Source organism: Macaca thibetana, chromosome 10 (assembly GCF_024542745.1).
Source record: "Macaca thibetana thibetana isolate TM-01 chromosome 10, ASM2454274v1, whole genome shotgun sequence".
Lineage (NCBI taxonomy): Eukaryota > Metazoa > Chordata > Mammalia > Primates > Cercopithecidae > Macaca > Macaca thibetana.
The window spans coordinates 22,102,866-23,256,298 of record NC_065587.1 but is presented as its reverse complement, the minus strand read 5'-3'; the positions used below and the strand labels follow the sequence as shown (position 1 = coordinate 23,256,298).

Here is a 1,153,433-nt window from a genome sequence, read left to right as displayed (position 1 = left end):
AGAGGCTGGACTTGCAGAGCCTCGGCAGAACTCCAGCCTCAGCCCCACAGCAGCCAGTGGCCTTTTAGGACGTGAATCCAGTCACGTCTCCCCCTTGCTTAAAACCCTCTGCTCACCTTTTACCATGGCCTTCAGGACCCTGTGCGTCCTGGCCCTGCCCAACGATCTGACCCCGTCTCCTCTCACTCTTCCCCTTGCTCACACCAAGCAAGCCTCCAGGACTTCACCCTGGCCATTTCCTCTGGCCTTCCCACCGCTCCACATCCCTCAGGCCCCAGCGCAGAGGTCACCTCTCAGAGAAACATCTCTCCCCACCCGCTTTGGAGCCCATTTTGCTCTTTTTTCTTTCCTTTTAGAGATGGGGTCTTGCTCTGCTGTACAAGCTGGAGTGCAGTGGCGCAATTATAGCTCACTGCAGCCTCGACCTCCCGGGCTCAAGCAATCCTCCCTCCTCAACTTCCTGAGTAGCTGAGGCTACAGGCCTATGCCACCACGCCTGGCTATTTTTTATTTATTTATTTTGTTTGTAGAGGTCAGGTCTCACCATGTTGCCCAGGCTGGTCTCAAACCCCTAGCCTCAAGCGATCCTCCCACCTCAGACTTCCAAAGTGCTGGGATTCCCACTCTGCTCTTCTCTGCCTCAATTCTGTCTTCATCTACAGATAGCACCCACCCATGAGTGTCCAATAAATGCACAAGGCAGGCAGCCTAGGTCCCGGCCCCAGGTCTGCCTCTGGTTCACTGGGAGACCCCGAACAGATCACACCTCCTCTCCACATGACAGTCCAGACCTTTGTGAAGCGGAGGAATCTCCTGTTTGATTCAAATTATAGGTGGCCCCTAACACCTAAAGCAGCGAGAGCTGCCGGATGTCAACCGTGGTGGTTCTGCTGCTGGAAAAGTGAAAGGTGGGGCACGGGCAGGGTTCTGCTCCATCATATTTTTATCATTCTTCCCGTTTTCCCCGGTGACTAATTCTTTGTTCATCAGAGTGAAAAGATTATTTGAAAAAAAAAAATGCTAAGTTTCAACTGAGAATATAAGGTGAGATCATTTCTCAGGGTTCCTCCAGGTCTGGAAAATGCAACGGGGAGCTTCAGCAGAAGGGGGCAGGAGGGGCTCTTGTTTTTTTTTGCAAACCAAGAAGGAAACACGAGTGGGAGAGTTTGAGAGTGCAGTGGGCAGGTGGGGAGACACCAGCAGCTGTTCCCATACTGTAGTTCATTTATTTATTTATTTTTAATTTAATTTTTTTTTTTTAAGATGGAGTCTCATTCTGTCACCAGGCTGGAGTGCAGTGGCACCATCTTGGCTCACTGCAACCTCTGCCTCCTGGGTTCAAGCAATTCTCCTGCCTCAGCCTCCTGAGTAGCTGGGATTACAGGCATGCGCCACCACACCCAGCTAATCTTTGTGTTTTTAGTATAGATGGCGTTTCACCATGTTGGCCAGGGTAGTCTCGAGCTCCTGACCTCAAGTGATCCACCCACCTCAGCCTCCCAAAGTGCTGGGATTACAGGCGTGAGTCACCGCACCCAGCCTCATCTTGGCCACTGGCTTCTGATTTCACTCATTCATTAATTCACTTAACTCATGTTCCTTGAGCTTTGCAAGGTTCTGGGAATCCAGCCAAGCACACAGCAGACAGGTCCTGGCCCTTGTGGAGCTGAGGGTCTGTGGTCACTAGCCCCAGGGGTCAAGGTTTCTCTGAGTGTGATGTGCTACTGGCCCCATATGGACCATGACAGTCACTCTCCTCGGTTCCCACTCTGCACCACTATTCACACAGCCTCCTATGATAGTCATCGCCCCATAAAGAGTCAGGCCCATTAAAATCCTCAAATCTATCTGGGAGCTCCTGTCTGCCCAGTGCCCCATCTTGGATGACACCATTACATCTTGAGGGTGGTTACTGATCTTGTCTTTCTTTTGTTAAAAATTAACTCGAGGTTTTTTTTCTGATTGTATCAAAATAGTTAATTCATATTTTAGACAGTCTGGCAATGTAGGTATTTGCCTACATTACTAGCTGTGGAACATCAGGCAAGGTACTTCTCAAACCCTTAATATCGTCATCTGTGAAATGGGGACAGTCCTAGTACTCACATCACAGATTCATTGTAAGGAGTAAAAGAGACTCCAAATGTATGCATCTGGCACAAAAGAAGCTTAAAATAAATGCACTAAGATGAAGACCAAAAAGAGACCTGTAGCCCGACATCAGGGACAAATCCAGACAACATCTTATAATAGGTTACTCTCTTCCTGAGATTTTTTTTCTCTGCACAGATTTAAAGAGAGAAAGAGATAGATGCAAAACAACAATTTTTCATGTAAATGGAGATCACATTGTAATTCTATTTTGTAATCCAGTTTTATTCTCATTTAACAGCCTGAACATTTGACCCACAAAATGATAATATTACCTTGAACCTATAAAGACCTTTCCATCTTTCCGTTACTTCAATGGAAACGCAAAGTTTTAGCAAACTGCCCTTCTGCTAGTTATACGTAAGAAAGTGTATTTCCCTATGTCTGTAAGTCCTCTTCTAAGACCTGATTTTACGGCTGAACTGAATTTCAGCCTGTAGCTAGACCTTAATTGATTCAAGCAATGTAAGTAAAAATAAGTGGTAATAAGCAAAAACAAACAGCAAAATAAATAACAATGGTTATTACTAGAGTGCTGTAACAGCGTTGGTTAGGTTGTTTGTTTCTAGTTATTTGCTATAAGCAATGCTGTCATGGACATCCTTGTTGATAAAATCTTTGTCCATAAGAAACAAATTATTTAGGATTTCTAAAGGAATTCATCCCCAAAACAGAGACTACGAATAAGCTTTCCCAAATGTTGTTGCCCTTTGTGATATGCCCATAGAGAAAAGACCAAGACATGTTGGGCATTTTTTGAGTGTTAAGTGTTATGCTAGGCATTTGGCCAAGGCATTGAATCTCCAGGCAGTGGCTCACACTTGGAATCCCAGCACTTAGGAGGCCAAGGCAGGAGGATTGCTTGAGGGCAGCAGTTTGAGATTAGCCTGGGTCACATAGTGAGATGAAGCCCCATCTCTACAAAAAAAGATTAAAGAAAAATTAGCCAGGCTTGGTGACACACATCTGTAATACCAGCTACTCAGGAAGCTGAGGTGGGAGGATCACTTGAGCCCGAGAGTTTGGGGCTACAGCAAGCTATGATTGCACCACTGCACTCCAGCCTGAGTGACAGAACGAGACCCTGTCTCTTAAAAAAGAAAAAAAAGAAAAAGAAAAAAAAAATCTCTATAATAATCCCTTCATTTTTTTTTTTTGTTACTTCAATGGATATGCAAAATTTTAGCAAACCATTCTGCTACTTATGTGTGAGAAAGCCTATCTCCCCACACCATCACCAACACTGGGCATTATGATTTGTATCAGTCAGCTATTGCCATGTAATAAACCACCACAAAACTCAATGACTTAAAACAGTAAGCATTTATTATTGCTCATGCATCTACAGGTCAGGTAGCTTGTTTTTCTGATCTGTCAGTCTTACTTGTGCATCTCTGGCTAATTTTGCTGATTATTATAGGGCTCTCTCAAATGTCCAGAGCTTGGCTCTACTCCACATGGTCTCTCATCCTCCAGCAAGCCAGCCCAGGCTTGTTCCATGGCAGCAGCAGAATTTCAAGATAGCAAATGGAAACTGCAAGTCCGTTATGGCCGAGGTTCAGAACAGGTACAGAATCACATCATCACATCCACCACATTCTATTGGCCAAAATATGTCACATGACTAAGGCTTGAGTCAAGGAGTGGGAAACAGACTCTATCTCTTGATAGGAGGAACTGCAAAGCCACATTGCAAAGCATACAGATATAGAGAAGGGAAGCACATTAAGAACATTTTTGCAACCAATCTATCACGTAATTTTTTAATTTTTATTTTTTAATTCGATTTTTAAAGTTTTTGCCAATTTTCTGACTTCAGAAAATGTTTTAATGTGTATTCTTGGATTATACCCTGCTTCCCTTACCTCTGTTTATTGGCCACTCATGAATTGACTCCTTGCACCCAAACACTAATCTTTATATTCACCCTGGCCCACACTCCGCCTGGAAGTCCAGCCCGTGCTCCTTCTGGAAGCCAGCCGTCACCCCCACCCGTCAGCTCCTCCTTCCCATAATGAATAGCCCAGGAGCCTGCAGGAGAGAGAGCCATGGCCGACCACCACCAGCACTTCCCCCGGGGAAGCCCATGATAACACCATCCATCACTGCCACCCTCGGTGGCTGGGCGCCCCCGGCCCGGCCAAGGAGGAGAGGAAACACTGCCCACAGCTCAGTGGAGCCCTTAATGATTACGTCAAGTGGCAAGCCATTTATTAGTCTCCTTAGCGGCCAAAAAAAATAAGGCCTGAGAAGCCAGCAAGCACATCAGGGGACTGTGGTTTTATTTTTTATAACCGCTTCAAGCCTCAGACACCAAGGGGAATGTGGGTCAGGAAGGGAGGCAAGGCTTGGGGGCTGGGGAAGCAGGAGTTCTGAGCCAGTCTCTGCAAAGGGACTGTGGGCACAGAGGGTTTGCGTGGCCCATCCAAGGTCACACAGCTCCCAGGCCAGCGTCCTCCCTCAGGGTCATGATGTGCCTTCCACTGCACCTGTATTAACAGCTCCTGCATTTTACCATCAATTGCTTTGAACCCTTTTTTGGAGATTGGTGAATAAAAATTAGATATGAGCAGGCATTGGAAGGGGGTGTGGAATATAGGGCGCTCTGGAATTGGAGTGAGAATACCGGGATATTTCACTTCTCTGAGCTTCAGTTTTCTCCTATGCAGAATAGGCATGATCGGGGCCAGCTTTATGGCTGTGAGATCTCTGCAGTTGCACAGACCCCAGCTCTCAGAAAAGCTCCAAGCTGGGTTTACGTTTCGCTGTTGCTGTCTTGAAATTCTTTTTTTTTTTTTCTTGTGACAAAGAATTGCTCTGTTGCCCAGGTGCAGTCTCAGCTCACTGCAACTTCTGCCTTGCAGCTTCAAGTGATTCTCCTGCCTCAGCCTCCCAAGTAACTGGGATTACAGGCATATGCCACCACACCCAGCTAATTTTTGTATTTTTAGTAGAGACAAGGTTTCACCATGTTGGCCAGGCTGGTCTCAAACTCCTGACCTCATGTGATCTGCCCACCTCAGCCTCCCAAAGTGCTGGGATTACAGATGTGAGCCACTGTGCCTGGCCACCATCTTGAAATTCTTAATTTTCGCACCTATGTGTGTTTTAAGTGAAGCCCAGTGGGGCAGTGGAGCACACAGGTGAACAGAAGAGACGCACGGAAGAAGAGCAAACATTTCCTATTTTAGTACTTTTACCGCACATTTTTTCTGCTTTTTATACAGGGAGGACTGCAGTTTTGTTTTACACGGCACCCTGCAAATTGTGTTGCCACCCTAAGCATGATGATATCTCCTGGACCAGGTTGGGCACCTCGGAGACTCTCAGAGAGTGGCTCGCCCCACCAGTCAGGGGCTCCATCTCTTCCTTTGTAGGTTCCTCTCCTCCATCGGAACCCAGGACTGTTCTCCTGGATGACACCCCTGCTCTTCCTGCCACATCCAGACAGGCTCCACGCCCCTCCTTTTCACCTCCTTCTTGTCCCTGCCTCCATTTCCGCTTTAGTTTCATCACCCTAGGATTGCTCACCTAGAATGCCTGCCTTCTGCTGGAACTTTCCAGCCTCTACCCTGCCCTGCCCCCACCCACTCTCTTTACAGGGCCAGGCCCTGGTTCCCCAAGCTTCCACATGGGGCCACAACACCCCACTCTGGGCTCTAGACGTTACCTACCAACCACTGGCTAGTGGTTCCCATGTTCCACATGTCCTTCATTCCCCATGCCTTCCTAACAACTCCTGTTTATTGAGCACCTACTGTGTGCCAGGACTCATGATAAGCATCTTGCATGAATGAACTCATTTCATCCTCATAAGACCCTTATGGCATAAACACTGAATATCTTCAACTTACAGGTAAGGAAACAGAGGCACAGAGTAGTTGATTCGCTTGCTCTAAGTCACACAGCAAGTGCCAGAGAGGGCTTGGGTCCCAGCAGACTGGTACCCATACTCTTAACCGCCACAGAACTTCTCCTCCATACTTTTGTCCAAGTCAGGGCTTTCTCTAGGAATGTTCTTCCCTGATGGACATAGTCCACTCTTCAGACTCCAGAAATATTTGCCAAGTCAGTGAGTGACCAGATGATTTTGTCCCTCACTTGCTGTGCGACTTTGAGTGAGTCACTTCCCCTCTCTGGGCTTCCATTTCCTCTTGCATCCAAAGAGAGTGAGCTGAGACCCACTCAGTGAGCAAAGTGAGGCTTCAGACCCGCTGGGATTGGCTGCAGCTGCTGTGAGACAGCAAGAAAGAGGGAGGCGCCCCATGGGGCCCAAGTTATATCTGGGCTATGACTAAGCGTGCCCAGCCCTAGACCATCTGTCTGTCCACATCCGTCACTGTGAGGAGGGGCCAGGGGCCCATGTCCCTTAGCTCCAGACCCACATGACACCTCCTCTCAAAAGGGCAGAGCCCGTCCTGGAACTGGGTGGCACACGATGCCTACTCCTCCTGCACTCGACCGCCTCACCCCTGCACTGCAGGACTCACACCCTTCCTTCCTGGGCAGAAACAGCCCGGAGGAGCCTAGGCTGATCCCAGCGTACCCTCGGCCATGACCTTGGGAAAATCCTCTGTGCAGCCAGCAAGCAGATAGCCACTGTCCCACTGATCCGAATAACCGATGTCAGGCTCTGTGCAGATCGTCTCCTTGAACTTGCCCAACAACACTGTGAGGGGGTGGTCCTATTAGATCCATTTTACAGAGGGGCAAACTGAGACATGGAGAGGCTCAGGAGCAGCCCAAGATCACACAGCCCCAGGTAGTAGCTGCCTGGCCCCAGAGGCTGTGGGTTTGAATCACTGGGCATTACTGCCTGCTTGTGCCAGGCACCCAGGGGCATGGGGACAGCAGTGACCAAGGGTGAACTCAACGCCCACCCTGGTGAGGCTTCCATGAGCAAATGCGTGCGTTCAACGGACCACCTGTCATTCTTGCTTGCCACATCAAAGGGCTCATCCTGTGATCCCAGCCTCGTTCTGCTCCACCCCCTCAATGCTTGGCAAACACCCGACTGCATCACTCCTTCCAAGGTCAAGCTGTGTGGACCCTGGGCAAGTCACTTGACCTCTCTGGGCTGCCTTTTTCTTAGTCATCAATAAGCGTTGCAAGTACAATCGGCCACATGACTTACGCGACTGGAACCTCCAAACTATCCATAGAGGTTGACAGACGATCCCCATCATTCAAATGAGGAAACTGAGGCTCAGAGAGGAGGGAACTGCTTGCCCAATGTCAGGAAGTGCCTTAAGGGGATGGCAGAGGATGTGGGTGTCCATGGGGGCATAGGTGCTTCCTGCCCAGAGCCAGGGGGCTGGGATCAGCCAGGAGGGAGGGATGGTAACCCCTCCCCTTCCCCAGCCTGCTTCTCCCTGCCCCCTTCCCCACCTTCCCCCTTCCCCCTTCCCTCTCCTGAGGTCTCCAAACAAAGCTGCCTTTATCTGAACTGTAGCTGCATTCCTCAGTGACACATGAGGACAAAGGCAGGGGCCACCGGCAGCGCAGGGACAGGAAAGCCCTACCGCCCCAAGCCAGTTTACAGCCTTCCCACGCCCCGCCCCCACCCGCAGGGCCTCCCCGGGGCCTCCAAGCCTGGCCCAGGGGAGCTCTGGGAGGAAGTTTCCCCAGGACCCTGCCTCTCTTCCCCCACCTGCAGGGCCTCCCCAGGGCCTCCAGGCCTGGCCCAGGGGAGATCTGGGAGGAAGTTTTCCCCAGGACCCTGCCTCTCTTGCCCCACTGGAGCCTGGCTGTTTGTCCTGGGGAGGACGTTGAGCTTCCACAGCCTGGATCCAACCCCAGCTCCGCCCTGGGCCCCATACACACTGCAGGGTCTAGGTGAGTCTCGGAATCTCCAGGCCTCTGTTTCCTGGTCTGTAAAACGGGAGTAGACTTCCGGAGGGGCTTAGTGAGATCATGCAGGAGGCAACTGGGCACTTCAAGAAGGCCACCATGATTGTTGATGGTGGTACTCTTATCAGTTTTCCATTTCTAGCCATTTCTGAGCTTCTTTCAGTTCCTCAGAGTGCTGCTGTCACCCCAGAGGATTGCACATGCTGATCCCTCTACTGGGAACACTTACCATCCCTTGGTTCCTTCCCTGCAGGTGTCTCCTAAATATCCCCTCCTCCAGGCAGCCTGCCCAGATAGCTCCTGCCTCAGGCTGATTTAGGAACCTTCTATGGGCTCCTCTATGGCTTGTGCATCCCCATCACACAACGTCTTGAGTGAACACTGCCTGGGGATCACTGACAGTGACCAGGAGAGATGGGGAGAAGGAGAAAGAAAGGAAGTGAGGCTGAGCACCTACTGTGTGCCAGACCTGTGCTAAGCATTTCTCTCTCATCCAGGGTGTTGGGAACCCTCCCAACCACCCTCCAAAGCCAGCTTCATCATTCCATTTAAAACATAAGGAAGCTGAGGCATGCGCCTGAGACTCAAGCCCAGGTCTGTGAAATTCCAGAGCCTGGAGTGAACACTGCCTGTTGATGGCGGTCATCCCACCAGGCTCAGAACCCCTTAAGGACAAAACCAGGGTGATTTTGTTCTCTGCTGTGTCCTCATTGCCTGGAACTGGGCCTGGCCTCACTCACCCATTGCTGGTGGGATGGGTTGGTGGGTGAAGTAGCAATTGGGTGCACAGGGCCCTTTTTTTTTTGTCTTGCTAGACCAGGGAGGGAAGGAGGAAGGGAGGGAGGGAGGGAGGGAGGAAGGGAGGGAGGGAGGGAGGGAGGGGAGGGGAGAGAAAGAGAGGGAGAGAGGAAGGGAGGGAGGGGAGAGGAAGGGAGAGAGGGAGGGAGGGAGGGAAGAAGAAAGAAAGGGAGGGTGGAGGGAGGGAATGAGTAAGAAAGGAAGGAAGGAGGGAGGGAGGGAATGAGTAAGAAAGGAAGGAAGGATGGAGGGAGGGAAGGAAGGGAGGAAGAAAGAAAGACAGGAAGAAGGGAGAAAGGAAGGGAGGGAGGGGGAGAGAGAGGGAAGGAAGGGAGGGAGGGAGGGAAGGGGAGGGGAGGGGAAGGAAGGGGAAGAGTGGGGAGGGAAGATGAAGTCCCTGGGAGTGGGTTAGGGGAGAGAATAAGAAGGGGCTGGGCACAGTGGCTCATGCCTGTAATCCCAGCACTTTGGGAGGCCGAGGCGGGCAGATCATGAGGTCAGGAGATCTAGACCATCCTGGCTAACACGGTGAAACCCCATCTCTACTAAAAATACAAAAAATTAGCCGGGCGTGGTGGCGGGCGCCTGTAGTCCCAGCTACTTGGGAGGCTGAGGCAGGAGAATGACGTGAACCCAGGAGGCGGAGCTTGCAGTGAACCGAGATCGCGCCACTGCACCCCGGACTGGGCGACAGAGCAAGACTCCGTCTCAAAAAAAAAAGAAAAGAAAAGAAAAGAAAAAAAGAAAAAAAAGAAGAAGAAATAGGGGTTTCTGAAGCCAGACTGGCCTCCTAATCCCAGGTCATCCCTCACTAGGGGTGGAGGCTAGGGCTGCAAGAACAGGATAAGGCCTCAGAGGTTCAAAAAAGTAAGAAATGCAGTAGCCTCTCCCCTCCCCTCCCCTCTCCACCCTGGCCCAGTTCTCCCAGAAGAATGAGCCCTGTTCTGACAGCCAGGGCCTCCAACCAGATCCACACAGTTTGGTGTTCAGATATCACTAATGACCCACTCACCTCATTTCCATGTTTGTCCCTGGAGCACCTACTGTGAACCAGGCAGGATAGAAAGCACACAGAAAGGGGAAACTGAGTCCAGTTCCCCCAAGAGCTCACAACCTGGATCCACAGCACGAGAAAGTGTTCTTGAGATGATCTGGCCAGACCAGAGAAAGCCAGATATTTGCCCAACATTGCACAGCAAAGTCCAGAAAAGTGAGAATTGGGACCCAGGGTTCTAGACTCCTGGCCCAGTGCTCCTCTTTCTATAGCATATGTTCAGGGGATAGTAGAAGGTCAGGTGACTGTGACCAGGAGAGATGAGGAGAAGGAGAAAGAAAGGAAGTGGGGCTGAGCACCTACTGTGTGCCAGACCTGTGCTAAGCATTTCTCTCTCATCCAGGGTGTTGGGAACCCTCCCAACCACCCTCCAAAGCCAGCTTATCATTCCATTTAAAACATAAGGAAGCTGAGGCATGCGCCTGAGACTCAAGCCCAGGTCTGTGAAATTCCAGAGCCGGGTCTTCCGACAAGCAGAGGTTGTCCTATGAATTTGTTCACATAGGCCCAGACCCAAGACTGCTAGGCTCTAGTTCATGGGAGGTGCAAAATTAATGTCAAAGGAAACAGTTTCTGGCCAGACACAGTGGCTCGCGCCTATAATCTCAGTGCTTTCGGAGGCCGAGGGGGGAGAATCGCTTGAGCCCAGGAGTTTGAGACCAGCCTGGGCCACATGGCGAAACCTCATCTCTACAAAAACTTTTTAAAAATTAAACAGGCATGGTGGCACATGCCTATAGCCTCAGCTATTCGGGAGGCTGAGGCAGAAGGATCGTCTGAGCCCAGGAACTGGAGACTGCATGAGCTAGGATGGCACCACTGCACACTCCAATCTCGCTCTGTCACTCCGGCTAGGTGGGAGAGCGAGACCCCATCTAAAAAAAAAAAAAAAAAAAATTAAAGGAAGAGAAGGGAAGAGGGAAAGATTCCTTTCCTGAAGCTGTTCTCAATGTCAAGGTGGGTGAAAATACCTTCGCACGGGACAAACACCCAAACAATTCTAGTGTCACCTAGATGCAGGAAGCCTGAGTTTCCTCCTGGGATTCAGTGTCCGTTCTTGAGTGTCACCACACCCAGCCTAGGCACCCAGGTCCCTCTGTCCCTTCAGCATCCCCAGCCCAGGGACGGTACCCAGCCTGGCTCCAGCTTAGAGGGGTGGCTCTGGGGAGGCTGGTGTCCTTTCAGCTGGACATAAAGGCTGTGTCTAAAAACAAACAAACGACTTCTAGGGCAGAGGGCAGGGAAGTGGTTCCAGCAGGGTGTTTGAGCGGCACGCCGGCCATTCAATCAGACCCGCGGGGCTGTGAGGGGAGCGGCAGAGAATCAATCATGGGCCGTGTGTGTTTGCAAAAGGACGTGTGTGGCCGTGACAGCAGCGGGAGCCCCAGAGGAAGCCCCCTGGGGACACGTGTCCACCACCTGGGTTCCCGTGCCTGCTGAACTCTGGGAGGCAGTGGCTGCTAAAATGCAGATTCCTAGGCCCCAGACCATCATCCCGAAGCCAAACTGCGAGAGTCGGGCCCAGGACTCCAGAGTTTCTTTGAGGGTCTCCCAGACACTTCTGGTGAGCAGCCAGGCTTGGGAACTCCTGGGCAGCCCACCCAGCCCCAGGTAAGGTCCTGAGGGTAGAATGTGAGGAGTGGGAAGTGGGGGGCCAAGGCAGGATCCATCGTGGGAGGAGCTGGAGCTTTGCAGTCAGACCTGGCTCTGTCTGTTTCCATAACATTCTATACTGCCCAGCTGCAAACTCCAGCCACCGGGTTCTAGGCTCATTCTATCTCCACCCCTTCCTCCCTCTCTCTCCTGCCCTCCCTCCCTCTCCCCACTCCTTCTTTCTCTCTCTATTGCTTTCTCTCTTTTTCTTTCTCCGTCTCTCTCTCTCTCCCTTTTCCCCTCTTTTCCTCTTCCTCCTTTTCCCTCTATCTCTTTCTCTCTCCCTCTGTCTCTCTCACTCCCTTTCCCTCTTCCTCACTCTCCCCTTCTGTTGCTTTCTCTCTCCCTTTCTCTCTCTCCCCCCATTTCTCTCCCTCTCCCTTTTCCCTCTCTCCCTTTCTCTCTTTCTCTTTCCCTTTCTCTCTCTTCCCCCTTCCTCTCTTCCTCTCTCTGTCTGTCTCCCTTTCTCTCTTCCTTTCTCCTTCCTTCTTTCTCTTTCTCTCTCTCTCCCATACGCTTCTCTCTTCCTCTCTCTCTTTCTCTGACTCCTTTTCTTTCTCTCTCTTCCTTTCTCCTATCCCATTCTCTCTACTTCTGTCTCTCTTTGCCCCAAACACAGCATCTGGCACCTAGTAGGCACTCAACAAATATTTGCCAAGTGGAGAGCCCTCTGCTCTCTCTCCTGCCCCTGGGTGTCTGCCTGTCCTTCAGGTCCCCTCGCCTTTCATTCTTGCTCTCTTTGTGTCTCTAGTGCCTCTGAATCCATCTGCAGTGGCTGGAACCCCATTCTCCAAATGTTCACCCCAGCATTCTGAGGCCAGGACTGGGCTGCTTTACACTTCAGAAAGGCATGTCGGGGCTGGGAGAAAGCAGACCTGCCACCTGGAAAAGCTGCCCCAGGCCTGTCCCCACCTGAAGCCACGGTGCACTGCATGCACCTCAGCCTTGCATCTTGCAGCGTGTCTGCAATCTTCATTCCCAACAACATTCCTTCCTGAGCCTGGTAATCCCCGCCCTCTTCTGTAGCACCAGGTACCCTAGCAGAGCCCCTGTGTCCGTGTCTGTCCAGTGCCTGCAAAAAGAGAACCATGGGACAAAACCCCCATTGCACAGATGAGGAGGCCAGCCAGAGAAGGGAGCATTGACCTGGGTCACCCGAGAGTCGATGGCAGGCCTTACCACCTGCATTGTGTGGTGTTTTGATCTCCCGGAGGGCAGCTTACAATCCCAGACTCTCCAAGCGACAGAGAGGGCCCGTTCTGTCCAAGTCCACATGTCCCCCAATTTACAGATGAGGATGCTGAGGTCTGGAAAGATGAGGTGACTTTCCAGATGGCTCAAAGAGGAGCAATGGAGTGACTGGGGAGGAATGACCGGTTAATCAAGAGGTAAGACTTTTCCACGCTGGTCTCACATCATACATGAATTTAATTTAACTGAGTTAAAGTCTACTTAACTAAACACATTTGCCCCTCACACCCCAAAGGGGAAATGAAGGTGTCTGTTCCAAGCCAAGCCCTCCCGTCGGGTCCCACATGTCTCTGAGTAGGAGCACCTGGTTCCTCCCTCTGCCTGTGAGTGTCCCACCCCCCTGTGTGACCCCTAAACACAAACCTTTACTGTATCTGGAGCTTGACAGGAGAAACAGCGATCTGTCCTAATGCAGGAGGAAAAGCTGGCTGTGCTGAATTTATTGAGAAATGGTGGTTGGCTCCAACATGACGGCTTCCCAAGGAATTTTCAAGGGCATTTTGATTCTCAGTGATTTTCCCCTTACGCACCTGTCCTCTGCATAAGGTGCAATCCCACTGGCTCTCCAGCAACTAGAAAAGAAACAAGAGACCTGATATTTTTAAATCTTTTTACCAAAGTATAAACCACATGCACAAAAATGCACATATTTTAAGGGTACAGCCCAACAAATGGTCACCAAGTGAACACACCCCAATAACCAACCCCCAGAGGTCCCCCTTGTTCCTCCTCCTATTTAATACCCCCTCAAAGGTAACCACTACCCTAACTTATCTCTCCATAGGTTACTCTCACCTATTCTTGTACTTTCGGTATAAATGGCATGTTGTAGGATGCACTCTGCCTGTTGAACTTCCTTCACACAGCATAGTATCTGTGAGGTTCATCCATGTTGTCTTGTGTAGCAGTAGTTTATTTATTCGCCTTCATGTTTGTCATTCCGTGTGTGGCTATACCACAACTCATTTATCCATTTTACTGTCGATGATGTATCCATTAGTTATTGTTGGGGAACAAAGCCTCCCATAGCTTGGTGGCTTAAAACAGCAACCGTTTATTTAGCACATGCTTCCAGAAGTAGATTTGGACAGGGATCAGCCTGGTGGTTCTTCTGTTCTGGGCTGGGCTTGGCTGATCTTGGCTGGGTTTGCTATGTGTCTGCCTTCCACAGCTAGGGCTGGCTAGTCTCAGATGAAGCCAACTCTGAAAATTCATCTGTGCTCCACCCATCACTCATCCTCCAGCAGGTTAGCCTGGACTTTTCACACAGCAACTGCAAGTTCCAAGAGAGCAAAAGGCCTCTTAAAACCTAGGCTTGGTACTGGTGCATGTTGCTTCCACCACACTCTATTGGCCACAGCAAATCACATGACCAACATAGATTCAAGGGAGAAGAAATAGACTCTGCCTTCTAATGGGATGGGCTGCAGAGAACTGTGACTATTATTGCAATCTGCCAAGATAAGCATTTCCAGTTTTCAGCCAAGAGAAATAATTCTACTGAGAACATTCTAGTATATGTCTTCCAATGACCAGAAGGGCATACTTCTAATGGGGATGTTCCTAGGAGTAGAGCTGCTGGGTTAGAGGAAATGCCTTCGTTCTCATATGGGCCCCATAGAGGCCTATTTGTTGGAAAGAACAGAAGCTGCTGTGAGATTTGCTATCTTAAGGAATTACTCCCAAAGGGGCATGCACAGATTTTGAAGCCCCTCTCACCCCCAGACAAGCCCCTCCTTCAAGCAAAAACTTCCCTTTCCCCTTCTGTGCCAGGTGGAATATTATCCTCCCAAAATTTATCAACCTGGATCCTCAGAATGTGACTCTATTTGGAAATAGGGTCTCTGCAGCTGTAATCAAGATGAGGTCATACTGGTTAGAGTGGGTCCTTATCTAGTGATTTGTGACTTTATAGGAGATAAGGGAGAGAGATTTGGATACAGAGACACAGACCTTCAAGGAAAAGGCCATGTGACCACGGAGGCAGAGACTGGAGTGATGCATCTAGAAGCCAAGGACCACCAAGGATTGCAGAAACCATGAGAAGCTGAAAGAGACAGGCAAGGATTCTCTCCTAGAGCCTTCAGAAAGAGCATAGCCCTGCAGACATCTTGATTTCAGACTTCAAGCCTCCAGAACCAGGATCCAATAAATTTCTGTTGTCTCACACCCCTTCCATGTGTGGTACTTTATTATAGCAACCCTGGGACACCAATACACCCTCCTACCATCCTGTTGTTCTGTCCTCTGGTCCAGAGCGGGAGCAAAGGGCAAGTTTCCCTGTGCCCCTTGTAATTGACCTTTTCATGCCGTTTCGTCCCAAGGGTCACACGCGTACACACGTTACTGAGAAGATTTATCCCAAAGCACGTACAGAGCGCTGGCCCGCGCAAACACTTGCCTGCTGGTTTACAGTGATTTACTCGCAGATTACCCTCTGATGGAGGGGGCCCCAGCCTACGCGCCTCTCTCGTATATCAAAAAGGAAATCCTGAAGACATCCCTATAAACGCAGCAGGGAGGAGAACCTGCCGACGCCGTAAACTTACACGATGTGGTGAAGTCAGATGGGCCATCTGCTTCGCTCCCCAATCCAGATGTGCACAGAGGCTCACTTGCGCGACTCCTCACACACTCTGGACACGCCCCTTCTCCCATCTCTTCTCTGCTGCATGGGCAGCAGGGCGGCCCATGAGAGGAGCACATTGGACCAGGGGGCATCAGCTCCTCCTCCTCCGAAGGCATGCAGTGGATCAAAATGATACAGCAGAGCCATGTTCAAACTTTGGCTATTCCTGGGCTACTTCAATGCCTTCTCTGAGTTTCAGCCACCTCGTCTGCTGTGGGGGACTCCAGTGAGAAAGTATCCCGCCTGACACAATCAATGACTTCCCACTTTCACTCTCTTCTGCTAGGTGGTATTATCTGGACTCCTGGTTGCAGGTGACAGAAACCCAGCTCATAGTGGCTTAAGAAACAAGCAAGAATAATAAATCTGTTTTCTTGAATGCCCAAAAACTCTTGAAGCTACAGCTTCAGGTGTGGCTGCATCCAGGCTCTCCACAATACCAACAGGAAGCTGCGTGTCTCTTTCGACTTAATTTTTCTCTCGTTCTACTTTGTTGTCAGGCAGGCTCTCCCATCAGGGTGGCAAGATGCGCCCTCAAGCTTACACTCGGTGGTGTAGCAAACCCAGCGGAAGAGAGGGTCTCTCCAGTAGGCCCTGGACTGAATGAAGAAATGCTGATCGATTAGCAGCAAGATGGCAGGAGGTGGGAATGAATGCCCAGCTTCATCAACTAGGATATTTGTGAGCTGTTAGCCACTGCTTTCACCCTAGCTAATCTTTGTATCCTCTCAAAAGAAAATTTGCTTCTTTGTGAGTCTACCCCTCCTACATACGAGGTGAGGTTCCCCCTGCCCTCTGTGGGGACTGTCTCATCTCTAGACCCTTCCTCTGTCCCCCACCCTGGAGCTGCCCTCTCTGCTGAGATGCCAACACCCATCTTTGACTCATCACAGTCTTCCACGTTGTCTGTTATTTTCTAAGTGTTGTACCCTGGATCCTTCAAAACTCATACTTTTAAGGCTCAAAAGCCAGATTCTAGTGACTTAAAATAAGCTTTTGAAATCCAAAAACCACATACTTGACTCTCTTATCCTCTTGTTATAACATCCATCCCTGAGGCAGAAAATACAGAAACCCTGTGGTTCCTGAACAGAGGAAGGATGGGGGCGGGGAGACATTGGTCAATGTATCAAAGCATCTCTCTGCCTGAAAGACCTCTCCTGAAAGACATGAGCTATTAGGAGCTCTGGCAAGGGCTTTGTCTTATCCTCCTTGCTATCCCTGATGACTGGGCAAAGCAGTAGCTGCCCTGATTCCATAAGACAGAAAGGGGTGACTTACTTAATCCCAGAGCCACAGAGCAGAGGCCCCCAGGAAGCAATCTAAGGAAGGACTTTGAGCCAACAGAACCATGCAGAGATGCAATGGGCTGCTTCACTAGGTGGTGAGCCCCCTGTCACTGGAGGCAGCCAAGCAAAGACAGCTTGGCAGAGACACTTGAGAGAGGATTCAAGTATCAGATAGGTAGTCAGTCACCTGGAATCTGAGCTCTAAGAGAATTGGGCAGTGTCTATTTTTGCTACTCATTTGATCTTCTCCAATGCTTAGCACAATGCACAGGTCATAAAACACTTAAAATACTCTTGGCTAACATTCAGACCCCTTTGTATAATCTCCATTGTCCTGCAAGTCTGATTCCCACCTCCCACTCCAAACCCATTTCCACTCACTCCTCCATTCTCTCCAGCTACCTTGTTCCCTCCTCAGGGCCTTGCTAATGCTCTTCCCCATGCCTGGAATGCTCTTCCTGCAGATCTAGGTACAGCCAGCTTCTTTTCAGTCGTCAAATCTCACGGCAGAGATTATCTTCCCTTCTCAAGGAAAGCTTCCCTGATGACTTGATTTAAAAACTCCTCTCCCACCCTATCCCTCTCTCTGTCATGACCCTGCTTTCTTTTTCTTGGCTGCGCTTACCACCATATGAAATGATCCTGTGTTTATTCGGTCTCTCCAACTACAATGGAAGCTCCCCAAAGGATAGGAACTTTTTCCACCCGTTCACTACTATCTCAGAGCTTAGCCCACTGCCTGGCACATAGTAGATGCTCAATAAGTACTTGCTCAATGAGCTGTACTCGCTGGGATAACACTCAATGCTCTAATAGGTGAGCCCCAAGTTCTCAGCGGCTTAACACCATCATTTTGTTCTCTGCCTCTGAAGGCCACGAAGTGTTTCTCATGAGTGGGCAGCCATCCCAGGGCCCAAGCTACTTCCATTTCATGGCTCTTCCATTCTCTAGGATGCCAGAGTCTCCTCCTTTCAACTGCAGGTGGAGAAAGAGAGAAAGTGGTGGGGGGAGTTGTGGGAGTCGGGGGTGGTTTATGGGCCTGGCCTAAATGTGGCTTATGTCACGTCTGCCTCCATGGACCAGATCTCAATCACACGACCACAGCTAAGAGCAAAGGAGACTGGGAAATGCGGCCTCCTTGTGTGCCAAGAGGAAAGTGGTTGTAGTGAGGAATCCGTCTCTGCCCCCGAGGGAATGGACGAATGAACACGTGGAATGATCTGTCACATACCTTCCAACTCAAGATCTCGTAAAATTCCAAGTCCTGCTGGTCCGGGAAATCTGACGCCCATTGCTGCCTGCCCTGTTTCATCTCCACTGTTGGAATAACTGAAGGCAAAGGCTCAGGGCTGGAAATGTGCAGCCCAAGGGACAGACAGAAAGAGCTGCCAGGGTCTGCTGGCCCCAGATCAAAGCAGCCCGAGAGATCTGGGCTTTCCTGAGAGACACCTGCGTGGAACAGCTCTCACTCCTGCAGAGCAAGGGAGAATTGAATCCATTTGCTCAGGATGACTTCACACTGGGTTCTACCTGGGATACAGCAGATTTGGGAAAATTGGGGGCAGCCCTGGGGTCCCTGAAGGGCCTCCAGTGGAATTTAGCTCCATAGGCATCCGGAAGCATGTATTAAGTCCCTTCCTTGTACTACTTCTTTCTCCAGTGGTGGTTAGCACGTGGAAGTGCTAAGAGCAGTGCCTGGCACACAGTAAGCACTCAATACTCAATAAGCATTTGCTAACATGAGCCTTTTCACCTTCATAGTGACCCCATGCATTCATTCATCCACCTAACATTTATTGCCCATCGTTGCCCTTCACTAGGTCCTGGGAACGCAGCAATGAAGAAGAAAGATAGAGTGGGGAGTGATGAAAGACATCAACCTTGCCCTCACAGAGCTCCCGCTCTGGAGGGAGACCAACATTACCTAGGAATGGCTCCAACAGGAGAAAAACTGCACATGGTGTGTGCTGCTTTAGAAGAAGGTGCTGGAGCTCTAGGGAGAGCACCAGGGGGCTTGACCTGGCCTGCGTAGGGGAAGAGTCAGAAAGATGCTCTTTGTCTTACCCTTTCTGATCCTTCACACCCATACCTTGGATCTAATCTGGGGTGCTCCTCCAGCAGATACGTTCTCCTAGACACACCTTTCTCCCTGGTATGTGCCCAGAACCAGCCTGAAGCTAGGGGTCTCAGCCCATGCCAGTACCCACGGCCTGGTCCTTTCCTGCTGTGTGGTTGTAGCCAGGCTGGAATGCAGGAGGACTCAACCCTGGGAGATGCAGGGGCTACAGGTTGTGGGGTAGAAAGTGAGGGTGGGGCTCCATGCTTCCTGAATCTTGATCAAGATGAAGATACCCAGTCCAGGGCCCGGGTGAGGAAGTGTCCAGCGGTCTCTGATGTGTGTCTCCCTGAACACACGTCCTGTGCACGTCCCATGGGGTTGGCTCAGCTGCTGGGAACCCCGGCTTCTCCCAAGGGGCCCACATCCCTAAACCAGGCTCCCTTGAGCCTCTCTCTACATTTGCTGATGCTCTGCAGAACGTCCTGTGCAATTGTTTGAATATTATATTGCCCTTGGTTTCATAAAAGTGTTATCGAAATGAGTGAAGACCCGACACCCGGAAGCGTTTCTCCCCAGAGGAAGAAGGGCTGGTCTCATAAACCCGGTATGTTGGAGACCAAGAAGAAAACTGCACGGCACAGGCCAGAAGTGGCAAATCTTTCACCTTAGTCAGCGACTTATTGGATGAAAAGTCACCCAGATAAATGTTCAACTGGGAAGGAAAAGAGCTAACGAAATGGACACGTACAAAATTCTGGAAGTAGACTATCAATGACCGTGCCTAAACAGTTTACTCAGAGACTTGCTCATCTAGTTTAACCCTCCAGGGATTAAATGCTCACCTCTTTATAACACGGCGGACCAATGCTCGATTTCCACACATTTGAATTTCATAGCATGCATGCAAATCTGTAATGCATGAAACTGGGTGAGGCGGGGGAGTTGCAGTGTCCTCGGCGGAGCGCCTCCTTGGGGCTTGCACTGGAGCTGCCTGGAGCCTGGGGAGCCCACAGGTTAATGAGCAGGACCAGGACCAGTACCGGGCCACCAGCCCCTGGAAAATCTCCCCCAGGGAGAAGGCCACCAGATCGCAAGACCCCAAGTCCACCCCCAGGAATGCAGGTCAGCCTGCCGCTCCCTCCAGTCTGCATCCAGCCCCGGGAGCAGGTGACGGGGGCATCTGACCCTCCACAGGCCCCCTAGAAACGGGGGGAGGGGACATTAGATGGAGTGCAGCACAGCTCTGTGCGTCCTCCTCAGGAGGCCAAGGGCACCCAGGACGTGGAAATTAAAAAGGAGGAGGGGAGGCCCAGCATATTAACCTCCTTAATCTTTCATTTCTGACACAGATTGTGGTCCCTCATTTCAAAGAATTTCAAGCTAATGTCTGGAGGGCAGAAAAATCTATTTCCCAATACGCGCTGCAACTTTTTCGCCAATCGACTGCCCTTCCTGGTACAATCAGCCGGGCATTGATTTTTTTTTCTTTCTCTCTCTTTTTTTAATGCTAAAGCATCATCCAAAAATCTATCAATACGAACAACATCTTTGAAGAAAATACCAGAAGGCCCAGGCTGCTTCTTCATTAACCCCAAAGCTGCCAGCCTGAAATCGGGCTTAGGACGGGGCTGCTACTGGAAGACGCAACCTGAGGAACACACTTGTGACACTTCCTGGAATGCTGGGCTCTCTCAAGATGTGTGGATGTCGGCATCTTTTGTCCTTAGGTTAGGACCCTTTACAACTGGGGCCAGTGAAGTTATTTCATTATAAATTAATTAACATTCGATAAGATTTAAAATTCAGTTCTTTGGCCAGGTGCAGTGGCTCATGCCGGTAATCACAGCACTTTGGGAGGCCGAGCTGGGAGTAGGGCTTGAGCTCAGGAGTTCGAGACTAGCCTGGGCAACACATTGAGACACTGTCTCCACAAAAAAATTTTTTTTTTTTTTTTTTTTTGAGATGGAGTTTCACTCTTGTTGCTCAGGTTGGAGTGCAATGTCACAATCTCGACTCACTGCAACCTCTGCCTCCCGGGTTCAAGCGATTCTCCTGCCTCAGCCTCCTGAGTAGCTGGGATTACAGGATGTGCCACCACGCCCGGCTAATTTTGTATTTTTAGTGGAGATGAGGTTTCTCCATGTTGGTCAGGCTGGTCTCGAACTCCTGACCTCAGATGATCTACCCGCTTCGGCCTCCCAAAGTGCTGGGATTACAGCCGTGAGCCACCATGTCCAGCCAAATTTTTTTTTTAATTAAAAATATTTTTTTTTAATTAGCCAGGCATGCTGATTTGTGCCTGTAGTCTCAGCTCCTCAGGAGGCTGAGGTGGGAGGATCGCCTGAGCCCAGGAAATTGAGGCTGCAGTGAGCCATGATTGTACCACTGCACTCTAGCCTGGGTGACAGAGCAAGACCCTATCTCAAAAACAAAAAGAATAAAAATAGTAAAATAGGCCGGGCACAGTGGCTCACGCCTATAATCCCAGCACTTTGGGAGGCTGGGGCGGGTGGATCACCTGAGGTCAGGAGTTCGAGACCAGCTTAGCCAACATCGTGAAACACTACCTCTACTAAAAATACAAAATTAGCCGGGCGTGATAGTGCATGCCTGTAATCCCAGCTACTCCAAAGGCTGAAGCAGGAGAATCACTTAGAACCTGGAAGACAGAGGTTGCAGTGAGCTTAGATTGTGCCACTGCACTCCAGCCTGGGCAACAGAGTGAGACTCTGTCTCAAAAAATAATAATAGTAAATAAATAAATAGAATTCCTCAGTCAAATGAGCCAAGTTTCAAATTCTCCATGGCCATGTGTGGCTCATGGCTCCCTCGTTGGACACCACAGGCCTAGAACATCTCCATTATCATAGAAAGTTCTAGAAAATAGGGCTGCCTCAGAACAGGGCTCAGCACACTTTTTCTGTAGAGCCAGCATTCTGAAAATGCTTCATATCTTGATTCCAGTGATGGTTTCATGGGTGTAACATGTAATATTTGTGCTGTATATAAATTGTGTGTGTGTATATATATATATTATTGTGTATCTATATATTTTTTTTACTGTATATGAATTATGCCTCCATGAAAAGAAAAATATATTTAGAACTCTTAGATTGTCTTAGGGAGATACAATGCCTGGAAAGTTTGAATCCTGCGGGATCCCCGAGCACATCCTTACCCCATGAGACCTTAATGGGGTTTCAGAGGCCTCCAAAGAGGGAGGATGCTGGGCAGGGGGCTTTCACTCATAACCCCCTTCCCCAGATCAGTCTCCTTTATAAGGGTTATAGGGACTGAGAAAGAGTTTAACAACAACAGCAATGGAAAGGTCAACTCTGTTTCCAGCCTTTAGGAATGTGAGAACTCTTGAAAAAAGTAGGAGGCAGAACCCGTAGGGAGAGGGTACACGATGGGGGTGGAGTGTATGGGAATGAGTGAGCCTGGTGGTCTCGCAACCCTAATGCCCACTTCAGCCAGGTAGGCTCCCATGGTCTGTATTTTGCACATAGGGTTTCTGAGCAATAAGAATTCACTCATGGAAAGCTTCGGCTCCGTTTCAAAAGTTTGCACACCTTTGTCTTGGCTTTTAGCCCAAAACAAGCAGTAAAGTGGACAGTTAAAGGCACACGCCATGGAGCCAGAAGGCCAAGTTCAATCCCAGCCGCAGCTGTGTGACCTTGGGAAAATCTCTTCATTTCTCTGTGCCTCAGTTTTCTCCTCTGTAAAATGGGGATAATAAGACCCAACTCACGGGTTCTTATGAGAATGAGAAGCATTAACGCTTGGAAAGCACGCTGAACCAGACTGAGCATCTCCTGTTTGTTTGGGGTCTGTCTAGGATGATGCCCTCATTCATTCCTTCAACAAGCTTGCGTGATGGAGATGCCAGGCCCTGGGAAAGAAGGCAGCCAGACCAAGTCACGACAAACATTCCTCTTTCCCTACCCCAGGGCGCACCTGTCTCTCACCTTCCGGAGACCCCACCTTCAGGTCCTTCCGGCTCCACCAGGCAGGTCCCTGGAGCTCAGCCCAGCAAAGACTGATGGCTTATCAGGACACCCAGGCCACAATCCAGAACTGGCTCTGATCCAGGAGCCACCAGTGTCTAATGTCCCCATGTCAAAAAGAGAAGCCACACTGTCCCAGACCTGAACTGGCTGTCCTCAGTGCCCTGTTGCACAGAGCCCAGACTCCCTCTCCAAGAGGCGGGATGCTACTCCCTGACCCTCTACATCTGGCAGAGATCCCATTCTGGGGCACACAGGCAACCTGAGGCTCTGTCCCCAGAGATGTTCACCTGTTCATCCAACCTGGTGGCTTCTTGTCCCGGGAAGCCCTCACCTTCAGTTAGTCACTCACTTGACAACTTTTTATAGGATGAGTACTTTGTGCTAAGCTGAGTCCCCGAGGCTGGAGACATAGGGAACGAGAGACACAGTCTGCCCTCATGTAGTTCACATCTAGTTGAAGAAACAAGCAATTAACAAGTAGAGATCATTTCACCTGGAAATCAGTTCAAAGAAGAAAATAACTCAACAGACTGGAAGCAGGTGTGGTCAGGGAAGGCTTCCTGGAGGAGGTGACAATTACACAGAAACTTGATAGATAAAGGAGCTGGACACAGGCAGATATGGGTGAAGGGCATTTCAGGCAAAGGCATGTGCAAAGGCCAGGAGGTGGGAACAAATAAGAGAGGGGAAAAAGGAGCAGAGTAAGCTAGGAAGCCAGTGGTCAGAGGTGAGAATGGCCAGTGCCCACCAAGCCTCAGCATACCTCTGTCCTGCTGGCTCAGTTGAAACTTTCCCTTGATCTAGAAATATACAACTACCATTGATCACTGACAGAGCCTGGTGGCTACCAGAGCTGCAGGGGTCTAAGTTCAAATCCAGCCTCAACCTCCTCCCAGGGAGTAACCTTAGGCCAGGGCATGACCCTCCTGGGCCTCAGTTTTCTCCTTGGAAAATGGGGGCCTAGTGGGGTTGCTGCAAGGGTCAGGGAAGGCATGTAATGGGCTTAACTCAGTGCCTGGCACGCAGTGAACGATAGGCCGATGTTGGCCAAGCCAGAAAATCCGTCTGCCCTGACGTCAGGCAGGGCCTAATTATAGACGCCCAGAGGTCACTTTCAGCCTCTTGTGACTCAGAGGCAGTGCCAGGCAGCAGACAGTGCAAGAAACAAAGAATCAGGCCAGCTCGACCAATGCAGAGCCACAGGGGAGTGCCTCAGTTTCCCTGTCTATTAATCAGAGATATCAATGGGACCTGCCTCCCATGGCCATGAGAAGACTCCAAAATGGGCCCAGTACCTCATAGGAGCTCTGTCAACCTCCACAGTCCGCAACTGCACGCACAAATGGAAAAATCATTGTAATTTAGATGAATTTTCCCTTGAGGCTTTCTTTCTTTTATTCAACAAATATATGCTGAGCCCTTTGGTGCATCTGGCTCTGTGTTAAATACAATGTGTACAAAAAATGCCTGCGACAGCCACTGAGGGTTTACAGAGCCAATGAAGAGAGTCAGCAAGGTTACAGGGGCATATTTAATGTGCTCAAAGAACAAACTAGAGGTTCCAGAAAGAACCATTCTTCTTCTTTGTTCTTCCACTGGTTTGCTTATTCAGCCTCATAGCAGCCAGGCCTTGTCTCACAGGCCTTGGTGTCTGAAAACTTGCTGGGGCAGGCGGAGAATCCCCTACCCCGTCCCTGCATGTGGAACCCTCTGGTGTGACCCTGGCCTCCAAGAGGACCGTGTTCGCCTTGAGATCTGAGTTCAAGGCCTGGGTCTGCTCCTGCCTTGCTGTGAGAACTTGGGCAAGGCATGGAGCCACGCTGTGCCTCAGTTTCCTCACCTGTGCATGACATGAGTGATGGTAATAATGAAAATGCCCTGTTGGGGCTGTTTGGGGGGTTAGATGTGATCACAGGGGCGGAGTGCTCTGTGTCCAGTGCTCCAACGGGGATCACTGCTGTCATTACCCTCTGTCTAGGGCAGGGGCATCCAATTTTTTGGCTCCCTGGGCCACATTAAAAGAAAAAAATTGTCTTGAACCACACATAAAATACACTAACACTAATGACGGCTGATGAGCTAAAAAAAAAAAATTGTAAAATATAAAAATAAAAAACTCACAATATTTTAAGAAAGTTTACAATTTTGTGTTGGGCCTCATTCAAAGCCATCCTGGGCTGCATGTGGTATGCAGGCACCAGGTTGGACAAACTTGGTCTAGGGAATGATGCAGCCTCCAGCACCAACATCGCCCCTGGCTCAAGGAAGGGAGACATACCCTGTACACACCCCCAGCTCTAACCCACTCTTGAGTCACTACCCAACTCTTGAGTCATTTCCAGGTCACCCCCTGGAAATGAGTTTTTCTTGGGCCACAGTTTTTCTTGGGCTGCAGTTAATCATGCATAGACTACATTTCCCAGGTTCCTTTGCATCTAGGTAGGGCCATGTGACTAACTCTGACCAATAGACTGTGAGAGAAAGTGATGTGCATAACTTCAGGGCTGAAGTGATTAACAAGCAGGTGTGTCTCCTCAGTCTCTCTTTCCCCACCCACCTGCTGAATGGAACAGAGTTCAAAGTAAGTGTTGAAAATGGTAGAGCCGCAAGATAGAAGGAGCCTGAGTGCCTGAGTCACCGCATGGAGGCAGAATGCCCAACCAGAAATGCCAGCAGTGGGTTGTAACATTAGTGAGAAATAAACTTATAATGTGTTAAACCACTGAAGTGACAATTGCATCTGTTACAGCAGGTGGCATTGCCTTCCTTAACTATTACATATACATTATACCTTTTTTTCAGTTGTATATGCATTATCTCATTTAACACTCAACAAATTTCTAACACTAATAATGTGAGGTACTGATTTTTGAGGATTTAATCTGGGCCAAGCACTGGGCTAAGTCCTTTGCATACATTTTCTTGTCTTAACCACAATTCTATAAGGTGGGCTTATAGGATTATTATTATAGCCACACTACGGATGAGGAAACTAACACTCAAAAACATTCAGAATCCTACCCAGGGTCATCAGCTAATGAGTAGAAGTGGCTGGACCAGAACCCAGAGTTTACTTTTTTTTTTTTTGAGACAGTCTCTCTCTGTCATCCAGGCTGGAGTACAGTGGTGTGATCTTGGCTCACTGCAACCTCCACCTCCCGAGTTCAAGTGATTCTCCTGCCTCAGCCTCCCAAGTAGCTGGGACTACAGGTGTATGCCACCATGCCTGGCTAATTTTTGTATTTTTAGTAGAGATGGAGTTTCACCATGTTGGCCAGGCTGGTCTCGAACTTCTGGCCTCAAGTGATCCACCTGCCTCGGCCTCCCAAACAGTTCACATTCTTAATGACTGCACCCATGGCCTCTCAGAACCCAATAAGTTAGATATTTACCTTGATCTATAAGAGATGACACTGAAGTTCAGAGAAGGTCCACAACTTGGCCATGCTCCTGGAACTAGTAAGTGGCAATGACTGGCTTAGAACCCAGATTTGTCTGGGTCCCAACTAGTGCTCTTGACCTACCCACATTGCTGCCTTGGTTGCCTTTTCCAATGGGCACTAAAGCTTTGACCCTGTTCCCATTCCCCAACATTACGGTGCCATGGCTGTAGGCAAATTTGGCATCCATAGAGCCTGTTATAATGCTAAATAAATTTTTATCTTGGCAGCCTTGACACTTATTAAGCACCTGGGAGGCTATTAGTGCCTTGTGCTGTCCAAAACACTTTAATTACTGTCTAATCAAGGTATCTTTCAACTCTAGGAGAAAAAAAAAAAAAAACAGGGGAAGATGTTCATGCACACAACTTTTGAATCCTTTGCTGTGCATTTCCCTCCAGCCATCACATCCCCTGGGTGTCATTCAGGAAAGGGAATAAAGAAATAAAGATGGAGGGAAATGGTCTCTAAACAAGGCTTCATTTTCACACAGCAGTCTCACTCTGTGCACTTGATCTGGAGGCAAAATGGACTGAGTGAATGATGATGGACGTACCAGGATGCTGATCACAGTGGTGTTGGTCTCAGGGAAAAATTGCACACGTCTGAAAGGCCTGCCAACAGGTCCCAGGTTAAATGAACTGTGGTGCATCCATGCAAAGGAGTACTATGCAGCCATTAAAAAGAAGAACATGGAACCATTTGGGCTGATGCAGACCAATCTACAGAAAAAGGGTTGTGCAGAACAGTGAGCCTCCTGTGAACCCATTTGTGTAAAAACATAAGGACATAGTTGTATTACAATTGTCAACATTTATTGAGGGATTAATATACACTATTTTAGGTAGTCAAATTCATTGCCTTATTTAGCCCTTGTAAGACTCCTATAAGGTAGAAAATATTGTCATTCCCAATTTATAGATGAGGAAACTGAGGCTTAGAAAAATTCAGTAATGAGTGCCCAGGGTCACCTCTTTAGTGAGTGGTAAGGCTGAGATTCAAACTCAGGAAGTCTGAAAGCCACTATTACCCATTAAATGACACTGCTTCCCCAACACACAAAGAGAATGATTGACAGGAGAGTTCCATTTCTTTGAAATGGGGGAGATTTGAAGGTGCAAGGTATATGAGAGACTACTAGGAATTGAGGGGATAGAGTTTTAACAGCCATATGGGGACAGGAGGCAAAGCCTGGAGCCCTCCAAAGGTGGAGTGTTGGAACTGAGACTGCTACCTAAAATCAGTGTCCCCAAAAGGTAATATTCTCAAATAAATAATAAAGTAGGGGAAAATTTGTGTGCAGGCAAAGAACAGCAACAAGGAATTTTGTCTGTCTTGGCTTGGGCTCAGGAAAAAAAAAGCTCCCCTAAGACTGTATGACTATGGACCTGTGATCATACCAATTTGGTGTTTAAATTTGAACTACACGTATAGATGGGAACACCCAAACTGAGAAAAACATAAACCCCAGACCAGGGGTGATGATATTACGGAAAACAAGGCAGAAACAAATGCTGAACCAGACACCCTCAACCATGACATTCAAGATTCCCACAGATAACGCCATGCCTAAGATGAGCTTGCAATTCCAAATTATAAAACCCATGAGAAAGCAAACCACCATGAAAATGCCTGTAAGGTCACATGAGGAACTGCTAGCAGTGGTTGTCTTTGGAAAGTGGTAATGCAGGAATGAAGTAGAGCAAGACTGACTTTTTACTTAATACACAGCTAAGGCAGTTTGAACTTTCTTAGTGTAATAATGCTTTCTTCTTTCAGTTTTAAAATAAGAGAATCACTTATCGGCCTTTTCAAGTGGCTAAGATCAAGTGTAAAATAAAAACTATTTGAACTGAAAAGAAAGAATGGAAGGAAGGAGGGAGAGAGGAAAGGAGAAAAATTGGCTACAAGCCTCAGCCCCTACCTCCAAGATCACCCTCCTACCTCACCCTACACCAACTATGGGCTGTGGCCACTGAGTTTGGTGATGCTTCACAGGAAAGAGTTGGGATTCTTCCCATTTGCCAAGCATGCTTTCATATATGTTAATCAGCCACTTTGTCTAAAATCCATGATTGGGGTTGGTGCCACTAAATTTCCTCCAACAGAAGGAAGTTCCAATTTTAATTCCTCTTTGGGCACCAATCTATCAACAACCTCATTGTTTCGACCTCTTCAGTATTCTTCAAGTCTCATTACATTTATCCATCCCCTGCCCCCTCCTCTGTCCCGAACACATCTCATGCCAGGCTCAGGACATAGTCCTCCTGCCTCTCGTGCTCACCCCACTAACCCATCCGCCAGGCAGCAGCCAGAGTGAGAGTCCCAAAATGCAAATCGGATTACTGCCCTGCTTAGAATGCTGTGACAAGCTCCCTTTCACTCAGAATAAACTCGGAGACTGGCCAGGCATGGTGGCTCACGCCTGTCATCTCAGCACTTTGGGAGGCCAAGGTAGGTGGATCACTTGAGGTCAGGAGTTCAAGGCAAGCCTGGCCAACATGGTGAAACCTCGTCTCTACTAAAAATACAACAATTAGCTGGGCATGGTCCCCTTGAACCCAGGAGGCAGAGGTTGCAGTGAGCCAAGATCACACCACTGCACTCTGGCCTGGGTGACAGAGCGAGACTCCATCTCAAAAAAATTAAAACTCTGAGATCCTTCCACAGCCGACAAGTGTTGGGGGATGCAGTCTCACTGATGGGTCTCAGGTCATCACCCTCTGCATCTCTGCCCTTTTTGCCCACCCCCTTACTCTGTTCCATTTACACTGGCCTCTCATCAGGCCGCCTCAAATGTACCAGCTCAGGCCACCAAGTCAGCACAGAGAAGACACATCCTCTGTCTGGTCACTTTTCTTGCACAGAGAAACTCTTTTTCATCTTTCACATTCAATCATGATGTCCTTGCCCTTGGACAGCCTCTCTGCACCCACCTAAAGCAGATGCTGAAGATCTCTGTGGTAGACAGAATAATGGCCTCCCAGAGACGTCCATATCCTAATCCCCAGAACCTGTGAATATGTTACCTTACCTGGCAATAGAATTTTACAAATGTGATTAAATTAATGACCTTGAGATTGGGGGTCGGGGGGCAGTGGTTATCTTGGATTATCTTGGTCCTTATAAGAGGAAAGCAGGAGGATTAGAGTAAGAGAAGGTGATATAATGACAGAAACAGAGAGATTGGAAGATGCTACAATGCTAATTTTTAAGATGGAAGAAAGTGTCACAAGCTAAGAATGTGAGTGGCCTGTAAAAGCTAGAAAAGGGAAGGAAATGGATTTTCCTCCCCCTAGAGCCTCTGGATGGAACACAGCCCTGCTAACACCTTGATTTTAGTACTTCTGACCTCCAGCATTGTACAATGGTAAATGTGTGTTGTTTAAAGACACTAAATGGGTGAAAATTTCTTGCAACAGCCACAGGAAACTAATACAGTACCCTACTTGTGTTCGTCATGCCTGACCATCTCTGTATTATCCAGGAAGTCCAAATGCCAGCTCCAGGATTGCATTTCTGTTTTTGTGTTTTGTTTTGTTTTTTGTTTTTTGAGACGGCATCTTGCTCTGTCGCCCAGGCTAGAGTACAATGGTATGATCTCAGCTCACTGCAACCTCCACCTCGCCTCCTGGGTTCAAGTGATTCTCCTGCCTCAGCCTCCTAAGTAACTGGGATTACAGGCATGTACTACCACACCCAGTTAATTTTTGTATTTTTAGCAGAGACGAGGTTTCATCATCTTGGCCAGGCTGATCTCAAACTCCTGACCTCAGGCAAACCTCCTGCCTCAGCCTCCCAAAGTGCTGAGATTACAGGTTTGAGCCACTGCGCCTGGCCAGGATTGAGTTTCTGGAACTGCAGAAGGCACACTGGAAGTGCTAGAAACTAATGACTCTGGGAAGATAGTGTATCAATACCTCAGCTCCCTCTCCTCACAGGGTACACACCTCTAAGTATATTCTACATGGTCTCCCTGAGGTCCTACAGTCTTGAACTCCAGTTGCCTATCATGGTAACTGACTCAACCCACACTCCCTGTATTAGCTGCCTCCCTCTCCCTGTCTCACTGCCCCACCCCCCTTCAAGTGCTTCCTGGATTCATTTCTCAAACAAACTACTTGCCTTTGAGTCCTCGCTTCTGAGCAAGTCAAACCAAGACCCTTCAGAAAGGGTTTTATTCTACACTGCACCCAGCACAGCTGTACCTCTGCATCTCCCCAGTGGGAATGGCAGCCCCTCGAGGGCAGGATGGTGTCGGCATGCTGAACACACTGGATAAATATTTGTTGAGTTGCTAACTGAATAATTCAGCTCTTTAAAGAAAACAGAACATCTTCTGGAAGATGCACAGGCACTCATACTACCAACAGGGCTTCCAAATTAGTGGTGGGGGTGGGTGTTGCTTTAATGGAGCCCAAATTTCTACCGCGATTAGTGACCTCTATTTACATGCAGAGAAAGCAGGCACCAGAATACTGGCAGAGTTTGTTTTCGTAACTGGATTAAATGCACCCCCGCCGGGCAACCAGCACCCGCAGGTAGAGATCAGGCTTCTTGATCTCTGCAGATAGTGTTCCTGAAGAGCTCCTAGAAAGAGCCTGACTGGCTGGGTGCAGTGGTTCACACCCCTAATCCCAGCACTTTGGGAGGCCGAGGTGGGTGGATCACCTGAGGTCAGGAGTTCGAGACCAGTCTAGCCAACATGGTGAAACCCTGTCTCTACTAAAAATATAAAAATTAGCAAGGTGTGGTGGTGCCCACCTGTAATCCCAGCTACTCAGGAGGCTGAGGCAGAATTGCTTGAACCCAGGAGGCGGAGGTTGCAGTGAGCTGAGATCATGCCATTGCATTGCAGCCTGGGTGACAAGAGCAAGACTCCGCCTCGAAAAAATAAAGTTAAATTAAAAAAGAAAGAGCCTGACCCTGCCACTGGTTCCTCTGACACTCTCAGGGAAGTCTCTTAGAGGAATCAGGTAGTTTTCCACCTACATGCCTTTGTCTAGGCCATGCCTTCTACCTGGAATTCCTTTTATCTATCTGTAAAACAATGGTTTATCTTTCAAGATTTGCCCCAAGCAGGACCTCTCTGGGGTCTTTCTTTTCCCTTTCTAGGACTGCCCAACCTGAGTCCCCCTTTTCATCTCTGTTGACACTTCAGATATCTTTGATGTCTCTGACACTTCAAGGTGTTGCATCTGGAGCAGGAATCCTGTCTGTTTCTCTCCATGCCCCAATGTCTGGTATACAGTAGGTGTCCAATGCTTGCCGACATATACAGCTTCCTCCTCCTTGGCTCTAAGCCTGAGAAGCTTGGAGGCTCACCCCATGCCCTCACCATAGCTGGTCACAACTGGGCTCTCCGAGGCCCAAAGTGAGGTGCCAAGAGGATTCCTAGACTTCTGTAGAAGGAGAAAAGAAGAGATGGGGAGGGAAAGCAAAGAGGCTGGGATGGCTGGACAAGGGACAACGCCCCACCACCAACAACCCACTCCTAGATCCTAGGGTCCCACGTCAGCACTGGGTACCCTCGTCCTATCACCCATCAATACTGCAAAAATCCTGGAAAGAACTCTGTCCATCCTGGCCACAAGATCCTACTGGGAGGCAAATTTCTGAATAAAGAGATGGAGACACGGACCCCAGGTTCTGGATTTGGGGCAGAAGGTCTAAGACTTAGTCCACTGTGTAGCCTCAGACAAGTCCCATGAGCCAAGGTGGAAGAGACCAACAGACAGCTTCCAAATGCCCCTCTCGGCTGTCCCTCCTTGGTAGGTCCTGGCCTGTCTCAACCTTCCCACAGGGCAGCTGTTGCGATTCAATGAGATGTGTTCAACGAGATGTGTTCACCTGCAAAACATCACTCATCCTATCTCCACCCATCTAATGAGCACCTACTGTGTGCCAGGCACTGTGCTAGGCCCCCAGGGTTGGGCAAAAAACAAAACAGACAGGGACCCTTCATTTGTGAGGAAGAGGAAGATGGGGCACAGCAGAGTGGACAGGAGGGGAACAGGAAGAAGAGAAAGAGGTGGGCAGGGCAGTCAGATTGCTGAGTCTGGCAGATTGCTGAGAAGATTGGGTTTGATTCTAAAGACAACAGGCTTTTGGAGGCTGAGACAGGTGGATCACTTGAACCCAGGAGAAGTTCGAGACCAGCCTGGGCAACATGGTGAAACTCCGTCTCTACAAAAAATACAAAAATTAGCCAGGTGTGATGGTGTATGCCTGTAGTCCCAGCTACTCAAGAGGCTAAGGTGGGATAATTACCTGAGCCCAGGGAGGCCGAGGCTGCGGTGTGCTCTGATTGTGCCACTGAACTCCAGCCTGGATGACAGAGTGAGACCCTGTCAAGAAATAAAGGGAAGGGAAGGGAGAGGGAGAGGGAAGGGGAGAGAGAGGAAAGGGAAGGGGAGAGAGAGAGAAGAGAGAAGGGAAGGGAGGGAGGGAAGAAAAAGAAAGAAAGAAAGAAAGAAAGAAAGAAAGAAAGAAAGAAAGAAAGAAAGAAAGAAAGAAAGAAAGAAAGAAAGAAAGAAAGAAGGGAGGGAGGGAGGGAGGGAAGGAAGGAAGGAAAGGGGAGGGAGGGAAAGAAGGAAGGAAAGAAAGAAAGAGAGAGAAAGAAACAAAGAAAGACAGAGAAAGAAAGAAAGAAAGAAAAAAGAAAAGAAAGAGAAAGATAGAAAGAAAGAAAGAAAGAAAGAAAGAAAGAAAGAAAGAAAGAAAGAAAGAAAGAAAGAAAGAAAGAAAAAAGAAAAAGAAAGAAAGAAAGAAAGAAAGAAAGAAAGAAAGAAAGAAAGAAAGGAAAGGGAAAGGGAAAGAAAGAGGAATGGGGGAAAGAAAGAGAGAGAGACAGAAAACAAGATGCCCAGAGAAAATTTCTAGCACAATAGCAGCCTCCCACAACTTGTGCCCCTCCAAGGTGTCCAAAACAGGTACATCCTTGTTTGGCATCCATGGGTATCTGGCCTTTTCCCCCTAATAACCATGCCTCCCCTTTCTACAGGCAGCTGCTTGCAACCTTTGAATGTTCCTGGCTCAGTCTCAAAAACTAGAATCCTTGGCCGCCCTCTCAAAGGGATTAAATCACTCAAAAACAAAGTTAAACAACTTAGAGATAGTAGCAAGAACCACAACAAGGTGTAACAAAGGATCCGCGGCCATCACACTGAGCCCTTGGTCACTGTCTGGGTAGAAGGCACCCTGTTCTGCCCTGCCCTGGTTCTCTTATATACTCCCAAGGAGAGTTCATGCATTCCAGTAAATGCATCATCTTTCTTTGGGTCAGTTTGGCATTGCACTTCCCTTCTTTCCAGATTATTTCAAGAGGTGATCCTTGCTATTAACCAAACCTGCTCAGTACATGCCATACTGGTATGAAGCCCAGTTGGCCGCAAGGAGTGGGTGATCAAAATTTAGAGGCTGAGGCAGGAGGATCGCTTAAAGCTAGGAATTCAAAACCAACCTGGGCAACATAGCAAGACCCTCTCTCTACAAAAATAAAAAATAGCCAAGTGTGGTGGTGTGTATCTAGTATTCCTAGCTACTCAGGAGGCTGACATGGGAGAATCTCTTGAGCTCAGGAGTTCGAGGCTGCAGTGAGCTGTGATTGTGCCACTGTACTCCAGCCTGGGTGACAGCTCAAGACTCTGTTTAAAAAAAAAAAAAATTAGCAGCCTCCCAGGGAAGGGTTTCTAGCCATCTGTTGATGACCACTGACTTGGGAATCGTGGGGATTCCTGTTCTTCCTCCATCTGCACCGCCAGACTCAGGCATATGAGTTGCTACCAGGCCACCTTCTCACCAAAAGTTAGAAGATCTGCCCACAGAGCTGGGGAAGAGGTGGAGCTGTCATGAATAGTGAAGATCTGTGCACTCATTCTGGAAGCATCTTATTGACAAACGAGTCAGTGGTGTAGCTACAGCAGGCAGCCTTGTCCATCACATCTCTCCTCTCAGCCAAACTCCTTGGCCTGCCCTCCAGGGCTTTTCATGGACTCGTACCTACTGACTTTGTCTGACTCACATCCTTCCATATCCCAACTTCCCCTCTTTATTCCAGCCCCATCAAACCAGGCAGCAGTCCGTTTTCAGCCTCCGCACCTGTGCACATGCTCGTTCCTTTTTCTGTACTGGGTAAATTCATGTGCAATACCCAGCTAAAATGTCCCTTCCTCCAGGAAGCTCCTCTGGTCCTGAAGTCTGTCTCTCACCTTAATCTGACGTTCTGGGTCCATCTCCCCCATTGGGCTAGAAGGTTCTTGAGGGTGTGAACTTTGTGTTTTACACCTTCACAGTTGGCCAGCACCCGGTACCAGACAGTCCTATGGAGTTACGTCACTTAAGCTTCGGAGCCTCAGCTTCCTCTACTGGATAATGGGATTTCCATGCCAACCTCCTAGCATCATGGGGAGGAGGGAATGAGCAAGGCCTGTGAAGCTCCACCAGAAGCGGCCCCTCATAGCAGTCCCAGGGCTGGGCAGAACAGTGCCAGCCCCGACCTGGGGGCAGTGAGGATGACGACCAGTATGCATGAGTCCACCGCCGCAGAGGTGCAGACTACGGGTCATTCACTCCTTGTGGCTCAAAGCCACCTTCGTCTCCTGTCCTCCCCCTGACCCTGCAGAGGGAACAGTCCCTGCCAGGTTAACACTCACTGACCTCATACCACACCCGTCAAGAGACCAAAAGGAGAACTCGTTTCCCAGCCAGGGGCCAGCTGTCCTCACAGAAGTCACGAGGCTCAGCACAGGTGAAAGCTGAGCCTGAGTCACGGAGGCGCCTGCCTCCTGCCCCCAGCCCTAGCAGGACTCAGACAGAACAGGGTGAGGCTCTCCCAGGTCCCAAAGACCTCCTGGTGCCAGGAGCTTCCCAGATGTCATCTCACATCCCCGCACCAGCCTGGTGAGGGGTGCACCCTTAGCATCCCACTGTACAGATGGGAAAAATGAGGCTGAGTGTTGAATGACGTGCCCAAGGTCTCACAGCTGCTAAGTGGGGGAGCCAGGATTTGAACCCATGTTCCTAGGACATTCCAGTCCTCTCCACTTCCTGACCTTGGTCAGTTTCTGCTGTGGGTGTTTTCAGCCTGGGAACTCCCTCCCCTCCGCAATATCCACACTCTTTATTCAGGTGTGCAGCTGAGGGGGCCTTTGAGAAACAGCAGGTAACGATACAGGTTCTCACCCAAAGCGCTGGGATGTTGTTGCCTCCGAGGGTCAGAGGGTTGGGAGCCTAGCTCAGCCAGCCCATAACTCACAGCCTGGACACAGGGGGCTTGTGCCAGAAGATCGAGCCCCAGCTGACCCCCCTGCTGTGTGGAGAGGGTCAGGAAGGGGCCCAGATCCACCCTCCCACCTGGCGACTGCATTTATTTGAGTGCCTGCTCTAGTCACCACCCAACGAGTGGCTTGCTTTCACTTCCTTGCGTGTGTCCCGCATGACCCCACCTCCCAGTCTTTATGCCCGCAGGCCCTCCCTCATCTACTCAGCAGACATGCATTGAGCCCCTACTGTGTTAGGCACTGAGAAGAGAGCAGGGGACAAGGTGAACACAGTCTCTGCTCTGTTATCACGTGGAGGAAACACAATACACAGCAAAGTGAACCAGTCGCTAAATAAGTCAAGATTGCATGGAGCTGCAGAGGAAATGAACTGAGCACTGTGCATCACGTGGGGGCAGTCAGGAGGGCTCCCTGGAGGAAGAGGCACCTGAGCTGAATGCTTAGAGATGAGAAGGCAAGGGTCTGGAGAAGGAGCATGGATTCGCATTAATGAAACAAGAGAAGCATTTGCACAGTTCCTGCCATACAGTGGGGCTCCCTCAATGTCATTCATGGTGTCTGCCTAATATAACACCATATAACCACACCATCCTTCAGCCACCGAGCGCTTTATAATTTATGTAGTGCAGAGCACTTCACAGTTTCTATCGCGTATTCCCACTCAAGACCTTCCTAGCTCCTCACATCTGCCCTGAGGTGCAGAGATGAGGACACTGAGGTTGAGAGGAAAATGTCACCCAAGGTCACGCAGGCAGATGTCTCCCTCCTCGCCCAGGCCTCCTGCCTCTCTCTACCTGCCTCCCCACCTGCCTTTCCCTAGAAGGCAGCGGCTGGAGGACTCCTGCCTTCACCCCCTCACAAGCCCACCAGCCTCCCGGGAGGGAGGGCGGCTCTGCACCAGCCCATATATAACCCACTCCACGCACCTTCTCCACATTAATAAATGGGGAACAGTGGGGTCATAAATCCTGGGGCTGCCAATGTCCCCGGGACCAGCTCTTTCTCTGGCCACGCACTAGTACTTTTTACAACCCATTAATTAGTCCCTCTAATAAAGTTTGACAAAATGATAACTTGCCCATGAAAAGTGTTGTAATAAATACATTTTCCCTAACTTTTGACCATTCGAGCATGGCCGCCTCATAAACCCTCTGCCACGGTTCACTGCCTTATTGTCTCTCTATATTTCTCCATCACCAAGGAAGTTCAGGGCCTGGGGCCTCATGGACTCAGGACAGGCCTGGGCCTGATTCTGGGAACACAGCATCATCAGGGAGACAGCCACGGGTGATCCCTCCTCTGCTCAAGACCTGCAGTGGTTCCCACCCCCACAGAATGGCAGTTGCCAGGCTCTAGTCTCTCCTTCCTGAGTCCTGTTCTATCCATGTGGCCCCTGAACAAACATTTTCTGGACATTATGTTTTCTTCAAACTGATTCTCTTAAATAACCTTATTTTGCAAGGAAGCTTTAGATCATCATTATGGAAAACTGGAAACACCATGTAATAATCACTGAAAAGGGGCCAGGCGCGGTGGCTCACACCTGTAATCCCAGCACTTTGGGAGGCCGAGACGGGCGGATCACGAGATCAGGAGATCGAGACCATCCTGGCTAACACGGTGAAACCCCGTCTCTACTAAAAAATACAAAAAACTAGCCGGGCGTGGTGGCGGGCGTCTGTAGTCCCAGCTACTCCGGAGGCCGAGGCAGGAGAATGGCGTGAACCCGGGAGGCGGAGCTTGCAGTGAGCCGAGATCGCGCCACTGCACTCCAGTCTGGGCGACAGAGCGAGACTCCGTCTCAAAAAAAAATAAAAATAAAAAAAATACAAAAAATACAAAAATACAAAAATACAAAAAAAAACTAGCCGGGCGAGGTAGCGGGCGCCTGTAGTCCCAGCTACTTGGGAGGCTGAGGCAGGAGAATGGCATAAACCCGGGAGGCAGAGCTTGCAGTGAACTGAGATCGGGCCACTGCCTTCCAGCCTGGGCAACAGAGCGAGACTCCGTCTCAAAATAATAATAATAATCATCATCATCATCATCATCACTGAAAAGGAAATTAAAATAAACACAATGCAAACAAAAGATGTCACTAGGTCAGGCACGGTGGCTCACGCCTATAATCTCAGCACTTCGGGAGGCCGAGGAGAGCGGATCGCTTGAGCTCAGGAGTTCAAGACCAGCCTGGGCAACATGGCAAAACCCTGTCTCTACAAAAAATACAAAAATTAGCCAGGCCTGGTGTCGTGTGCCTGTAGTCCCAGCTACTTGAATGGCTGAAACAGGAGGATCGCTTGAGCCTGACAGGTCGAGGCTGCAGTGAGCTGTGTTCGCGTCACTGCACTCCAGCCCTGGGTGACAAAGGGAGACCCTGTCTCAAAAATAAAAAATAAAAAAGTCACTAAATCTCAGACAACCATTACTGTTTTTTTCCTGGCACTTCGAGCCCAAGGTCTGTCTTCCCTCTTTTTGTTGTAAAGGAAGTTCAGTGAGGCTAGACAGGCATTAAAGACACATCAGCACCAAGCTGAGACTTTCTCCCCGGTGTAGACAGAAGGTCTGAAAAAGAATTTCAAGAGGAATGACGTCCCTTGGAGAGTCTCTGGGATTGACTCAGCATTAACAATTACATAACGAATGCCCAGGTGTCGTGGATCATGCCTGAAATCCCAGCACTCTGGGAGGTTGAGGCAGTTGGATTGCTTGAGCTCAGGAGTTCAAGACCACCCTGGGCAACATAGCGAGACCCCAGCTCTATAAAAAGTTTAAAAATTAGTCAGGTATGGTGGTGTGTGCCTGTAGTGCCAGCTACTTGGGAGGCTGAGGCAGGAAGATGGCTTGAACCCAGGAGTTTGTGGCTGCAGTGAGCCATGATCATACCACTGCACTCCAGCCTGAGTGACAGAGCAAGACTCTATCTCAAAAAAAAAAAAAAAAATTGTAAATGAAATCATTGTTTCCTTTCTGATCACTTTCCTGATTACTAACAAGAAGAAAACCTCAGTTTGGTGCTGATGGGTCTTTAACGCCTCCCTTTTTGCTAGCTCCCTTTTAAACAAAAACCAAGCAGACCTCAGGCTGAGAGCCCTCAGTGGACGGTAGCGCCTGGCTGGACTTTCACAGATTGCTCTGCTTTGTTTTTGTTGCACTTTTGTTTAAGGTCACCGTCTTTTCAGGGCAAGTGGAACGTGCTTTTCATTTACTCTGGCAGTATAAAGTGTCCTTTTTAAATACGCTCATTTAAGCTGAAAGAATGAGTTGGTTTCATGAAAAGTATCGAATCAATATGAGCATCGGTAGAAGAGAAATTAGGAAAAACGGCAAAGTGGAAAGTGGATGATGGGCTGGAGGGTTCTTTCGGGGCAGTTGGGGGCTCCCAGGTTCACAGACCAATCAACATAAAGAGCAGTCCCTCATTTCACAGTTTGCAAAAGGCTTTTCCAAGCACAGTCTCAGTCAATGCATCCTATGCCCGGTGACCCTGTTTTCCAGGGCCTCACCCACAGCCAAGGCCACGTCTTGTAAGCATCCCAGCTGCCAATCACAGACTATTGCGGGCACTTTATAGACATCGCTGAACCATGCCCTACACCTGGCTTGAGTGGAAGACACAACTCGGACCCCACATGCCAGAAGAGGAAACTGAGGCTCCAAGAGTCACATGGCAGTTTCTTTCCTGCAGCAGTTGTGACAAATTCGCACAAATTCATTGGCTGACAACAACAGAAATGCATTCCCTGACAGTCTGGAAACGGAAGCCTGAAATCAAGGCGTCAGCAGGGCCATCCTCCCTCCAAAGCCTCTCAGGGGGATCCTTCCTTGTCTCTTCCAGCTTCCGGTGGCCCCCGGCATTCCTTGGCTGGTGGCTGCATCCTTCCAGTCTCTGCCTCCATTCCCACACGGCCTTCTCTTCTGCGGCCTCCTCCCTCCTTCTCCTTCTCCAAGGACACCAGTCACTGGACTCCGGGCCCTCCCTAATCCCAGTTGATACTGTCTCAAGATCCTTTATTTATTTATATCTGCAAAGATATTTTTTCCAAACAGTGACATTCACAGTTTCTGGGGGACATCTTCTGGGAAGTGGGTGGGGTCACCATTTAACCCACAACAAGCAGTATCAGGATTGATGCTTAGAACGGAGCCTGGTTTCCTTCACTGGACACACAGGCGCACAGCGGAGCCCCCCTCCCCTGCCCGTACCACCATGGGTTGCCCACCCCGCCTCCTCAGACCCACAAACTCAAGGCACCTGGTGAAACAGCAGGCACCTGGTGTGGCAGGAACCAGGCCTCGCACCGTCTCACACTCCCGTTTAATTAGGACAGAAGACTGAACTCTGCTCAATGATACCAGCATCAGCCCACTCACCTGCTTAGGGACCCATCTCTTTGAGGAAATTTATAGCCGTAATTTAGTAGGTGAATTATGGCTGCTGGCACCTGAGCCATGAGAATTGCCCGGGAACATTAAACCCACCTGCTAACACCCCTTGATGCTGGAACCACCCTCACGGCGCCTGTAAAACAGGGAATGGCAGAGAATGGGGACCCTCCTGGGATCCGCAGGGCCCCCAGGACCGCAGCAGCCTCCTGAGCTGGGGGCAGAGAACTGGGTTTTCCTCCAAGTGCTGCCTCACTGGGTGACCTGTAGTGGGTCCTCGGCCCTTTCTGAGTGCCAGTGGCCTGGCGATGCCAAGTGTGGTGTGCTGGCCAGCAGCATCTAGGAGATGGTTAGAACTGCAGACACTCAGCAACCCTCACTGAATCCAGACCTGCACGTTACCAGGTCCCCACTCCAGGGGTGTGTGGCCAGAGTGACGCTTGGGAAGCGCTGGCAGAAGCACAGGATGGAGTATGCCTTGGTCTCTGGGAGGTGCTGTAACAAAACACCACAGAGTGAGTGGCTTATGAGCCACAGGAATTCACTACTCACAGTTCTGGAGGCTGGAAATCCAAAATCAAGGCACATGGGCAGGTTCAGAGTCAGGTGAAGGCCCACTTCCTGGTTCCTAGACTGACTTCTCGTCTCACCTGGTGGAACAGGCAAGGAAGCCCTCTGGGGCCACTTTTATAAGGGCACTAGTCACATTCACAAGGGATGGACTCTCGTTACCTAATCACCTCCCAAAGGACCCACCTCCTAACACCATCACCTTGGGTGTTAGATTTCAAAGTACAAATTCTAGGGTGACACAAACATTCCAACCATAGCAGGGCACAAACCATGCAAGCCTGGTACACCACGAATCCAGTCCCCGACATGGACCATGCACATGCTCACAGTCCCTGCCACCCCTCAGAGACACCACACACGGTGCACACACACCTCACTTCACACATTCATGGAAACGCACGCTCCAATACACAACACACACTCATATATGCACCTGTGCGCAATCTGTGCCCATTCCCAAATGTGTCAGTGATGGTAGGATTGCAGGCAGCTGAGAAAGACTGCTTGAGGTTCTCATACACATTTGTCCATTCAGCATATTTACTAGCCAATGACTGGGAGCCAGGCATGCAACAGGTGTCAGTGTATGAAGTTAAAGAAGGAGGAGTCCCTGGCCCTCAGCTCAAGGTCACGATGTGGTCTGATTGATGCAATAACAGGTGGATACACACAGTAATGGGAGAGGGAAGGGGAGGAGATCAACCAGCCCTTGGGGAGAAGGTGGACCAGAGAGGCTTCCCAGACAAAAAGACCTGGGCTGGATCCTAGCAAATAAGTATGAGTGTTCTTGGCAGGCAAAGTAAATGTATTCTTCTGTTTTCACACTGCTGTAAAGAACTTCCTGAGATTGGGTAACTTATAAAGGAAAGCGGTTTAATCGACTCACAGTCTATCTTGCCTGGGGAGGCCTCAGAAAACTTATGATCATGGCAAAAGGTCAAGGGGAAGCAGGGCACCTTCTTCACAAAGCATCAGGAAGGAGAAGTGTTGAGCGAAGGGGGTAGAGCGTTATTATACCATCAGATCTCGTGAGAACTCACTATCACAAGAACAGCATGGCGGAAACCATCCCCATGATTCAATTACCCCCACCTGGTCTTTCCCTTGACATGTAGGAATTATGGGGATTACAATTCGAGATGAGATTTGGGTAGGGACACAGAGCCTAACCATATCAGTAAGAAAGGACATTTTCAGTAGAGAGAACAGAAGCAGCAAAGTCTTAGAGGCATAAATAGGTGGCTCAGGGCAGGCGAAGGTGCAGAATGTATGCCATGCCCTGATACCAAGGTTCCTAAATTGGACTCAAGTCCTCTTATCCTCTCCACTCCCCTCCCCCACACCCCAGTCAGGCCACCCTCACCTCTTCCTTGCACCAAAACAACAGCATTCTTGCAGGGCTCCTTGCTGGACTTAAGTCTTACTCCTTCCAGACCCACTCACCTCCCTTTACAGCCTCAGGGACCTTCCTACCATGCAAATCTGATCATATCACCCCTTGATAAGCCCTGCCTTGGCTCCCTAGTGCCCTAAGACTAAAGACTAAAGTTTCCAGGTCTCTCAGGTTCTGTCCAACTCTCATATCAAGTTGCATCTGCAATGCTGTTGTAATCTCACCCAGCTCCCTCACACTGCCTTACCTTTACATGCACCATTTCTTCTGCCTGAACGTCCCTTTCCCAACCCCCTTCTCCACCTGTCAAACTCCTATTCATCCTGCAAAACCCATGATGCCAAAGGTCTTTTCATCCAAAATGCCTTCCATGAGAGATGCTTGGAAAGGGAAAAAAAATATTAAGCATTGGGGTCAGGTCTTCAGTGGTTTCTCAGAAATTCAGGCTCTGGGATGAGACAGGCGCAGGAATGTGCAGGGGTTTTGAGGTTCAAACACATCCACAAGGCAACCCCAAAACATTTTGCCGAGTTTTTTCTCTTTCTTTTTTAAATTAGATTTTCATATTTCAGAGATTAAGAAGCTCAAAACATTTTCCGTGATAATCTTTCCTAGTGCCTCAAGACAGCCAAACTGGTTTTATTTTTATTCACTCAGATCTGAGCTTTTTGAGCACTTAGGACAAATGAAGCCCTATTTCACAAAGAAGGAAAACACACAGAACCCACCCCCTAGAGGCCTGCACTAGACTGAGGACATGGGTAAATAACAACAACAATAATGATAACGATGGCTGTCAGGGCTCCGGGAAGGGGTACTACAGACAAGGTCTCTGACCACAAAAGAGGCTGCACAAATCCACATAAAACAACCTCAAACCAGCGAGGCAGGAGGTCATGCGCTGAACTGGGGTGTGAGGAGATTTCAGAGGCTGTAGAAGGGCCGTGTGGCAATCCAGGAGGGCTTTATGGAGGAGGGAAGTTTCTCCTCCCACAGCCTCAGTGACCTAAATTCCCCCTAACGAAGACAGGCCACTGGGGCCTGGCCTGGGTGTGCTGGTCCCTTGCAGCTATTTCAGGCACCCTGTGCTCCATCGAGGCAAAAGTATACTCCTAAGTGACTTCTCAAATGAGATTGTTCAGAATTCCCAGCCAGTGCAATTAATGGATCCCAAACACTGTTAATCATGTTTTCTGTAGCCAGTGTATACAGAGGCTGATCGATCCTCCCTGAACAGCCAGTTACGGAGGCACCGGAGAGGTAAAGAGGCCACGCCTGGTGCCAGCGGGGGGTTTTAGAGACTTTTCACCAAGCAAGGCTCCATGCGAACCCACCTGCCTGCCTTCGGGGTGTGGCACCAGCAGACTCAAGCCAGATGGAGTTGCATACTCACACCCAGAGAGCAGAAGACCCTGAGACCTTTTCACTTGGGAGGGAGCAAACGAGCCTGATTTCTGAGTGTGCTACCGTGTGTGCATGTGAGGTGTCTTTGTGCCAGGTGTGTGTGTGTATATGTGCAGACGAGGTGGCTGCGGGTGCTAGTGAGTGAGTGTGTGGGGGGGCATGACTGGAAGGATGTATGGTTGAAGAGATGAGTGTGCACGTTTGTGTCTGAAAGCTACATGTTATTGCAACTGTGGGCATGTTTGGGTCCAATCAATCTGCTATAACAAAATACTGTAGACTGGATGGCTTGCAAACAATAGAAACTTACTTCTCATGGTTCTAGAGGCTGGGGAGTCCAAGACCAAAGCTCTGGTAGATTCCATGTTTGGTGAGGGCTGGCTTCCTGGTTGAGAGATGGCCCCTCCTTCTCAAAGTGTCTTCACAAGATGGCAGGGGTGAAGAAGCTCTCCAGGGCCTTTTTTATTTTTGGGGACAAAGTCTTGCTCTGTTGCCCAGGCTAGAGTGCAGTGGTGTGATCTCAGCTCACTGCAACCTCCACCACGCGGGTTGAAGCAACTCTCATGTCTCAGCCTCCCAGGGAGCTGGGATTACAGGCATGTGCCACCACACTGGCTAATTTTTTGTACTTTTACTAGAAATGGGGTTTCTCCATGTTGGCCAGGTTGGTCTCAAACCCCTGGCCTCAAGTGATCCGCCTGCCTCAGCCTCCCAAAGTGCTGGGATTACAGGCACGAGCTACTGCACCTGGGCTAGAGCCTCTTCTTTTATGAATATGTTTTTGAGACAGGGTCTTGCTCTGTCACGCAGGCTGGAGTGTAGTGGTACAATCACAGCTCACCGCAGCCTCCAACTCCTAGGCTCAAGCAATCCTCCCATGGAATCCCATGTATCTGGGACTGTAAGCACGTGCTACCACATTCAGCTAACTTTTTTTTTTTTTTAAGTAGAGACACAGCCTCACTATGTTGCCCAGGCTGGTCTCAAGCTCTTGAGCTCGAGAAATCCTCCCACATTGGCCTCCCAAAGTGTTTGGATTACAGGTATGAGCCACCACACCTGGCCTGGGACCTCTTTTATAACAGCACTACTATGGTTTGAATGTCTCCTCCAAAGTTCACATTGAAACTTAATTGCCATTGTAAGGGTATTGAGAGATGGGGCCTTAAGAGGTGCTTAGGTTATGAGGGCTCTGCCCTCATGAATGGATTAATGCCATTATCACAGGAGTAGGTCAATTATGGTGAGAATGATAAAAGGATGAGTTTTGCCCAACTCTCTCTTGGTCTCATGCACTCACTTGCTATGTGATGCCTTCTGCCATGTTCTGATGCAGCACAAAGGTCCTCAGCAGATGCCAGCACCATGCTCTTGGACTTCCCAGCCTCCAGAACCATGAGAAATAAATTTTTTATTATAAATTACCCAGTCACCAATATTCTGTGATAACATGAGAAACAGGACTAAGACAAACACTGATGCCGTATATGACATGAGGGCTCCATACCCATGACCGAATCACTGCCCAATGTCCCCACCTCCTAATACCAATACCTTGGGGGTTAGGTTTCAACATATGAATTTCGGGGCAACACAAACATTCAGTCTCTAGTGGGGTAGATGTAGGTGTTAACCAGGTTAAGTGTGGGAATGTGGGCAAAATTAAAGTGTGCCTGTGAGTGTGTGGAGCAGTGACAAAGAGGGTGTGTTGATCAGAGCCACTCTGAAAAAGTGTGTTCATGAGTGAGGGATGGGTGTGAGTTAAGTGCAAGTACACACGTGTCGCCAAGGGTAGGCATAGTGAACAAACAGTATGTGGCTGAAAATGTGTGTGTGACTGGCAGAGGTAGGGACAGCGAGTGTGTTAGTGAAGGGGTTCCCATGGGAAGAAACGTGGGTGCATTGGTGGTCTGTAGTATTCAAAGGCATAGATAGTCTTTGCCCCTCCATGCAGAAGGATCACTCTGTCTTGACAGTCCACATGGCCACAGGACTTGCTCTGGCCAATAAAATGTGAAAATGCCATGTGTCACTTTCAGGTGGAGTTTCAAGAGCCTCTCCCTGGTTCACTGTCTCCTTTGCTCTTCCATGACCACGAGAAGAGAGAGGCTGCATATCAGTGTGCTGGGAGGAAAGATAAAGTGAAAGAGAGCCCTCACCCTGCCATGATGGATAGAGCGTGAGCAGGAAATAAGCCCCTACGGATCCAGCCCAGGCTGACTGGTACAGGGACTGGGTGTGAATGAGGGGAAGTGGGAGTGGGTGGGGCAGAGAGAGTAAGATAGCATAGGTGTGAGTGAAACCTCTATGGCTGAACAATGCTGTGTTGAGGGTTGTTTGTTACTGTGGCATAATCCATCCTGTGCTGACTGATTCAGGGACTATGCATCCTGGTCAGTAAGGGAACGTGGGAAGATGAATTTGTGAGTGAGACTGCATGTGACTATGTCCAGTTGCTGTGAGTGAGTGAGGTTGTGAGTAGGGGTGTGAGGGAGGTCTGAAGGAGGTATTGAGGGTGTAAGGGGCACCTTCCCCCACCTGGCACCTTCTCTGTATCTGGGGCCCCAGGCAGAAGTTGTACAGAGTATCCTCCCACTGCCCACACCGGATACCAGTGGCACCTGCACTCCTTCCTCTTTGCCACTGAAATTTCTCTCAAATCATTCAGCTTCTCCTCCCCATCATGCTACCTACTAACCTAACCTATTCTCCCTACTGCTGGCCCCTATCATGTCCATCTGGAGGGCACAGCTGCCCCCTCCAACTGCACCCGCACTTTCAGGCCTTTCTTGGCACAGCAACCAGAAGCCTCTTTCTAAACCCAAGTCTGACTCTGCCTTTCCCTTCTTTAAAAGCCTCCGTGGCTCCCGTGGCCCCATCACTGTCCTCCCCATAGCCGAGTCTTGACTCACCCTGTCTCTCTCAGGCTCCTGCCACACTGACCTCCATTCAACCTGTCAGAGCTCATGCTTCCTCTCCCCGAAGACCCTTCACACATGCTGTTCCCTCCCAGCCTAGAATGCTTGTCCCTTCTGCTCTTTACCTAGTTCATATCTCAGCTGCCACTTCCTCCAGGAAGCCCTTCCTGATATACACTCTCATCACTCTATATGTCTGTCTCTCGAAGCACTGTGTGCTTACTCTGTGAGCTCCCTGTTGGGGAGTGGGGAGTGGGGACTGGGTAGGGCCAGGACCTGCTCTTGTTCACCACTGTGTCCCTAATACTGGCACTGTGCCTGGCACACAGTAGGCACACAATAAATGCTTGTGAATGAGCAAATGAGTGAGTATGCATGTGTGCATGTGTGTATGTGGGTGTGATGTGTATGTGGGTGTGCCCCTGCAGTGACAGCTTCTAGAACCCAGCCTGGCCCATGCTCTTTCTTCTGTGCCTCTCCCTCCCCCAACAAGAACCTCAGGGGATGGGGCAGCCTCCCCATCTTTTCTGCACATCTCAGGGGCAAGCAGGGGCGACCTAAGGGGAGAGAGGGGCTGCAGGACTCAGGCAAGGAAAGGAAGGTCTGGCTGCAACCAGCAAGGCAGGCTTGGAGGGGATGGCACTACCCTAATCACACGTAGAGAGTCAGGGAAGATTGGAACACAGGTCACTGGGGACTGAGACTGGTGGGGTGGAGAGGGCTGTCCATGTGGAGGGTAGAGCAGTGAGAAAGGGAAGCAAGAAACCGACTTCTTTAAATTTAAGCTTCATCAATGCAGGGACCACATCTGTTGTATTCACCACTGTAATCTCCAAAGTATAGTACCTGGCACATAATTAGTGCTCAATAAATACGGGGGAGAGAAAAGAAGGACAGTTTATTGTTCCCTAGGGCTTTGGGGGTTTTTTTAGAGATGGGGTCTCACTATGTTGCCCAGGCTGGTCTCGAACTCTTGGCTTCAAGCGACCCTCCCACTTCAGCCCTCCAAAGTGCTGGTATGACAGGCAGGAGCCACCGTGCCCGCCCTCTCCAGGATTTTTATAAATCAGTCCGGGAGTCCTGGGCTCCAATCAAGATTCTGCCGCGTATCAGCCGTGTGAGTCTGGGCGGTCCATTTGCCTTTTTGTAACTCTGTGTCCTCATTAGTAACATAGAAGTGAGATTCGCAGGCCCCTGTGATAGACAATTGTTTCTGCCTGTCCAGCACCCTGATTCTCCCTCAGGGATCATCCATCATTCTCCCACCTCCCTTGGACTGTGATGTTAGTTGTTTTTCGATTTTTTTTTGTTTGTTTGTGTTTGTTTGTTTGTTGAGACGGAGTCTTGTTCTGTTGCCCAGGTTGGAGTACAGTGGCGCGATCTCAGCTCACTGCAACCTCTGCCTCCAGAGTTCAAGTGATTCTCCTGCCTCAGCCTCCCAAGGACCTGGGATTACAAGCATGTGCCACCATGCCCAGTTAATTTTTGTGTTTTTTCAGAAGAGACGAGATTTCACCATTTGGCCAGGCTGGTCTAGAACTCGTGACCTCAAGTGATCCTCCTGCCTTGGCCTCCCTCTGTGATGTTTAAGAGAGACTTATCCCAGTCCCCAGCTCTTAGAAGGGCACATGACCTGGGCTTGGCCAATCAAAGAGCTCCATTCCTAGTCCTGTGATTGGCTCAGGAACATGCACGTGACCCAAGTACAATCAGTGAGAATGAGTCCTGGAACTTGTGCCTGGAACTTGTGCTGAAACTATTAATAAAAAGCTTTTTATGTTTTTCTTGTCATAGTTCTGACAAGAGAATATAGTTCTGGGATTACTCAGGATTCTGTAAAAAGAGCTTGCCTGTGAGAGGAAAATAGGACCAGGTCCTGTCCTGTGGACATTGTTGGAACACCTGGATCCAGCCATGCCTGAAGCCAGTCCTGAGCGCTGTGTGTGTGTGTGTGTGTGTGTGTGTGTGTGGCTGGCACATAAGTAAAGCTATACAAATGGTAGCTGTAATTAGCAGAATAGCATATGGCACACAGTAGGTACTTGGTGATGTTAGTGCCTGCCTTCTTTCATTCCCCTGCCCCTGGAAACATTGTAGCCTTACTGCCATCTCTTTTTCTGTCCATTATAGATGCTTCCAGAAGGATTGTGGGGCCACGTTCAGGGCATGAGAAAAATGTGTTAATGGTACAACGTCTGTCAGGGCATTTTCCCATCAAGCTGTTCTTCTTCCCCACTGAAGATGCTTAAGGGATAAGACAGATGCCAAAAGTAATGAGGCCGAGAGAGCTGCCGTGGTCCTTGCCTGGCAAATTCACAGCTGCAAACTATTCAGGCCCTGGGGCAGCCACAGAGAGGGGAGGAGCAGAGAGCCCTCGGGGATCTTCGGGGACTGGGCACCTCTGCATTAGGCCAACAGTGGGGCCTGGGGTTTGAGAGCTCTGGGCAAGTTCCCATCAGCAAGATTGTGAGTGCATTTAGTGAACGCCTACTGGATGCAAGGCCTGTGCAGTAGTGAATAATAAGAAATGAGGAAACTAGATCAGAGAGAGAAGACCTACACTGAGTAGGTGGTTTTTAACTCCTTATTGGTTGAAAGAGTGGACCTTCAGAGATCCGATCCATGGATAGCCTTCACGCCCCAAATGGCCAGGTCAGTATGGGCAGGGGCGGCACTAACCTGGCTGAACGTGGGGAGGGAGCAGAGAGGGCTTCCTTGGGGTTGCTTGTGGACTGAGTTGAGCCTTAAAAGAATGAGGTCTTAGCAACGAGAAATCCTGTTTGATGGGGTAGAGAGAAATTCCTGGGAGGGGCAAAGGAGCAACATGCCCCCAGACTATACAGGGAAGCCGGCCGGCTCCAAGCGCAACAGGTACCTTACAGATCATGCTAAGGAGCTCAGGCTTTGGGCTGGAGCACAGGGGAGCTATGGGAGGGCTCTGAGCAAAGGAGTTAGGTTTGGGCTTTAGATTTAGAGTTAGATTTGATTTAGATTTGGGCTTAAGAAAAACCTCTCTAGCTACTATCGGATAGCTTCGAAGGAGAAATCCCGGAGGACGTTAGCATCAATCAGGTGAGTGATACTGGGGGCTGAGACTGCTGCCAGAGATTTCAGAAGCAAAATTGAAAAGCTTGGCAGGTTTTTGAGTCAGATGGAAGGCAGCGTGGAGGAGGCCCAGGGAAAGAAATAGGACACTCAAGTTCAAGGCCTGGCCTTCTGGGGCTGGGATGCAGTTTCCTCTTCTGAAAAATGGGACTTCATCAAATCTGCCCTGCTAAACTCAGAGAGTTGGCATGAAAAGCAAGTGATAGGATGACTGGGAAAATGCCTTGAATTGTATACACCTGGGTCAGCAAAGGTTATCTGTAAAGAGCCAGATAGTAACTACTTTAGGCTTTGTGAGCCGTAAGTTCTCTGTCCCTCCTACCACTCAACTCTGCACCACAGACCATACATAAACAGGTGGGTGTGGCCGTATGCCAATCAAACTTTATTAGCCCGGGGTTGTGGTTTGCCAGCCTGATTTAAGGCAATATGCAAATGCCAACACTTTCTTCTTAGCACTCCTGATATCTCTTCTCTCTTGGCCCTGATTTCTTCCTATTTTCTCTGTCTCCAGAGATCACAGCCCAGACAAAAAGAAAGTACACTTGGCCCTCCATATATGTGGATTCCACATCCATGGACTCAACAAACCGCAGAGTGAAAATATTTGGAAAAAATAAAATGGATGGTTGTGTCTGTACTGAACATGACTTTTTTCCTTGTCATTATTCCCATTCCCTGAACAAGACGGTGTAACAACTTTTCACATAGCATTTACATTGTATTGGTATTATAACTAGTTTAGAAATGACTTAAAGTATGTGGGAGGATATGTGTAGGTTATATGCAGATAGTACTCCCTTTGTATAAAAAGGACTTGAGCATCTGTGGATTTTCATACCCATGGGGTATCCTGGCACAAATTCCCCGTAGATACTGAGGGATGGCTCTACTTCTCCATAGGTACTCATTATATAAATAAGGAAACTAGATCAGAGTGAAAAGATCTACACTCAGTAGGTGGTTTTTAACTACTTATTGGATGAATGAATGGACCTTCGGAGATCCAATCCATGGATAGCATTCATGCCCTAAATGGCCAATCCTATACTCGTGGCAGACATCACAAATCAATCCCAGCATGCTTCTCCATGGAGCATTGATTCGGCTTCTAATTTCTCAAGTCAACGTTCCAAGCAGCCACCTTCAATTGAGAGTGGCACGTAAGAAGAAATGGAAACTAGTTCAACCCTTCTATTTTGTAGATGAGGAAATGAAGGCAAAATAAGGTCTCCTGGGGGGTCTGTGTGGACCAGCTGGTGCCCTCTGGCTGCCTGTTTCATCCAGCCTGTCCAGAAGCTCCAGAGAAGCCCTCGTCCAGCTGGGCAGGCAGGGGGTGCCAGAGAGAAGCACAGCTGGGCAGCTGGCATGGGCTCATCCCAGCGCCTCCCTGCCCAGCCACGCTGCGCTCGGCTCTGGCGGGGTCCCTTATGTCCCCTGCCCGCCTGCTCCCCACAGCTGCTCTTTTGAAAGCCCTGCATGGGAAGCTGTTGATGTGTCTCTCTGTCCCCTTTTCAGACCATTGTCCCCTTGCTGGCGCCAGCCGTGTTCTTCTCTTGGCTGCTTAATTAACAGTATTATTAAAGCCTAGAGGAAAGAGTCACCCAGATCCTCCCTCAAAGCCACTTACGCTTGGGAAGAGGAGCTGCAAGCAGACAGGAAGCAGGGGCTGGTGCCAGGAGATGCCCCCTCCCTGCCTCCAGGGCTCTTCACTTGCCAATGCCCAGTGGAACCACTTTTCCCCACCTTCCTGGGGCAGCCATTGAGGGCCCCGGAGGGAAGAGGCAGGGAGGAAGTGACTTGCAGCAAGCTTGTCTGGAAGCACCCAGGCCTGGTTGATAAACCCTGCTCTCAGCAATGGGTGCAAGTCTTTGGGGAGAGGAGCTAGGCCCCCAGCCCCAGGATCAGCTCAGAACTCAACAGTCACATCCTCACTACTTCTATGCAGAGAAGCAGCACAAGCAGTAACTGGAAAACATGTCCAGTAGCTGTGTGACCTTGGGCCAAACCATCAGTGTCTCTGTGCTCAATTTCTCCTTTGTAAAAAGTGCTTCTAATGCACCTGGTCTAGTGATAAGCACTTCATGTGCATTATCTTACCTATTCCTTGTTCCAATAATCTACTGCTGTATTACAGATCACCCCAAAACATGGTGCCTTAAAGCAACAACAATCACAATCTGTAATTTACACAGGGTGCAGCGGGAGAGCTCATCTCAGCTGCACACAGCATCAGCTGAGACAACTTAACTGTGGGGTAGAGAACCCACCTCCAAAATAGCTCACTCACATGACTGGCACGTTGGTTCTGGCTGTTAGCTGGGATCTCAGCTGGAGCTATCCACTGGGGGCATGAGGGTGGGGTCTCCATTCCTCTCCATGGGCTTCTTGGGCTTCCTCACAACATGGCAGCCAGGTTCTGGGAAATAGGAACTTAGTGCATGGCATTGTCATGACCTGGCCTCAGAAGTTATAGCATCACCTCCACGCTACTCTGCTGATTGAGGCAATTCAAATGCCCACCTAAGTTCAAGGAGAGGGGACTTCCATTCAACTTCTTGATGAGGAAATGGCGAGATTCTGCAAAGGCATAAGGAATGAGAGATGTGGTTATGACCATCTTTGAAAAACACAATCTGCCACATTCTTCAAAACAACTGGGAGGTCGGTGCGATTATTATTTCCATTTTACAGATTAGGAAACTGAGAATTTAAGCCATTCAGAGAAGTTAAGTAATTTACCCAAAGCCACACAGTTTTGTGGCTGAGCAGGGTCATGAACATATGCAGTCTGACTTCAAAACATAGTTTTTCAAACTTTTTTTTAGCTGCAAAACATATCCTCCTAATAAAATATTCTGGGAGAGATTTGTGAAAGGAGGTCAAAACAGAGAGAGTGGGGACTTGAACCCTGCCATTGCCTCCGGGATCTTCTCAGGAACTCGAGTTTCCAAAAAAGCTTGAAAATCCCAAGGTAAGCTGCTCTCCAAGTTAACAGGCGACAAGGAAAACTCCCCTCCATCATCTGGCTGGTCTACCTGGTCTAGACTCTGCTCCTGTCATCTTATTTTATGGGCTTCCTGGATTGCTACCTATATTAGCCCATTCTCACACTGCTATAAAGAACTATCAGAGACTGCATAATCTATGAAGAAAACAGATTTAATTGACTCACAGTTCCACAGGCTGTACAGGAAGCATGGCTTGAAAGCCTCAGGAAACTTACGCTCATGGCAGAAGATGAAGAGGAAGTAAGCACGTCTTTACCATGGAGAGAAGGAGAGTGAGGGAGCAAAGGGGAAAGTGCTACACACTTTTTAACACCAGATCTCACAACAACTCCCTCACTATCACGAGAACAGCAAGGGGAAAATCTGTCCCCATGTTCCAATCACCGCCCACCAGGTCCCTCCCCTAACACTGGGGATTATAACTCAACATGAGATTTGGGTGAGGACTCAGAGCCAAACCGTATCACTGTCCCCCCTCTGAGTTTATCCCAGCAACCCAGGTGGTTTCTCCATACCTGCCACCCTCATCCCAACTCCCAGTTCTTGTTGGAAGTGATGTTTAAAACAAACAGCACTGGCTGGGCGTGGTGGCTCACGCCTGTAATCCCAGCACTTTGGGAGGACAAGGCAAGGAGATCACAAGGTCAGGAGATCAAGACCTTCGTGGCCAATGTGGTGAAACCCCATCTCTACTAAAATACAAAAAATTAGCCTGGCATGGTGGTGCACATCTGTAGTCCCAGCTACTTGGAAGGCTGAGGGAGTGGAATCACTTGAACCTGGGAGGCAGAGGTTGCAGTGAGCTGAGATCACGCCACTGCACTCCAGCCTGGCAACAGAGCAAGACTTCATCTCAAAAAAGCAAACAAACAACAACAACAACAAAAATAGCACTCTGCCAGGTAAAGGAAGTTGGAGGAAGGGTGGTCTAAACAGAGGGACCACCACATGCCAAACGCTGGAGTACGGGGCAGCCAGGGCAGAGAGTGACATGAGCAGGGACTGGCATGAGATGAGGCTGGCAGGAAGGCAGGATTCGAGAGCACAGAGTGGAGAACTTTGTTTTGAAGGCAATGGGAGTAGAACCATGGAAGGGTTTTGAGCAGGGGAGAGCGTGCTTGGATTTGGTCTTTTGAAGGAGCACTCTGGCCAAGGTGTGGACAATAGATTGTGGGAAGGAGGCTGGACTGCCAGGGTTCCACCATCCTAAGGCTGGTGGCAGGGGGTGGAGAGCACCATTAGGTCTTGGTGCTCCGTGGAGGTGGAGAGAGGGCACCCGGGACTCAGGTTGGGAGACGGAGTGAATGGTCAGTTCTGGCTGGACTTACTGTCTCTGTTCCTAGGAAACTCCCAACTAGACAGCTCCCAGCGACAGGGGAGCAGAGAGGAAGAGTGGAGTGACTCATCGGAGCCCCACCCAGGCTGCACGCCTGGCTGCTCCAACATCTGCCCCAGGCTTCTACCGAGCTCTGTCTGCCTGAACGTCACTTCCCAGGATGCCTGACGTATTTTTGCACGGTGACTTTGACATGAACACTGCAAAAAGAGGGGTTTAAAAATAACCACCTTGTCACGAAGAATAGAGAGGAGAGACACCCCCTCCCCATGCAAAGGAATGAGGTGGAGAGTCACCCAAGACTTCTTGGAGTTGTGCCCATCAATGCCACTCCCTCCTCCACACCTTGCACCTGATCAGGACAACTTTATGGAGATTTACTGATGCCCCATGCTCAGGAGTCTTTCTGCTGCTTTAAACAAATCATCTCTGTGCATCAGTGTTGTCTGCCTGCTTCATTCTCTCTCTTCCCAGGACTCAGCAAAGCAGAGGAAAATAGCTCACAGGGCTACCTGGTGACCCAGGAGACCCTGCGTGGGCATTGCTTCTAGTCTGGCTCTGTACACATGTGGACCCGGCTTCAAATTTTCTCCCTCTCCCTTCCTTGCCGGGTGATGTTGAGCAAGTGATTTGACCTCTCTGGGCCTCAACTCTCACATCTGTAAAATGGAGCCCAAAACACAGGAAGAATGGAGAGGCGTGGGAGGCATGGGGCTGGTATCTGAAAAGCTGGAGCTGGAATCTCCCACGTCCACTAGGCAGGTCCAGCGAGTACTTACTTTCCATCCAGACAGTCGGCAGAGCACACAGCCCTTGGGGACAGCCTGAGTGCCTTCAAGCAGTTTGATTAATGTTCCATTTAGTGCAATAAACAATACAATTACTCAACTCCTGCAAACTCTACTCTGAATGGGGTGGGCAGGTGGGGCACGCAGGCTAGGATGCAGCTTTGGATTCATCCTTGCTATTAATTACAGGTACTTAAGCACAGCCGTAGAAAACCAATGTCACACCTTCTCCATGGCTGAAAGGGTGGATGCAGGGAGCAGACAAGAAGGGGTCTCAGGGTCCTCCATTGTGACATCCAGCAAAGGAGACACAGAGATGGCTTAGGGAAGACATTTTCTCCCCCACTTTCTCTCCCACTATCCTTATCTGTTCTCTTTGTCACAATAAATCTGCATGACAAAATAATGACATGTCCTCAGTGGTGCCCGTGTTAAGCATTTATTTGTTGCTTGCACATCTAGGATGCTTGGCCAGGTGGCTCTGCAAGTCATGGCTGCATTTTCTCTCATGTCCAGGGTTCGGCTGGCTGTCGGCTGGTCTAGGCTGGCCTCAGCTGGAACGACTTGGGTAACTCGGTTCTGTCCCCCACATGCCTCTTACCCTCCCCTCCCGCACGCTAGCCCAGGCATGTCCTTCTCTTGGCAAGGGCAGGAGGCAAGAGCGAACGAGCCCAGTCACAACAGGATTTCTGAGTCCTATTGCTTACATCCCATTGGCCAAAGCAAGTCACATGGCTGAGCCCAAAGTCAGAAGAGGAGGACACCACAGGGTCACATGGCAAAGGGTATGAACACAGGGAGGGGTGGGAAATGGGACCGTTATTGTAATCAACCTACCGCTGCCTAACCTCTTCCTGGTCCAAAAGCACAGAGCTGAGAAAGGGAGAATAGGCACCAGAGAAAAGCCTTTGTGTAGGGGGATAGAATGTGTTGTGTGTGGTTTTTGTTTTGTTTGCTTTTTGAGACAGGGTCAATTCTACCACCCAGGCTGCCACCCAGTACTATGGTATAATCACAGCTCACTGCAGCCTCAACCTCCCAGGCTCAAGCCATCTCAGCATCCCAAGTAGCTGGGACCACAGATGTGCACCGCCATACTCAGCTAATCTTTTTTTCTATATTTTTAGTAGAGGCAGAGGTCTCCCTATGTTTCCCAGGTTGGTCTCGAACTCCTAGCCTCAAGCCATCCTCTTACCTCAGCCTCCTGAGTAGCTGGAACCACAGCTGGCATGGAACCCACCATGCCTGGCTAATTTAAAAAAAAAAATTTTTTTTAGTCCGGGCATGGTGACTCACGCCTGTAATTCCAGCCCTTTGGGAGGCTGAGGTGGGTGGATCATGAGGTCAGGAGTTCACAACCAGCCTGGTCAAGATGGTGAAACCTCGTCTCTACTAAAAAAAAATACAAAAATTAGCCAGGCATGGTGGTGGGCGCCTGTAATCCCAGCTACTCAGGAGGCTGAGGCAGAGAATTGCTTGAACCCAGGAGATGGAGGTTGCAGTCAGCCGAGATTGTGCCACTGCACTCCAGACTGGGCAACAGAGCGAGACTCTATCTCAAAAAAAAAAAAATTTTTTTTTTTTTAGTAGAGGCGGGTCTCATTATGTTGCCCAGGCTAGTCTTGAACTTCTGGCTTGAAGTTATCCTCATGCCTTGGCCTCCCAAAATCCTGAGATTACAGGTGTTAGCCACCATGCCCAACCTAGAATATTAACTGACAGGCGTATATTAGAACTATGCAAAGGACATGAAATCCAGCATCTAAAGGGCAGAACTGAGGTTGGTTTTGTTTGTTCTGCAGCAGCATGAGGAGCACACATTTTTTTCATCAAGTCTGAAAAGCAAAAATCTAGGAATGTTTGGTTTGCTTTTATTCAACCAATGCTGAGATTTCAATCGTGGAATCTCCGGCAATCTAAAACAAATGGTCCATTAGGAAGTTGTTGCCTGGGGAATCCTTACTGAGCCTCTGGCTTGCCTTGGCGAGGATCTCATGCAGAACGCTGCCATGGACCCAACCCATGGAGGAACCTGCACCTCTCCTGGAATGTGAGTCATCCTGAGAGCTGGCATGGGTGACCCCCATTCCAGGGAGGTTAATTACAAGATCTTGGACCCAGAGCTAGAACTCCAACTACCCCCACCCCCACAATAAGAAAGCCAACACTGACAAAGAGAATCTCCTTGAATTCTCCCCACTTTGGGAAGTAGGTACTATTTTTGTCTGCATTTTATTGGTGATGCTAAGGCTGAGAAAGGAAAATTAGCAGCTGATAATAAAGTGGGAGGCAGGATGCAAGCTCAGGAGGTCTGATACCAAAGCCTTTGCTGCACAGGAGATGCCAGACCTAAGCTGGCTGTTGTAAGCATCCAGCCCAGTCGACAGTGGGTCACAGGAGACCCACAGAGGAGCCCACCTGCAGATCTAGTGTCCATGGACTGAGGGCCCAATCAACCTGCTTATCTGCTTAGAGCTCATCAACACAGACTCCTACTGTCTCGATTTCTATTTTCCTAAATGCCTTTTCCCAGCTTGATACATTGAAAATATATATTCCAGCTTTCCAACCCAAGCCTCTACCCCTCCTCACTTCCCCTTGGCTTGACTCCATGCCCCCAAATTTCTTCGAAATAATCCCAATTGGGCTGGGCGTTGTGGCTCACACCTGTAATCCCAGCACTTTGGGAGGCCGAGGCAAGTGGATCATGAGGTCAAGAGATCCAGACCATCCTGGTTAACATGGTGAAACCCCATCTCTACTAAAAATACAAAAATCAGCCAGGTGTGGTGGCGGGCGCCTGTAGTCCCAGCTCAGGAGGCTGGGGCAGGAGAATTGCTTGAACCCAGAAGGCGGAGTTTGCAGTGAGCTGAGATCGTGCCACTGCACTCCAGCCTGGTGACAGAGTGAGACTCCATCTAAAAAAAAAAAAGAAAGAAAGAAACAACCCCAATTGGATTCACTCACAAAAATGTCTCTGTATCAATTAGGTTTTGCTGTGCAACAAACTATGTTAAAACTTGCTGGCTTAAAACAAGAAACATATTTAGCTCACAATTCTACTGATCTGCAGTTGGGCTGAGCTCAGTATGGCTGTTCTTCTGGTCATGACTGGGCTCACTCATGTATCTGCAGTCAGCTACCAGGTGGGTCAAGGCTGGCCTCAACTAGGACAGCTTGGCTCTCATCCTCCATCATGTTACCCCAGGCTTATTTTCATGGCAGATGAAGGTTTTTTGAGAAAGCATAGAAACTGAAAATTTCCTTTAGGCCCTCCTTGGTAGTAGCACAATGCCATTTCTGCCACACTCTACTGGCTAACACAAGTCCAGTGCTATGGACTAAATTGCTTCGCTCCAACATTCATATATTGATGCCCTAACCCCCAATGTGACTATATCTGGAGGCAAGGTCTTTAAGAGGTGATTGAGGATAAATGGAGCCATAAGGGTGGGGCCCTAATCCAATCAGACTGTGGCCTTGTAAGAAAATTAACAGGGAGATCTCTCCCTCTCTCTACCATGTGAGGACACAGTAAGAAGGTGGCTGTCTGCAAGCCAGGAAGAGAGCCCTCACCAGCATCCAACTGTGTTTGGCACCCTGATCTCAGACTTCCAGGCTCCAAAACTATGAGAAAATAAATTTCTGTTGTTTAAGCCACCCAGTCTATGGCACTTTGTTATGGCAGCCCGGGCTAACTAAGACATCCAGAGTCAAGATATGGGGAATAGATTCCATCTTTTGATGGAAGGAGTTGCAAAGCCACATCATAAAGGGGCGTGATAAGGGAAGGAGTGGGTAAAGATAAACTGAGGACTTTTCCAGTCAGTTTAACACCACAGAGCTCACAATGTAGAATTTCTGTGCACCAGCTTTGAAATAACACAGGCATTGTGGCTCTGCCATTTTCTAGCCACTTGGTATTTGGTAAGTCACCCAAACTCCCTAAGCCTCTATGTATTCATCTGCCAAATGGGAATAAAAATAGTGTCTACCTCATAAGGCCATCATGAGAACTAAAAAAGACAACATGTTTGAAGTGATTGCCACCCTGTAGGTGCTCAATAAATCTTTGCTCTTCATCATCAATACCACCTGCACAGACCAGTAACATGGGGGTTGAAAACTGGACCTGAGTTTAAATTCTAGCTCTGTCATTTGTCAGCTGTGTGGCCTGGAGTAAGCCCCTTGACCCTCTGCACCTCTATTCCCATATGTGCAAAATGGAGAAAATAATAAACACTACCTCCAGGGACACTGCAGGATTCAGCATAATAATTTCTACGAGAAGCTCAGCTCAGTAGCTGGCACAGCATTGAGTTCTTGGAAAATTGACATGATTATGATTACTGACATCTGTAAATAGAAATAGGGATACCCATTTGAAGAGTGGCTCCGAGGAACAACAAGGGTAATGAACCACACAGGTGCCTTGGAAGTCAGGAAAGGCTTGCATTTATCAATATGGTTTTAGTTGTATAAGACAGAAACACAAATTCAGTTAGTTTAAGCAAAACAGGCATTGTTCTTAGCTCTTGTTACCAAAAATTCTGTGAGAAGGACAGGTGTGAGACAGGCTTCCAGGATGCCAACCTCATCTAGACATTGCCTTTGACTTCATCTGCCTCTCTTTTTACGGGTCACTTTTTTTTTTCCTTATCTTCACAGAGTGGGGAACACAGCCACAGACAGCTCAGGACTCGCCTTCGTGGAGGAAAAGGGTCTGCCTTCATCCAGCCCAAGGGCAAATATCCCAGAGAAGAGCTCTGATTGGCCCAGTAAGAGTCACATGACCATATTTAGCCCAGTCATAGCAGTCAGAGAGTAGGATAGTATGATTGGCAGCCCCCATCAGAAGCACATATTGAGAAGAGGAAGAACAGATGCCTGGAAGGAAAGGACGGTTGTGGAATTGGTGGGGGTATATTCTGTGTAGATGAAACCAAAAGGCCTGCTTTTGATGCAGGACAGGTGAGCCCCAAAATTGGGGCTTAGCCTGGGAGGGTTCTTGGCTTTGCCTAGGAAAGAATTCAAGCACAAGCCAGTGGTGTTAAACAACAACTTTTATTGAAGTGTCAGTGTACAGCAGCAGAGGTACTGCTCCTTGCAAATCAGGGCTACCCCATAGGCAGTGTGCCCAGAGTAGCAGCTCAGAGACAGTCCTGCAGTCATATTTATACCCACTTCTCATTACATGCAAAATAAGGAGCAGTTTATGCAGAAATTTCTAGGAAAAGGATGGTAACTTCTGAGGTTGTCATGGAAAGGGGCATAACTTCTAGGTGTTGCCATGGCAATGGCAAACTGACATGGCACACTGGTGGGTGAGTCTTGTGGAAAGCTGCTTCCATCCTGGCCCTGTTTTAGCTAGTCTTCAATTTCGTCCAGTGTCTGAGCCCCACCTCTGGAGTTGAGTTCTGCCTCCTACTTCACTTTGGCTCTGCTCAATTCCCTCTAAATCTGCTTTCCCCATTTGACAGTAGAAACCCTTAAGGCTCAGCAAGGTCAAGAGACTCAGGTCACAAAGTAGGAAAATGTAAAAATAACTTTTAAACTTCATTCTTGACACTATGTGATGCTGTGCCATCTGGAAGGGTCCCTTTGGCCTGCACAGCCCTGCTCTGTACGTCACCCAGCCTGGCCCAATTTCCCTGTATCTTGGTCTCTGTCCATGTGTCCTTGGCACACATACGGAACGAGTTAAGGCATTCAGTTGCTCCCTCCTGGACCAGTTGCCACAGTCCAGCACTGCAGGCCCATTCAGCTGAGTCTTGGAGTTGTCAAACATCTCAGAAGCAGTCACCTACATATTTCAGGTCCAGCCAATGCAGCCTGCCTTTATCCAGCACCATTCGCTGCATATTTCAAGAGAAATTGGATCCATATGACCAAATTCCTCCACACTCATCTCACTCAGGCAGGGTTTGGCATGAAAGGGCTGTGGGCTATGGAAAGGTTTCCCTCCCTCCTGCTTGGGACCAGAGCACAGCTACTGATGCCAAGGGGATGACAAGCCCCCAGCCGAAAGTGCAACCAGAGCCTTCAGAGGCTTAGCCCACAGGGTCAGAGCAGGACAAAGGCCTAGGAAGAGAGAAACCTGACATCTCAGCACCCTGGGCACAGGGGAAGGCTAGGGCACAGCCCTTCCCAGCTGCTGGCTGAAAACAGGATGCATGGAGTCCAGAGCTCAGTGCTCAGAAGTCAGGCCAATCTGGCACCCCATCCCTACTCTGCCACTCTGTAGCCAGATGGCCACAGGCAAGCCTCAGTTTCCTCATGTGAAAAATGGGGATTAAAGTGATGTCAATCCCATGGGAAAGTGGCCTCATAATGACATTGAGATGAAGAATACGAAAGTAAATGTCAGTTGGTACTATTATTATATTGTTACCACCATCATCATCACCTTCATCAGCATCACCACCATCATCATTAAAATCATCACCATCATCACCATCACCATCATTATCATCTCATCATCATTGCCACCATCACTATCACCATCGTCATCAGCACCATCACTATCATCATCATCACCATCACCGCCATTATCACCATCACAACCACCATCAATATCATCACCACCATCACTATTATCACAATCATCACCACCATCATCAACACCATCATTATCATTATCATCACTATCACCACCACCACCATTATCATCATCACCATCACTATTATCATCAACACCAGTATCACCATCATTATCACCATCACTACCACCATCAACATAATCACCACCATCACTATCATCACAATCATCATCACCATCAACACCATCATTATCATTATCATCACCATCACCACCACCACCATTATCATCACCACCATCACTATAACGATCATCACCATCACCATCACTATCATCAACATCAGTATCACCACCATTATCACCATCACAACCACCATCAACATAATCACCACCATCACTATCATTACAATCATCATCACCATCAACACTATCATTATCATTATCATCACCATCATCACCACCACCATTATCATCACCACTATCACTATCACCATCGTCATCACCACCATCACTATCAGTGTATCACCATCAGTATCACCACCATTATCACCATCAAAACCACCATCAATATCATCACCACCATCACTATCATCACAATCATCATCACCATCATCAACATCATCATTATCATTAATATCATCATCACCACCACCACCATTATCATCACCATCACCATTATCATCATCATCACTATCGCCACCAACATTATCACCATCACAACCACCATCAACAAAATCATCACCATCACTATCATCACAATCATCATCACCACCATCACCATCACCATCATTATCATTATCATTATGATCACATCACCACCACCATCATCATTATCATTATCATCACCATCACCACCACCATTATCACCACCATCATCATCACTATTATCTTCACCATATCTTTACCATCATCATCACTATTACCATTATATGAAACTTAGTGGTTAGGCCAGCTCTGATGTCTTCATCCCCAAAGCCACTGTCCTCCTGCAGGTCACCATCATCTTTAGCCTGGAGCACTGATAAAATCCTGTAACTGCCTAGCTGCCTCTAGTGTCACTCCCTCCAAAACCTTGCTTCTGCTCAAAGCCATTCCATCATCACATGGCATCAGGGGCCTTTCCCCTTGTGCCCCTTTCTGCCTTATCACTCACACCTACAATCACATCAAGTGGCTCCCCTTTCTACAAAATATGCCATGCTTCCCTATATTTCCTGTACGATATACATGCTGTTCCTGCCACACAGAATATTCTTCCCAGTTTCCTCTCAAGCTCCCAGTGACCTTTCAGGATTCAGTTCAAATGGCTCCTCAACAAAACTCCACTCTATCCTAGCTGGACAGCATTGCCCGTAGAAGGCTCTGGACTTCTTTGTCAAAAAGGGAGACAAGCGTGAGTTGGAGGCAGGTGTAAAAGAGGTATTAGCACCAACAGAAGTCTTTCCCTGATGCCATGAGAGGAATTGGGAGGAAATAGCTCTCTCAATGGGGAATTCAAAATTATTTATCTCATGTCCCACTAAGGGGAATGCACCCAGCCCTTCGGCGAGGACACACTGGCATGCATGATGTACCAGGGAGGGCTTCACACAGAAGTCTACCTCCCCCACAATCCTCTCTGCGCAGAGCCAGCCCCACATTTGTAGGAGACATGCCTGTTTTATGGCTGAAGTTATATAACTCATCCTTCTCTGGAGCAGACATTCTTAGTTCAAACCCTGACCCCACCCCTTCCCGTCTATTTGAAGGACTTAGTTTTCCTCAGCTATACAGTGGTTGGTTGTGTTGAAGGACCTCTGGGAACCCTTCCTGTCCTAAGCAGAGAGACAATAGCCTGTGAATCTGGCAGACCTGTATTCCATCTGACAGATCTGGCCACCTTAACGTGAGAATGGGAGTTACCCTGCAAGTTTGCCGGAAGTTCCAGCCCTCTGCTTGCTGTCAGCAGGCTCTGAGCCTCAGTGTCCCTAGCAGGGCAGATAATGGGCTCTCCTCTTGCACAGGACTCTTGTGAAGTCTGAATGGTTCTTTCTGAACACGAAGCCAGGCATAGGGGACGCCCCTGCAGCCCTAGTTGTGCATGACTCATGACTCTTATCCGCTCCACAACAAGAGCCCAGCCCCTGTGGCCTCTGGCTGGGAGGGGGTTGGAGAGCGAGTTCAGGGAAGCCAGACGCCAGGAAGGGCCACACCCAGTGCCTACTGCTCTCCCCCAACCCCCCACACTCTTTTAAATCTGCAGCCTGCGTGACAGTGCATTTGGCTGGATCCTTAAAAAAAAAATAATTTCAGAGAAAATGCAAATGACACAGGAAAAAGAGTTGCAGATGGTGCCTGACGCCCACAAGAGCACCGCCCTGGCCCCTCCCAGGTCCTGCAGCAGCACCCCTCTTGCCCACCCCCACCAAGCTGACTTATGGCCACCTTAGGGTGGCCCAAGGGAGCCAGACAAATGGGAAGGGCCCGGCCTCTTTCTTGAAGGAAAGAAAGGAGGGAGGGGGCGGAGCTGTCTATCACCTACTGGCTGACCCTGCTTCACGCCATCTCAGCTGCACACCTCCTAGGTGTCAGGCCCTGCCCTGGCGACACCACTAGGATTTGATCTGACCCCTCTGCCCCAGGAAGGAGACAGATACCTTAAAACTTCAATGCCTTAGGGAACTATGCTAAGGGAGGCTTACCTGCTTCATTGATTCACTTCCTACCAGTCTTTCCTTTCTCTTCCTGCTCCAGTCACACTGGCCAACTTGCTGTTTCTTCACACTCATCAAACTCTCCCTACCTCTGGGCCTTTGCCCTTGCCTTCCTCTGCCTGGAAGTTCTCAAATCCTTCCTTTTCCAAAGACCTTCTCTGATCACCCAGTACACAGTAGTTCCACTTCATCACTCTTTATTAGAGCACACAGTTCATGTCCTTCATAACTGTCTTTACAGCTAATAACAATGTATTGGTTTGTGTTCCCTTGTTAATTGGTGGCAACAAGTCAGTGTATTGTTCAGTGTTTCCCCAGGGCCTACCACAATGCCTAGAATATGAAGGTGCTCAATTATTTGTAGGAGGGAGAAATGAAATGTTCCTTGCTTGGGTGCTTCAAAAAACAAAGAGGTATTTGAGCAGGGTTCTGAAGGATGGTTAGGAGGTCATGGGCAGGGGAGAAGGTAATGGGGACAGATGAATAAAATAAAGGAAATGGAGGCAGAAGAATGAAAGAGCAGGGAAACTTGAGCATGCAGGCCTAAATATGAGGTTCAGGGCCCACAGGTGAGCTTCAAATGGCGTGGCCTTAAGCCCAGCTCCCCCATTCACAATGATCCTGGGGTTGTAACTTCAGGTTCCTGAGCTCTGTTTCCTCTCTCTAAAACAATGGGGTTGGGTGAGGATTTGTAGAAAAGATACATGGGCTTGGCACAGTACTGGACACATAGTCAGCTGGATAAACAAGGCAGCTGCTATTTTCATGCGGAGATTCAGCTGAGGGACTTCTGGTCCCCAGGCTAGGAGAGAGAGAAGGGAGGGAGAGAGGGTAGGAGAAAGAAGAAGACAGAGAGAAGAAGGGAGGGAGGGAGAGAAAGAGAGAGAGGGAGAGAAAGAAAGAAGGAAGAAGGAACAAAAAGAAAGGAAAGAAGAAAGAAAGAAAGAGAGCGAGAAAGACGAAGAAGAAAGAGAGAAATAAAGAAAGAAGAAAGAAAGAGAGAGAAAGGAAGGAAGGAAGGAAGGAAGAAAGAGAAAGAAAGAAAGAAAGAAAGAAAGAAAGAAAGAAAGAAAGAAAGAAAGAAAGAAAGAAAGAGAGAGAGAGAAAGAAAAAAGAAAGAGAGGAAGGAAGGAAGGAGAAAGAGAAAGAAGAAAGAAAGAAAGAAAAAAAAGAGAAAAAAGAGAAGGAAAGAAGGAAGGAAGGAAGGAAGGAAGGAAGAAAGAAAGAAAGAGAGAGAGAGAGAGAGAAAGAAAGAAAGAAAGAAAGAAAGAAAGAAAGAAAGAAAGAAAGAAAGAAAGAAAGAAAGAAAAGAAAGAAAGAAAGAGAGAGAGAGAAGAAACCTGAGACATCTAGGCCATCAGCAGGGCTGTCAGGAATTCCTTCAGCTTCATGCAGAGAGCCAAGTTCCAAGTTGAAATCTTGGCTGGGGGCCTGGGCCAAAGAAATGCGGGCCTAGAATTTGGAGTCACATGACCCTTGAGCAACGCTTTGAGAGACTCTGGCTTAAACCTCCGTCTTTGCCTTCACCTAATCCTCAAGGTTCCCGGCTTTGGTAGTTTCCGTTGAAACTCTTTCAGCTGCCCTTTGCCCACCAGGCTGCACCCTCTTCCAGGAATGGCCTTTCTCCAGCTGTTGAAACTCCCAGGAAATTTTCCGCCATCTCCAGTGGCACTTCAGTCAGGCACTAGCACTAATGCCCAACCCTCTGGCCACTTACAGGACAATGATAGTCCTGACCTTGGTCTCAGGGTCTGAAAGTTTCCAATCAGTGCACTTAGGCTAGGAATAGAGAATCCCACTCACCAAACCAGAAGTTCCTCAAGGAGTGGGATCAGGTTCACCTTGCCCAGCACGCAGGAGGTGGTGCTCAGCTAATGTTTGTTGAATGAATAAATAAGCAAATGCTTGAACTATAAGAGGCAGAGGAATGAGCTTAACCCCACTTCTGCCCTCACCAACACCCCATCCCCATGACACAAGTCTCATTTCCAATCCAATCAGGAGGAAACTGAGGTTCGGGGAGGTCCTAGTTTGGCCATCTCTGATCTCATCTGAGTCTCTGTCCCCCTCAGAGCCTCAGTTTCCCCATCTGTATGGCAAGTAGCACCCCTGAAGCAGGGCCAGCTTCATGAGTGTGTGACGGGGGCAGTCATAAGCAGGCTGTGTCTAAGACTAGGTGGGAGTGGTGACGTCCCCAGGAGGCCCCACTCTCCACACACTTTTCTTTACCTTGAGGGCAGAAAGAGGCAATGATGTTCTAAGACACACAGAGGACCAATGTTTAATTAAAGGACTCATGTTTACTTCTGCAGGAAAAGAATGAAGGAAAGAGGAAGACAGAGAACCCATAGCTCCTTTTTCTTTCAGCCTTTCCTCACTCTTCAGTAAGCCAAAAGTAGAGAGTGTTCGAACAGTATGCCTGTGGCAAGAAGTGAAATAAAAACAATCGATTTGGTCAGGCGCAGTGGCTCACACCCATAATCCCAGCACTTTGGGAAGTCAAGGCAGGAGGATCACTTGAGGTCAGGAGTTTGAGACTGGTCTGGGCAACATAACAAGACCCCCATCTCAACAAAAATTTAAAAATTTAGCCCAGGTATGGTAGCGTGTGCCTGTAGTCCTAGCTACGCAGGAGGCTGAGGCAGGAGGATCTCTTGAGCCCAGGAGTTCAAGGCAGCAGTGAGTTAGGATAGCACTACTATACTCCAGCTGGAGTGACAGAACGAGGCAATGTCTCAGAATAACAACAACAATAATAATAATAACTGTTGAGTTAGTTTTGAGCAGCATTTCTGTCATTCTGGTAATAATGAAATACCTGTATGTGTGCAGGCTATAAATATGAATTGTGTCATTTCAGTGATTCTGCTCACAAGTTAAATGCTCTAATATTTGCACTTAAAGCAGGCATTGTATAATATAAATATGAGTGATAAAATTCATGCTAATAACTTATAAAAGTTTAATTTTTCTTTACTTAGAAGGATATTAAATCGCAAATAAAAAATGCCATGACAAGGCAAGAGAGAGAGACTACAGAAGAAGGAAAAAGTCTTTATATTTCAGTACCTTTCTTAATGCCATTTTTTTCTGCTTTTTGAACGAAGAGCTTGGAATTTTTTATCTGTTTTTCTGAGAGACAAGGTCTCACTTTGTCGCCCAGGTTGGAGTGATGTGGCACAATCGTAGCTCACTGCAGCCTCCACTCCTGGCCTCAAGCCATCCTCTTGTCTCAACCTCCCAAGAGGCTGGGACTACAGGTGCATGCCGCCATGTCCAGCTAATTTTTCTATTCTATTCTTTGTAGGGACGGAGTCTTGCCGTGTTGCCCAGGCTGGTCCTGAACCCCTGCCCTCAAGTGATCCTCCTGCCTCGGCCTCTGAAAGTGACCCGTGATACCTGTAATCCAAAAGCCTGTGTTTTTATTTTGCACCAGGCCCTGTAAATGATGTGGCCAACCTGCCTTGAAGGCAAGAAGCCCAGCCCAACCAAATCTGAGCTCACAGCTCACAGCCCTTGATCCCCCACCCGCATGTGACACTGGCCTGGCCGCCTCTCCACCTGCCCAGCACAGGAGGACAGCAGGCTCCAGGATGGGACAGTTGGGCAGCCAGGGTAATCTCTCAACCTGGGATATGTTGCCTGCCCAGAAGACCGAATTCCAGAGCCTACATCCAGTGGGGCAAGTCAGAGGGTCTGGACAAGAGCCTGGGCCTCTGGGGTCTTTTAAGTGGCCCCGTGTCCCCAGCCCCAAGTGATACAGCTGCTTTCTGAAGGGGGAAATCTCTGCTCCAAGCTCCAGGGAGAAAAGCCACTTCATTTTGGAGCCTGAGCAGCTCTAGGTCCCTTCCACACCCATCAGCAAATTCAGTCCTTCCAGAAGGCCTTCAGCCACGGAGCCCATTGTACAGCTGACGAAACTGAGGCCTCCAAAGCCACCTGGCTTGCCTAAGGCCACACAGTGAGCAGGAAGTCTGGTGGAATTCCAACCCGGGATCATCCAATACTCCAGAGTCGCACACAGCATTCTTCTAGCCCAGGGAGAGCCAGGCTCTGGGAATCACAGACGACTCAGGCTGTGGGCACCCGTGGCAGGTCCCTTCACACCCTGGCCTATTCCCTTATCTTCAAGTCGGCCACGTCAGGAGTCCTTCACCATCCCATCGCCATGCCCACCTTTAACTCAATACGGGGAAAAGATCCTAAGAAAACACAAGTGTTCTGGATGGACAGCACTGGTTCAGATTCTGGCTACTGACCCCGGGCAGATGCTCTCCCTCCACACTGGCTTCCTCATGTGTGAGCAAGGCTTGATGCCTCTACAAACCCCCAGGTCCGTGTAGACGCAGGTGTAGACATTGCCCCACACACCCCATCGTGAGCCCCATGGGACAGGGGCTTCGCTCCGTCTCCCGGTGAATCAATCCCCCAAGCCTGAAACAGAATCTGGCACATAGATGCTCAATAAATATTTGCTGAATGAATGAATGAATGATGGCAGTAAAGCTTCACACTCTATTATGTGCAATCCTAAAATCGAAAACGGCTCTCAAAACAGAGAGATCTTCTCAAACTCACATGCCTGAAGGTCTTTATGTATCCCAACCTAATGTGAATATTCCAACGAGTTCTAATATTTGATGTCAGCCTGCCGGGGATGTCACAGAGCACATGCTCTACAGCCCTGGCTTGCTCACCTTTCTGGGTTCTCCAAAATTCTGAATTTTAAGATACAGCTGGCCCCAGGGGGTTCCAGTACACCATGATGGTCTCTGTATCTATATCAACAGTATTCAGCTCCACACTTCATGACTGGAACAGTGAGAGGTAATAACCAGCCACTGAAAACAGTGCACGTTATCTCACTGTAACCCAATCATCTCCATCTCACAGATGGGTAAATCGAGGCTCCCAGAGTCAAGATCCTAGGGTTCATGCCAGGTTTGCATGGTAGAAGCAGGATTTGAACGCAGTCCCTGTGGGCTCCTGCCTTATCAGCTCCTGTCTGTTGCTCGCCCACCTCTTTCCTCCCCACCTCTGCCTGGCCTTGGTGCCTCAATGAGCCCTTTGTTCTCCAAAGGGCCCAGGAGCTCCTGCAGGTCCCTTCTTGGGACAAAGCCATAGAGGGGTGGGGGCTGCTTGGGGTGCCTGATGGGGGCTCCAGAAGCATGGCTGGGAAGAATGAGCCCCTGCAGGTGAGATTTCTGTGGGGTCAGACTCCTCCAACCTTTCAGGAGGAGATGAAATGGTGGGGGCAAAGGCTGCGGCCACAGCACGCACTGAAACTGATTTGAGCGGTCTCCAAGGCTCACCAGCCCGCATCCCACCAGCCTGACCTGGAGAGGCCAGAGAAGCAGGAGTTCCCACCTCCCCATAGGAGGGAGGCTGCCAGGAGCTCCTTTCTGGGCCCAGGATCTCAGCCTTGTGCCACCCAGGAGCAGAGAGCCATGAAAACCAGGTGCCTCTTTCTGTCTCAGCCTCTCCTCCCTGCCTCCCTAGTAAACAGCAGCCAGAATAACAGGAAAAGAGTTGACCTGGACCTGCAGGAATAGGGGGCTTGGGGTGGGGGTGGGACAGCACATTTATCCAGCACTTACTGCATGTGAGGCACAGAACAGGGCAGAGAGAGCCAAAAAGACCTGGCTGCTTGGACCCTGAAAGACCCAAGTTAGGTCGTGTTCTGCCCTTGACTGGCTGTGTGGCCTCAGGCAAGTGGCTGTGCCTCACTGAGCCTCATTTGTGTCCCCCGGTGGAGACTTTGGAGCTAGCCCGACCTGGCCCTGTGAGGTGCGTGCTCTAGCTGCAGTCTGATTGAATCCTCATTACCCGAAGAGGGGAGCTGCCACTGTCTGCCTGGGTGACCTCTGTCAACGGTCTTCGCCTCTATGTCTCAGTTTCCTCCTCTGGAAAGTAGAGTTCATAGTACAGTCTGGCTCCTAGGGCTGTGAATATAACTCATCAGTGAATGTACAATGCTTGGATCAGGTCTCTGCACGTAGCAGGCATCATACATGCGTTTCCCATTATTGTTAATTACTAGTACCCCTATTTTGCAAAGAAGAAAACTGAGGTACGGAATGGTTAATCCTACCAGCAACAGCTGCTGACAAGTACCAAATGTTCCCTCAGAGCAGGCCTTGTGCAAGGCCTTTTTACTGCATTTCAGTTAGTTTGTACATTATATGCAGAAATCAGCCCCATTTTGCAGGCGAGGAAACTGAGGCTTGGAGAATGGCCACTCAGCTCGTGAGCAGCATATAGAGCTGATGAACTGTCTGCTACCCAGACCCCACCTTGGTATAACAAGGTTAATGCCCACTGCCAGACCCAGGCTCTAGTCCCTCCTGGGTCCTCCCTCCCTGTCAAAAAACAAGGTGACCACAGGGCCTTGCTGGGTGGGCGCAGGGTGATCCCTGTTTGCTCAAATCCTTACAAAGGTGCCAACAGGAGAGGCCCCCTTGCCAGTCCACAAGCTTGGAGCTCAGAGTTTCCCAAATGTATATCTGGTCAGCCATTCACCTCCTGGACAAACTTGGCCAAAAGACTGCACATCGCCAAGCTTCAGTTTCCCATCTGCAAACGAGGAAGGATTCTGAGGCCTTTGCTTGTGCGGCTGCCTGAGCATTGATTGTACAGTGAGCGGCTCACCAGCACTTGGTACACGGTAGGTAATCAACAACCCCTGGCTGTACAGATTCTGATACCAACCAAGGGCATCAGCAGTGTCCTCCCACCCCTAGCTGCAGTTTACCATTTTCAACGTCCCCCTTTTCATCTTTATCTTAGGTAAGTCTTGCCTTGAGAGGTACCCGGGACAGATGCCAGTTTAAGCTCATCTGTGAGATGAGAAAACCGAAGCCTAGGATAACCCACAGCACGGGCTTCCTTGCATCATCTGTCCAAACCCCACCATGTACCCTGCCCTGCCGGGCCAGGGCCTTCGGGTGGCTGCAGAGCAACAAGCAGAGGTTTGGCTGGGGAGGTGGATGGACCTGGGTTTGAGTCAGTTTTGTGTGTGACCCCAAGGCAAATCACTCCCTATCTCCAAGCCTCTGTTTCCTTCCCCGGAAAATGGGGTTGATGCATGAGAAGTCCCTGGACATGTGCTCCATGAGTGGCAGCTGGTGTCAGGGGCAGCACTTACAATCCCTTCCCCATCCCAGCAAGCCAGGAATGGTAGTGGAAACCCCGGACGCTTTATAACGTGGAGCTCCCAGCTCAAGTGAGAGAAGCAGCACGGCCATTCCTTTGTGGATCTGAAGGTCTCCTTTCCTGCATCCCTGACCCCAGCACTGTCCCCTCGGACCCATCCACTTCTGCACACACAGATCCTTGTGTCACCTTCCTTGGAAAAACAAAGTGAGATGAGTGGCTGACACCTAATGAGCTTTGTTGAGTGAAGACAGAGAACCTGGGAAATAGATGAGGCCCAGGTAATGAGGTAGCAGGTGAGGTCAGGACCAAGACAGACAACTTCAAGGGGACAGCCTGGGGTCCCAGGAGACAGTGATGAGGCAATGATGGAGCTGGCAGGGCCCTTCAGCTTGGGTTTTCTTTTTTTTCTTTTTTTTTTTTGAGACGGAGTCTTGCTCTGTCACCAGGCTGGAGTGCAATGGTGCGATCTAGGCTCACTGCAACCTCTGCCTCCTGGGTTCAAGCAATTCTCCTACCTCAGCCTCCCGAGTAGCTGGGATTACAGGCATGTACCACCACACCAAGCTAATTTTTTGTATTTTTAGAAGAGTCATGGTTTCTCCATGGTGGTCATGCTGGTCTCTTTTGGGTTTTTTGTTTTTTGTTTTTGAGTCTTGCTCTGTCGGCCAGGCTGGAGTGCAGTGGCACAACCTTGGCTCACTGAAACCTCCGTCTTCTGGGCTCAAGCAACTCTCCTGCCTCTTCCTCGTGAGTAGCTTGGGTTACAGGCATGTGCCACCAAGCCTGGCTAATTTTTGTATTTTTAGTAGAGATGGGGTTTCACCATGTTGGCCAGGCTGGTCTTGAACTCCTGACTTAGGTAATTCGCCCACCTCAGCCTCCCAAATTGCTGAGATTACATGAGCCACCACACCCAGTTTATCAGGCTGGTCTCAAACTCCTGACGTCAGGTGATCCACCCCCCTCAGCCTCCCAAAGTGCTGGGATTATAGGCATGAGTCACCGCACCTGGCACAGCTTGGGTTTTCAAATGCACCAGAGTAAGACGTTCAAGGGATGGAGACTGGATTCTGGAAGCCCCTTCCTATCCTGCCCCTTTGCAAACTCTGGGCCTAGTGGAATCGTTATCATCAAGGCCACGTTGGTGGTCCTCCAATTTGCCAGAGATGCTCCCACCACAGGGGCTTTGTCCTGCCGTTCTGATATCTGCTTGGCTCACTCCCCAACTTCCTCAGTCTCTTCCCCTGGCCGTCTTCAGGGAAGTATCTCTGAGAAATCCCCCATCACCCCCTATTGCCTTCCCCGCTGTATTCATCTTCATAGCAGAATTCACGCAGGACCTGTTGTGCGGTTTTGTGAGCACAACCATGAGCGGCCCCAGGAGTAGGCGTAAGCCAGAGTCAGCCTAAGCCATCAGCTCTCGTCCCCAGCCCCAAGCCTCAGGTCTCCACTCGTTAACCTCAACAACCACCAAAGGTGGGGAGGGCAGAGGGCATGGAGAAAGCAAGGGGAAACCACCAGTGGCCCCTTTCATTCCATCCGTATCTAGTGAGGACCTACTGGGTGCCAGGACCTGTGCCACCTGCTGTGGACCATGACGTGAACAAAACAAGGTTCATGCCACGTGGAGCTGCTCTCCTCTCCAGCTACCCTGGAGCCAGGCCACAGGATAGGAGACATTGCAAGGGAGGAGGCAAAGAGGTGGGATGTTTCATTCTGGCCCTTGCTTTGTTGCTGACCTTGAGCAAGACACGTGATTCTCTGAGCCTCTATTTCTTCACGTGTAAAATAAAGAAATTGAACGAGGTTTCTCGGAAGTCTGGAGCAGGGTGGCATGCGAGGTGCCCAGATGCAGTCTTAAGCAATTCCCAGCCTCCCAGTGATGAAGTCACTCCTTTTCCAAGTCTTTCCAAGACTTCCTCTTGCTATGTGGAGAAGGTCTCAGCTCAGTGCTGCTAGGTCTTCATCACTCTCATGAACACGTTGATCATGTAGAGAGAGTAGGTCTCAGGCCAGAGACCTTCAGCAGGCAATGGTGACGTTGCCGAGTTTTCGAAGTGGTCATTTTAGGATTGTAGTAGGACACATTGGTGTCTTTTTTCTAGATTCCCTCTCTGATCCATTCTCCAGAGGGAACATACTAAAATTCCAATGTAACCCCAGCTTAAAATCTGTCCTCACAGCAAAAGGATGGGACAAACAGATGAGTAGAACAGAGAGTCCAAAAACAGACCCCCACATACATGGTCAAATGATTTTCAACAAGGACACCAAAGCAATCCAACTGGGGAATGAAAAATCTCTTCAATGCATGGTGCCGGGACAACTAGATATCATGGAAATATTTTCAAAATCACCTTTGCCTCACACCATATGAAAATGTAAGTCAAAATGTGTCATAGAGTTAAATACAAGAGCTAAACTTAAAAGCATAAAGCTACTAAAAAAGACCCTAGAGAGGGCACAAAAGAAACTTGATAAAACAAACACTGTGACATTTTAAAACTTTTGCTTTTCGAAAGACACCGTGAAGAAAAGCCACAGACTGGGAGAAAATATTTGTAACACAGAGAAGGTGCTTGTATCTAGAATAGATAAAGAAACTTTTACAACTCAATAATAAAAAGGCAAACAATGTAATTAAAAAAAATGGGCAAAAGATTTGAACAGAAAGTTTCACCAAAGAAGATATACAGATAGCAAATAAGCACATGAAAAGATACTCAATATCATTAGAGAAATACAAATTATAACCTCAGTGAGATAGCACCTCACACACACCAGAATGGCTAAAGTTTAAAAAGCAGACAAAACCAAGTGTTAGCAAAGATGTGAGAAGGAACTAGAACGCTCACACATTGGTGTTGGGAATGCAAATGGTACAACCACTTTGAAAAGCAACTTGGCATTATCTGAAGAAGTGAAATGTATACCTCTTATATAACTCAGCCATTTCAGAAAGATGTTTAACTCTATGACAAATTTTGATTTTGATTTTCATATGGTGTAAGTCCATAAAGTTTTTGTCCACACAAAGACTTGTACACAAATGTTCATAGTAGTTTTATTCCTAGTAACCAAAAACTGAAAACAGCTCAAATGTGTATCAACAGATGAATGGATAAATAGACTGTGGTATGTCCATACAGTGAAATACTACTCAGCAATAAAAAGGAACAAACTACAACTAATATGCGCAAGCTCAAAAGTATTATACAGTGTGAAAGAAGCCAGACCCAAAAGAGTGCACACCCATTTATATGACATTCGAGACCCAAGAACAGGCAAAACTGATCAATAGTGATAGAAATCGGAGCACTGGTTGCTTTGGGGATTGAGGGGCTGAGTGGGAAGGAGCAATGGAGAACTTTCTAGGGAGCTTGTCATGTTATATCATCTCAATAGTGGTTTAGGTTACACAGGTGTATACATTTGTGAAAATACATCAAATTATACACAAGTACTGTGCATTTTATTGTTTATAAATTAAACCGTTGTTAGAATGTGAAAAGTGGGGGCAGTTCTGGGTTAAATCCACAAAGGAAAAAATCCTTGCAACATGTAAAATGGTTCAGCGCTGTAGAAAAGAGTGTGGCAGGCCAGGCGCGATGGCTCACACCTGTAATCCCAGCACTTTGGGAGGCCAAGACAGGCGGATCACAAGGTTAGGAGATTGAGACCATCCTGGCTAACATGGTGAAAACCCGTCTCTACTAAAAGACACAAAAAATTAGCCGGGCATGGTGGCTGGTGCCTATAGTCCCAGCTACTCAGGAGGCTGAGGTGGGAGAATGGCGTGAACCCAGGAGGCAGAGCTTGCAGTGAGTTGAGATCGCACCACTGCACTCCAGCCTGGGTAACAGAGCAAGACTCCGTCTCAAAAAAAAAAAAAAAAAAAAAAAAAAAAAGAGTGTGACAGTTCCTCAAAAACTTAAACATAGAATTATGATGCAACCCAGTAATTCTACTCCAAGAGAATTGAAAACACATGTTCACACAAAAACTTGTATACCTTCATAAAAACATTATTTGTAATAGCCAAAAGGTAAAAACAATCCAAATGTCCATCCACTAATGAATGAATAAACACAGGTGGCCTATATATATAATGGAGTAGTATTCAGCCATAAAAAGGGATGAAGTACTGTTACATGCTACAATTTAAATGAACCTTGAAAACATTATGCTAAGTGAAAGAAGTCAGACATGAAAGACCGCATATATATGATTCCATTTATATGAAATGTCCAGAATAAGCAAAATCATAGAGACAGGAAGTAGAAGCCTGGGCTCGGTGGCTCATGCCTGTAATCCCAGCACTTTGGGAGGCCAAGCTGGGTGGATCACCTGAGGTCGGGAATTTGAGACTAGCCTGACCAACACGGAGAAACCCCATCTCTACTAAAAATACAAAAATTAGCCTGGCGTAGTGGCACATGCCTGTAATTCCAGCTACTCGGGAGGCTGAGGCAGGAGAATTGCTCGAACTCAGGAGGCTGAGGTTGCAGTAAGCTGAGATCGTGCCATTGCACTTCAGCCTGGGCAACAGAGCAAGACTCTGTCTCAAAAAAAAAAAAAAGTAGATTCCTGGTTGCCATGGGGCTGGGAGAAGGACAGGATAATGGGGAGTGACTACTAATTGATACAAGGTTTCTTTTTGGGGTGATGAGAATGTTCTGGAATTGGATAGTAATGATGGTTGCACAACATTGTGAATATACTAAAAAGCCACCAACTTACATACTTGAAATTATTAAAATGGAGAATTTTATGTCATATACATTTTATGTAAATGTTACATACATTTTTTCTTCCATACATTTTTGGAAGAAAAAAAAGATTCTTCCGGGGTTCCTGGAGCACCTCATCAGGCTATGTTTTTGTTGCAGAGTTAGGGTCTTATCCTATTACACTGTGCTATAATGGAAGAATTTAATACTTACCCCAGTCACCTCCAAGTTGGATGAGGTCGGACTGGAGGTAAAGGCTTGATATCTCCCACACCCTCTGTCTCCTCTACAGCTCGATCATAGTGGCCCCAGGGCGGAGTCCTCCCAGCTGAAACTCTTGACAGCTAGGAAAATCTGTGCTTCACTCTGGTCTTGGGATCTTTTTCTAATCTTCGTAAAAATGCACTGGGATGAGCATCCTTCCTTGAACCTCCTCCAACTCACTAAGGACAGAGTGTCCACGTGACTCGTCTCCCATCCCCTCCCATGAGGCACTGGGGTATGCTGGGGCTGTCACCTGGTTAGGTGACCTCTTTACATTTTCCTGCTCCTTTTTGTGGGTGAGCATTCTCTCTTTTGCAGCCTGTGGCCACGGCCCCGCTAGACTCCCTACCCACCTTCACCCTTCCCAAAGCACCTAGAATGCATCCAATGGCATTAGGAGATCACGTGGTTTGACTTCTCCATTTCACAGATGGGGAAACTGAAGCCCTGAGATGTGAAGTCCTTCAGCCTCATACCAACAAGCAGCAGAGCCAAGTTTCAGACTGGGGATTTACTGAGCACCTACTAAGTGCTAGGCATTAGGCTAAGAAAGACTTTACAAACGTTACCTCTTTGGATCTTTCAAGGGGTAAGTGCCACAACCCCTTATAGCTCATCTTATAACTGAGGGAGCTGAGGTTCAGAGAGGTGCAGTAACTTGCCCAGGGACGCCCAGTAGTTATCCAAAGCCCACTCTATTTTTTTAATTTGTTATAGAGATGAGGCCTTGCTCTATAGACCAGAGTGAAGTGCAGTGACACAATCATAGTTCACTGCAGCCTCCAATACCTGGTCTTAAGTGATCCTTCTGCCTCAGCCTCCCAAGTAGCTGAAACCACAGGTGCATACCACCATACTTAGCTGATTTTTTTTTTTTTTGTATATATTTTGGAGACATTATCTCACTATGTTGCCCAGGCTGGTCTTGAATTCCTGGCCCCAAGCAATCCTTCTGCCTCAGCTTCCCCAGTTGCTGGGATTACAGATGTGAGCCTGGCAGTCCACTCTCATATCCACTCTGCTCTTCCTCCCCATTCAAAGGCTGAGTAATCCTCAAGGCACAATTTAATAGAGCCTCTAGACTAGCACTGTCCAATAGAAATAAAATAAAAGCCACATGCATAATACCCTAATTTGAATTTTTGAGTAGTCACATGTGTAGGTGTACACACCCTAAGATGACCCCCCATGAGTCATGTCCTAGTATAATCCTCTCACCTTAAGTGTGGGTGGAATCAATGATTTATTTCTCACTGACAGAATATGGCAAAGGTGATGGGATGTCACTCCTCTGATTCAGTTGCCTTATATGTCAAAAGGTGATGGGATGTCACTCCCATGATAACATCATGTTATATAAGACTCTGTCTCAGCAGGCTAGAGTGAGAGAATCTCCTGCTTGCCTTGAAGAAGCAAGCAGCCATGCTGTGAACAGCCAATGGCCCATATAATAGGGAACTTTCAGGATGTCTGGGAGCTGAAAGCAGCCCCAGTCATCAGCCAGTAAGAAACCAAGGCCCCCAGTTATACAGCCCCCAAGTAATTCTGCCAACAATTTGGATGAGCCTGGAAACGGACTATTCCCCAGTTGTGTCTCCAGATGAGAACACAGCCCACCAACATCCTGATTGCCATCTTGTGAGTCCCAGAGCAGGGAACCCGAATATGTCAGACCTGGATTCCCGATGCACAGAAACTAGGAGATAATAAATGGATGTTGCTCCAAGCCATTATGTTTGTAGGAATTTGTGATGTAGTAATAGAAAACTATGCTGAGCACAGTGGCTCACACCTGTAATTTCAGCACTTTGGGAGTCCAAGGTGGGCAGATCTCTTGAGGTCAGGGGTTCAAGACCAGCCTGGCCAACATGGCGAAACCCTGTCTGTACTAAAAATACAAAAATTAACCGGGCTTGATGGCACACACCTGTGGTTCCAGCTACTCAGGAAACTGAGGCAGGAGAATCACTTGAACCCGAGAAACAGAGGTTACAGTGAGCCCAGATCGTACCACTGTACTCCAGCCTAGGCAACAGAGTTAGACTCTGTCTCAAAAACAAAAACAAAACAAAACAAAAAAACACCTAATACAGCACATTTTTAAAGTAAGAAAAAGAAGTGAGATTATTTTATCAACATTTTAAAAGTATATCCAAAGTATTATTTCAACATGTAATCAATACACAAAATTTTAACTTTAATGAGATACTTTAAATTCTTTTGTGTTTTTCATACAAATCTTTGAAAGCTGGCATGTATTTTATACTTACAAAACATCTCAGTTTGGGTCAACCATATTTCAAGCACTCAGGAGCCACATGTGGCTAGTGGTGACCGTGTTGGGCAGCATATGTGTAGACATTTAATGGGCTGTTACCATATACCTGCATCACCTCCGCTTCAGTGCCCAGCATATGGTAGGTGCTCAAAGGAATCCACGATTCCTGAAGTTACAAAGGGTTGATAGTCACTGAGCACTTACGGTGAGCAAGACCTGTGCAAAACCCTCACTTGAGCCTCACTATCTCCCTATGAAGTGGTCATTACTATGAACATTCTCTCCACTTTACAGATGAGTAAACTGAGGTGCAAAGAGTCAAGGCTCTGCAGTCCAGACCCTGGGCTATGACCTGCTCATCCATCCACCCTAGGAATCTGAGGCCCACCCAGCATCCCACCACATCCAAAAGCCCCCTCTTCTCTTCACACACAACCCAAGTGACCCCAACCCAGAGTGACTTTAAGAAGCACTACACAAACGCCCATGAAAATGTCTCCTAGGCCTCAAGAAGGGGTGATGTCATTACTTCCCTGCCCCCTCTTTTCTCCTTTCCCTCCTAAGGACTGACCCATCTCTAACCAGGGTCCTCTCTTTTTCTAAATCCCTTAAAAACAAATTGAACTCAGAATGAAGCTTCTGATAACTTGCAGTTGAGGGCATAGGGCCGCAGATGTCCAAATTCAATGGGGCCTTGGGCCACCAGATCCCTGTCACCTCAGGGACCATCATGGTGCAACCCTGCTGTAGAGAAAGAAAAATGGAAGCCCAAAGCAGTGTCTCTCCAGGATACACTTTGAATTTCCTGTGGTATTTAGTCCAGAATCTTTCTTCAGATAACGTGGCCCCTTCTGAGGCTGCAAAAATGGAATTCGCTCAACATCCATCTGCCACAGATGGACAGTGTACCTTCCTCATACTCTGCACTATGCATGGGTCCTGTCCAGGTAGGGCCACCACCCTCCTAATCCAAGCTGGGCCAGGGTCCTCGGCTGCCTTCTACCCCCTCGTTCCCGTAGACTGTCAACTCAGAATGAAGAAGGCATTGTTTCTGAGGTGTGAGATGGGTGTTTCTCTGTTAGTATGGAAAGACCCCACCAGCAATGTGGGCCAGCCTAGACCCCATCCTTGTCCTCCCCAGGGCCAACATGTATCCCAATGTCATGTGCAACCCCCACAATGTGCCAGTCTGTGCCATAGTCCTTTGGTTCTTAGGCCCTCTTAGAGTTCATTCATTCACTCATATGTTCATTTCACACCAACCTGAAGTCTCCCAGATGCCCATACCCAATACTCATCATTCTTTCACATTCCTTTCTCCTTCCTTGGGTTCTGATCATGATCATATACCACTGTCACTCTGAGCAGGAGACCTTTAAAGGTTAAAGAGATTTTTTAAGCTTCTTCCAAATTTAGGTGACTATAGAGGCTTCATCTGTAAAACTTTATATTCTGATAAATATGCCATTACCTATATAAAGAAAACTTGAAAAGTTGAAAAAAAAATACAATAAAACTTCTGCAAAATTAGGCTCAGTTTACGTGCTGGGATGAATAGGATGAGAACTCCTATTCATCCTCCAAAACCCTCTCTGGACATGCCCTGCTGGAGAAAGCCTTTTCCAAGCCTCCCACATGGGGTTCATGAATCTCTGAGTGACATCTATACTTTGTAGCGCCATGGGTTACTGGGCATATTCCCTTCACTTTTAACTGTCAACGTACTTGTCCATCCACTCCTATTCCCTCTTTCTAGACTGTATTTTAAGAGCAGGATGATTCATGATCTCCATGACAACTGGAGTCAGAGACACTTTTTGACGGCACATCCTTGTACACTTCATCTCCCCGAGCCTATTGCCTCATCTGGGATATGGGATGAATCTGCCCTGGCATGAGGTTGCCATGAGGATTAAATGAGAAAATATTAGTCTGTAAAGTGCCTAGTACTGAGTGTGGCTCTCGATTCATGGCAGTTTTATTACCTAGATCCTCCGCTTCTGCCACATAATAGGAGCTGAATACATCTGTTGAGCTAGAATGAAACGGTTTGAATTGCCTGCACCTATATGGTGTCCTTTGGTTACCAGTGAGGGGTGAACCCAGGTCTCTGAGTCAGTCCCAGGGAAGCAAATTTCCTCCATGGTCATTCTATCCTGTAGACGGGTCACAGGAAGTGGAAACACCATGTCTAACTCTGAAGGGTCTGGAAGATGTGTCCTACCACATGCCAGTGGAAAGGTGTCACCAGGTGTCAGAAGGGGGCTGGCACTGCCTGTTCCCGCTCTGTGCCTAGCACTGTGCTCAGGAGTCTTCCCATAGACAGCTCTGTGGGGTCATAACACTCTTTCTGTCCACTCTACAGCCAAGAAAACTGAGGCTCAGAGAGAGTACACTGCCTACCACCTGGAGACCCAGTGCCCGCAGAGGTTTTTCCACTCAGGATTCCAGCCCCAGTGACAAAGCAACTATGGCGGGTAATCTTCCTAAATGTGTTCTTTGCTCCTGAGATAGGGAATTTCCTGGATGTCATTAAACATTTTACCAGCTTAATGCCAGTCTGGGGAGCTTCTGTGAACACACTGCATTAGTGTGATGTTTTCCGGGGTAGAGTCATTGGAGATATGTGTAAGCTATTTGCCTCCACACTGAATGGCCGCACTGCAGCTCTCAATCTGCCGCCATCATTTCTGACTCATCTTCCTGCTCCAACCTGGCATCGGGCCCACCTACATTAGCCCTCTGGTCTGCTGCGGGCTGTGAAAGAAGGTAACTGCACCTGTTATAATTATGTGTAAAATAAGAGTTCAGACGTTCTGATTCAGCAGTCTAGCACAAGGCCAGAAATCTGGAGTTAACAAGAGCCCTTAAGTGTTTCTGCGGCCAGGGTTCTGTGGACCATGCTTTGAGAAACACTGAGAGGTAAAGGTCCAAAAGGGAAGAACAGGGAGGGTCTGCAGTGGCCTCAGGTCTGAGGCTGCAGATGCTGGAGTGAAGCCACTGCCCAAAGCGTGGCCCATAGGCAAACCGATCCTTTTACAGGGCTGGTGCTCACAGTGAGCTTCCAGCTAGATGTTACTTGCTCCACTCTAGAAACAAAAAACTAGGGGCTTAAGCCAGTTAAGCCGTTTGCCCAAGGTTCATGGCTGTAAGCAGAGGAAGCAGCATGCGCCCCAGGACAGCGCGACTCCAGACCGCCATCAGCTGCCCTGTGGTCAGGTCATGGTGCTGATGCTGATGCTTTATGCTTATGAAGCACTTCCTACGTGTTGTGTCCAATACATTGTCTCCAATAACCACCCCATGAGCTAGACCCCTTTCAAAGATGAGGAAACGCTGGAGCTGAGAAGCTGCATAACTTGCAGGAGGTTCCCAGGCTTACTAGGATCTGAAACTCAACACTAGAACTCAGAAACGTAAGCATCACCCTACACAGCCACTTGGGGGGCACTTCCCTTGCCCCTCCCTCCTACATGAGTCAGATACAGGGTTCTTGGCTCCCAAAGGATCTTTCCCCCAAGGAGACGTTGGGCAATGTTCAGAGAGTTTTTTTTTTTTGGTTGCCACAAGGGTGGGAGGTGCTACTGGCATGTAGTAGGTGGAGGTCAGGAATGCCGTTCAACCTCCCAAAATGCCTAGTTGCCCCCTTTACACTCCAGCAAAGAATGAACAGGCCCAAAATGTCAATAGTGCCAAGGCTGAGAAATACTGAAATGACCCAACTTAGGACAACATCAGTACACACACACAGACACACACACACTACAGCATCCAAACCTACACCCGTACATCCCATAGAATCTGAAGAGATTGATGTAAAAAGGGGATAGAGTTGGGGGGAAACAAAGCAAGCAAGCCCCACCCACAAATATACCACAGTCACCATTAACGTCATATTTATTGTTATTTAACTGCTCAGGAAAACATATACAGGTATATACAATATGCAGGAATACAGAAGACTGCACTTTACATATTTTTTTAAAAAAGAAAGAAAAAAATAACACTCAATTTCATGAGCTATTGTCACAGTCTTCCAACCAAGCATTTCAGAAATGAATTTCTTTTAAGAGTCAAAAAAGATTACAGGATTGCCTAACACACAGCAGAGTTAAGTTTTCATATTTTACATGTGCAATAACATTTTCGTTTTCTTTTCTAAAGAGTTTGCTATGCAGTACTGATTACCAGTGTTCGGAGTCTAGTGTGTTGGGTGTGTTTTTCATTTACTTTTATTCTTTCCATTAAACCAAATTTAATGAAATAACATCCTTTTGCTTAAGGCTATTTTTAAAGCTGTTTCATTCTGGGGGTCGTGGGGAGCGAGAAAGTTTTTAAAACTTCAGGGGTTTCCGAGGTTGCCAGGACCATCAGCTAATTGGCAAAGTGTTGATGACTCAACGCTGGGAAAGTCAAAGACAGAAGTTAAGACACTTTGCTCCCCGGCCTTAAGCAATTAAGGAGAAATCATTCCTGTTTCAAAAGTAAAATGATGAAGCTCTCAAACAGCTGTACACTGCAGAATCAGAGCGGTCACGGAGTTTTGTCCACAATACGGTCAACTCTCCCACAGCCCACGGTGGGGGAAAATTCTCTTCCCTTTCCATTCCTTTTGTAGCAGAACGCAGGAACTGCCTTGGCTCATACCTTTCTCGCTGATCAATTCATGCCACCTGCTTTGTCTGCCCTCTGAAGCCGGGGTTTGCCCCAGGTCAAGACTGCCCAGGCAAGAACCACAGACTCAGACCCCAGCCAAAAGGGCCGGCAGAAGGAAAGAGGGGAGAAGGGAGGGGAAAGAGTGAGGTTTTTCTGAAAGCTCCTCTCCCTTTGCTGAAGAGTTCTTTGAAATAAACAATGTGGGTGTTGTATGGTGAGCCCAGAGCCTTCAGGTCACTTGCTAAAAAAAGCCCGGATCTGCAAACTCTGAGGACCTAGAGGGGGTGGAGGAGCTCAAAGTGGAGCGTTTTAGTAAGACAGGCTCGATAACAACAACTGAAATTAAATATAACCATCACCGATTTGGGTGAAGTGGTATCAGTCACTTCTTGTCTAACCCACCCGGGAATCTATATGCCCCCCACCACAAGCCATAAATGGCTTTTGCAGGCATCAACAGCACCCAAAAGTGCCTGTCCATGACAACCACCACTCATCTCTGCTCAAAGCAGTTATTCCTTTGTGAGATGCTTGGGACATGGCTCTAGTTTTGCAACAGGGTAAGATTCCATCAAAAGTTAGGGAGGGGGCAGAGGAATTCCAGGGTTCAAAACTAAAAGGCGTAGGAATCAGTCATTTTATTATATTCTCTTTCTTCGTCCTCTAGCCCTCGGGAGTCTGCAGATCCCTGCAAAGAAAGACACCCGGGCTCAGAGAAGGCTGAGCAGGCTGAGCAAGAGGGTGCCTCATCCCTCCCGGGGGTGGGGTTGCCCAGGTTGGACTGGGGATGGAATGGGAGAGGTGGAGGAGATACACACAGTCCCCTCCTTCTTCCCTGGGATGCCCGGCCAGGAACAGCTTTCAGAAAAGGGAAAGGGCTGAGAACTCAGCCTCCTCCAACTCCAGCGCCCGAGGCACAGCTGGCCTGACTGCAGCAAGGACAGCAACCTGGCTCCAAAGACTGCAGGCTGGGAGCACACCATCCCCCATGCAGACCAAAGGCTGCTTAGCACAGCGTGAAAATGCAGGGCCTGGGCATTTGCGAGGAGGCCCAGAAAAGGAGAGAAAACACTACTGTCGAACATTCCAACTCCTTCCCACAGAGCAGAGCTGGACACGTCCTCACGTCCATCGCAGAGAGGGGCGGCTTCCAGCAGGAGAAGAGAGAACCCAAGTGGAAGGGAACTGAAGGCTGAGCACTGTGTTTGCAGGAATGAAAATATATTTTCTTAGGGAACAGACAAAACAAAATCCCAGGCGGAATACCTAAGGGGGGCATTCACTGTTTGGCTCCTGCCTAACTGATGACACTTGGGTGTCAATATATAATATTGTGAAGACAATTTGACTTTCACCCGGCAATATTCCAGAACTACTATTCTCCAGGATTTCCATTTTAATAAGCAGTGAACAAAGCAAAAAGAAAATAAAAGGGGAGGGGGGAAGAAAAGGAAAAAGAATAAAAAAGAAAGCAACTCTTGTCTTATTATGAAATAACAATACTTGGACATACAGCAGCATGAAAATAAAACAAGGAAAGAGGTCATCTAAAAAATGTATGCCAAGATTACCAAAACATGGGGAGTATCTAGAGGAAAAAGGCTTAAGCAAAAGTTTGCTAACTGCAGAAGGGTTAACACTGGTAACATACTGTGGCAGACAAGTTTCTTTTTTAAAAAAACTTTTGAGATTCCCCCCCCCATTTTAAATTAACCCTTTCCGGTCCATATGCCACTAAGCAGGTACCAACCTAGAGAAAAAAAAAAAAAATCATACACTCAGCAATAGTGGCCCTTTCAAATTAACAGAGGGGTAGGGTCAGGTTGAGGGGGAAGGAGACAGAGAAGGGGAGGGGAAGGGCCTGGTAGAGGAGGGGGTCTTTCTTGTCATTCAAGTTAGGGCGGCCACAAATGTCCCGAATCTGTTGGAGATGTCAGAATGCAGGGACCGCCAGGTGGGCACGGAGGCCCGAGCCTTGGCGTCACCCACGTCGTCTGTGCAGTGGACAGACAGGCACTGCAAGTGGCTGCCAGGCTGGGTTGCTGAGGCCTTGTTTGCCGGGAGGTCGTGGGCTGTGGAGAGAGAAGGAAGAGAGGATATTAGTGGCACGCTCATCTCTGAGGGACACCATAATGGGGGCCAAAGTGGCAGAGGCATACAAGGGAGGCACCGTCCACGCCCTCTTTCCATGGCTAAAGCTGGTCCCAGAGGATCTAGAGATGTTGTTTCGAATCCTCTTGCTGTTACCTCTGATTCATCTGTGAGATCTCAGCCAAGGGAAGACCCCCCTGTTGGGCCTCAGTTTCCCCACTGGGAAATAGGAAAGTGAGGCAGGATAAACTCAAGAGTTTGCCCATCTCTGATGCACCAGAGTTCCCAAAAGATTAACTGGACATGATCTAAGTCAGGAATGCTTCCTGGAGGAGGGGCATCTAAACTGGGCATCAAAGGATGTGTAGGAGTTCGCCACATGCCGTGAAAGGGTGGAGGGGAGGATTGTCTGGGTCCAGAACACAGCCTGTTTGTGTGTCATCCTCTGGACAGACATTTGCTCAGGGTCTACCATGAGCTGGGAACTTTCTTAAAATGTGCCAGACTGCATACCAACTCCAGGAGTAAGGATGATCACCTCTGCTTTATAGCTAAGAAAACTGAGACTCAGAGAGGGAAAATGACTTGCCCCAAGTCACATAGGAGAAAGTGTGGAGTCACAGCACCCTTCCCAGAGGAGCAGGAAGGATGGAGAAGGTGCCTGTGGACACCCAGCTTGGCACAGCTGAGTCACAAAGACTAGAAACCCACAGCTCCCCAAGCCCCAAGTGCTCCCCAATCCTCAAGCACTCCCCAAGCCCCAAGCACTCCCCAGGACTTTCCAATTGCTCCCTTTTCAGCCCCCTCCCACCTCTGAAGGTTCTGCCCCTCACTGGTGTGCAGGGGCTGAGGCTCCATGGAAGTGACTTTGAGAGTGAGGACATGGGAGAGGAGGAGCCCTTCAGGACACCTGCCTATGTCTTTCATTCCCTCCTATGCTCTGGCCATAGCTTTCTCAGACTCCATTTTACAGATGAGAAGTCTGAGCCCCAGAAAGGCACAGAAACTTTCCTGGGGTCACACAGCTCCAACGTAACAGCTGAGAGAATCCAGTTCTAGCTCCACAAAGGGACCCGAGGCCAGTCCCCTCCTCTGAAAATGGGGGTGTCTGCCCGGCTCATGCACCTCCTTATCATGGCTAGTCAACTAGGCTGTTAATATGTACAAGGTGTTTGTATAAACTATAAAGTGCTATCTTCACAAGGACAGAGGGTGAAGTGTTCAGAGCAGGAAAGACAGAGAATCTGAGCTCCCCGGTCAGACCAGCACAAAAGCACCATTCTCAGCTGCTACATGAAAGGACTCTGGGTGCCTGGGGTGGGGGAGTCTATTCCTCTCCCATACCCTTAATGAAAATCCCCCGATCCCCCTTCTCATTGAGTCACACAATGCCAGAAAGCACCACAGATCACAGGGATGTCTGTGTTAGACGTGCTTGAGGAGAAAGGAGTCTGACAACCATTCACATCTTAGTATAAATTAGACCAGAGCAGGCAATTTGCAGGACTTCTCATTTACGGCTACCATGTGACCACTGGCTCTGTCCTGAGACCTGCCATATGTCAATGAAGAGTCTCATTATTCTCATTTCCTAGAGTCTGACTTTAGAGTATGCCCACGGTCACACAGCCTGGAAGGGACAGAAAGCTGGGTTTGAATATGGGCTGATGTTGAATTTCTGCCTCAGTAGAAGTGAAAAAAAGCTGAGATTGGGGGCAGGGGGCTCTGCTCCAGGTGAGGGAGCACACCCAGATACTGAACTCCACGACCGGCCTGCCCTCAATCCTCTGTGCAAGCCCAGCCAAGGGCCCTGTGCCAGGCAGGAGTCACCCGCCCGCCCTGCCCTCTGGGATTAAGCAGGAGGCCTCCCCCAGGAGCTGAGCCACTGCGTGCAGAGAAAATCCTCCCAGAGGGATGGGCCCAGGCAGTTGAGGACAGGCCACGACTAACTGGGCTTGGGGCCCCCACCCTGGAGCCCCAGAGACACCTTGCTTTGAGATCTGCATGCTGGGAGGAGCTGGAGCTGGGGAGGAAGGCGCCTTCCTTGGCCACTTCATTCATTCATGCAATTAACATGCCTTTATTGAGGACCTTCTATATGCCGGGCATGGTACAAGCCTGCGGATCTAACATGGAACAGGATAGACACTGTCCCCACCCTTCTCCTGGAGCTGATGGTGAGGCCCGGAAACAGTATCTCTTTGTGACCAAAGCACAGTCACTTTGGAGTCACAGCCCCACTACTATGTGGCCAAGGCTCTTCTGGACCTCAGTTTCCCCACTGGTAAAATGGGGATGACGTTATCTCCCCTGGGGCCTTGTAATGGCCTGGCACACAGAGAGACCCCCAAACAGTGCTGCTGGGGCTGTCTTTCGTATCTGGGAGGGTCAGAGGTGAGGGGGGCTTTGCAGCCACTTAGAAGCCCCTAAAGCCCCATTACTTCCTGGGGCCCAGCCAGGTGGGCATGTTCCTGGCCATGAAACAGGAGTCTTTGCCCCATTTCACAGAAGGAGAAACTGAGGTTCTGAATCCAAGGTTTCAAAGCTAGTTCGTAGTGGTGAAATCTGGATGCTGTTAAGATCCAGGTATCGCCTGGATACCTTCTTCCTGGGGAGAAGGTACCCCAGGAAGCTTAAGGCATCAGAGGCAGGGTTTCCAGGAACATGGCAGGCCCTGGATTCTGGCAATACTGAGGCACAGTGCCCGAACCTTTGCTCTTGAACCCATGCTTGCCTTGTTCCCAGTGACCCCTCCACCCTCCCCTGCTTAATATCTCCAAAGGAACTTTATTCCAGCACTGCAAGATCTGGATTGGTGGGGGTGGGGTGAGGGAAGTAGTATCTGCCACAAAGAGAAAGAAAGAAAATCTGAAAGGGGGTTATTTCCCCAACTTTGCACACATTATCTCAAGGAATGAACACAGCAATGCTTGTGCCCACTTTACAGATGAGGAAACAGACTCCGAGGGATAAAGCTCCTTGCCAAAGGAGAGAGAAACTCTTTGCTCTGGGGCTGCAAGCACCCAGAAGGTGAAAGAAAATTCCTGAGCAACACACCGGGCAGAGGAAGCTGCGTCTGCCAAGCGATGGGTAAGACAGACCCAAATGGCCAGATTTTCTAAAGATGCTTTCAGACATCAGCGTGCGGTGTGCTAATGCCAGAAACCATTGCCGTTCTTATTAGGGGTGGACTTAATGAGGGCGTCCCAGGCACACAACTGAACACTTCTGTGTATTATCTAACTCCATCCCCCAGCAAGCCCATCAGTGGGGGGGCCCCTTCTCCCCACCCTGGCAGGGCCACCCTGGGCTCAGAGAGGGCGAGAGGCTTGCCAGATGTCACAAAGCATGGGTGCAGGATTCCCCAGCCTCTGCCTAGAATGAGCAAGAGAGCCTACCAGTCTGGTATCCACAGGGAACATTTTTAAGAGAGAATATTATTCTTCAGTTCTTGACAACCCAAGCATGACCGAACTCATCCTCCCGCCGGATTCATTCCAGCTAGGGGGACCTAACACGCCCTCAGACCGCGGCTCCCCAGGGCTGCCGAGTCGCTGCCGATAAATCAGTCTCACGGAAGCCGCCTCAAGTCACGGCCTGCCCCAGCTCCAGAGAGGCCCTCAGTCTCCACTCCTTGAGGCGGCAAGCATGCCAGCCCCCACACCAGGACCCAGAGATAAAACCACCCCCTTCCCAAGCTCCCAGGGTTGAGGGAGACCCTGGAGTCACTCAGCGCCCGGCACTGGCAGACACCACAGAACCCAGTGGGTGCTGTTCTGTTTTCCACTTGATTATCAGCCTCCCCCATCAGACTGTGGCCATGTGGAGAGGGGCAGGTTTGGCCTGTTCACCTCTGGATCCTGCATGCGCTGGGCCCTCAGTTGGGTCCAGTGCACTGACTGTGAAGTGCCCTTCATCCCCATTTGACAGATGAGAAGACTGAGGCTTGAAGGGGCAGGAGCTACCCACGGGTCACCCAGGGTCAGGTCACCAGCTCTAGGGGTGTGGCTCTCTCCTCTCAGCCCAGGATTCCCAGCTGGTCAGGCCAGGGTGGAATCCCAAATGCCCTGTACCTAGGCAGCTCCTGTCTGCAGAGCCACAGTTTCCTCATCTGCAATTTGGGGATGGTGATTCCTGCTGAGTCCGGCTAACAGCAGCGTGGGGCGACCTCACAAGAGACTGGCAATACCATGTACATGTTGGGGGGTCAGTCCCAGAGGCTGGGGCGACGTTGTCTCAAAACAGATAACCTTTCGTGTGCCTCACTTGATTCAGGCAGCACTGGGCGGGGACGGGGGGGCGTGAGGGGAGGGGCCTCTGGTTCTTGGGGACTGATGGGCACGCCTGCCCAGCAAGGAAAGACTGAAGGATGGTTTTTAAGGACAGATACGATCAGAAAGAACCACCTCACGCCCCATGCCCAGGGTCAAGGCCCAGAGCTGAGACAGACACCCCTGCTGTTTCTCCTCCCAAAAGCACTTCTCAGCTTTTCTTCATGGCACAAATCCTTGCTGATCTTCCAGCCTCTTCCTACTACCCCGTCACCCCTGCCCTGAACACCACAGCATTTCTTCTGGTCATCATGCTGCAGAGGTTCAGGCTGCCCCCTGCTCACCCCGCTGCAATCACAAGACCCACGTCGGACTCTGTCTTCCAAACTTCTCCATCCACAATGGAGACAGTAAGTTCCATTAAGGGAAGGAGAGAACCAGGAGCAGGCGCCAAAAAAAGCAATTGCGTGAATAACTCCAAGTCACTCCGTTTCTCTTACAGGGTTCAACAATGATAGCGGCCACCATTCGTGGAGCAAGGAACTTTTGGGCACATCACTTCATCTCTCAGAACCTTGGCTCTACGAAACGGGGAAAATAATAGGACCGGCCGTCATGGAGGCAGTTAGGAGAATTTAGTGAAATGATCCATGCAAAATGCTTAGCACGTGGGGCACTCCTGCCAACACTGGCTCTGAGTACAGCCTGTCGATGCTGTTGGCCAGCCTGCAGGTGACAGTGGGGACCTGCAGGGCTGGGTCCAGGGAGGGCTGAGTGACCCTTCTGCAGGCTGTGCCTGGGGTGAAGGGAGAATGGAAAAGGGACGTTTACCTGGGGATGTTGCATTTTAAATTTTGCTTCCAGAGATGCCACCCACCCGTAGAGGGGGCCGAGTTTTCTTTTTTTCTTTAAAGTCAGCAAAATAGGCCTCATCATCACCCTGCTCTGCACTAAAATCCCCGGACCAGGTTTCCATGTGGGTGAGCCATGTGCTCAGGCGTCGTGAGCCGGGCGGAGGTGGCTGCCACCTCCCACGCCAGGCAAAGGGCTGCCTTGGTGGTTCTCCCAGCCACAGTTCCACCATTGAACCCCAGGGAAGGAGACTCCTGACCCAGCCACCTCCTGCCCTGCTGCCTACCTGAGGGAAAGCCAGGGGCATTTGGGGGGAAGGACAGAGCCCAACAATTGCCCATATCAAGGGCTCCCTGGGTACTCCCCCAGAGCATGGCCCAGGCCAGGTGCTAACCTCTTCTGTCATATGGGAAGAATAAGAGAACCTACCTCACGGGCTGCTAGAAGGATTAAGTGAGATGATAGCTGGAAAGCCTTCAACATACGGTGAGCCCTTTGTCAAAAAAGGGTAGCTGCTCTGACACTTACCATTCTTCTGTTGTTGCTGTTGCTGTTTTTCTTTTAGAGACAGAGTCTCACTCTGTCACCCAGGCTGGAGGGCAGTGGCATAAAAAAAAGAACTCACTGTAACCTCAACCTCCTGGCGTCAAGCAATCTTCCCACTTCATCCTCCCAAGTAGCTGGGACTATAGGTGCCCACTACCACACCTAGCTAATTTTTTAAAATTTATTTTGTAGAGATGAGGATCTCACTATGTTGCCAAGTCTAGTCTTGTATTCCTGGGTTCAAGCAATCCTCCCATCTCAGCCTCCCGAAGTGCTGGGATTACAGGGGTGAGCCACCATGCCTGGCCACGTTTTTCCTTCTAATCCCCTAACCTGGTACTACTGTTGCTCTTTACAGATGAACTGAAAGACGGTCCAGAGAGTCAGAGCCTGATCAAGGTCACACGGAGTCAGAGGCAGAGCCAGGCCTGCAATCCAGCCTCTGGTTTTCGTTTTGTTTTTTGTACAGATGGGGTCTTGCTATATTGCCCAGGCTGGTCTCAAACTCCTGGGCTCAAGTGATCTGCCCACCTCAGCCTCCCAAAGTGCTGGGATTACAGGCGTGAGCCACCACGCCCAGCCCACTGTTACTGTTCTTGGCACTGGAGGCAGCCAGAGCTAGAAGTGCCATGTGCTAGCTTCGTGCCATGGGGCAGTTTCTTCGTCCCTGCGGGTGCTGGAAGCTGCTGAGGCTGGGGTCAGAGTGCAATCCCAGGCCGAGCCAGAGAATGAGAATTCCGGGCGTATTTTTAACTCGGAGCTTATGTAAGAAGCAGTGTGGGCCCCAGCACACAATAGCGGATGACTCTCGCCCAACTCACCCTCGCTGGATTCCGACAAAGGGAAGTGTATTTTGGTTTTTCCTTTATTTGGACCTGGTGCGGGGAGACATTGGGTTCTGTGACAGCTGCCACTCAACTGGGGGGCTGGGCGATGGGCCTGGAAGCTGAGGCAGGTCTGGTGGCCACAGGGCTGAGCCACCACCTCTTGGAGCCTTCGTGCTACAGCCTGGGAGTCCCTTAGCCCCCCCTCCCCACACTTATCTGTGACCCCCAGACCTTGGCAGCTTTTCTGTTCCTCACCTCCTTAGAAGGGCAGGGCCACTGCATCCAAGCCAGCCCCAGGCATTCCAGGTCACTCTTCACTCTTCCCCATCCCCCACAGTCAGCCCAGGCACCAAGGAGCGAAGAGGTTGCCTCCAAAGTCTGCCCACTTTTCTCCTGCCCCACTGCCCTACCCTGGCCCACACACCCACCATCTCCTGCCTGCAGCTGCCACCTTGCCTCACTGCTTACACACTGCCCTCCAAACCTGTGAGCTGGAGGAGTTTCCTGAAGCACCAACCACAGCAGGCCTCTCTCCTGCTTGAAACTTCCATGGCTCCCCAGTACCTCCTAGCTTTGCATGCCCTAGCCCGACTCCCTCTCAGGCCTCCAACCTCATCTCAGCGCTTTCTCCTGCACTGCAAGCCCCAGCTATACATTCCCTCAACAGAGTCCTGATCCTTCCACCTCCACACCTTTGCTGCTACGGTTTTTTCTGCCTAGAGCACCTGCCCCTCCCCACCCCAGGTGACTCCAGCCACCCTACCTGGCTGTCAGCCCCATGGCGATGTTTCCCCAATGCCCCTACTCTGAGATATGTACACTTCTCTCCCTGCTGGCAGACGGCACCCTGGCCCCGGCTACCATGATGGTAATGATACTGCTAGCTGCAGCCTGGCTGGCTTCAGGGACATGCTCACATATCTCGCTCTGGCAGAGGGGTGTTCTGAGGTCAGGGCCGCTCACCAACAGGCCACGAAACACAGAAAACATCACGGGGGACTTTGGAGTCAGATGGCCAAGGTCTGTATCCTGGTCCCTGGCATTTTTCCCAGCAGCTCAAGCTTGGGCAAGTCACTTTCCCTCTCTGAGCCTCACCTTCCTTCTCTGTGAAATGGGAAGGGGATAAGGTTCCATTGTGCCTGGCATAAGGCAGGTGCCCAGGAAAATGCTACCAGCTATCAGGGCAGACAGAAGTCACAGGAGTAGACAGTCTTGCCCAGTAGAAAGTACAGTCACAGGCTTTTTTTTTTTTTTTTTTTTTTTTTTGGACAAGGTCTAGCTCTATTACCCAGGTTGGAGTGCAGTGGTATGATCACAGCTCACTACAACCTCTGCCTCCCAGGCTCAAGCAATACTCCCACCTCAGCCTCCCAAGTAGCTGGGACTACAGGCGTGCGCCACCACGCCCGGCTAATTCTTGTATTTTTTTATAGAGATAGGATTTCACCATGTTGCCCAAGCTGGTCTCGAACTCATAAGCTCAAGCAATCCACCTGCCTTGGCCTCCTGAAGCATTGGGATTATAGGCATGAGCCACCGTGCTTGGTGGTCACAGGCTTTTGACTGCAGCGCTAAGACCTGTCTCCAGGAACGCACCACTGAGAATGTGGAGGACTTGACCCCTGTGGAGTTGGCCCCCCCCGGCCCAACTAGAACCCATTTGCAGGGCCCCACAACCCCAAGAACGACCCTGCCTTGGCTGCCTGTGCACACTTGATCCCTGGGCCACGTCCCCTTCCATAGAAAGATAGATGGGGCCTGGGAAACTCAAAGACTCTGGGCTCAGGGGCAGAAACAGCAAATCTCAGCCAGAAGTCAGAGATCAGAAAGAGGGTCTACATGGCCACCAACCAAGTGGGAAAACAGCAAATCTTAAACTTCACGGTTGGCCCCCACCCTAACCCTCCCATACACGCATCAGCTTAGAGGTTGTCTCAGCTCTGAGCTTGGAGATCTGAGTTCAAAGCCCACCACAGTCTGAATCTCAACTCTGCCCCTCACTAGCTCTGTGATCTTGGGAGGGTCTACTTGCTGAGCCTCAGTTTCCCTATCTGTCGAAGGGGATAACAATCCCTCTAGTGACAATGGCCTGGAAACCCTGAGGGCCAACATGCCCACGTGGCTCCCACCTACTTCCTGGCACACAGTAGGCACCTGGTAAGTATTTGTTAAATGTTTTAATGAATGGCTCACATTTTCATCTCAGCTCTGTCCCCTTGCTTGCTGTGTGATCCCTCTCTCTGGGCCTATTTGGCAAGTCACTAAAATGACTAGTGGTTTGGGTAAATGTATAACTCTCCCCACAAATCCCTTCTATCCCTCTGGGGCAATCAGATTTCACATTTCAGCTGGGTGAGGTGGCTTACATATGTAATCCCAGCAATTTGGGAGGAACAGGTGGGAGGATAGCTTAAGGCCAGGAGTTCGAGACCAGCCTGACCCTGTCTCTGTAAAAAAGCTTTTTTAAATTAACCAGACATTGGCTGGGCGTGGTGGCTCACACCTGCAATCCCAGCACTTTGTGAGACCGAGGTGGGCGGATCACTTGAGGTCAGGAGTTCGTGACCAGCCTGGCCAACATGGTCCCATCTCTACTAAAAATACAAAAATTAGTCGGAAGTGGTGGCGCATTCCTGTACTCTCAACTACTTGGGAGGCTGAGGCAGGAGAATCACTTGAACCTGGAAGGCAGAGCTTGCAGTGAGCCAAGGTAACGACACTGCACTCCAGCCTGGGCCACAGAGTGAGACTCCATCTCAAAGAAAAAAATATATATATTAACCAGACATGGTGGTGCATGCTGGTAGTCCCAGCTGCTTGGGAGGCTGGGGCAGGAGGATCTATTGAGCCCAGGAGATTGAGGCTGCAGTAAGCTGGGATCATGCCACTGCACTCCAGTCTGAGTAACAGAGCAAGACCCTGTCTCTAAAAAAAATAAAGAAATATTTTACATTTGATATAGGCAAGAGGCTGGTCCAGGAGTTCTCCCTAAGTAAAGGCCACTGAGACACCTTGACCTGAGCTCAAGGAACCACCACCCACAACCCCAAGGATGGGGACTGAGGGACAGTGGCCAACAGCCTGAGTGACACTTCAAGCACCCCACCAGGGCCATGCAGAGCCCGAAGCAGGCCCAAGGGACTAGCCACTCCTTGGCCCAGCCCTGTGCCTGTGTCTCCTGCCCTTTCTCTCCCCCTCATCAATGACAACTTCTAGCAATAATATCACCGTGGCAATCGAGAAAAGGAAAAAGGAAAACAGACCACGTCTCTATGCCAGTCAGTTCCAGGGCGTGACCATGAACATGGCCTGCAGGCTCAGTCAGTCTCAGTGAATGACCCCAATACCCAGTGGGAGAGAGGGCCCGACACACTAGCCCATTTTACAGCAGAGGACACTGAGCCTCAAGGAGGTGATGCCACAGGCCCAGGGTCACACAGCCAGCCAGTCGCAGAGCCAAGGTCACACCCAGAGATGTCTGATGTCACAGTGTGTGGTTTTTATCAAAGTCATATGAAAAAGGGAAACATCATTGGCCAAAGTGACTGGCTCAATCTCTCCCACCCCACCACCACCCCCAATTTCTCTCTTGCAAGCGTTCTCCTCCTCTCAATCTGTCTCGATCTTGCTCTCTCTCTCTCTCCCTCATGTCTTGCTCTTATTCACCCTCCCTCTGTCCATCATCCATCCTCTCTCTCTCCCTCTCTCTTCTTCTTCTTCTTTCTGCCCCTCCATCCATCTCTCTCTCCCTCCCTCTCTCCTTCTCCCCCTCCCTCTTACTTCCTAATTCTTCTTATTTCTCTCTCTCTCTCTCTCTCTCTCTCTCTCACTTTTTGGGGAAAAAGAAAACAAACCCGAGGCTCGCAGATGGGATGAGAACTTCCCAGGGTGACACAGAAGCTGAGGACAAAACCCGACAGCCCCCCGCCCCTTCAACTCTTCTTCCCTCACCACTGATGTCACCGCAGTTTCATCTGCAACCTTCCCCCATCTGACAGGAGACAGCACACAGCGGGGACAGGGGCTCCTGGGGGCAGGGAGGGCCTGCATTCCCTTTCTGCCCTGGGCACAGAGCCAGGTGCAAAGACAGCCCCCCAACTCATGATGGGCGGGAGGGCCCTACAAGGCCCCCCCTTTCCAGGCCCCACGAGGGTGAAGCAGAGGCCTCGCGCCGGCCGCTGCAGCAGTGCAGTCTGGTGAGAGACTGGGCCAGGCCCCTGGAAGCCTTCGGAAATTAATTTGAGTTGACTTGGCTGAGGGCAGCTGTCATTTAGATTGAGAACTGGCCGAGGGCTCCACGGAGGAGAGGCTGCAAGGACATCATCATAACCAGGCTGCCAGGAGCTGGGGGCAGGACCGGGAAACGCGGGAGGAGGCTGGGTCCTGGGGACCGTCCCTGGCCCTGAAGGAGGGGATGAGGTGGTGCGCGACAGCCACGGATGGCAGGATGGACAGAGCGGGCTCCTCGCACCAGGCCTGGGTGTCTCTGATTGGGCTCCTTGTCCTGGCACCTCCGGCCACGCAGCCAGTGACCTGTGACAGATGCAGCCCTGCACACCCCCGGGCCACTCCTGACCTGTATGCTGCTAAGATGTGACAGGCCCCGGGGGGCTGAGGGCTGGTCGCTCAGCCTGCACCTTCCTCCTGATAGCGGCGTTGCCAGGGGTGCTTATGCAACAGCACAGCTCGTCAGTTCTGGGGAAATTCACTCCTCTGAGCCTCAATTTCCTCATCTATGAAATGGGGATGGAGACAGTATCGTTCTCATAGGAGGGAGGGCCCGGGGGCAGTGCAAGCACAGTGCTTAGCACAGTGCCAGGGACTGACTTCACCCCATAAATAGTAGCTGCCACTCCGGAGAGACTCTCAAATATAATAATAGTATTTGCTGGTAATACCGGTAATGCTGGTAATAGTGTCACCAGTAAGTACTATTATTATATTTGAGAGTCCCTCAGTCCTGTCTCCAGCACAGTCCTCCTGCTCTCTGTTTTCTTGCCTTCTTGCCCAAGATTCACCCACATAGTGTTAGACCCCATACTGAGTGGCCCTGAGCAGGATGCTGTACCTCTCTGAGCCCCAGCATGCTCACATAGAAACTGGAGCAACTAAGCACCAGTGCTGACACCTCACTGAGCTCCTAGCATTCTGCCTGGCAAGTGGTAAGTCATTCAACAAATAATGATTTCTATTTATTAAAAACAAAAACAAACAAACAAAAAAAACAAGCAAACAAATAGAGGCCGAGTGCAGTGGCTCACCACTGTAATTCCAACACTTTGGGAAGCTGAGGCAGGAGGATTGCTTGAGCCCAGGAGTTCAAGACCATCCTAGGCAACATAGCAGGACCCTGTCTCAAAATAAAAATAAAAAATAAAACATTAGCCAAGTGTGGTGGTGTGTGCCTATGGTCTTAGCTACTTGGGAGGCTAAGGTGAGAGGATCAGTTGAGCCTAGGAGCTCGAGGCTGCAGTGAGCTGTGATGGTGCTGTTGCACTCCAGCCTGGGTGACAGAGCAAGAGCTTATCTCGAAAGAAAGAAAGAAGAAGAAAGAAGGAAGGAAGGGAGGGAGGGAGGGAGGGAGGGAGGGAGGGGAGAGAGAGACAGAAAGAAGAAAGAAAGAAAGAAAGAAAGAAAGAAAGAAAGAAAGAAAGAAAGAAAGAAAGAAAGAAAGAAAGAAAGAAAGAAAGAAAGAAAGAAAGAAAGAAAGAAAAGAGAGAGAGAAAGAGGAAAAACAACATTCACATTTATTTGGAATTAGAACCTCATTGCTTCCAGCCCATTGGAGGAAAAATGAGGTTCAGTGCAAGTCTGGATTTTCAAAACACACATTTTCAAAGTGCTGATACTTTGGGTGCAGGTCCTGTGGAGCACCTGCCTCATCCCCCCATCCATGGGTCTGCCAGGAGTTCTGCGGTGTTTTCCTGTGTCGGGTCAGCACAGCTGGCAAGGGGCCGGCTTACCCGCGTAAGTTCCCACGCACTGCTTCATCCCCGGGGAAGGACTTTGCATAGGGGTCAGCTGTGCACAGTCACGCACTTTGGAGACAGAGGCCTGGGTCTGAAATCCATCCCTGCCACTGTGGGGTTGTGGGATCCTGGATCAACCACTTCGACGCCTCCATTGCCTCCTCTGAAAAATGGGTTTGGTCATTCCTTCCTTGCAAAGAGGGGGATGAATTGGTACCCAACCGACACTCAAAGTCCTGCTACCGTTGTCAATTCCCCAAGCCTGGGCCTAGGGCAGCCTGGAGGAAGGGAGTCCTCGTGAGGCCACTAACAATGAGCTGATCACAGCCACAGGTGTGCCTCCAGCCATGTGCTGGGCACTGAGCTCAGAGAAGGGAACCCAACACAGCTCCCACCCCCAAGAGCTCCCACCCTATGGGAGAGGCATTCCGGTAAACATGAACCTGCAAAACAGAGCAGGAACTCCACCAGAGCAAAAGGCAGGCCTGTGTTGTGAGATCTGAGTGGAGAACTGGGGATCCCGGAAGACTTCACAGAGGAGGGGGTGTGCAAGTTGGGGGTTAAGAATGAGTAGCAAGCTCTGCGGGAAGAGAAGGCAAGAGGAGCACTCCAAATCCAGGCGTGACTCCTTCCAAAGCAAGAGACTGGCCCAGGGACCCTGATTTAGGGATGGGTGTGAAACGAGGGAAGAGGAGGCTGCAAAATTCAAGTGAGGTCAGTCACGGAGACCACTGGAAGAAGTTAGACCATGTTCCTGCTACCAATGGGGAGCCAAGGAAGGCTTCTGAGCAGAGAAGGAGCATCGAGAATCCATCAAAATTAATAAAGAGGCTTGCACCTCATGCATCTAGCCTTGCCATAGAACACCTGACTTAGAAACATACTCCCATATTGAGAACCAAGTCCCTTGTATTCTCCAACTCTGAGCAAGGTGGGGGGAAAGAGTCCCACTTCCATGGGAACAGTACCTTGAGAAAGCTTGGGTCTCACTGGACTGGCCCGGTGCCCAGGGCAGCTTCTGAGTCAGATGCCTCTAACTTGGGGCCCCAAGAAATTCAGCTTAGTTCCTCATTCCAGCCCTGCCACATCTCAGGCGGTGACCTCTACAAAGGACTCCACCTCCCTGTGCCCCCGCTTCCCCTCTGCACGATGGATGTGACCATCATGCTCTGTGCATTACATCACCAAGTCCTCTCTGAGGCTACAGGTAGGGAATCGGAAGCCTGAGAGGAATAGGGACCTGTGCCAGGTCATCCAACAGTGAGCAGAAGGGTTGAGGGCAAGTCACTTAATCTGTCTGTGTCTTGGTTTTCCCATCTGTGAAATGAGATCTTAGACCTACCGGGCAGGGCTGCCAGGAGAATGACATATGATAATATTAACAATAACATAATTACAGCTAGTACCTATCACATGTTCATTCTTTCAAATTCAATAATTCCTCATGTAACCTTGGAGGAAGCATCTATTCTCTTAGTCCCATTTCTCAGATAAAGACCCTGCTAGGGTCAACCCACTACACCCCACAAATCAAAACTGGCCCACTCCCTGTTTTTGTAAATAAAGTTTTATCAGAACACAGCCCTGCTCATTTGTTTACATTTTGTTTATGGCTGTTTTCCTAGAGGTGCATCAGATTGTAAGCACTGGGGCAGAGCTCTTCAGAGAAATGGTTAACCAAATATCTGGGCACCTCATGACCCAGTCAAGGTAACACATAAAATTAACCATCACAGTGTATAACCCACAAACCTAAAATATTTGCTATAAATAGGGCCCTTTGCAGAGAAGGTATGCTGACCCTTGAACCTGAGGCTCAGAGACGTGATGTCACTTGTCCAACTTCGCATAAGAGGAGGTTGCAAGCCAGGTACCCAGTAGGTGCTCAGTCCATGCACCTGATCTATGAAGATTCATGCTGTCACTTTTAGGGAGTCAGAAATGTCCTCGTCATTTGCTATGGCCCTCAGCTTCCTTCTTGGGCTACAGCAGAAACCTCTCTTTCTACTTAAAAATCAATAGAATATTATTAGGAGCAGAGGGTTGCTGTTAAAAAAATAATAATCATAATTCCAGAACACATCCATAAAAAAGGAGAAAGGTGGGTTTTCCGAGGCCGAGTGAGTCGGCCACGTCAGGCAGGAGGGAGACTCACGCGGGGGCTCCCAGCACTTACCCCTGCAAGGCCTCTGAGGACCCCCATGTGGGATGTATTGCCTGCCCAGCAAAGAACAGTTCAGCTTCAACTCCAAAAGGACAGAGTGATGGGCAAAGTGGACAGTGACCGGCCAGGCAAGCGAGAACTGGGTGGACGGTAGTGGGTGGAGCACTGATCCGGGGCTGGCCCGGATTCTCTGCACAGCTCTGTGAGAACCAAGGCCACGCAGCAAAAATGGCTGAGCCTGGACTCGAACCCCGGTCTATGTGAGTCCAGAGGCTGTGTCTTCTTACCCACTCCCTGGTGTGTGCCTGGTGCAGGGGGTGGAGAGAGACAGGGGGAGCAGCAGGAGGTGGTCTGGGCTTAGAAGGAGCTGGTTAATTATTTCCATTAAAACAACGGGGAACAAAGCCCCCGGGGTGCCTGTACCCGGCACACCCATCTTCAGTGGCAACCACCCTAGCGTTCCGGCAGATCCAGCTTTTGGCTTTCCAGGAAGAAGTGCGCCTGCCGCAAACAACCCCCAGCTTGCTTTCCCTCTGGACTGGGCTCTCCTCCCCAACTCAGGAAGCCAAAGCTGGGCTCTGCCGGAAGCTGGCTGTGTGATTTCAGGCGCATCACTTGCCTTCTCTGAACTGATCTCCCCTTTGAAAGTCACAGGAGTGTCAGCTGCCAGGACCAGAACTCCGTGACCTAAAGATGCCACCCAAGTGGGTGTTCCCCATCCCAAATTATCCTGTGGACTGCTGGAAAATATTCGCTGGTCTTTACCTTGGGGGCGGGAGAGAGGATTGAGCGATGCTGACTGGCTTGGCTCTCCATGCTCTTGCTGGGCCTGCAACACCCACTGTCGTCTCTGGCGCTGACCTGGGAAGGTGGCGTGTGGTCTCTAGGGGAAGGTGGGGGCCGCCACACTCCTTCCAGCAGAAAGTGTGGGAAGAGGCGGGTGCAGGGGAGCAGGGTAAGTGACTAAGTCAACCCTGGCCTCACCTTCTGTCAAATTTTCTACAGACAAGACAAATTTTGCAACACCTATACCCTACCTCTCAGGATTTTCCGGATTTGGCCTATGTCTCTGGTATAGAGAAGCAGGATTAAGCCCCAGCGCCTCTTCCTCCAAGGGCGGAAGTCACAGCCCCTTGTCCCTGTGGTCTTCTGAGGATGGCAGAACCAGACCTAGGAAGACTGGGCTGGCAGATGCTATTTACTAGGGAAACCAAGGCCATAGAGGGGTAAGTCAAGGGCAGAAGTGTGACTAGATCAGAGGATTTTGGCCCTACTGCCAAAGCCAGCACTAGATTCCCTCCTCGTCCCGAAGGCTTAACCATGGAGCTTGTGGTACGCTATCACTGAGGGGTGATGACACTATTCCTGTCATCTCTGCCGTCTTCCTGGACCACCACTTTCCTTTCTCTCTTCACCTGGCTAACTCTTCTCCATCTTCCTTCATCAAGGAGGCCTCTTCCAGTCCCTCAGTGGGCTCCAGTGCCCCTCAGACTGTGACACTTCATGCCAACCCTAATTGTGCTGAACTTTTCCTGTTTGTCCTGCTCTTTGCCATGGCCCCAACAGTATGAGTTCCATGAAGCTGGGGGCCTTGTATCACTTGTATCACCTATTTACTTCCCACTCTGACTGTAGCACCTGGCATATAGTAGGCCCTCAGTGTGCTGACTACATCAATTCCCGGGAACAGGAACAAGCCCTAAAGAGTCCCTAAAATGAGAAAGACTCAAACCGCATCACCCGAGCCTCCAGACAGACCTGAAAAGGAGCTTTTCAAGGCTTCCTGGGTGCCAATAATACAAGACTTCATTGGAAGGCTTGCCACATTTACTGAGAGGGGCGACAACTCTCTCACAAACCACCTAGAGATTGAGGAATTATATCCACTCACTTCCCACAACCCCAACCCAGCCAACAGACTTCCTTCAAAGTTTGAAGGTTAGACTTCTTGTTTATTTTATTTCATTCATTTATTTATTTTTTTGAGATGGAGTCTCGCTCTGTCGCCCAGGCTGGAGTGCAGTGGCCGGATCTCAGCTCACTGCAAGCTCCGCCTCCCGGGTTTACGCCATTCTCCTGCCTCAGCCTCCCGAGTAGCTGGGACTACAGGCGCCCGCCACCAGGCCTGGCTAGTTTTTTGTATTTTTTTAGTAGAGACGGGGTTTCACCGTGTTAGCCAGGATGGTCTCGATCTCCTGACCTTGTGATCCGCCCGTCTCGGCCTCCCAAAGTGCTGGGATTACAGGCTTGAGCCACCGCGCCCGGTCAACTTCTTGTTTATTTTAGACCCTGCTGGTGTGTGCAAAAACCCCAAAATGGAGGTGCCTGTAATAAAGACAAAAACGCAGGAGTCCCCTGGCATGAGCTGACAAGGGCCAGCAATTTCTCCCTGCCCAGGGTGATCACCCAGAAAGGCCACTCTCCCAACCAACATGCCACCCAGCCCTGAGACTGGACCTACAGGGATAATCTCTGAGATGAGTTTCAAGTCAATTCCAAGCATGGAAATTGGTGAAATTACCCTCCACCGCTCCAACGTCATCTCTGGGCAGGAAGGGTGGGGCGGGTAGAGGTGTTGGTTGAGGGTTTTGGGGGTTTTGGCAGAAAGAAAAAAAAGAGAGAGAGAGAGAGACAGTATCAGCACATTGGAGGCTAATTTTTTCCCAGGGAAGAGAACCACATGCCAGGCACTATTCTAAGCATTTCATGTATATTACTTCATTGGGTCCTCCCTTCAAAGGCAGGGGCTGTTATTCCTTTTTAAAGGATGCAGAAACAGGTTCAGAGACGTGGGGTGACTTGCCCAACACCACACAGCGAGGGAGCTGCCAACTCAGGATGAAGCCACATCAGTTTCCAAAGCATCTTCTACTTTTTCCCCACACCAGAAAGAGAGAGAGACAATGGGAGGAGGAGGCAAGAAGGGAGAGAAACAGGGAAGGGAAAAATAAAACACGTCTCCCACTCTCCCAAACACCCATCATCCTGCCTTCCCCTTTGGCCCGCCGACTCTGCATCTGGAAATGCCTTCCTGTTTCCTGGATTGCCACAGGGAGTAAGAGATGGGCATACTCATCCAGGGGTTAGGGAGTGGGTCTGATTCAGGCCAGGTCTCACCCACTCACAGGGTCTGAGCCATGGAGAACCAGGCCCCCAAGGAGGCATGCAATGCAAAAGAGAAAAGCGTTTACCCTCGTATGCAGAGCTCACCCACCTGAGCAAAACTCCTGCAGAGGTGGTTTCCAGCTGCCTGTGGGTGGAGCTACAGAGAGTGCTGCTTGGTGTCGGTTGCCAAGCAACAGGCTTTCACCCAAAGACCCACCCAGACTTTATGCACACTGGGGTATAAAAAGTAGATGCCTTGGGAGCTCCTACAAGCTCAGGAGCTCTATGAGTCTAGAGTTGGGTTGTCCAACACGGTAGCCACTAGCCATGCACGGCTTTCACATTTTTTAAATAAAATCTGAAAACTGGCCAGGCATGGTGGTGCACAGCCTGTAATCCCAGCACTTTGGGAGGCCAAGGCAGGAGGATCACTTGAGCCCAGGAGTTTGAGGCTGCAGTAGGCTATGATCATGCCACTGCACTCCAGCCTGGGTCACACGGTGCGACTCTGTCTCTAAAATAATTAATTAATTAATTAAAAATAAATTCCTCATTCATGACTAGCAATATTTCAAATGTTTGACAGCTGTGTGTGGTCAGTGGATACTGTACAGGACAGGGCTGATGGAGGACATTCCCATCACTCCAGAAAGTTCTGTGGGACAATACTGATCTAGAAAAATAATCTACAAACTCTCTCCCAGTCTGCATCAGTGGCTGCCATGACAACTAATTTTCTTACAAAAGGCAAAGGCCCCATCAGTTTCAAGTAGGCAGGTTCCATAGACTGATGTAAATTCAGGGCTGAAAGGAGCTGGTCATCTTTTCTAGGATTATCAACCACCCGAGGCTCCCACCAAAGTGTATTTCACCTTAAGTCCATGGCAGACATTGCTAATCAACTGCAGCACTTCCTCCTAGGGAACCCGGACACGGCTTCAGAGTCTTTCTTGACACAATGCTGCAGGTCGCCAAAACTAATCCAGATTAGCACTTGATATTGAATCTGTAATCTGACCTATTACAATCACAAAGAGGGAGAAACTGAAGCCCAGTGAAATACAGTGAATTGCCTGAGGTCAGATGATGAGTCAAGGCCAGAACAGGATTAAAATTCACACCCCCAGCCTCCTGTTCTCCCCCAGCATGCCTCCCCAATTAAGGCTCTAGATGGTGGAAATTCGCAATCCTCAGAAATGAGGCTTGGAAATGCAGTGGCTGAGAATGAAGTAGAATGATGATAATAACAAAGCAATAATATCAAGGATGCCTTTTTTTTTTTTTTTTTTTTTTTTTTTTTTTGAGATGGAGTCTCACTCTGTAACCCAGACTGGAGTGCAGTGGCGCAATCTCGGCTCACTGCAAGCTCCTCCTCCTGGGTTCATGCCTTTCTCCTTGCCTCAGCCTCCCGAGTAGCTGGGACTACACGTACCCACCACCACACCTGGCTAATTTTTTTTTTTTGTATTTTTAGTAGAGACAGGGTGTCACTGCGTTCGCCAGGATGGTCTCGATCTCCTGACCTCGTGATCAGCCAGCATCAGCCTCCCAAAGTGCTGGGATTACAGGTGTGAGCCACCGTGCCCGGCAAGGATGCCAATTTTTTTTTAATCATCTGCTATGTGGCCAGCCCCAAGTCTCAGTTTTCACTGGTACCTTCCTTTATTCTCATGTCAATCTATAATGTATTGCATTACTATCCCCCAGATCATGATGAAAAGGAGAGTCGATGGCTCAGAGAGATTTGTCCAAGGCCACATAGTCACTAATTGGCAATCATAATCCAATATTGACAATGAGCATCCAGGGTGTTCAGCACTGACCATGCACAATTTCACAGTCCTCATCCTAACCTAGAGAACACAGTCCAAGCTTCATCTTACAACCTTCCCTCCCAAATCCCTTCTGGCCAGCAGAGCAGATAGCTCCCACAAGCCTTAGCCACGAGGCAGTGCAAATGCTGGTCAGGTGTAACCTGGATTTTAGAACCACTGAGAGATTCTTGTCACCCCAGAGTCACGGTCCATAGACAGTTGAGGGTTTGAAAGGCAGTCATTTCCAGGTTGAAACACTGAGGCTCAGGGAAGACAGGACTGACGTGGCTCCCAGTCCAGTGCATTTTCCAACACGTAAATTTCTGGAGAAGACTCTGGGGCCCGCCCAGGCAGAGAATCATGTGGATTCAGGATCCACCTCTGCCTTGTCCCAGCTGTGTGACTTTGGACAAGGCACTTTCCCTCTCTGGGCCTCAGTCTCCCTGCAATGGAAGTAATAGTCCTGCCTTGATCAAAGAACATACGAAAAGTTTAAACATACAAGCATAACGTGAAAAAGAAATGATTACCACCGAACTTCACAGTACAAACCTGGTTATTTTATTTTGTTTTATTTTATTTTATTTTATTTCATTTTATTTTATTTTATTTTATTTTTGAGACAGGGTCTTACCTTGTCACCCTGGCTGGAGAGTACTGGCGGAATCACAGCTTACTCTAGTCTCAACCTCACAGACCCAAGCAATCCCCCACCTCAACCTTCCCAGTAGCTGAGACTATAGGCATGAGCCACCATGCCCGGTTACTTCTTTTTTTTTTTTTTTTTTAAAGTAGAGATGGGGTCTGGCTATGTTGCCTAGGCTGGTCTTGAACTTCTGGCCTCAAGCAATTCTTCCCACCTCAGCCTCCCAAAGTGCTGGGAATATAGTATGAGCCACCACATCCAGTCCCTGTTTTTAACTTACTCTTAAATATGCCCATAAAAGGTGTTTTGAGTCCAGAAAATAATAGTCGTCGTGTCCATTTATTTGGCAGTTTGCCTGTGCTGAGCACTGCATTAAGTACATTTCATCTGTCAACTTGGGGGTGGCAAACCCAAATTTGGCCCAGTGGCCAAATCTGGCCCCCCATCTGACTTCTGGGTCTTGGAGGGTTAAAAAAAAAAAACAACTCTACAACCCCATGAGCTAAGAATGTTTCGGTAGGGTTTTTCCCCTAACCTTTTTTTTTTTTTTTTTTTTTTTCTTTTTAGAGACAGGGTCTCACTCTGTCATCCAGGTTGGAAGGCAGTGGCATGATCATAGCTCACTGCAACCTCTGTCTCCTGGACTCAAGCAATCCTCCCACCTCAGTCTTCCAAGTAGCTGGGACGACAGGCACATGCCACCATGCTTGGCTAATTTTTTACAGAGGTTGGTAGGGGTTCTCACTATGTTGCCCAGCTTGGTCACAAACTCCTGTCCTCAGGCCATCCTCAGCCTCCCCAAATGCTAGGATTATAAGCATGAGCCGCCACACCTGGCCTTTTTTCATTTTTTAATGGTTGAAAAAAAGTCAAAAGAAGACACTTCATAACAAATGAAAATTATATGAAATCCAAATTTCAGTGTCCATAAATAAAGTTTTATCAGAACACAGCCACACCCATCCACTGGCACACTGTCTGTGACTGCTTTTGCATGACAAGGAAAGGGCTAGGTAGTTAAGTAGAGACTTTATGGCATGCAGAGTCCAAAATATTTACTGTCTGACCCTTTACAGAAAAAGTTTGCCAACTCCTGTGTTAACTCATTCCATGGTCAAAGTTACACCCATTTTAAAGATTGGAAAAACTGAGGCTCAGAGAAAGGAGATAATTTGCCCAAGGTCCCACAGCTGGCGGAAAGTGTTGTTGCTGGGCCTTGAACTCCTGGGGAAGAAATCCCACACCTTGAGTTCCACCGCTGGATATCAGTTATTGGTATCTTCCAGAGAGGTTGTTGGACCCGACACATGTCAGGCCACTCACCTGCTGGAAAAATCAATCCCAGTACTACTTGCTGAGGCTTCTCAGATATAAAATAAGGATGGAGGAAAGGCGCTGTTGTGTGTGTCCTCCTGCCCGGCCCTCCCTAGTGCTCTCCGTCTTGGGGAGAAATCGCTACTGTGGGCTTAAGTCCTGGCGACAGGGCATTCTCTGGCAGAGCACACACAGCCATCAACAGACTCAGCACCCAGCCCAGCAGGGGCTGGGCCAACTCAGTCCTTTTTCACCCCACTGCCTCTCTGTGCCTCAGCAGAGAAATTGCCCAAGACTAATTGCAAGTAATATTTAATTTTATCAGGGATAATTACATGAAATTAATCCGGCTTCTACCTGGAAGCACTTTGTTACCATTTGCCTTTCGAGGGAGTTGGGGTGGAAATAGAGCAGTTAGGGTGTGGGGAGAAGGGAGACGGTCATGAAATTTGGACTTCACAGGTAACAGGTGTGACAAAGTACAGTCATCAAGTCATGATAGAGGCTAGCATTTAATTAGTGCCAACTGTATGCCTGTGGGCAGTGCCCCACGGCTTGGCATCACTTAACCAACCCTAAGACAACCTGCAGGGGCAGACGTCTGTGAGACACCAGGACAGTGGTGTGCTGGCGAGAGTCCGGGTGAAGCTCTGCTAGGCTACTTCCTAGCTCCATGATCTCTCACGCAGCTGCTCCCCTTTGGGCCTCAGTTTCCTCACCTGCCAAATGGGAATAAGAATAGTAAACTGTTCCCAGTGGTTTCCAGCAGCCAATAAGCTAGCAAGACAACACACTCATCAGGGTTTGGTACTTAGCAATTGCTTCATGGATGCTGCTGTCACTATCACCATCGCCATCGCCATCGTCATCATCATTATCATCATCATCATCAAGCAGTGTGGCTGGCAGCTGGGGGCTGGCAGTCTAGTGCCTGCACTAGGCCTAGTTTGAAGCTGGGGTGGGGGAGAATCAGGAGAAGAATTTGGGGAAGGCCTAGCTTTGTCAGCCTCCCCAAGGAGGCCCCACACACAGAACCTCTGAGCCAAGACACACAAACAAGGCCCCAAACAGGCCGGGAAGCCCAGGCCGCCCCTCCCCAGACTCCAGTCCCCTACCCAGCCCCCGAGGAGCCCCATTTGCAGGTCAGAGGCTCCCCTGAGACACCAAGAAGAAAAGGGGGCCCCTCTCCCACAGCTGCTGCCGTTGCCAGCCTCCCCGAGGCCCAAGGGGGGTCTGGAGCCACTCTGAAAGGCCACCGGGCGCCAGGGGGTTCATTCAGCTGTTTTCGGGTGGCTCCAATGAGTTCATTTTACCACGGCAGAATATTAAACAGCTCCTGGGGAAGCAGATGCTGGGCTTTGGTTTCAGAGCGAGGGAGAGAGGGAGGCCGCAGGCCAGCAAAGGGAGAATTCAAGCTCTGCTTCAGGCGACTCCAAACCTTTCAAGGCTCAGCTAGGCCCAAGTCGTGGGGGTGCACCGTGCAGAGCCCAGGCTGGGGCCTCACATGCTCGCTGCACTTAGTCCTCACCACCTCACTACGCCCATTTCATAGCCGAGGAAACTAAGACAATAGTGTAGCACTGTGACTCACTCAAAGCCATACAACAGGAGAGGACACCAGGACCCAAACCCTGGTCCCTAAACATCAAATTGTTTTATTTATTTATTTATGTATTTATTTATTTATTATAGAGTCTCACTCTGTTGCCCAGGCTGGGGTGCAGTGGCATGATCTCGGCTCACTGCAACCTCTGCCTCCAAGATTCAAGCAGTTCTCCTGCTTCAGCCTCCCAACTACTGAGGCACAGACACACACCAACATGTCCAGCTAATTTTTGTATTTTTAGTAGAGACTGAGTTTCACCATGTTGACCAGGCTGGTCTCGAAATCCTGACCTCAGGTGATCCACCTGCTTTGCCTCCCAAAGTGTTGGGATTACAGGCATGAGCCACTGCGCCCGTCCTTGATCCTTTGACGTACATGAGTATCTTTCACCACCCCCACGGTGCCCTCTCAGTGGTAGGGGCTCAGGGGCAGACACAGAGCAAACAGACCCCTGCACAAATCTGCAGCTGCCAAATGCTTCACCTCCCGTGTGCCCAGATTCCCCCCAACTCTGCAGAGAAATGATCCCACTTTCTACTATTCTAATGATAGTCCCTGAAGTCTAAAGAGCTCGCTGGGAGGCTGCAAAACACATCTGGGCGTATCACTTCCTCTACACTTCACCATCGTGAATGGGGATATTCCAGACGGGGCAACAGAGGCCTGGCCAGCAAGATAGATTCTAAGGCCACTGACCAATTAAAGGCAGAGCCGTGAAGCAAATCTCCCTCCCCTCGCCCTGAAGACTTGAGGTCCAGGCTCATCCCACCACCAACCAAAGAAGCTGGCATTTCCTCCCCACCAGCAGGAACACAGAGAGTTGAAGCAACTTCCCCAGGGCCACACAGCCCCAGGTGGGAGGTCCACCCCACGGGTCAGACTAGGGCAAGACCTCCTGCTTTCAGATCCCACTGGGAACCCCCACGCTCCTAGCTATCCACGGAAGTGTTGATTATCACATGGGGCTTCTTCCCTCAGAGACTTGGTTGGTACCTACATTTTTTCCTCCAAAATTAGTAATAAATGATAATAATGCCAATTAATGTGCACTGAAGCTTACCAGGTACAGGTCGTTGCTGGTGAGCCTTTCTGTGCATGAACGGGTTTCGTGCCCACAGAACCCCAGGGGGTTGCCACTGCCATCGTCCTCATTTCACAAATGAGGAAACTGAGGCTCAGACATAACAGTCGTGACAATTCCATAAGAGCCCTGTGTGCCAGGGGCAGCTCTGCCAGGTACCAACCTAAGCCGCTGGCAGACTAGACCCCCTGTCACCCTGACAATACCCAGGCCAGCTGCACCCCCTCCTGAGCCCCGTATCACAGACCATCCAGCTTGCATAGCCCCTTGGACAACTCCACAGGTGATGGGGACCCCGTGGCTGGGAGGCACCAGTTCTGTGTTCTTGTTCCTGCTTCCAGGGACTGCTGATGTCGCATGCTGAGGAGCAGCCAGGCCCGGTGGGCAGAAACAATGGGGGATAAATCAGGCTTTGCCACATGTCGTCTGTGCTCTCAGGCAGGTCCCTTCTTTCTCTGTACCTCACCCTCCTCATCTGTAAAATGGGTCCACAGCGGTAGCTGCTTCACAGCGGCTGGAGGGTGCTGTGGGTGACATGGCACATGCTCTACCCTCCAAATTGGCCCCCCGCCCCTTCAATGGCTACAGAATGATGGAAGGAATCCAAACACCATACATGAGTCAGACTTCTCCTCTGATCGGACTCCAGAGACTGGGAGTGGCAGGGGGTTCTTGGTATGCAGGAATCGAGGGTTCAGAACTGGGAGAGATGGCCTTGCATCCACTGCAACCTCTGAGCAGCTGGGGAACTGAGCACATCACTACCCCTTCTAGGCCTCGCTTTCCCCGTCTGTAAATGGGGCTATCTCCTGGGATGCTGACAAGGTTACAGCAGTGCATACGGCCATGGCCCAGCCTGCCCTGTGCGACCACATCTATATGGGTGGCATCTTGCTCCTGGTCTGGAACACACCACAGGTGCTCAGGACGTGCTGATGGAACCAAAACCCCCACTTCGCACTCTCCTAGATGATGCCGCTATGACTGCCCTGTCCCACCCCAGATGTGATTTGTAGCTTAAAATCCTGAAAAAGGAGTCCAGGTGCCAGAGTCCCCTCTGACTCTAGTGAAGAGAGGGGAAAGAAGTGCCCAGTATCCCTGAACCCACAGGCAGGGCCTGGGCCCCAAAGGGTTAAGCTCAGCTCTGCTCTCTCCCCAAATGGCACCAACAGCAGCTGAGGCTGCCCCTCTGCTCCCTGCCGCCTGAAGCCTGACCCCTGACATTTCTACTCCCAGCCGCACTTGCATTTAAAAAAGGGAAGGAAAAAAAAAATCTAACCATCCACACAAACAAGTTGGGCAGAAGGGAGGGGGAGCCACGAGGAAGGAGTAGGGGCTGCAGATTTCCTTTAGCAGAGTTCAGTTCACCCAAAAAAAAAAAAAATTGTTTAAGACTTAGAAGGGAGGCAGAAGGGGAGACGGGAGAATTCAAAGGTGGCAGACAAGTTCTCCGCAATCACCAGGCACCACTACATTTTCTGATTAATTAACCCTGAAAGGGGCCTCTCTCCCGGCTCTTCCTAGGGGAGGCTCCGGCTGGAAGAGTTTGCAGTGGGGCAGTCTCTCTGGGGGGATTCACTGAGGGGTCCCAGGGGGAGTTCAATCCTGTCTCGAGGACGCGCTGTAGTTAAAGCCAAGGCTGATAAGGAATTTATCAAATGAGATTTACACAGGGAAACCCTAATTAAGAGGTTAGTCTCCAGTTTAATTGCCTTCAAACCTAGGCAGGCAGGCCCAGGCAGATGGATTTTCAGTCTGACCTCATTAAAAAATAGTAATAATCAAATAGAATACAGAGTACAATCCAAAGTCTACCACAGGGCTAAGAAGGGTGGAGGTTGGGGGTGGGCTCTGAACGGGCAGGCCTGGCCTGACCTAGAATCTGCCGGTCACCTCGGCTTGGCTGTCTCTCCCCCAGCCTCTCCCTCTTTCTCCTCTCTTGAAATGCAGTGGTTCTGGCCTCCTCACTTTTTGAGGTTTCTTTTCCTCCCCCAGCCCCATCTCGCCTTGAAGCTGGCATGCTGGAATATAAATTGGAAGCATACATGCCCCCGCCCCAACTCGGGCGGACGCCACATACCAGACAAAACGGCTGCAGGCCTGGTCATCTGGGGTTAAGAATGGTTTTTGTTTTTGGCAAAGAATGTGGAAGAGTCCAAAGGAACTGGTCAGGACGATTGTTCCAGGAATGAAAGGGAGAGAAGAAAAAGGAGAGGAGGGGGAGTGGTGGGGGAGAGGGAGACAGAGCAAACACCTGGGGAACCGCAGCCTGAGAGATTTTTCTGTCCCCCAGGAACTGGCATGCAAAAAGTTTTTGCCTTGGTCTTTAAAACGCAAGGGAAGGCATGAGTATCCCCCCTCACACACTCTCTACAAATAGGATTTCGGTCCCTGCAATCCCTTTACCACCCCACCTTTGTTTGATTAAACCGTAAATGAACGCTTGAGGCAGACAATCACAAGAGATTTCTTCCAAAAGCAAAATCGAGATGAAACCTCTAGTCAAATGGGCTTGTTCACCATAGCATGGATTTGGAGAGAAACACAAGCAAGAAGAAAAGTTCTGGCTGGGCACAGCGGCTCACGCCTGTAATCCCAGCACTTTGGGAGGCCGAGGAGGGAGGATCATTTGAGACCAGGAGTTCAAGAGCAACCTGGGCAACATAGCAAGACCCCATCTCTATGAAAACATAAAACATTAGCCAGGTGTGGTGTTGCACACCTGAAGTCCTAGATACTCTGGAGGCTGAGGTGGGAGGATCTCTTGAACCCAGGAGTTGGAGACTGCAGTGAGCTATGATGGTGCCACTGCACTCCAGCCTAAGTGACAGAGCTAGACCTCAAAAAAAAAAAAAAAAAAAAAAAAAAAAAAAAAACAGAGAGAAAGAGACAGAAAATAAAAGTCCATCCCGGCACTGTGGTTCATGTCTGTAATCCCAGCACTTTGGGAGGCCAAGGCGGGCAGATCACTTGAGGTCAGGAGTTTGAGACCAGCCTGGCCAACATGGTGAACCTCCGTCTCTACTAAAAATACACACCCACAAAAAAAATTAGCCCGGCGTGGTGGTGCATGCCTGTAATCCTAGCTACCAGGGAGGCTGAGGCAAGAGAACTGCTTGAACCCAGAAGGCGGAGGATGCAATGAGCCAAGATCGCGCCACTGCACTCCAGCCTGGGCGACACGAGTGAGACTGCATCTCAAAAAAAAAAAGAAAGAAAAGAAAAATCCTACAGGGTACATCTTTTTATCCTGAGTCAGTGACCCAGGCTGATGACAAAGCAGTGGGAACAGCTACCAGGGATTCCTACCCACCAGGCAACTTTTAAGGGCTACACATGGTTTGTCTGGTAACTGCCCGTGGAGAACTCGTCACCATATATATACAGAGTAGAAGGTGTGATTAATGTGCTCTTAAATATTATTAGCATTGTTGCCGTGATTTTGAGGAAAGTTTCCCAACACTAACGAGGGACTGATTTTTCAAGCCCTACACAAACAGGGAATCTAAGAAGTGGGTATATGGGGCCAGGGTATTTAAAACTCTAAGGAGTTCCAGAAAATGCACAATTTTTGTCTCAGATTCATTTTCTCACTGGTTGGCGTTGTAACACATCTAGCCGTTGAGGGAATTTCTGCCAGCTGCCGCGGCCACTTTCTCTTTCCTAAACGGCACCCGAGACCACCCTCCTAAATTCTGCAGGCAAATCTCTCACTGCCCACTGGAGAATGAGCCGTCCTACGGGGGGACGCCCACTCCTCTCCACTTCATGCAACGTGTCATCCCCTCCCCTCACAGGTTCCCGATGCCTCCTGTGCAGGAGGAGAAGCATCTGTATTTATGCCAAGGCTTAGTGACGTCTGCGATGTGCCAGACGCTGGGCGGAGTGCTTTTCATTATCTGTCTTAATCCTCACCACGACCCCGCTTAACCCAAAAGGCAGATGAGGAAACTGAGGCCTGGGGCAGGGAGGAGATCAGTCCAGTGGAAGGCCACAGGCCTGGCTTCCTGCACTGTCTTCCTCCCCCAGGTCTGGGACATAAAATCTGACTCCAATGCCTAGCCATCAGGTGACTAATGGAGGAAATGTGAGCAGCCTCGTGTACCCCACCACAGTCAGGTGGGCCCTGACGTCTGTAACAAGCCTCACTTGGGTGGGACAGTGGCTGAGGCCCAGACCACAGTGGCCCAGGCAAATGCAACCTACGAAAGGAGAAGCAAAGCTGACTAAGACCAGTGTCCTTGAGGGTGGGGAAGGAAGAAAGGAGGTGGCTGGGGCTGGCTCCCTTCCTTCCCTGCCCACCCCTTCAGAGACAGGGGTGAAGATGCCTGACCCTGAACCAGCCCCATCCCAGGCCCTCTGCAGGAAATCCCCATCAGCCCTCCTACACCTCAGGGGCCAAAGGCAGCAGGTGCTGGGGTGACCATGATGAATGCTGTCTCTGGATGGGGCCCTCACCCCCTAGGCCTGGGACCAGCATAGGATGCACTCCTGCAACAAAGCTCGTGTGCTCCCTGGCACTCAGCAGGTACCAGCTACACCGGCAGGTGCTTCCTCCTCACTGGGGTCCTAGGAGATGCCAGAATTGGGCCACTGGATAGACAGCAGACTGAGGATCAGCGAGGCAGCACAGCCTTGCCCCCATCACATCACATCACCTTGCAGCACCCAGGCTAGGGGTTCTAACCACTGTCCCGTCACCTGTGGGGAACAAATGGGGAAGACCTAAACAGCCAATGGCATGACCTGGTGACAGCCGTAAGGAGGCAAGACCCAGAGTTGGTTTTTATCTTTAGCATCTGTTGGTAGGAAATACAGCTCCTCATCTCTGTGCCCATAAGTGGTTCTGAGCACAAGCTCAGAAAGGCCTGGATATGAATCCACACTGCACCCCTGGGCAGGTCACCTGGCCTCTCTGGACTCAGTTTTCTCATCTGTAAAATGGGGCTTGGCATGATGGGAGTTTAATAACTGTAGCCTGTTAGGATTCCTTTGCCACTCAGGGAGTTGGGGAGGAATGCGAAAGAAAAGCTTCCAGAAAGTGAACACCAGGCCTGGGTCACCCAGGGGCCCAGGCCTCCACACCTCCTCGGGCTGGCCCCAGCTGGGCCTGTGCCTTCCTGTCGGAGTGACCTATGAAGGCCTGGAGAACAATGCCTGGGGGAAGGAGGAAACAGAGTCTCCCTGGACCAGGACATAAATCGTGGCCTGCCCAGCTCAGGGAGCCACTGACATGCCCCATGCCCCATGCCCTCCCACCTGTGGCAAGCTGAACCTTTACCTTAGGACCCCAGCACCCTGTCCTAGGGGACAGCCTAACTTGCCCTAACCTATGGCCCGGGGCTTCCAAAGCAGAAGAAAAGTTTCTGCTGTCTCAGAAAGGGCCAGAACATAGGGAAGGGAAACAGACATTATCTCAGATACCTTAGGCTCAGATGAAGCACCGTTAGTTGCACATCTACTACATGCTGTCAGATCCCAGCCTGTCTGTGCTCCACACCCTCCCCTGGCTCCTGGCCACGCTTTAGAGTGGAATCTAAACTGCTGATCTGACCGTGCCTACAAGCCCTGAGCAGTTGGGCCCCTGCCTGCCTGAACTGTCTCTCCCCTCTCACCAGCAATGCATTGTTCCTAAAATAGTCCCGCTCTGTCCTGCCTCAGGACCTGCCCTCACTGTCCCCTTGCCCAACCCACTTCCTGCAGAGCTTGACACAGCTGGCTCCAGGGTGCCGCAGCCCATTGTTAAATATTCAGGAATTCTGCAATCCAGCTGACGGCTGACATCACTTTGGTGGCTTGAAATTGGGAGTATTTACACCATGGAAATCAGCAGATGCTGCACATCAGAGCATTTATTTTTCTCTCCCCTACCCCAGAGAGCCAGATGTTTAAAAGTAGAGTCACCAGAACGCTAGTGGCTGGTTCCTCATCATCACTCAGGGGGTTCTGCTTCACCATCACTGCCTCACCGAGACCTTCCTGGTGGCCCAGACTAGGAACTCTCACACACATCCCCTCTTCTGATTCTCTGCGTTCTTCTCTGTTGTCTGTCATTCTGGCCCCTCTCCTAGAATGTAAATTCCATGAGGGCAGGGCGTTGTCTGTCTTGCTCCCCACTGCATCCCACCACCTAGAACAGCATCTCCATGTGGTTAAGTGCTTGGGAGTGTTTGTTGAATGAATAAATATGCCAACACTCTCGAAAATAGACTATACTGTCTAGCAAGTTTGAGTATTATTTTTTTTCTTTGAGACAAGGTCTCACTTTGTCGCCCAGGCAGGAGTGCAGTGGCATGATCACGACTCACGGCAGCCTCAACCTCCCAGGCTCAGATGATCCTCCCACCTCAGCCTCCCAGGTAGCTGGGACTACATGTGTGTACCACCATGCCCAGCTAATTTTTTGTATTTTTTGTAGAGATGGGGTCTCACTCTGTGGCCCAGGCTGGTCTCGAACTCCTGGGCTCAAGTGATCCATGAGCCTTGGCCTCCCAAAATGCTGGGATTACAAGCATGAGCTACCATGCCCAGCCCTGAGTATTATTTTGAACGTAACCTCAATCACTCACTGTGGTTCAGAGTTTCTCAGTCTTGGCGCTATTGACATTTGGGGCTAGAAAGGAGAGTAGTGAGGCCTGTCCTGTGCATTGTAGGATACTGAGCAGCATCCGTGGCCTCCACCCATCAGGGACCCATAGCATTCTTCCTCCCTGCAACCATGACAACCAAAGACGTCTCTAGACGTTGCCAAGTATGCCCTGGGGGGCAACGCTGCCCTTGGGTGAAGAGCATTCCCACTACCCTGCGGGAAGGGTGTTACTCTTCCCAGTTTGTAGCCAGGGACACTGAGGCCCAGAGAGGAACCGGATATGGCCAAGACGTGGGAACAGAGAATAGCTACCTTCCGGCTGACTCCAGAGCCTATGCTCTCACCAACCTGTCCAGATGCTCAGGCCCCACAGCAACCCTCTGAGAGGGTCCCAAGAATTATACCTATGTAACAGGTGAGGAAACTGAGGCTCAGAGAGGTGAATCACCTCCCCAGAGTCACACAGCACACAAGTGGCAGATCCAGGATTTGAACCCAGGCGCTTGTCTGCCTCCTAAACCCTCCCACTGTCTCCGGGGGCAGGGACGCTCATTCACTCTCAAGCTCTCTTTCTCTCTCTCTCTCAATCTCTCTCTCTCTCTCTTGCTATCTCTGTTCAGCCCGAGCCTGACAAGTTTCGGAGGCCCCACCTGAGGTGCCAGACGCAGGGGTTTAATTTTTCTATTGCTGGCTCCCAGACTGTTTATGATTGACTCGGGCTCCTGGCAAAAATAATCAGGAGCCGGGGACCAGCTCACCTCACAGATTCCCTCCACAGGAAGGTCTACCATCACTCATGCAGATCAGGGAACTGTTCCTTAGGGGCGCAGGGAGAGCTGTTGGGTGGTAAAAAAATACCTTGGCGCTACCATCCCGCTGCTAGGAACCTGTGCCTGATGGTGGCAGGCTGTGACCAGACCACAGGGTCTGACTGCCCCGAACAAGGAGAAGGTCTGCACATATAATCCTCCCCTCCCTTCCCTGGCCCCACACTGGCCCAATAGTGAAGCCTGAAATTGCTGATGCAGGGGCAGTGGGTTCCAGCCTAGCCCCGCCCTATGACATGGTGACATTTATTGAGCAAGTCCCCAGTGCCAGGCCCGGGGCTAAGTGCCTGAAGTACAGCCTGGCACTGTTTCCCCTCCAGCCTGCACCACTTGCTAGCCATCTGTGCCTTTCGCTTCCTCATCCCTAAGATGGGACAAACAATAGCAACAATGCCACCATGCACTTCCTAGGTTCACTGATGTCCTACATATGAACCACCTGGTATATAGTCAGTGCTCAGTAAAACCTGGTGCTGGCATAGTACTTTCTCTGTGTTAAGCAGGCTTCTGAGTATCAACTCATATATTTATTAACTCGCTGAATCCTTCTAGTTCCATGAGGCAGGAACTATTATTATTCTCTTTCACCGATGAGGAAATGAAGGAACAGAAAGATTAAGTAATCTGCCCAAGGACATATAGCTAGGAACTGGAATTGCTGGGGTTTGAACCCAGGTAGTCTGGCTTCAAAGCCTGTGCTCTTGGTCACATAATTATAATGCTAGCTAAAACAACTTATTTGGTCCTCACAATATTTATGTGAGGTACACACTATTTTTTTTCCTTTTTTCAATTTTATCTATGAGGAAAGAAAGCTGGGAGCAGTGAAGTGGCTTGTCCGAGGTCGCCCAGCTCAGAAGAATCAAAACGCCAGGACTGAAGCCCACAGCAACCATCTGACAGGCTATGATGCTACTGCAGCTTCCCCAAGGTCAAGAATTCTCTCCCGCACGATGTCCACCTCCACAAGAGGAAGGGAACAAGGGCTGTTGTCACCAACCACAGGATGGACATCGTGGTGCCTTTTTTTTTTTTTTTTTTCTTGAGACTGAGTCTTGCTCTGTCACCCAGGCTGGACTGCAATGGTGCAATCTTGGCTCACTGCAACCTCCACCTCCCCTGTTTAAGCAATTCTCCTGCCTCAGCCTCCTGAGCAGCTGGGATTACAGACACCTACCACACCCCACTCATTTTTGTATTTTTAGTAGAGACGGGGTTCCACCATGTTGGCCAAGCTGGTCTTGAACTCCTGACCTCAGGTGATCCACTCGCCTCAGCTTCCCAAAGTGCTGGGATTACAGGCGTGAGACACTGTGCCCGGCCCTGTCGTGGTGCTTTTTAAACAGGCTTAGAAACCTCCAGTTTAAAAAGACCCAGCTCTGGTCTGCACAAGGCTTACCCAGATAAAATCAAATCCTAGCTCTCAGGTGAGGGCGTTGAGGGGCAGGAAGGGAAGGCCAAGGCCAAGGGTCAACTATAGTCCTTTCCTGGATCTGCGCCTGTGCTGTGTGACCTTGGCCAAGTTGCCTGCCCTCTCTGGGCGTTCATTATCTCAACTGGAAAATGTTGTAGGGAAGCGGTACAAAAAACAGGAGAAGGTGTTTCCCATTCTAGAATTGTACCTAAAGTTTCACGTTAGTGCCATATTGATAATGAAAAACCACAAGCATGTGTTTTAGATGTTCAGTTACTACACTGTCACAGGGTCTACCACTGTCAAGTCTGGACACCTAAGCGAATATCTCCACGTACACACACTCAGGCAAGGAAAACTGGGTCAGCAGACACTGGCCCGTGGCGGCCAGTGCAACAAGCTCTCAAAGACTTTCCACGATGATGCCGCCGCAGGCTCCTGCTGGTCTGCCTGAAGTCAGCCTTCTAAGAAGTTCTGAATTTCCATTCCTCCCAAAATGGCCACAGAGGCCTTGGCAGAAAGCCGGCCCCTGAGAACTGCCCCTCAGAGGGTACTCGGGAGCTGGAAGCAGCCCCTTTCCCAGAAGTCACATAAAGGGGAGCAGGACTGGGGCCCCTGGATCTACCCAGCAGTCATACAGAAGCCAGGAGCAGGGGATGCACCTAGGGGATCACAGGCATTCCCCGGGAGCAGGGAATTGAGCCCCCTCCCAGGCCAGGCCAGGGCTGAGCGCACACAGCTCAGATTTCAGGACCAGTTTCTCTGTTTGTTGAAAACACCAAACACCCCCAAATCCACCCAAAATGTGGGCAAGCCCAGCCTTTCTCTCTATTTCGGCCTTAATGTGAATGGACTGTCAAAAAACACAACCGCCATTACCGTCCGCTGCATAATCTAATGTCAAAAAGCTCGGACGCAGAGGAGGGAAGGTAGGGGCCTGCTGAGAACTAGGACACCAGTTTTTGCAGGCTTAAAAACAGATCAATTTTACTCTAAAGTTTAAAATGAAACATGCTCTTGTTTGGGAAAAGAATTTCATTAGGGGAAAATATAATATAAAAATACCCATTTAGAAAGAATGTGCTATTAATTCTTAGCACTCTATGCAGAGGGGAAAATTGCATTTTTATCTAAATGGTTTTTCTGCATAAGCCATTTACAATATTCTTTGCCTCTCTGTAATAGGCCCTGCTACCATTAGTACTGGGACAACCAGGCTGAGGGCTGAAATCGCCCTCAAACACATTTAATACATAACCTCTGAAAATCTATTCCAACAGGGACCTTAGCAAACAAGCCGGCATTCCTTTTTTTAAGGAAGAAATAAATATTTCTGGGTTGTGGGTAGGGGGGAGTTGGGGAGTAGTGTGCTGATGCGGGAGGAAAGGACAAGATGGTTTAAGTTAAAAACAAATGGTCTGAGTCCCTTTAGCCAGATGTACAATTGCAATCGTTTTTTGGTTGGACGATTGCAACTATTTGACTGCCTGCATCTATATAGATGTGTGTGCTGGCATCCGTCACACACATACACACACACACACACACATGCACACGGGTTTCCATCAAACAAGCAAACAAGGAAAGGATGAAATTTGGGATATGAAAACAAACTATTTTTAAACACTAAAGCAAACACACCAAGATAGTAATACTGCTATTTTCCCATTAAACCAAGTTTCTCTCAATTTGAAAAGCGAGAATAATCTAAACAATACTTCCAAACAAACTGCTCGGAGTCTGGGTGCTGTGGCCTCCGCCGTTCCTGACAACGGAAAAACCCCCTCTGTCGAGAAGCAAAAACACAGGCAGGGATGGGGCTGGCCGCTTCGCCACGTCCGGCCACGTCGCACCAAAGGAGTCCTCCCCCACATCTTACGCCTGGACGCCAAGACGTCTCAAACTTCAAAATGCAATACTTTTTCTTTTTCCCAAAAAGTTTTTTTTAAAGTCTTCCAGCTCTTTCTCTCTTAGGTTCCCAAAATAACTACTTACTTAATACCAAATGTTGGGGAACTAAATTAGTTCATTAAGGAAATGCAGGGGCCGTGATGGGCACCGAGCGTGGGGGTTCTTGCAATTTCGCTGCCATGAGCCAGAACGCCTCTGGCTGCTCTCTTCCGGCGTTACCTAGCCCATAAATTATTCCTTTAAAACCAGGAGTCTAGAAATGTCATAATTATAGCTGGTACAGGTAACAGGTGTGCCCCCCATGGCCCCTCCCAGGCCCACCACGGCCATCCAGACAAGCCTCTGGAAGATTTAGTGGTCTTGCCTGGGGTGTCGTAATTTACCGGAAACGACTCTGGTTTTAAGGGTTAGATAAAGACCCTCTCCAAATTTAAGGCCAGACACCAATGTCCATTAGACTTTAACGGGCCCACATAAAAAAAGAAATTGTATCCTCATCTCTCCAAATGCCTGTTTCCTCAGCGCCTTCAGTTCATTGCAGACTGGCTCAGCGCCGAAAAGACTCCGTCTGGCCCTCACTCTGCAAAGGCAAGGCCTTGGTGGGAACCGTCGAGATGAGTTTGGAATTAAGCAAATGGTGGGGGATGCCGAGGACACCATTTCTCAAAAACTGTTCTGGCCGAACCCTGGCATTTTGATGGTTGTTTTTTGAGTGGAATTTTAGCCCATCATCTGAAGGCAGAGAGACAGGAAGGCTGTGGGGAGCCCAGAGAGGAAGAGGGGGCCCCCCAAAGAAGCGGGGATGAAGTGCTCGCACCATCAAAATGACACATGCTCCCCTTTAGAGACTCGGTGTTAGGAAAGGCCAAAGCTGAGGGCTGTTTTGCTTTGTTTTTCCTTTTCTCAGCTTTCGAGATTTATGCATACTTTTTCTTCCTTCTTTGGAAGTCAAACGATGCATTTCTTAAAAGTTAAACACACACACACATCCTCCTACCACCACCACTACCATGTGTGAAGGAAGCGGCATAAAAGGTGCTGCAAAGAGGTTGAATATTCCCAACTGTCCACTCATGTGCAGAGACCTGGCCCACACGAGTGTTCAACTCCCAGGCAATTAAGAATTAATGCTCGGAAACTCTGAAGGTCCGAGAACCAAGGCACCAGAAGGAAGCCTGTGTTCTTTGGCTGTCTCCAAGGCTCTGGGAGGCTGTATTTGCTCAACGACTGGGCTTTTTCTCCCTCCTCCTGGACGAGTGATGGTAAAAGGTGCCACTCGTCTCCTCTTCCTGTCCTGGGGAGGTGATGGGAACCTAGCCTACTGGTGACCATTATTCTACGCCAGGCAATGGGGCCCTATTAATGCATGTGCGCATGCGTGCACACACACACACACACACACACACACACACACCCCTAATCCCAGCAAAATGCTTCACAGGCGCTGAGCACAAAATAAATGCTTATTAACTAAACTGACCCAAAATAGTGAAATGTACAAGTAAATTAATCATGCCTTTCCCGGAGGCCTAACAGGATTACAAATTCGGCAAAAATTGACCGCACGGAGATCAATACGCGTCTACTTCAAACTGAACGAGGCCAAAACTTTGTATGAGCTTCTTCTTGGGGGAAAAATTATTTTTTCATTTCTTATTAAGACTTCTCAGTCCTATGTGGTATGTGTGCGCGTGCACGTGCGTGTGTGCACGCAAGCAAAGCCTGGCAAAAGGCATTCAAAGCTTTCTGCCCAGACAATTTAGAGAAATAGTCATGGCATAAGGATCGTGAAATTGCTCCTGTTCTAAAAAGCCAAATTTTGATCCGCAGCCTCCCTTCCTTCAAATACTAAACAACGGCCAAAAGTTACATTGCAGGGGATGAAAATGGCCAATTTGTTTTTAGCCAATTAGTTCTTGCTGCAAAAGCATTAAGGGCTTCTGAAGGCTGGACCTGGGGTCTCCTGGAAGGGAGGAAAGAGGAGACTCTTAATTTCTCCAGCTCCTTTTCACACTTGGCTTATCTCAAGTCAGGGAAATCTTCCTCTTGCTGGATTTGTCACTTACTTTGGTCCCCTTTTTGCCTACCATTCAGAAAAATGACAAATATATACATTGTGTGGGAGGGCATCACGGGGCACACTTGCATTTCAAGGCATTGGGACCTGCCTACAAGGTCTGTGAAAGCCAAGATCATCCCTGAAGGGTCTTGCTAGGAAGGAAGTCTTAGTGGCCACCTTACAGGATCACCAGGGGAAAGGTCACTCCCTTTTCCCACCCCCATCATCCCTCTTTTATGGAAAGATCTGGGCCTCAAGGGACCAGCTCCTCTGCAGGCATTGGCCACAGGCACGTCTGGGTCTTGACCTATCCAGGGCCCATCTGGGTCTTCATCCCCTTTGAGCCTGCCTCGGCCACTAACTCAACAGAAACGGGTCCTGACTGCTGCTAACAGACCCACAATGCGGTCATCCAGTCTCAGGCTGGGTCCTCTGGATCTATTTCCCCCATACATGTGCAGCGATGTGGGAGTCCCGGGCCCCAGAGGGAAAACTTGGGCAAGAACCTTCTGTCCTTTGTGATGGCCGACACCAGCTGCCAAGTAATTCATACACCCTCAGCCTAGCCCAGGTGATGTTGTTATAAATGACTTCCACATTTATAAATTATTTTCCACTCGCGAACCCCACGAGTCAGTAAACGACACTTCAACTCATGTTGTTGCATTTCTCACTGCCCCATCCGTCCCTCTGCCATGCCCCTATCCTGAGAAAATACACTACACCCCAATTTCCATCTACCCTTCCTCATTGGAGGTGCTTCTCTCTCTGCCTTCTGATTTATTCGGAAATGAGGACCTAGAGTGTCCACATTAGGATCGGGGCCCTAAAATTTAAAAGGACGCTTTCAAATAGCACACAAGGACCAGGAAGAACCCACTAACTTCTCAGCAAATTCTCAACCAACCCCTGCTTTCTCTGGAAGACTGAGCTTTGGGAATTTCAAAGCAGGCTAGGTTTTCTGCCGACTTCCCCACCTCTTCTCTGATCATGATGGTCCCTCAGAAGTATTTTACTCCTGGTGGTCGCTGCCAATCACTCAACAATGCTTGTGTTCCAAGATCCAAGGGCGTCTGAAAACACTGCTTCACAGTAACTGAAAAGGGTCATATCTTTTTTTTCTTTTTGACACCTCACCCTGCCCTGAATGACTGGATGAGCAAGAAGCTGTGTGTGTGTGTGCGCGCAAGCGCGCGCACGCACACGCACGTGTGTACACACGTGCGCATGTGTGCAGGGGTTCACTTATTAACTGTCATCTCACGTTCCTGGAGTTCCCAAATACAACCAAGAAAACCAGACCAGGCACACTGGGGCCCTCAACTTTGACGCAGAGAGATTTCTCCCAGTCATACCATGCAAAACGAGTGGCATCAGAAAGACCGCCCCCCCCAGACGATGTCACTCCAGGGAAATTTTTGTCCCAAGTGTTGAGATCAAACAAAACCATCATGCCCAAAACTCTTTAAATTCTTCTCAGCACTGAGAAGAAAAAAAGTACTTTTCAATCCTCACAGTTGAATGCATCAACGGGCCACTTAGTTCTCATGAGTCAGGCTGCTCGAAGAGCGAGCAGGAAAAACAAAGCTGCAAGAGTCTCTTGCCTCAGCACCAAAGTTAGTCCACATTTCCTCCAAAGACATGACCATGGCCATATACTTCTGAGTAACTATGGAGATTGTTTTTGAGACACGCAGGATAAAAACAAGACCTGGTTCTCTTGTGGGTATCTTTGAAGTCCGCAACTTTCCAAAGATCTTCCATAGCAATGGGTCCCAAATATGCCCTCGCCAAAGGGTCTCCCTGTTTCCCTAAACTATTTCCCAACACACCTTGCATCTCCCAAACCAAATACCGGCACAGGTAAGTCAGACTGCAGCCCAAGAAACCAGAGATAGACGGAAGGAGCAGAATCCTAGGAGCAAACATTTTGGGGGAGTCCAAGATTTTCCACAGAGAGATCAAAAATGGGAATAAGATGGAAGCTTCTGGTCACATAGTTGATCCTATAAACGCCAGGGAAGTAGGGCAAGGTGAGTTCGCTGGACTCGGAGCTTTCAAGATGAGAACACGGAAACACGATTTCCCTCAACGATGTGAGTTTATATGGGAATGTTTATTGGGGAATTTTTTCTCCCTTTTTGGATAAGTCCATTCCATGGAAGATATTCCTTCTGGGACATTCACAGAGAGTCAGCATGTTATTACGAATGCTCTAAGACCTCCAAACTGCTAGATTCAATTGCCTTATGTTTAAAGGGCATTTGGATCCCTACGATGATGCGTACATTGTGAAAAGATACGCATGCAATCACTATAAAGTTCTCTCTGCTCCGGCTTCACAAGGAAGCGGTGATTATGAAATCACACCAGCTTTCTCAGCCGAGACAGAATGACAATTTGGGATGCTGTGGCTATGACAAGTCCTGACTCAGGAGGTACCCAGGGTGCCAGTCTAATATGGTCTTGTCAGGTCCAAACTGGAAGCTATCGGGAATCCAGCTTCCACCCCTTGGATTTCAAGAAACCCGTGGCTGTTTCTCCCCTCCGTGCCAGGGGCAAACACCGTGTTGGGAGGAGACACTTCACTGGCTGCTCAAAATCTCGGAGGCTGCTGATTAAAATGCAGGCCGGCACACAAAGCAGGTCTCAGCATCCTATAATAATTACATCCTGAGAACATGATGCCTTTCAAAAGTCCCTCCCCGCGCAAGTAAATGAAATTTAACTCTGCTTCTCCATCCTGGTCACAAAATAAGTTTGGGGGTTTTGCCCCCTGAAGCGCACACTTGCAGGGTATCATCTCACCCACGCTCTGCAAAGCAGCTGATCACCCAGGTGAGTCTGTGTGCTGTCCTGTCATCGGAAGGTGGCAGGAAATGACCAGGGCCACCTTCGTGTGGGGTGGCCCATTGGGCACAATGTGCCAGGATCCCAGAACTATCTCTCCCTTTGGGTCCTGTTCACAGTTTCTCGGGGCCCTGGGTGGCTCTGAGCTGGGGACTGTGGCTGAGCTGTTCTGCATCAGGACACAGAGGGTCCCTGCAGGCAGGACCATGACTAATTTGAAAGCCCAGCGACGTCTCCGCCACGTCGTTGGTACAAAAAGATTACAATAAAGGCTAGGAATTTCCATAAATGAGAAGCAGCGTTCGCTTCCCACAACTGGTGGGGGTAGATGCGGGGGGGAGTAAAGAAGGGGAGGGGGCACTGATTCAAAGATTCCTCTCCTGGCAGGAAACTGGTGTTAGCTGAACTCAGCCAGAGAGACACCTCCACGCACGCTCACGCACAAAACCCAGCGAGGGGCGACGTGCGTCTGCTACTGAAATACTCCAGATCAAAGTCACCCACAGCCCAGGAGGCCCGGGAGGCTGAGATTTCGTAATTAGGATCCTCAAAATCCTCCCTCTATTTTTAGGACTCACGCTCATTCAGTCCTTTGCAGAATCAGAACCTGTCAGCTAAGGCCATTGAGACTGAAGGGTGAGCTCCTTTCCCTGCTCGCCTTCAGAAAGCAGATTAAGGGTAAACTGGAGGAGTGACTCCAGATTGGATGGAAATACACTCGTCCATGCATATGTATATATGCGGATGCTGGGATGGGACGAGGGGGAGAGAGGGGGGCTTCTTCCCATGCTGAACTGCATGGGGCCCTGCTTTGCTCCCCTGAGATACAGACCCAGAGCTTCCACCCACCTCAGCTGTGCTCTTTCGAGCTGGTCCCCAGACCACTTCATTTGGCTCCAGTGTGTGTGAGAAGGCGAGGAGGCTTGAAAAATTTCCTCCAAATGTCCCTCTTCTCAATCACGCACTCATGTATACATCAACATCTCCACCAAGAGCGATCAAATCCCACACTCAAATCTGTCCACCCAAGACGCGCCTAAATATAGACACCATCCTAAAACAAACACATCGTCGGCAAGTCAAAATCCTGACTTGAGTCAAAATGATGAGGTTGGGCGATCCCAGCCCCTCCAGACCAAAGAACTGGGTGGAACAAGCAGTGGGCAGTGAGAAAAGGACAGAAGGTGAACCCACTGGTTGCAGCCCCCCACCCCCTCCGACAAACAGAGGACCCCTCTGGCATGAGAGGATTTGGTGTTTTTATGTTGCGGTGCGCTTGGGAGGCCTGCTTGCTCCCACACACTCCCCAGACATTTGATCCTATTATATAAAACTACAGCCTTTTAATCTCTAAAAATAACCAAACAGAGGTAAATACGGTATTCCTTACCAAGAGTATTTATCTCTCCTAAATGCTTTCGGCAAAGCTGATCACTCCCTGGGCCAAGAACACAATCCGACGTCATTGTCATTCAAGTGGAGAGAAACGGGTCACAAGTGATTGTGCTACATTTTCCAGCAAAGAGTGAGTTTAGGAGATCCCGTGAAATCCCAGTGACCCACTCGAGTTGGCCCTTCCACAGTAGGAAGAATTTTCCTCCTCTGATTTCACCTGGTCCTGCCGGACTATTTATTAAAAATGTATATTTTATATCGGCACAAGGTATCAAGTAACTTCTTGGCAAGAGTAGCCGCATTTCCAAAACCTATTAAGATTCTTTGTGGAAATTTAAATACCTCTGTCAGGCAAACAAAATCATATCAGGAATCATAGAATTTCATTGCTAGAAAGAGAAATTAGATTAACTAACTCTCACTCCTTTCCTAGAAACCTCAATAAACTAGAAGAACATTTCAACAGTTCCTTATTTCCGGTCTGAAGGGGCCTCACAAGAAATCTAGGTGAATATATATTAAAGAAAGCTACACTACTTGAGGAAAGCCCTTCAATCTGCAAAAATTGCATATATATATATGAATATATAAATATATTTTGCATATTAGAAAGCAATGGCTATTTAAAATCAAAACAGCCAGAAAAACCCAGTGGTAGAAAACCATGACAAGTTCAACACTGCCAGCCTTCAGCCCCTTAAAACATCCTTGTCCTTTATTAATATTTAGTAGAAATGTATGATTGCAGATGTGTGTTAGGTTGGGGTTTTATGTCGGGAGGCGGGCAAAGTAGACAGGTTTATTACAGCCATGAAATATTAAACAAGCACCAAAGAACAGTAGTTTGATGTCCTGGGATATCCAGGGAGCAGGCAGGCCCAAACGTCAGCTGCACAAAGGGGGCCCTATCTGTTTACATTATCCCTTATTAACACCTGCGAAGTTTTGGGTTACATCTTCCGGAGGCGCAAAAGTCACATGAAGGCATGCAACTCGTGCTGGGTAATTTCACAGGGAAACAGGATTGCAAAGCTCTTTGCCTTCCCCAGACAAGTTCGAATGAGCCTTAAAAATTCTCTCAGGAAAACAGTGCTTTGCTCTGAGGCTAGGAACTCCCTGCCCCCCCGGCCCACCCCAAGTCTGCCCCACGTCTAAAGAAATTCCATGTTCAAATCATGTCTGCCTAGGATTGCTCAGTGCTGTTACTGTGTTCTGACTGCAACACTGAGAGAAGCATGAAATTCCAAAAATTTCTCTGGCATCACTGTAAAAATATCATACTTCCAAAAAGAGCAGGATTGCTTGCAGAGTGTGTATCGAGACTGCTCCCATTTCAATGTATGTGAAAGAGTACTTCAAGACTGCCGTGAGTTTCAAGATAGAGCTACCAGGGGAGAGGAGGTTTGGCAAGGATAAATGTATTACAGAATACAGTTAATTCAACTTTTGAAAATTGTAAGGGGCAGGAGGGGAGAACACGTACTTTTTCCAACTTCATATACGTTATCTATAATCTATCATTATCTTTCCTTCTCTGTGTTGAAATTCTTCCATAGCCACACACCTATTACAAAGATAGGCGGATGATTTTGCAAACTCTTTTTAAATTCATGTAATTCTTACCAATTTAATTGATGTTTGAAAAGGCCCAAACTCAGGCTGGGTTTGTTGGTTTGTTGTTTTTTTTTTTTTTCCTTTTCACAATCTCACCCTTCCCCCACCACAACTTTGTACAAATAGAGCCTCATGATCAGAGGTGAAGTTGCATTATATAAAAGTTGTTGGGTGGGTTGATTAAGAAGTCAAGAGAAGCATGATTTGGAGAGACTAGCTAGATTTCCTGGTTTAAAAAATCATCATCCCATGTGATGTTGGCCTAGACTTTGAGAGAACGACAACTTGCCAGTCAAGTTCCCTCCCCTCCAAAGGACATCTCAAGCCCATAAGACAATCTGGGCACGTCCCAGTGGCTGCACGCCTTGTGCAGTTCTGAAGACTGATTCGTTCCCTCCAATCCGAGCACGGATCATTTTGTTAAATACCGACTAGTATTTTGTCATTGGAGCGAAGAATTTCAGAAACGGTGTTAATATTTAATCACATTAGTACTGGCATGTTTTACGGCGTGACAAAATAAAATATCATTACAAAAATGGGCTTTGCCTGCAAGGGGGTTAGAAAAAAAAAAATGCTGGGGCTGGTACCTAGAGAAGGTCTATTCAAAACCACTGGACACCACTGCTGAAGGCTAATGGGACCATGAGCATGTTTTTAAAGGAAAAGCAGAACATTTTGCTATGGCTTTTTTTTCCTGTCTCTATTTTGAAGTGGCACACTTCACTCTGATTTTCCGCCAGGGGACTCAGGGGCCTGTAGAAAGCTCTGTGTACCTATTTATACAACATGTGCAGATGGAACTACAGGGTGCTATCATAATGAAAAGTTTAATCATCCTTATTTACTACCAGTGAGGGAGCGGGATTCACATGCAGATACCTTAGAAAGCCTTAACTAGCAACCCCAAGGCTACAGAAGCTTCCAGTGACCTCAATTCGCTGCTTTATCGAGGAAACTGTCCTTCCCATACCACAGAGTAGAAAACAAAGGAGGTCAAGTGGGTGTCCCTGCTGGTGCTTATAAGGCAGCCAGCCCTGCTGGTCCCTGATGGAAGTCCCTGTCGTCCCGCGTGCAGGGGAGGGCTTCCTTTAGCTTACAGGGGAAATCAACCCTTAAGTGACTAGCATCTGTTTCTAAAAAATATTTTCATTCATCTGACTGTGATGATGACACAAACAAAACATTTCTTTGGTTGACATTTCTTCATTCACAGCCTGCATCTTCATCTCTAAAGGAAAGACTGGAAAGGGGATGGGGGGAGACATTTTCTAAAAATCTCATTAAAATGACCCTATACCTGTCCACCTAGTCTATGAAGGCCCTTTAAAAGACTTGAAGATGAAGTGCTACTGTTTTTCTTTAAATTAATTCTTTAAATCAGGGTTTTGTTCCTTGTTTTAACTTTTCTCACCTCATTTTGGCTAATATGTTCTTAATTACTAGGGGTGGGTGAAGGATGAGAAGGGGAAGGCGGAGGGGCGGCCAGGCCAGGCCAGGTAGAAGTGACAGGGGCTGAGATTTGTGCTAACCAGCTATCGATCGATCGGGCCAGATCGAGATGTTGTGTACAAGAAAATAAAGGGGTGGGGGGAGCAAGCAGGATGCTGTGTCCAACTCGATTTTAAAAAGGGGGAAAAAAAGGGAGAAGAAGCTGAGGGTCCCAAACTAACCAATTTATGGCCTTGCCTGGGAGAAGCCTGGAGAATGCTGATGCTGGCCGCAGCGTCTGCTGTGCATGCTAAACACCCGGCTTCAAATGAGAGAGTGAGTCCCGGGCGTCCTGGGCTGGGCAGTAACCGCGGAACAAAGAGAAAAAGCAGAGAGGCCGCATTCATGAATTAGAAAACCTAAGCGGGAAAGCTACCCAGGATGGGCGCCTTGAAAGCCCCAAGTTTTGAACCACCCAACTCCCAGCCCACTCCCGCCTCCTCTCCTCTTACCTCCCCCAGCCCCCGTGCCATTCTCCTAAAACCTACCCTCACCTTAAATCCAGGGTCAAGATATGGCAGGATATGGGGAGGATGAGGGAAACGAAGGCAGAGGAGGAAAGAACTGTAAAAGAGGGCAAGAATCGCATTGAGAGGGGGCACATTTTTAAAAACAAGGTTAAAATGTCAGCCACTGGTTCCATGGCGATAGTCTGTCTAGGGAAACCAAGGGAATTCAACTATAGTTTAAAAGAAAGAGGTAGAAAGAAAAAAATGATGTTATCTGATTTTAAGAAGCCATTCGATATATATAGATACATATATAAACACACATACCTATATAGACACCTATATATACACACACCTTATATATATATACATTTTAAAGCTCCATTCAGATAAAATAAATATCTACGGCAACCCAGTCATCCTTAGGTTAAAGAGAACTGTTATTACTTTAACTGGAAAGGCAGCCCATTTACTAACCCCACCCCTCCCACCTTAAAGGCCTCCAGGCCTGGTGGGAAGGGGGTGTTTAGAATGCAAACGAAAGCTGGGACAGGACATCTGTCACCAAAGCCAAGCGAGATATTGACAAACACGGATCCTTTGTGTCTTAAGAATATATATCCATATCTCCATACACAAATGATGTCCTGACTGAGTGGTCTGGTCTCTGCCAGGCCGACCCCACCCCAGCATTCCCCCTCCCCAAACCCACCAAATGTCAAGGCGGTGCACCCTGAAAAGGTTCCCTGCCTCCTCAACCCCCACAGGTCTCCAGTTTTTCAATGAAACTCTGATAGTTAAGAAGAGACAAAATAGCTATTCATTAGGAACAAATGTCAAATTAGGCGTTGCCTCTGAGTGATGCTGCTGACACCAGGGCTGGTAACTTTTTTTCTAAAGATGCTGGCACCTAAAAGAACTAGAGCTAGAGGCTGACTAACTAGGAAAAGGTGGGAGGCGTTAACACAACTTCCCAGGTGTCCTGCCAGGGAAGGCAGCACACAGCTGCTAAAAAGTGGAACCTGCCTAAATGTTGAGGGTGAGGAAGGGTCTTAGTGTGAAAGGGAAGGGGCAACTCAGCTAAAACTGGGGGTGTGGGGGAGGCTGTGCGGTGTACTCTACAAGATTCCCAAAGGGCTGCCATCTAAGTTTTTACCACCCTGTGGCACTAGAATCTACCTGGCAGCATGTGGGGGGCTTGGGGGCAGTGGGGGGGTGGTCTGTCCTCACAGCCCTTGGTGTAAGCAAAGGTGGGATAACCAGCTCCTAGTTGGGGATTAGGAGGGTCTGTGCCCTCCAAACCTCAAAGGACCCCAAGGCGCAAAGGCTAAGGCCTGCCCTGGGGATGGGGCGGGTCACCCGGGAAGTGAGAGGAAAATGGGTGCGCATATACCTTCTTTGCTGTTGGGGTTCTGGGGTTTGGCCTTCTCCCAGGGCGCCAACGTCTTGTCGTCGTCCGCGCTGTCCACCAGGGCCTTGTCAGCGGGCATGTACCAGGCAGCGCTGTGCTCTGCCATCAGCGAGTCCAGGTCGATGGTGCTCATGGCGCTCTTGACTGCCTCGGAGCAGCAGCTGCCCAGCTCGCTGTCGCCATTCTGCGCCCCTGAGGCCCCGACGGCGCACTCACCCTTCTTGCCACCCTTCAGCCCCAGAGGCTGGTCCTCGGAGATGCTGAACTGCTGCCTCTGTAGCTGAATCTGCGCCTGAAGGATCTCCAGGGGGTGGATCTCGTCGGGTGGTGGGGCGCCACTGCTGCTCGTCGGGGTGCGGACCTGCTCCAGGCCCGGCGTGCCCGGATGGCCCGGGCCCCCACCGCCGCCGTAGCTGTCAGGGGTCGAGGTAGAGTTAGACATGATGCCCAGGCCGAGGGCGGGCGGGGGCGCCTTCGGTCCGTGTTCCCCGGCGCCTACACGGGGAGGGAGTTTGGGCGAGCCGGTCACCAGGGGACTCCTGCTCGCTTTAACTAGTGCCTGGGGGTTGTCAGAACTGGACGACACCTCGTCCTCATTGGCGTAGCTCGTGCTCACCTCGTCCGAGGCGAACTCACCCACGTGTGGCGAACTACTGTCCGATTTGGCCCCACCGTCCAGGGACCCAATGAGGTCTGGCTGATCCCCCAGAAGCAACTCAGCCCCCTTCCCCCAGGATGGCGACGTGAGCGCCTTTTCGTGGGGCGTCGGTGCCCCGCGCGTCTCGCCTGCGGAGCTTCCCCCGACGGCTGCACCTGACGCTTGCTGCTGCCCTGGGCTCACCCCAGGTGCGCCCCCGCTGTCCGGAGCCGCCGAGTACTTGTCAAAGAAGGTGCCAGGGCTCACGTGACCACTGTCCCTTTTTCTGCGACCCCGTCCCCGGCCGCCGCCCCCGGGGACCGGCTTGCCGTCATTCCCCGACGTGGATTCCAGGGTGTAGTTGGGGGAGAGGCTGGTGCCGTCCCCCTGGGCTGGAGGGTTGGGTGGCCCCGAGGCTTTGGAGCCGCTGCTACTGGTCCCGGATGGGCCTCCGGTTCCTGGGGCCCCAGGAGCAGTCCCTCCTGGGAAGTAATCCGAGCCCGGGTTGCCGGCCACTGCCGCGCCTTCGGTCTCGTTCTGGCTCAGTTTCCTCTTGCCCTCGGGCGGGTTCTTCTTGTTGAAGGTCACGTTGAGGTTGGGGGCCCCGAGGCTGGCGATCATGTTCTGGCAAGCGGTGGAGAGCGCAGCCAGGCAGCTCTGGCCGAACAGGTTGTCCTTGGAGCTGGGCTTGTTGAAGGAGCCCAGCGAGAGCGCGCCCAGTTTACTGGCCGAGGTGCGCTGGCTGGGCTGGAAATCAGGCTGCGGCGGGTAGGCACCCCCGCCACCGCCGCCACCGGAGCTGCCACCGCCCCCTCCCGCGCTGGGGGGTGAGTTCACGCCTGGACCGCTGTGCGGCGTGGCCTGCCGGCTTGCTGCACCAAACGGAAAGCCCGGCTGGCCCCCGAGCGCAGACGTAGCGAAGTCCGGCGGAGGGGGCCGGCGCTCGGAAGCAGCGCCGGGGAGCCCCACGCCCGCCCCGGGCGACTGCAGCTGACCCAGGCCGCCCAGACTGCCCCCGAACTGCAGGCCCGGTGAGGGCAGCGCGGGCACGTGGCCCTCTCCGGGCATCCTCATCGGGTCCTGCAGAGGGCCCCGGAACAGCACCCCCGAGCCACCGGGCGGAGGAGGGGGCGCCAGGCTGGGGTCGTGCGGGCCACAGTCAGCGGGCAGGCCCGAGCCGCCCATCCTACGGGGCAGCAGGTCTCCGGGCGGCGGGTGCGGACCTGAGAACCACGCGCTCTCTTGAGCCAAGTGCGGCGCCTGCTGCTCGAAGGTGCCCAGACGCCCGGCGCCCGTGCTGCCACCTTCGCGCTCAAAGTTCGGCTGAGCCAAGCCGCCCACCGGGCCGCCATGCACCAGGCCGCCCTGGCTCACGTCCCCGGGGTGGCCTAGCTGAGCCAGGTTGGGCTGGCGCAGCCGCTGCTGCTGATTCCGCGACGCCATCTGCTTAATCATGAGGGCCGCGTTTTGGCGCTGCTGCTGCTGCTGCTGCTGTTGCTGTTGCTGTTGCTGCTGCTGCTGCTGTTGCTGCTGTTGCTGCTGCTGCTGCTGCAGGGACTGGTGGTCCGGGGCCGGATGCTGCAGGGGCGGCCCCGAAGGGAAGCTGTCGGGCACAGGCGGTGTGAACTCGCCGGGTAGGCCTGGGTAGGCGGAGGGGGAGAGGTGGTTATCCAGAGCGCCGTTGTGCATGCTGCCGTTCCACGAAGCGCAGCGGTCCACTCCCGCGCTGCCCGGGAAGTCGAAGCGCGGCCTCTTGGCCACGTTCATGTAGGGGGGCGCGTCGAAATGCTGCAGCCGCTGGTTGGGCGCCTGCTGCGGAGGAGGATGCTGCATGCTGAAAACAGGCTCGGAATAAGGGTGCATGCTCCGGTTCTCCAGCCGGTGGATGGGATACTCGAATTGCGCGTGCTGGCTGGGCAGCATGGGGCCTCCGTCCTGCAGGCCGCCGCTGGGCGTGCCCGCCTCGCCCTGCTGGGGCCGAGGGAGCGCAGGCGGGCACGAATTTTGTCGGACTAGAAGCCCGGGTGGCGGCGGCGGCTGCTGCTGTGGCGGTTGCTGCGGGGGCTGCTGCTGAGGTGGTGGCGGGGCCTGCTGGGGAGGCTGCATTAACGGGTGCCTGGAGCCCACTGAGGGCTCCAGACCCACAGGCATCTTTCTGGCCCCACCGAACCTCTCAAAGAACACACCATGCTGCTGCTGCTGCTGCTGCTGCTGGGGTTGCTGCTGCTGCTGCTGCTGCTGCGGCTGCTGCTGCGGTGGCTGGGCGTGCATTTTGGACAAGCCCACCATGCCCGCAGCCCTGGGCATGGCCGAGGCGCCCGGGAAAGCGCCCCCGGGAACCTGGCGACCAGCTGCATAATGAGGCAGCTGCCCTTCGGAGTCAGAGGGCGAAAACATGTCAAAATGTCCCGAGGGCCCCTCGCCCGGGTAATTGTATTCCAGCGAGTCGACGGCTCCTTGGTTCGTCACCCTCCGGGGCTCCAGACTGTGGGAATCGGAGCTGCTGGAGGAGGGCAGGCCGTGGAAGGAGGCGGCTCGGTTAGGGCTCTGGTCCAGCGGCAGGCATGGGGCCGGCACGGCGTGGCCGGAGGCACCCGAACTGTGGAAGTCCGGGAGGTTCCCCGGTCGCTGCGGGCCGAAGCTCTCAGGCCCCTGGCTCTCCGCCATGTGCTCATAACCCTCGGCGAAGGGCGGCTGGCTGCCCAGGCCTCCGGCTGCGCCGCCGTAGCCGAGCAGGCGACCCCCGTGCAGGCACGAGGCCCCCGGGTCCGGGCCACCGAAGTTGCCCCCAAAGTGGGGGTGATGCTGGTGGGGATGGTGACTTCCCGGGTGGCCGTGGTGAGGCTGCTGGCCGCCAAAGAAGCCGTGCACAGGCTGCGCCTGCAGCCCCCCTGCGTGCAACTCCGAGTGGCCGCGCGTGTGGAAGCCGTAGGGCTCCATGTTCATACCCAAGATCGGGGGCTCGCCCAGCGCGCTCATGGCAGGATCCACAGGGCCAGGGGGCCCCCCAGTGTGGAAAGTCGGGGCCTTAAAGTGGGTGTTCATGCTCAGTCCGGTCTCGTTAAAGTTCCTCTCGCCCTGGCCAGCGTTCCTGCTGTTGATCTGGGGCTCGAATTGGTCCAGCCCAAACATACTTGGCGGGGGGCAGAGGGAGATCAATAGGGCATGACAGCCTGCTCTCCGCGGCGCGCCTCCGGCCAGCTACTCGTTCCAGCCCAGGATTGGGCGCTCCGGGACGCTCAGCACCGCGGGGCTCAGCGCGCACCTCCACCCCGCCTGATGTGAGGGACGGGGGGCGGGTATCAGCTCCTCTCCCGAAGCTCGGATTCTGCCCGGGGAGGGCCTCTCACATCTTGCGAGGCCGCGGGGCCTCTAGGAGCCGTGTTGGGGGGCCCATGCCCCGGGCGGTTGTCACAGCCGCGGGTGGGTCTGCGGGGAGGGGACGAAGCCGCGGATGAACGGAGACAAAAAGTTAAGTGGGGGGAATAGGGAGGGAAGGGGGTTGGGAGAGCAGAGCGATCACCTTCTCAAGTCCGATTGGGTCTGTTGGGGAGCCCCCAGGACGCCGCCCGCAGCCTCCCGGAGTCCGTGGCAGAGCTGCTAAGGGCAGGGGAGGGAGACCCTTCAAAGCCGCGGCTAGCGCCGGGCACCGACAGAGCGGTCCCTCCCCCCGCCCCCTGGAGTCCCCGCGCCCCGCAGCCCGAGCCTCCACCGAGCACGATCCGCTCGCACAATCCCTGTAGGCTCCGGGCGAGCCGCTGCTGCTTCTTCAGCGGGTCAGAGGACTGGAGGCTCCGCTCGGCATCGCGGGTGCCGGCCCCCGAGCCGAGGACGCAGAGGGGCTGGGAGGCGGCAGGCGCCGGGGGTTGGAGCGGAGGGTCGGGGGAAAGGCGCGGCTCCTCTGCTCGGCAGCGGGTGCGCTGCGCCCAGCGCGCAGCTTCGCGGCCACGTCCGCCGCCTGCCGCTTCTGTCCTCCGCCGTTGGGTGTCTGAGTTCGCTGGAGTCTCAGCGCACCGTTGCAGGCGCGGGAGGGCAGCGAGACGAGGGGTTGGGTCGCTCCAAGGCTCCGGTTCCCTGCCTCCGCGCTGAGGTGCTTCGCGAGTCCCTCTCGGACCTGAGGGAGGGGGGCGTACGCGGGTCGGGGGGCCACGCCGGGCGAGCAAGCTGAGGCGTTCCCGCTGCGCTCTCAGAGCCTGGAATGGGGGGAGGGGGGCGCGGGGGCAGCTCTGGGGGGTCTGCGCACCCCTCTCCCGACTAGCGGGGGGGCTCTGCGTGGGGCGTTCCGAGGGTCTCGGCTCCCCTCTCTGTGTCTGCCTCTCGCCCAGCGCCGGGAGAAGCAGCAACAAGTTTTGCATTTCAGCAATCAATTTCAGCCATTACATTTGCACCAATCAGCGCCGCCCAAGCTCCGGGCCCGGGGCGGGGCTCGCTCTTAAGGTGGTCCGGGGTCCTGGCTGCCGAGGCCCCCGCCACGAACCCGCATTACCCCAGCTCTGGGGTCCCCCGCGCCCGCCTCGCTTCGGGGTCCGGCGTCAGTGCGCTGGGGGCGCGCCCTGGCCTCCGGGCGCATCGGGCTGGAGAGGGTGCAGGAGGAGGAGAATGGCGGGAGCTTGGCTTTGTTCACCCCCTTCCCATTCACACAGTTCCCAACTCCCCACCCCCAACTGGAGCGAGACCCACCGGGGGGGCAGGGGGCGGGGAGGTGGGCGGTGAGCGGTACGGGGCGCTCAGACAATGAGGTCGCCAGGCAAAGACCCTAGACTCGCCACGGAAAGTCGCCAAGTGTCTACTGCGCTTCGGCTCCGGGGTGAACACTCCGTTCTCCGCTAGCGGCGCCCAAGTTAGCCGGCCCTGGGATTTTCTTGGAGGGTAAAGCAGACGGGGAACCTCGAAGTTAGGGTTATCCTCGAGAGACCTAGGCGCTTGCTCACTCCTCCGTCACTAGGACGCTCACAATTGTTCCCCTTCCCCACTGCCTGGGGTTCCCGGTTCTCACCCGCCGGCGTGGGCTCCAAGGAGTCACAGTCACTCAGCCACTTTATGGGGGAGCACATCGGTTGAGCCCAGTAACCAGAGCGACTTGCGAGGCGGCTGGGAACCCCGAGAAGACACGCACGAAGAGGGCGCACCCGCCGGCCCGCACACCTTGCCCTGGGCCACCCGGTCCAAGGCCCAGGCCCATTGCGGGTGCGAGGTTGGCCTCCTTAAGAGATCAATTAAACTGAAGAGGCCGAGGAATGGAATTGGACTGTGATACTAAAATCAATAGGAGTAATTTAATATCTGCCCTGCTCTTTATGAAATATTTATCCTAATAATCTTAGTTAAAATGTTTAGATCTTCCCGATCCCCACCGAGGCTGAAATCTATCTTGCAATTAGAAGTTGGAAGTTAGAGGTGATGGAGGATAGAGGAGGTGTTTATTCTGTGCGCCTGTGTGCGTGTGCGCGCGCGTGCGTGCGTGCGTGTGTGTGTGCATGCGTGTGTGTGTTCCTCCCTAAAATGTGTGTGGGGAAGGAGGGGGGAGAAGGCCTTTAATTTTCCTTGCCATAAAATAGCACGAGGCGATTTTGCTAGCAGATTCGCACTCTTAGGAGAAGGGCGAAAAAAGAACTTTCTTTGAAGTGCCCCTGATATCGCTATTAAATCTAAATAAAATTAAACATGGTGTATAAAAATGCCTTTTCCCCCCACAAAAGAAAGTGTTTATCGCCCGAGTCTGTCTAGCGTTTGCTAAATTGCGCATGAAATCTGAAATGAAATAAACGTTATAATAAAACCAACCCCTGAGCCCTTTTTATTTAAAAACCTTAGATTAAGCACTCCACCGTCGCGGGCAGGAGTTAAAAAGTTACCATGTCGTACGCGCAGATTCATTGCTCCCCGGAGTTGCGGCTAGGAAGGCAGTGCGACGTATGCCAGAACCGCCCCAGAACCGACGTGCCGGGGGTGGGGGGGATATGGGTTCAACTTTGCGCTAGTGGCGGAATTCCTAAGAAATTGCCCCCCGCCCAAAAAAATTTTAATTAAAAATAAACAAACAAGAAAAACCAACAACTTTAAAACTCAGCCAGAGCGAGCTCAGATCCAAGACCTTTCTCGGGGCCGTCCTGTTGCGGAAGTTTACAGACGTATATATATTTTTTCTTTTTTGAAATTAAAAATGAAAATTACCCCCATCAAAAATGGGGTCCATAAATAAGCAGGGGAAGAAGTATTTGTACAGGGCGGTGGAGTTTTTAAAGGATTTTTCTGCAGGATCAGGTTGTTGGTCTGTGATTAAATATTGATTTTGTGTAATTAGTTTTCATGTGAACTATCCTCTTGCTGATAGCTTAGAGGTTTCAGAACTAGAAAAGAAATGGAATTGGACATGGAAATTATTACTTAGCAAAGTGACAGGGAAGTGAGAGGCAGAGAAAAGACTGAGGCTTTGCTGATTTAGGCACAAAGAAATAAAGGCTTGGGTAGGCCTCCAGTGACACCCTCCCCCCGGGGCTTAGGACCCTGGGGCTCTGGGGTTCCCCAGACAGAGCAGCAGGGATCTTGAACCTCCTGGACAAAAAGGGGGAGGCAATAGGAAAATCTGGTTGTGAGGAAGAGGCCCCACATGGGCAAACGCCTGGGCATAGTCCAAGACACTGGGTCACATACTCAGTCTGCTCTCGACTATAGGTGTCTCCTGAGGCACCTATGAGCCGCCTGTGATTTTGTGTCTGGAGGAAACAGGGAAAAGTGGGGACCTGTCTGGATCCTGGGGGTGGGCCAGGAGGGTGGGAAGAATGGCTCACAGGCCCGTCGTCTGGGGAGACCTGGATAGGGGCGTGTGCAGAGCTGAGGCATGACTTCACACAGGCCTGGGCGGGGGTCTCCAGCACACCTGGGCAGGTTTCCTGTGGAATAATTCCGTGTGCTCCAGAGAGCGGGGGGTGTGGGAGTATTTTTCTGGGGCTGTTTCCAAGAGTTAGCTCTACAAGGTGTGTGAGTGGCTGAAAGAAGGGAGTGTTTGGGCCTGGTGGAGTTTCTGTTCAGGATGTGTGTCTGGGCCACCTTTCTTTAACACAGCAAATGTTGTGCGGGTGTGTGGCGCACATCTGCATGTTGTGCCTTGGCTTGTGTGCAGGTGGCAGGGCATCTGTGTGTGTTTCTGTCCATGCCTGTGTGGGCGTGCGTGCATGGATCTGTGGGTGTCTTGGTGCATGTGCACTGTCTGTCCTCCAACCCCCCTTTTCTGTGTGTGTGAGCCACTGCGTTTGTACCTGTGTGTGTGCAGCTGCCTCACCCCTTGTATGCCTGTATCTCTGCTCTAGTGTAACTGTTTTTTCTGTGAGTGTGAGGGCGTGTGCCTCACAGCCTGTGCCCATCTGTGCCCATGTATGCGCCGGCGTGTGCGCCTCCACAGTGTGGGCTCCTCTGCGTGTGCCTGTGTGTGCTTTCGCCCGCAAGGTCCCGCAGTGTTTCTTTGGAACAGACACATTGCCCCCTAGCGCTCAGACGAATTCAAAGTCCCCGCAGGCGCAGAGCGGGGAGCAGCAGGAGCCTCAGGGCCCTCCACCCACCAGGTTTTCTCCATCCTCCTCCCTCTCCAGATCCCCCTCTGGGGTCGCTGAGTGTGCTGGCAACGACCAGAGGAGGCTCCCTGGGCAAGGGAAGGAGGAGACACAGCTGGATGGGGCCCCGGAGCTGGACAGGGATGTTTTAAGCTGGCGACAAGTGGGAAACTGTCTGGGATGGCCCCCAGGGAGCTGCCCAGAATACTGGCCACTGATGTGGAGAGCCTGGCACAGCTCAGCTAGTCCAGGACCCCCAGCCTGCAGCCCCACCAGCGAACTCTCACTCTATAGAAACACAAAGCAACCCACACCAAATACCCTTCACCCAGGAGACACACAGCCTTGTGCCTGCCCCATAGGCCCCCAACACCAGCACACACACATGTACACACTTACCTGCATAGTGTGTGGCTATGTCAACAAATACGCACACTTGCACACACACACAAAGCAATATCGGCATACATGTACTCACACACACACACCCCCCTCCATAGTGTGTGGATGTCAGCACACACACACATATACACCACCATCGCATGTGGCTATGTCAGCACACACACACTCACACACACACTCCTCCATAGTGTGTGGATGTCAGCATCCATGTACTCTCACACACACACACCCCTCCATAGTGTGTAGATGTCAACACATTCACACACACATACACCTCCATAGTGTGTGGATGTCAGCACAAACACACACACACATATACACCTCCATAGTGTGTGGATGTCAGCATCCATGCACTCACACACACACACCCCTCCATAGCGTGTGGATGTCAGCACACACACACTCACACACACACACATGCATACACCTCCATAGTGTGGGGATGTCAGCACACACACACACACACACACACCCCTCCCCATAGTGGACGAGGCTGCCCACTGGCTTCAGGACATGGAAGTCTCCTTCCGTGTCAGGCTTGGTGCTTTGTGCGTTATACCCATGGTCATCCTCACAGCAACCCCATGAGGTGGGGACTCAGAACCCATTCTACAGATGAGGAGATAGAGGCTCACACCAGTCAAGGGACTTTCCCAAAGTTGAGCAGTGGCAGAGCTGAGATTCGAATCTCCCTGACGCTGAAGCCTGGCTCTTAACCACTGCCTGCCCTACCTGAATGTGATAGTTCAGATAAAACACTTAGCACAGTGCAGGGGACATGGTAAGTGCCAAGAAGTGTTAGCAACCTTTATTACCACTGTGATTATTAACAAATATGATCACAATTATGATTCATGTTATTCTCAGTGTCTCCCCCACCCACACAAACATGAGAAACTAGTACAAACACACACACACACAGAGCAATAGCCTTAGCCTTCTTCCTCTAATCCCCATATCCTTTGAGCTTGGAAACTCACGGGGATCACAGAAGCTCAAGTCCTTCTTGCAGGCAGTGTTCCTAGAAGGACTGGAGGGGAAGCTACTTCGCCGGACACCTGGGGTTGACAGAATAGGCCCCTCCAGTGGGCCAGTGGCAGAAAGGGCAAGGACTTGGGCATTACAGACCCAGATTCAAATCTTGTCTTCACCACTTATGAGCTGTGTGACCTTAAGCAAAATACTTTTTTCTCTGAACCTCAGTTTCCCCTGTTGGAAAGAGACATCACAGCCAGTTGATATAGAGCATAGGGACTGGAGACAATGCTTTCAGAGTGGAATGGAGTACAGCACAGGACAGACCTTCATTAAATGGCGGGCCCTCTTATGACCATTATTATTTCTTCTGTGTTTGGATGCAGGGAGATGCAGAACAGAACCACAATCCCAGGAAGCCCCAACTATGGCCAGGACAGAGGAGAGGGCAGATGACTAGAGTCAGAAGACATGAGACCCTCATGAAGCTACAGTCTGCTGTTTGCTAAGCAGCAGCACCTCATCTGTCTCACTACATACAATGTCTGTCTTTTGGGGTCTCTCCTCGATCTGTTCATTACTTATATACCGAATGCTTCTAATATGCCAGGGCCTGGTCTAGGAACTCAAGAAAAAGTGTAGAAGACACAGTCCCAGTCTTCAAGCCAAATCAAAGGAAACCTAGTATTCGATGTGAAAGGACTACATTACACACTTTTAAGGGATAAAATAACTGCCGGGAAGGAGGGAAAATAGAGAAGGATTCCCAATGTTGGGTTTTGAAGGTAGAATAGGAGTTTGACAATCAAATAGGGTCATAGGACTTTCCAAGAGGAGTAATCATGTTAGGTGGGGTGCAGGAAGGTTCAAGCAGAAGTGAGTTTAGAGCAGGATAAGGAAGGGGCAGGATCAGGAGAACCTCAAGGCCAGGTAGGAAAGTTTGGACATTGTTCTGGGGAGCTATGGAAAGGTTTAAAGCAAGATCAAGAGACATTGTCCAAGGTGAGTTTTAAAAGATTCCTGGAGACCTGAGGGTCTCCCTTTTCTCTGCCTTCAATGTGGCCCCAGGAGCCATCTTTACCTGGTTTCCTTTGAAACAGGGCTTGGGAGAGGGGAGGTCTCAGGTTTGTACCCAAGCAGCTGGCACAGAGCAGGACCTTGCCTGCTGGCTCTCCCATCTCAGGCCTGTGCACAGAAAAGAGTCCCCTCTTGGTTCAGTGATTATAGATGCTGCTCTCTGTGGAGCAGGACCTCCTGCCCATTTCTCAGTTGGGGTAGGTTTAGGGGCATTTCTGAATGACAGCCAGATCTCCTAGGTTCAAGCCCAGTATGGCCACCCACTGACCTGTCTCTAAGCGTGTGGGGGAGGCAAAAGTGTGAGAAAGCACCCAGTCCCCACTACATAACTTATATAAATTATATAAGTACAATATATTTTATAGTGTTAGTATATTACATAGCTACCCTGTGAGGTAGGTTCTATTCTTTTCCCCATTTTATAAAGGTGAAAACTGAGGCACAGAGAGGTGAAGGAACTTGCCCTAGGTCACATGGCAAGTAAGAGTCAGAGCCAGGACTCAAACCAGGCCTGGCACAACTTCACCATTAGCCCACATATCAGTCACAACGATTCTCCCTCTCTCAAACCCAGGGCTACCACCTGGAAAGAGGACGCCTTGCCCACAGTTCTGCTGCTTGGCCCTGGGTCTAAGCCCCTGGAGAGTCCCAGCCCTAAAGAGGGGTCCCTGCTTTCTCTATTGCTTTACTTTGTTGCTCCCCTGAGGTCTTTGGGGTCTGATCACAGGGTTTCAGTATGGGGAGCCACTGAATTTCCCCTTAAAAGATACCTGGAATAAGAAGTATTGCCAGCGCACTTGGCCTGGCAGAGCTACCTGCACAGGAGAAGAGCTGTGGCCACCACAGGGCATTTCAATCTCCCAGGTACCAGACACGTGGGGCTGAGGCTCCATAGCTTGCCGCTGGCCTCCAGATCTCCTGGACAACCCAACCTTCCCAGGAAACGCTCTATTTTCATGAGTCTAGCTCAGAGCCAGAGACAGAATCTCAACCACACAGCAACACGCTTAGCTTGTGACGTGGAGGATCAGAAATGAGACCCTTGCTTGAAAGCGTGAATTGCAACAGTGCTATGAACCTCCCCTTTTCTGAACACAGAAACTCTCTTAGACCTCACTGAATCCAGAAAGCAATCCTAGGAAGTAAGCATCTCCATTATCCTCTGGAATGGAGGCTCTGATTGGTACAAGAATGACCTGTTCAAAGCCACACCGCGGCTGCATGGCAGGGCCTGGTTTCAAACTCGGATCCGTAGGGTCCTAGAGCCATCCTGCCAATGTCTCCATCTACGTGGGTTTCTCTTCCCCAGACAGCATCCAGCTATGAGCTTGTATTTTCCATTCTCTAAGCAAAGTATGCTGAACCCAGGCCCTGCTCCCAAAATAACTCAAACCAGCCCCACAGGCTGGAACTGAGGCCCCAGTGACTCCAGGGCCCAGTTAGCCTCCCCTTGAAAAAGTCCCTATTCAGCAAAAAAAGCAGGGAAAAAAAAAAAAAAAACAAAACAGCCATCACGCATAAAGCATCACATACCACACAATTAGTCAGAAAATGCAAAAGTTCAGCAAGGTTTATAATTATTCAACAAACCTATTTAGCATGCTCACAAGCCCCTCCCTCCCCACCTCTTCGTTTTCCCTCCCTGCAGCCATCAGCAATGTGGGCTCATTACCACTGAGAACCTCGCTGGAAAGCCAGCCTCATAAACAGAACCAAACAAGCATCTATGATGGGAAAACTTTGGATGGACCAGTCATTAGCCGATGCCTTTCAAATCACACTGTCAATTGTCACCCGCGTCCCCTGTCCCCCACCCTCTCGGACACCCATGGCTGCATACCCTGTCTCCATTGAGGTGAGGAGCAAGTGCTGGAAGGAACCAGCCCCAATGCCAAGACCCAGGCTGAGCTTATCTTCCAGGAAGGAGCCCTGGGTGCAGCTGGAGTCTGAAGCCAACTCCTCCATGTGTCATCAGCGACAGCAGCTGGCATGTGGCAGGTGCTTCCCTGTTTGCTCTATGGTGCCCCATTTCTCTTCACTTTCCTTACAGAGGGATGTGCTGGGGTGGCTTAGAGCATCATACAGATCTGAGATTTGTGGCCTTGAGTGGGTCATTACCTTCTGTGCCTCAGTTTCCTCATCTGTAAAATCAGTTTCCTGCAGTACCTACAGCAAAGGACATATGTGAGGACAGAATGAAATGGTGTAGGTTAAGCACGGCAGTCACACGCCATCCCTGGGAGGTGAGTAGAGGTGCCCCCTCTCTAGGGCTCCCTGGAAGTGTGCCCCAGTGTAAGAAATGGGGGGGGTGCCTTGCTGACATCTTCCAGAGATCCAGGATAGGAGGAAAGCAGCCTCCCATGTCTGAGCACTTACCATAAGGTGGGCTCCTTTCCATAGATGTTCTAATTATCGCACCAGTTGTATTGCAGGGATAGATGTGTGCCCATTTCATGGATGGGAACCTAGAGGTGGCACACCACTTTGAGAAGGGGCTTGGGGAGAGTTCCTCCAAAGAAGAGCCTGCACTTATTGCCCAAAGGGTTCAGGAAGGAAACAAACGGAGCCCCCAGGGAACCCTCGGACACCCCACCGCCCACCCCCACCATCAGTCACGCTATCTAAGGGATTGGAAAGTGGACGACAATGGGGCTGATGGGCTTTGAATGGCCCTTCCCACCCAACGAGGAAACAGAGCCCAGAGGGAGTGAGTAATGTGCTTATTTGATCAGATTCTTGGAAACGTTCACAAATCATCACTGTTCGCCCTGTGACAGTGTTACCAGCTCTTCCTTTAATTGTTGTTGTGTGCATAGCAGGAAGGCAGTGTGGTCTGGAGGTGAACAGGGTCAGCCTCAGGCTTGACTGCATGTAGTACCTTGACCTCCTTGAGCCTCAGTTTCCCCATTTGTCAAATGAGGAGGATAATCTTCTCTGGAGTTGTCGGGGGTGAACAAGCACAGAACACTTAGCACGTAGTTAACACTCAATAAACGGCAGCTACTACATGGAGCCAGGCCCCTGCAGGGCGGGTGGCTCCCTGCGGGGCAGCCCTGAATTGATGAGGTGACTGCTCTCTTTGGTCTCCCCTCAGACCCTGGCTGCGTGGTCCCGAGACTCCTGGCTCCGGTCCGGTCCGGAGGCCTTGTCATGCCAAGGCACTGCCAGCAAGGATGGGGAGCGCTGAGTAGAGAGAGGACTCACCCCTGGGTTCTCTGGGCCAGGCCCCAGCTGTGCAGGCCCCACCTTCTCTTGGCCACCTCCACCCCATCTGAGGCTTAGCCGCCAGCCTCCGACATTTGCCACCCGGCCACCCGGTGAGCTCCAGGCAGGCTGCAGGCGCCAGCTGCCCCCACCTCTGGCTCCGATGAGCTCATCTGGGTTTCCAAACTTCCAAAGCAGCCAGGAACGTTTGCTCAAATGTTCCGAGCCCAGAGAGCGTTAAGAGCAAACCGGTGCCCTCCGCCCCCCTTCCCTGCGCAGAAAGCAATCTGCTATAACTCAGACAGGCCAGCCTCACCAAGCCCAGGAGATGGATGCGGCGTTTTGGAATCTATATCACCCAAAAGGAAAATGCCTCTTAAATCACAGGGAGCTGGGAGAGAGCAGGAGCAGGAGACACAGGGACCCAGTGATGCTCCAGAGGTCAGACCTGGAGGAGGGGAGTTCCACCAGGCATGGTCATCAGCGTGTCCGCTGCACCTTCTTGGCTCAGGTGGAGAGAGGGAGGCCTGGAGATGCTCCCCCCACTTGAATGCTTGCTGGGTGTGCACACACATGTACATGCACACACACACACACGTGTCCACATGCACACACACACACACGTGTCCCCACACACACACACACACGTGTCCACATGCACACACACACATGCACAAAGTGCCCACGCTGATTCAGCCCACTCCCAGGTCCTGTTGAAATCTCTCCCCATTTTATCCCTGCCTTTCTGGCCCTGGCCACCACTCTCCCGACCTGGGCAGCAGCTGGGCTCTAAACCTGATAAAGTCAGGTCACAGACAGCCCCTTCACTCATATCCTTAGAACATTCAGTGATCTGTCCTTTGAGAACAACAATCAAATTCCTCACTGCAGTGTGCAAGGCCCTGCATGCCCAGCCCAGGTGACCTTGCCATGCCTGCCCCAGTCCCTCCACCAGAGCTGCATTAGCCCCTACTGTGCCCTTCTCACCTTCTCCCATCACAGGGCCTGGCAGGGGTTGTGCCCATGGCTGGAGGGCTTTTTGCTCAGTGAAGGCACAGCCATACCTCAGCTCAGCCACCACATCCTCAGTGAAATGCCCCCAGCCACCCCCAGACACTCCTACCAGATAATCCCGGCACTGGAATGCTCTCCTACTCCCAAGGTCTGGGTAGCACAACATCCAGCAGTGTTATCTCCTGGTATCCTTAATGAATCTCAGTCCACCCCACTCCATCAGCAGCACCCAGGCAGCAGGGTTTCTTCCTGGTTTTGGCCACTTCTGTTTGCATTTCATTCATTTTCCGAATGAAGGAGTGAAGGGCCCCTTGCAGTCCAGTCTTATGAACTCCTATTCATCCTGCAAGGCCCTACTTGGTGCTTTTCAAACTGCAGATAGTGACCAATTTATAGATTAAAAAGCCATTTAGGGAGTGTGGTATATACAAACAGTGGAATACTCATTAGCCATAAAAAGAAATGAAATTCTGGACAGGCACAGTTGGCTCATGCCTGTAATCCCAGCATTTTGGGAGGCTGAGACAGGAGGATCATTTAAGCCCAGAGGTTTGAGACCAGCCTGGGCAACATAGGAAGACCCTGTCTCTAAAAAAGAATTAAAAAATATAGCCAGACATGGTAGCACATGCCTGTGGTCCCAGCTACTCAGGAGGCTGAGGTGGGAGGATGTCTCAAGCCCAGGGAGTTGAGGCTGCAGTAGCTATGATCATACCACTGAACTCCAGCCTGGGTAACAGAGAAAGACCCTGTCTCAAAAAAAAAAAAAAAAAGAAAAGAAAAGAAAAAAAGAAAGAAATGAAATTCTGACACATGCTACAACATGGATGAACATTGAAGACATTATGCCAAATGAAATAATCCAGGCTGGTCACAGTGGCTCACGCCTGTAATCCCAGCACTTTGGGAGGCTGAGGTGGGTGGATCTCCTAAGGTTGGGTGTTCAAGACCAGCCTGACCAACATGGAGAAACCCCATCTCTACTAAAAATACAAAATTAGCTGGGCGTGGTGGTGCGCACCTGTAATCCCAGCTACTTAGGAGGCTGAGGCAGGAGAATCACTTGAACCCAGGAGGCGGAGGTTGTGGTGAGCCGAGATCTCACCATTGCACTCCAGCCTGGGCAACAAGAGTGAAACTCTGTCTCAAAAAGAAAAAAAAAAAAAGAAAGAAAGAAAGAAACCAGACACAAAAAGACAAATAACATGTGATTCCACTAACATGAGGTAACTAGAAGAAGATTCACAGAAACAGAAAGTAGAATTAAAGTTTACCAGGGGACAGGGTAACAGGGAATAGGGAGTTCGTGTTTCATGGGTGGAGTTTCTGTTTGGGACGATGATAAAGTTCTGTGGATGAATAACAGTAATGGCTACACAACAATGTGGATGTACTTAATGCTACTGTACCCAGCACTTAAAAATGGGTAAAGTGATACATTTTATGTTATGTATATTTTACCACAATAAAAACAACTCTTAAGCTATACAAGTAAGTACACCTTATATTACAAGTAAGAATTATCTAGTGAAGCTTTTGTTTCATTGTGTATGAATTACTGCATTTGTGAAAAATGTATTTCCAACTCTGAATCAAGGCCCACTAATATTTTTTTTTTTTTTTGAGATGGAGTCTCGCTCTGTTGTCCAGGCTGGAGGGCACTGGTGCAATCTTGGCTCACTGCACCCTCTGCCACCCAGGCTCAAGTGATTTTCCTGCCTTAGCCTCCCGAGTAGCTGGGATTACAGGCGCCTGCCACCACACTCAGCTAATTTTTGTATTTTTAGTAGAGACGGGATTTCGCCATGTTGGCCACACTGGTCTTGAACTGTTGACCTCAGGTGATCTGCCGGCCTTGGCCTCCCAAAGTGCTGGGATTATAAGCGTGAGCCACCGCACACGGCCCAAGACCCACTAATTCTTTTTTTTTTTTTTTTTTTTGAGATGGAGCCTCACCCTGTCGCCCAGGCTGGAGTACAATGGCACTATCTTGGCTCACTGCAATCTCCGCCTGCCTCCTGGGTTCACGCGATTCTCCTGCCTCAGCCTCCTGAGTAGCTGGGATTACAGGCGCGCGTCACCAAGCCTGGCTAAGTTTTTGTATTCTTAGTAGAGACAGGGTTTCACCATGTTGGCCGCGCTGGTCTCAAACTCCTGACTTCGTGATCCACCCGCCTCGGCCTCCCAAAGTGCTGGGATTACAGGTGTGAGCCACCGCCCCCAGCCTAAGGCCTACTAATTCTAAAAAACACTGCTCAGGAGTCACAGAGCCTCCAAAGCCTGATGACCTCAGGCGGGGTGACATCCTCTCCTCTCTGCACCCAGGCCCCTTCGTGCTGCTGACTCACAACGCGCCGCAAGCCTCTCCTTGTAGTCTAAACTCATGCTTATCTGTTTATCGCCAGAATTGGACTACAAGCTCACCAGGGGCAGGGGCTGTGTCTCATTTTTCTTTGTGCTCCCAAGGTGCCAGGCTTAGCGCCTGACACATAGTAAGTACTCAGTATTTCCCAGAAATGATTAAGATGCAGGTGGAGTCCAGTGGTCCCAGATTTGGATTCACCCTGATTTCAAGCCCCAGCTATGTGAGTTTGGGCAGGTCACTTCTCCTCTCAGGGCCTCCATTTTCATTAATAATAACAGTAATATTTGGCACAGTGCGGTGGCTCACACCTATAATCCCAGTACTTTGGGAGGCTAAGGCGGGCAGATTACTTGAGGTCAGGAATTTGAGACCAGGCTGGCCAACATGGTGAAACCTTCTCTCTGCTAAAAATACAAAAATTAGCCAGGCATGGTGGCGGGTGCATGTAATCCCAGCTACTCAGGTGGCTGAGGCACAAGAATCGCTTAAACCCAGGAGGCAGAGGTTATAGGGAGCTGAGATTGTACCACTGCACTCCAGCCTGGGCAACAGAGCAAGGCTGTATCTCAGAAAAAAATAAAATAAAATAAACACACACACACACACACACACACACACACACACACACACACAAAAATAATATTAACCATAGTCATTTATTAAGCACTGGCTATATGCCAGGCTAAGTGCTTTATAGATATTGACTAATTCATGCACTTACCATATGCTGAGCAGTAATTTTCGTAAAATTGTTGCCTCGATTATAAACACTATTTACTGAGCACCTACTATGTGCCAGGCACAGTGAAACCTGTGGAAATTCAAAGGTGAGCAGGACAGTGGGTCCTGTGTCTTGATCTTTACGGATCTTTCTGTTCTTGAATCCTCACAGCACCCATTTTATAGACAAGAAGACTGAGGCCAGAAAGTCCTGTCTGACTCTGAGCCTGGCCTCTTTGCTGCCTCCCGTTGCCCTGTGAAGCTGTGTGGTCACAGCACCTTGGACTTGAGAGGAGTGAAGTTCTTCCTCACCCCACAAAGGCTTCATGAGCCCTACTGTGCACCAGGCCAGCCCTGCTCTGTCTGGGACGATAAACACAGGGGCAGGTGCTGAAAGCCTGTGTGAGGGAAGTTCTAGGCCTGCAGGAGCTGAGAGGAGACCCTGGAGAGGAAAGGAATCAGGGCGGGCTTCCTCGAGGAGGTGACACTCCAGTAGAGTGTTGCAGGAGAAGCAGGGAAGGGCATTCCAGGCAGTGGAACAGCATGCCAACAGGGAAGAGCCCCAGATGGCTCCTGGTTTCCTGTTTGGCAGGCTGGGATGGGAGAACTGGTCCTCACTCGAGTTTGCATGGAAGAAAAAGGTCATACATGTCCTGGATACACTCACTGGCCAAGAGGCAGGAAGAAGCGGAGAAAAGGCAGGTGGGAGGATGGGTGCAGGTTGGAGGAGGGCAGCAAACCCAGTGGAGCTGGAGGGGAGGCAGGAGGACACAGCCCTGCCTGGCCCCAGGCAATCCAGCACCTGCATTCACAACACCCCTTGAAGGAAAGAACCGGAAGGATCCCTTCCAGCCCCTCCTCCCCTTGGGAGGGGAAGGTCTCACACAGCCCTAACTACACATCCAGACCACCCCTGAGCTAAGCATGAATTGACTTCCCAGGAACCATGCAAACTGGGTTCTAGTAAGCCCTTGTCATTGGGGAAACTGAGGCTCCCAGAGGGGAAGAGCTAAGGTTAGGACTGCTGCAAATGACAATTTATTTCAACAGACTTTAACTGAGCACCTACTATATGCCAGGCACAAGGAATATGATAATGGGTTAAAGCAGGCGTGGTCTCAGTCTCCTATGGACTCACAGTCCAGAGGGAGACAGGTATGAACGTGACATGCTCACCACCAGTATAAAATGACAAAGAGATCAAGCCCCTAAGGTCCTTAAAGGGAAAAAGACAGTAAGTGCCTTCAGTGAAAGAGTCTGACTAAAGCCAGGGCACCCGGGTGAACAAATAGAAATTAAGAAAAAACAGAGAAAAACAGAGAAGTAGTGTTAAAGGCAGAGAATGGCATGCAAAGGTCCTGAAGAAGAAAGGAGTGTGGAAAGTTCAGGAGCTGAGGGCAATCAGAGAAGGTCGGGGTGGTGGCAAGGCCAGGTTTGCAGGACTTGTTGACCAAAGGAAGCCTCTGAAGATTAAGGAGCAGTAACCTCCGTTCATTTATCCATCCATTCAGTAAATACGCGGGTAGCACCTACTGTGGGCCCTGCTTTGCATAGCTCAGTTCTAGGCTCTGGAGAGACATCAGTGAATGGAACTGACAAGGCCCCACCCCTCCCGAAGCTGACCCTCTCAAGAGCGGATTGCGGTACTTCATACATCCTGCTTCTCATTTCTCCCTCCTTTCTTTCTCTTTCTCTCTTTCTTTCTTCCTTCTTTCCCTCTTTCTTTCTTCCTTCTTTCCCTCCTTCCTTCCTTCCTCCTTCCTTTCTTTTTCTTTCTCCTCTTTTCCTTCCCTTCCCTCCCTTCCTTCCTTACTTCTTTCCCTCCCTCCTCCCTCTTTCCATCCTTTTCTTTCCTTTCGTCCTTCCTTCCTCTTTCTTTCTCTCCTTTCCTCCCTTCCTCCCTCCTTTTTCCCCTTCTTCCTTTCTTCCTTTTCTTTCTCCCTCTTTTCCTTCCCTTCCCTCCCTCCCTTCCTTCCCTCTCTTTCTTCCTCCTTTCTTCCTTCTCTTCCTCCCTTCCTCCCTCCCTCCTTTCTTCCTTCTTTTCCCTAAGCCATTCTCTTTCCATAGTCTCAACACTATGTCACATAGAAAAAAAATCATCTTTGAGCAGCTGAAACAGGATGGGTAGTGACCCCTCCTAAGGCTGTCCCAGGAATTAACAAACTATCACCTGCTTGGTGGCTTAACACAACAAAACTTTATTTTCTCACAGTCCTGGAGACCAGACTTCTGCAATCAAGGTGGGAGCAGAACCTTGTTCTCTCCCGGGCTCTAGGGGAGAGCTTTTCCGCACCTCTTCCAGCGTCTGGTGGCTCCCAGCAACCTTTGACTTTCCTGGACTTGCAGAGGCATCCTTCCAATCCCTGCCTTTGTATTCATGTGGTGTCCTCCTGTGTGTCCCTGTATCCAAATCTTCCTCTTCTTCTAAGGGCACCGGTCATATTGTATTTATGTCCCACCCTAATCCAATATGACCACATTTTAGTGTGATTGCATCTATAAAGGCTCTATTATCAAAAAAGGGTCGCAGTCACAGGGTCCAAGTGGACATGAGTTTTCAGGGTAAACTAGTCAACTCAGCACGCCTTGATTCTTTTTCTTTTCTTTTTTTTTTTTTTTTTTTTTCCTGAAATGGAGTCTTTCTCTGTCGCCCAGGCTGGAGTGCAGTGGCACGATCTTGGCTCACTGCAACCTCTGCCTCCTGGGCTCAAGCAATTATCTTGCCTCAGCCTCCCCAGTTATTGGGATTATAGGAATGCACCACCATGCCTGGCTAATTTTTGTATTTTTAGTAGAGGCTAAGTTTCACCATGTTGGCCTGGCTGGTCTCGAACTCTCGACCTTGTGATCCGCCCACCTCAGCATCCCAAAGTGCTGGGATTATAGGCATGAGCCACCATGCCCAGCCCACACCCTGTTTCTTTTAAGTTAACTAGAATGTCTTCCATTTTTCCAAGATACACTGGATAAAACCCACAGTTACAAATGTAATGCAATTTTGTCCAGATTTCAGCAAGTGTTCTTCAATTAGGTATTAAAATGTATTTTTCTCTAGTAATATTATAAAACATTTCATTCCAGTTACAGTCAATCTGCATTTCATCTCACACAACAATTAATAGACTCTACCACCAATTACAAAAATAAGGGCTGGGCACAGTGGCTCATGCCTGTAATCCCAGCACTCTGGGAAGCAGGAGAATCACTTGAGCCCAGGAGTTCGAGACCAGCCTGGGCAACATAGCAAGATCCCTTCTCTACTGAAAAGAAAAATTAGCCTGGCGCAGTGGTGCACCTGTAACAATCCCCGCTACTCAGGAGGCTGAGGTGGGAGGATCATTTGAGCTTAGGAGTTTGAGGTTGCAGAGAGTTAGGATTGTGCCACTGCACTTCAGCCTGGGAAAAGAGCAAGAGCCTGTCTCTAAAATAAAATAATAAAATAAAATATAAAATGTAACTGCAGATGGTTAGATCTGAGTAGCTTATACCTTCATCTTTCACTCAAGACACAGAAAACCTTTGATCATGATTCAGCTTATGACAGGATACATTTCCCAAAATAGTGAATAATCATTTTATAAAATAATTCAAAGCATTTTATAATTATAATGTTATAATATTCATAATAAATAGTTTATAATTATTGTATACACATATATGATCTATTTCTGTTGTTTTGGTCAATTGTTTTCCATGATAACTATGACAACTCAAGCCAGGAAAAATAGAGTAGCCCTGACAGCGTTATAGTCACAGAAAATTACACAAATATTCAAACTTTTAAAAAATCTGGGCCGGGAATGGTGGCTCATGTCTGCGATCCCAAAGCTTTGGGAGGCTGAGGCAGGAGGATCGCTTGAGCCCAGGAGTTTGAGACCAGCCTAAGCAACATGGTGAGACCTCATGTCTACAAAATAATTTTTTTAATAAAAAAATATGCATATAGTGGCCAGGGCCAGCACTTTGGGAGGCTGAGGGAGGCGGATCACTTGAGGTCAGGAGTTCATGACCAGCCTGGCCAACATGGTGAAACCCTGTCTCTACTGAAAATACAAAAAAAAAACAATTAGCCAGGCATGGTGGCAGGCACCTGTAATCCCAGCTACTCAGGAGGCTGAGGCAGGAGAATTGTTGCAGTGAGCCAAGATCACGCCACTGCACTCCAGCCTAGGCTACAGAACGAGACTCCGTCTCAAAAAAAAAAATAATATATATATATCTCTCTCTCCAGGCGTGGTGGTATGCACCTGTGCTCCCACCTACTCAGCTACTCGGGAGGCTTAGATGGGAGGATCACTTGAGCCCGGGAGGCGGAGGCTACAGTGAGCTCTGATTATGCCACAGCACTCCAGCAGAGACCCTGTCTAAAAAACAAAAAAAATCACATGCAATTACAGTTTGGCCTGAAAAGGATGAGGTCCTGCTCTGGGTGGTTACAATCATATTTCTATAGCATATGGCACGGGTTGAAAGAACAAGCTGAGACCACGTTCTCCTTCCTGGATCCCTATAACACTCTGGTCAGAACAAAGCACCATAAGGAAGATGAAGTTCAGAGTCGAGAAGCCTTCCCAGGATCACAAAGCAAGCTAGAAACAATTCCCCACCCAGGCTGGAACCCATCTCCTGACCTCCAGTTGTGAGATCCTTTAGTCCCAGAAAATCAAAACCATGTTCTCCCAACCCCCAGAAGGAGAAATATCAGGCACGACTCCTCCATCCAAAGACAACTACCCAAGAAGTACTCCAAGTTCAGCAGAATCTAATTTTGCCCTGGAGGTGACCAGAGCATGGGGTTACCTCTACACTCGCTTAGAGAAGGCCTGGGTTTGAACAGCGAGAAGGGGCCGTGCCCTCTCTGAACGTCTTAGCTACAGCCGTGTCTCCACCGGGCCTGGGATGTCCAGAGAAACAGGCATCCTCCAGTACAGGCATTTGAGAGTCTCCTGGTAGTTACAGGCGTATATGAAGGCAGCCGAAGAGACTGGCTCACCTGCCTGATGGAAATACGTCTCAGGAACACTGGGCCCTTCAAGTTGATTTGACAAGCTCCCTTCTGGAATCTCTGGGGTCCTCACTGCTAAGAGAAATTCCTGACAGAACCCCATACTCACCTTGACCTTGGGCCCCTGGGGGAAGCCCGCAGAGGGTTTGACAGGCGCACACAGTGCAACGTCAAGGCTGGTGCAGAGGGCTGCAGAAGACAGGCCGAGACTGCCAGAGGATCACTGTCCATCCCGGCACTCAGCAAGGCCAGCACCCTCTTGGAGCCTCTACTTCCTCACCTGTAAGAGGGAGTAGCTGAAATCCTATCCCTAGAGTCGCTGTGAAAAGACACATTTAGGGGTTTTTTAATTTGTTTTTTTTAGAGACAGAGTCTTGCCCTGTTACCCAGGCTAGAGCACAATGGTGCAATCACAGCTCACTGCAGCCTCAACCTGCCAGGCTCAAGCGATCCTCCCATCTCGGCCTCTCAAGTAGCCAGACTACAGCCACACGCCACCAAGCCCAGCTAATTAAAAAAAAAAATTTTTGCAGAGATGAGGTCTCATTATATTGCCCAGGCTGGTCTGAAATTCCTGGGCTCAAGCAGTCCTCCCACTTCGGACTTCAAGTCATGATTTTTTGTTTGTTCGTTTGTCTGTTTTATGGAAGCAAAACTCACAGGATGTAAAATTGACCATTTAAAGTGAACAATTCAACCGGGCATGGTGGCTTTTGCCTGTAATCCCAGCACTTTGGGAGGCAGAGGTGGGCAGATCATTTGAGGTCATGAATTTGAGACCAGCCTGGCCAACATGGTGAAACCCCATCTCTACTAAATACAAAAAAATTAGCCAGGTGTGGTGGCACACGCCTATATTCTCAGCTACTCAGGAGCTTGAGGGAGGAGAATCGCTTGGACCCAGAAGGCAGAGGTTGCAGTGAGCTGAGATCGCACCACTGCACTCCAGCCTGGGCGACAGAGGCTCTGTCTCAAAAAATAAATAAATAAAAATAAACTAAATAAATCTAAATAAAATTAAATGCTAAATAAAAGTGAATAATTCAGCAGCAATTAGTGCATTCACAATGTTGTACAACCACCACTTCTATCTAGTTCCAAACATTTTAATCACCTCAAAAGGAAATGCTACACCCATTAAGCAGTCACTCCCCATTCACCCTTCCCCCAGCCACTGGCAACCAGCAATCCACTTTCTGTCTCTATGGAGTTGCCTATTCTAGACACTTCATATAAATGGAACCATATAACTATGTGGCCTTTTGTGGCTGGCTGCTTTCACTTAGCAGAATGTTTCCAAGTTCCATCCATGTTGCAGCATGTCTCAGTATTTCATTCCTTTTTAGGGCTGAATAACACTCCATTGTATGGATATACCACATTCTGTTTATCCACATCAATGGACATTTGGGTAATTTCTACCTTTTTTTTTTTTTTTTTTTGAGACAGAGTCTCACTCTGTTGTCCAGGCTGGAGTGCAGTGGCACAATCTTGGCTCACTGCAAGCTCCGCCTCCTGGGTTCACATCACTGTCCTGCCTCAGCCTCCTGAGTAGCTGGGACTACAGGTGCCCACCACCTCGCCTGGCTAATTTTTTGTATTTTTTGTAGAGATGGGGTTTCACCGTGTTAGCCAGGATGGTCTTGAACCACCTTTTGCCTATTGTGAGTAATACTGCTGTGGACCTGCGTGTAAATATCTTTTTTTTTTTTCTTTGGAGTACCTACTATGTGCCTGGCATGGCCCTGGGCACTGAGAAAACAACAGAAAAAAAGCTAGAAAACTAGAAAAAAAGCTCATCCTTCTAAGCCCTGGGTCTGTGTGACACAGCATGCGTGAGGCTGGTGGATTACACAGTGTGCTACCTGCTGGACAGCTTTTCTATCAGTTCTGCTACTCACCTCAACTAATACTGGCTGAATTAATGAGTGAATGAATGAATGAATGAACCAATGTCTCCACTTTATTCATTACTGGATCCCCAGTTCCTGCAGAGGTGTGACACGTGATAGATACTCAACATACGTTTGCAGAATAATTGGACCTAAAATCCAGTGCCTGGTCCCACAAAGGAGCACAGGGCTTACATTCAGATCCAAATTCAAATCCTAGCAGTGCCACTCACGTGCTGGGTGACCTTGACTCAGTCCATCCCCTGCTGCCTGCTCCACATCTGGAAATTGAGGATAGTGCTAGTGCCCCCTCCCCAGGCTACTGTGATGAGATCACCAAGGCTGGGAAATATCAGGGAAGGGGGGTTGCCAGCCTTGGAGCCTGCATAGTTAAGCCTTCCTCCCCTACCCCCACCACCCCATGTCACGTGGCTGGTGGTCATTCCCTCCAGGACAAAAGGCCCGATTTAATCCAGCCCACTATCACCACTGTCGCCACTGGGACACAATGCAGCAGGTTTGTGGCCAACGTCTGCTGATCAGGTTTCGTGTAACATCCCTGCCAGGCTGCCCGGGCCGGCAGACAAAGGCCTCTTTGTTGCAAATATGTTTTTTAAATCCCTGAAGATATTAGCAGTGCGGGGAAACTCACACTGTGAAACAGTTCAGAAATTGTTTAAGGAACATGTTTCAAACTGGGGGGTGATCATTTAAATGGAATCTGCCCTCGTGCTTTCTTATCGAGAGCAAGATTCCTCAGAGCCAGATTGGGCCCCGGACCTGGGCAGGGAAGTTTCCAAGGCCAAATAACCTTAACACTCATCATAACAACAATGCCAGCAGCCATTTACGGAGTCCACAAGGCCAGTCGCCAGCCCGCCTATGCCTTTGTGCACGTGACCGCCAAACCTCGGCACTTAGAGAGATTCAGATGGGCAGTCCCATTCGACAGATGGAAAATCTGAGGTTTAGGGAAGTGTTGGCCCAAGTCACAGCTGGCCTTGAACCAGGTTTTTTGGATCCTCCACACAGCCCCTGTGCCCTCTTCATTCTGTTGATGGCCACAGGCATGGAACACGTCCCAACTTGTGAACTCTGTCCCATCAGGCATCCAGGAGGGCATCTGACGGGCACCCAGTCCCCTCACACCCTGTTCCTTCAAGTTCACACAAGAGTGCCTCCTCCAACACATCTCTCCACCTACTTCTCTGTCACCTGGGCTGAGTGCAGTGGTCACGATCATGGCTCACTGCAGCCTCAATGTCCCAGGCTTAACCGATCCTTCCACCTCAGCCTCTCGAGTAGCTGGAACTATAGGCACACACCAACACACCCAGCTAATTTTTGTACTTTTTAAATTTATTATTTAATTAATTAATTAATTTATTTAGAGATGGAGTCTGTCTCTGTCACCCAGGCTGGAGTGCAGTGGCGCAATCTTGGCTCATTGCAACCTCCGCCTCCCAGGTTCAAGTGATTCTCCTGGCTCAGCCTCCTGAATAGCTGGGATTACAGGCGCCCACCACCACACCTGGCTCATTTTTTTTTTTTTTTTTGTATTTTTTTTAAATTTTTTTTTTTTTTTTTTTAGATGGAGTCTCACTCTGTCACCCAGGCTGGACTGCAATGGGGTGGCCTCGGCTCACTGCAACCTCTGCCTCCCGGGTTTAAGTGATTCTCCTGCCTCAGCCTCCCATGCACCTGGGACTACAGGCGCGTGCTGCCACACCCGGCTCATTTTTGTATTTTCAGTAGAGACAGGGTTTCACTATGTTGGCCAGGCTGGTCTCAATCTCCTGACTTCGCGATCCGCCCACCTCGGCCTCCCAAAATGCTGGGATTAGAGGCATGAGCCACTGCACCTGGCCTTTTTTTGTAATTTTTAGTAGGGTTGGGGTTTCACCATGTTGGCCAGGCTGGTCACGAACTCCTGACCTCAGGTGATCCACCCGCCTCCACCTCCCAGAGTGCTGAGATTACAGGCGTGAGTCACTGAGCCCAGCCCTAATTTTTGTATTTTTGTAGAGACAGTTTCACTATGTTGCAGAGGCTGGTCTACCTACTATTCTCACCCTCTCTGAGCGACTCCATTAGTCCCAGACTGTGCCATAAACTTCAGTTTTTAATAAGTAACAGTGACGACTCTTCAGAGCTGTGTGGGGGCCTAACCTGGGCAGGTACTTCCGTACCCCTCAGAACTAGGAAAGCACTGTGGCAATGAACTCAGGCTCAAGTCAGAAACGTCAGCTCTGTCTTAATTTTCACAAAGTGTGAGCAAGGGCAAGTTAAAAGTTAATTCAGGTTTATCAATAAGTTAAACTTAGAATTACCCACAGGTCTCAGCAATTCCACTCCTAGGTATAAACCCAAGAGAATTGAAAACAGGTCTTCAAACAAAACTTGAGCACAACTGTTTATAGCCACATTATTTGTAATAGCCAAAAGGTGGACACCATCTAAATTGTCCATCGGCTGATGAATGAATGAAAAAAATGTGGTAAATGTATCTATGCAACAGAATATTATTCAGCCATGAAAAGGAATGAAGTCTTGATGCATGCTACGTCATGGATGAACCTTGACAACATTATGCTAAGTGAAAGGAGCCAGACACAAAAAGTCACTGGTTATATGATGCTATTTATAAGAAATGTCCAGATTAGGCACATCCAGAAACACGGAAAGTAAATGAGTGGTTGTCAGTGCCTGGGGTGGGTTGGGCAGGGGAATAGGTACTGACCGCTTAATGGATATGGAGGGTTTTTCTGGTGTGAAGATGTCCTGGAACTATTTAGAAGTCATGTTTACATAACACTGTGAATGTACTTAATGCCACTGAATTGTACCATTTAAAATTGTTAAAATGACAGGGCACAGTGGCTCATGCCTGTAATCCTAGAACTTTGGGAGGCTGAGGAGGGCAGATCACTTGAGGTCAGAAGTTTGAGACCAGCCTGGCCAACACGATAAAACCCCATCTTTGCTTAAAAATACAAAAATTAGCCAGGCGTGGTGGTGCACATGCCTGTAGTCTCAGCTACTCTGGAGGCTAAGGCAGGAGGATTGCTTGAACCTGGGAGGCGGAGGTTGCAGTGAGCCGAGATTGTGCCACTGCACTCCAGCCTGGGTGGCAAAGCAAGGCTCTGTCTAAAAAAATACATAAAATAAAATAGTTAAAATGATAATTTTATGTTATGTACAATTTTTAAAAACTGCATGTCACTCACCTCTCAAGAGGTGGTGTGGGAGCAAGAAAGAAGCCATCAGAAGACACAGGTCCCCCAGCTGATCTCTGCACACCATGCTGGGCACCCTGGGGCAGGTCAGCGCAACTCTCTGAACACTATTGTCCTCTGTGTCCTGGGACTATTGCCTTTGGCCCCGCAGACCTCACAGGCTCAGGGCAGGCTCATGTGGGAGACTACAGGGCACGCCATAAAGTGCTACAACGAGGTTAGAATCATATAAAGGAATAGTACCACCATAAGAGAGCATACAGGAATAGAGCATGATGTAGTTTCGGATATTTGTCCCCACTCGAATCTGATGTCGAATTGTAATCCTCAGTGTTGGAGGTGGGGCCTGGTGGGAGGTGTTTGGGTCATAGTGGAGGATCCCTCATGGCTTGGTGCTGTGCTCGCGATAGTGAGTGAGTTCTCTTGAAATCTGGATGCTGTAAAGCGTGGCACCTCCCCATCCCCTCTTTCTTGCTCCTGTTCTCATCGTGTGATGGAGGTACAAGCTCCTGCTTGGACTTTTGCCATGATTGGAAGCTTCCAGAGACCTCCCCAGAAGCAGATGCTGGAGCTATCTATGCTTCCTATATAGCCTATATAACTGTGAGACAATTAAACCTATTTTCTTGTAAATTACCTAGTCTTAGGGATTTCTTTTTTTCTTTTTTTTCTTTTTCAGATGAGGCTTCACTCTTTCACCCAGGCTGAAATGCGGTGGCGTCATCTCAGCCCACTGCAACCTCCATCTCCCAGGCTCAGGTGATCCTCCCACCTCAGCCTCCTGAGTAGCCGGGACTACAGGTGTGCACCACCACACCAGCTAATTTTCTGTATTTCTTTGTAGAGACAGGGGTTTGCCATGTTTCCCAGGCTGGTCTCAAACTCCTGGCCTCAAGTGATCTGCCAACCTTGGCCTCCCAAAGTGCTGGGATTACAGGTGTGAGCCTCTCCACCCAGCCAGGTATTTCTTTACAACAATGCAAGAACGGCCTAACTCAGAACCCTTGGGCTCCATTCTGATAGCTAAACATCTCTTCCACTGGTCAAGCTTTCCTCCCTTTTCCAAAGGGCCCTACCCCGCGTTGTCTCATAAAATCCCTGGAAAGAAGGCAGGCCAGAGATGAGCAGGGGTTCTTCTCCCAGTGTGACCTGCCAATGTGTCTTCCCTGGCTGGCTTTCTAGAGGATGCCCCCTGGGTGTGCACATGGAGGGGCACAGGGAGCCTTCAGATATCTACTGATGTTGGTGAACCTGGACCTATCTCATTGCCAGTGTGTCTTGGTGAAAGAGCAGGAAGCAGCAGCAGGCACACCAGCCTTGGCGCCCCCTGCTGGCACTCTGCTGCACAGGCCATGTTCTTACCTCTGGGCCTTTGCACATGCTGTTCCCTCTGCCTGGAACTGTCTTCCACTATATTAGTTTCCTATTGCTGCTGTAACAAATTACCACAAACTTTTAAGGCTTAAACACCAATTTATGACTTGACAGTTCCGGAGGTCAGAAGGCAGCCATGGGTCAGACTAGGTTAAAATCGAGGTGCTGAGGCTGCACTCCTTTTCAGAGACTCTAGAGGAGCTTCTGTCGTCTTGCCTCTTCCAGATCCTGGAGGTTACTGCATTCCTTGGCTCCTGGCTTTCTCCTTCCATCTTCAAAGCCAAGCAGCGTTGCCTCTCTCCAGTCATTCTTCCATAGTCACACCTCCCTCTCAGCACGGTCAGGAAAAGCCCTCTGCTTTTAAGGACCTAGATGGTTAGATTGGGCCCACCCAATCTAGGATAATCTCCCCATCTCCAGACTCCTTAACCCTAATTTCATCTGCAGAGTCTCTTTTGCCTTGTAAGGTAACATAGTCACAGGTCCTGGGGACGAGGAGTTGGATGTCTGTGGGGGCTATTTTTTTGTCTACCACAACCACTTCCTCTTACGTTGCCTACTTGTTCAGTGATTCAATGCATGCATTTTTGGTGCCTACAATGTTTCAATGCTGGGCAACCATGGTGACCAGTTTAAATGCAGCCTCTGCCATCATGAACCTTCTAGGCTGGTAGTTCTTGGTATAATCATCACCTCCAAGAGGCCTTCCCTCACTGCTCCCTTGGATCCCCAAGCTGCTCCATTCCAGCACTGTCACTTTGCAAGGTCTCTGGCCTATCTCCCCAGCCAGACGCCTTAAGGACCAGGAGTGCATCTCATTCACCTCCACATTGTCAGAGGCCTCACCTAGCAGCATAAGCATTTGGGACACATTGATTGAATCAGGTGAATGTGGGTTCCACCTCCGCTCCACCGTCTCCAAGCTGTGTGACCCTGGGCAATCCCATTCCCTCTCAGAGCCCAGGTTCGCTGGCTCTACAGTGGGGATACATGGCAGCACCTGGCATCAGAGGTTTTTGTAAGGATTAAATCATACAAGGTCCCTTATGCATATAGTAGGTGTTCAGCCAAATGGCAGCTCCTTTCTCTCTTTGAACTGCTTCATGGACACAGGCTCTGAGTTAGTATTTGCAATTCTTGATCTGGGGCCAACACTGAAATTATCCCAGGCCTCAGATTTCTCCATCAGAGAACCAGGTTATAGCAGCATTCATCACAGGCCCATTGGTAAACACAGTGTGGCTGCAGGTGCCAGCCTCTCGAACCCTCCCCACCCCAAAAGCACCAAATACTGGCTGGGTGCAGTGGCTCACACCTGTAATCCCAGCACTTTGGGAGGCCGAGGCAGGTGGATCATGAGGTCAGGAGATCGAGACCAGCCTGGCCAACATGGTGAAACCCCATCTCTACTAAAAATACAAAAATTAGCCAGGAGTGGTGGCGGGTATGGCGGGTGCCTGTAGTCCCAGCTACTCGGGAGGCTGAGGCAGAAGAATTTCTTGAACCCGGGAGGCGGAGGTTGCAGTGAGCCAAGATCGTGCCACTACACTCCAGCCTGGGCGACAGAGCGAGACTCCTTAAAAAAACAAACAAACAAACAAACAAAAAAACCCACACACACACAAAATGCCACCTTTTGGAGGACTGGCTAGAAGTATGGAAACGGGCCAGGTGCTGTGGTTCATGCCTGTAATCCTACTTTGGAAGGTGGGTGGATGGCTTGAGCCCAGGATTTCAAGACCAGCATGGACAACATGATGAAACTCCATCTCTACCAAAAAAAAAAAAAAAAAGCTAGGCATGGTGGCACGTGCCTGTAGTCCCAATTACTGAGGAAGCCGAAGTGGGAGGATTGCTTGAACTCAGGAGGTCGAGACTGCAGTGAACCATGATTTCACCACTGCATTCCAGCCTGGGTGACTGAGGGAGACTGAATCTCAAGAAATAAAAAATGTAAAAGAAGTATGGAAGCTGAGTCTTGGCTAGATATTCGGCAAGAAAGCCCCATGAAAGCTGAACATGCATCTATCTGCACACAGTAGGTACTTCGTCTGACATCAGGCAGTGGTGAAAGTCTATATTTTGGAATCAGGCTGACCTGGATTCAAATCGCTATTCTGCAGTAATCAGTACACTGACCTTGAGCAAGGGTCTTCCATTTCTCTGAACTTGATTTTTCTCCTCTGCAAAATGGGGACAAGAAGAGGACCCGTTTGTGAGGAATAAGTAAGATAAAGGAGACAAGTGTCTCACCTGGCACCTGGCACGTAGTAAGGACAAGATCACGGTGAGCTGTAATGATCACAGGAAAAAGCCCACCGCCGTTGAGGAAGCAGCCAGGAGACCGGGCCCCTGGAAGTTACACCAGGTCAGCCTCCAATTTCCCGTAATTCGGCGACTCCTACTCGCCTGGTAACTTTGGAAAATATTATCTTAGTGTTTGCAATTCTTGATCTGGGCCCAACACTGAAATTATTGCAGACTTTCTTCTCCTTTTTCTTCTTCTTCTTCTTCTCTTTTTTGACAGCTTGAGCAAAAGGAGTTGTTTTTGAACTTCAGGAGGGGAAAAACACACGCGCTCACGCACACGCCCCAAACAGCATCATTTTGCAGGACAGAATGTCCCCTGTGCTCTGGAGCGGGCAGCCCCAGCCCCACTTCAGCAAGCCTCACAAACACTTAGTGTCACTGCGGGTTATGTAAGCGTGGTTTGGGCCTGTGAGGTTGGACGTGGCCTTGGGTTTTGAAAGGAGGCAGAGGAGTTTGGGTGAGGAGCCGTTTGGCTCAAAATAAATCCAGGAACTCAGTGCAGAAAAAAAATAAATAAATAAAATCTCCTAGACTCTACTGAAAGGAATATTTAGATGTATAGTCTGGAGTGTCCAGAACTCAGAAAACACAAGCCAGACTGTGGCCAACATGGCCTTCTTGGCCCCATCACGCACATAGGTGGGGCTGAGAGGTGGTGGAGTGTCACAACGTGACCCCGGCCGTGGGACAAGGGCAACATACAGACCATATCACTGCTGGAAGGAAAACGCCAATCCTTAGTATTTTCAAAACTGGTTTGTCCTTTTGTTCCTGGAGCTCCCTGCCTTTCTGTTGTGTTGCCGGATTTAGTGATTCTTAACGGACAGTGGCGTCAGGGCAGGCAAGCAAGATCTTTGTTCCAGGGAAAAGAAAGAAGGAGATGCAGCGTAACCACCTCATCCTGATTTGCCCGAGACCTTTCCCAGTTTCAAAACTGAAAGTCTCACTTTCAAGGAAACCCCTCTGTCCTGGGCAAATGGGGACAATGAGTTGCCCTGCAAGACAGCATAACCCTAATGACCATCATAATCATGCTGGAGCCCTGAGTGTCCCTCCACAGGCTTATATGCATTGTCGCACTTCATTCCCCCAGCTGCCTTTCCAGGTAGGTTTCTCATACCCATTTTACAGACAAATGAGGCTCAGAGGAGGAAAACATATGGGGCAGTGGGGGAGAGAGGAAGATGCTCAGGGCTCTTATTAAAATCAGAGATTTGGCCAGGCATGGTGGCTCATACCTGTAATCCCAGCACTTTGGGAGGCCGAGGCGAGTGGATAACCTGAGGTCAGGAGTTCAAGACCAGCCTGGCCAACATGGTGAAACCCTGTCTCTGGTAAAACTACAAAAATTAGCCAGGTGTGGTGTGAGCACCTATAATCACAGCTACTTGAGAGGCTGAGATGGGAGAATTGCTTGAACCCAGGAGGCGGAAGTTGCAGTGAGCCAAGATCATGCCACTGCACTCCAGCCTGGGCAAGAGAGTAAGACTCTGTCAAAAAAAAAGAAAAGAAAAAAAGAAAAAAAAAGAAAGAGAGAGAAAGAAAGAAAGAAAGAAAGAAAGAAAGAAAGAAAGAAAGAAAGAAAGAAAGAAAGAAAAAAAAGAAAGAAAGAAAAAGAAAGAAAGAAAATCTGAGATTCCTGGCCCCCACCCCAAAGAATCCAACCCAGTAGTTGGGGGAAATTGCATTTATAACACACACTCCTGGTAGTTATATGAGCAAGTAATTTCAATGTGCAAAACCCAACCCACTTCCATTGGAAATTACCCTGGAACTGAACATGGAAGGTGAAGTTCAATGGGGACAGGCATTTGAGCTGAGGGAACAGCATGAGGAAGGGCACAAAGGTGTAGTGACAGGGGAGTGTGTAGCTGAATATAATGTCCCTGATGGACAAAGTGGGAAAGGAGGCCGCCATCGACAGATCTAGGGCTTGAACACCAAGCTAAGGAGTTCAGGCTTTATCCTGAGGCGACTGGGGAGCCTTGCACAGTTTAAACAGTTGTGACTAGGTCAAATTTGTGTTTTGGAAAGATGATTCCAGCTCTTATGCAGCAGTTATGTTGCACAGGAGTATGAGTGGAGGCAATAGCACAGTCAGGAGCGACAGAAACCCAGCACAAACTGGCTGACACCAAAATGGAAATTCATTGACTCATATAATTGACTCCAGCTTCAGGTATGGCTGGATTCAAGTGCTCAATTTAGAAACCAGCCTCTCTCCATGTCTTGGCTGTGTTCTGGCTTCTTTCCAGACAGGCCCTCCCTCTGTGATGACAAGATAGTCTCCGGAAGCTCAAGGCTTGCCTCCTGTGGCTTAGCAACCCCATCAGAGAGAAAATCCCTCTTGCATAGAACTTTCAGCCAAAGTCTTAGAGCTGGCACTTGCTGGCTCTGATGGGCCCATCCCCCAGCTAATCACAGTGGTATCTTGTTGACCAGGTCTGCATCAAAACCCACTCCTAGAGTTAGGGAGTGAGATCAGCCCCATCCCATATCCGCAGTCTGGGATGGGAGAGCGGGTGCGGAGCCCCAAAGGAAAATCTGGATTCTGTCCCCAGGAACCTTGATCATGGACCATATAGGGGAGACAGCGAAGTGCCCCAGCTTGGCTGGAACCCAGGGATTATGGATTACCATCACCACCTGCCTGAAGTAGAAAGAGAGTGATGAAGTGAGTGGTAGAAGGACGTACAGCAACCCAAGGGCATCAGGTCTCAAACTTCCTTCAGACAACCACTAAGGCCAGCAGTTCATGATGGGGGCCCCTGCAGGGTAGGATTTCTGCACACTCCCTGGAAACAGAACACAGAAGCTGCTCAGTGATTCTCAGAAACTTAAGAAGTAACTTCCACAGCTGCTATCTCACAAGCCCCATTGCAATCTTTAATAACTGGAACTTTTTTTTTTTTTTTGAGACAGGTCTTGTTCTGTCACCCAGGCTGGAGTGCAGTGGTACCATCTTGGCTCACTGCAACATCTGCCTCCCAGGTTCAAGCGATTTTCCTACCTCAGCCTCCCAAGTAACTCGGACTACAGGTGCCCGCCACCACGCCTGGCTAATTTTTGTATTTTTAGTAGAGACAGGGTTTCACCATGTTGGCCAGGCTGGTCTCGAACTCCTGACCTCTGGTGGCCCACCTGCCTCGGCCTCCCAAAGTGCCGGGATTATAGGTGTGAGCCACCATGCCCAGCGTGTATATTTTTAAAATGCATTAATTTATTTGGATTGATTGAATGATTGAATTAGGGTCTCACTCTGTCGCCCAGGCTGGAGTACACTGGTGCAATCATGGCTCACGGCAGCCTCAAACTCCCAAGTTTAAGCAGTCTTCCCACCCCAGCCTCCAGAGCAGCTGGAACCACAGGCGGGTGTCACCATGCCTGGCTAATTTTTTATTTTTTTGCTATGTTGCCCAGGCTGGTCTTGAACTCCTGGGCTCAAGCAATCCTCCCACCTCAGCCTCCTGAAGTGATGGGATTACAGGTGTGAGCCACTGCCCTGGCCTTTATATTTAATTGACAAACAAAAATTATATGCATGTATATACACACACAAGGGAATACTATTCAGCATTATAAAAGACAGAAACCCTGTCATTTGCGACCAACATGGATGAACCTAGAGGATATTATGCTAAGTGAATAAGCCAGACACAGAAAGATAAGTACAGCATGATCTCACATGTATGTGGAATCTAAAAAAGTCAGACTCACAGAAGCAGAAAGTAGGAGACTGGTTACCAGGGGCTGGAGGTGGGGCATGGGAGAATGAAGAAATGTCAATCGAAGATGACATCGAAGAAATGTCAATACTCAGCAATTAGGCAGGAGGAATAAATTCTGCAGGTAAATATTAAAAGGGGAGAACCCTCAAATAATCTCTGGTCTAAAGTCAGGATTCAACGGAACGATCATATCTCACGCAATGACCTCTGAATTGCAAGGTCACCAGGGGAAGACAGAGCCACAGGTTGATGGAGCTGAGGTTCCCTGAAGCATGGGATGCCACGGTCCTTGCCCGGGCACAATTCATCCAGACATGCAGAGCTATGGCTGCCTGGAGTGCGGTCCTCACAGCATGAGCTGGGGAGTCACCAGTCCTGAGCTTCCCTAGCCCCTAACCCTGCCTGGTACACTGTGAGACCCAACAAATAGTTGTCAGATCAAGGGATGGCTGCCCCAATTGTCTTGCACACCTCCAGGCATGGGAGGCTCACTGCCACCCAAGGCAGCCTGCCCCTTTGTTGAACAGCCTGATGGAAATGCTGCTCTTGACCCCAAATGGCAAAATTACGGAGCAACATGCAGGGAACTCTGGCTTTGGCATTTATCCTCAGGAGAGAATTCAAAAGCAGTAAAAACAAGTCATCAACAGGAAGGTGTTCATTCTTGTGTTGTCCGTCATGGTAGAAATCTAGCAGTGATCTGAACGTCTCACAGACGGCAAAGATTCTCTCTCTCTCTCTCTCTATCTCTGTGTGTGTGTGTGTGTGAGAGAGAGAGAGAGAGAAAGAGAGAGAGAGAGAGACAGAGAGAGAGAGAGAGAGAGAGTTACTCTGGAGACACCACCACAATGGACAACCTAGCAACCATTAAAAATGTGAACTACGAGAAGCATGTAGAAACATGAGGAATTGCAATCTAACAGAAGGTTAGGAAAAGCAGAATGCACATTGCGCCTGCAGCCACATAAGCTAAATGTGCACAGACAGGAGGGGTTGGAAATAAGCAGGAAAGGAAATAGCTGTGTGGTCAGAGTGGCTGCACCTTAGGCTGTTTTAGAAAGCTTCTTTACGATTGTATCTCCTCATTTTCTGTGTACCATGATTCCCATTTTAGAGATGAGGAAATCAACACCCAGAGAACTGAAGCCATTTGCACATAGTGGCTGCTGGAACAAACCTGGCGGTTGACTCTGAGCCCTTTTATGATCCTGTTTGCCATCCCCCACCTGGGCCTGCAAGTTCTGCAGCCCTTCTGAGAGCTGAAGGCAAAACCCTTGCCCCGAGAGCCTCGTCTTCTTCTCGATGACTGTTTCTGTGCCCTCATTGTCCCCACCTGGAGACTTGGTCTCAATTCTCCCCATCACAGACCAAGAAGGAGCCATGGCCAGAGATGCCTCCCCGATAGACGAGAACTGCCTGGAAACATCCACGCTGCCACAGCCTGACCTTTGCGTGAATCTTGGGAACAAAGACCCCTTGCGCCCACCGGGGCGGCCCTGCCAGGCAAGCCAACAGAGTGATGTGTGGAGCCACCTGGCGTGGCCATCTGCTCTCCAGGATGCTATTAAATCTGACCCGGCAATTATAACTTCGCAATAGGTGATGGCCTCATAACCACAATACATCCCTGAGCTCCAGGCTCTGGGCTCTGTGGAGAATTCTAGAGCATCACAGGCCAGGTAAAGAGCCCCTTCTTTGAAGGAAAGTGGAAGATATAACCTATCTGCAGATAGAGCTGGCTTTGCTGAGCCATGTATTAGGTGGTGCAAAAGTAATTGCGGTTGTTGCCATTACTGTCAATGACAAAAACCACGGTTACTTTTTTTTTTTCTTTTTTGAGACAGAGGCTCACTCTTGTTGCCCAGGCTGGAGTGCACTGGCACAATCTTGGCTCACCGAAACCGCTTCCCGGGTTCAAGCAATTCGATTCTCTGGCCTCAGCCTCCTGAGTAGCTGGGATTACAGGCATGTGCCACCACACCCAGCTAATTTTGTATTTTCAGTAGAGACAGGGTTTCTCCATGTTTATCAGGCTGGTCTCGAACTCCCGACCTCAGGTGATCTGCCTGCCTCGGCCTCCCAAAGTGCTGGGATTATAGACATGAGCCACCGTGCCCGACTGTGATTACTTTTGTACCAATCAAACCACAATTACTTTTGCACCAACTAATACTTATCTCCTCTTCCTGACAGCTCGCTAAGGTGCATGTTATTCTCCCTGTTTTACAGATGAGGAGCCTGAGGCTCCATAGGTGGGCAGCATCACTGAGCTTGCAAAAGCCATAGCTGGGCTCTGAACACAGGCTCATCAGGCCCCACAAACATGCCCCTTTCCTCCAGCCTGGACTAAACAGCTGAAACAAACACAACCCTCTTCCCTCACCCACCCCATTCCACAATTCTTTGCATTTGAGCCATATGTTCAGGAGTTTCCTGAAGACACAAGCCTCCTATTCAGACATTCACTCAACAAGCATTCATTGGGCGTTGATTGTATGCTAGAATCTGCATGCAGAGGTAGGGAAGCTTTCACAATCCAAAAAGCCATGGCCCCTGCCCTCTTGGGGCTCAGGCTAAAGGGAGAGGCAGCCTCCAATAAGCACGTGAAGCTGTACAGTTGGAACAATGGGAAGGAAGGTTATGAGATGCCATTAGGATGTCAGGGTTGTGGAGGGCTTCCAGGCAGCAGAAATAGCATGTGCAAAGGCCCTGTGGTGGGAACAAAATAGGCCAGTGTGGCAGGAGTATAGTGAGTGAGTGTTGGGGATAAAACACATTTTGATTAACTCCTCATACCAGTGGTTCCAACATTGCCACGTGCCCACTGCACACTGCCTCTGAGCCTCTTGTACATAACCTCTAAATCCTTACAGTACTTTCACGGTGAGGATATTTGCCCCCACTTCCTATTTTACAGTTGAAAGACAATGGAAACTCAGACAGACACTGAAAGTTCCTGAACCCGGCAACTGACTCGGAGCCTGCACATTCAGCCTCTGTGGTGAAGGTTTACCATGTGTCCTGCTCTGTGTGAAGCACTTACACATCTTACTGCAACGAGTCCTTTCAGCAACCTGTGATGTGGAGACTGTTGCACAGACAAGAAAAGTGAGGCTCAGAAGGAGATACGACCCACAGAGCCTGGAAGCTGCAGGGCTGGAATCTAAACCCAGGTAGGTCTGACTCCAAGCAAGCCAGCGCTGTTTCCCCAGGACTACAAATGCAGCAGCTTTGAGGTGTCTAATGGGGCCTCGCAGAAGCCAGTCCCATTCTGTGCACAGACATAAGTGATGAATTCACCCGCGGTTCCTTGTCTGGCCACTGACCTGCAGCCTCGGCAGATCCCCAGGCTTAACAACCTCCAGCCACAGAACTAGTAACTGTCCTGGTGACTGGGGGCATCTTTCTGTGAGTCATCTGAGGGCCTGGACCCTCTTCATCCTGTAGGTCCCCTTTATCATCAGCCGATCCTTTGACACCTGCCACTACCTTGGCTGGCACCATCAGTTGAACTCCAGTTCACCACTGCCTCAATCTGGGTTCCCCCAAAAGAAGACCCTCAGGCAAGGAACTCGGGGTGAGCCCTTTGTCAGGTAATTCCAGGAGTAGGGTCAGGAGTGGGGAAGTGAGAGAGGAGGAAACCATCGAAGGATGCATTAGGGAGTGGCTGACCACTGCGGGAAGCGGGTGCAGTCCTTCTGGGGACCTCTGGGAGACTGGGCACACTACGATACAGCTGCCCCAGCAGAGGGACGAGGGAGCTGGGGTATTTACCCACCAGTGACCATCCCTCTCTGGCTGAGGGCTGCTCCTGGGGTGGGGTTGGGGGTGTTAACTCTCCAGCCCTTCTAGCCAGCCTGTCCAGTCACCTGGCCAAGAGCACAGGGACTATCTCTCTGCAGATGACCTGCAGGGAGCCAAGACATGTGAGTGGGGCATTGATTAGGGTACATTCATCCATCCTTCCAGTCTTCCAGGCAGCAAACATTTCTACAGCTTCCACCCTGTGCCTGGCAGTGCTACCATCTGAAAAGAGGCAGCCTGGAAGGGCAGAATAATCAAATGCCTACTATGCATGAGGCACCATGATGAGTACGTAAACATGCAATCTTTTCAAACTACACATACATGTATAAGTGTCAACACCACCTCACAGGGCCATGTGTGGTGGCTCACGCCTGTAATATCAACACTTTGGAGGCTGAGGTGGGAGGATCACTTGAGCCCAGGAATTTGAGACCAGCCTTGGCAACACAATAAGACTACAAACAATAAGCAAAACTACCTGAACATGGTGGTGTGTGCCTGTGGTCCCAGCTACTCGAGAGGCTGAGGTGGGAGGATCACTTGACCCCACGAGGTTGAGGCTACCGTGAGCTGTGATCACACCACTACACTCCAGCCTGAGCCAGACCCTGTCTCAAAAAGACAAAAACAAAAGCAAACACTTCGGCATATTTTGCGTTCCCTACATACTGACTGTGACCAGTATGAGCATGTGAATCAACCTTGGAACCCTGGTTTTGCCATCCATAATATGAAGCCCCGTCTCCTAGGGTTGATGAGAGGATTACATTGTAAAGTTCACAGACACAGTGCCTGACACAGAGTAAGCACTCCATAATTGGTAGCGATTCTTCTCTTTTTCTCTTCTTATCATCATAGTTCACCAAATCGAAGACACCATCAGTTGTAAACCGCATCACAGTTTCAGAGATGTTACAATGAGGGAAGAGATGCACTCTTAGAATTAATGGGATATGGTCTTGTCCCCATTTTCCAGATTAAGGCATTATTGAGGCTTGGTACAGGAATAGCACTGGCCTGTTTTCCCGCCCCTGGGACAGGACCCTCACTAGGTCACCCTGGTGTCAGGTTCAGGCAGATTTTGCTGTTCATGTTAAGCTACAGCAGGAGAATCAACACTTTTCAAGTGGTGGATTAACTTCTTTCAGTGCTATGTCAAAGAGAACCAGAAGTCTGGAGCAATTATGCTGATGGAGCCCACACCCACCCAACACCCACGTCTCGGCCTCCACCAAGATGACTCAGCCCAAATTATCCCCCTAATTGTCTCAACCTGTGTGGACTCCAGCTGGGGCCCTCCTTCCCCAAAACCCGCATGACTGGATCCTTGAGGGCTGCAGACAGGCACAGCGCTCCCCACTCTGTGAAATGGAATGTTGCTTTCCAGGCCCTTCCGCCATTGCTCATCGACGCAGTTTCCACTTCCCTCCCGCTTCGGCCCACGCTCCTCTGCACACAGGCCTGGCTGTTGATGGTCTTTATGAAAGCTTCTGGGCCAGGCATGCACTTTGGGAGGCCAAGGTGAGAGATTGCTTGAGTCTGGGAGTTTGGAGACCAGCCTGGGCAACATAGTGAGGCCCCGTGTCCTTAAAATAATAATAATACATTATTTATTATTACAATTTTTTTTTTTTTTTTTTTTTTTTTTTGAGACAGAGTCTCGTTCTGTTGCCAGGCTGGAGTGCTGTGGTGCGATCTTGGCTCACTGCAACTTCCGACTCCCTGGTTCGAGCGATTCTCCTGCCTCAGACTCCTGAGTAGCTGGGATTACAGGCACGTGCCACCATGCCTGGCTAATTTTTGTATTTTTAGTAGAAACGGAGTTTCACCATGTTGGCCAGAATGGTCTCTATCTCCTGACCTCGGCCTCCCAAAGTGCTGGGATTATAGGCGTGAGCCACAGCGCCTGGCCAATAAATTAATTTTAAATTTTAAATTAATGTTTAAAAAATTTAAAAGTAGCCGGCATGGTTGTATATGCCTGTGGTCCCAGGCACTTGGGAGGCTGAAGTTGGAGGACTGCTTGAGTCCATGAGGTTGAGGCTGCAGTGAGCCGTGACTGCACTGCTGCACTCACCCTGGGTTACAGAGTGAGACCATATCTCAAAAAAAAAAAGAAAGAAGGAGAGAGAGAGAGACAGAGAGAGAGAGAGAGAGAGAGAGAGAGAGAGAGAGGGGGAGAGAGAGAGAGAGAGAGAGAGAGAGAGAGAGAAATAAAGAAAGAAAGAAAGCAAAAAAATGAAAGAAAAAGAAAGGAAGGAAGGAAGAAAGAAATAAAGAAAGAAAAAGAAAGAGAAAGAAAGAAAGGAAGGAAGGAGGGAGAGAGGGAGGGATGCAGGGAGGGAAAGAAAGAGGAAGGAAGGAAGGAAGGAAGGAAGGAAGGGAGGGAGGGAGGGAGGGAGGGAGGGAGGGAGGGAAAGAGAGAAAGAGAAGAAAGAAAAGAAAGAAAGAAAGTTTCTTCTCTAAATAGACCTCCCTTTGGAGATCCCTGTTCCTTCACGGCTGACCCTGCCTTACCCTGTTGCTAGGCCTGGGGGAGGGGAGTACTGAATTTTAAGTCCCTTGAGGGGAGGAACTGTCTTGTACTGCCGTCTGGATCCCACCCAGCAGAGGTCATGGCACAGAGATGATGTTCAAGGTAAGTGGGGTTGGATGGAGAGAAGGAAAAAAAAAAGAACCAAAGAAGTTTGATCATGGAAGAACAAAGGAGGCCTCTGAGGAAGGAGCAGGTGTGCTAAGGCTGAATCAGCCTCCCTTAGCAAGAACAAGAAGACATAACAGCAAAAACAAGCAGACACGGTGATGTTCCACATAAACCAAAGAACACACCGGATCTCCAGGCAGACAGGAGAATGCACTCGGGAGTGGACTTTTATATTCAAGATTCAGAAGAGAATTTTTTGGGGGCTAAGAAAGCTCTCCTAGGATATTGATTTTATTAATGCAGAAGTCCCATGAATTGGACAGAAGCAGATTGGGAGTCATGGGCCCCTGGCCCAGGCTGTGTTCATTGCAGGCTGGGAGACACTGGGAAACTTACGCACTTATTTTAATTGGCAGGCACACAGGAATGAATTGATTCCCTCAAGGACACTTGTCTGTGAGAGGCTCAATATCATCATTGGTCTAGACAGTCGCTCAAACTGAGTCAATTCCCCTCCTCACAGCCACAGACATGGGCCATCCTGTATTTAACATAGTTTTGTTCTTCCAGGCTATCTGCCACCCGTTTATGTACACGCATGTATATATCCAAGAACAACAAAGAGCACTGCCGTGGGTAAATGGTTTTTAAAATGAACATAAATGATATTACCAACTGTGGCTCCTCTGCAACTTTCTTTTCTTGGTCAATATTAATTTTTAAGATTCATCCTTACTGGTAAATGTGGTGATAACTCACTCCTTTTCATTGCTATATAATAATCCATTTTACAAATATCCCTTTTAAAAAAAAGTTTAAGAGATAGGTTCTCACTTTGTTGCCCAGGCTGGAGTGTAGTGGCACGATCATAGCTCACTATAACCTCGAACTCCTGGGCTCAAGTGATCCTCCCACTTCAGCCTCCCAAGTAGGGGGGACTACAGATGCACTACCATACCTGGCGAATTTGTTTTTTTAGGTTTTGTAGAGACGGGGGTCTCACTCTGATGCCAAGGCTGGTCTCAAACTCGTGGCCTCAAGCGATCCTCCTGCCTTGGCCTCCCAAAGTGCTGAGATTATAGACGTGAGCCCCGTGCCCACCCAGTATCCCTTATTATATCTATCCATTTCCCCACAGATGAACATCTAAGTTGCTTCCAACCCTGACCCACTAGACACTTCACTTCCTCCTTTCGTGGTCTCATCTATAAAAATGAGATGCCACAGATGACTTCCAAGTTGCCACAGGCTGGCTGCTTCAAATGCAGACTTCACCCCCAGGAATTTCACAGTTCAGTCGGGGAGCCACGGTTTGTACCGTGAAAGAAATCTCACTCCATGACTGAATTGGGTGGTAGCTGGCATCTTCATCCTCATCTCTGTTGTTGGCCTCTAAACCCTTGCTACCCTGAGAAGGCTTTGCACAGTGCCTGGCACTCCTGGAAGACTGAGTGAGGCCAGTGGGTGGTGTGGCATGGGTGAGACAGGGAGGAGTGGGGTGCAGCTCTGCCAACTGCATCGATTGCATCGGGGGGCCCTGCCTGGTGCATCCATAGCAGTCCAGCCTGGGCAGCTTCCTGTTCCAGCCCGGCAGGTTGCACCTCATGTCACACAGCGGGAATCCTCTTGCTGTTATTTACATTGCCTGCAAAATCCAGGAAATCATCCCTGAATATGTGACCCAGTGTCTTCAGATTAAATCCTTTCAGCAGGATTCTCTTTCCCCAGTATTCTCCTGTGATCTAGACCACAGAGCCCGCCTGACGGTGGATCCGGACTTGACGTTACTGGGAACAAGAAAGAAACCGTGTTGCGAAAGCTCAGAATCAGATCTCCGGCCCGGTAGAAACATTGCCATATGCTTAATTGTGCTCCAATTACACAGAATGCTTCAGAATCACTGCTCTGGGGTGGAGAGACGCTAATGGCCATCATTATATTTGGACAACCCTGTTCAGCTTTATGTGATCTTTGCAACTACTGTGTGGTTCACTGAGAGTTGCTGGCCTATTTTAACATGGGAGAGACGGTGGAGTTCCTCATTTGCAGAAGCTGACTGAGCATCTAGGATGGACCAAGCCTGGTTCCAGGTACTGAGGACAGTGCAAACTAGGCTCTCATGGAATTTCTAGTCCAGTGGGGAAACAAGCAACACACACACACACACACACACACACACACACACACACACACACACACAGCCTGTAGAGATAAGTGCTGTGAATAATTAAGAGTTATGAGAAATGGGAGCAGGGCCTAAACAGTGGTCCAGGAAGGCTCCCCGTAGAGGAGACATTTGGGAACCTACGTGAGGTAAGGGAGGGAGCTGTGCGGAGGAGATCTGGTGGAAGAGCATTCCAGACAGCAGGAACAGCCAGTGCAAAGGCTAAGGGGACCTGCTTGGTGTGTTGGACAGCCAGTGTGGCTGGAGTGGGGAGAGGGACTGGAAGATGGGGAGAGGATGACACTGTAAAGGCCACAGTAAGGAACCTGCACTTCACTATGAGTTGCATGGGACAGCTTTGAGCAGAGGAGGATGTGACCTGTTTGATACTTAGAAAAATCTCCCCCACTTTTATTTGAGACAAGGTCTTACTCTGTTGCCCAGGCTGAAGTGCAGTGGTGTAATGATAGCTCACTACAGCCTCAAGCTCCTGGGCTCAAGGAATCCTCCCACCTCAGCCTCCCAAGTAGCTGGAACCACAGGCACATGCGACTGTGCCTGGCTAATTTTTAAATTTTTTGTAGAGATGGGGTCTCACTTTGTTGCCCAGGCTGGTCTTGAGCTCCTGGGCTCAAGCAATCCTCCCACCTTGGCCTCCCAATGTGCTGGGATCACAGGCATGAGCCACCACGTCTGGCTAGAAGAATCTCTGTGGTTCCTCTGTGGGAGGGGAGGGGGCCAGTTAGAAAGCTCTTGAGCAACAATCCAGGGAGGGAGGATGGCAGCCAGACAGGGTCAGGCTGGAAGCAACAGAAGCGATGAGAAGAGAAGAGTCAGACCCTGGGCAGATTCTGAAGTCAGAGCCAACAGGATCCACTGATGCATCCAGTGTGGGCACGAGAGGTGCATCTGACCCAGTCAGAGAGCAGGAAGTTGAGCCAGGTCTCCAGCTCACCGGTGCCCAGGGCTCTCTGCCAAGCCTGTCACTGGACCTTTAGTGCACGCATTTGAACAAGTATGATGACTGCCATTAAATCCAGTGGGTTCGATCCCTTGTTAAGGGGTCACTTGGCTTCTTTTCCATTTGCAGGCTCTATTCCTCGCCTCCATTCTCTCTTGCCAACAAAAGGATCTTGGGCAGGGTGTGGGTCTAGGCCCCTGGGTCAACTGCAGTGTTTCATGGATAAAGCCCATTCAAATACTCCTGTATGTTTGCACCCACTTTGAAGCCTCACCTCAAGAGGAGGGTCTTTTCATCTTCACTGCACAGACTGGAACAGAGGTAGCAAAATCTGCTGCTCAAGGCAACAGGGCAACTTGGAGTGATGGGGAGATAGTGAGGACCTGGGTGAGCCCTGCGTTAAGTTGAGGAGTGAAGGATCATGGTACTGGGATCCTGCTGGACCCAGACAGTTTCCCACTCCCTCCCCATGGCTTGGCCTATTTCCCAGTTCCCACTGCCCGGCCTGGAGACCTCACACCTGAGTCTACCTTCATGCACAGCTGCACTGGAGGAGCTTCAAACTTTAAACATTCGAAAGCACTCAGGGATGCTGAACTTCATGAATCAGGTATAAGGGGTCCAGCTTCTTATTTGTTCTGCCAACAGAAGCTCCCATGATGATTACGAAAGAGAGAGCAATTCCATCTCAGAACATTCACGTTCTAGTCCTTTCTGTCTTCAAATCTTAGATCTAATTCCTTAACTGTTCCATCTTGAAACTTTCAAGGTTTTCGGTCCTTTGAAAAAATAGCCTAGATCAGATGCCCACCCTACTAGAATTTCCGTGATCTCATTTCTAATGAAGTCCGCCCCAGAACTTTGGAAAAGTGTGTGGCAAAGAGTTGTGTGTCCTGTTCTCTACCATGAATATCTGCTTGTATCCAATTATTCCTCCAGTCAGTCTTTTCCGAGTGGCAACTGCAAGCCAGGCACAGGGCTGGGAACTAAGAACAGAAAAGGGACCTGGGCAGAGGGAGACAAACGCTGTAAGCACATGATGATGGGGCTGTGCACTAACATCATAAGAATGTCCGCTAAGCCCACTGTGTACCAGGCACTGGAGGGAGGCAGCATGGATCCTGCAGGCACCTGTGGCTGACGGCTTTTAGAATCACCATCAGAATTACACGTGAAAACACATTAAAATGCAGGTCTCTAGGCCTGAGTCCTCAGAAGTTCTTGTTCTACTGGTCTGGATCAGTAGGTGGGCCCAGCTAGGGTGACCCCTTGTCCCAGTTTGCCCCCAATCTAAGGGGTTCTACAGGAGGTGGGGCTTTCAGTGCTAAGACCAGGACAGTCCTGGGCAAAGCGTTGTGGTTGGTGCCCCTTAGACCCAAGAGTCTCTATTTTTAACACACTCCCCAGTTGATTCAGACACACGGAATCCACAGGGCCAGGTCAGGACAGAGAGGAAGTCCTGAGTCCTCATCTTCCCTGGGACAGACTCTGAAATCCAGAGGAGTTTCTGCAGGCAAGGTTGGCTGGCAAAGGATGGGTAATCCAGGCAGAGAGGGCAGCCAAGGCTCCCCGGAGTAAAAGTGCTGGTGAGGTTTAAGACCCCAGATCTGCTCACCTAGATCTGCTTCAGAGCATTCCCAGCACAGCAGGCCAGTGCAAGGAGAAGTAAAAATTAAAAAGGATTTGATTAGCTTGAGTGGAGAGGTCCGAGCTTGCCTATATGGCCAGGCCAAATTTCCCTGCAGCCCCCAGCTGGGCACAGCTGAGCTATGGCTTCCGTGAGCTGCAGGATATTTGGAATAAAGGCTCAACCTTGGAAAACTATTAATGAAAATGTCACAGGCACTAAAGTCAAAGCAGATGTGAAGCTAGCTACGCGGGCAGACAGAACTGATAAGAAACAGCCCAGGAGAGGACAAAACCTCTTGAGATTAGGTCAAGGGCAGACAAAAAAAATGACATCCGGGGGTCCCCCATGGCAACTCGGAGGAACACTGTCGCTCCTGTGGAACAAGCTGACATTTTTGTGCTGCTGTGTTATATATTGACATCCCAACAGGGCAGCGTTCAGAGGCCTCCACACCAGCAAATAAATATTACGTCTCCATCTTCAGCTAAGCAGAGCTGTGGTGCATTCCTATTACTTCATGTGGATTAACCATCTGGAAGTTGAATCAAGCCACAGAGTAAAGAATGAGATCCAATTTTGCATTCACCAAAATAAGCCGTACTAGTCTCAATTTATGGCAGATGGTTATGCAGTCTCAGCGGGCCAAAAAATCTCTCTGCAAAAGAATAAAGTTTATGCCAATTACTGTAATAGGAACCAGCACAACAACTGTGTGGGGTTGACTAAGATCGCAGATATTGCTGTACAGCTCATAAACTCCGGGGGGCCAGAGGAACGACCCAGTTAATTCATTAAGATAACGCGAGAGAAATGAGTAGCAGAGTTCGTCATAAAACAGAAATATTTCCCCGCAAAGGATGGGAGGGAATCGAGGTAGAGTGACTCCGATCGGGGTGGGGCCTGGGTCATGCTCCAGGCAGGGCCAGGGAAATGGTTAATGGTCACAGGGAGGCTGCCTGGTGATCAGTGGGAAAGGTATAGGAAGAGAGCCGTTAAATTCTGGGCTTCTCCACTCCATTCATTCAAAACAGGTCTGTTGAGCATGGGCTAGTCTGTGGCAGGCAATGGGCAGGCCTCGAGCCTACCGTGGCCAGTGCCCTGCACTCCTGGGGTCTGTCCTCACAGAGCTCCCAGCTTGGCGGTGCCCAGGAGGGAGGCTGGTCGAGTCGGGAGGTCCAAGGAGGCTTCTTGGAGGACATGGCCCTGGGGCTGAGGATGAAGGATGAAGAACAGGGAAAAGGACTCTGGGCCTACAGGACACACTGTGGGCTTTGGTCTCAGAGAACCTGGAAGGCTATCATGGTTGCAGTCTGGTGGTGAGCGCCAACAGCTAGGCAAAGACGGAGACAGTGGCTGCGCCTCTTGGTTCCAGAGAGGTTTGTCTGTGTTCTGAAATCAAAGATAGAATGATGTGCTCTCTCTTCCTTTTGGAAAGGGATCTTTGGTTACAGAAGCTCTTGACTCTTTTCAGCTGAGAGCAGCTTTTTAATTTTTTTTTAATACTTTTATTTTGAAACAGGGGGTCTGTTGCCCAGGCTGGAGCACAGGGGTATAATCTTGGCTCATTGCAGCCTCAACCTCCCAGGCTCAAGCTATCCTCCCACCTCAGCCTCCTGAGTAACTGGGACTACAGGTGTGTGCCACCACACCCGGCTAACGTTTTATTTTTTTTGTAGAGATGGGGTCTTGCTATGCTGCCTAGGCTGGTCTCGGACTCCAAGGCTCAAGTGATCCTCCCGTCTCAGCCTCTCATAGTGTTGATATTACAGGCATGGGCCCAGCCTGACAGCAGCTTCTTGACCTATGTGTGCTCAAGGAGATGGGAGGGCGGTAACTCCTCACTCCTCAGGGTGCTGCTATAAAGGAATGAGGCACTATAGCACAGAGGAGGAATTCACTGTTCCTCCATCATCCTGCCTGAGGAAAGCGCTGCGGGGACCTCCTGGCCAGCACCTCCTCGCATAACGCCTAACGGCTTCCATGTAACCTGTTCCCCACCCCCACCCTGGGAACTTTCGTGCCCTGCTAGGACTCAAGTAGGCAGTTGGTCTGGGACACATGGGGTTCCAAAACAAGGTTGCCTGTTTCCTATACAATGTTGGTTCAGCCCTAGTATTTGCTTTTAAATGAATGCTGACATTTGGGGTTCACAATAGGGTGACCAACTCTTCCAGTTCCCCCAGAAATGTACTGGTTTTAGCACCAAAGTCCAGCCTTCCAGGAAACCCTGTATCCTGGGCAAACCAGAATGGCTGGTCACCCTCGCTGAATAACAGACCAACCAAGAGGCAAACCCAGTGTTGCAGAGATTTCCATGCATCACTGTGGCCATTCCTGTTGCACAGCCACATTCTGTGTTGGTATAATGACCTTGAGTTCCACCAGCAGGACACGGAGGCTCAGGGGGGCTGCGATCACTTGGGGGTCCGTTGCTTGGTACGTGGAGGCAGTGGGCTTGGAATGCAGGTGTTGGATGCTAAAGCCCCAGCAGCAACGTCAGTCACGACCACCGAGCTGCACATTCTCGAGATAGGTTGACAAGTAACGGAACAAAACTCTTCCCAATCAACAGCAATCCCACTGTTCCTTGCTCGGCCAGAGGTCTCTTCCCTGTTCCCATGAAGGCCCAAGCAGACAGAGGCCATCTCCTCTTGGTGGCCCGGAGCCAGGCTGGCCTGGCTGCCTAGTTCCCCTCCTACCCACCACCCCCATCCCCAAGGATACTGGTGCCCTGCAGCACAACCTGCGGGGACAGAGGACCAACGTGGAGAGTGAATCGCAGGGCAAGTGGAAGAAGCCCCCGCCTGAGGCAGGGAGCTTGCCGGCAGGAATGCAGGCGCTGACCTCAATCGCACAAGTGGAAAATCTGAGCCTGTCGGGTTGGAAGAGGCCAGGAGGAATCCTGAAATACACCCCCCACTCCCACATGGGCTTTCTGGCACGCACCATGCCGAGGAAGGGGAGTGAGCTCATGGGCCGTGAGATGCCAAACTGAAAAAATCTGATCCCCAGTGGTAGAAGGCACCACTGGGCAGTCACATATGGAAAGGGTTCTTGAGGCCTTGTGCCTTACAAAAAGTTTTAGTAAGATTCTCTTGTCAAGTAAAACACTGAAGACAGTTCTGGGGGTAAGGGAGGCGTCTACCCACGATCCCCCCACGCTAACAAAACCACAGCGCTCCCTTCTGGATGCTGGCAGGCCTGGAGACTTCCTGCCTGGCTGTGGCAGGAGAGGGAGGGCAGGTATTCTGATTTCTCACCCTGCTGCAGCACAGTTCCTGTCTCCGCATTTCATTATCATTAAACCTTGCCCTCTAAGTACTCCGAGGCGGCTTACAATAGGAGGCATGGATACAGGAGACCCTGAAACCCTCAAGCCTCCCAGCACCACTGCAAAAACCAAGGATGAGGGGTGGGAAGGGGGAATGAGGAGTTATGGCAGGAAGCCTTGCCTGAGTATGGTGACTTGGTTGGATGTAAAATGCAACATGGGGATTCCTGACACCAAGACTGAGGGGATGCGCAACACTGTCTAGGAAGAAACGTTTTCTTGGCTCTGGGAAGAATCAGCCATGGAAGTTTACTCCTAAGGGGTGTTTGGGAGCCTAGGGTGTCCATAACAGAATTTTTGTCATTAGGGTCGCCCCTTGCTGAATGCCACAAGCATGGAGCTTTGCAGTTCTCAAAGACAGGGCAGTAGGATGAGCAACTCTGGAGAGGCCCCTGGATGACAGTCCTGGCTCCACCACTTTTACTAATAAAACGTGGGGCAAATATATATTAATCCGGGCCTCAGCTTCCTCAAGCATACAAGGATAGTGACAGCACCCACTTCATAGGGTGATTGTGAAGATTAGAGGCCAATGATGTGCTGTACCTGACTTACAGTAGGTGCTATTAAGTGCTGGTTGGTACTGTTGTTATTGTTTGCAATCTGATATGTTAAGAGGAATAACTATGAAAAGAATCTTAAACCAGGGATTTGGGAAAATTGTGGCCCCTGGGCCAATCTGGCCTGCTGCCTGTTTGTGTGAAGTTCTGTTGAAACAGCCGTGCCCATTTAGGTAATGTCTATGGTTATTTTCGCACCACAAAGGCAGCGTTGAGTAGTTTAGGCAGCGCTGAGCAACAGAGACTGTATGGCCCACGAAGCCAAAAAATATGTACTATCCAGCCCTTTATAGAACTCTGATTTAAGGGAATGAATGGACTGAGTGATGTCTATGCATGGCTGTTCGGGGCCTGATCCCGAGCCTCCCTCCAGCCTCACTTGGGAGAAGTCTCTTGTCCTACACAGCACCTCTCTTAGAATGACACTGGGAGAGAAGGCTATAGGACACATTGGGTGCGGAGCACTCGCAGCACCTCTTGGTAGGCTGAAAAGTTGTTTCAGGGACTCCCCAGGCCATGGGAAAGTGGAGGCGGTGCTGACACCGTGGCATCAGTATTCTGGGCTGCAGAGAGCCAGCATGCAATGGGATGCCCAGAGGTGAAGCTTTTGTTTAGCACATATATTAACAAACACAGGAGGCCACTCCTTCGTTCTACTTCATGAACCTCCCTCAGTCTGGAGTGCAAGGCAATTCTGCTATCGACTGATGAGCAGGTGGTGTCAGAATATATAAAGGATCAACAAGGCGGAAGCATGTCACGGCGCTTTACTGCTTCCTAGAAATCCAAGAAGTAAACAGATTCAACCCAAGGTGGAGTGTCACTGATTCGCAGAAACTCTGGGCTCATTTTCTAGGCAAAGGCCTGGCACAGGCACAGCACATCCCATCAAAAGCCATGACCCCAAGCCCAGGTTAAGGCGTTAGCAATGGCATCTAGGGAGTCGTATTTCAATTGTGAAAAAAGTACAGGATGTCTATGAGCCTTTTTATGAGTGTAGGATTTAGTTTAACAGCCACAGATAGCATTTTCTGGACAACAGATGTAGAGAGAAATTATGTCAGTTGAGAAGAGTTTAATCAGAATTATCTTCTTTTCTTTTTTTGAGACAGAGTCTTGCTGCTCTGTCGCCCAGGCTGGATTGCAGTGGCGCCATCTCAGCTCACTGCAACCTCCTCCTCCAGGGTTCACATCATTCTCCTGCCCCAGTCTCCTGAGTAGCTGGGATTATAGGTACGTGCCACCACGCCTGGCTACTTTTTGTATTTTTAGTAGAGATGTGGTTTCATCATGTTGGTGAGGCTGGTCTCCAACTCCCTCCTGACCTTGTGATCTGCCTGCCTAGACCTCCCAGAGTGTTGGGATTACAGCTGTGAGCCACCACACCTGGCCTATCTTCATCCTATTCCATATATCAACTGCTTTTGTTAACCCATCATAGCTCTGCCCTTCAGCTTTCTGTGCATATTGGTGGGGGAACAGGTGCTTAGAGCTATTTCTGTGGTCAATGTGCATGTTTAGGGCAGCAGAGAAATCAGCTTGATTCCTTCCACCTGTGACTGACCCTGTATAGGCAGTGAGACTGATAAGCCTCATTGGCTTCACTTTAAGAATGGCAGGACACTGGCTTTGGCTGCAGTAGTCTTTTGGGCCTCAGGAAGTCATGCAGATGTTCCAGAAGGGGCACAGCACCAAAGCTAACTCGGGCAGAGCCTGATTATCCACACAATGCCCTACACCTAGGCTTGGCAAACAAGGCATGGCCTCTCCAGTCAAATCCAGCCTGCCATTTCTTTGTGTAAATAAAGTTTTATTAGAATAGGCACAGTGTTCATTTATGTGTCTTCTATGGATGTTTTTGCATTGTGAGGGCAGAGCTGAGTAACTTGTGATAGGCCATATGGCCCACAAAGCCTAAAATCTTTTACAGGAAGTTTGCAGACCCCACCCTAGATGAGAGGACGGTGCATCAGAGCATAGTCTGCACTGGACCAGGACACACAAAAGGGGCAGGATTTCAGTCATTTGGGGGCGTTTTTTAGACTTAGGGGCCAGTTAGGATTTCTGGCTTGGGCAGCACAGCCAGTGATACAGTTAACTGATAGTAAATGCAGACAGTACATTTTTGGGAAGGAGGAAGGCCTAAAAAGAGTTTTGCTTTAGATTCATTTAGTTTGCAGTCTCTGAAGCCTCTGGTTTAGGTGCCTGGAAAGCAAGGAGGGAAATGCAGACTTGGAGCTCCCTCCTCTGTTCTCATCGAATTTTGTACAATCAGCTACCAAAACTACTACTTCCCACTGCTAGTTGGTAGGCTTCAATTCTGAGGGCAGAAGTTACATCTTACTGACTTTTTGGTTATTATTCCCTCTGCTTGAACCCCAGGACTCAAAGGGGGCCTTGGCACAGGGCAGGCAGATATCTGTTATAGGTAAAAAGGAGCGATTTTCAGAGTCAGTTTCCATCAGGGAAAGTTACTTGGGGGCACAGCTGTGGCTCCTACCTCTAAGGAGCTCCCAAACTCTTTGGGACACAAAACATACAGAGATCTAAAGATGACATCTATTAACCAACGCATAGTATATATGAGTCACATGAGGGGTGTGGACTGCTGCAGAGGGAGTCATTCCAAGTTAAGGCCTCCTACAGGAAGTGCCACTTGACGCCAAAGCTTTGAAGAATGGGAAGGGGAGAGAAGGCAGTCATCTCAATGATCTTCCCGGAAGAGAGAATGGGAATTCTCTTAGCAATTTACCCTGTCCTTTGAACAGAGAGCACACCAAACCCAAGCCACAGAAAGACAACTGGTAGATAAGTGATATTTTCTTTCTTTCTTCTTTTTTTTTTTTAGACAGTCTTGTTGTGTTGCCCAGGCTGAAGTGCAGTGGCGCAATCTTGGCTCACTGCAACCTCTGCCTCCCGGGTTCAAGCGATTCTCCTGCCTCAGCCTCCCAAGCAGGTGGGACTTCAGGTGTCCGCCACCATGCCTGGCTGTTTTTTTGTATTTTTAGTAGAGATGGGGTTTCACTATATTGGTGAGGCTGGTCTTGAACTCCTGACCTCATGGTCCGCCAGCCTCATCCTCCCAAAGTGCTGGGATTACAGGCGTGAACCACCACACCCAGCTGATAAGTGATATTTTCAAAGGCTCCCCACATGGGTTCCCCCACAGGGTGGAGGGCACAGGTTTACACGAGCTCAATTTTTTCAAATCATTCTTTCTAGCATAACAGAACTGACAAGAGATGAGCGTCCTGAAGACACAGTCTGGGTACAATGAGAAGAGCCTAGAATGGAGGAAGCATTCTTCTTTCCTCCAGGGACAAATTTAGTTCATGATTTAAGTCAACAGAAGAGAAAAATGTAAATGCCTGAGGAAATCATGAAGCAGTGATTCCTCCTAAGAGGCTGTAACCCTCACTGGGGAGCGTACGTGATCTTGAGGGAGTGGGGGAAGTAAAAATGAGTCCTAAAATATTTTTAAAACAATAGATGCTTTCCAGTGGAGGCCCTTTTGGATGGAAGAAAGGGATGGTCACCAAAGCATCAGATGTCCCAGCTGCTGAGTACTGCATTCAATATTCAGCCTGGCCTTGGAACTTCTGTGAGAGGCAGCTTTAGAAGAGCTGCAATCTCTACTTTCCCAGGGCAATCGGCTGAAGAACCAGTTCTGGAGAGACCTGCTGCTGCTGAACGCTTCCAAATCAGAAAACATAACCCCAAGTGACACTGGCAGGGCTCCTGGGAAGCACTCCAGGTTGGCAGGAGATGCTCCAAGCTCAGCGGGACAACTTTTAACCTATTCTCCAGCACTCCCTCTCCCTCCCAATCATGCAAAGTCCCAAATCCTAACATTGGCAGTGAGTCTAACTTGAAAACATTCCTTCTGTATCCACAGAACTCCACCTCGCAACATTCTATAGCTCTCACATGAGAGCTGAGGGTCTAAGAACAAAGAACATTCTCCTTCCAAATGAGCAAGAACAGGAAATCCCACACACTGCCCTTGTCAACTAAGCTGCTGAGAGGAAAGGTACAAAACAAATGTTAACAAATGTCTCTTATTTCCTGAGAAGATCTGTGGAGGTTGGGCTGCAACACTTTTCAATTTAGCAAGTTGAAGAGGGGACAGAAAGTTAAACTTTAAAAGCCAAGTGTTAGGTCCACAAGGACAAAAGATCCAAGTGATTTTAGATCAATTAGGAGGCCGTTTGGTAGATGAATGAAACAGGAGGGAAGAATCACCCCACTGTGCTACAGGACACAGTGTCTCAAGTGACCCTGACCACCTTACAGCTGGGCATCATGGCCTCCATTGAGAGATAAGAAGTCCAAGACTCAGCCAGGAACCAGGAGGGCCCCGGGTATGCCTGACCCCACATTGCCCAAGGACTGGCACCCTAGGCTTCTTGGGTCCCAGCTGCTAGGCTGCCTTGGCGACTTCTGCTTTCTCATCTATACAATGAGGATGGTGTCTAAGATCTCTCTCAACCAACTCTCTACTCTTAATCACACTGCCTTGTAATTTACCTGTCCACATGTCTGTCTCCCACGCTGGAATGTACACTGCTTTTATTCATCTTGGCAGAGAGAACCGAGGGCTCACTGTATCCATGCTCGGATGGCCAAGTGCATGAATGATAGTGTCACCGTAAACGCAAACACAATGTCTGAAACACAACACTAAGAAACTTACCTCAGAAAACAAACCAGTAAGATATCCCAACATATGACACTATATATTAAATCCAACCATAGAGCCGAGCTGGCTACCTCTCCTTATGTTCAGCAGTTCTACAATGTGAGCCAGAACCACAAGAATATGGTTGTGACACGCACAAAAAAGTAGACTGGAAAGGACTAAATCCTAAAAGGAGAGGTAAAAGGTGACCCCGCACCAAAAAGACCTAATCTTCAAACAATCAGAATCAAATGGCAAAATCCTTACTAAGTGCTTTAAAAATACGATGGGTTTTCCCTGTTTTCCCCTTTAAAAATAATTTCTGAAAACTGCTGAGACTAATAACATGTAATCCTTTAGTTTACTGCTTAGCTTTTAAAGACAGAAAATTACTTAAGAAACCAAACGTAACCACTTAGTGTGGCACAGGTACATTTCAAGAATAAGAATTTGCAATTAAAACAAAACAATTTTCCCAGAGTGGCAGTGCTGCCAATGACAGAGTTCTCGAAAAACAGAGTAGTGGTCTGAGGTGTTCCGAACCAGTGGCTCAGGGAAACAACCACTCAAGCACACAAGTGGCATTTTGTGATCAAATTTATTTTTTGTTTAAATTTCATTTACTTTGTTTTACTGTAATTTACACAAGAGACTGCCAAGTAAACTAGGTATTTTACATTCACCACACATTCCCTCAAATCTCCACAGTTGTTAGAAAAACATTAAAATCCATGCGCCGGGCTCTCATTTCCATGTGTGCCTAAGCTCCCAATGATACTACAGATGCCAGCGAGAGTTAAGTTCATTAAAAGGAGAGGGCTAGACTCTTTATTTCACAAAATTAGCAATAATCTTCCTCGCACCAAACACTTTGCAGACAATGATTATGCTCTGACAAAACCTATCTTACAACAGTGCCCAGAGAGTAAACATCGGTCTTTATCCTGAGTACACAAAGGATGTATGAAATGTGGGTTTTGTTGCTGAGGATAACAGGGTATTGCAATGCAGTAGTGATCCTAAACATCCTTCCTTGTCTGATTCACTGAAATCACTCCAGTGGGGGAGGGATGCAGGACATGTGGGAAAACAAGGAGCAGGCAGGACAGGACTGTCAGCAAATCAGATTACTAATGTGATTTGACTGCAGGGGTTGGCGTGTTTTAGGAGGGACAGGAGGTTAAAAAAGACAGTTTGTGACCTGAAGGCTTCAACAATATAATTCTATTCAAGCTTCCAGGACTGACAGGGGAAAAACTGGATTCAGACAGAGAAAGCTGATAAAAATCTAACCTAGCTATTGTTCCTTCCTTTAAAAAAAAAAAAAAAAAGTGGCAGCCCGTTCTGACCAGCATTCTCATGATGCCTATTCAGGATCTGTTCTGATGACATCCTACTTGAGAGCACATCCCACAGTCGGAGGTCCCCCAGCCTCCTGGCGGGGCCTCCTCACCGCACAGGCCAGACTCACACTGCATCTTAAACTGTTCCTATCTCAAAGTCACCATCTCCCCCTTGAAGTGTGTGTTTCCACAAGAAGAGCAAAATGTCATCACTAACTATATCCTATCATGTGAGCTCTGAGGAATCTAGACCATTTGCATAGTTTCCAAGCTGTAGTTACAGACTGTCATCTTCAAAACAAGACTCCGTGAAGTGCTATACTTTTAGCTTTTCTACACAGCCTACAATCCTATTAAGACTAATTTCTCCATCAATGTGTTTGCCTAACAGGAGGCTGAAAATTGTCTAGTGTTTATTATAAATCAGAAACCGTCATCTCCATTTTTGCTAGGTTTGATGTAGAAAAATATTTGAAATTTAAAATATAAAAATCCAATAAAAACCAGAATTTTTTTCTAAGGATTTTTCCCTCAGGGCAAACAAGTAAAAACTGGCCTGTAACTTTGCTCCTTACCTTATATTGTCAAATTTGGCTACAAGATAATGACCATCCAGAAATAAATAGTTATAAATATATTCAGAGTTTACACCCCAGATTCCCTGGAATACCAAAAAATTTTGAAGAAATTTTCTGTGGGAGTCTACTGCTTATGGGACTAAAATAAAAATTTATAAGAAACTGACTTAAAAGAAGAGAAAAATAATAAAAGGCTATATATGTTGGTCCACAACTTGACATTTATGAAACATACCAGCTAGTATTACATTGCAGTCAATTTGTCCATTAATGGTATTACTCTGATAATTATTAAAATCTGTTCCAGGTATATATATTGAAAATATTTTCTTTTGCATTCTTGCTGAAGATAGGTACAGTACTTTGGAGAAATTGTACTAATCCCTTCAGTATGTCTGTATGTACATATATACACAAATGTGTGTATTTGGATCTGTAGCTCTACATGCGCTTTATATACAGCTACAGACATATGCACACATACATATATACACACGTGGTGGAGAACCTGTGCTTGTGTGTGTATCATCACAAGCACACATCTGGGAAACGTCAACACTGCAAGATACTGGTCAGATTCTTCTTCACTCATCACTGGCTGCGCTTGTTCCCCTCACTTGACCTTGATTACGTAACTGTAAGAAAAGTGAAAGACAGTGCAAAATGTGTTAAAATAGAGACAGAAAATGTTAGACAGCAGCTTGTCAAACACACTTTCCAAAAAAAAAAAAATTTCTCAATGTATCAAAACTTTTGGCAGAAAATGTACCCCAACTACTGCATCTTACAATTTTCATCTGTTTAAAAAGAGTTTGGTCTTACTACTAATGCCACAATATATTCTCATCAGAGGGGAAAATAAAGTCGAGGCAGAAATAAATCACAAAAACTTAGGAGAGTTTAACAAAAGTAACAATAACTTATTATTTTTTTTTTTTAATGAACATGGAATTTAAAAGTATTTTGGGGGAATCTTGGAAGAGTTACTTCATTCTTATTTGGCACAACTAGCTTTTCTCACAATTGAACACTTCATTCATCCCAATGTTCAAAAATTAAAAGAGCGGGTAGCTCATGTGGGGCAGCAAAGAACCACAGTGGAGGGAGGAGAGTGTTACATCTCGTTCTTTTTCTAATAAACATCATAGTTCAATATAAACAAATGATACAGCACACTGTCGATTTTTGTTTACTCACACTGGTTTCAATTTGTGAGGGAGATTTTGATTTCCTGTTTTTTTGCATCTCTGGGAAAATTTGTTATATGGGCATATAATGTTTTAAAGAAATAAGACCACAGAAATGTTTTACACCATAAATTAAAACTAAAGTGCATTTACACAGAGTACAGCTAACTGTAATAACTGAAGATGAAATACCAAGGAAGACTTTCTGGTGCACAGAAAATATTACAGCCAAAACAAATTATTGAGGTTGGCTCGTATGGTATGGGATAGAGAATCTTTATTTGATCTCAAGTGATTTTACATATTTCCTTACTAACCACAAATGGTTCTACAAAGAACCAGGTCAATTAACTCGGTATCGAAAAATCAGCTAGCTTCTAGGACAATGTGCTACATGATGAGTAAGAGCACCTGGCAGCTGGGTTCTAACCCATAACACTAAAAACTAACCCAGGATTACTAAATTCAACCTGGTCCACAGGTAAAATTTTTAAAGACTATATAATAAGTGTTCACTATTAATTTCTAAAATATTTATCTTTTAAATTCTAAAAATAAAACCACATTTAACACTTAGAGCTTCTGCTCAGCAAGTTAACTGCCCATCACCAAAAGGTACAGGTTTTGAAACATCTTTTTACCCAGGTCTTCACTTACACAGTTTGATATTGTCTCTGACCCTACAGGGGACTCATCTAGACATCAGCAGCCGACGTGCCTCGAACGGAACCCCTCTTACGCATCTAAACGTAAAATAAAATTGTGAGCTGCTGAAATCAGACTCTAAATAGGGGTTAGTAAGCAAGGGGAGAAAAAAGATCTAGAAGAAATTATGAAGTGATGGCTGACTGTTTATAACCATATCCACGTTAAGAATGAAGTTCTGAGGCCCCTCAAATAACCTTGGCTTAAAGACATTCTTGCAAAAGGCTTTTCTTAGCACAAAAAAAGGTTTATCTATCCTTAAATGTAAAAAACAAAAGCCTGCAGACTGATAAAAAATTATGAAAAACAGCCAATGGGTAAATAAATTGTTTGCCAATACGTGAAAAAACGTCCCAAAGGTGTGGTCCACATTTGTATAGTCCCTAGGCCAGACAAGGAAGCCATGAGGGTGTGGGCCACACCTCTCTGCTGCTTCTGAGAACAGGGTCTCTCAGCGGAGTCCTTTAAAGGAAGTTTACTGAAAGGAGGGAGAATGAAAGGAAGAAAAGGCAAGCACAGAAACAATGTATGGCAAACCATGAAGGGCACACAGATGTATTAGAAAGGACAGGCATTCATAACAATAGCCTCCAGACAAGCGACACAACTCAATGAGAAAACAAAAAACCAAATGAACAGAAAACAAACAAATGCAATAAATGCATTAAAACTCAACACATCCTCACCCCGACCCCTGTACCAGAAGTGCCAGTTAAGAACAAACAGGTAAAACGTTAACCTAAAGTCCTCCTTCAGCCGCTGAGCCTCAACCCCAGGGCAGTTCCCTGCAGATCATAGGCAGGGGCATTCCTCGTGTGCCTAACCTCTCAAGATACTAATTCTCTCCAGGGCAAAAACCCATTTGAAAGAAATCCAATTCTTAAAATATTTGCGAATTAAGAGCATTATAACGTCATTAAAATCTATCATCAGGTGTCAGGGGTCAGGACCTCAAGGAAAAAGCATGGTAAAGAGGACTCTAAAATGGGATGCCTCTTCAAGAGGCAGGTGCTTTCCGGGTAGGCATTCTTGGCCTGCAGGCTTGACGCTGCCCAGATTCTGAGGATGCTTTCACAAAGCCACTGTTAGGACTCAAAGCAGCAGCATCTTGATTCTGTGATGTGGAATCAAGCACTCCCCAATGACCTACAGCAAAATAACTTAAATGGGATTCAACGTTAAGATGCAGCACTTAATGGTGAAATTTGTCTTAAAATGTTTTTGAGATAGTTGACAAAGCAATTGCTATGTACCCTCACTGTGAAGCAATGATAGATTTTCTACTAGCTTTATGAGGGGGTTAATCAGTTTCAGCAATGTGGGTATAAGAATGGTGACACTGTCTAAGGAATTGGCCTTTTACTTCTCTATCTTACACCTTCTTCAGGAGTGCAATTTCCAGCTCACAAATAACTGATTTGCATGGAGCAGCAGCTGCACCTGCAGGCCCACTGCCATAGTTGAGAGCAAGAGTCACCAGCTCCACAGCAGAGGGTCACAGCGTGTTGATGCTGGGACCATTCTGTGTTCAGGTATCGTGCGGCTGAGAACTTGTTAGGGAAGCAAGAGCACTTCCCTGGGGGAAGAAATCTCAGTCAAGTTCTGTCCAAGGGGTCCAGAGATAGGTAGGGGTCAGAGTCCAAACCAGATAGGGCTATATTTATCACCTGGTCAATGGTAACTACTCTTCCCTATGTGACACACAGTTCTTCAGTATAAAAATTAAAAACTGAGAGAAGGGCTCTCTCCCAAGGGTTTGAGCTGTTGGTAAATCCTTGTTGAAAATGCCAGTGCTACATCATGAGCTTAGTGTGGATGGCTGTCTCTTGCTGCTTCTGTTTCATGTTCAGTGGACACCCACCAGCAGCTTGGAAGGGCTGAAGGCAGAGCTGGCAGGTATTCCTGGAGACTTGGGCACTTGGAGGGAGTGAAACCAGACAAGGCAAATGGACTAAAACTGGATAGGGTATCGAGGGCCAGGGGGGTGCTTGTTATAGAGTCAGAGAAAGGCACCTGACTCTTGAAAAAGGGAACACAGAAGTGGGAGAGAGGTCTGGAAAGAAAGGTAGGAAGTGCCCATGACCTGCTGTTGCCTATTTAAATGTTTTGCCTGTGGCTAGAATAAAAATAAGGAAGTGAGGGGGGTATCTTCCGCTCTTGCCATTTCATCACCCTATTCCCTATATCCAGAACTCAGAGCCCTAATATTAGTATGAGAAATTGGAGTCAAAGAGGCTTCTGCTGGCTAGTCTAGAAACCAAACCCTAATTTATAAAATATGTTCCAAATTTCAAACAATCAAAATTTTTTGGAACAAAATCCATTCATAAGTTGGAGTCTGCCTATAGTTTACTTTATGTATAAGATAAGGTTAAAATATTTTATTGCCTTATAAAGAAAATATGTCTTAGTCCTCTCAGAAGGTTTATATAAAACTAATTAGAAGCAGATCTGCTGTAATCACCAAAAGTAAGCAACTTTAAACAGATTCTTTACGATGCTATGTGCCAGAAAAATAGGTTTCCTTTTGTGCCAAAGAATCTGATTTGCTGCCATTCTCCTGTGATTAAATGGAGTTTCTGCCTCACACACAGGCGTTTGTCAAATGCTCACACCTGCAGGGCTTCCAAAACTGGGCCTGTTGGCAGGACTTGAGATGACCACATGGAAACCACTAGCAGGCCCTGGACATTCCTTGGGTTCGTTTCACCCGTGGGGTCTTACTGCCAACTGAAGACAAACATGGCCCAGGGCAAAAACAAAACAAGACACATGCAAGAGGAAGCCAGGGAAGCATCCATCCCGACGAGAGAGGAGACGCCCACTGGCTGCCGGCCCTGCCCACTAGTGGTGGTGAGCAGCTGGGATGGGCTGTAACACTGAACTGTGGCATGCTGACCTCTTGCCCAAGGATCACCTGAATCTGCCTAAAGCTTAGGAAGAAATAAAGATTCACTGCTAGTTGGGAGAAGCAGAGGAGGCATTTCCAGAATTAGTAACAATACCACTAGCCTTACCTTTTCTACAAAAAAAGCGAACTAGGACTTATCGTGTTAACATTTGTAAACTTGCTGTGATACAAACTGAGCCAAAAGCAACTTAGTCTGGCAAAGTGTCTAAAAGGACTGTGAACCAGGAACCAACATAGAGAACTAGAGTTTGTGTGTAAGAAAGAATACAGAAGCATTAGATATTTAACAGGTAACAAATTCTAGACTGAGAAAACTCTAGTCTACCTTCACGCAATCTGCTCAACAAAAGACAGATCAGAATATGTGAAGGAATAGCAGTGTCTAAGAAACTCCATTTTGATGAGAATAAGTAGAATACGGAATGGCTTTTAATAACACTCTTCCTAATTCTAGCTCTGTATTTACAAGCATGTATACAGTTTTAGAAAAGGGAAAATTAGGGAATTGCCATAGAACAGCCAGTCTTACTGTTTCTAGTTCTTTCTGAGTCTCGTCTTCCATTCTCCTAATGTCTTCCATTGTGAGATCGATCCACTTGTCAATCCAACAAAACAGCTGGCGATGGAAGTTTGTAAATATCCGTTTTTCTTGCTTTTAAAGCAAAGAAAAAAAGTAGCATAAGATGACAAAAACTTAAGATTAATGACACATTAACTTTACATGTTCCAATTAACCCATGAAATTTACACATTTGGTTCAAAAAGACTACTCTGTAGATTTGTGGAAATCATAATTCCATTTTATTATCATTGTGTAGAGCAAAATTTAAAAAAAAAAAAGAACCTTTCCCTGTGAAATGGTAAACAATCTCCCAGGCAAAGGTGTCATGATCTAGTAGAAATTAAAAAAATGTGGTGTGTATGACCTAATCCAACACATTCCTGCTGGGCCTGATTTATTTTTACCTTTTTTTAAATGTCAATGAGCAAAGGTCAACTAGATTTCTTCTGCTATAAAACTATATATTGTCATTCTTAACATGCACTATGAAGTGGAATACAATAATGCATTGAAAGAAAAGAGTCCTGGGTTCTTTTATTAAATTAAGAATCATTACAAACTCTCCCTTAATTTTTCTACATAACACGTTGCTGCCACTATTATAAATATATTTAAAAACCATGTATATAATGTGGTTTCAATTGCAGGATTATTTAAGTTTTATTCAACTTTCCCAAAAAGAGAGAAAACTGCATGGAACAGTAAGTATTTCTGGACAACCTTCAACTTAAAAATATTTTTCCATGAATAGAAAGGATTTTATCAATTACATGTGTGACTTCCATTTTTTCAGAACTGGACTGGTAATCTATGATTATGATCCAAGAGGAAGGAAGAATACCAATATTTACAGAATGCCTACTGTGGGCCAACTGCAAGCAGGCCCATGAATAATCAAAGTTTCCAGCACTTTGAGATCCTTGTCTTATAAAGTATTACAGCAGCTATAGTTTAAAAATAGAAAAGTTATTATGAAACAGACACTACTAATTGTGGAGATCTGAGATATAATGAGGGTTTCTTTATAATAATAACAGAATAAATATTCACCCTACAGGAAAAGCAAATACCAAGGAAACGTTTCAACATTCCTAGGTAGTAACAACCGTGTGCATTTATAAAATTCCAATTCTCCCCTCCTCCTAGATCTAACTGCCCATGTTACTTTCACTTTAATAAAGAAGACATAAAAAAGAAACAAGTAGAATTTGGATCATCAGACTGTGTACCTTAGTTCAGAGTGTGCCTGTTTTCACTAAGGACCTCTAAAGAAGACATCCCGCCCCTGTGACAGCACAAGGCACACATATATATTCTGAGAGATATGGAGGGTAGGGGGAAGGGTCCAGCTGAGCTGGGGCAGAGGAGCCCTTCAGCAAGCTGGGCTCGCTCTCTCCCTCCAGCCAGGATCAGAACACCAGGTCCTCTTGGGGACGTGCTGTGTGGGGGAAAAGGGTTCTCTACAGAAGTCCTGGGCAAATCATAAGGTAAGCACTTTGAATGAAAAGCTGTTGTGCTTGTCCCCAAAGAAAGTCCCTTAAAACCTCTGCTGCCATCTGTCTTTGCTGCTTCAAGGTATAAAGAAGGGCTGAAATGAATTATGTAGGGACAATAATTTTCATATCATAAAGGAGGGAAAAAAAGTAACAATAGAGAAGATATCCCATTAATAATAGCTAGCTCCGATCTTACCCTAAATCTAAGTCACCACGTTTTCAGCAGATTTTTACCTTCTGAATGAAGTTTTCTACTTTGCTTTGCAGTCCCCACCACTTGAATTTGATGGTCACCAGCTTATAGGCACACATCTGGGGACAGTCAGGGCTGTTTGCCAGCTCCTTCTAGATGAGAAAAATTGAAAAGGAGAAATTGTGACTTAAATATTTATGTTTTCATTAAAATTGACTGTTGTGTAACGACATCACAGACATACATGAAGAAAATTACAATCTCATGTGTTTAATTCAGATATTTGAAAATTTGAAATCATTTTAGCAAAAGCCGCAGTATTCCCCTGCTGTAAACCCTCCTTCCACAGACCAAGTTACTTCCTAGCTCTAAAGTTTAATAGGTATGTTGCTCTGCCTCAAATTACACTATTCAGATTTCATATTAAATACCAAATTCTATTCACATCAAATCAATAGTGAGCCTTTAATACGTAAGGGTTCTCATAACACCATCACCACACTCCCTTGATGTGGTGAGGCACAATAAAAAATGACAAGGAAATTCAGCTTTCTCCTGTTATCTTCAGATATTCGCAAGTGGACCTGTACTGTTTATTAACTGAGGTATTTTCAATAGAAGGGAGATACGAAAAGTGATGCAACAGCAAAAATGATCTGTAATTACCAAATATTTGGAGGTAAATCCTATACATACAGACTTCAATTTCCACAAATGACTACACCTCACAGTTTAAATGGTGTAGTCAGGAATCAAATCAAGACTTGTTCTGGTAAACAAGGGAAAATAAACTATTTTTTTAAAGAGCCAAGAGAGGCGGGGCACAGTGGTTCATGCCTATAATCTCAGAGCTTTGGGAGGCCGAGGTGAGAGGATCACCTGAGGCCAGGAGTTGGAGACCAGCCTGGGTAAGATAGCAAGATCTTATTTCTAAAAAAAATCAAATAGGCCGGGCACAGTGGCTCACACCTGTAATCCCAGCACTTTGGGAGGCAAAGGTGGGCAGATCACTTGAGGTCAGGAGTTCGAGACCAGCCTGGCCAACATGGTGAAACCCCATCTCTACTAAAAAATACAAAAATTTGCTGGGCGTGGTGGTGGGAGCCTGTAATCCCAGCTACTAGAGAGGCAGAGACAGGAGAATCACTTCAACCCAGGAGGAAGAGGTTGCAGTGAGCTGAGGTCACATCATTGCCCTCCAGCCTGGGCGACAGAGCAAGACTCTGTCTCAAAAAATAATAATAAAAATAAAGAAATAAATAAACTGGGATGAGAGGTGGGGGCACTGCAACCCATGTTATTATTGATGATTTCTGTGAGTCTTACTGAGGCTTTGCCTTACTTAGTGAGTTCAATATACTAGCATGTTTATTTTCAGGAGTGAGTGAGTGGGGGTGGACCAGGAGCTTGCAGCATACATCAGTGACTTAAATACACAGGTCCACTTCCAAGGTGATGTGTGCAGAAGACCAAAATACTCCTGAGCTGACCCAGAAAAGCCTGGAACAGGTGCATAGCAGTGAGCCCTCAGGGCTCAGTCTACTGCAGAAGGCACATAACAAAGCACCACAGAGAGCAGAGGCAGACCACAAGTACGGTCTGGGGAAAAGAGCCTTTCTGTAAACCTGAAGCCCCAGTGTTGGTGTGCTTACAAGATGATTAAAAAAAAAAAAAAGGCGACATCATCTTAGGACTGTTGTGCGGTTGTGGGGACTGAGCAAGGCAGTTTATGTTCCATGCTTAGTAGGTGAGACTGAAGGGCTTAATACATGTTAGTTCTCTCTTTCCATTGTTCTTTAATAAGTGCTGTATTGACCACTTTTGAATCTGCAAGACAGTTTTAACCAAGTTGCCTCCTAAGAGAAGAAAGTCAGTGCAACACGACGGGGACCCCTTTTATGAAAACTAAATTACTGAGTCAAAGGCCAAAGTAGCCTCTCCCATGGGCTCTTCCCTCTTCACTGCTGTCCTTGTCTTCACACGGTGGTGCCCAGACATCACTGGATCAGTCCCACTGGGTGCCACCACCATTGCTTGTCAGCTTCAACTTACCAGCTTCAACTCATCCCACTTTCAAAAAGCTGCGTGTGAGCAAAGATTCTTTCTCAAATCGGCCACATACATTCAAAAAATGATTAATTTCTAGGTCTTATTCTAAACCTCAAGATTATTTTTCCTTTATGTGATTGAAGCACCAGACCACATTTTTTTCCCCCAAATTATATACCATGGCGCAGTTTTAAGTTAATTCTAGGGATATGCTATATAAAAAATTCTATCCTGGTATTACTAAGCGACTGAATGTTCTATAGAGTCCTTCATGATTGATCAACTTTTCTCAAGACATCTGTTCTGTAGTAACATTTCATCTTCTGAAGAATAACCTGATACATGGCTTAAATCAATGAGGTAGCACCAGTAAGCAATTAAATAAAAATATTATAGCAAACTGTCCTCTTGCAGGTGAGCTCTGTTAACAAAATATCTTGGCTAGCTTAGCTCTACTTTTCCATGACTTTTCCCCCATAAAACAGAGTACCAATGTGAAAATTCAGGATGTATGTGTATACTTTAGTAATATAATATAATTCAGCAAGTATTACGTGGCACCATTTACCCTTTACTCTGTGCTACGTGCTGTCAGGGGACATAAATGTAGCTGGTAGAGAAGAGGATAATTATGTAAATAATGCTGCCCTTGGTGTCAATATTCTCTCCCAGGAAACACCCTCCTGTTGTGGATGCTGGCTTGGGCTAAAATCAAATATTTACATACTCCTCCCTTTGCTCTGCAGGCCCCTGGCACTTAAGCTGGGCTCCTGGATGAAGAAGCGTCAGCAAGCCTTCCATAAGACACAGCTAGCTTCTAAGTGCCCAGCTTTATTGAAATGACAACAAAGTTGGTCTTCCACAGATCATTTGACCAATAAACAACGAGCCAATGCTGAAGTACTTTCTAATCCAATGAATGTCACTGAAAATCCTCATATGCAATACAATTTGGGTTATGCAGAATATGGCACTTAATTGTGAGATACAGCTGCCAAACAGTAGCACTAGACTAGGAGTAAGGGGACTTGGGCAAGGTAACTTCCTGTTTAACACAGGGCAGGATCATTAACCTCTCTCTGGGCCTCGTTTCTCCATCTGTAACAGGAAAACTAGACTCTATCAGAGCTTTTCATTCTCCACTGAGGAAAAACTAAAAGCAGGGGTGAGTGAACTAAGGTTCTTGAGGGCCAGGATTGGTCTAGGGCTGTACGTGGTAAACATTACACATCTTTGACATCCAATGGCTTGTCCTAAAACTTCCTGTAATTTTGTGTTTTATTCTACAATATGCCTGGGCTTCAGAAAATATTCCCCAGCCTGCCACCCACCCACAGTGAATTTCCTCTATGACTGAGTACCCCACCAAACCACTGATGAACTCTAAGATACTTTCCAGATTGAACATTAGAAGGTCCTATTAATTATGAGCTGCTGAAAGCTTTCTTCTACAACTTCAAATCATTGGACACCTTGTACTAAATGAAAAATCTTGGGTGTACCTAGAACACTGACGCTTCAGAATTCTCCAGCAATTTTATAAAAACAGTGGGATGAAGCATGGTTCTAATTAAAGGAGTAAGCTAACTGTAATATACATATGCCTACACTAAACTTGAGCTCCAAGAACAGAGTACACATATATGACTTCAACAATTAACCAAGTTTATTTCTCACATTCTTTCTAGTGACTCTGGCAAGCTGCGCAAATCAATTAATACTGGTAATTCATAAAGTAACACTGATCTATAAAATTCATTTTAGAAACTATAAGCCATGGGACAAAAAGGAACCAGTTCCCTAAGCTATCTTTTCAAATCTAAAATGTATATTCAGTCCCAATCTGATTTTTGCTTTCCATCCAATTTACAAGTAATTATTTTTTTAAAAACCCTTCAGAGAAGAACACGCACCCAACTAAAAAACAACAGCTTGTTGCCTAAAAACATAAATATTACCAGAAGAAAGTTGAGAGCACACAAGCTACACACATTTTTTTCAATCATTATTATTAATGTATACAAGATATCTAAAAGTTCTCATACAATTCTCAAAATGATTTGCGGGAGTCATCTGTTAAATGTGAGCTACGGTTTTTAAAAGTACTGATTAAGAACATAGCTTTGAAAGTCTCCATACTTATGATGACACAGAAAATAGTGAAAATGTCCGAATGTCGTACAATAACCTAAAAGAATCCTTTTGGTATCATCTCCCTGGAGTGAAATCTGACACTAGGTAATAAAAAGTCTTAAAAGCGGTTCATATCCTACCCTGTACCCTTTAACCTGGTAATTCCACTTTCAGAAATATATCCTATTAATCAAGTAAAGAAATAATACCACAGATTTATCTGGTAACGCAAAAATCTGGACTTATTAATTATTAACTTAAATACCCACTACAGGAGAGGGGTGAAATACTTCACAAGCCTTCCATACAATGGGCTATTATGCATACAGCCATTAAAAAACATTTTTTTCCAGCGTTGCGGTGGTTCACATCTGTAATCCCAGCACTTTGCGAAGCCGAGGCAGGTGGATCATCTGAGGTCAGGAGTTCGAAATCAGCCTGGCCAACATGGTGAAACCCCGTCTCTACTAAAAATACAAAAATTACCTGGCTGTGGTGGCGGGTGCCTATAATCCCAGTTACTCGGGAGGCTGAGGCAGGAGAATCATTTGCACCCAGGAGGTGGAGGTTGCAGTGAGCTGAGTTCGTGCCATTGCACTCCAGCCTGGGCAACAACAGCAAAACTCCATCTCAAAAAATAGAGAGAGAGAAAAAGAAAAAGAAAAAAATTCAAATAACAGTCAACAATGTGGGAGGGAAAAAAAGGAGAATTAATACAAATAGGTATCTATGTATAGTATAAACATTCCTAACAAAATAAACTACAGGAATCAGAAAATATACCAAATAATAGTAAGTAAATTACACAACTAATTTTTATTTTCTTTTGTGTACAATTATTTTCAAAATTATCATTTAAAATTTAAAAAAAACCAAATACGCAGAAAAACAAATTGATGCTAAAAAAGTTTTTCTTTGCCCTCAGCAGAGTATTTTAGGACAAAGACTGACTTTACCCTAAATTATCTGGGTGCTATTTCAAGTCTTCATTCTTCTTTCACTATAAACAATCTGGCTTTGGCTTCTTTCTTCTGATGTTTAGTAAATTAAATCTAAACAAAGCTAAACAAAATCAAGTTAAAAGCCGAATTAAGATCTTTAATACACAAGTTTAGTCCATCCCATATTTAATTCTTCTTTAAAGCAATTACAAGGTATACATGCAAAATAAAATGATCAACACTTCTAGGGCATCAGCAACATTCTAGTGAAGAAATGTGTAACCTTCAAAATGTGAAAAATCTCAAAGGGGCAAATATTCGGGACCCCACACTCAGAGCAATGTTCTAGAATCCACAAGACCCAAAGAAGTTCCAGAAGTCTCTGCCCAGCTCTCAAGAGGTTCACAGCCTGGGGCAAGACAAAGCTTCCTCTCTGACTTTAAAAAATACAAATGTTGTGGGGAGGGTGAAAGGAGGGAGAGGAACAAAAAAGATAACTATTGGGTACCAGCGGGGGTGAGAAATACTATGTACAACAAATCCCCGTGACATGTGTTTACCTACATAACTAACCTTCACATGTACCCCCTAAACCTAAAATAAAAGTTTTAAATAAAGTTTTCTGATTCTTTCTTCTTCATTGGCTAAAAAACAACCCCAAAGCAAATAAAACCAAAATCTGAATTAAGATCTTTAACACACAACTCCAATCCAGCCCAAACCTAACATTTCCTCCTCTAAGGCAAAACAGTTAACTCTTTCCTAATCTGAAAGTAGATAAAATGATTTTGCTGAGTTTTACATAAAGCATGAAAATTTAAAAGGACAACTTAAAAGGGTAAAGAATGGTTGATTACAAAGAGAACAATCAAAAGTTCTACAAGATGAACGTCATGGGCTAACAAGAACCTCAAATTATGACTCATCGCTATGTAATTTAAATTTCATCTGTAATATAGTAAGCACTAGTTGTGAAATGTTTCCAAAATTGTATTTAAATAGTTTGTATATTCACTGAATTCCTTACATTTCATGTTTCTAACTGTAAATGAAACTCCCAAGCCCAAGTCATGTTTTTAATTTAACAACACATATTAGGTTACTCTAAGGTATGTGGATGAGGTCTTAGGGGGAGTAATGTATACTAGAGGCACACAATGTAACTAAACAAAACACAGTGTGTTTAACTGGAAGAGTGAGCAATCAGTACATGTTATCCACAAGAACTAGTTTCTCAAATCTGTGACAAACAAATATAAACAAACGTAAAAGAGATTTAACATTTTTTAAAAAGAATCCAAAGGCATTCTGGAAATGTATTTTCTAAAAATACAGTCCCCTCAGTTTCATGAGATTTGTCAACTTTACACATACTTTTTCCTATTTAAAACTGTGTTGGGATGAAGATGGAATAGGTATATGCTACACTGAACCAGAATTAACACTTTGCAAAGACACAGCAGTTTCTATAAGGCTCATAACTGTCTTCATATTTTCATTTTTCAATTTAAGGGAATGTGAATGCTTAATTTCAGCTGCTGATTTTGTGATGTTAAGTTTCCAACCCAGATTTCACCAAGAAAGTTAAAAATAAATGCACTGCTGGGAGTGCTGCCAGTGTGTGTGCATCAGTAAATATCAACACAAGATTACGAAATGTATCTGACGTCTATGTACTGAAATTTCAAGCAGATCCCCATTCCCCAACTCAGCTATTCTCTCTATTTAGGTAACCTAAACTTTATTTAGGTAACCATTTATTTTAGTAGCCATTTTGACAGACTTACATTGGACATTATATTTCTGTAAATACATGGGAAGTCCAACATTTACTTGATTTTTATTTGGTTTAAGGTAGTTAACTTGAATCTAGCAAATACTTACAAGCCCCTACTATGAGCAAACCTCTCTGCTTGGCACTGACCTGTATCAAGGTAAGTCAGACACAAAGCCTATCGTTTAAAATTCAGTGTGAACAACAGGAGATGGAGGAAGTGGAGGGAAGGAAGACAGAGGGAATACATAAACCACTGCCCTAACCCAAGACACACCGGGAGCCATGAGAAGGTCATCGGCAAGACTCTAGTGGCATTCAAAGGTGGAGGAGTCCCATCTGGTGGGGCAAATGGAAAATATTAAATGGAAGAAGTAAACGTGAGACTAAATGTGAGTTAAAAAAGACTGAACTAATTGTAGGTTAATCTAATTTCACAAAAATAGGCGAAATAAGATCCAGACAGGAAAACTTACTGCCTGTGAGAGGATAATCAGTCACATTTTCCATGTTCCTCCAAACCTAATTTTTTGTGTGGCTCACACCCATTTCACTAAAGAGGACTATGTTATATGCTTCATGCTTGTGTCTGATAACTCCAGGAGTGACACTATTTTCAAGCAAAACCCCAAGTTCACCTTCAAATGAAACTCATGAAGAAAACTGTTTCTGGAAGTGTCTGGAAGAATCTCTGCAAGAAGCTCACACTGCCAAATCACTTCTTGAACTTGAATAAGACATTCATTCATCTGTGCCTGAATCCTTTAACTCTGCCTGAGAACAGAGACATTCATAGCCAAGATAAGGTTAGAATTAATTAGTTTTGCTCTTAGAGCACTTAGCTTCTTAAAGACATGGAAAAGCTTTTTTTTTTTTTGGTATCCTCTATAGGAGTTAACATAATTAGTACATACTATGTGCTATATATTTATTTTAAAAATCAAATTAAAAATGTAGTCATCAAACTAGATATTAAAAAAAACTCAGCCATGCTTGAAGGTCTGCTTTATTATACATAATCCAAAATGTGGTCTAACCAGAAACTAATTACTAAGCCTCTTTATGCCACCCACTATGGGGTTTCAAATGTGAGATTACAGGGAGGGAACATGTTTTCAAATGCTTTGTATCCTCCCTGGATCTCACAGACATGTTGAGGCTAAGAAACAAGAGAGCACCTCCCAGTCTTTCCACTAGGGCGGCTACCAAGTAAAAAACACTGCTCATAAGCCACATGAGTCTCTGGGTGGCTTTCCTGCCACTCTCTATCTCAAAAGAGATTTCCACACCTGAATTTCAACTTTTCCCTCATCACTCACTTCTACTCCTCCTATCCCTGGCCAAAAAAATTTTGCAGTTTCCTTATCTTAGGTCACGGACACCAAGTGTACCACCATCTTTTCAGACATGGGGTAGAAAAAGAAAGAAATCTTGGTAGCATGGCATGAAACAAATTAATATCTCTATCATGCACAAATATGGTTTCCCTCCACTGGCATGAAGGATCCAGAATGGCCTCTACAGCTGTTCTAGAATGAGTCTAAAGCTGACTGAGGAGCTAAACAGTATGAAAATCTGAACAGCCAAGCTCTGACTGCGGAGCATTAGCTCAGGCTAGAGTTAACACAAAAGACAAATGGGGCATGCCTTTATGATGAGAAAGAACATGTACATAAAGATAATTTAAAAACCACCATAATTTCTGGATCAACTTATTTATTTGACTGGATCCCCTTATATATTCCGAAGTTCAGAGCTCTGGCTGAGACTTCCGAGACACATCAAGCCCTATAAGGCAGAGACGCTTTGACAAAGCCTCCTACAAAGACCTTTAGAGGCCTAATTATTAACTATCATGTATTTGTAGACACAGAAGCTTAAATCTTCAAGAGATGTCTGGCTTAAATGAAGGAAGAAATGAGGCCTTGCCATGGGATAAAAATGAAACCACAATCTTCAAAGATAGTGTTTCAATCTGTTAAAATGACAATTCCTCACTCAAATCAGAGAAGGGAAACTGAAAAGCTAAAAACAAATGGAAACAGGTACACACACACACACACACACACACACACACGTGCACACAGTGCTATAGAGAAGCAAGACATTTACATCCATCAGAAATGTACAATTCTGCCTTGAAGCAAAATTCTTAATCAGGTTATAAATCGCTTTCCTATTACTATGCACACAGTCACTTCATCAAGTGCTGAATCCTAAGTAACAAAAATATAATTCATGCACTCAGATTTTAAAAATTCTTTCTTCAGAGGGAAAATAAATATACAACTGAGGCCTGCATCTCTGGGTTTGTAGTTTTTTAAAAATAAAAGATATGTATCACATCATAGGCTAAAAAAATTGTCTGTACTCTTAACAAATGTGGAAAATATGAAAATATATTCCTTAGCAACCTCATCATCCCATGCTAGTGAATCCTCTCTAAACCGTGTGGCTCTCTACTTTATGGATAACCAAATAAAATCACTCATTAAACATATATAACCATGAGGGGTAAAGACACGTGAACCCGGATGTGTTTAACAATCCCTAGATACCAGAATGAGGGGAACACATTCTAGAATGAGGGGAACTCTCTGGACACTAGACAGATAAGAATTACGTGTCATAAATACAGGGTCACATTTATAGATCTCAGCAACCCCAAGAGATGAAAGACAAAAGCATGATGACAATGATAACGGTTAACACTGATTATGCACTTCTTCTGTGCTGAGAACTTAACATTATTTCACCCAGTCTTTACAACTACCTTCTGGTAGTTACTAAAATCATTTCCATTTTGGAGATGTGGAAATCAAGGCTCAGAGTGAGTGTTAAGTTGCAACTTGTGTAGATTCCCAATGGCTTTTTAATGGATCTCCCTTAGTGCCTCTGACACTTACAGATTCCCTGACCATTGAAAACGTACCACTAGTGTAACAGAAATTATCAAATTCTGGCAAATACCATGAATAGGGAGTCACACAATTGCCAATGATGCAACAGGGCATAAAAGGTACAGAACGGTGATCTAGGAGTCACTGGATTAAGAGTTAAAACCTGCTACATCTCCATACCTTACACACTGCTATAACTAGCACTGAATCAGGTGTTCCAGAAATGGCAGACGTTGTGCTGTTTCTCCTACAACTATTACGTGTGTTTCTCTGCCCAAGTTTCTCAACTATATAAAATAAAGCAGCTGAACTTACACCACACGAAGGTTGTAAAGATTAAATGTAACCTTGTACAGAACCTGGTACCAAGGAAAAGTTTATTTTCCCCTAGTCAGTCTGGTGCAGACAGGAAGTAAATACTGCAATAATTCAGAGGGAAAATATCACCATCAGACAAATAAGGAAAAGTTTCAAAGACATCATGGGATTTGCATTTAGCTTCAAATAGACTTTGGAATTCGTACTGGTAAGGCAGGTTTCTGCTGAAGGGTAAGTGTGGGAATGGCTCACGGAGGCCTTTTGAGAGAGAGACCGTGGAACTACCAGGCAGCTCTTCTATAAGAACATTCTTCCACACAACCCTGGGTAAGTGGGTCCACAATAAGATTTCTTCTTCCTTTAAGCCATAATTATTATATGTTTGTTCCCTATTACTTCCTTGCATTTCAGAAGTATAAAAATTTCCAACTATTATCGTTCCCTAGTGCTACCCTCAGTGCCTCCACCAGGACAGTAATTGGCAAAGAGGGCCTGCTAAACATGTTTACAGAAGACACTGGTAAGATCAAGTCCAAAGGTTCCTAATTTCCTGTATGCCATATTATCAGCTATCTTCTTACTCTTTATTTCCCTCCACAGCAGCGAGTGGATGGCTTAATTATTATTAGTTATTCTTGACTGCACTAGTTATTTCTGAGATCACAGTAATTCACATAAATTCAGTCAGGCAGTAGCTCAATTTATAAGAGTAGCTGGATCCACCATCATCTGGATAAAATGAACAATCAACCGGCAAATGGGCAGAAACGACCAGCACCCTACCAGCCTAATAAGTTACTGTTTAACACAGGGGTGAAAATGGAAAAAAACCTGCAGTTCTGCAACCTGCAGAAATATAAAATTCACATTATTTCTAAGAATTAAACCTATTCTAGAATTTCAATCATTAGACAATAATAAAAGACAAAGCCGTATCAGTTAAAAATCAGGCCAGACATGGTATATATTCCAAGTTCCTAAAAAGTTAGAAATCGGCACAACTCATAGTATCAAACTACTTTTGCTGCCTGTTATAAAATCAGTTAGGAGTTCCTACAGGAAGGATTTGAGCCCAAACATAAAGCCCACCACATAATGTAGCATTGTCTTCTAATGTTTATTTCAAGAAAATACAATATTTAATTCACCTCTGGGTCTCAACCTCATACCCCTTTACTCCTTGAAAAAGTATTGTCAGCTAGAGCTACTATGCATTGGAATAAGACGTACTTTTTCAGAAGTTACAGCGCCAGTGGAGGTAGCCACCATCTGGGCTGCTCTTTGGCATGGTGTCCTTGTTTAGAAGACCAGTGTGAAATCTCAAAGGGCTTCCCCTCCAACTAAGATTGAGTTCTAAAGTCTGAAGCTAGAAATCTGGAAAAGGGTGGGGACATTTTCTAAATCCATTAAAGCAAATTTACATCAAGCAGGCTGAATTTGTTAATTTATAAGTGGTATACATCACTTTCTGGGTAGTATAGATTGGAAATTTGTCCCTGCGCAAATATCATGCTGAAATGCAATCCCCAATGTTGAAATGCAAATCCCTAATGTTAGAGGTAAAGCCTCTAACAGGTGTTTGGATCATGAGTGCAGATCCTTCATGAATGGCTTCAGCCATCCCCTTGGTGATAAGTGAGCTCTCATTCTGAGTTCACATGAGATCTGGTTGTATAAAAGTGCCTGGCACACTTCCCTGCCCCACTTCCGCCATGTGAGACGTCTGCTCCTCCTTTGCCTACCATGAATATAAGCTTTCTGAAGGCTCCCCAAAAGCAGATACCAGCACTATGCTTCCTGTACAGTGTGCAGAACTGTAAGCCAATTAAACCTCTTTTTTTTTTTTTTGAGAGGGAGTCTCGCTCTGTCGCCCAGGCTGGAGTGCAATGTTGCAATCTCGGCTCACTGCAAGCTCTGCCTCCCCGGTTCAAGTGATTCTCCTGCCTCAGCCTCCTGAGTAGCTGGGATTAAACGCAAGCACCACCGCGCCCAGCTAATTTTTGTATTTTTAGTAGAGATGGGGTTTCACCATGTTGCCCAGGTTGGTCTTGAACTCCTGACCTCAGGTGATCCACCCCAGGGCCTCAGCCTCCCAAAGTACTGGGATTATAGGCGTGAGCCACCATGCCTGGCCCAAGTCTCTTTTCTTTATATATTACCCAATCTCAGGTTCTTTATAGTAACGCAAGATTGGCCTAACATGCTAAGTATTAAAACTGGGAGAATTTTGAACTACACTCTACCCAGAGAACAAATGTGAAAATAAGATAGTTATGAATCATTTCTTATAAACCAAAGTTAAACTCTTTTTTCCTTATAGTTGATGCACAAGACGGTCCACAAAACAGTCTAACACCCATGAAGAACCACTCAATGAGCTCTCTGTGGGGCTGTAACAGTAATCCTCTATCTGCATGCAACAACTAGTATCTAGACATCATTTATCGATGACCTGTGACTGGCTTCAGCACAGAAAGGTTGGTTACCAAGTAAGACCCTGTGAGTAGAAAATCTGCTGTGGGCATGTTTAAGTTTTTATGCTCTTCTTCTGTCAAATTAGCTGTAATAACTTGCCAATAACACATTAAAACTTCTTTAAGGATCTGTCATTTAGTTTAGCAGATGTCTTTAAAATGCATTATATTTCTACAGCAATTTAAATTATTACCTTGACATTACCTTACTTCCATGAATAAAGTAAAGGGGTGCACTTTATTTAAAAACAACTACTGGCTGGGCGCGGTGGTTCACGCCTGTAATCCCAGCACTTTGGGAGGCCGAGGTGGGTGAATCACTTGAAGTCGGTAGTTTGAAACCAGCCTGACCCACATAGGGAAACCCCATCTCTATTAAAAATACAAAATTAGCCAGGCATGGTGGCACATGCCTGTAATCCCAGTTACCTGGGAGGCTGAGGCAGGAGAATCACTTGAACCCAGGAGGCAGAGGCTGCAGTGAGCCCAGACTGTGCCACTGCACCCCAGCCTGGGCAACAAGAGCAAAACTCCATCTCAAAAAAACAAAAACAAAAACTACTTGCCACAAAAATTGCTCGCTCGTGTCCTGCTTTCCAAAAATATAACTATTAAAAGTCCAGGAATATGAGCTTGGGTGAAGGGAACTTGTTCAGTTTTTACTAAGACTAAACTTAAACTAGAGACCTTCATTTAACATGGATTTTTATACTGCTTCAGGTCTCAAAAGAGAACATTACAATCCCCAAAGACTAAATCACTTGTCTCTTTTAAGAGTTATTGGAGCAGCATTATGCTGAAAGTGACAGTCTGGCTCTGTTCAGTTGTTAATGCAGCACAGATTTGCTGGCCAACTGCAACTGGCTGTAAGTCCTTATCGCAAATAAAACTTTTTTTGTGCCATTTCTATTTTTCACTTAAACGTCACCAGCTCCTCAAGACTCAGGACCTGTCAAGTGTTCTGTTGCCAAGACTATGCCTGTCAGAAAGGTCAGCATCCGGTACCTTCCAGTTGGGTCCCAAAGGGCCTCTCTTGGTCTTGACTGACTGGAATAATGCTGGGTCTTCATCAGCTTTGTAGTCCTGCAAAGCAAAACAAAGTCAGAGGCAGAGAAGAAAACCAGAGAATATTCTTTAACCTTGCCAGAACAGCTCTTTGCAGCTACCGAAACACAAGACAGAAATCAATCAGACTCACTGTGCTTTTGTGTAAAAGTAGAAAAATACTCAGGACCTGTCCATTGTTTTCAGTTTGGTTTCCTTTGCATTAAACTTTTACCTTGGGCTAAATAACTACATAATAAGAAATAATAAAAGTCTTGGACTAGTAATCCACTCTGGTTACTGGACAGCTGTCTCCAAGAACAAACCTTCCAACAGTTTTTTAATAATTTAAGTATTTTGATAAATGGATAATCACATTCAAAGAATAAAACATACCCATCCCAGTTTTGACACTACAGGGAGATGATGACACTGGACTATTAATGCTGGCCAGAGCAACTACTGTGGCTGGGAACAAAATCAGAACTATGGATTCTGCAGCATCCCCCAACCTCTTCCTACAGTTGGGTCTGTGGTGGACATCTCAATTTCGTGACTGGCTTCTCTAAACCCTTGTTCAGAGAGCCCTGGGGTACACACGGCTTGGCTTCCTCACAAAAGGAGTGCACTCATGTCAGCCCCCCACTGTCAAAGGAGGCAAGGGAGGGGTGTCACGGGACTGCCTCAGTTATATACCACAGGGGAACGGCTCTAAAATAAAGGTTTTATTCAGGGTTCTAGTGTGTGTAAATTGTTTCCCTTAGTATATCCTTTTCCTGACAGAATGGAGGAAATGAAAAAAGAAAATCTTTTAAAATCTACCTGCTTTACAAAAGTTCTCTTGTCGTTATACATACACACACACACACACAAATACTCTCTCTCTCTCTCTCCAGAAAAAAAGATAAAATTACTTTTGAAGAGCTAGAGCCCAGATTAATAACAATAATAAGAGAGACTTACAACAGTAACTTGACCATGGTCAGTTGGTCAGTTTAAAACATTGCAAAGAAAGAGAGGTGGGGAGAGTCCCTTGCTTCTTGAGCAGATTTTCTGACTCTGGGGTCCTTTACGGAATTTGTGAAAAGACCTCATACTTAGTGAAAAATGTTCAGATATGTCAGATATGAAACCTTAACTAAAATCACTGTTCTAGAGATAAGGGCAGTACAAGCAAAAGCAAGAACTGAACATGCTCTACAGTATAATACGAACTTTCCGCAAATCAAAAACAAACAAACAAACATGTTGAGAAGCAGCCACTCAAAACTTAACAGTTACTCAGTAAGTGCATATGCCATGTTAATAATTCCTAAAGAGAAAGTTACAAACAAATTATGTGAGGAAAGAAAAATGTTCAGTTCAGAGAGAAAACAAAACTTTGAAGAAAGATAACTGTGTAAATATGTGACCCACAACTTGAAGCCTCTCTAAAGGTTGTCTACAAAAAGGACCAACAATAACCTAAAATTATTAAACAAGCAAATAGGTCTCACTATACTGAGACTTAATGCTTTAAAACATGCAATGTGGCACAGCCACAGGCATCAACATTACCCAGGAATGACAAACTGGGATGGACAGTCTGCAAGGAGCTGGACAACTGGACTTACTTCCTATGTCTGGGCAGAGCAGCAGAAAGGTCAGTTACTGTCAGCAAGTATGAGTTCTTAAACTTCAATTTTTAACTTCATCCTAAAAATGAATAACTCCACTTCTGATTGACAAAAGAATCAACTGTGTGTACAGGTGGTTTCAAGACCTGGATTTACAATGAGAAATAAGCTACTCTATTAACATAAATGAACCTGCAACACCATAAAACATTTTCTTCTAGGTCAGAGGCTTGGAATTAAAACCTAAAAGCAAGCTCATTTTTTTTCAAAACTTGAAAGTATTTAACATTGTATCAAATAATCACTTTCAGCATCATTTCCCTCAATCAAAATCTAGTTATTGAACAGCCATCATATAGAAGGTAGCACACCAGATGTTATTAATAAGAGGTAATTCAAGGAAACAGATGAAGTAAAGGAGAACCAACACAGTTCTGGCTCCTAAAGAATCAGTCTAGTTAGGATAAAGAAAGAGGCAAACAAAGAACAGGTAACTCAAACACCAGGAAGTACCTGTTAACTGCCAACAGAGAATGGAGACAATTACTGTCAGAATCAAAACCAAACAAAACCAGCAAAGGAAATGCACTTTTAAAATGGATTGTAAAATCATGTTTAAGAGGAGAAAAATCTGAACTATGGATTCACAGAATCATAGAAGTGAAATGAACCGTAAAGACCACCCAAGCTCCATCATTTGAAAGATGCTAAAACCACAGTCTGATAAGGACGTGGTAGGGCTCAACTACCCCAGCACTTCAACTCAAGCCTCCTTAGCCTTGGTCCTGGGCACATTCTCGTACACCACACAGGATGATGGCAAAAGGTGTCAACAAATGCCAGATAATCAAACCACATTTCAAAAATACCAAGAAGCTGCAGCACTAGAGATATCAAAGTGGATTTTCCTATGAAGCACAACTGCATGTAAAATATCATACACATATACACATGTATATATGAAATGAAGTCTTCCCCTCTCTGCTTTTTCTCCTCTTGAATACAAAGCAGAAAAATATTAAAGACATTATACCAAAAACATAACAAAACCCAATTATTAACAATAGCACTTTAACCTTGAAAGATGAGAATAATGAATCTTGTCAAAACCTAGAAATTTCTGTTTTACATTAGTTTGAATATGAAGAATATGTAAATGTTTAATCAGCTGAATTAAGTGGTAAGATATTAAGAAGCAGGAAGTAGCTTTTTAACAACCTCAGTTTTGTATTTCCACAACAAACACCTAATTTTTTGAACAATATCTTCTTTGCTACATTTCCACTGTTGGGTATCTAGTTTGGTCTTGCTATATCTGAAAACTGAACGATTTATGTCCGTATCACAATGAACAAATATATTCCTTCATGTATGACAGTTTCAGCATACAGAATGCAACCTCAGCTACCAATTATAGCTGCAAATGAGCAATAGTGTGGAATGAGACAGCCTGCTGGCTTTGTTAGTATTCTGTCTCCTTTGGGATCCCATGGGGAAAGGGGAGGCTCTGATGAAGAGAAGCCCTTGGCTCATGGTTTATTGTGCTTGCCACCAGCTGCAGACTTCTCATCTCATTAGTTCTTTTAGAATACTGTGGGTGAAGACAGCTGTAGCCTACTTGAGTCTTCAGCTCCTGGGTATTCTGAAGGCTGAATTTGCTATGCACTTTCTGTAATCCTTGGGAAAAAAAGAGAGCAAATTCACCAGGCTAAGGAAATGCATTTTTTAAAATGGGTTTTAAAATCATGTTTAAAAGTAGAAAAATCTTATTGCTAAGATGCATTGTGTTTACAATTTTTTATGATTCAATTTTAATTATCTGTATAATGCCCAGAGGCCTGGCCAGGATAAGGGCTTAGTAAAACCATCATTATCAAGTTAGGTGTAATATCCCTAGACACTACTTGCTCCACCAATAATAGTGCCTGAACAACGAAAAAATACAATGGTATCAGCATAAGGTATATTCGGATTAGTGTTAATACAGCTCTATTTAATTGAAAACTCTTATTTAAGAAAAACAGGCAGGATACCCTTTGGAGAACAAAATAAAATATAATATGGTAAATAAATGGATTACTGAGGCTCCACACTGGAGCCACAGAATACACTCATTAATTTCTTATAAATAACTGTTTTCTGTCACTGGAATACAAAAGTTGTGCTACCTCTTGGGTGTACATCTGTTGCTCACTACAGATCTCAACAGAAACTCTCAATAGAAACCAGATTTATTTTGAATACAAAGAATATTAGTTTCATGAATCTTTGAGCATAGTGGCTGCCCCCAAAAATGAAAGTACAAAATCTGTCTGTGCTGAGCCAAACTAAATGTCCCTGAGCCCAGATTTAACTCCTAATTATGAATGGGGAAGTGAGTAGGAGGTGGGGGGCAGGCTGGTAGAGTTTCTTGACAGCTTGTGGAAAAATTGAGATGAGCTCCAAACACCAGAAACTGCTTAAATAACCAAGCATGGGTTACCAGAGGTGAGGCTAAGTGTAAACTAAGGAAAAAGAGTACCCAAACCACAAGCATTAGCAACTCCTTGGCACCTGCTTATAAAAGATCAACCCCTATTTTCCACCCTGTGGAGAGGGGGTGTTTTACTGGGTAAACACAAAAGCTTGAGAGAGAGATTAGGATCCTGCAGGCTGCTATATAAAATGCTTTCCTTTAGCATAAAATGATTAATTAGGTGTCTATTAAAATAGCTCAAAGATAATCATTAAGTTTAAATGCATGGGTATTGCAGCTCAACTTAGCAAGGCTTATTTCCTCTAATCACATCCTAAAAATAAAGCCCAGGATGGAGGATAAAGCTGAATTAAATATGAAGATAAATAACAATCATCATTTATTAGCACTGCCCTGAATTTTCCAGTATTGGGGCACCTAAATGAGCTCCTGGATCCTATCACTGTTGACCCTAATGCCAAACGAGTAACTCGAGCTGACAAAATTCAAGCGAGACTCCAAAGAGTAAGTAAGCCCATTTAAAAAAAAATGTTTGCATTAAATTTTGCAAAAGCAAATAACAGAGGTGTAAAGAGAAACATTTACTAACTTGTTTAAGAAACTGATTTCAACAGCTATTTTCAAATAAGCAGCTTTCTTTTCTATTTTTAATTACATCTCCCTAGTGACTCCTCAACCTTTCAGGTTCCCACAGAGTACCATTAATATAGTATAAGTAAATCTCATTAATTCAGGTCCTACCACCTTGGAATACATAATCATTCGGACAGGGGCTGGGCTGAAGTTTATCTTTGCATGATCTATGAAAAAAAGATTTGCTACACAAATTAATAGAGTAACAAGATCTCAGGAGGGCTTTTTAAACAGTTCAGAAGTGTTTTAGAGCAATTCAGAAGCATTCATTTGCATATAATTATTATGCTAATTACAAATCATTCTTATCTATTCATTAAAGCAGATTCCCAAAGGACCACTAATTGTCAATAACTTGTTGGCCTAGTTTCTGTTACTGAATGTACCTCAGAGGGACAAAACTGCATTAAAAAATATTCTATAATTCAGCCCTCTCATTAAACCTTACTGGCTTGCCACCAATGAATCCTAAAAGCTGAATTTTAAACAACTGTATTGAGAACTGAGAAATGCAGTCAAATCTATACCCCTGAACAGAATACTTTCACACTTTTTTTTGGTAATCTTTTTGATCTCACAGAGACCCTCCATAGTGTCCTCAGATGGTGGGGGTGAGCCTGGCATGTGGGTGGTGGGGAGGGTAGCAGGGGTTGTCAACAGCTCTATGCTGTGTTGCCACTGTGATCCACATGAAGTGGCTCCGTCTACAGTACTGCTAGGCTACAGCACAACTAATCGCTCACTCCATTCTTTCTGATCTTATCCTTATCACCAACATTGTCATGTTTATGAAGGCAGACCCCTAAAGCCTTTGGAAGGATACAAATTAATAGAGAAAGAAATCAGAATGTCAGCCCTGAAAAAAAGTTACAACCAGATGGCTATGTGACACACTCCATATCCTACAACACAGCAAGGAAACCAAATAGCTGTGCTCCAAGATAAGATGGGAAAGTGAGGCCCAACGGAGCAAGCTCTTGAGATTCCTGTATAGCCCAGAGCTACAGGAGCTAGTGAGCTGCCTTAAGCCGCTGCCCATGGGCTACACCCCAGCACTCTCCTAAGGGGAGATGGGTTACTGCTTTGGGCAGTTCATGCACAAATATACAATATATTTATTATTGTAATATTGTATTTATTACTAGTATACGTTTATATATTATAGCACTTAAAAATGAAGGTATTTCAAACTCTATACACCAATGAAATGAGTTTTAACAAACAAGTTGATTCCATAAAGGTACTTGTTAAACATTACATATTTTAAAATTATACTGCATATACCTGAAATGTAAGTGATACGTTTAGAAAAGTTTTACTTACAAAAATGCATGTTTCCTGAAATGATAGTAAATCACTGACCAAATTGTATCAATTTCCTAAAACTGAAATGGGGGAAAACACCCTATTAGAAATTCAAAGTGAGCCCTCTCTCACTCTAAATGTTAGTTCATGATTTGGCCTTCAGCTTCTAAGTCCCAAGATTCCATTTAATTCATTAGCATTCAGTTAACAAATATTAAATATGAAAAAGTTAAAATATGAAAAAAAGTAAACACTTTTTTACAGTAAGAACAAAATCCAATAAACAAAATCATTTCTGCTACCATTTTGAAGCACACACTTATGTGGCAGGCCCCCACATTCTTCCAGTTAAGGCTCAAAAACTTGAAAACAAGGTACTGGACTATCACCACCACTAGGGGCAGGGAAGTGAAATTCTTTGCCAGAGTCCACCATCGCTTAGCAGAAGAGCCAGGACTCAGATGCCGCCCTGTCTGACACCAAAGCCAATCATGATCCTTTATTGCAAAAATGTGATTTATACTCTACCATTTGATTAGACTCAAGTACCTGAAGGGATGCTTCCTCCCTCTCAGCCTAGAGAGCCTTCCCTAAAAAAGAGTTTACACTGAAAAGGGGATTTATAAGAAATGCTGAAAAGGGGCTTTTATAAGAAATGCACTTTAAAAACTTGACTTGGAGCTGTTTATACTTATTTCTTTAAAAATATCTGCCATGAGCTGCTCAAAAACATTTTCTGCCTCTCAGAGAATTTCATCCCCCACCCAAGGAACTAAAGCAAATCCTATTCACACCCCCATCATCTCGTTACCCTCCCTGCCCTTTTTACTTTTAAAACATGGAAGAAATTAGGAATAAACCTTAAATTAATAATGAGTTCTAGTGAAAAAGCATTTTGTACAAAACATGCTTGTACATACCGATTTTTTTTTTTTTTTTGAGACAGAGTTTTGCTCTTGTTGTCCAGGCTAGAGTGCAATGACGTGATCTCGGCTCACTGCAACTTCAGCCTCCCTGGTTCAAGCGATTCTCCTGCCTCAGCTTCCCGAGTAGCTGGGATTACAGGAATGTGCCACCACACTCAGCTAATTTTGCATTTTTTAGTAGAGACGGGGTTTCTCCATGTTGGTCAGGATGGTCTCAAACTCCCAACTTAGGTCATCTGCCTGCCTCAGCCTCCCAAAGTGCTGGGATTACAGGCGTGAGCCACTGCACCCAGTTAATAAAATTTTAAAATCCTTGCTAATGTTTAAAGCAAGCACCACATAAGCAATATGTTGTTTTCCCACAAGAGGGCACTGCTCTCCAACCATGCCTTCATATATAGCGGTCATTCTCTAAATCTACTACTGGAAATGATCTGAAAGTGTGTGACCATGTAAGGCAGCAGAATAATGTAGGAAACATTTTCACATTTCTTTTTAATAGAAACCATGCCTACATTTATTTATATCTTCTTTGAAGATGGGGGAAAAAATCTCTAACTTACTACAAAAGACCTTGACAACAGTCTGTTTCACAGTGCAGTAAAGGCGAGATGAGACAAGCGTTTGACAAACAGAAATTTCTTAAGCATAAGCAAAATCACTGCTACCTCAAAACGCGTATTTGAGGTGCTTTCCCCCTAAGTTCAGGAAAGTTACTATCACATGCATTCATCTCGAGTTAGGAGTTGGGTCACAATTCTCATGTTTTTAGTATGCACACACTTTAATAAAGAGTTTTTGGATCACATACCTTAGTGATAAGTAACACATTTTTAAGACAGAAATGAATGTCTAGGTTCATTTTAACAGCAAAAGGACATGGTACTCTACCGAGATCAAGTGTGTGTCTGTTCATGCCGAAGAAAACAGCCAAAGCAGCATTTGGCAACCATAGGCCCGCCTAGGACTGCCTGGATCTCAGCCACAGACTTCTAATAAACAAAAGCTCTTTTCAGTCTAAAGAGCTGGGTAGCCACTGCACAGCTCCAAGAAGCAGAAAGCCCTTCTTAGGAAATAAGCAGCAGCAGTTGGAACAAATGTAACATCTAAAACACAGGAGTTTCTTGAAAGCTGTGAGAGAGAACCAAAAGGACTGCTGACCATTTAGGGTATCATCTACCAAAAATTAATTTGGAGGATGTATTAGGTTGACCCATAAGAAAATGTCATTTTTGTAGCTCAAAACCTTACAAATATTAACCACTTCACATGGCTTCTACCAATATTTAACTCTTTCTGGTCATGTTCCATCATTCTTTTTAATTTTGAAAAGAAAAAAGTTTTAATATTATAAAGATTATTTAGAGAGTGCAATTACAAAGTTTTTCTAAAGACAGTGCAGTAAAGCAGGTGTTACCAAGACTATCTACTCAAATATACAACACCTGGGCACTGTCTCAGAGCCTGAATGATCAAAAGAAAAGATATACCAAATCCTTCTGAGAGCACAAGAAACAAGCACTGCTTAAGGTGTGACCAAAACTTACATGCCCCTAAGATTCAATCCAAATAAATTAAACCCAGTTTCATCAGTTTGCCAACTTTTAGAAAATAATATGTTTAAAAAGAGCAAAATACCTTTTTTTTAAACAATAAAAACAATTAAGAAGTGTCAGGTTGCTCACTAAAAAACTCAAACAATGGAATGGTATGTTCAAAGTAAAAAGAACTAATGTACAGAAAAGCAAATCATTTATGTTCATTCCCAAAGGCAACTGATATTTCAAAAAAACAGGTACTGGCTTAGTATATTCCTGCCCTCAACTAAAACAGGACACTGTTCTTCCTACCAAGACATACTCACCAAATAAAGAACAAGCAAAAAGTACAAACTTTAAAAACCAATTCATTTTCTTTGACATCACAATCCTTAAAAAGATTCACCTGAGACTTCTACAAGCTGCTCAGAAACAGTTTAGATGAGCCCAACAATCCCATTATAGTCCTTTGACAAGCAATTAAAATGGCTGTTCATTTAGTAAATTGCAAAACTCCAAAACTCATGGCTCTGATTAGTCTTTGAACTTTGACTATGGCTGCAGCCTGGTGCCCAGCGCTGGTCTGTATCAGCTGTAAGGAAAAAAAACCCTCTGGTGAAGGAGCACTCACATACTACACAACCAACAGTTGGAACTTGTAAGTCACTTTGACACACTTTAGCATGTCCGCGATAAAGAATCTCACACTCTCTTTAGACAGATACAATTGTTCCTTTAACTGGAGAAAGATTTACCATAGCAACACGGAACAAATAGTAAGTTTCAATAAATGTTTATTAAATGAACAAATGAGAAAACGTATGAGTGGTGTTCCCTGTAAGTACCCACACCAAAACACATCTTTGGGTGTCCAATCCTTTTACTCTATTGCACATATGCGAACTTCAAAATACATCAGAGGTCAGCAGTCGTGGGAGGAGGTGACCAAGACTACTGATAAAAACTGAGGTTTCAGGGGACTAGAGAAGACAGATGGAAGAACAGGTGCTGCCTATTTCCTTCAAGTAAATTAAGAATGCTCTTAACATATTGCAAAGGAAGAAACATCATATAGCAAAAAGTTGTTCTAGAATGACAAAAATAAAATCAGCAGCTCTGCATTAGAGTCCTGGCTCCCCTTCCACTGCTTACATGGCTGAAGAGTTACAGCAGTTCCCTGGGCTACAAATTCTTTAACAGTATAAATAAAGGCTGAGGGGAACACTGTTGGACCATGCATGGCCTCCAACTGAGATTCCTTCTGCTTCCAAAATCCTAGAAGAGTGCCTGCGCTACAATCTTCACCATTAATAATGTATACTAGAATGCAGCTTCTCAAAGGTGGGCATGCGCAGGAATTGCCTGGAGGGCCAGAAAAGCCCTGAGCTCTACTCCAAAGATTCTAAACAGGGAGGGGGCAACAAATTTGCATTTCTAATAAGCTGCCTGTGGGCAGACCACACTTGAATGCAAAGGGACTCAGGGTTTTGGCTTGAGTCCTAATAAAGGCTTTGACAGGCAAGCTCTGAAGTTAGCCAAAAATGCTCCCCAGCGATCCTCAGGGGCTCTAAAAAGAACCACCTCTTAACTTCCATGCAATCTTCAGAGAACTGGACTAGTGGACAGACCCAGCCCACAACTCCGACTCATGCACGTACAGACCTGCCTAATGACCGTGGTCTCCAAAGGAGACCAAACTGGGGACAGGACAGGGGAGGTGTGAGTGAGCTGGACTCAGCAGAGGTGTTGCAAAGGAGGCTGAGCTGATTATCAGCAGCCTCATCCTCCCACTTGGGAGTGCCTGCGTCCTCTGGGGTATTAAGGAAAAAAATGTGACTAGTGAGTGGACCCACAGCTTTGCCAAAGAAGCTGGTGCTGAAAAAGCTGCTTGCACGAAGTGTTTCTGCTGGAAAGAGATGTTGCAGACTGGTCCAGAGTCTCAACAGCAGCAACAATCCAAGGACCACAGTGTAGGGAGGGAAGGCTGGCTGCCTGGGGCAGGCAGGAGGGCTGCAGAAGGGATGTAGCACCCTTGAAGCCCATAATTGTGTCCCCATTACCCCTTAGGGGGGGACATTTGCAAATAAGGAAAGGTACCAGAAAAAAGGATGGAGATTTTGGGTAAATATGACAGTGGAAATTATATTCATGGGCAGGTAAGGAAGAGGCACATGAGAGTAACAATTAGGGTGAAGTTAAAAAGGACAAAAAGATGGACATGATATGAATGAAATCTGAGCTTTATCTTAAGAACACAACAAACTTACTGTGTAGCCCACAGAACAGGGGCCCCTCCTACACTGCAGGGAAGTTCCCTATCAATCAGAGCATACGCTGCACATTCTGTGACCCAAAACCAATATGGCACACGAGTTTCTAGCTTGTGTCTCTTCCTTTCAGGAACATCGATGCTGAAATGCTATGGTCAGGGCACTGTGGTCACACAATGCTAATGCTTGATCTTGAACCATCTCATTTAGGAAAAATTTCACCATGAATTGAAGCATTACACTCAAACATGCTGAAAGATGAGGGGAAAAATTTCATTCTCTCTTTTAAATTTGCTTCATTTTAATATTAAATAGATCCAGATTTTAAAACTACAACTCCCAAACAATTTAATGCTTTTATATCATTAATATTTCCTCATTTTTAACACGTAAAAAACACTCAGATGTTAAGATGCATCACTTTTAGGTATGTAAGCCTTAAAATTTTGAATTAAACACTGTTTCTACTTAAAAAGTACCTTGAAAATTATACAAACAAAGTCACATAGTATGTACTATAGAGGAAGGCTGATACAATCCTTTCTTGTTACACATAAATATCTAAAAATGTGGTTCCAATTTCTTTTTTTTCCTAAACCATGCTCATTTTCTTTCAAATTACTTCCAAAAACGAAGGTCTCTCTGATGTTAATCATGTGTATACTTCGGCTTACACTTTAAAGAGTCTTCCTCTCCCGGGAAGTGACTTTTGTATACAAATCATGGAAAGCTACTTAGACAAAGTGCTGGAGATGATTAAAAAGAGCCAGATTCAAATTTATACCTTAAAAAAAAAAGCAGAAGCAGATGTCAACTGACTCATTTGTGTATATTCTGGAAATGTGCTGAAGATATGCATGTGCATTTCATCAGGACATTTAAGGAATCCTAAACTTTTTACAGTGGTTGTGTATCAGAGACAACTTTAGAAATTAAAAAACTTTAAAACTTACACTGCGGTGTTTTATGCTGGATACTCCTGGCTCTTACTACAATTTTATCTAACCAAAACACTTTTCAATCTGACCAAAATGGTATTTGCTCATTTAGAAACAATATTCAGAAATTTTATTTTCTTGAGACAGTCTGTCGCCCAGGCTGGAGTACAGTGGCATGATCATAGCTCACTGCAGCCTCGAACTCCTGAACTCAAGCAATCCTCCTGCCTCAGCCTCTCAAAATGCTGGAATTGCAGGCGTGAGCCACTGTGTCTGGCCAAAATTTTTAGAATTTAAGGCACATAATATATATCTTATCTAGAATTACTAAAGAAAGAATTAAAGCAGCATTTTATTTTTTCATTTACTATTTGAACAATAAAAACTTCAACTCCTCCAAAAAGCCTTTTCTTCTTTTTTTTTTTAATACTAGAGAGAAAAAACATCTGATCTACCAAACCTTTATGGAAGAGCTTACTCCACGCCATGCATCCTGCATCTTGCTAGGTCCTGGACACAGAAATGATGAGTATAGTACAATCCTGACCACCAAAAGGCATCTAGCTTATTGAGGAAGACTTTTAGAAGTGATGCCTGGGTTTAAAACAAGTGGGTCTGAGGATGGAGAGAGTGTGAGGTGTGTCCTGCTGGAGCATGGTGTACTCTGTGACCGCTGGGATGACAGGCAGAAGGACTCTTCCTTCTTAAAGGATATAACACCTTAATAACACTTCGCTACAATGCCACTTTCTCTTGAAACAGGAAATCCGTTTCCTACGGTAGGTAGATACATTCTAAAGGAAAAAAGATATTAAGTGAGGATATTATGCAGAAATTCCAGACTACTTGGCTTGTTTCATCAGGAAGTGATGAAGCTTCTAGAAAATTACACAGAACAGTGGCTAAAGCAATAGTCATATACAGACTTCCCACAAGTCATCAACAAAAAGCCTAATGGCCCATACATTTAAATACATATGATTTCTGTAGCAAACGACTCTGTGACCCTGGGTCACACTGACAGATTTTTAAAACAAATCCTTGTTCCTAGAGTTACTGTGACAATGTCACCCTCCAATTATGTAAACATGTCAAAGCATCCACCCAAGTATTCAGTTACGCCACGAGTCAAATCACATCTCTTCTCTGCATGGGGAAGTATAGTTCATAAACATTACCAAAGACAGCAAATCTATAAGAGCGGTATACAAGTCACCTGACAATCTAGCTGAGAAAGTTAAATCTTAAGAGAAATCAACAATCACTCTGAATTAAAATATTTGGGGCTGCATTTGTATTAAATTCACCTGCAGTGACAGAAAGCCCCCACCAGGTGGAGTTTCAAATTCTTGGTTTCTACAACACAGCAAGGAAACCAAACAGCTGTGCTCCAAGATGAAAACATGAAACTATTTCATGTTTGTCCTGACTCTGAGGACTTGCCTACTGATTCACTCAAATTTAATAATGCTGCTGTTTTCTTTCTTTTTAAAAGCAAGTAATATGAAAGAAACTCAACCATTTAACTTGGTTTTTTTTCTAAATTAGCTCACTCAAGAAAAACCAGAGGTCATTAAGTACAGAATGAAAAATCACTGATTAAATCAGACTAAGACAAAAACTTTCAGGAGTCAAGGTGCCACAGTACAAACTTTGAGGATGACTATACTTTCAGAAGGTCTTCCTAATTTTCTTTTTCCAAATCACCACCAACACATTCACTTAAGGGAGAAAAGGTCAAATCATGAACTTTTAAATTGGGTAAGACTATAGACAGTGATTCACTTAACTTCTGGATATTCACAACTGCATAGGTAACCAGATTCTGCATGTGAGGTGTTACCACTAAACACAGGTGCACTAGAGGAACATGCATTCCCAGTAGTCACATGATCTCCCATTCAGAAGGTGCTGCCCTTGGGTCATAAAAATAGTGTTGAGAAAAACGCAGGTTCTAGCCACAGTCTCCTACCATAGGCCCAGACATGATGGTGGTCTCGTGAAAGGGGATCATTCCCTGTTTACAAAGCAAGAGAGTCAGGCTCCCAGCTGAGGTGCAGGATAAGAGCTGGGGCTGACTGAAGGGGTAGGATCTGGATCTGGCCATTAACCATTCCCCACAACCTGAGCCTCCACAAGCTGTCCTCTGATCCCTGGAACAAGGCACACTCAGCAAATCTAGGAAGGAGATTCTGCCCCAATATCCCCACCCACCTCACCTCCCCAGGTCTAACAGGCAACCCAATCCATGGGGTGCAGCTCCACCCCCACCCAATCCCACACCCACTTGCTGGCCTATTCACAGTTACTAAGTTCTCAATTCTAGTGTCACTCCAATCCTTAAGGAGCAAGTTTTAGGCACTAAACATTGACTGCTGGTATGGCAGATGCATTCTAAAGTGAACCCCTCCCCGCCATAAGTCACCCTCCCATTAAGTGCAAGCAGAACCTCTAACTTGCTTCTAAGTCACAGACTGTGGCAAAGGTAATGGTAGGCCATTCCCTTATTAATCAAACTAATCAGGTCACATTACCCGGCCACTAAATATGTAGTGATCTGTTATGCAGCAACAAAAAACATACAGTTGGTGAGAGGAGTTTATCCCCTGATCCACTGCACACATCTCTGTCAGACCTCAACTCTTCCATCCCATTCCTTTCCTAAGGGAAATCACTATTAACAGCATCTTATGCATTCTTCTTGATAATCCATACATAACTAAGCAAACATATTTTTCTCCTTTTTAATATAACAAATGGAAGCATATTATACATACTTCTTCGTCTTTCTCTCTCCAGGTTGTCTTGAAAAGGATTCTCCATCAGTGCAAATAGGGTTCACTCCCTTTTAATGACTGCACTGAACTCCATCATATGAGTGTGCCATAATGTTCTTAATCAGTTCCCGATTGATAAAGCAACACTTAGACTTCTGATCTTAGGTTTATACACCTGTCACTTTACAGAGGGTAGAGTCAATTCCCAGAAGCAGAATTTCGCTGGGTCAACAGGCTACGTGCACTTGTAATTCTGCTAGGCTAGTACCAGTTCTACCAATTTATATTCCCACAGGCAATGTATGGGAGTGCCTGCTTCCTCATCCCTTGCCAACCCAGATGTTATCAAAAGGACATCAAATTGATTTTGTATTCCAGTACAAACTCTTGGCTCATAGTGTTTAGTTTCCTCATTATTCTCAAGCTCATCAGGTTCATCTGACCGATATTTATGAAGGGCCTACTCTGTAAAAAGAGAACAGGTTGCTAAACAAAGAGAACAAAACACACCAATGAAATGAGCAAAAGCTTCTGAAATTCAGCAGACAGGAAGACTGATTCCAACTTGAGAGAAATCTCCCTGGAGCAGGCAAGCTCCGACCTACCTACATCCTGAAGGACACGTCAACGTTGGACAGAAAGAAAGGAGTCCCAGAAAGGAGATGAGAACAAGCAGTGCATTGGAACAGGAAAGCACAGGGTATGGTCCGTGGCAGAGCAGTGCGAGGAGAGGAAGAGAATGCTCAAGTGGCAGCTCGAAGAGTGACTGCCCCGGCAAGGCCTGAGCTAGGGAAGAATCAGTCAGCTGATCTGAGAATCGGGATTTCCACTTTTGGCATTAGCTAAGTGATCATGAGAATTACTAGCTTATCTGGGCTTCAGGAGGTTAGCCCTGAAATCAAACTTTAAGTAGCTGCAGAACTGTGTTCAAAGTAAATCTTACAGTCAAGACTAATGACAAGCAAGCACAACTGCGCTGGCAGAGGAGAACACGAAGGAACTCAACCCCTTATTCTAGTTGCTCCATCCTGATAACCTGAGGGAGGAGGGGGGCAAGAAACTCTTAGGATTATGTGAAGCACAGTCTAAATGCAAGGAGGCCTAAGTAGCTAAGGTTCCCTTCAGCTCGAAAAACTACTCCAATTCAATGTCAGATGGTGCACCTGCACCTTCATTTCTATTCTGCTTGCCTATGAATTCATTTATTAACAGGAATTCACTGAGTACCTACTATATTTCAGACAGCGTTATAGGATCTGGGGAGACATGGGCTAAGGTTACAAAGACTCTTCACTCTGAGGTTTAATTTCTACTTGGAAGGGAGAGAGAAAAATGAAATAAACGTATAATGTGTCAGAGCAACGAGTGTAAGAGGAAAAAGTGTAATGATTGTTCCACTCATCAAAACTCTACACATCCTCATGTCAGGAGTCTTCCCTTCAGCCTTTTCAGCTTTGCGTTCTTACAGATCGTCTGTTCTCTTTCTGAAATCCTATAGCACTTTAGACCATGCTATAAGCCTCTGCCACTTGTTAACTACTTTATTGTACTGGGCTTTTCTTGCTAAGACTGTAAGTCTCTTGTGGGTGCTATACAAATCCTCAACAGTTACCACAGTGCTGTATGCACAGCACTGGTACACACAGCACAGGCATTCAGTACTATTGATTGCTATGACAACATTACCATTTTAGAACTGTAAATGTGTTCTGCCTTTTCTCTACACTGTAGACTAGAATATTCAAGTGACAAAATTACCTAACAGGGCAGAATGATATGAACAAATTAACTCAACAGAAAACCAAATTGGATCTGGTAAGAAGTAATGACCTCCAGGTGGTCCAGGTGTTTGGGATAAAAGCTAACCCTAAAACTCTAACTAGTCAAGGCCAAAACAATGGAATGGAACTTAAAGGGATAAGAGTGTAGGGGCAGCTGTCAATGCCTGGGAAAGTGGACAGACAAGGATGTGCAGAAGAAAAGAGCAGACCCAGGGTCCCTGCACCACTAGATTTCACAATCACCTCCTCCCTGAAATGGGGTTCTGGTCCTAGCTCTCCTGCCACCGCCCATACTGGCCTTCAACACCGCCCCACCCCCCACCCCCCACCCCACCCCAACCCTGGAAGCTCAATGCTCTGCTCTATGCTTAAAAACTGTCAAGGGCACCTTTGCACCAAAAAGCTCCTTTCCCTTTCTTTTTGTAACAGAGAAATGTGCATACTGGAATTATTTTTTTTCCCACATCAAAAGGTCTGATAATCCTTACATATCAGTTCTTTAATTATCCCCAACTAAGAGAGCACATTAGACAAAAAGCTCCTGTGACACAAAGGTTTACAGTAGCACTAGTCACAACAGCCAAGAGGTAGAAAAAACCCAAATGTCCATCAACAGATGAATGCATGAGGCCGGGCGCAGTGGCTCACGCCTGTAATCCCAGCACTTTGGGAGGCCGAGGCAGGAGGATCACAAGGTCAGAGATCGAGACCATCCTGGCTAACATGGTGAAACTCCATCTCTACTAAAAATACAAAAAGTTATCTGGGCGCCTGTAGTCCCAGCTACTCGGGAGGATGAGGCAGGAGAATGGCATGAACCCCGGAGGCAGAGCACGCAGTGAGCCAAGATCGTGCCACTGCACTCCAGCCTGGGCGACAGAGCAAGACTCCGTCTCAAAACAACAATAACAAAAAAAACCCAGATGAATGCATCAACAAAATGTGGTCTATCCATACACTGGAATATTATTTAGCCACAGAAAGGAATGAAGTACTGACACATATTATAAAGATGAATCTTGTAAATAAATGCAAAGCACAAGAAAGAAGCCAGCCACCGGAGGCCATGCGTTGCATGATTCTATTTATATGAAATATCCAGAATAGGCAAATCCCAAGAGACAGAAAACAGGTTAGCAGTTGCCAAAGGTTGGGGGAAGGAGAATCAGGGAATGACTGTTCATGAGTACAGGGTGTCCTTCTGGGGTGATGAAAACATTTTGCAGCTAGACAGTGGTAATGGTTGCAGGACATTGTTAATGTACTAAATGCCACTGAACTGCACATTTAAAAATGGTTAAAAGGGTAAATTTTACGTTATGTGTATTTTATCCCAATAAAAAATAGTTCCTGCAAATTCAATAAACTTTAAAATAAATTTATATCTTACTAATCTCTAAAACATAATGGGAAATAGGAGCTATGAACATCAAAAAACCACATATATGCAGGTTGTGGTTAGTCCCCAAACAATGCTTGATGTGAACACAGACTCTCAGAACTCTTGTACAACTGGAGCTAATAATGACAATTACGGCTAGCATTTACTGAACTACGCACTGGCTCTATGATATGATTTGGCTCTGTGTTACCACCCAAATATCATCTCAAATTGTAATTACCACATGTCAATGGAGGGACCTGTAATCCCCATGTGTCAAGGAAGGGAGGTGATTGGATCATCGGGGGCAGTTTCTCCCATTCTGTTCTGGTGACAGTGAGTGAGTTCTCACAAGATCTGTTTAGGAGTTCCTCCTTCCTCCTCCTCTCTCTCCTGCCGCCATGTAAAACGTGCCTGATTCCCCTTCCACCATGATTGTAAGTTTCCCAAGGCCTTCCCAGTCATGCAGAACTGTGAGTGAATTAAACCTCTTTCCATTATAAATTACCCAGCCTTGGGTAGTATCTGTACAGCAGTGTGAAAACAGACTAATATACTCTAAGTGATCATATTTAATCCTATAAGATAATTACTCTCATTTTACACCAGATAATACAGGCAAAGAGAGGCTAACCAACCTGTCCAAGATTAAATAGCCAGCAGGTGGCAGAGTCTCAGAATGGAAATCTGAAGCCCACCTAGTTTCAGAATGTATGTTCTTAGTCAAAGCTCCATGCCTCGCAACACAGATCCTCCTCACTTGGGCTCAATCCAGTCTTTTTCACTAGCTATCCACCCCAAACATCACCATTTTCACACATAGAACTACCTACTCAGCCTTTGCATGTGCGGTGCCTTCCACCTGGAGCACCTATCTCAAGTGCTGCTGTCATGCATCCAGTGCCTCCTCTCCTCTCTGAAGTCTGTGCTGAGGTGGAGGGGATGGGAACCAGCGCCTCCAGGGTTCTTGTGCAATCTGCCCTTACACTGCTCTTTCCACCAGCATTCATGCCTGTAAACACTGCCCATTTTCGCCTGAGGACAGGAACAAAGAATTTTTATGCCTCCAGCAAAACCAAAGGTATCTTGTACTCTGCTGGTGAACAACATAGACTGCAAACCTATGGACCATAAGTCTGAGTCAGTCCAGCCATTTTGTTTGGTCATTATAGCATTTTCAAACACCAACAACATAATGGGAATGCCTTCCCCAGGGCACCCGATCCTGGTGTGGCATACTGCTGCTTGGTATTTTAGTGATGGGCAGCTCCAGGCTTGTAAGCTGTCCTGACCTAGTCATTAACTGACTCACTCATTACTGCCAATTACTTCTCTTCCCATCATTCTTTCACATATAGTAAATCTTAGCTGTAAACAATACCAAGAGAAATAAAAGGGCATAACAGATATCATTTCATTTCTACAGATTAAAAAACTCTCTAACAATGTCAAAGGTGAAAAGATCCCTAAAATTGAAACAACTTCAAATCACAGCAAAACTAAAATTTAAGAACTTCTAGAACAAAAGTCCCTTATTAGTGCTCACACTTCTAAGCAGGAAGGGGGCCCTAGCAGAGTTGGCCCAGCCTGGTACTGGGTCACTGCTGGCAGTCTCAACCCCAGCGACTTCTGAGAAAAGGTCAGGGACCTTTGTTTAGGCAAGTTTACCTTCAAATTTCAACAGCAAAACCAGACATTTAGTGTTTGACTTATTTCTGTTTAGCTTACAACACTGCTCAAGTTCAGGGAATAAGCACCAAAAACAGAAATGGAAGGGGATACCTGCTGAACACACTGTGCTTTACCATGACAAAACAAAGGGTGCCACTCTTATTCCAAAGCTTTAGTTCTCTAGATTAGAGGAAGAGGACCAGTGCTTGTATTTACATGTGCTGTGTAAAACCAAATCAGCACTTATAAAAAAAGAACCACAATAAATATCCACAAACTTTGGCAAGATAAGACAGGGGTCTTTTTTTTTTTTTGAGACAGAGTCTCACTCTGTTGCCCAGGCTGGAGTACAGTGGTGCGATCTCGGCTCACTGCAAGCTCTGCCTCCCAGGTTCACGCCATTCTCCTGCCTCAGCCTCCGGAGTAGCTGGGACTACAGGCGCCCGCCACCATGCCTGGCTTATTTTTTGTATTTTTAGTAGAGAAGGGGTTTCACTGTGTTAGCCAGGATGGTCTCGATCTCCTGACCTCGTGATCTGCCTGCCTCGGCCTCCCAAAGTGCTGGGATTACAGGCGTGAGCCACCGCACCTGGCCTTTTTTTTTTTTCCCCCCCTCTGAGACAGGATCTCACTCTGTCACCCTGGCTGGGGTGCAGTGGTACGATCACCGCTCACTGCAGCCTCAAATTTCTGGACTCAAGCAATCCTCCCATCTAAGCCTCCCCATGTAGCTGGAATTACAGGTACATGCCATCATGCCCAGCTAATTGTTTTTTTCTTTTTAGAGACAGGATCTCACTATGTTGTCCAGGCTGGTCTCAAGCTCCTGTGCTCAAGCAATCCTCCCCCTTTGGCCTTCCAAAGTGCTGGGATTACAAGTGGAAGCCACTGTGTCCAGCCTAAGACAAGAGTCTTAATCTGGCATGAGGAATAAGTGTCTTTGTGAAAAAGAAATTTTTTTGTTAAGTCAAAAGCCAGGAGTAGAAATATTTACATCTTAATAGGATTCAAAATAGAAAGCTAAACAACTATTAAATTAAAATACTCTACACCTACTTCTGGAATCTAAAAGAAAATTTTAAAAAAGATACTCTACACAAACTATTTTCTACAAATAACAACTGTGGCTGAGTTACTAAATACTTGCATGCAAATTAAATTTTTGCTTTCTTAATCACATTTGAAAAGTAAAAGGGACCTATATTATTTAAAGAAGCTTGAGGGAGAATTATTTTGTAAACAATGTGTTTTGTTTTTCAATGAAAACAACCTACATTTCCCAGGTATATTGGGACTTCCTAAAGGGATCACCTGTACAAAGGCAAAATCCACACAGAAAACAAATCACCTTCTCTCTTACTCTGGTCTCTTTGCTGCAAAGACCTACTAGACTACACTCCAAGCTCATTTCGGCATAGAAATGTAGGCCATACAAGAAAGAAAGGAAATAATTTTAACTTAATCCTAAATGTGATAGTAGAAAATAATTTTTAACTGTAAAAGGGAACAGGTTAAATGTCATTGAGTAATACTTACTGCTGGTTCAACTTGACTTCTATCTGCAATATCTATATGGACAATTTCAACAGTTTTCCATGTGTTTGGATCTAAACCATGTACCTACCAATGACAAAGAGAAAAGAAATAAAACAAAGTGTAGATTATTCTATTATGTTTACATATATAATCTTTATCTTGAGTCACTCAGGGTACATTACAGGGAATTAAAAGACCCAAATTATTATTTCATTATATTAGCTGTCTGATATTTTGCAGGATCTAGAAATCTTTTATTACCACTTATAACCCCAAATAATAAGGAGAGAATAAGGATGCTGCCAAATTAATAGAAACCTGTCAATATTATTTTCTGATAGTCCTCACAGATGATTTATTTAACAAAATATACCAGACCTATGTTTAACCCAAATGATACACAACAAAGTACTTGTAACTTTTGTAACCAACAAAGTTCTATACAAACATAAGGTGACATTACAAGTAGAATTCAAATGATGCACTGTATGGTCTAAAATCTCTCCAGAATTTGATTATCCTAAAGCTATTCAGTTTCAGTATGATGCCAACTCCTCTCTATTGCATGTTGATCCATCATTTATTTCTGAAATGCCATCTATGAACTAATTAGGAATTGTTTGATAACTGCCAAAGACATGCCCATTTAAAAGCTGAAAATAGCAGATTAAATCATATAGATTAATGCACACCAAATCATCTCATCTAGATTATAAATTATAGAAGATTACTATAAAAAACAACAAAAAGCCTGGGTGCAGTGGCTCACACCTGTAATCCCAGCACTTTGGGAGGCTGAGGCAGGTGGATCACCTGAGGTCAGGAGTTCAAGACTAGCTTGGCCGACATGGTGAAACTCTACTGAATGGTGAATCTCTACTGAAAATACAAAAGTTAGCCAGGCATGGTGGTGCATGCCTGCAGTCCCAGCTACTTGGGAGGCTGAGGCAGGAGAATTACTTGAACCCAGGAGGCAGAGGTTGCACTGAGCAGACAGTGCGTGATTGCACCCCAGCCTGGGCAACAAAGTGAGACTCTGTCTCAAAAATAAAAAAAAATAAAAAAATAAAAAAGAGAAAAACAACATAAAATGTCAAATGATCACTTGAAAGAAAACTCAAGTCAAATACTACATATTAAAATTCAAAGTTCTATTAATTGGCTAATTGGCATCAATAACATAAGAGTACAGCAATAGAACAGTAAAAAACAGAATTTGCCATAATCATTAACCTACTCTCCTGGAATGCATGTGCACCAGAAAACAGAAACTGCTGAGTCCCAACCCTACAGATTCTTGGGTGAGGTCAGAGAATTTGCATTTCAAACAAGTCCTCAGATACTGTGCTGCTCCTGGCCCATCCAAAGACCACACTTTTGAGAACCCCTAGACCAAGGGCATCAACCTATACAACAGGCCTTCCCAAGCTCCATGACAAACCTTACTAAAAGTTAATGATTACATTTTTTTAAAGTCCTAACTCAAAGATATTCTTGAATCTTAAAGAGATAAATGTGCACCAACTTATATAAGTCAAGAGCTTTTCAACATTTTTTTAAGTTATTCAAGTACTTTATCCCTCCTGCCTTTCGGCCATTTCTCTGACATCAGCCCATACCCTAGCAAAGCAGACAGGAGGTAAAAATTAAAGCAATCAATTCTGCTATGCAGAGCAGCTCTGGCAAACACTCAGAGATAAAAGCAATCTAATTAGCAAAACTAATGGCTAAAATTGGGCTGGGGGTTATCTTTGAATTTTGTTTACCCAAGCTCTCCTTGCCTCAGATAAGAGTTGCTGATCAAAACAGCAACTTTACCAAAGTGTCAAGGCAAGGGGACTGATAGGGAAAGCCCATTTGGTTTCTGGCTGCTTGCCTGCCTCATCTCAATTTGACACAGCTTGGTGTGGTCAGATACTAGTCCAACACAGGTGACATTACTTTGGTGATGACAAGTGAACTACATACAGTATTCTCGTTTCCAGGGGCTTCCGTACTAAAAGTGCAGAGTTGAAACTTACATTTTCTAATGTTCCCAAGTCTGGTTTGTGCCATGTTTCGATTTTAATGAAGAAATCATCTTTCATATATTCATTCTGCAGAAAACACAACACGAAAATGATAGTAATCTTCTACCTGTTCCTTGGTGCCCACGTCTGAGGGAGCTTTTCCGAGTATAAGCATCCATGCTCTGACTCTACAAGGAGACTGATCCTCAAGTGACAAAGAATCATTAGCTACCCATTTTTATAGACTTGTCAGGCAAACCAAATGCTGCATGCTTTTAAATAATTCAAAACAATTCGACTTGCCACGCAGCATACTGGGCTAATAAAGAAGCTGCGAGGTCTGATAAACAAATACCGTGTTTGAAGGGAGTAACAAAAGCAAAATAAAATCAATAGGGAGATTTTGAGACAAGGGTGGAAAGGGCCCATGAACACTGGGAACATGTGGTAGAGTGTGGGGGCTGGTTGGCGGGACACAGGAGGGAACCATGCAGTGAGGGGCAGTTAGCAAAGAATGGTTGAAAATAATTACTGTGTAAAACAAAGTTTAAAGATATTTTGAGACACAAAAATAGTTTTACTCACCGTTACAACTGAGGCATAATGGAGAGGTAGGTAATGAAAGGAGAAAAATTTCAGAATATTAATTGGAGTCAAAACAATCTGTCCCAAAACTTAATGTCACAAAGACTAAACTACCTAAAAACACAGAACATTTATTTAGTAACTTATGTCTACAAAACAGAGTTTCTACACAAGTGACACTACACAGCACATTAATTTAGACTATGGAGTACAAATAAAATATGAAAAATCATCTAATTTTCAAAATAATGCTAAAAAGAATAATGTCACAAAAGCAAAACATTATTTATAAGGTCAATTTAGCAAATGATAGGATGCTGTTTCAGAAGTCTGTCCTATTCCTCCTCTACTATGTAGCAATGTAAGTAAAATACTGTTGAAACGCACCAAAACACCCTTGTGAGTGTAAACGACCTTTCTTTTGGCTTACCCCTGGAGCCAGCATAGTCGGCTAGGACCCCAAAGTGGCTGCCATGTGGGAATGGACTTATGCCTGTCACAAAGTTCTGGGAGGAGGAACCCAATGCAGTTCTTCCTCTGCCATCATTCTAGCAGTGACTATACAAGAACCCAAGAAAGACCTTGCTCAGTGTAATCCTTCTCAAAGACATTGGTACTGGGAATCCCTCTCATTCTCAGGGTGGAGGGGTGCAATGGCTGCTGGGGGCCAGGCTTACTTGTTCTACAGTAGGGGTACGCATTCCAGGCTTTCTCATGAAACACCAAGGAGCCTTCGGGAGCAATCATCCTCACGAATGCAGGAACTTTGCTGGGAGAAGAGAGATACTGGATATATTTAACAGCACCATCAATTCTTTCTTGGTATCTATGAAACTGCTTGAAAGAGTACGGCAATCAAAGGTGACCATGTTCTAAGTTTGATGAACTAGTTTATTTCAATCCTAAAGTAATCCACTAGAAAGGAACACATAATTGTTTACATTTTAAATAAAAATGATTAAGAATATTTAGCTGGGTACGGTGGCTCATGCCTGTAATCCTAGCATTTTGAGAGGCTGAGGCAAGAGGATCACCTGAGCCCAGGAGTTTGAAACTAGCCTGGGCAACATGGTGAAATCCTGTCTCTACAAAAAAATACAAAATTAACCAGGCATGGTGGCACATGCCTGTAGCCCCAACTATTCAGAAGGCTGAGGTGGGAGGATCACCTGAACCTGTGGGATAGAGGTTGCAGGAAGCTGAGATCACACCACTGCACTCTAGCCTGGGCAACAGAGCAAGACCTTGTCTCACAAGAAAAAAAAAAAAACCAAGTTAAGTGTATAAAAGGGTTTGTGTGTGTGAGTGTGTGTGTGTGTTTTAAATAGAAGCAATTATTTCTTAAGGACTTCTGATCTACTACCCCAATGTGAAACCTAAGAGTTAACAGCTATTCATCCTGCACATTAATACAACGTAGTTCTTAGAGTTAGATGATATTATACTGTTTCTTAATGCAAAAAGCCCCAGAATAAGGAGATATCTCTGAATAAAAGTCTCAATACATTTTACAGAACAGATCTGAAGAAAAATAACAATGTAAAGGACCCATGTAGAAAATGAGAAATGAAAGCATATCCAAGTATAAAATTTTGTAGGTATGGGAGATGAATGTCACTTGCTGCCTCAAGTATGTTCAGAGGAAGAGAAAGGTTCAATACATGATTAATATATGAGAAGCTTGTGCAAGCATATGACAATCAGAAACAATCCCAACATATAAAGGGGCAAAAGTCATCCACAGGCCCATTACAAATATAAAATGTTACTCGTTAACAAACAAATGGGAAAATCAGTCTTACTAGTCTTCAAATAAATGCAAATGAAGTGACTGATTTAGTGACTGGAGCCTACTGTAAAGAGTAGTTTTGCTTGCACAGACTTTTCACACAGATCGAATATAAATCCCAACATTACCATTTAGAAGCTGTGTAACCTCAGGCCTACTACTTGGCTTCTCTGAAATTCCTCATGTGTTGAATGGAATGCATATTACCTGCTCTGCAGGGTTATTGAGAGAATTAAATCAAATACTCGAATGCGTTTAACACATTGCACAGTACAATGAGCTCAAAAAATGGTAGTTACTGCTTTTTAATTATAAGCTGACATGAAGCTGGGTACTTTCATATGCCTTTCTTCATTTAAATCCTCCTTAATGTCTTCACACCCAGGTGGGAGTGGCATGATATTGGCTCACTGCAAGCTCCGCCTCCCAGGTTCACGCCATTCTCCTGCCTCAGCCTCCTGAGTAGCTGGGACTACAGGCGTCCGCCACCATGCCCAGCTAATTTTTTTGTATTTTTAGTAGAGATGGGGGTTTCACTGTGTTAGTCAGAATGGTCTCGATCTCCTGACCTCGCAATCCACCCGCCTCGGCCTCCCAAAGTGCTGGGATTACAGGCGTGAGACACTGCGGCCGGCCTGATCACTTACTTCTTTTCAAATGGTGGAACGATTCATTCAAACTTCAGAAACACCAAGCCAGGACAACCGAAAATAATGTCACTTTAAAAGTCAAAGAGTATCTAGTTGTCCAAAAAATGTATCACATTGCTAAAGAACTAGAACCAAAATCCCTTCAAGTGTGGGTGAGGTCTAATCAGGGTACAATGGAACACATGAGGATAATTTTTTAAAGCCAAGCTACAAGACTACCTATTCATCTGAGAGTATGACAAACAGATCTATCAATGGTTAGTTGGTCAACTTAGAGAAAGCAGGAGAGGCCGGGTGTGGCGGTTCACACCTGTAATCCAAGCACTTTGGGAGGCAGAGGTGGGTGGATCACCTGAGGTCAGGAGTTCAAGACCAGCCTGGCCAACATGGCGAAACTCTGTCTCTACTAAAAACACAAAAAATTAGCCAGGCGTGGTGGTAGGTGTCTGTAAACCCAGCTACTCGGGACCCTAAGGCTGAATTGCTTGAACCTGGGATGTGGAGGGTGCAGTGAGCTGAGACAGTGCCATTTCACTCCAGCCTGGGTGACACAGCAAGACTCTGTCTTTAAAAAAAAAAAAAAGGAGGCCGGGCGCGGTGGCTCAAGCCTGTAATCCCAGCACTTTGGGAGGCCGAGACGGGCGGATCACGAGGTCAGGAGATCGAGACCATCCTGGCGAACACGGTGAAACCCCGTCTCTACTAAAAAAATACAAAAAACTAGCCGGGCGAGGTGGCGGGCGCCTGTAGTCCCAGCTACACAGGAGGCTGAGGCAGGAGAATGGCGTAAACCCGGGAGGCGGAGCTTGCAGTGAGCTGAGATCCGGCCACTGCGCTCCAGCCCCAGCGACAGAGTGAGCTCCGTCTCAAAAAAAAAAAAAAAAAAAAAAAAAAAACGAAAAGGCAGGAGAAACAATTCTGTATTAACTCAGACACATATTTTAACTATCCATCTATTCCTATAGTGCCTGATATGTGAAGAACTTTAATATTCGTAAAATGTTCTAAAATGTGCTGACTCAAATAGAAGGAAATTGGCATTTATCAGTAAAGGCCAACATGAGCCAAATCTACATGAAAATTTTAATATTTCTTTATCTCGCTCCCAAATGCCTATATCTTATTTCCAAGATACTTTTCCCACCATGAGAATTCCAACAATTCATTTTATGTTTTGACTGAGTCAATAAAGTCCAAACCTATAAGCTAGATTTATTTCAAATTTACTCACTTTTTTTCATGTTTAACGTGAGAACATTATCAAATACATCTCTCCTCAATGAATCTAAGTGACTGACTAAACTTGAGGAAAATGTATATATGGAGTAAATAAAATTAAATTTCAATTCTACTTCAAAAGTTAGAAATTTCCATTAATGGCAACCTTAATATATTCCTAACATGGTAGTTCAAGTGTGCCAGGTATATATAACTGAGAACATATACATCATTTTCCCACCAGTTATTACTTAGTAAGGCACTTTAGTAAAATGCAGCAGATTCCTGATTTGGAAGCTTAGAGAGCCTCAGAAAAGAACAATTACTAACTGAATTAACAACAGTAAGGCACTTTAGTAAAATGCAGCAGATTCCTGTTTTGGAAGCTTACAGAGCCTCAGAAAAGGAACAATTATTAACTGAATTAATAAAATGGGAGGTGGGCCTTCAAAAATAAACACGCAAAAAGGACAATCCTTCTCTTGTCCTCCCAAACTATTCACAAAATGGTGCTCCCTCATGATAAACTAATACTCAGAACAGTGCTCACTTACCTCAAGGTAAACATGGCTAGATTTCAGCTGCTTAAGAGTGAAGAGTTACCAATAGCACAATGCCCACGATCATGAAGACTCTTTAGGAATACATACCCTTTCTCCCACTCTGAATATTAAGACTATTTAACTTCAGGGTAAAACATGACCATAAGGTACACTGAACACCTGATCTAGGCACATTCCTTTTTTAATCCTATTCCTGAGATAGATAATACCATGGCAAATCATTTCTAACTGTACTTTTCTCTGGAAATTCTTATGTCTATCTGTAAATCACACAAGCAAGACAACTATTCGCACCCTTCTCCTTCCCACTGCAGATGAACATCAAAACACAGAAAAATTTAGGGAAGAATTTGAAGACCAGATTAATTTACCATAAATAGACCAATTAATCTTTCATTTTATGATCAACTGAAATATCCCTCAAATACACTGGGATGCCTTCTCTTCACTAGTCAGGAAAAGCTCAGCTAAGAAGGCAAAAAAAGAAAAGAAAGGGCCAGGTGCAGTGGCTCACGCCTGTAATCCAAGCACCTTGGGAGGTCAAGGTGGGAGGATCACCTGAGGTTGGGAGTTCGAGACCAGCCTGGCCAACATGATGAAACCCTGACTCTACTAAAAACACAAAAATTAGCTGGGCATGGTGGTGGGTGCCTATAATCCCAGCCACTTGGGAGGCTGAGGCAGGAGAATTGCTTGACTCAGGGAGGTGGACATTGCAGTGAGCCAAGATTACACCACTGTACTTCAGCCTGGGGACACAGTGAGACTGTATCTCAAAAATAATAATAATAAACAAATACACACACACACACACACACATATGTATAAATAAAATACTGGGTACCTCATTCATTCATCCACTCAAATATTTACTGTGTCCACCATCCCAGGCCAGGGGCTGTGTAAATAATGGTGAGAACACAGGAATAATTCCTACTCAGAACTTATTTCCAGGGATGGAGGCAGAAAACAGATTAGTAAACAACACAACACAAAGAGAATTACTTAAGCAGTGCAGTGAAATTAAAGAATAGGGCACTGGGCAATGAGTAAGTGGAGCAAGGGTAGTCGGGAAGGCCTCTCTGAGGAAATAATATTACAACAATGATCCAAGGGTACGGAGACAGGGAACAGAACAGCAAGCAAAGGGAACAGCATGACCACAGGTCCTAAGACAGCAAAAGACTTAACCTGCTTGAGCCACTCTTAGGCCTCCAGCATGGCTAGACTGCAGTGACCAAACATGGAGAAAGGGCAGAAAGACCACATGGGCCTCACCTTACAGGTCACAGAGTTTAGATTTTACTCTGTGTATGATGGGAAGCCACCGAAAGCTTTAAAAGGGGGAATGGCACAACCTGATTTGAGTTGTATGACCATTCTGGCTTTGTGTGAAAAATTAATTGGAGTGGGCAAGAATGGATGGTTGCAAAAATTAACTCAAAATGGATAAAGACCTAAATTAAAACTAAAACTATAAAATTCTTATAAGAAAACATAGATGTAAATCTTTATGATCTTGGATTGGGCAATGATTTCTTTGATGACATCAAAAGCATAAACTACAAAAAGAAAAAATAAATTGGACTTCATCAAAATCATAAACTTTTTTTTTTTTTTTTTTTAAGAGAAAGGGTCTTGCTCTGTCACTAGGCTGGAGAACAGCAGTGTAATCATAAATCACTGCCACCTCCAACTTCTAGGCTCAAGTGATTCTCCCACCTCGGTCTCCTGAGTAGCTACGACAAAGAGGTATGCAGTACTGTGACCGGACTGATTTTTAAATTTTTTCATAGAGACGGGGTCGCAATATGTTTTGCTATATTGTCCAGGCTGGTCTTGAAATCCTGGCCTCAAGCAATCCTCCCACCTCAGCCTCTTAGGTAGCTGGGACTACAGGTATACACCAAAATTAAAAACTTTTTAAGTTTCAAAAGACACAATCAGGAAAGTGAAAAGATAACTCACAGAATGGGGGAAAAATCTGCAAATCACCTCTATGATAAGGAACTAGTACCCAGAATATAAAAATAACATAACTTAACAAAGAAAACTCAATTTGAGAATGGGCAGCCAGAGGCCGGGCACAGTAGCTCAGGCCTGTAATCCCAGCACTTTGGGAGGCCGAGGCAGGTGGATCACCTGAGGTAGGGAGTTTGAGACCAGCCTGACCAACATGGAGAAATCCCATCTCTACTAAGAACACAAAATTAGCCAGGCGTGGTAGCGCATGCCTGTAATCCCAGCTACTTGGGAGGCTGAGGCAGGAGAAGCTCTTGGACCCGGGAGGCGGAGGTTGTGGTGAGCTAAGATCGTGCCACTGCACTCTAGCTTGGGCAACAAGAGTGAAATTCTGTCTCAAAAAAAAAAAAAAAAAAAAAAAAAAAAGAATGGGCAGCCAAGGCCAAGACCAAGGAGGATAGCTTAAGCACCAGGAGTTGGAGACCAGCCTGGGCAGCACAGGGAGACCCCCATCTCTACAAAAAAAAAAAAAAAAAAAAATTAGCAGAGCACAGTGGTGCACACCTATGGTCCCAGCTGCTTGAGAGGCTGAGGTGGCGGGATTGCTTGAGCCCAGGAGTTCAAGGCTACAGTGAGCTATCATCAAGCAACTGCAGTCCAGCCTAGACGACAGTGAGACCCTGGTCTCCAAAAAACAAACAAACAAAAAATACTAAAAAGAAAGTGGGGGTCCGAGATTTGAACAGATAATTCTTCAAACAAAGAAGATACACAAATGACCAAAAAGCACTTGAAAAGATGTGAACATCATTAATCACCAGGAAAATGTAAATTGAAACCACAATGAGATACCACTTCACACACACTAGAATGGTTGTAATAAAAAAGATAATGAGGATGTGGAGGAACTGGAATCTTCATACACTGCTGGTAACATTACAAAGTGGTGCAGTTGTTTTGGGAAGCAGCTTGACAGTTCCTCAAAAGGTTAAATATAGAGTGATCATATGACCCAGCCAATTTCACTCACAGCAATATATATCTCCAAGAGAACTGAAAACATGTTCACACACACACAAAAAAGTATACACAAATGTTAACAGCAGCATTACTCATAACAGCCAAAAGTGCAAACAACCCAAATGTTCAACAACTGATGAACGGATAAACAAAATGTGGCAGGTCTACACAATGGAATACTACTCAGCAATCAAAGTAGTACTGATACATGCTTTAACACAGACAAGCCTTGAAAACACACTAAGTGAAAGAAGTCAATCACGAAAGGCCACATATTACATGATTCCATTTACACAAAATATCCACAGTACATCTACACAGACAGTAGATCAGTGGTTGCCAGGCGCTAGGAGGAGGGGGTAACAGTCAGTGATTGCTAATGAATACGAGATTTCTTTCTGGATTGTTGAAAATGTTCTGAAATTAAGTAACAATGGCAGTTGCCCAACTCTGTGAATATACCAAAAACTACTAAAGTATGCATTTTAAAAGAACGAATTTTGGCCGGGCGCAGTGGCTCAAGCCTGTAATCCCAGCACTTTGGGAGGCCGAGACGGGCGGATCACGAGGTCAGGAGATCGAGACCATCCTGGCTAACACGGTGAAACCCCGTCTCTACTAAAAATACAAAAAACTAGCCGGGCGAGGTGGCGGGCGCCTGTAGTCCCAGCTACTCCAGAGGCTGAGGCAGGAGAATGGCGCAAACCCGGGAGGCGGAGCTTGCAGTGAGCTGAGATCCGGCCACTGCACTCCAGCCCGGGCTACAGAGCAAGACTCCGTCTCAAAAAAAAAAAAAAAAAAAAAAAAAAGAACGAATTTTATGGCATATACATTATATCTCAATTAATTTTAAAGCCAGAAAAAGAACGGATGGCAAAATATCAGCCTGGAGACAAGTCTAAAAGAGAGAATGGTAACTTCTCTCTTTTAGAGAGATTGATTATAAATAGTAGTGATGGAGATACATAAGGATACAAAGAAGATACATCAGGAAGGAAATTACAGAAATGATTTAAAACCCCAGTTTGTGGGAAGGGAATAAAATAACCAGACACAAACTGGCTAACTTCTGGGAGAAGGAGACTCTAAAGTCCTAGAGAATTATAAAAAACAAAGAGAGGGCTGGGTGCGGTGGCTCAAGCCTGTAATCCCAGCACTTTGGGAGGCCGAGGTGGGCAGATCATGAGATCAGGAGATCGAGACCATCCCAGCTAACACAGTGAAACCCGGTCTCTAATAAAACTACAAAAAAAATTAGCCAGGCGTGGTGGTGGGCGCCTGTAGTTCCAGCTACTCGGGAGGCTGAGGCAGGAGAATGGTATGAACCCGGGAGGCGGAGCTTGCAGTGAGCCAAGATCGCGCCACTGCACTCCAGCCTGGGCGACAGAGCGAGATTCTGTCTCAGAAACAAAACAAAACAAAACAAACAAACAAAAAACAGAGAGAGGTTTTTTTTCACCCAATAAAAGGGGAATAATAAATGAAAAATGAGATACACCATCAAGAGGAAACAATACATTTCAGAAAACACTGATATTTTTCTGAAATAGGATCACTTGATTTGGAAAACTTTGAAACTGTGAAAAATTTAGGACTAAACTACATATAATGACAAATAACATGTGTCTATCATGGCTAAATCTTGACTCAAGAACAAATTATATTTGGCTGGCATTTATTAATTTTTCTTTTTCTTTTTTTTTTGTTTGAGACGGAGTCTCACTCTTGTCGCCCAGGCTGGAGCGCAATCATGATCTTGGCTCTCTGCAACCTCCGCCTCCCAGGTTCAAGCAATTCTCCTGCCTCAGCCTCCCAAGTAGCTGGGATTACAGGTGCCTGCCACCACACTCGGCTAAATTTTTTGTATTTTTAGTAGAGACACGGTTTCACCATGTTGGCCAGGCTGGTTTCTAACTCCTGACCTCAAGTGATCCACCCGCCTCGGCCTCCCAAAGTGCTGCGATTTCAGGCGAGCCACCGCACCCGGCCTATTAATTTCTTACATGTGCAAGATGCTCTCTGAATGTGAAGAAGTATATACAATCAATCCTTTCATTTTCAGGTGATTTAAATTTCTCATTTTTAAACATAATTTAAGTTCCTGGCAAATGACTCCTTTTGCTTACAAAAATGAACTCTTACCTTGGAACCACATGAAATTTTAAAATAACGATTTTTCAATAAAAACCTCTTCTGTTTTGACCTTTGGGAAACAAGGTGGTTCTGGAGTTGGCAAAGCTTTGTAAATTCCCCATCTATCAGGACTGACTGAAGATGGCGAAAGTGTAACACTTATGCAGAACGAGAAAGAATAAAGCTGACTTTCCCCAAGAAGGGTGAGCAAATAAACTAACAAAAAGGACTGGTCAGTGTGTTCGTACAGGGAGGTCTCAGGAAAGCTACAGGCTTTTCTCTGAAATACCATCTGAAAGTTTCAACACATTTCTTTGTCATGCTCTAAAATTCTCTGCCTGGTAAATTCCTTCCTCTTTCACTACCATCTACTACTAAGCGAGTATTAAAGAAACAAACTTTAGTGGAAAACGGGATACAACAAGACAAACATGCACATATAGAAATATATGACTAGGTATCAAAATGAGTAGAAATGACAAATATGATGGGTTTAGGGAAGAGGGATCAAAGTGAATAAAATCAGCCATGGAAAGCCTCTGCATAGGATAGTTCTGAGGTGTACTCAGAAAACCAAGCAGGTTATGAGAGGCCTCAGCATAAGGAGCTGAAAAAAATCAGGGTGGGTTGAACAGTTTATGTTAGGAAGATAACAAAGAGACTGGCTTGCTTAGAGCCGAAGGTTTTTGTTCTGGATGGACTTATACAATTGGAATCTCAAATACCTTGTTAAGTTTAGCTTTATTTTGGAAGAAGACTTTAGACGTTAAAGACTTCAGAGAAAGTAAGAGATGGTGAAACCTGTGGTTTTGGAAGAATTTTTCTGTAAACTCCCATTTAACTTCAGGAAATGGAAAATAACTCTTCCACAGGAGTTAGATGTAGAGCAAAGTGGTTAGCTAAGCAAAGTGGTTAAGAGGGCAGGTTCTGGAGTCGGGCTGTGTTCAAGTCCTATCTCTGCTACCAAATAGCAGTGAGACATGGGGTAAGTTAAACCTTTCTGGACCTCAGTTTCCTCACTATAAAAAGTTGCTGTGAGGAATGAATAAACTCCCAACTGAAACACTTCCAATAACCCAGTGATCAGCACACAGTAAAAATACATAAGTACTAGATCTTCTGTTCAGAATTACCATGGGCAACCACTCACTCTAAGTTATCAAATAAAATAGGGACAAAATCTCATTCTCCCATGAGATGATTTATTGCCTGAGATTCAAGGAAACCAGACATTTCAAATGTCCTGTGCAATGAGTCAACAACTTTTGAATTTTGTCAATAATCACAAAGACTGTTTCTCAACCTTCTGGTTGAGATTAAGTGTATATGCCACCAAGAAGCGTTTTGCTGAAATGGGAAAGCACACAGGTCAGGGGATCCAGAGACTTGAGTTATACTGGCTAAAGCAGATGTCAGAATTTCAACTATCTCAAAAGTAAAATAAGGCCTTGGTGGCCTTAGTCAAGTTTGTAGTTTTATTGATGTTATACAGTGACAGTGCACCCAGCTTAGGATAATTTATGGAGTAAATGCTGAAAAAGCAAACATATTACTGGACACAAATTTAACTTCCTCAGGGAGAGCTCTAAAACTAGTAGGGACTGTGGGTATGTCTTCAGCATGCTGAGCTGATGCCCTAAAGAAAACTGTAAGTCTGATGGGGCTGCACCTTCAGGCTTGTCCTGGGATGGAGGTCTTTCCTGCAGCACAGTGAAGGCCTCAGCACGTACTACTAAATGATTCTTTGCCCTTCCATAACATATTTATCCTGTGGCTAATGTGCTTTCAATGTTGACAGACAAATTTGTCAGTGTGGACATCTGACTGCCCCATAGCCATTCCTTCCTCCAGAGGACAGCAAATGGGCCTTGTTTTGCCCAGTTTATCTATTGGATAGGTTTTTGTTTCTCACTACTGTCAGAATAGTCATTATTTGCCATCCTGCCTGAGACCCATTACTGCCACCCTCTTGCCTTTTTCCCTTTCCTGACTCATTCCTCTCTGTGCTTCTGCCCACAGCTGCCATCTTTGTGTGATAAGGCCAACCTTCCATGGGAATCAAATAACCCTCACCATCCCATCAGATCCCCTCTCTCCCTTCTCAAGGGAGTGCCTTGTACTCATTAGGCACCTGGGACAAAAGGGTGTGGGATTTGAAATCAGAGCACCAGGTCTCTGTCACTATTCCGTCACTTATTACCTGTGACCTTGGGTAAATATGTGCCTTAGTGTCTTAGGTACAATATGAATATTGTCTATTTCTCAGGACTGCAATTAGTAGTAAATGAGTGCATGAAAGGGTAAAACCACAGGGAACCCCGCTCCTCCTAGGAATGGAGAAGTTGTTCTACAAGCCCAAATGTGCTGGAAGGTTGGCTGCCAGAGAGCCAAAATCTTTTATTTAACCCACTAACAGCCTGAGAGGAATTCTGAACCTCATCCCCAAATAATCTCTCCAGAATAAGAATATCTCTTGCACTAACCATATTTATCTAGCCCTCTTCAACTTATGAGACTCCTTATTCTTGGCTGCAGTGTTACCTAAATCAACTGTTTCAAAAATCATATTTAACATTCCTCTTCTTTTTCATAAAAATGAAAATGCAGAAGAGAATATTTATCACCTGGTAGTGGGATATGGGTAATTTTTTAATGCACCTCTTTTAGGCTTTTTTTTTTTCTGATTTTTTTTCCAAAACCATGTAACATGTATTACATATTATTTCAAACTGTTCTTTTTCATGCAAGAATGTATCAAACACTTCCTCAACATTTCAACTCTTAGATTTCAACCAGAGGACATTTTGAAACTATTTCAAATTTATTTACTTACAGGAAAGTGATCTAAACAGGACATTAGAGGCCAACAAAAAATTTTATACATCAAACTTTTTGGCTTATTTTAGAACCCCCAGGAAGAGTCCAGTGTCTTTAAGAGAACGTTTGTATGTGGTGGTATAATTCAATTAACAGGTAAATGCAAAAATGCTAGAAAAAGAAAGCTGAGTATATATAAGCAAATTCAAAACTTTAAATACTATATAGACTATACCATCTGGAATGCCAAAATCTTCTCTCCGTAGACATATTTTTCAGGTATACTTAGGGTACTAACAAATTAATAGAAACCATGAAAAGACCTTCTCTACAGATAATTGATTGATCAGAGTTACTGCCTTATTTCTCAAGTGAAACCTGCAACAGAAGCAAAGAAATGCTGTATTCTAAGAGAAAATAATGCTAAAATGTAAGGTTCTATAAAGTGGTAAGATTATGTGTCAACAATAAACCAAGGATGAGTAGGTTATGGGTCACTATAAACCAAGCAGCAGAGTTAAGCTGAGGAAATATAAAAAACTTCCGATCATGACAGCTACAGCTTTAAGGAGTTCCACAAAACATGAGTATGATTCATTTCCATAGGAAGAGAATAGAGGCAAGAGAAAATATCCCCCACCTGTAATTAACTAGGGAGACTAATGACAAAATGGACTCTTAGCAGCCATTACTGGTCTTCTGCCCTTAGCTAAATACTGGTAGCACCTTTTTTTTTTTTTTTTTTTTTGCTTGTTTTTTCTTTTTGTAGAGATGAGGTCTCACTATATTGCCCAGACTGGTCTCAAACTCCTGAGCTCAAGCAATCCTCCCACCTCAGCCTCCCAAAGTTCTGGAATTATAGGTGTGAGCCACTGCACTTGGCCAGCACTTTTTGTTTTAAAATATTTATGCCAAAGATACAGATTAGACTGTCAAACTTAGGGGAATGTGCAAAAAAAACTAAACCAAAGAGAAAAAAAAACAATGAAGAAAGGATATGAAGAGTCAAAAGTCATACAAGAAACTCAAACGGTCAATTAACATAAAAAGACATTCAACCTCACTAATAAAGAAATACGAATTTTAACAAGAGACTATTTTTTGTCTATGAAATTAGCAAAAATTAAAAAGAAAAATATGGAAAAATACTATTAAACTCTGTAAGGGCAATTTTGGCAATAATATCAAAATTTAAAAGGTGCAGGTTCTCCCAGCAGTCCTTTTATTAATTTCTCCTATAATTTATCTTAGGAACAGTAACCTAAGGCATACAGACACATGTACAACCATGTTCACAAAAGTTTATTTTTTGAGATAGAGTCTTGTTCTTTTGCCCAGGCTGAAGTGCAGTGATCATAGCTCACTGCAACCTCTAAATCCTGGGTCCAAGTGATCCTCCCACCTCAGCATCCCAAGTAGCTGGGACCATAGGCATATACTACCATGTCCCGCTAATTTCTTTTCTTTCTTTTTTTTTTTTTTTGAGACGGAGTCTCACTCTATCACCAGGCTGGAGTGCAGTGGCATGATCTCGGCTCACTGCAACCTCCACCACCCCGGTTCAAGCGGTTCTCCTGCCTCAGCCTCCCAAGTAGCTGGGACTACAGGCGTGCACCACCACAGCTAATTTCTGTATTTTTAGTAGAGACAGGGTTTCACCATGTTGGCCAGGGTGGTCTCGATCTCTTGACCTCATGATCTACCCGCCTCAGCCTCCCAAGTGCTGGGATTACAGCTATGAGCCACTGTGCCAGGTCAATTTGTTTTTGTTGTTGTTGTTGTAGAGATGGGGTCTCCCTGTGTTGCCAAGGCTGGTGTTGAACTCCTAGGCTTAAGCAATCCTCCTGCCTCAGCCTCTCAAAGTGCTGAGATTACAGATGTGAGCCACCACACCTGGCCAGAAACATTATTTATAACAGACAAAAACTAGAAAATATCTAAAATACCTAAATGGACTTACAATGTAGGGAATAGTTAAGTAAACTACGTCCAGAAGAAATTTTACTCAGCTTTAAAAAGAATCACACAGATATTAAATAACAATATGGAAGATGTTCATGAGAAATAAAGCAAACTGCAAAACCATTCATATGGTCCATTTGTTGTAGAAAACTAAAATTGATACAAGTAATACATTGCTATCTATGTTTTAAAAATTCCTTTGAATATATACAGAAAATGATCTAGAAGGATAAACTCTAAGCTGCTTCTGGTGTTTCTCTCTGTGTTACAAATACTTGATGGCAACGAGCAGGGACTAAGTTTTTATTTGAATTTTTGTTATAAGCAGATATAATACTTCTCTAATTTACAAATAACAAATAAAGGAGGAGGTTCTTTCAAAAAATTAAAATGCGACATATTATCACACTGAAATGAAAAATGTACTTCACATCTACTAGTTAAGTTAGCTAGTTACATGCATCATAAGTAAGCCAGGTCAAATGTGAACACCGCTTACCTCTTTAGGTGATAAATTTTGTGTGTATATTGTCCCTTTTCTCCATCCTTCTCATAAGGTTCATTCTTTAAGACTTCAATTCCTTCTCCACCACCAGTCTCATTCTTACTAGCTTCTGCAACAGAGTAAAGCTGCCCAACCTGATACTGAAATTTCAAAGAACACAGAAATTCAGTAAGTCAGTAGTAATTGCAGAAATTTTGTATGCTAAAATCTTAATAATAAACAAGATACAGAAAAGCATATCCAAACCATTCAGCACAACTGTGTTCAATATGAGAACACAACTCAAATTAGAAATTAATACGTTTAGGAAGACAAACCGCAAATGATTATAGTTTTAAAAACCTGTATTTTATAGAACTTTCATTATTCAAAAAATTTGCCGGTTACAAATACTTTGGTGCCTTTACACTATCTATTTATCAAGAAAATGTCTCAAAACTTGCTTCAACTGCTGAACAATACATATTTGTACTTTACAAAGCATTTTCACCTCTATTATTTCTCATTTAACTTCACAAAATTCCAAGTTATGGCAGAAATACAACTGGCACTTTGCCAACTAAAGCTGAGCAACCAGCATATTGTTCTTAATGATAAAGGGGAAGGATGTAAACTACAATAACAAAAGCCTGGAGATCCAAAGAAATATAATAGATAGTCCAAATCTTAGTAGACTTCTGGGGTCGTTTTTTCCTTGACTTATTTATGATACACCCAATTTGGTCCTTCCTCAGCTAACCAGAAACAGTACTGGGGGCCCAAGATCAGAAATGTTCATTTTGAGTCCTCAAGTAAACAAACAGAAACTGTTTTTAAAGTAATATAACTATACACATATTACCATAAAAGGCAGGAAATTGCTGACAGTAGTTTCTATTTCATTTAACATAAATCAGAAATCTCAGAAGCCTGCGTCAATATAGCTGTAAGTCAGCTGTATTTTCTGCACTAGTTCCAACAAATATTGGGAAAAGTTCTCGTGTTCTTATTTTTTCCAGTGACCCAAGCGTGGCACTACCTTCCATCTCTTCAAATTTGGCTAAATTTCTTCCTTCTAATGAAAACAGCTTGAAGAAGTGTATATTTTCTTTATAAGCATATTTTCAAAGAAAAGCTACAAAAATCTACCTCTAAGAACTTGTAATTTCAAAACTAACATTTTATGTGAGGGACCAAAACAACCGGTAGTTTAAGCTCAGTAAATATTCGTACCTATAAATCGCATGGAGATACGCTGCTATCTTGCCCATTAGTTAAATTTAAAAACACACCCCCACACACACTCTTACTCAATTTGCAAGTGTTTGGGAAGTTGAAACCAAACATATTTCTAAAATGCTCCCAAAATAAATGTCTGTAGGGCCTGCAGAGAGGACTGTATTTCTCCTATCGGCTTTCCATGATACAACACTAGGGTTGGTCTAATGCCACGATCCTTAAATACCTTCAACATGTACTTTTAAACACTATCATATTCTAAAACAGGACTAAAATGAGTCTAAGTCAAAAGATAAATTTCATTTTGTTAATGAACACACAGTAACAAAAATTCAAAAGAACTGTATACAAAAAAATGTTAATGGACTGATATTTCATGGCATGCTACTTAGGCTTTCTCTCATTCTCCTTTTTTAAGAATAAAAAATTAAAAAAAAAAAGAATAAGAAATAAACACAGAAGGCATGTTTTAAAAGTGCATGTAGGCCTGGTACAGTGGCTCATGCTTGTAATCCCAGGGCTTTGGGAGGCTGAGGCAGGTGGATCACTTGAGGTCAGGAGTTCGAGACCAGCCTGACCAATATGGTGAAACCCAGTCTCTACTAAATATACAAAAATTAGCCAGGTGCGGTGGTGGGTGCCTGTAATCCCAGCTACTAGGGAGGATGAGGCAGAGAGAATTGCTTGAACCTGGGTGGCAGAGGTTGCAGAGAGCTGAGATCGTGCCACTGCACTCCAGCCTGGGCGACAGAGTGAGATACCATCTCCAAAAAAAAGGGGGAGTACAACAAAAAGCTGAGAAGAGTACTTTCAGTGACAATACCAAGACTCAAAGAGATTTTGGACAAGTTGATTCAACCAGCTGAAACCAAAAGAAAAAGTCTAACAGAAACTAATGTCAATTTCCACATTCAACTTCAAACAATCAATTGTGCAAACAGAGAATAGGGTGCCTGGCTTCTCTGGAGTGTTTTAATGTAGTGAATCCTCCTGAGATATACACAACTGTGTTCAAGTCTACACTAAACAGTGCCAGAGAGCTACTCTTTTTCACTTCCTGCATTTCTTTCTGTCTTCTGTCAGCTGTCACTTCTTAGGTTATCAGTTTGTTTTGTCCCACTTCCAAGTCACTGCTTCTAATCTACTGTCAGCTCTAGGAAAACCAGATAACTGAGCAAATGGCAACTGTGTGCAAGTTAAAGAAGAGCCTAGAGGGTTTTATGGGTTTTGCTATATATATCTTGATTTCTCAGAAGCTGTTTCTGCTCTTATCTTCATTCTTGGCTACACTACACATGGCTATAACTGCAGGACATGCAAGTTCTGAATAGGTGATATATTTCTGTATCACGTCCAGGCTGAGGAAAACAAGAAGCTCTTACAGTTATGTGCTGGTCACACCATGTCTGGAATACTGTTTTCAGTTCAGATCAACAATTACAACACATATAGTAATAGGACCAGCTGGTAGGAAGTCTACATTTCATGCTGTATTGAGCCAAGTGAATGTGCTGGGAATGTTTAACCTTGAGACTTTCTAAGATGAAATAAAAGTGCTTGTGGGGAATGGGGTTGCCTGGAGGGGAGAGCTGCCATCAGAAAACCTGAAGGATTAACCACTGCAAGACAGAACAGGCTTATTTCCCATTGCTCAAATGGGATAAACTGCAAACAAGAGTCAAGCATTATAGGAAAAGCAGATTTTGGTTCAAACACAAATGTTTAAAATGTCCAACAGTAAAGCAGACTGCTTCCCTAAGTAGCAAGCTACTTAACCTTAAAGTACTTAAGTTAAGGCTGGAGCCTCATTTCTCTAGGATGTTGTAGAAAGAATTCCTGCACTAGACAGGAAGTTAAACTACGTTCTTTAGACTCTTCCAAAACAAGACAGTGTAGCAAGAAATTATCATTCATTTAATTCATTTTGCAATTCATTGCAATTATCATTCATATAATTAATTTTGTCACGTAGGGTGGAAGGAAAAGGTAAATCAATACTATGAAAATGTGAGTTTAGAGTAACATATCAACGTATAGTACATATACCAATGAAATGATGCAGAAGCAAGAAAAACTCACCTCCTGAACAGAACATGGCAAAACCACACGGCTAAAAAGACAAAAGAAAAAAATATATATATTACATATGAAATAGCTTTAAACACAGATCCCTGAAGAGGTTTCACCTTAAATCCAATGATAACAGAGACAGGTCTCTTAAATCAAAAAATACAAGGGTGTCATTTATGGAAGAGGGTCTTTGTAATGCCTACACCCTAATTGGGGAAGTAAAACTATCATTCCTGGGTCTCAATGATCATTTGCATTTAGTGTTCCCAGGACCCCAAACAGCAGCTGCAGAGATTCTTGTGAGTAAAGAAAAAACAGAAAACTCAACATCGAAAACTGCAGGGTACAGAATGTATTATTTGTAGATTGTCTGGTCAGGTTGCCCTGACAAAATTTTTAGAATGGTTTCATTCTCCACCTATATACTGTGCCTTTTGTTTTTATGATGCTTCTTACAGAATACGTGTCTTGAATCTCATTGAATAAACGCTTCCAGAAACTGTTCCCCCACTATTCAATTATTCCTCAAGTTTACTGAGATAAAAATAAGGAGTTGTGTAGAATTAATAAGAAAAAATTTTACTATGGAAACTACTTGACGCTTATAATAATCCCTTCCAGCATATATACAATATGAGATTGACATATGTTTGATCCTATCCAAGAGTTTCTTACTGTATATATCAAAAGGATGTCATTATAGCTCCATTGCAAGCAGTCTTAAAAGACAAAGTCCAAAAACAATATCATGGTATATTATTTTATCAAAATATTGCATTTTATCTCTAGATTTTATAAGGAGAGTCCTTAATTTATTTCCACCATAAATTCTGAAAATCAAGACCATCCCTGTATATAATTACAGTTGATTCCAAGACAGCAACTTCCTTTTTTGGGGGATGGGGGTATATGATCCTTCTCATATTTTCCTAATCTTACCTGTCATTTTATGGAAAATTTTCAATAGTTTTCCTCATTCCAATTTCTTTTCAGCTATAATTTCTTTTCATTTTTTTCTTACAGTAAGAGCCATTTAGCTTACTTTTTGTATTAGTGACAATCTTTTTGGCCTAGGCATTCTTTTTTAATAGTCTTTCTTATTTGTAAGTATGAAGAGGGTAATACAACCCAGATTATATCTAGTTTGCATTCCAGCTACACTTTCCACCTACTCCTTTCTCCCTACTCTCCTCAAACATCTATGCCTGAATGTTCACATTATCTCAATCTCCAACATGTACAACATGTCTGTTACTCCCTCCCCTTTGACTACTGAGTTACTCACCGCTCTGTCTTTCTGATAATGGTGATTCAAAAACAATTAACATTCTCAAACCCACAATGGTCACTAATTTCTACTCTCCATCAAGAACAAACTTCTTGTAAATCCTTCCATACCTAAAAATTCCGAATCATTTTAGTTCTCTCCTCAGTACACACTAACTTGCTCACTGTCCCAGAACATAAAATGGGGGAGGGGAGACTAGAAAGCTATAGGCTGGGAGCAGATTATCAGGACCTGGAATACTATGGTAAGAAATCCATTAAATCTTTTTGGCAATAAGGAATCCCAGGTTGTTCCAAGAGGTGACAACTACAGTTGACCTGAAGAAGTCATCTGCAGGTGGTTAAAAACACTGACAAGCAGGAGAAGTGGGGAAAGTTATCTTTTGAGAGGCTAGGCAAGAACTGTCACAAAGGCCTGAACCAAGATGATGGATTGCAGAGGGAATGGAAGGAAGGGATAGAGAAGGAAAAGTTAGTCTTCCCTGAAGTTTCACAAAACCAAAGAATCACTGCTGAGTAATTTTATACTCACTAACAGGAAGATCCCTATTTTTATTTAAGAACACTTTCAAGGAAATTTCTTTCAAAAAATGAAAGTGACTGATTAAGACATTCAGAACAATGAATCAAGTAACTTCTTCAAGATTTGCTTAACAAGTAAAAGGGAAAAGGAACATACAGGTTTTGATTTTCTGTTGTTATTCCAAAAGCAGTATTCAACTTTCAGTGCCAATCGAAAATGTTCAAATGTCTGAAAATCCTCATAATTTCCAAATGGAATCAGTAACTAATTCTTTAAAACCAGGAGTTTACATTAACGGTAACTTCGTCTATTGCTTAAATAATAACTTGAAGGGAAACAGCCCACTCCGAAAGTCATTTCTAACATTTTCATTCTTATAAAAAAATAAACAGAGGGCCAGGCGTGGTGGCTCACGCCTGTAATCCCAGCACTTTGTGGGCGGATCACCTGAGGTCAGGAGTTCCAGACCAGCCTGGCCAACAGGGTGAAACCCTGTCTCTACTAAAAATACAAAAAACTTAGCCAGGCATGGTGGTGTGCGCCTGTAGTCCCAGCTACTTGGGAGGCTGAGGCAGGAAAATCGCTTGAACCTGGGAGGCGGAGGTTGCAGTGAGCAGAGATGATGCCATTGCACTCCAGCCTGGGCAACAGAGTGAGACTCCGCCTCAAAAAAATAAAATTTAATTTAATTTAATTAAAAAAAAAAGAATTTTGTAAGACAACAAACATTTGTGAAAATATTTTAGTTGCCAATATCTTCACATAGGAACAAGCTATTCATTGTTCCTAATCAACAAGAATTTTAGAAAGTTGACTTGAGAGTAATAAGTATCAATTTTTTATTGAACAACACTGAATACAGCATGTTAGGACTAGAGGCTGTGCTAGATACTGACATTACTTAAGAAACAGCTCCTACCTTCAAAAAGTCTAGGAGGAAAAAAAATCTAGGGGAGATACACATAAAGAGTTAACATCAAGAAATCTAATTTATAACTCTTTGGGAAAAATAATTAGACTTTGGGCACGTGTCAACATTCATTATCTGGGTACATTTAAATCTTCATAATGAAAGCAAATGTTTGCAAAAAGTACAGTGAGCAAATTCCCAATAGGAACTGCTTTCCAAGAGTTAGCTTCGTACTACTCACATACTGTCAGAGGGACCTACTGAACACTGTGTTTCTGTAACATTTTTGGAGGTAGGAAATACTCCAATGAAAGAAAAATGACTAGATCTATTTAAAATCAGTTCTGCAACTCACTTGCTGTGTAACTTGGGCCAAGTCAATTTCCTTCTTTCTTATTTTCTCCATTTGTTTTAGTGTCTGCCACCCATCTACCTACATCATATAGAAGTCAGAGTAATGAACACTTGTTTGATACACCGTATAAATGACTTCAAAGAAAAGTTTTATATAAGCCCAATATTCAGTACTATAAATAAGCTTTAACCGCAAATTTTCACTCTACCAACAAACGGCAAAATGTCTCTTCTCAAAATTCCTGTCACTGGCCAAAGTTATCATTTTTCATCAATTTATTAACAAATATTTACTGAGCACCTATTACATGCGAGGCACTCTTCTAAAAACTGGGGATATGAGAGTGAGCAAAACAAACTCATGGCCCTTACATGTAAAAAGAGAATACAACTAGTAGGAGAAAAAAATTAACAATAAATTGTATTGCACGTGGGATGGTGATAAGTACTATGGAGACCGATAAAGCAGGGAAGATAAATACTACCCCAAATAGTGGGAACTGCAATTAGGTCTTCAGAAAAGGATTTCCTGAGAAGGTGACGTCTGAGCAAAGACCTGGAAGGAGGTGAGTTAGAGAGCGTAGGGAAGGACACTTCAAGCAAAAGGAACAAAAGCAGGTGGAAAGGCCTTGGACTGAACTTACTCTGGAGTAGCAGATGAACAGCAAGGAAGCTTGCGAAGATGGAATGGGCAAGGGAAAGGTAGTAAATGAGATCAGGGCAGGAAAAAAAAGTGTAAAGCCTTGTGGCTGTTGTAGAGGCTTTGACTTTTATTCTGGGTGAGACAGGGAGTCTTTGGGAGGTATCAAGCCTCAGAGAAGTGACATCAATGACTTTTTAAAGGAGGTTTAAGAACACTAAGGTGTCTGAAGAAAGCTAAATTAAGCCAAAACTATTTCTAAGAATTTAAAGTGAAGAATTTGAAAACCAACGAATGGGCCATACTCGACCTCCCTAGCTGCCCAAAGGATGCTGACGACACGAACCAGCTGTGACAGTTGAACATTCAAAGGCAGGCAGATTTCCGTAATGTTTACAGTCCTTGCCAGTGGGAAAAGCCGTGACTTTTCAACAAAAGCACTTGGCCGGTCGGATGCACCTCGAAATCCCTCCATTTGACAGACCACGTGTTAACTTCTAAGAAAGTAGGTGGGGCCCACGATGTCACCTCATCTTAAAACATGCGGAAACCAAAAAGAGAAAAGGGTCTCCCGTCAAGTCAACGGAGCTGCCCAGCAGAGTGGAGGCTTTCCGGATTCCCGGCTCCAGCACGAACTTCAGGGCGCCAACGTCCCACCGCGAGTCTTGACACGAGGGCTGCCTTCAACCGGCAAGCCCATCTCCCGCTGGTTGCCAGCGGACTCCACCCCGGACGACAAATCACAGTCAGAATCAACGTGTCTCTCCCACCCTCGGACTGCTGCTCCTTCCCACCGGCGGGCCTGGGGGTGGGCCCAGACCCAGACTAGGGGTGGGGGGTTGGGGAGAAGGCGGGTCCCAGCGGAAACTCCCGGCCGCGCCTTCCCGAGCCATGCGCTCGGGCCGGGACCCAGCCGCCTTCGCCCTGGGGAAGAGAGAGGCCGTGTTACCACGGCAGTGCCTGGAGGGCCGAGGGGCGCACTCGCTGAGGGGCTTCGAGGGGGCTGGGGGCGCCTGTGGGAGGGAAGGGGCGCCCGCAGGGAGGGGCTGACACAGGGCTGACTCCGATTTAGGAATATCCTGCCACTTCTCCATCAACAAATCTCCCATCACTGCCGTCCCGCAGCCTCGCTCGCGCCCACGGACCCACTTACAATTCCTTGATCAGCACCATCTTCCCGGAACCCCCTCACAGCTGCCGCCGATACCACCGCCGCCGCCGCCGCTACCGCCTCTCACAGCGCCTGCGCGGCCCCGCCTCCCTGCCCCCGAGCCACCATAGCGCCTGCGTGCCTACACCCTTCCGCCGCGGCCAGTCGCGTCAGCGCGCGAGGGGGCCTAGCTCCGCCCAGTTTCGTGCCCCACCCCGGGCACACGAGGCCTCCACTGCGGTTGCGCAGCCCGCCGACGAGCTTGCGGCTTTTACTGCGGCTGCGCAAACTCGACGCGCGCACTCCTGTCCGCTGACGAGGGCTCCTCCCTTCAGCTTCAGTCCCTCGGGGCATTTGGGCAGCCTACGCTTTCCGGTGAGTTTTCCAGTTGGTTCTTTGGAAGCCGTTTTTTGGTGACCAGTTTTCTGCTCTCTCTTACTGCTCTGAGTCAGGGCCCACCTCCCTGACCGACACCTCACCTCCATAGTCCACATAAAAGACTCCTGACAGGTTCTGGAGGCAGCCGACGCCAGCTTCTGTTCCCCTCCCCAGCCTTGGCAGCTCACGTTCCGCGGGAGGACGTTCACCTGCTTCGCGGTCTCGTGGAGGTCCACCGCGGCGGAGAATCCTAAACCTCACCTGTGACGCGGCAGGATGAGCGGCCAACACTCCCGACGAAGGCGCTCTGGGGGAAAGGAGGCGCTTGGCCTCGAGACCCAGGAAAGGGGGCTGTTCTGGGAGTTAGTTCGCGCAGTTACAGCGAATGCGCCATGGGCCTCAAAGCCGCAGCCCGGAGGTCGCTGGCTTGCTCTGTGCCAGACACGGTTCTATAGAGGCAGTGGGGAGGCATGTGAAAGCAGACACGGTCCCTGTTCTCAAGAAGCCCACAGTCTAGAGGAGACAACTCACTTGGGAAAAAACCAGGGAGAATTTGGGGTGGTGGGGAAGTGCTATGCTATGAATACAGTGGAGTACTGGGAAAGGCAGGGAACTCAAGACAAGGGCTGTCTTAGGAGGCGGTGTTTGAACCTAGCCTGTTAGGATGTGAGAGGGGCATTCCAGTTGGAGGGAAATAGGACCCGAGGACGCAATAAGCTTAGGGTATTTAAGGATCGGCTAGAGGGCAGATGTGGCCAGAACATCGTAAGTGAGGGTGGCAAATGAGCTGGGACCAACTAGATCACTAGGCCATAGTAAATAATTTGTGTTCTAAGAACCATGAGAACCTATTGAAAGGCTATTAAGACGATTAAAATATCACGAAAACATTTTTGTGTAAACATCTGGTGTATCTGATACTGGAATATACGTCTGTGGAGTTAGGGCTGCCTCAAAAAAAATAATGGAAATGAAGTGACTCAGTGACTCCCAGGGACTGCCTTAGGAGAAGGTTTCTGGAATGTCAAAACTTCCAGAAACTTTCTCCTAAGGCAGTTCCAGGGAGTCACCGAGTTTCTCTTGTGTGTGAATGGTGCTAGTTATTGTGAGGGCAGAGATTTAAGGAAACGCACGCTCTTTCTTGCAAGAGTTGAGAAGCTTAGAATCCGCTTTGTTGATTGGACATTGGATTTTATGCCAAGTACTGTGCTAAGTAATAGAGATGTTTTATTTTATTTCACCCTTAGAACATTATGAGATGTATTTTAGCATGCTTTACGAGGGGGAATAAAATGAGATTCAGGGAGTCAAGTGACTTGTACTAGCTTGTTTGCAGAGCCGGGTTTCAAATCCAGATTTTAAAAACGTCAAAGTCTGGTCCATTCATTACACTAATTTCCTAGATGAAAGTTAAGTTGGGGCGTGCAGACCATCTTTATGAGAAATAATTGTTCTCAATTATGGAAAGGAGACTAAAGTCAAATTGTAGAAGATATTTAGAAAAATTAAGGGATTGAATACTATAAATCTGTATGCTTAGGGAGTGTTCTTTAAAGTCTAAGGAGGTAATATTAACATTAATTGCCAAATTTATGTGGTAAGGAGTCATTTTATGTTGTAATCTTTCTCCCCACGTTATGCTTGTTGAAAATATAACTTTTTAAACGTTGCAGATAAATTTATGGCTGACTTGCTGTATCAATCATTAAGAAAAAGGAAATTTTACATCATTTCTCTAATTTTTGAAGTCTCCCACAAGTGTTCACTAGTTCTTTTGTCTGCATAACACAATTCTTCTCATAGATGTACTCAGATGTTTGTGAAATAAACGAGACAGTATGCTGGATGGAGCATGCCTCCAAACCAGTATACAATATAGACGGTGCCTCCCTTTCCTATTGTTTAAAAAAATTATTTGATGATACTTGTTCAAGTATAGTAAGGCAGACTTTATTCAGGACCTTCGAAATAAGTATACGGACCACTGTAATGGGATTTTGTAGTGGGTGAAAGAGATTGGGCTCAACTCTGAACACAGCATGGGCAAGTGAGAGTTTATAGCCAAGGAACAAGATGGTTGGACCTAGGGCGATCAGTGGATGGAAAATTATTAAGAGGATACATCCGGTTCTGGCTAAAGTAACCTAACATAATTCTTGCTGAAGACGTGATCAGACATCATCTGGGGAATGGTGGAGGATGAAGAACAGATACCAAGGATTGGGGAGGTTCTGTTAAAACTAGATTTTACAACTGTTTGGTGGGGCAATGTATTATTGTCACAATCAAAAAGTTCATATTAAAAGACTCAATTGAGAAGGATAGATTAAGAAAGTAACGGGTTTAGATGTATTTATTGAGGGAAAGATTAGCTAGGTTGCTGGAAAACATGAAATCTGTATAACAAAATAATCCTACATCTTTTTCAAGGATAAAAATGGCAGAATGAAAGAATTATAAGTGGAACTAGAGAATAGGAAAGCCACAAACCAGTGCCCAAAATGAGAAAGAAGGACATATAAAGAAAAAGACAAATACACGTGAAAAAAATAGACTAGTGGATTTATGTCCCTGTTGTGTGACATTTTCTTGTATAACAGCTGAAGATGTTGAAGCCTGTGGTGCATTTTTGCAAATGTGTGTATAAAGTGGAATGTAAGTTTTACCAGTAATTGTCTGTAGATACAAAAAGCCAACCCTTTTTTTTGTTTGTTTTAGTGTGGTGTTCCTTGTTTTATCTTTGAACTCTCAAAGGTAGCCTTTACACAGATGTTCAGTTAAACTAATTCTACCAGTGTCATATGTCTACCAATCTCATTACTTCCCTTGTATGTACTTCTAGGTCAAAGAGCTCATTACAGTAAGAATGATGGTAAATTTTACCAAGGTAAAAGATTTCTGAACACGAGCAGTGTGAGTGAAACGCTTATGCACTAACTGATAGCATAACTCTGGCCAAAGAAATTTGAATGGTCACTTAAATATTATAAATGAATTTAGTTCCTAAAGTAGCCGTTCTTAACCTGGAATCCGAAGAAAAGCCTGTCGGTGGGGTTCCCAGGGAATTTGTGAACCACTGAAATTATATACATAATTGCACATCTGTGTGTGTGTGTGTGTGTATATATATATATATTTTTTTTTTTTTTTACTTTTTTTTTTGAGACAGAGTTGCGCTCTGTTGCCCAGCCTGGAGTGCAGTGGCACGATCTGGGCTCACTGCAAGCTCCGCCTCCTGGGTTCTCGCCATTCTCCCGCCTCAGCCTCTGGAGTAGCTGGGGCTACTGGCGCCTGCCACCACGCTCGGCTCATTTTTTGTATTTTTAGTAAAGATGGGGTTTCACCGTGTTAGCCAGGATGGTCTCGATCTCCTGACCTCGTGATCCACCCGTCTTGGCTTCCCAAAGTGCTGGAATTACAGGCTCAAGACGGAGTTTTGCTCTTGCAGTTGCCCAGGCTGGAGTGCAATAGCGCAGTCTCGGCTTACTGCAGCCTCCGCCTCCTGAGTTCAAGCTATTCTTCTACCTAAGCCTCCCAAGTAACTGCCATTACAGGCACCTGCCATCACACCCGGCTGAATTTTTTTGTATTTAGTAGAGGCGAGGTTTCACCACGTTGGTCAGGCTGGTCTTGAACGCCCGACCTCAGGTGATCCACCCAGCTTGGCCTCCCAAAGTGGTAGGATTACAGGCATGAGCCACAGCTCCTGGCTCATGTGTACATTTATCTAGGGGCGAGGTTTGTAGCTTTCATTTGCCTTGCTTGCTCTGCATTTTGCCATCCCATTTCTTTTTATCTTCTGCCTATTCCAGAATGATCTTGATTGAGGATCTTTCTATGAAAACTAGAAATATTCCCAAGGATGCTTTAATTTTGTTAAGTATCAGGGCGTACGTAGGTCATAATACTGTATCACTCTGGGATAGAGAGGGTTAGGCTTTGGAGTAAAAAGACCCTAGCCTCGATCCTGGCTCTGCCACTTTCTGTTCTGAACCTGAGAAAATGACTTAATCTCTCAGAGATTCAGTTTACACTGAAACTCAGTCTTACATATCTGAAAAAAGAGGACTATTAATATTTGCAACAGATTTAATAACTAACAAATATGAAGTATATAAAGCACCTATGTTATGTACTTTACTGGATGCATAAGTGTTCAGTGAATGGGAACCATTTAAAAGCTTCCAGAAAGCAGGAACAGTAATTGAAGATATCAATCTGTAGAGTAACCACTATGTTTAATCATTGTTTGTTATTCTAATACATGCATAAGAATGTATATGTGCATTCATGCATGTATACGTATTGGCCATAATTACCTTTTCTCTGTGGTGTATAATACAGATTCTTGTTCTTCTGTGTCATCACCTACATGTAATAGTATCAGAATTTTCATTTTTTGTCAGTTTATTGGTTTTAAAACTCTATCTTGTGTTTACTTTGCATTCCTTGCAGGACGAGGATGTTTTGTTTTCTGGTCTTGGTCTCATTCTTCCTTCTTTTTCCTGTTGGTCTTGTTCTTTTCTTTTTGGTTTGTAGGGTATATTAGGATGGTGCAAAAGTAATTGAGGTTTTTGCATTGTTGAAATTTGTCATTTGATACTGGAATACCCTCTTAAACCTTCTTAAATAAATGTGGTTATGTTATACATCATTTTAATGGGCATTTCTCACTTTATGTTTTTTTGCTAATGACTTACTACTTGCCATTTATATTTATTTTAGACTATGGAAATGATATTAGACAAAAAGCAACTTCAAGCGATTTTCTTATTTGAGTTCAAAATGGGTCATAAAGCAGCAGAGACAACTCGAAACATGAACAGCACATTTGGCCCTGGAACTACTAATGAACATACAGGGCAGCTGTGATTCAAGAAGTTTTGCAAAGGAGACTAGAGCCTTGAATATGAGTAACACAGTGGCCGGCCATTGGAAGTTGACAACAACTAATTGAGAGCAATTGTCGAAGCTGATCCTCTTACAACTACAAAGGAAGTTGCCTAAGAACTCAATTTCGACCATTCTATGGTCGTTTGGCATTTGAAGCTAATTGGAAAGATGAGAAATCTCAATAAGTGGGTGCCTCATGAGCTGAGCAAAAATTTTTAAAATTGTCATTTTGAAGAGTCGTCATCTGTGCAACAACAACAAACCATTTCTCAATCAGATTGTGACTTGCAATGAAAAGTGGATTTTATATGACAACCAGTGATGACCAGCTCAGTGGTTGGACTGAGAAGCTGCAAAGCACTTCCCAAAGCCAAACTTGCACCAAAAAAAGGTCGTGGTCACTGTTTGGTGGTCTGTTGCCAGTCTGATCCACTACAACTTTCTGAATCCCAGCAAAACCATTACATTAGAGAAGTATGCTCAGCAGATTGATGAGGTGCACCAAAAACTGCAACACCTGCAGCTGACGTAGGTCCACAGAAAGGCCCAATTCTTTTTTTTTGTTTGTTTTTGTTTTTTTTTTTGAGACATAGTCTCATTCTATCGCCAGGCTGGAGTGCAGTGGTTCAATTTCGGCAACCTCTGCAACCTCTGCTTCTCAGGTTCAGGCATTTCTACCTCGCCTTCCTGAGTACCTCAGATTGCAGGCACCTGCCACCACACCTGGCTAATTTTTGTATTTTTAGTCGAAACAGGGTTTCACCATGTTGGCCAGGCTAGTCTCGAACTCCTGACCTCAAGTGATCCACCTGTGTCAGCCTTCAAAGTGCTGGGATTACAGGCGTGAGTCACCACTCCTGGCAGGTCCCGGTTCTTCTCCATGACAATGCCCAACTGCACGTTGCACAACCAGTGCTTCAGAAGTTGAAGGAATTGGTCTATGAAGTTTTGCCTCATCTGCCAGATTCACCTGACTTCTTGCCAACCAACTACCACTTCTTCAAGCATCTTGACAACTTTTTGCAGGTGAAACGCTTCCACACCAGGAGGATGCAGAAAAATGCTTTCCAAGAGTTTGTTGAATCGGAAGCATGGATTTTTATGCTACAGGAATAAACAAATTTATTTCTCGTTGGCAAAAATGTGTTGATTGTAATGGTTCCTATTTTGATTAATAAAGATGTATTTGAGCCTAGTTATAATGATTTAAAATTAATGGTCCAAAAATGCAATTACTTTTGCACCACCACCACCACACACACCCCTACACGTTCTGGATTTGAATTCCATGTTGATTATGTGCACTTGGAATATTTATTTTCCATCTGTGGATTGTTCTGTCACTTATTTTTTTTAATAAACAGGTTTCTGAACCTCTGTTGTATTGGCGTTTTGGGTCAGATTATTCTTTGCTATGTAGGCTGTTCTATGCCTTGTAGGATGTTTAGCAACATCCCTGATCTCTGTTGGCTAGTTGCTGGTAGTACCCCTCCAATCATGACAATCAGAAATGTTTGCAGACATTGCCCAGTTTCTCCTGGGGGGGCACAGTTACTCTAAATTGAGAACTACTGGTTATAGTGACTTTGTCGTGTAGTTATCCTGCTAACATTTTTTTGTTTTTATTATATGCCAGACAAGCCTTTAGTGTTTCATAGGAACTAATCCTAACTCATTTACTTATCACAACAACATATGATGTAGATATTGTTGTCCCTATTTTAAAGAGGAGAAATCTTATGTCCTCTAATACGTAGAAAATGTTAACTTTACCAAGCTATAACTTACATATAAAATGCACCTATTTGAGGTGTACAGTTGTAGAGTTTTGTCAAAGGTATACTCAGACTTCTCTAGAGTTTCATATCATTTATCACAGTCCTTTTTGTATCTTCTTCTAGCACAATGGTTCTGAGATTCCTGAATGTGTGTCATTCAGTCCTTTTCATTGCTCAGTGGTATTTGTGTGGATATACCAGAAATTGTTTATCCATTTACCTAGTGATGGATTTTTCAGTTCTATACAGTTTTTGGTCATGATAAAGTTGCCATGACTAGATGTATAGAAGTCTTTCTGTGGATATATGTTTTCATTTCTCTTATAAGGTAAGTGTATAAGGTAAGTGTATGTTTGACTCTGGGAGAAATGGCCAATTTACAAAGTGGTGGAATCATTTTGCATTCCCAGCAGCAATATGTGAGAGTCCAGTTACTCCACATCCTCATCAACACATTTTAGCCACTCTAGTGGAAATGTGGAATCTCATTGTAGTTAAACTTGCAGTTCTCTGAACATTAATGATGTTGAGCACTTTTTCATGTACTTATAGGTCATTTGTACATCTTTCGTCAAGTAACTATTCAACTCTTGCCCATTTTCAAATTGTTCTTTTTCTGTTTTTGAGTTGGAAGAGTTATTTGAATATCCTACATATAAGTCCTTTCTCAGATGTTTGTGTTATGAGTATTTTCTCCCAGTCACCTGCTTGCCTTTTCTCTTAGTGTGGTATATGTCAAACAGCAGAAATTGTAAGTTCTGATGAAGTCTACTTTCTCATTTTGTTTTATGGTTTTTTGTGTTCTTCCTGAGAAATCTTTGCCTAATCCAGAGGCACAAAGATTTTTATTTTACTACCTTTTCTTGTAGAAGTTTTAAAGTTTTGGCTCTCACATTTAGGTCTGTGAGCCATTTCAAATAAGTTTTGGTGTATATGTCAGGAAACAATCAAGTTTGATTTTTTTCTTACATATGTGTATCCAGTTGTAGCCCCCATTATTAAAAAGACATTTCCTTTGCTCATTTGTTGAAAATCAGTTGACTCTATGTATGCAGGTCTGTTTCAGGAGAGTGTTCCGTTCCATTGATCAATGTGTTTATCATTATGTAATACCACACTGCTTTGATTACTATAGCTATATAGTAAGTCTTGAAATCAGGTGGCTTATTTCCTCCAGGTTCTAAATTTTCAAAATTGTTTTGGGTCTTCTAGGATTTCATTTCATTAATTTTTTTAAAAAAGAACCCTGGTGGAATTTTTATGGGACTTGCATCTTATCTGTGGAACAATTGGGAAGAGTTGACATCTTAACAATATTGAATCTTTATAAATGGTGTATCTCTTCATTTATTTAGATCTTCAGTGTTTCTCGGCTCTTGGCAGCATTTTGTAGCTTACAGGGTATAGGCTTTGCAGATATTTTGCTTTATCCTTAAGTATTTTGTGGTTTTTAAAAAAAATATATAATTTTTAAAAATTCCTCAAGTATTGATAATATGTAAAGATAGACTTGATTCTTGTTTATTCCCCTTGCTGGACTCAGTTATAAGAGTGTTTTTGTGTATTTTATAAGATTTTCTATATAACAGTCTCTGAATAAAGACAGTTTCATGTTTTTTTCCAGTCTTTATGATTTTTATTTTTTTCCTTTATAGCACTGGTTAAGAACTCATCTGTTGCTATAAGTGGCAAAATCAGTTTATTGATCTTTTTTTTTCCACCAGCCCAAATAGAGAATGTTTACCAATTGGATAGATCTTTTTACCACGTTCTTTGATTTTTCTCTACTTATTTTCTATTTGATTGATTTTTACCTTTTATTACTTACCTCTGCCTAGTTAGTTTTGGTTTGATTTTTTCTATTCTTAGCTTTAAGATAGAAGCCCATACCATTGTTTTTAGATTTTCTTCTCAAATATAAGCATTTAAACCTATAAATTCATCTCTAAGTTCTGGTTTAGCTGCATTTATATTTTTATGTTTTCATTGTCATTCAATTCAAAGTATTTTCTAATTTTTTTATTTCTTTTTAACTTTGGACTATTTGGAAGTATATTAATTACCAAATTTTTTAGTATTCTCCACATTTTTGTTTTAAGTGTCAGTTTAATTTGGTTACAGTCCAAGAATATACCCTGTATGATTTTAATCATTTCAAATTTATTGAAACTTATAGCCTAGTTTGTTTTTGCTTTGTGTATTTTGAGGTTTGGCTAGTAGATCCCTATACTTTTAGGACTTTTATGTCTTCTTGATGAGTTATCCTCATTATAATTGTGACATACCTCCCTTTATCCTTGGTAATATTCCTTGTTCTGAAGCCTATTTTGCCTGATACTAATGTAGAGTTTCAGCTTATGATTTGTGTTTGCATGGTAGGTATCTTGTTATTCCTTTTAACCTTTTTGTTATTGTAGTGATAGTAATTTGTACATAGCGTATAGTTGGGTCTTGCTTTTTAATCCAGTCTGATACTCTACCTTTTAAGTAGAATATTGGGCCATTTATGTTTAATATAGTTATAAAATGGTTGGGTTAAATCTGCCAATTTTTTATGTTTATTGTAGAGCTTATAAGATGTGTCTGTAACTTACCACAGTCTACCATTAACCCTTTTCTTAGGAAAAAAAAAAGGTGCAGCTCACTGCCAGCACTCATTTAATTTTACATAAACATACTCTTTGAGGATGAAGCAAATCTGATTTCCAATGTGAAAATATAAAAACTGTTCTTGGAGTTATTTTTAAATAGAACTAACATCAGAATTGTGTGAATCATTAGAATCATCTATATCAGAAAAATTGGATTCATCAAATTTTTGGCCAACAACTGTTGAAGAACAATGTTAACATCACTCATAGGAATGCTGTATATTCTAGGATTTGACATTTTCAGTGATTGAGAATTACTGTATTTTATAAACGGAAATACCACTACTAAAAACAGAATGCTATAAATAGAATGATGTCTTTTGTTTCCAGAGTCAGTATTACTGGAACAATGCAACAATAATCATAAAAGCAAGATACTTTGTGGCAAAGGTATCTCACAGTAAACTCTGTAGCTGTAAGTGCTGCCCGCAAGTATTCTTGGGGCAAATGGAAAAAGGGTTAAATGGAATTAAACTGTTTCACATGAAATGTAAGAAATAAGAGTATACTTTCATCTCTCCTATTGTCTTTACAGTCTCACAATACATCATTATTTCACTTTAAATCAGTCAATTATTGGCTGAGCACGGTGACTCATTCCTGTAATCCCAGCACTTTGGGAGGCCGAGGCAGGTGGATCACTTGAGGTCAGGAATTTGAGACCAACCTGGCCAACAGCGTGAAACCCCGTCTCTACTAAAAATACAAAAATTAGCCAGGCATGGTGGCACATGGCTGTAATCCCAGCTACTGGGGAGGCCGTGGCAGGAGAATTGCTTGAACCCAGAGGTTCAAGGTGGAGGTTGCAGTGAGCCAGAATCATGCCATCATACTCCAGCCTGGGTGAAGAAGTGAGACTGTCTCAAAAAAAAAAAAAAAAAAAAAAAAAAAAGTCAATTGTCAACCAGGCACAATTTCTCATGCCTGTAATCCCAGCACTTTGGGAGGTCGAGGAGGCAGGAGGATCACTTGAGGCCAGGAGTTTAAGATCAGCCTGGGCGATATAGCGAGACCCTATCTCTCAAAAATTTTTTAAATCTGAGAAAATAGTATTTTCTATTATCTTGCTAACATTTGTTCAGTATTTGTGCTCGGTATTCTAAGTGCTTTGCATGATTTAATACATTTAATCTTGTAAGCAAACACATGATGTAGGTACTACTATCTATTTTACAGTTAAGGAAAGTGAGAGACAGGTAATTAACCCCAATTTAGTCAGCTAGCTGGAATATGAACCCAGCCAGTCTCGTATCAGAGCCTGAGTTTTTAACCACTTTGCTATACTGCCTTCCTAAATTGGCCATGGCCTCCAGTATAGTTTTAAGCAGAAGATATAAAAGTAGGCTTTTATTTTTTTAAGAGACAGCATCTCCCTTTTTCACCTAGGCTAGAGTGCAGTGGTGTAATGGTAGCTCACTACAGCCTCAAATTCCTGGGCTCAAGGGATCCTTCCACTTCAGCCTCCCAAGTAGCTGGGACTACAGGCATGTACCACCCCACCTGGCTAATTTTAAAACTTTTCTTTTTTTAGTACATGGGGTCTCACTGTGTTGCCCAGGTTGGTCTCAAACTCCTGGCCTCAAGTGATCCTCCCTCCTTGGCATTCCAGAGTGCTGGGATTATAGGTGTGAGCCACCATGCCAGACTGGACTGGCATACTTATCTTGATGTTGACTTTAAGATGCTTCCAGAATCTAATTAAGTATGTTTGCTACAGGTTTTTGGTAGCTGCCCTTTATTAGATTAAGGCTGTTTTCTTCCTAGTTTGAGTTTTTGTCGTTATTTAGTATTGAATTTTGTGAAATGCTTTTTCTGTGTTGAAATAATCATGTTCTCCTTTGTTCTGCTCGTGTAATCTATTCCATGACTAGATTTTCTGATGTTGAGCCATCCTTGGGTTTTCAGAATAAACCTTAGTCATCATTCATGTTATTTTTTATTTTCCATTGGTCATCTGTGATGTTAGGATAGGTTTGCTCGATAGGTCAGGAAATTAAAATTATGAAGATGAGACAGATTTATGAATAGTACTGATTTTAATTTCAAATAATGAATGGCTTATTAGCTGGCTTAAAATGAAGATGGCCTATGTAAGATATATCACTAATTTTATTTGAGAAGTCTTCTTAAAGTACTCTATTATTTTTGAATAGATACTCACATTTCATAATTCAAATTGTACAAAAGAGTGTATACAGTGATACCTACCCCTCTTTCATTCCTATCTGGACACCTCTAGAAACCAATGTTACCAGTTTTTTTGTTCTGGAGATTTTGCATATATAAGCAATTATATTTATTTTCTATGTCCCTCTTTAAAAAAAAAACAAAAACAAAAAACAAAAAAAAAAACATTGAATTGCAGTATACACGCTATTCTGCATCCTGTAGGTTTTCTTGATCTTGAGGAATGTATGAGACAAGGTTCAGTCAGAGAAATGGAGCTACTGTGTGTGTTAAGACATATGGCATTTATCAAATGAATTGGCCTTTACTCAATTGTAGGAGTTGCTGAAGAAACGAAGGTCGGGAAAGGACAGGTGGAGAATGAGAGGAGTCACTAACCAGGCTTTCTGAAAGATTAGTGTGGTGAACAAGTCAGAGCTTGTTAGGGAAATCTGGGAAACAGGCACTTCCAGCTGCTGAGGTGAGATTGCAGAAAGGATTATTTGGGAGACTCTTGCCTCTGTGTAGTTAACTGGATTTGATAGCCTGGGGCTGCTGATGATCCAATGGGGTATGCTTTCAGGAAGAGCAGGACATGAAATGGAGGAGAGTGGGGACAACCTAAAGCTTTCCACATACCAATTTGTGAGTGTTCATCACTATGCTAATCCTGAAATCTTCATTGAATCATGGCTGCTGCATTGCTCCTGCTTTCTAAAATCTTGTGCAAATTTCTCTTGGCCAATTCTTACTCAGAGCCATAGAAGGAAGGGGATTCTGGAAAACAGTTCCAAGCTTAACCTTACTAACCCAGCACAGTTCAGCACCAAGCGCACTCCGTATTGATATGTAAAGGCAGCTTTATCCCCCCGCCCTTTTTTTTTATTGTGGTAAAATACACATAACATAAAACTTACCATCTTGGTCATTTTTAAGTGTATAATTCAGTGGTTTTAAATACATTCATCATATTGTGCAGCTGTTACCATCCATCTCCAGAATTCTTTTCATCTTGTAAAACAAATTCTGTGCCCATTAACAATAATTCCCTGTTACAAGTGGAATCATACAGCATTTGTCTTTTTGTGACTGGCTTATTTCACTTAACATAATGTCTTCCAGGGTCATCCATTTTGTAGCGGTTTGCAGAATATCTTTCCTTTCTAAGGTTGAGTACGATTCCATTGTGTGAATATACCACATTTTGCTTATCCACTCACAGGTGGATGGACAGTTAGCCTGCTTCCACATACTATGTATTATGAATAATGCTGCCATAAACATGGGTGCACAAATATCTCTCTGAGACCCTGATTTCAATTTTGGGGTATATATCTGGAAGGAGAATTGCTGAATCATAAGGTAATTCTATTTTTAATTTTTTGAGGAATGGCTATACTGTTTTCCCCAGTGGCTGTTACCATTTTACATTCCCATCAGCATGGTGGGGGTATGGATTACTCCACATCCTTGCCAACACTTACTTCTGTTTTTTTGATAGTAGCCATCCCAGTGGTTGTGAGGTAGCATCTCTCCTAGTTTTGATTTGCATTTCTGAAATGAACAGTGATGTTGAGCGTCTTTTCATGTGCTTTTTGGCCATTTACTTATCTTTGGAGAAATGTGTACTCAAGACCTTTGCCCATTTTTAGTCAAGTTTTTTTTTTTTAATTGTTGACTTCTCTATTCTGGATATTGTTCTCTTATCAGATATATTATAAATATTTTCTGCTATTCTGTTGCATTTTTACTCTTGCAATTTTTAAATTTTATAAAATCCAGTATGTTTCTTTTTTGTTTTGTTTTGTTGCCTCTGCCTTTGGTATCATATCCAAGAAGTTATTGCCAAATCCAGTGTCGTCATACAGGTAGGCAGTTCTCCATTTCAGGTTTTGTTTGTTGTTTTGTTTATTTGTTTTTGGTTTTTTTGAGATGGAGTCTTGCTCTGTCACCCAGGCTGGAGTGCAGTGGTGCAATCTTGACTCACTGCAACCTCTGCCTCCCGGGTTCAAGCAATTTTCCTGGCTCAGCCTCCCGAGTAGCTGGGACTACAGGTGTGTGCCACCATGCCTGGCTAATTTTGTGTATCTTTAGTAGAGACGTGATTTCACTGTGTTAGCCGGGATGGTCTCAATCTCCTCGTGATCCGCCTGCCTCAGCCTCCCAAAGTGCTGGGATTACAGGCGTGAGCCACGGCACCTGGCCTTTTTGTTTCTGGTTTTCTTTTTTAAGAGATGGGGTCTCACTCCATCACCCAGGCTGGAGTATAGTGGTGCAATTATAGCTCACTGTAACTGGAACTCCCAGTCTAAAGTGATCGTCTTGCCTCAGCCTACAAAGTACCTGGGACTATATTTGGGACTACTGGTGTTTGCCACTATACCCAACTAATTGTTTTTGTTGTTTTTGTTTGTTTGTTTTGTTTGCTTTTTGTAGAGCCAGGACCTTGTAATGCGCAGCATTGTCTTGAACTCCTGGCTTCAAGCAAGTCTGCCACGTCAGCCTCCCAAAGCACTGGGATTACAGGCATGAGTCATGGTGCCTGTCCCATTTTAAGTTAATTTTTGTATAGGATATTAGATAAGGATCCAGCTTCATTTTTCCCCCCTGAATATCCAGTTTTCCCAGTGCCATTTGTTGAAAATTCTATCTTTTCCTCATTGAATGCTATTAGATAAAAATTATTTGACCATATAGACAAGGGTATATTTCTGGGTTCTCCATTGTGTATATGTAGTGTGATTTAAATTGTCTTCTATTGGTACCCACTTAGGTTGTATTCAGTAGTTGCTGTTATCAGAGTCCTGCAATAAATACTCCTTTACTGTGTATATGCAGTGTGATTTAAATTGTCTCCTCTTGGTACCCACTTAGGTTGTATTCAATAGTTGCTATTATCAGAGTCCTGCAATAAATACTCATTTACATAGATCATTTCATGTAATGTATAAGTGTAACTATAAGAGAAATTTCTGAAAGTGGAATTGTTAAAGGGTAAGTATACTTGCAGTTTTTACATATTTTGTCTTGTTTTCCTTTAAACTGTACCAATATACACTTCCACAAGCAATGTATGAGATTACCCATTTCCCCAAACTCTTCAAACATAATATTTTCAAACATTGTTTAAAACCTTTTGGTTGTATGGTATAGTACTGTGAGAAACATACTCACCCGTCCAAACCCAAAGAATGGACTTAGAGGCACGAAGAACAGCAAAAGTAAGACTTTATAATAACAGTCTCGCAAGGTCGGGTGTCTGAGCGGGTACATCCAGGGAAGTCACAACAGGTAATTTATCTCCTAGCGTGCAGGTCCTTCCACCAGTTCCTCACTGATTGAGTATTACGGGGTACAATCTTCTAAGACGTCACCTAAGTTTCATTATCCCCCTCATGAGGTTATATCCTGTCCCTTTCCCTGCTTAAGTTTTATTTCCCGATAACGAAACTTTCCTTTTATGGGCTGACCCCTCCTCTACGTTGTTTGCTTATTATGACCTTCTAGGTGCATAAGCCAGGCAGTTTGTCACATTTGCAGGCTAGCTGCCAATACTTAGATTTATCTTGCCTTGAAAATTGACCATTTAAAATGTTTTCTTACTGTACAAATACAAAAAGTTACATAAAATGAATTAGTTACTGTAGGGAGATCAATAGTTGTTACCTCCACCAGATCAAGAAATAGACCTTTGCCAGTCTTTCCATAAGTCCTTCATGTACTTTGTCCTAGTCACAATTCCTTCTTCTCTAAAAGTAACTGCCTAGCCAGGCATGGTGGCTGGTGTCTGTAATCCCAGAACTTTGGGAAGCCAAAGAGGGAGGATCACTTCAGCCCAGAAGTTCAAGACTAGCCTGGGCAACATAGTGGGACCCCATCTCTACAAAAAATAAAAAAAAATTAGCTGGGCATGGTGGCATATGCCTGTAGTACCAGCCACCTGAGACAGGAGGATGAGTTGAGCCCAGGAGGTCCAGGCTGCAGTGAGCAGTGATGGCGCCACTGCACTCCAGCCTGGGTGACAGAGTGACACTCTGTCTCAAAAAGTAACTGCCTTCTTTTACAGGAATCACTTCCTTCATGCTTTTGATCACCCTACTGTGTAGCTCCTAAACTCTATAGTTTCTTTTTTGTTTCTTTTAACCCACATGTAATCCTGTTCTTTCACCGCACTCTCCAACCTACAATACAACTTGTTGAGGAAGTTGAATTGTTTGATAGAATTCTCTGCACTCTGAATTTTGCTGCTGTTAGGTCTTGATATGGTTTGGCTGTGTCCCCCCTAAAATCTCATCGTAAATTCCCACATATTGCAGGAGGGACATGGTGGGAGATAATTGAATTATGGGGATGGGTCTTTCTCGTGCTGTTCTTCTGATAGTAAGTCTCATGAGATATCATGATTTCATAAGGGGGAGTTTCCCTACATGAGCTCTCTTCTCTTGCCGCCACCATGTAAGAGGTGCCTTTTGCCTTCCGCCACGATTGTGAGGCCTCCCCAGCCATGTGGAGCTGTAAGTCCATTAAACCTCTTTCTTTTGTAAATTGCCCAGCATCAGGTATGTCTTTACCAGCATCATGAAAACGGACTAGTACAGATCTACAGGCTTGACCAGGTCCATTTGGAATATTTTTGGCAAACTTGTTTCATAGGTGGTAATGGGTTCTTCTGTGAAAACACATGTATACAGTCAAGACAATGGGAAAATTGAAAAAAGAATAACATGTATATTGTCTCTTTGTGGTGATAGCAACCATTACTGCTAAATCCTTAGCTCCATTAATTTATTATGGATTGGAAAATGGTGACATTCCTAATCATTTCTTAATATATTGGCTGGAATATTTCTGCAAAGAGAAGCTGATCATTTACTAGTGCAATTTGTGTAAGAAAGGCAGAATAGACCCTTGATTTTTGTCCCATTATTTACCAGTTCTCAAAATGAAAATGTTTCCTGTTATCCTCAAAAGGTGATCAATTACTGTTTCTTAATTTGGACTTAAACAAATTTGAAATACCAATGTCAATTTCACTTACTGCTCTTATTGCTCAGAATGTTCTATCTTTGGCCATTTGAATCCCTTCAAATTGTCTCCTGAATCCTGTTGATGTGTTTCTAGTAAGTAGTCTTTGACAGCTTCCTTGGTATAACAAGATCTAGCACAAAAGCTTATCTCATACATTTTCTGCCATTCCAGACTGGAATCAGCCATTTTACCAAGAAAGTTGGGTTTCTTTTACTGGCAGGAGCACAGTCTTATGTAAGGTATGTCTTGGCTTCTGGATTTGTCATCGTTTTTAGGCCTTTTTAGTAGCTAGGGTGAAAAAATTGTGTACACTTAAATATATAGATAATGCGTGGAGATGTTGATTATATAAATATGACAGAAACTGTATGTATGTTAATGTATTATGTGAATACAGTTGACCCTTGAGCAACATGGATTTGAACTACATAGATCCACTTATACATGGATCTTTTTTCAATAAATATGTTGGAAATTTTTTTGGAGATTCACAATGATTAAAAAACAAAAACAAAAACAAAAAAACTTGGCCGGGCGCGGTGGCTCACACCTGTAATCCCAGCACTTTGGGGGGCCGAGGCGGGCGAATCACAGGGTCAGGAGATCGAGACCATCCTGGCTAACACGGTGAAACCCCGTCTCTACTAAAAATACAAAAAAATTAGTCAGGCATGGTGATGGGCGCCTATAGTCCCAACTACTTGGGAGGCTAAGGCAGGAGAATGCCTTGAACCCGGAGGCGGAGCTTGCAGTGAGCCAAGATGGCACCACTGCACTCTAGCCTGGGCAACAGCGAAACTCCGTCTCAACAACAACAAAAAACTTGCAGACTGTGTAACTTAGGAATATTGGAAAAATTAAAAAGTTTAGTATGTCATAATGCATAAAATATGGATATTCATTGTGTCATTACTGCCATAAGAGATACACACAAATCTATCATAAAAAGCTGATGTATTAAAATTTATACACACAGGTCATACATGATGCCATTTGCAGTTGAGAGAAACGTAAACAAAGATGCAATAATAAATAGTAACTGCCTAAAATTAGCTATAGTACATACTGTGCTACTGTAACAATTTTGTAGCTACCTCTTATCGCTATTGGTGTGAGCTCAAGTGTTGTATCTGCTTAAAATGTAACGCTAATCATCTCCGTGTGAGCAATGTGTCCCAGTGAATTGCATATCATAGTAAAAAGTTATCCCTTGTGGTTCTTGAGTATTTTTTTTAATCGTGTTTGGTGCGATACTGTAAACTTTGAGTAACACATTGCAAAGTACCACTAGTGATGCTGGAAGGGCTCCCAAGAAGCAGGAAAAACTCGTGACATTATAAGAAAAAGGTGAATTGATTGATGTGTACTGTAGATTGAGCTCTGCAACTATAGTTACCCACCATTTCAGACATATACTTCATTTTGTGACATAAACATATGGTATCAATAAATTATTAATATTTTCTGTACATAACTTTATTGTAAGAATACAGTATATAATGTGTAAAATATATGTTAATTATCAGTAAGGATTCTGGTCTGCAGTAGGCTGTTAATAGTTAAGTTTGCAGAGAGTCAAAAGTAATATTAAATGGATTTTCGACTGCGCAGGGGCTGGCACCCCTATTGCTAGAGTTGTCTAAGAGTCAACTCTAAAATGTATATATCTTCTAAATATGTGACAACATATTTTGTTATAAATAGATATTGTGTATAAATAGACTAAGCATACAAATTATAAAGTATATAAAAATAGCCTTTTTAAAGATAAAGTACCTTATGACTTTATACTGACTTCTAACTCAAGTCTAAGACCTCATAATTTTTCACTCAGCCTCTTTTATATCTTCACCTTCTTTCCCCAACATTGAGAATCCTAGTCCCTTCTAAAGAACTGCAGTCTTGGATTTCTCCATTCCCCATCCTCTTTACAGTTCTCTTCCACAAAATTCTATAAATGTTCAGCTTGATTACTTTCCATAATTTACAGGACCAGAATTTTTATAGCTAAATTATTTATTTGTGTGCTTTGAGACATACTAACTGAAAATCATAGAATTTTTAAAGCTGTAAAGGGTGTAGGAAATAATTGCTTCGGGTTTTCCCAACTTGGAAGAGCAGTGCCACTTAGAATATCCTGAGGAATCTTAGCAAGCTAGAGTGAAGGCAGAGAGATCAACTGTAATGTATTGTGAAATTCAGGTAGTACTTTACAAAGAGGGACAAGTGACGCTTAGAGAATAGAAGCTGGAGATGGTTTGTTTGTTTGTTTGTTTGTTTCTCTGAAGGACTATGCTGGGATGAATAACCTCCATAATCTTGTGTCTGTGTGGTTAATGCTGCTTCTGTGGCTAGATCTAGATGAGGCTTACATGGACTGGACTCAAAGACCATGTCATTTTTGTTGTATGTACACATCTTTTAAAGACTGGTGATCATCCTCATATATGCATCTGTATCAGCTCCCCCTCTTGACTATGTCTATTAATACCCACATGTTACATAGTACTGGGAAGAATATTGGCTTTGGAGCCAGGAAAACTGGCTGCACCATTTATAGTATCTGAGACCTATCTTTGATATAGTAATAATATAATATATACTTTACAGATTAAGTTATTTAAAGCATATTCCCAGCACCTTGGGAGGCCAAGGCGGGCGGATCACTTGAGGGCAGGAGTTTGAGACCAGCCTAGTCAAGATGGTAAAACCCCGTCTCTACCAAAAATTGCAGAAAAAATTAGCCAGGTGTGGTGGCACATGCCTGTAGCCCCAGCTACTTGGGAGGCTGAGGCATGAGAAATTGCTTGAACCCGGGAGGCAGAGGTTGCACTGAGCTGAGATAATGCCACTGCACTCCAGCCTGGATGACAGAATGAGACCTTGTCTCCAAACAAAAAAAAAAGCATATATAACATATGTAGGCACCATATGAAAGCTAGTTTTCTGCTCATTATTTTATGTTCCATATCTTTTTTTTTTGGAGACAGGGTCACTGCAACCTCCCAGGTTCAAGCGATTCTCCTGCTTCAGCCTCCCAAGTAGCTGAGACTACAGATGTGTGCCACCACACCAGGCGGCTAATTTTTATATTTTTAGTAGAGATGGGGTTATACCATGTTGGCCAGGCCAGTCTCAAACTCCTGGCCTCAGGTGATCTGCCGGCCTCAGCCTCCCAAAGTGGTGGGATTACAGGTGTAGGCCACTGTGTCTGGCGTATGTTCCATATCTGAAGAGATGTTAATTACTCCCACTTAACTCTTCCCTCTAGGATTTTCTTTGTCAAGTTTCTCATACACCTTTCTTTTCTGTTTGCATGGGTACCATCTAATCCATTTCACCCTAATCCTTAATCTCATGAATGAACTGTTGTCACAGTATATATTGCAGTAGTAAAGATGAATATTTGTTCTGTCTCTTTTTATTCACATTTAAGAATACTGGCCCCACACAGTGGTTCATGCCTGTAATTCCAACACTTTGGGAGGCCAAGGTGGAAGAGTTGCTTGAAGCCAGGACTTCAAGGCCAGCCTGGCCAACATAGTGAGACCCTGTCTCTACAACAAATAAAAACAAAATTAGCTGGGCATGGTAGCACACACCTGTAATCCAGCTACTGAAGAGGCTGAGGTAGGAGGATCACGTTTGCCAAGGAGTGGGAGACTGCAGTAAGCAATGATTGCACCACTGCACTCCAGGCCAGGTGACAGAGCAAGACCCTGTTTCTGGGGGCCGGGGGGTGGGGAGGAATTACTTCTGACATAAGAGGTAAAAGACTTTAATATAATTAAATATTTTAATATAATTAAAATCTGTGTGCATAATAGCTAAGAAATAAAACATTTCCAGTAAAAGTGAAGGCCCCATGCTTACCTGCCTGATTGCATCTCTCTCTCCCATTTCCTTCCCCGTCCTGCAAGGTTCACAATCCTGAATTATTTTAGATTATCATTTCAAAATTAATATATGTCTCTGGCTGGGCGTGGTGGCTCACACCTGTAATCTCAGCACTTTGGGAGGCCGAGGCAGGCAGATTGCTTGAGGCCGGGAGGTTGAGACCAGCCTGGCCAACATGGCGAAACCCCATCTCTACTAAAAATATAAAAATTAGCCAGGTGTCGTGGTGTGTGCCTGTAATCCCAGCTACTTGGGAGACTGAGGCCCAGGAGTCTCTTGAACCCGGGAGCCAGAGGGTGCAGTGAGCCGAGATCGCACCCCTACACTCCAGCCTGGGTGACAGAGCAAGACTGTCTCAAAAACAAACAGAAGTAATACATGTCTGTGTCCTGAGGTCATAAAGATATTCCACATTCTAAAAGTTTTAAGTTTCACATTTTATATTTGGGTCTTTATCTGGATTTACTTTTTGTGTTTTTTTCCCCACATGTATAACAAATAGTCTTAGCACTACTTATTGAACAGTGTATCCTCTGACATAATATACTAACTTGACATATATCAATTTTTTTCAGGTTCTCTGTGATATTTTTATAAATATTCCTATTTTTGAAAAATCTGTTTTCTCATTTTTGAATGCAGTACTCCATCTATAACTGCTAGGTCAAGTTTATTAATTGTGTTTGAATACTCTACCTTCTTAGTGATTTTGTGTGTGTGTGTACTTGATACAACAGTAACGGAAAGAGATGTGTTAACATTTCTCAGTGGTTTTTATTCTTGTTCTATTTTTTGCCGTATATTTTCAAGACTGTGCTATTAGTGTGTAAAAAGTAGAACTTTCATATGTTTCAGGTTACTTGATCTTAGATGCCATGCATCTCAAGATATGTTTTTATCTTATGTCTGATATTCAAGGAGCTGTACCAAGTTATTTTGGGTCAGAATTCTCCTGGGTTATCTTTTTCTTCGCCTTTTTAAACTTGTTTATTATAAAAACAGTGTTGCCGTATGCAAAATTAGAAGAGTGTAATGAATTCCCAAGTGTCCATCATCTATCTTTAACAGGTATGAATTTGGCATTCTTGTTTATTCTCCCTCCCAATTTATTTCTTCTGGGCGGTATTTTAAAGCAAATTCAAAACGTCATGTAATTTCTTCTATAGGTATTACTAACTTTCAACTTTACCTTATGTTCTAAGTGTGGCTTCTGTTAACAGATTATAAGCAGATTGTATGGTTAATATTGACTTTCTACCCTTTTTTAATACGTTCTGATATTCTTTTAATTGATGTTTGTCTATTTCATTTGTCATGGGCTTATTTCTACAATTAATACATGTAGTATTATAGAAATTGTAGAAATGTAATACAAGTTTATGTTTATCCCACGTATTCCTTTTGTTCCCCTGTGGTTTCTTTTTGGTTTAAGAGTTCTTCCCCCACCCCACTTACTCAGTTTTGCTTATCTATTTTGTTAGAATTTATATGCTTTTGTCTATTCTTCAAATTATTATACTAGCTTTAGCTGCCAGCCAGTCTGTCTGTCTTTCTCTTTCTCGCTCGCTCTCCTTTTTCCTCCCCTCCCCTTCCCTTTTTTTTTTTTTTTTTTTTTGAGACAGGGTCTCACTCTGTCACCCAGGCTGGAGTGCAGTGGCACAGTCATGGCTCACTGCAGCCTCAACCTCCTGAGCTCAGGTGATCCTCCCACTTCAGCTTCCCTTGTAGCCGGGACTACAGTTGGGTACCACCATGCCCAACTAATTTTTTTTTTTTTTTTTTTTTTTTTTTCCATAGAGACAGGGTTTGCCATGTTGCCCAGGCTGGTCTCAAACTCCTGAGCTTAAGTAATTTGTCTGCCTCGGCCTCCCAAAGTGCTGGGATTACAGGCCTGAGCCCCCACACCCAGTGTAAAAATTTTTGTTGAGATAGGATCTCAGTATGTTACCCAGGCTGATCTCAAATTCCTGGTCTTAAGCAGTTTATCCACCTCAGCTTCCCAAAGTGCTGGGACTACATGCATGAGCCCCCACACCCGATCTAAAAATTTTTGTTGAGATGGGATCTCACTGTGTTACCCAGGCTGTTCTCAAACTCCTGACTTCAAGCTGTACTCCCATGTCAGCCTCCCAAAGCGCTGGGGTTACGGACTAAAGCCACCATACCCAGCCTTCTTTTTTTAATTTTTAGAGATGGGGTATCTCTCTGTCACCCAGGTTGTAGTGCAGTGGCCTCCTGAGTAGCTGGGACTATAGGCATGCACCACCATGCCCAGCTAATTTTTTATTTTTTTATTTTTTTAGAGATGGAGTCTCTCTATGTTGCCCCGTCTGGTCTTGAACTCCTGGCTTCAAGCAGTTCTCCCTCCTTGGCTTCCCAAAGCAGTAGGATTACAGGCGTGAGCCACCACCCCTGACCACATGCATGCTTAGACTAAAAAACATTATTTTTACCCTCCTTGTGAACAATGCAAAGACCTCAGAATGCTCTAACCTTGAACAACAATTTGAACAATATCCTGGACTATATATTGGCCCCATCCTGTTTTTCTCTTAGAAATCAGACATCTCTGTATCAGAGATATTGTATCATACAACAGATTAGACATTTATTTTATATTTTATACAATAAATATTTAGATTTGCTCACCATTCCCTTTTGCATCTCAGCCCTTACATCTTGGTTAATTTTGTTTGAAATTTGTATTCAAAAGTTTAATGGGTTTAAACTTTTGGGTTTGCACGAAGGGCTTTTGGTGGTAAACTATGGGATCTTTTTCTGTGAAAATGCCTCTATTTTGTCCTTATTCTTAAAAAAGTTCTTTGATACAGAATTCTAGGTTGAGATTTGTTTTCTCTTGACATGTTTAAGATACCATTGTCCTGTCTTCTGGCTCTCGTTGAAATAATCTAATACCTAGTCCTTCGTAGGCAATACAATGTTTTCTCTCTAGTTTTTAAAGAAAAGTTTTTACAGAAATATGACATGCATCCAGAAAAGCACAAAAGTTATATGCTTGGTACATTTCTAATAGTAAAAGCACTCATGTAACCATACCTAAGTAAGTAAGTAAATAAATAAATAAATAAAGCATTATCAGAACCCCAGATCTGCTTCTTTTAGGCCTTCCCAGTATTTACCACCCAAAGTTAATCAGTGTTTTATCCTATTCCATGGTAGATTAGTTTTTCCTTATTTTACACTTACATAAATGGGATGATAAGATAAACATTTAATGACTGGCTTTTTTCTGCTCAGCACTACATGTGATTCATCTGCAGTAGTTTATTCATGCTCATTGCTATCAAGTATCCCATTATTGGAGTATACTACTATTCCATGTGGTACTATCACCATGAGGTGTGGTGGCCCGACCTCAAATGGCTTTTTTTTTTTCTTTCCAAGAGGGAGTTTCATTCTTGTTGCCCAGGCTGGAGTGCAATGGCGTGATCTTGGTTCACTGCAACCTCCACCTCCCGGGTTCAAGCGATTCTCGTGCCTCAGCCTCCCAAGTAGCTGGGGCTACGGGCGCATGCTGCCACACCCAGCTAGTTTTTGTATTTTTAGTAGAGTTGGGGTTTCACCATGTTGGCCAGGATGGTCTCGATCTCTTGACCTCGTGATCCACCCGCCTCAGCCTCCCAACATGCTGGGATTACAGGGGTGAGCCACTGCACCTGGCCTCCTTTAGCATTTCTTATAATGCGGGTCTACTGACAATAAATTTTCTTAGTTTTCTTTCATTTGAAGATATCTTTATTTTACCTTAACTCTTGGAGGATATTTTTGCTGGATGTAAAATTTTGGTTTAATTTTTTTAATTCCTGTAGAACTTTTAAAGATGTTTCATTGTCTTCTGGCTTTTATTGTTTCTGATAAAAATCTGAAGACATTTTGAATCATCCATTCTTCCCTGTATGTTAGAGCGAGCGAGCATGTATGTGCATGCATGTGTGTGTGTTTCCTCCAGCTGCTTTAACGATTGTTCTCTTTAATTCTTGCTTTACCACCTTGGTCCAGCATATGATGTGCCCAGGCAAAGTTTTCTTTATATTTATCTTTCTTGGGGTTCACTGAGCTTACAAGTTTATGTTGTTCACCATTCTGAGTCAGTTTTTGGCCATTATTCATTTCTTTAAATATTTTTTTCTACTACCTTTTCTCTTCTCTTTCTGGAACTCCAGGTTTGTGATACCTTTTGGTTTTGGTTTTGTTTTGTTTATAGTTGCATCAAGTCCCTGAGGCTCTGTTCATCTTTTGATACATTTTTTTCTTTCTAAAGTTGGCTAATTTCTATTGCCGTCTCTTGTTCACATATTGTCTCTCTTCAAACTGCACTAAACCAACCCAGTGGTTTTTTATTCAGATATTATAATTTTCTAATCTGAAATGTCCATTTTGTCATTTTATATAGTGCATGTTTCTCTGCTGAGATTTTTAAATCTTTTCCTTCCTCATAAGTATGTTTTCCTTTATGACCTTCAACATAGTTGTATTAGCTGCTTAAATTCCTTGTATGTTAATTTCAACATCGGGGGTCCTCCTGGGGTAAGTATCCATTCAGAGTTTCTTGAGCATAGCTCACACTTCCCTGTTTCTGTTTATGTGGCATACTTTTGGATTGTATCCTAGATACTCTGAATGAAGCATTGTAAAGACTTTGGATTGTGTTACCTTCTTCCTAAGAGTGCTGATACTTTTCCTTTTTAAAAAAATTAAGTCGGCAGGGCATGGTGGCTCACGCCTATAATCCCAACACTTTGTGAGGCCAAGGTGGGCGGATCACCTGAGATCAGGAGTTTGAGACCAGCTGTCTCTACTAAAAACACAAAATTAGCCGGGCATGGTGGCACACACCTGTAATTCCAGCTACTTGAAAGGCTGAGGCAGGAGAGTCACTTGAAGCTGGGAGGTGGAGGTTGCGCTGAGCCGAGATGGCGCCGTTGCACTCCAGCCTGAGCAACAAGAGCGAAACACCGTCTCAAAAAAAAAAAAAATTAAGTCATTAGGTTGGAGGAACTGGAACCTCTTATTCCTTCTACGGTGGGCAGCAGCTGAAATTTTAGTTCGGTTCTTTTAGCCTTACCTAGGCTACTTGGAGACAGCCCTTCAGTGTTTATAATCTGGGAGTACTCCACTCTGATTCTTACCTTAATAGCATTTTCCTCCTAACTAACTACTGTATTTGCCCTGAAATCTGTCCTCTGGGACAAGAAAGTCAAACTATGGATTTTAAACTGAGTTTTAACATCTATGCATGGCATGGATTGGAGTCTGCCCAAAGAAGAAAATGGAATTTATTCCAGTGCTCAACTCCGCCCCCTCTCCTGCAACATCTTCCTCCTTTGATTGCTCTCCTGTGCGTTTAGGTAGTTTTGGTTTTTGTTTTTCGTTTTCCTATTTTTTTCAGGGTTTATAGTTGTTATTTGTGGAATTATTATTCTGATAGTGGCTACTCAGCCATGATTAGAAGCAAAGTCGCTTGGTTCTTTTTGATGCATGCAGTTTTATAGATACTCATATGAGGACAGTGGTCCTCATGAGTCCCTGTTTTAACACATGAATTACATGACAGGTAGCAGTAACATTAGCCATGACTACCCTGGGGTTTGGCTGTTAAATTTGGCTGTAGTAACTGGACCAGGAACCCTCTATTAGAGTTAGATCAAGTCAAGGTATTCCTCCAAACTATGTGATGCAAACACTGCAAACACAGAGTGCCGGTATGTTTCAACAAGTCTTAGGTTTCATATCCATGCAGAGCTGAATACCAGAAAAGCCTATTTCATGTGGTCAGTAAATGTTAAATCATTATGATAAACAGCTTTAGTCCTTGTAAATGATTTTAAAATAATATATAATTTAAAGTAGTGATGGATTTGGGTGTGCCCAAGGAAAAGAAAATTGCCTACAATATTAGGAAGTTCAAAATACATAACCATCTGTGACTTGATGGAGGGGGGTGTAACAAAGATGTATGATGCCATTTGTAAAACTAATTTCTCTTTCCATTTAATCTCTTGTTGCCTAAGAAAATGCAGCTAGTAATTAAGATACCATTTTGGTCTTGCTTGTAAATGCTGTTGCCTTCATTAAATTTCACACTTGTGAAAAGGAGCTATTAAGAGACAGCCTAAGGTAACACTTTTGAATAGCTAACACTGTTAAAAATACGTTTTCCAAATTTCTTGCAATAAAATGTAATTGCATTTTCTGTTTTCACTTGTGTAGAATCTTCTCACATATTATCTATTAGAGATAAGACTTGGTGCTAGAGGGAATATTTTGGCAAACTGGCATAGTACAGTGACTTTTAAGTTCTTTCCTTGCCATTCATAATAAATAAAGTTTTCTGGTTTCTCTGCTAGTTTTTCTTAACATTCACTTCTCATAAGGTTAAGGAGTAGCACTGAGAGGTTCCAGAATATATGCTATTTTGAAACAGTGTCAAAAATTTTAAAGATTTGTCATTAAATTATGCAAAGTGGTTAGGAGGCAGTCAATAAATAATCATTAGGCCTGTATTGGCAACACCAGTGTACCCTGATAGCACAGCTACCACGTTAAACAAAAAACAGGGTGAAGGAAGAGGAAAAAACTATGTCGTCTTTTGTGGTTGGTAATACAAAATCATAGCCAATGAAAATATGTTCTATTTTACAAAACTGGATACATAGTAAAGTGTTGCTATTGTATACATGAACAATGAACTTATGACATGTATTCTTTATTCTTTCATGTGTTTTAATATTTTCCATTGGATTTCTATGTCTTTATTTCTGTAACTGGTCTATAGCAAGACTAATATTAATAGATGAAAACATTTTGAGGTTGGTTGTTTGTATAACCTTTAAACTTCCCGCATCAGTTTACCTTAAGACAGATCTTAATTCACATATCCTTATTAGTCGCTTAGTCATATATAAGAAACATTGAGTGCTCCTTTCCACTAATTTTAAGTCCCTTTCATGTTTTTTCAAAGTGGCAGTATTAACATGCTTGCTTCTAAAGTTCTTTTTCCAGATACTGATGTAAAGGTTCTCCTCTATTATACATTAATTTTAACCTCAAAAGATCACCTTGAAGAAAAAATGTCTAGTTTTATCATTTAGGTTTATTTTGACCTTTGCCTCTTCCTAAAATTAATAGAATGTGAGGTAGTGTAAGTGAATTTTGTGATATGAATACTTTCTACAGAGAATAAGACCAAATCTCTAAATTTGCTTTGAACTGAAATGTAAAATGCTTTTGAATCCAACAATTTTTAATCTAGTTTGAGATCAAACTACTATAGATTGTGCAATTGAAAGTGTTTTCTTCAAATGAACACACGAAAATCTGTAACCTACATGTATATACAATCAGTGAGAACCTAGAAGATACAATTTCAGTTAGAATAAACTCAAGAGATCTATTGTACAACATGGTAGCTGTAGTTAAAAACAATGTGTACTTGAATATTGCTAAAAGACTAGATTTTACTCACCAAAAATAAATGATAAGTATATAAGATAATAAGTACTAAATAAATTATCATTTTTAATACTAATAGAAGGAAATACCTAGGAATGGAGTTAATGCACATACTTTAAAGTTATATAAAAATAACCTTGTACCATTCCTGAAAAACACACAAATGTAGACTTGAACAAATGGAAAGATATCTATGTTCTTGAAAAGAATGTTTCAGTACCACAAAAAAATGTCATTTTCTCCCCATGTTAAAAAATAAACATAGTCCCAGTAAAAATACCACTTTTTTTTTTTCCAGGAGATAGCTTAATTATAAAGGCACGTATAAATAAGCAAGAATAACCAAGAAATCCCTGAAAAACAATGATAATGAGTCAAGTGTGGCTAGCCCTAGCAGATGTTAAGACATAACTCTGAAAGCCTCCATAACTAGAAGAGAGTAATGTGGTCACATTATAGACAAGTCAATGAAACAATAGAAATTCCAAAACTGAACCACATACTAATAGAAATTTGGCATATAGATATGGCCATCTCAAATCACTGGAGAAAAATGGACTTATTTAATAAGCAGTATTGAGATCACTGTATAGCAATTTGAAAAAAAAAAATTGAATGTAAACCTCATATTGTATGCCAAAATAAATTCAAGTAGGTCAGAGAGATAATACAAAAAATGAAACCATATAAGAACTAAAAGGAAAAAAACGGAAGAATCCTTTATAACCAGGGAGTGTCAAAAACCTTAAAAAAACACGTATTTGTCATTTATTTGTGGTGAGAACACTTAAAATCTCTTTTAGCAATATTCAAGTATACATTGTTACTAACTACAGTCACCATGTTGCACACTAGATCTCTTGAATTTATTCTTTCTAACTGAAATTTTGTATCACTTGAGCAGCATCTCCCAGTCCGTACCTCCAGCCCCTGATAATCTTACTCTCTGCTTTTGTGAGTTTAACTTTTTTAGATTCCACATATTAGTGATATCATGCAGTATTTGTCTTTTTCTGCCTAGTTTATTCCACTGACGTTGTCACGTAAATGGCTGAATTCCATTGTGTATATATACCACATTTTCTCTATCCATTTGGTAGACACTTAGGTTGATTCCATATCTTGGCTATTGCGAATAGTGATACAATGAGCATGGGAGTGCAGATAACTCTTTGGCATACTGATTTCATTTTCTTGGGATGTATACTCGGTAATAGGAATGCTAGATCATATGATAGCTCCATTTTTAATTTTTTTTGTGGAACCTCCCTACTGTTTTCCGTAATGGCTGTACTAATTTACATTCCCGCCAGCAGTGTGCAGGGGTTCCCCTTTCTCCACATCGCCTCCAGCACTTACTGTTCATCTTTTAAGTAATAGCCATTCTAACAGGTGTGAGGTAATGGCTCATTGCGGTTTTAATTTGTATTTCCCTGATGATAAATAATGCTGAGCATTTTTAAATATACCTGATAGCCAGGTGCTGGAGAGAATGTGGAGAAATAGGAACACTTTTACACTGTTGGTGGGATTGTAAACTAGTTCAACCATTATGGAAAACAGTATGGCGATTCCTCAAGGATCTAGAACCAGAAGTACCATATGACCCAGCCATCCCATTACTGGGTATATACCCAAAGGATTATAAATCATGCCGCTATAAAGACACATGCACACGTATGTTCATTGCAGCACTATTCACAATAGCAAAGACTTGGAATCAACCCAAATGTCCATCAGTGACAGACTGGATTAAGAAAATGTGGCACATATACACCATGGAATACTATGCAGCCATAAAAAAGGATGAGTTTTTGTCCTTTGTAGGGACATGGATGCAGCTGGAAACCATCATTCTCAGCAAACTATCGCAAGAACAGAAAACCAAACACCGCATATTCTCACTCATAGGTAGGAACTGAACAATGAGATCACTTGGACTCGGGAAGGGGAACATCACACACCGGGGCCTATTATGGGGAGGGTGGAGGGAGAAGTGGGGAGGGATTGCATTGGGAGTTATACCTGATGTAAATGATGAGTTGATGGGTACTGATGAGTTGATGGGTGCAGTACACCAACATGGCACAAGTATACATACGTAACCTGCACGTTATGCACATGTACCCTAGAATTTAAAGTATAATAATAATAAAAAAATATATATATATATACCTGTTAGCCATTTGTATGTTTTCTTTTGAGAAATGTTTTTATTCAGGTCCTTTGCCCATTTTTTTAGAAGACAGGATCTCTCTGTCACTTAGGCTGGAGCGCAGTGGTGTGATCACAGCTCACGGCAACCTCAACCTCCCAGGCTCAAGTAATCCCCCTGCCTCAGGCTCCCAAGTAGCTGGGACCACAGGTCCGCACCAGGCGCGGCTTTTTAAAAAATGTTTTGTAGTCTTGCTGTGTTGCCCATGCTGTTGTTGAACTCCTGGGCTCAATCAGTCCTCTTATCTCAACCTCCCAAAATGCTGGGATTACAGGCATGAATGTGAGTCACTCTGCCTGGCCTTTTGCCCATTTTTAAATTGGGTTGTTTTCTTGCTATTGAGTTGTTTGAGTTCTTTATATACTTTTTTATATTAACTCCTTGTCAGATGTATGGTTTGCACATGTTTCTCCTATAGCTTGCCTCTTCACTCTGCTGATTGTTTCATTTGCTGTGCAGAAGTTACTTAGTTTAATGTAACCCCACTTGTTTATTTTTGCTTTCATTGCCTGTGCTTTTGGGGTCCTATCCAAAAACCCATTGCCCAGATCAAAAGCCTTTCTAACTCTGACTCAGTCTAATACATTAAAGAAAAGGTTAATAAATGTGACTACACAAACATTAAAGAACATTTGTATCCAAATACTTTAAGGAGTAAACGTGTAAAGCATTTGCCATTTGTCTTTCTGTGCCTGACTTACTTGTGTCACAAGAAGATAATCTCAGTAACCTACAATAACATACAATATTCTTAATCTCAGTAACGTACAATAACATACAAGGAGCTCTCACAATGTGAGAAGAAAGATAAAAACTCAGAAACTTGAACATTCAGTTCACAGAAAGAGACAAATGGCATTCGAACATATGAAAAAATGCTCAATCCCACTCATAAGGAAGTTCAAATTAAAGCTACACTATGATATCATGCAGTGAAATACTACTCAGCAATTGCTGATGCCAATATAATCTTATGTGAAAGATACCTGATATGACATTCTGAAAAAGGCTATAGGCCAGAAATCAGTGGTTGACGGGGACCAGAAATAGTGAGATAGGACATGAGGAAACTGGGTTGATGAACATGTTCTGTGTCTTGGTTGTGGTGGTTACATGAATATGTGTTTATCTAAACTCATTGGACTATACACCCCAAAAAGGTGAATGTATTGTATGTAAATTATACCTCAGTAAACCTGAGTTTTTTCTTTCTATCACTGTTTGTTTGGAAATAAACCTAAATTTTTAAACAGTCAAAAGCCACACTATGATACCATTTCTTACATGTAGCTTAGCAAAAATTGAAAAGTTCACAGCACTGTTGGAGATGCAGTGGAGAAACAGGCTCTATCATACATTGCTGGTGGATATATATGTGTTAGGGAGATCTGTCCTTTTTCATATGAGTGGCAAATATTTTTGCCACTTTGTCAATTGTGTTTTGAGTTTGCTTATGTGCGAAATGTCACAATCCTTATCTAGAGGAATTTAATAATATCTAACAAAATTACATATGCATTTATCCATTGGCCTATCTATTCTTTTTCTAGTCTATTCTACTTTTATTGCTGTCTATGTCCTACCTCATCCCACAAAATAAGAGACTACTATTGTTGTTGAGTGTGCTATGAAGATTTTGTTTAATGCATATACATGCAAGTAGAAGTGAACATTCTTCTCCTTCCCCCTTTTACGCAGATGCCTGCTCTACACACCATTCCATGATTTGTTTCCTTCACTTCTGATATCTCAGAGATTTTTACATATCAGTACATGAAAATCAGCCTCTCTCTGAGTTTTCTTTCAGGGGAGTAGGGAGTTAAGATTTTTTAAAATTAACGGTCTAGAGTATATTTCACTGAGTACATAATTTTTTATGTAACCTTATAGTGTACATAAGATTGTTTACTCTTTTTCTATTACAAAGGATGCTGCAAGGCAGAATCATTATGTTTATTATCTCGTGTATGTATACTACATCTATAGGATACATTCTAAGAATTAGTATTGCCTAGTAAAATGGAAGGTATATGTGTGATTTTGAAGGGTATTGACAGATGGCCATCAACAGGGTTTGTAGCCATTTGCACTCTTAACCAGTGATGTCTGAGAGTGCCAGTTTCCCCTCAGCATTGCCAACATGTTATCAAGATTTTGGATTTTGACCAAAATCTTATTTTAGTTTTAACCTTTGGTCAGTTCTATATAGTAGGAAGATTTGTCCTTTGCGATACGGGTTGCAAATATTTTTCCCACTTTGTCATTTGTTACGGTTGAGTGTTTTATTTTTCTGTATTTTTTCTTTCAAGTTAGGGTCTCACTCTGTTGTGTAGGCTGGAGTGCAGTGACACGATCATAGCTCGTTGGAACCTCCACCTCCCAGGCTCAAGCCATCCTCCCACTTCAGCCTCCCAAGTAGCTGCAACTACAGGTGTACGCCACCAGACCCAGCTAATTTTTTAATTTTTTTGTAGAGATGAGGTCTCACTATGTTGCCCAGGCTGGTCATGAACTCCTGGGCTCAGGGGATCCTCCTGCCTCGGCCTCCCAAAGTGCTGAGATTACAGGCACACACCACTGCACCCTGCCTATTTTTATTTTTCTTATGTTAAATATCTTTTTTTGTGTGGTTTGTGGATTTTGAGGTCAGTTAAAAAGGCCATTCCCAGCCTAAAGTTATTAAAGAACTTTGCTCCATTTCCTTCTAGTATGATTTTATTTTCACATTGAACTCTTGGTTCATATGGAATAGATTTTGATGTACAGTGTAAGATATAGATCCAGCTTTATTATTGTTTTAAAGTAGTGAGTTGTCCAAATCCTAGAATAGTGATTTGATATACCATCTTTACCCTATATTAACTTTCTGTTTATTAGAATCTGTTTCTGTTCTTTCATTTCATTGGTCTGCCTCTTACATGCTAGTACCAGCTTTCTTAATTGAGGCTTTTGCTTTTTGTTTTGCCTAATCCCCCTGTTATAGTTATTTTTCCCCTTGAGAGTTTTTATAGATCTACATTTTGTGTTTCCAAATGAACTTTAGAGTTACCCTGTCTAGTTCAGCAACAATAAAACCCTCCAGGCCGGGCGCGGTGGCTCAAGCCTGTAATCCCAGCACTTTGGGAGGCCGAGGCGGGCGGATCACAAGGTCAGGAGATCGAGACCACAGTGAAACCCCGTCTCTACTAAAAATACAAAAAATTAGCCGGGCGCGGTGGCGGGCGCCTGTAGTCCCAGCTACTCAGGAGGCTGAGGCAGGAGAATGGCGGGAACCCGGGAGGCGGAGCTTGCAGTGAGCCGAGATCGCGCCACTGCACTCCAGCCTGGGCAACAGCGTGAGACTCCGTCTCAAAAAAAAAAAAAAAAAAAAAAAAAAAAAAAAAAAATAAAACCCTCCAAAACTCAATACTATCCAGAAGCTTATTATTATTATTTGAGACAGAGTCTCACTCTGTTGCCCAGGCTATAGAGTACAGTAGCGTGATCTCGGCTCACTGCAACCTCCACCACCTGGGTTCAAGCAATTCTTCTGCCTCAGCCTCCCTAGTAGCTGGGACCACAGGCGCATACCACCATGACTGGCTAATTTTTTTTTTTTTTTTTTAGTAGAGATGGGGTTTCACTATGTTGGCCAGGCTGGTCTCAAACTCCTGACCTCAGGTGATTTGCCCACCTTGGCCTCCCAAAGTGCTAGGATTATAGGTCTGAGCCACCGTGCCTGACCTAGAAGCTTATTTTTTAAATTAAAACTACCTTAGATGTATAAGTTAGCATCAAGAGAATTTATATTTTCTTCCCAAACAAGGGCATAGCATACTGTAAACTTTCAATGCTAGAATTTTGGCTTTGCATTTGAATATTAAAATACTCAAAATAACATTAAATACTCCAGCATTAGTTTATAATGTCACGGTATCTATAAAACCATTCACAATTATATTCACTAAATTGCTTTCAGCAATATGCCCCTCTTAGACCACAGTTATTTACTTTTCTGAGTTTCCCATACATTCTCATGAAGCAAAGGTTATTTTCATAAACACTCTTAAGTGCTGGCCTGACATTATGATATAGCTTTTAACCTCCTACTCAGCATATTGTCTCCTTTTATGCTTTATCTCACCACTTGCTTAGGTCATATTGCAACATATTAAACACAAATATTTTATGGGTATTTTGAAAATCCAAAAGAATAGAAAAAGCAGGAATATAGCCTAATATAAGCAAATATTTTAATTAGTTTTTCTGTATGCTAGAAATAACAGTTTAGAAAATACAATGGGGAAAATGTCCCTTTTAAATCACAACAAAACTATAAAATACCTAGGAATACATTTAATAAGAAATATACAAGGATGTATTTGAAGAACATTATAAAAATTTAATAAAGGAAATGAGAAACATTTGAATAAATGGAGAGATGAATAAGAAGACAGTATCATCAAACTTTCCTTAAATAACATTTATATTTAATGCAATTCCAATAAGAATAGAAACAGGACTATTTGGAAGTTTAAGAGTTTATTTCGAGGCCAAAGTGGGAAGATTGCTGAAGCCCAGGAGTTTGAGACCAGCCTGGGAAACATAGTGAGACCTATCTGTACAAAAAAGAAATTAAAAATTAGTTGGATGTGGTAGTGCACACCTGTAGTCCCAGCCACAGAGGAGGCTGAGGTGGGAGGATCGCTTGTAACTGGGGGAGTTGAGGCTGCAGTGAGCCATAATTGCACCACTGCACTTCAGCTTAGGTGACAGGGCAAGCCTGTCTTAAAAAAAAAAAAAATTTTTTTTTTGAATTTTTTTTTCTAAATTAAATAGGATTTTTAGCTTAACACATTTATTTTGAAGTTCATCAAGAAGGAAGAACTGGCTGGGCACGGTGACTGACGTCTGTAATCCCAGCACTATGGGAGGCCAAAGCTGGTGGATCACAAGGTCAGGAGTTCAAGGTGAAACCCCATCTCTACTAAAAACACAAAAATTAACGAGGCCTGGTGGCAGGTGCCTGTAATCCCAGCTACTCGGGAGGCTGAGGCAGTGAGTTGCTTGAACCCAGGAGGCAGAGGAGGTTGTAGTGAGCTGAGATCGTGCCACTGCACTCCAGCCTGGGTGACAGAGTGAGACTCCATCTCAAAAAAAAAAAAACCTTCAAAATCTTGAAGCGGCAGCATGAGGACTTGTCCTGTAAGATATTAGAATGTACTATAAAACTGCAGTACTTAAAACCGTGTGACTGGAACAGGTTTAATTTTTTAAAAGCAGAAGAAACCACTAAAGTACCATAAGTAAATGTGTTTTGCTCCATCATTATATTATAAAAATTTGTGAAAGTACAAAACTTAGAAATGAAACTTAAATGAATGGAAAGACATTCTACATTCATCGATCAGAAGATTCATTTTGAGATGACAGTACTCTGTAAACTGATCTAAGATTCACTATCAAAATTTCAACTGGCTTCTTTTAACAAATTGACAAGCTATTCTTAAAATTCACATGGAGGCTGGGCGCGGTGGCTCAAGCCTGTAATCCCAGCACTTTGGGAGGCCGAGACGGGCGGATCACGAGGTCAGGAGATCGAGACCATCCTGGCTAACCCGGTGAAACCCCGTCTCTACTAAAAAATACAAAAAACTAGGCCGGGCGAGGTGGCGGGCGCCTGTAGTCCCAGCTACTCGGGAAGCTGAGGCAGGAGAATGGCGTAAACCCGGGAGGCGGAACTTGCAGTGAACTGAGATCCGGCCACTGCACTCCAGCCTGGGCAACAGAGCCAGACTCCGTCTCAAAAAAAAAATTCACATGGAAATTCAGAGGGCCCAGAATAGCTGAAACAATGTTGCAAAAGAACCTTGGGGGTCTCACACATCCTGATTTCAAAGCTTACTACAAAGTTACAGTAAGGAAGACAGGGTGGTGCTGGCATAAAGATAGACATACGGACCAATGGAATTCAACTGAGAATCCGGAAATAAACCCATACATATACAGTCAGTTGATTTTCAAAATGGGTGCCAAAACAAGGATGCAGAAGAATGAATTTGGGCACCCTACCTCACACATACTCAAAAATTAACTAAAAATGGATTACTGATGATGTTAGCCAAAATTATAAAACTCTTAAAACATAGGCATAAATCACTGGGACCTGGTGGTCACAATGGTGGTTTCTGAGAGATGATACCAAAAGCACAAGCAACAGAAGAAAAAAAGAATTGGACTTTATCTAATTAAAAACTCCTTTGCTTCAAAATCCATCAAGAAAATGAAAAGACAACCTATAGAGTGGGAGGAAAGATTTACGTTTGATAAGGGATTTGTATTTTTAATACTTAAACTCCCATAATTCAGTAAAAACCCAAATAAAATATCAAAGGATCCGATATGGTTTGGCTGTGTCCCCACTTAAATCTCACCTGGAATTGTAATAATCCTGGCCAGGTACAGTGGCTCACACCTGTAATCCCAGCACTTTGGGAGGCTGAGGTGGGTGGATCCTTTGAGGCCAGGAGTTTAAGACCAACTTGGCCAACATGGCGAAACCCCATCTCTACTAAAAATACAAAAAAGTAGCTGGGTGTGGTGGTGCATTGCCTGGCCACCATGTTGGCCAGGCTGGTCTCCATCTCCTGACCTTGTGATCCGCCCACTTGGGCCTCCCACAGTGCTGGGATTACAAGCGTGAGCCGTCGCACCCGGCCTCGTTTGACAAAATCTAGCTTTCATGTTTGATAAAAATTATTAGCAAACTAGAAATAGAAGGGAATTGCCTTAATATAATAGAGGCATCTTCAAAAACCCTGAAGCCAGCATGATACTTAATGGTGAAAGACTGAATGCTTTGCCCCTAAGATTGGGAACAAGACAGGATGATTCTCTCCTCATCACAGGTCATAATTTCATGTTTCTTTGCATGCCTGATCGCTTTTTGTTGGATGTTATACATAGTGATTTTTACCTTTTTGGGTGCTGGATATTTTTATATTCCTAACATATTCTTGAGCTTGTTCTGGGACACACGTAAAATACTAGGAAACAGTTTCATCCTTTTGGGTCTTGTTTTTGAGATCTGTTAGGCAGGACTGAGCTGTTGTCAGCCTTGGGCTAATTACTGCCCACTATTGAGGCAAGACTGTTGTTTACTTCACCTGGTGCCTCATGGAACATGAGTCTGGCTGCTGGTGGGAAAACAGGCACTTTTCTTGCCCCTGTGTGAGTGCTGTGATGTCTAATCCTTTCGGGTGGTTCTTCCCCAGGCTTCGGGTAGCTTCCTGATGTACATATACAGATCACGAGTGACTCTGCCGACGTCTCAGTGTCTCTCCCTGGGCAGCTCCCTTCTCTCTGGCATTCTGCCCTTCGTATAAGTCACTTAGTTCCTCTCACCCTCAGCTTTGTCTCCTCAACTCCGGGAATCCTCTGTACTCCAAAAGGTTTCCCTCCTGTGCCAGGTCTTGGAAACTATCCAGGCAGTAAACTAGGGCAGTTGGAGAGCTCACTTCATATCTTTCCCGTCTCTCAGGGTTACTGACCTTTGTTGCCTGATATACCTCATGTCTTGAAAACTGTCGTTCCATGTATTTTGTGTGTTCTCTGATTTCAGGCAAGACTGTAAATGTGGTTACCTGTTACTCCACGTTGGCTGGAAGCACGTGATTCTCTTCTCAAATCTGACAAAGTAATTCAAAGGGGAAAAGCTGGTCTTTCCAACAGATGGTGGTAGAACAATTTGATATCCATATGCAAAGGAAGGAAAAGGAAAGAAAAGAGAACTTAGACCCTTACTTGGCATCATGCATTAAAATAAATTTCAAAAGGATTATTCATAGGCCTAAATGTAAGAGCTAAAACTATACAACTTGTAGAAGAAAACATAGGAGAAAGTTTTTCAACTTTCCTTAAGGCAATGATTCCTGAGAGAGGATCCCAAAGCACAATTCATAAAAGAAAAAAAGTAGCAAATTAAACTTCATACCCAGCAATTCCACTCTTCGGTATATACCCAAAATGCCTGAAAGAAGAGACTCAGATACTTTCACACCAATGTCATAGCAGCATTGTTCATAACAGCCAAAGATGGAAGTAGCCCAGATGTCCATCAACAGATGAATGGGTAGAGAAAATGTGATCTATACATTATACAGTGAAATATTATTCATAAAAGAAATAGCATTCTGATAAATGCTGCAACTTGGATGAACCTTGAGAACATTATGCTAGTGGAATAAGCCACAGTAGACAAATACTGTCTAATTACACTTCTATGAGGACGTGGAATAGGTAAATTCATAGAGACAGAAAGCAGACTACAAGTTACCAGGGGGCATTGAGGGAGTAATTGTTTCATGGTGTGTTCATTTCCTGGGCCTGCCATAAAGCACCACAAATGGGTTATTTAAAATCTAGGGATTTATTGTCTCACAGTTCTGGAGAGTAGAGATCCAAAACCAAGGTGACAAAAGGGCCATGGTCCGCAACCTGCAGGGGAATTCCCCTTGCCTCTTCCTCACTTCTGGTAGTTGGCAGGTAATCTTGGGTGCAAATGCCAAAAATCTGACTTGCAGATGCATCACTCTAATCCTCCATCTTCCCGCAGGGTTCTCCCTGTGTGTCTTCCCTCTGAGTACGTCTGTGTCTGCATCCAAATTTCCTTGTAACGACACAAATCAGATCAGATTAGGGCCTACCTGCCTACCTGCTGATCTCCATGTGACTACATCTGCAAAGACTGTTTTAAGATCCTGAGGTACTTAGGAGTTAGGACTTCAACATATCTTTTTGTGTGTGGAATGCACTTTAACCCATAACAAATAGGCACAGAGATTCTCTTTGGGATGATGAAAACATTCTGGAAATATGTGGTGGTAATGGTTGCATTACAGTGCGTGCACTTAATGCCACTGAATTTTACACTTAACAATTTTTTAAAAATTCACCACAGTAAAAAACAATGCCTGGAAAAATACTCAGCAAATGTTAAAAGTAGTTTTCTCTGGGTGGGGTGGGATTTGGAGTGATTTTCTTTCTTCTCTGTATGTTTATGTATTGTGTATAAATAGAAAAATTTTTACATAGAGTTAATCCTGAAGAAGAACATATACAAGAACCTATTTCTCTGTATTCAAAGTTCATCTTTTAGTGGAAAATTAAACCCAGTTACATGACCTCTAATTTGATAAGATAGCAGCTCAGTGAGAGTTTTCCTGCCCTAAAATGTTTGTTTTTGTTTCTCTATTTTAAGGAGTCTGGATATTCGTAATTCAAAACTCTGTACATTTAAAAACAATCTCTTTTTCAAAATGAGAAGCAATTTTCTTTTAGGTGTTAGTAGGGGTTGCCAATTCAGTGGGCCAGTGCACTATGTTAAAAAAACAGACCTAGAGATTATTATAAAATTGAGCTCTCATTCTTTACCTTTAGGAAAAACTGAGGGATATGCCAAATTTCTCTCATTCGGTTATGATAAATCCAACCTTTACATATTTAGATATGGTAAATCCTACCACTACTTTGTGCTTGATTGTTCTACAGAAGTTTTATTTAAAAATTATCGGTTTTCATTTTCTACTGTCAATTTTCAGGCATAATGACTTTATTAGGATTAGAGAGTTGATGAAAATAAGACTTAAGGTAACGTCATTTTGATTTGGTTAGTTTTGTTGTTTTGTTTGTCTATATAAGCATTTATGAATATAATTTGACTCACAGAAGGAGTCAATTATTGAAGGACAATGCTATCTCCTTTTCATGATCAATTGAGGAAAATTTATCAAGTCAGGTATAAAATGTCTGCTTTATGTGAACTGTAGAAACTAGGCCAGCAAATCTCAAGTTAGGGAACCAGGAATAGCCCGGATCTTTTTGTAAGTCATGCTGAATGTTCTTGTCTGCAAAGTATTCTGTGACATTCTCTGAAAGGGATTCTAAGCTTATTTGGAAAATAGAAGTAGGGAAATATTTATCTGTTAACCATATTAAAATCCTGATGAATTAAAAAATTTACCTTTCTATCTCAGTAGATATAGCTTTATAGTTTGGCTTCATTTTCAGAAAATGGAAAGTACAGATACTATTTATTGGCATTTTGCCCTTTAAAAAACTTTTTAATACAAGATTAGCAAGATATTAGAGCCGTGGTAATTGGATGTCTTTCAGGGTAATAAACCATTAAAGTTTATGAGTCATGTTAACAGAAAGCCTTCTCAGTTCCACCATTTCCCTTCATCAATTCATTCTACAATAAACATAAAATCCTCTGCCTGGAGTTCAGAGCACAGCAAGGGAGAAGAGAAAAAGCTAAAACAAAATCCAGAAAGCAGTAAGTGGGAAATGTTCAGTAACCTCCTGAACCTTGGGCTCGTGACTAATGTCCAGGACTCAGGGCACTGCTGGCACCAGCAGGATTTGGCTGTGGGAAGTCTTCTTTACAAGAACTCAGTCCCTAATTTGTGGTCTCAAGATACGCAGAGACAACCCAGATGTGTTTTCTTGAAGTCATCCCAAAGCTGCCTTAGTAGTTGAAAGAAAAGAATGACTAAAAAAATAGAGCAACCTTAAGGGTTCTGGTCCTTTGTGTGGGAGGAGTCAGTTGACAGTTCCTTGATGTCTGGGACAGCTGCTGGAAGCCTCTATTGTCTAGACAGAGCTGGGTGTGGACCCCAGGCCAAGTCTGAGCACAGAGAATGGATGCCACTTGTGGCTGGTGTGGACTCAGAGCTTGCCAGCAAGAAGAGTGCCACGCTCTGTCACTGACACCATCCCTACTCAGGGGCGCCTTGGATGCATGGGGGAGCAGCTGTGTGGTTGATCATGGAACACAGTCTGATAAAAAAAAAACCCTAGTGTAAGTAACTCAGTTATTGTCTTCCTTTGCCCTTTCAATACTTGACTCATTTTATTCTTGTTTTTGTGGGTTTTACACTGTGCTTTTATTTTGAGCTCCTTAAAACCTTTATGGAAGTTGAAGAACATATGTGTATATCTATTTCTGCATGTATTAGTGTAACAAGAATATCTGAATTTACAAATAAACATAGGTTTTTTTTCATGACTTATGGAAAGCATTATGCAAGTCCTGTTGCATGTGATTTTTCTTTTAAAATAATTCTTTGAGGCTAGGTGCAGTGGCTTGCACCTGTAATCCCAGCACTTTGGGAGGTCAAGGCGGGCAGATCACCTGAGGTCAGGAATTCGAGACCAGCCTGGCCAACATGGTGAAACTCTGTCTCTACTAAAAATACAAAAATTAGCCGGGCATGGTGGCGGGTGCCTGTAATCCCAACTACCAGTGAGGCTGAGGCAGGAGAATTGCTTGAGCCCGCGAGGCAGAGGTTGCAGTGAGCTGAGATCCAGGCACTGCACTCCAGCCTGGGCAACAGAGCGAGACTCTGTCTCAAAAAAAAAAAAAAAAACAAAGACTCCATCTCAAAAAGAAATAATTATTATTATTTGATTACAAGTTTTCCAAAGAAAATAAAGCCATTGTTTGCATTTACTCTTCAAAAATAATGTGCGAAATGCCAGAGGTTCTTTTGTGAACAGGAAGATGTATCAAAAACACATCCTTCTCTAGGAACTGCAGCTTTCTTCTTTGAATTCTAAAAGTTTGAAAAGTCACATTTGCAACTGTGTAAGTGTCAGGATTCAGAGGGCTGGGCATGGGCATGACCTCAGGAAAGCCTGTGTCTGCTTGATCAGTTGAGGCATTTTAGAACCCTGTGCACATCACCACTTTTACTGAGTTTTTAAAATTAAAGTCAAAGTAACCATTCTTTAGCTTCCATAGTCAGCCTAAAGGAATTTTTCACTTCTCAAGGTTAGAAAAACAATAAGGTTGGTGAGCTAATTTTCTTTGATGCAGTTGGCCGTGTATAGCTGTCTACAACTCCATGGTAAATAGCCTGTGTACTTATTACCAGCCAAGGCTGCTCGATAGGGTTATACTACCCAGTCTTTCAGGATGATGAAAGCGTCATCAGGCCAGTCATGGTAGCTTATGCCTGTAATTCCAACACTTTGGGAGGCCAAAGCAGGCAGATCACTTGAGGTCAGGAGTTCGAGACCAACCTGGCCAACATAGCAAAACGCCATCTCTACTAAAAATACAAAAATTAGCCGGACATGGTGGCACACACCTATAATCCCAGCTACCCTGGAGGCTAAGACATGAGAATCACTGGAATCTGGGAGGCAGAAGTTGCAGTGAGTTGGGAGGCAGAAGTTGCAGTGAGTTGAGATCACACTACTGCACTCCAACCTGGGCCACAGAACAAGACTGTATCTGGAAAAAAAAGAAAAGCTTCATCGGTTACTCAAATGACTAATCAACAACTTGGTCAGGTTCCAGACACATTTTTATTTTCTTGAGACAGGGTATCTCACCCTGTTGCCCAGGCTGGAATGCAATGGCATGATTATGGCTCAATGCAGCCTCAACCACCTCCCAGGCTCAATTGGTCCTCCCACCTCAGCCTCCTGAGTAGCTGGTACTACAGGTGCACGCCACCATGCCTGGCGAATTCTTGTAATTTTTGTAGAGATGGGGTTTCACCATGTTGCCCAGGCTGGTCTCAAACTCCTGAGCTCAAGCCACTTGCCTGCCTTGGCCTCCCAAAGTGCTGGGATTACAGGCATGAGTCACTGCACCCAGCCCCAGACAAAACTGATAGCCTTGCTACACTATCAGAATTAGCCAAACGTTTTGGAAAAATTATTTGTTAATACAATGAAAGTTTACCTGACATTCCCTTCATAGGACCTCCTTATGGGTACATTTCTCAGAAAACCAAGGGTGTGCTAAAACAAAACTATTTTAGCAAAGTTTTTATTTTAACCATTTTGGATGGAACATTTTCAGCACAGATAATTAGCATTTTTTAACCAAAGTATTTCAGACATAAAGGTACAGAGAATAACAATGAAAACCCATGTGTCTACCATCTACTCTAGGAAATGAAACATTATAAATACAATAGAAACTCTTGGTATAGTCCTCCCAGGTTGCCTTCTGTCCCCAGACCCACCCGTTATGTAAATGTGCTATTATCCTTCTCATGCATAATCTGTGATAGATTCTTTTTACTGGTCATTGTTGAGTGGATGTGTGGTTCTAGTTCATCCATTTTCACCACTGTACATTTTGTCATTCTATTCTTGGTATTTAACTTGATTTTAACATTTTGCTGGAGTAAATGATACCACCATGGACATTCCAGTAGGTCTCTTGTGCACATAGGTGCTTTTCTTTAGACTGTGTACTTAGGAGTTGAACTGATGAGTCATAGGGTATAAACATCTTCCATAGTTATCGGTTACTTTCCAAAGTGTCTCCCCAGTTCACAGGTTAAGTCATGTTTCAGGATGTCTTTCAATCTGGGTTTGTCTGATATTTCCTTATGATTAGATTCAGGTTGTACATCTTTAGCAGAAATATCACAGCAATAAAGCTGCCATCTACTCAGTGCATCCAGGAAGGACCTTTATTATAAAATTGGCACATGATTCCAATTTGTCCCCTTTCTGATGATGTTTATTTTAGTAACTTCATTAAAATGCCATCTGCCAGGCTCCTATGTAAAGTTACTCTTTTTCTCTCGGTAATAAGTATTTTCTGGAGAGGCACGTTGAAACAATATAAAATCCCATTTTTCACATCCACTTCTAGCCATGAGGGAATTACAGGGACCAGATTTATCCTACTGTCTTAAACAGTAACAAAAAATCCACTGAGGAATAGGACACAGCAGTTTGCGGACACTGGAGGCTGGGCACCGCCAGGTATGGTGCCCTGAGTGGGGGAAGTGAATGAGGTGAGTGAGCCCCAGGAATGCCCCCGCTTACCCCCTGGAGTGTTCAGGCCTCAGCGCTGGGAGGGAGACGAGACTGAGCTTGCAATTGTGTTGAGGTTGAGGATTTGGGGAGGTCAAGGTGGCAAGAATTAACAGGAGAAGGACCAGAGAGGAGAAGACAATGCAGAGGACCCTCCTGGGGCTTCAGCAGGCATGTAAGGAGACCACCTGAGGCCAAACAAAGAGCTGCCGTAGAGGTGCAGGCAGGACAATCTGTGCAACACACAGGGATGGGGATAGTTCATGTTCCCGACAGCCAGAGTGGAGAAATCTAATGATACGTGGTGTTAGACAGGGTTCCCAGAACGGCTCATCTCAGTGCAGGGGCTGGCTTAGTCCGGGCTAAAGGCTGCACCAGCTGGTCCCACCTAGCAAAGCTTACAAGAAAGCCCTGCAAGATCAAACTGGAACTTAGCAATGTCCTAGAATAAAGCACAGAAATACTTGAAAGGATACAAAAAATCAAAAACCCTGCAGCCTGCAATTTAAAAGTCACCGTGCCCAGCATCTAGTCAATAATTGCTAGAGTTTCAAAAAAGTAGGAACATATGAGCCTGAAGGAGGAGAAAAATGCATTCCAAACTGATGGAAACGGCACAGATGATGGAGACCTTGGCATTAGAAAGACAACTATAAATACGTATCATGTGTTCCAGGTGGCGGAGGAGCAGGACAGGAACCATGGAAATAGGGTTCAAAGACCCAAATATAGTTTCCGCAGATGGACACTATCCTGTTCCTCACCCAACCTTCAATTCATTTGTCAGTATGGACCAGTTTCCTACTTTATTTGATGGGTTATAATTTGTTACTAACATTATTTATTTTGATACTCAAATTGTACCTGATTTGGCCAGTGGGAGCACCTTCAAATTGTTACCTGCGCCCTTTTGACATGGCCCAGTCATTCTTTGAGTACTTCACCTTCTGATATGCAAGGTGTTCCAGCTCTGCCTGAAACCAGTCATTTTTCCAAGGAGCCCTGGTTCCGTTTAGTGGAGAACGGTTTTTAGAAGCCAAGTTCTGGGTATTGGGTGCTTTCTTATTATTGGGGTGTTACTGCTGCCAGGCCCTCCCTGTCAGAGCTAGGGAACATATCTGTATGTCTAGATTGATTGATTGATTGATGCAAACCACAAGCTTGCATCAATATTTCCAATTCTAATACACCCCATATAGGGTTCATTCTAGTTCTCAACATTTGTAACGCCTCCAACAGTGAGAAGCCTCACTCCCATGATGCATCATAGATTTGTGTATTTGAGCAGTCTCCTGTGTGTAATCCATCCCCATTGCCACCACCACTGCCCTGTGAGGACCCTCCCTCACCCCGCTCAGGCTCCCACACCACACACGGGTGTAGGCCACTGTCACTCCTCCACATGAGTGTTCTTCTCACCCTGACTGTGCTCTGACGTCCTGCACCGCCTTCCCTACCCTCAAAGGATGCCCTCCTCACCCTGGCCAGCCTCCATCATCCCTCCCAGGCCACCACAGCTCCCCCACAACTCAGCCGCCTGCCTTGCTCATAGCCATCTGAGGGCTTTGTTCTGAATGTTTTGGGAAGGAGTAGAGGAAGTGCCTTTTGATAAACAGAAGTTCATCTTATTTATGGTTTGTGTGTGTATTTAAGAAATCTTACTTTGAAAAATCATAAAAGCTTTATTTTTCATATTTAAGGCTTTAATTCAACTTTTTTATATATAGTAAGAAGTACCATATATAAATTCATTTCTTCTTTTGAAATGAATATTTCGTATGAAATGGTTCTCCACATTATTTATTGAATAACCATATTTTTCCCACTGATGTGCAAATATCAACTTGACATACACATGTGTGTCTAATTCTGGAGCTATTAGCCTGATTTCCTGGGCTAATAATTACCACATTATCTTATTTACCATAACGTTGGAATCAGCCAGGGTCTAGTCAGGAAAACAAACCTCTCTAAGTATGTCAAGCAAGACTGGACTCAATGTGACCAAACCATGGGCAGGAAGGAAGATGCGGGAAAGTAATGGCTACTTCTCAGGTTTGCTTCTGACTTTCTGAGAGATGGGAAGATGGAGACACCACAGAAAAATCTCCGAAAAACTCAGCTGTCCCCAGTACCGAGGCCAACCAACACTTTATTTGAGGTATTCATCCATGTTGTTGCACATTGCCATAATGTATTCTGTTGTGTAAATACACTGTCATTAGCTTACACAATAGGCGATAGTCCGTTTTCTCAAATGTTTTCTTTATAGTTACCACTTTTTATGTCCCATTTAAGAAATGTTTGCTACCTTAAGATTATGATGGTAGGTAGTCTCTTGTGTTTTTTTCTAAACAGTTTTCCTAGATTTTTCTGCCTTTTCACCTTATCTTTTATATTTATATATATAATACACCAATAATTGATTTTTTTTTTTTGAGATGGAGTCTCGCTCTGTTGCCCAGACTGGAGTGCAGCGGTGCTATCTCAGCTTACTGCAAACTCCGTCTCCCAGGTTCAATTGATTCTCCTGCCTCAGCCTCCCAAATAACTGCGACTACAGGCGCATGCCACCACACCTGGCTAATTTTTGTATTTTTAGTAGAGACAGGGTTTCACCATGTTGGCCAGGATGGTCTTGATCTCTTGACCTTGTGATCTGCCCGCCTCGGCCTCCCAAAGTGCTGGGATTACAGACATGAGCCACCGTGCCTGGCAAGAACTGGTTTTTTATGTAAGGTATGATATAGAGGTAAATATTAATTTTTAAAAATGTATATTTGGCTAACCAAGCTCCATTTCTTGCAAAGTGTATTATTTCCCCACTGGACAGCACTGTCATCTTTGTTACAGGTCAGGTGACCACATATGCATGGGTCTGCTTCAGAACTTCCTGTTGTGTTTCATTCATCTGTTTTTTTTTTTATCCTTGCACCAGTTCTACTGTCTTAATTATCATAGCTTTATACTAGAGCTTAGTTTCTGGCAATGTAACTTCTCCAGCCTTGTTGTTCTTCTAGACTGACTGCCTTGGATATACTTGGCGCTTCTGCATTTCCATATACATTTAGAATCAGCTTGTTGATTTCTGCCAAAAACAAACAAAACACTGCTGAGGCTTTTAATATCATTTATGCATAATAAAATGCAGAAATATTAAGGGTACAATTTAATGAGTTTTGGCAAATGTCTGCACCCATGTAGTCAACACTTTAGTTAAGATCTAGAACAGAGTCATCACTCTAGAATGTTCCCTCATGCTCCTTTCCAGTCAATCCCCATTTCCTACTAGAGGCAACCACTCTTTTGAAAGATTTCTGTCATCGTAAAAGTAGGTTTCGACTATTCTAGGACTCTGTATAATTACGAACTCTTGTTTTTTTACTTATTTTGCTCAACATACGGTGTTTTATATTCACTCATGTTGGTGGGTATGTCAGTTCATTCCTTTTTGTTGTTGAGTATTCCATTGTATGACTATACCAAAATTTGTTTATCCATTTACCTTAGGCATTTTGGTTTTTTCCAGTTTGTGGCTGCTATTGATAAGGCAACTATGAACATTCTTGGATGAGTCTCTTTGTGGACATCTCTTGTCATTTCTCTTGAGTGAATTCTTAGGTGTAGAATTGGATTGGGTGATAGAGTGGGTGTATGTTCAATTTGATAAGAAACTATCCAGCTGTTTTCCAAGGCGGTTGCATCATTTAACACTCCTACTAACAATATGTGTGAATTCTAGTAGCTCTATATACTCATCAACATTTGATATAGTCAGTCTTTTTAATTTAGCCATTCTCAAGGTGTGAAGTGTTTTTTTCATTGTGGTTTTAATTTGCATTCCCTGATAACTTATTAGTCTGAGCACATTTTCAGTGCTTGTTGATCATTTGTATATCTTCCTCTGTGAAGTTTTTGTTCAAATCTTTTGCCTTTATTTTATTGTTTGATGTTTTATTGTTGAAGGAGTTTCATATATATTCGAGATACAGGTCTTTTGTCAGGGAAAGGTATCACAAAAATGTAGCACACATTTTGTCTTCTAAGCTGTGCTTTCCTTTTCATTTTTCTTAACATCTTTTGAAGAGAAGACAGTTTTAATTTTGATAGATTTCCATTTATTAAATTCTTTCATGGTTAGTGCATTTCATGTCTTAAGAAATCTTTGCCCGACTCAAGAGCAAAGACATATTTCCCTGCCTGAAGCTTTATAGTTTCAGCTTTTACATCTAGGTTTATGATCCACCTTGAACACATGTTTTAGTATTATTTGAGGTAATTGTTAAGGTTTATCTTTTTCTAAATGATATGTAGTTATTTTAGTGCTATTTGTTGAAAATATTCTTTCCCGCATTGAATTGCCTTGGAACCCTCTGTTGAAAATCAGTTGACTGTATGTTTGCAGTCTGTTCTCTCCACATAGTCTGGACTCTATTCTGTCCCCTAAAATATTTGACTATATGCCAGAACCACATAGCATTTACATACTCTAAAGACAGACATACTTTAGAGTAAGTCTTGAAGTCATCCTCTTTTGCAAGTTTGTTTTGACTTTTCTAGATCTTTTGCATTTCTGAATAAATTTTAGATTTAACTTGTTAGTTTCTAGTGAAAAATCTGCTTTTTCCTGCTAATATTTTGATTGCAATTGTGTTGAATCTGTAGATCAATTTGGGAAGAACTAACAGCTTAACAATATTGAGTGTTCTATCCATGAACATAGTATATCTCTCTATGTATGTCTTTAATTTTTCTCAGCATCATTTTATAGTTTTCAAAGTAGAAATCTTGCATGTCGTTTATTAAATTTATATTATGTATATATTTTATCAACTTTGAGGTATAATTTACATAGTAATTTACAAATGCTCTCATTTTAAGTATACAGTTTGTGTTTTTAATAAATTCATTTATGTTTATTGATGCAATGGTAAACAGAATTGGTTTGCATTTTATTTTCCAGTATTTATTGTTAGTATATAAAAAAATTGCAATCACCATCGGATGTGATGTCTCTTCATTTTTTTTACTCTTTTTTTACAGTAAATATCCTCTATTTCTTCATGACATTGATGTGTTGAAGCAATCAGGTCAGTGGTCTTATTGCATTGTTTATTACAGTGGCCATTAGGCGCATATGGCCATATCCATGTACATAAAATTAACATTAAAATTTTCCTTGATCACACTAACCTCATTTTAGTTGCTCAGCAGTCAAATGTACCTAGTGGCTACTGTATTGCACAGCACAAATTTTCATTATTGCAGATAGTTCTATTGAAAAGCACTGTGTGGAGTGGTGGGGTGGCCCCACCTTCTGGATTTGCTTCACTGTTCTCTTATGGTGTTGTGTAATTCATTCAAATAATCCCTGTATTTATAGAAAATTGGAAGTTATACATATATATCCAAAAGCTTACTTAGATCCAGATTAAACTTTTATTTCAAGACTACCTTAGGTGATGCTGTACCCTTTATATTGCATTACAAAGAACTAAGAATTAACCACTAGATTTTGCACGACGGATGTAGCTATTGGTCTTATGTGGGGCCAAAAACCTCATTTGAGGGGGTAGTTCAAGAAAGAAGGGAAAGAGTGGAGTTGGAGACACCAAGTATAGACCAGTTGGGAGCTTTGTATTGAAAGAAGAACAGAGAAATGGAGTGTTAACTGGATGGGGATTTAGTACTGAGTTGGAGAGCTATAGCATATTTATATGCTGGTAGGAATGATTCATCTGAGAGGGAAAGCCTGACAATGCAGGAGAGAGACAGGAGGATTATTAAAGCACTGGTCCTCAATAGGCAAGGGACAGTGAGTGGGTCTGGGCTAGTGGACATGTTGGCCATGGAGAGGGACCCAGAGGCTCTGCCCACAATAATAGGAGGGAAGGCAGAGCATAAGCTGCTAAGAAGGGATATGGGACTTCTCTGTTTATTTCATGTCATACTGTCCAAGACTGTACAGTACTGTAGTGGCCTTCACTGTAAGGCCCCAGACCTTCATGTGTGCACTTTTATGACCTACGTATAGCTCTTCTTCCTTTGCTGGCATTTCTGTCTCAGTTTGCCAGACTCTACAGCCTTCCTCCCCGCCCCATTTCTAACTTGCTTCTATTTATGCCATAGATTCAAACATCCACAACTAAGGCCATGAAATTACAAAAGAAAAAAAAAAAGACTGCCATGTAAGTTACCCTAACTTGGAAGTAGCTAATCCTGAAACTAGCATGGCCTGCAACTTGGCTACTTTGGGGACTTTATTGGTCTCCCTCCTAGTGTCTTTGCATCTGTTCTGTCTTCGTCTTCGCTTCTCCTCTCTCTGCTTATGCGTGGCTTTTGCACCTCTGTCACCCCGGGCTGCTCGTGGTCATGGTGGTCCACTGACCTCAGTTTACATCACCAGCTTTTGGGTCTTGCTTCAGCTGCAAAGACCGGATCTTGTCAAGATGTTCTGGATTGAATTCATGTGAAAAGGAATCTGGTTGGCCAGTTCATGGGGCACGGGGGGGTTTTCTGACCTGTCACAGGGTTGGCTGGGCCGTGCAGGCTGTTTCCTGCTCTTGCCTAGTCAGCTGCAGCTGGGGGAGTAGAGTCCTCCAGTAGGAAACACAACTGCTTGGGTTCACAGCTCCCTAGGCTGGGCTGAGGCAGTTCTAGGGAGGGGTGGTGAGTGGGTGGGTAGGGGCACAGTGGTGGTGTTTTCATTCACCAAGCTGTTTAAATTGTATCATGAAGACAATGGCATGTAAGTGAAGTGCATAAGCTGTATTTTATTGACTTGTTTTTCTCTTTTATTTTTTTGGAAACACGGTCTTGCTCTGTCACCCAGTCTGGGGTGTGGTGGCATCATCATGGCTCACTGCAGCCTTAACCTCCCAGGCTTTAGTGATCCTCCCACCTAAAAGCCTCCCAAGTAGCTGGGACTACAGGAGCAGGCTACCATGCCTGGCTTATTTTTGTATTTTTTGTGGAGACAGAGTTTCACCATGTTGCCCAGTCTGGTCTCGAACTCCTGGGCTCAAGCAATTCCCCCCTTTTTGGCCTCCCAAAGTTCTGAGATTAAGGTATGAGCCATTGTGCTTGGCCTGTTTTATGGACTTTCTAACACCTGTTTTAACTTTCTGCTTATTTTTTATTGGCTGCATTCTACTTATAAACTCTGCGCAAATATTTGTGGAATGAATGGCTTTTGAAATAATAGATAAGAACTGCCTTTTTCATTTTGACCACATATTAATTTTATCTTTTGCATTTTTGGTTTAGAATGAAATGGCTATACTTCAAGAAGATCTGTACAGGGAAAAAAAAAAAAATTAGACTGTTGGCAAAATGCTGCCAGGCAAATCAGAATTCAAATTCCTTTACCTATCTTAATTAACCAAAAGTCTAAAAGTATAGACTTTGAGTTCTGCTCCTGGGATTTAAAGCTTAAAACTTTTTCTTTTAAGTAAATATATTGACAATATTTATATACTTAAGAATATTATTATTCCCTGAAGCCCAAATGCATAACTGCTACAAATTTAATAAATATCTTGAGATTGGATGAAATGCATTTGAAAAGCAAAATGATTCCTTAATGCCAATGTGTCCCTTTAATGTGTTTGGCTCCAGATGTTTGGCCTCATTTGCTGGAGTGGATGCAGCATTAGCCTGTCAGTTCCCTGCTGTTTGCCATTATTTAGGAGTATTAGAGGCTGTAAGCATGCATGCTCATTGGGAAAGTTAGAGAAAGGCTTTAAATAGAGGAAGGTACCGAGCTGCGGCCCCTGTCCAGAACATCTAAGGTTAAAAGCAAGACAACAAAGTGACTATAAATCAAGCATTAGAATCCTAAAAGTAGCTGCAATAGCTAAGAGCAGTCCTACTTGTAACCATCTTTCGTATTAGCTGTCAACTCAGATCCCGAAGCACAGAATCAAATCTTCATTAAGGGCCATTCTCTCCTTCAAAGGACGTGTCCAACAAAATATGTATTCTACAGTGGAATATACAAATTCTTTAGCAGTAACAGGGAACATAAATTGGATTTCCTAAAGAATTGGGGCCCACACTATTGTGCTCATAAATCCTTGCATTATGCCTCATTAACCTTTCATACTTAGATGTAATCTGTAGATGATTGTATTATACTAAAGTAAAAGTCTACTTTAACACCAATGGCAGGGTATAGTTCTTATACTGTGTCTTAAGAAATGGTAGAACCACTTGGAATTCCCTTTACATTGACATACAAATTTTATTTTCTTATAATGGGAAGATAATAGATTTTGCCTCTTGTATAACTATAGTATAAACCATAGAACTCATCCACCCCAGTTCTCAGGGTCAAAATGTTCTCCAGAATTTCATGCCTAATATAAGGTTTTCTGCATATGAATGTGTTTATAGGTATCCCTTTAGGGCCAGAGCTCTGGTCTCTTAGGAATACCAGTTTTGTGTATATTAGCAAAGACCAACACTCCCAAGTCACTAACACATAGATCTACTTTTCAGTTTGTGTTTTCTTAGGTTTCAAATACAGAGGTTTGCTGGGGGGTGTGGTGCGTGCCTGAGGTCTCAGCTGATCCAGGAGGCTGAGGCAAGAGGATTGCTTGAGCCAAGGAGTTTGAGGTCAGCCTAGGCTACATAGTGAGAGCCCCATATCTATAAGTAAATAAATAATAAAATAAAATGCAGAGATTTAATGGCCAATATTTTCTTTAGGATTTTTATGTTTAGGTTCACACATGGAATGGTCCTATTGTTTTCCTATACTATTCATTGGTTTCAGAATTAAGGATGTCATCTATGAAATGATTTGGACATTGTTTTATATTTTCTAAACAGTTCATTTTGAAAAGAGAGACTAACTGAAAAAAACTCCTAAAAGTTTGGTGAAATACACATAAAACCGCTTGGGCCTGCTATTTTTTGGAGAGTTGGATAAGGGCAAAAATAAGGCTAAAATGATTACCATTTTAGTTTAAGTTTCTTTTCCTTCTTACATCAATTTTGGCATTTTATCTTTTTTCAAAACTTTTAATATCTTTTTCTAAAAGTTTGTATAATCTAATTATTGTGTAATGGCTATATTTTTCACTTGTTCTTAAATTTGTTATGAAGTAGTTCAGATATATAAACGAATTGTAAGTCACAGTCGCCCACATCCCGCTCCTGACGCTAATTCTACCGCCTTTGAGAATTTGACGCTAATACCACTCCGCTTCAAATGACTCACTTTAACGCTAATACCACTCCGCCTTTGAGAGCCCTCATTCCCAGCATTTCTAGATACCTCCACTGCATGTATGCACCTGGACCCTGAAAGGCGATATTTTGTACATTCATATATATTGGCATAAAATCGTTCGTAGCGTTTTCTTATTCTTTGATCTCGGCTGCATCTTTAGTTATAGCCCATTTTCCTTCCTTTTCCCTCTTTCTGACTCAAAGGCACGCACGCCCACACACATGCGCATACACGATTACTGTTCCTAGAAATCAGTGTAGTTGTCTTTTTGGCAAACTTTGCCCTTCTTAAACTTCTATATTGTCTTCTTTTATTTCTTCTATATTGTCTTCTTTTATTTCTGGCCTTTCTTATTTCCTCTTTTATTTTCTCTGTTATTCTTTTTCTAACTTCTGGGTCACCTAGCTCAGTAAGTAGTTTTTGTTCTTTCCTAGCATACCTCGGTACTCTAGTGTCACAGCACCAGTGTCCTTCTTGGTCGCTTGGGGTTCTTGTAGTTACATAATTTAAATATTACCCTTGAATATAAACATTTGGGGCTATACATCTTTCTTTAATATGTTGTATTCTACTAGTTTTATGGAATTATAATTTTATTCTTTACACATATAATGTATACATTTTCTGAAAATACCATGTACGCAGAAATAAAAATAATTGTAATTTTATTTTATTGGGTGAAAGTGATAATGTTTCTAATCCACTGTGCAAATTCTAGGCGAGTATAGAAAAAATAAACACCACTGTCCTGTAGGTCTGGAGGTATCCATCTGTTTTGATATGTTGTATTTTCCCATTTCTATTTTGAGTTCTTCCATGGGTTGTCTGCTATGTGGTCCATTTTAAAATGTCTAAGTGATTGGCTGCTTTTTAGTTATCCTCTTGTTATTGATGCCTGACTTAATTGTATTGTGCTCTGATTATGTGGTAGTAATTCTTCAATATTTGCTGAGACTTGCTATGTGGCCTGTGCATGGTCTATTTTCATGACATAGTCCATATGTGCAAGTGAAGACAGTGGATTCACTATCCGAGACTGGGTTCTCCATAACTGCATTTCAGAAGCCTGTTCACAGAGTTGTTTAAACCTGCCACATGCTTTCTAACTTTTCGTCTGCTTGATCTATCAATTATTGAGAGTAGTGGCTTAAAACCTCCCATTATGATAATGTTTTTTCAAACTTGTAAAACAAATTTTCTTCATGAATTTGGAGGCTATATAGTTAGCTGCATACAAATTTAGAATTTTGCCCTTTTGCTAAGTTTATCATTAGGAGGTGGATCTTGGTTTTTATTAGTGCCTCTTATTTTAATATCTAGTTTGCCAAGCCTTTTACTATCAGCCATTTGGGGCCTTTATGCTTTGGTGATTTTCTTTTCAAATAGCATATAGCTTTTTAAAGAGCATGTGGCTTATTGCCATCATCTGTCAATCTACTGCTTAATTGTTTAGTTCACTTACATTTATAATGATTACTGATATTTTACTTTTGTCTTTTTTTATTTTAATTTTTGTGGGAACATAGAAGATGTATATATTTATGGGGCATGTGAGATGTTTTGATCCAGGCGTGCAATGCATAATAATCACATCGTGGAGAATGGGGTGTCCATCCCCTCAAGCATTTATCCTTTGTGTTACTAACAAACCAATTATACTTTTAGTTATTTGAAAATGTACAAGTTCATCTTATATTTGTCCTTTTAGATGGCTTTTGTTGTTCCTTCCTTTTTCTTTTTTTTTTTTTTTTGAGACGCAGTCTCGCTCTGTCACCCAGGCTGGAGAGCAGTGGCCGGATCTCGGCTCACTGCAAGCTCCGCCTCCCGGGTTCACGCCATTCTCCTGCCTCAGCCTCCCGAGTAGCTGGGACTACAGGCGCCCGCCACCTCGCCCGGCTAGGTTTTTTGTATTTTTTAGTAGAGACGGGGTTTCACCGTGTTAGCCAGGATGGTCTCGATCTCCTGACCCTGTGATCCGCCCGTCTCGGCCTCCCAAAGTGCTGGGATTACAGGCTTGAGCCACCGTGCCGGGCCTGTTCCTTCCTTTTTCTATTCCTTTACATCAACCAGGGTTTTACAAAATGAATCTGTTTCTCTTCCACTAACTAGTTTGGAAGTATAACCCTCTACTTCGATTTGTGTGTGGAACTACATATATTTAGCTTACTCTAAAAGTAATCTACAATTTGTTCCTAAACTTACAGCACTTTAACTCCCTTGTTTTACATATTATTGTCTAGTATTTCTTGTTATCCAAATGAGACATTACTCTTTTTATAAAGGCAATATTTGTGTTCATTTATTCACATTTACCCAGTTCTTCACTATTCCTTCATGCTTCTTACACTTTTGCATATAGAATTATCTTCCTTCTTTCTGAAATACTACCTTGGAAGTTTCGTTAGATGATATAGGGATCTGGTGGTGATGAACTGTTTTTGTTTGTTGAAATATGTATTCAACTGTAGAACTTTCTGGCCCTCCAACTATTAGTAGCGTCTAAATCACCCCCCACCAACAGTGTCCCCAGACCAGAGACATGCGGGACAGCTCTGCTGCATGCACGGTTGTGCTCTCTGCTTGGTGGATGTGAGGCTATGGTGTAGAGATGGGGATAAAACTAGAGAGATACGTGCTCAGTAATGACACACGGCCACTCCATGTGCTGCAAAGAAATCTAGACAGTGTGGAAAGGGTGAGAAAGTGATCCAGATACAGCACTTAAAACCGAGAGAACTCATGCTTTAATAGACACTGAAAATCACAAAGGAGCAAGGCCAAGTGCCTTAGCAATCTCAATAAAAATATGAAGTTCTTTTTACATGGTAAATTTCATAATATAAAAAGTTTAATGTCTGGAAACCGTGTAATTTACAAAAAAAGTCCACGTAGGCCAAAGATGGCTAACACTGCATATAAGGAACGTGAATGCCACTGGGAAGGTATCTGAGGAGGGGCGGGACCACAGGTGTCCTGACAGGAAACATCTTTGAAGGATGTGGCACAAACAAGGGCCCAGTTCACAAACCAAAGGTACACTCAGATAGAACAGCAGAATAGGTGATGAAAATTATACAGTTTCCACTTGTTGCCTACTTACTGAAAGCAAACCAGATTATTGCATGGCATTTTTCCAACCTGAACTGAAATTCTCAAGGCTACAGTTCTTTTTGTGGGTCTGCAAGTGTGTGTGGCCGGGAGGTGGCGGGATCGGCATGGCCGGGACTGGCTGCAGTGATCATGTGCTGGAGGTCACTGGGTTGGAGAAAGCAGGATCAGGACAGCGTGGGTGGCACCTTCGTCTCCTGCTAAAACCCAGCAAGTTTCAGTGTGGACCGTGAATTTTTAAAAAATGGAATGGAGGTGAAAACTATTTCATTTTGTGCTGCACATCAGTGTGGCTCAAAATGTAAGTTTTAGTAGCAATTTTTCTCTTGGTATTTTGACTTAATTAAAAAATCAAATTAGTTGAGTCATTTACTGGAGAGAATTAAGAAAGCTTTGACTCCCTTGCTCTGTGGTCCTGCTGAGGTTTCTAAGAGAGGGGAGTTGTACGGCTTATCGTCATTGTATTTACATCTGATGGAGTAGCAGAGGGTGGGACATGCCAGTTTAAATATATGCAATGCTTTCTGCAAATGGTAAGCCAAAAATTGTTTTGTAAATATTACCCACATCCAGGGACTCCTCCCAAGTGGGACAAAGAACCAAGGGCTATGCAGGAGGCATTTGCTTCATGCACGTGGCCCTTACATACCCGGGCTTCCCGGACGCCAGTCAGTCTATCCACTACCTGACTTGCTCTTCCTAGACTGGAGAAACAAAACATTATTCCATTTTCTGTCATCTATACCAGGAATCAGCAAACTTATTAAAAGGCCAGGTATTGGCCGGGTGCGGTAGCTCACACCTGTAATCCCAGCACTTTGGGAGGCCGAGGCGGGTGGATCACCTGAGGTCATGAGTTCGAGACCAGCCTGGCCAACATGGTGAAACCCCGTCTCTACTAAAAATATAAAAATTAGCAGGTCATGGTAGTGGGTGCCTGTAATCCCAGCTACTCAGGAGGCTGAGGCAGGGAGAATCGCTTGAACCCAGGAGGAAGAGGTTGCAGTGAGCCGAAATTGCGCCATTGCACTCTAGCCTGGGCGACAGAGTGAGACTCTGTCTCAAAAAAAAAAAAAAGCCAGGTATTAAATATTTTATGTGGTGTGGGCCAAAGGCAAAATCAAGAATATTATGTAATTACTTATATAACCCTTTAAAAAGGTAACTTAGCTCATGGCTGTGAAAAACCATACCGCTGACCAGACTTAGCCTGTGGGTCATAGTTGCCAACTCCTGATGTACACAAAGAAATCTTGGTGAATTGGCCGGGCGCGGTGGCTCACGCCTGTAATCCCAGCACTTTGGGAGGCCGAGGCGGGCGGATCACAAGGTCAGGAGATCAAGACCACGGTGAAACCCCGTCTCTACTAAAAATACAAAAAAAAAAATTAGCCGGGCGCAGTTGTGGGCGCCTGTAGTCCCAGCTACTCGGGAGGCTGAGGCAGGAGAATGGCGTGAACCCGGGAGGCGGAGCTTGCAGTGAGCCGAGATCGCGCCACTGCACTCCAGCCTGGGCGACAGAGCGAGACTCCGTCTCAAAAAAAAAAAAAAAAAAAAAAAAAAAAAGAAATCTTGGTGAATTACGCAATTTCCCTTAATTCTAAGTGCATACTTTTTTCAGTGTAGCCTGAAACGTTCACTTTGATTTTATGATTTTACATCCGTTTTACTCATATAGGAACACCAAGACGGACATACACATAAAGTGGCGGTGACTCTACAGTGGCCTCTAGACTGGTCTATCATTTTATCACTTTTGTTTTCCCTTCCTTGAAACTTATATCTAAGACAGAATAAAACCACATAAACCATTTGGCTCTTCAATATGAAACCTAAAACAATAATGTACATGGGACTAAAACCAGGTTAGAGTCCATGAGTCCTCCTAACTGGCTCAATAACCACAGGAAGTGGCAGGGTGGTGGGGGTGTTTGCTAGAGAGGGGCAAGTAGGGTGGCACCCTTCCCCTCATGGAAGGAGAGCACAGACCCCAGAGCTTTACTCCAGGGATCCTTGGCACTTGGGAAAGAAAGAGGCTGAGAGATTTGCTAAGAGAGGGACAGCCTAACCATCTGCATATGGATTTAGAAACTTGAGGTTTACTTTTCATTGTTAAGAACCTGATTTTGCTGTCTAATGCACAGTGCTATAAATTTGGTCTTCACTTGCTACACTGGTACTTTTATTACCATTTTTTCCCCTACTAACATAAAGAAACCCTCATAATTGCTGGCTGCTTTATAAAGTACTTTGCTTTCAGTGTTGGGATCAGGGCTAGAATGTGACATGCTTATTGTTGCCTTTTGTCAACATGGCTGCTGGTTAAATTAAAAACCCCTAGGATGGAGCTCAGGAGAACACAGACTGGATAAATATTCTTCTTCTTTTCAGAGGAGTACACTGAGGAACAGGTGAGACTGTCAGTGTATGCTCAGAAGCTGAGATCCTACCCATGGTTAAAACCCCCACTTGGGGATCCTGAGGTCAGTGCCCCCTGCCAGGCCCCTCAGGTCTGCTCCATGTGCTGCTGGTGGCCCAGGGCCAGGTGGCTGCCCACCTTCATGAGGAACCCCGTAGTGAGGTGGGTAGGATTTTTATTTTAGAATTACCTGAAAGATACTTATCTAAATTCTCCAACTAAGTACTAATACGACTTTCAGCATTTCCTTTCTTTATTAAAATAAATTAATGGTTACCCCTAAATAGATGATTCCCTTGTCTTGCCTCAAGCTGGCAACAATTTAAGTTACCGTCAGAGCTGTAGGAAAAGAAGTCCACCTTCACTTTTTAAGATGTATCTCTTTCCCCCTGGTTGGCCATAATCCGGGAGGGCCCTGCTGCTGAGGAACTGGACGTGTGGCTTCAGTGGTGGGGGAGGGGCCAGTCCTTCAGACAGTAGGAGCACAGGAGGCTGGCCAGGGCCAAGGTGAGGGTTTTGGGGGGCAGCTCACAGAGGCAGGTGCTGGAATTGTGGGGACCTGGCAACAGATTTAGATATAAGACAACTGAGGGACCTGGAGTTGGGAAAAGAGAATAAAATTCAACAGCTAATAAAAGGGAACAGGAGCTGGAAGGCGGGATAAATCTAGTTAGCCTTGGAAATTTTTTTTTTTTTTTTTTTTTTTGCTTATAAGGAAACTGAGTCATTTCAACCTTTCCTTCCAAACTTGATAATTACTTATTGATGACTATTCAAAATTTGACATTTTAAAAAACTTTCTGAGCTTTTAAAAATAATAGCTATAAATGCAAAGTACTATTGATAATAAAACCAAGTTGTTTATCCATATACAAAAAAGGTCAATACTGTTTTAAAAGCACAAAGTTGCATTTTAAATCACAATTGCATAGTTCTAAAATGCCTGGATAAAAGTTACAGAAGTTTTTTTAAGAAAATTCAAGTTTGGTTGACAGCGGGACCCAAAGGACATTTGCAGAGGAGAGTTCAGAATGGAAGCGCTGTTTCAATGTGAATTATTGCATTGTTGCTGAGATATTACACTATCATGAGACCAAAATTGCTACAATTTAATTACAAATCATTGGCATTTTAAAAACCATTATTCCATTTTTGGCTAATATAACACTTTCCTGTAGAATTCAACTGAGAGAAATTTCATAGATCTCACCCCCAACCAGCACCCGAAAGCCTTAGAAAAAGCTCTATTTGTATTTCTGTGTATAAAAGGTACTGCATATATACCTCTTAGCAAAATATGTGCTCCCTTTCCTCTCCCTACCCCAGAACCATGATCATTTTTGTACAAAATCCTAGTGAAGAATCATATCAAAGATGAGAAGCAGGGAGTTCAAAGGTAAACATTTGGTGAAGTGTATAGGAAATTCCATGAGCCTCCTGTACCAGCCCCATAGAAGTCCTGGCTTTTGGTGAATGTGGCCCAGAAAAGCCACCAGTGTGTGTGACAGCCTTTGGACGTGGTCATGCCCCTTGCCCGGAGAGCACAGCATCACGAGGGTGCTGGTGGCTGTGAGGGGACTGCACTCGGAACGGCTGAAGCAAACGCCAGGCCCCCATCTGCCGGCTGCTCAGAGTCAGTGGGTATAAAAGATGCTTTAGCATTTGGAAGAAGGGAAAAATCTTCCTGGGGACAGGAACTTGTAGCCATTTCCAGAAGGCAGTCTCAAAGGGCGCGCGGGGGCTGCGGCAGGAGGGCCGGCGGACAGCGGCAGTGCGCCCAGCGAGGTGGTCTCGGTGCGCCAGTGTCCGTTGGGAGGGGCTTTTGGTGGCGTTCCCTCATGCTGCTGCAGGGACAGCTCCTTCAGTTCAAGCTTATCCACTCCCTCCTCCTTCTTATTGTGCCGTGGTGACAAATTCAACAGACTGAGGACATCTCTCTTAGAAGTCATCGTGCCAGGAGCCCCCCGGAAGATCTTCATTGGCCCTGTGGAATGCTGGGGTGTGCTCTGCCAGAACATCTTCAGGTTATGGACAGCCTGCACCTTTTCGTCAATGGCTGCCATTTTCAGTTTGTCTATGTCAGGAGCGTCTGCTGGACTCGAGCGAGCGGATCCAGCTGAGGAGTAGGAGAGAGCTGGGGAAGGTGCACTGCCAGCAGGAGACTGGTGGCCGGAGCTTGGGGACATGTTCCTTGGTGATTTGGAAATGTGAGCGCTGTAAGGAGAGCTGGGGTACTTCAGTTTAAAGAGAGGCTGGTCCAGCTGGGAAGTCTGTGAGTCGGAGCCAGGCGATGGCCGGCCACTGTTCTGGCTCGGGCTGTCTTTGATGGATGTCTCCGAGGTGGTGGGGCTGCTATATCCAGAACTCACCTTAGGCAGGGAGGAGCTCCTGGCTGGGGGCTTTGGTTTAACAGTGACTGGCGATGGCTGACTCTTCTGATGGGAGAGGACAGGCCTGCTGAACGCGCTGGTTTCTGATGCTCTGAAGACGGCAGCGCTGCTGGGCGCCTGAACGCCGTCTTCAGGGTTATTACTCTTGCTCACCTGGCCGCCGCTCCTCTGAAGACGCTCCACCGCAATGAGATGACTCTGTGTCTCCTCTAGAATTTTCTGGGCTAATTCTTGTGGATCAAGTTTTGGATTGCTTTCTTCTTGGGATTTCACGGTACTGTCCGTTTCTGTGCTAGACTGGTCTGATTCTCCTGTATCTGAGCTTGCTAGTTTTCCCACCTTTTGGAAGGGTGAGTTGGGGCTGGGAATCAGAGTCATTTTCACTGGAGAATTTGGAGTGCTGATGCTCCCTTTGGAGCTCACTGAGACTCTCAAGCCTCCGGCTGTCCCAGGTCGGGGTTGTTTGTGGTCTGGTGAGAAGCACATGTTTTGGTTTTCTTGGTAGGTCGCCAAGGGCTCGTTACTGATGATAGAAAACCCTTCATATTCTTCTTCATCTTTGTTGCCTGCAGGGCGGGTCTGGGGAGGCAGCTGGCTCCGAGGCAGGGTGGATCTCTGCAGGTAAGCGTTCTTGGACCGGTCATTGTCCTGTCGTCCTCCGGGGCCTCCACCCTCTGACCCACCCTCAGGTTTGGAGACAAAGCTCATTGAGGAGGCAATGGAGCTCAGACTGTACACAGAGATGGCGTCTGAGGCAATGCTGTCGGCACCGGTGGGAGAGAAGGGGGGATGCTGGTAGCCCAAGGGCAGAGCATTGGAAACAGACTGAGCAGAAGCAAGAGACTCCAGGGAGGAGGAGCTGTCGAGGCTGAGGCGCTTGGGTAGCTCAGTAGAATCTAAGCACAAAACACAAAGGCCCAAAGGGCAATTAGAATTCTATATGGTTTTGATTTTTTTTTCCCAAAATTTACAACATCCTTATATGCATAGAAGCTAGCAAAGAATTATGCAAGAGCTACTTATATACACCACTTGAATTAATCTTACAATCCTCAAAAACATGGTCCTGTTAGAAAAAGTAAATCTAACATAGGGACAAAATCACTCTAGGAGAGCTCACAGCCACACCCACACCCCCCCAGACCCCCACCACCATGGCCCATCTCCACTCTGCTCCCTGTCACATGTGGGGTCAGGGTAAGCAACACGACCTTGTATCCACCTTCCTCTGAGGAGGGCTGGCTGTGCTCCTGGGGTGGGGGCCCTTTGCTCAGCTGGGGCATGTGAGCAGTCTGTGACATCTCCTGCCCTCCTTTCCAGCTCCATCCCAGCAAGTCCCTCTGGCATCATCTACACTCGCTCTCCACACTGCTTCTCCCCCATTCTCTCAACTTACTCCATTCAGGTTTTTGTCCCTGTCATTCTTATAAAGTCGCCAATGAGGTCCACAGTGCCAAATCCAGAGTCCATTGCTCAGTTCTGCAGTGGGATACACCCTGCCCTCACCACCCCCTCCCTCCTCCATAGGCCCCTCCTCATCCTTGTCACTCTGAGACCTGGAATGCCCACAGGACACAATCCTCTTCCCCTCTGACCCTCACGCACCCCGGGTGACGCCATGCACGTTTCTGTCTCCATGCAGACCTCTCCCTGAACTCCAAACTCACATACCATCTGCCTGCATGGGTGCCTAATGGATATCCCCAAACTGAATGTGTCCCAGATGGAACTCAAGCCCATTCCTCCTGCCACTTTCCCGACCTCAGCAGAGGGCAATCCCATTTTGGCAGTTCTTCCAAAAAAAAACAGGATATCACTGTGACCCATCTGTCATGACCTTCAGCAGACCCCGTTGGTTCCACCTGCAAACCATAACCACCTCCCAAGCCAGCATTTGTTCTTCCCACTGTAGCCAGCTCGGCCCTTAAGAACATCAGTCAGGCTGGGTGTGTCCCCAGAGCCTGGAAATCTCCTCCCGGGCCCACGTGACCTGAGGGTCTACTCCCATCAGGCCCTGTGGCCCCACAGAAGACAGGCACACCTGTCGCCACGTTCCCGTCTGCTTTGCCGCCACCCTCTTGCTTTCCAGTCCCTTGCCCTGCTTGAGCACTTGCCAGCACCTCATACATTCCAAGTGCCATGAGAGCAGGGAGTTTTTGTTTCCTGCTCCTGAACAGTCCCTAACTGTTCCCTAACATCACAAAAAATGTTTATTCACTTTTCTTCTGCTTCCCAAAATGTATGTGCTGGTGTTGGCCCCCAGGGAGAGCGTGGCAGGCCCTGGTGGAGAGCTGGTCTGAGGGCAGGCTCTTACCGAACAGAGACAGCAGGGACTGCAGCGCGAAGTGCACAGTCCGTCGATTAGCTTGCTTCCCGGTTTTCAGGATTACTTCCTCCTGACCAACTTCACAGAGATCAAAACCTAAAGGAACAAAGAAGATAAGCATCTGCTTCCTTTGGGAAGATTCCAGATCTTGAACAGGAGCGCTGTAGGGCTCCTTGTGCAACTTCATGGAGTGCCTGCAAGGCCCTTCAGGAAGCATTTGGGCCTGGGGCTTCCCCTGTCTGCACAGAGGTTGGTCATGTGGCAGAGGGGTCGGGCTGCCCCACCCGGAACATCCACTCTACACAGCCCCCATTTGGCGTGTGTGTGGCTCTCACTGCCTGGCTCTCCTCTGTCCCTTCACGGAAAGCACTATGGACCAGAACTGAGTAAGGCTCACTCACATGTTTTTTTCTATTTTTTTCACAGAAGTACAGTCTATATAAAGACTGTCCAGGACAAAAACTGGCCACTCCATTCAGCATTGAGAGCAGTATTTACAGCTGGTGCATGGTAAGGTGAAGTTTCTCAAGGGCAAAGACAATGCCTTCATGCATGTTCAGTGTCTGCCCCCGTGGGCTTTGAAATGAGTGCTGACAAGGGGAATCTGCAGTGACTTCTCTGCCTCTGCCAAAGCCCAGGGGTGCTGCTCCCTAATTCTAAGGATTCTAATGAGACTCAGAGCAGGTGTAACACAGGGCGTGGAGCTTCCTGAGCAAGAGGCTGGCTAACAAGCTGTGGACGATTAAGAGACATTATAGGGACACCAGCAAGTATGTCTCCCTGGGGAGAAGCCAAGCGCAGATGCTATGGCCACAGATGATGTGGTTTGGCCCTGTGTCCCCACCCAGATCTCATCTTAAATTGTAATCCCTGGATGTTGAGGGGAGACCTGGTGGGAGGTGATTGGATCGGTTCGTGATAGGGAGTTCTCACGAGATCTGGTTGTTTGATAAGTGTCTGGCATTTCTCCTGTGCTGTCTCTCCTGCCACCTTGTGAAGAAAGTGCCTGCTTCTCCTTCGCCTTCTGCCATGATTGTAAGTTTCCTGAGGCCTCCCTAGCAATGCAGAACTGTGAGTCAATTAAACCTTTCTTTATGAATTACCCAGTCTCAGGTAGTATCTTTATACCAATGTAAGAACAGACTAATACAGATGGGGACCACAAAGCAAGAATTTAAGGCCTGAAGAGTCTTCAGCATTGAAAATTTTCACTCAGGATCCCTAGTGCCTGGTCCCTGGGTAGATCACTGAGCTCCCCTTAAAACACTGCAAAGTGCTGAGTACCTACAATGCCACACCCTCTCCTCTGACCTCACAATGATAAAGTAAAGGGGCCTGTAGTACACGATGCTACTGTCAGCATGCTGTGCGTGTCATGACTCAGCCACAGCACATTCACCAAAGGAGAAACCCCTCCCTCTCTCATCTGCCTAGCCAGCCAGCCTTTTTACTTGTACTCGGAGATTTGGAGACTATCATTCCCTTAGGAATTAGGTTCACTAGAGGAGCATTCTGGTCTCTATGGGACGTTTTCCTCTCTGAATTTGAAAGTAGATAGCAATCCCTGAAAGCAACAGGAAGACATGCTCAGAGAACTCAGCATTAAAAACAAATAATGAATAGTATCAATGTAATGCTTGCATGAGAAACCTCTACTTTTACCAAAATGATTCAAATGGGGTTGCTGAGAACTGGGTCCTCGCCATCTCTGGCAGCCCATGCTGGGTTGTGAAGGTGTGTGCTTACTGCTGAGGACTGGAAAGGGGGCATTTCTTGGAGCCTTGGAGCCCTGGGAGCGAGCCAGCCACCTCTCTCCAGATGACAGGCCTGCCAGACACCACTGTCCTCCCCGAGCTGTAGTCAAAAGGCCGTAAAGGTCGCAAATGCATGCAGGCTGACTCGCCCCTTGAGTATCAGTGGCTCTTGGAAAATACGGAGAATAACTGGAACATTGACTAACATCTCCCATAATCCCAACACCAGAGACAACCCGTGTTAAGATTTTCCATGTTTCCTTCTGTACTATTCTTAATGTATCTGGCAAAGGGACCTCAAAAGCAGCAAGTGCGCAGAGGAGGAAGGCTGGCTCCACCACCCCCACACCAAAGAGAAGCTCAGGCTCCACGAGGAAGAGAGCTTTTCCTTTATAAAGCGAGCTCTTGGCCAGATGCGGTGGCTCACGCCTGTAATCCCAACACTTTGGGAGGCTGAGGCAGGCAGATCACTTGAGCTCAGGAGATGGAGAACAGCCTGGGTACCATGGCAAACCCCTGTGTCTACAAAAAATACAAAAATTAGCTGGGCGTGGGTGGTGCATGCCTGAAGTCCCAGCTACTTGTGAGGCGGAGATTGCAGTGAGCTGAGCTCGTGCCACTGCACTCCAGCACCCCAGCCTGGGTAATAGAGTAAGACTGTCTCCAAAAAAAAAAAAAAAAAAAATGTTGTGGTTGTGCCTTCGTCTTGCGGACTTACTTGTGGCAATGCCCCCAAGGCTTGCCCTACAGCTTCTCACAGAAGTGACAAGAGAAGCATCCGGATGGGAACCTGACCCTTCTCAGTCTAGCCTCCATCTGCTGCTGCCTACATAGATATTTACTATGTTTATGCCAGGAAAATGATGCTTTAAACCCACAGAAGAAAAGCATGTAGGCCAGGAGTGGTGGCTCACGCCTGAATCCCAGCACTCTGGGAAGCTGCATGGAAGGGCTGCTTGAACCCAGGAGTTTAAGACCATCCTGGGCAACATGGTGAAACCCCATCTCTACAAAAAAAGTTAGAAAAAAATAAAAAACCAAGTAATGCAACCTGTAAAGGATGCCAAGCTTCTAATCCAAGGGGATTCAGATCCACCCACCTCGGCCTCCCAAAGTGCTGGGATTACAGGCGTGAGCCACCGCGCCCGGCCCGAGGTGGTTTCGATAGTACTGTTTTCCTGCCAGTTTTGAGTACCCAGGGACAGAGGACAACATTGAAACCATTATTATCTTATGACTCTAATTTTAGTTTTCTTTAGCTCCTAATAACACTTGACCTCCAATAATACTAGAGTCTAGCAGGTTCATCTTAAGGTAATGGGCACAAATGAGAGAGATGAAATCACAGTGCAGAGGAGATGGCACAAAGCCATTTGTGCCATTTGGAAATCCTGCTAAACCACTACAATCTAAGTTAACTTTTTTTTTTGAAAGAGAAAAAAAAAAAAAAAAGAGATCCTCCTGCCTCAGTCCTCCTGAGTAGCTGGGACTACAGGTATGCACCACTATGCTCGGCTAATTTTTTTTTTTTATTTTTGTAGAGATGGGGTCTCCCTATGTTGCCCAGGCTGGACTCAAACTCCTGGCTTCAAGTGACCCTCGCACCTCAGCCTCCCAAAGTGCTAGGATTACATGCGTGAGCCACTGTACCCAGCCTGAGTTAACTATTTTTAAATAATATTTAAGAAGACACTGAGATACTTTGCCCAATAGAAACCAGGAGGAAAAGCAGTGATTTAAAAGATGGAATTAAAGAACCCACTAAGTCAAGGATGCTCTGCCTACCTAGAGCTGCCAGGAACTCGTGGCATCCCGGGAGCCGCCACAGCTGGACGCTGATGGAGACCTGAATGGGAGCTGATGCCAAGTCCTGCTCCTTCTCGCCAGCCTGGAGCTGAACAAGCACCTGGTGGAGCTGAGGAAGGGAGGACAATGTGAGCACCCTGTGTCTCCTTCCCCTCCAGCCCTCCTCAAGACTTGACCCGTTATTCTTATGTCACCTGTCACTGGCATCGCTAATGACCCTCGCGAGTGTAGCATTTGAGATTCTTTTCCAGGTGCATTCATACCTGCTGTCCTGCTGTCCTCTCTGTGGGAAGCTGATGGGGCAGTGGGGCAAGAGGCTGTGTGGGGCAGGAGAGGCTGTGTGGCCTCCTGGGGCTGGGGCCGGGTTCTGCTTCCAGCCTCATGTCTTCCCTCAGGTGTGGGAGAGCCTCACAGGAGAGGCCATGGAGAGTAGAAGGGGTGAGTTGGGACCGGCCACCTCCCTCTTTCTTAAGTCATCTTTGGGATCTTGAGGTGGATGGCGAAGAGGAACCTGGTTACATCTTAGAGCCTCACAGCTTGAGGAATAACCCACGTGGCCCACTCGAGTGTCCACTTCCTTTCAGATTTCAGGGTCTCTGGCCTCTCCTCAGGGGTCTGTGTGTGGGTTCACAGAGTGTCACTCACTTAAAGCTGGTTCTGCTCCTGCTGTTGTGGTGGACCTTAAGAGGTCAATCAAGGACACAAGAAGGGTGGAGCAGGAAGAGGGGAGCCAGAGCAGAGGAGGGGACAGGCCGCCGGAGCCAGCGGCAGTGGGCACCTGCCTGGAGCGCCACAGCCTGTGTGGCTCCGTTTGACAGCACGTGCACCCCGAGCTCAGAGCCTGCCCAGGGGAACTCGGGGGTGGGTGGGTTGAGGGGCTCACCTGACAACAGTTGCTACTTTAAGTAGTACTCACCATTCCAACCATATTTTTAACAGCCTTCGGCCAGCAGATTACAAGAAAAAGAAAGAAAAAGAGAGAGAAAGAAGAGAGTTTAGACTCAAGCACAGGCTGTTATGCAACATGAGCTGATCACTGTTTAGGAAGCGCCACACCAGGCCCGCGGCTCTGACTGGGAGGGGAGAGGAGCAAGAGTCAGCAGGGGACACACAGGAGAACCGACAGCCACACCCAGGCCAGCCGCGTGCGGATCCAGGGGCTCAGGGGCAGCAGCAGCCAGGCCTCCCTTCCCAGCCAGTAGAGGCTCAGGAGGGGAAAGAGCACAGCGGGCGTTTGTAGCCAGCTCAGGAAACCAAAGTCCCTGGTTCCCGAGTGACCCAGGAAAGATCCACCAGCTGCCACCACTGGGGGCAGCCTCGGGACACATCCCTAGGGCCCGACAGCATATCAGGCAGAAAGTCCCTGTGTTCCCATTAAAAGCAAAGAAATTAAGCAACTGGGTTTTTTGGCCTCTCAGCACAGCCCTGCAAATGGAATATAATTTTGGCTTTCAGATTTTGTAGAACACAGACCTCTAGACTGCCTGGGTTCAGGATGCTTTAATACGCAATATCCTAGAAGTGTTTTCCTGATGCTATTCAACAAGCAGGCATAACACACTTATTACAAAATGAGCAGGGACTCAGCCAAGGGTACAGGTCACTGCTGGTTCTAAGTTCCAAATCCATGTGGAAACAGCCCCAGGTAGCACTCAGAGTTTCAGAGGCTAATACTAGATGGAGCAGCTTTATTTCTCCATAGAAATATTTCTTCTGCTTAAGTGAAATTTGCTGGCAAATATCTCTAACAACAACACATATTACTTTTTCAAATTGTTACACTCCAGAATGGCCAGAAAAGCAGCTCTGTGCTCTTCAAGGGCTGCTCCAGCCTCCAGAAGTGCTCCCACAGCTGTCCCCCTAGGGCTTGGTCCAGACCCTCCCTGGCCAGAATGCAGTGGTGCAGCATGGGTACTGAGAAGCTCCCAGGCCAAGCTGCAAAGGACCCACATGATGCTAAGAACTGGAACCCTCTGAACTCCTGAACTAGATCTGTATTTTCCTAAAAGAAAGCACATCTGCTAAGCAGTATCTTGCATTAGAGTTGCTCCTGTGTTCACTGCTTTGCCTCAGTGACTATCTTTTTCCAGCATGGTAAGTACTTTGATCAAAGAAGTATGGGAACACCTGCAGCTGTCCTGGCAGGCTGGCCCCACAACTGGTGGCTTGGGGAGGGTGGCTGTAACACTTGTCAATCAGCTGAAAAAGTTGGTGGTGAGGAGGACAAGGTTCAGGAGACCACTGAATGGAGATTTCAGGAAATGCCCTGAGACCACAGGTGACAGGGGCCCCATAAGCATCCTCTGAAGGCCCTTGATGCGCAGCACCCAGTGAAAACACTATGCAAACCTGCCCCTCTGTGCCCCGCTGAGTCAAGCACCCAGCTTCACCCTGGGGTTGGCCGCACAGCTTCATCAGGACCACAGGTGCACCTGACAATGCCAATAGTGGCCAGTGTCTGCTGGCACGGCCTCCCATCATCCTGGGAAGGGGCAGCACCGCTGGCACGGATGCCTTGGCATCATAGATGGAAATAGCAGGTAAACAGCACTTGCCAGGGAGGGCTATTCTCTTACTACCAGCCCTCATCTTCTTCGAATCACAAAGGCAATGAGACTGCATTAACTTACAGCTTCCTATTTAGGGCCAAATTGCTCTGCCTTTCCAAATCAGCATGGGCCTCAGGCCCTGGCTCAGCCCTCCAGGCTCGACTTACCCGGCTGATGAGCTGCTCTCCCGTCTCCGAGGCAGTGATGAGTTTGCAAAGGGCTTGGAGGGCAGGATTGGGCAGACCTAAACCAAGGAAAAAGGGTAGAAGTTATTCGGAAGAGCCTCTGCACCCAAAAACCTTCCCAGGGGAAAGAACCCTAAATCCTCGGCATCGGTGGCATTTTTCAGAAGCTCAGCACAGCTGGACGTGTGTCTGGGACCCCTTGCCATTTCTCAGAACACCCTGCTCCTAGCTGGGAGATCCAGCATCCTCATGAATTCGGGGCCCAAGGCCACCAACTGTTCCACCTGCTGTTGGCCAGACCTGTTGCCCCAGCCCTACACCCGCAGCTCACCCAGCAGGGACTGGAGGGTGCTGCTGCACTGCTGGAGCCGGTCACCCGGGTCAGAGGTTGGGAAGAAGACAGCTGCTGGCAGGCCGCTGGTTGGGGGGTCCAGCCGGAAGCCCACAGCGGTGAGGAGGGCCTGCCAGCCAGGGATGCCGCCCACTTTGTTCTCCACGCTCTGCTGGGATGTGTACATGGCATTGCGCTGCCCGTTCTGGATGCGCTGCAGGGACTTTTCCACCTGGGGGGAAATTGGGGGTGAGTCAGAGACCCAGGCAAGCCCTGGTTTCTGTCCACATGGCTTTGAGGGTACACAAAGCCCCAGGGGTGAAGCAAGGCTGACTGCTGCAACCCCACGTGGCCCACATGGCCAGGCCTGAGGATGTGACAGTGGGGCACTGACCAGGCATCTTGCGAGGGAGGGCACAGAAGGGAAGGATTTTACAATCAGAGCCCTCGAGGGCTGGTACAACAGAAGGATTCTGTCCCTCCCCTAAACCAACCCCTTGCACACACTCCACAGACAGTAAAGCAACGTGTCTGAACACACAGGGGCCTGCCTCAAACCCTGTAATGGCTCCTGCCCACTAGGGATAAACCCTCAGGCCCTTCAGGACCCCCCTCGCTGCCCACAGCCCAGCCCCATCATGGGGTCTTGGCTGGCAATGCCCTTCTTCCCCATTCCTCCCACTCAGCCTTCGTCCCTCCGCACTGGCCTCTGCAGCCTATACCTCCCTCCACCAGGAAGTGTCCTCCTGTCATCCAGGGCCTGAACAGTTGCCTGGCACTTCTACGCTGGTCACCCAAGTCACTGCTGCATAAACTACATGAGTGAGTGTTTTAACAGTAGTGCAGGGTCTCAAGGCTAAGTGGGGACAGCTGAGAGGCGCAGTGGCTCACACCTGTAATCCTAACACTTTAGGAGGCCAAGATGGGTAGATCACTTGAGTTCAGGAGTTCAAGACAAGCCAGAGCAACATAGCGAGACCCCAGCTCTATACCCCGTCCCCCCCAAAAAAACACCAAATAACAGTAGTGCAAACAGTTTTCATCGGGCCTCCCTGGGCCTCTCTCTAGTGGAAACCCCTGTCCACTCTGGGATGTTGGTGCCCTGTGAGGCACATGTCCCCTCAATGGAGGGGCATGGGTGGTCCAAGATGACCTGAGGCTTTTTTTTTTAAACAGTAAACACTGGGATGCCGGAGCACAGGCGTCCAGACAGGAGGAAGTGTGTACTCACATCAGCCAGGAGGAAACAAGCCTGCCCGGGAGGACAGAAGATCAGCCCTGGCTGTCACTCAGGCAGGGCGGGCCTCCAAGACACTGCCTACTGGATCAAGGAATATCCAGGAGGTGTTAGAAGGTAGGGGCTGGGGAACTTGACCCATGGCCCCCACACTCCTGCATCCACCCCAGGAGATAATACCAAGGAAAAAGAGGAAACCCTTAAATGGGCCTGAGGGGCCTCAAGGCCATGTGGGGGCAGCTAAGAGGCCTGGCCTGGGAGGAGGCGGCTAATGGGTAGAGAAGGCAGTTCCACTACCCCAAAAAAGCAGTGTGCAGTGGCAGCAAGGACAGAGGGACTTTGCGGGTGACGGGACCTGAGAACTGAAAGGCTCTAGGCAGTTTCCAGATACGGGGTAACAATGGAGAGGGCCTCCCAGCACCCTGGGCGTTGGCCTCGAGCCAACTAGGGGAATGCTGGGGGCTTGCTCGTCACAGTGTTCACATACTGATTACTTTCAGGCCTGAGGAGACCCTAAGCTTAAGAAATGTGTGTGACTCTATCCTCAGAAGTGCATGGAGAGCTACCACGCACAGGCCCAGGTGCCACAGGTCTGAACAGAGGGACCTGATCAGACCCAACCCACGGGCAAGAAGTTTGCATAGCCCAGGAGACATGCTCGCTCCCAGGCCTGCGTGGACACTGCCTTAAGTCCTCCATCTTAACCATGGACGGAGCCAGGCTGTGCAGCAACCAGCCTGCAAGGAGGCCCTGGGGTCTGTGGCAGATTTGGAAGGAGCTTGGCTGTGGCATGGCTGTTCACCCACACTGCATGGGCCCCAGGCTGGCACTGGGCTAGGAAGATGTGGGGTGGGCTAGGGCTGGTCTTTCTGGCACAGCACTCTAAATGATTTGAAACGGCCTTCCAGGTTGTTCCAAAGGTAGAAGGATGAAACAAGTTTGATGTCACTGCTTCTTGACTCAATTGATAACATTTACACCTGTAGATGTGGGCCCTCCATTTGTGCTCTTGCCTGGGCTCCACAGAAGTTGGGGCAGGCTGGTCAAGGGCACGATCAAACTTGGACTCATTAGGGGCAGACTGGAGTCATCTGATGGTAAAATAGGACTCTACTGTGCGGCGAGTACTCGCATTTTCTCAAATCCTCATGATAACCTTGAAATATTCAACTGTTACCACTCTTTCCAGATGAGAGCACTGAGGCTCGGAGAGCCAAAGTGACTTGCCCAAAGCCACATGACCTGGAAGCTGCTAGGGTATGGGTCACTGTCATTGGCTGCCCTTCCCCCAGGGTCCTGGCGAGTACTGCTACTACAGCCGCCTGTATGGCATCACCCACCGTGCCCACCCCTCAAGCCAGTGGGCTCATCCCGGGGACGTCTGCAGAAGCACCCTGGGGATGCTGCCCACTTTGTGCATCACGCTTTGCTGGGACATGGGTCTCCCAAGCAGGCTTATCCCAGGGACGTCTGCGGAAGCCGGTCAGTGCCGTCCTGGACATGGCCCCAGTCATGATGTCCTCTCCACCTGCTCACATCCCGATGTAAGGAAACCCTTGCCTTCTCCTTCTTGCACAGCACTGCCAGCTCTTGTTGAGTGCAGGGTGCCCGACCCCCTTACCAGGTGCAGCAGCACTCGCAGGGCATCCCGCGCGCGCTCTGGGTGCTGCAGGATCTCTGTGAGGGCCTGGCCGATGAGTGATGAGGGGCTGTTCAGCTTAACATCACTCCCGATGAGCATGAACCCTGCAGAGAGCAAAGGAGGACACCCTCAGCAGAGCGGCTAGAGACCCCAGCCCCACCCCGGCTTCTAGGGCTCACTTATGCCTCAAGGTTAACCCAGCAGAAAGAGCAGGGCCTGGCAGGGGAGCAGCTCACAGGCTAGACTGGGGCATCTGACTCACTGGATGGTGATGTGGCACCCCTTTGCCCCCTTCCTTTTAATAATCAATATTGCTTAGCTGTTCAGGTAAGTGGGGCCTGCTGTTTTGCAGAAAGGAGCCAAGGGAAGTACAGTGGGAAAACCTGCCTTTTTTTTCGTGAAATTCATCTGTGTCTATCCTCAGGCCTTTAGGAGGGGACATGCCAGGACAGGGGAGGTGCACGTATCTCCTCCGTGGGGCCACGGGGAGGCAGGGAGCGGCTACTCCTCCATTTCTAAACCAGCAAACAAGCTCGGCTGGGAAAGACCAACTGGGCTGAGGAGCACAGCATCCCACTGTTCCTTTCCACATTGCCTTCCAAAACAGGGCCTGGGGGAGCAGGTTTCTCAAGCCCACGGGCAACTTTAGGACCAGCCTGCCCCCAAATCATGTAGGGAAAGGGTTTTCTAAGAAAATGAGCTGTTTTTAAAGGTAATAGGAGAGCATCACTAAAAATGGTTTCATCTGGAACAAAGTTGTGACTTATATTATCTATCAACAAAACTAAACAAACAAAGACCCTTTTCAAAATGCCATGCCCGTAAGCACACTGGACAGACCTGCAGAGACAGGAAAGGGGCCAGGTCCCCACAAGCCCTGCATTAGGTTTTGTGGGATGCTGTGGGGCCCAAAGCCCCTTCTGACTGCCAGGACTTGTGTGATGAGGACAATAATGGAAGCCACAGGGGTCACCTCTACTTTCTGTGTCTCCTAAGAGCAGGAGAAGCAGGTGAGCAGCCCTCCGTGCCTGCCTGTGCATGCTCCGCCTGGCAGAACCAAGGGATGGCCGTGAGGTGAGTAGGCAGGGTGGGGTATGTGCCTGTTGGACCAACTAAATGCTTTTCAGCCGCTTGAAGAAACAGGAACAATTCTATTTTGTTTTTTGAATAGCTCTTTGAAAAATACTCCAGTTGTGTTTGTAAAGTAAGCAAAATGTTTCCATCTTTCAACAGCATGACCAAACGCCTGACACCAGCACCTGGGGCTGCCAGGCAGCCACCCCTGCAGCTGTGTTGTTTGCTGGCTGACAGGGCCTGGCAGTGCTGTGGCTCCACCCCAGGGCTGACCCACCTTTGGAAAATGACACCAGCAGTATCAGGATGTGTCAACTGGATTTATGTTAAGAAAACAGGATTTTCGGTATTCCTCTTTTTCCCAAAGTTTGAGACACTTTCAGACACTCTGCTTTGCAGTTACGGCTGATGTCACCCATGGGGGGCGGGGGACTTTTGCTTTGCTCTAAATTTTCGTAACACCCTGGGGAGTTTCGGGGCCCAATGCTGAGAGAAGACCACAGGCTGACGCATCATGACGCATGTGGGTAAAACAGTCCCGGCTGGCTGAGAGGCCAGTGAGGGAATAGGCCCAGGGTTTGGTTTGTACTCTGTGAGTCTTGGCCTGGCAGGGTCTTCTGCACAGCAGAGCCCTCTGAGTGGCTGCTGTGGGCAGCTTTCCACAGGGACCCCAGGGGAAGCAGGTTGTTGCCTAGAGCTGAGAGGCAGCTCTGTACGTGCCTGCCTTCCCACCTCCCCTGTGACCAGATGTCACAGGAACATTCTCTCTTTACTCCCTAGACCCTCCAGGCAGGCCCACTAAGAGAATGTATTCTAGAACATGCAGGGCCTGAAGCTTCACAAAATATTCAGTACACTCCTTACAGATCTTCTCAAATGTGGACCGGGTGGTGTCATCAGCACCACCATCATCCCCTTGTTACCGCTGAGGACACAGCTTCAGAGAGCGTAAGTAACCTATCTCAGGCCACACAGCCAGGACATGGAGCTAGATCCATCCTAAGTCTTTCTACCACACACTCCTTTCTACAGTCATGGTTTAAGTGAGGGTGCAATGGAATGGGTCATCCAGTGTACACTGACATCAGGAGGAGTTTCACATTCACACTCCCATGGCAAATGGTTCAGTTGCTGCCTGGTCCAAAGATGATCTTAATAGTAGGAAAAACTCATTTGGCAGAAGGAAAACTCAGCACACAGGCTCTCTCCCTGAGTCTTCTGCAGCTGGCCCTGCCCTGCCCTCCCCTCCCCTCCCTAACCCCACTTGCAGAATAAAGTCAGGGGGCTGTGAGGACTGAGCCCCAGGCCTTGACAGGCACCTGCAGCCGGCTGAACTCCCACCTGCCCAGTTGGAGGGGTGCGAGAAGGCCTTGCTGCTCTGCACCACCTTCATGGCCTCCCCCAGGGCGGCGCTGGCTTTCAGGCCATTCAGCAGGGATGAGTAGAAGGCATGGATGAACATCTTAGAAGCAGCCACTGGCACAGGCCACAGAGACACGAGGACACACTGAGCGCCGGCAGCCAGGAAGGCCCTTGTCAGCGCGATGACTCCGTCGGCTGTGACTTTGCTGTTGGACTCCTGGGAGGAGCCAAGCACCACCAGCTTCACGGGCAGCTGCAGGTCCAGGACATCGGCGGCCGTGAGCAGCAGCTCCTGCAGGGGCGGGCAGTCCGAGATGCTTTCCCCGTCACTGGCGTCGTCCTGCACCCGCAAGGACTCAGGGATCGTGTAGGGGTGGCCAAAGGAGCTCTTGCTGCTGGCAGGGTTGCCGTCCATGCTGGGCGTGAGGACCAAGGCCGACAGCTTCCAGGAGATGTGAGTGGCAAAGTGGACACACTCAGCCTGGGTCAGGGCGCTCATGACCCTCTCCTTGGTGGCTACACTGCCCACTAGGGGCTGGCAGCCCAGCAGCTCGGACACCATGTAGGCCTCTTCCTCAGCCGACGGCATGGGCCCCCACAGCCACCTGTCCATCACGGCTGATGGGAGCTTGGGGTTGCCGATGACAGCCGCCATGGATGTGGAGCTGGAGTATGTGGGCGGGTTCTTCCGTAAGTGAGACTAGGAGGGGAGGGGACAAAGCAGACCACCCGTCAGACAGAACAGCCAGGCTGCCCGGCAGTGGTCAGGTGAGCACAGGGATGACCAGCTCTCTGCTGGTTGAGCTTGAATCCACCTGTTTCCCCAGTCACCTCATTAACTCTTATTTTTCAACATCTTTTTGACACAGGTGCCTAACTTACTGAGAATCACGCCTGCTGTGATGAGCCCCTGAAAATCATCAGGATTGGGCCGGGCGCGGTGGCTCAAGCCTGTAATCCCAGCACTTTGGGAGGCCGAGACGGGCAGATCACGAGGTCAGGAGATCGAGACCATCCTGGCTAACACGGTGAAACCCCGTCTCTACTAAAAAAAAAATACAAAAAAACTAGCCGGGCGAGGTGGTGGGCGCCTGTAGTCCCAGCTACTCGGGAGGCTGAGGCTGGAGAATGGTGTGAACCCGGGAGGCGGAGCTTGCAGTGAGCTGAGATCCGGCCACTGCACTCCAGCCTGGGTGACAGAGCCAGACTCCGTCTCAAAAAAAAAAAAAAAAGAAAATCGTCAGGATTGGATGGTAGGGGTCCTGAGAGGACTGGGGAGGAGGCCCTGATATGACAGAGTGGACAGAGCCCATGGAACCCAGGATGGCCAGCCTGCTCCATAATCCTCATCCCCACAGACCTCCCTGTGTGGCTCCTAAATAAGAGGAAACCCACTCCTGAGAAGTCAGGGACTTTGAAGAGTGATTTTGTTTAAATCGTGCAAACAAGCAAGTCAGTCTTGGGGAGACAGGGCTAAACTAAGTCCTTTAAGAAGCTCTACATACTGACAAGATTCTAGTTCCCTTCTGCCTTATATGCTGCAAAGTAGAAAGTATCACTGAATGAGAAAATCAGCATAAAGAAGCCCAATGATGTCTGCCTGAGTTTCCCCTATGATGATTTTTGGTACTTTTTGGGAAACATTAAGTATGAAGTTACTTCAAAATAATTTTTTGGTGCCTCTGCTTGGTGATGCCTTAAACTCTGGGTAAGAGAAACACCAGATGCCTGTCAGGAGATGGCCTCTTCCGGGTCTCTGGTTAAGCTACAAACAGCTAGCTGGCTGTTGTTATCAAAATAAAAGTTTTCTGAAGGTGGAGGCATCTGATACCCAGAGTGCTGCTATCAGCCAGGGCAGTGGGCCACTGGGTGGCAGGAGTGTCGAGAAGGCCAGCTCGATTCCTATCTGGGATTCAGAATCAGCCATGGAAACTTCAGAAACCTAGAGAAAATAACTTCTTTCACTTTGAACTGATTCTTTGCTTCATAAGAAAAGTATTATCCAGCTACAAAAATGGTCAAAATTCAGATCTGCAAAAACCCATGAGGCAGAAACTGACCCCACTTAGGCCACACCAATGAGCAAGTCATCAAAGCGGCCAAGACAGGTCCTGTGGGGGCCACCCATGCACAGGGCCCAGCCTTGGTTCCTAACCCCGCCTATGCTTTCCACCACTGTAAAGAGGACCATCTGGGTAAGACCTGTCCCACCCGCCATGGGGTATTAGGGCAGATGGGGTCTGAGGGCTCTGAGAGCAGCTGGCAGCTCGAGGGCATCCGGAGTTGGAGGATGGAGCAATGCAAGCCCTTGTGGTAAAGACAGTCCTGCAGCTGAGCAGGCAGGGATGCTGCAAGTGGAGTGCGAGGCAGGTGCGGAGCCCTGTGGGACTGTGGAGGGGTCAGAGGGAAGCCAGGATTTTGGGGTCTCTGAGAGTTCGGAGAAGGGGAAGAAGATTAAAGTTTGGCTCAAAAGTTTCTAATCAGGTGGGCAGGGCCAAGGGTGGCAGTGGGGTGAGACCCATGACTCAGGGTGGCCCACTGTTACTCTCTTGATTTTGGGTGTTTCTTTCCAAACTGATTATTCTTGCTCAATGAGACCTGAGTCCCTGCCTGTCCCCTGAAAGCCACCTGACTTGTTTTTAGTTCCATTGGCCTGTTGGGCTGTTTTCTACTCGACTCCACTCTTGCTTGTCTGCCTTCCCTGCTTGGGGCCCAGACAACAGTCAGCTCAAAGGCCAGGTGAATTGGGTGGCTCTGCTCTGCCCACTGGGCATCGTGTGGATGGTGGGTGACCAGCCCCCTGAGGTGCTCAGTCAGGCCTCAAGCTTCACTGTGTACCTCAGAGCAGCTCAGAACCCTAATGTCACAGCAAAGAAACTTAGACATGACACAAATTGTGGCTTCCCGAGGCAGCAAAGAATGGCCAGGGGTCATGAGGGCCGAGCCCCACTTTTGGACAGAGCTACTCTAAAGTTATGCTACCTGCATGCAAATCATAAAATCAACACTTTTGAGGAGATCACCGCTATGCCTTAGTAACACAGCCCAGTCCGACCAGATAGACAGTGCCTCGAGACCCGAGAACAAGCCCTTGGTCCCCCACCATGTGTGTGAGCCTTACCTTGGACTGCACGCTAAGGGAGCGGATGGAAGGGACAGCAAGGAGGCCGAAGCGCTCGTAGAGGTACTCGTTGGAGGAGCTTCCCTTCAGGAGGGCGAAAGGAATGAGGTAGAGCTCCCCCTCTAGAACCAGGATGAGCTGCCGGTGCCGGCCCACAGGGCCGCTGGAGTGCATCAGGCCCTGTGGAGCAAGCACGGAGAGGCTGACATGGGAGGCCCAGGAGGCAGGGGTTTCAGGCACCAGGACAACCCTGAGCCATAGCCTGGACGATACAAGTATGAGCAGGTGAGGCCTGCGGGGGTGTGGGGTGCCGTGGGGTGTGAGGCGCCACGGGGCATAGGCTGAGCTGCAGCCCTGCAGGAGCGTCACCAACTGGCATGCTTGCTCGTGGACTGGCAAGGGCTGGCCTGGCAGCGTCCATCTGCCTCACAGTCCTGAGAAGGTTAGAGGACAGTTTCTTGAAGTTCATAAGAACCTGGAGTGGGCGGGAGACCGGCCTGTACTGCACAGGCACCCTGAGAAGGGGTGGGAAAGGCCCCTCCCAAAACAAGATCTGTTTTCCATTTCAATGGACAAGAGGCTAGAAAATCAGAGGGAGGACGGGAGGTCTGGGGGCTGGCATGACAGTCCCTGGAGAAGGGGATGGGCTGGGTTCTAGGACCTTTTGTGACTTCCTCTAAGGGAAGAGTGGCCCCTTGGCTCTGGGCTCGGGAGGTGCTGTCCCCACTTGTTCCCTCTGGGGATGTCAGGGGACCCAACGCATGGATGACTCCCATCCCTCTTGACAGGCTGGGCATGAGGACCCAAGGCAGGGTGTGCACAGGGCCACAGGAGACATAGGCTCATTCCCATTCATTGCAGAACAAGGCTAAGGCCACGGGCATCTTAGAGCAGCAGGCAACAATCCTGGAAGCTGGGTTCACACAGACTGAGGTGAACAAAGAGGTGGTGTGGAAGCTGCTGCTGCAGTCCAGAGCCTGCCAAGAAGGTCCCAGGTCCACAGAGCCTGCGCAACACTGGGTGCCAGGGGCGGGGCTGGCCTGCCCCCAACCCCGTCTGCTGAGGAGTGGCTGACAAGCAGACACCCACCAGGGTGCCACTCGCTTGTGCCTGGGGAAGCAAATGTGCTTGCTTGACCCGTCTGATGTGCTGCCGTGGGCACTTGGCTGAGGGTGGCAGGGCACTCAGCTAACCCAAAGTGACACATGCCTGGCGGGACGTTCAGTCTCTGTAAACTCCTATGGGGTTTTCTTTCTTTCTTTAAAAAAAAAATGTCTAGCTCCATCTAGCGAAAGCAGAAATAAAAATTATTAGGCCAATTTGTTTTTCGTTTGTTTGCTGTAAGAGCTACAGTATGAGCCAGGCACGGTGGCTCATGCCTGTAATCCCAGCACTTTGGGAGCCCAAGGCGGGCGGATTATGAGGTCAGGAATGCAACATGGTGAAACTCCGTCTCTACTAAAAATACAAAATTAGCCGGGTATGGTGGCATGCATCTGTAGTCCCAACTACTCAGGAGGCTGAGGCAGGAGAATTGCTTGAACCCAGGAGGCGAAGGTTGTAGTGGGCCAAACACCAGTGTACTCCAGCCTCGGGGGCAGAGCGAGACTGTGTCTCAAAAACAACGACAACAAAAAAAGAGCTACAGTGTTTCCCAAGAGGAGGTAAATTAATCACTGTGCAATTGTGCAACCTAGGCAGGAAGAAGTAGGGGTGTGTCACAGCGACCCCGACACTGTCTATGGATGAGCTCAGCACAGGGAGGAGAAACAGCTGTAGGCACCTGGGCCCCATGGTCTGCCATGGGCCACACCTGAGCTCCCCGGCTGGCTCCGTAGGTAGAGGTGGCTCAGGGGGCTGCTCTGGAGGGGAGTGCCACCACACCGGGGAGGTATGCCAGTGAACCTCAAACCAGCCGCAGTGGCACAGCTGATGCTGCCCTGACCCTGGTGACAGGGTCAGCGGCTGTGACAGTGATGGCCACCTGCTGCTCAGTGAGAACTGTGCTGCCTGAGAATGGGTAGGGTGGGGCTTGAGCCACTTGCCATGTGTAAAACTGGACCCACCCTCCACTGTTACAGAGTCACAGGGCTTTGTTGTGACAAGATGCCAGCCCCAGCCCCACAGGTCCTCCCTGGGCTCCTGCCACCCAGGCCCAAACCACAGTAAGTTTCTGTCAGATGTCATACCACAGGCTACTGTCTTCACCAGGACACACGCCACTCATAGACAAGTCCCTAATGACAGCACCTAACTGTGCGAACCGGACGGAAGCTTGGCAAGCTGAAAAAAGGAGAAGTCAGGCTGGAATCCACGCAGAGCAAACATTCACTGGCAGCACTTCTTTGTAGAACCCTGCTAACTCTACCCACAAAACCTCATCTGTGGCACAAGCCTAATGATCAGAGAATGCATGTCCTTGAAGGCAGCTTGTCTGTCTTCTCCAACACTCCACCAGGGGTGGGGGGTATCTCCTGTGGCCCTGTTGTCAGAAGTCTCCCAAGCTGGGCCTCGGCTTTCCCATCAGCCACTGAGTGGTGTCTGTCATGTGCCTACTGGGGACTGTAGGGAAGTCAGATAAATTTAGGACATGGTCCCTGCTTGCAAACTTATGATGATGTACTTAGAAAACTAAAATGCACACAAGAGGCCATTGCTGAGTGAAACTTGGTATTATCAAATGTAACAGCCTCATGGCAGCATGGCAACCCCAGAACTGGGAGAGCCTATCCAGGCTGACACTGGGCCCACCCAGGAGGCTGCTCTGGTCCGTGAGAACTGGGGAAGGCCTGGCCTGGTCAGATGCTGTTGCCAGGTGAGCACAAGGCTAGAGAGGAACATGGAAGCCAGACTGTGGGGGCGCTGAAGATCAGGCAAGAAAGTGTGGTTCTTGTTGGCTGTCAGGACCTGCCATGCCTTCTCAAGCTGAGCCCTGCAAAACATTGAGAGGCAGGCAGCCTGCCTGAGGGAGAGGGGCTATGCCCGGGAGTAATTCAGACCAGGGCATGCCCACCGAGAGAGGAGACAAGGAGACTTGCTGGGACTCAGTGAGAGTGACCTTAGCGGGTGAGGAGAAGTCTGAAATCCAGGCTGGGAGATAGGCAGACTGTTCTCTGAACCTCATATCCCAATTTGGAAGTCTGGGTCCTCCCTGCATCATGCCTAGGAGCTGGTACCGAGCTTGGCACATGCATACAACCCTGGGTGAAGGCCCCCAAATGGGACCCCTGTCCAAACTGTGTGAAATGAGGCAGGTGACAGCCACAGCTGTTCTCTGAAACGTGTAGGCTTGTGGGGAGACGGGTAGAACAGCAGGCTGACAGCTCCTGTTCAAAGGGGGAAACTGATTGGACATGCTAGAGACAATGCCCAGGAAACTTGTGAGCTCTGCCTCTGGTGTATGCGTGCTGTCCTTGCACTGAAAGATTAGCTATAATCCAATGTGAACTTGAAAAGGGGAAAGCAAGTGACATCTCTATTCAGCTTACATATCATCAGTCAGCCTACAAAGGAGAGACATTCAAGGAAACACTACTCAGCACCTGGGCCTGTCAGCCTCGGAAAGGGCGTCTGCTGGCCTCTTAAGGCTTAGGGTTGAACAATAAAGTGGCTCATGCACCAGCCTTATAGCAGCAACTACCAGAATCTCCAACAGATTCTATCAAAGACTCAGATGTTCTGACCTTTGCAGTTTCTAGTAATGGGATTTCTGAAAGCAGAAGATGACAGGGCCAGGTGCACTAGAATCTGTCCCTTCCCCAGGGGTGCCGCCCTGCGCTCTCACCAAGGGGCTGTGACCCTGACTGTGGCAATGTGAGTCCAGGCAGCAAATGATGCTTGAGAACCTACTGTGTGCCAGGCCAGGTGAGAGAAAAGGGGGAAGACACAGTGCTGGGCAGGCAGGCCACCACGCACAGTATCGCGGGGCTGCCCCGGGGCACGGTGATGATGGGGTACCGTGAAGGTGCAGTCTTTGTACAAGGAGAGGGTTGTTCCTTCTGACAGGGTGGGCAGTGAGTACACTGGAGGTGGCTTTGCACATCTATTGTCAGTTTACTGTCTCTCAGGTCCTGAAGCCCTTGTCACTATCCACACTGAGACACGCTGCATTCCTTCGGCTGTTTCTCCCACGATATGCAGGGTGCTGAGCTGTGTCAGTGGAGTGCACTGAGGGGCACTGAGGAGGCAGGAGACCTCCTGGGTCAGTGATGGCTGAGGACATCCAGAGGCCTGCCCAGCCACGGGCCCAGAGCACTGTCCCGTTGCCACCTTGCAGTCTCGGCCTGGTGATGATCTTCCCACATCCTTCTCTACATGGAAACCAGAGCCCCCACACTCCCAAGACCTCCTGCCTGGGCAGGTGCCTAGACTCCCTGGCACCCATCACCGCTGGAAGCTGATGGCTGCTCTCCTGCCCACACTCAGGGGGCTACCACTTGCCAGCAATTCCAGACTGGCTCTGGCCTGGTCAAACAGTGGACATATCTCTGTGTCCTGTGGGCTGAACCACACCTCCTCCCATGTTCATTCTTTACTGGGTACACTCCCTCAGCCCTAGAGAACCACACAGCTTCCCTATATCTTACAATTACTTGCTTCTCATAGGTAATAGCTCTCTATACTGAACGTTGTGGTTTCTGTCTCCAGATGGACCCAGAGGATGAAAAGCTGTGTCCAGTGGCCCGGGAAGGGATGCTGCATGCTGGGGAAAGAATAAGGGTTCTGAGGGGAGGCCCTGCCACAGAGTCTGGGGCAGCCTGCCAAGTCAGGGTGCTCCCAGCATCTGGAACTGCTAGATAGGAGGCGAGGGGTGAGAAACCAGTAGGGTTGGGGGTAGGGGATCTGAGCACTCCAAGAAGACACTAACCTCTCTGCACCTTGGTTTCCAAACCACAGGACAGCACTAACATCCATTCCTCACAGGCCTATGAGGCCAAGGTAGCTGCACAGTGGGTAAAGCATCTAGCCCCATGCCTGGCACTGGTGTGCACTCCAGACATATTGGTCAAATGCGAATTGACAACTGTCTTCAGTGCTTGGAATAAGGTGACACCGCCCCTATTATTTATACTATTCTTTTCTTCTGGTCCATAATCATTTTTCCAGTATTACTCATTCCCTTTCTCTCTGGTGTTTACAAACATTCTGTGGCTAAAACAGACAAATGGTTTCTCTGGAACATCCAGCTCCGAATTTTAACCCAGAAACTATGAGAGACAGATGTTGTCACATTCCCCTCACCTCATCTCCACGTCACTAAGGCTATCATCCACACCTACTTACTGAACCACCACCAAGCAGTTACCCTGAAGTCCAGTTTCCAAGCCCACAGTTCTCCCAGGCAACCCCCAATGGATCCCGAATGTGTCACTGGGTGGTGAATTCTAATTGGATTGCCGTTTCGGTCAGTGGGGACCCTGTGTATATGCCCTGGTGAGTACAGGTCTTGAGCTCTTCAGAAAGCACTCATAGTGAATGTTATGTTGATCATGTCCTAATCTGGAGTTTAAGAAAGACGTGCTCCCTGTGTATCGCCAAGGTTAGAGGATCTACAGGTGACCCCCACAGGGCACCGGGGAGTTTCCTTTTTACTGGCAGACACAGCAGACCTCTCAGGGGTTCACAGTATCAAAGGCCAGAGGAATGAAAATCTCTGATCACCATGGGGGAGAGAAAGAAAATGCCTGGGTCCATGAGCTTTCAGACTGATTAGATTTGGGATGAAATGGACTTTACTGTCTACAGTAAGGATTCCAGAGGCAAAGGGCTGCAGGGTATCCAGATACCCCAGAACTGTGTATAGGGCTTCAAATTTTTTTCTGACTCATATTTTTGATGGAATAAATTTATCAAACAGAACTGTTTAAGGTAGAGGAACCCTTTCTGTGATGCTTCTGGGAAATCCTGTCATCATGGGTAGATACATACAGTTTCGGCAAAGATCACACACCTCCTGGAAATCACCCTCAACCATGACTGAAGCCTACCAAGACTGTAGATACTGTATTCCAGCCAGAAATAGAAAAGTGAACATTCAACCCATTCAACTGTATGCTTTGGCCAAACAACAGCCCACTTGTTTGCCTGAAGAACCTAAGAAGGTATTGGAGAAACGTGACCCAATGGCCAGCAAGAGCCAGAAGGGCTTGCCTGAAACCCAGGGTCCAACATCAGCCAAATCAGCTTGAAGTGACTGTTCAAGCTGCAGGAGCCTCTGTACAGTGGGCAGGGTTGGAGGGGCGGAGGGGAGCCTCTCTCTCTATCTTGGCTGACCTGGTAAAAATGATCCCTCCACCATTAGTGGCAGAAGACCCTGACCTGCCTGGAACCTGCCAGGGTAAGGCTAAGATGGCTGCTTGTTAAACACCAGCTAGAATAGAGCCAGCACCCAGATGACACTCACGTAACAGCAGCCATCCAGGTGAGAATGCCACTTACCACGTAAGAGCTTGCTGGTTATCCTGGGTGCTGCCACCACTGGTTTTAGTCATACAGACAGCTTGCAAGTAATTGCCTCCATTTTTCCTCCTCCTAATCAGTTGTGAAAATGCTTGTTGTCCTTGGGTGACGTCTGTCCTCATTTGAATATCACTACAGATGTCTCAATCAGAAATCAATTAGACAGCCTGGTGGTGGGGCTGCCAGTCTCAAGGGCCTCATCCTCTACCTCATACTGGAATCTAGGTCTGATTGTTTCTAAAGACAAAAATTCCCTGGCTATACCCAAGCCCCCCAATCTATTTAGAAAACAGGCAGCCACGTGGTCAGTCTCATTCCTGTTGCATCTGTTCTAGGAGAAGCCGACTTATCCTGCTACCTGATTTTGCAAGGGATATTTTACAAAACACAAGGGAGTCCTTTCCCCTAGGGCAGTGATTACAGTCATGGCCCAACCAAGGCCAAGCCACTCTCATGGCAGAGCCCTCGGCAGAGCTAGATGCCTGCTTTCACTCTTAGATGAGAAGTCTCAGCTCCAAGCACTGAGCTCCAGTGCTTGGAAAGCAGTTCAGCAAGCTAACAGACATAAAGAAGTTTTGAATAAGTTTCTAGGATTATAAACAGGTGACTCCACACTTTGTGAATCACAAGCCAAGGTGAATGAGATGTCCTTTTTTATCTGATCAAAGTCATTTGCTCTTGCTACCTGCCCTAGAACCTTGGTTTTTAAATTTAAATATAGGAAACAGGGAATTTAAATAAAGGGAAATAAAAATAAGGATAACAGAGACTCTATAACTAGAGCAAACTCCAAGGATCCAAAAAGATCCCCAAATCTGAACCTTTGAAGAGTAACTTGACCAAACCTAAGGTATTCCTCAAATCTGGTTCCTTGATTATAGCAGCTGCTGGCTCTGGACGAAGGCCCCAACTGAAAACTGAGGGGTGATTTGGGATCTGAGTGGACGAGTGGCTTTGCCTACAGCAGCTCTGCCGAGTCCTGCCACAAGTTTGCTGCTGAGGGAAGGACACTGGAGAGAACTCTGAGGCAGCCTTGTGCCTTGGGGTGGTGGGGACAGGACTGGTCCAGATCAGTCCAGGGCAAGAAGCAGGGAAGTCCAGGTCAGAGACATGGGTTACTATCCTTCACTCTAATTTAATTAAAAACTAATGCCACAGACACAAACACGTCCCAGTAGTCCCTTTCATGCTAAACACTTGTAACTTTTCTTTCATGACATTTTCTCCTTTGGGGACCACATAGGATCTGATTTAATGTTTGATGATGGCTCATGTGCAAATGCAACTGGGCCCTCCTCAAAGATAAGTGGACATGCTCGCCCCATCCTGACAGCAAAGAACAGCGTGGTTCCAGGAAACAGCCACAACAATGTTTCCCTTAAGCCAAATTAAATCACATACTGGTGTAAGGCCTATGGTAAAATATTATTCTGTTCCACTTTTCATACTGACTGACCTAGTCCCATAGCACTAGGACTGCGGCTAAACAAAGGCAGTTGTTCAAATAATTATATGCCCCATGTGAAGAGGCTAATCGTTTTAGTCTTGAAGTGTCAGTGATTCACAACCCTGGACTTCTGGCTTTGATGTGTATTCTTGCTGAAAATGTGGAGAAGGGTTTTACTCTGCCTGGCAGCTGACAGCGGCAGATCTGGAGCCGGCTGGCGGTATCATATCGCCCTCTTGTGGCCTCTGGAGCAGTGTGGGGGTGCTTGCCACCAGAAGCAGGAAAATGATCCAGGCCTCCTCCTCCACCTGGGCAGTGCAGGTGATGTGTGCCAGGCCCTCCAGAGATGACAGGGTCACTGAGGCTGACCTGCCACAATTCAGCATGGCCCACTGGCTCGGGTGCTGGCCTCCATCACCACCCTTAGCAGTCTGTGAGTGACCAGACATGAGAACACTGGCCCCTGGCCCAGATTTTCACCTGTCTTCCCCAGGTTTAGGACAGTGTGTGCCTGGCACAAGTCAGTAAATATCTGTTGAATGAATGAATAAAACTGGGATGGAGACGACTCCTAATTAGACTTCAACTTTTCAGTTAAGTGTTTTTACTGATACACAATGGATCATTTTAGTTAGAAAAGGAACAGTGCTTGCTCTGATGATTTACTTTAATACCTTTAAAAAGGTTTCACTCTGTCTCATGTAAAGCAGCCAAACTCCTTCCCCTGCGTTCAAATACCTGACTTACAAAAGATTGTATTTGTAGATATCAGGAACTAAGGATGTGCTTTCCAACTGCATGCCTCACCTCAAGATAAGACTGCAGCCTGCGGGTGGGTTCAGGGGCCCCATCGCATTCTCCACACAAACAGCTCTGAAGGCAGCAGAAACTCAGGGTGCTGCTGGCAGCATTTCATTTTTTGAAATGCTGGTGACAGGTCTTTTTCCTTTTCCTAGTGTACAAAGGCATTATTCTGATCATTGTTCTAACTTGTTTGAGGCTTAAGTCCATAATCTTCCCCCTTCCTAGCACCCCTACAGGAAAATTAGGTTGTCCCAAAGCCAGCTACCACTAATCCTGATAGCATCTTTATATTCTTTAAGTCATGGGAAAGTCCGCAGGGAGAAAAATTCTAAAACACATGGTACAGCTTTTATACACTCAGAGGACCCCCTTCCAGGATGACCTGTGGCGCTGGGGAAGCACTGGGATGGGTCAAGGCAGAGCCACCTCCTGCCCTCCACCTCTTCGCGGCCTCCACCAAGTCGATTTCTGCCTCAAGTACAGAGCCCCCACAATAGTCGCCGCCTTCACCTGGCTCAGTGTGGACACCTCGGCCAGTGAAACCATGCTCGGGGTGGGGCCTGCAGGTGTGTTGACTGGACCATGCCTCACCCTGAAATCACTGTGCTGGCTGGCAGAGGCAGGGAGCTCACTAGATTCAAAGCTCCTCGAGAACAGGCCCAGTTCCTTCCTTCTGCTTCATCCTCTTGGGAAAGGCCCCAGGTTCAACCCAAGAGTGGCCATGAAAAGCCTATTGGCTGATTTCTAAGTTGGCTCTTCTGCTTTCTATGCCAAACTAGACCCAAAATGCAATGCCGCTTTGGACCCCATACCATTCCAGAAAATTTACTGACCACCAATGTGTACCAGGCCCTGTGACAGCTGCTGGGGACACAGAGATGAGGGGCAGTCCTTGCCTTCAGGGACTGTAGGGTGGGCAGCAAGCACAGAGCTAAGTCCTGAGTCCAATCAGGCACAGGTGCCTCTCTGTATCCCTAGGGGATTATTCCAGGACACCCCTCAGATACCAAAATCCTCAGATGCTTAAGTCTTTGGTATAAAATGACATGGTGTTTCCATTAACCTTCATACATCCTCCTGTATACTTTAAATCATCTGTAGATTATTTATAATCTAGATTACCTAACAGAATGCCTACATATCACTTCATTCACATGGATTCAGTGTAGTAGTCAGCATGAAGCAAATTCAAGTTTTGCTTTTCATAACTTTGGGGAATTAAAAAATATATATTTTCACTGGGCGTCGTAGTTCACGCCTGTAATGCCACCACTTTGGGAAGCCAAAGCCAATGGATCGCCTGAGCCCAGGAGTTTGAAAATAGCTTGGGCAACATGGTGAAACTCTGTCCCTGCAAAAAATGTAAAAATCAGCTGGGCGTGGTGGTGCACACCTGTAGTCCCAGCTACTCAGGAGGCTGAGGTCGGGGGAGTGCTTGAGCCTGGGAGGTCGAGGCTGCAGTGAGCTATGATCACTGCCACTGCATTCAAGCCTAGGGGACAGAGCAAGACTCTGTCTCAAAAATATATATGTATGTTTTCAATCTGTGGTTGAAACCATAGATAAGGAACCCATGGATATGAAGGGCTGATTGTCTTAGGTACCATAAAAAACATCCAGGTATGCCAGGGGCCCAGTGGTGGGGAGGGGAATGAAGGGGTCCAGGAAGGTAAGGAAAAGAGGCAAGGAAGGTTTCAAAGAGGAGGTGACACGGCAGCTAGGCCAGAGAGATGAGAGGAGCCTGCCAGCCCCAGATGACCTAAGCCTTATGGGGGCAGAGGTGGCAGTCACAGCCAGTCTCCATCTTTACCCTCTGCTCCCCTCCTGGTCCCCAAACACCAATGCAACATTAATGGAGCAAGTAATCTGGGGACCTGAATGCAAAAGGAGAAATGCAAAGGGAGATAGGCAAAGGCCTCAGAAGGCCCAAGTGGGTAAAGAATGGAGAGTCCAAACACCCTTCAGAGGAGCGGGGATCCCTGGGAAATGCAGGCCTCAGGGCAAGCAGGAGGGAAGGCCGGTAGTAAGTCACTAAAATGGTTTGCATGACAGTCAATAGCAGTAAAGAAAACTTGGAAAAGCAAGGGAGCTAGGTTTGTATTTCTTCCTCCAAGGTAGGGCACATAAATCAGGGTAAGTGATTATGGTATCTGAGAAGCTTTAAGCTGGAGAATTCTCTGCAGTTTTGGTCATCTCATTAAAAGGAGGATGCAGGAGAGGGTCATAACCCTAACAAGGGAAGGACAACCAAGCACGTGCAAGGACTGCAAGAATGTGCATGCAAGGATGCGATCGGATCCGGGAGGCCCAGGAGCACAGGAAAGGCCTGGAGGGACAGTGGCAGTGACCTGGCACTCAGAAGAGGGATCTGGGCACAAGAAGGCACTGCTCGCCAGGCACACATTCACTGCTGCTGCTGCCTCAGGTGCTTTATGCACCTTTGTGTTTTTTTTGAGACACGGTTGAGTTCTGTCACCCAGGCTGGAATGCAGTGGTACGATCATGGCTCATTGCAACCTTGATCTCCCAGGCTCAAGAGATCCTCCTACCTCAGCCTCCTGAGTAGCTGGGACTATAGTTGTGCACCATCATGCCTGGCTAATTTTTGTAATTTTTGTAGAGATGAGGTCTCGCTATGTTGCCCAGGCTAGTCTCGAACTCCTGGGCTCAAGTGATTGCCCAGCTCGGCCTCCCAAAGTGCTAGGATTACAATCAAGAGCCACTGTGCCTGGCCAGGTGCTTTACCCGTTTGTCTAACCTGCTCCAACCTGTTGCATTGGGTGCTATCATCCTCATTTTCTAATGAGGAAACAGATACTCCAGGAGAGGAAGCAGCTTTGCCACTGTCACCCAGCCAGAAAAGGGCAGGGCCAGATGCAAATCCAGCTCTGCTGGTTCCCAAAGGCTCTGTGCTTTCCACCACACCCTGTCTCCGCAAGCCAGAGAACGTCCAGAGGGCACTGGCAGGTAGTGCAGCCTCCTGACAAATATTAGGCAAGACACATCCTTGGAAGGCCAGGCAGGGAAAGGTATAGGCATTTTCTGGGGACAAAGAAATCATTGTGCAGATATGGTTTCCTGGGGATACATTTCACCTCCATCATCTGGCTGGAGCAGAAGAGAGAGCTTCTGAAGGCCACCCCAACAGCTGTGAGACAAATCTCCCACTTGGCTGCAGACTGCTGAGAAGGGGCCATGCAGCCTGGCTAACAGCAGCCTGCTCGCCTGCTGCAGGCTCCCTGGGCTTTTCTAACACTCTATGCAAAGGCATCTGATGGACTAACCATTGGGATTTGCAAAGATCCTGAGCCCTCCGGCACTCTCCGCTCAGTCAGAGGGCCGTGTCTGATTTAAAAAGTGATGTGCAAAGACCAGGGCAGATGAATACACACCACAGAAAACCTGTCTGTGGCAGATTATGCAAGGGTGTCTTTAACATTAGACTCTATGGTGGAGTCAGTGATTCCCAACAATATCTGAGGCTGAGGGAAAGAGGGAGGTGGGAATTGATTCTCTGAGACTCCATCTCACCAGAAAGCATAGCCCTGGCTTGAAGTTGCTCAGACAAGATTCTAGGATGAGAGGTAGGGAGGTGGAGAAGCATTCATTCCTAGTAGGGTGCGGGCACAAGGTGCAAAGAAGCCCTCTGGGAAGGGCACAGCCATGGCCACATCCCCGAGGTGTCTGCTAGGTGGGAAAGGGCAGCCTCAGCCTCACACTGATGCACAGCCCCTACTGACAACTCCTTAGATGTGCACCTGTACCTCCCTGAGCCGCACCATCACTCTGTTGGACAGGCTGGGAAGGGAGCATCATTTCATTTTGTACATGAGGTCACTGAGGCTGAATGTACCTGGCTTGTAGGGAGCAGAGCTAGGGCTTGAACCCAGATTTGCAACTTGAATCTCAAGGCCTCATCCACTACCTACCTACCACCCACCCAACCAACCAACCAAGTCTGTGCTCCATCTTATTTTTCAAATGCTCACTGAGAAGCTGGACAGAGCAGACTTGTGTTCTGGAAAGCCTCCGCTGTCTCGGGAGCCCATTTTGGTGTCTAAGATACATGTGGGCACTGACTGGTAACCGATGTGTTTCGACGCAGAGGAGCCTCGTGCTCCCAGGAGGTGCTTACCCCTTCCATGGGTGCGATGAGCAGGTCATACAGGGCACGGAGCGGGGGCTTGGCGAACGAGTTCTGCCTCCTGGGAAGAGAGGAGGTCCCGTCCTGGTTCGGTGACACAGTGTTACTGAACAGGCTCGTCATGCTCTGGCAGCTCCTGGGGAGGGAAGGGCCAAGGGATCAATCAGGGCCACTCAGACAGGCAGACTCACCCCGGCCCTCCCAGCCATGCCCCTGTATGGAAGACAGGCTGAGGCTTCACAGCAGCACCCCCGCCAGCCTCCCTCCCAGCTCCGTTCCCTTCTCTGTCCTTTCAGGTAATTTTCACACTACAGTGAGCACTGTCAGAAACCGCAGGGTAAACCAGCTGCACACAACAGCTTACATTTCTATGGAGTTTTTCTACATAATCAAATGTCCCTAAGTGCTGTTCAAAGGATTTAATTACATCCTGTGTGGAGCAATTGTGTGCAGGCAAACGTGAGGACCATTAGGAATCAGCGACAGCCACCAAGCTGATGAGGACAGTGCCCCAATGCCAATTAATTTACCATGTGGGGGCTGCAGACAGGACAAAGAGCATGTTGGCCCCCACCTTGGGCTCAGAGCAACCGCTGAGCACCCACCTGAGCCCCAGCATGGGCTCTGTGGCAAGGCAGTAGAAACCCCTGGCCCCATGGCCTCATTGGAAGATGCTATGACCAGGCAGCAGCTGCAGAGTGGGTTGGTTTCAGTATGGCTGTGTAGTTTTGTTTCGCTTTTAAATTTCTGTTCCAATGTTTCCAGGCATAGTTTTATTAATACTAAAGCATTTTCAACCCCAAGTACCCCAAGTTTCATACTTCCAACATGGGATGACAGCATTCAATGATTCATTCATTCATTCACTCATTCATTTGGAAAATTTTCCCTAAGCGCTGGCTGTCTGCCAGGCACTGGCATAGTCTCTGGGAACCTACAGAGGATAAAATGCACAAATGAGCAGAAGAGGTACAGGGAGGGGAAATTAGTCCCTTTCCAATGCAGCAACAGCTGCCCACATGCATCCTCTCAGCACCTGCCCTGTGGCCTGGCCACTGTGACCGCAGCACAGCCATTGGTGACATTCTATGCCTGACTATTGGACGGTGATTTTTTTCTTTTTTCTTTTTTCTTTTTTTTTTTGAAACAGACAAGGTATCATCCTTCCTGAAGGAGATAGCTTTAAAAAAAGAAAAAAAAAAAAAAAAAAAGACAAGGTATTGCTCTGTAGCCCAAGCTGGAGTGCATTGTGGTGCAAACATAGCTCACTGCACCCTCAACCTCCTGGGCTCAAGTGCTCCTCCTACCTCAGCCTCCTGAGGAGTTGGGTCCACAGGTGTGTACCACGACACCAAGCTAATTTGTAATTGTTTTTTTTAGAGATGGGGTCTCACTGTGTTACCCAGGCTGGTCTTGAACTCCTGGGCTCAAGCAATCCTGCCACCTTGGCCTCCCAAAGTGTTGGGATTACAGATGTGAGACACCACACCCCATCAGTGATCAGTGATCTCTTAACCTTGATTTAGACACTATGCATAGTTCAAGAGTTTCTGCTACATATTCTAGGACCCTTAAGGGCAAAGACCATGCCTTAAACCAGATACACTGCTGAGGTTCAGTAGGTACTCTGGCTACTGGTAATGACAGCAACTAGACTGTTGCCCAAGAAAAACACAGAAGGCTGCTCCTCTCTGCTGGTCCAGGCCAGGAGCTGTGACATCAAAATAAATTATTTGAAAGATTCAGCGGTGTGTTTTCCAGGTAAGATCTCTACCCCTAGCTCTCTCCCACTCCTCCCAGTGATCTTAGCAATGCACCACTTGACCTAAATTCTAGGGTTGTGCCAAGCCAAGCTCTCAGCATCCTCAGCCTCCAGCCTGGTGCCTGTGAGAGAAAAGCAGAGCAGCAGGACTTGGAGGGCCAGGGAGCCCACTCACGTCCGCTCCCTGGCCTCACTCACTCTGGAAACGTGTAATTACAAGTGATGAGGGCTGCAGCATGTCTTTGCCATCAAAGCCAGTGAAGCACAGATAACCCTGGAGTGACACTCAGAGGCTCACTTAATTCCACAGAATACACTGCAAAGAGCAATTCTCCCCTCAAGGAGAGATTACCAAATTGCTCTCCTGAGGAGACGCTTTGGCATAACACACGGTGTCTGTCACGGCACTGTTTGTTACCACACACACGTGTTCTCAGCAGACAGGGAACACGGCCCCGAAGAGCCTAGGCTGCCATCCAGACAGCAGACGGGCAGCAGCAGGAGCACTAGGTGCCCTCTTCCTGTGCACTTCATGTTTCACAATCTAGATGATGGCCTGGACTGTGGGCTCAGGTAACCCCAACTTGAGGCTCCTGAGTCTGATCAGTCCAGCTGGGCGTGACTGGGGGAGTGCCATGCCCCCAGACAATGCTGTGGCCCAAGGTCCTCAAGATGACTGATGGGGACACTCCACAAACCTCAAGGCCCTTTAGCTTTGAACTAAAAAGGCTCCTACTAGAGAAAGACCCCAGCTCTAGGGAGTTCTCAGGACAGCCCCAGCTGTCCAGGGAGACCCAGGAGTTCCTTCACCTGCTCCCAAACTTGGCTACTTACTCCAACAAATCAGAACCAAACACCCGGCCCATCTGACCCCTCCCTGAGGAGCACAAGATGTCAGGTTGGACATCTTGTGGTCTGGGCAGGGCACCCCTACTGGCAATGCTGAACTGCACAAGGAAGTGCCAGGGAAAGGCTGGAGTCTGATGCTAGCCAGCAATTCAAAAGAGGAAAATGTTTGAAGAAGTGGTGGACAGACCTGCTGAGCTTGAATCCCAACCTTGGGCACTGCTTCATGCCCTGCAATCAGGGGCAGTGTCACCTAGGGGCAGGGAGTGTGGGTCCTGGGGAGGATGGCTGCAGTGCGTGGAGAGCCAGGTAAGGCTTGGGCGTGTGAGCTAGAGACAGGCATGGGGCAGGAGGGCAGAGACCAGGCTGTGGATTCCAGGACCTAAGTGCTAATGGCGGTGGCATCTTTTTATTGAAAATGCCATGAGTGCCAGAGGCATCTAAGGGGCCCGGTGGCGCTAACCCATCCCACATATGTCACTGCCCAAGATATGCCAGGCACCATGGGCCACAGGCCTTTGCCCTGGGTTCCAATGGAGGTGGGGCAGCACCGGGGACAAGCTGCTGACTCCCACTGCTGGTCGGGCTGAGATGAGGGAAGCCTCTTTGGGACAGCACCATTTGATCCGGGCCACAAGGGATGATTTGGTGGTACCCTGCCTGGACAAAGTGGAGGAGGCCATTCCAACAGAGGAACAACATAGAGAAATAGAGACTGGGGTGCTTGGGGCAGTGAGTGTGAGAAGTCATGCGGACAGAGGAGTGGGGATGCAGGCTGAAGAAGAAAGTGGGCCAGATGGGCCTGGGCAGAGGTTCTGGGGTTATATATGGGGAGAAGCAGTACCTCTTACCTCTTTAAACAACCAGGCTTGCCTGATCAGGAAGTTCCTCTCCCCAGGCTACCAGTTCTTTCCTAGGGGATGAGCATAAGGAGGCCACCTGTGTCTACACCCCTCCCCTGAGAACATTCCCCCCTCCCCAGGGCTGGGTTGCAAAGTAGCCATGATCAGACCATCCTCACCCTGGGCTAACTTCAGTTGGGAAGCCAGTCAGGAATCTTTGACCAGGGCTGGGAAACGCAGCCATTCAAGGCACCTGTCTGATCTGGGAATATTTCCTGGAAGACCCCCTCTGGGCACCTGGGTATGTACCCAGGCAGTGCAGATTCTTCAAGAACCAGATCCTAATGGGGTGGTCAGGGCACCCAAGCTCCAGTGAAGGCTCTCCCTCTGAGTCTCAACTGAGCACCCCCTGCCTGGAACTTGACCTTGTTTTGCTCTCTCCAGGCCACCAAGCCCACCTGTGCCCCATTGACACTTGCTGACCTCTGCCCCCTAGATGCCACATCAAGTGCTGGCTCTCAGCCTCCCACCCTGGCCCTTTTTGCAACCTGGCAGCTCACAGACCAACTATCTCTGGAGCAACAGCTCCTGGGCACTGACCCTAGCCAGCCCAGTCTCGGTGGGCCCAGCAGGACCTGGCCATGGGGCCCCTTGCATTCAGGCAGGGCAGCCCTTTGAGAATACCACTCTAATCTGCGCTGCTATTCAGTTGGGCGGCAGGGAGCACTTGTCCCTAGAGAGATCCTTTTCAAAATAAAAACAAAAGACTAGAAATAGTCAGTCAGTAATTATGAAACAACAAACAACAAACCAAAAAAACAACCAACCTGAACCATGATTTGAGGTCAAAGTAAATCCATCAAGACTTTCTCCCTGAGCAGGAGGCATCTGTGGCTAGCCGCCTGGCCCCACAGCAGCAGCCTTCACAGGCCTTCATCTGCTGGTCCCAGTGCTGCCTTCCTGCCCACGCCTCTTCCTTAGTAGCTCTTCAGGCAGCAGCTGCCTCTGGTTTCTCCACGATAGTGGCCCTGGTCCACCTTGACAGCAGCCACATGTGGCTGGTCCCCACTAGGGAACTGCCCTGGGAGTGATATGCTCAGGGGCAGAGAATGGGAGTTGGGGGCCGGGGGGATGGCGGGCAGGAAAACAAGGCTGAGAGCTACTGATGGTCCCTTGAACCCTGGGAGCCCTCTGCTGGAGGTGCACATGGGGGGAGGTGTCAGGCTGCGACTCAGAGGACAGGATGTGGCAGGACACAGCCCCTCTCTGGTTGCATGGGTGGACCCGAGGTTTCCTTGCCTCCACCATCATTAGTGCTGCTGCTGCCTTGTGCAGACTGCTGGGAGCTGGCAGGGGTGAGTTCCCTTTCACATGTAGTTTCTGTTCTCACTGCAACAGTTAAAGCAACCTACTGCAGCTATCTTACTGGGATACCTCTGCCTAAAGATCTGCATAAAGATATATTCCCAACAGATCAAAACAGCAAAGCAGTCAGCTCCTTAGCCCTGAGCCTTACTGTTCACAGCTGGGAGTGGACCACCCACAGGTCGCCAAAGAGCTGTGACTCTGGCAAGGAATGTCACTTTCTACTTCCCTCTTTTTCTTGCTGGTAAAATAAAGGGTTGGGCTAAAATTCTTGTAGGGCCTCTTCTAGGGTTGTTGTTTTTTAATTTTTTTTTTTTTTAACTGATGATCAATCCAACCAGAACTTCTAGTTTTAGAAATGAAAAATTTCCTCTATCTAGGCAAGCCTTCAACCCCTCTGCTGAGCCTCAGCCCTTCCTGTGTTTCCCCTGCGTGGGCATCAGGCAGGGGACAGTTAGGGTGCAGGCTCAGCTTTCTGGTGTTGTAATCTGCCTGGGAGAGTTGGCACTGCTGATACATGTCCTTGTGGTGGTGTGGTTTTGGGCCTCAGAGTCACAGCTGGCTGGCAGCAGGCACCCCGGGCTCTGAGCCCCAGGTGGCAGAATGCTCACAGCGGCTGACAGGTGTGCACTGGAGTGTGAGGGATAACCTGCTCTCTGCCATCCACCTTCCTGCACTGTCACGACAACCTAGTCCTTCACTGCTTCATAGAAGAACGGCCACAGAGGGCCAGGGGCTCTTCAAGGCAGTGCTTTAGAGTATATATAGTATTGCTCTGATCTCCACAGGCCTTTCACCCTGGCTGACTTCTCTCTGTCTCAGCTTTCTGGGCTCTAGAGAACAGCGCTTTTCGCTTGCTAGAATGGGAGCTTTGAAAGGGGTAGAAACATGCTTCCCACAGGGCAGGAGTGTGAACCGTGGCAGGGGCTGTGCTGCCGGTTTAGGAATGAAGGCAGGCCAGAGAAGAGCACACATGCACCCCTCTGCCGGCACAGCCAGGCCTACCACGGCAGCCTCACCGGCTCAGGGCCTGTGAGGTTATTCTTCCTCTTCAGATGAGGAACCAAGGACCAGAAAGAGCAAGAGATCTGCACAAAGCCACCAGGTTGGCAGGTCATCAGGCCTCCCACTTGGCAGGATAGGGGCTTTTGCTGTGCCCTCCCAGCCGCTGTGTTCCTAAAGGTGGTGTGATGGTGGGTGGCCCCTCCTGGAGGCTGCGACTCCAGGCTTCACAGCTGCACCACCCCGGGGCTCCAGCAGGTGGCACTGGCTCACTTTTCTCACAGCCCATGGCTGCCGGGACCCAGTTGGGCTAACAGCCTAGCTCTCAGCAGAGGATCTTCTCACCTCACACTGTCTTTATTATTCTTCAGATGATGTTTATTAACCTACTTCAGGAACATTTTCAGTTTCTCCAAAGCACACAATCTGTGTGGTGGTGGGAAAAGGAGAGGGCCCAGCATGCATGGAGAGAGAGGTGAAGCCACAGAGTGTCTGTGAAGAGTAGACAAGGGGCAGAGGGGTCAGGGGCGTGGCTCTTGTGTCTGCAATGATGACAAATGCCAACTGGGTTGGGCTGCCCTCATTGCTCATGAATCTCCCCTTCAGAGAGGATGAAGGAATCTACTCCTGAGGCAGGAGGAAGCCAGTGCACTGCTCACACTCCTTTGGGCAGTCTGCTGCAGCAGTGCCTGTGAGCGAGTATGAGCCTGCCCAAGTGAGCAGCTGCTCCCTGGCTTCCCATCCACACTCAGCTGAAAGGGAGTTAATTTATGGTGCAGACAGCAGCCTGGGCAAGTCCCCCCAACCCCCCAACACACACACACACACACACACACACACACACACACACATATGCATACACACACACGCACACAGCTTTCTCAGGCTCTCACACTCTAAGGTGGAGAGCGAAATGCACCCACTCTGCTTGGGCCAAACAAGCTCTTTTGGGCATTTGGGACCCGATGGACCTCCCTGTGGAGTCTGCCCGCCCTGCCTTCTGCGAGGCAGGCTCTCACCTCAACCCACTCTGCTCTGTCACCCCTCACCTGGCTTCCAAGGCAGCATTTCTGCAGCACTCTGGCATTGGGGAATCAGGTCTCCCATGTGAAGAACACAGCACTGCCTCCTTGGCAGAGACGCGTCTATGTGGGGTCAGTAGATGAAGAAACAGGGGCTTGACTCTCCCTCAGCCAAGTCTGAGAAAAGGGGCTATGGCTCAAGCCTGAAGATGACCAGGATGGCAGGCGCCCACCTAGCCCTGAGATTCTGGCCCTCCTGTCTCTGCAGTAGGGCTGACCAGGTGGCCGGGAGGAGGGAACAAGCAGGCTAGAGCTTAGTGCAATCTCGAAGAACCTCACTGGCTGGCTGGGGCTGTCTGCTCCACATGCATCGACCCAGAGGCAGCCACACTACTGTGGGGGCAGCACTGTTAGACTGCCTGGGGAGGGGCAGCTAGGAAGGGTGCCACCTGAGAAACGCATGAAGGGGCAACCTGAGGGAAGGCTTTGCCCCTCATGGCACCAAAGAGAAAGGTGGTGCTCATTCACCCATTCAACAAGGGCTAAGTGCCTCCTTGGTGTCCCTGGGCAAGCTGCAGTGGGGGAATTCAGTCAACAGGGAGATCTGGTCCTTGCCCTCCTGGAGTTCACAATTTGATGAGGACCATGCAAGGCCCGATAGCAGCTGTGTACATGTGTGCTCGCATGGATGCATCTGATCTTAACGCTTGAACACAGGTGGCAGAACGAGGTCTCTGGGAGTGTCTTCCTTTCCACCTCTTCCCTGTGTCCTGCCCTCCCGCTCCTCTGGGGCTCAATTCCTCACCAGGCACTTGGTTCCTTCATGGTCTGTCTAGACATAGGGCCAGGAACGCTCACCCCAGGGCACATCTGGTCATGACATCTTTAGGATGACTGGAAGGGAGGGGTGAGAAGGGAACTAAACTGATATGGGGCATCTTCTAGAGTATGGACATGGAATCTCAGGGCTAGGTGGGCCCCCGTCATCTTCTGGGCTGTAACGTGAGTACGCTACTTGCATCCTCTTTTAGCCCTTGGCGCCGTTCACTGTTACTAATGAGTAAACAACGATGCAAGGTTAAACATCTCCTCTAAGGCAGCGACATCAGGGGAAAGGCCCTGCTGCTCCACGAAGTCAGGCAGCAGAAAGCCTGTGGCTTGAGGGGGGCGCCCTCTGCTCTCTGGAGAGCCGAAGGTCTAGTGCTGTGTGGCATCAGGCCCTGAACCCTCATCTGCCTCATCTGGTTTGTGCCCTCTATCCTAGAAAGGCAGACACTGCACGCAGTACCAGTCCAGGGGCCATCTGTGAAGACTCTGTCCCCAGGTCAGAGTTCTGCAGGGGTCAGGGAGGGTCCTCGGTGGTGGCAGCTCATTCAAGGTGTGGCTGCCATTTCTTAGCCCTGTCATTTCTCTTCTGATCAGACACATGGTCCTCACCTTCTCAGGATACGTTTATTGCACATGTTCACCTGCCATGCCCTCTGTGCTGCTCTGTGGTCAGGCTGCCCTGGGAGGAATCCTGCCTCTGCCCCTCACCCACTCACCTGCTCACACTCACTCAGGTGAGCCCCTTAACCCCTCTGGGGTGCAGCTTCCTGCCTCACAGGCAAGGACTGCACCTGGCAGACTGTGAGTATAGCTCCTGCTCTGCTGGGATCTACCTGGAAAATCCTTTGGTTCCTTCTTCCCTCAACTGAGCCCTAACCAGGATGTTCCCAAATCCCCTCTGGGGCTCTCAACTGAGCTGCATCTTCTGAGGTAGCTGGCCTGAGATTTGAACGTGAGTTTTAAGACATCAATGGAAAAATTAATTGACAAATACATTATATTCAAGTAACCAGAGATGCCTCAATTCAATTAAAAAACAGGATTCTGAAACCATTCAGTGACTTCCCTCCACGAACATCCTCACATGAAAGGTTGTCTCATCTGGGAGGTGAACCTGGTGAACACTGCATTTTAAGTACTTATGCAATAAGCTGTGGGTGCTTCTGCTTGTTCCCCTCCTTAATTGCTACATGTCTGGCTGCTCCTCCAGAGAAGAGCCACAAGGCTGGGCAGGCACAGGCAGGGACCCTGACTCTACCGGTAGTGCCTGGCTCCTCTCAAGCCCAGGAATGAGTGTGGCGCTGCATGTGTCTTCTCTTCCCTTGCTCTTGGACTCTCCTGGCATATTGGGTCCATGGTAGGTTCCCTGCCTGGGCTAAGGGTTGTGGCACATGCCTCCACCAAAAGGGTCTGCACCTGCCCTCCTGCAGGAGCCACGGCAACAGTTGGTGGTGCCTGGCCTCTGCCCACTCTAGGCATTGTGCTGTGGCCATCTGCTCTTTACTGTAATGAGTATGAGGCTCTGAGCCCAAGCCTGGAGATGCTCACCTTAAAAGAACCTGATGCCCAGGCCAGCCTTGTACGCCTTTCCTACTGACCCCATTCAGAGATCAGAACAAAGGCCTGGGCCAGACAGTCATTGGGGTGGGCTTCTCAAGTGCTCAGGGATGGAGAGAAGAAAAGACAGCCCTGTGTGTGGTAGCCTGCCCAGCTGATGCATGTCCAGCAATATAACAAAACCCCCTTCCAAAGGACTTTGCACTTTCAAGCAATTTGTGGGTCCAAGCCTGTCCCTGAAAACAAACCTGTCAGGTCTAATTCACTTGTTCACAGAGAACTTCCAGAGTTGGATTAGTCAGAGTTGTCTGAAGACAGAATGCGCTGCCTCAGGAGGTAGTAAGCTCCCTGTCATGGGAGGAATTCAGGGAAAAGATGGGTAATCACTTGGCAAGGGAGTTAGATGGATGAAGGCCTGTGGGGCTAGAACATTGTCTTTGGAGTCTGGAAGACCTGGCTCCTAATGCTGGCTCTGTCATTTTCTAGCTGTGAGATCCTGGGCAACTAACTTAACATCTCTAAGCCTTAGTACCCCTCATGGTTGCTGCAGGGATTGACTAAGATAACACATGTAAAGCACTTAGCACAGTGCTGAGTGCTGGGAAGTAATAAGCAGACACACACTGCTGTCATTATCATCGTTGCTATTGTTGCTATAGTTACTTAATTCCCTCCCTTCCTCCTTCCCTCTTTCCCTCCCTCCCTCCCTTCCTTCCTTCCTTCTTTCCTTCTGTGCTTGTACCTACCTAACACACGGCACCCTGCTAGGCTCCTTGGGTGATACAGAGATAAATCAGAAGCGACTGAGCCTTGGGCAAATGCACAGCCTGGGAGGGGAGAGGGCATGGACACAGGTGACGAATGCAAGGTGCAAGGTTGTGGCTCCCTACCCACAGATAAAGCACCAGGAAGTTTTAGAGAAGGGAGAAATGATTTCCAGTAGGGGCAATCCAGGATGGATTCGTGAAAGATGCTGTGTTTGACACAGTGCCTCAGGGGAAAGCCCTCTTTGGCCATGTCCCCATGCCCAGGTGAAGACCCTGAGATGTGAATGGGCAGGTCTGGGGTTCCTTTGGGTTAGGACAGAGGGTGGGATGAAAATGGAATAGGAAATGGGAAGAATGGCAGGGTGGGACTGTGAAGTACTCAGATGCCAAGCTCCACACTTCCACCTAACTCCACTGGAGCTCCTGTGATTCCTGTCGAGAGAAGGACACAAACAAAACCGCGCCCCAGCCAGAGGGGAAGACAGCGATGACCGTCAGCCTGTCCCAGGTGGGTGGTAACGGGATCAGTGTGAGGGACAAAGTCACATCCAGTGAGGGGCAGATTTCATCTCTGCCACTGACAAGCGGGCAGACTTGGGGCAATTCACCTTGCGGAGCACCAGCAACTGTTTGAGGCTGTTGATAGGCATCAAGATAGGCAGGGACAGGACAGAGGCTCCTGCCCAAAGCCTGGTGACTGGAACCAACAGCTGCAGCAGCTGTTGGCAGGGAAGATCCTTGCCCAGAATGGTCACAGTGAGGTGAATATGGGTGGATGGCAGCCATGGCATGCTGTGCATGCCTACATTTAATGTGGCACAGATGACCTGGAGGTCAGAGGTGGAGAGAACACTCAGCTCCTTATTGGGGCCAGAAGCCAAAGAGGCACCAACAAGGAGCAGGGGACAGGGATGCAGGACCCCAGCCAGAAAGCTGGGTATGCAATCTTGAGGGTTCAAAGCCAGGGCTATAGCTGTAGCTGATAGCAGATTGGGTCATCCCTCTGCATTTATTCAAAGTGTTTCCAGTGGCCCTGAGAGAGGTTGTAGCAGGAAGAAGCATCAATCTATCAGTTTCTTGGTGGCGATTTGATCTTTTGGATCTTTTGAGTAGTTGATTCACCCCTAAAAAAAGAGCCTTTGGTGCCATAGAAACCTCAGACTCAAAGTGGGGAGAGAAAGAAACTACTTACTACACAGCAGGATCGATCTAGTCATCATTACTCTTATTGCGTCCTAGTAACAACTCTATCAGTAAGCAAATGTAAAAAGTTGAAGGTCACTTTAACAAAGGGCAGAGCCAGGTTTCAAATCAAGGTCTGGCTAGCCCCAGAGCCCAAGATTTCTCCTCTGCACTGTGTGTCTCACCACAGACAAAGGCCTAGACCTAGGAAGACAGTGATCAGCAGATCACTGGCCTACACTGGGCTTTTGCAGCACTGCTGCAGCACACTTCTGTACGGCCCTAAAGCAGGGTGGCCCTCATGTATGTTCATAAAGAACCACAGCCTGGCCAGGCACGGAGACTCACATCTGTGATCCCAGCATTTTGGGAGGCCACGGTGAGAGGATTACTTGAGCCAGCCTGGGCCAAATAGCAAGACCCTGTCTCTACAAAAAAAAAATTTTTTAAATTAACTGGATGAGGTGGTGTGCACCTGTGGTCCCGGCTACTCAGGAGGCTCAGGCAGGAGGACTGCTTGAGCCCAGGAGTTTGAGGCTGCAGTTATTTATGATGGCACCACTATAACCCAGCCTGGGTGACAGAGTATGACGCTGTCTCTAAACAAAAAAAGAACTACAACTACACATCCATGCACAGGCACACACAGCAGGACGCACGTGTGCCAGGTCTCAGCTTACTGGCCAGGCTGGTCTTGTGGAGACGGCTCTCCTTTCCAGTCACCGCTCTCCACTGTCCTGCTGACACTTTCTTCCCCATGCCTTTAGGAAATCGTCCTGTGTATTACAGTCACTGCATTCCCTCCCACCTCCACTGCAGGCCAGGCTTTCACACATGGATTTGGAGGGCAGCATAGGCTCTGGGAGCACTACTGCCTCTCCACTTTCAGGGCCTGACCCTCAGGTGTTGAGGGCAGAGGGGGAAGGGGGCAGGCAAACGCTCTGGAGGGCTTCCTCTGCACCCCTCAACATGGCAGCCAGCTCTGGCTCCCCCAGAACCCCTCCCCTCTGCCACTGGCTGCACACTCTGTAACGTGTGGCTGAGGTCCCTGCCCAGCAGACAGTCTCCTGGGTGGGGAACCAGTAAGGTGCTAGGCCCATGTGACCCACCCAGCGTGACACACACACACACACCCATGCCACGTGAAATGTGGGCACGCTGAGCACTGTGGCCATCCCACTCCCACCTAGCATTCTCCCTACTTTCTTTTCTCCCTGTTCTATAGTCATGGAGGTTGGGCCCATGGGATGGAGATGCCTCTTTCCTCATCTAGCAGGACCCCAGTTTTTGCTGGCGATTCTCTAGAAGGACCCCCAACCAAGCTGAGGTTCTCTCTTGCTTATTCCTTGTCCAGTCTTCTGTGAGAGACCGGGAGTGTGTCACAGGGCACTAGAGGGAAGTTGCAGAGACCTGAGGGTGGGCTCTGGCCCTGTTGTGCTCCTCTCTTTAGAATAAGGAGACTTACTTCTTTGTCCTCTGTTTTGGCTCTAGTCACTGCTCTCTGGACAATAAGAAAGTCCCTCTCCACACTGTGTCACACACAGATATAATGTGGAAAATTAAAGACCTAGGATGCTTGTTGTACCAATGGTGGCTTACAGAAGTCAGGAAACTTCTCTGGGGTACTGGCCCTAAATGACTCTGGATGGGTGCACCTTACTTAATACCAAGGCACTCCGTGTAGTCCAGGATCCAGGATGCAGTCAAAAGCCTGTCCTGTTCTTCCTTCTCTTTTCTACAGCAAATGTGATCTGCTGACTGCCCCAGGTCCAGTCACATACACACATACCATATATACATACCACACACAAACACACACATACAAATACAACTCTGCACACACAAATACTTACATACATTCCCACAGAACCTCCCCCCACCCACACACAGACACTTACATGCATGTGCTGGCCTACCAGTCCTCAGCGTCACTCCCAAAGGATAGGGCTGCTACTCTGCCCTCTGGGGCTCACACCAAGGTCAGGGTGCTACCCAAGAGAAGGGTCTTTGTTTTTCATTCAATAGTGGTGCTTACCCTGAGTTCAAAATGCAAATGTGTTTTCTGCCAATAGGCAAGAAGAAAAATAGTGATTGCAGAGACCTCAAAAATGACAGCAGAACAAAGACCAATTCCTGAAGTGGCAAGGGAGAAAAACCTAAAGCCAAGTCGCACTTGACTTGCATTAGCTACAGTGGCCTCACTGCCAAATCAGTCCAGCAAACCACCCAGGAACAAAGGGGCCAAGGAATCCATAAAATCACTGAGCTAGAGAGCCCCTGGAGAGAGGAGCCCTTACTGCTCCAGCACACAAGGCCCTACACACACGGTTGCTTCCATGTCACCTCTGTTGGCTCCAGGGTACGAGCACTCTGCAAATGCTAGCCACTATCAGCAATCTGCAGAAACGCCACTTCTAGCTGCTCTGTTCAGTCACAAGCCAGTGCACCTCTTAGCCCAGATCCCTGGCCATATGTGGGACAGAGAGGGAGGCCTGGAACCCCACAGCAGAGCAGGGACAGGCTGGCAGGAAAGCTGCAAGGCATGTTTTGGCACCCGTTCATGGGCAGACCTCCCTCCTCTCTGGCCTATGTGTGCTGAGCTATAAGATGTGAGGGAAGTTTGCACTGTTTTAACAGGGATACCTTTGCCTCCATGGTTCCCTCAGCTGCAGCTCCACTCTCTTGTGGATGAAGGCCAGAACCCCGCTTCCTGGCTTCTGAGAGAGGCACTAGAGAACACGCAGTGTTGCAAACTTACCTGGGCCTTAAGGGCTCACTGCATTGAAGTGAGAAGAATGCCGGCTATTTCCCTCATCCAAAGGGTCGGGATTGGAAGAGTCTGCAGAGACCCCTTCAACTCCTTTGCTTTTCTGAGGGTGGGACTGGGTTGGGTCAGACCTTGCCAATGGAGCTGGGTGCAAGCTCAGGGCTGTGGGCCTTGCTGCTCCCCACTCAGTCCTCAGGGCTGGGCACAATACTCAGCCTGGCTGGGGACGGAGATTGTGTTGTATAAGTGAACCAACAAATTAATCTACAGTACTGTGCTCACTGGAGTTATTGCAGGGCTGCTCCAAAGGACAGAAACCATCTTTCCAAAATGTGCACTCCACCATTCAAAATGCACACCAACCCAAAGCCCAGGGTTGATTACCTAGGGCCCTAGATATACCTGGCTCGACCCTTTTCTTCCATAGAGCTGAGGTCCTGGGGGAACTGGTTCCTGACTGCTAGAGTGTCTGCAAGCAGGTCACCATGGATGCCTGACCGCCTGCTTTGGCAGCTCTCTCATGTGAAGGACTTGAGGTAGGAAGGGAAGAAGGATGGGGGAAGCTACAACCCAAGGTGGCCAATAGCTGCTGCATAGGCACATAGACATCTCATCCCTTCCAAAGTTTCTCTACCCACGTTAAGAATTTAAGTTTAGCACTATTCTTCCCACTTTATTCAAAACAACAGAAACCCACCAGTTGTACAGTGTCTTCCACATATTAAGTCGGTCAGTGTGTTATTTATACATTGGCTCCATTATTCCCACATTACAGGAACCCTGCAGGGTAAGAAGCCATCCCCATTTCACAGATGACGAGACTGAGACTGACAGAGGTGAAACTGCCTCCTAGTGTCCTACAGCTGGTGTGGCAAGGCCAGAGGCTGCACTCTGAGCTCTTCACACTCTAGTTTATCACCACAGCTTGCATCACCTGGCAGAGGTGTCACCTGCCTTCACTGGCTGAGAAGTTGGCAGAGCAAGAACATGCATCCAGGCCCAATCCCAGGCCTCCGCAAACCTGGTGGATCCCTACATGAAACCAAAAGCCATAAGGGACACCTGTGAAGGTGGCTGGGAAGAAGGAACTAGGCGTGAACTAGCTTGAAGTTCTGGCCTCCTTACAACCAGGCTGCCAGCTCCTACATCCCCTGTCCTTGGCTCCCTTCCCACTCAACTCAGCCCTGGGAAAGTCAACACACATTTGTCACTCTGACAGCACAATAATGAGAGGAAACCAGGGCCTGGAGTAGGAACAGACAGGGCACACAATGCCCTGCACAGCAGGGCTGCCAAGCAGAGAGACTGCCTCCCACCCAGTGCATAGTCACTTCCCACCTGTGTTCTAGGGTCAACCAGCTGCCCTTTAAAGGCAGGCCCTCAGGCTGTGGCAGGGACCTAGGGAGTCTGTGATGTCTTTCCAAAGAGGTCTATCAAAATGTACTCCTAGGTTGTTGCCAGGCAACCAAACACAGTGGGACAGGTGTCCCTCAACCCCAACTGTCTGCTCTGTTTACCTGGACCCAGCTCGGGTATCACTCCTAAGAAAAAGATGAAGAGGTGTGCTGGCTTGGAAATTTCAAACTCGATTCATCTTAAAGCCATTAAGAACTATTTGGTCAAGTGACAGGGAACTGAGGTCTTGGCACAGATGGGTGAGCCTGGGTCTGGATGAGTGCATTCCTAGGCCCAGTTTCTCCTTCCAACAGCACCAGCATTCTCACTCTCCCTGACCTCCCTGAATCTCAGGCCAGGAAGTCAATGCAGGTACCCACGAGTTACCTGCAGAAGCTAGCAAAGAAGTATGTGAAGTTACTCTGGCTTCTGCTTGATGTTTGGAAAGTCAGCTCTGAGGCTATGTGAAGAAGCAGCCGACTGTCCCCTGGGACTCCCATCCCAGCCAAATGAGGGTTGTCACGTCAAGCCTGTCACTGTTTTCTCACTTGAGCTGGAGATGCTGCTGTGAAGCAGAGGCTCTGACGGGCATGGGACTGTGGAAGCATCACGCTTGCTGCTGCAAATGCATGACATGAGCCAGAAGCCTAACCAGCCGGAAGGAACATCCACTAAAAGCACATTATCTGTGCTCAGAGCACCCTGCCCTGCACTGGACCTAGGGAAAGCACCCTACACGCACCTGTTAAAGAGGTTATTGCGGCGAACCATCCGCAGAAAGCCAGTGGGGTCAGTGACCGAGTTGAGTTTGTTGTTCATCTCTTCAAATTGCTGGTCCATGATGTCTCCCGCTTCACTCTCTGTCTCACTGCTGGCACAGGCCCTGCAGGAAAAATTGCAGAAAAAGCCAATCAGAGACAGGAAGCGCTGAGCTATGGAAGTCAGCTCTGAGGTCCTGTGCCATTCTGTCACCAAACGATCCTCTAGTACCATTGCCTCCAGATGTCAGCATTACCCTACTCCCTCCTCAGTGTCCCTGAGGCCCTCTTCCTGAACTTCTTTTGTCCACTGCTTCTCCAGATGAACTCTGGTTGGTTGTTTATGGGCTGTCACCCCCCACTCTGCTGTGAACTCTCTACAGGCAGGAGCTGTGCCTGAATAAGAATTGTATTCCAAGCATCTGGCATATGCATGACAGACTAGGTGAGGTGCTGTCTGTGATGGGCTGGCCACACACTCTTCCCAGAGTAGAGCTGAGGCAAGTGCAGCTGTGAGGCAATCCTCCCTGCACAAGCTGCAGTCCAGTCCATTTCAGAAACAGTAACTAAGTACCTACATCGTGTTGAGTACTGTCCTAGGCAAGGGGGACATGCAGCCTAAAATGGCATTTTCCAGATGAGGGGACAAACATGCTGACAAGTGGCTGCAATGCTAGTAGGGCAGGCACTGCTGGAAACGCAAACGTGAGAACTGCTGCTGATTTGGCCCATTTTCCAAGCTCAGCATGAGGAGGTGACCATTTTTTAATTAATAAATTCATATTTCCCCTATGACAGCCTTTAACAGAACATCTCACAATGTGTTTTAAGTAAACAAAAATACCCAGGAGTACCTTGATTCATCAGCATGATTAAAATGGCAAAAGGCTTAATAAATGTAAAAGCCATGCACTGTGCCCTGATGAGACACGGACAGCCAGGCCGTGGCTAATGTGTCTGTGGAAGCACTGCCGGCCTGCAGTCATCCTCCTCCATGCCACACCATGCCTCCCAACCAACTGAGGCTCACAAAGGCGCATGTCTATGTTGAGCCCTCACCTATCCTAGGCATCAGGAACACATTCAGACTTTGCTGAGATGCTTTGCTGAGATGCTTACTGATACCTCGCCCACAGGAAAACTACTTTCAGACCTTCCTGCTAAGGACTGGCATAAAGAAGTGGAGGGCACCAGGGCACTGCAGGCAGCAGTCAGTCACTAGCCCCTCATGTGCTAAGCAGGTGGGACTCTGGAAAGGCGCAGACCACCTGTCGCTAAGAGGAATAAGGCTTGGTGCATAGAGATTTGGGTTTAAGGCAAACATGACCCACTTCAAATGGCCAAGCTGGTGACACCTGTGACAGAGAAGGGAAATAAGCCCCTCACCAGCTCATTCTGGGGGGCAAATGAGACATGGCATGTAAAGCTGCTATGCAAACTTGAATGCTCTATGTGAACACCAACCCTGGTGTAAGGGCTAAATTTATGTCAACGTGACTGGGCTGCAGGGTGCCCAGATATTTGGTTAAACATTATTTGGGGTATGTTTGTGAAGGCATTTCTAGATGAGATTACCGTTTAAGCTGGTAGACTGAGTAAAGTAGACTGCCCTCCCCAGCGTGAGTGGGCCGCATCTGCTTATCCATTGAAGGCCTGGATAGAGCAAAAAAGTAGAGAAAGAGAAAATGTGCTCTTTCTGTGCTGTCACCAACCTAAGGCATCAATCTTTTGCCTTCAGGCTTGGACTTGAACTGAAACTTACACCACTGGCTTTCCTGGGTCTCCAGCTTGCTGCAGCAGATCCTGGGGCTTCTCAGTCTCCATAACCACATGAACGAATTCCTTATAATAAGTTTCCTTTATCTCTTTATAAAAATAAATAAATATACATACAAGCACATCCTATTTATATCTACGTGTTGTGTGTGTGTGTGTGTGTGATCTTTTATTGGTTCTGTTTCTCTGGAAAACCCAGATAAAAACATCTAGTAATTATCTCAGAACCACACTGATGACTGGTAAAGTCCTGGCTATTGGCCTGCTTTTGTTCCCAGCCTTCACAGTCTGGAACTGGCTCTTTAACCATAGTGCAGTACCTGGCATGCAGCAGCTATGCAGTGGGGAATTGCTGAATGAATGAATGACCTATGCTGGAGAGAATTTTACAATGTGCCAAGTATTTTTACACAGATTTAATTTTATCTCTATGACAACTCTGTGAGGTAGGTCTTATTATCTCTGTCTTATATCTAAGGTGACAGAGGTTCGGAGAATCCAAGGAACTGGGCTAAAAAGTATTAATTAGGTGGTAGAGCTGAGTCTGAGTCCAGCTCAGATCTGTGGCACTCACTGACCTCCCTCCCCCTCCCCCTAAAAGGCTCTAAGCTTCTCACAGACTCCATGCTTCTCTCCTGGGGTTTGACTTCGACAGGGAGGGGCTGAATATAGCAATTAGGAGAAACCAGGAAACTTCTAGGATCGAAACAAATCACCAAGCTTCCATCATGTTGGACAGCTTTTATTCCTCTCACTGCCTGGTGGACGTCAGCTGAACAGGCAAGCAGGTGAAGACTTGAAAGGCTCCTTTGGGAGCTGAAGGCCCTTCACAGAGACCCTGGTAAATATTACTCAACGAGCTCCTCTGTCCAGGGACACATTTATCATCTGAATGCAACTGCCTGCTTGGAGCTGAGAAATCGGCTTGTCATTCAGCACTTTGCAAAGGGGAGAAGAATTGCCTGGGACCTGTATCAGCCTCCATTATCTTGCAATTCTGTTCTTACTGTCAGCCACAGACTGAGCCCTCAGTATCTCCTGCTTAATGGGGTTGTTTCCTATTTCCTGACCCTTCAAAGTATTAACACTGAAGGGAAAAATAAACAGGCGATGTCATAGATAAAGGGATCTCCCATTTACAAAACAAGCCTCATATCTATATAGTAGGAGTCCCTAGTGCCTTGCTACCAGTTCTCACAGCACACTCACTCTCCTGCACCCATTTCTCTGAGTGACTTTCTAGAGATGGCACATCTGGTCACCATAGGCCCTGATTCAATCCATATTGCTTCAACAATAATTACTGGGTGGGAACCATGTGTAAGAATTATAAGGGCTAAATAGATGAGAGTCACATTATAGCTGCCTTCAAGGTGCGTACTATCTGGTATGACTAATATCCTTTAGTTCTTCCTTATTACTAGCCAATCCCTTTTACTCCAATCTCTGTTCAAATTATTGTGTGGTTTCTTATTCTTGCTTTGATACTGACTGATATATACTGAATGTTAATTTAAAAAACAAAATAAATCCTATTACCAAATCCTGGGAGGAAGTCAGGAAAGTAAGATAAGCTTTGGTGCCCCTCACTCATTGATGAGGTCATTAGCCTGACCAATCCTCAAAAATTCACTGTGCAACCAGTACATCCAAGACACTCAGCCGGGGCTGGGATTACTCAAAGGAAGAACACTTCTGCCCTGAGAAGCTGCTAGATAGGCACACTAATCTCTGCAACATGAAAAATAAATTACTACATAGTAGCACATGTATGTATATAGAGAGATTGAATGAGCAATCAGTACAGGATAAGCAGGGGAGAGAGCAAGAAAAGAAAGAGAGGAGGAGGGAATGAATATGAGAATGTGAATAAACAAACAGTGGCTGTGCAGAAAGAGCCCCTAAAGCATTTAGTCTTACAGCCTGATTTTAGCCACTATTCTGATGGCCATGATCTGAAACGAAGAAACAATAGAGACACATTGGCTTTGCAGACAAAACTGGCAGTCATAGCTCAGCAGAGGATAACTCGAGGGAGAGAGGGCACGTGAGCCGGGTGGCAAGACAGGAAGAGTGGAAAAGGAGGGCACTCCTGGCCCACCAGCTGCTCAGCACTGGCAAGCTAGGGAGGCACCAAAAGCTAAGATTCCGCCTGTCTTTCTTCCCAGTCTGCTTACATTCCACTCCTGCCTAACCAGCTCTGGACCCTTGGCCCTGCCTACCTGTCTTGCCCTCCAGACTTGGCCACACACTCGATTTCTCCTTCCTTCGTGGCTCTCTAGGCATGAGGATTCTGGCTCAGACATCCTTCTTGGGCCCTTTCTACTCCTGGACTCTGGAGGGTAAAAGAGGACTCTGTTCTTGTTCCAGGGGCCTGACTTGGCACTTGCCCATCAGCCAGAGTCCTGCCTGGACCTGACCCTAGTCTTTTGCCTGGAGTCAGGTAGAAGGTTGAGGTCTGGATCATTATGGTCATGGAGAACAGTGAGGGCAAAAGGTCAAAGTCAGTACAAGCTGGCTTAAGCAGAGGGCAGCAAGGTATACCTCCTGGCGAGGGCTGAGAGGGGAGCTGGAGAGAGGGAGCAGTCCAGAGACAGGCAGTAGCTGCTTCATGGTACCTACCTGCCCTGCTAGCATCTGTTCCAGGGACTCTGTGAGAAGCCCAGATCCTGCCTGCTCTGGGGAATATAAATCATGCCGTCACCAGAGGCAGGCTCCAAAATGCTGTTCACATGCAGCTTTCCCCAGAGAGATGGAAATGGCTCATGAATCAAGCATCTCAGAGCTGTGCCAGAGCTCATCCTGTTCTTGGGGACATGGCTTGGCAAGAGGCTCCAGATAGGATTTTCATTTGCAAGCATGGCCACCTGATCTCTCCAAGAACATGCTTGCTCTCTGTCATTCCCCTGACAGTTGCAACTGAAGCTCCACAAGGCACACTTTTATTTATGTCTCAACATCCTTTTACTACCTCATTCTGTCTCCATTCCCCGCCCCGCTCCAGGCTTCTTGTGCACTGATAACCAGTTACTTGCCAAAGACCAACCAATTGCAATCCTGAAGCTGGAAACGACAGGCGAGAAACTCCATCTTCAGTTTCCTGTGCACAGGGCAGTGAGACAGCTCCTACACCGCTGGCCCCATGCCTGATGGGAGCAGATCAAAGGCAGCAAAACACTCCTTTTTTCAAAGCGAGGATCTTTTTGCAATTGGTAAAACTTCAGAAAGCAAGAGTTAGTGCATTTGCAGCTACTTCCTATAATCATTTTTTTGCCTTCTGATTCTGAGAGGCCAGGTCTAACTGTGCCAGTACCCTATGTTGGGGATTCTACAACCAGGAAGCAGAGGGTATCTTGGAGATCTGAAAAGGTGCACAGATGACAATACCATGCACACTTACTAGGTTTTGCATGGGCTGATGTGCCAACAGCTGAAAAGGCCCACCCATTTTTCCCAGTAGCCACTTAGCAAGAGCACCAGAAAATGAAGACATGAGACTTTTGGGAACTCAAGATTTCTGAGACCTTTGAAACTTTCCCATGTGACTTACTTACCAGTTCCTGTCTATTTTTTCTTACTAACAATTCGTAAACTTTTAAGATGAAAAGAGCCTGGACTAAAAAAAAAAGCAATTTAGTTGCAATCTTAGTCTCTGATAAAACAGACTTTAAACCAACAAAGATCAAAAGAGACAAAGAAGGTCCACTACATAAATGGTAAAGGGATCAAGTCAACAAGAAGAGCTAACTATCCTAAATATATATGCACCCAATACAGGAGCATCCAGATTCATAAAGCAAGTCCTTAGAGACCTACAAAGAGACTTAGACTCCCACACAATAATAATGGGAAACTTTAACACCCCTCTGTCAATATTAGACAGATCAATGAGACAGAAGGTTAACAAGGATATCCAGGACTTGAACTCAGCTCTGGACCAAGTGGACCTAATAGACATCTAGAGAACTCTCCACCCCAAATCAATAGAATATACACTCTTCTCAGCACCACATCACACTTATTCTAAAATTGACCACATAGTTGGTAGTAAAACACTCCTCAGCAAATGTAAAAGAACAGAAATCACAACAAACTGTCTCTCAGACCACAGTGCAATCAAATTAGAACTCAGGATTAATAAACTCACTCAAAACCGCATAACTACATGGAAACTGAACAACCTGCTCCGGAATGACTACTGGGTACACAACGAAATGAAGGCAGAAATAAAGATGTTCTTTGAAACCAGTGAGAGCAAAGACACAACGTACCAGAATCTCTGGGACACATTTAAAGCAGTGTGTAGAGGGAAATTTATAGCACCAAATGACCACAAGAGAAAGTAGGAGAAATCTAAAATCGACACCCTAACATCACAATGAAAAGAACTAGAGAAGCAAGAGCAAACACATTCAAAAGCTAGCAGAAGGTAAGAAATAACTAAGATCAGAGCAGAACTGAAGGAGATAGAGAAACAAAAAACCCTTCAAAAAATCAATGAATCCAGGAGCCGGTTTTCTGAAAAGATCAACAAAATAGATAGACCACTAGCAAGACTAATAAAGAAGAAAAGAGAGAAGAATCAAGTAGATGCAATAAAAAATGATAAAGGGGATATCACCACGATCCCACAGAAATACAAACTACCATGAGAGAATACTATAAACACCTCTATGCAAATAAACTAGAAAATCTAGAAGAAATGGATAAATTCCTGGACACATACACTCTCCCAAAACTAAACCAGGAAGAAGTTGAATCCCTAAATAGATCAATAACAGGTTCTGAAATTGAGGCAATAACTAATAGCCTACCAACCAAAAAAAGTCCAGGACCAGACGAATTCACAGCTGAATTCTACCAGAGGTACGAAGAGGAGCTGGTACCATTCCTTCTGAAACTATTTCAATCAATAGAAAAAGAGGTAATCCCAGCACTTTTGGAGGCTGAGACGGGTGGATCACGAGGTCAGGAAATCGAGACCATCCTGGCTAACCCAGTGAAACCCCGTCTCTACTAAAAAAAAAAACACACAAAAAACTAGCCAGACGAGGTGGTGGGCACCTGTAGTCCCAGCTACTCGGGAGGCTGAGGCAGGAGAATGGCGTAAACCCGGGAGGTGGAGCTTGCAGTGAGCTGAGATCCGGCCACCACACTCCAACCTGGGCAACAGAGCGAGACTCTGTCTCAAAAAGAAAAAAAAAAAAAAGACGGAATTCTCCCTAACTCATTTTATGAGGCCAGCATCGTCCTGATAGCAAAGCGTGGTAGAGACAACAAAAAAAGAGAATTTTAGGCCAATATCCCTAATGAACATCGATGTGAAAATCCTCAATAAAATACTGGCAAACCGAATCCAGCAGCACATCAAAAAGCTTATCCACCATGATCAAGTCGGCTTCATCCCTAGGATGCAAGGCTGGTTCAACATATGTAAATCAATAATTGTAATCCATCACATAAACAGAACCAATGACAAAAACCACATGATTATTTCAGCAGATGCAGAAAAGGCCTTCGACAAAATTCAACAGCCCTTCGTGCTAAAAACTCTCAATAAACTAGGTACTGATGGAACATATCTCAAAATAATAAGAGCTATTTATGACAAACCCACAGCCAATACCATACTGAATGGGCAAAAACTGGAAGCATTCCCTTAGAAAACTGGCACAAGAAAAGGATGCCCTCTCTCACCACTCCTATTCAACATAGTGTTGGAAGTTCGCCTAGGGCAGTCAAGCAAGAGAAAGAAATAAAGGATACTCAATTAGGAAAAGAGGAAGTCAAATTGTCTCTGAGGATGACATGATTGTATATTTAGAAAACCCCATCGTCTCAGCCCAAAATTTCCTTAAGCTGATAAGCAACTTCAGCAAAGTCTCAGGATACAAAATCAACGTGCAAAAATCACAAGCATTCCTCTACACCAATAATAGACAGAGAGCCAAATCTTGAGTGAACTCCCATTCACAATTACTACAAAGAGAATAAAATACCTAGGAATCCAGCTTACAAGGGATATGAAGGACCTCTTCAAGGAGAACTACAAACCACTGCTCAATGAAATAAAGGAGGACACAAACAAATGGAAGAACATTCTATGCTCATGGATAGGAAGAATCAATATCATGAAAATGGCCATACTGCCCAAGCTAATTTATAGGTTCAATGCTATCCCCATCAAGCTACCACTGACTTTCTTCACAGAATTGGAAAAAACTACTTTAAAGTTCATATGGAACCAAAAAAGAGCCTGCATAGCCAAGACGATCCTAAGCAAAAAGAACAAACTGGAGTCATCAAGCTACCTGACTTCAAACTATACTGCAAGGCTACAAAACCAAAACAGCATGGTGCTGGTACCAAAACAGAGATATAGACCAACGGAACAGAACAGAGCCCTCAGAAATAACACCACATATCTACAACCACCTGATCTTTGACAAACCTGACAAAAACAAGCAATGGGGAAAAGATTCACTATTTAATAAATGGTGCTGGGAAAACTGGCCAGCCATATGTAGAAAGCTGAACCTGGATCCCTTCCTTACACCGTATACAAAAATTAACTCAAAATGGATTAAAGACTTAAATGTAAGACCTTAAAACCTTTATGATACCATAAAGACCTTTATGACACCATAAAACCCTAGAAGAAAACCTGGGCAAAACCATTCAGGACATAGGCATGGGCAAGGACTTCATGACTAAAACACCAAAAGCAATGGCAACAAAAGCCAAAATAGACAAATGGGATCTAATTAAACTAAAGAGATTCTGCACAGCAAAAGAAACTATCATCAAAGTGAACAGGCATCTTACACAATGGGAGAAAATCTTTGCAATCTACCCATCTGACAAAAGGCTAATATCCAGAATCTACAAAGAACTTAAATTTACAAGAAAAAACAAACAACCTCATCGAAAAGTGGACAAAGGATATGAACAGACACTTCTCAAAAGAAGACATTTATGCAGCCAACAGACATATGAAAAAATGCTCATCATTACTGGTCATTAGAAAAATGCAAATCAAAACCACAATGAGATACCATCTTATGCCAGTAAGAATGGCAATCATTAAAAAGTCAGGAAACAACAGATACTGGAGGGGATGTGGAGAAATAGGAATGCTTTTACACTGTTGGTGGGAGTGTAAATTAGTTCAACCATTGTGGAAGACAGTGTGGCGATTCCTCAAGGATCCACAACTAGAAATACCATTTGACCCAGTGATCCCATTACTGGGTATATACGCAAAGGATTATAAATCACGCTACTATAAATACACATGTACATGTATGTTTACTGCAGCACTATTCACAGTAGCAAAGACTTGGAACCAACCCAAATGTCCAACAATGATAGACTGGATTAAGAAAATGTGACACATATACACCATGGAATACTATGCAGCCATAAAAAAGGATAAGTTCATGTCCTTTACAGAGACATGGATAAAGCTGGAAACCATCATTCTGAGCAAACTATCACAAGGACAGAAAACCAAACACCGCACATTTTCACTCATAGGTGGGAGTTGAACAACAAGAACACATGGACACAGGGTGGGGAACATCATACACTGGGGCCTGTCAGGGGGTGGGGAACTGGGGGAGGGATAGCATTAGGAGAAATACCTAATGTAAATGATGAGTTGATGGGTGCAGCAAACCAACATGGCACATGTATACCTATGTAACAAACCTGCATACTGTGCACATGTGCCCTAGAACTTAAATAAAAGAAAGAAAAGAAAGAAAGAAAGAAAGAAAGAAAGAAAAGAAAGAAAGAAAGAAAGAAAGAAAGAAAGAAAGAAAGAAAGAAAGAAAGAAAGAAAGAAAGAAAGAAAGAAAGAAAAAGAAAAGAGAGCCTGGGTTTCCTTTTAGGAATAGCAAAGAAAGGCTGGGAGACATCCTACTCTATGGGATGTCTCACACAGGAGAAGAACCCAAGAAACAGAGAAGCGATGTGAGTCTTTAAATCAGGAATACAGGCTACACATTGGGGATGAGGAGAAGGAGGCGGTGTAGTAGACAGCTTTGGAGCAAGCTCTGACCACCATAAACATTCTACTTCTAGAAATTGCCTCCCTGGGCCAAGCGCGGTGGCTCACGCCTGTAATCCCAACACTTTGGGAGGCCAAGGCAGGTGGATCATGAAGTCAGGAGTTCAAGATCAGCCTGGCCAAGATGGTAAGACCCCGTCTCTACTAAAAATACAAAAATTAGCCAGGCGTGATGGCGGTCGCCTGTAATACCAGCTATTCGGGATGCTGAGGCAGAGAACTGCTTGAACCCAGGAGGCAGAGGTTGCAGTGAGCCGAGATAATGCCACTGCACTCCAGCCTGGGTAACAGAGCGAGACTCTGTCTCAAAAAAAGGAAAAAAAAAAAAAAAGAAATTGCCTCCCTGATTCACAGAGTCACATATGGTGACCATCCTCCCTGCACTGGTGATTGTATCAGATGTGTATTCCTGCCCTAAGCTTGGCCTATCAGATTCCTTTCCCCAAAATTTGTGTGCTGGAATTCAGGGGAGCTGAATGTAACTTCCTGTGGCTAGTTCTATAGGCTGTGGGTGAGCACAGGAGCCATCCGAGGTGGCTATTTTCCCACTCTGGGATTAGGAGCAGAGAGCAGTTTGCACCTCCAGCTGCAAACTGGAGGTCTGCAGCAGGAGGTGCCAAATAAAGCAGCTGAGCAGTGATGAGAACCAGACTGCCTCCCACAACCTAGGGGTTCCCACAGCTTTCCTTTAGTGTTCCAAGTTTGCCTTGGATTTCATGGGGCTCCTCACCCATATAACCTTATTAGAAATCCCCCTTTCGATTAAGCAAGGTTTGGGGAGGATTGTCGTTGGGAGAGAGGAAGGGCAGGGCGGAGAAGTGTCCTCAGGGACCTGTGTGTCCTCACTGCCCAAAGCCACAGCTGTCTAATTGCTCTGGTATCATTCAAACTTATGGGCACGTTGGACGGTCAGTGGGTAGAGAGAGTATGAGCTGCACACCAGAGCAAGATGTGCTAGAACCATCCATGAGGGTAGAGACAAGTGAAAGCCATTCTTCTCAGAAAATTCCTCCCAGGGGGCCCAATATCATGCCAGAGAAAATGTGGTAACACCAGCACAGTCTCTGAAGTCAAATCCACTAGTTCAAACCCTCTGTAGGGGCTAGCAGTGGGGCCCTTCCAGCATTTGCTGTTGACACTGCCTGGGGCTATGAACAGTTTCTCATCAGAAGGTCAGTCACTATCATACACTCACTGGTCTCTCTGGAAATGCTTATATTTGAATGAGGCTAGATTTAGTTCCTTTCTCTTCTTGTACATCACTCTAGAAATTGCTTTTCTCTGTATCCTCTCAAGGCTATAATTTATACTATTATCTAACAGTTGTAATTTATAGAAAAAACCTTCTGTTGGTCGGAAGGCAAACGATTACATTAACCTGCCGAGAATCTATACACATATGAACACAAAACACACCTATGAACAATCAATGAATTATGTGTGCTTTGGTTGTTAAACTGATGAAAGAATAAAAGTTCTCTTCCGAAACGCTTTCTTAAGACCATCTGAATTTTCTTAAAAAAAAAAAAAAAACACAAAGTCTTCTGGCCTCTGGGATCCAGAACAATTGTGCATTTTTAACTCAGAAGCATTTTTTGTACACATTCTTTTTATCTCATGGCCTGGAATTATCTATTCTATACTTAAGTGTTAAAGGAGAAATACAGATTTACCCTTAGCTTTTCTTTGTTAAAGGAGAATTACAGGTTTTCCCCTAGCTTTTCTTTTTTCAGTAAACACAGTGATCAAATAAATAAAAAGGTTTCACTTCCATTAGCTCAACAGCCCGTGTGTATGAATACACAAAGACTGTAATTGATTGGAAGGCCCCATTACTTGGTGTTTTATTTTTGAAATCTTTGCCGAGAAAGTGTTGGCAATGGAGTTTTCCCCTGACGATGTGACTCTCAAACCCTCTCCTCCACCAATCAGGTTTAATCACATCAATAAGGCTCAACTCAACCAATATGAATGCTGTCTAGTATAGGTTGAGTATCCTTATCTGAAATGCTTGGGACCAGAAGTATTTTGAATTTTTGATCTTTCTGGATTTTGGAATTTTTACCAGCTGAGCATCCCAAATTAAAAAACCTGAAATCTGACATGCTCCAATGAGCATTTCCTCTGAGACTCATGCTGACGCTCTGAAAGTTTTGGATTCTGGAGTATTTTGGATTTTTGAATTTGGGATTCAACCTGTAGTAGAAAGAGCCCAAGGCCTGGAGTCTAGGACACATTCCTTCTGGACATCACCTATGGGACTCAGAGGAAGCAAATCTTTCTTCTTCACAGACAAAATAGAGATAATAGTAGGATTAATGAAATAATGTCAGTGTATATAACACCTATCACATAGAACCTGGCACCTGCTAGGTGCTCAGTAAACTCAACGGACATTTTTCTTTTTCGAATTCTGTGAATGTGTTTTATCTAAGAATTAGACACATACACACTCACATATACAGATATATCTAATAAAGAAAGTCGTACCGGCCAAGTGCGGTGACTCATGTCTGTAATCCCAGCACTTTGGGAGGCCAAGGCAGGTGGATCACTTGAGGTCAGGAGTTCAAGACCAGCCTGGCCAACCTGGTGAAACCTCATCTCCACTAAAAACATAAAAATTAGCCGGGTGTGGTGGCGCGTGCCTGTAATCCCAGTTACTCTGGAGGCAAAGATAGGAGAATTACTTGAATGCAGGAGGTGGAGCTGGAGGTTGCAGCGAGCTGAGAAGGCACCACTGTACTCCAGCCTGGGCAACAGAGCGAAGCTCTGTCTCAAAAACGAAAAGAAAGTCATCCCAACTATAAAGAATCGTTTTGAGACCCAAGCAAGAGCATATGTGAAAGCTCTTTTTAAAAGGCAGACTATACAAATGAAAGTTGTCAGTCATTGTGTTGTTATTAAAAGTACTTAATGAAATTTTTGGCTGTACCAATATTTAGTAGCAATGTGTGTTGCCTTAGTGAAAATGCCATAGGCTAGAAAAAAAATAGTGGTAACTTAATCTACTTTCTTTTAATTCTGAAAGTAAAATATATTTGTGGCAACTACAGTCATATGCCATTTAATAACAGGAACATGTTCTGAGAAACACATCATTAGGCAATTTCATCACTGTGTGAGCATCAGAGAGTGCACGTGCACAAACCTAGCTGAGACAGCCTACTACACACCTAAGCTGCCAGCCTATTGCTCCTAGGCTACAAACCTGTATAGCATGTTATTGTACTGAATACCACAGGCAACTATAACACGATGTTAAGTATTTGTGTATCTAAACATAGAAAAGGTACAGTGTAATATGGTAGTATAATCTCTTAGGATCACCATTGTGTATGACGTTGTTGACTAAAATGTCATTATGTGGTACATGACTATTCAAAATTGATTCTCAAGGTAACCAAGTAAAAAAGTAAAAGCCCCTCTCTCCTCCCACAAAGTGAGCACTACTACCATGGTATACATAGGCTGCCAAATACATAGGCTGTATACATAGCGATATATACATAGGCTGCATGATTGCTGTATGTGGATATATGTGCATGTGTGTGTTTGTATATGCGTGTGCACCTCTTTAACAGAGGTGTCAATGCAATAAATATCAGATACAGGCACTCTGCCTCACCTCCCCATGTCCAGATGCACATAGGAAATGGCTTTGAGAACCTGTCTCAGGAATTTTGGGTCTCCACCTAGAACAGTGGTCAGAGAAGGGCCAGAGAGAAGAGAATGAGGAAACTGGTGATTTCTTTGGAGGTAGTTACCACCATACAATGAGTCCCCATCTCAGCCCCTTTCGGAGAGGCGTGAGGGGGCACCATCTTCCACCTCAAGCCTCACAGGAGGTGTTGTCATGGTACCTCACAGGGTGTACCACTCAGAGAGCTTGGTAATATGCCCTCTGAAGTCAGGGGAGAGACCTGGAGAACTGAAGCCTGACCCTTGCTGAGTGGAGTCTCACTGTCCCACCCTGCTTCTGCCCTGCCAGGAGGGTGAGGCTAGGGAGGGGATAGCCTATGCTGCTAGAGTTCAGGGTCAGGGATACAAGAGTGTTTCCTGCAGAGCAGGCAAAGCTCATTTTGAGTTCTGTCCTGTAAAGCCACCTGGAGAGGCCATAGAAGGTACACAACCAGACGCCAAGGGCTGAGAAGAAAAGTGGAGGACCAGAGATGCATCTACCCAGGTCCAACAAGCTGCAGAGCCCCTCTTAAAGGGCCCACAAAAAGCAAGATTCCACTCTAACCATCTAACAGGCCCAAAGTTCCCAAAGCCATGTAGCCAAGCAAGAATGATCCCGTCTCCCTCTATCCCCTTGCCATAGCGTCAAGTAGGTGGCAGAGGAGGCGGGCCTGTCCCATTACCCTCAGCAGGCTTCCAGCCCAAAGCAGGCCCAGGTGAGTGTGATGCTTTCTTCTCCTTGGCAACAATGGAACAAACCCTGGCTGCTGCATATGACCATATTCAAGTGAAGCGGAAGAGGGATTTCAGTGGCCTCATAACTTATTTGATAATAAGAGTATATCCTGGGCTCAGTTTTTTCTTCTGGTCCAGGAAATCATATTGCCTGTAGGCATGGAGGAAGGGAGGCAACCTTGTCCTCTTCCTGGATCCTTTCCTGGAATAAGCCTGTTGCTCAAAATTGTGGAGAGAACTGCCCTGCTCCTTCCCACTCCTCAAAATGAGGCCTTGCACTCAGAGCCACCATCACATGCAATAGAACTCTGGGGCAGGTAGCCATTCTTGTCAGCCTAGGAGGTTTTTTTCTGCTTGGGTAAATCCATGCCTGACTGGGCTCCTGGCCTCCAAGAAGAGAAGGTGAGGAAGCTAAAGTGTCCAGAATGGAATGTACTCATTCACCCACATATCCTGGAGGCCCTGTAAAGTGCAAGATGCTATGAGAGATCCCACCAAGTGGCAGGGTCTGTTCCCTCAGAAATTCTCAGCCCTGGAGGGGAGTGGAATGCAGACAGACATGCCTCTAGCACAAGCCAGAAGCTAACAAGTGTCCAATGCAGAGAGACACAGAGCTTTAGTGTGGGAGAGGTGCCACCTAGTTCAGGGAGACCCTTTATGTCCTCTCAAAGGCAGCAGCAATTGAGACGAGTTGAAGAATGAGCCAGGATTGGAGCAAGTTAGAATGGCAGTGTAGGATATCTGGTCCAGGGCAGGGCTAAGAAACAGCAAAACCATAGACATGGCATAAAGATAAAAGACATAAATTCTTTCAAATTAATTTTCCAAGAACCAGCACACTGATTAGGCCTTAACTGCATGAGTCCATAAATGCTGTCCACCACCCAGAGGACAGTGCAGAGCCTGGTGTGAATACTGCTGTCATCTAGCACCAGTCTAGCTTTCAAATCTTATCTCCCATCACTGCCTGAGACAAGCGTGCTTCATCCAAACCAAGCACTCTCCATTCCACAAACATACCTTGCAGTGGGCCACCTCCCTGCCTTGCCTAGGCAATTCCCTTGACCTAGACTCTCCCTTCTCTATCAACCCTGACCTGCCACGCATGTGAAAATTAAGCCTGTCCCTCCAAGACAAGCTCAAATGCCTTCCCCTCTAAAAAGTTTCCCCCGAACACCTCTGGCCAAAAGGGAGCTCTCCCTTCTCCTGCACCTCCAGCAGCACCTACTAGGTGAATAACTCCTTAAGATCCAGACTATAAGGAGCCTTCAGTCTGTCCATCTTTGTCCCTAATTGCATGGACAGATGTGGAGGCACAGACCCTGTCTCATGTCTCTGATCCTCATAAGAGCTAGCATCAGGTCTTTGCTACAGCAGAGCTCAGCACAGGCTGGGTGGCTGTATAAGGCCTCCCGAAGGCTTCCTTGACTTCATCACCTGCACCTGGGAGATGTACCACAGGAGCAGCACACCACCTTCAGAACAGCTGTGAAATGGTTTTAAATCCCACCATACAGGTTAGGTTCTGTCCCCTCCCAAGGAGAACCAAGTCAGTCACTGGAAAAACAAAACCGGCACCCTTAAGTAAACAGTGGCTTTGCAGCAATTGTAAAATACCTTTCTTCCATTTCCTTTTTAGAATCTTAAACTTTCTTCCTGTGAGGTGACCAGAGAGAAGAGGAACTGTTACAGAAAGGAATTTAAAATTTACTTTATTTTATTTTAGCAGGGGTGGTTTGGGGCCAGGTTTCTGGAGCAGCAGAGGACTAGTGCAGTGCTCTTGGAGGCTGGTCCCAAATCCATGGCACCTGGCTATTCCTTCCCTTCTCCCAGCTGGTTGGGGACTGTATAAGGGGTCACGATGGCCCCACTGAACTTAATCATGGGGTGTATGAGCACACACGCATAATGTGAGGTGGTAAGCATATGCAGCTGTGAAGGTGGGGTGTCTACAGTATGTGGTAGTAACGGCACAAGATGAGTGTGTGTGAAGGGTGTTGTATGAGGGGTATGTGCAAGCACACTGGTGTGTGAGGGGGTGCAGTGGGCTTGGCACATGAGAGCTATCTATGAGTGCATGTTCTGTGAAGAGTGTGTGTAGGAGCAAGGGCCTGTGGGGAAAAGCATTCTATCAGGTGAGTAGCTCTGGGCCCTTCACTGGGCCTCTGAAATAAAGTACCCATTCTGATCTGGTAGGGTTCCCCAGTTCCAAACCTAAAGGGCAACAGAGTTGAGACACGTTATTAATGACAGCTGAAGTCAATTACTGAGTGTCAGGGCCTACTTGCATATTACCATGAATCCTTATAGCTGAGACAGCTATAAGGGTACAGCTGGGAGGTAGATCTTATCTTTGTTAAATATCTCTAAAGGGAGACTCAGAGGAGCTCAGGCACTTGTCCAGGGTCCCACAGTTAATAAGCAGCAGAAGTAGGCCCCGGAGCCAGGTGAGCTTGAATCAGGCCTGTTCATTCCCATGTCACCATCCCAGTCTCTAAGGGCTCAGAAGCTGCCTAATCCAGGAACACATTTTCTAAAGGCAATCAGGGGCTGAGAAGCTCAAAGTTCACAGAGGCATTTCCATTAGCACAGCCCTCCTTAGCAGCATCAGCTCCCATATGCTATGCATGCTTTTAAATTTCATTTTATTCTGTGTTCTTGTAGAAAACACAGGCTATTATAACTGAAAATGGTCTTCAAAGATCACCATGAGGTCCATTTCCCTTGTTCACTAAGAGCCAAGAAGGTCTCTGGGAAGAACATTTGCATATATTATGTACATGCTACATATTATTTAGGAGTATGTATACATCAAGGGGTTTGAGACACACAATGGAAGAGTGTGGGGAGTACGGGCATATATTTTACCAGCTGTTAAAGAGACCTGCCTGAGTCAGTGTTTAAAGATTTTTGTTTCCTACACATGCACTAATACAAGTTATATTAAAAAGCCAAATGACCCCTTCAACAAATGAAAAAGAGATGAGGGTTTAGGATAATGAGAATATTACAGCAAAACTCATACTGTGCCTGCTTCTAATGGGAATCCTACAGCTAGACCTCCACGTAATGCTTTGAGAATGCCCCCCTCAGAGTTGTTACAACTACAGCAAACCTTAATATGTCATAATGAAAATGCATATTCTAATACAACATGATCTCCTTAATGAGGCAAACTGGAGGGGGTGTGTGGTAACTTTATTCATAATCCTCTAAATTTAGGTAAATTGCACACATTTTAAATTTCTATACAAATAATGTCACCAAGAGCTATCAAACCTAGTCTATTTGGTCTGGATAAGAAACCACTTAACAGAGAAAGTCAGGGTATAACCAAATGCTAGGCAACAACCAGGAGGAGGGAAGTTATTTTTCATATGGGATGTGGTCCTTAAAAGCTAGAAGTGACCTCTAAAATTATTCCATATTCCCTAGATCACCTAAAACTGAACAAGTCAGAGGGAGAGTGTGACTCCCAGGCTCCTGGAAGGAATCATGGAAAGCCTTTGCAATCCCCCATCTCTGATGTTTTTTGAACAGTCATATTTGTTATTGTCTAAATTGAACTTTGGGCGAAAACAGTTTCCTGTTTGCCTGCAGTATTTGTTTTCTGAGAGGATATTCAGAAACATCAGTTTTCTGAAACAAGTCAAAGTAATATAGGATTTCCTTTGTTAATATCAAAGTCTTTTACCTCTGGGAGAGAGCCTGTTTTCTCTTTCTCTCTCTCTCTCAGCAAAGCACATTTCCTTCTCTCTCTAATTGGATTTCTACAAGGATCTGTTTTCCCTTCTCTCTTCCAGATGCTCGAGATACAGCACTGTACAAAAAGCTGCTGGCTGATGTCATTCCTGTCTTTTTCTGCCACATTAACCCGGTAGGGGGTTTAACAGCCCGAGATTTTGAAAAGCTGTTGTCAAGTCATGAAAGCCCCCAAACACAACTTAAATGGTTATTAGCTAGTGGGAAACGTCCCCTGCATTCTAATCCTTCCATTTAAATAACAATAATAAAGAAAATAATAACAATAAGAGTAAACTCCATGCCTTCGAAGCCATGATTATACCCTACCACCCATTGTCCACACAGTCTACAGCGAATTTATATGGGGCCTAAGGGTGAGGTGTATGGCTTTTGGCTTGGTGGGCACTTCTGATTTTGCAGCCAGCCAGCAGGGGTCGCCCAAGTCATCTAGCAGTTAAGTCGGCGCTTCCATGACATCCTGGATAATTCCTTTAAAAAACCCAAGGCACAGACAAAAGAGCCAAGGGGGTTCCTTGCTGTATTAAAAGCCCTGAAACACATGTATTTGCCAAATAGAAAGGTGCAGAATTAATTGGAAAAGAGATGGAATTTGTATTTCCAGCTCCCTTGGGGGTTTTATAATTAATAAATATTTGTTAAGTCTGTAATAAGTATAAAGTACCATATATGTGCAGAACAAAACAAGCTTTTGCTGGCATCAGAATGTACTTATGGTGCATTCTGTACTTGATCAAAAGACATAAAAGTTAAGGATAAACAATGATAGCAGTGCCATATAGTGACCCTTTATCATGTGCCAGGCATTTCCTAAATTTCCTCACAGTGACCCATCAAGGTAGATCCTATTATTATTCCTATTTCGTAGATTTTTGTTAGAAGCCCCACAAAGCTCCGCAAGATTCAGTCACTTGCCCCAGGAAGCCCAGCCAGTAACTGGAAGAGCCCAGATTTAAACTGGGCTTTATAGCTAATACATCTTCTCAACTCCCAAACTGATGTTCTTTCTACAGCCCTATTGTATAGCCAGCATAACAAAATTTATGTATTCCTTATGCCAAGGATACTAAAGGAAATGCTACCACAGAAAAAAAGACCAGCCATTTTCAATAATAATTAGTAAAGTACAAATTGTGTAGGTAATACAAAAAAATTGTGTTGGCTATGGGGCTTCTGAAACAATGTCTCGAGTGTTTTATTTCCTTATGTATATTCAATACTTTATAAAATGTCTACAGATGTGAAAATTATAGTAAATATGTTCTGCAGTCTTAATTGCTAAATGATTACAAAGTAACTAAACAAGAGGTGGCAGGTTGCCCTGTGGCTTTATTCATCTCTTTCTGGAGAGCAGCAAAATCATAAAGTCTTCTCTGACACAACAGGTTTCTATGGTTACATGAGACATAAATATATTATATGTCCTGTGCGACGTGAAAGGACCAGTCAGGCACTGTGTGTGCAGCAGACCCCCAGAGGGAGAGCACTCCTGTGGATGGCACTCCACAGCCAGCTAAATATTTGTTTCTAGGTTTACAACGGGGTAGAAGCAGGAATAAAAGCTGTTGGTGCTAGAGAAACTGTCTACGTAGCTCAGCAAATGTATCGGCATGTTGGCTGTAAAGAAATGCAAAGAACGAAATGGCTTCTGCTTTGTCAGTCTTGAAAACTAGTCCTTAGTGAGCTGTGTGAGGCAGAGGCTTTGTCCATCATCCCTTCTGGATGCAGGACGGCCTGTTGTCTCCCACTGGGCATCTGTACAGAATCTACATGTATCCAAATTATTCTGTTGGTGGTTTATGTATTTTCTTAACCTTAAAGAAGCATAATCAGATAGTAGCTACTGATAAATCAAATAAGAAAAGTAGTTTCCATTCAAGATAGGATAGGGTCAGAGACCTCTGTCTGAATCCAGGATTTACTATATGCATCATAAGAAGTGACAAATTGAAATAATCTGCATCATTAAGACTGAAGATGGAATACTGGAAAATCCAAATTCAAAGAGCAAGGGTAATAACAGCTTAGACTTCTCTAGAGTTATTTTCATTGCATAAATTGTGAAGCAACGTTAAATGAAGAAATACCGTTGTCCATTAAATAGAATCCCTAAAATCCTGAACTGCACCCTTTCCTTGTTTAATTCTGAAGTCTTTTACAGATCACCTGCCTTTGACTGCACATATTCCAGGAGCCCTGGAATCCAGAAAAGTAGTGACTTGAACAGCTACATTCCTCTTTTCTTTTTTTAATAATTAGAGAAAGGGAAAACAAGGACAGGCTAAAAATCCCTAGGAAAGAAAGAAGCAGTCTCTTCTGGAAAGAGAGTATTTACCTGAAGAAACTGTTCATTGGTATCCTTTAGAGAAAAAACAATGACTGTTCCTGGCCACTTTTGCTTTTAAGGTTTTTAAGAATACATTACACATTCTTATTTTAAATATAAATGTATCCTGATGTTTGTTAGCTAAAGGAAGACTTAAATAAATCCCTGATATACTGAGTGAGTCAGAGGGGGTGATCTGTGTTAGGAAAATAGAGTAACAACCCCATATGGAGAAGAAAGGGCACAAATGCTGGGTATCTGACCCCCCTTGAGAGAAAGTGAGGAGCCTGGTTTCCTGCAGCTATCCTTCATGATCCAGAAATGTGGGGAAGGCCAAGAATGGAGAGGGAATGATGAAATGGACCAAAGGGAAGACTGTGGTGATCCCAGAATGGTCCCGCATGCAGCAGATTGCTTGACGAAATGAGGCTGCCTAATGAGTAGCTTGGATTGATTTGAAGACATGGAAATATCAGGCTGAGGCTGTGCCAATGGTCCCTCCCGGGGTTTGGGTCATGTCAGCTGGCTGCTATGTATGCCAAACACAATGCAAAACCAATATTTCCAGGCTGAAGTGTAGGGTTCCAAATGTGTCATTTGGGTTTCATTTTAAAATCAGGGTTTGAGCCATGTCTTTGGCCCAGATAAAAGGATTAGGAGGTCAGGACAAAATCAAGGATAAGACAGGGGTGTTGCAAAGGACAGAGCACAGAAGGAGTGGTGATGGCTTCCAACTCATCCACCCACCATCTTGTCCCCTTTATGTAATGTGATAATCCTGATATACAGCCAACACCCTCCCTGTGGGCTCCCCTCCACACATATCTGCTGCCATCTCCAATCCCCAGCTCATGTCACTCTACACCCTTGGAATGTTCCATCCTCTCTTTAGACAACCCACATCTTTCCCCATCAATAAACTCTGCTTAATATTTACCTCCTCCATGAAGGCAATCTCTCTGACTAATCCCAACTGGCTTTGAACATACAAATCCTTTTCATCTAACTTTTAGCATCAAGGGTTTGGTTACATAAAATCAAAGACCATTTCCAGCTCTAAAATGTTATCCATAGTTTCACAGAATAGCTGAAAGAGCACCCACAGTAAAGAGAAGTTCCCTGTCTTTGAGTCCAGTGTGTTTATGGAGCCACACCCTGCAGCAGATCAGGGTTGGGCTCACAGTATTCCACGGATAATGGAATGGATAAGTTCAGCAAGTCTGGCAGCGTATGAGGGATGGGTAAAAGCAATGATAAATCAGTGTGTTTATTAGACAGTACTGAGTTAAAAAGCAGTGAAAAACAGGTAATGTCTATTCGTTCATTCGCTCATCAAATTATTTGCTGAGCCCCTTCCATGCAGCAAAAAGATAGGGAGTAACAGACACAGTCCCCGCTCCACTACAAGTCAAGAAAATACTGGGTAACAACTGAGCACAGAGATACTCAAAGCTACACTCTGAGTTCTCAATAACCTGTAGAATGATTAGTGGAAGAGCAAGATTGGTATACACAAATCAATACTTCTAAAGGAGCTCTATGTATGAGACAAAATGGGATAGAATGGAATGGCTAAAAGTGCTACAAGTCTTTGAAACAGAGGAAAAAGATAGGTTGCTCTGGAGTTAAAGAAGGCAAGCCCCTTGAAGGACGTCGAATATTTAGATGAATAGAAGAAAAGAAGAAAAATAGACCTCTGTTTAATGTCTACCAAAGATTAAGGGCTGTGCCAGGAATCTCCCAGACACTATTTAGTGTTAAGGCTCACAACAACTCTAAGAGGCAAAGATCATAACCCCCATTTCATAGATGAGAAAAATAAGTCTAAAGAATGTTAAACAACTTGTCCCAAACGACATAGCTAGTAAAGTGTAGGGCCAAGATTTGCCTCTAAGTTTAATGCTTTTCCATGCAACTCACCTACCCCACTCCCTTTCTCCCCATGATCATCATTAATCCATGCAAGGCCATCTATATCACCACCCATCTGTCACTCATCCCATCACCCCTAGGCCCTACTCACATTCCCTTCCCCCACTGGCCACCATTCTAATGTGTTTATTGTATATCATTTTGCCTGAATTTCTCCCTTCAAATCTGTATATAGGTATTTTAATCATGTATTATGATATCACATTATATAGTTCATTCTTTCTTATTTTTCCATGATACCCTATATTTTTAAGATCAATATGTACATGCTGTTTTATATATTTTCCCAACATTTTACAGTGAAAAGTTAAACATATAGAAAAATTTAAATAATTTTATAGTGAATACCTATATTTTACTGCCTTGATTCTATCATTGGCTTTTTTTTCAGACATGGAGTCTCGCTATGTTGCCATGGCTGGAGTGCAGTGGCTATTCACTATTCACAGGCATGATCCTACTGCTGATCCACACTGGAGTTCTCACCAGCTCTATTTCTGACCTGGGTCAGTTCACCCCTCCTCAGGCAACCTGGTGGCCCCTCGCTCTCAGGAGGTCACCATATTGATGCTGAACTTAGGGCGGATGCCTGATCGGCACAGCACCCTACAGCCCACAGCTCCTGGGCTCAAGTGGTCCTCCTGCCTCAGTCTCCTGAGTGGTTGGGAATAGAGGCCCATTATCATTAACATTTTAATAAAATTGCTTTATCACATACCTATCCAAGTAGTTTTCCCTCTTTCCATTCATCAATTCATTTTGTGTTTGGATGTAATTCAATGTAAATTACAGACTTCAATGAAGGTTCCCTTAAATACTTCAGAAGGCAATTATTAGCCAGAATATATTTGTTTTGGTTTTTAATGTAAAATGTATATACAATAAAAATAAATAACTATATAAAATGAACTGCACAAATCTTAATGTACATTAAGGAAGTTTTGACAAAGGCATGCACCTGTGTTCATAAACTCTATCAAGATTTAGAGCATTACTTTCATCCCAGAAAGTTCCTTCATGATCCTTCCCAGTCAATTTTTGCCCCAGCCCTGGAGGCAACTTTTCTGATTCTCTTCCACCAGAGATTAATTAAGCTTGTTCTAGAACTTCACATAAATAGAATCATATGGTATATGCTCTTCTGGGTAAGGTTCCTTTCAATTAGCAAAGTATTTTTCGGATTCATCCATGTTGCTGTTTGTATTTACGGCTTGTTACTTTTTACTGGTGGGTACCATGCCATTGTGTGACCATAGAACAGATGAATCATTCTCCTGCTGATAGACATCTGTGCTCCTTTATAATTTGGAGATAAAATGAATAAAGCTGCTAATAACATTTATGTAGAATTCTTTTTGTGAACATATATTTTCACTTATCTTGGGTAAATACCTCAGAGTGAAATTGATGATCCATAGGGCAGGTATGTATTTAGTTTCATAAAACTGTTCAAACTTTTTCTGGAGTTATTATATATTCATAGTCACTCCAACAATACATGAGCATTTTAGTAACTCTACATCCTCACTAACACTTGTATTTTCAGTTTTTAAAATTTCATCCTTTCTAATGGGAATGTAGCGGTATCTTCCTGTGGCTTAAATTGGACTTCCTGAGGACTAAATCATGCTAGATATTTTTTGATGTGCACACTCCCATTCACAAAACTTTTTAAATCAAGTGTTTGTTTAAATCTTTCCACATTTTAAATTGGATTATTATTCTATTAATTAAATTTTAGGAGTTCTTTACAAATGCTGGATACCAGTCCGTTAGCAGATATATGATTTGTGACTTGCCTATCCAGTTTCTTCATGATATATTTTGATGAGCGTAAGTTTTAAATTGTGAGGATATCTAATTTATATATATTTTTTTCTTTTCTGGCTATTGCTTTTTATGACCTGCCTACCTCTAAGTCAGAAATATTCTCTTCCATGTTTTCATATAACAGTTTTATAGTTTTATTTATTATGTGTAAGTCTATGATCCATCTTGAATTGATTTTTGTGCTTGGTATGAGGTAAGGTTCAAGATTATTTTTTTCTATAGATATACCCAGTTGTTCCAGCATAATTTGTTGAAAAGACTTTCCAAAAAAAAAAGAAAAAAGAAAAAAGAAAAAAGAAAAGACTTTCCTTTCCCCATTGTATTGTTTTGGTATCTCTGTCAAAAATCAAATGACCATATACGTGTCGGTCTACTTCTGGGCTCTCTATTCTACTCCATTGATCTACTTGTCAATTCTTATGTGCCACACTGTCTTGATTACTATAGGTTTATAAGTCCTGGAGTCAAGTAGTATACGTTCTCCAACTTTACTTCCCCCCCCCGCCCCCCCCGCAGATTGCTTTGGATATTCTAGGTCAAAGATCAGCAATGCATTTTTTTTTCCTTAAGGGATAGATAATAAATATTTTAGGCTTACAGGCAATATGGTGTGTGTCCTAATTACTCAACAGTACTGTTGTGGCATGAAAGTAACCATAAACAATATGTAAACAAATGGCTGTGGCTGTGTTACAATAAAAGTTTATTTACAAAACAGTAGATGGTCTGCAGGCCACAGTCTCTGAACCTCTGCTAAGCCTTGGGCATTTCCATTCATATTGTAAAATCACCTTATCAATTTGGAGATTATGACTGATATAGTGTTGAGCCTCGAAGTCAATTTGGGGAGAGTTGACATCTTAACAATGTTGAGTCTTCCAATATGTTAATATGGCAAAGTGTATTGACTGATTTTTTAATGTTAAACCAGCCTTGTATTTCTGGGACAAACCTACATGGTCATGCTATATTTGATTCGCTAATGTTTTGCTAAATATTTTTATATCTATATGCATGAGTAATTTGGTCTGCAATTTTCTTTTTATCTAATATCATTGTTAGGTTTTGGCATTAGGGTTATTTTAACCTTATTTTAGCCTTATAATACAAGTTTAATACAAGTGGAAGTGGTTCCTCATCTTCTATTTTCAGCAGTTTGTGTATAATTGTAGGGTTTTTTCTTAAATATTTGATAGAATTCATTAGGGAAATCATCTAAACTTTGAGTTTGTTGTTAAAAAGGTTTCCGATAATGAATTTAATAGATATAGGGCTATTCATATTTTGCTTAATCTAGTATTAGTTTTGATAAAATGAATTTTTCAAGGAATTTTTTTCATTTCATCTTAGTTGTCAAATTTATTGGTAGAAAGTTGTTCATAATATTCTCTTATCCTTGGAATGTCCATAAGATCTGAAGCAATAAGGTTTCTTTCAGCTCTTACAGTCATAATTCATGTTCCATCTGTTTCTTTAGCCAGTATCACTGAGGGTTTGGTTTATCAATTTCTTGCTCTTTCCAAAGAAGCAATTTTAGCTTCATTAATTTTTCAATATTGTTTCTCTGTTTTTTCTTTCATGGATTTCTGTTCTTATCTTTATCATTTTCTTCTTTCTACTTAATTTTGGGTTTACATGTTCTTCGTTTTCTAGCTTCTTTAGGTACAATCTTACGTCACTGACTTTCTACTTTCCTCTTTTTCTACTACAAACATTTAAAACTATAAATTTCCTTCTATCTATGCTTTAACTTCATATTTTGATACGTCAATTTTCATTATTATTTATTAGAAATATATTTAAATTTCTCTTTGTTTTCTTCTTTGACCTGTGGATATTTTAGTAGTGTGTTTAATTTCCAAATATCTGTGGTCAGAACATGCACCCTATAGTATTTTAATTATTTTAACTTTTATCAAAATTTGTTTTATAGTCTATTTGTTGACTGTACCATGAGCACTTGAAGAGAATTTGTATTCTTCAGTTTGGGGATGTAATGTTCTATAACTACAATTGTGTCAAGGTGATTGGTGTTTTTGTAACATCTATGTTTTACTGGCCTCCATTTTTTCTAATTATTCTATAAATTTCTAATTACAGTTATTCATTATCCATCAATAAAGAGTGGTGTTAAAATTGCCAACTACAACTGCAGAAATATCTATTTCTCTTTTCAATTGTATCAAATTTTGCTTCATGTAATTTGAAACTTGGTCACTAGGTAAATATACATTTACAGCTTTTAATGTATTCTTAGTAAACTGATTCTTTTAGCATTAAGAAATGTCCCTCTTTACCTCTGGTAATACTCTTGGTGCTGAGGTCTATTTAATCTGACTGAAGGCACTCCAGCCACCTCTATGATTACTGTTTACATGATATATCTTTTTCTACCCATTTATTTTCAATCTATAGGTAAATATGAGAGATTTTGGTTCTGCTTTTTAAAAAATCCACTTGACAATGTCCTTTAATTGTACTATTTAGTTCCTTAATATTGTACTATTTATTCCTTAATATTTATTGAAAATACTAATATTTAATGAAAGTACTCAACTTTTTTTTTAAAAAAGATCATTTTTATCATTATTAAAGTTCTAGGGTACATGTGCACAATGTGCAGGTTATATATATATATATATATACACATACATGTGCCATGTTGGTGTGCTGCACCCATTAACTCGTCATTTACATTAGGTATTTCTCCTAATGCTATCCCTCCCCACTCCCCCTACACCCCACGACAGGCCCCTGTGTGCGATGTTCCCCATCCTGTGTCCAAGTGTTCTCATTGTTCAATTCTCACCTATGAGTGAGAACAAGCAGTGTTTGTTTTTCTGTCCTTGCGATAGTTTGCTCAGAATGATGGTTTCCAGCTTCATCCATGTCCCTACAAAGGACACGAACTCATCCTTTTTATGGCTGCATAGTGTTCCATGGTGTATATGTGTCACATTTTCTTAATCCAGTCTATCATTGTTGGACATTTGGGTTGGTTCCAAGTCTTTGCTATTATGAATAGTGCTGCAATAAACATACGTGTGCATGTGTCTTTATAGCAGCATGATTTATAATCCTTTGGGTATATACCCAGTAATGGGATGGCTGGACCAAATGGTATTTCTAGTTCTAGTTCCTTGAGGAATTGCCACACTGTCTTCCACAATAGTTGAACTAGTTTACATCCCCACCAACAGGGTAAAAGTGTTCCTATTTCTTCACATCCTCTCCAGCACCTGTTGTTTCCTGACTTTTTAACGATTGCCATTCTTACTGGTATGAGATGGTATCTCATTGTGGTTTTGATTTGCATATCTCTGATGGCCAGTGATGATGAGCATTTTTTCATTTGTTTGTTGGCTGTGTAAATGTCTTCTTTTGAGAAGTGTCTGTTCATATCCTTTATCCACTTTTTGATGGGGTTGATTTTTTCTTGTAAATTTGTTTAAGTTCTTTGTAGATTCTGGATATTAGCCCTTTGTCAGATGGGTAAACTGCAAAATTTTTCTCCCATTCTGTAGGTTGCCTGTTCACTCTGATGGTAGTTTCTTTTGCTGTGCAGAAGCTCTTTAGTTTAATTAGATCCCATTTGTCAATTTTCGCTTTCATTGCCATCGCTTTTGGTGTTTTAGTCATGAAGCCCTTGCCCATGCCTATGTCCTGAGTGGTATTGCCCAGGTTTTCTTCTAGGGTTTTTATGGTTTTAGGTCTAACATTTAAGTCTTTAATCCATCTTGAATTAATTTTTGTACAAGGTATAAGGAAGGGATCCAGTTTCAGCTTTCTACATATGGCTAGCCAGTTTTCCCAGCACCATTTATTAAATAGGGAATCCTTTCCCCATTGCTTGTTTTTGTCAGGTTTGTCAAAGATCAGATGGTTGTAGATGTGTGGTGTTATTTCTGAGGGCTCTGTTCTGTTCCATTGGTCTATATCTCTGTTTTGGTACCAGCACCATGCTGTTTTGGTTTTGTAGCCTGGCAGTATAGTTTGAAGTCAGGTAGCTTGATGACTCCAGTTTGTTCTTTTTGCTTAGGATCGTCTTGGCTATGCAGGCTCTTTTTTGGTTCCATATGAACTTTAAAGTAGTTTTTTCCAATTCTGTGAAGAAAGTCAGTGGTAGCTTGATGGGGATAGCATTGAACCTATAAATTAGCTTGGGCAGTATGGCCATTTTCATGATATTGATTCTTCCTATCCATGAGCATGGAATGTTCTTCCATTCATTTGTGTCCTCTTTTATTTCATTGAACAGTGGTTTGTAGTTCTCCTTGAAGAGGTCCTTCACATCCCTTGTAAGTTTGCTTCCTAGGTATTTTATTCTCTTTGAAGCAACTGTGAATGGGGATTCACTCATGATTTGGCTCTCTGTCTATTGCTGGTGTATAGGAATGCTTGTGATTTTTGCACATTGATTTTGTATCCTGGGAAGTACTCGACTTTAGGTCTTTTTTTTTTTTTTTTTGAGACAGAGTCTCCCTCTGTCACCTAGGCTGGAGTGCAGTGGCGCAATCTCGGCTCACTGCAACCTCTGCCTCCAGGGTTCAAGTGAGATTCTCTTGCCTCAGCCTCCTGAGCAACTGACATTACACGCGTGTGCCACCATGCCTAACTAATATTTTTGTATTTTTAGTAGAGATGGGCGTTTCACCATATTGGTCAGGGTGGTCTCGAACTCTTGATCTCAAATGATCTGTCTGCCTTGGCCTCCCAAAGTGCTGAAACTACAGGCATGAGCCACTGCATCTGGTCTATTATCTTGTTATTTTCTGTTGTGCTCTGTGGATTTTTTTTAACTCTTCATCTTTTTTGAATTATTTGAATATTTTCTAGAATTCTACTTTATTTTGGCTTTTTATTTTATTTTTTATTTTTTAGAGACAGGGTCTCTCTCTGTCACCTAGGCCAGAATGCAGTGAGGTCATCATAGCTCACTGTAGCCTTGAACTCCTGGGCTCAAGTGATCCTCCTGTCTAGCCTCCTAAGTAGCTGAGAATGCAGACGAAAGCCACTGTACTTGGCCCAAGATTAGATGCTTTCTGTTGATCTACAAGTTCATCCTTTTCTTTGTCATTTCCTTTATGTTGTTAAGCTTATCCAGTGAATTTTTAATTTTAGATATTGTAATTTTCAGTTTTAGAATTTCCACTGTGTTCTTTTTTATAGTTTCTAGTTCTACTCTGACAAAATGCCTTATATTTTTATTCATTGTGAGCATAGTTCATTGAGCATATTTATAATTGTTTTAGTATTTTTGTCTGCTAATTTCAACATCAGAGTCATTCATAAATGGTATCACTCTTCTCTTAAAAATGAATCACATTTTCCTGGTTCTTTATATGTGAAATAAATTTGCAGTGTAACCTGGACATTGCAAAGGTTATGATGTAGATTTTGTTATACTCTTCTAAAGAGTATTTTTTTTTCAAAACAAGCAATTAACTTGATCGGATTCAAATGGAAAATTCAGTTTTTTGAATGGTACCTCAAATCTCAGTTTAGTTCTTGTATCTTCAGCTAGAATCTGTCCTGTGCATTTGTGGTTCAGGGCTCAGTCAGAGATACGGGCAGAGTTTATACACAAAATTTGAGTTTTCCACTCTCTAGATCTTTCCATTCCAATATATACATGTCCCCCTCATTTTCCAGAAGCTGTGGTTGTCCTGAATGCTGTCATCTGGTTCTTCAGAACAGAAAGGCTGCAGTTTTCTATTGGAGCTTTAAATGCCAAATGTGGCCATTGGTCATGTTCAGACCTTAGGCTAAAAGCCATAAAAATGGGAAACACACTCTGCCATTCCTTTTTTCCATGTTTTGACACCCCTCCAGAATCTTAGGACCTTGTGTTCATGATTCAGGACTTTCAGGTGGTTGGTATTTCCCACCCCCCCCATCCCACCGCCCCACCGCCCACCACAGAGTTTTTGTTATTTATGGGAAGGTTATCCTAGAAGGAGCTTATTTCATTATAAGTAAAACCACTGTAATATGCATTGCTGCATAATATGCCATGGCGTGTATCCACCACATTTTACCTGTCCACTCTATCAGTGATGGATGCACAGCTCAGGTTGACTCCAACTTCCCATCCACACACATAAAACAGTCCAGGGCCTCTTCTACACATGCCTCTGTAGAGGGAAGGTATCTGGATGAAGATATTATCCCAAGCAAAAGCCAAGAGGTAGGCATGTGAACCTAATATGTGAGGGAATGGAGAGAAGAGTAGCATAGCTGCAGGACAGCCGAGCAACAGCTGATGTGAGGACCCATGAAGAAATGAGTCAATGAAGGTTTAATCGGGGGAGTAACAGGACAGCTGTGTTTTAGGAGAGTTCTTGTGTCTGCAGAGCGTTTGTTGAAATGAACTGTAAAAAGACTGGGGTCCAGGAATCTAGTTTAGTGTCCTTTTTTTTAACCCCGTATTTGATGGGATATGAAATAGGATAAGCAAGGCAGACACGGTAGGGGATGGATATGAAAGAAGTGACATGTGCTTATTAACTTTCCTATGGATGAGGGAAAAGTGAAATACAGATGGTCACGTTAAATTTAGTTTGCAAGGCTGCTCCTCAGGAAACTGGAGATGAAGGAATAGAAAGAATGCACTAGAACTCCTTGTCTGTGGGTTTGTTATCTTGGGAGGATGTTGGTATCACTGACACACAAATCAGAGGGAAAAGGATGACTTCAGGTTTGGATGAAGTCCCTAAATAACCTTCTGGGCCTCCCTACTTAAAATCTCTCTGATTCTGTGTTTCCGAGTGTGGTTTTATGACTCCCTTCTAGAGAGTGGAAAACTCAAATTTTGTGTATAAACTCTGTCCATATCTCTGGGTGACCCCTGAACCACTGGACAGAAGAGAGTGGAAAACTCGAAAGGGGATAATAGTATCTGCTTTTGTTTATTTTCTATATTATAATAAAGGTAAAATGAGATATGGAATAAAAAATATTTTACTACCACAAAATATCACATATAACAATATTTTATTGTTAGATAGACCCAATTATACCCCTCCCCCAAATAACATCATACTTTCAGTGTCAGCTCTACATTCAGAACTAAGATGGCAAAGCAGTTTTACCATATTTATTGCCAAACACTATTGTTGCCCTCAAGAAGCAAGGAGACAGACATATTAAATGAGTGAGACTATCTTGGAAAAGGTATCCAGGAAACTGTAACATTGGTAACTCCAGGGAGGAAAATTAGGTGGTGAGAAAAAGAGATGGGAGGGAGACTCTTCAGCATGCTTTTCTTTTGAACCTTTGAGTTTTGTACCATGTGCAAGTATCACTTATTCAAAAACTAAAAAATGCAAATAGTTAATGAGTACATGCACATTAGAGAGCTATCAGTGCATCGATGCATCATTTTGATACATTATACATAGGAATGCATGGCTTTCTCTATAGCATCCAGAAACCAATAATGCCACTGGTATTCCACCCAGGCCACGCCCCTTGCATAGCAGCTTGGCAGCAGCTGCAAAACCTCATTGGGTCAGCCAGGACAGACTCTTACCATGCTAGGGTATTTCCTTTCAGTGATTATGGACACACGTTCTCTTCCCACAGTGGTATATGCAAGGATAATTATACTTTCCACCAACATGAGATTCTTCCAAAGAAGGAAGTGAAAATCCATGGATACTAAAGAAAGTATTGGGTTACTCTGCCACAGTTCACAGTCTACGTACTTAGTCCTCTTCTTTCTCCATTGACTTAGGGTATGCTTCGAGGTCACTGATAATCTTTAACCTAAGTGAGCTGACATTCTTTCCAGACTGCTCTGCCATAATAACATTATTATTCTTCACAAAATGGTCGGGCCAACAAGAGTTAGGCATGCTAACTGTGATCATTTTTCATTTAAGAAAACACCCTATAAGGCCAAAATAATTTAAGAAAACATGCTTTCTATGGTTAAACTGAGGGCCAGCAAGCTCCTTTGACAGCTCTGCTGCTGCAGTACTTAAGACAGCTAAAGTGTCACAGCCTCAGGTGCCCTTCAGAAAAAGGAGATACTTTGTTTTCTTTTTTGCTTATTTTGAATGACAGCATGACAAAATTATTCAACTTTAATTCTAATAGAAAATGGAGTAAAAAAAGAAAGAGTTCTACACCATTTCAGACTGTAAGCTTCCAATGAGTTAGGCTCTGTCCATGTCAGGAAGGTTTAGAGAAGGGATTTTGGCTTGGACCGTGCACAGCTAAAACCTTGTCTCCCTGAACATTTATTCCAGTTAGGTAATTTTCTGCCAACACAATCAAAGACATTACTAGGAAATGTACATATTTCATACTTAATATATTCTTATAGCATTTGCTGGACCAAACCAAATGTAGTTTTCATTACAACCAGAAAGTGAGTCTTCCCCCTCATACGCACAATTATTTCTTGCTTAAAGGCAGATACGCAACAAGACTTTTAACTGTTGGCCAGGGTTTTTTATTAAGGCAGAGGTATCTCTATTTTTTTCCAGCCTTACTGAGGCATAATTAACAAATAAAAATTGTATATATTCAAAGTGTATGTAATACTTTGATATATGTATATACTGTGAAATGATTATGGTTACCACACTCAATTAACACATTAATTACCTTACCTAGTTACCATTTGTGTGTGTGGGGGGGGGGGGCGCAGGGAGGACACTGAAGATCTACCGCACTGGCAAATTTCAAGTGTATGATACAGTGTTAACTATACTCACCATGCTGGACATTAGATCTCTAGACTCACTCATCCTATATAACTGAAAGTCTGTCTCCTTTGACTGACTACTACTCATTTCCCCCACCCCCAAACCTCTGGTTACCACCATTCTACTCTCTTCTTCTATGACTTAGATTTTTATAGTCTATATATGAGCTCATACAGTATTGGTCTGTCCAACAGGTTTTAAAAATGGTTCTTTATTTTCCCCTTAAAATAACAGACCATGGGGAATATTTAACCAAAAAGACCAAGACAGAACAGGCAAAATGATATTGAGGTGTCTCACTGGACAACCTGGGACTGTGGGGTCTTTCTCAAATGTAAACCTGCCTATTCCACGCTTCTGGCCCTGGCTGCAGAGTGCGTCCCCCTAACGCCCTTTGTGACCTCCTGGGGTCTGTTCCCAGGCACCTCTCCAGCCTGTTTCCAGTGGTGTGCTTGATATTCCTCCCTGCATCTCTCTAAGTGTGGCACTGCACCCCCAACCTTGCTTGTACTGCTCCTCCACCTGTATTTGGCAGGGCAAAAACCCACTGCACTTCCCGCATAGATCAAGCAGCCCTTTCTCCAGGAAGACTCTCCTGACTGAGCCCTCCCCAAAGTACCAGTAGCCCCTTCCACCTCTGTGTGCCTATGGGAACCCAAACCCTCCTTCCACTTTTCTCATAATAACCAACAGTGGCAGCAGCTACATTAGACTTCTTATATGCCCAGCTCTATCCTCCTGCTTTTCAGGTATCATGTGTATTGTTACAAAAGTTCCATTAGATTAAATTGCTTGCTAAAGGTCATGCAGCTAGTAAGTGGCAGTCAGGATTGGGCATATTTGTTTATATTTTTTCTCTCCTATTAAAGTGAGAGCTTCTTATAGCAGGAAACATATTGGCTTTATCTCTGTAGCCCCACTACTTAGCAGAGGCCCAGGCATGTAGTATGCATCTGACAAATGTTTCCTGAATGAATATTTCAATAATTAGGTTTCTTGCAAGTTAGACTGACTGCAATATCTCTTATAATATGAAATACTGAAAATTCCAATGATAAAAGACTTGGAAAATTGGGGGGCAAGCAAACTTGGTGCCCATCACAAGATAAATGCTAGATGTTTGTGAAGCTTATGCTTGTATTTCTGAGTGTCTCTACTCATGACATCTACAAACCTACGAGCTCCTCAAGGAAAGGAACTGTATTTTTGCTCTGAATCCTTGGGGCGCATCACAGCCACTGGCACAACAGAGATATTCACCAAATAGTTGCTAAGTGAATAAATGGGTTAAAAATGAATGAATACTAGATTTCAAATTCTATTTGGGTACAAGGCTAAGTTACTTGGAAAAATGCTTTTAAAATTGTCCATTATATTTTCATTATAAACACTTCCCAGCTGTTCTTTTAAGCAGAGTTATATCACACTAAGTGATATTTTATTTATCTCCTCTTTGCTACCTGCTTCTTAGCCCATTTTGATTTAGGCAGCTTCAGATTTATCCTGGAATCTACATGCCTAAGCTATGTAAAAGTTGAGTAGACCAATTTATTCATATACTATTAACTTAAACTTAGCTCATCTCTAATTTAGTCTTACAGCAGCAAATAATTCAGAACTTCATTATCGCAGGTCAGATTCCATTTCTATAAATACTGTTATAAACTCCAGGCAACACCCACATGTCTCAAACATAGGAAAAACTCCATTACAATTAAAGACTTTTCATGAGCCTTGACAGAGCTCTAGTAAGAGCTTATCCACAGTAAATGCTCGCCCCTTAAGAGAGATAAATGGCTTGGTGGAAAAAGCAGTAGATTGACACCTGGAGACCTGGGTTCAAGTTCTGACTCTGTCATCTTTAGCTGTGTGACCTAGGATAAGTCAATTTTCTTGTTTCAAAAAGAGGGGTCATAGTTGTCCTGCCTCTCTCAAAGAACTACCGCAAGGATTAAATGAGGTACTATGTGCAAAAACGCCTGGTAGGTTTTTTTGTAACCACATGTGTAACAGGTGACATTTTTATTGTTAGAGCTGATACTCCATTCCATTCTGGGCTCCCACAATTTAATCTCTTTTTTTCCTGTTTTTTAGTCTCAGTGGGCAAGGAGTTTACATTCTGAGGTCTCTATTTCTTTAAAATTGCATTTCTCTTTCAAATGAAGTCAAATATGCAACAGATCCAAGTCTGTTTTAAGGTTGAGCTAAAATCACCAAAGCAATTACTTAGGGGGAGTTCAGGGAATTGTATGTAAGATTAAACGATCACTTTAATGTTTGAATAGAAAAATAGGTACATTCTCAAGGACTGCTTAATTATTTCTTTCATGATGTGGTTTGATACGAACTATTTTTATTTCAAGAACTGTCCAGGGTAATGAAGGATTTATTTTTTGAAAATATTCTCCAAGCCAAAGGACTTTTATTTCTCAATGAGAAATAATTTCCCTTGCTCTCAAATTCATTACAGTAACATTATTTAAACGATATGTCAGATTGCACTGTGACAGAAGATTTCTCTATTTTTTCATCTGGTATATATTTCTACGTTTTTCTCTTCTCTATTGTACTGCTGATGTCAGTGGGAATACCCAGTACTTAGAGACCAAAAGGAAGTTTCCAGAAGAGGAGGACAAAAGTCTACCAAAACCTCCAAAAAGACAGCAAAAGTCTGGAAAGGCAGTGAGTGAGTCATTTTCTCTTGATCTTTTTCTCTTCCTCAAACAAAATCATTCGAAAGCAATTTCAGAGCCCCAGGAGGCATGTTGGCACTCTGTTTTTGATAAGTTCTTTTTAAGGCCCACATTTGTATTCTAGTTCCATCATTTAATTAAACATGAATCCTTGGACAATTCACTGAAGAGTTCTGAGCTTTGACTTTGTGCTAGGTAAAACAGAGGCCACAATCAGCACCTCAGAGGATGATCTCCTGAGTTCATACACCTGTGTCTGACACATGGAAAGTGCCCAAAAAGGTCATTTCCCTCTTCTTTGTCCAAAAAGAAGCAAGCTGAGAGGTTCTAATAGGAAGTGATAGTTAAAATGTGAGCATTAACTTGGCATAACAGAGCACTCAGCAAAGCATCTTATATATCTTGGCTTATTAATATTATTCATTAGCATAAGATGAAATAAAAACTGTGTCTATCTACTGAGAAATTCTGTCTGCCACGGGAAACCAAAATGACAAGCATTATATAGAATCTGGATTCTCTTGCCTGTTTGACTCATTTTCAAAGACAAGTTAGACAAGTAGCTTTTTTTCTCCTTGAAACTTTCATCCAACTAAATTCTCTATCCCTTTTCAACCTAGCCACTTCTAACATTCAAAAACACCACATTCCCAAGTCCTTACTATAAGCTCCACTGAGTTTCTATTTCTAGGATTTAAAGCAAAACATTGAACCAAAGTACGAAGAAGCAGACAAGAAGAAAAATACAATAAAGCATTAGCCTACATTAAATTGAAAGAAAGGTTGTACAAACACACACACACCACTACCACCACACACACACACACACACACACACACACACACACACCCCTTGTTCTTTTCCATTTTACTCTGGTATTAACCCAGGGTGCTCATTCTATATCCTCCTTTGGAAAAAATAGTATTTTTACTTGTATATAGTCAGACCCATTCTAGCAACGATCAGAAAACTTCTAAGCTTCAGCTTTAACACAATTATAAATCAACAGTGCTTATATGGGGAAAAAAGGTAGAACCACTTCATGTAGTCATTCAATGAATATCCCCTGAGGCCCAGCTACATTCCAGGTTCTATACTGATGTAAATTGAATAGATCAATCTCTGCCCTAAATGGGCCTCCAGTCCAATGGGAGAGCGAGAAATTACAGAGTTAACCTCCACATAATAAATACTACCGTGATTAGGGACAGCCAAAAAATGAAAGACACAAGGTGCTGAGATAGACAAAAATAGCAGAAACCCACAAAAGTAAGAATACTCAAGCCTAACAAATAGCTTTTTTTGAAAACAACCCCAAAGAAATTTCTGTAGAGGACAGGGATGTGGTATCCAAAACATTATTAAAAGGCAAGTCTAGGTTGGGTGCAGTGACCCCCTCCTGTAATTCCAGCAGTTTGGGAGGCCGAGGTGGGTGGATCACCTGAGCTCAGGAGTTTGAGACCAGCCTGGGGAACATGGTGAAATCCCATCTCTACAAAAAAATACAAACATTAGTTGGGCATGGTGGTAAAAAGAGGCAAGTCTAAACGAAATAAGAGATAGTTTAAAGTGGATAATATCTGAAGGAAAGAAAATCAATGTTCTGTGTCATTCAGTCATTCCATTTCATCTTTATCACGAAAAGCTTTGTCTAACCTTGAGGTGATAATCAATATATTTGACACAGGTTCAACCTATTAAGTCTAAATTAATAAACATACATACTAACTTACAGTGTAATTTTCAAGCTATCCCATAGCTATATTCTTTTGAGAGCACAGTATGTCAACCTAACTTTGGGCTTTAGCTGCAAGCATCCATTGCTACTCGATCCAACTATGAGACAGGTGAGGGAGCAGCAAAAGAACTAAAGCCTCTATGAGTAACACACTTGAGGAGGCCCTGGTGTCAGGGCATGGGAGGAGAATGAGTGCTGGACAGCTAGGGGCCAAATCCAAAGGTGGGAAAGGTAGTCAGTCTTTTCTAAAAGCAGGAATCTTTTATTAAGGCCGCCAGAAAATGATGTGTTATCTCCTGACATCTCTAACTGGCAGGAGGCACACACAAAAATTAAGAAAAAGACAAGTTTGCAATGACAACTTTGTCTCCACCAGCCAGCATATTTTTGGAAGTGACAGATCCTTAAATCAATTCTGTCTCTTCCTGCTTATTAGCAGTAACTCCTCACTGCATTAGCATAAGTCTATCAAAAGCTAGGAAAGAACATCTCATTACTTAATGTAATGAGTCTTAATGTGTTACTGGGAATCAGAAGAGTTTCATAAGCTGGCCTTGGGGTCAAGTTTTGAGATGTGGATGTTAGCTCAAGGTCTGTCATTAACTACCTGATCTGGATAAGTCCACCTCTTTGATCGTCCCAGATGATATTACATGTTCATGGCACTTCACAGGAGTGGAAGTGGGTAGGAAAAGGCTAGAGAAATGTAAGAAATAACTATGAAATGCATGTTATCACTGAGTCATGCTTTGTCTTGTAGATGATGATGGGCTAACCACACATTAATGATGCTATGTTGACCGTGTGTGCAAGAGAAAGTGTGGTTTATTCTATCAGCCCCCAGTAGTTTGTTCTCTCACACCCTTGCTCATCCACTCATTCGGTAAATATTCATGGAGACTTCTTGTGTACTAGGCGTGGCCAGGAGCTTGAAATGCAGACATTAGGCATGATCACTGCTAAGTCGTCATCTGGCCTGCAGGGACATTCATCAATGGGACTGAGTTCAACTGTCCATCTGTATTATTGAACTAGGTTAACCAATAAGGATCCATTAGGGTGCTATGTATTGCATACCCAGACTCTTCTAAATCCTGGTCGGGAGGTAGAGAAAGTGGGCAAACATGGGTGGGTCTGCTCCACAGCAGGTATCCTCCACTTCAACCAGTTTGGCCCCCATTTTTGGCTCTTACTCACCTGTGTAAGCAATTTCAGGCTTCAATGCATACTGAAGACATCTAGGAAAAACGATGCCCCAGGGAATAGAACTCCAGGGGATCCCATGCTATCAGAAGAAAGTAATTGCAAGCTTACTAGAATGTGCATGGTGCAGAGGTAGCAGGGGGAAGCCGGCTCCTGTTGGAACAGAGGGTTGACACCAGGAGATACAGTGGGACACACAATGGGGCCTCATAGCCAACTTCATCTCCAGGCACTCCTCTGTCACCATCCTTCTCTGTGGCTGATGTGTGCAGGAGTACTCGGATGACAGTGACCTCTTAGAAAATGCCTTAAGTAGCAGGAAGCCAGAAGCACTGATGGAGAAGATAGGAGGCAGGTGGCCAGGCTAGTCCTGTGGGCATGTTATCATAAAAGCCCAGCCTGGTGTGGGAGAAAAGAAGGGGTGATTCTAGAAGCAAATGGGTAATATCAAACAGAGGTTAGTGACTGATTAAATCAACAGCAATAAATGAAAGGGAGATTTAAGGACAAATGATTCAAAAGCCTCAAAACTAAGGAAATTGAGAGGGAAAGATGGAGGCTTTTAAATAAATGGGAATAAATATGCACCTGATTGAGGAACTGCATGAGAAAAGGTCAGATTTTGGATAGGCTGAGTTTGAGGTGAATTCCAGGGGAAAGTCAAGCTTAGAAATCAAGAGAGACACTGAGCCAGGGACATATATCTGTGTCCTTGGGATAGAACAAGTTTCTAAAGGAATGTCCATTAACCAAGAGTGCCCACAGTTTTGGAGCAAAAGGAAGATAAGAAGCCACGGAAGAAGATGGAGGAGTTCTTGCAGATGCTCACCAACACAGAGGTGTGTGCTATGTTAAGGGAAGAAAGATATAAGCAAGAAAATGGTCAGCCATCAGACACTGAAGGAAACAAGGAGCGTGAAGCCTGAGAGATCATCATTCTCTTTCTCCAGGTCTCTGGAAACAGTGGGTGTGAGTGGGAAACTGGATCATTGTTCAGCACACATCCACTCCTGTGGGAGGAATATATTCTCTGCCCTACTGATGTTGGGCTTGATATGAGATTCGCTTTAGCCAATGAAATGTGAATGGACAAGAGGTAAGCAGAGGCTTGAAATGTGTCTCTTTATTTCCCTTTGTCTCTTGCAATCTTAACTTTTACCATCTCGACTTGTGGACACAGAAGGAACTGACTTAAACTTAACAGGCAGTATAAAAAACAGAACCACCCCAGTTTACCCACAGACCCAGAACAAGAAATACATGCTTGTGGTTAAATGTCTCTGAAACTCTGGCATGCTGCCTGGCATTACTGGAGGAAAACCTGGACAGTACTGTGTGAGCTGTGGGTCTGACACAGTTAAATGTGCTCCTTCATGGATGGCACCCTCTGGGCCTCCTTATTACTGTGCTCAAATCATAAAAGTACAAGCAAGATGAAAAACAAAGCCTATTTCAACCAGTTCAAAGAGGAACTTGGTGACTATATACTAGGGTTATTTTCCTAAAGCCAGAGAAGTCAAGATTTACACGTTAAATATCTTAAATATCGATTGTTACATAAAGTTTTATAAAATCAACCACATAAAAAAAGACTGAGGAATTTTTTAAATCTTGTCCTGGGGTAAAGTGCAAGATACACAAAGTAAGGGATATTGAGATTTGATAAGTTCAAATGATTTTTACAGAATTGGTTGTAGCAACATCCAGCTAGCAGCTGACATGGAACCAAGAGGGAAGGACTGAATGTCTGAATTAATCAACAGATTCAGAATCCCACCCTGCCCCTTCTCCCTCCAGCTCCTGTTCTAACAGGAATGCCATCCCAAGCTTTGGGACCATGAATAAAGGATTTGGAACAAGAGATAAAAGAAGAAATGTCTGGTGTTCAACAGTGCCTCTGGCAGGTGTTCAGAGCATCTGACAGATTGGTCCCTGCCCTATAGCACAGGTGCAGAAGTGTCAGGCCCTGGTACAAGACAGCCTAGGTCATTCTGAATTCCAGTGAGAGGCTCATGACACTTTTCCCCACATCAATGTGGTCTGTTTTTTGTCTTTGGGCTGACACCACCATTCACCAGATTATCCCTCCCATGTACAATGGGATAACTCACACCTAGCAATTTCGAGTTCTGCTTTTGAAAAAGGTCATGAGGCCAGATGTGGTGACTCACGCCTGTAATCACAGCACTTTGGGAGGCAAAGGCAGGTGGATCACCTAAGGTCAGGAGTTCGAGACCAGCCTGGCCAACATGGTGAAACCCTGTCTCTACTTAAAATACAAAAATCAGCTGAGTGTGGTGGTGCACGCCTATAATCCCAGCTGAGGCACGAGAATCGCTTGAACCTGGAAGCAGAGGTTTCAGTGAGCCAAGATTGCACTAATGCACTGCAGCCTGAGTAACAGAGAGATACTCTGTCTCAATCAATCAATCAATCAATCAATCAAATTAAAATAAAAAAGGTCACAAGAAACATAAAAGGAGATTACATTTAGGCTATTTCAGAGGTTATTCAAGAAGACCAACTATAATTATCCTCTTGTTAAGCTGCTGACTTACGCTAAGAAGCCTACAAAAGCCTTCTGAACTCATTTTGTTCTCAGTCTTTCAGGAGTAGAAATTCAAGAATCAGGAGCACAAGACGAGTCTATAGTGTGTCCCACTCATTCCTGCAACTGCGTCTCTTTAGTGCTCTAGTCCCTAATGTGGCATCAACTTTTTTTTTTTCCTCAAGCAGATATAGCTGAGCCTGAGTGAGTTGCTTCACAGATAAGGCTATGCCTGCCTTTTGGAAGCCAGCCACGATAGGAGAGGAGGCCACAACAAGACAGAACACAGAGACTCAGCCAGGAAATCCCATCCTATTTGAGAAGGAGCTCAACTTTGGATCTTACAAGAAAGGGGTGAGCATCAGGAAGCAGAAGCTGGGGAACTGTGATGTAGCAAGCTACAATCCCTGCAGCAAAGGACAGACTATCTTCCTCCTGCAAACACCATTCAACATCTGGAATGTCTGGACCCTTTCTTTCCTCCATGCCCTTTCCTGGTGAGAAACTCCTCTGCCTGGAATGGCTTTTCTCCCCCTACCCTTTAGGGCCCAGTTAAAATGTCACCTCCTTGGAAGCCTCTTGAATCACTGCCTCACTCCCCAAGTAGGCAGAGCGAGGCACAGCCCTCTTTGTTCCGACCTTTATCAGAACAGTTCTCACGTGGTAGATTAATAATTTACACGTTTGTTGCATGCTCCACACCATGAGCTACTGTAAGGGCAAGAATTCCAGCTATTATTCATGCATATATCTCCAGGCCCAGCATCAGCCCTGGCACAGACTACATGCTCATAAAATATTTTCAAAATGGCAGTACCCTCGTTTAGAATGAAATTGGAAACTCTTTGTTTTAAGGAATAAAATAAGTGCCAAAATATATTCTATCTACCTTTTCTCCACAGAGTTCTGGAAAGGATTGGGGGTAAGAAAAAACATTTGTCTTGTAAAGTAAAACTTACCAATTTGGATGAATTGGGAGGTCAGTCTCAATTAGCAAAAATCCTTAATTAGAAATACTTATAATGACAATTTTAAATGTTCAAAGACCTACTGCACATTGAATGAGGCTAATGATGCAGTAATGGCATAGTCACCAGTGCATGGGGACTGCTTTAAAGAACAGATAGAAATGATTTGAATCAGTCTATCAACTGTTCATTTACATCGATATATTAAAGATGAGTTGCAATCCTGCTTTTGTAATTCATTTGCTTAAAAACCCCTGTCTTCTCTCTTTTTGGGGAGCTGAAGTAGGGGGGTAAAAGGGAATCTCTCTGGAATTGTATTAATCATACGTAATCTTTGGATTGTGACACTCTTCCATCATGCACAGTCTGTATTCATTCATGCATTCATTTTTTCATTCATTCAGAGACGGGGTCTCATTCTGTTGCCCAGGCTGGAGTGCAGTGGCACAACCATAGCTCACTGCAGCCCCAAACTCCTGGGTTCAAGTGACCCTCTCACCTTAGCCTTGCAAGTAGCTGGGACTTCAGGTGTGTGCCACCACATCGCTGCTTTCATTTATTTATTTTGTAATTTTAAATAATGTAATAAACATGCACAAAACCATTACCCAAAACAAAAGCCAGGATCTTGAGAATAACATACCTCTAATCATTTGTTACTTCCCAGTGAGTCCATTCCTAGCCTGAGGTAGGTCCCATCCCTAATCCCACAGCAATCACTCCCTGGTTGTCCTTTCTATGCAGGTTTTATTGCATCTTTCTGTATTCTGAAAAGTATATTTTTATTATTGTCTTTAACTATTAAAAAGATGTCATCCTGTAGGTAATGTTTTAGAATTTACTTTTTCACTTATTAATTATTATAGTTCTATTATGTAGCCACTATCTTAGGGTTCACAGTGGCTCATTTGTTGTTGAAACCTAACAGTCCATTTTAGGATTGCACCTCTATTTATTCATCTACTCTCTCACTACATGTGGGTTGTTTCCAGAATTTTGCTATTGTTTACAGTGCAGCTTTGAAGATTCTTGTTCATGCACAAGACTTTCCCTTGGATATTACACCCAAGTGTAAAGGGTATGTACATATGTGATCTATTTATTTATTTACTGAGTCAGGGTCTCATTCTGTCATCCAGGTTGGAATGTAATGGTGTAATCATAGCTCACTGCAGCCTCAAACTCCTGGGCTCAAGTGATCCTACCACTTCAACCTCCTAAAGTGCTGGGATTACAGGTATGAGCCACGTCACCTGGCTAATATTCAACTTTAGATGGTCATGACAAGCTTCTTCTGATGTGGTTATGCCAATTTACTCTCCCACCAGTCATTTGACCCTCCAATACTTGATATTGTCAGACTTGTTAATATTTGCCGCTTGTTATCAGTGTAGAATCAATGGAGTTATCAGCATTATGAACAAGTATAATCTAAATTAATCAGGATTTTGAAATAAGAAAATGTATTTGATTACAAACATAACTTTCACTGTAGAAAATTTGTAAATATAGAAAAACACCAAAAGGGAAAAAACGTTAACAGCTATAGTTTATCAAGGTTTAATATTCTTTTACAATGAAGGAACATTTACCCCATTAAAAGGGCAGTCTACAATTGCAATTTGTTAAAAACCCCTTGGGAGTGCTCCTTCCAGACCTGACCTACTACTGAACAAAGCCCTACCCAGTCTTAGATTCCCTAAAGTGCCACTGTACCGTTCTAGGAGGCCAGGGAACAATTTACATACTGCAAGATGCTGGCTAAGTATCAGAATTAAAAACTGAAGATGTGTTTTGAAATTCATAACATCTCCCTTATGGGAGGCTTATGTTCTATACAGTGGTTTCAATCTACGCCTCTTTTGATCTGGGAGGAAGCGACTGGGAAGTTCTTATTAAACACTTAATAAAAGCACTTATTTTATTTTTAAATCCATTTTCAGAAACTCCTTTGTAGCATTTTACTTCCTTTCAGCAGCAAGATGCCATTAAGGAGAGCAAAAACAGTCTGCAGAATAACAAGGACACCAAGGCTAGGCTGCGGGTAACTGAATAAAGGTGTCCCCCAAGGCATAGAGACTCAGTTTCTAGGGGCGCAGTGCATTTTACAAACACTAGCCCAGCATAAATGGAGTCTGCTTACAGAACATCTTCTGGTGACTAAATTTCAAACTTACTGATGTCTAACCATGAGTCAGGTACTGTGTTAGTGAGAATTCAGAAAGAAGGACACAGCACTTACCCTCTAGGGCGTCACCATCTGCTTGGAAAGGCATACAAACTACATAAATATAAAACTGGAAAAAACAAAATAAGTGCTATTATTAGGTACACAGAGGGGAGCAAAGACCTGATGTGGACCAACAAGGATGGGAATAATTCTGATGAAAGCAGTGTGAAATATAAACAGAGCTCCAAAGGGTGATTAGACTATCACAGGAAAATATAGTCCATAAAAAAAGTTCAGGCAGAAGGGAGAAGCACTTCATTCGGAGAACTAGTCAGTTGTTCATGCAAACATTTCTTAAGCATCTACTATGTTCCAGAGCTGCCCTAGAGACAGGGAACACAAAGAGGTGAATGAAACTAACAACGGAGCTTCTGAAAGGCTTTTCTGAGAAGGTAGGAATTTGAAGGATGAAAGGAACCAGCCACACCAAGAGCAGGGGGCAGAACTTTACTGAGAAAAGGAAGAGCACGTGGATAACTCTAAGGTGGGAAAGCCCTTGGTGTAAACTAGGAGGTGAAAGGAGGCCAGGGGTCACATGGAAATGCGAAGTTGAAGAAGGATTATAAGTGCTGTTGAAGGGTGGGTAGAGGCTAGATCACACAGGCATATAGGTCAGCATAAGGAAAGTGAGCTGGAGTCTAAAGACCATCAGAAACTCTGAAGACATTGAAGTGTGTTTGGCAAGCTTTGTGGTGGGTAGAAGGGCAAGGAAACAGAATCCCAAATACATCTTTGAAAGACCACCACTCTAGCGAATGGGTTTGGAAAGCCATGAGAGGGAGAGGGAGAAGAGAGATCAGACAGGAAGTGGTAGCAGTGGTTTAGGATAGAGATGATGGTGACCTGCACTGTACACGTAGCAGTGGAGACAGAAGTGGATTGATTAAATATGTATTTTTAAAATACTTTAAAAATTTTTGGTAAAAAACATAACATAAAATTTATTCTCATAACCATTTTAAGTATATGGTAGTGTTAACTATATGTATCTTGTGTGCAACAAATCTTGAGAAATTTTTCATCTTATAAAACTGAAACCCTATATCCATTAAACAACTCCCCTTTACTCCTCCTACCCATCCCTGAGGACTACCATTGTAGTTCCTGTTTCTAAGAGCTTGGCTACTTCAGATACCTTATTGTGAAATAAGCCAATCACACACAAAAAGACAAATATTACTAAATGAAATCATGTAGTATTTGTCTTTTGTGATTGGCTTATTTAACTTAGCATAATGACCTCAAAATTCATCCATGTTGTAGCATGTGACAGGATTCTCTTCTTCCTTTTCTTCCCCGATAGAGTCTCGCTCTATCACCTAGGCTGGTGTACAGTGGCACAATCACGGCTCACTATAGCCTCGACCTCCCGGACTCATGACCCCCCTACCTTAGCCTCCTGAGTAGCTGGTACTATAGGTGCACCACTGCATCTGGCTAGTTAAAAAAATTTTTTTTTGTAGAGACAGGGTCTCACTGTGTTGCCCAGGGAAGTCAGGAACTCATGGGCTCAAGCGATCCTCCTGCCTAGGCCTCTCAAAGTGCGGAGATTACAGGCACGAGCCACCATGCCCAGCCGATTTTCTTCTTTTATAAGGCTGAGTAATATTCCATTGTATACACCACATTTAAAAAATCTGTTTATCCATAGGTGGACTTTTAGGTTGCTCCTACCCCCTGGCTATTATGAGTAGTACTGCAATGAATATGGGTGTGCCAATATCTCTGAGATCATGGTTTCAATTCTTTTGTATATACCCAGTAATGGGATTGCTGTATTGTTTACTAAATTCTATTTTTAATTTTTTGAGGAATGTCCATCTGTTTTCTATAGTAGCTGCACTATTTTACATTCCCACCAACAATGCACAAGGGTTCCAATTTTTCCACATCCCGGCCAACACTGGTTATTTTCTATTTTTTTGAAAGTGACCATCCTAATGAGGAAAAAGGTTTCTCATTATGCTGTTGATTTGCATTTTGCTGATGATTAGTAATGTTGAACATCTTTACATATGCTTGTTGTTCATTTGTATACCTCTTTGAAGAAATGTCTACTTAGGTCCTTTGCCCATTTTTAAATTGGATTTTGTTGTTGTTGTTGTTAAGTTGTAGGAGTTTTTATATATTCTGGATATTATCAGATACATGGTTTGCAAATAATTTCTCCCATTCATAGGTTGCCTTTTCACAATGTTATTTCCTTTGCAGCACAGAAGTTTTTAAGAAGTTTGAAGTGGTCCTCTTTCTCTATTTTTCCTTTGTTGCCTGTGCTTTTGGTATCATACCAATAACCATTGCCAAGTTCAATGTCAAGTAGCTTTTCCTCTATGTTTTCTTCTAGGAGTTTTATACTTTCAGGTCTTATGTTTAGGTCTTTAATCCATTTTGAGTTAATTTTTGTATGTTGTATAAATAAGGGTCCAATGTTTTTCCTTTTGCATGTGGATATCCACTTTTCCTAACACCATTTATTGACGAAATTGTTCTCTCCCCATTGTGTTGCCTTTGTGGAAGATCATTTGACATACACATAAGGGTTTATTTCTGGGCTATTCATTCTATTTCATTGGTTTATATGTTTGTCTTTATATCAGTATCATATTGTTTTGAAAACTGTAACAAAGAAATACACATATGTACATATATATTTATATAATACAATTATATATAAGATGGACATACATAAATACATATATATGTGCATATATATGGACATATATATTTTTTGGAGATAAAGTCTCTGTTGCCCAGGCTGGAGTGCAGTGGCACGATCTTGGCTCACTGCAACCTCTTCCTTCCAGCTTCAAGCGATTCTCACGCCTCATCCCCCCAAGTAGCTGGGATTACAGGCGCATGCCACCACACCCCGCTAATTGTAATAATATTTTGAAATCAGGAAGTATGATGCCTCCAGCTTTATTTTTTTTCCTTAAGATTGCCTTAGCTATGTGGGGTCCTCTGAGATTCCAAATAAATTTTAGAATTTTTTTCTATTTCTGTGAAAGTATGCCACTAGGTTTTTTTCTTTTTCAGATGGAGCCTCACTCTATTGCCTAGGTTGGAGTGCAGTGACGTGATCTTGGCTCACTGCAACCTCTGCCTCCTGGGTTCAAGTGATTCTCCCCCTTTAGCCTCCTGAGTAGCTGGGATTACAGGCATGCGCCACCAAGCCCAGCTAATTTTGCATATTTAGTAGAGATGAGGTTTCACCATGTTGGCCAGGCTGGTCTGGAACTCCTGACTGAATTCAGACGATCCACCCGCCTTGGCCTCCGAGAGTGCCGGTATTACAGGCGTGAGCCACTGAGCCCAGCTGCCACTAGGATTTTGCTAGGGATTACCCTGAATCTGTAGATCACTTTGGATAGTATGGATGCTTTTTAACAGGATTAACTCCTGTAGTCCATGATCATAGGATATCTTCCCATTTATTTGTGTCTTAATTTCTTTCAGAAATGTTTGTAGTTTTCAGTATATGGATCTTTCCCTTCCTTGGTTAAGTTTATTCCTGAGTATTTTGTTCTTTTTGATGCTTTGGTAAGTGGGATTGTTTTCTGAATTTTCTCTTCAGATTTTTCACTGTTAGTGTATAGAAACACACTTGATTTTTGTTCATTGATTTCATATCCTGCAGATTTACTAAATTTGTTTATTAGCTTTAATAGTTTTTTGGTAGAATCTTTTGAGTTTTCTACATATAAGATCATGTCATCTCTGAACACAGATAATTTTACTCTTTCCTTTTCAATTTAGATATTTATTTCCTTTCCTTATTTAACTGCTCTGGCTAGTACTTCCACTACTGTATTGGAGATATGACAAAAGAAGGCATCCTTGCCTTGTTCCTAGTCTTACATGAAATATTTTCAAATTATTGCCCCTTAGTATGATGTTAGCTGTGGATTTTTCATATATGGCCTTCACTATGTTGAGGTAATTTCCTTTTACTAGCTTGCAGTATGGTTTTTATCATGAAAGGGTGTTAAATTTTGTCAAATGCTTTTCTGCATCAACTCAAATGATCACGTGTTTTTTGTCCTTCATTCTGTTAATGTGGTGTATTATGCTGATTGATATTCATAGGTGAACCATCCTTACATTCCAAGAGTAAATCCCACACAGTCATGGTACAGAATCCTTTTAATGTATTATTGAATTCAGTTTGCTAGTATTTTTTGAGGATTTTTGCATTAATTTTTTTATGATAAATATTGATCTACAGTTGTTTTACTTGTGGTATCTTTGCCTGATTTTGGCATCATGGTAACTCTGGCCTCATAAAATAAATTAGTAACGTTCTTTACTCTTTAATTTTAAAAAAGAATTTGAAAAGGATTGGTGTTAATTCTTCCTTAAATGTCTGGTAGAATTCCCCAGTGAATACATCTAGTCCCAAACTTTTCTTTATTGGGAGGTTATTGGTTACTGATTTAATCTTCTCACTAGTTATAGATCTGTTTAGATATTTTATTTCTTCATAATTCAGTCTTGGTAGGTCGTTCAAAATGTATTTTACAGAAATATATTTCTACAAATCTGCAAGATAAATTGATTAGAATGAGGGAAAGAGAAAATAATGGATGATGATTCATTTTTTTTGTCTTAAGCAACTAGTTATATGATGGTGCAGGAATCAGGATAAAGATTAAAGTAGAAATGGGGACATTAAAGAGTTAGGCTTTAGGTGTTTTAGACCAGAGATGCCTGGAAGATATCCAGACATAGATGTTTATTGACAGCTACATATACAGATCCAGAGCTCAGAGACCCCTGAGCTACAGCAGAGAGACAGAAATTACAGGGTACATTTAGAGAGCAAAGAAGAAGGCCTAGTGGTTGAAATACAGTATTCACCAAGAGACAAGAATAGAAAATAAACCCAGAATGCCTTCCTAGCACTAGATCATGGTGACAGGCTCTGACACTGGGGTTTTATTCTCTGTGAAGCCAAATTACAAAAAGGTTTTCTTTCTCCCTTTGATATGACAGAATTGTTTATTCATGGCTATTTATTTCTCATTTAAAAGTACTACATGCCTAATTGTAAAATAAAATAACAAGCATCCATAATTCCACCATTCATTTATAATCACCACTAAAATATAGCCTAGTCTCTTTCCAAGAATTTTTCTTTTCATACCCATATTTTGTACGACAAAATTTAAATTATACTATACACAGTAATTCTATATCCTATTTTTTCACTTAATATTTTGTCTATGTGATTAAACATTTGGCTATTTGATTAAAATTCTTTGTAAACATAATTTTAATTGCAACATAACATATTGAATAGATATAAAATAATTTGTAATTTAATTATTGTTGTATATTTGGTTTGTTTTCAATGTCTTCTATAATATATAAACTTAGGACAGATACTAGTATGTACAGATCTTTGCTCCATTTCTAAAATAAATAATTTTGAGATCAAAGGGCATAAACATGTAAAAAGATTTTTTATACTATTGGCAATTTGTTTTTAGAAATGCAAAATCAAGGTATATCCCTACGATATGAGCCAGGTCATTCACTGCATCCTTAATCTCATTGAGCATTACGGTTTTAAAAAATATTTACTAAATTTATAGATGAAAAATAATACTTCAATGAAATTTCTTACTGTTTTCATGAAACTAGGAGATACGAATTGCTCTCACAAACACTCCATTCCAGTAAATTCAAACCACGCCAATAAAGGGTTTAATTTTAATATTATAATCAACAATATGAGTTTAAGCTCACAAAATACAAACAAATCTCTAACAAGACTACTCCGAAGCAATAGGAAAAACCTTATTTCTAGCAGTCTAAGGGGAAGATCTAGGCCACTGAGGGCAGCCCAACAAAGTGATGCTGAATGTCAAGCCACATAACCTGCTGGAGATCCTAAGGACTCATAAGAACTTGTAAGCTCTCTGTGTAGAGCAGAGGGGAAATGGTTAACATGGGAAACACAAGCAAGCTGCAGTCTTTCCTGTCTCTCTACCATTGATAAAGAGATGAACTATAACTCAAAAGACATTTTTAAATTCAAAAGGCACCTGGAAACAGAATTACTCAACCTCCAGCATCTTAGAAAAGAACTGCTTAGACACAGGTATTTAAAGTTCAACCATGATATCCAGTGAGGAGCATGGAAGAGTGAGACCAAGGGTAATCCTCTTCTTTCTCCTGGTGAATTTTAATCTAGATATCTGGAAATTTGAATTAGGTAAAATTTACATTTTCATGCAGGCTGAGCCCCATGAATGTTTGGTTTAGACTGAGATGACTTGGATGTGGCCCCCACATTGCCAGAAGGGAGAGGCCACCTTCATGTATGCAGAGGTTTCAAATGGCAGGTGTCATACACTCAAGTACCTTTAGAATCTTGGTGGCCAGCAGTAGAAACACAAAAAAGGGAAATCTAGGAGGGCAGACTCTGGCAGTACCCATTTCTAACACTATCAAAAGGAGGGAGAATCTTGGCTTAGGGACACAAAGTCCCATCAGCAAGGCTGACCCCATGGTGGACATGTGGTCACCGTGCTCTCTTAGATCCCTGCTGTCCCTCCTCCCATAAGTATTTGAGTGCTTACTCTATAAGGTACTATACTAAAGATTAGGGATCCTGATGAATAAGGCAGACATAGCCCCTGTTCTCACAGAAATGAAAAAGAGTAAACAAGAGAGTATACAAAACCTTTCAATTAAAATTGTAGTAAGTGCTTACATGAAAATGTTGGGTATAATGAGAATGTACAAATGGGCATAAGGGGTAGGGAAACCTATGTTGGGAGTTGTAGAGGCTTCCTTAAGGAGGGAATATTTGAACTGAGCTCAGAGGATGAGGAGAATTAAACTGCCAAAGGTTACCCCAGGCAGTATACACAAAGGTCTTCAGCAGCCCTTGGTGGAGAAGATCTCTCAGATGGTTCTCCTGCCTTCCCTTGTTCAGGTCCCATGCTTCTTGTCAACCTTTCTAACTATCATTTGGTTTCTCATATAAATATACTTGCAGATAAAGAATGTACATAATACCTGGCATTCTAGTTTGTACAACTTTCTTTGAGCTTGGTTAATGAAAGTTCACTCCCAAGAGGCAAACCCTCTTTGGGCATGTTAGCAACATCAATCAGGTTTTCAAACTTAGAAGGCCACACTTCAGAGCTTGCCCCTCAGTTTTGGGATAGTAGGGGCTATGTCTGCTTTTTCATCAGGATCCTTGATCTCTAGCATAGTACCTTACACAGAGTGAGCACTCAAAATACTTGTGGAAGGAGGGACAGTGGGGGGACTAAGAGAACATGGCAACTGCATGTCCACCATGGGGTCAGCCTTTTCGATGGGACTTTGTGTTCCTAAACCAAGATTTTCTCTACTTTTGATAGTGTTAGAAATGAACACTGCCAAAGCCTGCCCTGCTGGCTCTCCTACTTTTGGGTTTCTATTGCTGGCCAATCATGCCCCTCTAACTCTCACTTGGGACATGTAATACCTTTGGTCAGGTTATAGTCTAATCACACTGGCCTGAATTTCTGTCTGCTGAAGCAGCTTTGTATACCTCTGGTCTAATGTCTAACCTAGTTCATTATGGTCATTTATAATTTCAATCTCAAGAGGACAGTCTTACTTCCAAGTTCTTGGGAGTTACCACCCTGTCAACCCCTGTAATTGCCAAACTGTTGCCTGGGTTGTTAAGGATGGGGATACTTCAGGATGCACAGCAGTCATAGGATAAATAAGAGAAGCACGTGTGCATGTGGCTAAAGCCTGTTCCTACTTCATAAAAACAGAAGCTAGAAATGAAATTCTTATATTTGGCTATTTTCTCAAAATATGATATTAATTTTGAAAATCAGAAACAGAACAAGCACTGGCCTGGAAGTCTGGGTGAGATCTAGACTGTTTTGATCCTGGCTCTGACATTAACTTGGCTGTCAGCAAGTCCTATTTCAGTGTTAACTTCTGTTAAATAAAGGGGTTGGACGAGATGACTACTACAGGCCCTTCCAATATTGACATTACATTATTCAATAATTATTTTTCAACTAACTCTTTCTTCACCAACTTAATAAGCTTCCCAAAGATCAGTCCAGCTGCTGGCAGCAACCACCACATACTTGGAAATCTGGGTGAAGCATCTCTAAATAAATCACAGAATTACCTAAGGATTTTCATGATTACAAATGAAATCATTCAGGAGATGAGCAGAGATTCTTGGGACCTGATACAAGCTAACACAGCAGATTCTCTGACACACAGATCTTCTGGATTCTTGGTAATCACTGGATGGAGAACGGAGATGCCTGGGAAATCTGGTTACAACCCAGCTCTAAGGTACCCTCTTCCTTTGATTTCCCCTAGAAGCAGGGTGCTTGTGGAAATTATTTTTTCATATGTAAAATAGTCAATCATTATGATAAAATGTTTCCATAAGCTTATACCTTTTACAACCTTTGCAAAAAGCAGTTCCCTTATCTATTCTTCACATTTGAGAGTTCAGCTCCTTTCACCTCACCCCTCAGCTCACAGATCTGTGCACATATCCTGTCACTGGTACTAAATTACTCTCTCAAATAGGTGTTCAGCTATAGTACAAACAAACTCATTATAATTTGTTTATAACAAAAAATAATCTCAGTTCTAATTGGCTGGTATGTTAAATTCAAAGCCACGTTTATGTTTAAACAGTTTACAAATCCTGCTTAGAGGAATGGGCATGTCTGATGAGGCCCTTCCCCATCTGATGGAAAAATCACCAAAAAAGAATAAAGACAGACCACTAAGGGGCTTACACTCCAGAGACACATATTTGTTTCTGCTGCAGCAGCTGTGAACAGACTGAGCACAACCACATGAATTCCAAAAGATTTCTTCTGTTAGTTCAAATAGAATGTTTACAAAAAATAATACCCTGAGATTTATCTGAAAATGGGCTTGGGGATGTTTTACTACCTACCTTGAGTAGTGAGACTCCACCCCCAGGGCCTCCCGGACACTGGCAATGTGATGCTCCAGGGCTGAGCCAGTTGCTGTTGGAAGGGTTGCACTGCTGCTGGCCTGGAAGTCACTTGAGTTTTCCACTGTGTTCTCACCCAGGTAGTGTTCATTAAACTTCAGAATTCCTGAAGCAAAACAGGCACAGCTGACATTATACACAATTAGGGTCAGGGAAAGGAGAAGTTGAAGGCAGGGGACAGGACTGCCAATGGTATGTGACTTCTTTGACAAGCATGCCATCCTGCAAACCCTGTGAAAAAATCCTGAAATCCAAGGTCTCAAGAGGGCTTTCTCTATTTTGGTCAGTATCCTTTTCACAGCTTTTACCATTAGGTGTGGTGCTTGAAACCAAGGAATTATAGATACAGTCTCAGAAGCTCCTGGAATTATGATGACTTCATATGTGTTTCAAAACAGATGCTTCTTAGAAGCACCAACTAGGGAAAGTCTCCTTTCAGGAACAGTGCATGAGTATGCCAAGACATATTCCTTATACAAACTGAAATCTCAAAGAAAAATATAATTGGCCAAGTGGAAATTGTGTTGCAACAGTGCTTTCATTTCACAAAAGCAAATTATAATAAACATGTAGTATAAAGGCCAGATAAAAACATTTTAAACCATTTTTAAATAAGACTAACTGGTCAGTGGTTATTAATGAATTAAAGGAGCAAAAAATGATGTCTGCATGAAATTGAGGCAGTCCACAGTGGTTTTCTGGCAATAAATAGGATATATTCTCAAATGGTAATGAGGTGTGTCAGCTCTGGAAAACGCCAGTCCTCTCTGATTGGATTAGCGCCCCCAGTGAAAGCTTCAGAGCCTCATTAAGAGCAAAAAGGAATGGAAAAAGAAACAATAGGAGCCTCATTATACATGGCTCATTATTACAGGAATTCAGATATACCACCTGTCAAATCATGTCCCCAAGATGTAACAACCACAGAGAGAAGGAGTTTGATACCTCCCAGTCATCAACTGTGTCCTCACGAGTATCAGTGCCACTCTGGGAGCTGGGATCCACAAAGATTCCACTGTGGCCAACGCTTACTAACCAAGTCACTGTAAAAATCACAATTTAAAACCTTTAGCATTAAAAATGTCAGCTGTAAGAACATTCTTTGTGGAAAGCCCATAAAGAACATGGAACTAAAGAGAAAAAATTATTAAAAACAATGCCGAGGTATAGAATGTATAGGCACAAATGTTCAGAGCCTAAAAGCATCTGGGAGCTGTCATCCAGCCATCATTTTTTTTTTTTTTTAATCAAAGGGATAGAAACATAATCAAGAAAATCTTGTCAATTCTCGCTGGCAGTTAAAGTTTTTGAAATTGGCTTACAGATATTCAAGAAGCCCATTCTTTAAGATTACCAATTATAAGATCCACTTCCCCAGTCAATAAACTCTAATTGGATCTGGTGTGTCTCCAACTTGGTAAAGCCATCAGCATTTTATTATGCAAAAAATATGGCCCTAACAGCTAATTACTGTTTCTGTATTTAGTGAAAGTGTTACAGCCTGAACATTTAATGCTGATTTAATCAAAGGAGATTTTTACTTCTGAAATACATTTACAGCAGAACCGGTTAAAAATGGGTTCTGTTAAACTCAGAAATTTCAAGCATAGGACTTATTTATAACCTGTGATAGAGTTGCCATTATCATTTTAGTCTCTTTAACTTTGCCATGACAAAGGGTCACAATTATTAAACCATATCTAGAAAGAATTCGTTAGGTCTTGCAGTCATCGCTTTATTAGCTAATGAACAACAGCTGCCTACACACAGGGCTGCTAGTGAAATTAACTCGTCTGCTCTTAGTCTTCCTTGATAAATGCTTCCACATTCAACAGTGATGAGCAGCGATTTCTTGGGGGAATGAGAAAGCTGGACTGTCTTATTAATTGAATGCCCCACCACAGCATATCCACTGCCGCTGAGGTTTTGCTAAAATCTGACATCAGTTCCTTAGGATGATCTATGATAATGCACCTCTTCCACCTCTATTCATTAGACTTTTACAGGTCTAGTCTTCTAATTGCCCTGTTCCCACAGAAAGAGATCTTACCTGCCCCAGGAGCAAGCAGCCAGCTATACAGATAGCCTGCAGCCAGGGAATAGTAAAGCACTAGTCCCCTCTGGCCATTAACCATCTCTAAGATCTGATCAATAGTGACTGGGGAGTAGGGGTCAGAGTCCTGTTGTCCTGTTTGTCGTTCCACCAGAAGATCAGCAAATGCCCTTGTCCGTCCCCTTTCTGCCACGGCCAGGGCTTCATCATGATGGCCTAGGAGACAAAGAGATATGCTGAGGGGTCCATAGTGAGTGTGCTTACTTAGAGAGGCCTATCAGGGACGGCCATCAAATCCTGGGCAGAAACCTCACTGCCTCTGCTCTCCAATATGTGACAGAATCTCAGTCACACTGCTTCGAATTCAATTCCCTGCCTCAGATGGTGGGTGCAGTGTCCTGCATGACTGATTCCACACTACCCTAAGCCATTAGGCCTTCTCCTGTCTTGCAGCCAGCGCCACAAGAGAGCTGATCTAATTCAGTGAACTTGTCCTTAGCCCTGTGCCATCTCTGCTCCACCTCCTGAGTTGCTCCCTAACCTGGTTTTTTTTTTTTTTTTTAACCTCCTGCCTGGCTTCTGACACCAGGTTTATTGGTGTCACTTGGCTCTCTATGTGTCCTTTTTTTCTTTTTTTTAAGACAGGGTGTCACTCTATCTCCCAGGCTAGAGTATAGTGATGCAATCTTAGTTTACTGCAACCTCTGACCCCCTGGGTTCAAGCGATTCTCCTGCCTTAGCCTCCCAAGTAGCTGGGATTACAGGCATGTGCCATCATGCCTGGCTAATTTTTGTATTTTTAGTAGAGATGGGGTTTCACCACATTGGCCAGGCTGGTCTCAAACTCCTGGCCTCAAGTGATCTACCCGCCTCAGCCTCACAAAGTGTCTGTGCGTCTTCTGACTCTCTCTCCTCCCTCCATGCGGGCCCTCTATGCATAACATTGTCCAGCCTTATCCATTTCTCCCCAGATTATACTTCCGTCCATTTACGCATGCCAGTCCCTCTCCTGGGTGTGCCCTCTTCCCTTTCACTGGCCTTGTCTCAAGAAGAGGGATGCTAACAGTTGTCCCGCCTATCGCAAAGGGCTAGTTTGAAGATTAAATGAAGCACTACATGAAAAGATGCCTGGTAGGCCTACTTACATCACCACATGTATAACAGGTAGTAGTAGTGTTGTTGGAGCTGATATCTCATTCCATTCTGGGCTCCAACACGCTTTTTCCCTTATCCCCAGGGGCAAAGAGTTTAAACCTCTCAGGTCTCTATATCTTTAAAATTGCCTCTCTATCTCAAGCTTTTCCTGTCTTTTAATCGAATTTTGAATCCCACCTTCCTTAAGAAACTGGTCTATAATCTAGTTTAAAAGCTAATGCACCAATATGAAAGCACAAAAAATGTAAAGGAATTGTTTATAAGTGCTGAAGGAACACAATGCAGAGGATTTACTTTTGTAATAAATGTAAATATGGAAGGGTTACTATAACCAGTGTCCAAAGAAAGCAGACAGAAGCAGACCAGATGCTGCAGCTGTGACAGCACTTCAAGGATGCCTTGCTTCCTGCAGTTTGGGTATCAGAAGCAAGTGGAGATTTATGTGTGTGTATGTAAATGTCTCCTTTTACTCTATTAAGTTATTAACTGGAACAGCAGGGACAATTTCTGTGCACATTGGAAAATCGGCCCCTAAGTGCTAGACAGACTTAACACTGTGATTATAATAGATAATAAACTGTAATCGCAGGCAATGAATGCATTTAATAGATACATTTTTCAAGAGGAAATTTGAGTCCTTCCTATATATACAGCAAAAGACAGGTTATCGAAAAGGCCTCAACATCCAAATTCAAAGCCTTTGTTAGTTCCAATAAGTATCTCCTGGGAAGAGGCAGATGACAGGGGAGCTGGAAGGGACTCGCTGACTAGTTAAGTCCTGGGTGAAAGAAGATGCATGCTGCCCCAGTGTGATGGGGCACATAGGCTTGGGAGAATCATCACTGACTATGCCAAGTCTAGGAGGCAGACCCAGGTGGCAAAAACATTTATTAGACAGCAACCTTGAAAGGTGTGTGGATGAGGACATAGAGAAGAGGCCAGGTGTCTTCTCCGGTACTTCCTCTTAGTCAGATGCTTGAACCACACGCTAGTGTTAAGAGGGAACCTGGGGAGGGCACACCTGGTTCAAGCATCCCTGTCTCAAGGACACTTTCTCTGGCTCCTGGACTCACCAGACAAGAGACTTTGTTTTAGGCTGGGTGTGATGGTTCACACCTGTGATCTCAGCACTTTGGGAGGCCAAGGCAGGAGGATTGCCTGAGCCTAGGAGTTTGAGACCAGGCTGGGCAACATAGTGAGACCTCATCTCTATTTAAACTTTTTTTGTCTTTTTTTTTTTTTTTTTTTTAAAGAGACTTCATTTCCACAGCATCTGAATTTATCCTAGTGCCAATCAGCACTGTACTGGACTCACTGACTTATGTCTCTCCACAGGCTAAGAGCTTCTTGGGGTCAGGAACCAGGCCTTCTTGACTGTAATCCCCAGGGCAGGCACTCGGCACATGGTAGCAGCTCTGCTAATCTTTGTTGAATAAATGAATGAATGTTCAATGACTGGTTACAGTTATGGCTTCATAATCTGTTGTTAAAACAAATCATGCTTCTTCACAGCTGTCACTAAACAACTTGGACACACGGATGTGCACCCGTGCACGCTAGTGCACACATAAGCAAGGAGTAACCCCTGCTGTTCTCACCTAAGGTGACGAGCACCCGCTGCAAGGCCTGGTAGGATGATGTCTGCAGGTCAAAGAGGGAGAGTTTGTAGTCCGTGCTCAGCTGTGCCTCGTGTCGGATCGTTTCAAACAAGGCTGATGCCCTATAAAGCTGCAAGGAGGGAGAAAGAACATCATCCATTCCCCAGAAACCAAGGTCCAGCTGTTTACAGACTAGAGACAACTTTTGCTCATATCTTTGTGCACACCCTAAATATTTTTTAAAGATCTGAAAGGAAGAGTCGTAAGGAAAATGGATGTGCTGTGGTCAAGAACAGGCCAAGGCAGACATCCAGTCCAGCATGACTCAGTAAGTTTGGAGCACAGGCGCACAACTCTGCTAGTTATGTAACCACACCACGTGAGGCGCATTAGGTGACCACCTATGTGATCACAGCCACCATTGTCTTTAAAAGGTATAATTACCCTGCTAACGCCGTATACATGGCTCACGCCCGGGCTTGCTCATGCCCAGAGAAAGTAAAGCCATGGTGAAACTGTCTACACTTCCTCGAGTGTTTTTCCAGCTACCTGCCACTCGCCCACTGACTCCCCTTGGACCTCAGTTAGAACCTGACACCAGGTAGGTCCTTGTGGACCTGAAAAGGCATCAGATCATACCTAGTAAATTACAGTTTATATAATCAATTTTTGACAAATAAGGGGATCTAAAAGACAGGAATTATAGACTTATGGTCTTAAAGATATTAAAACAGATATTAATCCACCAAGTGCTGACTTCTATTAAAACAAAAAGCCTCTCCTCTTGTCATCAGGCAACCACAATTCATCACCCTCACGCCTCATGGTGAGGAAGGATGGGAGTGAGAACAGGTATGGTGGAGGCATGCTGGAAATGAACAAGCCTGAGGGGAAGAGAGCGCCACACTCTCTGAAGGATGATAGCTCTTTGCAGATGGTTCAGTGCCCCAGGGTCAGATCATCACTGGGCAAGCTCTTCAAGCAGCCATGCCCACTCACATAGACACTCTGAGGACCAGATAATTGCTATTCCGAATGGAGTCACTGTCCTGATGCTCTAACAGGCTTCTCCATCAGTGAGGCTACAGACCTTTCTGACTCTGATATTTTCTTTTTTTTTTTTTTTCCCCTCATGCCACACTGTCTAAGATGACTCTGATACTTATATGCTGGAAACTCAGTATCAAATTTTAAATTTATCCAAACTTAAAAAGCAGAATTCTAAGACTACTTGCTTCTCAGCCTTTTGGCTAAGATCAAGTACAGAATTCTAAGACTAAGAGACATAGACCCAGAGAGCGGTAAGAGAATATGTTCCTAACTCTGCCACTAATTGGCTGTGTGACTTTTGGCAAGACTCAGAGACTCAATTTCCTCCTCTCTATAAAGAGGATAGTTTCTACCTCACAGGGTTATTTTAAGGATCAAATTCATTGAGCTATAATAAGTACTTTGAAAATTGCAAATCACAAGATCAACACAGGTTTTACTTTTTATAACCAGGAAATTAGAGAATTAATCCTTTACATTGCCTTTAATCATTTTCAAAGTACAGTAAAACACCCTAACATTCTAGAATGCTATGGTGCAAATTCAGTCACATCGCTTCAACTCTAGTGAGCACCTCTGGATAGGAGTCTCGATGTCCTTATCCTTGTTCCTCTCTGCCTAGCACAATGTCCTCTGCAGTCACCACTCACATGCTCGCTATCTGGATGAGCGTGTGATCTTAGATGCAGCCATCTCACTACTCCTCCAACCTAACAGAGGAGGCCCATAACTCAAGGGATCTTTCTACTCTCCAGGGCCAGCATGACAAGGGACTTTCCTTCAACTAATTGCATATATGCAGAAATATTGCCTTATTGTAAAAGAGGGAAAGAGAGAAGTTATATCTATTAATATATCTAGAAACATGAAATTTAATTATGAATTCTTGTTTTCCTTCTGTCATGAAATGAATTTCATATTAATGTTTAATGGGGAGCAATAGCACTTAATACAAGAATTCTTAAGAAATTATTGAGAAATCTATCACATGAGTGAGCAAAAATCTTTACTGATTGTTCAAATACTTCTGGGCTAGTACAGGCTGGAAATCATACACCTTAGCCCAAGGGTAGAAGTCAGTGCCTCTTGTAAATGCCATCACTACTAGGATAGTAATCCTAAGGTCTCCCATGCTTCTGGAAACAAAAAATCCACTTCAGTCAGGAGTTCTGCTTACCTGGTGTTGGGCCTCCTCCAAGTTTCCACTAGCCCAAAGGGAGAGGCCAAGGCCATGGCGAATTTTTGCCTCATCTTCTCTTCGGCCCAGTTGCTCAGCTAACCTTAAACCTGAAACCAGATAGAGAAATTTAAGGAAACATAGAAGACGGATAATTCCACTATCCTAAGGAGTCCTGGAGGGTCATTTTACTTTTGTGTTTTTGTTTTGAGACAGGGTCTCACTCTGTTCCCCAGACTGGAGTGCAATGGCGGCTCACTGCAGCCTTGACCTCCCCAGGCTCAGGTGATCCACCTCAGTCAGCCTCCAGAGTACCTGGGACTACAGGCACAGGCCACCACAACCCGGCTGGCTTTTGTATTTTTTGGTAGGGATGGGGTTTCACCATGTTGCCCAGGCTGGTATCCAGTTCCTGATCCACCTACCTCAAGTGAGTCACCCACCCTGGCCTCCTAAAGTGCTGGGATAGCCACTGCTCCCACCCAATTTTGCTTCAGGTGTCTATAAAAGAATGTTAACAAGAGCTACTCAGGAGACTGAGGCAGGAGGACTGCTTAAGCCCAGGAGTAAGAATCTAGCCTGGGCAACTTAGTGAGACCCATCTCTTAAAAAAAAAAAAAAAAAAGAATACTAACAACACAGCTAGATAAAATGAGGATAAGAGCTGAATCAGCCAAGGTAGAATAAGCCTTCTCTTCAAATTCTGTGTTGGTAGCAACATTTCCAGGATTTCCAGGATGCCTTGGCAAGAGCTCAGGTGATGGCTATCAGCAGGAGACAGGTTTGCTGGGCAGGCAGAAACACTAAAACAAGTGAAACTTAATCTGGTCACCCTCCTAAATTTGAAATCCACAGCTTTGCAAAGGAAAACTCCTGGCTGATAAACTTATCTAACCTGATTCTTTGGCTGGCAAAGCTCTTCCTGATAGTTAAATATAGAAGGCAAAAGAGTATTTTTCCTTTCTCACGTGCACAGCATCCAATGAGCATTAATAGAAGACACATACGATGTTCTCCTGAAAGCAGAATATGAACACAGCCTGACCCTGCCTTTTGTTACTGATGTTACTGACACATTTCATGTCTAATCTGTTTTCCCTTTCAGTTTAAGACTTTGATGTGCCTCAGCAGGGTTGCAAAACCAGTGCTATTGTAAGGCAAAAACCTTAAATGAGGCCATCCTCATTTTAATAGCCTTCAGGTAGGCACCTGCAGTTTGGGTCACTTACCCACAGCAAGCTTCGGGGTTTCAGGACACCAGCAACCTCCAGAGCTTTGTGAGAGTCAAATCTGAAGGCAACCATTTATTATATTGGTCACTAGGCAGTTCTCAGCATCACTTTGCCCTCATTACCCTGCTCACTGTACATAGAAGCTAGCCTGTGCAGAGACAGCATGAAGGCTCCCACCGTACAACTGCACATACAAAGGAAGGACTTCCTTCTTCTAATCTAATTCAGGGTAGATGGAAGCCTGCCTCTGATCATGCTGGGCCTGTGCAATTTCAGACTTTTGAAAAGGAATTGAGTCTGTTGAAAGGGTAAGAAAAGTGACACTCAGGTTCAAGGTCATAAATACACATTTCAAAATGCTCCTAACTCAGAAAACTTAGAAACAACACTTTAAGTTTAAATCATATTATTGGATAACAAAAATATTTGTAAATAATTCACATATTTAAACACCTCACAGAATAGAAAAACATAGGAAAGAAGATGGTTCTTGGGAGAAAACCAGAAGGATACTGATTGTTTAAATCTTCAATAAGCTAACCACATTAATTCTTCAATACAGATGTCCCTTCTAGGTCAAGATCTATGAGTCAGAAGTAAAATTCATTGAGACAATTCCTGCTTAGAAGCCATGTTCTATGAGAACAGGGACTGTGCTTTGTTCCTGCTATATCCTCAGCATGTAGGACTCTAGCTGAGGTTCAACAATGAAGAGTTAAAAGCCCACTGGATAGACATGGTATCTGTCCTGCCGCAGCTTCTCTCTGCTTCTGCCTCTTAGGAACCTGACACCCATCCAGCTCTCCTAGAACTTATAGTTTGTCAGGGACTGGTCCCAGGTAAGTCACCAAATTGATCCATGCTCCCTTTCTTCATTTGCAAGAAGAGGAAGGGCTGGGTGAGACCAGTGGTTTTATCCAGGGGTGTCTCCCTCCACAGCACCTGGAAAGCTTGTTCAAAAGACTCAGACCAGGCCCTACCTGTGAGAATCTATTGCACTGAAGCAGGGTGATATTGATCTATAAGGCTCCACAGCCTCCAAAGCCAAGGGAGAGGGAACCATGGGGTGGCTTCCAGATAAACTAGTCCCTCCTTGCCAGAGGCTGCAGACCTAACTCAGAGCGTTTGGAAAGCACTGTCCAGGTGTCCTGCACTCATGAGAAGAGGCACTCTGGTTTGGCCCACGAGGAAAGTCATCAGCTGCAGGCTCTCTAGTGGACACATCCACAAGACAGACACCGTAGAGATGCTACAAATTAGAGTTTTTAGATCTCTGCAAGACTTAAAAAATTACAAGAAACAATAAAAATGAACTTGAGAGTTTTCCACAAATATAGAATTGCGTTGCAATGTCTCAGGCAAACCAGCTGTTTCATGAAAATAGTATTTCAGGAAGTACAAAAGAACACAGCTGAAAAGTTGTCATATGACTGAATTTAATAGTTTTTACAAATTCAAATGAAAATTGCTCCTCGTCTGTTGGAATTTTACCACAGTCATGTTTCAGGAAATTAGAAGCCAACATTTTCATTTAATGCATTCAGGCAGAGCCCCATGTGGATAGAAGGGGAGCTAGATAAGGTCTGGGAAGTGGCTTCCAGACTCTCTGTAACCTCTCAGACTGCAGGCCAGCGCAGTCCCTGGTCTGTTGCAAGGAGACCAGCGAATCATCAGCTCTTCACCCATTCTCCTCTTTGCTTCCTGCTTATCTCTCTCCTGGCTTCCCAGTGGGGGCTTGGGAGTATAAGGGGATAGGATGCCCAACCCTACTCTGCAATTGTAAAGTTAGAAACAACTTCAGAGAGGATCTTGTGTGGTTTCTGGGTTGGAAAACTTGGGCTGGGCCCTACTCCTTGACTAACTGACCACATGATGAGGATTGAATCACTGTACTTCTCTGAGCCTCAGGTGATTCAACAGCAAAAATGGGAATAAAAAGATATACCTCACAAGACTATCGTGAGAACTGAATCAGATTAAACAAACTTTATGTGCAAAGCCCCGTGGAAATGAGAGTTTTTGCTTGAAATCAGTAACCATTCCTTTAACCAGTGAGCATTCTGCCCTTTTTCCCTTCTAGGATGAGAGGATCCAATATGCCTGTGTAAGGGGAAGGACTTTTAAGAGCAGAAAGCCCCATCTCAATGTAAAGAGGTGGAGGGCAAATGCATTGCTGTGGGACTTCTGCTTTCGGAGGAAGGAAGGATCCAAGGTGAAACTGTGCAGCCTTCAGTTTCTAGGCCTGCCTGGAACAAGACCCTACTGTGGCACCAGCCCAAGCACCGTAGGTGACAAATGCTGGGAAAGAAGCCTGGTTTACTGCTTGAGTGCCCCTCAGACTGACACTTCTGGATTAGACCTCAGCTGCCATGTCAGAACTGACTTCTATAAAGTTTTAATATGGTTAGTTTAGATATTCTCTAGAGGGACAACAGAGCTTGGAGCAGATGGACATTTTCTTCTGATTGAAACCCTTACAATTTTTTAGGATTACATCTTACTTGATTCATCTGTGTGAGAACATGTTGCTCATTCCACAGAGGGTTCTGAAAAGCAAGGAGGGTCTCAGCTCCTTGGGCAGCTGGCGAGCAGTAGATGCTGTCACTGAGAGAATAAGACAATCTGGGTCTGAGAGAGCAGGGCAAGGTGCTATGGACAATGAAACACCTTAGTACTATCAAGGGACACCTGGTGGGGATTCTGTGATTCTGGAGTTGAACTGACAATGTGGCCTCTGAGACCCTTACTCCACACAGAAGTGGCCACTCAAACTGTGCATACTTCCCTCTGAGTCTTGAGTTCTGACTCTGAGCTTGACTTCAAGTAGGCCAAGAGAACACAATGGGCCTTTTCACCTACCTTCCTGTAAGTACATGACTGCTTGGGAATAGTTCTGCAAGGCATGATGGGTCCTTCCAAGGCTACTATATGACACCGTCTTGGCCGCCAAGTCATTCATCTGTGCAGCAATGCTCAAGTGCTGTTCTTGATAGACCACAGCCCTCTCGAAGGTGCCCAGGGATTCATAAGTCAGGCCCAGGTTCCCATAGGCTCGGCCCTGGCATGTGGGGTTGTTGGTTTCCTCTGCTATCTGTAGATCAAGCTGGTGGTACTGCAGGGCTGTGTCATACTCCCCCATCTGCTGGTAAACGCCCCCCAGGCCACAGGCTGCGTCACTCTCCAGGGCTCGGTCTTTCATATCTCTAGCAATGTTCAGCTGGCGTTCAAGGCAGGAAATGGCTTGTTCGTAATTCCCTAATTGGCTGTGCAGACTTCCCAGTTCTCCATAGGCCTGGGCTTTATTGAAGGCCTCCCCGAGCTCATGGGCAACCACGAGCCTCTTTTCAAAGCATACGAGGGCTTGCTGCAAGCTCCCCATTGCCCTGTGGGGATGTAGACAGAAAAGCAATGATATTATTTCGTGCAGGTGCAGACATGCTAAAGCCCCTGAGAAAATGAAAAGCATTTGTCACTGTCACTTACTATAGAAGCTCTTAACTCCTCTTCTAGCTAAAATCTATCATGTGCCCTTAGAGTGAGATGCAGAGGAATTTCATAATCTGGAAAGCAATTCAAGAGTCATCCCTTAGTGACCTTCCCAAGAGCTTGAGATTCAATGGGATATACACCCCAGAGGAAACATAAAATATATTAATAGGCACAATGATAGCAAGTGAACTGTTTGGTTCTTCAGGCCTCCCAATTTCTACTACTGCTTAGACTATGTTTTTGAAATCACTTTACAGTGGCTATAAATCTTTCACCCTGAGCTTCTCAGAGCACTCTGTGGGTGAAGATTTAGTTTGACCCTTGCCCTTCCTCCACTCCAGGAGCCCTAATCCCCTGCCTCTCTGGTGGGGCCATATATTCTGCAGACACAGGCACCTTCTTGGGTTCCCCACATTTAGGAGAAAGTATCAGCTTGACCAACAGTGTGTCTTTTTGTGCTGCTAAGAGAAGACACGATAAGAGTGGAAAGAGCATGACCAAACCATTTGTGTGGGGCACGTGAATTAGTTCCCCTGAGCCTCCGATTCTGGTGATAATAAATCCCACATCCCACAGCAGATGATAATAGATGTAGAGTAATACAAAACTGCTATAACTATTAAGATATCTGTGCAAGGGACCTTGCACAGATGATGCATGCAACATAGTATATTTATGCATTCTCCTATTATCAGGTGGCTTTTCTGAGAAGCAACACAATGGGGTCTAAATAATTGTTAGATGCTGATGTTGTATTAATAAACACATTCATATAATGTGGGAGGTATTCAGAAAAGATCAGGGAAAGTGATTCATTCACCTTCCCAATCCCTATTATCCTTCTCATTCTAATGTAGTCAAAAGGCACTGCATTTGGAGTCACAGAGCCCTGGGTTCAACTCTCAGCTGTCCCTTTTAAGCTGCAAATCTTAGGTATTAACTCAATTTCTCTGGGCTTTAGTTTCTTCATCCATAGCATAAGGGTAACAACATCAACTACTTAATTCAAATAGTTACTGGAGGAATCAGATGAGATATGTAAGAAAATGTTTGTAGTTAACAAACTGCCATGCAGACATGAAGTTGCCATTACTGTCACAAATGCTCTTTTTTGCAGAACTATAAACCACAATTGTCCTTAGTCATTTTTACCTGTGTCCATTTCCCAGGCCTCGGTAAGCCTTGGCTTGGTCTTGCATGCGATTCAGACTCTGCGCAACAGATAAATATTGTTCATAGTATTTGATAGCTTCCTCATAGTCACCCAGGGCTTCGTAGCAATCTCCCAGGTTGCCATAGGCCCGGCCCCTGTCAAGCACAGACTCATTTCCACTTAGCTGCTGCAGCATGGCCAATTGCTGCTCAAAGTAACCAATGGCTTCTTCCATCACATTCATGTTCATCTTTGTGATGCCCATGTTGCCATAGACCTGGGCTTCCAGACTTGGATCCTTCAGCTTTTGCCCTAGATCCAGTTGCTCTTCATAACACTTGAATGCCATTGTGTATTTCCCAAGGGCCATGTAGACAGCAGCCAGGTGCCCATGAGCTCTGCACTCCCCTGGCAAGTCGCTCAGCTCCTGATATACCTCCAGTTCCTGTGTGTGATAACCCAGGGCCTTGTCATACTTCTGGATCATTCGGTATGCAGTGCCAAGGGCTGCATATGCACTGGCTTCTAATCTTCTGTCCTTTACCTGGTGAGCTAAGCCCAGCTGTTGCTCGTAGAATTTTATTGCACCATTTATATCTTTTTTACAGATGAATATATCGCCCAGGTTCCCTAGGGCTCGAAATTTAGCCTGGGAATTATTCAGAGACTGGGCTAGGGACAGTAGGTACTTCTGACACTCTTCAGCTTTACTGAAATTCAGCAGAGCCTTGAACGCTAGGCCCAAGTTGCAGTAGGCTTTTGCTTGGCTCAACTTGTCATGAAGGTCTTTGGCCAGTGCCAGATCCTGTTCGTAGTACTTCACTGCCTCCTGATAATTTCCAAGGCAGTAATGGGCATAGCCAAGATTGTGGCAGACCTTCCCTTCTCCTTCCATGTCTTGAAGGTCGGGAGCAAGCCGGAGGTACTGTTCATAATAGGGGGCAGCCTGGACATACTCTCCCCGAGAGCAGTGGAAATTGCCCAGGTTGCTGAGGGCCCGGGCCTCACTCTGGATGTCTCGTAGCTCCCGGGCAATGTTCAAGTGGTTCTGATAGTGTTGCAGGGCCCGGTCATGGGCACCCAGGGCCTGGTAGGCCACAGCAAGGTTCCCATGTGTGGAAGCCTGTGAGGCGCGGTCATTCACTTCCATGGAGATCTGCAGCTCCTGCCGATGGTATTTGACCGCCTGGTCGTACATGCCCAGGGCATTGTAGGCATTGCCCATATTCCCATAGGCACGGCCCTGGGCAGCATAATCACTCAGCTCCTGGGCGATGCACAGGTGGGTCTTGTGGAGTTTCAGTGCAGTGTCATAATCACCTTTCATCTGGTGTATGATTCCTGAGAAAGAGAATAAAAGAACAGACTAAGACTGAAATAACTGATTTGCAATGTAGAAAGAAATTTAATTTGCATCTCAATTTATAGTAAAATGCAATCCAGATGAATTAAAGAATTTAAAATAACAGAAGCTAGAATTAAATATTTATTAGCTCTCCAGAGGGAGGATAGCTTAAGTTTCAAAGCAACAGAAAAAAACATTTACAGATTTTATTACAAAAATAAGAATGTTTGTACTACAAATACATATCTAAAATGAAAAGGCAAAACAATATGGGAAAATATATTAAACATAAATGAAAAAGTTCAATAGCCACTGTGTGTGAAGAGTTTACTTGGTTTGATTTTTAAAAAATGAAGATCCCAATTTACTAAAATAGGCAAAGACCTGTAAATGTTAGCAGACAACTCACATCCAAAGAAATACAAAGAGTAACCACAGGGGAAAATGCTAATTTCCTTTAATAATCAATGAAATGCAAAAATAAAGCAACCCTGAAGTACCATTTTACTTCAGCTAAATGAGCAAACAAAAAAATTAACCACAATTCCTACACTGATGAGATTGTCCTAAAATTGGTAAACATACCAACTGCTGGGGACATAAACTGGAACAACCTTTTTGCACAAGCAGCCTGGCAAGAACCACAAATGCGCTCCTACTCTGATCCAGCAATCTTACTCAAGGGAAAGTATCCTAAGAAAATAATCTGACAAACACAAAAGATTGCATAACAATACACGTAACAACCTTCAGTGTGGCACTATAGACTACTGGAAAATCAGAAACATCTTAAATGTGAAACACTGGGGGATTGTATAAGTACATTTTGGTATATCAACTCAATAGAGAATTATGCAGTCGTTAAAAAGATAATTATGAAGTCTATACTGAAAAATAGGGAAACAATGTTCTTGTAATCATATTAAGTGGAAAAATCAGGAAAAAATGCTGCATGCTCCCATGATAATAACTAGGAAAATAAGTACGTCCATACGCATGGACAAACTCTTGACGGGGTTATACAAAAAGAAAAATAGTTGCCTTGTTAGGTAGTGGAATTTCAGTAATTTTTGTTCTAAAAGCTCTTATAATTCTGCTATACTGCTTTTATAATCAACAATAACAGTGCTCCAAACAAATCTCATGAACCATATTATAGCTGCTAAGCTAAGGTATTAACAAGCAGTTAAAAATGAGTTATATCATACATATCATAAATATAAAGTAGTTTCAAATGAGGGATAACATAATGGTAACTTGGGAGCTGGCTTTAAGGAGAGCTTGGTCCATTCCAGTTGGGGCTAGAGTAGGGCCACCACTAGAAAAGGTGGAAAGAAGCTAGTATGCAAACAGGTTTCTCCTTGCCTTTGGTTTTGAACATGCTTTTCCATGCATCAGTGTGTGAGCTTTCCAGTGGTGACTAAAACCTACAGAAGCCCCAAAAGTCAAAATGCAAAGATGTGTTCTGTTAAAACGTCTGAACTAAAAATAGAGGCTTTAAGCAAGAAAGCTGTGAACACCTAGCCTCCACAATTTGTGTATCTCTCTGACACTCTTTATTCATTCATTCACTTATCCAGCAGACATTAGCTGGGCATTTATTGTATCAGAATTTGTGGTGGGCAGCAGGGGTAAAGAGAAGAATGAAGACAGAAGTCTCTGCCCCCAGAGAGCACACTGGGTCAAAAGGCAGAAGTACGCATGATCAAGGCTGAAGTCAGGGCAGGGCAGGAGCTGGGGGTGCAGTGCAGGGTGAGTCTGTGGGGGCTACTCTGCTGGTCCTGACTCCTCCCTTGCATGCTGTGGAGATCTGCCCTGCCACAAGAGTCACATCTAGTCCTAGGACCCAGCCATCTCTTTGACTTAACTGGACTTAGGGTAAATCATTTAGTCTTTTTGAGTTTTATGTAGTTCATCTATAAAATGAGAAAAATAATGAACATAACACTAACCTTAGGAGGTGATAGTGAGGATCAAACGAAATAATGTATGTGCAGGAGCACTGTAAAACTACAGAGTGAAACTGCAATATTAGGTATTGAAATTATTCCCTTCTAGGAAAGGAGATTCTTGAGGTGCTGGAAATTAAATAAGCCATGGTAATTCTTCTGTATATTTTTTATAAGTAAAATATTTCATAATTTAAAAATATCTAAACAAATCATGGTACATTTATACAATGGAATAAACATGGTGACATTAAAAATGGTGAGGGGCTGGGTGGGGTGGCTCACACCTATAACCCGGCACTTTGGAAGGCTGAGACAAGAGGATCGCTTGAGCTTAGGAGTTCAAGACAAGCTTGGGTAACACAGCAAGACCCTGTCTCTACCAAAAATTAAAAAATTAGCTGGGCATGGTGGTGTGAGCCTGTAGTCCCAGCTACTTTGGAGGCTGAGGTAGGAGGATCACTTGGGCTCAGAAGTTCAAGGCTGCAGTAGGCCATGATCGCACCACTGCTCTCCAGCCTTAGTGACAGAGTGAGACCTTGTCTTTTTAAAAAAAAAAAAAAAAAAAAAAAAAAAGTGAAGTTTATTGACATAGGAAGAAATTTACAATATATTAAAAGGATATATGATCACAAAACAGTACATTTTAATGCATGCTTTAGTAGCACTGTGTATAGACATACATGTTTACATTTAAACACATATAGCATAAAATGTATTAAAGGTTAAGAGTAGTAATATTTGGGTGGTAGAATTGTAAGAGTTTTTTTTTTTTTGCTTTTTACTTATATGTATTTTAATTTTTTTTTCTATGATGAACATATAACCCTTGGTTTAAAAACAGTATTTTTGGACTCCAATCCAATAAGAAAGTAACATTCCTGGGGACTGGGTCTGGTCACTTCCCTGGGTTAGAGATGTCACCAGGATCCTTGCTGGAAGGATCAGAGCTTTTCCGAATCTGTCTCAAGGTTAGAAAATCTAAGCTTCCTGAGAGGAAATAATACCTTAGCATCACCTAGAACCCTTTTAATGCTGAAAAATTATTAGTGACAGAAATATTTCAGTTCTAAAGACCTAATTTAACACGTAGTCCTAAACCACTTTTATCTAAAGAGAAAAATTTCACATTTCGAGTTTCCAGGTATCCTCAGAAGAATTTTTTTTTTCACATTTCTCCCTACTCCTTATTTACTTCCTCTCTCCTCAGTTTCTGTATTTTTTTCAATTAGGGTCAAAATATCTGTCCAGCCATCAGTCAATAGTTACGAAGAGAGCCAGAGTTAGGGAGGGCAGTAGGAGTGCCGGAATCTCCCTTGGAGCACTTTCTCCCACAATGATGCCTTTGCAGTGACATTTTTTTTTCCCTCACAGCTTTTGGATTTTATTGCAATGATTTTCTTAAGCCAATATTATCACTTGTTGTTTGCTAAGATGATAGTAAGAGGAAGCAAGTGGCGAGAGACCTAGCAGGCAATTGGAGGAAGCTTGGTTTTCATATATGGCCCATCACCACCAAAGACAGGTCTCCTTGGAAGCTCCCCACTCTCCTGCAGGGTGGGACTTACCTCATCCTACAGGAAACTGGCTAAACATCAGAAAGGCACAATATAATAGAAAAGGCACAGGACTCTATGCCAGAAGTCCTGTTTACAAGCCTGGCTCCCACCTCATTCAGCTGAGTGTCTTTGAGACACTCAATACTTCTGAGCCTTTGTTATTTTCTTAAATTGAAAATATTTTGGCAATTTTTGTTTTCTCACTAATAAGGTCAGATTATAATCATTTCAAAGACAATGGCATGAGAAACATAATAGTATGTATCAATATACTTTGTAAACTAAAACATGGTATCTAAACATAGTATGACCAGTATTTAGAGAGTGAGAAGAAGGAAAGGAATTCTATTTCTCTGACTCTCATGACCTTAAGAGTCTGGGCTAGTTAATAGTGAGCAGTTGGGATGATAATGGCTACCCAGGGTTCAATGATTTGTGAAAGAAATTGCCTGCTGGTTATGGCAAAATGATCTGATCTCCAGCCAGCTTCCCTCTGCATTCTCCTGTTCTCCTCCTGTCCTCCTTATCTTACTTTTCCAAGGGCCTATAAAGAATCATAAGAAGACTCTCAAAGGCTTCCTCACACAGACAAGAGTAAGAAGAGATGGATGGGGCTGAGCTGGGAATTGTTCATTCTCCCTGTGTCTCTACTGTCCCAGCCACTGCCAGCGTGGGGAATTCTGAATGGAACATGACACACTCTTGGCAGCCTTTCTCTTTGTTGAGGCAATATAAAAGCGGCCCAAGAGCTGCCAGCAGAGTGACTGCACATGCTGAGGAGATAATCTGCAGATCCTCCTTCCCTTTCGAGACCACAGCTTGATTTTCCAGGGCCGTCATTCAGATGAAGACTTACAGAGGGCCTGTCAGCAGGGGCGTGCTAGGTGACAACATGCTGCAGGGAGGGGAATTAGATGAAGATTAGTGGGGCAGAAGATCCTCACAAAGCCGAGTTCTCACGAGGGTGTGTGGAGGAAGGACACATCGTTATGAATTTATACATCGTCACAGCAGGTCCCCACCTATGGGTCGAGAATGGTCACTGCCATGGGAATAATAATACCTACTTCAAAAGGCTGTTGTGAGGGCCAATGCGATCATGCTCAGCAGAGGCTGGCCTAAGTGCCTCAGACATAGTAAGTGCTCAATACATTTTGCTTTTATTAGCCATTACCAGCAAAGATTAAGGGAGGTGTGAACTGCACAAGCCAAGCAGAAAAACTACTAAACATAGAATGCAGTTCCGGCTGTCTTTTCTCTTAATAATTTTGTGGAGGTAGGGGCCTCAGTGTACTGCCACAAACAATGGAAGTGGTCTTCTCGTGTACTGAAAGCATTACAGTCATGATTATTAATAGTGCACAACCCAAATGGGGTTTTAAGAGTTATCTCTTGTTTTCCTCTACTTTCAAACAAATTGTTTTCTGTTCCATCCTACTTAAATCACCATCTATTTCCAGAGGCAACATAAAATTTGGGAACTGGAAAAGGCCCTCCCACGGGTTCACTTTCTGAATGATATGACCAGGGCCTAGTGAGAGGAAGTGAGTTAGTGGCAGAACTGAGGCAAGGACTCTCAGACCCACTGCCCTCAGCAGGACCAGCCCATCTGCTTTCAGGACAAGCTGGAGACATGAAGTAACTCCCATTAGTCTTGCTAGGTGTGACACAGGACAGTGGCTATGCTTTATAAAGATCTCTTCCGTTAGAAATATTTATAGAAGCATTTACACATGAAACGACATGGTGTCTATGATTTGCTTTAAAAATTGTGTGTGGGGGCCGGGCGCAGTGGCTCACGCCTGTAATCCCAGCACTTTGGGAGGCCAAGGCGGGCGGATCACGAGGTCAGGAGATCGAGACCATCCTGGCGAACATGGTGAAACCCTGTCTCTACTAAAAATACAAAAAAATTAGCCGGGCGTGGTGGCGGGCACCTGTAGTCCCAGCTACTCGGGAGGCGTGGGAGGCAGGAGAATGGCATGAACCCGGGGGGCAGAGCTTGCAGTGAGTGGAGATCGTGCCACTGCACTCCAGCCTGGGCAACAGAGTGAGACCACCTCAAAAAAAAAAAAATTGTGTGTTTATGAAAACAGATGAAACAAGATTAGCAAAATGTTGATAACTGGGTTATGAGTATGTGGGAGTTCATTATACCATTTTCTCTACCTGTGTGTTCATGAACATTTCAATAATGGAAAATTAAATAATAAAGGTATACATAAAAGTTTGCACTGCATATATTCTTCTATAACCTTTTTTGATCAGGAAACTGTTCCTTGCAGTTAAGTCCTGACGTGGATGTTTAAGTCCACTTTTCTGTCTCTGGGACCACAATAGAAAGAAATTGGGTTGGTCACCAGCCTCTGTAGCTGTACCAGCCTCCACATCCTTTTCCAGGCTGGGAGAAGAACATGTAGAGACTGAAAACTACATAGCACTTTGTCCTATTGTCTTGATTTCATTTTAAATGATCTTAAATGATAGGTTGATATTTTGTCTATCAAAGAGCCAAATGGCTGATAAATGGCTAAAATGGCTGAGAAAACCTGCTTCACAGAAAAAGTGCTGTGTACTCCCAACTGTTCCTCCTGATCCTCCTCCTCATTGGTAGAAGTGGTCTCAGGTTTTCCACAGGACCCATAATTCCAACCCTAGATATCTTTAGGTTCCCTGAACCCTCTCCTTCTCAAGTTTTCACATGTAAGTTCTTCTACATTGTACTTAAAATACTGCAAAGCTGAGAGTAAGGAGGAGGTGACAGACCTGGTTAGTAAACAGATGGCTAGAATCAAAGGCATGAGAGCAAAGTGCTCTGTGTTAGAAGTGCAACCAATTGGATGTCTTATCTAACACACTTGCAGATGACTATTTATTAATATGCACCTGGAGACAAATCTCCATTACTTTTGCCAGTGATGGACAACAAAGGTGTAGATTTTTTTTTTTTTTTTGAGACAGGGTCTCGTTCTGTCACCTAGGCTGAAGTGCAGTGGCATGATCATGGCTCACTGCAGCCTCAATCGCCCAGGCTTAAGAGATCCTCCTGCCTCAGCATCCCATGTAGCTGGGACTACAGCTGTGCACCACTGTGTTTGGCTAATTTTTAATTAATTTTTGTAGACGTGGGAGCTCACTATGTTGCCCAGGCTAGTCTCAAACTCTTGGGCTCAAGTTATCTTCCTGCCTTGGCCTCCTAAAGCCCTGGAATTGCAGGGGTAAGCCAACATGCCAGGTCAATACAGGTATTTTTAAATGCAGGTAATTCCAAAAATATGTATCATTTGAAGCTACAAGCAACTTCCTGATAGGTAAGCTTTTCTTGAGAACCTCTCTGTGCCTGGCTCTCTACTCCATGATCTCATTCATGCCCCAAAACAAGGTTGATACTGTGGTCTCAGAGCCCCAAAAGGTTCAAGAGCTTACTCAGGCCCACACGGCTCTAAGTGACAGGATTGGTACTAACACTCAGGTTTTTCTGACTCAGAAGTCCATGCTCCATGCTTTTTTTTTTTTTTTTTTTTTTTTTTAAAGAGACAGAGTCTTGTACTCCAGTCTGTGACCGGGGCTGAAGTCCAGTGGCACAATCACAGCTCATTACAGCCTTGACCTCCTGGGCTCAAGCGATCCTCCCACCTCAGTCTCCCAAGTAGCTGGGACTATAGGCACACACCACCATACCCAGCTTAGTCCACACTCTTTTACCTTCTCCCCTCATCTGGAAATGTCTTCCAGTGAAAGACAGACATGATTCTGTGCCCATTTCTTTTCCCTCACCACACACACAAATATTTGCATCATGTGCCAATTTCTTCTTTATTAACACTAGTATACTGCTGTGGCAAACCAAGCTCTTAGCAGCTGCATATGAACAGATTGATGCCCTAGCTAAATGTGTATCTAGACAGCAGAGAAGTACACATTAGATACAAGAAAATCCTAAAAGATTAAGAAATGTAGTAGGAGGAAGCAGATGTAATCTGTGTGGGCGTCACCTCTGGAGAACTCTTGGGCCATCGCATGTCTATTCTGCCATCCTTTAACTTAATTATATCTGTCTCCTTTTTCTACTAAACCCACCAGGCTCTGCCTGTTCCTTGAAGGATAAGTGAAGTTACGAGCCTGTTATCTTCTTTTGCTTCAACAGCAGTTTAGGATGTCTTCAGTGACATTGAGAGTTCAGTGGCACTTCTGTCCCAGATCCCCATTGCCCTTTCCTTCTGTTTCAATTCTGAGGAGCCTGCTATAAGGCTGGGAAATCTCTGTACCACCTCTCCCTCCTATAAGCAAGCACACTCCATTGGAAGCTACCTACCTTTTTTTTTTTTTAATTATTATTATTATTATTTTTAAATTTATTTTAGCTACCTACCTTTTAAACCAACTTTGGAGGAAATAAAATGTAGTAGTTTTGTAGAGACTATATTTTAGAGTCTAAATGTATTATTTATTTGCTATACATTTATTTCTCCAAATGCAGAGAAATAGATTCTATTGCTCACCCCCACCCCTCAAGACTCCCTTTGATGCTGACTGGGAGCAGAGTCAGTTCCTCTGCAGTCCCCTCCCACCACCATCCCAAAGCCTTGGGCTGAATGAGCAGTGACAAGAAGTCAGCTGGAGCCCACTGGAACCCACAAATATTCATTGCCTTCATGCATAGCCCTCCTTCCCACTTCCCTTGGATAGTTAAAGACTTAGACTGCAGGTGAATAGCTCAGAAATTCCCTGGGCCTGTGCAGCTGTAAATCCCGAGGCAATGGGGAAGATTAATTGTGCCATGAAGTCAGGGAAGTAATAATTAAACCTATTAAAAAGGAGGTGGCTGGAAAGGGGTGCTGGTGATAGATGATGAGGTAGGAAGTGCTAGGCACAGTCATCTCTAATGGCTATGGCCGGGCCACTGGGAGAGACTTGGTGGGAAGCCCAGAGCATAGTGAAAAATATGCTGGGCCTGCCTGGCCAAGCTCTGCCATTAGTCACTGTTTGGAAAAGGCAGAGTGTGCCTGGTTTTCATTCTGGATCACAATAAGAGGTGGGAGGCAGCCTCATAAGTTAGCAATGCAGGGAATGTTACAAGGAGTTAGTTTCAGTATGAAAAAAACATTTGTTTAGAGGCATGGGGTAGAATCACTGAAATGCTGAGATAGCTGCTTCTGCTCCTCCCTTGAGCTAAGACCCTGAAAGCTGAACCAGTACCATCTCCTTGGAGCAGCTCCTGAGGGTCCCTCTAGCCTACAAAGTGTAGTCAAGTGGAACTTATGGGCTTTCCTGACTCAGCCCCAACTCAGCCTTCCTATGCCAGCCACAAAGCAGCCCCATACACCCTTCTGCTCAATCCCACCCTGCCTCTTCTGCCTATCCTATTCACTTGGCTTGGATTACCTTTCTTGCCCATCTGTGGTAGACTTTACCAATGCTCCCTGCTATCTGGTTCTCTTCCACATTCAGGTATGTATTTCCCTACTCATGAGAAGTTAGGCATGGCAAGTGACTTGCTTTAGTTAATGAAAAGTAAGAAGTGATGTGTTACTTCCAGACAGAAGCGTTGAAGAGCTGAAGTGCAGTATTCCATGCTCTCTCTTCCTCCATCTCATCAACTGCGGAAGGTATGTATTGTATTCCAGATGGTACAGCTATAGGAGGATGGAGCCATGGCAGGCCTAGATTAGTGTGCTGCCCCTAAGGGTTGCATGGACCTCTGGTAGGCTTTGTATGAATATAACAGTTTGTTGTATTAAGCCACTAAGATTTATGGGCTGTTACTCTATTAGCACCTAGCACATCCTGATAGATGTGCCCTCCAATATAAACCCTCCCAGCCCTTGTCACAGCCTATAATTACAAACCATATTCTAACAAAGTCGTGTGAGACAGATGTCTATTAATAGAAGTTTCCCAAGGAACTTTTGAGCCATCCATGCCTCTTGATGCTCTAAATTCTAGCCCTGGATCTAGTGAGACCACAAAAACCTGTAAACTTGAACCAAATTGCCTTGGACCCACATAGAATTGTGGGTTATCATGGTGCCCTCAGGTTAGTTAATTTGCTTTTGATTAAAGATTGCTGTTAGAAAAAGCACACTGAAGTCTATTACAATCTTTGCTATAAAATTTTATTGATACCATACATTTTGTCACCAGAATCCCCTATTTAAATTCCCTCTTGAGAAATTTCTTTTAGAATTCAGCTACCCTTTCCCTGAGGAATACTAGGCTCCATCTTTTGGATAATAACAATTATGAAAAAAATAGTTAGAAAGAATGAATAAAATCTAGTAGTTGATAGCACAACAGGGTGACTATAGCAAATAATAATTTAATCATACATTTAAAAATAACTAAAAGAGTATAATTGGATTATTTGTAACACAAAGGATAAATACTTGAGGGGACAAGCACCCCATTTACCCTGATGGTGATTGTTATGCATTATATGCTTGTATCAACATATCTCATGTAACCTATAATTACATACACCTCCTATGTACCCATAAAAATAAAAAAATTAAATTAAAAAAAGAATGATAGGCTGAGAGTGGTGGCTTACACCTGTAATACCAGCACTTTGGGAGGCCAAGGCAGGCGGATCACCTGAGGTCAGGAGTTCGAGACCAACCTGGCCAACATGGTGAAACCCCATCTGTACTAAAAACACAAGAATCAGCTAGGCATGGTGGCATGCACCTGTAATCCCAGTTACTCAGGAGGCTGAGGTGGGAGAATCACTTGAACCCAGGAGGTGGAGGTTGCAGTGAGCCGAGATCACACCACTGCACTCCAGTCTGGGTGACAGAGCAAGACCACGTCTCAAAAGAAAAAATAAAAAAGAATTATGTATAGTCAATGACAGACACTCAGGCAATGACAGACTGTAGATACAACAGGGGTTCCATCAGATTATAATACCATAAAGCATACCTTCTCTCTGTTTAGATATATAAATATTTATCATTGTGTTAAACATTTCAGTACAGTACCCTCCTATACAAGTTTGTAGCCTAGGAGCAGTCAGCTATGTACCACATAGCCTAGGTGTGTAGTAGGCTATCCCATCCAGGTTTATGTAAGTGCACTCTGATGTTCATGCAATGAAGAAATTTCCTAATGATGCATCTCAGAATGTATCCCTATTGTTAAATGACACATGACTATATTTCTTTCTTTGTTTCAGCCACCAAGAAGCTCTGACTTAAATATGAAACTCTACTATAACAACTATATTAGCCCTTATATGCTGCATGTTTGGGCTCTTTGATCTTGATTTTCTATTTTTATTATATCATCATTTGTTATTATAAGTTAAATAAATCCTTTTTGAATGAAACAAGTTATAAACAAGCAAGCAATAAAAAAATTTTATATCTGTTGCATGCTCAGCTGACTTTGCCTTGGTAATTGGTGTATCCCCTGAGCCTGCCATTTCTCAACGTTGCTGCCTAAGCTCTGCAATTTGTTTCATGGGTCTTATTCTACCAGATTTAATAATTCAGAATTGCCAGTTATGTGGGACAGTGCTTTATGGTGGAAAGGCACTGTGAGCAAAATCAGAAGATCCCTATTCCCGGCTCTACTACTTCATGTCATGTTCTCTTAAGGAAGTTACTATTAATACTTCTCCTGGCCTCAGGTTTTCTTTTTTTTTTTTTTTTTTTTTTTGTTGAGACGGAGTCTCGCTCTGTCACCCAGGCTGGAGTACAGTGGCCGGATCTCAGCTCACTGCAAGCTCTGTCTCCCAGGTTTATGCCATTCTCCTGCCTCAGCCTCCCGAGTAGCTGGGACTACAGGCGCCCGCCACCTCGCCCAGCTAGTTTTTTTTGTATTTTTAGTAGAGACGGGGTTTCACCGTGTTAGCCAGGATGGTCTCCATCTCCTGACCTCGTAATCCGCCCGTCTCGGCCTCCCAAAGTGCTGGGATTACAGGCTTGAGCCACCGCGCCCGGCCCGGCCTCAGGTTTTCATCTACCTCAGAAGGCTATTATGAAGATCAAATGAAACAGTTTCTAGGGCATTGGTATTATTCCAAACAGCTTCAATTACCATAGTCCTCAATATTACAATTAACAAAATCTGCCACTCCCTCTAGCATTATTTTGCTAGAGTACAACTCACTGTAAGTCTTAGATGCCATCATATTTCCTAAGTAAGTATCAAAGGGAACTTAACACCAGATCATCTCACCTAAGGACAGTGCAAAATTATGGGCTCTGAGAATATTATAGCGAAGCTCTGCTTGTATGGGGATGGAACCCATTTCCTTAAGAGTACCAGAGTGTGTAGGTAGGGGAGGAAGTGCCCTGACATGGCCTTTGCAAATGTGGTGGGGGTATTTTGGTTGTCAAAATATCTGGGAGACCACACTGGCAAGTTGTGGGCGGGGCCAGGGATACTACACAACCTTCACCATGTGGGAAAGTCCTACACAATGAAAAGACATCACACCAAAACGACAATACCACCACATTGAGTGACACTGAATGCTTTGAGGTAATTTTATACTCTGGTACTACTAATTAATAATCTGAAGAAACAACTTCATTTTTATACTGTCACCCAGCTTAAGTTGTTAAAATAAATCATCAAAGCTAATTAATTGGGAAGTCTTTTGGCTGGTATCCAATAATTTAAGCAAAAGACTGAGAAACTGAAAACCTTACTTTAAAAATCTCGTTTACTGACTGATCCTCCTCACCAGTTTATCTGTGAAATGTAATGGATTAAGAAGACAGATTAAAAGACACCCATGTATGTGCTTCCTCCTAATTTCACAATGATTATTAATAAGGGAGAGGGGAAGCTTTCCTAATAAAAACCAGTAGTAGCAATAATAATAATAATGATAATGATAATAAACAAAATTCTCTTTTGGTGATCTCATAACATGGCACAAAGTACCAAGCATGTGACTCCTAAATAGGCAATTCTAGCTCTGAGTTCTCTCCTGAGCCGTAGTCTCATAAATCTAATGGCTTTCTGAATATGTCTACCTGGATATACCTCAGATACCCTAAAATTCAAAAATATTTGTTATATTGTTGAGCTTAATTAAATTTAACATTTTAGGGCTCTCGTCTGCTTTCAAAGCCCTTGGACCTTCATTATTTTATTTGAGTCTAGTACAAAGGCAGGGTGGCTGGGTCTGCTTTTGAAGACACTCACAGAGGCCATGTGGTCACTAAGATTCAGAGCTAGGACCTGAACTCACACCCACCACCTCTCAGCCCAGCACAATTTTTCCCTGGGTTACTTTGCCTCTCTGAGAGTCTGAGACAGTAACTGCTACAGAATTCAACTGTGCAACCCAGGGTGGAGACAAAGCCCATCCTCCAGAGCAGCATCGTGCCTTCAGCCCAGGGAGGATAACAGGACAGCATGGTCTGCCCAGACAAATAGAAATCCCTGAAAATGAACAGGAAAAGGGAGAAACAGCAGAAGAGCTGGTCAAAAGAACAGCTCTTTAAAATGATTTTACCTTGCAAATTCAATTGCAAAGACAGATGGATGTTTTAGCAAGGCTGGAGAGCAAATTATGAAATCTGCGTTCCCAAGGCAATCGGGTCTGAAAAGTTTCCTTTTAAAAATTCACACTGGATTGAAAATTCAAACTCTATGATTGTGTGAAGTGTTCTAGCTAGATTAACATAATGCTATCAGAACAAGTGATTCACATATTCCGCTCATTTTTCTATTAGTATATGGGCTTTTGGTTAGGGCAATTTCAAAAACACTGAAAAGAGCAAAATGGGATTAAAATTGTGAATCAATTTACTGCTTTCAGTTTTTCTTCTGTTTCTGTTTAATTGAGAGGAACTTACATAGGAAATTGGAGGCTCCTGAGGCTGGCTCACTTATGCACATCACAGAGATGGTATTTAAACATGTTTTCCTAGAAAGCTCTCATAATCCACTTTAAATCTGAAACCCCATTTACCTCTTTATTTGAGCTGTAGACTCACAGGATTACAGAAACCTGTGAAAATCACTTGAACTTGGGCTTCCCAAGACATTTGTTGGTTCACAGTGAACCTCAACCCTGCTACATACATCAGGATGGGTAAATTCCTTTGCCTGACTATTCTGCCAGACCTGCTTGTCTACACGCTTATTTCCAGCCAACCACTTCTTCCATGCATATATAAATGAAGAAACCACCCATTTTTTCTCCCTCTGATCACTTACAGCAACCACTGGGGACGCTAAGGCAGAATATCACTAGTCTCAAAACCTAGAGCAGACAACTATACTGCTTCTTTTAGTTTTTGTTGTTGTTGTTGTTGTGCATGTTTTTGCATTACTGAGATTGTATAGCAAATTCAAAATTGAATTAAAATTGAAATTTAAAAAATTTCTATTATGAAAATACTAAATTAAAAAACAATGCTTGTGGCAGACAGCGAAGGCTGGTGCACCCAATATTCATTTTCAGTTTCCTCCTACTCTCCTGCCTGCCTCTGCCTATGGGGCTAGAAAGCCAAGTATTTACCTTCCCAGCCTTTCTTACAGCTAGGGTTAGTCAAGTGACACTACTGTGATCAATCAGACAAAAGCAGAACTTTTCTGGGATTTTAGAGTAAGCTTTTGTTTTTGTTTTGTTTTGTTTATTTTGTTTGAGACAGAGTCTTGCTCTGTTGCTCAGGCTGGAGTGCAGTGGCACGATCTTGGCTCACTGCAATCTCCGCCTCCCAGGTTCAAGCGATTCTCCTGCCTCAGCCTCCTGAGTAGCTGGGATTACAGGAGTACGCCACCATGCCCAGCTAATTTTTGTATTTTTAGTAGAGACTGGGTTTCACCCTGTTAGCCAGGCTGTTCTCGAACTCCTGACCTCAAGTGATCTGCTGTCCCTGGCCTCCCAAAGTGCTGGGATTGCAGGTGTGAACCACTGCGCCCAGCCTACTTTTTTGATAAAGGGATACAGAAGCAGCTCCCTTTTACTTATTTGAACGAGTCATGAGGTTTGGAGCTTCAGCAGCAATGTTGTGACCATGAGAGGCGAGACTATAAGAAAGGCCAAGAGGACTGCAGAGAAATTGGTCTTATTATTCTTAAACCTCTGAACCAATGTCAGGTGCCTCACAATTATTGTTTTGTGAGAAAAATAAGCCCTTATTTATTTAAACCATCATAAGTCAGATTTTCTGTTTCTTATAGTCAAAAGATTCAATGTAGAAAATATTTAAAAATACAGAAAAAAGCCCTATCTATATATCTTACCTAGTGACTGAAGATAATCATTGTTAACATTTTAGAGTAGTTCCTGACAATCTTTTTGGGTTTTGTTGGTGGTGGTGGTTTCATTTTGTTTTGGTATGGGTTGTTTTGTTTATATTATTGAAATCATATTATATGCACTGATTTCAAAACACAAATACAATAAGACCAGGTTCTTAAAGGCAGATAATAATAAAAAAGACTTTGATGACAACTATTTGCCATTAGGTCTTTGCTTAGATTTATGTGTACAATCATTTTCTCAAAGTTTCTAGGTAATAAAAATGATCACTATATTGTTGTCTACAGCTCTGCTTTGTAGAATAAAAGTTGTTTTAGTTTATTAACTCTTCTAATAATATTCTCACCACGTAAAAATACCTAAGCCATTCTTAGGAAGTGCTGGGACAGAACCACACCAGTTATGGCTTTTGGTTGTATTACACTGGACAAGTGATTTTATTGAAATGGAGTATGAAGAATATAGACAAAGAAACACATTTTCTGGTACTAACAAAGGAGCCAAAGAAGGGCGGCCAACGGGAAGAGCAGGTCCAAACTTCTCTTGGCAGCATCAGCCCACTGAAATATGGGAGCAAGATGAGAAACGGAAGACTTTCAAGCCCAGCATCAATGCTTCCCATCCTTTCCTTCTCTTTGTTCTTTTCTTCTGTATTCTACTGATTCAGTTTCCCACTGTATCAGTTCTTTTTTTTTTTTTTGAAGATGGAGTCTCACAAAAAACTGGTGCCCAGGCTGGAGTGTAATGGCATGATTGTGGCTCACTGCAACCTCTGCCTCCGGGGTTCAAGTGATTCTCCTGCCTCGGCCTCCCAAGTAGCTGGGACTACAAGCGCAAGCCACCACACCCAGCTATTTTTTTTATTTTTTAGTAGAAATGGGGTTTCACCATGTTGGCCAGGCTGGTCTCAAACCCCTGACCTCAGGTGATCTGCCCGCTTCAGCCTCCCAACATGTTGGGATTATAGGCGTGAGCCACCACGCCCAGTCTCCCACTGTATCAGTTCTTCTCAATTCTACCTTTATTGTACATTTTACATTTTAGGTTCCTTACAATCTTCCTTCTATCATCCATCTTTTTTATTCAACCCCCTTTTCCCGTATCAACCTCCTTTCTCAAGATTTTTACTTCTGGCTGGGGGCAGTGGCTTATGCCTGTAATCCTAGTACTTTGGGAGGCCAAGGCAGGTGGATTGCTTGAGCTCAGGAGTTTGAGACCAGCCTGGGGCAACATGGTGAAACCCCATCTCTACTAAAATACAATAAATTAGCCGGGCGTGGTGGCATGTGCCTGTAGTCCCAGCTACTCAGGAGGTTGAGGCAGGAGAACTGCTTGAACCTGGGAGGCAGAGGTTTCAGTGAGCTGAGATCATGCCACTGCACTCCAGCCTGGGTGACAGAGTGAGACTCCATCTCCAAAAAAAGAAAAAAATTTTTTTTTTAATTTCTATTTCATATCTTTTTGTATCCTACTAAGGATGCCAAACTTTTTATACATTTTTCTCTTCATTCTTACAGTAAGGAATTTTTAAAGGTCTGCTTGTCTTCTGAGAATCACTGTTGCCTCTCCCTTATTCTGTAGCATTTTTCATTTATCTCTGTTTTTTATTGTTGTTGTTGTCGTCGTTTGTTTTTCTTTTTTTTTCCTGTTTGACCTCAAAGAAAGCAAGCCGTATCTAGGCCCAATATTTACCCAAAACAAAGTATGGGCTTGTGCTCCAATGGAGTTTGGCCCCCTTCTCCAAGTGGTTGGGTGCTAGCCAAATCCCTGTCTCAGATCTATAGCTAGATGACAGAATGATAATATATATAGTGCTCAGCTCAAATCCCAGTATATAATAATATCTATTCTAATAGCTAAAATTATTGAAACCTATGTGCCAGGCACTATTTTAGGCATTTTACATTTGTTAATTTAATCTCACAAGTGGGTATGAGTTAAATGTTGTAATTATCCTATTATTCCAGATGAGTCAGAGATGCTACAGAACTTGCCCTAGGTCACACATCTAGAAAGGGCAAGCCCAGAAAGTCTGATGCTATAGTTTAGGCTCTTAACCAGTACACTCAAATAGCATTAAATGACATCTGGGCAATAAACCAAGGCTTCTGTGAGCAAGATACAGGTAGAGAAGGCAGGATTTAGGGAGACACTATCTACATCCAGTGACTTACAAATCATTTCTAGATAGCCCACCTGAGACCTAGTCATGGGTCTCCAGTTGTCTCAGGCTGTCACTTCACGCTCTTAGAACTTGGAGTGGAGGTAGAGGGTAGAGGTAATTTTTTAGGACAAAGTCCTATAGGTTCCCCGAATTGGAAAAGATGTATTCTAAACTGGGCTCACTCTGCCTAACCAGTCTCATTTTCCATGTCTCACCAGCATGAACTCTCTACTCCAGCTAGCTTTTTTTCTGTGTTCTTCAAGGAATAAACTGAATAGATTACATGCCCTAGAAAAATAATAGTAAAGACAATGATGACTGAGTGTTACATATATCTTTCCTCCAAAGAGCTCACCATGCTCTCATGCCTCCCCTTTATCATTACAGTATTACTTGGAAGGGTGCAAAGTTACTAATCATTCATTTTCCAGATGGAGAAGTGAAGTACAAAGAAGGGTCACAACCTACCCAACATTAGACAGCTGGCTACTGTTGGTATGAACCTGTTTCTTAGCTTAGCTCCTTAGCATCAGGTTCTCTGAGACCTTCAGAGTGAAAACTACCTCAATTTATTAATCTCTGTTGGCTTGGACTTAATTTTCTAAAAATGCCTTTATCATTCTTTCAACAAACATTTACAGTAGTACCACAGGGGGCATCAGGGATAAAAGATGATGAACACAGCTTCCTGCTCACAACCTCAAGGCAGACCCAATCACAACTCAGGGTAGTAAGTGTAGAAATGGAGGCCCAAACACAATATGCAACACCCCCAGCCATTAGCTCACTGTAATTACCACCAATGCTGCCAAAGGCAAAAGAACAAAGAATGCTTTTACACCTTTAACTTTGGAAACGCAAAACAGTACAGATCAACATTGTGTAGGCTAACAACAAAAGGATTCATATTTCCTTTATGATGTGCTTCTTATATGCAGTAGTTCATAAAGATCTGCTTGAAAAAAAGAATTATCACCAATCATTAATAAGACAAGCCAACTGGCTGAACAGTGATTTTTAAAAATCATTAATAAAATTTATTCAGCATAGAAATATGTTCATAAGTAATTCAGTAATGCTTCATCTGTTAAATAAAAAAAATGTTGCATAGCTCATTATAAAAAACTGGATAAGAGACAAAAGAATGAGTTTTCTCTTATGAGGCATCTGCATAAAGTAGGTGAAAAAAATACTACACTAGGGGCTTAGAAACTGCACATACCCATCTACAATCCTTAGAGGATCTGGAAAAAATGGAAATTAGAAAGCAGCAAAGTCACTGTATTCTCTATTACTGAAAGACACTGTACCCCTGAGGGAAAAAAACAACATATGAAACAAGAGAGGATGTTTTGGTCCTAGAGAGGATTGGAGAGGAGGAAAGAGAGAGAATTAATTTGGCTCTGTGCTCCAAATAGATATGAAATAAGTTACTGCAGCATTGCATGGTTTCTCCATTGATGAGTCCCTCTCCTTAATATAATAAAATAAACGAACCAAAGAATTGTTTAATTACTGGGCTGGACCCTGGATATGTCACTCAGATTGATCAAACTCATCACAAATCTAACTATGGCTGGGCTTGGCCACGGAGAATTACAAGTTTCCAGTGTTTTATAATCCAGTGTTGGGTGGCAATTTCACCATCTCATGGTATTTTAAGTTAATCCACACTCTTCATTCTTCCAATCCTGCTCTCTACAATGGTTCACTTAAATACAGACTGACTCTAGTCTAAGTAGTTGTAAAGATTGTACTTCCACGGAAATGTCAATTCTCAAGGTCTGTTAGACTGAACAGCCACTCTCTAATCCCCACTATGTTGATTTAGATGGAAAAAGGAGTCCTGTGCCTTATTCTTCTAGTGGGAAAGGCAGTCATTATACAAATATAGGGTCAGCAAAGTAACTGAAGTGATCTTCTAGTTCTGTGTTTTCCAAACCTTTCTCCACGGAGCAGCTGTGTCTCATAAGATGTTAATGATGCAGATGTCTTGAGAAGTATGTGTCTTTCATGGTCAAGTGAGTATGAAAGACTGGATTAAACAAAGTTAATATAGGACTTCTCAGAGCCCTTCATATGCTAATATGCAGAATGAATTTCCTGGAGGGGAATCTAGCATTCCAAATCATTTGATTGCAGGGATATGAGAGCCTTATCCACATGTCCTGGAAGAAGAATTCTACGGAACACAATTTGTGATTTAGCTTGCTCATGCTGGCCTTGAACTCCTGGGGTCAAGAAATCCTCCTGCCTCAGCCTCCTGAGTAGCTGGGACTCCAGGCCACTGTGCTAGGCTCTAATTTTTAAAAACATCTTAATAAATTAAGGCAAAACACTTATTGTTTAGATTGATTCTTAAAAAGTTTGATATAACTATAACCATTACAAAGTCAGTCCCTATTAAAAATATCCAGTACAAACAGGAACAATCAGGCCCTATTAAAAATATCTGGTACAGACAGGAAGAATCAGGCCCTATTAAAAATATCTGGTACAGACAAGACTGGGCCTTGGAGATACAAGTAGCTTTTCTGTACGCTAGGCTAGAAAAAGGCTGTCATGAACTGGAATCTTAGTCATTTCGCTAAAACTTTGATATATGAGAACATTTATAACTAAGGGTCTCTGAGAAGTGTAAGGCATGATTTCACTGGGTGCAGGGATAAAGCCCGGGGAACACAGCATTACACTTACTCCAATGTAATGGTAGCAACAACCAATCAACCTCCCCTAATCCTTGCTCCTCTCAACAATAGGGACGTTGTGCTTTTCTCAGTGCTTCTCTAGATAATACTGTCCAGTAAGGTAGCAGAGCACTTGAAATGTGGCTAGTCCAAACTGAGATGTACAGACATGTAAAACAGACATAGGATTTCCAATACTTAGTATGAGAAAAGGAATGTAAAATATTATTAATTTTCATATTGATTACATGGTGAAATAATACTTTTTATATACTGGGTTAATAAAATATATTATTAAAATTAATTTCACCCTTACTTAACTTTTAAAACTCAGCCACTAGAAAAATTTAAATTACACATGTGCCCCACATTTTCTTTCCATAGGCTGTCACTTAAGCTGGAGGGCAGTGGTGTGATTATGGCTCACTGCAGCCTCAATCTCCAAGACTCAAGTGATCCTTCTGCCTCAGCCCCTCTCCAAGTAGCTGGGACTACAGGTTCAAACCACCATGCCTGGCTAATTATTTTTTATTTTTATTTTTATTTTTTTTCAGGGATGGGGTTTCATTATATTGCCCAGGCTGGTCTCAAACTCGGGGGCTTAAGTGATCCTCCTGCCTCAGCCTTCCGAAGTGTTGGAATTACAGGTATGAGCCACTGCACCTGGCCACCTTCTTCATTTCTAGATCCCTGGAACTTAGCTCAGAGCCTGGCTCACATCAGAGCCTCTGTAAGTCTGTGTTGAACTAATTTAATTTTCAAGGGTTGGCTGTTTAGGGCTAGACCCTCTTTCCTGTTAGAAAGTATAGTAGGCCAGGTGCAGTGGCTCACGCCTGTAATCCTAGCACTTTGGGAAGCCAACGTGAGCGTGGATCACCTGAGGTCAGGAGTTCAAGACTAGCCTAGTGAACATGGTGAAACCTCATCTCTACTAAAACTACAAAAACCTAGCCGGGTGTGGTGGTGGGCACCTGTAATCCCAGCTACTTGGGAGGCTGAGACAGGAGAATTGCTTGAACCCAGGAGGCGGAGGTTGCAGTGAGCCGAGATTGCACCATTACACTCCAGCTTGGACGACAGAGCAAGACTCTGTCTCAAAAAAAAAAAAAAAAAAAAAAAAAATACAGTAAAGAGAAGACAACACGGGTTGTTTTGAATTATTTTGAGTTGAATCACAGTTCTAGCAAACTGCTTAATTTCTGTAAACTTCAATTTGCCCACCTAAGAAACAGGGTAAGGTAAGCATTAAATGAATAAGTAAAGCACACAGCTGACTCCTGTCACCAAATTATGGAGCAGGATAGAACTTTGCTATCTTTTTCTTTTTTGAGACAGGGTCTCATTCTGTCACCCAGGCTGGAGTACAGTGGCTCAATCTCGGCTCAATGCAACCACCACCTCCCAAGCTCAAGTGATCCTCCTAACCTCAGCCTCCCCAGTAGCTGGGACCACAAGCACATACTACCATGCCTGATTAATTTTTGTACTTTTTGGTAAAGATGGGTTTCACCATGTTGCCCAGGCTGGTCTCAAACTACTGGGCTCAAGCAATCTGCCCACGTCAGCCTCCCAAAGTACTGGGATTACAGGTGTGAGGCACCACACCTGGCCTGGAATTTATTTTACAAGATTTGTCTAACATTGAGACCCACTTACAGACCTAAACACAAGATTTTAAGTAAGTTGTGCCTGACAATGAGAGCCAGACTGCGTAAGAAGTAAGACAACTGAGGAAATCATCATGTTCGGAGAACTGTGCTCACAAAAACTGCAAAGATGCCTAACTGCCTTGGACATTTAGCCAGATCTGGACAGCCATATTCAATCTCTCTCTCTCTGAACACAATGTGATTGTTCCATGTAACAACACACCAAATGCTTTACGTACTTATGCCACTACTCCCAGTGACAGCAATCTCAAAGTTTATCCATACAATAAGTGAACTGAGGCAGATGAACTGTTCCCGATGGAAATCCCATTAACAGGGGCAAACTAAAGTTTAGCCAGTCCATAAACCAGAAGTTCTCAACCTTGGGGTAGACATTGCGATTGCTGAGAAAGATTTTTAAAATCCCAGTGTCAGATCTAGATCCCAGACCAATTAAATCTGAATCTCTGAGAGTGGGCATCAGTGTTTTGTAACGCCAAAATGCAGCCACAGCTGAAATCCACCTCTGTAAACCCTTTCTCATTCCAAGATGTTCTCAAACACTTGCAAAGAGCAGGAGCTTGGCAGTCAGGGATCTAACCTGGCTCTGGCATTTCCTGGCTGTGTGATCTTAAGCAAGTTACTTACCCTCTTAAACTTCATTCTCCTCAAATGTAAAGTAGAGCTACTATTACCTTCCTCATGAGGTGCGGTAAGGATGAGGTGAATACTTACGTAGAGTGCCTGGCACACAGTGTGGACTTAAAGGGCAGTAGTTGCTACCATTATCATTATTCTCTTCACCTCAGGGGAAATGATTCCTGCATGTAAGGTTGATGTCACTTTCTCCTACGTTCACACTACATTGGCAGGGGAGATGATGCACGTAAAAGTATTTTGTAGACAGAGGCTCCTCTGAACTTAATGTGAATAAGAATCACAGGGGACCTTGTTAACATACAGTGTGATTTCCTAGGTCTAAGGTGGGGCCAAGGGAGATTCTGAATTTCTAATAAACTCCCATGAGATGAGATGCTACTGATCCATGGGCCACATTTTGAGTACCAAGACTGTAGGTGGTAAAGCTCTTTACAGAAGTAAAGTACTACTAGTATTTCCTTAACATGCTTTTGGGGAATACCACCATATTACCTATTTTTTTAAATCTTCTGTTTATGAGACTTTATAGCAAGCTTAAAATCTACAAAAGAACTGTCTAAATCAGATATCCTATATGGAAAATTCAAAGTTTAAGCGGATTCCTTTTACATTATCGTCTTCCTTTCTCTTTTTTTTTTTTTTTTTGCCATGAGTCAACATTTGACTCAATTTAATGAGCACATACCTAAATCACAAGAGTGTGGAAAACACACTTGTCTTCCCCCATTTCCCAAATTAAAGATATTTCTCCCTTTGCTCCCAAGGAAAAGCAGAAGATCATTACAGTCTCTTGGGAGCTTGGGGCTTCTTCCACCACTTTATAATAAACTGCCACTTTGATGCTTCAGAAACTTCCTAGTTTTATCTTCATAATGATTATGGTGTTTCTCAATAATGTCAATACTTTTGTTTTAGCATAATAATCCTGTGAGCACCCTATCAGAATGTTAGCAACATTTTGTTTTATACATATGTATCTAGCTTTACACATAAATATGTCTTTAAGAAATTGGGCATGAAACACTTATGGGTGAATGCAGATGCAGACAGAATGTAGATGCAGAAAGATAGCTGGCTATTTAAGGTTTTCTATGAAAGATAATTTTGAAAACCAGCCTTGAAAGTCTTTTGGAAAATCCGGATATTCCTTTTGCTACCTGAGTGGACTGGATCACCTCAATTGTTGATCACTTCTATAAGGTTCCTTTCAGTCCTATGGGTTCTGTTTTCTGGGTTTTTTGTTTGTTTTTGTTTTTTACTTTACTTTTTACTCTGGCGACAACTTTATCTGTCACCAGAGAAGAGCAGACAGGATAAAAATTAGTTTAGATACTTTTTTCCCAAACTACAATATATAATTCTAAAACATATATAGCTTCTGCCTGAGGAGCCAAAAGTCATTTCTGTCAATTACTCAGAATATGCTCAATTATCCCTTATATCAAGCCCTTTTGTCATGAGGTGATTCTGACAATGGCAATAGCCAGGGTAGCCAGCAAATACTGGTGATGCCTACTATGGAAGTATGTATCTCAGTGCTAGGTGGTGGAGATGTTTAGGCAAGGACAGTGAATTTAGAAATCCAACAAGGTCTTTTTTATTTGAAAAATTTATCTATTAATTTAGTATTATGTTGAAAGGCTTGCTTCTGTTTCTAAATTAAAAACACATTTTTTTTCCTCTAGGGTACATGTTGTTGGCCGAAGATCAGTTACCTAATTAATTCTGTGAGATATAAAGATGCTGCTTGACTTGAGATGGGATGTCCTGATGAATCCATCATAAACTGAAAATATTTAAAATCAAAATGGTCATTTTGTAGACAATGATGGGCTATGAAAAACAAAATACAATATCCAAAAATCACTGGCAACACAGTTCTGTACGCTGTAGCACGTCGGTTGTTTACCATCATGATCTCACAGATGACTGGGGACTGTGGCTCACTGCTGCTGCCCAGCATCTCAAGAGCATATCACACCACTTATCACTAGCCTGGGGAAAAAAAAATCAAAATTTGAAGAATGGTTTCTACTGAATGTATCACTTTTGAACCACTGTAAAGTTGAAAAATCTCAGTCAAGTCATCCTAAGTCGGGGACTGTCTATATATGTACTTACTCTGTGACCTTGGGTATATTATTTACCCTGTCAAAGTATCAGTTTATTCATCTGTAAAATGGTGGTAATACCTATTAAAAAGCGTTGTTTTAAGGATTAAGTAATATCCAGATTCAGGGTTTAGCACAGCTCCTGGAATGGAATCAGGCTCAAGAAATGGCTAATGTTATAATTTTTCTTATTAATATATAGCCTGAATCTTCAATTGTTTTAATGATTATTTTCTTCTGCCCTTGAACTAATTCCTAAAACAGCACTGGAGAGGACACCATTCATTACTCAAAAGATTCAAAAAATTCAATTTCAGGAATTTAAGGCCATTATGCCAAGTAAGCCACAGGCAGACCATTAGTGTTGTGATACCTTGTTGAGCACAATTTCCAACAGTTATACTCTAAGAAAAAAGAAAAATGCTCAGCTATCTGCAATAAAAAGAGACACAAGGAAGGAATGAGAAGATATAAGACAATCAACTGCAAAAATTGAGATCTTGGAGTCCAATATGTGAATTGCTACAGATACATATCCTTGAAGGTATCCTGTTGGAGGCCCTCATGCATTATCAGATTTCTAGCTTCATAAAGTCACACATTTTAATAAGACAAATCTTTTGATATGGAATGACTGAAGAGAGAGACACATTTATTACCAGTCATCCAGCAGTCTCAATATACTTCAATTAGCACAATTCTCAGCCTGGTAACTTCAACAGGACCCTGACTGTTATACAGCAATATACTAACAGCCAGGATAAATGTGTTCTCTTCTTGGCTCAGTCATAAATCTGTTGTGTGATCTCATGTTAGTCAAAAAGCCTCCCAAAACATTACTTTTTTCATCAGTAAAGTAAGAGTTAGACTGAATATTTTTCAAAAAAGCCTTTCCCGTTCCAACATTCCATGGTTCTAAGATTCTTTTAACTCTAGCTTATACTAATGTTCTGATTTTCTAACACGATTCTGAAAATATCGTACCCCCTAAGAGCTTTATTCAGATCATTGGTTAACTGTACTAAAGGGCAGAGGCTACCTCAAATCCTTCAGCAAATACAACTGTACCGTAACAAGTAGTGTAGTGAAACCACTTACACAGCAGGTGCTAAAATAACATTATTTCCTTCAATGTCATTTTGTTGATGAGAAAAAAATAATTGGTTGCTTCAAACATCGTTTCTCTAAAAGTCACAGTTTCCAAGAACCCTATAGACAATGTTAAATAAGGACTTACTATATATATGATAATATAAATATACGAGACATTTGTAATGGCCAGGCATGGTGGCTCACACCTGTAATCCCAACACTTTGGGAGGCCGAGGTGGGCAGATTACTTGAGGTCAGGAGTTTGAGACCAGCCTGGCCAACATGGTGAAACCCCATCTCTACAAAAAAATACCAAAATTAGCCAGGTGTGATGATGCATGCCTGTAATCCCAGCTACTCAGGAGGCTGAGGCAGGAGAATCGCTTGAACCCAGAAGTTGGAGGCTGCAGTGAGGTGAGATCGTGCCATTGCACTCCAGCCTGGGTGACAGAGTGAATGTGACTCCATCTCAAAAATAAATAAATTACATATATATATGAGAGACATTTGTAATGTCCTTCCCTGGTTTTGGTATCAGGGTACTATTTGCTTCATAGAATGAGTTGGAAAGTATCCCCTCCTCTTCAATTTCCTAGAAGAGATTGCAGAACTGGTGTTAATTCCTCTTTAAATGTTTGATAGAATTCTCCAGTGAAACCATCTAGGCCTGAAGATTTTTTGGGGAGGATCTTAATTATCAATTCAATTTTCTTATTAATTACAGCATTATTCAAATCATTACTCTTAAAGGAATTGGTCTGTATTATTTCAGTTGTCAAATTTATGTCTGTAGCGTTGCTTACACAATTTCCTTATTTCCCTTTTAATATTTGCAGGCGCTACCATGATATTCTCTGTTTTTTCCCAATATTAGTAATTTGTGGTTTTTTTTCTCTATTTTTCTATTGGTTTTGCCACAAGTCTCAATTTTATCGATCTTTTCAAAGAATCAGCTCTTAGTTTTTTATTGCTTTTCTCTATTTTTCTGTTTCTCTGTTGTTTTATTGTTTTCAGTTTCATTGATTTCTGCTCTTTTATTATGTGCTCTCTTCTGGTTGCTCTTTCTTTATTATTTTGCGCTCTTCTATTTCTAGTTTCTGCAGGTGGAAACTTAGATCATTGGTTTGTGATTTTCCCTGTTTTCTAAAGAGCATTTAGTGCTAGAAAGTTGCCTTTCAGCACTGCTTTAGTTGAGTTCCACAAATTTTGATATGCTGTATATTTTTTCATTTCCCTTGAGACTTTCTCTGTGACTCAAGGATTATTTAAAAGCGTGTTGTTTAATTTTCAAGTGTTTGGAGATTTTCCAGACTTCTTTCTGTTAATTCATTTCTGGTTTGGTTGCATTACGGTCAGAGAACATCCTCATTATGATTTCAATTATTTTAAATTTGTTGAGGTTGTTTTATGGCCCAGAATACAGTCTATCTCAATAAATGTTCTGTGAGTGCTTGAAAAGAATGTGTACTCTGCTATTGTTGGGTGAACTGTTCAATAAACGTCAGTTAAATCCTTTTGTGTAGTTGAGAGCTTTTACATGTTAGTGATAGGAAAGTCTACTGTATTTACCCATATTTTTGCTCTTACCATGTTCTTCCTCCCTTTTTGATGCTCCAAAATTCCTTCTATCATTTCCTTTCTGTTAAGAGCATTTCTCTTAGCCATTGTTTTAGAGCAGGTCTGCTGGTGACAAATTATTTAATTTTCCGTTAACTCAGAATGTCTTGATTTCAATTTTTGCTGAATATTGAATTCTGGGTTGATACAGTTCTCTTCTTCTGGCACCTGAAAAACATTCTGGCACTTCTCCTGGCCTCTATGATTTCTGATAAGAATTGTTCTATCATTCTAACTGTTTTTCCTCTATGGGTTTGTCTCTGGTTATCTGCCATTACTTTTCTTAAGTTTGACTCCAATGTGTCTTAGTGTTGACTTCTTTGGGTTTATCCTATTGGAGTTCATACAACTTCATGAATCTATAGGTTTATGTTTTTGCCAATTGTGGAAAATTTTCAGCTACTATTTCTCTAAATAACTTCTTAGTCTCATCTCCTTTCTTCTCTTTCTGGGACTCAAATAACATAAACATAAATGTTGGATCATTTATAGTTCCACATGTCCCTAAGGCTCTGTTCATTTTTTTTTTCAGTCTATTTCCTTTCTGTTGCTCAGATTGGGTAATTTCTATTGTTCTGTCTTCAAGTTCACTGATTCTTTCCTTCCACCTGTTTATTCTGCTACTGATACCATCTGTTAAGCTTTTTATTTCAGTGATTGTATTTTTTTTAGTTCTAAACTTTCCATCTGGTTCTTCTTTACATCTTTTACATCTTTGCTGGGACTGTATTTCTGTGTGGAAGTTGTCAATTTTTTCCATTTGTTTCAAGCTTATTCAAAATTGCTCACTGACACATTTTTATAATGTTTACTTTAAAATCTTTGTCAGATCTTTTGAGCATCGGTATCATCTCAATGTCAGTATCCATTGGTTGCCTTTTCTCATTAAATCTAAGATCTTCCTGGTTCTTGGTATGATGAGTGATTTTCTATTGAAACCTAGGTATTTTTGACATTATGCTATAAGATTTTACATCTTATTTGAATGTTGTGTTTTATCAGGTCTCCTCTGACACCACTCTGGTAAATGAAGTGAGGTAGGGGCGGGGGACTGCCATCTTGTTACTACCTTGGTGTGAAAGTCAGATTCTCTACTTGGCCTCTGTTGAGGGAACTCAACACCAGCAAGCTCACCACTACGTCATTCTCTGGGTTCTCTTTTATGGGTTAAGAAAATGCTTATTTACATTATAATAGGATTCTTTACAAAATATGCACAATAACTTATTAAATCCATTAATGAATTAAATTTCAAAAATTTTACCCTCTAAATGACTAACACATAGCTTTTAATAGACAGAGTTGTTGAGGAGTAAAACCCCAGGGCTAGGAGGAGTTTTAGAGGGCAAGTAAAGGAGAAATCCCAGGAAGGCTGCGCGGCAGACAGGAGAGGGAGTTCAAATAAGTCAAGTAAAAGGGCAAGTCAACTGATTTGACATTTAGAAGATCAATGATGACTTTAGCAAAATAAATTTAGAAGAATAGTGGTAGGGGGAAAAGCCAGATTTCAGGCAGTTGAGAAGTAAATAAAAGTTGAGGAAGTAGAACTTTGTAAAAGAGTACCTAAGAGAAGTCAAGTTGGAAAGTGAAGGGGAGAAAATATAGGGAATTCATATCTGATGTTTTCTCTTACCACTGTAATTGTTATTATATTAGTGTCATTTCAAAAGAAAGATCAATAAATCTTAGAAACAGGATATATGAAATTAATATAAAAAATCCAAAATTAATTACTCTTATATCTTCCTAAGACTGATTTGAATATACATACTATAAAGCAGTGCTCCTCAAACTACATCGATAAAGGGTCAGTTCTGGGGTTTTTTGTTTTTCACAATCCATTGCAGAATAATACTATTGTAAAATACAGTAAAATATCATCGCAATGACCAGTTGCTGTAAAAGTTTCAAAATGCTGTCTATTTTTTGATAAAATATAATAAAATTTCAAAGCAATGACTAGTTGCTATTAAAGTTTCAAAATGTTTACCTTTTATTTTTTGGTATGATGTCTCCTTCTGTTGCCCAGGCTAAAGTTCAGTGGTGTGATCAATAGCTCACTCTAGCCTGGAACTCCCAGACTCAAGCAATCCTCCCACCTCAGCCTCTCAAGTAGCTGAAACTACAGGCATGCGCCACCACACTCAGCTAATTTTAAAAATTTTTCTGTAGAGGTGAGGTCTCATTATGTTGCGTAGGCTGGTCTCAAACTCCTGGCCTCAATCGATCCTCCTGCCTCAGCCTCCCAAAGTGCTGGGATTATAGCTGTGAGCCATAGCACCCAGCCCAAAATGCTTATTTTTGATTCTGCACTTATCTCCTCATGGACAGGTAGTATGTAGTTCATGAATTGGCACTGGCCTACACTTGGAGCAGTCCTCTTCTCTAAAGCTGAACTCAGGTTGCTCAGATTCAAAACCAGATTCAAAACTCAGGTTGCTTAAATTCAAAACCTAACTTATCAAATGAACTCTAGATGTCCAGGGAAATGTCTAACATGAGAGCATTCCACTTCTGTGTCCCTGCCTGGATTAGTCAGGGAAGGAGAGGTTATGGTGTCACAAAGAATGCTCCAGTCTCGAAGGTTTACATGTTTAATTCTTGTTCACTTTGCATGCCCAAGGTGATTCAATACAAGGCTCTGTTCTGTATACCCATTACTTTAGTGGCCATGGCAGGTACACAGAGACTGGAGAACTGTACACACGCTTTCCATGGCCTCGCGTTTTATTGGCCAGAAGTAGTAATATGTCCTTGCCGAGGAAGCTGGAAAACTAGGGCATACTGCTTAAATCATAAGCAACACAGAGGATGGACTGCTGAGGTTCTACTGGAAAACAAGTATAAAACTACTTTTCTCCTCACCCCTCCAGGGCGCTGAATTAAGGAGCATGGAAAGATACAAGTGACTCTTACTTAACTAGTATTCTATTGGCTATTATTGGCCTTTAGCTTCAAACTGACTGGCCACTAGCATCCAAATGCCAGCTGCATTTGCTGGAGTCTTGTATAAGTCCTTTGGAGCCCCTACGGAAAGACCTACCCATGGCACAACTCCCTGATGTGAGAACTCTCAGATCCCACTTGCAGAGTTACATTCCACAGTCTCACGCTGCAGAGGCTTCCTCATCCTGAGGCAGTGCTCTTGAGAAGTGTCCTAGGGAGTTGTCTCAAGCTAACTTCTATACTGATTCACAGGAAATTCATGCATCCACCACTGGCCAAAGAGTGCCAGTTCTCTTTACTGACCCCTCTCTCTCTCTCTGCTTTTCCTCTCTCCCTTCTCAGAAGGGTACAGGCAGCAGATCAGCAAGTTAACTACATAATCACATCTCTCTGTAGAACGTGACTACCATTCCTGCAAGAATCTTAAACACTATGAGTAGTTCTCTTAGAAGACCCTCTTGGTTTGGAGGGAGAATATCCCATTCTGTTCTCCACAGGAGCTTGAGCGTCCTTACAACATGGTGGATGAATTCTGCCTGCATGAATGAATAATCCATGAGGAAGAGTGCCAAGCAGAAGCTGTGTCCTTGTTATGACCTTGCCTCAGAAGTCATATGGTATCACTTCTGCCGCCTTCTACTGGTTAGAAGATAGTCACTACGGGCCAGGCACGGTGGCTCACACCTGTAATCCCAGGACTTTGGGAGGCCGAGGTGGGCAGATCACCTGAGCTCAGGAGTTCGAGACTAGCCTAGCCAAAATGGGGAAATCCTGTCTCTACTAAAAATACAAAAATTAGCCGGGTGTGGTGGTGGGCACCTGTAATCCCAGCTACTCAGGAGGCTGAGGCAGGGGGAGCACTTGAGCCCGGGAGGCAGAGGTTGCAGTGAGCCGAGATCACACCATTGCACTCCAGCCTGGGTGACAAAAGAGAAACTCCATTAAAAAAAAAAAAAAGAATATAGCCACTATGTCTGGCCCACATTCAAGGAAAAGAGGAATTAGGCTCTACTTTTTGAAGGGAGAAGTGTCAAGGAATTTGTGGACATATTTTAAAACCATCATGCTCCTTAAACACTTTCTAACAAGTTTAATTCATTCTGTGGAATGAACTACAGTATCAATCAGCCAGAGTCTGAAGCAAACAAATGTCTGACACAGAAATCATTATAATTTTGAGATACTGTCGAAAGCTGTTAGAACTCTTTGTTTTTATGAATGCTTAATAATGGGTAAAAGGATGCACTGCTAGACTTTTGGGAAATGAGACCCAAAAATTTTCAAATGCTCCAATAAATCTCTTTCTGTCACATATTTTAAAAAACACTGAGCAAATGTTTACAAGTATTTGCACAAGGGAAGCTTTAATGACTAATAAAATAAGAGTTAAAAGTGTAATATTCCATATCTTTTCTTCTACCCAGTATCACCATCAAGATGCCTATTCTGGCAGAAGCCCGTTCCTCCATCTGCATAGATGATCAGAACAGAAAACAATCCAGGAATATGTCGCTGTTCAGAATTGTAAGTATACTGATTTGGTCAATACAGCCCTGGCTTTAATAGTCTGGAAAAATCCTGAGGCTTATCAAGGCCAAACAACTTGTCCATAGAAAACCCCACAGGCAGTACATTAGAGACCCTGTGCCCCTCCGGCTCCACAGCCAGAGTCCTTTATCACTAGGCGTCGTTTCCTCTCCAAAACACCAAACATTAACTCAATGTGCAGGAAAGATCTGAGGTAGCTTCTATTCCATTAAAAGGAAATCAATATTGTTGAACTGAACTCAGATACGAACAAAGAATAGAGGATAGCTCAAGTGAATAGAGAATAACAATGACCACTAGTTCTCAAAATACAGATACTTAAAAAGACAAATACAAGCATGAATCACGAGGCTCCAAATTTTCCTGTGTGTTAACTATTAGGATTGTATCTTCATTTCTGAGGTGGGGGGATTTTTATCCTGATTTTGGGGGTTGGGGGGAGATGGGGCGGAGTTGAAGCGATTGAAGGAGATGGAGTATAAACATATTACCAAAACAAACACATTTAATGATGCCTTCTGTAGATCATACATTGTGCTTGAGGACACAACCCACAGTCTTGAATGGCCTAGTACCAGGCCTTTAGAAGAAATTCACAGCCTAGATGTGAGGAGAGGCATGTAGGGAAATAAGAACAATGCATTATAATACAGGAAACAACAGAAAACAAAACACAGTTTATAAGAAAGTAGCAACTGCTTCCAGGACCCGGTGAGCTCCATTTCTGTGGTACATTCATGAATTAAGATGACACTGGTAAGCAGGATAAACACACAGTAACAAGGATAGGATGGCCTTAATCACTGTTCTTATTATTATGCTTAAGGGCATTTTAATCAGGACTGCTTTTAGGAACCATGAGCGCTAGGATGAGTATTTAAAAAATATCAAACTGTCAAAATTTAAGGGGCTTTCCATTGCAGTAGGGAAAATAAGGAGAGTAAACCTGATACCAGGAAGGAAAATACTGCAAGGAAGGAAACACTTTTGCCCCAGCATTAGAAACATCAGGCTTCTACAGTACTTGGTCACAAACCAGCTGTGATTTAAATCCCTTAGCTTCTCTGAGCTGAAGTTCCATTTTTTTTCTAAACATTAAGGGGACTGGATTATACAATCCCCACAGTCCCTCTCTAGCTCCAAAATTTATAATCCTAATGATGTTCCAAGGAAAATCTCTTTCCCCTCTGAAGTGCCATCTCTCTCTGCACAGCTCCCTTTGGCTTCAGGGCCTGAGTCAAATCTCCTCTCTATAGGCTGAATTCATACACATGACTGCGTTCACAACACCAACTACAGTCCCCCACATAATTTCTGTAGAAAGATCTGCCACATGTCAGCAGCTCCCATGATAAGGAGGGTTGTCTTTCCCAGCAAGGTGGCCAAGGTAAAACACTTGCTTATGGGCTCAGGTCTGGGTGTAGTCCTGGCTGCCTGGGTGATCTTGGATATGTAACTTCCTCAACCATAAGGTTGAGAGGGTCTGCTCTGACTCTCTGCAGGGTTGTTGTGAGGACAAACTGAAGTGATTCATAAAGCACTGTACAAATTCAGAGTATCACAGTGATGACTGAACACACTGGATTCAGGAAATCCTTCAGCTGGAAGTCTTGCTAGGACAGAGGTACATGCTGTATTCCTCCCTGAGAGGAAACCTGATGTAAAACAGACTCAGCTTCAAGGCTGATGTGCCTCTGAATCTCCCCTTAGAGCAGCTAACGGCTCTAGAACTAATAAGGTCCCAGTGGAGTTTTTCTTTAAAGAAGCTTTTAATGTTACCAGGAACTGACAGTAACGCTGTCCACATCAATCCCACTCAGACCCCAGCCTCTGGAACACATGACCTTAGAAACTCTGACTGCAGAACTTTTCTGTCACTTTCCACTTAGGTCAACATTCTTGCCACCCACTGTCCCATGTCAAGTTCTAAGAAGTTAAGATCTGTACCTGTTAAAATTCACTTCTAGACTTCCAAAAAAGACTTTCATGGAACTGTAGGCATTTCACACAGTTAAGCTATCCATGGACCTGGACTTCCCAGAAATGGCCAACTTCATGTAATCTTCTTATCCATAAAGGCAAAGATTAATTAAATGTGTAACTAAACATAATTAATTTTTAGAACTCTCTTACATATTTATTTAAATAAACCCATAAATCAGAAATGAGGGGTTTTTTTTCCCCTCAGTCTGATCTTCTTGAGACTTGATTTTTTTACTTGGAAAATAGTTACTGTAAATATTATAAACTCTGGTTAACCAGCATGCTCAGAGAATATAAAGTTTTAGTAACCTTTTAAATGCAAAAGAAGAGGAGGAGGAGGACAAGGAGGAAAAGAAAGAGGCGGCGGAAGAGTGATAACAATAAATATCAAATATATAAATGCAAGCAGGTTTTATTAATTGTACTTTTAACAGATGATGAAACACATTCAGAGAGACCCAACAGCAAGTAAATTACAATGCCAGAATCAGAACCCAAATTTGGCTCACTCTGAAGTGCTCAGTCTCTGCTTCATTCAGGTCTCTGCTCAAACACTACTTCCTTACACAGGCCTTCCTTGACCACACAACTGAAAATGTCCCAGCTGTCAGCCTGGCTCCCTCCTTACCTGCCATCAACTTGCTGCCCTTTTCAGTCCCCTTACCTGCCGTTAGTTTCCTTCATAGTACTTGGCTGTATGTTTGTTTAAAAACATGTCTCCTGTTTGACAGAATGCAAGTTAAGCAGGGATTTTAAATTATTCACTGCTTTATCTCTAATGCCTAGAACAGCGTCTGAGACATAATTGGCACTAAATGAACAAATGAATAAAAGACCCTAAAATGCATGCATTTTTCATTATGTCTCACTGAAAGGGAATAGTAAGAAAGCAGATATATATCTACACTGCATTATGTCATAATTCTTTCATGATCTGGGTGGTATGATTATAGAGTAAAGGTTCAAATTGATTGTGGAGATCACTCAATAATATTTTTACTAAGGGAAAAGGGTAGCTGTCTCCTAGAAACTGAAGGAAACCTTTACAACTGTAGCAGTGTGCTCTTTTTCACACTAACAATCTCTCCTTCCTATCAACTCTGATATAAAAATACACAGGACTCTTTTCATGACAAGTCCAAGAATTTGGTTAGGTTATTTTTGCCATATAAAGGACAATTTAATACCAAAACAAACCTCCCAAATGAAACAGTTAATTCCACAACCACGAAACCTCTTCTGACTCACCAAGAAAAGCGACATCAACACAGAGGCAAGGGATTCATTTATTACACCAAAAGAGTCTGTTCAGTACTTCGTAAGTAACTATAATTTTTGGTCATTTAAATAATTTTGCATTTAATGTAGGCTCTACTTCCAGATTTTTCTGAAATTGATGGAAGACATACTAATAAAAATGCATTTCAAGAAAAAGGAATTAAACAGATTATGAACATCTCATTTCATCTGGGTTTATGTGAGACCTAACATTCATTATTCTTACCAGACATTCTCCCTGGGTAGGTAAAACTTTTTAAAAAAGTTATGCCTCCAAAGTACATCTTGAAGGCAGACATCTGCTTTATTCAGGCAAAGTAAGTACCCAATAAGTGTTGGCTCACCAGATCATGTCTATCTTTCACATAGCAAATATTCCGAGTTCTAAGTCACAAATCTAATACTCAACAATTCCGCCTAGAACAGAAGAGTAACCATGTCTATGGGAAAGGGAAGAGTTGGGAAGAGATCTGTTCTTCTTCCTGATATCCATGAGCAGAATACTGTTGCACAGATCTATTTTGTGTTTTCATAATTACCCAAATTCTCTTCTTTTGTCAGAATTCATTCTCGGGAACCGCTTGAGCAATATAGCAATCGTGCTCTGAAATGACTTGTAAACCACAAACACAAATATTTAGGCCAAGAATGTGGAATCCATTGCTGTCACATTCCATTATTTCTGGTGGAGCAATTCACTAACATTTTGGAATCTAGATCATAAATTATGCAGAGCCTCAGCAAAAGAGCTGAGGACACAAACTGCTGTAATAAAACTCCTGTTACTGGAGCCATAAAAACAGAACAAAGGAAAGGCAAAGAAGAAAAATCATGGTTGGACTTCTCTGACATGCCTTGTCCACCATTGTTAATGGTTTCAAAAAACGATAATGTAACATTTGGAAAACCATCAGGCAAGCCAAAAATGATACAATAGGCATACTGTCATTCATAAACATCACCACCACCATGAGAGTCCCCACAATAAAATTAGCTTTTTGAAGAATGCCTGAATGTTGACATAAATTAAAGTGCCTAAATGTACATACAACCAAGCCATCTGTACATTTTTCATGACTCTCAAGGGGTGTGAAATGTCCTTCAACAACAGCACTTGGATAGTGGTCGCATTTTCTGTTGGGACGTATCATAAATGTCAGAGGGAGAAAGAGATCTGTGTTACATGTGAACTGAAGCAAGTCACTTTCCCTCTCTGTGGAAACTGATTTAATGGCAGAGCTGGGACTAAAACCCACATCTCTTGACTCCCAAGATAAAAATGACTTTTATTTTGCAGTATGATGCCTCCAGCATGGTAGGGGCTCAAAAATTACTTTGTGAATGGAAGAATGGCAGAATAAATGGATAGGTGAGTAAATGAATAAATGGACAAATGAATAAAGAAGTAACAGAACCATTCCCTGTGGTTTGATGCTCATAGTCAGAAAAGGTCAAAAAGGGACATATCATTGAAATACTTAGAAATAAAACAGAGAACTGAAAAGCCAGATGGTCCATGCTTAGCAACCATTCCAAAAAGCCATTGCTAACTCCAAGAACTCTTTCTTTTAAATTATAACATTGTGTTGGAGAGCACTGGTATATCTATCTCAAGAGAAATAATGAATGTGAGAACAAAAATGGGTGAACATGTTTCTTAAATAAGACTGCTATAATTTGACACCCATTTAGTATGACTCCCTTTTTCAAGATTTACTGTAAATGAGGGAGAATAGAGAAGGTGAGGGATGGGCCAAGGACAAAGATGGACTAAAAGTCAGGCATTCACTTTATGAGCACAGCACTGCTTGTGCAATTTTTACAAACATATTTAGAAGAAAACAAAATGCTTTTCGAGATCACACAGAAGGTCTAAAATGTTAAAACAGGGAAAAAGGGCTCAGCAAAAGTTAAAACCATATAAGGGAAGAAAGTTATTTTTTCACCAGCAAAGGAAAAAACTTTTCTTCTAGTGAATCTTACAGCACAAAAGACACTGGCCTCAATCATCTGTTTAAGTCAGGAATCTTCAAATTTTTTTAAGAAGAGAAACTACTTAAAAATTTCCCAGAGCCTTGACACTACTCAGAGAAGGAGGGAAAGAGAGTAAAGAAAAAGATGGAAAAGAGCCTAGTGGTCCCAGTGGTACCCCCAAGGCAGGAGGAAGTTTCAGTCCAATACCAGCCACTATTTCCTATACTGTGCCAGGCACCATGCAAAATGCTTCACATACATCAACTCATTTAATCCTCACAAGAGCCACACCCTTCATTGCTATCCTATAGATTCTATTCTTAATTCTATTTTACATCTTACATAACCTTCCCCAGGCCACACAGCTCATAAATGGCAGAGCTACAATTCAAACCAGGGCCAGTCTAATACCAAGGCTCAGGTTTTTCTGTCTCCTGGCTGCCACAGACTCCTTCTGAGAGAATCTCAGGAAGCCAACCGTGGCTTTACCAGGCTTAATAGTAGAAGATGGTCTGGAAATCTATCAGGTATACCTTCAAGTTCTTTCAAAACTATAATTGGAGATATGAGTTTCAGAAATCTGGGTTTACCATTACAAAACAACTGGCAGTTTTCCTTCTTTGGTAAAAGTGTTCTGGAAAGCCAAAATTGCTGTGCTATGGTCATTCCTTAGCCAAGTCTGCATTTTAACATCCAACTAATTGATGTGAGTGGAGACATCTGTAAGCTTATTTTTAAAAACACAAATCTCTCTATATGTAATAACAGCAGTACCATTTACTGAGTGCTTGCTATGTGCTAAGCACTACTCATCAATTTACGTAGCATCAAAGATTAACAAGCTGAGAGTTAAGCACTAGGAATACAAATGCATCAAATGGGGAGCCCATAGCATAGCCTCTCTGGAGGCTTACAACCTTAATGGGGAGACAGACAAGCAAGGTGATCACTGCAGGGAAATATGCAAAGGGTGCGCCTCACCATCTGGGCACAAAGCACTGCAAGGTGCAGAAAAGCACTGGTTTGGATTTGAAAAAGCTTCTTAGAGGAAGGGGTGTTTCCTCACAACAATCCTATGAAGTTGGGCGGAACCTGATGGTCAGAAAGGTTAAGTAATGCAAAGGTACACAGCTATGAAATAAGTTGAGCCCAAGGTCACCTCACTTTAAAACCACACTTTCCAACACTTCCTGTAGCATCACAGAAAAATAATCTCCTTAAAGCTCTTGCCACATGATTACCTTTACCTCACAGGGGAAAAAACAAAACAAAAAACCACACTAACTTCTAGGTACCCCATAGAGTCATATTGATATGGCTTTAGTCATTAAAGCGTTTTCACATTCACACTTTCATTTGAGTCTAATAATCTTGTGAGAAGCAAATACATTATTATTGTTCCCCTTTTTTACACATCACAAAACTGAGGCCCAGGAAAGTAACATAACTTGTTCAGGGTCATGCAAAAGGTAAGAACTCACGTTAGACCCCTTCAATGTCTAACTCCTAGTTCAGCCATCTTGGCACCACTAAACATTAGATATACCACCTACTTGAGTCTCTCCTTGTTGGTACCTACAACTGATTGCCTTACTCCGAGATCAATGAACGGTGGGGGCAGAGTTAGCATCCGGGGTGGGTTTCTCCTGGTCCAGATTTGATTTGGATTGTTTTACGGATCTCTTTCATTTGAAATGTCTCATCAGAAAAAATGTCAGCCAGTCATAATGGAGAGTTTTTCAGCAAGAGATGAAGACATCAAATAACAACATGTACTGCTAGCCCCTGATAACCACCTGCAACTTTCAAGGGATCAGAATATTGTAAAGGATAAGAAATGTTATGTATTTCAGTAGCATTTTCGCCTTTCTTTTAGCACCTGGTTTTGTGTTAACAAATGATATACTCTTTCCACATATGATACAAACAACGATGATAATAATGATTACAACAGTTGGGGGTGTTTATTATGTGTCAGATATTGTTCTAAGGGCTTTATATGTATTAACTTGTTCAATCCTCACAGCCACCTCATGAGATGGGTGCTATAATTGTCCTTATTTGGGAAGGATGAAGAAACTGAGGCAGAAATCAGCTAAGCATCTTGTCTAGGCTCTGGAAGCCAGTAAGTGGCATAGTTGGGATCTAAAGCCAGGCCATCTGACTCAAAGCTCACGTTCTTCACAGAATGCTACATGTAGGAGGATTCTATATCCCAGTGGTGTGTGGGACTGTCCCAGTGATAAATAAGGTCACCCTAGCTATAACAACACTGTAAAAGCCCCTAACACTGGCTTGAAGGCAAAACATTTGTATACAGGGCTTCTTGGTAATCAAAATGGAGAGAAATCGGTACTGAAATCCAGTGGTTTCTCTGCTACAAGAAGAAGGGAAAAGAACAGTCCAATAAGGATGCTTATGCAGAATACCACAGTCACAGGGGATAATGATCATGAAAACATTTAGTAAAGGATTTAGCACACAGGTGCTTCTTATTCCCTCTGTCACATGCACAGTTGTGTGAGTTCTTCACTGATGAACTGACACAAAGAGGATGTCTTTCTCCATCAGGCATTTAAGAAGTACCAGGAGTTGTCAAGGCAGACATGCCAGCTCGCTGGATGGTGCCATGAACTGGAGAATGCCATCTGTTTTGTCAAGGTTGACAATCTGAAATTCCTGGTTAAACTCCAGATCTCCTTGTTGTGAAGGGCTTGATAACTTTTAGTCCATTACCTTCTGTTTACTGAGTCACAGAGCATATTATATCTCCCTCTAGAGCACTCCAACAGCTGGGCCATGTTATAAGCTGTCTTTGTCTTATTTGGGATTAGATAATGGATTGGTGGAACCTTCCATTTGAATCAGGGAAGCACAATTACAGAATAACTGTTGTTTCAAATAAGTGGCCAGCTCTGACAATCTGGCTCAAGAACACAAATCCATTACTTTTTTGTTTTGTTTTGTTTTTTGCCACTGGGGCTGTTCTGATGAGGGCTTGCTTTACAGGCATGTTGGGCACATAACAACAAAGCATTTACTTCACTTTTTAATTGCTCTTGGAAACATTTTAAATGGCACCAGTGCAATTTTTACTAGAAAATGAAAGCATTCACTTCCCAGAGTAACTTAACTCTTCAGTAGGATGGCATAAAGGACCACTTTCAGAAATCTGTTGAAAACTGAAAGCCTGTATTCAGGAGCTAACAAAGCTATTTGAAAGTCAAGTTGAGAACAGGCTTAGTCAGCAATATGAACCAAGAGTTGCATTCCAGCTTTCATCTAATTCAACAAATGTATTTTCTGCTGTGTCAGAGACAGCCTTAAGAAGAATTTCTGGAACAACATGCAGAAATTGATTCTCAGTAAAAAAAGCTACTTTTTGAAGTTACCATGAAATTACTAATTATGCTCAAAAGTCTTAAACACTTGAATCTCTTGTGTATTTCATGCTGAAAAAGAGGGGAGACTTCAGGTGGCAGTGTATGAGCAGCCACGTGTCCACCTCGCATTAGGTCTGTATGTGTGTTTACGTATAGCCGTTATGAAATAGGGATGAGTGAATGAGGATGAAAAGAAGCTGTGGGTAAAGAGAAATGCTCAATTTCCAGTTATAATGTCACATTGTCCTACTCACTTAGAAATGCTAGAGCTTTATCTCTTTTCTCAATAATTTTAGCCATTTTCTTTAGAGAGGTGGTGTAACATAAAGAACACTGACTTTTGATTCCAACAGCTCTGGGCTCACACCCCAGCTCTGCCACACACTTACTATGAGATCTTTGACCAGTTAACCTCTCTGTTCTTTGGGTTTTTGATTTCTAAACAGGAATAATAAGCCCTATCTTTCTGAATTATTAAATTAAATAATGAATCACTGCATAAGAAGCTACACCAAGTATAGTGTTCACACACTGGAGGCATTCAATAAGTGTCATTCCTTTATTATTATTATTGTGACTTCTAAGCTACTTCAAAGGTGTGTTGGAGAGATCACAAAGGCCTTTTCATATATTCTCAATGGAAGCTGTTATTTGAATATCTAGAAAAGTGGAACTGCATTAGTTTCCTAAGACTAGATGTTAAATACAGAGGAGAATAGACTATTAAGTTCATGTACTTAAAAGAAGAAACAGTGTGATATCCTAGTGATTTTCTTGTCCAAAAGTCATAAATATTAGGGTTCTTCAAACCTGCACAAAGGACCTCATTTTAGTCATGCTTTGTAAACTTCTTGGATGAAGATCCAAAAAGGTTAATGTATTATTTAGTTAGCCTGCTAATCAGACTCTCATTTAGCTATAGGGCAAAGAACCATGTAAAGGAGGGAGAAAAATCTGCTCAATTCAGTCTTCCTACTAACTGTAAGGAGTAAAATTAAAATGATATCATAAAACCTAATCACTGCCTGATAGTTTAACTATTTCTCAAGTTCATTATATTTCTGGTTCACGTAAAAGGCTTTAAGAATGAAGCTCTAGGTCGGGTGCAGTGGCTCACGCCTGTAATCCCAGCACTTTGGGAGGCCAAGGCGGGCGGATCACAAGGTCAGGAGATCGAGACCATCCTGCCTAACACCGTGAAACCCCATCTCTACTAAAAATACAAAGAATTAACCGGGTGTGGTGGTGGGCACCTGCAGTCCCACCATAGTGCAGTCACTATGTGATATATGTGAAATCCAAAAACTTGTTAAACTTGTTAAAAACTTAAGACATGAACATACACATTAGCCTAGGCCAACGCAGGGTCAGAATCATCAATATCATTGGCTTCCACCTCCATATTTTGTCCCACCAGATGGTCTTCAGGGGCAATAACACCCATGGAGCTATCATCTCCTATGATAACAACAGAAGCAGACAATAGAATGTTGGTTACTAGAGGCTGGCAGTGGGAGGTGGGGAATGCAGAGAAGGGAGATGTTCATCAAAGGGTACAAATTTCCAGTTAGACAAAAGGAATAAATTTTAGTGATCTGTTGCACCGCATGGTGACTGTAGTTAATAATGTATATTTCAAAATTGCTAAAAGGGTAGATTTTAAATGTTCTCACCAGCAAAAAAATGGTAAGTAGGTGAGCTGATGAATATGTTAATTAGTTTGATTTAATCTTTCTGCAAGGTATACATATATCAAATATCACATTGTATCATATAAATATATATACTTTGTCAATTAAGTTAAAAAGGAAAAAGAAAAAAGAAAGGCATACTATTACAATCCTACTCTGTCCCAGAGTGCAATGTGTTTTTAAAAATAAGTCTTTAAATAGAGTATAAAATATTGTCAGGAAAGTATAAAATCATAAGCATAGAGCTCAACAAATTTTCATAAAGTTGAGGACAGCTATGTAACCCTACCACTCAGATCAAGAAGCAGAACATTAGCAGAGTCTCTGAAACATACTTCTTATCATCAAAGACATTTACTGCCACAATCATGTTGGTGGCTTAGAAACTTGGAATCTTCACCTCTAAATATTATCTTCAAATAGAATTCTTCATGAAGGAGAACCACAGAGGTGATCTGAATAATCGTTTGTTAAATCACCTCCAAATATCTACCTAAAAGATCTGATTCTGATGCTCTATATTTTCTGCTGCTATTTTGATTTTCTCAAAAAAAATCATTCAAAAGCATATTCCTCTAACGTCACCCCAAAACAGATGGATTCCTTAAGGAATGAACATAAGACTAAAAGAAGAACCAAACAATTCCAGAAGAAAGACCCCAAAGCCCAGTGCAATCACATGGCATAGGTCCAGTGTGCAGTGTCCAGCACAGATGGTAGAACCCAGGGTCACATCTGCACTCACCATTGCTGGCAAAGCAAAAGGCTACACAGGAGCTGTTGCAGATGGAAAAATTTAGGGACAGGCAGGTGTGGGAGGTGCCAGTGCCAGGTATGGGTTCAGGAGCCAATGACTAACACCATTGCAAGGCTCCCAGGTTCACTGCATAGTGCTAGGTAGCACTGCTCACAGAACATGGCGAAAGAACAGCTGAAGGTAGGGTGAGTACCAAAGTAGCAGTACCCCCAGGAAGTAGTGCCCACCTAGGTCTAGGAAAACAAAATTGTGTTCAGAAATAAATATTCTCCAAAGTGATCACTCAAATATTCCTTTCTGAAGTCCTAACAGAAGTGTTATCAATGCTCAGAACTGGGCTGCCTAATGGGAAAAGTCCCCATGGGGGTTTTTGACTCATAAACCTATTCAGCCTCATATGTTCATAATCATTTGTGTAAAGAAGAAAAAACCTCCAAGCACTAATTAGAAAGATAGAGCTGTTGTGTTTTCCTCCTGATCACCTTATCTTCTTTATTCAGTTCTTGAAGACTCAGCTATTAAAAGAAATTAAGTAATTCATCAAGCCCATTTCAATTACCTGCTGCTGATAACATCAGATTACAATTAGCATCTACAAATGAACCAAGTGCCAACTGCCAAACTGAAACATAAGCTAATTTACTGCTAGACTCTGCCTGCTGCAGACACAACTTTGGGACCTGGCAGCAAGCATCTACTTCATTATTCCAGCAACAGTTTTGCCACCTCTCTTGCAACAGTCCAAAGTGCAGCTCTGACCAAGATTTACTGCCCCGTCTTCCTCTGATCACATGTTTACACATGCACTGTATCTGTAAGCAAATCACAGCTCCTTTTAAATAGCAATGTCTAGACAAGCTGGGTGACAAATCTTGACCTAAAGGAGAGAATAAATATTATTAATATGTATTAGGCACTGATAGGTGTGGGGCACAGCACAGAATGTGCATGCCATAACCTTAATGAGGGTGTGAATCATTTTCTGTGAGGCCTCTGGTGCTTGTTCAGAAAAATCTCCTACTTCGGTTGACGCTTTCCATTTCTCTTTTCTCCTTTTACATGGGGATAGGACATTCTTGTTCCTTTCTTTTAGATGTCTAGAAAAATCTGTTTCAGGGCCTGTGACGTCTCAGTTTTTTACATTTATATTTTCCCTTTTCATGGCCCTTAATAGGAACTGCTTTAGATGAAAAGCTGAGGTGTGTGGTTTGGCTTCCTATATCAACGGCATTATTAGACTTTGACAGTTTGTGTAGTCTTGTCTATGCCTCTCAAGTAGAAAAACTAACTGGTCAATAAATGGGTGGGGCTCAGAGGGGGCCCGCAGGCTGTAGCAAAAGACAACATGAAGACCTGAGTTTGGATCCTGCCTCTGCTGCTTATAAACTATATGAATTTGGGCCAGTACCTTTACTTTTATGCCTACCACATAGCTTCATAGTGAGAATTAAATGAAATAATGTTTGCAAAGTGCCTAGCTCAGTGCAAGTAATCAATAGACAATAGCTTCTCTAGGAAAAGAGGAGAAAGGGCCACTCCCTCCTGGCGGTACATATACTCCTCTAGGAATGCTTGCTGTCTTCTCACTGGGCATGAACAGGAACCACTGCTTCAAGGTGGCCCGTAACTCTTCTAGTGGTGCTTCCTCTTTTTCATCTTCTTATGGATGGAAGAAAGGAGAAGGAGCATCTTTGGCCTTTAGCCCCAGCCCAGGTAATCCTAGCATGGCTCCCACTCAGATCCATAATGGGGATGTTCTCTTGTGGAAAGATCTGTGGACATGGAATCCAAGAACTGAGGTCTTATCCTGGCTGTCCCTCATACTCTATAATCTCAGGTGAGTCACAAATGTTCCTTAATCTCTGAATCGTCATCACTAAAATAGAATAATAATGGTTTACCTCCAAGGGCTACTGTGAGAACAAATAAGTACTATAAAACACAAATATCGATACACTTCTATGTGAGGTCTCACAGACCTTTTGACATATTAAGAGGTTATTCAGAATATGACCCCATATATCATTCTGAGAATCTCCAAAGGAAAACATCTGGTTAGTGTATTGACTACCTATAATTAGAAACATTTTACCTATAAAGCTAGGCCTCTTTCCATAGAAAGGTTCCATAAAATATCATCAAGTTTCTATAGATTTCCATAGCAAGAAAATCCAGTGTATAACAATTAAAATGTAAAAAACATTAAAGAGAGTGATTGCTATATTACAGACAAATTTTTCTCCTACAAAAGTTTTAAAAAAATTTTATTTATTTAGAATACTAAGTTTCATGTGTGTTCACAGTGATGATTTCATTCATAAAATCTACTTAGGAATAATATAGCTAAGGTAGAATATGTATGTGTATTATATAGATAATATGTAACCTTATTCCACCTGACCTTGGGAATCCAGAATTTTCTGATTCAGACTGCCAGATTTTAATGTTCAAATATGATTTTATAAAAGTAATTTAGGTAATATTTCTTAAACCCTTGACTTAGAACAGCTGAGAGTCACCATTTCTGGTGACTATCATTTTGCTGCACTGTAAATAAGAGGAATGATACATAACCACCACAATTGCTACCAAACTTTTACTCCAACACATGACTCCCAGGATGGTTTGAAAAAAGGAGAAAAAGAGGCCAAGCATCATTTTATGAGATCTTAATTAACCTTTTATGCTTTGGGTCTCCAGAAACTCAAGAAATTTTTTAAAAACCTTGATTTTATTTTTTTTAACTTACTTGGACCTTGATTTTTCTCATATGTAAAATCAATTAGTATTCTCAACCTCACAGGTTCTGAGAAGAATTAAATATGAAAATGGATATAAACATGTGACACAGAGTAGGTTTCAATAATCACTTGTAGAATGAAAAACCATTAGCTCCATGGGGGCAGGAGGTATTAATATATTGATTTTATTCATTAAGAGATATTAATATGTCGATTTTATTCATTAAAAGATACCACAGAATGAGGCAGGCAGTTCCAAGATGGCAAAATAGGAACAGCTCCAGGTTACAGCTCCCAGCATGAGCGACACAGAAGACGGGTGATTTCTGCATTTCCAACTTAGGTACTGGGTTCATCTCACTGGGTCGTGTTGGTCAGTGGATGCAGGATAGTGGGTGCAGCCCACCGAGTGAGAGCCACAGCAGGGCAAGGCATTGCCTCACCCAGGAAGTGCAAGGGGTAAGGGAATTCCCTTTCCTAGCCAAGAGAAACCTTGACACACAGCACCTGGAAAATCGGGTCACTACCACCCTAATACTGCGCTTTTCCAAGGGTCTTGGCAAATAGCACACCAGGAGATTATATCCCGTGCCTGGCTGAGAGGGTCCCACACCCACGCGGCTTCCCTCATTGCTAGCACAGCAGTCTGAGATCTAACTGCAAGGTGGCAGTGAGCCTGGGGGAGAGGCGCCCACCACTGCTGAGGCTTGAGTAGGTAAACAAAGCAGCCAGGAAGCTCGAACTGGGTGAAGCCCAAGGCAGCTCAAGGAGGACTGCCTACCTCTGTAGACTCCACCCCTGGGGACAGGGCATAGCTGAACAAAAGGCAGCAGAAACCTCTGCAGATTTAAATGTGCCTGTCTGACAGTTTTGAAGAGAGTAGTGGCTCTCCCAGCATGGAGTTTGAGATCTGAGAACAGACAGACTGCCTCCTCAAGTGGGTCCCTGACCCCTGAGTAGCCTAACAGGGAGGCACCCCCCAGTAGGGGCCGACTGACACCTCACATGGCCGGGTAACCCTCTGGGATGAAGATTCCAGAGGAATGATCAGGCAGTAATATTTGCTGTTCAGCAATATTCACTCTTCTGCCGCCTCTGCTGCTGATACCCAGGAAAACAGGGTCTGGAGCGGACCTCAAGCAAACTCCAACAGACCTGCAGCTGAGGGTCCTGACTGTTAGAACGAAAACTAACAAACAGAAAGGACATCCATACCAAAACCCCATCTGTACATCACCATCATCAAAGACCAAAGGTAGATAAAACCACAAAGATGGGGAAAAAACAGAGTAGAAAAGCTGAAAATTCTAAAAATCAGAGTGCCTCTTCCCCTCAAAAGGAATGCAGCTCCTCGCCAGCAATGGAACAAAGCTGGATGGAGAATAACTTTGACGAGTTGAGAGAAGAAGGCTTCAGATGATCAAACTTCTCTGAGCTAAAGGAGGAAGTTCGAACACATCGCAAAGAGGCTAAAAACCTTGAAAAAAGATTAGACGAATGACTAACTAGAATAACCAATGTAGAGAAGTCCTTAAATGACCTGATAGAGGTGAAAACCATGGTACGAGAACTACGTGACAAATGCACAAGCTTCAGTAACCGATTCAATCAACTGGAAGAAAGAGTATCAGTGACTGAACATCAAATGAATGAAATGAAGCAAGAAGAGAAGTTTAGACAAAAAAGAGTAAAAAGAAATGAACAAAGCCTCCAAAAATATGGGATTATGTGAAAAGACCAAATCTACGTCTGATTGGTGTGCCTGAAAGTGACAGGGAGAATGAAATCAAGTTGGAAAACACTCTGCAGGATATTATCCAGGAGAACTTCCCCAACCTAGCAAGGCAGGCCAACATTCAAATTCAGGAAATACAGAGAATGCCACAAAGATACTCCTCGAGAAGAGCAACTCTAAGACACACAATTGTCGTCAGATTCACCAAAGTTGAAATGAAGGAAAAAGTGTTAAGGGCAGCCAGAGAGAAAGGTCGGGTTACCCACAAAGGGAAGCCCATCAGACTAACAGTGAATCTCTCGGCAGAAACTGTACAAGTCAGACGAGAGTGGGGGCCAATATTCAACATTCTTAGAGAAAAGAATTCTCAACCCAGAATTTCATATCCAGCCAAACTAAGTTTCATCAGTGAAGGAGAAATAAAATCCTTTACAGACAAGCAAATGCTGAGACATTTTGTCACCACCAGGCCTGCTCTACAAGAGCTCCAAAAGGAAGCACTAAACATCGAAAGGAACAACCGGTACCAGCCATTGCAAAAACATGCCAAAATATAAAGACCATCAATGATAGGAAGAAACTGCATCAACTAACGAGCAAAATAACCAGCTAATATTATAATGACAGGATCAAGTTCACACATAACAATATTAACCTTAAATGTAAATGGGCTAAATGCTCCAATTAAAAGACACAGACTGGCAAATTAGATAAAGAGTCAAGACTCTTCAATGAGCTGTATTCAGGAGACCCATCTCACGTGCAGAGACACATATAGGCTCAAGATAAAGGGATGGGGGAAGATCTACCAAGCAAATGGAAAATAAAGAAAAAGCAGGAATTGCAATCCTAGTCTCTGATAAAACAGACTTTAAACCAACAAAGATCAAAAGAGACAAAGAAGGCCATTACATAATGGTAAACGGATCAATTCAACAGGAAGAGCTAACTATCCTAAATATATATGCACCCAATACACGAGCACCCAGATTCATAAAGCAAGTCCTTAGAGACTTACAAAGAGACTTAGACTCCCATACAATAATAATGGGAGACTTTAACACCCCACTGTCAACATTAGACAGATCAATGAGACAGAAAGTTAACAAGGATATCCTGGAATTGAACTCAGCTCTGCACCAAGTGGACCTAATACACATCTACAGAACTCTCCACCCCAAATTAACAGAATATACATATTTCTCAGCACGTCACTTATTCCAAAACTGACCACATAGTTGGAAGTAAAGCACTCCTCAGCAAATGTACAAGAACAGAAATTATAACAAACTGTCTCTCAGACCACAGTGCAATCAAACTAGAACTCAGGATTAATAAACTCACTCAAAACCGCATAACTACATAGAAACTGAACAACCTGCTCCTGAATGACTACTGGGTACATAATGAAATGAAGGCAGAAATAAAGATGTTCTTTGAAACCAATGAGAACAAAGATACAACATACCAGAATCTCTGGGACACATTTAAAGCAGTGTGTAGAGGGAAATTTATAGCACTAAATGCCCACAAGCGAAAGCAGGAAAGATCTAAAATTGACACCCTAACATCACAATTAAAAGAACTAGAGAAGCAAGAGCAAACACATTCAAACGCTAGCAGAAGGCAAGATATAATTAAGATCAGAGCAGAACTGAAGGAGATAGAGACACAAAAAACCCTCCAAAAAATCAATGAATCCAGGAGCTGGTTGTTTGAAAAGATCAACAAAATACATAGACCACTAGCAAGACTAATAAAGAAGAAAAGAGAGAAGAATTAAATAGATGCAATTAAAAAATGAAAAAGGGGATATCACCACCGACCCCACAGAAATACAAACTACCATCAGAGAATACTACAAACACCTCTATGCAAATAAACTAGAAAATCTAGAAGAAATGGATAAATTCCTGGACACATACACTCTCCCAAGACTAAACCAGGAAGAAGTTGAATCCCTGAATAGACCAATAGCAGGCTCTGAAATTGAGGCAATAATTAATAGCCTACCAACCAAAAAAATCCAGGACCAGACGGATTCACAGCTGAATTCTACCAAAGGGACAAAGAGGAGCTGATACCATTCCTTTTGAAACTATTCCAATCAATAGAAAAAGAGGGAATCCTCCCTAACTCATTTGATGAGGCCAACATCATCCTGATACCAAAGCCTGGCAGAGACACAACAAAAAAAGAGAATTTTAGACCAATATCCCTGATGAACATTGATGCAAAAATCCTCAATAAAATACTGGCAAACCAAATCCATCAGCACATCAAAAAGCTTATTCACTAACACGGTGAAATCCTGTTTCTATTAAAAATACAAAAAAAAAAAAAAAAATTAGCCTGGCAAGGCGGCGTGCACCTGTAGTCCCAGTTACTCGGGAGGCTGAGGCAGGAGAATGGCGTGAACCCGGGAGGCAGAGCTTGCAGTGAGCCGAGATCGCGCCACTGCACTCCAGCCTGGGCAACAGAGCATGACTCTGTCTCAAAAAAAAAAAAAGAAAAAGAAAATGGCCATCTTTTCTTTTATGTTCAAAAAACTGTAGTTGCATAACAATAATTCTATAGCCTCTGGTTTTTTGGTGGCCTTCTTTCTCATTCTAATTTAAGAAGTTTGGAGTCAAACCTCAAATGTGCTGCAGAGTAGGTTACTAGACTGAAGGCTCAATTAAAGTCCTCTCACACTGAAAACCATGAATCTTATTTACTGGGAAACCAGGCAGAATTACCTCTCATCTCACTTTAGGATGAACTGCAATTAGGAAAGTCAGTAGGGAGACAATGAGAATCATGACTCAGTTTCTCCTCTCTTTCTCTGTGATGAAGGTGACTTAGTGTACACCTGCAGTAGATACAAAGGTGAGTACATTTCATGAGCCACTTCCCACACACATCAGTTTCAGGCCTGATCGCTTCTAGTATTGGGTCAAATACGAGAGGTAGAAGTTGCTTCCCACCAAGGCCTGAGGTCAGATACCTAATAATTCAACTAAGGAAAACAATCAGTTTAAAAACAACTGTCTCTTTTTAGTCAGAAAAACATTTTATATCTAGAAAGTAACTTATTTGGGAAGAAAAGGGAAACAAAACTAGTGTTAGTTCATTTGTTCACCTATTCATTCATTCTTTTGATCAACAAATATTTGTCGAACATTAGTTATGTCGTAGATACTGTGGTATCTTTGTTTATTATTATTATACTTTAAGTTCTAGGGTACATGTGCACAATGTGCAGGTTTGTTACATATGTATATATGTGCCATGTTGGTGTGCTGCACCCATTAACTCGTCATTTACATTAGGTATATCTCCTAATACTATCCCTCCCCCTGCCCCACCCCATGACAGGTGTGTGATGTTCTCCTTCCTGTGTCCAAGTGTTCTCATTGTTCAGTTCCCACCTATGAGCGAGAACATGCGGTTTTTGGTTTTTATTACCTTACATGGCAAAAGGGACTTTGCAAGTTAAGAATCTTGAGAAAGGGAAATTATCCTGGACCATCCAGGTGGGCCTGATGTAATCACACCAGTCTTTACTGGAGAAACGCAGGAGTCAGGGTCAGAAGGGAAGGTGATGTGATGACAAAAGCAGAGATTGGAGTGATGTGTCCTGAAGGAGGAAGATGGCAGCTGACAGGGGCAAAGAAATATATTCTCCTCTGGACTCTGAAAAAGGAACTAGCATTGTCAATATTTTGACCCTTACCCCAGCGAAACTGATTTTAGACTCCTGACCTCCAGAGCTGTAAGATAATAAATTTGTGTTGTTTTAAACCACTAAGTGTATGGTAATTGCTTATACAGGAATAAGAAATTAAGGCAGACAGCTAGAGGAGTGAGGCTGTCAAGGGAATTAAGAAAGCTAGGAGTTAACCTAGAAAAAACGATGTTTCACGTGTGGGCTCACTAACTTTGAATGATCAGCATGAAAATGAGACAGAATACCTACTAGGCAGTTGGAAATGTGAAAGTGATGCTCAGGCAGGAAAGATGTCAGAGCTGGTGAATACAGAGTTGGAAACACTGTATACTGGAGCAGTTGTCAAAGGTTGGGGGTACAAAACCTATGGGATGCAGCAAAAGCAGTATTAAATTTATAGGTATAAGTGCCTACCTCAAAAAGGAAGAAAAACTTCAAATAAACAATCTAATGATGCATCTTAAAGGACTAAAAAGCAAGAGCAAATCAAAACCAAAATTAGTAGAGGAAAAAAATAAAGATCAGAGCAGAAATAAATGAATTTGAAATTAAGAAAATACAAAAGATAAATGAAATAAAAGTTGGTTGTTTGAAAAGTTAAACAAAACTGACAAACCTTTAGCCATACTAAAAAAGAGAGAAGATACAAATAAATAAAATCAGAAATAAAAAATGAGACATTACAACTGATACTGCAGAAATCCAAAGGATCATTAGTGGCTACTATGAGCAACTATATGCCAATTAAGTTGGAAAATCTAGATGAAATGGACAAATTCCTAGATACATACAACCTACCAAGATTGAAATACGAAGAAATCCAAAACCTGAACAGACTGATAGCAAGTAATGAGATTAAAGCTGTAATAAAGTCTCCCAGTAAAGAAAAGCCCAGGACCTGATGGCTTCAATGGCTTCATTGATGAATTCTAACAAACATTTAAAGAGGAACTAATACCAATCCTACTCAAACTGTTCCAAAAAACAAAGAAGAGAATACTTCCAAATTCATTCTGTGAGGCCAGTATTACCCTGATACAAACACCAAAGACACATCAAACTACAGGCCGATATCTCTGATGAATATTGATACCAAAATCCTCAGCCAAATACTAGCAAACCAAATTCAACAAAATATTAGAAAGATTATTCATCATGACCTAGTGGGATTTATCATAGAGATGCAAGGATGGTTCAATAAACACAAATCAATCAATGTGATACATCATATCAACAAAATGAAGGCCATTTCAATTGATGCTGAAAAAGTATTTGATAAAGTTCAACATCTCTTCATAAAAACGCTCAAAAAAATGGGATATAGAAGGAACATACCTCAACATAATAAAAGCAATATACAAGAGATCCACAGCTACTATCATACTAAATGGGGAAAATCTGAATGCCTTTCCTCTAGTATCTGGAACATGACAAGGATGCCCACTTTCACCACTGTTATTCAACATACTACTGGAGGTCCTACCTAGAGCAGTCAGACAAGAGGAAGAAATTTAGGACATCCAAACTTAAATGGAAGAAATCAAATCATCCTTGTTTGCAGATGACATGATCTTATACTTAGAAAAATCTAAAGACTCTATCAAAAAAACCACTAGAACTGATAAAGTCCGCAAAGTTGCAGGATACAAAATCAACATACAAAAATCAGCAGCATTTCCATATGCCAACAGTTAATAATCTAAAAAAGAAATAAGAAAGTAATCTCATTTACAATAGCCATACATAAAATTAAATGCCTAGGAATTAACCAAATAAGTGAAATAGCTCTATAATGAAAACTATAAAACACTCATGAAAGAAACTGAGGAGGACACTAAAAACTGGAAAAATGTTCCACATTCATGGATTGGAAGAATCAATATTGTTAGAATATCCATACTACCTAAGGCAATCTACAGATTCAATGCAATCCATATCAAAATACTAATGACATTCTTCAAGGAAATAGAAAAAATCAATCCTAATATTTACATGAAACCACAAAAGACCCAGAATAGCCAAAGCTATCCTAAGGAAAAATAAGAAAACTGGAAGAATCACATTACCTGATTTCAAATTATACTACAAAGCTATAGTAACCAAAGCAGCCTGTAATGGTATAAAAACAGACACATAGAGCAATGGAACAGAATAGAGAACCCAGAAACAAATCCACACACCAACAGTGAACTCATTTTTGACAAAGGTGCCAAGAACATACACTGGGAAAAGACAGTCTCTTCAATAAATGGTACTGGGAAAACTGGATATCATATGCAGAAGAATGAAACTAGACCCCTATCTCTTGCCATATCTAAAAATCACATCAAAACTGATTAAAGACTTTAGATCTATGACCTCAAACTATGAAACTACTATAAGAAAACACTGGAGAAAATCTCCAGGACATTGGTCTGGGCAAAAATTTCTTGAGCAATACCCCATGAGCACAGGCAACAAAAGCAAAAATGGACAAGTGGGATCACATCAAGTTAAAAAGTTTCTGCACAGCAAAGGATACAGTCAACAAAGTGAAGAGACAACCCACAGAATGGGAGAAAATATTTGTCAACTACCCATTTGACAAGGGATTAATAACCAGAAAATATAAGGCACTCAAACAACTCTACAGGAAAAAATCTAATAATCTGATTTAAAAATGGGCAAAATATTTGAATAGACATTTCTCAAAAGAAGACACATAATGGCAAATAGGCATAAGAAAAGGTGCTCAACATCACTGATCACTACAGAAATGCAAACCAAAACTACAATGAGATATCTCACTCCAGCTAAAGTGGCTTATATCCAAAGGACAGGCAATAACAAATGCTGGCGAGGATGTGGAGAAAAGGGAATCCTAGCACACTGATGGTGGGAATGTAAATTAGTACAACCACTATGGAGAACTGTTTGGAGGTTAATCAAAAATACTAAACATAGAGCTACCGGCCGGGCGCAGTGGCTCACGACTGTAATCCCAGCACTTTGGGAGGCCGAGGCAGGCGGATCATGAGGTCAGGAGTTCAATACCAGCCTGGCCAATATGGTGAAACCCTGTCTCTACTAAAAAATACAAAAATTAGTTGGACATGGTGGCGCGCGCCTGTAGTCCCAGCTGCCTGGGAGGCTAAAGCAGGAAAATCACTTGAACGCAGGAGGCAGAGGTTGCAGTGAGCCAAGATCATGCCACTGCACTCCAGCCTGGGTTACAGAGTGAGACTCTGTCTCAAAAAAAAAAATAGAGAGCTACCATATGATTCAGCAATCCCACTGCTGGGTATATACCCACAAGAAAGGAAATCAGTATGTCGAAGAGATATCTATACTCCAATTTTTTTTTGCAGCACTGTTCACAATAGCTAAGCTTTGGAGCAATGTAAGTGTTCATCAACAGATGCACAGATAAAGAAAATGTGGTACATGTACATAATGGAGTACTATTCAGCCATAGAAAAAGAATAAGATCCTGTCATCATTTGCAACAATATTGATGGAACTGGAGGTCATTATGTCAAGCGAAATAAGCCAAGCACAAACAGACAAACATTGCATGTTCTCACTTCTTTGTGGGATCTAAAAATCAAAACAATTGAACTCAGGGACATAAATAGTAGAAGGATGGTTACCAGAGGCTGGGAAGGGTAGTAGGGGCACTGCAGGGAGCAGTGGGAATGGCTAATGGGTAACAAAAAGTAGAAAGGATGAATAAGGCCTGCTATTTGATAGCACAACAGGATGACTATAGTCAATGGAAACTTAATTGTACATTTGAAAATAACTAAAAAGTGTAATTGGATTGTTTGTAACACAAAGAATAAATGCTTGTGGGATGGATACCCCATTCTCCATGATGTGATTATTTCACATTGCATGCCTGTATCAAAACATCTCATGTACCCCACAACGGGTACCTACTATGTACCCACAGAAATTTTTTTTAAAAGGTTGGGGGTAAAAATGATAAAAGGACATATACAAAGAAAGAACAGAAAAGAATCAAGGAACAAAATATGACAACTCCGATTCCGGAGCAAGATGGCTGAATAGGAACAGCTCCAGCCTCCAGCTCCCAGCGCCAGCGACACACAAGACGGGTGATTTCTGCATTTTCAACTGAGGTACCGGGTTCATCTCACTGGGGAGTGCCTGACAATCAGTGCTGGTCAGCTGGTGCAGTCGGACCAGCGAGAGCTGAAGCAGGGCGAGGCATCGCCTCATCTGGGAAGCGCAAGGGGGAAGGGAATCCCTTTAGAAACTGAGACACACAACACCTGGAAAATCGGGTAACTCCCATCCTAATACTGCCCTTTAGAAAGGGTCTTAGCAAATGGCACACCAGGAGATTAAATCCCACACCTGGCCAAGAGGGTTGCACGCCCACAGAGCCTCCCTCATTGCTAGCGCAGCAGTCTGAGATCTAACTGCAAGGCAGCAGCAAGGCTGGGAGAGGGGCGCCCGCCATTGCTGAGGCTTGAGTAGGTAAACAAAGCCTCCAGGAATATCGAACTGGGTGGAGCCCACCGTAGCTCAAGGAGGCCTGCCTGTCTCTGTAGACTCCACCTCTGGGGACAGGGCATAGCTAAACAAAAAGCAGCAGAAATCTCTGCAGATATTAATGACCCTGTCTGACAGCTTTGAAGAGAGCAGTGGATCTCCCAGCACGGAGGTTGAGATCTGAGAATGGACAGACTGCCTGCTCAAGTGGGTCCCTGACCCCTAAGTAGCCTAACTGGGGGACATCCCCCACTAGGTGCAGACCAACACCTCACAGGGTGGAGTACAACCCTGAGACGAAGCTTCCAGAGCAAGAATCAGACAGCAGTACTCGCTGTTCAGCAATATTCTATCTTCTGTAGCCTCCGCTGCTGATACCCAGGCAAACAGGGTCTGGAGTGGACCTCAAGCAATCTCCAACAGACCTACAGCTGAGGGTCCTGACGGTTAGAAGGAAAACTAACAAACAGAAAAGACACCCACACCAAAACCCCATCAGTACGTCACCATCATCAAAGACCAAAGGCAGATAAAACCACAAAGATGGGGAAAAAGCAGTGTAGAAAAGCTGGAAATTCAAAAAATCAGAGCGCATCTCCCCCTCCAAAGGAACACAGCTCATCACCAGCAACAGAGAATGACTTTGACGAGTTGAGAGAAGAAGGCTTCAGTTGATCAAACTTCTCAGAGCTAAAGGAGGAACTATGTACCCAGCGCAAATAAACTAAAAATCGTGAAAATTGCCATACTGCCCAAGGTAATTTATAGATTCAATGCCATCCCCATCAAGCTACCAATGAGTTTCTTCACAGAATTGGAAAAAACTGCTTTAAAGTTCATATGGAATCAAAAAAGAGCCCGCATTGCCAAGACAATCCTAAGTCAAAAGAACAAAGCTAGAGGCATCACGCTACCTGACTTCAAACTATACTACAAGGCTACAGTAACCAAAACAGCATGGTACTGGTACCAAAACAGAGATATAGACCAATGGAACAGAACAGAGTCCTCAGAAATAATACCACACATCTACAGCCATCTGATCTTTGACAAACCTCAGAAAAACAAGAAATGGGGAAAGGATTCCCTATTTAATAAATGGTGCTGGGAAAATTGGCTAGCCATAAGTAGAAAGCTGAAACTGGATCCTTTCCTTACTCCTTATACGAAAATTAATTCAAGATGGATTAGAGACTTAAATGTTAGACCTAATACCATAAAAACCCTAGAAGAAAACCGAGGTAATACCATTCAGGACATAGGCATGGGCAAAGACTTCATGTCTAAAACACCAAAAGCAACGGCAACAAAAGCCAAAATTGACAAATGGGATCTAATTAAACTAAAGAGCTTCTGCACAGCAAAAGAAAAAACCATCAGAGTGAACAGACAACCTACAGAATGGGAGAAAATTTTTGCAATCTACTCATCTGACAAAGGGCTAATATCCAGAACCTACAAAGAACTCAAACAAATTTACAAGAAAAAAAAAACCCATCAAAAAGTGGGCAAAGGATATGAACAGACATTTCTCAAAAGAAGACATTCATACAGCCAACAGACACATGAAAAAATGCTCATCATCACTGGCCATCAGAGAAATGCAAATCAAAACCACAATGAGATACCATCTCACACCAGTTAGAATGGCAATCATTAAAAAGTCAGGAAACAACAGGTGCTGGAGAGGATGTGGAGAAATAGGAACACTTTTACACTGTTCCTGGGATTGTAAACTGGTTCAACCATTGTGGAAGACAGTATGGCGATTCCTCAAGGATCTAGAACTAGAAGTACCATATGACCCAGCCATCCCATTACTGGGTATATACCCAAAGGATTATAAATCATGCTGCTATAAAGACACATGCACATGTATGTTTATTGCAGCACTATTCACAATAGCAAAGACTTGGAATCAACCCAAATGTCCATCAGTGACAGACTGGATTAAGATAATGTGGCACATATACACCATGGAATCCTATGCAGCCATAAAAATGGATGAGTTCATGTCCTTTGTAGAGACATGGATACAGCTGGAAACCATCATTCTCAGCAAACTATCGCAAGAACAGAAAACCAAACACCGCATGTTCTCACTCATAGGTGGGAATTGAACAATGAGATCACTTGGACTCTGGAAGGGGAACATCACGCACCAGGGCCTATTATGGGGAGGGGGGAGGAGGAAGGGATAGCACTAGGAGTTATACCTGATGTAAATGACGAGTTGATGGGCACTGACAAGTTGATGGGTGCAGCACACCAACATGGCACAAGTATACATATGTAACAAACCTGCACGTTGTGCACATGTGCCCTAGAACTTAAAGTATAATTAAAAAAAAGAATAATAATGTATTTATCATCTAAATACATAAATATAAATATATAATAGCAATAAAAAATATGACAACTCCCACATTTAACAAGTGGCAATACAATGGAAAGGAGCTATTAAAATAATATAGGATATCTGAATAATGAGATAGAGGGAAGCCTAGGAGAGGAGGCAGAGTAAAAAAGGGAGCTTCAGAAAAGTATGTATGTTACAAACCAAGATTTGGAAAGGGAACAATCTATACACACATGTATATATTTACATATATGTTTGCACTGACATGTGTTTATGTATGTAGTACAAAGGTCTGGAAAGATTATAACCAAATTATTAACAATAGTTGACTCTGAGGAGTGGGACAAGGGAAGATATTAATGTGAAGGGGTGAGCCTCCTTTTTCTATTTTATAAACTTTTATATGGTAAGAATTTTTTACAAAACTAAGTGCCACTTTTGTAATTTTTAAAAATTGTTTGTTTTTTGAAGGGAGCATTAAAAAGTCAATGCAGAAGATACAGAAGGAGCAGCCAGGAAGAAAATCAGAACAGTGGTGTTTCACAGAAACCTAAAGAGAAGAGAATTTCACAGAAAAATTAGCAGAGCATGTCAACTACTGATACTGATTAGGGAAATTTAGAAATGTCAAAAGATCTTTCAACTCAGCCATGAAGAGATCACTGCTGATTTTCTGTCAGAGAAAAACCCCAAATATTTTTACATTAAACACTTCATGAGTCAAAGAGAAGTCACAAACCAACTCAGAAGATGTTAAAAACTCAATAAACGTGAACGTAATACATAAAAAATTATGGGATGCAGGTCAAGTAGTGTTTAGATAAAATTTTGTATCTGTAAATGCTTGTATTATAAAAAAAAAAAGAATCACCAAGTGCAGTGGCTTATGCCTGTCATCCCAACACTTTGGATGCCAAGATGGGATGATCGTTTGAGGCCAGGAGCTTGAGACTAGCCTGAGGAACATAACAAGGCCTCATTACAACAACAAAACAACAAATGAAAATTAGCTGGGCATGGTGGCTGATGCCCACCATGGGCAGGTTGCTTGAGCCCAAGAGTTTCAGACCAGCTTGGGCAACATAGTGAGACCATGACTCTACAAAGAAAGAAAGAAATTAGCTGGTCGAAGTGGCATGCGCTGCGCCTATGGTTCTAGCTACTTGGGAGGCTGAGGTGGGAGGATCACTTTTGCCCAGGAGTTTGAGGCTGCAGTGAGCCATGATTGTGCCACTGTACTCAGGCCAAGGTAACAGATGGAGAACCTGTCTTGGAAAGGGAAGGGGAGGAGAGGGAAGGAAAGGGAGAGGAGGGGAAGGGAGGGAAGGGAAAAGGAAGGCAGGAATGGAGGAAGGCAGGAAGGGAGTGAGGGAGGGAGGGAAGGGAAGAAAGAAAGGAAAGAAGAAAGGAAGAAAGAGGAAGGAAGGAACGAACGAAGGAAGGAAGGAACGAAGGAAGGGAGGGAGGGAGGGAAGGAACGTGGCTAAGTTTTACATTTTGCTGCTACTCATATCTGATAAGCATAGCAATAAGGTCACCTCTCTTTGTCCTCTCCCCATCCTGAATCCCTATAGGCAAAGAACAAACCATGTGGCTCCAGGCACAGGGATAAGTTTAGCTCATACTTCCAAACACATCTTCCATTCATTATGTACTCACATCTATTTGAAGACAGGGATAAAAAATTATCTTCTAAAAAATTGCCAGTTACCAATTACTTGTTGTCTCTTACCACTACATGTAAATTCCCCCAAATTATAAATGTTTTAATTGTAACCAAGTACTATCAAAACAGCAATTGTAAATCTATCATCTTTAAATAGATCTTTCATGAAAATAATTTTGCATTTATATTAAAACTATCAATATTATTTTTTGAATCACATAATTTTGAGGAAAAAATGCATTTCCTGTGCGGTTAATTCACCAAGTAAAGAAATCCCTGTAAGGAAAAATCCTTTCAGAAACGTTCTCATCTATTGATGACTGCTTAGCAGCTTCTCTTTCATTTAAACCAAACATAGCCTATATCATCATTTCATGTCTCTTCTCTCTAATTAGATAAATCTGGTTGCTCTTCTCTCTCTACAGATTAAAAGGTTGGGATGTTTTGTTTTTCCAGTATTTCAGAATTCTAAACCTTACAGCACTATGATGACAGGAAGAATTGTGTGATTTAGAGAAGGCAGGCTCCAAGGAAATATATCTAAAGAAAGAGGTCAGGCATGGTGGCTCATACCTTTAATTGTAGCACTTTGGAAGGCCGAGGTGGGGGGATCGCTTGAGCCCAGGAGTTCAAGATCAGCCTGGGCAACATAAGAAGATCCCTGTCTCTACAAAAAATAAAAAAATAGCCAGGTGTGGTGTGTGTGCCTGTCGTCCCAGCTACTCGGGAGGCTGAGGTGGGAAGATCACTGCAGTGAGGTGTGGTTGTGCCACACCATCCTTGGCATGTGTACTCCATCCTCAGTGACAGACGAAGACCCTGTCTCAAAAATAAAAGGAAAAGAGCACACACAATAAGGATATTCTTTTAAATATAAACACACAGATTCCTCTAAAAGATAGTGATCTACTCCAGCTATTTCCAGCTCATGACTTTGACCTCGGCTCTTGCAGGCAACCCTGTTCTTACCCAGATTGGAGGATGCTCGCCCCTCTGCAGCCCGGTCCTTGAGATCCTCAGCAATGCCCAGCTGCTGCTCATGGTACTGTTTAGCTCTCTCCAAATCCTGCATGCACCTGGCAGCATGGCCTAGTCCAGCATAGGCCCGCATCTCAATAGCCTTCTCCATCAACTCCTGGGCCAGCTCCAGGACATAGTTGTGGTAAGACATGGCCTTGTCAAAGTTCCTTCGGTAGTGATAGGCACTGCCCAGGTTGCTGTAGGCCCGGGCCTCTTCTCGCTTGTTCCCCAGGTCCTTGGCTATCTTCAGATGCTGTTCATGGCACTGCACAGCATTCTCAAAGTCACCCATGGCAATATACACAGCTCCCATGTTGCCAAGTTCTCGGGCTTCAGAAAGTTCATCTTTGGATTGCTTGGCAAGAAGAACACACTGTTTGTGACTGGCCAGTGCATTGGGGTAGTCTCCAATGGCTGTGTACACATGGCCCAGACTGCTCAAAGCTGATGAAGCAGCCTGAAGAGAAAAGCATAAAGTGGAGAAATGAAAACACATCAGAATGGTTTTGTATGTTTTGGCAGATAAAATTTTACAGGTTGCTTGTAATTATCCAATCCAATTGCTAATGGTACTTCTATCAGTTTTCCACAGACCTACGCAGAATTGATAAAGAACACATCCAAACAGCAAGTTCCTAATAAAAAACAATGATACTTTAATCAGTAACTTTCTATACCTAATCTTCCTAGAAACAAGTTGTATTACATATAGCCTTCATTTTAAAGACTTATTGACATTTCTAATATTAATTACGATATTACATCTCTGTTAATACCTATTGACCTCTGTGGTATAAGAAAATGTATAAAAAAATCAAAATTAGGCCGGGTATGGTGGCTCACGCCTGTAATCCCAGCACTTTGGGAGGCCGAGGTGGGTGGATCACGAGGTCAGGAGATTGCAACCATCCTGGCTAACACGGTGAAACCCCGTCTCTATTAAAAATACAAAAAAAATTAGCTGGGCATGGTGGCGGGCACCTGTAGTTCCAGCTACTCGGGAGGCTGAGACAGGAGAATGGCATGAACCTGGGAGGCAGAGCTTGCAGTGAGCCAAGATCATGCCACTGCACTCCAGCCTGTGTGGTGACAGAGTGAGACTCCATCTCAAAAAAAAAAAAAAAAAAAAAAAGAAAAGAAAAAGAAAAAGAAAATCAAAATTAATTACTACATATAACAGACCACAGGAAATTCATAAGAGAAATCCATGCTTGGCTTTTTGCACTCCTGGGTATTTTTCTATTCTTGTCTTCTTCCACAGTAAATGGATATCTTAATGGTAAGAGAGATGTTTACCATGATGCTGATGATTTTGTGACCCAGGGCTTACTGGAGAGGGTCCTGCTCTCTTATCTTTGTTCCTTCAATGTAACTTCATCAGTGTTGGTTACTGTGGAGGGCTTAGATTTGGATGAGTCTCAGAGGAAAAAAATGGGTGGGTTACAACCTGCACTGCACTCTGAGTGGGGTGGTCTCCATTAAGCCTCACCACCCCTTTTCAGGCTCACGCTGGCTCTTCAAGCATTTCTTTTCCTCCCTAGAAGCGCTTCTAATCCCAGCCTCTCTGTGCAGAGAGATGCCATCTTCCTAGTCCTCTCACATTGCTTGCCACTCATTCTTTTTTTTTTTCTTCTTATTTTGGCCAAGGAAAAGTATGCAAACCCTTTTTATCTTAAAGGTTTTAATGAAACTGACTCTATGCTGGTGTAGTGAACCAAAAAGGGACAACGAAAATACAGGAGATGTTACATGGTTTCTAGAATCTTAAATACTTGCAGTCTTATATTCCAGTCCTTGGTTTCTAATTTCTTTGCAGATATAAAAGGGAAGTTATGCTGGGATTTTTCTGCCCTTCTTTTTATCCTAAAACTTGGAAGCTTGCCTACCCTTTCTTTCCTTCATTACCTGCCTATGGCTAGAGCCATGTGGCTGCCTTTCTTCATGATGCTCTCTCTTAGTAAGTGAGTATGTGATCCTGCCAGAACAAAGGGTGTACTCTGTTACATATAGGCAAGTAATTTTCCTAAGGGCCTCCTGGCTAGGGAATAACAAGGAGGGGATGCTGTCCCTCCTGGAGTAAGGGCATTTCTTTACGAAATGTGTTCTATGTCTGTGCACTTCAGAACACTTTTATTAATATTTTATAGATATAAGTGATTTTCTACCCTATTTTCTTTGCCTGTGAAATAGCAGTTCTTGATCAAAATGACTGGGGACACTTTTTTTTTTGCCCTTCTTATAATTTTTTATTGTTATTATTATACTTTAAGTTCTAGGGTACATGTGTACAACGTGCAGTGGTGCTTGCAAATAGCATATTTGCAAAAAAAAAAAAAAAAGCCCCATATTGTTTTAAGTTGCTTTTATCATTTCACAGATGTTCTAACAAAAAGACTTAGAAAATAGAGAGGAAATAAATACTTAGAAATTTACTTTTCTGTTTCTTTTTTTCTGAGTGGTGGAGAGCAGAAACAATTCCATGCAAGTCACAATGCTGCAGCAGTGTGCTTCTGGCAGAAGCAGCAATGAAGTCAACAAAGAGCATGTCACTTGTACATGTACTGGCCTCAAGCTTCTACTTTGTGAGCCTCTTTGGGGCTGAGGTTAGGACTTCATGTCAACACATTGTATAAGGGACTTTCTACTGCTTCTACCTCCACCCATACTCTATCCCTCAAATCTTTTTTTCCTCCTTTGCTGCAGGCCTAGAGACTCAGCCTCCTTCCTCTACTTCAGTAGTTGGTCCTCCCTTATTCTTTGTGGGTTCTCCACCACCTGACTAGGGAGGACACAACCCACTCCTACCCAGAAATCTTTGTTACCCTCAAAGCAAAACATGCAGGCTCTTTGACTATGGAATTATTGTAGCTTAGAATCAGATACACCTTGTTCAGAACTGCACTGCCCTTTACTAGCTCTGAGAGCTTTAGCAACTTAACTTCTCTGAGCCTTGGTTTTCCAGACATTTTTAGGCCCAAGCAGCAAACCAGGAACAGAGTATTTTCAAACTCAGCCATGAGCCCCTGTCAAATATGTAAACCATAAATAATTCACTAGATAATTCCAAATAGTAGATCTGGTTGGAGGCCATGAGCCTTTGAACACTGCATGGGATAGATTTATAGGTCTCGGGGCAAGCACAACACCCCAGGCGTCGCTGTTCTCAGGAACTTCTGGTTTATGGCAACTCCAAATGATAGCCCTGGGATCTTCTGCTTCTGGTTCTTCATTTCTCTAAATGCCAGGGAGACATAGGAGCTGCTTGCTAAAGCTCTCTGAACATAAGAAAGGGAATATTTAGGCATTTCTCCTCTGGGGTGTGGGGGAAAAAGGGAAAGATTATTACACTGGCTCTTTCCTGGCATCCTCCAGTTACCAGGCAGTGCTGCCAGGCTGGGACTCTTCATGACGGGTGTCCTGGAAGTCAGTATCTCTAGAAAGGATGTAATTTATGAAGCACACATCACTGCCTCTGAAACTAGAGAGGCAGCTTGGTACAGTATAAGAATGGAACAGGATTTAGCATCAGAGGCCCTGGCTATGTAACACTAATAAGTCTTTTACTTCTTCACTCCTGTTTTCTTTATTTGTAAAATGTTGCTAATGACAATACTGTACATACTTCATAGGGCTGAGATGGCATCAGATGAAGCAGTGCATGTGAGTGCCTTTAGTAAACTATAAAGTGCTCTGTGAATGCATCACTAAGGTGTAGATGGATGTTTTATGACTGCAAGATGACTGGGCTGAGTTCTGTTAGCAAGCAGAAGCTAGTAATGGCAACTGAAAACATCAGTCATTATGACCAAACATCTATATTCCTATCAGTTGCTACAGGAAATAAAGTCCAGTGTTTTACAGCCCCTGGGCAAATAACATGTGATGATATTTATCAGCTAAGTGAATTACAAATTAATCACTTGTCTTTGTTCCTGTTCCTGTAGAATAAGCTTAGATCTGAAACATGGTTTCAGGCTGTTAATGAGAATCTGAAGACCCACTATCTATGGGGAATCATAGGCCCCACCTCAAGCAGATGCTGCATTTGCCACCAAGGTTCATGCTGCCTTTGTATATTAATTTCTTTGAGATTTCTGTGCTAGAATAGCAGCAGCTGCTTCCCACAGTGGAAATATTCTGGAACATCTGTATTTGAATACTAAAATGCATACAAACAGTTATGCTAACAAACTATCTGGTTGGAATAAGACAATATTTTTCTCTTTCTACAAGATATAAATTACTCATGTTCTTGCCAAAGTATAATTTCCAGCTGCAGATTTAGGCACATAGGAGTCAGTTACCTCTTGCTCTGTGACCTGAATATTTACAGAAGAATTGCATCTGACAAGTTAGTTTCATGTGATATAAAACTAGAGTAAGAAATTTGTTCATATTTCTTCAAACCACCTTTAAAGGTTTTTAGTTTGAGAAATAAAGTTTAAACTACCCAAACTATAACCACATCGATGACACTGCCATTAAATATTATGAAGATTTAAACACGTTTTCCTTCCATCTAGCATGTTTCTCCCTTACCATATGTATTTTTCATAAGGGTTACATTTTGTGGGAGGATTACATGCTTATAGTGTTATACACAGAATATTCAATATAATTGCTGATTGATTCACTACATGCCATTGGAAAAATGGGAAATGTACCTGCAGCTAGTACCAGAAATATAGCATTTCTTTTTTACTGCCCGAATCTACATGTTCCGTGTGTTCTCTGCCAGTTCAGTGCCCATAAACCCAAAGTCCTAGATTAACTGCCCACAACCCAATAGGCAGAGATACATAGAAGAATAAGTATAGACTCTGGAATGAGGCACTCACTGATTCAAATAACACACTGTGATAACACACATTTGGAACATCTTTGAGACTTAGTTTCCTCATCTGTAAAATGGGAATATTAATATCTTACAGAGCCTTCACGAGTACTAAATAATATAGTATTTATAATGACCCTGGTTCAGAACTCAGCAATAACAAGATGCTCAAAAATTTTAGATTTTAGTTTTTCTTCCTATCCCACCCAAGATAATACTCACTTAGCTTTTATTCATTTCAAAGATGTGATAGAAGATAACCAGAAAATAAACCATAAGGTTATGTCACCACAACTAAAAAGACAATACAAGAAGCTTGCCCCACTGATGGTAAAAAATGTCATCAACTTCATATACTGAAGACCAGCATATGATTCATACTGCTCTTCTGCAAATATATGCATAAGAAAATTCACCCTTGTAGTGCAGCACCACTGGTGGGCACCTGTAATCCCAGTTACTGGGGTGGCTGAGGCAGGAAGACTGTTTGAGCCCAGGAGTTTGAGGCTACAGGGAGCTATGATCACACCACTGCACTCCAGCCTGGATGACAGAGCGAAACCCCATCTCTTAAGAAGAAGAAAAACTAAGAAAAATCCACCCTTTACTTAGGGACATTTTGGAATCCAACACATATACAATTAGATGTATATCCAACACATATACAATTAGGTGTATATCCAACACATAATCTTGGTAAATGCACTTTACTTCAAAGAGTGAAAGTTTAGGCCGGCATTGGAGTGTCTGGAGTCTGTTGGTTGGTTTGTTCCTTTGTTCATTCATTCTTGCATTCAAGAAAATTCTCTAGGCCCAGAAATAAATTCATGTACCTATAGCCAACTGATTTTTGACAAAGTTGCCAAGAACATACATTGGAAAAAAAAGGTAGTCTCTTCAAAAAAAAAAAAAAGTGCTGGGAAAATTGAATATTTACATGCAGAAGGATGAGACTAGACTCCTCTCACCATATACAAAAATCAATTCAAAATAGATTAAAGACTTAGCTATAAAACCTGAAACTATGAAACTGCTAGAAGAAAACATAGTGAAAAAGCTTCATGAAATTGGGCTGGGCAAGGATTTTTAAAACATGAGCTCAAAAGCACAGGCAACAAAACCAAAAATAGACAAATGAGATTACCTCAAACTAAAAACTTTTCACAGCAAAGGAAACTATTAAGAGAGTAAAGAGACAACCTATACAATGGAAGAAAATATTTGCAAACTATACACCTGATAAGGGATTAATATCCAGAATATGTAAGGAACTTAAACAACTCAACAAGACAAAAACAAAATAACCCAATTAAAAAATGGGCAGGTCGGGCCTGGTGGCTCACACCTGTAATCCCAGCAGTTTGGGAGGCCGAGGCAGGTGGATCCCCTGAGGTCAGGAGTTCGAGACCAGCCTGGCCAACATGGTGAAACCCCATCTCTACTAAAAATACAAAAAATTAGCCAGGCATGGTGGTGCATGCTTATAATTCCAGCTACTCAGGAGGCTGAAACAAGAGAATCGCTTGCACCAGGGAGGCAGAGGTTGCAGTGAGCTGAGATGGCGCCACTGCCCTCTAGCCTGGGCAACAAGAGCAAAACTCTGTCTCAAAAAAAAAAAAAGGGCAAAAGACCTTAATAAACATTTCTCATAAGAAGACATATAAATGGCCAACAGGTATGAGAAAAAAAATGTTCAACATCACTAATCAAGGAAATGCAAATAAAAACCACAATGAGATACCAGTTACAAAGGCTATTATAAAAAGATACATGAAAACAAGTGTTGGTGAGGTTTTGGAGAAAAGGGAATGCTTACACGCTACTGGTGGACTTGTAAACCAGTACAACCATTATAAAAAACAAAGTGGAAGCTCCTCGAGAAACAAAAAAATAGAACTACCATATGATTCTGCAATCCCAATACTGGTTATATATCCAAAATAAATAAAATCCGTATGTCAAAGAGATTATCTGCATTCCCATGTTCACTGTAGCACTATTTACAATGGCCAAGATAGGGTATCAACCTAAGTGTCCAACAAGAGATGAATGGATACAGAAAACATGGTATGCATATACAATAAAATATGATTCCATCACAAGAAAATTAAAATCCTGTCATTTGTGACAACATGGACGAACCTGGAGAACATTGTGTTAAGTGAAATAAGCCAGACAAAGAATGACAAATTATGCATGATCTCATTCCTATGTGGAATCTGAAAAAAAAAAAAAAAAAAAAAAGTTGGTACTCTAGAAGCAGAGAGTAGAACAGTCCTTGCCAGAGACTGCAGGGGAAGAAAAAAGGGAGGATTCTGCGGGGTTGGTTAACAGGTACAAAGTTACAATTAGATGGGAAGAATAAATTCTGGCGTTCTACTGCACAGTAAGGTGACTATGGCTAACAATAAAATACTGTATATTACAAAACAGCTAGAACAGAGGCTTTTGAATGTTTCCACCACAAATAAATGGTAAATGCATGAGGTAATGGATACACAACTATGACTGGATTATTATACAACATAGATATGTATCCAAACATTAAATTGTACACCATAAATATGTACAATTACAATGTATCCATTAAAAAGAGAAATAAAATTTTTTAAATGAAAATTCTCCAGACTCACCTAAATATAATAACTAATCTTTGACAGCATACAAAGGTAGTCACATGGAGAAAGGATAGTCTTTTCAACAAATGCTGCTAGAACAACTGGACATCACATGCAAAAACATGAATTTAGACACAGACCTTACACATTTAACAAAAATTAACTTAAAATTGATCACACCTAAATGTAAACTGCAAAGCTACAAAATTCCAAGACAATATCAGAGAAAATCTACATGACCTTTAGATATAAGACCAAAAATATGTTCAATGAAAGAAAAAATTAAGTTGAACTTCATTAGTATTTAAAACTGTGCTATGCAAAAGTTAGTGTTAAGAGAATGAAAAGTCAAGCCACAGATGGAGAGAAAATATTTGCAAAACACATATATGGTAAAAGACTTGTATCAAAAATATAAAAGCTCAATAAGAAAACAAACAACTTGGTTAAAAAATAACAAAATATCTGAAGAGACATCTCATTAAAGAAGATATGCAGATAGCAAGGAAGCATATAGAAAGATGTTCAACATCGTATGTCATTAGGGAACGGCAAACTAAAACAACAATGAGATGACACTACTTACATATTAGAATAGCTAAAATCCAAAAGAACTGACAATATCAAATGCTGACAAAAACGTGGAACAATAGAAACTCTCATTCATGGCTGGAAGGAATGAAAAATGATACAGCCACTTTGGAAGACAGTTTGGCCATTTCTTAGAAAACTCAACATGGTCTTATGATGTGTTCCAGAAACTGTACTCCCAGGTATTAACTAAAATGAGTTGAACACGTGTCCACACAAAAACCTGTGCATGACTGTTTATAACAGCTTTATTCATAATTGCTAAAAACTGGAAGCAAATAAGACATCTTTCAAAAGGTGAATGCAGAAATAAACTGTGGGATATCCATACAATGGAATATTATTCAGGGCTAAAAACAATGATCTATCAAGCTGTGAAAAGAAATGGAAGAAATTTTAAATGTATACTGCTTAGTCAAAGAGGCTTGTCTAAACAGGCAACATATTGTATGATTCCAACTATATTACATTCTGAAAAAGTCAAATGTATAGAGAGAATAAAAAGATCAGCAGTTGCAAGGGAGTTGGGGGAATGGAGAAAAGATGGAGCACAGGGGATTTTTAGGGCAATGAAACTATTCTGCATGGTAATACGGGACACATGACATTATAAATTTGTCAAAACCCACAGAACTATACAATACAAAGAGTGAACCCTAATGTAAATATTGAACTTTAGTTAACAATTATATATCAATATTGGTTCATCAGTTGTAACAATGTACCATACTAATACAGGATATCAATAACAGAAGAAAATGATTGGGGGAGAAAGGATATGTGGAAACTCTACACTATTTGTTTAATTTTCTGTAAACCTAAAACTGCTTGAAGAAAAGTATATTGGGCCAGGTGCAGTGGCGCACGCTTGTAATTCCAGCACTTTGGGAAGCCGAGATGGACAGATCACCTGAGGTCAGGAGTTTGAGAACAGCCTGACTAACATGGTGAAACCCCGTCTCGAAAGAAAGAAAGAAAAGAAAGAAAGAAAGAAAAGAAAGAAAGAAAGAAAAGAAAAAGAAAGAAAAAGAAAGAAAGAAAGAAAGAAAGAAAGAAAGAAAGAAAGAAAGAAAGAAAAGAAAAGAAAAGAAAAGAAAAGAAAAGAAAAGAAAAGAAAAGAAAGAAAGAAAGAAAGAAAGAAAGAAAGAAAGAAAGAAAGAGAGAGAGAGAGAGAGAGAGAGAGGGAGGGAGGGAGGGAGGGAGGGAGGGAGGGAGGGAGGAAGGGAGGGAAAGAGAGAGAGAAAGAGAGAGAGAAGGAGAGAGAAGAGAGAGATGAGGAGAGAGAGAAGGGGAGAGAGAGAGAGAGAGAGAAAGAAAGAAAGAGAAAAAGAAAGAAAGAAAGAAAGAAAGAAAGAAAGAAAGAAAGAAAGAAAGAAAGAAAGAAAGAAAGAAAGAAAGAAAGAAAGAAAGAAAGAAAGAGAGAAAGAAAGAAAGAAAAAGTAAGTTAGCCGAGCGTAGTGGTGCATGCCTGTAATCCCAGCTACTCAGGAGGTTGAGGCAGAATAATCGCTTGAATCTGGGAGGCAGAGGTTGCAGTGAGCCGAGTTGGCACCATTGCAAACCAGCCTGGGCAACAAGAGTGAAACTCTGTCGAAGGAGAGGAAGAGGAAGAGGGAGATGGGGAGGGGGAGGGGGAGGGAATTTGAAAATATATAAATTGGAGTTTTCCTCCTTGGGGGAATGGGTAATTCTAGGAAACGGAAACAGCATTAGCAACGACACAAAGTATGTCGGAGTGTGTTATGATTGAAGAATAAGAAGACATTTATACCTGGGAGCAGGGGTAGTGGCTGGAGAGGAGTTTGTAAAGGTAAGTTTAGATGAATTCTGTCTGTCCATCAGTTTGTAAAATCTAAAGCATTTTTCATATATGTTGTTTCATTGATTATTATAACAAACCTTTTAAGTGTACATTATTATTTCACCCATTGGTGAGATAAGTCTAGACTCAAAGAGGCAAAGACTCAAAAGAGATAAAGTGGCATGTCTAAAAGTACACAATTAATAACAACACCAGGGTTCAGATCCACATATGTCAGACTCTAGCCCTTGCGCTCTTTTGACTACATAGTTTAGCCTCTATTGATGAATTTGCAATCCCCATAGATAGGGAATGGGAGCCACAAAAGGTTTAAGTGGGGAAGCGACATGACCATTTGTACTTTCACATATTTCCATGAAGTAGATGAAAACTAGGAAGATCTGTAATCACAACAGCAACAAAATACTGTATAAAATAATGCCTAACAAAGAATACAATTGCACTAATTTTAAGCACTAATTTAAGCACTAATAATACTTTTAAGTAGGTTTTTTTTTAAGCACTAACAATACTTAAAGTAGGTTTTGGTTTTTTTTTTCTTTTTTCCTTTTGAGACAGAGTCTCGCTTTGTCGCCCAGGCCTGGAGTGCAGTGGCACAATCTCAGCTCACTACAACCTCCGCCTCCCAGGGTCACATGATTCTCCTGCCTCAACCTCCCAAGTAGCTTGGATTACAGGTATGTGCCACCATGCACAGCTAATTTTTTTTTTGTTTGTATTTTTAATAGAGATAGGGTTTTACCATGTTGGCCAGGCTGGTCTTGAACTCCTGACCTCAGGTGATCCACCTTCTTCAGCCTCCCAAAGTGTTGGGATTACAGGCATGAGGCACCACGCCTGGCCTAGGGTAGTTTTTAAGGCCATTCACAAATGCTGACTTCTCTCTGTCCAGGCAGGTAAGATTACACATTGCTGCCTGCATGAAGTCAGATGTAGGTGACTATGTGACCTGCTGTGGCTAATAAATAGGATCACTTCCAGGTAAAGTTTTAGAAATCAATGCATGTATCACCACATTCTCTTTGCTATAGACTGTTCCAACAGAGTTGATCTTCAAGGGAGAATGATGGCAATGTGGAATAGATCCCTGGGCTGATCTGTAATGAATATACAGTGGGCACAAGAAATAAACCTTTGTTGTTTTAAGCTACCAAAATGTTGAGATTGTTATTGTAGTATATCCTGGTCAATCCTGACCAATACAATACTGAGCATAAATTAATAATTTCATGCTCCAGTTATCATAGTTATAGTTAACACTATCTAGTGATTCTACATGTGCCAATTAACACAGATCTCCGGATGATAAAATTTTGCACATTTTTATAGAAAAAACAAATTTAAGAATTAGGTTCTAAAATCAGAGATTTAGCTAATCTTTGAAAACTTGTATTAATTTAGATACAAAGGTCTGCCTGGTAGTAATTTATCCAGATTGCAGGGCTTTCAGGGAGAATCAATAGCTACTCAAAAATAAACCTGTAGAAACAGAAAACTGAATCATGTTCTTGGAGTTTAGTCTTAAATGACATATACTCTCTATTTAATGAGAGTATTACTGCCTGAAAATCTACCCTTAATGCAACTGAGCTGATGAAATAATTGTATATAAAAGGTTAAATAATGTTCATAAACTTTAAGTTGCTTACTCAATAGTCACACAAAATTAATTGCACAAGAATAACCAAATACATTTTATAATCTATATTATTGAAGACACTGGCCATGATATCACCCAATATCATCTTTACAAGGATGATGGAAATTTTTTTTTCAGATCTCAGTGCTTCCACCGAGCAGCTACTGTGGTTTTTATCTTAAGAAAAATGTGAATCTTTGAAGTGATCACATTTACTTCTTTGCGGGGCCACCAGTAAGCTTGTGACCAGATGCAGAGCCTCCCTTTAACAACCAGATAGAATCCTAAAGTATGAACATAGTCTGCCCTACTTTCAGTTCATCATTTGGCCCTAATCCTTTCATTATTCTGATCTCTCCCATTTTAGGATTTGCTCCCACAGATCCTTCTTGGATCAAAGTGGACCAATCAATGAAATATACACACAAAAAACACAATTAAATATTAAGAATCTTGGTAGGGAAAAAACTTCCTGAATGGGATCTCTAAAAACTGTGAACTCACATCCATGGACTACAAAGAAGAGGCTTAAATACCACATAAACAGGGAAATTTTTAATTACATGGTCTTTAATGGTCTTAAATTATTTCCACACTGTATGTGCTCAATAGCTGGTGTTGGCTTTACTACCATCAATCTAACCAGTTTGTTCCAATGCCTAAGCCTAGGGTTGGAGGTATATTTTGCAATCATTGCTGAATAGAAAATAGTGATTTGTACATATCTAAATTCTTTTCTACCTTAATAGTGGGAATAGTTGGTTTGATTCTATTACTCTGAGCTTAGAGAGCTGTTAGTGATAGTTACAGCTTCTCCATGGTAACCTGTCAGCCTTTTCTAATGCTGTGGGACCAGAGGAGCTTTCATAATAATTATTTTTATCAAAATTATATTAGGGTTGGAAGAACAATATGTCAGAAAGATCTATTGCCTAGACCTAAGAGTTACTATCACAGGTGATAAATTATTTATAATGCACAGCATTAATACAGCAATCTTTTCAAATCAAGAATTTGTAAATGTCCTTTGCAGATGCAAATTAACAGATTAATAAGAAAACAAGCTTTCTGGTATGAGAAGCTGGAATGACAGATTAGCTATTAAGAGCAATTTATAGGTCATAAGATATGAAAGTTGGCAAGAAACACTACCTCTGCTGGCTCTATAAATAGTAAAACTGCATTTAGTTTCCCAGAGGTATCCTGTTAGACATTTTAATTATACCATAAAAACTTCCAGAATTTATAATGATTTCATTTTTTTAAAAACTTGATGCTCAATGTAAACTTGATGCAATACAACAGGCATCTGTGCTATGTGCTATAAATGCCAACTTGCAGCCAATGAAGAATGCATGCTACTTCCTCCTGAAGGACTATAAATGGTGAGGCTGATGAAAACATCGGAGGAAATAAATGTTACTCCCTGACACCTCCTCCAGGACATTTAAGGATTCTCCTCTTTCACATGCTAACACCTTCCATTGTAGCCATGCTATCTATCTAGGAAGACGTTTACAAAAGACTGCCTTCTAGCTGGGCATGGGAAGGACGAGGCTAGAAGGATTGCTTGAGCCCAGTGAGACCCTGTTTCTCAAAAACACAAACAAACAAACAGAAAACAAAAAATGAACTCCATTCTATGTAGCTCTTTGGCCACAAAGTGATGACTACATAAAACTTCTAGAGTCTTGATAGTTCTATTAGGGAGTTGAGTTTGTTTGGGGTTAAATTCTCTCACTCACTTGAAATAATTAAGATTATTTTTGGAAATTTATTTCCTACTCTCAGTCTCACCTAAATTTTCATTTTTACTTGGGGGAAGTGGAGGGTGGATAACCTAGCTTCACAAGCATTTTCAATGATACAATTCACTAGTTTCTTATGGAATAATTTGACCTGGATTAGGAAACATATTCTATCACGATGCTATCCAATCAAAACTGTTCCAGTCCACACTTGCCAGCCAACCTGAATTTCAGTGGGCTATAAAACATTATTCTGTAGGGGGTTGGAATGTAGTCAATCACCCTTCAAAGACAGTATTTACACCAAATCATAAAATCTGGCTTTGGCAGGGCAGGATATAATGAAGAAACTCAGAGAGAGAGAGATGGAAAACACACACGTGTACAAGTGCACATATGAGAGGCAGAGAAAACGTTTCTGGAAGGAAGAAAACAAGAAACCTTTAAATTGGGTGGAAAGGGATCATCAAGGTTCCTGGAGAGATTTTAGAGAATTAAGAAACAACTGAGAACTTCTGGCTTCCATCCATGAAAGAATATCATTACAGCCTTCCTGCTAAAAAAGATAGCTCCTAATATAGGCTAAGACCTCCTGAAATGCATGGCTTTTGAATGTTCAGGAACAAATGACATCCAATCTCAGTTCTCTGTACTTTCACTAATTCTAGCAGGTTTAACCTCTATCCCCTGTTGAATAATTCCAAACCCAGATTTCACAACAAACAAGAGACAGAGAATTTTACAGCTGGAGGAGGCCTTACAGATCACCCAGTCCACAGATTTTCAAACTTTGTTTAAACCAAATTACAAATACATGTTATCTGTATGATTAAAAGTATAGCTGTTTAGGTTAAGTTGGACTAGGATCTACTTTTCTCCTCAAGCAGCCCTTAAGGAAACCTGTGGCACTCTGTAGGACTCTTCAGAGCAGAGTTTGAAAACCACTTACCAATAAACCCCTTCAATGTCCTTTTTTTTTTTTTTTTAATGTTGTAGAGACTGAGTCTCGCTCTGTCACCCAGGAGTACAGGGATGTAATCATAACTCACTGCAGCCTTGAACTCTTGGGTTCAAGTGATTCCCCCACCCTCAGCCTTCTGAGTAGCTGGGACTACAGACACATACCACTATGCCCAGCTAATATTTTTATTTTTGGTAAAGATGGGGTCTCACTACATTGCCCAGGCTGGTCTCCAGTCTGGCCTCAAGCAATCCTCCCGCCTTAGCCTCCTGAGTAGCCAGGATTTCAGGTATGAGCTATCATGCTTGGCCCCCTCAATGTATTCAGGTGTAGAAACTACAACCAAGAGAGTTCAACTATCTTGGCTGAAGGTCAGCCCACTAATGACCAGTGAAGGCAGGACCAGAGCCAGGTCTTCAGGACCCCAGCTGGTACCCTCCTCATACTGCTTTGATGACATTCTATTAGGCCATTTCTCTGTCACCTCAAATCAAGTCCTCATTGTCTTTGCCAATGCTCTTCTACTCTTTTGGCTTCCATAACTAATATAAGAAGCAAGTGCTATCATGATTTCTTCCAGTCAAAACTCAGCATTATCATTGCCTTTTTCTTGTTCTTTGACACTTTCCTTCAGCAGCCATCCAAGAGCAGCTTTATTAGACTCCTGAAATTATAATGATACTAGTTTTCATTTAATTATTTTTATTTTAATGCCAATTATCTATATGCAGGATCTATTTAGAATTTGACAATTTTAAATAATAATTAAAAAAATTAACAATGTTAACAGATGGTATTTTAATACATTTTAAAACATAGTGCTATGCTCTCTAAAATCTCAGCCAGCTATTACTGGCAAATTCAATGGCAAACTTAGATAACTTCAATTAAACTTTAGTAACTTTTCTAACAACTACTGATTCTGTTCCCTGCATAATAATGGACTTAGAAATCATAGGGGCTAATACAGTGATCAGAACTGCCTAGGTTTGAATCCTGTGTCTACTGGCTACTTTCCCTTAATTAAGGAAGTTACTCTCTCTGTCTTTGTTTCGTTATCTATAAAATGGGGTAACGATATCCACCTTATGGGCTTGTTATGACCACACATTTGAAGAGCTTAGAAATTGTCTGACACATAGCAAGTATTTAATCACTAGTAGCTATTATTACAGCTAGTAAAGACCAATAAAACTGAGTACATTAAGCAATTTAAAGTCATACATTTACATTAATTTAATCTGTTTTGTATATTTATTTAAAATTTAAATGTACCAAATTACTGCCCTCCTTCTTCCTCATATTAATGAGAAAACCTAGAAATGTCATTTCCCTTGTGTGGCATTTGTCAGTGTTCCTTTGGTACAGAAATTATTTGGGTATGCAAGCACATAAATATTCCTTTTGGAAATCCCCAAAGAAAGAAGTCATTATGCCAAGATCTTAAAACAGAAGATAATATGTTCACTGAAGAAAAATTAAATTTTTAATTAAGATCCTAAGTTACATTTTTAAATTTTCTTTTACCAATTTCCTCAGGTGATTCTGATAGTAAAATTATTATTTTTGATTTGCTTACCATAAAAATACACAAGTTAACATTAAATATAGGTTATACTGATAGATACAATTTCTAATTACAAGTATGATCAAATTATTCGTATTAATTTTAAATTTTTCAGTGGTATGCTTGTTTTAAATGAAAATTAATACTAAAAGTATGTGCTAAGTTTCAAAGGAAATATGTTCTGTAACAAAAAAGAAATGATTCATGTATATTCTATTTAACATAATAAGAAAAGGTATAGGGTGCAGGTGAAGGGAGGGAGGCATAGCATGAGACATTTGAGATGGAAGCTTCCTGATGCCAAGGGTTGTCTTACTCATCTCTGTAACTCGGGGTCTAGCATAATGCCTAGCACCTAGCAGATGCTCAGCAAACACTTGAGGAATCAAATCGACAGTCATGGGACTTTAGGTCTGCACAAGGATATAAAAGAAAACTCCATCCCTCCAAAGTAAGAATGTCAGAATGAATATGTGGTACCAATGTCTTTCAACTCCTAGTCCTCCGTAAGCAAAATTCAGCTACACAAAAATTCACTCTTGTTTATTTTTCCCTACAGCTGCAAGAATATGAAACCCATAAACAGAGGCTGTTTCTGAGCTGCCATCTTGTCTGTCTACACAGAACTCACAGTCCCTCATATCTGCTCTTGTTTTTCTACCTGCTGCTCTCCACGCTCTTAATCAATCTTACAAAATCTATTCCTTTTTACCTTTGTAAAGGTAAAATGATTAAACAAGACATGAAATGATTAAACAGGAGCTGCTATTATGTTTGTTATAATACTCTTTTTCCTAACAATTGTAATGGTATCCAAAATCATAGTCTGAGAAAATATATAGAACACAAATTCTTACTAGGTATAAATAAAATCTTTCTTAGAAAAAAATGATCTAGTAGTAAGTATGACTACTATTCATTGAGCACCAGGCATACCGTATTTAATAAAATCAAAGTTGCTGTCAATTATAAGAATTTACAATATGTACCACAAATAAAGGAAAAAATTGTTGTAATTAAATAACTACAGTATGTTTACTTACAGATTATAAGACCATCTTGATTTCAGAGATATTAAAATGTAAAAAAAGTATACCTTAGAGTCAATGAATTATGATATATCAGATGCTTTATTTACATTATCTCAAATACCCACAGGATCCTCAGAGGTAAGAATTTTACCCTCATTTTGCAGATGAGGAAACAAATATTAAGTGACTGGTCCAAAGTCAAATAACTAATAAACAGCAAGTTTGGGATTTAAATCCAGGCCTCCCTGACTGCAAATCTGTGCATTTCCATCATATTGCACTCCTTCCTCCAGAAATCTCACAAAAAAAACAAAAAACAAAAAATGAGAAAGAAGGCAAGGACATTTTCTCTAAAAAGGACTCTATTAGTTCTGTTTACAATTTAAGTGCTTAGAATAGCTTAGCAAGCAAATGTTTCTAGTTTGTAATATTTTTTTAAAATGGTATTGTCAAATCCTATCATAAAATGGATATAGACTTAGAATTTTATTAAGACTAAGGAAGAAAAAATCTGCAACAATTCTATTACACTGATTTTTTTGAGCAACTTACAATTTTTTACTGCCTCCCCCCCAGATATAAAAATTACCTTTGGAAGTCTTCAAGTTTGCCAACCTGCCCATAAGTGTAGAAAGAGATGCATGTTATTTGATTAATATTATCCTCAGGATTATATATAAATGCAAATATATGGAATGAAAAGCTTTGAGAATGTTCCTAGCCTAGGTCTGGCTAATGTGTCTGGCTTGCCTGAAAAATCCCTCAAAGCTGCACCCGAATACCTGTAACTACAGACATTAAGAGGATGGGCTATGCTTCGGGTATAAGTTTATTCCATTCAGGGATACAGATGGTTTTCAGCAGTGACACTGGGCTGTGAGTTCAGAGGACCATTTAAATGTGCCTTAGTAATGCATGTGTGATGAGAAGAAAGAATTAGATCAACTCCTAGAATGGCAGGGCACATTTCCAGAAGGTTCCATTCAAAGTATTATGGTATTAAATAGAGACTGCTGGAAATCATGTAGGTTTATGGAAACCTCAGAAGCCTCTTTCTGAAAAACTCTGGGATTAGGAATGGTTTACTCTGCTGCTAGTAAATGGTGAAAGGAGAGGTGATGACTGGGTCAGTATTAAAGAGAGAAATCAATGGAAGGCAGAGGTGAGGTGCTGAGTGATGGTACTTCTGATGGTGTCCCACTCCAGATGGGAGTAGGATACAGCCCTTTCCTGTTCTGGCTTCTTCCCAAGAAAGTAGCAGCACATTTTCCCCACAAAGCACATGTTGTACCATTTCTAATTACACCTAATCAGCTTATTTGCTTATTTTACCTAATGTTATAGTTCAAAACAGTAGGAGAGAGGGAATAAATAAAGAACAGGAGGGTAAATAAATGTTTTGTTTCCCAAATTCTAAGATTACTCTACTGGTAGTGACTTTATTCTGTAGTTGTTTATGTGGCTGTAATATAAGAAAAATACATAGAAATGTTGAATAGAGGAACTATCACTGAGCAAGAGTGAGAGGAACTATCATTCAGTGAGGGTAAGAGGTTAAGGTTAACTTGTTATCTATAGAGGGATGCAAAATAAAGGCTGGAAAGAAGTGAAAAATACTAACCTATCAAAATAATTTGTCATAAATGTTAAAGTATGATAATTTGAATTTCATTTAAAAAACACAGAATCTTTATTTGCATTTGATGAGCTATCAGAAAGACATAACTTTGAGTTTAACATAATTTTTGGTATAACAAAATTAAACTTCCTGAACCATTGGTAAAAGGCAGAGGCCACTATACACAACCACTATATACTATACACACTATACACAACACTATACACTGTAGGCTCCCCTCAGAATTTGTCACTGCTTCTGAGCACATCCAGATGTGTCCAGGTGGGTTACATTTCCCCCAGGATGCTTCTTCCAATATCATCTCTCTAACAAGATAAATAGTAGTCCTCATACTTCTCATGGGTGCCATCAAAGGCAAACCAGAGTACAGCATTAAACACGTGTTAGGTACTTGAGAGCAATGTGGTGATTAAGTCAGCTGGGGGCATCAAGGACGTGCTTCAGGGGTTTGGTAATAAGAGTCTGGGAGATATATTCATCATTGGATATTTAATAAAATCCTCTGCATAACAATGCCCACTGGGAACGCTAAGTAACTTGCACATATTGTGAATACCAGCTGCGTTCAAAGGTGATCAGCCTCGCCACAATGGCAGAATCTAGACTTACATTGTAAGCACTCTGCTTTAAGAAACATCAAGAAAACAAATGTTTGCAAAGCAAAGTTTATTCAGTTGATTTATTCACCACTCAACAACACTGAGTGCCTACTATGTGCTAGGTCCAAGAAATATAAAAATAAATGAGACAAGGCATCTGCTCCAAACTTGCTCACAGTTTAGGCAGAGGCAGACTGGAAAAAAGTAAGTGCAATAGACTTCTAGGTAAATAGAGCAAATGGAAACCCCTAGTTTGCAACTTCTGCTAGAAACCCTAGTAAAACAATAGTGGAAAAAAGTGTTTTAAGGCTATAAGCCCATAAAAACAAAAAGACTGAAAAAGATGACAGTAGATGAAAGATATCCACAAAATTTTAGAAGATGGAAAACAGATGGATGAATGGTAGCTAATTTAGTAGGACAGGGAAAACGGAAACCAAACTGCCTGCAAGGAAAGGTGCCAATAAAAGGCAAGTCAAGCCCAGCTGCAGGACCCTGGAAAGGAGCAGGAATTGAGACACTAAGGGCTTCTGAAGTTCAGGGGAAGAGGTACAGGTCTGAAAACAGAGGATGGGATATAAATTTATATAAAAAGCAACTTATATAAAAAGGACGCTAGGTCTGCTCCCCTAATCTGGCAAAAGATGGGGGCTAAGATGGGGGCCTACTGTCTGGAGATGTTTAGAGACGAAGACGGAAATGAAATGCTACACTAAAAACAGGAGGGGTCAGTGAAAGTCTGCATCCTGAATAGTGAGATTCTCCTCACCCAGTATCCTTCTCACATTACAAGCCCCTTTGTTCTGCTCAGTTTCCAGAATGCTGGCAGTCATGCTGGAAGCCCCTGTGGAAATTGGCCCAAAGAAAAGATGTGCACAGACTAACATGAGGGGGATTCCCCAAATAAGAAAAACCTCACAATCTTTTCAACCTGCATTGAAACCCATCTGTGAACAAGGGCCACCCAACCACACATAGGCACTAATTCGTTTTTAGTGCCTCACTCCTCATATGAGCAAAGATTACTAGACATTTGAGGAAAACTCTAATTTGAAAGACAGTGATCAAAGTGAACAAACAGAAGAAAGGAACTCAGGGGAAAATGAAAGGGCTGAAAAAAAAAGACCTTCAAAAAAAAAAATACAAAGTCTTGCCAGGCACAGGAAGTGCATGCCTGTAATCCCAGCACTTTGGGAGGCTGAGGTGGGAGGATCGCTTGAGGCCAGGAGTTCAAGACCACCCTGGGCAACACAGCAAGAACTCATCTCAAAAATAACAAATACATATGCGTGTAAAGTCTTCAGAGACATAACATACTACAGCCATGCACCTTTTGAGTGCCATACAAAAGGAACATTCATAAAACGAGAGAAGTCTTCAGAATTTTAAATGATAGCATAAAATAATACATGAAGCAGAACAAATCCAAGAATACTACTACTTCACAGGAAATAAGATTTTTTAAAAATCCAAAAAAATCATAAGGAAAGGGGAAGAAAGATAAAATTACAGGATCAACCCCAGAAGCCTAATAGCTCACTAATATGAGTTTATATATAGAAAACAAAGAAAATGGTGAGGAAGAAATTATCAAAAACTTAAGAATTATTTTTTCCCAGAAATTGAACACATGAGATTCTACACAAAGGGGAAAAAAAAAAAAAAAGACCTTCTGTGAAATTTCAGGTCACCAGGGACAAAGGAAAGATCTCCAAATATTCTAGTAGAATTTGGCTTCTCAACAGTAACTGAAAGGTAAAACACAATGGATAAAATACCGTCAAAATCCTGGGAAAATGGCATTCCAATCTAGAATTCTATTCCTAGCCAAACTACCAATCAAGCTTGAAGGTAGAATTAAAGAATTTTAATACACTTAAAGTCTCAAAAACTTTACCTATATTTTGCTAAGGCAAAAAGAGAATATTTAAAGAAAAAAAAAAAGAGTGCCATCATAATCAGTCAATTAACTGGGTGTAGCACTCAGCTTTGCTTTTCTTATCAGGAAGCTTAAGTAGTTTCAAAAAGATTCAACAAATCTAGATATTACTAGAGCATGGTGCTGGGCACTTTATAAGCAACAGAATTAAGAAGGTACTGTTATTCTCCATTTTACAGTTTAGGCATAAAGAGGTGAAGTAAATTGCCCATGGTCACCATGGTCACACAGCTGAAAGGTGTCAGAGATTCAAAGCCAAGCTGGCTGTGCCCACAACCTGTTCTCTTACCTGCAGTGTGCATTCTAATAGCTTCTTAAAATAACAGTTACCATCTGCTGAGGGGTTATTTTGTGTTAAGTACTGGTCTAAACATTTTACATGTATTAATGCATTTAATCTTCACCACAATTCTATAAGACAGATACTATTTTCATCCCCACTTTATAGCAGAGAGGTTAAGTAACTTGCCCAAGGCCATTCAATTAGTAAGATTCTGTGCTAGGATTTGAGCCCAGTCATTCCAGCTCAAGATCTTGTCCTCTGTCACCACTAGACCACATCACCTCTGAAGTTATCTGGATTCCTCTAAATCTGTTTCCTTATGTCTAATGACGAGTATGTACTTCTGAATCTACCTCTGAGGTACGTTAGTGTAGCAAATGGTGGCCAACCAACATGTTTTATTTGGCTCACACAGTATGTTGTTTAATTAGGAAACTCACGTGAAAATCCAGCTTTCCAATTTCCGTGAAAACAACAACAATAAAATAACAACAGATCTGACAACACTGACCCATATTCCCACATAGGAAAAGTCACCTAACTGAATAGTGGCTATCTCTATTAGAGAGTATGTATGCATTTTCAAGTTCCCCACAGATCCCATCACTCCCCATATCTAAACACATTTCACTCATCCGCAGTACTGCCTGGTTCCTTTGGGAGCTCGTGTTTTGAGGCCCCTGTTCTTATTTTGGGTCTGTCCCACTCTGGGCCACTTTTTCTGTCACCTGCACAACAGCCTCTACCCTCTACATTCTTCTAATTCTACTCATTGTCCTAAACTATAGCTCTGAATATGCCATCCCCTTGCTTCAGAACCTTTGATAACTTCCCAGTGCATATGACTCTAACCCCTAGGCCTGGCAAGTAACGATTTTCACAGTGTAATTCCCACCACCTTTTTAGTAACATCTCCCTCCTCAGAACCTAGACCTCCTGGCATATTTGTTGCTCTCTGAACAATCACCTCATTTCCTGCTTCTACGCCATGGTTCGTAATTGCATTAAAATTTTAATTATAAGAAACATGTTTAAATGCAGGTTTACTTGTTTCAAATTATGCTGAAGATGTCTTCGAAAATCCTGGTTATAAAATACATGGATAAATAAAGAATTACCAGCTAAAAAGAGATGAAATAATTGGTTTAGAAATTACACAGTTCTGGTTACTATAGAAGATGGCCAAATAGGAAAAGCTCCAGCCTCCAGCTCCCAGAGTGAGCGACACAGAAGACGGGTGATTTCTGCATTTTCAACTGAGGTACCGGGTTCATCTCACTGGGGCGTGCTGGACAGTAGGTGCTGATCAGTGGGTGCAGCACAACCAGAGAGAGCTAAAGCAGGCTGAGGCATTGCCTCACCTGGGAAGCACAAGGGGGAAGGGAATTCCTTTTCCTAGCCAAGGGAAACACAGACACACAACACCTGGAAAATAGGGTAACCCCCATCCTAATACTGCACTTTACCAAGGGTCTTAGCAAATGGCACATCAGGGGATTATATCCCACGCCTGGACTGGAGGGTCCCACGCCCACGGAGCCTCCCTCATTGCTGGCGCAGCAGTCTGAGATCTAACTGCAAGACGGCAGCGAGGCTGGGAGGGGGCATCCGCGATTGCTGAGGCTTAAGTAGGTAAACAAAGCCGCCTAGAAGCTCAAACTGGGTGGAGACCACTGCAGCTCAAGGAGGCCTGCCTGCCTCTGTAGACTCCACCTCTGGGGACAGGGCATAGCTAAACAAAAAGCAGCAGAAATCTCTGCAGATGTAAATGTCCCTGTCCAACAGCTTTGAAGACAGCAGTGGTTCTCCCTACATGGAGGTTGAGATCTGAGAAGGACAGACTGCCTGCTCAAGTGGGTCCCTGACTCCTGAGTAGCGTAACTGGGAGACATCCCCCACTACGTGGAGACTGACACCTCACACCTTGCACGGCTGGGTACACCTCTGAGACAAAGCTTCCAGGGCAAGAATCAGACAGCAACACTTGCTGTTCAGCTATATTCTATCTTCTGCAGCCTCCGCTGCTGATACCCAGGCAAACAAGGTCTGGAGCGGACCTCAAGCAAACTCCAACAGACCTACAGCTGAGGGTCCTCACTGTTAGAAGGAAAACTAACAAAGAGAAAGGACATCCACACCAAAACCCCATCAATACGTCACCATCATCAAAGACCAAAGACAGATAAAATCACAAAGATGGGGAAAAAGCAGTGCAGAAAAGCTGCAAATTCAAAAAATCAGAGCGCATCTCCCCCTCCAAAGAAACACAGCTCATCGCCAGCAATGGAACAAAGTTGGATGGAGAATGACTTTGACGAGTTGAGAGAAGGCTTCAGTTGATCAAACTTCTCAGAGCTAAAGGAGGAACTACGTACCCAGCACAAGAAACTAAAAACCTTGAAAAAAGAACGGAAGAATGGATAACTAGAATAACCAATGCAGAGAAGTCAATAAACGAACTGATAGAGATGAAAATCATGACACAAGAAATACGTGACAAATGCATAAGCTTCAGTAACCGACTCAATCAACTGGAAGAAAGAGTATCAGTGCTTGAAGATCAAATGAATGAAATGAAGAGAGAAGAGAATTTTAGAGAAAAAAGAGTAAAAAGAAATGAACAGAGCCGCCAAGAAATATGGGATTATGTGAAAAGACCAAATCTACATCTGATTGGTGTGCCTGAAAGTGACGGGGAAAATGGAACCAAGTTGGAAAACACTCTGCAGGATACTATGCAGGAGAACTTCCCCAACCTAGCAAGGCAGGGCAATATTCAAATTCAGGAAATAAAGAGAACACCACAAAGACACTCCTTGAGAAGAGCAACTCCAAGACACATAATTGTCAGATTCACCAAAGCTGAACTGAAGGAAAAAATGTTAAGGGCAGCCAGAGAGAAAAGTCGGGTTACCCACAAAGGGAAGCCCATCAAACTAACAGTGGATCTCTCAGCAGAAACTCTCCAAGCCAGAAGAGAGTGGGGGCCAATATTCAACATTCTTAAAGAAAAGAATTTGCAACCCAGAATTTCATATCCAGCCAAACTAAGTTTCATCAGTGAAGGAGAAATAAAATCCTTTACAGACAAGCAAATCCTTAGAGATTTTGTCACCACCAGGCCTGCCCCACAAGAGATCCTGAAGGAAGCACTAAACATGGAAAGGAACAACCAGTATCAGCCATTGCAAAAACATGCCAAGATGTAAAGACCATTGATGCTAGGGAGAAACTGTATCAACTAACAAGCAAAATAACCAGCTAATATCATAATGACAGGATCAAGTTCACACATAATAATATTAACCTTAAATGTAAATGGGCTAAATGCTCCAATTAAAAGACACAGACTGGCAAATTGGATAAAGAGTTAAGACCCATGAGTTTGCTGTATTCAGGAGACCCATCTCACGTGCAGAGACACACATAAGCTCAAACTAAAAGGATGGAGGAAGATTAAGCAAATGGAACACAAAAAAAGGCAGGGGTTGCAATTCTAGTCTCTGATAAAACAGACTTTAAACCATCAAAGATCAAAAGAGACAAAGAAGGCCATTACATAATGGTAAAGGGATCAATTCAACAGGAAGAGCTAACTATCCTAAATATATATGCACCCAACACACGAGGACCCAGATTCATAAAGCAAGTCTTTGGAGACATACAAAGAGACTTAGACTCCCATACAATAATAATGGGAGATTTTAACACCCCACTGTCAACATTAGACAGATCAACAAGAGAGAAAGTTAACAAGGATATCCAGGAATTGAACTCAACTTTGCACCAAGTGGACGTGATAGACATCTACAGAACTCTTCACTCCAAATCAACAGAATATACATTCTTCTCAGCACCACATTGTACTTATTCAGAAATTGACCACATAGTTGGAAGTAAAGCACTCTTCAGCAAATGTACAAGAACAGAAATTATAACAAACTGTCTCTCAGACCACAGTGCAATCAAACTAGAACTCAGGACTAAGAAACTCAATGAAAACCACTCCACTACATGGAAGTTGAACAACCTGCTCCTCAATGACTACTGGGTACATAATGAAATGAAGGCAGAAATAAAGATGTTCTTTGAAACCAATAAGAACAAAGATACAACATAGCAGAATCTCTGGGATGCATTTAAAGCAGTGTGTAGAGGGAAATTTACAGCACTAAATGCCCACAAGTGAAAGCAGAAAAGATCTAAAATTGACACCCTAACATCACAATCAAAAGAACTAGAGAAGCAAGAGCAAACACATCCAAAAGCTAGCAGAAGGTAAGAAATAATGAAGATCAGAGCAAAACTGAAGGAGATAGAGATACAAAAAACCCACCAAAAAATCAATGAATCCAGGAGTTGGTGTTTTGAAAAGATCAACAAAATTGATAGACCACTAGCAAGACTAATAAGAAAAGAGAGAAGAATCAAATAGACGCAATAAAAAATGATAAAGGGGATATCGCTACCAACACCACAGACATACAAACTACCATCAGAGAATACTATAAACATCTCTATGCAAATAAACTAGAAAATCTAGAAGAAATGGATAAATTCCTGGACACTTACACTCTCCCAAGACTAAACCAGGAAGAAGCTGAATCCCTGAATAGACCAATAGCGGGCTCTGAAATTGAGGCAATCATTAATAGCCTACCAAGCAAAAAAAGTCCAAGACCAGATGGATTCACAGCTGAATTCTACCAGACGTACAAGAAGGAGCTGGTACCATTCCTTCTGAAACTATTCCAATCAATAGAAAAAGAGGGAATCCTCCCTAACTCATTTTTTGAGGCCAACATCATCCTGATACCAAAGCCTGGCAGAGACACAACAAAAAGAGAGAATTTTAGACCAATATCCCTGATGAACATCGATGCAAAAATCCTCAATAAAATACTGGCAAACTGGATCCAGCAGCACATCAAAAAGCTTATCCACCATGATTAAGTGGGCTTCATCCCTGGGATGCAAGGCTGGTTCAACATTCGCAAATCAATAAACGTAATCCAGCATATAAACAGAACCAAAGACAAAAACCACATGACTATCTCAGTAGATACAGAAAAGGCCTTTGACAAAATTCAACAGCCCTTCATGCTAAAAACTCTCAATAAATTCGGTATTGATGGAACGTATTTCAAAATAATAAGAGCTATTTATGACAAACCCACAGCCAATATCATACTGAATGGGTAAAAACTGGAAGCATTCCCTTTGAAAACTGGCACAAGACAGGGATGCCCTCTCTCACCACTCCTATTCAACATAGTGTTGGAAGTTCTGGCCAGGGCAATCAGGCAAGAGAAAGAAATAAAGGATATTCAGTTAGGAAAAGAAGAAGTCAAATTGTCACTGTTTGCAGATGACCTGATTTTATATTTAGAAAACCCCATCGTCTCAGCCCAAAATCTCCTTAAGCTGATAAGAAACTTCAGCAAAGTCTCAGGATACACAATCAATGTGCAAAAATCACAGGCATTCTTATACATCAATAACAGACAAACAAAGAGCCAAATCATGAATGAACTCCCATTCACAATTGCTTCAAAGAGAATAAAATACCTAGGAATCCAACTTACAAGGGATGTGAAGGACTTCTTCAAGGAGAACTACAAACCACTGCTCAGAGAAATCAAAGAGGACACAAACAAATGCAAGAACATACTATGCTCGTGGATAGGAAGAATCAATATTGTGAAAATGACCATACTTCCCAACGTAATTTATAGATTCAATGCCATCCCCATTAAGCTACCAATGAGTTTCTTCACAGAATTGGAAAAAACTGCTTTAAAGTTCATATGGAACCAAAAAAGAGCCCGCATTGCCAAGACAATCCTAAGTCAAAAGAACAAAGCTGGAGGCATCACGCTACCTGACTTCAAACTATACTACAAGGCGACAGTAACCAAAACAGCATGGTACTGGTACCAACACAGAGATATAGACCAATGGAACAGAACAGAGCCCTCAGAAATAATACCACACATCTACAGCCATCTGATCTTTGATAAACCTCAGAAAAACAAGAAATGGGGAAAGGATTCCCTATTTAATAAATGGTGCTGGAAAAATTGGCTAGCCATAAGTAGAAAGCTGAAATTGGATCCTTTCCTTACTCCTTATACGAAAGTTATTTCAAGATAGATTAGATACTTAAATTTTAGACCTAAAACCATAAAAACCCTAGAAGAAAACCGAGGTAATACCATTCAGGACATAGGCATGGGCAAGGACTTCATGTCTAAAACACCAAAAGCAATGGCAACAAAAGCCAAAATTGACAAATGGGATCTAATTAAACTAAAGAGCTTCTGCACAGCAAAAGAAACTACCATCAGAGTGAACAGGCAACCTACAGAATGGGAGAAAATCTTTGCAATCTACTCATCTGACAAAGGGCTAATACCCAGAATCTACAGAGAACTCAAACAAATTCACAAGAAAAAAACAACCCCATCAAAAAGTGGGCAAAGGACATGAACAGACAATTCTCAAAAGAAGACATTCATACAGCCAACAGACACATGAAAAAATGCTCATCATCACTCGCCATCAGAGAAATACAAATCAAACCACAATGAGATACCATCTCACACCAGTTAGAATGGCAATCATTAAAAAGTCAGGTAACAACAGGTGCTGGAGAGGATGTGGAGAAATAGGAACACTTTTACATTGTTGGTGGGACTGTAAACTAGTTCAACCATTGTGGAAAATAGTGTGGCGTTTCCTCAAGGATCTAGAACTAGAAATACCATTTAACCCAGCCATCCCAGTACTGGGTATATACCCAAAGGATTATAAATCATGCTGCTATAAAGACACATGCACATGTATGTTTATTGCGGCACTATTCACAATAGCAAAGACTTGGAATCAACCCAAATGTCCATCAGTGACAGACTGGATTAAGAAAATGTGGCACATATACACCATGGAATACCATGCAGCCATAAAAAAGGATGAGTTCATGTCCTTTGTAGGGACATGGATGCAGCTGGAAACCATCATTCTCAGCAAACTATCGCAAGAACAGAAAACCAAACACCACATGTTCTCACTCATAGGTGGGAACTGAACCATGAGATCACTTGGACACAGGAAGGGGAACATCACACATCAGGGCCTACTGTGGGGAGGGGGGAGGGGAGAGAGACAGCATTAGGAGATATACCTAATGTAAATGACGAGTTAATAGGTGCAGCAAACCAACATGGCACATGTATACATATGTAACAAACTTGCACGTCGTGTACATGTACCCTAGAACTTAAAGTATAACAAAAAAAAGTTACCAAAAAAAAAAAAAATAGAAATTACACGGTTCCTCAAAATAAATACCAGATGGACAAAGAAAAGATAAACATAAAAACTAGAAGCAAATATAAGTGATTTTTCATCTCTAAATGGGGAAGGACTTTTAAAGCCTAAAAATGATAAAAATCACAATGAATAAAATGATATGAGTAAATAAAACTTTTAAATGTATATCGAAACATGAAAGTATTGTTAAAAAATTACATAGCAAAAAAAGTTCCTGAAAAAAGTATCTTCCATAAATAAGGACTAGTAGCAAGAACAGAAAATTGACTAACAGTGTGGGTGTGCTGGCTCATGCCTGTAATCCCAGCACTTTGGGAGACTGAGGTAGGAGGATCTTTCAAGGAAAGGAGTTTGAGGCCAGTCTGTGCAACACAGCAAGACCCTATCTTTATTTTTAAAAATTCACTAACAGAATATTTAAAAACCCATCAAACATATGGAAAAATTCATCTTCATTAGTGATTAAGGGGACATAAAGGAAAATAAGATTTCACTTCACCTTTCAAACAGCAAAGTGTGAAAAAAATTTTTTTAAATCTCACTATGTTAATGAAAATGGAGTGACACAAGGTACTCTCATGTACTGCTGGTAGAAATGTAAACTGATGAAGCTTTTCTGACAAACTTGTCGGAACAAATCAAAAGTCTGAAAAATATCTTTTGATGAAGTAATCTTCTTTCTAAATTCAAAACCAGGAATTTTCAACTTTGGCATTACTGAAATTTGGGGCTAGATCATTGTTGGTTGTGGGAGGCTATTTTGTGCCTTCTAGATTTTTTAGCAGCATCCCTGTCTGACCTCTAATCAATAGATGCCAGTTACACACCCCCTCTTAGTTGTGACAATTAAAATGTCTCCAGACATTGCCAAATGTGCCCCTGGGGGAAAAATATTTCCCAGTTGAGAGCCATTGCTTTATACAAACAAAGTAATGAGAAAGGTGGATGAGGGTTTTTGCAGAAAAGCAGTCATATTATAGAAAAATTATAAAAATGTTAAATGCTCACTAACAGCAGAATGATTAAACAAATTATGGCACAGCCATGTTATAAGATATGAAACATTTATTTAAAATATTATTTTTAAAACATTTAAGGACATTTTTAAAATGCTCAATCAGTTAAGATAGTGTTAGCTGCTATAACAAGCACCAAAATTTCACTTGACTTAACACACAAAGAAAGTTTGGTTCTTGTTCATGAAACAGTTCAAGGTGGTGCCAGATTAACAGGGAAGAATAGGCTGGAGATAGGGCCCTGTTCCACACAAGTATTGAGAGACTCAAGCTGCTAGGAGCTCTGCCATATTCATTTGGTAACTTACAAAAGTTACCCTTAGTGTTCGTATCCACCTAGCAGTTGGAAAGAGCACGGATGATTACAACAGGGAGGTTTTTTATGTGCCACGTCTAGAAGCAGCAAAAATCACTTCCACTTACATTCTATTGTATAGAACTGAGTCACAGGCCACAACTACCTGCAAAGTGGGCTGGGAAACAGTCTAGTCATTACTCCAGAAAAAAAGAGAAAACAGGTTTGGTAAACCAAGAGTTCAGTCCCTGTCAGTGTCACAACATAATGTTAAACAAAAAGAGTAGTTTAATACAACTGTATGTGTAATGCAATCCAAATCTTTCTTTAAAAGCATATTTCTAGAAGTAATATCTTGTAACCCAGTATTTCTATTTCTAAATACACTCTCTAGAGAAATACAGAGGAACATGTACAAAGATATTTAAACATCTAAGAAATGGCCTAAATGACCATAAAGGGAACTGACTGACTAAAATATTGAAAACTCATATTCTGGAATACTATGCACAGAAGAAATAAGGTAGAACTACATAAACTGAGTTGGAAATATCCCTAAGGTATATTGGAAAGAGCAAAAAGCAATAAGCAAAACAATACTTAAGTATAATGCCACTTACATTAAAAATTACATATATATATGTGTATATATATATATATGTAACTATTCCAGGAGTTCAAGGTTTCACTGACCATGATTGTGCCACTGTACTCCAGCTCATGCAACACAGCAAGTCTCTGCCTCTTCAAAAAAGAAATATACATACATACATACACACACACACACATATATATACATAAAAACACTAAATTATTTGTGTGCATGTGTGTGTGCATGCACTATGTATGTGTATGTTCATAAAACAAGCTCTGGAGGAGGGTTTGTGACAGTGACACTATTAACATTTTGGGCCGGACAGTTATCTGTAGCAGGAGATGTGTGGAGAGTTCTGTGCCTTAGAGGATGTTTAGCAGCATCCCTGACCTCTACCCACTAGATGCCACTAACAAGTCTTACTCTCTTCAGAAGAATATACACTAAATGAACAAAAGTGTTACTCTGGAGGAAAAATGGGAGAGGGGCAAAGGGTACATTCATTTTATCTGTAAAGTTTAAAAAATTTACCAGGAGAATCTATCCACGTATTCACTATATAATTTTTACTTTTTAAAATGTCATAGGTAAAATACATAAAAACATTAACAATAATTACCTTTGAGCCATGAAACTATAGGTGACATTTGTTGTTCTCTATATATTTTCTATAAATATGTATTGTTTTAGAAAATTAAAAAGAAAACAAACTTCCTTTTTATAAAATAAAAGAGAGACGGAGTTTCGCTATATTCCCCAGGCTGGAATACAGTGGCTATTCACAGGTGTGATCATAGTGTACTACAGACTTGAATTCCTGGGCTTAAGCAATCCTCCTTGCCTTCAGCCTCCTAAGTAGCTGGGACTACACGTGCATGCCACTATGCCTGGTGGTAGACTTCATCATTGAAGAAAAGGACAAAGATTAAAAAAATACAAATTCTCAACAGTGCTTACAAATGGGAAATAAAATGACATGTCATTTTTGTTTGCCTTTTGAGTTTTGCTTTACAAATTTCCTACAATAGCAGGTACTAATTACAATTCAAAAAGTTTTATTTTCTTTGAAAAAAATCCTAGTCTTCATACATCTGAATTAAAAAGAATGGTCCCAAAAGAATAAATTAGGACCAAATGGAGTCAGAGATAGTGTTGGTACCCGGCTCCCTTCCATAAGACAGCTGGAAATCCTAGCTACAGAGATCAACCACCATACTTGGCAAAGAAAAGTTTAGAACTGGGGTTTAGAATTGGAGGGCTAGATAGATAGCTCCACTGAGAACATAAGAGCCACCGGACAATGTTCATTACATGCATAACAAACAGGTGTAATACAGTCATCAACTGTTACACCTTCAGGTGTAACATCTTCTCCAACTAGGAATTAAGGAGCAGAATGGACAGAATGTCAGGTTGGGAGACTAGAAATGGCCTAGGAGCACTGCTAGGTAGGAGCACTGCTAGGTAGGAGTAGGATTATAAACCTCTGCTGAGATAAGCCCCTGATAATAGGTTATCAAAGACTGGCTACACTTGGATTTATAAGCAGAAAGCTATATTGTGTGCTACTATCTAAATAAGTAATATGTTTGTTTTATATTTAAAAAGCACACTTATACTTCTTGGAAAATCTCTATTGTTCTCATTTTCCCATTTATAAAGGAAAAACAGTATTCATTCAGTCTCCGCTATGTGCCAGGCAGTTTATGTCCATTGACTCACTTGTAACTCACAACACATTAGAGTTGGATAGTGTTATCTCACTTCAGAGGTTGGAAAACTGAGGGTCAATCAGGTCATTAACCAAGAACACACATTGAGAAAAGTATAGGAGAAGGACTTGATCAATCTTAAAATTCATTCATTCATTCATTCATTCACTCAACCCAACCAACATGTATTGAGCATCTGTGATCTGCCAGTTAGGCTGCAGATATAAGTGATCGTGATGCACTCTGCTTTCATTAATCGTGCAGGGCTAGAGTAGAGCACAGACTTCAAACACGAAATTATAATACAATGTTTGATGAAAACTGGAGAAAGGAAGGTGAGGTGAAAATACAGCAAGAAGACTTAACCTTCCTAGGGTGTCAAGGAAGGCTTATCAGAGAAACTAAGCTTTAAAATGAAACCTGAAGAATCAGTAAGAATTAGAAAGCTTACTTAGAGAAAGAGGAAGGGGAAGAAGGACAAGAAGCAAGAGATAAGAGAGCATATGGAAATTTCAAGTTACTGAGGAAACTCAGTATAGGTGAGGCATGAAATGCAACTTCTGGTGCAGTAACAGTGGTGAGAAAGAAAAAGAGAGAGAATGGCAGCAACAGCCAGGGGAATTCTCAAAAGGGAACATAAAAGACTGAAATAAGCAAGGAAAAAAAGAGTGTGGTCTAATTTGGATTTCTGAAAGATCTGTTTACAGAAAGCAAAAAAAAAAAAAAAAAAAAAAAAAAAAAGAAGGTAGCCAGCGTGAACACAAAGAGAGATCACTTAAGAGGCCATTTATGAGGGGTAGGTGAAAGAGAGGAATACAGCCTGAACAGGGGTGATGGCCCTGGGAATAGAAAACTGTGAATAGACATGAGGAATATTTAGGACATAGAATTGAATGAAAATAATATTTGTACAGAGCTTCAGAAGCCAAATGAAATAACCTACTATGAGTACCCATCATATGCTTCACTCTTTACAGGTCATCTTTAACTGCCACAACAATCCTAGGAAGTAGTCTTATCCTCATTTCACAGAAGCAGCAGAGGCTCAGAGAGGTTTAGTAACCTGTTCTCAGTCTCAGGGTATCAAGTGGCAGGGCTGAGATTCAAATCTCAGTCAGTCTAACTTCAGAGTCCAAGTTCTTTTCAAAATATCGTACTGCATTTGAATAGATTCAGAAACTTCAAAATCATGCTTTTATTCAACAGCTTTAAAACAACAGAAACAAGGTCAGTGCAGTGGCTCACACCTGTAATCCCAGCACTTTGGGAGGCCAAGGCAGGCAGATCACTTGAGGTCAGGAGTTTGAGACTAGCCTGGCCAACATGGTGAAACCCTGTCTCTATTAAAAATACAAAAATTAGCGGGGCATGGTGGCAGGCGCCTGTAATCTCAGCTATTTAGGAGGCTGAGGCAGGAAAATCGCTTGAACCTGGGAGGCAGAGGTTGCAGTGAGCCAAGATCACGCCATTGCACTCCAGCCTGGGCAACAAGACTCTGTTTAAAAAAAAAAAAGAGAGAAACCAGAATAGGTAGAAGAATTTTCTTTGAATCATCATTCTGTATCTTATATTTATAAAGCTATAAAGCTGTCAAACTGGCAGGGACCTTGGTCATCAGAAAACCACAAAATTTTACAGCTGGCCTAGAGAGATCTTAGAGGTGCATGCACTGTCTAGCTCTTCCCTCCTTCCAATGCAAATGCCACCAAAGCTTTCTATCTGGTAATTTAGGCATGATTTTGTTTTTCATCTTTTGAATATTTCAAACAGAGAAAATATAAAAAATAACATAAAATACCCATTACCCAGTTTTAACAAATTTTAACATTCTTCCACATTTGTCTCAAATTTTCTCTTCTTTTTTTAAAAGAAAAATAAACACTACGAATACAGTTTATTCCTTCCTTCCCTTTGCAGGGTGACCATAATGCTAAATTGGATATTTACCACTCTTATGAACATTTGACACAATTATTGTATAGTATGAATACATAAAAATGGATAGTTTTTGTTTTCCAATTTTATATAAATAATAACATACTGTATACATCCTTCTGTAGATTTGGTTTTCCATGCTTATTTGCACATATTAAATTTTTTTAGTGGAAAAAAACATGGTAAAGTGAGGCAAACATGGACTTTAGAGTCAGTCAGAAATTGCGGCTTTTTCATGTACGCCCTCAAGTAAGTTAATGAATCTTCTGGAGCTTGTTTCTGGATTTGTAAAATAGGGGTAAGGACCTACCTTGCAAGGCTATTGAGAAGTAGAAGATAGTACCTATCTTCAGGCCTGCTACAAATATTCAATAAATGTTAACTATTATTTGTCACATAAAATAGTACACACTCAGTAAATGGTAGCTATTTTTATTGTAACCTGTAAATGTTCTTCATATTTGTTCAGGAAAACTAAGTCTTACAATGGCCCTAAGGTCCCCAGTGCCTGACTGTGTTCATATAAAAGGAAGTGTGATAATTTCCAGGTCAAGTCTTTGTGAAGTTTTATGAACTCCCCTATCCAGTTGGGCTTGGCTTATTTATTTTAATAGCATAATTGAACTACCAATTCTTAGATTTCTACTGAATGCCATTCTATATGCGTATGACCAGGAGTCTAATGTGCAGAAGATTTTTTAAAGCTTAACTGTATTCTCTAGCCCCAACCACCCCACCTACCTGCCTCTGTGGATTAACACCATCTCAGTACAATTTCATTATCCATAAATTTATTAAGTGTTCATCTTCATTTTCAATAAGATGCTAAACTCAGGCTCAGGAATGACACCAGCAGAAGCACCACTGTTTATGTTATCTCTGCCTCACTCATCGCAAGGAGACTGATGTTGTGCCTTCCAAAGTCTTTTGATTATGTTGTTGTTATATTAAAAGCAAAAACACAAAAAAAGCAAAAGAAAATGTTTATTCATTGCCTTATTTTTAATACCTTGATCCCACTCCTTATACCTACCTCTACCTGTCAAAACTTCACCCATTCTTCATGATTCCTCTCAAGTGTAAACTTTTTCATAAAATCCACCCTGATTTCCCCCTCCCACAGGGGCACGCTCTCTCTTCTGAACACCAAAGCATGTGCCTGTTGCATAGACTTCAGCAAACAGTTTACCCCTATGTAATCCGGATTAAACCGCAAGCTTCCCCAGAGAAAGACATCCCACTCCCTTCTCTCATAGGCACTTAGAACTGAACTCGACAACTATTAGGAATTAGTACACTGTGATAGGATATCAGCCAATATGCAAACTATGACTGACACAGAGAGTAGGGCAACCTGCTATTTGAGTGGTCACATAGATTCAATATCTCTGTCTAAAAGGGAAAAGTAATAGCTGTCTTTATCAGGAGACTATCCTGCCTGGTCCTTTACATGCAGTAGTTCTATTCTCAAATTAATCCTGCAAGAAAAGTGAAATTGTCCCCATTTTCCATATTGCACTAGAACTGTAATTCAAATCCAGCTCCATCTAACTCTGAGGCCCATGCTCTTTCCACACCATGTGTCCAATACAATAAACACTAGCCTGACTCTCACCACTCTGTGCAAGACTACCTTGCCACACAAGGAACATAATGAATAAGTAAATCACACAGCCAAACAGTAATTCATAAAAAAAACACTTAATCTTTGCCACAGATTCCTAAGCCTCCAGTTCTACCGAAAATCCCAATCCATTTGGGATATTAATTATGATAAAAATTTATTAAATACTCATAAATGTTAGACACTACAGGGAACACTACAGAAACACAGCCATGTATCTATGCTTTCATTCAAAGAAAATGAAATGTCTAAATGATGAGGACTCCTGGCAGCAGTAAATATACTTTATCACTTGCATTTTCCCTATCCTTGTTTTAAAGCTGCTTATTATTTATTTAGTCTCTTGATTTTTTGGACCAAATGCCAAAATCTAATATATGTTTCAGGTAAAATACGATCTTAGCAGAGGAGCATACAACCAATTCACTATCAGCCTTATCTCCATCATAATGGTCCTTATGAAATATTACCTATAGTATTTTCATGTTTCTTTACTCCCTCTTAGACTGAAACAGGGAATAAAAATAGCCTAAACCTTTTAGATGATTACAGTGAAGATAAAGAGATGCTCTTTTGTTTTAATGCAACACACACACACACATACACACACACACACACACACACAGAGGGGGGAGAGGGAAGGGAAAGAGAGAGAGAGAAAGAAAGAGAGAGAGAGAGAAATGACTCCATTCAACCTCATTTACTTCTCCATAGTAAAGTTAGACATTTTTTCCTTATAAATACCTTCAAATTTCGATGGCCTATTTTTCTCAGAGCCTCTGTTAAATGTGGTGCAGCACAGTCATTAATACACATGACCAAACCAAAAATGATCATGGGCACCTGAAGCCCAGACTACAATTTACACCTGATGATAATTCTGCCAACTGACCATACTCCAGGGTCAAGTTGATATTAAATTTTAATAAAATGACACTTTCATCTAGTGGTTTCCAAAGGACTGAGTGAAATGAGATTAACATAGAAAAATGTCAGACTGGTGAATGATTGACCTATTTGGCTAGTATGAATTAAATGAGAATTTTCAATGATGAAGATGTCAAATGAACAACAGAATTAAACATTTGGTGGGATAAATATACAAATGAAACTTCTGAGAGCAGGGTCAACATTGAAATGAAGGTATGATTTCTCAGACAGGGGAAGGAGCTCACATAAACACAAACCTTTTTCCTTTCCCTGTCCATGAATTCCTTTTATAAGCCACATTTATTTCACCATTAGAGATCAGACTTAAATAGGAATAATACCCTGGAAGAAGTAGCACATTGATTTTCATGAAATAACATTGATTTCCACCACCCTTCCACAAATGAGTCACACTAAGGTTTAAGTATCTGATGAACAGAAGAGGCTTATTACAGGCCCTGGCTGCACAAAACCCTATGTAGCCATGGGGTGTCAAAAAGAAAAAGGGGACATTATTGAAAATTGGGAAAGGCAGAGGTTAGAGTCCTAGCATCTAAAGCAAAACATTCAAATTCTGCCTAAGTCCCTGGGAAGTCAGCTTGCAAAGTCTACTCCCATGATTATTCTAATTATGCATTGGGTCAGCTATGAGATACTGTGCAGTAATTGCTAATTAAAATACAACAGCCAATGATCACAGACTGGTAAGTGATGATAAATGTATGCATTTAAAGGAAGAAGGGAGAAACTTAAGAAGGTTGTGGTTAACAAATGCTCTAGCCCCCTCAAATTTCTTCATACAAAATAATAATTCACTATGGGCTCTGACACAAGTTATGGTCCTATACACCTCTTGATCTTCTGTTTAATTCTGCGAAGAAGTGACAAAATATGTCCATTTTCTAATCATCTTTCTACTATAATAACATTAGGTGCTAATAACAGTATTTGTGCTAGCCCAAGCAGCAGTTAAGTGTCCAGAGCCAATGCAAGACAACCTAGTTTATCACGTTGCTCAGACATTAGGCTATAAAGGAAAGTTTAGCCTACTTTGCTGATACACAAATCTGGTTAATATGTCCCTTATAGTAGATAAGCTCTGATTAGTATTTTATCTGTTAAATCATTTAAGAAATAGAAGCTATATTTTGGCTTGACTAGCACTAGGGTTTCATAAACAAAAGAAATGGATCCTTTCATTATAGGGGTTTGAAAAGTCACTGAATTTTGGCTATGGGAGGCCAGGAAAAGAAAACATGCATTTCTTCTCTGGAAGCCACACTCCATTCTACTTGCCATCCTCATTAGTACTTTACTCAGCACTATGGAAAGAAAGCCACTCAAAAGTAGTTTAAGTGGAACTGACTCACGTTGTTATAGACAATGGGGAGAAGTCCGTACCTACTCTGGACAGAAGGGGGTGGGAGTGGGAGGTGGCAAAGGAAATAAAACTCAAAGGGCAAAGAGAGACTAGTCAGGACAAGTAATTCATTCCAACATTTCAACACGGGATAATATAAAATGTTATTAGGAAGGTAAATTTGGGATAATCCCTCAAATGTAAATGACATTTAGATTTTCCCAGCTGAGGATTATCTATCACCAAGGTTATCTACAAATTGAATATAGTTCCCTTAAGGGGAAAATACTGAGTGCAAATAACTGACAAGCCACTAAGCCCTTCAAAAAGAATGCCACTTGGTTTCAAGGGGGCTAAGCAGATGAAAAAAAAAAAAAAAACAAAAAAATAGGCCTTCAATAAATAGTTCTGTATAGCTGTGACATCATTCTGGGTTAATTTATCCTAAAAATCACTACAAGCATTCCACTAGAGGAATATAAAAAGATTTGAAAAACACTGACCCAGAAACATTATGCTTGGCTACATGGCAGAATAAAAAGGGCAAGGGGCCACCTTTAGAATTAGAAAGATGTAGAAATGAATCATGGCTCTACTATTTAACATGAATGACCTCAGACAAGTTACTTATCCTTCCGGGTCTCAGTTTATTTGGACTATAAAACGATGCAACAATATCTGACTCATACAGTTTCTTAGCTATGTAAACCCATAATGGAGTACCCAGAACATAGTAAGCATACAGAAGAAAAAGATTTTTCTAAACTCAGTATTAGAACCATCAAAATCAGCATCAAAGGATGGGCTTTAGAGACACTGGAGAGCTAAGGCAGAGACACGATTCAGGGACATGTGGCAATGTTCTCTATTTTCTCTCCTTCAGGGATGATTTGGCCATGCTCACACTGATCCTGGTAGAGGATCCAGGAGAGCTCCATGTTTATAAACACGTACTTAAACGAATCACATAGACTGTAAACGTAAGCTCTTCAGAAACGGTGATGAAAAATCCTAAAAATAAAAGGGTGTGGAGTATGAGGTACTCAATATGGCAGACCTGGACTCGCATGAGGGTCGTCTCAAGAAGCTGTGTACCCTGTGGGAAAAGGGTAAGAAAAACTATATGCTGCATCTATGACTACTCTGTGCAGCTACCTTGCTTCTACAAGTCCTATACCCATGATCACTAAACCCAGAACCTATAGTAGGCATGTGCTCTTAAGTGTGTGTGTGTAATCTCTTCCCACCATCTTGTAACCTGCCCAAAATGCTGCAAGGTGCCTGAATACTTGCTGAATGAATAAAGGACACGTGGGTTTCCCAGGAAGCACACACTAAATCCACAAACCCTAATTTTGTAATGACAAAGTAACTTAGTATTAGTCAAGCCTAATGGTGCCTTACTGTGGTTCAGTTCTCATTATCACACTTCACCAGCCCTGGTAACAAAACTCTACACTACATTAGGCTCTTCATCCATATAATATGCAACAAAAACAACAGAAATGGCAGAGACTACTAGAATAGCTCCAAACTTACAGGGTCGGTTGGTGAAAACAGCACGACTCCAGAGGAATCAAGAGAACCAGGTTCAAGCCCTAGCTCTAAGTCTCGACAGTTTCTAACCTTTTTGTGACATGAGCCAGAAAACAAGGAAGTTCAAAGATCTGGGAATCTAGGAATAAAAATAGCCTCACATTCACATATGACCTTATCTACCCTATGGCTTACAAGTCATAGCTATAGTTCTCACTCATACAATGATAACTTGCCTTTTGCTCTATATAAATTACTATGTTATGAATTCAAGCTATCACAATCCATGGTCTTCCAAAATATAGTATTTTAACCATATCTATATTTATATCTATATCTAAATATTTTTTCTAAACCTTCAAAGATGAAGAAAAGTTGTGGTCAACACCTGGAACTGTCTCTGAGACTTGACAGATCTGAAACCAATTTCAGCCTCTGGGAAGAAGTCTGTCAGAAAATTGTGTGCTCAGATTTTAGGCTGAAGTTGCTTATTCTCTACATATTAGAGGGTCAATCTCCAATCATTCAGAAGAGCAATTGCTCATTGGAATCATCTGGGATCTGCCAGCGAAAAATTACTTGAAAGCCACTGACTATAAATAGGTCAACTGAATTAAAAGGTTTTTCAAACATACAGCCCTGCAAACGGACTTAACATACATCAAAAGGATATTGTTCTCATAGTTTCAAATTTTCACACTCTATAGATCACCTACCACTAAACTAGCTGAGAGACTTTATGTAAGTGGTTTTACTTCTCTGCCCTTCAGTCTCCTTAGCTATAAAAGAGAATACTGGAATGGCTGAACATCAACAGCTCCAGTTTACAGCCCCCAGCATAAGCGACGTAGAAGACGGGTGATTTCTGCATTTCCAACTGAGGTACCGGGTTTATCTCACTGGGGCTTGCTGGACAGTGGGTGCAGCCCACGGAGTGTGAGCCAAAGCAGGGCGGGGCATTGCCTCACCAGGGAAGCTCAAGGGGTCAGGGAATTCCCTTTCCTAGTCAAGAGAAGCCGTGACAGACGGTACCTAGAAAATCGGGACACTTCCACCCTAATACTGTGCTTTTCCAACAGTCTTAGCAAACGGCACACCAGGAGATTATATCCTGTGCCTGGCTCGGAGGGTCCCATGCCCACTAAGCTTCGTTCACTGCTAGCACAGCAGTCTGAGATTGAACTGCAAGGCAGCAGCCAGTCTGGGGGAGGGGCGCTCACCATTGCTGAGGCTTGAGTAGGTAAACAAAGAGGCCAGGAAGCTCGAACAGGGTGGAGCGCACTGCAGCTCAAGGAGGCCTGCCTGCCTCCGTAGACTCCACCTCTGGGGGCAGGGCATAGCTGAACAACAGGCAGCAGAAACTTCTGCAGACTTAAACATCCCTGTCTGACAGCTTTGAAGAGAGTAGTGGTTCTCCCAGCATGGAGTTTGAGATCTGAGAACAGACAGACTGCCTCCTCAAGTGGGTCCCTGACCGCCGAGTAGCCTAATTGGGAGACACCTCCCAGTAGGGGCCAACTGACACTTCATACAGCCAGGTGCCCCTCTGAGCAAAGCTTCCAGAGGAAGGATCAGGCAGCAACATTTGCTGTTCTGCAATATTTGCTATTCTGCAGCCTCCGCTGGTGATATCCAGGCAAACAGGGTCTAGAGCGGACCTCAGGCAAACTCCAACAGACCTGCAGCTGAAGGTCCTGACTGTTAGAAGGAAAACTAAAAAACAGAAAGGACATCCATACCAAAACCCTATCTGTACGTCACCAACATCAAAGACCAAAGGTAGACAAAACCACAAAGATGGGGAGAAACCAGAGCAGAAAACTGAAAATTCTAAAAATCAGAGCACCTCTACTCCTCCAAAGGAATGCAGCTCCTCACCAACAATGGAACAAAGCTGGATGGAGAATGACTTTGACAAGTTGACAGAACTAGGCTTCAGATGACTGGTAATAACAAACTTCTCTGGGCTGAAGGAGGATGTTTGAACCCATTGCAAGGAAGCTAAAAACATTGAAAAAAGATTAGATGAATGGCTAATTAGAATAAACAATGTAGAGAAGACCTTAAATGACCTGATGGAGCTGGAATCCATGGCATGAGAACTACGTGATGCATGCTCATGCTTCAGTAGCCGATGTGATCAAGTGGAGGAAAGAGTATCAGTGATTGAAGATCAAATGAATGAAATGAAGCAAGAAGAGAAGTTTAGAGAAAAAAGAGTAAAAAGAAATGAACAAAGCCTCCAAGAAATAAGGGGCTAAGTGAAAAAATTAAATCTACATCTGATTGGTGTACCTGAAAGTGATGGGGAGAATGGAACATAGTTGGAAAACACTCCTCAGCATATTATCCAGGAGAACTTCCCCAACCTAGCAAGGGAGGCCAACATTCAAATTCAGGAAATACAGAGACCACCACAAAGATACTCCTCGAGAAGAGCAACTCCAAGACACATAATTGTCAGATTCATCGAAGTTAAAATGAAGGAAAAAATGTTAGGGCAGCCAGAGAGAAAAGTCAGGTTACCCACAAAGGGAAGCCCATCAGACTAACAGCAGATCTCTTGGCAGAAACTCTACAAGCCAGAAGAGAGTGGGGGCCAATATTCAATACTCTTAGAGAAAAGAATTTTCAACCCAGAATTTCATATCCAGCCAAACTAAACTTCATAAGTGAAGGAGAAATAAAATCCTTTACAGACAAACAAATGATGAGAGATTTTGTCACCACCAGGCCTGCCTTACAAGAGCTCCTGAGGGAAGCACTAAACATCGAAAGGTAAAACTGGAATCAGCCACTGCAAAAACATGCCAAAATGTGAAGACCATTGATGCTAGGAAGAAACTGCATCAACTAACAAGCAAAATAACCAGCTAACATCATAATGACAGGATCAAATTCACACATAACAATATTAACCTTAAATGTAAATGGGCTAAATGTTTCAATTAAAAGACACAGACTGGCAAGTTGGATAAAGAGTCAAGACCCATCAGTGTGCTGTACTCAGGAGACCCATCTCATATGCAGAGACACACATAGGCTCAAAATAATGGTATGGAGAAAGATCTACCAAGCAAATGAAAAACAAAGAAAAAGCGGGAATTGCAATCCTAGTCTCTGATAAAACAGACTTTAAAACAACAAAGATCAAAAGAGACAAAGAAGGCCATTACATAATGGTAAACGGATCAATTCAACAAGAAAAGTTAATTATCCTAAATATATCTGCACCCAATACAGGAACACCCAGGTTCATAAAGCAAGTCCTTAGAGACCTACAAGGAGACTTAGACTCCCACAAAATAACAGTGGGAGACTTTAACACCCCACTGACAACATCAGACAGATCAACAAGACAGAAAGTTAACAAGGATATCCAGGAATTGAACTCAGCTCTTCACAAAGCAGACCTAATAGACATCTACAAAACTCTCCACCCCATATCAACAGAATATACATTCTTCTCAGCACCACATCACACTTATTCCAAAATTGACTACATAGTTGGAAGTAAAGCACTCCTCAGCAAATGTAAAAGAACAGAAATTATAACAAACTGTCTCTCAGATTACAGTGCAATCAAATTAGAACTCAGGATTAAGAAACTAACTCAAAACCACTCACTACATGGAAACTGAACAACCTGCTCCGGAATGACTACTGGGTACATAATGAAATGAAGGCAGAAATAAAGATGTTCTTTGAAACCAATGAGAACAAAGACACAACATACCAGAATCTCTGGGACACATTTAAAGCAGTGTGTAGAGGGAAATTTATAGCACTAAATGCCCACAAGCGAAAGCTGGAAAGATCTAAAATTGACACCCTAACATCACAATTAAAAGAACTAGAGAAGCAAGAGCAAACACATTCAAAAGCTAGCAGAAGGCAGGAAATAACTAAGATCAGAGCAGAACTGAAGGAGATAGAGACACACAAAAAAAAAACCCTTCAAAAAATCAATGAATCCAGGAGCTGTTCTTTTTTTTGAAAAGATCAACAAAGTCGATAGACTGCTAGCAAGACTAATACAGAAGAAAAGAGAGAAGAAACAAGTAATAAAGAAGAAAAGAGAGAAGAATCACATAGATGCAATAAAAAATGATAAAGGGGATATCACCACCGATCCCACAGAAATACAAACTACCATCAGAGAATACTATAAACACCTCTACGCAAATAAACTAAAAAAACTAGAAGAAATGGATAAATTCCTGGACACTTACACTCTCCCAAGACTAAACCAGGAAGAAGTTGAATCCCTGAATAGACCAATAGCAGGCTCTGAAATTGAGGCAATCATTAATAGCCTGCCAAGCAAAAAAAGTCCAGGAACAGATGGATTCACAGCCCAACTCTACCAGAGGTACAAAGAGGAGCTGATAACATTCCTTCTGAAACTATTCCAATCAACAGAAAAAGAGGGAATCCTCCCTAACTCATTTTATGAGGTCAGCATCATCCTGATACCAAAGCCTGGCAGAGACACAAAAAAACCCCAGAATTTTAGACCAATATCCCTGATGAACATCGATGCAAAAATCCTCAATAAATACTGGCAAATCAAATCCAGCAGCACATCAAAAAGCTTATCCACGACAATCAAGTTGACTTCATCCCTGGGATGCAAGGCTGGTTCAACATACGCAAATCAATAAATGTAATCCAGCATATAAACAGAACCTAAGACAAAAACCACATGATTATCTCAATAGATGCAGAAAAGACCTTTGACAAAATTCAACAGCCCTTCATGCTAAAAACTCTCAATAAATTCGGTATTGATGGGACATATCTCAAAATAATAACAGCCATTTATGACAAACCCATAGCCAATATCATACTGAATGGGCAAAAACTGGAAGCATTCCCTTTGAAAACTGGCACAAGATAGGGATGCCCTCTCTCACCACTCCTATTCAACATAGTGTTGGAAGTTCTGGCCAGGGCAATCAGGCAGGAGAAGGAAATAAAGGGTATTCAATTAGGAAAACAGGAAGTCAAACTGTCCATGATTGCAGATGACCTGATTGTATATTTAGAAAACCCCATCGTCTCAGCCCAAAATCTCCTTAAGCTGATAAGCAACTTCAGCAAAATCTCAGGATACAACATCAACGTGCAAAAATCACAAGCATTCTTATACACCAATAACAAACAGAGCCAAATCATGAGTGAACTCCCATTCACAATTGCTTCAAAGAGAATAAAATACCTAGGAATCCAACTTACAAGGGATGTGAAGGACCTCTTCAAGGAGAACTACAAACCACCGCTCAACTAGATAAAAGAGGACATAAACAAATGGAAGAAAATTCCATGCTCATGGATAGGAAGAATTAATATCGTGAAAATGGCCATATTGCCCAAGGTAATTTATAGATTCATTGCCATCCCCATTAAGCTACCAATGAGTTTCTTCACAGAATTGGAAAAAACTACTTTAAAGTTCATATGGAACCAAAAAAGAGCCCACATTGCCAAGACAATCCTAAGCAAAAAGAACAAAGTTAGAGGCATCACGCTACCTGACTTCTAACTATACTACAAAGCAACAGTAAGCAAAACAGCATGGCACTGGTACAAAACAGAGATATAGACCAATGGAACAGAACAGAGCCCTCAGAAATAATACCACACATCTACAGTCATCTGATCTTTGACAAACCTAACAAAAACAAGAAATGCAGAAAGGATTCCCTGTTTAATAAATGGTGCTGGGAAAACTGGCTAGCCACATGTAGAAAGCTGAAACTGGATCCCTTCCTTACGACTTATACAAAAATTAATTCAAGATGGATTAAAGACTTAAATGTTAGACCTAAAACCATAAAAACCCTAGAAAAAAACCTAGGCAATACCATTCAGGACATAGGCATGGGCAAGGACTTCATGTCTAAAACACCAAAAGCAATGGCAACAAAAGCCAGAATTGACAAATGGGATCTAATTAAACTAAAGGACTTCTGCACAGCAAAAGAAACTACCATCAGAGTGAACAGGCAAGCTACAGAATGGGAGAAAATTTTTACAATCTACCCATCTGACAAAGGGCTAATATGCAGCATCTACAAAGAACTTAAAGAAATTTACAAGAAAAAATCAAACAACCCCACGAAAAAGTGGGCAAAGGATATGAACAGACAGTTCTCAAAAGAAGACATTTATACAGCCAACAGACACATGAAAAAGTGCTCATCATCACTGGCCATCAGAGATATGCAAATCAAAACCACAATGAGATACCATCTCACACCAGTTAGAATGGCAATCATTAAAAAGTCAGGAAACAACAGGTGCTGGAGAGGATGTGGAGAAATAGGAACACTTTTACGCTGTTGATGGGACTGTAAACTAGCTCAACCATTGTGGAAAACAGTGTGGCAATTCCTCTAGGATCTAGAACTAGAAATACCATTTGACCCAGCCATCCCATTACTGGGTATATACCCAAAGGATTATAAATCATGCTGCTATAAAGACACATGCACACATGTTTATTGCAGCACTATTCACATTATCAAAGACCTGGAACCAATCCAAATGTCCATCAGTGATAGACTGGATTAAGAAAATGTGGCACATATACACCATGGAATACCATGCAGCCATAAAAAAGGATGAGTTCACGTTCTTTGTAGGGACATGGATGAAGCTGGAAGCCATAATTCTGAGCAAACTATTGCAAGGACAGAAAACCAAACACCACATGTTCTCACTCATAGGTGGGAACTGAACAATGGGAACACTTGGACACAGGGTGGGGAACATCACACACCAGGGCCTGTTGTGGGTTGGGGGGCGGGGGGGAGGGAGAGCCTTCAGAGATATACGTAATGTGAATGATGAGTTAATGGGTGCAGCACACCAATATGGCAAATGCATACATATGTAACAAACCTGCACGTTGTGCACATGTACCCTAGATCTTAAAGTATAATAAATAAATAAATAAATAAATAAATAAATAAGAAGACTGGATCAGATGGTCTGCAAGGTGCCTTCCAACACCGAGTTTCCATGCTTATTCACAACTGCAACCTCTGTGCTACTATCTCACACACTATGAAAGGAAGGTAGAGGTTCCAATGATGGATCGTATTAGTTAGGTTTTGCTGTGAAAAAAAATGCCTCCTCTGCCCTCTCTGTTCCTTGCCTCTTTATTTGGTGATCAATTTTCTTCCATATAAAGTGACTTCATTATGGAATTTATCTCTTATGGAATTTATCTCTATGGAAATAAAAGCAAGCTTATCTTGACAAATCTCTAAAATGATTTTAAAGCATGCACACATGCTCTGTGTGTGTGTGTGTGTGCGCGTGTGTGTATGAGAGAGAGAGAGAAAGGATGTGTTTGTGAATGTAGGTATGTTGATGTTGAATCAGAAGACTGGGATCCTAGTGATGTTTCATCGCTCACATGCAAAATGAGAACAAAACCATCTTCCTTACTGATCTATGGTTACTATAACAATCAAATGAAATAAGCATGGGAAAATATTTTTAAATCATTAGGAATGGTGCAAATATAAGGCACGTTTTTATTAATGTTTCTTAGTCTTAGATACTATGGTTTTCTTGAAATCAGAGAGAAAAAAGCCATATTTGCACAAAGTACAGGCTCATTAAATTTTGACTTGCTTAAAAATTAAATACTAAAAAGTACTGCAAATGAAAAGCATCCTACCATGTAACAGACATTTGTTAAACCCTTACTATATAGCAGAACCTATAGGGCTAGGCATTAGAGACACATATGCCTAAATTCTGTGAGGAGATGCACTTTGGGTCACTCACTGCTCCATCCTCAGCACCCAGCACAGCAATGAGACAGAGAGGCACTCAACATTTGCAGAATGAATGAATGAGAAATGGTCTCGTCTCTGAAAGGCTTAGAGTACACTATGAAGACCTGGCATGTAACTAGTATAGTAACTATCATAGTTGATTTGAAAGAAGACCATATCATCAGGGCATGAAGGAAGGAGTGGTCAATTCAACTTGGACTGGGTTCAGTGAGTGGGAGTGCAAAGAAAGAAAGAAAAGCCTTCAAAGAGGAGGTGAGCTTGGACTAAACCTTTGGTGCACATATTCATTAACAAGTCTAACTCTCCTTTGGCCATAAGGTATTCGGAGTGAGATACATGTTAACATATGAGTTATGTGTTGTAAAGTGGGGAGTAGTAAGGAATAGATTGTGTTTATATCATCTTTGCTACATGTAATTTTACTGGGCTGAATTTACATGACAGCCTCATTTACATACAAAGGAAAGGTTAAAAAAACAAAGCAAGAGGCAGTCAATAAGGAGGAAAGGATATTGACAACATTTACAAAGGTGCAGCAATATCATAGTCATTATTGATCCTGAGGTCCTCTAATGATGTTGATGACAATAAATATTTTTTTAGTTTGAAAAAAAATTTTTTAGAGACACAGTCTCACTCTGTCACCCAGACTGAAGTACAGTGGCATGATCACATCCTACTGAAGCCTCAATCTCCCAGGCACAAGTGATCCTCCCACCTCAGCCTTCCAAGTAGCTGGAATCACAGGCACATGCCACCATGTTGGCAATTTTTTATTTTTTGTAGAGACAGGGTCTTCCTGTGTTGCCCAGGCTAGTTTTCTACTGGGCTCAAACGATTGTCCTGCCTCAGCCTCCCAAAGTGCTATGACTACAGGCATGAGCCACCGTACTCAGCCTTATTTTCAATAATAAACATTTCATGTAATGAAATGTTTAGTTTCAGTGTGGATAAAATTACAAATACCCTCAGATATAGGCAAGAGATTTGCTGTAGCGAGTTACAGCATATTCATTAGGTGGTATTAAATGGTCCAAGTCAGAGAAGCCATCACTCCTAATAGCTGAGTGTTAATGACTACACAAGATACACATTGCGTACCTGTATCAAAACATCTCATATACCCTATAAATATATACACCTACTATGTACATGCAAAAAATTTTAAAAAACCTGAATGCCAGAAACATCTAGATTGCCAGAAAAATCTACAACTGACCTAACAATAAATTCAGACATGACTATCCAGTGAGTTTTGCCATATACCTATTATATCCGTTCAGCCAAGTCACATCTAATTTATGGATTCCATTTAGTATAAAGGAATTGTGGTGATAGAGGAAAGTGATAACTGTATATAATCTCCTAATATTAGGAAATTTATTTTCCAACAGCAAAATTAAGGCTAATAGGATAAAGGCAAAGCACACTTATTGTCATTAGTGAAATGATATGTACCTTTAAAGTGACTTATCAAGTTAATCTGCGTATAATATTTTATTTTAGTTTCAGCATAGGCATGTAAGAACAAGAAGCAACACAGTATAATGCATCAGTTCTAAAAACACTTTTTGGTCTTGGGACCCCTTTATATACTTAATAAGTACAATTCCAACAAACTGTTGTTTATGTGGGTTATGCAGTACATAACAATATTTAATGTATAAGAAATTAGAATTTTTGAATATTTGTTAACCCATTAGAATTATAAATCCTTTATATGATAATATAAATAACACATTTTTATGATAAGTATATCCTCTAAAACAACAACAAAATAATGAAAGGAAAGGCATCACTTTACACTTTTAAAAATCCTTAATGTTTTTGCTTAATAGAAGACAACTGGATTTTCTTATCTGCTTCCGCATTTAATCTGTTGAAATATGTTGTTTTGGTTGAAATACATATTTTTAAAAAACAGCCTCACATAGATATGTAATTGGAAAATAGATGATGTGAATATCAGTCTTTACCATTATACCAGAACTTGACATATGCTCTTTTTTTAAGGTCAGCTGCAATGTGGAATGTAAGACTATATCAATGAACTTTTTGTACTCTGTTACTTTCAAATGCATTGGTTTATCTTGCACTTTCAGTAGCTCTTTTGCCCAGTCATAATTTTATAACACTATGCATTGGCTATTGGAAATATTGTTCAGTAAGGCTACGGATCTTCCGAATGTTGACAATTTCATTATACAATATCAAAAACTCACCACCACTTCATCAAGAAAATAAGTGTTGGGAAGTTATCAAGCTCTCACAGTCACAGTGGTAAATACAAGTTTTCCCAAATTCTACCTTTCCCTTAAAAGCATGAATTGGCAGCAAATACTGTTTTCCTTGAAGTGACAGGCCCATTCATTCCATTTTTTTCACTCATTCAGTTTTGATAAAATTTCTCCAAATATTAAGTCTGGAAAAACCACAGTTTTCTTTAGTCATTCTTTCACATTAAAAAAAAAAAGTTTTATAAAAAAATACCCATTCAGCTCACAACTCAAGTGTACAAGTGTCTTTCTTTTAGACAACACAGTGCTTAGTTGGTATGCAACACAGGTGCTTTATGTGTACTACCCATTTAGTCACTATGAATACTAAAAAGATCTGCTCAAGGGTTGAGATTTATTAAAATTAATGTTTTTAATAGCTTCAGTAAGGACACTCTTAAGTGAAACTGGCTCTCCCACCCCACCCCACTCCAGCTCTTTTAACTTCAAGATTATGGCAGTCAAAAATACAATGACTTCTAGTGCAGCTTGGTGCCACTGTCCAGATTCATGTTAAGGCTCCAGCAGGTTTTCCCACCATTGCTTTTATACCGCCAGTGCAAACACCAACACAGTAAAAAAAAAAAAAAAAAAAAAGACAAATAATATCTTACTATCATTATGAAAATAGTTGTGACCTCATGGATTCCCTGAAAGGATCTCAGGAACCCCAAGGAATCCATGAACTGTACTTTGAGAACCACTGATGTCATGGAAAGACATTTTTGAAGTCAGTGGGATTAAGTTCTGACTCTGAGACTTACTAGCTGCGTGCTTGGGCACATTACTTAACCTCTCTTGGCCTTGGTTTGCTCACTTAACAAAAATAAAGAAAAAGAATACCCATTTCGTCCAGGCATAGTGGCTTACGCCTGTAATCCCAACACTTTGGGAAGCTGAGGCAGGTGGATTGTCTGAGGTCAGGAGTTCGAGACCAACCTGAACAACATGATGAAATCCTGTCTCTACTAAAAATACAAAAATTAGCTGAGTGTGGTGGCGAGCGCCTGTAATCCCAGCTACTCGGTAGGCTGAGACACAAGAATTGCTTGACCCAGGAGGCAAGGGTTGCAGTGAGCACCAGTGCACTCTGGCCTGGGCGACAGAGTGAGACTTTGTTAAAAAAAAAAAAAAAGAAAAAAAAAGCCATTTCATAGACCTGCTGTGGAGAAGCTCATAGGAGATGCAAAACAATACTCAGTAGGTGTTCACAAAATGTTATTTTTAACTCTCCCCTACATAAAATAAGAGATTATCCCATTTTGACACCTAACCAAAGATCAAGAGAGGTTAAATGACTGACGATCAAAAGAACAAAATGAGAAAATTAATATTATAATTAATATGAGAATGATGCATAAATAATAGATCAACCTAATACTGTTATGAAACTGAGAGATTTGAAAAATGCATTAGAAAATGTTTATATTTTCTGCCAGTAAACATTTGTAGTGTCTCTATTTCAAAAGGGATGATAAACACTCATTCTGAACCATTTATCACTATACTTTAGACATCATTGACACCTCTCGAACACTCTCAAGAAAATCTTTAAGAATTCTTTTATTTTTTCTTTGTTCTCTATTACACACAAGGTTATACCGAACAGAGTCTCTGTGATTCCGGAGTTTTCCTACTCCAGCTGCTGGATCCCATCTGGTGTCCTTTATCTAGGACGCCTGTTTCAGGAATAAGATGATTAAGGTGATGAGCCAATTCCTTGTAGAAAATAGAAATTTCCCATTTCCTTAAGAATGTTAGTAGGAGAGAGAAAAAATGTTTGATAAAGCACAATTACACATCTAATTACCAGATGCTAAGCATTTAGCCAGAACAGATATTCTAATTGCTATATGTTGTTTTGCTCCACTGAGACACTGTATTAGTTATCTATTGCTGAATAACAATATTTCCACAGTTTCAGTAGCTTAAAATAACACCCATTTATTATCTCACAGTTCTGTGAGTAAGGAGTCCAGGCATAGCTTCACTGGGTCCTCTGCAAGGCTGCAGTCATGTTGTCAGCTAGACCTGGTTCTCATGTGGAGGCTCAATTTGGGGAGGATCTGCTTCCCTACTTGTGTGGTTGTTGACAGCATTCAGTTCCTTGCAACTGTAGAACTGAGAGCTTCAGTCTTTTGCTGGCTGTCAGGGGAGACTGCCCTCAGCTCCTCAAAGCCACTTGAAGTTCTTTGCCACATGGGGTTCCCCAGTACAGCTACTTGCTACTTCATAGCCAGCAAGGGAGAGAGAGAGAGACTCCAGCAAGATGAGGGCTACAATCATACATAACATAATCATAAACACAAACTAATGTATATCCTGTCACTTTTGTCATGTTCTGTTGGGTAGAAGCAAGTCACAGGACTCATCCATACTCAAGGGAAAGGGATCACACAAGGGCATGAAGAATGGCAGGAATCATGGGGCCCACCTTAAGAGTACGTTTGCCACGGACATGCTGGAGCATGCAGTGTGACTAGTAGAGAATAGGAAAAATTTGAAACAAGTCAAGAATAGAGTGAGGAGAATGAATAAGCTCGATAGTATGGAGAGAAGGAATACAGGTCTAGTATCACCTAAATCTATATCCACAGGGAGGCAAAAAATCTGGAGAAAGGTGAGATAGTACAGATAAAAAAGTCTGATTTGGTAGGTTGGATACAACTGTTAAGAGCTAACAGGGACTCACAATGAGCAGGTGACGATGGTGTGGCTCCAGGAAAGTTGTTAGTTGGAGCAGGATCCCAGCAGGTGGCTGGAATATGGAAAGAAGAATACAGACCCTAGGAGGAGGAAGAGGACTGATAAGAGAGAGATTCAGTGTCTGGACTCTAGCTCCAGTACTGGGAATTGGAAGGCTAATCAGAAAAGCAAGCAAAAGCCCAGTCACAAAAACCAGGAGAACAAGGATAGAGTGAGGGTCCAGTTACTGAGCTCAGGGAGCTTATGAGTGTCCGGACATACCACAGTTTAGGGCAGCAAGACTAATTTTAAATTCCGACAGCTAATAACCCAGGGCTACCTTTGCTCCAGAGACTGACCTGGTCAGGGATTGACTAGGTGAGGTCAAACTTTAACGTACTGGTGTTGGGAGCTAAGTAAGAGAAGACAGGAACTGGCTTTGATAGTTTCTCATTGCTTAGGACACTGGATCGAGTCTAAATCCACAGTATGGTATGAATCCCATGATAACACAGCCTCAGTCTGCCCATCTAGTCTTGTCCCCCTGCATGCTTGATACTCCTTAGATTGAAACCACTGGAACACCCTGCTGTGTCCTAAACATGGCACAGACTTGCATGCTTCTGAGACAACCTCCGTTTACTTTCCCTAAAGTGCCCTATCTCCTCTGCCTCTAACTAGAGAATTCTACTTAACTTCTCAGGACCTAGTCCATATGTTACTTTCTCTGTGAAATGTGTCCACTGTCCAGACCTCTATTGTGGCACTTATCACCAAGTTATGACTGTGTCTTCAACCTAACAGACTAGGAATATGAGAAGGAAAGGACCATATCTATCCGCTCAACTTTGTATCCTTTGCACCTGGAATAGTGGCTGGCATTTAGTGGTTACTTGATAAAAATTATTGAAACAAATGCAGGAAGTATTTTAATGCTTTATTGATCTTGCCTTAGGAGTCTAATTTTGTGCCCCAACTCTCATCTCCATTTCCTCCTGCTATACACCCACTTCTTGCAATAATGATGGGAGCTCTGTGTATATGCCTGGGTTCACCTAGCTGCTGCTCTTTAATGAGCATTGATGCAGCTGAAGCCTGACATAGAGGGCTGAAAAAACAACACTAAATCTTTTATGGACAAACTGCAAATCTGCATGTACAGTCAGACATTTCTCCTGTTGACCCAGAGCTCTGATCACCAGATGTGAGAGGTAAAGCAGAACACAACACCCACATGTTTTCAAAAGAGGGAAAATCCCCAATTTAGTTCATGGTTGCCACTGTGGGTAACCCAGAAGACCTACATGACCCGAAGGTGATTTTAAGTCCTTATCCTTTTGTTGACAAGAAAAACATGTCTTGGCACTTGGTATCTTTAGTGTCTAAAGCTACAGTAAAAGTATTTCCTCTTTAAAATTCATTCTGCAGTGAGAATGGCTTCCTTCTGCCCTTGCATGTGAGACTTCAATGACGAAACCTAATGTACACACACAAAGTTGGATCACAGACCCAGCAATTACTATTTCTGAGGCTGGCTATTGAGTTCTGCATTAAGAAATGTTCAGAAGCTATCCACCTCCTATTGGGCGAGAGAGAAAAGGGCTATTCATCATCCTCAGACATGCACAACAGTATCAGTCAATTCTCTTCTATGGTGAAAGATTTTAAGTTGAAATGAATCTTTCAAATCCAATTGTTCATAATCAAGGTGACCCCAACAGGCAGTGGCTAGAAACAAGGCCTGAGCTAATCTGTACGAACTCTTTTCAGCCTTTTAATATGGCTATTAAACCCTAGAAATGGGAACGAATTATGCACACATCTTTTCATTTTAGTTTAAAATATGCACATATCCATGTTTTAAAATGGCCCTTTGGCCTAAGACAATGAAGGAACTCCATTCATAATGAGGGACAAGCATTGGGTATGCTGACAAAAAGGGAATTAATTTGCTTAATATGTCCTTAGATTCAGACTTTTGGAGAGAAAACATCCAGGAACTGGAAGGTCGTTCTGTCCAGACGCTCTCAGCATGACACTGAACATAACAGTTGCGTTTCATGGAGAGGGGCAGCCAGAGCCAGCATGTCGTGCAGCATCCTGGCTTGTCTGCTTGCTCTTTGGTCATTCCTTCTTTCCATCCCACAAATACTCATTGAGAACACATCAATGTGCTTACTGCAATAGGCTCCTTCCTTTCAGAAGGGAATTTATACAGTAGCATAAGAAGCAAAGGATGTGAAAAAGCAACTTTCACTCCACATTAGGTGAAGCCAGAAAAGTCCCTCTGGAAAGGATACTTTGGTTTCTTCTTCAAAAGAAGAAATTGAAATTGAGAAAATATTTACTTCTTGTTAATGTTATTCATTGTTAAACAATGATTTCAGCTTTCATAATCTATTTTGATGAGCTTCAAACATCTGTGTATTAGAATTTAATTATCTGAACTGGATTTCATCTGTTTTTGCATCTCCACAGTTGGCCACAGCACTGGAACATCCTGAATGATTACAGCCTGAACTTCCCAAAGAGATTTCGCTGAAAAGGTCTCACTGTTCACTAACAAAAGGTATTTTATAGAAAACAAGTACAATTACACAAGTGGCTAAGTTCAAGATTTAATGTGTACTTGGTACCTACATGAATAAATATTTTCCCACTATATCTCAATAATGGAAAATGAAAAGAAATGGCTTTCTAAATTAATACAGTAAAGTTCACAAGAAAATTATAAAACCTGACATTATAAAGAAATAAAAACTCACAAAAGCCTGATACTAAACCTACCCTTGTACATGGGCTTTGGATTTTGGAAGGCAAATCCCATGAGACTGACTAATATTTGTACAGATTAACAGTTTATAAAACACTTTATATGTTATTTCTTTTCATCCTCTATAGCAATGATTCTCAACTGGAGCAATTTCCTCACTCCAGGGACATCTGGCAATGTCTGGAGACATGTTTAGTTGTCACAACTTGTAGCAGAAGAGTTGCTACTGGCAACTAGTGGGCAGAGGTCAGTGATGCTGCTAATCATCCTACAATGCACAGAACAGATCCCCACAATAAAGAAGGACCCAGAACCACATGTCAGCAGTGCTGAGGTGGAGAAACCCTTCTCTACAGCAGTGCTTCTTGAGCTTTAAGGTGTATGTGTCATGTTAAAATGCAGTAGGTCTGGGGCAGGATCTGAGACTCTGTATCCCTCACCAACTCCCAGGTGATGCTGATGTTGCTGGTCCACAGAATACCAAGATTCCATAGCACATGTAGTACTCAATGTGTACTGTCTTATACAGCCCTTCTCAAGGGCCATTCTGTTCTCAAACCCTTAGTGAGTGGGTTATATGACCACCCTTCCTTTCATGGCTCTTAATACTTTGATGGACCCCAGAACCCAAGTAAGCCAGTCAAATAACCTCCCAAGAATTTGTTAGCAGGTCTCAGGAACTCCAGAAAGTTTCTGCTGAAAACTAGGAGCCAGCAATTAATTCTGGGAGCTAGAAACTGATATAGGGCTAGGTCCAGAATGGATATGTATTTGGTCCATATGCACAGAGAAACAGAAGTTTCTGAGCTAAATGGGCTGGTGGAGGGGATCATGGGGGCAGGGAGATGACTGATGGATGAGAAGCAAATATAAGAAAGTGATCTCACCTTCATTCTACAGTTCCTCCTGAGGCCCCAGCTGAACTTCTTGCCCCAGCATTCATTAGATACCTCTATATAGTATGATGACATTCCCTTTTTTGCTTAAACTAGTTTAAGAAGGTTTACTCACTTAAAACAACTGATTCTTGACCAAAATATGTTCATAATGATTGTCCTCAACCCTGAGATATATAACGCCCACTTAGAAATTCAGCAACTTTCCCAATGTTAGTAAGAACCAGTAAATAGCAAAGCACAATTTTTTATGCCTCCAGATCCCATGCTCCTTAAACAGGCTATCCATTAACAATCAAATAATAAACCTTACAGACTACTGCCACATCTCATAGAAAAACAATGGTGCTGGCTGGGTGCAGTGGCTCACCCGTAATCCCGACACTTTGGGAGGCCAAGGTGGGTGAATCACCGGAGGTCAGGAGTTCGAGACCAGCCTGCCAACATGGTGAAACCCCATCTCTACTAAAAGTACAAAAATTGGCCAGGTGTGATGGTGCATGCATGTAGTCCCAGCTACTCAAGAGGCTGAGGCAGAAGAATTGCTTGAACCCAGAAGGCGGAGGTTACAGTGAGCCGAGATCGTGCCACTGTACTCCAGCCTGGGCAACAGAGTGAGAGACTCTGTCTCAAAAAAAAAAAGAAGAAGAAGAAAAAGAAAAACAATGGTGCTTCAAATTTTCATTCCATTTTCCCAAGTTAACCATTCCTGCTTCCACCAAGGGAAATGTCTCCAACTCTTCAAGTTGAGATCAACTTTTCTGCCATGGACAAACAGTAACACTATTACAAAAAGAAATAATAATGACCTAAAGAAGGGTAGAACTGCACAGATAACTGAAAACAGCATGCAATTTATTTACTGAGGTAATTGCCAAAAAAAAAAACCCCATATATTGAAGTGTACAACTTGTAAGCTCTGATATATGTGTACACTTGCAAAATCACCACAAGCAAATAGTGAACATATCCCATCCACCCCCCAAAAATTTTTCTCATGCCCCTTTGCATCCCCTACTTTTTGTCCTACCTCCTTACCCCTATTACCAGGCAACCACTGATTTGCTTTCTGTGCCTGAAGATTAGTCTGCATTTTGTAGAGCTTCATATGAGTGAAATCATTTTGTATATACTCTGTTTTTGTTGGGCTTCTTTCACTCAACACAATTATTTTGAGATTCAACCATGTTGTTACATGTATCAGTAGCTTGTTCCTTTTTATTAGTGAGGCGTATTCTGATGTTTGAATATACTACCACCCTTTGTTTATCCATTCACCTGCTAATGGATATTTGGGCTGTTTCCAGTTTTTGGCTATTATAGATAAAGCTGCTATGAATGTTCATGTACAAATCTTTGTGTAGACGTGTGCTTTCTTTTCACTAGTGTAAATTTGTAGGAGTGAAACGGTTTGGTCATATGTTAGGTATGTGCTTAACTTTGTAGGAAACTGCCAAACTGTTTTCCAAAGTGGTGGTACAACTTTGCATTCTCAGCAGCAGTGTATGGGAGTTCTAGTCCTTCCATATCCTTTCCAAAACTTAGTGTGGTCAGTGTTTTTAATTTGAGCCATTCTATTGGGCATGTAGGGTTACTCACTATGGTTTAAATTTGTATTTCCCTAAATACTATTGATGTTGAGCTTCTTCTCTTCTCTTCTCTTTTTTTCTTTTTATGAGACAGTCTCACTCTGTCTTCCCAGGCTGGAGTGCAGTGGTGCAATCTCAGCTCACTGCAACTTCTGCCGGCCAGGTTCACGGGATTCTCCCACCTCAGCCTTCCAAGTAGCTGGGACTACAAGTGTGTGTTACCGCACTTGGCTAATTTGTGCATTTTTCGGTACAAGGTTTCACCATGTTGGCCAGGCTAGTTTTTAACTCCTGATCTCAAGTGATCCACCCGTCTTGGCCTCCCAAAGTGTTGGGATTACAGACATGAGCCACCACACCCAGCTGATGTTGAGCGTTTTTTAATGTTATTTTTGTCACTCAGTGCCATCATTTGATCAAGTATCTGTTCAACTCTTTTGTCAAGTTTTAAACTGTGGTATTTGTTTCCTTTTATTCTCTCAATGACATCTTTCAAAGAGCAGAAGTTATTATTTTGATGAAGTCCAGTTTATCCATTCTACAGGACTATTCGGGTCATCTGTTTATTTTTTGTTTTGTTTTGTGACAGGGTCTCACTCTGTCATCGAGGCTGGAGTGCAGTAGAGCAATCATAGCTCACTGTAACCTCAAACTCCTGGTTCAAATGATCTTCCCACCTGAGGTTCTCAAGTAGCTGGGACTACAGGTGCACACCTCCATGCTCAGCTAATTTTTATTTTATTTCTATTTTTTTAGAGATGGGGTCTCACTATATTGCCCAGGCTGATCTCAAACTCTTGGCCTCAAGTGATCCTCCAACCCTGGCCTCTCAAAGAATGAAGTGAATCTTTACCTTACACCATATATAAAAATCAACTCAAAATGGATGAAAGACCTAAACTCAAGAGCTAAAACTATAAAACTCTTAGAATAAAACATTGAGGAAAAGCTTTATGACATTGGATTCTGCAGTGCTTTCTTAAATATGACACTAACAGCATGAGTGACACAGCTAAAAATCAATGAATTGAACTTTATCAAAATTAAGAACTTTTGTGTTATTAATTTAAGGTCACTGCTGAAGAAGTAAAAAGATAACACACAAAATGGAACAGAATATTTGCAAATATACCTAAAAAGGGATTTATATCCAGAATATGTAAAGAACTCCTACAATCCAACACAAACAACCCAATTCAAAAATGGACTTAGAACTTGAAGACTTTTCTCCAAAGAAGATACATAAATAGCTAATAAGCACATATTAAGTATCTATTTAATATCACTAGTCATTAGGAAAATGCAAATCAAAACCACAATGAGATACCTCTTCACACTCTTTAGGATGTTATTACACATTTGAAAAAAAAGAAAACAAGTGTTGGCAAGGATATAGAGAAATTGGAACCCTTGTGCACTGCTAGTGGGAATGTAAAATGGTACAACCATTGTAAAAAACAGGATGGCAGTTCCTCAAAAAGTTACCTATAGAATTACCGTATGACTCAGCAATTCTACTCCTGGGTATATACTCAGAAGAACTGAAAGCAGGACCTCAAAGAGATATTTGCACATCCATGTTTATAGCAGCATTATTCACAATAGCCCAAAGGTGAAAGCAACCCAAATGTCCATTATAGATGAATGGATAAACAAAATGTGGTATATACATACAATAAAACATTATTCAGGCTTCAAAAAGAAGGAAATTCTGATACATGCTACATGAATAAACCCTGAAGACATTAAAAGTGAAATAAGGCAGACACAAAAGGACGCATACTGTATGATTCCACTAATACAGATACCTAGAGTAAACAAATTCACAGAGACAGAAAGGAGAATGATGGTTGCTAGCGGCTGAGGAGGAAAGGGGAATGAGGAGTTGACTATTTAATAGGCACAAAATTCAACTTGTGAAAATGAAATTGTTCTGGAGAGGGATGGTGTTAGTAGTTGCAAAACAATGTTAATATATTTAATGTCACTGAACTGTATAGCTAAAATTGTTAAAATAGTAAATTTTGTTATGTATGTTTTACCACAATAAAAATAAATTTTAAAAATACACGTTTGGCTGGGTGCGGTGGCTCACGCCTGTAATCCCAGCACTTTGGAAGGCCGAGGCGGGGGGATTATCTGAGGTCAGGAGTTCAAGACCAGCCTGGCCAACATGGCGAAACCCTGTCTCTACTAAAAATACAAAAATTAGCCGGGCATGGTGGTGTGCACCTGTAATCCCAGCTACCCAGGAGGCTGAGGCAGGAGAATCGCTAGAACCCGGGAGGCAGAGGTTGCAGTGAGCTGAGATTGTACCACTACACTCCAGCCTGAGCGACAGAACAAGACTCCATCAAAAACAAAACAAAACAAAAACACACACACGTTTAGACTTCTCTCAATATTCATTCTAAGACACTGAAGACCCTTTTATTGGTAGGAACTTTTAAAATTTTTTCTTTAAATCAATAAATGGAATATAAATATTTTCTAGATTGTTAAAAAACTACACCCTGGCCAGGCGTGGTGGCTCACACCTGTAATCCCACCACTTTGGGAGGCTGAGGCGGGCAGATCACAAGGTCAGGAGATCAAGACCATCCTGGCCAACATGGTGAAACCCTGTCTCTACTAAAAATACAGAAAATTAGCCAGGCGTGGTGGCCGGCGCCTGTAGTCCCAACTACTCAGGAGGCTGAGACAGGAGAATTGCTTGAACCTGGGAGGCAGAGGTTGCAGTGAGCCGAGACCGCACCACTGCACTCCAGCCTGGGCGACAGAGCGAGACTCCATCTCAAACAACAAACAAAAAAACTACACCCTCTCCAATAGGAAAACAAAGTCAACTTAAGGGAAAAGGTAAGCTAATTTTGTAGTTCTGGGTAGAATATCTACTGTCTTTAAAAAATCACATGCAGAACAAATAAGTCTCCATTTGGCTTTAACAATACAAACCAAAAAATTAAGTGAAGCCAGCAAAAATAAACGGGGACCAAGTGGATAAAGAACATCCTTAACTTTTAACACTATCATAATGAACTGCTATCAACTGTTGCCAGCAAAGTCTGACTCCAAAACTATTCAGTTCAACCTTATAGACCTATTCTAATGTAGATAAATAAAATATGAAAGCAACAAGCTTGTTCAAGTACTCCAGATTCAACTAATTTCACTATTTTGTTATCCTTCTATTTTAACAATATATTTGAGGCCATATAAAGTCAAGCGAGGTCCTCAAAACAATGTTATAGACTAGTAATATGGAGGCAACAAGCAGCTTCCTAAGAGCTGCTAGTCTTAAAATTGAAAGCCACCCCTTTCAATTCTACAAGCATATGAATCAGCAGTTAAGGACAGTCATCCAGCATTCAGAGTAATAACTCTGAAGCCTCATTCTGAGCTCTGCAGGTAGACACAGCATAACTGCCCAGAAATGTCCACTGCTACCAGACAGACATAATGATGTGTTCCCTTCTCTATGATAGGATTTTGAGAATTACAATTCTTTAAAACATTTTGAGATACTTAAATTAAAAAAATACATAAAAAGGACAAAATTCCATCTCTAATGACCGCTTCATGAAGTGGTAATAAGCAGAATGCACACATGCAATGTGTCTGGTCTCCAAACAGAATATTTGAATAGTGGGAACCTGCTATCCAGTATGGTCCCCAGCTGACAGATACTAGTTGGAAATGAAAGAATGGAAAAAGCCATTGTGGCAGTAGTCTGCATCCTGCAAGAGCAGATTCTGACCAGCGTCACTTCCACAGTGAAAGGTAACAAAATCTGACAAAGAAAAATTCAGGCTCCTTTTCTACTTGTAATTGTCATATCAGCCCAAGTGGAAGTATGTTACACAAGAGATACAGCGAAGAATGCAAGCAAATATAACTGGTCACAAAAAGGTCCCTCCCAGCCAAACCAAGGCAGAATTTCTCAAGGATGAGCAGCATTCCACAGAGAGATCTGTTGGCTGTAAAAAGCGTATTGATCCTGCTGAAGCTTTCTGCAGATTATTAAAATTCAAGAGATCCAGATGAGACTCATTACAATCCTTTCATAGGTGACTACAACATAAGACTGAGTCTTCACACAGAGGGGAAGGGTCTTTGTCTTCTCATTGCCCAGAAAAGAAAACAACCCTTTTATTCTCCTGGACATCAGAGGAGATTTTTCAAAAGAGGTTCCTCCACATTTCCTTTACGTGCCATGCCAGATTCATCCAGGTGCTTTCCCTGAATTGCACTGATGTTTTAGAATACAGAGAGAGACTGGGGGAGGTTCGAGAGAAATAGGATATTTTCCCTTAGATGTATATCCTATAGTAGCAGCTGGGAAGGGTCTGAACATTAAGTCAAGTGTGAGTTGAACCAAAATTTTTTCTGTATGGGCAGAAAAATTTTCTATAATTGTAAACTATTGAGTTCTCATTCATTCCAATTCCAGGATTTTAATCCTCCTCAGCCAGAGAAATGACCTAATAGGAAGTCTAACCTCATTATTCAATTGTGTGTGTGAGGTTTTGGCAAAATGTTTAAGAGAGATGTGTACACCTATGTGGGAAGCCTGTATTGATGAAAAATGTATCAAGTATTTTATGGGTATGAATTATAATAAATACTAGTATATAACTTGGGTGATGCCCAAGTTATCCCCAAGTATCCCCAAGTACTTATTTAGGTATGTTCTAAAGTTAGCATCTTTCAACAATCTTTTCTTTTCTTTCAACAATCTGTTCGTGCCACAACTGCTGACTACATATCTAGCACATATAGGTACTATGCTAGAAAGAGAAGCTGGAAGGTGGGAATACATAGATAAATTAAACACAGTCTCTGCACTTGAAGAACCAACAGTCTACAGTAGGAGACAGATATGTAAACAAATGCTTTAACACATGCGATAAATGCTTTAATACATGGACTGAATACATGGATAAGTTCTTTAATACATGGAAACGCAAAGAGAAAATCAGAACATCTGAGACAAAAGTTTGTTTTTTTGTTTTGTTTTGTTTTGTTTTTTTTAAAAACCACAAGGCAGGGGATCGAGCCTACAGTCTTATTTTTACATATTAAGTCCAAATCCCTGAAGAGCCCAAAATATATAATTTGCATCTATAACTCTTCTAATTCCTCCTAGAGTCACAAGATAAACCTAATACAAGAGTGGCTCAAGTCTGTAGATCACAGCAGGGAACTGCTCTTGGTTCTATTTGGTTTACAAGTCCTGTGACGGTTGTGGAATGTTGGCAGTTTACACATGGCTGGTGAGGAGAAGCTATGCAAGAGTTGTCAGGAACTCAGCTGTAATAGACCAGGCATGACCATTAGGAAAGCCCATGAAAATAAATGTCTGGAAGGAAGACAGTTGTTGTTCCAAAGAATCAAAGTCAAACATCAGCTCATTTGTCCATCTAAACATACATTTATTCCAGCTTTGATAACAGCAAGAAAACAACTGACAATGGTTTGATTTATTCATATGAAACAAATAATCAATGGTGTGAAGATTTAAGGGACGTTTCTCTCCGATTTGATACAAGCCTTAAATTCTTATTCTCGATTTATACACCTAGGGGCCACAGTAGCTCATCATGTTTGAGAAAGTATCCAGGAGAATTGGGAATTATCAATAATTTTTAGAAGGATTACCCTACAACCATGGAAGTCAGATATTAGCTTTCTTTTATCAGACAAACAGTGATGGGGAAATGCCAGCCCACAGCCTTTTTTAAGGAAAACCACTTCTTCATCCCACCCCTGCTGAGACCCATAGCTGCTCATGAAGTACCACAGGATTTCAACCACTCCAGCATAGCTATTTGAGTCAGGTGTGGGCATCTGACTAAAAGACAGCCAATCAATTGAATGATCAACAACCTATTTTGTGACCTGGAATGAAGAAAAGAGCTCCAACCAATCAGATTAATCCACTTTCAGGAATTTAATAAATATTAAGAGAATGTGGCTGTTAAGAGTGACTCTGAAGCCAAAAGAATGCAAAAAAAAAAAAAAAAAAAGGCCTCATGGGGCAGCCTTTCAGGCCTAGGAGCTCCTATCAAGGCCTAGTGGTAAGGGAATAATCCTTAGCAAGCAGCAGCAATCTTATTATTATTATTATTATTATACTTTAAGTTCTAGGGTACATGTGCACAATGTACAGGTTTGTTACATATGTATACATGTACCATGTTGGTGTGCTGCACCCATTAACTCGTCATTTACATTAGGTATATCTCCTAATGCTATCCCTCCCCACTCCCCCCACCCCACGACAGGCCCCAGGGTGTGATGTTCCCCTTCCTGTATCCAAGTGTTCTCATTGTTTAATTCCCACTTATGATTTAGAATATGCAGTGTCTGGCTTTTTCTCCTTGCGATAGTTTGCTGAGAATGATGGTTTCCAGCTGCATCCATGTCCCTACAAAGGACATGAACTCATCCTTTTTTATGGCTGCATGGTATTCCATGGTGTATATGTGCCACATTTTCTTAATCTAGTCTATCACTGATGGACATTTGGGTTGGTTCCAAGTCTTTGCTATTGTGAATAGTGCTGCAATAAACATATGTGTGCATGTGTCTTTATAGCAGCATGATTTATAATCCTTTGCGTATATACCCAGTAATGGGATGGCTGGATCAAATGGTATTTCTAGTTCTAGATCCTTGAGGAATCACCACACTGCCTTCCACAATGGTTGAACTAGTTTACAGTCCCATCAACAGTGTAAAAGTGTTCCTATTTCTCCACATCCTCTCCAGCACCTGTTGTTTCCTGACTTTTTAATGACTGCCATTATAACTGGTGTGAGATGGTATCTCATTGTGGTTTGATTTGTATTTCTCTGATGGCGAGTGATGATGAGCATTTTTCCATGTGTCTGTTGGCTGTATAAATGTCTTCTTTTGAGAATTGTCTGTTCATATCCTTTGCCCACTTTTTGATGGGTTTTTTTTTTTCTTGTAAATTTGTTTGAGTTATTTGTAGATTCTGGATACTAGCCCTTTGTCAGATGAGTAGATTGCAAAAAATTTTTCCCATTCTGTAGGTTGCCTGTTCACTCTGATGGTAGTTTCTTTTGCTGTGAAGAAGCTCTTTAGTTTAATTAGATCCTATTTGTCAATTTTGGCTTTTGTTCCCACTGCTTTTGGTGTTTTAGACATGAAGTCCTTGCCCATGCCTATGTCCTGAATGGTATTGCCTAGGTTTTCTTCTAGGGTTTTTACGGTTTTAGAGAGACCCTAGGTGGTCCATCACATAGAGAAAGCTGCTGGTCCTTGCTGGAGTTTCCATTCCAGGGTACATGTATCTTCATAATATGTTCCCTTTCTCTTAACATTTGTTTTGTAAATGTCTATTTGAAACCAATAGAAACCAAGTATAATGCACATCTTATAAATGAAAAAAACCACAACTCAATGTAATTAAATAATCAGTTAAGTGGTACAGCTAGCTAGAATCTTGTACGTGGCTCAAGACAGAACAGATGGCTGAATAAAGAAAATAACTAGTCTCTCTTGTAGGTTTATGAATAGTTTTTCTTTCACTTATTTAGGGTTGCTTTGATGACATCACATTGTCAAAGTAATTTTCAATTTTCTTCATTTTAAAGTAATTTTAAATTTTCTTCATTTTAGAGCTGGGTGCAGTGGCTCACACCTGTAATCCCAGCACTTTGGGAGGCCGAGGTGGGTGGATTGCCTGAGGTTAGGAGTTCGAGACCAGCCTAGCCAACATAGTGAAACTCCCTCTCTACTAAAAATACAAAATATTAGCTGGGCGTGGTGACGGGTGCCTGTAATCCCAGCTACTTAGGAAGCTGAGGCAGGAGAATCACGTGAACCCAGGAGGCAGAGGTTACAGTGAGCCGAGATCGTGCCATTGCACTCCAACCTAGGCAACAAGAGTGAAACTCCATCTCAAAAAACAAAAAAAAATTCTGTTTTAATTTTCAATTGCTTTTCCCTTGTTGCTTTAGAATTATTCATTCTTCAATATTATTTGAGCATTAAAATTCTGGAATTTTTTCAGTGATAATTTTAAAGAAAATCAAGTACACCGGTAGAAAGAGTGGTCTAAAGTCCTCCCAACTGAGTTATATTAGAATTCTGGATAATTTTTCTCATAATTTACTGCTTTTAAATTTGACCATATATCTTCACATAATTTTGCTCATATTTTAATTATTTTCTTTTTTTTATTATACTTTAAGTTCTAAGGTACATGTGCACAATGTGCAGGTTTGTTACATATGTATACATGTGCCATGTTGGTGTGCTGCACCCATTAACTCATCGTTTACATTAGGTATATCTCCTAATGCTATCCCTCTTCCCCTTCCCCCTCCCCACAATAGGCCCCGATGTGTGATGTTCCCCTTCCTGTGTCCAAGTGATCTCATTGTTCAATTCCCACCTATGAGTGAGAACATGCAGCGTTTGGTTTTCTGTTCTTGCGATAGTTTGCTGAGAATGATGGCTTCCAGCTGCATCCATGTCCCTACAAAAGACACGAATTCATCTTTTTTATGGCTGCATAGTATTCCATGGTGTATATGTGCCACATTTTCTTAATCTAGTCTGTCACTGATGGACATGTGGGTTGATTCCAAGTCTTTGCTATTGTGAATAGTGCCGCAATAAACATACATGTTTTCTTCTATGGTTTTTATGTTTTTAGGTCTAACATTTAAGTCTCTAATCCATCTTGAATTAATTTTCATATAAGGAGCAAGGAAAGGATCCAGTTTCAGCTTTCTACTTATGGCTAGCCAATTTTCCCAGCACCATTTATTAAATAGGGAATCCTTTCCTCATTTCTTGTTTTCATCAGGTTTGTCAAAGATCAGATGGCTGTAGATGTGTGGTATTATTTCTGAGGGCTCTGTTCTGTTCCATTGGTCTATATCTCTGTTTTGGTACCAGTACCATGCTGTTTTGGTTACTGTAGCCTTGTAGTATAGTTTGAAGTCAGGTAGCATGATGCCTCCAGCTTTGTTCTTTTGGTTTAGGATTGTCTTGGCAATGCGGGCTCTTTTTTGGTTCCATATGAACTTCAAAGCAGTTTTTTCCATTCTGTGAAGAAAGTCATTGGTAGCTTAATGGGGATGGCAATGAATCTATAAATTACCTTGGGCAGTATGGCCATTTTCACGATACTGATTCTTCCTATCCACGGGCATGGTATGTTCTTCCATTTGTTTGTGTCCTCTTTGATTTCACTGCACAGTGGTTTCTAGTTCTCCTCGAAGAGGTCCTTCACATCCCTTGTAAGTTGGATTCCCAGGTATTTTTTCTCTTTGAAGCAATTGTGAATGGGAGTTCATTCATGATTTGGCTCTCTGTTTGTCTGTTATTGGTGGTGTATAAGAATGCCTGTGATTTTTGCACACTGATTTTGTATCCTGAGACTTTGCTAAAGTTTCTTATCAGCTTAAGGAGATTTTGGGCTGAGACGATGGGGTTTTCTAAATATACAATCAGGTCATCTGCAAACAGGGACAATTTGACTTCTTCTTTTCCTAACTGAATATCCTTTCTTTCTTTCTCTTGCCTGATTGCCCTGGCCAGAACTTCCAACACTATGTTGAATAGGAGTGGTGAGAGAGGGCATCCCTGTCTTGTGCCAGTTTTCAAAGGGAATGCTTCCAGTTTTTACTCATTCAGTATGATATTGGCTGTGGGTTTGTCATAAATAGCTCTTATTATTTTGAGATACGTTCCATCAATACCGAATTTATTGAGCGTTTTTAGCATGAAGGGCTGCTGAATTTTGTCAAAGGCCTTTTCTGCATCTATTGAGATAATCATGTGGTTTTTGTCTTTGGTTCTGTTTATATGCTGGATTACGTTTATTGATTTGCGAATGTTGAACCAGCCTTGCATCCCAGGGATGAAGCCCACTTGATCATGGTGGATAAGCTTTTTGATGTGCTGCTGGATTCGGTTTGCCAGTATTTTATTGAGGATTTTTGCATCGATGTTCATCAGGGATATTGGTTTAAAATTCTCTTTTTTTGTTGTGTCTCTGCCAGGCTTTGGTATCAGGATGATGTTGGCCTCATCAAATGAGTTAGGGAGGATTCCCTCTTTTTCTATTGATTGGAATAGTTTCAGAAGGAATGGTAACAGCTCCTCCTTGTACCTCTGGTAGAATTCGGCTGTGAATTCATCTGTTCCTGGACTTTTTTTGCTTGGTAGGCTATTAATGATTGCCTCAATTTCAGAGCCTGCTATTGGTCTACTCAGGAATTCAACTTCTTCCTGGTTTAGTCTTGGGAGAGTGTATGTGTCCAGGAATTTATCCATTTCTTCTAGGTTTTCTAATTTATTTGCACAGAGGTGTTTATAGTATTCTCTGATGGTAGTCTGTATTTCTGTGGGGTCGGTGGCGATATCCCCTTTACCATTTTTTATTGCGTCTATTTGATTTTTCTCTCTTTTCTTCTTTATTAGTCTTGCTAGCATTCTATCAATTTTGTTGATCTTTTCAAAAAACCAGTTCCTGGATTCATTGATTTTTTGAAGGGTTTTTTGTGTCTCTATCAAATTATTTTCATTTCCCTTCATTATAGGGATATCTCTATACATCACAAAATGTACACATTTTTATTAATGCATTATTTATACACTCTTCTAGAATGCTGCCATGTTGTTTAATATGTGAATATCTGTCCATTATACTATTGAAATAATGAAAAATAAAATAAAATGATAAAAATAACCCAGAGGTTGATTCCCCAGTTAGACACATGTATTCCAAGTATTCTTCAGACATTACAAACTCACCAGCAATACATCATACCACTCAAAGGCATGTATTGTATTTGTTACAAGAGCCCAAGGAGCCATAACTAATGTGCAGATCACGAGTTAAATGACAATGGAAGAATTTACTAAAATTATTAGAGACAAAAAGAACCTTTTTTTTTTTTTGGAGACAGAGTCTCGCTCTGTCACCCAGGCTAGAGTACAGTGGCACGATCTCAGCTCACTGCAACCTCTGCCTCCTGAGTTCACATGATTCTCCTGCCTCAGTCTCCTGAGTAGCTGGGATTACAGGTGTACACCACCACACGCAGCTAATTTATGTATTTTTAGTAGAGATGGGGTTTCACCATGTTGGTCAGGCTGGTCTCGAACTCCCTGACCTCAAGTGATTCACCCACCTCCGGCTCCCGAAGTGCTAGGATTACAGGCATGAGCCACTAACGCCTGGCCTCATCTTCTAATTTAAACACTATACCAAATTAGGGAGAAGCTGAGATCCCTTGAAATGTTTATCTATATACAGTGAAATAAGGGTGTGAGTAAAATTCCTGAACCCTCAGAGGCATATTAGGTAAGTGGCCCCCACTATGCCCCACAAATACAATTTACTTCTAAACTAGAATAGTGATGCTAAATTGTTCCAGTGGGAATGTGAGCTTATACACAACAAGCTCCTAAAATATACTCACTGATAGACAACCAGCTAATGATTACCTCCAACTTGAGTTGTGATCTTTTATGTTATTGCCAAGGAAGGGGACTTTTTGATACACAAATTATGAGGTTTAGTCATAGAATATTAGAAAAGGAAAGACTGAGATGTTTAATCTAGCCCTCTCATATGGCAGGTGGGAAATTAAAGCCCAAAGAGATGAAACAGCTCTCCCAGAGTCACAAGAAATGTCAGTGGCAAAGCTGCTACCAGCCCACAGATCACTTTCTTTTAGTCCAGACTCTACTGCTTTTTGAGTTATTCTTATAATGTCCTTATTGTTTTGGTTTTATTCTTTTTTATTCTAAAATAGGCAAGATGAAGAGACCAGAGAAGGAAGTAATATTTGTACTAGTATTTGACGCCTGGTCTGTTGCCCTCACTCAACTCCATCTAGGAAAGAATAATTACCTTCACCTTCACTAAAACTCCATAGTAATCAGTGGCAAATCTAATTGGCCTCTAAATCTATTTCTCCTTTCCATTAATAATTCCTAATATTCAAGGGAAAACACTGCTGTAAGTGAGGTTCTAGCTAAAGTTAGATAAGAATGGGGTTTAAATACAGGCTTTTAAACTATAAAGGAAGACTGGCCCTGTCAGATAAGAAAACTTTTTATAAAGTTTCTAGAATAGAACAACATGGTAGTAGTGTCTGAACAGATAAAAAGAACACTGGAATAGAATATGAAGTCCAGAATACACACAAGTACATAAGGAAATTTAGAATATGGTAATGGTAGCATCTCAAAGGACTGAAGCAGATTTTAATAAATGTTGATGGGGAAAACTGAATAACAGTCTTTGGAAAAAGATAAAAGTATATCCACACCTCCTACTATACACAAGGATAAACTCCAAATGGATCGCAGATTAAAATGTAAAAACTGAAACCACGTAACTGTTCTATTGCTAACTTCGTTAAGTTGGAACTACAATTCCTGGAACCCTCTTCTTTGTATTGGTTCAGGTTAGAATATGCCAAAAGAGGAACTTTTGAGAAACTTCGGAGGTGGAAGTAAAATAGCAGCTACTGCTTTCTAAGAGTCTTCATTGACTAATATGATGGTGCCCGGTAAGTTCCAGTTTGTCATCTTTCTCCAGGTGACTGCTGGTCTTGCTGACCAACAGCAGTCCCAGGTCCATCACCAAATGCCTGGTAATGATTACATGGAGGCAACATTTTCCCCACAGATCCCCTCCACACACCACCCTCACAATCCTAGTTCTGCAGCAAGACATGATTGGCTTCTCAGGTTTTCCTGCCAGCTCCAGTTTGTCACCTGCACCAGTGCTTCAGGAAGATTGGTGACTTTTGCATTGACCCTCCAACTCCCACTTTTGGACTTTCATTTCCTTAGCTATTTCCACATTTGCATAACGTCTATCCTGTATTAAATTCCTTATCCCATAACATGCATAGTGAATTTGCTTGCATGAGCGATATAATTATTGGTCTTTGGAGTAGAGTTCCAAGGTGAAGTATGAAAAGGATGGGAACCTGGAATTGGTTCTTTGATCTGCCTAGTCTGAAGTCTTTAAAGGCATTCGTGACCCTATTAATAGTGATAAATAGAATACAGGTAATAGGTGGCATACAGTGGCAAACAGATAATACAACTCTTACCTGTAGTCACCTGAAGTCAAGTGCCAATAAACTGCAAAGCTTCAGGTGTCCAAGACGCTGCTGTCATTGTACAACAGTACATGTTAGTGGAAATAGAGTTTAAGGATATGGGCTTGGTCAACTTCTTTCTAAGCATGCTGGAGAATTTGAGGAAAAGAAAATTACGATCTCGGCACTTTGAATTCCAGCGTATGTTCAGAGAAGAACCAGAAAGCTTCTCTACAATTGTCCTGAAAGATGTCCTTATTTTCTGAAGCCACAGGTTCAAGATTTCAGAAAACTAATTAGGAAATAGAGGGAATGGAACTCTGAAAAATAGGATAAAGACACACAAGCAAATTCTAATGAAGTTGAGGACCTTGAACCCCTAAAGGTTAATCTTTCCTTGCCTGATAACCTATAATGGCCTCTCCCAAAGTAATTACCTGATTAAAGTAATGGCTGACTAAAACCTGGAACTCCATTTCTCCTTTGTTCCTTTTCCCCCTCTTTATCCTGCCTTCTTCTGGATCAAGTGAGCATTTTTAGGATCTAATTTTATCTCCTCTATTGACTTAGTGTTCTTGTTCATGTGCTCTCGCTCACTGGTGCATTCTCTCTCTCTCTCTCGCTCTCTCCCCACCCTTTTCTCTCCCTTTTTGTCTCTCAATGGTTGCTCTCACAGCCCTCTTCAACTGAGATTCTACGATAGAATTAAACAATAATGTCCTAACGTGTCCACTGTATGTAATGATCTAACCCCTCTCCTACGCATCCTAGAATAGTACTAGTTACATTCCATTCTTAGGAGAATTGAGACAGCAGTTCTCAAATGATTTTCTGTGTTTCATGGTTGAAATGAGGAACTCCAGTTGAGAAAGGCTGCTAGGGTTTACAGCACACATCTTTAAATTAGTACAGTCTACCTTTAAATAATATTAACTGCTTCATATATAATGTAAAAACCTTACAACAGTATGTACTTTCATTTCCCCCTCTTATTCTATATTATTGTAATATATTTTATTTCAACACGTTATAAGCCCCACAATACACCATTATCACTGCTGTGTTACCTAGTCATTCATCTTCTAAATAAAATCTTCAAAATACATGAAAAAATGAGGGATATCACTTATATTTATCTACATAGTTACATTTTGGCCTCCCTTCTTTCCTTTGTATAGATTCAAGTTTCTCTCTGGTATCATTTTCCTTCCACCTGAAAAACTTCCTTTAATAGTTCTTTAGTGCAAATCTGCTGGCAGCAATTTTTCTCAGCCTTTGTTTGTCTGAAAATGTTGATTTCACCTCTATTTTTGAAGTATATTTTTGCTAGATACTGAATTCTGGGGGGAGAGTGTTTCTTTTAACATTACCAAGATGTCATCCCATTGTTCTCTGGCTTGTATTGCTTCTAATGAGAAGTCAGTAATCATTCTTATCTTTGTTTCTCTTTATGTAATGTAGTTTCTCTGGCTGCTCTTCAGATTCTCTCTTTTATCATTTATTTTCAGTAGTTTGATTATGTTGTGCCTAGCTGTGACTTACTTTATATTTTTACTGCACGAATGGGATTCATGAAAATGAAAATTGGGTATGAAATGAAAATTTCATAATATTAGGAAATTCCTTCATCATTATTTCTTCAAATATTTGTATACCACCTTTCTGAGAATTCAGTTACATATAGTCTAGTCTACTTAACAGTTTCCAATGGATCACTGAGGTTTTATTGATTTTCCTTGGTCTTTTTTCCTTTGCTTCAGTCTGGATGTTTTCTATTGATGCATCTTTAGGTTATTTGATGTTTTCTTCAGCTGTATCTAATCTCTTATTAAGCCCATCCAGTCATTTTTCATTTCTGAAATTGTATTTCTCCAATCCAGAAGTTTCATTTGGTTCTTTCATAGATCTTCCAGTTATTTTATATTATATCAAATGTTCTCTTCTAAATCTTTGAAAATGTTTATCTTTTTTAAAGTACTTGTCTGTTAATTCCATCATTTGTGTCATTTACTTGCAAATCAGCCTACTCTAAGACTTGTTTTTAAGTTTTTTTAGAATGAGTCCAGCATTGCCTTTACCAGGGCTGTTTAGTTCTACTCCTAAGACACGGCCTTTTTAGGGTCTCTACTAAATGTACTGGGTGTTCAACAATGTCTTTTCCATCTGGCCATGTGGTAGTTCTGGTAGTTGCTCAACTCCCAGGTAGTTGTTCTTTCCCCCAATATCTTATTCTTTGCCTGGCTTTGTGGCAACTAACCTTACACAAGTATAGCACAGTATTTACCCAAACTCTGAAGAGGACTCACACATAGATTTCTGGAGGTCTTTCTCTATGTTGCCCCTTCCTGTCTCTGTTCCACAAATTCCAGATGGTTCAGACTCCCCACACTAATATCTATTTTTCCTCAACTCAGTGAAACCATTGTGCTCTACGAGGTTTCTCTCCTTACGACATGACCTGCAAAGTATTCTAGGTAGAAACAGAGTAACTGTAAGGTTCAATGCTCTATTTCCCTTCTGTCAGGGATCACAGTTCTGCATGATTTGCTCAGGTCTGAAAACAGTATTTTCATATATACTGACCAATGTTGTAGTTGTTTACAGTGGAAGGACAAGTTATTCCATCATGAACAAAGTAAAATTTTTATTCTTTTTATTTTGCTTCAATTTCCCTTCTATCAAACAGTTCTGTTCAACAGAACTTTCTGCAATAATGGACATATTCTATAATCTTCTTTGTCCAATACAGTAGCCAATAGCCACATGTGGCTCTTGAGAACTTAAAATATGACCAGTGACTTTTTATTTCAGCTTGGAAATATAAAACTGGAAAGAGCACCACTCTACCGTACAAGAAGACAAAAAGGTGGACAAAGTACAAATCAATGACTTTTCTTAAATCAATCAGACAAGTGAAGTCACAGGGTAGACAACTAACCTAAAATATATAGAGAAGCAAGCAACTACAGACAGAATAAGCATTTGCTTACCTGAGACAGGTGCTGCTAAATATCATAAAAGCCAGTAGGAAGATTAAACAAAATAGTTTTACCAAATGCTAAAGGCTTAACATAGTCTAGCATGAGAGCACGAAGCCTATGGAGAACACAGACACAGAGAGGTTATTGCTCTCATGGAGGTTTTTTGTTTTTTTTCCCCAGGAATTCTATCAGGCTCTCACAGGAAACACCAATTAGAAAGGAATGGGACTTGAAAAAAGGGATGGAGACATATGGGCATATTCTGATGAAGATGAGGACCTTGAGCCCCCAAGGGTTGGTCTCTACTTGCCTAAGAATCTGTAATGGCCTTTCCTGAAGTAACTGTCCTGAAGGAGATCTAATCTTTAGACTTACCTCTCATTCCCTCATCATCTCTCATTGCTTCTAGACCAGGGTTTCTCAACAATGGCACTACTGACATTTGGGAATAAATAATTGTTTGTTGTGGGAGCTGTCCTGTGCACTGTAGGATGTTTAGCAGCATCCCTGACCTCTATCCACTAGATGACAGAAATGAATGAATCTGACTGTCTTTCAAACGAGTAATAGAATCATATTAAAGAAAAAGAACTAATCCAAGAAACTTTTCAACCCAATATTTTGACTATGTGCCCTCAGGCAAAGACAAAAACAATCCTTAGGAAATACTGAATTTGTTAGGGAGTTTGTTTTACAGTGGCATTAATTAGTACCTCTGAAAACATATTCTGTATATTAGAGGACTGAGATAATATATGGAGAATAATAGAAAGTCATGTTCCTCACTATGGGAGAAAGGAATGACAAATATGGAAAGAGGAAGACTAGAAAGAATTCTGCTGTGGCATTAAATTGGAATTGGGGATATCTATAAGTATTCATAATCTTTAATACTTTTAAAAATATAATACAGAAATAACTACAGATATATGTATTTATATGGTATATATACACATGTATATGTAAACACATATCTATATGTATACATATGTATATATTTGTATACATCTATATCCACACAGATACATGTATACATGTATATATATTTTTCCCTAGCTTAGTCTCCAGAGAGAAACCAAAAACATTGATACCTCATTAGAAATGAGCACACCTAGCACAGAGATCTTGATTTCTAAACCATTCTCCCTTAAAGGGAACCAGAGCTAACCAAAGAAATGGCAGCTTGTGGGACCTGGGCAGGGAAGGCAAACCATAAGGCTGGAACATCTTGTTGCACCAGAAAGTAAATAAATGCTCAAAGAACAATGGAGACAAGTCAAAAGAATGTAGTAATTAGCTTAAAAAGACTCCCAGTCTGGGACAATTTGAGCAGCAAATCAAACTAAATAATAATAGAAATAGTCCTTTAACCCAGTTAGCAAAATAAGAAAATAAAATAATTCATGAGATCACACTGATATAAATGAATAAATAAATGGTGGAAAAGGGAAAGCTCTTTCTGGTAAAACATCAACTAATATAGAAGGAATGAACAGAAAATGCACAAAGTCTAGTCTCAAAATGTCTCCCCACAAAAACTACAAATGAAAAAACAGTAACTTCACGGTAGAGAAACCTGGCAGACTCCACCTGAATCACATGATCAAAGTTCATTTCCCCAGGTATGAAGCACTCCAATACCATGTGTCTCTTTATAAGATGTGCTGAGAAGAATAAGTATCACTTCTGTCGTATTTTTGCCCCAAAAATGGAAAACAGGGATCTAATCATGAAGAACCATAGATAATCAAATTGAGAAACATTCTATAAAATAAATGGCCTGTATTCTTAAAAAGTGTCAAGGTCAAGGAAGACAAAGAAAAGCTGAGGTTCTAAGCCGACATGAAAACTAAATGCAAAATCTAATCCTGGATTGGATCCTGGACAAGGAAAAATAGCAGATCAGACATTACTGGGATAATTTATTTAATATTAATATAAAATTTGAGTATGAGCTATATATTTGATAACTGGACTATGATTATGTAAGAGAATGCCCTTATTCTCAATAAATACAAATGTAAGTATTTAGGGGCAAAAGGCAACTGTATGTAATTTACCCTCAAATGGTTTGAGATTAAAAATTTAAGGAGAGAGAGAAAATATGTTAAAACAAATGGGGAAAATAATGATTGAATCTGGGTAAAGGGTACACAGGAGTTCTTTATACTAATCTCACAACTTTTTGTAAGTTTGGAATTATAAAAAAAATAAAAAGTTATAAAAATAGGCTTCTTACTCCCTCATGCTTTAGGTATGGGACTTAAAGTAGTTTGGTTATGACAGTGTAACAAAGTGGTAATGAAACTAGAGGAAGCATAAAGAAAGGGAAATAAAATAAAGAATTAGGATGTGTTTTGTGGTTATACATTTAAAAAAATCAGGCTTTTTTTTTGTAAATAAAAATGCTAAGTGAGGATATAAATGAAGCATTTCTAATTATAAAAAGGATAGCCAAAAAAAGACTCATTCAACAGAATTCTAGGAGTACTACAAGAAGCTTAAAAGTGATACTCTGAAGACAAGAAAAGAAGCATTGGTAAGTAAAATGACATAGCAGAAACTATTTCAGGGGATCTTTATAACAACTCACAGATTAGCCTCTGCTTTTTGTTCCCTCAGTAGAATACACTGCCTGGCGCCACAGCACACCAATTACCTGTGACTACTGTCTACTCTCCAGCATTCCCTGGCCCTTTACTCCTTCTAATGGAGTGGGTGGTACATTTTACCAAGAGTCTGTTATGACTGCTCCCAAATAAGTTTATATCACATTTACTTGTTACAGTAATTACGCCATCTGACAGAAACTAATGAACTACAAGTGCAGGAAAAAAGCTCTTGTTTCTCTGAAAACTACAGTGAATACTTTCGAAAGACAATGAATCTGAGGCGAATTTGATATAGGTAAAATAATTATAAAATATTAGAAAAAGCCATAAAAATCTAGAGAGATTGTGCACTTAGACTTCCTTTTAAGTGATGTACTCAATTTTTACAACTCTTTGAAGAAAATGAAATTGTAAATGGATGCGGTTTATGCAGGAATTATTCTACATAACTCTAAGCCTCGAATTAAAGAAAAGGCATTTGTTCTATGTCTTAAGATTGTTGGGTCAGTGTTTTTTTATGTTTAATTGAAATAATATGTTTGAATATGTATATATCCTTGTTATAATTTCTGTTTTAAATGATTTTTTTCCATTAACCAACTAATTACTGGTGCTGACTGGATTAAATAAGTTTCAATTTTACTTAATGTCTGTGACCAATAATATGTAAGAGGCTGGAAGTAATAACAAGCAGATTCATTTTAGAGGACACGTTAAAATTAAATTGACATCAAATTGGGCAGGCATGACCTGATACACTGCCTCTCAAACTAAGTAGAATGGTGCTGATGTGCAAACTGTTACTGGTCTGTGACAAGACAGGTACAGAAAATGAGAGTAAATATTTAAAATCCTTTAAAAATCAATTTGACAGAGTCATTTTAATCTATTTAATCTAATAATTAAAAAAAAAAAAAACCGGGCCAGGCGCAGAGGCTCACACCTCTAAGCACAACACTTTGGGAGGTCAAAGCAAGTAGATTGCTTGAGCCCAAGAGTTTGAAACCAGCCTGGGCAACCTGGCAAAACCCCCTCTCAACAACAACAACAAAAAAAAATACAAAAACTAGCCAGCCACACTGTCACACACCTGTATTCTGAGCTACTTGGGAGGCAGGAGAATTTGCTTGAGCCTAGGAGGTGGAGGTTGCAGTGAGCCATGATCGTGCCACTGCACTCCAGCTTGGGTAACAGAGGGAGACCCTGTCTCAAAACAAAACAAACAAAACAAAAAACAAAAACCTTGAGTTTTCACATTTGACTCTTTTTTTTTTTTTTTTTTTTTTTTTCATTTTTTTGTGTGTTTTTCTTTTGTATTTTACAAAAGTGCTAATCTGCGATGGATTAGAAATTTAAGACTGATATTTAACCACAGGGAGTTTGCCAAGTACTTATACTATGTGAGTTTTGATGCTATCATGTACTACAGACTACAGAGTTAGATAAAGTAAGATCTCACCCAGCAGTGAAATTCATAAAATGAATCTGCTTGTTATTACTTCCAGCCTCTTACAATTCTTAAGAGCAGTGAAATTCTTAAGAGGCTTGAGTTTTAGAGAACGTGGATTAGATAGCTACTGTAAGCCTCACTGCTTTAGTGGCATGTGGGGTGGGATGGGGTCCAGGCATAATGAGTGTCCTCTGACACAGAAAAAACAAGCAGGCAAAAGGTAAAAGGAGTGGAAGGTGGGGAGTGGACAGAAGGATAGAGAAGCAAATGTAGAATAGCTTTCCCCCAACTTCCTTGAACATGGACAGTTCATTTGACTCATTCAACAAATATGTATTGAGTACTTACTATGTGGTAAACACTGTTACAGGCACTAAAGATACAGAATGCACAACATGAAGAGAAATCTTTGTCCTTATGGAGCTTAGATTTTAGAGATGAGAAAAAGACAATAAGGAAAATAAATTATACATATTTATTTTACAGAATCTAAGATGTCATTGATTATTAAATACATCGATTTCAGAAATGCTAAAATGTGAAAAATATATATGCCAAGAATCAATAAACATGGCAGTAAGTTAGACCAGTGGTAAGATCTGAGGGGAAAATAAAGTAGTAAGGAAGGAGGATAGGCAGAGTTGGGTGGGTTTGAGTAAAAGCCTGAGGGGAGTGAGAGAATGAATTAAATAGACATCTAGGAGAAGAACAGAGGGAAAAGGCAGAGACTAGATGGAAAGCAGCCACTGCTTTAACACACAGAATGCTTTCACAAAGACAACATGGATTCCACTCAGAGAAACCTCCTTCAACTACTACATTTACAGCTACCCTTCGCCTCCTCTCAAATATAAGGAAAACAATTTACCGAGAAATAATTTATCTTGATTTTCTACTCAGAAGGTAGGCCAAGAATGATTCAACTATGGAGAAGGAAAAAATTCAAGAAAACACACTGCTATACCTAAATCAGTGAACTGACAGGCAAGCACTCTTGAATGATTTAACTGACTTCAGAAATTGTTCTCTTGCTAGCAGGGTATAAAGAAGGCAAATGAAAATTAGGAAAAGCTTCAAAAGAGAAACCTAAAGCTCTGTATTTTCTCTTCCCCAAGTACTAAATGGCTGCTCTGAATTCTCAGCACCTCTGCTTCTAGGGGTTTTTGATCCATTATTCAATTAAATTAAAAACATATAAATGTTTTTAATTCATGACAAATTACATCTAAATTTTCTTGCTCATGTTCATTTATGGGACATTTTTATCTTGTCATCTTTTTTCATGTACCATGCAAGCAAGAAGAAAATATCCAGCACAACATACCCTTCAGAAACAAGCTAATGGCACAATTTGGTGTCAATTTCACAGCTCAGTGAAGTGAAAGTGATCTAGCTGGCCATCCACATACACCTAGAAGGAGGTCTACTGCAAGTGCCCAGCCTTCATGTTGCTTGTGTCATGCCTACAAGCAAGATAAGTTCAAGTAGAAACATTATGTATTCAGAAAAAAAGCAGTTATCATTCAAATGCCCTTAGAGCTAGCTAGAACAGAAAGTGGAGACACAAAGCAGAGCAAGACTTTCATTTTTATATTGTGGAGAGTTGTTTTTCAGAAGTCATGCTTATATTCACAAATGGTACGGGATTTTGATAATGTTTAGAAGCAGAAATTTTATTTAACAGATGCATGAAAATTGAATAACTATCTTAACAGTTTCTCATGCTTTATAATGGGGGCAAAATCATAGACTTTCAACTAATATAAAACCAAAATGCCACAGGAAGAGTATGCAGCTCCTATTATTAACAATTACAGTAATACCAATACCATTATTTACTAGCATGGTAATGACTCTATTTCATCCTTAGGCCAATTCTGTAAAGTAAGGAGGTACATACATATTAATGATTTGCCCAGTTTTATAGATGAGGAGGCTGAATCTAAGGTCACACTGTTAGTAAATGGTATAGTCAGAACTTAAATCCTATTTTTTAGGGTGGACTCCAAAACATCACAAAAGAAATGAACATCTCACTACACTACAAACTTATGAGCTATAATTAGAATGTTCTTAGCCAAAATACCCTACTATGCAAGCTAAATGCTTTCACACGATGCACTAAAATAAATGCAATTCACAAATAAATGTTAAACATAGTAGTCTTTCTCACTGGCACTTTGGTCTTTAATATTAGATCAAGCTAATGAGACTGCTTTCAGTGACTTACCACACTACAGACAAACTAACATTTACCACTGCCTCTAGAACAAAGGTCAAGCTCTTCAACCTGGTCAGTAAGACCTTTCACAATCAGGCTCCTTTCCAATCTTAGCCCCCTATACGAACTTTTCACTGCAATCAAAGAGTGACAGTAAATATTCATGAATAGGTCTTGAATTTTCCTGTTTCCTAACTTATGCTATTACTTCATCTGAAATGCTTCCTATGTTCTTCTATCAAACTGCTATCCATCCTTCAAAGGGAAGCTTAAGTACACATCTTCCATGAAGCTAAATAAAAGTAAATAGTGAGCTCTGTTCTTATTATTCACTGTTAGCTTTAATGGTAGAAAAACTTCATCTTTAAGAGCCCAACATTGTGCCTTACACACACTACACATTCATATATTTGTTAAACAGAAGGAATACAATGTATTAATAATAGAAAGAACATGGCATTTGTACACAAGAGACCTGGGTTTAAATCCTCCTTTTCTACTTACTGAGCAGATCATTTGGCCACATCTCTAAAATAAGGAATAAAATGATCTATATCAATGCTATTTTGAGGTTTGAATGAGTTATGATGTGCCAACACACCACTCCAAGGTCTGGCACAAAACAGGTATTCAATAAATGTTTGCTGAATCTGTAAAATAAAGAGGCTAGACTAGATGGTCTCTAAGGCTTTTTTCTGGTCTATAACATACTGTGATTCTTTGAGAAGCTAATCGTAATACTTTTCATGTAATATCTTATATTGCTACTTGTTTCATGTATCAGTATTTTATGCAAGTATGCTAGGGATAGATCCTAGCATAGTTGCATGTGGTCATGATCACAGTGACCAAGTATTTGGCACCTTACATATATAAATTATCTCACTGAATCCACATACCAACCTAATGACATAGGAACTATCTTCATTTTCAAATGAGAAAACTGAGGATCAATGGGGTTAATTAACAGACCGAAGACCACAATCTAGTAAGCGGTATAGTTCAGCTTTCACCCCAGGTCTCTGACTTCAAAGCTCCTATTATTCTTAGTGTGCTATGGGGCCTCTTGAAAAATGTCAAGGAGAAGGAAGACCCAGTATCATCAATTAGTAAAAATAAAACAGAATAAGAGGTGGGGATGTGCTGCCCTTCAATGAAAATGGCTGTTTAAAGGAAGATCTATACACCCCAGCACCTGGTTAGGAAAAAAAAAAATGCATTTCTTGAAAGTAAACAGCATGCAAGCACACGCTGAAGCAATGGGAAACTTTTACTAGAGCCCTACCTGAGGGCAAGATCTGTCTGACCCTGGGCAGTTATGCCAAATATAAAAGAAAAATGATTAAGATCAAGATACTTGGCATTCTTTCTAAGACGCTACTTTTTTCATAACTATAAGCAATAGATGATGCGGCTGCTGGGTGCCTGCTAGGATTGCCAGGGACAACACTCAATAAAGAGTGTCTCTAGTGAAAACACTCAGGAAAACAGATTGTACAGTTTGTGTATCTGGGCTCTTCAATCATAGAAAATTGAGGGAGTCACATTGCCAGCCAGTTCTTCAGTATGAACTTTCTCATGGTGTGGGTGTGTAAGTCACTGGGATAAGGAATATAATGAGAATCATATGTGGCTGCCTGAGTGAAGCTGAGAGTTGCTTACAAAACAGTTCAACTCAGCTCAAGAATCACTATTGGCTGCCCCTACGCTGCTTGAGGCACTGGGCTGGGCACCCAAGAGTGGGTGAGAAAAGAGATGTCGTCCAGCCTTCAGGCTGCTATACCATGAGACAGAGGTGGAAACAGATTGCTTCACTACAGTGGGATCAGAGCTACCTATAACAGATAACATCTCACCATTCTCTGAGTACACAGAGGATATCAAGCCAAGACTGGGGGAAGAGAAATAGAGAAGCTTTGCTGGGGGAAAGGGAGGTGATGTCTGACCTAAATCTTACAGAATGAGAATACTTTACCTTGACAAAGAAGGTAGAGAAAGATCTTGTCAACAAAACAAACAGAGGTCAAGAAAGGCTAAAATGTGTATGATATATGTGGAGAACTAAAAGTAGTTAAGCTTTCTAGAGATAATAGAAGGGGATGAGGCTGCAGAGAAGGGAGGATCCCATCTTGAATGGTTTTGATTACCTATCACGAGTCATTGAAGGGTTTAAGTCAGGTAGGCACATGGTCAGATTTGCATTTTTAATACAAACAAATCCCTTTTAGAAGCAGCTAGTAAACCCCTTCTTTGCAAATGAATTGTGAATTGTCAAGAAACAATATCACTGTATGATAAACATTCTAAAAGAACTCAGTCACATCGTTTGCTGCTTACTTGCAGCAGGGCCTGAAGACCAGTCAGTATTAGTAAGTGGCCTATGATAAATGACCCATTCAACTCTGCAGTAAGGCTGGGGACAGAGAGGGGTCTGAAGTGTCCCTAATGGAAACAGCATGTGTTCTTGTATTTGTATTCACTGAACACACCACATGTGGTGCCCACACATGGCTGAAAACTCCAGGAAACCTTAGAGCCCCTATCTATCTCCTTGACAGTTCTCACTGTAGCCAGCCTGGAAACCAGGGGCCAGGCTGGGGGCTGAATTTACCTTATTCTCCACTACTTTCTCAGGCTCTTCTTCATCATGGAAAAGTAAGAGTTAATTCCAAAGGTGCTCTTAAATTAAGGAGGATATTAGAATTTAAAACAGAATACAATTCTTAACACTGACAACTAAAAAAATATTGTGAAGATAACCAATATACACCCTACGTCATACACTAACTAAATAAGTGGGTAATTTTTTTTTCAGCTCAATAGTTAAGAAAGAGGAGGAAAAACTTGGAATATGATACCACTTTGCTGATTGCAGCTCCGTCCTTCATACTGAAGGACACCTACTGAAGCCACAATGGATTTGCTTACTCAAGCAGATACAAAAGATCCTGCCCAAAGTATCTTGTAAAACTATAGGGCTAATCTATGGGGCCAAGAATAAAGGTCCACACTCTTATTTCAAGTCATTGTTTTTTGCAAGTTTGTTTCCTACCTCTTTCCACGAGGGCTTGGTAATTCACTGGCCTAATTTCTCCCCTTTTCCACATAATAAGAACAAACTAAAACTTAAAGCAGTATTGGGACATTTAGCAGGGGGGGAAATCCAGAGCCATACAAACTGCTTCTTTGTATAGCAGCTTTATCATGTGAGTAAATACTTACTACACATGTTAATTAATAATGGGTAGAACTCAGAGGAATAGCATTAATTCCTTAATCCTCCAAATCCCTCAATTTGTACTGTATTATATAATTCTTTATATACCCTAATAATAATTTATCCCCTGAAGAGAACCGCAATAAGAAGACAAAGCGAGTACCATAACTGGGGGAGACAGAATAACCCAGAGGTTGAGAGCACAGCTTTTAGAGGAAGACAAGCCAGCATTTCAAATCTCCACTCTGCCACTTGGGAGCTGTGACCTTGAGTTTTCTTATTTGTAAAATGAGGACAAGAATAGTATCTGCCCCACTGGGTAGCTCTAAGGATTAAATAAGTGAATGCATAGAAAGTCTTTATTTCAGTATCTAGCATGTAGGAAAAAAATGCTCAATATATGTAAGCTCTAATTATCATCACTTCTCATAGGGTAGTAAGGCAACTCACTATCCCTACACATCTTAGGAATAGGTAGAACAAAATCTCCCACAGGTAATGTTTTTAAATCTTTAAAATTAATGTTTAATTATACTAGTAGTACATGAGGACATTCTCCTTTGCCAGAGATAATTTAAGTGAATTCCTTCTTGGAGTCAAGAGGGCTGAATGAGATAATGTCTTGCCATCTATAGTAGCTCTAAGAACTGATGAATTTCCCAAGGACAAGGGCAAAAGGTCAGCACCTCCACCAGGACCCGTAATGCAACTGGGATTCAGCCAAGCTTCACTTCCCCCTGAGGTAGGGTTGCTTGCCCTCCATGTTGCCTTGAGCTCTCCCTGAGATGGGCAGGCCCTTAATGGTAAACACATTGTCCAGCAAAATGAGAGGATGGATGTGTTTCCAGCTCAGGAAACTTAATAAAAATTCTTTATCTATTTTATTGAAAACTCAGTTCTGAGACATTACCTCAGAGGTCAGGCCTGAAGACCAGCCATTCACTGTTTCATGTTGAGACCAATCCACTGTTCCTCAGAGCAGCTTCTTTGAGGATTTCACTCCTCTTGTTGTGATTAAAATGAGGACTCTCAGCTACTTAGATATAAAATTGCAATTAACACCCAACTAAGAAATTAATTCTACACATTAGAGAGGTGTCTAATGTAAGCAAGTGGCAAATCTCAGTCCCAGGACAGTCGTGGAAATTCATAAACCATTTTCAATATTTCAAAAGGAAATATAGTTTCTCTAGGTAAAACTATGCAGTCTAGCAAAAAGTCACATTTCTTTGCTGATCCTAGAATTCTATCAGCACAGTACAGCCATACTGATTACTCATACCGATCGCTTCAGTGTGAGGTTTTTCTTTTTAACATCCTGGATGACATAAATTGAAAAGACTATTTAGGCATTCTTTGGTTTATTTATCCATTTGTTATATTTCAAAATTTAAAACTCTACATCTCTCACAAGATTTTTAGTCTTACTATTCTTAAAAGAGAGATTATTATAATTTAAATACTTTAATCTACATTCACAAATGTAATATAATTCAGTCAGTCATCCTTTGGTATCTGTAGGAGGTATCCATGGTATCTGTGGGAGGTTGTTTCCAGGACTTCCCAGCAGAGTCCAAATTCCAAAGACCTTTGTATAAAATAGCACAGTATTTCCATATAACCTATATCTATCCTCCCTCCCTTCTACTTTAAATCATATCTAGATTACTTATAATACCTAATTTAATGCAAACTCCATATAAATAGTTTTTATGCTGTATTGTCTAGAGAATATTAGCAAAGGAAAAAAGTCTGTACATACTTAGTATAGACACAACCATTTATTTTTCCCTCAAATATTTGCAAACAGCAGTTGGTTGAATCCACAGATACAGAACCCACGGATACAGTGGGCCAACTATATTCTAGTTATCTGACTGACAAACCCTTAAGTGACTGGAAACAGTGGCTGAGATGCAAGCCTAGAGATGCAGACATCAGAAAATTCATCTCACAACCTGATGGCAAGGAGGGCCCCTTTCTGTGGTTGGCACATAACACATTACAGAAGCCAAAGAAAGAAGTGGTCAAGTAGCTGAGAGTACAGGATCCAGGGCTTGAGTTATATCATTACCTAATTTTCAAGCATCAATTAGGTGGCTATGCCCTTAATGAGAAATTGAACTCTGGGTATCACAAAGCTACATCTGACTCAATGATCACAGCTTTTAAGAAACATGGCTATGACTGGTTTTGGTCATCATTTATTTATGCCTCGAATTAATCAAACATGGGAGTATGCACTCATTATCATTCAATATTGAGTTTTGAAAGTCCAACTTTCAAAACATGGGAGACTGAAAGGAGACACAGATGGGAATGATAAAAGGTCTTTTGTAAGGAGCAGTTTGGAAGCTAGCGGATTAGAGCAGGAGTCAGTCAAATCACACTCACCCCTATTTTTGTAAATAAAGTTTTATTGGAACACAGCTATACCTATTTATTTATTATCTATGGCTGCTTTCATACTACAATGGTAGAGTTGGTTAGTTGTGCCCATTGGGCCTGAAAAACCTAAAGTATTTATCATCTGGCCCTTTACAGAAAAAGTTTGCCAACACCAGGTTCAGAAGTACAGTTACAAAACTGGAAATGTGAGAACTGGACTCTATACCTGGCTCTATCACTATTGGGAGAAACAAAAATAGGATATGTATGAATTACTAACTAAAGTGTAAAGTGATTCACAAATACAGGGTGGCATGTGATTAGTAATTAATTTGTGATCTTAAGCAATTTATTTAACCTCTTTGAGTCATGTACCACAATCTAATGTATGGAATATTAATATTTATCCTAAGCAATCATATGAAAACATGAGAAAATGTATGTTTTGAAACATTAAAAGGGCTATGAGATAGGGAAGTTTCATTTCACTCTCCATTAAAAAGGATCCTGAATCAGAAACTCTCTCTCTCTCAGTATTCCATATTCCATGTGATTAAAAACAAAATATACAGGACTACAAACATTTATCCCAGATCCCTAAATCAACTGGTTATTAGCCATGTCAACTAGCTAAAAACATTCTCCATTCAGCTAATAATTTTTTTAGAAGAGGAAATTAAGTTGTACTATATATAGTGGGGACATAACTCAGGAATAGTCACATTATTTGGTATCATAATTTGTGCATATGAGATGGCTACATGGTAACATGCTATAACTGCCTTTCCAGAACAGCCCTGGGCCAATATGGAATAATTTCTATCTTATGCTCCAACTCATTTGATAGGGCAATTTCAACAGATTTTCAACAGCTCCTTTCCTTTCCCATTATCCAGGAGTAGCCATAGCCAGTGGGAAATATCAGCTATAACTCCCTAACAAAAACAGAGCTTTAACATTACACTGTGAGAAAAAATGATGAAGTCTCCAATCATCATTTTAACATGACACACCTGTTATTCTCTATTCCAACTACTGAAATGTGCTCAGCTGAGAATGGCTGCAAGATCAAGAAAGGAGGGCAAGAGGTAGATGATGGTATATATTTCTACAAAACTGAAGCCAGATAGTTAAGCTGTAACTACCAGGATTAAATCCATAAATGCAAATGGTGTTGTCTCATCTTCCAAGAAGCATTTATCTAAATGAAACAACTGAAACCAGAGAGAAGCCGTTGACTTGCAATAAGTTAGATGCTAGGATCCTTTTTTCTTCTCATTTCAGACTGCCAAGTTCATCTCCATTAGCACTACCAGAGTCTTTTAAAGATGTGGACATTATGGGAAAGACTCGGGTTTGTGTTCAAAGGCCACAAAAGACCTGGCACCATCTTCTGGCAGAACCTGACTATGGGGACAGATGTGATGGTAGTTAGCTCACCCAGCAAGCCGAGATCAATGTTCTGCCACTCCCCCAGTGAGAGCTATTAATTACATGGTTCAGCTGCTGGTTTTAGCAGCATGGTTTTAGTCAACATGTTGACTGATTCATTACCAAATGTAGCAGGCGAAAAAGAACAGCATAAAATGGGTAAAAAGACACCCAAATATACATCCTTCCTGTCAAATACTGAGATGGGATTTAAGTACTCCAGTATTCACTCAACTTAATAGCTATAGTTTGTGTTTTTCCTGAAAAATTCAAATCATTTTAAAGACACCTATAGAAAGGTTACACAGATATTTCAGAGAATGGACTGAAAACAAAATATCATATGAAAAGAAAAGTATAAATACTCTTGAGGGGGAGTATATATTGACTATATATTTCCACTTCTGGGACATTTTCTAAATATAGCTTAAATAAAAAGCAATCATATAAAACAATATATCTATGCAATAAAATTCTTTAAGGAATACATTTCAACAATGTAATGGAAACAATTGTTCAGCCTTCCAAATCAATTGAAGTAAATTTATTTTTTGCATGTATAAAACTCAGATAAATAGTTATAGTTCTGGTATTTAACTTTAATTATAGATGGAATCTTCAAGAGAGATTTTATTCACATTCCAATAAACAAAGAGTGCAAATTGCCTAAATCACCACTAGGTGACAATGAAATGTTACTGCAATGCACTACCTTATTTTCTAACATATTATACATTACATATTTATTTGTTTGCTCTCTCCTACATGCAAATTAAAGCTCCACTGGGTCCGGAACTTCGCTGTCTTAGTCACAACTGTAACCTCAGCACCTACCACATGGTACCTGGCACATAGTATCCAATATACACTTGTTAAATGAATAATGGTGACTCAACTATGTATTATGGTAGGAATAGGAAGAAGATTACTCCTCATAGGGAGGAGCTAGGTAAGACATTTAAAATATTGAGGAGGTAAACACCAAGTCCTGGTATCTGAGTAGATGAGGGACTGCAGAGGAGGAGTCCAGGATGAAAGGGCAGGTTTCCTATCTGAGTGACCAGGTAAATGATGGCACCATTAAGCAACACAAAGAATTTATGGGGCCGGGCACAGTGGCTCACACCTGTAATACCAGCACTTTGGGAGGCCAAGGTGGGTGGATCACTTGAGATCAGGAGTTCGAGAGCAGCCTGGCCAACATGGTGAAACTTTGTCTCTACTAAAAATACAAAAATTAGCCAGGCATGGTGGTGCCTGCTTGTAATCCAGCTACCTGGGAAGCTGAGACAGGATGATTGCTTGAATCCAGGAGGCGGAGGTTGCAATGAGCTAACACCGCTGCACTCCAGCCTGGGTGACACAGTGAGACTCCATATCAAACAAAAGAAAAAATATTTGAGTTTTGAAAGAAAAGTAATGAGTCCACAATTAGATAACCTTAGTTAAGGGGTACCTAAATGCATGTGTCCAGCAGACCACTGAATATATGAGGAAAGGAAAGGATGAGGCTGGAAATATATTTTTGGTAATAGTTATAATCATGAAAATATATGGGATCATACAAAGAGAGAATGTAGAGAAAACCACAATGGAAAAGAACATAAACTTGAAGAACATCAACATTCGGTGAGTGGATATATTTGGGAAAGCCCCAGGAATTAAAGTAAAGAAGCAATTACAAGGTAATAAAGAATCAGAAAAGTCAAGGAAGAAGAGCACTTCAAAAGAAGTGTTTATTCAGGAATACTTAATGGTGCAAAAAAAAAAAAAAAAAAGGCTGGTTAGATAAGAGGCTGAAAAGTATTCCTGGGATTTGATAAAATGAAAGTCAATTAGAAGCCATTCAAAAAAAAAATGCTTCACTATGGTAGGGGAAGAAATGTTTCAAGAGTGACTAAAGCCTAGATGTGGACTCCCTCCCACTAAAACACATATTCATGTCAGATATAATAGCATGTTAAAATCCCTAGGTGCTAGAAACAAAGAGGGAACTCAATACCAAAGCATCAAGTATGAGAGCCAATAGAGAAGTGGCTGAGGAACCACACACGAATTGGGGAGGAGGAAACCTGGTTCACAGAAGGCAAAGAATCAGAACTGATACTCCCATATAAAGCAAGGACCCTGGAAAGGCCTGCCTCCTCCATGAAACCAGGACCAGGAAAACTATCCCTGGAAGACACAAGAAACCTTGTCATCTGCCTTCTGTATAGGAACACTGTATTCAGTGATAAATTAAACCCCCAGGCCTATGTGATACACAGATGTGGAATCTGAATTTATACCTCCTAAATTATACAGGATCCCAAACCACAAAATAAACATCGAGAACAAGTCCTCAACTGGTGAAACCCCTGAGTTTCTTCACCAGAAGCAAATGCAAAGCCATTTTGTAGGAACTCTTCCACTATCATTCACAATAAAAATGATCTTGCAATTTTTTTTGAAAAAAGCAAAGACCACACAAGAAAGCCATTCACTAAGAGGGAGTAGAAAGACACAATAAATTGAGAATTAGCACCCTGAAACGGTGACATAATATAACTGTGACTATCATTAGTGCAAACACTATTTTCAGCCCTTTGCCTTCTGGGCACCTAAGATTACACCTCTTGGCCCACTTGAGGGAGGAGCTAGATGAACAACATGTATATGACTTGTATTAAAGAGACAGGCAGGCCGGGCACGGTGGCTCACACCTGTAATCCCAGCACTTTGCGAGGCCGAGGCAGGTGGATCACCTGAGGTGAGGAGTTCGAGACCAACCTGACCAACATGGTGAAACCCTGTCTCTGCTAAAAACACAAAATTAACCAGGGGAGGTGGCACATGCCTGTAATCTCAGCTACTCAGGAGGCTGAGGGCAGGAGAATCACTTGAACCTGGGAGGCAGAGAATGCAGTGATCGAGATCGTGCCATTGCATTCCAGCCTGGGCAACAAGAGCAAAACTCAGTCTCAGAAAAAAAAAAAAAAAAAGCAGGTTCCAGTATGAGATGCTCTTTTCCTCTAGAATGGCAATTGGTGATACTCAAGACAGTGGCTGACTTCCCAGTCTGGGTCCCTGAGTGATTAGAGTGAGCAGAGGCTTTGATGACCTGCAAAAAAATAGATATTAATAGCATATATAAAATATGCACCTTTGCTCTTCTAAATGTCTATTTTTGGATTGTTTGTTATAGTAGGATAAGCTAGCCTATCCTGTCTGATATTAGAATAATTTAAGATCACTTATAAAATGTTATATATGTTTAATATGACTAAATATATTTTTTTAAAAAGGAAGAGTGACTAGTCAGGAAATGTCAGTCATAAGTGTAGGTTATGTTTTCAAAAACTGTGGCTCACATTAGTAGCAAAGAAATAGTACAGTGGCTAAAAGGGGACACAAGGTTGAGGCCTTAAAAAAAAAAAAATAGGAGAGGCTGGGCGTGGTGGCTCACGCCTAAAATCCCAGCACATTAGAAAGCCGAGGCAGGCAGATCACCTAGGTAATGAGTTCAAGATCACCCAGGACAACACAGCAAAACCCTATCTCTACTAAAAATACAAAAATTAGCTGGGTGTGGTGGCAGGTACCTGTATCCCAGCTACTTAGGAGGCTGAGACAGGAGAATTGCTTGAACCCAGGAGGCGGAGGTTGCAGTGAGCCAAGATCACGCCATTGCACTCCAGCCTGGGCAACAAGAACAAAACTCCATTTCAAAAAAAAAAAAAAAAAAGGAGAGACTTGAACATATGCACAGTCTGATGGTAAAGATAAACAGATTAATGTAAGAGTTAAAGAAACTAAAGATTCAATGTATCTCTATCAAATGCCAACGACATTACTCACAGAAATAGGAAAAAAACTCCTAAAATTTAGACGGAACCAGAAAAGAACCTGAATAGCCAAAGCAATTCAGGGTAAAAAGAACAAAGCTGGAGATATCACATTACCTGACTTCAAAATTTAGTATAAAGCTATAGTAATCAAAACAGCATGGTACTGGTGAAAAACGATGACAACAACAAAAAGCAAAAAAAAAACCAGACACATAAGACTGGGCATAATGGCTCATGCCGCAATCTCAGCATTTTGGGAAGCTGAGGTGGGAGCATTTCTTGAGACCAGAAGTTCAAGACCAGGCTGGGCAACAGAGCAAGATGCCATCTCTACCAAAAATCAAACAAAAAACTTAGCCATGCACAGTGGCACATGCCTACAGTCTCAGCCACTCAGGAGGCTGAGGTGGGAGAATTGTCTGAGCTCAGGAGCTTGAGGTTACAGTGAGCTATGATCACACCACTATACTCTAGCCTGGGTGATGGAGTGAGACCCTGTCTCTAAAAATAATATAAGAAATACAAGAAAATGACTTGTATTAAAAAGGCAATAACAGATGCTGGTGAGGATGTAGAGAAAGGGGAACCTTTGTACACTGTTGATGGGAATGTAAGTAAGTACAGCCACTTTGGGGAATAGTATGGAAGTTCCTCAAAAAACCAAAAATAGAAATACCATATGACTCAGTAATCCCACTATCGGGTATATATCCAAAAGAAAGGAAATCGATATATCAAAGAGATACCTGTACTCCCATGTTTACTGCAGCACTATTCACAATAGCCAAAATATGGAATCAGCCTAAGCATCCATCAATGGATGATGAATGAGTAAAGAAAACATGGCATATATACACAATGGAATATTATTCAGCCATAAAAAGAATGTAATTCTGCAATTTGCAGCAACATGGATACAACTAGAAGACATTAAGTGAAATTAGCCAAGCACAGAGAGCTAGATATTGCATATTCTCATTCATATGCGGGAGCTATTAATAAAAAAGCAAATCCCATGAAAATAGAGAGTAGGTTGGTGCTTATCTGATTCTGGGAAGGGCAGAGTGAAAAAGAGTAAAGGAGGATAAAGCGGAAAAAAAGAATATAAATGTATTTATTACCACTGAACTAACTGTATACTTAATAATGGTCAAGATGGTAAATTTATATATATGTTCTACTGCAATAAAAAAGAAAAAAAGAAAAAAAACAGCTTTGTCACATAAAAAAAGACAGAAAAGAAAGGCTATATGTAGTTTATTACCCTTACCTAAGCCCTTCAAGCAAATCTTACAAAACCATCAGTTGATTTTTATCACCACGGTCCTCAGAAATCTTACTCCCTTTCTGTATACTAATTTAAAAACTATGGAGTAAAAGGCCCTCAAAATTTCCCCTAAAGAATAAAATGTTTTCCCTCTGTACTTTGTCAGTCCTCCTGTCTTCTATCTTCATAGCAGAAACCAACTATAGTTTTATAAACATACTATAGTTGGGATACTGGAGTGGTGAATGTTACTTAGCAATGTCCGTGTATTGGTCCTTCAAAGAGCTGTGCCTGACTTTTGATGCATAATTTGTTCTTCAAAATGTGAACAGGCTGAACGTGCACAGGTCAAACAGTGGAATTTCATGTTATACAAGGAATCCTGTTAGGATCTTCACAGACATATTTTCAGGATTTACATGTTCTTCAGTCTTTTTATTTTCCTTCACTTACCAGCAGAAATCAAAGAAACAAGAAAATCGAGAGTAAAGATGTACTATTTTGGGCACACCAATAATTTTCTATCTTTATCTCAATTGTATTAGATTATTAGACCTAACTATCTTTTTGTTACTATTAGTAACTTTATATTTAAATTTCCCAATTATTTGTATAAATAAGGGAAAAATGCAATAAAATATACATATAGCTGCACAAACTCACAACAAAGATGGCAATAAGAAAGACATATGAATGTCTAAAACTGGCAAGTTATCTGAACCCCAGAGCATATCAGAAATGCCTGCAAATAAACAGGACAGCAATCCCAATAAAAAATGAGTAACACTTTACAGAAGAGGGAATTCAAAGGCTAAGAAGTATATGAATAGACGTTCAAATTCATTAGTAATGAAATAAATGCAATTTAGAACAACAATGAGGAAGTATATTAAAAATTAGAATGCTGAAGAATGTCAAGAGCTGATGAAGAAGAGGGACATAAAAACACATTTGTTGAGGCGTAGACTTAACAGTGGAATGTAGCCTTTCCACTCTAAAGGAATCTGGCAGTGTTTGGTTAAAGAGGTGTGTGTGTGTGTTTGTGTGTGTGTGTGTGTGTGTGTGTGTGTGTGTCCCACAACCTCACACTTCCAGCCCTGAGTATATATTCCAAAGACATTCTCACACAGGAATTTCAGGGAAAAAATACAAAGGTGATCTCTGAAGTACTGCTGTGGTAGTGGGAAGCTAGAGAAATCTGGTTGTCTATCAGTGGGGGAGTCATTGGTAAAATGTGGTGGATGAGCATACATGATGAACATGCATGCAACAGTTCCTTCGAAGCAATTTTTTATTGCTGTAATTGTAATTTCTCCATTCTCTCATCCACCTTTTTCTATGGACTATGAGCTCTTCAAGGGCAGAGATTGAACCTTGTTGATCTTTGTTTCCAAGTCATCATAGACTGTTCCTAGCCATAGTAGGTATTTATTAAATTCTTAATAAATGAATAAAAATGGATTTAATAAAGCTTTTAAGATGAAAAACCAAACAGTGTATACACAATATGAGAACACAATTCTCACTTCTACGTAAAACAACAATTTGACAGTAACTCCAATAATAGTGGCAGTTTAACATTTTTCTTCACTTTGGACTTAACTAGAGATAACAGCACAAACTGATGTTAGTCCAGAAATGCTCAGGTATGTTACAAAACTATGAGAAATGGCTTTATTTCTAAAATATAATATAAATGCTAGAAAAATCTAGTAGGGACTATTGTAGATAACCTCAGATCAATGCATGTTTCTATGAAAAAAAATGTGTTGCATGTTCAATGGATGAAGCATCAAATATGAAATGACAGCTCAATGGTTTGCATTATTTTTTTAAAAGAATTGGCTAGCCACATTTATGTATGATGTTTAGAATCCACTAAGAGCAGCTATAATGGAAATGTCAGTTGAAACTACTTCACTATTTGCCTTTAAAAGTGTTGTGCTGCATTTTAAAGACACTTAGATATTTGGCATTAAAAACTGTGGTGGTCACATGATTTCTCTCAGAGGAAATTGCAAGGATCGGGGAAAAGGACAAAAGGAGACACTGGCAGTAGAGGCAGAAAGTCAGTTTTCAGCTCCAAACCTCTGCTCCTGAGGTTTTCCTCTAATCACAACAAGTCAACTGTCTATGCATTTATCAGGAAAATGTCTTCCCACAATTCTGATGTTTTCAGCTGCTGCTGTGTTCTCTTGGATGAACATTTCAGAGAAAAGACAGGAACAGATGTGAAAGACGTAATAATTTATTAGGAACTAGTGGAGCTTGTGCTTTGTTCAGGGCAATCACATGTCCTAAAGCATAATATCACAGGACATAAACATGCCTCTAAACAATTCAGTTTTTATGAAGCAGAAGTGGAAGAAGTAGAAAACCAGTAGTAGTTGTAATTTTGTACTATAACATTTTGCATTAAAGGGGACACATTTTGAACTAACTCCAAGATACTACTATATCCATTCTATTTAGCTAATGGAACAGGAGTCTATTTTAACCATCTAGAAAAGAATGGGATTAAAAGTCTTTCTATTACATATTTTTACAAATGCATGATACTAGAGAGGAACCTGAACAGGGCACACATTCTATATTTTTGTGACAAGAGCTACAGTTATTATTATAGTACTAAGTCTTCAACCTAGCCTTCTATTGTTCTTTTGAAAGACAAAAAATAAAACTCATTTTTAACATGATAGATTCAGAAAATAAAAGGTGAAATGATCAACACCCCTAGCCAAATGCACAAGCTTTGCAAAACAAAAAAACAACAGCAATAAAATCTTTCACTAGAAAAACAGCATCGCCAAAATTAACCTGTTCCTTGTGTAACTTGTTTGGCATGATTTGGCACCCAGTAAATCCGTACCTAAAGAATGATAGGCCAGTGATTCCTGGACTCAGTACCAATTCAGCTCCAGACTAATGGGTCACTGTCAGGCCAAGTCAGAGGGCTGCCCTTGTCCTTTCATGTAACACTGGTTATAATTCCAGAATAATGTAGCACAGTAAGATATGCACCATCACCTACTCCTACTTCCTCTTCTCACCTTCAAAAAGGAGACTGTCACCACATTTATTGTACAAGATCATAATAAGACTCCAATTTTCTCATACTTCCTCTAGGAAGTCCTCCTACTCTGCTTGTGCCTCTGTCCCACTGCCTGACCCGCTCAGGATGAAGGAGGTAAAAACCTGTACCTTTCTTCCTAGCCTTAGGTATATCACCCTAATTTAGGCTCTCTTGATTTCTCCCAAGAGCAATTAGCTCATTCAACAAAGTTATTGAGCACCTACTATGTACAAAACAGCATTCTAGGTTCTGGGTATACAACAGAGAACTAAATACACAAAAAAGTCTGTCATCATAGAACATTCTAGTAGGAGAAAACAGACAATGAAAAAATTAAGTAGAGTAATGATATAGTTAGTACAGTAGAAGGCTGAAACCTGTGCAGGAATCGGGAGAATATTAGCAACACAATGATAGCTGCAGGCCTCAATGAGAAAGCCCAAGCATGATGGAAGTTGCAGGAGAGGAGGTTAGAAAGAGAAAAGGAGCTCAAGCTCTGAAAGGTCTTGTAAGGCCACTCAAAGGATCTTGGCTTTTATTGTATGTGAGATGAGAAGCTACTCTGATAGTTTTGAGCAGCAAAGAGGCGTACTCTGTCTGACTTACTATTTTAACTGATCCTTCCAATAGATGTTAATAGGTGTTTCACATAAAAAGAATTCAAACAAATTTGAATAACCCTCTCTACCGAATGCCTCCCTTTATGATTAACAAAGTGCCTTAGCATATTTAAAGCTCTCAGAGCTCCAGCAGAAAGAAGCCAATGCTTATTTATTTATTTTTGTGACTGGCCCTCACTATATTGCTGAGGTTGGTCTTGAACTCCTGTGCTCAAGCAATCTTGCCACTTCAGCCTCTCAAGTAGCTAGGATATCATACATCTACTAGTCCCATATAATCATCTCACTATTGGAATACCTTTTAACATCTCACAGAATATAGTTCAGATCTAAGGCCAGGAAACACTGGCCTAGATGCTTTGAGATCTAGTATTCTAAGACTCTGTATCAGAAACACTTTAGAAGACTCCTAACTAAACTGACATTATACAGGGCCAACAAAGTTTGTTATGAAAAATAGATAACTTCAGGCTTTGGATGTCTATCCTTTCTCTTTCTCTCTCTCACTCTCCCTCTCTCTGTCTCTCGAGTGAAATAATAACAAAAAGAAGGGGAAGGGAATCAGGAATACCTGGAAGCAAAGTCAGGCTAAAATATCCCTCAACAGACTGTGATACTAGGCAAAATCAAAGTTAAGGTCATCAGTTCAATCAGAGACCCCTTGGTGTCTCCTCTGTCACATAAGAGTAGTTCAACCACTTGAACTGTTACAACTAACACAACCCTGCAGCCATTTATATCCGACACAATGTTTAATCATCTCAGTCACTGACTTTGTAAATTAGGCTTTATGCAAGCAAGAGTTTGGAGCTGCTAATCTAGAAAAATAGTTTTCCATACTACAGTATGGCTTCATTAAAGTTACGTCTTTTAAAGCAATATATTCATCATCCAATTTGTTTCTTTGATCTTCTCTTATTTACATCAAAGTATCTCAAATAAGTTTCCTATGTCCATAATATTTCTTAGACACTGAAGCTTAATATAAACTAACAGCTGATTTCTATAGCTTCATCTGCGATACAATCAACTATGAGATTTCCCTCTTAAAATGAAAAAATATGAATAAAGTAAAATCAATGCTAATGAAGAGACTAAACTGACAGATCTAGGAGTAGGATTGCTATTTGTTGAGTTCCCCAAGGAGCAGTGACTGACTCTCTCATTTATTATATACATAAAGAGGGCAAATATGTCATCCCACAAGGCCCAAGTAGAAATGGAGAACCAGGGCTTTCCTTATGGGAAGGGGATAGTTCCTACGATGAGAATGACTACCAGAAGCCAGACCTTTATGAGACTACCAGAGATCCAAAGTGGTTGACAGAGAAGCACACCAGGAACAGAGTGGAAGCCAAGCTACAGAGCCCAGCGAAGGGGTGAGAGGCACGGGTGGGTCATGAATTAAAACTAGCAAAGACCAACAAGAGGAGACCAAGCAAGCCAAGAAGGCAGTCTGGAAGAATTCTAGAATCGGAGTTGAAAAGTCCAAAGTATTTTTAAGAAAGCCCTAAAATTGGCTTTCATGGGGAAGCTTTACGTTAGGTGTCGATTGAGATGAATAAGAGACAAATGACAGTTTTTGCCATCAAAAGATCAATAATAATAATGACTAGCATCTATTACATCCTTACTGTATATTATACATGATGTTAATGTGTTACATTCATTTAATCTCTTTAACAGGCCTCTGAAATATGTCTTAATCCTCATTTTACAGATGAGTAAACAAAGGTTTAGAGAGATTGAGCAACTCAACTTTTTAAAAACAGTAAAACTCTATTGCATTTGTGATTCACATATTATAATACATTACATACAATAGCCCAAAATAAACATCTCATGCCAGTGACACAAAAATGAATATCAGGCCAAAAAAAATCAGCAATAAGTACATTATTGCTTTCTTTAATCATAAACATTCAATTCTGAATGAAGACAATTTACTACATACTGATGCAGTTTTCATTTCATATAATCATCCTACTCTCCTATACCTACACTATTCAGTATGTTCCTGTGTTAATTCTTATACGTGTGTGGAGCAAAATAATAATAATAATAATTGTAATAATAATATAGTATTTTGTACTTTTAATGGGGTGATGTTGATAGATCAGTCCTCAGATTCTATATGGCAAGAGATCATGTTGATGCAGCATTTAGGGAAGGCCGACCAGAGAGGATAAGCTTGATCTAAGTTTTTATCTCAGAACAAAAGGAGTAGGGGGTTAGTCAGGATAGAGAATAGGATCCACAAACAGAGTAGCAGTAAATGATAGTGGAAAGGCAATTAGGAGCTGGATCACAAAGGGCCACAGCTAAAAAGTTTAGACTGACTTGTGGGTTATGGTGACTTGTTGGTAGATTTGATACAGGAGGATGCTCTGTTTAGATCTGCACTTCGAAATTCTACTATAAGATCTTAGGGAGAATGGGTTAAAAAGAGGGAGTGGGGAGGCAGAAAGATCAATTCAGAGGTTATTGTTATGGCCACGTGATATGGTTTGGCTGTGTCCCCACCCAAATCTCATCCTGAATTATAGCTCCCATAATCCCCATATGTCATGGGAGAAACCTCATCAGAGGTAACTGAATCATGAGGGCAGATTTTTCCCATGCTGCTCTCATGATAGTGAATACATCTCACAAGATCTGATGGTTTTATAAAGGGGAGTTCCCCTGTACACACTCTCTTGCCTGCTGCCATGTAAGATATGCCCTTGCTCCTCCTTCACCTTCCACCATGAGTGTGAGGCCTCCCCAGCCATGTGGAACCACATGTGAGTCCACTAAACCTTCTTTTCTTTATAAATTACCCATTCTTGGGTATTTCTTCATAGCAGTATGAAAATGGATTAATACACCGTGCCTCTTCCATCATGTGGGAAGCAACACAGAACATAAATTAAAATGTTTAAACGTATTCGGGAGAAGATGATGAGGGTGTCCATTACAGGCCCCGGGAAGAAGAATAAAGGATATTTGGAAGAGATAGACAGATACATAGATATTTCATATATATGATATATAGATATAAATAAATATACGCACATGTGCATGTGTGTGTACACACGCACACACATGCATGTGCAGGCACATGTGCTTAAATGAGGCCTGAAGACTGCCTTGGTTGTGGGGAATGTTAAAAACTGCCAGGTTTCTGCATGGAGCATCAGGGGAGTCAGAATGACCACATTGGAGGGAAAAGAGATGAAGAACATGGGTTTAGACCTGCTGAATTGAAAGTACCGGTGATATACACTGAAGACTGCAATATAAGTGTAAAGTTTAAAAGCAAGATCCAGGGTGAAGATCTATCTCTAGAGACTTCTGAATGATTCCTTATATTCCCCCAGAGATAACAGTATTGAATATTAGGTTGAACTATATGGAACTACCAATATTCTATTTTTTTGACCTCTAAAAATGACAATTTCAACATGAGAATCTACTTTATCTATGAGTTCCTTGAAAATAAGACAATATGTAAATATATAAGTATTTCTAAAACAGAATCCACAACAGATATTTCACAAATATGCTGCAAGAATAAAGAATAAATTACATATATTTATGAATCCTGTGCTCGTTGTTGTTATGTGGTTTTGTAAAATTATTATGAAAATTTGCATATTTTACACAATTAATAGAACTATAAGACTGATGTATTGCTCAATGGTAATTTCAAGCAATTGTCTTTCGTGGGGTCATGCACACCATGTATCCATCCCATGATTTTCTGCCTATGTGAGGAACTAGTAACTATAGTTTTTCAAATGGTTTATCAGTGCTCATTAATTTACTTACTCCCAACCAGTCTTTGTAGAGGGAGAAATGAGAAGAGGTGGATACCAGATCACCAACGGAAATGTTTTCTCTAAGAAGGTACCTCAGTTTCCGCATCTGCAAAGTAGAGATATCACTTGTATCTGTGGCTGACTATAAGGATTAGAGGAGATATTGCATGTACCGCATGGGACACAAGAGAAGCTTAGTAAATGGGTGCTTATGTTACTATGTCAGTGTTGTCAAATGACCAGCAGCAACTATTTAAAAATCATCTCCTATGTCAGGTTGCTGATGATTGACTATACAAGTTTATTTATAAGCTTAAAATTCTTGGGACAAGAATTTAGTGGAAGCAATGTTGACACAAAAAGCCAGACATAGTAAATGATACATATATTCAGAAAAACTATGTAGTAACCATTGAATCATAAAGATCTTAGAACAGAAAATGGCCTTTAGAAGTTATCTCATCATTATTCCTTCAACAACCCCCAGATAGAGGTGAGAAAGCCTAAATATTTCAGGAATGGCAATAATTATTACAATTATTTTAAAAGTTTCTGCTTTTTGCCAGGCGTGGTGGCTCACACCTGTATTCCCAGCACTTTGGGAGGCCGGGGAAGGCAGATCACTTGAGGCCAGGAGTTCAAGACCAGCCTGGCCAACATGGCAAAACCCTGTCTCTACTAAAAATACAAAAATTAGCCAGGCATGGTGGTATGCGCCTGTAGTCCCATCTACTCAGGAAGTTGAGGTAGGAGAATCACTTGAACCTAGAAGGCAGAGGTTGCGTGAGCCAAGATCACACCACTACACTCCAGCTTGGGCAACAGAGCGAGACTTTGTCTCAAAAAAAAAAAAGTTCTGCTTTTGTTGGGCTTAAATTAAAAAGCATGTATGAAAATGTCAGCTAAGCTGATTCTAGTCACTCTTAGTCCCGTTTTCCCTTCTGACAACATGGACAGCAAGTTTATTACTTTCTCAAAAGGAATCATAGGAATATAATACACATTAAGGTATCTTCAACCTGCGTGTATCATTTTCAGTCATGCTTATTTATCAGATAATTAAGCCACCACACTGAGGTATAATGATGATTGCACTGATAACCCAAAATCTTCACTCCTTCCAATGGGGATGTGGGTTGACTCTAGGTTCAGCAACGTTCACTTGCCTAGACAAATAGATGTTAGCAAATGTGATGCAAGCATAAGGTTGACAAGCACTTGCTCCTTGTTTTCATCATAATAGTGTGCCCAAGGTGATCAGTTAGAGGATGACAGCCTGGTGAGCAGTTGTCCCAGGGAGGCCTCAGATATGCAAGAGAGGCTGAGCATAATCAGGGAAATTGCCAAGCCACTGACTTCAGCTGACTACAGACAAGTAAGTAAGCCCCATGGAATGCAGCTCAGGTCAAAGATGTATAAGCAAAAATAAATGTATATGGTTTTATGCTACCCATGTTTTGTGGTTATTTTGTCACAGAGCATTACTATGGCAATATAAAACTGTATAGTGACCGTTAAGCATCCAAAAATTGTCTACTTACTAACCCTATAAAAACCCAGACTTCACCAGAATGACTACATGATGGCATCTCAATGACAACGTGAGTTATATGTACAAAAACCACTGTTCTCCAGGTGTTTATAAACAGTCTGATTTAAATACAGGGTTAAATATGGAACCTTTCCAATTATACTACTTTTAAACTCAAAATTAGAAGGCATCAACAATATTGAATTGCTAGGATTATATCCATTTGAGAAAACTGAGTAACAGTTGATCTCTAGGTACATGTGGGGGACTAGTAGTGTACTGTACTACACCTTGGGCTAAGTGACCTACAACATGTTTCCTATGACCAATTTCTGTGATTTCTTACTCTATATCTTGAAAGAAGCTAGTTACCTAACTACACAGAAACACTGGTTTCTAGTGAGAAGAAAGAACAGTTGGATTTCTATTCCTATTTCCTGGCAAGGTTTCTCCAGTAGGTTTCTCAAGAGTCTAATCTTGGCATATCAATGTGGAAGAAAGTTTATAAGCTGGGAAATCTATTGCTTTTAATAGTCACTCAGGACGCTAAAACAGCTAGGTGCCAGGGCAAATCACTCTGTAGAAAATGGGAACAAGACAAGCCTAATATCTGTTTCTGGAATTTGGTGGGAGGAGGACCAAAGTCATTGCCTTCTTTTGATCCTTTACCTATGTCAATTATTTTGTAAATAAGAGAAATAAAATGTAACAAAAAATAAATATGGATGTTTGAGAGTCATAATACTGAATATGCTAATATGTACAAAATATTTTTGAGTTCTTCAGAGGAAGATCATCATATAAATTAAACCTAGTACTATTAATCCTATTATCCAATCAACACACATGAATTAAACCTGCAGTACCTAATCAGAAGTGGGTACTCCCTAGACATATTAAAGCCAATAATATCAATTAGAACATTACTAAGTCCAAATGTTTTTGCTCAAGTAATTATTTTTGTAGTCTCTCTAAAATGATTCATATGCCACATTCCAACATAATAGGACAGGACAGGATCAAGTCCTTTGGGACTAGGACTAGTCAGCTGCACTGAAATCCTTTTACTAACATTTTCAAAGTTTAATATCAGGTATTTTACCTTATTTAAACCTAAAGGGTATGTCAACGCCTAGTGTGCCATCAAGAACAGGCTCTTTATTGTCCTATTAGGGTGGAGATGCATACTCTGTAAACTAAAGAGATTAAAAGCAAATGGAGGATATAAACCAGATTAATGATCTGGTCCCTGCAGCCTTACCAGAGAGTTTACTTAAAATGAAAGCTTTGGATGCTGATCCAACTTTTTCGATTTAACCAAGGTTCTCACTTGAATGGCTGTCATAACAGTATTACTACTGAAATCCTCTAGCTCATTCTTTCTAAGGCTTCTAGAAAGAAGAACATTGCAGAGAAATGGGATCCAAGGTACCGCCTGCAGTGGGCGCAGGAAAGGAGTACTACAAGTTCAACAGCAGAGACAGTGTGGGGCGTGTGCCAACAAATGTTCTTTTAAAAGACTGATTCATGAGGTTAGGTAAAAATCTTTTCATCTAGGTCACTGGAAAACATCCTTGAAGGCAGTCTGACTTCAAGACTCATCTATGTTAATGATATATGTAGGAACAAAAGCCAATTGCCATGGTAATGCATACTTAGTAGCAAGAACCACTGAACCAGAGCGGGCTCTGTGAAATACTAGTTTGAAAATATCTGATTCTAAAAGAGAATCAGTTTTCCTTTCAAGTGGTAATGAGAATTCCAGATCTTCTATAAGTATGCATTTAATGGGAAATGCAATGATCCTCACCATACCTTCATGTCTAATTCCCACTTTTTCCCCTTTGCAGATTACCAGAGAATTCGGTTTTTGGTTGTTCCTCATCTAGACATCTAGTTTCTTAGATGTTAGCTCTTAGACACCCTTCACTTCATCGTGGTCTTTTTGAGAAATGCAGAAATATTTCATCTTCAGTCAAAGTTATTTAATTTCTACTTCTATTTTGGTGAGAAAGAGTAATGTATTTATTATGACAATCTATTTTTTCTGATACATTTTCTATTACTTAAAAAAACTTTTTGCACTCACAATCATAAAGAAAGCATGCTATATCTTTAATAATATGCCTAATACAGGTCTCAGTGTGCTGGCCAGTGAATGTTTGAATACTGCCAACACCCAGCGGCCTTCTGGCAGCACTGGGCCTTCTAAAAGCTGTTCTCTGGCAATAGTCTTTCATGCAAGCACTAATTTTATTATAGCTAGTTTATGATTTTCCCTCATTTCCCTGCTATTTTTAAATGTGGGGCTGTAATAGGAGGTGTCTAGAGGCCCAGGAGATGAGGGAACCATTACATACTGTTGGGTCTCTGTGGTATCAGTGGCCTTTGGAAGCTAAGGATTTCAAATGCGATGTCAAAGGGTATTTGAATACGGGGTCCCTCAGGAACTATGCCCAATGAGAAACACATTGCTTTGCTCTCTTTATTTTACTTTTAATTTCTGCTTTCAAGTTGTTGTGGTCTCTCAACACTCTTCCCAGTTTTGTTCTTTAGAGTTATTTTTGTACATTGCCCACTCTAGCCAGACCTGTTTAGCAACATTTAACAACACTGTCTTGGGAGATGAGTTTTTTACATCCAGTATGATGTACCAGTACTGACTTCTATAACACAATGTTAAAACAGTTCATAATGTGAATAAAACCCTGCATGAAAAAATATCAATTTTACTTGATATTATTCCCCATGTAACTCTGGGCTGCAAGTTTTCAGAAAAACTGGCTAATCAGAAAAAAAGTTTGAAAAATTAGAGTGGTTTTCAAGGATGGTTTATGGGGATGAAGAAAGACATTTATGAAACAGGAGAGGAGGGAAGCCATGTGCTTTTCTTAAATTAGGCTTATGTCTGATAACTGGGATAAACAAGTCTCGCATAAGAAGATGACAACTAGTGTTCTGGATCCAAATCCAACCTGTGCCATCCCAATCAACCTCTATAGTCAGAAGAATGAAGGGAAGAAAGAAGCACAAGATAGAACACAAGCAGCACAACGACAAAGATGAAAACACCCTCAGTTTAAATTGCAGTAAAACACATGCAAAACAGTGGAGACCACTGGTAAGAACTATTGACAAAAAAGCCAAACTCTGTAAAATATTTGAAGAGACTTATCCTGAACCAAATGTGAGGACCATGACCCATGACACAGCCCCAGGAGGTCCTGACAACATGTGCCCAAGCTGGCTGCGTTACAGCTTGGTTTTATATATTTTAAGGAGACATAAAGCATCAATCAGTGCATGTAAGGTACGTATTGATTCAATCTGGAAAAGCAGGACAATTCAAAGGGGTAAAAAACAAAAGGCCAATGACAAAAAGAGACACATGAATCCTAAAACTGTATTTTTAACAAAGAGCAAATACTGCAAACGTGACTATTCAGGGTTACATTCATGCTAAAACAAAAGAGAGATAGGAAAAGTCACAAGCATATAAAATGATGGATCTGGCAATACTATTAAATAGTAGCAATCCCTGGATCAGACAGTGCCTAACAAATGTGCTTTACCTGAAAAAGACTGAGAACCCAGAGCAACTGTAGACTTCTTTTTCAGATTGTCCTAAATGTAGATTATACTCTAACATTAAAAAAAATAAAAAATAAAAAAACCCCACAAACTTTAAAGTAGCTTTAATATGTACAGAGGTCACTCAGCAATATTTATTCCCCATTAATGTTCTTTTCTATTAATTTATTTCCATACGTGTTTCACTTATCCTAACATAAAAACTAAAGGGCAAAGATATGCAACCCAGTTATACATCCTTGCACAGTATGAGACACCAGGTAATCAAGCTGTGTTACCATAAAAGCCACTGTCAGCCAGATCCAGTGGCATATGACTATAGTCCCAGTTACTCAGGAGACTAAGGCAGGAGGACTTCTTGGGCCCAGGAGTTTGAGACCAGCCTGGGCAACATAGCGAGACTCTTGCCTCAAAAAAAAAAGAAAACAAAAAAACAAAAAAAAAACAAAGCCACTGTCAATGGCTCTTCTACGGGATCCATAAACCAGATCAAACTCTTTAGCCACAGTCAGCTCCATTCATTCAACTGTGCATCCTCTGGATTTACAAATATGTTTATCTCTTTTTTATAAAAGAAGCTACCAATGTGATAACATTACGATTATCCAAGAATTCTTAAAGTGAATTACAAAAATCCAAGACAATATTCTTTGTGGTTTTTTCATTTTTTTGTGTGTCTGCTTAAAATTTCTTTTTTTTAATTTTTTGTTGTTTTTTGTTTTTTTATTATTATTATACTTTAAGTTCTAGGGAACATGTGCATAATGTGCAGGTTTGTTACATATGTATACTTGTGCCATGTTGTGTGCTGTACCTATTAACTCGTCAGCACCCATCAACTCATCATTTACATCAGGTATAACTCCCAATGCAATCTCTCCCCCCTCCCCGTGATAGGCCCCGGTGTGTGATGTCCCCCTTCCCGAGTCCAGGTGATCTCATTGTTCAGTTCCCACCTATGAGTGAGAACATGCGGTGTTTGGTTTTCTGTTCTTGTGATAGTTTGCTGAGAATGATGGTTTCCACCTGCATCCATGTCCCTACAAAGGACACAAACTCATCCTTTTTTATGGCTGCATAGTATTCCATGGTGTATATGTGCCATATTTTCTTAATCCAGTCTGTCACTGATGGACATTTGCGTTGATTCCAAGTCTTTGCTATTGTGAATAGTGCTGCAATGAACATACGTGTGCATGTGTCTTTATAGCCGCATGATTTTTTTTTATTTATTATTATTATACTTTAAGTTGTAGTGTACATGTGCATAACGTGCAGGTTTGTTACATATGTTAACTTGTGCCATGTTGGTGTGCTGCACCCATCAACTCATCATTTACATAAGGTATAACTCTCAATGCAATCCCTCCCCCCCCCTCCCCCCTCCCCATGATAGGCCCCGGTGTGTGATGTTCCCCTTCCTGAGTCCAAGTGATCTCATTGTTCAGTTCCCACCTATGAGTGAGAACATGCGGTGTTTAGTTTTCTGTTCTTGTGATAGGTTGCTAAGAATGATGGTTTCCAGCTGCATCCATGTCCCTACAAAGGACGCAAACTCATCCTTTTTGATGGCTGCATAGTATTCCATGGTGTATATGTGCCACATTTTCTTAATCCAATCTGTCACTGATGGACCTTTGGGTTGATTCCAAGTCTTTGCTATTGTGAATAGTGCTGCAATAAACATACGTGTGCATGTGTCTTTATAGCAGCATAATTTATAATCCTTTGGGTATATACCCAGTAATGGGATGGCTGGGTCATATGGTACATCTAGTTCTAGATCCTTGAGGAATCGCCATACTGTTTTCCATAATGGTTGAACTAGTTTACAATCCCACCAACAGTGTAAAAGTGTTCCTATTTCTCCACATCCTCTCCAGACCTGTTGTTTCCTGACTTTTTAATGATCGCCATTCTAACTGGTGTGAGATGGTATCTCATTGTGGTTTTGATTTGCATTTCTCTGATGACCAGTGATGATGAGCATTTTTTCATGTGTCTGTTGGCTGTATGAATGTCTTCTTTTGAGAAATGTCTGTTCATATCCTTTGCCCACTTTTTGATGGGGTTGTTTGTTTTTTTCTTGTAACTTTGTTTGAGTTCTTTGTAGGTTCTGGATATTAGCCCTTTGTCAGATGAGTAGATTGCAAAAATTTTCTCCCATTCTGTAGGTTGCCTGTTCACTCTGATGGTAGTTTCTTTTGCTATGCAGAAGCTCTTTAATTTAATGAGATCCCATTTGTCAATTTTGGCTTTTGGTGCCGTTGCTTTTGATGTTTTAGACATGAAGTCTTTGCCCATGCCTATGTCCTGAATGGTACTACCTAGGTTTTCCTCTAGGATTTTTACGGTATTAGGTCTAACATTTAAGTCTCTAATCCATCTTGAATTAATTTTCGTATAAGGAGTAAGGAAAGGATCCAGTTTCAGCTTTCTACTTATGGCTAGCCAATTTTCCCAGCACCATTTATTAAATAGGGAATCCTTTCCCCATTTCTTGTTTCTCTCAGGTTTGTCAAAGATCAGATGGCTGTAGATGTGTGGTATTATTTCTGAGGACTCTGTTCTGTTCCATTGGTCTATATCTCTGTTTTGGTACCAGTACCATGCTGTTTTGGTTACTGTAGCCTTGTAGTATAGTTTGAAGTCAGGTAGCGTGATGCCTCCAGCTTTGTTCTTTTGACTTAGGATTGTCTTGGAGATGCGGGCTCTTTTTTGGTTCCATATGAACTTTAAAGCAGTTTTTTCCAATTCTGCGAAGAAACTCATTGGTAGCTTGATGGGGATGGCATTGAATCTATAAATTACCTTGGGCAGTATGGCCATTTTCACGATATTGATTCTTCCTATCCATGAGCATGGTATGTTCTTCCATTTGTTTGTGTCCTCTTTTATTTCACTGAGCAGTGGTTTGTAGTTCTCCTTGAAGAGGTCCTTTACATCCCTTGTAAGTTGGATTCCTAGGTATTTTATTCTCTTTGAAGCAATTGTGAATGGAAGTTCATTCCTGATTTGGCTCTCTGTTTGTCTGTTACTGGTGTATAAGAATGCTTGTGATTTTTGCACATTAATTTTGTATCCTGAGACTTTCCTGAAGTTGCTTATCAGCTTAAGGAGATTTTGGGCTGAGACAATGGGGTTTTCTAAATATACAATCATGTCATCTGCAAACAGGGACAGTTTGACTTCTTCTTTTCCTAACTGAATACCCTTGATTTCTTTCTCTTGCCTAATTGCCCTAGCCAGAACTTCCAACACTATGTTGAATAGGAGTGGTAAGAGAGGGCATCCCTGTCTTGTGCCAGTTTTCAAAGGGAATTTTTCCAGTTTTTGCCCATTCAGTATGATATTGGCTGTGGGTTTGTCATAAATAGCTCTTATTATTTTGAGATACGTTCCATCAATACCGAATTTATTGAGCGTTTTTAGCATGAAGGGCTGCTGAATTTTGTCAAAAGCCTTTTCTGCATCTATTGAGATAATCATGTGGTTCTTGTCTTTGGTTCTGTTTATATGCTGGATTATGTTTATTGATTTGCGAATGTTGAACCAGCCTTGCATCCCAGGGATGAAGCCCACTTGATCATGGTGGATAAGCTTTTGGATGTGTTGCTGCATCCGGTTTGCCAGTATTTTATTGAGGATTTTTGCATCGATGTTCATCAGGGATATTGTTCTAAAATTCTCTTTTTTTGTTGTGTCTCTGCCAGGCTTTGGTATCAGGATGATGTTGGCCTCATCAAATGAGTTAGGGAGGATTCCCTCTTTTTCTATTGATTGGAATAGTTTCGGAAGGAATGGTACCAACTCCTCCTTGTACCTCTGGTAGAATTCAGCTGTGAATCCATCTGGTCCTGGACTTTTTTTGGTTGGTAGGCTATTAATTATTGCCTCAATTTCAGAGCCTGCTATTGGTCTATTCAGGGATTCAACTTCTTCCTGGTTTAGTCTTGGAAGAGTGTAAGTGTCCAGGAAATTATCCATTTCTTCTAGATTTTCCAGTTTATTTGCGTAGAGGTGTTTATAGTATTCTCTGATGGTAGTTTGTATTTCTGTGGGGTCGGTGGTGATATCCCCTTTATCATTTTTTATTGCATCTATTTGATTCTTCTCTCTTTTCTTATTAGTCTTGCTAGTGGTCTATCAATTTTGTTGATCTTTTCAAAACACCAACTCCCGGATTCATTGATTTTTTGGTGGGTTTTTTGTATCTCTATCTCCTTCAGTTCTGCTCTGATCTTAGTTGTTTCTTGCCTTCTGCTGGCTTTTAAATGTGTTTGTTCTTGCTTCTCTAGTTCTTTTAATTGTGATGTTAGAGTGTCAATTTTAGATCTTTCCAGCTTTCTCTTGTGGGCATTTAGTGCTATAAATTTCCCTCTACACACTGCTTTAAATGTGTTCCAGAGATTCTGGTATGTTGTGTCTTTGTTCTCATTGGTTTCAAAGAACATCTTTATTTCTCCCTTCATTTTGTTGTGTACCCAGCAGTCATTCAGGAGCAGGTTATTCAGTTTCCATGTAGTTGAGAGGTTTTGATTGAGTTTCTTAGTCCTGAGTTCTAGTTTGATTGCACTGTGGTCTGAGAGACAGTTTCTTATAATTTCTGTTCTTGTACATTTGCTGAGGAGTGCTTTACTTCCAATTATGTGGTCAATTTTGGAATAAGTGTGATGTGGTGCTGAGAAGAATGTATATTCTGTTGATTTGGGGTGGAGAGTTCTGTAGATGTCTATTAGGTCTGCTTGCTGCAGAGATGAGTTCAATTCCTGGATATCCTTGTTAACTTTCTGTCTCGTTGATCTGTCCAATGTTGATAGTGGGGTGTTGGGAAGTCTCCCATTATTATTGTATGGGAGTCTAAGTCTCTTTGTAAGTCTCTAAGGACTTGCTTTATGAATCTGGGTGCTCCTGTATTGGGTGCATATATATTTAGGATAGTTAGCTCTTCCTGTTGAATTGATCCCTTTACCATTATGTAATGGCCTTCTTTGTCTCTTTTGATCTTTGATGGTTTAAACTCTGTTTTATCAGAGACTAGTATTGCAACCCCTGCTTTTTTTTGTTCTCCATTTGCTTGGTAGATCTTCCTCCATCCCGTTATTTTGAGCCTATGTATGTCTCTGCATGTGAGATGGGTCTCCTGAATACAGCAGACTGATGGGTCTTGACTCTTTATCCAGTTTGCCAGTCTGTGTCTTTTAATTGGAGCATTTAGTCCATTTACATTTAAGGTTAATATTGTTATGTGTGAACTTGATCCTGCCATTATGATATTAACTGGTTATTTTGCTCGTTAGTTGATGCAGTTTCTTCCTAGCCTCGATGGTATTTACATTTTGGCATGGTTTTGCAATGGCTGGTACCGGTTGTTCCTTTCCATGTTTAGTGTTTCCTTCAGGGTCTCTTGTAAGGCAGGCCTGGTGGTGACAAAATCTCTAAGCATTCGCTTATCTGTAAAGGATTTTATTTCTCCTTCACTGACGAAACTTAGTTTGGCTGGATATGAAATTCTGGGTTGCAAATTCTTTTCTTTAAGAATGTTGAATATTGGCCCCCACTCTCTTCTGGCTTGGAGAGTTTCTGCCAAGAGATCTTCTGTTAGTCTGATGGGCTTCCCTTTGTGGGTAACCCGACCTTTCTCTCTGGCTGCCCTTAAGATTTTTTCCTTCATTTCAACTTTGGTGAATCTGACAATTATGTGTCTTGGAGTTGCTCTTCTCGAGGAGTATCTTTGTGGCGTTCTCTGTATTTCCTGAATTTGAATGTTGGCCTGCCCTACTAGGTTGGGGAAGTTCTCCTGGATGATATCCTGAAGAGTGTTTTCCAACTTGGTTCCATTTTCCCCCTCACTTTCAGGCACCCCAATCAGACGTAGATTTGGTCTTTTTACATAATCCCATACTTCTTGCAAGCTTTGTTCATTTCTTTTTCTTCTTTTTTCTTTAGATTTCTCTTCTCGCTTCATTTCATTCATTTGATCCTCAATCGTTGATACTCTTTCTTCCAGTTGATTGAGTCGGTTACTGAAGCTTGTGCATTTGTCATGTATTTCTCGTGTCATGGTTTTCATCTCTGTCAGTTCGTTTATGGCCTTCTCTGCATTAATTATTCTAGTTATCAATTCTTCCACTCTTTTTTCAAGATTTTTAGTTTCTGTGCGCTGGGTACATAATTCCTCCTTTAGCTCTGAGAAGTTTGATGGACTGAAACCTTCTCCCATTTTGTCAAAGTCATTCTCTGTCCAGCTTTGATCCGTTGCTGGCGATGAGCTGCGTTCCTCTGCAGGGGGAGATGCGCTCTTACTTTTTGAATTTCCAGCTTTTCTGCCCTGCTTTTTCCCCATCTTTGTGGTTTTATCTGCCTCTGGTCTTTGATGATGGTGACGTACTGATGGGGTTTTGGTGTGGGTGTTCTTCCTGTTTGATAGTTTTCCTTCTAACAGTCAGGACCCTCAGCTGTAGGTCTATTGGATATTGCTTGAGGTCCACTCCAGACCCTGTTTTCCTGGGTATCAGCAGCAGAGGCTGCAGAAGATAGAATATTGCTGAACAGCGAGTGTACCTGTCTGATTTTTGCTTTGGAAACTCCCTCTCAGGGGTGTACTCCACCGTGGGAGGTGTGGCATATCGGTCTGCCCCTAGCGGGGGATGTCTCCCAGTTAGGCTACTCAGGGGTCGGGGACCCACTTGAGCAGGCAGTCTGCCCATTCTCAGATCTCAACCTCTGTGTTGGGAGATCCACTGCTCTCTTCAAAGCTGTCAGACAGAGTCATTTGCGTCTGCAGAGATTTCTGCTGCGTTGTTGTTGTTGTTGTTGTTGTTGTTGTTGAGCTGTGCCCTGTCCCCAGAGGTGGAGTCTACAGAGACAGTCAGGCCTCCTTGATCTGCTGTGAGCTCCACCAAGTTCGAACTTCCCAGCGGCTTTGTTTACCTACTTAAACCTCAGCAATGGCGGGTGCCCCTCCCCCAGCCTCGCTGCTGCCTTGCCCTTAGATCGCAGACTGCTGTGCTAGCAATGTGGGAGGCTCCGTGGGCACAGGACCCTCCCAGCCAGGTGTGGGATATAATCTCCTGGTGTGCCCGTTTGCTAAGACCCTTGGTAAAGCGCAGTATTGGGGTGGGAGTTACCTGATTTTCCAGGTGTTGTGTGTCTCAGTTCCCCTGGCTAGGAAAAGGGATTCCCTTCCCCCTTGCGCTTCCCCGGTGAGGCGATGCCTTGCCCTGCTTCAGCTCTGGCTGGTCGGGCTGCAGCAGCTTACCAGCATCGATTGTCCGGCACTCCCTAGTGAGATGAACCCAGTACCTCAGTTGAAAATGCAGAATCACCTGTCTTCTGTGTCGCTCACACTGGGAACTAGAGACTGGAGCTGTTCCTATTCGGCCATCTTGCTCCGCCCCCTCTTTTTTTTTTTTTTTTTTTTTAAATAAAAGTCAGGTCTCACTATACTGCCCAGGCTGGTCTCAAGCAACTCTCAACACCTTAGCCTCCCAAGTAGCTGGGATTATAGGCATGCACCACTGCACCCAGCAGGACAATATTCTCTGGTTTAAACTGTATACTCTTTGACTGTGTGTTATTCCACAATCATATATACTGTACCTTATTCTTCTCTGGCATGCTCATTAAGTTGAGCTGCTGTAGTTAATTAATACTTCTTTAGAGAACTATAGATCAACATAATCTGGTAGTGTTCTTTATGAACTATCCTCTCTAGATTGGAAAAAAGAAAACCCTTTACATGTAGTTATATGGTTTGGCTGTGTCCCCACCCAAATCTCATCTTGAATTGTAGTTCCCATAATTCCCATGTGTTGTGGGAGGGACCCAGTGGGAGATAATTGATTTCATGGGGGCGGTTTTCCCCACACTGTTCTCGTGATAGGATAAGCCTCATGAGATCTGTTTTGGTTTTTTTTTTTTTTTTTGAGATGGAGTCGCTCTGTTGCCCAGGCTGGAGTGCAGTGGCATGTTCTCCACTCACTGCAAGCTCCGCCTCCCGGGATCACGCCATTCTCCTGCCTCGGACTCCCGAGTAGCTAGGACTATGGGCACCCGCCACCACACCCGGCTAATTTTTTTGTATTTTTAGTAGAGACAGGGTTTCACCGTGTTCACCAGGATGGTCTCAATCTCCTGACCTTGTGATCCACCCGCCTCGGCCTCTCAAAGTGCTGGGATTACTGGTGTGGGTCACCGTCCCCAGCCGGTGTTGGTTTATTTGAGACTCGCCTGTCACCCAGGCTGGAGTGCAATGGCGTGATCTTGGCTCACTGCAACCACTGCCTCCTGGGTTCAAATGATTCTGCAGCCTCAGCCCCTTGAGTAGCTGGGATTACAGGTGCCCGCCACCACACCCAGCTAATTTTTGTATTTTTAGTGGAGACAGGGTTTCACCATGTTGGCCAGGCTGGTCTCGAGCTCCTGACCTCGTGATCCGCCCACCTCAGCCTCCAAAAGTGCTGGGATTACAGGCGTGAGCCACCGCGCCTGGCTGATCTGGTGTTTTTACATGGGGTTTTCCCTTTTGCTTGGTTTTCATCCTTTCTTGCCTGTCGTTATGTAAGACATGCCTTTTGCCTTCTGTCATGACTGATTGTGAGGCCTCCCCAGCCACATGGAACTGGGAGTCCATTAAACCTATTTTTCTTTATAAATTACCCACTCTGGGGTATGTCTTCATCAGCAGTGTGAAAATGGACCAATACATACACAGTCTAACAAAAGAGATTAAAAAACAAACCTTAGAGTCTTCAATGTACATGTATTGTCTAGCACAGATAGGGCTTCATAGATGTTCCCAAAATTTAACAATGTTAGCACAACTTCAAAATGTAAGCTCCATCAGATCACTATTATCACTTAACCAAATGAAGGCTGAACTGATTTTATAGAATGCTGGTTAGACATGGTTTATGACCTCAGGAAGTGAGTAGAAGACACAAATACTGTATTATCAGTGATGCAGTGTAAAAGCCAACGGACTACAAGTTGGAAGCCCTGGTATGAGAATAGTCATTAATTGGCTGTATGTCCTCAGATAGGTATCTCTATCAGAGCCCTAGCTGTTTCAGCTGTAAAATGAGGGCAAGGTGCTCTCTAAGATCCTTATCTGATCCAAAAGGTGTAATTCTAAACAAATAACTATCAGGAATCAAAATATTAATAAAATCACATAAGAAACTACTTCCTGTTATGACAGACTAGTCTGTAGCAGAAGAATTCATTTGCCAAAAACAAATTTTAAAATTGTATAAATTTTAAAAATCCATTCAAAGGCACTGGAGTGGTATCAAGGTATTTGGGACGGAAGGGACCAAATCCTGGACAGGGGAACTCACAGAAACTTAGCAGAGCTTTCAGCAATCCCCAGGGCTAGGGAGATAAAACCTGAAGTTCAGAGCTACCAAGGAAGCCAAGATTTGGCGTGCCTTTACAGAAACGTGAACCCAAGTGTTTGAGCCACCACTACCCTCAAGACACTATTTTATAAGTAGCATACACCTAATGGAGGAGAAGACACATAGAAAGTAACTGCAATAAATCAAGTTATTGGCATTCTCACGGTACTAGAAAGATAAAAGCTAAAGTTCAGAGTCTATCAAGGTGGTGGGATTATTTAAGTACCTCAGATTTAAAGCTGGGACTATTAAAGGACTAAAGCCTAAGAATAAAGTTGAATCAGAAACTGTTTTAACTGAAACCCAGCTTTGAAATGTCTCATTCTTGACTGGATTAAGATTATCTACTCCTACTCTAAATGCCTGCCAGATATTAAAGGAAATGTTATCTAGAGGAAGATAATGCCATTGAGATTCTCTTCATATTTTATATACAATGGTGAACATTCAACAAGAAACTGAACCATGCACAACAATAATAGGACCAACAGAAGAAATAGAAAATATAAATGAACCCACAAATTATTAGACATAGAATTTAAAATAACTTATTAATATATTCAAGGAAAAATGATAAGCTAGAGAATTTCATAAGAGAACTGGATTCTATTAAAAAAAGAAATTGAAATTCCAAAAAAATGACTAAAATTAACAATGTGATATACAGGCTTCATAGCAAGTTGGACATAGCTAAAGAGAGATCTGTGATCTAGAATACAGGATAGTAAAAAAAAAAAAATCTAAGCTGAAAGACAGATAAAAAGGATGAAAAATCCAGTACAAAGTATAATGGACATACGGAACATGGTACAAAGGTATAATATATGCAGTAGAAGAATAGACAGACACGAAGAAATGGAGCAGAAGCAGTATTTGAAGAGATAATAGCCAAGAATGTTCCAATACTAATGAAAAGCATAAAGCCACAACTCCAAGAAGCTCAGTGAATCTCACACAGAATACAGAGTAAACCACATCTACACTATTTTACAGTAAAAGTGTGGAAAATCAGGAAAAATAAAAAGCAAGAAGAGAGGGAAAAAGACACTATCTTCAATAACAACATTAAGACAGTTTTCAATAGAAAAAAGCGGAAACAACCCAAATGAATACATAAATAGTATGTACATTCATTTAACAGAACACTATATAGAAATGAGAATATGTGAATTACTGGTAAAGCCCTCAACAATAATAAATTTAACAAACATAACAATGAGCAAAAGAAATGACGTACAGAAGAGGATATACTAAATGAATCTATTTGTATACAGTTCAAAAATAGGAAATAATAGCCTATGCTGTTGTAAGTCAGAATAATGGTTATCCTTTGGGTGTGATTAATATTGGAAGGAGGCAAGAAACACTAATGAGTTACTGGTAACTCCAGTTTCTGATATGCATAGAGGATAAAAGCACATATTTACTTTGTGAAAATTCATTTAAAAATTATTTGTGTACCTTTCCATATATAATACCTCAATAAAAGTTTATTTAGACACATACACACATCAGTGAGTAACAGCAGTCTTTAAATTGCAAATTCATTTTACAAATGATTCATACACAACTTCTTTCCTTCTTTCTATTCACTGCTTAATGTATCTTCCAACATCTCCTTCTTTGGGTTCAAAAGACACTAAAGGGTGAGATGGTCTCAGAAATAGGAGCTTATTTTTTAGTACATTTATAGATTATTAAGTAAATAAGATACTAAGAACCAGGCTGGGAACTTGGTCTCATTTAAGACATTTCTGTGGTGAACCAATTTAAAGACAAGCAAAACAAAAAGAATCTAAGACAAGAGAGCAAGATTGTTTATTAAGAGTGACCAAAACACAAGTATGGACTGCCGGATTGCAGAAAAGATGCTATTAAGAATGCATTAGGCTGGGCCTGGTGGCTCACACCTGTAATCCTAGCACTTTGGGGGGCCGAGGCGGGTGGGTCACTTGAGGTCAGGAGTTTCAGACCAGCCTTGCCAACGTGGAGAAACCCCATCTCTACTAAAAATACAAAAATTAGCCAGATGTGGTAGTGCATGCCTGTAATCCCAGCTACTCAAGAGGCTGAGGCATAAGAATCACTTGAACCCAGGAGGCAGAGGTTGCAGTGAGCTGAGATCGCACCACTGCACTCCAGCCTGGGCAACAGAATGAGACTGTCTTAAAAGAGAGAGAGAGAGAGAGAGAGAGAGAGAGAGAGAGAGAGAGGGAGAGGGAGAGGGAGAGGGATTAGGAATTTGATAGACTAGATCAAGAAAATAAATGTTAATACAATATCTTGAACCCCACAGCAAGGAGCCTGTTTGTGATAGATTAAACATTTAGCAATCACTGGAAGAACCAGAAGAACTTTAAAATAGGAAAGACTATTCAGTATGCATTACGAAAGTTCTTTAAGAAATTCTACACTTCTAAAACAACGCAAGAAAATCCATCAGTCTGGTAAAAGCTTTGGCAAAGATTTTTCCAACTTCATGTATGTTTCACCTGAAATAAGGGGATAAGGCCCTTAAATTTCCATCACTACCATGAGTTTGCTTCAAACATTAAGACCATTACATAGTTTGTGATATAGCCTGTTAATAAAACAACTTTAATAATTTGGTAGTTGTTTTTCTTATAGGATCTCATATGCAGTGAAGGTGGCTTTAAAACAAATTGGACAATGTTAGGAACCAGGTTAGTCCAGGTTTTACAGTATTGTATATTTTTTCCATTCCAATAATTCTGCAGACTCTGCTCAGCCTTCAGAAAGACAGTTGCTGATACAAATATGCATGTCTGAACTTACAGTTGTTTTACTTGAAAGTGCCCTTTTCCTCATCTCTTTTATGAAAGAAGATACTCCAGCTGCTTTTTTGGAGAGAGTAAAGGTATTCAGCAATACAGTAAAGCAATCTTTTTTTTTTTTTTAACTCACAGTGGGAGGAAGAAAAGGGGAGAAAGTTAAAAAAAAAAAAATAAGAAGCGTTTTTCTAACTTTGCTGCCTACCCCTACAGTACATTCTGATGCTGAAATGGTGAGAAGATTGTCAGTCAATGGGAGTGTGGGGTGGGAGCTGGTAAGTTTTATTTCCAAAGGGTGGCTAGGTGATCCTGACCTCCTAGTTGAAACAGCATTGGACTAAAACTGATCTACAGAAAGTGACAGGCTTTAGAGGACAGTTTTATAGATGGCTAAGAGATGAACTAAATAAGGACTGTCACCAGTAATTTTTTTTTTCTTTTTTTTTAGAGAGGGCCTCACTGTCGCCCAGGCTGGAGTGCAGTGGCTTGATCTTGGCTCACTGTAGCCTTGAACTCCAGGACTCCAGTGATCCTCCCACCTCAGCCTCCCAAGTAGCTGGGATCACAGGCATGCACCACATCGCCTGGCTAATTTTGTGTATTTTTTGTAGACATAGGGTTTCGTCATGTTGCCCAGGCTGCTCTCGAACTCCTGAACTGAAGTAATCTGCCTGCCTCAGCCTCCCAAAGTTCTAGGATTACAGGCACGAGCCACAGCGCCTGGCCCACTATTTTTATTATAGGAACCCTTCTAATTATTGACACCCAAATCTTGGTTAGCATAAACCACTGGGACCATGAGATCATGACTAAAGTGAAAGGATAAAATTGTATATCAAAGGAAAAAAAAGTACCTGGCTGATTTGGATTCAGGAGAAAGATGGATCTGAATTAGTAACAAGATTTGATTAGATAGATGGGTAGAGTTATGCTACTGCCAAGTATATACAGTAACTATTAATAGAACTTCTCTAATGGCTTTCTTGGTTAGAGGAAGAGATTAGGGATAATAGCCGTGGCAGCTAAAACTTACTGTCTACATGCTTTATGCTAAACACTGTGCTAAATACTTTATTGCAGATTACCCTTGTTTTATGGATTAGGAGACTCAGACTTAAAGAAGTTTAATAATTTACCTAAGACCACAAAACTAGATAAGTGTCAGACTGAGGACTCAGCCAAAGTCTATTCGATCTTAACAACATTCTGCTTATAAATTCTGATCAACATAGTTAACTCCTTATGTCTAATATTTCTAGAGAATTTATGAATACTTATTAAAATACTTAATACTTAAATTATATTAGTATTTTATTCATCCTGTAATCATTTTTAGCTTCTTGATTTGCCTAGGCAAACCTCCTAAAAAATAGTTAAAAGGTAAAATTTAGACTCAATCAATTACCACAAATTCTAACTAAAATCAGTAAAATTAATTAATTAGTGAAGTCTTATCAGAGACTAAATAATAAAAAAAAAATTTAGAACGTTCTTGCCACTCTCAATCTCTATCTTCCAGGAAAGGCTGAAAGACATGTTCTAACACACCTCCAAAAAGCAATGGACACCTGGTTAGCGAGCCTGCAGAAGAATATGTATTATGAAATAAAAGCAATAAGCAATTCAATGGTGATTTCTTTGCAATGTGATTTCCTTGTGGAAAAGGAGAACTTTGGGATTCATATATGTTGCATGGTAATTAGAGAAAAGTACCTTTATTCAGGGAGAATAAAAGATGCTGATTACTGCTTAGAAAACAGACTGTTTTTAGTGAGCTAAAACTGAAATAAGAAAGGATTCCTAATTTGGATCATTGGTATCAGTGAATGGGAAGAGCATTGTTCTACAACCTGTTTTAATCAGATTTTAATTATTCTAAGCCACAATGACAAAAATTAAACAAACCTCAGTGATGGTTTTACAAAATTAAAAGGACTATAGGAAATTATCATTTCTGCTGTTTTTGTTTTAGAAATTATCTTTTTAAAAACTGGACACAGGGTAGATTTTGTTTCAGCAAGGATAACTGCTTTGTATCAATTATATTCCAAGTAGGTAGCAGAACATATGTCACGTTATTTTAGAAAACCATAAGTTAACACTTATTATTAGCTGCATAACGTTATGAAAACATCATCCATCCTCTTTAAACTTTAGTTTTCTCATCTACAAAACAGAAAAATTACCATTAATTTGCTTCAGTTTCCCCAATCTGTCCCTGAGGATCCCAACGTTAAAAATCAAGTAAGTGCAAGCTTACCCAGCAGCTGTTCTGTTGGGGCAGCCTGCCACCCATTATACCAGAATGACAGCATCTTAGCCGCAAAAATCACATTCTTAGCCTTACAGATTGTCATTAGTATCTTTAGGAATAATACCACTCAAACTCCTCTCAGTCCCTGAACGATACTGCAGTCTCTGATATGTCAGGTTATATCTGTTTCTGAGTCTTTTAATTTTGATTCTTTATGCTTAACTCTCTTAGCTATTGGTTCAATCTACAGTCCCTAATATGGGTGTAGCACATGCATTATCAAGCAGAAGGCTTTTGGTATATCTCAGGAAGCCTGTTTCTCTATTTTTATTTTTATTTTATTTTATTTTATTTTATTATTTATTTATTTTTTAGGAAGCCTGTTTCTCTGGGAAACTACTGAATTATATCAAACTACATAAAAGTCCATTCCTGAAATCCAAATACCTGCTCTGGGTTTTTGTGGGAATAACATGAAATAATGTATACAAAAATAAGAAATCTATTTGTAAATGGTAAATATTAATCACATGCAAACAACAATCCATTATCAATGGTAATCATTATTTTAAATGACTAGGATCCAGTTAACATTCCATAAATTGTATCATTATGGGTAAAATACTTAATAAATTTAGGATCTTTAGAAGTCCTACAATTATAACAAAAGGGAATTACTTTTAGGTATAACAAATTGAAGCAAGTCACTTGATGATGGTCAAATCATATCATTCCTATAGGCTTCCTATTTCTCAGGATAAAATGAGAGGGTTAGCCTTGGTGATTTCTATTAAATTGCATAAAGTACTTTCTCCATGGGACCTATATCTCATTCTCTGCCTCAGCTTAGCACTGTCTTGCAGGAGAGAGGTGGCTCCCCACAGCAGTTGCTGTAAGAAAAGGCTCTGGCCATACAAATCAAAAAGGACTGCCACCATTGCTAAAGCAAAGAAAGACAATGAGTCTACCACCTCCTCCGTCCACTCATACCGCCCAAACTGCACTTCTAGGATAATGTGCACTTCATTGATTTTGGACATCTAGTTGAACCGGGTTTCAGCCATATATGAATATTTTGTTTGTTCTAGGATATGAGGGGTTTGTACAGCCAGGAAAGAGATGGGAAATGTGAAGTGGTTTTGTTTTCGTGGCATAGGGAGGCAGAGTCAGGGCTACCCAGTGAAATTTATTCCACATGGGTCAGCTCTCACCAAGAATTTGAATCACTAGAATTATTGCTCATCATTCTTTCACTACCAAGACTTCTATTTTTTATTTTTTCTAAATTTTTATTGTGAAAATTTACAAAGATACAGTCAAAAGAACTGTACAGTGAATAACAAAATCCACAGTAAGATTCTACAACTAACATTTTGCTAAATGTGCTTTATAACATATCTATACATCTTTTCATCAATCTGTTTTTTGATACAATTTAAAGTAAGTTTCAATGGCCGGGCGCGGTGGCTCAAGCCTGTAATCCCAGCACTTTGGGAGGCCGAGACGGGCGGATCACGAGGTCAGGAGATCGAGACCATCCTGGCTAACACAGTGAAACCCCGTCTCTACTAAAAATACAAAAAACTTAGCCGGGCGAGGTGGCAGGCGCCTGTAGTCCCAGCTACTCGGGAGGCTGAGGCAGGAGAATGGCGTAAACCCGGGAGGCGGAGCTTGCGGTGAGCTGAGATCCGGCCACTGCACTCCAGCCTGGGTGACAGAGTGAGACTCCGTCTCAAAAAAAAAATAATAATAAAAATAAATAAATAAATAAAAATAAAGTAAGTTTCAGACATTAGTATACTTTACCCCTAAATACTTCAGCATGTATATCACTATTTATATTTTCAGATAAAATTTATATATAATAAAATGCACAAATTTTTAATATACCATTTGATGAAGTTTTGTTTGTTTTTAGACAGAGTCTTGCTCTGTCACCCAGGCTGGAGTGCAATGGTGCAATCTCGGCTCACTGCAACCTCCACTTCCTGAGTTCAAGCGATTCTCCTGCCGCAGCCTCCTGAGTTGCTGGGATTACAGGCATGTGCCACCATGCCTGGCTAATTTTTTGTATTTTTAGTAGAGACGGGGGTTTCACCATGTTGTCCAGGCTGGTCTCGAACTCCTGACCTCGGGACCCACCAGCCTGGGCCTCCCAAAGTGCTGGAATTACAGGCATGAGCCACCACACCCAGCTCATTTGATGAGTTTTGACACACACATACACCTAGGTAACCCAAACACATATTAAGAGATGAAACACTCCCATCGCCATATAAAGTACCCTTACATCCCTTACTAGTCAATCCTGTCCTCACCTCCGCTTCCAAAGACAACCACTGATCTGTTTTCACTACAGATTAGTTTTGCCTGTTCTAGAATTTATTAATAGAATTATAAAGTATGTCATCTTTTGGTGTCTGATTTCTTTCACACCGTCTAATGTTTTTGAGATTTATTCCTGTTGCTACATATATTTTAAAATATACCGTTTTTACATCCGTTCTTCCATTGAGAAACACTTGGGCTATTTTCAGATTTTGCTATTATGAGTAAAACTGCCATAAACATTCTTATACAAGCCATTTTGTGGACATATGTTTTCAATTCTCTGGGGTAAATATCTAGCAGCAGACTTGCTGGCCAAAGGGTTAATGTATGTTTAGATTTTAAAGAAACTGCAAGACTTTTTCCAACATGGTTGTACCATTTCATGTTCCCAACAACATATAAGAATTAAATATAATACATCGATGTATGCTATAAATCCTACAATTCAACGGTATACTTTTTGCTTTAATTAGCCATATGCATTTTAAAGAAATTAAAAAAGAAAAAAAGTAAAAAAAAAAAAAAGTTTTGTTTTTTATTGAGATGGAATTTTGCTCTTGTTGCTCTCGGCTCACTGCAACCTCTGCCTTCTGGGTTCAAGCGATTCTCCTGCCTCAGCCTCCCAAGTAGCTGGGGTTACAGGTATGCACCACCATGCCCAACTAATTTTGTATTTTTAGTGGAGAGGGGGTTTCACCATGTTGGTCAGGCTGGTCTCGAACTCCTGACCTCATGTGATTCACCCACCTCGGCCTCCCAGAGTGCTGGGATTATAGGCAAGAGCCACTGCGCCCTGCCAAAAAATCTTTTGTATTTACCAACATATTTATTATTATCTCTGAAGTTTTTCCTTTTATTTCCCTGTAGGTCTGGGTTTCCATTCGATGTCATTTTCCTTCAGAACGAAAAATCCTTTAGTATTTCTTATAGTGCAGGTCTGTTGATAATTTTCTTGGTTTTCCCTTATTTTTAAATGTTTTTATTTTGCCTTCACTCTTGAAAATTACTTCTGCTGATTATTGAATTCTGGGGTTGACAGAATTTTTTTCTTTCAGCACTTGGAAGATTTTCTCCTACCGTCTTTTGGTCTCCATTATTTCTGATAAGAAATCGGCCATCATCTGTATTATTGCTCCCCCTCTATCTAATGTGTCATTTTTCTCTGGTTGCTTTCAAGGTTTTCTAATTGGTTTATAGTAAATATATAGCATTTAGGTGTTGTTCTCTTTGTATTTATGCTGTTTGAGATTAGCTGAGGTGTTAGAATCTGTAAATTTATTTTTTACTAAATTTGGGGAAAACTTTAGCCACTATTTCTACTAATACTATCTTTTGCATCATTATCTCTGTTTATCTTTTTGTAACATGTGTATAATTATACATATGTAAGACCATTTGATATCGTCCCACAAGGCACTGAGGCTCTTTTTATTCTTTTTAAACTATTTTCTCTCTGATTTTCAGATTGGATACTTTCCATTGATCTGTCTTCAAGTTCATGTCTCTTTCTCTGTCATCTCTAATGTTTTATTAAGCCCATCAATGACTATTTAATTTTAGATATTATATTTTTCCATTTCATTTTCTTATAGTTTCTATTTCTCTGTTGAGATTTCCTATCCACTCATTATATGCATATTTTACTTTACATATTTGGACATAGTTACAGTAACTTTTAAAACTCTTTTCTATTAATTTCAACATCTGGGTCATCTTGGGGCTGGTTGGTTTCACTGAATGCCTTTTTTCTTTAGTATGAGTTATATTTTCCTGTTTCTTCACATGTCTAATAACTTTGGGCTATATCCTGGACATTGTGAATGATACACTGTATACACTTGAAATTTTGTTATATTATTCTATACAATATCAACTTTTCTGTTTTAGCAGTTAACCCTGATGAACTCAAACACCAAACTGTTACTACTGAAGTGGGCAGCAAGTGAAATCTCTATTCAGTCCTTCCAGCCTTGGAAGAGTTGCTTGGAATCTGTCCTCACATGCTTAGGAGCTACCTAGAGATCTGATCAGAGTTTATATATAGAATTTGGGGCTCCCCTACATGGCTCTCCCCTTTACAGGATTTCCCACGTCACTTTCTGGTTGTTTTTGTGGCCCATACTCTGCCCTCTGATTCCTCAATCAATAAGGCTACAAGTTTCTATATAATTTTAGTAGCACTGCGAGGACTGGGGCCTACACTCTTACAAAAACAAACAAACAAAAAATATAAAACCAGGGAATTCACTCAGTGATATTCTCTTTTTCCAAGTGTTAATTCTCTTCCAGCTTCTGCCTGTTTGGTTATTCTCTAGTACCCTCATATAGCTGTTTGTTTTATATTTTGCCCACAGTTTATAACTGTTATGTGGCCGTGCTAATATAAGTGACTTTGCCAGAAGCAGAATCTTCTTTCCTTTGTGTAGCTACAGGGGATAAAAATGATCCTAATATAAATAGCATAAACTATATAAAAATGAAAGTACTCTATGATTCACATTGCTGCACTTTTTGTCTTCTGATCAAAGAGTCAATGTACAAGAGACTATGGAAGCACTATCCAACAGAACTTTCTAAGATGACAAAAAAATTTTTCTGTGCTATCGAATATGGCCGCTACTAGCCACATTAGTCTATTTTTGCACTTAAAATGTGATTATTGTGATTGGGAAACCAAATTTTTTACTTTATTTAATTTAATATAACCACCTGTGGCTAACAGCTACTACATTGGGCAATCCAGCTCTAACAATCGTGTAATCTGGTCTTCCTGTTTTACAGGTAATGAACCAGCAGCCCAAAGAGCTTCCACAAGAGGCCTGTCCATGACAGAAGGCCTCTAGTGGCAAAACCAGGTTTTGAATTTAGATCTCCTAATTCTTAATCTCAAGTTGCTTCTACTCTACATATGAAGAGACTACAAAACATTATGACTGACAGAGGAGAATGAAAAATATAATAGATGGAGTGATGATAAAGTAGAACTTCGAAAATTACAGTTGGAAAAGATGAAACAGCTGAGGACAGAATGATTTGCAAACATAACATACATTACACATACATATACATATATTCCCCAGATGTACAATTTCTTTTGAGGTGGTAATTATTTTATCAGCAGAAGAAAAAGAGCTTTTTATAACTCATTACAGGCCCAAAAAGTCAGTCTCAGCCTATTTATAATACAAAGTACAAAGAACACCATCAAGAAATTGATGTCCTGTCTCCATTCTTCACAAGCATCTACTTTCCAAGTCCTACAGTCTTCAGTGATTTGAGAGTTACTGTTTAGCAATCCTATTTGTTTCTCAAAAGCCTGTAAGATACACACCCCAGAAAAGTTGCCAAGCCTTCCCCTCATGAACTCAATACTCCCTATGAGGATTTGTTTCTCTGCTAAAATGGAATGCTTTTTACCTTTTAACCCACTCTCCTGTACTATTAGAAGTAAAATAATTACCTCAACTACATTCTTTCTCTCTTACACACACACACACACACACACACACGCCACAAGCCTTTGTATGGATTTCATATTAGCATTATTGCAAATTATATAATAAAGTATAGAAAATGTCTGCAAAAAGGTCCAAGAAAAATAGCATTGTTTTCAGAGAAAGTGCTGTGGTCAGGATGATGTCATCAAAAATCATCTAATTAATTTCCTGTAGCTACATCCTAAAGGAAATCCAGAAGGCTCAATTTTCTCACAAAGTAGTCTTTTCTTTTGGTCAGTAACGGTTCATGCAAACCCACAGGTGTCAAATTGATAATGATTATGATTCACCTTTATTCTTCACTATCACAAAAAAATGAAATTTCATTTTAAAAGATTTTTCATGTGAAACGCATCATCAGAATATAAAAAGTATCCTTTCTTTTAGAGATAGGGTTTCACCATGTTGCTCAGACTGGCCTTGAACTCCTGGCTCAAACAATTCTCTCACCTTAGTCTCCCAAGTAGTTGAGACTATAGGCGCATGCCACTACATCTCGTTGGAAGTATCCTTGTTGAATGTGAATTTTAGATTTTAGTTACTAGGAGCAAAGTAACTGCAGAAATGACCAGATGATTAAACTGAGTTGGTATTTACTACTCAACTTTATACAACAACTTCTCCAGCTCTGAGTAAAATAAAGATTATCACTCATAAGAACCAAGGAGAGGAGAGCACTTTTTACCTACTACCACCCTCAATGTTCTTCCTGCAGACCAACAGGCATTTATCATGACTGGCCTGGAATACCATAGGAAGTTTGCCAGGAGATGTGAGTTTCAAGGGCAAGAATGATGGCTTATTCATCTTTATATCCAAAGGCATTACAGCACCTGGTACATAGTAAGCACAAACATGTTGAATGGATAAATGGATGAGATTATTAAAATAAATAAACTGTGCCCCTTTTCAACCAGAAGCTCCCAATTCTACAGTGGGGAGAAGAACACCATTACAAACAAATATATGGGAAGTACTGTAACTAAGGGATCACCAAGGGCCACAGTTTCTCAATCAATTTGAAAAAACAAACTAACAGATTGATATCAAGTGCTAAGGTGTTTACAGCAGCCTTTCTGGTGAGCAATTTGGGTAAATCTTTTAATTTAAAATATGTACTAGATATGACACCAAAAGCATAGATAACAAATTAAAAATAAGCAAATGGGACTACATCACACAAAAAGCTTCTGTGGCCAGGCATGGTGGCTCACGCCTGTAATCCCAGCACTTTGGGAGGCCAAGGCGGGAGGATCACGAGGTCAGGAGATCGAGACCATCCTGCTAACATGGTGAAACTTCGTCTCTACCAAAAAAAAATACAAAAAAAAATTAGCTGGGCATGGTGGCGGACGCCTGTAGTCCCAGCTACTCGGGAGGCTGAGGCAGGAGAATGGCGTGAACCTGGGAGGTGGAGCTTGCAGTGAGCCGAGATCATGCCACTGCACTCCAACCTAGGCAACAGAGTGAGCGTCTCAAAAAAAAAAAAAAAGAAAGAAAAGAAAAGAAAATAGACATTCCTCAAAAAATTTAAGAAGAGCTACATTATGATCCAGCAATTCCACTTCTGAGTATATATCCAAAGCAAATGAAATCAATGTCGAAGACATGTCTGAACTCCATTCACTGAAGCATTATTCATAATAGCCAAGATATGGAAACAACCTAAGTGTCTGTCAGATGTATAGATTCAGAAAACATTTTGTGTGCGTGTGTGTGTGTGTACAGACCAACATACATATACACACATACATACAAAAAATATATGTAAAATGAAATATTATTCAGCCATAAAAGAAAGAAATCCTGCCATTTGTGAGACAGTAGAGATGACTCTGAAGTACATTACGCTAAGTGACATAAGCCAGAAGGACATATACTATATGATTTTACTTACACGAAATTCCACTTATACGTGGAACTTTTAAAAAGTCAAACTCATAGAAGCAGATAGTAGAACAGAGGTTGCCAGGGCTTGGGGTGAGGGAAATGGGAAGATGTTGGTCAAATAGTACAAACCTTCAGTTATAAGATAAATAAGTTCTGGGGACTGTAACACACAGTATGGTGACTATAGTTAATAATACTCTATTGTTTACTTAAAATTTGCTAAAATAATAGATCTTAAGTGTCCTCACCACCCCAACACATATAAATTATAACTAAGTACGACACTTAATTGTTAATCAATTTGATTATGGTCATTTCACAATGTATACATATATAAAACAATCACATTGTACACCTTGAATACATACAATTTGTATTCCGTAATTATACTTCAATAAGGCTGAATAAAATTTTTTAAATAATATAATGTACAAGACACCTGTTGACCCAGGAATCCCACTTCTCAGATGCTATTCTAGTTCTAAATGTATACAAAGAGACTTATATATGGTCTTTTTCACTGCAACCACGTTTGTAATGGCAAGAAAACAACAACAAGGAAACCAAAACAACTCCCTGAATTTCAACAGTGGACAAATGGTGCACCCATAATACATACTAGTACACAGAAGTTCAAAACAATGTAGTTGATCCATGTGTGCTGACATGAAAAGAGGTTCAAGATTATTAAGTAAAAAAATCATTTGAAGAACAATATCACATTCCCATTTATGAAAAATAAAACAATACATTTTTATACATGTATATTTAAATCCATAGAAGGTGGGCTAGAACCCCACTAATAGAAAAATAATATGTCATAAATATAATTTAAACTTTCCAGTAATCCATGAAAATGTAAAAAGTAAAATTAATTTTAATAACACATTTAAATCCAATATAGCCAAAATATTATCACTATATTAAACAATATAAAAAATTAATAAGATACTTTACATTCTTTTTGTTCATTCTAAGCCTTGAATTCCAGAGCATATTTTACATTTACAGCACATCTCAATTCAAACTACCCACATTTTAAATGCTCAATAGCTACATGTGGAAGTAGCTACCACAATGAGCAGTATAAATCTAGGAGAATGCACTTCAAACTGGTAACAGTGGTTATTTCTGGAAAAGACAGTTTTTAAATCTTTTACATCAATAACTAACTCATACATTACTTATGGAATGATAAAACTAGAACAATAAAAAAACAAGTAGCATGGGAATACAGATGGCTGAGCAAATAACACTGTTCCCAGGGTTGCTGAATCTCTGGATCAAGGAAGGGAATCAGGGAAAAATAAAATTTAAAAATACCATTTACAATAGTGAGCTAAGCGCACACACACACACACACACACACACACACACACACACACACACACACAAACCTAAGGATAAAATTAAGAAACTATATATAATAGTTCTACACTGAAAAGAATAAAACACTGCTGGAAGAAATTCTGCAAGGCCTAAATAAATGGAAAAATATACCATGTTTATGGAATATAACATTAAAATATATTCATAGATTCAACGCTATCCCAGTCAAAATTCCAGCAGGATGTTTAAGCAGAGGAAAGGAGAACTGACAAGCTAATTCTAAGATACACATATATGTAAAGAACCTGGAATATCTTCAGCAATCTTGAAGTAGAACAAAGCTATAAAAATTACATTATCAAGTATCCAGATTCATTAAAAAGCTACAATAACTAGGCAGTTTACTATTGTCATAAAGATAGACAAAATTATTAACAGAGCAGAGTCTTTATATGTATACCATATATCTTACTTACGACAAAAGTAACATGCAGTACAGTCTCATGAATATAGAGTGCTGGGTCAACTGGATATCCATGTGGGAAAAAAACATGAACTTTGATTTCTACCTCAACGCAAACAAGTTAATTCCAAGTGGCAGTAAATCTAAATGCAATGACCTTGGGATACACAAACATTTTCTTAAACAAGACACAAAAGGCTCTAACAAACAAAAGTATTGATAAATCGGACTTAACTAACATTTGATAAGATATTAGGTGGAGAAGATGAGAATTGAGAAAGACAGCTTCAATGTGGTAGAAATGACAACTAAACCTGAAAAAGAAAAATGTTGCTAAGGAGGCAAAGATGAGGTCTTCTATGTAGAGACCAGAAAGAGTAAAGGTACAGAAGGGTAAAAGCAGAAGGTCAGTAGACTTGCATAAATAGATTAAAAGGTGTACAATATTCAGAGCAGTTGAAGAAAAGTAATAAGAAAAGGTTAAGAAGGGGTTTGTACTTTATCCTAGAGAGAAAAGGAAGCTGTCAAAGGCTAAATTTAAGCACGCTTTTTCTGATGACGTAATTCATGATCAGAACTAAATTTTAGAAGGATAACTCAAAGAGCTTATAGAAGATGGACTAGATCAAGAAGAAACTAGAATTAGGACAAGGTTAAAACAGGGCTTCACAAATTAGAATAGTTACATGTCCCAGTGTGACAAGAGGTATGCAAAGCTATCTAATAAAATCTACAGCACTTTTTCCAGGAGTATCTTGTTTACTTGAATATTTAGGGAAAAACAACTTCACACTAAAACAAACACTGATATAATGTAGTCATATGCAATATTCATAAGCGTAATTTAAATAACGACAGCAATAACATCAATAATAACAATAGCATCCCTTTTGCATCCTAATTATGTCTAAGGCACTATCCTCATCAAGCGCTTTATGCGAACTCATTTAATTCTCACAACAATAAGCAAAATAGATACGATAAGAATCACTTCCTCCATTAAACTACACATAGAGTTATTTGCTCACATGCGTGTTTCCATATACCTTTTCCTTTTTACTTTTTAAATTTTGTAATTAAGGTTTAACAATTCTTTACATTGCTGATGATATAACTTGATATAACCACTTTGGAAAACTGGCAAAACTTCCTAAATCTAAACATCATATGTATGAACAAATACCTAATAGAAATAAGTGCTGATGCTCATCAAAAGATATTCACAAAAATTTTACAGCAGCATTTTTATAACAGCTCCAAAATGGAAACAACTCATGAGTCCATCAGTACACTTAAAAGAGTTGTACAGGCCGGGCGCAGTGGTTCACGTCTGTAAGCCTAGCACTTTGGGAGGCCGAAGCAGGTGGATCACGAGGTCAAGAGATCAAGACCACTCTGGCTAACACAGTAAAACCCTGTCTCTACTAAAAAATACAAAAAAAATTAGCCGGGAGTGGTGGCGGGTGCCTGTAGTCCCAGCTACTTGGGAGCCTGAGGCAGCAGAATGGCGTGAACCCGGAAGGCGGAGCTTGCAGTGAGCCAAGAGAACACTACTGCACTCCAGTCTGGGCAACAGAGCGAGACTTCGTTTCAAAAAAAAAAAAAGTTATATAATTTTTAGGTCACATGGTAATAAGTGGCAGAGCCAAAACTCAAGCCCAACTTCGTTGAATATCTAATTTCACACTCTCAACCACTATCCTATATTGGAAAGAAATTATCTACTCATGGCAGCAGCTTCAGACTTTGCTCATAGACCCAAATAGTACACATCCTTTCTCCTCCACTTGCATAAGAATATCTATTAAAAGGTGTGGAAAGTTCTGAGAGGAGGGTACTGCAACAGTCTAGGTAAAAGAGATGGGAGGAGACAGGAAAGAGATTTTTAATACAGAAAGAAAAGAATCAAGTAACCAACCAAACATGAGAGTGAGGGGAGGAGGTGGTTTGGGCAACAGGACAATGGTGAATGCAGAAATAGGCACAAATTGAGGGCTCAATCAACAGAGTTGAAGGTACGTATCCAGGAGGCAGATGAGAGTATGAAGCTCAAGAGACAAATCAGACTCATAAAAAATACTTTGGAGTTACCAGCATATTTGTATATCAGATTTCCTGAATAGAGAACACTATCTCCAATACTATGTAATTTATGTACCCTTCTGACAATTAATATTAACTCACAGGAGGGCCTCTGTGGGGTAAGCAAATTTAATTTTGAAACCATTAAAGTAGATAGAAGGTTAGCCAGAATAAAAAAATCTTGTGGAGAAGACACCACCTCCCCTATTAAGCATTTGAGAGCAACAGTAGAAAAGAAAACCTATTAAGCTGCATTGGTGTGCCTGTAGTCCCAGTCACTCAGGGACTGAGGCCTGACGCCAGGAGTTTAAGGCCACAGTGTATTATACTCACACTTGTGAATAGCCACTGCACTACAGCCTGAGCAATGTAGCAAGAACTCTGACTTTAAAAAACAATAAAATTAAAATAAATTTTTTTTTGGCCAGGCACAGTGGCTCATGCCCGTAATCCCAACACTTTGGGAGGCCGAGGCAAGTGGATCACCTGAGGTCAGGAGAGTGAGACCAGCCTGGCCAACATGGTGAAACCCTGTCTCTACTAAAAATAAAAATTAGCTGGGCATGGTGGTGCGCACCTGTAATTCCAGCTATTTGGGAGGCTGAGGCAGGAGAATCGCTTGAACCTGGGAGACAGAGGTTGCAATGAGCCGAGATGGTGCCATTGCACTCCAGCCTGGACGACAGAGCGAGACCCCATCTCAAAAAAAAAAAAAATTTTTTTTTAAAGAAAACCTACTGCTTTTCAAAGGTAGGTAGACAAACTACTTTCAGGCTGCTATCTAGCTACTTTGGAAAATCCTAAAACTTATTATAGCCAAAGATGCAAGAGGCAGAAAGATGCAGTTTCGTATCCTTCCCACTCATAGCATTTACAGTATTAAATTTTGCTTCAAAAGGCAGTGTACTGTATTTTATTTCACTATCAAAATGATGCAAAAGGGCAAATAAGGTATAATTTAGGGTCACAGGTACAATGTAAGAATAGGATAATCATAAAATCTGTATTACCTGAACTTTTTGTATTGAAGATGGTATGACTGCTGTTTGGGAGTGTTCTCAAAGTTCTAATTAGCACAATCATTAAGAGAAAAAAATCAGGAGTGTAATATAAGAACATAAATGTACAAAATTATCATTATCTTCAAATAATTCACATTACAAGAGAATCAACAAAAAATTATGCACTAATATAAGATAATTTTCATATGGCCAGTGACAAAACATGCAAGATAAACACCTTTCCTATATACCATCAATAACTATTTTTTTAAAAAAATCACAATGAGGGCCTGGTGTGGTTACTCATGTCTATAACCCCAGCACTTTGGGAGGCCAAGGTGAGAGAACTGCTTGAGCCGGGACTTCAAGACCAGCCTAGGCAACATAGTGAGACCTTGCTCTACAAAAAATTTTCTCAAATTAGCCAGGCATGGTGGCCTGTGCCTGTAGTCCCAGCTACTTGGGAGGCTGAGGTGGGAGGATCAATTGAGCCCAGGAGGTCAAGGCTGCAGTGAGCCATGATTGTACCACTGCACTCCAGGCTGAGTGACCTTGTCTCAAAAAAAAAAAACACACACACACACAATGAAAAATATCTCATTTCCAATAAGATACATGAAGTGTATAGCAAAAAAAAAAACTCCTTAAAAATGTAGATCAGTGAGGGGACATGTAAGAATAAATGGAGAGACAGACCAGGCAACTAAACGGAAGACTGACTATTAAAAAGACATCAATTTATTCATAAGTAATATGAAAATTCCATACAATTCCAATAGACACCCCAATGAATCATTCTCTAAAATCTAACAGAATGATTTTAAAGTTCATTTATGGGGTAAGGGGACAAGAATATCCTAGACATTAAAAAAAAAGAATAAAGGTATAGGACTTCTCTAGCAAATATAATGTATTACAGGGCAATAATAATTAAAACTGTGTGTTATTAGAACACAAAGTGCCTAACAGCTCAGTGGGATGACACAGCAATGCCCAGAATCAGACCAATACAAAATAACCAATACCACTATAGAAGAAAATAGGTTAAGAGTATTATAGTTCTTTATAAAGGAAATAGAAGCATAAAGCTCTTTATAAAAGAAATTTTAAAAAACAGTCAACCCAAATAGTGATCAAAGAAATACAAATTAACACAATAAGATATCACCTTTTTCTTAACCTATTAAATTGACTTTTTGGTTTTAATATTAATGCCCAGTGTTGGCCAGTGAAGGGAAATGAAACCTCTGATACATTGCTGATAGGCCTGAAACAGATGCAGCTTTCCTGGGAGCAATTAGCAATAGGTATAAGAAGACTTACTATGTTTATTCCAAACCAGCCCACTTCTAATAATTTAACTAAAGGAAATGATAAGAGATGTGTTTAAAGATTTACCTACAAGGATATTTTTCCAGATTTTATAATACCAAAGCTTTTGAAACAACCTAAATATATAACAATAGGAAAATAGATGAAATGAATTATGAGAAAGTCATAAGAATTTCAGTAGAAAATAGAATGAAGAAATGTGTTATAAGTGGAAAACCATAAGTGCAAAAAGTTATAAAACAGCACTCCAAGAGGATTTCCATTTTGGTTTGAATATATATAAACAATCATAATTACATATATGACTAAAAGAACATACCAAAAATGTTAACAGTATGGTAGGCTTATAATTACTTATTTTTAATCATTATGTAATTGGATAAAACTAATAAATATTAACTTTTTTTCTTGGAGACAGGATCTCTCTCTGTTGCCCGGACTGGAGCACAGTGGTGCGAACTTGGCCCACTGCAACCTTGGCTTCCCAGGCTCAAGCAATCCTCTCACCTCAACCTCCTGAGTTGCTGGGATTACAGGCATGTGTCACCATACTCAACTAATTTTTGTATTTTTTGAAGAGACCAGGTTTCACTATGTTGCCCAAGGTGGTCTCAAACTCCTGGGCTCCAGTAATCTGCCCACCTCGGCCTCCAACTCCTGGGCTCAAGTAATCTGCCCACCTTGGCCTCCCAAAGTGCTGGGATTACAGGCATGAGCCACTGTACCAACACTATATTAACTTTTATAAAAAACAAGATTCTGTGACTATATTGAATAGGATTGTGGTAAATATCTGATCTTTGCTAAAGCCACAAACCCTCTTATCACTCAGCAAAACATGACTGATACGCTAACCAGAGTTTAGGATCACATTTCAAGTTTCACCTGTTTCACAAAGCTTCCTCAAGTTTCTACCAGTCTCTACCCCTCTAGAATTCCAGAATTTCAGCAGTGATTAAGAGGGCGTTCATCATTTATTGTTGAAACAATGTTTTAACATTTTCATGTATTAAAGCTTGCCTCAAAAAGAAAGTAAGTCCCTCAAAGGGAGTAACCCCACACCACACTACCCAGACCTTGAACCCTAAGCACAGTATTAGGTGCCTTATGAGAAGACATCACACTTAACTGAATTAAATCTCAGAATGGCCAACTAAAACTCTGAACCTAGATAAAATACATATTGCTAAAATAGTTTCCTTTAGATATTTTGTACATTCCTGTATGTTCTAAACCAATATTAACTCCAGTCTTAATAATTGGTGGCTGGTTTCAGGGATACAGAGATAAAAATTTCCAGTAAAACATAGGCAGGTAAGCAGCAGCAATCAAAAACAACCTTAAAAATTAGAGAAATGCCCTTGTTCACTGCAGCATTATTCACAATAACCAAGATATGGAAACAACCTAAGTATCTATCAAGAAATGAAAGTGTAAAGAAGTTATAGCTCACACACACAGACACATACGTATACTGGAATGTTATTCAGCCTTAAAAAAGAAGGAAATCCTGACATTTGCAACAACATGGATGAACTTGGAGAATATCATGTTAAGTGAAATAGGCCAGACACAGAAAGAAAATTACTACATGATCTCACTTATATATGGAGTCTAAAGTAGCTGAATTCATACAAGCAGAGCATAGACAGAATGGTGGTTACCAGTGGGGGTTGAGGGAGAGGAATGGGAAGATGTTGGTTAAAGAGTATACAGTTTCAGATATGTAGGATAAATAAGTTCTAGAGCTCTAATGTATACCAGGAAGCTACAGTTAATAAATCATATTGTATACTTAAAATTCACTAAAAGATTAGATCTCAAATGTTCCCCCCCTCCAACAGAAAGTTAAAAAGAATTACTGAATGCTCACTATGTATCAGATACAGGAAATAAATTTAAGAACAAAAAAACTAAGAAAAATACATTAATTTCTCATGAAAATGAATGGTACTTTATAATTCCTGAGGCAAACACAATAGAAGAAACACAGTGAGAAAAGGGGAAATTCCATAGGTTAGTCAAGGAATCAGATAAATATGGGCTAAACAGGAGGAACAACTCAGGAGGCCTCTGAAATAGTTGAACTATCTATGGCTAACAACCCAAATGGGCCACTGTGAAAAGGGAATGGCCAGAAGAGGTTGATTATTAAGTCTTAATAATCAGAAATTTTGAGGAGAATATTATTAAGCTTAGAAAAGGAATTTGGTAGCTGGACATTCTCTCCTCACACAAGGGAAAAAAGAAATTCTCCTCAGTGGGAATTTTAAATCAGCCCTGCAGTCTATTACTTATACATAAGGAGAATATCCCAACAGACAGGCTTGTGAACTACTACAGTAATGGTTATGCAAACGGCAATTTTGGAAGGGCAGAGGAGTGACTGTGGTAGGTGGCAAATCTAAGATGGCTAGGTTTGGGGAAGGAATGGGTACCAGTATTACCTTAGGGTCCCTTCCATCCTCATAATTCAGTGATTTCTTAATAACATATTGTACAGCAGAGGTTATAAAACATGATATAAATTACACTATTGAGAAGAGGGAAGGCAGAAAAATTTCATTCCTCCTGTTTAACATCTATGATATTACCCATTTAAAAGTCTTTCCACCCTTTGTATTAATTGGGCTAATACATATACCTTGAAGGTTAGGAAAAAAAGAGTATAAATGCAGCCCTTGCCTTCCCCCCACTCCCTGTGACAGAGTCTTGCTCTGTCACCCAGGCTGGAGTGCAGTGGCGCAATCTCGGCTCACTGCAACCTCCACCTCCCAGGTTGAAGCAATTCTCCTGCCTCAGCCTCCCGAGTAGCTGGGATTACAGGCACCCACCACCAAGCCCAGCTAATTTTTGTATTTTAAGTAGAGACAGGGTTTCACCATGTTGGCCAGGCTGGTCTTCAACTCCTGACCTCATGATCCGCCCACCTCAGCCTCACAAAGTGCTGGGATTACAGGTGTGAACCACCATGCCCGGCCAGCTCTTGACATATTTATAGCAATCTATCCCTTCACTAAATGGACCTATCTGGACAACTATGCTGTTTTAGTTCTTAAACCTGGCTCTCACTTCTTAATGCCATTAGTATATCTGTCTCTAGAAGTGTGATCTCTCATTTCACTCCCTGAACATCAAGAAATCAGATCATCTGGCTTATAAGAATTGTTTGTAATGTTAGAGTTAATTGGGCAATAAGAAAAGTGTTCAGGTAACTCTCTAGAGAATAAAATTGCCCAAAATCTGCAGCCCTTTAATAGTCTGTTTTGATGGTTTTCAAAGGCTTTTCTTCCCCAATTCCTTCCTAGTGCGTGATCATGTTCCTGAGACATGAAGTTGCTGGATCATTTAAACAATACAATTAATCTTTATAAGGTCCCATAGTAGAATTCTTAGATGTAAACGTGACTAAACATATTTCTCAACACATAGATTGATTTATAAACTTATTGTTGCCTCTGCTATTAACCTTCTCTTCCCTATTAATAATATTATAATAAAAGCTATCATTTATGGAATTCCTTTGTGGAATGCCATTATGGAAATCCTGGCACCATGCTGGGCACTTTACATATATTATTTGTAATCCTACCACAACTGTGTTTGGAATAAATAGAATAATCATTTCCTGAATGAGAAAACAGAGGAAAAAAAGAAGAGTTGTTATAACTACCCCCAAAATCCCACAGCCAGGAAGTACTGCAGCTGGGATTTAAATCTGGGTCTATCTGACACCAAACCTCACCTTTCCACTCTGCAGACACTCTCTAATTATGTTACATCTACTGAATATTAACTCTTTGAAGATATTATGGTTCATCTCCTTAATAAAGACTACAATGATATTTCTTTACCATTATGATTCAGATATCTCAATCAAAATCAATATGCTTCTGAGTTGAAAATCCACCAAAGCAACAATGTAAACAGTTTGCGGTAATAATATCCGATCTAAAAAAAAGCAATGTTTGCTTTTTACAATTTAATGAGTATGGCATAATGATATAGCTTTTTTCTAATTTTACATAAACTTATGCACATTTGAAGAAAATAAGAACAATGCATCTGACAAAGCTGTTAGATCGCGAGGTCAAGAATAAAGTCTTATCTATTTCTATATATACAAGGACTATGCTTGGATATACAGAACACTCAATTGTTGATGAAAAACAGAATTAATAAGTCTCAAGTAATACTTTCTTCTGAAAGAAATATGTTAACATACCTGAAACAGTTTTTTTTTTTTTTTTAACAGAAAATAGAGCTCCACATTTCCAAAAGAAAAAAAAAAGTTTTTGGTCTGCAGATAAACTTCCTACCTCTCGATCTTTGAGTTTCATGGCGAGTACCAACTGATGCCTGTGGTTAGTGAGAGCCTCCCGGTAATTTCCTTTGGAGAAGAATGCAGAGCCCAGATTCCCATGAGCTCGGCATTCTCCTGTCTGGTCACCTGGATTGAATTGAGAAAATAAAAAAAAGAATTTCTTTAAATTAATAATGTTATTTATAATATATAATGGTCATCTTAATTTAAGAGACACAGATTTATTAGCTAAAAAGTATTTGTTTCTTCCACAAGACCCTATGTGGGGAGTTATTGTCCTAGAATTTAAATCTCTGGATAACAATTGCTATTATTGTCATAACATATAACTGCAGACAGGGACTTAGGTGTCTTGGAAACAAAAGGTTAAAGACCTTAACACAAACTAGCTGCTGTTTGAGTCCTCATTGCCTTGCTAATGACCTTTGATTCTAAACAACCATCGGCTTGTTGGTTCAGTCATTTGAATCCAAACCTACAAGAAAATATCTTTACAAGTATGCTGGTGGCAGATTCATCATATCCCTTCTGTTACTCCAATCCTATAAGTCCTTGAATAATCACCATAATGACCATCATAATCATAAGCCATACTTATTTTACAAATGAGAAAACTGGGTCACAGAGAGGTTAAGAAACTTGCCCCAAATCACAAAGCTAGTAAGTGGCAGAGCCAGGATTCTAAACCCAGTAGTCAGGCTCCATAGTTTACATTCTTAACCTCTACACTATACTATCTCCTTCAACAAAATGATGATGCATCCTAATGAAGGAAAAAATTAAAACTACAATGAAAGATTCACCCAACAATGTTATCATTTGACACATTTTGTAAGCCCAAATCTCTGAAGAGGGCAATGAGTATGTTATTCCACATCTCTTGGCCTTTTGGGAGTATTGGCACCTTGTTATATGAGAAAGCTGTAAAGACCTGAACAGTCTAAAACAGAGACTGTTCTAGGGGCACTCACTTTTTTTCTTTACTTTTTTTTTTTTTTTAAAGAGACAGGGTTTTGCTCTGTTGCCCAGGCTGGAGTGCAGTAGCATTATCATAGCTAAGTGTAACCTTGAATGCCTGGGCTCAAGCAATCCTCCCACCTCAGCCTCTAGAGAAGCTAAGACACAGGTACACCATACCCAGCTATTTTTTTTTCCCTTTTTTTTTTTTTTTTTTAGAAACAGGATCTCACTATGTTGCCCAGGGTGGTCTCAAATTCCTGGCCTTAAGCAATCCTCCCAAAGCACTGGGATTACAGGTGTGAGCAACCAGGCCATCACTTTTCATTGCATATTATTCTCATTCATGTCATGTTACTCAGCTTTCTTTGTTCCCTTTCTGCTCCGATATAGAGAAGAGAAGCATCACTCTACCTAAGGTTTTGGCTACATCCAAGTCCTGCTGCATATATCCAGTGCTCTTCTCTGTATTTCCAAGAGACCAGTAAGCACTGCTCAGGGCAGAGAAAACAGAACCTCTCAGTTTGAGGCTGCAGGTGCCAATCTTCAGTGCGGCTTCTAAGACAACCACGGAGGCCCCATGATGGCCAGCTGTCAGAAGTTCCTGCCCAACCACAGACACTACCACAAAGGGACTCTTGTCCAGTTTCATTTTCTGAAGCTGCTGATAAGTAGGCTCGAGGGAGTCTGAAAATAAATAACAATAACATAACAGGATAATGTAGGATGATACAAAAACAATCTTTTCTAATATGCTCTAGAAACAAATGTTTATCATACCTTTTGTGGCTTATTTCAAGTATAAACTCTTCAACCTTTATTCTAGCACCACCCTAACTGTCCACTTATCTCATATGACTAGTATCACAAACCCCAGTCCAGTAATTTCCTTCTCCTCTCTCTTGCATGTATATGTCTTATCCTCTCTTTTGGCCTTTGTGATTATGATGTGCCACCTTCCCTGAATAGTTCCCTCTCCTCTGTCCTGTTCCCCTCTCAAAATATTACAGGCACATGCCTCAAGTCCCACTTGTACTGGGAATATCCCCAGGTACTCTGGCATACATTAATTTGTGTATCCAAACCTGTGCTGAATTTTAATAGTATTGCACAGTTTGGTCATTAACAATTTTAGAATTGTTCCACATGTATTAATTTTTAAAATATTTTTCCAGCTAAATCTAAATACTGGTGTAGGACTATCTATTACAACTCCATAGCAAGTCGCACAATGTGGGTACTCAGAAAACTCATCATGAACACAGGTGAAAGTCCCTAACATGTCTGGCATTTGATAAGAGGTTTGTCTGTGACAGGTCTTGCTCCGTCACCCAGGCTGGAGTGCAGTGGCATAATCTTGGCTCACTGCAGGCTCAACCTTCTAGACTCAAGTAAATCCTTCTACCTCGGCCTCCCAAGTAGCTAGGACCACAGGCACACACCATCATCCGTGGCTAATTTTAAAAAATATTTGGGAGAGAGGAGGTCTCATTACGTTGCTCAAGCTGGTGTCAAACTCCTCGGCTCAAGCAATCCTCCCACCTCAACCTCCCAAAGTGCTGAGATTACTGGTGTGAGTTACCATGCCCAGGCTGATAAACTTGAATCTGCATGACAGATTAATAAACCCTGTAAATATTTTTTCCTAGAAGATGCAATAAAAGAAGCTCTCCCAAGAAAACCTTTGTCATTCTCACTGGTAACCCAGTATCCACTGCTGCTTCTGAGACCAGTAGCCTCCCACTAAAAGAATATTATCCATTTTTGTTTGCAGTCATAAATGAAACCATAAAGAAATCATCTGAATTTATTTATTAAGATGGAAGATAAAATTAGTGTTGGTCTCATTTTATTTTCATATGGTATTAAAAGAACATAGACAGGGGTCAGTAAGCCACAGGAGATTTTTTTCCCATTTGAAGCTAAGTTTGAATGTAGATTACCTCCAAGCTCCTTCTCGCAATTCTTTTTTTCTTTAAAGACAACTGCAGAGGTATTAATGATAGCCCTACAATAAGATGGCACTTATAAAGCATTTATTATTAGCTTTCCTGAAAAACTATTTCACATTAGTTTTTCCACTATGCACACGTAAAAAAATAATAATAATAAAAATAAACTATAAAAGGGACGGTCTCTTTAAATCTTGAGTCTCCTAGCCACCAGTACTGCATTAAAATGCGATTTTTACAATTTATGACTGTGAATCTAAACTCTCAACTAAAAAGCTCTCGTCTGAATCAACACTGCCACAGAAACCTTGAAACCTGAAAACCTGCGGGTGCCTAAAGCATGTTTTTCCTTCAATCAGATCACTAACAGAGAACAAAGAACATTTTTACAACTGTCAATATTCAAGCTGTGCAGAGTACTGGTAAACACTAGCTAACCAATGGGGTTAAGTACAGGCACAAGAACCCAGGAATTGCTAGAATAAAAAATAACAATACCATAATGAAATATTGTGAGCAGAATTTTGGTAGTGTCTGCTGATGAGTTTGGCAGTCAATGTTGATCACATTAGCATCCCACTGGCCAATTAGCAGAAACAAAAATAATAGAATTTTAGAGTTGAAAAGACTTTTAAAATATGTTCTCTTAGAAATGAAGAATCTGAGTATTTAAGTGACTTACCCAAAGTTGGAAAGCTTGGGACACAGCCAAGATAAGAACACACTGCAGGGCTCTAAGCCCAGGTTCTGTAATATCACACCAGGCAAGATTCTTGGTTGCTAGCAACATACAGCACTCTTGGCTGCTTGTAAGCAGAAAAGAAACAACTGAGTGACTACTGAGAAAGGTAGAAAACCAGCCCTCCAGATCCACAGTCAAAATCATACCACAAAAGCTGCCTGGTGAAGGCAACATAACCATTGCAACCAAACACAGGACACCATAGCTTACAATGCTCCTCCCCACACCACCTCACTGAATGCCACCCTTGGAAAATGAGTGTCACCATTGCCACTTCCACCACCAGAACAAATTCTGTGCTATCCTTTCTTCTTTGAACCTTTAGCTCCTGATTCAAGGATGGGGTCCCAGTTGCTAGGGAGAATGGGAAAATTAGGATCTGACGCTTTCAGCTTTTATTATAGATGGCAGAAGCAGAAGTGTATGATGGAGAATTCCCTAAACTGACAGCCCAAATTGACTGATGGCTAGCAAAGACACTATGCTTTACTTGGTGATATTTTTTCCCATAGCAACCACAGCTAAGTTAGAGAAACAGTCATCTAATTGAGCCTCTAAAATTACACAACAATGGTAGAAAGAAGAGTGAACACTGCCACAGAAATAAATATCTGGAAAATTCCCAAAAGAGAAAGAAATATTTAATTGTACAAATTTTCACTAGATGAAAATGAAACTGATGAAAGAGAAGTAGAAGATAAAATTTCCCTTCTCAGTATATAGGAAATACACTTCAAAAGATAAATTATAGTGCAAAGATCAATACAAGGCTAATATACAAAACATGCTACACAAGTTTGGAAAAGGGAGGGATTATCAAGGGCAACTGGAAAGCTTCATGGAAGCAGAACTTGATCTCTTGAATAAAGAGTAGGGCTTAGGTAAGTCTTTGCTATTTTCTGAGAGGAGAAGGTATTTTATGAAGAAGATTTGTCCTAACAGAAGTGCCAAGAGAAGATAGGTACATGAAATGACACGGACTGCTTGAACTGACCAAAGAATATTTGTAGGGAAGGAAGTTGATGTGAAATAATGGGGAAAACACTGAGCTAAATACATACAGACACCTGTATTTAAAAGTCACATAGCCTCAGTCTCTCACTTGGTCAAATGTATAGGTTGTAACTGTGGTGATTGTTACACAAATCTATTCATGTATATACGTATGTCTATGTGTACAGATATATACACACAAAAGTCCACTTCACTGTATATAAATTTAAAAATTTTTTAATATCAAATTTCTCTGCTTGGGCTGTAATTATGTCTCATTGGTCCACACCCACAATCAAAAGCTCTAGATATACAAGCGGTAAGATAAGTTTTCTAAATGTGTAGGTGATCACTACAATTATTTCCAACTCTATTATTCTAATTCCTATTTTAGAGTAAACTTGGGCTATTAGCAAAGGGACTAATTTTGTGATTTTATCAGTCTAGGTGAAACGGAGCTTTGGCAGCCCATAACTGTTAAGATGTTTTTCTTTCTAGAGTCTATGGAGATAATAGATGAAATAGGCAATGTCAAACCAACTCCATAAGAACATAAAGCCCTTTGCAACATCAATTCATCAACCATTAAGTGTTTTTGAAAGGTAAAGGCTTTAAAGTTTTAAGATGAACAAAATCATATTTCCTAACATTTGAAGAGCTTGTAGGAATGTAGCAGAGGCTAATAATAAACAAAATCACACTCAACTAAGAGATATACTGTATTTCATCAGTTCTGAGGTGCACATTTATTCACATATTAACAGTCCCTGAATTTGGGATATAATACCTCTGAACTCAACAATGCTATGAAATGGTATGTCACTTTTATATCTAAAGGGGCCTAAAAAAGCTCTTTCAGAATACATAAAAATATATGTTATCATCATAGTCGGTAGTTTTTTTCTTTCTTTGTAATACATAAAATAATGAGGCCAAGCATGGTGGCTCACACCTGTAATCCCAGAACGTTGGGAGCCAAGGCCAACGGCCCAGGAGTTCAAGATCAGCCTAGGAAACATAGTGAAACCCTATCGCTATAAAAAATACAAAAATTAGCTGGGTGTAGTGGCACAGACCTACAGTCCCAGCTATTCAGGAGGCTGAGGTGGGAGGATCACCTGAGCCCGGGAAGGTTCAAGGCTGCAGTGAGCCATGACAATGCCACTGTATTCCAGCCTAGGTGGCAGAGTGAGATCCTGTCTCAAAAATAATAATAATAACTTTTAATCCAGAGTTCTTAGAAGTGGTAAAATGTGCTATAGGACCCCAAAAGAGAAAGATGTTATTAACTCTATCAGGTTAGGTCTGGGAAGGCTTCCCAAAGGAAATGGCACCTGAATAGAAATCAGAGACGTAAGAAACCATAGTGTTTTCTAGGAACTGCAGGTAGTTTTAGTTGAGAATATCTGGATATAAGAAGGAAAGAGAGGCAAGGTCTTTTCTACTAAGGCTTGAGAGAAACTTCTCCAGTGAGTGCTCATAAAGAGGACCTTAGGTACTAGGTAGTGTTCGTTCCACATCCACACCACTATGCCTGCCCTAAACATAAGGGCAATTAGTACTGCTGCTACTTCCACTCCTCAGTGAGAAGAATGGCACCACGCTGCAGAGGAAAAGGCATCCTACAGAGGCCTGCCTTTAGATGCTAGTTCTTGACTTTCAAAACAACATTAGGAGATAGATATTATAATTTCTCTCTACAGATATAGACTGAAGTATAGAGAAAGGAAGCAATCTTGCTCAGCCAATGGACTGGCAAATGGCAGTGCTGGAATTAGATTCCAATCTTTTGGGGGAAGAAGTTTATGTTTTTGCGTTTTGGTTTTTGTTTTTTGTTTTTTTGAGATGGAGTCTCACTCTGTGTGTCACCCAAGCTGGTGTGCAGGGGCATGATCTCAGCTGACTGCAACCTCCGCCTCCCGGGTTCAAGCGATTCTCCTGCCTCAGCCTCCTAAGTAGCTAGGATTACAGGTGCCCGAGCCTATGTTTTTAAGAAGGAAGCCTCCTGTGAAAAGTGACTCCCACCTAAAAGAAAATCAGAGGGAATGAGCCCACTAAGGGTAGACAATTAGGCAAATAAAAGGTGAGTCGCAACTTGACCCTGCAAGAAAAGCTTACACATTTAACAGGCATATTCCATCAGCACTTCATAAAATCAGCTTCCCTGGGTCCCCAGGAGCTGGTAGAAACACCACAACAGGTGATAGACCATAAATGTAATAGTTTTTGGATTGCCAAATTAACAGGAAGAGAGACAATATACACAAGAGGTTCTCAGCAAGAAGCAGCCCTAGCATCTTTAAAGAAACAAACAAAGGTAAACTCAATCTCACTTGGTAATTACATTAATAAAGCCATGGTTGGCAGTAATAGTATGCTACAACAACCAAATTTGCTTAAATGTTTGTAAGATACCACAAACTGAAATTGCTGAAAGATTATCTAAAAAAAGAAATAGAATATAGTAAAAGGATTACTTGAGAAATCATGTAAAAGAAAGTTTCAATTTATACTTATATTTATTTTATATTTTCATTAATGATTTAAGAGAAACACATCATATAAAATAACGTAAGTATAGCCACAGGATAAAAGGGTTAGCTGATACCTGATTTGTGTGCATGAGCGAAACTAAGAAACTAAAGTAAAACAGATTTAATTCAGTTAGAAATACAGGCGACAATAATCAAAAATCAAATGAGCGTCAATGTGGAAAAATATAATGTATTTATATGGGGGAAAGGGTATATTAATATAGGTTGTCCCTGACTTAAAAAAAATAAAATCTTAAAACTTCCACAAAGACTAAACCACAGGAACACTGTGCAGGTCATGAGAGCTTTGTCTGCTTACAGAAGCACCAAGACCAGAAAGTTTTCTCTGCTGCATTCAAGGATTATAAAACAGTCTGGTCTGAGTGCAACAGTAGTTACAACTAACTGATCACAACCAGTTACAGATTTATCCTGCTCCACTCTCACTGCTTCACTTGACTAGCCTTTAAAATACAAAAAAAAAAAAAAAAATATATATATATATATACACACACACAACTGACATAACAGATCAGACGTATATGTAAAGTGACCCAAAGTGCACAGCTATGCAACAATGGCAAAACTTAGGAAGTTGCAGGAGGCTAAAAGTGGGCAGCAAATGATGAGAAATTTTGTCAATTACAACCATATGACAAAAAGAGAGGTCATTAAGATGTAGGACGATGCACAGAACAATACTGTGCAACGTAACATACTCCATAAATTGTTGATAAGAAAAGCCCACCTGGAATAGATACAGTGGTAAAGGCAATGCTAAAAATAAATGAGATAAATTAAATTGCCTTAAGGGAGGAGAAGAAGATACTGAAGCACTCCAGGCACCAGTAAGAAGTTGCTTTCTCCAGGTTCAGCCTTAGGTCAGTTACATAAGATGGGAAAGAACCTGGTAGAGAAAACCCTAAGGCAGCTCTGAGCTATTTCTAGCAGTGCAGGGACGATTTCCCTACATTTATCTAAATAGATCGCTTCAAAGGCAAAATGGTAAGTATGATTCTACTGATCTCAACACATTCACTCCAATATTCTAAGGTAGCAGCAGAAGCACCTCAGAATAAAGAAGTAATATCTTCATGAACTAAATAAAAAATGTTCCACATAAATTCCTTTTGGAGGGGTATAGGGAGAGAACAAGAAAAAACTAGAAAATGGAAAGGAGAGATAAAATGACTTTTTTCTTGTTGTCCATTCTGCCCCTGCTCCCTAAGCCCTGGAGCTCCAAAATGCATCTGCTCTAAGTCGGAGTTTATTTATTTATTTATTTATTTAGAGATGGAGTCTCACTCTGTCACCCAGGCTGGAGTGCAGTGGCACGATCTCGGCTCACTGCAACCTCCGCCTCCCAGGTTCAAGCGATTCTCCTGCCCCAGCCTCCTGAATAGCTGGGATTACAGGCATGTGCCACCACGCCCAGCTAATTTTTGTATTTTTAGTAGAGACAGGGTTTCAGCATGTTGGTCAGGTTGGTCTCAAACTCCTGACCTCATGATCTGCCCACCTTGGCCTTCCAAAGTGCTGGGATTACAGGCGTGAGCCAACATGCCTGGCCAGTCAGAGTTTATTAACAGCAGGTCCCTAGGAGGTTTCAGCCTGTGGCAAAATCTCAGCTTTGTAGAGTTTATAAAATCGCATGAAGAGAGGTTTTCTTAAGACTTTCTTCCTAAAATATGAAATCCCTGAATTTCAAGAAAATATTTTTTATAGCTATAAATTACCCAGAGACCAAATCAGTACCATTTAGTTTATCAAACTTTTATTTGGCACATACTTTGAGCCAAGTATAATACTAGCCAGTATATTAAAAATATCTAAGTCTGCAAACATTTTCAAAACTAGATAAAATGTTGAATGATGCTGCCATCAAAAATTTTAGGTTCATTTTTCCATAAGAAAAATTCAAAAACATACCACTTCAGACTGAAAAAGAGAGTTCTGCTTGACATACCCTGATTAAAATGAATCATTATTAGCTGTCTACTGTCTACCATAAATCTGCCTCGGTGTCTCTATCACTCCCCAAAGACAGCAATTGCTATATATACTTTTAGTCAAATCTTCCCAAGAACTCATTCCTCAAAAATCAACATTCCTCAAAATGAAGCCAATCTGTTTTGGGCCTCAGAACTCCTCCAACCTCCACAGTACCATTTTCAATCCATTCTTTTGTTTATTCCAGAATATCAACCAGCGTAAATTAGAAGTAAGAACAGGGATAAAATATGTAAACTGGTATCTGTCTTGTTTCTTTCTTCTTTTAATTTTTAATGCTCCTCTGAAAAATTTGAGGCACAGCCTACAATTAGATGTGTATTTCTTTTATGAAATATAAGAATGTCAAATGTCTTCTCTTATTTGAGTATTTCTAGAAGGCATATATTGGTCCATCTGAGAAATCAATTTCCTACTAAAAGTGTTGTGGTTTAGAATTACAGAATTTCAGACTACAGAAAAACTATAAGGGTTTTTAAATAATCCTGAAATCCAGAGAAGTTGATCCATTTACCCATTGTCATACAGTTAGTGAAAAATTTAAGAATGTAATGTAGGTCCACAAACTTCTATGTGAGTGGCCCTTCTACCATACTATTCTGCCTCATTAACATCACTTGTTGGCAGTTATTCTTCATCTTCCTTGGTCTAAAATATCAAATCTTAGCTAATTTGATAACCTATCAGTTCTCTGTGCCTGAGCCTAAAGTCTTGGAAGGCTAGAAATCTTCTTCTTTAAATTAATGTTACACCAAGTACTTTTATCATATTTACCTCTCATGGGAGATTTCATGGCGGCTTCCACCATCCCCACCAGAAGCTGGAGACTCTTGGGGTCTTGAGCCAGTCCAGATGCAAAGGCTGCCAGGGCATCGGCATGACGTCCAAGGTACTGGAGGGCAACACCCTGTCGGAAGTATGCCTAGAAATAAAAGATAATAATGCATGTTTTGCCTGTGCTCCAACAAGACTGATGGTGATTCTTTACTAGAACAACAGGTCAGCAGAACGAAGATTGAGATGTACTTGATTTAAAAACCTAGTGAACAGTTCGTGATGAAATGAACTAACTTCTAACATCATAAGCATACTTTCATCAGGCAACTTCTACTTAAAATTTACATCTTTTCACTTCTAAGACACATCAATTTTATCACATTCTTTGATATTTATTCACACACTACTTTTATTGTTTTTGAACTATTTAAAAAATATTTCTTATCCCACCTTTAATGCCATAAGCTCCTCAGGACAGGGACATGAAGATTTCTTTATACCTCACCTAAGTATCTGGTACAGTGCAAAAATAAATGAGATGAATTCTACTTATTTTCTATTTCCCGCTCTTAAATAATTATAAAGGAACAAATCAGTGTGTGATTACTATTAAGATAATTTTAATAATGAGTAACACAACATGGCTACTTACTTTTAATGTGTTGTTTCAAACATAGTATTTCAAAGCAATTACCTATATGTGTGCTTTGCTTAGAAACCAAAAAAGGTTATTGTCCTTTGTATTCTTTAATTGAATTATTTTAAAAACTAGTATTATCAATTGTGATTATAGGAAAAGATTCCTCGTTCCAACTAACTGCAGAAAAGACCAGAGAATTAATAAGACATTTAAATATTTAAATTTTAGAATAGTTTTAAGAAACTGCCATTTGTTTTCTTTTCTCTTTTTCTTTCTTTTAATAGAGGGTCTGGTCTCACTTTTTCAACCAGGCTTCAGTGCAGTTGCGCAATCCTAGCTTACTGCAGCCTTGAACTCCTGGGCTCAAGCAATCCTCCCACCTCAGCCTCCCAAAGTGCTGAGATTACAGGCGTAAGCCACTACATCAAGCCTGCAGTTTGTTTTCAAGTACACAGAGTAAAACCAAGCAGGTGACAAAGTGTTACCTGTATACAACCAGCAAATTAGGTGTGTACCTAATTAATACATGCAAATAACATATAATTAACATATTCATTGCTTATATGGCAACATCTGCTTCTAAAATACCTGGTCTCCTATTCAACTGAAATTCTCTTACAATTCTGTTTATAACACAAACGTATTTTTTTCAGTCCAATATACTTAGAAATTGTTACAAATTGTATTCTTGGGATCTAAATGAAGTTTCAAACTCCTAAAACTATCACTCAATACAAAATACATAATTTAAAATTTTTATATTACAAATGCATATACACAGAGAGTGAAAAAGCACCTTTCATGTTTACAAGATATATTTACTTATCTTAATATTATAATGACTCTTTGAGGTAATTTAAGATAGGCAACACCATTCAGTGTTTCTATTAAAAAACAATCCATAAACAGAATGAATACTCAAATTATGACAGACTACTCAGGCTTCTATTAAAGTATCAGCAGCTGTTAAAACTCAGACCCCAGTAAGATAATAACCTATAAATGTACTTTCATTACTAATTCATAGGATCACTTCCCTTCACTGGACTCAGTCACTGTTTTAATCTTTAATGTGTTTACAAACGGTTTTTCATTACCTTTTTCATTTCACTTTTTAGGTGGTTTCTATATTCCAAGAGGCAACAGTATATTCCAACTAAAAATAACTACAGTTTACATCACTACAGAAATGCTATATTAAAACTAAACTAAAAATATACATATTTGTATGTTTTTATATACAAAAATACTGAATAACTGTAAACTTAACTAAGAGACACAAAAATGTCTTAGTTATTGATTTCACATATTATAAGAAAAAAAATCTTAAGTTAGTACCAATGAATTCTGATAACTTCTTACATATTTGAAGCAAAACATTGCTTACTTGAGAGGGCAACTGATTCTCCTGTCTGCCAAGTAAAACCACTGAAAAGTATGATTTATCTACCGCTAGGGAGGTAGGTAAAGTTCAGTGTTAAATGCAAGCTTTGGTCTCATGTTCACGCAGGAGCTCAAGGAGAATGTGCATGTTTTGTTTTCTTAGAACACTTACAAATTAGGTAAGAAAAGGTAAGACTGGACGATGCCTCCCACAATCTTGGTTTCCTTTCTTCAGGAAAATATTTTAAAAAGTGATATAGGAGAGAAGGGTCAAAGGTCATCTTTGGTCTTCCCTTATGCCCTTCCAGAGTCTCTAATCCAACTTTATAAGATTTTACCTGTTAAAAGCTTAGGGTTGTATCCCTCTAAAGATAGCATAAAGAGTACAGCTCTGACAACCCCCCTGCTCCAAACTCATAGAGTGGGGCTCTCCCAACATTTATCCGTGCAATATTCATTACATGTACAAATGGCTGTTGAATAAAAATGAGTTTATACTTTTGTGAGAGATACGTCACTATGGAGTTCAAGCTGATGATAAAACCTGATTGTGAGTTATTGAAATAGAATAAAGAGAATCCAGTACAGTAATTGGCAAAGAGTTAAGCACCCAATAAAATTAGCTATTTTTGTTATTATTTAATGGGAAAAGAATCTTAATACAAACACATAATTATAGACTAACAGAATACAAGGGAGTCCAATAAATATTTTAAATATTTTAGCATTCAATATAATATTATTCCATTTCTATAACCGTCTCATTCATTCTTTCTCTTGTTCCATAAAAGACTATGAGCAATCAAGAAACTATATAATTGAGACTTCTCATTGCTATAAGGCTCCCAGACAAAATCTAAATCACCTGACTAAAATAAATTGGTATTACCAAGTTCTGAGCGAGATAACAGCCACCCATAGGCTTGCTAGCCTTCTCCAAAGCAAAGGTCAGGATGTGTTGAGATTCACAGCTGTTTATCCAAGCTTCAGGGAAATTGTCGTGACCTGCCAAGAGTGTATCTGCTTCTCCTTCTATGGGTTCCAGCTACTAATATTTATCTTATTATTACAGGTTTCACACAAAACCACTTCATCTGGGAGAAGTACTAATTTATATATAGAAAGGCAGAATAGGTGCAGCATGCCAAAGTTGGGATCTCCAGGGCAATGGTGAATACTTGGTGCCCAGTCAACATCAGATCATATACACACTTACTTCATGAACCCACCAACATACACCACATGCTGGTCATCGGTTTGGCAACATGGACTAACTGTTGAGAACACCTATACCCTAAGTACAATGATTTTAGGCTGAAGCTTTAGCCAAGAAGAAGAGAAACATATAGGGAGCTAGTAAATAAACTCAACTAAAGTGGGATGCCTAGATTTTCAAGTGTTCCATTCATTATTTTCTTGTTGGTCACCACAAATATACCACAGTGATTATTCCATGCATACTACTAGATGACTTCACAAATCATATAAAGACAACTGGATTACAAGAATAAGTTTCCATTACTTCTTTCTCTCAATTAACATTCCCTAAAAATCAACAGTGCCAGGCACCATGACACGTAACACAAATTAAAAAAAAAAATGAGACTAGAGCACCCTCAAGATGCTCACAGTTGAGAGGGAAAAAATATAAAAAGCTCTAAGTGTCTTGACTGCTGACTGCAGTAAATGCTAACTAAAAGTAACTAATGTTGTAATATTTCAGAGGTAACAAAAATGTAATTAATGACCAAAGTATTTATGCCCTATTGTCAAAATTGTTAGTATTACTAGCATTTGCTTTTTACTAAATGGCATTTCTCTCACTCCAGAGGGTGAAAATAAAAACACTGAAAGACTAAATAAGTGAAACAGTAAACAATTCACTCTGCAAGTACCTCTGGAAGCAAGGAAAGACCTTTAGTCTTTACTTTCAACACATCATTCCTGGTTTAGAATTCCAAAATGTCACTGAACCAAACAATAACCTTACTCTCCCTTGGCCTAAATGAGTAATGAGGTAAACTACTATGTTCACAGTTACATGTGTATAACAACATATGTAATAAATATATGTAATATGTAATGATATATAGAATAGTGTATACTCATATGTACAATGCATAACCTAGTGCTTATTTCAAGTATTTGCAAACAATCTGCCTTTGATTTTATCTGTATTTTCAAATGTTATACTTTAATACTCTTTTTTTTTCTTTTTTGAGACAGTCTTGCTGTCACCCAGGCTGAAGTGAAGTGGTACAGTCACAGCTCACTGCAACCTCCACCTCCCAGGTTCCAGCAATTCTCCTGCCTCAGCCTCCCAGGTAGCTGGAAGTACAGATGTGCACCACCACTCCTGGCTAATATTTGTATTTTTAGTGGAGGTGGGGTTTCACCACGTTGGCTAGGCTGGTCTCGAACTCCTTACCTCAAATGATCCACCCATGTCAGCTTCCCAAAGTGCTAGATTACAGGTGTGAGCCACCATGCCCAGCCTACTTTAATATTCTTAGTCCGTATTTCACATTTGGAATGTGAACCTTTAAAATCTCCTGAAGAATATTTCTAATTAAAACATTGTTTTATATCTTCCATATTTTTATATATGCTTTCCATATAATCACCAACTTTGTTCAACTACACTTGTAAATCACATGATTTTCTAGTAAATTTTCCCTTATTTTATTTTAAAGATGATTAGAAATGGGGAAAATAGATATGCTGATGCTAGTTTTTAAAAAGCAGCACCACTGACTTATAATTTTTTTTTCTTTTTTATTATACTTTAACTTCTAGGGTACATGTGCACAACATGCAGGTTTGTTACATATGTATACATGTGCCATGTTGGTGTGCTGCACCCATTAACTCACACTGACTTATAAGTTAACACAACTGAGTCAAAAGCAAAAATGATTATAAGAGGCCAAAACTAAAAGAACTTTAATATCACTGTATGTATACAAAACAATTTTGTTCAATTGTGATGGAAAAGAATAAACTTAGAGAATATATAAAACTTGGTTTTAAAAGAAAAAATGATTTTTGAAAACTTTATATTTTTAATTTTTGCAGGTCCAAAGTATTTATGAGATACATAAGATGGTTTAATACAAGCATACGATGCATAATAATCACATCAGAGTAAATGGGGTATCCATCACCACAAGAATTTATCCTTTCTCTGTGTTGCAAACAATCTAATTACAGTCTTTTAGTTATTTTTAAATGTACAATAAATTATTGTAGACTATGGTTATCCTGTTATGCTACCAAATACTAGATCTTATTCATTCTATCTAACTATATTTTTGTACTCATTAACCATACCACCTTGCTCGCCCCCACATACACTACCCTTTCCCAGGCTCTGCAGCCATCATTCTACTCTATCTCTGTAAGTACAACTGCTAAATGACCCCAATTAAAAGACACAGACTGGCAAATTGGATAAAGAGTCAAGACCATTAGTGTGCTGTATTCAGGAGACCCATCTCACGTGCAAAGACATACACAGGCTCAAAATAAAGGGATGGAGGAAGATCTGCCAAGCAAACAGAAAGCAAAAAAAAAAAAGGGTTACAATCCTGGTCTCTGATAAAACAGACTTCAAACCAACAAAGATCAAAAGAGACAAATAAGGTCACTACATAATGGTAAAGGGATCAATTCAACAAGAAAAGCTATCCTAAATATATATGCAACCAATATAGGAGCACCCAGATTCATAAAGCAAGTCCTTAGAGGCCTACAAAGAGACTCAGACTCCCACACAACAATAATGGGAGACTTTAACACCCCACTGTCAATATTAGATCAATGAGACAGAAAATTAACAATGATATCCAGGACTTGAACTCGCCAAGTGGACCTAACAGACATCTACAGAACTCTCCACCCAAATCAACAGAATATACATTCTTCTCAGCACCACATCATACTTATTCTAAAATTGACCACATAATTGGAAGTAAAACACTCCTCAGCAAATGTAAAAGAACAGAAATCACAACAAACTGTCTCTCACACTACAGTGCAATCAAATTAGAACTCAGGATTAAGAATCTCACTCAAAACCACACAACTACATGGAAACTGAACAACCTGCTCCTGAATGACTACTAGGCACATAACGAAATGAAGGCAGAAATAAAGATGTTCTTTGAAATCAATGAGAACAAAGACGCAACGTACCAGAATCGCTGGGAAACATTTAAAGTAGTGTGTAGAGGGCAATTTATAGCACTAAATACCCACAAGAGAAAGTATGAGAGATCTAAAATTGACACGCTAACATCACAATTAAAAGAACTAGAGAAGCGAGAGCAAACAAATTCAAAAGCTAGCAGAAGGCAGGAAATAACTAAGATCAGAGCAGAACTGAAGGAGACAGAGACACAAAAAACCCTTGAAAAAATCAATGAATCCAGGATCTGGTTTTTTGAAAAGATCAACAAAATAAACCACTAGCAAGACTAATAAAGAAGAAAAGAGAGAAGAATCAAATAGATGCAATAAAAAATGATAAAGGGGATATCATCACTGATCCCACAGAAATACAAACTATCATCAGAGAATACTATAAACACCTCTACACAAATAAACTAGAAAATCTAGAAGAAATGGATAAATCCCTGTACCCTACATACACTCTCCCAAGACTAAATCAGGAAGAAGTTGAATCTCTGAACAGATCAATAACAGGTTCTGAAATTGAGGCAATAACTAATAGCCTACCAAACAAAAAAAGTCCAGGACCAGACGGATTCACAGTCGAATTCTACCAGAGATATAAAGAGGAGCTGGTACCATTCCTTCTGAAACGATTCCTATCAACAGAAAAAGGGGGAATCCTCCCTAACTCATTTTATGAGGCCAGCATCATCCTGATACCAAAGCCTGGTAGAGACACAACCAAAAAAAGAGAATTTCAGGCCAATATCCCTAATGAACATCGATGTGAAAATCCTCAATAAAATACTGGCAAACCGAATCCAGCAGCATATCAAAAAGCTTATCCACCACGATCAAGTCAGCTTCATCCCTGGGATGGAAGGCTGGTTCAACCTAGGCAAATCAATAAGCGCAATCCATCACATAAACAGAACCGATGACAACAACCACATGATTATCTCAATAGACACAGGAAAGGCCTTCGACAATATTCAACAGCCCTTCATGCTAAAACCTCTCAATAAACTAAAATGGAACATATCTCAGCATAATAAGAGCTGTTTATGACAAACCCGCAGCCAATATCATACTGAATGGGCAAAAACTGGAAGCATTCCCTTTGAAAACTGGCACAAGACAGGGATGCCCTCTCTCACCACTCCTATTCAACATAGGACTGGAAGTTTTTGCCAGGGCAATCAGGCAAGAGAAAGCAATAAAGCGTATTCAAATAGGAAGAGAAGGAGTCAAACTGTCTCTGTTTGCAGATAACATGATTGTATATTTAGAAAACCACATCATCTCAGCCCCAAACCTCCTTAAGCTGATAAGCAACTTCTGCAAAGTCTCAGAATACAAAACCAATGTGCAAAAATCACAAGCATTCCTATACACCAACAACAGACAGAGAGCCAAATCATGAGTGAACTCCTATTCACAATTGCCACTAAGAGAATAAAATACCTAGGAATCCAACTTACAAGGGATGTGAAGGACCTCTTCAAGGAGAACTATAAATCACTGCTCATGGAAATAAGAGAGGACACAAACAAATGGAAAAACATTCCATGCTCATGGATAGGAAGAATCAATATCACGAAAATGGCCTTACTACCTAAAGTAATTTATAGATTCAATGCTATCCCCATCAAGCTACCACTGACTTTCTTCACAGAATTGGAAAAAACTACTTTAAACTTCATATGGAACCAAGAAAGAGTCCACATAACCAAGACAATCCTGGGCAAGAAGAACAAAGCTGGAGGCATCACGCTATCTCTACTACAAGCTACATTAACCAAAACAGCATGGTACTGGTACCAAAACAGATATATAGACCAATGGAACAAAATGGAGGCCTCAGAAATAACACTACACATCTACCATCATCTGATCTTTGACAAACCTGACACACACAAGCAATGGGGAAATCACCTGCCTTCTGCATTGATCGCGCTGGGAGCTGCAGACCGGAGTTGCTCTTATTCGGCCATCTTGCCAGCCACCCTCCCTATTTCTTTATACATTGTTCTCCTGGTTCTCTTTACCTCTTTGTTCATGATTTATTTTAGCTCTCTGAGCATATTTAGTACAACTGAATTAAAGTCTTTTCTCGTAAATTCAATATATGTGCTTTCTATATGATAGTTTCTATTAATTACTTTTGTGAATAGGCCATACTTTCTTGCTTCTTGCATGCCTTGTAATACTTTTGTTGTAAACAAAGTATGTTTAGAACATTTTAAGTTTCCTAAACATTAAAAATATATGTGAAACTCTGAAAATGAGATTCTTCCCTTTTAGGTATTTTTGTTTGTTTGCTTACTTCACTTTTTGTGATTTTTTGCTTACTGTGGGTTTTAGCTGTTTGTTGATTTGATAGCAGTTTTCTCGAATAGCGGGAAAAAATGAGATAGAGAGAATCAGAATAGGGAAAAAAAGAAGAATTAGAGCCAGAGCAGGGTGCCTTGTGCCATGCCTGTAATCCCAGCAACTCCAGAAGCTGAGACAGGTGGATCACTTAAGGCCAAGAGTTCAAGACCAGCCTGGGCAACACAGCAATTCCTCATCTCTACCAAAATTTAAAATATTAGCCAGATGTAGTGGCATGTACCTATAGTCCTAGCTACTTGGGAAGCTAAGGTGGGAGAATTGCTTAAGCCCAAGAGTTCAAAGCTGTAGTGAGCTATGATGGTTCCACTGCATTCCAGCCTGGGTAACAGAGTGAGACCTTATCTCTAAAAAAAAGAAAAAAATTCTCCAAGTTTGTACAGATTGGCTGTGTACTGGGGACTATCTGTAGTCTTTTGTATAGGTCACTGGGGATTGTTTGTTTGTATTACAGTGTTTTTGAGGAATATCTGCTGCTTTTCTTCCCTGAGGGAATTTTGAGTTAGGTGAAACAAAGGCAGATACCTTGCATTAATAATATAGGTAGTCCCCAGACAGGTTAGATCAGACAAACACAATTATTTGAAGATAAGGTTTGCTCTGCTCCCTAGAGAACCAGGGACCTAGTTCTCACTATGGGAATGCGAACTGTCAAGTTTAAGACTGTCAACAAGCCAGGGAGGAGGATGGGGCAAGGTGAAGCTAAAATGTCAAAGACTTGTATGCCATTTTGAAGTTGCTTTCTTCTGGATTTGGATTTTTTTTTTGCACTGGTGTAAACCTGTGACTGTGTTCCAGAGTCCTGACAAAGTTGGTATTGACAATTTTTCTTTAGTTTTTGATATTGCTTCAGAGGGACAGGCCCTTGGAGCTATGATATCTACTTATCCATTTTTGCTTAGATTCCTCCTTGTTACCATGTTTAAGAACTTTTTATCTAATCCTTGGTTACAAACATTTTCTTCTAAAATTCTTATAGTTTTACTTGTTCACATTTAGATTTGTGGTCCAGTTTGAGTTAATTCTTATATAAGGTGCAAAACAGTGTTTTAGATTCATTTTTATTTATATGAATGTCCAATTGTTCAAATGCCATTTATTGAAAAGAGTAAGTTCCTTTCTTTTTTAATCCCTCCTTTGTAAAAAAATCAGTTGTTCATAGTTGTGTGGGTCTATTCCTGGACTCTCTATTCTGTTCTATTGATATGTGTCTACCCCTTCACAATATTACTGTTACCGTCTCACCAATGCACCACAATGTAACAGTCTGAGTTGTGAGGTATTACCCAGAGTTCTTTGTCTCATGACTAAGAGAATTAAGGAGCATGGACACAAAGGATGAGGTTGGAGTGAAAGTTTAATAAGCGAAAGAAGTGGCTCACGCCTGTAATCCCAGCACTTTGGGAGGCCGAGGCAGGCGGATCACAAGGTCAGGAGATCGAGACCATCCTGGCTAACACAGTGAAACCCCGTCTCTACTAAAAATACAAAAAATTAGCCGGGCGCGGTGGCGGGTGCCTGTAGTCCCAGCTACTCAGGAGGCTGAGGCAGGAGAATGGCGTGAACCCGGGGGGCGGAGCTTGCAGTGAGCCGAGGTCACGCCACTGCACTCCAGCCTCAGCGACAGGGCGAGACTCCGTCTCAAAAAAAAAAAAAAAAAAAAAACCTCTCAGCTGTGGTGAAGGGATCTAGAAGAGGGTTGCTGTTGTTACAGTTAAATGCAAAGACTTTTATAAGAAACTGGTGAGGGCTGGGTGTCTCATTTGCACAAGGCACGAAGTTCTGGTAGTTCCACCCCATCCTTTTAATGCGCATGTGGGCCCTAAGCTTGAGTTACTCCGTATTGCTTTATTCCGCTTACTGCACATGTGTCAGGGGATGGAATTTTCCATTGCAGGTGTATTTGGGCAAGTCACCTATGTAGCCTTTCTTATCTGTGTGGCTGTGGGCATCTTAGGCAAGCCCCACTGTGCAAGTTCCCTTATCTGTGCCTGCAGGCTGTTCTTTTGCTTGAAAGAATTCAACAGAGGACCCACCCTAACTGCCTGCCTGACCTGTTTCTTCCTTTCTCCTCTCTCATTACATTGTGTTGATTACTGTAATTTTTTAGGAAGTTTTAAAATTGGGTTCTATGATGCACCCAACTTTTTCTTTTCAAAATTGCTTTGGTTATTTTAGTTTCTTTGCTTTTCCATATAAATCTTTGTAGACTCAGATGTCTATATGTACAAAAAATCTTGTTTTTCATTGGCATTATGTTAAATCTATTTGTATTGGTTCAATTTTGGGAGAACAGGCATCATAACTATATTTAGTCTTTCAGTTCATAAACAGGCTATGTTTCCCCATTTATATCTTCATTTTGATTTATTTCATGAGCATTTTTTTAGTTTTCATTGTAAATATCTTACACATATTTTGTCACACTTACATCTAAATAATTCATTTTTTGGAGCTATTGTTTTTGAAAGTTCAGTTTTCAGTTGTTCCTTGCCAGTATGAAATATGATTGAATTTTGTGTGCTATTATGATTATTAATTTTTTTTGAGACAAGTTCTCACTCTGTTACTCAGGCTGGAATGCAGTGGTATGATCATGGCTCACTGCAGCCTTGAACCCCTGAGTGCAAGTGATCCTCCCACTTAAGCCTCCTGCATAGTTGGGGCTACAGGTATGCACTACCATGTCTGGCTAACTTAATTTTTTTTTTTTTTTTTTTTTTTTTTAAGAGAGAGAGGATCTCACTATGTCATCCAGGCAGGTCTCAAACTCCTGGGCTCAAGTGATCCTCCTGCCTTGGCCTCCTAAAGTGCTGGGATTATAGGCATGAGCCACTGCACCCTGCCAGTTACTGTACTTTTATGTTTTAAAACATTTATTTATTCATTTTAATATCTTTTATTTCTTTTCTCAGTGTTTCTGTCCTTTCATTTGTTATAAGGGTTGCCTTTACTTATTAGAGAATGGTTGTAATAGTTACTACTAAAATCTTTGTGTGATAATTTTAACCTTTATGTCATCTTAGAATTGGTGTCTATTGATTGATTTTCTTGTGAGTTGAGATTTCCCTGGTCTTTCATAGGCCAAGTAACTTTGGTTTATATTCTGAATATTTTGTTATTATCTTATGAATCTTTATATCCTGTTTATATTTTAAGAAGAATGTAGTTATTTTTTTGTTTAGCAAACAATTTACCTGGTTAGATTCAGGCTATAATTTTCAATACACATTTTATAGACTTTATTCACAATGTCAGTTAACTTTTCACAGCTTTTGCTGTTCTATTAGGACCTGTCCTTCATATGTACCACTGAGTGTTCTGAGAACTGGATAGCGGCCTATCCTACACTTTTCACAGCCTTTGGCATGCTATTTAGGGTAAGAACCATATACACCACATAATGGGATTGCTCTCATGAGCTCACTCGTATATCTGATATCTTCAACACTTTCCAGCTCTCTGACTGTCTTCCTTCCTATCTCCGGCCAAAAGGTAGAACTTTAGTTTCCCTGTGTTGCCACACATATCCTGTAATTATGTCTACATAAAGTATCAAGCAGTGAAAATGCAGAGAGAGGAAAAAAGTACTGTTAACTCAATTTGTACCCTCAAGACCACAGCTCCTATAGTCAGAGAGAAGGTCTCCTTCCTCAGAATTTAGATGCCTGCCCATTATACACCGCTTTTGCTTGTTGTTTTGGGGTCTTGCTCTGTCACCCGGGCTGGAGTGCAGTGGTGTGATCATAGTTCACTGCATCCTTGACGTCCTGGGCTCAAGTGATTCTCCCACCTCAACCTCCCAAGTAGCTGGGGGTACAGGTGTGTGCCACCACACCCAGCTAATTATTTTTTTTAAGAGATGAGAGTCTTACTATGTTGTCCAGGCTAGTCTCAAACTCCTGGACTCAAGTGATCCTCCTGCCTCGGCCTCCTACAGTGCTGAGATGACAGGCAGGAGTCACTGCCCCGGCCCCCTCCACTGCTTTCATCATCCCCATCACTGCTGGCTTGCCTGGAGTGTGGACTGTGAGAGAATATTAAGAAAACCAGATTTTCTTTATTCTTTCTGACCTTAAGAGTTCCCTTTTTTGCTTCTCTAACCAAAGAGAAGGCTTTCTTGGCGCACTTTCTGTTTGCACCCAATAAGTGCATCCTGATTTGAAGCTGCCTTTGAATCCAAGCTGGTAACACGAGATGGGAAAGAAAAACCAAAACAAATCAGGAAACCCACTGCCGGCTTGTTACTGCTTTGAATTCTGTTCTCCTCCCTTGAGTCACCTGCTACCATTTACTCTTCAGAGAGCTATACTATGAAGTCTTTTCAGGGTATAGTTGTGTTCAATGGAAAAGATTAAATGAAGTGTACTTGTTTCATCTTGCTTAGACCTGGAACCTCTTTTTGAAAAGATATAAAACATGTTGTATTTTTATACAAGTAAGTATTGAGAGGCAGTCATTTTTCTTGTTTTTTTCATTTTGATACATGGTACCCTACATTCATGTCAATGTAGAAAGATCATATAACATGGGACAGAGAAGAAATAGGCTGGGAAGTGTAGTCGTCTTTTTTGGACAGAGTTTCACTCCTTTACCCAGGCTGGAGTGCAGAGGTGTGATCATGGCTTATGGAAACCTTGACCTCCTGGGCTCAAGTTATCTTCCTGTCTTAGCCTCGCAAGTAGTTAGGACTACAGGTGTGTGCCACCATGCCTGGCTAATTTTTAATTTAAATTTTTTTTTTTGTAGAGACAGGATCTTGCCATGTTGTCCAAGCTGGTTTTGAACTCCTGGACTCAAGTGATCCTCCCATCTCGACCTCCCAAAGTGCTGCAATTACAGATGTGAGCCACCACTCATGGCTTGTAAATTTATTCTGTAGAAAAATGTGTCAAATATTTATGCAAGTGTTTTTTAGGCATATAGTTTTGCCTTTCTGCCCTGTTCTCATCACTTACTCATGTCACCCTGTTCAGGTCCCTTCCTCAGATGCATGTTCTTTTCTGGAGATTCTTACTACTCACCAGTAATTGAAGCAACTGACAAAAGTATTAGTTGTCAGTAAGCCAGCAGTATTTCTTGAACTGTGCTTTCCCAAACACCTAAAGTCAGAAGAGAGGGACTATTCCAAGAATTGGGGCTATAGGAGGAATAGAGATGGGCATTTCTTTGTATTTCCTCTTTTAAAAAATTGTGTGAACTCTTCATTTTATTCTATAATTTTTATATTAAGATAATCCTTTTTTTTTTTTTTTTTTTTTTTTTTTTGTGTCCTTTGTAGGGACATGGATGCAGCTGGAAACCATCATTCTCAGCAAACTATCGCAAGAACAGAAAACCAAACACCACATGTTCTCACTCATAGGTGGGAACTGAACAATGAGATCACTTGGACTCGGGAAGGGGAACATCATACACCGGGGCCTATCATGGGGAGGGGAGAGGGGGGAGGGATTGCATTGGGAGTTATACCTGATGTAAATGACGAGTTGATGGGTGCTGATGAGTTGATGGGTACAGCACGCCAACATGGCACAAGTATACATATGTAACAAATCTGCACGTTATCCACATGTACCCTAGAACTTAAAGTATAATAATAAAAAAAAAATACAAAAAAAAAAGATAATCCTCTATAGATTATAACAAATAATAAAACACTGTGGTGTGGGATGTCAATAATGGGGAGGTTATACATGTATGAGGACAGGGGTATACAGAAACTCTCTGTACTGTCTGCTCAATTTTGCTGTGAACCAAAAACTGCTCTAAAAATAAAGCTTATTAACTTAAAAAATTCTCTTCTCAAAACTTCAAATAACTTTGACATTTCATGAGATGTGTCATGTTAGCGTATTGCTTTGCTCTTCTTTTTGGTATAATGCTAGAGAATTCCATTTGAATAATTTGAAGGGAAAAGAAAGAGTTGATAGCCAGAAAGATCAAAAGAGTAAGTCATTAATGGTAGAATTTCATCTGCCTGAAGAAGCCTTATGCAGAGTGCCCATATCTCAGTGTATATCTACTTATAGTAATAATTTTTCAGAGACTGCTTTCTGGAAGGAGTGAATTCCCATTAATCTGACAGGATTTGGGTGTAGTTACATTATAGTAGGCAAGATGCCATGTGTTTTTTTCAACAGTTGGTGAGAATTTTGGCTGCTTTAATCCCCATATTTTTAGCTTCACTGTTTTTTTCCTAATCCACCGTTCTCGCTGCTACTACTATTTTTTTCCATTCTGCTTCTGGTCTTACCATATTCCTCAGGACCAGGACCAGGCTATGTGTATAAAAGCACACATTCTCTGTGTTCTAGAGTTGGTAGAGGATTGGTAGGGCAGGGGCACAGAACTCGTGCCAAAGCCAGACGATTTCTTGGAAAATGTTCAGGTAATTCTCTAGTTATTTTTTTTATTTTTTATTTTTTTAGCATGACGTTACACATTTCCTGTACTGCACCCATAGAATGAAGGCCCAAGATATGGCAAGTTCAGAACCACTACTCTAGGGGACTGCAAACTTCTTTCATTGTTTATGTTTAAAGTTTTGAAAACTCCAGTAATGCTATACACATTTTATAATCTGACATAAATTGTACTTCGAGATTCCCCCCATTGCTAGAAAATAACACCTGCTTAGTTATTTAATTTCTGGTTGGCATTTTGTCTTTTCTTTGACTTCTTAACAACTTTCTAATTCTTTTTTAAAATATGATTTTCTCATAAACCTGTCACCTTAATAACACTTTTGATACAATTAATTTAACATTAATTTTGGGAAAAGAAGTAGCTGATACATGAAACAATCAGAATTGAGAGCAGGTTTCCTTTAGAAATTGATTCTAAATGTACCGAAAGTCAACGTTAGAGAGAGAAACAATTCACAGCTGCAGATTTGGTTAGAACATTTATGTTTAGGACATTTGGGTCTCTGATTCTGGGTTCCAAACTAAATAATGGTGTTTTCTAAAATAGCTCCCAATCCTTTTGCATGTGCTTTCAGTATACGATATGACAGACTAGTGAAAAATACAAGTTTAGTTTTCTGGAGAGGTAGGAATATTTCCTCCCAGCTGATCAGGTAAAACACACTGTGACATGAAGAATGTGTTCTTTGCTGATTCTCAATGTTTTTATTTTTATTTTTAATATAAAATGTCAACAAATAGAAGCAAGAGAAAATTCACTTGAAAATATCAGAAGATAAAAGAAATATAGCAAATTATACTGCTGGTAAAAAATCCATTTTAGCCACCAAACAAACAGGCATTGGCTGAGAAGCTTGCTGATGGCTTCTTTTGTTTCTCTTTGATTTAAAACCTCATGCCTGTAATCTAATTAACATCGAACTGAGTTGCAAGTATAGTGGCCTGTTTGGTTCAATAATAATACATTTATATGAAAGGTTAATGAAATGAATTTTTCCTCCATCCAATTCATTAAAAATTGTTCTACAATCAACGGTTGCTAATGGAATAGATATTAAATATTCATGTTCATAAATTTTGTGTCATTTCTGATTTTCCTTCATTTCCACCTCCATATGTTGAATTTTACAAGTATAAGAATTTCAAGACAAAGAGCTGATTTAGAGGTTAATTGCACACTATTAATTCTTTTATCAAGGAGGCAGTGTGGAAAGTGGAGAGTATGACAGTAGGTTTGTCTCACTTTGTAGCTCTATGATTTGGGGCAAGTTTTGTAACCACCTCTTTTGTGAAATAGTCATCGTAAGAACTTCTTGCAGGGTATTGTGAGGGTTAGTGATAAACTATGGAAAGCACCCAGCACAGTGTCCAGTAGAGACTAGCTATCCCATAAATGACAACTTAGAAAAAGTTTTGGAAAATAGAATACCCACATATATGCAGCAAAACTTAGGATAATTTATAGTGGCAGGAATGAGATGACAATACTGAACTCTTTAATTCTAAAATAGGTATCAGGCTTGGACCTTGGAAACCCTGTAATAATTATTTTTGAGATGGAGTCTCACTCTGTCACCCAGGCTGGAGTGGCATGATCTTGGCTCACTGCCACCTCTGCCTCCCAGGTTCAAGCAATTCTCCTGCCTCAGCTTCCTGAATAGCTGGGACTACAGGTGCCCACCACCACGCCCAGCTAATTTTTGTATTTTTAGTAGAGACGGGGTTTCACAATATTGGCCAGGCTGGTCTTGAACTCATGACCCTGTGATCCGCCTGCCTTGGCCTCCCCAGGTGCTGGGATTACAGGCGTGAGCTACCGCGCCTGGCCAATAATTCTAATAATCAGTGTATCAGGATAAGTCTCTGATAGGAAGGAGTGTTTCATGTGCCTTTAGACAGATTTTTGGATTTCTGTTTTCTGGCACCTGTTTTTTTCTTTTCCATTCAAGTCAAAGGACATTATTTAACCTGCATTTAATGTCTTTTCCAAATAATAAACTTACTAGATAACTGCAGCCTGCCCAGTCAACTGCCAAAGTATAAACATTAAAACAAATTTTTTGACTGAAAAGTTTCCCTGAAACATATTATCTATTATATAGGCTTTTGAAACAGAAGATAACAAACATAAGTTTACTTCCTCAATGACTCAGGGAGATCATTATGATCATTAATGTTTATTTTGTGCCAAATTTTGTCACCCCCTTACCTACTTTACAAAAGGTGACTTATAATATGTGAGCTGGTAAAGCAGATGAGCCACCTCAATAAATAACAAATGCCAAATAGAGCGTAACCGTGAGAGAATCACTTCTCTTTGATATTAAAAAGTGCCTCGTCCATCAGCCCTATTCTGGCACTGAAAATACTGAACAGGAGCATTTCCTAGGCGTATTAGTTATCCTTTTGCTAATATAACAAATGATCACAAATTTAGTAGCTTAAGCAACACATATTTATTCTCTCACAGTTCTGGAGCTGTTCAAACGCCCAAAATGAGTCTTACAGGGCTCTAACATGAAGGCATCCATAGGGCTGTTTCCTTCTGGATCCTCCAGAGAAGAATCTGTTTCTTGCTTCTTCCAGCTTTAGAAGCTAGCTGCACTCCTTGGCTCATGACCGCTTCCTCCCATCACTTCAAACTCATGCTTCAGTCTTCAACATTTCCTACTGCCCTGATGGGTGCAGCACACCAACATGGCACAAGTATACATATGTAACAAACCTGCACGTTATGCACATGTACCCTAGAACTTAGGGGAATATAATAAAAAATAAAAAAAAGGACCTATCTGATTACATTGGGCCCACCCACATAAGCCCCCAAGTTGAGATTCCTAATCACATTGACTAAGTCATTTATCATGTAAGGTAACATTTCTTACAGGTTTCAGGGATTAGGGTGTGGGCATTTTTTGGGTGCCATTATTCAGTCTACCCACACTGGGCAACTTCAGACTAGTCACTTAACTTTTGCAAGCCTAGAATAAATACTTAACTCTTCAATGCCCAGACACTGATGAAGATCTACAAGCATCAAGACCATCCAGGAAAGTATGATCTCACCAAATGAACTAAACAAGGCACCAAGGGACCAATCCTGGAGAGACAGAGATATGTGACCTTTCAGAAAGAGAATTCAAAATATTACAGCTGTTTCTAAGAATCTCAATGAAATTCAAGATAACACAGAAAAAAAATTCAGAATCCTATCAGATAAATTTAATAAAGAGATTGAAATAATTCAAAAGAAGCAGAAATTCTAGAGTTGAAAAATGTAATTGATATATGAAAGAAGGCATTACAGTCTCCTAACAGCAGAATTGATCAAGCAGAGGAAGGAATTATTAAGCTTGAAGACAGGCTATTAGAACATACACAGAGAGATGAAAGAACAAAGAATAGAAAACGATGAAGTGGGCTTACAGGATCTAGAAAACAGTCCCAGAAGGGAAAATCTAAGAGTTGTTGGCCTTAAAGAGGACGTAGAGGGTGAGATCAGGGTGGAAATTTATTCAAAGGGAAAATAACAGAACTTTGCAAACCTAGATAAAGATATCAATATTCAAGAACAAGAGGGTTATAGAACACCAAGCAGATTTAACCCAAAGAGGACTACCTCAAGGCATTTAATAATCGAACTACTAAAAATCAAGAATAAGAAAGGATCCTAAAAGCAGCAGGAGAAAATAAATAACATACAATGGAGCTCCAATACAGCTGGCAGCAGACTTCTCAGTGGAAACCTTACAGGCCAAGAGAAAGTGGCATGACATATTTAAAGAGCTGAAGGAAAAAACTTTTACGCTAGAATAGTATATCTGGTGAAAATATCCTTCAGACATGAAGGAGATATAATGACCTTCCCAGACAAACAAAACCTGAGGGATTTCATCTACACCAGGCCTATTCTAAAAGAAATGCTAAGGGAGTTCTTCAATCTGAAACAAAAGGACATTGATGAGCAATAAAAAATCATCTGGGCTGAGTGGGGTGGCTCATGCCTGTAGTCCCAGCCACTTGGGAGGCTGAGGCAGGTGGATCACTTGAGCCCATGAGTTCAAGACCAGCCTAGGAAACATGGCAAAACCCTGTCTCTGCAAAAAATTCTACCAGAGGTACAAAGAGGAGCTGGTACCATTCCTTCTGAAACTATTCCAAACAAAGGAAAAAGAGGGCCTCCTCCCTAACTCATTTTATGAAGCCAGCATCATCCCGATACCAAAACCTGGGAGAGACACACACACACAAAAAGAAAATTTCAGGCCAATATCCCTGATGATCATCGATGCGAAAATCCTCAATAAAATACTGGCAAACTGAATCCAGCAGCACATCGAAAAGTTTATCCACCAGGATCAAGTCGGCTTCATCCCTGGGACGCAAGGCTGATTCAACATACACAAATCAATAAACGTAATCCGTCACATAACAGAACCGATGACAAAAACCACATGATTATCTTCAGTAGATGCAGAAAAGGCCTTTGATAAAATTCAACACCCCTTCATGCTAAAAACACTCAATAAACTAGGTATTGATGGAACGTATCTAAAAATAATAAGAGCTATTTATGACAGACCTACAGCCAATATCATACTGAATGGGCAAAACCTGGAAGCATTCCCTTTGAAAATCGGTACAAGACAAGGATGCCCTCTCTCACCACCTGATCTTCCTCATCTTTGGTCTTTGATGCTGGTGACCTTTGGATGAGGTTTCTGTGTGGACATCCTTTTTTGTTGATGTTGATACTATTCCTTTCTGTTTGTTAGTTTTCCTTCTAACAGTCAGGGCCCTCTGCTGCAGGTCTGCTGGAGTTTGCTAGAAGTCCACTCCAGACCCTGTTTGCCTGGGTATCACCAGCGGAGGCTGCAGAACAGCAAAGATTGCTGCCTGTTCCTTCCTCTGGAAGCTTCGTCCCAGAGGGGCACCTGCCAGATGCCAGCCAGAGCTCTCCCATATGAGGTATCTGTCGACTGCTGCTGGGAGATGTCTCTCAGTCAGGAGGAATGGGGGTCAGGTACCCACTTGAGGCAGTCTGTCCCACAGCAGAGCTTGAGCGCTGTGCTGGGAGATCTGCTGCTCTCTTCAGAGTTGGCAGGCAGGAACATTTAAGTCTGCTGAAGCTGTGCCCACAGCTGCCCCTTCCCCCAGGTGGTCTGTCCCAGGGAGATGGGAGTTTTATCTATAAACCCCTGACTGCAGCTGCTGCCTTTCTTTCAGAGATGCTTTGCCCAGAGAGGAGGAATCTAGAGAGGCAGTCTGGCTACAACAGCTTTGCCAAGCTGCAGAGGGCTCCGCCCAGTCTGAACTTCCCAGTGGCTTTGTTTACACTGTGAGGGGAAAACCGCTTACTCAAGCCTTATTAATGGCGAAGGCTTTTCCCCCAACCAAGCTTGAGCATCCCAGGTCGACTTCACACTGCTGTGCTGGTAATGAGAATTTCAAGCCAGTAGATCTTAGCTTGCTGGGCTCCGTAGGGGTGGGATCTGCTGAGCTAGACCACTTGGCTCCCTGGCTTCAACCCCCTTTCCAGAGGAGTGAATGGTTCTGTCTCACTGGCATTCCAGGCACCACTGGGGTATGAAAAAAATCTCCTGCAGCTAGCTTGGTGTCTGCTCAAACGGCCGCCCAGTTTTGTGCTTGAAACCCAGGGTCCTGGTGGTGTAGGTACCTGAGGGAATCTCCCGGTCTGCAGGTTGTGAAGACTGTGGGAAAAGTGTAGTATCTGGGCCGGAGTGCACCATTCCTCACAGCACAGTACCTCATGGCTTCCCTTGGCTAGGGGAGGGAGTTCCCTGACCCCTTGCACTTCCTGGGTGAGGTGACACCCCACCTCGCTTTGGCTCACCCTCTGTGGGCTGCACCCACTGTCTAACCAGTCACAGTGAGATGAGCCGGTTACCTCAGTTGGAAATTCAGAAATCACTCACCTATTTAATAAATGGTGTTGGGAAAACTGGCTAGCCATATGCAGAAAACTGAAACTAGACTCCTTCCTTACACCTTATACAAAAATCAACTCAAGATGGATCAAAGACTTAAACATAAGACCTAGGACCATAAAAATCCTAGAAGAAAACCTGGGCAATACCATTCAGGACATAGGCATGGGCAAAGACTTCACGTCTAAAATACCAAAAGCAATGGCAACAAAAGCCAAAATAGACAAATGGGATCTAATTAAACTAAAGAGCTTCTGCACAGCAAAAGAAACTATCAGAGTGAAAAGGCAACCTACAGAATGGGAGAAAATTTTTGCAATCTACTCATCTGACAAAGGGCTAATATCCAGAATCTACAAGGAACTTAAACAAATTTACAAGAAAAAAAACAACCCCATCAAAAAGTGGGCGAAGGATATGAACAGACACCTCTCAAAAGACGACATTTATGGGGCCAACAAAACATATGAAAAAAAGTACATCATCACTGGTCATTAGAGAAACACAAATCAAAACCACAATGAGATACCATCTCACACCAGTTAGAATGGTGATCATTAAAAAGTCAGGAAACAACAGATGCTGGAGAGGATGTGGAGAAATAGGAACACCTTTACACTATTGGTGGGAGAGTAAATTAGTTCAACCATTGTGGAACACAGTGTGACAATTCCTTAAGGATCTAGAACCAGAAATACCATTTGACCCAGCAATCCTATTACTAAATATACACCCAAAGGATTATAAATCATTCTATGGTAAAGACACATAGCACACGTATGTTTACTGCAGCACTGTTTACAATAGCAAAGACTTGGAACCAATCCAAATGTACATCAATGATAGACTGGATAAAGAAAATGTGGCACATATACACCATGGAATACTTATGCTGCCATAAAAAAGGATGAGTTCATGTCCTTTGCAGAGACATGAATGAAGCTGGAAACCATCATTCTCAGCAAACTAACACAGGAACAGAAAACCAGACACTGCATGTTCTCACTCATAAGTTGGAGTTGAACAATGAGAGCACATGGACACAGGGAGGGGAACATCACATGCTGGGGCCTGTGGGGTGTGGGGGGCTATGGGAGGGATAGCATTAGGAGAAATACCTAACGTAGATGCTGGGTTGAGGAATGCAGCTAACCACCATGGCATGTGTACACCTATGTAACAAACCTGCACATTCTGCACATGTATCCCACATTCTGCACACGTATCACAGAACGTAATGTGTATGTGTGTGTGTGTGTATATATATATATACACACATATACATACACATAGGGAATATCACTTTGGAGACAGAAATTGTCAAAGGAACTAAAGGAAATTGTGGAGCTAAAAAGCATAATAACTGAAATTAAAAACTCACTAGAGGGTTTCCATGGCAACTTCAAGTAGGCATAACAAAGCATAAGTGAAATTAAAGACAGGTTAGTTGAAATACAGTTTGAAGAGAAGAAAGAAAAAAAGAATGAAGAAAATTGAACAGTGCTTAAGAGACCTGTGGGACACCATCATAAATACCAACATATGCATAATGAGAATTCTGGAAAGCAGAGAAAGAAATGGATCAGAAGAATATTTGAAGAAATATGGCCAAAAACTTCCCAAATTTGATAAAGACCTGAATCTATATATTCAAGAAGCTCAACAATCTCCAAGAAGGATAACTACAAAGAGATCCACACTGAGACACACTAATCAAATTGTCAAAAGTGACATAAAAAGAGAATCTTGAAAGCAGCGAGAGAAGCAACCTGTCATATATAAGGAAACCACAATAAGATTAACAGCAGATCTCTCATCAGAAAGAAAGGAGGCCAGAAGAGAGTGGTATGATATTTTAAAACTGCACAAGGGAAAATCTTTATGACTTTGGATTTGGCCATGGGTTCACAGATAAAACACCAAAAGTATGGGCAAAAAAGAAAAAAATACATAAATAAATCAGACTTCATCAAAATTCAAAACATTTTTATATCAAAGGACACTATTAAGAAGGTAAAAAGTGAATCTACTGAATGGGAGACAATATTTACAAATCATATATCTGATTGGGATCTAGTATCCAGAATATATAAAGAACTCTCACAACTCATTAAGAATAAGACAACCCAATTAAAATATGGGCAAAGGATAATTGATCTGAATAGACATTTCTCCAAAGAAGATATACAAATGGCCACAAAACACATGAGAAGACAGTAAACACCATTAGTCATAAAGGAAAAGCGCATCAAAACCACAATGGGATACCACTTCATACCCACTAGGATGGCTGTAATAAAAATGCCAAATAATTAATTTTTTAAATGACATAAAAATGTTGGCAAGGGTGTAGTGTAATTGGAACTCTCATGCATTAATGGTAGAAACACAAAATGGTTTAGCCACTGTACAAAAGAGTGTGGCATTTCCTTGAAAAGTTAAATATAAAATTACCATATGACCCAGCAATTCCACTCCCAGGTATATCCCCAAAAGAATTGAAAAAAGGAACTCAAATACTTTTACAACCATGTTTGTAGCAGCACTATTTACAACATCCAAATGGTGGAAATAATCCAAATGCCCACTAGTGAATGAAAAGATAAACAAAATGAGATATATAAACAATTAAATACAGTCATGTGCGACATAAAGATGGTTCAGTCAACACTAAACTGCATATATGACAGTGGTCCCATAAGATCATAACACTATTTTTGCTATACCTTTTCTATATTTAGATATGCTTAGATACACAGATACTTAACACTGTATTACAAGTGCCTCCGTATTCAGTACAGTAACATGATGTACAGGTTTGTAGCCTAGGAGCAGTAGGTTATACCATATAACCTAGGTGTGTAGTAGGCTATACCATACCTAGATGGGTTTGTGTAAATACACTCTATGATGTTCACATAATGATGAAATCAACTACAATGCATTTCTCAAAACATATCCCCATCATTAAGTGATGTATGACTATATTATTCAGCCATAAAAAAGAACAAAGTACTAATACATATCGCAATACAAATGAATCTCAAAAACATGCTAAGTGAAAGAAGCCAGACACAAAAGGTAACACATTATATTTAATTATATGAAATATCAAGAATATGTACATCCAGAAAGATAGGAAGCAAGTTGGTGGGTGCCAGGGAGTAGATAAATATGGAAAATTGGCAGTAACTGTTCAATGGGTGTGGCATTTTCTTTTGAGGTGATGAAAATGTTTTGGACTAGATAGAGGTAGTGGTTGCACAACATTGAAGATGTACAAAATGCCACTGAATTGTTCACTTAAAAATACTTCATTTTATATTATGTGAATTTCATCACACTAAATGAAAATTTTAAAAAATTAACACAGAAAGCAGTCCATAAAGGAAGTTTGACAGGTGCGGCTTCCTCAAAATTAAAAGCTTCTGCTCTGTGAAAGACATTTTTAAGAGAGAAAGTCAAGCTACTTTTCTAGAAGAAAATATTTGCAAAATACTAACCCAAAAGAGGATGTATATCCTTTATATACAAAGAATTGTGAAAACTTACTGGCTAGAAAACACAGAACACAATTTTTAAAATGGGCAAATAGATTTGAACATACTTCAACATAGAGGATATTCAGATAGCAAATAAGCACATGAAAAGATGTTCAAAATCATTAGCCATTAAGAAAACGCAAATTAAACTATAATAGAATACCACTATAAACCTATTAGAATAGCAAACAAACAAAAAAGGAAAAATGACAATATCAAGTGCTAGTGAGGACAGAGAGAACCTGAAACTCTTATATATTGCTGGTAGAATACAAATTCTAGAAAACGATTCAGCAGTTTCTTGTAAAGTGAAATTTAGACTTATCATATGACCCAGCAATCCCACTCCTAGGTACTTATCCTAGAAATAACAACCTATGCTCACACAAAACCAGTATATGAATGTTTATAGCAGCTCTATTCATAATTTCCCCAAACTGGAAACAATCCAAATGTCCTTCAATGGATGAATGGATGGACATACTGTGATACATCCACACAACGAAACAGAGGTAAGCAACAAAAAGAAACAAAACTATTGATGCATGTAATATGGATGAAACTCAAAGGGATTATGCTGAGTAAAAGAAGTCAGTCGACATACCATATAATTCCATGTATATGACATTTGAAAAAGGCAAAAGTATAGCAATTAGTTGTTGCCAGGGTTTTAAAGGTAGAAAATTTAGAAGTGATAGAAATGTTCTGTATCTTAATTCTAGTGGTAGTTAAATGAATGTATACATGTGTTAAAATTCATAGAACTACACACACAAACAAGTCAATCTGACAGGAAAAGTTTGAGTAAATAGTGGTAACAATTATATGACTTTGTGAATGTAATTCATGCCACTAAATTGTACACATAAAATGGTTAAAATGGTGAATATTACATTATATGTATTTTATCACAGCACTGGCATGTGAACTTGTTTTCACTAAATGAGTTAAGATGAGAATGCTTGTTTTATAATTAAAGAGTGAGAACAAAAGACATATACCTTTTACTTGGAGATATTATCAGAAGAAAGCACTGACAGTTTTATGACAGCAAGGTCAAGGCATCTGCTAAAAATGTTATAAACTGATTTCTTTGCAAAGTCTGCTTTAACTTTTTAATTTCCAAGTCTGATTTTTATTACTAGCATTTAGCCCATTTGCCAATTTCTCCAAACTGAGTCAAACTATAACCCAAATAAAATCAAGCAATAAGTATATAAAGATCAATCCAGCATTGTGAGACCTGTGGAAGATTGTTTTAAATATATTATACTAAAGGTGTTTTTAAAAGTAAAATAGTACTTTGGACATCTCAATGAAAAGCATACACAAACCCAAACACACACACACACACACACACACCACACACACACACACACACACACACAGAGCAAGCCCTATTGTGAAATAAAAATAATACATAAAAATGAAATGTGCTTTGTATTTAAAAAGTGCCAAAAACCACTGTGGAAGAAGAGTTACTCATATGTATATTATACTTATGTAAATGTATATTATTTAACATAAAGCCCCAAAATTATGAGATTAGACATAAATAATAGAAATATGTGCAGTTGATATTATTCACAGATTCTGTGTCTGTAAATTCACATAATTATTAAAATGTATTTGTAACCCCAATTCTCATATTATAAGGTATCCTTTTTGTTGATTTCACTGTTTAAAATCACCCCCAAGTATAGCACTAACGTGTTGTCTAGTGTTTCTAAGCTCAAGAAGGCTGTGACGTGCCTTACAAAGAAAACACTTGTTTAGTAACCTTTATTCAGGCACGAGTTATAGTGCTGTTAGCCATGAATTAAATGTTAATGAATCAACAATATATATTAATCAGATATCTTTAAACAGAAGCACATATAAAAGATGGTTATGTATTGATCAGTTGACAAAAAGGTTGTGACCAGAGGTTCACAGGAACCTAACCCTCAAACAGTTCAGTATTTGCTAACTCAGTATTTGCAGCAACTTCACAGAAAATAGCTAATGCAAATAATAAGAATTAATTGCATGTTTTGATTAGGGGAAAAGGAAACCACTTTCCCCTTGGCTTTGATCCCCAGTGAAGTGGCAAATGTGTAGGTGCCTACTGTTCACTATCCTCTCGTAGAGCTCTAAGGCAGGAAGCAAAGAGTGGATACCTGCATCTGTAAGTAGAGGTATAATATCTAACAGTAACCATATCAGCTACTAATCATTAAATGTCTCCAAATTTACCAACACTCTTACAGGTGTTTTATATTCATTCACTCATTCTTTAAACAACCATGTGCCTGACAGCTCAGTGGTAGGCATTGTTCCAGTGAAAATTCAAGAGAGAAAAGATAAACATGGTCCCTGTCTACTTTGAAGCTCAATACCTAGTGCAAGAGACAGGGAGTAAACACACAGTTAATACAATAAAATAAATTGTAAACGTGCAATAAAGAAACAAAACATGTAATAAAGAATTATTAAGAAGGATAAATATCTTATTTAAAAACATGCTCTGGGCCAGGTGAGGTGGCTCATGTCTACAATCCCAGCATTTGAGAAAGCCAAGGCGGGAGGATGGCTTGAGTCCAGAAGTTCAAGACCAGCCTGGGCAACATAGCAAGACTCCAGCTCTACAAAAATATAATGATTTAAAAAAATAGCTGGTCATGGTGGTGTGCCCCTGTAGCCCTATCTACTCTGGAGGATGAGGCAGAAGAATCACTGAGCCCAGAAGTTTGAGATTACAGTAAGCTATAATAACACCACTCCACTTCAGCTTGAGTGACAGAGAGAGACCCTCTTTCTTTAAAAAAATATACAAATAATAATAAATAATAGGGCCGGGCATGATGGCTCATACCTCTAATCCTAGCACTCTGGGAGGCTGAGGCAGGTGGATCACCTGAGGTCAGGAGTTCAAGACCACCCTGGCCAACATGGTGAAACCCAGTCTCTACCAAAAACACAAAAATTAGATGGGCGTGGTGGCAGGCACCTGTAATCCCAGTCACTCGAGAGGCTGAGGCAGGAGAATCACTTGAACCTAGGAGGCAGAGGTTGCAGTGAGCCGAGATCGTGCCACTGCACTCCAGTCTGAGCTACAAAGCAATACTCTGTCTCAAAAATAGTAATAAAAAATAATAATAATAATATATATGCTCTGAAGTGGTACAAGCTGAGAACTAAGAATGATAAGCTAACCAAGAGCACTACAGAAACGAGTACAAAGGCCTGAGACTGGGAAAGGTATAACTAGGTTCATGGAATTCAAAGAAAGTCACTACATTAAGAAAGAAAGGCATGAGATGAGTCACTTAGTTCCCATTTTCAAAAAGAGAAACCTGATTTCAGAGAGGTAAAGAAATTTACCCAAGTTGCACAGATAGTGGGTAAGAATTCAACCTCAGGGTAGATTGGCTCGAAACTCCATGTTCTTTTACCTATGTCATGCTGCCTCCGACTTTCTTCCTGCTGTCCTATAACTTACCCCCAATAACTCTCCTGTAATTGTGTATATATACATATATAATGTATGTAAACATATATGTATGTATGTGTGTGCATATATATATATAGTATTATACACACATGGAGACACGAAGCTTAAAGAAAAACAAGCACAGAAACCCAAGAAATAGGACATGATGCCAACAAGTACAGTTGATCTATACTGTTTCTCTATCAGTATACATCCCAGGATCTTATGTACTTTAAAGAGCCACATCATACTGCTGACACATGTTCAGTAATTACATTATCATCCTCATTACATCTCTATAACCACTTGATGCCAGGGCTTTCTCTCAATCACAAGCTAATATATCTTTCCCCTATGAGACATGAAAAGGAAATGGCTTTTATTTTATAAAAATAAGGTAAAGAAAGGTTAAATTTTACAATGTCTTCCTCTTAGCACTTTACAGTTGTCCTAACAGGCAGTTTCGTTTTACACTTTACAGATACTTTAATGCTGAAATATTCTGTGCCAGGGATTCAGGTTTCCCATTTTCTTTCTTTTTGTTTTTTTAGGTAGTTATTTATGTGACTGTCCTCCTAACTAAATGGACCAATCTGGGCATAAACCATTTTCTCATTTTCTCTGCTTATAGAAAGGAATGGTTTATTTCAGCAGTGCAGATAACATCTTGAGGTCTCAGGAGGATGACAAATTGAAACAGTTTCTTTCTTGCCTAACATTTCTTACCCAAGAGTCAAGTGATGATGGTAGGGAACAAATCTCTCTTCTCCTGACAATTTGCACTTATTTTCTTAATAGCTCTGCTAAAATTCAGTGAATTTCATTTTGCTTAGAGCCTACTTAGTGCCTGCCAACAGGCACAGGAAGCTTTCATTCATCAGCACAATAGTCCTACTGGTGATGCATTCCTATGAAATTATGACAGCAATTCCAAAAACAAAACAGCAGGGATGGGACAAATGAATTCTTTTTCAAAAAGAGCCATCAGAATAGCATAGCAGTTCCTATATAACTGGAAATGTAATAAATTATTTTGATTGAGAATTGTTTAGAAATTTTATTCTAGTATAATATCAATGTAGCTAAAAAATGACCTATTCCCTAATATCACCTATATTTCACAAAATCATTTGAAAACAAGCACAACCATGAAATACAACTGCATAACTCTTTTCATAAATTCAGGTCTTGGTAATGCTGCACAAAGACAGTACCATTCACAGACAATTGGTGCCTCGATTGGCTGAAAAGCTCCAGATTTATGGTCTTCTTTGTCTTGTTAGGGTCCCTTGCACCACATGATTATGGTGTGCTATTTGACAGACACCCTTTGTGAATCAATGATGTGACTCTATACCTTTTCCAAAGACTGCAAATTGCTAACATTGTTCTCTCTGTCATTTAAGTTCTCTTTCTATAAAACATAAATTAAAACTTACTATTTTCTAGTATTATTTGTTGACAAGTTTTAAATGGCAGAATCAAAACGATTTCCTATTTTTAATGAAAGGCATCTTTGGCATCTTATCTGTAACAATTTCACCTTACATCAAGACTGTATTTTCTACCTACTATGTACAAAGATTTTCAGTGCAAAGGGGGTATATAAGAAGAGATAATTAATATCAGCCAAAAAGCATATAATCAACTTGGGGAAATACATAAATGCTGCACATTAAATAATTAGAGTTGTTTCAAAGCAACATATGAACAAGTAAATGTAAAAATTTAATATGGGTCTTCCCCAGCTTACAAAGGAATTGTGTTCCAAAATTGTATTCTTAGGTCAGTTATCTGGAATGTTTTAAGCATTTTTTCCATTAAAAAAATTATGCTGTAAAGAGTGGTTATATTCACCAGCCAATCCTAATGGCCTAGTTCATGCAAAATGTCACTGAATTATAGGACAAGCAATATTACAGAAAGGAGAAGAAATGGAACTGAAATCCAATAGTATACTACAACCACCTTCACACGAGTAATCCTATTTAGTCTTTATAATTCTGCAAGGTATATTATTATTATGTCTTCCTTTAAAGGTAAGGCTCCTGAAGCTGATAAAGGTTAAGGACTTGCCCAAGCTAAGCTTGTAAGTGACAGAACAGAGATTCAAACCCAGAACTGTCTGCCTCTGAAGCCAGGACTCCACTCCTAGAATATACAGTTTCCATATATAAGGAAAATGTTTTTCGGTATTCCAAATGAAAATGTTAGGAATGTGCTTCACAGCCCCAAAGATTCTGGAGTACAGAAACAATGCCTTTTCATCTTTCTGTCTCCAGCGCAGGGTTTGACACAGAATAGGTAGCCAATGATTACTGCATAAATGTAAAAACAGGAAATGAGTTCCTCAAAAGTCAGGGTCTTTTATCCATATGTATATACATATAGCCTAATACAGATACATAATCTATTCATCAATAAATATTTATTAACTAAAGAATTCCGTCTTACTTGTACACCTCCTCTCATTCTGCTTTTTTAAAATAAGCACTCCTGACCACTTCTAAATGTATTACTTAAACTCAATGTCTTTCCAACTCTCAGTTCCTTCCTCCCTTCTTGCCTTCAATGCTGAAATCCAGAGAGAATAAATCCATATTTACATCTTTATGTGGCTAAGCATGCTCCCCAGCTAGGACAAAAATGAATTTAACCTAGGAAGTTTTATCCATAATACTCTTGGATCTCTGAGCTTGAAAAAGATGCACTACCCCTTGGGGAGAAATTATCCAAACTAATATCAATGAAGTAGATTTATCCTGTCCAGAGGAAATGCAAATGAAACTTGGTTGCATCAACTTTCTGAAACTACACTTCTAAAGCAAATTAAAAAACCCATTTCAAGCTGTTTGAAAGGAATGTTGGCTGACACTTGCAAATGAGTCTTCTACAGAGAAGTAGCTCTGATTCTGCAGCTTATCATTTCAAATGGTTTTAGAGATGAATATTCAGATTTCACATCAATTTTTAATGTAATAGAATCCCAAATGCTTAAAAACTAGGTTCCACTTCATAATCTGTCATCCTCTCTACCTTCTTTCAGGATACATTAATTTTTTAATAAGCTCTTTTAACTTAGCTCCTAAGATGCATTTTTTAACCACTACAAGTAAAAAATAATGCATAAGGTCCCTAGTTTAATTAATATCTTATGTAAAGAATCCTTGTTAATTATAAAATTGTGACCATAATGAAATAAAAATAAAGACTTAATAGAAATACAAGTTCTGAATTTCTCACATTAAAAGTCCTTGGGGAAAAAGTCAAATCATTCTCTTAAGCTCACAGATGACTATATTTAATGTCCTACGGCAACCATGTTGATTATTTTCAAAATTATCCTGATTATTATTAATGGCAACTGTTAAACTACCAAATATTCTGCAATATTGGTAAGTACTCTCTGAAGACATGGCTCAATAAATTCAGTGTAGACACATGGTGAAACAAGAGAACCAAGAACAACAAAATTTTCATTCACTTCAGTGCAATAGACTCAGAGCAATGAAACAGAAATACTCATTTGTAAAACATACTTTATATTCACATTTAAATCCCTAATTAATCCTAACAATTAAATGTAACCAGTAACCACTTCCTTTGCAAGATATCTTTTTTATTTCCATAAATTTGAAATCTAATGGAAATCATTGTGTCATTATGGCTAGGGCAATAAATGCCTATTGGTCAATAAGCTCTGAACCTTAACAGACAGTTAACTAATTCAGCTGGAAATAAGACCAATAGTTCTAATGGCTCCTAATTTCACTGGAAGAGTATACCTTTATGAACTATAGATGGTTTTCATGAGCTCCTCCTACAGCAGAGAACAGCAATTTAAATGTCAAAAACATGCACTTGAAATTGAAGTGCCTACACTGATTTCATTTGCCAGGGAGACCACAGATCAAAAGAGGTCCTTCAAATATTTAAGTTAAATAGGCAAGACCAATGCAAACAAAAATTTATTTTAAATTACAAGAACCGATTTAGTCTATTTCAAAATCATTCAGATTTTCTTTTGCTTATTTCAAACAATCTGAATCAATTTTTTTAAAAACTGGAGAAATGTAACAACTGTAAATACACCTTGTAATAAAAACAAAAAGGGAGGTTTAGAAACTTGATCTCTTCCTGCTGTTTCACTCCTCCTACCCTGAGAATGAGGGCCTCTTAATTTCAACACAAATAGATATAAATAACTTAGTATACAGATATCAGTACACTTGAAATAAAAATAGTCTGGAGACATCAGTATCCACTCAAAACCTGATCCTTTCAGCATATATCTCACACTGTAACAGCACAGAAAGCATTTCAAGCAATTAGGTAAGAATGTCCCTTTGCTCTATGATGCCAGGGAGTAACTTCTATATGAGAATGAACTAGGTTATATTTACTGTTCTGCCAATATTCAATTCTGACCTGATCATTTTGTGTTTCTAACCACACTTCTACAGCAGCTACACCTATTTCCAGAAATGTCTTAAATTACACATTTCAGCTCCTCATTCCAAATGGCATTTAATTTAAAAACCATTTTGCATACCATATTTTAAAACCCTTATATTTATTAATCACTTACTTTGCTAATTATGGTGAAAAAAGTTAAATCAAAATTTTGTGGCATAATTTTGTACCAAACTTTTGACACACCTAAGGAAAATAAATCACTGTATTTTCTAACCTCCAGTTCAATCATAATCACACTTCCTGCAAAACATTTAGACTGTTCTCCCTGATGACACTAGACAGGGAATAAGGGACAAACCGTGGGCTGGTCCTATCCTTATTATTGACCAGTTATGTGAACCTCAATTACTTTCCTTCTCCGGGGCTTGGTTCCATCATTTCTAAAGTGAGGGGTTGGAGTAAGTGACCTCTTAACTCTTAAGGTGCTTTACAACTGTAACATTCTAAACTCCTAGTCTATGAAATGTGATCTTCTTTGCCCTTAATTATTTATGGAGTGGGTAACTGCTAAGGCATCCCAAACTTCTCCTTAATGCCTCCAAATTCACTATAATTTGGGACCTTGTGATTACCACACTTGGTTTCATTTCAATGTCAACCTCTTTCCTTTTCAAACATTTTTTCCTTAAAAAAAAAAAAAAAAAAAAAAAAAAAACAGAAAAGAAAAAGAGCACCTAATATAAAAATCTTGGATAAGTAATCTGTCACCACCATCCTCCCAAAGCAGGGCAACCTTCTCCTTTTAACAAAAACACATGTGATTGGCAAGAATGGTGTAAGCCAGGTATTTCTTTCCAAGTGTTAATGAACTACCTATTGCCAAATGGAACTCTTTCCTTAATTCCAGACCAGCAAACACCATTTTCTGATGATGTAAAATGACAAAGTACTAATTAGAAGGAACCTAATCTGAGTCACAGTCCTCTTTAATTGGAAGTTACTGCAGTAATTATTAGCAAGTCACATTATCATTACACCAAAGAAAAAGTCAAAATTGATTTATACATACAGGAACCTCTAATAAACAGGGTCTACAATGAAGGTCCTTTATAAAACAACCAAAGCAGAGAAAATAACATTTTACACTTTATATATATGCTCCAAAAATGTCACACTGGTTATTGCTCAGATGCCTTTTTCCAGCATTAAAGATATCCTGAAATACTAAATTAAACTAGATGACTAGGAAGAAAAATTATTTCATTTTAAAGTCTCCAAAGGGTACATGTAGCATCTTTTGAGAAGCCTAAAACAATGCCAAAGATGACTAATGCCCTAAAGATCCTAAGATGCATCTATCTCTAAGGTCAAAAGGGTCCTGCCTTTGTTCCAAGTTCACTTGCTAATTAAGATCAACTGAAGATAAATGCAAACAGGAATTGTGGGCAATTGGAGACAAATATATCAAAACAATAGAGGAAGAAAAAAACTGCTCCATTAATTACAAGGCCATGATAACATGGGTAAATTTCTTGTTTCTTTCGGAATTTATTCAACTTCCTGATTCTTTTCTTACAAGTTTTTGCAATTTCGAATGAGCTCAGCTTATATTATAAGACATTTTTGGCTGGGGGTAATGCCTGTAATCCCAACACTTTGGAAGGTGGATATGGGAGAATCACTTAAGGTCAGGAATTTGAGACCAGCGTGGGCAACACAGTGAGATCCCATCTTTACGAAAAATAAAAATAAAAATTAGGCCAGGCACAGTGGCTCATGCCTGTAATCCCAACACTTTAGGAGGCCGAGGTGGGTGGATCACTTGAGGTCAGGAGTCCAAGACCAGCCTGGTCAACATGGTGAAACCCCGTCTCTACTAAAAATATAAAAATTAGCCGGGTGTGGTGGCATGCCTGTAATCCCAGCTACTCAGGAGGCTGAGGCAGGAGAACTGCTCGAACCCGGGAGGCGGAGGTTGCTGTGAACCGAGATCACACCACTGCACTCCAGCCTGGGTGACACAGTGAATGTGACTCCATCTCAAAAAATAAAATAAAATGAAAAAATAAAAACAAAAATTAGCCAGACATGGTGGTGTACGCCTGTAGACACAGCTACTTGAAAGGCTAAGGTGGGAAGATGGCTCGGGCCCAGGAGTTCAAGGTTACAGTGAGCTATGATCATGCCACTGCACTCCGGCCTAGGCAACAGAGCAAGATCCTGTCACACAAAAACAAAAAAAAAAAGGAAAAAAATAGAGATATTTTAATGTTAGTAAATTTTGATATGTATTTGTACTCTGAACATGTTTAAAACTCTGTAATAAAAAGTGATCTATCTTTGGGTTTCTAAGAGCTAAAATTATTTTTTGTGTCAAATTTCCTAACTGTTGCATGTGGTCTGGATTAGAAAACTATGTTCTAAGTGCATGATTAACATGTTTCTGTAATGTTAAATAAAAAGCTAATATTACTTTAAATTATTTTACAGTTAAGCTTGAGATTCAGACTCCAATATTTTATGCTGACATATTTGTTGCTTTCATTAATCAAAAATATATCTATCAACTGAAAGAGAGTTAGATTTCCACTGCATTTATTTTATTTTAAAGATTTATATTATTCTGATTAAAGAATATATGTTCATTCTAGAACATTTAGGAAAATATAAAAGCACAACCATTGCCCAGAGACCATCACTTTCATTTTTGCTTATATGTTGCCAATATTTACTACTCTGACATATGTTATTTCACAAAACTTGGAATTCATCTAAACTTTTATTGTGGGCTTAAATTGCTTTAAAATAGTTATTTTGTTACATAATTCTCATAGATAAAAATGGACAAAGCAGGATGAAATACATATGTATGATACACAAAAAAGGGTGGTATATGAAAAATCATGTGTTAAGAGCTCATCTTTCACACAGATCCAATCAAATTTACATTTCAGAACTGAAACATCATAAGTTCTACCAAATAAGCATACCTACACAGTATGTCTAAGTCATAACCTCTTGATCACGTTATAGCCACACAATGCAGACTAACCAGACAAGAGAAACAATAATAAAGTATAAAACATTTTCCATATAAGTGTGGGAAATTAACATAAGCACGCACAGACCTACACTAAAATTTTTATTAGATCCATGAGAGGAAATTACAAACCTTTCAATTCACATCAGTCTTTGCTACTAGAGAACCAACTACTCTCACAAAATAAAGTGAAAAGAAATATTTTCACTATGAAAACACCTAGTTGGTGGCAAAAGAGAACATATACACATAATGAAAAAGTATAACACCTTATGAACAATGCATACAAAATGTATTGATTTACCTAATATTAAGAAGTATCTCCAAAATGTATAATCCATGAAACTGTTTAAAAATAGAATAAAATAAAATACAATGGAGATTAGACAGAAAAAAACTAGATGAGAAAATTGGATGTAACTTTAAAAGCTTCTAATACAGGCCAGGCACGGTGGTTCACGCCTGTAATCCCAGCACTTTGGGAGGCTGAGGCAGGTGGATCATTTGGGGTCAGGAGTTCGGGACCAGCTTGGGCAACATGGGGAGACGCCATCTCTAGTAAAAATACAAAAATTAGCCAGGCATGGTGGCAGGTGCCTATAATCCCAGCCACTCGGGAGGCTGAGACAGGAGACTCACTTGAGCCCAGGAGGTGGAGGTTACACTGAGCCGAGATCATGCCACTGCACTACAGCCTGGGCGGCAGAGTGAGACTCTGTTTCAAAAAAAAGCTTCTGATACAAAGGGATAGCAATGTCCTCTGCCTAATTCAAAAATTTCAAAGGATTACTTTTATGGAGCAGAAGTAAGCCCTTTAAGTGAGATTTGTAGAATGTGACACTGGAGATGAATATACTTTAATTTGTAACATGTGAAAACATCTATAAACACCTACTAGAGCCTGTTCTGTCTGCACCAACATTTTCATTGAGTATGTATTCTGCCTACCAGATACAGCTGCTCTCCAACTTTCGAGGGCTGGTATAAAACTAGCTTTTACCTATTTTTTAAAAATTACATGAATAGTAAAATCTTGGATTAACCCAGTATTCTGGTATTTTCAATTTCCTTGGGAGCTTAGAGGAAGGACAAAGAAAAGGATTATTTATTTCAATATCAAATATATGCTATTGTTTACATACGAAGATAACCACATATATGTATAAATTCACTGTTACTTTTCAGCAATACTATAAAATTCAACAGAAAAAAATAGCATTTACTATTTTTAAAAAGTCTCATTCTTACAGTTATTTGATATCTCACCTATACCTGTGAAACAATGTGTCAGCCACACATATACCAATCCTATAATCACTAGTCCAGCAATCTAGTATGGTGTCTGGAAACACAACTCAGAAATTAAGCTATATTCAAAACAAGTACCTTCGAGTTGTGTCTTGAAGCAGTGCTACTGACCGAAGAAGAAGAAGAATGAAATATATATTCCCTGAAGCAACATTACCACAAAAATCCCAGCACATTCAACCAGACTTCTGTTAAAATAGTTTCAACTCAATAGCTTTCTTCAGCTTTCTTTCCTGATGCAAAGGATCTGATATTAAGATATTTTTGTAATATGCTTAAGAACTAAGACATGACAAATATCTTATTGTTAGTATTGAACCATGACACTAACACCACTAGCCAAATCCAAGAATATGAAAGCATTAAGGAAACTGTGGGAATGGACCGCTAACGCTGAAAGATCTAAAAAGTTTAAAAGAAATATAATTGAAAATATATATTCTTTTGATTGTTATTAAAGAATTATAACAGGCACTCCATTTATGCCCCAACTCAAAAATTATTTTATATTCATCCTAATTCTATAATCTCCATGCAATAAGATAGAGCCCACTGTCAGGATAGTACAGTTTCCTGAAGGTATCAGAAAACAAGTCTCCCTAACCTTAATTAGGAAAAAGAATGGAGTTTTTCTCTCCTTTCATCTCCAAAGGAGCTCCTACGGCTCTGTCCCCATGTGAAACCGGTGGTTAAATCATTCTTTGATTAATAAGGAGTGAAAGAGGAAGGAGAATAAAGGAGGGGACTAATATGAGCAGACCTTTACATATCAGACATTTTACATAAATTAATGTTCTCAGCCACCCCAAAACGTAAGAATTACAATTCATTTTTTTCAGTGAAGGAGATGAGATGCAGACAGTAAGCAGCTTGCCTCACGTCACATCACACACATTTCTTAAGCAACTGAGTTAGGATTCAAACTCAGATCTCACTTCAAAGACCCCACACTTTCCACTGTAGTATGCCGCCTCCCTGAGTGAAGTTTTATTCAGCATGGTTTAGTCATAATACCATTCTGTATAAAAATAAATAACTTTAACCAGCTGGTCTTAATATCATAGAAACTGAAATTAAAAAGAAAATCCCACAACAGCCACAAATATTTGGAACCACAAAGGAATATGTCATACTACAGCCAATAAAGTTCTAGTTAATAGAACATCCAAAGCTAGACCCCCGAAATAAAAACTCACAGGAAGGAGAAAAAAATAACTGCTGCCAAAATGCTAATAATCACCCCCTAAAAATTCTTATACAGTGCATGGGACTATTGAATCCTCAAGTCCGGAACCACCCCCTTTCCAAGCCCTCTTTTTTTCCCATTCCCTTGGCCCTGCTCTTGTAAGAGAGCTAAGGAGGCTGGGTAGCTGAGGTGCCTGCAATGACCTTTTATGGATCTGCCTGAGCTTGCTCACAGAGCCCAAGGCAAAGCAACTTTGAGGGTTTGGCAAAGAAACTCAGTTTTAGTTGTTTTTATTTTTAAAAGAAAACATCATCACAAAACACTGATGCTCTGGTTACAAAAACGAGAAATATTTCTAATGAGGCTCAGTCTCTTTTTCAAAGACTTTTACTGAATAGAAATCAGAATTTAAAACCCAGGCAGGCATATTATATTGGTTTTACAAAAACAACAAAGAATCATGAAATTACAGGGCTTGAAGGGATCTTGAACAGTAAAGTAGTATAACCTCTTCATTTCAAACAAACTGATATTAAAGTATTTACAATAAATGGCAATTCATTCAATATTAAAACATCTCACAAAAAAGTCACAGGTAAGAAATTATTTACAAGGGGTTTTATAACTAACCTGAATCACTCAGTCTACCTTACAAATCTGTAAGTTTTTATTCAATCTTCAGAGTAGAAGTTGGTGGAGATGGTGGCTTGTGTGAAAGAAAGGAAAACAAATATTGTCAAATGTCAAGGCCCTATATTGGATGCTTTTTTATATATGTTATCACTTATTCTTGATGACAACCTGTAAAACAAGTACTGCTAGCCCATTTTGCTAAGCAGAAACTGAGATTCAAGAGGGTAAATAAATTGCCCAAGGCTATAAGGTGGTTAGGATTTGGGACATTAACTCAGGTCTGTCTAACTTTCTACATGTCGGTTCATAGTTCATCATTCTTTATAACTTGTCAAAACGGGGTAGTAAAGTGTTGCATTACTTTCATTCTAATGTATCAGATTGGATTAGAATGAATATCTAGCTTGAATATCTGGGGACAAAGACACGTACTGGCCAGCAGCTCTTCTTTGACACATTGGGGCTACTTTATGTTCACTGGAAACTTCTAAAAGCTAAGACGGGTGACACCAGCTCCAAACTCTCACTAGAGTTTGGCAGCAGGAGATCCAAGCTGGCTAACAATGAGCCACTGAATACCAGGGAAAGATCCAAAAGCTGTCACCACCTGTTAGGGCAAGTGACTGATAATAGCTCTTGAAAGTGACAAGGAGTGGGACTTGTGGACATAACTTTCTTGTGTATCCATGAAAACTGCCTAACAGCTATCCTTGGTATACATTTAATAGATCTCCAATCTCTGTAATGCAAGATTCTTCACAAGCAGACAATGTGTATATTTAGAGGAAGGGGAGCAAGGAAAGGATAGGATGAAATAAAGATGCCTGAACCATTGTTCTGGGAGATAGGGTAGGAAGTAGAGGAAGGCTGTGGTTAAGCACACTGCATTGCACAGTAACAAAGGAAGCAACTTAAATCAAAGGGGGAAAAAGTTGTCAAGGAACAAGCAAGTTAAAAATGAAACAACAAACAATATTCCGTGAGGAGATCAGGGTAGAAACAAATTAAAGCTTTTAAAGGAAAGGCTATGGTCGGGTGCAGTGGCTCATGCCTGTAATCCCAACGCTTTGGGAGGCCGAGAAGGGCAGATCACTTGAGGTTAGGAGTTTCAGACCAGCCTGGCCAACATGGTGAAATCCCATCTCCACCAAAGAGTATAAAATTTAGCTGGATGTGGTGGTGTGCACCTTTAGTCCCAGCTATTTGGGAGGCTGAGGTGGGAGAATTGCTTGAACCCAGCAGGTGGAGGTTGCAGTGAGTCGACATCATACCGCTGCATTCCAGCCTGAGCAACAGAGTGAGACCCTGTCTCAAAAAAGGGGGGGAGAAAAAGAAAAGAAAAGAAAAGAAAAGCTCTTGAAAGTCATTGCCCTTTTCTCCTCAATATATGCTCCGTCAGTTACTTCTACTCCTCTCCATTTATGGTGCACTCCATTAAATTTCATATTTCACCCCTAGAGTTTTGTTGATAGATTTTCATCACAGATAGCTTGAGAATGATCTATATATTACTCATTCACAATATAGATATAAAGGTGCATAAAGTACCTAAAGCCCTGAGATCATCGCGTTTACTCCTAACCCCTTTAGCGACAGGTAAGGTGCACTGAAAAGTGTGGTAGAAAGAATAGCACCTGGCTGAGCAGTGGCTCACGCCTGTAATCCCAGCACTTTGGGAGGCCGAGTTGGGTGGATAACTTAAGGTCAGAAGTTTGAGACCAGCCTGGCCAACATGGTGAAACCCCATCTCTACCAAAAATACAAAAATTAGCCAGGTGTGGTAGCAGACCACCTGTAATCCCAGCTACTCGGGTGGCTGAGGCAGGATAATTGCTAGAACCCAGGAGGTGGAGGTTGCAGTGACGGTGAGCTGAGATCATGCCACTGCACTTTAGCCTGGGTGAGACAGTGAGACTCCATCTCAAAAAAAAAAAAAAAAAAAAAAAAAAACAGAAATGAAAGAAAGAATAGCACCTACACTGTCTTACATATTTTGAGGAAGGAACTTAAAGCAGTGGGGTTTTGACATCTCCCTTCAGACCTACCAGACTGGTATCAACCAGTCAAAACCAAAAGCAGACTGGCTACTCAAGTAAGAAACAAGAAGGAAAGAGCCTGGCACATGCCCTTCCTTCTACTGTTTCAAGTCAGTCTAGAATCTGCACCTTGGTTTCAGACAGTCAACCTAGTACTTAGGGCTGTTATAGAAGAAGATTCCCCCTAGGGTAAAATTTGTAGAAGAAAACGGCCATCACTCTCTTAGACACTAGGAACAATGGCAGAACTCACAGATGTGGTCTAAAAGTAGGAGATGCAGTTCCAGTCATTGCCCACATGCATGGTGGCCCTCTAGTCTTTTCATATGCCTCTCATCCTTAAAAGGTAGAATGAAACTGAGGGACTAAAGAAAAGAGCTGCTATTCAGGACTCCCTGGGGCTCTCAGAGGGTACTATGTGCAAGCCTACCTAGGATGCCACCAGAGGCTAATTCTAAGGATCCTGGAAAGATCCTGGGGTGTTCCAAGATAAGCCCAGTGTGCTGAGGAACTGAGCTTAAAATAAAGCATACAGATTTTCTAACATCACTGGAATTAGCATTCACCTTAGAGGAGGTGAGGCTTCTCTGCAGCCCAGTTGAGCCATACCTATTTCTCCATGCCTAAACCAGAACAGGATAGACCCACAAAGGCTACAGAAATATCCAGTTGTTTGGGAGCTGCCTTACAAACATGTGGACCTTTCATTCATGACCAAATGCTACTTAAGAGTTATAGACTACTGCTAACCAATCGATGGCTTCTGATCCCATACTTCCTGCTCAAGTGAACACAGAGAAATGAAATGTCAGGCTCTTTAAACATGCCAACTGGAAATCAAAGTGAAATGCTGAAGGAGAAGTGACAGGTCAGTGTTTCTCTCTCGTATAAATTCCCCGATGCTCACTCTTAAAAGAATCGTCCCAGTACTTTCCTGTTTGACATTTCCTTCCTAGCTCAAGCTAAAGTGGGTCCTGTGCATAATCACTGATGAACTAAATGCCCATAAGACCACCTCAAATGACACACACAGTGCCCTGACAAAAAACGAAATCAATAATCTGCTGCTCTGTGTCACATGGAAATCTTGACTGCTGTCAGCAGACAGGAGGAGGAGGCTTGGGGGGTTGCAGCAGAGACAATTAGGGCCTTTGGAAAAGCAGAGCAGAAAGTAATGAAACCTTCCCAAGTTCATCAGTTATACATACATGCACGTGCATGCACACACACACAGACATGCACACACTCATAAAATGAAAAGGCCATGTAGCCAGAGGTCATATTTTTTCAGCCTGCTAAATTGAAATGATTCAAAACCTCTGTAATTACATAGAAACAGATGAAATTGTTATCTTAACTAAATTGTAAAAGCACTTTAAATGTCATAAGTTTTGATGCAATTTAATATTTTAAATGGACATTGCTCAGTATAGTCACTGATTTTTGACCAAACAGATGGCAACATAATCCATGTCTATTACCAAGACTGAACAAACGCCCGTCCATCTGCCTGAATGGTACTAAAGAATACTGCAGAGAAAGCAAAGAGCAAACTCTCTCGAAGTTACAGAAAAGAGCACTGGAAAGAAGCCAAGAGGCTTGAGTTCCCATCTTAGTTTCTATACCTTATTGTGTCTTTAGGCAAGTCACACCCTCTCTGGACTTCAGTTTCCTCTTACACAAAATAGAAATAATCCCTGCCATATGTGTGTCACTAGTTACTGTGAAGATAAAATGAGATTGAATAAGTTAAAGTGTATTGGAAACATTACATATAAATGTAAGCAAGTATTATAATTTTGTGATTATGTATTTGGGGAAAATATAAAACTCATCATTTCTTACCATAACCTAAAAAACATTTGAATTAACTTTATACTAACAAGTTGGCAAAAAAGCAAATGAATGACAAGATCCCAGTGCACTCCTTGTAACCCCCTGAGAGCCCAACACTTCTAAAAGAAATTAACCAAATGTTATGTTACAGTGAAGATGAGATAGTAACATACAAAACTCATGTACAAAACTGGCACAATTGTCCAGTGTGCATCTAGAAGGTTGAAAGAGTAAATGTATCTCTTTTCATATCTAACTCGTTAGTAGAGAATGACATAAGCACTGGAGAGAAACAGGTCCATTATCTCTCACCTTTCTTTGTCCCTTCCTACACATATTTTATATAAAATAGCAACTAAGGAAGGCTATAAGAGTAGTACTGAAGTGGCAAGTTGAAATATTAACCACATTCCAGATAAAGTATATTTCTCTCACAACTATATTGACTTATTTTCCTGTGCATCTAGCAGATTTACTAGCAATTTCAGAAATAGAATGTATTGTGTGTATGAATTAATATTGTAAGAAAACTTGGATCTTTATTCTTAGTTTTTAGCTTGTTTCAAGGACTAATGATAGTCCTTGATAGTCCTTGAATTAGTTATTCATCAAAAAGTTGTTTTTCGTGGTTTAATGTGTTTTGCTCAAATCCTAAAAATTTGCTTTGGGGTCAAACACAGGAATGAAAAGTTTTAGCTTTGATGGAATATTTTTTGAGGTTACACTAGAAGACATTTTTTAGGTTCCACTAGAAGACATTCCATACTTTGAGCTGTAAGGAACTCCCATGGATGGAACTGTATTTCTGTGATCAGTTTATCTTGTAACCATAGGGTCTAACAAACTGCTAAAGGGATCCATGGCATGCACGCGTGCGCGCGCGCGCGCACACACACACACACACACACACACACACACACACACAAGCTTAAGAATCCCTGAATTAGTGGAAAGCCATCACGACAATGCAATCAGAAACAAAGAGGGCAGGAGTTAACACACAAAAGCAGAAAAACAGAAAAATGACCTAAGAGATATTTAGGAGACCCCCTTGCCTGACTTTAGATCTTAAAGTGCCAATCTATGCACACATAGAAAACCCAATTAATCTTTTACAGTAAATAAAGTTTGAGAATCACTGTTATAATCCTCAAGAAACACTTCTCGGCTGGGCGTGGTGGCTCACGCCTGTAATCCCAGCACTTTGGGAGGCCGAGGCAGGTGGATCACAAGGTCAGGAGATTGAGACCATCCTGGCTAACCCAGTGAAACCCCGTCTCTACTAAAAATACAAAAAAATTAGCCGGGCGTGGTGGCAGGAGCCTGTAGTCCCAGCTTCTTGGGAGGCTGAGGCAGGAGAATGGCGTGAACCCGGGAGCAGAGCTTGCAGTGAGCCGAGATCATGCCACTGCACTCCAGCCTGGGTGACAGAGCGAGACGCTTTCTCAAAGGAGAAAAAAAAAAAGAAACATTTCTCCAGAGCTATCAGGAAAGGACTGGCAACACTGCACATAGACAGCATCTCCCGACAACATGCATTCTACAAACAAAAGAGCTCACTCTCATAACAAACAGATCTCAGTTATACGTGTGTGAAGAAATGGTACTTTAGTCCACCCAAAAAGAAAAATACTACCAAAACAAAAAGAAGATCGTATCTTAATATAGTCTTCTATTGTTTCAGCCGTGGGCTCTCTTGATCTCAAGAATCCCATATATGCTTTGAGACGTGAAAAGCCTTTGTGAATAATTGAAGACAAAATAATGAAACCCTAGAATGTCAGAGACATATTATAGTTTTGTAGAATTCATCACGGAGCTTTTAAATTCCCAAATACTACATGCTGAATAATTTATTCCTGTGTCAATATGGGGCCAGCAGATGTTCACTCAGAGCCAATGTTAACCCTCCTCAAGCTGAAGAGCAGGAAAATGGTCTCTGCCTGAGACAGAAGGCGGCACTTAGTCTAAGTGAGATTACCTTAGTGTTTATGAGAAAATTCAAGTAGCTTTGGAAGTCAAGAAAAAACACACTAGTCAGCAATATTTTATCAAAGTCTGCTTTAAAGATAAGGAGGAGAATTTCACGAAGAGACACAAATGGTTGATACATAGGGAGCTGATAACACTGCTCTCCCCTTTCAGAAGGGTCCCTGGGGATTTTTCACTGATTCTGTCTAAGAATATCTTTTAGTGGCTTATTGATATTTACCTCCCTCTTTGGATCACTGATTCATGATACAATTTTGAATACGCTGCTGTGTGTTCGTTTCTAGATATTCTCCCCTCTACAACCCACCCTCTAATTCAGTTCACTTGAATTAACAGGTTATATAGAATTCATTTAAGAAGAAAAATAAGGCAGAAGAAAATTACAAACTTAAGCAATAATTAAAGTTTCACCAATGATCTATAAACATTCAAAACTGAAAACCAATGCCTTAGATCTCATCTACTTATCCCTTATTTAATAGCTTGTTATTGAATACCAAATATGTGCAAAGTAATATCCTAGGGCTGAAAAACAGACCTGATTAATCAAATATTCTGAAAACCTATTAGACAGAGAAATATACATATGTGTGTGTGTGTGTATACACACATACACACACACACACACACACATATATATATCTCCTGGTAAGTGCAGAGGCTTGCAGTCAGTACAGCAAAAATGGTATATAGGGCTACTGTAGAAAGGCACAGTTCCAAATCTAAAAACAAAGAATGAGCAGAATATATGAAAATAATCTTAGGCTACTTGTCGGAGCTCATGTTCAAGAAACGGAAATTCCTAAGTGCCAGAAACAATGAGGAAATAAGCAGGAGTTGGAGCCAATAAAGCCCCCAGGAAGCGAGCGGTAGGACTTAAGAGTCAGTCATTAGCCTCAACCACTGGGGGTAGCCCACTGATACCCTCTCAGCAAGAGGTACCCAGGCTGCAGGCTTCACGCAAGCTGCTTGGTAGGAAGGAGCCACGTGAATAAAACCAAGAGTTACCAAGGTCTGCCCATGAAATAGGGACTGGAAAACCTCTACCTGCCAACCAGGGTAGTGATACAGATGGGCCAATTTGCACCACAAGAGTTAGATATAATTTAACAGGCTAAAAAACAGTTTAAAACAACTATGTTTAAAATGTTGAAGGAGATAAAGAAAGGAAGAGAGGTAATAAGGAGAAAAAAGGACAGCATGAAAAATAACAAGGCAGGTTTGAAAAAGAATCAAATGGAAACTCTAAAAATAAAAAAGAGGGGACTTCATTGGGGTGGAGAACCTCAACAGGCAGTCCAAACAATACACAGCCGATAACTAGTGGCTGGGAAGATTAACCTAATAAAATCAAAATGGAAATCCCAAAACACAGGACAGACAAGGTGGTAAACATAGAAAAGAATATGCTGAGACAAGAAAGGTAGAATAAGATGGTTCAAAAAGCATCAAACAAGAGTTCCAGAAGAATTTAATAGAGAGAAAAATGTATTGCCTTATATGTTGTAAGCCAATGAGGCCTTAAGGATTGTATTTTTTTGGACTACTCACAAATTTCTTCAAGCTGTTATTTTTAAAATTTAAATGAATATATGTATAAAAAGCAAAGAGAACAGAAAGCCATCCTAAAACTCATATGGAATCTCAAGGGATCTTGAATAGCCAAAACAATCTCGAAGAAGAAGCGCAACGTTGGAGTACTCGTACTTTCTGCTTTCAAAACTTTCTATAAGGCAATGATGTCAAAACAGTTGTTATAATGGCATAAAGACAGACATTGACCAATGGAATAGAACAGGGAGCCCAAAAATAAAGCCACACATATGGTCGATTGATCGCTAAATTTTCAACAAGGGTACAAAAGACCATTCAATGAAGAAAGGACAGTCTTTTCAACAAATGGTACTAAAAAACTGGCTACCCACATGCAAAAGACTGAAGTTGGACCCTTACCTTATACTATGTATAAAAACTCATTTTTGTGCATCAAAGGGCACTATAGAGTAAAAAGACAACACACAGAATGGGACAAAATATTTGCAAATCATATACCTGATAAGAGATTAATATCCAGAATATATAAAGAACTCCTAAAATTCAACAACAAAAGAAACAAGCAACCCAATTTTATACATAGCCAAAGGACTTGAATAGACATTTCTCCAAAGAAGATACACAAATGACTAACAAGCAAATGAAAAGACACTCATTATTAGTTATTAGAAAAATGCAAGTCAAAACCACAATGAGATATAGTCACTTCACACCCATTAGGATGGCTATTATTTTTAAAATGGGGGGAAAAGGTGCTGGTAAGAATGTAGAGAAATTGCAACTGTGGTGCACCACAGGTAGGAATGGAAAATGGTGCAGCTGCTGTGGAAAATAATTTGGTGTTCCTCAAAAAGTTAAACAAAGAAATACCGTATAATCTAGCAATTCCACTTCTAGGTATATACCCCTCAAAACTGAAACAGGGACTCAGGGAGTTATCCACCAGTGTTCATAATAGCATTATTCACAATAGCCAGCAGGTAGAAATAACCTAAGTATCCATCATCAGATAAATGGATGAATACAAGGTCGTATGTACATACAATGAAATCTTATTCAACCAAAAGAAATGAAATTCTGATACATGCTACGTCATGGCTGAACCTTGAAAACATTAGGCAAAGTACAATAAACCAGACACAAAAGGACAAATATTTTATGGTTTCCCTTATACAGGGTACCTGGAATAGGCAAATTTATATCAACAGGAAGTGAAAAAGAGGTTATCAGGAGCTGGGGGAGGAAGAATGGGGAGTCAGTATTTAATGACTACAGAGTTTCTGTCTGGGGTGATGAATAGTTCCAGAACTGCAGAGTGGAAGGTGTGTACAGTTACGAATGTACCTAATACCACTAAATTATACACATAAATGGTTAAAATGGTAAATTTTATGTTATGTATATTTTACCACAATAAATAAATAAAAGAACAAACAAGAAAGCAAGCAGACAGCACTGGTACGTGACTCAATGTTGCCTCTTCCTAATGGTACTGATATATATCAACATGTCTTAACCATCTTCAAAAATAAAGAATACTCTTTACTACCACAAATATGGGTATAAACATTTAAAAACACAGGATCTCTAAATAATCTCAAAATAATATGCAGTTGAGGAAAACAATAGTTACTGATAATATTTATTGAGCACTAACATTGTGCTAGCCATCATTCTCACATAAACTTCATAAAAACACTATGCTATGTATTATTATCCCAACTTTACAGATACGAAAAGGATGATCCACAGAAGTTAAAATCTACTCACCCTTATTTAAATGAACACTATGGAGGGAAATATTTCTAAAAAATAAATTGAAGACATTTTCTTTGCAAAAGTATTTTTCCCCCTTTGGAAAAGGAATTATCACAGAAAGCTTTATTTCAGTGTCAATCCCATCAAGCATATTTTAAAAGTTTAAATTAATTTTATGACCATCTCTGGTGCATCAAGGAAGGTATATCTTACCTCTGTAAAACAGAGGAACCAAGATGGAAACTAATAATGTGTCAAACATCTAATCATGTGCCAGACATTGCAGTAGGCATTTTACAGATCTAATTTAATCCTCTCAACAAACCTGTCAGGTAGAGATTATTATGCATTTCACTAATAAACAAAAATACAGTAAGTCCAAATACTCCCATTCACTACTTTCAAGTTCTAATAAATATTCTATTAAAGTGGAAGTCAATTAATTCCAATTCTTCAAGGAATCAAAGAATAGTAGTCACAGCCAAAAGCTGTTCAGATCCCAGAAAGAGCCAATATGACAGCTGCCCCCAGCATGTTGCATGGCTGAGTATTCAAAAGCCCAACAGATCTCACACCCAAATAGTGCTAAAGGGCAGAAGATCACCCTGCTTTACTATGGAGTCCAGAACAACGAATTGTGTGGCCTTCTGCTCCAGCACCAGCCCACTGCAGGGGGGAGAAGACAACCAAATATGGCTGGCCTTGAGCCACATTAAGGGGGTTCACACTGCCCTCCCCTATTTGGGTATAAAGAATAGAATCTAAGGCACCTTCTGTTGCTTTGGAAAATGAAAACTTTTGAACCTCAGTTCAAGAGTGAATAGCAAAAATGATATGATAAATTTTCAGTAAATATTCCGCAAATGACTATATTTAACTTTTCCTTCCCAACTAACTTCATCATATTAACATTTAAACATGTTCAGTTCTGTCTAAAAAAGGAAAGGCAAACAAAGAAACCCTCTCTCTATCTTCTACTTCAGCTACTACTCTCTTCCCTTCTCTTCAAGGCCAATCTTTTTAACAAGGTTTGTGTCAATTGCTGTCTACACTTCCCACTTCCTCACTTTTCACTCACTCTCCACCCACTGGATTCTCCTCTATTCTATCCCTACCAAAAGTCCTAGTCAGGTCATTATTACATAGTCCATGGATTCCCTGAGAAATCCCTAGGGCTCTGAAGAGCAGAGTCAGTTATTTGTTTCATAGGGTAGCCACATAATTTGGCTGATGCAAAATGAAAATGAGGGGCTTCTTGTTTAAAAAACAGGAAAAAGCTTTTTTCATTTTTTCCCCATGGTCATGCTCTCAACAAGCTATAGTTTTTAAAAAATATTTGCTACTTAATTGTGCTCCCTCAGGCATGAGGATACTTGAAGGGCACTGCAGACTTTCACAGGCACCCAGGATACCACCCACGACTTTGTGTGCAAGGTGCACACCCAAACCTACTAATTTTGTGTCCAAACCCAAGCCCTGTCAGGGGTGCAGAGTGGCAGTAGTCACTGAGGTAGGCACAGGGCAGTAGGCAGCTGAGAACCTGTTGCAAGTAAGTAGGGACTGACAAAAAGCTGGCTCGTAGCGGGGTCACATCCCAGCACATGCTCCATTATCTTATCTGACTTCACTTAAAAAACATAAATTCAAAAAAAAATATCATTCAAAATGTCAAGACAGCAACCATATTAATTTCCCAGCACAGGACCTCTTTCTGAGCATGAGATCCCATGCAACTACGGTGGTGGCATGCCCAGGAATCTGGCCCTGGCCATGCTATATAATAATAAAATAATAATAATAATGTCTGCATAGAACATCACAGTGTACAGAATAAATCCAATTTCATTTTAGTCTCACAATAAATCTATAAATACACATAAATAGGTATCCTCATTTTACAGATTAAAAAACTGACTCAGAAAAATGAAATGCATTGCTCAAGGCATGAAAGAGCAGATGCTAAACCGATGCCTCCTGGCTCCAAGTCCAGGATTCCCCTGGACTATAATGTACCTCTCCAAGCAAAGGGTAGATAGTGAAGACCAGGATAGTGACCATTTCTCTACATGAGCCACTGGTTTAGTCATTAGGTGGAAATTACTTTTATCAATTTTCTTTTTTTTTTTTTTTTTTTTTTTTGAGACAGAGCCTTGCTCTGTCACCCAGGGTGGAGTACAGTGGTGCAATCATATAGCTCACTGCAGCTGCAACCTCCCAGGCTCAAACAATTCTCCTGCCTCAGCCACCCAAGTAGCTAGGACTACAAGCATGCTCCATCAGGCTAAATTTTTAACTTTTTGTAGAGACAAGGTCTCACTATGTTGCCCAGGCTGGTCTTGAACTCCTGAGCTGAAGCGATTCTCCCGCCTTGGCCTCCCCCAAAGTGCTACAATTACAGGCATGAGTCACCAAGCCCAGTCACTTTTATCAAATTTCTGTCAATTCCAGACAGATTTTGTTACGTCAATTGAGTTTTTTACATTCTAAAATTCAAAAGTTTTATATAAATATGTAGTCTAAGAGAACAGAAAGAAAGAGTAACAGGTGAAAAGTTAGTTTTCTTCCTCAATGTTCCCCATCCAATACACACCTTGACCCACCAATCTGGACCCCTAATCACCAGGGGTGAGTCACAAAGGACTCCAGACCAGCAGGCGACACCACACTACACTGGGATGCAACATGAGAGCTGATTCATTGATTTAGTTGGGGAAAAGTTCATTAAAATGCCAGATAGATAGTAAAAACAGGGAAGGTGGCAAAGTATTTGGCCAGGAAATACCAAAATCAAAGAGGGAGCTATTTTCTTTAAGCTCTTTTTTACCCTCATTCCACATACTTTATATAATTCAGTCTTTCCAGACAATGAAATTGTTGCTAAACTTCTTCATGTTAACATAAAGTACCTTATTTTGAGAATAAAACCCTCAATTTATTCTCATTTTCCTAAATTGGTTTTTTTTTTTTTATACTTTAAGTTGTAGGGTACATGTGCATAACGTGCAGGTTTGTTACATATGTATACTTGTGCCATGTTGCTGTGCTGCACCCATCAACTCGTCATTTACATCAGGTATAACTCCCAATGCAATCCCTCCCCCCTCCCCCCTCCCCATGATAGGCCCCGGTGTGTGATGTTCCCCTTCCTGAGTCCAAGTGATCTCATTGTTCAGTTCCCACCTATGAGTGAGAACATGCGGCGTTTGGTTTTCTGTTCTTGTGATAGTTTGCTAAGAATGATGGTTTCCAGCTGCATCCATGTCCCTACAAAGGACACAAACTCATCCTTTTTTATGGCTGCATAGTATTCCATGGTGTATATGTGCCACATTTTCTTAATCCAATCTGTCACTGATGGACCTTTGGGTTGATTCCAAGTCTTTGCTATTGTGAATAGTGCCGCAATAAACATACGTGTGCATGTGTCTTTATAGCAGCATGATTTATAATCCTTTGGGTATATACCCAGTAATGGGATGGCTGGGTCATGTGGTACATCTAGTTCTAGATCCTTGAGGAATCGCCATACTGTTTTCCATAATGGTTGAACTAGTTTACAATCCCACCAACAGTGTAAAAGTGTTCCTATTTCTCCACATCCTCTCCAGCACCTGTTGTTTCCTGACTTTTTAATGATCGCCATTCTAACTGGTGTGAGATGGTATCTCATTGTGGTTTTGATTTGCATTTCTCTGATGGCCAGTGATGATGAGCATTTTTTCATGTGTCTGTTGGCTGTATGAATGTCTTCTTTTGAGAAATGTCTGTTCATATCCTTTGCCCACTTTTTGATGGGGTTGTTTGTTTTTTTCTTGTAACTTTGTTTGAGTTCTTTGTAGGTTCTGGATATTAGCCCTTTGTCACATGAGTAGATTGCAAAAATTTTCTCCCATTCTGTAGGTTGCCTGTTCACTCTGATGGTAGTTTCTTTTGCTGTGCAGAAGCTCTTTAGTTTAATGAGATCCCATTTGTCAATTTTGGCTTTTGCTGCCGTTGCTTTTGGTGTTTTAGACATGAAGTCTTTGCCCATGCCTATGTCCTGAATGGTACTACGTAGGTTTTCCTCTAGGATTTTTATGGTATTAGGTCTAACATTTAAGTCTCTAATCCATCTTGAATTAATTTTCGTATAAGGAGTAAGGAAAGGATCCAGTTTCAGCTTTCTACTTATGGCTAGCCAATTTTCCCAGCACCATTTATTAAATAGGGAATCCTTTCCCCATTTCTTGTTTCTCTCAGGTTTGTCAAAGATCAGATGGCTGTAGATGTGTGGTATTATTTCTGAGGACTCTGTTCTGTTCCATTGGTCTATATCTCTGTTTTGGTACCAGTACCATGCTGTTTTGGTTACTGTAGCCTTGTAGTATAGTTTGAAGTCAGGTAGCGTGATGCCTCCAGCTCTGTTCTTTTGACTTAGGATTGTCTTGGAGATGCGGGCTCTTTTTTGGTTCCATATGAACTTTAAAGCAGTTTTTTCCAATTCTGCGAAGAAACTCATTGGTAGCTTGATGGGGATGGCATTGAATCTATAAATTACCTTGGGCAGTATGGCCATTTTCACGATATTGATTCTTCCTATCCATGAGCATGGTATGTTCTTCCATTTGTTTGTGTCCTCTTTTATTTCACTGAACAGTGGTTTGTAGTTCTCCTTGAAGAGGTCCTTTACATCCCTTGTAAGTTGGATTCCTAGGTATTTTATTCTCTTAAAGCAATTGTGAATGGAAGTTCATTCCTGATTTGGCTCTCTGTTTGTCTGTTACTGGTGTATAAGAATGCTTGTGATTTTTGCACATTAATTTTGTATCCTGAGACTTTACTGAAGTTGCTTATCAGCTTAAGGAGATTTTGGGCTGAGACAATGGGGTTTTCTAAATATACAATCATGTCATCTGCAAACAGGGACAGTTTGACTTCTTCTTTTCCTAACTGAATATCCTTGATTTCTTTCTCCTGCCTGATTACCCTAGCCAGAACTTCCAACACTATGTTGAATAGGAGTGGTGAGAGAGGGCATCCCTGCCTTGTGCCAGTTTTCAAAGGGAATTTTTCCAGTTTTTGCCCATTCAGTATGATATTGGCTGTGGGTTTGTCATAAATAGCTCTTATTATTTTGAGGTACGTTCCATCAATACCGAATTTATTGAGCATTTTTAGCATGAAGGGCTGTTGAATTTTGTCAAAAGCCTTTTCTGCATCTATTGAGATAATCATGTGGTTCTTGTCTTTGGTTCTGTTTATATGCTGGATTATGTTTATTGATTTGCGAATGTTGAACCAGCCTTGCATCCCAGGGATGAAGCCCACTTGATCATGGTGGATAAGCTTTTGGATGTGTTGCTGAATCCGGTTTGCCAGTATTTTATTGAGGATTTTTGCATCGATGTTCATCAGGGATATTGTTCTAAAATTCTCTTTTTTTGTTGTGTCTCTGCCAGGCTTTGGTATCAGGATGATGTTGGCCTCATCAAATGAGTTAGGGAGGATTCCCTCTTTTTCTATTGATTGGAATAGTTTCAGAAGGAATGGTACCAGCTCCTCCTTGTACCTCTGGTAGAATTCAGCTGTGAATCCATCTGGTCCTGGACTTTTTTTGGTTGGTAGGCTATTAATTATTGCCTCAATTTCAGAGCTTGCTATTGGTCTATTCAGGGATTCAACTTCTTCCTGGTTTAGTCTTGGAAGAGTGTAAGTGTCCAGGAAATTATCCATTTCTTCTAGATTTTCCAGTTTATTTGCGTAGAGGTGTTTATAGTATTCTCTGATGGTAGTTTGTATTTCTGTGGGGTCGGTGGTGATATCCCCTTTATCGTTTTTAATTGCGTCGATTTGATTCTTCTCTCTCTTCTTCTTTATTAGTCTTGCTAGTGGTCTGTGAATTTTGTTGATCTTTTCAAAAAACCAACTTCTGGATTCATTGATTTTTTGGAGAGTTTTTTGTGTCTCTATCTCCTTCAGTTCTGCTCTGATCTTAGTTATTTCTTGCCTTCTGCTAGCTTTCGAATGTGTTTGCTCTTGCTTCTCTAGTTCTTTTAATTGCGATGTTAGAGTGTCAATTTTAGATCTTTCCTGCTTTCTCTTGTGGGCATGTAGTGCTATAAATTTCCCTCTACACACTGCTTTAAATGTGTCCCAGAAATTCTGGTATGTTGTATCTTTGTTCTCATTGGTTTCAAAGAACATCTTTATTTCTGCCTTCATTTCGTTATGTACCCAGTAGTCATTCAGGAGCAGGTTGTTCAGTTTCCATGTAGTTGAGCAGTTTTGATTGAGTTTCTTAGTCCTGAGTTCTAGTTTGATTGCACTGTGGTCTGAGAGACAGTTTGTTATAATTTCTGTTCTTGTACATTTGCTGAGGAGTGCTTTACTTCCAATTACGTGGTCAATTTTGGAATAAGTGCGATGTGGTGCTGAGAAGAATGTATATTCTGGTGATTTGGGGTGGAGAGTTCTATAGATGTCTATTAGGTCTGCTTGCTGCAGAGATGAGTTCAATTCCTGGATATCCTTGTTAACTTTCTGTCTTGTTGATCTGTCTAATATTGACAGTGGAGTGTTGAAGTCTCCCATTATTATTGTATGGGAGTCTAAGTCTCTTTGTAAGTCTCTAAGGACTTGCTTTATGAATCTGGGTGCTCCTGTATTGGGTGCATATATATTTAGGATAGTTAGCTCTTCCTGTTGAATTGATCCCTTTACCATTATGTAATGGCCTTCTTTGTCTCTTTTGATCTTTGATGGTTTAAAGTCTGTTTTATCAGAGACTAGTATTGCAACCCCCGCTTTTTTTTGTTCTCCATTTGCTTGGTAAATCTTCCTCTATCCCTTTATTTTGAGTCTATGTATGTCTCTGCGTGTGAGATGGGTCTCCTGAATACAGCAGACTGATGGGTCTTGAGTCTTTATCCAGTTTGCCAGTCTGTGTCTTTTAATTGGAGCATTTAGTCCATTTACATTTAAGGTTAAGATTGTTATGTGTGAACTTGATCCTGCCATTATGATATTAACTGGTTATTTTGCTCGTTAGTTGATGCAGTTTCTTCCTAGCCTCGATGGTCTTTACATTTTGGCATGTTTTTGCAATGGCTGGTACCGGTTGTTCCTTTCCATGTTGAGTGCTTCCTTCAGGGTCTCTTGTAAGGCAGGCCTAGTGGTGACAAAATCTCTAAGCATTTGCTTATCTGTAAAGGATTTTATTTCTCCTTCACTTATGAAACTTAGTTTGGCTGGATATGAAATTCTGACTTTAAAATTCTTTTCTTTAAGAATGTTGAATATTGGCCCCCACTCTCTTCAGGCTTGGAGAGTTTCTGCCGAGAGATCTGCTGTTAGTCTGATGGGCTTCCCTTTGTGGGTAACCCGACCTTTCTCTCTGGCTGCCCTTAAGATTTTTTCCTTCATTTCAACTTTGGTGAATCTGGCAATTATGTGTCTTGGAGTTGCTCTTCTCGAGGAGTATGTTTGTGGCGTTCTCTGTATTTCCTGGATTTGAATGTTGGCCTGCCCTACTAGGTTGGGGAAGTTCTCCTGGATGATATCCTGAAGAGTGTTTTCCAACTTGGTTCCATTTTCCCCCTCACTTTCAGGCACCCCAATCAGACGTAGATTTGGTCTTTTTACATAATCCCATACTTCTTGCAGGCTTTGTTCATTTCTTTTTCTTCTTTTTTCTTTTGGTTTTTCTTCTCGCTTCATTTCATTCATTTGATCCTCAATCGCTGATACTCTTTCTTCCAGTTGATCGAGTCGGTTACTGAAGCTTGTGCATTTGTCACGTATTTCTCGTGTCATGGTTTTCATCTCTTTCATTTCGTTTATGACCTTCTTTGCATTAATTACTCTAGCCATCAATTCTTCCACTTTTTTTTCAAGATTTTTAGTTTCTTTGCGCTGGGTACGTAATTCCTCCTTTAGCTCTGAGAAATTTGATGGACTGAAGCCTTCTTCTCTCATCTCGTCAAAGTCATTCTCCGTCCAGCTTTGATCCGTTGCTGGCGATGAGCTGCGCTCCTTTGCCGGGGGAGATGCGCTCTTATTTTTTGAATTTCCAGCTTTTCTGCCCTGCTTTTTCCCCATCTTTGTGGTTTTATCTGCCTCTGGTCTTTGATGATGGTGATGTACTGATGGGGTTTTGGTGTAGGTGTCCTTCCTCTTTGATAGTTTTCCTTCTAACCGTCAGGACCCTCAGCTGTAGGTCTGTTGGAGATTGCTTGAGGTCCACTCCAGACCCTGTTTGCCTGGGTATCAGCAGCAGAGGCTGCAGAAGATAGAATATTTCTGAACAGCGAGTGTACCTGTCTGATTCTTGCTTTGGAAGTTTCCTCTCAGGGGTGTACTCCACCCTGTGAGGTGTGGGGTGTCAGACTGCCCCTAGTGGGGGATGTCTCCCAGTTAGGCTACTCAGGGGTCAGGGACCCACTTGAGCAGGGAGTCTGTCCCTTCTCAGATCTCAACCTCCGTGTTGGGAGATCCACTGCTCTCTTCAAAGCTGTCAGACAGAGTCGTTTGCGTCTGCAGAGGTTTCCGCTGTGTTTGTTATTGCCCTGTCCCCAGAGGTGGAGTCTACAGAGACAGGCAGGTTTCCTTGAGCTGCTGTGAGCTCCACCCAGTTCGAGCTTCCCAGCAGCTTTGTTTACCTACTTAAGCCTCAGCAATGGCGGGTGCCCCTCCCCCAGCCTCGCTGCTGCCTTGCCGGTAGATCACAGACTGCTGTGCTAGCAATGAGGGAGGCTCAGTGGGTGTGGGACCCTCCCGGCCAGGTGTGGGATATGATCTCCTGGTGTGCCTGTTTGCTTAAAGCGCAGTATTGGGGTGGGAGTTACCTGATTTTCCAGGTGTTGTGTGTCTCAGTTCCCCTGGCTAGGAAAAGGGATTCCCTTCCCCCTTGCGCTTCCCAGGTGAGGCAATGCCTCGCCCTGCTTCAGCTCTGGCTGGTCGGGCTGCAGCAGCTGACCAGCACCGATCGTCGGGCACTCCCCAGTGAGATGAACCCAGTACCTCAGTTGAAAATGCAGAAATCACCGGTCTTCTCTGTCGCTCGCGCTGGGAGTTGGAGACTGGAGTTGTTCCTATTCGGCCATGTTGCTCCGCCCCCAGAGTGTAGTTCATTTATATTCAGTGTTAATATTGATAAGTAGAGGTTTGCTCCTGCCATTTTGTCATTTGTTTTCTTGTCACCACTGTAACACTATAGACAGACCTCTGTTAAGTATTTATTACTTTTTATTGTGATTATCTGCATATCTTTCTTTCCTAACAGCTATGATCTAAGAAAGCAGGGAGAAGGATTATGACTAATTCATCTTTATATCCCAGTAACTAGAACTCACTAAGTAAGAAAAATGTTACAAGAATGGGTGATTGAGAGAAGAAAGAGGAAATCAGAAGAAGTGAATATTTTAAGAGAAAAATTTGTTGAGAAGAAAATAAATTGTGTTAGATTTGGTTTGCCTTTGTGGGCAGAATGTCATATGGGCTATAGGAAATCTTAGATAGGATTACATGTTTGTCCATGGGTTTATCACCTTCACAGGATTCTTATTTGACATTTGGCCTTGTTTCTTTACACAGTTAAATGTAGTTAGTAAATGATAGAGGAAAATAGAATGGTATTTTCAACATGCATACATGTAAAGGAAGAAGAAAGAAGTTGTTGAACTAACCGCTGCCAAATTGTAGCACATTCTTTCTTTTTGTGTTCAGTTTTACATAGTATTTAGCACTTAGCCATGTGCAAATAGGTGTTTAATAAATATTTGACATGTACCATGTTTTGTGTTGCTTTTAAGCAACTTGTGGTGAGTGACATTCAATGCTACTGCCTTTTTGCACATCATTTTTTTAAAATTCCTAATCCCTATGAGAAGGATTTAATTAGAAATGTGCACTGGATCCAATTTTGGTACTATTTCTATATTGTATCATTCACTAGTAATGTTTGACAATATTTCTAATAGACTAATAAATTCAAATTAAAAGGAGAAGTGATTAGAGGTAATAGACAGACAAGTATGCATGTGTACATGTGTTAATATCAGCACACAGATTTCATTCTTTTCTTATTTATAAGAATGGGCTTCACCAAAGAGAACAAGATTTGTGTTCTTCCAGCATTTGCAGAAACAGCCTCTAAATCGAGGCCCTGAGCCCATTAGCACTAATGAAAAGAGTCACCCAAGGGAGTAAGATGGATGGCTTATGCTTGCATGTGGTAATCTCATGTATGTTTTTTGCTACAAATAATTTCCCAAAGCTTGCTTCTGTGTTTTCAGGTTCATGTGCCTTTTTCCTGGTAGCTAAGCTGTTGGTAATGATGCTTATGTTTCATTACAGGCATACCTTACACTTATTGAAGGTTCAGTTCCAGACTATTGCAATAAAGCAAATATTGCAATAAAGCAAGTCATGAATTTTTGGGTTTCCCAGTGCATATAAAAGTTATGTTTACACTATAATGTAGTTTATAAGTGTGCAAAAGTATTATGTCTAAAAAGCAATGTATATACCTTAATTTTAAAATATTATTAAAACTTCTAATGATTATCAAGCCTTCAGCCCTTTGCTGGTGGGGGGTCTTACCTCAATGTTGATGGCTGCTGATGAATCAGGGCAGTGGTTGCTGAAGGTTCGGGTGGCTGTAGAAATTTCTTAAGATAAGACAACAATGAAGTTTGCTGCATTGATTGACTCTTCCTTTCACAAAAGATTTATCTGTAGCATGCAGTGCTGTTTCATAGTATTTTACCCACAGTAGAAATTCTTTCAAAATTGGAGTCAGTCTTCTCAAACCCTGCTGCTTCATTATCAACTAAGTTTGTATTATATTCTAAATCCTTAATTGTAATTTCAACAGTGTTCATAGCATCTTTACCAGGAGTAGTTGCTGTCTCAAGAACCATTTACTTTTCTCATCCATAAGAAGCAGCTCCTCATTTGTTCAAGCTTCATCATGAGATTGCAGCAATTTAGTAACATCTTCACTGTGCTTCACTTCTAATTCTAGTTCTCTTGCTATTTCCACCACATCTGCAGTTGATACTTCCTCTGCTGAAGTCTTGAGCCCCTCAAAGTCATGCAGGAGGGTTGGAATCAACTTCTTCCAAACTTCTGTTAGTGTTGATATTTTGACCTCCTCCTAGGAATCATGAATGTTTCTAATAAAATCTAGAATAGTTAATCCTTTCCAGAAGGTTTTAAATTGACTTTGTCCATAGCCATCAGAGGAATCACTATCTATGGCAACTCTAGCCTCCCAAAATGTATTTTTTAAATAATGAGATTGAATATTGTATTAATCCATTTTCACGCTGCTAATAAAGATATACCTGAGACTGGGCAATTTACAAAAGACAGAGGTTCAATGGACTTGCAGTTCCATGTGGCTGGGGAGGCCTCACAATCATGGCAGAAGGAAAGAAAGAGCAAGTCACATCTTACATGGATGGCAGCAGGCAAAAAGAGAGAACTTGTGCAGGGGAACTCCTCTTTATAAAACCATCAGATCTCGTGAGACTTATTCCCTATCATGAGAACAGCAAGGAAAGACTTGTCCCCATGATTCAGTTACCTCCCACTGGGTCCCTGCCACAACGCATGGGAATTCAAGATGAGATTTGGGTGGAGACATAGCCACACCATATCGAAACACCAAAATCACTCCATGATTTTTAGGCTTCAGAATGTATATTGTGTTAGCAGGCATTAAAACAACATTAATCAGTCTCCTTGTACATCTCCATCAGAGCTCTTAGGTAGCCAGATGCATTGTCAGTGAAAAGAAATCAATCTTCTTTTGAGCAGTAGGTCTCAATAGTGTGCTTACAATATTCAGTAAACTATGCTGTAAGCAGAGGTGCCATCATTCAGGTATTGTTGTTTCATTTGTAGGGCAACGGTGAGTAGATTCAGCATAATTCTTAAAGGCCCTAGGATTTTCAGAATGGTGAATAAAATGACTTAAAGTCACCAGAAGCATTAGACTGTAACAAGAGAGTTAGCCCATTCTTTGAAGCCAGGCATTGACTTCTCCTCTCTAGCCATGAAAGTCCTAGATGGCTTCTTTTCCAATAGAAGGCTGTTGCGCTTAAATTGAAAATCTATTGCTTGGTGTAGCCACCTTCATCAATGATCTTAACTAGATCTTCTGGATAATTTGCTGCAGCTTCTACATCAGCAGTTAATATTTCATCTCACACTTTTATGTTTTAGAGACAGTTTTTTTCCTTAAACCTCATAAACAAACTTCTGCTTGCTTTTAACTTTTCTTTTGCAGCTTCTTCACCTCTCTCAGACTTCATAGAACTGAATAGAGTTATGGCTTTGCTCTAAATTAGACTTTGGCTTAAGGGAATGTTGTCGCTGGTTTGATCTCTATCCAGATCACTAAAACTCTCCATATCAGCAATAAGGCTGTTTCGCTTTCTTATTCCTGTGTTCACCAGAGTAGCACTTTGAATTTCCTCCGAGAACTCTTCCTTTGCATTCATAACTTGGCTGTTCAGTGCAAGAGGCGTAGCTTTTAGCCTGTCTTGGCTTTTGTCCTCTCTCAGCTTTTGACCTGCCTTCCTCACTAAGCATAATCATTTCTAGCTTTTGATTTAAAGTGAGAGATGTACAACTCTTTCTTTCACTTGAACACTTAGAGGCCATTATAGGGTTATTACTTGGCTTTATTTCAATATTGTGTGTCTCAGGCAATAGAGAGGCCTGAGAAGAAGGAGAGAGACCGGGGAATGGCCGGTTGGTGGAGTAGTCAGAACACAAAACATGTATTGATTAAGTTTGCCATCTTCTGTAGGCCTCTTGGTATCCCAAAACAATTACAATAGTAACATGAAAGATCACTGATTGTAGCTCACCATAACAGATATAATAATAATGAAAAAGTTTGAAATTGTGAGAGTTACCAAAATGTGACACAGAGACACTAGGTGAGCAATGTTGGAAAAATGGTGCCAATAGACTTGCTTAATGCAGGGTTGTCACAAAACTTCAATTTGTAAAAAATGCAGTGTCTGCAAAGTACAATAAAGTGAAGTGCAATAAAACAAAGTATGCCTGTACAATCAGTCATTTCATGGCCTTTTTTTCCAATTTTGAATATCAGCTAAATTATCGCCCCAGAGTTGTTCATGTGTGCTGATGATAAAAGAAAATTAATGTTTCTGTGTTTCAGATTTACTATTGTTGTCTTAGAAGGATACCCTTGTACTCAGCTTTGAGAATGTTGTACTTTGCTTTTGAAACAACCAAAGAAAATAACTTTAAAGTAAAAGCAACTGCCATTCCAAAGTATCTTTTATTAAAGCCTTATAAAATATTAAATTTGTGTAAAAATAATATTCTAATTAATGTTTCAAGATAGGTTTATTGCAGGCTATCAAGGAAGTAGGTCTCCTGATTTCAAGTGCCTTGTTCACAGTGTTCTACCCAGGATCCCAGAGGAAGCTGCAGCCTTAGTTAAGTGAGCAGGATTCTAGCACTGTGCTCTGCCTCTCTTCTCTGTTTGCATCTAAGCAGGCCCTTTTTAATCTGTTTTTTTTTATGTTGGAATTCTGGTTGAGATTCTGTTTGAAGAAAGATCTTGGCTGCTTCAAGATGATGATGATGATAAAGACAAAAGGAGGGAGAGAGAGAGAAGGAGGAGAAGAGAGGGGAGAGGGAAAGAAGAGAGGTAAATGCTTTGGTTTAGTACTCAGATATTTTAGAATGAGACCTGACTCTGCAAGCTCCATGTCTTCTTGGATAAATGACGCCTGGGCCTTGATTTTCTCTTCTGTTAATTAGAGGTGTGGCGGGGTGGGGTGGGGTGGGGTGGGGTAGGGAAGGTTTAAAGTAGATTATCTCAAGGTGTATGGTATTTCTTTAATGTCATGTATATTGTTTGGAATGGAGCTGTCTGAGCCCTGTGCCCTGACCCTGCCACTCTCACATCCCCAGGCCAAATGGTATTGTGAAGAGTTATCTAATCCTGACTTTGTTAAGAGGTCTTTCCTGTGTCTCAAAATTTCCTTGTGTTGATCAATGCCCACTAGGGTAGCCTATTGTGATCTATAAACACAGCTTCTCTTGTTACCAACATGCACCTGCTTGACATTTGGCAGATGGTGCTTGGACTTACCATGAGCCAGGTTATGTTTCTTGATAAATATCCATATACTTACTACTTGTTACTTGACAACAGGTGAATGCCACTGAATCCAGAAAGGATTTTTCTTTTCTTCCAAATGTCTTTGATGTGAAGAAAAACTCTGAAGCATGTACAGAGGTATTTATTCTCTAACTTCAATAAAATATGTCTCATATGAAGAAAATGGATTATTGGATTTGGGCTAAGTGGATTATTAGATTAAGTTGGGTAGCTCTTTTCCTTGACCCAATCACTAAACCAATTTGCTTGATCAATTTAAAATTTGATTTGAGAGGCTATCACAGACAAAGGTTGTGTAAATGGCTGAGATACATGACTATAGTCAACAAAGCATTTTTTCTTCTGATGTGATTCTTATATGATACCTAAGGTAGATAGCCACTAGGGGTAATGGAAGAGGTTTTCTTAAAAAGTTTTTCATACTTCTTTTCTTTATTTGCTATTTAATTTTAGTTATTCCAACCCATATTCTAGAATTCAGTTCATAAACTTAAGCGTATTGATAGTTAAAAATTATGACAAACTATTTTTACTCTTATAGTGGAGTATTCTTATTAATGACATAATCTCATTTTAAGAGTTATTACTAGTAATATCTTAGGAATTGATTTTGTTATTCAGTTCAGTAATTTTCTAGAGAAGTAAGGGAACCAAAGTACTTCATAGGTAAGAGCCCATCCCCATATTACTTAACTGAAGACAGGAGATGTGAAGGTTATGTAGAAAAGGGAGGAGCAGGATAGTAAAGAAGGACAGAGCAAGGAGTAAGAACCCATTGGAAACTGAATGAAAGCCGCAAGTGAGGAGGGTCAGGAATCATAGTGGTCCTCATTCACCCACTGCCTGTAGCTCCTCCATTATAGACCAGTGGACACATGGGTACCTCAGGCTGAATGCAGACAATTGCTTCAAAATAGTAAGTTCCTTGGCATGAAATGTTTACTAAGTAGAAGAATGAATTTTGTGATATATGAGGGTATTACTGGCTTAGGACAAGGCTTTCTTTCCTAATTGAAGGCGCTTTGTGGGACTATTAGCTGATTCCTCTTGTGTTGCACTGCAAATTGCTGATTAACTGCTTTTATGTACGCAGAGCTGACATGTTGCCTCGTTTAGAAACAAACTGTAGTGCTCTAAGGAACTAGTCAGAAGTTCAAACTGACATTTAGAAATTGTAAACCCACAGACTTCATGACAAGTAATGCTGTCAGTTTAAATTATGGCTTTTCTACGTCGAGATGGATAAAAAGAGCTAGTAATAGAGCCTGTGACCAGTGTATTAGAGACAGATTCTGCTCTAGTGAGCTGAGAGATTGTGCTATTTGGATCTAACGTTCAGTTGCACTTCCTTTTCCTTGGATATTTTCTGGGTGATCAGCCAGTGTGAAGGGTCGATGCTGTGGATGGTTGTAACAAATGCATATTAGTGCAACCAAAAAATGCTCTATTCTTGCTTTCAGGGAGATTGTTTAATAACCAAGTTAGGGGGGCGGAGCAAGATGGCCGAATAGGAACAGCTCCAGTCTCCAACTCCCAGCGCGAGCGACACAGAAGACCGGTGATTTCTGCATTTTCTTTTTTTTTTTTTTTGAGATAGAGTCTCGCTCTGTTGCCCAGGCTGGAGTGCAGTGGCCGGATCTCTGCTCACTGCAAGCTCCGCCTATGGGGTTCCCGCCATTCTCCTGCCTCAGCCTCCCGAGTAGCTGGGACTACAGGCGCCCGCCATCTCGCCCGGCTAGTTTTTTGTATTTTTTAGTAGAGATGGTGTTTCACCGTGTTCGTCAGGATGGTCTCGATCTCCTGACCTCGTGATCCACCCGTCTCGGCCTCCCAAAGCGCTGGGATTACAGGCTTGAGCCACCGCGCCCGTCCGATTTCTGCATTTTCAACTGAGGTACTGGGTTCATCTCACTGGGGAGTGCCCGACGATCGGTGCTGGTCAGCTGCTGCAGCCCGACCAGCCAGAGCTGAAGCAGGGCGAGGCATTGCCTCACCTGGGAAGCGCAAGGGGGAAGGGAATCCCTTTTCCTAGCCAGGGGAACTGAGACACACAACACCTGGAAAATCAGGTAACTCCCACCCCAATACTGCGCTTTAAGCAAACAGGCACACCAGGAGATCATATCCCACACCTGGCCGGGAGGGTCCCACACCCACTGAGCCTCCCTCATTGCTAGCACAGCAGTCTGTGATCTACCGGCAAGGCAGCAGCGAGGCTGGGGGAGGGGCACCCGCCATTGCTGAGGCTTAAGTAGGTAAACAAAGCTGCTGGGAAGCTCGAACTGGGTGGAGCTCACAGCAGCTCAAGGAAACCTGCCTGTCTCTGTAGACTCCACCTCTGGGGACAGGGCAATAACAAACACAGCGGAAACCTCTGCAGACGCAAACGACTCTGTCTGACAGCTTTGAAGAGAGCAGTGGATCTCCCAACACGGAGGTTGAGATCTGAGAAGGGACAGACTCCCTGCTCAAGTGGGTCCCTGACCCCTGAGTAGCCTAACTGGGAGACATCCCCCACTAGGGGCAGTCTGACACCCCACACCTCACAGGGTGGAGTACACCCCTGAGAGGAAACTTCCAAAGCAAGAATCAGACAGGTACACTCGCTGTTCAGAAATATTCTATCTTCTGCAGCCTCTGCTGCTGATACCCAGGCAAACAGGGTCTGGAGTGGACCTCAAGCAATCTCCAACAGACCTACAGCTGAGGGTCCTGACGGTTAGAAGGAAAACTATCAAAGAGGAAGGACACCTACACCAAAACCCCATCAGTACATCACCATCATCAAAGACCAGAGGCAGATAAAACCACAAAGATGGGGAAAAAGCAGGGCAGAAAAGCTGGAAATTCAAAAAATAAGAGCGCATCTCCCCCGGCAAAGGAGCGCAGCTCATCGCCAGCAACGGATCAAAGCTGGACGGAGAATGACTTTGACGAGATGAGAGAAGAAGGCTTCAGTCCATCAAATTTCTCAGAGCTAAAGGAGGAATTACGTACCCAGCGCAAAGAAACTAAAAATCTTGAAAAAAAAGTGGAAGAATTGATGGCTAGAGTAATTAATGCAAAGAAGGTCATAAACGAAATGAAAGAGATGAAAATCATGACACGAGAAATACGTGACAAATGCACAAGCTTCAGTAACCGACTCGATCAACTGGAAGAAAGAGTATCAGCGATTGAGGATCAAATGAATGAAATGAAGCGAGAAGAAAAACCAAAAGAAAAAAGAAGAAAAAGAAATGAACAAAGCCTGCAAGAAGTATGGGATTATGTAAAAAGACCAAATCTACGTCTGATTGGGGTGCCTGAAAGTGAGGGGGAAAATGGAACCAAGTTGGAAAACACTCTTCAGGATATCATCCAGGAGAACTTCCCCAACCTAGTAGGGCAGGCCAACATTCAAATCCAGGAAATACAGAGAACGCCACAAACATACTCCTCGAGAAGAGCAACTCCAAGACACATAATTGCCAGATTCACCAAAGTTGAAATGAAGGAAAAAATCTTAAGGGCAGCCAGAGAGAAAGGTCGGGTTACCCACAAAGGGAAGCCCATCAGACTAACAGCAGATCTCTCGGCAGAAACTCTCCAAGCCTGAAGAGAGTGGGGGCCAATATTCAACATTCTTAAAGAAAAGAATTTTAAAGTCAGAATTTCATATCCAGCCAAACTAAGTTTCATAAGTGAAGGAGAAATAAAATCCTTTACAGATAAGCAAATGCTTAGAGATTTTGTCACCACTAGGCCTGCCTTACAAGAGACCCTGAAGGAAGCACTCAACATGGAAAGGAACAACCGGTACCAGCCATTGCAAAAACATGCCAAAATGTAAAGACCATGGGGCTAGGAAGAAACTGCATCAACTAACGAGCAAAAATAACCAGTTAATATCATAATGGCAGGATCAAGTTCACACATAACAATCTTAACCTTAAATGTAAATGGACTAAATGCTCCAATTAAAAGACACAGACTGGCAAACTGGATAAAGACTCAAGACCCATCAGTCTGCTGTATTCAGGAGACCCATCTCACACGCAGAGACATACATAGACTCAAAATAAAGGGATAGAGGAAGATTTACCAAGCAAATGGAGAACAAAAAAAAGCGGGGGTTGCAATACTAGTCTCTGATAAAACAGACTTTAAACCATCAAAGATCAAAAGAGACAAAGAAGGCCATTACATAATGGTAAAGGGATCAATTCAACAGGAAGAGCTAACTATCCTAAATATATATGCACCCAATACAGGAGCACCCAGATTCATAAAGCAAGTCCTTAGAGACTTACAAAGAGACTTAGACTCCCATACAATAATAATGGGAGACTTCAACACTCCACTGTCAATATTAGACAGATCAACAAGACAGAAAGTTAACAAGGATATCCAGGAATTGAACTCATCTCTGCAGCAAGCAGACCTAATAGACATCTATAGAACTCTCCACCCCAAATCACCAGAATATACATTCTTCTCAGCACCACATCGCACTTATTCCAAAATTGACCACGTAATTGGAAGTAAAGCACTCCTCAGCAAATGTACAAGAACAGAAATTATAACAAACTGTCTCTCAGACCACAGTGCAATCAAACTAGAACTCAGGACTAAGAAACTCAATCAAAACTGCTCAACTACATGGAAACTGAACAACCTGCTCCTGAATGACTACTGGGTACATAACGAAATGAAGGCAGAAATAAAGATGTTCTTTGAAACCAATGAGAACAAAGATACAACATACCAGAATTTCTGGGACACATTTAAAGCAGTGTGTAGAGGGAAATTTATAGCACTACATGCCCACAAGAGAAAGCAGGAAAGATCTAAAATTGACACTCTAACATCGCAATTAAAAGAACTAGAGAAGCAAGAGCAAACACATTCGAAAGCTAGCAGAAGGCAAGAAATAACTAAGATCAGAGCAGAACTGAAGGAGATAGAGACACAAAAAACTCTCCAAAAAATCAATGAATCCAGAAGTTGGTTTTTTGAAAAGATCAACAAAATTCACAGACCACTAGCAAGACTAATAAAGAAGAAGAGAGAGAAGAATCAAATCGACGCAATTAAAAACGATAAAGGGGATATCACCACCGACCCCACAGAAATACAAACTACCATCAGAGAATACTATAAACACCTCTACGCAAATAAACTGGAAAATCTAGAAGAAATGGATAATTTCCTGGACACTTACACTCTTCCAAGACTAAACCAGGAAGAAGTTGAATCCCTGAATAGACCAATAGCAAGCTCTGAAATTGAGGCAATAATTAATAGCCTACCAACCAAAAAAAGTCCAGGACCAGATGGATTCACAGCTGAATTCTACCAGAGGTACAAGGAGGAGCTGGTACCATTCCTTCTGAAACTATTCCAATCAATAGAAAAAGAGGGAATCCTCCCTAACTCATTTGATGAGGCCAACATCATCCTGATACCAAAGCCTGGCAGAGACACAACAAAAAAAGAGAATTTTAGAACAATATCCCTGATGAACATCGATGCAAAAATCCTCAATAAAATACTGGCAAACCGGATTCAGCAACACATCCAAAAGCTTATCCACCATGATCAAGTGGGCTTCATCCCTGGGATGCAAGGCTGGTTCAACATTCGCAAATCAATAAACATAATCCAGCATATAAACAGAACCAAAGACAAGAACCACATGATTATCTCAATAGATGCAGAAAAGGCTTTTGACAAAATTCAACAGCCCTTCATGCTAAAAATGCTCAATAAATTCGGTATTGATGGAACGTACCTCAAAATAATAAGAGCTATTTATGACAAACCCACAGCCAATATCATACTGAATGGGCAAAAACTGGAAAAATTCCCTTTGAAAACTGGCACAAGGCAGGGATGCCTCTCTCACCACTCCTATTCAACATAGTGTTGGAAGTTCTGGCTAGGGTAATCAGGCAGGAGAAAGAAATCAAGGATATTCAGTTAGGAAAAGAAGAAGTCAAACTGTCCCTGTTTGCAGATGACATGATTGTATATTTAGAAAACCCCATTGTCTCAGCCCAAAATCTCCTTAAGCTGATAAGCAACTTCAGTAAAGTCTCAGGATACAAAATTAATGTGCAAAAATCACAAGCATTCTTATACACCAGTAACAGACAAACAGAGAGCCAAATCAGGAATGAACTTCCATTCACAATTGCTTTAAGAGAATAAAATACCTAGGAATCCAACTTACAAGGGATGTAAAGGACCTCTTCAAGGAGAACTACAAACCACTGTTCAGTGAAATAAAAGAGGACACAAACAAATGGAAGAACATACCATGCTCATGGATAGGAAGAATCAATATCGTGAAAATGGCCATACTGCCCAAGGTAATTTATAGATTCAATGCCATCCCCATCAAGCTACCAATGAGTTTCTTCGCAGAATTGGAAAAAACTGCTTTAAAGTTCATATGGAACCAAAAAAGAGCCCGCATCTCCAAGACAATCCTAAGTCAAAAGAACAGAGCTGGAGGCATCACGCTACCTGACTTCAAACTATACTACAAGGCTACAGTAACCAAAACAGCATGGTACTGGTACCAAAACAGAGATATAGACCAATGGAACAGAACAGAGTCCTCAGAAATAATACCACACATCTACAGCCATCTGATCTTTGACAAACCTGAGAGAAACAAGAAATGGGGAAAGGATTCCCTATTTAATAAATGGTGCTGGGAAAATTGGCTAGCCATAAGTAGAAAGCTGAAACTGGATCCTTTCCTTACTCCTTATACGAAAATTAATTCAAGATGGATTAGAGACTTAAATGTTAGACCTAATACCATAAAAATCCTAGAGGAAAACCTACGTAGTACCATTCAGGACATAGGCATGGGCAAAGACTTCATGTCTAAAACACCAAAAGCAACGGCAGCAAAAGCCAAAATTGACAAATGGGATCTCATTAAACTAAAGAGCTTCTGCACAGCAAAAGAAACTACCATCAGAGTGAACAGGCAACCTACAGAATGGGAGAAAATTTTTGCAATCTACTCATGTGACAAAGGGCTAATATCCAGAACCTACAAAGAACTCAAACAAAGTTACAAGAAAAAAACAAACAACCCCATCAAAAAGTGGGCAAAGGATATGAACAGACATTTCTCAAAAGAAGACATTCATACAGCCAACAGACACATGAAAAAATGCTCATCATCACTGGCCATCAGAGAAATGCAAATCAAAACCACAATGAGATACCATCTCACACCAGTTAGAATGGCGATCATTAAAAAGTCAGGAAACAACAGGTGCTGGAGAGGATGTGGAGAAATAGGAACACTTTTACACTGTTGGTGGGATTGTAAACTAGTTCAACCATTATGGAAAACAGTATGGCGATTCCTCAAGGATCTAGAACTAGATGTACCACATGACCCAGCCATCCCATTACTGGGTATATACCCAAAGGATTATAAATCATGCTGCTATAAAGACACATGCACACGTATGTTTATTGCGGCACTATTCACAATAGCAAAGACTTGGAATCAACCCAAAGGTCCATCAGTGACAGATTGGATTAAGAAAATGTGGCACATATACACCATGGAATACTATGCAGCCATAAAAAAGGATGAGTTTGTGTCCTTTGTAGGGACATGGATGCAGCTGGAAACCATCATTCTTAGCAAACTATCACAAGAACAGAAAACCAAACGCCGCATGTTCTCACTCATAGGTGGGAACTGAACAATGAGATCACTTGGACTCAGGAAGGGGAACATCACACACCGGGGCCTATCATGGGGAGGGGGGAGGGGGGAGGGATTGCATTGGGAGTTATACCTGATGTAAATGACGAGTTGATGGGTGCAGCACAGCAACATGGCACAAGTATACATATGTAACAAACCTGCACGTTATGCACATGTACCCTACAACTTAAAGTATAATAATAATAAATAAATTAAAAAATTAAAAAAAAAAAATAAATGAACTACAGTCTCCAATCAAAAGACATAGAGAAGCTGAATGGATGAGAAAAACAAGATGCAATGATCTGTTGCCTACAAGAAACACAATTCACCTATAAAGATACACACAGACTGAAAATAAAGAGATGGAAAAAGACATTCCATGCGAACATAAAAAAGACCAGGGTGAGCTACCTTTTATCAGACAAAATAGATTTCAATACAAAAACTGTAAGAAGAGGTAAAGAAGGTCATTATCTAATGGCAAAGGGGCCATTTCAGCAAGAGGATATAACAAGTGTAAATATATATGCACCCAACACCAAAGCACCAAGATACAAAAAGCAAATGTTATTAGAGCTAATGAGAGAGACCCCAATACAATCATAGCTGGTGACTTCAACATCCCACTTTGAGCAGTGGACAGATCTCCCAGACAAAAAAATCAACAAAGAAACATTGGACCTAATCTGCCCTATAGAACAAATAGATATAATAGATATTTACAGAACATTTCATTCCACAGCTACAGTATACAAATTCTTCTCCTCAGCCCATAGGTCATTCTCAGGGATAGACCATATGTTAGGTCACAAAAGAAGTCTTAAGAAAATTCAAAAATTTGAAATAATATCAAGTATCTTCCCTGACCACAATGGAATAAAACTAGAAATCAACAAGAGTAACTTTAGAAACTATACAAACACATGAAAATTAAACAATATGCTCCTGAATGACCAATGGGTCAATGAAGAAATTAAGAAGGAAAATGAAAATTTTCTTGAAGCAAATGATAATGCAAACATATCAAAACTTATGGGATACGGCAAAAGCAGTACTAAGGGAAATTTATGACTATAAGTGCCAACATCAAAAAGAAGAAAAACTTCGAATAAATAACCTAATGATGCATCTTAAATAACTAAAAAAGCAAGTGCAAACTGAACCCAAAATTAATAGAAGAAATAATGAAGATCAGAGCAGAAATAAATGAATTTAAAATGAAAAAAAAATACAATGAAACAAAAAGTTGGGTTTTTGAAAAGATAAACTAAATTGACAAACCTTTAGCCAGCTACGAAAAATAAACAGAAGACTCAACCAAATAAAATCTGAAATGAAAAAGGAGATATTACAACCAATATCACAGAAATTCAAAGGATCATTAGAGGCTACTATGAACAACTATATGCCAATAAATAGGAAAATCCAGAAGAAATGGAAATTCCTAGACCTCTACAGCCTACCAAAATTAAGCCACTGAAGAAATTCAAAACCTGAACAGACCAATAACAAGTAATAAAATTAAAGCTGTAATAAAAAGCCTCCCATTAAAGAAAGGCCCGGGACTTGATGTCTTCACTGCTTAATTCTAACAAACATTTAAACAAGAACTAATACCAAATCTACTCAAACTGTTCCTAAAAATAGAGAAGGAGAGAATACATCCAAACTCATTTCATGAGGCCAGTATTACCCTGATTCCAAAACCAAAGACACATCAAAAAAAGAAAACTACAGGCCAATATCTCTGATAAATATTGATGCAAAAATCCTCAACAAAATACTAGCATATTGGATTCAACTATACATTACATATTGGATTCAGCAATACATTAAAAAAATCACCATGACCAAGTGGGATTTAACCCAGAAGTCAATCAATGTGATACATCATATTAACAGAATGAAGGCCAAAACACATACGATCATTTCAATTGATGCTGGAAAAGCATTTGATAAAGTTCAACGTCCCTTCATGATAAAAACCCTCAAAAAACTCGGTATAGAAGGAACATGCCTCAACATAATAAAAGCCATATATGACAGACCCACAACTAGTATCATACTGAATGGAGAAAAACTGAAAGCCTTTCCTCTAAGATGTAGAATATGACAAGGTTGCCCACTTTTACCACTGTTATTCAACATAGTACTAGAAGTCCTAGCCAGAGCAATCAAACAAGAGAAAGAAATAAAGGGTATCCATCTAAAACAGGAAAAGACAAATTAGCCTTGTTTGCAGATGACATGATCTTATGTTTGGAAAAACCTAAAGACTCCACCAAAGGACTATTAGAACTGATAAACAAATTCAGTAAAGTACAGGATACAAAGTCAACATACAAAAATCAGTAGCATTTCTATATGCCAACAGCAAGCAATCTGAAAAAGAAATCAAAAAAGTAATCTCATTTACAATAGGCACAAATAAAATTAAATACCTAGGAATTACCCAAAGAAGTCAAAGATCTCTACAATGGAAACTATAAAACACTGATGAAAGAAATTGAAGAGGACATCAAAACATGGAAAAATATTCCATGTTCATGGATTATAAGAATCAATATTGTTAAAATGTCCACAGTGCCCAAAGGAATCTACAGATTCGATGCAATCCCTATCAAAATGCCAATGGCATTCTTCATAGAAGTAGAAAAAACAATCCTAAAATTTATATGGACTCAGAAAAGGCCCAGAATAGCTGAAGCTATCCTGAGCAAAAAGAACAAAATTGAAGGAATCACATACCAGACTTCAAATTATACTACAGAGCTATAGCAACCAAAACAGCATGGTACTAGCATACAGACACACAGACCAATGGAACAGAATAGAGAACCCAGAAACAAATCCATATATCTACAGTGAACTCATTTTCAACAAAGGTGCCAAGAACATACACTGGGGGAAAGGGCAGTCTCATCAATAAATGATGCTGGTAAATCATTAAATTATTGACTATAGTCTCCCTGTTATATCACTAATGTGTGTCAACTACAGAAATCTTTGAGAAAGGTTATCCACTGAAAGATCAGTCATCATAACAAGTATTATAATTAGATTAGTAACAGATCATTCAAAAGAAAAGACTGGTGTTAAAATAGAAAGACTCTTTTCTTCATACAATCCACATACTTCAGAGCACTGGTCATGTTTTTAAAATGAACTGGCAGGTTCCTCAAAGATTCATGTTCATTTAAAATATCTTTCATCAGCTTACAAAGAAATGTCAACACTACCAACTAGTTCATCTCCTTTCCTTAAATATAATAAAGGTTTACAGAAGTAAACAAAATCTAGAGAACAAGTTGAATTTGATGTCACCATTTATTTAAAGAAACTCCCTTTCTTTGAAGGATTCACACAGCATGGTGAAAACTACTATCTATAAAAAACTTTCAGAATAAATGTGTAAAATATATACATAAGAGTAATAGGAATATACAGTAGACACGAGATGAAATCATAGATATGCTTCATTTTACATTAAGACTGAATCCTATCTGTAAATTAAAATGTATCCCTTCTGTTCTGAATATGCTCTTTGCATAAACCCCACCCTCTATATCCAAACCCTGCCTTATCACCTCCTCTGTGTACCAGAAGCTAACCTGTACAGACAACTGCACTCTGTGGCTTTGGGTTGGGCTTAGCCAGTGGAAGGCACTGGCAAGAGTTAAGAATGCAATGGGACAGAGAGCTATCAAAGTATTTATTTCCCATCCCTTTCCCAATACCCCTCGCTCCCTCCCTGCCTCACTGCAATTATTTCAGTGGCTTCATTCCTCTGAAGCTACAGCTTCTATCACAGTCCTTCTTCAACAAGCTCTCATTAGACTTCAATCATACTATTTCCTCCTTTCTCATTCTGACCTAGAGAAGGTGGTAACCGCTTCCTTGGTGGGTGAGCTAGTCCCAGATATCTTACCATCCTGTCAGTTTCCTTAACCCTGCCCAAACCTCTGTAAATAGCACCTTCATTATATTCTCCTCAGTTAAACCCCAAATTCCTACATACTGTATTTCTTTAAAGTGACATAATACCCATTATCATAGGCAAATGAACATTTTACATAAAAACTATTCTATATATTGTCCAATCTCATATTCTCCATCTATCTGAACACTCGCTGTAATACCAATGACTGAACATAGACCAATCTGCATATATCACTATATTTATAATACTATATTTATCTGAAGACTTCCCTGAAAAAAAAAATTAAGACTTATCTCAGAAGAAAAGCAAAGATACAGAGAAGTAAAGACAGAAATAGTGAAAGAGAGGAGTACAGAGAGACAGATGGAGACACCCATGGTTCAAGAAACACAGAGAAAGAGAGAACTATAGAGAGAGGGGGGAGTAAGAGCAAAGGAACACTATAAATCCTTGCTTTTCAGTGCTGTCCCTGGCCCGGCAGCATTAGCGGTGCATGAGTTTGTTAGAAGGCGGAAACTCAGGCCTTGCCTCAGACCTAATGAATCAGAATCCAACTTTTAAAGAATATCCCCAGGTGATTCAGGTGCACTTTAAAGTTTGAGAAGCACTGACACTACAGTTAACTCAAGGTCATAGTAACCATTATTAAGCAGTGAAACTGTTGCTCCTACATACTAAGTCATGAGGTTCCAACACTTAGAAACCCAGGACACACTTCAACCTCAGGACAGGTAGCTTGCGTGTCTGTACAGATTCAACCTAACTATATTTGCTACCAGTTTTTTTCACAGTGGGGTCACATGTAAGGAGTTAGTAATAGAACCACTTGTTTCCATACAAATTTTCTTTCAAGAATTCAGAAAACAGATTGGCTAGGCATGGTGGCTTATGGCTGTAGTCTCAGCACTTTGGGAGGCTGAGGCGGGCAGATCGCTTGAGCTCAGGATCAGCCTGGGCAAAATGATAAAACCTCAGTTGCACGCGCACACACACACACACACACACACACACACACACACAATTAGCTGGGCTTGGTGGCACTTGCCTATAGTCCCAGCTATTGGGGAGGCTGAGGTGGGAGGATCACTTAAGCTAGGGAGGCAGAGGTTGCAGTAAGCCCAGATTGCACCACTGCACTCCAGCCTGGGCAACAGAGTGAGACCCTGTCTCAAAAAAAAAAAAAAAAAGAGTTCAGAAAACAGACAAGACTGGGCAACATGGCAAAACCCCACCTTAACAAAAAAAAAAAAAAATTTTTTTGAGACTGAGTCTCACTCTGTTCCTCAGGCCACTGCTCTCTCAGCTCACTGCAACCTCCGCCTCCCGGGTTCAAGCGATTCTCTGCCTCAGCCTCCTGAATAGCTGGGATTACAGGCACCCATCACCATGCCTGGCTAATTTTTGTATTTTTAGTAGGGACGGGGTTTCACCGTCTTGGCCAGGCTGGTCTTGAACTCCCAACCTCGTGACCCACCCACCTCAGCCTCCCAAAGTGCTGGGATTACAGGTGAGAGCCACCACGCCCGGCCTCAAAAAAAAATTTTTTTTAAATTAGCCAGACATGGTGGTGTGTGCCTGTAGTCTCAGCTATTCAGGAGGCTAAGGTGGGAGGATTTCTTGATCCCAGAGTTTGAGGCTGCAGTGTGCTGTGATTGTGCCCATGCACTCCAGCCCGGACAACAGAACAAGACCCTGCTTCCCCCTACCATCTCCCCCCATTAAAAAAGAGAGTTCAGCAAACAGGAAACCTTCAACAATTATAGATGATAGATTTAATCAGACAACTCTGAATTGATCATCCACAGTTGGAAAATTTCTGAACAGCTACTACTAAAAACATCTAATTTCCTCTTTAAAAAAATTTAAGAGGTAGTACCAATCCCATGATGACATATGTATTTAAGATATGCTGCATTTCAAATACAGAGTAAATATGTAGTAATTTCACTACAGGATATTTTTATTAAACAGCCAAGCTCATAATTACAGAATTTTCAGTGTAAAATTACTGCTGCTTTGAAACTGCAGCATTTCACTCACCCACATGGCAATGTTTTTCTTACCCTACAGTACCAGCCATGTTCCCTGAATCCTCCACCAGCTGCCATTTTCCCTCCCCACTTCCCTATTGTTCATAGTTTATCTTTTTTTTTTTCAATTAGAAGGAAAGAAGTAGAAGACACTGATGTCTCTTTGTTCCATGATTATGCTCTTTGTTCTACACACTGGGTAACAATAACTGTTCCCAACTAAAGGGCCAGGTCAGGGACTCATAGACCCTGATGGTCAGCTTCTCCTTCTCCTTTCTTCTCAGTTAATCTCAGTGGCCCCTAACTCCACCAACATGGCCCAGCTAGCAAACATCTAATGTGGGGGAAAGCAGCAATATTTGTGCTATAGGGGAATAAACACCGAAGTCAGGAGAACGGGGCCATAAACTACACACTGACTGACCAAATGACTTTGGACAAATCATTTCCAAACCTAGAAATGCCTCCAACAGTAAAATGTGGTTAACTAAATCCCTTCCAGAACAGTATATGTTTCTAGCTGAAGCCTGCATTTAGCTGAACTCCTCTTTTCTTCTAATATATAGCAAAGGGATGAAGGGCAAAGAAGGCCATAACAGCAGGTTAGAGGAGCAAAAAGAGCAACAACAAGAGAGAATGAGAGAACAATGGATACTGGTGACCTCACCCCTAAAGATAACTTTATACCTTGGAAATATTGTCACATTATTCACTGGATCCTTTCATTTTTCAAATAAAAAATATTTAGCAAGCACGCCAGGTATTATGCCAGATGTTCAAGATAGAGAAGAGATAAAAATATAGGAAGGTTTTATTACTGTTTTTACAAATGTTAAAGAAAAAGACCCTGGAGTTTGGCTTTCATTTTTACTCCTTCAGATACTTTATGAGGCCCTTCATATGGTACACAAAAGTTTAATTTCTTACAAGCATCCAATGTTTTTTAAGAGATGAACAAATCAAGGGGAATATGCTAGGCTGCTTAGCTTATACAGTAACACTTACCATGCTAGGGGCTATTAGCAGAATTCATCTATTGGAGAAGAGATAGTGAAGATGATCAGAATCTACAGATTGCAACTGCATCTTCAAAACTACCACTGTTCAACATATGCACTCACTAGATATTTTAATTATGAGTAAGTACCATTTAATGTAGATTTATCATCTACAGTGATAGGTTTTGTAAACAAGCTTATTTAGTAGGTAATTATGAAGACTATAATCATTAGCTAAGAACATATATAAGAATACTACAAAATAACTATACTAAGTTTGTAGAGTGATGTGACCAAAACTATCTTCTGAAAATGACAGTAATCCTCTGTGAGTAATCACTGCCCCAAAGAAAGTTATCTCCCTGTAAGGATACTATAGTATAGGAAAAACCATAAAATAACGGTTAAGGTATTTTGTTTTGTTTTGCTTCTAAAAGCAAACATGGAAGAACAAAGCCATTTTCAAAATAAGGACTACTGTTCAAAAAAAAAAAAAAAAGGGAAATGTCCATCATTTGAAACATCCTGCCTCCCTTCTTTGCTTTAAATTCCATATAAGTTATTTTGAGCTTACTGCTTTGATCAGATTTAGCTGTAAGTAACTATATTTAGTCATAGACATCTGATCTATAAATAGAATCTACTAGAGGAATTACTATAACTTCCTTGAAATTGGCAAATAGCAATTCCATTTAACGTGATTCTAGGAAAGCTTTACACCAAAAAGAAAATGCAGTAAATTTACTTACAGAGAAGACATTTGCTTTCAAAATTACAATCTCTCAAGAGTAAATTTACACATCTACGTTTTGAAGAAAGAATTGTCATTTAACAGTATCTTAAACAAACATGTATTAATTACTTAATAATCACCCTCAATTTGGGGAAGTAAACAGTAACAGAAAAATTATGTTTTTCCTTTCATAGATATCATGTAAATAATACCTATATATTGAATGCTGGCCACTAAGTGAAATACAAAGATAAGGTTCCTCATTATCCTTGCCTTGAAAAAATATAAAGTCCATTGTTGGTGAACAGTATGTAAATGCAGACACAAATAAAATATTTCACTGGGAAGCAATATGGGTACTGTAAAGAACACTTAAACAGGAGTTCCCCAATCACTGATCTAGTTGTGGCTCTGTCATTTACCAGCTGCTTATCCTTGAGTTCATTGCTTCTCTTCTCTTCTCTGACTCTGTTTCCTCATTGGAAAATAGAGACAAAGATTCAGACATCAAATTCTATAAAGTAAAGTGATATATAAATATTATTTTGTTTGTTTGTTTGAGATGGAGTCTCGCTCTGTCACCCAGGCTGGAGTGCAGTGCGCACTATCTCAGCTCACTGCAACCTCCGCCTAGCAGGTTCAAGCAATTCTCCTGCCTCAGCCTCCAGAGTACCTGGGATTGCAGGCGCCTGCCACCATGCCCAGCTCATTTTTTTTTTTTTTTTTTTTGTATTTTTTAGTAGAGATGGGGTTTCACCATGTTGGCCAGGCTGGTCACGAATGCATATTAAAAAGAAAAGGTGCCAGGAACAGTGGCTCATGCCTGTAATCTAAGGAACTTGGCAGGCTGAGGCAAGAGGATCACTTGAGCCCAAGACTTCAAGGCTGCAGTGAGCTATGATCCTGGCACTGCACTCCAGCCTGGATGACAGAGCAAGACTCAAGACTCTAATTCCTTAAAATAAAAAAAATAATAAAAGAAGATGAAGAAGAAGAAAGAAGAGGCTACAAAAAAGAAAGGAAAGCATACCCTAGAAAGTTGGAGTTAGGGTCATTTCAGTTTTACATCTCCGAAATAAACTTTAATATAAGTAAAAATAATTACTACCATTTATTATGCTTGAACTATGTGACAGGCACTGTGCTGAAGGGCTTCATATGCACTAACTTATTTAATTCTCTCAACAACCCTATAAAGTATGTGGTGGCATCTCACTTGTAAAACTGAGGATTAGGAAGACAATAACTTTGCTGCAGATTAATAAAAAGGAAAGCAAGAACTTCAATCCAGACTATGCTCCTAATTACTATACTATTCTGACTTACAACAACAACAAAATGGCTTTAGAGAAAATTACTGCCTTATACATGATTTAGAGTATTAAGATTCATGTTTTAGCCCTGGTAAAAGTAAATAATTAGGAGAGGGGAGGAAAGGGTTAAAAACATTTCCACTAATAGGTCTTGCTTTTTAATACTGCTGTGATGGCTAATTTTAGGTGTCAATTTGACAAGATTAAGGAATACCTAGAGAACTGTAAAGCATTACTTCTGGCTGTATCTGTGAGGGTGTTTCCAGAGAATATTGGCAGGTAAGTCAGTGGACTGAGTGGGGAAGATCTGCCCTCAATGTAGGTGAACCATACAATTGGCTGCAGACCTGGAGAGAACAAAAAGGGAAAGAAAAGGATTTTCTGTTTCTCTCCAGGAACTGGGATAGTCCCTTCCTTCTGTCCTAGGACATCAGAACTCTAGGTTCTACAGCCTTGGAACTCCAGAACTTACACCAATACCCCTTAGGTTCTCAGGCCTTTAGCCTTGGACTGAGTATTATTACACCATTGGCTGCCCTGGTTCTAAGACTGGTTCAGACTTGGACTGAACTACACCACCAGCATCCCAGGGTCTCCAGCTTGCAGACTGCCTGTCGTGAGACTTCTTGGCCCCCATAATCTCATGAGCCAATTCCCCTAATAAATCCCTTCTTATCTATCTACCTACCTACCTACCTTTCTATCTACTATTGATTGTGTCTCCCTGGAGACCCTAATATAAACCACAGAAAGTAAGTCAGAATGAAATAAATTGGCCCCTGATCCTAGTTGCTCAGACTGGTGTAAACTATGCTCTCCTCTTTTTTGTGCCAAAAATATATTGAGCAACTAACATTTACTGAGCATTTAGCATGTGCCAGGAACTATACTAAGTGCTTTGTGTGTATTATCTTATTCAATCTTCACAAACTCAGAGTATTATCTTCATTTTATAGATGAGTAAACTTGAACATAAGGAGATTAAATAACTTACTTAAATTCTGCTTCTGGCCAAGACGGAGTAACAGGGCAAGATTAACATACCTAATAACTTAAACAACTATAAAATTCAGGAAAAATATATTAAAAAATAAATATTCAGACATTGGACAAAGGGCAAGAAAGGACAATAATTTCTGAGAGGGGGGAAAAAAAGGGTAAGCCCTACCTCTAAGTGCACTGCCTAGAGAGTTTTCAGGCTCCAGCTCTGGGAAGGGGAAGCAAAGAAGAGCCCACTGGTCTTAGTTGGGAAGGCAGAGTTGAGAGCTCAGAGAAGCCAGAGTGCCTAGAGTTCACAAGGCAAAATACTGGAATAGAGACAGCTGCACTAAGGGAAAACTGTAGAGATCCTCAGAGTGTCCCCCCACCTGACGTCTTCAGCTGAGAACCATTCAGCACATCCAGGTGAGAAAACGACCCAAGGCTGAGGAAAGAAGCACCAGAAAGAAGCAGGCAGAACACTCTTCAGAGCTCACAGAAACAGTAATGGTCTTCTCACAAGCCAGAGTGAAAAAAATCTTGTCATACATAGGACATAATAAATTCTAAAGTAAAAACAAAAACCCATGTAATACATAGGACGTAATAGATTCTCAAGTTAAAAAAAAAATGTAATACACAGGACATAATAGATTCTAAAGTCAGAAAAAACCATGTAATACATAGGACTAGGACATAATATATTCTAAAGTAAAAAAAAAAAAAATCTTGTAATACATAAGACATAATATATTCTAAAGTAAAAAAAAAACAAGTAATACATAGGACTAGGACATAATATATTCTAAAGTTAAAAAAAAAAAAAAAAAAAAAAACCTTGTAATACATAGGACATAATACATAGGAATTCCTGGGCTCAAGCAATCCTCCTACCTCAGCCTCCCTAGTTAAGATTACAGGCATGAGCCACCGCTTCTGGTGCCTTTTTTTTTCTTCTTAATATTCAACTTACTTTATAATATTTGTATATCACCTTATAGAATTTGATGTCTGAATCTTTGTCTCTATTTTCCCATGAGGAAACAGAGTCAGAGAAGAGAAGAAATGAACTCAAGGTTAAGCAGCTGTTAAATGACAGAGCCACAACTAGATCAGTGATTGGGGAGCTCCTGCTTAAGTGGTCTTTACACTACCCATATTGCTTCCCAGTGAAAACACTTCCCTGTATTCCCTCAATAGTGACGCAAAATTAACGTAGACCAAAGCCTACTCTGGTCCTATCTAACAAACATTAAAAGCAAGTCTCAAAAGGATCAAACCATTTCCAACTAACTTAACAGCAACAAAGCTCCACAATAAAATTCAAAAATATTTCATATACATAAGAATATTCAGCATCCAACAAGGTACAATTCACAATGTCTGGCAGGCATGCAAATAAGGAAAATAAAGCCCATAAAGAGAAGAATAAACCAATAAAAATGAAACTAGAAATGACATAGGTTAGTAGACAAGGATATTGTCTCCTAAAAGAGTTATTATAACAACATTGTATATGTTCAAGAAGCTAGAAAAAAACATGAGCATGGTAAGGAAAGATTGGAAGATATTTTTCAAAAAGACACAAAGCAATAGTCTACATCTAAAAACGCAATGTCTCACATTCAAAAATGCAGAGGGGGCCAGGTGAGGTGGCTCACACCTATAATCCCAGAACCTTGGGAGGGCCAAGGTGGACAGATTATTCAAGGCCAGGCGTTCAATACCAGCCTAGTCAACATGGCAAAACTTTGTCTCTACTAAAAAATACAAGAAAATTAGCCAGGCATGGTGGTACACACCTGTAATCTCAGCTACTTGGGAGGCTGAGTCATGAGAATAGCTTGGACCTGGGAGGCAGAGATTGCAGTGAGCCAAGATCACACCACTGCACTCCAGTCTAGGCGACAGAGTAAGACTCTGTCTCAAAAAAAAAAAAAAAGCCAAAAACTAGAAGAGCTGGGCACAGTGTCTCATGCCTGTAATCCCAGCACTATGGGAGGCCAAGGTGGTAGGATCTTTGAGCCAAGAAGTTCGAGACCAGCCTGGGCAACATAGGGATACACCATCTCTACAAAACAATTAGCCGGGCATGGTGGCATGAACCTCCCAGATACTAGGGTGGCTGAGGCAGGAGGATCGCCTGACCCCAGAGGTTGGGGCTACAATGAGTTATGACTGCCACCGCACTCCACCATGGTCAATAAAGCAAGACTGTATCTCCCCACCCCCACCAAAAAAAAAAACAGAGAGGATAGGATTAATAGCAAATTAGAAACCAAAATAGATTAGTAGATTTGAAGATATACCAATTGAAACAATTTAAAATAAAACAAGACAGTGTTTCAATAGAGAACCAGCGAGCCGTGAGCACGTTCAAGCAGCCGAATATACAAGTAATTGAAGTCTCCAAAGGAGAAGAGAGACAGGAGAGAGCAAAAAAATATATTTGAGAAAATAAGACCTGAAAATGTTCTAGGTTTAATAAAAAACTGTTATTGTTTAAATAAAAATTAATAAAAACTATACCAAGACACATCATAATCAATTTTTTAAATACATTAATAAAGAAAAAATCTTAAAAGCAGCCAGAAAAAATACAGATTTTACAGAGAGAAAGCTAAAAATGACAGCTAACTTCTAACTAGAAACAATATGAGACAAGTAGGTACAGCAACATCTCTACATTTCTGAAAGAAATCTCTAGACCTAGTGAAAATATCTTTCAAACATCTAAGCAAAAAATATGTATATAATTTCAGATATATAAAAGGTGATTTGGGAACCATGTGATGGTTCCTCGAAAATTAAAAATAGAGTTATCGTATGACCCAGCAATTCTACTTATGGGTGTATACCCAAAATAACTGGAAGCAGGGACTCAGATATATATTTGAATACCCTTGTTCAAAGCAGCCTTATTCACAATAATCAAAGGGTGGAAGCAACCCAAGTTTCTATTGAAGAATGCATAAACAAAATGTGATATATGCATATAATGGAATATTATTCAGTTTTCAAAAGAAAGGCAAATATGGCACACACTACAGCATAGATGAACCTTGAGGACATTATGCTAAGTGAAATGAGCTAGTCATAAAAAAGACAAATAGTGTATAATTCCACTTATAAGAGGTAGCTAGAATAGTCAAGTTCATAAAGACAGAAAGTAGAATGGTAGTTGCCAGAAGTTGAGGGGAGGGGGAAATGGAGAGTTGTTTAATGAGTACCAAGTTTCAGTTTTGCAAGATGAAGAGTTGTGGAGATTAGTGGCACAACAATGTGAATACACATAACACTACTGAACTACACACTTAAAAATGGTTACAATGGTAAATTTTATGTTATGCGTATTTTATCACAATCGGAAATAAACAAAATAACAAGATTTTTTTAATGTGAAAGACTTCAACAACAGCAGACCTTCACTACAAGAAATGTTACAGAAAATACTGACAAAATCATGTTATCAGAAGCGACTAAAGGAGATACGACAATTAAATGCAATGTGGGATCCTGGATTACATCTTAGAACAGACCAAGGACATCCATGGGAAAACTAGAGAAATTTGTATGGGCTACAATTTAGTCAATAATATTGCATCTGTGTTAATTACACTATGCTTCTTCAAAATAACATTAAAGAAAGCCAGATGAAGGGTATACAGGAAATCTCTGTTCTAGTTTTGCAACATTTCTGTAAATCTAGTATTATTTCAAAATAAAAAGCTCAAAAAAGAAGAAGGAAGCCTGACTAGCATAGCACTTCCAATAAGAACTGAAAGCCCCACTGTTAATATAGGTGAATAAACTCCAAGCTGAGCACATTTTAGGTCTAACTCATAGGAGAGAGAAGCAATTGTGTTTAGTCTGTTTGTTTTAATTAAACAAGAATATACAGGATAATAAGGGCAACGGACAATGCTGGAAACTATTAAAACTCACAGCCTAATATAACAAAATCAAAAACATCTCTTTCTCAAAGCTCTGACACATGTGACAGTGAAACAAATCCCAAAATAAACCAACAAATGTAGGAATTTAAGTATATAAAACATGTCAGAGGAATTAAGAATAAGGAACATGCCAATAAAGGATTGGTTTGTGTAATTCTTATGTTGGGTGCAAAATCCAGTCTCTTACAATCAATCCTTTATGCTGATGAATAATAATTTTCTGGATCAATTTCCATAAGAAAAAAGCATGTTTTTTCTTCTACTATTCCTGTCCATTGGCATGCAAGTATTTCAATATGAAGAGGCAGTTTTATGGAACAGAAAAAGCATGAAACTGAAACTACTATTTGCTGATCAGCTACTCTGTTCCAGGTACTGTTCTAAATGCTTTATACATGGATTATCTGATAATCTATTTAATCCCCACAACAAACCTAAGCAGGATGTGCTATTATCACTATTTTCACAGAGGAGTGCTTGTCTTGGATCTTCCACTATGTCACTGGAAAAGTTTACACGAATCATAATGAATCATAACCTCTCTAGGACTTAGGAAATTAACACCTATAAAATTTTACTTCTAGCATTTATTTTATGCCTGCTGTTTTGCCTTACCTACTATGAATTCCTACAGGAAGGGGCAGTATTTATCTTGGTATTAGACACATACATGTACTAGGTTTACAGTTGTTAAAAAAGAAAATGTTGGTGGGGAGGCTGAACTAGAAGAACAAGCCACTGAGGTTTCTTACATTTCCATCACATTCTCACAAAAAAAAAAAAAAAAAAAAAAAAAAAAAAAAAAGTGTCAGGAGACCCAGTAGAAGGAATAGACTGGAAATGAGGAATTTGAGGTCTGCCCCCAGCTCCACTGATTGGCAGTTTGGCCTTAGGCAACTCAGATTTCTCTCTACTATTCCCAACCAGTCCAATAGAAATTATAATATCTGCCCTTGATTCATCAGATTATTGAGAGGAATGAATGAGCCTACCACAGGGGCTTCTTGCAAATCTAAAAGAGATAAAATGTGTGAAGCTCCTGGTATAAGATCAATGCCCAATGATAGCAGTTCCCTCCCTTCTAACAAGTATTGAAGGATGGAGCTGCCCTATTAGTAGATGGTGCCTTCCTGTCTGCTGCATTTTAGTAACCTGGCATTTTTGCTCTGATGATGTTTTTTGTGGTATCCTACAAATGTTAGTATAGAGAATGATTCATCATGTAAACTAAAATCACTGCTTGCAAGTAAATGCAAACTGCAAATTACAGGGAGAACAGAGGTTTAAAAATGTACTTTAAAATAATAAAAACTCAAGTGAAGTCACTTAATCTAGTATTTTATTGGAAATTGGACCAACTCCAATTCTCTTAAGGGTACCACAGTTTGGTAACCAGATGTTAATACTGTTCCTCTGCCAAAGAAAACTGCAAGATTTAAAGGGTATTTTTTCCTTTACAAATTATGTTCTATTTATATTTCCAAAGCATATATTTATCTGATAATCCAACAGATTAGAGTAAAACCTAATTGAAGTATCTCTTCAATCTCCATGCTACTCTAAGATATATTTGAGGTGCACTGGGCATTGGAAGAGAAAGTGCTGATTCCTCGCAAATAGGCTAAAGGGTAAAATGGACGACAGTAGATAGTTAGCCCAACATTCAGATTTACAACTAAAAGACAAGCATCGTGGAAGCAGCCCAAACCCAATAGTAGAACTTAATTATTCCATTGTAACTAGCAACATGAGCCTCATTAAGGGATGGGAACAGTAGTCATGAAGAAATGTGACTGTTGGTATGATCCAAGCTGTGAAAAAAATAAAGTAAACCCTCATCCAAACCAACCAAATTTCAAAGTAAAGTAAATTCCCTGCATTTTTCCCTCAAGATACAAATATAAGTATACTAATTTGCAGTATCATAATAAAAATTATGACAACTATACCAAGAGCATTTTATTATTCTCTATTAGACTTGGCAAGAGCTCTGAGCTGCTTTCTCCACATCATCACTTGAGTATTCCCTGGGCATCAAAACTGTTTCTGACATAAATGAGGCGCAGCAAATATGATATTCACCTTGCATCATATTCAAAGTGTAGATAACAGAGATTTGATTCTTTGGCAGAATTATCCATGGACGTGACCTTTGGTAACTGTTCATAAGTTAATCAGTTATCCAATACAAGAAAATGATCAAATGAACAGAAAAGCTAGAATGCAACAACATTAGATCAAATCCACATCTTCTGGGCAAGCACCTTCAACATACTATCTTAATTATCAAAAGAAATAAGAGCTAGAAAGCACAACACTAGACCAAATTGACATCCAACTGGCTACAGCAAGTAGCTACAGTAGTATAAAATAAAGTAGACTGCAAAACAAAAGTAGAACCAGAGATAAAGAGCGACATTTACAATTATAAAGGGGCAAATTCATCAGAAAGACATATCATCATAAATATGAATGTATGCACCTAATAACAGAACTTCAAAATGTATGAAACTATTTGTACCATCACTATTTGGTCTCCCATTTTCTTTAACCACCTTCACCTAAATTCCTGTAAACAAGATTACAAACGACCTCTAGTATTGTTAAAAACAATGACTAATTCTCAATCTCATCTTACTTAACCTATCATTTACTCACTTTCAAAAGATTTTCCTCTTTTGGCCTCAATGGCTTCATTCTTTCTGCATTCTTCCAAAGTCTATCATAATTCCAGGTAAGAAATACTGTACACAAGAGATTGGATGTAGACAGAACAATTCTCTTCATTATTCATTCACTGGCCATTATTTCTCGGTTTCCTTTCTTAATTCTTAATCCAATTTTTCTTTCTCAATATTGGAGTGCCCAAGATGTGGTTTCTAGGCCTCTCCTGTACTTATTACATCTATTGCATTACCTATGTACTTTCTTTGGCAAAAATGACATTGTTGAGTTTCAGACACTTTCCTTTGTCCATAGCAGTGATATGTTGATCCGAAATTGTCCCCTCACCCACTTCTACTTATTATTTGTGATTTCAGGGTAACTGGCTATAGTTATAATATACATCTCACAAATTTACAACTCAATTGAATTACAAATGTATACTCAAATCTCCACTTGGATATCTAATAGACATCAAAAACTGAACTCTTACTTCCAACTCCCTTCCCCCAAAACCTTTATCCACATTATTTCTCTACTCAATGAATGGCAACTTCAATCTACCAGTTGCTCAGGTTAAATGACTCTGCCGCATTCTTTCTCTCACATCCCACATTCAATACTTTAGAAAATCCAGAGGGGGTGCGGAGCAAGATGGCCGAATAGGAACAACTCCAGTCTCCAACTCCCAGTGCGAGCGACACAGAAGACCGGTGATTTCTGCATTTTCAACTGAGGTACTGGGTTCATCTCACTAGGGAGTGCTGGACGATCGGTGCTGGTCAGCTGCTGCAGCCCGACCAGCCAGAGCTGAAGCAGGGCGAGGCATCGCCTCACCTGGGAAGCACAAGGGGAAAGGGAATCCCTTTTCCTAGCCAGGGGAACTGAGAAACACAACACCTGGAAAATCAGGTAACTCCCACCCCAATACTGCGCTTTAAGCAAACAGGCACACCAGGTGATTATATCCCACACCTGGCCGGGAGGGTCCCACACCACGGAGCCTCCCTCATTGCTAGCACAGCAGTCTGCCATCTAACCGCAAGGCAGCAGCGAGGCTGAGGGAGGGGCGCCCGCCATTGCTGAGGTTTAAGTAAGTAAACAAAGCTGCTGGGAAGCTCGAACTGGGTGGAGCTCACAGCAGCTCAAGGAAACCTGCCTGTCTCTGTAGACTCCACCTCTGGGGACAGGGCACAGATAAACAACAACAAAAGCAGCAGAAACCTCTGCAGACGCAAACGACTCTGTCTGACAGCTTTCAAGAGAGCAGTGGATCTCCGAACACGGAGGATGAGATCTGAGAAGGGACAGACTGCCTGCTCAAGTGGGTCCCTGACCCCTGAGTAGCCTAACTGGGAGACATCCCCCACTAGGGGCAGTTTGACACCCACATCTCACAGGGTGGAGTACACCCCTGAGAGGAAGCCTCCAAAGCAAGAATCAGACAGGTACACTCGCTGTTCAGAAATATTCTATCTTCTGCAGCCTCTGCTGCTGATACCCAGGCAAACAGGGTCTGGAGTGTACCTCAACCAATCTCCAACAGACCTACAGCTCAGGTTCCTGACTGTTAGAAGGAAAACTATCAAAGAGGAAGGACACCTACACCAAAACCCCATCAGTACGTCACCATCATCATCAAAGACCAGAGGCAGATAAAACCACAAAGATGGGGAAAAAGCAGGGCAGAAAAGCTGGAAATTCAAAAAATAAGAGCGCATCTCCCCCGGCAAAGGAGCGCAGCTCATCGCCAGCAACGGATCAAAGCTGGACGGAGAATGACTTTGACAACATGAGAGAAGAAGGCTTCAGTCCATCAAACTTCCCAGAGCTAAAGGAGGAATTACGTACCCAGTGCAAAGAAACTAAAAATCTTGAAAAAAAAGTGGAAGAATTGATGGCTAGAGTAATTAATGCAGAGAAGGTCATAAACGAAATGAAAGAGATGAAAACCATGACACGAGAAATACGTGACAAATGCACAAGCTTCAGTAACCGACTCGATCAACTGGAAGAAAGAGTATCAGCAATTGAGGATCAAATGAATGAAATGAAGCGAGAAGAGAAACCAAAAGGAAAAGAGAAGAAAAAGAAATGAACAAAGCCTGCAAGAAGTATGGGATTATGTAAAAAGACCAAATCTACGTCTGATTGGGGTGCCTGAAAGTGAGGCGGAAAATGAAACCAAGTTGGAAAACGCTCTTCAGGATATCATGCAGGAAACTTCCCCAACCTAGTAGGGCAGGCCAACATTCAAATTCAGGAAATACAGAGAGCGCCACAAAGATACTCCTCAAGAAGAGCAACTCCAAGACACATAATTGCCACATTCATCGAAGTTGAAATGAAGGAAAAAATCTTAAGGGCAGCCAGAGAGAAAGGTCGGGTTACCCACAAAGGGAAGCCCATCAGACTAACAGCAGAAATCTCGGCAGAAACTCTACAAGCCTGAAGAGAGTGGGGGCCAATATTCAACGTTCTTAAAGAAAAGAATTTTAAAGTCAGAATTTCATATCCAGCCAACCTAAGTTTCATAAGTGAAGGAGAAATAAAATCCTTTACAGATAAGCAAATGCTTACAGATTTTGTCACCACCAGGCCTGCCTTACAAGAGACCCCGAAGGAAACACTAAACATGGAAAGGAACAACCGGTACCAGCCATTGCAAAACCATGCCAAAGTGTAAAGACCATCGAGGGTAGGAAGAAACTGCATCAACTAACGAGCAAAATAACCAGTTAATATCATAATGGCAGGATCAAGTTCACACATAACAATCTTAACCTTAAATGTAAATGGACTAAATGCTCCAATTAAAAGACACAGACTGGCAAACTGGATAAAGAGTCAAGACCCATCAGTCTGCTGTATTCAGGAGACCCATCTCACATGCAGAGACACACATAGGCTCAAAATAAAGGGATGGAGGAAGATTTACCAAGCAAATGGAGAACAAAAAAAAGCAGGGGTTGCAATACTAGTCTCTGATAAAACAGAGTTTAAACCATCAAAGATCAAAAGAGACAAAGAAGGCCATTACATAATGGTAAAGGGATCAATTCAACAGGAAGAGCTAACTATCCTAAATATATATGCACCCAATACAGGAGCATCCAGATTCATAAAGCAAGTCCTTAGAGACTTACAAAGAGACTTAGACTCCCATACAATAATAATGGGAGACTTCAACACTCCACTGTCAATATTAGACAGATCAACAAGACAGAAAGTTAACAAGGATATCCAGGAATTGAACTCATCTCTGCAGCAAGCAGACCTAACAGACATCTATAGAACTCTCCACCTCAAATCAACAGAATATACATTCTTCTCAGCACCACATCGCACTTATTCCAAAATTGACCACGTAATTGGAAGTAAAGCACTCCTCAGCAAATGTACAAGAACAGAAATTATAACAAATTGTCTCTCAGACCACAGTGCAATCAAACTAGAACTCAGGACTAAGAAACTCAATCAAAACCTCTCAACTACATGGAAACTGAATAACCTGCTCCTGAATGACTACCGGGTACATAACAAAATGAAGGCAGAAATAAAGATGTTCTTTGAAACCAATGAGAACAAAGATACAACATACCAGAATCTCTGGGACACATTTAAACCAGTGTGTAGAGGGAAATTTATAGCACTAAATGCCCACAAGCGAAAGCAGGAAAGATCTAAAATTGACACTCTAACATCACAAGTAAAAGAACTAGAGAAGCAAGAGCAAAGACATTCAAAAGCTAGCATAATGCAAGAAATAACTAAGATCAGAGCAGAACTGAAGGAGATAGAGACACAAAAAACCCTCCAAAAAATCAATGAATCCAGGAGTTGGTGTTTTGAAAAGATCAACAAAATTGACAGACCGCTAGCAAGACTAATAAAGAAGAAAAGAGAGAAGAATCAAATAGACGCAATAAAAAATTATAAAGGGGATATCACCACCGACCCCACAGAAATACAAACTACCATCAGAGAATGCTATAAACACCTCTACGCAAATAAACTGGAAAATCTAGAAGAAATGGATAATTTCCTGGATACTTACGCTCTGCCAAGACTAAACCAGGAAGAAGCTGAATCCTTGAATAGACCAATAGCAGGATCTGAAATTGAGGCAGTAATTAATAGCCTACCAACCAAAAAAAGTCCAGGACCAGATGGATTCACAGCTGAATTCTACCAGAGGTACAAGGAGGAGCTGGTACCATTCCTTCGGAAACTATTCCAATCAATAGAAAAAGAGGGAATCCTCCCTAACTCATTTGATGAGGCCAACATCATCCTGATACCAAAGCCTGGCAGAGACACAACAAAAAAAGAGAATTTTAGAACAATATCCCTGATGAACATCGATGCAAAAATCCTCAATAAAATAATGGCAAACTGGATCCAGCAGCACATCAAAAAGCTTATCCACCATGATCAAGTGGGCTTCATCCCTGGGATGCAAGGCTGGTTCAACATTCGCAAATCAATAAACATAATCCAGCATATAAACAGAACCAAAGACAAGAACCACATGATTATCTCAATAGATGCAGAAAAGGCTTTTGACAAAATTCAACAGCCTTCATGCTAAAAACGCTCAATAAATTCGGTATTCATGGAACGTACCTCAAAATAATAAGAGCTATTTATGACAAACCCACAGCCAATATCATACTGAATGGGCAAAAACTGGAAAAATTCCCTTTGAAAACTGGCACAAGGCAGGGATGCCCTCTCTCACCACTCCTATTCAACATAGTGTTGGAAGTTCTGGCTAGGGCAATCAGGCAAGAGAAAGAAATCAAGGGTATTCAGTTAGGAAAAGAAGAAGTCAAATTGTCCCTGTTTGCAGATGACATGATTGTATATTTAGAAAACCCCACCTTCTCAGCCCAAAATCTCCTTAAGCTGATAAGCAACTTCAGCAAAGTCTCAGGATACAAAATTAATGTGCAAAAATCACAAGCATTCTTATACACCAGTAACAGACAAACAGAGAGCCAAATCAGGAATGAACTTCCATTCACAATGGCTTCAAAGAGAATAAAATACCTAGGAATCCAACTTACAAGGGATGTAAAGGACCTCTTCAAGGAGAACTACAAACCACTGTTCAGTGAAATAAAAGAGGACACAAACAAATGGAAGAACATACCATGCTCATGGATAGGAAGAATCAATATCGTGAAAATGGCCATACTGCCCAAGGTAATTTATAGATTCAATGCCATCCCCATCAAGCTACCAATGAGTTTCTTCACAGAATTGGAAAAAACTGCTTTAAAGTTCATATGGAACCAAAAAAGAGCCCGCATCTCCAAGACAATCCTAAGTCAAAAGAACAGAGCTGGAGGCATCACGCTACCTGACTTCAAACTATACTACAAGGCGACAGTAACCAAAACAGCATGGTACTGGTACCAAAACAGAGATATAGACCAATGGAACAGAACAGAGTCCTCAGAAATAATTCCACACATCTACAGCCATCTGATCTTTGACAAACCTGAGAGAAACAAGAAATGGGGAAAGGATTCCCTATTTAATAAATGGTGCTGGGAAAATTGGCTAGCCATAAGTAGAAAGCTGAAACTGGATCCTTTCCTTACTCCTTATACGAAAATTAATTCAAGATGGATTAGAGACTTAAATGTTAGACCTAATACCATAAAAACCCTAGAGGAAAACCTACGTAGTACCATTCAGGACATAGGCATGGGCAAAGACTTCATGTCTAAAACACCAAAAGCAACAGCAACAAAAGTCAAAATTGACAAATGAGATCTAATTAAACCAAAGAGCTTCTGCACAGCAAAAGAAACTACCATCAGAGTGAACAGGCAACCTACAGAATGGGAGAAAATTTTTGCAATCTACTCATGTGACAAAGGGCTAATATCCAGAACCTACAAAGAACTCAAACAAATTTACAAGAAAAAAACAAACAACCCCATCAAAAAGTGGACAAAGGATATGAACAGACATTTCTCGAAAGAAGACATTAATACAGCCAACAGACACATGAAAAAATGCTCATCATCACTGGCCATCAGAGAAATGCAAATCAAAACCACAATGAGATACCATCTCAAACCAGTTAGAATGGCGATCATTAAAAAGTCAGGAAACAACAGGTGCTGGAGAGGATGTGGAGAAATAGGAACACTTTTACACTGTTGGTGGGATTGTAAACTAGTTCAACCATTATAGAAAACAGTATGGCGATTCCTCAAGGATCTAGAACTAGATGTACCATATGACCCAGCCATCCCATTACTGGGTATATACCCAAAGGATTATAAATCATGCTGCTATAAAGACACATGCACACGTATGTTTATTGTGGCACTATTCACAATAGCAAAGACTTGGAATCAACCCAAATGTCCATCAGTGACAGACTGGATTAAGAAAATGTGGCACATATACACCATGGAATACTATGCAGCCATAAAAAAGGATGAGTTTGTGTCCTTTGTAGGGACATGGATGCAGCTGGAAACCATCATTCTTAGCAAACTATCACAAGAACAGAAAACCAAACGCCGCATGTTCTCACTCATAGGTGGGAACTGAACAATGAGATCACTTGGACTCGGGAAGGGGGACATCACACACTGGGGCCTATCATGGGGAGGGGGGAGGGGGGAGGGATTGCATTGGGAGTTATACCTGATGTAAATGACGAGTTGATGGGTGCTGACGAGTTGATGGGTGCAGCACAGCAACATGGCACAAGTATACATATGTAACAAACCTGCACGTTATGCACATGTACCCTAGAACTTAAAGTATAATAATAATAAAAAAAAAAAAGAAAGAAAAGAAAAAAAAAAAAAAGAAAATCCAGTTAGTCCTACTTTGAAAAAGGTATCTAGAATGCACCTTTTCACCACTCAATTGCTACCACTTTGGTCCAAACCATCATTTCTCTTGCCTAGATTACAACAAGGGCCTCCCAATTGGAACTGGCCTTATGTATCTGGCGTCCTCACAGCCTATTCTTCACATAGCAGCTAGGATGATCCTTTTGAGCATTAGTCTGATCAGGTCAATACTTTGCTCAAAACCTCTGATGTCCTCCTATTAGAGTAAAATCTGAAGTCCTTGCCATGGCCTTCAAACCCTATATGATCTGCCCTCCCCTAAACAACTTATTTGACTGCATCTTCTACCAGCATGCCTTTCATTCACTCCAGTCAAAACAAACCGTTCTCTCTGTATTCTGTGAGCACACTAAGCACATCCCCTCCTGTGGGCTTTTACCCTTGATGGTCCCTCTACCTAGATTACTCTTTTCCCAGAAGCCACATGGCTTTTTCCCTTATTTCCTTCAGGTCTTTGCTTATACACAACTTCTTAAGAAATACCTTTATGTTCTATCCAAGATAAAATTGCACCCCATCACTCTTTTTTTTTTTTTTTTTTTGGTAGAGATGAGGTCTCATTATGTTGCCCAGGCTGACCTCAAACTCCTGGCCTTGAGTGACCCTCTTGCCTTGGCCTCCCAAAAGACTGGGATTACAGGCCTGAGCCATGGCACCTAGTCCCTTCATCACTTTTTACCTCTCCTCTTTATTTACTTTACTTTTCTTCTGAGCACTTACCATCATCTTCCATACAATATGTTTACCATCTCTTTGTCCCATACTAGAACATAAGCTCCATGAAAGCAGAAACTTTATTTTATGCAGCGTCAAGTCCCTATTGCCTAAATCAGTATCAGTTACATAGTAAGTATGCATTAAATACGTGGTGATCAAATGAAGGTATTCTCCCAATTAATTGGGTATCTTCAATGCTTCTCTGCCTTGTGACCCACATCCCATTAATCCCTAAGTTCTTTCAAGTCTATAACTAAAATACTTCTTTACATCTCTCCATTTCCACTACCACTGCTAGGTCAGCCCCCCATCATCTGTCTTCTGCAATGAACTTATCACTGCACTTTCTGTACCCAATCTTTGTCTACTGCATTTCCTAAGTAGAAAGATGACAGACTTTAAAAATTAGGTGGCTGGGCATGGTGGCTCATGCCTGTAATTCCAGCACTCTGGGAGGCCAAGGTGGACGGATCATCTGAGGTCAGGAGTTCGAGACCAGCCTGGCCAACATGGTGAAATCCCATCTCTACGAAAAATAAAAATTAGCTGGATGTGGTGGCATGCGCCTGTAATCCCAGCTACTCGGGAGGCTGAGGCAGAAGAATTGCTTGAACCAGGGAGGTGGAGGTTGCAGTGAGACAAGATTGCGCCAATGCACTGTAGCCTGGGCAAGAAGAGTGAAACTCTATGTCAAAAAAAAAAAAAATTAGACAGGTATAGTCTTTACTTGAGCTGTTATTTCCAGCTATGTGACCCTGTACAAATTATTTGCAATTTTCTTTTTTTTTTTAATTTGAGACAAAGTCTCACTTCTTCGCCCAGGCTGGAGTGCAATGGCGCGATCTTGGCTCACTGTAACCTCAACCTCCTGGGTTCAAGCAATTCTCCTGCCTCAGCCTCCCAAGCAGCTGGGATTACAAGGCTTCAGTTTGTTCACTTGTAAATGTAGATAATAATATCTACTTTTAATAGATGTTAATTTTTTAATATACTTTTTTACAGTTTACATTTTTACAGTTTTAGGTTCACAGCAAGATTGAGTAGAAGGTACAGAGAGGTCCCACACACTCTCCCCACACTTATAATACCTAAGTAAAATAATATAAAATATATAATTTTATTAATAGTAGAAGTGTACATAGTAGGCACTCACTTATTGTGAGTTTTTTACTTTCCAGACTCCTCTGATCAAGTTATTTCATGCCTCAAAATTTTAACTGCCTTACCTCTACATAGGGAATGAATCAAATTATTTAGTCTGATATTTAAAATGCTACAGTTTGGCTCCATCCTAGCTTTCCAACTTTATCTTTCACTAAATATCCCCATCCACTAGCCCATATGCAATCTTTACTCACAACTCTACTCACTATGTCTGATCACATTCAGCATTTTCCTACTTCTGTTCTTTGCTCTGCCTCTGCCAAAAACACTTTTTCCCTCCAGTAAGTCTGCCAAAACCTTCCAAACTTTCTAAGCCCAGCTTGAGTCCCATTTTCTATAACAAGGCTTCACCAGTTTTAGCAGTTGGCATTCATCTCTTCTCCAATACTTTCACATTACTTTGCTTATGCCTTTTTTTCCTGCTCTCTCCTGCTGGGCAGGGACCACAGCTTATTCAGCAATTAGTACAGTGCTGTGCAATCCTTGGCATTCAGAAAGAGTCTGTTGAATTAATTTGCTGACTATACAATCACAAGTTACTCAACAACCGATGAGAAAGCTAAAGGTTCATCCCTAAAATACTTGTCCTTGAATGGGTATAGAGTCAGACATAGGTATTTTTTCTATACTATGACTCCATAGGGTCTAAGAGCTTAAAAAAAAATGCCTTGGGGTGAAAGGGAGAAAGGGAGGAAGTATAAGGGAGAGAAGACATTAAATATTTAATAGCTACAGAATCTTGATAATCATATACTACTGCATATTGTCACTTCTTGCAGTGTTTCCTTGAGACATTTTTAAAACTTTCATCATTTAACTTTAACTTTCTTATATTTCCTTCCCTTTTTTTGAGACAGGGTCTCGCTCTGTCACCCAGGCTAGAGTGTAGTGGTATGATAAAAGGCTCACTACAACCTCGACCTCCTGGGCTCAAGCTATCTTCCTACCTCAGCCTTCTGAGTAGCTGGGACCATAGGTGCAAACCACTATACCCAGTTAATTGTTTTATATTTATTTTTTGTAGAGATGAGGTCTTGCTATGCTGCTCAGGCTGGTCTCAAACTCCTGGGCTCAAGCAATCCTCCCACCTTGGCCTCTCAAAATGCTGGGAATACAGGTGTGAGCCACCAAACCTGGCCTTTCTCATATTTTCAAACTAGATGATCAGTTCTATGTAGGCAGAGTTCACATCTAGCCATATCTAGCACTTTTACAGTCAATTCTTTTACAACACAAGCTTCCTACAGTACCACTTAGCTCGTGTCAATAGTACATAGACATTATATTGGTTCATGTGTGTGATTTTTTTTTCCTAAGCAAGAGAAGCTGGAATAGTAGAACAGAATTCAGAAAGAAAAGCAAAACAGGGCCAGATGCAGTGGCTCATGCCTGTAATCCCAGCACTTTGGGAGGCTGAAGCAGGAGGATTGCTTGAGCACAGGAGTTCCAAGACCAACCCAGGTAACATAGTGAGACCTTGTCTCCACACAAAAAAATAAAAAACTAGCCAAGTGTAGTGGTGCATGTTTTTAGCCCCAGCTACTAGGGAGGCTGAGACAGGAGGATCACTTGAGCCCAGGAGGTCAAGGCTGCAGTGGGCTGAAATCATACCACTACACTCTAGCCTGGGTGACAGAGGGAGACCCTGTCTTAAAAAAATAAAAAATGAAAAAAAAAAAAGGGAAACAGCTTCGCTTGGATACTGCACATACAGGCCCTTCATTTTATTTAAGAAAAATTCAAAGTGAAAGCTTGTATACAAGGCTAAAAGAGGTGTTAATTCTTGGTTCTCATCTTGGAGCAAGCCTTATTTCCTTCTGTGCCCACCTTAATGGCAACTCCACTGGCTCAGAGCTCCACTTATCTTTCTGTTTTTGTTTTTGAGATGAGGTCTTACTATGTTTCCCAGACTGGTCTCAAACTCCTCAGTTCAAGTGATCCTCTTGCCTCAACCTCCCAAGTAGCTGAGACTGCAGGTCCCCCCATGCCAGCTCAGGGCTTCACTTCCAAATGGCTCCACATTTATACAAGCCAGCATTTTTTTTACTCTTTTTTGTGCATTTTTAATTTAATATAATCTATAGTAACCTCGACCTATGCTGAGCTGCCTGCCTGGGCTGTTCAAGCCCTTCTTTTCTGGGTACCATGGTCAATGCTGCATAGATTTTGAGTGGTCTGCACCCAACCCTATTTTTTAATAACCCATTATTTTTAGTATACAATTTTGTAGAACATACAAGTATCATGTTTTATTAAATTTCTGTTTATCCAAAGCCACTCGCATAGTGCCTTGAATATAACACTTAAAAGTTTATTGGAATCAATTTGAAAACAATTAAAAACATCTTATTTTGCTACTGTTCCCCTGATCTTAAATCTAAAATCAATTTGTCATCTCCAAATTCTGGATTCCTAAAAACCCTCAGCCCCACATAAGGAGTACCTCCCAGCTAAGGTTTCCATTCATCACACCAAAATCACAACTTAAACAGCTTCTGCTAATACAAGATTCAATTTACTGTTATAAAAAGATCTAATCTGCAACAACATCCGTATGACTGTCAAACCCCAATAAGCAAGGTGACCTCTCTGCTTGGTGATTCAAACTCGGGCCAAAATGAATTGAAAAGCTGAGACAAACAGGGACGGTTTTCTATTCAGTTTCACAGCTGCTTGGGCTACTGCCCGGTCTCCATAATGAGGGTGGTCTCTTGCTTTGTCTTCATGAAACCTATAGCATGTAGAACACACAGCATTTCAATAATGTATGAATTTCAGCCTTTAGGATATCATATTGTCCCCAGTTGCTTGATATTTTGTCTCTCTCCTCCTCAGAATAGTCAGAAACACTCTAGAGCAGTAATACTATGACTCCTACTTGAACCAGCTTAAATGATCTGCTTATTGTCTACACAATGAATAACCAATATACCATTTTAAGGGAAAGCCTCCATACTTTTATCTTTAATTTCAAATCCCCAGACAGGAACATGAATTTCAATTTAAAAACGTGGAGATCAGAAGTACATTGTACTGTATATCCAGGCCTGACAATGCTCCTTTAACCCAATTTAGAGATATGCATGCATATGTATGTATTTTCATGGATATGGCAACAGGATTTGTTTTTAACATACAAATATCTGCCATATATAATTTTTACAAAGAGAGAGCAAATTAATCTTCCTCCCTTCCTTTCTTCTTTCTCTTCCCTGCCTCCCTACTTCCTTCCCTCCTTCTTCTTCTATCCCTTCCAGGGAGGCAAGTGTGGTACTAGAAAACATTTTCCTTATAAAACAGCAACAACCGACCGAGGAGGGCAGATCACGAGGTCAGGAGATCAAGACCATCCAGGCTAACGCGGTAAAACCTCATCTCTACTAAAAATACAAAAATTAGCTGGGCGTGGTGGTGGGCGCCTGTAGTCCCAGCTACTCGGGAGGCTGAGGCAGGAGAATGGCGTGAACCCGGGAGGCAGAGCTTGCAATGAGCCAAGATCACGCCACTGCACTCCAGCCTGGGCGACAGAGCGAGAGTCCGTCTCAACAACAACAACAATAAAAAAACAAAAACAAAACACACACACACATAGCAACAACTCCAATATTCATTGTTACTGTGTATTTATATAAACTTTGTATAAACAGCCCACACATCCTTGTAGGGCTATTTTACCCCTGACATATGATGCTCAACCTAATTATTTACATTACAAAATATATTCAAATAACAGCACCCAAGGCCTAATAACAATTTGGATATGAACTATGGCTTATCTTTCATCAAAGCAAGCAAAATCAGGAAAGGTATTTATAAATTTCATATAGAAGCCCTAAGAATGTGAAAAATATTCACAACTATGACTAATGCAGACAAATAATAAACTCAGAGAGGTTAAGTGGTTTGTCAAAGATCACATAGCCATTTGGTAGCAAAACTTATTTATCATATGGTCCAGTGTTCTTCCCATTATTCCACATTGTTCCCCTCTGCTAATAGGTTAGGAAATATACTACTTAAAATAGTAATGCTAGGCATCAGATAAACAGTGTAAAAGAAAAACCTGACTTTGGGGAAATAGAATTTCTAAAGAGTAACACATCAAAGAACAAAGTATGTGTGTAATTTGGTGATTACATTTTCCAGAAACTGGCAGAAGATATTTCACTAGTTCAAAGAAAGCCAAAGCCAAAGGTTACACTCTCGGTTAGAAAACAAGAGCAATTTCACTAGCATCAAAATGCCCAATCTGACAACTGGCAGTAAAAGCAGTCTGTCCACTGGCTGGCTGTTCATACTGGGCCACATAGCTCAACTTGTAAAGGCTATAATTCTGAGTTATCAGTTTGTGGATGTAAGCTTTAAGCAAAGCTCAAAGCAGCAGCCCAGATCATTTCCTCTGTCCCCCTCCCCAACCCCTTTTTAATGAAGCCACAAATTCAGTGGAGTCTGGAGATTTAAATTCTAATCATTTTCCCTTTGCCCTTTAACATTGGTGCTCCCAAGGGAACCTTTACTTCCAAGCATTACTATTCTAGGACCCTGAATCAATAATCCACAGCTCTAAAAGGCAAGAATGCCAAGTAAATGCTGTTTTCTTCCTCCCTCCCCATCCCAATTAAAGAAAATGAAATTTATAAGGCTATGGAAGAGTCTCCAATACAAGCACTATAATAATAAAACCACTCAGAATATCTCAAACCAGACTAAACAAAATACTGCATTCAACTTGCACACAGCAACCATGTGATAATCCACTTGACTACATTTAGGAAGAATGCTTCCCAAAAGAGGACACTTACAACTATGATTGTCTTTCTGTCCCTGGTCCCCATCCAAAACTACCAGGCACCAATACTCACCTTATTCCTCTGTATACAATGAAATCTACCAGACCACAGCTCGATACTGCTTTACACAGAGAAGGCTGGCTGTGTGGCAAACCAATCCAATATTAAGAATAAAAACAATAATTTTAATTTTCAATTTAATGAATATTTATTGAACATCTCTTATATAGCAAACCGTGAGCTACATGCTGGTGATAAAGTTAAAAAGAAAAAAAATCCAGTCCCTGATCTCAATACTCTCATTAACTAGTAAGATAAAGAGACAAGGGAACAAACAAAAATCTAACAAAAATCCCTTAGAGTTCTACATAGTCCTTCATAACTTTCATAAAACCTTTGTATCCTTTAAAGCTCATTGATCCTCACAAGAGTCCTGATGTAGGTAAGGCAATTCTTACTGTCCTCACTTAACAGGTGAAAACACAAATTCACTGTACGGAATTGTCATGAATAAGAGCCAAGAGTCATAACACACCACAAAGCTAGTGCTCACAAAGAATGAGACTGTATTTAATGAAACCACACATACTGTTGCATCCTAATTACATGAGACAGCACAGGCAGAGAGTGAACAGCTGTTACAGGAAAACACTGCTGAAAGGATGACCAAGTAAATAGTATACAAACCAAGGATGCTTTTGATAGACATCAAGACTCTGTGATACACTGTAACTCGACTGAACCATTACTGATTTGTTAGTGCTGTTTTGGGTCTTCTATTTCCTTCAATAATGTCACCAAAATTCTAGTGTTAGAAAATGTGCCACAAACATGAAAAGCTAAGAAACACTGACTTAAGAACATAGAGCTAGTAAGTGTAGTATAACATCAAGCTTTTGTTCCCTCATTCTATGTTCTTTCTCCTACAAAATACAGCCCCAGACTGTACAAAGGAAATCCAGGTCATTTGAATTTCACTTTGGAAAGGAATCCTTCAACACTCTAGAGGGCTTTGAGTCCAGGATCTCTGGGTGTATCCCAAGTCTCAAGTAGCCACATAATAAACCCTAGAATCCCACATATACTCAGAATTTATTAATTAGGTCTGAACATTTTAAAGGCACCAGATCAGGCTGGATCCCCCAAGAGCCTAGTTCAGATGTAATCTTCAAGGTGACACATGTTGCCCCCAGACTAACTGACTCCAGAAACGTAGGTACTGTAAGTTGCAGTATAAACCTGGTCAGGCCAGAACATTGGTCCCCGCCCCATTCCAAATCAAAGAGGATCTGGTTAAGTGCCTGAAACTGTCATCCTGAGAACTACAGAGCCCAAGTGGTTACAGTAGCCCCACTTCTGTGGTCAGGAGAGATGCAGAGGTGGCCAGGGCTTGTGCTCAGCGGAGACAAAGAGAGGGCCAGAGGGGGCCACTGTGGATTAAATACAGTGGCCCTGCTTCTGTGCTCAGGAAAGATGGAGAAGCGGCCAGGGCCTGTGCTCAGGAGACACAAAGAGGAGGGTACAGGGGGCCACTGTGGATTAAATGCAGTAGCCCCACTTCTGTGCTCAGGAGAGATGGAGAGGAAGCCAGAAGAGAAGAAAGAGAAAGAGACAAAATAAACACCAAGAAGAGGAGGGGCAAGAAAACAAGGGAACAAAAATTAGAAGCATGAGCATAAAGAAGGGATGAAAGATGTGAATCTGCTCTTCCTTCAGTCAGCCTTCATTTCTGTGAGCCTCTCACAGTGTGAACACTTTGATAAACTGAGGGTGACTCCAACATGTAAGGCATTATTCCTCTCTAAACATCATTGCTCCTAAATGCAAGCCAAGTATATCTAGGGCTCAACCAAATAAATGGTGCTTTGTTATAATGCTGCAGAAAAAACTTGCTGTGTTGAATTTACTGATCTCTAATATGGAATTTCTAAATGGATTTTTCAAGGTAATTTTTCACTTTATATGCTGACTTTGGAACCTACCCCCCAAATAAGGTAAAGCTTCATAATAATATTTTTCTCAAGGTAAACATGACCTATCATGTAAGCATTGCCAATCTTTTATCATTAATCTTCTTTCTAATTTCCAATTAATCACTTCTATATCTTTCTTGTTACTTCAATTTAAAATAACAGGACTACAATAACTGATTCAGATATATGTGGTTTTTAAACTTAAACATGGACTACAGAAATCAAAACAGTTGTTTGGGAGGTTTTTTTGCTTTTTTTTTTTTTTTTTTTTTTTTACATTTCTAACTGTAGTGATCAGGCAATGAACATTCATTGCATTGGTGATGATCCTAATATATGATGTACTTCAACTCTACCAGACTTTTTCATTTTCCAGCCAACTGTCTCCTGTCAGCCTTTGTTTGAAATTTCTTAACTTCTGGGGATTGTTGCCCAACTCTTAAAACCATGAACCCTGCATTATCTCTGTAAAATTTAAATCCCTGCCTGTCTACTCCAGCTACCTAGCTCATTTCTGAGCTCTATCCAGTACAATCTTTGTATAAGCTGAGACTAGAAACTTTTTTTTTTTTTTTTTTGAGACAGGCTTGCTGTGTCACATAGGCTGGAGTGCAGTGGCACAGTCATAACTCATTGCAGTCTTGACCTCCCGGGCTCAAGTAATCCTCCCTCCCACCTCAGCCTCCCAAGTAGGTGGGAATACAGGCATGCACCACCATACCTGGCTAATTTTTTTTCAGTAGAAACGAGGTTTCACTATGTTGCCTGGACTGTTCTCAAACTCCCAGGCTCAAGCAGTACTTCACCTTGGCCTTCCAAAGTGCTGGGATTACAGGTTGAGCCACTGCGCCCAGCCTAGAAACTTGTATTATCAGCCTAAAACATAACTAGAAATGTAAATTTCTATAATCACACTAGTCGATAAATTTATCTTAAATACTATCAGTTCAAAGATAGTAAGTTTTTAATTATTGTTGTTTTGTATTATCAAAATCACTATATTATTGGTCCATATATTATCCTTCAAAGCACTCCATCCCTTGTCTTGCCTCACCTAGCCTCACAACAATCTGATAAGCCATCCTCATCTACAACCAAGAGGAGAAGTCACCAGATATTCAACAGGCAATTTTTAAAACAGCCTTCCATAATAATAATAGAAATATGCATACTGTAGAAAATTAGAGAATACAGATGAGCAAAAAATCTTAAAACAAACATTTCATATTCTCATTCAGAAAAGATCAGCACTGTATGTATATCCTAGTAGTTTTTCCCCCACCCCATATACACATATTTTTATATATGCATTTTCACCAAAATATTTCACTCTACATATTTATGCAATCTGATTTCCAAAGCCAACAATCTTCACCTTTCCATTTCAGTAACTCTTCATCTTGTCTAACTCCTAGATGAAATTTGGTTATTCAAGATGGACTCCAGCTGGTACGTTCAAATTTATACCAAACCTATAACCATCATCAACTAATTTTTACTGAAAGCTCTATCTGCCATGCCAGGTATGACCTGTCTTCTTCCCTTTGCCATTGTGCACAGCTCCAGTCCTGCTCAGCATCTCAAAGAGTGCCAGGACTCCTCCTTTTTAAAAGATACAAATACATATTCATCAAGCATTGAAAAGGCACACATTCTATTCTTATTTTAAATTAATCTTTTAGTTTATTTAATTCTTGTTTATATTTGAATTGAGAAAGAAGATGGGGTATTAAGGGTAGGAAAGACCCAGTACACATATAGTTCTATATAGTAGTGGTAGTAGTAGCAGTGGCAACAGTAGCAACAATAATACCATCACCCTGCACTTGGAAATGTCTCCTTATCCCACACATACAAAATTTAAAGCAAAACAAAATCCTTTAAGTTTGTAAGCAGCCTTTCCCAAAACAGAACTTGCGAGTTAGAGGCCATATTGTTCAAACTGATTGAGATATAAATGAATTTTGTGACTTAATATGTAAATATTGGCTAAAAAATTTAGGATAGCCCAGATGGTAATAGCAATAGTGCCAATTCTCCAGGCCACTTTTTAATGCATTTCTAGTATTATTATTTCAGTTTTTTATATTCTAAACAAGGATACATAAGAAATCCAACAAGAGTCCAATCTAATTTCTTCAACTCTTAGATTCAAACATTTTTTAAAATATACAAATACATATTCATTGAATACTAAAAGGGCACAAATTTTTTTTTAAGTTGATGTTTTAGCTTCTTTAATTCTTATTCATATTTGAGTTGAGAAAGAAGATAGGAGTAGTAAAGGCCAGAAAAATTGAAATCAGGGAAGTATGATAAGAAAGATGGTACAGAGTTGTTTATAGCCTAAAAAGAAGTCTAAGAAGGAGAAGCAGGAAAAGGAAGAGAAGGCGGGGGGAAGGAGGAGGGGAAGGAGGGGAAGGAGGAGAAGGAGGAGCAAGAGGAGGAGGAGGAGAAGTAGAAGGAGGAGGAAGAGAAGCAGAAGGAGGAGGAGGAGAAGTAGAAGGAGGAGGAAGCGGAAGCAGAAGGAGGAGGAGGAGAAGCAGAAGGAGGAGGAGAAGCAGAAGAAGAAGGAGGAGAAGGAAGAGAAGGAGAAGAAGAAAAAGGAGGAGGAAGCGGAAGCAGAAGGAGGAGGAGGAGAAGCAGAAGGAGGAGGAGAAGCAGAAGGAGAAGGAGGAGAAGGAAGAGAAGGAGAAGAAGAAAAAGGAGGAGGAGAAGAAGAAGAAAGAAGAAAGAAGGAGGAGGAGGAGGAGGAGGAAGAAGAAGAAGAGGAAGAAGCAGCAGCAGCAGCAGCAGCAGCAGGAGCAGGAGGAGGAGGAGGAGGAGGAGGAGGAGGAGGAGGAGGAAAGAAGAAGAAGAAGAACAACAACAACAACAACAACTTCTTCCAGCTGAACTATCTTCAGTGGGCTAAAGTCTCCTAATAAAGACCAGAGTCATTCATTAAAAAACTAGGCCAGGCGCGGTGGCTCAAGCCTGTAATCCCAGCACTTTGGGATGCCCAGACAGGCGGATCACGAGGTCAGGAGATCGAGACCATCCTGGCTAACACGGTGAAACCCTGTCTCTACTAAAAAAATACAAAAAAAAAAAAAAAAAAACACTAGCCGAGCGAGGTGGTGAGCGCCTATAGTTCCCGCTGCTCTGGAGGCTGAGGCAGGAGAATGGCCTAAACCCGGGAGGCGGAGCTTGCAGTGACCTGAGATCCGGCCACTGCACTCCAGCCTGGGCGACAGAGCGAGACTCCATCTCAAAAAAAAAAAAAAAAAACACTAAACCAGGGCCGGGCACGGAGGCTCACGCCTGAATCCCAGCACTTTAGGAGACTAAGGTGGGCAGATCACCTGAAGTCAGGAGTTTGAGACCAGCCTGGCCAACATGGTGAAACACCATCTCTACTAAAAATACAAAAATTAGCCAGACCTGGTGGTGCGTGCCTGTAATCCCAGCTACTCAAGAGGCTGAGGTAGGAGAATCACCTGAACCCAGGAGGTGGAGGGTGCAGTGAGCCAAGATCGTGCCACTGCACTCCAGCCTGGGCAACAGAGCAAGACTGTGTCTCAAAAAAAATAAAAATTAAATAAAATAAAATAAACCAGGTCAGGCACAGTGACTTACATCTGTAATCTAAGTACTTTGGAAGACTGAGGCAAGATGATTGCTTCAAGCCAGACCAGCCTAGGCAACAGAAGTGAGACCCCATCTCTACCAAAAAAAAAAAAAATTTAATAGAAAAATTAAAAATTAACCATTAGGCTCACAGGAGAGCATACACATAATCAATTAATTTACTGATTGATGATGCCAGACCTAAATATTAACTTGTTGGAAAAAGTTCTATGCATTTAATTCACAACTGCTATGTTTCAGACATGGGATTTTTAAACTAACCCTTTTCTGAGATAAAACCCAAGATCTCCGTCCCATCTGTTTACTTGTCAAGTTCCCCTAGCCATAGTCCAAATTTAAAGTCTGACTTCAGCGCTAATTACACTTAAATATGTACTCCCAAAGAGTACATCTATCAATAAAGGCCGATGCACTGGAGACTGAGGTCTTCTTCCCTTTAATCCCAGAAATGGTAGAATAGTAATAGCAAATACAATACCACCATTTTATATGAGCTTGTCAGAGAAAACTTTGGAATGGTAGGCCTAGGAGAACATGTTTCCAGTAGCAGTGGGAGATGGATGGCGCAGAAAAACAAGCTCCCGGTGTCCACACTAAATAATGCCTAAAGTAGTAACAGGAGACATAGGGCTTACAAGCACTGTTATTTTATAAAGCATAGAATGTCAATTCACTAAAAGTCCTGTGGTGGCACATGCAATAAATAAGACCTATTTACACTTTTCTTTGCCTAAAATCATCCCCAGAGAGTTAGTTAAGTAACTCACTTCTTAATTCACATTGATCATCACGTGTCATTGGTTTGTGATCTTTGATAACAAGGGCTTTCTGGACTTCTATACCTTAAAATTTTTAGGCATTACTTCTTTTTAGGCCTATCTGTAATTATTTCTCATTTTAAAGTATCCAAGTATAGAACTGAGCAGCGCACCTATGTCAGACAGATCCAGTTTCAAACCTCAGATCACTATGTAGTAATTCTGTGATTCTCAGCAAGTTACTGACCCACTCTTAGACTCAGTTTCTTCTGCTGTAAAACAGTCATTCTAAAACTCTCTCACAGTACTGTTAAAATGTAAAGCAGCATAGTCTTTGCACACAGGACACACTCAGTAAATGGTAACTATTGCTGTCATTAGTGTTGACAACTTTTCTCCAGTTTGTCTATGCCTCTATTTAACTCCATCTGTGAAACTAGAAACAAATTTCAAAAGTTTCGTTTCCAATCATGCTCTTACCAGCAAGATTTAAGATATCTTTTTTATAATAAGTCTAATTACTCTTGGGTCAGAAATTAGCAAGAGGCCTATCTAACTTCTATACAATCTCCCAGTCCCCAGAAGGTAATTTAACCTACGGAAGTAGCCAATCTCAAAAGCTAAAGATGTGCTTTTATATCTCCTTACTGGGCTTAATCTGTTAATTAAGCAAACCAGGAGAAGTACACAAAAGTTTACCTCAACCAACTCTTGCCAAACTTATAGAGAGAATACAGAACATGATCACCAGTCTTTGCTATTGGCCAACAGTCTATTGTAACCAGCGGTAGAGACTCAACACAACTATCTACAAGGCTGACACATGGAAAAACGATTGGTCCAAAACATTTTGTCTTCATCATATATGATTCCGTTATGAATAAAGCTGTTTTCCTCCTTAGAATATTAATAATACTAACGTCCAGAAGAAGATGTGACTTAGAGAATGGGCAGGTGGATTCCATAATGACAGTTCCACTCATAAAATGGACAATTGCCCTGCACTCTTGTTAAATATGACACCAGGATCTAAAGTCAAAGCTTTGCTAACATTTATTCATGTTACCTTCTGTTTTAGGTCCTCTGTACCGATACCACCCTTAGCCTGGTGTCTCCATGAAGGTTCATTTTGCCCTTCCTTCAGCTCCCTTAACCAAGTGTTTCAGGAGAAATATTAAATCGATGCCTTCAACTTCCAACATACCTGGCAGCCCATCAAAGCTGCCTCTTTAACTGTAAATGGTATCCTGTCTCACAAATGCCCATTTTGTCTCCTTCACGTATAACAAGGGTGTGAGAGGCTACAGGAGAGTATTAGACAGGTTTTACTCAGTTTCTTGCCATCAGAGGTAAACAGTTTTGTATTGTTCAAAACAGTCATGGGTCTCATTTCCTCACAAAAACAATCTCTACAGCTATTTACACCATAGGGCTAAGGAGGTCAGTCAGTGCTGGAAATACAATTAGGGAAGCCAGACTTTTTTTAAGTAAAGAAACATCTGCCCAAAAAGCTTAAGTAACAAGCCTCCATCACCATGTGGCTGTGGTTTGGCTTTTGATCTCTTTTACCAAATGACAGACTCCAGAGGCAAATGACATATAACTACTAACAAAAAGATATCCTAAATATTAATTTAAAAAATTTTAACTAGAATATATGTGTTATTTTTTAAGATCTACACACAAAAAGCAAATAGTGGTGTTAGTAGATGTGGACCACTGTTCTACACACATTCGTTATCCTCTCCAATCACCTGCCTATGTGTCAGCCCATCCGATTCCCTCCTCTCCTGCTTCCCATTCATGGCCTGCATCCCAGGACTTAACCTCCAGTTTCCTCCCTCTCTCTGTCATTCTTTCTATTACCTGTTTTCCACTCACCCCTGATTTCCTCACTATCTTCTCAGGTGTACCTCTATGACAACTTATTACTAGAAGCATTAACAGTGGCTTCACTATTAGGTGTCAAAGTCCCAACTGTTCATTTTATATATCTAGGAAAGGCAGAATTTTAAGGGAGATGAAGTTTGGAGAAGTGAGGATGATAATGATCACCACCAAGGGTCAGAAAAGGTGGGAGACAGCAACAGCAGAAATTTGTTTTGAGTCATATGGGGCTGGGAATTACCAATGACTGATGGCAGCAGGGCTTGATTATTGTTACTTTCTAACACCTCCTGAAATGCATGGTGTTTTTCCTGTTTGCCCATTGGTTCATTATTTAATAGTGTGTGTTGTCGAGACAAGAGATTTTATTGACAGCTCTGAGCAATTAATAAAGAATTCTATCTTCATACAGGGTTTTCTTGAACAAGGCTCAATTTACTTGGTATTCAGTCTATAAGATCATGTTGATTCTGCTAAAAGGATCATATGTCAGTTTTTACTTATACACAATTCATAATGCAGAAGGTTTTTTTTAATGATTTTGACAATGTTTTTGAGATTTAAAAAATTAAAACATCCTATATACCTAAAAATAATTTCTAAGTTCCTTAAGACTATGATTATGATTGCATTAAAAATATTAAAATATGTTATTTCTTTCTACTTGTCATTTACTCAACAAATATTCCTGAGCAAACCACAATGTGCAAATGATTGCAATGGGCCCACTGGAGACAAAAGAGTGGTCACAGAGCCTTCCTTCAAGAAGCATTTATAAATGTGTGTATACAAATAGCTACAGCAGAAGGTAGAAAGCATGATGTACCACAAGAAGGATACAGTAAAGTACTCTTGAAGGACAGAGGAAGAAGAGATCAATTTCAACTGAGGGACTCATGGAAAAGATAGTGATGATGAGTAGTTCAGACAAGAGGCTAACAATTTTACTGTGTAGTAGAATTTCAATTTCTGTGAATTTCTCTGGGAAGCTAAATTTCCCATGGAATTTACAGGTACTATGTATCTGTGAGGTAAGGGGCAGGACTCAACTCTGGCCCAGACTGAAGACTGGCTGAAACAGGGAAGAGGTGCTGAAAGCACTTCTCCGTAAGATACGCCCACCAGCACCATGACAGTTTACCACTGCCATGGTAATACCCAGAAGTTACCACCCCCTTTCTAGAAATTTCTGAATACACCACTTCATTTGTATGTAATTAAAAGTGGGTATAAATATGACTGCAGAACTGTTCCTGAGCTGCTGCTCTAGGCACACTGCCTATAGGTTAGCCCTGCTCCACAAAGAACAGTACCTCTGCTGCTGCTATACACTGTCACTTCAATAAAAGTTGCTATCTAACACCACCAGTTCCCCCTTGAATTCTTTTCTGGATGAAGCCAAGAACCCTCCTGGGGTAAGCCCCAATTTGGGGGCTCGCCTGCCCTGCATCTTGTTCTTAGTATTCCTGTCTATTACATCTCTCCAGTTACCTCTTCCATTCACTGAAATGAAAATATAAGGGAAAAACACAGATTTAACTCTTAAATACAATGAAATTAGTGAAGGGAATAAAATACAAGCATAATGCACTCAGCTAAGCCTTATGCTCTTTGTATTTGATAGCAATAATCCCACAGTAACTAGAACACACACTTATCTTATTAACGAGACCAGAATTATTTTAATTAGGTATCTCCACGTGCACCAACTGTTAGAAATCAGACTGTTTTGAAACAGTTGTTAATGACTTAACACAGCAAATGTTTTCCCGAATTTCAGGCTGAAATCTATGTTTGAGACAGATGGGGAAGAGCCTGGCCCTGCTGTGTAGTGGAAGAACAGCCTCGTGGGCCTAGAGATGCATTTTCTACCGGGATCCAGCAAAACAATCCCAGGGACACATAGAAAGATAATAATAAATTTTGATAACATCTGTTACATTAAAAGTTTGAAACCTGGCACTAGTAAACCCCTAAAAATTGGGGAAAATGCTTTATTTCAGAAAAAAGTGTCTAAATTTCAAAATCTCAAAACACCTAATAAGAACATCAGAAGTCCAAAGGCTAATCCTAGTCTTCTGGTTAACCTGGGTGAGTCTGTGCTCTCCCTTTAACAGACCCTCCTCTTAGACAAGAAATCAGGACTCATATGGAGTTCCTCTCTATGCTTTACTTCCTCTGGGAAATGATTTTGCTTTCAGTTTATTGTTAATTCATGGAAAAGCTTTAAAATTTTGGAAAGGATATTAAGAAATTTACAAAAAATTTTACTGGACCAATTTTGGCCCTCTGAGGAGGCACAAGCCCTAGAAATTCTAACCTGTCTTAAAGAGGTATGTGGCCTGCCTGAAGCAAGATCAAGATGTGTTGAAAAGCAGTAATTATAAAAGGAATAAATTTTATATTTTGACAACTGTATAAGTTCTATTCTCTTGCTCCTTCTTAGAAGGTAAGTCTCCAACTGTCTATGCATAGCAAACACATTAAAAAAGGGGGGGACACAATAGTGGACATTAATTTATTCTGACTTATTTTAACCTAATTAGGGAGAAAAGAAATAAGAGTTCCCTTCCAACCTGTCTAGTCTTTTCTTAGACCTGAGACAAAGACAATTCTGGAGAAAGCAGGAGAAGAAAAGCAAACACAAGCACAGCAATACTAACTTGCAAGGCTTACGGTATATTTGTGTCTGACATCTCTCCAAGGCTCTGCTGAACAAAGGCCTTTCCCCGACATGCTTATCCAGTATGCCCAGGTTCCCAGGTTTGGGAATATGGAAGAATTTTTACACATACATACACACACACACACACACACACACACACACACACAGAGAGTAATGCCTTATAAAAGGTTTTAGTGTTTAGATTACACAGATTGTCTTGATTTTCTATATGGCTGAGAGTCAAGGTAGGTATGGCTTAGTAATCCACTTAATTGCTTCACTGCCTGATTAAATTTGTCAGAGCACTAATCTTATTTTACAAGAAAGAAAAACATTACAGTTGTTACAAGTGACAGTAACATTTAGTCTACATATTTTTGCAGTATTATGGGCTTTGTGACTTGCACATATAATGAATACAAGGAAAAAATCACCCGCTGACAAATTCTTATCTCCTCTATTTTTCTAGTTCTAACATGGCCAACCACTTCTATTGGAACATAATGATCAAAGGGCCATTCTATTGGATCTGGCATTATGCCAAGTATACAACCCAAGGAATTAAATTGAATGTCACATAGTCAACATCCTTTCTAAGGCCACAGGGTATCAATTAACTCTTAGAATGACAAGGAGAGGTACACTTGGTTCTGTTCAATAACAGTATTCTGGAAAAAATTGTTTATAACTTCTTCCTAACCTCTCTTATATTTTAGTAATTTCTCTTATATTTGGGTTATATTATGGGACTAATAACTGTGCATTCAGCTTTCTGTTTTCTCCTTTTTTGTAAACACATTTTTATAGAGTAGACTTAATTCATAAGATGCTAGGAAGCCGACTTCCTAAGAGTTGCACAGGATTGAAAAAAAAACAATGAGTCACGTTTCTAAAACATCACTATTTATATGGCAAATACACAACTTTCCAATCCCATTCCTCAATGAGTTGTTTTAGTTCCTCAGGAAGAACAGGGAGATTGAACCATGTGTCTTCCAACGTCTGTTCCACCCAGAAGATTCCATATAATCCTCAAAGTAATGTTTCACTTCATAATAAAAACACTTTGATGAAACAATTAGAAAACACTTTGATGAAAAAAGTCCCAACTTTCTTTTTCTTCTTTTTTTAATAGACAGAGTCTCACTCTGTCACCCAGGCTGGAGTGCAGTGGCATGATCTTGGCTCACTTCAACCTCTGCTGCCCAGGTTCAAGCGATTCTCCTGCCTCAGCCTCCCGAGTAGCTGAGATTACAGGCACCTGCCACCGTGCCCGGCTAATTTTTGTATTTTCAGTAGAGTCAGGGTTTCACCATATTGGTCAGGCTGGTCTCGAACTCCTGACCTCAGGTGATCCACCCACCTTGGCCTCCCAAAGTGCTGGGATTACAGGCATGAGCCACCGTGTCCAGCCCCCACTTTCATTTTGAAACTCAATCATAAGCCAGTGCTTTTCTACAGATGCCTTACAAGGACTACAGGCCACCAACATGTGTTGTAAAGTAACCTGCAATTAAAATGAGCTCTTCAAATGAGTCTTGAACTACCACATCTGAAAGAGAAGGTGAACAAAGTGAGCTACTTCTCATGCAGGACAGATGGTACGGTTACTCAAAGTCACTTAAGAACTAGACAACAGTATATCTTGCATAGAATTTCTTCAGATCATGTTTTGTTATTCATTAAACTTAAGGCTGAATCTCATCTGAGCTACTGCAGCACAGAGGAATCAGTTCCAAGCTTCCAGCTGCAATTTATGACTCTTATCCTTGCTTCCTTTTCCTCCTTGTAATGTTATACAATATCCACCTTCAAAATGTGGGAGTTTTACATTGCCCTTTTCCTGCTGTGAAAAAATAAGTGATAATCATGAGAAGAAAAATAACAATTCTTAAATACTACAGTTCTTAAACTTAAAACTAAAAAAGAGATCATTCTCATAATCATGTCTATTGTTTACTGACATGTCTATTATTAAAGAGCTGAGAAGTGTATCTTTCAGAGACAAAGAAATTCAACCTAGCAGTCATCTAATTCAATATCTGATTTGATGCCAAAATCCTATCAACAGTAGCCCTACAATACAAAGCTGACCACGTCTATTAAGAGAAAATCACAACTTCCATCAGCAAAGCATCATTTCCTGAGACCATTCTAACTCTTTGGAAGTTCTTCTTAAATAAAACAAATAAGCCAAAACATGTTCCTGTCATTTCCATCACCTGCTCCTTGTACCACTTTAAAAAATATACACGTTAATATATTATATATACATATGCTATATATGTTTATATGTTACATATAACATATATATAACATATATGTAAACATAGATGTGTATATATATAATTCATATGCCATAAAATTAACCTTTGTGCTATCTTTTTCTGTTTTTTTTTTTTTTTGAGATGGAGTCTCGCTCTGTCACCAGGCTGGAGTGCAGTGGCATGATCTCAGCTCAGCACAACCTCCGCCTCCCGAGTTCAAGCCATTCTCCTGCCCCAGTCTCCCAAGTAGCTGGGACTATAGGCGCACAGCACCATGACCAGTTTATTTTTTGTATTTTTACTAGAGACGGGGCTTCACCATGTTGGCCAGGATGGTCTTGATCTCTTGACCTCATGATCCGCCCACCTTGGCCTCCCAAAGTGCTAAGTGTTTTTTTGTTTGTTTGTTTTTTTGAGACACAGTCTCACTCTATCACCCAGGCTGGAGTGCAGTGGCATGATCTCAGCTCACCACAACCTCCACCTCCTGGGTTCGAGCGATTCTCCTGCCTCAGCCTCCTGAGTAGCTGGGACTGCAGGCATGCCCCACCAGACCCAGCTAATTTTTTTATTTTTTGTAGAGATGGCATTTCACCGTGTTGGTCAGACTGGTCTCCAACTCCTGACCTCAAGTGATCTGCCCGCCTCAGCCTCCTAAAGTGCTGGGATTACAGATGTGAGTCACCATGCCTGACCTGTGCTATCTTTTAAGACAATGTAGAACAAAGCTAATTCCTCTTCCATACAATAATCTTTCAATGACTTGAGGAAGTTATTATATTCCTCTTCTTACTAAACATAGGCATTTCCCTCTGTCATTCCTCATTTGAAGTAATTTAAAATCACCTCTCTCATCCACTCTGTTGGCCTTGGTGACTATTGTGAACATATTCTGGTTTATCTATATTCATCTTAAAATTACTTAGGCTTTATCACAAACATGCTGAATAATGAATAAAAATAAGTTATGGAACTCTAGTAAATATTTCATTGTGAAAAAGAACATAGATTGTATTAGTGTGAGAGAGAAGAGGAAACTGTGAATCCTAAGCACAGACCTTAGTAATCAACAGAAGATGTGTGGGATTCAGAAAGAATGAGGTCATTCAAAAAGGAGGAATAGCCAAGTAGGTTGAAAGGAGTCCAAGAGAGACTAAAGCAATATGAGGATAACAAAACTGGTATTCAGCAAGATTACAATCAGAAAGATATTTAAATGATGAATTTAGAATACATTTGAGAGGATGAAAAGATAAAATGCCTAGAAATAGAAAAAAATAGTAATTTAGTGAACTAGCAAATAACATGAATTTATAAGGTAGAATTCTTTATTTTTCAACCTTTTCTAAAGAAAAGAATTTCCATCTTTAATGATGTAAAGTTCAATATACAATGTTTTTCGTTAATAATTCTTACCTTGAATGAAATTAAAACAAAACAAAACACAAAGATAAACTGAACAACTATTTCTAAAATGGTAATTTTAGTAAGCTATAAATAAGACTTCATTTTTATTCAATTCCTTTATTTTCAAGTTTGTGTAAGAAATAGATGGACTAAGTTCTCTTGCTAAACAGGTAAATTTTTTATATTCTAATGAACACCTGTTCAGTAAGTATTATTTTTAAAAAATTGATACCCCAGAACAAATTCTTCTAATAGGTTTTAGACTAAAGCAGTGCATCTTTGTAATGTTTTGTTGTCTTCAAAAATTTCTCTCAAGTCCAGCTTTCAGAGTGAATAACAAAAACACTTGGAGATCCTAGCTATCTGGTGCCAAGAAAAGCAACTACAGAGTTGTTCAACTCTTACGAAAAGGCATTCCTACTCACAGAATAGCCATGTTTATCACATTTAGAGATCTAAAAGAAAGCTTATTCCAAGAGTCCATTCTTAATATGTAGTCTTAGAAAAGAATTCTGATTCAGAAGAACATTCTTATCCTTCCTCAGAAACTCAGAAAGAGGTTCTGCAAAGAAGATCTGAAAAAATTCATTAGAAAGCATGCTTATAAGATAGCACCATGTTCCCTGATAACCAAATGAGAACTACATCCTTTCCAAAAAGGCATAGGATTAAATAATGCCTGCAGGAAAGTGCTGGTTTCACAGCAACAGTTATAATGTCAGTTTAATAGCTTTTACTATTGATGATCTCTATGGTTGCACAGGCAGTGAAAATAGTGCATTAAGAAGAATAGTTCCAACCACTATATACCTAGCAGTGTATAAGCAGAAACAAATGTACTACCTGAATTATTCAGGTTTTCCTTACAAGAGATATGAGAAACAACCAAAACCAAAAATTCCTTGTTGCCTTCTGAGATCTAGCCAACAGAATCATAACATACAGGTTCAAGGATCTTGCTCTCCAGAAGTTCTACACCCTGCTGGTTCCCTAAAATAAACATCCTACATCAACGTTCTTTTTTTTTTTTTTTTTTTTTTTTTTTGAGATGGAGTCTCACGCTGTTGCCCAGGCTGGAGTGCAGTGGCGCGATCTCGGCTCACTGCAAGCTCCGCCTCCCGAGTTCCCGCCATTCTCCTGCCTCAGCCTCCTGAGTAGCTGGGACTACAGGCGCCCGCCACCACGCCCGGCTAATTTTTTTTGTATTTTTAGTAGAGACGGGGTTTCACTGTGGTCTCGATCTCCTGACCTTGTGATCCGCCCGCCTCGGCCTCCCAAAGTGCTGGGATTACAGGCTTGAGCCACCGCGCCCGGCCTAACGTTATTTCAAAATAATCAAATATTTTAAAGTATTACAATTTCAACATAATAAAAATACTATGGTCACTAGAAGTAATGAAAAAAGAATAGTAAGGCAAGTTCTATAAGTGGGTTGACACATCACTGATGCTTATCCCCTGTTCTAGTTGGTGAAGGAAGCTGGGATTACACAGGTTCTCCAAATACATGCCTTGCTAAAGGACACAAAACTGCCTTCAGGTATCTGAAGATCTGTTCTGTAGAAGATGAATGGAGGCTGTGCCAGATGGCCACAGCCTTTGTCACTTCTTGGTTACAACTATTACAAACTACCTTGGGTTGCTTAGCAGACCTTCCTGCTACCTTTCTCCACAACAGCTCCTTTTCAGTTCATCCTCCACCATGCAACCATGCATCCTCCACCATGGGGAGGGAGGAGAGGGCAGAAGCGGGAGGAGAGAAGAGCTCATGGTTCTCTGCCAATTCTGGAAAATGTCTATTGAATGTTTGCTGGCTCCTAAAAACCAAAACTCCTTAGCCTGGCATACCAGTGCTTCACAATATGACCCTATCTAGCTTTCCAGCCTTGCCTCCTTATGACTTCCAATCAAATGCATGATGATTCCACTACAATGCTCTTCTCTCCCTACTAGATATGCCAGTTGTTTTCACAATTCTGTGCTGGATATATGCTTTCCACACCCTTCTTCCATTTGACAAAATTTTACTCCTCCTTTAGTGCCAGCTTTGCTCTCAAAGTTAGTTTGTTAGTCTACTGCTCTTACATTCATTTCACAGTTTTAGCATGGACTCTGTTTTTGTGTAATTTGTTTTTTGTGTATTTAGGCATGGTGATGCTTAGTGACAGAAAAGGGAGGAAATGGGGCAGGTGGGCTGCAGAGACAATAAGGTAAAACAGAGTGGTAGGCAAACTTTCTCCATTTAAAATATTTTATCTAAACCCTTGGCTATCAGCTTTGTGATTACTAAGGTCTGCGCTTAGGATTCACAGTTTTCTCTTCTCTCTCACACTAATACAATCTATGTTCCTTTTCACAATGAAATATTTACTAGAGTTCCATAACTTATTTTTATTCATTATTTAACATGTTTGTGAAAAATCATCTCACTCACTGTGTTATTTATGTATCTAATGCCTAGGAACACATTCAGGTGGGTTTCTATGAAGAATCCAGGCACTGAAATGCTTAATCACTCCTTTTAGAAAGTTTCTAGTCGTCTGATGTGCTATCAAAAAACAATGTAAACTGGATTTTATTTTCATGAAATACTGAGCAATAAAACTGGATATTATTGCTTAAATGTTGCAATGAACTCTAGTACTTACACCAATACCAGAGGTAGCTTGGAAGCAGTCACAGGGGTTAAGGAGAATTAATTTTGCTATAGAAAAAGGTAACTTATTTTAAATTTATAATGCAGGAGAAATGCCTTACATTTAAAAACACTCTGTCAAAAATTATTTAGAATGCTAAAGAAACAAATCGATGTTTTCAGTAAATTTCAATTAAGGCTAAGAGTTAAAAAAAAGGTGGTAACTTTCCACCACCAATGACATGGGCTGTGGACCATATCATTAATGATGATAGAGCAAAATAAATGAAGGAGGACTTTACTTGCTTTGGGCTGTGAAGAAGCAAAGTATAATGACAGCCAAATGACACTAAACCCAAAAGAGAGGTGGAAACTATGTTATCTTCAAGCTTTGTGGAAAGTATTATAAACATGAAGAGAAGAATGAACAATTCAAACTCAGAAAAAAATTCTGTTTAATCCATTTTGAAACCTAGACACATGTCAAAGCTTAGATGAGCTTAAATATTATTCTTATTTTCACCCATTTCTGTCAATCATTAATACGTCACATCATCTAATTCTGTGTGTCATACAGCACATTTGAAATAAGTCTTCATTTCTCTTCCTGTTATGATTAAGTACATAACAGAAAGAAGACTACTCTGGCTTGATCTCCTTTGGTTGGAATTCACACCAGGAAATGACCTTTCAGAAACAAACACCCTGCACAGATGCAGCATAGTTCTCTTGAGAGTAACAATAAATCTGAAGTTGATCAGACTGCAACTGAGGAGTTCCTGCAGGAAGGAATATTTGAAACATTTGGGATGCTAACTGCAACCCTCTAAAATAATGTAAGGTGATGGAGAGTATAAGGAGAGCCCAGTGTGTTATGTTCTAGGGAGATGGTTCTTGACAGACTGAGATGTCCCAGAGTTCTATCAACTGAGAAGTCAGTTCTGAGTTGAAACTTGCAGCAGAGTTGGCCTATGGTGGGAAAAGCATTCTGACTGGAGACAGGCAACCCAGAGACATGTGGGTCAGAGATGAAGTGGCAATGCAGATAATGAGAAAAAAGCAGCAGAAACAAGTATCTTAAAACCATAATTTTCTATCCAAGCATTTATATTAGTGAGTGGGTATGGGGAAGAATTGAAGGGGGAAGGACAGGACAGGGATGTAAGACAGTCCCTGAGGGAGGAAAACTGAATATGCAATGATCTAAGAACCAAAAAAGGAACAATATTCTGCTAATTGTCTAATAAATTCACAGTCTGTATAATTCAATTTCCAATTTTGCATGGAAACTTCAAGAACTATCTTCCCTTGAAATAAATGGAGTAACAAGCAATAATCAGTACAATATTTACAACTCTTAAAAAATTTGTCATGAGGTTTGACAGACTTGATTGGTCTACTTTTAATATTTTAATCACATAATTTTTTGAATTATGGAATACAACTAATTATCTAATACTGTATTCTAGTAAAATATCTGAGACAGGTTCTTACCATGTAGCTCACAAGTTTAATTAAAATTGGCCCAATATGAGCACTGCCAGATGGATTAGAAAGTGGCTCTGAGATGACATAGGAAAATGATCAAGGAAAACATGTCAAATGAGAGGAGGGTCTGCTGTATGTGCCAAGGTTGGTATTGGGTCTGAGTTTAACAAAATCCTTAAATGACAAGAAGATATTATCAGATAAATAGAATTCCCTTGACATAAATAAAAGAAATTTTAAATGAAAAAAACAGTTATAGCAAAGTGGAGACTATCCCTTGGAAGCATGCAGGTAAGCAATTACAAATTTTAATAGACAAAAAAAAAGTAGTACAGATTTAAGAGAAAAATCATGCTGTTAAATCAGAGTGAAACATATTTTCAATGTGACTAGAATTATAGTAAGATCATATTTGGAAATTAATAAAAAGAAATTTAAATACAGATTCACTTAAAATAGACAATAGTAATCAAAAGGTAAATATGATTTGAAACTTCCTTTTAGAGATAGAATAATGTACTGCTTTACAGTTTCCCAAATCCTTTCACATGTATTATCCCTTGAGATGCATACAACAGTCCTCTGAGACAGGCAAAGTTTTACCTAACTTTACAAATAAGAAGCCTGAGGCTCTGAATGGGTACATAACGGATACACAGCAGGAACACAGAAAGACTGCCAGCAAACCTAAATTTACTAACTTCTATTTCCAATGAGAGGAAAGGAATCACACCACTGGATAAAAAGCTTATGCTACTACGGTTGTACATCTTCCTTCAGTGCTTTATCAAGGCATTTCAATCTCTCAAAATTGGGTAAAATCCAAATAATGATACAACTTACTAAAAAAGGCGAAACTAATTTCATAAAATTTAAAAAATACTAAATGTATATATTTTTCCCATTTTGCAACCTTCAATAAAAAGTTTCAGAATGTGTTTATCTACAAAAGGCACTGAACTTTCAGAAAAGCCCTAGAGTAAGTATCTACAAAAGACACTGAATTTTTAGAAAAGCCCTAGGGTAAGAAAGTTTAAAGACTTTCTTTTAAAGAGGCTCCAACATTTCGACATTAAAATTGGAATTTTCCTAAAACTTTCCCTATCTATTCTATAAAAATTGTCTGATTTTTCTTTACACTGAACTCTAGAAAACACATTGGAGAAGTCAATCTCATGGTTACAAGAAGTACATTCGAGAGTCTTATGTTCCCACCTCTGGTTCCATTAACTTCAGTGTACTCTACTATGGATTGATTTGGGGTTTTTTTCCTTTACCCTTTGAAAGTTTTCCTCTCACCAAAACTATGTATTAATTAAGAGGATATTAGAAGAAAATATCACACCTACATACAACTTCCTACACAATTCTGAACAGTCTCAGAAGATATTGCTCCTCCATGTGCAATTTGATGTGATGGAAATTATTTCAATATCATGTGGTTACCACATACTGAATACAATCTCCCCACCTCCATCCATAAAGAACTTTTTACTTTGCTAGAGACAAATCAGAGGAAGATTTACCAAGCTGTAAAATGGAACTTGTTGTTGTTCTCCTAGAAATACTCTTTTCTTATGTCTATCAATCTTACTGCTTCAATAAAACATGACCCATTAGGGTGAGCTCCACCAACATGACTTGGCTCAGTTTCATCACTCCAAGATTTTAGATCGCCCTTACCAATCTTCACAAGCCATTTGGGAAAGCAAGGCACACAACACTGAAACAAAAGGCTCAATGACATAGTGACATACTCTGCAAAGAGACTGGGAACATTTAAACAAAACCGCAAGACTACGGAGAAAACAAGGATTCAGAACTCCTATGATAAAATTTTATTGCATTCATTTCATCAACAAGTATTCACTGAGTACTTCATCTCTATATAAAGAACATATTCATAGAAAATGCCACATTCATAGCATATCCATAATATTAATAACTTTCCATAAAGCAATTCTGCAAAGGAGTTTCTATTAGCAGTTATTTTTTCCCAATTTAGACAGAGTTCAGAAACAGAGGTTTGCTTGCACAATTCCAATGAGAAGTATCTTATGCTGATGTGGACCTTAGGAAAAATAATAAAATCACTGTTCAGGCACGGTGACTCACACTTGTAATCCCATCACTTTGGGAGGCTGAGGTGGGAGGATGGCTGGAGCCTAGGGGTTTGAGACCAGCCTAGGCAACAAAAATTAAAAATTAGTGAGCATAGTGGCTCACACCTGTAATCCCAGCACTCTGGGAGGCCAAAGTGGGAGGATCGCTTCAGTCCAGGAGTTGTAGCCAGCCTGAGAAACATAGCAAGACCCCGTCTCTACCAAAAAAAAAAAAGACAAGTGTGATGATGCACACTTGCAGTCCCAGCTACTTGGGAGGCTGAAGCAGGAGGATTCCTTAAGCCCAGGAGTTCAAGACTGCAGAGAGCTATGATCATACCACTGCTCTCCAGCCTGGGCAACACAGCGAGACCCCCATCTCGAAAAAAGAAAAAAAATAAGGAAATCTGAAATCACTGTATTCTATGTTGGAGAGACATTCTAAAAAGGTAGATGACATATGGCTGACTTAGATGACTCAGGAATTTACAAGGTTTAGATTCCATCTACCTACCAAACACTGTGGTAGACATGTTCACATAGTTTTATTACCAAGGCATATGCACATGCATTTTCATTACATTAGTAAGTTACAATACCCCAAGTCAAGCAGTCAAGCTTCCTGACAGAAAAATGGCACATTTAATTACTAATCTACATTTCAGGCAAAGCTTTGAAAACCCTAATAGCTTTGAGCCTAAATCTTCAAGTCCTCCCAATACATAGATCAGGGACATTGTATGAGTCTAAACCCAGAAATCAAAAAGCCAGCAATTACTGTGCCTTTGAAAATATTAGCCATCTCTTGCTCTGAACAGTACACTACTCTTTGGTTTCTGTAAAATACAACCAACTTCTTATGGCACTCCCAATGCGCTAAAATACAGATCTTTTTACCTTTTGTCTGACTGTAACTAAGAAAACCCAGTTTTAAATAGCATACAAGTATAACCTACAATGGAGGCAATCTCTCAAGATTTGAGCAAAGAAGAATTAAGAGGGAAAACCTTGGGAAGACAGTAATTGGGCCATTGGAGTTTCTTCTCACTAATTATCCCAGAGTGGCCATTAGCTATGTAACCAAGGAGGAAAGTGTGTCAGACTTCAGTGAAGCTGTGTCTTCAGCATCTTATGGAATGCACCCTAAAGCCACTGTGTAATTAACTGCCAGGAAAATGCTGAGCAAGTAGAATAAAGAAGCTATAACAAGTCAAATATACTGCACAGTTCAACCCCCAATGACGGCAGTTGAACTGCTTAGAACTTCAAAATACTCAATCAGCATGCATTCCCTTTTCAGAATCTCTAGAAAATAGATTCTTTGAAGAAGCAAAAATACATGCTACAAAAAACGCTTAAACTTACAGAAATTCTCAGCAATATGACTTGCTTTATCTAACTGTCCTTAATAATGGTATAGGAACTTAGCAATCAGTGATGCTCAAAGTGTGGGTCACAAAGAACCTGCAGGGCTTTTCTAAAAGAGCTTCATATACTGGAGTCAAACATAGAACAGACAAAAAAAGAGGCACACAGAGAGAAAGAGTCTCTTAAAGGAATATACTGTGTAGTACTCTCCAATATAACCTTGAGATTTTTTTAGTATATTTTTTTCTATTTAACAAATATTTATTAAATACTGAGCACCTATGTGCTTATCAATAGCTAACAACAAACCTCAATCCCACTTGAACACTGAAATTTCAAGAATCAAATAACTAAATATAGACTGAAACATGTCCATTTGCTTTGAATTTGGAAGTGGCAGAATCAGAAGAAGAAAGGTTTTTTGTGTAAACAATGAAAGCTCATGCAGAAGGTTATCTTCCAAACCTGGCTGAACAAAATCCAAGAGCTTAAAATCAGAATCTGGAGACCTACTCAAGATTTACTGAGACAGACTCTGTAGGAGCAGAGTCTGGAAATATGTATTTCTTAAAGATCTCTAGGCCTAGATTATTATAATGAACAGACAGGTTTAAGAATTAACATTTTGTTGAATCTATTGTCACTGTTAAGAATCTAAGAGCCAGGCCGGGCGCGGTGGCTCAAGCCTGTAATCCCAGCACTTTGGGAGGCCGAGACGGGCGGATCACGAGGTCAGGAGATCGAGACCATCCTGGCTAACACGGTGAAACCCCGTCTCTACTAAAAAATACAAAAAAAAAAGTAGCCGGGTGAGGTGGCGGGCGCCTGTAGTCCCAGCTACTCGGGAGGCTGAGGCAGGAGAATGGCGTAAACCTGGGAGGCGGAGCTTGCAGTGAGCTGAGATCCGGCCACTGCACCCCAGCCTGGGCGGCAGAGCAAGACTCCGTCTCAAAAAAAAAAAAAAAAAAAAAAAAAAAAGAATCTAAGAGCCAAAGAACCCCTATTACATAAGGAATCATAACTAAGAATCCTGTATAACTATCTGAGACTACAATTTCTCACTCTATCAATATTTCCCCCATATCTACTTGTTAAAATTCTATCCATTTTTCATGCAAATTAAGATACTATCTTTTCCAAGAAGTCTTCTCTGATTCCTCAAGCAGGAATTGTTCCCTCCTCTGTATTCTATAGTACTTTATAATATGCTTCTCATATTCTGCCTTGTATTACACTAGGTCCTTTGCATTGATCACCTGATAAGAAGTTAACCTTTTTAATAAATAAAACTTCTCCTATTTAAATATCTGCAGACATTCCAGAACCTAATTCCTTGCCCAAAGTAGATGGTTCACTCATACTTTTTTAATTGAACTAGATTTACATACCAAAAGAGAATTTTAGTATTTTCTTAGGAGGGCATTATTAACAAACTGCTGATTTAGAACTCTTGCCGAAAGCATATGATGCTAAACAGCTTATCAACAATCTAAATAAGAAAACAACCACCTTGGAGGCATGGTATGTCTACATTCTGTTTAAACTAGAGCGCTCAATTATGAGCAAACTGATCATGACAAAAGAAACTATTTCACTTTAAACAAAAATCTCACGATCACATTTTAAGTACAAGACTATATAGTTTCTCTTTGTTTTACTTCTTCCAAGTAATATAAAAAGCTAGATACCTGAGAATGCTATTTTTCCAATAGCGCTCTAAAATGAGAGTAAGACTCACAGCTTCTCAAGAAAAAGGGCTACAGATGATTGTAAATAAAAAGAAAAGGTCTTGAAATCCATATTACAGGATATTAATTCACAGATTTATCAGAAGTTAAACAATTGAGTTGCCAATCTTATCATGAAAGGCTGATTTTTTTTTCCTATGCAGCAAGTTTAATTTTGAAAAGTTACATTTTTGATTGTTTGGCAGCTACTACCAGTGTTTATACAGCCCTTATCATCACCCCAGATGACTGCTGATTGACAGAACTAATAGACTTTGTTTTAATTATAAAAGAAGACAGATGAAAGCTTTTGGCCAGATGACTAAATGTTCATCTTGAGTAATAAACAGGCCTATTTATCTACCTCTGTATAAAAAATCTACTTTTAATTCACTATTAACTAATAATTAGGGCTGCAGTGAAAAAAGAATTAGTATAATACAAAAAAAGAGGCACACAGAGAGAGTCTCTTAAACGAATATACTGTGTAGTACTCTCCAATATAACCTTGAGATTTTTTTAGTATATTTTTTTCTTTTCAACAAATATTTATTAAATATTGAGCACCTATGTGCTTATCAATAGCTAACAACAAACCTCAATCCCACTTGAACACTGAAATGTGATCGTGAGATTTTTGTTTAAAGTGAAATAGTTTCTTTTGTCATGATCAGTTTGCTCATAATTGAGCGCTCTAGTTTAATCAGAATGTAGACATACCATGCCTCCAAGGTGGTTGTTTTCTTATTTAGATTGTTGATAAGCTGTTTAGCATCATATCCTTTCGGCAAGAGTTCTAAAAATAGTTTTATTTTTCTGACTTCAATACCAATGAACACAATGCCACTTGAAAACACAAATGCCACTTGAAACTTAAGTACTTCCTGGTAGTTTCTCTTCACTGTGGCTGCAATAATTTCTCAAAATCACTCTTAAAGAGAGAGACCACGTAAGCTTTAACTCTTTGACCTTTTGTTTCTTTTTTCTCCTCAAGTAGTTGAAAGAAAGCAATCCTAATTCCACCTTTGTAGCCATAAAATAAGTAATGCAAAAAAAAAAAATTTTTTCTTCTTGAGACAGAGTCTCATTGTGTCGCTCAGGTTGGAGAGCAGTGACACGCGATCTCGGCTCACTGCAACCTCCACCTCCTGGATTCAAGTGATTCTCATGCCTCTGCCTCCCGAGTAGCTGGGATTACAGGTGTACACTACCACGTCCAGCTAATTTTTGTATTTTTCAATAGAGATGGGGTTTCACCATGTTGGCCAGGCTGGTCTCGAACTCCTGACCTCAGGTGATCCGCCTGCCTCAGTCTCCAAAAGTGCAGCGATTACAGGTGTGAGCCATTGCACCCAACAAGAAATGCAAAATTTTAAACACTATTTTAGCTGAGACACACTTGGAAAATAATGTCTTCCCTCTTTTTGCAATATTTTGTATTAACTGGTACATATTCATCCAAAAAGTATCATAATTATGAGTGATCCAATAAAACGGTCTTTCCCTCAAAATGATAAAAGCAAAGAGACCTTATTCTGCTACAGAGTTGCAACCTGCAGAGACTGATACTAACAAGGACCCAAATTGTGCTTCCATGTTTAAGAATTTCTTTCTCCCTCTTTCCTTTTATCGTGTTTCAGCTAACTACAGAAAAGGAATCTAATGTACAATACCCAATTCTGTTCCATCCTTATATGCATACATCCAAAGGTATGCATAACAGATACCTTGTATTACAAAATTAAACAAATAAAACCACAATGCTGGAAAACTGATTTGTCTCAATCTTGGAAATAACAAACAACAAAGTGAAACCTTTACAGAGAATTGTTCTGATTCTATTTATATGGTAATTAATAGACTTTTTGAAAAAAATTACAAATCATTGTATCATCAAAAGAAATCGGGGGGGCGGAGCAAGGTGGCCGAAAAGGAACAGCTCCAGTCTCCAGCTCCCAGCGCCAGCGACACAGAAGACAGGTGATTTCTGCATTATCAACTGAGGTACTGGGTTCATCTCACTGGGGAGTGCCAGACAATCGGTGCTGGTCAGCTGTTGCAGCCCGACCAGCGAGAGGTGAAGCAGGGCGAGGCATCACCTCACCTGGGAAGCGCAAGGGGGAAGGGAATCCCTTTTCCCAGCCAGGGGAACTGAGACACACAACACCTGGAAAATCGGGTAACTCCCACCCCAATATTGCGCTTTAAGCAAATGGGCACACCAGGAGATTATATCCCACACCTGGCTGGGAGGGTCCCACGCCCACGGAGCCTTCCTTATTGCTAGCACAGCAGTCTGCGATCTAACGCAAGGCAGCAGCAAGGCTGGGGGAGGGGCGCCGCCATTGCTGAGGCTTAAGTAGGTAAACAAAGCCCTGGAAAGATCAAACTGGGTGGAGCTAACAGCAATTGAAGGAGGCCTGCCAAGTCTCTGTAGACTCCACCTCTGGGGACAGGGCACAGATAAACAACAACAACAACAACAACAAAAAGCAGCAGAAACCTCTGCAGACGCAAGCGACTCTGTCTGACAGCTTTAAAGAGAGCCGTGGATCTCCCAACACGGAGGTTGAGATCTGAGAATGGACAGACTGCCTGCTCAAGTGGGTCCCTGACCCCAGAGTAGCCTAACTGGGAGACATCCTCCACTAGGGGCAGACCCACACCCCACACCTCCCACGGTGGAGTACACCCCTGAGAGGAAGCTTCCAAAGCAAGAATCAGACAGGTACACTCGCTGTTCAGCAGTATTCTATCTTCTGCGGCCTCTGCTGCGGACACCCAGGCAACAGGGTCTGGAGTGGACCTCAAGCAATCTCCAACAGACTTACAGCTGAGGGTCCTGACTGTTAGAAGGAAAACTAACAAAGAGGAAGGACACCCACACCAAAACCCCATCAGTACGTCACCATCATCAAAGACCAGAGGCAGATAAAACCACAAAGATGGGGAAAAAGCAGGGCAGAAAAGCTGGAAATTCAAAATATAAGAGTGCATCACCCCCTCCAAAGGAACGCAGCTCATCGGCAGCAACGGATCAAAGCTGGACAGAGAATGACTTTGACGAGATGAGAGAAGAAGGCTTCAGTCCATCAAACTTCTCAGAGCTAAAGGAGGAATTACGTACCCAGTGCAAAGAAACTAAAAATCTTGAAAAAAAAAGTGGAAGAATTGATGGCTAGAGTAATTAATGCAGAGAAGGTCATAAACGAAATGAAAGAGATGAAAACCATGACACGAGAAATACGTGACAAACGCACAAGCTTCAGTAACCGACTCGATCAACTGGAAGAAAGAGTATCAGCGATTGAGGATCAAATGAATGATATGAAGCGAGAAGAGAAACCAAAAGGAAAAGAGAAGAAAAAGAAATGAACAAAGCCTGCAAGAAGTATGGGATTATGTAAAAAGACCAAATCTACGTCTGATTGGGGTGCCTGAAAGTGAGGGGGAAAATGAAACCAAGTTGGAAAACGCTCTTCAAGATATCATCCAGGAGAACTTCCCCAACCTAGTAGGGCAGGCCAACATTCAAATTCAGGAAATACAGAGAGCGCCACAAAGATACTCCTCAAGAAGAGCAACTCCAAGACACATAATTGGCAGATTCATCGAAGTTGAAATGAAGGAAAAAATCTTAAGGGCAGCCAGAGAGAAAGGTCGGGTTACCCACAAAGGGAAACCCATCAGACTAACAGCAGATCTCTCGGCAGAAACTCTACAAGCCTGAAGAGAGTGGGGGCCAATATTCAACATTCTTAAAGAAAAGAATTTTAAAGTCAGAATTTCATATCCAGCCAAACTAAGTTTCATAAGTGAAGGAGAAATAAAATCCTTTACAGATAAGCAAATGCTTAGAGATTTTGTCACCACCAGGCCTGCCTTACAAGAGGCCCTGAAGGAAGCACTAAACATGGAAAGGAACAACCGGTACCAGCCATTGTAAAAACATGCCAAAATGTAAAGACCATCAAGGCTAGGAAGAAACTGCATCAACTAACGAGCAAAATAACCAATTAATATCATAATGGCAGGATCAAGTTCACACATAACAATATTAACCTTAAATGTAAACGGACTAAATGCTCCAATTAAAAGACACAGACTGGCAAACTGGATAAAGAGTCAAGACCCATCAGTCTGCTGTATTCAGGAGACCCATCTCACATACAGAGACACACATAGGCTCAAAATAAAGGGATGGAGGAAGATTTACCAAGCAAATGGAGAACAAAAAAAAGCGGGGGTTGCAATACTAGTCTCTGATAAAACAGAGTTTAAACCATCAAAGATCAAAAGAGACAAAGAAGGCCATTACATAATGGTAAAGGGATCAATTCAACAGGAAGAGCTAACTATCCTAAATATATATGCACCCAATACAGGAGCATCCAGATTCATAAAGCAAGTCCTTAGAGACTTACAAAGAGACTTAGACTCCCATACAATAATAATGGGAGACTTCAACACCCCACTGTCAACATTAGACAGATCTATGAGACAGAAAGTTAACAAGGATATCCAGGAATTGAACTCATCTCTGCAGCAAGCAGACCTAATAGACATCTACAGAACTCTCCACCCCAAATCAACAGAATATACATTCTTCTCAGCACCACATCGCACTTATTCCAAAATTGACCACATAATTGGAAGTAAAGCACTCCTCAGCAAATGTACAAGAACAGAAATTATAACAAATTGTCTCTCAGACCACAGTGCAATCAAACTAGAACTCAGGACTAAGAAACTCAATCAAAACCTCTCAACTACATGGAAACTGAATAACCTGCTCCTGAATGACTACTGGGTACATAACAAAATGAAGGCAGAAATAAAGATGTTCTTTGAAACCAATGAGAACAAAGATACAACATACCAGAATCTCTGGGACACATTTAAACCAGTGTGTAGAGGGAAATTTATAACACTAAATGCCCACAAGAGAAAGCTGGAAAGATCTAAAATAGACACTCTAACATGACAATTAAAAGAACTAGAGAAGCAAGAGGCAAACACAGTCAAAAGCTAGCAGAAATCAGGAAATAACTAAGATCAGAGCAGAACTGAAGGAGATAGAGACACAAAAAACTCTCCAAAAAATCAATGAATCCAGGAGTTGGTTTTTTGAAAAAGATCAACAAAATTGATAGACCACTAGCAAGACTAATAAAGAAGAAAAGAGAGAAGAATCAAATAGATGCAATAAAAAATGATAAGGGGGATATCACCACCGACCCCAGAGAAATACAAACTACCATCAGAGAATACTATAAACACCTCTACGCAAATAAACTAGAAAATCTAGAAGAAATGGATAATTTCCTGGACACTTACACTCTCCCAAGACTAAACCAAGAAGAAGCTGAATCCCTGAATAGACCAATAGCAGGCTCTGAAATTAAGGCAATAATTAATAGCCTACCAACCAAAAAAAGTCCAGGACCAGATGGATTCACAGCTGAATTCTACCAGAGGTACAAGGAGGAGCTGGTACCATTCCTTCTGAAACTATTCCAATCAATAGAAAAAGAGGGAATCCTCCCTAACTCATTTGATGAGGCCAACATCATCCTGATACCAAAGCCTGGCAGAGACACAACAAAAAAAGAGAATTTTAGAACAATATCCCTGATGAACATCGATGCAAAAATCCTCAATAAAATACTGGCAAACCGGATCCAGCAGCACATCAAAAAGCTTATCCACCACGATCAAGTGGGCTTCATCCCTGGGATGCAAGGCTGGTTCAACATACGCAAATCAATAAACGTAATCCAGCATATAAACAGAACCAAAGACAAAAACCACATGATTATCTCAATAGATGCAGAAAAGGTCTTTGACAAAACTCAACAGCCCTTCATGCAAAAAACTCTCAATCAATTCGGTATTGATGGAACGTATCTCAAAATCTTAAAAGCTATTTATGACAAACCTACAGCCAATATCATACTGAATGGGCAAAAACTGGAAGCATTCCCTTTGAAAGCTGGCACAAGACAGGGATGCCCTCTCTCACCACTACTATTCAACATAGTGTTGGAAGTTCTGGCTAGGGCAATCAGGCAAGAGAAAGAAATCAAGGGTATTCAGTTAGGAAAAGAAGAAGTCAAATTGTCCCTGTTTGCAGATGACATGATTGTATATTTAGAAAACCCCACCTTCTCAGCCCAAAATCTCCTTAAGCTGATAAGCAACTTCAGCAAAGTCTCAGGATACAAAATTAATGTGCAAAAATCACAAGCATTCTTATACACCAGTAACAGACAAACAGAGAGCTAAATCATGAATGAACTTCCATTCACAATTGCTTCAGAGAGAATAAAATACCTAGGAATCCAACTTACAAGGGATGTAAAGGACCTCTTCAAGGAGAACTACAAACCACTGCTCAGTGAAATAAAAGAGGACACAAACAAATGGAAGAACATACCATGCTCATGGATAGGAAGAATCAATATCGTGAAAATGGCCATACTGCCCAAGGTAATTTATAGATTCAATGCCATCCCCATCAAGCTACCAATGAGTTTCTTCACAGAATGGAAAAATCTGCTTTAAAGTTCATATGGAACCAAAAAAGAGCCCACATTGCCAAGACAATCCTAAGCCAAAAGAACAAAGCTGGAGGCATCACGCTACCTGACTTCAAACTATACTACAAGGCGACAGTAACCAAAACAGCATGGTACTGGTACCAAAACAGAGATATAGACCAATGGAACAGAACAGAGTCCTCAGAAATAATTCCACACATCTACAGCCATCTGATCTTTGACAAACCTGAGAGAAACAAGAAATGGGGAAAGGATTCCCTATTTAATAAATGGTGCTGGGAAAATTGGCTAGCCATAAGTAGAAAGCTGAAACTGGATCCTTTCCTTACTCCTTATACGAAAATTAATTCAAGATGGATTAGAGACTTAAATGTTAGACCTAATACCATTAAAAACCCTAGAAAAAAACCTAGGTAATACCATTCAGGACATAGGCATGGGCAAGGACTTCATGTCTAAAACACCAAAAGCAAAGGTAACAAAAGCCAAAATTGACAAATGGGATCTAATTAAACTAAAGAACTTCTGCACAGCAAAAGAAACTACCATCAGAGTGAACAGGCAACCTACAGAATGGGAGAAAATGTTTGCAATCTACTCATCAAACAAAGGGCTAATATCCAGAACCTACAAAGAACTCAAACAAATTTACAAGAAAAAAACAAACAACCCCATCAAAAAGTAGGCAAGGGATATGAACAGACATTTCTCAAAAGAGGACATTCATACAGCCAACAGACACATGAAAAAATGTTCATCATCACTGGCCATCAGAGAAATGCAAATCAAAACCACAATGAGATACCATCTCACACCAGTTAGAATGGCGATCATTAAAAAGTCAGGAAACAACAGGTGTTGGAGAGGATGTGGAGAAATAGGGACACTTTTACACTGTTGGTGGGATTGTAAACTAGTTCAACCATTAATGGAAAACAGTATGGCGATTCCTCAAGGATCTAGAACTAGAAGTACCATAGCCCAGCCATCCCATTACTGGGTATATACCCAAAGGATTATAAATCATGCTGCTATAAGGACACATGCACACGTATGTTTATTGCGGCACTATTCACAATAGCAAAGACTTGGAATCAACCCAAATGTCCATCAGTGACAGACTGGATTAAGAAAATGTGGCACATATACACCATGGAATACTATGCAGCCATAAAAAAGGATGAGCTTGTGTCCTTTGTAGGGACATGGATGCAGCTGGATACCATCATTCTCAGCAAACTATCGCAAGAACAGAAAACCAAACACCCCATGTTCTCACTCATAGGTGGGAACTGAACAATGAGATCAGCTGGACTCGGGAAGGGGAACATCACACACCGGGGCCTATCATGGGGAGGGGGTAGGGGGGAGGGATTGCATTGGGAGTTATACCTGATGTAAATGACGAGTTGATGGGTACTGATGAGTTGATGGGTGCAGCACACCAACATGGCACAAGTATACATATGTAACAAACCTGCACGTTATGCACATGTACCCTATAACTTAAAGTATAATAAAAAAAAAAAAAAAGAAACCAGAGCCCCACAAAGGTATATCACATTTCTCTGATGACTAATGAGATTGGAATGTTGTCTTTCCATATATGTATTAGTAATAATTATCAATTAATGGATAATTATCTATTTAAAGATGAAGTTACCATTTATAGAACAATTGATGAAATTTTGTGACTGCTTAAGACATTTAACAAAAATGTCAATAGTTGCTACTTCGGATCAAGAAGAATTAGGGGCCGGGTGCAGTGGCTCACACCTGTGATCCCAGCACTTTGGGAGCCCAAGGCAGGCGGATCATGAGGTCAGGAAATCGAGACCATCCTGGCTAACATGGTGAAACTAAAAATACAAAAATTAGCTGAGCTTTGTGGCACGTGCCTGTAGTCCCAGCTACTCGGGAGGCTGAGGCAGGAGAATCGTTTAAACCCGGTAGGTGGAGGTTGCAGTGACCAGAGATCACGCCACTGCATTCCAGCCTTGTGACAGAGCAACACTCCGTCTCAAAAAAAAAAAAAAAAAAAAAAAAAGAAGAGTTATGATAAATACCTAGTCAGGAAAAAAAACAGAGTAAGAAATATAAGCTTTGAAGAGATTTGACGGGGATGTTATGGTCTTCGGTGTATTTCTGTTTTTAAAAATTCCAATGATAATTGTTAAAATGAAAGGAGAGGAGTAAATGAATATAAGTATCTCTGCTAAATCAGCAGAGCACAAAATGTTATACTCAACACAATAAAATCAACAGTGTAATGTTCAAAAACATGAAAAGAAGGCTGTCTTCCTCTCACTTTACACTTGAATGGTTTCCCTGCTAAATGGCTTTGACGAGGAGTAAGGGATTCTATATATAAATAGGCACATGTATGAATGGCTTTTTTGAACCTACGTAATGCAATACCACAAACACTCTGATCGTCACATCTTGTCACTTCTGATTTAAAACTTCAAGTACCTCTAAATTCTACACAATCTTCTTGTCTTGCTATTTAATAACATTAAATAAGTTAATTTTTATTCATACCTGTATAAGTTTAAAAGCATTTTAAAAATCTGACGAATTTCTCATTTTGTATATAACAAAAGCCTAATTTTTATTTTAAAAATCAATGATATATTTTTAAATATGTATTGTTAACATCATTATTAATTCCTAACAATCAATGGATGGTATAAATCGCCATTTTCTTATTTCCAGTCACCTACTTCTTCACTTAAAATAGTGAAAGCAGAGTTTGGTTTTTTAATGAAGAAATACAGATAATACATACCATGTACCTGTCATGTAAAAGTTTTTAGATTAACAGTCAAAAACTACTGTAGATTCCTGACATTCCTAAAGATCTCTGGAAAATTCTAAATCCTTGGGCACCGTGGCTCACACCCATAATAATCCCAGAACTTTGGGAGGCCAAGGTGGGCAGATCACGAAGTCAGGAGCTCGAGACCAGCCTAACCAACATGGTGAAACCCCATCTCTACTAAAAATACAAAAATTAGCCAGGCATGTTGGTGCCTGCCTGTAATACCAGCTACTCAGGAGGCTGAGGCAGGAGGATCGCTTGAACCAGGAGGCAGAGGTTGCAGTGAGCCAAGATTGCACCACTGCACTCCAGCCTAGGTGACAGAGTGAGATTCAATCTCAAAAAACAAAAACAAAAAAACAAATTTGCAAATGATACTACGGCACATAGCTTTCCCCACAAAATTCAGTAAAGTATGATAAAATTTTAAGTAATCCATTTCAGCCCTCTATCGTTCTATAAATACTACTGGACTAAAGCAATTTATAATGCCACTAAAATAAATCTGGGCATGCAAATAAACTCTAAAGTCCATTAAGTTGCATCATTACAGTAGTCACATTAACCTTACCTGCCTGTGTAAAATCAGAGCAATGCTTCCAAGTGCTGATGACAGTCACTGTATAGCACACAGGCCATTATGATAAAGAGGAGGATGGTGGGCAGTGCACAGCAGGCGGAAGTTGGATTACACTAGCAGTAATCCAAATGTGGGCATAGTTATAAAATGGTTTGATACAAGGTTGATGGGGAGCCAGCTATGTTCACTCATTAAACAACTTACAATGTATGCTTCAGCAAAATCACAAATTTGGGGATCACTAGAGCAATTTAAATCTTGAATGCTACATCTGGGAAGGCCAGGATTTTTTAAACCACTCCACTCATATGAATTAACCTGATGAAATAACTTGGAAAAATACCTGCAAATCAAAAGGTACTATAAAGACCCAGGAAATACATTTTCCTGATTTATCATTTTTGGTACTATTTACTTCAAGGAATACAGGAAATTAGGCTCTTTGTTTTCTAGCCAATTCCAGTATAATTGGCAAATAGAAATTGTGTATATTTAGGGCATACAACTTGATGTTTTGATATATAAATTAGGCTCTTAATAATTACTTGCCCATAACACTTTACACTCTCACAATAAACAAACAAATAAGTAAATAAATAAATGTGTTCTACTGTTTCATACCTTCATGCCTCTGTCTATGGTAATACCCTGCCTGAAACAAAACCCTCTATTCCTCTCCATGGGACAACTCCTCCCTCAAGTATGGGAAACCTTCTCTACTTCCTTCATGTTCCTTTCTCAGTGTTCTCTTGATTTTTACTACACACTTCTATTAGAATACTTGGAACATTGTATTATAATTAAATATTAATATATGTTTCCTAACTATACTCTGACAGAGATGATGCCTTTTTAGGTCCTTTTGAGGTATTATCTCTTTATTCAAGCCATAGTATAAGTATAATAACAGCTTCCTTTGAATACAGTACCAGGTAAAAGCATCTCATACCTAATTCTGTTAGTGTCATAGTCGTTTCCAGTAAAGTTCTTACTATTTGGCTCCAATATGAGGTCATTTCTCACCTCTGGGCTTTATCATACCAAACTATAACCACATTTAGTCAAACATTTAGATCTTTGCTAATTTCCAGTTAGCCCCTATCCATATGTTCCTGTTTCACAAACCTCCTGGATTAGATCAGTCAGGAATAGCTGCTGGCAGCTGTTTGCCATTCAATTTTGCTACCACTAAAGCATGTGAATATTTCATTGTTTAGGCGTTGTAGAGACTCTCAGCAAACATTACTCTGGGTTCCTGGATTAGAAGAACATTTGTGGTAGGCAAAAGGTAAATAATAAACCACAATGCTACTCAACCAATGACCTAAAAGCCTTTTGACATTTGACTCTATTGCTTACTAAGTCACTGTACATATAAACAAAGATCCAATCCTTTGTTTCTACTACAAATTTACATTTCTAAAACACAGTTCTTCAGTTATTTGGTTTATTTAATATAAGCTAAAGTAAGGCACAATAGTTCAGTGGCTTGTAAACTAACATAAAAATAAAAAGTATCAGAATATGAATTAGTCTGTTGCTGACATACTAAATACAGCTGGATGTGTCATTTAATATAACCTGTCAGAACTCTATTTTCCTCCAATACAAGACTATTATACAAATGTCAAATAATGGACCAATATCCAAGAATCTTCAGTTCTGCATGTGTCAGAAACAAAAACAAATATATTATATTCAAAGGCACTGGCTAAATGCCTTTTACAAGTCAGGCACTATGTTAGGCATGTGAGAGAAGATGAGTAAGTGCCCATTACTGGGTCCTTCAGGGGTTTAAGATCAAGTGGGAGAAACCAATATAAACAAGCAAAAGGAATGCACGATTAGCTCCTTGAAGACAGGGATAGAGCTTTACTCATCAGTACTTTCTCTGATGTATTGAATGGCTGATACACCGTGTGTAATGAAAACATGTTGAATCAATAAACTAATCAATTCATTGATCAAGTGATCAAACTGCAATAATTGCTCTAATGAAGGTAAAAAGAGTGCAGTTAAAGAAGGGATTAATTCCAACTTGGTGAATCTAGGAGAACCTCACCATGAAGAGGCTTGGGCAAGGCCTTGAAAAATGAGTTCAACTTGGGCAAGTTGTGATGGAATGAGGGACTTTGGGGACAGAGTAAGGGCAGCTTTTCTGCACTACAAGAGGGCCCAACACTATCTCCTCAGTCTTGCTCTCTCCTGAGGTCCATTTACTTTGATGGTGGCTGCCATCATCTCACTAGCAGCTAGCTTCCCTCAACAAAATTTTGGCTGAGCGCAGTGGCTCACGCCCTTAACCCCAGCACCCTGGGAGGTTGAGGGAGATGGATCACTTGAGGTCAGGAGTTCAAGACCAGTCTGGCCAACATGGTGAAACCTCATCTCTACTAAAAATACAAAAATTAGTCAGGCATGGTGGTGCGTGCCCTGTAGTCCCAGCTATTCAGGAGGCTGAGGCAGGAGAATCACTTGAACCCAGGAGGCCAAAGTTGCAGTGAGCTGAGATCGTACCACTGCACTCCAGCTTGGGTGACAGAGTGAGACTCCAAATCAAAAAGAAAAAAAAAGAAAGAAAATTCAAAAGGCACTTGGTAAATATTTGTTCAGTGAATGACCCAACCTAGTGGGGGTGGAAGACAACAACAAAACTTTCCTTTGGTTGTCTTCAGTACAGCTGGTAACATTTTCAAAAAGACTTAAAATGCCAAGGTTAACAAAACTAAACAGAATATTTAAACACACACAAAGTCAGGCTTACATAGTCCATTTTCTGAATCTATCTTTATATAGCTAGTTGGTTTGCTCCAGGAGTTGGATCAGACCATTCTAAATTCCTAAAATAGCTACATTCTAACCCCAAGAGATCTATGTGTACAGCTTCCCAAGTTTCTTACTTCCTAGTTTCTAAGGCTGCACTAGCATAAGGGAACCACTCAGTGATTCACCATGTAAGAGCTAACTAGTCTATTTTGACAAGACTTAGATCATGCTGTTTCCCCTCAGTATTCCTCTTCTTATCTAAGCTACTTGGCAAGACAAGGGCTGGAGACTCAACAACATTCCTTGACCTTCCCTCTAATCAAGTTCAGAAATGGCCTATTTTTCCCCATTAGAGGTCCAAAAGAATAATAGTGCCCCATTAAAAAATGTAACCAAGCAAAAATCCATACTTTCATTCAATACCTAGAGATGTTCTACTACAGTTCACACTGTCACTGGCAGCATCTCACTCAGAGATTCTTTTCATACCACCTCAAACTTATCTGCCCTTCAACAGTAAGGAAGGAAAAATGCTTTACCAATTGTGAAATTCACCAAGGGAACTATGCCCTCTTATCTAACTTTACATTGTTAAAAATTTTAGTCCTTTAATAATAAAGTGAAACCTACAGATAACATTTTTCAGGAAAAACAGTAATGTTCTAAGCACTGTAAAAAATTAAATGTGAGAAAAATACTTTGGCACTTAATAATATTTTCATGTTTCTGAGGAAATACTAAATTCAGAAACCTGATAAATGGATTTTACTATGTCACATTTTAATAACATTTTATAATTTTACAAGATATATTTTCTTTTTACCTTTGTGCCGCAATCAATATTTTTCTCTTACATCTTTCTATTCCTAGAGTCTTTTCATTTTATTTACTTCTCTTGCCTCCTTTGTTTCTTTCCAACTAATTTCAACTATAAGAGGAAAAGAGGCTGAGCGCGGTGGCTCACGCCTGTAATCCCAGCACTTTGGGAGGCCGAGGCAGGTGGATCACCTGAGGTCAGTTAGACACCAACCTGCACAACATGGAGAAACCCCGTCTCTACTAAACATACAAAAAATTAACTGGGCGTGGTGGCGAGCACCTGTAATCCCAGCTACTCGGGAGGCTGAGGCAGAAGGATCGCTGAACCCAGGAGACAGAGTTTCCAGTGAGCAGAGATCGCCCACTGCACTCCAGCCTGGGTGACAAGAGTGAAACTCTGTCTCAAAAAAAGAGGAAAAGAATATTTCCATATTGATTACGTGTATAAATTCTTATATCTAATCCAAAAACAAAGATATGTTAAGAAAGCAATTCCCCAAATACAAATTTTTATGTTATCAAAAAAAAAAGAAGTCATATTAGGAAAATATTTAGTCAAATAAAAGCAAAGAAGTCTCTCTTCTCCTCCCCTCCTACCTTACTTTTTAAATTGTTAAGACTTCTCAGAAGCCTCACAATGTGCCAAACGAATCTCTAAGTGGGAGACAATATGTACACCTCTTCTAAACTTTTCTAACCATGGAATTTTTTCTTCCTCAGTAAATCATGTGGAATATACTTTAAGAACTGCTTTCCTCAATTTAAAAAATCAAGAAAAAACAAATTAATATGGGTATAATACTCAAAAGGTTTAAATATTAAAAGTATTACAAAGAAAGAACAACATCATACCATAAGACAAAAAAATAGAGGTAGCACTCATTTTATTAACAATCCAACTGTGAAAACTAATAAGAGGTGAATATGTAGGAAATGCCCATTTATCTTGCAGAAGTATTTCAGAGAAAATCAAAATATGGACAACAATATAATACTATGAAAATATATATGAATTTGGAATGTCAAATCCCTTCACTTTTGAAATCACTCTAGTAAAAATGAAGGGATAAATAAGTCTATACTATGAAAATACAAAGTGGTTATTAACCTAGACAACTTCTACACATAGTTCAATGCTTAGCTCTTATCATTTCCTCCTCCTTTCTCCTGCTTTTCAGTGTTCCCATACCACCCTATCTGTGGTACCATTGTTATTGTACTGTATTGCAATAATTCATTTTCTATTCTGATTTCCTGTCTAGACTGTAAAGTCATTGAGAATAAGGATCATATTGTATCTGATTCTGCATCCCCCAAGTTCTAACACTTCATGAATTATTAAAAAGCTTATAGTTACTAAATTAAATTCAGTAAACATTTGTAAGGGTAAACTGAAGAATCCCAAATTTTGAAATAGTGGAGTCATCATTAGTGTTACTCAATTTGCCTTCTCATTATGATATAAATAGCCAGCACCTGGCACAGAGTAAGCCCCCAGTAAACGTATATAGAAATAATTATTCAATCAATTAATCAAAGTTTGACTACAAATTTAGATCTTAGTAGAAGGGGGCTGCACACTTCCAAATCAAAGAACAGCTCTTGAATCACTTGTAGCGTTTGTATCTCACTACCTCTGCCTGATCCTACCTAAAAGCTGCTGTACTCAAGCATGGCTTCTGATTGCTGAAAAATGATGGCCAAAGCTACCTGTCTCCCTCCCAGGTCTCAAACACAGAAAAGTATCTTCACAATGCAGAGCACTGTACCTGGCATCAAGGGACATAGAAATTCTAGCACTAAGACACTTGCCTTGATTTACTGTAGCCAAAAGAAATTCTTATAAAATGGGAAGAAATAGCTGCTAACTGAAAAAACTCAGAAATTTCAAAACCCTAGCAGCTCTGATAATCTGAAATCATTTATTTTTGCAAACAATCACAGCCTAAGTTAACTTTCCATACTTAGCACTTTTGTCTCCCATCTAGACATATGTCCATCATTTCTTTTTCAATATTCTTTCCAATTAATTATATTATACTGTAAATCCATTCTTCCCACTTCAATTTCTCTCTGTTTTAACCTACACACAGCTTACCTTTCCCAGATGGTATAACTGAATACTTAAAAAGTAGACAGAATTCTGTCTTCACAAAAATGCCCAGAGACACAGCATTCCTTTTAAGTCACAGCAATTACCAATCAGCCTAAAGGCCATCTAAATTTTAAAGTCTTCAGAGAAGAGCATGACAGGAGAATGCTCCAAGTATGAGTTAAAGACTCTTTTCAACATCCAGACTATGACTTCTTTGTGGGTTTATTCTCCCACAAGAGAATGTGAGATGTATTATTCTTTTACAATTTGCTTAGGATGGATGTGTAAGTTCTCTCCAACAAGGGCTCTGGAATATGATTTTTTTTTTTTTTTTTTTTTTTTTTTTTTTTTTTAGTGAAGACTGCATTTAACAGAAATTCAAACAGAAGCATGAATTAAGGGGTAATTTCAGATGTAGTGAAAAGCTGTAATGTCCATTCAAAGTAATGAAGGCACACGGCATTAATCTCCTAAAAAGATTCAAATGCTATGAGTAGAGCAATTCTATTTCTTAGTGGGAACAAATTAAGATGATTTCCCTTACAGAAATTGCCATAATTACAAGTAATTATCTTGTACTCTCTAAATTTACCACTATAGCACATTCTGCAAATATCATTCCCTTCAAAGACTTTATTTGGAAATACAGGAGAGATTGTTGGTCTGTGAATTGTGCTACAGATCTCAAACTGATTGTTTAACAGTACTACACAATATATGTAGTAAAGACATGGCATTCTGAAGTTGGAAGAGCTTGGAATTCCAAATACACGAGAGTCCCTTCATCAGGTAACTAATATTACCCAAAGGAGTGCAAACAAAATGAGAATGGCAAACATTCAAAGATAAACTTGAGTCAAATGTGGGCTTATGCATGAAACAATGAGCAGAATCATTCTGATATGCATGGGGCAATCATGAAAAACATGTAAACAGCTGCTGTAGTATTTATAAAAATCCTTGCAGAGCCAAATAAAATCCCATCATTTGCAGCCTACTCAGTTTTTCATTTTCTTTTAATAAGAAAATGGGAGAAAAACCAGTTACTCATTGGGCATTAAGAGGAGAATAAGCATGTAAAAACCTAATTTCACCATCTTTGGGGCCAATTACTGTCTGGATTTCAGCTGGCATTTGAAGTCTATTCTCCAGCCAAACTGAGACTCCGTACCACTGTAAAAGAAAAAAAAAAACAAACAAACATACCCAGAGCTTGCCTTTCCTCTTCTTGTTGCCTAGAATGTCCTCTTCATCTCTGTCTGGTAAAAATCAGCCTACCCTTCAAGTCCAGTTAAAACACGATTCTACCGTGAAGATTCTTTTGGTCTACTCATTCCTACCCCCAATTCCAAACACTTCATCTCCCATCCAATCTAGCTGTGACCTCTCCTTTAATTCACTTTCCAGAGAACTTTGTGCCTCTCTGGTGACACTTAACATATGCCACCTCATATTTCAGGTATTTGGGCACTTGCATTATCCCCACTTCTAGATTGTAGCCTGAGAAATGCACTTTACTCATATTTGCATCTCTTGCAGCTATAGTAAATGTTTAATAATATGATCACTTATGATAAATTTGATTTTTAAAATTATTCTAATTTAGAAGCATGTCATTGAAACAGTCTCTAAAATAGCTACACAGTCTATTAAGGAATAATATACATTTTAAACTCTAAACAAATATCTGGTTTTATTTAACAAAAACTGTACAATTTCATATTAATGTTTAAAACTCATCCATGGTAAGATTATACCTCTGTGCCTATTAATCTTACCTAGTTTATTTGGTCAATATAAACAGTAACTCTACTTGTATATGTAAGTACACATAGTCAATAATCTGTTAACTTAAGATCCCTCCTTTAACTGTTATCTCTTACAGTTAGAATTGTTATGCTTACATTTTAAACAAAAAGATAAAGAAATGTACTAAGTTTCTCCATATTTTCATCTTGTTTCAATCAACGAGCACAGTGGCTCACACCTGTAATCCCAGCACTTTGGGAGGCCAAGGCAGGCATATCATTTGAGGTCAGGAGTTCGAGACCTGCCTGGCCAATATGGTAAAACCTTGTCTCTACTAAAAATACAAAAATGAGCTGGGCGTGGTGGCACGCACCTGTAATCCCAGTTACTTGAGAGGCTGAGGCAGAAGAATCACTTGAAACCAGGAGGAGGAAGCTGTAGTGAGCCAAGATCATGCCACTGCACTCCAGCCTAGGCAACAGACTGAGACTCTGTCTCAAAATAAAATAAAATAAAATAAAATAAAATAAAATAAAATAAAATAAAATAAAATAAAATAAAAAATAAAATAAATATCAGCAGTAAAATATATTGATTTGTTAATACTTTAAAAATTAGCTTTAGGAATTTTACATTCTCATTCATTCTTAATTCGTATGAGACAATGCAAAGATATATTACAGATTCACCCTAAAAAATAAAGTCACCAAGTTTTGCGCAAATTAGCACAATTTGCCCACATTTACAGTTATTTACTGGAAATATTGGTTCTATAATAGCCCAGTTCTTCTAAATTGCTTGTTTCATGAATACTATGAATAGGACAGCATTTATATAGTTCATTAAAATTTCTTGAGAACCACAGCTAGCATCAGAAATAATTAGAATAATGACAAGCATATGCAGTTATGATTTACTTATCAATGAGATCTATTTTGTATTTGTGTAAACTGACAAACTGTTTACTTTTCACTTAAGTTATTCTACCTTTATTGATAATAATCATTAATTTTTCTTCCGTTCTCTTGGTCCTTTGCATCATCTACAGTAACCTAGAGCTAATACTCCCTTGAAATTATAAAGTATGTGAAGTTTGTGGTCAACATCCTCTATCTCCATTCTCAACTATCTTCTTCTCCTGTCCCCCAAAAACACAGACCCCTTAATGTTTCTTGACTACCCAGGGTCCCCACCAAAGTGGGCCTGTCAAAATAGTTCGCATAGTCACTATGGTCTTGATGTTTCATGAATCCTCCCTACCAGCTACATCAAGTGGTTATATGGATCCTGTTTCTCAACATCTTGCTGGATGACTGGCCAGCAAAGATAACAAAGAGCACACAAATGTTACTATCAAATCTGCATTTTACTATGAATTTTTAAGGCCTCAGCACAAAGGAATTTTAGAGAAATAAGTTATAGAAAATATATCTGAAAGCAAATAAACTTCTCAGTATCTTCAAAATATACTATCTATAAAACTGTCTTGTCTTTTATTTATTTATTTTTTCTCTGGAGATGGAGTCTTTTCTTATAAACAAACCCAACCCTAGATTGCAAACTCCTAAAGAAGCAGAAGCAGAGAAGCCCAGTGGATACAGCCCTCCCCATTAAAGTACCCAGGTCAAGAGCCAGCTTCTGAATAGCTATTCAGAAGGGATATCCAAGGGAACCAGTTTACCTTTCTGCTACTCTGCTTACTAGTCTGCAAAATCAAATGCTCCTTACGGTTCTTTTCCTCTTAAAAATGTTTTAGTCTAAGTATTATAAATACTATCTAGCAAAAGCCTAGGCTTAAACAAGAAGGATTCTCTAAAATAAATAATATTTGTGTCACTAAAAATAGCATTTTAGTTAATTAATATAGAACTAATTAATATTTAAATAAATATTAATTATGTATTAATTGCATGGGTTCCTTGGTCATTTCTTCTTAAAAGCTATTGCATATGCTCTCCAGGATATGTAATTCTACCCTTCACATAAACCTCTAATACTAGTTCCTTCCACCATGGTTTTGTATTGTGTGTGTTTGTTTGAATAAGTTATTGGAGGGAAAAAAGGCAAGTCAGATACACCAAAGCAAAAATCAGAAAAGGGGAACCTATAGTGGCTTTTAGCCAATCATTCAAAATGTTTTCAGTTTCTGACAAGGATCCTCAAATATATCTAATTCTTGGTCATCAGCACCATAATAAATATTATCTTACTTATCAAAAGGTCACTTATTTAACTACCTCAACTATTTAAAACATAGCCTAAAACCAGAAAGTATAAAGGGAGAACAAATGTCAAGCTTTTTGAGGTTTCTTAGTTTAATATGTAGATAGTTGATGAATTTACATGACAACAGCATTACTTTCAGCAATATAGAAAGAAAAATAAAAACCATACAAAGAAGACATAAAATTATTTTAAAAGAAATAAAACATCAATCTGGGATCATTTAGTATAGAAATAAATAATTCTACATTCCTTAAAAGCTCCTAAAGATTTACTGTGTTAGAGCAGTAGAATAATTCATGCTTGTGATAATAATACTGAGTAATCAGGAGAAAGTTAAATCATGCTTAGTACCTTCTGTTTAAGAAGGCAGAAAATATGTAATATATTTTAGAAAACTTCACCTAAAAAAATGGCCAGGTATGGCGCAGTGGTGGCTCATGCCTATAATCCCAGCACTTTGGGAGGCCAAGACAGGCGGATCACTCGAGGTCAAGAGTTCGAGATCAGCCTAGCCAACAAGGTGAAACCCTATCTCTACTCTCCATTCTACCCTCTGTTGGGGGAAAAAAAAAAAAACTAATTATTAAGCGGTAAAGACTCAAAGTCTACCAAAATGATCAGGTATCCACCATCACTCACTGTGACATTTTCTTTTCAAAAACAAAACAACAATCTTACTTATGCCTGAAAATCTCTACTTCATAAACAGAGCTCCCAAAATATCTAATACTTCTGGATTTCATCCTTACCTTCTCCCTTCTACTATCTTTAAAGGTTCAAGCCTATATACGTCGAGTGTTTGGAAGAGCGTGTGTCCAAACAATCAGTTCCCACAAAGACCTCCCGCCTCCCAACTCCACCAGGCCCCTATTCCAAACGTCAACTGCTCCATAACTCAGGCTTGCCTCAGCATCTGTACTTCTACAAGTCTCAGCCACCCAATATGATGTAAATCTAAAATATTACCTCTCACAAAGTAAATGGTGCTGGAAATATGGGTGCATTCATGAATGACCATTGGCTTACTAATCAGATATAAGATAGATAAATTTCATTCTTTAATAGTTCAAATTGAGAGATATCTACCAGTAAAAAAGCTTATATGCAGCTTTGACAAGTGCCATCAAGCTTATTTCACGAAACTTCTCTAAAAATGCTGTTTGTTATACAGAAGGTATAAGTCAAAGAACATAATTTTATGTCTTTTCTTAAAATGAATGCAAAAAGGACAGAATACTCAAAATAACAATTACAGAACGCCCTAAATGGCAAAATGTGCTGAAAAGGGAATACAGTTAAAGGATTCCATCATGTGAGAATGTGAGAACTCCTCTTAGCTAGAAGAACCTAAAAAGGGTGGACTAACAAGAAAGTTCAGGACAAAGGTTTCCTATAAATCCTGAAAATGTCAGTTAAATTATATAATTCTTATAGCTTTCAATAAAATGACATGGTTTTAGCACATCAATAAAAGCAAAGTCTTAAAGCTGAGACATACATTGTTATTAATGATATAATGAATTCACTGTAGAAGCTGAAGCTGACAGGGCCAGCCGGGATTTCAGGTTTTCCACAGCATGTCATCACTGTGACTGACTAGCAAAATGAAGGTGGCTGCTGGCACCCTTTCTTGAAGTTGGGCCAATTAAACTCTGTAGCCTCTCACACTGGCAATGTTTACTGGCTAGCTCCTGTACAGTAAAGGTGCCAACTCAGATTTCTTCATCACTGACTTTCTTCACTTCTTGTCAAGTCTATCAACTACTCCCAGCTTCTCAAATGTTCCTGGAAGCAGTTTTCTATAGATGATCATTCCCTACCAATTTTACAGAATCAAAAATATTTAGGACTAAAAGGAATAAAGATTTAGTCTGGTGGTTTACAACCATGGCACGCCTGCGCTGATACCACGTGATCAGTTGTGAGTTGTGTCACAAATAACTGTAACTTTCCCATCCCCCCCCCCGCTCTTAATTGAAAGGAAGTTCACATAACACAGAATTAACTATTTAAAGTGTTAAATTCAGTGGCATTTAGTACATGCACAACGTTACAAACCACGACCTCATAACTGTGACTTTAATTTTAATGGGTGCATACTTAAGATTATCCCTTTAATGAGTCACCCTCATTACTAATGAATAAGTCACCCTCACTTATATTCAATATTGCATTTCTGAGAGGGTGATAAATCGATAGACACAAATTTGCAAGCTTAGCATTTCTAATAACTGGCCAATCAGAGGATCTTGCCAACTGACTGAAGATCACTGTGCATCTCATCCCATAAATACATTCATCATTTACACATTCATTCATTCAGCTCCTCCTCTGTGCCTATGCCCTCAAAACTTTAAACTGATAGAGACAGACATACTGACAGCTTCAGTACAGGGCTACAACTGTGGTCTATAAAAGTATAGTCAAAGGAGGGTATGGCCATCTATGCCTGGCAATAAAAGAACTGCTTGTAGAAGGATTCACTAAGGAGGAGAAGGCTGAGTTAGTTCTTAAAGTATAACCAGTAACAAAAGGAAGGCAAGTTAAGAACATGAGGAGAAGGCACTCTAGAAAGGGGAAAGAAACTTAGTGAGCTGTGTCCAGCTAGACCATAGAATATTATCATACTACGAGGAAAAACATATTAAGTACTTTTTATATGCAAAGAACTCTTGTAAGCATTTTACATTATAGCCACAGAGTCACACTAAGAGCTAGGTGCCATTCACATTAAACGGCTGAGATCTCTGAAGTACAGAGAGGTTAAGTAACTTGATTACACAGCTGCTAAGAGGCTGGGTTAGAATTCAAGTCCAGGCAGTCTAGCTTCAGAGTCCATCCTCTCCATCATGCTACAACCTATACCACAGTCTTCTTTTTCATCTTCTTCTTTTGAATAAAATTAATTGTTTAAGGTGGATATCTTCTGATGTAAACTACAATATGCCACAACATACTGAAAGTGAACAAATGACTTCAACAATGAGTGGGCACCACTAAGAATCCCTTTGACCTTTGAAAGCTCAAGTGGCAAACCATATCAGAAGATCAGTAAAGCTTATTTTATTTCTTATTCTTTTATTTTTTTTTTCTTTTTGAGACAGAGTCTCGCTCTGTCACCCAGGCTGGAGTGCAGGGGCATGACCTCAGCTCACTGAAACCTCTGCCTCCTGGGTTCAAGCGATTCTCGTGCCTCAGCCAGCTGAGTTGCTGGGATAACAAGCGTGCACCACTATTCCCGGCTAATTTTTGTATTTTTAGTAGAGGGGGGTTTTAGTACGCTGGCCAGGCTGGTCTCAAACTCCTAGCCTCAAGTGATCTGCCTGCCTCAGCCTCCCAAAGTGCTGAGAGTACAGACATGAGCCACTGCACCCAGCTCTTATTCTTTTAGAATATAAAAATACATAAAAACATAAGTTCTCAGATTTTCCCATATGCAGTCATTTTCCTGCAACCATCACCTCTCAACCCAGCCCAGTGTATGCTTATACCACTTTGAAGAACATTTACTAGACAAGGAAGAAACAGGGTAGGGCTTTAAGAAGGTGAGTAATATGAACAGACGTGCATTTTTGTTGTTGTTGTTTGGGAGTTTGCTTTTTTGTTTTGTTTGAGACAGAGTATTGCTCTGTCACTCAGGCTGGAATGTAACGGCATTATCACAGCTCACTGCAGCCTCAACCTACTGGGTTCAATCAATTCTCCCACCTCAGCCTCCCATGTAGCTGAGACTATAGGTGTCACCAGTGCACCTGGCTAGTTTTTGTTTTTTTGGTAGAGATGAGGTTTTGCCATGTTCCCTAGGCTGGACGTGTGTTTTCTAAACAATTACTTGGAAGGATTAGAGGGGGAAAAGGAAGCTAGAAAAAGAAAATTCATTAGGATGACATTTGCAATAAATCCAGCAAGTGATATAATGAGGCACTAACTATAACAGTGGGGAGTCAAATGTGAAAGATTTAAGTGACTCCCCCAAGGCCAAGGGTCAAGAGATCCACCCAAACCAAAACCTGGGTCTCTTGGTTGCATTGATCTGGCAATGGTGTATAGAATGGATTTGAAGAGAGACTACTATAATGAAATTTCTAAGACTTCTCTTAGTCTTAGAATAAGTATTACTTATTCTAAGTAGAATAGAATAAGAATAATAGAATAAGACTACTTTTGTCCACAATACTTATTTTTAAAGTCTGATTTTATACTATTAAATAAACTGTGGCCCAAAATGAATAAGATAATAATACCAACTAGCACAGCATTCTGGCAAGTAACTAAGTAATTCAGTATAGGCATATTAAAATTTAAGACTTAGCCTTATAATACAGAAACAAACTACTTCATCATAGAGAAAGCGTAGGGACTTGAAATACATTCTTTTGTAAAAGTAATAAGCTATTCTAAGACACAAATCTACAGGACATAATCCTCACAAATGAGCTTCCAAACAAGGCTTTTAAATGAAACTCCATCAGAGAAATCATTTGAGAAGCCAGATTCACATTTTATTAATGTGACAAGTATAACAAGATAAATATATCATATGACTCTCAAATGACATAATTAATGTAGTTTATGTGACATATTCCTATTAATGGTCTTTTATTATGTGTGAACAGTAAAATAACATTAGATAAGCAATGAAGAAATCCAATCAGCAGCAGCTTTCCTGAAGGTTTTGACTGCAGTCTTATTTACACAGTGTTATCTGATACTAATCCTTGGATTTTAAAGAGCAGAAATAGCTTCAGAATTATAAACAAACGTGCTCCTAGGAGATGAGCATTTTAATTACTATCATTTCGGCAAATATAAGATAAAAATAATGTGATGCATAATATAGTCTCTTGACTAAAGGTAAAAACAGGGGAAAGTATATTTTTCCAGGCCAATAAGGTTATATGAATAAAACAATCATGACACTGGATGGGGTACCTGGTTGACAGAGCCTGGTACTATGTTTTAACCATGACTTCCACTGAGATTTTGCCGAAAGTGTGATTTCCCCCTCCCTACTATTATCTACAAAAGATTAGAAATGAGTGACAAAATATTCTGGTTTTCTTTAACAATCCACTACAGTCTGCACCTATGAATCAACTGAAATATAAGAAAGCCTAAAAGTACAGGTTTTAAAAATAGTTCTGATTTACTTTTATATCAAATAAGTATATATTATCCTTGGCACCAAAAAAAGAATTGTAAAATATGGTTCCCGAACTCAAGGAGTTAAGTGTAATAAGGAGGCAAGATATATACACAAATAGAGATATATGCACAAGGAGACCAAAAGATTACAACCAATAAAAGACAATCCACTTACAGAGGCACAGACTCTAAATGCTCCAAGAATTCAGAGGTAGGTAAAATCACTATGTTTTGTTTTTCTCAAGAGGAAAGGGGAGCGAGAAGAAGAGCAACTTGGTGCTAGTATCTAGAAGTGAGGGAGCAAAGCTGTGCTTAACTTTCATTTATTGGGATCATCTCAGCTTTATCTTTCTTGGATAAAAATCCCTGGTCAGAAAAATTCCCAAGTATAATGGTAAATAACACATGTTTTGAAGTAAATAAGGCCTGGTCCAATCCTAGCTGTGACCCTACCATGCTATGTTGACTGGGTAAGTCACTTCACCCCTCTAAACCTCAGTTTGCTTATCTGTAAAATGCAAATTATAACACCTATCACCTCATTGGATAAGAATTAAATGAACACATATAGGCCTATTAAAGATGACTAGCAAAGAACAAGCACTTTTAAAATTATAGCTGTTTATCTGTATGGTATTAAATGCCATTCTTAGCATGACAAGATTGGGTTAACTGCCCAGAATCTTGCTCTATTTTAAACCACTTTTTTGAGGCATGATTGACATAGAAAAAGCTGTACACTTCTTTTTTTTAAGACAGAGTTTCATTCTTGTTGCCCAGGCTGGATTGCAATGGCGTGGTCTTGGCTCACTGCAACCTCCGCCTCCCAGATTCAAGCGATTCTCCTGTCTCAGCCTTCTGAGTAGCTGGGATTACAGGCGCCGTCACTACACCTGGCTAATTTTTTGTATGTTTGGTAGAGATGGGGTTTCACCATGTTGGCCAGGCTAGTCTCGAACTCCTGACCTCAGGTGATTCGCTCGCTTGGCCTCCGAAAGTGCTGGGCTTACAGGCGTGAGCCACCATGCCTGGCCAGCTATACACATTTAATTTATACAATGGAATGAATTTGGACATGTAAGTATACACTTGTGAATCTTGCTTTTTAGGGCAATTACATGGCTCTTGGTGGGAGACCTACTGTGCTCTAGAAGACTGGGACCTAAGGTCCTCATTGATACTGGGGGCAGAACATGATTACTTTTGTTCTGACAGTTTCTTTGTGAAAAGGTTGCAAACCCTAACTGAATATTACAGACTCACATCTTTAAAAAGCTTGTTTTAGTATTTAGATTAATCCAGCAAGTAAGCAGAGAAAAGAGAGGAGAGAGCTCCCCTTCAATCATATACCCCAGCTGCATGCTCGGTTAGAAACAAAGATATCTAGAACCTATAATCATTCTCTTACAATGAGCCTAGAATTTAGAAAAGCCAAAACTAGTAGTGACTGACAGGACACCATGATAGCAAGCACCACAAACACTGCTTGGGGCAGCACTCTTTGGATGATCTTCCTAGCTTTGTTAAAATCACACCAATGCAGTATCACTTTTCATCTGTAGGGTAAATGGTTTTTAAGAAACCGTTTGGTAAAACACATGGCATGTGACTGTACCACTACAAATGTGTTAGCAGACCCAGCCAGAAACCATAGCAATGATCTGATCATGTGAGTATTCTGGCAAGAGTAAGAAAATAAACCTAATCTTTGTAAAGACTTACCGATGCCCTACCAGAGTAGGATATCTAATCTCTTCCAAGGGAGCTCCCATTTCCAATGTAGAAGAAGCAAGAATTGTTTTCAAGCTACCACCAAATAATCATATAGTATTTGATGGCTCAGCTTATTTTTTAATCTTCTATGAACTCTGAAGAATTGTATCTGGATCTTTACAACATGATGATATGAGATTATTAGTACAGTGAAAAAATACAACCTTCTGGTATAGCAATTTAAGCATCACGGAGTGAGTAAATACTGCAGAGTGAATCCTAACACTTGAAACAGAATCTTCCAGAGTCCAGAAATCCACCTGACTGCCAAGAATAATACTTCCGTGGTTCAAGCAATACCAGTACCCAGAGGGGTTTCCACAGACATAACCACATGAGTTACTGCATATTGGGTAAAATAGAAAAAGCAGACGTTTATGAATGTACAGTTTGCAGACATCTTAAAACTACTCATAAACATGCAATTTACAAATATAGAAGAAATGGGGGACTTTAGGAATACGCAGCATCTGTTTAAATTGCTTAATTATATGGTTTCTTCTATGAGTTTTCCTCATTCTGTCTGTATTGGGGTTGGAGGTGGGGGTGGGAAATATATGGGTCTCTCAACCAAAGTAAATGAAATCAATCTAACTGAAAGAAGCTCTATGATGAGAACTATTATAATATATGAAAGATTCTTGACTTCAGGATGAGGTAGAAAAGACAGGGTCAGAGGACAAAATCCCATCAATTAGATATCAAAGAAAACCTTTCAATTCACCAGGCTATGCTGAGGCAGGGTTTGTTAGATTCTCCAGCAATAAAACAAATGCACAATATCTTCTCATGCACCTCACACGATTTCTATTTCAGTTCTGATATAAAACACGGTATCACACGTCATGCCACAAAGAAAAGAGTCAGTTTAGCTCGTTCAAGTAAAAACCAGGCAGCTGCTAACAGAGACAGGTCAAGGCTGGGGAGGACCACAGCACATTCAGTTTGCTATGTTTTCCTTCAGAAGAATGTCAATAAAACCCACGGCCAAATGAGGTATTTGAAGTTTAAAAAAAAAAAAAAAAAAAAAAAGTCCTGTTATGCAGTGAACAACTGGGTTCACCTAACAGGGGCAGTCAGACAAGTTAGCAAAAGGGAGCCCTAGCCAAATGTACAGCGGCCAACAACTTGAAGAAAGCTGTCTTTCTCCCTCGACGTCCTAGGGTAGGGACCAGTCCCACATTTAAAAACGTTATTTCTGGGACCAATAGCAATTTATTTTGATAGAACTGCTGGATTTTTTTTTTCTTGAGTTCTCAACAAAGGAGCCATATTAGGAAATAATCTCACAAAAAGCAAAGTGCCCCCTCCCCCTTTTCCCCATGATCGATTCACACACGCTGGTGCACGCTGACACGCACAGACACACGCCCGTGCACAATGGCCAGCGCAGGCACTCGCACGGGCCCACGAGGCCTCAGGAGCCCCGCAGGCTGAAGGCCCGGCTATGGCCAGCCCCAGGCGCTCAGGCAGGAGGCCCCTCGGCCCGCTGCCCCGGAACCAGCTGCTGGGCTGGTGTGCTGGGGCTGCTCGCCCCCCAGCGGGGCCCTGGGGAAACAGCTGCCAGCGGCTCCGAGCCTTTTAACCCCTTGGGGAAATAGGTGTTATAACACCACCTGCGGGGCCTGTGTCGGGGTGCAGCCTCAAATCCACTCCCGCCCCACGCCCCGCCATGGGGCAACACCTAGCAGCTCTTGGCTGGCTCCCGCAAAGCTAATCGTGTCACTGTCTGCACAGGACTTCTAAAGCAAACGGGTGTTTCTGAGCTGTCACCCCTGGGGGTCCACGCATATCACGAAGGAAAAACTTAGAGGGCAGTGGATGCAGATGCAGACCAGACTTGGTAACTCGTCCCTAAGGGACTGATGCAAGTCCTAAAGGGACCAGGGCTGTTTGGACCAGCTGGCCCAGTGAACTACGGAAGGGGTGGAAAGACCTGAAGGCAACCGCCCCGTGTCACCCTTCCCCGGGTTAGGCTTTGGGGCCCCGTCCGCTCTCCAGGACACTTACCTTCTTCCGGGGCTGCCATTTCATCATATTTGTAAAGCCGATACGTGGAACATCAAGATGTTGGCTGGGGGCTGGGGGCAGATGCAGGGCAGCGACGACTGCAAGTCATGCTGCCTCCCTCCCACCCCCTAATTCTTTCCCATATTCACTGCAATGGAAAAAGCCCCAGGAGAGTCCAGTCTTTTCGCCTTCAGTTCAATGAAAAGTATCCCCAAACCACGAACACACTTCCCACCAGGCTAGGAAGTCCCAGCAGCCACCGGCGTACTCCTGCCAGAGTGGGGCATTTTCCCGGCCGGTGTCTGCAAAAGGAGCCTGCGGCAGGGGGTCTCCGAGCTGACTGCAGAGACCCTCCCTCAGAGAAGAGACCGAGAACGCGAGCTGCTACAGAATCCCAGCCGGGCTTCTGCCATCCAAACCCCTTTTGGCGAATTCTCCTCTTCTCAGAAAAGATTAGACAAGCAATCAAACCCTCACGCGCAGCCTGGAGCAATTCCCACAATTCTGGGTGTATTTCTCGTTTGTAAAATTTAGCAAAGAAAATTCCAAAGATCTGTAATCAGAGCTTCTTTACGCTGTTTTCGCTTCCTTCTTGGATAACTTGGGAAAAGGATCTGCCCTTCTCGAAATGCCTACCTTCCCTGAACACTGTAAATAGGAAAACTTGGTTTGTGTGTTTAGATTTTTTTTTTTTTTTTTTTAATTCCCAAGAACCTTAGTGGGGAAAGGCTGGAAGGAAATCCTGCAAGAACCCAACTCCACAGCTCAGTCTGCACTAATGACTTCCTTCCCTTCAGTGCGAGCACAGCCAGCCCAGCTCCAGCCACACAGAGCAAACGGTTTCTGGGTCTTAGTGCCACGACATCTGCTCCAATATAAAAAGTAAAGCATGCAGTTTCAGAGGCACCCAATGGCTCCTAAAGAATCAAAGCCAAAAACACCTACGTGGTCAGGAAATCATTTCAAAAGACATACTTAGACTTGTAAGGCAGCTATATCTAGAGGGAAAAAAAGGAAAAGGAAAGTACTCTAGGCCAAAATCTTAATTTCTGATTTGAAGAAAAAAGATTTGAAGTATCTGACAGAATAAAATATTTTAATCAAGAATTTTACCCCCAATGAACTTTAATAGATTCCATTTGTTCTCTAAATTTAGCACTAATTTCATTACTATAAAAAATATTTCTATGGGGATTGAGTTTCATTCATCTTCTGTGAAATTATTCCATCCTATTTAAGGAGATACATCTACAAATATAAAAATATTATATAATTCTATTATTTACCATCCAACATGTCTACCAACTCCTAAACCACCATAAAGCTGTTTTGATAGTTGGGAATATAACAGGTAAACTACTAGAATACCAACTAATATGCACAATAATAGTAACTGATGTACCAATGGTCCAACAATGTTTAACTTATTACCCTCAGACTTCTGTATGCATTCCCAGGATTGGCTAATGTGGGAGATTATATGCAGATTGATCACTAGCTATATCAGTATAAGTAAGCCATTAAAACACCCAAAACAATTAGTTAACTCAAAGGGACTGCTTTTGAGTTCTTTTCTACGCCTGAGAATCTGAAATTCAATAGAGGGCATTATCTTTATAATAATAATATTAACAATTTTAGCTGAATAAACAGGTACTATTTATTGAGCCACTAATCTATGCTAGAACCTATGCCTACATTCATTATCTCACAGCCCTGCAAGGAAGGTCTTTATTTATTTTCTTTTTTTTTTTTTTTTCTTTTTTTTTTTTGAGACGGAGTCTCGCTCTGCCGCCCAGGCTGGAGTGCAGTGGCCGGATCTCAGCTCACTGCAAGCTCCGCCTCCCGGGTTCACGCCATTCTCCTGCCTCAGCCTCCGGAGTAGCTGGGACTACAGGCGCCTGCCACCTCGCCCGGCTAGTTTTCTGTATTTTTTAGTAGAGACGGGGTTTCACCGTGTCAGCCAGGATGGTCTCGATCTCCTGACCTCGTGATCCGCCCGTCTCGGCCTCCCAAAGTGCTGGGATTACAGGCTTGAGCCACCGCGCCCGGCCAGGAAGATCTTATAGTTCCATTTTCCAGACACTGAGATTCAGAGTGCTCATTTACTCAATCAAGACCACACACATAGAGCATAATGGGGCTAGAATTCAGACCCACAATGACCCTACCAGAGCTTATGCCTTTTCTAGGACATGCATCATAGCTACATGCCAACTTCTCATCTCAATAAACTTACTAAGTACCACTGACTTAAGCACCTATTATTTCACTGCCAGTCCCTGTTCCAAGTACTAGAAATATGAGTAAGATGTTGTCCCTGCTCTTGAGAAGATTACATAACTGCAGGTGGCAGTCACAAATAACTCCAGTACTCTGTATATATTTGACATATCAAAATCATTCTGGACAACTTTACTTGGATATGCTACTAGCATAGAAAGATCAATAAATTCTAAACTAAATTCATCAATCTACTCCAAAATCAGCTTCTCCTCCCAACTTTCCTTTCTCTATCTACAACATCATTATTATTCCAGGATCACAAACTAAAACCTAAACATCATTCCTTATGTGTAGTCTATCACCAGGTCCTCTCTCTTTTTTCTTAGACATCGCAAATTCCTACTGCTGACATCTGAAGCCAGAGCCTCACAAAACATACATTAAGTACCAACTATTTGCAAAGCATCATGTAGGATACAAAGGTATAAGACTCAGTCCTTATGCTAGAGAAAGTTACAAAGAAGTTAGGACAGAACCAAAAACCTATAAGAAGACAACCAGGCACTCACTGTTTAGTCAGTTGAGCAACAAATGAGTTATGTGGTCAATAATTTCAGGTTCTCCAGGAATTACCAAGGATAAATCATCAAAAACTGGGATGGTCAAGGAAGACCTCATGAAGAAACTTGAAGTAAAAATTCAGAGGAGACACAACTTAGTCTGGAGCCAAAAGCCAAGGTGCTTACCATGGACTGTAATGCCCTTCAGGATCTGGACCCCTCCACCTTTCTGAGCTCACCTTTTACCCTTTTCCTATTCCCCTACTCAGCACCTACCATACTGCCCTCTCACTGTCCCCTGAACATGCCAACCATACACTTCCACTCTCTGCCTGGATTACTCTTCCTCCAGATGCCCTCTTGGCTGCCTCCCTAAGTCCCTTCAGGAGTCTATTCAGATATCATGTAGAAAGGCTATCTCTCACAATCTCACCTAATACACACTATGACTCTCACGCTGTTTCTTTCTACCCTACTTACCCTGTTACATTTTCCTTCATAGCCCTGATGATATATATATCTATACACACACACACACACACACGTATTTCTAAAATGTTCATTCACACCACAAGAACATAAATTCCAAGGGAGCAGGGACTTGACTCTGTTATAATACCAACACCCAGTGAACAGTGTCTGACACCCAGCAGGCAATCAGCCAATATTTGTTGAATAAAACAATAAAAGAAATAGAAAAAAGAAAATGAAGAGAATAGTGTGAGCAATGGAGGCAGACATGTTTAAGATGTGTTCAAAATACAAAATGAAAATACCGACTCATTATCTAAAATACAAGTATGGGGATGTTAGAGGCAGGGACTTTGTCTTGTTCAACTTTGTAATCCCTAGTGTCTAGAACAGTGCCTGGAACAGAAGACGTACTCAATATTTTTAAGGCAAAAGAATGAACGGGGTATGAGGGTGGGAGGATGGAAAAGGAATAGTGAATAAATTCCATTCCATTCCATATAAAGATACTTTGGCAAGGAATGTTGGAACCAAATGGCTGACTCTAAGAACGCTGACTCTAAGACGATGTAGTTTGAATGTTTATCCCCTCCAAATCTCATGTTGAAATATAATCCCCAATGTTGGATGTGGGGCCTGGTGGGAGGTTTGGGTCATGGAGCTGGATCCCTCATGAATGGACTTGGTGCTGTCCTCATTCGGAGTTAACTTGAGATCTGGTTGTTTAAAACAGTGTAGCACCCCACTAGCCCCGCATCTTGTTCCCGCTCTTGCCATGTAATGCACCAGCTCCCCTTTTGCCTTGGGCCATGACTGTAAACTTCCTGAGGCCCTCACCAGAAGCAGATGTTAGTGCCATGCTTCCTGTATAGCCTGCAGAACCATAAGCCAATTAAACCTCTTCTCTTTATAAATTACCCAGTCTCGGGTAATTTATAGCAATAAACAGTCCTGTATAGCAATGCAAAAACACACTAACAGATAAGGCAAAGAAATTTGGACTTTATCCTGTAAGATGCAGAGCACTGAAGCTACAAACAGTAGGAAAAGGGTATAGTTGAAACTGTATTTTTAAGCAATCTAATATATAATAAAATATTAATTATGATTTTATGGAGCTGTTTTTTCTGACAACTCTGTGCCTGATTAAAATGCTTATTATGACCATTTGACAGAAAACAAAACTGAAGTTCAGAGGACCTAAGTAACCTGTGCAATGCCACAGAGCCAGTCAATGGCAACAGAAGAGCCAGAATCCAGGGCTCTTGCTTATAAACCACTGCCTGGGTGATGGGGCTACAATTGCTTTAAGAGTTAAGAGAGAAGTCTCTACTTTCTTTACTCTACTTCTGACTTGCTATATAACAAAAGTTTTCAAAAAGGGAAGGCAAGCAACATAAATAAGTGAAACAGAGACAGGTTAAAAAAAAAGGGAATTGTGAGGATTGTAAACGTAAAGACACACGAATCATGTTAAAAGGGGCTCTGCTAAGCAACTCAATTGATATCCTTTAGAAATATCAGTGCAGCAATATCAGATCCTCTAAATTTTCATGAGAAGCTAAAAATTTCCTAATTTTTAACTGTTTGGTCAAAAATTCTAAAGCATCCTAACAGGCCAAACAAAACATTCCTATAGGGCTAAATTCCATCTGCAAGTCCTAATTTGTGACTGTTGATTTAAATCACTCAAGGCTTCAGTTTCTCATACATAAATTAAGAGATCCAGTAGTTCCTAATCTGTTGGGGTGATTTTTCTGAACACATCGGTGAATCCATATGCATACCACACATGGTATGTAGACTGAAGGCTCAGTCTTAGGCTCAGATGTTGCTGGACTTAATAAAAAGTTATTTAAACTGGGGGTGGGAATACAGAATCTGAGGACAGTAAACTGTATCAAGAAAGGAGAAAATATATTTATATTTCTGTAGAAATAATCGAAAACTTCAAAGTGATACAAGGCTTTAAACTGGTTTTCAATTTTTTAGGTGTATTTCCTTTGGGTTGCTTACTTGTGATCTGTATAGCACTTCTTTCCCTGCTGTCTGGTGAGTATTTTGGCTTTTGTTTAATAGGTACCACTCGACAAAGGACTATCACCTAAAGTCTTAAATACCCACACCATCTTAAATTACCTTATTTTTTCTTCTTTCTTTCTTCCCCTTAATCCAAATTGCACCTGTATTTACACCTGAAATATTTATAGAATTACTATTGTATCAATATATTTTTTAAATAGGAATGATTTATATGGAGCTACCAAGCCAGCATAGTTCAGAATGTTAAAATTTAACATTATTGTTTCAAAGATCCACCATCAAACAGTAATTATACATTTTCCCAGGTCTGTAGGTATTTTTATGTCTCCTTCATTTTTTAACATAGCACTTTGCAGATCACTTCTCTAAATGCAAATACTGTAGAACAGCCTATTAAAATAGTATTTTACTCAATAACCACTTGCCTATTCAAATCTGAACAAAAGCAAGAAAGAGAAAATGAAGAAAACACATCTTTTTCCATTGTAAATTTCTTCAAGATTTCCTAAGGAGTGATGTATCTGACATTGATCAAAGGGTAAATGCCTGAAAAGGCTAGCCTCGTACTTATTTACATTTATTGTGTTTTAGGAGTAGAAATTTGAAAAATTTGTTCAAATTTGGAACCAATTCAAAATTTGTTCAAAAATTAACGTACAAATTTTGTTCAAACTTTTGTTCAAAAATTTTCCTACAGACCTCTAAATCATGTTCAAGTATCTAAGGAGGTGTTAGGAAAATAAAGGAACAAAGGTAGAAGTGTATTTGACACCAAAAAAATGTTGCCTCATTGGTGACATTTCACACAGTTGGGTAATCTGAGAATCTCAAGGCCTCACTTTGCTAGAAAAGAAATTAAAATAACTTGTTGCAGGAAGAATTCTGCCACACAGCCCAGGTGATGCAGGACCATGCTCCCATTCCCCCAGCAGAAAACTGCTACAGATCACTCCACAACATTCAAAGCAGATCACCTCTGACCTTACCCATCTCACTTCGTTCCACGATCAGGCAGCTCCAGACAGGCTGAAGTTCCACCCCTTAAATTCAACACATTTACTGAGTACTTGTTAGGTACAAGGCAGTGTTGTAGACACTGTGAGAAAAGAAAAATGAACCAGATGATTTTGCCTTTGAGGAGGAAGGAGTCTGGTGGAGGTCAAAAGAGAAGACAGTTATACAACTAATAAAAATAATAATAACAATAGCAGCTAACACTGACTAATCTTGCTATTTATCTGACTCTTAAGAGCCCAACTCTTAGCCCAAGCTACATGCTAGAAGAATGGGAATAACTAGTGGCATATTCTGTCATTAAGTCTAAGGAAGCCCTAAAGAGTAATTACGTCTGAGTGTAGTAACTGAGAAAGGTTTCACAGGAGAGGTGGCACAGTATTCTCTCAACAAGCAGGGAACACAGCATGAGCCAAATCATGGAGGTATAAAAGTGTGAGCTACATTAGCAAGCATCTAATAGATCTGAAATCTATATGCAGGCCAAGTTGTAATCACCTTTGGAAGGCTGTGAATGCTATTCTCTTAACAATACAATAATAGCTACCATTTATTGAGTATGTGCCAAGCATTGAAATATTTTAACATTTTTTATTTCATTGAAATAACATCTTCCTAACACTCTTATGTAGAGGAACTATTATTATGCCCATTTTATAGGAGAGGAAGCTAAGGCTAAAGAATTAAGCAAATTCCCAACGTATCATGGCTAGAAAGTAGAAGAAAGGAAATTCAAGTCAGATCCAAAGCCTTGCTTTTAACTTCTGACTTAGAATACAATGATAAGCCAGAACAAGATTTTAATTAAGGTACTGACAAATCTATTTGAGTTTTATGCTGATAATTCTGCAAGTATTGTGGAGGACAGAAAAATAGGAAAACAATAAAGACAGGAAGGCCAAATAAGTTTCTGTTGCAACAGAGCAATAAGGAATGAAGAGGCCTTGAATTAGGGCAGCAGAAACAGAAAAAGGACCTTTCTGAGAAACATTTCACAAGTCAAACACATCCTAAGAGCATGTTTCATGAAAGGAACCAAGAAGGATTTAAAGGTGGTCCCCAAATGTTTCACCATCAGTTAGAAAAAGAGACACTCCACTAACTGAAGTATAGATCACAGAAAAAAAAAAATTGGATACTAAATTCTGTTTAAGACCTGTAGGATCTAAGGTACTTAGAGGCACAGGGATGTGAAGTAAGTAGATGGAGGTATGATCTACAGTTAAGGATATATATAGATGTAGATATTGATATGGGTATCGATAAATAGGTAAAGCTATAAAGAGATAGGGGCTCACTGACATGATGATTTTATATATATATAAAGCCTATGGTTTAAAAAAATTCTTCCAGTGATGAAGTTTGGAGCAAGAAGAATTTTAAAAGGAGAGAAAAAGAGAGATCATAAAATTGAGTCTTGGGCAATACCATACTTCTAAACACAACTGACTTCACTGCTCAGATGGAACGCGAGACTTAACCAGTTTCCTGAGGCAGCAATTTTTATTTGGCCAGTGCTGCCTGGTTCAAACCCTAGATCCACCACTTACTAGCTATGTGCTCTTTTGTTACTTCATTTTTCTGTACCTCAATTTCTAATTCTGTACATGGAGATAATAATAGCACCTACCTATGATTTTTGAGATTAAATTATATATGTAATTATCCACACACAAGCACACACACAATGTATCCTATACATATGATAATCCTATATGTTTAGTATTGTTACTCTACTTGTTGTTTTACTACACTAACTCTGAACTTTTTTCCTCCTTCACCATCACACCATGGACTTTCTACAAATTATAAGGGCTGCAAAGTACCAGAAATAATGCTCACGTGTTTCAGTGGTATAATCATTTTTCTAATGGGACTTCTGTTTCTCTGCACGACACTGCAACTGGGACTAGGCTTACTCTCCTAACATAACTAAAAAACTGGATAACATAAAGGAAAAATACTGCTTTCCAAATGTTTCAGACCATAGGCAGCAGAGTACTATGAACCTTAAGACAAGCAAAACGAATGACATGAGCCTTATGATCACTCTGGCTTTCAGCCTGGAGGCACTTTCCAGACTACAGGGCAGAAAAGGGATCCCAAACAGAACACAAGTATCTTGCTGAGTTGAGAAAACAGAGATCAGTGTTTAAGGAGGACAAAGTAGCTAGAACATTCAGAGTACAGAATTGGAGGGGGCTACGCAGACATGGAGCTCCAGAAATCAGCACAGGAGTCCTCTTAAGTTTTGGCTGAACACTAAGTTGCCAAAATATGGTGAAACTCTACAAGGCAAAGTGGAAGCCATAAGCTGAACAACTGCCAGAGCTCATCAGGACTGTAGGACTTCCAAGTGTCAACCAGACAGAGTCATGGGATATCATTGAATACCTGGGACATTCAGCAGAGACCTCAGAAAGGTCATGTCTTCGCAGAAGGGGTAAACTAGCCCAGACTAAAGTGTACTCTTTTTGTTTTTTTTTGTTTGTTTGTTTGTTTTTTTTTTTGAGACGGAGTCTTGCTCTGTGGCCCAGGCTGGAGTGCAGTGGCCGGATCTCAGCTCACTGCAAGCTCCGCCTCCCGGGTTTACGCCATTCTCCTGCCTCAGGCTCCCGAGTAGCTGGGACTACAGGCGCCCGCCACCTCGCCCGGCTAGGTTTTTGTATTTTTTTAGTAAAGACGGGGTTTCACCGTGTTAGCCAGGATGGTCTCGATCTCCCGACCTCGTGATCCGCCCGTCTCGGCCTCCCAAAGTGCTGGGATTACAGGCTTGAGCCACCGCGCCCGGCCTAAAGTGTACTCTTAACTCACTCTAACAAAGCTTACAAACCAACCTTGAAAAGTGCAACATTCTTTCAAGGAAAACAACAAAATCCAGGACTCAATGAAAATGTCCAGCATTCAATCATTTTCCAATGATGCTTATGAAAGAACACAGGTGTTAGCCTGAAAATATAGTAAGTCTTTAGCAACTTTAAGGAGAACAACATACAGCACAGCAGGTCTCAAATAACGTCTTTTATTCAACATCATTTTTATAATGTTAATGAGAAAAAAAAATTGGTTTCATTATACATTAGTTCACTTAAAGTCACAGTTTCCAAGAACCTATCAACAATGTTGTGAGGATTTACCATACTTACTTGTTATCTCTTTGGCAAGCAGTTAGTCTTCATCATAACAATGCTATGACTATGGTATAAATTTTCTTATATAAATCAGGTTAATGGATTATAAGGTTGGCTACAACCTTTTCTCTACCAGATAGCCACAGCTATAGTGCATGTGTAATTTTGCTATTATATAATTAATTGGGGGAAATTTCAGTATGTCATACTTAATTAAAACTTATCTGGAATAGATTCAGTGGTCACATATTTGGGCCAGAATATACAGCTTTGGATTTATTAACTTTCCCAAAGAAACCCTGAGTATTCAGTGGTAGTGACTGTGTGTGTGTGTGTGTGTGTGTGTGTGTGTGTGTGTGTGTGTGTTTTAAATATGTACACTTCATTAAAGAAAGATGCTTGAAGTGGGGGCTTATGGACTTGTGTGTTTTTAACCAGAAGAGGTTGGCCAGGTGCAGTGGCTCATGCCTGTAATCCCAGCACTTTGGAAGGCCAAGGCCGGCAGATCACGAGGTCAGGAAATTGAGACCATCCTGGCTAACATTGTGAAACCCCGTCTCTTCTAAAAATACAAAAAATAAGCCGGGTGTGCGTGGTAGCGGGCACCTGTAGTCCCAGCTACTCAGGAGGCTGAGGCAGGAGAATCGCTTGAATGTGGGAGGCAGAGGTTGCAGTGAGCTGAGATTGTGCCATTGCACTCCAGCTTGGGCAACAGAGTGAGATTCCATCTCAAAAAAAAAAAAAAAGGCTATATTTCTCTGACTATGGTGAAAGAGATATAGGGAAAGTGGATCTTTTCTTAATCTTCGAGGAGAAAACAGATCATGGGAAAAGACAGTCAGTAGGGATAAAATATTCTTGAAGTGCATCTGGAGGCCCTCTAATGACTTGTTGCTTAACTCTGCACTTACCGTAAGCAAGCAAGTGCATTATATTCACAGAATTGAAATATGGACATGGCATGAGACAATAACCATAGTCATTTTGTGGGGGAATGAGGCGGGGAGGTTAGGGAGGTACTTTTTACAGTTGTTAAAATGCCTAGCATCAGAATTGCCATCCTCTGTTTCAGGGAACTTCCCCATTATCTGAGTCATGGTGGAATATAAAGAATATCTCATGACAGCCACCAAAAAGTTCAGATAATTACTTTCCCCTACCATCTGAGTTAGGATGAAGACACAATACCTAGCCCCAGTTCTTTACCAGAACATCGAATGTAAAGCAAGTGACACGAGGAATAGTGGCAGAGAGAAACTGCTCTGGAAGTAGCCACAGCAACATCCAGTTTCTAGGGTCATCAGTACCAGAGGATCTCATGGGGTATCCTATATCCAGCTCCAACAGTGATGGCTCAAGTTCTGGAAGCCAGGGTATAACAGTTGCTGTATACAGTTATGGATGAGATCCAGGTACCTGTTTTCCCTTGGATTCTGCCCATTATCTAAACCTGATTTGCCAGCCACCTTAATGATTCTATGAGCCACCCAACATCTTTTCAATAAAGTCTCCTTTCAACAAAAACAGTCACAGTTGCTTTCTGTTACTTGTAACTCAGAACTCTGACTGACTAGTAAGACACATTTGATTTTGTTAATATTAAAACACAAATTTTTCTTGCATGAACATATCGACAGGTCTTCTGCCCTCTCTTCTGTCTATAATTATTCCTCAAAGACCTCAGCCAGTCTCAAGCCTCTAACTGCCATCTCTTAATTCACGATTCCCATATTTATGCCTCAAAAACCCACTTCTCTACTGAGCTCCAGACTTGTAACTGCCTACCCAACATCTCCTCTAAGATGTCTAACACACATCTCAGACTTATACAGCCAACAAATCTGGTCCTTCTTCAATTTTATTTTATCTCAGTTAATGGCATTTCTGTTCATCCAGCAGCTCAGGCCAAAAAGTTTATAGTTCCCTTTGATTCCTCTCCTTTCCTGGCCTCAACATCCAGTCCACTAGCAAGTCCTCAGCTCTCTCCCAACAAAATCTAATCCAAATCTTGCCACTTTATCATCACCTCTACCCTTTCTCTTCAGCAACAGATGCCATCAACATCATCTGGTCTACTACAATATCTTCCACTCTGCTTCTTGTGATGCAGTCTCTTAGTGTAGCCAGAATGATCTTTCTATAAATTGGGTTGCACATTTCCCCCTGCTGAAGACCCGCTTAAGGTTTCCCTTTGCACAAAATATAAAATCCAAAGGCTTTAACATGGCCTACAAGGTCATACATGATCTAGCCTCTACTTTTCACTCTCATTTTTTACCATACCTTCCCTTAACTATGCTGCAGCTATACCTGCCTTCTTATGCTTCCTTTATAACCTTGTTAATTGCAGTTATGTCTACCTAGAATACTCTTCCTCCGGGATAGGTATTTCCTTTTCCACATTCAAGTTTCTTGTCAAATAGCAAGTTCCCAGAGAGGCTATCCCTGACCAAAATTAACCCACCCACCCCCATTCCAAATGATTACGTACCCTATTACTTTAGTTTGTCTTCTTCAAACCACTTATTACAATTTGAAACTACACTATTTCTCATTTAACCCCTGTGCATCCAATAGCTTATAAGCTCTATGTAGTGCTATCTGTATTTGTTCTCCACTATAAATCCAATCCTTAAAACATTTCTCAGCATATTAGGTAGTCATTAAATATTTATTAAACAAAAAAATAAATATAATGTTGGTTATATGATAAAACTAAATATACAGAATTTCCTTCTGCAATAAAAAGTTCAGCATGGCATTTATTCAGTTGTCAAGGGATGCCTGTAAATACCTTCATTCTTGAAAGATATACTCTCCCAAGTAACACAAAAAGAGGTCATTCCCCTTAAGACAGTATTACACCCAGGAGTAAGTCAGAAGATAAGATACTTAACTGAAAGAAATATAAGCTTCTGAAAAGTAAGCAGTAATTATTCTGGAAGTAATTATTGCCCAATAATGTCTTTCACTGCAAAAACTCCAATAGTATCACTTTCTGTCTTCATTTACACTGATGAGAATCTTGTATAATCCAAAGATGGGTAGATAAAATGATCTTTAGATAGTTTAACAAATAAATTTAACACACTTTGAAATTCTTAGATGAAATACAAATCACTTGTCAAAAGTACAATCTTATTTGTCAAAACATGAAAATGAAAAAAGAGAAGACACAGAAATAACAAGCTCAGAGCTGCCAAACTGACAGGCAGTCTTAAGTGAGACAGTCAAAACATACATATGCTAATTTTTAAAGTGCTGTCTATCTGGCCACCCATACGAAAACATGAGAGGGCTTTTTCTTCGTATTTCAAAAGTATATAAATGGGTCAGAGAGTGGACACTCTGATTACCAAATTAAGCAAGAGAAATTAAGAGCATAAAGAATTTTCCATTTAAGTTCAGAGTGCACATATAAGAAAACTATTAACTGAATTTCATGGGAGGTAATTAAGAAGATCCAACCCCCACAAAAATATTCATACCACCTATAACATCTAACACAATCACTGGCAGTGTTCTGGGTATAGAACACAGTGCAAGAGATAACTTTCCATGTTAGCAGCTGAGGTTAGGTAAATATTATAAATGGCAAAAATCATGCTTCCAAAACACTACTGAAATTGAGTTAAAATTTTAAATAAAATGTACAGATATTATTTCTGTTTTCCTTCTTCATTTAATATAATAAAAGGTTTTCTTATTAACATTTCTCCTAAGCAGTCCTCCCTCTTGCAACACTATTGATTCTAAACAAAAGAGCATCATGGCCAGGAGTGGTGGCTCACACCAGCACTTTGGGAGGCTGAGGTGTGTGGATCACCTGAGATCGGGAGTTCAAGACCAGCCTGGCCAACATAGTGAAATCCCGTCTCCCTAAAAATACAAAAATTGGCCAGGTGTGGCCTGTGCATGCCTGTAATCCCAGCTACTTGGGAGGCTGAGGCAGGAGAATCACTTGAACCCAGGAGGCGGAGGCTGCAGTGAGCTGAGACTGCACCAGTGCACTCAAGCCTGGGTGACAAAGTGAGACTCTCTCTCAAATTAAGAAAAAAAAAAAAAAAAGCATTTCCTTGAAATGTTCCCTTCATTGGGTTGATGAATTTGCCATCATATCTACACTTATGTCTCACCCACTTTCTTTTTTTTTTTTTTTTTGAGACGGAGTCTTGCTCTGTCACCCAGGCTGGAGTGCAGTGGCCGGATCTCAGCTCACTGCAAGCTCCGCCTCCCGGGTTTACGCCATTCTCCTGCCTCAGCCTCCCGAGTAGCTGGGACTACAGGCGCCCGCCACCTCGCCCGGCTATTTTTTTGTATTTTTTAGTAGAGACGGGGTTTCACCGTGTTAGCCGGGATCGTCTCTCGATCTCCTGACCTCGTGATCCACCCGTCTCGGCCTCCCAAAGTGCTGGGATTACAGGCTTGAGCCACCGCGCCCGGCCGTCTCACCCACTTTCTAAGATGTGGAATTCAATCTAGCGATAGAACTTTTTGCTCAAATTTGTTTTGTAAAGAATGCTGGACCAGAAAGTGTAATCCCAGCACTTTGGGAGGCCGAGGTGGGCGGATCACGAGGTCAGGAGTTGGAGACCAGCATGGCCAAGAGAGTGAAACCCTGTCTCTATTAAAAATACAATAAATTAGCTGGGTGTGGTGGTGGGCACCTGTAATCCCAGCTACGTGGGAGGCTGAGGCAAGAGAATCACCTGAACCTGGGAGGTAGAGGTTGCAGTGAGCCGAGATTGTGCCACTGCACTCCAGTCTGGGCAACAGTGTGAGACTCTGTCTCAGAAAAAAAAAAAAAAAAAAAAAGAATGCTGATATTTGTAGATTTGGATTCTGATATTCCGCCACTAAAAAAGAATGTGGCCGTGTATAATTCGATCCCATATACATGAAATGTCCAGAATAGGCAAATCCATAAATACAGAAAGTAGATTAGTAGTTACTGGGGATTAAGGGGAATGAGGAGTGACTGTTAATGGATAAGGGGATTCTTTTGAGGGGAGATGAAGATGTTCTAGAATTAGATAATGGTGATGGTTGCATAATTTTGTAAATATACAAAAAAAAGTGAATTGTAACTAAAATATACAAATATTATTCTTAATTATTATCCTTCTTCATTCAAAAGGGTGTATGTGGTCAGCTTTCCCCAACTCCCCCCACCAAAGAAAAAGGTTAATGTATAATTCTCTCTACTTAAAACTTTTTCTCTCATAATTTTCTTTTTCTTTGAGACGAAGTCTCTCTCTTTCGCCAGTTTGAAGTGCAGTGGCACGATCTTGGCTCACTGCAACCTCCATCTCCAGGATTCAAGTGATTCTCCTGCCTCAGCCTCCCGAGTAGATGGGATTACAGGCGCCCACCACCACATCCAGCTAATTTTTGTATTTTTAATAGAGATGGGGTTTCACCGTGTTGGCCGGAATGGTCTCAATCTCTTGACCTTGTGATCCGCCTGCCTCGGCCTCACAAAGTGCTGGGATTAGGGGTGTGAGTCACCACACCTGGCCCATAAATTTTTAAAATATATGTCATGAGCTACCACTTGTCCTCCATACTAGACAACAAAAATAAACAACTAGCAAACTAATGTCAGCATAAAAAGTTGAGAAAACAGTCTTAGTTGAATGGTTTATGTTATTTATGGGCATGTACCGATGCTATAAATTTATTATAAGACCATAGAATATATTTCTATAATTATCATTGTCTGTAGCTCATTTGTAAGACAAAATAAAATATGTCAGTATTTCACAGCACTCTACTCAGAACATCATGGCTCTTACAGGGTCTTGTTTAGATACATTTGAGCCAATGAAACAGAACAAAGCTAATTAGGCCAAGTAAGATGAAACTAATCTTTTTCTTAATAACAGTATGTATTACACTAACCTAATATATCTCAGCTATGACCATGAACTGTTTAAAAAACATCAACAACCACTGCACGATGCTTTTCTCAATACCCTTGACCCAGGCCAAAAAAGTAGCTGCAAAGGTTGTTTCATATAATCCTCAAAATTTTAGCACCACCACTTCAAAGATAAAATTTTTAAAGTCAATCCTAAAATACAATGACTATCCTATGTGTTAAAACTAGTTCCAACCTACAAGAAACGTAAAAAGAAAACCTCTGCTTTCTGAAGTACAGTCATATTTCATCAACAAGTAACAGTCACAACTTTTAGACTATATCTGAAAATCCCAAACTCATGTATTTATAGCAATTTCTAGCTTATCACAGTTATTTTTGTGTATAGGAATTTTAAAGTCTCACATAATGATCAAATCAAACAGTATCATACTGTTTTAATTATTGGTGTTTTAAAATTATACTTTATTATGTAGTAGGATTAATCCCCTCTATCATTAGCTTTATTTTTTCAAAATAATCTTTCATATTTTTATCTATTCTTTCTGCAACATAAATTTCAAATTAATCATGTCAAATTCCAAGAAAAATGTGATTTGATATTCTTAACATCATATTGTCCAAAAATAGTCTTGGGCAGAATATATGTCCATTTATTCAATTCTCTTTTATAACTCTAAATGAAGTTTTGCTGTTTTCATTATCTAAAATTATACATGGCTGTTATTTAATTATTTTTAAGTAATTTTTGCATATTATAAATGTGTATCTTTTTTCCATTATATTTTCTAATTTAGAACGCTGAGTGAAATGCTGCTTATTTTATTGAACTCTTATTTTTTCTAAAATCTCAGTCAACTTATTTGGATTTACTAGATATAAAATATGTTTGCTGTGTTTTTGCCTTAATTTGATATGAAAATCTGTTTAAAAGTTTGACTTCAAAAAGCTTAGAGTACAATCCAAAATAATAACAAAGTACATTTAAACGAATATGAGAGCAACATGGGAGGATTTCTAGAGATTTAAAAAAAAAAAACAAAGTAATAAATTCATCCAAACAGAAGTTCAAAACCTAAGAAAGTAGATTTTACCTTGAAGGTAGTATGTACTTCATTTCAAATTTATATCTACAAACCACTCTGAAATGGGTCAATTGGAAAAATCCCAAATGTATCTAAGCCTATTTTTCAGTAACTTCCCAGATAATCTCCCCTGAAATAGAAGTTCTTACACCAATCAGAATGTGGTAAAGACAAAAACATCTAAGACATGTTCCTGAATATGAGGCCTAATCTTTTTTAAAATCAGTTTCTGAAAGGTAATATAAAAATATTTACCAAAATAATACCAATACCAATGTGCTCTAGTTTTATCATATCATGAATGCATCATGCATCTCAGTAAAAGATTATTGAACATCACATCCAAAACCCAAAATGTATCCTAGCTGCAGGGATGGGTGTGTGTTTTGACAGAGGGGTAGTGGTAGTATTAAGTGTTTGGGTTTGGGAGTTTTTCATTCCTACTGTGAAGATCGTAACCTGCTTTTTTTCTAAAAGAAAGCCTGGGCCAGGCACAGTAGCTCATGCCTGTAATGCCAGCACTTTGGGAGGCCAAGGCAGGTGGATCGCTTGAGCTCAGGAGTTCGAGACCAGCCTGGGAAACATGGCAAAACCCAGTCTCTACCCAACAAAATACAAAAATTACCCAGGCATGTGGCGCGCACCTGTGGTTCCAGATACTCAGGCCGCTGAAGTGGGAGGATCACTTGAGCCCCGGAGGCGGAGGTTACTGTAAGCCAAGATGGCACTACTGCGCTCCAGCCTGGGTGACAGAGTGAGGCCTTGTCTCAAAAAAAAAAAAAAATTAAAGAAAGAAAAGGAAGGCCTGAGGAAGCTGAACAGAAGCAGGCAGAAACTGCCTTGGTCTTCAACCCTTCAAAACAGAATCAAAGTGCCACCTACTTCCCTCCTCCAGGTCAAAGCCACCCACATTCCAAGACCAGTTCTTAATTTTTGCAGAAAGCATATATTAGCAGTCTGCTTTCTTTCTTGTTACTACCATTGCTCGATACTAACAATGCCGTTTTCTTGCCTTTGTTCTCAGTCTTCTGGGCTAAGTCCTTACCCAAGTTTTTTTTTATTCCTTGTCTCTGACTATCCAGAAATCGGAGTCAATGCCTGGCTCTTGCCTTCAAGAACACCTTGACAGCTGACCTACTATCTGGTTCTGATCTTTGGTATGTATCTTATCTCCTATTCTGGACTGTCCTCTAGTCTCAAACACTCCAGGGTTGGCTATAACTATCATTTTCAAGGTTGTGCTTTTAGGAAATGTTGGCTGTCCTGAGGAACGAGAATGGGGAGGTGGGGAAACATATTCACTGAGAAAGTGCTAAATAAAAACAAATACATATACACTTAAAATAGTTAAGATGGTAAATTTTATTTTATGTGTATTTTACCACAATACAAAATTTTTGAGAAAAAAACAAACAATAGAAGTGAAACTCAGAGTCGACAGAATAGTTATTTGTCTACCTATTTATATCTAGGAGACACAACTAAGATTATCAGAACAAAAGTTGAATAACCAAAAGAAGCCGGGTCGGACTCAAAGTATATTAACATGAAGATTTTAATATCAGGATGTTTGAGTCCAGAGATAAAGTCGTGAGTACAGGTTGATTGTGGTGGGATGCTTTTTTGTTTAACTAGTTTTGTAATTACAAAGTTAAAATATATTGTGGTAAAAATGCAAGGAGATAGAAGGATATAAAATAAAAATTAAAAGTCGTTCTTCCCATCACCACCAGTCCTACTCCTCTTTTTCATACACTCCCTAAACTTTTCTGTGCATATACATTTTTTCCAACTCACATGAGATAATACTTTATGTACAGACCTGCAACTTGCTTTTCTGCCCAAAAGAATATCTAGGACATCTCAGGAGCTATCTCATCTGTATGTATTCATGTATGTATGTATGTACGTACGTACATATAATAGATGGATAGATGATTAATGATAGAGATAGAGAGAGAGAGAGAGAGAGAGAGAGAGAGAGAGAGAGAGAGAGGCAGGCAGATTGAGATGGGGTCTCACTTTGTCGCCCAGGCTGGAGTGCAGTGGTGCAAACAGGGCTCCCTACAGCCTTGACCTCCTGGGCTCAAGCAATACTCCTGCCTCAACCTCCTGAGTGGCTGGGACCACAGGTGTGCATCACCACACCTGACTAATTTGTAAGGTTTTTTTTGTAGAGACAGGTTTCGCCATGTTGCCCAGGCTGGTCTCAAACTCCTGGGTTCATACTCTCCTCCCACCTTGGCTTACCAAAGTGCTGAGATTACAGGCATAAGCCACCACACCTGGCCTCCTATGATTTTTAAATAGCTGTATAATCTACAAAATACAATAACTTAATTGATCCACTAGTAGGATCTGTTTATCTATGGTCTGCCTCTGAAAAACTATCTGGCATATGCCCATGCTTTTTCCTCATTGTGGCCTTCTTGCTTATGGTCATTATTTCATTTTCTATATAGTTACCTTCTATTTTTCTAAAACTTTGTTAAAGGCAGGATGTCTATTGTTTTATCTTTATATTCCCAGTATGTGCAATGGTGCCTAGTACATAGTAATACTAAATATTTGTTGAATGAATGACTATTGACTTACCCAAAGATAAATACCTGATAAGTGACAGAAATGCCATTATACTTCTCAATCTAGCTCTCTCTTTCTATTAGACTGTATGGTCTTATAGACCCTATCCTTAAAAACTGATCAACATAACACCCTACCAAATACAACATCAAACCCACAATTTTTCGTCAGTTTTTTTGTTTTGTTTTGTTTTGTTTTTTAAGATGAAGTCTCACTCTGCCGCCCAGGCTAGAGTATAATGGTGTGATCTTGGCTCACTGCAGCATCTGCCTACTGGGTTCACACAATTCTCCTGACTCAGCCTCCCAAGTAGCTGGGATTATGGGCACCTACCACTAGGCCCGGCTAATTCTTAATAGAGGCGGAGTTTCACCATGTTGGCCAGGCTGGTCTCAAACTCCTGACTTCAAGTAATCCACTCACCTTGGCCTCCCAAAGTGCTGGGATTACAAGCATGAGCCACCATGCTAGGCCTCCCTAAGTTTTTTTGTTTCTCCATTGATCTGGACCTATCCTCTCTCACCAATCCTGTCCTCTTTGACTTCAAAATAAGGCCACCTTACTCCATACATTGTGCTCTCTTCTCTGACTTTCCCACCAGTCATGCTAACCCCCACCCAGGTCATGACTTAATCTGTTGCTCTACTCGAATTCCTTCCCTTCTCAGGTCCTTCCACCCCAATTACAGCCATCATTCACCAACCAGCTTGTCTCAGAATCTTCTCTAAACCCATGTCATAATTTTAGTATTTTTAGTCTGGTACAAGTTATTCTCTGATTGTTTCATATTTGTTAGAATTTCCTCTCCTATTATCTTTTTAAGGTAGGAACTATATTTTACCAATAATAGCTACAATTTATTATGTGACTGTGATAGCTCATATTATTTGTTCAAAATATTCATTGCTTCTCTGTATCCAGCCCATTTTAATAGAATCCCTCCGTTTGAGATGAGTATACTTCCTGTTCCAGTGATGTCAGGCTTGGTCATGTGACTAGCTTTAGCCAACAGAATGTGAGTACAAGTGTTATATGCCACATCTGAACAGAATTTTAAGAGCCATAATATGGTTCCATCATGCTTCTTTTCTCTCTGCCATGAGGCTGGGATCTCTCAGATAAGGGTGAGCCCAGTCTAGGTCCTAAAAGAAAGAAGTTGTGGAACAGGCCTACAATTGACCTATAGTCAATGTGAATAAGTAATGTGAGAACTAAACCTTTGTTCATTGAGATTTGGGGACTGTTACCCAGAATAATGTAAGCAAATAACTTTCATCCTGTTGCGGCTTTCCCCATCCCCACCTTTCCAACCTATACAATAATAATAATGACAACAACCACAACCTAAGAAATTTCAAGAAGTTACTTAGGAAGTTCTATGGCTTGCCTTACCTCAAGTCAAAGTGGGACTAGGGGCTTCCAAGAAAATTAGTAATAAAAATTGAGAATACCTGTAGTAAAAGACTGGCATCTCATTCTCCATTTGGATTATCAAACCAGCTGTTCTCAAATTTTAGCATGCGACAGACTCACCTAGATGGCTTCTTAGAAAGCAGATCATTAGGCCCCACTGGGCCCAAAAATTTTACATATCTAGCAAATTTCCAGGTGATACTAATGTTCCAGTTCAGGGACCAGGCTTTGAGAACTACTGGGTTAGGCAGTGAATATTTGATCTGCCATTATAACTTGAGAGAACTGGCAGAAAGGGAGACAATAGTACAATAGCTTAAATGCCCATAAACTGATACAGCAAAGACATGCAAATTTCCAAAATTTAGATACCATAGAAGATGGCTTGGGACATCTTCCTGGTATCCTACCCAAGAGGACTGCCAGAAGGCAAGGGGATTCCACAGAAGGTTTTTGGTCGTGCCACTTGATGTGGACGCTGAAAGAAGTTGAAAGAAATAGAGCTGGAACTTATATCTCACATTAAGAAATTGCAATGGGAAGCTACCTTAAAGTGTCCTCCAAAAAATTAATATACATGATCTCATGAGAGAACTATCATTTGGATACCTGCCAATGTCAACCCAAAAAAACTGCAACAACCAACAGTGAGTAAACTACAAGAGCACCAGTAAGGTAAGAGACATTTAACCCTTTCCATCATCTTCCTTCACATACTAACTCATTAGAAGAGCGAGAGACCCAGAAGAGAGGGGGAGGAGACGTTTACAAAAAAGTTCCCTCCTAATGAAGTCTGGGCCACTGTCTCTGGAGAAAAGGGAAAGAAGGACTCTGAACTGGATGTAATATTGGAGTTTTAAATTTAACCAGAATTAATTTTTAATACCAAAAGCATGCAGAAAGTTATAGAATCTAGAATCTTCCCACAAAGAGGGACTTGGCAAAGCATGGTTGAAGGAAGTGTTTGTAGGAAAACCAAGTCATGTATTTACATCCCCATAAGACTGGTGAGGAAGCATATGCATATTTACCATATCAGTAGCTTCATTTTCCTGATTACATGCATATCTTTTATGATCTCTTGATTTTTACTTTTCAATTTTCTTTAGGAAAGGTTTTTTCTATCTATGAAAAAGACTAAATTAAGTGGTGATAAAATTCTATCTGTCTTCACCTCCTTACTTTGGAAGGAAAAAAGTCTTAGAAGTTGAATCTTCTTTAGAACAGAACTTAAAATAAAATATCCTCTTTCTCTCTCAGTATCAGGACTTGTATTTTATCTCTACTTTTTCTACTATCTCTTAAGTTTTCCCCTCTGTTATCACTTCATTTTCAATACTGGAAAAGATGATACTTACCCCAGTGTTAATGGTCCCAGAATTTTTACATCTGTCTAACTGAACTACAGCATTCTTCACTGCTTTAATGTCCTCTTCCAGAACAGAAGAGAAGCAATACCACTTGGAAGCCATTTATATTAAGCCAGATTTCAACTCACAAAAGAACTTGAAATGACCTGATATTGTGGTCTTTTACAGACTTCACACCAGATGCTTTCCATTTTTATAGACTCCCCCAAAACTTCACTTTCTTACTGGATTTCTGTATCTCTGTGTGTCCAATGATCATATATAACAAGCAGAACTATAAAACATCATAGATTTACATTTTCTGGTTACTAACTTAGGTTTACAAACTGGTTTGTCTCATTTGGTAGAAAAATATTTTCTTCAGCTAGCTTCCTAAAATACAGCCAGAGTACAATAAGTTAGACCTAGATAAGGATAAGAGAATCAGAAGTTCAATTTTAATTTTTAAAAAAATCTGAATTCCAGAAACAGTCAATTCCCCAACTTTATAGGAGGCACAAAATTATGGCTTATCCTGGGCCAGGCACAGTGGCTCACGCCAGTAATCTTAGTACTTTGGGAGGCCAAGGTGGGCGGATCACAAGGTTAGGAGTTCAAGACCAGCCTGACCAACAAGGTGAAACCCCTCTCTACTAAAAATACAAAAATTAGCCAGGTGTGGTGGCGCGTGCCTGTAATCCCAGCTACTCAGGAGGCTGAGGCAGGAGAATCGCTTGAACTTGGGGAGTGGAAGAGCCTAGATGGTGCCACTGCACTCCAGCCTGGGCAACGAGAGCGAAACTCCTTCTCAAAAAAAAAAAAATTATGCCTTATCCTGATATTAATCAGGGTTAGATTTAGGTCCTAAATAATTCAAAGTAGTAGTGACTTAACATAAGGGAGAAGTTTAATTTTCTCTGATATTAACAAAGACCAGACATCAGGAATCCAAGGTTGATATGCTATCTCAACTATCATCAAAGACCTGTTCCCCTATTCTCCTGCCCCATCCTTGACGTATAACTTTCAATTACAGTCCAAGATAGCTGCTTAAGTACCAGCTGTTATATCCATATTCCAACCAAGAGGAAAGAGAAAGGAAGAAAGGCACATTCTTCCCTATAAAGATATGTCCAAGAAATTGCACTTGATACTTCTGCTTATATCCCACTGACCAGAATTTCATTTTATGCCTCTACACTAGCTGTAAAGTTAGAAAATGTAGCCTTTAAGAATAAAGGTCCAGTTAATAATTACAGAGTTTATTGCTAAGGAAGAAATGGAAGTGAATATTGGGGGAACAGCTAGCAATATCTGTCACAGTGATTATCACATTTTATTGTTTCTGAGCCCCAGGACTTAACTTGTTACCTCAGGCAAGTCAATTTAAATTTTTCTCACAAAAGTCTCCCAATACTTCGCATGAAGAGCATCCACTAGAGAAATGCCAGAAAATATAGAATTATCCTGGGAATGCCAAACAATTCTCAACATAGACGCAGCAGTAAATTTACTAAGAATTTTAGGTAGCAGTTGAGCAATGAATGAAAATAAAACAATGCTGAGTTGATGCCCTCTGTTTCCTCTTTCCCCTTGAGGTCCTTCCTCTATATTACAGGTACAGACAGCAAAAATTTCTATTACCTAGCATTAATACTATGTAATATTAATACATATTAAGATATGGTATGCCAAACCAACATAATAAATCTAAAGAAATCACACAGAGTACCAAGAATATGAAATGTGACTTGGCACTAAGACTAGCAAAGAGAAGCACAGTGTGTGATTAATCCTGCATGGCCACATTTACATCTCTAATTTGCTCATATAAATGCATTAAGCCAGATGGTTTTAGAGACTAGCATTCACATATACTCGTGGGTCAACACCCACGTCTTATGTACTTTATGGGTGCCAGGCTTGGGCAATGCCTGCCCTTCACCCTTCACTAGTTTCCTAGCATAAGCCCTCTTATTTTTCTCCATTTCCCATAATCAGTATTCTCACATTATATACATACACATACACATACACACACACACACACACACACACACACACACACCCCTATGCCAATATCTGTTGTGACCTTGCTAAGTAATATATTAGGAGGATATGAAGAGGCAACTATTACTTTAATTTAGAAAACATTAAGAAGATAATTTTTAAGTGGGCATTCTATTCTATTTCAAAGAATTAGAACCCCCATCCAAAAATGGAGTCATATACTTTGCTAATATAAATCCTGTTCTATCTACTAAAGAATAATCCACACTAATAACTGGAATTCTTGAAAATGCAATCAAATTCTAAACGAATGCTTTTATTTGTTAAATTTTAAAACTTGCCAGGCATGGTGGCTCACATCTGTAATCCCAACACTTTGGGAGACCTAGGCAGGAGGCTCACTTGAGCCCAGGAATTTGAGACCAGCCTGGGCAACATAGTGAGACCCTATCTCCACAAACAAAATAATAAGAATTAGCAAGGGTTGGTGGTGCACATCTGTGGTCCCAGCTATTCAGGAGGCAGAGGTGGGAGGATCACTTGGGCCCAGGAGGTCAGGGTTGCAGTGAGCTGTGATTGCACCACTGCACTCTAGCCTGGGTGACAGAATGAGACCCTGTCTCAAAAAAATACATACACTGATTTGTAATTATTATAATAATTCTATATTTATTGATTTGTTGGCATCTACCTCCAACCAGACACATCATGTGAGTCTATTCACTGAGGCAGTTGTAGTAGCAATTTGCTTCTCAACTAGCAATATATTGTTAAATATGGTCATTTTCTTCTATCTCAAATGCTAGCAATTAAGAGATCCTCAATTAGTCTTTACTATGGAATTGTAACATTAGGAATTGTACATAACAAGCAAATATAAAACTAAGACATGCCTCAGGCATTAGCAAACTTAGAATTTTTGTTATATCGGAAAAGTGAAACAAATCTGCAACATCTGAGAAAGTTTTTTTTTTCCTTGAGACAGAGTCTCACTCTGTTGCACAGGCTGAAGTACAGTGGTACAAACATGGTTCACTGCAGCCTCTACCTCCAGGGCTCAAGAGAGCCTCCCATCTCAGCGTCCTGTGTAGCTGGGACCACAGGCGCATGCCACCATGCCTGACTAATTTTTTTTTTTCTTTTGTAAAGATGGGTTCTCACTTTGCTGCCCGGGCTGGTCTCAAACTCCTGGGATCAAGCGAGCTGTGTACCTCAGCCTCCCAAAGTGCTAGGATATTAAAGGAGGGAGACACTGTGCCTGGCCCATAAGAGATTTTTTTATTTCAGAGAGATAAGGTACAAAGTAAGAATGCTATGAAAATACGATCATAAGTTCAAAAAGAAAACATCCTCAAAGAATGTGAGCATGGTTTGGGTGCAATAAACACAATCCTCTCTGAGAAAAAGCTGAATGGATCCCTGCAGCACATCTGCAGCTAATCTACAAATGCTGGGAGCAGTTATAGGAGGAGATCTACAATGCAACTCGAAGAGGTCCAGGTTTGCAACCCCAAGACCCACAGAATCTATTTATTTCAGTGATGACAAAAGCTACTTAAATCAACAATCTGAGGGGAAACAAACATTAAAGATACACAAGAATCTCATTCTCTATGTCTCCTCTCCCCCATCTAAGCTCAGGTTATCATTTCTTTCGTCCTCCATTTTTCATACTTATAAGAGTTCATCTCTCATAATGCTATCTTGAGGGTTACAATTTTAAGACTGGCTCTTATTTGGTTTTAAGAGCAAAGGGATGATAATCATTAAATGTCTAATACTTCTTGTTAGATTCACCCTGCCTTGTGCAACCAAAACACTCCAATTATTATTTTCAAGAACATGCATTTATTCTGCCTCTAGTTACAGCTAAATTAGCAACTTCAACTACTCATCCTTTCTTCTCTAGGAACTGCACCTCTTCAACGACTGTGAAGTCTGAGGTCATGTTTTCTGCATGAGCCTTCCCCCTGGCCTAGGAAACTTAACCCGGATTGGACACTTGACCAAGTTAGAGCTTCAAACTACCTCTTGTGGGAATCTGAAATTGATACTCAATCATCCTGTTAGTCCGAAGTATTCTCTTGTGAACCCAGGACCCAAGGCCGTCATTGTTGGTTATATATGCTTGGCACCTGTATGCCAAAGCAGAGAAAGCTAGTCCTCAGAAAAAAAAGAGAACCATGAAGAACTGCAGAAAGAAAAGTAGCAATAAGAGACTATGGTAAACTAAATAACAGCTCCCAAAGATATCCAAGTCCTAATCTCTGGAATCTGTAATGTTGGTTTATATGGCAAGAGGTACTTTGCACATGTGATCAAGTTAAGGATCAAAAAAATAAAAAAACTGGGAGAATATTATGGATTAGCCAGGTAAGCCCTAAATATAATCTTAAGTGACCTTATAAGAGGGAAGCAGAGGGAGATTTTACTACAGAAGAAGAAGGCAATGTGATAACTAAAACAAAATGTCACACTGCTTTGAAGATGAAGGAAGAGAATATGAATCAAGGAAGGCAAGAAATACAGCTCTAGATAATGGAAAAGGCAGGAAATACATTTTCTCCTAGAGCCTCCAGAGGGAACACAGCCCTGGCAGGATACCTTGATTTGAGCCTGAAATTAATTTTGAACTTCTGAGCTTCCAGAACTTTTAATTTCTAATTTTTTATTTCATTTATTATTTTATTTACTTATTTATTTTTGGAGACAGGGTCTCACTCTGCTACCCAGGCTGGAGTGCAGTCGTGTGATCACAGTTCACTATGCATCTTGAACTCCTGAGCTCAAGTGATCCTCTCTTGCCTCAACTTCCACAGTAGCTGAGACTATAGGCATGCACCACCACATCCAGTTAATTTTTTCCTTTTCCTCTTTTTCTTACAGATGGGGTCTTGCTATGTTGCCCAAGCTGGTCTCAAACTCCTGGCCTCAAGTGATCCTCCTGCCTCAACCTCTCAAAGCACTGTGATACAGGCATAAGCCACCACACTCAGCCTAGAATTTTAGAAGAATAAATCTAAGTTGTTTAAACCATTAACTATGTGGTAATTTATTACAGTGGCAATAGGAAACTAATATAGAGACAATGTGGCCTTAACAGAGAGACTTAAGAGGTGGCTGGCTGGGTTCCTAACTACTTTCTATTTCATTCTTTCATGTTTTCATGCAGCTTAGCCTGAACATCTTGCCATGGGCTCCGTGAGATACCAGTGTTTCATGACAATAAATTCAACATTTTGCTTAAGCCAACCAGAGTCTTAGCTAAGATAAAAGCAAGCCCAAGAAGAAGATATGCAATGTAATTTAAAAAGAATCATAACTCACAGTCTCCAAAAAAAAAAAAAGTATCTGCCTCCAAGGTCTAAAACAGTGCCCCAAATTTCTACCATAAGAGCCACCCTTGTAACTTTAGGTATTATATGTAGAATGCCCTTTTTTAAAGTGTAACTTTATTTTTACCCAATAGAATTCACTAATATAATTGCATAAACTCAACCAGCATGCATTTTTTGACAAAATAATGCAAGAAAAACTTATATTTTGCCCTAAAGAAATAGAGTCCAAGAAAAGTTCATTTGTAAGAAGGAAGTTACAAGAGACTGGAACGTAAAACAGCCATCTGAGAAGGCAAAAATCAGTAAGGCAATAATACAGAAAGAGGAGGTTTTCACAGGTGAAGAACAACACAAGAGAAGTGAGTACTAAGAGAAGGTTAGACTCGAAATGTGGAGATGACAGGCACAGATTTTCCCCGCATTTCAGCCTAAGGCCTACAGATTTAGAGGATCAACGGAGAAGCCAAAATATGCTTCACAAATCAAACCTATCTTAGATGCTCAGTACAAAAACTATACCAGCATGAATCCCAGATCTCAACAGAATGAGGAAAGCAGTCCATTTTCAACAATGAAAAATGAACAGGTTCACCAATACTTTCATCTTTCAAAGCTTGGAAAATTGTACTTTTGTGAATAATTATTAAAAGTCTACCAGTCTTTAGTTTTCATAACAGTATGCAGAACAACTCTTTTCCAAAAAACCATTATCCTTCCATGTAGTACCTTTATGGAACAGGTCATTATGTGCTGGAACTCTTTGTACCTCAATCTTCAATTCACATCAAAATGCAAAATGTCATTAGAAACTTTGATTAGCGATGCAGAAAAGCAAAATCCCAGTATAACAAAAGCCTAATCCAGGTTGAAATGTTACAGTTAAAATCATCAGAAATAAAGATATAATTTCCTAGAACAGTCTCTGTGACAAAAGACCTAGGAGGGAAAAATGCATGTTTAACATAAATTAGGAAGAGCTTGTATTATTTGGTGAAGAAAATGCACTGTCCTGAACAATAAATAACTAAAGTATCATTTATCACTTGGAAACAACAGGGAGCGTGAAAGGGCACAACAAGGGAGCAATCACCCAAACAGGATTACTCATGAACTCCAAATGCTCATCACTAATTACAAATTATCCCATAATACTCTGAAATGATCAAATAGGTTAATATAGGATTTGAATTAATCTTCCTAGGTTTAAAATTTTCCTCTAATCCACTGAACCTTAGAATCAGTGGAGTGTGATTTCTGTATAATATGAGAAAGAACACTAGGAACATTAACATAATATTCCAATCTTTTGCCAGGCCAGTCTCAGATACAGCTCTTTTGCAAGGGTAAAAACTTAATGCTTCATGTTCTGACCTTTAAAGGATATATCTCTTAAAGAAAGGTCTATTCAAAGCCAGAGAATGTCTTTGAGTCTCTGGAGGGCAGTGGCTGTGCTCAAAGCATCTTTGAATCTTCAGCATTTAATAAATGATGTATGATTGATTGATAAATGAATGATATAATATCACAAACCTTTCTTCAAAGATTCTGCCTTTCCTGAATAGCTAATAAAAGCCCCCCAATAAGATACCATACACTAATCAAACTAAGAAACACAAAATCACATCTATTTATATCTATCATTCTATTAATTTACATCAAACATTATATCTATCATGTTCCAATTCTCCACCTTATATGAGTTTCTTCTTGATTTCCCTATCACTCTTCTTTTAAAAAATACATTGACATTTCTTTAGTTAAATGGTTGCTATTATCTTTATAAAACATAATGGTAAAGACTGACTTGCGTAACCATTCTTTAACAGTGGGAGTTATGAACCTTAAGTGGTGAAGAAATCATTCCTGGTGAGATAGGAGGCAAAAAGGAGAGGATAGAAGAACTGCACTTGATTACTTGTCCTGGATGGTATTAATAGTTTCATAGACATTTGCTTAGTAATACATTATTGAATTATACATTTTGTTTTGTATACTTTCATGTTTCTAGATTACTTTTTGACAAAAAGAAAATGTGTGTGTGTGTATCCTCGAATACATAAAGATTGAAACTGCAACCATAAAATAAGAACAGGTTACTTTTAAAAATAAACAACTTCAGACTCAAAAAGAACTCCTGAAAGTTTAAAATATAATAAAAATGAGGATCCACTAGGAGGACAGTAAGATAAAACTGAAGAAGTTTCTCAGAAAGCAGAGTGAAAAGGAGAAGAATTTGAAACAAACAAAGAACAAATAGGGAAAAAATTCAAAGACCAGTCCAGGAAAGTTATATCCGCATAACAAATATTCCTAAAAAAGGGAACAGAGAAAACAGGGAGGAAATGATCAAAGAAATAATTCAAAACAAATCCCAAAGCACACTGATTTATAGAGAGAAAAGGCCCACCAAGTGACCAATACCACGAATGAACACACACTCACATCAAGCCATAGTAACAAGAAGTTTCAGAACACTGAAAATCTTACAAGTTTCTAACAAAAGATATTAAAAGATTTAATATCAGAATGGAGAAAGAAAGGATTTGGAATTAGACTTCTCAATAGGAACACTCTATTTAAGCTAGTTTAGGCTTCTTGTTACTTCCTAAGGCAAGCAAAAGAGCCTCAGCTAAAACATTATTAATCTCATTGTTGTATCTGGAAAATGCATAATACAAAAAAATAAAAAGAGAAGGTGGCTCATAATTATTCCTATAAACATGAAAGATTTATTTACACTATAATGAAATAAAAATGAAAAAGGTATACAGGCTGAAAAATAATAGTCAAGTAACTTAGTAACTGTCAAAAATATTCTTATTATAGGCTGAATTAATAAGTTGAGGTCCTAATCCTCCATACCTCAGAATGTAACTGTATTTGGATATAATGCCTTTAAAGAGATAATTAAAGTAATTTAGTAAAATGAGGTCATATTGAGGAAGTAGGACTCAACTCTGGAGGTAGGGCTTGAACTCAAGACCAGATTGAGGACTAGCTAAAACAGGGAAGAGGCAAAAACACCTCTCCATAAGACACGCCCAATGGTCAGTTTACCATTGCCATGGCAATAACTGGAAGTTACCACCCCTTTCCATGGCAACTACCTGGAAGTTGTCACCTATTTTCTAGAAATGTCTGAATAACCCACCCCTTGATTTGCATATATATAATTAAAAGTGGATCTAAATATGACTGCAGGACTGCCTCTGAGCTGCTACTTGGGAAACACTGCCTTTGGGGTACCTCTGCTGCTGTACACTGCCACTTCAATAAAAGCTGCTAACACCACTGCATGCCCTTGAATTCTTTCTTGGGCAAAGCCAAGAACCCTCCTGGGCTAAGCTCCACTTTGGGGGCTCACCTGCCCTGCATCAATATGAGTGAGCCCTAATCTGACTGTTGTCTTTACAAGAAGAAGAGATTAGGGCACAGACATACGTGGAGGAAAGACAATGTGAAAGAAGCAGGCCATCTAAAAGCCAAAGAGAGAAGCCTCAAAAGAAATCAACCCTCCTGACACCATGTCTTGGTCTCCTATCTTCCAGAACTATGATAAAATAAATTTTTTTGTTGTTTAAGCTACCCAGTCTGTGGTACTTTGTTACAGAAGCCCTAGCAAACTAATACAATTCTATTAATACCCTGCTAAAATAACTACTGCTGGTTAAACATGATGGATTAAACATGAATTTAGATCTTCTCTCTTCCAAAATCCCACTAAAATGACATTTTAAAAATGTTATAAATGATATAAACTCACAAGGAAAAAGATCAGGAGAAGAGGCAAAGACAGCAAAGTTTTAAAAGCTAGAAAGCAGATGAACAAGTGGTAACTGACTTAGCAGAACCAAAGAACTGACTTGGCAGAAGCAAAACTTAAGCCAGTGAGGAAAGCTGAGAAGCAAACCAACGTATTTATACGTGTATCAGAATCCCTGTAAGGCTCAGAAAGTAGAAGTACCATGTACCTCTGGAACCTGAGATGAAGACAAGGCTAAAAACTGGAAGAGAGGTTCAAAGTCTGTTTAAGAAGCAGTTACACTCCCAGAAGACTCCTCCTCCCTCTTATTGCAAAGCCTTAAGAGAAGAAAACAAAGTTCTCTGGGCTGGGAGATACTAGGTGTGGTTAGAGGGTTCCATAATGAACACATGTGAATGAATTAAAGGCTTACATGTTTGGCCCTCAGAACACCGACATCAAGCCAAACACGTACCCTCAGGCAGAAAAGTAGAAGAGTTGGTGCTGGAAACTGACTACATCTAAGGTAGAACAAAAGACCCAAAGGGATTCTATCAGGCATTCTCTAAGGATACAGTGCAGCCAGATCACCATGTGTAAACAGCATAGTCAATCGGCCCTGCCCTTGCTCAGAGAGCTTGCATTAAGTTTTATTGTACCTCACTCTTAAACAGAAGCAGAAAAGTAAGAATGACAGATTTTTTTTCTGGAAAATATCTAATATAAAAGGCAGGCACGAAAGCAAACAGAAAAAAAGTAATTTGGGGAAAATAGAGAATATGCGCATATATGAGAATTTCAAAAAGCTAATCATTAATATCCTCAAGGATAATAAGAGAATCATGTTTGAATGAAAAAGGAACAGGCTTTACTAAAAAAGAACACTGAGAAAACAGAAGGAGATATATACCATGACATGGATTAACCTTAAAAACATTATAAGTGAAAGAAGCCAGAAATAAAAGGACATATATTACATGATTCCATTTATATTAAATGCCCAGAATAGGCAAATTCATAGAGGCAGAAAGTAGATCAGCATTGTCAGGAAGTCAAGAGTAAGGGAAATGAACGACTGATGAGTAGAAGTTTCTTTTGGGGATGATGAAATTTTTCTGGAATTTGATAGTGGTGATGGTTGCACAATTTAGTGAGTATACTAAAAAAGCACTAAGATGTACAGTTTTTTAAAATTAGTGAATTTTATGGTATATAAAGTATATCTCAATAAAGAAAAAAGGAATTATTGAAATTAGAAACGTAATAGAAGAAATTAAAAACTCAATAGAAGCTTTGAAAGATAATGTTAAGGCAATGCCCCAGAAAGTAGAGTAAAACGATAAAAAGATGAAATTAGGAGAAAAAATATAAGAAAATTAAAGGACAAGTCCAGGAGATCCAAAATCCCAGTAACAGTAAATCGAGAAAGGAAGATTAGGGAAAAGCATTAATAGAAAGAGGTAAAGTGTCAAAGTTCACCCGTAAATGCTATAAAAAATATACCTGAACACCAGAGAATCAAAACAGATCCATATTACAGCATATTGTCGTAAAACTGAAAAATGCTGGGAATAAAGATCTTATAAGCTTCTAAAGAAAAGGGGGTTTAAAAAAAAGCCAACTTTCATACAAAGGATCAGAAATCAAAAGAGCACTGGTCTCAACTGCAACCATGAAAACTAGAAAACAATGAACAATGAATCTACCTATGCCTTAAAATTCTTAGGGAAAATAACTTCTAAATCAGAATGTAAGTTAATTGTGAAGATAAAATACACCACTTATGTTCCCTGTCTTAGATACTGGAGAGTGTGCTCTACCAAAATTAGAGAGTACACCAAAACAAACGAAGACATGGGATTCAGGAAAAAGAACACACAAAAAGGTGAGAAGCAAACTGATCCCAGATGATGATAAAGGAAAATCCTGGGACAACAACTATGCAGCAGAGGTAAAACTAGTAAAAGGGAGAAAGACTGCCTTAAATTACAAAGTGAAATACAATAAACCCTCACTTAACATCATCAATAGGTTCTTGGAAACTGTGGCTTCAAGCAAATCGACTTACAACCATAGGCTAATTGATATAAACAAGAGTCAAGTTCCTATAGCATATTTCTGGTCACAAAAACATCACCAAACTTCTAAATAAAGACCAAAACATTTCTAATATTAAACATTGAGATAAATGTGAGCTATGCTTACATTTAAGAAAGATTAATAGGTCGGGCGCAGTGACTCACGCTTGTAATCCCAGCACTTTGGGAGGCCGAGGCGGGTGGATCACGAGGTCAGGAGATTGAGACCATCCTGGCCAACACCGTGAAACCCCGTCTCTACTAAAAAATACAAAAAATTAGCCAGGCGTCGTGGCAGGAGCCTGTAGTCCCAGCTACTCGGGAGGCTGAGGCAGGAGAATGGCATGAACCTGGGAGGCGGAGCTTGCAGTGAGCCGAGAATGCGCCACTGCACTCCAGCCTGGGTGACAGAGTGAGACTCCATCTCAAAAAACAAAAAAAGATTAATAAAAACAAGTAAGATAATTATTTACCTGTTTATTCCAGTTCAGGGCTGTGGGTAGCCAGAGGCTATCCCAGCAGCTAAGGTCACAAGGCAGGAAACCACCCTGGACAGGATGCCCTCCCATGGCAGGGCACACTCACACCCACACTCAGACTGGGACCATTTAGACACACCAATTAAACCAACGTACACGTCTTTGGAAATGGGAGGAAATCTGAGTACCTGGAGAAAACCCACACCGACATGGGGAAAACGTGTAAACTCTACCCAGTGGGCCCTGCCAGGAATCCATTTTTTTTCCTCATCAACTTTGTAACCAAACAACATTAGAGCAAACAACCTTACTCAAGGATGCACTTTACTGCTCTTCCTGGTTGACTCTTTATGTGAAGAGTCAGGATTAGTTAATCAATCCATCAGTAAAGATTTATTCTTATTTATATTCCAAGTAATAACATAAATCCTGTAATTAAGGCAATGCCAATCAGATACTGAATAAATGACAAATTAAATGCTATAAATGTACTTTAAGTAAATTATTTCCAAATTTATAAATGGCATAGTAGTCATTAATGGGAATTTGGACCTAAGCACTAAAGTATGAATGGGCAATCACTAACCCAAAAACCATAGTGTACAGGATGGGATGCCAAGCCCATCCACTCTTGTAAAATACAGCATTCCTTTCCAAGGAAAAGGCTTACACTAGTTTTTTTCCTACAATAATTGCAAAAATTTCTGCTTTGAATGAAATCAGTCTCTCTTTTGCCTCATTTTGTCTCCATTTTCTACACAAAAACCAAAGCAGCTTTTTAAACTGTAAAATCTTTTAAAATATAATACTTGGCATACCAAGAGACACATTGAAGGCTATATTAAGTTATAAAGCAATCCAAGAACAGGACATTACCAATAACTTGTATCTACCTCCCCCATGCCATTCACCCGCCTCCTGCCTGAGGAAATATTATTCTTAATGTTGTATGTATCATCTCCTTGCCTTTTTTGACATAGTTTTATCACATTATACCTGAATAAAATATTATTTAGTTTTGCTTGTTTATTAACTTTATCAATGATGCATGTAATTATAGTTCATTCATTTTCCCCTTATGTATAACATTGTGTAATATGTGATATGCACTGTTTATTCTTTATCTTGTCAATGGACAACTGGGTATTTTCCAGTTTTGTTCCTATTACAAAGTGTTGCTCTCAAAATTCTAAAACATAGCTCGTAGTACACTTGTATGAGAATTTTCCTACCTAGGAGTCAAATTGCTGGGTTATAAAGTTAAAAGTTCAACTTCTAAAATATTGCCAAACTATTTTTAAAATTAGTTATTCCAATGTATGTTGCCACTAGCAAGATATGATGGTTCCTAGTCATCCCCTACAAAACTGTGTTAAATGGCATTTCTATAAAACTACTAGGTGGACATAACATCTAGATGTGGTCTTAATTTGCATTTCCTTGACTAGTAATGAGGTAGTACAATTTTGAAATAGAGTTTGACAGTTTATTATAAAATTGAAATACACTAAGCCATATAACCCTGCAATTACACTATTTGCTCCAGAAAAATGAATATATGTTTAAAAACATACATATATGAATGTTGACAACAACTTTATTCATAATGGTAAAAAAAAATGGAAACAACTGAAATGACCATCAACAGGTAAATAGTAGTAAAGTCAAACAATTACACATTATGCAGCAATAAAAATAAATGAATTGCTAGTACCAGAAATAACATGGTGAATTGTACAGACATTATGTTGAATGAAAGGAGCCAGAAACCAAAGAATATATTCATGTAATTCCACTATATAAAGTTCTGGAACAGGCATAACTAATTTATATTTGTAGCTATACAACTCCCCATCAAAATCAGATCAGTGGGGAGGAGTGGCTGACTACAAAGGGACATGAAGGCACTTTATAAGGTGATGAAATGTTCAACATCTTATTGGAGTAGTGGTTACATGAGTATACACATTTCTCAAAACTCATCTGTGTATTTTACCACATGTAAACATACTTCAGATTTATCAAAAACAAAACAAAACACAAATCAGATCATGTCATTCCCGAGCTCCAAACCCAGCATGACTTCCCAATTGTTCTTAGAATAAAACCCAAACTCCTTCCCATGATCCATAAGACACTGAATGTAGCCCATACCCTCCAAATTTCACCTATCACTCTATCCCTCATTACCACATTCCAGCCGCACTGGCCTTCTCAATGTTTATTAGAAATTTCAAGTTATTTGGATTCTGATTCAAAACAAGATGCAAAAGAAAATTATTTACATCATTTGTGGTAGATAGATTGCATTAACAGATCCAATGAGTGGCCTTCCTGAATTCACCCAGTTTTCCAGCATCTTTGTAGTCACCTCCCACTCTGACTTTGACCAATGGGATGTCAGCAAAGGTAACGCAAGCAGAGGCTTGAAAATCACTCATTCTTTCCCACCTGCCCTCTCACACAACTGGTCTTTATTCTTTCCCTTCTGCCTTCACCAGGAAACATGCCCAACACTGCCTGCTTAAGGAAAAGACATGTGGGACAAAATCAAGTCAGTCCAGTTGAAGCCCAAGATGTAGGAGAGAGACAAATCAAGATTAATAAAATCATCTAGTCCAGCTGCAGGTAACCAGATATACATGAGTGAGTCCCTCCAAGCTCTGCTTACAGCAGCTGGACCACCCAGCTGACCCCTAGGCTTCATGATTATTCTTGTATACCTCTGAAGTTCTGTGGATGTTTGCTAAGCTGTGTAATTGTGACAACAGATAACATAAAGCACTTAGGAGACAAGTGGAAGTTTAAACACAGACTAGACATTTGGTGATATTAAAGAACCATTGTTAACTTTTTTCTAGCTATAATAATGGTAGACATATTTTTTTTAAGTCCTGGCCAGGTGAAGTGGCTCATGCCTATAATCCCAGCACTTTGGGAGGCCAAGGCAGGCAGATCACCGGAGGTCAGGTGATTAAGACCAGCCTGGACAACATGGTGAAACTCCACCTCTACTAAAAAATACAAAAATTAGCCAGGCATGGTGGCATGTGCCTGTAATACCAGCTACTTGGGAGGCTGAGGCAGGAGACTCACTTGAATCTGGGAGGTAGAGGTTGCAGTGAGCCGAGATCACATCACTGCACTCCAGCCGGGGCAACAGAGTGAGACTCTGTCTCAAAATAACATAATATAACATAACATAACATAACATAACATAACATAACATAACATAAAATGTATCTTATCTAAAGTCCTTATCTTTTAGGCATGCATGTTGAAATATTTTTAGATAAAATACTATGTCTAGAAAATAACATGATGCTAAAATAATATGTGGGTGGGATGGCATGGGAAGGTTCATCAATGAAACAACATAGGCTATGAGTTGCCAATTGTTAAAACAGTTGGTGATGAGTATATACGTTTGAAAATTTCCATAATACAAAATTTCAAAAAAAATCCAATCCATCCAACCTCAGGGCCTTTACACTTGTTATTACTCCCTCTGCCTTAGCTCACTGAGGTCTCAGTTAAAATATTACTGTCGCGGGCAGAACTTTAACCACTTTATATCTAAAACAGACTCTTTCCCCAAGTCACTCTTCTATCACATCACCCTCATTTATTGTCTTCTCAGGACTTAACACCATCCGAAATCACCTTGTTCATTTGTTTATGTTCTGTCTCACCACCACCATAATGCCAAATTATAAACTCCATTTGAGCAGGGGCCTATCTTGCTTACTTCTGACTTCCCAGCATCTGGCACACATCTGACTCACTGTACATGTTCAAAAAAACAAAAAAAAAAAAATCAAGCCACAGCTGATAGGACCAAGTTTCAAACGCACAAGTGAAAGCAATGTAGATTGGTTAAATACAAGGGGAAAAAACACCTCTGAGATGTCTTCACAGAACAATTAAAAGAGGTACTCAAGGCAGAGTAGCAAGATAACCCAATCAAATTGTCTTTCTTGAAAATACATACACAGCAGGTGGAATAAGGAGAGCCACTTTGGATTGTTAACTATAAATAAGTTGGTTTATCTATAACAACGACCATATTTCCAATGTTTGCATCATAAATGACTACAAACCCGTTATGGTGACTTCCAGTACTCTGCACATATATCCTCACAACGAACTCTCAAACCAAAAATAGTAAGTATGTCTTTTCCTTGGGATTACAAAAATCCATCTAATCACAGAGGATGACAAATCTGAACCTTAATATGATTTTACACTAGTGACTGCTGTTGCATGTAACAGAATTTCCATTCTTGTAGATGCTCTGATTTCTCTATTTGGAACGAAACCTCTAGTTATTAGAGCTGATTAATCATAACTAATAAACATTTTCACGTGGCAGTAGACAGCAGGTGAAAATCAGAATCTCAAAGCTTAAATTAGCAGAGGTATATAATCACTGATACTAACCTCAAAATAATCTTCCTTGTTCTCTCTCCCATTCTCCCCTACCCTTAACTCCACACCCCAGTCTCTTCATCTTTGCCATTCTACCACAAATTCTCAATTTATCTCTCCTTTCCCTCTGTTCTCTGTTCCTCCACACTTATTCCAATCCTTGTCATATCTGCTTATTCTTCCCTTCCCCTGCAAGCCTCCATTAAAGTGAAACTGATTCATATTTTAAAAACATTTATTGAATAATATAAGAAATGAAAAATAAAACTATAAAGAGATACCATTTTTACCCATCAGACTGAGCATCTCCTTGCTGAGGGAGAGAAAAAGGCAAGCAGCAAGCTCCTATCACAGAAGATGAGGCAAAGCCAAATGGGGGTTATCAACATGCAGATTTTACAAGTCTCCAGATGTGAACTATCAGTCACAATGATTACCACAGCAATCCCACAATAGCTATATAAGAGAAACAAGAGTGCTGCTACAAGCATTCATTCTAAAAGCATTTGTTTAATGAGAGTTGGGGAAATTTTTGCAAACATATCTAACATTTCTCTTTCTCTTGTTTTTCAGACACTTGTTTCTCATGTAACTAAGCTATACATAGATCCTAAGGCTTCATGCCAACTATCTTGCCATAAAACTAAAATTTTACACTTGTGACCTCATCACCAACTTCTTGGCACTAATCTCAGGTCACAAACTCCACAGAAAGGCTCAGGAATATAAACTCAGTAGGAATCTTGAAATGTTCAGAAAATTAATTAGTATTTGGCATGCTGTTTTTAAAAAAATCCTTTCGTTCTAGTTCTGTCAAAAGCAGTCTGGCACATTTCTCTAGTGCACTAACAATCTGATGATTGAAATCAATGTTTTATTTACATCCCTCTACAGCTTTTCAGTGTTTCATTTGCATACATATGTAAGAACCAAGTCAAAAGCTGAGGTTCCAGAAGCTCGAGGAGGAAAGGGCATTTCATTTGCAGGCTAATTCTTTCTAAGACTGTTTCCTATCAAATGAAACAACAGTGAGAATAGCTAGAGAGAAAAGCAAACCAAGAAGGAAAAAAATACAGAAAAGAAAATACACTTTACTGTGTAAGTGTTCACAGCTGAAAAAAGAGAAGGTAATCTGCATATTTTCTATTTTCAAAATCATTAATTTCAAAGAATAATCACCTCTGACTGTATGTGAGGCCCTATGTTTTAAGGGGTTTATCATACCAGATAGGTTGATCATCCTCATTTTATAAATGAATAAACTGAGGATTATCGAGGTTAAATGACTCCCTGAAGGTCACACAGCCAGCAAATAGCAGAGACAGGATGCAAGTTCAAGTCTAGTTCCATAACCCCATGCCTTAACGTCTATGCTATTCTGTTATTTTATTCTTTGTGATATATTGCATTACATATATAAAGTCGACTCAACATAAAATCAAGCTATTTCAAGACACTTTTAAAAGAATGAAATGTTTCTTTTTGAACTTTCATTCCTGTCATTTATATGACAGATGACATACCACAGAAATTTTGGTTGTTCATTAATTTACACGGAAAAGCAGTTACAATCTACATTTCAGAGTAACACTGGGCTTACTGTTAGATATTTCCCCATTTTTAGAGATGCTATAATACAGAAACCATTGCTAATAATTAATCATATGTGGATATAAATGGAAAAGAGAATATGAGTAAAACTCAAAAGTTTTTTTTTTAAAACAATGACTCTGTGGACTTTGTAGAACATACATAAAAAGATATACTTTACTATGGAAAACACCAAGTCTGGATACTTGGTTATAACAGTCTAAATTTTTCTAGATTCTGATTAACAAAATGCAGAAAGTCTTCATACAACAATCATTGTGGAGCCCAACAAACTTACAGAATGAGATTAGCTGAATAGATGAGAATTGGAAATTTGTTCTATTTTGAAGTGCAAGCTTTTCTGGTTGATGAGGTAAATGAATAAATTCAAATGTTGAGACAGAATCTGGATTAATTTCTTGGTATTGTTCTCCGCCTTCATTCCTCTAGGAAGAAAGATCATGTCACTCAACAGCAATACTTCCAGCCAATTAAATGTTGGTTTTGTGCTGCAATGCTTCACCACCACCCCCAAGCTGGAAGGATTTCAACTGTGATGTAGGATCCACAATAAGGGTAAAGTAAGGAAGAGTAGGAAAAATGAGCTCTGTCATACAGGCAGTCAGCCCCCATGGGAAGGAAACAGCCAAAGAATTAGCATTTCTGAACTTGACAAGTGAACGTCACATGCGCACAGACTCCATATGCATCAGCTATCCTATTCTGCTCTGTACCTCATATTACATCAGGTTTTAACTGTTTCTAAGTGTGTTCCATGTCAATCAAATATTTTTCTTCTCCTATCTGAATCAAATAGTGCAGCAGATATTCTAGTCTAATCATTGCTTGTTCCCATTCCTCCATTTTGCTCAGCTAGTAGAGATAGTAATGGGCAGTCTTATGTACAATAACTTACACACAGCAGGGATTCAAAACAAACAGATCACATTCCTTAATCAAGCATTTAAAAAATAATTTATTGAAAACTCACGTAACATAACATCAACCATTTTAAAGTGAACAACTGAATGGCAGTTATTACATTGTGCAATGCTGTGTAACAACCACCTCTATCTATTTACTTCCATCCATAAAGTAAAATCCGATACTCATTAAGCAGTTTCTTCCTATTCTCCTCTCTCCCTTTGTTCCTAGAAACCACCAATTCACATTATGTCTCTATGGATTTATCTATTCTGAACATTTCATATCAATGAAATCATACAATATGTGACCTTTTGTGTCTGGCTTCTTTCACTTAGCAAGATGTTTTTGAGGCTCATTCATGTTATAGCATGTATCAGAACTTCATTCCTTTTTATGGCTGAACAATATTTCATTATAGGTATATACCACAATTTGTTTATTCATCCATTGATGGATATTTGGGCTGTTTCTACCTATTACCTGTTGTGAATAGTGTTACTATGCTATATATTTGTTTGAATAGTGTCCAATTCTTCTGTATATCTAAGAGTGAAATTGTAAGGTCATATGGTAATTCTATGTTTAACTTTTTGAGGAATGGTCAAGGTGTTTTCCACAGTCAAGCAAGCATTTCTGAGCACCAGACATGTACTAGATGAAGTCTCTGCTTTCATAAAGCTTACATTCTAATGAGAAAAAACAAACAAGTATATCATTAATTGTATTATATATTTAAGTACACAGACATGTAACTGTCATGTCAGATGGCAGTAAGTATATGAAAAGAAAAGCAGAGTAGGGTACAAGGAGGAAGGAGAAGATACTATTTTATATAGGGTGGCCAGCAAAGGCCTCTCTGAAACATGAACAGTATGAAATTAGATAATTAAGTACTGACTAAACAGTCAGTGAAACTTCTTTTTAATGAAACATCATTTCTTTCATGACATTTTCCAAAGCACTCTCATCTTTCTGGTTTGAATAATGTTCCCTTTGTGACATTTTTCTGAATGTTAATTCAGACTAGTAACTTTACATAAAGATCCTTGCTATTTATTTTGTATAACATAAAATAAAACCCATCTGGTGAATTTTCTTGATCACCAGTATACTCTGTGGCAACGGACCTACTTTTCTAATATGATTACAGTTCGAGGTAATCATCAAATAAAATCTTGTGGAATGTCAGGACTCTAACATCTCAAACCAACAATTTCCCAAAAGAATGTAACCAGCAAATCATAAATAGCTCAAAGTATTAAACCCCACATGTGTGTCAAATACACTAGGCTAAGGGTTAAGAATCCCAGTTCTAGTTCCTGCTTTACCACCTTGGGCAAGACAGTTACTTCTCCTGGATCTCAAGGTTTGGCTTTACATACAAAACTAATCTGAGTATATACTACTTTAAAACAGAATTGTTAAGTAGGTAAGAGGGTTGCATTTTTTCATAATTTATAATTCAACTTCATAAAGAAAGATAAAAATAGCCTTTCGTCTTGCTCTCTGAAGGCTCTGCTACAGTCATCTCCCATCTCCTCTGAAGCTTTTTTTATTTTTTTATTTTGGGGGTTTGTTTCTTTTGTTTTGTTTTTTTTTGTTTGTTTGTTTTATTTTGTTTTAGGTAGGGCCTGGTTCTCTGTCACCCAGGCTGAATGCAGTGGTGGAGCCATGATCTCCCAGGCTCAAGTGATCTTCCCACCTCAGCCTCCCCAGTAGCTGGGAGTACAGGCACATGCTACCATGCCAGGCTAATTTTTAAGAATTATTTTTTGTAGGGATAGGGTATCACTATGTTGCCCAGGTTGGTCTCAAACTCCTGTACTCACGGCATCCTCCCACCCTGGCCTCCCAAAGCACTGGGATTACAAGCAGGAGCCACCGCACCCAGCCCCCAAAGTTTTATTAAAAGGTGGCTCAAGCCTGTAATCCCAGCACAGGAGGCAGAGCTTGCAGTGAGCTGAGATCCTGCCACTGCACTCCAGCCTGGGCGACAGAGCAAGACTCAGTCGCAAAAAAAAAAAAAAAAGCTTTATGACTCCATCACTTCAGACATTCAGAATCACTTCAGAATGTCAAATTTATTTGTACAAACAGGCAAACCTCATATTTGTCATTTTTAATATTTAGAGCTCTTCTGATCCCTCCCTGGAAGCCTCGGGGGTAGACAACCTCAACAAAACATCCTATGTGCTCATGCCCTAAGTACGCCTCTATAATTAGTCTCTTTCCCTGCTCCTCAGATCCTCTACCAAAGATCTCTCCCATGGACACTAAACTCATAATGAACTAGGGCCAACAAGGAAAACCCTCCATAACTCCAACCCCAAAAGAACCTAGAATGACAAAGCTACACAGACTTAAAAGAGGAATAAGCAAGCAGAATCTGAAAAGAATAGCCAATCAACCTCGTAACTATTCTCTGAAATCTAGAGACTCTTCTGGGTTATCTCTAGAATCCTCAAACATGATTGATACGCCTCATCTGTCTCCTCAGCTTGACACAAAGTACACCAAATAGCATAGCATGTGTAAATCTCCCTAATGAAAGTATCTGTAAACTGCTCCTCCTAGAATGGTCCTGAAAGTCCAGTATATTTTTACCATCTTGTCAGTTTTCTCCCATGATATTATGACAGGGTTATTCATTTTAAAGGTTACCATCCCTTCAACTGCCAGATATCAGCTATCACAGGGGCAAATAATGGAATAATATTTCTGTAATCTACATAGAGTCAACACTTTTTAAAAGGTTGTGAGTGAAAGAAATGATCCTAATAATTCTAAAACCTAGTTTGATGAGAAAAATAGAAGAAACTACAAAATCTCAGGAAAAATAAAATCCTTCCACGGTTAAATCAGTAATTCACATCACAGCTGAATCAAGTCATTTCATTATATTTCATTTTTAGTTACATGAAAATCAATATTCTATACATATTATAAAATAATCTAGAGACCAGAGTAATCTGTAACAATGAATTTATGTTGCCTTTCTTTAATCTTAGTATAAATATATAAACTGCTATCTTAACATAAGGTATTTGCCTAATTCCTACTTAACTTCACTTCTATCCTGTATTTTCCATATCGTTTGCTATTCAGTTGGCTTTAAATATATTCATGCCAATTCTCCATGTTCTCACCAGCATGATTAAAAAAATTTCATATGGCATTGGTATAGGAGATGATTGATAACAATCTTATTCTTCTTAAAGTGATTCCTTGCTGGGTCTGTGGGGTGGGGAAAAAATGTTAAAAGTGATTTAAAAGCCGGATTTTCTAAAATCCTGCTTTTTCAGATGAATATCAAAAGGGAAAGAAAATGAGCATGTAGGCATTCTACATTTAAAATGAGAAGTACACACTGTGAAAACGGAGGAAAATATATTCATAAAGATTGAGTAACAAACTGCTCAAGCCATTTCCTGAAAAGATATTGCATTTCTGGTTGTAATTGTTAAAATTATAGAAAACAATTCCTGTTCTTCAAAAATAACTCAAATGTGGCTCCAAAATCAAAGGTATTATTATTTTTAAAAATGTAAAGGTATTGAGCAAAATTTTGGTGTTGATAAATTTAAGTAAGGAGCTATTGTGCTAGAAGATAATCTTGGTAAGAGATACGCAGTACTAACCCTTCTTGCCAAAAAGAAGACAAAGAGTAATAAAGACAATTATAAGGGAAAATTGATTACATCATTTTAAAAACGGCATTGGTGCCTGTGAAATTCCTAGGAATTTTCTTCCTGTGGGATAGTGTACAAATGATTTTGTCTTGTCTAAAGTATACTAAAATTACAAATACATACTCACACTAAGGAAAATTGCTTTTACTTACCAGGTTGAAAGAAACAAGGAAGGCTTGAAAAACAGATATTTCCAGGGAAGAAAAGTAAAGCAGAAAAGTGAAGGTATAATAAAAGGACTATAATCAGAGATATGGAAGGAAGACAAACTGCATTAATTAATTTTCTTTAAGAAATGAGACTAGCTACACACTGAGATGAATTGTCTCATTTGCCAAGTGTCCCAAGTGGCAAAGTCAAACAAATAACTCTGTAATTCTTCATTAGTTTTTCATCAAATTTAACCATTTGCAGACTGCCAAAAGTGTGGGGGTGGTATCCTTAAAATCTTAAGAGAATTATAACTAATTTTCACATGTATTTTTCAATACCTTCCTTTGTTGAAATAACCAAGTACCAAATGAAAATGGTATAAATACAGAGCAAAAAATAAGATAAACAGCAGAAAGGGTCTACTCTTCATGGGAGGCCACATTGTAAAGTGGACAGAGCAAAGCCTTTCAAATTACTCAGAGCTCGGTTTAAACTCAGACTTTTCCACTTCCCCGTTAAATGTCTCTGCTCCACTTATTTAATCTCTTGCAACTCCATTTTCACATAGGTACAAAATGAAGGATACAGCAGCACCAGGGTCGCTGTGAGATTAAACATCATTATGACATTAAATACCATGTATATAAAGTATCTGGCTCTTTCCTTCATAAATATTAATTCCTCTAATAAACTACATAAGTCAGGCAAATATTTAAATGTTTGAGATTTACTGTTAAATGATCAAAAATCTGAGTACAGTATGAGACCTTCTGATGCCAAATGATCCTCACTTAACATTTAGTTGAGAAATTAAGTAGATGCAGTCCTCAATTTTTATGTACTTTTACCACAGGGGTAAGACTTATGGAAAGATACGGTGAATTTTTTTTTCCTTTGGACATAAGCATTTTTTTCCCCCTCAGCCCTACTAAAAGATAAATTTTTAAATGAAAATCTAGTTTTTATAGCACATGGGACTTTTTTCCAAAATGAAAATAGCTTTGTCATTTTTAATAAGATTAATAAATATCTTTGTTTTTAAAAACTGCATATATATAAATATCATAAAGAATACATTTTTTAAAATCCCTTGAAATCTTGCCACCCAGAGATAATAGTGGTTAAGATTTCAATATATAAATATACACATAAACATATATATCTTAGACTTCTTTCTCTGTATAAATGTATATACAGATTTTAATAAAACTATAAAATTAATAAATTTTTAATTAAAACTGAGATGTTAATGCTTGTTGAGTAGATTTTGTGTATATATCATTAACTGTACAAAATCATGGGAATAACATTAGGATAAAATGAATAAGACTTCCACAATCTCTAACACTAACTATTTTTATTCTTGCCATGTCCATTTCTAATGCTTGCCATATGGATATATAACTGACATAATTATAACATAAGAGATATAATTTTATATTCCTTTTTCATCCATTGTAAGCATATTCTATGTTGCTGCATGAAAATATTTAAGTCAAATACAACAAATGAGATACTAATAATACGTACTAATATCAAAATATCCTCCCTGATTATGACTTATAAAGCCAAGTCCTCATTTTTGGAAATGACAAATTTAATGGCAAACATACCTACCTTTTTTAAAGGGTTGTATATTTTATTGCTATGGAGATTAAGTGAGATCATGTAACCAAGTATCTTATATTCAAAATGCATTTTGAAACATATTTTTTCCTTTCTTGCTTTTAGCCTTGAAACATACTTTGAAACTTTGTTTCCCCTCCTTTTCCAGCAGACACTCCTACGCACAGTGCTCGCTTATCTAATTATGTGCTTGCTTAGAAATTCCAGGGGCTAATTTTGAAACAATCCAGGCATAAAGAACCAGCTGCGAATCCTCAGGCTTAGGAGGAGTCACGAACAATTAGTCCACCACTACCAAGAAGTAGTGAAGATGATACCAACCGGACCTCCAGACAGGAGGTTACTCAAGATAGTCTATATGTCTCTGAACAATAAATGTAGACCTGCGCCCTTCAGCACCACTCCTGTATATTTCCCACACTAAATTTTCCTTATTAAACCCTTCACTCAGCCCAAAAAGCTGGAATGGACTTTTAAGGGAATGTGCCTGGCCATTCCCCAACTGCTAGCATTTGAATAAACTTGCTTTCCTTTCACCACACCTCACTTCTCATGTTCTGGCCTTCAAGCAGTGAGTAGCTAAGCTTGAGGCAGTTACAGTAAGACTTGCTGAAACTCTTGATATACCTGCATTATATGAATATAACACATCACATAACATTATTATCAACGGGTATGTTATGAATGAATATATTGCAAGTATATATGATGCTTCTCAATATTCTCAGAAATTTCTTTTCTAGGATTTTTGTTTACAGCAGAAAAAACAAGACTTTTCCTTTATTAAATACAACTAGATCCAGGATATGCTATTCAAAAGCATTTTAATATATTTCTCGGCTTGTAGGTAAAGGAAAGCTATAAGGGTGTAAAAAACAACAATGAGCTGTAACAGAGTAGGGGGCACAGCGAAACTAAACCTGGGAGATCAGAATGAGAAGCAACCCCACTCAACCCATATTAAGGCAAGACTTTTAAATGGCGCTAAAGTGGTCTCAGGTCTATAGATCCCTGGCTTCTGACAGAAATCAGTGCAAATCCTCCCTGAAATACATAATCTCCAATTTAGGCCATTAGGATTTTCACAGATTAAGTTCAACTAAATATGTACTTGGTATTTTTTTAAATCACTAAACCATGTAAGGAGACAAGCCACCATGAGCAAGATACAGAATAAAAAACAAAACCCCAACAGATTTAAACTTCCAAGTATATTGCTTTTCCCATGAGAGCAATATATTGTCCCTCAATATTAAAAAATCATTACTTGGCCAGGCATAGTAGCTCATGCCTGTAATCCCAGCACTTTGAGAGGCTGGGGGAAAGAAATGCTTAAAGCCAGGAGCTTGAGACCAGCCTGGGCAATAAAGCAAGACCCTGTATGTACAAAATATTTAAAAATTAGCTGGGCACAGTAGGGCATGCCTATAGTCCCAGCTACTTATGAGGCTGAGGCAGGAGGATCGCTTGAGCCCAGGAATTCGAGGCTTCTGTTAGCTATGATCATGCCACTGCACTCCAGCCTGGGTGACACAGCAAGATCCTATCTCTAAAAAACAAATTAAAAATTAAAAAAAAAAAATTATTCTTCCTCCATAAGTCCGAATTCAAAAGCTTTATTTCTGTTCCTATGATACAACCATAACTATCAAAGATATGAAGATATATTCCTCAAAAATCTCACCCTGAAAGCATTTTAGAATTGCATCCTTTATAAACTGAAGACTGACTTTTAAAATAGCCATAAAATTTTTTTTCAAAATTAATCATCCATATCTTTTTGTTCTTAACTACCCAGGTGCTAGCACAGGAATCAGAGAAAACGGTAGGATATTTTTCTTAGAAACTAAGTAGTAACACTTATATTCAATGTATATTAGTCAAGAGAGGTATGGTGGTGCATGCTTGTAGTTCCAGCTACGTGGGAGGCTGGGGTGAGAGGACTGATTGAGCCCAGGAGGTCAAGAGCAGCCTGGGCAATATAGTGAGATCTCATCTCCCAAAAGGCAAAATAAATAAATACAACATATACATTAATCTAAAAAATAAAAAAAAAAGGCTGGGTGTATTAGGGTTCTCTAGAGGGACAGCACTAATAGGATAGATAAGTATATAAAGGGGAGTTTATTAAGTATTAACTCACAGGATCACAAGGTCTTACAATAGGCTGTCTGCAAGCTAAGGAGCCAGGAGAGCCAGTCCGAGTCCCAAAACTGAGGAACTTGGAGTCTGATGTTCGAGGGCAGGAAGCATCCAGCACAGGAGAAAGATGTAGGCTAGGCCAGTCTAGTCTTTTCACGTTTTTCTGCCTGCTTTATATTCTAGCTGTGCTGGCAGCTGATTAGATGGTGCCCACCCAGATTAAGGTGGGTCTGCCTTTCCCAGCCCACTGACTCAAATGTTAATCTCCTTTGGCAACACCCTCACAGACACACCCAGGATCAATACTTTGCATCCTTCAATCCAATCAAGTTGACACTCAGTATTAACCATCCTACTAGGTTATACCAAAGTGATACAATCCCAAAATCTCATGGCTTTAAGGAACAACATTTTTTTTCTTGATCTCACTGCACCCCCATTGCTCTGCTCTGTAGTCATCATTCAGGGATGCAAGCTTCAAGAGTTTGTATCACCTGCAACAACCAAGGCAACAGAATAGAACGTGGCAAATTGTGTGCTCGTTCTTTCACATTCCTTTGATCAGAACAAGTCATATGACCACTCATAACTTCAAGGGAGTAGAGAAGTACAAGCCTATGACGTGCCCAGAATGAAAAGAACCAGAAATACTAGTGGACAGAACTAAAGGCCACCATACACAGTTATTTGGACTATTCAAATAGTAAGATAAACAAATAAATGCTCAACTGAATGCAGTTGAAAGTTTATATAATAATTCCACTGCTAGACTTTAATAGAAGACCACAAGATGATCTCAAAGAAGTGTAGGCTTGACAACAGCCTGAGGCATTGTTTCCAGATCCTAGGCTCCCTTATTGAGTAAATGGTGCAGTTGTCTTCTAAGCAATTTACCCCACTAACTTAAAATTTCTCTAGTCAGAGAAAAAATGGCTGATATTCCACAACAGATATAAGTCAAATAAAAATCACCATTATATACTATGCACTTAAAAAAAAATCCTCTGATATCACTAGAAATGCTTCTTTGCCTAAAGCCTAAGTCAATCATATAGTAGTTTAAGCTGTTTATTCAAGAAGTTTTGGAATATTCAAGAAGTTTATTTGAGAAGCTTTTTTTAGGGGGGGAAATAAAACCATCAAGCCTTTAAGCTTAGGAATAATCTATGAAATCTTCAACTTTGTCATTCCTTCTTGCCCACTTGCTTCTCTCCATCCTATTTCTTTCCCTCTCTTCCTGTTCTTACTGAAATTAGGTGACAAAAGATACTTTTAGAGAGTTTCTCTTAAAGAGAGTACTGCCTTGGTTTAAGAAAATAGCTTATTAGATGCTCTGAAGAAGTGAAATCAAGATAGCCAAACTGTTGCTCATAAGAAGTAATGAAACCAGTGATTTTAAAATGTAGCAATTATGCACATAATTCTCCTTTAATTTTTTACTAAATATAATTTACATGCAATTAAAAGTACACAGATCTTAAATGTTACTACTATAATAGCCATTGACAAATACATCACCCAGTAATCCATATCCCTATGGAAGATACAGAAGGTTTCCATCACCCCAGAAAGTTCCCTCAAGGAAAACATCGTTATGATTTCTTTTCTATAGATTTGTTTTATCTCTTCTTGACCTTCATATAAATAGAATCATATCATATGTACTCTTTTGTGTCTAGCTTCTTCCATTCATCACAATGATTTTGAGATTTATCCATGTTTCTGTGCATGTAAATAGTTCCCTCACTTCATTAATAAATAATACACTTATTTGAATATTAAAAAAAAAGAAGTTAATGAATGGATGGCTTCTAGTTAAAGATAACAATTAAAGTATTTAGCACAAACTCTAAAACTAAAATGAGACATTTTATTTAAAGTCATAAACCCACAAGGACCAAAACACAAACAAACAAACAAACAAACACAGGAAGGGAAAAAGGGGCAATTTTTGAAGCTGTAAAGTCAATGAACTAGTGATAATATACCGAGCAGATTCAAGAAATTTAAGTCAAAAAGGAGAAAGTTAAGAAACAACCAATTCACATTTAAGAATCTCCTAAAGTTTTGGGAAGTAGCAATACCAAGTACCTCTAAAAAAGATGAGGAGATAGGGCTAAAAATAGGATTGGTTTAAAGTCTATTTAAGAATCAATTAGCCCTTAGCATGTAGACTGTGGTCTCTAAATTTCCTTTCTCCAAAAATGAACAAAATTCCTCTAAGGAATAGTTGATTCCACGTCTGAAGCAGAAAATACACGAAATGTTCCCAAAACATCTTGTCATTCCAAAAAGTAAGACAGTTTCCAAAGACCAGTGGAGTCACCTCAAAATGACTCAGAAGTCAATTTAAAGAGGCTTAATGGCCCAGAGATTGAGCAATGAAAAGGACAATAGATTGACACACCAAATCCATTTAAGTCCAAGGGTTCATGATACTAAAAAAAAAAAAGAAAAGTTTTGGCTGGGTGCAGTGGCTCACGCCTGTAATCTCAACACTTTGGAAGAGAAGGTAGGTGGATCATTTGAGGTCAGGAGTTCAAGGCCAGCTTGGCCAATATGGTAAGACCCTGCCTCTACTAAAAATACAAAAATTAGCCAGGCATGCTGGGGAGTGCCTGTAATCCCAGCTACTCGGTAGGCTGAGGTAGGAGAAATGCTTGAACCCGGGAGGCAGAGGTTGCAGTGAGCCGAGATTATGCCACTGCATTCCAGCCTGGGCGACAGAGCAAGACTGAGTCTCAAAAAAAAAAAAAAAAAAATTAAATTAAATTTTAAAAATCACTGCTCCCCTTTGAAGGATGTAAAGAAACCAATTCATTACTGTGAAAACAGGAAAATAAAGGAAAAAAACATTCATTCTGTCTTTCTACAGGAACCACATCACAAGTTACCAAACAGCTGGTGACATTGTTTTGTAGATGTTTTCCACCTAATAAATGCAGATGGAATGAAATAATTAGAATATCTTCATTTTGTAAACCCAAATTAATTTTAGGATCTAGGCAATGATTGGCAACTAACATTGGCAACTAACATCACAAAAAGAAAAAACAAGATACTAGTGCCTTATGATAGAAGTACAACAATACTTCTGAGACAGTGTTGTCCTCCCTCTGCCCCCTGCCCAAAATATTGCAATTATGATTCTGACAAGGCATCTGATCTCCCTATCAGTTTCTAGGAAATAGAAGGGACACCATTAAATGGCACCACAAGGATGCAGTTAGCAAAGTCCAAACAGTGAAAAACTGTATCATTGATCCTGTCTCTTCAACAAGTAATTTGCGAAGGGAAAGATAGAAAGATATTATAAAATTTAAGAGACAAAGTAACCAAAACAAGGATCTTAATTTAGATTCTGAGTCAAACAAACACACTGTGGGGTGAGAATGGAGAACCATTAATGAGATAATCAGGAAAATCTGAACAATGATTAAACTATCTGATAATACTAAGAAATTATTGTTAATTATATCTAGGGGTGATAATGCTGCAGCCATATGGCCTTTGTTCTTTAAAAATGTCTTTTTCCTTTGGAGATACATATTAAAATGTTTATGAATTAAATAGTGATGTCTGAGATTGTTTCAAAATAATAGATAAAACAAAACTGGCCTTGAGTCTGTAATTGTACATGAAAACTATTCTCTCTGTACTTGTCTCTGTACTTGTCTCTCTGTATATCAAAATATGCTTGAAATTTTCATGATGAAAAGTTTAAAAAGTAGTATTTTCAAACAATATAATATCTACTCTCCCTATCACAGCAGAAGATGCCAAAGATTTATCCTCTGGAGAAGTTAAAAGAGAGGGTTTCTGATATAAAGAACACAGGAACAGTTAAGTGTAAGATAATGCATGAAAATGGGAATTAATTGAAAGTTTACTTAATAAATGTTGAAAGTCTTTTACAACCTCCTCTTCCAACTTGACTTCAAGAGCATTAGCAGTCAGAAGAATACCCTTTGGGCCAGAAACTGAAATAATCTTTGCTGAATAATCTGATAAACACAAGAGGAAAGATCTAAAGAGACTCACATCAGGAGTTCCTACTAACAGTCCATCCATTCACCCTGTGGTGAAGACACCAAGAAACAGTACCAGCATCTACTCCACTCTTAAATATTAGACAAAAATCAAGGATCATCTGCATTTGAGCTGTTACAATAATTAATTGGGAGGCCATCAATCTAAGATGGTTCCAGCATCCTGGGTTCCTACTTACACAAACTAAAACTCAGCTCAGTGTAAATGGTCATAGTCTAGGCCAATTAGAAACTGTCAACTAATCTCTAACTAGGAACTTTCCCCTACTTAAGCTTAACTAATCAGAAACTGCCAACTACCCCTCACTAGAGACTTTCCACCACTTAAGCTTAACCAATCAGAAACTGCCAACTAACCCCTCACTAGAGACTTTCCACTGGAAAGAATTATTTACCTTGCTTCCTTGTTCATCCTATAAAAGCCTTCCCCTCATGCCCTTTTTGTGAAGCCCTGTACTGATTGCATTCTGGCTCTGCACAATTCATGAATTGTCAAACTCATGCTCAAACTCTAAAATTCTAATACACTTCAGTTTATCTTTTAAAAAAACAATGCATCTGAATATAAAAGACACAGACTTAACATAGAAGGAGGAAACAAGAAGAGGAGGAAAGGAAGGGGGAAAGGAAGAGGAAAGGAAAGAAAACAGGAACAAACTGACTCAAGAAGAAAAAAATTCAAAACAATTGTAATATCCTCAGAGGGATGAGAAAATACTGCATTGATGAAACAAGAATGGGATACTAGGGAAAAAAGGAATAATCAGATAGCAAAAATTTTAGAAATAAAAAGATAGGAATAAAAAACTAACCAGAAGAATTCTGGTTGAATATTAAAATGGAAGAAATGTTGCAGGAAACAGATTAAGTAACAAGAGAGGTGGAAAATAAGAGAGATATGAGAAAATTATCTCCTGAGATTCAATATCTGAATAAAAATAGTTCAAGGAAATTAGAAAACAGATAAAACTGTGAAAATGAAATCATTAAAGAAATCATTCAAAGAAATTTTTCTAAATTAAACAACATGAGTTTTTAGATTGGAAGTTGTCCATTAAGTAACCTACACAAATGGTGAAAATAGAGCCTCCCTAGAGCATACTGTTACATTTCAGAACACTGAAGACAAAGAAGATTCTATAAGCTTCCAGAACTAAGAAGGTTTTCATATAAAGGATCAAGATTTTAAAGTACATCAGAATTCTCAACAGCAAAAAGAGAACAGGGCAATGGCTGAATCCGTTCCTCCAAAATTCAGAGGGGAAAATTATTCCCAACCTTAAGTACTACAATCATTCAAACTATTCATCTCTTGTTAGAGTAAAATAAAGACATTCTCAGACATACAAGGTTTTAAAGTTTTTCTTCCCATGCTCCATTTCTCACAAAACTGCTAAAGAATATGTAACTCAAAAACAATAAAGAAACTATGGGATACAAAAAATAGTGAATTAAATATAAGGGGATAAAAGGTATTCCTTGCTTGATGGTAAATGAAGATCTCAGGACAATAGTTGTGGAAATAATCCATTCTAATTGGAGCAGATCAGAAGTCTCCAGCCCAGAGAGATTTCTTCAAGAAGATAAAATTGTTCAAATGCCTCCTGTGTTTGAACATATTGATATAAGTTTAACACAACTAGGTAGATTTGGAGGACTTAATTCATAATATACTCCTCATCTCCAATTTTCTCTTCCCATCATCTCTTAAACACACACCAAACAGACTTTCACCCCACCACTCCACTGAGTCTGCTCCCGTCAATTCATAAGCTCCATGCTGCTAAAGCCAATAGTCGATCCTCAGTTCTCATATTAACTTAAATCCATTAGCAGCATCTTATAGCCTGATCGCGCCCTGCTTGAAACAGTTTCACTTGGCTTCCAGGATACACCAAGCTTTCCTGGTTTTTCTCCTACATCACTGCTTGGTCTTTCTCAGTTTCTTCTGGTGAATCCTCCTTATTTCCCCAATCTCTTCACACGTGAGTATTCCAGGTTTCAGTCAGTGGACCCCTTTACCATTTATACTACGTTCACTTGTGTTTATTCACTTTATATGAATCTATAAATGCGTATCTCTGGCCCTATCATCTCCCTGAACTCCAGATTGCTATATCCAACCCCGCCCCTTAGGTATGTAATAAATATCTTAAGCTTAACGTGTCCAAAACCAAGCTCCAGATCTCTCTCAAAAATATCTGCTCCCCGGCAGTCTTTGCCATTGTAGTTAGCTAAAAGTCCATTACTCCAATTATTCACGCCAAAAACCTTGGAGACACCACTGACCCTTCTTCTGCTCTCACATACCATATCCAATCCATCAGAAAATTCTGTTGGTTCTACCTTTAAAAATATTTCCAATTAGTTAATATGGTAGCTAAAAAAAAAATTTCCCAGAACTTGACCACTTTTCGCCAATGCCACTGCTAATTACCACCCTTGTCCAGGTCATCATCATATCTTGTGTAAGTTCTGCCTTAGCCTACCAACAGGCTCCTTACTCTGCCCTTGCCTTCTCCAGTCTACTCTCCAAGCAGAAGCCAGAGAAATCTTTTCAAACCCTAAGTCAGATAAAGTAATTCCTCTGCTTAGAAGATTATAAAGACTTCTCATCCAGCTCCAAATGAAAGCAAACATCATGACAATAGCCTCATAAGGTCTTACCCAATCTAGCCCTTGGTCCTCCTCCTCATTTGCTCCAGACACACTGCCTCTGTCTACTCAAGAACATGAGGCAGGATCCCACCTCAAGCCACTGCACTTATGAATCCCACTGAGAACACCCTTACCCCCAGATATCTGTGTGAATCTCTCTTTCATAGCCTTCAAGCCTTTACTTAAATATCATCTTCTTGACAAAGTCCTCCCTAATGACCCTATTTGAAATTGTAACCCCACCTTACTTCCAATATTCCTTTGTCTCCTTTCTTGCTTTATTATTCTCCACAGAACTTACTGATATCTAATATATTATGTATTTTATTTAGTTTACTGTACATTTTTCCCCCTTAGACTTTGGGAGAACACGGAGAATTTTAATCTACTTGTTCACAGCTATATCCCTAACATAGAGTAGAAGTTCGACATACTTTTACTGAATGTATAAAAAGGTACATAGAAAACTAAACAAATACAAAATAAATTATTTCTTAACACTAGGGGGAAAATATGAGCAAGAAAGGAAAAGTAATGACTTATTACATAGCTCAGCTATGCAAAGCATTTACACAGTCATAATAAATACTGATTTATTTATTATTTACTCAGTGGTTCTCAAACCTGGCTGCACATTAGAAGTAACTGAAAACTTTAAAAACACAGATACCCAGGATCTTCCCCAAAACACATAAAGCAGAATCTGTGAGGATGAGTCTCAGGCATCTAGATTTGTTCACTCAAGTTTGCTAGTGATTCTAATGTATAGCCAGAAATGAGAAGCACTCGTCTAACCAAAATTACAATAAAACTACAGTGGGCAGCTAGGGGATCAGAAATACCTATGTAGGTGTTAGAGACAAGAGGTATGAGTTAAATCTTAAACTTCAGTAACTAAAAATCAATAAATAACTGCTAAAACTGAAAAATCAGTAACATTATAATTCAAATAGAACAAGTTACAAGAGTTGAAAAGTGTTTGCTTCTGGGAGGAGTGAGGAATAGGGCTGAGGATGCCTGCTTTTTAAAAGTCAGGTTGAATATTTTATTTTAGACTGAAAATTCATATAATTTTCAATTAATAAACTAAATTTATAATTTTTAATGGTAATTTTGAAGCTGGAACAATTAGCAAAGGAAGAGAAGAAAGAGTGGGGGCTGAGTAACATGGGGGAAGGGCTAGAGTCTTATAAAGACACAAATTTCCAGTGACAGAGTAGCCAAGGTTTTCACAGAAGAATGACTAACATTCCATCTTAAACTGGCTGTTGTCAACGAAATAGAACATTGACCTGAGCCTTCCATTTAAAAAAAAAAAAAAAGGCAAAAAAGGTGGGAAGTGGTAGTGGTAGCAAGAAATTGGTGGTAATTCTCACATCAGGAGCCTATCTTCCTTTAATAAAACAAAGAGCAAATCATTCTAAGACTGTTCGCAGCCATGAATACAGCAAATGCAGATCACTTTGTTTTCTTTGTCCTTACACAGGTGACACAGTAGAAAAATTTAAATTATGAAATCTCAAATACATTCTAAAATGTGTTCAAATGTAAGTTGAGATAAACTATTTTGGAGTACTCCCTAAACAAGACATAAATAGGGACAAGGAGAGTATCTTCAAGGAAAAGTCCATATGTTAATCCTTTATTTCTACTGTATTTTGATAGAACCTAAATCCAAGTTTCACTTGAAATGATACTCAATGTTTACCGAAAGGGGCTCCCTCGGTTTCACAGTAAAATGATTACATTGTAAAAGTCCTATTTGTTCAAAACCATTTTTCGATCTGAGGGAACGTGAGCATGTTAAGAGCATCTAATCATAATTCTGGATCCCAAAGAGCCCCCGGAAAAGTCCCTACAATATTCCAGAATAAGCATACATTTCATAGGAGTTCATTCTTACTGATTTACCATATGGGCAGTTCCAGTTGTGAACTTCTATAAGAAATGTAGAGAAATGTAATTTCTCTCTTTACTGGGCCAATATATTGACAATTTATTCATAAATAAATTTATTTACTGAGTGCAGTGGCTCACACCTGTAATCCCAGCACTTTGGGAGGCTGCAGTGGGAGGACTGCTTGAGCCCAGGAGTTTGAGACCAGTCTGGGCAATACAGTAAGACCCCATCTCTACAAAAAAAAAAAAAAAAAAACTGTAATTGCCCAGGTGTAGGCACACGCCTGTGGTCCCAGCTACCTGGGAGGCTGAGGTTGGGGGATTGTTTGAGCCTGGGAAGTTGAAGTTGCAGTGAGCCAAGATTGTACCACTACACTCAGCCTGGACAACAGAGAGAGATCGATCCCATCTCTAGAAAGATAAAATAAAATAATAAATTCATTCAAAAAATGTTTTCTTTCTCCCTTGCAAGATTACTGGTCACGAAGATGTGACTGTGAAAAAATGTGAAAATAAATGAGAAATTTCAGAATGTTTCATCAGTTTCAAGTATCTAAAAGGAAAAGTAAACTTTGCTACTTTAAAATTAACTACGAAAAAGTAAGAATTATCAGAAAACTATGTAATTTTCACATCCTTCATTAAATAAATACTATTTACTATTTTAGTAAATAGTAAATTCTATTTACTAAAATTTGCTACCTTCCTCAGGGCAGGCAGACAAGTTGACAGCCTCTTAGTCCCATCTTACAATTACCATTTCTATTAAAACAAGAAAATACCTTTTTTTCTCTGGAACAAAAAATGCAGATTTTTCCAATACAGTAAACTAACGGTCATCCTCATTAAACGAATGTTTACTGAAGTATATCATATACAGAGATTACTAGGGTCTCAAAATAAAATGAAGCACAAATTCACTGCTTCTGTCTTGAAAAAAATAGTGTGTGAATTAAAATATAGTATGAAAATAGCATACATGAATTAAGATGGCATAGACTGCAGGTCTAAATTAGCTTATTGGGTAAATTCCAACACTATAATTTTTAATCTTTTAAATATTTATTTGGAGAGCTTTTAAAATTGGCACACAAAAATGTACATATTTATGGGGTACGCAGTGACACTGCAATACATATAATGTATAGTGATCAGATTGGGGTAATCAGCATACCCATCATCTCAAACATTTATCATTTCTTCGTGTTGTGAACAGTCACTGTACTACTTCTAGCTATTTGAAATTATAGATTGCTGTTAACTATAGTCATCTTACAGTACTATAGAACACTAGAATTTGAATAACTTTATTGAGATATAATTCACACACCATAAATTCACCCTTTTATACAATTAGATTTTAGTATATTCACAGAATTGTACATCTATCACCACAATCAATATAATTTATTTATCACCCCCAAAAGAAGTTCCACATTCATCAGCAGTTATTCATCATTTCCTCCTACCCCAAGCTCCTGAAAACCACTGATCCACTTTCCATCTCTACATTTGCCAGTTGTGAACATTTCATATAAATCGAGTTATATAATATGTGGTCTTTTGTGTCTAGCTTCTTTCACCTAGAATGCTGTTTTCAAGGTTCATCTACCTTATAGCATGTATTAATCAGATTCAGAAATGTATTAAGATCATTTGTTTTAACCCTTATGTCCATATGGCTTTATCCACTTTGCTAATAAAAACAGGAAGTGAAAAATTCAAAGGCGATGTTGAGTACATGTAATAATCTTTCAAAAATATTTTTCTTAAACAAGAATCCATAATTACAGTGAGAAAATGATTACAAAATAGTAACAGTAAAACCAGTCTAATCTAGGTCTACTTTATCCTTAATATTCAGATTAGTTTAATCTTTTGAATGATATTCAATCTTGCTAGGACATAGCTAATTACATTAAAAACTACCATATGCAGAAAGCTTAACATTTATAATAGACAATTCCCTATCACAGCAATCCCATAATTTTCATTAGCAGTAACAATTTCTGTTTATTAGCAGTAACAATCTTCTGCATGATTCCTGATAAACTGAGTTTCATAAAACTGTACAAAAAATAAAGATTTGGTCAGTAATTTCACAAAATGAGGCAAGAGGAAGAGAAACTAGAAATGTATCAATCACTTGAGATGCTGCATTCTTCAGTTAGAATAAAAAAGATGTCGACTTCTCTATTATATTTGCCCTTAATTTGCTTGCAAACTTGCAAAACAGGACATCTAATTTGATAAAACATCAGAGTCCAGAAGGGTATTTCTTAATGGCATGAAGTTTGAACATCTTGAATAATATTCCTCAGTTTCTCTTTCTAAAGCTTGAGCAGAAACTCATAAAATGAACATCTGTAGAGCACCTACTATATGCCAAGCATTACATTATGAACTAGGTGTACAAGAAAAGGAGCAAAATAACTGTTCCCAAAGAATTCACAATCCAGTGGATGCAGTAAATACAATCATCAGAAAAACAAACATTTATTGAGCACCTATCATGAGACTGGCACTACATTAAAAGCTTTCGATGAATTCAAACTCAGGCTGTCTGACTCTGGAGCCTGTTATTAATCATATGAAGATGTGATGTGTAAGGTATTCCAGGCAAAGGAAAGCAAATGAGGGTAAAAGTAGAAAATGATATGACATGTGAAGGGAACTGTGATGAGTTTGATGTAGTGAAAAAAGAATTTAGAGGTAAAAAGTAGCAAGAACTGGAGCTAAAAGTTTAGCAGAGGTCAGACCACAAAGGTTCTGGAATGTCATTCCAATGAAAAATTAAAGAAGATCTAAGTAAAGAGAACTTGAAATGTTCCCAACACATAGAACTGATAAATACTCAAGGTAATAGATATCCCAAATACCCTGACTTATTCATTACACATTCTAGGCATGTAACAAAATATCTTATGTACCCCATAAATATGTAAAATATTATATATCAATGCAATTTTTAAAAATATGAATTAATACCTGAGTAGTTTTTTTCAAGTAAAATTAAAATGTTCATATTTTCATGATAATGCAAGTAAACAGGACAGGAGTCTTTTTGCATTATGCCATTTTTCTTGCTTTTTAAACATAATTATGCAATGTTGGAAAATATGCTTTTTAAAAATCATGACTTGCCTATTTATTTTTTATACCTATTCTCTTTTGATGCAAAGAATTTTTTTTTAATGCCAGTAAGTTTTAGGTTTTAAAGTGTGTTCTGATATTTTAAGCTGAAAAGCTGATTGGTACTAAAAGCATTCTCTAGTATCCATAAAAGCATATGCTTTTTCCATCCTATCTTTATAAGATTTACATGGTTAATATATGACTCTCATACATATTGCACAAATGAAACAGAATAGAATTACTATTTTTGGTGATAGTCTATAACTAAAGCCTTGGAAATCCATCTGATACCTGTTAAGAGATAACAGTTGTTTCTACAATGAAGCACCAGTATCTGCCTTGCATAGCACAATCCCCATTATCCCTGCACCTGAGAGGCTTGAAGCTTGGAAAATGTTCATGAACTGATTTCAGTATCACTAGATATCACTGGCTGGCTAACAAGCAACACAGTAGGAATCGCGCAAGATCCTTTCTGAAGAAATTATAAAAGAAAATGGGTTGGGCATGGTGGCTCACGCCTATAATCCCAGCACTTTGGGAGGCCAAGGAGGGCAGATCATGAGGTCAGGAGATCGAGACCATCCTGGCTAACACAGTGAAACCCTGTCTCTACTAAAAAAAATACAAAAAATTAGCCAGGTGTGGTGGCGGGAGCCTGTAGTCCCAGCTACTCAGGAGGCTGAGGGAGAAGAATGGCGTGAATCTGGGAGGCAGAGCTTGCAGTGAGCTGAGTTCGCGCCACTGCACTCCAGCCTGGGCAACGGAGCCAGACTCCATCTCAAAAAAAAAAAAAAAAAAAAAAAACAGAAAAGAAAATGTAGAGGCAGCATCCTAAAGTCCTTCTAAAGAGCTTTCCACAAGATTCTGACAATAAGGCTGTCAGTGCAGAAATCCTGGATAATGCAAAGATTCTCCAATTTTCACAAAAGTGAGAAGAAAGGCCTTAAATCTTTAAACCAAGGATTAAAAACAAGCATATCCTAGTTTGGGCTATATATCTTATTAATAAAAATTCATCATCAAATGCCACACTACCCACAAGAGTCCATAACTACCTTCGGCTTTTTTTGGACACTACCTGACAGATTTTTTTCTAATTTAGGTTGAAGGTTTATATTCTTTCATACTGCATCACGTAATGCCTCATGGATGGCAGGCACTAAACAATTTGTTGATTTTTTTCTATTAAAAAGAATGAAATTCCCTGACTACCTCACTAGACATCTTTATTACTCATTCTTTGTGCTCCAAACACACCTGCCTGATTTCAGTTTCTAAACCTAACAATATTCCTTTCCCCTCAAGCTGCATACACCGCTCCCTCCACCTGGAACACTCCCCACATCCTCCACTTTCTTCAGAACTCAGATGAAACATTTCCTCAGAGAACCTCCACACTAGGGCATGTCCTCCTGTCACATGCTGTCATCCCCAGTTGTACTCCTTTGCACCACTTACCATACTATAATTAAATAATTATGTGATTGATTAGTTTAATATTTGGCTCTCTCTTAGGATGATGTATCATGGGTTTTCACATCTTTATCCCCAGTGCCTTTCACAAGCAGACTAAAGATGAATATTTGTTGAATAAATGAACAACTTTGAAAACTAGCTTTACAATTTACTAAGTAAATTTGAAAAACTCACTTAATGTCATTAGGCTTCAGTTTCTGTAGCTATGTAAAGAGAATAATATAAATGCTACCTCACTGAGTTGTTGGGATTTATGATGAACTCTAAACTTTAAAATGTTACATAAAAATATTAATCTATTATTATTATCAGCAAGGATATTTCACATTTAATATTGCCTGTAGCCAATCGTAATAGTATTAGCTAAGAACTTTAAAGCATATTACAGATTATCAAGATGCTGATAAATAATGGAAGTATCTGGCAAAAATTAATAAGTAATCATTAGCTCCAGTCAGTAGCAGCCTGTGACAGATTCCAAGCACTGATCTCACGATTGTCAGTTTAATAATAATAGTCTATCTCACAAGAAACTGTGTCAGGTCTACTATAATTCATGCTTCAGAAAGAAGTATTTCCTATGGAGTTGGGCTCATGAAATACACCAGCTAAAGAGTGGATCAATAGTGAAAGATGAGCTTCTCCAATTCACTCACAATTACACTTGGTCAATAGACTAATGTAAATCAATAATTTGTTATATTTGCTACATTTACAGACTTTGATCTTTAATATAAACCTGGCAATAAAACAACATACATTTCTTTTCCTATGTTCTACAGTAATCTGATCATGAATATGGTAAAGGAAAAAAACTATTTTCTCTCTCAACTGTGTAATAAATATAAACCAAATTGTTCAGTAACCTCTTTCAGGTATGCCTTTTTAGTAACTGTCTTCATAAAGATATTTTTTAAAAACAAGTAAAAGTGAGATATGTAACAGGTAATTATTAATCACAAGTAATTTTGAGTTATGCAGTTTTCCTAGGTATTCCTATACTAGCCTATATATATATGTGTGTGTGTGTCTGTGTGCATGTATGTGTCTGTTTGTGTAGACATATATATACACACATATATATACTCATATACACATACATACACATGCATATGTGTATACGTACACACACACCTATATATATAAAATTCCACACTTCCTCTTTTGTATTATAGTTAGGTAGTGTTTACCTGTAACCTCTCCTAGAAAGACAGCTCTTTGAAGGCATGGCCAATGTCTTTTAAATCTGTACCCTCAGTACCTAGTGCAGCATTTCAACGTTAATAGGCATTTAGTGAGTGCTTGCTAAATAAACTGCACAGTCTTTTGCCAACACAACATTTTTCTGATGCTCGACTCACACTACCCAACAGTCAACTTTTGAGGTTGTCCATTTCCAGCTCTGAAGAAGATACACTCTTAATAAAAAAACACTTTCTTGATATAATGTCAGTTATTTGCTTCAAAAAAAAATCCAGTGGGAGTGGGTACAGAGATTTAGAGGTGAAATAAGACTGTCTATGAGCTATAATTTAAACAATTTTTGATATCGGTTCATTATACAATTCTCTCTACTTTTATATATTTGAAATTTTTCATAATTTTTCTTAACTGGAAAAAAGTTTTAAACGTTTAAAACTTGAGAAGCTTCTCTTGCAAGATGGCCGATCAGAAGAAGCTGCGCTCTGCGGCACTCCGAAAGGAATGAAGCAGAGAGTGAATTCAGCACCTTCGGCTGAAATATCCAGGTCCTCACAGTGGAACTGTCTAGGCAACAACTCGATCCAAGGAGGACGACAAAAAGCAGAGTGGGGTGACGGCCCACCCAGCAATGGCACAGAGCCAAAGGAACCCCCACCCCCAGCCAAGGGAAGCAGTGAGGAAACCACACTTCTCCCATGCATCTTTGCAACCCGCAGATCAGGAGATCGACTCATGAGCCCAGGACACCAGGGCCTTGGGTCCCATACACAGAGCTATGTGAAGTATCCGCAGAGCAGCCGCTCAGGCACACCCACGAGTTTTACCTACTCCAGCCCCAGAATCCCCGACAAGGCAGAAGATCCATCCACGCATACCCCTAGGAACTGGGGCTGAATCTAGGGAGCCAAGCAGTGTCACTCTGCAGGCCCCACTTCCATGGCACCTCACAGGTTAAGACCCACTGGCTTGGAATTCCAGCCACCCAACGGCAACAGGCTGGAGTAGGCGTGAGTTGGAACCGAGTTCCCGGGGAAGAAGGGTGGCGACCGTCTCTGTGGTTCAGTAGATTCAGCTGTTCCAGCCAGCTGGCTTTGGAGAATACAAACAGTCCCGACAAGGAAGGGTCCCCCACAGTGCAGCACAGCTGACTTACCAGATCGTGGCCAGACTGCTTCCTAAAGCAGGACCTCAATCCATTCTTCCTTACTGGGCGGGACCTTTCTGCGGGGGCTTCAGCCGCTTCAGCCAGGGTTCTAAAGACAGAGCCTTGATCTCTCCCTGGGACAGAGCTCCTGTGGGGAGAAGCAGCCACCATCTCTGCGGTTCAGCAGACTCAGCCGTTCCAGCCTGCCAGCTTTGGAGAACACAGACGGTCTGGATGAGGAAGGGTCCCCCACAACGCAGCACAGCTGCCTTGTCAGGTCATGGCCAGACTGTGCTTTAATTGGGACCCTGATCCATTCCTCCTCACAGGCAGGACCTCCCTGCAGGGGTTTCAGTCACTCCAGCAAGGGTTCTACAGACAGTGCTCTGATCTCTCCCTGGGACACAGCTCCAGGTGGGAGGGGTGGCTGCCATCTCAGTGGTTCAGTAGACTGAGCTGTTCCAGCCTACCAGCTTTGGATAACACAGTCTGGACAAGGAAAGGTCCTCTCCCCCCACCCCAGTGCAGCACACCTGCTCTACCAAAAAGCAGCCAGACTGCTTATTTAAGTAGTTCTCTGATCTAATTCCTCCTGACTAGGTGAGACCTCCCAACAGGGGTCTCCAATCACCTCCTACAGGCATGTTCGGGCCAGCAACAGATCAGTAATCCCCTGGGACACAGCATCCAGAAGAAGGAGCAGGCTGACATCTTTGCTGTTTCACAGCCTTCACTGGTGATACCTCCAGGCATGGGAAAAGCCCAGGCAACTAGGGTCTGGAGCAGACCCCCAGCAAACTGCAGCAGCCCTAAAGAAGAGTGGTCTATCTGTTAAAAGAAAAACAAACAGAAAACAACAACAATATCAACAAAACAGACCTGACAAAAACCCATTCAAAGGTCAGCAACCTCAAAGATTGAAAGTAGATAAACCCACAAAGATGAGAAAGAATCAACACAAAAATACTGAAAACTCAAAAAGCCAGAGTGCCTCTTCTCCTCAAATGACCCCAACACCTCTCCAGCAAGGGCACAGAACTGGGGTGAGGCTGACATGGCTGAATTGACAGAGTAGACTTCAGAAGGTGGGTAATAACAAACTTCACTGAGCTAAAGAAGCATGTTGTAACCCAATGCAAAGAAGCTAAGAATCATGATAAACTACAGGAGCTGATAGCCAGAATAGCCAGTTTAGAGAGGAACATAACAAATCTGATGGAGCTGAAAAACATAACATGAGAACTTCACAATGCCATCACAAGTAACAACAGCAGAACAGACCAAGCCGAGGAAAGAATCTCAGGGCTTGAAGTTATCTTTCTGAAATAAGATAGGCAGACAAGAATAGAGAAAAAAGAATGAAAAAGAATGAACGAAACCTCAAAGAAATATGATATTATGTAAAGAAACCAAACCTATGACTCACTGGGGTACCTGAAAGAAACAGGGAGAATGGAACCAAGCTGGAAAACATACTTCAAAATATCATCCAGGAGAACTTCCCCAACCTAGAAAGACAGGCCAATATTCAAATTCAGGAAATGCAAGAACCCCAGTAAAATACTCCACAAGAAGACCAACCCCAAGACACATAATCATCAGATTATCCCAGGTCAAAATGAAAAAAAAAATGTTAAGAGCAGCCAAAGAGAAAGGTCAGGTCACCTACAAAGGGAAGCCTATCAGATTAATAGCAGACCTGTTAGTGTAAACCCTACAAGCCAGAAGAGAGTGGGGCCAGTATTCAACATTCTTAAAGAAAAGAATTTCCAACCCAAAAGTTCATACCTGGCCAAACTAAGCTTCGTAAGTGAAGGAGAAATAAGATCCTTTTCAGACAAGCAAATGCTGAGGGAATTCATCACCACCAGGCCTGCCTTGCAAGAGCTCCTGAAGGAAGAACTAAATATGGAAAGGAAAACCATTACCAGCCACTACAAAAACATGCTGAAGTACACAGACCAGTGACACTATGAAGCAATCCCATAAACAAGTCTGCAAAATAACCAGCTAGCATCATGATGCCAGGATCAAATTCACAGATAACAATACTAAACTTAAATGTAAATGGCCTAAATGCACCAATTAAAAGACACAGATGGTGGCTCAAGCCTGTAATCCCAGCACTTTGGGAGGCCGAGACGGGCGGATCACGAGGTCAGGAGTTCGAGACCATCCTGGCTAACACGGTGAAACCCCGTCTCTACTAAAAAATACAAAAAACTAGCCGGGCGAGGTGGTGGGCGCCTGTAGTCCCGGCTACTCGGGAGGCTGAGGCAGGAGAATGGCGTAAAAACCCGGGAGGCGGAGCTTGCAGTGAGCTGAGATCCGGCCACAGCACTCCACCCTGGGCGACATAGCGAGACTCCGTCTCAAAAAAAAAAAAAAAAAAAAAAGACACAGATGGAAAGCTAGATAAAGAGTCAACACCCATCAGAAAATTTACCAAGCAAATGGAAAACAGAAAAAAGCAGGGGTCTCAATCCTAGTTTCTGACAAAACACACTTTATTTATTTATTTAGTTTTATTATATTATATTTTATTTTATTGAGATGGAGTTTCTTCTTGCCCAGGCTAGAGTGCAATGGCACTATCTCAGCTCACTGCAACCTCTGCCTCCCAGGTTCAAGAGCTTCCTCTATCTCAGCCTCCCGAGTACCTAGGATTACAGGCACCTGCCAAGATGCCCGGCTAATTTTTTGTATTTTTAGTAGAGACAGGGTTTCACCATGTTGGCGAGGATGGTCTCAAACTCCTGACCTCAGGTAATCCACCCACCTCGGCCTCCCAAAGTGCTGGTATTATAGACAAGAGCCACCATGCCCAGCCCACAAAACACACTTTAAACCAACAAAGATCAAAACAAGACAAAGAAGGGCATTATATAATGGTAATGGGTTCAATTCAACAAGAAGAGCTAACTATCCTAAATACATATGCACCAACACAGGAGTATCCAGATTCATAAAGCAAGTTCTTAGAGACTTACAAAGAGACTTAGACTTTAGACACCCACACAAAAATAGTGGGAGGCTTTAACACCCCACTGACAATATTAGACAGATCATCAAGACAGAAAATTAACAAAAATATTCAGGACATGAACTCAGTTCTGGATCAAGTGGACCTGATAGAGATCTACAGAACTCTCCACCTAAGCCAGGCACAGTGGCTCATGCCTGTAATCCCAGCACTTTGGGAGGTCAGGTGGGAAGATCACTTAAAGCCAGGAGTTTGAGACCAGCCTAGCCAACAGAGCAAAACTCCCTCTGTACTAAAAATACAAAAATGAGCAGAGCACAGTGGCACGTGCCTGTAACCCCAGCTGGTAGGGAGGCTGAGTCAGGAGAACTGCTTGAACACAGCAGACGGAGGTTGCAGTGAGCTGAGACTGTGCCACTGCACTCTAGCCTCAGCGACAAAGTGAGATTCTGTCTTCAAAAAAACCAAATAATAATAATAATAATAATCTCTACCCAGAAACAACAGAATATACATTCTTCCCATTGCCACATTGTACTTACTCTAAAATTGATTACATAATTGGATTTAAAACACTCTTCAGCAAATGCAAAATAATTGAAATCATAACAGTATCCCAGACCACAGTGCAATCAAATCAGAACTCAAGAAATTCACTCAAAACCATACAACTACACAGAAATTGAACAACCTACTCCTGAATGACTCTTGGATAAATAATGAAACTAAGGAAGAAATCAAGAAGTTCTTTGAAACTACTGAGAACAAAGAGACAATGTACCAGAATCTCTGGGATGCAACTAAAGCAGTGTTAAGATGGAAATGTATAGCATTACATGCCCAAATCAAAAAGCTAGAAAGATCTCAAGTTAATAACCTAACATTTCATCTAAAAGAACTAGAGAACCAACAGCAAACAAACCTCAAAGCTAGGAGAGGACAAGAAATAACTAAGATCAGAGTGGAACTGAAGGAGAGGGAGACACAAAAAGCCCTTCAAAAAACAATCAATGAATTCAGGAGCTGTTTTTTTTAATAATAAAATAGATGACTGAAAGCTACATTAGATCAATAAGAAAAGAGAGAAGAATCAAATAAACACAAAAAATGATAAGGGGATATCACCACTGACCCCTCAGAAATACAAACAACCATCAGAGAATGCTATAAACATTTCTATGCACATAAACTAGAAAATCTATTGGAAGAAATGAATAAATTCCTGGACACATGCACTCTCCCAAGGCTGAACCAGGAAGAAACTGGATCCCTGAATAGACAAATAACAAGTTCTGAAATTGAGGCAGAAATAAATAGACTACCAACCAAAAAAAGCCCACAACCAGACAGATTCACAGGCTGAATTCTACCAGAGGTACAAATAAGACCTGGTGCCATTTGTACTGAAACTATTCCAAAAAATTAAAAAGAAGGGACTCCTCCCCAACTCATTCTATGAGGCCAGCATCATCCTAATACCAAAACCTGGCAGAGATACAACAACAACAAAAAAAAAAATCAAGTCAATATCCTTAATGAACATCAATGCAAAAATCCTCAATAAAATACTGGCAAACCAAATCCAGCAGCACATTAAAAAGCTTATCCACCACAATCAAGTTGGCTTCATCCCTGGGATGTAAGGTTGGTTCAACATACACAAATCAATAAATGTGATTCATCACATAAACAGAACTGAAGACAAAAAACACACAATTGTCTCAATAGATGCAGAAAAGGCCTTCGATAAAATTCAAAATCCCTTCATGTTAAAAACTCTCAATAAACTAGGTATTAAAGGCACATACCTCCAAATAGTAACAGCCATCTATGACAAACCCACAGCCAATATCATACTGAATGGGCAAAGGCTGGAAGCATTCCCCTTGAAAACCAGCACAAGACAAGGATGCCCCCTCTCCAACACAGTATTGGAAGTTCTGGCCAGGGCAATAGAGCAAGAGAAATAAAGCATACTGAAATAGAAAGAGAAGAAGTCAAATTATCTTTGTTTGGAGATGACATGATCCTATATCTAGAAAACCCCATTGTCTCAGCCCAAAAGCTTCTTAAGCTGAAAAACAACTTTAGCAGAGTCTCAGGATGCAAAATCAATGTGCAAAAATCGCTAGTATTCCTATACGCCAATAACAGGCAAGCAGAGAGACCAATCATGAATGAACTCTCATTCACAATTGCTACAAAGAGAATAAAATACCTAGGAATACAGCTAACAAGAGAGGCAAAGGACCTCTTCAGAAAGAACCACAAACCACTGCTCAAAGAAATCAGGACACAAAGAAATGGGAAAACATTTCATGCTCATGGACAGGAAAAATCAATACTTGTGAAAATGGCCATACTGCCCAAAGTAATTTATAGATTCAATGGTATTCCGATCAAACTACCATGGACATTATTCACAGAATTAGGAAAAACTATTTTAAAATTCACATGGAACCAAAAGAGAGCCCAAATAGCCAGGACAAGCCTAAGCAAAAAGAATAAAGCTAGAAGCATCATGCTACCCAACTTCAAACTATACTACAAGACTACAGTAACCAAAACAGCATGGTACTGGTACAAAAACAGACACATAGACCAATGGAACAGAATACAGAACTCAGAAATAAGCCTGCACACCTACAACCATCTGATCTTCGACAAACCTGACAAAAATAAGCAATGAGGAAAGGATTCCCTATTTAATAAACGGTGCTAGGAGAAATGGCTAGCCATATACAGAAAATTAAAACTGGAAAATTAAAAACCCTTCCTTACATCATATACGAAAATCAACTAAGATAGATTAAACACTTAAACGTAAAACCCAAAACTATACTGGCCAGGTGCAGTGGCTCATGCCTGTAATCCAAACACTTTGGGAGGCTGAGGCGGGTGCATCATGAGGTAAGGGGTTCAAGACCAACCTGGCCAACATGGTGAAACCCCATCTTTACTAAAAATACAAAAATTAGCCGGGCACGGTGGCACATGCCTATAATCGTAGCTACTCAGGAAGATGAGGCAGGAGAATTGCTTGAACTCAGGAGGTGGAGGCTGCAGTGAGCTGAGATCATGCCACTGCACTCCAGCCTAGGCGATATAGTGAGACTCTGTCTCATTAAAAAAAAAAAAAAAAAAAACCTATAAAACCCCTAGAAGAAAATCTCTGCAATACCATAATTCAAGACATAGGCATGGGCAAAGATTTTACGACAAAAACACCAAAAGCAACTGCAAGTTTTATTAATTAATTAAACTGAAGAGCTTCTTCACAGTAAAAGAAACTATCATCAGAGTGAACAGAAAACCTACAGAATGGGAGAAAATTTTTGCAGTCTATCCATCTGACAAAGGTCTAATATCCAGAGTCTACAAAGAACTTAAATTACAAGAAAAAAACAAACAACCCCACTAAAAAGTGGGCAAAGGACATGAACAGACACTTCTCAAAAGAAGACATACATGAGGCCAACAAACATATGAAAAAAGCTCAACATCACAGATCATTAGAGACATGCAAATCAAAACCACAATGAGACATCATATCACACCAGTCAGAATGGCTATTATAAAAAAGTAAAAAAACAGCAGAGAAAAAGGAACACTTTTATACTGTTGGTAGAGTGTAAATTAGTTCAACCATTATGGAAGACAGTGTGGCAATTCCTCAAAGACCTAGAGGCAGAAATACCATTTGACTCAGCAATCTCATTACTGGGTATATACCCAAAGGAATATAAACCATTCTATTACAAAGATACATGTATGCGTATGTTCACTGCAGCATTATTCATAATAGCAAAGACAAGGAATCAATCTATATTCCCATCAATGATAGACTGGATAATGTGGTACATGTACATCATGGAATACTATGCAGCCATAAAAAAGAATAAAATAATGTCCTTTGCAGGGACACAGATGGAGTTGGAAAGCATTATCCTCAGCAAACTAATGCCAGAACAGAAAACCAAACACCGCACGTCTTACTTGTAAGTGGGAGCTGAATGATGAGAACACATGGACACATGGTGGGGAACAAAATACACTGGGGCCTGTCGAGGTTGGGGGAGAGCATCAGGAAGAAAAGTTAACAGATGCTGGGCTTAATACCTACACAATGGGGTGATCTGTGCAGCAATAAACCATGGCACATGTTTACCTATGTAACAAACCTGCACATCCTGCACATGTACCCCTGAACTTAAAATGAAAGTTGAAGGAACAAGAAAAAAAAAAAAGAAAGAAAGTTCTCTTTTGAATATTTTAACCTGGAATTTTTTTTTTTTTTTTTTTTGAGACAGTCTTGCTCTGTTGCCCAGGCTGGAGTACATTGGTGTAAACATAGCTCACTGTAAACTCAAAAACTCCTGGATCAGTCGATCCTCTCACCTCAGCCTCCCAAAGTGCTTGGATTACAGAAGCATGAGCCACCATGGCTGGTCTGAAAATTTTTTAATACTCATACTGTAAGTAGTGCTTATTAACCAGCACATATTTTGAATTTTTAATGCACAGTACGGAAGATATTAGCTCTTGCTTTATACCTATAGGAGTCATGCCCAAATGCAGAATGAAAAGAGCCAATGTAAGAGTTAATGTGTCATAGTAATAGCTTCAGCCACCTCACTATTTACTGCTACCCACTGCATCCTTGGTTAAAATTTTAGGAGCTGAAATGTAAGGGGTATATTGACTTTTTCTAATCCAAAAAGCAGTATTTCCTTTACAAAACAAAAACTCACTCCTTAGGGCCAGGCTCAATGGCTCACACCAGCAGTAATCCCAGCATTTGGAAGGCTGAGGCAGGAGAAGCACTTGAGCCCAGGAATTCGAGGCTGCATAAGCTATGATGGCACCACTGCACTCCAGCCTGGGGAATAGAATGAGACCCTGTCTCTAAATTTTAAAAAGTTTGTTTAATTAAAAAATTAATTCCCCATTAAAAAGGAGATTTCTAAAAACATTTTAATGACAGGAAAATATCAAGTTATATTATTAAGTAAAAATAGCTGAGAAAATGTTAAAGAGTATTTCCAAATTTTGCAAAAATAAAAATATACATATATCTATACAACATATATGTTTCTTATATGTATATATGTATATGTATATTAAAAATCTAAAATGAAATATCAAAGTGTTAACAGAATTGCTATAACAATCTATATTATTATTTACATTTACATTTCTAATGTCCTATTATAAAGGGCAAATATTGTTTTTATTTCTTGAAGTGTTACTTTAAAATCATACTGTTATAACAGGCAGTCTTTATACAAAATACAAAAGAGATTAAGATTTAAGACAGCATCTATTCAAGCTTAAGAAAATGACACTTGACTTTTAGTAAGGACACTGATTTGCTAATAAAAATTTAAGAGTAAAATAACTGGCTACTTCACATTTTTATATCTCCATGTATTCTTCTACTCTATCTTATAGGTCATAAATTTCCAAAAGGAATCAATTGCTTTATTTATTTGACATATCCATTAGTGTAGCATTAGAGCATAATGCCTTAAATAATAGTAATGAGAATAATTAAAATGCAACAATTATATTCTTTCTGATACATTAGTAAGTGTTACAATGATTAGCAGTACGAATCTCTGATAAAACCCAACTCTACTGGGAAAGAGAACAATTTGGCAAGTTAGCTAAATCAATTAATCATTTCCATCTGCTGCAAACCATGCACACTAAAATATTCTCCCAGCTTTACTTTAATGGAGAAAATGGAACTTTCATTTGGTGTTCATATCATATCAAGAAAGAACATGCTGAATAAGGCCTTCCGAATAGACTACTTTTGAGAGCCAACAAAAGGCCGGAAGCTGGAGAATTAAGAAGAGAAAACCTTACACGGAGCGTTCATTCTTGGCAGCTACTGGTGATCTGATCAGGCTCAGGACAGATCATTCTTGTTTTACTTCTCTATATTTTCATAAAAATGATTTTTCCATTCCAACACTTACATATGCCTGTGTGCAGCAGTGAGAATAGCATTCACTGACTCTCAATACATATGGTATGCATTCAATGACATCACTTACCACTACATTTGCCAAGTTGAACCTCTCCTATAGACCACCAAAACACTGTTTCACAGTCTCTGTGGGGCTAAGAGAGTAGTTCCAAAGCAATAGGTCAGTCTTGCAGAATACAGAGGTTATTAATGTATCATCCCATATATACCATACCCTCCCCATCCCCTAATAAATAAAATTCTTTGTAATCCTATAATGTATTCAGCTTTTATTAACTCTTTCACTGTTGAATAGTGAAGTGAATACACATTTGATGACTCTTGTTGCTACAGTGCTCTGGCAGGTGCTGTTTACTTCTTTTTACAGAAGAGATTACAGAGTGAATTTTTATTATGGAGATGTATGAAAATTACTATGCAAGTTGTAAATAATAATTCATGTAACTAATATTTTAAATTAATGATTATGAAATAAAAATCAAAGCAGTTTTTCTATTAAAGAAAAGCTTTCAATAATCTGCTTTTTCTAATTTAGAGTTAAACATCCAATTTAAAATATTTAAAAATTACTATATAGTGGATTCTATGATCTTTCAAAATACTAAAAAAACCTTCATAATTACTTTCAAAGAGGTATTAAAGGCTCTCCTTAATTATTTTTTAAAGCCGTGAAAAATTGGAGGAAAAAGCAACATTACTCACATCAAATTATTTTTTTTCCATTGGTCTATAATATAAAACCACACGTGGGCATAAAGGAAAACCAAAATTAAAAGATATTGCAGAAAGGGCTCTGGTGGGGTCTTGCTTCACAGCATGCTGTTTACTAAAGTAGTTTAGCAAATAGCAGAGCTCCCGAGCACAAACTGTTCAGGGTTTTAAGGTAAATGTCAAGAAATCTAATCTCTGGGCAATGCAGCAGAGTAGAGCACTCACTTTGAAGGGCCTCAGCATCTCTTCATTTAGCCCTTCTCACATAAGCGTGGGATACCAGCTAGCCACTATACATGGCATAAGCAGTGGGGTCTGAAATTTTATAAATTACAAAATAAGTCAGGTATCATATAACTTAATGCATCTTTTTATAAAAATGGATAGTAATAATTACCATTTATGAAACATTATATTAAATAACATAAATGTATAAAATTTTCAAAAAACTTCAGTGAGTTTGGCCGGGTGCGGTAGCTCATGCCTGTAATCCCAGCACTTTGGGATGCTTAGGTGGGCAAATCACCTGAGGTCAGAAGTTCAAGACCAGCCGGGCCAACATGGCGAAACCCCTTCTCTATTAAAAAATACAAAAATTAGGTGGGCGTGGTGGTGTGTACCTGTAATCCCAGCTACTCAGGAGGCTAAGGCAGGAGAATCATTTGAACCCAGGAGGCAGAGGTTACAGTGAGCTGAGATCACTCCATTCCACTCCAGCCTGGGCAACAAGAGCAAAACTCCATCTTAAATAAATTAAAAAAAAAAAAAAAACAAAACTTCAGTGAATTCATGTGATTTGGAAAATAAATGATTTTATTATCCATATTTTAACATAAATAGTAAACTAATATGGTAATGCCATGAATTTTCTGAGGCATGAGATTATCTACTAGACATTGTGATGCTTTCTAAGAATTATTTAAGTATTTCAAACACAAAATCTATCTAAAAATGTAAAACACAATAATAATTCTGAAAAATCAATTCAATTGTAAAATAGGTGCCACACTTTAAGATAATATAATGGTTTTCAGGTGTTATTAAGAATACTCATCATTGAGTTCATGTCCTTTGCAGGGACATGGATGAAGCAGGAAACCATCATTCTCAGCAAACTAGGATGAAGTTGGAAACCATCATTCTCAGCAAACTATCACAAGGACAGAAAACCAAACACCGCATGTTCTCACTCATAGGTGGGAATTGAACAATGAGATCATTTGGACACAGAGCGGGGAACATCACACACTGGGGCCTGTCAGGGGATGGGGGACTGGGGGAGGGATAGCATTAGGAGAAATATCTAAGGTAAAAGATGAGTTGATGGGTGCGGCAAACCAACATGGCATATGTATACCTATGTATCAAAACTGCACATTGTGCACATGTACCCTAGAACTCAAAGTATAATAAAAAAAAATAAACAAAAAAGAATACTCATCATCACAAAAAAGAATAAGCATGTGAAGCAACAGATATGTTAATCAGCTTGATTTAGCTACTTCACAATGTATTCATATACATATGTCAAAACATTATACTGTATACCATAAATAGATAAAATTTTCATTTGCCAATTGAAAGTAAGTAATAAATAAATGATACTCAATATAACTTACTACTCTGTAGTGAGTAAATAATACTTATTATAACTCCTGTTATACTTGAGGAACTTAGACTCAGAGACAATACTCTCTTACCCAGGGTTGCACAGTTAGTAAATCGCAGAGCTAGGTTTTCAAACCAAGTGTTTCCAACTCTAAAGCCCACCAGCTTTCCTCTATATCAAACTGATCAAATTGAAAAAGAGTTACAATAAAGGTATAAAGCTCAGGTTAGGGAATGTATGAGAACATGCGGTGTTTGGTTTTCTGTCCTTGTGATAGTTTGCTGAGAATGATGGTTTCCAGCTTCATTCATGTTCCTGCAAATTTAGAGCTAGATATAAAATTGTTAGAGCTAGAGATAAAACTGTCTTTCCAAAGGTAAAAATTACTAAGTTCTAAATACTGAAAACAATCAAGTTGCTGAAGAGTATCTTCCAATCAGCTTTTGCCCAACTATAGGCTACACAGAGCATCATTAAAGACGGCATACCCAGCATAATTAGGAATCTAAAGAGAAAAAGAAAAATCTTTTTTTGTTTTTTTTTTTGAGACGGAGTCTAGCTCTGTTGCCCAGGCTGGAGTGCAGTGGCCGGATCTCAGCTCACTGCAAGCCCCGCCTCCCGGGTTCACGCCATTCTCCTGCCTCAGCCTCCCGAGTAGCTGGGAGTACAGGCGCCCGCCACCTTGCCCGGCTAATTTTTTTTGTATTTTAGTAGAGACGGGGTTTCACCGTGTTAGCCAGGATGGTCTCGATCTCCTGAACTCGTGATCCGCCCGTCTCGGCCTCCCAAAGTGCTGGGATTACAGGCTTGAGCCACCGCGCCCGGCCAAGAAAAATCTTTACAAAAGATAGTCAAGTACTCCCCTTCACTCTCAAAGAAAGGAATGCAGACAGAAAACTCTAGGCAGATCCTAGGAAGACAGAATTATGGGCAGTGAACTTCCAATTAATTCAGTACACAAGCCAACGGCAAGGCTATTTTCATGGTAAGAAAACTTTTAAGCTACAGAATGTCTCAGTCTTCAGACTTCAAGAATTTCTGTTCCCAATGGAGTCTACAATTCATCCCAACTGAAAAAAACTTCATAAAGTCATTTAAATTTCTTGAATATATTTACTAAGTACTTATTAAAGCAACATTCTGAGTATTCTTTTTTTTTTTTTTTTTTTTTTTTTTTTTTTTGAGACGGAGTCTCGCTCTGTCGCCCAGGCTGGAGTACAGTGGCGTGATCTCAGCTCACTGCAAGCTCCGCCTTCCGGGTTCAGGCCATTCTCCTGCTTCAGCCTCCTGAGTAGCTGGGACAACAGGCACCCGCCACCACGCCCGGCTAAGTTTTTATATTTTTAGTAGAGATGGGGTTTCACTGTGTTAGCCAGGATGGTCTCGATCTCCTGACCTCATGATCCACCTGCCTCGGCCTCCCAAAGTGCTGGGATTATAGGCATGAGCCACCACGTCCAGCCCGTTCTGACTATTCTAATTAGGGCTGTAGGGTGAAAATATTTGCAACTCTTTACTTCAATACTTCATAATATATTAAACGCAAATGTATTCAAAGTGATTATTCAGCAATTTTTGTCTTTTCCGAAGTTTTAATTTTTTAAACACTTTTAAAATTTTTATTTTATTTATTGTATTTTTTTTTTTAGATTCAAGGTCCCACTATGTCGCCCAAGCTAGACTCAAACGATTCTCCTACCTTAACCCGAGTAGCTCGGATTACAGGTGTACATCTTTTTTCTGCAGTTTTTAGAGAGGGTTTTTCAAATGTTTATTAAGCATCAATGGCATATCTACTATAAATACTAGATATATTATGCTCAGTGATTCTTAGCAGAAATCTTAAAATGTTCCTATCATTGACTTTCTCTGTACAAAAATTTCAGATTCATGAAGACTGCTTTAGAGTTTAGCTGCATGGGGTTTGGAGAACTGAGATGTTACCCGGTTTGTTTATATTAACAAATACCTATTCTCAAATCACAGATGATAGACTTAAATTTTTGAAAATGAGTATACAAAGGCCGGGCATGGTGGCTCACATCTGTAATCCCAGCGCTTTGGGAGGCCCAGACACGAGGATTGCTTAAAAATAGAAGTTCAAATACAGCCTGGGCAACACGGCAGGGCCTCATGTCAATGAAAAATAGAAAAATTAGCCAGGGACGGTGGCATGCACCTGTAGTCCCAGCTACTCAGGAAGCTGAAGCAGGAGGATCACTCAAGTGGTGAGGTTACAACGAACTATGATTCACCGCTGCACTACAGCCTACGTGACAGAGTAACACCCTGCCTCTATTTTTTAAAAAAAGAATTAGTATATAAGGCTAAATAAGTATAAACACATAAAAAGAATTAGTGTATAAGATTAAATAAGTGTAAGCACACAAACAAACTTATGTGGAAGTAACATGTTTGGCAGAATACATCTATCAATTAGGAAGATAGTAAAAAGATAGAATTCATCTATCAATTAGGAAGGTAGTAAAAAGGTCTTTGTGACTAATATGCTGTACTCATTACAGTCTCCTAGGCCATCATTCAGGGACTAAAAAATTTAAATGATGAAAAAAATTAAAGACTATAGTATAGTACATAGAAGATTCCATTTTTCTTGTCAACTGTGTTGACAGGCTGTGCACGTGTACTGGGCAAGTCACTTAATTTTTCTGGACCTCAATTTCTAGCCACCCTCTGAAATCCTAAGATGGTATTCTTATTTTTTAAGATAATTTTTACAACCTTGGTTATCTAAGATAATTTTTACAACCTTAGTTATCTAGTTTTCTAAGCAATAGCAGACCAGAAATAGTCAAAGAGAGAGAGCAGGGAGAAGTGTAGCAGGAAGCAAGCCATTGATAATGTACTAAGTGGCAGGTAACAGAGAAGATGACTGAAAATTTTTAACAATCAGATCCAGGAACCCTCACAGTAACCTGGGTCCATTAGGAATAGAAAAACATACCTCTTCTATCTATGGATAATTCAAAGGTCTTATTTCTCTTCCGGCACTTCAATTTTGTTTTGGTCATTTTACTGAAGTGGAGGATGAAGAAAAACAAACAAGACATGCAACTACGCCCCTAAAGAGTTAACAACACCAATGACTAACAAATGGTTTGCAGGATGGCAGATAAAAAAAGAAACAACTTGCTGAAATGCCGAGACTCTCTCTACTTATAAGATAAAACTGGCTGAAATCAGTTGAAATCAATATGGCCAACTGGAGTTTTGCACAGAAAGAGCTTGCTGACATCACGGTGTTTATTTCTACCAGATGTTTCATACTAACTCTCCCCCAATTTGCACATGGAACCCATGCCTCCATGAGGAGGCATGAAGAGATAACTGTGCATGCCTAAGGATTTTACCAGACCTCCCCTTTCCTTTGATCAATCACCTGCTAATCTCAGTATCTACCCCTCGACCTTCTCTTATAAAATTACTGCCTTAAAGTCAGCATGAGGAAACACATTTGAGCCAGACTCCTACCTCCTTGTTAGTGAACTTGCAATATAAAGCTTTTCTTTCCTCAAAACTTGGTGTCGTAGCATTGGTTTCTAGTGCATTGGGCAGCAAGCCCCCTTCTCTTTTGCTGAATAATAGACAGAAGTAAAATGTAACACATTCAAGTGTTGACAGTTAAACCAAAACACAACACCATTTGTGAGCTTTACATTCTACTTAGGACAAAGTAAAGAGAGAGAGACAGAGTCCTTTGAGTATATCTGTAAATAACACACTATTTTACAGTTCTAATACTTCATACTGCTCTGTTACGCAATAAGACAAACTGATTTACACAAGAGCCAGTTCCTATAGTTCCAAATGGATGCAGATGGGAAAAAACACTAGATGTGGTCTTATACAATCTAGGTTTGAATCCCAACTTGACCCAAAAGTAGCAAATAGACCACAGAAGGCAACAGTCTTTCCAAATTCAACTCTTAATTGAAGATACTAATGCTTATCCTTACAAAATTTAAAAGATCTAATGAATTAACATCTGTGAAAGCATTTTATAATTCTATAAAAGCCTTTCATAAACTAACATCTCATATACATATCTTATGAATCTCCAAAACTGTCTCCAGTTTACAGTGAATAACTGGAGATCAACTGCATATATATGAATACGCTATAAAATCTAGTGAGTTCCTCTGACCAACACTCAACTCACTCAAAGGCAAAAGCAACAAGATAATCCAGTTAGGTCAAACTACTGATTTCAGGTAGGATACAATCATCTGTGGCAGACCAACTCACCTATCAAAACTATCCTCCACAGCCTGGGCACCATCATGAGACCTTGTCTCTACAAAAAGTAAATGAACAGATAAAAACTCATCGCACCCAAGATGGCTGAATAGGAACAGCTCCAGCCTCCAGCTCCCAGCCTGAGTGACACATAAGACGAGTGACTTCCGCATTTTCAACTGAGGTACCGGGTTCATCTCACTGGGGTGTGTCGGACAGTCGATGCTGGTCCGCGGGTGCAGCACAACTGGCGAGAGCTGAGGCAGGGCGAGGCATCGCCTCACCTGGAAAGCATGAGGGGGAAGGGAATTCCTTTTCCTAGCCAAGGGAAATTGAGACACACAACATCTGGAAAATTGGGTAACTCCCACCCTAATACTGCACTTTACCAAGGGTCTCAGCAAACGGCACACCAGGAGATTATATCCCACACCTGACGCGGAGGGTCCCACGCCCACGGAGCCTCCCTTATTGCTAGGATTTAACTGCAAGGCGGTAGTGAGGCTGGGGGAGGGGCGTCCGCCATCGCTGAGGTTTAAGTAGGTAAACAAAGCCACTGGGAAGCTCGAATTGGGTGAAGCCCACCGCAGCTCAAGGAAGCCTGCCTGCCTCCATAGACTCCACCTCTGGGGACAGGGCACAGCTAAACAAAAAGCAGCAGAAACCTCTGCAGATGTAAATGTCCCTGTCTGACAGCTTTGAAGAGAGCAGTGGTTCTCCCAGCACGGAGGTTGAGATCTGAGAACGGACAGACTGCCTGCTCAAGTGGCTCCCTGACTCCTAAGTAGCCTAACTGGGAGACATCTCCCACTAGGTGCAGACCCACACCTCACACCTCACATGGCTGGGTACACCCCTGAGACGAAGCTTCCAGAGCAAGAATCAGACAGCAACACTCGCTATTCAGCATTATTCTATCTTCTGCAGCCTCCGCTGCTGATACCCAGGCAAACAGGGTCTGGAGTGGACCTCAAGCAAACCCCAACAGACCTCCAGCTGAGCGTCCAGACTGTTAGAAGGAAAACTAACAAAGAGAAAGGACACCCACATCAAAACCCCATCAGTACGTCACCATTATCAAAGACCAAAGGCAGATAAAACCACAAAGACGGGGAAAAAGCAGTGTAGAAAAGCTGGAAATTCAAAAAATAAGAGCACATCTCCCCCTCCAAAGGAACGCAGCTCATCGCCAGCAATGGAACAAAGCTGGATGGAGAATGACTTCGACGAATTGAGAGAAGAAGGCTTCAGTCCATCAAACTTCTCAGAGCTAAAGGAGGAACTATGTAACCAGCGCAAAGAAACTAAAAACCGTGAAAAAAGAATGGATGAATGGATAACTAGAATAATCAATGTAGAGAAGACCTTAAAAGAACTGACAGAGATGAAAACCATGACATGAGAACTAGGTGACAAATGCACAAGCTTCACTGACTCGATCAACTGGAAGAAAGAGTATCAGTGATTGAAGATCAAATGAATGAAATGAAGCGAGTAGAGAAGTGTAGAGAAAAAAGAGTAAAAAGAAATGAACAAAGCCTCCAAGAAATATGGGATTATGTGAAAAGACAAAATCTACGTCTTATTGGTGTGCCTGAAAGTGACGAGGAGAATGGAACCAAGTTGGAAAACACTCTGCAGGGTATCATCCAGGAGAACTTCCCCAACCTAGTAAGGCAGGCCAACATTCAAATTTAGGAAATACAGAGAACATCACAAATATACTCCTCGAAAAGAGCAACTCCAAGACACATAATTGTCAGATTCACCAACGTTGAAATGAAGGAAAAAATGTTAAGGGCAGCCAGAAAGAAAGGTCAGGTTACCCACAATGGGAAGCCCATCAGACTAACAGCAGATCTCTCGGCAAAAACTCTGCAAGCCAGAAGAGAGTAGGGGCCAATATTCAACATTCTTAAAGAAAAGAGTTTCCAAGCCAGAATTTCATATGCGCCAAACAAAACTTCATAAGTGAAGGAGAAACAAAATTCTTTACAGACAAGCAAACTCTAGAAATTTTGTCACCACCAGGCCTGCCCTACAAGAGATCCTGAAGGAAGCACTAAACATGGACAGGAACAACCAGTACCAGCCACTGCAAAAACATGCCAAAATGTAAAGACCATCAATGCTAGGAGGAAACTGCATCAACTAACGAGCAAAATAACCAGCTAATATCATAATGGCAGGATCAAGTTCACACATAACAATATTAACCTTATATGTAAATGGACTAAATGCTCCAATTAAAAGACACAGACTGGCAAATTGGATAAAGAGTTAAGACCCATCAGTGTGCTGTATTCAGGAGACCCATCTCACATGCAGAGACACACATAGGCTCAAAACAAAGGGATGGAGGAAGATCTACTGAGCAAATGGAAAACAAAAAAAAACCAGGAGTTGCAATCCTAGTCTCTGATAAAACAAACTTTAAACCATCAAAGATCAAAACAGACAAGGCCATTACATAATGGTAAAGGGATCAATTCATCAGGAAGAGCTAACTATCCTAAATATATATGCACCCAATACACGAGCACCCAGATTCATAAAGCAAGTCCTTAGAAACCTACAAAGAGACTTAGACTCCCATACAATAATAATGGGAGACTTTAACACCCCACTGTCAACATCAGACAGATCAACAAGATGGAAAGTTAACAAGGACATCCAGGAATTGAACTCAACTCTGCACCAAGTGGACCTAATAGATATCTACAGAACTCTCCACCCCAAATCAACAGAATATACATTCTTCTCAGCACCACTTCACACTTATTCCAAAACTGACCACATAGTTGGAAGTAAAGCACGCCTCAGCAAATGTACAAGAACAGAAATTATAAGAAACTGTCTCTCAGACCACAGTGCAATCAAACTAGAACTCAGGACTAAGAAACTCAATCAAAACCTCTCAACTACATGGAAACTGAACAACCTGCTCCTGTATAACTACTGGGTACATAAAAAAATGAAGGCAGAAATAAAGCTGTTCTTTGAAACCAATGAGAACAAACATACAACATACCAGAATCTCTGGGACACATTTAAAGCAGTGTGTAGAGGGAAATTTATAGCACTAAATGCCCACAAGAGAAAGCAGGAAAGATCTAAAATTGACACCCTAACATCACAATTGAAAAGAACTAGAGGCTAACCGAGTGAAACCCTGACTCTACTAAAAAAAAATACCAAAAACCAGCCGGGCGAGGTGGCGGGCGCCTGTAGTCCCAGCTACTCGGGAGGCTGAGGCAGGAGAATGGCGTGAACCCAGGAGGCAGAGCTTGCAGTGAGCCGAGATCCGGCCACCGCACTCCAGCCTGGGGGACAGAGCAAGACTCCATCTCAAAAAAAAAAAAAAACTAGAGAAGCAAGAGCAAACATATTCAAAACCTAGCAGAAGGCAAGAAATAACTAAGGTCAGAGAAGAACTGAAGGAGATAGAGACACAAAAAACCCTCCAAAAAAAATCAGTGAATCCAGGAGCTGGTTTTTTAAAAAGATCAACAAAATTGATAGAATGCTAGCAAGACTAATAAAGAAGAAAAGAGAGAAGAATCAAACAGACACAATAAAAAATGATAAAGGGGATATCACCACTGACCCAACAGAAATACAAACTACCATCAGAGAATACTATAAACACCTCTATGCAAATAAACTAGAAAATCTAGAAGAAAAGGATAATTTCCTGGACACTTACACTATCCCAAGACGAAACCAGGAAGAAAATGAATCCCTGAATAGACCAAGCGCAGGCTCTGATATTAAGGCAATAATTAATAGCCTACCAACCGAAAAAGTCCAGGACCAGATGGATTCACAGCTGAATTCTACCAGAGGTACAAGGAGGAGCTGGTACCATTCCTTCTGAAACTATTCCAATCAATAGAAAAAGAGGGAATCCTCCCTAACTCATTTTATGAGGCCAACATCATCCTCATACCAAAGCCTGGCAGAGACACAACAAAAAAAGAGAATTTTAGACCAATATCCCTGATGAACATCGATGCAAAAATCCTCAATAAAATACTGGCAAACCGGATCCAGCAGCACATCAAAAAGCTTATCCACCATGATCAAGTAGGCTTCATCCCTGGGATGCAAGGCTGGTTCAACATATGCAAATCAATAAACATAATTCAGCATATAAACAGAACCAAAGACAAATACCACATGATTATCTCAATAGATGCAGAAAAGGCCTTGACAAAATTCAGCAGCCCTTCATGCTAAAAAAGCTCAATAAATTCGGTATTGATGGAACGTATCTCAAAATAATAAGAGCTATTTATGACAAACCCACAGCCAATATCATACTGAATGAGCAAAAACTGGAAGCATTCCCTTTGAAAACTGGCACAAGACAGGGATGCCCTCTCTCACCACTCCTATTCAACATAGTATTGGAAGTTCTGGCTAGGGCAATCAGGCAAGAGAAAGAAATCAAGGGTATTCAGTTAGGAAAAGAAGAAGCCAAATTGTCCCTGTTTGCAGATGACATGATTGTATATTTAGAAAACCCCACCTTCTCAGCCCAAAATCTCCTTAAGCTGATAAGAAACTTCAGTAAAGTCTCAGGATACAAAATTAATGTGCAAAAATCACAAGCATTCTTATACACCAGTAACAGACAAACAGAAAGCCAAATCATGAATGAACTCCCATTCACGATAGCTTCAAAGAGAATAAAATACCTAAGAATCCAACTTACAAGGGATGTAAAGGACCTCTTCAAGGAGAACTACAAACCACTGCTCAGTGAAATAAAAGAGGACACAAACAAATGGAAGAACATACCATGCTCATGGATAGGAAGAATCAATATCGTGAAAATGGCCATACTGCCCAAGGTTATTTATAGATTCAATGCCATCCCCATCAAGCTACCAATGAGTTTCTTCACAGAATTGGAAAAATCTGCTTTAAAGTTCATATGGAACCAAAAAAGAGCCCACATTGCCAAGACAATCCTAAGCCAAAAGAACAAAGCTGGAGGCATCACGCTACCTGACTTCAAACTATACTACAAGGCGACGGTAACCAAAACAGCATGATACTGGTACCAAAACAGAGATATAGACCAATGGAACAGAACAGAGCCCTCAGAAATAATACCACACATCTATAGTCATCTGATCTTTGACAAACCTGATGAAAACAAGAAATGGGGAAAGGATTCCCTATTTAATAAATGGTGCTGGGAAAACTGGCTAGCCATAAGTAGAAAGCTGAAACTGAATGCTTTCTTTACTCCTTATACGAAAATTAATTCAAGATGGATTAGAGACTTAAATGTTAGACCTAAAACCATAAAAACCCTAGAAGAAAACCGAGGTAATACCATTCAGGACATAGGCATGGGCAAGGACTTCATGTCTAAAACACCAAAAGCAATGGCAACAAAAGTCAAAATTGACAAATGAGATCTAATTAAACCAAAGAGCTTCTGCACAGCAAAAAAAACTACCATCAGAGTGAACAGGCAACCTACAGAATGGGAGAAAATGTTTGCAATCTACTCATCAGACAAAGGGCTAATATCCAGAACCTACAAAGAACTCAAACAAATTTACAAGAAAAAAACAAACAACCCCATCAAAAAAATGGGCAAAGGATATGAACAGACACTTCTCAAAAGAAGACATTCATACAGCCAACAGACACATGAAAAAATGCTCGTCATCACTCGCCATCAGAGTAATGCAAATCAAAACCACAATGAGATACCATCTCACACCAGTTAGAATGGCAATCATTAAAAAATAAGGAAACAATAGGTGCTGGAGAGGATGTGGAGAAATAGGAACACTTTTACACTGTTGGTGGGACTGTAAACTAGTTTAACCATCATGGAAAACAGTGTGGCGATTCCTCAAGGATCTAGAACTAGAAATACCATTTGACCCAGCCATCCCATTACTGGGTATATACCCAAAGGATTATAAATCATGCTGCTATAAAGACACATGCACACGTATGTTTATTGCGGCACTATTCACAATAGCAAAGACTTGGAATCAACCCAAATGTCCATCAGTGACAGACTGGATTAAGAAAATGTGGCACATATACACCATGGAACACTATGCAGCCATAAAAAAGGATGAGTTTGTGTCCTTTGTAGGGACATGGATGCAGCTGAAAACCATCATTCTCAGCAAACTATCGCAAGAACAGAAAACCAAACACCACATGTTCTCACTCACAGGTGGAAATTTAACAATGAGATCACTTGGACACAGGAAGGGGAACATCACATACCGGGCCCTATTGTGGGGAGCAGGGAAGGGGGAGGGATAGCATTAGGAGATATACCTAATGTAAATGACGAGTTAATGGGTTCAGCACACCAACGTGGCACATGTATATATATGTAACAAACCTGCACGTTGTGCACATGTACCCTAGAACTTAAAGTATAATAAAATTTTTTTTTAAAAAGTAAATGAATAAATAAAAAATCAGCCAGGCGTGGTGGCATGTGCCTGGGGTCCATGCTACTCAGGGGGCTAAAGTGAGAGGATTGCTTAAGCCCAGGAGTTCGAGGCTGCAGTGAGATATGATCACACCACTGCATTCCAGCCTGGGCGATAGAGTAAGACCATATCTAAAAAACAAAACAGGATCCGGCAAGGTAGCACACACTTGTAATCCCAGCAGTTTGGGAGGCCAAGGCGGGCAGATCACTTGAAGTCAGGATTTCAAGACCAGCCTGGACAACATGGTAAAACCCCATCTCTACTAAAAATACAAAAATTAGCCAGGTGTAGTGGCACACGCCTGTAGTCCCAGCTACTTGGGAGCCTGAGGCAGGAGAATCACTTGAACCTGGGAGGCAGAGGTTGCAGTGAGCCAGAACGTGCCACTGCACTCCAGCCTGGGCAACAGGGCAAGACTCTATCTCAAACAAAACAAAACAAAAGAAATTCCTCCAAAAATCCAAATAATATATATTTTAAAACTATGTTGAGGCCAGGGGCAGTGGCTCATGCCTATAATTCAGGGATTTGGGAGGCCAATGCTAGAGGACAGCTTGACGCCAGGAGTCCAGGACTAACCTACACAACATAGCAAGATCCTATCTCTACCAAAAAAAAAAAAAAAAAGATTAAAAAAAAATTAGCTAGGCATGGTAGTGTACACCTGCAGTCCCAGCTACTAGGAGGCCAAGGAGAGAGAATTGCTTAAGCCCAGGACTTTGACGTTATGGTGAGCCGTGACCAAGCCTCTGCACTTCAGTCTGGGTGACAGAGGGAGACCCTATCTCTTACATTAAAAAAAAAAAAAAAAAAAGCCTGTGTGTGTAAAGGTGTTAGAAAGAGCTGATTAAGCAGCTAGAATTAGAAAAGCCAAGATTCCAGAGAGGAGAAAACAAAAGAGCTGAGCAGATATTCTGCTGCTCCTCTTTCTCTTGGGGCACTGCTGATTCTGGGAAAAGGTCAAGAGGTTAAGAATCCATCTAGGCTTTCCCCCAGCCATAAGACTGCTTCTGGAAAACATGAAAGAGGCAGAGCTTTGGTTGTCTCTTGGGGATAGTAAGAGAAAATTAGAAACCTGAGGGGCCAAGATCCCAGAGAGGAGAGAGAGGTAAAGAACAAAGCCTGACATATAGCCAGCTTTTCCTCAAGATATCTGTCAAACTGTGCAGGATAGGAGGCTGAGCAGGAAATCTTTGAAAAGCAAGACATTTTCAGCAGCCTCAGAATCCTGAGGAGACGGGAATTGGAATTCAGAACCCATTAGGGCTAAAGCCCTGGTGAACACCCAGAGCTCTTTATGAAAAGCTCTACAAGCTAGTCCTTTGCTCTGATTGGATTAAAGTGATCCACCCAACACTCTGCCTAGTAGAAGGAAAAAAGTGGGCTTCTCTAGAAGATAACATTGTAACTCCAGAGCTTTTATACACAATGTCTATCTTTTTGTAATATATGCCAAGAAAGAGAATGACAACTATGAGAAAAAAACAAACAAGAGAATCACAGGTAACCAAAAAAGTAGAGTTAGAAAATAAGAACTTTTATAGTACCATGATTAATATGTTAAAGAAAACTGAGAGGCCAGGCACGGTGGCTCACGCTTGTAATCCCAATACTTTGGGAGGCTGAGGTAGGTGGATTACCAGAGGTCAGGAGTTTGAGACCAGCCTGGCCAACATGACGAAACCCCATCTCTACTAAAAATATGAAAAATTAGCTGGGCGCAGTGTTGGGTGCCTGTAATCCCAGCTACTTGGGAGGATGAGGCAGGAGAATCTCTTGAACCCAGTAGGTGGAGGTTGCAGTGAGCCAAGATCGCACCATTGCACTCCAGCCTGGGCAACAAGCGTGAAACTCCGTCTCAAAAAAAAACAAAAAACAAACAAACAAACAAAAAACTGAGAAACAGAAAATATTGAGAGAAAGATTGAAAATTGCAGTAGAGGATTAAAATATATTAAAACATAATTATAAATAATAGAACTGAAAAACAACTACTGAAATTTGAACTCAACAGATAGGTTTAACAACAGATTACTGATGAACTAAAAAACAGGTAAATGGAAAATAATGAACTGAAGCACAGCAAGAATAAAATACTAAAAAAGATATAAAGCGCTAATATATACTACCATATGGATGAACCTGAAAAACAATCTAAGTAAAAGAAACCAGGTACAAAAGCCCAGATATTGTATGATTATATTTATATAAAATGTCCAGAATAGGCAAATTCATAGAGACAGAAAGTAGATTAGTGGTTGTTGGAGGCTGGAAGGTAAAGGCGGGGAAGAGGGAGAATGGAGAGTGATCGTTAATGGGTAAAGGGCTTCTTTTTGGAATGATAAAAATCTTCTGGAATTAGATAGTGGTGATGCATGCAAAACTCCATGAATACATAAAAAAATCACTGAAGTATATACATTACAAGGGTAGACTTTATGGTATGTGAATTATATCTCAACAAAGCTCTTATTGAAAAAAAGTAAAACAAAACCCAATATGTGACTTACAAGCGATACAGTTTAAATATAAAGACACAGAGCGATCAAAAGTGAAAAAATAGCAAAAGAAACATGTAAACACAAACCAAAAGAAAGCTGGCATAGTTACATCAGTATCAAACTTTAACAAAAGCAGCATTACTACGCAGACATTCAGAGTCAGAGCAATAATTTAATAGAAATAATTAAGAACAGTAGTAAGAATAATAGTCACAGTGATAATAGTAATTATTTCAGAATAATTCTATAAGCTAACTCAGCAAAAGGATATCACAATTCTAAATCTATATACATCCATATGATGAATTAAGTTATTAAACAAATGGGGGTAGGGCTGGACTAAGGTCTCCCATACTCACTCTAGGCAGTCATGGGGATCCACCGTTGAGGCACCTTAACCAGTCAGAGCTCTAGTCTGCTCTCTCAGGCTTTCAAAGGGATGTCAAGAGAGATGGAGATGAGGAAAAAATCAGTAACTGAGAGCCTTCCACGTGCTTGGCCCTTTTTATATATTGTCTCAAGAAGCCTCAAAATAGCCCAGTGAGAGGGCTGCATCATCATTTCAATTTTATAAACAAGGACACAGACTCTCAGAAAGATTATTTTTTCATGTACACACAGTTAGCAAAGAACACAGTAGAGCCTGACTCCAGAATCTAAATAGCTTAAGATCTTTAAAAGTCAGGTCCTAAAGAAATCCAACAGAAAACAGGTACGTTTTAATGTTAATAATAATAGCAGTGGCAATAATAACACATTTTATAAAATCCTTAATAGATGCCAAGCACAGTACTAAGAGCTTCACATTAATAATCTCATATTTTTCTTCCTTTTCCTCCTTTCAATCCCTTTTCCTTCTTTCTCCCTCTTTTCTTCTGCTCCTTTAAAGCTTACATGACCGCAAAGTAGTACTTAGTGGGAAACTCTGGAGGAGGAAGACTGTGAAAAGGCAAATTCTGAGTAATTCACAATTTTACCAAAATTTACTCCTATTAAAAACTATTTTTAATAGTCTGTATGCATTTTTTAAAAGTCATTTTTTAAAAGGTGATGAGTGAACATAAATAGGTTATTACGCTCCAAAAATTAACAATCCCAGCACTTTCGGAGGCCGAGGTGGGCGGATACGAGGTCAGGAGATCGAGACCATCCTGGCTAATACAGTGAAACACCGTCTCTACCAAAAACACAAAAAGAAATTAGCCGGGCGTGGTGGCGGGCGCCTGTACTCCAGGCTACTTGGGAGGCTGAGGCAGGAGAATGGTGTGAACCCGGGAGGCGGAGCTTGCAGTGAGCCGAGATCGTGCCACTGTACTCCAGCCTGGGCGACAGAGCGAGACTCTGTCTCAAAAAAAAAAAAAAAAACTGGGGCGTAGCAAGATGGCCGAATAGGAATAGCTCCAGTCTCCAACTCCCAGCGCGACCGACACAGAAGACAGGTGATTTCTGCATTATCAACTGAGGCACTGGGTTCATCTCACTAGGGAGTGCCGAACAATCGGTGCTGGTCACCTGCTGCAGCCCAATCAGCCAGAGCTGAAGCAGGGCGAGGCATGGCCTCTCCTGGGAAGCGCAAGGGGGAAGGGAATCCCTTTTCCTAGCCAGGGGAACTGAGAAACACAACACCTGGAAAATCGGGTAACTCCCACCCTAATACTGCGCTTTAAGCAAATGGGCACACCAGGAGATTATATCCCACAACTGGCCGGGAGGGTCCCACGCCCACGGAGCCTTCCTTATTGCTAGCACAGCAGTCTGCGATCTACGGGCAAGGCAGCAGCCAGGCTGGGGGAGGGGCGCCCACCATTGCTGAGGCTTAAGTAGGTAAACAAAGCCCTGGGAAGATCCTACTGGGTGGAGATCACAGCAGCTCAAGGAGGCCAGCCAGTCTCTCTAGACTCCACCTCTGGGGACAGGGCACAGCTAAACAACAACAACAACAAAGCAGCAGAAACCTCTGCAGGCACAAACGACTGTGTCTGACAGCTTTGAAGAGAGCGGTGGATCTCCCAACACGGAGGTTGAGATCTGAGAATGGACAGACTGTCTGCTCAAGTGGGTCCCTGATGCCTGAGTAGCCTAACTGGGAGACTTCCTCCACTAGGGGCAGACCCACACCCCACACCCCACACGGTGGAGTACACCCCTGAGAGGAAGCTTCCAAAGCAAGAATCAGACAGTACACTCGCTGTTCAGCAGTATTCTATCATCCGCAGCCTCTGCTGCTGACACCCAGACAAACAGGGTCTGGAGTGGACCTCAAGCAATCTCCAACAGACCTACAGCTAAGGGTCATGACTGTTAGAAGGAAAACTAACAAACAGAAAGGACACCCACACCAAAACCCCATCAGTACGTCACCATCATCAAAGACCAGAGGCAGATAAAACCACAAAGATGGGGAAAAAGCAGGGCAGAAAAGCTGGAAATTCAAAATATAAGAGTGCATCACCCCCTCCAAAGGAACGCAGCTCATCGCCAGCAACGGATCAAAGCTGGACAGAGAATGACTTTGACGAGATGAGAGAAGAAGGCTTCAGTCCATCAAACTTCTCAGAGCTAAAGGAGGAATTACGTACCCAGTGCAAAGAAACTAAAAATCTTGAAAAAAAAGTGGAAGAATTGATGGCTAGAGTAATTAATGCAGAGAAGGTCATAAACGAAATGAAAGAGATGAAAACCATGACACGAGAAATACGTGACAAATGCACAAGCTTCAGTAACCGACTCGATCAACTGGAAGAAAGAGTATCAGCGATTGAGGATCAAATGAATGAAATGAAGCGAGAAGAGAAATCTAAAGAAAAAAGAAGAAAAAGAAATGAACAAAACCTGCAAGAAGTATGGGAATGTGTAAAAAGACCAAATCTACATCTGATTGGGGTGCCTGAAAGTGAGGGGGAAAATGGAATCAAGTTGGAAAACACTCTTCAGGATATCATCCAGGAGAACTTCACCAACCTAGTAGGGCAGGCCAACATTCAAATTCAGGAAATACAGAGAACGCCACAAAGATACTCAAGAAGAGCAACTCCAAGACACATAATTGCCAGATTCACCAAAGTTGAAATGAAGGAAAAAATCTTAAGGGCAGCCAGAGAGAAAGGTCGGGTTACCCACAAAGGGAAGCCCATCAGACTAACAGCAGATCTCTCGGCAGAAACTCTCCAAGCCTGAAGAGAGTGGGGGCCAATATTCAACATTCTTAAAGAAAAGAATTTTAAAGTCAGAATTTCATATCCAGCCAAACTAAGTTTCATAAGTGAAGGAGAAATAAAATCCTTTACAGATAAGCAAATGCTTAGAGATTTTGTCACCACTAGGCCTGCCTTACAAGAGACCCTGAAGGAAACACTAAACATGGAAAGGAACAACCGGTACCAACCATTGCAAAAACATGCCAAAATGTAAAGACCATCAAGGCCAGGAAGAAACTGCATCAACTAACGAGCAAAATAACCAGTTAATATCATAATGGCAGGATCAAGTTCACACATAACAATATTAACCTTATATGTTAATGGACTAAATGCTCCAATTAAAAGACACAGACTGGCAAACTGGATAAAGAGTCAAGACCCATCAGTCTGCTGTATTCAGGAGACCCATCTCACATGCAGAGACATACATAGGCTCAAAATAAAGGGATGGAGGAAGATCTACCAAGCAAATGGAGAACAAAAAAAAGCAGGGGTTGCAATACTAGTCTCCGATAAAACAGACTTTAAACCATCAAACATCAAAAGAGACAAAGAAGGCCATTACATAATGGTAAAGGGATCAATTCAACAGGAAGAGCTAACTATCCTAAATATATATGCACCCAACACAGGAGCACCGAGATTCATAAAGCAAGTCCTTAGAGACTTACAAAGAGACTTAGACTCCCATACAATAATAATCGGAGACTTCAACACCCCACTGTCAACATTAGACAGATCAACGAGACAGAAAGTTAACAAGGATATCCAGGAATTGAACTCATCTCTGCAGCAAGCAGACCTAATAGACATCTACAGAACTCTCCACCCCAAATCAACAGAATATACATTCTTCTCAGCACCACATCGCACTTATTCCAAAATTGACCACATAATTGGAAGTAAAGCACTCCTCAGCAAATGTACAAGAACAGAAATTATAAGAAACTGTCTCTCAGACCACAGTGCAATCAAACTAGAACTCAGGACTAAGAAACTCAATCAAAACCTCTCAACTACATGGAAACTGAATAACCTGCTCCTGAATGACTACTGGGTACATAACAAAATGAAGGCAGAAATAAAGATGTTCTTTGAAACCAATGAGAACAAAGATACAACATACCAGAATCTCTGGGACACATTTAAAGCAGTGTGTAGAGGGAAATTTATAGCACTAAATGCCCACAAGAGAAAGCTGGAAAGATCAAAAATTGACACTCTAACATCACAATTAAAAGAAATAGAGAAGCAAGAGCAAAGACATTCAAAAGCTAGCAGAAGGCAAGAAATAACTAAGATCAGAGCAGAACTGAAGGAGATAGAGACACAAAAAACCCTCCAAAAAATCAATGAATCCAGGAGTTGGTTTTTTGAAAAGATCAACAAAATTGATAGACCGCTAGCAAGACTAATAAAAAAGAAAAGAGAGAAGAATCAAACAGACACAATAAAAAATGATAAAGGGGATATCACCACTGACCCCACAAAAATACAAACTACCATCAGAGACTACCATAAACACCTCTACGCAAATAAACTAGAAAATCTAGAAGAAAAGGATAATTTCCTGGACACTTACACTCTCCCAAGACTAAACCAGGAAGAAGCTGAATCCCTGAATACACCAATCATAGGCTCTGAAATTGAGGCAGTAATTAATAGCCTACCAACCAAAAAAAGTCCAGGACCAGATGGATTCACAGCTGAATTCTACCAGAGGTACAAGGAGGAGCTGGTACCATTCCTTCTGAAACTATTCCAATCAATAGAAAAAGAGGGAATCCTCCCTAACTCATTTTATGAGGCCAACATCATCCTCATACCAAAGCCTGGCAGAGACACAACAAAAAAAGAGAAATTTAGACCAATATCCCTGATGAACATCGATGCAAAAATCCTCAATATAATACTGGCAAACCGGATCCAGCAGCACATCAAAAAGCTTATCCACCATGACCAAGTGGGCTTCATCCCTAGGATACAAGGCTGGTTCAACATATGCAAATCAATAAACATAATTCAGCATATAAACAGAACCAAAGACAAAAACCACATGATTATCTCAATAGATGCAGAAAAGGCCTTGACAAAATTCAACAGCCCTTCATGCTAAAAAAGCTCAATAAATTCGGTATTGATGGAACGTATCTCAAAATAATAAGAGCTATTTATGACAAACCCACAGCCAATATCATACTGAATGAGCAAAAACTGGAAGCATTCCCTTTGAAAACTGGCACAAGACAGGGATGCCCTCTCTCACCACTCCTATTCAACATAGTATTGGAAGTTCTGGCTAGGGCAATCAGGCAAGAGAAAGAAATCAAGGGTATTCAGTTAGGAAAAGAAGAAGCCAAATTGTCCCTGTTTGCAGATGACATGATTGTATATTTAGAAAACCCCACCTTCTCAGCCCAAAATCTCCTTAAGCTGATAAGAAACTTCAGTAAAGTCTCAGGATACAAAATTAATGTGCAAAAATCACAAGCATTCTTATACACCAGTAACAGACAAACAGAAAGCCAAATCATGAATGAATTTCCATTCACAATTGCTTCAAAGAGAATAAAATACCTAGGAATCCAAATTACAAGGGATGTAAAGGACCTCTTCAAGGAGAACTACAAACCACTGCTCAGTGAAATAAAAGAGGACACAAACAAATGGAAGAACATACCATGCTCATGGATAGAAAGAATCAATATCGTGAAAATGGCCATACTGCCCAAGGTTATTTATAGATTCAATGCCATCCCCATCAAGCTACCAATGAGTTTCTTCACAGAATTGGAAAAAACTGCTTTAAAGTTCAAATGGAACCAAAACAGAGCCCACATTGCCAAGACAATCCTAAGCCAAAAGAACAAAGCTGGAGGCATCACGCTACCTGACTTCAAACTATACTACAAGGCGACGGTAACCAAAACAGCATGATACTGGTACCAAAACAGAGATATAGACCAATGGAACAGAACAGAGTCCTCAGAAATAATACCACACATCTACAGCCATCTGATCTTTGATAAACCTGAGAAAAACAAGAAATGGGGAAAGGATTCCCTATTTAGTAAATGGTGCTGGGATTATTGGCTAGCCATAAGTAGAAAGCTGAAACTGGATCCTTTCCTTACTCCTTATACGAAAATTAATTCAAGATGGATTAGAGACTTAAATGTTAGACCTAAAACCATAAAAACCCTAGAAGAAAACCGAGGTAATACCATTCAGGACATAGGCATGGGCAAGGAATTCATGTCTAAAACACCAAAAGCAACAGCAACAAAAGTCAAAATTGACAAATGAGATCTAATTAAACTAAAGAACTTCTGCACAGCAAAAGAAACTACCATCAGAGTGAACAGGCAACCTACAGAATGGGAGAAAATGTTTGCAATCTACTCATCAGACAAAGGGCTAATATCCAGAACCTACAAAGAACTCAAACAAATTTACAAGAGAAAAACAAACAAGCCCATCAAAAAGTGGGCAAAGGATATGAACAGACATTTCTCAAAAGAAGACATTCATACAGCCAACAGACACATGAAAAAATGCTCATCATCACTGGCCATCAGAGAAATGCAAATCAAAACCACAATGAGATACCATCTCACACCAGTTAGAAGGGCGATCATTAAAAAGTCAGGAAACAACAGGTGCTGGAGAGGATGTGGAGAAATAGGAACACTTTTACACTGTCGGTGGGATTGTAAACTAGTTCAACCATTATGGAAAACAGTATGGTAATTCCTCAAGGATCTAGAACTAGAAGTACCATATGACCCAGCCATCCCATTACTGGGTATATACCCAAAGGATTATAAATCATGCTGCTATAAAGACACATGCACACGTATGTTTATTGTGGCACTATTCACAATAGCAAAGACTTGGAATCAACCCAAATGTCCATCAGTGACAGACTGGATTAAGAAAATGTGGCACATATACACCATGGAGTACTATGCAGCCATAAAAAAGGATGAGTTTGTGTCCTTTGTAGGGACATGGATGCAGCTGGAAACCATCATTCTCAGCAAACTATCGCAAGAACAGAAAACCAAACACCGCATGTTCTCACTCATAGGTGGGAACTGAACAATGAGATCACTTGGACTCGGGAAGGGGAACATCACACACCGGGGCCTATATCAGGTAGAGGGGGTGGGGAGGGGTTGCATTGGAAGTTATACCTGATGTAAATGACTAGTTGATGGGTGCTGACAAGTTGATTGGTGCAGCACACCAACATGGCACAAGTATACATATGTAACAAACCTGCATGTTATGCACATGTACCCTAGAACTTAAAGTATAATAATAATTTTAAAAAAAAAGAAAGAAAATAAAATCATTCCAGCCAGTCACAAAAAAAAAAAAAAAAAAAAAAAAAAGATTTTGTCACCACCAGGCCTGCCTTACAAGAGATCCTGTAGGAAGCACTAGACATGGAAAGGAACAACCAGTACCAGCCATTGCAAAAACATGCCAAAATGTAAAGACCATCGAAGCTAGGAAGAAACTGCATCAACTAATGAGCAAAATAACCAGCTAACATCATAATGACAGGATCAAGTTCACACATAACAATATTAACCTTAAATGTAAATAAGCTAAATGCTCCAATTAAAAGGCACAGACTGGAAAACTGGATAAAGAGTCAAGACCCATCAGTGTTCTATATTCAGGAGACCCAACTTACGTGCAGAGACACATATAAGCTCAAAACAAAGGAACGGAGGAAGATCTACCGAGCAAATGGAAAACACAAAAAGAAAGCAGGAGTTGCAATCCTAGTCTGTGATAAAACAGACTTTAAACCAACAAAGATCAAAAGAAACAAAGAAGGCCATTACATAATGGTAAAGGGATCAATTCAACAAGAAGAGCTGACTATCCTAAATATATATGCACCCAATACAGGAGCACCCAGATTCATAAAGCAAGTCCTTAGAGACTTACAAAGAGACTTAGACTCCCACACAATAATAATGAGAGACTTTAACACCCCACTGTCAACATCAAACAGATCAACGAGACGGAAAGTTAACAAGGATAATTAAGACTTAAACTCAGCTCTGTACCAAGCAGACCTCATAGACTTCTACAGAATTCTCCACCCCAAATTAACAGAATATACATTCTTCTCAGTACCACATCGCACTTATTCCAAAATTGACTACATAGTTGGAAGTAAAGCACTCCTCAGCAAATGTACAAGAACAGAAATTATAACAAACTGTCTCTCAGACCACAGTGCAGTCAAACTAGAACTCAGGATTAATAAACTCACTCAAAACCGCTCAACTACATGGAAACTGAACAACCTGCTCCTCAATGACTACTGGGTAAATAATGAAATGAAGACAGAAATAAAGATGTTCTTTGAAACCAATAAGAACAAAGACACAACATACCAGAATCTCTCGGACACATTTAAAGCAGTGTATAGAGGGAAATTTACAGCACTAAATGCCCACAAAAGAAAGCAGGAAAGATCTAAAATTGACACCCTAACATCACAATTAAAAGAACTAGAGAAGCAGAGCAAACACATTCAAAAACTAGCAGAAGGCAAGAAATAACTAAGATCAGAGCAGAACTGAAGGAGACAGAGACACAAAAAGCTCTTCAAAACATCAAATCCAGGAGCTGGTTTTCTAAAAAGATCAACAAAATTGATAGACCACTAGCAAGACTAACAAAGAAGAAAATAGAGAAGAATCAAATAGATGCAATAAAAAATGATAAAGGGATATCACTACCGATCCCACAGAATGTATACAAACTACCATCAGAGAACACTATAAACACATCTGTGCAAATAAACTAGAAAATCTAGAGGAAATGGATGAATTCCTGGACACATACACCCTCCCAAGACTAAACCAGGAAGAAGTTGAATCCCTGAATGACACCAATAACAGGTTCTGAAATTGAAGCAATATTTAATACCCTACCAACCAAAAAACGTCCAGGACGAGAGAGAATCACAGCCTAATTCTACCAGAGGTACAAAGAGGAGCTGGTACCATTCCTTCTGAAACTATTCCAATCAATAGAAAAAGAGGGAATCCTCCCTAACTTATTTTATGAGGCCAGCATCATCCTGATACCAAAGCCTGGCAGAGACACAACAAAAAAAGGGAAGTTTAGACCAATATCCCTGATGAACATGGATGCAAAAATCCTCAATAAAACACTTGATTAAATCACGGGGATGGACTTCCCCCTTGACACTCTTGTGATGGACTTCTCACAAGATCTGGTTGTTTGAAAGTGTGTAGCACCTCCCACTTCACTCCCTCTCTCTCTCCTCCTGGCCATGTGAAGACTGGGCCTGCTTCCCCTTTGCCTTCTACCATGATTTTAAGTTTCCTGAGGTCTCCCCAGGAGGAGAAGCCTATACAGCCTGCAGAACTGCAAGCTGATTAAATCTCTGTTCTTTATAAATTAAAAAAAAAGACATAAAAGAAATTATTCCCTTTATAGTAGCAATAAAAAAAGATGAATAATCTAAGAATAAAGTTAGCAAGAAAAGTACAAGATCTATATGATAAAATCTTTTTTATTATTATTATACTTTATGTTCTAGGGTACATGTGCACAACATGCAGGTTTGTTACATATGTATACTTGTGCCATGTTGGTGTGCTGCACCCATTAACTCGTCATTTACATTAGGTACATATCCTAATGCTATCCCTCCCCCCTCCCCCCACCCCACAATAGGCCCCAGTGTGTGATGTTCACCTTCCTGTGTCCAAGTGATCTCATTGTTCAATTCCCACCTATGAGTGAGAACATGCGGTGTTTGATTTTAAAACTACTGAGAAGCACTGAATAAATGTAATAGTCTGTCCTTTCTTGGACGGAAAGACTGAATGCCATAAAGGTGTCAATTCTCTGATCTATAACTTATTGTTTTATAAATGTAATGCAATCCCAACAAAATACCAATAGAATTTTTTAATTAGGTAATTGGATTTCAAAGTTAACAACAACAAAAAACATGTAACACTGGGAAGATTTTAGAAAAGAGAAATGGTAGAGTACTAGCCCAACTCAGATATTAATTTACAGTTACATATTGTAACTATATTATGTATAATTTGTTTAATATGTTAACATTATAATATGTATTATAATATATAATGTACCATAATTATAAGTATGGTTATGATGTAAGAACAGACAAATCGGCCAGGTACGGTGGCTCACACCTATAATCCCAGCACTTTGGGAGGCCAAGGCAGGTGGATCACGAGGTCAGGAGATCGAGACCATCCTGGCTAACACGGTGAAACCCCCCTCTACTAAAAACACAAAAAATTAGCCGGGCGTGGTGGTGGGCACCTGTAGTCTCAGCTACTCGGGAGGCTGAGGTGGGAGAATGGCGTGAACCCAGGAGGCGGAGCTTGCAGTGAGCCAAGATCGTGCCACTACACTCCAGCCTGGGCAACAGAGCGAGACTCCGTCTCAAAAAAAAAAAAAAAAAAATTGGCAAATCAATGAAAAAGAGGAAGTCCAAATATGACACAAATACATATGAGAATTTAGAATACAACATTGTTTCTCAGTAGGGAAAAGACGAATAGGTAGCCATCTTAGAAAAAAGTGAAGACAGATCCTCTCATACCAAAAAAAATTCCAGAATGATCAAAACTTTAAATACAAAAGTAAACATTTTTGAATCTTGGAGTAGGGACAGCCTGTCAAAGAATGAAGGAAAGACCAAGAAGTGTAAAAGATTGATCGATCAAAATATACAAAAATTTAAATTTTATACGTTTTAAAAAAAGCATAAAAAATCTAAAGTAAATTTAAATCTTACAAGGAAATATATTCATTATATCATTAAATGTAACAGCAAAAGCTGGTAAACAATCCATTAACAAAGAACTGTTAAACTACAATACATCGATATCAAGCAGCTGATAAACTAGGGTAGTTCTCTATAAATAGATATAGAAAGAAATTCAGACAAAGAAGCTGTGCACCGTGTACACATTGTTGCCCAGCTATGGGAGGGTGCGGTGGAAGGATCCCTTGAGCTCAGGAGTTTGAGACCAGCCTGGGCAATATAGCAAGACACCATCTCTTAAATGAAAAAAAATATAAGATATAGAAGGAAAGAAGGACATAGGACAGAATAATGTATATAATATGCTATTTAGTATGTGTGTCATTGCATACATATCTAATTTTAATATTCATAGGTATATCTTTTTTAGATTTTTTTAAGAGAAAGAGAGTGTCTCACTCTGTTGCCAGGGTAGAGTACAGTGGCGTGATCATAGCTCACTGAAGCCTCAACCTCCCAGGCTCAAGTGATCCTCCAGCCTCAGCTTCCTGAGTAGGTGGGACTACAAACACATGCCACCACGCCTGGCTAATTTTTTTTTTTTTTTAGAGACCTAGGGTCTTGCTATGTTGCCCAGGCTGGTCTCAAACTCCTGGACTCAACCAGTCCTACCATCTCCGCCTCCCAAAGTGCTGGGATTACAGGCATAAATGACTGTGCCTGGCCTATAGGTATATCTTTATATGGATAGACAATCTGTGGTAGTATAAATAAGAAACTGGTAATGTGTGTTGCCTTTGAGAAAGAATTCTGAAGAAAAACCAGATTGCTGAAAGTTGGATGTGGTGATGAGAAGATAAACATATTTCACTGAATTCCCTTTAGTACCTCTCTCTCTATTTATTTTTTTTTTTTTTAGACAGAGTCTCTCTGTATCGCCTAGGCTGAAGTACAGTGGTACGATCTCGGCTCGCTGCAACCTCCGCCTCCCTAGTTTAGGCAATTCTCTTGCCTCAGTCTCTTGAGTAGCTGGGATTACAGGCATGCGCCACCACGTCCAGCTAATTTTTTTGTATTTTTAGTAGAGACAGGGCTTCACCATGTTGGTCAGGCTGGTCTCGAACTCCTTACCGCAAATGATCCACCTGCTTCGGGCTCCCAAAGTGCTGGGATTACAAGCATGAGCCACTGTGCCAGCCAAGTACCTTTTTTATTTGGAACTATGTGCATGCTTTACAGAATCAAAAAGTGAATATTTTAAAGAACTTGCGTGAACTTTTTTTTGACTACCTGCCTGTCTTCTCAGTGGGTGCAAATAACTGATGCAGAGTCACCCCCAATATATTATGGATTGTCTACTGTGAGACCATGTGAAAGGAAGGTCAACTTGCCAGATAGACTGCCTGTTGACAGGCCCAGGCTTCAGTCCTGCCTGAGGTCAAGTTCTGCAGAAGGTGGTTAATTTGATTGTGAACATATTAAATTTGAATGCAACATCAGATTGTCCTAGTCGAAATGTCTGGCAGGAAGTTAGGAATTGAGGACTAGAGCTCGGCAAGGAGAGCAAGGTGGGGGCTGACAGGCTGAGGGACAGATTTGAACTGGATGAGCTTACAGGTACTGAAGTGTAGAGGTTGCTAGGAGATAAAGTGTCAGGAATAGATTCTTGAGGAACACCTACATTTAGAAACAGGGGGAGAGGCCAGGAGCAGTGGTTCAAATTTGTAATCCCAACACTTTGGGAGGCCAAGGTGGATGGGCTGCTGGAGCCCAGGGGTTCCAGACCGGCCTGAACAACATGGTGAAACCCTATCTCTACAAAAAACACAAAACTTAGCCAGGCATTGCGTCATGCACCTGTACCCCCAGCTATTTGGGAGGCTGAGGTGTGAGGATTGCTTGAGCCTGGGAGGCTGAGACTGCAGTGAACCGTGATTAAGCCATGACACACCAGCCTGGACAAAAGAGTGAGACACTGTCTCAAAAAAAAAAAAAAAAAAAAGGAAAGAAAGAAATGGAGAGAGAAAGAGGAGATGGAAAGGGCAGTCAAATGGGGAGAAGAATCAGAAAAGAACAAGCCACAAAGGCCCAGGGGGAGAGTATCAAGAAGAAGGTGGTCGAGTGTCAGATTCTGCATTAGGACAAGAGGGCTGTGTGAGGCCGTTCTTGTTTGCTATAAATAGAAACACTTGAGACTGGGTAATTTATAACAAAAGAGGCGTGATTGGCTTGTGGCTTTGCAACCTGTATAGGAAGCATGGCAATAGCATCTGCTTCTGGGAAGGCCTCAGGAACCTTTTTTTTTTTTGGAGACGAGTCTCACTCTGTCACCCAGGCTAGAGCACAGTGGCGCGATCTCGGCTCACTGAAAGCTCCGCCTCCCGTGTTCACGCCATTCTCCTGAGTAGCTTGGACTAAAGGCACCCACCACTACACCCGGCTGATTTTTTTGTATTTTTTTAATAGAGACGGGGTTTCACTGTGTTAGCCAGGATGGTCTCGATCTCCTGACCTCAGGATCCACCCATTCAGCCTCCCAAAGTGCTGGGATTACAGGCGTGAGCCCCCGCACCCAGCCCAGGAAGCTTTACAATTGTGGTAGAAGGCAAAGGGGGAACAGGCACATCACATGGCAAAAGCAGAAGCAAGAGAGAGTTGGGTCTGGAGGTGGGTGTCATATTTTTAAATGACCTGTTCTCATGAGAACTCCTTGGGTGAGAATTTTTAATGGGGATTAAGAATTAATATCTATACATTGAGTGTGCTTCTCCCTGCAGGAAGTTGTTTCCAAATGAGGTCCTACGCAAACTCACAGATAACATAACAGCATTTTACCATCTACTTGCATAAAACACTGTTAAAGTGTACAATATTTGTTAATAAATGCCCTTTGTACTATAAAATCTAATACTTTAATACTGTTTTCATCCTTCATTTATTATTTAAGTAGATCAAATTAGGAGCAAATTTTACCAGAGCCAAAACCCATATGTTTCATTTTAAACAATGCTTAACTAGCTTCAGAGCTTAGCATTCAACCTTTAGTATCATTTACAGATATAATATAGAATCACAGTATTTTCACCTAAGACTTCAGATCTTAGGTCAGTATAATATGCTTCCTTCATTTTACAGAGGGAAAAAAAATGTATCTGAATAGTTTGAATATGTCTAAAACCACATATAAGTCAATGGACAGGTGAAATTGAGTATTTCGAGATCCAGTCTTCACGCTATATATCATATGGAATCATCTCACTCCTGATTCTATTACCATAAAATAAAGGAGACTAGTTAAAAGGTAACAAGAAAACATCAAACTATCTTACAGACTTTTACTCAAAACAAATCTGTATTAAAAATTATACTTAATATACTTGTTGTTTACCACACCCTCCAAAGTGTTATGAACTATATGAAAACTAGTAGTGGCTTCCACTTTGGGCCATGACAGAGCAACAGATACCACATTTATGCTCTGCCTCAACAACTAGAAAAATGAACAAAATATATAAAACAACTGTTTTTAGAAACTGAACAATAGGCAGCACAAACGTGTGATGCCTGAGAGAAGGGATACAAACGAACTTAGCCCCATGATTTCCCTGGCTTCTGCCTTTTAGGACCTGCTGGGCCATAATGCATGAAAGGAAATCCAAAACAAAGCACAGAGGTCTTGCTCGGTTGGAGGGTCAGAGGTCAGAGTTAGGAAGACTAAAGCAGTTCAAGGTGTCAGGGCAGAGCCCCCAAAACAGGAAGCCACTCAGGAAAAGAGCTCAACAAGTATGCAAATAATTGCCTGCCAGAACAAAGCCAAACACTTTCTAAAGGAAAACAATAAAAACCAAATGCACAACAGGAAAACATCAATAATGTCCACAATTTAAATTTTTTATTCCAGAAATGTGAAAAAGTAGAAGAATGTAAAACATAACCAGAAGAAAAATTAATAAAGATTGCCAAAATGACTCAGATGATAAAATTAGCAGACAAGAAAATTAAAAGTTATTGTAACTATGTTCAAGTGTTTTTAAATATATATATATATAGAAGAAAGAAGACATGAGTCAAAAGGAACCTCTAGAGATGAAAAATATAATATCTGAAATATGAAATTTACTAGATGAGCCAGGCATATTGGCTCACACCTGTAATCCCAACACTTTGGGAGGTCAAAGCAAGATGATCTCTTGAGTTTAAGACCAGCCTGAGCAATATAGCAAGACTCCATCTCTTAAAAAAAAAAACATCTTTCAAAAATTAGCCGGGCACAGTGGTGCACACCTGTGGTCCTAACTACTTGAGAGGCTAACACAAGAGGATCACTTGAGCCCGGAGTTAGAGGCTGCAGTGAGCTATAATCATGCCACTGCACTCCAGCCTGGGTAACAGAACAAGATCCCACCTCTGAAAAATAAAAATAAAAACCCCAAGGTGCTGGGATTACAAGCATAAGCCACCATACACCAGCCATAAAAATATTTTTTAAAATAAAAAATAAAAATAAAATTCACTGGATAAATTAACCACAGAACAGATATGCAGAAGATCACTAAATCTGAAGATGCAGCAATAGAATCTATAGAAACTGAAGCACAAAGACGGAATAGAAATAAACAGAGCATCAGCGGCCAATGGGACAATATCAAGCAGTCTACATATACATATAATCGGAGCCACAGAAGGTGAGGAAGGAGGAAGGAACAACAAAAATCTGAATAAGTAATGGCAGAAATTTTCTAAATTTGATAAACCTGTAAATCCATATATCCCAAAAGCTCTATGAACCTAAACCAGAATAATCATGAATAAACTTACAAAAAGGAATGTCATAATCAAATTACTTCAAACCAGTAACAACGGGAAAAAAAAATCTTAAAAGAAGCCCAAGGGAAATAAAAGGCATTTTATGGAGAAAAAGAGATAAGGTCAGTAAACTCCTCTTCAGCAACTCTGCAAGCCAGAAAACAATGGAATAAAATCTTTAACCTACTTATGCCTAGTGTTCCATTACTGGAACGCTAAGCATGTGGGAATTATTTATATCCTACTGCTCAAGGTCATCACTAAGGTCTGATTTTTCACTCATGCAAAATTTCATGCAAAAATTCAAAAAAAGGCAACCTCGGCATAAATTGGTTAAAGTGCTGGGGGAAAAAAATTTCTCAATATAGTACTTTAAATCTAGTAAAAAATCCTATAATAATGAAGGTAAAATAAAGATATTATTAAACAAACAATACCTGAGAGAATTTATCACCAGTAAATCTGTACTATACAATAAATTTTAAAGAAAAAAAGTTCTTCAGGCATATGGATAATGATAACCAGATAAAAACTTGGATCTATATAAAGAAATAAATAGCGCTAACAATGTGAAACATCAATAAATATAACATTTTTCTTATTTTTAAATTTCTTTAAAGACAATTTGTCTAAATAAAAAATAATGTAGTTTAGAGCTTATAATATATGTAGAGTGAAATTTGGTGACAAGAGAATTCAATTTGGGAACTGGAATAATAGAATTAAATTTGGGAGATATACAGTTGTAAAGTTACACTATACATGATATGGAATTTCTGAAATAACCTGTTAAAGAGGTAAACTGTAAAGCCTAAAGCAAATCCTAAAAACAATAAAGCAAAGAAGTATAGTTAATTAGCCAACAGTGAAGATAAAAATAAGTCATTAAAAACTCTCAATTCAAAAGAAGAAGAAAAAAAAAAACAGAATGGAACAGAAACAAACATAAAGGTGATTAAAACCAACTATAATGAAATTTACATTAAATGAGAACAGTCTAACATTCCATACAATAAAACAGCAGAGATCATCAGACTAAAGAAAAAAGCAACTAGTAACTACATGCTATCCATAAGAAGACCATCTTAAACATGACACAAAAAACAAAATAAAAACAAAAAATAAAAATAAAAATAAATAAACATAATGACATAGGTAAGAAGAGTTTTTTTTTTTTAAAGTATGTCATACAAAGCTAATTATAATAAATCTGGAGATACTATATTAATATATTAATTATAAATTATTGAAGTTAAAATTATCAATTATATATTAATGTTACACAGACTTAAAAAAAATCATCTGCGAAAAATACAAATTATATATACAGTAAAGGGCACAATTCACAAACAAGACATAACAATCCTAAATTAGTATATACCCACCTAAAAACAGAGCTTCAAAGTATATAAGGGAAAAACTGGCAAGTGGAAGAAAAAAGTGAATAAATCTACAATGCTAGTTGGATATTTGAACTCTTATCTCACAGTAAATTATAGAACAAGTACCCAGAAAATCAGCAAGATATAGAACACTTGATTATCACTATCAACCAAGTGGATCTAATTGACATTTACAGAATACTCAAATCTATAACAGCAGAATACACACTCTGGAATCAGGATTTACTATTAAATAGGTATAGACTTCCAGTTTTGCAAGAAGAAAAATGTTCTGGAGATGAATGGTGGTGATTGTTGCCTAACAATGTGAATGGACTTAATGCCACTGAACTGTAAACTTTAAAATGATTAAAATGTTCAATTTTATGTTATGTATATTTTAACATAATTAAAAATAAATAATTTATTAAAATATTACATTAGACATCAATAATAAAGAGCTTTCAGGTTAATCCTGAAGTATCTGAATTAAAACACACGAGTAATCTATGAGTCAAGGAATAAACATTAGAGATAACAGAAAATATTTTGAAGTAGTTTAAAATGAAAACACTATATATCAAAATGTATAGAATGCAGTTAAAGCAGTGCTTGGAGGGAAATGCATAGCTTCAGACGCTTATAGGAAAAAAAGTCAGGTCCAAAATCAATGATAGAAGAACAAAGTAAGTAGAAAGAAAACATAATAAAAATAAGAACAAATATCAATAAAATTTAAATGAAATCAAAACAAATTCAACAATATTCATTCATGCTAGTAATCAAGAAATGCAAATTAAAGCAATGTTGAGAAATGTTTTGCACATTACCCTAGCCAAAAATATTTTTTAAAAAACTAATTCAAGGACAAATAGAGGCCTGGTGCAGTGGCTCACTCCTGTAATCCCAGCACTTTGGGAGGCCAAGTTGTGAGGACTGCTTGAGTCCACGAGTTTGAGACCAGCCTGGGCAACATAGCAAGACCCCATCTCTACAAAATAAAAAGTAACAAAAATAGCCAGGTATGGTGTGTGCACCTTATAGTTCCAAGTACTTGGGAGACTGAAGCAGGATCACTTGAGTACTAGAGGTCAAAGCTGCAGTGAGCCATGATTATGCCACTGTACTCCAGACTAGACAACAGAGTAAGATTCTGTCTCAAAAAAAAAAAAGAAAAAAGAAAAAAGAAGGAGAAGAAGAAAGTAGAAGAGAAAGAATACAAAGAAGAAGGGGGAGGAGGAGAGGGAGGAGGAGGAGATGAACAACAACAGGAGGGGAGAGGAGAGGGAGGAAGAGGAGGAAGAAGAATAAAAAGAGAAAGAAAGGAAGAGAGAGAGAAAGGAGGGAGGGAGGAAGGGAGAGAGAAGAGAAAATCTGAAGAACCTTATATCTATTAAAACAATTGAATTCATAATCAATTTTCCTAGGAAGAAAACTCCAGGCCCAGACAGCTTCACTGGACAATTCTATCAAATATTTAAGGAAAAAATAACAATCCTACACAGACATTTTTAGAAAAGGTACTAAGAGGAGACATTTTCAAACTCCTTTGATAATGTAGCATTATATTGACAATGAAAGCAGACAAAGACATAAGAAAACTACAAACCAGTATCTTTAATGAACACAGATGAAAAAATTCTGAATAAAATTGCAGCAAATCAAATCCAACAATTTTTTTTTTTTTTTTTTTTTTTTTTTTTTGAGACGGAGTCTCGCTCTGTCGCCCAGGCTGGAGTGCAGTGGCGCGATCTCGGCTCACTGCAAGCTCCGCCTCCCGGGTTCACGCCATTCTCCTGCCTCAGCCTCCCGAGTAGCTGGGACTACAGGCGCCCACAACCGCGCCCGGCTAATTTTTTGTATTTTTAGTAGAGACGGGGTTTCACCGTGGTCTCGATCTCCTGACCTTGTGATCCGCCCGCCTCGGCCTCCCAAAGTGCTGGGATTACAGGCGTGAGCCACCGCGCCCGGCCAAATCCAACAATATCTAAAAAAAAAATAAAACACCATGACCAACTGGGATTGATTCTCAAATGTTAAACAAACCTTGTGGCTGGGTGCAGTGGCTCACACCTGTAATCCCAGCACTTTAAGAGGCCAAGGTGGGTGGATCACCTGAGGTCAGGAGTTTAAGACCAGCCTGGCCAATCTGGTGAAACCCCATCTCTACTAAAAATACAAAAATTAGCCAGGCGTGGTGGCAGGCGCCTGTAATCCCAGCTACTTGGGAGGCTGAGGCAGGAGAATCACTTGAACCCAGGAGGAGGTTGTAGTGAGTCGAGATCACACCATTGCACTCCAGCCTGGGCGACACAGTGAGACTCCATCTCAAAAAAAAAAAAAGAAAGAAAAAAAAGGAAAAAAACCCTTGCATTCCTAGAGTATTTCCCACAGTTGGCTTAACATTTGAAAAGGAATCAAGGAACAACAATCAGAATAATAAATAAAACCATGTAATCAGTTAAAACAGATATAAAAGAAAGCATTTGATAGTATTCAAGATCCATTCATAATATACTTTTTAACAAGTCTCATCAAACTAAGACTAGAATGAAACTTTCTCAACATGATATAAGGCTTCTATAAGAAAACTTAACATTTAATATTGTCAGAGGCGTTTGACCCAGAGCAACTCCATCTTGATTAGGGGATGGGTAAAATAAGCCTATGACCGACTGCGCTGCCTTCCCAGGAGGTAAGACATTCTTAGTCACAGGATGACATAGGAGGTCAGCACAAGATACAGATCACAAAGACCTTGCTGATAAAACAGGATGTGGTAAAGAAGCCAGCCACAACCCACCAACACCAAGATGGCCCCAAAAGTGACCTCTGGTCTTCCTCACTGCTCATTACATGCTAATTGCCACGCATTAGCTACTAAAAGACACTCCTACCAGTGCCATGACAGTTTATAAATGCCATGGCGACACCTGGAAGTTACCCTATACGGTCTAAAAAGGGGAGGAACCCTTAGTTCCAGGAATTGCCCACCTTTTTCCCAGAAATCTCATGAGTAATCCACCTCTTGTAGAGCATAGAATCAAGAAATAACTGTAAGTACACTCAACTGAGCAGCCCATGAGGGTGCTCTGCCTGTGGAGTAGCCATCCTTTTATTCCTTTAATTTCTTAATAAATTTGCTTTCGCTTTACTCTATGGATTCGCCTCAAATTCTTTCTTGTGCGAAATCCAAGAACCCTCTCTTGGGATCTGGATTGGGACCCCTTTTCAGTAGCATCACACTTATTAGTAATAGTGAATTTTCTCCTGAAGGTCAGTAACAAGGCAGGTATATAAATTATCATGCCTTCACCGTACTACAGATTCTAGCCAATGCAACAAGGCTAGAGAAATCCCAAGAAATCTACAAATTTTAAAAAACAAATAAAAGTGGCTAGATGTAGTGGCTTACACCTATAATCCTAGCAATTTAGGAGGTCATGACAGGAGGATCACTTAAAGTCAGGAGTTCAAGACTAGCCTGGGCAACATAGTGAGACCTTGTTTCTACTATATATATATATATATATATGCCAGGCATAGTGGCATGTACCTATAGTCCCAGCTACTTGTGAGGCTGAGGCAGGAGGATCGCTTAATCCTAAGAGTTTGGGGCTACAGTGAGCTATGATTGTCACCACTGTACTCTAGCCCAGGTGACAAAGGGGAAGACTATGTCTCTAAAAATAAAAAATAAAAAAACTAATATAAATAATAGGTGAATTTAGCAAAGTCACAGGATATAGGTTCAATATACAAAAATCAATTGTATTTCTAATACTAGCAATAGACAATTGGATATTTAAATTTAAAAATATATATATCATTCACAATGTTATCCAAAAACATGAAATGTTTAACAATAAATCTAACATAATACATGCAAGACTATATAAGAAAAATTACAGAATATTGCTGAAAGAAATGAAATAAGATCTTTAATTAGAGAGGTATACTATGTTCAGAAACGTGAAGACTTGATATTGTTAAGATGTCAATTCTACACAAATTAATCAATAGAATTCAATGCAATTTCAATCAAAATTTCAATAAGATTTTTTGTAGAAATCAGTAAGCTGATTCTATAACTTACATGGAAATGTAAAGAACCTAGGCTAGCCAGAGCAACTTTGAAAGAACAGAACAAAGCTAGAAGACTTATACTACCTTATTCTAAGACTTACTATAAAGCTACAATAATCAAGATACTGTGGTATGTGCATAAGGATAGGTATGTAATAAATCAATAGAACAGAAGAGAAAATCCAGAAATAGGCCTCAAATATATGGTCACCTGACTTTTGACAAAGGTACCATGTGCAGTGGCACACGCCTATAATGCCAGCACTTTGGGCATGGCCCAACATGGTGAAACCCCGTCTCTAAAAATACCAAAATTAGTCAGGTGTAGTGGTGCACACCTGTAGTCCCAGCTACTTGGGAGGCTAAGACAGGAGAATCGCTTGAACCCAGGAGGCGGGGGTTGCAGTGAGCCGAGATGGCACCACTGCACTCCAGCCTGGGTGACAGAGCAAAATTCCGTCTCAAAAAAACAACAAACAAACAAAATTAAAGACTGTCAACACCATGTGTTGGAGAAGATATCAAGTAACTGAAACTCTATATTGTTGGTGAGCATGTTAAGTGGTACAAATACTATGGCAAACAATATTGTAGTTTCCTTGAAGGTACCATGTGTCCCAGTAATTCTACATCTAAGTCTTTACCCAACAGAAATAAAAACTTATTTACACAGAGAAGTAATAAGTTTGCACTTGAATGTTCATAGCAGTGTTATTCATAATACTAAAAAATAAAACTAACTCAAAGGTCCATCAACAAGTAAATAGATAGATAAATTACAATATATCTAGAATACCACAACAGAATACCACTCAACAATAAAAAGGAGTAAATTACTTATGTAAGAGCAATATGGATGAAACTCAGAAACATCACAATGAGCAAAAGAAGCCAAACACAAAAGATTCCATGCTGTGCGACTCCAAACATATGAGACTCTAGAAAGGACAAATCTGATCTATAGTGACAGAAAGCAGGTCAGTGGTTGCCTCAGGTAGGGACACAGGGATGGAGTGACCAGAAAAGGGCAAAAGGAACTTTCTAGGGTCATGGAAGTGTTCTATATCTTGACTGCACAGTCAAAATATAAATACACAAATCTGATTGCACGAGTTCATTTGTTAGGTTCATTGAGCATTGAACTATATATTTTAGATGGATGTTTTATAATATTTGCACGTAAATTATACTTCAATAAAGTGATTTTTAAGATCTCTCTGCGTGCGTGTGTGTGTGTGTGTGTGTGTGTGTGTGTGTGTGTGTCTCATACACACACACACGGAACATGGGCAGTAATGCTACAATATTCCAGGGCTGTGCAGTCCAATGATTGGGACTGCCAAAGTTTTTCCCTGCACAAATGCAGGCAAAGATTCATTTAAGCACCAATCATCCTCCTACACTTCAGCTGAATGAATGAAGGTGAAGTGGTACAAGACTCTACACTTAATTCATTTGAACAAAGTGGTTCTACATTAATAAACGATGTAAAACTACAAGCAAGATTTTTGTCTCTCCCTTATAAAGTATGCAAAACATTTTCTGCCTCTCATACAGTGTCCTCTTTCTACCCTCAGTCAATGAATCTAGTAATCTGAGTCACAATTTTATACTGCAATCAAATCAAAGAAGCTATCATTTTTTATTTAACATCCATGGGCTGTAGTCATGAAAAATTTACTGACTGTAATATGGTTGCATTCCTTCCATAGTCAGACTCTTAATAATATGATGCAATATTCTTAAGGACATTTTAATGCTGAAGCATGTTAAAGAAAAGTAGCATAAAATAACTCTACAGACATGTATCATTTAACTCTCCCTAGTTTAAAAAAAAAAAAGAAAAAAGTAAACAATGCAGAACCGGAGCCAACAGTTAAATACTGGCTAAACATTAAACAATTTTAAGTAAAGACATACTTAATTGTAGTTTCTTAGCACTACAAGCACTCCATCAAGAATACTAGATATGAAAATTGTAGGTCATTAACCTATATTTCTAACCACCCAATACTGCTGCTCTCTTTTGGAACTCTTTTATGTCATATAATTCAAATGCACCAGTTTTTCACTATTATCTAAATATCATCTAATAAAAGACAAAAGCTCTGTCAAGTGACATTTAATTTTCTTCCCATACCTAAGCACTCCATGTTTTTGACAGTAGCTTACAGAGTGAGGGGAGTACAATTTTTGTTCACCCTGAGGATACAGCCTAGCCCCATATCATCTTAGAACAAGGCCCCAAAGCAAATATGGGGCTTGAATTCTGCTCTGAGGCAGGGCAGAGACTAACTCCAGCATAAGGAATTAATAATTTGGCCACGTGCCCTCAGTCTCAGTATCCAACCAAAGACATCTAAAGCTAGATGGAACACCTCAGACCTAATCAACCATGTACCAACACTCTTGATGCTCCACCAAATCAAGAGTAGAACTCAATTCTTCTCATTACCAGTCCACAGTGTACAGTTCTAGCCAATCACTAAATTCAATCCTGACAAATACACTACAAGCACCCACAATAACATTAAGCCAATCTGTAATTATCTCCAGGCAAAGCTCTGAGCAAAACTGTAATGTAGATAAAATGTGTCACTGGTTCTTCAAAGTCTCTTTTCTTCCCTTTGTTCCTTAACCTATGATGTTCCTTTACTGTTTTTCCTACTTCACCAGGCATTCAGTGAGCTTGTGCTCTTTGTATCCACCTCTCTATTAAACCCTAGTCTTAGGGAAAGATTGAGAAATGCATTTATAGCAAGCTGAGCATGAACCCTTCTCAAAAATTATATGTTTTAACCATGAGCAAAGAAATAATCAATTCATTCTGGTACCTCAGGGTGTTGAGGAAGTATGAGGTGGGTAAGCGGACAGACCTTCCAGCCCAGTATCAAACCACCATGGCAATCTCTGAACAATAAGGCAAGCCCAGCCTATCCCACACCATTTAAAGCTACATTTTATTGTAATTTAACATCACCACAAATCATCAGTTATAAAGCTCAAAGTCACACTGGTTTGCTAGCTTTCACAAAGAGCAGCTTTACTGACATTAACAGCACCATTTCTTACTACCTATGCATCTGTCAAACCATCTGAGCAAATAGCTGAGAGGCAGTGTGCCAGGCAGGCTCCTGGCAGATGGATATGGCTGGAAGCATTCAGCAGATCAGTTTGGTGGTGAATGGTAAAACTGCCATTTGGAAATTTAAATTGTCTGCCTAAATACCACCTATCAATCCAGCATTATTATAGTTTAAAGTTTTCCAAGAAGGCCATTTTTCTCATTGGCTCATAAACATGTTTCCTTACCTCCATGTCAGTCATGATGTTCCCCTACCTACGATGCCTCTTTTATTCACATCCAAATCCTACCAATCCTTTAGGGCTTGTTCAAGTCCCATATTCTTTAAGAGGACTTCACCTGACTTTACCACTATAATAAGTTTTGTTAATAGTAATCCAAATACCATGTTTGAAAACTATTTTAATGTTTTCTCCAAATTCTAACACCTCTACATTCTATTTTCTTTATCTTTTTTTTTTTTTTTTTCTGAGATGGAGTCTCGCTCTGTCACCCAGGCTGGAGTGCAGTGGTACAATCTCAGCTCACTGCAGCCTCTGCCCTCTGGGTTCAAGAAATTCTCCTGCCCCAGCCTCCCGAGCAGCTGGGATTACAGGCATCCACCAACACACCCAGCTAATTTTTTGTATTTTTAGGAGAGATGGGGTTTCGCCATGTTGGCCAGGCTGGTCTTGAACTTCTGACCTCAGGTGATCTACCCGCCTCAGCCTCCCAAAGTGCTGGGATTACAGGTGTAAGCCACCACGGCTGGCCTCTAAATTCTTTTTTTTTTTTTTTTTTTTTTTTTTTGAGACGGAGTCTCGCTCTGCCGCCCAGGCTGGAGTGCAGTGGCCAGATCTCGGCTCACTGCAAGCTCTGCCTCCCGGGTTCACGCCATTCTCCTGCCTCAGCCTCCTGAGTAGCTGGGACTACAGGCGCCCGCCACCTCGCTCGGCTAGTTTTTTGTATTTTTTAGTAGAGACGGGGTTTCACCGTGTCAGCCAGGATGGTGGCCTCTAAATTCTAATTATTGAGCACACTATTATTGTCTATTGATCAGTCTGGTTTTCCATATATTCATCTTATTATATTTAAGGGCTCTAAGTTTCTTGAGGGCAACTATCAGGTCCTTCTTACTCATTTATTCATTCAACTAACCTTTAGTAAATGTCTACTGCTGCCAGGCCCTGTGTTAAACATCAGGAATGTAAAAAATAAAAACAAACAGTTCTCAAAGGATTTAGAGTCTCTCCTTTTTAAGTCTATCTTAATTATCTGGTACTCATTACAATGCCTAAAGTTAATACATAATGATTAATCAACTGTTTGCCAATTAACTGAACAAAAACATCTTTAAATTTTAAAATACATAACAACTATATTCTGTAGTTTAGATCCCTTTTCAAAAGAAGAGCTATGTGGTTATATAGTTTTTACAGTTAAGACATTTGCAAAACAAAAAATGTGCTTGATTTGCTAACTGGAAGAGATAAGTCACTGTAAAATTCATGGTCTTCAATGTTTTTCTTCAATCTAAAGACTGGACATCACTGATTTCACAAAATACAGTTGTAAATTATTGTATCATACCTTAAATCTCCAAACTTCTATATTGAAAAGTCAAAGCTTTTAAGTTTTTTCTGCTCACAATCAAATAAGATCTGTACTTTAATTCCCAAAAATTTTAGTCCAGTGAGGATTGTGATCAGTCCACCTTAAGATCAATGATAACCATTTTCTCTGTGGCTGTTTAGTGAAAAAATATCTTCTAGTGAGGAGATGCAACAGTCTAACACATAACATTTGCCATTTTCAAAGAGGTACTCCTCACTACATCCCTGAAAAAAGAGATAAATGATATTGACATTTTGCAGAAGTAGATCGTAAATTCTTCAAAAGAATTTTTTAGGGACAGAGACCCATAATTTCAGAGTTGTGGCTACAATTCATTTTGAAATTTTAGCCAAAGCAGTTTAAGATCCCATTTCCCTCTGAAAACATAAAATGGCAGTAAGGTTTATCTACATTACTATGGTTTCATTATCCTCATTCAAGCTACAAATCTTTAAACATAAGACTATTTTAGTTTATTTCATCAATCACAAGAATCCTAAATGCCTAAATAACTAAGTGGTCAGGGATTAACTGTAACAGTGATATACTGTCCCTGTAACCATCACTGTTAAAGACTAATCAAGTATTCATGGCCTACTTCTATCAGGAGTGTGCCTCTATCATTTGTATCAGTAGCAAAGCTAATATAAAAAATTACCTCCAATGTTACTTTACTCTACAAAAAACTATAAAAGAAAAATGAAACATTAAAAAGTATCATAAATTCTATTTTATAGTATAATGACATAAATGCGAAGGTTTAATAGACTAGTACTGCAGCAAAACATTTGATAAGTCTTGACAGAATTTTATCTACTGTTCCAGAATTTAAAAATAAAAATTAAACACTAGAAAAAAATTTGAATGGAATTATTTTAAGTGATTTCCAAGGACTCACATAAACTTAAGGCAAAGAGGGTAGAAAAAGATATTCCATGCAAATGGACACTAAAAGCAAGCAGGAGCAACTATTCTTGTATCAGACAAAGTAAACTCTAAAGCAACAGCAGTTTTAAAAAACAAACAGGGACATTATACAATGATAAAAGGACTAGTTCAACAGGAAAATATCACAATTCTAAATGTATATGCACCTAACACTGGAGCCCCCAAATTTATAAAACAATTACTACTAGACCTAATAAATGAGATAGACAGCAACACAATAATAGTGAGGGACTTTACTAGTCCAGGAGATTGATAAATTCCTGGAAATATACAACCCTCCTAGATTAAAGCAGGAAGATATAGAATCTCGGGACAGACCAATAACAAGCAGCAAGATTGAAATGGTAATTTTAAAATTGCAAACAAAAAATAGTCCAGGACCAGGTGGATTCACAACTAAATTCTATCAGACATTCAAAGAAGAATTGGTACCAATCCTATTGACACTATTCCAAATGATAGAGAAAGAGGGAATCCTTCCTAAATCATTCTATGAAGCCAGTATAACCCTAATACCAAAACCGGGGAAGGACATAGCAGAAAAAAAAGAAGAAGAAGAAAGAAAACTACAGACCAATATCCCTGACGAAAATAGATGCAAAAATCCTCAACAAAATACTAGCGAACCAAATCCAACAGCATATCAAAAAGATAATCCACCATGACCAGGTGGGTTTCATACCAGGGATGAGGATGGTTTAATATATGTAAATCAATAAATGTGTTATACCACATACACAGAATTGAAAGCAAAAATCACATGATCATCTCAATAGATGCAGAAAAAGCATCTGATAAAAATTCAGCACCTCTTTATGACTAAAACCCGCAGCAAAATCAGCATAGAAGGGACATACCTTAATGTAATAAAAGCCATCTTCAACAAACCCACAGCCAACATTATACTTAACAGGGAAAAGTTGAAAGCATTCCCCCTGTGAACTGGAACAAGACAAGCATGCCTACTTTCACCACTTCTATTCAACATAGTACCGGAAGTACTAGCAAGAGCAATCAGACAAGAGAAAAAAATAAAGCACATCCAAATCAGCAAGGAGGAAGTCAAACTGTCACCGTTTGCTGATGATAGGATCATATACCTAAAGAACCCTAAAGATTCATCCAAAAAGCTCCTAAAACTGGTAAATGAATTCAGCAAAGTTTTAGGGTACAAAATTAATACACACAAATCAGTAGCTCTGCTATACACCAACAGCAACTAAGCTGAGAATCAAATCAAGAACTCAACCCCCTTCACAATAACTACAAAAAAAAAAAAAAAAACTTAGGAATATACCTAACCAAGGAGGTGAAAGACCTCTACAAGGAAAACTACAAAATACTGCTGAAAGAAATTACCGATGACACAAACAAATGGAAACACAGCCCATGCTCATGGATGAGTAAAATCAATATTGCAAAAATGACTATCTTGCCAAAAGCAATCTACAAATTTGTCCGGAGCTGCATGCCCCGGCCATAGCGAATAATAATTAAGGATTAAACGCCTGCGCTCTATTCATTTCCACCTTCTACCTCCTCCCTATCTTTGCCTTTTTTCCCCTGTACTAATACCTCGTTAAAGATGGCGCTCTTCCTGCTTCTTCTTCACTCACTTTTCCCGTGCCCGGGAAAATTGTTACTTAATAGCGCAAGCGCAACATGACCTCCAACCGGAGAAAACGAAACTAACCTGGCCACGCCCTCGGCAATGAGATCATTTCCGCCTTAGCCCAACCCCTTCCCTTCCAAGTGTATATAAGGCAGTGCATTACCGCCATTACACGAGACTTGATCAGAGCACTGTCTTGTCTCCATTTCTCGTGTCTCTTGTTCCCCAAATTCCCACCCCCTCCTCCAGGGTCTGCTCTGACTATCCCGCGGGCCGGGATACGTGGCGCCCGAACAGGGACCTGGAAACGAGGGACTCCGTGAGGAAGAAGACGCCGAAGGACGGTCGACCGCTAACAAAGACAAAAGGAGTCAAACTCTTCCAATCACCGCGGGAACCTGCCGCGTCAGAATCGAAGGTAAGTGACGCGTCCGAAATGGGACAAGAATTAAGCCAACATCAAATATATGTAGGACAATTAAAAGAGGCTTTAAAGATACGAGGAGTAAAGGTTAAAGGTAATGATTTGTTTAAATTTTTTGATTTTGTAAAAGATACTTGCCCTTGGTTCCCACAGGAAGGAACTATTGATATTAAAAGATGGCGTAGAGTAGGGGATTGTCTTCAGGACTATTATAATACTTTTGGGCCAGAAAAAATTCCTGTAACCGCCTTCTCTTATTGGAACCTCATTAGAGATTTAATAGATAAGAAGGAGGCCAATCCGCAAGTCATGGCTGCGGTCGCTCAGACAGAGCATATTTTAAAGGTTAGCTCCCGCTCTAACCTCACAAAGCCTCCGCAAGATACGGAGGAAGATCTCATTTCCCTCGAAAGTGATCATGAGGAAATCAAGTCTCCTTCTGTAACAGATAATGAAATACCATACGAAAACAAACCAAAAAAATACCCAATTTTACAGATGCTTCAAAAGGAGGAGGAAATTAATAAGCCTAATCAATCAGATATAAATTGGGATGATTTAGAGGAAGAGGCGGCTAAATATCACAACCCTGATTTGCCTCCCTTTACGTCATACCCACCCCCATATAATAAGACACATAATGAGGCTTCTGCGCCCATTGTTATGGCAGCAATAGATCCCAAAGAAGAATTAAAGCAAAAAATTGCTCAACTAGAAGAACAGATTAAACTTGAAGAGTTACATCAATCATTGATAATTAGGCTCCAAAAGCTAAAAACAGGAAATGAAAAAATACCTAACTCAGACGCTATGGAGGGTTCCTTGCGCCCACTTCAGCGGCCTGGACAGCATGTTCCAAGAGGGGGGTTAGTTGCTAGCAGACATAGAGAAGACTCCTCCCCCAAAGACGTTTTTCCGGTCACTGAAACCATAGATGAACAGGGACAGGCTTGGAGGCATCATACTGGATTTGATTTTACTATTATAAAAGAGTTAAAGACTGCTGCCTCTCAGTATGGGGCTACTGCTCCATATACTCTTGCTATAGTGGAATCTGTAGCTGAGAATTGGCTCACTCCTACAGACTGGAATACCTTAGTCAGGGCAGTTCTTTCTGGGGGAGACCACTTAATTTGGAAGTCAGAGTTCTTTGAAAATTGTAGAGATACAGCTAAAAGAAATCAACAGGCAGGAAACGGTTGGGATTTTGATATGTTAACTGGTTCAGGTAATTATGCAGACACTCAGGCCCAAATGCAATATGACCCTGGACTGTTCTCACAAATCCAGGCTGCTGCTACAAAGGCCTGGAGAAAACTTCCCGTTAAAGGAGATCCAGGGGCCTCGCTCACAGCGGTTAAACAAGGACCCGATGAGCCATTCTCAGACTTTGTGCATAGACTTATGACCACGGCAGGTAGAATCTTTGGAAATGCAGAAACGGGTGTAGATTATGTTAAACAGTTAGCTTATGAAAATGCTAACCCCGCCTGCCAAGCGGCAATCAGACCTTATCGAAAGAAAACAGATTTAACTGGATACATTCGCCTTTGTTCAGATATTGGGCCCTCATATCAACAAGGCCTAGCAATGGCCGCCGCTTTTAGCGGCCAAACAGTAAGAGATTTCCTCATTAACAAAGGTAAAGATAAAGGGGGATGTTTTAGATGCAGTAAAAGGGGACACTTTGCAAAAGATTGCTGTGAAAACCAAAATAAGAGTCCAGAAGCAAAAATCCCAGGCCTTTGCCCAAGGTGTAAAAGAGGAAGGCACTGGGCAAACGAATGTAAATCTAAAACTGACAGTCAAGGAAATCCTTTATCCCCCAGGCAGGGAAACGGGATGAGGGGCCAGCCTCAGGCCCCGAAACAAGCATATGGGGCAGTCAGCTTTGTTCCAGCCAGCAACAGCCATCCATTTCAAAACTTAGTAGAGCAACCCCAGGAAGTGCAGGATTGGACCTCAGTTCCACCTCCCACACAATACTAACACCTGAAATGGGACCGCAAACCTTAAATACCGGAATATATGGGCCCTTACCACCTAACACTTTTGGGCTACTCTTAGGAAGAAGTAGTGTCACCATGAGAGGCTTACAAGTCCTCCCTGGAGTTATTGATAATGATTATGAAGGAGAAATTAAAATTATGGCCAGAGCTATTGATAGTATTGTTACTGTCCCTCAAGGAGTTAGAATAGCTCAGTTACTCCTGCTACCTTTGGTTAAAACAGATAATAATATCCAATACTCTAATAGAAATATAAAAGGTTTCGGATCATCAGATATATATTGGGTGCAACCAATTACAAATCAAAAACCCTCTCTAACCTTATGGTTAGACGGGAAGGCATTCACTGGACTAATAGACACAGGGGCTGATGTAACTATCATTAAACAGGAAGATTGGCCCTCTCATTGGTCTACTACAGAAACTTTAACTCACTTGAGAGGAATTGGACAAAGCAGTAATCCTAAACAAAGTTCTAAATACCTAACATGGACAGATAAAGAAAACAATTCAGGCCTCATTAAGCCATTTGTCATCCCTTACCTACCTGTTAACCTTTGGGGGCGAGATCTGCTCTCTCAAATGAAAATTATAATGTGTAGTCCAAATGATATAGTTACTGCACAAATGTTAACTCAAGGATACACCCCTGGTAAAGGTCTTGGAAAAGGAGAGAACGGTATCCCACAACCTATACTGGTTTCAGGACAACTTGATAAAAAGGGGTTTGGAAATTTTTAGCTCAGGCCACTGACATGCCTGCACCCCAAAGGTGCGCTGACCCCATTACTTGGAAGTCAGATGAGCCCGTTTGGGTTGATCAGTGGCCTTTGCTCAATGATAAACTAAGTGCTGCCCAACAGTTAGTGCAGGAACAACTAGCAGCAGGACATATTGAGGAAAGTAATTCCCCTTGGAATACACCTATTTTTGTTATTAAAAAGAAGTCTGGTAAATGGAGATTCTTACAAGATTTAAGAGCAGTAAATATCACTATGATCCTTATGGGTGCCTTACAACCAGGATTGCCTTCACCGGTTGCGATTCCTCAAAAATATTTTAAAATCATTATTGACCTTAAAGATTGCTTTTTTACAATTCCCCTTCACCCTGCTGACCAGAAAAGATTTGCCTTTAGTCTTCCATCTACAAATTTTAAACAACCAATGAAGCGCTATCAATGGAAAGTCTTACCTCAGGGTATGGCCAATAGTCCTACCTTGTGTCAAAAATATGTAGCTGCCGCTATAGAGCCAGTCAGAAAAACATGGGCACAAATGTATATTATACATTATATGGATGATATTTTAATAGCAGGAGAAATTGGCGAACAAGTCTTACAGTGCTTCGCCCAACTCAAACAAGAGTTAACAGCAGCCGGACTACAAATAGCCCCAGAAAAAGTACAATTACAAGATCCATACACTTATCTTGGTTTCCAAATTAATGGACCCAAAATCATTAATCAAAAGGCCGTTATACGTCGTGATCATTTAAAAACTTTAAATGATTTCCAAAAATTACTGGGAGACATAAATTGGCTTTGACCGTACTTAAAGCTCACCACAGGAGAGTTAAAACCTCTTTTCGATATATTAAAAGGAGACTCTAATCCAAAATCCCCCAGGTCCATTACTAAAGAAGCATTAATAACACTCCAACAGGTAGAACATGCCATTGCAACACAATTTGTTACCGGTATTGATTATTCTCACCCATTAATATTCCTTATTTTTAACACAACAATAACCCCTACTGGCCTATTTTGGCAGAACAATCCCATTATGTGGGTACACCTGCCCTCCTCCCCTAAAAAGGGTTTTGTTGCCTTATTATGATGCCATAGCTGATCTAATTATCTTGGGAAGAGAAAACAGTAGAAAATACTTTGGAATAGAACCCTCTACCATTATACAGCCCTACACTCAATCACGCATCCATTGGCTGTTACAAAATACGGAAGCCTGGCCAATTGCTTGCACTTCTTATACTGGCGCGATTGACAACCATTACCCACCTAACAAACTTATTCAATTTTGTAAACTTCATGCGTTTGTATTTCCCCATATTACCAGTAAAGAACCTCTCAATGACGCATTACTAATTTTCACTGATGGATCTTCCACAGGACTTGCCGCTGAAACTTACAATAATGTAGTCGTTAAATTCCAGACCACTTATACATCAGCTCAGCTGGTCGAATTGCAAGCTATAATTGCAGCACTATCAGCTTTTCCTTGTCAGCCACTTAACATTTATACAGACAGCGCCTACCTGGCTCATTCAATACCCCTCTTAGAGACCGTGTCTCAAATTAAACATATTTCAGACACAGCTAACCTATTTTTACAATGTCAACAACTTATCCGAAAAAGGACTACTCCCTTTTTTCTTGGGCATATTAGAGCACATTCAGGATTACCGGGACCTCTAACACAAGGTAACGCAACAGCTGACACGGCAACAAAAACCATAGCCACAGTCACTACAGACAATTTGCAACAAGCGCAAAAAGCACATGCCTTACATCATTTAAACGCCCAAACCTTAAGACTTATGTTTAAACTTACCAGAGAACAAGCTCGACAAATAGTTAAACAATGCGCCAACTGCATAACATATTTACCTGTTCCCCATCTAGGAGTTAACCCCCGAGGACTCATCCCCAACGAAATTTGGCAAATGGACGTTACTCACCACTTAGAATTCGGTCAACTAAAATATATCCATGTATGCATAGACACCTATAGTGGATTCATCAGTGCAACTCTCCAAACAGGAGAGGCCACCAAACATGTCATAGCTCATTTATTACACTGCTTTTCTATTTTAGGAATGCCAAACAAATCAAAACAGATAATGGCCCCGGTTATATAGCCAAAACCTTCTTACAATTTTGTAATACCCTACAAATTAAACATACCACAGGCATTCCCTATAATCCCCAAGGACAAGGTATAGTAGAAAGAGCTCATCTGTCATTAAAAACTATTATCACAAAATTAAAAGGGGGGAGCTGGTACCCCGTGAAGGGTACCCTCAGAAACATACTCAATCATGCCCTGTTTATCCTTAATTTTTTAAATTTGGACAGTCATGGAAAATCGGCTGCCGACCGTTTCTGGCATCCTGAATCTCAAAAACAGTTTGCAATGGTAAAATGGAAAGATCCACTTGATAGTTCATGGCATGGCCCCGATCCAGTTTTAATTTGGGGAAGAGGCTCAGTATGCATCTTCTCACAAAAAAATGATGCAGCCAGATGGCTGCCTGAAAGATTGGTAAGACAAATAAATCATAACCGTTGTCAGTCCAGGGAAGATAAATCTCCCTGAGAAGTTCTTTCCTTCTTGTTTTTCAGAAAATGAAGCCTAACATGAAATTCCTTTGGAGAATAATCGCTCTATATAACATAGTGACAGTCTATGCAGGTTTTGGTGACCCTCGTAAGGCAAAAGAATTATTACGAAAACAATACGGCCAGCCTTGTGATTGCAGAGGGGGACAAATATCTGAACCTCCGTCAGATAGAATCACCCAGGTGACCTGCACGGGCAAGACAGCTTACCTAATACCAAACCAGTTATGGAAATGTAAGTCTACCCCAAGAGATACCTCACCTAGCGGGCCGCTCTTAGAATGCCCTTGTAGCTCTTTCCAATCTTCTGTACATAGTTCCTGTTATACCTCCTATCAACAATGCAAATCAGGCAATAGAACATATTATATGGCCACGTTACTAAAAACACAAATTGGAGGCATCAATGACGTACAAGTATTAGGATCCACTAATAAACTTGTACAATCTCCTTGTAACGGCCAAAAAGGAAAGCCTGTTTGTTGGAGTACTACCACCCCCATTCACATTTCTGATGGAGGAGGCCCATTAGATATTGCAAGAATTAAAACCGTCCAGAAAAAATTAAAAGAAATTCATAAAGCTTCATATCCTGAACTTCAATATCACCCTTTAGCCCTGCCTGAGCTTAGAGATAATTTTAGGCTCGATGCCCAAACCTTTGATATCCTCAACGCTACTTACAATTTACTTCAAATGTCCAATACAAGCCTGGCCCATGATTGTTGGCTTTGTCTTAAAATGGGCCCCCCATTCCTCTAGCCATACCTAACCTTTCATTGCCCTATGTCAATTACTCAAATGAATCCTTAGTAAATAATTCCTGTCCTATTACCCCCCCCGCTTAGTTCAACCGATGACGTTTTCTAATTCCTCTTGCCTCTTTTCACCATCATATAATAATACTAAAGAAATTGATTTAGGCTATGTTGTGTTTGGCAACTGTACTTCCATAATCAATGCCACCAACCCTTTGTGTGCTATAAATGGCTCGGTCTTCGTTTGTGGAAACAACCTGGCATATACGTATCTACCTACAAATTGGACAGGGCTTTGTGTTCTGGCCACTCTTCTCCCCGACATTGATATCATCCCTGGAGATGAACCTATCCCCATCCCCGCTATTGAACATTTTATTTATAGACCGAAACGAGCCATACAATTTATTCCCTTGTTGGCTGGACTAGGAATCACCACTGCTTTTACTACAGGAGCCACAGGCCTAGGAGTCTCACTAACCCAATATACTAAATTATCCAATCAATTAATTTCAGATGTACAGAACTTATCCAGTACTATACAAGATTTACAAGACCAAGTAGACTCGTTAGCTGAAGTAGTTCTCCAGAATAGAAGAGGTCTAGATTTGTTAACGGCAGAACAGGGAGGGATATGTTTGGCTTTACAGGAAAAGTGCTGTTTTTACGCCAACAAATCCGGAATCGTCAGAGATAAGATAAAAACTTTGCAAGAAGAACTAGAAAAGCGCAGAAAAGGCCTGGCCGCCAATCCACTATGGACTGGACTCGATGGACTTCTCCCCTATCTCCTGCCATTTCTTGGTCCTTTACTCACCCTTCTACTCTTCCTCACTCTCGGGCCTATAATCCTTAATAAGCTTATGGCATTTGTCAGACAACAAATCGAGGCCTTCTAGGCCAAACCTATACAGGTTCATTATCATCGCCTTGAGATGACTGAAAATGGTGAGTCTTATTTACCTTAATAAGACCACCTCCCCTGTGTGCTGAACTGGACAGTCAATGACGGGTAAGAGGACACTATCTCCATCGGAGCCTAAGACAGGAGGGCCGCCCTTGCTGCTGCCTTATCCCATGACGGGCCTAGAAGGTGGGGGTGAGTTGACCCAACCTAAGACAGGCGCAGTTCCCAAGGGGTTTTCTCATCATAAAAATATAAAAAGGGGGACCTGTCCGGAGCTGCATGCCCCGGCCATAGCGAATAATAATTAAGGATTAAACGCCTGCGCTCTATTCATTTCCACCTTCTACCTCCTCCCTATCTTTGCCTTTTTTCCCCTGTACTAATACCTCGTTAAAGATGGCGCTCTTCCTGCTGCTTCTTCACTCACTTTTCCCGTGCCCGGGAAAATTGTTACTTAATAGCGCAAGCGCAACATGACCTCCAACCGGAGAAAACGAAACTAACCTGGCCACGCCCTCGGCAATGAGATCATTTCCGCCTTAGCCCAACCCCTTCCCTTCCAAGTGTATATAAGGCAGTGCATTACCGCCATTAAACAAGACTTGATCAGAGCACTGTCTTGTCTCCATTTCTCGTGTCTCTTGTTCCCCAAATTCCCACCCCCTCCTCCAGGGTCTGCTCTGACTATCCCGCGGGCCGGGATACAAATTCAATGCAATTCTCATCAAAATATCACCACAAATCTTCACAGAGCTCGAAAAAAAATCCTAAAATTCATATGGAACCAAAAAAGAGCCTGCATAGCCATGTAAGACCAAGTAAAAAGAACAAATCTGGAAGTATCACATTACGGACTTCAAAGTATACTATAAGGCCATAGTCACCAAAACAGCATGGTACTGGTATAAAAATAGGCACATAGACCAATGGAACAGAATGTAGAACCCAAAAATAAACCCAAATACTTACAGCTAACTGTTCTTTGGCAAAGTAAACAAAAACATAAACTGGGGAAAGGACAACCTATTCAACAAATGGTGCTGGGACAACAGGCAAGCCACATGTAGAAGAATGAAACTGGATCCTCATCTCTCACCTTATACAAAAATCAACTCCAGATGGATCAAAGACTTAACTCTAAGATCTGAGACCATAAAGATTCTAGAAGATAACACTGGAAAAACCCTTCTAGACACCGGCTTAGGCAAACACTTCATGACCAAGAACCCAAACACAAATGCATCAACAAAATAAGATACATAGATGGGACTTAATTAAACTTAAAAGCTTCTGCATAGCAGAAGAAATAATCAGCAGAAGTCTGGCACAGTCACTCACACTTGTAATCCCAGCACTTTGGGAGGCTAAGGCAAGTGGATCACTTGAGGTCAGGAGTTCAAGACCAGACTGGCCAACATGGTGAAACCCCATCTCTACTAAAAATACAAAAATTAGCCGGGTGTGGTGGCACACAACTGTCATCCCAGCTACTAGGGAGGCTGAGGCAGAAGAATCACTTGAACCCAGGAGGCGGAGGTTGCTGTGAGTCGAGATTGTACCACTGTACTCCAGCCTGGGTGACAGAGTGAGACTCCATCTTTCAAAAGAAAAAAAAAGAAAAAGAAAGAAAGAATCAGCAAAGTTAGCAGACAATCCATGGACTGAGAGAAAATCTTCACAATCTATATATCCAACAAAGACTGATATTCAGAATCTATGAAGAACTCAAACAAATCAGCAAGAAAAAAACAATCCCATCAAAAAGTGGGCTAAAGACATGAATAGACAATTCTCAAAAGAAGACATACAAATGACCAACAAGCATATGGAAAAATGCTCAACATCACTAATTATCAGGGAAATGCAAATCAAAACCACAATGCAATACCACCTCACTCCTGCAAGAATGGCCATAATGAAAAAATAATAGATGTTGGCATGGATGTAGTGAAAAGGGACCACTTTTACACTGTTGGTAGGAATGTAAACCAGTACAACCACTAGGGAAAACAGTGTGGAGGTTCATTAAACAATTAAAAGTAGATCTACCATTTGACCCAGCAATCCCGTTACTAGGTATCTACCCAGAGGAAAAGAAGTCATTATGCAAAAAGATACTTGCACACCTATGTGTAATAATACAGCAGCACAATTTCCAATTGCAAAAATACAGAACCAGCCCAAACGCCCATCAATCAATGAGTGGATAAAGAAAATGTGGTATATTTTAAATTATGGAATACTACTCAGCCATAAAAAGGAACGAAATAATGGCATTTGCAGCAACCTGAACGGAACTGGAGACCATTATTCTAGGTGAAGTAACTCAGGAATGGAAAACCAAACATTGTATGTTCTCACTCATATGTGGGAGCTAAGCTATGAGGACACAAAGGCATACGAATGATACATTGGACTTTGGGGACTAGAGAAAAAGGGTAGGGGTTGCCGAGGGATAAAAGACTACACTTTGGGCACACTGCTTGGGCGATGGGTGCACCAAAATCTCAGAAATCGCCACTAAAGTACTTATTAATGTAACCAAACACCAACTGTTCCCCAAAAACCTATTAAAACAAAATTTTAAATGCAATATTTTAGTTATGTCTTTTTTAATTCCACGAATTAGACGTTACTCTTTCATACAGATATTTCTTGTTTACATTTATCCACGTTTACTAATTTTGTTGCGCATCATCATATATCAGACTTTTCCGAGATCATTTTCCTTCAGCCTAAAATATACCCTCTAGTGAAAGATTCATGGCAAACTCAGTTTTGGTTTACTAAAAAAAAAAAAATGCCCTATTTCTCGGCTGGGCACGGTGGCTCACACCTGTAATCCCAGCACTTTGGGAGGCCAAGGCGGGTGGATCACATGAGGTCAAGAGTTCAAGACCAGCCTGGCCAACATAGTAAAAACCCATCTCTACTAAAAATGCAAAAATTAGCTGGACGTGGTGGCATATGTCTGTAGTCCCAGCTACTCTGGGGGCTGAGGCAGGAGAATCACTTGAACTCGGGTGGCGGAGGTTGCAGTGAGCCAAGATCACACCACTGCACCCCAGCCTGGGCAACAGAACAAGACCCTGTCTCAAAAAGAAGCCCTATTTCTCTTTCATTCTTAAAAGACCATTTTTCTAAATATATAACACTAGGCCAACTGATACTTTCCTCCACGCTATGCATGCCGATACTGGTCTCTAGCTTCCACTTTTGCTATTCAGAAATCTAACATCAGTCCAAGTGTTATTTTTCTCTAAGTAATCCATTTTTAGTTTCTGGTTCCTTTTAAGATTTTTCTCATTGCCTTTGATGTTCTTTAGTATATTAGGCATCTAATGCTGCATGAGAAGTTATCCTCAAAACATAGTGACTTAAAACAATAAACATTTATTATCCCACAGTTTCCGTGGTTGAAGAACTCAGAAGCAGCTTAGCTGGCTGATTCTGGCTCTAGGTATTTTATGAGGCTGCAGTTGAGATGTTAGCTAGAGCTATAATCATCTGAAGGCTTGGCCGGGGCAGGAGGATACACTTCCAAGGTAGCTCACTCATATGCCTCATAAGCTGATGCTGGTTATTGGCAGGAGGGCTCAATTCTTCTCCAGTTGGGCTTTTCCATGGTTGCCTGAGTGACCTCACAACATGGTGACTGGCTTCATCCAGAGAGAGTGCTCCAAGAATGAGAAAGGTGGAAGCCACAATGTCTTTAACCTCCAACGTCATACTCCTTCATTTGCACAATACCCTTATTAGTTATGAAAGTCAGCCCCATTAAGTGTGAGTGAGAACAATATAAGGGTGTGAAAGAAAGAATCACTAGGGATCATCTTGGAGGTTGGCTACCAGACACAGTTTCACCTACAATATCTTTAGGTGTGGGTTTAATTATTCTGCTTTGTAAAAGTCGAGCTTTTCTATATCTATAAACTCAAGTCTTTCAAGAATTTTAGAAAATTTTCAGCCATTATCTCTTCCAATATCGTCTCTCCTGCATTTTCTTGTCTTGCTTTCTGGGATTCTGAGTAGAGACCTATATTAAACCTTCATATTCCATTTCTCTTAACCTCTCTGTCATATATTCCATTTCTCTGCCTCTGTGCTACATTCTATGTGATTTCTCCAAACCATCTTCTAGTTCACAAATTCTCTCTGAAGCTAGGTTAATCTGCTATTTAACCAATCTGTTGAGGTTTTTATTCCAACAACTACATTCTTCATGTACAGACATTCTATTTGGTTCATTTTCAAATCTTCTTGGTCATATTTGATACTCTCTTGCTGCTCGCTCATTTTTGTGAGTTCATCTCTTATATCTTTAAATATTTTATGCATAGTTATTTAATATTCTATACCTGATCCCTTCAATATCTTAAGTTCTTGGGGTCTGTTGTGTTTTTCAGCCAACTCCTTAATAATGATTTGTTTCCTTCTGTATTTGATCATCTTGGATTGTGACTTCAAATCTAGTTGATCTTAAACAGAGAATACTTGGTGGTAAATGAAGAAAGTTTTCCTTCAGAGACAGAATTTATACTTGCTTCCTCCAGGAACTATGGGCTCTATCAATTTTCTCTGGCTCCCTTCAACAGTCCCCGGCTTAAGGCTGGAATTTCATATTCAGCTTTCTTTTTTTTTTTTTTTTTTTTTTTTTTTGAGACGGAGTCTCACGCTGTCGCCCAGGCTGGAGTGCAGTGGCGCGATCTCGGCTCACTGCAAGCTCCGCCTCCCGGGTTCCCGCCATTCTCCTGCCTCAGCCTCCTGAGTAGCTGGGACTACAGGCGCCCGCCACCGCGCCCGGCTAATTTTTTGTATTTTTAGTAGAGACGGGGTTTCACTGTGGTCTCGATCTCCTGACCTTGTGATCCGCCCGCCTCGGCCTCCCAAAGTGCTGGGATTACAGGCTTGAGCCACCGCACCCGGCCCATATTCAGCTTTCTTATCTTGTTTCCTACCTAAGGCTTAGACTCCCAACTGCCATGCTGATATAAACATTTACCTCCAAGGCTACTTTCACGTGTGATTATTTTTTACTGTTTCAGTCTTAGTTCATAATTTTTAGCTGTAATTTTGTCATCTTTTTTTTTTTTTTACTTTTGATAAACGTTGTATAATTTCACTTAATTTCTGCAAGTCCAGCAATGCATTCATTAGTGGTTTGTTGTGAAAGGTTCCTACAACCTAACTTGTCTGTTATTCTTCTGAAGGTGAAATACCCAAACCCTTTCCTTACCCATGCTCATCTTTTACCTGATAAATAATTCCAGAGGAACTATCATGGACTAATTTAACATTTATCATAAGTAATTTATTATTCAGAGTTCATTTACATGGTAAGATGTAAACTGTCACCAAGAAACCAAAAATGTTGGTGTATTTTTGTCAAGTAGTACCTCACTGATGTGGATAAAATGCGGATTCAGCATGTCAGAAATATTGGCCAGGCACGGTGGCTCACGCCTGTAATCCCAGCACTTCGGGAGGCAGAGACAGGTGGATCACCTGAGGTCAGGAGTTCAAGACCAGCCTGACCAACATGGTGCAACCCTGTCTTTACTAAAACTACAAAATATTAGCCGGGCATGGTGGCACATGCCTGTAATCCCAGCTACTTGGGAGGCTGAGGCAGGAGAATCACTTGAACCCAGGAGGCGGAGGTTGTAGTGAGCTGAGATTGCACCATTACACTCCAGCCTGGGCAACAATAGTGAAACTCAATCTTGAAAAAAATAAAAAAGAAAAAAAGAAAGATATAGTGCAAAAACTTAATAATAGATTATCCTAAAGAATTTCCGTTTCTGGCTGGGCACAGTGGCTCACGCCTGTAATCCCAGCACCTTGGGAGGCCAAGGCAGGCGAATCGCCTGAGGTCAGGAGATCAAGACCAGCCTGCCCAACATGGTGAAACCCTGTCTCTACTAAAAGTACAAAAATTAGCTGAGCATGGTGGCAGACACCTGTAATCCCAGCTACTCAGGAGGCTGAGGCAGGAGAATAGCTTGAACCTGGGAGGCAGGGATTGCAGTGAGCTGAGATTGCACCACTGCGCTCCAGTCTGGGCAAAAAAAGCGAGACTCCGTCTCAAAAAAAAAAAAAAAAACAAAACAAAACACATACACACACACACACACACACACCAAAAAAAAAAAAAAAGAAAGAAAGAATTTCAGTTTATTTCCAAGTGAATGATGACCCAAAAAGAGTTGATATGTAGAAGGCCTGCTCAAAAATGACTGCTTGAAAATGGTTCACATGATTTCATTAATCATGCATGCCCCTAGATATCTTTATCTTATCTATATGCTTAGAAACAGTTTTTCTACAAAGATCAATTGATATGCCCTAATCCAAAATGTTGGTTAAAATGTCATTAGTTTCACTTAGGCAAACTTGTATAACCAAGATCAGTTAAAATAATACTAAAAACCTCAGTCTCCAAAGAATCCGAAAGTACTGCAGCCACAGTAACTTCAGTTTTTGGTTTGCTCATTCAAGTACTATAGTTTTTAAAGTTCAATCTTTTAAGAAGTTAAACTTAAGACCTATAACATTCAGCCCATATCCAATTACCAAGTCTACTAATTCTGCCTGCTGAATTTATCTACCATACTCCATCCCAACTGCCACCACCCCGGCCTAAGACAATATTTAGCATTCCTCCCCTAAGCAGAGCAACAGTATCTATTTCCCCACCTACAGTCCTGCCTCTTTGTAGTCCATTATCCATACTATAACCAAAGTGGTCTTTTTTCAGGACATAATCTTAGTATTTGACACAATGGGTCATTCACTCCTTCACTTAGCTTCTAGGATATCACGTTCTCCAGTTTTTTCTCTTACCACATTGGCTGCTCCCCCTCAGGCTCCTTTGCTGATCTTCCCATCTTTTCCTAAATTCTGAAAGTTGAAGTGCCATAAGACTCAGTCCTCAGTCTTCTCTCTTCTATACAAACACTTTCTAAGTATCTCATCAAGTTTTATTATGGCTTTAACTACCACCTATGTGCTGGCAAATCTCATATTTATAGCTTGAGCTCTGATCTCTCCCATGGGTCCAAATACCTACTTGTCTTCTCCAACTGGATGTCTAAGAGGGATCTCAAATTTAATATCTAAAACAGAATTCTTGGCTTTGTATTACTCCCCTCTAAAAAAAGAGTTTCTCCTTCAGTCCTTCCTGTCTCAGAACTGGCATCAGCATTCACCCAGCAGCACAGGTTAAGGACCTCTGAGTCATCCTTGATTCCTCTCTTTCTTTCACAACCCAAATTCAAAATCCTTCGAAATCCTACTTGATGCTATCTGGAAAACATATATCCTAAATCCAGCCATTTTTACCACCTCAACAGTTATCACCCTAGTCTAAGTTATCATTTCTTTCCTGGATTGCAGCAACAGCGCTCTAATTGATCTTCCGGCTTCCAGCCTTACCACTTTTTACTTTATTCTCTGCCAGCCACCATAATGACATTTCCAAAATATAAGTCACTTTGGTTCCCTGCTCAAAACTTTCCAATGACTTCCAATCATATTTAAAATAAAATCCAATGTCCTATCATGGCTTACAAGGTCCTGTAACTTATGACTTGGGCCCTCCTACCCCTCTGACCTCATCTCTTATCTCTCTTCTCACTCACAAACTTTCTGCAGTTTTTCCAATACATAATCACTTCCACCCAAGGAACTGTCTGTTTTCTCTTGGGACATGCTTTCCCCAGATCTTCATATGACTCACTTCCTTACTTCATTCAGGTCTCTGCTCAAATGTCACCTAATCAAAGAGGCCTTTCTCAGATGACCTCCTCAGGGTGAACTTCCCTGACATTTCTACCTAAAATTGGTACCTCTCCTTCATTTTGTTTTTTTGTTGTTGGTTTTTTTGTTTGTTTCTTTGAGACAGACTCTCGCTCTGTCACCCAGGCTAGAGTGCAGTGGCATGTCTTGGCTCACTCCAACCTCCTCCTCCTGGGTTCAAGTGATTCTCCTGCCTTAGCCTCCCAAGTAGCTGGGACAACAGGCACCCACCATCACGCCCAATTAATTTTTGTAATTTTAGTAGAGATAGGGTTTCACCATGTTGGCCAGGCTGGTCTCAAACTCCTGACCTCAAGTGATCTGCCCACCTCAGCCTCCCAATGTGCTGAGATTACAGGCATGAGCCACTGTGCCTGGCCCCTTTCCTTCATTTTCTATCTCCTTACCTTACTTTGTTTCTTCTATAGGACTTATGATTACCAAAAATATACTGTATATTTATTTTTCTGTCTGTTTCCTGCATCAGAATGAAAATCGCACAAGGCAGGAACTCTGTCATGATCAATTCTAGATCCCCAATGTCTAGAATAGTACTTGACATGCAGTAGGCATTTAATAGATAAAATGTCATTCCCCTGTGAAAAACTCCTCAACAGTTCCCCATCGCCTCTTAGGTAAATTCCAATCTATGTAACATGAGTTATAAAACCTATTGTGATATGGTTCCTGCCTCAACTGGAACCACTGTCTTCACATTCTCAATGCTAAGCCTGGAACACTCTTCCATATCCTTTCCTCCTCATACCTAGCTAACCCTTACTTATTCTTTCAACTCTTGTCTTAAATATTACTTCAGAAAGGCTCTTTTTGAATCACTCAACTAGGTTTACTATGATTAATTCCCTTGCCATATTTTCTTTTTTTTTTTTTTTTGAGACGGAGTCTCACTCTGTCCCCCTTGCTGGAGTGCAGTGGCCGGATCTCAGCTCACTGCAAGCTCTGCCTCCCGGGTTCAGGCCATTCTCCTGCCTCAGCCTCCCGAGTAGCTGGGACTACAGGCGCCCACCACCTCGCCCGGCTAGTTTTTTTGTATTTTTTAGTAGAGACGGGGTTTCACTGTGTTAGCCAGGATGGTCTCGATCTCCTGACCTCGTGATCCACCCGTCTCGGCCTCCCAAAGTGCTGGGATTACAGGCTTGAGCCACCGCGCCCGGCCCCTTGCCATATTTTCTTATACTAGTTTGTCTTTGCTCTATCATGATGTATTAGTTTTGTAATTACTCAGTATGTTGGCCCTGACAAAACACATATTCCTTGAAGGCAGTGACTACGTCTGATTTGTATACCATTATATCTCTACTATCTAACACAGTATTTGACACATACGGCATACTCAAATACTTATGGAATTCCCAAATGAATCACGAAAATTTGCACTCACACAAAAAGGTGAATTAGACACTTAGATCACCTTTAAAACTCTAAAGCATAGTAATTAAGTACTTTGAATATAAATAATAAAGAAAAAACTGCATGGAAAACAAAATTATGTACTACATGGCGAAGAGAATAAAAAATATAACCACCCTCTTTCAGGCTAATGAAAAATGGCTTCCTAGAGAACTAGCCATAGCAATGCTTTCAATTTCTCCATTATAGATGCTTTCAATTTCTCCATTATAGATGCATAAAAGTATAGGTGTTTGAGCAAAAGAAAAGTTATTTTTCTGTTTCTGATGTGTAAAGGTGAGTTTTAGAGACACTGTCATGAAGACTAGTTGATGCTGGTATTTCTGAGAGGACAAGGTAAGGTTGGGTCCAACAACAGTGAAAATACAGTCTCAAACCAATTGCCATTGCTAGGGTGAAGAACCACTGTTGAAGTGAAACTAACAACAATAAGTAAACAAGAATGAGCATGTACCTTCTCCTACTTCTTGACTTCCATTATCTAAGTACCATGTACTGGTAGAAGGGAACAGCTGAAAAAAAAAGAAATGTAGTTTGTCCAGTCCCACACCAGTAACATAAAGAGAATAGAAGGGTAGGTTTGGAGCTGACAAACAATAGCTAAACAACCAGCCCACAAATCTTACCGTCAAAAATTGCCAAAAGCACAAAAGAAGTCTTGCCTTCTGACATGAGAGTCAATTACTTCATCAGAGGAAAGGTTTTCAAGCATTTTAAGATAGAAAGGGGCCAGCACAGTGGCTCATGCCTGTAATCCCAGCATTTTGGGAGGCTGAGGCAGACAGATCGCTTGAGTTTAGGAGTTTGAGACCACCCTGGGCAACATGGCAAAACCCTGTCTCTACAAAAAATACAAATATTTTCCAGGTGTGGTGGCGTGTACCTGTAGTCCCAGCTACTTAGGAAGGTGAGGAGGGAGAGGGTTGCTTGAGCCCAGGAGGCAGAGGTTGCAGTGACCTGAGATGGAGCCACTGCACTCCAGCCTGGGTGACACGGCCAGACTCTGCCTCAAAATAAGAAGAAGAAGAATAAGACAGACAAAATCTACAAAAAAAAACAGAATCTATAGAAATATTTTAAAATATTTTTTTAAAGGTTTTTGCTCAATGACCTTACATTGAAAATGTGTATTTGTCATCCCTTTGTTACTGCCACAGACAATGTCAATGATGCTATGAATTTGCTAAAGATAACCTGATTGACTTGAGGAAAGAGAAATTAATATAAAATAAATTTAAATCAAAAGTCTTCTAAATTTCTGGGATTCCTTGATATAAGGTAAGTAATTCTTGGCAAAGCAAATAAGAACGGCAGAGATTTGCTTTGCAACCATACACCTTTGTGAATCAATTGTAAGAACTGTTTAATAATTCTTATCATCAAAACCAAAGATTAATCCAAAGAAGATAAACAAATAGCAACAAGCACATGAAATGATGTTCAACATCATTAGTTGATATGCATCAATCAGTGCAAATCAAAACCACAGTAAGGTACCACCTTACACCTACTAGACTGACTATAATTTTAAAAATGGAAAATAAAAAGTGTTGGTTATGGAGAAATTGGAACCCTTGTAGATTGAGGGTGGAATGTAAAATGATGCAACTGCTGTAGAAAAAAGTTTGACAGTTCCCCAAAGAGTCAAACATAGAATTACAGTATGAGTCAGCAATTCCACACCTAGATCTATACCCAAAAGAAGTGAAACTCAAACAAATACATGTACATACATGTTCATGACAGCATTATTATTCACAATAGCCAAAAGGTGAAAACAGCCCAAATGTCCATCAATGAATGGATAAATGAATCATAATATGCACACACAAAGAAATATTATTCAGCAATAAAAAGAAATGTAATACACTATAATGTTCATGAACCTCCAAAACATTATACTAAGTGCAAGAAACCAGATACAAATCATCACATATTAAATGACTCTGTTAATATTAAATACCCAGAATAGGTAAATCTACAGAATGTAGATTGGTGGTTGCCAGGGGCTGATGGAAGAGGAAATGGGGAGCAAATGCTTAATGCATTTGGGATTTCCTTTTGGGGAGATGAAAATGTTTTGGAACTAAATGTTTTGGCTGTTGTATAATATTGTGAATACACTAAATCCCATGAATTGTTTACTTTAAAATGGTTAATTTTGAGTAATGTCAATTTTACCTCAATTTTTTAAATGTAAAACTTTTTAAATAATATTTTAAACTTAAGGTTGAAATCAGATAAATGTCAAAGATCTTACAAGATACCACATCAAATTTCAGAAATACTCTTTAATTTTAGTGACTTTTCCATCACTAAATTCAGACATTTGTTTTATTTGTCCAATTTGGTTTTATTTCTATTTTTAAAGAAAGTAATCATTAATTTACCAATTTTTACATTATAATGACACTCACATATTATCTTATAGATAGTTGTTATATTTTTGTCTTTGATAGTAGTATTCCATGGCTTTCCACCCACTCTGAACATCTCAACAATACTACACAGTGCAATGAGAATAGTGGCTCAGTGTAACAATGATTATCAAATAGCTAGGTATACCTATCTAACAAGATATATTAGAATACCTCAAGGAACCCCAGATCATTCTGATCCCTCTCCTCTCCCCATGTTACACACCCCCCCATCATCTTACCTGGCCCCACCTCTGCTATCAATCTTGAGAACCACTGGTCTATAAATTATGATTCCAACACAAAAACCTAAAGTAAAAACAAATGTGTTTATGTACTATTTGGGAGTGGGAGGAGGGAGGCACAGGAAGGGAAGTGACCAATAGCCATTATCAGATTCTCAAAGAGGAATATGACTCCCTGCCAAAAGTGAAGATCCCTACTATATTTGATGAGGCTCATTCATATACAGTACAGTTCTCTAGGTTAACAACTTAATAATCTACAGCAGAAACCAACTATTACTCTCATAAGCTGGGAAGACAATAGGAACAACATACCTAGGTAAGACATGGCTATGCTCCGTATGTCCCCAGAAAAAAAAATTAAGAAAAATTTTAAACTACCCAAGTTTTCACATGGAATTAAACTGCACCAAAATGTACCAAACAGGATACTTTATGATACCTGAAGGAGATATTAAAGAAATGGTAACATATAGTGCTTAGAGTGTTTAGTCCTGATGTGCTAGAACACTATCAAAAGGGATTCCTTGATTACACATTTTGACATATTCTTCACACATATTCACATAATCCATCTTTCAAAGAACCAGATCAAATCCAAGAGTTCCCAAATGAAAAACAGCTATAATGAAATTTGCACTTCCCAGCCAAGCTCCAGAAATGTCATAAGACTATAAAAAGAGCTCTTTGCTAACTGCTTACTAATTTCAAATTTTGTTTTCAGATTACATTTCACAAATCATAACTGAGAATGGCTGATTCAAGTTTGGAAAAGCATATTTACTATTAAAGATGGAAAAAATTAGAAGTGCTGAAATCATTTTTAAAAGAGATGACAAAATTTTTCCTGCTATATAATGAAATGATTAATTAATATAACTAGAATAATATTTTTAGATTTTCCCTTAATGGAAAATCTCCTTCCTTATACTACATCTGCCATTATGTCTCCAGTTAAGGGGCTGGGACAAACACTACTTTGGAAAAGAAAGGGCTATGAAATAAAGGACCTTCCAAACATAGGGGGAAAGTGGAAAGCTTACTCCATTTATCCCTAGTAGGTAAACAAGGGAAAAATCAAAAGTAGGGGAGACTTTTGCCTAGCTCCACATGTGAAACACTGCATCTAGACCATCACGTAGGATGGTCCTGGGACAATATGGTTTGTGGGGAGGAATAACAGTCTTAGCAGAGGAAACAAATGGGCTTGGGTCAACACCCCTGGCCCTGTATGGCCTCCATATATAAAGAGAATCCATTAGTTCTATAAACTCCTAAGGGACAGAGAAACCAGTTCCATTTAGGCAGTCAAAACAGTTCAGGACAAGACTAGAGAAGCTTTGTAGAGCACATACTCCTTAATGACTGGCCACAATTCCAAGACACACTCTCTCATTATCACAAAATCACATAGGGACTACCCTGTAGCATTTAAACAGCATCCTGAGGCACAGCAGAGGGAAAAAGAAAGGGAGAATATCTGAAAGACTCAGCATATACCTGAAAGAAGCTGAATTCCTTCATGAGACAGTTGTTAACTGGCAAATTTAAGATGTATAATACCTTGAGCCTCTCCTTGCCTACCACTACTCTACTGAGTAAGATGCTTGTGAAAGATTAGAGCCACTACAAAAATAAGGAAGCTATATTTTCTTTGAACTTTGAATGCTCGAAGAGAAATTTTCAGCTGTGCTAGATGAACAATAAGTTCATTGATTTCTCTTTCATTCCCTTTACACATCAATCAAGATTTTAAAATACTATCATTAATATCCTCAGATAAGACACTGCATCAGTAAAACAAGAGAGTAACTTTAAAAATAAAAAAAAGAACAAAGAGAAACAAAGTTCTTGAAAATCAGAAATAAGATAGCAAAAACAAACTCAACAAAAGGACTGGAAGATAAAACAGAAAATATTGGCCAGGTGCAATGGCTCACACCTATAATACCAGCACTTTGGGAAGCTGAGGTGGCAAGATTGCTTGAGCCCAGGAGTTTGAGACCAGCCTGGGAAACATGGAATACACCATCTCTAAAAAGATTAAAAAAAAAAAAAAAAATAGGCTGGGTGCACTGGCTCACACCTGTAACTTCAGCACTTTGGAAGATCAAGGTGGGCAGATCATGAGGTCAGGAGTTCGAGACCAGCCTGGTCAACGTGGCGAAATGCCATCTCTACTAAAAATAAAAAAAATTAGCCGGGCATGGTGGTGTACGCCTATAATCCCAGCTACTCGGGAGGCTAAGGCAAGAGAATCACTTGAATCCGGGAGGCAGAGGTTGCAGTGAGCCAAGATCGTGCCATAGCACTCTGGCCTGGGCAACGAGAGCAAGACTCCATCTTGAAAAAAAAAAAAATTAGCCAGGCATGGTAACACATGCCTGTAGTACCAGCTACTCAGGAGGCTGAGGTGGGAGGATCAATTGAGCTCAGGAGGTCAAGGCTGCAGTGAGTCATGGCTGTGCCACTGCACTCTAGCCTGAGCAACACAGCAAGACCCTATCTCAAAATATATATATATATACACACACACACACACACATATACACACACACCACATACACATACATACATTTATATAAGAGTGTGTCTGTGCACATACATACATATGTTTTTACCTATTAATGATTAGGATTCAGAACAGCTTGCAATTGTGGAAACGCAACCAAGGCAGAAACCAAGCAAAATTTGAAGGAAAATTATTTCTAATCTAGCATTCTGTAACAAGTCAAACTATCAAGAATTAGGCAGAAGAAAAAGGTATTTTTCAGACTTGTGGCATTCCCATTCACCCTTTCTCGGGAAGCTGCTTGAGAAAGTATACCACCAAAACAAGGGAATGAATAAAGAATGAAGAAGATACGGAATCTAAAACCAGAGCTCAACACAAAACATAGGCAAAGGGAATTTTCAGACTGATGAGGAAGGGAGATTTTAAGATGAAAAACTGTGCATAAGGGGAACGAGCACTCAATCCTAATTAAACCCAATCAGAAAAGGTGTCCTCAAGATGATGACATTTACAAAATACTCAACGTGTTTCAAATGTAATAAGAGGGAAATTTAGATAATTGGGGAACAATTCAAAAATGAATTTGTGATAAATACATAGAAAACAAAAAAGGGGGAAGAATGATTATTAACTCGGGAAAACAAGGTTTTACAAGAAAGGAAAAGTTATCATGGTATATCAAATGATTCAGCTGTGAATTGCATTTTCAGAGTAATACTAATATAAACAATTCTAACAAGAATTATGATATAATTATATTGGGAGATTGAAAGTACAGAAAGTGTGCATATGTGCCAGAAAAGGGGAAAAGAGTTCAATCCGCATCTTTCATTGCAGGAAGACATTGGATAATACTTTAAGAAGTAACAGCAAAGGTGGTGATTGTTGCACAATAATGTGAATATGGTTAATGCCCCATAAACTTTAAGGTGGTTAAAAGGAAGTCCTAGCCAGACCAATGAGACAAGAGAAAGAAACAAAAGACATACAAATAGGAAGAGAAGTCAAACTATCTCTCTTCACAGGTGATATGATGCTATACCCACAAAACCTTGTAGTCTCTGTCTACAGGCTCCTAGATCTGATAACTAACTTCAGCAAAGTTTCAGGATACAAAATCAATGTTCAAAAATCAGTAGCATTTCTATACACTAACAATGCCCAAGCTAAGAGCCAAATCAAGAATGCAATCCCATTCACAAAATGGGATAAAATACCAAGGAATACAGCTAACCAGCGAGGCAAAAGAACTCTGCAATGAGAATTACAAAACATTGCTGAACAAAATTAGAGATGATACAAATAAATGGAAAAACATTCCATGCTCATTAATAAGAATAATCGATATTGTTAAAATGGTCATACTGTCCAAAGCAATTTACAGATTCAATGCTATCCCTATCAAACTACCAATACATTTTTCACAGAATTAGAAAAAACCTATTCTAAAATTCACATGGGCTAGGCGTGGTGGCTCATGCCTATAATCCCAGCACTTTGGAGACAAGGCGAGTAGATCACCTGAGGTCAGAAGTTCAACACCAGCCTGGCCAATATGGTGAAACCCCATCTCTACTAAAAATACAAAAATTAGCCAGGCGTGGTGGCACATACCTGTAATCCCTGCTGCTCGGGAGGAGTACTCCTGCTACTGAGGCAGGAGAATTGCTCGAACCAGAAGGCGGACGTTGCAGTGAGCTGAGATTGCGCCACTGCACTCCAGCCTGGGCAACAAGAGTGAGACTCTGTTCTGTCTCAAATAAATAAATAAATAAATAAATAAATAAATAAATAAAATAAATTCACATGGAACCAAAAAAGAGCCCGAATAGCCAAAGCAATCCTAAGTAAGAAGAACAAAGCCAAGCGAATCACATTACCCAACTTCAAACAATACGACAAGGCTACAGTAACCAAAACAACATGATACCAAACAACATGATGCTGGTACAAAAACAGACACATATACAATGGAGCGGGTTAAAGAATCCAGAAATAAAGTCATACACCTACAACCATCTGACCTTTGACAAAGATGACAATAATAAGTAATGGAAAAAGGACTCCCTATTCAATAAATGGTGCTACAGTAACTGGCTAGTCATATGCAGAAGATTGAAAGTGGACCTCTTCCTTACACCAAATACAAAAATCAACTCAAGATGGATTAAAGACTTAAATGTAAAACCCAAAATTATAAACACCCTAGAAAAAACCTAGGAAATACCATTCTGGACGTTGGCCCTAGCAAAGATTTCATGATGATGACTCCAAAAGCATTGCAACAAAAGTAAAAAATTGGCAAGTGGGACCTAATTAAACTAAGGAGCTTCTGCACAGCAAAAGAAACTATCAATAGAGTAAACATACAATCTACAGAATGGCGAAAATTTTTGCAAACTATGCATCTGACAATGGTCTAATGTCTAAGATCTATAAGGAACTTAAATCAACAAGCAACAAACAACCTCATTTAAAAATGGGCAGAGGGCATGAACAGACACTTTAAAAAGAAGACATATACGCGACCAACAAGCATATTAAAAAATGCTCAACATCACTGATCATTAGAGAAATGCAAATCAAAACCACAGTGAGATACCATCTCATACCAGTCAGAATGGTTATTATTAAAAAGTCAAAAAATAACAGATTTTGATGAGGTTGCATAGAAAAGGGAATGATTACACATGGCTAATGGGAATGTAAATTATTAACAGTTCAGGCACTATGCAAAGCAGTTTGGAGATTTCTCAAAGAACTTAAAATAGAACTACCATTCAACATAGCAACACCATGACTGGGTATATTCCTAAAGGAATACAAAGCTCTAACGTAAAGACACATGCACATGTATGTTCACTGCAGCACTATTCACAATAGCAAAGATAACCTAGATGCCCATCAATAGTGGACAAGATACAGAAAATACAAATTCCATACACCGTGGAATACTATGCAGCCTTAAAAAAGAATGAAATCATGTCCTCTGCAGCAACACAGATGGAGCTGGAGGCCATCATACTAAGCAAACTAACGCAGGAACAGAAAACTAAATACCATGTGTTCTCATGTATAAGTGGGAGCTAAACATTGAATACACATGAACACAAATTAGGGAACAACAGACACTGGGGCCTACTTGAGGTTTGAGGGTGGGAGGAGAGTGAAGATCAGAAAACTACCTATTGGGTGCTATGTTCATTACCTAGGTGATGAAATAATCTGTAAACCAAACCAATGTGACATGTAATTTACCCATGTAACATGTACCCCGATCCTAAAATAAAAGTTGGAAAGAAAAAAAACTTTTAAGGTTAAAATTATATATTTTATGTTATGTATATTTTACAATAAAATTAAAAAGTAACAGCGAAAGTATACGGAAGGTAAGTTCCAAACAAAATGCTAAAAAAGTTGAGCCTTGTTGCCTCGAAAGATCAAGACAGCTAGATGGTTAAGGGGAGGTCAAGGAGATATAAGGCACTACAGAGAAGTGTGGGAATTCCTTGAGCCTTTGTATATGCTTAACTTTGATAAAAATGAAAAGTAAATTTAAAAAACAAATAAGGAAATTTTAAAGCTGGCATTTTTTTCCTGACTGTAAGATTTTAGACTACTCTTTAATTTGCTCTTTAATTAAAGTACAACATACAAAATGATAGTATGTTTAACATCTGAGGAAAGCATATGTCCTGAATAGGTCAATGCTCATAAAAATACATTTATGCCTATTCCTCAGTGCCAAGTATATGAGGCTATGTGGAATTTTGAACAGTTGCCAAATTAAGCAAAGTAAATCTTTGCTGAGTAAATCTTTGGCACTACTTCTACCTGACTAAACTTTCTACATCATAACTGAAGCTGTGTATATCTATTCTTACAGAGAGAAACAATCTAAATAATTACACATGAAATTACATAAACTCTCTATTGTATTTCCATTAACAATTCAGATATCACCAATTCAGAATTTATAATTCAGAAAAGACAAATTATTAATTTTAAGAATATGTTTAGGCCGGGTGCGGTGGCTCAAGCCTGTAATCTCAGCACTTTGGAAGGCCGAGACGGGCGGATCACGAGGTCAGGAGATCAAGACCATCCTGGCTAATACGGTGAAACCCCGTCTCTACCAAAAAAATACAAAAAAAACTAGCCGCGCGAAGTGGCGGGCGCCTGTAGTCCCACCTACTCGGGAGGCTGAGACAGGAGAAAGGCGTGAACCCGGGAGGCGGAGCTTGCAGTGAGCTGGGATCCGGCCACTGCACTCCAGCCTGGGCTACAGAGCGAGACTCGGTCTCAAAAAAAAAAAAAAAAAAAAAAAAAAAAAAAAGAATATGTTTAAAAATTAGGAATTTACTTTGCTCTCAAATCAAGACTCCACCATAAATATTAGAGGTTTAAGTAGTTAAAAATGCACTGCAACTCATCTGATTGCAAATAATGTAAACTGTGATAACCAAGTGCTGACAAGAATGTACAGCAATAAGAACTCTAATTTATCCTGAAGGGCAGCAGGATAACCTGAAACAAATCTTTGAAACATAATTTCATACTATGTAGTAAAGGTTAACATAATGTATACTCAGGCTGGGCATGGTGGCTCACGCCTGTAATCCAACACTTTGGGAGGCCGAGGCAGGTGAATTACCTGAGGTCAGGAGTTCGAGACCAACCTGACCAACATGGTGAAACCCCATCTCCACTGAACATACAAAATAAGCTGGGCATGGTGGCACATGCCTGTAGTCCCAGCTACTTGGGAGGCTGAGGCAGGAAAATAGCTTGAACCCGGGAGGCAGAGGGTTGCAGTGAGCTGAGATCATGCCATTGCACTCCAGCCTGGGCAACAAGAGCGAGACTCCATTTCAAAAAAAAAAAGATACTGTATACTTTGCCACCCAGCAACTTAACTTCAAGAGAAACTCGTTATATAAAGAATTGCTCAGCCCAGAGCAGTAGCCCATGCCTGTAATCCCAACACTTTGGAAGGCTGAGGAAGGCAGATCACTTGAGGCCAGAAGTTGGAGAACAGCCTGGCCAACATAATGAAACCCCATCTCTACTGAAAATACAAAAAAAAAAAAAAAGAAAAGAAAATAGCCAGGCATGGTAGTGCACAACGAAGTCCCAGTTACTGGGGAGGCTGAGGCACGAGAATTCGTTGAACCCAGGAGGCAGAAGTTACATTGAGCTGAGATTGCACTAACACAGCGACACTGTCTAAAAAACGAATTGCTCATAGCAACATTAAGAATATTCATGACAGCATTGTTCATAATAGGAAAAACTATGTAAGCAATATAAACATTGAAATTATATAAATTATAGTATATCTATGTCAGTGGAATTCTATAAAGGACTGAAAATGAACAAATTATGACTACATCATCAAAGTAGATGAATATTAAACATGGCCCTGACCTAAAGATGGAAGTCCCAGAAGAATACTTAGAGGATCATTCAATTTATTAAAAAATTTTGAAAACAGGCAAAAGTAGGTAATATTAATACATTGTTTAGGGAATCTACATATAGCTAGGTGACAAAACTATAAAGAAAAATAAGAGAATGATTTATTACAAACATAAGAACTATTTATCTTAGTAGGGGAGTGAGATGTGTGGAGAAGAACACAGCATCTAAGGAATTGGTAATATTCTATTTTGTTCTGCAGTTGGTTACAAAACTGTCCACTTGGTGATTAACTTTTAAAGCTATGCCTGTAAGTTTTAAGTACAGTTATGTAATACTTCACAAAAAGTAAAGGGATGCCAGGTGCAGTGGCTTACACCTGTAATCCCAATACTTTAGGAGGCCAAAGTGGGAGGACTGCTTGAGGCCAAGAGTCTGAGACCAGTCTGGGCAACACAGGGAGACCCTATGTGTACAAAAAGTTAAAAAATGAGCCCGGCTACTTGGGAGGCTGAGGTGGGAAGATCACTTGAGCCTGGGAGGTCAAGGTTGCAGTGAGCAATGATTGCATCACTGCACTCCAGCCTGGGTGACAGAGTGAGACCATGTCTCAAAAAAAAAAAAAAAGTACAGGGAAATTAATCTTATAAAAAAGAGAAACAGGCCGGGCATGATGGCTCATGCCTGTAGTCCCAGCACTTTGGGAGGCTGAGGTGGGCAGATCACAAGGTCAGGAGATCAAGATCATCCTGGCCAACATGATGAAACCCCGTCTCTACTAAAAATACAAAAATTAGCCCGGTGTGGTGGTGTGCGCCTGTAGTCCCAGCTACTCGGGGAGGCTGAGGCAGGAGAATCACTTGAACTTGGGAAGCAGAGGTTGCAGTGAGCCATGATTGCTCCACTGCACTCCAGCCTGGTGATAGAGCTAAATTCTGTCTCAAATAAATAAATAAATAAATAAAGCAATAAAGAACAGAAAAATGCATTGAAATTAATGTGAGACTTGTGAACAGTAATTTTCTTTCAATTTTTATGGGTACATAGTAGGTATATATATTTATGGGTACATGAGATATTTTGATATAGGCATATAATGCATAATAATCACAGCAGGGTAAATGGGGTATCTACATCACTTCAAGTATTTATCCTTTCTTTGTGTTACAAACAATCTAATTATACTGTTTTAGTCGCTTTTAAATGTACAGTAAATTATTGTTGACTGTAGTTGCCCTGTCGTGCTATCAATTACTAGATCTTACTTATTTTGTCTAATTATATTTGTGTACCCTTTAACCATTCCCACTTCCCCCCACCCCCACTACCTTTCTCAGCCTCTGGTAACCATCATTCTACTCTATCTCTGTGAGTTCAATTGTCTTAATGTTTTTAGCTCCCATAAATAAGTGAGAAGATGCAAAGTGTGTCTTTCTGTGTCTGGCTTATTTCACTTAACATAACCTCCAGTCCCATTCATGTTGTTGCAAATGACAAAATCTCAGTCTTTTTTTTTTTTTTTTTTTTAACAGAGTCTCACTCTGTCACCCAGGCTGGAGTAAGTGGCACAATCATAGCTTACTGCAGCCTCAACCTCCCCAGGCTCAGGTGATCCTCCCATCTCAGCCTCCCAAGTAGCTGAAACCACAGACATGCACCACCACACCCAGCTAACTTTTGTATTTTTTGTAGGACAGGATTTCACTATGTTGCCCAGGCTGATCTCAATCTCCTTAGCTCAAGTGATCCACCTGCCTCCGCCTCCCAAAGTGCTGGGATTACAGGTATGAGCCACCATGCCCAGCCAAGATCTCATTCTTTTTTGTGGCTGAATAGTATTCCACTGCATATGTATGTATGTGTGTGTGTATATATATATATATGTATTTTCTTTATCCATTTTCTTTATCCATTCATCTATTGATGAACATTTAGGTTGTTTGCAAATCTTGGCTAATGTAAATGGTGCTGCAATAAACATGGGAGTGCAGCTATGTTTTCCATATACTGATTTTCTTTCTTTTGGGTGTATACCTAGCAACGGCATTGCTAGATCACATGGTAATTCTATTTTTAGTTTTGAGGAAGTTCCAAACTGTTCTCCAAAGTAGTTTTACTAATTTACATTCCCACAGTGTATGTGAGTTCCCTTTTCTCCATATACTCAACAGCGTTTGTTATTGATTATCTTTTGGATAAAAGCCATTTTTACTAGGGTGAAATGATAGCTCATTGTAATTTTGATATGCATTTTTCTGATAATCAATTATGTTGAACACCATCTCATATGCCTTTTTGCCATTTGTATGTCTTCTTTAGAGAAATGTCTATTCAGATTGTTTGCCTATTTTTAATTCAGATTACTAGATATTTTTTCCCCATAGAGTTGTCTGAGCTCCTTATATATTCTGATTATTAATCCCTTGTCAGATGGACAGTTTGCAAATATCTTCTCCCACTCTGTGGGCTGTCTCTTCACTTTGTAGATTTGTGGTCTGCACTTTGGGTCTATGCAGAAGCTTTTAACTTGATATGATCCCATTTGTCCATTTTTACTTTGATTGTCTGGGCTTATGAAGTATTACTGAAGAAATATTTGCCTACTCCAATATTCTAGAGAGTTTCCCCCAATGTTTTCTTTTAGTAGTTTCATAGTTGGAGGTCTTAGATTTAAGTCTTCAATCCATTTTGATCTGGTTTTTGTGGCAAGAGAAAAGGGTCTAGTTTCATCCTTCTCCATATGGATATCCAGTTTTCTTAGCACCATTTATTGAAGAGTTATCTTTTCCCCCAATGTATGTTCTTGGCACCTTTGTCAAAAATGAGTTCACTGTAGATGTATGGATTTGTTTCTAGGCTCCCTATTCTGTTCCGTTGGTCTATGTGTTTGTTTTTATACCAGTACCATGTTGTTTTGGTTACTATGGCTCTGTAGTATAATTTGAAGTCCTCCAGTTTCGTTCTTTTTGCTTAGGGCAGCTTTGGCTATTCTGGGTCTTTTGTGGTTCCATATAAATTTTAGGATTATTTTCTCTATTTCTGTGAAGAATGTGATTGTTATTTTGAAAGAGATTGCACTGAATATGTAGATTGCTTTAGGTAGTATGGATGTTTTAACAATATTGATTCTTCCAACCCATGTACATGGAATATGATTCCAATTTTTTGTGCCCTCTTCAGTTTCTTTCACCAGTGTGTAACACTTTTCATTGCAAGATCTTTCACTTCTTTGGTTAAGTTTATTCCTAGGTATCTTATATGTAGCTACTGCAAATGGGATAACTTTCTTGATTGCGTTTTCAGATTGTTTGCTGTTGGCATATAGAAATATTACTGATTTTTGTATGTTTATTTTGTATCCTGCAACTTTACTGAATTTATCAGTTCTAATAGTTTTTGGTGGTCTCTTTAGGTTTCTCCAAATATAAAATCATATCATCTGTAAAAACGGATAATTTTACTTCTTCCTTTCCAATTTGAATGCTTTTTATTTCTTTCTCTTGTTTGATAGTTAGGACTTCCAGTAGTATGATGAATAACAGTGGTAAAAGTGAGCACCTTTTCTTGTTCTAGATCTAAGAGGAAAGTCTTTCAATTTTTCCCCATTCAGTATGATACTAGCTGTGAGTCTGTTGTACATGGCTTGTACTGTATTATATTTCTTCTATACCCAGTTTTTTTTTTAGTATTTTTATCAAGAAGGGATGTTGAGTTTTATCAAATGCTTTTTCAGCAACAATTGAAATAATCACATGGGTTTCAGCCTTTGTTCTGTTGATATATCACATTGATTTGCATATGTTAAACCATTCTTGCAACACTGGGATAAATTTCACTTGGTCATAATGATCTTTTTAATGTGTTGTTGAATTCGGTTTGCTAGTACTTTGGTGAGGATTTTTGCATCAGTGTTCATCAGGGATGTGACTCTGTAGGGTTTGTTTGGTTTTTCTTATGTACCTTTATCTAGTTTTCATAGTGGTAATATTAGCCTCGTAGAATGAGTCTGGAAGTACTCCTTCCTCCTCTATTTTTCAAAATAGTTTAATTAGGATTGTTATTAGTTCTTCTTTAAATGCTTGGTAAAATTCAGCAGTTAAGCCATCAGATCCTGGGGTTTCCTTTGCAGGAAGACTTTTTATTACAGCTTCAATCTTGTTCCTTGTTATTGGTCTGTTGAGGTTTTCAATTTCTTCATGGCTCAATCTTAGCAGGCTGTATGTGTTTAGGAATTTATCCATTTCTTCTAGGTTTTCCAATGTACTGGCATACAGTTGCCCATAGTAGCCTCTAATCCTTTGAATTTCTGCAGTATCGGATGTAATGTCTCCTTTTTCATCTCTGATTTTATTATTTGGGTCTTCTCTCTTTTTTTCCTAGTCTGGCTAAAGGTTTGTCGATTTTATCTTTTAAAAAAACTTCATTTTGTTGATCTTTTGTATTTCTTTCACTTCACTTTCATTTATCTCTGCTCTGATCTTTATTATTTCTTTTCTTCTACTAATTTTGGTTTGGTTTGCTCTTGCTTTTCTAGTTCTTAAAGATGCATTGTTAGATTGTTTATTTGAAGTTTTTCTACATTTTTGATGTAGACACTTATTGCCATAAACTTTCCTCTTATTACTGCTTTTGCTGTATCCCAGAGACATTGTGTGTTTCCATTTTCACATTTGTTTTGAGAAATTTTTTTATTTCTTTCTTAATTTTTTATTGACCCAGTGGTCATTCAGGAACATAGTCTTTAATTTCCATTATTTGTACAGTTTCCAAAATCCCTCACTATTGATTTCTAGTTTTATTCCATTGTGGTCAGAGAAGATACTTGAGATGATTTCAATTTTTTTGAATGTTGTAAGACTTGTTTTGTAGCCTAACATAAAGTCTATCCCTGAGAATGATCCATGTGCTGAGAAGAATGTGTACTCTGTAGACACTGGGTGAAATGTTCTGTCAATACCTATTAGGTCCAGTTGGTCTACAGTGTAGACTAAGTCCAATGTTGATTTGTGGATTTTCTGTCTGGATGATCTGTCCAATGCTGAAAGTGGGGTGATGAAGTCTCTAGCCATTACTGTATTGGGATCTATCTCTCTTTTTAGTTATAATATTTTCTTTATATATCTGCACGCTCCAGTGTTGGGTGTATATATACTTACAACTGCTATATCCTCTTGCTGAATTGACCCCTTCATTATTAAATAATGACCTCCTTTGTCTCTTTTTATAGTTTTTGTCTTTAAATCTACTTTGTCTGATATAAATATAGCTATTCCTGCTCTTTTCTGGTTTCCATTTGCATGGAATATCTTTTTCCATCCCTTTATTTTCAGTGTATGTGTGTCTTTATAGGTGAAGTGTGTTTCTTGTAGGTAACAGATGATGGTGTCTTGTTTTTTTATCCGTTCATCCACCCTATGTCTTCTGATTAGAGTGCTTAGTCAATTTATGTTCAATGTTATTATTGATAACTAAGGACTTACTCTTGCTATTTTATGTGTTTTCTGGTTGTTTTGTGGTCTTTTCTTCCTTCTTTCCTTGCTTCCTGTTTTCCTTTAAGTGAAGGTGATTTCCTTAGGTGATACTTTTTAACTTCTTGCTTTTTATTTATTGTGATCTACTGTATGTTTTTTGACTTGAGATTACCATAAGGCTTGCAAATAATATCTTATAACCCATTATTTTAAACTGATGACAACACTGATTGCATAAACATACAAATAAATAAGCAAAAAGAAAACTAATGAAAACGCTACACATCAGCCCCTCAATTTTTAACTTTTGTTGTCTATATTTACATCTTATTATACTATGTCTTAAAAAGTTGTAGTCATTATTTTTGATAGGTTCACCTTTTAGTCTTTCTACTCAAGATATGAGTAGTTTACACCACTGACACACAATATGTTCTCAGTAGTTGTTGAACTGAACAAATTATTTAATTAAAACTAAAAAGAAACAAGAACTAAAGGAGGGAGCAAGATGACTGAATAGTAACCTCCAGTGATCCCCTCCTCCAGCCCCCACCACTACAGGAACACCAAACTGAACAATTATTGAAACAAAAAAATCACCTTTATAAGAACCAAAAATCAGATGAGCAGTCACAGTATCTGGTTTTAACATCATATTAAGGAAAAAGGTACTGAAGAGGATAGAAAAGACAGTTCTGAATTGCCTACATCACCCTTCCCTTATCTCCTGGCAGTGCCCATGTAGCATGGAGAGAAAATGTGTTTTTAGGGGAGACAGAGTGCAGTTATTGTGGAACTTTACATTGAAACTCAGTGCTTCCCTGTTACATTGGAAAGCAACACGGGGCAGAACTCAGCCAGTGCTCATGGAAGGAACATTTAGACCAGCCCTAGCCAGAGGCAAATTGTCTATCCCAGCTGTTGGAACCAGAGTTCCAGCAAACCTCACCACCATGGGCTAAAGGGCTCTGGGATCCTAAATAAACTTGAAAGGCAGTCTAGGCCACAAGGGCTGCAATTCCTGGGCAAGCATATATATACAAGTACATATACACACACATACACACAGTATAGCTATATATGTGGTTATATGTATAGCTATATATATGTACAGCTATATATAGTACATATATACATAAACACTATACGTAGCTATATATAACTAATTATAGTTATATGTATAGTTATACATAGTTATATGTATAGTTATATATAACTATATATTTATCAATAATTATGGTCATATATACAAATGTGTGGGTATATATACACAAAAAAAATCATATAGTCACATATGCAAATGTGTGTGTGTATATATATACATAGATACATATACACACACACACACACAAAAAAAAAAAAAAAAAAAAAAAAACCTAAGGGCTGAGTATGGTGGCTCATGCCTATAATCCCAGCACTTTGGGAGGCCAAGAGGGAGCAGATCATTTGAGGTCAGGAGTTCAAGACCAGCCTGGCCAACATAGTGAAAGCCCATCTCTACCAAAAAATACAAAAATTAGCCAGGAGTGGTGGCACACACCTGTAGTCCCAGCTACTCGGGAGGCTGAGGTGGGAGAACCACTTGAACCCAGGAGCAGAAGTTGCCGTGAGCCAAGATCGTGCCACTACACTCCAGCCTAGGTGACAAAGTGAGACCCTATCTCAAAACAAAAAAAAAATTATACACACACACACACATATATACACACACACATATATATAACTAGATAAACAGATCATTTCAATGTATTGTGTTGATAAAGTCTACAATAAGGACACATACAGGGAAATAAGTAAACATAAACAAGGGGCACTCTACCCAACCTGAAGGTAGTTATTGACTTATTATTCCTTCTCTGCCAAATAACAGGTGATTATACAGGCTGAATGGATAACTGCACCTTCCTAATTTTCTCATTATAGGGTTTTGTCTTATAATGTGATTCTTCAAATCTTATTAATGTACCATGCCATCTTTTACCATCTCCTTTACCTCTCTACAAAGATGCCCTTTATGCTATTTTCAATTTACTTTTTCATGAGTCCCATGAATTTATCTATCTGCTTAGGACTAATTTTTAGGTTTTTTTTTTCTTAACTTTAATTAAAATAGAGGCAGGGTCTCACTATGTTGCCCAGGCTGGTCTCAAACTCCTGACCTCAGGTGATCCACCTGCCTTGGCCTCCCAAAGTACAGGTATTATAGGCATGAGCCACCTAATTTTTAGTTTTTTTACACAAATTTCAAACATAGCTATATTTAAAGTAAGCATTTACTAGAGAAATTATAAAAATATTTACCAAATACCAGTAAGATACTAAACACTATGCAAAATCTAGAATTAAATATTCTTCCTACTGAATGTAGAATTATAATTATTTTTATCTGAATCTATTTGCTTTTGTTTGACAAATCTAGTATTAATTCCTAAAGTAATTCATAAAATCTGTTATTTCTGGAGAAAACCACTGACTCTTCAGATTTCAGCTATCTATCTCATTCTGAAAGTACAGCAAAGGCTGTCTCAAAAAGTTAAAATCTTAGAAGTTTCAAACTATATCCTTTGAGACTAAATGAAAATCAATATTTATTTAAATCAAATACTCTCATTCTATTTATTATTTGCCTTTGCAAAGGCTCTCCTCCATAGTTAAGAAAAATGTATTTATAAAAAATAAAGTAAAATTAATTTTAATAATTTTATATATCGATATGGTTTGGATTTGTGTCTCCACCCAAAACTCATGTTGAATTGTAATCCCCAAATGTTAGAGGAGGGTCCTCATGCAAGGTAACTGGATCACGGGGGCAGATCTCTCCCTTGCTGTTCTTGTGATAGTGAATGAGTTCTCACAAGATCTGGTTTAAAAATGTGTAGCACTTCCCCTCACTCTCTCTTCCTCCTGTTCCAGCCATTTAAGATGTGTCTGCTTCCCCTTCACCTTCCGCTATGATTCTAAGTTTCCTGAGGCCTCCTCAGCCACGCTACCTGTAAAGCCTGAAGAACCAACCTCTTTTCTTTATAAATTACCCAGTGTTAAGTGTTTTATAGCAGTGCAAGAATAGACTAACACGACATCCTTTGAGATAATACACCCTATAATTTCACAAAATAGGGAGGTAGTAGTGAACTAATATTAGGAGATTCCAAAGGATAAATAATACATTGTAATTCAGTGAAGAAAAGTCTAAAGTAATGGAAGTATTTAAGGAAGGTAATTATCAGGAGTAAATATCAAAAGCATACCTAAAATTTGAAATTTCAATCAGGTTAGGAGCATGATACCACTAACAAATAGAATTCAACAATTTTTATCGACAGATATCATTGCAAGAATATTTATTCCCTCTTTGGGAGACCAAGGTAGGAGGATTGCTTGAGCCCAGGAGTTCAAGACCAGCCTAGGCTGGTGAGACCCCATCTCTACAAACAAACAAACAAAAGAACATTTCTTCCTTTTGTAATATGGCTTATTTTCATAAGTATCTATGTTACTTTGCATAATCTTACAAATAAATCATATATCTGTAAGCCTGCAAACAATACATGGATATATGTGGTATCTCAAATATCTAATACAAGGCCTTAAACAGAGTTAAGGACTTTATAGACTTTTGAAAGAGAGTATTACTTGAAACACTTTGGCAAGCACAATGTTTTATCTCAAAATATTATTAAGTGGTTTCCTTTTCTGAAAAAAAGCAACATTACTGTAATAATTTTATGGCCCATAAAGCAAAAATTCATACCTATAATTATCACCGATTTTTCTTAGATAATAATAGATGATTACTATACATGTTTTCAAATTTATCTTATCAGAATATATTGGGATGATTAACTGACCAAGCTCTGTCTAGCGCTAAAACTTAGAATGCCTTAAATATTGCTACAGCATTAAGGGGTGATAGGGAGAAGAAGATCTCAAAAAACAGAAGCAAAAATATTTATTTCTTAGTGCCACCAAGAAGACATAATAGAGCTTAAAAGTAGCGCTTAAACAGAACAACTTAAAATTTACACACAGATTATGTCTCACAGAGGATAAGTAAAATGAACTAAATAATCCGAGATGTTGAAAATTCTTTCATATTTCTTTCAAGGAAGACATGGCTGGAAACAGTACTGTAATAAAACAGTCTAACAGCTGCAACTGTGTATTACTTAAGGAGGACTAAAGACACCATCTAATTATTTTTCAATGTCAAAATAGTAAATATAAACATTAAAATGAGAAAAGGAGATTGAAATTCATGAAATGATACATGCTAAATTTCAGGGGTAACCTAATATGACTAGAAAACTAACGAATCCCAAAAAAAATCCATTAAACAGTTTTATGTCTGAAAAATTGGAATGCATCTTTTTTGCAAATTAAAGACAGATTGTAAAGAAGGGTTAGAGTTGGAAAGTTCCCTGCTCATCAAATTAAAAACAAAAACTCTATTCATAAAAAAAAATACTTATGTGGTCAAGTCACATTCTTTGTTTTAAAGTTTTTATATGCAACTTGGGGTAAACACTTTACTTGTTATTCATAATGAGAAATGATCAGTATAATGGGGGTTCCTAGAGCATGTGGGTACATTCCAGGTGATATGTAAGTAGCCATTTAAGATACTATAGGAAAGGAAGAAACACACCCTTAATACCCAGAGGAAAGAGTGTGATCACATGATCAACAGCTGGACTTGATTAAAAAGAAATACCAGGTTAGGCTAGATGGTGGTTCTTCCAGTTACATGAGGACACAAAGGAGAAATGCTACATTTCTCATAGCCTGTTGCCTAGCAATCTCAATGCCTGCCGCTCTACCCACCCCCGCAATGCAACCACCTCTTCTGCCTTTCTTACAGCATTTAAGTATTTTTGTCATTTTATAAAATCATTTTTTTAAAAGATGAGGACATCATTAAAAAAAGATTGATTTCACTTATAATTTGTGATTCATTTTCATTTTCATAAGCAGGATAAATAGAAACTGAAATTTTTTCTTCAACAATTAAGTAAAAGTTACAAATGTGTACAATATTGCTTTAAATGAAATAAATTGCACTGGGACAGTAGAATTCCTGCTTTCTGAGGATTGAAAGTTAAAATGCAGGATAAAAAGCAGATGACTAACAATTCATTCTTCCTTAAAATCAGCTGTGCAATACAACAGAAGGTTAAGAGAGAATGTAGTACTATGGAAACAACACAGTTTTATGGAACTGTGAACTAAAGAGTTACATTAAATACCCATAATTCCTTGTGAAAATCTCTTTGTTTTTCTGCTTGTCAGCATCTGCATTTTACAGCTGCCTCTTTCAGTATGGACCATCTTGCAGAAGTTCAGGAACTTAAAACATTAATATCCAGGAGGTTTAAAAAAAATCACAGCATTAATAACTTACACAGAAAATTCTTGACTATAAGCTGAGCAGAAAATAAATCTGAAGACTGGAGATGACTATTTACAGAATATAAGAATAAAAATATCTCTTTCAACTTGGAAAAAGTATTTATACATGCAAAATTCTTTTAAAACCAAAAAAGCAGATGGGTCAATACCAGGTCTGAGGTATTATTTACCACAAGGTTAAAATCCCCAAAAACTAGTTATTCTTATAAATATATATTCTTATAAATATATTCTGATTCTCTCAATCATGTATTATTTTCTCTCTCTCTCTGTTTTTTGTTTTGTTTTGTTTTGTTTTGGGTGGGGGCACGATCATACACAGCTGACAGCAGCCTGAAACTCCCGGGCTCAAGCGATCCTCCTACCTCAGCCTCCCAAGTAGCTGAAACTACAGGCACATTCTTTTCTCAAATGAAGACCATGGTTTTTTCTTCTGAAATAGCCTGATGCAACAAACAAAATTCCAGCAGTATTCCATTTCTTTATTTCAACATGATTCCTTTTCTTCCTCATCATTATTCCAACATAATCACAAAAGCAGCTCTCACATCTCCTGATACCACCATTGCTCCTACTGCTCATTCAAATTATTCCTCATTTCAAGACAGGTTTCTCCCCAGGAACCTGGATTCTGCAGGTTAACAATAGGATTTCCGTAGCATCACCATCTTTAATTCCTTTGTCCAACCTAGCTAAAGCTAGTGTAATTCTAGTCTGTCTCATTTTTTGGTATCTTGGATCCAGATCAGCAATGTCCAATGGAACTTCATGTGATAATGGGAAGATTCTATATCTAAGCTGACTAATATAGTAGCCATTAGTCACATGTGGCTATTGAATGTTTGAAATGTAGCTAGCGTAACTAAGAGACCTTTTTTAAACATTATATTTAATTGTAATTAATGAGTTTAAATTCAAATAGCCACATATATCTAGCACCTACCATACAAGACAACACAGATTTTGATTGAGTCCTTTTATTCCTACCAGAAATGATTTACTTCATTTTGCAGGTGATGAGAGTTATTAAAAAGTTGGATTTATATTTTAGAAAGCTGTTTACATTTAGAAAGCTTTCTCTGTCTGCTTTATAAGAGAATAATTTTAAGGGTTGGAAAGAAAAATAAATGATGAAGTTCTGAAAAGTGCTCATCAGATCTGGCAATTAGGAGATCAATGGTAAACTTGGACTAAGAAGTTATAGAATAGTAGAGGTGGAAACCTAGACTTCCAGTAGTGACTACAAATATAGACTATTCTTTTAAGAAGTCTGGCTCTGAAGAAAGAAAGGAAGAAAGGAAGTGGGGAACAAACATCATAGAGAAACTATCCTGTGAGAGAATTTGAAATAAGGACCAGGACCTTAAATTAATTACTCTATTTAACTTTTTATCAGTAGTCCCCAACCTTTTTGGCACCAGAGACTAGTTTTGTGAAAGATAATTTTTCAGTGGACCCGGGGTTGGGGAGATGGTTTTGGGATGATTCAAGAACATGAACATTTATTGTGCACTTTATTTCTATTATTATTAAATTGTAATATATAATGAAATAATTATATAACTCACCATAATGTAGAATCAGTGGGGGACCTGAACTTGTTTACCTGCAGCCATACGGTCCCATCTGGGAGTGATGGGAGACAGGGACAGACCATCAGGGATTACATTCTCATAAGGAGCACGCAACCTGGATTCTGTGCATGCGCAGTTCATGATAGGGTTCAGGCTCCTATGCGAATCTAATGCGGTTGCTGATCTGACAGGAGGCGGAGCTCAGGCAGTAATGCAAGCGATAGAGAGCAGCTGTAAATGCAGATGAAGCTTCGCCCACGCTCACCTCCTGCTGTGTGGCCTAGTTCCTTACAGGCCATGGACCAGTATCAGTCCATAGCCCAGGGGTTGGGGACCCCTGCTTTATATGATCCTCAAAACAAACCTGTAGTAAGCCTTATCTCCATTTTATAGAAATTAAGCCTCAAAGGGGCTAGGTGATTTGTCCAGGGACACCGTGGTGGAGCTGGGATTTAAAACTAGGGTTTTTTTCATGCCAAAATTCATTGTCTTAAAGGTCAATAAAGAACTGAAGAGAGAAATACAGGATTGAAACAGTGAAGAATCTTTGAAAGATGGGCAAGGGGAAGGATAGCATTAGGAAAAATACCTAATGTAGATGATGGGTTAATGGATTCAGCAAACCACCATTCCCCATGTATACCTATGTAACAAACCTGCAAGTTCTGCACATGTATCCCAGAACTTAAGGTATAATTTAAAAAAAAAAAAAAAAAGAGGCCGGGTACGGTGGCTCATGCCTGTAATCCTAGCACTTTGGGAGGCCAAGGCGGGCGGATCACGTGGTCAGGAGATCGACACCATCCTGGCTAACACGGTGAAACCCCATCTCTACTAAAAACGCAAAAAATTAGCTGGCCGTGGTGGCGGGCAACTGTAGTCCCAGCTACTCGGGAGGCTGAGGCAGGAGAATGGCGTGAACCTGGGAGGGGGAGCTTGCAGTGAGCCGAGATCAGGCCACTGCACTCCAGCCTGGGCTACAGAGCGAGAAAGAAAGAAAAAGAGAGATAAAGAAAAAGAATGAGAAAGAAAGAGAGAGAGAGAGAAAGAGAAAAAGAAAGAGATCAATTTTAACTGTGTTTTAGTTACATCTGTATTGGACGCAGTTTTACAAATAAAAGTAATAAAAATCAATTACATATAGATTTTTAAAAAGAATCTGTAGAAAGATTAAAGATAAAGTGAGAGAACAACTGATGGGGCAAGACTCCATAGATTTCTATCTATGGAAAGACAGATATCAAGTGAATACAAATGTACACATATTTATAGTATAAGGGGATGACAGGAAACAGATGAAATTAAAACCTGATGATCTTTCTTTTCCCTGTAAAGCAGAAAGCAAGACCCTGTGTAAGAGGATGAAAAGGAAAAGGAAAGTTTAAAGATTGATGTTTTGGCATAGTCACTATAGGAAACAAGAGAGGAATGAACCTCATACCTGAAAAATTATTGCCTGTTTATCACTAGACCTTAGATCTTGATGTTTAGCTAATAATGCTGAGTACCTGGCACATTTAAAGCATATATAGAAAGTGCTTCAATCAATATTTTTTATATGAGATCAAAATTCTTTGGATATATATATACAATTTTCAGCTATTTCGTATAAATAATACAAAGATATGAAGTGTCACCTTTCACTGGACTTACTACAAATCAGAGGAAACTAAATGTGATTAATAATTTTATAACTGGCAGGGTGGTAGTTCACGCCTGTAATCTCAGCACTTTGGGAGGCCAAGGCGGGCAGATCATTTGAGGTCAGGAGTTCGAGACCAGCCTGGCCAACATGGTGAAACCCTGTCTCTACTAAAAATACAAAAATTAGCCGGGTGTGGTGGTGGGCACCTATAGGCCTAGAACTTTGGGAGGCCAAGGCGGGCGGATCATTTGAAGCCGGGAGTTCGAGACCATCCTGGGCAACATGGTAAAACCCCATCTGTACTAAAAATACAAAAAAAAAAATTAGCCAGGTGTGCTGGCATACATCTGTAATCTCATACACTCAGGAGGCTGAGGCATGAGAATTGTTTGAACATCACTTAAACCCAGAAGGTGGAGGTTTCAGTGAGCTGAAATTGTGCTACTGCACTCCAACCTGGGTGACAGAGTGACGGTCTGTCTCAAAAACATAGTAATAATAATTTTATAATTAATAATGCTAAGACCATGCATTTGTACCACAATTTGAATTTTTATACAGGCCTTTCAGATCAATTATCTTGAATTCTGAACTCTAAAAGAATCCTCCTAATTTTTATTTATTTATTTTATTTATTGAGACAGAATCTTGCTCTGTCACCCAGGCTGGAGTGCGCAATCTCAGCTCACTGCAAGCTGGGACTATAGTTGTACACCACCATGCCTGGCTAATTATTCTACTTTTAGTAGAGATCAGGTTTCCCCATGTTGGCCAGGCTGGTCTCAAACTCCTGGCCTCAAGTGATCCCCCTACTTCAGCCTCCCAAAGTGCTGAGATTATAGGCGTCAGCCACCATGCCTGGCCTCAATCCTTCTAATTAAAACATTCAAAGTCAAACAGCTTTTTAATCTCTAAAGTGTTGGTGATTTTCCTGAAAATTAAAAGAAAATGCACTTATAAAAACATGCTGTTATTAAGAGTAAAATATAATTTTAAAAATATATATAAAGCCGTAAACTTCAGTAATTAAACATACTTTCTGTCATCAGGAACTATAATTTACCTTTAAATGTCATTTAAGCTTGGCTTTGATAGGAATAAAGCTTAAAATTTTAAAACACCACAACACTTTGGATGTGGAATACTGGAAGTAGGGTTACTCCCACCCTTACAACAAGAAAAATGTAAATAATCTGAACAAATATATTTTTCTAGAAATCATCAGAGGGCTGAGGTTGCAGGACAATCAACCATGCTCAAATTTAAAGAAAGGCAGGTGTCTCCACGGAGAAATGGGAGACAAACACTTGATTACTGGAAGCAGACACCACTTGCTATGCATCTCATAGAAAAAATGCAGCTAAAATTTATATCAAATCACTAGAGCCAAGTGTGGGCTAGTATGAAAGCAGCAACTTCTCTCTTCAAAAGGATTTCGGGTTCAATGACATACAATACCAATTCATAGCCAACTTCTGGTTTTGGAAGGGATTTTCCTCTGCTCTGCAAATGAGGCTGTCTAGCCGCCATGTCCACAGACAGTCAATATCCAGTCAAACTAAACCATCAGAATCTCAAGTACTACTTTGCTGGTTATCCACAGGACACCTGACCCTGACAGTCAATTTTGTTATAACATTTGAATCTAAGCCTCAACAGGAAACACCCCTTCTGCTATATCATCTCATCTAACACTGTTCTTGTCATTAATTTTTAACACATAGAACTCCAGGCCACGAAGATCAGATCCTAGAGGAAAAATTACCATCTCTCACTGAGTATCATACTTAATTTCTGTATATTCTATGCTTAAGCCTTCTTAGCCCTCATTTCTCTTTCTGATCTCACACAAGGAAAAGAAAGTAGCATTGAAGTACTCTGAAATGGGACCCTCCAATTCTTACCTCAAGCATTCCTAAATTCTAAAGATGGAACTACCAGTCCCCTATCTTCCAACCTCTAGTTTATCCAAATAATCCTGTTGTACAATCTTAGTGACTATTCTCCGTGTTAAATAAAATTTAGAGGAGGCCCTTGATTTGAGCTGAGCCCCTATACTAGACCCTAATAGACCAAACAGAAATGGAGTTACTCTTGTTTAAGTTCCACATCACAAAACTGAACTACAACTAAGCTGTTTATCTGACTGTTCAAGAAATCAGGAGAGAAATAATGGCCAAATTCCCAAACAAGCCAGCATTAGCCACCATGATAAGAAGCCCCCTCTGCTTTAACCCTTACAAGAAAATTAACTTTAAAAGGACCAATCTGCTTTTTGTTCCCTCTTTCTGCTTTCTTCATTCAGCCTTTTCCTGTCTATATTCACTGCCCACGTTGCAGATGGGAGCTCTCTGAACCTGTTCTGGTTTTGAGGATTGCCTGGTTGGGAGTCATTCTTTGCAAACGCTGTTGAATGTATTTTGTCTAAAGTTTTTCTTTTATCACTCAAGATTGTTATATGTAAATCCACGGTTACGGAGTCTAATGAGGTTTTTGGTAACCCTGCAGTTACCTCTAGCTGAATTATAAAAATAACAGAAAATGGTCGGGCATAGTGGCTCACGCCTGTAATCCTAGCACTTTGGGAGGCTGAGGTGGGTAGATCACAAAGTCAGGAGTTCAAGACCAGCCTGGCCAAGATGGTGAAACACCGTCTCTACTAAAAATACAAAAATTAGCCGGGCATGGTGGTGGGTGCCTGTGTGGTGGGTGACTGTAATCCCAGCTACTCAAGAGGCTGGGCAGAGAACTGCTCAAACCCGGGAGGCAGAGGGTACAGTGAGCCCAGATCATGCCACTGCACTCCAGCTTGGGGGACAGAGTGAGACTCCATATAAAACAAACAAACAAACAGAAAACCTGAAACTATAACTTCCTATTTGATCTCATGGGCTTCTTCCAATTTCTAAATTTTTTTTTTTTTTGAGATGGAGTCTCGCTCTGTCGCCCAGACTAGAGTGCAGTGGCACGATCTCGGCTCACTGCAAGCTCTGCCTCCTGGATTCACACCATTCTCCTGCCTCAGCCTACCAAGTAGCCGGGACTACAGGCTCCCATCACCATGCCCGGCTAATTTTTTTGCATTTTTAGTACAAATGGGGTTTCACCGTGTTAGCCAGGATGGTCTTGATCTCCTGACCTCGTGATTGTTTTTTATTTGGAGACAGGATCTCACTCTGTCACCTAAGCTAGAGTACAGTGGAGTGACCACGGCTCACTGCAGCCTTAACCTTCCAGGCTCAAGTGATCCTGGCACCTCAGCCTCCCAAGTAGCTGGGACCACAGACACGTGGCCACCATGCTCGGCTAATTTTTTATGTTTAGTTGAGATGGGGTTTCACTGTGTTGCCCAGGCTGGTCTCAAACTCCTGAGTTCAAACGATCCTCTTGCCTCAGCCTCCCAAAGTGCTGGGATTACAGGTATGAGCCACCACACTTGACCCAGAAGTTGTTATTTTTAAATATTTAATTAAAGGACATTTATAGGCCAGGCGCAGTGGCTCACGTCTATAATCCTGGCACTCTGGGAGGCTGAGGTAGGAGGCACTGGAGCCCAGGAGTTTGAGACCAGAGTGGGCAACATGGGGAGACCCCACCTTTACAAAAAATTTAAAAATCAGGCCGATTGTGGTGGCTCACGCCTATAATCCCAGCACTTTCGGAGGCCAACACAGGCAGATCGCTTGAGGTCAGGAGTTTGAGACCAGCCTGGCCAACATGGCAAAACTCTGTCTCCACTAAAAATACAAAAAAAAAAAAAAAAAAAAAAAAAAAATTAGGCAGGTGTGGTGATGCATGCATGTAATCCCAGCTACTCAGAAGGCTGAGGTAGGAGAATCACTTGAACCCAGGAGGCGGAGACTGCAGTGAGCCCAGATTGCGCCATTGCATTCCAGCCTGAGCAACAGAGTGAGACTCTGTCTAAAAAAGAAAAAAAAAAAAAAAAAAAAAGAAAGGAAAACAGCCATGTATAGTGGCATGTGTCTGTGTGGTCCCAGATACATAGGAGGCTGAGGCAGGTGGACTGTTTAGGCTCCAAGAGGTCAAGGCTGCAGTGAGCCATGGGTAACAGAGGGGGTAACCACTGTAGTCCAGCCTGGATAACAGAGTGAGACCCTATCTCAAAAATAAAAATAAAGAACATTTACAGAAAGTGATCAGCAACTTCTGTACCCACTTAAATTACACCTAGTACTTTCAGAAAGTATAGTTACAAAGCATCTTTTAATATATACATTTTTGATATCTTGATCAGGCTCATGCCTAATTGATCCAATGATATTATTGCTTCCAGGATGCCACACTTTGTTTATTTCTGTATCACTATTACTCCTCCTCCATTTCCTTTGCTTGTTGTTTGTCTTCTCCCTGCCCTCCGAATGGTAGAGTACCTCCAGACTCAGTTCTTAGACATCTTTTCTGTCTACATCCCCTCAGTAATTCCATCTAGTATCATGATTTAAAATACAAATTTATTTCATATTAGAGCTTAGGCCTCTCTCCCAAACTCTCGACTCAAATATTTAACTGCCTACTCAACATTTCACTTAGATGTCCTTTAGGTATCTCAAACCCAACATGTCCAAAACTGAATTTATGATCTTCTTCCCAACCCAACTCTAACTGCAACTTTCTTCATCTCAGTTGATAGCAAATCTAGGTTATGCTCAGGCCAAACACCTAGGAAGCATCCTTGACTTCTTCCAGACTATCAGAAAATACTATTGCCATTATTTCAAAAGATATCCAGAATTTGACTACTACTTATTACCATGATCATCTCTCATAAGGATTAGTTCAATGGCTGCCTAACACCGCTCTGCTCTTTATCCTTGACTCCCAAAGTTCAGTCTCAACACAGCAGCCAGAATGTTCCTCTCAAAAGGTAAGTCAGATCATGCCACTTTTCTGCTCAAAACCTTCTAATGGCTCCATATTTACTGAGTAAAAGTCAGGGTCCTTACAATGGCTTAAAATGACCTACATGATCTAGTCCCAATTAACTCTCAGAAAGCAATGTTCTATTACTTTCCCTTTCGCTCACTGCATTCCAGCCACATGAAACTCATTCCTCAACTATGTTAGGTTCTCTCTTGCCTGATGGCCCAAGCAAGGCCAAGGGCATAATTAAGAACACTTTCTAACCTGGGGAATATAGTGATATCCTGTCTCTACAAATAAAAAAAAATTAGCCAGGTGTGCTAATGGCCTTGCTCTTCCCCCAGATAACCTTCATGGTTAACCTCCTCACATCCTTCAACACTTTGCCCAAATATTACCTTCTGCATAAAACCTACCCTACTCCACTTCTCTCACCAGCACTACCTTTACTTTGCTTTTATTTTCCCCCCAAGCATTTAATACTTTTTAACGTATATTTCTTTCTGTTTTATCTCATTCGAAAGCTCCATCTGAGTTGATGCAACTTTTTCTTTGGGGTCACAGACGTATCCCAAGTGCATGTAATAATATTCAACATTCAACAAACACTCAGTTAACATTTGTTAAATGAAAGAACCAAATCTCATATGCCAGTGGTCTGTCAGTGGCTAAGGACCACAACATTGCTAAGAGCCATGAGGCCCTATTCCTTTTTGTTCAATCTAACCTAATAAATAAATTATAAAACCTACTAGCCTTGCAAAGAATGGAAAGCCTGGCAAACTATGGATTCAAGCTATTGTTCCTAAAACAATAAAAACATAAATATAATCCAAAGGGAGCCATACCCCATTGCAAGTTTTCGGTCTATACATACTATTGAGAGTACACTTATTGTTTGCAGGTAAAACAAAGTTTAGAAAAATTATAACTTTAGAAAGTAGAACTGAAGTTCAAAGTTATTTAAATGAGTTTGTGAAACGGTCTGTTTAAAAAAAAAAAAATGACCCTTAATAGGTAAACCTATTCCTTTTATTCCTTGAGGGTCTCGCTCTATACCTCAGGTTGGAGCGCAATGATACAATCACAGCATCAAAGCTCACTGCAGCCTCGACCTCCTGGGCTCAAGTGATCCTCCTACCTCAACCTCCCAAGTAGCTAAACTGCAGGTTTAGCTGGCTATTTATTTTTTTATATTTGTAGAGACAGGGTATTGCTATGTTCCCCAAGCTGGAAAGTGTTCTTAATTATAAGAAGTATACAATTTTAAATAAAATTTACATAGAGCTCTGCTGTCTACAAACTGTTTTTATAAAGAATCTTGTTTGAATCTTATACCAAGCCTGTGAGAGATGTGTTACTAACCTCATTTTGTAAATATGGTAACTGAAGCTAACAGAAGTTAAATGACTTTCCTAAGTGACTCAGCTGGTAAACAGAGATTCCAAGACTCAATTCCAGGTCCATGTGCTTTTAAAACATTTTTTGAAATAATTATAGATTCATAAGAAGTTATAAAAATAGTACAAAGGACCCATGTACCCTTCACCCAGTTCCCTCCAATAGTTTCATCTTATACAGGTGTAGTAAAACCTCAAAACCATGAATTCACATTGGTCTATATACCTTTTCTTAGAGTGTCTGGGAATGAAAATGGACTACAATATGACTCAAAGATTTTTTTTTAATTCAAGTGAAGACAATTTACGTATATGAGCTAGGAAGTAATTTCTAGGAATACACTATTTTGCTCTAAGAATTATGGGAGTATTACATTGCACTTGGATATTTATATTTAACAATGTAAACAACATAGCTGAGAAGTATTTGAAAATATGAGTAAAAAGAAAGAGGGCGGAGCTGCGGGGAGGGTGAGTCTGAATGAAAGAGACTGTCACGCAGCCGTCCAAGGGGCCACCGAATGGAAGGGTAGGGTGGGTAGACTACCTGGTGGAGCAGAGGCAAGAGCAAGTTGGGCATGGAAGGGCAAGGCCTGCACGAAGTTGGGTGTGGTAGGACATGAACTAGGTTATGAAGACAAGCAATGAGTGGGGGACCTGGAGAGACAGGATCTAGGGGGTCTATGGTGCCTGCCATCTAATGAGTGGGATTTGCTAGGTGTGGTGGTGAGCACCTGTGGTCCCATCTACTGGGAGGCTGAGGAGGGAGGATCGCTTGAGCCCAGGAGTGTGAGGCTACAGTGAGCTATGATCACACCACAGCACTCCAGCTTGGGCAACAGAATGAGACTTTGTTTCTAAAAAATTTAAAATTAGGCCAGGCACAGTGGCTAATGCCTATAATCCTAGCACTCTGGGAGGCCAAGATGGGAGGATCGCTTGAGGCCAGTAGTTCGAGACCAGCCTGGTCAACACAGGCTTAAATTAAATCTGTAAGTTAAAAAAATAAATAAAGGTAAAGTGGACCAAAGTTGATTTGATAAACTTCTCTTCATTTATGTGATTGGTTATGTCACAAGATCTCTCTGCTCTGGCTAGTTCATAAAAACTACTCTTGAATCTCATGAATGACGATCCTTCCGTTTCAAACCCAGATTTTTTTTTTTCCTCCTCCCTTCTGTATTCATGACAGTATTGTTACAATTAACTGCTTCATTCTTGTGGAAACTTTTTCCTTCATTGGCTTTTAGGACACTGACTCTCTTGATTCTCCTTTATTCCATCTTTTTTGTTTTCTATTACCTATTACTTTTTATCAAAAACCTCCCCTTTTCTTAGAGCACAAGAATCACAGTCACATTTAGGACACAGCAATTTTTCCAGGTCAAAAATATTATTGACCATCATTTGGGCAACTTAGCACAACCATCCACTCTTCTAAGGTCTCCTCTATATTTCCCAGAACCTCTTTTGTTGTTTAGATTTAGGTTAGATTTTGCTAATGAAAGGAACCATATAAGATTTGGAAAGAGGAGAAGCCATTATTTTCTGAAGGCGGCTGGAGGCAGAAAAGCAAACATAAATTTCATAGCAGCTTTTGGGTAACTGTTTGAGAATCACCTGCTTATTGCTATAGCCCTAAATATATGGCAGAAGCTTTCCCAGAGATGCTTCATAATTGCAGCAGTTTTCCAGTGAGCTTTTGAGAACACTGAAAGTCTTCAGTGTTCGTGTTCGGTGATCTTCAGTGTACCTTTCAGTTGTAGTTTCTCTAATTTTCCAAAATGACTTATATGACATTCACTCCCCTAGCTCTTCCAATATTCATGCAAGCCCTAATTCCCAGACTAAAACTTATTCCCAAAATATTTTAAATGCCTCTTTTTGTTGTCAGGCTCAGACTCTTAGCAACCAGATAGACGGACAGACAGACAGACAGACAGGTAGGTAGGTAGACTGAAGAACTGATTGATCATTCAATAGATAGATGAAGAGTTTAGATTGATTGATTGGTTTATATGTTCATCAAATACCCCAGGAAGGATGCAAAATAATCTAGTAATGGCAATTGCCTTTGGAGAGGAAAACTGAATGGCTAGAAGAATAGAAGAAAATAGTCTTTACTGTATACTCTTTTTGTACCTTCTTAAATTTTATTATATAAGTATGTATCAACTATTCAAAAAGGAAGTAATTATTTAAAAGTATATATTCATATAATTTTTGTTTTATTCCTTTAAGGGCCAGACAGACCCAGAGAATTTTTCTGTCCATGGCCATTTACTAGTTCTACTACATCTTCAATCCCTGTGCAATAGGTAGTGGTGGAGTAGGGAGGGGAAGAATGACTTTTCAGACTCTTAATTTAAAAATCAGCTATAGAGCTATTGTCAAGGCTTCTTGAGTTTGGAAGAAATTGTTTTATTAATTCACTGGTATATTAAACAACTACTCATGAAAGATACAAAGACGAAAACAAAAAGTCCCCAGCACTATAATTAAGGCACAGATAAAGTACTAGAAGCTGTGATGAGAGACACTGATGTTGAACTTAGAACTTTGACGACAAAATGAATTTTAGAGATTTAGCCTCCAGCATTATTTTTAAACTAAATAATAAACCAATCTTGTCTCTCATTCCCTAAGAGAACTACAATTAAATAAATGTTTATTAATATAAAAATTAAACATTATTTTTATGGCCACTAACCCTAATTCTGTAAAGATACCTAACCCTAACTCTCCAAAGTAGTATTCTTTAATTAGATAATGTAACACAAAACCTTCTGAGGTCTGGGGAAAAAGTGCCATAAACTGAGAATCACTGAAGCAGCAAGCCACTGTTAGGGTTTTAAGTTTATCCTTTGGTACCTTAGGGCAGAAAAAAAGGTTGAGACTCATTGTCATAATTCATTTTAAAGTAATATTCAATTTATAAAAATTTTAACCTCTCTATAACTTTTAGGAAAAATCTGTAGTAGAGCACAGTAATAGTATAATATAGTATAAAGTGAGGTGCTCCTATGTGTATAATAATCCCTAGATACCACTGCACTCCAAGTACTCAAATAGACAGGATCCTCTCTTTGAGGAAGGAAAACTCTTGAATACAAGATAATACAATTCTATAGGAAAAGGAAAGTCAAAATATCTCTTGAAATCTTCACCATCTGATCAATAAGAAGGAAAGTCTCTGCATGTTAAATTCACTAATCACTAACAGACTTGCAGTGCTATTTAGCATGCCTAAGCACACAATCTTCTTGGTATACTACTGCCTCCTGGGGGTTACAGTATATTACTACTCTTCTGAGAAAATAGTATCGGAGTGAATCAACAGTACAGACATTCTTTGCTACTAACAATACAATGCAAAAGGTCCATGTTGTAGGCCTTTTAATAACATACTAGTAGGCTTTTCATAAATAATCTCTCTTTTTAAAAAAAGCATATTTATTTCTACCTGAATAATCGGGAACTAAGTACACAATAAAACTTAATTATAGAAAGTGGTTGTTAATATGATTGAGGACATCAAGGCTTACATAGCATTTTGCATTTTCAAAGCACTTAGCCAACATTAAATGATTAATCTTTACAACATTCTTGAGGGTAATATTATCACCATCTTTTTGTAGAAAAGTAAATAGCAAGGTTAAGTAAAGTATTAGAAAGTCAAGAATTGGTCAGTAACTAATCAGCAAAGTGCCTCAGGAGAATGGTTTAATGTAAAACATGAAGCACTAATACATTAACTCATCTCTAATACCCCTTGACCTACTTCTAGGAGAAATTAATTCTTTCTATTTGTGACCCCGTAGCATTTTCTAGATTCTTTTATTATAAAACCTATACTTTTATATTATAATTATTGGATTGTCAGTCTCCCTGACTAAACAGTGCCTCCACAAGATTTTGCACAGTGTCCAGCACATAGCAAGACACAACAATGAATCATTCAGTCATCTGTTCAACAAACGATTACACATCTTTAATAAGTAATAATATGTGGCCAGGTGCGGTGACTCATGTCTGTAATCCCAGCACTTGGGGAGGCCGAGGCAGGCAGATCATAAAGTCAAGAGATTGAGACAATCCTGGCCAACATGGTGAAACCCCATCTCTACTAAAAATACAAAAATTATCTGGGCATGGTGGCACACGCCTGGAGTCACAGCTAGTCGGGAGGCTGAGGCAGGAGAATCGCTTGAACCTGGGAGGTGGAAGTTGCGATAAACCGAGATTGCGCCACTGCACTCCAGCCTGGGCGACAGAGCGAGACTCCGTCTCAAAAATAATAATAATAATAACAATAATAATAACATGTAAGTCACTGTTCTACACACAGGGGATATGGTGGTGAATAAGAAAGCCAAGCTCCCTACTCTCATGGAGCCTACATTCTACAAAGGAAAGGCAGATGACCAAAAAACAAAAACAATCAGACAGTAAAAACAGCTTAAGAGGAAATTCAAATAGAATGATGTGACTAAAGATGGCTAGGTGGTTATATTAGATTAGGCAGTTATATTCAAGCTGATCTCTGAATTGTAAGAAAACAACCAGTCATAATCACACAGAGAAAAGACAATTCCAGGTGTCAAGTACCAAAGAACCAAAGTGGAGAAGAAATGCAAATATTAAAGGAACGGGAAGGAAAAAAGGCTGGCTATAGTGGGCAAAGGAGTGAGTGCTAAAAGATGATTATCACAGAGGTAGACAGAGACCAGATCAGGATTTTCTTGGGCCAGGATAAGAATTGTATTCTAAAAGAAAAAGAATTTTATTCTAAGTGAGATGGGAAGTTATTTAAGGCTCCATAATACTTACTGCTTATTTGAATTGCTGTATTTGCCTCGTAGGTGGCACTAAAAGGAAAATTAATACTTAGAAATGAAAATTACTATGCTATTGGTTAGGGAGCTTTTCTGTTTAATAAATTACTTTTTAGTGAAAAGTTATTTTATAATTAAATGTTCAGACTAAAAGATAAAGCAGCAGTGTCTACTAACATTTTAATAGAAGTTAGAATAATGAGATTTTGACAGTCATTATTGGAAGAAATTGAAAAGCTCCTGCATAAACTACTGTACATTATAGATGACCATACCAGGATCTTATGCTAATCACTTATTAATTTTGCAAAGCCTAAGATATCTCCAAATAGCTCATGATATGTAACAGACAGACATCTGGAGAGGAGGCTCCTAAGTGAAAGTATGGAAGTGTCATTAAATCTCTTCCTCTTACCAAAGAAACCAGAATGAAAAAGTAGCATATATTTAGAAGCAAGAACACTTCTCACCACATTAACTGAACAAAATACAGCAATAGCCTAGAAATTAAGGTCAGGTTCATATTTTACCTGGGATGATATAGGTACTAGAGAAGCCTCAAGGGTAACACCGAGTCGTAACATCAAGATTCAGTTAAATTTAATCTCACAAATAATCGCTCCAGAGAAAATACTATCATTTGCTCATTCTAGGTGGCTTGAACATTTGTTGTATTAAAGTTTGTGTATTTTTTACCTTTTTAATGTGGTTTTTAGTTGTCATAAAAAAACACATAACACCAAAATTTGCTATCTTAGTCATTTTTAAAGGTTCAGTTTAGCAGTGTTAAGTATATTAACATTGTTTTGCAACAGATTTCTAGAACATTTCATCCTGAAAAACTGAAACTCTACACTCACTGAACAACTATCCATTTCCCCCTTTTCCCAGCCTCTGGCAACCACCATTCTACTTTCTATATAACTCTATGTTTTTTAAATTATAATATTACATTGTAACAATACCCAGGCCCCTACAAAAGAAACTATGCACATAAGCATCTGAATTGGTGTTTTAGTTTGTTTTTGTTTAAACACAATTTCCTAAACCAAAATGTGTATATAAAGGGCTAAGAATTGCCTCTAATATAGACAGGAATACAGAAGTGACTTAGAAATACACTGTAATATGCACTGCACTATTTCCAGTCTACCATGAATGTCACCAATTATTAGAGAGAAGCAGGGTTACTGGCAACCAGCAGTACGGCAACTAGCCAATATACGATCTATTTATATGGAAAAAAAAGTACATAAGGAGAATGAATACTGGACTTAAAGTTTTTAAAAACCTAAATTTGAGAATAGGCTAAAAGAGATTACTAAAATCCTCTTATCTTTTTTGGGGGAGTGGGGAGGGACAAGGTTTTGCTTTGTCACCCAGGCTGGAGTGCAATGGCGCAATCATAGTTCACTGCAGCATTGAGCTCCCAAGCTCAAGCAATCTTCCTACCTCAGCCTCCTGAGTAGCTGGGACAATAGGTACATGTCACCACATCTCTTGAGTTCAAGCAATCCTCCTGCCTCAGCCTCCCAAAGTGCTGGAATTATAGGCATGAGCCATGTGCCTGGCCCATTTTTAGCCTTTATATTTTACAAGGAACTTCCACATACACAAATTCATTTAGTCAAGTCACAAGCCCTCCAGATTTCAGTTTTCTTAAATCATTTTCTGTAAAACAGGGATAAAAATATTCGCCATGCTGACCTCACAGGGTTAAACCATGGAAAAACTGCAATAATAAATATAAATGCAACTTAAAAGTGATAAGCAGGCCGGGCGTGGTGGCTCACGCCTGTAATCCCAGCACTTTGGGAGGCTGAGGTGGGCGGATCACGAGGTCAAGAGTTCGAGACTATCCTGGCTAACATGATGAAACCCCATCTCTACTAAAAATACAAAAATTAGCCAGGTGTGTTGGTGGGCGCCTGTAGTCCCAGCTACTTGGGAGGCTGAGGCAGGAGAATGGCGTGAATCCGGGAGGCAGAGCTTGCAGTGAGCCAAGATCACGCCACTGCACTCCACCCTGGGCAACAGAGCAAGACTACGTATCAAAAAAAAAAAGTGATAAGCACTACTGTGTGGAGGTAAGTTACCTGAAGACTGCCTGAAGATAAATTTTTAAAATGCATTACTTCTAACCAACGAATAGTTACACATTTAGTAAACAGTGACTACATACAAATGTAGTATGTATGTCAAATGATTTATAGATTATCCTGGATATAAAGAGTTAGTAAAATTTCCTCTATCCATTTGGGGAATAGGAAACAAACTCTCTGAAATCTGCTAATGGTGAGGTCAAACTTAAAAGAAGATCAAAATATAAATCTATAAATCTACATATTACATATAACAAGAATGACAAGGGAGTATACTTTACTCCCATTGCATTAAGGAGTCAAGACTATAAGTATAGTTATTCATGATACAGAGCAGCAAATCTTTAGAGAATCAGTAATGTGATAGATTACAAAACTGTGAGTGAAATGCTTGTTCAAAGAAAATTACAAGAGCACAAGCACAGGCAAGATTCTTATAAGACAAAAACACACCAAAATCAAGAACAAAACTACTCTCTGGGTGCTATATAGTATAAAATTGTGGGATTTATATGAAGAATACTACATCTCACTCCTTAGAAGTAGGTCTTATTAAATTTGCAAATATAACCAAGAAGGCCATATAAAATCCTTTTGACTCATAAGGATTAAAGAAAAAGAATAGCCATAAATGGCAAGTTCTTTATCCCTACTTCTAAATTGTATAATTTAGCCTATATTTTGCCTATACAAATCAAATGTAGGAAGGAGGGTTTTATCATTATCAGTGAGGAGGTAAGAGCATTATCAAATTCTGAACCTTTGGTAACTAATTTTTAGAATCACCTTTTTAATCCCTCCCCCATTTGAAAGAAATGCTTTGCTATGACACCATTTGCTGAATGTCTACAATCAGCTTGGCACAATGGCTCATGAACCTTCAGCAAAGCTGATCTGATGATGATGGGATCCACAAAATCCAAGTAATTCAGTCTATGAGCAAGCTGAGCGTGGTGGCTCATGCCTATAATCCCAGCACTTTGGAAGACCAAGGTGGGAGGATCCCTTGAGGCCAGGAGCTCACAACCAGCTTGGGCAAAATAGCAAGACCCCCATCTCTACTAAAAATAATTTTTCTATAAAAAAGTAACTTAGTCCATGAGGGGTCCAAATAAGGGTAGTCAGTGCCATGTCAATTAGAATAAGGCTGTAGATTGAGACTTTAAAGTAGTTATAAGTATGATGAGGTATAAAGGTTCTATTTTCAATAAAATACTGACCCAAAGGTTAAAAGTCATTTGTTCCCCAGGTTCTTTGGAACCAGAGTAACAAACTCTGGTTGTTATTGGGTAACAGATTTGTCCCTTGGAATACAGCAATTTGGCAACCATCCAACTAATTTCATTTCTTTCAGTCCACAAAAAAAAATGGATCATCAGCCATAGTTCTTCCATTCTTCCTTTCAACAAATATTTATTGAAGGTTTACAATGTGCTAGGCACTTAACAGTTTGATCAGTCAATATAGCTTACAACTGCCATAGAACCTTCAAATAAAATGACTGCAGGCCGGGCACGGTGGCTCAAGCCTGTAATCCCAGCACTTTGGGAGGCCCAGACGGGTGGATCACGAGGTCAGGAGATCGAGACCATCCTGGCTAACACGGTGAAACCCTGTCTCTACTAAAAAATACAAAAACTAGCCGGGCGAGGTGGCAGGCGCCTGTAGTCCCAGCTACTCAGGAGGCTGAGGCAGAAGAATGGTGTAAACCCAGGAGGCGGAGCTTGCAGTGAGCTGAGATCAGGCCACTGCACTCCAGCCTGGGTGACAGAGCAAGACTCCGTCTCAAAAAATAAATAAATAAATAAATAACTGCATAACTAAACCTTGTTGCTTAGTCTTTAAAAAGTAATTTATGGGAGAAGCACGGTGGCTCACATCGTAATCCCAGCCATTTTGGGAGTCTCAGGCAAGAGGGATGCTTGAATCCAGGAGTTCAAGACCAGACTAGGCAACAGAGTGAGACCCTGTATCTACAAAAAGGTTGAAAACAAAAAATCAGCTGGGCATGGTGGCACACACCTGTAGTCCCCACTACCCAAGAGGCTAAGGTCGAGGGGGTTGCTTGAGCCCAAGAGGTTGAGGCTGCAGAGAGCCGTAATCTCGCTACTGCACTCCAGCCTGGGCAACAAAGCAAGACCTTGCTTCAAAAAATAAAACTAAAAATATGCTCAAGGACATCTATCTCAATGAATGTTGAGCCTGGGCAACAAAGCAAGACCTTGCTTCAAAAAATAAAACTAAAACTATGTTCAAGGACATATATCTCAATGAATGCGTGCATTAAACACAACAAAAATTGATATAGAGCATGCAAAAGTAAATGTAAAAACAGAACCAGCTGAACACTTAACATTCTTTCCAATTGTGAAGTTCTACAAAGATGCTGTAAGACTGTTAAAATAATGAGATTGGATAATATGTATTGAGTATTTATCATTATACTGAAAAATTTATATCTTCAGAGAATACACATATAACAACCAACCCATCAACCTACACAAGACTACCAAAAGCTACATAATGTAGAATAATCTTAACTATAAATTAAACACAAGAGGGCGCCCAAGTCTGGAAAATTCTTCATAAAACCAAAGGCAAATTGCATTTTACTCAACAATTTACAGCTCTTAAAGCATCGTCACAAGGATTTATAAAAGATTCTTCCTGCATGTACTTAGCCAATTGTACTAAAAATATGTCCTTTTCTCAATATACTTTCTAGAAATCAGATCACTGCTTCTCTAATATCTAAAATTCTGTGTCTAAATTGACTTTAAACCTAAATTAGTATTTTATCATTAAGAAAAATTATGATTCTTACTCAGTTTATACCACTTTTACGTCAACTTCTCCCTGGAAGACCTACTATTAGGAAATTAACCTACTATTAGGAATTAACTCTTAAAATATTTTCAAATATCACTAGAGCTTACCCATTGAATAATTATAATAAACTTATTATAAACCTGATGATCATAATAAACTTGTAGGAAATAGATCTACAATTTTTAGATATTTAAGCAAATCTATATCAGCTGTTTAATTCTTTAACAGTGAACATTCTATCAATAATATTCCGTTCCAAGAGTTGCCAACTGGCCGGGCGCGGTGGCTCAAGCCTGTAATCCCAGCACTTTGGGAGGCCGAGACGGGCGGATCACGAGGTCAGGAGATCGAGACCATCCTGGCTAACATGGTGAAACCTCGTCTCTACTAAAAATACAAAAAACTAGCCGGGCGAGGTGGCGGGCGCCTGTAGTCCCAGCTACTCGGGAGGCTGAGGCAGGAGAATGGCGTAAACCCGGGAGGCAGAGCTTGCAGTGAGCTGAGATCCGGCCACTGCACTCCAGACTGGGCGACAGAGCGAGACTCCGTCTCAAAAAAAAAAAAAAAAAAGAGTTGCCAACTGATTACAAATGGTAGCCCATGATTTCATTAGTTCGCTCCCTCATGAAATAACAAGACCACCTGAGAAGACTACATACAGCAGCCCTCCATATCCATGGGTTCTGCATCTGTGGATTCAACCAGCTGTGGACTAAAAACCTTTTTTTAAAAAATTGCAGGTGTACTGAACATATAGACGTCTTTTCTTGTCATTATTCCCTAAGTGATACAGTATAACAACTATTTACATAGCATTTACATTGTATTAAATATTATTAGTAGTCTAGAGATGATTTAAAGTTTGTAGGAGGATAGAAACAGTTTATATGCAAATACCACCTCATTTTATATAAGGAAATGGAGCATCCACAGGTTTTGATATCCATAGGAGGTCCTGGAACCGATCTCCCAAGATACTGAGAGATGACTATACTAAGATTATAGAGCCTATAGGCAGAAGCATAATCCAAAATAATTTAGAAGCACATTCTGCCTACTTAACCCAAGATTCACAGCAGAGTACACCCCCCCCCCACACACACACACACACAGGGTTCTGGGTTTGTAGCTCTCTTTAGTTTTATATAGCACTAATGCTGACTGTTATATGTGAAATTATTCTAATGCTAACTCCTATTCTGATATATTCTGCTTTATTCCTATACAAAGAGACACCTGGCACAAGGATTTCTGATAGACACAAGCACAAAAATATTAGTTATCCCTTACACATTATCAACCTAGAGAAACAAAGCAAGGGATGGACTGGATGCTAGGATCAAGAGAGTCAAGCAAGCAGTCCAGACTAGCAACAATGAACTGCAGGTTAGGTACTACGGGCAAAGGCTGACGGTCCAAAGAAAAGCATATGGAATATATCATTACAGTGATCAAAGGTCAAGGCGCCAACCAAGAAAATAACCATCAGGAACCCAAGAGTGGTCAAAATCCAGTCACCCAAATAAGTTGCCTGTAATGTGAGCACCTAGTACAGAGCTGATACTACAGCTTAACTATCTAAACTAGAGAATCCTAATACACCTCTTGCCAGATAATTGATCCTGGACCAGAAAGGAAAGGGTGTCTATAAAGGACATTACTGGAGCAATCATTCAAATTTCAAGGGGGTCTGTGGTTTAGAAAGCAGTACTGTATCAATGATGATGTCCTAATTTTAATGGTGGTACTGTGGTTTTATATCAACGTTACCAATACATACTGAAGGATTTAGGGGTGATCGCACATCATGTCTGCAACTTATTCTCAATTCAGAAAATAACAGTAATAGTAATAGAAAAAGAATTATAGGCCGGGCGCGGTGGCTCAAGCCTGTAATCCCAGCACTTTGGGAGGCCGAGATGGGCGGATCACGAGGTCAGGAGATCGAGACCATCCTGGCTAACACAGTGAAACCCCATCTCTACTAAAAAAAATACAAAAAACTAGCCGGGCGAGGTGGCGGGCGCCTGTAGTCCCAGCTACTCGGGAGGCTGAGGCAGGAGAATAGCGTAAACCCGGGAGGCGGAGCTTGCAGTGAGCCGAGATCGCGCCACTGCACTCCAGCCTGGGTGACAGAGCCAGACTCCGTCTCAAAAAAAGAAAAAAAAAAAAAAAGAAAAAGAATTATAGGCCAAACATGATAAATGTTAACAACTGGAGGATCTAGATAAAAGATACACAAAAGTCCTTTGTACTAATCTTGCAAATGTTCTCTAAATTTAACATTTCAGAAGTAAAAATTTAAAAATATACAAATGTTAAATGCTTTGACAATGAAGTACAGTATATTTTAAAAGAAATATCTAAACTGATCAACACAAGAAATTATTTCACAGTAAGAAGGTAAAAAATAAATGACATGATTTAGCAATAGAATACATCGCAAAAACTAACTAAACTAATAAATACATAGAGCGATTCTAACTTTAGTTTTGTTTTTTTTTTTTTAGACGGAATCTTGCTCTGTCATCCAGGCTGGAGTGCAGTGGTGCAATCTCGGCTCACTGCGATCTCCGCCTCCTGGGTGCCAGCGATTCTCCTGCCTCAGCCTCCTGAGTAGCTGGGATTACAGGCGTGCGCCACCACGCCAAGCTAATTTTTGTATTTTTAGTAGAGACAGGGTTTCACCATGTTGGCCAGGATGATCTCAATCTCTTGACCTCGTGATCCGCCCACCTCGGCCTCCCAAAGTGCTGGGATTACAAGTATGAACTGCCGTGCCTGGCCCCTAACTTTGTTCTTAAAAGCCTTGCTGGACTTCAATGAACAACAAATAATATTTCATCATCTGGATAGAAATGGGAGAAAAAAGAAGAAATAATATTTCCAGTAAATTAAGTTAAAAGGCACTCTTTCCATTACCTTGAAATGAAGGTAATTACGTAAACATTCTAGAAACTTATATACAGGTTAATTTTTTTTTTTTTTTTTTTTTGAGACAGGGTTTCACTCTGTAGCCCAAGCCAGAGTGCAGTGGCACAATCATGGTTCACTGCAACGCTGGGCTCAGGCTCAAATGATCATCCTGCCTCAGCCTCCCGAGTAGCTGGGACTACAGCTACATGCCACCATACCAGTTAATTTCTTTTTTTAATTATTTTTTGTAGATATGGGGGTCTGGCTTTGTTGCCTAGGCTTGTCTCAAACTCCTGGCCTCAAGAGATTCTCCTACCTCAGCTTCCCAAAACACTGAGATGACAAGTGTGAGCCACCATGCCCCGCCCACAGGTAGCTTTTTCAATACAATAATGTAAAAACAATCCTTTTAACAGTCCTCTTGAAAACGGAAAATAGCGTAATACTTCTGAAATATTAGTAAATCTCTGTACAAAAAAAAAATCAGGAAATTTAACCAATGACTAAATTTATTCAATGACTTCAAGTGTTGCTATACCAAAATATAAGAAGAATGTTTCCGTTTTAGTATTAGTAATACTTCAATTTCCAAAAGAGACTAATTTTATTTAAGTATATTGGTCATCTATCTTATCACTTTAAAAACATTTTTGAAAAAACTATTTCTTGGCTGGGTGCAGTGGCACACGCCTGTAATCCCAGCATTTTGGGAGGCCGAGGCAGGCAGATTACCTGAGTTCACAAGATCGAGACCAGCCTGACCAACATGGCGAAACCCCATCTCTACTAAAAATACAAAAATTAGCTGGATGTGGTGGTTTGCACCTGTAATCCCAGCTACTCGGGAGGCTGAGGCAAAAGAATCTCTTGAACCTAGGAGGCAGAGGTTGTGGTGAGCAGAGATCACGCCACGGCACTCCAGCCTGGCTGACAGAAGCAAGACTTGGTCTTAAACAGAAAAGACTTCTTTACCACTATTTCTGGAGTAGCTTTCATAACTTTTTATCTGAAATGCTGTTTTGAGAATATTAAAAAATGTTTCTATAAAAAGACTCTGGAAACTCCTGGGATAATTTTCTCGTTTCATTAAGATAGAAAATGCTGGCCAGGCACGATGGCTTGTGCCTGTAATCCCAGCACTTTGGGAGGCCAAAGCAGGCAGATCACCTGAGGTCAGGAGTTCGAGACCAGCCTGGCCAACATGCTGAAACCCTGTCTCTACTAAAAATACAAAAATTAGCCAGGCATGATGGCAGGCGCCTGTAATCCCAGCTACTCAGGAAGCTGAGGCAGGAGAACTGCTTGAACCCAGGAGGCAAAGGTTGCAGTGAGCCGAGATCGTGCCACTGCACTCTAGCCTGGATGACAGAGATGAAAGAGAAGAGAGAAGAGAGACGACGGAGGGGAGGGGAGGGGAGGGGAGGAAAAAGAGAGAGAGAAAGAAAGAAAACAAAAAGAAAATGCTGCCAAATCTTTATTACAAGAGATAAGACTAATAGAAACCTTTAAAAGTTGTGTCCTGATACATTTTATATATCACCCACAAAGCACATATCTACATTTTAATCAATGTCACTGTCAAGTATATATGACAACAAACCTCTCACTTCATTTTAAAAAATGCATCCACATTCCTTAGTGATAAACATACCATCTGAGAGTTGGAAATGAAATTTATTACTTAACATATGTTTATAACTTAGTATCATTAGAATGAAACATTCTTAAAACAAATTATGACAAATCTGAGAACATAAATAATTGAGCTCCTATTTTCTGAATTTCCTTCACAGCATGATTTCTCTTCTTGCCAGACTTCCTGAATCACTTCCTAAGGACACAGCATCCATCTTAAAGTAGTTGTTTCTATCCCACGAAAGCCTAGTTTCCAAGGAGATGCTATGGACTCTAACATTACTTTAGGCTAACATTTATGAGAAAAATCCCTTTTGGCAAAAACTCTTAGATAAGTAATTCTCCTCTTAGATCAACAATAATAAAATAAAAACTAAATGTACAAATAAGTAAACAATGACCAGTGGCCTTAAGAGAGTCATTTTAATACCAAATAGAAAAGTTACCAATCAAATGGTGGCAGCTAGAAAACATACTTTTGTTTGTAGTTTTTTCTTGAATAACAAAGAAATAAACACTTCTTTGTGTCTTCTAACATGTACCCAAGAAGAGACAGAAACCTTTCAATCACTTTTTTACCTCATCTCTTATAACAGCACACTCAGTAAAAGAGGATGATTTTCCCCAACAAAGGAGGACAGTCGTTTGATGAAAGGTATAGGAGTAGCTGCACTCCCCCTGCTAGAACCACCAAACAAGGGCTACTCTCGTATTACAGATTTTTATCTTCTTTTTAAGTAAAAACTAGAAAATGTTAAATTGGTACATTCATAATGTGAAATATTATGAAGCTGTTACAATTAAATTATGTGTAAATTGCCAGAGAAAAATAAGCACATTGCAAATCTAACATTTAAAAAGTATCCCTTTTTAGGAAGATGTTGATCAAGGATACAAAGTTTCAGTTAGATTGGAGGAATAAATGTTAGTGGTCTATTAAACTGCATGGTGGCCACAGTTAATAAAAACATGTAATTCAAAATTGCTAAAATAGATTTTTAATGTTCTCAACACAAAAGAAATATAAATTCAGTAAGGCAATGTATGTGTTAATTATCTGGACTGAATCCTTCTATAATGTACACATAGATCAAAACATCACATGGTACTCCATAAATATATATACTTATCAACTCCTTTTTTTTTTTTTTTTTTTTTTTTTTTGAGACGGAATCTCTCCCTGTTGCCCACAGGCTGGAGTGCAATTGGAGTGCAGTGGCACAACCTCGGCTCACTGCAACCTCCACCTCCTGGGCTCAAGCGATTTTCCTGCCTCAGCCTCCCCAGTAGCTGGGATTACAGGCGCATGCCACCACGCACAGTTTTTTTTGTTTTTTTTTGTTTGTTTGTTTGTTTGTTTTTGTATCTTTAGTAGAGACGAGGTTTCACCATGTTGGCCGGGCTGGTCTCAAACCCCTGACCTCGTGATCCATATGCCTCAGCCTCCCAAAGTGCTGGGATTACAGGCATGAGCCACCACACCCGACCAATTGCCAATTTTTTAATTGTTCTAAGTATCTATTTTCTTTAAAAAGCATGTAAGGGTATGTCTGTGAGTACAGGTGTTTATGTGTATAAAGTTACAGATATATTGTAAAAGCTCTCAAAAAATATTCAAACTGAATAAAAATAGTTAACTCTAGGGACTGGAATGGGGAATGGGGTGAGCAACAGACATGAGGGAAATATGATTTTTATTGTTCAAAATTTTTCCAAAAGTAACTTTGAGTTACTTTTGTAATTTAAAAAATTTATATGTGTGTATATATATATACAAGCAATTTACAGACTGACCAAAAAGACCTGAACATAGATTCAAATGCATACAAATTAGAAGCCTGTCATAAAATCACGTCTTTAAGGCATATAAAATAAGGGACTATATAGTAACAATAAACCATTTATTGCCAAAGATAACAGGTAACAACAATTGTTCTGGTAATGAAATCCATACTATGAAAAGAAGTGCCCATTGCCTTTGATGGATTTAGCTTATGATGGTGACAGGTAGCCACTCCAAAATGTGGTGCCTAGGCATATCAAATATTTTAAGCTGAAGTAATTTGAGAAATGGTTAGTGCTAGAAGAAATCTCTGACCTTCCTCTGAAGCAGGTCCTAAGACTCTCCTTAAACCTGATGGAAAGGAATATCTTTCTCTGGGAAGACAGAGGGGTACTGAGAAGAGCCCAGACAGGTGTTGGTAAGTTTCTCCCCAGTTTATTACCTCTAGCTCATACCCTCATTGTCCTGTCACATTTTTTCACAACTTTCCACTCCTTATCAAACCTAGCATAAAAATGCTCAAGCTTAACTATTTATTTGGGTCTTCATTTCCTTACGAAGGCTCTCACGTCATGTAAAACTTACGTTAAATACACTTATATACTTTTATCTTGCTAATCTCATTTGTTATAGGGGCCCCACTTGAGAACTTAGAAGTGCAGAAGTAAATATATTTTTTCTCTCTCATACTTAGAATATAAATTTTGCTTAAATTTAAAGAAAGCATCACTTTCTTACATATTAAAAAATTCCCTTTCCTGATTATCATTCCATCTATACAAAGCTGGAAAACTGAATTTTCTTTTTTTTTTTTTTTTTTTTTTTTTTGAGACGGAGTCTCGCTCTGTCGCCCAGGCTGGAGTGCAGTGGCTGGATCTTGGCTCACTGCAAGCTCCGCCTCCCGGGTTTACGCCATTCTCCTGCCTCAGCCTCCCGTGTAGCTGGGACTACAGGCGCCCGCTACCTCGCCCGGCTAGTTTTTTGTATTTTTTTAGTAGAGACGGGGTTTCACTGTGTTAGCCAGGATGGTCTTGATCTCCTGACCTCGTGATCCGCCCATCTCGGCCTCCCAAAGTGCTGGGATTACAGGCTTGAGCCACCGCGCCCGGCCCTGAATTTTCATCTCCTTAAAAACAAGACTAAAATTACACAAAATAATTACATAAGACAATTTTATTGTAAATATTTATTCTGAATACAGTGTTTGACTCATAACTGATTTTTTTAATGTCACAAGACAGCATGCACAGATGTTAAGACAATTTGGAGTAGGTAAGTAGAGGTTCTAATTCTGATTTTTTTTTTCTCTCACTCTGTAACTCTGGGCAAATTACTTAAATCTCCCTGAATCTTACCTTACCTTTAAAATACAGATAGCACCACCTATAACAGATGATTATTATGAGGATCTGCCTTTCACTCATGAAGTTCACTAGGTCTTTACAAAGCATATCCCAAATCCCTCAGGTTCTCTCCATTTCCACTACTCTAGTCCAAGTTAGCTTCATCATTAGCCTCCCTGCTTCTGCTTTCACTCTCCTACTTTCCATTTCCCTCACAGTGGTTGTTTATACTTTCCCATAAATTAAACTGTGGAAAAGCACTTCCAAAAGGGCAGAGTAAAGCCTTCCAAAAATCTGCTCTTCCACAAAAGCAATGAGAACACTAGCAGAACTTGTCAAAATCAACTTTTTCAGGATTTCAGAAATTAACCAACAAACTGTACCAACCCAAGAAGTGTTTCTTCAAAAGAAACAGCTGAATCTCAGTAAAAGCAGCAAGCTTTGTGGGGTTTTTAACTTGCACTATTTCTATCCCTTTTTCTCCACCTATGTGATCGACTTGAAAACCAGCAGCCTTCTCACCAAAATGGGTATGAAAACCAGAAGCTTAGGAGTAAACAGAGGGATCAAAATCGTTTGGACCTCTTCAAAATACCCTACCCCCAGAAAATTACCACTATTTGACCTGTCTGGCAGCTCCCTAGAGAAGTTCCATTCATAAGACTATATTCGGCCTAACTCAGAGGTAGCTGTGTGAACAACCCTCTTCACAGGGCATCTGTCAAATAAAATCAGTGGCAACTGCTTAACATCACAACTGCCTGATGCAGCAATACATATTGGGTAAACAAGAGTTTAATGAAAAACTTTAAAAGAAAAATCTGGATAATGAGATGTCCCTATGGGGCTTTTAAAACTCCAAAATATCCCTGGGAATCTAAAAATGTGCAGTACTATGTGCATACCCAAGAAGGACCTAAGAAGCTCCTAATCTCTCATCTGGCTGTCCTTGAGGTTCTACACAAATGGGAAGTGAAGGCTAAGAGTTGTAATCTACCAGAGTGCTGAAGGTGTGTCCAAACATACACAGGGAACTCTTTGGCAAAGGCTGGGAAACTTGGTAGTTCAAGGCATTTAAGAAATCTCTATTGAGCTGAGGACTATGCTACCTGAGCAGACTTCAGTAGATACACATGACAAAGAATAGAGATTTTAAAGAGTTAGTTTAGGAAAGTCACTAACACACAAAAACCAAAAACAACAACAACAAACTCTGGGAGAGAGGGAGATCTGATTTCCAAAGTTACCACATTATATTACCTAAAATGTCCAGTTTTCAACAAAAAATGATGAAACATAAATAGAAACAGGAAAGTACTGCCCATACACTGGGGGGAAAAAAGCAGTAATAGAAACTGTTCATGATGAGAAAATCAAGATATTGGACTTACTAGATGAAGATACTAAATTAGCCATTAAAAACATGCTCTATGGAAACTATGTCTAAAGAATTAAAGGAAAACGTGAGCAATATCTTACCAAATGGAGAATATCAATAAAAAGAAAGTATGTTTTTTGAAAACCAAATAACTCCGGAATTAAAAAATACATAATAAAAAATTCACGGGGATTGCTGGCAAGATGGCCGAATAGGAACAGCTCCGGTCTGGAGCTCCCAGCGAGACCGAAGCAGAAAGCAGGTGATTTCTGCATTTCCCACTGAAGTACCCGATTCACCTCATTGGGACTGGTTGGACAGTGGGTACAGCCCACAGAGGGTGAGCTGAAGCAGGGTGAGGCATCGCCTCACCCAGGAAGCACAAGGGGTCGGGGAATTCCCTGCCCTAGCCAAGGGAAGCCGTGAGGGACTGTAAACAGTGCACTCCAGCCCAGACACTGCACTTTCCTCATGGTCTTTGCAACCCACAGACCGGGTGATTCCCTCCAATACCTATGCCACCAGGGCCCTGGGTTTCAAGCACAAAACTGGGTGGCCGTTTGGGCAGACACCAAGCTAGCTACAGGAGTTTTTTTTGTTTGGTTGGTTGGTTGGTTGGTTTTGTTTCTTCCATACCCCAGTGGTGCCTGGAATGCCAGAGAGACAGAACCATTCACGCCCCCTGGAAAGGAGGCTGCAGTCAGGGAGCCAAGTGGTCTGGCTTGGTGGGTTCCACCCCCACCGAGCCCAGCAAGTAAAAATCCACTGGCTTGAAATTCTCACTGCCAGCACAGAAGTCTGAGGTCGACCTGGGACACTCGAGCTTGGTTGGGGGACAGGTGTCTGCCATTGCTGAGGCTCGAGAAGACAGTTTTACCCTCATGGTGTAAACAAAGTCACCAGGAAGTTTGAACTGGGTATAGCCCACTGCAGCCCAGCAAGGCCACTGTGGCCAGACTGCCTCTCTAGATTCCTCCTCTCCAGGCAGGGCATCTCTGAAAAAAAGGCAGCAACCCCAGTCAAGGGCTTATAGATAAAACCCTCATCTCCCTGGGACAAAGCACGTAGGGGAAGGGGTGGCTGTGGGCGCAGCTTCAGCAGACTTAAACATCCCTGCCTGACAGCTCTCAAGAGAGCAGCGGATCTCCCAGCACAGCTTTCAAGCTCAGCTACGGGTCAGACTGCTTCCTCAAGTCAGTCCCTGACTCCCATGTGTCCTGACTGGGAGATACCTCCCAGTAGGGGCCAACAGACACCTCATACAGGAAAGCTCTGGCTGGCATCTGGCGGTGCCCCTCTGGAAAGAAGCTTCCAGAGGAAGGAACAAGCAGCAATCTTTGCTGTTCTGCAGCTTCTGCTGGTGATACTCAGGCAAACAGGGTCTAAAGTGGACCTCCAGCAAACTCCAACAGACCTGCAGCAGAGAACCCTGACTATTAGAAGGAAAACAAACAGAAAGGAATAGCATCAACATCAACAAAAGAGGAAGTCCACTTGGAGACCCTATCGAAGACCAAAGGTAGATAAATCCATGAAGATGCGGAGAAACCAGTGCAAAAAGGCTGAAAATTCCGAAAGCCAGAACACTTCTTCTCCTCCAAAAGATCACAATTCCTTGCCAGCAAGGGAACAAAACTGGATGGAGAATGAGTTTGACAAATTGACAGAAGTAGGCTTCAGAAGGTGGGTAATAACCAACTCCTCCGAGCTAAAGGATCATTTTCAAACCCAATGCAAGGGAGCTAGGAACCTTGAAAAAAGGTTAGGCAAATTGCTAACCAGAATAACCAGTTTAGAGAAGAACATAAATGACGTGATGAAGCAGAAAAACACAGCACGAGCACTTCACGAAGCATACACAAGTATCAATAGCTGAATTGATCAAGTGGAAGAAAAAAATATCAAAGATTGAAGATCAACTTAATGAAATAAAGTGAGAAGACAAGATTAGATAAAAAAGAAGGAAAAGGAACGAACAAAGCCTCCAAGAAATATGGCACTATGTGAAAAGACCCAATCTATGTTTGATTGGTGTACCTGAAAGTGACAAGGAAAATGGAACCAAGTTGGAAAACACTCTGCAGGATATTATCCAAGAGAACTTCCCCAACCTAGCAAGACAGGCCAACATTCAAATTCAGGAAATACAGAGAACACCACTAAGACACTCCTCGAGAAGAGCAACCCCAAGCCACATAATCGTCAGATTTACCAAGGTTGAAATGAAGGAAAAAAGGTTAAGGGCAGCCAGAGAGAAAGGTTGGGTTACCCACAAAGGGAAGCCCATCAGACTAACAGCAGATCTCTCTGCAGAAATGCTACAAGCCAGAACAGAGTGGGGGCCAATATTCAACATTCTTAAAGAAAAGAATTTTCAACTCATAATTTCATATCCAGCCAAACTAAGCTTCAAAGGTGAAGGAGAAATAAAATCCTTTACAGACAAACGCACGCAAAAGATTTTGTCACCACCAGACCTGCCTTATAAGAGTTCCTGAGGGCCGGGCGCGGTGGCTCAAGCCTGTAATCCCAGCACTTTGGGAGGCCGAGACGGGCGGATCACGAGGTCAGGAGATCGAGACCATCCTGGCTAACACGGTGAAACCCCGTCTCTACTAAAAAATACAAAAAGCTAGCCGGGCGAGGTGGCGGGTGCCTGTAGTCCCAGCTATACGGGAGGCTGAGGCAGGAGAATGGCGTAAACCCGGGAGGCGGAGCTTGCACTGAGCTGAGATCCGGCCGCTGCACTCCAGTCCGGGCGACAGAGCGAGACTCCGTCTCAAAAAAAAAAAAAAAAAAAAAAAAAAAAGAGTTCCTGAAGGAAGCACTAAACATGGAAAGAAACAACCGGTACCTGCCACTGCAAAAACATACCAAATTGTAAAGACCATTGACACTATGAAGAAACTGCATCAACTAATGGGCAAAATAACCAGATAGCATTGTAATGACAGGATCAAATTCACACAATATTAACCTTAATGTAAATGGGCTAAATGCCCCATTTAAAAGACACAGATCGACAAATTGGATAAAGAGTCAAGACCCATCAGTGTGCTGTATTCAGGAGACCCATCTCACATGCAAAGATACAGATAGGATCAAAATAAAGGGATGGAGGAATATTTACCAAGCAAATGGAAAGCAAAAAAAAAGCAGGGGTTCCAATCCTAGTCTCTGATAAAACAGAGTTTAAACCAACAAAGATCAAAAGAGACAAAGAAGGCCATTACATAACAGTAAAGGGATTATTGCAACCAGAGAGCTAACTATCCTAAATATATATGCACCTAATACAGGAACACCCAGCATAAAGCAAGTCCTTAGAGACCTACAAAGAGACTTAGACTCCCACACAATAACAGTGAGAGACTTTAATACCCCACTGTCAATATTAGATCAATGAGACAGAAAATTGACAAGGATATTCAGAACTTAAACTCAGCTCTGGACCGAGCAGACCCAATAGACATCTACAGAACTCTCCACCCCAAATCAACAGAATATACATTCTTCTCAGCACCACATCACACTTATTCCAAAATTGACCACATAATTGGAAGTAAAACACTCCTCAGCAAATGCAAAAGAATGGAAATTATAACAAACTGTCTCTCAGACCACAGTGCAATCAAACTAGAACTCAGGATTAAGAAACTCACTGAAAACCACACAACTACATGGAAACTGAACAACTTGCTCCTGAATGACTACTGGGTAAATAACAAAAGTAAGGCAGAAATAAAGATGTTCTTTGAAACCAATGAGAACAAAGACACAATGTACCAGAATCTCTGATACGCATTTAAAGTAGTGTTTAGAGAAAAATTTATAGCACTAAATGCCCATGAGAGGAAGCATAAAATATCTAAAATTGACACTCTAACATCAAAATTAAAAGAACTAGAGAAGCAAGAGCAAACACATTCAAAAGCTAGCAGAAGACAAGAAATAACTAAGATCAGAGCAGAACTGAAGGAGATAGAGACATGAAAAACCCTTCAAAAAATCAATAAATCCAGGAGCTGGTTTTTTGATAAGATCAACAAAATAGATCAACCACTGGCTAGACTAATACAGAAGAAAAGAGAGAAGAATCAAAAAAATGCAATAAAAATTGATAAAGGAGATATCACCACTGATCCGACAGAAATACAAACTACCATCAGAGAATACTACAAACATCTCTGTGCAAATAAACTAAAAAACTAGAAGAAATGGATAAATTCCTGGACACATACAACCTCCTAAGACTAAACCAGGAAGAAGTTGAATCCCTGAATAGACCAATAACAAGTTCTGAAATTAAGACAGTAATTAATAGCCTACCAACCAAAAAAAAGTCCAGGACCAGATGGATTCACAGCCAACTTCTACCAGAGTTACAAAGAGGAGCTGGTACCATTCCTTCTGAAACTATTCCAAACAATAGAAAAAGAGGGAATTCTCCCTACTTCATTTAATGAAGCCAGCATCATCCTGATACCAACACTGAGCAGAGACACAACAAAAAAGAAAATTGGAGGACAATATCCCTGATGAACATTGATGCAAAAATCCTCAATAAAATACAGGCAAACCGAATCCGGCAGCACACCAAAAAGCTTATCCACCACGATCAAGTCGGCTTCATCCCTGGAATGCAAGGCTGGTTCAACGTATGCAAATCAATAAATGTAATCCATCACATAAACAGAACCAGTGACAAAAACCACATGATTATCTCAATAGATGCAGGAAAGGCCTTCAACAAAATTCAACACTCCTTCATGATAAAAACTCTCAATAAACTAGGTATTTATGAAAACATACAGCCAATATCATACTGAATGGGCAAAAACTGGAAGCATTCCCTTTGAAAACAGGCACAAGACAAGGATGCCCTTTCTCACCAATCCTAGTCAACACAGTATTGGAACTTCTGGCCAGAGCAATCAGGCAAGAGAAAGCAATAAAGGATATTCAAATAGGAAAAGAAGAAGTCAAATTGTCTCTGTTTACAGATGACATGATTGTATATTTAGAAAACCCCATCATCTTAGCCCATAATCTCCTTAAGCTGATAAGCAACTTCAGCAGTCTCAGGATACAAAATCAATGTGCAAAAATCACAAGCATTCCTATACACCAATAACAGACACACAGCCAAAGCATGAGTGAACTCCCGTTTACAATTGCTACAAAGAGAATAAAATACCTAGGAATACAACTTACAAGGGATGTGAAGGACCTCTTCAAGGAGAACTACAAACCACTGCTCAAGGAAATAACAGAAGACACAAATAAATGGAAAAACATTCCATGCTCATGGATAGGAAGAATCAATATTGTGAAAATGGCCATACTGCCCAAAGTAATTTATAGATTCACTGCTATCCCCATCAAGCTACCATTAACTTTCTTCACAGAATTCTTCATATGGAACCAAAAAAGAGCCCACATAGCCAAGACAATCCTAAGCAAAAAGAACAAAGCTGGAGGTATCACGCTACCTGACTTCAAACTATACTACAAGGCGACGGTAACCAAAACAGCATGGTACTGGTACCAAAACAGATATATAGATCAATGGAACAGAACAGAGGCCTCAGAAATAATGCCACACATCCACAGCCATCTGATCTTTGACAAACCTGACAGAAACAAGCAATGGGGGAAGGATTCCCTATTTAATAAATGGTGTTGGGAAAACTGGCTAGCCATATGCAGAAAACTGAAACTGGACCCCTTCCTTACACCTTACACAAAAATTAACTCAAGATGGATTAAAGACTTAAACCTAAGACGTAAAACCATAAAAAACCTAGAAGAAAACCTAGGTAATACATTTAAGACATAGGCTTGGGCAAAGACTTCATAATTTAAACACCAAAAGCAATGGCAACAAAAGCCAAAATTGACAAATAGGATATAATTAAACTAAACAGCTTCTGCACAGCAAAAAGAAACTATCATCAGAGTGAATAGGCAACCTACAGAATGGGAGAAAACTTTTACAATCTATCCATCTGACAAAGGGCTAATATCCAGAATCTACAAAGAACTTAAACAAATTTACAAGAAAAAAACAAACAAACCCATCAAAAAGTGGGCAAAGGATATGAACAGACACTTCACAAAAGCAGACATTTATGCAGCCAACAAACATATGAAAAAAGGCTCATAATCACTGGTCATTAGAGAAATGCAAATCAAAACCACAATGAGATACCATCTCATACCAGTTAGACTGGCGATTATTAAAAAGTCAGGAAACAACAGATGCTGGAGAGGATATGGAGAAATAGGAACACTTTTACACTGTTGGCAGGAGTGTATATTAGTTCAACCATTGTGGAAGACAGTGTGGCAATTCCTCAAGGATCTAGAACTAGAAATACCATTTGACTCAGCAATCCCATTACTGGGAATATACCCAAAGGATTATAAATCATTCTACTATAAAGACACATGCATGTATATGTTTGTTGCGATACTATTCACAAAAACAAAGACTTGGACCTAACCCAAATGCCCATCAATGATAGACTGGATAAAGAAAATGTGGCACATATATACCATGGAATACTATGCAGCCATAAAAAAGGATGAGTTCATGTCCTTTGCAGGGACATGGATGAAGCTGGAAACAATCATTCTCAGCAAACTAACACAAGAACAGAAAATCAAACACCACATGTTCTCACTCATAAGTGGGATTTCAACAATGAGAACAAATGTACACAGGGAGGGAAACATCACACACCAGGGCCTGTAGGGGGGTGGGGGGCTTGGGGAAGGATAGCATTAGGAGAAATACCTTATCTTGATGACAGGTTGATTGGGTGCAGCAAACCACCATGGCATGTGTATACCTATGTAACAAACTTGCACATTCTGCACATGTACCCCAGAGCTTAAAGTATAATTTTAAAAAATTCACTAGAGGGACTCAAAAGCAGACCTGAATTGGAGGAAAAAAAATCAGTAAATTGCAATCTCAGACTCTGGTGTATATTACAGGAAACTAAAATTGAATAGTCTCTGCAACATCATTTGGATATATTGGTGTTAGAACTTGAAAGAGAATTCTGGATTCTTGAGTCCCTAAACAATGGACTCCTTTGTCCAGGGAAGTAGTATGGTATAGTAATTAAGTACAAAGTCTTCAGAATCACATTGACCTGGGTTTAAATCCAAATCTTTCAGTTAATAACTAGATGTCCTAGACAAGTATATAATCTCCCACTAAGTATAAATGTTCTCTTTTATAAAGTAGTGATAAAAATAATATCTACCTCATAAGATTATTGTGAGTATAAAATTGATATCACAAATAAAAGGATTTGAACAAGCCTGTCGTAATAAGCATTCAATAACAGCTATTCTATTTTATTACTATTATAATACTAGGGAAACGTAAGGTCAAGATATGTTTAAACATTTTTTTCTTAGTGTGACTCTATCATCAGGTATAATACTTGACAGATAAGGTGTAATACTCTGTATTCAGGTATTATACCTGATGATAGAATTCTGTCATCACGGAAAGATGAGGTGGTTCATGCCTGCAATCCAAGCACTGGGAGGCCAAGGCGAGTGGACTGCTTAAGCTCAAAAGCTTGAGACCAGCTTGGGCAGCATAGTGAAACCCCATCTCTACAAAAAGTACAAAAATTAGCCATAGTGGCATGCGCCTGTAGTCCGAACTACTTGGGAGTCTGAGGCAGAAGGATCACTGTAAAGGCTGCAGTGGGCTGTGATCATGCCACTGCACTCCACCATGAGTGACAGAGCAAGATCCTGTCTCAAAAAAAAAAAAAAAAAAAAAAAAAAAAAAATTCTGTCATCAGGTATAATCAATGAACAAGAATACAAGAAAAGCTTTCAATCCATGCAGAAAGAGGAGGTATTTTATCATGTGCTTTAAAATTAATAGGAAAGTCCCACTATGAAATCTTCCTTTATGTAGTGTTATATACCACATGAAAATTCACCATTCCTTTGGGTTCTTTTCCATTGATACCCTTGAAGATATCCTTGAAGAACATAACCATTTCTGTAACTCATTATTTACACTAAAGTAATAACAACTACTTATCAACTGACTTATCTGAAAAGATGGGATTCAAGAAAATTCCAAAACAGAAAGATAAAGGATAAAAAGCTAAATTAAAGTAGATATAATTAAAAAGGGATATGAGACACGGGTTGGTGGCTCACGCCTGTAATCCCAGTACTTTGGGAGGCCAAGGTGGGAGGATCACTTGAGCCCCAGTGTTCAAGACCAGCCTGGGTAACACAGGGAGACCCTTTTAAAAAAAAAAAAAAATTTAACAGTTAGCCAGGTGTAGTCCTGTGTGCTAACAATTAGCACACACTGTAGTCCCAGCTACTCTGGAGACTAAGGTGGGAGAATCTTTTGAGGCTGGGAGTTTGAGACTGCAGTAAGCTGTGATCACAGCACTGCACTCCAGCCTGGCTGACAGAGTGAGACCCTATATCAAGAAAAGAAATAAAGGGGGGATATGATATGGTCTACGAATGAAGGTACATGAACATGTACCGTAATATGCATATGATCCGACAAAGAATACTGAGGTGAATTATAAGAATAGTCACAAATTCTTCCTCTTCTGCTTTGCACTTAGCCATATGAATTGCTTTGGCCAATGGGAGAATAACAAATGTAGTACAAACAGACTTTAATAAAGCTATGCAATTGTGTTTGCACTCTCTTACAGTTCTTGGAATTCAACAACTGCCATGCAAAGAACCCCAGGAAAATCTGCTAGAGGATGAGAGACACATGGCCCAGTTGCCATTGTTCTCCTGGCCAAAAGCACACCAACTGCCAGAAATGTGAGACTGTCCTAGATATTCTAATCACCAGCCAAACTTCTAGTGTACCTCAAACATATGAGAAAGACCAGCAGAAATCAGTTGAGTCAGAGCAGTTCAGAAGAGTCACTCAGCTGACCTACAAAATCTTGAGCTTAATAAATGGTGGTTGTTGGCCAGACACAGTAGCTCATGCCCGTAATCCCAGCACTTTGGGAGGCCGAGGCAGGTGGATCATCTGAGGTCAGGAGTTCAAGACCAGCCTAGTCAACATGATGAAACCCCATCTCTACTAAAAATACAAAAAAATTAGCCAGGCGTGGTGGTGAGTGCCTGTAATCCTAGATAATCGGGAAGCTGAGGCAGGAGAATTGCTTGAACCCAGAAGACAGAGGTTGCAACGAGCCGAGATCACACCACTGCACTCCAGCCTGGTCAACAAGAGCAAAAACTCCATCTCAATCAATCAATCAATCAATGGTTGTTGTTTTAAGCCACTACCTTTTGGAATGATGTTTTTATAAAGCAAAAGTTAGTGGACACAAGTGCAAACCAAAAATACATTTAAAAAAAAAAAATCAGGCCAGGCGCAGTGGCTCACGCCTGTAATCCCAGCACTTCGGGAGGCTGAGGCAGGTGGATCACCTAAGGCTAGGAGCTTGAAACCAGCCTGGCCAACATAGTAAAACCCTGTCTTTACTAAAAATATAAAAATTAGCCAGGCATAGTAGCACATGCCTGTAATCCCAGCTACTTGGGAGGCTGAGGCAGGAGAATCGTTTGAACCTGGGAAGCAGAGGTTGCAGTGAGCCACTGCAGAGGTTGCAGTGAGATCGTGCCACTGCATTCCTGGGTGATAGAGTGAGACTCTGTCTCAAAAAATCATAATAATAATAATAGCAAAGAGGTAGGATATTGAAACAATGAAAAAGGTCAAAATGCCAAATTAACAAGAAAAAAAAATAAAATAAATACCATTACCAGAGAAGACAGCAGCAAAATAAACAGTGCTTGCTTATAGTAAGTGCCTAATCGATGTTTATGAATTGAAATAAAGAAAATATATCACATATATTAAACAGCAAGCTACATTTATAGGATCCTATATTAATAGGATCTGATAAACTATTCACAAGCATATATATTCTATATATGTGGTGAAAAATAATTCTTCCTTTTCCCTCTGCAGCAGAAATATCTCAACAGAATGTTTTATCCATTTTGGAATCAACACATTAAAAAACTTAAAAAGCTAATCTATAGGAATTTTAAGGATTCAGAAGATTACTGAGATTATTATAAAGGAAAGAAAATGCTCAAAAACAACTGGGTAGTTTTACTAAAAAGCATGTGTATATAAATATAGGGTGATTATTAACATCATCATGATGATCATCACATTAATAATCATGATGTATTATCATATAATCATATATAATATCACATATAACCAACTTGTATATAAAAAACTCTCTGCTACGTGCCTAACATTAATTTAATCCTCACTACAATACTTCAAGGTATGTAATGTTAACCCAGACACAAAAGGAAAAATTGAGGCTTAGGGATGTCAAAGACTTCAGCTAACAAGGAGGAACAAACCTAGACTGAATTCCAAAGTACTAGCAGACCTCACTTCACATGTGTATTATGCCAATATACATGAATTTCAGTTATCGCAATTAAATAATACCAGTCCCCTAACAACACAATTCAAATTTCAGTTACCACTATACATCAACTGATATAAACGAGGAGGAAGAAGAAAAAAGGAAAAGGAGAGCATGTTTGTCAGCAGAGCAGTAAGCAATACAAAGGGTCCTCAAAAAGCTCATGGAAAATGTGTATTATGCAAAAACTATGCATGGATTTCAAAAAATTTCTGATCAAAATAAACTCTAACTTGTTATAACATGTCTGAACAGGATCTAACTTGAGGCACTATGAAGAATAAAACATAAGTTTAGAAACAGTCCCTATCAGAGCAAAATAAATTCTGCTAAAATCAAAGCAAAGCAAAACAAACATCAAATTTATAGTAAAGCCAGGGTGGAAAAATAATAGATGCTTTACAAAAAAAATTTTGGGGACCATACCCAAAGAAGTCAACAGTTTACAAATAGATAACTTATTTTAAGAAGGGACAAGACCATGTTGAAGATAAAGTCCACAGCAGCAGATCATCTGTATCAATTTACAATGAAAAAAACCACCTTATTCCTGCTCTAATTGAAGAGGATCAACAACTAGCAGGAGAGACAACAGCCAGCATCAGCTGGGCAGAGTGGCTCACGCCTGTAATCCCAGCACTTCTGGGGCCGAGGCAGGCAGACCACGAGATCAGGAGTTCGAGACCAGCCTGACCAACGTGGTGAAACCCTGTCTCTACTAAAAATATGAAAATGAGCTGGGCGTGGTGGTGCGCACCCATAATGCCAGCTACTCAGGAGGCTGGGGCAGAATTGTTTGAACAAGAGAGGCAGAGGTGGCAGTGGGCTTAGCACTCCAGCCTGAGCAACAGAGCAGAATTCTGTCTCAAAAAAAAAAAAAGAAAGAAAAAGAAACAATAGCCAACATCATAGACAGCTCAACTGATTCAGCTTACATAATTCTGACTGAAAAATTAAAGTTGAGCAAACTTTGCACTCGGCAGTGCCAAAACTGTTGTACCAGATCAGCTACAGACAAAAGCAGAGCTTTCAATGGAAATTTCAAACAAGTGGAAATTTTAAACAAGTGGGATAGAGATCCTAAAACAGTTCTTTGAAGAACTGAAGAATTGAAACCAGAGATGAAACATGGCTTTACCAGTGTGATCCTGAAGACAAAGCACAATCAAAGCAATGGCTACCAAAAAGTAGAAGTGGTCCAGTCAAAGCAAAAGCAGACCAGTGAAGAACAAAGGTCATGGCAACAGTTCTTAAGGATGCTCAGGGTGTTGTGCCTGCTGACTTTCTATGGGGCCAAAGAACAATAACATCTGCTTATCATGAGAGTGTTCTGAGAAAGTTAGCCAAAGCTTTAGCAGAAAAATGCCTGAGAAAGCTTCATAGTCCTCCACCATGACAACGCTCCTGCTCGTTCCTCTCCTCAAAAGATAGAAATTTCTCAAGAGTTTCAGTTGGAAATCATTAAGCGTTTACCTTAAAGTCCTGATTTGGCTCTTTCTGGCTGCTTTTTGCTCCTTAATCTTAAAAACATATTTAAAGAGAACCCATTTTTCTTTCGTTGATCATGTAAAAAAGACTGCTTTCACATGGTTGCATTCCAGAATGCTCAGTTCTACAAGGATAGACTAAATGGTTCGTATTACTGCTTACAAAAGAGTCTTCAACATTATTGAGCTTATGTTGAGAAATAAAGTTTGTACTTTTTGTGTTTATTTTTTAATTCCAATTTTCCAAAAACTTTTTGAAAACCCCTCCTAAAGGAAGAAATGTGACCACTGGAGCAGAATCTTGACTATCAATCCAATTGACAACACTGAGCAACAAAAGGTTTTGAACAAGAACAATGTTACAATAAAAGGTTATCACAACAAAGTAAGAATGAAACTATAAGAACTGAACTATAATACTGACTCTATTAGGTTGGTGCTAATACAAATAAACTGTATAAGATATATATGAAATACATTTAAGAAAAAAGGCTGGGGCCTATGGCTCACGACTGTAATCCCAGCACTTTAGAAGGCCAAGGCAGAAGATCATTTGAGTCCAGGAGTTTGAGACCAGCCTGGGCAACATAGCAAGACCCTACCTCTAAAAAAAAAAAAAAGTTTAAAAAAAATAGCTAGGTATGATGGCACACGCCTGTAGTCCCAGCTGCTCAGGAGGCTGAGGCGGGGGGATCACCTGAGCCCAGGAATTCAAAACTGCAGTGAACCATGATGGCACCACTGCGCTCCAGCCTGGGTGACAGAACAAGACTGTCTCTTAAAAAGAAAGAAAAGAAAAAAGAAAAGAAGAGAAAAGAAAAGAAAAAGAAAGAGTATGAAGGAATTATTTACCAATTTGATGCAGAGAATGAAAAGGAAATAAGATAAATATCTTAAATGTATGAGACTAGCTAACTGGAAGCAATGAACCTAGTGAGAGACCTCAAAACATCAAGAGAATCATTAAATCACTCAAAATATATCACTTTTACTTCCAGTAGAGACTGGCTGGGCAAGATCCTGCTGGACTCACCCCAACCCAGAAAACAACTGTAAAGTTTAGACATAATATTTTAAAAAGCTACCTGAAAGTACTAACGCGTGAAGAGAAGCAGGTAGATTTTGGAGCAAGAGAGCTGTAAAGTGAGTTCCCATTTTCAAGGTGCAAGGGTCAGGTACTGTAAGAATGGTAAGCAAGGGTACAGAAATACTGGTAGAAAAATAGTTTTTCTGGCCTGAGGAACTAGAACACTGAAGGCCAGAAAACCACAGCCTCTGGCCAAGGGGAAAGGGGATTCCAGAAAGAAAAGAATCAGAAAGGAAATACTCAAATTCTGTCTACTCACATCTTTGGTTAACCGCTGAGTCACACATGTATGGAACAAATTTCAAAGCAGTTCAACAAAAGACAAAATATTTGAACTGAGACCAGAGCTTCCACTTAAGAAACAGTGTTTGCATTTCTAGTCTAATCAAGATAATTACCTGTCAAACATCAACAATTGAAAACTTTCTCAAGAGAAAAAAAAAATCAACTCTAGAAAGTATTCAAATAAGCCAATAAATAGCATGAAAAGAATAACAGAGGGACAAAAACAGAAAGGACAAATTAAAAAAGAAATAATACAATGGTAGACACAAAGTTAACAGCAATAATTGCATTAAAAATAAATGAACAAAAAATCCAATTTTGGCAGAAACTGACAAACTTGATTTAAAAAGCAAGACACAACTATATATTGTCCAAAACAGATGAATTTCAAATGTAAAGGCACAGAGAGGTTGGAAATATATAAACAGAAGAAAATATATAATGCAAAGAGTAAGTAGAAGGCTAGAACATCTATATTAACATCAGACAAAATAGATTTTTTTTGAGACACAGTCTCGCTCTGTCTCCTAGGCTTGAGTGCAATGGCACAATCTCGGCTCACTGCAACCTCTGCCTCTTGGGTTCAAGCGATTCTCCTGCCTCAGCCTCCTGAGTAGCTGAGATTACAGGCCCCTGCCACCGCACCCAGCTAATTTTTGCATTTTTTAGTACAGACAGGGTTTCACCATGTTGGTCAGGCTAGTTTCGAACTCCTAACCTCAGGTGATCCACCCACCTTGGCCTCCCAAAGTGCTGGGATTACAGGTGTAGGCCACCATGCCCAGCCCAAAATAGATATTTTTTAAGAGACATGATCTCACTATGTTGCCCAGGCTAGACTTCTCAGCTCTTATTATTTATCCTCAGCTATTATTTATCAAGAAGATATAATAAAGTTATATGTATATATTAATAGGAGAGCTTCAATATATAAGAAGCAAAACTTGACAATATTAAAGGGATAAATAGCCAATTCCAAAATCTTAGTTCAAGATTTTAACTTCTTCATTCCAGCAACTCATAGAATAACAAGACAAAAAAGTCAGCAAAGATGCAGAAGATACAAGCAACAAGATTAAGCATCTGGACTTCATTTATATCTATGGAACTATACCTCAAAACTACAGAATACATGTTCTGTCCAAGTGTTCATGGTATATTCCCCAGGATAAACCACACGCTAGGCCATAAAAAAACCTCAGAAAATTTAAAAGCATTAATATCATAAAGAGTATGTTATTTGACTACAATGAAATTAAATTAGAAATCAACAGTAAGATAACTAAGAAAACAGCTGGGCGTGGTGGCTCACGCCTGTAATCCCAGCACTTTGGGAGGCCGAGGCAGGCGGATCACGAGGTCAGGAGATCGAGACCATCCTGGCTAACACAGTGAAATCCCGTCTCTACCGAAAATACAAAAAATTAGCCAGGCGTGGTGGCGGGCGCCTGTAGTCCCAGCTACTTGGGAGGCTGAGGCAGGAGAATGGCATGAACCCAGGAGGCGGAGTTTGCAGGGAGCCGAGATCGCGCCACTGCACTCCAGCCTGGGTGACAGAGCAAGACTCCATCTCAAAAAAAAAAAAAAAAAAAAAAGATAACTAAGAAAACACAAATATTTGGAAATTAAACAACAAACTTCTAAATAATCCATGGATCAACAATGTGTTTACAAGGAAAATTATAAAATATGGAACTCAATAATAATGAAAATACATGTCAAAACTTGTAAGATGCAGCAAAAACAGTGCTTGAAGAGAAATATTCAGCTTTAAATGCTCATATTTTAAAAAAAAAGAAAGATCTAAAGTCAATGGCCTATGTTCTCTTCTTAAGAAATGAAAACAAAAAGCAAAGTAAATGCAAAATTAGTAGAAAGAAGGAAATAATAAACAGCAGAAATCAGTGAAAAATAAAATGTACTACAATATAGAAAATCAATGAGACTAATAACTCATTGTCTAGAAAGATGAATCGAATTGATAAATCTCTAGGCAGACTGATCAGAAAAGGGCAGATTAACAATATCAAGAATGCATCCTGGCTAACACGGTGAAACCCCATTGCCCGGCGTGGTGGTAGGCACCTGTAGTCCCAGCTACTCAGGAGGCTGAGGCAGGAGAATGGTGTGAACCCAGGAGGCGGAGCTTGCAGTGAGCCGAGATCGCACCACTGCACTCCAGCCTGGGCGACACAGTAAGACTCCGTCTCAAAAAAAAAAAAAAAAAAAAAAAAATCAAGAATTATAAAAAGAACATCACTATGGATTCTTCAGGTATTAAAAAGGATAATAAAGGAATATTAACAACTTTATCCCAATAAAGCTGACAACCTAGATCAAATGAAAAACTATTTGAAAGAAACAATTACCAAAACTGATCTAAAAAGAATTAGAAAATTTGAAGAGCCCTACATCAATCAAAGAAATTGAATTCATAATTAAAACCTTCCAACAAAGAAAAGTACAGATAAAGATAAAGATGGCTTGACTGGTGAATTCTATCCAATACTTAAGGAAGAAATAACGGCAATCCTACACAAACTCTTTCAGAAAATACAGAGAGAACACTTTACAACTCATTACATAAGGACAGAATCACTTTGATACCAAAACCAAACAAATACATCATGAGAAAAAAAAAAGGGCTACAGATCACTATCTCATAAACATAGATGCAAAAATTCTTAACAAAATTTTAGCAAAGCATTTCCAACAATATGTAAAAAGAATAATAATACATAATGACTACCTGGAATTTACCCCCATTAAAACCAAAGTTGATTTAGTTGATTTAATATCCCCAAATAAATCAATTTAATTTCCCATATTAACAGACTAGCTAAAAAATTATTTCAACAGATGAAGAAACATAGACAAAATTTGACACCCACTCATAATAGAAATTAAAGGGAATATCCTCCACCTGATTAAGGGCATCATGCTCAACAATGTGAAGCTCAATGCTTTCCCACAAAGATCAGGAATGAGTAAAGGAAGTTCACTCATGACTTCTAGTCAACATTGTACTGGACATGCTAACCAGTGCAATAGAGCAAAAAATGAAGAAAAAGAAAAAGAAAGAAAAGGCAAACACCAAAGAAAGGAAGAAGCAGAATTGTGATTACCTGCAGACATCATCATGTGCATAGAAAATCCCAAGGAATCTGCAAAAATCCTACTAGAAATTAAAAGCAAATTTAACAGGGTAACATGACACAAAGTACAAAAAATACATTGTATTTCTATAGATTCTTAATAGAAAGTTAGAAAACAAAGTTAATCCATTTATAATAGTATCAAAAACCAAAATACTTAGGAATAAATTTAACAAAAGACTTGCAAGATCTGAACACTGAAAACTACAAAAAGTTGCAAAGGTAATAAAAGAAGGCCTAAGTAAATGGAGGAATACACCATGTTCATGGATTCAAAGACTCAGTAACATTAAGATGGCAATTCTCTCCAAACTGGTCTAATTCAGTGTAAGCCCATTAATTTCCAGAAAGGTTTTTTGAAGAAATTGATAAGCTGATTCTACAACTTATATAGAAATGCAAAAATATAGAATAGCCAAAACAACTTAGGAAAAAAAAAGAACAAGGTTGGAAGACTTACAATACCTAATAATCAGACTTATCATACATCTATAGTAATTAAGGCATTATGGTTAAGGCATTTAGATATATACATAGAAATCAGTGAAATAAAATGGAGAATCTAGTAATAACTCCATATTTATAGGGTCAAATGGTTTATGACAAAGGTGCCAGGATAATTCAATGGGGAAAGGATAATCTTTAAAACAAATGTTGCTGGATCATGGTTATCATTATCTGGAAAAAAATTAACTTTGACTCTTATCTCATACAATACCAAAAATTAACTCAAAATAAATCATAGACCTAAAGGCCAAAAAACATAAAAATTCTAGAAGAAAATCTTTGTAACCTTGGCGAAGACAAAGGTTTCTTAAATAGGACATAAAAAGAAGAAACATAAAGATAAATCAAAGAAAACCATCTAGCATGCAATTGGAGATAAGGTATCATAGACTGAACTCACTGCTTGTGTGGGTTCCCACAGTGCTTTGTTCATACCTCATCAAAATCATTTTTTCAATGAGATAAAACAGACATGTATAAAAGATTCTCCATCTAATCTCTGGAGCCTTTGGATCTTTACATAAAACATTAATACTTATGGAGAGAGTTAAAAATTGGAAGGTAGCTTTTCACACACCAGACTAGACAAAAATAATATTTCAGATAAAGACTTTAGAAAAGCAAAGCATTATAATAAAAAAGAGTAGAAAAGCAAAAATTAAAAGAAAAAGGAATTGACAAAATTTCACCAGATATACATTTATAACAAGAAAATGTAAGTGAATCTTCTTTTACCTAATGAGTATATGCCTAGAAAAATAAGTATAAAATCAAGTTTTTATAAAAGGAAACATTCTTATGCAGTACTGAACATTTCCTTATAAATTAATTCTGCTATCATACTACATCAAAAGAACCTTTTGTGATTTCAATTATGAACTCTATATTTTATATAATTCTAAATGTTCCTAAATTAGGTTTGCTTAAAGCCAAATATAGAACTAAAATATTAATGTAAAATGGACTATACAATAACTTCACTTATTGTGAAGAGAAAACATCAGAAACCAATAATATAAATTATCCAAAAAGGGTGATTTTTTTGTCTATAATCATAAAAGTACACTTTTAAAAAACCATTTTTGGGGTATAGAAGTCACAAGTAGTGCCAGGAGAAAGTAGAAATGATAAAGAAAAATGGAAAGGATAAAAGTTTAAAGGTGTTCACAAATATAGGAAAAACACAAGATAAGTGGATCAAAAAAGGACAAGAATTGATACTTAATTTGAAAATTAAGCTCTCTATAAGGCTCACTGCATTAATCATAGGTTTAAAGAGAGAAAGAGACAGAGGCAGATAAATATGGAAAACCTTGCTAGAATAATCTAATTCAAACCTTCAGTAAAAATGTCACAATCATAGCTATTACTTACCAAACATCTACTATGTACAAGTTACAAATTATCTCTAATCCTTAAGCAACAATCTTCCAAGATAGGTATTATGATTCCCATTTATCTTAACTTCAGAGAGGTTAAGAGATTACTCAAAACCATATTGACATTAATGGAGGAACAGGAATGTGAACCAAGGTTTATCCTTTGCAAACAGCATTCTAGTTCACAAATGGTATCATATACAATTTTTCTTTTTCTTTTCTTTTTTTTTTTTTTTTTTTTTTTGGAGACTCTTCACTCTTGTTGCTAAGGCTGGAGTGCAGTGGTACGATCTCAGCTCAATGCAACCTCTGCCTCCGGGATTCAAGCAATTCCCCTGCCTCAACCTCCCCAGTAGCTGGGATTACAGGCGCCCACCACCACGCCCAGCTAATTTTTGTATTTTTAGTAGAGAGGGGGTTTCACCACATTGGCCAGGCTGGTCTCAAACTCCTGACCTCAGGTGATCCATCCACCTCAGCCTCCCAAAGTGCTGGGATTACAGGCATAAGCCACCGCGCCCAGCCCATATACAATTTTTCTCAACAATTTTTGCTTCATTTACAATGATTATGGTTACAAAAGTAATCCTTTAGGGAATTACAGAATAGTAAACCATTCACAAGGCAGCAGCAACACTAGAAGTTCCATTAAATGAGGCCAAAAAGACCTACCAGAGTCAAAGGATAAAGTACTATGACTTTTATTATTAATATTTGAGACAGGGTCTCACTCTGTTGCCCAGGCCAGAGTGCGGTGATGCAATCATGGCTCACTGCAGCCTCTACCTCCTGGGCTCAAGCAATCCTCTCACCTCAGCCTCCCAAGTAGCTGGGGATACAGGTGCGTGCCACCATACCTGGCTAATTTTTGTATTTTTTGTAGAGACAAAGTCTCACTATGTTGCCTAGTCTGGCCTCAAACTTGTGGGCTCAAGGGATCCTCCCACCTCAGCCTCCCAAAGTGCTGAGATTATAAGCATAAGCCACGATGCTCAGCCCTACAGCATATTATTAAGACATTAGGAAATTATTTTAAATCTCTAGGAAATATCCATTAACCTTTGTTAACCCAACAGAAAACCAAGAATGGGATGAAATGGTTTTGTGGTTCTATGGAAAATATCGCATATACTTCAATCACATTGTATTTTTTATTGTATGTATTTAAGGTATACAACATGATATTTTTGTTTACTTATATGAAGTGAAATAATTATTGTAGTCAATCAAATTAATATATTCATCATCTCACATGGTAACCCTTTTTGTGTGTATTTGTGTCATAAGAGAACCTAAAATCTCCTCTTAGCAATTATCCCTAATACAATACAATATTATTAACTATAGTCCTCATGTGGTACATTAGATACCTAGAATTATTCATCCTATATATCTGCAACTTTATATCCTTGGATCTACATTCCCCCATTTCATCCCTCTCCTATCCCCCACCCTCTATGCTTCAGGAGCATCTTAAGAAATTGTTTCTGCTGGGCGAGGTGGCTCACACTTGTAATCCCAGCACTTTGGGAGGCCAAGTTAGGCAGATTACCTGAGCTCAGGAGTTCAAGACCAGCCTGGGCAACATGGTGAAACCCTGTTTCTATAAAAAATACAAAAATTAGCTGGGCATAGTGGCACATACTTGTAGTCCCAGCTACTCAGGAGGCAGAGGTTGCAGTGAGTCAAGACTGCACCACTGCACTCCAGCCTTGGTGACAGAGTAAGAGCCTGTCTCAGAAAGGAAAAAGGAAAAAGGAGAAAGGGAAAGGGAAAGGGAAAGGGAAAGGGAAAGGAAAGGGAAAGGGAAGGAAAGGAATTGTTTCTAAAAGAAACTAGGGGTTAGGTTAGGAGCAGGCACACCGAAAATAAAGTATATATAATAAAAAACAAAGATAATAACTAAGCCTTGCGTTACTCAAGGACTACAGATAATTACAATGCTTTATTAGAAAAAACAGAAATTTCCCTCATTAAATACCATTCTGAAAATAAACAGTCATTGACAGGGAATAAAATTAATTATTTTAAATTGAAGGAAAGAAACATCATCATACTTCATCTAAAATAGTCATTCACAAAGAGGTGTTCCAAAACCTATATAAAGAACTAGAATGTATCTTACTTATCAAGAGGCACAGAGAAAAAAAATTTAAATTTCACACATACAGGAAAAGAATTAAACTTGCACATGGAAAGCACACTACAAAAAAAAAAAAAAGGAAGCCTTTCACTAATGTACCAGCTCAAGGAAGTCATTTTATATTTTGCTGAAGTATAGATTATTAAAATATTAATAAGTACACTAAATCCACAAAATGTTACATTAAAGTAAGAAGCCAGCACAAAAGATTCTGTGAAAATAAATAAAATTTCTACCTTTGGCCATTTGGGATTGAGAAGTCGAGCTTTGATTGCATCATCCAGTGCCTTGTCATACTGCTGGATTTTCATGTAGGCTGCAGATCTATTGCTGTATAAGATGCAGTTCTGAGGGTCAACAGCCAGGGCTTCATTATACAGAACAATAGCTGTGTGGAAATCTCCATTGTGACAGGCCTGATTACTCTGACGAACTTTCTCAACAAATTCAGCTTTGCTCAGTACCGGTCCATCAGGACTCCTCTGGCCAAAAGTGTTAGCACCAAAGAGAGGAATCTACAAACAAAGAAACTTTTTCAGACAAAGTTAGATAATCCAGATGGGTTCCTGATCTGCTAAGATTTGGATGTCTGTCCCCTCCAAATTGCACATTAAAATGTGATCCCCAGTACTGGAGGTGGGGCTTAATGGGAGGTGTTTAGGTCATAGGAGTAAATCCCACACAAATAGAGGGATTTGCCCTTCCTTGGGGGTGAGTGAATTCTTACTCTATTATTTTCAGTGAGATCTGGTTATTAAGAGGCCTGCCACTGGCCCCTCTCTCTCTCTTGCTGCCTCTCACTTTGTGATCTCTGCATGCACAAGCCAGCTCCCCTTTGCCTTCTGCCATGAGTGGAAGCAGCTTAATGCCCTCACCAGATACAGATGCCTAATCTTGAAGTTTCCAATCATCAAAATCATGAGCCAAATAATCCTTTTTTCTTTATAGATTACTCAGCCTCAGGTATTAATTTTTTACTCTTATTTTTTTTCAGATGAGGTCTCACTCTGTCGCCCAGGCTAGAGTGTAGTGGCCCAAGTCTGGTTCACTGCAGCCTCAACCTCCAGGCACAAGCAATCTTCTTGCCTCAGCCTTTTGAGTAGCTGGAAATACAGGCACATGCCACAGCATGCAGCTAACTTTTTTTTGTTTTTGTTGTTGTTGTTGTTTGTTTTGTAGAGACAGGATTTCACTATGTTGGCCAGGCTGATTTTGAACTACTAGCCTCAAGAGATCTTTCCACTTCAGCCTCCCAAAATGCTGGGATTACAGGCATGAGTTGCTGCACCTGGCCAAGAATTCCTTTATAGCCACACAAAACATACTAAGACATCATCTGCACCTCAATAAAACACAAACATTCTTCATTATCTGCTCTACATTATATATGTGCCCCGGAAGACAATAATCTTCCCTCAAAGCAGCCAACAAAGTGCCTTGCATGCATATGTGCATATGTATGTTTAATAGTTACATGCATGTATATTTGTATTTGTATTTGTTGAATGAATAAATGCAAAAGAGTATTCAGGTTTTTCCTTGGCAATTTAAAGTTATATACTATGGAAAAAATAAAATACAAACATATATGGACACTATAATCTCAACTATATTAAGATGATTGCACTTAATGCTGAAAAGCCAGGAACAGTGGCATGCACCTGTAGTTCCAACTACCCAAGATGCTGAAGCAGGAGGATCACTTTAGCCCAGGAATTTAATACTATAGTGTGCTACAACTGCACTTGTGAATAGCCATTGCACTCCAGTCTGGACAACATAGCGAGACTCCATCTCTAAAAATAAATAAATAAGTAATGAGAGAAAATCAAAATATTAATCATACTAAATTATCTCTGGAAATAAGCTTGTGGAGCATTTTAATTCTTAAACTTATGCAAGTTTTAAAATAAAAAATAAGCTTTAAAAAATGTTTTCATGTACCAATGAATCTTTTTGGACTGGCAAATTTGGTGACTATAGTTTGGCTACTACCATGAAATTTCAAAGACAAACACCAGTGTTTGAAGACTAGCAAAAAAAATATTCAGCTGTAACTATATTCTGGCACTTTAAAATCTGTTTTTGATGTTGATTTTTCAAAATTACTAAGTTTTCTATAACTATAGCAGCAGTGCAGTGACCTTAAAACCAAAGGAAGCAAATGTGTCAAGTGTTTTTGTTTGTTTGTTTGTTTTTGTGGTTTTTTTGAGTCAGGGTCTTGCTATGTCAGCCAGGCTGGAGTGCAGTGGTGTGATCAGAGCTCACTGCAGCCTCAACCTCCTGGGCTTATGCAATCTTCCCACCTCAGCCACCCAAGTTGCTGAAACCTCAGCCACGCACCACCCCACCTGGCTAATTTTTTTATTGTTTTCTAGAGATGAAGTCTTCTCATGTTGCCGAGGCTGGTCTCAAACTCCTGGGCTCCAGCAATCCTCCCGCCTTGGCCTCCCAAACTGCTGGGACTATAGAAGTGAACCACAGCACCCAGCCTGTTACTCATTTTTTTTTTTTTTTTTTTGAGACGGAGTCTCGCTCTGTCACCCAGGCTGGAGTGCAGTGGCCGGATCTCAGCTCACTGCAAGCTCCGCCTCCCGGGTTTACGCCATTCTCCTGCCTCAGCCTTCCGAGTAGCTGGGACTACAGGCGCCCGCCACCTCGCCCGGCTAGTTTTTTGTATTTCTTAATAGAGACGGGGTTTCACCGTGTTAGCCAGGATGGTCTCGATCTCCTGACCTCGTGATCCGCCCGTCTCGGCCTCCCAAAGTGCTGGGATTACAGGCTTGAGCCACCGCGCCTGGCCCTGTTACTCATTTTTAAAACACAAAAATTATGAACTGTAGGCCAGGCGTGGTGGCTCACGCCTGTAATCCCAGCATTTTGGGAGACCAAGGCAGGCGGATCACGAGGTCAGGAGATAGAGACCATCCTGGCTAACACAGCAAAACCCCATCTCTACTAAAAATACAAAAAATTAGCCAGGCATGATTGCAGGCGGCTGTAGTCCCAGCTACTCAGGGGGCCGAGGCAGGAGAATGGCATGAACTTGGGAGGCGGAGCTTGCAGTGAGCCAAGATTGTGCCACTGCACTCCAGCCTGACCAACACAGCGAGACTCCGTCTGAAAAAAAAAAAAAAATGAACTGTAAAGTACAAAGGGAAGAAATTTAACACAGTAGTATCAAGCACAGACATTTTATACTTCTAAGCAAGCTTGCCCTAAGTGAAATTAAAACAAAAAGTATTTTTTCCCTATGTCTTCCTTTAAGATCAAGTCCAGTACCTCCATTCAGAAGAGAATGCATCTGATTTGATGCAATAGGCCAATACACACAAAGAAATAGACTCGTCAAAGAAGTACTTGCATTAAAAGAAGAAAAAATTGGCCGGGCGCGGTGGCTCAAGCCTGTAATCCCAGCACTTTGGGAGGCCGAGATGGGTGGATCACGAGGTCAGGAGATCGAGACCATCCTGGCTAACACGGTGAAACCCCATCTCTAATAAAAAATACAAAAATCTAGCCGGGCGAGGTGGCGGGCGCCTATAGTCCCAGCTACTCGGGAGGCTGAGGCAGGAGAATGGCGTGAACGCGGGAGGCGGAGCTTGCAGTGAGCTGAGATCCGGCCACTGCACTCCAGCCTGGGCGACAGAGCGAGACTCCGTCTCAAAAAAAAAAAAAAAAAAAGAAGAAGAAAAAATTCCCCAAAGAAGGGAGGAAAGGAAAGGCAGATCTAATCTCACATATGACCAACAACTGTTCTTCCTCTGCTCACAAGGATATTATATCCTGATTTCCAGGACAATTCAAAACATTAAAGGATTCTATAAGTTTCAAATATCAGTGTCCAAGTTATATTCAACTTTTTTTTTTTTTTTTTTTGAGGAGACGTTTCACTTTTGTTGCCCAGGCTGGAGCGCAATGGCACGACCTCGACTCACTGCAACCTCTGCCTCCCAGGTTCAAGCAATTTTCCTGCCTCAGCCTCCCAAGTAGCTGGGATTACAGGCATGCACCAATATTCAACTTTCACTTACTGGAAGTGGCCAACCAATAATGCACTTAAAGGATTTTTTAAAAATTATGATCATGAAACATATTGCTTGAAAGTAAATGGACTACGTGACATTTGCCAAACAACCAGATTTTTCAGTCTTTGTTTTTAATTATTTTATTCCATCATCAAACCAATGTGTAAAACACTGACAATATGTAAGACTGATTTCATTTTGGAAAACATGATCATCATGGTTCTGCTTAAGGTCAATACTACCATAAGTTATAGAAACAAATTCTGTATCTCAAAATTCAAGGGCATGATATAAAAATAGCAACTAAAGACTTTTAAAGTAAAATAAATTGTTAGCTTCAGAAGTAGCCTGTAAGTTATTTAAAAAAAAGAAAAGAAGAATCCTACTATTACAGTATTCCCTACTTCTCAAAAAGAATTGCAGAGTAGACTGGGCTCAGTGGTTCATGCCTGTAATCCCACACACTGGGAGACTAAGATGGGAAGACTGCTTGAGCCCAGGAGTTTGGGACCAGCCTGGCAACACAGCAAGACCCTGTCTCTATTTTAGAAAAATATACATATATATTTAAAAATTTTGTAAGGTAGGACACAGTGGTTCACATTTGTAATCCCAGCACTTTGGGAGGCTGAGGTGGGCAGATCACCTGCGGTCAGGAGTTTGAGATCAGGCTGGCCAACATGGTGAAACCTCATCTCTACTAAAAATACAAAACTTAGCTATGTGTGGTGGCGGGTGCCTATAATCCTAGCTACTCAGGAGGCTGAGGTAGAATTGCTTGAACCCGGGAGGCAGAGGTTGCAATAAGCCGAGATTGCACCACTGCACTCCAGTCTGGGCAACAAGAGCGAGCCTCTGTCTCAAAAAAAAAAAAAAAAAAAAAAAGAAAAGAAAAGAAAAAAAAGAAAAAAGAAAAAAATTTTTTTCAGAAAGAATTGCAGAGTAAGCCAGGTACAATAGCTCATGCCTGTAATCCCACACTTGGGGAGGCTAAAGTGGAAGGACTGCTTGAGCCCAGGAGTTCAAGACCAGCCTGGTCAACAAAGCAAGACCCTGTCTCTACAAAAAAGACAAAAAATAGCTGGGTGTGGTGACATGCACCTGTAGTCCTAGCTACTTGGGAGGCTGAAGAGGGAGGACCGCTTGAGCCTAGGAGGTCAGGGTTGCAGTGAGCTGTGATCGTGCCACTTGCACTTCAGCCTGGACAACAAGCAAGACCCTGTCTCAGAAAGAATGGCAGAGTACTACTTTTGGTTCAACGCCAACACAGATAAGAATCAAATTAAGAAGAGAAATCATCTTCATTCTGTTGCCTCCATGTACAGTAAATTAAAGTAACATTTCCCAAAATATATTCTAAGGAAACCCTAGGTCCTCAGGAGACTAGGATGAACAACATTAAATAAATCTCTTCTTTAGTGAAATATCTCTCAGAGATCTTATTTTGCACACTGTGAATCTGAGAGGGGGGAATACCATACATTATAAGATCAAATCACCTTTTATAGTGAAGCATCTGGCAAGTTCAGAAATTGCTTGAAACACTGATGTAAACCATTACTAAGGCCTCTAAGAGCAAAGAAAATACCATGGATGAGTTAGTACTAGTGCAGAAAGATTCTAAATCCCAGAGGAGAACTCTAGTATTTAGAGTTAGTAGTAGTTAATCAAATGTTCACAACATGCCATCAAATGTTCACAAATTTAAAAGAAAAATGCACTGTAGTAAGTGCTCCACAGAAGCTTCTAATTTGTCAAAATTTATCTGTGTCTACTCAGCTGGATACCGTGTGGCTGCCAGAAGGCTAAGAAACAGAAATTTCTGGCCGGGCGCGGTGGCTCAAGCCTGTAATCCCAGCACTTTGGGAGGCCGAGACGGGCGGATCACGAGGTCAGGAGATCAAGACCATCCTGGCTAACCCGGTGAAACCCCGTCTCTACTAAAAAAAAAAGTACAAAAAACCAGCCGGGCGAGGTGGCGGGCGCCTGTAGTCCCAGCTACTCGGGAGGCTGAGGCAGGAGAATAGCGTAAACCCGGGAGGCGGAGCTTGTAGTGAGCTGAGATCTGGCCACTGCACTCCAGCCTGGGCGACAGAGCGAGACTCCGTCTCAAAAAAAAAAAAAAAGAAAAGAAAAAGAAACAGAAATTTCTGGCTGGGCGCGGTGGCTCACGCCTGTAATCCCAGCACACTGGGAGGCCGAGGCGGGCAGACCACGAGGTCAAGAGATCAAGAGCATCCTGGCCAACATGGTAAAACCCCGTCTCTACTAAAAATACAAAAATTAGCTGGCCATGGTGGCACGAGCCTGTAGTCTCAGCTACTCGGGAGGCTGAGGCAGGAGAATCGCTTGAACCCGGGAGGCAGAGGTTGCAGTGAGCGAAGATCGCACCACTGCACTCCAGCCTGGGAACAAAGCAAGACTCCGTCTCAAAAAAAAAAAAAAAAAAAAAAAAAAAAGAAACAGAAATTTCTGTGTATGGCTAAGAAGAATAAACATAACTTCCCAAGTCCTTTTCTTTTTTTTTCTATCTTATCTGCAATTGATAAACTTGACAGAGAAAAAAGACCTTTGCATATATTTCTCAGATTATATATATGTTGTACTTAAAATAACCAGCCATATTAAATTTAGGAACTAATTTAATGAGTTAAACAAGGTGAATAGTACTTCTTAAGGAGATAATGAAAAATAAAAATTTTAATTACTCATTTACTTAGATTAACTATTATATTATTTCTTCCCCCATGAGTTCCAAAATAGAGAAAAATATTGTGACTGTATTTCATATACATATAGCATATGGATGTCAACATATATTAACATTGCTGATATTTTCCTCTGATCCTCTGACAAATTCATCTTAAAAAGATATTCAGTAACATGTGAGCCAAATGGGCTCAGTATATGCAGCCACATATAATTACTACATACATGGCATAATTGCAGTCCTGTTATAAATTTTTCCAGCTTTACTGAGGTATAAATTGACCAATAAAGTCATATATATAGAAAGTATATAATGTGATGTTTTGATACATGTATGCATTGTGAAAAGATTACCACAATCAAGCTAATTAACATATCCATCACCTCACAGAGCTTTCTTTTGTGTGTATATGGTAAAAATACTTAAGATCTACTCTCTTAGCAAATTTCAAGTGTATAATACATTACTAGTCACCACGCTGTACACTGGGTCTCCAGAACTTATTTATTCATAGCTGAAGATTTGTACCCCTTGACCAATGTCACCCATTTCTCCCACCCTTGTCCCCTGATAACCACCCTTCTACTCTGTTTTTATGAATTCAACATTTTTAGATCCTACATATAAGTTAGATCATACGGTATTTGTCTTTCTGTGTCTGGCTCATTTCACTTAGCATGATATTCTCTAGGTTCATCCATATTGTTGCAAATGTCAGGATTTCCTTCTTTTCTTTTTTTTTGAGACAGAGTCTCATTCTGTCGCCTAGGCTGTTTGCAGTGGCATGATCTTGGCTCACTGCAAGCTCTGCCTCCTGGGTTCACGCCATTCTCTTGCCTCAGCCTCCTGAGTAACTGGTACTACAGGCGCCTACTACCATGCCCAACTAATTTTTTTTTATTTTTAGTAGAGATGGGTTTAACCATGTTAGCCAGGATGGTCTCAATCTCCCGCCCTCAGGTGATCCGCCCGCCTCGGCCTCCCAAAGTGCTGGGATTACAGGTTGGATTTCCTTCTTAAGGTTGAATAATATTGTATTTTGTGTATGTGCATTTTTTTAATTCATTCATCCATCAATGGACATTTAGGTTGTTTCTACATCTGGGTCTTTGTGAATAATGCTGCAATATACATGGAAGTCCAGATATCTCTTCAAGATAGTAATTTTATTTCCTTCAGAGACATATCCAGTAGTGGGATTGCTGGATCCTATGGTAGTGATGTTGAGCAGCTTTTCATACCCCTGTTAGCAGTTTGTAGGTCTTCTTTGTTCAAATTATATTCAGGAATTTTGCCCATTTTAAAAATCAGGTTATTTATTTGTTATCGAGTTATGTCAGTCCCTTATATATTTTGGATATTAACCCTTGTTAGGCATATGATTTGCAAATATTTTATCCCACCCCACTTTTTCATTTTGTTGACTGTTTCCTCTTTTGCGGAGAAAGTTTTAGTTTGATGTAGTCCTAACAGCTTTTTTTGCCTAGTTTTTTGGTGTCGCATCCAAAAAAATCATTGCCAAGACCAATATTAAGAACTTTCCCCCCCATGTTTTCTTCTAGGAGTTTTAGAGTTTCAGATGTTATGTTTAAGTTTTTTGGTGTTTTTTTGTTTGTTTATTTGGTTGGTTGTTCTGAGACGGAGTCTTGCTCTGTCGCCCAGGCTGGAGTGCAGAGGAGCATCGCTCACTGCAAGCTCCGCCTCCTGGGTTCATGCCATTCTCCTGCCTCAGCTTCCCGAGTAGCTAGGACTACAGGCGCCCGCCACCATGCCAGGCTAATTTTTTTTGTATTTTTAGTAGAGACGGGGTTTCACGTGTTAGCCAGGAGGGTCTCGATCTCCCGACCTCAGGTGATCCGCCTGCCTCAGCCTCTCAAAGTGCTGAGATTACAGGCATGAGCCACCGCGCCAGGCCACATTTAAGTATTTAATCTATTTTGAGTTGATTTTTGTTTGTGGTGTAAGTTAAAGATCCAATTTCACTTTATGGCACGTGATAGCCAGTTTTCCCAGGACCACATATGTTGGAAACTATGGTTTCCCCATTGTGTATCAGCTTAAAATAGACTGCTATAACTATGTTTTATGTAAGCATCAAGGTAACCACAAAGCAAATACCTATAGCAGATACACAAAAGACAAAGGAACCAAAGCATACTATAGAATATCATCAAATCAGCAAGGAAGACAAGAAAGGAACAAGAGGTTTACAAACCAGCCAGAAAACAATTGACAAAATGGCAACAGTAAGTCCTTACCTATCAATAGTTACTGTAAGTGTAAATGGAGTAAGTTCTCCAATCGAAAAACAGAATGATCGAATGGATAAAAATTCAGGACCCAATAAAATTTTTTAATTAAAAGAAAAACAGGACCCAAAGAGATGCTGCTTACAAAAACTACATGCTGCTTACAAAAGACTCACTTCAGCTTTAAGGATATGCACAGACTGAAAGTGAAGGAACAGAATAGATATTCCATGCAAATGGAAACCAAAAGAGAGCAGGGATAACTGTACTTAGACAAAACAGACTTTAAGTCAAAATCTATTAACAAGAGACAAAATAATTGTATAATTATAAAAAGGTGAATTCATTAGGAGGGTATAATTATAAATACATATACACCCAAAATCACAGCACCTAAATATATGAAGCAAATATTAACAAATCTGAAGGGAGAAATAAACAGCAATACAATAATAGTGGGAACTTCAATATGCAACTTTCAACAATGGACAGATCATCCAGACAGAAACCAGTACAGAATACATTAGACTTGCTCTACTTTAGACCAAATGGACCCAACAGACATGTACAGAACATGCCATCCAACAGCAGCAGAATATAAATTCTCCCGTTATAAATTTTGATTATTCAAATTACATATAAAAAATCACCTCTATATAAAAAATTATGGGTAATTCAAATAATTAAATATTTTGAAATAAAATTATAAAACATTAAAAGGAAATAATCTTTTATTATGTAGAACTGAGTCCTTTCTAAGTATAACACATAAGCCACAAAACATAATAGAAAGGACTGATAACTATGACAACATAAAAAATTTTAATGTCTGCATGGAAAATATGGATTAAGACCAAAAAGATTAGTAACAAATAGGTTAAAAAAAAAACACAACACATGATAAATGGCTAGTTTTCTTAGTATAGATAAAGTTCCTACAAATCAGTAATAAAATGGACAAACAATTCAATGGAAAAATGGACAAAGGACATGCACAGACAAATCACAAAAAAAGGAACTCCATATGGCTTTTAAACACACTTTTTTAAATGTGTGACTTCAGTTATTTTAAAAGAAAATTAAACCTTAAAGACAGTATTTTTTTTTACCTCTCCTACTAACAGAAATAAAAAATTAGCAATACACTTTGTTGGTTAAGGGGGTAAGGAAAAAGTGACACCCATACATTCATACACTGTTGGTAGAATGGGAGGTCTCGCTATATTGCCCAAGCAGGTCTCAAACTCCTAGGCTCAAGCTATCCTCCCACCTCTCACTCCCTAAGAGTTGGAATTACAGGTGTGAGCCACCAAGCCTGGCCTGATACAATTTCTTATAGAACAACTTGGGAATATCTATAAAAATGTAAAAGTGGCATAACCTTTCAATTCTAGAAATTTTCTCCACTTCTAGTAATTTATCCTATAGATGCACTTGCATGTGTAAACAAAATCACATATATTAAAACAAGGATAGTCATAATAGCATTATTTGTATTAGCATGATGTTAGAAATAATTTAAATGTTAGACAACAAGAAAATGGATAAGCATAGGGCTTTGTAAGGCATAAATAAGTTTTATTAGATCCATGTAATTATTATAAATTCAGCCAAAAGAATGAGAAAGATTTTATATGCTGATATAGATAGAAAAAAATTGAAAGGCAGAAGAAATTGTATCAGTTTACATTTCTACCAACAATGTATGAGTGTAACTTTTTCCTTACCCCCTCTCCATTCACCAAGCTATTCCTATGCCTAGAAAGTAGGATCTTTTTCAAACTCACACAAAGATGCCATATGGATGAGCAAAGGCATATGTTAGTTGTGTGCTGATATGGTTTGGCTGTGTCCCCACCCAAGTCTCATCTTGAATTCCCATGTGTTGTGGGAGGGATCCCATGGGAGTTAATTGAATCATGGGAGCAAATCTTTCCCATGCTGTTCTCATGATAGTAAGTCTCACAAGATCTGATGGTTTTAAAAATGGGAGTTTTTATGCACAAGCTCTCTCTTTGCCTGCCGTCATCCATGTAAGATGTGACTTGCTCCTCCTTGCTTTCCACCATTATTGTGAGGCCTCCCCAGCCAGGTGAAACTGTGAGTCCAATTAAACCTCTTTCTTTTGTAAATTGCCCAGTTTCAGGTATGTCTTCATCAGCAGCATGAAAACAGACTAACACATGTATTTTCAAAGCAAAAAAAATACATGAGAAAGTTTCACCAGAGAAATGACCATCCAACAAAGAATTCAATGTACAAGACTAAAATATATAATACACGAAATTAAGAACTGTGTGGATGGATTTAGCAAGATTTGATACAGCTAACAAGAAGATTAATAAACTGGAAGATAAGTAATAGAAAATCCTCAAAATGATGGCCAGGTGCAGTGGCTCAAGTCTGTAATCCCAGCAATTCTGGAGGCCAAGTGGGCGGATTGCTTGAGCCCAGAATTCAAGACCAGCCTGGGGAACATGGCAAAACCCCATCTCTACTAAAAATACAAAAACTGAGGTGGGAGGATCACCTGAACCTGAGGAGGTTTAGGCTGTGGTGAACCATGATCACGCCACTGCACTCCAGACAGGGCAACAGAGTGAGACCCCATCTCAAAAAAAAAAGAAAAAGAAAATCCCCAAAATCAACTATAGAGGAGAAAAAAAGGAAGATGAGCACATAAGAGACCTAAGTAATATACCCAAGAGGTCTGATACACATATAATTAGAATTTAAGAAGAGAGAGAAGGAAGTTAGAAACAATATTTGAATACCAATGACCAAGAATTTTCTAAAACTGGTAAGACACATCAACTCATAAGATATTGAACCCATAGCTTTCAGACTTTCATTCAACTCCAAGATATCACAAAGAAAATCATACCTACATGTATCATAGTCAAATTGTTAAAAATAATTATTATAAAAATAATAATAGAGAAAATGTTAAAGCAGAGGGAAATAAGACACATTAACTTGAAAGGAGCTACAAGCTGCATACTCAACAGAAACGATGGAAGCTGAAATAGCACCTAACATAAAATACTCAGAGAAAATATTCTTCAAAACTGAGAGTGAAATAGTAATATTCATACATTACTCATGGGAATATAAAATGGTACAACCACTGTGGAAATAGTATGGCAGGTCCTTGAAAAGATAAACATAGAGTTACTATATGATCCAGCAATTCTACTCTTAGGTATCTACCTAAACGAACTGAAAACCTGTCCATGGAAAAACTAGTACACAAATTTTCATAGCAGATTTATATAGCCAAAAAGTGGAAACAACCAAAATATCCATCAATTAATTAATTAGTGAATAAACAAAATGTGGGATAACCATACAATGGAATACTACTCAACTATAAAAAAGTAATGAATAGGCCGGGTGCGGTGGCTCACGTCTATAATCCCAGCACTTTGGGAGGCCGAGGTAGGTGGATCATGAGGTCAGGAGATCAAGACCATCCTGGCCAACATGGTGAAACCCCATCTCTACTAAAATGCAATTAGCCGGGTGTGGTGGTGTGTGCCTATAATCCCAGCTACTCAGAAGGTTGAGGCAGGGGAATCAGTTGAACCCAGGAAGCGGAGGTTGCAGTGAGTCAGTATCGCACCACTACACTCCAGCCTGGCAACAGGGCAAGACTCCATCTCAAAAAAAAAAAAAAAAAGGAATAAAACACACATTACAACATGGATGAACCTTAAAAATATTATGTTAAGTGAAAGAAGCCAGTCACAAAAGGTCAAATACTGTATGATTCAATTTATTAAATCTCCATAGTAGACAAATCCATTGATATGGAAAGCAGATTGGTGGTTGTCAGAGGTTGGAAGGAGGGGAAAATGAGGATTGACTCTTAATGACACCAGATTTCTTTTCAGAGCAAGAAAAATGTTATAGAATTAGATAGTGATATGGTTGAACAACCTTGTGAAAATACTAAAAACCACTGAATTGTATACTTTAAAATGGTGAATTTTATGGTGTGAATTGTATCGCAATTAAAGAAACAAAAACTGAGGGAATCAATAGCAGGCCTCTCAAAAAAAAAAAAAAAAGAAATATTAAAGAAAATACTGAAAGAAAACTATCCCAGACAGAAGCAGAGGAATGCGGGAGGGAATTAATAATACTGGAAAGAGTAAATATATGAGTAAATATAAATGAACATCAGCTATACAAAATAATAAGTTTAAAAAAATATATGACACAAAATGCAGGAGATAATAAATGGAGCTAAAGTTCTCTAAGAAAGCATTTCCCAAACCTTACTGTACGTATAAATTACCCATTCTGATTCAATAGCTTTGGGACAGGGCTTGAGATTCTGCATTTTAACAAGCTCCTGATGGCTTAGATGTTGCTCATCTATGCATCACACACTGTAAGTATCAATGTTTTAAGTTTCTAGCAGAATCTGTTAGGTAGTAAAACTATTATTTTTATTAGCCATATTAAGTCAAGGATGCATGTTGTAATCACTAGCGAAATAACAGGAGTAAAAAACAAGTTAATTTGGAAAAATAAAATCATTTGTAAATTTGATTAATCAAAAAAAAAAAAAGTAGGGAGAGGAAAGGGAACATTAAAATAGGTTAGTAATGTAAAAGCTAAAACTCCTAAAAGAAAATAGGAAAAGTTTTGTGAACTTAGGTTAGGCAAAGATTTCTTAGCCAGAATACAATAAGATTATCTGTATGTCAGGCACTCTCCTAGGCACTAGAGATAAAACCTGTGAATAGATAATAACAGTATAAGCTGTTTGCCATTTAAAAAAAAAAAAAAAAAAAAAAAAAAAAAACCACTGGCTTTTTGCGAAAGGCCCAGGCAGTTGCTTATACCTTGCAAAGCCCTGTGCTTAGGGGGTGAATCCTCCTAACCAGGCTGCAACTATTCAAACCAGTGATCCCAACTGGGATCCTCCAGATCAAAGAAAGACGGCTAATCAAAAGAAAGTAAAGAAGTTGGCCATGCAGATAGATATGGAATTAGGTCTCTAGAGAAAACAAAATTAAGGTAATAAGGACCAGGCGTGTTTCAGAAACAGCAAAGAGGTCAGCGTGAAAGAGGTGAGGGTACAAAGTAAAAAAAAAGGTCAGAGAGGTAACTGGGGCCCAGTGTGTTTAGATCTGCACTGCCCAATACAGGAGCCATCAGCAATATGTGGCCATTTAATTTTTTACTTTACCAAAATAAAATCAAAGATTCAGTTCCTCAGATGTATTAGCCACAGTGCAAGTGCTCAATAGCCACATGGTAGCTAGTGGCTACCAGATTGGAGAGTGCAAATACAGAACATTTTTTATTTTTATTTTTTTCCTGAAGAGACAGGGTCTCAGCCCAGGCTAGAGTGCAGTGGCTATTCACCATTCACAGGTGTGATCCCACTATTGATTAGCAGAGGAGTTTTCACCTGTTCTGTTTCTGACCTGAGCTGGTTCACCCTCCTTAGGCAATCTGGTGGTCCCCGCTCCCAGGAGGTCACCATATTGATGCTGAACTTAAGGTGGACACCAACATAGCGTACTACAGCCTACAACTCCTGGGTTCAAGCAACCCTCCTGCCTCAGCCTCCCAAGCAGCTGGGACTACAGGCAAGTGCCACTGCACCCAGCATAGATACAGAACATTTCTATCGTCACAGAAAGTACTATTGGACAGAGCTGGTTTAGAGCTTTTGTAGGCTGTCATAAAGATACATAGAGAAGCTAATACAAGAGTGTAAGAGAGAACTAGACACACAAGAAGAGGTTAGCAATTCTCGGAATGGCCAAACCCTAAAGCAGAATTGCAATTTATCCTTCAATAAATTCCCAGTCCTTGGGTCAATGAAGTGAATACTTCTCAAACTTTTCCTTAAAATTATCTTAGTAGACATCCTTGAAAAGGTATTCTATGGTCAAACAATTTGGGGAATTTTTTTTTTTTTTTTTTTTTTTTTTTTTTTTTTTGAGACGGAGTCTTGCTCTGTAGCCCGGGCTGGAGTGCAGTGGCCGGATCTCAGCTCACTGCAAGCTCCGCCTCCCGGGTTTACGCCATTCTCCTGCCTCAGCCTCCGGAGTAGCTGGGACTACAGGCGCCCGCCACCTCGCCCGGCTAGTTTTTTGTATTTTTAGTAGAGACGGGGTTTCACGGTGTTAGCCAGGATGGTCTCGATCTCCTGACCTCGTGATCCGCCCGTCTCGGCCTCCCAAAGTGCTGGGATTACAGGCTTGAGCCACCGCGCCCGGCAATTTGGGGAATATTAATGTAAATTATTTGGGAAAAATTCCTCACCGACATCTTTGAAAAAATTATTTCTTAAAATTTGAAACTTCTTTTAGCTGATTCTAGGTCAATAGTTGCCAGTTCTTTCAAATAATTAGTAAGCAAACAGATTTTGTTACTGTAGGTCTTCCTTAGAGACTTTAATATGTTAACATATATTGTGAGTCTCTCAAGAATTATATTGACTATACACTGTGTCCAAATAAGGATAAGAATTATAATTATTGAGTACTTAATATGTCCCTGGCACAGTTCTAAGTACTTTACATATGTTAGCTCATTTACTCTTCACAAAACTCTGTAAGATAGGTACTATTATTATCCCTAGTAGGGGAAGAAACAAGGCACAAAAAGTTTAAATAACTTGACTATCAAAAGGGGAGGGTGTGAAAGTGTGACAGGCTAGTAAGCACTAGAGGTGATTCAAACCCTTGCACAGGCTGGCTCTGGAGTCCATGCTCTTAACCATTTTATACTTCTCAGAATTATTTGAATATCTACTATGATTATATAGAACTCTGTTCCTACAGTTTGAGAAATGCTAAATGACTACTTAGGCCTGTCTTCCTTGCAGCCTGAATGAGCCATGATAGAACTATACCCAAAGTTACTTTTGCCCATTTAAAAATGTTCCAGGCTGGGTGCAGTGGCTCACGCCTATAATCACCAGCACTTTAGGAGGCCAAGACGGGCAAATCACTTGAGCTCAGGAGTTCAAGACCAGCCTGGGCAACAAGGTGAAACACAATCTCTATTAAAAATACAAAAATTAGCCAAGCTTGGTGGCACACGCCTGTAGTCCCAGCTACTTGGGAGGCTGAGGTGGGAGGATCGACTGAGCCCAGGAGGTCAAGGATGCAGTGAGCCAAGATCGCACCACTGTACTCCACGCTGGGCAACAAAGTGAGACCCTGTCTCAAAAATTAAATTAACTTTTTTTAAAAATGCTCCAGTTCGGCGAGGCGCGGTGGCTCACGCCTGTAATCCCAACACTTTGGGAGGCCGAGGTGGGTGGATCACAAGGTCAGAAGATCGAGACCTTCCTGGCTAACACGGTGAAACCCCATCTCTACTAAAAATACAAAAAATTAGCCGGGCATGATGGCGGGTGCCTGTAGTCCCAGCTACTCGGGAGGCTGAGGCAGGAGAATGGCGTGAACCTGGGAGGCAGAGCTTGCGGTGAGCTGAGATCATGCCACTGCACTCTAGCTTGGGCAACGGAGCGAGACTCCGTCTCAAAAAAAAAAAAAAAAAAAAAAAAAAAAGCTCCAATTCGTGCCGGGCAACAAGAATGAAACTCCATCTCAAAAACAATAATAATAATAATAATAATAATAATAATAATGCTCCAGTTCAAGGGCATAACCAAAAAAGAAAACTGCAAACCAACATCCCTGATGAACATAGATGCAAAAATCCTCAACAAAATATTAGCAAACCAAATCCAACAGTAAATCAAAAAGATAATTCAGGCCGGGCACAGTGGCTCACACCTGTAATCCCAGCACTTTGGGAGGCCAACGCAGGTGGATCACAAGTTCAGGAGATCAAGACCATCCTGGCCAACATGGTGAAACCCCGTCTCTACTAAAAATACAAAATTTAGCTGGGCGTGATGGCATGCGCCTGTAGTCCCAGCTTCTCAGGAGGCTGAGGCAGGAGAATTGCTTGTACACAGGAGGCCAGGGTTGCAGGTAGCCAAGATCAAGCCACCGCACTCCAGCCTGGGCAACAGAGCGAGACCACATCTCAAAAAAAAAAAAAAAAAAAAAAAAGATAATTCACCATGATCAAGTGGGTTTCATCCCAGGGATGCTGGGATGGTTCAACATATGTAAGTCAATAAATGTGACTCACCACATAAACAAAATTAAAAACAAAAATCATATGATCATTTCAAAAGACACAGAAAGAACATTTAATAAAATGCAGCATCCCTTTGTGATTAAGGGGATGTGATCTCGGCTCACTGCAACCTCCACCTCCTGGTTCAAGTGATTCTTGTGCCTCAGCCTCCCACGTAGCTGGGATTGCAGGCATGAAGAAACACACCTCAAAATAATAAAAGCATGTATGGTAAACTTACAGTCAACAACATACTGAATGGGGAAAAGTTGAAGGCATTCACCCTCAGAACTGGAACGAGATAATGATGCCCATTTTTACCACTTCTATTCAATACAGTAGTGAGGATCCTAGCCAGAACACTCAGGCCAGAGAAAGAAGTGAAGGGCATCCAAGAGGGGAGGAGGTCAAGCTGTCTCTGTCGATGGTATGATAGAGGACTGTGAAAACTCCTCCAAAGGACTCCTAGATTTGATAGGGTTTCAGGTTGCAAAATTGATGTACACAGATCAGTGGCACTGCTATGCACTGGCAACAACCAAGCTGGGAATCAAATCAGGAACTCAGTCTTTTTACAGTGGCTGCAGAGAAGATAAAATACATGGGAATATACTTGACCCGGGAGGTGAAAGATCTCTATAAGGAGAACTACAAAACACTGCTGAAAGAAATCACAGATGATGCAAACAAATAGAAATATATCCCATACTCATGGATTAGAAGAATCAATATTGTGAAAATGACCATACTGCCCAGGGCAGTCTGCAGATTCAATGCAATTCCTATCAGGATACCAATGTCATTTTTCACAGAATTAGAGACAGCAACCCTAATATTCTTATGAAAGCGAAAGAGGGCCAGGTGTGGTGGCTCAGGCCTGTAATCCCAGCACTTTGGGAGGCTGAGATGGGGAGATCACTCAAGGCCAGGAGTTCAAGATCAGCCTGGCCAGCATGGCAAAACCCCATCTCTATTAAAAATACAAAAATTAGCCTGGCTTGGTGGTGCATGCCTGTAATCCCAGCTACTTGAGAGGCTGAGGCATAAGAATCACTTGAACCAGGAGGTGGAAGTTGCAATAAGCCAAAATCACACCACTGCAGTTGAGCCTGGGAGACAGAACGAAATTCTGTCTCAAAAAAAAAAAAGACAGGAAGGAAGGAAAGAAGGAAGGGAGGGAGGGAGGGAGGGAAGGAAATAAATCAAAAGAGAACCCAAATAGCCAAAGCAATCCTAAGCAAAAATGGCACATCTGGAGGCATTACATTGTCCAACTTCAAATTGTACTACAGGGCTGTACTAACTGGAACGGCATGGTACTGGTATAAAAGTAGACATATAGACCAATGGAACACAATAGAGAACCCAGAAATAAAGCCAAATACTTACAACCAACTGATCTTTGATAAAGCATACAAAAACAAAAACTGGGGAAGAGGACACCCTGTTTGGTATATGGTGCTGGGAAGACTGAATAGCTACATGTAGAGGAGTAAAGCTAGATTCCCTGTCTTTCACCATATACAGAAATCAATTTGGGATGGATTAAGTACTTAAATCTAGAACCTGAAATCACAGAAATTCTAGAAGAAAACCTAGGAAAAACTATTCTGGACATTGGGCTAGGCAAAGCATTTATGACTAAGACCCCAGAAGCAAAAGCAACAAAGACAAAAATAAATAAATGGGACTTAAACTAGGGAGCTTCTGCACAGCAAAAGAAATAACCATCAGAGTGAACAGACAGCCCAGAGAGAGAGAGAAGGTCTTTGCAAACTATGCATCCAACAAAGCACTAATTTCAAGAATCAAAGAACTCAAACAAATCATCAAGAAAAAGACAAATAATCCCATCAAAAAGAGGGCAAATAGGCCAGGCGTGATGGCTCACACCTGTAATCTCAGCACTTTGGGAGGCTGAGATGGGGAGATCACTTGAGGCCAGGAGTTCAAGATCAGCCTGGCCAGCATGGCAAAACCCCGTCTCTACTAAAAATACAAAAAATTAGCCAGGCGTGGTGGCAGGCACCTGTAGTCCCAGCTACTCAGGAGGCTGAGGCAGGAGAATGGCGTGAACCCGGGAGCCAGAGCTTGCAGTGAGCTGAGATTGCGCCACTGCACTCCAGCATGGGTGACAGAGCGAGACTCTGTCTCAAAAAAAAAAAATGCTCAACATCAGTAATCATCAGGGAAATGCACATTAAAACCACAGTGAGATACCACCATACCCCAGACAGAATGGCCATTATTAAAAAACCAAAAAACAATAGATGTTGACATGGATATGGTGAAAAGGAACACTTATACACTGCTGGTGGGAATGTAAATTAGTACAACATCTATGTAAAACAGTATGGCAGTTTCTCAAATAACTAAAAGTACATCTATCATTCAATCCAACAATCCCACTACTGGGTATCCACCCAAAGGAAAAGAAGTCATTATATCAAAAAGACACATGCATGCATATGTTTATTGCCACACAATTCACAATTGCAAAGATATGGAACCAACCTAAATGCCCACCAACTGATGAGGGAAAAAAGAAAATGTGGGCCAGGCACAATGGCTCATGTCCGTAATTTCAGCACTTTGGGAGGCTGAGGCAGGTGGATCACCTGAGCTCCGAAATTCGAGATCAGCCTGGGCCACAGGGTGAAACCCCATCTCTACTAAAAATACAAAAACTAGGTGGGCGTGGTGGCCTGTGCCTGTAGTCCTGGCTACTTGGGAGGCTGAGACAGTAGAATTGCTTGAGCCTGTGAGGCAGAGGTTGCAGTGAGCCGAGATCACACAATTGCACTCCAGTCTGGGTGACAGAGAAAAACCTTGTCTAAAAAAAAAAAAAAAAGCAAGCAAGCAAGCAAGAAAGAGGAAAATGTGGTATGTATACACCATGGAACACTACTCAGCCATAAAAAAGAATGAAATAATGTCTGCTGCAGCAACCTGGATGAAGCTGCAGGCCATTATATATCTAAGTGAAGATTATTCCATTCCGGAGTTAGGGAATGGAAAACGTAATCCCACATGTTCTCACTTATAAATGGGAGCTAAGCTGTAGGTACACAAAGACATATAGAGTGGTGTAAAAGACATTGGAGACTCAGCAGGTAGGAGGTGGGAGGGGCTAAGCGATAAAAAAACTACATATTGGATATTGGGTACAATGTACACCACTCTGGTGATCATTGCACTAAAATCTCAGACTTCACCCACTACACAATTCATCCATGTAACCAAAAATGACTTGCACCCCAAAAACTATTGAAATAAAATATATATAAAAAATTTTAAATAAATTAAAAATATAAAATGATCCAGTTCCCAGTTTACAGTTTTTATAACCTGCTGTGGTTTTATTTGTTTTAAGAAAGGCTGGGTCATATCACCTGCAAACTACATTGACTTGTTAATTTCCATAGTTTCATGTCCATGAATAATAGAATCTAAACTACAAACTATTCAATATAAACTCTAATTTGGAGATTTACCAAAACATAATTGTGATATTCTAACCTTTGTATCTCTACAGTGTTCTCTTGACATGGTTACAAATAAGTCACTACCATTTTATTTGGTAAATAGCCAACTTCTTTTAAGGCTAATGGAGAAAATCATTTGGCTTATTCAGTTATAATGACAGAGATTCAAATATACAAGGTCAAAATTAATTATTAAAATTTCAAATTCAACCAAGTTACAAATACATGCAATTTGAACACTTAACACATAAGCATGAATAATTTATATTATATACCATTAAATTTTAAAAGCATTGTTTTCCAGCTCTTATGATAAATAATAAAAATCCCTGAGGCAATTACTGATCTCTGAACTTATTGGTACTTTCATGCCTTCTTTTTTTGATAGGCTTTGTGAGAGTGGAACCAGTGAAATAAAAATCTGTTCCTATTAAATAGGACCCTGTTCCTATTAAAATATCAATTGTTGTAAAGGTATAATCATGACTGTCATACAAGCATAAAATGAACACACATCAAAGACTTTAACTCATTAATTAATGAGTGATCCAGTAAGATATTACAACTAGTTCAGAGGAGAATTCCAAGTACCACACATGTAAAGGCAATCAGGAATGGTGAAATGAATTTCTAAATACTAGGTGCACAACTGGCCTTTGCAGGGGAGAAGAAAAGGAAAATTGGTCACCCTTCCATTTGGAAAGAATAATTTGCATGCTTATGGACAAGAATCACTTATACTGCTATCAGTTATCTACAATGTACAAAGACAGAAAATAGCTCAAAGACAATGAAAGGTGCAAACCTCTTAGAATTGGATAAAACAGAAGGGCAAACTGCATTCCAGACCACCTGGTTTTCCACTGAAGATACCCAGTAATCTTTTCAAGTCTTTCACAATTTTTTCTGACAGCCTCAAAGTGCAGCATACCAGTATCAGAGAAAATAAGCTATTTTTTATGAAATAAATATGATCAAAAGAAACCTGCCATGAGATAATTAGAAGGAAGTGGTGCTAGAAATGAATACAAACACAAAACACAGCAGGAACCTAGGAATGCATAATTAATGCAAATATAACTGTTTTCAGCATCATCCAAGGGAGAGAGAAACCTAGGGCTACGTATACAAGTATAGGATTCTAAACTTCACTCAGCGCACTTACAAGACCTATATTTTAACACCCATATGAGTCAAGGTTGGCTGGGATGATCTATGATCTCCTGACAGTGTTCTGGAGGTATTAAACAAAGTAGTAGTCTAACCTCTCCTCTCATTCCCATTTTTAAAAACTTAAGTCTTAGAATCTGAAACAACTTTTAGAAGATCTAGAACAGGGGTCAGCAAATGTTAGGTGTCAGTCAAGTCTAGCCTGCTGCCTGTTTTTGGAAATATAGTTTTACTGGAACACAGCCATATCTATTCAGTTACCTGTTGTCTATGCCTGTTTTGTGCTACAGTGGTGGGACTGAAGAGCTACAACATAGACCATATAGCCCACAAAGCATCATCTAGCCCTTTATAGAAAGTATGCCACCTCTGATCTAGCTCAACAGTTGCCAGTATGTACTTTCAAGTCTCTTGAGCTCTTTTGTTTGTTTTTAATTAGAAACAGAGTCTCATTATGTTGCCCAGGCTGGTGTCGAACTCCTGTCCTCAAGTGAGTCTCCCACCTCCGCCTCCCAAAGTGCTGGGATTACAGGCATGAGTCACTGCACCCAGTCACTCTTTTTTTTTTTTTTTTTTTTTTTTGAGACAGGGTCTTGCTCTGTTGCCCAAGCTGGAGCAGTGGTGTCATCTGAGTTCACTGTGACTTCAACCACCCAGGATCAGGTGATCTTCCCACCTCTGCCTCCCAGGTAGCTGGAACCACAGGAGCTCTGTCACCTAGGCTGGAGTGCGGTGGCACAAACATGGCTCACTGCAGTCTGGACCTCCCGGGTTCAGGCAATCTTCCTGCCTCAGCCTTCCATGTAACTGGGACCACAGGTATATGCCACCACACCCGGCTAATTTTTTTATTTTTTTTTGTAGATACAGTCACTCTGTTGTCCAGGCTGGTCTCAAACTCCTGGGCTCAAGTAATTCTCCCACCTCAGCCTCCCAAAGTGCTGGGATTACAGGCATGAGCCACTGTGCTTGGCCCTCGCCACCCTCTTGACCTCTCTTAAACATAAAAAGTTTTTCTGACCCCTTAATTATACATTTTAAGACCGCTAACGGAGAAAATACAAATAAATAGCAAAGGCTACTCTGAATTCAGCTTTTGTTTGTTTTTGTTTGTTTGTTTGTTTGTTTTGAAATGGAGTTTCACTCTTGTTGCCCAGGCTGGAGTGCAACGGCGCGGTCTTGGCTCACCGCAACCTCCACCTCCCAGGTTCAAGCAATTCTCCTGCCTCAGCCTCCCAAGTAGCTGGGATTACAGGTGCCCTCCACCATGCCTGGCTAATTTTTGTATTTTTAGTAGAGACAGGGTTTCACCACATTGGCCAGGCTGGTCTCAAACTCCTGACCTCAGGGGATCCGCCCACATTGGCCTCCCAAAGTGCTGGGATTACAGGCGTGAGCCACCGTGCCTGGCCTGAATTTGGTATTGCCTTTAAATACATTACATTCCACGCATCAAAACTGTACCTATACATATTTTTAAAAACAGAAACATACATGTGAACAAGTTATTTTATTTACCCAGTCTACAGATAATGCTTGGTGTTCATGTGAACTGAACCATGGGCTCTGTTTGGAGTCCCCAAAATCTAGGAAGCAGTGATCTGGTTCAAGCTACCTTGCTACAGAGAATAAAAGCTTATGCTGGTTAATCAATTCTGCAATCTAATTCTAATTGCTATCAGAAATAATGGCTTGACAGCAACTATTCTACTGTTTTTGCCAGACATCTTCAAAAATCTCAATAATTTTAGTGTATTTAGTTATTTAAAGGAACATTCAATGGTAATACAATCTGACAAATTCAAAGGGAAGTTATATTGCTCAGAACTAAATGTCTATGGAAACATTTTGAGATTTTGTTCCACAGGTAATATAGATGTCTGGTAACACCTGTCTAGAAATTTTTCAGACCAAAATCTTCTTAGCTATGTTTTTATTGCAAAGCTTTGAGAATATAATTTGTTCCAGGTTGAAACAGACAAATATTTCTTCAAAAAATTATAGTTTTGCCTGCAGGTACTCCCTGAACCTGTTCTGTAAGCCAGCAGGATAGTCCTTCAATCAGATGAGACACCAGGTTAAGCATCTCCATATTACAAAAGGAAACTAACAGCATCTTTACCATTTGCCCACCTGATCCCTATTGTATAAATATACACTCAGTATACACCACAGAATACCTGTACTCCAAGCCCTCACCAGAAAATACCACTTTATATGATTTACTGTTCTGAAAGGTTTTCCTTTCATTTACCTAAATCTGCCTCCCTAAAATTCCCATTGATCTGAGTTTTGCGCCTGTGTGGACCCACTAGGAACCCCAAATTTGGTATGAAAATTATTTTAAGCTGAAGACATTTGAAATTCCACAGATAGAGGAAGATTTCTCAGAGCTTCCCTGACTAAAAGCAGCAACTTCTGGGAAATGAGGCTGCCATAAATTCCCTCTTTGGAGCAGGTCTATTCCTTGGAGGAAGAATAAAAATAAATATACTATATGCTGGGCACGGTGGCTCATGACTGTAATCCCAGCACTTTCGGAGGCCAAGGCAGGTGGATCACTTGAGCCCAGGAGTTCCAGACCAGCCTGGGTAACATGGCAAAACCCCACCTCTACTAAAAATACAAAAAATTAGCCAGGCATGTGGCGTGAGTCCGTAGTCCCAGCTACTCAGGAAGCTGAGGTGGGAGAATCACTTGAGCCTGGGAAGTCAAGACTGCAGTGAGCTGGGATGGTGCCACTGCACTCCAGCCTGGGTGATGGGGGTCAGACCTTGTCTAGAAAAAAAAAAAAAAAACTCTACCATAAATCCTCTCTTCCAGGAATTATATGGCCCTGGAGAAGATGGAGAGACCGCTCATACCTGTACAGACTAACATTATCACAAACTTTCTCATCTTTCATTTGTTCTTCTAGAAACGCATTTATTTTTCTGAAATAAACCTATTTGTTCCTCCCATAAAAGCTGTTTCTCCCCACTTCTCTTCCCATACTAGGTATATAAGCCTTTAACTCTACCTATCTAATAAGCTTCTCCTTTTGTCAGCTCCCTTATACATACCACAAACCCTTTTCTCATGTTAATGTTGTGTCAGTTTAATTTGCAGGGCCCCAGACTGTAAACATAAGAGAGTAGAAGAAAATTTTTCCTCCCTTACATGTCCAAAAATGACATAAGAAGATACTTAAATCTTCTGTCTTCAGATATTGTACACTCTCAAATGTCTTGTATGCCTCTGTAACATCTACGGTTTAGGACTACTGTGTGCTGAACTTCTGTTTTTGCAACATTTCTTTTTCACTTGGGAGAAAAAATGAGAGAAGGATGGCTGAGGACATTATAAAGGGATTGGCTAGATAAGCCAATGAACAGAGTACCTGTTCATTTGTCTTTGATAAGCTGTAGCTCTCCCACCATTTCTCCATTTAAAAGCCCAAGTGCCCTCAGTTACTTGTGAGGGCTAAAAGGCAGCAATCTAATGAGTCCTTAATTAAGAACTATGTATACCTACGCCAGCTTATGCCTTCTCAGAACTGAGATTCTGCTAAGGGCCTAGTCAGGAACTGCTCAGAGGTGACACAGGGCTTAAAATAATTTTTTTTTTTTTTTTTTTTAGGCAGAGTCTCACTCTGTCACCAGGCTGGAGTGCAGTGGCATAATCTCAGTTCACTGCAACCTCTGCCTCCTGGGTTCAAGTGATTCTCCTGCCTCAGCTTCCCGAGTAGCTGGGACTAGAGGCACACGCCACCAGGCCCAGCTAATTTTTGTATTTTTAGTAGAGACAAGGTTTCAACATGTTGGCCAGGATGGTCTCGATCTCTTGACCCTGTGATCCGCCCACCTTGGCCTCCCAAAGTGCTGGGATTACAGACATGAGCCACCACGCCTGGCCTTAAAATAAATTATTAAATGCCCACTCCTTTCTTTCCCTTCCCTCACTGTGAAGTGTCGTCTTACATCCTTTAGGATTTTATCACAAATTTGTCACTTCGACCATCTTCAGTAGACCAGCAACTCCTTAGGTAGGAAGTGGGAAATGTTTCGTTTCTAAGCTAAATGCCTAACTTCCCTCAAATGTTCATCAAATGACCTAGTCACTTTTGAAGGATGCTCTCTACTTAACTAATATGTGCCTCTAAAAATATGATTCCTAAAACTGGACTCAAACTCAAAATAGAGCAGAACCAAGAGCTTTTTAGACCATAATACTCAATATTCATTAATGAATACTAGGACCATATTCTGTAGCTTTTTAGAGATTAAATATGGTTAGTTCACATTATACTTACAGATAACCTCAATATATTTTCCTATGAATTACTGGTAAGGTTTATTCATATGTATTTCAACCTAAACACAGAACGTCACTTATAACTGATGAATGTTGCCTTGATTTATCAATGTCTTCAACTATTGAGCAAATGTGCTCTGCGCCAGACACTTATTGCACATTGAACATAATAAAAGAAAATAAACATGGTCTCTACCCTATAGATTACAGACTATCTTGGTGATTTCATATCATTCTAGTATATCAATATATCTTAGAATCCAAAATATTTCCACATATTATCTATCCATTTCATATTTGTGAAAGCTACAAATCCAATAAACATGCCTTTTATGCCTTCATATAGAAAACTGTACTAATAAATAAGACAAGATTTTAAAAAATAGTCCTGTGTCTTGGTACAGACTTCCTGCAAATTTCTATGAATTTTATGGTAGTCTAATTCAATAACTTTATTATCATCAAATCTATAAAATTCATGTTATCCCTAAGATGATGATACTTTATCAAATTATTTCAAAAAAACAAGATATACTACTTCATCTTAGAACTCCCCCCACCCTCAAAATAGGTAATGACACGTTCTTAAATGAACCCAAGTTGACACCTACTCCTTATCACCTCTATCTCGTCAGGATTCAGTTAGAAGACAGAAACTTCATCAGTTATTTGAACAGATAAAATGTAATACAAGAATTTGTTAACTGAGTTTGAAATTTTTAAGTAAAAAGCTGAGAGGACACAAAGATAACACAGATAGCAACTGCAGGAAGCAGCTAGCACCCCTAAGGCTGAGTTAATAAACGCTCAGAGGAGAGGCCCAGGGAACTTAAACTCAGACTTCTGAGAGGGCACTACTCAGCTGTGCTGGTTTTTCTAATTTCCCAGGAGAAGCCCAAGGAGCCTAGTGGTCCCTAAAGGAAGCTTGATAAAACTGGTCCCCAAATGTTGGGAAAACTGCTAACTGCATCCAGCAACTGCTACAGGAAGGTACTGCTGCTGCAGAGATAAAGAAATGTGGTTAAGGCAGCACTCACAGGAACAGCAGAGAGGAAGGCCATGATGAGGATACTAGCAAATCCCTCTGCCTCTTCTAGATCTTTACCACCCACCACTTGCAACAGGGAGCAGCCAGCAAAGCAGAAATGTTGCTTGCAGAATCTCAGCCCCAGGATCACAAAGCAGAATACATAAGATATCTTTGCAGCTAAGAATAAACAAGATGGATGGATTTGGAGCAATAATTTAACTGGCAAAATATCTTCTGTTCCAAGGACACACAAACTATCTGTTTAATAATCTACAATTTTGTGCAAGGGATCAAAATCAGTGACTCCAATCTGTATCCAACACTTACTATCTCGTGCTACTCTGAAGTGTAATAATAACAAAAACAGTATCTAACATTTATTTAACACTTACTTCATGCCTAGAACTGTTTAAATAGTATATATGTATTGCCTGATACTTTATTATGCTACACACACACAAAAAAAGAAAAAGTAGTATACAGGTATTGAATTCATTTAATGCTCACAACAAACATGTGAAGTACACAAGGTAGTATTCCCACTTTATACATGGGACAATAAGATGCAGAAAAGCTAAAAGTTAAACTGTGTGACTTTTGCCCAAAGTCACAGGGAGTCAGACACCAGAGTCCATGACTTTGACCACTACATACGCCTCAATGCCACAATACACCTCAATGCCACAATACATAACCTTCTCTAAATCTAATGTAGCCTTTGAAATGTAACTCTTGTTGAACACAATTTGTTTACATGGTTTTTAAATTTCATATCTGGATTTGTAACTTTACAAAAAAGCCAAGTCTCACAGATGGAGGTATTTTTACTCTCTACTGAGAACATCCAACCTGACAACACATTTCTGGTACCCTAAGCAATACAGAATAAACTGGGTAGAATAAAGGCAACAAAATAATCTTCCACACTGCAAAATAAAACTACTACCTTCACTACTGTCCCACTCAGAAATCAGAAGTAAATCAATTCATAGATGTGTACAATTTATTTTCTAAATTACTATTTCTGGGTCGGGCACGGTGGCTCACACCTATAATCCCAACGCTTTGGGAGGCCAAGGTAGGCGAATCACTGGAGGTCAGGAGTTCAAGACAAACCAGGCCAACATGGTGAAACCCCATCTCTACTAAAAATACAAAAAAAAAAAAAAAGCTAGGCGAGATGGCACGCACCTATTGTCCCAGCTGCTTGGGAGGGTGAGACATGAAAATCGCTTGAACCTGGGAGGCAGAGGTTGCAGTAAGCTGAAATCACACCACTGCACTCCAGCCTGGACAGGCAACAGAGCGACACTCCGTCTCAAAAAATTTATATATATTTATATTGATTGAAACTCAAAAATATGCTGGGGTTGAAAATACAAAATTAAAAATGGTCCATGATCCTTAATATTAGATATTTGCCTTACATTAAAACTTTGTATAAGTGGAAATTTAATAAAGGGATTTTTTTACTTTCTTGCAATATTGTTAAACATAATACGCATTTCTAGTGTCATGATTAAGGATTCAGAATTACAAAAGGCCAGTGTTAAAATACTGATGCATCTGAAGTTAGTATCTACAAAAAGTAATAAAATATTACACAAGAAAAATTTTCAAAAATTTTTTTCAGCCAAATTGAGTTCTCTTTCACAACTCCCTCTAAAATTAATCAAAATGTAATGACAGTTGTGGGAAACCAAGCACATTTGAAAAAGTTCTGACCAGTAAATACATGAAATAATTCTAACTCTTCCAGCTTCAACTAGAAATATGTACTCTAAAGCAGAAGAGTAATCATATTTCATTATAGCTGCTAGCATGTTTACAACCCATTTTGCAAGGAATAAAAAATCTTCATTAAAAATTTTTCTCTAAATTGCTTTGGGTTCACAGACATGATTTGAAACACGGCAGAGTAGTCAAAATCATTGAGATGGAAAATAAAATGGTGGCTGCCAGAGGTTGGAGAGAGGGGAGTAGGGAGTTTATTGTTTAGCGGATAGAGTTTCACTTTTACAAGAAGAAAAGAGTTATAGAGATGGATAATGGTGATAGTTGCACAACATCATGAATGTATTTAATTCCACTTAACTGTACACATAAAAATGATTAAGATGGTAATTTGACATACATTTTACAATTTAAAAATTGAGTGCCGGGCGCAGTGGCTCATGCCTGTAATCCCAGCACTTTGGGAGACCGAGGCGGGTGGATCACCTGAGGTCAGGAGTTCCAGATCAGCCTGGTCAACATGGTAAAACCGTGTCTCTACTAAAAATACAAAAATGAGCTAGACATGGTGGCACATATCTGTAATCCCAGCTACTCAGGAGCTGAGGCAGGAGAATTCCTTGAGCCTGGGAGGTGGAGGTTGCAGTGAGCCAAGATCATGCCACTGCACTCTAGCCTGGGTGACAGAGTGAGATTCTGTCTCAAAAAAAAGAAAAAAAAAATTGAGGAAAAAAAGAGATGATCTCCCTGTCATGTAAGAAAACAGTAAGAAAATGTCCATCTGCAAAGCAGGAAGTGGGCCCTTACAAGAACCAAAATGACTGGCACCTTGACGTTGAACTTCCCACCCTCCAGAACTGTGAGAAATAAATGTTTCTTGCTAGAAACAGGAACAAACAAAAAATAACTCCATCACAGTATAAAATGTCTCTAAACATTCAACTGTTTCAACTCTTAAAAGGGTAAGAAACGGGCTCAAAATCAATTTTTTCTTTTTTTTTTTTTTGACACAGAGTCTTACTGTGTCGCCCAGGCTGAAGTGCAGTGGCACGATCTCGGCTTACTGCAACCTTCACCTCCCAGGTTCAAGTGATTCTCATGCCTCTGCCTCCCAAGTAGCTGAGACTACAGGTTCATGCCACCATGTCCAGCTAATTTTTGTATTTCTAGTGGAGACGGGGTTTTACCAGTTGGCCAGGCTGGTCTCAAACTCCTGAACTCAAGTGATCCACCTGCCTCAGCCTCCCAAAGTGCCGGGATGACAGGTCAAAATTAGTATTTATTAATAACTACATTTCTAGCTTCACCGGAAATTCCTACTCAGATAAAGAATATGCCTGGTGTGGTGGCTCATGCCTGCAATCCCAACTACTTAGGAGGCTGAGGCAAGAGAATCCCTTGAGCCTAGGAGTCCGAGGCTGCAGTGAGCTACATTAGCACCAATGAACTCCAGTCTGGGTGACAAGGCCAGATGCTGCCTCTAAATTTTTTTTATTTTAATTTAAAAATAAAGTCTGAAATGCTTTTTTTTTTTTTTTTTTTTTTTTGAGACAAGGTCTCTCTCTGTCACCCAGGCTGGAGTGCAGTGGTATGATCATGGCTCATTGCAACCTCTACCTCCTGGGCTGAACTGATCCTCCCACCTCAGCCTCCCAAGTAGCTCGGACTACAAGCACACATCACTATGCCCAACTAAATTTTGTATTTTGGAGATGGGGTTTCATTTTGTTGCCCAGGCTGACCTTGAACTGCTGGGCTCAGGCAATCCTCTCGTCTTGGCCTCCCAAAGTGCTAGGATTACATGTGTGAGCCACCCACACCCAGCCTGAAATGCATTTTTTTTTAACAGCAAAAAACTATTTTCAGGAAACTACAATTATACCTTTATTTCACAAACCTGGTCTAAAACTAAAATTTTGAATCAAAACACAACTTATAGAACTAACAAACTTTCTAGTTAACTTTTATTTGTACTACAAGAATTGATTCTTCCTCATCAATAACCAAGGAAGATACAAGCAGTGACTTTCTTTATCATTTCTTTCATTAGCACAGTAAGAAATGGAAATTTTTTTTTTTTTTTTTTTTTTGAGACGGAGTCTTACTCTGTTGCCCAGGCTGGAGTGCAGTAGCAAGATCTCGGCTCACTGCAACCTCCGCCTCCCAGGTTCAAGTGATTCTTCTGCCTCAGCCTCCCAAGTAGCTGCGACTACAGGCGCACATCACCACACCCGGCTAATTTTTTGTTTTTGTTTTGTTTTGGTTTGGTTTTTTGAGACGGAGTCTCGCTCTGTCACTCAGACTGGAGTACAGTGGCATCATTAGGCTCAATGCAACCTCCACCTCCCGGTTTCAAGAGATACTTCTGTCTCAAAACCTCCTGAGTAGCTGTGACTACAGGCATGTGCCACCACACCTGGCTAATTTTTGTATCTTTAGTAGAGATGGGGTTTCACCATGTTGGCCAGGCTGGTCTTGAACTCCTGACCTCAGGTGATCCACCCACCTCAGCTTCCCAAAGTACTAGAATTACAGGCATGAGCCACCACGGCCGGCCAATTTTTGTATTTTTAGTAGAGATGGGTTTCACCATATTGGCCAGGCTGGTCTCATATTCCTGACCTCATGATCTGAGAAAGGGAAAAAAAATTTTTAAATATATAATTCCCTTTATTTCAAAGTTTCATAGGAAATTAGAATCATTTGTTTGCTATCTTAAAAACTATTGTTTTTAAGGCTGGCCACGGTGGCTTACATCTGTAATCCCAGCACTTTGGGAAGCCAAGGTGAGCAGATCACCTGAGGTAGGGAATTCGAGACCAGCCTGACCAACATGGAAAAACCCTGTCTCTACTAAAAATACAAAATTAGCCGGGTGTAGTGGCACATGCCTGTAATCCCAGCTACTTGGGAAGCTGAGGCAAGAGAATCCCTTGAACCCAGGAGGTGGAGGTTGCGGTGAGTCGAGATGGTGCTGTTGTACTCCAGCCTGGGCAACAAGTGCAAAACTCCATCTCAAAAAAAAAAAAAAAAAAAAGCTATTGTTGTTATATAGCCTCATTTCACAGAATCTTTTCTTTGTTATATAATTTCCATTATCCAAGAAACATTTATATCAGGTACTGCATTAAGTATTAGTTTAATAACAGTTTTGTAACATTCATTTATTCATTTATTTTTAGAGACTGGGTTTCATTCTGTGGCCCAGGCTACAGTGCAGTGGTGCCAATATAGTTCACTGTAGCTTGGAACTACTGGGTTCAAGAGGTCTTCCTGCCTCAGCCTCCTGAGTAGCTGGGACTAGAGGTACATGCCACCATACCCGGCTAATTTGATTGATAGTTTTGTTTTGTTTTGTTTTTTGTTTTGTTTGAGACAGAGTCTTACTATCACCCAGGCTGGAGTACAGTAGCACGATCTCAGCTCACTGCAACCTCTGCCTCCGGGGTTCAAGCTATTCTCCTACCTCAGCTTCCCAAGTAGCTGGGATTATAATTGCATCACCACACCCAGCTAATTTTTGTATTTTTAGTAGAGATGGAGTCTCACCATGTTGGCCAAGCTGGTCTTGAACTCCTGACCTCAAATGATCCACCTGCCTCGGCCTCCGAAATTACTGGGATTACAGGCATGAGCCACCGCAGCTGGCCTAAAAAATATATTTTAGAGACTGGGTCTCACACCATGTCTTGAACTCCTGACCTCAAGCAATCCTCCTACTTCAGCCTCCCAAATAGCTGAAATACAGAAATGAACAACCATGCCTGGCTCAGTTTTGTAACTTTCAATACATAAATAAATTACAGGCCGGGCACGGTGGCTCACGCCTGTAATCCCAGCACTTTGGGAGGCTGAGACAGATGGATCACGATGTCAGGAGATTGAGACCATCCTGGCTAACATGGTGAAATCCCGTCTCTAATAAAAATACAAAAAAAAAATTAGCCAGGAGTGTTGGCGGGCACCTGTAGTCCCAGCTACTCGGGAGGCTGAGGCAGGGGAATGGCGTGAACCCGGGAGGCAGAACTTGCAGTGAGCCGAGATTGCGCCACTGCACTGCACTGCAGCCTGGGAGACAGAGCGAGACTCCGTCTCAAAAAAAAAGAAGAAAGAAATTACACTGCTTACACTGTAATTAATTTCATCTTTTCATTAAATTAATAGGTAATAAAATTTGATATAAACTTAGTGTCAAATACTCATCCCTTTGCTTAATCAGTATTACAGAGACAAATTCCAGAATGGTGTGCCAACATAACCTTAAATCTCACAATAAAAACTAGGTTTTAACAATATCCACAGGGAAATTATGTTATTTTCCAGCAACAAGTCTAGTGTTTAGAAGCAAAAGGCAGTTATAATTGATCACTATTTGCTCAGTGATCATACAAATCAAAGACAGTCTAATGCAAATGGTTAAGAACACAGACTCCAGAGCCAGGATACTAAATTAGAATCCAGGGCAACTCAGTTTCCTAGCTGGATGGTCTTGATAAAGTTACTTAACCTCTCTGTACTGCACTTGCCTCACATGTAAGATGGGGATAATACTGCCTACTTAATAAAGTTGTGAGAATTAAATTAGTGAATATATGTAAAGTGTTTAAACAGTACTGACACAGAGTATGCACAATATAAATGCTAGTCCAGGTATAATAATCTCAAACACCTATACTTATGGAAGGAAGAGTGCTTTCACACAAATACTCTATAATTTATATGGTTCTTCCAAATGTCTAATGAAAATTTTATTTTTCATAAAATATATCTGGAATTTGTGGCCAATTTCTTGAACAATTATTATAAATGGTTTTCATAAATCTTTGTGAATATTAGGAAGCAAGAGATTCAACAAAAGCATTATCTGACAGTGGAGCAATATTCAAAAATCCTGTTGCTACATAAGCCAAAAGTGACATGGATCCGAGACAACTCAAAACAAAAATATTACACACAGAACAGAAGCAACTGTGCAGTATCAGGAAACTGCAGCCTGCTGCAATACACTTTTTCTAGTGATAAGAAACTTCACATGGGGCCACATGTCTAATAAAGATGACTGAATCCCAAAATTATATTGGTAATATGGAAATTCTTGATAGAGGAAGAATATTCCCAGAAGTGTGACCAGTTAGGACCAAAATAAAAGGTACAATTTACCCAATTATTATACCTAAGTACCCAGCCTTATTAAATATACGTTCCTCAATATCAAATTGTACTAACAAAAAAATCAGGAAACTAAGCTCCTAGTAGAGAACTGGTCAAAGGGAAGATCTTTGTAGAGTCAACAGTTTCCCCTGTCCTACAATTTGGCAAAATAATCTCATAAGCACAAGGAGGTTAATATGCTTGCATTAAAAATGTTAAGTTACTTATAATCCAATTTAAATGTTAAGTTGAGATACCTTAACATGTTCACATGACTTTTTTTAATTCACAAAAACGTTCTTATCTATCTTTATTTTAAGGTGTTTTCCACATACATGCTTCATGAATTTTATTTTCTTTTAGGAGATGTAAAAAAGTCTACAAATCTTTATTCTACTATTTCCCAAAATATACCCAATTACTGGCAAAAATGTTAATAATTATTAAACTGAACTGATGAGAAAATACAAAGGTTTATTACTGGATTAAATCAGTTTTTCCATGTGCTTGAATTTTTTTATACTCAGTATATATTCTATTATATGTATACACAGAATACAACTCTATCAATATTGAACTTAGTTTGTCATTGCATAAAACGGCCATAGATGGTCAGATCAAGTAATCCTACTCATTTTACCCTGTATTACTGAAAATAAAAATGAGAGGGGGGAGGCAAATAAAGACTTTAATATCTTTAATGATGTTTTCCAAGGGTTAGACTTTTATTTTCTGACATTTTTCTACACCTCTATTGAAATACATTTCACATATCATAAAACTTACCCATTTAAAAAATCCAGTTCAGTGGCTTTTAGTGGTTTATTCAGAGTTTTACAACCATTACCACAGTCTAGTTTTAGAATAGTCTCATCACCCCATACCCACCAGCAGTCATTCCCTACTCCTCCCCACCCAACATTCCTGACAAACACTAATCTTCTTTCTCTCTCTATGCATTTGTCTATGCTTAACTATTTCACATAAATAGAATCATTACAATATGTGATCTTTTGTGACTGGTTTCTTCCACTTAGAATGTTTTCAAGGTTCATCCATGTTGTATTATGCATCAGTAGTTCTTCCTTTCATGGCAAAATAATATTCCACTGGAAAGAATACATTTTGTTTACCCAGTCAACAGTTACTTGTACTTGTGGCTGTTTTCACTTTTTGGTTTTTTTTTTTTTTTTTTTTTTTTGAGATGGAGTCTCGCTCTGTCGCCCAGGCTGGAGTGCAGTGGCCGGATCTCAGCTCACTGCAAGCTCCGCCTTCCAGGTTTACACCATTCTCCTGCCTCAGCGTCTGGAGTAGCTGGGACTACAGGCGCCCCCCACCTCGCCCGGCTAGTTTTTTGTATTTTTTAGTAGAGACGGGGTTTCACTGTGTTAGCCAGGATGGTCTCGATCTCCTGACCTCATGATCCACCCGTCTCGGCCTCCCAAAGTGCTGGGATTACAGGCTTGAGCCACCGCGCCCGGCCACTTTTTGGCTTTTATAAATAATAAAGCAACGAACATTCATGTACAAGTTTTTGTGTAAACTATTGTTTTGATGTCTTTAGGGCGTGTGTGTGTGTGTATCTATATGTGTATAGATACACACACACACATATATATATATACCTGGGAGTAGAATTACTGAGCTATATGGCAAGTCTATGTTTAACATTTTGAGGAGCTGCCAAAGCATTTTCTAAGACAGCTGCACCACTTTACATTCCAGCAATGTATGAGAGTTCCAATTTCTCCACATCCTCACCAGTACTTGTTATTGCCTATCTTTTTAACTTTAGCCACCCCAGTCGACGTAAAGTGGATCTCATTGTGGTTTTGATTGCATGACTGATGACTAACGATGCTGTACACTTTTTCATGTCATTGGCCATTTGCATATCTTTAGGAAATGTCTACTTCTTTGGTTGCACTCTGTCACCCAGGCTTGAGTGCAGCAGTGCAATCACTGCTCACTAAAACTGCAACTTCCCCTCAAGTGATCATGGGCTAACATTTTTTTCTATTTTTTGTAGAGAAGGGGTGTTACTATGTTGCCCAGGCTGATCTCAAACTCCTGGGCTCAAGTGATCCTCCCACCTTGGCCTCCCAAAGTGCTAGGATTACAGGCATGAGCCACCTCAACCAGCCTGTTTATTTTTAAATTGGGTTGTCCTCTTATCATTGCATAGTAAGTTATTTATATATTCTGAATAACAAGTCCTTTTACAAACATATATTTGCAAATATTTTCTTCCATTATGTGGGTTTTGTTTTCACTTTTTGAGACAGTCTTGCTCTGTCGCCCAGGCTGAAGTGCAGTGGCCCAGTCTCAGCTCATTGCAACCTTCACCTCCCAGGTTCAAGCGATTGTCCTGCCTCAGCCACCCAAGTAACTGCAATTACAGGCACTCCCCACCATGCCCAGCTAATTTTTGTATTTTTAGTAGAGACAGGGTTTCACCATGTTGCCCAGGCTGGTCTCGAACTCCAGACCTCAAGTGATCTGCCCACCTTGGCCTCCCAAAGTGCTGGGATTACAGGTACGAGCCACTGCACCTGGCCAAAATAAGGCTTTATTCAGAAAATTGAAATAGAAATAAACCCTTTAAAACTAAAACTAAAATACTTTTTTTTTTTTTGGAGACAGAGTCGCTCTGTCACCCAGGCTGGAGTACAGTGTTGTGATCTCAGCTCACTGCAACATCCGTCTCCTAGGTTCAAGCGATTCTCCTTCCTCAGCCTCCCAAGGAGATTGGACTATAGGCTTTCTGGGGGTTTTGGTTTGGTTTTGTTTTTTTTGAGACAGAGTCTCACTCTGTCACCCAGGCTGGAGTACAGTGACGCCATCTCGGCTCACTGCAACCTCTGCCTCCCGGGTTCAAGCAGTTCTCTGCCTCAGCCTCTGGAGTAGCTGGGATTGCAGGTGCCCGCCACCACGCCCGGTTAATTTTTGTATTTTTAGTAGAGACAGGGTTTCATCATACTGGCCAGGCTGCTCTTGAACTCCTGACCTCGTGATCCACCCACCTCGGCCTCCCAAAGTGCTGGGATTACAGGCGTGAGCCACCACACACTGCCAATTCTTTGTATTTTTAGTAGAGACAGGGTTTCACCATGTTGGTCAGGCTAGTCTCAAACTCCCAACCTCATGATCCACCCGCCTCAGCCTCCTAAAGTGCTAGTATTACAGGCATGACCCACCATGCCCGGCCTAAAATATTTATTACTAAAAATCAGTAATATTTTCTTGCTGTTGAGAAAGAGAAAGCAACAATAATGTCCTTCTACTCTTTGACTAAATACCAGGAATTACTTATTTTGCTAAACACCAAAAGTAGTATTTGGAGAACTGAAGAGGCAGTAATAGTAACTGGAGAGTAGAACAGAAAAAGAGGTCAAGTAGGTGTTGTAGTATGGCTGTAATTGGCCTCACTGTGACCACTACAGAAAAAACCCTTTTTCATCATAGCTATACTGCCCCTAGCCAAGGATGTGAAGAACATACCTTATTTAACAAGATTAATAGTATAAAACTAACATATAGTAATCTGGAATGTGATTTTTTTTTGACATCCCACTTGATAAATAGTTGATTGTAATGAGGATGTGGTTTTATTTTGTGGATAAAGAGTAGCATTGCTAAGAAATAGCAAGTGCTCCAAGCACAACAAACCTGACTTTGTGTTGTGGTTTTGCGGGAGTTAAAAAAAGAAGTTGCGCCAGGCGCGGTGGCTCACTCGAGAAATCCCAGCACTTTGGGAGGCCGAGGCGGGCGAATCATGAGGTCAGGAGATCGAGACCATCCTGGCTAACATGGTGAAATCCCGTCTCTAATAAAAATACAAAAATAAGCTGGATGTGGTGGCAGACGCCTGTAGTCCAAGCTATTCGGGAAGCTGAGGCAGGAGAATGGCCTGAACCCAGGAGGCGGAGCTTGCAGTGAGCCAAGATCGTGCCACTGCACTCCAGCCTGGGCTACAGAGCGAGACTCCGTCTCAAAAAAAAATAAAATAAAATAAAATAAAAATAAAAAATAAGAAAAGTTAACTGTGAATGTTAAATAGGAGAATGCATTATTATTGCATGTGGTTTCCCCCCTTCCCTGGTATGTACTTGGCATTTCCATGCCATAGTGGAAGTCAAAAATTGCCATGATACTGTTTCAACATACTATGGACTTAATTCAGAAAATGTTAGGACAAATTTGCTATCAACATTCTTTGCATTCACAGAATTGCATAAAGAGTTTCTCTTTGTTAAAGATGAAAATTACTAAGATTATTGCCCTCTAATGCCAATCATCATAAAATGAAAATCAAATTAGCATTTTGCCAAAACATGCCTATAGAAAACTGGTGTTTGCTTTTTGGAAGACTGTAGATAATACAGTGTGAATATACAAGAAACATGAGATATTCCAAACATCATATTTGTATCATACTATGTCTCTAGTTTCTCTTCTTAGAAAATAACTATCCACCCAGCTGCTGAAGAGACACCAAAATAAAAGTTCTACCAAGTTTAAATTCAAACATCAGGCTTCCCTCTAACGGGTTTTTAAAATAGCAATAATTCAAAGGAAGAAAGATTGTAACCATGAAATTTAATGAAAAAATATTATTTCTGCTTTCAGGAAAAAAAAGTAGTGAAAAAACAGCACACAAAACAAGAATCGTATAGTAAAAATAAAGCGTTCAATTATACTTTTATTATTTTTAATATTTAAAATTCATTGTCAAATATTCTATATAGCAACTTTGATTTCACATGCATTTGCAATACAACTATGCAGTATGAGAGACTTGTCTTCTTTCGTGGTTCCTCAAACACTCACAGGGATTTCTTGGGTTGTAGAAAGGTGACGGGGACAGGAAGAGGCTTGGGGTTTCTGTTTGTGGTTTTTTCTTTGTGAGTTTTTTTTTTTTTTTTTTGGGTCTGTGGTTTTGGAGTTTTTGTTTTTCTTGGTTTTTGATTGGGTTTTTCTGCTTTTTGTTTTGTGGCTCACCTTTAACTGGAATTAATTAGCAGAAGAAGATAAACAACAAATATCAAATCCCTACCACAGGCAAGGCATTGTTCTAAGTATGTACCTACATCCTCTTTTATTTAACAATTCTTTGGAATGGATATTATTGTGCAATTATACATATGAGAACCATAAGATGCATAAGAGTTATGACCTGTTGGCTGGTGCAGTGGCTCATCCCTGTAATCCCAGCATTTTGGGAGACTGAGGCAGGTGGATCACTTGAGGTCATGAGTTCGAGACCAGTCTGGCCAACATGGTGAAACCATGTCTCTACTAAAAATACAAAATTAGCTGAGCATGGTGGTGCACATCTGTAATCCCAACTACTTAGGAGGCTGAGGCAGGAGGATCACTTGAACCCAGGAGGCAGAGGTTACAGTGAGCCAAGATCACACCACCGCACTCCAGCCTGGGTGATGGCGAGACTCTGACTCAAAAAAAAAAAAAAAAATTAGGTAAAACATGATCAGTGTAAAAAATCCCAGCTGTCTTTTTTACAGAAATTGATAAGCTGATCCTAAAAGCCATTTGGAAATACAAGGGATCCAGAATAGCCAGTCTTGAAAAAGAATAAAGTTAAAGGACTTACACTTAATTTCAAAACCTATTACCAAGCTACAGTAATGAAACAGTGTAGTACTGGCATAAAGACAGAAAGAAATACTGGTCAAGAGAACAGAACTTATAGTCCAGAAATGAAACCTTATATATATATATTCAACTGATTCTCAAAAAAGACGTGAAGACCATCAATAAAGGAAAGGACACTGTTTTCAATATATAGTGCTAGAAGAACTTTTTGTATTCATATACAAAATAATGAATTTGGACCACACACCACACACACCTCACATCACACACAAAAATTAAATCAAAATGGATCAACAACCTAAATATAAGGGCTAAAAGCATACAACTCTTAGAAGAAAACATAGAGGTAAATCATAGGGATAAATCTTCATGACCTTAGATTTGGCAATGGCTTCTTAGACATGAAAACAAAATCATGAGCAACAAAGAAAAAACAGATAAGCTAGACTTCCTCAAAATTAAAAACTTTTTTGGCATCAAAACAACATTATCAAAAGAGTAGACCGGGTGTGGTGGCTCACGCCTGTAATCCTAGCACTTTGGGAGGCAGAGGCTGGCAGACCACTTGAGCCCAGGAGTTCCAGACCAGCCTGGGCAACACGGCAAAACCCCATCTCTACAAAAAATACAAAAATTAGCCGTCCCTGTAGTCCTACCTGCTCAGGAGGCGGAGGTGGGAGGATCAATTGAGCCCCGAGAGGTCCAGGCTACAGTGAGCTGTGATCCCACCACTGCACTCCAGCCTGGGCGACAGAGTGAAATCCTGTCTCAAAAAAAAAAAGAAAAAAAAAAGTAAAAAGAGACTCATGCCTCTTTTATAGGTGCAGTGGCTCACATCTATAATCCCAACACTTTCTGGGAGGCTGAGGTGAGAAGATCTCTTGAGGCCAGGAGTTCAAGACCAGCCTGGGCAACATTTCGAGACCCCTTATCTACAAAAAATTTTTAAATATTAGCCAGGTGTGCTGGCATGTGCCTGTAGTCTTAAACAATTATCATATGACCCAGATAGTCTATTCTTTAGGGATATACTCAAGGGAAATGAAAATATGCATCCACACTAAAATTTGTACACAAATGTTCAGAGCAACATTATTCATAATAGCCAGAAATCGGAAAAAAAACACGTGCCTATCACCAGAGGAACTGATAACATATGGTATATCCATTCAAAAGATTACTCAGCATTAAAAAATAATGAAGTGCTGATATATGCTACAGCATGGATAAACCTTGAAAACACTGTGCCAAGCGAAATAAGTCAATCATGAAAGACCATATGTAGTAAGATTTCATTCTGTGAAAACCTCTAGAAGAGCTAAACTAAGAGACAGAAAGTAGGCTAGTTATTGCTAGGAACTAGGAAAAAAGGGAATAAGCCATAACTGCTAATGGGTACGGGATTTCTTGTGGACTGATGAAAATGGTCTGAAAGTATCTAGATACCTGTCTTGTTTGTGCGATTCTGTGAACATATATTATAAACCACAAAATTCTGCACTCAAGGGGTTGATTTCATGGTAGATGATTTTATCTCATTTATCTTTATCTCAATAAAGCTTTTTAGGCTGGGCGCGGTGGCTCAAGCCTGTAATCCCAGCACTTTGGGAGGCCGAGACGGGCGGATCACGAGGTCAGGAGATCGAGACCATCCTGGCTAACACGACGAAACCCCATCTCTACTAAAAAATACAAAAAACTAGCCGGGCGAGGTGGCGGGCGCCTGTAGTCCCAGCTACTCGGGAGGCTGAGGCAGGAGAATGGCGTGAACCCGGGAGGCGGAGCTTGCAGTGAGCTGAGATCCGGCCACTGCACTCCAGCCTGGGCGACAGAGCGAGACTCCGTCTCAAAAAATAAATAAATAAATAAATAAATAAATAAATAAATAAATAAAGCTTTTTAAAGACACTTTAAAACGACATATCTGTATAAGCTACAAAAATAACACACTGAGAGACTAAAGTGCCTAATTTTTCCATTTTTCTTCTTCAGTGCAATCTCAAGTCCAAAAGTCTTGCCTTCCTATATATGCATATTTTGTCCAGTGAAACAAGAAACTCTATTAATTTTATTAGAAAATTTTTAAAAAGCTAGGTGTGGTGGCTCACAGTTGTGCTTCCAGCTACTCCGAAGGCTGAGGCAGAAGGATCACTTGAGGCCAACACTGGGAGTTCAACACTAGCTGGGGCAACATAGCAAGACCCATCTTTAAAAATATTTTTTAGTCAGGTGCAGTGGCTCACACCTGTAATCTCAGCACTTTGGGAGGCCGAGGAGGATGGATCATTTGAGATCAGGAGTTCAAAACCAGACCAGCCAACATGGTGAAACCCCATCTCTACTAAAAATACAAAAATTAGCCGGGCGTGGTGGTGGTCACCTGTAATCCCAGCTACTTGGGAGGCTGAGGCAAGAGCATTGCTTGGTTCAGGGAGGCGGAGGCTGCAGTGAGGCCAAGATCATGCCATTGCACTCCAGCCTGGGCAACAGAGCAAGACTATCTCAGGAAAAAAAAAACATATATATATACATATATATTTTTTTAAATAGTTAAAACCCTACTGAAATGAAACCAATAAAATAAAATTCAACTTAATGTAAACAATAGTTACTGAAATATTAATTTTCTTTTTTTTTTTTTTTGAGATGGAGTCTCGCTCTGTCGCCCAGGCTGGAGTGCAATGGCCGGATCTCAGCTCACTACAAGCTCCACCTCCCGGGTTTACGCCATTCTCCTGCCTCAGCCTCCCCAGTAGCTGGGACTACAGGCACTCGCCACCTCGCCCGGCTAGTTTTTTGTATTTTTTAGTAGAGACAGGGTTTCACCGTGTTAGCCAGGATGGTCTCGATCTCCTGATCTCGTGATCCGCCCGTCTCGGCCTCCCAAAGTGCTGGGATTACAGGCTTGAGCCACCGTGCCCGGCCTGAAATATTAATTTTCAAACAATTCTATTTTAGCTTTGACTCTGAATAAAATATAAACCTCAATTTCAAAATATCACAAAGATTGGCTGGGAGCAGTGGCTCACGCCTGTAATTCCAGCACTTTGGGAGGACGAGGCAGGTGGATCACTAGAGGCCAGGAGTTCCAGAGCAGTCTGGCCAACATAGGGAAACCATGTCTCTACTAAAAAAATATTTTAAAAATTAGCCGGTCTAGTAATCCCAGCTACTCAAGAGGCTTAGGCATGAGAATTGCTGGAATTTGGGAGGTGGAGGTTGCAGTGAGCGGAGATCATGCCACAGCACTCCAACCTGGGCGACAGAGTGAGACTCTGTCTCAAAAAAATAAAAATAAAAATAAGGCCAGGTGTGATGGCTCACGCCTGTAATCCCAGCACTTTGGGAAGCCGAGGTGGGCAGATCACTTGAGGTCAAGGAGTTTGGGACCAGCCTGGGCAACACAGTGAAACCTCCTCTCTGTTAAAAATACATAAATTAGCTGGGCATGGTGGCGCACCCTTGTTATGCCATCTACACCAGAGGCCGAGGCTGGGAATCACTTGAATTCAGGAGATGGAGGTTGCAGTGACCCGAGATTGCGCTACTGCACTCCAGCCTGGACGACAGAGTGAGACTCCATCTCAAAAAAAAGAAAAAAATTAAAATTAAAAATTAAAAAAAAATCACAAAGACTACAAATACTCAGGTTTAAGCAAACTGCCAACTTTCTTGAATTAACAGTAATTCCTATTTGCTTTGTCAAAAATGTAGATACTTACCTGCCTCAATGGAATGAAATCCTAAAAGCCTAGTGTTCCCAAATGATGAAGAGAAAGAAACATGCATATTTTAATTTAGAATTTTGATTCGGAATTAATTTTAACCTAGTTGGAGTATACATAATCATTTATGTATTTATTTACTCATTTAAGAGACTGGGTTTCGCTGTGTTATCCAGGCTGGAATGCAGTGGCACAACCCTGGCTCACTGCAACCTGGACTTCCTGAGCTCAAACGATCCTCCCACCTCAGCCTCCAGAGTAGCTGGGACTGCAAGTGCACGCTACCACACCCAGCTAACTTTTGCATTTTTTGTGGAGAGAGTCTCGCTATGTTTACCACACTGGTCTCTAACTCCTTGGCTCATTACAGCCTCAAGTCCCTGGGCTCAAGCAATCCGCCTCCCAAAGTGCTGGGATTACAGGAGTGAGCCACTGCACCCGGCCTAGTGGATAGTGCATACTAAGCAACATATACCCTGCTTTTGCCTAGCACATACTGAAAACACGGCATTAAAAACAATCACAAAAGTTAAGCTGGGAGCTGAGAAAAATCACATACTGTAAAATAAATCTGTACTGTAAAATAAATCACATACTGTAAATTAATCTCAAGAAGCTCCTAAAAATGTCTCAAGAACTCCTATGTTGCACTCTCCCTAACAATTTAGACTTTCTACAGATATTTTCTGATCATCTACCGTGTGCCAGGCACCACGTCAGGTAACAGGATGCCATGGTGAGGTACACACAGAACCGGCTCCTGCTCGCAGGAAGCCTACTCTCTAAAACAGTGCTTGCCAAGCTCGCCTGATCACAACTTCGGAGCTTAAGTTCAAAATCAGCTTCTCTGCTTTGGTGAGCCACACAGTCCGTGGCATTTCTATCAGGCGCTCCTAATGATTCCTACGCTCTAACGGGTTTGAGAGGCAGGGGTGCGGGTAAGCTCGAGAGCCCAGAGCCATCCCGTCCAGCGGGGGCCCCACCTCTAAAGTCCATGTCGCTCAGCATCCTTCCCCCTGACTAGTGACTCAAACACAGCCCGAAGCTGAGGTGGGTGGAACGCTTTCCAAAATAGCGCTCTGTGATGAGCCACCGACTGACTTGCTCGCCTCCAGGGACGAAGAGCTCACTCCTCACAAACCCCACCCGGGAAAGGTAGCACCTGAGCCTCCCAGGCTGAGCCGACACCTGTCTCCCCAAGGGTGCCGCCTACCGCTCAGGTAGACTCCAGTCCCCAGGTTCCGCCCCACGGGGGCTGGGGTGAGGGGGAGGCGCCGCACGCATTAGGCGCCGACTGTATACCGACCCCTCTCCACCCCCGTGAGTGCAGGCCAACACCCACACACACCCTCACACACCCACACACACTCTCGCGGAAACTGAGGCAGGCAGGCGGCAGACCAGGTCCCGCCGCCTGACGGCTCGCGGCTGGGATCGAACCCGGACTGCGAGACGCCTTCCGCCTCGCAGGCGCTCCTCAGCAGCTGAGGCCCGGCCTCAGCTCCCACCGCCGGAGTTTCACAAAGAAAGTCTCCCGGCCCGAGCCCCTCACGCACTCACCGGCGCCGACGCCGGCGGCGACTCGGGCTCCCGCCGCCTTCGGCTCCTTGCTGGGGTCGGCCCTTGGGTCGGCTCGGGCGCCGGCGGCGGCGACTGCTCCATCCCTACCGGGCCCGGGCCGCGTCCGCCTCGAGCTAACGGTCCCGCCAGCTAGGCGCGCGCGCCGGTTCCGCGCGCCATGTTCCCGCCGTGCTGCGCGCCGCCGCGGCGACCCTCACTGCCCCTCCAACCGCGCGCGCCCCCGCGGGCCCACACACGCACCGCGCACGCGCGCGTTCGCCGCGCCCCCTCCCCGCGCGCCCCGCCTCGCGCCCTCTGGAGCTGGCCGCTGTTCCCAGTGTCTCGCCCACCCCCGCCGGGCCCATCCGACTCGGCGGGTGAGCAAGCAGTTCCTCGCTACACACCGCCGCCTGTCTGTCTGCAGAACACCCCGGACCCGACCCCTCGGCCATTTCCCCACACTGCCCCTTTCGCTTCCCCCACGACGCGGGGACTGAGACGAGGGTCCGGGCCAGGAGGGACTTCCCCGCAAGAAGTCCGAGCTAAGGACGCCACTAAGGGGGCGGGATCGCCATCGTGGAGGTGTGCAAGCACTTGCTCGCCTCCCAGAGCCAGCCAGACTCAACCGAGAAGCCGAGTTCAAGTCCCACATCTCCACTAACCCTTGCGTGTTAGGGTCAGGGCTTCGGGACTTGTTTCTCCTAAATCTTTTTATTATTATTATTATTATTTTATTTATTTATTTATTTTGAGACGGAGTCTCACTGTGTCGCCCAGGCTGGAGTGCAGTGGCGCCATCTCCGCTCACTGCAAGCTCCACCTGCCGGGTTCGCGCCATTCTCCTGCCTCAGCCTCCCGAGTAGCTGGGACTACAGGCGCCCGCCACCACGCCCGGCTAATTTTTGTATTTTTAGTAGAGACGGGGTTTCACCGTGTTATCCAGGATGATCTCCATCTCCTGACCTCGTGATCCGCCCGCCTCGGCCTCCCAAAGTGCTGAAATTACAGGTGTAAGCCACCGCGCCTGGCCTGTTTCTCCTGAATCTAAGGACTCAGTGTAATAATCAAGAGAAAGCCTCAGCACCGCGCCTAGCACTTAGTAGGTAGTGATCAAGAAAAAAGACCTCTTAAGTGGTTTTTAATGGTTAAGGACCACAGGTTCTCAAGAAAGGGAAATCTCAATTCAAGTCCCGCCTCCATCTCTTGAAAACTGAGAACCCTTGAGCAAGTCACTTAGAGGAGCCAACGATCCTTGATTTCTGCATGTGCGAAAGGGGAGTGTGGCAGTAGCACTGCACAGGGTTGACTGAGCTTTCAGGGAGATAATGACTATATGGTCATGCCTCTCTTAATCACTGGATGGTTCTGAGAAATGCCTCCTTAGGTGATTGCGTCATTGTGCAAACAGCAAAGTGCACTTACACGAACCTTGTGTAGCCTTGTATAGCCTACTACACACCTAGGCTGTATGGCTTAGCCTATTGCTCCCAGGCTACCACCTGTACGGCATGATATTTACTGACTATAGGCAATTGTAATACAATGGTAAGTACTTGTGTACCTGAACGTAGAGAAGGTACAGTAAGAGAAGAGTATAAGAGATTTTAAAATGGTACTCCTGTATAGGGCACTTACCATGAAAGGAGCTTGCACGACTGGAAGATGCTGTGGACGAGTCAGTGAGTGTGAAGGCATAGGATCTTACTGTACACTACTGTAGACTTTATAAACACCATATGCTTAGGCTACACCAAAATTTTTTAAAGCTTTTCTTCAATAATAAATTAACCTTAGCTTACTGACATTTATTTAAAAATTTTTGCCAGGCTTGGTGGCTCACACCTGTAATCCCAGCACTTTGGGAGGCCTAGGCAGGCAGACCATTTGAGGTCAGGAGTTCGAGATCATCCTGGCCAACATGGTGAAATCCCCATCTCTGCCAAAAATACAAAACTTAGCCAGGCATGATGGTGTGCACCTGTAATCCCAGCTACTCAGGAGACTGAGGCAGGAGAATTGCTTGAACCCAGGAGGTGGAGGTTGCAGTGAGCCAAGATATTGCCATTGTACTACAGCCTGGGCAATAACATGCATGGAGCTGTCATCTCCTGTGATAACAATGCCTTCTTCTTCCAGATTACTTCCCGAAGGACCTGCCTGAGGCTGTTTTATAGTTAGCTATTTTTTAATGTAAATAGAAAACATACATTCTAAAATTATGAAAAATACTAAATACACCAGAGCCAGGTGCAGTGTCTCATGCCTGTAATCCCAGCACTTTGGGAGGCTGAGGCGGGCAGATCATCTGAGGTCAGGAGTTCAAGACCAGCCTAGGCAGCATGGTGAAACCCAATTTCAGCTACAAATACAAAGATTACCTGGGCGTGGTGGTGGGTGCCTGCAATCCCTGCTACTCGGGAGGTTGAGGCAGAAGAATCGCTTCAATCTGGGAGGCAGAAGTTGCAGTGAGCCAAGATCACACCACTGCACCCCAGCCTGAGCGACACAGCAAGACTCTATCTCAAAAAAATAAACCAGTAACATAGTTGTTAATTATCAAGTATTATATATTGTATGTAATTGTACATGCTATACTTTTATAGAACTGGCAGCACAGATTTGTTTACACCAGCATCACCAGAAACACAATAATGTGTTACCCTAACATTACAATGGCTACGTCACTAAGCAATAGGAATTTTTCAGCTCCATAATCATCTTATGGTACCACCGACTTACATGTGGTTTGTCATTGACTAAAATGTCATTATACAACACATGACTGCATATCCCAGAGCCTAATGCCTGACATACACAAAGCTGAGTTTCACTAGTGTAATTCCCACCCTATCCATCCAAGACTCCTAAAAGTTTAATGAAAGGGGCTGTGCTCCCAAACCCTGTGGTATAAGTAGCTGGCGGGAGTTCGCCCAACTTGGGGCTGGAAGGACTCTTTCTTCCCACATCTTTGCTTTCCTTTCTCTCCCTCAAACTTCTCTGAAAACCCTAAAGTTGGCAGAAAAACGGAGAATGTTTTCCCTACTAACAAAAAGAATCTTCAAGAGTCTCTTGGAATTTGTAAATGGTTGCATTTACTAGTCTGGTTTTTTGGGGGTTGTTTTTGTTTTTGTTTTGAGACAGAGTCTTGCTCTGTCACCCAGGCTGGAATGCAGTGGCGCAATCTCAGCTCACTGTAATCTCCGCCTCCCAGGTTCAAGCGACTCTCCTGCCTCAGCCTCCTGAGTAGCTGGGATTACAGGCACACACCACCACGCCCGGCTAATTTTTTTGTGTTTTTAGTAGAGACGGGGTTTCACCATGTTGGTCAGGCTGATCTCGAACTCCTGACCTCGTGATCCACCTGCCTCGGCCTCCCAAAGTGCTGGGATTATAGGTGTGAGCCACCACACCCAGCCTTCTAGTCTGGTATTTTTCTTATTCAAGTAACGAGAAAAAAACAAAAAAACAAAAAACAAAAAACTCCACCAAGAGTAAAACAGAAAAAAGGAACAAAACTGATAGCATGACTGAAAAGGCCTGGGGTGGTACCTCACTTCAGGCATAGATGGATACAGGCACTTATACAACATAAGTCTCTCTAATCTCTCAGTTGTTTCCCTTTGATTACTTCATTCTCATGCAGTTCTTTCCACATGGTGGCCTGAGCGGCTCCTAACTCACATCTGCCCAAGAAAGCGGAGGCTGTTCCCCGATAGTTCCAGCCAAAGTCCCAGGGCTGACTTTCACTGGACCCATTTGGGCCACATGCCCCTGCCTGAGCCAATCACCACATCCAGCTTGGCCAGACCTGGCTATGAAGCCCCTTCAGGAAGGCGCTGGGGTCATCCTCTCCAGAAGGACATGGGGAAAATGGGAAAGTGGAAGGAGGGATGCTTCCTTCTGAAAAATAGGGATGCAGTTACCACAAGAGGTATCGGGTACAGGGCTGGCACAAACAAGAGCTATCCATGGCACCATCATGTAGGCATGCAGCAAGTCCACCATGAAGCAACCTGGCTGCTCCGCAAAACAGAGTCACAGTTAATTCAGCCAATGAGAAATATCCCTCTACCTGGGTTCCCACCATTCACCCCAGGCCTGGCAAGTCCCAGATTTGCTTGGTCAAGGGCAAGCAAATTACCTACCTTTTATGCTGCACAAAAAGCTGAAAAGATTATCTTACTTCTCTGGCTCAAGAACTTTCTATGACTCTGGCTACTTATGTGGCTCTCCCACCCTTAATGATACAAGCCAACATTCATGAATCCCTTACCACATGCCAGGTACTTTATGGACCTGCCTCCTCCAAACAGCATAGAAGAGGTTGGTACTCTTACTGCACCCATTTTACAAATATGGAAACAAAGGCTCAGCAATTTGAGGTAATTTACCCAAAGCCAAAGTTAGGAAGTGCAGAGTTCAGTTTAGCACAATATTGTTCTCGTCATTGCCATCCCAGCTCCATTTGTTAATGTTTCAAAGTCCTAAACCCACCTCCAGCTGGGGGGCCAGTGGGAACAGCTCCACAGCAGAAGGCTCTAGGAAACCCTTCAGCTTTGCAATGGTGGGAGTGGGGGTAGGTGCAAAAGATACTTAGCTTTCCCATCCTCTCCCATAACTTGTTTTTTTGTTTTTGTTTTTGTTTTTGTTTTTTTGAGATGGAGTCTCACTCTGTCCCCCAGGCTGGAGTGCAGTGGTGCAATCTCAGCTCACTGCAACATCTGCCCCTGGGTTCAAGCAATTCTCGTACCACAGCCTCTGGAGTAGTTGGGATTACAGGTGCCCACCACCACCCCCAGCTACTTTCTGTATTTTTAGTAGAGATGGGGTTTTACTATGTTGGCCAGGCTAGTCTCAAACTCCTGACCTCAAGTGATCCACCCGCCTTAGCCTCCCAAAGTGCTGGGATTGCTGAGCCACCACACCTGGCCCCATCTCCCATAACTTGATGGGATAGGGAAAACAATTCCTCCAAGAGAATATTAGAGTGAGATTAGGAGAGAAAGTAGGTGCTGGGTAGCCTTAAATCAGCAGCTGATTTCTCACATTGGTGAGTCAATTAGTTTTCTACGGCTGCTGTAACAAATTACCACAAACTGATCAGCTTACAACAACACAGACTTAATATCTTATTGTTCTACAGGTCAGAAGCCTCAAATCAGTTTCACTTGACTAAAGTCAAGTTGTAAAGGACTGATTCCTTCAGCAGGTTCTGAAGGGAAAACCCATTTTCTTGCCTTTTCATGTTTTTAGTGGTTACCTATAATCCTGGGATTGTGGCCCTTTCCTCCATTTTTAAAGCACACCAGTCCAATCTCTGCACAGTGCTATGGTTTGAATGTGACCCCCCGAGTTCATGTGTTGGAAATTTGATCTCCAATGCAACAGTGTTGAGAGATGGGACCTTTAAGAGGTAATTAGGTCATGAAAGATCTCCCCTCATTAACAGAGTAATGGTGTTATCTCAGCAGAGGGTTAATTATCATGGAGGTGGGTTCCAAATAAAAGGATGAGTTCAACCCCCTTTCTCTCTTGATGTGATGCCTTCCATCATGGGATGACACAGCAAGAAGACCCTCACCAGAAGCGGGCCCCTCGATCTTGACCTTCCCAACCTCCAGAACTGTAAGAAATAAACCTGTTCTTTATAACTTACCCTGTCTCAGATATTGCATAGCAATACAAAAAAGACTAAGACACTCAGTCATCATCACATTGCCATCTCCCCTGACTGCTGAGTCCCTCTTAAAAGAGCACTGTGGGCCAGACGTGGTGGCTTATGCCTGTAATCCCAGCACTTTGGGAGGCCGAGGCGGGCAGATCACAAGGTCAGGAGTTAGAGACCAGCCTGGCCAATGTGGTGAAACTGCATCTTTACTAAAAATACAAAAATTAGTTGGGCATGGTGGCAAGCGCCTATAATCCCAGCTACTCGGGAGGCTGAGGCAGGAGAATCGCTTGAACCTTGGGAGGTGGAGGTTGCAGTGAGCTGAGATTGCACCATTGCACTCCAGCCTGAGCAACAAGAGCAAAAAACTCCATCTCAAAAAAAAAGAAAACGAAAACAAAAACAAAACACTGTGATGGGACACTGGACCCACAGGCAACATAGGATAAGCTCCAATCTCAAGATGCTTAATCACATCTGCAAAGTCCCTTTTGTCATGGAAAGGAACATATTCTTGGATTAAGATGAGGATACTTTGGAGGGGCCGTTTTTCAGTCTACCATGGAAGATATCATGAGAGGGAGTGAATATAAAATGCTCTAGAAACAGAGAAGGGTGGCAGGGCATGGTGGCTCATGCCTGTGTCCAGCACTTTGGGAGGGAGGCGGGCAGATTGCCTGAGCTCAGGAGTTCAAGACCAGTCTGGCCAACATGGTGAAACCCCATCTCTACTAAAAAGACAAAAATTAGCTGGGCATGGTGGTGAGCACCTGTAATCCCAGCTACTTGGGAGGCTGAGGCAGGAGAATCGCTTGAACCCAGGAGGCGGAGGTTGCAATGAACCGAGATCGCACCATTGCACTCCAGCCTGGGCAACAAGCGTGAGACTTCATCTCAAAAACAAAAAATAAAAGAAAAAAGAAAAGAAATGAAACGAAACGAAACAGAGAAAAGCCAGCTAACTCTACACGAGTGGGATAAATGTCCCAGGAAACCACAGCCTCCACATTAAATATTCAAATGAGCTAAAACCCATCTACTTGGCAATCTCAGCCTCATTCCTGTAAACATGCAAACCACCTAAATTCCCAAACCCCCTACACCAGGCCAGCCAAGTCTCAGAATGCTTAAATACCCTTTAATGGAAATTTCCAACCACCAACCTCATTTCCTAAGGAAACGGCTGTGCACCCTTGACCCTGCCCTGACTGAATTGCCAGTGGCATTTGAACCATGGCACTCAATTCATGGCATGGCCAGCAAGCTACAAAGTGTCCTAGCATCAACCAAGCAAAGTTATAAAAGCAGTTTCAGTGGACAATACGGAACGTTAGTTTTAGAGTCAAAAAGACCTGGGTTGGGTCCCAGCTCTGCCATTTACCAGCTGTGTGACACTGGAAAAGTTACCTTCCTCCTCTAACTTTGGTTTCCTCACCTGTGACATGACAGTGGCTGGAGGACCTCACTCATAGAATCACTGTGAGGACAAGAACAGCCAAGGGTAAGTCTTCACACAGGGCCTCCCTGGTCACTGTTGGGTCAACATGACATAACCATATGCCTTATCTCCACTTCCAAAACCCAAACAGCTCTCAAAAACAAGTCATTGTAGCTCCTTTGGAAGAAAAGACTGATAAGAACCAATATGCAACTACCTATAATCTTTCTCTATCCCTCTTACTGTGAATATTTGCTGTGGAAATATTAACATGTTTGGTCTCCACTGGGGTAGGACTCCACATGTGTAGGACTCCACTGGGGTGCTGCACATACACATGGCAGATATGCCTTATCATCTTCCTAAAATTGGATCATTAAATTTCACAACTTATCTAGCCCAAAGGTTTCAGAGACTGTAGACCTGTATCTTTATGAGGGCGAGGATAAGAATATAAACTGGCCTGTTATTATGCACCAAGGTACCTGCTGTTCTCATGAAGATGTTGGCAGCCAGTCCGCCGGTCTCTACAAACTCCACCCCCAACCTCATTATGTTCCTTTCCCTGGAACTTTCCAAGGGGTCCTTAGAATTTGTATTCGGCTCTCACAGGCTGAGACCAGGGTGACATCCTGGGAAACCTGCCTAGTGATAGCCAAGGTGTAGTTCCAGATGAAAGGCACACAACAACTTTAAATATAAAAAAGCCAGCTGGGCGCGGTGGCTCAAGCCTGTAATCCCAGCACTTTGGGAGGCCGAGACGGGCGGATCACGAGGTCAGGAGATCAAGACCATCCTGGCTAACACGGTGAAACCCCTAGTAAAAAATACAAAAAAAACTAGCTGGGCGAGGTGGTGGGCGCCTGTAGTCCCAGCTACTTGGGAGGCTGAAGCAGGAGAATGGCCTAAACCTGTGAGGCGGAGCTTGCAGTGAGCTGAGATCTGGCAACTGCACTCCAGCCTGGGCGACAGAGCGAGACTCCGTCTCAAAAAAAAAAAAAAAAGCCATTCAGGCTAGGTGCAATGGCTCACGCGTGTAATCCCAGCACTTTAAGAGACCAAGGCAGGCAAATCACCTGAGGTCCAGAGTTCAAGACCCGGCTGGCCAACATGGCAAAACCTTGTCTCTACAAAAAATATAAAAATTAGCTGGGCATGGTGGTACATACATGTAATCCCAGCTACTTGGGAGGCTGAGGCCCAAGAATCGCTTGAACCTGGGAAGCAGAGGTTGCAGTGAGCCAAGCTTGTACCACTGCACTTCAGGCTAGGCAACAGAGTGAGACTCTATCTCAAATAAATAAATAATAAAGCCATTCCACTAAAGAACCAATTATCAAGCAGAAGCACAAAGCCCAGGTTCCATCAGTTTTTTATTTGTACATCAGTGACTGTGAAAAAGCAATTATTCCCATAATTAAAATACAAATTATAAAAAACGGACTTAAAGAAAAGAAAGATGACAGAATGAAAGAAGGTACATTTCTTTCATGTTCAAACCACGGAGTTCACAATACAGCAGCACACACAGCCAGGCGCTTTGTGGTCTCGGCACCCTCAGCTTCTCCTTCATGGGGCCGCTTTCGACTAGTAGAAGGCTGAAAATAAATGGAGAAATGTTCAAAAGAAAATCACTGGCTTCTTTAAGATTATCAAAGTTCCCCAATACACTTCCAGTAAAGTGGGGGCATTTGATGTGAAATTCTAGTACCAAAAATTACTGGTTGTCATCATTGACAACTGAGTCCTCACCACAGCCCCGAACTCAGATATGCTTATCTAACAGATATTTCTCTCCCTTATGGTTTCTGACCTCTGAATGATGTATACTGAAAGCAAGTAGCATAACCAACTTCCTCTTGATTATCTTCTTCTAAATATCAAGTTTAAAAGGACTGGCCGGGCGCGGTGGCTCAAGCCTGTAATCCCAGCACTTTGGGAGGCCGAGACGGGCGGATCACGAGGTCAGGAGATCGAGACCATCCTGGCTAACACAGTGAAACCCCGTCTCTACTAAAAATACAAAAACTTAGCCGGGTGAGGTGGCAGGCGCCTGTAGTCCCAGCTACTCGGGAGGCTGAGGCAGGAGAATGGCGTGAACCCGGGAGGCGGAGCTTGCAGTGAGCTGAGATCCGGCCACTGCACTCCAGCCTGGGCAACAGAGCGAGACTCCGTCTCAAAAAAAAAAAAAAAAAAAAAAAAAAAAATAGGACTATAATTCCTCTCAGTTGAAGCCCCAGGTCTTGCTGTTTTGCGGGAAGACAATCTTTGGGCCTTAGTTGTTTTCCCATATATAAAATTGGGAGGAAGGCTGGGTGCGGTGACTCATGCCTATAATCCCAGTACTTTGGGAGGCCGAGATGGGCAGATCGCTTCAGATCAAAAGTTAGAGACAAGCCTGACCACCATGGCAAAACCCCATCTCACCTAAAAATACAAAAATTAGCTGGGTGCAGTGGCAGGCACCTGTAGTCCCAGCTACTCGGGAGACTGAGGCAGGACAATTGCTTGAACCCAGGAGGCAGAGGTTGCAGTGAGCTGAGATTACACCACTGCACTCCAGCCTGAGTGACAGACCAAGACTTTGTCTCAAGAAAAAATAAAAACTGGGGACAGGAAATAGTGGGAAAAAGGAGAGCTACCACTCAACAACAACAACAACAACAAAAAAGCAGGACTGGAATTAACTTATACTTACAAAGAACTTTAAAGAATAAAATTATAATCAAGGAATCAACTACTGATCCAAATTTTAATTTTTCCAACAAATTTATATTTGAGCCTCTAATAGACTCTTTCAAAACTGCCTTGCAGGTGACCTTTTGGATGACAATCCCTGGCTGTGCTTATCTGTCTATTATGTGTTAGATATTAAATGTATCCTGCATTTTTAAATCTAAGGGTGCTGAAGTGGATCAAGTTAAAACAGAGTTTTTACTACATTAAAACTGAAACAATGTTAAGCAATTGCTACTCAGGAAAATCTTCAAACACATCATCTTTGCTTATCAGCTCCTTAAGCCCAGACTACATTTAGTAATCATCAGGAATACAAATGCCTGGGCTAGAACCTGGGGTAGAGCTGTGGATTCATTTTCCTCAGACAGCAGATCTTGAAACTTTCTCTTCATGTCTTCATCCTGTGAGGGAATTAAAAATATAAGTAGCTGTGTCTGAAGGATAGAAAGCTCCTAGAAGGACAGGGCTAGCATGCCCCTGGAAAGAGGGAGGAAAAGATGTCCGTCCAAGAATCATCCCCTTGATGAAGATCCCACAGCGAAGGCATTATATGTTGCCCCCCTCTACCTTCCCAGAGGAGTCTAATTAGCAGTCAATGCTCCATCAATCCTGGCTGACTCACATCCACATGCCTAAAAGCTCTCAGTGGGTCAATCACAGCCTCCAGCAGTCAAGAGTTTCTCAATTAGTATCCCAGATCCTGAGAAAGATGGCAATCAGGAGGCCAGAGGCTGGGCCTGACTCCATGCACCTCCTCAAATCCTTCCGGGACCACTCTCCACCTGCTGCCCCTGCCATGAATGAGGCCAGTCACCCAGGCTATCCTAACAACCAGTCCAGCACCCTAGGAAAATTCACCCAGCAGATACCATACAAATTGTCAGAAGTACTTGAGCCCACAATATCCCAGAGCTCAGGTCTAATGAGAAAGGGAGACAATAAACAGAACAAAGCATTACAGGTGTTTCATGCTGCAGGAGCGAGAGATGAGGAGGGCACAGACAGTGTGTATAAAAGTAGCTCCCACCTCTCTGGATGCTCACTTCTGCAGGGTTCAAGGATTTGCATTAGGAAACCCTGAGAGGTGGTCTGGTGCAGCTCTCCTCATCTTCACCAAGGTGAAAGGAACATCTATAACTAGGAATGTGGCCTTTGAGTGCTGGCCAGAAGCCCAGTTCAGCTTCTCACAGGTGGCATGTGCAGAATACAGACCCAGAGTTATCTGATTCCAATGCCTCATGTACTTTCCCACCCAACTCCAGCCCCACTGAGCCAAGCATACCACAGTGGGCAAAGGGAGAGGATACAGTAAAGTCCTCCACCATTTGGCAATGTGATGGATATGGAAATTTTACAACACTAGGTTGGGCATGGTGGCTCATGCCCATAATGCCAGCACTTTGGGAGGCCAAGGTGGGAGAACTGCTTGAGGCCAGGAATTTGAGACCAGCCTGGGCAACATAGTGGGACTGTGTCACTACAAAAAAATTTTAAAATTAGGCCGGGCACGGAGGCTCCCACCTGTAATTCCAGCACTTTGGGAAGCCAAGGTGGGTGGATCACCTGAGGTCAGAAGTTTGAGATCAGCCTGGCTAACATGGTGAAACCCTGTCTCTACTAAAAACACAAAATTAGCCAGGCATGGTGGTGCACGCCTGTAATCCCAGCTACTCAGGAGGCTGAGGCAGGAGAATCGCTTGAACTCGAGAAGCAGAGGTTGCAGTAAGCGGGGATCACACCACTGCACTCCAGCTTGGGTGACAGAGTGCAACTCTGTCTCAAAAAAAAAAAAAAAAAAAAAAAATTTAAAAATTAGCCAGACATGATGGCATACACCTATAGTCTCAGCTACTTGGGAGACTGGGGCAGGAGGATCACTTGAGCCTGAAAGTCATGGTGCAGTGATCATGCCACTGCACTCCAGCCTAGGTGAGAGAGCAAGACCCTGAGGAAGGAAGAAAGGAAAGCAGCAAGGAAGGAAAAAAGGGAGCAGGGGAGGAAAGGGGGGAGGAAAGAGGGGAGGGGAGGGGAAGGGAGGGGAGGGGAAGGGAGGGGAGGGAAGGGGAAGGGGAAGGAAGGAGGAAGAAAGAAAGAAAGAAAGAAGGACCAGGCACAGTGGCTCACGCCTGTAATCCCAGCACTTTGGGAGGCCGAGGCAGGGCAGATCACTTGAGGTCACTCTGTTTTAAGTTTCTCAGTGTAGCTCCCCATTGCCATATGACAGCAGCAAGCTCATCTGGATTCCACTCCACACCCTCTCATGGCCTTACTTAGGGTCTCAGTTATCTTGCAGTGTCACTCTCAAAAGTCCATCTCTCAGCAGCCCTTCAGTGAAGCCAAACAGAGGGGTCACAAGCCTAATCGGGCCTATATTTAAACAAGTAAACAGGTCAGGCGCAGTGGCTCATGCCTGTAATCCCAGCACTTTGGGAGGCCAAGGTGGGTGGATCACCTGAGGTCAGGAGTTCGAGACCAGCCTGACTAACATGGTGAAACCCCGTCTCTACTAAAAATACAAAAATGAGCTGGGCATGGTGGCAGGCACCTGTAATCCCAGCCACTTGGGAGGCTGATGCAAGAGAATCACTTGAACCTAGAGGCAGAGGTTCCAGTGAGCTGAGATCATATCATTTCACTCCAGCCTGTTAGACAAAAGTGAGACTCCGTCTCAGAAAACGAAATAAATAAATAAATATTGATTTTCTTCAGGATGTCTATAATTATTCCCAAATATTAAATTAGCCAGGAACAGTGGCTCATGCCTATTATCCAAGCACTTTGTGAGGCTGAGGCGGGAGCATCCCTTAAGGCCAGGAGGTCGAGGCTGCAGTGAGCTATAATTGCACCAGTGCACTCCAGTTTAGGCAACAGAGGAAGACCTTGTCTCCAACAATAAATGAAATAAAGATTAAATGATAATATCCCTTAAAAGCAAACAGAAGAAATCCTCTATTTCAGGCAGTAAATACAAGGCAGAGAGTAGATATAAGGGATGCTCCCAAAAGTGGGCACTCTGTTAATGACAAAACAGAGACCAGAATCCACATTCCCAACACTCAGTCCAGCGCCAGACCCACAAAACCATTTGGTTTTTTTTGAAAACACTGAATTTTCCCAAAATAAAACCCAAACTATCACTAACAGATGTTTTAGATGGTCAGTCTTCATCTTTGTCTTCATTCAATGCTCATTCCTCCTTTTACTGCAAAAACAAAAGGTGGATAAAAGAGTGTTCCAGGGAGACCCTGCAACAGAGTTGAACTTCACCTTCTCCTTGGTTGTTAATAAGTTTTCTTTGAGACAAAGAAGTACAAGAAAAATAGGCTATGCTTGCTCATAAATTTCAGGCAGATGCAAACCCTGTTCCCAGGCTCAACTGGCCAGCTCTACTTTTTTGTTAGAGATGAACACAGCTCCTGTACCTCTACATTTAGACCCAAGAGTTTCCCTATTAGGACACATGAAAAGAGCCAAAAGACATGTTTCTCTTTTTCATCAAACTTAAAATCCCCACATGCAAAGGCACCCTTTGTTTCCAAACCCCTTTCCTCCAGGGTCCTGCTGTTTCAAATCTGTGTGGTCTATTAAATGCTAAATCGTCTGACAGATTTCTTCTGGGGAGACTGTAGTTTCCAGGGCAACATCCAAAACACATATATCTGTCTTTTTTTTTTAAGGATTTGTTGTTCTCAACCTGAGCTGGCCTGAGCAAAACTGTTAGGTGTAGAGGATTGGAACAGAGAATGGGGACAGTCTTCCCAGAGTCCCAGAAGTATGGGGCTGAGGCTGGATTGTCCAAGGAGTTCCTGGACCAATAATCCCCAGAGAAACAGCATGTAGCTCAAGTAACAGCCTCTAGAGCTCAAGCTACCTGGTTCTGTCCCCCATCTCCACAGAAAACAGATCGATACGGTTTGGCTTTGTGTCCCTACCCAAATCTCATCTCAAATTGTAATCCCCAGGTGTTGAGAGAGGGACCTGTTGACAGGAGACTGGCACATGGGGACGGTTTCCCCCAGGCTACTCTAGTGATAGTGAGTTCTCACAAGATCTGACAGTTTCGTAAGAGGCTCTTCGCCCTTCACTTCCTTCACACACTCTGTCCCCTGCCGCCATTAAGACATGCCTTCTTCCTCTTCCACCATGATTGTAACTTTCCTGAGGCCTCCCCAGCCATGTTGAACTGTGAGTCAATCAAACATCTTTTCTCTATAAATTACCCAGTCTCAGGCAGTTCTTTATCGCAGCGTGAGAGCAGACTAATACACAGACCAAAAGAAAATTAATAGAAAGGGGCATGGCTGTGCTGAATGGAACTGCTCATAACAGAAGACCAGACATCTATCAGAAAAACTTGCCCAATGCCATAGCTAATTCCAAAACTAAAGATTAACCCAGCAAAGCCACAACGTACTTCCAACTCTTGGCAGTTCCAAATGAGGTCAGCATTTAATAATGGCAGCCCCAACCCCTAGCAGGAACACAGCAGTAATACAGATGAAAGGTGCAAGTGATAGCCTTCACTAAGGACACGTTTACTCACCTGAATGAACAAGCAGTAGGACCCTTTGTACCCAGTCACTTGGGCTTGAGAAACAGCTGGATTCTCCCTAGGGAGGCTGCCCTCCTCCCCTCCCGCAGCTTCCCTGATTTAAGGTTGAAGATGGCTGGAATGCACCCCACCTATGAGGAACGGTGGACGTGGCTGGGGCTAGAGCCAGAACAAGCCCTCAAAGGAACACAGGCCAAACTGGAGACTCGGGGCAGTCAAGTGGAACCAGAACAGGACAGAAAGTGAGTTTGTACATCCAACAGCCATGAGTAACATCGAAAAGGTTCTAGCCTGGCCAACACAGTGAAACCCCATCTCTACAAAAAATACAAAAATTAGCTGGGCATAGTGGCATGCACCTGTAATCCCAGCTACTCGGGGGGCTGAGGCAGAAGAATCGCTTGAACCCGAGGGACAGAGGTTGCAGTGAGCTAAGATCACGCCACTGCACTCTAGCCTGGGTGACAGAACGAGAACCTGTCTCAAAAAAAAAAAAAAAAAAAAAAAGGTTGTAACCCATCCTCTAAGATATCCACCATATAGCTAAAACAATTAGATTAAGCAGACTTAACAAAGTAAACATGTTTCTGTCCTCTGCCTCATGTCTCTTAGGCAGCAGAGCTTCCCATGTATTATATGCTAGCAGGCACTATCCCACACCCACCTGAAGCCACGGGTGTCTTAAGGCTTCTTCTGTCGTAAAACGTGCCTTTGGATCCACTACCAACAACTTCTTGACAAGGTCCAGAGCTAAAGCAACAATTGGGCAAATCACAGTGAAAAGGATAAATATATTAAATCGTAATAGTATGCCAGAATTAACAGGCCACCATCCAGAAAGAGCAGAGAGGGTCTGAGATCATCACAGAGTCAGCAGACAGGGCCCCCTAATCTTCCTCACTCTCTGTATTCAGAGTACTATGAGAAGACCAGGAATGATAATGACACTCCCTGTCTCCTGCTGCTGGGATGTCAGTCATGACCTCTTCGCTGCCTGTTCCCTCTCTTGTTGCCTGTTGACTCAAGGTCAGACTAATTAAAGCTAAACTTCCACCCAATTCTAAGATACTTGGGATACGTAGCAAACTCTCCCTGATATCTACAGATGGATGGGTGAGAGTTACTCAGCCAGGGAGAGGCTTCCTGGAACTGCAGACTTGTCAGAAATAAAACTTGACTACTCCAGCAAACAACAAATGCACGCTGGCTTGTATATTACAACACTATTATTCCTTAAATATTCTGACATTTAACACAATCACCTATGTTATATTATTTGACATTTAATTTTCTACTTTCTCTTTGGGGAACTAAAGTTGCCAGGATAAATTATAAAATACAAGGTAACTAATGACATCTAGTTTTTACATGCTTGCTTACTCAAAGGAAACCCTGTAACTAAAAAGTTACAAGTGCACTTTTTTGGGCACTAAAATAGGTACCAGGCACTTGTGTACATTATACTTAACCCTTACAAAAACCTTTTAAGGTAGGGATTATTGAGGGTCCCTTTACACAGAAAGAAATTGGAGACAGAGGTTAAATAACTTGCCTAAGGCCACACAGCTAAGTAGTAGCAGACCCAGGACCTGAGTGCACACTCTTAATAATTTCCAGTGCCTCTCAAATGGTGTGAAACTAACAACAGAAAATAAGAACAGAATTGACAGGAGAAAACACCATGGAATTTGGAAAGAAACTCCCACCACAGCAAATACACATTTTAGCATACCACAAATTCTTAACCCTTTCGTATTCATACCCTTCTCTGAGACCTCTGCCCAGACTTCAGGAATGAAGTTGTATTTTCCACTGGTGATCTGATCCTTCAGTGACACTTGAGTCCTATGCTCAGAGAAAGGTGGATACCCACTAAGGCTTAATATTGGTAGAGAGAGAAAGGAAAAGAAATCAAGTGGCATTCTCAGTGGCATTCAGATATGAAGATTTCTTTCTCAGCATAATGAAAAGTCAAGATTTTTCTTTATATCAATGGTCAAAAAGTGAGCTAGGCTGGGCACAATGGCTCATGCTTGTAATCCCAGCACTTTGGGAGGCTGAGGCAGGAGGATCACTTGAGCCCAGGAGTTCGAGACCAGCCTGGGCAACATGGCAAAACTCCATCACTACAAAAAATAGAAAAATTAGCTGAGCATGGTGGTGTGCGCCTGTAGTCCCAGCTAGTCAGGAGGCTGAGGTGGGAGGATCACTTGACCCTGGACGCAGAGGCTACAGTTAGCCAAAATCAAGCCACTGCATGCTAGCCTGGACAACACAGCAAGACACATTTGTGACTTCATTTAATCACCTCCTACCAGTCTGTGAAGCAATGAAAATGTTTCTTACCAGATAAAAAGAATAACTCCTAAACTCCAGCAGTCCACAGCACGGTTATATCCAGCAGTCCCAACAGAAACAAGAACTTCAGGAGCCAAGTAGGTGGGAGTTCCACATAAGGTTCTCATGAGAGAGGTCTCCCCCAAAATTTTGGAGTGCCCAAAATCAGTAATCTAAAATTCAGTACAAAAGGGGATAATGTTGAACTATGACATAAATAAAAAGATTAACATAGTCTGCCAGTCCAAGAAGACATGTAGGCTAGATCAGTTTCTATTGTACAATTCACACCTGCCATTAATCTGGAATCTACAGATTCATGTCTTTGCAAGTTAAGACATTTAATTTTGCTTAAATTAAAATTCCTGAGCCTAGGAATATCAACACTCAGGCTTTCCAACTTAACCTATGTCCCCTGTAATCTTACAAAAAGCTTATTGCCATTATCACAGACACTTCAGGATTCTAATTAGTTCTATGTGGTTCTTAGGCCCCAGTGTCTCAAACTTGGCTGCACTATGGAATACCTGGGGAGCTTGGAAACACATGCTTATAACTGAGTGCCACTCTCAGCTTCTGAGGTAAAGCCTGGATGTCATAAATCCTAACAAGAGATTCTAAAGTGATGCCAGGCTTGAGAAACATGGAAAGGCAGGGCACGTGATTACTCATTCATTCATTCATTCATTCATTCACCTATTCTGAGATGATGTCTCGACCTTTTGCACAGGCTGGAGGACAGTGGTGCGATCTTAGCTCACTGCAACCTCTGCCTCCCGGGTTCAAGTGATTCTCGTGCCGCAGCCTCCCAAGTAGCTGGGATTACAGGCACCCACCACCATGCCCAGCTAAATTTTTGTATTTTTAGTAGAGATGGGGTTTTGCCATGTTGGCCAGGCTGGTCTCAAACCCCTGACCTCAGGTGATCTGCCTGCCTCGGCCTCCCAAAGTGCTGGGATTACAGGTGTGAGCCACCATGCCCAGGCCACTAGTCCATTTAGACCCCTCCTCTCTCTCTCTCAGCACAAAGGTCACTTGCACACAACAGAGCTCAATAAATGCTCATTCAAATCTGGATAAGAGCAATGTCACCTGATCTCTAAAATAATTGGTAAGAGGTCAGATTCTCAACCTTTTAACACTCCCACTTTTTATTTGAGGAATTAAAAGTTTCTGAACAAGAATCTACAGGAATAGCCACATACAGAATGCCAATTTCTTACCTTTATAAGACAGTCCTCTTCTTGAGATGACAGTAAAACATTCTCTGGCTTTAAGTCACGGTGTATAATACCGTTTTCATGAAGGTACTACACAGAAAGGCAGGCATGACCCTCAGATTCATGCAGTAGATAAGTAGAATCAAAGTTACCAACACACACATCTCACAGCTGGGTGAAACCGTAAGCCGTGATACACACAATCATATTGTCCAAAATCATAGAAAACTGTTGGGGTAAAGTTTACAAATTTGTTTGAGAAGATCTTTAAAAAGCAGGGAAATGAAAAAAGCAATTTAGAACAATCAACCTTTCATTTCACTTTAAGATAATAAACAACCCTTCACGTGGCAGAAATGTAAGGTGTCAATTTCAATACAAATACAAATGGGTAATAGAAAATGTTTTGCGAACATACCAAATAAACACAAAAATTCAACCAAAATGATATATTTGGTTATTGCAGTCCTGGGAATATTTTTAAAGGGAATCTATACAAATATATATTTGTAAATTATCTGTTTATGTGAGTTAACCTATTCCTCAATGCAAAGACTTTGTCTTTGAAAACTCTGTTGTCTGAAATAGCATATAAAAATGAACAAACACCAACATACTATGCCACATTTCTTTTCTTTTCTCTCTTTTTCTTTTTTCTTTTCTTGAAACAAGGTCTCACTCTGCCCCCCAGGCTGAAGTGCAATGGTACCATCTTAGCTCACTACAGCCTCAACCTCCTCGGCTCAAGTGATCCTCCCACCTCAGCCTCGTCAGTAGCTAGGACCATAGGCACAATGCATGCCACTTCAACCAGCTAATTTCTTTATTTTTTTGTAGAGATGGGGTCTCACAGTGTTGCCCAAGCTGGTCTGGAACTCTTGGGCTCAAGTGACCTACCAACCTCAGCCTCCCAAAGTGCTGGGATTACAGGCATCAGCCACCATGCCTGGCCATTTTTTTTAGGAAACAAAATTTTCACATATCCACAAACTGTACTCAATTCATGTTAATATTCTTGGCTACTTAATATAAATAAATGGAATAAACCAATAAGGGAGCAATACACTGAGTAGGTGACAGCTACTATTAAAAATGCTTGCATTGTACCCCATAACATGTACACCTACTATGTGACCACAAAAATTAAAATTAAATTTTTTTTAAAAAGGCTTGTGGGCAGGCATGGTGGCTCATGCCTGTAATCCCAGCACTTTGGGAGCTCAAGGCAGGCGGATCGTTTGAGGTCAGGAGTTTCAAACCAGCCTGGCCAACATGGTGAAACCCCATCTCTACTAAAAATACAAAATAAAAATAAAAATTAGCCAGGTGTGGTGGCAGCCACCTGTAATCCCAGCTACTGGGTAGGCTAAGGCAGGAGAATTGCCTGAACCCAGGAGATGGAGGTTATAGTGAGCCGAGATCGTGCCACTGCACTCCAGCCTGGGAGACTCAGCCTGGGAGACAGAGCGAGACACCGTCTCAAAAAATAAATAAATAAATAAAATAAAACAAAAATAAATTTAAAAGGCTTGTGTTTAGGGGTTTCAGTCTTCTCTAGATGTCCCTCTGGGCTAGAACAAACATTTTCTGCAAAACCTTCACCGGGAAATGGATCTGGTGAAACCTCCAGGGAGGGCAAACCTACGTAGACCAATCACAAAAAAATTTCTCTTGGGCCGGGCACGGTGGCTCACGCCTGTAATCCCAGCACTTGGGGAGGCCGAGGTAGGTGGATCACCTGAGGTCGGAAGTTCGAGACCAGCCTGATCAACATGGAGAAACCCCGTCTCTAAGAAAAATACAAAAAAATTAGCCGGGCACGGTGGCGCGTGCTTGTAATCCCAGCCTTGGGAGCCTAAGGCAGGAAAATCGCTTGAACCCGGGAGGCAGAGGTTGCAGTAAGCCAAGATCGCACCACTGCACTCCAGCCTGGGCAACAAGAGCAAAACTTGGTCTCAAAAAAAAAAAAAAAAAAAAATTTCTCTTGATCCTCACTCTGTACAAGGATTGCTCCCAGTCACTGCATTTCCTGCATGGAGTGGATTTTCAAGAAGAGACTGTGGAAGGGAATGGCCACAACCACATTTGGTCTGGGAAATGGTGATGTTCCTCAAAGCAAGTGCCACCAGCTATTTTTTTCATCTAACACTCACTGAATAGAGACGGCTATGTGCGTGCCCTGCCAGCCAGCCCACTGCCGTGAACAGGATGCTGCACCTGAAGGGAAACACCTAGTTCTGAGCCATGGGGGACCAATCCATGTCACAATCATCACAACTTGCAGCTTTGCCCTTAAACCTGCCCAGCTCCCACTCTGAGTTAAGAGAGACTTCTACAAGGATCAAGAACTAATGAACCTAATGATCAAGACCCCTCCAGAAATACCTCCAAGCTAAAGTTAGGCAACATAGGACCATGCTATCTCTTTTTTTAAAGACAGAGTCTCACTCTGTCTCCTAGGCTGGAGTGCAGTGGCATGACTGTGGCTCACTGCAGCCTCAACCTCCCAGGCTCAAGTCATCCTCCCACCTTAGCCTCCAGAGTGGCTAGGACCACAGTTGCCCGCCAGCATGACTGGCTATTTTTATTTTTTGTAGAGATGAGGGCCCCACTATATTACCCAGGCTGGACTTAACCTCTTGGGCTCAAGTGATCCTCCTGCCTCAGCCTCTCAAAGTGCTGGGATTACAGGCATGAGCCACTGTGCCTGGCCTATTTATTTCTTTAATTCCCTTTCTTACTTTCTCTTAAGTTACACAGTGAGAGTTTTTTCTTTTTTTTTTTTTTTTTGAGCCAGAGTCTCACTCTCTCGCCAGGCTGGAGTGCAGTGGCGTGATCTCAGCACACTGCAACCTCCGCCTCCCGGTTCAAGTGATTCTCCTGCCTCAGCCTCCCAAGTAGCTGGGATTACAGGCATGCGCCACCACGCCCAGCTAATTTTTGTATTTTTAGTAGAGATGGGGTTTCACTACGTTGGCCAGGATGGTCTCGCTCTCTTGACCTCATGTTCTTTCCGCTTGGCCTCCCAAAGTGCTGGGATTATGGGCGTGAGCCACTGCACCTGGCCAGTGAGAGCTTTTTCATCTCAGTGAGAGGAGTGGGACATTTTTGCCAAGAAGAGAACAGCAAACACACAGATTCTCTTCTGAGTTTGTTTTTTGGTTTTTTTTTTTTGAGATGGAGTCTCGCTCTGTCGCCCAGGCTGGAGTGCAGTGGCCAGATCTCAGCTCACTGCAAGCTCCGTCTCCCGGGTTTACGCCATTCTCCTGCCTCAGCCTCCCGAGTAGCTGGGACTACAGGCGCCCGCCACCACGCCCGGCTAGTTTTTTGTATTTTTTTTTATGAGAGATGAGGTTTCACCATGTTAGCCAGGATGGTCTCGATCTCCTGACCTCGTGATCCGCCCATCTTGGACTCCCAAAGTGCTGGGATTACAGGCTTGAGCCACCGAGCCCGGCCTCTCTTCTGAGTTTTAATCGATGGTCCCTCAATTTCTGCCTAATTCAGGGAGTAATTCAACTAAAAGAAAGTCATCTGTCAAAATAATTGAGGGCTTCTCTTACCTGTACAGCCAAGAGCATCTGGTAAAAATAGAGCTTGCAGGTAGCTTCTTTCAGGCGTTTATTCCCCACCACTTTGTCAAACAGCTCTCCCCCTTCCATCCTGAAACACAAAGGCAAGGAAAGGGGTTCATTCCCTGGGGGGAAATGCACTTGGACAGAAGATAATAAAACAAACAAAACAAATTCATTAAGACAAGCAAACAGTTGACATTTTTATTCACTTTTGACTCCCATTTTTAAAACTAATGAGGTAATAAGCCTTATTCACAATCAGATGTCCCAGTTGGAAACTAAGGAATGAGATGAAAGAAGTGGGCAATGGAGGCACTTGGGGAACTTTAAAAAATCCGATTCAGTAGCTTGGAAGTGGGGCCCAGGAGTTGCTTTTGGTTTTTTTTTGTTTTTTGTTTTTTTTTGTTTTTTTGGGTTTTTTTGAGACATTTGCTCTGTCACCCAGGCTGGAGCACAGTGGTGCAATCTTGGCTCACTGCAACCTCCACTTTCCAGGTTCAAGTGATTCTCATGCCTTAGCCTCCCAAGTAGCTGGGATTATAGGTATGCACCACCAAGCCCAGCTAATTTTTGTTATTTTTTTTAGTAGAGACAAGGTTTTGCCATGTTGGCCAGGTTGGTCTCAAACTCCTGGCCTCAAGTGATCTGCCCACTTTGCCCTCCCAAAAGTGCTGGGATTACAGGTAAGCCACTGCACCCAGTCAGGAGTTTGCATTTTTATCACACACCACAGATGATTCTGAGACTGATGTATAAGAGCAAACAGAAATTTACAAACAGACAACCAGGATCTGAACCCCAACTCTACCATTTCCCAGATTTTGGACTTTGGGCAAGCTATTTAACCTGTCTGAGTTTGTTTCTACCACTTAAAAAATGGGGATGATACCATCTACCTTGATGGTTGTTATAAAAATTAAGACATAACTGATGTAGGAAAAGCTCCTGGCACTGGTGCTTGGCAAGGTTATTCTTTTATTTATTTATTTATTTATTTTTAGATGGAGTTTCACTCTTGTTGCCCAGGCTGGAGTGTAATGGCACGATCCTGGTCATCGCAACCTCCACCTCCCGGGTTCAAGCGATTCTCCTGCCCCAGCCTCCTGAGTATCTAGGATTACAGGCATTCCCCACTATGCCTGGCTAATTTTGTATTTTTAGTAGAGCCAGGGTTTCTCCATGTTGGTCAGGCTGGTCTCAAACTTCTGACCTTAGGTGATCTGCCCACCTCAGCCTTTTCAAAGTGCTGGGATTACAGGCGTGAACCACTGCACCCAGCCCTGTCTTATCACTTTTATTAAACTGTGTTAACTAGATTCAGTCAGGTAACAATCTCCTATTTGATAGCAGTAGATATTCCTTTAAGATCCACAAGGGGCTGCAGGCTCTCCTAATGCTGTGACCAGGGGTGTTGTTTACCATATAGTCTTTTTTCATATGTTTTTTGAGACAGTCTTGCTCTGTCCATCACAGCTCCTAACCTCTGCCTCCCAGGTTCAAGTGATTCTCCATGCCTCAGCCACCCGAGGAGCTGGGACTACAGGCATGTGCCACCATGCCTGGCTAATTTTTGTATTTTTATTAGAGAGGGGGTTTTGCCATGTTGGCCAGGCTGGTCTTCAACTCCTGGCCTCAAGGGATCCGCCCACCTCAGCCTCCCAAAGTGCTGGGATTCCAGGTGTGAGCCACCACACCCAACCTGTTTTCTATATGTCTTAATGATCACCCTGCATAGATACCATTTGCCAACTAGGAGCAAAGCATTCTGTGCCTGCCACAATAGCTGCTCCTAGAAACACTTAATATTTATGCAGGAGCAGATATCAAGACAGCTATCTTCCAGAAATGAGACAGGAAGTTATTCTGATTACACCAAATAACACAAGACATTATCGCCACTGAAATAAACTACCAAAACACTGAGAGATACTCAGGAGCCACCATGCAACCTGGTCCTGGGTTGAAAGGACCTGCGTAGAAAGGCCTACCCAGGTAGATATTTCAGAGTAGAGTCGTCCCTCAGTATCTAGGGGGAATTGGTTCCAGGAGCCCTCTCAGATACCAAAATTCATGATGCTCAAGCCCTTTATATAACATGGCATAAGATTTGTATATAATCTATGTATATCATCCCATCTACTTTTTTTTTTGAGGCAGAGTCTCACTCCCATTGCCCAAGCTGGAGTGCAGTGGCACAATCTCAGCTCATTACAGCCTCGATTTCCCAAGCTCAGGTGATACTCCCACCTCAGCCTCCTAAATAACTGGAATTGCAGGCACGTGTCACCATGCCTGGCTAATTGTGTGTGTGTGTGTGTGTGTGTGTGTGTGTGTGTGTGTGTGGTTTTTTTTTTTTTTTTTGAGATGGAGTCTCACTCTGTGGCCCAGGCTGGAATGCAGTGGCACAATCTCAGCTCACTGCAACCTCTGCCTCCCGGGTTCAAGCGATTCTCCTGCTTCAGCCTCCTGAGTAGCTGAGATAACAGGTATGTGACACTATGCCCAGCTAATTTTTGTATTTTTAGTAGAGACCGGGTTTCACCATGTTGGCCAGGCTGGTCTCGAACTCTGACCTCAGGTGATCCACCCACCTCGGCCTCCCAAAGTGCTGAGATTACAGGCATGAGCCACCGTGCCCGGCCCTGGATACTTTAAATAATCTCTAAACTAATTACGAAACCTAATACAATGTAAATGTTATGTAAATAGTAGTTCTATAGTACTGTTTAGAAAATAACAAGAAAAATGTCTGTTCATGTTTGGTACAGATACAACCATCCATTTTATTTTCCTAAGTATTTTCGATCTGAGGTTGGTTGAATACACGGATGTGGAAACCCACAGTTATGGTGAGCCAATTATAACAATATTGCCCCATGGTGAGTACACACATGTGCCAGGTGCTCTGCTGGGGGATTTCCATCCCTCAAAGCATCTAATTCATACAAGGACTCTGCATGTGGGGGCTCATTATAATCCCCATTTAACACTAGGAAGACGAGACTCAGAGAGGTGACATAAACTCACCCATGGGTGGTCAGCTAGTCAACTGCAGAGTGGCGTTCAAGCCCAGGTCACAGATCCAGGACCTGGAGTCCCAACCACCTATCTTTGGAAACATTGGAGGGTTTTTAGGGTTGACATTAACTCCCTACACACAGACTTTGTGAGCCCCACTACTAAGTACATACATTGAGGTCCCCCAGGATGAGAAAGGTAAGCCTACATTAGATTCTTTGGTGGCTTTATAAGCATTTGAATGGGAACAGAAAGTTGTAAAAAGTTTACTACTTACAATTCCAAAACAATATAATAATCTTCTGCATCAAAAAAGTTTTTAATCTTGATGATGCAAGGCTAAGAAGAGGGGGAGAAAAAAGGGAAAGTAGTGAGAAACTCCCAAGAGGAAAACCACAAGAGCTTAGAACTGTCTGCCCAGAGGGACAGGGAGGCCAAGACCAGGCATTTGGCCCCCTGCCTCCAGAGGCTTGGAAGTTCAATCAGGGGAGAAGGCAGACAGAATCTAGCTGACTCCTCAGTGAGAACATGCAAGAAATTTTCCACCTCACCATGATGGTGAGAGACTAGTTCATATTTCATATGCAAGGATGCTACCTGGGAATGAAGGCTGGGTCTCTTCCCAGTCTTCTTCCTCACTGCCCCAGAGCAGAGGTACTCAAGGACAGCCTAAGGAACCCTGAGGGAGACTGACAAGTAGCATGAATAAAGGCGGTCAAGTAGGAGCCCAGCCATGCTGCCAAACAAGGGTTATTTAAGCTCCGGGCAACTGGAACCTCCAGGCAACTGGACCCCATGGAACAAGATCCTACCATTTTTTGAAGGAAGAGGAAAATTATAATTTTATAAGAACTCTAAAACACGGCCCGGCGCGGTGGCTCAAGCCTGTAATCCCAGCACTTTGGGAGGCCGAGACGGGCGGATCACGAGGTCAGGAGATCGAGACCATCCTGGTGAACACAGTGAAACCCCGTCTCTACTAAAACTACAAAAAACTAGCCGGGCGAGGTGGCGGGCGCCTGTAGTCCCCGCTACTCGGGAGGCTGAGGCAGGAGAATGGCGTGAACCCGGGAGGCGGAGCTTGCAGTGAGCTGAGATCCGGCCACTGCACTCCAGCCTGGGCAACAGAGCGAGACACCGTCTCAAAAAAAAAAAAAAAAAAAAAAAAGAACTCTAAAACACACTTGGGCGGGCGGGGGCAGAGAGACACAGAGAGACAGACAGATACACACACACATACACACACACACACCACCCCCATGGCTGACAGTTCCTGACCGCTGATCAATGCAGAATGCATGGAAGAACACTGAGGGTAAGGGAGAGAGTACTGCACATTTTAAAATGCCTATACAATATCATGACTTTACACTTAGCGTACCTATTTTTTTATTATTTTTATTTCTTTTTTTTTTTCTTTTTTTTGAGACAGCCTCATTTTCTTTTTTTTGAGACAGAGTCTCACTTTGTCATTCAGGCTGAAGTGCAGTGGCGTGATCTCAGCTCACTGCAACCTCCACCTCCCAGGTTCAAGCGATTCTCCTGCCTCAGCCTCCTGAGTAGCTGGGACTACAGGCGTGCACCACCACGCCCAGCTAATTTTTGTATTTTTAGTAGACAGGGGGTTTCACCATGTTGGCCAGGTTCGTCTTGAACTCCTGGCCTCAAGTGATCCACCCGCCTCAGCCTCCCAAAATGTTGGGATTACAGCAGTGAGCCACCATGCCCGGTGGGCATGCCTATTGTTTTTATGATAAAAAGGACAGAAGACAGTTAAGCTCAGTGGGTAAATAAAAGATTTGGTGAGTATTCATCAGCACAGAGGAGGATTGTAGTTATATCAGAATTAAAAAAAGCCATCAGATTTTTTGGTTTTAGATTCAAAAGAGTGGTAAAACTTGCCAGATTGATCTTCCTATAATGTGTATTTCATCATATTCATCACTTATCACTCTGATTAAGATCCTCCAATGGAACCTTCCCACAATATATGAATGAATGCCCAGTTTTCCCACCATAGATGGGTCTTGGAAGCATAATGTTGAATGAAAAAGGCAAGTCACAAAAGACTTCAAAGAGTATGATACAAGTCAAGCATCACACATACAAAAATCTAAAATCTGAATGATCCCAAAATCCAAATCTTTTTTTTTTTTTTTTTCCTGAGACAGAGTCTCACTCTGTCGCCAGGCTGGAGTACAGTGGCGCGATCTTGGCTCACTGCAACCTCTGCCCCCGCCGGGATTCAAGCAATTCTCCTGCCTCAGTCTGCCGAGTAGCTGGGATTATGGGTGCCTGCCACTGCGCCCGGCTAATTTTTGTATTTTTAGTAGAGACACGGTTTCACCATCTTGGCCGGGCCGGTCTTGAACTCCTGACCTCGTGATCCACCTGCCTCAGCCTCCCAAAGTGTTGGGATTACAGGCGTGAGCCACTGTGCCTGGCCCCAAATCTTTCTGAGAGCTGACACAACACTCAAAGGAAATACTCATTGGAGCATTTGGGATTTCAGATTTTTGGATCTGGAATGCACAACCAGGAAGTACAATGCAAATGTTCGAAAATCCAAAAAGATTCAAGATCCAAAAACCTCTGGTCCCAGGCATTATGGATAAGGGACACTCAATGTGTACCATTTTTATAAGGTTCAGAAACAAGCAGTAAAACTGTATTATCTAGGGATACATATATATATGTGGCTTTACAAAAGCAAGGGGCCGGGCGCGGTGGCACACGCCTGTAATCCCAGCACTTTTGAGGCCAAGGCGAGTGGATCACCTGAGGTCAGGAGTCCACGACTAGCCTGACTAACATGGTGAAACACTGTCTCTACTAAACACAAAAAAAATTAGCTGGGCATGGTGGTGCATGCCTGTAATCCGAGCTACTTGGGAGGCTGAGACAGGAGAATCACTTGTACCTAGGAATCACTTGAACCCGGGAGGCAGAGTTTGCAGTGAGCCGAAATCATGCCATGGCACTCCAGCCTGGGCAACAAGAGCGAAACTCCATCTCAAAAAAATAAAAAAAACTAAAATAAAATAAAATTACATTACATTACATTAAAATAAAAAAGCAAGGGACAGGCCAGGCACAGTGGCTCACACCTGTAATCCCAGCACTTTGGGAGGCCAAGGCGAGCAGATCACCAAGTCAAGAGATCGAGACCATCCTGGTCAACATGGTGAAACCCTGTCTCTATTAAAAATACAAAAATTAGCTGAGCGTGGTAGCATGCACCTGTAGCACGCAGCTGCTCGGGAAGCTGAGGCAGGAGAATCTCCTGAACCCGGGAGGCAGAGGTTGCAGGGAGCCAAGATCACGCCACTGCACTCCAGCCTGGCAACAGAGCAAGACTCTGTCTCAGGGGAAAAAAAAAAAAAAAAAGGCGGGGGATAGTACACACAGCATTCAAGGTAATGGCATTACCTCTGGGTAGGATGGGGAAAACATAAACAGGCAGCTTGAGTCATATGGTCAGGTTTTTGTGTTTTTTGTTTTGTTTTGCTTTTGTTTTTGTGACAGGCTCTCACTCTGCTGCCCAGGCTGAAGTGCAATGGGGTGATCATGGCTTATTGCAGTCTTGACTTTCTGGGCTCAAGTGATCCTCCCACCTCAGCTTCCCAAAGTGCTGGGATTATAGGCATGAGCCACCATGCACGGCTGTAAAAAGTACCTTTTAAAGGAGAATAAAGCCAGGAGCTGTGGCTCACCCCTGTAATCCCAGCACTTTGGGAGGCCAAGACAGGCAGATCACCTGAGGTCAGGAGTTCGAGACCAGCCTGCGCAACATGGCGAAACCCCATCTCTACTAAAAATACAAAAATTAGCTGAGCATGGTGGCGGCTGCCTGTAATCCCAGCTAGTCTGGAGGCTGAGGCAGAATCACTTGAACCCTGGAGGCGGAGGTTGCGGTAAGCCGAGATCACGCTACTGCACTCCAGCCTGGGCAACGGAGGGAGACTGCATCACATACATACATACATACATACATACATACATACATACATACATAAACAAATAGGAAAGAAGAAAAGCCACACATAGAAAAGGAACAGAGAGAAGGAAAAATGGGAACTGCTTGGTTCTGGTTGGCTTCATAATGGGCAGTGCCAGTACCTATCCGAAAATGGGTGGGGTCTGGAGCTAACAGAGCATGAAGAGATACCTGATAGTCAGAACCAGTGTGAATTATCTCCTCTAGTGTCCACTACCTCCAGGGTCATTGACTGGGGCTGTCACAGCTAAAAGGGTCTCTCTACCAGGAAACAGAAGCTACTAACCCACACCTTCCATTTAGGTCACACTGGGAAAGCAGTTCAGGGAATTAATGATCTCTGTCACTCTCCAAGTGTGTTGTCTGTGCTGAAAGCTTTAGGAGCACGTCTCATTAAATTATCACACTGACCTTGTGACATAAGTATTCTTACTGTCTTCATTGTACAGCTGAGGAAACGGGGGTTCCAATAAGTAAAATAAACTTTTCAAATGACTTCTCAGTTTCTTTGATAGTACTGAGATAGGAACCCAGGTCTGTCTCCACACTAAAGTCACGTGAGGGAAGGAAAGGACAGCGCTATCTGTGCTTACCACTGCCTGGGTCCACAAAACAGCCTGGCATGATAAGTGTTCAAAAACTCTCCATATCAATCTCTGACTGCAAAGTTCCGGCTCTCTTGGCCACTAGACTCTACTTATTGTCCCCAAGCATCAAAATGCACTCATGAGCCCATGTTTAATTCCCAAGAGTTCCATGTGCCCTTGTAAAATGCAAATAAATATGTCTAGAAATCTTTTTTAGGGTTTTGAATTCTTCTCTATTGCACTGGACACCGGATCTGTACAAATGTTGTGTTTGAAGATCATCTGACATCAGAGAAAATTCCCTGAGCATTTGTGTTTATCTTTTTTTTTTTTTCCTGAGACGAAGTCTTGCTCTGTTGCCCAGGCTGGAGTGCGGTAGCACAATCTCGGCTCATTGTGATCTCTGCCTCCCGGGTTCAGGCCATTCTCCTGCCTCAGCCTCCTGAGTAGCTGGGACTACAGGCGCCCGCCACCACGCCCGGCTAATTTTTGTTTTGTTTTGTTTTGGGTTTTTTTGGTATTTTTAGTAGAAACGGGGTTTCACCATGTTAGCCAGGATGGTCTCAATCTCCTGACCTTGTGATCTGCCCGCCTCAGCCTCCCAAAGTGCTGGGATTACAGGCGTGAGCCACAGTGCCCAGCGCATTTGTGTTTATCTTAAGGGTAGGTCTGATGCAACCCCACCCCAGAAAATTGGAGGGCTCCTCTCTCCCAGAAGGGCATGGTGGCACATGCCTATAGTCCCAGCTACTCAGGAGGCTGAGGCAGGAGGATCGCCTGGTCCTAGGAGTTTGAGGCTGCAGTGAGCTATGATTGTGCCACTGCACTGAAGCCTGGGTGACAGAGAGAGACGGTCTCTAAAAATACTTGTGTGTGTGTGTGTGTGTGTGTGTGTATGTTAAAGAGAGACTCCCCATCTCTTGGAAAAAGGACCTGGCAAATTCAGGGAGGACGAAGAATTTGCAAAAGAAACAGAAGCCAAGCAGGAAGGTCAGCCACTCAGGTTCTCATGGGTTTTCAGGTCCACCCACTGAGTTCTAAAGGAACCTGTTGAAGTACTGTGTCAACAACAGTAATTGCTCCTCAGTTTCTACTGACTTTTTGGGGGGATTTGGAGAGGTAGAACAACAGAGAAGAAACCTTTTTGCTGTTTGGAGGTTAAAAGCCAGAATAAGGCCAGGTGCGGTGGCTCACACCTGTAATCCCAGCACTTTGGGAGGCCAAGGCGGGGGGATCACAAGGTCAGGAGATTGAGACCATCCTGGCTAACATGGTGAAACCCCATCTCTACTAAAAATACAAAAAATTAGCCGGGTGTGGTGGCGGGCGCCTGTAGTTCCAGCTATCCGGGAGGCTGAGGCAGGAGAATGCCGTGAACCTGGGAGGCGGAGCTCGCAGTGAGCCAAGATTGCGCCACTGCACTCCAGCCTAGGCAACAGAGCAAGACTCCGTCTCAAGGCCGGGCGCGGTGGCTCAAGCCTGTAATCCCAGCACTTTGGGAGGCCGAGACGGGCGGATCACGAGGTCGGGAGATCAAGACCATCCTGGTTAACACGGTGAAACCCCGTCTCTACTAAAAAATACAAAAAACTAGCCGGGCGAGGTGGCGGGCGCCTGTAGTCCCAGCTACTCGGGAGGCTGAGGCAGGAGAATGGCGTGAACCCGGGAGGTGGAGCTTGCAGTGAGCTGAGATCCGGCCACTGCACTCCAGCCTGGGTGACAGAGCGAGACTCCGTCTCAAAAAAAAAAAAAAAAAAAAAAAAAAAAAAAAAAGACTCCGTCTCAAAAAAAAAAAAAGCCAGAATAAGATCATCATTAGCTGGACAGGAGAGTGGTCTTGCCTTGAGTTTAATGCCAGTGCCTAATGAGCTTACGCCTTCATGGGTGCCCATGAATTAATGAAGAAACTGAAAAAACCAATAAAAAGCAAGATAAGATTAGGCCCACCCGCTAATTTTTCTTCTCACTTTTTAAAAGTGAGACACATTTTTCATTGAGACAGAGTCATCACTGCACAAAAAGATAAGAACTACTTACACCCAACAAGGCCACAGACACCATTTAATCAGATATAAGGACAGGATGTTGTCATACTTAACGGATACGCTTGGATTTATTTGGATTACTCCAAATAAAAGGTATTCAAAGGTGTTAAAACTTCAGGTATAACTAAACCAAATTTACTAAAATTAACACTGTCTTCTCCAACATAACCAGTTGTGTCTATGAGATAGAATAATTGTTATGTCTTTTGGTCAAGAACTAACTCAGAAGAAATATCATGCAATTATTTAATCATGAAATCTTTATATAGTATTGTTCACTCAATAACATTTTGGGGTAAAACTCTTCCCAGCTATATGACAACTAGGCATGCATGTACATGTACACATAAGTTAAAGAACCCAGGTTAATATTAGCTTTATTTTATTTATTCATTTAATTTTTTTTTTTTTTTTTGAGACAGAGTCTCACTCTGTCGCCCAGGCTGGAGTGCAGTGGCGCGATCTTGGCTCACTACAATCTCTGCCTCCCAGATTCAAGCACTTCTCCTGCCTCAGCCTCCCGAGTAGTTGGGATTACAGGCATGTGCCACCATGCCCAGCAATTTTTTTATATTTTTAGTAGACAGGGTTTCACCATGTTGGTCAGGCTGGCCTCAAACTCGTGACCTCAGGTGATTTGCCTGCCTCGGCCTCCCAAAGTGTTAGGGTTACAGGCATCAGCCACCACACCCGGCCAATATCTTTATTATACTGAAAGGCTTTATACTCTTCTCATATTTTGAGATAAATAAATCTAAGTATGAGTCATATCTTACAATAATACTTACATGATTTAGCTTTTTCAAAATTTCTATTTCTGTTTCAACATTGAGAGCTGGGTCCTTTGATAAATAGAATAACAGAGTTTATTAATAATATATTTTTAAAAACATTTACAGTTAAACTTAGTTGACTCAAGGCTGCCTGAGTTCCAAACCCAACTCTATTCATACAAAGAAATCAAAGCCCAGAGGTCAATGACTTAAATACTTCACCTAAAATAACTCTGTAAAATGCTTGGCAAATAGTAAGCAGTCAATAAATGGCCAGGCCCTGTGCCAAGCTCTTTATTTACAGAGATCATGTCTCATAAGCCTCAGAATCCCCATCTTACAGATGGGGCAACCAAGGCTCAGAAAACAGAAGTCCCTTGCCCTAATGTCCACAGTCAGAAACAAGTATCTTTCCACTGTGTTCATTTTTAATTAGTAAACCCTACTTATTGGCTATGGAACTATTTACATTCATTAAAATGATAAAAGAAACATGAACAAGAAGGTGTTCAATTAAACTGCATAAAGAAAATGTCAAATCAAATTTCTACTAATAGAGCAGATACGGGTTCCAACTTCAATAGCAGGCTCATATATTTACTGAGACTCTGACAAGAGGCTTCAGGGTACTAAAGTTGTTCTGTTACAATTCCAAAAGGATGAATCAAGTAACTCAACTTCCTGGGCTACACCCTCCACAAGCAAAGAGGAGATAGAATTACATATTTATGTAAAATGAACTTCAGCTAAGAAACCCAGATGTTTAATTTTAAGAGCCTGCCTCTTGCTGTAAGCTGCTAAACTCATTACCAAGTCAGGGTATACTCTGATAACAGAATGGTCACAAAGGGTCCAATCTGATTCAAATAATGAAATCAAAACATAAAATTTTGCTCCCAGTTTTTAACAATCTAGTTGGTATTTTCTTCTCCCCTAAATGGGAAACAAATCTTACAATCATAGGGAAAAAGATCTATAACAAAGTGAACACAAAAAGGAAATTCCTCTTGCCATGTGAGAATGGCATTGTCTAGGGGGGAAAAAAATTGATCTTTAAAGAATGTGAAAGTATAATAGCCAGAAACAGCTGGCCACAAGGGAAAATGTGATTAGAGGCTGTGTTTTACATTACTTTTTTGAGTCACATGTGGAAAGACCAATGCATTTGGCCATCTCTCCCACACAGTAAATATGGATTAAAAAAAAGTAGTAAAATAAATGACTGCTATAAAGAAAGGCTATTTCAATGATTTAATTAAAAATTTAAAAATCTATGGCTAATCCACAAACCAAGGATACTCACTGCCATATTACCCAGAACAGCAAAGAATAAGAAATTGTCTAAATGATCAGCCAAAGAAATGGTAAAATTACAATAAAGTTGATGACATGAAAACTCAGTCATCAAAAAGGATGTATTAGGCAAAAGTCTATGCCATAATGCATTTGTAGAAAAGCAAAATACAAAACTGTACATACAAGATGATTTCAACCATCTAAAAACACGATTTCATCTGAACAAAACCTAGAAGGAAAAGGAAAACTGAAAACAGCTGTGGAGTTACAGTGGGGATTATGGCTGAATTTTTTTCTCTAATTTCCTGTCATTTATTGTAAAAACAATCTTGTAACAACTTTGAACTTGGAAGAAGAAGAAGAAAAAAAAAACTTCCCGCTATGCTCATTATTATGTACAATTAAATACTTTTGGAACCGAATTATCTATAAGTAAAAGTTTCTAGATTAATCAAAGATGCCCCCAAATTTTCCATGTTCTTTGATACTCACAAATCCATCCATCTAAGCAGGGGGTTATTCCTGAGTTTGAAAATCATCAAGCTAAGATTATTTTGGGAAGTTATGAAGACATGTTAATAAAAGGTGAGCAGCCTTTTGTTGGTACTTACTGTCTCTCTTGCTGAACCAATAGCAAACTTCCTTTTGCTGATGATCTTTATGGCTACTTTCTTACATGTTTTCCTCTCGAAAGCCAGCTTTACCTCTCCACAGGCACCACTAGAGGGAAAAACAAAGACAGTGATTGTCTGAATGTTTTTAATTATGAGACCTACCACTCCTGGGTCCACTTCGAGTATTAGAATTTACAGACATTCCATATAACAACCTTTCCATTGTCCCTGTTTGCAGAGGACACAGTGAAACTTCACCAATGTAAAATGTCAAGGGCTTAACAGCCAAAAACACCAAGTCAGCTCCAAATTCCATTTCTGAGCTGAGTGATACAAACATGTGTCTTACTGCAGCCCTGGATTGTGAAATTCCCAGAAAGATACTAAGAGAAAAATGAGAGAAAAACTACTTATCCTAGAGGTCAGAAAAACATTAACTAGAAACAGCCCTCCCTGGTCATGAGTGCCCCAAACAAATAACAGTAAACAGAATCTGCAAATGAGTAACTTTAATGGATATATTTCTTTCTTTCTTATTCTCCATCTTAAAAGGAAGTGCATAAGCAGTTCACAGCATGAGTTGCACCCTAAATCAAATCTGATTACCTAAGAAATCAAAAGTATTACACAATTAGCCTACTTGCAGCAACCTCTCACAAAGATTTGCAGTTAATTGGGATACTACTCATGGAAGAGGAATGCTCTCCAAGCCATTACCCAGAACACAGTTAATCCTGAGTAGGATCTGTCCTCCAAAGCTTGGGTCAGCCCAAGAGAATGGCTACTAGGGCATCAATTATCCATTATGAAGTACACTATTATAACTATTGTGGGTTTTGAACGGGCGAGTTGAGGGTTTACCAAGACATCTTTTTTATTGTGTTAAATATACATAACACAAAATGTATCACTGTAATCATTTTAAAGTATACTATTCAGTGGCATTAAGTACACTGCCAATGTTCTACAACCATCAGCATCTAATTCCAGAACTTGCTCATTAGCTCAAATGGAAACCCTGTACCTATAAGCAATTAAGCAGTCATTCCTTACTCTACCCTGTCCCCAGCCCTCAGCCCCCAGCCCCCAGCCCCTGGCAACCACTAATCTGCTTTCTCTATGTATTGATTTGCCTATTCTGAATATTTCATATCGATGAAATCATACAATATATAGCCTTTCGTGTCTGGATTCTTTCACTTAGCGTAATGCCATAACATTTGTGGTACGTCATTCCTTTTTACAGCTGAATAATATTCCATTATATAGAAGTATCATATTTTGTTTATCTATTCACCTTCTGATGGACATTATTTGGTTTGTTTCTACCTTTTCTAAGTAGTTTCTTCAATATGACAACAAAAGCTTAAGCAACAAAAGAAAAAAAATAGATAAACTAGACTTCTTCATTGTGACTAAAGCTGCTATGAACGTTCATGTACAAGTTTTTGTCTGAACACTTGTTTGCTTTTTTTTTTTTTGAGGTATAGGCTCGATCTGTTGCCCAGGCTGGAGTGCAGTGGCACAATCTCAGCTCACTACAACCTCCGTCTCCTGGCTTCAAGCAATTCTTGTGCCTCAGCCTCCTGAGTAGCTGGGATTACAGGTGTGTGCCACCTCGCCCAACTAATTTTTGTATTTTTAGTAGAGACAGGGTTTCACCATGTTGAGCAGGATGGTCTCTAACTCCTGACCTCAAGTGATCCACCCACCACACTCTCCCAAAGTGCTGGGATTACAGGCGTGAGCCACCATGCTCAGCCTGAACACTTGTTTTTTAAATTGGGGAATGTATAAACCTAGAGGGAAAATTTCTGGGTCACATGATAATTCTGTTTACCTTTTTCTGTTATTGTTTGTTGTTGTTATTTATGCCTCATAGAGCTCGGATGTTTACCTTTTTAAGAAATCACCAAACTATTTTCCACAGCGGCTACACCATTTTACATTCCCATTATCAGTGCACAGGGGTTCCAATTTCTCCACATCCTCACCAACAGTTACTATTTTCTGTTTCCTTATTATGGTCCCTAGAAGGTAGCTGTGAAGTAGTATCTCATTGTGGTTTTGATTTGTATTTCCCTAATACTAATGATATTCAGCATCTTTTGATGTGCTTTTTGACCATTGTATGTCTTCTTGAGAGAAATGTCTATTCAAGCCCTTTGCCCATTTTTTTTGTGTTGTTTTTAGAGACAGGATCTCACTCTGTCACCCAGGCTGGAGTGCAGTGCCTTTGCCCATTTTTAAATGGCAGGTTGTTTGTTTTTTTATTGTAGAATTCTAAGATGTCTTTATCTATTGTGGACATAAGCCCTTATCAGATATAGAGCTTGCAAATATTTTATCATTCTGTTGGTTGTGTTTTCACTCTCTTGATAGGTATCTTTTGAGACACAAAAGTTTTTAATTTTGTTTAAGTCTAATTTATCTATTTTTTCTTTTGTTGCTGTGCTTTTGTGTCTTATTTAAGAAACCACTGCCAAATACAAGGTCATGAAGAGTTGTTCCTATGTTTTCTTCCCAGAGTTGTAAAGTTTTACCTCTTATATTTCATTCTTGGTTCCACTTTGAATTAATTCTTATGTATGATATGAGGTAAGGGTCCACACAACTGTTCTTTTTTAAATCAGCTCAAAGCACTTTCCAATTTCCCTTCTCCTGGAAACAGTCACTCTTTGCCCGGGAATTCCTCCCTGAGTTCATGCAGCTCTAGCTGGGGGTCTACTGTGGCACAATCCCTACTCCTAGAAACACACGATAGCTACATAACTAAAACTGAGCTGGAACAGTGAGCCGTGATCATTCATGCCACTGCACTCCAGCCTGAGAAACAAAGCAACACCCTGTCATTCATTCACACATACAGCCAGAGTTGCCCTTGAAATCAAATGCTGACATTGGGAGAGAGAGTTCTCTCTGCTGTAGTTTCTAGACAAAGAAAATATCAATCTGCACTTCCTGGTAGACATTTTTCCTGCCACATAGAACAATTCTATAGGAAGGCAACAAACAGCCGAATCAAGAGATGGAGCTAGAGCCCTAGTGACGCTGTGAGAGCTCTCAGATGCAGTCAACCAGACCATCAGAACTCAAAGACCATGAAGTAAAAGCCTAAAGACCTCCTAGATCTAGCCATGCCTGAAGTAAGGATTTGCCTGTTTCTTTTTTTTTTTTTTCCCCCTTTTTTTGAGACAGAGTCTTGCTCTGTCACTCAGACTGGAGTGCAGTGATGCCATCTCAGCTCACTGCAACCTCCGCCTCCTGGGTTCAAGCGATTCTCCTGCCTAAACCTCCCAAGTAGCTGTAACTACAGGCATATGCCACCACACCCAGTTAATTTTTATATTTTTAGTAGAGACGGCGTTTTACCATGTCAGCCAGGCTGGTCTCAAACTCCTAACCTCAAGTGATCTGCCTGCCTCGGCCTCCCAAAGTACTGGGATTACAGGCATGAGCCACTGCGCCCAGCCTGGCTCTCTATTTCCCAGTTACAAAAGCCAGTAAATTTTTTATCTTACCTGACTCATTTGAGTTGAGTTTCTGTCATTTGCTACAAGTTAGAGAATTCATATTAAATCCTCCCTTAGGAAAACATCGAGTTCCATACATTTCTTCTTTTACTTTTCCCCCTTCTGAGATATGGTCTCACTCTATCGCCTAGACTGGAATACAGTGGCATGATCACGGCTCACTGTAGCCTCCACCTCCTGGGCTCAAGTAATCCTCCCACTTCCACCTTCCAAGTAGCTGGGACTACAGGTGCAGCCCACCATGCTCAGCTAACTTTTTCTATTTTTTTCTAGAGACAGGATTTCACCCCGCTGCCCAGGCTGGTCTCGAACTCCTAAACTGAAGCCTGCCTCAGCTTCCCAAAGTGTTGGGGTTACAGGCATGAGCCACCATACTCAGCCTCATACTTTTTTTTTTTTTTGAGACATTGTCACTCTGTTGTCAAGGGTGGAGTACAGTGACGCGATCTCGGCTCACTACAAACTCCCCCTCCTAGGTTCAAGCTATTCTCCTGCCTCATCCTCCCACGTAGCTGGGATTATAGGCATGCTCCACCACACCCGGCTAATTTTTGTATTTTTAGCGGAGACGGGGTTTCACCCTGTTGGCCAGACTGCTCTTGAACCCCTGACCTCAGGTGATCCACCCGCCTCGGCCTCCCAAAGTGCTGGGATTACCTCACGCCTGTAATCCCAGCACTTTGGGAGGCCGAGGCGGGTGGATCACCTGAGGTCAGGGGTTCAAGAGCAGCCTGGCCAAGAGGGTGAAACCCCATCTCCGCTAAAAATACAAAAATTAGCCGGGTGTGGTGGTGGGCACTTGTAATCCCAGCTACTCGGGAGGCTGTGGCAGAGAATTGCTTGAACCCATGAGGCAGAAGTTGCAGTCAGCCGAGATCTCGCCACTGTACTCCAGCCCGGGCGACAGAGCGAGACTTAGTCTCAGTAAAAAAAAAAAGAAAAGAAAAGAAAAGAAAAGGTTTGACAGTGAGATTTCAAGCAACCAGTGCAAATATGGAAACACAATCAGTTACTGAATTCAGTATCAGTAAACTAAAATTTCGCCCATATAATAAAGAGGATACTGTGCTTGACTATGTTGCAGGAATATGGAGGATTATTTCCTTTTATGTACTTTCTACTTCTGTGTTTCCAAAAATATCAGTAGAAAGACCTTTGTGAGAAGGGAAGGGGGTTGAAGAGCATTTTGTAATGTGGTAACAGTATCCTGATACTTTCCTAAAGAAATGGTTCTCAAAGTATGACTGGATCTCCCCAAGAGGACCCCAAGGCCTTGCAGGGCATCCACAAAGCCACAACTATGTTCAGAATAATACTAAGACATTATTTGTGTTTTCCATTCTCATTAGCTCATACATATGGAGTTTTCCAGAGGCTACGTGGCATGTGACAACATAACAGACTGAATGAGGAAGCAAATATCAGAATCTAGCCATCTTCTAACTAAGCCAGATGTCAAAAAAATTTGGAAAAATGTCGAATAGTTCCTCTCTTCTCACTAATCATTTTAATAATTATTTTTCATAAAAAAATATTACTCAGGCCAGGCGCAGTGGCTCACGCCTGTAATCCCAGCACTTTGGGGGGCTGACGCAGGCAGATCATGAGATCAGGAGATCGAGACCATCCTGGCTAACACAGTAAAACCCCATCTCTACTAAAAATACAAAAAATTAGCTGGGCGTGGTGGCACAGGCCTGTAGTCCCAGCTACTTGGGTGGCTGAGGCAGAAGAATCGCTTGAACCTAGAAGGCGGAGGTTGCAGTGAGCCAAGATTGAGCCACCGGACTCCAGCCTGGGTGACAGAGCGAGACTCCATCTCAAGAAGAAAAAAATAAATGTTACCCATCTTAACATGTAGTAAGTTTACTTAATGAATTAATATAAAAATGTCTTGGCCAAACACAGTGGTTCATACCTATAATCCCAACACTTTGAGAGGCTGAGGCAGGAACATAACTTGAGCGCAGGAGTTCGAGACAAGCCTAGGCAACATAACAAGACTCATCTCTACAATAAAAAAAATAAAAATTAGGCCCAGGCGTGTTGGCTCACGCCTGTGATCCCAGCACTCTGGGAGGCCGAGGTAGGCAGATCATCTGAGGTCAGGAGTTCAAGACCAGCCAGGCCAATATGGTGAAACCCCGTCTCTACTAAAAATACAAAAAAATTAGCCAGGTGTGGTGGTGGGCACCTGCAATCCCAGCTACCTGGGAGGCTGAGGCAGGAGAATCACTTGAAGCCAGGAGGCGGAGGTTGCAGTGAGCTGAGACCACACCATTGCACCCCAACCTGGGCAACAAGAACAAAACTCCATCTCAAAAAAAAAAAGTAAAAATTAGCTGGATGTGGTGGCACATCCCTGTAGTCCCAACTACTCGGGAGGCTGAGGTGGGAGGATTGCTTGAACCTGAGAAATCAAGGCTGCCATAAGCTGTGGTAACACTACTGCACTCCAGGAGGCCAAGGTAGGCAGATCATAAGTCAGGAGTTTGAGACAAGCCTGGCCAATATGGTGAAACCCTGTCTCAGGCCCCTACAGTGAGCTCTGATCATGCCACTACACTCCAACCTGGGTAACAGAGCAACACCCTGTCTCACAAGGAAATAAAATAAAAATAAATTTAAAATAATTATCACCAATAAAATTCATGAGGCAAAAGAGTTAATTTCAATTAATAATTATCAAACACATCAAAAATATACCTATTATGATGTATGAAAAATGCTCGGCCGGGCGCGGTGGCTCAAGCCTGTAATCCCAGCACTTTGGGAGGCCGAGATGGGTGGATCACGAGGTTAGGAGATCGAGACCATCCTGGCTAACACGGTGAAACCCCGTCTCTACTAAGAAATACAAAAAAAAAATAGCCGGGCGAGGTGGCAGCGCCTGTAGTCCCAGCTACTCGGGAGGCTGAGGCCGGAGAATGGCGTGAACCCGGGAGGCGGAGCTTGCAGTGAGCTGAGATCCGGCCACTGCACTCCAGCCTGGGCTACAGAGCAAGACTCCGTCTCAAAAAAAAAAAAAAAAAGAAAAAAGAAAAAAGAAAAATGCTCAACATCTCTAGCCATCAAGGAAATGCAAATTAAAACCACAATGACATATTACCTGAAGCCTGTTAGAATGACAATTATCAAAAAGATGAATAATAACAAGTATTGGAGAGGATGTGAAGAAAAGAGAACCTTGGTATGCTGTTGGTGGGAATGTAAAAGTAGTACAGTCATTTCAGAAACTAGTATAAAGGTTCCTCAAAAAGCTAAAATTATAATTACCATATGATCTAGCAATCCCACTTCTGGATATATATAAAAAAAAAAATTAAATCAGTATGTTGAAGAGATATCTGCACTCCTATGTTCAATTCAGCAATATTCACAATAGCCAAGATAGGGAAGCGACCTAAGTGTCCATCAATGAATGAATGGACAAAGTAAATGTTGTGTATATATACACAGTGAAATACTATACACACGGCCGGGCGCAGTGGCTCATGCCTGTAATCCTAGCACTTTGGGAAGCCAAGGTGGGTGGGTTGCTTGAGCTCAGGAGTTCAAGACCAGCCTGGGCAACATGGCAAGACCCCAACTCTACACAAAATACAAAAATTAGCCAGGCATGGTGGTGCGAGCCTATAGTCCCGGCTACTTGGGAGGCTAAGGTGGGAGGATCAGTTGAGCCTGGGAAGTGGAGGTTGCAGTGAGCCAAGATTGTACCACTGCACTCCAGCCTGGGCAACAGAGCAAGACTCTGTCTCTCTCTGTCTCTCTGTCTCTCTCTCCTTCTCTCTCTCACACACACACACACACACACACACACAGAGGAAATAAAAAAAGAAATACTTGGCTAGGCATGGTGGCTCGTGCCACTAATCTCAGCACTTTGGGAGACTAAGGCAGGAGAATGACTTGAGCCCAGGAGTTCAAGACCAGAGCTGGCAACACAGCGCAACTCCAACTCTAAAAAAAAAAACAACACGCATTAGCTGTGCATGGTACTGCATGCCTGATTCCCTTGATCTGGGAGATCAAGGCCACAGTGAGCTCTGATCGTGCCACTACACTCTAGCCTGGGTAACAGAGCAACACTCTGTCTCACAAAGAAATAAAATAAAAATAAATTAAAATGACTGTGTGAAATAACTCACAAAAATATAAATAAAAAATAATACACAAATAGATACCATATAAATGTTATCAATACATAATAAGTGTTATAAAATCAGAAATTAGAAACTACCAATCACAAATGTATAGGGAAAAAATTAAGCGCAGTTATATAAGAAAATAATTTACCTTCCAAGAGTTTTTGACATGATGTATTCATCTCTTAATGCCTTAGGATAAACTGACTGATCATCTACAGTCAGATCAAAAAAGACAAAAACTAAGGAAAAAAAGAGTAGAAATGGGTTTCATTAATTTATTTACAAGAGGAGATAACTGATTCTAAAATGTATTAGTCATATGGAATATTAAAATTGTTTTTAATTACATTTAACATGTAACATTAAGGAAATTAGTTCAGTAGGCTAATACATATTATAAAGCCCTTGAGAAATAAATGATAGTCAAATTTTATGCTTCAATGGAACTATAAGCATCACTCTAAAACTAGTGCAAAAAATCCATAACACAACATTATTTACATTCCTTGACCTCAGAATATTTAATCAATTACACCAATATAAAATGCCCATGCAGATTTACAACAGGTCCAGAATCAAAAAGCAATCAATCAGGCCGGGCACGGTGGCTCAAGCCTGTAATCCCAGCACTTTGGGAGGCCGAGACGGGCGGATCACGAGGTCAGGAGATTGAGACCATCCTGGCTAACACGGTGAAACCCCGTCTCTACTAAAAAATACAAAAAACTAGCCAGGCGAGGTGGCGGGCGCCTGTAGTCCCAGCTACTCGGGAGGCTGAGGCAGGAGAATGGCGGGAAGCCGGGAGGCGGAGATTGCAGTGAGCTGAGATCTGGCCACTGCACTCCAGCCTGGGCGACAGAGCAAGACTCCATCTCAAAAAAAAAAAAAAAAAAAAAAAATCAATCAGTCTGAGTCTAGAAAAAATGATCTAGGCAAGTAAATATCCCAATGAAAATCAGGCCATAAGTATCACCATACTGGCCGTATTTTTGAAAATCAGTTGAGAGAGTAGATTTTTTTTTTTTTTTTTTTTTTTTTTTTTTTTTTTGAGACGGAGTCTGGCTCTGTCGCCCCGGCTGGAGTGCAGTGGCCGGATCTCCGCTCACTGCAAGCTCCGCCCCCCGGGTTTACGCCATTCTCCTGCCTCAGCCTCCCGAGTAGCTGGGACTACAGGCGCCCACCGCCTCGCCCGGCTAGTTTTTTGTATATTTTTTTAGTAGAGACGGGGTTTCACCGTGTTCGCCAGGATGGTCTCGATCTCCTGACCTAGTGATCCGCCCGTCTCGGCCTCCCAAAGTGCTGGGATTACAGGCTTGAGCCACCGCGCCCGGCCGAGAGAGTAGATTTTAAGTATTTTCTCTATTTAAAAAAAAAAAAAAAAAAAAAAAGATGGCGGAGCATGGTGGCTCACACCTGTAATCCCAGCACTTTGGGAGGCCGAGGCAGGCAGATCACAAGGTCAGGAGCTCAAGATCATCCTGGCTAACATGGTGAAACCCCATCCCTACTAAAAATACAAAAAAAAAAAAAAAATTAGCTGGGCGTGGTGGCAGGCGCCTGTAGTCCCAGCTACTCGGGAGGCTGAGGCAGGAGAATGGTATGAACCCAGGAGGCAGAGCTTGCGGTGAGCCGAGGTCGCACCACTGCACTCCAGCCTGGGCGACAGAGAGAGACTCCGTCTCAAAAAAAAAAAAAAAAAAAAGAAAGATAAGTAAGTGAGGTAATGCATGTTAGTTAGCTCAAATTAGCCATTCTACAATATATACATATTTCAAAACATGTTGCACATGATAAATATCTATGTATTTTTGAGACACCTTCTCACTCTGTTGCCCGGGCTACAGTGCAGTGGTGCAATCATGACTCACTGTAGCCTCGACCTCCCAGGCTCAAGCAATCCTCCCACCTCAGACTCCCAAGTAGTTGGGACTATAGGAACATACCAGCATGCCCAGCTAATTTTTTTATGTTTGGTAGAGATGGGGTCTCACTATGTTGCCCAAGCTGGTCTTGAATTCCTGGGCTCAAGCAACCTTCCTGTGTTGGCCTCCCAAAGTGCTGAGATTACAGGCATGAGCTACCATGCCAACCTGTAATTTTTATCTATTAAATAAATGTTTAAAGGTTTATTTAATTTTTTAAAAAGAGGAAGAAAAGTGCCCTTTGAGCAGACCAATGAGAAAAAGGTGGTACACAGGTTGTCAAGTAGAGGACAGTCCAAATTTCAGCACCCAGTTGCACCTCCCCTACACACTCATAAACAGCAAAACCCAAAGCAGCTGCCCTGACTATAACTATCACAGAGAAAACAAAATAGTCGGAAACAGGGAAAACTAAGTTAATCATAAAATGTACTTCAGGACGCCCAATATAGACATAGTTCCAAGATACCAGACTGAAGACTGACTGCATGAAAATCCCTTAGGCATGATTTTATTTCATTTGGTTAGACGGGGTCTCACCATGTTGCCCGGGCTGGAGGGCAGTGGCTATTCACAGGCACCATCATAGCTCACTGTAGCCTTAAAATCCTGGGCTCAAGGGATCCTCTAGCCTCACCTTTCTGAGTAGCAGGGACTACAGGCTCATGCCACAGCCCCTAGAGGCATGATTTTTTAAATCCCTACCAGAATCTAGAGAAGAGTACTTGTAGGAACCCTTATTTTCAAAATGTCTTGCACACACATAGACACCCTCCAAGTCATTCGACTCTCAGATAAGTTTGGGAAGCTCTATGGTTTCTTTAACTAAAGAAAAATAGTATTTCTCTTGTCTGATCACCTTGAGCTACTTTTAACTCTATGGTTGTTTTTGTCAGATACCCTTCTAGATATTACCCTGAAAAACAATTGTTCATTTCAGATTTTATTTCCATAGTTTTAGAAATGGATGCTTTGCCGGGCGCGGTGACTCACGCCTGTAATCTCAGCACTTTGGGAGGCCGAGGTGGGCGGATCACGAGGTCAGGAGATTGAGACTATCCTGGCTAACACGGTGAAACCCCATCTCTACTAAAAATACAAAAAATTAGCCAGGCGTGGTGGCGGGCGCCTGTAGTCCCAGCTACTCGGGAGGCTGAGGCAGGAGAATGGCGTGAATCCAGGAGGCAGAGCTTGCAGTGATCCGAGACCATGCCACTGCACTCCAGCCTGGGCGACAGAGCGAGACTCCGTCTCAAATAAAAAAAAGAACTGGATGCTTATATGATGATGCTAATAAACATCTCCACTTACACAGGATAACCATGTAGTATTTACAAAGGTAGATGCTCTAAAGTGAGCCTCTTACAGAAGCACCCATATCCTAACGCCTGGTATATAAAAGGAACTCAATAAATGTATACAGAAATAAAGGAATGGGGCTAGACGTGGTGGCTCACACCTGTAATCTCAGCACTTTGGAAGGCCAAGGCAGGCAGATTGCTTGAGCTCAGGAGTCTAAGACCAGTCTGGCCAACATAGTGAAACTCCATCTGTACCAAAAATACAAAAAATTAGCCAGGCGTGATGGCATGTGTCTGTGGTCACAGCTACTCAGGAGGCTGAGGTGGGAGGATCACTTGAGCCTGGGAGGCAGAGGTTGCAGTGCCACTGAACTCCAGCCTGAGTGACAGAGTGAGACCATGTCTCAAAAAAGAAAGAAAGAAAAAAATGAATGGAAAAAATGAAGAAAGGAAAGAATGAGGTGAAGAGGAAGGAAAAATGAATTAATGGCCTGAAACAACAATTCATAGATATCTAAGACTGATGTGGTATAAACTGAATCAATCAATGAACTATAACTTATTTTAATCACCATGATAATTCAATTAACAGTATATGGGCCAAGTGGGGCCTCACGCCTGTAATCCCAGCAATTTGGGAGGCTGACGCAGGCAGATCACGAGGTCAGGAGTTCGAGACCAGCCTGGCCAACATAATGAAACCCCATCTCTACTAAAAATACAAAAAAATTAGCTGGGCGTGGTGGCGGGTGCCTGTAATCCCAGCTACTTGGGAGGCTGAGGCAAGGAGAATCGCTTGAAACTGGGAGGCGGAGGCTGCGGTGAACCGAGATTGCGCCACTGCACTCCAGCCCAGGTGACAGTGCAAGACCCCGTATTAAAAATAAAAAATAAAAAAAATAAATAAATTTAAAAAAAAACACAGTATATGGCATTACATAAAACCAATTAAACCTTAAAACCTTAAAAATCTGTCTGGATGGAACTTTTTCAAAATTTAACAATGCAACTAGGACGGCAAAGTTGAATCTTGAATGCTAACTTACTCATCTTTTTTTCTGAGACAGAGTTTCACTCCTGTTGCCCAGGCTGGAGTGCAATGGCGCGATCTCGGCTCACCGCAACCTCCGCCTCCTGGGTTCAAGCGATTCTCCTTCCTCAGCCTCCTGAGTAGCTGGGATTACAGGCATATGCCACCATGCCCGGCTTATTTTGTACTTTTAGTAGAGACAGGGTTTCTCCATGTGGGTCAGGCTGGTCTCGAACTCCTGACCTCAGGTGATCCATCCGCCTCGGCCTCCCAAAGTGCTGGGATTACAGGTGTGAGCCACTGCGCCTGGCAACTTACTCATCTTTACTCACTTAAACCATACTCTGTAAGGACAGGACAAATTTTCCTCCTATGAGGGAGTGGAAAAAAAAAAAAATCCAGTAACCATAAGATAATAATATTACCTTTATTTCTGCTTAGTGAAAGTGCAATTTCAGAATTGTTATTCAAAGGACGGCGTTTTCCTTTCCCTACAAGCTCTGTATTTACAAAGGTTCCATTGCCACTGTGATCTTCTATGTATGCAATGTAAGAGTTTTTAGGACCCACTTCCTAAAACAGAGAACATTTTATTTCAAACTTTGAACAGCAGAGATTTATAGTGGGAAAATACCTAAAAACAATGACTAGATTACCAGCTCTCCTAGATACGTGGGTATTTGTTACCTACCCTGAAAATCCGAAAGTGTTTCTTGCTATATGTCCGGTATTTATCTGTTCTTTTCAGCAGTGGTTCATCAAAGCAATATTCACAGCTTTTGTCCCTCCCAAACCAGTAGTTGTCATTCACACATTCTGTAATACAAAAGCAAGCAGCAGACAGCTGTTGAATTTCATATATCAAACGTTTAAAAATTGGTCATAAATGCTAATTGTAGGAAAATAGCCTAAGAAGGCAATCAGAATTATCAGTCTGCTTATCAAGATTTTATAAGATTAAAAATCAGGAGAGAAAAAACAACATTTACAACGAGTTTAACAAATGGCAGTTTATCTATAATCACATGGCCAGGCGCAGTGGCTCACACCTGTAATCTCAGCCCTTTGGGAGGCTAAGGCAGGAGGATCACTTGACCCCAGGAGCTCATGACCAGCCTGGGCAACATAGCGGGCACCCATCTCTACCAAGAATTTAAAAATTAGTCTGGGCAACACGGTGAAACCCTATCTTTACAAAAAATAAAAAATCAGTAGGGTATGGTGGTCTCAGCTACTCAGGAGGCTGAGGCGGGAGGATCGCTTGAGCCCAGGAGGTCGAGGCTGCAGTGAGCTGAGATTGCGCCACTGCACACTAGCCTGGGCGAGAGTGAGACGTTGTTTCAAAAAAAAAACTTGGCCGGGTGTGGTGGCTCACGCCTGTAATCCCAGCACTTCAGGAGGCCATGACGAGTGGATCATGAGGTCAGGAGTTGAAGACCGGCCTGGCTAAGATGGTGAAACCCTGTTTCTACTAAACCCTGTTTCCACTAAAAATACCCAAAGTAGCTGGGCATGGTGGTAGGTGCCAGCTACTCAGGAAGCTGAGGCAGAGAACTGCTTGAACCCGGGAGGTAGAGGTTGCAGTGAGCTGAGATTGCGCCACTGCACTCCAGCCTGGACAACAAAGCGAGACTCCGTCTCAAAAAAAAAAAAAAAAAAAAAAAAAATCACCCAGATGTGGTGGTGCATGCCTGTAGTCCAGCTACTCAGGAGGCTGAAGCAGGAGGATCACTTGAGCAAGAGATGCTACAAAGGGCTGTGATCCTGCCACTGCACTCCAGCCTGGGTAACAGAGTAAGACCCTGTCTCAAAAACATAAATAAACAAATATTTAATATATATTATATATTTATTTTATATTTATTATATATTATATATAATTTGTATTTATTATACATACAATATATGTCACATTAAATAGAATTATATATTTATACATAATACAACTTATATATTACATAATATGTTAATTATATATACATATAATATATAATACATAATAAATAATATATAATATTATAATCTATTAATATATGTACTTATACACACACACACATACACATACACATACATATATATATAAAACTGTGAAATAACAAATAGTCATTAAAAGTTCTCGAGTAATTTTTAATGACTTGGAAAATTACTTGCAATACAGTAACTTCCTGCTTATTACCTTCCTGAGGTTTTCCACAACACTTAGCATAAAATCTGCACTCTTCCTTACGGCCTAATAGATGCTCAAGGTCTGGCCCCTGCCACCATTCCAGCCCCACCTCATACCCCTCTCCCCTTGCTCATGACACCCAGCACCACTGGCCTCCTTTCACTGCCCCCAAGAATGCTGGGTTCAATCTGCCTTGCGGTCTTAGCACTTCTTCCCCAACTACACAAATGGCTCATTCCACCTTGCCTTTTGTATAGATACTATTTACACAATACTATCTGCCTTTTGGACTCCACTATCATCTCCCACTCAGCTTTTTCTTTTTTTTTTTTGGAGATGGAATCCTGCTCCGTCACCCAGGCTAGAGTGCAGTGGCGCGATCTCAGCTCACTGCAACCTCCACCTCCCAGGTTCAAGCGATTCTCCTGCCCTCAGCCTCCCGAGTAGCTGGGACTACAGATGCATGCCACCACGCGCAGCTAATTTTTTGTAATTTTAGTAGAGAAGGGGTTTCACCGTGTTAGCCAGGATGGTCTCGATCTCCTGACCTTGTGATCCGCCTACCTTGGCCTCCCAAAGTGCTGGGATAACAGGCGTGCACCACCGCGCCCAGCCTCCCACTCAGCTTGTTATATAAACATTACTCACCTGTTATCATAATGTTATCCCGTTTTATTTCTTTTTGAGTATGGGCCATGACTAGAAATTACCTTGCTTACTTGTATATTTTCTCCCCACCTCCCTGCATTAGAACATAACCTCCAGGAGGGCAGCTGGAGACCTCTTGTTTAACAGTACAACTCCAGCACTTAGGATATTGTACATGGCAGGCAATTAAATGTTCACTGCAAGACAGACTAGGGAAAATATTAGCAACTCCTATCAGGAAAAGGAATAACTTCCTTAATAAATGTTAGGTTCCTATAAATCAACGAAAAAGATAAACAGTCCAGTAGAAAAATGGGTAAAGGATATGAAAAGATAATTTACAAAAAACAGAAATACAGCTGGCTCAAACATATGAAAGGTGGCCAAGCTAACCCAATATAAGAAAATTTAGAAATCAAAAACACATTAAGATTTCATGTTTTACCTATTAGATTGGCAAAAATTCAAAAGTTTCATATCACCCTGTGCTGGCAGGAGGTATGAAAAAGTGGGTACTCCCATACATTGCCAGTGGGAATATAATTTATACTCACGTTGTCTATAATTGTCTAGGGAGGACAATTTAGCAAGATCTATCAAAATTACATATGGGCTGGGCGCAATGGCTCAGGCCTGTAATCCCAATACTTTGGGAGGCCAAGGAAGGAGGTTCACTTGAGCCTGAAAGTCAAGGCTGCAGTGAACTGTGACTGCACCACTCACTCCAGGGTGACAGAGTGAGACCCTGTCTCTAGAAAGAAAGAAAAAGAAAATTAACAAATCCAAATTTAGTTACTTAAAAAGATCAGCAAGTTGGTAAACCTCAGACAGACTAAACAAGAAAAAAAGAGACAAGACTCAAATTGCTAAAATCAGAATAAGAAAGGTAATTACTACTGATCTGACAGAAATAAAAATTATTTAAAAAGAATAACTGAACAATTGTGTGACAATATTAGATGACATAGGTGAAATGGACAAACTCCTAGAAAGATACAAACTACCAAAACTAGCACAAGAAGAAATAGAAAATCTGAATATACCCATAAGAAGTGAAAAGATTGAATGATAATCCTAGCACTTTGGGAGGTCAAGGCAGGTGGACTGGCTGACTTCAGGAGATCAAGACCAGCCTAGGCAACATGGCAAAACCCCAGCTCTACTACAAATGAAAAAAAAAAAAAAAAATTAAGCCAGGCATGGTGGCGCACACCTGTAGTCCCAGCTACTCTGGAGGCTGAGGCACAAGAATCATTTGAACCTGGGAGGCACAGGCTACAGTGAGCCAAGATCGTGCCACTGCACTCCAGCCTGGGTGACAGAGACTCTGTCTCCAAAAAACAAAACAAAACAAAAGACTGAATGAGTAATCAAAATATCCCCTACAAAGAAAATGCAGTCCCAGATAGCCTCACTTTAGCTTGAGCAACATAGGGAGACCCCATCTCTATCAAAATAAAAAAATTAGCCACGCATGATGGCACATGCCTGTGGTCCCAGCTACTCGGGAGGCTGAGGTAGGAGTTGGGTCTGGGAGGTCAAGGCTGCAGTGAAACGTGATTGTGAGTAACACTCCAGCCTGAGTAACACAGTGAGACCCTGCCTCAGAAAAAAAAAAAAAGAAAAAAGAAACACATGGCTGGCTTCATTTTAAATTCTATCAAATATGTAAAGAACTAATACCAATTATTCTCAAACTTTTCGAAGAAATACAGAAGGGAACACTGTCAACTCATCTATGAAGCCAGCAATATCCTCACACCAAAACCAGACAGAGACATGACAGTAAAACCACAAACCAATATCGCTTACAAATATAGATACAAAAATCCTCAACAAAACAGTAGCAAACTAAATTCAGCAACACATAAAAAATATTACAAATGACCAAATAAGAATTAACCCAGGAAAGCTTGGTTGGTTTAACATCTGAAAACCAATCAATATAATACACAATAACAATAGAATACAGGAAAATAGACACAGAAAAAAATTTTGGCAAAATTCAACCCCCTTTTATAATAAAAAATACTCAGAAAACTAGGAATAGGAGGAAATTCCTTCACCTAAGAAAGAGCTTTTATTTTATTTATTTATTATTATTATTATTATTATTTTTAATTTGGAGGCAAAGTCTTGCTCTATGGCATGCAATCATAGCTCACTGCAGTCTCCAACTCCTGGCCTCAAGAACTTCTCCTGCCATAGGTTCCCAAAGCACTGAGATTATAGGGAGAAAGGATCAGAGCACCCAGCCAGAAAGAACTTCTTTTTTTCTTTTTTTTTGAGACAGAGTCTCACTCTGTGGCTCAGGTTGGAGTGCAGTGGTGTGATCTCGGCTCACTGCAAGCTCCGCTTCCCGGGTTCACCCCATTCTCCCACCTCAGCCTCACAAGTAGCTGGGACTACAGGCTCCTGCCACCACGCCCGGCTAGTTTTGTTTTTGTATTTTTAGTAGAGATGGGGTTTCACCGTGTTAGCCAGGATGGTCTTGATCTCCTGACCTCATGATCCGCCCACCTCGGCCTCCCAAAGTGCTTGGATTACAGGCGCGAGCCACAGCCCCCGGCCCAGAAAGAACTTTTATGAAACATCCACAGCTTAGTCTTCAGATATCAAAGAGGAGAGAGAAGAGAGGAGGAGAAGAGAGGAAAGAGGAAAGAAAAGGAAAGAAACGAGGAAAGGAAAGGGGAAAGAGAAAAGGAACGGAACGGAATGGAACGAAACAGAACAGAACGGAAAGGAAAGGAAAGGGAAAGGAAAGAAAGAAAGGAAAGGAAAGAAAGAAAGGAAAGGAAAGAGGAAAGAAAAGAGGAAAGGAAAGGGGAAAGGGGAAAGGGGAAAGGAAAGGAAAGGAAAGGAAAAAAGAAAGGGGAAAGGGGAAAGGAAAAGGGAAAGACCCACAGCTAACATCATACTTAGTGACAAAAGACTGAAAACTGGCCGGGAATGGTGTCTCACACCTCTTATCCCAGCACTTTGGGAGGCTGAGGCAGGAGGATCAGTTGACACCAGGAGTTCGAGATCAGATTGGGTAACATGGCGAGACTCTGTCTCTACAAAAAATGAAAATAAAAAAGTAGGCCAGCCACAGTGGCTCACGCCTGTAATCCCAGCACTTTGGGAGGCTGAAGCAGGTGGATCACCTGAGGGCAGGAGTTCGAGACCAGCCTGGCCAACATGGTGAAACCCCATCTCTGCTCAGAATACAAAAATTAGCCAGGCATGGTGGCATAAGCATGTAATCCCACCTACTTGGGAGGCTGAGGCAGGAGAATCGCTTGAAACTGGGAGGAGGAGGTTGCAGTGAGCCGAGATCACACCATGGCACTGCAGCCTGGTGACAGAGCGAGGCTCTGTCTCAACAGATAAATAAATAAATAAAACTCAAAATGAATAAAGGACCTTAATTAAACATAAGAGCTAAAACTAGGCCAGGTACTGTGGCTCATGCCTGTAATCCCAACACTTTGGGAAGCTGAGATGGATGGATCGCTTAAGCTCAGGAGTTTGAGACCAGACTGTGCAACATGATGAAACCCCATCTCCACCAAGAATACAAAAAGTTAGCTGGGAGTGGTGGTGCACATCTGTGGTCCCAGCTATCCAGGAGGCTGAAGTGGGAGAACTGCTTGAGCCTGGGAGGCAGAGGCTGAAGTGAGCCGAGATTGCGCCACTGCACTCCAGCCTAGAATACAGCGAGACCCTGTCTCAAAAAAAATAAATAAACAAACAAACAAAAAGGAATTAAAACTATAAAATTTTAGAAGAAAACATAGGTATAAATAATTAACAAATAATAATAATAAATAGCCTTGGCCAGACGTGGTGGCTCGCGCCTGTAATCCTACCACTTTGGGAGGCCAAGACGAGCAGATCACCTGAGGTCAGGAGTTTGAAACCAGCCTAGCCAACATGGTGAAACCCCGTCCCTACTAAAAATTACAGAACTTAGCCGGGCATGGTGGTGGGCACCTGTAATGTCATCTACTCAGGGGGCTGAGGCAGGAGAATCGCTTGAACCCAGGAGGCAGAGGTTGCAGTGAGCCAAGATCGCACCACTATACTCCAGCCTGGGTGACAGAGTGAGACTCCATCTCAAATAATAATAATAATAATAATAATAATAAAAAAATAATAATAATAAACAGCCTCTATGTATTCAGCATCTACTTTATGCTGGTCATCCAATCAGGCTCTTTGTTTACTCGTCTTTTTTTGTTTTTCCTTTTTGTGGAGAATGGGGTCTCACTATATTGCCCAGCAGGTCTCAAACTCCTGGGTTCAAGCTATCCTCCCACTTCTGCCTCCCTAAGAGCTGGGATTACAGTTGTGAGCCACTGCGCCCAGCCTATTTGTTTTCTCACTTTTAAAGGTGATGTATCCCATTTAGCCCTTTCTCACCATTTCTGTTTCCCACTCATCTAAACCTATAGGCCTATCTGAAAAATATATTGTATTTTATTTATTTCTTTATTTTTTGGAGACAGAATCTCGCTCTGTCACCCAGGCTGGAGTGCAGTGGCACAATCTCAGCTCACTACAACCTCCACCTCCCAAGTTCAAGCAATTCTCCTGTCTCAGACTCCTGAGTAGGTGGGATTACAGGTGCCTGCCACCATGCCCGGCTAATTGTTTTTTTCTTTCTTTTTTTTGAGACAGAGTTTCGCTCTTGCTGCCCAGGCTGGAGTGCAGTGGTGCGATCTCAGCTCACCACAACCTCTGCCTCCCGGGTTCAAGCAATTCTCCTACCTCAGCCCCCTGAGTAGCTGGGATTACAGGAGCCCGCCACCATGCCCGGCTAATTTTGTATTTTTAGTAGAGACGGGGTTTCTCCATGTTAGTTAGGCTGGTCTCAAACTCCCCATCGCAGGTGATCCGCCCGTCTCGGCCTCCCAAAGTGCTGGGATTGTAGGCGTGAGCCAACACGCCTGGCCTAATTTTTGTATTTTTAATAGAGACAGGGTTTCCCCATGTTGGCCAGGCTAGTCTTGAACTCCTGACCCCAAGTGATCCCGCCCACCTTGGTCTCTCAACGTGCTGGGATTACAGTCATGAGCCACCATGCCTGGCCTGAAAAAATATATTTTAAATGGGTAAAAAATAGCTTCGAGTGTCTACTTATAAATTTAAAGTTGTATATGTAGAATGCAGGTGTATTGTTTCTCCATTTTTTACAGTTTTTTCAAGACATCAAAGTTAGACATGAAATAAAACAAGGATGGTGAGTGACAAAACACAAAATGATATACCAGTCCTTCATTTCTTTATATTAATATATTCTACCCTATTAATGCCAAGTTCAAATGTGTTTAGTAAAGAGGTCATTGTAATGTAAGAGAAAAGAAAAAAAAAACACTATTTTTTTTTACTGGAGTGCAGTGGCACAATCCTGGCTCATTGCAACCTCTGCCTCCCAGGTTCAAGCAATTCTCATGTCTTATCCTCCTGAGTAGCTGGGATTGCAGGCATGCACCACCACACCTGGCTAATTTTTGTATTTTCAGTAGAGACAGGGTTTTGCCATGTTGCCCAAGCTGGTTTTGAACTCCTGGCCTCAAGTGATCCTCCTGCCTTGGCCTCCCAAAGTAGTGGGATTACAGGAATAAGCCACCACGCCTGGCAATTTTAAAATACACACATGTGTATTTTAAACATATGCATAGCGAAACTTACTATTGGAACCAGGAGGTGTCAGAAAGGGTCAACATATTTAAATCACAAGGTTGACTATTTTGAGACAAAAACAAATAACAAGTAGTCAACAAATAGCCATCTCTATTCTGAACAGCTCTGATTCTCTGAAGCTGTGGCAAACCACAGCAGAGGTTAACTGGTGAAGCTTTTGTGATTAGGGGATAATGTTTGCAAGTTTGCATGAATCTGCATTTTTCTAGGAAGAGGGTCCAAAGCTACCTTCAGATCCTTGGATGGACAGCACATTGTAAATATCCAATTAATATTTGTTGAAAGAATAAATGAACGGAATCCACAGCTGGTAACAGCCAATGCAACACCCAACACTGCCTCTTTGGTTTTACCTTTTATCACCTTCAAACTCCAGAATCATTCTAAGGTGGCTCAAGCACTCTGCTGCAACTAACTAAGGCAGGAAAATAGGGTCTGAAGGCAGGGAATCTAAGGCCGATTCACACAAACTTCCTGGAGCAGCCAGGCATGGTGGCTCATGCCTGTAATCCCAGCACTTTGGGAGGCCGAGGCAGGCAGATCACTTGAGGTCAGAAGTTCAAGACCAGCCTGGCCAACATGGTGAAACCCCATCTCTACTAAAAATACAAAAATTAGCCAAGTGCCGTGGTATGCATTTGTAATCCCAACTACTCAGGAAGCTGAAATAGGAGAATCGTTTGAACCCAGGAGTCAGAGGTTGCAGTGAGCCTAGCCGAGATTTCTCAAAAAAAAAAAAAAAAGAATTTGCACTCTGGCCTATGATTTGTCCATTCTAGGACCTTCATTTGCATAAGGCGCCAATCCCCACCAGTCTTGGAATGGTTGAGGTCCAGTTCACTGTGGCCTCTAATGGGCTGTGAGCCAGCCCTTCATCTACATAGGAGGTAACCAATGGGAGACCTCTAGAGGGTACTTGAACCCCAGAAGACTTTGCTACCAGGGCTCTGCAGCCACTTGCTCAGGCCTGCTCCTATCCTGCGACATGTACTTTAGCTTCTATTGCCTTCCACTTCAATAAATCTATGCTTTCATTGCTTGTTCATGCATGATGTTCAATTATTTGTTCAACGTGCCAAAAACCTGGACAACTCACAATCAGAACCTTCCACCCGGTAAACACAACAACTTTCTGTAACTGTTTTTCTGAACAAAACATGATACTATATAACAAAGGGTCTTACCAAGATTGGCAAATCCATCCTGAAGGGCCCATAATCGAGCCCAGGGGGCAGGGGCAGGCTCCTCAGGTTCTTGGTCCTCAGGTTCTTGGTCCTCAGGAATAGAATAGAGTTCCTGAGTGGACACTGTCTCTAAGGAGCTCAGTGTCCCAGAGCTGGAGTGAGAGGACTGGCTGGAGTTTGGCATCGTGCTGGTAGAGGAGCTGGATATGCCCTGGGACTGTGAGGAGGAACCCTGGGACTGGGTAACGCTGCCATGGGGCTGTGAACAGGTACTGCTGCCATGGGACTGCTGAGCCTCAACATCCGACTCCCGAGACATCACGACCTCAAAAAGAAAGTGTCCAACAACAAAGGTGAGTTTCGAGGCACAAGACTTTAAAAAGTAAACAATGGGCCTATTACAACAGCAACAGAAAAGAAAAGAAAAGAAAAGAAAAGAAAAGAAAAGAAAAGAACAGAACCCAGGGCTAACATGCTCTCCAAAAATTAAAAGTCCTAACAGCCCAGACCTACAGTTCTGGGCTGAGCTTTTCACCAGATCATTGTCACCGGATCAGTTTTTTGTCTGACAGCCATAAACTACAAGTAAAAAACAAATTATCTGAAGATTATGAATAAGTAAAAAGCAATAAAATTGAGCTGGGGGGCTCATAAAAGCTCACATTTGTCCAATTATTTTAAATTAAGACTGAAACCAAAAATGTATTGATACAATCAATACTACATTTAAATTTCACGTATAGTGGGGGCCAGGCATGGGGCCTTACACCTGTAATCCCACCACATTGGGAGGCCAAGACGGGCAGATCATGAGGTCAGGAGTTCAAGACCAGCCTGGCCAACATAGTGAAATTCCATCTCTACTAAAAATACAAAAAATTAGGCCGGGCGCGGTGGCTCAAGCCTGTAATCCCAGCACTTTGGGAGGCCGAGACGGGTGGATCACGAGGTCAGGAGATCGAGACCATCCTGGCTAACACGGTGAAACCCCGTCTCCACTAAAAAATACAAAAAACTAGCCGGGCGAAGTGGCGGGCGCCTGTAGTCCCAGCTACTCGGGAGGCTGAGGCGGGAGAATGGCGTGAACCTGGGAGGCGGAGCTTGCAGTGAGCTGAAATCCGGCCACGGCACTCCAGCCTAGGCGACAGAGCGAGACTCCGTCTCAAAAAAAAAAAAAAAAAAAAAAAAAAAAAAATTAGCCGGGCGTGGTGGCAGGCACCTGTAGTTCCAGCTAATCAGGAGGCTGAAGCAGGAGAATTGCTTGAGCCCAGGAGGTGGAGGTTGCAGTAAGCTGAGGTCACACCACTGCACCCCAGCCTGGGTGACAGGAGTGAAACCCTGTCTCAAAAAAATAAATTAATGAAATAAATAAAATTTAAAAATAAAATAGGTCAGGTGCAGTGACTCACAACTGTAAACAATACTTTGGGTGGCGAAGGTAGAAGGATTGCTTGAGGGCAGGTGTTTGAGACCCCACCTCTACGAAAAATAATAATAATCTTTGTGTTAGATAATTTAGCCCAACTGCAGCCTGATATAAGTGTTCTGAGCATGTTTAAAGAAGGCTAGGCTAAACTATGATGTTTGGTATGTTAGGTATATTGAATGTATTTTCAATTTAACAATATTTTCAACTTAGAATGGGTTTATTTAGACATAACGCCATTGAAAGTTGAGGAGCATCTGTGTATTTTGAAAAGAGAAAGAAGACAAAGGATCAGGTGGCTTGGAATAGAAGTCAAAAAGAAATTGTACAATAACCTGCTGCATTATTCCAAAGGGTCCATTTACATAAAATGTCACTGGTACCCCTTTTCCTCTGGGCTTGCTCCTAAAGGGAAACACACCTGTTCATTCAATCTAGATTCCCTGACACCTAAGGACCCAGTGACCTGATGAGGCAGAACACAAAGGAAGACAGCTCTAAATAACTCCACCTATCCCTTTGTGATGCTAAGTAACTATAGGGTTTATCTTTTCAGCATCCTAAATGGCCTTCCAGCCTTGATGGAATCTTGCAGGAAATATCTTTTATAAACTGGAGACCATAACAGAGGCTCCCACCCTTGTCTTAGAATTAACCTAATAGACAGACTCTCATAACAGGCTGGGTGCAGTGGCTCATGCCTGTAATCCCAGCACTTTGGGAGGGCCAAGGCAAGAGGACCACTTGAGGTCATGTGTTCAATACCAGCCTGGCCAACATAGTGGGACTCCCCTGTACAAAAAGTAAGAAAATTAGACATGGTGGCATGCAGCTGTGGCCTCAGCTACTCGGGAAGGTGAGGTGGGAGGAATACTTGAGCCCAGGAGTTGAAGGCTGCAGTGAGCTACGATTATACCACTTATACACCAGTCTGGGTGGCAGAGTGAGACCCCATCTCCAAAGAACAGAAAACAAAACAAGACTCTGATAATAGAACCACCAGTAAAACCAAAGTAACGTCCACTGCTGACCTAATCGGATTAACAAAAAAAAAAGCGGGGGGCGGGGGGAGGAGGACATTCTCTTCCTCCCCATACTCAGGCTACTACTCCAGGAGAACACAGGAAACAACACTATCATAGTCCCCACCATCACAGGGGGATAAGATCCAAGACCCCCCAAATGGATGCCTGAAACCTCACATAGTACAGAACCCTATATAAACTATGCACGACTTTCTTTTTCCTTCTTCACAATTTCACAAATAGAAGATTTGTTCTTACCACAGATGTTACCAGCCTCAGCATACAAATTTTTTTGTCCTTATTAAATTGAGATCTTTCACCTTTTCAGTTAAAGGAAACACTTTACAGCTTCTCTTTGCAATATCCAAATTGTCAGCATCTTTTGCTTTGGGGCCATTATTAAATATAAGGGTGACTTGAACACAAGCACTGCAAAACCACATAATTTAAGACTTATGAATTGATTATTTCTTTTTTTTTTAAACAGAGTCTCACTCAGTCACCTAGGTTGGAGTGCAGTGGCACAATCTCGGCTCACTGCAACCTCCACCTCCTGGGTTCAAGCAATTCCCCTGCCTCAGCCTTCCAAGTAGCTGGGATTACAGGCACGCACCACCATGCCTGGCTAATTTGTGTGTTTTTTTAGTAGAGACAGGGTTTTCACCGTATTGGCCAGCCTGATCTCAAACTCCTGACCTCAGGTGATCCTCAGGCCCACCTCGGCCTCCCAAAGTGCTAGGATTACAGGCATGAGCTACCATGTCCAGCCATGAATTGATTATTTCTTATGAATTTTCCACTTAGTTTCAGATCACAGCTGACCATTGGTAACTGAAATTACTACCGCTGATAAGTAGGGACTACGATACCCACATTGATTGTATTTACACAGCTTTCAAGATACAAATGTTCTGCCAGGTGTGGTGGGTCTAGTCTGTAATCCCAGCACTTTGGGAGGCTGACGCAGGCAGATTCCTCGAGCCCAGGAATTCGAGACCAGCCTGGACACCATGGTGAAATCCAATATCTACAGAAAATACAAAAAATTAGCAGGGCATGGTGGTGTGCACCTGCAGTCCCAGCTACTTGGGAGGCTGAGGTGGGAGGATCACTTGAGCCCAGGAGGCTGAAGCTGCAGTGAGCCGTGATTGAGCCTACACTCCAGCCTAGGTGACAGAGACCCTATCACCAGGAAAAAAAAAAAAAAAAGATACAAAGGTTCTGATGAGTTTTCTTTAAAACATACCAGGAAGGCAATGCCAAAACTGAGTATGCCACTCCAGGGACTGCTGGTCTAATACTACCTCAGCCAGGCTGAGTCTTCCCCACAGCTTTTTGAGCAAGACAGGACAACTGGAGAAAATGTGTCAACAAGTTGCTATGAGAGATTAGAGGCAAGCAGATCTGGAGTCAGACACTTGAGTGAAACTGTGCATGACTTTAGGTAGATCACAACTTCGCTAAGCCTGTTTTCTCATCAAAAATAAGTAGACAGACCATAAGGATTAAGTGAAGTGATGTATGTAATACTCCCCCCACCCACCCAAGCTCTCTGGGAGCCATTGTTATTGGAAAGTCATGCAGAGAAGTGAGTGAAAGACCAAAGTGAAGGCAGCAAAACTCCAGGACTATAAACAGAAGTCCAGTCCCCAAACCTATAAAACCACTAGAAGAAAACACTGGGGAAATGCTCCAGGACACTCATCTTGGGCACAGGTTTTTTACGTAAGACCTCAAAAGCACAGGCAACTAAAGCAAAAACAGACAACTGGGATGTCATCAAGCTAAAAAAGCTTCTGCACAGCAAAGGAAACAATCAACAAAGTGAAGAGACAACCCACAGAATGGGAAAAAACATTTCCAAACTAGCCATCTGACAAGGGATGAATAATCAGAATATATAAGGAGATGAAACTCAACTGCAAAAGACAAATAATCCAATTTAAGAAATGGGCAGGCCAGGCACAGTGCCTCACATCTGTAATCCCAGCACTTTGGGAGGCCAAGGCGGGGTGGATCATCTGAGGTCAGGACTTCAAGACCAGCCTGGCCAACATGGCGAAACCACATCTCTACTAAAAATACAAAAAATTAGCTGGGCGTGGTGGCTCGTGCCTGTAGTCCCAGCTACTTTGGAGGCTGAGACATGAGAAGCACTTGAATCCAGGAAACGGAGACGGAGGTTGCAGTGAGCCGAGATCGCGCCACTGCACTCCAGGCTAGGTGACAGAGTGAGACTGTCTCAAAAAAATGAAATGGGCAAAAGATCCGAACAGACATTTCTCAAAAGAAGACATACAAATGGCCAACGAGTATATAAAAAAATGCTCAACATCACTGATCATTGGAGAAATAACAAATCAAAACTACAGTGAGGCCTGGGTACAGTATCTCATGCCTGTAATCCCAGAACTTTGGGAGGCGGAGGCGGGCAGATCACTTGAGGTCAGGAGTTTGAGACCAGCCTGGCCAACATGGTGAAACCCTGTCTCCACTAAAAATATGAAAATTAGCTGGGCATGGTGGCAGGTGTCTATAATCCCAGCTACTTGGGAGGCTGAGGCAGGAGAATCGGTTGAACCTGGGAGGCAGAGAATGCAGTGAGTCAAAATCGCACCACTGCATTCCAGCCTAGGCGACAGAGTAAGACTCTGTCTCAAACAAACAAACAAACAAACAAACCTACAATGAGATACCATCTCACCCCAGTTAAAATGGTTTGAATAAAAGACAGGCAATAACAGATGCTGGGAAGAATGTGGAGAAAGGGGAACTGTACAGAGTGCTCTTGACATAAGTAATTTTATCTTAGAAAAAGGCTCTTGTATTTTAAAAGGCATTATGCCAATAGGGACCAGATGTTTGTCTAATTAATAAAGACTGTACTGGCCAGGCACAGTGGTTCATGCCTGTAATCCCAGCACTTTGGGAGGCCAAGGCAGACGGATCACAAAGTCAGGAGATCAAGACCATCCTGGCCATCATGGTGAAACCCTGACTCTACTAAAAATACAAAACTTAGCTGGGCGTGGTGTCACGTGCCTGTAATCCCAGCTACTCGGGAGGCTGAGGCAGGATAATCGCTTGAACCAGGGAGTCGGAAGTTGCAGTGATCCGAGATCACGCCACTGCACTCTAGCCTGCGAGAGACAAAGCGAGACTCTGTCTCAAAAAAAAAAACAAAAAAAGACGGTACTAAACCAGATAAGGACATAAACATGTACACGCTTTTGTTATTAGTCCTTACCAGAAAATTTTGTGGTCATAGACCAGGACTTTATTAGGTCAGAATGGCTGTCCTAACGGACACCATCTTGCTGTCACTCACGATTAACACCCAGCATCTGCCACCAAAGGCTCATCCACATCAAAAACTCTTCCTTACAAGACACTGACACCCCAGATCAAGCCAAAACACTCTCTTTGTCCACATTGCTCTCCTTGGACTGGTTTGATAACCGCTTTCCCTATCCCCTTTTCTCTGAATGTTAAATGTTACTTTAATGTAAGATTTTTAACCTATAACATTTATATATTAAATAAATATACTATTGTGTATAATTTACAATGCTGACTGACTTGTGGAATGGCTTCAGCCTGTGTGCCCACGGTTCTGACTACCAAGTAAACAGGTAGTACTACAGAAAATTGCTTCCTTGGGAACTCCATGTAGCTCGTGGCTTTTACAATTAAAATAAAACATCAGTAAGTCTGATCTTGTGGAAAAACACAAATGTTCACGGACCTAGTTATGTCTGACCTTGCCCTGTTCGCATACACCATTGGTGGGAATGCAAATCAGTATAGCCACTAATCACAAAAGTATTGTGATTCCTCAAAAAACTGAAATTAGGCTGGGTGCAGTGGCTCACACCTGTAATCCCAGCACTTTGGGAGGCCAAGGCGGGTGGATCACCTGAGGTCAGGAGTTCAAGACCAGCCTGGCCAACATGGTAAAACCCCATCTTTACTAAAAATACTAGCCGGGCATGGTTGCGGGCACCTATAATCCTAGATACTTAGGAGGCTGAGGCAGGAGAACCGCTTGAACCCAGGAGGCAGAAGTTGCAGTGAGCCCAGATCGCGCCACTGCACTCCAGCCTGGCAACAGAGAGAGACTCCGTCTCAAAAAAAAAAAAAAAAAAAAGGTACATATGTGGTACTCATACATGTATACTTTATATCAAAAATAAATAATTTTTTAAAAAAAGTCCAGAAGCCTTTCAAGTGAAACACAATCTTTTTTTTCAAGTAGAAAACCTAAGTCCGAAGGAGGACTGATTCCCTCCTACCCACTCCTGGCCACCCTATCCCATACACTTACTTAGGGACTTACTTAGGGACACGCAGAACATCCTCCTACACAGCTCAGTGCGTTTCCAGTTCCTGCAGCGCCCAGTAGCTAAGACTGGCCTCTCTATAAGTATTTTAGAGATTGAATCTAAAGAATGGCAATGATTACTAACATCTATAGAACTTTTTACAAAGTAACTTCGCTCTGATATTGAAGAACACAACTCTGTTCCTTCTTATCCTGTCCGTTCAGGCCTGTTTCAGCTTGTAAGTAATACGGGAAGTGAACTTCACCTCGAGGATGATCTACTAAAAAGGAAGAGAGTCGCCCACACACTCCCCCTTCAGTTCAAAAATACAGACAAAGCGAAGCTCAGGAGACTCCGCTCGCACGAAACGCTGAAGATGGGATTCGAACCACCAAACACCCAACAGAAGTTCCCAATATGACTCACCGCGTGAGCCCACCTGGAGCCGCACACTCTCCACAGCCTCAGCCTGCAGTGGCGCTAAACCTGCAGATACAAACTCCACCCTCAGCCAATCAAAACACTCTCCCCTGCCGCCGGACCAATGAGGAGCAGCAGATGTGGCCGTCAGGCATCGCCTCAATGCTTCCTGGGAGTTGTAGTTTAGAAGGCAGAGCGGAACTTAGAACTCGGGTTCCCCTCGGGTGATCCCGCCCCCTCGACTCCCCAGCCAATCAGCAGCATTAGTCTGGTTGGACGCTCTCTTTGCTTTTCCCCACGGGTGACCACGGCTAGCTAGGCCGCCGGCGAGATGTGGCGGGGGAGAGTCGGGGCTTTGCTCCGGGTGTGGGGGTTTTGGCCGACAGGGGTTCCCAGAAGGAGACTGCTAAGCTGCGATGCTGCGTCGCAGGCGGGAAGCAATTCTCCCCACTGTTGGAACTGCGGCGGCCCATGGGGCCCCGGGCGGGAGGACAGGTTCTTCTGCCCACAGTGCAGAGCGCTGCAGGCACCTGACCCCACTCGAGACTACTTCAGCCTTATGGACTGGTACGAGCGACTGTTTCGGGAAACGGGCCCGGGCGAGAGAGACGTCGGGGTCTGGCCTGCGAGAGGGGAGGACGGATCTGGCTTGCGGAAGAGAAGGCGGGACCGATAGGGGGGCGGAGGTCTAGAGAGCAGGCGTGAGAGAAGTGTCTTGATTTCTCAGGAGGAAATTGAGAGGCGGGGACTGAGGGAAGCAGCGTTGAGGTGTGGAGAAGGGAGACGAACGGGACTGGAGGGGCGGGCGCTGAAGTTAGAGGAAATAGGGGGGCCGAGGCTAGAGGGGAGGGAGATTTGAGGGGCGGTACCTACGGGAAAGGGAAGGAGAAGTCGAGGGGCGGAGCTTGAGGAAGGGGTACTTGAGGGGCAGGGCCCGGGAGACTGGAAGAGTTGGTTTGATGTATTTAAGAAAGGACTGCAGAAGTGTAGTCCGAAATTGGGGAGTAAAGCATGAAAATCTTAATATTGCAGGCGAGACCTGAGGGAAAAGTGAGAATTCGAGGGAAAGGGTCCAATAAATAGTTTTTTCCCCTGAGGCTGACGATCTTGGAGAGATGGGGCAGTGTGGATAGAGCTGAACTGATAAGGAAATAGGACAGACTCTGGGAGTAGAGTGTGAACGGGGTTGAATTAAAATAAACCGGGAGACAGGGATGAAGGGACCTGGGCTGTGGAAAAGATAGGGTGGTATTAAAGAAAACGTTATTCAGTCACACTTGTTCAAACACCAGAAAGACTTTATTCAGGATCATCTTGGCCGGGCGCGGTGGCTCACGCCTGTAATCCCAGCACTTTGGGAGGCCGAGGCGGGCGGATCACAAGGTCAGGAGATCGAGACCACAGTGAAACCCCGTCTCTACTAAAAATACAAAAAATTAGCCGGCCGCGGTGGCGGGCGCCTGTAGTCCCAGCTACTCCGGAGGCTGAGGCAGGAGAATGGCGTGAACCCAGGAGGCGGAGCTTGCAGTGAGCCGAGATCGCGCCACTGCACTCCAGCCTGGGGAACAGAGCGAGACTCCCTCTCAAAAAAAAAAAAAAAAAAGAAAAGGCCGGGCGCGGTGGCTCAAGCCTGTAATCCCAGCACTTTGGGAGGCCGAGACGGGCGGATCACGAGGTCAGGAGATCGAGACCATCCTGGCTAACACGGTGAAACCCCATCTCTACTAAAAAATACAAAAAACTAGCCGGGCGAAGTGGCGGGCGCCTGTGGTCCCAGCTACTCGGGAGGCTGAGGCAGGAGATGGCGTAAACCCGGGAGGCGGAGCTTGCAGTGAGCTGAGATCTGGCCACTGCACTCCAGCCTGGGCGACAGAGCCAGACTCAGTCTCAAAAAAAAAAAAAAAAAGAAAAAAAAAAATCATCTTGTAGAGGGGGCACTGCAATAGAGTCTTGCAGTTAGGGAGAGAGCTTGGTCTCAACTCCAAAAACAGCATGGGCAGAAGGAAATTTGTAGCCAAGGAGCAGAGTAAACAGGATTCTGGCTAAACCGACCTAACAGTATTCTTGCTGAAGACAGGCCAGGGTGCTCAGACATTACCTAGGGGATGGTGGAGGATGAACACTCTGATCAGAGATCTAGGATAATCAAATATCTAAGATTCTAGCTAAACTGACTTAGCAAGGTTATTTGCCAAAACTGGATTTTACAAGAAAGCGTACAGCTGGGCCTAGGAGAAGGTTCAGAAATCTGACTAAAGTTTGGCCAGGCAAAAAATCTTTGTGTAATTTAGGAATGTCCTTTTCCCTTAACTGTGGGATCTGCCCCCACCAGTCACTGAACATGTATAAGGGGCTACAGTAACACTGATCTTTAAGTTCCTCAGGCATCCCTGTCTTGCTTCCACCTCGAGGTCCTTGCTCTTGGAATTCCACCTGGATGTCTCTTTCATCTGATCTTTGACTACTCATCATTCAGGTTTCAGTTCAGTGTCGTCTCATTGTCCACTACATCTGCTACCCACTCTGATTCTGTTCTGTGTCCCTTCGTAGGACCTACCACTTATTGAAATTATCTGTGTATATGTTATTGCAACTTCCCCATAAGAGCAAGAACCAGGCTCATGGTAGACAAATCTTTAAATATCTGTTGCATAAATTTAATCTCCCAATTTCTTTCCAGCAACCGTTCCTTCAGAGTTGATACTGCAAAGCTCCAGCACAGGTACCAGCAACTGCAGCGTCTTGTCCACCCAGATTTCTTCAGCCAGAGGTCTCAGGTAGCTTATTGGCCAACCCCAATAATCCCCAAATATGTGTGCATACTGGGTGGCAGTGGCCTTGTGATTATGTGATTATCAGGGACCCAGCTGGAAAATCAGCTGTGTCTGCCCCATGGCAGTCTGACCCTAGCCTGCCAGACCCAGAGCTGCCATTCACTCATAGCTTTTGTCTGACTTCCCCGATAACTTAAGACCTATCAGCTGAGTATAAAGACATCTCATCCCACACCAGCTCTACTTAACCACTTCCTTAGGTGCCTGCCCATCAGCATATTATAAAACTTTGTGGGCCTGCCTGGTGCAGTGGCTCATGCCTCTAATCCCAGCACTTTGGGAGGCCCAGGCAGGCGGATCACTTGAAGTCGGGAGTTCAAGACCAGCCTGGCCAACATGGTGAAACCCTGTCTCTACTAAAAATATAAAAATTAGCCTAGTGCAGTGGCACACGCTTATAGTCCCAGCTACTTGAGAGGCTAAGGCAGGAGGATCACTTGAACGTGGGAGACAGAGGTTGCAGTGAGCTGAGTTCATGCCACTGCCACTCCACCCTGGATGACTCTGTCTAAAAAAAAAAAAAAAAAAAAACTTTGTAATTTGGATGGTAATAGTACTATCTTCATCTCCACTAACAGACTGAAAAGGACTTCTCAGAGAAGCATTCGACCCTGGTGAATGACGCCTATAAGACCCTCCTCGCCCCCCTGAGCAGAGGACTGTACCTTGTAAGGTGATTTCCCAGCCCTTTTGTGCATGAAGTCCTGATGCCCATTATGACATAGGACAGCCACGTCCCCTTTATTCAGCAGAAGAGTGCTTGAGGTCGGGCATGGTGGCTCACACCTGTAATCCCAGCACTTTAGGAGGCTGAGGTGGACAGATCACTTCAGCCCAGGAGTTCAAGACCATCCTGGGCAACATGATGACACCCCATTTCTACAAAAAATACCAAAATTAGCTGGGCATGGTGGCATACACCTGTAGTCCCAGCTACTCTGGAGTTGAAGCAGGAGGATCACTTGAGCCTGAGAGGTCGAGGCTACAGTGAGCTGTGATTGTACTACTGCACCCTCTCAAAAAAAAAAAAGAGTCCAGGGACCCAATAGTATTTAGCCTTACAGCACAAGTATAATTTTCTCTGTGAATATTACTTGCCTCAACAGCATTTTTTAAATTGTTATTTTCTAGCTTTTTTCTTTTTTTTTTTTTTTTTTTTTTGAGACGGAGTCTCGCTGTGTCTCCCAGGCTGGAGTGCAGTGGTGTGATCTTGGCTCACTGCAAGCTCCGCCTCCCGGGTTCACGCCTTTCTCCCGCCTCAGCCTCCCAAGTAGCTGAGACTACAGGCGCCCGCCACCACGCCCGGCTAGTTTTTTGTACTTTTAGTAGAGACGGGGTTTCACCATGTTAGCCAGGATAGTCTCGATCTCCTGACCTCGTGTTCCACCCGCCTCAGCCTCCCAAAGTGCTGGGATTACAGGCTTGAGCCACCGCGCCCGGCCTATTTTCTAGCTTTTTTCTATGAATTTCAAGGATTTGATGTTGGTAGCTTTTAGTTAAAAGTCATTTTCTGTTGTGTTTTTTTTATTTTCCCCTCTCAAAAGTATCTTAAGAGGCCAGGCATGGTGGCTCACGCCTGTAATCCCAGCACTTTGGGAGGCCGAGGCAGGTGGATCACGAGGTCAGGAGTTCAAGACCAGCCTGGTCAAGGTGGTGAAACCCTGCCTCTACAAAAAATACAAAATAATTAGCCAGACGTGGTGGCAGGTGCCTCTAATCCCAGCTACTTGAGAGGCTGAGGCAGAGAATTGCTTCCCCAGGAGGCAGAGGTTGCAGTGAGCTGAGATCATGCCACTGCACTCCAGCCTGGGTAACAGAGCGAGACTTCATCTCAAAAAAAAAAAAAAAAGTATCTTACAATCTAGAAAATTTTGTAATTGAATAGAATCTTTAGAAACATCTAGTTCAACCTCTGGGTGGAGGGATGACTACCCCAAGATCACACCAAGGTCACACAGTTTCAGGGAGCATTAAGTGGAAATCCCATTCCAGCATTTATGTTTCAGTCCAACCTTTTGATACCCCTTAGTCTTTCATTACTGGGACTGTTCCAGTTTTCTCTATTAGTGGTATTATTTCCTAACGGATGAGTAGGATTTAGATTACTCTGCCCATAGTTTCTTCAACTTATTTTTCTTGCTTTCTGCCCCAATAGCTAAAGCTCCATGGAATAGAGATTCCTGAAAGGACAGATTATGAAATGGACAGGCAATTTCTCATGGAAATAATGGAAATCAATGAAAAACTTGCAGAAGCTGAAAGTGAAGCTGCCATGAAAGAGATTGAATCCATTGTCAAAGGTGAAAGACAAAATAGCACCGAATGTATTTCATTGCTTGTCCAAGGATAAGTGAAAAATGAACGTAAAGAGTACATAATGGCCCAGGCACAGTGGCTCATGCCTATAATCCCAGCACTTTGGGAGGCCAAGGCGAGTGGATCACCTGAGGTCAGGCGTTCAAGACCAGCCTGGCCAACATGGTGAAACCCTGTCTCTACTAAAAATACAAAAATTAGCCAGGTGTGGTAGCAGGCACCTGTAGTCCCAGCTACTCGGGAGGCTGAGGCAGGAGAATGGCATGAACCCAGGAGGCAGAGCTTGCAGTGAGCAGAAATCACGCCACTGCACTCCAGCCTGGGCGACAGAGCGAGACTCCGTCTCAAAAAAAAAAAAAAAAAAAAAAGGAAGGTTATTTACTTTAAGGAATTAGCTCACATAATTGTGGGAGCTGGCACATCTAAAATCTATAGGGTAGGACTGGGCGCAGTGGCTCATGCCTGTAATCCCAGCATTTTGGGAGACCGAGAAGGGCAGATCCCTTGAGTCTAGGAGTTCGAGACCAGCCTGGGCAATGTGGCGAAACTCCATCTGTGAAAAAAAAGACTAAAAAATCAGCCAATGGCTCACGCCTGTAATCCCAGCACTTTGGGAGGCCGAGGCGGGCGGATCACAAGGTCAGGAGATCGAGACCACGGTGAAACCCCGTCTCTACTAAAAATACAAAAAATGAGCCGGGCGCAGTGGCGGGCGCCTGTAGTCCCAGCTACTCGGGAGGCTGGGGCAGGAGAATGGCGTGAACCCAGGAGGCGGAGCTTGCAGTGAGCCAGGATCGCGCCACTGCACTCCAGCTTGGGCGACAAAGCGAGACTCCGTCTCAAAAAAAAAAAAAAAAAAAAAAAAAAAAAAAAAAAAAAAAAAATCAGCCAAGCGTCGACCGGGCGTGGTGGCTCACGCCTGTAATCCTAGCACTTTGGGAGGCCGAGGCAGGTGGATCACCTGAGGTTGGGGGTTCGAGACCAGCCAGGCCAACATGGAGAAACCCCGTCTCTACTAAAAATAGAAAATTAGCCGAGCATGGTGGTGCATGCCTATAATCCCAGCTACTCGGGAGGCTGAGGCAGGAGAATCGCTTGAACTTGGGAGGCGGGGCTTGCAGTGAGCCGAGATTGTGCCACTGCACTCCAGCCTGGGCAACAGAGTGAGACTCTGTCTCAAAAAAAAAAAAAAATCAGCCAAGCGTGGAGGTGCACACTTGTGGTCCCAGCTATCCGGGAGGCTGAGGTGGGAGAATCACCTGAGCCCGGGTGTCAGAGCTTGCAGTGAGCTGAGATCACGCCACTGCACTCCAGCCTGAGTGACAGTGAGACCCTGTCACAAAAAAATAAATAAATAAAATCTATAAGGTAGATAAGCAGGCTGAAAGTCTAGGCAGGATTTCTATGTTACAGTCTTGCTACAGAATTCCTTCCCAGAAAACCTGTTTTTGCACTTAATGCCTCTACTTGATTGGATGAGGCCCACCCACATTATGTAGGGTAACATCCATTACTTAAAGTCAACTGATTATAAATGTTAATCACATCTACAAATACCTTCACAGGATCATCTAAACTAGTTGGTTTTTGTTTTTTTGAGACATGGTCTCACTCTGTCACCCAGGCTGGAGCGCAGTGGTACAGTCACAGCTCACTGTAGCCTTGACCCATGGGCTCAAGCAATCTTCTCACCTCAACCTCTTGGATAGCTGGGACTACAGGCGTGCATCACCACGCCTGGCTAATTTTTTGTGTCTTTTATAGAGATGGGATTTTGCCATGTTGCCCAGGCTGGCTTTAAACTCCTGGGTTCAAAGCAATCCCCCTGCCTCAGTCTCCCAAAGTGCTGGGATTACAGGCGTGACTCAATGTGCCTGGCAAACAACTGGGCACCATAGCCTAGCCAACTTGACTCATCAAATTGACCATTCCACATATAAAAGAGTCCAAGGTTCTCTGTTAGACTCTATTCATTACATACTTTCACAGATATTTGTAGTGTTCTACTACAAATATCAGGCACTGCGTATGACACTGAGGATACAGCATAGAACAAGAAAGACTGTGCGTTCTTGGAGTTTATATATGTCAACTGTGCCCAAAATGGATTCCCAAGTGTCTCCCCTCCCCACCTTTCCCCCAAAAAAAATCTGTTCCTCTTAGGCCGGGCGCGGTGGCTCACGCCTGTAATCCCTGCACTTGGGGAGGCCGAGGCAGGCGGATCACGAGGTCGGGAGATCAAGACCATCCTGGCTAACATAGTGAAACCCCGTCTCTACTAAAAATACAAAAAGTTAGCTGGGCGTGTTGGCATGTGCCTGTAGTCCCAGCTACTCGGGAGGCTGAGGCAGGAGAATTGCTTGAACCCAGGAGGCGGAGGTTGCAGTGAGCCGAGATCGTGCCACTGTACTCCAGCCTGGATGACAAAGCAAGACTCCAAATAAAAAAATAATAAGAAGAATAATCTGTTCCTCTTCCAGTGTTCCCTAAGAGAATGACACCAGTTGAACAAGTGTAAATTTTGAGGAGGCCTTAACAACCTTATTTTTCCTTATGCGTGTAGTCAGTCTTTTATGTCTGAAAGAGCCAACTTAAATTTGCCTCAAATTCATCCACCCATCTCTATTTTCACTGCCACCAACCTTTTCCAAGCTACCATTCACTCTCACCTGGACAACTGCAGTAGCTTTTCACTGGTCTGTCTGTACCTTCAGGCCCCATCTAACAAATCCCTTCACTGTCACTGGAATCTTTTTGAAACTCAAGTCTTTTTTTTTTTTTTTTGAGACAGAGTCTTGCTCTGTCACCCAGGCTGGAGTGCAGTGGTATCATCTCGGCTCACTGCAACCTCTGCCTCCCAGGTTCAAGCTATGCTCCTGCCTCTGCCTCCCAAGTTGCTAGGACTACAGGTGCGTGCCACCATGCTTGGCTAATTCTATTTTTTGTTTTTAGTAGTGACGGGGTTTCACCATGTTGCCCAGGCTGATCTCAAACTCCTGACCTCAGGTGATCCATCCATCTTGGCCTCCCAAAGTGCTGGGATTACAGGTGTGAGCCACCAAGCCCAGCCAAAACCCAAATCTAATCACTACTTTTGGCCTTATTTAAATTGGCCAGGTGTGGCTTACACCTGTAATCCCAGTACTTTGGGAGGCTGAAGTGGGAGGATCTTTTGAGCCCAGGAGTTCAAGACTAGCCTGGTCAACATAGCAAGACCCCATCTCCATAAAAAAATTTAAAAATTAGCCAGATGTGGTAGTGCATGCCTGTAGTCCCAGCTACTCAGGAGGCTGAGGCAGGAGGATCACTTGAGCCCAGGAGGTGGAGATTGCAGTGAACCGTGTTTGCACCATTGCTCTCCAGCTTCAGCAGTGGAGCGAAACCACGTCTCAGAAAAAAAGAAAAAACTTTTTTTTTTTTTAATGTGTATTTTTTTTTTTTTTTAATTATACTTTGAGTTCTAGGGTACATGTGCATAACGTGCAGGTTTGTTACATATGTATACTTGTGCCATGTTGGTGTGCTGCTCGTCAGCACCCATCAACTTGTCATTTACATCAGGTATAACTCCCAATGCAATCCCTCCCCCCTCCCCCCTCCCCAAGAAAAAACTTTTAAGTGGCTTCTCACTGCTCTAAAGCTCTAGCATCCCTTACAGGGCCCTGCATGCCCTGTCCTTTGCTTCTCTTCGTTTTGCCCTCTCCACTCCAGCCACACTGACCACTTCCGGTTCCTCATCTGTACTAGGCACCCTCCTACCTTAGGGCCTCTTGCTTCTGCCTGAAGCCCTCCTCTCCTTCACCCCATTTAAGTTAACCCCTCCTTCTCCAGATCTGAAGGCAATCATCATTTCCTCAGAGAAGCCTTTTTTAAGCTATCTATTAGTAGTGGCTATCTCTTTTGTAAGACTAATCACAGTTATAACTTTACTGTTCTGTGTGATATTAATTGATCAATATCAGCCTCCCTCATTAGACTGGAAGTTCTGCAGAAGGAGAAATCATGTCTACTTTTTGCTTCCCTCACATCCTCAGCTCACAGAAAAGTACTTATAGTTTAAAAGGAACTTGGTAAGTATTTACTAAATGAGCAAACAATAATGAGAAAAGACGTTTAAAGCAGTAAAATAGAATTTGTGGTGAGGGGACTGTCAGCTGGAGATATGTTGACAGCATTAGGGCTCGGTGATAGGGAGAAGAGAAACTCAGGAGTTGCAGTCGATGGGCTCAGCTGCCCAATTTTAGATGACAAGGCAGCATGCTACTGACTTTGTGTGACCTTGAACAAATGACTTCATTCCTCTGACCTTCAGTTTCCTCATCTGTAAATAGAGATAATATTAGTACTGGTTGTCGTGGGGATCAAGATAAATGAGATAAAGCATGTAAAAGCATGTATTCTAGGCCAGGTATGGTGGCTCACGCCTATAATTCCAGCACTTTGGGAGGCTGAGATGGGCAGATCACCTGAGGTCAGGAGTTCGAGACCACTCTGACCAACATGGCGAAACCCCGTCTCTACTAAAAATACAAAATTAGCCGGGCATGGTGGCGCACGCCTATAATCCCACCAACTTCGGAGGCTAAAGCAGGAGAATTGCTTGAACCCGGGAGGCAGAGGTTGCAGTGAGCCGAGATCGCACCATTGCACTACAGACTGGGCAACAAGAGTGAAACTCCGTCTCAAAAAAAAAAAAAAAAAAAAAACTTATTCTAGCCCTATAGTAAACATTTGACTTTGAGCAGCTCACTGACCTTAATTTAGATTAATTCCTAAATTTTCTCCTGTAAGGTATCTGTTACGGCCCAGGTAAAATGAATGTTCAAGGCATAGAGCTAGTTAATTTTAGGGTCAGAGCTTAAGAACCTCCAGGTTCCTAGTCTGTTCTTTTGTGGACACCACACTGCTACCTGAGAGGTGAGTTTCAAACACCAGACTCGGAGTCAAGTGACTTGGATTCTGCTCCCAGATCTTCCACTCATCACCCATGGGACAATTCCCCCAATACCTGTCATTTCCTACCTTAGGGATATAATGTATTTGACAGTGTTTCGAAAGACGACACCATATAAATGACTGATACTATTTATATCTGAGAAATGAGATTACTGGAAAATTCCTCATTTTCTAACAAGGAATCAAGAGAAATATGAGATAGCTGCTGCTTTATTTTGTTTGGCATCTTCTCTCTTATGACACAACATGATGTAAATGTTTTCATTTTCCTGAGAGGCCATACAATTTGCAAATCGTTGCCGGAAACACTCAGTAATGCTTTACTGATAGGTGTTCCCAGCATGTTAATATTCTCCTTGCTGAAATGTCGAAGACCCAAACTGTTTTGTGGAGATAATCAGTATATCCTTGTCTTTTTTTTTTTTTTTTTTTTTAACTGATTCTATAGCCATTTTATAAGCCTTGGTGATTGCTCCTCAGACCTTTCATGGGTAGAAAAACAGAGTGTTATTAGGGTCAGCCAGAGTTCTGCTAAACAGCAGCTGCCGTCATGGTACACACAGAGACAAAGGTTATGAAGCCTTACCCTTGAATATAAACTTCCTCCTTAGTTGTGTTCAAACCAGCATGATTACAAAGTATATGTATTGTCTTCATATTATAAGTCTATTTCAGTGGAAAAATTAAGAGAATGGTTTTCTTTTTCAGCTAAACAGAAAGAATTTACTGACAATGTGAGCAGTGCTTTTGAACAAGGTACTTTCTTTTCTTGACTTTCTTAAATATGGAAAGAAATTCCAAGCACAGGCCGGGCGCGGTGGCTCAAGCCTGTAATCCCAGCACTTTGGGAGGCCGAGGCGGGTGGATCACGAGGTCAGGAGATCGAGACCATCCTGGCTAACATGGTGAAACCCCGTCTCTACTAAAAATACAAAAAACTAGCCGGGTGAAGTGGCGGGCGCCTATAGTCCCAGCTACTCTGAGGCTGAGGCAGGAGAATGGCGTGAACCTGGGAGGCGGAGCTTGCAGTGAGCCGAGATCGCGCCACTGCACTCCAGCCTGGGTGACACAGCGAGAGACTCTGTCTCAAAAAAAAAAAAAAAAAAAAAAAAAAAAAAAGGCCGGGCGCGGTGGCTCAAGCCTGTAATCCCAGCACTTTGGGAGGCCGAGACGGGCGGATCACGAGGTCACAAGATCAAGACCATCCTAGCTAACATGGTGAAACCCCGTCTCTACTAAAAAAATACAAAAAACTAGCCGGGCGAGGTGGCGGGCGCCTGTAGTCCCAGCTACTCAGGAGGCTGAGGCAGGAGAATGGCGTGAACCCGGGAGGCGGAGCTTGCAGTGAGCTGAGATCTGGCCACTGCACTCCAGCCTGGGCAACAGAGCAAGACTCCGTCTCAAAAAAAAAAAAGAAATTCCAAGCACTAAGACGTAGCCATTCATTCAATGACTAGCTATGATATACCTTCCTATGATAGCTATGTTGGGAGATATGAAATACTTAGAATCTACATTTCTGCCTTTAAAAAATGCCTTTAATACATTTCTGGGCCGGGCACAGTGGCTCACGCCTGTAATCCCATCACTTTGGGAGGCCAAGGTGGGCAGATCATGAGGTTGGGAGATAGAGACCATCCTCGCTAACGGATAAAACGCCATCTCTACTAAAAATACAAAAATTAGCCGGGCGTGGTGGCACACCGCCTGTAGTCCCAGCTGCTATGGAGGCTGAGGCAGGAGAGTCACTTGAACCAGGGAGGCGGAAGTTGCAGTGAGCCGAGATTGTGCCACTATGCCAGCCTGGGCAACAGGGCAAGACTCTGACTCAAAAAAAAAAGAAAAAAAAGGATCGACATTTCTGCCTTGCTAGAGAAACAAACTATATCAAAAAAGTGATCCGGGCATGGTGACTCATACCTGTAATCCCAGCAGTTTGGGAGGGTGAGGTGGGTGGATCACTTGAGGTCAGGGGTTTGAGACCAGCCTGGCCAACATGGTGAAACTCCCATCTCTATTAAAAATACAAAAATTAGCTGAGTGTGGTGGTATGTGCCTACAGTCCCAGCTACTCAAGAGGCTGAGGCAGGGGAATCGCTTGAACCGGGGAGGCTGAGGTTGCAGTGAGCTGAGACTGCACTGCTGCACTCCAGCCTGGGCAACAGAGTGAGACTCCTTCTCAAAACAAAAAAAGAAACCTGAAGGAGGAATGAAGCTATTCTCAGGCAAATAAAAATTGAGGGAATTTAGACTGGGCGTGCTGGTTCACACCTGTAATCCCAGCACTTTGGGAGGCCGAGGCAGGTGGATCAAGAGGTCAAGAGATCAAGACCATCCTAGCCAACATGGTGAAACCCCATCTCTTCTAAAAATAGAAAATTAGCCGGGTGTGGTAGTGTGCCTGTAATCCCAGCTACTCGGGAGGCTGAGGCAGGAGAATCACTTGAACTTGGGAGGTGGAGGTTGCAGTGAACCTAGATCGCACCACTGCACTCCAGCCTGGATAAAAGTACAAGATTCCATCTGAAAAAAAAAGAGGAAATTTGTTGACAGGAGACATGCCTTGTAAAAAAATGTTAAAATAATTGATTGGCCAGGCATGGTGGCTCACGCCTGTAATCCCAACATGTTGGGAGGCTGAGGTGGGCGGATCACGAGGTCAGGAGTTCGAGACCACCCTGACAAACATAGTGGAACCCCATCTCTACTAAAAATACAAAATTAGCCAGCGTGGTGGCGCTCACCTGTAATCCCAGCTACTCAGGAGGCTGAGGCAGGAGAATCGCTTGAACCCAGGAGTCGGAGGTTGCAGTGAGTTGAGATCACGCCAATGCACTCCAACCTGGGTGACAGAATGAGACTCTGTCTCAAAAAAAAGAATTTATTTAGAGTGGAGGAAATTTATATAGGTCAGAAACTTGGGTCTACATAAAGAAAGGAAAACCATTGGAGAAAGGAATAAGTAAATGTAAAATTAAAACTTTTTTTTAAATTGATCTAACAGTTAAATTTGTTCAAAATAATAAGTGCAACAATGGGCTGGGCGCAGTGGCTCACATCTGTAATCCCAGCACTTTAGGAGGCTGAGGCAGGCGGATCATTTGAGGTCGGGAGTTCGAGACCAGCCTGGCCGACATGGTGAAACCCCATCTCTACTGAAAATGCAAAAAAATTAGCCCAGCATGGTGGCAGGTGCCTATAATCCCAGCTACTCAGCAGGCTGAGGCAGGAAAATCACTTGAACCCGGGAGGCAGAGGTTGCAGTGAGCTGAGATTGCGCCATTGCACTCCAGCCTGGGCAACAAGAGAAAAACTCCATCTCAAAAAAAAGGGATAGAAATTTTGACACAGGGTCAGGCGCAGTAGCTCAAGCCTGTAATCCCAGCACTTAGGAAGTCCAAAGCCAGCGGATCACAAGGTCAGGAGTTCGAGACCAGCTTGGCCAATATGGTTGAAACCCCATCTCTACTAAAAATACAAAAAGTAGCCAGGTGTGGTGGCAGATGCCTGTAATCCCAGCTACTTGGGAGGCTGAGGCAGGAGAATCGAGCCAAGATCGCACCACTGCACTCCTGCCTGAGCAACAAGAGCGAAACTCTGTCTCAAGGGAAAAAAAAAAAAGGAAATTCTGACACAGGTTCCAACATGGATGAACCTTGAGGGCAATGTACTATGTGAAATGTCAGTCACAAAAGGACAAATACTATATAATTCCACTTATATGAGGTACCTGTGATAGATTCATAGAGAGAAAGTGGAATGGTGGTTGTGGGGAATAGAGTCGGGAAGAGGAAAATAGACAGTTATTTCATAAGTAGACAGCTTCAGTTTTGCAAGATGAAGAGAGTTCTGTGGAAGTCTGGGCAGGGTGGCTTGCACCTGTAATCCCAGCACTTTGAGAGACTGAGGCAGATGGATCACCTGAGACCAGGAGTTCAAGACCAGCCTGACCAACATGGTGAAACCCCATCTCTACTGAAAATACAAAAATTAGCTGGGTGTGATGGTGCATACCTGTAATCCCAGCTACCTGGGATTCTGAGGCACAAGAATCACTTGAACCCGGGAGGTGGAGGCTGCAGTCAGCCAAGATGATGCCACTGCACTCCAGCCTCAACGACAACGGGAGACTCCATCTGAAACAAACAAAAAAAAAGTTCTGCAGATGGATGGTGATGATGCTTGCATAACAATGTGAATGTAGTTAATGTCATTGAACTGTACACTTAGAAATGGCTAACATGATGAATTTTATGTCATGTGTTACCACAACTTAATTTTTTTTTTTTTTTTTTTTTTTTTTTGAGACCGAGTTTTGCTCTTTCACCCAGGCTGGAGTGCAGTGGCACGATCGCACGATCTCAGCTTACTGCAACCTCAGCCTTTCGGTTTCAAGTGATTCTCCTGCCTCAGCCTCCCAAGTAGCTGCGATTACAGGTGCCTATCACCACGCCCAGCTAATTTTTGTATTTTTAGTAGAGATGGGGTTTCACCATGTTGCCCAGGCTGGTCTTGAACTCCTGACTTCATGATCCGCCCACCTCGGCCTCCCAAAGTGCTGGGATTACAGGCCTGAGTCACTGCACCTGGTCCTAAAATTTTTTTAATACAAAAAATATATTAAATAAATTGAGAAATGAAATATGACCAAGGCCTTCCAAGTCCCTGGTAGACCATTTGCCATTACATTTCCCACAGTAACCACCCTCCTGAATTTTGTGTTACTCATTCCCTTGCTTTTCTTGATAGTTTTAACCATATATGTACATAATAATGCATTATTTCGTCTCACATATTTTTATCTTTATATAAATAATATCATATATATCCTGTGACTTTTTTGCTAAATATTTTATTTTTGGAGTCATCTGGAATGATGCCAGTGGTTATAACATATCTTCATTTTAGCACTCTTCACATTGTGTTGTACTTATCTAAGTCAGGGTTTCTCAACTTTGGCACTACAGATATTGTAAGCCAGTTAATTCTTCATTTGGGGGAGCTGTCCTGAGCACTATAAGACGATTAGCAGCATCCCTGGCCTGTACCCACCAGATGTCAGTACTACCTCCTAGCTGTGACAACCAAAAATATCTCCAGATCTTGCCCGATGTCCCCATGGGGACAAAATCATCCCCAGTTGAAAATCACTGGTCTGCCCAGGCATGGTGGCTCACACCTATAATCCCAGCACTTTGGGAATCCACGGCAGGCAGATCACTTGAGGTCAGGAATTTGAGACCAGCCACAGCCAACATGGTGAAACCCTGCCTCTACTAAAAATACAAAAATTAGCCAGGCATGGTGGCAGACACCCTGTAGTACCAGCTACTCAGGAGACTGAGGCATGAGTATTGGTTGAACCCGGGAGGCAGAGGTTGCAGTGAGCTGAGATCGCGCCACTGCACTCTGGCCTAGGTGACAGAGTGAGGCTCCATCTCACACACACACAAAAAAGAAAATCACTGGTCTAACGGTGTCTTTCTTGGGAACTGTAAGCCCCCTGAGCTTATCTCTGTGCCTTAGCACCTGAACTGTAAGCCCCCTGAAGGCAGCTCTGTGCCTCAGCACCTGACATAGAGGAAGCATCCAGTGCTTTCATATCCTCAGTATACCACCACATGTGTTAGGGAAAAAGTTTTAAAACTTTTAAAACACAACCCCCCCTTTTTTTTTTTAAAAGAGACAGGGTCTCACCCTGTCACCCAGGTTGAAGTACAGTGGCGCAGTCATAGCTCAGTGCAACCTCAAACTCCTAGGCTGAAAGGATCCTCCCACCTCAGCCTCCCAAGTAGCCAGGACTACAGACATGTGCCACTATGCCCAGCTAATTTTTTTTTTTTTTTTTTTTTTTTTTTGGTAGAGACAGGGTCTTGCCTTGTTATCCAGGCTGGTCTTCAATTCCTGGGCTCAAGCCATCCTCCTGCCTCAGCCTCCCAAAGTGCTGGGATAGCAGGTATGAGCTCCTGCATCTAGCCCCCACCAGTCATTTATTACTTGGGTCTATCCTGAAGAGAATAAACTTCTCTAATTTATGTGAATCCTGTGCACATGCTCTTACATGCCCCCCCCCCGATTTGGTTTATCCCTTTGTCTCCTTAACGATCCAGATGTTCTCCCTCTTTGTTGCTAAGTCTTATTGAGGAATTGAGGGGCCCTCCGGACCCCAGGGCTCCACCTATATATGGCTGCCCTAGTCATCAGAGTTGGTTTTATTCTTGCTTGAAATGAAGACTGACTTCAGTGTCTCTGTTTATTTCAGATGACTTTGAAGAAGCCAAGGAAATTTTGACAAAGATGAGATACTTTTCAAATATAGAAGAAAAGATCAAGTTGAAGAAGATTCCCCTTTAATTGTTGATAGTTTAAAGTTTAAAAAATAAAGTTCTTGCCAGGCGCAGTGGCTCACACCTGTAATCCCAGCACTTTGGGAGGCTGAGGTGGGTAGATCACGAGGTCAGGAGTTCAAGAGCAGCTTGGCCAACATAGTGAAACCCCATCTCTGCTAAAAATACAAAAATTAACCGGGCATGGTGGTGCGTGCCTGTAGTCCCAGCTACTCGGTAGGCCGAGGCAGGAGAATCACTTGAACCCTGGAGGTGGAGGTTGCAGTGGGCACAGACTGCCACTGCGCTCCAGCTTGGGCAACAGAGTGAGACTTTGTCTCAAAAAATAAGAAAATAAACAAAGTTATTGTGTATTTCTTTTCTGGCTTCTGGTAGTTGGAAATAGATAAGCTTTAACCATTTATATCATCTTAATTAAGCCTGTGGCTCAAGCATTAATGGATGGCAAAGTTTGTCATGTGGGAAGAAACACAGCCTAGTCAGAGCTTTGGGTGGTCAGTTCTTCATCTGATACTTGACGTTGCATGACCCCAATGTAGGCTAATGGATGAAGAGGTGGAGATGGGGCCAATTTGAGGCCCTACAAAGAGGAGTCCAAAAACTTTTTTCTGCAAAGGGCCTGGTAGTGAATATTTTCAAGCTTTGTGGTCTATATCAAGGGTCCCCAACCTGTTAGGAACTGGATCACACAGCAGGAGGTGAGTGGCAGGTGAGCGTGCAAGCGAGCATTACCACCTGAGCTTTTTCTCCTGTCAGATCCGCTTTGACCTTAGATTCTCAAAGGAATACGAACTGCGCATGTGAGGGTTCTAAGTTGCATGCTCCTTGTGAGAATCTAATGCCTGATGATCTGAGGTGGAATAGTTTCATCCCCAAACCATCCTCCAGCACCATCCGCATCCATGGAAAAACGGTCTTCCATGAAACCACTCCCTGGTGCCAAAAAGGCTGGGGACCCCTGGACTATATGGTCTTTGTTGTAACTGCTGTTGTGCCATTGTGACACAATCAGCGTAAAGAGTATGAAAACAAATGGACAGGGCTGTGTGCCGGTCAGACTTTATTTACAAAGCAGGTGATGAGCCAGACTTGGCCATGGCTCTGCCAACCTCTGCCCAAGAGCCACAACTTTCTAATGGCATGACCCTCCTCCCTAAGATAGGTAGTCCCCTTTGGTACTGTGGCGTTGGGGCATTCTGTTTGCTAACAAGCAAGGCTGCCTAAGAGTCTCTTTGGTCTAAATTTCAAACTAGATAATATAAAGAATTAATCTGGTATTAGGCCGGACATGGTGGCTCATGCCTGTAATCCCTGCACTTTGGGAGGCCAAGGCGGATAGATTACCTGAGGTCAGGAGTTCAAGACCAGCCTGGCCAACATGATGAAAACCCATCTCCACTAAAAATACAAAAAATTAGCCAGGCGTGGTGGTGCGTGCCTGTGATCCCGGCTACTCGGGAGGCTGAGGCAGGAGAATCACTTGAACCCGGGAGGCAGAGGTTGCAGTGAGCTGAGCTTGCACCACTGCACTCCAGCCTGGGCAACAAGAGCAAAAAACTCCATCTTAAAAAAAAAAAAAAAAAAATTGATCTGGTATTAAGCACTAACCACATTTTCTGCTCCATCTTAGTGGAATGGAGAGTAGTTGTAATTACTCTCTGGACAGCTGATGCACTTGTCACTATTTCCATGCTCTTCTAATGCAACCCAATGCAGCTCTACTTCCCCTTCTGTATCTTTGAAATTCAGTTTAAGTTCTTCATCCCTTTCCAGGAAAACAAACAAAAAGTCTCTGGATCAAGGAAGATTAAAATAGCAAACAAAATTCTGAATTAAAAAATTCCAAGGCCAGGCACAGTGGCTTCTGCCTGTAATCCCAGCACTTTGGGAGACCGAGGCAGGGGGATCACCTGGGGTCAGGAGTTCAAGACCAGCCTGACCAACATGGAGACACCCCGTCTCTACTAAAAATACAAAAAATTAGCCAGGTGTGGTGGTGCGTGCCTGTATCCCAGCTACTCAGGAGGCTGAGGCAAGAGAATCAATTGAACCCAGGAGGCGGAGGTTGCAGTGAGCCGAGATTGTGCCACTGCACTCCAGCCTAGGTGACAGAGTGAGACTCTGTCTCAAAAAAAATTCCAAGAAACAACATTTTAAAACTCTGGAGATAATTGCCTGTCTGTAATTGGAAAAAAGTCAGGGGGTTTGATCCAAAGTTTAAATACTACTCCAAGAACTTAAAACTGTAGCTCCTTTGCAGTTTCTTTTTTCTTTTTTCTTTTTTTTGAGACAGACTCTTGGCTCTTGTTACCCAGGTTGGTGTGCAATGGCGTGATCTCAGCTCACTGCAACCTCCACCTCCCGGGTTCAAGCGTTTCTCCTGCCTCAGCCTCCCAAGTATCTGGGATTACAGGCAACTGCCACCATGCCTGGCCATTTTTTTGTATTTTAGTAGAGATGGGGGTTTCACCATGTTGGCCAGGCTGGTCTTGAACTCCTGACCTCAGGTGTTCCACCCGCCTCAGCCTCCCAAAGTGCTGGGATTACAGGCATGAGCCACCATCCCAGTCTCTTATCCTTGTCGAAAAATGTGTATCTTGTGAATCCCGAACCAGTTATACTCAGTTAACATTTTAGAATTCTTTGATCTTTAGAAGGCAAATTAACCACAGCAGCTGTCGGGCTTAATGATACTTGGGAACATCAGTACAATCTCCACCCCCTCACAGTATACAAGGAGAATGAATTACTTGTCTGAAAACACACCAGGAGTCCTTTAAGTAAATAATTACAATGCAAGCATATGTCCTCATTAAATTGGGTGCTTCTGCAAAAAAAAGGAGGAAATGAAAGGAGGGTTTGAAATACTTGTGCAGACAATCTTCATTCCTTCTTCAGAACAATGATCAAGACCAAAACAATCTGACCACAAAAATAAATCAGATCAACATTGCCACATCTTTGGAGGAACTTCAAAGAAACTTTCCTTTACCTGTTACCATCAGCTGGAAAAGCTGCAGGGCCTCCCAGCAAACCATGTCTAATTTGGGGAATAAATAAAAAAGACATTATTTCTGAGTCATGGCTTCTGAGGTGAGTGGGCTTACCTTTTTCTCCCACCTCTTCCAAATTCTTCCCCTTCTCATCTGAAGTTTAACTGGACTTCTAAATCCAGGAACCCTTTCAAGTGTTCCCTAACAAAGCCCTGTGGGAGGTATGCTAATAGACGGCTGAAAAGTTGGCAGCCCAATTTGGATTAAAGTTTCAGACCAACAATTGAAGCAAATGAAGCACCTCCTGCCCCCGCCCCCAACACACACAGGCACACACACACACACACACAGTTCCCAATATAGTGTCAGAACAAATCAGAGGTTTCAACTAATTTGTGACTATGTCTTCCCAGAGTTTGGTGTCAGACAGTGTTCGTGTTGTGAACTGAATAATTTTGTCCCCCAAAATTCATATGTTGCAGTTCTGGCGCCTCTAAGGAAGTAATTAAGATTCTACAAGCAGGCCGGGCGCGGTGGCTCACGCCTGTAATCCCAGCACTTTGGGAGGCCGAGACGGGCGGATCACGAGGTCAGGAGATCGAGACCATCCTGGCTAACACGGTGAAACCCCGTCTCTACTAAAAAATACAAAAAAAACTAGCCGGGCGAGGTGGCGGGCGCCTATAGTCCCAGCTACTCGGGAGGCTGAGGCAGGAGAATGGCGTGAACCCGGGAGGCGGAGCTTGCAGTGAGCTGAGATCAGGCCACCGCACTCCAGCCTGGGTGACAGAGCGAGACTCCGTCTCAAAAAAAAAAAAAAAAAAAAAAAAAGATTCTACAAGCCAGGAAGAGAAACTGAAACTGACCATGCTGGTACCTTGAGCTTGGACTGCAGCCTCCAAAACTGTGAGAAAATAAATTGCTGTTATTTAAGCTACCTAATATCTGGGTTTGAGTCCCAGTTCCCCTACTTATATTTCATCTGTATTTTTTTTTTTTTTCGAGATGGAGTCTCGCTCTGTCGCCCAGGCTGGAGTGCAGTAGTGCCATCTTGGTTCACTGCAACCTTCACCTCCCAGGTTCAAGCTATTCTCCTGCCTAAGCCTATCAAGTAGCTGGGATTACAGATGCCCGCCACCACACCCGGCTAATTTTTTTTTTTCTTGTATTTTTAGTAGAGACGGGATTTCACCATGTTGGCTAGGCTGGTCTCAATCTCCTGACCTCGTGATCCACCCACCTCAGCCTCCCAAAGTACTGGGATTACAGGCATGAGCCACCGCGCCTGGCCATCGTCATCTGTATTTTGTTTGTTTGTTTGCTTTTGAGAAAGGGTCTCTGTTATCCAGGCTGGAGTGCAGTGGTACAATCTTAGCTCACTGCATCCTTGACCTCCCAGGCTCAATCAATCCTCCCACCTCAACCTCCCAAGTAGCTGGAACCACAGATGGGCACCACCATGCCTGGCTAATTTTTTAATTTTTTGTAGAGATGGGGTCTCTCTACATTGCCCAGGCTGGTCTCGAACTCCTGGGCTCAAGCTATCTACCCACCTTGGCCTCCCATAATGCTGGGAATACAGGGGTGAGCCACCATGCCCAGCGTCCTCATCTTATTTATGTATTTATTTATTTAAGACAAGGTCTGGCTCTGTTGCCCAATCTGGAGTGTAGTGGCATGATCTCGGCTCACTGCAACCTCCACTTCCCGGGCTCAAGCCATTCTTCTGCCTCAGCCTCCCAGGTAGCTGAAACTACAGGCATGCACCACCATGCTCGGCTAATTTTTGTATGTTTTGTAGAGACAGGGTTTTGCCATGTTGCCCAGGCTGGTCTCTAGTGATCTGCCTACCTCAGTGGCCTCTCAAAATGTTGGGATTACAGGCATGAGCCACTGTGCCTGGACATGGCCTCCTTATCTTTAAAAGGATAATAATAGTTCCTATCTCACAGTGTCATTGTGAAGATTAAGTGAAATAAATTATCCATGCAAATTGCTTAGCATGGAGCATGGCACATGGAACTCAGAGATAATTCTTCTTTTACTTTCAATTATAATTACTACTTTTATTATTTTTACTTGGGAAACAAAATCATGCCTTTCATTGCGCCGTAAATACATTCTTCCAACAAAATTCCAAGCACCTACTTTGTGTAAGAAACCACTTAGCCCTGAGAGAGATAGAACAGTCAGATGCTTCCTGTATATTTGGGGAAATCACTTTTCACCAAAAACAAAACAATAATAAAAGTTCTGGGCTGGGCCGGGTACGGTGGCTCACGCCTGTAATCCCAGAACTTTGGGAGGCAGAAGTGGGTGGATCACTTGAGGTCAGGAGTTCCAGACCAGCTTGGCCAACATGGTGAAACCCGGTCTCTGCTAATAATACAACAATTAGCCAGGCGTGGTGGTGTGCGCCTGTAATCCCAGCTACTCGGGAGGCTGAGGCAGAAGAATCACTTGAACTTGGGAGGTGGAGGTTGCAGTGGGCTGAGATCATGCCACTCATCTCCAACCTGGGCAACAGAGTAAGACTCCATTTAAAAAAAAAAAAAAGATTCTGGACTGGGTATGATAGCTCACACCTGTAATCCCGGTACTTTGGGAGACCAAGTGGGAGGATCACTTGAGCCCAGGAGTTCAAGACCAGTCTGGGCAACATAGTGAGACCCCATCTCTACAAAAAATTTTAAAACTTAACCAGGTGTGTTGGCAGCCTGTGGTCCCAGCTACTGAAGTGGGAAGATTGCTTGAGCCCAGGAGTTTGAGGCTGCAGTGTGCTATGTACATGCCACTGTACTCCAGCCTGGGCAAAAGAGCAAGACCCTGCCTGAAAAAAAAACAAAGTTCCCATTTGCTGCATAGTTACCATATGCCAGGGAATATGTGTAGTATTTCGCCTGATTCCATCAAAATAAGCCGAATTTGACTTACTTTACTGATGAAGAAACACAATTCAAGAAGGTAAGAGTTAGCCAGGTGAGGTGGCTCATGCCTGTAATATCAGCACTTTGGGAAGCCGTGGCAGGTGGATCACTTGAGGCCAGGAGTTAGAGACAAGCCTGGGCAACATAGCAAGACCCCATGTCAAGTTTTGTTTCTTTTTTCTTTTCTTTTTTTTTTTTTTTTGAGATAGTCTCACTCTGTTGCCCAGGCTGGAGTGCAATGGCATGATCTAAGTGCACTGCAGCCCCCGCCTCCCAGGTTCAAGCGATTCTCCTGCCTCAGTCTCCCAAGTAGCTGGGATTATAGGCACTCACCACCACGCCCAGCTAATTTTTGTATTTTTAGTAGAGATGGGGTTTCTCCATGTTGCACAGGCTGGTCTCGAACACCTGGTCTCAAGCCATCCGCCTGCCTCAGCCTCCCAAAGTGCTGGAATTACAGGTGTTAGCCACCATGCCCAGCCACGTCTCAATATTTTTTTTAATGTAACAAAAATAGAAAAACAAAAGTAAGAGTATTTAAACCCATCTATCTGCAAAGCCTGTGCTCTTAAAGGGCTGAACTCACCAAGATTAAGTACCAGTCAATGGGGTTAAGCAATTCATAATGAGAGGTGCCATTTACCAGGGTCCATGCCATGCCATGGAGAGGTAAGATTTGTTAGGAGTCCCTATTTCCAAAGCCTGTGCAAACAGCTTCACTGGTTCTAGGGAGGGATCATTTCCAGGTGTGGTAACTGAAGAAGGGAAGAGGAGGAATAAAATCCAGACAAGCAGAAAGAAACTACGTCAGGTGTCCTGCAAACCACCGGAGTTCTGATGATTTGCCAGGAGATCTCACAGGATTCAGTATATGGTCCTACTCATGGCTATAACTTATTATAACAAAAGTATACAAAATGAAATCAACACAAGGAAAAGGCTCCTGGCAAAAAGTCTGATGGAAATCGGATGCAAGCTTCCAAGGGTCTTCTTCCAGTGGAGTCACATCAGAAGCACATAATTCCCCCAGCAACAAGTTGTGACAACACATGTGAAACTGTTGTCTGTAAGGAAGCATAGATAGACGCAATACCAAGGGGTTGGCCGGGCACAGTGGCTCACACCTGTAATCCCAGCCTTTAGGAGGCTGAGGAGTGCAGATCACTTGAGGTGATAACTTCTGACAACCCCCACCCCTCATGGATCATTGCCATGAACAGTTTGGTATCATTTGTTTCTTTCAGAGGGGATAAAGCCTAGTGCTCTGGTATTATTTACCTAACTCGCTTGCTAAGATTGTTTCTTTTTTTCAGATGGAGTCTTGCTCCATCACCCAGGTTGCAGTACAGTGGCACGAACTCAGCGCGCTGCAACCTCTGCCTCCTGGGTTCAAGTGATTCTCCTGCCTCAGCCTCCTAAGTAGCTGGGACTACAGGCCTGCGCCACCATGCCCAACTTATTTTTGTATTTTTTGATACAGACAGGGTTTCACTATGTTGGCCAGGCTGGTCTTATACTCCTGACCTAAGGTGATCTGCCTGCCTCAGCTTCCCAAAGTGCTGGGATTACAGGCATGAGCCAACGTGCCTGGCCGCTAAGTTTGTTTCTTAAGTTCCATCAATTAATAACTATTATGTAGGCAAATTACTCATTCCCCTCCCGCCGGCCCCAGCTTTTTTTTTTTTTTTTTTTTTTTTGAGACAAGGTCTTCCTCTGTTGCTCAAGCTGGAGTGCAGTGTTGCAGTCACAGCTCACTGCAGCCTCAACTGCCCAGGATAGTCATAATGGAGTTTCCTTCTGGATGGTATTAAGTGACTTTTATTTGCTTTTCTGTACTTTTATCAGCCCCACCACTAACTAAGAAGCTGTGTTCATTTTATAACCAGAAAACATTGTTTAAAAAAAAGGTAGGGGGGAACAGTTGAGATTAACCACCAAGGAAAAAGTAGTCATGAAAGGATTGTTTAAGTGTCTGTATGTCTCTGACCCACCAACCCTATGAGAGGTGCACTGGAAGTAACATCAAAGAGGCAGGGTTGGACAGTCACTAAGAAAAAGATGGGTCCAGGTGCAGTGGCTCATACCTGTAATCCCAGCACTTTGGAAGGCCAAGGCAGGTGGATCACTTGAGGTCAGGAGTTTAAGACCACCCTGGCCAATATGACAAAACCCTATCTCTACTAAAAATACAAAAATTTGGCCAGGTGCAGTGGCTTATGCCTGTAATCCCAGCACTTAAAGAGGCCGAGGCAAGTGGATCACTTGAGGTCAGAAGTTCGAGACCAACCTGAGCAACATGGTGAAACCCCATCTCTCCTAAAAAGACAAAAAATTAGCCAGCTGTGGTGGCACATGCCTGTAATCCCAGCTACTCGGGAGGCTGAGGCAGGAGAATCACTTGAACCCGGGAAGCGGAGGTTGCAGTGAGCTGAGATTGGGCCATTGCACTCCAGCCTGGGCTACAAGAGTGAAACTTCGTCTCAAAAAAAAAAAAAAATTGGCCAGGCATGGTGGTGTACACCTGCAGTCCCAGCTACTCAGGAGGCTGACGCAGGAGAATTGCTTCAACCCGGGAGGTGGAGGTTGCAGTGAGCACCACTGCACTCCAGCCTGGGTGACAGAGTGAGACTCTGTCTCAAAAAAAGAAAAAATAAAAATAAGAGGAGGGGCTCTTAGGGGCCACTGTCAAATTCTGTAGCTGCTCTCCCCAGGGTAATGGAGGAGACAACTAACTATAATCCTCTGACTTATGCTTCTGGGGTCTTAAGCTCCAAGGTCTCAGACACACTGTAGTGAGGCTTTCAGATTGATTCCCCAAAGCCCTTTCTTTCACAGAATTCAGTGAGATGAGCAGACCCTACAAGTTTAGGGCAGGATCTAGGGTCTCAGATCTGAGGCTGGGCACTGGCTAGTTCACATATAGCTGAGGGAATTGGGGACCATAACTTGCCTCAATTTCCTTATCTGTAAAATGGGAGTAGGAAAATCATCCAATTCACAGAGCTGTGAGGAATACTTGACTTAATCTGAGTAAAGAGCACCTGAAAATAGAAAGCACCTAATAAATTATTAATTTTAGTACATTGCCTGACAAGGGGTATAACTTAGTATAGAATTGTGAATTATGACCGGGTATGGTGGCTGATGCCTGTAATCCCAGCACTTTGGGAGGCCAAGGCGGTTGGATCACCTGAAATCAGGAGTTCAAGACCAGCCTGGCCAACATGGTGAAACTCTGTCTCTACTAAAAATATAAAAATTAACCAGGCATGGGGGCAGGCACCTGTAGTCCCAGCTACTGGGGAGGCTGAGGCAGGAGAATCGCTTGAACCCCAGAGATAGAGGTTGCAATGAGTGGAGATCGCGCCACTGCACTCCAGCCTAGGTGACAGAGTGAGACTCCATATCAAAAATATATCTATATGTATATATAGATATATATCTAGTAGATTAAAGAATGAAAAGAATGGCTGTGTGTGCCTCCCCTCCCAGGAGCTCAGGGCTGGGGCCTGCCAAAGGTGTCTCTACACCACATCCCATGCTCCCTCTCTTCTCTCTCTCTCTGGTTCTCTGGCTCTCACTCTCATTCTCTCTCCCTCCTCTCTCCATCTCTCCTTCCTTCCCTCTCTCCTTCTCTTTCTGCCATATGCTTTGAAAAAAGAAAGAATGAATTTAGATGTTCAAGAAATAGATAGAAAAGCAAGTTTCAGAATAATACGGAGTATAACTATCTTATTTTTATTTATTTATTATTATTTTTATTTTTATTATTATTATTATTTTTTTTTTTTTTTTTTTTTGAGACAGAGTCTCGCTCTGTCGCCCAGGCTGGAGTGCAGTGGCCGGATCTCAGCTCACTGCAAGCTCCGCCTCCCGGGTTTATGCCATTCTCCTGCCTCAGCCTCCCGAGTAGCTGGGACTACAGGCGCCGGCCACCTCGCCCGGCTAGTTTTTTGTATTTTTTTAGTGGAGATGGGGTTTCACCATGTTAGCCAGGATGGTCTCGATCTCCTGACCTCGTGATTCACCCATCTTGGCCTCCCAAAGTGCTGGGATTACAGGCTTGAGCCACTGCGTCCGGCCTATTTTTATTATTTTTTGAGACGGAATCTCTCTCTTCTTGCTCGGGCTGGAGTGCAATGGCACGATCTTGGCTCACTGCAACCCCTGCCTCCTGGGTTCAAGCGAGTCTCCTGCCTCAGCCTCCCAAGGAGCTGGGATTACAGGTACCCGCCACCACATCTGGCTAATTTTTTTGTTTTTTTAGACGGAGTCTTGCTCTATCGCCCAGGCTGGAGTGCAGTGGCACGATCTCGGTTCACTGCAAGCCCTGCCTCCCAGGTTCACGTTGTTCTCCTGCCTCAGCCTTCTGAGTAGCTGGGACTACAGGTGCCCGTCACCATGCCCGGCTAATCTTTTGTACTTTTAGTAGAGATGGGGTTTCACTGTGTTAGCCAGGATGGTCTCGATCTCCTGACCTTGTGATCCGCCTGCCTCGGCCTCCCAAAGTGCTGGGATTACAGGTGTGAGCCACCGCGCCTGGCCAAGTTTTGTATTTTTAGTAGACACAGGGTTTCACCATGTTGGCCAGGCTGGTTGTGAACTCCTGACCCCAGGTGATCCATCCACCTCGACTTCCCAAAGTGCTGGGATTACAGGCATGAGCCACCGTGCCCAGCCATGACTCTCTTTTTATAAATATATATTTATATTTATACCTAGGATCATCTGGAAGTTTTGCTTTTGTTTTTTTTGAGCCAGAGCTTTGCTGTGTCACCCAGGCTTAGGTACAGTGGCATGATCATGGCGCCCTGCAACCTTGAACTGCTGGGCTCAAGCAATTCCCCTGTCTCAGCCTCGGGAGTAGCTAGGACAACAGGCATGCACCATCATGCCTGGCTATTTTTTTAGGTTTTATTTTTTTCAGTGACTGGGTCTTGCTGTATCGCCTAGACTTGTCTTGAACTTCTGGCTTCAAGCCACCTCAGCCTCTCAAAGTGCTGGGATTTCAGATGTGAGCCACCACACCCAACCTGGAAAAATATTTTTCCCTTTTTTTTTTTTTTTTTTTTTTTTTGAGACGGAGTCTCGCTCTGCCTTTCAGGCTGGAGTGCAGTGGCCGAATCTCAGCTCACTGCAAGCTCCGCCTCCCGGGTTGACGCCATTCTCCTGCCTCAGCCTCCTGAGTAGCTGGGACTACAGGCGCCCGCCACCACGCCCGGCTAGTTTTTTTGTATTTTTTAGTAGAGATGGGGTTTCACCGTGTTAGTCAGGATGGTCTCGATCTCCTGACCTCGTGATCCGCCCGTCTCGGCCTCCCAAAGTGCTGGGATTACAGGCTTGAGCCACCGCGCCCGGCCTCTTTTTTTTTTTTTTCCTAAACCTCAGAGTCAACAAAACTCTTTGGGAGCCAAGGCTGGAAAAAAGGATATTTTTTAAGGTGAGGAATGAGGTGGCCATTTGTAGAAATTGCCCAGGAGAGTATATTTTATATCCAGTTAAGCAGAATATTACTTTAAGAACACAAAATTGAATTGTAAATTGCATTAAGAAAACTGAAACCTAATCCATTATATTGGCAAAGGGGGTTCATTAGTTTTTTCTTGGATCATCACAGTGGCAGTAGAGTTGGAGAAGAATGGGGAGAATCTGGAAGCATTTTGCAAGTAAAGTCCATAGAACTTGCTAACTGACTAGATATGGGTGTTAACAAGAGAGAGGCATCAATGGTGATGCCTTGGTTTTTGGTCAGAAAGAGAAAAGTATCTTCTGACAGAGGAAACTGGCTTGATATTTACAGGTGAAGCCAGCGGAGCTTCTGGGTCCGGTGAGGACTTGGAGAACTTTTGTGTCTAGCGAAAGGATTGTAAATGCACCAATCAGCACTCTGTAAAAATGCACCAATCAACACTCTGTAAAATGGACCAATCAGCAGGATGCAGGCAAGACCAAATAAGGGAATAAAAGCTGGCCACTCCAGCCAGCAGCGCCAATCCCTTTGGGTTCTCTTCCAGGCTGTGGAAGATTTGTTCCTTCGCTTTTCACAGTAAATTTTGCTGCTGCCCACTCTGGGTCTACACTGCCTTTGTGAGCTGTAACACTCACCGCGAGGGTCTGCTGCTTCATTCCTGAAGTCAGCGAGATCACAAACCCACTGGGCGGGCAGAACAAACAACTCTGGACTCGCCACCTTTAGGAGCTGTAACACTCACTGTGAAAGTCTGCAGCTTCACTCCTGAAGTCAGTGAGACCACGAAGCTACCTGAAGGAAGAAACTCCGGACACGTCTTAACACGTGAAGGAACGAACTACAGACACATCATCTTTAAGAGCTCTAACACTCACCGCGAAGATCCACGGCTTCATTTTTGAAGTCGCCGAGACCAAGAACCCACCGGAAAGAATAAATTCCGGGCACAATACTGTTAGACCTCGGTGTCCTCTTGTTACACATAAAATTTTCACAGAATATCATTGAACAAGGCTACTCTGTGACCTCATGGATGAAGATAAAAACAAGTTCACTTAATCATATCCAAACACAGACAAAAACATAAACATTGTCCAAATCACAAAAATGGCCAAATATCACCCTACCCTAACTGATATGAAGGACTGTTGCTGCTTTACCAATTACAGGTTCAGCTTTCCTTCATTCCTCACACCTTCTCGAAAAGAATCACAGCCGGGGGCGGGTGGTCCATGTCTGTAACCCCAGCACTTTGGGAGGCTGAGGTGGGCAGATCACTTGAGGTCAGGAGTTTGAGATCAGTCTGGCCAACGTGGTGAAACCCGTCTCTACTAAAAACAGAAAAATTAGCCAGGTATGGTGGCACATGACTGTAATCCCAGCTACTCGGCAGGCTGAGGCATGAGAACTGCTTGAACCCAGGAGGGAGAGGCTGCAGTGAGCCAAGATCGCACCACTGCACTCCAGTCTGGGCAACAGATGAGAACCTGTCTCAAAAAAAAAAAAAAAAAAGACACCCAATCACAAATTTATCCCCACTTCCTGACAGGATTAATTCCAGGCAAAGCTGTTTTGTTTCTTTTCTTTTACCTTTTCTTTCTCTTGCCCTATCGCCCAGGCTGGAGTGCAATGGCAGGATCTCAAATCTCGGCTCACTGCAACCTCTGCCTCCCGGGCTCAAGCGATTCTCCTGCCTCAGCCTTCTGAGTAACCGGAACTACAGGCGCCCACAACCACGCCTGCCTAATTTTTGTATTTTTAGTAGAGACAGGATTTCACTATATTGACCAGGCTGGTCTCGAACTCCTGACCTTGTGATCCGAACGCCTTGGCCTCCCAAAGTGCTGGGATTACAGGTGTGAGCCACCGCACCCAGTCGAAAAGCTGTTTTTTTGTTTGCTTGTTTGTTTGTTTTGAGACGGAGTCTCGCTCTGTAGCCCCAGCTGGAGTGCAGTGGCCTGATCTCCGCTTACGGCAAGCTCCGCCTCCCGTGTTCACGCTATTTTCCTGCCTCAGCCTTGCGAGTAACTGGGACTACAGGCGCCTGCCACCACGCCCGGCTAATTTTTTGTATTTTTAGTAGAGAGGGGGTTTCACCGTGTTAGTCAGGATCGTCTCGATCTTCTGACCTCGTGATCCGCCCGCCTCGGCCTCCCAAAGTGCTGGGATTATACGCATGAGCCACTGCGTCCGGCCAAAAGCTGTTTTTTTAAACCTTCCCTCAAATCATCTAACACAACCCCAAATCCTATAAAAAGCCTTTGTAACACCTTCTTAGGGAGACACTTCCTCACCGCAATGAGTGGATAAATCTTTCTTTGTTCAGTTATGTACAGGTGTGTGCTTTGGCTGAAGGGCATTGAGATTGGCATAAGCAATTTAGATTGGATGGTGGTGCTGTTGCGAGATGGAAAAAACAGTGCATAATCAGTGATTGGAGTTGACCATCTGCCAAGCCCAGGGAGGAGATGCTGCCTTTGAATGCCCCAAAGAGACTGGAAGGCTTGCCAATACCTCTCACAAGTGCTCTGAGGCTTTTGTTTTTGTTTAAGTCCTGATTTACTTTTTTTTTTTGAGACAAAGTCTTGCTCTGTCACTCAGGCTGGAGTGCAGTGGTGTAATTATAGCTCACCGGAACCTCAAACTCACGGGCTCAAGCGATCCTCTCACCTCAGCCCCCCGAGTAGCTGGGACTACAGGCATGCACCACTACGCTTGACTAATTTTTATTTTTTTGTTGTTGAGATAGGGTCTAGCCATTTGAGATGGAGTCTCACTCTGTTACCCAGGCTGGAGTACAGTGGTGCGATCTCGGCTCACTGCAACCTCCGCCTGCCGGGTTCAAGTGATTCTCCTGCCTCAGCCTCCCGAGTAGATGGGATTACAGGCACAGACCACCACAGCTGGCTAATTTTTTATATTTTTGGTAGAGACGGGATTTCACCATGAAGGCCAGACTGGTCTTGAACTCCTGACCTCAAGTGATTTGCCCACCTTGGCCTCCCAAAGTGATAAGATTACAGACTTGAGTCACCGCACCCAGCCAGCAAATGAGGTTTTTACTTATCTTCCATGCTGTTCTAAGGCACCACCAACTTCATTTGTATTAAAATTGTTACATTTTTATTGATTCACTTATATTAATAACTGATACTTAATGAGTGTGTATTGTACGTCAGGCACTGCTCTAAGGGCTCTAGATTGTTTTTGTTTTGAGACAGGGTCTCCCGGACTCAAAAGATCCTCCTGCCTCCACCTTCCAAATTGCTGGGATTACAGGACTGAGCCACCGCCCAGCCCTGGCTCTAGATGTTTAAATTCATGTACTCCACACATCAACTCCATGATTATATGTACTATTATTATCTCATTTTACTACTGTGGAAACTGAGGTACGAAACTTGCGGAGTGAGGATTTGAACCTAGGTCATACTCTTGGTCAGCCAGAGCCACCCTTTTTTTACATTCGTAGGAAGATATGGTTCACACTGTGCAACACATTGATCTTTTCATTTTACTCTTCTGTAGCTTGTTCCATATCAACACATAGCCCCGGCTAAGAGGTCGAGAGACAGCCATTTTGTTTGTAGTCTGGAAGGACTGCAAATCCCGGCATCCCTCGCGGCAGCGGCCCTCTACACACAACAAATCCCGGCATGCCCCTGAGCGGCCCGAGGTGGAGGGTTCTAGAAGGCGTGACGTGGGGTCGAGAGCGGGATCGGAGGCTGGCGCCTTTCGGCAGTCGCTGTGGCTGCAGCTGCCGGGCCTGGGGACGCGGGCGGCCGAGGCCGCCGTCGCACCTTCCTAGTCTCGCCGGCTATGGCTACGCTCGGCCGGCCCTTCGGCGGCCTCCCTCTGAGCGGCAGCTCGGACTTCCTGCAGCCGCCGCCGCCGCCGGCCTTCCCTGGCCGGGCCTTCCCGCCAGGGGCTGACGGCGCCGACTTGGCCCCGCGGTCGGGACCCCGCGCAGTCCCTAGCAGCCCCGCCGGGAGTGCGGCGCGCGGACGGTGAGGAGCCCGTCGGGCTCAGGGCGGGCGGGCAGGCTGGGCGCCCCTCGCGGCGGGCACGGGCAGGGGCGCGGGCTCCGCGCCGGGGCATCTTGACTTTCCCTCCCCACGGCCCTCCGCGGGAGCTTCGCAGCCCAGTTTACAGATGAAGAAACTGATCCCCAGAGACGTTAACTGTAAGTCGCCTGGGGTCGCACAGCCCAGGAGTCCGGTCCGAACCTCGGCCCGACTGTGTCCCCGAGAAGTGAGACTTCCAGTTGGAACCTGGGCGACTCGGTCTGGGTGCCCCCTCGGCGCGGCCGCTGTTAGTGACAACTTTCAGTGTCTCATCTGCAAAGTATGCCAAGCATGGGACAGAAACGGGTCCTCTTAGTGAGATTATGCAAATAAAGTGTTTAGAACAGAGCCTTCCCCGAGGACGTTTTCCCTGGTTTGGTCTTCCACCTTGACAAAACGACAAGTTGAGATTTCAGTGCCCAGTTATTTCGGGGCAACCCACCGTTACCCGACTGACCTGTGATTTGTACCCATCCCACTAGGCTCAGAAAGGGACGTTTGGTGTGTGGGGATGAGGAAGATTATTGGAGCAAGAAAGAGGATCCTGAAAGCACAAGCTCAAGTACATTTCTGAATTGACTGATTTTTGTTTGTTCCAACAGTGTTTCTGTTCACTGTAAAAAGAAACACAAGCGAGAGGAGGAGGATGATGAGTAAGTTTCAGTGGTTGTTTATTCACTCTATGGTCTCCGTTAATTGAACCCATGTTGTAGTCTAAATTACTTGTTTAAGTGAAAAGGTGAAACATTAGATGAGTGTTTCTGGAAAGAGACACAGGAATTAGTGACACTGGTTGTCTTTTAGAGAAAGTAACAGTGGCAGGTCAGAGGGAAACTTTTCGCTCTGTAACAAATTGTAATGTTTGGATTTTGAGCCATGTTAATGTTACATGCACAAAGTAAAATAATTTAAAAAGTACATATTGAAAAGTTGTTTTTTTTTTTTTTTTTTTGAGACGGAGTCTCCCAGGCTGATGTCGGCTCAATGTAAACTCCGTCTCCCAGGTTCATCCCATTCTCCTGCCTCAACCTCCCTAGTAGCTGGGACTACAGGCGCCCGCCACCATGCCTGGCTATTTTTTTGTATTTGTTTGTTTGTTTTTTTAGTAGTTGTTTTTTTAGTAGAGACGGGGTTTCACCGTGTTAGCCAGGAGGGTCTCGATTTTCTGACTTCGTGATCCGCCCGCCTCGGCCTCCCAAAGTGCTGGGATTAAGGCCTGAGCCGCCCCAGCCTGAAAAGTCTTTTTTTTTTTTTTTTTTTTTTAAAGTCAGGGTCTCTGTCACCCAAGCTGGAGTGCAGTTGTGTTATCCCAGCTCACTGCAGCATCAAACTCCTTGGGCTCAAAATGATCCTTCAGCTTTAGTCTCCTGAATAGCTGAGACTACAGACTTGTCACCACGCTGAGCTAATTTTTTAAAAAAATTTTTGTAGAGATGGTGTCTCACTATGTTGACCAGTCTGGTCATGAACTTTTGGCCTCAAGCAATCCTCCCAGCTCTGGGATTACAGGTGTGAACTGTCACACCAGACTGTATTCAAGTCTTTTACTCCACACCCCTAGTTTTCCCCACCAGAGATAACCGTTACCCTTTTTCTGTGTCTCCTTTAGACGATAATCTAAAAATTTACCAAGTTTTCAAGTCTTTTTCTTTCTTTTTTTTTGTTTGAGACAGGGTCTGATTCTGTCACTCAGGCTGGAGTGCAGTGGCTATTTTTTTACATTCGTAGGAAGATATGGTTCACACTGTACAACACATTGATCTTTTCATTTTACTCTTCTGTAGCTTGTTCCATATCAACACATAGAGGTTTACATAATTTCTCTTTAAATAGTTGAGTGGGCCGGGCGCGGTGGCTCAAGCCTGTAATCCCAGCACTTTGGGAGGCCGAGACGGGCGGATCACGAGGTCAGGAGATCAAGACCATCCTGGCTAACCCGGTGAAACCCCGTCTCTACTAAAGAGTACAAAAAACTAGCTGGGCGAGGTGGCGGGTGCCTGTAGTCCCAGCTACTCAGGAGGCTGAGGCAGGAGAATGGCGGGAACCCGGGAGGCGGAGCTTGCAGTGAGCTGAGATCTGGCCACTGCACCCCAGCCTGGGCGACAGAGCGAGACTCCGTCTCAAAAAAAAAAATAAAAAATAAAAAATAAATAGTTGAGTGGAAGCCAGGCGTGGTGGCTCACACTGTAATTCCAGCACTTTGGGAGGCTGAGAAGGGCAAATCAGGTGGTTAGGAGTTTGAGACCAGCCTGGCCGACATGATGAAACCGTCTCTACTAAAATACAAAACTTAGCTGTGGGTAGTGGTGTGTGCATGTAATCCCAGCTACTCAGGTGGCTGAGGCAGGAGAATCGCTTGAACCCGGAAGGCAGAGGTTGCAGTAAGCCAAGATCACGCCGTTGCACTCCAGCCTGGGCAATAGAGTGAGACTCCGTCTCAAAAAACAAAAAAAAAAATAGTTGTGTGGAATTTTTTTTTTTTTTTTTGAGACGGAGTCTTTGCTCTGTCACCCAGGCTGGAGCGCAGTGGTGTGATCTCGGCTCACTGCAAGCTCCACCTCCTGGGTTCACGCCATTCTCCTGCCTCAGCCTCCCGAGTAGCTGGGACTACAGGCGCCCGCTACCACGCCCAGCTAATTTTTTGTATTTTTAGTAGAGACGGGGTTTCACCGTGTTAGCCAGGATGGTCTCGATCTCCTGACCTTGTGATCCGCCCGTCTCGGCCTCCCAAAGTGCTGGGATTACAGGCGTGAGCCACCGCGCCTGGCCAGTTGTGTGGAATTCTATTGTGTGACTTGGTATAGATAATTAACCAATTTCCTATTGATGGATTTCTAAGTTATTTTCTAATCTTTTGCTATTACAAATCTACCCTGACCATTCTTTTGAAGTTCTTTGTATATGTTTGGAAGTATATGAATGGCTTCCTTGATGCGGAATTGCTGGGTCTTAAAGTGTGTGCATTTTAAAGTTCCAATGTGAGTTTTTGCCAATTTATATGCCCATTAACATCTTCTCAACACAAGTGTATTTTTAAACTTTGGGATTGCTGCCTAACTAATACATGAAAAATTACATCTCATAAACAGGCAGTCTAATAGAAAAAGAAGTAAGGCCAGGCGCGGTGGCTCACTCCTGTAATCCCATCACTTTGGGAAGCCGAGGCAGGTGGATCACGAGGTCAGGAGTTCAAGACTAGCGTGACCAATATGATGAAACCTGGTCTGTACTAAAAATACAAAAATTAGTCAGGTGTGGTGGCAGGTGCCTGTAATCCCAGCTACTCGGGAGGCTGAGGCAGGAGAATCGCTTCAACTTGGGCAGCAGAGGTTGCAGTGAGCCGACATTGTGCCACTGCACTCCAGCCTGGGTAACAAAGTGAGACTGTCTCAAAAAAAGAATAAGAAGTAAAAAGATTTCTCAAAGATAATATCCAAGAACAACCAAATAAAAAAGTGTTCAACCTCATTATCTTTAGGGAAATGCGTATTAAAGCCACAATGAGATGCCACTCTACCTCCAGATATTGGGATGCATGTGAAGCACCAGGAACTCTTAAACATGGGTAGGAGTGTAAATTGGGACCATTAGGATCATTAGGCATCCACATTAAAGTCCTGATTTGGCATCCAGCGTAGTGCCTCATGTCTGTAATCCCAGCACTTGGGGAGGCCAGGGTAGGTGGATTTCTTGAGCCCGAGAGTTTGAGACCAGCCTGGCTAACATGGCGAAACCCTGTCTCTACTAAAATACAAAAAAATAGCTGGTGTGGTGGTGCATGCCTGTAATCCCAGACACCCCAGAGGCTGAGGCAGGAGGAGAAGGCAGAGGTTACAGTGAGCCAAGATTGTGCCACTGCACTCCATTTTAGGCAACAGAGCAAGACTAGATTACCATTTTGGGATGCTGGCTGTATTCTATATCTTTTCTTTTGTTTTTTGTTTTTTTTTTTTGAGACGGAGTCTCGCTCTGCCGCCCAGGCTGGAGTGCAGTGGCCGGATCTCAGCTCACTGCAAGCTCCGCCTCCCGGGTTCACGCCATTCTCCTGCCTCAGCCTCCCGAGTAGCTGGGACTACAGGCGCCCGCCACCGCGCCCGGCTAGTTTTTTGTATTTTTTAGTAGAGACGGGGTTTCACCGTGTTAGCCAGGATGGTCTCGATCTCCTGACCTCGTGATCCGCCCGTCTCGGCCTCCCAAAGTGCTGGGATTACAGGCTTGAGCCACCGCGCCCGGCCTTTTCTTTTGTTTTTTTCCCCAGTTACTTTGTTGCTCAGGCTAGAGTGCAGTGGCACAGGCTCAGCTCACTGCCACCTCTATCTCCCAGGTTCAAGCGATTCTCCTGCCTCAGCCTCACAAGTAGCTGGGATTACAGGAGCATACCACCACGCCCAGCTAATTTTTTTTTTTTTGAGATGGAGTTTCACTCTTTTTGTCCAGGCTGGAGTGCAATGGCACAATCTCCACTCAGCACAACCTCTGCCTCCCAGCTTCAAGTGGTTCTCCGGCTGTACCTCCTAAATAGTTGGGATTACAGGCATGTGCCGCCTTGCCTGGCTAATTTTGTATTTTCAGTAGAGACAAGGTTTCTCCATGTTGATCAGGCTGGTCTGGAACTCCCGACCTCAGATGATCCTCTTGCCTTGGCCTCCCAGAGTGCTGGGATTACAGGCATGAGCCACTGCGCCCGGCCAATTTTTTGTATTTTTAATAGAGAAAGGGTTGTGCCATGTTGGCCAAGCTGGTCTCAAACTCCTGACCTCAAGTGATCTGCCTGCCTCGGCCTCCCAAAGTGCTGGGATTACAGGCGTGAGCTACTGTGCCAGACCAGTATACTGTAGCCTTTTTTTTTTTTTTGAGATGGTGTCTCGCTCTGTTGCCCAGGCTGGAGTGCAGTGGCACAATCTTGGCTCCCTCGGCACAACCTCTGCCTCCCAGGTTCAAGTGATTCTCCTGCCTCAGCCTCCCGTGTAGCTGGGACTACAGGTGTGTGATAATTTTTTGTATTTTTGGTAGAGACGGGGTTTCACCATGTTAGCCAAGATGGTCTCGATCTCCTGACCTTGTGATCTGCTCGCCTCGGCCTCCCAAAGTGCTGGAATTACAAGCATGAGCCACTGCGCCTGGCCTATTCTGTGTCTTAAATTACATTGTCATTATTGTTTGTTTTGTAATTATTTGTTAAGCTGTATGTTTGATGTAATTTTACGTGTGTAGGATTTTATAGTTAAAAAGGTTAAAGAAGTTTAGATTATTGTTTTAATTTATATTTGTTAATTATAAGTGATATTGAACATCTTTTCTTTTCTTTTTTTTCTTTTTTTTTTTTTTTTGAGATGGACTCTCACTCTGCCGCCAGGCTGGAGTGCAGAGCTGTGATCTTGGCTTACTGCAACCTCTCCCGCCCAGGCTCAAGTGATTCTCCTGCCTTATCCTCCCAAGTTGCTGGAACTACAGTCGTGCACCACCAGGCCCACCTTATTTTTGTATTTTTAGTAGAGACGGGGTTTCACCATGTTGGCCAGGGTGGTCTTGATCTCTTGACCTCATGATTCACCCGCCGGGGCCTCCCAAAGTTCTGGGATTACAGGCGCAAGCCACTGCGCCTGGCTGTTTATGCATATTTTCTATTGGCTTATTGATCTTTTTCTTACTCATTTATAGGAATTTTTTTTTTCTTTTTGAGACGGATCCTCACTCTGTTGCCCAGGTTGGAATACAGTAGCATGATCTGGGTTCACTGTAGCAACCTCCGCCTCCTGGGTTCAAGCGATTCTTCTGTCTCAGCCTCCGGAGTAGCTGGGATTACAGGTGCATGCCACCATGCCTGGCTAATTTTTTGCATTTTTAGTAAAGACAGGTTTCACCCTGTTAGCCAGGATGGTCTCTATCTCCTGACCTTGTGATTCGCTCACCTAGGCCTCCCAAAGTGTTGGGATTATAGGTGTGAGCCACCACTTCCTGCCAGGAAATCTTTATTAAGGAAGTTAGGGGTTTATGTGTGTTGCACTTGTTTTCTTCAAATTTATCCTTTGTCTTTTAATTTTGTGTATGATTTTTTTCTGCCATTGGACACTTTGGATTTTCTAAACTTGTTGATACGTAGATTCATAAAACATTAGATTTGAAAGTTCCCTTAGTTTAAAAATCACTGGGTCCGGCGCAGTGACTTATGCCTGTAATCCTAGCACTTTGGGAGGCCGAGGCAGGCAGATCACCTCAGATCAGTAGTTTGAGACCAGCTGGGCCAACATGATGAAACCTCTTCTCTACTAAAAATACAAAAATCATTTGGGCGTGGTTGTACGTGCATGTAGTCCCAGCTACTCGGAGGCTGAGGCAGGAGAATTGCTTGAACCCAGGAGGTGGAGGTTGCAGTGAGACCCACTGACCAGAAAATATTTCTGTTCCTTATTGCCTTGGGATTACTGTGGATAACACAGGAAACTTTTTGCTTTTATCTTTTGGGGTTCTCTCTTAAGATGTTATTATAGATGCCTAAATAAATAAATAAAAAGTTTAAAGTATAGAAACTATTGATTTAAAAAGTTACAAGTGGAGAAGTTGAGGCCTTGGGAGGAGGTGGGATGAGACATTTGGATGTCTAATGCCCAGAAGTGTGCTATCATATTATCTTTGGGACTTAATTATCATCGATCTCTATTTAGAAAGTGAACCTACAGGCATGAAATAACTTAGCCTAAATCATGTTGTTGGAGGTCAGAGTGCAGAACCCAGCTGTTAAACTCATTTGCATTTTATAGTGGAATTGTTAGATTGTGTGGGGAAATTACCTGTTCCCTTTAGATTTATTTTGCTTTTTGGGGATGTGGACTCTCTCACTGTGTTGCTCAGGCTTGTCTCAGACACTGGGCTCAAGTGATCTCCTTCCGCAGCTTCCCAAGTAGCTGGGACTGTAGGCACACACCACCACACTTGCCTTATTCTGCTTTTTCCTCAAGATGCAACTCATTACTTTACTGTGACACTTTGGAGAAGCCAGGTTAGTTTTTCTAGGTCCTAGTTTCCAAATAAAAAAAAAAAAGGATTTGATGAATTCTTAAGTTTCTATGAAGTACGAATTTGTTTAGGATGTGAAGACATTATGTTGCAAAGTGGGAGAAAATTGGACCCCACTATTGGTTGGACACTGATAGAGCCTCTGACATTTTGAAGGGGACCAAGAAATTAATGCTGTCCCCCACACCTGTAATATTAATACTTTGAACAAACCTCATGAGATGTACATTTTTGCCCTAAGGGAATATAGAATGGCTGCCAGACCATCTCCCTATATGTTTGATGGAGCAGTAGCAGTATGACAAAATATGCTGAATTGCTGACTTTTGGTTTCTTTGTTTCATTCATTCATTCATTCATTCATTCATTCATTCATTCATTCATGGTTTGAATTAGTGTCTCACTATATTGCCCAAGCTGGTCTTGAACTGTAGGCTCAGGTGATCCTCCTACCTCAGCCACTCCAAGTGCTGGTATTACAGGTGTGAGCCACCACGCCCAGCCAACTTTTGGTTTCTTTACTTCCCACTTGCCCTTTCCAGAGCCAAATAAGCAGGAATGACTTTAAGGTCCCACATTGAACACTTAACTGTCTGAACAGGCAAAATCTTGCAGGTGCATCTTTATTTGGCAAAGAGCAGTAGAAGAAAGCAGTTCAGTGTGGCTGTGAGAATAGCAGGAAAAAAATGCAGTATTTTCCATCTTGTAATCACACACTGTCAAAAAAGTTAGTTTTTTAAATATAAAAATTTGATTGGAGATAGGAATGATAAACGTTTCATTTATATTAGTTGGGATTTTCATTGAATTTTTTTTCTGTTTTTCAGTTGTCCAGTAAGAAAGAAAAGGATAACTGAAGCAGAGCTCTGTGCTGGTCCTAATGACTGGATTCTTTGTGCACATCAGGATGTAGAGGGGCATGGAGTAAATCCCTGCATTAGTGGCCTTTCCGTACCTGGGATATTAGATGTTATTTGTGAAGAAATGGATCAGACAACTGGAGAACCACAGTGTGAAGTTGCCCGAAGGAAGCTTCAAGAGATTGAGGACAGGTAACTGGGCAGTGTATATAGCTGGTTTTTTGCTGTTTCCTTGTAATATCTCTTCTCATATAAGCTAATTCTGTTTATCATTTGGTGATACCTTGATCCTTAACCTCTCAGAAAGACTGTAAGTCAGAGAATTCAAAGCGTATGGTTTTTTTTGTTTTGTTTTTTTGTTTTGTTCTGTTTTTTAGATGGAGTTTTGCTCTTGTTGCCTAGGCTGGAGTGCAATGGCACCATCTTGGCTCAGTGCAACCTCCGCCTCCTGGGTTCAAGCGATTCTCCTGCCCCAGCCTCCCGAGTAGCTGGGATTACAGCCATGCGCCACCAAGCCCAGCTAATTTTGTATTTTTAGTAGAGACAGGGTTTCTCCATGTTGGTCAGGCTGGTCTCGAACTCATAACCTCAGGTGATCCACCCGTCTCAGCCTCCCAAAGTGCTGGGATTACAGGCATGAGCCAACCCGCCCCCCCCCCTTTTTTTTTTTAATTGAGACAGGGTCTTGCTTTGTCACCCAGGTTGGAGTGCAGTGGCTCACTGCAGTCTTGACCTTTCAGGCTCAACACATCTGCCCCCCTCAGCCTCCCGAGTAGCTGGGACTGCAAGCATGCACCGCCACCCCTGGCTAATCTTTGTGTCTTTTATAGAGACGGGATTTCACCATGTTGCCCAAGCTGGTCATGCATTCTTGGGCTCAAGCAAGCCGCCTGCCTCAGCCTCCCAAAGTGCTGGGATTACAGGCGTGAGCTACTGTGCTGGGCCAGTATACTGTAGCCTTTTTTTTTTTTTTGAAACAATCTCGCTCTGTCGCCCAGGCTGGAGTGCAATGACACCATCTCAGCTCACTGCAACCTCTGCATCCCAGGTTCAAGCAATTCACTTGCCTCAGCCTCCTGAGTAACTGGGATTACAGGTGTCTGCCACCACACCTGGCTAATTATTTTTGTATTTTTATTTTTATTTTTGGAGACAGAGTCTCGCTGTGTCGCTTAGGCTGGAGTGCAGTGGTGTGATCTTGGCTCATTGCAATCTCCGCCTCCCAGGTTCAAGCAATTCTCCTGCCTCAATCTCCTGAGTAGCTGGGATTACAGGTGCCTGCCATCACACTTGGCTAATTTTGTATTTTTAGTAAAGACAGGGTTTCACCATGTTGGCCAGGCTGGTCTCGAACTCCTGGCCTCAGGTTATCTGCCCATCTCGGCTTCTCAAGTGCTGGGATTACAGGCATGAGGCACCGTGCCCAGCCATGAAGTATGTGCTTTTAAAGTGAATTCTCATAGAACTGCTAAGTGTTTTCACTTACTGTCTCTGAATATTAATTTTGATTTATGTGATAATTCTCTCAAAAACATTCAGATTTGATTATATGTAAAACTTTTTTGTTAAATGAAATGTTGAACAACCCCCTGAGTATAGGTTTTTTTGTTTCGAGACGGAGTCTTGCTCTGTTGCTCAGGCTGGTGTAGAATGGCACGATCTTGGTTCACTGCAACCTCCACCTCCTGGGTTCAAGTGATTCTCCTGCCTCAGCCTCCTGAGTAGCTGAATTACAGGGATGTGTCACCACACCCGACAAATTTTTGTATTTTTAGTAGAGATGTGATTTCACCATGTTGGCCAGGCTCTTCTCCAAATCCTAACCTCAGGTTATCTGCCCGCCTCAGCCTCCCAAAGTGCTGGGATTACAGGTGTGAGCTGCCACGCCCAGCCTGAGTATACCTTTTATACTCAGGTATAGCCTCATTTTTTGCTTAGTCTATTGCTGTATTACTTACTGCTTTTATCCTTTTGTATTTTTAAAATTTTGTCTAAATACTAGAATATATAATAGCTTGTCTAAATATTTTTTCTTCTGCTGATGCCTTAATTGATTTAGGATAATTGATGAAGATGAAGAAGTTGAAGCTGACAGAAATGTTAACCATCTCCCCAGTCTTGTCCTTTCTGATACCATGAAAACAGGTTTGAAGAGGGAATTTGATGAAGTTTTTACAAAGAAAATGATTGAGTCTATGTAAGTTTTGGTACCTGATTTCTATTTATTTATGATCTTGCAGGGAAAACCCAGTGTCTAGATTCTGCCCATCCTGTCCTCGTCAGCTCTTTTTATCTCCTGATCACCAGGCAATCGGAGATTGGCTTTTTCCTAGTTCATTGGGTTGAGCAAAGTGCTTTACAAGCAGAAGTTTGAAGTATGGGGAAGTGGCTGCCTTGCCTACTTACTCTTTCGTTCCTTTGAAGACCTAAAATGGACTGTAGTCTGCTATTTGGAAATGGGATGACTGGCAAGAGAGCCCACTCTCTCAAGTTCTTGTGATAGGATATAGGAACCACATTTCAAAGGCTCCTGTTTACCCGGCTTTCTAAATTACCCAGGAACAACATTGAGGCCTAGGAAACAAAAAAAAAGTGGCCCATCAGTGAAAGTAGTTACTGCAAAGACTGCAAAACAAAGCTCATATTCTTGGCTCATTAGCATAGTCCTTCCAGGCCTTTAGCAGAGCTGTTTTGCTTTTAATCTAAACACAGTTTATGAGCTCAGTTATCTGGTTTCCTAGATCATCAGAGTAGAAGCAGAAACAGCAAATGAGAGCAGAACAAACAAACCTCCTAACAGGGAGCTGTGACTACACTGTGAGGACAAGAGAGGAACCTGGAAAGCAAACACAATAACCTAAAAAGTAAAGTGGCCTGGGGCCTGTGAGTAATGATTAGCCCAGCCCTGTAATCCTGTAGTCCCTGAAGCCTCCATGATCTCAAATTGTCATTATTAACTATGTAAAATAGTAGGGAAGTTGGTTATAAAGTGCCATTTAGGTATTGCCTAGGAAAGACTTTAGATGGAGTTGGTACCCAATGAGGGCAAGTGTCAGGTATCTGAAAAAACCTCTTAGGACACCAGTCTCAGTGAGGCCAGATAGATGAGGCATTATTACCTTTGGATACAGGGGAGATGATTTGTGCTAGAAGTTCAGCTGCTATTTGGTCTTATCACAGAGGTTTTGCATTAGGGTCCTATCTTGAGCTTATAATTAACTACCCAGCCCTAAGGGTGGGTAGATAGCCATAAGTAAGCTGGTCACGTTACCCTCCAGCCTAAAACATAGCACTTTCTGCTTTTGGTAGTTTTCCAGAAGCTAGCCTTTGGGGGTATTTCATTGTTTTGTTTTATTTTTGCTTCCTCTTTGGGCCCAGACACCATCGCTGCCACAGTGTGTGTATAACATAGTCATTTTGCCTTAACTGTGAAGCTTGTTTTGTTTTGCTTTGTTTTGTGTTTTGAGACAGGGTCTCACTCTCACCCAGGCTGGAGTGTAGTGTGGCATGATCACAGTTCACCACAGACTTGACCTCCCGGGCTCAGGTGATCCTCCCACCTCAGCCTCCCGAGTAGCTGGGACTACAGGCACCCAGCTAATTTTTGTATTTTTTGTAGAGACAGGGTTCACCACATTGCCCGGGCTGGTTGCAAACTCCTGGGCTCAAATCGTCTGCCTGGCTCGGCCTCCCAAAGTGATAGGATTACAGGCACAAGCCACCATGCCTGACCCATAAAGCATTATACTTTGTACCTGTACTAAAAGGCACCTGAGATACTTTCAGCATGTTTGTCCAGTGTTTCCTTTTCATTTATAATGATTTAGTATAAGCTAGCTGCCTACATCTAATATTAACCACAGTTTTAAAAAATTTCTAACAATCAAGGGCTCTATGTTTTCACATTGGATTTTTAGATACTTCCCATCACAGCATCATTACATCCACTTGATTTGGTTAGATATACATGTTGAAGTGTGCAGTGTTATGTATTTGAGGGGCGTTTCTAAAGATCAGTTGGAGCCAGGCATGGTGGTAATGTGCCTGTAGTCCTAATTACTGGGAAGGCTAAAGTGGGTAGATTACTTGAGTCCAGGAGTTAAAGGCTGCAGTGAGCTATGACTGTGCCACTGTACTCCACCCTGGACAACACAGCAAGACCCCCATCTCTTTAAAAAAAAAAAAAAAAAGAAAGTAAAGATCAGTTTGTGTGTTCTAAATCTCCTGTTTTGCTGCCATCAGTCCTTAAGGTATTAGGTAATGTTGGCTTTTCAACCTATAGCTTTTGTTTTCATGTCCTAAAATTTTTTGATAGGCCGGGCGCGGTGGCTCAAGCCTGTAATCCTAGCACTTTGGGAGGCCGAGACGGGCGGATCACGAGGTCAGGAGATCAAGACCATCCTGGCTAATATGGTGAAACCCCGTCTCTACTAAAAATACAAAAAACTAGCCGGGCGAGGTGGTGGGCGCCTGTAGTCCCAGCTACTCGGGAGGCTGAGGCAGGAGAATGGCGTAAACCCGGGAGGCGGAGCTTGCAGTGAGCTGAGATCCGGCCACTGCACTCCAGCCTGGGCGACAAAGCAAGACTCCGTCTCAAAAAAAAAAAAAAAAAAAAAAAAAAAAAAATTTTTTTGATAAAAGTCTGTATTTTATGTCTTAGGAGCCGTCCTTCCATGGAGCTTGTTCTCTGGAAACCCCTCCCTGAACTCCTTTCTGATAAGCCAAAGCCATCCTCTAATACTAAGAACTATACAGGAGAGAGCCAAGCTAAGCATGCAGCTGCTGGCACTGCCTTCCCTCAGAGAACTGAACTGTTCTTGGAACCTCGGCAACCAGGGATGTCTCTTTATAATAGTTTGGAGACAGCTACTAGCACAGAAGAAGAGATGGAACTCTAGAAACCAATTTCTACACTAAAGTTGTCAAATGTTAGAAGAATCCTGTGTTCAGTTATGAGACTCTTTGCATAGTATAGGGACTTGAAAGTTTTATGAAACGGGTGTAATAATATCTCCACCTGTGATTTGGGGGTGGGACTCTCATTTTGGGTCGCCATTTATTGACTTCAACTTTTTGCCAAGGAAGTTTGTCTCAAGGGAAAAGCAGTTTTCTGTGGGGCTTATTAAAGGAATGTTGGTTTACAGTTTCTTCAAAGATTACAGCCTCTTCAAAGACAAGTATAGAAGCTGTATGTGTAAGGGTGACTTAAATCATATGTCACATTGTCTAAACTATTCAGACACTTGGAGAATATTCTCCTTGAATTAAAAAAAGATGATTAAGAAGGATGCTCCTACTACAGCTGTATCCTGACAGTTAAGTCACAGTTTAGTGTGTAGATATGAGCTGTTTACAGTGGTGCCTATATCTAATTGGGGAGGAGGGAAGAGAGCAGTAGCTTAAGCCTGTTGCTAAGAAATCTAATTTCTTAGCAACTTGTAATTTAGTTATCAGTTCAGTATAGCTCGTTGGTAGCCAGTAGTATTGTGGCTCTCCTCTTTGACTATGAAAATAATAGAGAAAGTTTTTCCTTCAAGGCTTTTTTGCCTTGTGCCACTGTTACTCCTTGGTTTCCCTTACGTAATTGATAAGCCCAGTTATTCAGTAATGTTTACAAATTAATTGACTTTCAATGATAGTTAAAAGACTGATGTAACCCATCTGCAATTTGCCTATGGGAGAAGCATCCTTTAGTTCATCCTAAGGAAGTGCTTGGTCAACTAAACCCAGCATTGATAACTTTAGTAATTTTTTAAAAAGTTATACTTGTATTAGCAAGTTTTTTTTTCCCCCCCCCCACTGCAACCTCCACCTCCCGGGTTCAAGCAATTCTCCTGCCTCACCCTCCTGAGTAGCTGGGATTACAGGTGCCCGCCTCCACGCCCAGCTAATTTTTGTATTTTTAATAGAGACCGGGTTTCGCCATGTTGGCCAGGCTGGTCTCGAACTCCTGACCTCAGGTGATCTGCCCACCCCAGCCTCCCAAAATGCTGGGATTACAGGCGTGAGCCACGGTGCACAGCCAGCAAGTTACTTTTAAATGTTAATTTAGAAAACAGTGAATGATTAGCTGAAAATATATGAGCAGGTGACATTGAGGTTTACTAAAACAGCCAATTTGACTGGTGCTGAGACTTGTGCAGTAAGCCTAAAAGGTAGTGGAGAATTGCTTCCTGCTAGCAGGAAGCCTTCATCTTCTTGAGTACCTAAACCAGGCTTCAGGTGTCCTTTGAGGATAGCCAGGTTTGAAATTTGTAGTTTCTCAGGAAGAGCTCTTCTGTGTGGCAGGGGCTGATAGGGCAAAATAAAATGACAGTTTCTTTATTGCTACAGAGTATCCACTATAAGTTATTAAATGAGTGTAATGGTATAATGCCCTTCCATCACAACAGGACACCACCCCAGTTTTGTTTTCTGGGTTTCTTCCCCCTTTGTAGGAATCAGATACCTTTTATAGAAAAAAAATGGCTTATGCCACATAAAGGTGAATTTTTAGAAACCACCTTCTAGGCGTTTTTGGAACCCTTACTGAAATCCCTCCCCTTGTTACAGATGGCATAGAAGTCACAAGTCTGTTAATTGGACTGTTACTTCTTTGCCTGTTCCTGCTTTCTCTTTCTGTCTGGATAGTCAGGAAAATATTTAATGTTTAATATTTAAACAAAATATTTAATATCTATACAGTAAAATTATTCAAACTTCAAACCAGTATTGAAAGCAGTTGGAAACCAGCTAATAGTTTCTTAATCTCAGATTTCGAGATGAATGTAAACTGTATTCTTTCGAAATGTGCAAGTGTTTGATTCATGCCATTTGATAAACTTCTGCCTTGTAGTCATTGTTTGATGGGACCAACTTGTAAAGTTTGTAGCCTTAAACAAATCTCCATGCTAAAAAATGTGTTCCAGTACAACACAAAAACATGAAGTGACTGCCCAGAGGTAGAGTTAGTGTTTAGGTGGAAAGGAAGATGACAGCTTTCCAAAGAAGGATCTAAAACACACCAAGATTGTCTTCTACAGGAATTGTTGGGCAGGTCTCCGACTAAAGGTCTTACGATGAAAAAAGGAAGAAACGAGCCCCCAACCCAAGGCTCTGATACTACTGGTAAATGTAGGAGAGAATTAAGATTCTGTTAATTAAAATCCAAACAGAGCTTATTTCACTAGTCAAGTTACCTGACGTGATAATTATTTCTGCAGGATAATTGATGTTTTATGTTCTTTTTTGGACTTTATCTTCTTGCATATGTTTCTACAAAAATTGTTTTCTTCATCCTTGTGGTGCTTATTCATCTGAGCCGTCTCCACAGTCCCAATGCCTCTGCTTTTTGTTTTACTTTTGTAGCATAAGGGTTTTGCTTTTGCTTTGCCTTAAGATTTCCCTAGGGAGTTATCAGGGCTTTTCGTTTTGTATAGCTTTTGCAGCATGGATCAAACATTGGCTTACTGTGCTAATGTGTGAAGAGAAAAAATTATCTAAAGCAGGTGAGCTTTAATGAACAAATGTGTATTTTATCTGAGTTTGAGTAGGGTGCGTGTGGTTTTTGTTTTTTGTTTTTGTTTTTGTTTTTTTGTAATATGAAGAAAGTCCAGTTCTCATAAATATTAATCACTTAAAAAACTGCCACTCTTTCTTGAAAAGGTACACATGTAAAATTTAGGAAAATAACTAAGGTAGGGGCAGGAACCATAAGAAGAATGTTTACCAGCATGTTCATGTATTATTTTGGATTTGGAACTTGGCTTTGTTTTTCAAAAGTGACAAGAATGGTTCAGTTCTAGGAATGTTCTGGAAGATGCTGTTAATTTTACTTTAAAATGAGAATCTGGTGTTTCTGTATTTTATCGTTTTCAATAAAACTTCTTAAGTGTTTTGGACTTTTGAGATATTTGTATTACTCCACTTAAATAATGAAATCCGATATCTCCTTTCCTCTCAATTGTAGTTGAAGCAGCATTCATATTAGTGAAGGACTTAAATTTATGCTGAAGGGATGATTATGTTGGGATAAAGCTTAAGTTTCATATTTGAATTAGCTATTCCCAAAATAGGCGGGCTATGTGTTGCTGTTCTAAAACCCGTAGACTGCTTTCCACTCAGAGCAATTCACTGCTATTGTTAGTATTTAGATGGCAGTGGTAACTGTGTATTCAAAAATGTTCAAATGGACTAGGTACGATGGTGCATACCTGTACCAGCACTTTGTGAGGCTGAGGCAGGAGGATCACGTAAGCCCAGGAGAGACGGACCTGGGCAATGTTAGCAAGACCTTGTCTCTTTAAAAAAAAATGTGTATATATATATATATACACACACACACACATATATACACACACACACACACACACACAAATGTAGAGTTGGAAGAGTGGCATACAGAGTTCATAGAGGGGGTTGAGGATCTTTGAAAATGGGGAATGGAAAACCCAGTGATGTTCACTTACGTGGTGGTTAATTTTTTTTTTTTTTCAGACGGAGTTTTGCTCTTGTTGCCCCAGCTGGAGTGCAATGGTATGATCTCGGCTCACCACAACCTCTGCCTCCTGGGTTCAAGTGATTATCATGCCTCAGCCTCCTGAGTAGCTGGGATTATAGGCATGCGCCACCACACCTGGCTAATTTATGTGGTGGTGTTTTTTTTTGTTTTTTGAGATGAAGTCTCGCTCTGTCGCCAGGCTGGAGTGCAGTGGTGCAATATCGGCTTGCTGCAACCTCCGCCACCTGGGTTCAAGCGATTCTCCTGCCTCAGCCTCCTGAGTTGCTAAGACTTTAGGCACATGCCACCATGCCCACCTAATTTTTTTTTGTACTATTAGTAGAGACGGGGTTTCTCCATGTTTGTCAGGCTGGTCTCGAACTCCCAACCTCAGGTGATCCGCCTGCCTCAGCCTCCCAAAGTGCTGGGATTACAGGTGTGAGCCACCGTGCCCAGCCAGTTCATTTCTTTAAGACTTGACAGGACACTGGGTGGCAGTATTGCCTGCATATTTACATTCTTTGATAAATACATTCCTGATTTGGTGGGTAGGGGGAGTTAAGTTTGGGATACAATTACAAAAACCATGGAGGCTTTTTTTTTTTGAGATGGAGTCTCCCTCTGTTGCCCAGACTGGAGTGCAGTGGCATGATCTCGGCTCACTGCAACCTCCGGCTCCTAGATTCAGGTGATTCTCCTACCTCAGCTTCCTGAGTAGCTGCGCCTACAGGCATGCGCCACCATGCCCGGCTAATTTTTGTATTTTTAGTGGAGACAGGTTCACCATATTGGCCATGCTGGTCTCGAACTCCTGACCTTGTGATCCACCCACCTCAGCCTCCCAAAGTGCTAGATTACAGGCGTGAGCCACTGTGCCCGGCCACGTGATGTTTTAAATCAAAATTTGGAAATCACAGCTAAAAATGATCTAATTACAGGTTGGGAAACTAAAACCTAAGTAGATCGTGTCGTCCAGTTCCTCAGGTCAGTGTTCTTTCACTTGACCAGTTGGTTTTAGAGTCTTTGCAGATCTAAGATGTCATTTAGATTTGGTTGAAATAACCAATAATATAGTTCAAGCAGTCTAACATTAAACTCCTTAAGGAAACATGGTTTAGTATGCATCAGTTTGGTACAAATCCTCTAGCTATGTTAATTCCCTATTTCCTCAGACTACTAGTAGCATCTTACAGATGAAGTAGTTGTGGTTAGAATAGTGTTTGGATTATAGCCCCAGCAAGACAGTGATGTTTGGTTAGGTGCAGTGGCTCATGCTTAAAATCCCAGCACTTTGGGAGGCTGAGGTCAGAAAATTGCTTGAGCCCACACATTTGAGACCAGCCTGGGCAACACAGTAGGACTCTGTCTCTATAAGAAATTTAAAATTAGGTGTCGTGGCTGGTCCCAGCTACTTAGGAGGATGAGGTGGGAGAATGGCTTGAATCCAGGAGTTCGAGGCTGCAGTGAGCCATGATTGTGCCATTGCAGCTCAGCCTGGGTGACAGTGAGACCCTGCCTCAAAAAAAGACTGATGTTTTCTTTCAGAAACTGTTCGGTGGGTAAACAAGCCAGTCTTCCTTTGTTTTTGTTTTTGTTGTTGTTACTTATGTATTTATTTTTTAGAGATGGGGTCTTGCTATGTTGCCCAGGCTGGTCTCGAACTGGGCTCAAGCCATCCTCCCACCTCAGCCTGTCAAAGTGCTGGGATTATAGACGTGAGCCAGCGTGCCTGGTCCAGTCTTTCTGTTTCTTAATGAACTTTATGTCATAAGAGAACTGAATTCTTAGGAGACTAGAACGTAACTGATTATTTTAAAGTGTGCCTGGAGTAAGCAGTATTACCTTCTGCCTACGGTTCTGTCCCTACTTTCTCTCTGCTCCAATAGCATATCTAGTAGAAAAGCAAGGAGGGGGACGGGCGTGGTGGCTCACACCTGTAATCCCAGCATTTTGCAAGGCTGAGATTGGTGGATCACTTGAGGTCAGGCGTTTGAGTCCAGCCGGGCCAACATGGTGAAACCCCGTTTCTACTAAAAATACAAAAATTAGCTGGGTGTGGTGGCATGTGCCTATAAGCCCAGCAACTCAGGAGATTGAGGCAGGAGAACTGCTTGAACCCAGGAGGTAGAGGTTGCAGTGAGCCAAGATTGTGCCACTGCACTCCAGCCTTGGTGACAGAGCGAGACTCAGTCTCAAAAAAACAAAACAAAACAACAACAACAAAAAAGAGAAATAGATTGGTGTGACAAGGCCTAGGGAAATGGCATGCAGGCATCTTACCACTTGCCTCTTCAATCGCAGTTATGAGACAACCCTCTGCATTTAATGGAACTCTTGCTTTGGTTTTGTGGGAATTAATCATGATTTTTTATTCTAACCATTCAATTTGGTGTTTCAGTATGAAAATGTCCATGAATACCAGGTGTTTTCTCAAGGCTGTTTAGTAATTTCCACCCATCTGTGCAGGAAATGAAAACCCTGATAATTTACACTGGTTATATATGTCCTGTCCTGTTAGTACAGCTGCCTATTTCATATGATATCATTGAATATAAATAACTTGAGCCTCAACCTCCAGATGCTTGTGCTATAATGATAGAGGCTAAAGTACCTCTGTAATTACATCTGCCTATACAATCCCTAAATAGGTTCTTGGCGCTAAGGTTTGCAGTTATAGAAAATCAGGTGAGATAAAGTTTCCAATCATGGGGTCAGCTGGAGGCTGTTCTTATATTTATAATACAGAAAACTTTTTTTTAAGGCAGAGTCTCGCTTTTTCACCCAGTCTGGAGTGCAGCGCTGCGATCTTGGCTGACTGTAACCTCCGCCCCCTGGCCTCAAGCAATCCTCCCACCTCAGCTTCCTGAGTAGCTGGGACCACCAGTGCACACCACCATGCCTGGCTATTTTTTTTTGCTTTTAGTGGAGAGGGTTTTGCCATGTTGTCCAGGCTGGTCTTGAACTAAGCTCAAGCAATCCGCTGGCCTTGGCCTCCCAAAGTGCTGGGATTATAGGTGTGAGCCACCATGCCTGGCGTTTCTGAAGAAACTTAAGAGCCTAAGCAAGCTTGCATTGCTGAGCACCAGGATTGGGCCCTGGCTTCAGCGACCGAATCTTGAAGGCAGCTGACTTGCCTCCAGTCACTACACCAAAGGCATTCTTTTTTTGTTTTGTTTTGTTTTAATGGAGTTTCGCTCTTGTTGCCCAGGCTGGAGTGCAATGGCACAATCTTGGCTCCCACAATGGCCTCCCGAGTTCGAGTAACTGGGATTACAGGCACACACCAACACACCCAGCTAATTTTGTATTTTTAGTAGAGACAGGGCTTCACTATGTTCATCATCCTGACCTCATGTGATCCGCCCACCTTTGCCTCCCAAAGTGTTGGGATAACAGGCATTCTATAGTCCGCTTTGCCTTGCTGCTTGGGATTCTCTGAATCCTGCCTTTTTTCTACTCATTCACTTTGACCTCCCCAGAGTTAGTCTTCATAAGTAGGGAACAGAGCATTTAAATGCTAAATTGGCATAGAATGATTTCATCTACTGGCATAGGTGAAATTTTATAAATAAGGAAAGTCCTGTAAAACCTTGTAAGATTTCCAAGGAAAAGATGCTATGAAGGATGAGGTGGTTATCAAGTCTTTGGGAATTGTATTAATGTCACTAGGATTTTTTCTTGAAGAGATTTATTATTTGATGAAACAAATTCTTGAGTAAATATAATTCTGGAAGAAATTAATACCCTTCCAAAGTGGATTAGGAGGTAATAACTAACTTTCCAATGCTTAGGATGGTGCCTGGCATATACCAAATTCTTATAATGCATCATCTCTTGGAATCTTAACCACCTTTAGAGATACCATTATACAACTTTACAGATGAGGAAATAAGTGATTATATATAACCCCTGGGTTACCCAGCTTACCAGTGGCAGAGTTGAAACTAGGGAGTTTGAGTCTAGAAAATGCTCTTAATTCCCATGATAAGGGCAAGAGAATCTCGATATGTGATGGTGTGTCCTTGTTTAACATTTATAAGATGGTATA

General features: G+C 41.8%; 6 protein-coding genes and 1 long non-coding RNA gene across 14 annotated transcripts; 2 read left to right on the top strand and 5 right to left on the bottom strand.

Annotated features, from left to right (window-relative positions):
* Positions 1–81,913: 81,913 nt before the first annotated feature.
* Positions 81,914–135,407, bottom strand: MN1 (MN1 proto-oncogene, transcriptional regulator). The gene is made up of 2 exons (XM_050745896.1): positions 130,969–135,407; positions 81,914–84,762 (listed from the first exon to the last, which is right to left on the bottom strand). Exons 1-2 carry the CDS (start codon positions 134,753–134,755, stop codon positions 84,581–84,583), a joined length of 3,969 nt encoding a protein of 1,322 aa, XP_050601853.1. The 5' UTR covers positions 134,756–135,407; the 3' UTR covers positions 81,914–84,580.
* Positions 135,408–186,829: 51,422 nt separating this feature from the next.
* Positions 186,830–255,163, bottom strand: PITPNB (phosphatidylinositol transfer protein beta). The gene is made up of 11 exons (XM_050806853.1): positions 255,075–255,163; positions 250,217–250,247; positions 246,914–247,059; positions 232,978–233,069; positions 232,301–232,308; positions 231,728–231,802; positions 229,707–229,790; positions 208,820–208,897; positions 195,267–195,377; positions 193,504–193,626; positions 186,830–188,806 (listed from the first exon to the last, which is right to left on the bottom strand). Exons 1-11 carry the CDS (start codon positions 255,092–255,094, stop codon positions 188,756–188,758), a joined length of 819 nt encoding a protein of 272 aa, XP_050662810.1. The 5' UTR covers positions 255,095–255,163; the 3' UTR covers positions 186,830–188,755.
* Positions 255,164–315,224: 60,061 nt separating this feature from the next.
* On the bottom strand, positions 315,225–1,038,640 carry TTC28 (tetratricopeptide repeat domain 28). 3 transcript variants are annotated; one of them, XM_050806773.1, is made up of 24 exons: positions 1,038,450–1,038,640; positions 993,811–994,089; positions 637,744–637,891; positions 629,153–629,425; positions 627,777–627,907; positions 589,974–590,069; positions 490,281–490,788; positions 428,981–430,322; positions 427,199–427,722; positions 423,108–423,217; positions 420,881–421,010; positions 418,125–418,343; positions 416,015–416,180; positions 362,845–362,985; positions 346,759–346,903; positions 333,914–334,093; positions 330,772–331,492; positions 328,336–328,460; positions 325,478–325,709; positions 325,129–325,205; positions 323,329–323,352; positions 322,392–322,521; positions 318,841–318,948; positions 315,225–317,422 (listed from the first exon to the last, which is right to left on the bottom strand). In XM_050806773.1, exons 1-24 carry the CDS (start codon positions 1,038,549–1,038,551, stop codon positions 315,792–315,794), a joined length of 7,542 nt encoding a protein of 2,513 aa, XP_050662730.1. In that variant the 5' UTR covers positions 1,038,552–1,038,640; the 3' UTR covers positions 315,225–315,791. The 3 variants fall into 3 exon arrangements, with proteins under 3 accessions (XP_050662730.1, XP_050662731.1, XP_050662732.1); XM_050806774.1 differs by lacking the exon at positions 323,329–323,352; XM_050806775.1 differs by lacking the exons at positions 323,329–323,352; positions 589,974–590,069.
* On the bottom strand, positions 807,556–865,961 carry LOC126963996 (uncharacterized). 2 transcript variants are annotated; one of them, XR_007729277.1, is made up of 3 exons: positions 863,419–865,961; positions 862,550–862,616; positions 807,556–854,332 (listed from the first exon to the last, which is right to left on the bottom strand). It is a non-coding gene; the product is annotated as an uncharacterized LOC126963996 (long non-coding RNA). The 2 variants fall into 2 exon arrangements; XR_007729276.1 differs by having other exon boundaries at positions 862,550–865,961.
* An 8,270-nt stretch (positions 1,038,641–1,046,910) lies between the features above and the next one.
* On the bottom strand, positions 1,046,911–1,101,223 carry CHEK2 (checkpoint kinase 2). Of its 4 annotated transcripts, none has more exons than XM_050806814.1 (15): positions 1,101,129–1,101,223; positions 1,093,930–1,094,254; positions 1,084,934–1,085,058; positions 1,084,668–1,084,815; positions 1,080,138–1,080,228; positions 1,072,306–1,072,414; positions 1,070,414–1,070,467; positions 1,063,274–1,063,335; positions 1,059,967–1,060,066; positions 1,056,407–1,056,493; positions 1,055,193–1,055,356; positions 1,054,609–1,054,724; positions 1,053,511–1,053,596; positions 1,048,627–1,048,695; positions 1,046,911–1,047,153 (listed from the first exon to the last, which is right to left on the bottom strand). In XM_050806814.1, the coding sequence occupies exons 2-15, from the start codon at positions 1,094,246–1,094,248 to the stop codon at positions 1,047,064–1,047,066; spliced, it is 1,620 nt and encodes a 539-aa protein (XP_050662771.1). In that variant the 5' UTR covers positions 1,094,249–1,094,254; positions 1,101,129–1,101,223; the 3' UTR covers positions 1,046,911–1,047,063. The 4 variants fall into 4 exon arrangements, 3 of the variants coding, with proteins under 3 accessions (XP_050662771.1, XP_050662773.1, XP_050662772.1); XM_050806816.1 differs by having other exon boundaries at positions 1,054,609–1,054,691; XM_050806815.1 differs by having other exon boundaries at positions 1,101,142–1,101,178.
* HSCB (HscB mitochondrial iron-sulfur cluster cochaperone) lies at positions 1,050,293–1,117,645 on the top strand. 2 transcript variants are annotated; one of them, XM_050806841.1, is made up of 7 exons: positions 1,050,293–1,050,304; positions 1,101,381–1,101,689; positions 1,103,803–1,103,899; positions 1,104,535–1,104,624; positions 1,106,112–1,106,256; positions 1,111,937–1,111,984; positions 1,117,491–1,117,645. In XM_050806841.1, exons 2-7 carry the CDS (start codon positions 1,101,454–1,101,456, stop codon positions 1,117,580–1,117,582), a joined length of 708 nt encoding a protein of 235 aa, XP_050662798.1. In that variant the 5' UTR covers positions 1,050,293–1,050,304; positions 1,101,381–1,101,453; the 3' UTR covers positions 1,117,583–1,117,645. The 2 variants fall into 2 exon arrangements, with proteins under 2 accessions (XP_050662798.1, XP_050662797.1); XM_050806840.1 differs by lacking the exon at positions 1,050,293–1,050,304 and adding an exon at positions 1,117,092–1,117,184 and having other exon boundaries at positions 1,101,377–1,101,689.
* A 14,965-nt stretch (positions 1,117,646–1,132,610) lies between these two features.
* Positions 1,132,611–1,148,786, top strand: CCDC117 (coiled-coil domain containing 117). Its single transcript, XM_050806839.1, has 5 exons — positions 1,132,611–1,132,972; positions 1,133,632–1,133,682; positions 1,140,874–1,141,098; positions 1,142,966–1,143,103; positions 1,145,567–1,148,786. Exons 1-5 carry the CDS (start codon positions 1,132,785–1,132,787, stop codon positions 1,145,802–1,145,804), a joined length of 840 nt encoding a protein of 279 aa, XP_050662796.1. The 5' UTR covers positions 1,132,611–1,132,784; the 3' UTR covers positions 1,145,805–1,148,786.
* Positions 1,148,787–1,153,433: the final 4,647 nt, after the last annotated feature.

Bases quoted from the DNA above. Each gene is read 5' to 3' on its own strand.
- MN1 (XM_050745896.1), bottom strand. From the start codon at position 134,755: ATGTTTGGGCTGGACCAATTCGAGCCCCAGATCAACAGCAGGAACGCT. The intron at 84,763-130,968 runs GTATATGCGCAC...CTCTCTCCACAG, and splicing joins GAACCCCAACAGCAAAGAAG to CCCACGACCTCCCGGCAAAC.
- PITPNB (XM_050806853.1), bottom strand. From the start codon at position 255,094: ATGGTGCTGATCAAGGAATT. The intron at 195,378-208,819 runs GTACCGGATGCT...TTTCTCATCTAG, and splicing joins CTTTGGGACCCAACTGGAAG to AAGGAGCTGGCAAACAGCCC. The intron at 188,807-193,503 runs GTAAGACTGGCT...CTTTTCTTACAG, and splicing joins CTCAGAAAGAACTAGAAACA to TTACGTAATCAAGGTCAAGT.
- TTC28 (XM_050806773.1), bottom strand. From the start codon at position 1,038,551: ATGGAGCAGTCGCCGCCGCCGGCGCCCGAGCCGACCCAAGGGCCGACC. The intron at 590,070-627,776 runs GTAGGAAGTTTA...TCTACTTTGCAG, and splicing joins TGAAACTCAAAGATCGAGAG to ATGCGGAAACTGAGGTACCT. The intron at 325,206-325,477 runs GTGAGCTGCGGG...TCCTTGGTTTAG, and splicing joins CACCCTCCAGTCCCTGCTGG to GTCTGCCCAATCCTGCCCTC.
- CHEK2 (XM_050806814.1), bottom strand. From the start codon at position 1,094,248: ATGTCTCGGGAGTCGGATGTTGAGGCTCAGCAGTCCCATGGCAGCAGT. The intron at 1,053,597-1,054,608 runs GTATGAATACGA...TTGTTGCTTTAG, and splicing joins GGCAGAGGTCTCAGAGAAGG to CTCTGGACCTTGTCAAGAAG. The intron at 1,048,696-1,053,510 runs GTGGGTGTGGGA...ATTCCCTCACAG, and splicing joins TAAGACACCCGTGGCTTCAG to GATGAAGACATGAAGAGAAA.
- HSCB (XM_050806840.1), top strand. From the start codon at position 1,101,454: ATGTGGCGGGGGAGAGTCGGGGCTTTGCTCCGGGTGTGGGGGTTTTGG. The intron at 1,103,900-1,104,534 runs GTAGCTTATTGG...CTCCACTAACAG, and splicing joins TCTTCAGCCAGAGGTCTCAG to ACTGAAAAGGACTTCTCAGA. The intron at 1,117,185-1,117,490 runs GTATGAGCTCCT...TGTTTATTTCAG, and splicing joins CCAAAGTGCTGGGATAGCAG to ATGACTTTGAAGAAGCCAAG.
- CCDC117 (XM_050806839.1), top strand. From the start codon at position 1,132,785: ATGGCTACGCTCGGCCGGCCCTTCGGCGGCCTCCCTCTGAGCGGCAGC. The intron at 1,141,099-1,142,965 runs GTAACTGGGCAG...TAATTGATTTAG, and splicing joins CTTCAAGAGATTGAGGACAG to GATAATTGATGAAGATGAAG. The intron at 1,143,104-1,145,566 runs GTAAGTTTTGGT...TTTATGTCTTAG, and splicing joins AAGAAAATGATTGAGTCTAT to GAGCCGTCCTTCCATGGAGC.